The following is an 868,270-nucleotide window of genomic DNA, read 5'->3' on the forward strand; positions in this document are numbered from 1 at the left end:
ACATCGAAAACCCGTATCTTTACTCACCTCTCGAAAATAAGTCGATATTACATGAAATCAGGGAGATTTTGGCCCTACTTTAGGGGCTGTTTTTTTATTTACTGCATTTCCGACATCAAATTCGGATTCAGCATTGAAAAATACACAACTCGAAAATAATTCGATATTACATGAAATCAGGGCGATTTTGCCGCATTTTAGGGGCTGTTTTTTTATTTACTGCATTTCCGACATCAAATTCGGATTCCGCATCGAAAAATACATCGAAAACCCGTAACTTTACTCACCTCTCGAAAATAAGCCGATATTACATGAAATCAGGGCGGTTTTTGCCGTATTTTAGGGGCTGCTTTTATATTTACTGCATTTCCGACATCAAATTCGGATTCAGCATCGAAAAATACATCGAAAACCCGTATCTTTACTCACCTCTCGAAAATAAATCAATATGGCATGAAATCAGGGCGATTTTGGTCCTACTTTAGGGGCTGCTTTTTTATTTACTGCATTTCCGACATCAAATTCGGATTCAGCATCGAAAAATACATCGAAAACCCGTATCTTTGCTCACCTCTCGAAAATAAGTCGATATTACATGAAATCAGGACGATTTTGGCCCTACTTTATGGTCTGTTTTTTTATTTACTGCATTTCCAACATCGGATTCCGATTCATCGTCAAAAAATACACCGAAAACCCGTATCTTTACTCACCTCTCGAAAATAAGTCGATATTACATAAAATCAGGGCGATTTTGCCGCATTTTAGGGGCTGTTTTTTTATTTACTGCATTTCCGACATCAAATTCGGATTCAGCATTGAAAAATACACAACTCGAAAATAATTCGATATTACATGAAATCAGGGCGATTTTGCCGCATTTTAGGGGCTGTTTTTTTATTTACTCCATTTCCGACATCGGATTCGGGTTCAGCGTCAAAAAATACACCGAAAACCCGTATCTTTACTCACCTCTCGAAAATAAGTCGATATTACATGAAATCAGGGAGATTTTGGCCCTACTTTAGGGGCTGTTTTTTTATTTACTGCATTTCCAACATCGGATTCCGATTCAGCGTCAAATAATACACCGAAAATCCGTATCTTTACTCACCTCTCGAAAATAAGTCGATATTACATGAAATCAGGGCGATTTTGGCCCTACTTTAGGGGCTGTTTTTTTATTTACTGCATTTCCAACATCGGATTCCGATTCATCGTCAAAAAATACACCGAAAACCCGTATCTTTACTCACCTCTCGAAAATAAGTCGATATTACATGAAATCAGGGCGATTTTGCCGCATTTTAGGGGCTGTTTTTTTATTTACTGCATTTTCGACATCAAATTCGGATTCCGCATCGAAAAATACATCGAAAACCCGTAACTTTACTCACCTCTCGAAAATAAGCCGATATTACATGAAATCAGGGCGGTTTTTGCCGTATTTTAGGGGCTGCTTTTATATTTACTGCATTTCCGACATCAAATTCGGATTCAGCATCGAAAAATACATCGAAAATCCGTATCTTTACTCACCTCTCGAAAATAAGTCAATATGGCATGAAATCAGGGCGATTTTGGTCCTACTTTAGGGGCTGTTTTTTTATTTACTGCATTTCCGACATCAAATTCGGATTCCGCATCGAAAAATACACCTCTCGAAAATAATTCGTTATTACATGAAATCAGGCCGATTTTGACCCTACTTTAGGGGCTGCGTTTTTTTTACTGCATTTCCGATATCGGATTCGGGATCAGCGTCAAAAAATACATCGAAAACCCGTATCTTTACTCACCTCTCGAAAATAAGTCGACATTGCATGAAATCAGGACGATTTTGGCCCTACTTTAGGGGCTGCTTTTTTATTTACTGCATTTCCGACATCAAATTCGGATTCAGCATCGAATAATACATCGAAAACCCGTATCTTTACTCACCTCTCGAAAATAAGTCGATATTGCATGAAATCAGAGCGATTTTCGTCCTACTTTAGTGTCTGCTTTTTTATTTACTGCATTTCCGACATCGGATTCGGGTTCAGCGTCAAAATATACACCGAAAACCCGTATCTTTACTTACCTCTCGAAAATAAGCCGATATTACATGAAATCAGGGCGGTTTTTGTAGTATTTGAGGGGCTGATTTTTTATTTACTGCATTACCGAAATCAAATTCGGATTCAGCATCGAAAAATACATCGAAAACCCGTATCTTTACTCACCTCTCGAAAATAAGTCAATATGGCATGAAATCAGGGCGATTTTGGTCCTACTTTAGTGGCTGCTTTTTTATTTACTGCATTTCCGACATCGGATTCGGGTTCAGCGTCAAAATATACACCGAAAACCCGTATCTTTACTCACCACTCGAAAATAAGCCGATATTACATGAAATCAGGGCGGTTTTTGTAGTATTTGAGGGGCTGATTTTTTATTTACTGCATTTCCGACATCAAATTCGGATTCAGCATCGTAAAATACATCGAAAACCCGTATCTTTACTCACCTCTCGAAAATAAGTCCATATTGCATGAAATCAGAGCGATTTTGGTCCTACTTTAGGGGCTGCTTTTATATTTACTGCATTTCCGACATCAAATTCGGATTCAGCATCGAAAAATACATCGAAAACCCGTACCTTTACTCACCTCTCGAAAATAAGTCAATATGGCATGAAATCAGGGCGATTTTGGTCCTACTTTAGTGGCCGCTTTTTTATTTACTGCATTTCCGCATCGGATTCGGGTTCAGCGTCAAAATATACACCGAAAACCCGTATCTTTACTCACCTCTCGAAAATAAGCCGATATTACATGAAATCAGGGCGGTTTTTGTAGTATTTGAGGGGCTGCTTTTATATTTACTGCATTTCCGACATCAAATTCGGATTCAGCATCGAAAAATACATCGAAAATCCGTATCTTTACTCACCTCTCGAAAATAAGTCAATATGGCATGAAATCAGGGCGATTTTGGTCCTACTTTAGGGGCTGTTTTTTTATTTACTGCATTTCCGACATCAAATTCGGATTCCGCATCGAAAAATACACCTCTCGAAAATAATTCGTTATTACATGAAATCAGGCCGATTTTGACCCTACTTTAGGGGCTGCGTTTTTTTTACTGCATTTCCGATATCGGATTCGGGATCAGCGTCAAAAAATACATCGAAAACCCGTATCTTTACTCACCTCTCGAAAATAAGTCGACATTGCATGAAATCAGGACGATTTTGGCCCTACTTTAGGGGCTGCTTTTTTATTTACTGCATTTCCGACATCAAATTCGGATTCAGCATCGAATAATACATCGAAAACCCGTATCTTTACTCACCTCTCGAAAATAAGTCGATATTGCATGAAATCAGAGCGATTTTCGTCCTACTTTAGTGGCTGCTTTTTTATTTACTGCATTTCCGACATCGGATTCGGGTTCAGCGTCAAAATATACACCGAAAACCCGTATCTTTACTTACCTCTCGAAAATAAGCCGATATTACATGAAATCAGGGCGGTTTTTGTAGTATTTGAGGGGCTGATTTTTTATTTACTGCATTACCGAAATCAAATTCGGATTCAGCATCGAAAAATACATCGAAAACCCGTATCTTTACTCACCTCTCGAAAATAAGTCAATATGGCATGAAATCAGGGCGATTTTGGTCCTACTTTAGTGGCTGCTTTTTTATTTACTGCATTTCCGACATCGGATTCGGGTTCAGCGTCAAAATATACACCGAAAACCCGTATCTTTACTCACCACTCGAAAATAAGCCGATATTACATGAAATCAGGGCGGTTTTTGTAGTATTTGAGGGGCTGATTTTTTATTTACTGCATTTCCGACATCAAATTCGGATTCAGCATCGTAAAATACATCGAAAACCCGTATCTTTACTCACCTCTCGAAAATAAGTCCATATTGCATGAAATCAGAGCGATTTTGGTCCTACTTTAGGGGCTGCTTTTATATTTACTGCATTTCCGACATCAAATTCGGATTCAGCATCGAAAAATACATCGAAAACCCGTACCTTTACTCACCTCTCGAAAATAAGTCAATATGGCATGAAATCAGGGCGATTTTGGTCCTACTTTAGTGGCCGCTTTTTTATTTACTGCATTTCCGCATCGGATTCGGGTTCAGCGTCAAAATATACACCGAAAACCCGTATCTTTACTCACCTCTCGAAAATAAGCCGATATTACATGAAATCAGGGCGGTTTTTGTAGTATTTGAGGGGCTGATTTTTTATTTACTGCATTTCCAACATCAAATTCGGATTCAGAATCGAAAAATACATCGAAAACCCGTATCTTTAGTCACATCTCGAAAATAAGTCGATATTGCATGAAATCATGGCGATTTTGGTCCTACTTTAGTGGCTGCTTTTTTATTTACTGCATTTCCGACATCAAATTCGGATTCAGCATCGAAAAATACATCGAAAACCCGTATCTTTACTCACCTCTCGAAAATAGGTCAATATGGCATGAAATCAGGGCGGTTTTTGCCGTATTTTAGGGGCTGTTTTAATATTTACTGCATTTCCGACATCAAATTCGGATTCAGAATCGAAAAATACATCGAAAACCCGTATGTTTACTCACCTCTTGAAAATAAGTCGATATTGCATTAAATCAGGACGATTTTGGCCGTATTTTAGGGGCTGATTTTATATTTACTGCATTTCCGACATCGAATTCGGTTTCAGTGTCAAAAAATACATCGAAAACATATATCTGCCCTTATTTGGAGAGTTAGTTTTTGTTTTCAATCATTTTATAAATTGCGGAAATAATAATTAAATTTTTGATTAACTTTATCGATTTTTTAACCTTATACGCGGGTTTATAATAAAAAAAAGCGGTATCCTATTTCATTCCTAGGTACATCAAGATATGTTTTCAATTTTTTAAAATGAATTTTACTGAATACTCGATCTAAGACTGAATTTGTCCCATTTTTTTGATTTTGAGACCACTGTGCGCCGCTTCACCTTAGAATCAGTTGTAGCCGCCAGTGAGTAAGTCAATACGCAAAAAGGCACAGCGTGGATCGGCTCCTGGGTTTTTAAAGTGTCGGTACCGATTCACGCAGTTATGAAGTTTAGATGACAAAGATCGTGGTAGTCCAATCAGCATTCGCCATAAAGGATCGACGCGTTCGCCTTGTAGTCTTTCACGCGCACGAGGAGTGCTGACACAGACGTCAGAGCACTCGCTCCGATTTTCGGCACTCACTTGTGTAATGTCGCAGTCGGATGCACCTGCGATCCGTATGCACTCTCTACGTGCTCACACAGTTGCCGGTTTGCAGGATATACAAATATATAATTTAAGAGTATAAACGTGGGACATTACATTTGCAAATCTGGGTTTAAAAGACTGTCGTCTAAATCAAATGTTCGATTTCCACGAGTTTTCGTTATATTCTCTTCCCGATTTATTGTAGTTTTTTCGCTTTCGTCACCACTCGACATAATTAATTTTTAGTACAACTTTCATTTTTAAATTTTTGTGCTTTTAACTTGTTTAATTTAACTTCTCTTTCAGCGAATGCAAATAGCGCGTCGAATTTTTTTCCTATCTCAATTTGAAATTCTGGCAACTCGACGTTATTTTTTTGTTTTGCTAACTTTTGCAGAAATCTCAACTTTCAACCTCTTCTATTTTTACGCGGCATCATTTACAGCATTACATATATCTGGACCAATCTTACTGTGTTTTTAATATACATATACTTTATTTCTGATCAACTACCAACAAAAAAAAATCACATAAATATAAATATTCATCATTATTTTATACCTATATGTAATTTATGTGAAATGTTTCATGACCTTGTTGCTTTTTGTGAACCATTCTTTATCGAAAAAGTTTACTTAATTCTGATTTTTTAAATTTTGTTTCAGTAGGATTATGTATTCGTGTTTGTACCACATATGTATCATAATATAATTAACATACCAGAATGATTCACCAGTGCCGGTGAATTTTTACATAATTGCTTATTTTGGTGTTTTAATATAATGTAGGCTTGCCATGCCCGTTTTATTTTGTTTATTGGTGAACAGCTAAATTTTTTTTTTATGTATTAGAACGTCATACAAACACCATAAGTACAATGAAACGGGCATGACAAGTTACGTAGTAATTATCTTGACAGTTGTTCCTCGCTTCATTACGATTGAATATAATAAACTTGACTTTGTTTGATTGATCTCAGTTCTTGTCTATCAGTAATTTCGTTGCAGAATATATCAAATTCGCCTAGCCTTTTACTTTTTTAAAAGTTAATTTTTTTTAGTTTCTTCTACTTCTAGTTTCTTGTATATAAATATGTACAACATAATGTACAAAAATAAAACACACATTTCTCTCTCTCTCTCTCTCTCTCTCTCTCTCTCTCTCTCTCTCTCTCTCTCTCTCTCTCTACATTCATGTGCTGCGCTGATACTAGCTGTAACAATAATGTGTTAATTACAGTCTATATACCGGAGAGGAGTTATGACGGAAGATGCTTGCATAGATAATTATTTATGCACTAATGCATCAGGAACCGTCATAAAACGTAATTATATGTATAATATATCTACGTAAGGTAGATTAACAGGCCTAAATAAGCGGTGTTTTAGATTTAGTTTAATTCGGGTGTTCGCCTTTGTACGCAAACGTACTCGCGTAGACTTATTATGCAAACTCCTTATTTAGTTTATAATAACCTTTTTTACGCACTTGTCATACAATATACCGTTATGTTTTTTCACTTAAAATGCTTTGATTTTGAATCTTGATTTATCATACAACCATAACATAAAACCTGGGGTGCCTAAAGTTCTGAAAAAATGTTTCTTTTATTCTTATGATATACTGAACTAAAAAAAAGTTTGGCCGAGGTTTTAAAAAATTGTATACTTAAGTAATTATTATAAGTCTTATGATGCATACTATTTTTAGGAACCAGAGTTAATCGATGTGGATCATAGTCGCAGCAATAGCAATACAAGTTTTGATAATGATGAAACAAATGGTGAAAATAATTTTTTTGACATTAGCTATCAATGTATTCGTTTTCATCCTTTTCAACAGATGTCATGGCATGTACTGTGTGACCACAATCTCAAGGAACTCTCAGTTCCACATTTTAGAGTTGATGCAGATAAAGGATTTAATTTTAGCAATTCAGACGATGCCTTTGTTTGTCAGAAGAAAAATCATTTTCAGGTTGTATATTCATACTGAGGTCCAAAGTCTAGCTCTTATTAATCTTTTTTATTTGTCATAAATAAAGCTACTCGATTCTTTTACAGATTACTTGTCATTCCAAACTGCAAGGAGATGCAGTATTTGTCAAAACTGGTGAAGGCCTAAAAAAGATCTGTAGCTTTCAGCTTCATTTTTACGGTGTCAAAGTAGAATCTCCAACGCAAACTATCAGAGTTGAACAAAGTCAAAGTGATAGAAGCAAAAAACCATTCCATTCAGTTGTGTAAGTATTAGAATATGTATGCCTTTTCTTTCATAAAAAGCAACTCCTAGCGCGAAAAATTATGGAATCAATCAATTGGTTATTCAAGTGATTGAACTAATGTGTCAAGTAATTTGTCACATGATTTATCAAGTAATAATTTGTCGTGATTGATATAGTATATTGTGTACCAAGGGCGTAAAGTAGGCTTTTTTAGGCCGAGTGTGGAGTTTGCAGTAAGAGTCAAGGCGAGTTAACTCGAGCTGAAGGCGAGGGCGTTTACAAGCCGCAGACGAGTACTGCAACCACACGAGGCCAAAAAGCCTACCTAGTCCTTGGTGCACACCATATCTTTTGTAACGCAAGTATGGATTTTTGCGTTTTATTTGGCATATTGAGTGGGACTCATGCAACACGCACACACACACACACATATATATATATATATATATATATATATATATATATATATATACACACACACGATGGATTAAGTGGATAAATATATATAGAAAAGAGGCTTTTTTGTCCGCATTAGTCCCTTTTTGCTAAAGCAATCATCACAAAATTATGCTGACATCTGCATAATTTCGCAAAAGTCAGCATAATTCCTCTTTCGTTTCCAATTTTGTTTACATAAGACCTGATCTTCATGTTTACACACGCGCGCACACACACATACATATGTTAAGACCATACTTGGTATAAGGACGGGCTACGCGAGTATACAAATAATTATTAAAATAAAGAGAAATTAGCCTTCGGCTCGAAAGCCTTATGTTACTAGAGTTACGCGCGGACTGTAAGATCTAAGTGTGTCCCACGCTACTTGTCTGCTCGGAAGCAAATTTGTGCGTGGACGGTATTTTGTCTGCGACTACGTTTGCAGACGTAGGAATATCCGCTATTACTTGCGGTCGTTGCAGGTAAGTTGATTGTGATACTTCTGTGTTTGGCGGACTCAGCGTTATGTCCACTTAACTCACCTCGTGTGTGGATGCTGATGGTTCGTCCACAAGTATCATATTTTAACCGGCACGTCGTGACTGCGTAGCTGCCCGAATGGAAATTAAAACCGTACATTTGCAATACATTTTAGTACGTAACTGTTACAATGCTGTACATACGCATACGTTCGCGTTCGTTTTAAATGGAATTCGGACATTTTTTACACAATTGTACAGAAAGGTACGCGAATGTACGCAAACGTACGCGAATAAACGTGGATATATGTCGTTTTACATTATCGTGCCGAATTCTACATTTAGAGTACATTTGCAAAAAAATATTTAGATCAGCATGTACGGCAACATATGCATAAGCATACGCGAACGTATGCAATTGTACGTGAACGTACGCGACCTACCGTAGAAGTAGGTAAATGTATATTATTGAAAAATTATACGGTAAACAGTACATGTATTACAATATTCACTTATTATTACATTTAAAAGATACAGTTGAAAACTGGGGAATAGAAGATACAGATAAAACTGGCTAATAGTACATTTGATTTTGAAAATGAAAACAGATTGTTACTAAAAAAAATGCAATAATTGTATTGCGCAGCAAATTGTTTACAGACTAATGGTATAACAGCAATTACCTTTACTTTAACAAAAACATTTTATTTCAGACGATACAAGAAATATAAGTAACAATATATATATTAATAACCGACTGAATAAGTATGGAAAAATTGGAAATTATCATTTATTAGGACGTGGCCCTACTGAAAAAAGCAGATGACAATCAGCTGATTATTAGCTGATAATCAGTTGAAAATCTGCTGATAATCATGCCAAAACGTCAGCTGATTATCAGATGATATCAGCTGAATATTTTATTAAAGCTGATAGTTACAAAAATGCGTTTGTATGAAATAAAATGATACTGATTATTATTAACATTTTATTTCATACAAACGCATTTTTGTAACTATCAGCTTTGATAAAAATATTTATCTGATCTCACCTGATAATAAGCTGACGGAAGGAGGAAAAAATCATGAACTTTCAGATTAAGAATTGTTGTATTTAAGCCCCGTCGAAATGATCAATGTCAAAATCTACGTTGATTCAACGTGGATTCAGTATTGAATCAACGCTGATTTCAGACTGAAATCAGCACTGAATTCAGCATTGTTTCAACATTCATCGTTTCAACGGGGTATAATAAATAAAGACAAATATTTTTTAATGAAAATTTCTTTTGAACTTGGTATTAAAGTTACATTGTTACTTATCAATGTCATAGTTTAAAACTACATTTTTTTAAACCAAAAACAAAGAAAAACAAATTGTTTGTTTGATAGGAATTAACATTGTTTATAACGTTTTACAACATTGTTCATAACGTTTTACACGCGTAAGATCAAAGAATGAGATAAAGAATAAAAGGTTTCGTAACTTTTTGCGTAATTATCAACGTCATTAACCTACTAGAATAACATATATCTTTAAAACTACTATCTACTACGTTGTTGTGAAAGTCACTGGTATTAAATCTGTGATATCTTAATCGCCTTATTTGTGCTTTATCCTGTACTTCCATCTTTTCCAAATCAGCTGGAGCTGTAAAATAATTTTATAAAGATACAACTAATTTTTCCCCAAAGCCTATATACTGTAGTATGCACGTGTATATATATATATATATATATATATATATATATATATATATATATATATATATATATGGGAGGACTAAATATTATACATAAAACTCTAAACAAACGCAATAAATTATAATTAAGAATCTGTGGCTTTATTCAAAGTTGAATACATATGTGTATGTGTGTGCGCAACTGCGTCTCTATGTACAATATTCCCTACATATACACATACGTATATGCACATAAACATACACACACATGGCACGTATATTACATTTGAGGTTAGTTGTATTTTGAAATATTAAAAAAACAGTTCAATATTTTAATAATATACAAAAGATAATACTTACATCCTAGAGCAAAAATTGATAGTGGTTCATACGGAGATGTAACATTGGCTTTTCCATAGTATATATGGTTGGTTATAAAATCAAAGCAACTAGTGGGAAGATTGTGCTTGAACTCCTTGATATTCTTAACATCTATTATTAAAACATCATGCGTTATATCTTTCAAAAAGCGCACTAATGCGCACTAAGCGCATGACGCAATATCTGCCATATTTGTCTAGACAAATTCAACGTAATAATTCGAAAATACTTAGAATTACATTTCTTCCTCTACGTGGAAAACTATGGCGTTGATAAACCAGCCGAGCTGATATTCTAGGCCTTTCTACATGCTACATAATTCGTCATGTGCACGTTTACACAGCGTATTCCGAATCTCGGGCTCCCAGTGCAAAGTCGTTTTGAAATACATAGAGTTGCGTGTGAGAGAGAGAGAGAGAGAGAGAGAGAGAGAGAGAGAGAGAGAGAGAGACAAAACAAACGGGTCCTCGAGTTTCGAAACACACTTATTTACATTAGCGCCCCCAATGGGATTAAGGAGGTTCTAACCTTACGGTGCAAGTCAGTAGAGAGTTGCAGTTGTCGCTTGAGTCGCGTAGTAGTGGATCTGGCAACGCCGCGTTTTATGTAGATATATAGGTATACTTTCGTGCAATAAAGAACGGTCTGCTATATATGGACGCATAACGTGAAACATGTCTGAGGAGTGTAGTGAGAAGGTGAAAGAAAATGAAGAAAAACAAACAAAATTCTTTTGGAAAGATAAAAGAGTAACAGAAAAAGTGTATAAAAGAAGGTGTTCAGATCAAAAGTTAGGCAAAAATTTGAGAAATATTTACGGTACGAAGAGAGGTACATACAGCATGAAGGATAACCTCTAAAACGATGGAAATTGTCAAGTAGTTGATGGAATCGAAGGACGTCGAATCATACATATGAAGACTCTTGGAGATAAAATCTTTTGCACGAAGTGCAAATCTGTGCTCTCGATACAGGATATTGTAAGTGAGAAGCGATGCGGTTTAGCCTCTGTATTCCAAGTCAGATGTCGAAAGTGCAAACTAATAAATAAAGTTGAAACGGACAAGAAGCATACAGTTTGTACTGATACAAAAAATTCTTCGAAACAAAACCGTGACAAATCCAGTCAATGTCAACATTTTGATACGAATACAAAGGGTGTTATGGGTTTGTATATATTATAACTTGTATAGTTATGTGTGAAAGAGAAATATCATTGATACTAATTATTTCACTTATATAGGTATACTTAATGGGGGCATTGGAAATACGCAATTCAACAAATTATTGTCTGACCTCAATATTCCAGAGCTGAATTGGAAGACGTACAAAGGTCATGAAAACGAAGTCGGCAGTGCCATTGAGAGTATGGCCTACGAGAGTTGTGTTCGTGCAGCTAATGAAGAAAGAATGAAGACAATAGAAAGTCAAGAAGATATTGCCAAGTTATTGTAAGCCTTCGATTGTAAATTATGATTATTTTTTTTACTACTGATTCTTTTTCTACTTTTTTAATTTTACATTTGATCAATTTCTATCAATATTAACTTTTGATTTTTTCGATTACTGTTAAGTTTTATTTACTTTTTTAAATCATGCTGAATATTTTACACTTATTAGTATTAATGATTTATTGAACGTCAATTTATTGATTTTTATAATATACAAGTGAGACGCTATATATGCAATAATAAAAAGAATATTTTTATTCTGAATTTAAAAAATTATTTATAATCATAAATAAAACAATCCTAAATGAATTTCAGCCGTTATTTTCTCCCCTTTTGGTTATTTTTCAGGCCTAGTCATTTAGATCACAATTTCATTCTTCCTGATAAGTTTGAAAATGGTCAGTATCCAAAAGAAAATATAGTACGCATTTGCTGGGCGAAGGCGTTCGCGCCAGCTTATTCGAATGATACTAGGAACGGGAATATCGAGGATGTGCTCAATAAAGACACTGGTTGTAATGTGAAAGTAAAACTATATTTTCCCGAACTTAGACTACGAACGACTTCCAAGTTAGGCGGACAGGCCGTGACTCACTGCAACTTGCGATCAAGCTCCTCTCGCGCCTACCACGCCGTGGTGGTTCGCCAGGGGGCGCGATAACCCGGAGCTGACTAGAGGGGAGCCCCCGCTCTAGGAGAAGTCCTGCCTGGGGACTAACGTCTGCTTACGACGGCTGCGGTGGTGGTGCGATGTTGGAACCCCCACAGCCACTCCCCCACCAGTGACGAAGGCTGGTTGCGTTCGGAACGAGACTGCTTTGCCCCGCTGGCGCCTGTTGAGGGAAGAATCCTGGGGCGGACGAGCTGGCGAGGGCGCGGCCGGGTCCTCCGCGGACGTCGCTGTTGAATGCGGCGCAGGTGACGCCGTGGGCACAGGTGGCGCAAGAGCAGATGGCCCAGGAGCGGGTGGCGTTAGCGTTGCCGGCATTGGAGGCGAGGGCGCAGGAGAGGGTGGCGTAGTCGGTGGCGGCGCACGGTGCTGGCTGCGTCAGCGAGCGCCTGCTTCGATGCTGCAAAAGATTCTTCGGCGGCGGCTGTCCAAGAGAGGGGCACCGGCTTCTTCTGCTGCGGAAGGTCTTTGAGCAGGTCGTTGAGTGGCGCCATGAGCCGTGCGGCGCCTGGAATGCAGCGGCGATAATAGTTAACAAGTCCGATGAAGCGCCGAAATTGTTTGGGGTCTAACGGCTGCGGAAAGGCCCGAACGACCTCAACCCGGTCTGCTGGTGGTCTGGAGCCGCTGGCAGAGACGACGTAGCCGAGATACGTCACTTCCCTCTTACCAAGGACACACTTGTCCGGGTTCACTTTGATCCTCGCCTCTCGAAGCGTGGTGAAGAGAGCTCGCAGATGTTGTAGGTGTTCCTCGGGACCGTTGGACGCAACGATGATGTCGTCGAGGTACGCGCGTGCGAACGGCAGGTTGCGCAGTAAGTGGTCCATGGCACGCTGGAGGGATTGCGCGGCGTTGCGGAGCCCGAGCGATGATCGCGTGAACTCGAAGAGCCCGAAAGGCGTCGTTATGGCGGTCTTGTGGATGTCCTCAGGCGCGATGGGCAGCTGGTAGAACGCCTTCTTCAGGTCGATGACCGAAAAGATGTCGTCTCGTAGCTCCAGCAGAAGGTCCTCTATGATGGAAAGCGGGTACCTGTCGGGTATTGTGCGGCTGTTTAGCTGTCGGTAGTCGCCTGTAATGCGAAAGCTGCCGTCTGGCTTTGGCACAAGACGTAGCGGACTGGCCCATGAGCTGTCGGATGCGCGGACAATTCCCATCTCCATGAGCGCTAGGAATTCGGCGCGGGCAGCTGAAAGACGGACGCCTAGAAGCCGTCGAGAGCGCGCTGCTGCTGGAGGACCGGTCGTGAGGATGTGGTGGACGGCGGCGAGGTCGGGCAGTACGATGGAGGTGCTGCCGGGCGTGGCGAGGTCTTGAAACCCGCGCAGCAGGTCGCCAAAGAGACCCTCAGCAACCTCGGCCGAGATGTTGATGGCGACGGAGTGGACTTGGGCTGGACGAATGGACCCGGCGGTATGATGGACCTTGTCCGTGTCGCAGAGAGCCTTTTTCTTGAGATCCACCGCTAGGCCGAAGTGCGCGAGGAAGTCAGCGCCTAGGATCGGGTTGCTGACGTCGGCGATGACGAATTTCCACGCAAATGGTCTGCTGAGCCCTAGGTCCAGGACCAGGGCGTGTGAGCCGTATGTGCTGATGGAGGATGCATTCGCTGCACTTAGAGTGAGTGGGGCGTGCCGGAGTCCGCGTTTGAAGTACGCTCGCGGCAGCAGAGAGATGGCCGAGCCTGTGTCGACCAGGAATCTGAGCTTGGATGTGCGGTCGGAGACGTGCAAGCGCTGCTCGACGGGTGCGCCGACCGCCTCGGCTTGCTGGGGCGGTGGCGCTGTCAGTTTCCCTGCGCCGGGTATATGCACGGTGGTTTGCATTGCGCCGCGTCACTGCCAAAGGTCCGGTGAAACCTGCACCATATGGAGTTGGAGGATTTAGCGGCTGGGGTCTGCGAGCGATTGCAACATGGTGGCCTGCTGCTGAAATAAAGTGACCAGCTGCGTGACACTTGCGCGTAGTGCGGCGAACTCCAGTGCGGCCGTCGGTGGGAGCTCGGCAAACGGGGCGCCGCTGGGAGGAGGGTGCACAGGTGATGGTTGCCGATTGACCGCGTTGACCTCTGGCACCGGTGTGACTAGCTGATCGGCCAGTGTGGACAGCTCGTCGAGGGATGTAGCTTTGAGGATGCGGCACATCCGTGCGGCGTAAGGTGGAAGCCGGTCCAGCCATATGACCTTGAGGGCGTCCTCCGAGATGGTGACGCCTGCGAGGGACTTCATATACCGGAGAAGTTGGGATGGTGTGCGACCTTCGAGACGGACCTCGTTCAGGAGCTGGTGTAGCTTAGGATCCGGGGAGACAGCGAGGCGTTGCAGGATGGCATTCTTCACAGTTAGATACTTGTTGGCGGCTGGTGGCGAGAGGATTACGTCCGAGATCTCCTGTGCGACTTCGGGGGGAAGGCTGGCCATGAGCTGGATGTAGCGGTTGCGGTCGAAGAACACTCCATACGCCTCGAAAATGGTCTCGACGTGGGCGAACCAGAGCACCGGGTTTGTGAGCCAGAAGGAAGGTAGGTTGCAGCGGGCGTCGTTATCGGCATTTGACAAAGGCGGCGGTGCTAGAAAACCTGAGCCCGCTGGTGGTCGCCCGAACGCTGCTCCATTTGCAGAGAAGCCTTGACCCGTTGGCGGGGTGCTCCAGTTGAATTGCTCGGTTCCCCGAGGTGTTGGCGGAGCCGCACGGTTGGACTGGTTGCGATTGGTAGCTGCAGAATCGCGCTCGGAGCCTGACAGCTGAAGATCGGCTGCTGAATCGCCGAGTTGACGATGATTCGCCTGGCGGAACTGCTCGCCCGAGGCAGCCTGCTGCTGGAACGCCGCTAGTGAATTTTGCTGCGCAGCCTCGTCGGAGTGCTGCGTATCTTCGATGTTAGGCGAAGTCTCCATGTTGTTCTGGGAGTGCTGTTGTTGTTGTTGGATCATTCTGGGCGGGCTCCTCTGAATCATCTCGACTGTTGCGTTGGAGAGATTCCTCGCGCGACGCTCCGCTAGGCGCTGGGAGAACCAAGCGGACGGGCGCAGGACGAGAAGCGCGGTTCGTGAGGTTAGCGCGCGGCTGCCGGCGCTCACGTTTTGCAGAAGCCGCACGGGTAGCGGCGCCAGTTGGTCGCTTTTGGAGGTCCGCGCGCTGGAATGACGCGACGCGGAGAGAGGTTACTCCGAAGGATGGCTGACTTGGCCAGCGACGCCGATGACGTGGCGTGGGGACCAAAATGGCCGTAGCGCGACGCGGATTACGGTAGTCCTGGATCCGAAATGGCCGCTACGTGGCGCGCGGTGTTGATGACGTGGCGTCGGAGCTGCGTAGGCTGGCTCGTCTCCTCTCCGACCGTTACACTGGGGCAGCGCGTTGGTGATGGTACTGCCGGGAAGGAGATTTCGCAAGGAAGCGAAATAAAGAGCAACTCGCTCATCGCGGACGAATCTCCCCCCCTTTTTTTTTACGCTCATGGCTTGGCGCGCGGTTGTTGATCGCGATGTGGCACTGCTCCGCAGGATGCCTCGGGTTCTGCGCTTGCTCCGTCGATCGGCGGGTGAGGAATGCCGCCTGATATGGGAGCTATGAGGGATTAGGAGTCAGAGAGTAAAAGCGCCGTCACGGGTTGTAAAGTGACCGCGTGAGGCGTGAGGAAGCCGGATTAGAAACCGGTATGAGAAAAGAGGTGAAAACACCGTCACGGGCTGTGCGGAAGCCGCCGTGAGGCGTAGAAAACCGGGCTGAAGGAAAACCGGTAGAGAGGAATAAAAGGCGCCGTCAGGAAAAGTCGTGCTGAGCTGCGAAATACAAGCAAAGCTCGGTTGTAGAAGAGATGGCGCGGCGTCGAAAATGGCACCGCGCGATGACTCGCAAAATTGCGAATTTTCGAAGTCGGGGTCACCACTTTGCTGGGCGAAGGCGTTCGCGCCAGCTTATTCGAACGATACTAGGAACGGGAATATCGAGGATGTGCTCAATAAAGACACTGGTTGTAATGTGAAAGTAAAACTATATTTTCCCGAACTTAGACTACGAGCGACTTCCAAGTTAGGCGGACAGGCCGTGACTCACTGCAACTTGCGATCAAGCTCCTCTCGCGCCTACCACGCCGTGGTGGTTCGCCAGGGGGCGCGATAACCCGGAGCTGACTAGAGGGGAGCCCCCGTTCTAGGAGAAGTCCTGCCTGGGGACCAACGTCTGCTTACGACGGCTGCGGTGGTGGTGCGATGTTGGAACCCCCACACGCATAGCTTCGTCATTCGATATGGGCTGGACAACGAGAGGTACCGGTCGAAGTTATGACAACCTCTCAGGCACTGCTGCTTTAATCGGTCACTTTTCCAAGAAAGTTATTTCTTATGTCACACTAAATAGAAAGTATAAAAAGTGCGACCTTGGCAGATCACCTAGTGATCATGACTGTCGGTTGAATTTTCAAGGGTCGGCTAAAGCTATGGAGCCTCATGCCGCGGTTAAACTAGTCAATGAGAACTCAATTTTAAAAGAATGTAATATTCAAGTTGCGCAATGCTTGTTCCTATGACGTAGTCAAGCAAGCTGATAAAAACCACACAAGCAAAGGAGTTGTAAACGCGTTATACAAAATTCAAAAAACTTTCAAAGAACTTACTGGGCCAGCGATAAAGTACCTGCAAAGGTGTTTTAATTTTTGTATTTCGCAGAACATTGGCAATAATACCAACATGGCTGCTGCTATTAGAAATATTCCAGACCATTGTTTTAATAGTCATGAAAATTGTGGTACATGGTGCGATTATAAAAATAATCCGGAGACATATACCCATTCGGTCATTAAAGAGGGTTTTAGAAATCCTCAATTGTTGCAAAGTTTAAAAGATATTTTTGAAACTCTAGCTAATAAAACAAGCTCATTTTCAGCAGGTGCTTCAAGCAATGCTAATGAAAGCTTGAATTCTGTGATTGCGAGTAAAGCGCCAAAAAGTAAAATGTACGGCATGTCTCCGTCTGGTGATGTTAGAGTAGCATGTGCTGTAAACATAAAGAATGATGGCGAGCAGTACTCAGTACGCTTAGCTGAAAAGTTGTCGTTATCACCAGGAAAATATACCAAAAAGTATACTGCTCAAAAAGACTTATATTCTAAGAAAAAATATCTGAATTCGTTGACACGTACTTTCAAAAAGCGACGTTTATTTTTAAGAGAACGTAAGACTGAGTTGAGACAGAAAAAAGAGCTTTCAGAAGGACCAACCTATGAATCCGATATAGGTCTCCTTGATTTAGATGTAATTATTTCCGTTGCAGAAATAAATGATGAAGAGCCTATTGTTCTACTGTTCGATTTGGAAACTGGCGGCTTTAGCAAGACTGCAGATATTTTGCAAATTGCAGCGAAATATCAAGTCAAAAGATTAACGAAGAAGCCAGTTCAGTTACCGGTTTGTGGTATGATGATGGAAATCTAACGTTACACGGAAATGTACTTGAAACCGTTCCATTATCGGAAGCGATGATTGCGTTTTATGAGTTTCTATACTTGTTTCAAAAGAAATGTGAGCTAACGGCTCACAATTGTAATTTTGATTATCCACGGCTATTAAAACCGATCAAAACTACACTTATGGATAAATATGACCAATCAGTTATTTTAGGATTTGCGGATATATTACCTTTGATAAAAAAATGTAATAAAAAGAAAGGTAGGGGCGAAAACAAATTAGAAACTGTTGCACAAAATATGGATATAGATACAAGTCAAGCGCATAATGCTCTTGATGACGTTGTGATATTAGACAAAGTGTTAGAAAACTTTAACATAACCCATGATAGTATCATTCAAAATGTTGTAACTTTAGAGGAGATTGAGAGGAAAGAATTGTGTGCCAAAGAATTACCTAGTGCATTACAAGAATTAAGAGCGTTAAACGATTGTACATCCCTATCAATGAGAAAAAAGAATTGTTGCCGCTGGGATAAGTTATGCAACGATTGTAGAAACTTATGAAAAAAACAAACTATTCGGATTAAAACAATTATTTGGTAAGGATGAATCGGGCAAAGCCAAAGTTACAGTTAATAAAAAAGTCATAGACAAAATTTACGACTTTTTAGAAAAAAAATTATCCTCCACTTCGGAAGGAAACTAATGCGAAGTATACATATTTATTTTAGACATGCATGTTTGTATTCAGCGTAAGTTTGTAAAGCGAAAGATATTTTATTAGTTTGCTAAGAATTGAAAATTTATCCAAACATATATTTTGAAGACGGCATAGGATTTGCTATTATTTGTTAATGAATCATTAAATAAAAAATAATAAACATCCGTTATTATTTATTACACCTCTCATATTTATATTATAATTCGTACAAATCAATCACTATTAGGAAGATCACAGCACTACAAGTATTCAAAACGCGCGCGTATTCTAACCTCTCGTACAGCGTTGCCAGATCTCGTACGTCGTGTCAATAGCAGCCGAAAAAACGCATTTTCTGAACATTTCTTAATTTATTGATAATGTTGTAAGTACCCCCAGATTATTTTATGAATCAATATATGTTGCTCAGATATTTTTCAATCATATATAAAATTCACGATCGAATCTTGGCGTCAATAGCTTTGTAATACGTATTTGAGTGCGTTGAAAATGCATTTTCCCATAAGAGCCCACGTTAAAAAGTAAACAATTAAAACATTCATTTCTCAGCTTCTAGATACCCTAGCTTTCCAAAATTTCGCATGGGTGTTTTGGGGATAAAAACGAACCTGTATGTGTTAGATTAATCCTAGTTGGATGGTTGGTGAGGAGAACTCGTAATTAAACTAGGCTCTAATATTCTCTTTATTTTCTTCTTATATATAACTCGGGCGACGGAGCTGTTGCTTCGAGAGCGGTCGGCAGGAGAGTGAGTACTTTGCAGAGCACGCGTGAATACCTAGCGCTGCCCGCATGGTGGCGCTAGATTAGCCCTGTAGTCTACTATAGACGGCAAGCGGCGCGAAGACTCGCCAACACTCCCTCCCTTCGGGGCGCTTGTCCTCCTGTACGTCTGCGTTTTTTTTTTTATTCTCTGAACTTTACTCTGAATTAGTTTCTCCTTGGTTTCCTGTATCTGAAATATGTACAAAAATTCTTATTCGTCTGATATATATATATATATATATATATATATATATATATATATATATAAATAAAACTCTGAAAATTATAATTAAGTGTGAATTTCTATGTTCAATATTTTATCTCTGAGGTATTTATGAGTATCATTAGGCAGAGGTTTAGTCATAATGTCTGCCACATTGTCGGTAGTAGATATCCATTTAACTCTGATTTGTCCCTTTAGGACACACTGTTTTATGTAGTCTCCGTGTGTTTCTGCCATGTGACTTTTACTACCTGTCTTTTCTCAGATTTGTAGTTTTCTCTGAATTGTTTCCAGATCATCATCAAAGTTTTTCAACTTGTGATTTCCTTCCATCTGAGTGCAGTCCCCTGCAGATTTGTTATCGCACCACAGGGTAACAGGATACATAGTTTTCCCTGTTATATCTCTGATAGCTTTATCCAACGATACAATTTCTTGGCAAGCATTGCTCATTGCCAAGTACTCAGCTTGGCAGGTAGAGAGTGATACGTAAACTTGTTTATAGCTTCTCCACATAATTGAGTCGCCATACAATTTTATTACATATCCTCCAGTTGAAGATGAATCTTCACAATCTCTAAAGCTAGCGTCTGTCATTGCTTCCATATACTCATTTTCTGCTCTGAAAATCAAACCTATTTCTGAAGTTCCTCTGAGGTATCTGAAAATCCTTTTTACTTCCTTCCAGTTACTTTCAGTGGGTGACAGCTGTTTTCTTGATAGAAAGTTTACTGCAAATGCAATATCAGGTCTGGTGGCACCTGCCAGATATAGTAAGCTTCCTATAGCTTCCCTATACGGTGCATGAGTTGCTATCTGAGCTTCTTCTGAATTTATGAGTTCTCTTTTTCGAACCTATCTTGTAACCATAGGTGTTTTCTGTGGCTTACTATCTTTCATATTGAAACGTTCAAGACATTTCTCTATGTACTCTGATTGTGACAGTTTTAATATTTTCTGATCTCTGTCTCTGGTTATTTTCATGCCTAAAAATAATTTAGGTTCTCCTAAGTCTTTCATCTGAAAGGTAGAACATAATTTTTCTTTTATCTGTTTTAGTTTCGTCTGATTGTTGCCTGCTAGAATGATGTCGTCTACATATAGCAGTAATACTACCATCTGATTTTGTAATCTCCACGTGAACAGACATGGTTCATTTATGTCCTTTTCTAGTCCAAGTTCCAAAGCAACTTCTGAGAAGCGTTTGTTCCATCGCTTGGGACTTATTCTGAGGCCATACAAGGATTTTTGGAGTTTACATACTTTATTTTTCTTAATGGATGGGTCTATTTTTATACCATCTGGTATTTCCATGAATATGTCGTCTTCAAGCTTTCCATTCAGAAATGCTGTCTTGACGTCCATCTGATAAGCAGTTAAATTTAACTTATTAATGATTGCAAAAGTCGCTCTAACGATTGGCAATCTTGAGACTGGTGCGTAAGTTTCTTTGAGTTCATATTCTTTTCTATCCTTGAATCCTCTGATAACTAATCTTCCTTTGTAAGTCGTCTGACCGTCTTCTGAGATTTTCCTTTTGAATACCCATTTGGAATCAATGATGTGTGCCTTTTTGCCATCTTTGTCTAGAGAGGGTCTGTCTACTATTGTCCACACATTGTTGTCTTCCATAGACTTTAACTCTTGTTTTATTGCTTCTGACCATTTATGTTTGTCGTCTGATTCAATAGCTTCTTTATAACTGACAGGATCTCTGTTCGTTCGTGCTATAAAAATATGTCCAAGTTCATCTTCTTCTGAGTGTGTATCTCTGGTTTCTCCAGTTGGAGTAGATACTTGTGGCAGATCGTGATTGGTATTTTCTACTTCGACTACTGCTTCTCTGAGATGTGTCCAAGTTCGTCTGTTTGTCTTGGCTTTTCTTTCTAGACAAGGTCGCTTTTCTGGTTCAGGTTTCTTAGCCTTTGAATCTTCTGAATTTTTGTCATCTGCTTTTCTCTTCTGATTTTTCTCTTTCTCTGATTTTGAATCTTTTGGTATATCTGGTTGTGTTTTGACAACATCTGTTGATATTTCTAGTGTCTCTGATTTTTCTCTTAGGTCAGTTTTATACACATCCCTATACACCAGTTTTTCATTAAATCTCACGTGTCTGGATGTAATGAATCTCTGAGATACAGAGTGCCACAAAACATAACCAGTTTGAGAATATCCAACCATGATTGTACGGATTGCTCTGTCTGAAAACTTGTTCGTCGCATTCGGTATTTTGGCATAGGCCAAACATCCGAAACGTCTGATTTTGTCTAGATGCATGTTTTCATTTGGAACCATTTTCTTGATTGGTATCTCTGAATCGATTCCTTTGTGTGGAGTTCTATTATAGATATGGACCGCCACTTCCAAAGCTAGTATCCACATGCTCTTGGATAGACCAGAGTCTATCATGAGCGCTCTGATTTTCCACTGTATGGTTTTGTTAAACCTTTCAGCGGTTCCATTATGTTGTGGAGTGTAAGGAGGTGCGAACTCTCCTTCAATTTTCTCCTTTTCCATAACTTCTGAAAATTTACCTCCAGTAAATTCAGTGCCATTGTCCGATCGGATGAAACACACTTTTTCTTCTTTGCCCAGTAAATTTCTTGTAGTTACCAAGAATTTTTCTAAGCAATCTCCAGCTTCACTTTTGTGTTTAGTAGAGTATGCTTTGGCAAATCTGGTGTAATCATCTATAAATCCTATTATGAATTTATTTTCCCCAGGATACGAGACTGGTTTAATTGGTCCCATTGTGTCTGTGTGTATCCTTTCTAATGGCCTTGTTGCTCTGACTCTGACTTCTGAGAACGACAGGTTTTCCATTTTTGCTAGGACGCAAACTTCGCAGTCTGTAATGGACTTGTCGAATTTTACCTTTCTGAGTTTATCTTCTGACTTTTGTAGCAATAGTAAATATTGCAGAGAAGCGTGACCTAATTTGATATGCCAGAGCATTCCTTCGTTCAACTTCTTTTCTTGTCTATCTGATTTGTTGTTCACATTGTTTTGTAGATATTTCAGCATTTCGTCTGACGAGTCGTCTATGTTTAGGATTTTCCTGTTCAGAATTTGTTCATCTAAGTTTGTATCACAAACTTCTCTCTGACTAGATGAATTTGATTCTTGTACAGTTCGTTCTTGCTGCTTCTCCCTCCCAATCTCAGTCGGATTCATCTGAGTTCCCTCTGATGCGTTAGTTTCATCTGATTCGTTTTGATCCTCAAGATCCTTGATATCTGACTGAGATTGCTGCAAGAACTCGTCTACCGAGACTATGTTAGCCGTGCATGAATACTTATCGTAGACTTCTTGTTGCTCATCTGATTGTTCATGTTTTGCTACGTTTAAAGAAATTATCCAGTTTGGCTTTTCATACGTCCCAGCTAAATACTCTTCGTCTGAATTTTTATCGTAGATTTTAAGTATTTTATTATCCAAATAAATACTCAAACCTACGTCTGCAAAACGTCTGAGAGAGATCAGATTGTCTGAAATATTTTTGGCAGAAATTACATTTGTCAAAATTATTTTGTTATTCTCATTTGATTCTGATTTTAAAATTAAATCTCCTTTGCCGTCTATAGAGATGTTTGCAGATTTATTTTTATTTGCACTTCTGATATATTCGCCTGAACTTTTTCTGAAGTTACTTAAAATTATGCTCTTATTTACTATATGCTCTGTTGCGCCAGAGTCCGCAATAAGTACTAGTTTTGTAGGTGTTTTATTAATTATATGTGTGTTGTTACCTGTTAGCATCGCTTTGACCTTGTATCCCTTCTTCTGATTTCGGCCTGGTGTTTGTATATCGACCTTGCGTTTGAAAGATCCCCTTCTTACATTATTTCCTCTACCTCTGACATTATTATAACCACCCCTTCCTCTGTTACCTCTACCTCTGAAGTTATTACTGTTGTGTTTGTGTTGTGTGTTTGTGTTGTTATATGTATAAGATTTTACATACCCATCTTTGGGATTGTCCTTATTTGGACAATTATCCCCTTTGTGTGGAGCTACAGCCTGGCAATAAAAGCAGTACCATAGATTGTACTCTTTAAGAGGACAAAAGGCTGCTCTGTGTCCCACCTTATTGCAGCAATAACACTTGTCTGTGATTATCGCCTGTTTAGCTGCAATTTTTTGCCTGTCGTCTGAAGGCTGACCGTCTGATTTGCGTCTGTCTGATTCCAGCTGTAGTATCAAAGTTTTTATGTCATCAAGGCTCATCTCTGATTTGGTTGCTTGAAGTCTGATAATATTGGCCGATCTGATTTCTTTAAATTTTATACTAACAGCTTGAAAGAAGGCCGATCTTATCTCTTCCTCCGTCAGAGGTGTTTTGGTAATACAATTTTCAAAATCTCTGATAATAGAGTCAAAACGATCGCAAAATTCGTTTACTGATTCTCTATTGTTCATTTTGAGACTATATAATTTTTCTCTGACTGAAGAATCGGTAACATTGGCCTCTGCTCGTCTGAACTCTTTGATTTTAATCACTATTTCTAATGGGTCTTTTATTTGTAAAATCTTATTATGGTAATAATCATCTACGCGACTTATTAGAATGTCTCTGACTTGGTCTTTTCTGTTTTGTCTTTTTATTACTGTCTCTGAAACGTCTGATTGTTGAGAATCGTCAAGTATGTCTGCAAGATTATTAGCTTTTAATTCAGCATTTATATTGTCTAACCAAATGTTAAGTGGTACTTTTTTTGTTAATTTATAATTTCTCTTTATGTTTATTTTTGAATTAGTTGCGTTTAGGGCAATAGATCGTCTGAGTTCATTACAAGCTCTGCTGAGGTCGCCTAATGCGCTTGTTCCGTCTGATAAGTTTGTTGAATTGATATTGTTACTAAACTCTGTCTCACTTATGTCTCTGAGTGTGGAACTGGCAGGATGGATAATTACCTCTGAAGTTAATTTTCCTATTTGTTCTGTGAGTTTCTGTATGACGGTGTTTAGGTTGTCAATATTTTCCTTCATATCGAGTATGGCTACTGTTTGATCTCTGATTATTTCAGCATGATTGTCGAGTATATCGGAGTGTCTCTCGAGAGCATTCTCCAGATTATCCATTCTCCACTCCATTTGTGAGTCAGTAGGTTGAGACTTTCCCTCCATATCTCTTTTTGGGGGTGTACCCGGGGGTGTATACCCTTCTATATCTGAATCTGTATTATAAACAATTTCTCTGATTAGCATTCAATTTTTATTTATTATTTGAACTCTGAATTTTAGGCCTAACTTCTGATTCTGAATTAATTGTTTATATTCTGATTTAAAAACACTTTTTACCTTGGTGGATATTCAAATGATCGTCCACTTGATTTTCGTTGCCTTCGTTGGCCACCTCTTTCTCATTTGATGGTAATGGGTCTGAAAGACTCCAATCAGACATAACGCTTCTGATGTTCTTTTCCTCTGAAATAAAGTTAGAATGCTCACTCTGACAGTTTTCTTTGATTTCTGCCAAGTTAGACCGCACTGCAAGTCAAACCAAGCTTGAAAATCAAGCACTAGCACCGTGCCTCCCGGACGCCACACACGTGCTCCCTCCCAGTCTAAGTAAACGAACGCAATTCACTTAATAATTTGCGAGGGGGCGATCGCACACGCGTATGTCGTCCAAGAAATCACGAAAGAAAGTGTAATTATCTTTTGATAATTTTAAATTTTATAGAAATTCAAATTCACTGCACCGCCGTTTCATTGAAATTTCTATCAAGGCGTGTTTTTAAAATTTATTCGAGTGCATCTGAACACTAATAAGCCAACAAAAAATTGAAGCTTTTTGATTTACTCGAATAACTCTGACATTCTGAATAGGAGTGAGAACGATATAACTGGAATTATTTTTCTCTGATTTTATTTATTACATATATACACCGATAGCCAATCTAATCCGTTACGTCTGATTCTGATTAGACCATATATTTTGAAACTCAAAAAGGAGAAAAAAAATTTACGAGAAAAATCCGTGCGTGTAAAATTTGTTTTGATTCCGAAAGAGAGAGAGAGATTAGATTAGATTAGATTAGATTAATTGCTCTTTATTTTTGTACATTTTGTTGTACATATAACAAATATAGTGTATTATGATAAAGGAATAAATAAAATTTGTGTAAGTGTATATAGTATAAGGTGTGTGTGATGTTGAGAGATGACATTAGATGAAAGAGAATGTATGTATGTTTGTGCGATGTTTATGTGTTTTCCAAATTAAAGAAATAATTTTTAGCTGCTTGTTTGAAGTGTGATATGGATAGTGTGTCGCGAAGTTGAGATGGAAGGCTGTTCCAGAGGTAGGAGGCGCTGATGAAAAATTAATTCCTCAGCGTCTCCGTCTTGAAGGACGGGATGTCCAGTGGAGTCACCTCGCCCCTGACAGGCCTGAGTGCGACGTGGAAGTCAAAATAGGCTAGTAGATAAGCTGGTATTGAGGTGTTGAAAATTTTTCTAAGAAAACAGGCCATGAAGTACTTCCTACGTCCGGCGGTGGTGAGCCATTGCAGCTCACGCCTGTAAGGGGAGATGTGCTCGTCCCTCTTTACACCATAGATGTATCGGATTCCCGTATTGACAAGCCTCTGCAGTTTTAAGTCAAGCTCTTGAGTCAGGTCGCAGTAAACAAGTGAGCAGTAGTCGATGAGGGGAAATAGGAGTGCTTGCACCAAATGTTGGCGCAACCTGAGGCTAGTGCTCTTCCGAAAGAAATATAGCCGATACATTAAAGAGTGAGCACGTTTACAAGTTTGTGTAACGTGCTCTTTCCACGTAAGTTTTGAGTCAAGCACCAGCCCCAGGTTGCGCACAGATGATTCAAAGTTGACCTGGGCCCCCCCTATATTTATATAGGTGTTAGCAGTAGAAGGTAGAGCATTGATATAGTAGGGTAAGCCCAGGACGATCGCCTTAGTCTTACTAACATTCAGCTTAAGTCTGTTTAGTGCTGCCCAGCCCATTATTCTCTCGGCGTTAGCACTCATCTTGTCAGAACAGGAATCGAGCTCCTCAAGGGGGCATTGACAGTAGATTTGCAGATCATCCGCGTAGACTAGATGGGATACATCTGAGTCAAGGCAGAGGCCAATGTCATTGATGTATAACGCGAACAATAAGGGGCCCAAGACTGACCCCTGTGGGACACCGGTGTTTAGTGGTAGGAATGTAGAGAGTTCGTTGTTGTCACCAATGACGGCCTGTTCTCTACCAGAAAGGTAAGATGCAAGCCAGCGGATAACCTGCTTGGAGAAGCCGAAGGAGGGTAGCTTTCTGAGTAGCCTGACGTGACACACTGTATCAAACGCCTTGCTAAAATCAAAAAGAAGCAGAAGGGTGACCTTCTTCCTGTCCATTCCAAGCCTGACATCATCAGTCAGCTTAATCAAGCCGGACTGCGTGCTGTGGCCAGTGCGAAAACCAGTTTGGAAACTATCAAGATAGAGTCTAGTTTCAAGGTATTTAGAGATTTGATTGTGCACCAGCCACTCCAGCGCCTTGGATAGAAAGCAAAGTAGGGAAATCGGTCGGTAGTCAGTTACAGCTGTAGGAGAGTTGATCTTGTTTAATGCTCTTACGAGCGATGATTTCCAGGCAGAGGGAAAGCATGCCTCACTCAAAGACAGGTTGAAAATTTGACAGATTAAAGGAGTGAGTATTGGTAGTGCTTTAGAGATTACAACCTGTGGGATGCCATCGCTTCCCCTGGCCTGGGTATTGAAATGTGAAACTGCAGCTAACACGTCCGATTCTGTGATGGCCCTGAAGATAAAGTGTTCAGGGAGGTCTAGACTCTCGAGGGTCCACAGATACTCCTCGACAGATGGAGCTTGAGGGTCATTTGAGATGGAACTGAAGTGTTCGTTGAGAGCATCCGGAGAGAACCGAGCAGGTGGAGAAGATTTAGAGGTGGTAATGCCAAGATTTTCAAGTTCTCTCCATATCTCTGCAACGTCGGTTAGAGTAGACAAGCGTGAATAATAGTAATTCAGCCTGGCTTCCTCGACCCGTTGATGAGCGTCATCCAGAGAGAGAGAGAGAGAGAGAGAGAGAGAGAGAGAGAGAGAGAGAGAGAGAGAGAGAGAGAGAGAGAGAAAGAGAGCACAACAAACCGCGCGCTCGACTCTGACAGCGTCGCTAGTCGCGGCTCACCTCCCCCCGATTCCCGGAATCGGCTCGTGCAGGCTTTTGCCGGCGAGCTTTCGTGCGTTTCGTTGTCGCGCGCTTTTGTCTCGTGTTAAGACTTTTGATTTTCTATAACCTTCTGATCTATTCTGTAATTATTAAGACACCGCACTGTCTTTTCCTACTATTCTTTACGCAACTCTCATTTTTCTTGTCGATGCGGTAACACAACACACTCCCGAAACCGATCAAAAATTAAACTTTCTTTTGCTATATCTGATTACTACTCTGACTACACCTTACAAAAGCTTGTACTTACGTTTTCTTCTGAAATTTGTCCTCTAGACCTCTGATACATCTGATTTATTTTCCTCTGAACAAAGATAAAAATAAAAACTTCTGAGTCGTCTTCTTCTCGGTTCTTCCTCTATTCCAGCGAGCTGGCCCACAACCTGTTAGATTAATCCTAGTTGGATGGTTGGTGAGGAGAACTCGTAATTAAACTAGGCTCTAATATTCTGTTATAAATCTCTTTATTTTCTTCTTATATATAACTCGGGCGACGGAGCTGTTGCTTCGAGAGCGGTCGGCAGGAGAGTGAGTACTTTGCAGAGCACGCGTGAATACCTAGCGCTGCCCGCATGGTGGCGCTAGATTAGCCCTGTAGTCTACTATAGACGGCAAGCGGCGCGAAGACTCGCCAACAGTATGCAAATTTTCATAATTTTTTGGCGTTATTTATGTTTAGTATAGAACCTCCTTAATTTGACCCCATGTCTGGCTCCAAGCTAATACACGGCGCGTTTCCTTTCTCTCTCTCTCTCCCCTGTACTCTGACCTCTGTACATATGCTTCAGTAGTAACGGCTGGAGACTACAAGAATTTTATTTTACTAAATTCTGTTATTTTTTTTTTTTTTTGTTTTAAACTATGAAGAAAACTTGAGGTGAATATAAAAGTTATTATGAAGGAAAGTTTGTGTTACCAAAGTCCACCAAATATGATAAAAAAGAGGAAGGAGTAGCAGTGATAGTAGTTCTAGTTGTGATGACATGCAGGTAAGAAATTATACGATGACTATATGAATAAATTTTTTGCCTTTTCGCCTAAATTTTAATGAAACTATAATACGACTATATGAATCAAGTTTTTGTTCGTATAAGACGACTATATGAATTAATCGTTATAATACAATTATATGAATCAAGTTTTTTTTGGTACTCGAATTTTGCGATATTGAGTGCGAATTTATATTCTTGGTAAAAATTCGTATATTGATATATATACACAAAACAATATTATTTAAATATGAATCATATCTTTTTTGCATAATTTTCAATGAATTTATATAAGACGACCATACGAATCAATCTCTATATGACGACTATATGAATAAATTTTTTATATATATTCAAAGTTTACAATATTAATTGCCAATTAATAGTCTTGGTGAAAATCAGCATATTGATATATACACATAAAAATATAATTATTTCAATCTAAATTATAACTTTTTTGCATCATTTTTTTGTATCAATCTAAGCAAAGACGACTATACGAATCAATCTTCATACAAAGACTATATGAATCAACTTTTGTATAGACTTAAAAATCAATCAATCAATTTTTTTAGATAAAGCGCGCCGCGACCTATTATACTTTGAATTTGCTAAATAATCTATTTTAATATATATACATACAAAAAACAATATTATTTAAAAAAATATTTATTTGTCTTTTAATGTACATTGCTTGAATTAGACATGTATTTTTGTGTGTCGATTATAATTACTCTTATCTGTAAACCCTTTCAGACAAACTGAACATTTATACCTTTTATCATTATTATGCACTGGCATATGCGTAGTCAAATATTGCTTATATTTATATTCTTTTGAGCAAATTTTGCATTTATATAATTCGCCATTCATATGCACATTTATATGATCAACTAAAACACATTTTCGACTGAATTTTTTTTTACAAAAATCACACACAAATTTCTTGTAACCTGTATGAGTGTCGACATGATTTCGTAATTGTGATTTTGCGACAAATTTAGATGTGCAAAGTTCACATTCATACTTTTTTTGCTGTAAGTGAGATTTTTTATGAACATTTAAGTTCCCTACTTTAGTGAACTGTTTGTCGCAAATATCACAAACAAAAGTTTTTTTTTCGTGTGAATTTGCGAATGTGTCAACAACGAACTTCTGTTCCTAAATGTCCTTTCGCACGACACACATTCATACTTCATTTTCTGTAAAAAAATAACTATATAAATATATGAATACATACATAAAATAATGTTATAATAAGTAAAACTTACTCAATTTTACAAAGTAAACACAACGTTGAGGTTAGCAGTAAATTTATCACAAAAATATATAATTATATTTATATTTCTTGTAGTCCTGCATGAATAATTAAATATATTATTTGAAATACGAAAAATGGAAAACTGTAAAAGACAGTTTACTAAACTTACAGTAGCTGTGGTTTTATCACTCAAAACAGAAATATACGATTTCTGAGTTTGTTTATCTTAAAAAAATAGATTTATATACATGGCCTTTAAATAAAATTAAGATGAAATTTGACTTTATCTTTCCCGGTTTTACTTTTTTTCGCTGATAGTGAATGCGATGGGGTTAGCAGTAAATATTATCACAAGATCAAACGTATATAACAGAAGTGTCACCGAGTAGCAGGAGTAGACAAATGATGGTAAAGTAGATTAACTGCTGTAGCCACTGGCGTATAATACACATCATTGGACCGGTCACGTGACAAAATATCGGGAGAAAAAACTCTGACGAAAAGAAATATACCAAGCAAATTTTCAACTTGCAATATGCGATGCAATCGCAATATCTCAATTCAATAGAGATTTTCTTTTAGACAATAAAAAACCAAATTATAAAGTACACCCAACTACATTTAATTATGTTCTGACAGCTTTTTGACGGTCTTGTGCGGCAAGCCAAAACTTACCGCGCAAATTTAAATAGTGTAATTTTCGTTAAAAAAAATTATAAATACATTTTTTTATTATCAAATAATACATTTTTTACCATCAAATAATTATTTATAAATTAAAAAAATTAATTTTACAATAACTAAATAATTTTTTCATATCATCCGAATGGCTCGCGTTAACTCGCTCAGCAGTAACAGTTTATAAATAAATATTCGATGGTAAAGAATGCATTTAAAAATTTTTTTTTTAACGAAAATTACACTAACTCAAATTTGCTCGGCTAATTTTGGCTTCACTCAGGGGCAGGCGAAAGCGCAGTCCACTAATTCTCCTGAGACGTCAAGACCGTCTCTATATATATATATATATATATATATATATATATATATATATATATATATATATATATATATATATATATATATATATATATATATATATATATATATATATATATATATATATATATATATATATATATATATATGGATGCAAGAACGGATCATGAAGGAGGCGGACTCGACGAAGAAGTTAACGAAGAGAACAGGAAATCGAAAGATGAAAAGAAAAACAGAGAAGGGGAAGAACTTCTAGAAAAAACAAGAGAGATGGGACTCAGTTTATTAAATGGTAATACCGAAGGAGACGAAACGGAGAATACACATACATAGGAGGAGCAGGATGCTCAGTGATAGATTGTGTGATCACAAATTAGGAAGGAAAAAGAGGGGTAGGTAAAATTAACATCGTTTATAGGCTAGAATCGGATCACAACGCAATAGAGATATAGTTGGGAAAATTACCCGGGAAAACAGAAGAAGAGAAAGATAGAATCGTAGAAAGAGCAATATAGAATGAAAAAGCCATAGGTCAATTCAGAGAAGAATTAGGCAAAGGCAAGAAGGAAACAGAATGGTTGGAATTGAAAAGAAAACTGGAAAAAACAGTCTTGCGAGGAGAGTAGGTAACACAGGGAAAAAGGGGCTAGCGATAACGGAAAGATTTAGAATGGGAAATGAAGCAAGAGGATACAAATACTGGCTGAAAGAGGAGGAAAGAATATGCAGGTTATGTAAAGAAGAGGAAGAAACTTACGAGCACGTATTCTCGAGATGTAAAAATCAGGTAACAGGCAGGACAACTGGAAAAATATTCTAAATGGGGAAAGAAAAAATCTGGCGAAGCTATATAGAATAATATGGCTAAGAAAAGAAAAGAAGAAGACTGAAGAAATATAAAAGAAAATCTGATGCAAAGAGAGAAAAAAGCAAACAAAAGAACACAAAGCGCAATCGAAAAGTAATGGTAGCAATAGAGAAGAGGATAATAAAAAACAAATAGGGAAAAACTGAAAGAACCAGACGTAATAACCAAATAGAACGTAGGGACATTTAGTGAGCAGGGGGATACGAGCGGAACGGGAGGAACAGTGGAAAATTCAAAAGGCACCAGACTCGGACTAGAATACTGCACAGCCGGATATAGGAACGTGGACGAGGAATGAGAAACGGAGCAACACAGAAAAGAAAACACGTGGTGAGCCACAGATAGAAAAGAGGTTAACAAAGATAAGACAAGCAGAAAAAGGAAAAGATAAAAAAGTGAAAAGGAGAAGATGTATGGAGACAAGAAGAAAGATAAAGAGATGAAGGAATTGAGAGAGAAGATGGAAGGTTGGAAAATTAAGGCGAGGTTCGAGAGAGAGAAAAGAGAAGCCCTGTAGAAGAAAATGCAGGATGTGAGAGAGGATGTAGAGGTTTTAAAGGAGAAGATGAGAAACATGCAGAAGGAGATAGATGAGATGAGGGACGGCCGTGATGAAGCTAAGAAAAGTAGAGTGGAGGCGATAAAGCAAAGGCAGGAGGTGAGAAGAGTGAGAAGAGGGTATGAGAAAGAAGAAGTGATAATTCTGAGAGAGAGAGAGAGAGAGAGAGAGAGAGAGAGAGAGAGAGAGAGAGAGAGAGAGAAGGGCTGACGCGGCCAGCTACAGTCATAGGAGAGGCGACAATAAGTGTAAGGTATGGGAAAGAGGCATAATAATTCACCTAAATAATTGGACGGAAGAAGATTCTATAAAAGACTGGTTAGATGATATTATGGAAGGAGTAGAGTGGAAAATGGAAGATACGAGAAAGGAAGACACAAAGAAAATCATTTTTATGAGGAAAGAAGACATGGAAGCTAACTCAAAGAAGGAGGCAAAATACGGCTGGAACAGTGGCTATCAGTTGATGATAGAAGGGCCAGCATTAATCATGAGAGAGAAACAGAGAAGAGAAGAGGATGAAGATGAGGAGGGCGAGGTAACGCATAAAAAAGAGTGGGTAGCCGAAATTGAAGGAGAAATGTACAAGTGGGACGATAAGAAGGATAGAATAGTTAAAAAAGGAAAAGCGATAGAAAGAAGAGATGAGGGACGATACAAGATCTGGAGGTCAGGAGAATCAGAGGAGGAGGACGAAGAGTAGCAGACGAGGGTGAATAGAAAAAAGAAGAGAGAAGAAAGATTGATTAATGTAATCAATACACACACATAGGTAGAATAGAGGAAAAGCACTCACAAACACTCACACACACACACATACTCTGACAGACTTGCACACAGGCATACACACTTACACACACATGCAGACACGAAAGCAGAAGCAGCAGGAGAGATCACACACACTCACACACATTCAAACAGGAACATAACCTACAGAGACACAGATGACACATTAGGATAGGATAGATTAGGAGTATAGTAAAATGTAAATAAAGAAAATGAAAGCACTAAGATTGTAAACACGACAAGTGAAACAATAAAGATTATTATATATATTGTGACGGCCGAGTGCACGTCAAATGTCTAACGGCTAATCATGTACTAATTGTAATAAGATTATTGTTTCAGCAAGCTGCCAACGAGCGCCGAAACGAGCAAGAACGAGAGACGAGGCAAGATAAAGACAGAGAGAGAGAGTGAGAGCATATATATATATATATATATATATATATATATATAATATGCAATTTACAGAAATCAAGGGAGTATGTAGTTGGTTTTACAAATCAAAAGAAAATAACACTACGTGCAGCAGAAAATGAACGATTTGGTCAACAAAGTATTGCAGTGTGTTACTTTTTATGCTATTATTTTATATCAATATCTTAAGGTTATTTATAACCTGATATTAATGTGTTTTTAAGAATTCTCATTCAGTTAGCTGGTTAAATGGTATTAGCTATGCTTAAGAAGTCATGGAAATTTCAAATAATGATCCAGATAATATACCAGTACGTAATTAACACTATATTTTTGTTTAACTTATTGTAAATTTGTAGTGCACGTAGCTAGATAATATCAAAGTGAATAATGATTAAATATGTTATATTGTAATAATATGAAACTTTACATTTGTACGTTATTTCTTGATTTGAAAATCACTTTTTTTTATTTAATAATGTAATTGAATTGGTCTCACATGATATGTTTATTATAAAATGAATTCATGCGTTGTCTCACAATATAATTTCTCATTACAGGATATGCAATTATCACGTCAAGGCAGAATAATATTTAACGATGATCGTCCAGCAAATCACGTTGATCCTGAAGAATACCAAATTGAACATCGAATCAATAATGAACAGGTAATGACTAAGTGAGGAACAAAGTAGACATACATATAATATGCATTAAGTAAAGAGAAACAAAGAGAGTCTAATGATTTTAGATAGAATAATGTAACATACCAAATAGGACGCCACTATTAAAACCGCGGATAACTCGTAACTCACACACTAGGCGCGACGCGCGAATTTCAAACGCACATTACAAAAACGTCAAAACTCGAAAACTCATAAATCAGAGACCCAAGCCGAGGACTAATGATGGTCTGGGAAAATCTCAACGCCGTCCAAAGGCGCGGAGAAGGCAGCAGCACAGCAGAGCCAGGTCAACACCTTTCCACCACTCCAGTCACCCACGCGCACCCTTCCCCAGTGCCTCAAAATACTATCGAGGAGAGAGAAACCGAGGGGAGATGCTCCAGAACGAGAGAACATCAAGCAGACAACTCCGAGACGCGTTCCGATCCACATCATATTTCTGTAACCTGCAGTCAAATAAACGCAAGACCTAGTACATCATTCTAAGTCCTGCTTATTGCAAATTTAGTTTGTTTCCATTACCGAATAGAATCCTGCTAAGATTAATTCCTTTCTTTCACACAACCACAGCTCGGTCGACGAAATATAATCAATTTGAATTGCGCGCAAATCACGCTGCCATATTGGCCAAACGAACGCACTGGGTTATTACAATAATACATGTATTTGAAGTAGATATAACCTTAAAAACAGTTTTATATTTGAAGCTCTCAAAATTGATTTTTTTTAAAACTTGGTTTTGCGCTGAAATCAAATGTTGCATTTTGAGCTATATCTATTAGTATTCAATATATAGAGCTTTCAAATTTTGTATCAGATGCGACGTTGCAAACGTCGCAGCCGCGTCGATACGAGGAATCTCGTTCGATGCGGCCAAGCTCTGAGTGCGCGGAAGAAACAAGCGAGTTGGATTGTTGTTGTCAGTGCCAGCCTGACCTCGAGTTCGAGGAACGGGCCGGCTAACCGTCCACGTTAGCGCGAGAGTGAGCATCGTTGGCGCGAGAGTGAGCCTCGACGGCGCGCGCGCTGATTGGTCCTCCGCATGTCGCGAGCCAATCAGTGGGCGCCGATGTGCGACTCGCTATCCGCGCGGACTGCCAGCCAATCAGGCGCGAGGAAGATGCGCGGGCCCGACGAGCGCGAGTGGAGAGTGAGCGCGAGAACGAGCGGGAAATCGGGGAGTTCTCTCACGACTGTCGACGGAGTACGTCGACGTGCGAGAGAGATACGTGGCCTCCTCTGTTGCGAGGAGAATCGGGAGAGTCTCCCGAGGTTGTGCGAGTGTGCGAGAGTGTGAGAGAGTCATAGGTGCAGCGCGTTGGCACGAGCAAGTGCCGACACCCGGACGAGCCAGCAACCATCCGCACGAGAGGAAGGAAGCTAGCCAGTCCGCCATCATTGTCCGGAGGACCAGAGCAACCAGCAGCCTTGGCGTGGGAGAGCCGAGGAAGCTAGCCGTCACCAGGTCCACGAGAGTCATGGAGGCGCCGGCGGGAGCACCGACGGACGTCCACCAGGGAGAGAGCGAGTAAGAAAGTATTAGAGAGAGAGAGAGAGAAAGAGATAGAGAGAGAGAGAGAGAGAGAGATCCGAGAGTGAGACGAGTGTGGTGCGGGCACACTAGAGAGAGAGAGAGAGAACTCGAGAGACCAGGGTGTTGGTGTACAGTGCGGGCGCACACCAAGACGTCTTCTGCGCGAGGCGTCTGGCCAGCGCACGCGAGAGAGAGAGAGAGAGAGAGAGAGAGAGAGAGAGAGAGAGAGAGAGAGAACAGTGCGAGGAAACGCGTGTGCGTGAGATAGAGACAGCGCAAGAGAAAACCCTATAGCTGCGCGGCTGCAGCAGGTCGGGCTTGCCACAAGCGGGAGGCATAGCCCGCGCGCGAGAGAGAGAGAGAGAGAGAGAGAGAGAGAGAGAGAGAGAGTCAGCCGTCAGCGGACTGGACCTGGGCCTGTGGCCAGCCGTCTGCTGCACGAGCGTGGCTCGTGTTTAAGCGTCCCAGTGTAAGCCCTGCATGGCTAAACTGTGCGCGGGAGGCACTACAGCCACCGTATTGTAGGGAAGGGCTGGGCGAAATACATGTGCAATAAAACTTAACCATTGTGTGTGATCATTTTCCCCTCTCCCTAGCGTTCTCCCAAACGTGATGATCGCGGTCAAATCCTACGTTTAGAAAAATCCTAGTGCATGCGAGGCTCTAGGTGTTGCGCACCTGTGTTGGGAGGCACAGCGTCGCAATTGGCATCCCTGGTGGGGATTCGCGATCATCGAAAGGGAGAGGTAAAGTGTTTTCGCGAGTGTTAGTGTAAAGTGCGCGGAGTGTGAGCGACGGAAAGATGCGCAGCGGGCCACGAGGCAAGCTGCTGACGTATTTTCGTATGGAGAAAGACGGCGAAGAGAGCTCAGCGATCAGTCGTCAGCTGTTGAAGTCGCACCATATTGTGCGATGAATCAGCTGACGAAACGGCCGTTCGTAGTGGGACTCGGAGTAGAGCCCAACGCTAAACGTGATAGCGTGGGAGGCTCTACCGTGTCCCCACGAGATGTGCTGCGACGCGTGCGCTCTAGCGACAGCGAGTCAGCCAACGGCGACGACTGGCACACAGTACGTCATAAGCGTCGTCGGCGGGTCTCGCGAGTAAAGCTTTTCGACGAAAGTCGGAAGCAAGGAGACTCCTCGGTCTCGTTGTCGAGTGACAATGAGAGCCAAGAGAGATCTTCAAGTTTGTGCTCGAGTGAGAGAGACAGTGTGTGTACTGTGATCGCGAGGTGCGAACGGACAGGTTACTTGCGGTTGTCCGAAAGGACGATAGCAAGAACCGCGGCCTGCGCAACCTCCAGCACAGTCAGTGACGTGGCCGAGGGAGATGTGTTGCGAGGAGGCTCGGGCTCAAGCATAGACGTCAGCGTAGACAGCGGCTATGCGAGCCGAGTGAGTGTCGATCGCAGCGAGAGAGACGCTCGTGTGAGAGAGTTGGAAGAATGCGGACTCACTCTTGAGGATGCGAGAGCTCGAGTCTTTGAGGAGGAGCTTTCTGTAGCTTGGCAAGAAGCTTACGAGGAAGCCCTCCTGGAAGCTCGAGCGAAGCTGCGGGACGAGTTAGCCACGCTAGAGCATGAGCGGCGGCTGCAACGGGTCCGTGAGGAGGCGAGGGAGGCGGCGCGAGAGCAGGTACGGGTCGAGGCGATAGAACAGACGCGTAAAATGGAGGAAGAGCGAATAGGGCGAAAGCCATGTTTGCGAGCCCCAGTCAAAATGACTGATTCAGTTCGCCCAGATACTCTAGACCAGCTGAGAGGCAGACCGTCTGTGTTCACGAGTGATATTGGTGACGCGGACAAAGAGTTGCTAGAGCCAGAGCGCGAAACGGTGCGACGCCGCGTCTCTTGGGGCAACTCTGGAGGTCGGCCGAGTATGCAATGGAGCTGTGTGAGCTCGGGTGAGGAGTCGGAGGAGGAGAGTGGACAAAGAGAGAAGAGTGCGGAAGAGGAGTCGGAGGAGGAGAGTGGACAAGGAGAGAAGAGTGCGGAAGAGGAGTCGGAGGAGGAGAGTGAGAGGAGAGAGAAAAGTGCGTCGAGAAAGAGACGGAGACAGAGAGGTTTGCTGAGCAGTGACAGCGAGCTCGAAGTTAACTCGAGCTGCGAGTTTAACTCAGCGAACCTGACGTCATCCGAACGCCGGAAAAGATCAGCCGACTCGCTCAGGGCTTTGGAGTTCCTGAAGCATTGGGAGCTCCAGTTCTCGGGCGAGAGTGATCACGAGGAGGCGGAGGAGTTCTTTGATCGACTGTGTGAGTGCAGAGTAGCGTTAGCGGTGCCAGACCGCGAGCTGCTAGCGGTGTTGCCGTGCATTTTCAAGTTGCAGGCAAGCCGCTGGTATCGGGCGAAGAGAAAGAGCCTGCGAACATGGGAGATGTTCTGCCGGGCCTTTCGTCGCCGATACATGGTTCCGTATTGTCGGGAGGATTTGGAGGAAGATCTGCGCAAGCGAACGCAGCACAGAGAAGAGAAGATCGCGGCGTATATCGCGAGTCTTCAGTATCTGGCTTCGCGCTTTCGCCGACCTCCATCCGAATGTGATTTGCTTCGTATCGCATATCAGAACCTCCTTCCGGAATACCGGAGAGCTATTGGCGAAAAGTGCGTCAACAGCTGGGAGGAGTTGGAGAGGTACGGCCGACGCTGGGAGCGGCTAAAAGAGTTAGATAGCCGTTACGCACCTCCGCTGCCAGCGGAGAAGATACGCGTTCCCGGTGCGGCGTACAAGGAGGAAGAAGAGACCCAGAGAGCCGCTGCAGTCGAGAGGACAGAGCATGCAGGCCCTGGTGACGAGTTGCCTTCTATCGAGGTTGAGGAGAGGACGAGTGAGAGAAAGAGAGCTTCAACCAGGAGAAAGAGAGCTACCGTATGGCGCGGCCTGGTGCGTCCGACCGCTAATGCCGTGGCTCGAGGGGAGAGGCGAGGAGATGGTACGTGCTTCACCTGCTGTAAAGTGGGGCACCGGGCATTGAATTGCCCGGAGATGATCTGCTGGGCATGCCAACAAAAAGGACATTCACGAAGGGAATGTCCTGCGCGTAGGCAATTGCCACAGACATCATGACAACTTTGCAGACGAGTGAGCCACTCAGGTCTGTGTCTAGATTGCCGGAGAAAAATGGCAATGCTAGAAAGACGGAGAGCTGAGGAAGGAAATGAGAAGAGAGAGAAGTCAGCGGAGGTGGAGAGAAAAGGATGTGAGAGAGTAGTGCTAGAGAGATGTGCAGGGGAGAGAAGAGTGTTGGCCTGGGACCTAGTGAAAGGGTTAAGGCCAACTTCTTCGAGAGAGGAGTCAGCGAGAATAGAGAAGAGAGGAAGTGAGAGAGTGGAGCTGGAGAGATGCTGCGAAAAGAGGAAAGTTTGGACCCAGGACCCAGTAAAAGGTTTAAGGCCAACTTCTCCGAGAGAGGAAGCATTGTTAAGGGGAGGGGATTGCGACGTTGCAAACGTCGCAGCCGCGTCGATACGAGGAATCTCGTTCGATGCGGCCAAGCTCTGAGTGCGCGGAAGAAACAAGCGAGTTGGATTGTTGTTGTCAGTGCCAGCCTGACCTCGAGTTCGAGGAACGGGCCGGCTAACCGTCCACGTTAGCGCGAGAGTGAGCATCGTTGGCGCGAGAGTGAGCATCGTTGGCGCAAGAGTGAGCCTCGACGGCGCGCGCGCTGATTGGTCCTCCGCATGTCGCGAGCCAATCAGTGGGCGCCGATGTGCGACTCGCTATCCGCGCGGACTGCCAGCCAATCAGGCGCGAGGAAGATGCGCGGGCCCGACGAGCGCGAGTGGAGAGTGAGCGCGAGAACGAGCGGGAAATCGGGGAGTTCTCTCACGACTGTCGACGGAGTACGTCGACGTGCGAGAGAGATACGTGGCCTCCTCTGTTGCGAGGAGAATCGGGAGAGTCTCCCGAGGTTGTGCGAGTGTGCGAGAGTGTGAGAGAGTCATAGGTGCAGCGCGTTGGCACGAGCAAGTGCCGACACCCGGATGAGCCAGCAACCATCCGCACGAGAGGAAGGAAGCTAGCCAGTCCGCCATCATTGTCCGGAGGACCAGAGCAACCAGCAGCCTTGGCGTGGGAGAGCCGAGGAAGCTAGCCGTCACCAGGTCCACGAGAGTCAGGGAGGCGCCGGCGGGAGCACCGACGGACGTCCACCAGGGAGAGAGCGAGTAAGAAAGTATTAGAGAGAGAGAGAGAGAAAGAGATAGAGAGAGAGAGAGAGAGAGATCCGAGAGTGAGACGAGTGTGGTGCGGGCACACTAGAGAGAGAGAGAGAGAACTCGAGAGACCAGGGTGTTGGTGTACAGTGCGGGCGCACACCAAGACGTCTTCTGCGCGAGGCGTCTGGCCAGCGCACGCGAGAGAGAGAGAGAGAGAGAGAGAGAGAGAGAGAGAGAGAGAGAGAGAGAGAGAGAGAACAGTGCGAGGAAACGCGTGTGCGTGAGATAGAGACAGCGCAAGAGAAAACCCTATAGCTGCGCGGCTGCAGCAGGTCGGGCTTGCCACAAGCGGGAGGCATAGCCCGCGCGCGAGAGAGAGAGAGAGAGAGAGAGAGAGAGAGAGTCAGCCGTCAGCGGACTGGACCTGGGCCTGTGGCCAGCCGTCTGCTGCACGAGCGTGGCTCGTGTTTAAGCGTCCCAGTGTAAGCCCTGCATGGCTAAACTGTGCGCGGGAGGCACTACAGCCACCGTATTGTAGGGAAGGGCTGGGCGAAATACATGTGCAATAAAACTTAACCATTGTGTGTGGTCATTTTCCCCTCTCCCTAGCGTTCTCCCAAACGTGATGATCGCGGTCAAATCCTACGTTTAGAAAAATCCTAGTGCATGCGAGGCTCTAGGTGTTGCGCACCTGTGTTGGGAGGCACAGCGTCGCACAGAGTATGTTGTAAGTCCCTTCTCTGAGTCGCTTTTTACTCTAACAAGTCAGAAAAATATGAATTTTGCTTAAAAATGGTGCGGTGATATGTAAATTTTATTTTCCTTCCAATCTCTGGATCTATAAAAGATAGAGAGGTAAAACTTCGTGTATAACTTGATTATATTAATATAGAAGAAAAATATTATTTGTTGTGATTTTGATAAATTTCATGGTTTATTAACCGAATTAGTTGTCATTCTCAGAAGGTCTGGAATGACCGCTAAGGTATGTATGCCTTTTTTGTATTTGTTGTAACATAATGTTTTGAATGAAGAATAGCTGAAGATTAAAAAAGTAAAATTTATTTACATTTTTTCTTGATATTACACGTAGCATTGATTCAAATAAATATTTCTTCAATGGGGCTTTAAATAAGGCTTGAAAAAACCATTACGTTTACAAAGAAAATCATAGAAATCTCTTTCAATGTAAAATCATTTATTAATGCGATAAATAATTCTTGTATTATATAATAAATTTATTTTCTAGGATGATTTTATTCCGTATGATTCGGATTCGTACTACTCTGATGAATATAACATGGATTCTTTTGACGATGACTGCGGAATGAAAACCTTTTCTAATTTAGATGAATTTTTAAACAACGAAAATAGTAACAAAATCAGTGATGCAATCGTTAATGTGTCTCAATGTGAAATTTTGTTAGGGATTTTAAAATTTGCAATACATTATTTCCTGACACAAGACGGAACAGAAAGTTTATGTAAATTAGTTAATAGTTTTTTGTGATAAAAATGTCGTGTGCCTGATACAAAATATCGTATCATTAAATTGTTTTCTGCCACTAATGACCTAATATATCATGCTTATTGAAAAGAATGTAACATTTATATTAAAGTGTTCGATCGTTGTACTACTGCTTATGTACATTGTGAAGTATGTAATAAGATCCTTGCAGTAAAAGGTAGTAATGACAACTTTTTCGTTACATTTAATATAGGAAACGACATTCGAAATCTGTTGGAATACAATGGAGAATATTACAATTTCATAATTAACAAAAGGGAAAGTGTATCTGGTGTACAACAAGACATTGTCAATGGACAATCACTTTCTGCAGAGAATACAAATTCCTACGTTACATGTATATTTAATAGTGATGGTTCACCTGTTTTTAAGAGCACTACATTTGCAATTTATCCGATTTAAATTATACTTAATGAAATTCCTGTAAATATACGAAATAATAATCCGATTACCTGCGCATTATGATATGGAAAAAACAAGCCAAAAATGAAAATATTTCTCAAAGCATTTGTTGGTGACATTATTGAACTGTCAGGTAAAGGAATTCCTCGTGTCATTAACGGGGAAACTAAAAATATAAAATTATATCCAATATTTTGTTGCGTTGATTCAGTTGCAAGAGCACCTAAGTATGCAGTTTAATGCATATTATGGTTGCAATTGGTGTTTGCATCCAGGAATACTTGTTGAGCAAAAAAAAAAAAAAACGAAAGGTTATTAAATATCCACTGTTAGACTACATACCAAAAAATAGAGTAATTCCTACAACATTAACTCATTTGCAAGAAGCATGTGATTCTGGAAAAAGTGTCTTTAGTATGAGAAATATAGCACCATTATTAAAATTTGAAAAATTACATATAATAATTGCATTTGTTGTTGATCCTATGCATTGTATTTTGTTAGGTGTTTGTAAACAATTTGGCAATTATTGGTTAACAAAATCTAAAAACCTTCCTCGATACATGCAAAAAATATTTAAAAAATGAACAAAATCTTACTTTCACTTAAAATACCAACTCAAATTACTCGTTACACTCGTTCAATAGAAGATCGAAAACATTGGAAAGCTAAGGAATGGGAAAATTGGCTATTATATTATAGCATACCTTTGCGAAGTTCAATTCCTAATTTTGAGATTTATGTCAAACATTGGGCTTTATTAGTTCAGGCGGTCCACATTTTAATAAGTTCATCTGTAAGCACATTAGAATTACTTCATGCTGAGCAGATGCTGAAATAATGTGTTGCCAAAACTGAGCGTATTTATTCACAAAAGCCAATGACATTTAATATACGTCAATTGCTTCATTAAATTCAAAGCGTTATATATTGGGATCATTTATGGGCTCACCTAGACTTTGGATTTGAAATCGGTAAAGGTAAAATTCTTTGAAATGTCAAAGCTGCTAGGGGTGTCCTTCATCAAATTTGTAGACAAATTAATTTCAAGCAAAGTGCTGAAATAATGCAGGAACATGTCAAAGGAAACGAAAAAAAAATACTAAAATGTTAAATTGTAGATATTTTGGGAGATCGGCCGTTACTAAGAAGTCATACATTGAAGCGCTTGGACTGCATGAAGATTTTACCTACTCATATTTAAGAATGGTCAAAGACAATTGTGTATTTATATCGTCAAAACAAAAAATCTTTGCGAACTTGTAACTGTTATGCACAAACATCAGAAGGTCAATTTGTAAAGATTATAGAATTTATAGTACATTCAGAAAATATGAAAGAATTTACAATTTGTAAAAATGTAATTACAGAAAATTGAACGTATGGCGATGCCCTTAAAAATTGCAACAATAAGTAAAGAATCAATAGCTATCGCAACTGATAAAATCTCAAAAATTATAATACTTACGAAAATTAAAAAAATATCTTATATTATTGCAGCACCAAATATGTATTATTTTTGATAAAATGTTAATTAAAATTTATTATATTTTTTTGTACATATAATATATTAATAAGTAAATACATGACAATATAAAAAGTAATAACTCTTTGTGATAAATAAACAATTTCAACTATAAAGGATTTTATCCTCAAATCGAAATAAGTCGATACTAATATCACTCTGAAATCAATACGGCATCGATACTGACTTGATATTTAAATCAATGCGAATTTCGATATCCGTCGAAACTATCAATGCTAATTTCAATTTCGATTTCAGTCTGAAATTAGCGTTGATTTAATACTGAATCCGCGTTGAATCAACGTAGATTTCGACAACGTTAGCTTTATCCCCGTCAAAATGATCAACATTAGAATAATGCTGATTTCAATATTTATTTCAGTCTGAAATCAGTCTTGATTCAATACTGAATCCACGTTGAATCAACGTAGATTTTGACAACGTTAACTTTATCCCCGTCAAAACGATCAACGTTGAAATAATGCTGATTTGATATTGATTTCAGTCTGAAATCAACGCTGAATCCACGTTGCGTTTTCGGACAAATTCAATGTTGATTAAACGTGGATTCAGCATTGAATCCTGATTGAATCAACGCTGATTTCTGACTGAAATTAATATTAAAATCAGCATTGATTCAACGTTGATCGTTTCGACGGAAAGGAGTTTCTTTAATGTCTTAAAAAATAAGTATATGTACAATGTATTGCAAAATTATTCCCAATGGATGTCGATACACTTTTTGCACATACAATCAATCAAAAAAAATTAATGATCTAGTCTTTCGAACAAAAGATGGTTATTTTGGTATAGTTAAAAAGATTTGTAAAATAAAATATAGTGATACAATTAATATGTTTATATTTCTTTTTTTTTTAATAGAAATTCAAGACACTTATCTAGTTGAAAATGCTGAGGTATGCGTTAAACATTTAAAACATTGGATAATACCACAAAGAAATGATTCAAATGTTATAACTTGTAATGATATACATCAACCAGGTATTTTAATTAAAATAAAAAACGATCTATTTATAAGTTCCCTTAACAAAGCAATGCTTACTAAATATGTGAAGTAACTAAAGATTTAATTATTAAATAAATGAATATTTCATATAAAACATTTAATATGATGAAATATCTCGCGCAAGTCATTAAATAGTACATTACGATACGTGTGACTTAAATGGTTCTTTTTCACACGGCACAGTTAGTACCCGAGCGTAGCGAGGGCGCTAAGCGCCGTGTAACACTGAACCATTTAAGTCAAGAGTATCGTATACAATTTTATAGCACAGACTGCTAAAGTCCGCAAGTCTCGCCTATTCGTGACTCGCTACGCTCGTGCGCTAACCTCACGGTGCAAACAAGGACTACTGTAGTCACAGATAAGCGTGACTTAACAGCGGATTTGAGCCACACTGTGCTATAAAATTCCCTCGTGTACTTCTATATAAAAAAAAATCAGAAAATTAAGAAATTAAGTGGCGCGGCAGCGCCACGAAGGCGAGTTTGAGAAACATACGAAGCTGCGGCGCCGCGACACTATTTACTTCTATATTGGTGTTTGGATTTTATAGTATCCAGAAAAAATGGATATTATTACTGTTTTTAATTAACTTTTGACTCATTAGCACTTTTTTGTGCTAAACTATGATTCTACCAAAAATATTCGCAAAAAATGTTTTATTTTCAAAATAAATGGATGTGTAATTCCCGAATACTCAAATCATCTCTTTATTCTCCAGACAAATGTTAGAACCGTATAGTTAGCTGCGCATGCAGTGTAGTTGGATTTATTATTCATTATTGCTTTTCCGCCATTTGACCTGCTGCAAAAATTATAGCTTATATCAAGTGGCTTATGTTTTATCAAGATTTCATACAAATGTGGAAAGAGAAAACAAAATTTTGCTTCAATGCGTAGTATAATGAAAAAGGAAATAAAATCGATCGGTTTTTTTTTGTTAACCGCGTGCAGTATTTTGCACTTAATATTTGTGTGTCGCATTTAACAATATTTTCCCACTCATTCGTCCATATTCATACTGCGCGCGTTTTGGCACGTTTCCTCGTATCGGGAGGTCTGAACATTTAACTGACACTACACTATTCTTGTCTTTTTTCTTCTTTTACTGGTCATCTTCTTCTTCGGATTTCTGTGGATGTTTCTCCTTAAAGACGACCTAGGCTTTCAGCTTTTCTTCTTCTGACATTTTTGACATGTCGTGGCCTCTTAACTTGTTGCGGCGGAAGAACTGCGCGTATGATCGCGGTAGCCAATCGCCGTTCTAAAGCATTTTATCGGCGTTCGTTCTTGTTGCTGAAGTAATGCGCCATCGGGTCGGGGGAATGATTCGACCAACGGGCTGTTGTTTTTGGATGCGCTCCTGTAGGCTTTATGCCGCTGCTGCTGGTCACGCTGTCCGTCCCAGCTGATTCGATGTTCTGGGTAGTTGGAGGATTCGGGTCGGCGAGTTGATCGGTGCGTTCCCACTTGAAATCCTCGTCTTGGATTGGCGTGGCCTGACTGGCTTGTGTGCCTTTTCGGTGTAGATGGTTTCTTGGCTTTCGGAGTGGTTTGATCTCCTTACGCCCCATTTTCTCGTCGAACTCGCGTTTAGCTTGCAATTCTTTTTCGATCAGCTGTCTTTGCTTCGCTTCTGCGTATGCACGCCTGTACCGCTTTCTCCTTTGTTCTAGTTGGATTTCGGCTTCTGCTCGGCTTTTTCGCCTTTCGGCTTCGCTTAGCCGGTTTTTATTTTCACGGCTCCGTTTACGCTCTTGCTCTGCGAGAAACTGTTGTTGGTTGGCGCATAGTTCGCTGTACACTCTGCCGCGGTAAGATTTTTCGTCGCACTCGATGAGGGCTTTGTCGGCACTTTGTCACTCGCGTTTACGCTACTTGCACTGCTGTCCTTGCAGCTTTTTCTGTCGGACTTTTTCTTGCTGGACTTGTCGATCAGCTTGTGCAACAGCTTCTTCAGAACTTTAGGGTCGATTTCGCCGTCGCTTGATGATTCGCTCGAGCTAAAGTTGCTCATTTTTCTTGCATGTACACTCTCTTGTTTCGGCTGTTGAACTGTGCGGGCGCTTGACTAGTGTTGACGCGTGCGGCTGTTATGAGCCGGCTAAATGGAGGGAGAAGGGAAAATTTATCTGCCCTCTCGCTTTCTTCTTTTGTGCGCTGCGGGACTGTCGCCTAGTGTGACTGGCGTTCGCACGTGTTGCCGGGTGATGGGGGCAGGCGGTGAGTTGCGTGGCTCTCATCACTTGGCGTGTTGTTAAAGTAGACTGCCGGGTCTGCGCTTGGGTTTTTCGGCGGACGCGGCGTTGCCGGTTTTCTTGGCGTTTTCTTCGGGCTTTTTCGAATTTTTTTCGGGCTTTTCTTTCAGTTTTTCTTCGGGCTTTTTCGAATTGTTTTCGGGATTTTCTTTCGGTTTTTCTTCGGGCTTTTCTTCGGGCTGTTCTTTGCTCGCGTACTCTTTGAGCTCCTTTGCGTGGCATGCGCTACTTAGTGTTTTTCCGTCGGTGTCTTGAAGTACGTAAACGTTTTCGCCTATTCTTTTATTAATTACATATGGGCCGACGTACGGCTTTGCTAATTTCGCGATGATATTTTTTTGTGCGGACGACAAGATTCTATTCTTTTTCCAGACTAGCTGACCGATTTTGAAAATATGTTCGCGCTTATTTTTGTTGTAGTGGCTTTCTTGCCTGCTTTTCTCTGTTTCGATTTGGACTTGCGCGTTATCGTGTACGTGTTTTAAATTTTACATTCTCCCAGACCATTCGCTTAATTTTTCTTTCATATTTTCAAATCTTATAGTGGTTTTTTCGGGTTCGCTGCTGGGTGACTTACTGGTTTTATGTGCCGTAGCCCAGCATTAATGCTGGGCTGCCTGGTATCGCCGTTTTTAAATTTTCCCTTTCTTATTTTTGAGACCTTAGAATTTTTGGCTAGCATAGTGGTCTCACTTACGTTGCCCACTCCTCGTTTCCCATCTCTTCGGTTTCTATCGTGTTCGTAGTGGACCGCTGTTCTGATTCGGATTGGGGTTCGCGTTATTTCCGCTGTAGCCGCCCTTTTCTGTGTTATTATTAAAACCGCCTCTGTTGCCGACGTTTTAATATCTACCACGATTGTTGGGGCCCCCTTTATTATTTTGCGAGTTATTATCAATCTGGTGATCTCACCAGTTACTGTCGTTTTCGGGGTTATTTCTATTTTCATTGTTATTGTTGTTGTTATAGTATCCACGGTTGTTATTATTTGGTCCTCTATACCGGTTATTGTACCGTATATTGCCACGCGAATAATTACTACCGGTGTTCTGGGAATTGTTTGGATTATTATCTTGGCTATCGCTTTGTTGGTTCGGATTGTTGTAGTGTCCGTTCGAATTTTGAGACGATTTCGGATTTATGTGATTCGTAACTGTCGCCTCGATTGATTCTCGAAATTTCGTTAATTATCTGCTTAAAAATGTCGTTACTTCGTCCATCGTCGGTACCTCTACTGTGTTTATATTAGTTTCGGTCTTTTTCTGTGTATTGGCCGTGATGCCATTGTGAAACGTTTTATCTACATTTGATTTTGGCGATGTGGCGTTAGCTGATTTTTCATTTACGCGTTTTCCGATTTCGTAGACTTCACCTATTGTTCGCGCTTTACTCAAAAAAATGTCGAGGGTTTCGTTTTTGAAAAGACGTAACAACGTGAAAAATTCTCCGCGCATATTGCTGTAAATACAATTTATTTTCTTTTGATCGGTCCACTGTTCTGGTAATTTTTTAAGCATCGCTAGCATTGCGTTTAAATAATTATTCATCGTTTCGTTCGGTTTTTGTTTTCTCTCGCGGATTTCGTCTTCGAATTCCTCGGGATAACCTTCCGATCTAAACTGGATGCGCATTTCTACTTCGAAATCTGTCCACGTTAACCATTTTTCTTGATTTACGCGAAGTGCGTCAAGCGCTGGTTCTTTTAATAATAACGGTAAACGTCTCAGCAATTCTTCCTCGGTAAGAGCTGCTGTTATTCGGCATTGTTGCACTCGGCGTAGAAATTGATCGATCGATAATCCTTCACCGTCTCCGCTAAATCTTAAATCCCAGGACGCGACCGATTTGGCTACGTCTCTCGGCTTGTTTTCGCCTCTAATATTGAATAGTGTTCAACGTGGTTGTGAACTGTTGGTTCCGTGGATCGATGGTTCTAACTGTACATTACGTGCGCTTAGTTGGTTATTTAAAGTTCGCAATTCTTCGTATTTTCGGATTAGATCCTGTTGTTGCGCTGCTAACTCGTGTATTCGATTCATTGATTCGTCTAGATTGCCCAGTTCTACTAGGCGCTGTTTATGCGGCGTGCTGTTATCTATCGGTATGCGCGTCATTTGATTTTGGGTTAATTCTTATATTAGCGCGTTTTCTTGTTCTTTCGGGTTCGAGGCTTTCCAGAATTTCACGACTTCATTGATTTTGAATTCTAAAGTTACTCGGGTGAATTTACTCATACCTCTTTTGGGTATAGTACCCGTTTTTGTGTTCACGATTAATAACGAGTCGTCTTGATTTAATAAATTTTTGGTCGCTTGCTTTGTGACGTTTTGGTCGTCGAAATTCCACGCTGCTTCTGCGTCGTTCGGATTTTGATCCCTAATTTTGTCTATAAATTTTTTTTAACGCTTTGTCGCGTATCGCTTTAGCTTCTTACTCTTTTCCGAGTAATACCTAGAAATATTTGAGGTGGTATTCGCCCTGTAATCGCCTACGGAGTCTCGCGAGTCTGTCTGATGTCGGTCCGTATCGATCGAGTTTTAATTCTTTCAGTGCGCGTTCTAATTTTTGCTCGCGTGTTTACGTTCGGAGGTCGGCTTAAGCCTCACCGCGACGCTACGCAGTGTGTTTATGTTTCTTGGAATTCACGAGTTCGACTCGGCTTATGCCTTTTGGCGGGTATTCTAGCCTCGTGTATTCCAAGGGGGAATATTTTTCCTGTCTATTTCCTACACTATCGATTTTTCATATGCGCGATAAATTATCGATTTTTGCAATCGGATTTTTTTGATCCCTGCTTCCAATTCTTTTAGGATTATTTTACTAGGGTTATCGGAATGGTGTGAATTTCTAGACTTAGAGAAAAAAAATGTATCAAACGTCTTTTCGATGGATTAGTTATTTCAATAGTTTAACCACTAACTTCTTCTATCATATCAAGTGGCGCGGATTATTAGTGCTATATATTCTAGATATCAATATATCTATACGATATTCAGAATTAAGAGATTGTTGGTGTGTGACATGTCTGCCTTCTGCTCGCGCGCAAATTACACGAATGAGCCCTGCCAAGCTTCAAGCTGGCGCGCAGGAAGCTAACGTGTCGCAAAAGTCGTCGATTTGACGACAATGATCGGCCTCGGTTAGCTCAGTGTCTCCGCTTTAGCGAACCGCGGAGAGTGGCGGGATCCTTTCTGCTTGGCCAGCTGAAATGTAAATTGGAAGCGGGGTTTGCATGCAGAATAAAGATTTTCACTCAGTATGTTCGTGCTAGATCTCTCGGGCTAGTCACGCCCAGTATAACCTTTATTTTCCTAAATTAACAAGTAGAATTTCTTCCGGCCGTCGTCCGGTCCAGGTATTACATGCTCGCGTGTATCTTGCGTACTCGAGGCGCTTACCGAGGTTATGTGCTTTTAGCTGCACTGGCTTGATGGATGTTGCTATCTAACCTAGCTACAGCGTCTATCGCGCTGTTTGCGCCACGCACCTTTTGAGACAGAGAGAGAGAGAGAGAGAGAGAGAGAGAGAGAGAGAGAGAGAGAGAGAGAGAGAAGAACAGGTGCGCTGCGCGCAGACACTTACAGGATATTCGGTGCGCCGTCGGTTTCTGCTGCGTCGCTCGAAGTCGGACGCGCGCTGCTCCGGGAATCCGTCAAGCTGGTCGTGCCCTGTTTCTTCTCGCCCTCACGCGCCCAGGAGATCCTGCCTGCGGCTGCGCTCCTCTCTCCGATCGGGCTGATGCTCGCCCTCTGATCGGGATCGCTGTGCCGGAGCCCCGCTCCGTCCGCTGCTCGCCTCTACGAGAGCGCTGGGTACCTTTTGCTGTTGTCGCAGCTATCGGAAGAGTGACCAGGCTCGGTTTCGTTACCGGGTATGTCGGCTCCCCTCTCTTGGCCCTTCGGGATGAGCTGATCTTTGTTTCTCGGCGACTAGGCGCCGTTTCGGGTATAGCACTGGCTCTCGTGTCGCGCTATACTTTATCTTTCTATCTCTCTTTCGCACCTACCTTGCTTGTCCTATGCTTATGTTTCGCGGGCGACTCCTGTCGCCTGGGCATGCGTCTCGTAGGCGCGTGTCGTGTAGTGTCTGTGTATGCGTAAGCGCTGTTTACGCGCTTGTATGTGCTGTGTGCACGCTGCTTTAGTTGTGTGCGTGTGCACTGTCACAGGTGCATACTCTGCGTTCCGGAGCAGTAACAGTAACTAGGTAGGCAAGGTAGCCGATGATAAGGTTCAGGTAGTTTTCGGTGTCTTGGTAAAAAAATCATTCGAGGAATGTGTCTAGGGGTATAAGGTGGCCGATGACAACGTCCAGGTAGATCGCACCGTGGTTTTTGGTATCTAGCTGTAAAAATCATTTGAACGCGGTGTCTAGGTGTATAGAGTAGCCTATGACGAAGTCTGGGCAGTAAATACTCAAAAAAATTTACTAAAAAGAACTGAAATCTCTAAAAAAAAGTAACTTTTAATAAAGTAAAAGGTTAGGCGAGTTTGATGTATTCCGCAAAATTATTATGGATGACAATCACGTAGCATTTCATACATATTTATTACAACAATTCTTATATTTGTCAAAGTTTATTGTGACTTAATAAATACTGTATAGCAAATGTAATAATTGTATTGTAATAATTGTAATTGTGCAAGTTTTAAATTTATAAATAATATAAATAATTTAACAATGGAAACTGTAACTTGCCATGCCCGATTGATTTTTTTGATTGGTGAACAACTTAAATTTCCTTTTATATTTTATAATGTTATATCTAATTTATCAATAGTTAAACTTTGTACTTACATTATATTGGTACTTATAAAGGGTTTTTGAGTATGCAAAAGTTGATATAAATTTTTTAAAATATAATTGTTGTGTCGTGTTATCTACATTGATGATATATTATTGTATCGAAATAACTATTTTATAAGTTTATGTACTTAAATAGGTATGTACAAATAAGTTACTAATAGACAACACTATAAATAAAGTGAATCGGGCATGGCAAGTTACAGTTTGCATTGTTAAATTATTTATATTATTTATAAATTTAAAACTTGACTATTTTTCATTGATCTCATTACCTTTTTAATCCAGGGTTACAATTATTACATTTGCTATACAGCATTTATTAAGTCATAATTAACTTTGACAAATATAAGAAGTGTTATAATAAATATGTTTGAAATGCTACGTGATTGTCATCCATAATACTTTTGCGGAATACATCAAACTCGCCTAACCTTTTACTTTTTATTAAAAGTTAATTTTTTTAGATATTACTTCTCTATACAATTGTGTACAAACATGCATAATTTTGTACGTTCGCGGAAATTCGCGTTCATTCGCGTACGTTTACGTATGTTCGCGTACGTTCGCGTACGCTGGCGTACGTTTGCGTACGTTTGCGTACGTTCGCGTACGATTACGTATAATGCTGTATTAAATGTCCGAATTTCACCTAAAACGTAAGCGAACGTACGCGAATGTACGTCAACGTACACAATTCTACAGTAATGTATTGAAACGTATCATAATCGTACGGTGATTTGCATTATAATACTGTTGAAAATTTCCATACAGGTGATTTGAATTTATTTATGCCAATTAATATGTAATTATTATTAATAATTTAATACATAAGGTTTCAATTATATTGATTGTTTTGTTTTTATCGGCCCAGAGCACTTCACAGACGTTCGGAATACAGAGTTGACTGAGTTTTGATGTTGTATTACTATATTCGCAAGTTGTAGTTTTACGGTACTTTATTAACAAGTTTAGTTTATTTTCTTATCTGTATCTATAATTTATCTTAAGAACCTACAATTATTATGGAGCTGCGCGATTCAGTTCTAAACACCCTTTGTGGCAGATGCTGACTGTTACGATCTACAAGCGTTTACGTGGTAATTTATAGTAAAGATAATCAACTGCTTTTGCTAATGCCGGACATTTTACCCGACGGTCCTTAGCTTGTACTTATCTCTGTAGCATGAATCTGAGTTCAAAGGGCTCTTCGGTGTATGCTATGCTAAGGGACGAATTTAGCACGCTCCCAAGGTGTTGGACGGATTTAGCACTACGCAAAAAGGCATTGCGTGGATCGGCTCCTGGGTTTTTGAAGCCTCAGTACCGATTCACGCGGTTATGAAATTAAGATGAAAAATATCGCAGTAGTCCAATCAGCATTAGCCACACTAAGGATTAACGCGTACTCTTTGCAGTCCTGGTTCGCGCGCGAGGAGTGCTGACGCAGAGGTCAGTAATTAAAGCTTTTTTACTCCCGTAATCGTACCACATAGAAAACCCATTTTTTTTAGTTTTCGATTTCTAGCTTGAAAACTAGTCATCAAGTATCAATCATCGATATCTTAAGAACCATGGGGTTTTAAAAGCTGCGCAAAGAACTTAGCCGAGACGCATAAAAAATCTACCTTTTTCCGAAATTGTCGATGAATAGGGAACAAACATGATTTTTTAAACCTTTTTTAAAATAAAGTTAAGAATAAATCTTACACAAAAGTACAAAAGTTACGATTTTTACTGCAATATTTGTTAAGTAATATGGATTTGAAAATTTGGTTTGCTAATGATACGTTTAATTGATTGAGAGATCACGTGATCAATATGGCGGCGCGAAGGATGAAAATATATATAGATGTATAAACGTATGTAAATGTTAATACATAAAATAACCTTATTGTTTTCTCAAAAATCATAATAGAGTTGAGAGATAATGCTTCAAAATCAAAATAGATTCATGATGATTGTAATTCATATACTTCAATGCCAGTACGGTAGGTTATGTCTTTATCCTTTAAGCCGCCATATTGGAGAGCTGCCGTTTTAAAAACTACTCAAACATATAAGTTTTTAATTAATAATATTAGGGCCTGGAGGTACTAAATCAGCAAAAAATTGATACATAACGTATTCTTATGCTATTTCCTACTATATATAAGTATTTATATGTATATAGCAAAACCATGTCTGTTCCCTATTCAAGCCTTTTTACTCTCGTAAACGTTGGACATGGAATACTCATTTTTATCAGTTTTCGATTCCTAACTCAAAAACTACGTAGTCAAATACATTGAAATTTCTGTGGTATATAGTTTGACTCATAACCCATCGTCGTATTTTTTTGCGAGGTTCTGATATTTCGTTTCAAAGATATGCCTTATTTTGAAAAAATCACCTTTTTTGCATTTGCTGCCGAACAGTGCGATCGATCTGGAGGGCCAAACGAGAAAATAAATGTAATTAAATTATCCTTCAAATGCGTTATGGCTAAATCGTTTGTAACAATAAAATGATACAAAAAACGCCAAAAATAATTTTGCAAAATTCAATAAACGCCAACAAAAACTAGCTGGCAAAATTAAAATAACTTCTTTTGCCCAATTCAGAATTTGAAAACGGATAAACATGCCAAATTTTGTAGACATTTATAGCCTCGATTCGAAAATATTGCGGTATACATATACTCACACGCACACATCCATACGGACATTTCGTAAAAACATGTGATATAACCTATTATCAATATTTGATAATAGGTCATATTAAAGAAAGTATTTTTCCATCTTATCTTATCACATCACATACTATATTAATATGATAAAATATTATATTAACATATTTTTATCCTCATAGACCTGCTCCACAATGAACAATAATAGACAAAATATATGATCTGCTAGTGAAGCGAGCGTTATTTGCTAGTACTGAAATTCTTTTACGATTTTAACCATTTACCTGTATACATACACATAGAGCGTATCGAATTTTTTGTACACAATTTGGCGACTTGTCATAGTGCGGAAATCTTAGTACTTATATCAAATAGAACGTTCCTAGAATTTGGGTCCATAAGGTAAATTGCTTTCGCTCTGTCTAAGGTCGCCAAAAATGATAAATTTTTCAAAATTACCAATTTTTTTTTTCGATTCTTCATATAAATTTGAGAGAAAATTGTTCTTATACATTTTCTTGTAAAATGCATTCCTTCTTGTTGAAAAATCATTGAAGTGTTGAATTCAATATTTTCAACCTTAATTTCCAAAACTTCAATAATTTATCAACAAAAAGGAATGTTTTTTACAAAAAAATGTATTAGAACATTTTTTTTCTTAAATTTGTTTGAAGAATTAAAACAAAATTTTAATCGAAAATGTGGTAATTTTGGACTTTTTGTCTTTGGACAGAGTGGAAGCAATTGACTTTATGCGCCTAAATTTTACAGACGTTCTATTTGATATAACTACTAAAATTTCCGCACTATTACAAGTCACTAAAGTGCGTACAAAAATTCGATACACCCTAAACACAAGTTTAAATTATTGCATTCCTGCAATAGATATCATTGGCCACATAACCTAAATCGATTGAACGGCAGTGAGGGTAAAGCCGAGGAGCCCGATAGAAGCCACAAGTTTACTTGTGGGCGCCCAAAGATCGTTTCTACTCGGGCAGTAGATTACCATGCTGAAGACTTGCAGGACGAATTTTATTTTAATGTTTCTAGTGTTTAGTTTTTTCTAGATATTTTTAAATGAACTCTTCTATAATTATTTGTGTAGTAAAATACTTATTTCTGGCAATTTAATTATATGTTACGTCGTACGACGTATTATTATTACATACGATTTATGGTTGGTCTATACCTATTTGGAGCAATTTTCAGTTCAATAACACACTTGCTGACTACACTCGGAAATACGAGCAACATCCAAGAACAGAGTCCTACAAGAAAAAACGAGAATAGATTTTATGAAGAAACAGAACTTATGAAATCAAAATTATCCCTCCTATATCTTCCCCAAAAATATTACCCCCACCTATTCCAGATCGACCACCAACTATTATAAAAAGCAAACCTAACCCTTCAATTTCAAAGTCACCAAGAATTTTTTCTCTAAGTTGTGAATAGATTTTTTTTATACAATGATAGAAAACAATAAGAACAAATGCTTAAATGTTAAAAAAAAAATAGGATATATTTAGGAGGGGTGGGAAGCGAAATAATTACTACATTGTCAATTTTTTTTATCTGTAACCTACATACTAGATTTCAAAGTGATAAGTAATTTAAAGTATAAAAAAGGTTAAAGCGGCTAATTCGTAAAATTCTGCATGTAAAACTCACTCGTTATCGACCGACTTTATAATTTTTTTTTTATTGCAATTATCCTATTGCAATAACTTGGCCCCCCAGGTGTTACGTCGTACGATGTATGCTTACTAATAGTAATATTTCTTTATGATTTGAACAATTCGATATGGACTAAATTAAATAAAAACTGCTGAATCTCAATTTTCCAATGCGTCAGTGTCGCTTATGAGTTGAGTTCGCAAAATGCAAAATACCTTGCGAAACAAATGACCAAATTTTAGAAAGATGCGAAGTTTTAAATAAGCCTTGTACGATTTTCATCGACAGTTTTTCGTCGTCAGTCACGAGCTCCGTATCGCGCCGGTCCGACTTTCTTTCTGCCCTTGTTTCTTTATGCCTTGCCAGGGTAAAATGCAAAATAACATTTACTTATTTCTCTTGCTTGTTGCGTGTTGTTCACGACTCGTACTTCGCGTTGGACCGAAAGATTTCTTTTTGCTGGAGTAGGAATGTTCTCATTGGGTAGCGACCTTCTTATCGGTATTGGTACTGTGCTAGCCAGTCTTCTGAACTTGTTTACTCTTATGAGTATGGCTTTTAAATCATTTGCTCGTATAGCCTCCATTACTGTATCGTAAGTTATAATAATTTTTTTGCTTCCGGGGTCTGTTCTGTGTTTTTCGGTAAAAATACACCGTGGTTTCCCAACTTGTTCAAATTCTCGCACAACGGTCCAGACTGGCACCTGCATGTCGCAGAATATTGATACGCTTGTACCTGCCGTGGTCATCTTGCTACTTTCTGTAAATATAGATTTTTTTTTGTATTAGGGGATGTACTGTTAAAGCTTGGTTCATATACAGGGGTGTGTTAATAATAATCGCATTCCGTTTCATTTTTAAATTGGGTTTCTATTATGAATGATTTGGATTTACTTAATTTATTGCATTTCGTTTTAGAAGTACTAGGGGTCTCTGTTGAGTTTGTTTCGATTATGGGGTTATCGCGATTGGGTTCGTTAGTTTGAGGCATTTTATATGTTTGCTTATTTAATTTGTGTTAGGGTATCATCATTCCGTATTTCATTCCCATTATTAATGCTATGATGCCTGCTATCATAATCAGTTGGAAGGTTAGACCGCTATACAGGAGGGTGTTTGTTTTATATTCGCGTCTTTTCTGTTCTTTTAATTCACTTAATTTTTCTATCATTTGTTTTAAAGGTTTGGCTTGGTTAAAGTCAGATTTAGGTCCAATTATCTCAATGCTTTGGGGTGCATCGTGACCAGGATTCTGGTCTTTTTCGTTGAGAATGGGATACATGTCATGTATCTTTAGATCAATTTCGGGTTTATACAAATATGTAGTTCGACTGGATTTGGTTTCCTGTCCATATATCATGCTGTCGGTGGTTCTCCCGACGCATTCCATATCTTATGTCACAGGTTTTTAGTATTTCTGTGTTGGGGTTTAATAGCATTGCTACTTCGCAGTCCTTTGTTGTAGGTGTGCTCTCAAATGGACCAAGTATTGGACTAATGAGGGCATAGTGTGTCTTTGTGCATTTAATTGTGGGTTCCACATCAAACTTAACGTATCTTTCTTGATTGGAATTTATTGCTATATATTTATGCGATGTTTTCACGAAGACTATTTCTGTTGTTTGGTTTTGATCATTTTGTGGCACTGCCACCGGATGTAGTCTGTAAATTTGATATGGTTCTCTGTCCGCAAGTGATACATGTATTACGGCAATGGTCCTTCCGTCTTGGTGAATCGCGTCAATTTCTGATATTTTGATTATTTCTTCTATTCTTAAATGCTCTGCGGGTATAGCAAAGTCCAGGTTTTCGCTGGTTCTCTTTACGTCCGTAATAATTTGATGTAGCATGCTTGTTGTTATAAGTTCCGGGTGGATCTTTCGTTCCTTCAGATATCTGAGTACTTTCAAAACCTTTTCGTTGCTTTTTATTAAGTGGTTCAGTGTTGATTCTAGGCGTCTCACGTATACTGTTATTTGTACTAGATGTTTTAGTTCATCGTCTTCTTTGAACATTTTGTTTATTGTTTTGGTCATGCTTGCTTCGAATTCTTGGAGCACTTTCTGGTGATTTTGGTTATGTTATATAGTTCTTCAAATTGCGCTGAGACTGTATGTGCATTTTGGTCCATTATCTGCACGATTTTCGTCTGGTCCTGAAATAACGTGTCTATGTTCTTGTTGATATTGTCTACGTCGTCAGTGGTGACTAGACCGAATAAGCTTTTGCTTACTGAGCCTATTATTCCTAGGGGTGCTATTCTTTTCACTCGAATGCTTCTGGGATTTCTCACTGCTGGATACGATTGGTGTGTCATTGTTTTGATGGTTTCATTTATTTGCTTTTGTACCTCTTTCAAAGTTTGGTCTTTTAAGTTTATAAGATCTAGTCCTAATGCATGTTTGCATTTTGTCTCTTCGATTCGCGTCAAACAACTGTTGCAGGCGGCCTTGTATGACTCCAATGGTGCATGTATCTGCATGAATTCATCCACCTCGAAGTAGATTTGAATTTTCCAGTCAGCTCTCCTTGTTCTCATGACGTCCACTCTCTCAAAGTAGATGCCAGGATTCGGGTCTAATGGGTCTATTTGATATTGGGATTGACTTTGGGTCGTTATCATTATATTTCAAATTATAAGCAAAAGTTTGTTGAATTTATTCATCCTGCAAATTTTGATATTAGTTAATGGGAGTTTATAAGAATTTTATGAATGTTTTATTTGAAAATTTATTTATGTTAATATGTTATTAATTAATCAGAATTGGTATCAGAGTTGTCCTCTACATGTTTTAATGTATCTATATGCTTTCGAATTCTTTTACCATTAGGATATTCTAAAATTACATTTTTCCTACCAATAAATTCAATAATCTTCAAGGGCTTATTTCTATAACCATCAAACTTTCCTGTTCGAGGTTCAGTAATAAGTCTGGCATAGCCTCCCACTTTCCCCTTAAATTTCCTAACCTTTTTGTCATAAACTTGTTTCGATTTATGTTTGTTTTTCCCCCGCTAAGAGTTTCATTTCATGGAGTAGCAATATGAGATCTCTAATGTACGCGTTATAGGTTCTTAACTTTTCATCAGAGGGTATTTTTAAGGGGAAACGGGCTATTCTACCATAGACTAATTCGAAAGGGGTGAAGTTAGTTGCTGAATGTACGCTAGTATTGTACGTAAATGTCGCGAAGGGTGCTAATTTATCCCAATCATCGTATTTTTCAGAATAAATTCTGATAAACTCGACGAGGGCGCATGGCTTCTTTCGAGAGAGCCATTGGTTTGGGGTCTATAACCAGAAGTGGTCAAGCGATTTATTTTAAATAAGTTTAGCATGCATTGAACTATGTTAGTGCATTCTAAAACGCATTTGTTCAGTGATTTCTTCTCCTTCTTAGAGACACAATGATAAATCGGTAACCGACTCGTACTCTCTGGCATTATGCTCTTTTCTTGATATCTCTTGAGACTTTCTTCAAACTTCTTGCTTAATTCTTCCACTTCTTCCTTGCTTAAAGTGGTCCTTATGGAACTTTCTCTTACGGAGTCATTATCGGTGTTTGCTTCTGTATTTGAAGGTTCTTCTGCACTTACTAGCACTTCGATATTACTGATTGTCCTATTTTGACTGTCGGTCGATGACGTGTCTCCATCGGAGTCAGAGTCTTCTGATTGGTAATCATCAATTCTTAATCCACTGTACCTTGGGTCGGGCAGTGGTGGTCTTTCGGTTTCACTCCCTGCTAATGCTGTGGATGATAGCCATGACCTGCGTGATGGAGAGAGTTTTCTATTGGTGGATGCCTCAGAATCGGTATCACTTTGGGTATCCTTACTGCTTTCTTCTTCGCTAGTTGCAATGGTCTCTGATGTAGGTTTGGTCACTTTCAACAAAGGTTTGTCCATGGGTTTATTTGTTTTGGCAGACTTCAATGTCTTAGTTACTTTTGGTATTGCTCCTTGTTTGATGTAGGTGGCTATTGGACTTTCTACCTTTGCTGTTCTCCCTCGCGTCCTTTGCGCAATCACGCTGTGGTCCAATTTTGGTGCATAGTTGTTTGTTTTCGCTCCTACTGGTCTCCCTCTTCCTCTTGGTGCCGTAGTTCTTTCAGATGCTGAGTGAGCTCTGTTTCGAAAGGTTGTTCCATCTGTTGAAGCATGACTTTTGGTTTTGTTCCCGTTCTGCTTTGTCTTTTCATCTATAATCATGACCTTTATTTTTGGCAGATTTTCATTTATTTCCTTTTCGGTCATTTCTGGAGGATTTCTTGATAAGGCATCAGCATTCTTGTTCAGTTTGCCTGGCTTATATTTAAAAGTGCACTCGTACCCGGTGAATCTAAACATCCACCTCATCAATCTTTGTCCAGAGTCCTTTCTAGTATGCATCCAATTTAATGGTTCGTGATCACTGACCAAGGTAAATTTGCGACATAATAAATATGGTCTGAATTGATGTAGCGCATATAATACAGCTAAACACTCATTTTCTGTATTGGAGTAGTTTCTTTCCGCTTTGTTTAATGCTCTCGATAAATATTATACGGGGTGGTTGAATCCATCTTTCTCTTGGCTTAGAACGGCTCCAATTGCGTAATCCGATGCATAAGTCGTCAGAGTGAATTCTTTGTTGAAGTCTGGAAATTGTAGTATGGGTTCCTCCATGAGGCACTGTTTTAATTTTTCAAAGCTCTCTTCGCATTTTTCGGTCAACTCAAACTTAACGTTCTTTTTCAATAAATCATTCTTTAATGTACTTTCGATAATAGCCAAACATTCCAAGAACTTCCCTTATATTTTTTGCGCTTTTGGGTGTGGCTAATTTAGCGATGGCTGCAACTTTCTCTGGATTTGGTCCCACGCCTCTTGCACTGATTATGTGTCCTAAGAAGCCCACTTATGTTCTGAAGAATTCAATTTCATCTGGTTGCAGAACCAATTTCGCTTCACTCAGTCTTTGCATTAAATTTCTGATTCTACTTTCGTGCTCTTGTAGATCTTTGCTATAAACAACGATGTCATCTACATACACAGGCATCTCAATGTTCTGAAGTCCTCTAAGTGCTTTTTCCATTAGTCTTTGGAAAATCGCTGTGGCATTTTTCAAACCTTCTGGCATTCTGGTATACTCGTAATGTCCATTGATTGTCGTAAAAGCTGTTTTATAGCAGTCCTCGGGTGCCATTAGTATTTGTTGAAAGCCGCTTACTAAGTCGAAGATGGAAAAGTACGTTGCACCTCCCAATTGGTCCATGATATCTGCGTCTCTGATTGTTTTCTTGTTCAATTCTCTAAAATCAATCACCATCCACCATCTTGGATTTCCATGGCTGTCGGGTTTATTTGGCACAATCCATATCGGTGAATTGGATTCTCTTATGATTTTGTCTCTTATTTTCTTGGCTACACTGTCTCTCACAACTTGCTTATGCTGTGGCGGGTGTCTATATTGCTTTGTGTTTATAGGTACATTGTTCTCTAAATGAATGCAGTGCTGAATCATATCAGTACATGGTAGTCTGTCACCTGGTAGTAAGAATCTATCTAAATAGTCTTCGATTATTCGGTCCACTATATCTAGTTCTTCTCGATTGAGATTACTTCTTCTTATGGCTTCTTTCACCTTTTCCAATCGTTTGATTCTATCTATTATTGCATCTTCATCAAACTCACTGTCTGTTTCTTGCAGGATATCGGGTCCTGTGTCGAAAGGTATTAGTTCTTTTGGATCCACTTCTATCGTCACGTCTTGTTCACTGGTGTTGATAGCCATTATCTTGCAAGTGTTGTTCACGTTTGTCACTACTCCTTCGCCCACGAAGAGATTTTCGTTCCCCACGTCAATTCTTGGTATATTTCTCTCTTCCAGGTTGCTTTTGATTAAGTTGATTTGTATTACTTGTCTGCTCCTCGCTTTTAATGTATGTGTCACCTTCCCTGGGGCTTGTTCTGTCTCTCCGATGATTGTTGATTCTGTTAACTCATTTCTCTTTTCAATTGCAGGTTCTACCTTTAGTATTTCGTTGGCTTGTTTGCATTTATATCCTTTTCTTTAATTCTTTGGATTATGTGCTTCTTCGTGTACTATGAACGGTATTGGGTGCATCACATCTCCGCTTATCATTAGCGCATTTTTGTAATAAGATATCACAGCCTCTTCTTTCTTTAGCTAATTGCGTCCTAACATCCCATCAAATGGAATTGGAAAGTCATCCGACACTATTTGGAATTTTACTGGGGTACCTTTTATATCTAAATATATTGATGCGTACGTCTTCACAGTCTGGTTCGTGATTCCGCTTAGTTCTCTAGCGTCAGCAGTGCAGATAGGCATGTCATCGTCCAGTACACTTGCTTTAATTAAATTCACTGTGGCTCCGTTGTCAATCATGAATTCCACCCATGGTTTAGTGGTTCCAACTGGTATTCATATTCTTACTGCTGTGGCTTTGTCCCTCCCAATCAACATTTTGAGGTCCTTTACAATTTGTGGGCCACATTCTTGATACCTCTCTGGCCTCGACAAAATTGCCATTACTGGTGCTTTCGGCTGATTGTTGCTTGGATTCGTTGGGTTCGCATTTTTGTTCTCGTTGTATGCCTGTAGCTGTTGTTGATAATGCTGTTGATCCGTGTTTCCGGGCATCTGTTGGTTTTGGACTTGATTTGTACCCTGCATTGGATGCATTTGGTTATTTCTCGGATAACCTTGGTTTTGGCTCGCCATCCTGGGGTTGTGGCGAGCCTCTTGGTAGTTTAAATTACCTCTTTGGGCCTGATCATTATGTTGCTGGTGATTATTGCGCCAGTTAGTGTCATTTCTCCTGTCAGGATACGGTGGTGCGTCATAGTATCTTCCAGTCTCGTGATCGAATATTTGCTGATTTCCCCAGTTTCCATTGCTATTTCAAGCCTGCCATTTGTTACATTGTTGCTGCCCATTATTGTAATTGCGATGGTAACCTTCTCGTCCACCTTGGTTGCCATAATTATTTTGGTAGAGATTCTCATGCCGGTATCCTCCCTAATTACGATAATTGTCACCATTTTGCGGCCCATTATAATTGTCTTGATTGTTGTAATATCGGCCTCTACCTCTGTATGGCCTTGAATCTGGAATTATTTTAGCTTCCATCCTGGTTTCTAGTCGTACTGTTTCTTCATAAGCTTCTCGCAAATCATTGGGTTTACTATAATCTACTCGCTCAGCCAAATTTACAGGTAAACCTTTGATAAATATGTCCACTGCTAAAGTTTCCAATGGTGCCATCATCTCATTTTTGAATTCTTCTCCTTTTTCTTCCTTCAAAGCATTCTTATCACTGCTCAGGAGCACGTTTATTTCATCATAAAAATTGCCTACTGTGTCTTGTTCAATCATTCTCACGTTCTGTATCTTGTTATTATAGTAACTGAAATTTCTTCCGGGTCCAAATCTTTGCTTTAAATGTTGTATCAAATCTTCTACACTTTTTATCGTTTTATGTTTAAACTTTTTTTTGCTTATCCCGTTATTTTATGTAGAGCATGTTGTAAAAATTGCGGCTTGATCGGGTCACTGACTAACTCGCTGGCGTTCCTCAAATCTTGTACGTAGTCTCGAAGATTCTTTTTCCCATCAAAACTTGGAATGCCGCTTATGCAATTTATGAGTGCAAATCTGTTTGCCATGGTGCTCATTAATAGCATGCTCGCATCTGGTGCTCCTCCATTGGCTGAATCATCATTGTTTGAGGCGTTCCCCGTCATCTCGAATAAGTACGGTGTGCCTTCTAGATAATCTAGATAATCACTCGTATCGTCGATTGACTCTCTTGCACTCTTATGATACTTTGAGTTATTTAATATGCTTTCAGTTACTTTGATTTTCTTCTTCTTACCCAATTTATTTTTAATTAATTGTAGAATTTTGCCTAACTTATGTCACCACTCTTACTCGTCGCCGATATCACTTAATTTCAAAAAGTTTTACTTTTAAATTCGAAGAGAAAAATTAAAAAGATATGTGCCTTGGAAGCATACAAAATGTATGAACCAAAACAAACAAAAAAAATATTACTAAGGTTTCGTATGTCGCAAAAGGGGTTTTTAGGGTGATATATATAATGCTCGTAGAGGATTAAAAAAAAATTAAAATCCACGCAAGTTGAGAGGAAAAAAAATGAAATTCCAAAAGATAAACTTAAGCTAAAACCTTTCAAATTATCATAACCTTTATCCTAAAACAATATCGCTCGATTCTTATATACTAAAAGGAAAATTGAATAGTTGTATCTTAATAATTAAATTCAAAAACCCAAAAAAAATAGTACCCAGAACTTAAACGTTACTAATTAGCCTAGTCAAAATTAAAATTCCTAAGATTCTGAAAATTATCGATGAGATTTGATTGTTTATTTGAAAATTATTGTAAAATCTAATTGGGCAGATTGAGTTAAATGTGTGCTGAAATAGTTTAACAAAAGTTTAAAAGTTTTTACGTAAATTGCATATAAAGCGTCACTCAATTTTATTTAATTTAATTAAACATAAAAAGAATTAGATGAACATGATGAAAAAGAATAAAATTGAAATTCTAAGCAATTATTAGTAGACTATGCTTAAAAGTAATTAAACACCTTATGATCAACCAATTAAAGAAAAACCGAATTAATAGTAAAGTATTATCCTTAAAAGAAAAACAAATTTTAATATTGTTTTTAAATCTACGAAGATAAAGAATTTATTATTCACTTAATATTTAGTTAATAGAACCCTAAACCAACAATTATTACTTCCTACGGTGTAAAGTTCTCTCGGTAAAATAATCAAACCAAAAAAAAATTATTTATTTATTTACGAAAAGGTTAAACAAGCGTGATTTTAAATCTATATTAATTAATAATGATTATTATTGTTGTAAAACTCTTAAAATGTTGATCTTTCGTTTTCACTATTTGAATCCCGCGCCCGCTCAAAATGGCTGTCGCGCGCTCTCTCTGCTTCTTGACTCTATCTCGACTCGGCCGCGTCAGTTGCGCGCGCCTAGTCTCGCACCGCTGTAAAGTCCCTAGCCGCGCCTAGTAACCACGCTCGAACGCATGCGTCTGCGCCCGCGTTCGCTTTGAACAAACACGTGCCGTCGGCTGCTATGCTGCAATAGCTAACCTCACCCGCGTCGCGTCGTGTACATTCTCCTTCAATTATCGTTATTAAATCGCGTTGAAAATAGTGCGCACGTGTAATTAGCTTCGACGCGTTCCAACATTCGACTTTCTCAAAATAATGGCGAGAATAAAAGTGTGTGTTTGTGATAAAATAATGAATATTTTGAAACTAGGTGTCTAATTGCATTTGTCGCACAACTAAAGTTAGATATTCTTGTTTAGACGCGTTTTCTCAATTTTTTTCCTCTCATAAAGATTAGAGGGGCCAATTTGTTCATATTTTAAAACTTATATCTTCACAACATCAAACAATGAGTGTGACTTTACCAATTTGTTGTCAGTCGCACTCTTTCATTTCTAATAACCTCTGATACCAATTTTGATTTTCTTTTATAAAATGGAGCGAATACTTCTGGTCCTGAACAGTCAACCCTCACTCTTGCTGTGAAAATCGAATTTCAGCACCAGAGTGTCTGCGTAATAAGGACGCTGGTAAATGCCAATGATTTTTAATCTTCGTCGACCAGATTGAGGTATGTATATAATACTTATATTGGATTCGCTTGTGTTTTCTTTCCCTTTACATAAAAACTAACGGACTCTTCCCTCTAAAGTAACACAGCTTTACCAACTTGTTGTCAGCTGTATTATATAAATTTTTATATGTTCATGAGATATTTTTTTATATTAAAATCATAAATATTTTAGTCATTATCATTTGGGGTCCATTTACAAGCAATGATTTCGTTCCTTTTTTTGAAAATTGCAAAGTTGCTTTTGTCGAAATTTTTGAGAATTAAGATGCTTTGACTAAAATGATTTTATTTTCGGCAAATTTTTGAAGATTTGAAAATTTCTCTTTTTGAAATTTGGATACTCGATAATTTTTCTTTTCGATTCGAATATTTTCCTAACATATTTTTCTTCTCAATAGGCTGAAAGAACATGAACAAAGCAACGATTGATTTCAAGTTTGGGAAAACCGAAGTTCGCAAGATGGCCGCCCTCTTAACTACCCACGCGCACTCAACCACTACAAAAGCTCTGACGTCACGGCACGACGCCAAGCTCCCAAGCGACGTTTTCGACTCTGCTGCGCGCAGTTTGAAATTCGACACCTGCCTTTGTTACGAGTATCTCGCGTGATTTTACTCTTAAAGAAATTTTTTTTTAATCACTTCGCGTTCACTTATTTTATTTCACCATTTAATTTTCACGATTTTTCTAATTTTAAATTTTTTTGTTTTAGCGTCGCGGACACTGCATTCACGTTAATATTAGTATATTGTGGTCCAAAAGAAAAGAGAATCAAATTTGCTTTGAGATAGGCAATATCTCGGTGGGACCTCCAATTTTTGTTAGGTGGAAACTTGAAGAGTATCCCCTTTTTATGCGAGTTTGCCTATCTGACACGCTCTACAGGTGTCCAGGGAGGAATCTGGTCTGGATCCGTATCCCTGCCTGCAAATGTCCTTTCTTTGCTTTTGGTAGTGGTCCAAATTAATATTTATGATTCTTACCTTACGATGTTTACTTGAACAAACTCTTTACAATTCTACAGAAAATTCTCACTTGAAATCTAAATAATGAAAACTATTGTCTCTGACTAATTGATTTGGATCTGTGAATTAGAATCTGAATAAAACTCTATTGGTCCGCCGGCTTCTGCGCCCGATCACGGAATGGGAGAGCAGCGTGATTCGAGAGCGCTCGGAAGAGGTTCCGGACCTCCCACGCCGTCGCCAGCTTACTTCCCCTTAGCCGCGTTACAGTGTCGACACTTGTTGCACTCATTAGGCCTTACAGGGCCTGGCAGCTAGTTGCGCGTCGAAACTGCAACGTAGCTCCGCACATGCACCTCTAGCCGTTGACGGGGAAGTTGTTTGTGGCCTTGAGTCTCGCTGTTCCTTTATACGTGTAGAACTTTTTCGATCCCACATTTGAAATTATTATTTCAAATGTGAATCCAGAAAGTTGCCACGTAACATAAATATTACTATCGCATAAATTTTATAATATAAAAAAAGCTTTAACATTAAGAATTGTAAAAATTTAGGACTAAAATTTGCATATTAGGCATTCTACGGGAAGTCGGACACTTCGCGGTCGAAAAATCGAGCTCTTGCAATTTTCAGGGCACACTAATCAGACCAAGTATTTACATGCGCTTGGAAATACAATATATAAAAAACATGGGTGCCACCTCCGAAAATCGCTCGCCACATTCGATAAGGACATTCGTTTTCAACGATTTTTTTTTTTAAATTCAAGATCTTGGACCCAGCTGTCTATTAATGTCGAAAAAAATGACGATTATTTGGCCAGGTAATTAATTACCCGAGGCACAATAAAGGCTATTTTTTGGTAATTAGTAATTGGCTCGTAACTTTCTGTTGGCATAGGGTTCGGAGGTGGCACCCATGTTTTTTACATATTGTATGCCCAAGCGCATGTAAAAAACTTGGTCTGGTTAGTGTGCCCTCAAAATTGCAAGAGCTTGATTTTTCGACCGCGAAGTGTCCGACTCCTCGTAGAATGCCTTATATGCATTGATAGATCCTTTAATATAAATTAGCAAGTATTTTATAAACTAAGTCTGTTTAGAGTTGACGCTGGTGCTGAGCGTGTGACAGTTGGACGTTTACACTTTAGTGAAACCACGAGTAATAATATGAGGAAAAAGGGTAAACCTAATCCAGATCAAAGGTATTTTTATTTGATTGTTGGGCTTCATGCTCATACATCTGATCAAGTCAACTATCAAGTCGTCGCATATGCTTCTGAAAGGATAATCGTTAGGGTAAGCCAAGCCTTTATTTATCTTTATACTGCGTAACTAAAATTTACTTTTATGAAGCTTCCTCTAGGCAAATGTATTGTTTAAATATTTATTTAATAATGTATTTAATAATGTATCGCTAAAAATTGTCTTTTAAAAAAGTAAAGATCATGCAAGTTTAATGTATTCCAAAAAATGATCATGGTTGTCAATCGCATAGCATTTCATACATATTTGTTACAAAAATTCTTCTATTGGTCAAAATTAGTTGTCAACAAATGCTGTAGCAAATATCATAAATGTAACCATATATTAAAAAAGTAATGAGATCAATGGAAATAAAGCAAGTTTTAAATGTATAAATAATGTAAATAATTCTATAACAGAAACTACAATTTATATACTAAATTTGTTAGCAAACAATTTATCTAGCAACGAAATTACAAATAAAAAAGAACTAAGATTAATCAAACAAAGTCAAGTTTGTTATGTTTAATCATAATAAAGCAAAGAAATTGTTCCGTTTAATCATGGTTTTCCTTAACTTAAAGTTAAGTTATATAATGATCAATTAGGAATAACTCCCAAGGCACTTATACGTAACTTGCCATGCCCGTTTTATTTTACTTATGATATTGTCTGTTAGCAAGTTATTTGTGCATACTTATTAGTGTACATAAACTTATAAAATAATTATTTGGATACAATGCCCTATTAAAAAATCTCACGTGAGATTTCAGGTGAGATTTTTCAATAGGGTGATATATTATCAATGCAGAAAACATGACATATATTTGTAAATATAGTTAACAAAAAGTATCTAATATGATGTAACATTTTGTTCCTTATGTCTAAACAAATTATAGAAATTACGCATAAGTTATGAAAAATTTATTTATTTAGATAAAAAAACCACTGTCAATTCTTTGGCACGCAGCTTCCTCCAACTGAATTATAGTTCCAATAGATAAAATATTGTTTAAATATATAGTATATTAATGGTTCTTTGTAACGGGATGAGACTTGACGATGAAGAATCGATCTGGCGCTCCCGAGATCTCTGCGCGCGTGCTACCACTGAGCCATCGCTGCCCTATTTCGTCACTTTCTATCCTCCCTCGATTACCGGCGTGGCGAGGGACGTTGTTCTTCGTTACTTCTTATATAACTTCATAAAACCACTTATTCTTTTAAAATATTCTCAACTTTAGTAAGCGAGTTATACGGTTTAACAAAAATAGTAATTTTCAGTTATACAAAGTATACAGTGAAAGACAAAGAATTTGAGTCTTAATATATTTTGAACTAATCAATTAGGCATAGGCAGCAAGAAGAAATTAGCCGAGATAAGATTTATCTTTTTCCAAAATCTTACATTATATTCGAGTGAAACAAATTTTCTCCGGTTCTCTGGGCCACCAGCCCTATGTCACACTTTTTTAGATTTTACGTTATGGTTTTATATAAAATCCCCCTATTATATTAAAGAGAAATCCATTTTGGCGTTCTTCGTTTCTCCGGTTCTCTGGTCCTCCGGTTCTTCGGTCCTCTGGTTCTCCGAGTTCATAATTTTTTTTATGAATTAGAGAGACGTCTCTATTATATTAAATCTCATTTTAATCATGAATTAATTAACAATCTTGTGCAATAGCATCGACTTAAAGGTAACGATTTCAGACCCGTCTCACCGATCGCCAAAGCGAACAGCGTCTCTCCATTGAAACCCATAAAGTCAATATATGCACAAGGTTGTAGTTATTAAAATTATTAAACACACTTCAAATGAGAAATAATATAAATGATAACCTGTGAAGACTTCAAAACGTTTCTGTTTCTGATATACTAAATTATATATGACTATGATTTACCGATCTTAACGCATACATATTACGCATACATACTGCTTCTACAGGTCAGAGCAGAATAATTAGAGGAAATTATAATAAAAGTTCATTGATAAATAACAGGAAAGTATTTATATAAAATCAACCAATCAATCAAACCAACAAAATCAATTTATATAAAACATTATCTATAGATAATTTTAATAATCAAAATAATAGAATTCACCGATGTTACAGCTTCTAGAGGTCAGAGCAGAATGAGCAGTGTAAACAATTTTTCACGCTATTTATACATATTTTCGCGCTTGCGCAGAGGATTAAATATATATTAGTTCCCTCAATAAGTTTCAAAATATAATTTTACAATATTTTAACAGTGTCAGATTATCTGTGATTATAAATTCCAATACTACCAAATGTATTTATGAAATATACATATTTAAAATGTATATATATATATAGTAACGAGTTGAGCACCGCGGCTAACTCGTAGCGGTATTAGTACCGCTGTGCCGCGACGAAACAGGGTAGACTCGCGCGAAAAACACGTGCGAATTCGGGAATAAGAGTGAGTGCGCGGGCAATCCTTCAGGTGCGCGCTCACATAGCTCTCGGTCTTCAAAAGATCAACACGCAACTTCGCTCGTACAGTTCGGAAACTTTGGCGATTCGAAGTGCTGTGCTGTGTCCAGCAATTTGAAGTGTGTGAGTGAGACGCGGAATTCGGAGATCCTGATCCCCCTGTCTAGCGGTCCAGCGCAGTGGTCAAGTCTCGCAGCCTGTCGCGGATCAGAAGCGTCATCGACGAGAGAGAGAAGGTTTGTGTGACGCGCAGTGCATGGGAGAGAATGTATGTGCAAGTGTGTATCACCCATGCGAGGGTGATCGTGCGCGCGCGACCTTCACGACGATATACGCGTACGAGTGCGATTATTCCAGCGTCGCGACGAGTCGCAAAGTTGTTGGCGACTCGCATATTATTATTTTATAATTGTAAATTCACGTTTATTTCGCGACTAGCAAATATAACCCTAGTCTTATTATTTTACGTGATTTTTCGTCATTTCTAAACCTCGCTCGTTTACTTCCGATTCCTGTTCCTTCCTGCGAATACCGCCGCCTCCGCGGGCGTTATTTATTAGTACTTATCTAACTCAGTTGAGCAGCCACAATTTTTTTTCAGACATTTTCAAGCTTTAAATATTTAGGCCTTTAAACATTTAGGCCTTATAATTTGTTTATGCAAAGCACTTTTATCGCAAACATAATTTTGGGCCTTAAAAATGTTAAACCTTAAGAAAATACATGGATAAGGACGTGCTGGTAAATTAAGATTGATCTTAAAGAACTAATTTTAGGCATTACATAATATGATGCTGGTAAGCTAAATTTTATAAAAGTCATTCTGGTGCTGCATTAGTTAAATGCTTATATTTCCAGCGCTGTATTTAATAAATGCTGCAGCCTATTCTAATATTTTCAGCGCTGAATTTAAAAAATGCTGCAGCCGATTCTCATATTTCCAGCGTTGCATTAAAAAAATGCTGTAGCCGATTCTCATATTTCCAGCGCCGCATTTAATAAATGCCGCAGCTAATTCTTATGTTTCCAGCTGAATTAAAAAAATGCTGCAGCTGATTTCCATAATTCCAGCGTTGCATTAAAAAAATGCTGCAGCCGATTTTCATACTTCCAGTGCTGCATTAGAAAAACCGCTGCCAATTCATTGGCACGTAGCTTCCACCAACTAAATTTATAGGTCTAATAAATGAAATATTGTTACAATATACAGTATATCTGCCTGCTAATGTATGAGGCGGTTTTTGATACATACAATTAATATATACGTTTTGGATGGTTCATTGTCTAAAAGTTTGCAGACCCCTCTGTTTTTTTTTATTATAGAATACGAATACTGCCGTCAATTTTTTTCACAGAAATTTACGCATGTTTACATGTGTTCGCCTTATCAGCCTAACCATCAAAACAAAAGGCTATTCATTAGATAGGTCGCTCGCGCAATTTTCGAGAAATCGATTTATACATTTTAGCTTTCGCGACGGTACATTGTCCGTCTTTTCCAAACAAAGTCGACTAGCATCCCGACAGTGAGCCTCGGGCCGACTGCAAGGAAGGACGTGCGCGAGGTGTGCGATTTTGTGGGGAATTTGAGAGTGTCGTGTGTGTGGAGAGAGAGAGAGAGAGAGAGAGAGAGAGAGAGAGAGAGAGAGAGAGAGAGAGAGATAGAGAGAGAGAGAGATTAGATTTAGATTTATATGTTTTTATTGTTGTACATTATGTTGTACATATTTAAATATAGTAAAAATACAGATAAGATCAACAATTGTTGTGTAAGAAGTGATAGTGTGAAGAGTAAATGGAATGAGGTGAAATGAGATGGATGGGCGTGTATGTTTGTGTCATGTTTGCATGTTTTCCAATTTAAATAAATATGATTTAGCTATTTGTTTAAAGTGTGATATGGATAGTGTGTTGCGAAGGTGAGATGGTAGGCTATTCCAGAGGCAGGAACACTGATGAAAAATGAGTTCCTCAGCGTCTCCGTTCTGAAGGACAGGATGTCCAGGGAGGTCACCTCACCCCTTACAGGCCTGAGCGCGACGTGGAAATCAAAACAGGCTATTAAGTAGATAGGTACGGAGATGTTGAATATTTTCCATAGAAAACAGGCCATGAAGTATTTCCTACGTCCGGCGCACAGTGGGAGAAAATGGACAAAATTCGAGCCACGCGTCATTTTTAATCGTAGAGCCATGATTTTTTTTAAACTCTTTAAAAAAGCATCAAGTTTAAGCTACAGTTGCGGAAATTATTATATCACCTTCCCCTAAACCCATGCGACCCCTAGAAGCCACCCCTACCAAACCACAAGCAGTCTAACTCATCTATCCCAGGGAACAGCGAGTTAAATCGCTTTATTTTTTCTTAAAATAATTAAACCATACACCATGAGCCAGCTAATAACCTAAATATCTCCCCCTAACCCGCTTAACCCCTAGTGCAGCTGTTATAATATTGTAATATTTATATTTTCTTGAATACAATATTCTTAGTGTACATTTTTCACCTTTACTATTCGATTGTTCCATTTTGGCATTATTCATTAATAGCAACTTTAAATGTTGTCTATCTCTTACTCTAGATAGAGTCATATATAACTGACCGTAACTAAAAACTGGTGATGGCAGATAGATGCCAACTTTATTAGGGTGGGGATAATTACAACGAAAGATAATTTTGCAGATAAATATATATGCTGAATATATATTTACCGAGGGGTAAATTTACCGAAAGATGGAAGTGTCAACGGTCAGAATATTCGATTTTCAAAAGTGCCGAAAAATTATTTACGATGGGTAAAAATGCCGAAAGTTAAAAATGCCGAAAAATCAAATGCCGAAACATATACGTTGATCGGTAAATGAACAAAATTTTCATCATTTTCAGCAATTTTAACTTTCCGCAACTTTACTTGATGGGATTTGTTTCTTTAGTATTTTTAACTTTTGGTATTTTTATTTATCTGCAATATAAGCTTTCGGTGCATTTCTCCCCACCCCTTTATTATATGACTTACCTTGTGATTTATTTATTGTCAATGCGAAACATTATATCTAATAGGAAATTGTTTTCTACGCATATTAAATGGTAGTTCTTCTTTAAATGGTGATAAAGTTATTCGTAATATCAAAACTAATTTTCCAATATTCTTGTCATTTAAAATTTCTGCTTGGATCAAATACTTTAAAAATTATTTAATTATTAATCGTGTTTCATTACAAAGACCTTCCTTAATTTTTAAATTTTTTATTCAAATTGCAATGGCTTTAATTTTTAATTTTAATTTATGTGAAGGGTCCATTAAGTTAAAGAATTTAGAAATCATTGTTTTTAGGAACAAGAATTACTTTACTTTATTCTTTAATGTTTCGTCATTTATTTTTATGTTATATCCAAATATTTCTGTAATCAAGTGGCGCGGGAGCGCCACGAAGGCGAGTTTGAGAAGCAGACGACGCCGCGGCGCCCGTGACACTATTTACTTCTATATTGGTCTCTCGAATTTTCAATTAAGGAAATAAATTATTTATCATTCATGTAACCAGCTAATTTTGATAAATGTTTATACTGGTATGCCAAACTATGAATTTAAACCAAAATATCAGCAATAAACCAGCTTTAACATAATAAACAAGTATGCAGGTGAACAAAAATGCTGAAATCACTTGCTTAATTTTTCTTCAGCCCAAAAAGTGGTAAGACCGTTAAGTTAGCTGCGTGCAGTTTGACCGAGTGGTTAGACTGTGAAGTTGGCCGCACAAGCTATTGAGCCTACATTGTCTGCTCCTCTGCTTGAATTATAAATGTGTGCTCCGTAGTATTCGGTGTTTTGGTGTAAAAATCTTTCAAGGAAGGTGTCTAGATAAATAGGGTAGCTGATGACGACGTCTAGGTGGTGCGCTCCGTGATTTTTGGTGTTTAGATAAATAAATCATACGAGGACGGCATCTAGGTGTACAGGGCGGTCGATGGCGAGGTCTAGGTAGTTCGCACCGTGGTTTTTGGTGTCTAGGTGTTGAAATAATTCGAGGGCGGTACCTAGGTGTACAGGGTGGCCGATGACGAGGTCTAGGTAGTTCGCTCCGTGGCTTTTGGTGTTGAAATAATTCGAGGGCGGTGTCTAGGTGTACAGGGTGGCCGATGACGAGTTCTAGGTAGTTCGCTCCGTGGTTTTTGGTGTCTAGGTGTAAAAATCATTTGAACGCGGTGTCCAGGTGTACAGGGTGGCCGATGACGAGGTCTAGGTCGTGCGCTCCGTGGCTTTTGGTGTTGAAATAATTCGAGGGCGGTGTCTAGGTGTACAGGGTGGCCGATGACGAGGTCTAGGTAGTTTGCTCCGTGGTTTTTGGTGTCTAGGTGTAAAAATCACTTGAACGCGGTGTCCAGGTGTACAGGGTGGCCGATGACGAGGTCTAGGTCGTGCGCTTCGTGGTTTTTGGTGTCTAGGTAAATAAATCATACGATGACGGCGTCTAGGTGTACAGGGTGTCCGATAACGAGGTCTGGATAGTTCGCGCCGTGGGTTTTGGTGTCTTGGCGTAGAAATAATTCAAGGGTGGTGTATATCAACAATCAGTGATCTCATGTTAGTGATAAAAATGTTACAAAAAAGCTTTGATCTAAAGGTGCTAAATATGCTTATATTTTATTTCTACGACGTCGAATATGAAATACTCAAAAAATTTTACTAAAAAGGATTGAAATCTCTAAAAAAAATAACTTTTAAAAAAGTAAAAAGTTAGGCAAGTTTAATATATTTCGCAACAAAATTACAGATTGAAAAGTACTAAGATCAATCAAACAAAGTCAAGTTTATTATATTTAATCGTGATGAAGCAAGGAACAACTCTCAAGATAATTACTACGTAACTTGCCATGCCCGTTTCATTGTACTTATGGTGTTTGTATGACGTTCTAATACATAAAAGGAAATTTTAGTTGTTCACCAATAAACAAAATTAAACGGGCATGGCAAATTACGTAATACTTATCTTGAGAGTTGTTCCTTGCTTCATCACGATTAAATATAATAAACTTGACTTTGTTTGATTGATCTTAGTACTTTTCAATCTGTAATTTTGTTGCGAAATATATTAAACTTGCCTAACTTTTTACTTTTTTAAAAGTTATTTTTTTTAGAGATTTCAATCCTTTTTAGTATAATATCTACTTTTGATATTATGTTAACAGGTAATTCAAATAATTCATTTCCTTCTTCATAAAAATTTTAATGTTTTCCATCACAAACATTTAATAGTTATTGTTTAAAATTGTCATCATTGTTGGATACGCAAAAGTTTAGATTTAATATCATGCGTCTAAAATTCATCCATAAATAGCCATACTTCACTGAATTTTCGATTATTTCAATATGATTACCATGTCGAACTACTAGTCATTTTTGTCTAAAATTTTCTAAAACGAGCATAGATTTACCACCAAATATGACTATTACGTCACATAAATCTTGAAGAAGACGAGCAACTGCTTCAAAAGCGATGTCATGGATTTCGATGTCATTGATATTTCATCCCATATTACATTTTGTACATCCCCTGGTAAAAATAACTTATTAAATCCGATTCGAAAGATAATAGGGTTTAATTGGATTTCTTAATCGGAAATTATCGAATTAAAACTTATTTAATCGATTAAAATCTATTTAATCTGATTATAAGTTTTAGTCGGTCTTAATCGGATTTAAACAGTTGTGTTTTTAAATAAAATGTTATATTTCTTGAAAAATACAACTGATTGAATCTGATTAAAACTGACTAAAAGTTATAATCAGATTAAATAGATTTTAATCGATTAAATTGGTTTTAATTGAATAATTTCCGATTAAGAAATCCAATTACAACCTATTACCTTTTGAATCGCATTTAAAAAGTTATTTTTACCAGGGTCTTTAAGTTTTCTCCCATTTACAGAATTAGGTTTCACATTTCATGTTGTATAGTCATTAATATTCAGTGGTAATTTAAATGTTGTATGTACTATTCATCAATTGCTAAGTAAGTTCGCTGCAATACCGGTTCAAGCAACACATAAAAATGGTATATTATGTAATTTTAAGTAATCTATTAAAACATTAAGTAAATAAATTTCTCTATTTCCTTCTGGCTCCTGGTCCGTCAATAAAAATACACATATCCTGTTTATAATTTAAACTTTCTAAAACTGCATCATATATATTTTTTTTATTTATGTTAAGGAATGCAATTTTTTTGCGTAATTCATTTAGCATACTAGTTTCTTTATACAAAAATGTTGCATCAAGAGGCGCGATAGCGCAACGATGACAAGTATGAAGTACGAAATATACACGAAGCTTTCGGGAAGCACCGCGCCGTACATTCATTGAAATCGTGGTTTCTAACCTTACTTTATTTGTTTAACACTATTTAATAAATGCTAGAGTAGTATTTCATGTGATTATTATTAGTATTAATTTAAAAGGTATGAACTTATTTTTCACGTCAAAAAAGAATTTTCTTAAATCATCATTTATTTAATGAAATAAACCCTGTTGAAAATATATACCTGGATATCCAGGTATATATTTTCAACAGGGAATAAGATTGTCTTTTGGCCATTCATTTTTCATTATCGCACTTTTCATTTCCATAACACGACTTCCGGTTGACACTGTATAATAGGTGTAATAAGTGTATAAGAGGCGTAATAACGTATACATTATATTCAATTTAAAGTACTAAGATTAAATAAGTATTTATGTTATTATGTTGTATATTGTTTATTTCTCTTAAGATTTATATATTTAGAAAGTATTGTGCTCAAACGTGACACCTAGGTCACTTAAAACTGAATTTAGATGACATTTCTTATTTTTATCCAACTCTTTAAGAATTTTTCTTCTTTTAATCCAAAATTTACTTTGGACTAAGCGATCTGACTGTTAATTTTAGGTGATTCAACAACTTCATTATTAAACAAAATGTTCAATAGTGGCCTTAACAGAAAAGATTTTTTGGATGTTGACTTATTGTTATTGTATGGCGGTGAAAGTAATTTTTTGTTACTTGCAGTCACAAAACTATTATTTGCTGTCCCATCTGAAAAAATATTCTGTTATAAATGGAAAGTATCTTAAGTATCATTGACTCTGATATAAGTGTTGTTACGCTAAAAAGTGAAAAAACTAATATTTTAGTTGCTTACCTGTGTTCGCTTGGAAATTTTCAGAAGGAAATTCGTCTGCAAAATTAGACCAATTCATATCTAATGCAGCTTTATTTTCAGCAATTGTCAACTGTGACTCAGCTTTATGAGTATTTGGAGTAGTTTTCACCTGTGCACCAGTTGAGGGTTCTTGCTGCTTAGCAGCTTTATGAGTCGTTGGTTTAGTTTTCACCTGTGCACTTGAGAATGACTTTTATTGCGTAGCTCCTTGAGTGATATGATTAAAAATCATTTGTCGATTGTTCATAGAATTTTCAATATATCCCTGAGCGATTGCATTTGATCTCCATCTACCCATTTTCTTTATCATTTGCATTGATGCGCCTGACTCAGAAGTAAGAGTTGCTGCTGTACGTCTCAAGCAGTGACCAGTATATCTATGTGTATTTTGAAGATTTATAAAGCTGGCAATCCGTTCTAGTGTTTTACCTACTATATGTCTTCCAATCTCTTGACGTATGCACTTGCCATTTTCATATCTAACAAAAAATCTTTCACTTCTATAATCACTTGGACTTAATGCAATATACTGCTTAACCTTATTGTAAAAAAGTTTACCAACAATAAATTGTCCAGTGTAATCATTTTTGGTACCATTAATTAAAAAAAATAAATCTGTTATTCAAGTCTTCGACATCTGTAACCTTTAAATTACTAATTTCACAGCAATGCATTACACCGCAGATGCTAACTATAAGCATAACCTATAAACACAACAAAAATTATGCAATTAAATAAAGCATAATACGAAGAAAATTAATTTGAATGTAAATATGTAAATATTATATTACCTTTGCAGCTAGATATACATGATCTAATGCTTTTTTCATAAATGTCACTATCTCAGTCCATTTTAGCGTATACGCTTTTATGAGCTTATAACCCTTCGCATTATTTTTAATTAAAGCTTTCAAATTTATAAAATTACTGATGTTAATATCTTCGTTTTACGAAGCATAATCCATATGCTCCACAGACTAGGTGGTGATAACTTTTGTTTTAACTCTGTAAAATAAATAATTAAATTGTTCTCGTGAGAGTCTGACAGACAGTTTTTATTCATTGTCTACCACGTTTTGTAATTGTTATAATTTAGCTGGTATCGGTCGCTTGACTTTTTTGGCAACGTTTCACTTTGAATAAGTAGCTTAGCTTCTAAATCAAAGTTTCTAAAAAATTCTCCCTCGTCTGTAGATCCTTCGGATAAAGAGTCAGTCATTTTCGTTTCTTTCGATATACAACTACAACTGACGCGCATATATTACCTTGTTTTATTGTTTAATTTTCGTCTTAATTTTTAATGACCTCAACATAAGCTTTATGTATGGCGCTCTGCAATGGTTAGAATATTACGCATATGAAAAAAAAATCGTCTGCAACTTCAGAATAACTTTATCATCATCAGGAAATGTAAACTATCCAGCATCACGGAAAAAGATATATTTATTTTTCTTAATTATGTATTGATGGTTAGCTATACATATAGGCTCACTACAATGTAGGTTAGAAAATAACACCGTGTAATACACCACTCGCAATTTACAACGAAAGCCGCTTACATCTTTGAAATAACATGTCATTATCAGGGCATATAAGTAACTTAGAATTTCAAAAAAAAGATTATAATAATTATTAAAGTCAAAGAGCACTATAGTCCCGTGGGAAGCATAAAAAAGACTGAAGGCACAACCACGCCTTATATTCTTTAAAATATCAGTATATCTAACCTCTTTAAAAAGTTCTGACATGTATCTGAATTATTGTTTTTCGTACTTAATCAGTACGGATTTAATGGATATTTAAAAAATCTATCTATAAATAATATTCAAGGATACCGTCTAGAATGTACGTATAGCGTGGCCGATGACCAGGTCTAGGTTGTGTGTTCCAGGGTTTATGCGGTTTAAATAATATTCAAGGTTGGTAAATACAAGTTGGTGGTGCAATATATATATATATATATATATATATATATATATATATATATATATATATATATATATATATATATATATATATATATATATATATATATATATATATATATATATATATATACATATATATAGTATTAATTTTTTAGTACTTTTAAAAAGTTGGAAATCTCTTGGAAGAATTAAACCTTTCTTGAAAGGTAAAGGTTTGGCAAGTATAAATTGGTTTTGATTCATTTGTATATTTCCAATGATATATTTTGGTAACCAAAATAATTCTCTAAAGTGTGCAACAGCGTTCGATTTCGGGGGAAACTCTGCAATATCCGACCGGATCAGAATCCCTCGGTCAGGCGAAGAACTCTCTTTCTCGAAATTTACTCGAAATTTACGCACGCGAACGAGAAGGCCGTTACTTGGTGCCGCTGCACCAAGTCGCAAAGCTGTAGCCACTGTTACTGCTGACACGTTACAGAAAAAGGGCTCAGCCCTACTTACTCGCAGTCGCTGATCTCAACGCAACGTCGCGTTTTAACGATGCGCAAATCTACCCGTTTTTGTACCTCGTTACAACCCCCTTCTATAATCGAACAATCGTCCCTAGTTCGATTCTACACTTTAAGAAAAACGCGACGTGTAACGTTTAAACGGTTGAACCTTTTCTACGACGCACCTTTTTGTTCTCTAGTTCACTCAGATGCTTGAAGGTCGCGTCGCTACCTCCAGGTCCGTATCTTAGATCGATCTTCATCTTGACCGCAAGGTTTCATTCGGCACGTTTACGAACCGTACGTAAAGTGGCTTCGTTTAGCCCGGACACCGCATCTCTCTGTTTGTCTACGGAGGTTCGCTCGTTAATAAGCGGTGCGCCGGTCGCATCTGCTTGTCCGCTCGCTTCCCTCAGCGGTCAAGCGATGTCGTTCTCTTCACTCTTTAGCGACCTTTGCTTGACCGTAAGCTCGTGCTACTCTTTAAGCCACATGACGGTGTCGGATCGACAAACTTCCTCTTCAACGATCCTCCGACAAATTCTTGTCTTCAAGGCGGCGTCTGCTTGGTGATGCTTTGCTTTGCATCCGCCGTTTGTGACTTCCCTTTGTCACAAAATCGCCAGCCTTGCTCGCTACTGGTCCATGTCGTAGATTTTAGTAACGCACTTGGCATGCTGACGCATTACTCGCACGCCGCGATACTATCTCGCCGCTCTATCTCGAGATCTTCACGCGATCGTGTCAGGCATCGATCGCTCACCCTCTTCATCGAGTTTTCTAAGGGTGATAGGGTGGCGCTACCCTGTATCTCTGCCGCTGACTAGACTTCTCTTCGTCGTAGTCATCTCCATGCAGCTTTTCGCAGACCCATGCCTGAACTCCAACCGAACCTTGAATCCGTTTCGTTCTTAGTCCTTCGTGACACGAGCTTTACTTACTTTCCCCTGGTCGTAAGAAGTCCAAACGTCTTGCTGAGGTCTAACGTTGGTACGTCTCTTGTTATCTGCAATTCGTGGAGACAACCGTTCATGTTGGGTAATGGAGAGGCGTAATAGCCCCAAAAGCACGTTGAATTTCGTACGCTAACGCAGACATTAAAACTTTTCTCTTCGCGCATTCTTGCGTCCTCATTGTGCTCAGGCGTCATAGTACCACCTTTCTCAGCGCTGGACGCTCGCCCTACGGACGAAGCTAGCAGATTCAAACTCTTGCACCTCTGACCTTTCCACGGTCTCAATCCGCCTTGCGTCTAAATTGCTCGCGCTGTTCATTAGTAGGTGTAAGTTCTCGTAGGACAATCAGACTGCGGTGCGTCGTCTTTCCTGGACTTGCTTCGCTCGGAGCGCGAACGCGCCCTCACGTCTGATCTCCCTTGGGGTAAGGATGTTTAATCCCGCGGTAAACCTCCTGGTTACGAACTGGGACAGTCGTGCCACCAATGAGTTAATCGTCTATATGTCCAGCACTCGAGCCTTTTACGCGCTCTTCTGAACATGTGCTTGACTGCATTATCCGGCTCAGAGCAACTTTCCCTTTCATGCGTCCCTGAGTTGCCCTTTTTGCTTTTCCTCACTTCCTCTTTGGCCTGGCCTTTGGGGCGCTTGCGCGGGCTATTGCTTCGTACTTCGTTTATTTGCTTGGTTTTGACTTTCTGCGAAGTACTGGACGCTGACGTCTGCTTTGGCTTCGCCCTTGGCGTGCGCCTTTGCTCCGCGCCGGCGAGTGGACTTCTCGTCTGACTCGCCTCTAGCATCTCGAGACTTTTCACCTTCTCTTCTAACTCTTGCAACTGCTGACTCATTCTCCTCATTTTCTTTAGAAGTCACGTGTACGTGAGGGTCTTAGAATCTCCCTCACGCAACTCGTTGCATGAGGAACAAAGCTCCGAAGTCCTTTGTGACTCTGTATCCGAACTAAGGTCTTCGTTGAGAGATATTTCGCTGGCTAGTGTAGGTGACGTCTCGTTCGTCGTTGAGATTATGACAGCGTTTCTACTTAGTCTTTTCTTCTTATCGACCATCGGATAATATGAGTCCTCTTTCTATGGTCGTCTGAAATCTTCAATATCAGCATTTGCAGGACGCGATTTATTTCCTTTTTTGAAAGCTTCAGCACCCATTTGTCGACTTCAGTCTCTACCATAGACTGCGGTGTGCTGAAATCAATCTGCGTTTCCACTGAGCAGTTTGCCTGCATCGCACGGCGCAACTGTACTATTGGATGTGCCTCGCCGGCGTCATAATTGGCTCCTAACACTAAGCACTTTAAGCGTCCTGAGGCCTCTTTGGACGTATGCTCGATGAACGCCACGCGCAACCCTTCACGCTTGGTGTGCGCTTCCTCTGCTGACATACTAGGGGATGGCACAAAATCTGCTGGCACGTACTCGCCTAATAAACATCTTTGTAGTCGTCCAGCTTGATCGAAACGTCTGCCGTCCAGACGCAACTCTAATGACCGGAGATATGCACTGCTGGCTTTTCACAAAAATTCCTATATACCTGCGTGTATTTAAACTCTCGGTTCGAGTATACACGCGCGTATATAATATACTTTTGGTTTGAGAATAGAATACGCCGTCGAGCTGGCACAGCTCGACTGCGACGTAAACACAGAGTCGAGCTTGTTTACGTTGTTCGCCGCGGCCTTCTCGTATCTATGCGATCTACCGCGGCTGTGTACTGTGTACACGCTATAGCGACGCTACCGAAATCTAACTGTTCTCTCTCGCGAATATTATATGGCGTTTCCGCGCGCGTTTTCTTCTTCAATTTTCCGCACGTTCCTTACCGAATTCACACGTTGATGGGCGCCATTGTAACGTGGCGAGACTTGACGATGAGAGGAGAAAATTACAAAAGGAGACGCCGGGACCGAGAATCGATCCGGCGCTCCCGAGATCTCTAGGCGCGCGTGCTACTACTTGAGCCAACGCCGCCCTATTTTGTCACCCTCTATCCTGCCTCCATTACCGGCGTGGCGAGGGACGTTGTTCCTCGTTACATAACCAAAAAAAGTAGTGAAATCAAAAAGTAAAATGTTAATTATTTATTTTGAATTTAATATTCAATTTTTGGTTTAGTAAAATTAGTAATTTTTCAATCTTTTCTTAACGTCATTGCTAATTTACTGGTAGTATTTCAAACTATAATTCTCAAAATTGTTGACATAACATTTCTTTTAGATTATTTCTAGTTGTGAATTTTATAATTTTTATAATATAATTTGTTTTTATCTAACCATAAAACTATTAAGCTGTAATGCCTTTCACAGGATCTATCGTGTAATTAAAATAAAAATAAAAACAAATAAAAAAACATTCGACTCCCTTTTCTTGCCTATCGCTACGAAGCCAGCAACGGACTCGAAGATTATGTAACAGCCCAACAACCAGAAGCAGGCACAGCGACACACATGTTTGCGTGTGCTCCCCCTCTCATTACCTAAAAGCAGCAGCGGCAGTAAGCGAGCGATGACGTGGCGACGGCGAGTCCCACGCACTTCAGTATATGATGCGTGAATACATAGATCTTTTCGGCGGCTCAATACGCGCTCGTTTAGCTCTCTATAAAAAGCCATGCGTGGCCTAGGGCTAGCAACTAGTTGTCGCATCTTCAGCGCTCTAGTCACTACACACTCTACAGCAACTTAAGCGTAGAATCATGAAAATACATACACAAACCAGTAGTAGCAATTTATGCTCACTAGGAAACAATCTATTGCAATTAAGGCATATAATACACACTTGCGATATTTATAAAATTTAATATACTTATAAAATATATTTGTAGCATTATCAGCGCTTTATTAAACTAATTAATTTTCAGTGTAGAGTATAAATTTGATAAGATATAACAATCTATTTATCTGTTTAAAAACTTATAAAATTTACAATAATTATTATATTTTCAAAACACAGCGTAAACTTGACAATAATGCAAATAATGTATATCAATAAGAATAATTGCAGATTTAAGCATTATTCTTTTGTTAATTAATTTTCATAATAGACATATTATGAAATTTAACCTGGAAACTCCTGACTCCTTGCGAACCAATCCACCCTCGCATTTACTCCGCTTCAAAAGCTAAACCAAAGCTGCTGAGAGGACGTGCTGGTAGCCGAGCAGTCCAATAAGTCTACGTGACTTTGATTAAATAAGCATGCTCAAATCGTGCACTTCCCTCTTTCTCTCTCATGATTAGAAATCCAAGTAGCCCCTCGAATATCACGAATTCGCGATAACGATATCACGATTAGAGTCATGTCCATTCGACGAATTACCCGAAAAGCAGCGGAATCAAATTTTAGGAGTTTAAATTAAATTTGTGCGTGTAACGGGAACTAGTGCAATTTCAAAAGACTTTCCAGCGGCTACTGGAGGCCGTTCTATTAAATAGATCACGAAGGTAGTCGAGCACTGACGGCGCTCAGCTTCGCGCTCTGAAGCTTTGTCCTCGTCCGTGCTTATGAATGTGAAATAACCTGTAGAGTTACTGTCCGGTGACAGCTTTCAATAGCTCAGGACATAACAGGTTGTTTACTTCTAATTTTTTGGTGCATCGCAGCCGGGAAATATTTTGAAATTCCAAAAATTCAGACATTTTTAAGTGATTATTAGACAAAACTTGTTAAATCAAAACTTAAAATCACGTCGAAACAGGGATACTTACAAGAAACCTCTTTAAAAACTAAGAAAGTGATCGTTTGACATAATTTTTAAGAAAGTGATTGTTGAACATAATATTTTATTTTGCGTAATCCTTCTTCCTTTCCTTCCAAAAACAGAGAATCGCCTCGTTGTGCGACCTATTTTTTGATAAATAATCCCCATCTCGACTCCTTGTGCAATCCATACTAATTAAGAAACACTTTTTCTAACTATACCCAAAATAGAATTAAATGAATCCTGAAAATAAATCAGTCGAGATCCCACGGAAAAACAGAAGAGGTGGAAAGTTAAGATTTCTGCAAAAATTAGCAATTGAGAGGGAAAACTTAGGAAAGTGGCTGAGTGAGGCGAATTCATCGACAGAAAAATCCCCAGCCATTGCGACGACAAGTGAAGTAAAACAAAATAATAACGTCGAGTTGTCAGAATTTCAAATCAAGATAGGGAAAAAGTTCAACGCGTTATTCGCATTCGCTAAAAGAGAAATTAAATTAAACAAGTTAAAAGCACGAAATAAAAAATGAAAGTTTTACTAAAAATTAATTAAGTGGAGTAGTGACGAGAGCGAAAAAACCACAATAAATCGGGAAGCGAATATAACAAAAACTCGTGGAAATCGAACACTTGATTTAGACGACAGTCTTTTAAGCCAAGATTTGCAAATAATAAATCAATATTCCGATTCACAAAAGAAAAATGATCCCATAGATTCAGCGTTAGAAAGAAAAGCACGCCAAAGTTATAAAAGATTAGAAAAGAGTTTATCGAAGTATCCCTGAATCCCTTAAGTTAGAAAATATACAGAATTTATCCAGTTCCTCGATAAAATGTCAAAATTTTAGATAAAGAACCAAATAATTTTAAAAGACTGATTTCAGAAAGTATTTTTATTAATATTAATAACAATAATATCAATAAACAAGAAGATTTTAACATGATTAGTAAACAATATAACAAATTGAGTAAATATTTAAAAAATTAAATCTCTCTTTTTGAAATTTCTATGTATTGCGTATGGCCGTCTAGGTGTGCGTGAATAAGTGATCTCGGGTATCCTCGGGTATCTCCGTACTGCGTGGTCTCTTATACATACTTGTTCTATATTTGACTTCTACTGACTGAGAAAAAGTATACGACTATCGAGACGTTTTCGTCTTGGTTTGTGATATTATATAGTTTATTATTATGGTATGATCATGAATTATTTAATTATTGTATAACAACAAAGTTTATGATGTCTCTATACTTATTGTAAAAAATATTTGTTATGCATTTATATCTTAAATTTTTCTGTTTTTCTCAAATAAAGGCTTGAAGAGGTCCTCACCCTGGACGAAACGTTGCCAATGTTTATACATTAATAGTTTGTTTGTTTATTTTCTGAAAAACCAAGGGTTATCCTCCCACGTTTGTTCCTATTCAAACTAATCGTATAAAATTTTATAGCATAGACTGCTAAAGTCCGCAAGTCTCGCCTATTCATGACTAAAGTAGTCCTTATTTGCACCGTGAGGTTAGCGCACGAGCGTAGCGAGTTGACTTAACAGCGGATTTTAGCCACACTGTGCTATAAAGGAAGTTTTAGACGACTATTTTCAGAGTCCCGAGAACGTCGACGAATTAGGTGAGAAACTTAAAAAGGGAGAAAAATTTTCTAACGTATACGACTACGTCTGCCGATGGATCTCAATATTTTGGGTAATCACTGCATTTGAAGATAGTCCTAACAACACTCGCGACTGCATGGAGAATAACGAACAGTTCTCTACGCCAACCGGAAATATAATAAACCCTTTACAAATAATTGCCTCGAAGACACATCTAAAATTTGACGAAACTATGAACGAAGAAAATAGTGAAAGTGAAATTGCACAGAAGCGCGAGATATTCTCCCCGAAGGAAACAAAAAGACTGTGCGCGTCTTATTCGAATGCGTCTTTTTGACGATGCGTTAGCGTGCGCAAGGGGACAAAAATTCAAAACTATTGATGAAATCATTCAATTCTTTGAGAGTAATTTCGGATCATCAAAGAGGTACCACAAAGTTTCGGGAGAACTAGCTAAAATCAAACAGCGTCCGACGGAAAGTGTAGTCGTTCACTCGAATCGCCTTCGAGAAATCGAAAAAGAAATCAAGAAAGCCGCGATGCGCGAAGGGAGAGCAACGAATAAAAATAATTTCAACGAGGAATTAGAAAAAGATTGTATTAAATTTTTTATTCTGGGACTTAGATGGGAGATAAAAACTAGAATGGGTGATATGAAAACAATAGAGAAAGCTCATAAGAAGGCGATAGAAATCGAGAGGGACTTTGCGTATACGGGAAAGAGTAACGAAAACTCGAGAAGGGAAGAAGTGCGACTAAAACCAAAGGAAACTCGGAGAGTAAACGTTATAGAAGCTACCTCAGAGGTAACGTGCAATTTTTGCAATGAAGCTGGACATGTCGCAATGAACTGTTTAAAATTTTGTCTACAACTAAATAATAATCGTTCTCCGCAATCAAACTGGTATACAAACAATGCTTGTCCCCCGTCTTTTAACAGAAATAATAACAAAAATCGAGATAATAATCAATCATCTTATAATCGTAATAATAATCCGAATGGATTCAAGAGGACCTTTCGTTATGATAACTTTTCTCGAAACTCAGGACCCGTCACTAATAATAACTCTTGCTTTGATAGATCACGCGAAGAAAATAATTACTTTTAAAATCGCGAGAACGGAAATAACAATCATCCTAATAATTTCACTAATGGAAACAGTAAATGTTCTGACGGTCGTCAGAATACTTACAACAATAATAATAGTGGCAACAATCGTTATAATCTGAATAACGGGACAAGCCCGAATAACAATATGAGATACAACCATAATAATCAAATATCAAATAATCCGAATTCCAATTTACCAGCGAATTTCGTTTGCTATTATTGCCAAAAACCAGGGCACTCTGAACGAAGTTGTTACAAATTAATGAGAGAGAGAGAGGGAAACTTGCCGACGGGAAACTGTTGTGGCAATGCTCGCGCGGGCGGAGAGGCTGCCGCTTCGAGTGCTCGCCCGACTCAGGAGACTCAAGGAGCGAGTGCATCCTCTACGAGGCCACTATCAACTTAAATCAGAAAAATTGCGCACCCAATATCGAAATCGATATCAAAGAGTTAACCCGACCTGCTACTTTCATACTTAATACTGGTTCCTCACCATATTTATTAAAAATTTCGCACGTCATTATTTATCTACAAATCAATTTACAAGAAATAATTTTATTGAGAGGAATAACCTCCGCATAGATAAAAACATTATGAACCATAACGGTCAATTAAGACGGTTTGAACATTTATTTTCATCTAGTATTTGATGAATTTCCCATCAAAGAAGCGAAAATATTGGGGAGCGATTTTTTCCAACAAACGAGCGCAAATATCTGCTATGAAAAAAAAACTGCCTTGAATTAGCGAGTGTAAAGTATCCTTTTATAAATGATATGCCATTCCTTCAAAACGACGAAGGTGGTGACGAACAATAGAATTTAGAAAATCCTGCGTTAGGAGTGATTTTATAACCATTCCTAGACTGCCACGACTCCCTCTAGGAGTTTTACTCCGCGGATTTTCAGGGTCACTTTCAGTGTGGAGAGGCTAAAGGGTCGATCTGTGACAGCCAGGCCAGAGAGTCGAGTGGCGGGAGGCGTTCACGTGGGCACATGCCTGCGTGTGTATAGATATAGAGGAGCGCGTGCACTGCTTCGAGTCTCTTCGGCAGTCCTCGGGAAAGCTCTTTTGTTTTAGCGGGCCCGAGTTTTCGGCGGCGTTTAATGAGTAGAGCGTCAGTTCTCGGCGACAACTTGTGAGAGAAGGTCACACCAGGACCTGATTCGTTAGGAGATTTCAATAAAGTCATAATATCTGATCAACAATGATTTCATAGTTTATTTTTGAACCTTAATGTAGTCTTGTCCCATACAATCGAGCTCTTGCATATTTTAGTTACAAAAATGTTTAGGCTACACACGCGTCAGTAAACCTCGCTAATATTCTTTCTCGTCTATATAGGGTCATGTTTCACGTTGGCAGCCAAGAGGCGTGCGGAGAGTGTCAATTCTCGTCGACGAAAACAACAGCGATTATACGCATTCAATTTTACCGAACTCGTGCAGACACGTCTTTGGCCGCGTCGTCAGAGTGCTGCAGTCGTTAACGATATAGCGAAAATTCGAGGAAGTAAGACAGCATTTTTGTTACTTCTTTGGTCACTTGCCAAACGTGAATTTCTGTTTAAGTAATAAGTTTAATAGACCACCAAGAGACACTTCGAAAGCTAGCATACCTCCGAGAGTGTTTGTCGACGATCGAAGATCGCACCGAGAGTATTTGTCGTCGATCGCAGATCCCTCCGAGAGTATTTGACGACGATCGAAAATCCCTCCAAGAGTGTTTGTCGACAATTGAAGATCCCTCCGAGAGTATTTCTCGACGATCGAAAATCCCTCCGAGAGTGTTTGTCAACGATCGATAATCCTTCCGATAGTATTGCTCGACCACGGAGAGTTTGACCTGTAGATCGAGCTCTTGCATATTTTAGTTACAAAAATGTTTAGGCCACACACGCGTCAGTAAGCCTCGCTAATATTTCTTTCTCGTCTATATAGGGTCATTTTTCACGTTGGCAGCCAAGAGGCGTGCGGAAAGTGGCAATTCTTGTCGACGACAACAACAGCGGTTATACGCATTCTATTTTCCCGAACTCGTGCAGCCGCGTTTTTGGCCGCGTCGTTGGAGTGCTGCAGTCGTTAACGATAGACCGAGAATACAAGGAATGTATCAGGTAGTATCTATAAAGCTCTAGCTTGTTTTTCATTATTTCAGTCAATCGTAACTCAAGACTTGTTTCATTACGCTAAAATATATTTTAATTTGATTTATAACAAACTGCTATCCTGTTGCACATTTTATAAGTGTATTTATTCAATAAAATTGAAGACCACTGTATCGTATCGTTTCTCAAAGTTATTATTAGTTTACGAAGACTAATACAGTTCAAATATCGCGCGCTTTTCATGCGAAGGGTATCACCTCTTAAAAGCTCACGCAAAGAGTAGCGCAACTTAAAAGTTTCTGCGAAGAGTAGTACAATTTTGCAACTTGAAAGCTCCTGCGAAGAGTAGCACAATTTTAAAGTTCCCGCGTACACTAGCAAAACTTGATTACTCCGCTAGGTGAGCTACCTCAACGAGCAGGCAGATCGCCTTCATCAAACCGTGGCAAAGCCGTGCAAAAAGAAGAAAGCCTTGCAATTGACGCTCAATCCCGCGGATGAATGGATAGTCTAGAAGATGCCTCATGCACAGTGAAGATTCTTCGTCGTTCAACAAGAAAAATTAGAGCACCTAAGAAATTAAACTTATAATGACTAACATAGCTCTACTTTGTATTTTTGTCTGTCAAACATTTCTTGAAAAAATAACAATAATAATAATAATATGTACCAATAACAATAATATGTACCAATTTAATTCATAATAGTATATTACGATATATATATATATATATATATATATATATATATATATATATATATCATTATGACTTGAATTGATGACATAGCTTTTATGTTGCACACCGTGTTTTTTCAACAAGGGCATGAAAGGAACTTTTTTTATGCGTGAAAGTTGGCTAGGAGATCGTGCATTTCAAGTCGTGTACAAAAAATTTGAAAAAATTAAAAAATTTGAGAAAATTTGAGAGATTTGAAAAACAAGTAAAAACAGAGTGGAGAAAAAAAATGTTCTTTCCGCTACTCAGAAAGCTCTATCAGAAGATTTCCTGCAACTGTTCTGTGTATTTTATTTACGCTATTCCCCAGCGTGTTAGGTGACGGAGCCGCTTTTATTTTTGACAAAATGTCTGCATAGCTCTTTTCTTCTACAGCCTCGATGATTAAAGCATTCAGTCTGGAAGGTCTTATCCGCTTTGGTCCATCCTGGCTGATCCTTTTCTGGTTGGTAAAGCCAGTAACACTTTTATCCTCCTTGCTTGCCTTTTTCGCCTTTTTCTTCGACTTTCTTGTGACAACTTCCTGCTATGCTGCCTTTTTAGGTTGATTATCCTCTTCTTCATTTCCTCCATTTCTATCCTGCTGTGTAGCTGGGGCTTTCTTTGTTGTACCCGCCTTTCGAGATCTAAGACTTGAGGTTGTCTGGGTTTCCCTCCCCTGAGTTCCCGGGCGTTGGCATTGCTGTAAGTTATCATCTGCCATGCAGAGATTCTTATAGCTTGCTCTTATGATTTAGGCAAGATCTTTGATTTGTTTGTGCACATTGTGCCTGTCCCTTACATAGTCGATCAATTCATCGATTCTGCTGTCAAGACGATCCAAGTGCGCATTTCTTTGCGTTATGCTTACAGCTCTCTTATCCCTGTCTGCATCAACCTCCATTTCCATATCACCTGCGTCTTTACATGCAGCAGGGGTCAGGTTACAAACCTCTGCGGCTCCTAAGTGAGTTTGCCCCCCGCCAAACTCCATGAGGCCAGCGCCGATCACCGAGGCTTTCACCCGATGTGAATTGACGGCGAGACTGGGCTCTGTGGCTTGACCCGCTTGGGGTAGTAATGTTATTAACTCAGTATACCAGAGACACGCCACATACGGGGTATCGGCATCCCCGCACGGGTATGTGTATGTGTGTGTGTATGTTTTTTTGTTTCTCTCTTAGAGAAAGAGGTATTAGGGAAAATCTTAGAAAGACCATAGCATGACCTTGTTTATGGGGTCGTTGAAACAGCCCTATCGCTAATGTCTGCCTTATGTCAGGTTCACACCGACTAAGCCCATCCCTCTCATGCCCAGGTGAAAAAACACTGAGCCGTAGAAAGGAATGCCGTCTTTGTCATTATCGACCTTTGCTAAAGGGGCCTAGCTCCATCTTCTATGCCCCTGAACCCCGCGGTACTACCGTCAAGCAATGCTTCGCGGGGGGCAAAAGGCTTTTGCCTGCTTCTGGTTGATGTGGTTGTCATCACTATAGTCATCCTTCATTTTATGCTTCACACATACACACATACGTACTCAGCCTCTTCGTCTTTTTCTATCTTTTTCGTCTTTTATGACTTTCTTGAGAATGTCTGCTGCATAGTTGCTGACTGCGCACCATCCATCCTCTGAGGTCAGCATGGCCGTCATAATCGACTCAGGAGTTACTGTGATCTAAAGATAACTCTTAAGTATTTCTTGTGCCTGATGATATTGTGAGCACTTGTAAAAGACGTGCTGAACATCCTCTGTTGCATCCGAACATATTGGGCAGTTCGGATGATCGTCCAGTTTGAACCTATGCAGGTAAGCCCGAAAACATCCGTGCCCGGTCAAAAACTGCGTGAAGTAGTAGTTAACTTCCCCATGTCTTTTTTCAATCCAGTCTTCTATCCTTGGTATAAGGCAATGAGCCCATCGCCCCTTGCCACTAGCGTCCCATCTTGTTTGCCATTCAGCCATCGTCTTCTTTCTTGCGGCATCCCAGATCTCCTTCTGGCTTTTGTCATTCGATCGCCTCCTTGCTTCGAATACGTCCTTTCATTCTAACGCTAAAAGGTCAATGGGTGGCATGCCTGCTATAATGCAAGCAGCATCGTCCGATACCGTACCGTAAGCGGACGCCACTCTTGATACACTTCGCCTATACACGATAGTTAACTTTCGTGCGTACACTGAAAGAAAAATCATGGATTTGTCGCTGGTAAGTCCCCCATGGAGTATATCCTACGCGAGCGGTCTGGAGTAGTTCCAGGTGCTGCCGCCTGGACTGCGACTAGAGCTACAGAAAAATTGCAGGCGCTCTTTCCCGCAAATAGTTCCATGGCGTAACCCCAATTATCGCGGCAGGCCCCTTGAAATTTACGGACCACGTGCATGCACGCGCGACAGCACTATGACTTTAGATTGTTTGCAGGTTTTTCGCAAAATTACGATTATACAATAATCGTGAGTGTTTCGTGCATGAGATAAGACGGAGGAAAAAGCAGATTTTCATTCAATTAATGCCATCAACTGCTGCTACAATTATTAAATTAGCTCAAACTAAGAAAAGAGATAATCTCATTAAAGAAATTTTCAAAGTTAATTCAAATTGTACACAAAAAGGTAATTCTAATATTTTTATTATAGCATGTCAGTCAAAAATTGTCCCTCCGCAGAAGTAAAATGTGAGATTTTCTATTAACTTTCTAAGGTCATCGTTCTTGAGAAAGTTGATAAATTCTTCAATATCAATTTATATGTATAATAAAAGCTCAAAAAAGTTGAAATTGTATCAAATATATTTGAACTATAACTTTTTAATGCATTTGCAAGTATATAGATTAAATAAACTTACGTTTAGAGGAGTTCCTAAAAATTTTGCTTTTGTCGGTGATTTGGTCCAACTTTCAACTTTTTTATTAACAGACCTACGAAAATAAAAAAAATACTGGCTTATTCTTCTTCAAGGCAAGATAAGAAAAGGTATTCATAATATTTTCTGTCAGCCTAATAGTTTTTCAATTAAAAATCTGACAAATTTTGATTTTTCCAAGTTTGCATATACACTTTCAAATGCATTAAAAAGTTATATTTCAAATATATTGGATACAATCTCAACTTTGTGGAGCTAATACTACGCATATAAATTAATACTTAAGAATTTATGAACTTACATAACAAGGAAGACTCAATATTTCAACTAAACCATATATTCCAATTTCCTTCGAGTAAAAACATATATCTATAACTGACATGAATAAGATATTTGTTATTAAAGTTCATTCAATTAACTTAAAGTTTTTGATCAGGTCACAAACTCACTGATGAGATTTGTATCCTAGTACAAGCGCCCGCAACTATTCCATGAGCCTGCCCAGATAATTGCAGATGGCTCTATGGAAATATTGCTTGGACTTGTCACATGAAATTTTCCGTGGCGCTACTGCATTATATGCGGCAGCACATGGAACTACTCCAGACCGCTCGCGCAGAATATACTTTATGGGGGACTCACCAGCAACGAGTCCATGATTTTTCTCTCAGTGTACGATTTCACCCGCATCACATCTGCCCATATTAGGGCTCCGTATAGCATAATCGATGTGGTTACACTGGCTAAGAGTAATCATCGCTTCTGAGTTAGCCTTCCTACATTTGATATCAATCGTGATAGAGCAGCACCAACTTTTGCTGCTTTAACACTGACTATTTTCAGATACTGTTTAAAACTTAGTCTTGCATCGATGGTGATGCCCGAGTATTTGATGGTTGGTTGAGAAACGATCTCATTTCGATCCACCGTCATTAGGATTTCCTCCATCTTTTTCCTACTGGAAATGAGAATAACTTCCGTTTTGTGACTGGCTAGTTCCAGTCTCGTCTCTGCTAGCCATTTGTGTATTATACGGGTTGACTCTTCAGTTATGTCTGTCAACTCCCTTGAGTAGCTGATTGAGAGCCTTCTTATATATATGAGCACATCCTGCTTCCAGAGTGCCTCGTGTATTTCACTCCATCTGTCCGAATTTAATCAAAAGAACATTAAATTAAATTTAATGTTCTTCTTTTTTCCTCCCTTCTATCTTTTCCCCTATACATCTTTTTGTGCAGTGCCAATCACTAGACTAACTGCGTCCAGGATTCTTTCTGAAGCCATATTGATGTTTCGCTAATCTAAATTTTCCTACTATAAAATGACCCATTCTGACGCAGATAATGCGTTCCAGGATCTTGCCTGTAATATCCAGCATGCAGAGCGGTCTGTATGATGAGGACTCCTGGGGTGGTTTCTTTCTTTTTTGCAGAAGCACTAGTCACTGTTTCTTCCAGTTTGTAGGTAATGTTCCCTCTTCTAGACATGTATTGTACAAGTCTACGAAGACCTCTGGATGAGCATGAATGGCATGCTTCAATGCAATATTTGGAATGTTATTCGGCCCTGGGGCTTTATTGTTTCCTACCGTTCTGCAGGGGGCTACCAATTTCTCAATTGTGATCGGTGGAATAGCCTCTGCATTCACACATCTTTCGATGACACTTTGTTCCTCCAGTTGCTTGGGAAACAGTGTGGTGACTACCCGGTAAAATAGTTCCGGGCATTTTGGTAGAGGCACGTAGTTTCCTTTAATCTTCTTCATTACTATTTTGTACAGTCAAACTCAAGGGTCTTGTTTGACCTCATCCTGTAATTCCTAAGGCATCGTCGTTTGTTTTCGCGGATTTTCTTTTTAAGACTCCTTTTAGCGTCCTTCATTTCTTGTTCGCGGGCATCTACTATTTCCTGGCCTCTACCAGTTTTATAGTATTTCTTCCTCGCCCGTTGTTCTCGTCTTTTGGTCCAGTTGCACTCGCTACGTGCATTAACAATCTTCTTGTTTCACCAGTGTACTGGTAGTCATCTACTGTATGCGACTCTTCGAGGCATAGCAGCGTCACATGCTCGGGTGATTTTTACTGTCACTTGCTCCGCCTTGCTGTTCGCCGTTCCAGACAGTTGCATTTCTTCTAGTGCTAACAGGAACATCTCCTCAACATAATCTTTCGTTATCCAACTAACTCTATTGGTCGTTGTACTCGCTTGGTCCCTGTTTCAATATTCCCACCTCTATTATTATGGCCTGATAATCACTATGTGTGTAGTGCTCACTTAATGTCCATAAATAAACTAAGCCAATAAGGCTGCTACTAACAAACGTCAGGTCGACAATAGACCCTGCGTCTCCTTTTCTAAATGTGTGGGTGCATCCTTGGTTAACTAGGATCAAATCCAAAAGAGTCGCCTGAAATTAGTATCAGTTTCCTCTCTACTGCATCTTGTATAAGTCGAACTGCACGACTGGAGCGCTAGGTGAAGCGTAGAAGCTGTAAACAGTGACACCTGCTATCTTAGCCCGTATAAATCCGTCTTCACGGATCTTCATTTTTTTACAGAATGCAACATTTCCACATGCCCAGATTTCTGCTTTACCCTTAGAGTCTATTTCCCACGATAGTTCGTCTAGATCCTTGTATTGTTCGCATACAATAGCTACGTCTACCTCTTTCTCGCGGACATAGTGATTGACTAGGTTCTGTGCCGTTTCTTAGTGTTTTAGATTTGACTGCACTTCAGAATAAGATCTCCTGCCACCGTTTTGCGTATCTTATTTACTCTGTTACCAAGCACCGTCAGACTGGGGTCCACTTTTATTTTCCTCAAAATATCATCGTACGAAGTTCCTTCAGCAGCTTTTGTAACAAGTGCATCAGGCCTGCTGGGTCTCTCTCGCGGTTTTCTAGTGCCATTTTTGTTCTTGGCACCAGTGCTTTCGCGTATCTCCTTTATCCTCTTATTTTCTTTCTTTTTCTACTTTCTGGTAATAACCTCCTGCCAGGGTGGGTCTGCCTTTTCTTCCGAAGACACCTGTGATTGGAGTTTTGATGCGATTCCACAGAGGCTCCTTCCTTATCTTTCCTCGTTCTTTTAACGTAGTTTTCTTCTTGCTCTTCTACTTTGCTTAGTGACATTGCCTTGCGCTTATTTAACGTTCCTGTCGTCACCGCGTTTGATGCTTCTATCGTCTGTGATTCCTCGCCCTCCTTCTGAATATGCTGTTGGTTCGGTAACATTTCCGCTTTTCTTAGCATCAATCCAAGGCTCTTCTTGCTCTTTCCTAGCGCCACTTGCCCTCTTTCAAGCCGCTTCACCTGGATCATAATCGCCGATAGATCGCTTTTAATAGACTTATGGATGTTGGATGCGTTTGACACAACATTATCTATAAAATCCAGCCTGTCTCGGATCTTCTTTCATATGCTTTCTCGTTCTCACTCAGCATCCCGAATTGTGTTCCAGATCTCAAAAGTGCTTGGCTCTCTGGAGAGTTTCTGGCAGACATCAAGCAATATCACGCACTCTCCTTAGCCGATCGACCGTTACTGGCTGTGTGACGGCCTCCCGTCTTGCCGTCAGCAAGAGCCAAAGGTGGTTGGCTCGCAACCTCAGATTGACTCCCAACCTAGGATCTTTTTTTAGCAGCTTACGGGTCGCACCGCACGGCAAACGTGATGGTCTGATTTGGTCCACGGAACATATTTTATTTCTGCTCTACCCTCTGAGGTATATACCCCAGCGAGCTCTCCCTTATCCGCCACCCGGGGGACGCGCCACATACGGATGTTAGGCTTACCCGCGCGCGCGCACGCGCGTTTGTGTATGCATGTGTATAAGGCCGTGACAGCTAAAAAAGCATAGAACACAACCACAAGGCACAATGGACTTGTGTGGCGCTGTGCATCGTAGTGTGTTACATGCCTCTCGTAGTCGACCTAACCTATTGTAATCCAAGATCAAAATTAGAAGAAAAATAATTACATTTTAACACAACCTCGATAACATCGCGTGCCGGGCATTTTGGGGTCACGCATGCTGGCCGCTCGTGCCGTCATTGTGACGTCCCTAAGACATCTTTCGTTAGAATTTTCAACAATTTTTTTTTGCTGCCATTCGGGAAGTCATAATGTTGACATTTTGGCGGCACAGCGTGCCAGCACGCGTTCTCACATTGCGACGGCACGAAACTTTGTTAGAATGACGGCCATGAGTGCCGGCTGTATGACACCGGCACGAACGAAGGCAAAATGTCGGCATTTTGCGGTCACGCCGTGTTGGCACTCATGACAGCATTATGACGACATTTTGAGGGGCTACATGACGGCATTGTGCCTTCGACCCGTGTTCAAAATTTATTAACATTTGGCGCTGTCAGAGTGCTAGCAGAATGCCTGCTGGGAGTGCTGCTCGCCATGACAGCATTCTGTCGGAACGAAATTCCCGCAGAATGCTGGCTTTGTTGGCTGCGAAACTTTTCAGCCGCACAATTCATGAAATAAGGCTTTCCAATGTATTATATTTTAAGGCTGTTGATTTTGTTAATTTGGGCTATTATTTATCCACCGGACTTTGTTCCTTGCCAATTTTTATTAATTATATTATTATGACTACTCTTTCATGACTACCGAATTTATAGCAGCCTGCCAGTTTCGCGCCTTACATGAAATAAGCGGCGAATATCAATGTTGTTAAACGCGTTAATAATAATTTTGGTGATTGTTTATTACAATAACTTGTAATTTTATTAACATCAACAGCTGATCGCAGTACATAAGGACGCAATTAGCTATGACTTGTAACAAGTGTTTGTGGTCGAGTGGTAAAGTGCCAGCCTGCTAACTGAAAGGTTCAAGGTTCGATCCCCGTTAGGGTTTTAATTTTTTTGTTTTTTCGTTATGTTTTGTCGATGTTTGCACCGCGTGCCAGCATTGTGCTGAGCACAATGCCGTCATTTCCGGGTCATGGAGCAGGGGTACCTGGACGTCACGCGTGGCCCATTCCGAGCAGTCTCGGTGCCGTCATTCGGCCGACATCATGTTATCGGGGAAATAATTGAAATAAAAAAAAAACATGAAAACAAATCAATATGTTTATTCTAAGATTGTAAATAGTTAAATAAATTAATTAGTTCGAGAGCCATAGAACACACATCGATGCACAGCGCCACGCAAGTCCGTTGTGCCTTGTGGTTGTGCTCTACGCTTTTTTAGCTGTCACGGCCTATACCGGTATGATTCTAGAACCACGCGACCGATCGTAATAAAATTTTACATGTATATGTTTTTTGATTCTGAATTTATGAAAATTTTGTATTATGATTTTGAACATTATATTGCCGTATTATAGCCATTTTCCGATTTTGGAAAAAATATTTTTCCTTTTTTTTTATGATATGGTGTATAGAATATATTCAACAATAGTGTATCTAAAAATGCATAAAATTGCCTACTTTTTCCCGCAATATTTTTTAGATTGACGGTTCCGTTCACTTGTTATGATGAAAAAGATGAAATTATGACCATAAAAAACGACAATATCTAGTTGCTGTACAAATTTTAAACTATTTCAATGACTAGTTTTTGAGCGAAAAATCAAAAACTAAAAAATATGAGTTTTTTATGTTGTACGATTACAAGAGTAAAAAGGCTTTATTTAAGTTAAAATTTTAGAAAAATATCATCTAGCTAGGTTCTTTTTGAAGCTTATGAAACCACTTAGTTTAAAAGATATTAGGATTCAATTTCTTTGTCTCTCACTCCGTATACCTTGTGTAACTGAAAATTGCTATTTTTGTTGAATCTTCTAACCCGCTAACTAAAGTTCAAAATGTTTTGGAAAAATTTATGATTTTTTAAGATTATGAGGACTCTATGGTATTTAAAATATTGAGGTTTACATTCTTTTATGAAAATTATATGATTTGATATTGTGACGGGTGCTTCTTCAGTAAAGTATTTTAAAAATCATTAATATACCATATATTTGAACAATATTGTATTTTTTGGAATTATACATTTTTATGTAGCATAGGCAGAGAAAGCTCTGCGCAAGTAATCCTCTGACACTAGATCCCAACAGGCACAATCGTTTGTGACGGACCGCTACCTCTCGATTTAAATCATATGAAAAGTGTGTGCCGATAGTGAGAGACGCAAGAGAGACAATAAGTGTGACATACATGAGTGCGTGAGATGGAATGAATGAGGGTAAGAAAAGAGGAATGCGTGTGCAGATAATGAGAAAGAGAAGGAGTATGAAGTAAGGAGAGTGAAGACGCCTGCGAACGTCTAGTAAGTGTGGGAAGAGAGAGAGAGAGAGAGAGAGAGAGAGAGAGAGAGAGAGAGAGAGAGAGAGAGAGAGAGAGAGAGACATTTGCATATAATCGACAGTCAGGGCTGAAGCGTCTGGAAAGCCTCACCTCAGCTGTCTACATGTGCTATCTAAATTACTACCTACTTGCGACTCATAATTGTAGTCGGTAGTGATTCTGGTAGATAAATGGAATATAATAATAGTATATTGTGTACCAAGGGCGTAAAGTGGGCTTTTTTAGGCCAAGTATGGAGTTTGCAGTACGAGCCGCAGTCGAGTACTGAACCACATGAGGCCAAAAAGCCCACTTAGCCCTTGGTGCACACCATATTTTTTGCAACGCATGTACTGATTTCCGCGTTTACGCATACACACACTCACATATGTATATAATCATATAATTTCGTATAACGGGTCTTGTGCAGACACAGTTATATATGAAACGGTACTTATGCAAACTTTTGCGGACTTATGCGGACTGGCGCATAATTTATCGGGAATGTCCGAACTTAAAACGTGACTTGTGTGGACAAAGAGAGATATTTGCTTTTGTACAATAAGCGTTGTGCAGACACTCTTATACATACGCTTCGCGCGAGGCGAGGGCGTTTACAAGCCGCAGACGAGTTCTGCAACCACACGAGGCTAAAAAGCCCGCTTAGCTCTTAGTGTACATCATATTATTTGTAACGCATGTACTGATTTTCACGTTTCAAACTGCACTTGTTGAATTTCAAGCGAGTTTAGAAGATTTGAGCATTTTCAATAAAGCAATTTTCAATTTAAATTTTTTTCGCCCGCTTTTCTCCAGCCGGTCAAAAAAAGTTCACTTTAATCCCCCTATTTATGTCAAAAAACAAAGAAATCGTGCATGTGTTACAAAAAGATACTTATTCTGTTACCTAAACTCCCATGTATCATTCCTCTCTTGGATATCCTGTAGTCCTTATATAATTAAAAAAAAACCTTTACATTGGCAATCCTGCCAGGATCCAAGGTTTTCGAAAGGAAAGAAAGTAAAAAAATTACACGATCTTGGTATTTATACTAGTAACCTTCTCCCAGCCTAAGGATGAGTTAAGAAACAACCCAGAAAGTAAGGAAAACGAATTAAACGATCAGGTAGCTGACATCGCCGAGAATCAAGAAGACCTGCAGCGTATGATTAAAGCTGTGGCCGGAAAACTGTATGAAGAGAAAGGAAAGATTGAAGCACTTGAGACAACCAACGGGAAAATCCGTAAAAAGCTCGGAGAAGCCCTGAAAAAGGTTGAAAAAAGTTGGAAAGACAGTTAGCCGCTGAACGCGCTAAAGTCGATCAGCGTCTATCCAAATTGGAGGAAAATGTGATTGAAATAATTTTTAGGGTGGCAAATCTGCGTCTTGAATTAAGTCAGAAACCATCAAAGTTGAAATTAGTGATTATGGTGAGGAGTCGGTGGTAAAAACCATTGTGAAAAAAATCTAGCAAAATTTAATGAGTCGAAAGTGAGAAAGACAGTGAGAGAATAGTCAACTCTTAATAGGCACGAAACTATTTACATAAAGACGCGGTTTGCGCTCTATGACGAATGGTGGCCAGTGACTTAAAATGTTGCATGGTATTTTGTAGAGTGTAAAGCGTTTTAGTGAAAATAGTGGCGTTAAAAAAAATTAGTTAATTTACTAAGCCATCATAATTAATAATTTGATTAGAAAGTCTAAGTGAAAAATCCCAAAAAGAGGGCATTCGTGGCAAAAGTAAGAACAAAGTTTATCCGTAGTTATAAGGTTGAGGCGCGTAAAGAAAGAGGCGCGATTTCCGCGCAAATCTCGGGTGTTGTGGCGTCAAAAAACGACGCAAGACACCGTCATATTGTAATTGGAAATTACCGTTGCTTTGCTGTGTGACTGAGAAGGCGGGAAAAGAATTCGACTGAATTATTCCTTGTCATTTGTTCAAAAGAGACCTTAGTACCATTGGTTTTATTGTGACTTATGAAATAGGAATTTAATGGCTGAGTATCTCTGTAAAAGAATAAATTGCAGGGAGTAAATCCAGAAAAAAATTCGATTAGCGTAGTAAAACGGGATGTCGGAAACGTACAGACAACAGTGAAAAAAAAAAGAATAACAAATAGAAACAAGACTCCGAAAAAAAAAACATGGCTAAAAGCGAAACGCTTTGCTTTTCACATAAGGCACTCGCCGATATATAAAGGTTCGCTGATGAACACACATACATGCACACACATAGACACACATACACACACAAAGTATGCAGATATTCAAATATTGTTGATAAATTCATTAAACTGTAATGGGGTAAGACTTGACGATGAGGGAAAACATCGTCTTTTTTTCCTGTTCTAATTACCGGTTGTGTTATCGGATGGTATTTTCAATGTACCGACCATGATTTATAGAATAAATCCGTATTCTCATGAAACAGATGAATTTTTCAGTCGTCAATGGCATAATCTAAATTAAACTACTCAGTTTCATTCGAATACTTTTATTGATCTGCTGCAGCAAAAAATAATGTTGAATTTTATCGATCATCGATTTGTGTATAAAAGATTTTAGGGATTGTAATGATAATAACATATAAAATTTATAAGTTAATAATACGATTAGAAAATAATACCTTTTTTGCAATAGCATTATTCCAGCTAAGAAATCAGACTAAAATATTCCTAATAAATGCTGCACTACGGAATAATACTTATTTAACATGGTAGGTCAGTATTTATCTGTTTCTGTTCCATTTTGCGTGTAACGGGCCTAATCTTCAGTCACGACAGTAGCAGCACTTCTATCTGTCTAGCAGCTACGGCTTAGCCGGATCCGGAATTGCAGTACGACACTGCAACGTACGACAGTCCCGCCATCTACGACATGTTGTATGACACTTATGACGGTTTATGTCGCGTTGTTGCGGCCTATTTTAGACTTGTTGAGTTGTTGAACGACGACAGCGTCACTGTGTGCTCTCTCTAAATAGATGTGTTCTTACCTAAATAGTTCTGTTACTATAAGGTTAAATGAGATTTATATTTATGGAGCAAATTATATCATTCTGTGCGTTAAAAGTATAAGCTAATGTATTTTAGCAAATTAATAATTTTCAGATTTTCCGTACAAGCTATGGAGACAAGCTAGCAAATTGTGTAAGAAGTGAAGTTGCCTTTGATTACTAATTGTGTTATTCCATAGTTATATTTACGTAGTTTATGATTCGAATCGTTTGTCCAAATTTAATATTGAAGTTTACACTCCATATTTTGTTAGTATTTTAGATTTTAGTTTGTTTTGACTTTTTAATTTTAAATTATAAATTATATTGGATATATTGTTGGTGCATAATAATATTGTTTGATAGTTATTATTTTTCTCTAATTATTAGTGATATATGTGCGTGTATGTAAATAATTTGTTGAATTGCACAAGTGCTCTATGTATGCATATCCTGCCTTTAATAAAGTACTTCCATGGAATTATTAGATAAGTGATTTATTATAAATCAAAAACAAAAATTATTGTTTAGAACTTTTTCTATTAAGCATTTACTTTGTGAAATTTATTTTATTGTTACAGGTTCTTCAATGTTTATGATGTTTGTAGCAGATGAATTTTTCTATCAGCCTTTTGACTAGTAAAGTATATTATTTTTAATTTATTATTATTTATTTTAATAATAATATTATTATTATTATTATTATTATTATTATTATTAATTTTTCAATGCAATAATGATTATTATTTATGATTGCTATAATTTGCTATGCATAATCTAGTTACAATTTAATTAATGTATACAATGAATAAATTACAATTTAGTAAAAGTATGTTGTTCAATATTTGTTTAAGAAGTTGATTCTGTGATGCAGTAACCATATATCATTGAGTTAATGATTTACATTTTCATAATTTATATGTATTTTTATAATTATGAGGCAAAGTGTTACGTTCAGAGCAAGCAAGATTAAAGATTTATCGTTTTAGACTTTGTGTTTATATGCGGTAGTTGTATATGTATGTTATACACATCTACACATATGTAAGTGTTTAGTGGACGCAAGAGTATAATAAAAAATTCACTAATTCAAGATTTTAAGTAACGTGCAAATATTATATATATATATATATATATATATATATATATATATATATACATAGTAATAAAAGTAATATAAGTGACTTGCTGCTGTCAGCCATAGCATTGCAGCACAAATTTTGTGTACAACATGACAAAGTAGTGGTTGACAAAGACAAGCCTCTACCGTTCACAGGCTTACAGGAAACGGGCTATACAATAATATATTGTAATGATGCGTGTGCTTTAAAAAAAAAAGGAGTAATAAGAAAGTAACAGGATTACAAGATTTACGAAGACAGAAGAAAGAGAAGGTTTAGTCAGAACAAAAGTTAAAGGATGAAGGTAAAAACATTCTAAAAATTTAGTCTAGGCATGGTGTAGAGTTTAAGTGAAAAAAGTCGATTCAAGCAAGTATGACATGTAATATAAATTTTTAAAAAAATTTAGGCTAGGCGTATTGTAGAATCTAGTATAATATATATATATATATATATATATATAGTGAGTATATATATAGTGAGTTTGAGTGCAAAAAGTTCGTTCAAAAAAGTATGAAGTGTAATATAAGGTTATTTTGAAAAATTAGTCTAGGTGTTGTGCAGAATATCGTATATTCAGTATATTTGAGTGAAAAAAGTTGATCCAAGTACGTATGACATGTAGTATAAGGTTATTTTGAAAATTTAGTCTAGGCGTTGTGTAGAATATTGTATATTCAGGATATATAGCGAGTGTAAGTGCAAAAGTATTTGTATATATACATGGTGATAAGTATGATAATATACAGTTACAGTGCAAGTGTTTAATATAGTTAGAGTAAAAACAATTCATATTTTCTTAAGATTTAAGGTGATGCACAGGGATAAAATATCAAATATACGTATATATAGATATACATATGCTTAGTGATAGCTTAGAATATAGTATATTGAACATATATAGTCATTGTACAAGTAATTTATAGAAGCAAGTGTGAAAAGTTTAGTTTTTTGAGAATTTAGTATGGGTATAGTGAAGAAATGTGAGTTTCTACCTTTATTGGTCTATAAAAGTATGTCTAAAAAGATGCATATATATGGTGATCATGTAGAATATAGTATATTTAATATACATAGCGAATTTGACTGAAAAAAGTTGTTTCGGGCAAGTATGTTGTGTAATATAAGGTCACTCCTTATGAACATCAGGTCCTGCGCACGGAAGGAAAGTCAGTTTTTGGAGAATGAGGCTTCGCTACTAGAAAGACTTTTTTCAATTGGGTATTTAGATTTTTTAAATACTGTGAATTTGTTCAGAATTTAATTTTCTACAAAATAGCCAGAATACTTTTATAAAAAAACCTTTTTGTAAAAAATAGCTCAGAAAGAATTGATAAAGACACATTTTTGGTCAAATCCAACAGGCGTCCGCCCTGGGTATAAGACGTTTCTTCGAAACTCTTTATACCGGGCGAGTGCCTAAAAATTACTTAGGGTGGGCTTGAACCATCGTTTGCGGGTAGAAGACGCAAACTCTGCCACTAAGCTACATGGTGAACAGAAAACACGGCAATAAAGGCTAGCTAGAGTGAGCGGAAGAAAAATATAGATCAGAAATTCTCAAAATAATTGATTTGACGAGTTAAGGTGGAATCTTCACGAAGTCGTAATATCTAGCATCCCATCTGCAGTAGTGATACTCTGGCTTAAGATCAAATTTATGGTTAATAACTTATAATGTTACATGGATTAATTTAAGAATTAGAGAATTGCTGTCACAGGGGTAACCTAATCTTGTAGTGCATACTAGATAGATAAATATAAAAGCAAAACCAAAATGGTAAAAACGCGTAAGAATAAACAATTAGAACTAGCACTTGACAAAATGACAGTACGACACAACGAACTCGCACAGTCCTTTGTCAAACTAAAAGGAGATGCCAAAAATGAGTCATCACTGGAGCCTGAAGCGTTGGGCTTCAGTGATGACTCATTTTTGGCAATTGCATAAAAGCATGCAATGTGTGTTATCATACATTGAGAAGAACGAGAAAGTGATGACAGAAGTGCACAAAAGTATTAAAGAAGCTGAAATTAACTATTAATCAGCAGTAAATCAGATAGAGGAGCTTAAGGGCAAAGTGAACGTGAATGGAAAAGAAGTCAACAGAAGGTGCGAGGAAAGAGATAAAGAAACTCGAGACTTGTGTATAAAGAATCACAATGAAGCCTCCGTGTTAATTAATGATTCGTAGCCCAAGATTTAACAGCAGAAGTACAAACTATCAAAAAACATACAGAGGATTTAGCAACGGACATTGATGCTGGCTGCAAATTGATGGTTAGAGCCAAAAGTAATTAGGAGGAGCTAATGGATTCAAGAATTGAGAGAATACTCCTAGACCAAGCGCTCGTGACAAAAAAAGAGAACAATTTTTACAGGCTCATATTTATAGCTACAAGCTTTAGGTTGGTGCATCTAAAAAGCTTCGCAACGTGTTAATGCATATTAGAACATTAACTTAGTTAGAAAAACAAGCTTCTTTAAACAACTTTTACAGTCTGCCATTTATTAAGGCATTCAGCCTAATTCCAAAATCCATAAAAAACGTGAAGGCAGACGGTTTTCTCGATTACGAGGGTAAAGCATGTTCACAATTAAATCATGCGTTTCAAAGCAACTTTTTACAGTCTGCCAAGCATAATTTAGACTAATGTTTGCAAGAGATTTACGAATTACTACAAGGCAGACTGTTTCCCGATACATAAGTATGGAGGTAAATAAATTAATTAACAAATTTTCGACAGTATCTTGGAACAATATTTTACAACGTGAAATTTATTTCAATATAAATTTAACAGCTTACAAAATTGAATGAAACAAATGGCAGCCTAATATGATGTATACATAAGATATTATTTGCAGTCTGTCATTGTATTTCAACAATATTTAGTTACTAAATAAATAAACTATTTAATGACAGTCTAATATGATGTATAAATAAAACTGCAAAATTATTTTTAATTCGCAAAAAAATAATAAATTTTAACAATTTTTTACAGTCTGTCATTGTATCCTGACAATCTAATATTTAGTATGTAAATAAACAAACTGTTGAAAGTAGACGATTTATGATGGTACACTCACCATTAATTGAAACATCTATATCTCGTGATATGACTTTCAACGCAGTTAACCCTGTCTATACTAACTGTGGTTACTAGGTACATCTAGACAGTTGAAGATAACCCTGACTTGTTCGGTGTGATTCCAATGACGCATAACAGTTTTCAATAAAAATACAGAGTTTTCTGAGTAACTAGGATACATATATACAGAGTAATTAGTGAAAGCTTACTTCGACAGTGTATTTTATGTAAAAAGCGGATAATAATATTAAAATCTAATTCTTTAAGAAAAAATAGTATGTTGTGTACCAAGGGTGTAAAATGGGCTTTTTTAGTGTGGAATTTGCATAATTTAGACTAATGTTTGCAAGAGATTTACGAATCTCCACAAGGCAGACTGTTTCCTGATACATCATTATTGAGGTAAATAAATTAATTAAGAAATTTTTGACAATATCTCGTAACAGTTTTTCACAGGCTGCCTATTGAATAAATAACAATTTTTACAACAAATATTTCATATTAAATTATAGGCATACTAATTTACTAAGTTTCAAATGATAAGCAGTTGAACTTGTATACAAAAAATAATAATTTTGAATAATTTTTTACAGTCTGCCATTGTTTTACAACAATATTTAGTTAATTAATAAACAAACTATTAAATGGCAGACGATTTGCAAAGGTACAAATGTGTCAGTATTATAATAAATTATTTTCAAATACCCTAAAACGGTTGTCTGCATGTTTAGTGAGAGCCCACGTTTCGCATCCGTAGAGGCAGTATTATAGTCATATATATTCTTATTTTAACGTTTTTAGACAACAGCCTTGACTTAAGTAAATTACTCACAGCATAGAAGCAAGCATTACCCGAATGGAGTCTCTTATTTATTTCGACAATCTCGTTTCTACAATTTATGGTCGTACCCAGATACCTGAATTCGCTAACCTTTTCAAAAGTACAATTCCCAACTCTGAGATCTCCCTCCCCTCTGCAGATGCCTAGTTTATCCACAATCATGTACTTTGTTTTTGATTCACTCACTTCTAACCCTGTATATTCCGCCGCTTTTATGAGAATTTCCGCGTTTCTTGCTACCGTTTCCCTACAATCCCCCAGTATATCTAAATCATCTGCGTAGCCTAGTATCTGCGTTGTTTCATTAAGCGTTGCGCCCAACTGGCTAACCCGCATTTTTCTAACGACATAGTCCAACGTTAAGTTGAACAGCACCGTAGAGAGCCCATCCCCTTGTTTTGAACCATCGCGTATGGTGAAGGGTTCTGATACATTACCGCCTACTTGGACCTTTCCCGTGCTTCCGTTCAGACATATTTGAATTAATCTCACGAGTTTTTTTGGTACACCGAGAAGTACTATAATTTGATACATTTTGCTTCGCTTAATAGAGTCGTACGCTTTTTTAAAATCTATGAATAGTTGGTGTATGGTTTCGCAAAATTCCCACCTTTTCTCTAACAACTGTCGTATCGTAAACATTTGATCGCTTGTCGATCTGTTGCACCGAAATCCGCACTGATAATCTCCTACTATATCTTCCGCGAATGGAGTGAGTCTAGCTTGTATTACGTTTGACAGAACTTTGTAGCACGTTGCTAAAAGTGAGATACCCCTATATTTATTGCAGTCTGTCTTATCCCCTTTTCAAAGATCGGTATAATGATAGCTCGGTATAATAGATTCCTTCCAATTTTCGGGTATTGTTTTATTCTTCTAGATAGCACATACTAGTTTATAGATTTTAATAGTGAGCTCGACGCCCCCATATTTGAAGCTGGTATAGAATCATTTCCCGCGGCTTTGTTGTTTTTTAGTTTTTTAATCGCGGCCACTTCTTGGTAGCTCGGTTCCCCCACGTGGAGTTCAGCAGTTTGAATTTCGTCCCCCAATTCTTCGCTATTTTCGTGCACGTTTAATAATTTATCGAAACAATTTTTACGCAGCGACAGTAATTCGTTGTCATTTGTTAGGAGGTCCCCGTTTTTGTCCTTCATCAATTGCGCTCTACTCTTAAAACCCTTTCTGATGCGTTAATCCCTCTGTACATTTTGCGGGGGTTATTTCCCTTACTGTTAGTTCCTATTCTCCTAATAAGATTGTTTTGATACTCCTGCTTCTTATTTCTGTAGATCGCGCTCGCCTGTTTCCTTACGTTAGAATACTTTTCTACAGTCCTATTGCTTCTACTGTATAAGCTATCTAATTTAGCCTTTTTGCGCCTCTCAAACCAGAGTTCGCACTCGTCATCAAACCATGGTTTGCTCTTTGGCTTTTTCTTTTTACCTAGTACTTTGTTTGTGGCCTCTTTTACCGTTTTTTCGATGTCCCCCCATAAGCTATTTGGTTCGTCATTCCCCTTCGGTAATGTGTTTGCTTCTTCAAGTGCCTGAAACCTGTTATCAATTTCTATCTGGTACCTAACCCGCTCTGTTCTATCTCGTAGCTTTTCAATATAGAAGCTTTCTACCTTGCTTGTTCGCTTACTATTTTCATTCGTTCCTAATCTAGCTCTTAATTTGGCTACTACTAGGAAGTGGTCCGAGTCGCTATCTGTCCCTCTATGAGCCCTTCGTCGAGAACGTAGTATGGCGTCTTTTTTCAATGAGAAAATTATCAATTTGGTTCTGTGTGGCCCCGTCCGGCGATGTCCACGTTGCTTTGTGTATGTCCTTGTGCTTAAAACACGTAGTTTCGATTATGAGATCTTTTGCCGCTGCGAAATTTCTGACCCTAATACCGTTATTATCGCTGGCTTCGTGCAAGCTTTCCTTCTCTATAGTAGGCCTAAACATTTTCTCCCTACCTATTTTAGCATTAAAATCACCTAATACTATTCTTGTGTCGTTAGACGCGAACTGGTCGATTACCTACTCTAAAGTTTCGTAATAAAGATCCTTAGCTTCTTCTTCTTTGTCCTCTGTAGGACAGTGTACATGAATAAATACATATCTATACCATTCACCTTTGATGATGATGTACGAAAGCCTATCATTGACAGATTGGAAACTTTTAACCGAATGTATGATGCTTTTGCTCACGAGAAATCCGGTGCCTAGGAATCCCCCGCTCCCGGCCCCATACAGGTACGTTAAGTTACTTGATGCTAGTATTCCGCCACCTGGCCTTCGCGATTCCTGTATTGCTACCAAATCTAAATTGTACCTATCAGCTTCCTTTATGAGTTCTTTAAACGCGCCTGCTCTGCATAGACTGCTAACATTCCAAGTTCCGACCCTCAAGTCCCTTTTGGTTTGGTTTTGATTTTTTTGAGCCATGATAGTATGTTAAACCCGCGCGCTTTGGATCCTGTTCTTATCGCAGGTGAGTCCACCGTTCTAGAGGTGATAACCCCCATACCTCTCTAGAACTAAGTATGAGGCTTTCCGACTTCGACAAGGACAGTGTCAACTCGTCATCAGACACACTACGGTTTTATTCTCGCATCCTAACGCCCCCCTGCAAGGCAGCGCGCCTTCGCTGGCATCGTTACCGCGTAAGACCAGGTGACGAATCATTCTACACATCCCCTTCCGGGGCAGTTGTCATCGCTTCCGCATCCTCCCCGGCAACAGGATTTTTGCTCATTTTTGTAATGTGTGGTGAAAGAGATAGATTAAGAGATAAGAGATAATGTGAAGTGCTTTTTGTTGTGGTGCTTGCGTAGTGTTTCTAGATGAATGCGTTTCACAGTGTGAGCTCATCACACCCACGCCTGTTCCTATCGGCTGTCCGCGGCTGCTTATTAAATTTATTCGCAGCAAACCTCTTTCTCAGGGGCTGTTCCTCTATCCGCAACCTGAGGACGCACTGTATACTGGTGATAGGCACCTACCCGTCCGATCTGGACAACAACGCCCAAGACCCGCTTAGAGTGGCAGGATTGTAACAGGCACACAAGTTAATACTTTATTAAAATAAAAATATATACCAATGATAACATTCATTTTTAACCTATTGAAAATATAGAAATTAATCAATAACGATATAACAGATGTGCTCTCGAGCATTTGAGCAGAGATGGCTCATTTCTGATTTAAAGCGTCTATAGCAAGGTTTTTAAAAGAGGCAGATAAAATCAAAAATTTAAACTATCGTGTTCCGAAACATGCTTGAATATATATTGAGATATGATTCCATATAATAAATAAATTAATTTTTGTAACGCAAACACGACTTTCGCAATTTTTGTACCTATTAGGCGGGCGTAAAGAAACTTTTTTTAGACCATCGGGCAAACTAAAAATTTAGCGGGCGTTTTTATTTTGTTTTGCCTGGCGAGCGTTTTTTATTTTTTTTTTGCCCGCATTAGCAGGCAAACAAAAATTAAAAACGCTCGCAAAAATTTTTAAAAGAAAATGGTCAGTAGTTCACATCAAATATACGTATATGTGTGTGTATATAATCATATACACCGGGACTTACGCGGACGCGCGAAGAGTATGTATACACAAGTCACGTTTTATGTTCGAACATTCCCGAAAAGTTATGCGCCAGTCCGCATAAGTCCGGAAAAGTTTGCATAAGTACCGTTTCATATATAACTGTGTCTGCACAAGACCTGTTGTATGAAATTATATGATTATATACATATGTGGGTGTGCGTGTGCGTAAAAGCAGAAATCAGTACATGCGTTACAAAAAATATGGTGTGCACAAAGGGCTAAGTGGGATTTTTGGTCTCCTGTGGTTGCAGTGCTCATCTGTGGCTCGCCTTTACTCGTACTGTGAACTCCACACTAGGCCTAAAAAAGCCCAGTTTACGCCCTTGGTACACAATATACTATTTTGTAACACATGCACGATTTTTGCGTTTTTCGTACCTATTGAGCGGGTGAAAAATACCAGTTTTTTCACCAGCGGGCAAAAAAAGTCGTCAGCGGAAAAAAAGCGAGCAGCAGGCAAAATAGTAAACAGAATTTTTTTGTCCGCTGCCGACTTTTTCTGCCCGCAGATAGAATTTTAAAAATTTTGAAAATAGTTAAAAATTTTTTAACATTTTTAAAATTTTAAGGATTCTAATAAATATTAATACTTGTGTTAATTAATGAAAATGTTAATAATCAATATTACTACTATTTCTAAATACTCATGACTGTGTAGTGGCCGTGTAAAAAACAGCCAATTTACTCCTGCTTATAGCCATGAAAAACGCGAAAATCCGTTTACATACGTCACAAAAACTACGGTGTGCACCAAGGGCTGAGTGGGCTCGTGTGGTTTACAGTAGTTGTCTTCAGCTCGGTGATGCACTCGCCTACGGCTCGTGATACCTCCCCTTCGACTCGTACTGCAGATTACACACTCGGTCTAACAATAAGTAAGAAAGCCCACTTTACGCCCTTGGTACACAATATACTATTTTTTCTTAAAGAATTAGATTCTAATATTATTATCCGCTTTTTCCATAAAATACACTGTCGAAATAAGCTTTCACTAATTACTCTGTGTATATGTATCCTAGTTACTCAGAAAACTCTGTATTTTTATTGAAAACTGTTATGCGTCATTGGAGTCACACAGAACAAGTCAGGGTTATCTTCAACTGTCTAGATGTACCTAGTAACCATAGTTAGTATAGACAGAGTTAACTGCGTTGAAAGTCATATCACGCGATATAGATGTTTCAATTAATGGTGAGTGTACCATCATAAATCGTCTACTTTCAACAGTTTGTTTATTTACATACTAAATATTAGATTGTCAGGATACAATGGCTGACTGTAAAAAATTGTTAAAAATTATTATTTTTTTTGCGAATTAAAAATAATTTTGCAGTTTTATTTATACATCATATTAGACTGTCATTAAATAGTTTATTTATTTAGTAACTAAATATTGTTGAAATACAATGACAGACTGCAAATAATATCTTATGTATACATCATATTAGGCTGCAATTTGTTTCATTCAATTTTGTAAGCTGTTAAATTTATATTGAAATAAATTTCACGTTGTAAAATATTGTTCCAAGATACTGTCGAAAATTTGTTAATTAATTTATTTACCTCCATAATTATGTATCGGGAAACAGTCTGCCTTGTGGAAATTCATAAATCTCTTGCAAACATTAGTCTAAATTGCGCTTGGCAGACTGTAAAAAGTTGTTTTGAAACACATGAGTTGATAGGCTATAGGCATACCAGAACATAGACATACTAAAACACCCCCTCTCCTCTCAGAGTGTTTCAGTACCCGATGAGAGAGTGGGGATAATTTTTCCTCTCTCTCTATTATGTTTTGGAATGCCTATAACGTTCTCTACTTTTTTTTTTTTATTTTACTTTACAGTTTATGCTGATAGAACAATTTCATGGGTTTGACGTTGTGCAATGCACAGGTCGTCTTATAGCTTGGATTATGATTTGTGCATACTGTGACGCACTTAAAAGATGGTTTTGACGGATAGCCATACTGTTCAATATTGTGAACAGGAAATTTGAATCGTTGAAGCCATTTCTGTTTTAATGCACCCATGACAACAATTTTTGATGCATCATGTAAAGCGTCACGAAGCAAGTTTCCAATTTGAGAGTAGTCATGTCCATCCGTTTTCCACCTGATGCCATGATAATTATGTTTGAGCCATTTGTTTTCCCTTTGCATTTTGTCTGAGAGTTTTTTCCATGAGAAGGGATTTTTGAATGTTAGAACAATAGGATCTGCACTATTTTCCTTGAGAGATATGATTGCTAATTCCTTTAGAATATAATCTTCTTCGGTTTGCTTGAAACCAGTCATGTCTACTGCATACTCCATTTTCCGATGCAGCTTAGACGAGCTTCTTGACATCTCCACTAATAGGATTGTACTGAACGATGCGATCGTGTAAGATTAGACAGTAGGCTGAAGTGTTAGCAGGAAAATCTTTTATAGCCTCAAACTCCTGACGTACATCGACAGGAGCGCTCTTGAGAGATTCGTTTTGTCGTGAACAGTCAATAACTACGAGTGGTGCAAAGTTGAGAAACGAAGACTTTGTCAGCAGCGGTTGCGGATCTCTTCCATAATAGGAAATTTGAAAATTAGCGTACATATCATAGAGAATGGCAAACTGATTTTTAGCTATGTCGAGATTCATATTGTTGTATGGATAATATTGTGAATTCAAGAAAAGTTTCACATTACTCAACTCACAATGGTCAAATCGACTGGCGTTTGCAGTTCTCATCGATTTTCTCTTTGTTTGCAGTCCAAGAATCACAAAACGAGGTTTTTCCAATTGATTTGATGTTTTCACTGTCCAGACGTGTTTAGTAGTGCTTGGGAGAAGAGGATATTCAAATAACTCCCAAGAACGGAAACACATGGAGATAGGATTATCTTTACCAATGAAATTCAATAGCTGGATTTTTTGTTTATCAGATGCAACAACATATGGCATCAACCACTCCATCTTTGATACTTTTACTTCGTAATCTTCATAAGTAGTTACACCAAATGCTACAGCGCCTTCCTGGATTATTACATTCAAGTCGCTTCTCGATCTTGTGAGAATGAGCTCATGCTTCATATTAACTATTATCTTTTTATAGTCTTCTGCAAAACCCAAGATCATACTCAGTGGAATCGCAACGTCAAAATTTCCTTTGTCATCTACGACCGATTTAATGCTGCATTCTCCAGCATATCATTCTGATTTATGTTAAATGACATCAATCCTTTCATAACACTGCTCAGACCAACATTTTTACTTTTATCTATCTCCACAGCATTAATCTCATAACGAATTTCATCAAACAGATGACAAATGCCATTGTTGACAAATTTAGTTTTAGCAAGTGCTGCTGATCTACCTTTTACTTGCAATTTTCCATATATATGGATAGAGCTGCGAGATGGTAAGAGACATAGATCTTGATGTTGGATAGAAATACGAATTTCATCGCTGTTGTCAAAGCTTAATGATGAGTATGGTTGATGTGCGTGTACTTCGTAATGAGCAATAGACTCATCGAATACGACACCTGATCAAATGCTTAGAATTTCGTCCATTTTTCTGGAAGCAGCAAGAATCAAGAACACGTGAATTTTTTCCACGAACTTTTAGTCCTAGACTTTTCAGAAACTGAATGCTCTTGCGTGTTAACGGTTTGAGTTTTTTCGGTCGACTGATGACTGGTTGCCATGATGACTGATTTATATATGATCCAGAATTGTAAACGAACCCATTATACAGATTTGATGTGAAGTCTAATAGTGATTTCCTCTCCTCGAAAATTTAACAAATTTCCATCCTGATCGACAATTTGAATTTGTAGATGATCTATGCACTTGACACTGACCGGTAGATATATGACGTGTGACGGAACTTCTATGATTTTATATCCCGGAGGCACTCTGGGAAAGAACTCATGGATTGTATGAACTTTCTTATTATTGATATAAGCACCTTCAGTAATATTGCACTCAACTCTGAGTGCATTGATTCTCAATATTTTCACTGGTAAATCAGAGCTGTGTTGAATGTTCTCTTCGAGAGTGCGAGGAGCAAAGCCAAGGAGACTGCCTATGGAATCGTGAGGTGTGAGATTTATCGGATGACTGCAGAGAATTTCACTTCTAAGAGTATTGTTGTTAGATTTCAAAGAGAATTCGATTCCTTTGGATTTCAAAGTTGTTTGTAAAAATTGATTAATAGCATCAATCTCATAACTGCCAGTAGGGATATTAATAATAATATCTCCGTTTAAATGCCGTTTATTATTTGAATAGTCAACATTGGGAATAGAGTTAAATGATAAAAGTTCAACTAAACCCAAGACAAAATTTTTATGCTTCGGTAGTTCAATCGAAGGAAAATATTGCGCTTCTAAGACAGATGAATTTCCTGAGAGACTTACAAGGAAAGGTTCATTGAAAAATATTAATTTTAAGCCGAGATATTTAAAAAAAACGCTTTTTGGGGGTTATCTTTAGGGGAGGTTTTTACCCCTTAAAAGTGAAAATTAGCCGATAAAAAAAAATACGTGTCTTATTTTTTTATGTTCTACAACATATATGAAAATCATCAAAATCGGTGAGTTCGGGTTGGGTACCTTTCCTTGTTAGAGTGAAGCTATCTTCCATGACTGATCGGAAGATAATGATTCCATTCGTCAGTGAGCACCTCTTTTATAGTCTCCCAGCTAAGAAAAAAAGACAAAGATGGCCACATATAAAAGAGTCAAAATTTTGATATCTTTTATAGTTGTATTTCACTTCTTTCACGTTAAAATACAACATGAGATCTTTAGGAGGTTTAAGATCGCTACTGACTTGATGACCACTGCCGATATGAGGTTTCATAAATAATCCCATTCCAGTTTTATAGGGCTTAAGATGAAGACCTTTGCCTAAAGCAATAGCTTCCATGGTCTTATTATGCCTCTTACTTTCTTCATGATTTTTCTGCGCAGCTTTAGCATCATTAACTGCTTTAGCTATTCCAGCAGCACCTTCTGCTAGAGCATCGGTGGCACTTAGTCCTGCGAACAATGGAATGAGAAAAGGAAGAACTACACCAATTTTTGATGGAAGCGGCAGAACACGTGGAATGATAACTTTTTTCTTTCCACCTACACTTTTAACAGCTTGACGTGCACCCTTCAAGGCTGATTGAATAACCTTGCGAGAATGTTTACTTGCTGTCATTTTTTTTAGCTACAGTCACTAACTTATTAAATTTCAATCCCATTCCGGTTTTTCCTTTTAATTTCATAGCATCGCTAACAGCAAAAGCAAAAGCTTTTTCACCAAGACTAGCATCCTTGGCTCTGACACGTTGCATAGCTTCCTCAGCAAGCTTCTTGTCTGCAGCTTTACGATCTCCGTTTTTATCGGAGTAAACAATGTCATGTTTTTTACACGCCTGATCAAGCGGATTAATGCCAGGATCTCCTCTTTTCATTCGCTTTTTCAATTTGGTTCCGGGACCGCAGTATTGATATCCAGGAAGATGCATTTCAACAGGTAAGTTATTGATAACTTTATCAAGCAATCCATAGCCTTTCGGCTATTTCTGAGATTTATGTATGATCATCTCTCTTCGAGCGTTGATTCACAACTGACGTTCATGGTATAAAAAGGGCGTTTATATTTCAAGAGCTCAATGTTATATCTGACTCTGTTGAGTTAACATGGATTTTACCGAGCAGAACGTCAAACTCCCCGAGACAAATTTCGATTTTGGAAAAGAGAAAAGAAAAAAGCGTCATGGGGAATTACTACCAGACAGTATACGAGCAGTATTCTGTGGGCCATCGAACTGTGGAAAAACAAATAGTTTATTGGCTTTAATAACACATCCCAATGGTCTTAGGTTTGAAAATTTCTATGTATACTCTAAATCCTTGAATCAGCCAAAGTATCAATTTCTCAAAAATGTCCTGGATCCGATTGAAGGAGTATCATATCTTCCGTTCAGTGAACATGATTCTGTAGTATCTCCGGATGAAGCCCTTCCAAATTCAATTATGATTTTTGATGATGTGGCATGTGAGAAGCAGGATAACGTCAGAGCATTCTTCTGTATGGGGAGACATAAAAGTGTAGATAGTTTCTATCTATGTCAATCTTATGCTCATATAGGAAAACATTTGATTAGGGATAATGTCAATTTGTTAGTAATGTATCGACAAGATGATGTAAATCTTAAACATATCTATGAAGATCATGTGAACACCGATTTAACTTTTAATGAATTTTGAAATCTTTGTTCTGAATGTTGGAAGAATGATAGATATGGATTCATTGTTATTGACAAAGATAGATCGATGAATGAGGGTAGATACAGAAAAGGATTTGACTGTTTTGCAATAAAAAAGGAATTATGAGTCTCAAACTTGCAGTTCAGTTGTAGACATCACCACGTCAGCATGTCAGACTTCAAGAAAGAGAAGAATGTTCTTAGTGAGCTCTTGCGAGCTCGTGACGCTATTAAAAAAAATACACTTTATTAAAACAGGAGAAAGATGATTTTGAAAAAGTCATCGGTGATACTCTAAAACCAGTCATCTCACCACTTGATAAACTTGTTGAGATGAAAAGTGAAAGCACACTGCAGCAACCATTTAATCATATTTTGGATAAAAACAGCGGCAGTAAGAAAATGAAAAAACGAATGAAAATCGATCGATCAAGTTTTCTCAACGATCAAAATAAGAAAAATAAATCAAGTTTATTGGATTATACTTTTTATGATTATGATGATGATGATGATGATGATGATGTTTATGACACAATAACCAATTCTACATTTAGATCCGCGAGTGGAAAAAATGAATCAGCTGAAGACTTTTTATCATTGCTAGATAAAAGCCGTAGAACGATTGATAATATATACGGAGTGCGAAAGGTTGATGAAGTGTATATGAATGGTGATTCAGAAATTGAATTTGATGATAAATATGTCAAAGTCAGAAATGAAAGTTATCCTAAAACGAGTGGACTGATGGAATTGCTATTTAAAAAATATCCGGATGATCTTCTTCTGAGCTCATCAGATCGTGCAAATTATCGCAAGATTCTGGAAGCAACAAATGCTCATCAGAAAAAATTCAGCAAAGATGAATCTATACGAATGTCGAGTAGTAATAAATATAAGAATATTTTAGCACCAATGTTCCGCAGCACTCCACGTAAAAAGAACAGTAGCAGCAGAGGAGGTCTCATACCTAAATATAAAATAGCTAAGAAAAATTCTTCCATTGATCTCGTCTACTAGGATGATCCAAACGAGCTTACTGAGAGACTTCGATTATTGATTGCCGAACGATCAGCTGGAAATAATAATCACGTCAATGAAATCCAGTCGATTATTGAGGAATTACGTGAAGCTGGGCATATATATTGATACGCAACTTTCTTTTTTGCATCAGTACTACCATGAGTCTTGATGTGTTTGGAAGAAAACTTGAGGGCTCGCAAGTGAGTCGTGGTCCTCCAGGCATTGGTTTCAATTTTACACCGGACGGTGATTTTGATTTAGAAAACAAGCGACTTTGCAACCTAGGACCGCCTAATCATCCAAACGATGCAATCACACTGCATTCGCTGAAAGTTATTCTACAAACTGAAATAAATTATATAGCTACTAAAATTGCTGGAATTGGTGAAGTTATAGAAGAATATAAGCAGCAAGTTGAAAAACATCAATTGGAAGTGAATGCAAAATTGCGTTATTTTTATAGTACAACTCTTCGCAATTACTCTGGTGTTGATTATATCATTGAAGAAGTGAATAAACAATTAAAAGTTCGTATAGACGAATTTCCAGATGGATTTTCATCTACTGTAAACGAAGATGGAACGTCATAGAGTAGCTGAAGAGCTGCACAAGCCAGCACGTCGGCGATATAAGAGAAGAAAACATGACATGGAATAGACGAGACTTGGCAAGCTGATCTTGTAGAAATGATACCATATTCTAAAGAAAACAAAAGTTTTCATTACTTACTCACTGTCATAGATATATTTTCAAAGTATGCATGGGCCATGCCAGTCAAGTCAAAGAGTGGTAATGATGTTACTGCAGCTATGAAGTTAATACTAAAAGAAGGACGAGTACCGAAGAATCTACAAACTGACCAAGGAAAAGAATTTTACAATTTAATTTTTCAAAAACTTATGAAGAAGCACAATATACACTTATACTCTTCGCATAGTAATCTTCATGCAAGTATATGCGAACGATTCAATAGAACATTAAAAAATGCAATGTGGACAGAATTCAGCAAACAGGGAAGCTATAAATGTTTGGATATTCTACCTAACTTACTCAAAGCATACAATTTGAGAAAACATCGGACAACAGGAATCGAGCCTGAAAATGTTGCACTGGCAAATGAGCGAGAAGTCAAGAGACGTTTTCCAAATGAAAAGTCGCCAGTGAAAAAACCGAAATTTAAAGTAGTAGATAAAGTACGAATAAGTAGGATAAAAAATGTTTTTGAAAAAGGTTACACACCAAACTGGTCTACTGAAATTTTTACAATAACGCGAGTTGTCAAAACTAATCCGACAACATACCACCTCAAAGATTATAACAATAAAACCGTCTCAGGTGGCTTTTATGAAACAGAAATTCATAAAACTATGTATCCTGAAATTTATCTAGTAGAAAAAGTATTAAGAAAAAGTGGTAAACGTGTATATGTTAAATGGCTAGGATTTAGTGACGAGCATAATAGTTGGATAAAAAAAGCAGATGTATTATGTTTATCATATTAAATTTATTCATGTATTATTATTATGTGCAAGTTAATAAAAAATATATCTTTGTAAAATCAATTTGTGATTTATTCATTCTTATTGAGTACTAGAATCGAACTTAAAAGAAGATCAACCCAGATATTTTAAAAATAAACAAAGTTTATTTGCACTATTGCAGAGTGAATTGAAAAACGCTTCATCTTTCAGAATAGCCGATGAAATCTTCTCTGGCAGGAAAACTTGAAAGCTGTCATCAAGTTCAGCAACAATCTTCGTACCGAACCTTGTCTTGACCTCTTTCAGTGCTGTCACCATATACTGATGATCTTTTTTCATGTCTGTTGCTCTTTTCTTTGGCAAGAACTCTCGCTCAGCAATCTTGTTGAGTGCAGATAGATCCATTCTGAAAAAAGCATAAATAAAAATTTATGTTAGAGAAAATTGTATTAAAGACAAGTAATGAGGGAGAACTATGAAATATAACTTACTTATTATGAAGTTAGGTGAGCCTTGGTCTCTTTGTAGAAGGTTCGTTGTTCGCTTCGATTTCTCGAATGTGCTCCTCATTGTTGTCCGTGCGTTCATATAGCCCATTTCCCACCAGAATTCCTGCCCTTTCCATTGCCTCTAGTAAGATATCCCTTCTCTCTTCTGATTCTAATCTTATCTTATCTAATGATGGATCCCATTCGTGCATGAACTCCTCAGGCACATCGTATTCAATCCTGATTTGTTCACCTTCATCCCCCCTCCCACTTTCTCCCTCTCTTTTTTCTTCTGCTTCATTGCCATTAGCTGCATTGTATCCCCTCTCCTCCGCTTCCCCCTCTACATGCATTGCAGCTTGCGCCATCTGTTCTTCCATAATTCTGTAATGACCCCAGGGCAAAGTATCTGTACTATGAGGTAATAAGTATCTTTTATCATAGTGAGGACTTAGAGCAATTTTTTCTTGTTTTTCAGTATGGACTATGTATAATTTTGAACGAATATTGCACTGCTCACGTTTTATAATAACAAGATCTTGAAGACATTTTCGATAATCTTCGAATGTGATTGATTTCTTTACTACATTGGATTTTATCCCTTTGGCTTTTTTCACTGTCTCAGCTCCATCAATCAAAATACTATACATTTTGCTTCTTAAACCTACGAACTCTGTCATAATCTTGCCACAGCATTCGTCTTTCATCAATCCAGGAACTTTTTTATTAACACGCGGAATTTCAAACTGATTATTCTCATCATAATCAGAAGTATCAAACTTGTGTATATCTTCTTTCATTATTTGATACATATCAATGTCCGCAACTTCGTATATTAAACTATCTGTATCTGTATAAAGAAGTTTACATTTTTTCCTACTCGTTGTTTCATATATGAATAATGAAAATCATATACTAATGTTTTTGACAAATCGAGAATACAGAGACCAACATAAATTGGTTTCTTGATTGTTATACTTGTCTTCTTTAGCTGAATAGCAACTAAATTTTCATCAAAGATTGCACAACTATGAAAATTTTGTTGAGCTATACGTGCTTCTGCTCCATATCGACCTGTAAATTTATTCACTAAACGCACATCAACGCGAGATCGCTCTCTCTCTCTCTCTCTCTCTCTCTCTCTCTCTCTCTCTCTCTCTCTCTCGATACACTTTCCATAGACAGCATTAATTAATAATTTATAAAACAGTTTTTCAACTCTGTATTTAGTTCGACATATGGTTTGAGCCAGGCCTTCTGCTCAAAACTCAAAATTCTATGCACCTTTTTCAGCCGAAGTCCATTATCTAACGTCTGTTTCAGTGCTCGATAATGAATTACATACCTTGTCTTATCATTCAAAGTAGTTAAAAGTTTCTTCTGTTTAGAGCCAGGTGGTGTACGATGCTCTGCGCAAAAAGGGAGATCTCAATGATCATCGTGTACTTCTTCAGGATACTCTAAGTCAACTTCAGCAAAATAGCCTATGTCAGAAGCTGGTGGTGTATTGAAAAAACATGTATTTGTCTCATATTCTATCCATTTAAATTTTCCAACTGGCAAAGATTGTACCATTGCCCATCCATAAAGATTATTTATATCAAAATATAAGAGAGTCTTTGTTTTCTGCTCCTTATCATATGAAGGTCCCATATATGGATTGTTTGTCTTGGCATACCGATTACAACATTGACTTATTCTACCTCGAATCCCTGCTTCAATAAACATCAGCATGTCAATATCTGTAAGAAGCTCCAATTCCACCTTTGTCATTTTAAGAGCTGCTGAAAATGTTAGTCCAGGAGTCGTGTAAAAATGTGCAGGGCATAAATCATATACTCTAAGAGATGTCTCCCGAAAACTTTCAAAAACATCAGCCAATAATAAAACATCTGTTTTCAAGTATAGATCAGAATATTCGCCTAAAGTTTTTATATTAAACATATTCCAGACTTGAACAGCATGATTGTAATCTTTCTCAGTAATATGTGAATCTGTTAATTTGTTGTAAAATTCATTTTTTTCTGGCAGTTTTGATGTCATTAGTTTATCTAATTCATTAACAAAATCATATGGAAATTCGTTGACAAATATATCGTCGCACTTTCACTAGTAAAATATTTAATGTCCGTTGTTTCCTCTCCACTTTTCTGCATAGAAAATTCGGCGATGAAGTCAGAATTAACTTTCACTGCATTATACTCATCTAAGCAGCTCTTTACCTTATCATTAAAGAGCTTTTGTGCATCGTTTAAAAAACTTAGAATATCAACATGTTTTATATTCACTACCATACCACTTCTAATTCTATTCTGAAAAGCTGACTGCACATCTCGCCACTCTACTCTAGCTTCAGTTTCTTCATCCGCTTGTAAACTACCTCCACACCGAAGGTGTTGTTTGAATTCAACGTGTATGCACGACAAATGTGTTAAACAAGTTTGACACTTTTGTTTTTCTCCTCGCGTTAAATTCGCTTTATCAGTTTTATCGTTCAATTCCTTTATCGTAGAATTACACACGTCCAGCCAATGATAAATATCTTCATCGCTCATATCATTTTTACTTTGTATGGTGTCACGAAGTAAGCCAACAAGACGTTCAAAAAAATCCATCGAATTCATCTTTACTTTTTACTGAAATATGACTAGAATATTATTCGTGAGCTTGCACAAAACTATCACTCTACATCAAGGAAACGCAACTGACGAACTGTGATCGTTCAAGGAAGATGCTCCCGCTCTTAAATAGGGAGAGAAGGTATTCTCGCAAAGGATAAATGGTAGAGTCGAAGAGCTAGTAGATAAGATTAAGAGAAAGATTTTCTCGGGAAAGACCAATGGTGTGGACGAAGAGCTCATAGATAAGATAAGAACGAAGATTTTCTTGAGAGGGAATGCATTTTCTTTCTTTTCATCCAATCCAAAATCGACTTTTAAAATCCTAGATAAGCCAGAGGCGGAGTTATGTATTATAAAAACAGAGAGTAAAAGTCTAGCTCAGATCATTTCTTACTGAATAGCAAGATGACTAGCGTGATTGATAGAAGTTCAAGTGAATATAATGTATTGTTTAGAAATACAATATTGCAATGTCAAGAAGAAGAAAAAGTTTATCTCTGTGACATTCAAGGTTTTCAAAGAATTGCCGTCGATACTTTTATTTTCAAGGAAATCAGTTTTCTCAATTTGAGTAAAACTGCTTTACCGACTGCGTATCTCTTTAAACCTCCATTACCATGGGATGAACTAACAGAGGAAGAAAAATGTATGACTCACTGTATTGAAAAGAGCCATCACGGCATAGAATGGGATTCTGGAGATATTCCATATCACCGTCTTCATACAATTTTAGAAATATGTACGCAAGGAGTCACAAAATTATTCGTCAAAGGAAAGCAGAAAGCAGAATGGATAAAAAATTTATTGCCCGATTTGTAAGTTGCAAATATAATAAATTTATTTAAACTTTCACATTAAAAAAAAATCCCTCACACATTCTTCTATTTATTTTTTCAGATCAATCACAAACGTCGAAAATTTTGGCTGTCCATCGTTTGAAAAAATAATATATGATAAGCAGTTCGTCTGCTTTAATCACGATCTCTGCATTAGAAGAGTGCCTATGTGTGCTGTTCGAAACGTTATTGCAATACGAACCTGGCTACTCGATTATTTAAATGATCGATTTAGTTTAGATACGGTGGATAATCAAAATTCAAAATGTATTTGCTTATACTGGAAATCAGCTTAACTAAATAAAAAATGATTTTAATAAATGAATATTTTATGTTTTATTCCCTTATCAACCTTATATATATATTCGGCAACGTACGTTGTTGCCACCTACTCGCACGCCGCTGTCAAGACGTGACAATGTGACAGATGGCATAGGTAAATCCGTGCCCGCGTGAGTCGGCTGAGCCATGCCTTCTGCATGTCCGACGTTTCTAATTATAATAAACAGGACCCTTCTGGCCATGGTTGTAACGCGCGATCAACGACAGTAAACATGCGTTATAATATACATTTCTGAAAGGAATAATTTAATCAAGCAGGAAACACAAAATATTAGTGGAAAATTATGTTTATTTATTTTTATTTTTTTACATTTATCATATCAAAAATTTATTACAAAAAATTTATTGAAAAATATCATTCAGATTTTTCACATATTTGCTTTCTTATCGAACACGATAAGCGGATCGTTGAGCATTTCGTCTTGCAATATACGCGGTCGTGCTCGTTGCTGTAGTGCCATTTGCTGTTCTTGTTGATGCTCAAGTGGCATCGGCTGATCTGCATGATAGAGAGGCTGTGGTGATGGCTGCTGTCGCGGAGATGGTGGTGGTAAATCAGTCTTTTTTAAAGACAACGACAGTTTTCTCCGTTCCTTCTTTTATGCTGCAATAACAAACCAAAAAAAACAAAAATTAATGTATATATTATCATAAAAAATGAAATGAAATGAATGAAAAAAAAAAAAAATTATCTTACCTGATTTTTCGCTCTCTTGAGATGATGTGAATGTCATCCTTTTACCACCTATACCATTGATTGCTTCATCTGCAATTAAAGAAAAAATATGTATTATTATTTTTTGAAAAAATTAAAATTTTTTTTTTTATAACTAACCATCAGATTTCCTCTTTCTTGAACTTTTGTCAGAGCCACATCCCGACCTGGATCCCGAGCTGGTGCTCGAGCCAGAACTCGAGCTTGAGCCTGAACTCGAGCTTGAGCCTGAACTCTAGCTTGAGCCTGAACTCGAGCTTGAGCCTGTACTCGAGCTTGAGCCTGAACGCGAGCTTGATCTCGCCCTTGAAGATTGTGATAGCCTAATCCCCTTGGATGCTATTACGGATCGTAGAGGAGGCTGTAAATGCTCAACAGCGCAAACAGATGTATTCAACGCTTGGCAATCAGCCCTCGTGTTTGCCGTACTTGTGTGGTGATCGCTCGGTACAGAAGTGCGGTCGTTTCTCGAAGATGAGCGATGGCGCTCGTTTCTCGAAGATGACCGATGGCGATCCCTTTTTTTTGATGACGAGTGATGGTGATTGCTTTTTGATGACGAGTGATTGCGATCGCTTTTCGAAGACGAGCGATTGCGATCGCTTCATGAGGACGAACGTTCGGTTTTCGCAGACGTAGAAGGGCGATCACTTTTGGCTGCCGGCGGAGAGCGAGGGTCCCTGAGTGGCTTCCTAGCTGGTACTGCGGCTGCGACTTTGGCTGCGGATGCGGCTTCTGCTGCTTTGGCTTCTGCTGCGGCTTTGGCTGTGGTTGCGACTTCTGCTGCGACTGCTGCTTGTTGCTGCGAGCTTTGCTCTTGTGGAAGCTGCTGCTGATGGTGCATCTCTGATAAGGATGATATACTTTTAAACATCTGCTGCATCACACCAATCTACGGAAGTTGCTGCTGTTGTTGCGACTCTGGTGAGGTGAGCGCACCCTCATTCAGCTGCTTCATCGCAGCAGTTAACTTGGCTGGTAGAGCTGAAGAATATAACAAAAATAATTAAATTTAAAAAAATGTTACAAATAAAATCTAAACTAATGTAAAAAAAATAACACTTACACTTTCTCAAAATGGAATCATCATTAATTCCATTCGATGTCCAGGACATCAACTGCCACGCCACATTAAAGAGATGGACAATTGTTCTATAGCCGTTGACCTTCTCAAAAGCTGCCTTCATGCTGTCGTTGATTCCTTTCATCTTCTCACACTTTGAATTGAAGAATGAACTTGAAAACGAAGAGTGAACTGACAGACGCAGCATGCACCAGGTCCTTAAATAGGGTGGATAGCGAAGCTTCCCTTTCCACTTCAATTACCAAAAGTCCTTCGATTTGCGAAAAATTTCCACTTTCTTCTCATAGAACCTCCCTTAGACACTTCCCACCGGAATTTTCAAAATCTCCTCCCTCTCAGCAAAATTTGACCATCCCTCAATCACTCGAGTACACACCTACGCTTTCTTGGAGAGAGAGAGAGAGAGAGAGAGAGAGAGAGAGAGAGAGAGAGAGAGAGAGAGAGAGAGAGAGAGAGAGAGCGATCATTGTTGACTGTCCATATCATAAATTTTCATGCGAGAGTCTTCAGCACGTATCCGACTTATCTATGTGAAAATTCAAAATCCTAGTTCTTGAAACGCACACATGCACATATTAACTTGGCGGATAATCTATCTGCTAATCTGCAAGCAATCAGCCAGATGTGTATACTTGCTCATAGGCTAGCAAGCGGTCGGGAAAATATGTATGCCTGAGCGAGAAGAGGACGGGTCAGATGTGTATACGCACGTGCAGGTAAGCATGCAGAAATATGTATACCTGCGCGCGTGTCGGGCAAGAAGTCCGACAGATACCCGCATGAGATCTATTGTGCTATGAAAAAGATTATCTCCGTATGTAAGCACGCGGTCGAGGAAATGTGTATACCTGCGCGTTTGCCGCACAGATACCCCTGTGAGATCTATTGAGCGTAAGATTATCTCTTTAAGAATCGACAGTAATTTCAAGTGTGTGTGAAAATTATCTCTGCTCGTGACAATCTAACGTGGAAACAGCTTTGAGGGTTCATCGCTTCACGAGAGCGAGCAGATGTGCTTATTATTCTTGTTATTATCTTTCAGTTTAAACTGTGAGAAAGCGGGATTTATTTTTCTCCGATAAATTTATTAGCTTTGACTGCTATCTTATAAGGATGCATTTACACACTTTCCACCACCTTCGCTTTTCACACGTTTCTCGAAAATCAGAGAAGGAGGAGCTTTTCCAAGCAAATGTAGGCGCTTCCCTCTCTTTTGGGAGGGCTGCAATCTTTCCCTGAGAGGGTGTTCTAGTATCTTGGAGAGAGAGAGGGGATCCCTCCTCTTTCATCGGGTACCAAAACACTCTGAGAGGAGAGGGGGTGTTTTAGTATGCCTATGTTCTGGCATGCCTATAGCCTATCTACTCACATGATTTAATTGTGAACCTGCTTTACCCTCGTACTCGAGAAAACCGTCTGCCTTCACGTTTTTTATGGATTTTGGAATCAGGATGTATGCTTCAATAAATGGCAGACTGTAAAAGTTGTTTAAAGAAGCTTTTTTTTCTAACTAAGTTAATGTTCTAATATGCATTAACACGTTGCGAAGCTTTTTGGATGCACCAACCTAAAGCTTGTAGCTATAAATATGACCTGTATAGATAGCAGCCTGTAAAAATTGTTCTTTTTTTTGTCACGAGCGCTTGGTCTATCCAATGATACATGCAAAATAATTTATAAAAAATGTTTGAAAATAGGATAAATCAGAAAGTAAGAGCATTAGAGGAAAAGGTGGCCTTTCTTAAAAACGCAAATAAAAATCTGATGGATAGAATTAAACAATGTGAAGAGGCTTGAAAAGAGCATTGCAATTTCTCAAATGATATACATTTAGCACTTGCGGATCGAGGCCAACAACTAAGAGATTTGAGGATTTCCAAACTCGATCTCACTCAAGGCATTAAGGGGACATAACACCGTTAAACGTCGAAAAAATCGTTTTTTTTTTATTGCTTATTCTGATAGGAAATTATCCGTAGAAGATGATCCTAAAACCCGCTTATCAGAAAAAAATTTTTCCCGCAAAGTTATAAGCAAAATACTAAAACAAAATTTTTTCGTAAAATTGCTTATTTTTCATTTTATGTCTAATACGGGTTATAATTTTAATTTTAAGTTTTATAAATTTAATCTAAAAGAAATTCACATAGTGAATGTAAAAAACACTAATTTTGCATCTAATTCAAATATTGCGTCCCGCGCTACCTGTAGAAAGGTAAGAATCAATGTGTCAGAGAAGGACAGAGCGACCGTTCTGCTCTTCCGCTAGCAGACAGCAAATGTTCTAAAACACAGCTCGTATAATCCTGGTATGTATTTTACACTGGGTAAACGTAGCTGATGTCTATAGCATAAATACAGCTGATATTTTTTAAATTTTGTTAGAATTAATTCAAGTAGTGTTGTGATAAGTGTAGTGTCTTTGGGGTATATAGCTTATAGCTTATAACCCTAAAAAAACAAGTGAAATTTTTTGAAAGCAGAGCATTATAGTGAAGTTTTTCTGATAAAGTGTAAATTAAGTGTTGTGTAAGAGTGTGGTCAGTTAGATGCTTAGAGCAGGTTTCGAGTACCCATCCAGATAAGAAGGACTCTCGAGCAAACGGCAAGAAGAAGCCAAGAAGATTTCTAGGAATAACAAGCGAGGATGAACCTGCCAAAAAGTCAAGACCTTCAAGTTCAGCGAGAGAAATACAAACTCCAGCAGCGGGAGAAATCTTTGAGGTCAGGAATAGATTAATTGATATCAACATTCTATTTCCTGCGCTCGAGGAACTTTTATTTTGCAACCAATACCATGGCAAAGTTCTACTTGGCAAGTTTAAAGCTTAAGGATTAGGATTTAACATTCTAATAGTGTGTATTGAGTGTAGTTATCTAGCAGCTATTAACGCATGCAGAAAAGTTGGCGTCAAGAACCATGCTTAGGAGATCAACAGAAGAGCAGTGGTTACATTTCATGTTCTTGGACTTGGAGGCGCTGGCCTATCAACATTTTGTGGGTTGATGGACTGCTTAAAACCCATGGCTCAGTCTGCATATGATTCAATCAACGAACAATTTAATGAAGTGTGTGAAAAAGTAGCCAAGGACTCCATGAAGCCTGCAATGATAGAAGAAAAAGCCGCTACAGAGACTGAAGCACCCGGATTAAAAATTTCTGAAGATGGTTTGACTGAAGGATTTTTCTCTGTAACATTTGGAGGTTAGACTGGTAATTTTCTACAGTTTTAAACTGAAGATTTTAAAAAGTGGCCAAAAAAAAGATAAGTATAAAGTGTTATCATTAGCAAGAATAAAATAACCTTTTTTTACATTTCTATAAAAATTCATGAGATGCCTTTTTTTGTTTGCAGGTAAGAAAAGCCGTACAGAGCCCAAAGATATGCCACTTAACTGCTGAGAGTTGAGGTCTATGCGTGTGGAACATAGAAAACTTGGTCCCAAAGGATTTGGTAAGCACTAATTGAAGTTATACTCTCACCAATAATCATAAACTTTAATGTTGATTTTCTCTAAATATGGTTTTTACTGATTTCAGCTCACTGTCCGTAGCATTTTAAGTGAACGAATAGTTCTTTTGAGCTTAAATTCAAGGAGGATACTTTGTACACATTTAAGGATTTTAATTTGAATGTTTGGAAAATGATTTATACAAAAAAAGGTTGGCATAATAAGCGAAAAAAAATTAAAAAATTCAGTTTTTCATTACCAAATCATTTCTAAACATTCAAATCAACATCCCTGCATTCATAATAAAAATACAGGTGCATAAAATATTCTGCTTGAATTTGAGCCCAAAAGAACCATTCGTTCACTTGGAATCTTACGGACAGAGAAAAAATGCACAAATCCTTGCACCAAGTGCCACAACGGATTAGCAGGAATAAAAAAGGTTTTAGCACGATAAAGTTTAAGGTATTTATACTAAATATTAATATAAAAAATTTAAAATGATTTTCTTTAATTTTGTGATTTTTACTTATAATTCTTTTGTTTAGAGTTTAAAGGTGTTGTGTCCCTTTAACACTTTGGACAGCAGGATGGGAACAGTTGAGAATAAATTAGATAAGCATCAGAATAATTTGGTTGATCTAGCAAGAATGGCCAAGAATCTCAAAAAAGTTGGAAATGCTCATAAAGTTGACGCCTTTGTGTTGAAAAAAAAAAACCCGAGAGTATTAAACGCTTGCCCAGATCCAGCAAAAAAGACAGAGCTGGCTCGGTTTATTTTAATGAATCCGTGGATATGAGGTAGATAAGAACATCTACTCGAAATAAATTATCGAGCAGCTCATCACTATCTCCAATTAGGCAAACATCAACACATAAAAGGTTACGACGCTAATTAGAACAAAATTGGAGGAGTCATTCTCCTAGTGTGACATCGGCTCACAGCAAATTTTCAGCAGAGAGCAGAGAGTTCGATAACCTCGTATGAGAAATTCAAGAAAGAATTTCAGAAAAGATTTTGGAATTTCGAGATTACACATCAAATAATAAAAAAGATCGAATTTGGAAAATATGATCCAATTATGAAAAAAAGCCGAGTAGACTACACGAATGAACTGATAAGCCAAGCAACAGACGTTGAGGGCTTAACCGAAAAAGAACTGGTCAGAAAATTGGCGGCACATCATGACTTTGACGTCAAATTCGCAGTTTCCACTCGAAAGATTGAAAAGGAATCCAATTATTGAGTTGTAAAGACGGGGATACGTCCCAAGAAGCCGAAAGTACAGGGTAGCCAAAATTTACACAAAATCCACAAAAAGCTTTTAGACCTTGGTCAAATAATAAAGTTAACAGTTATTTGCAACAACAAGAACAAAAAATCCAAGGAAATTGGACAGCAGCTCCGCATCAGATAATTAATCCCGCAGGAACTTCGCACGGACCAAAGAATAACGTAACTAATTTTGTCATAAGGGTACAGGAACCAAACCAAAGGACAAAAACAACATTCACGCCTTTAGATCAAGAAATTCTGGAAAATCCTGAAAAAGCATGTGGATTAACGTTGGGGAACTAACCTCAGTCGCAGCATGTGCCACGGATAAAATTTCGAAAAAAGAAAGTGTTCCATCGAGACCCGAGGAGAAGAGTTCCGCTGTGAAAACGGCGTCGAGCGAACTCCGCGAGGTCGACGTAGAGCCCGTGGCGCCATCTCCCGTGCTCGAGTTGAGTAAGCGACTTCGCGACTTGCTGCGCTCGCCGACAGCGCCGCCGGCCTCGGGTCGCGCGCGGTCGGACGAGCGCCAGTTCAGTTCTCGATAAGACGCCAAGCCGTTGACAGCTCACGCTGTCTAGCTAAGCGACGAATCGATTTCGACCTTGCGAATTTGCTCGTACGAAAACGTCCGCCGAAGTGTTGTGGTGCTGGTGCTTCCGCTGATCTCTCTCTCTCTCTCTCTCTCTCTCTCTCTCTCTCTCTCTCTCTCTCTCTCTCTCTCTCTCTCTCTGGATATCTCGGTGTTTGGTGTCTCTCATTCTCTCTCTCTCTTTCGCTCTATCTCAGCTTGCATGCCGTGCTTGACTCGCGACCGGTTCCGCGAACGTGGTTACGCGCGCGTCGAATCGTGCAAATCGGTAGAACTGCGCTACCGACTTGAGTCAGCGGAACCTACAGCTGCAACCTCCTGCTGGCGCACACTGGTCCACACACACACACACACACACACACACTCTTTTAGTTCGAGTGAAAAAAACGTAGTAGTCATTACAAATTCTAACACCGTGTAAAAGTGATTTCGTTATGCGGCTCCCTTTTCCGGAAGGCAGTGACCACGTCTGCGGTAGCCAAAAGGGATTTCCTTTGTAAATTAAAAACAGTAATAATTGCCGAAGATAGTAACTTTGCACATCGTAAGTATATTGGTGGGTTGCGCTTATTCGGACGTAACAGTATGATATTGGAGATGAAGTTCTAGTAAAAGCTAACAATGTATCGGACATGGAGCAAAGAGAAGTGGCAAAGTTTTTTTTCGGTCTATGAGAGTCCTTATGAGGTGCAGCAAAAAGTAGGAGAGGCTACTTATCTGTTGATAGATAAACAATCGGGAAAGGAAAGAGGGAGATTTCATGCGGTTAACTTGAAAAAATAGAAGCGCTGTATGGAGATGCCATTAAAATTTAATTAGTCAGGCTAGCAACGAAGAAAAACAACAACAACAAAAGAGAAAGAGGATAATAAGGGTTGGGGTATGAGCTGCAATGAATGTGCACTCGAAACACTGTACGCGGCTTCTATATAGCTAGACGCTATATAGAAGCCACGATGACACCGGGATAAGAGCACATTACGACAGCGATTTCGACTTTTTTCCCCGTAGGTCTGTGTACGCAGTATAACTCGCTGTTTGCTCGGAGCCATATGATACTATGCTGGCCTGGTATAGATAGATCAATTAAGGGAGAACAAAGAAAGCGGGTATAATAAACCATCCCAGTTCTTAAATTCCTTCCTTGCAAATCCTTTCCATGGAAAAAAACCGCTGCCAATTCTTTGGCATGTAGCTTCCTTCAACATTATGTATCGCTTTAATATCTAAATTGTTTTTACTTCATATATAATTCTATGAAGTTTTTGTACTTTTTCGTTTGATAGATAAAATTATTTCGAATCAATTATATCTACATAATTAATTATAGTTCTCTCTCTCACTCTCTCTCTATCTCTCTTTGTCTCTCTCTCTCTCTCTCTCTCTCTCTCTCTCTCTCTCTCTCTCTCTCTCTCTCTCTCTCTAGATACCTCGGTGTTTGGTGTCTCTCATTCTGTCTCTCTCTCTCTTTCGCTCTATCTCAGCTTGCATGCCGTGCTTGACTCGCGACCGGTTCCGCGAACGTGGTTACGCGCGCGTCGAATCGTGCAAATCGGTAGAACTGCGCTACCGACTTGAGTCAGCGGAACCTACAGCTGCAACCTCCTGCTGGCGCACACTGGTCCACACACACACACACACACACACACACACACACACACACACACACTCTTTTAGTTCAAGTGAAAAAAACGTAGTAGTCATTACAAATTCTAACACCGTGTAAAAGTGATTTCGTTATGCGGCTCCCTTTTCCTGACATCTTATTTACCAACCTATATATATGTAACAGAGTTAACTTGTAATTAAAATACAATGAAGAAGCTAACAAAATAATAATAATGATTGAATGCGAGATAAGATTGTAAATAATATGATGTGAGAGAGTCAATTAAGACCTATGCATGGATATTCGTTTATTAAATTGAATGCGATGAAATTTATTATTAAGACAAAACGTTGTGAAAAAAAAAAGAATGATAATAACAATCGATTCAAATCAGTGGTCCAGTGGGAGCATCTTTGGATTTTTTTTTTTTTGCTTTTTAATAACAAATTTAAAAAGGGGACTATGTAACGGACCGCTGCTACTCGATTTGAGAAGAAGAGTGAAGACATCTGCGAACGTCTAGAGAGTGTGGGGAGAGAGAGAGAGAGAGAGAGCGGGAGACATTCGCACGACGGTTTGAGAATCAGCGGCGAACCGAATTAACGACTGACTGGCTTGTATGATTTGTAATCGGCAGTCAGCGCTGAAGCGTCTAGAGAACCACACCTCAGCTCTCTGCATATGCTATCTAAATGGCTACCTACTTGCGACTCGTAATTGCAGCGGGACTGATTCTGATAGATAAATTAAATATAGTAAAGATACATATTCTGTTACCTAAACTCCCATGTATGATTTCTTCCTTGGATATCCTGTAGTCCTTATATTTAATTAAAAAGAACCTTAACACGTTAAACGATACCTCTTTGGGACATGTTAATTAGCCTAGTTAGCTTCTCCTTTAAAGTTTAACATTTCCATACATCTTCCATCCACCAAAGTGATTTGGGGTTATATTTAAGAGTGTCTTCTTTCTTCTGCAAAGTCCGATCGTCTGCCTCCATTTGCATTATCCACTTGTCGTCGCATGGGCCTCTACCCGCTTGTGCAGACGTGGCTGGCTTTTCTCGCGGGCACGTAGCTTCACGATTTGGGTCGAAATTGTGAGTATCTTTGTTCGACTTGGGCTATATTGTACGCGGCTATTTATCTGTGGCTATCTGCTTTTTGTGAACTAGGGCACTGAATATCTTGGGATAAAAGGTTAACTTTAAGAGGATTGTGCTGTTTGATTGAGTTGCCACACGAGAGAGTACGAAAAATACGTAGAAGGAATGAGTGTGCAGGTTACGACTGGACTTTGGAACGCGCGAGAGTCGCGTTTGGCGTTTTCTTCGGAAATTCGCTTGTTGTTTCGTGGTTGTCTTTATCTAGGTGATCTTGCGCATTTTGGCTACCTGGATATCTTCCAGCTACCTATGTGGTTGTCTTTTGCGGTGCAATAACGTAAAAATCGGTGTAATGTAAAGCATGGAAATTGTGATAGAAAATAGAAATGAGTTTAGTTTTTGAAGAAGACCGTTCTGTTGCCAACGTGAGGCATACTATCTATCCCCGAACCACTCTCTCTCTCCTATACCGTTCGCATAACTGAGTTAGCCAAGCAAACCCTTGTTCCTCTGAATCTCGAAACAAAGAGTCGCAAGACTCTGGCTCACGTCAACGAAAGTCTGGTGCCTCAGGTTTTCTAACGGCAAATTTGGTGTAGCAAGGCTTCATAACGTTCTCTCTGGTCGTTGTCTCTGGTCAGTTTTACGCATACGAAAAACCAACGTTATAAATTATTACCTATTATGATGGATCATTTACGTTTTCACTTATTTTGGCCCAACATATTTTTACGTAATGAATTTTTTATTGTGATTCGGTGTTTTTTCAGTAGGGCATAGCGTAACTGTTATCAGCAAGGATACGTACACAAACTGCAAGTTAACACTTTAATTTTCGGAAATGCCCGCCACAACTAGGTTGATACAAAGCCATCGCGCATACGCTGGTATTCCCTTTTTCAACAACTGCCGCGCGTAGTTGCTTTCCAGCTCAAAACATCTCTCTCGCAGCCCTTTGCATGCGGGTACCTACACTCCTACTAACACATCGGCACTGCGTGCCCAACGCCTATAATTAGCGGACACGCTCGGGCGCGAGCATCAGTTATCTCCTAGCCTCGGTCTTGCGCAGACCTCCCTATGTCTGATTTCTCTTCTGCACTCACCAGTTATTCTCCTTAACGCTCTGACATTACTTGCACTGCGTTTAAACATTTAACCTTTGTTCGTCGACCTCGTCCTAAGTAGTCATACTAAGGGGCCTCGAGCTCTCTCAGTCGTTCTTGAACGCGAGCACTGGAAAGTTTTGGCTAAGCAATGTGCATAACTGTACTTCCCATTTCCCCCTCTCTTAGCGTAAGCTTCTTACAGCTACGTTCTGACAAGCAGCGCGTAAGCTTCCTACAGCTACGACCTGACAAGCAGCGCGTAGGCTTTCTACAGCTACGTCTTGACAAGCAGCGCGTAGGCTTCCTACAGCTATGTCCTGACAAGCAGCCAGTAGGCTTCCTACAGCTACGCCCTGACAAGCAGTGCACATTGCTTGTCCTTTTCGCTCTCCAACTACCGCGATTCTAATCTGCCTTTTTCAAGGCAACTAAATATTTAATGTAGAACTGATTTCCTTTGGTCCGCCTAATTGTTAAAAGTCGGCTGACAAAGAGAGTATCGTTTGATCGCTCGGCGTATCCACCTTATAATAATGCCAGGCGTTATCTTCTAAAGCGTGCGTATGTCGGCCCCAGTTAACCAGCGGCAAACCCTGACAAACGCTTCTGCTACCCAAGCTATTCAGTAAACACAGATTTAATTATCGGTGTGTGTAAACGTTGACGGAATTATAAAGGTTTAACTTTTGATAAGAATTTAAGCGGTTTGACAAGTAAACAATGTTTTCAAAGGTTATTTCTAATTTATCATATAGAAGTATTTATTAGCAATATGCCTTTTTATACCAATAAAATGTTTTTCAGGCCAGTAATCCGGGGCAGTTCGAATCAGAAGGTAGTTCAGGTGGCTTTGAACATACTTGGCAAAGAGGAGCAACACCAGATAGCGTCTGTCATGTAGGTCGTGTTGGTATAAATAATGATCGGCCTGATGAAGCTCTTGTTGTACAAGGCAATGTAAAGGTAATTATTGTTTAAAAAACTTGTACGGAATGAAACTTGGTTCAGAGAAATAAAGAGTTTGATTATATTAATCAAGTCTTTTAGAAAATATAAGCACCAATGCTAAAATTTGTTACAATTGTCAGTTGTGAATTCTAACAAACACAAGTATTAACACATCGTAACAAGGTGTTGGTAAATCCACAACACGTATTTGATATCTTCTGACACAGATGTTAATTTATACGTATTACGAACTTGCCTTTTTCGGTCAGAGTACGTAATCCACTATTTTTGCCCAGCGAGGCCGAAATTAAGATAGAATTGTAAAATCTTACTTTTAGCCTACTAGTTAAAATAATTACTTTTAAAACTTTTGAAATCAACTAATAGCGGTTCTAACGTATGTTAAATAGACTACAAGTATACTCTTACAAAAATAATGTGCAGAGATCTGTGCATAGATCTCTGCACATTATTTTCGTAAGAGTACACGAAATAACCGACCTAAACTGGGTTAATCTGTTATTAAAAAAGCGAAAATTAAAATTATACATACTGGGTGCATTCACCCTATTAATATAAAAATCGTATAGTTAAGATTTAAAATGTATTTTTTGTTTATTAAAAGGTGACCGGCCATATAGTCCAGCCAAGCGATGCAAGAGCCAAGCAAAACGTACACGAGCTTGATACACGAGAACAGTTAAAAAATGTGCAGCAGTTGCGTGTAGTACGTTATCGATACGCTCCCGAATTCTCTCAGCACTTAGGACTCGGTATCGGAACACACGAAGATACAGGTGTGATTGCGCAGGAAGTCAAGCAGATTTTGCCTGAGGCTGTGCTTCCAGCTGGTGACATTGTCCTGCCTAACGGACAGAGAATAGACAATTTTTTAGTCGTTAACAAGGAAAGAATTTTTATGGAAAATATCGGCGCTGTGAAAGAACTATGCAAAGTAAGTTTTATCAAAATTAGAACACTTGGTAATCATAATCTGTACACCTATTAAGTATTTTAGTATAACCTTCTGAAATTTCAGGTGACTGACAGTCTAGAGACCAGAATAGATCAATTAGAAAAAATTAATGAACGTTTAGTTAAGTTGAAGAGGGGCGACAGTCTTAAAAGCTCCGTTAGTTCAGTATCTAATTTATCAAGCAGTAAATACTCATCTATTAATGCAAAAACTTACATGAAAAGTAGATCAAAGACATTTGAGAAAAATGAGGAGCTTCTAAGCAGTAATAAATTAATACAAATCATCATTGTGATATTGATTCTCATCATGGCATTCTGGTAATCATATATTTTAGATATTGTAACACATCCAGATTAATTTTATTAATAGTACATTATGCAACAAGGACCGAAAGTAGAAAGTTTTCTTGCGGGTGATTTTACTGCCTGAACAAGAATATTTTTCCAGAGGGTGCTTTTACTGCCTAAGCGAAGCAAGACATTTACTTTCGCCCCGCTAATTTTCGTTCGCCCTGCTAATTTGCTTTTGCCCTGCTGATTTTACTTTCGCCCCGCTAATTTTACTTTTACCATACTGATTATACTTTTGCCCTGCAAAACTAATTTTCACGAAATATATACCACATTCGCCTATACGGGGTCTAAAGGAGTGTTTTTCGGTCGAGTATCGAATAAATACTTCCAAACGTCTGTGACATCTACATCTATCTTCTACATAATATTAATTTTACTTAAATTTCTGTCCAAAACGTCATTTTCAGTTCAATTTATTCGAATTCCTACAATTCTAATTGAAATTTTTTCAACTGTCACATGAGTCCTAACATCTAAGAATATTCCTACCGTTTTATTTATTTTTTTTTTATTTAGTGCACCAATATTACAATATTTTAATGTAAAGATGAAATATCGCACTTTCCGGATTTTTCAAGGAATTTTTCTAGACTTCTTGCAATTTTGGTCTACCTGGAATTTTAAAGCTGATCATATATACTTATGATTATAAACGAGGTTCCTTGGTGGTTAAACATGGTGTCATTTTAAAAGTAGCACCATATATCATTTACCATAACTATAATGGGTTAACCTCAGGATCATCCTGACACCTGGACATCATCTACAGGAAGTGATAATTTTTTTTCGGTACATTTGTTGTGTACTTAGTGCGATGTATCATAGACCATATCTCGCCATACGGGAGGTGATTCTGATACCTGGACATCATCTACTGGAAGTGAAAAATTTTGGTATATTTGTTGTATACTTATAGTGCATTGTATCATAGGGCATATATCTGTTGTATGACTCTCACAACCTATCAAAACAGTTCAATTAACATGATATCAACATCTATCTTATATCGCGCCTTTTTTGGTTGATTTGTCTCATCGTCAGATCTCGATATCAAGAACATCTAAAAAACTATGACTGTCACCAGGACGAACGTCATTTAAGGAAGTGAGTGAGTAGCGTGGCTTGGGGACACTAGAAAGTGGTTCCGGACCTCCCACGCCACCGCCAGATTTCTTCCCCTTAGCCGCGTTACAATTTCGGCGTTTGTTGCACTCATTAAGCCTTACGGGGCGTGGCAACTAGTTTCGCGTCGAAACTGCAACGCAGCTCCGCACGTGCGCCTCTAGCCGTAGGCGGGAAAGTTGTTTAGGTCAGCGAGATTCTTAGCCACTTGATACTTTTGTGGCCTTGAGTCTCGCTGTACCTTTATACGTGTAGAACTTTCTCGAAGCCACACTTGAAATTATTATTTCAAATGTGGATTGAGAAAGTTGTCACGTGATAAATAACCACATAATATTGCTCAATAACAATACATTCTTCGAATCCAATTTAAATTTAAATAATAAGTATTATGCTTTGATGTTATGATGTAATTATTTCTGATTTTATAATAAAATTATATTTCAATAATGGTATATTATTTTATTATTATTTTTGTTTCATATTTCTATTATTATAAATTTGTGGATTATATATATTTAAAAGTTGAATCAATGTTTAAATATAACGAGCGAGCGTTAGCAAGTGAGTTTTCAGCTAGTACATATAAATAAGATAATACATATGAATAAAATAACAGTTCATAGTTGTCAATATTAAATAGATTAATTTATAATTACCCTTGATGAATGGAGAATGTCCAGATGTGAATGAACGTCAGAGATCGTTACATGTTAACATTGTTACGTTCATATTTGCGTAATTCACAAATATACTTACGATGTGTAATTACTTTGAGTTAGTTTTAAATTTTAATTTAAATCTTAGTTTTAAATCTAAGAAAATATGTTTTGGCGATCGCAGACATGGTCACTACTTCCCGGGAAAGGAAGCCGGAGAACGGAATCACTTTAATCAACAGTGTTCATTTCCACAATAAAAAGTACGTATATTTAGGTAAATAAGAGAAAAGTACCTTCAAGAGTTTTAGATGGATGAGAGTAAGTGTGTGCATGTTTGTCGATGCATGTGCGTCCCCCGGAGATAGCAGCTATCGATCCTTAGTGCCTGGCAGCCTTGCGTCAGTGGTTCAGTCGGGTTGGCTGCCGCTGGCTTTTCAACTCATGGCTCTTCTTTTCAGTGCGGTACAGGTGCAGGCATATCAACGCCTCGGTGTGTCTGGTTTTTCTCACGAAACAGCTTTATTGACTATAAGTCCTTTTTACTTGATTAGATATTTTACTTGGTTTAAGCAGTGCATTTGATCCACTATTGTAACACTATAATAACGCACAATTCGGTTACTTATAAAAAAAGTGGCAACAATCACCCTTTGCACACGGGCTTTATATACTGGAGTGCATATTCTTCGTTTTCATATTAATAGTGTCTAATATGAAATATTCGTTTTGACTCTTATTTTAATGAAGATAGATATAGATAGAAAGAAATAAGTTTATTTGGAATTACAAAAAAAAAACAAAACGCATACAAGCGTTTTAAGTGCTTTTAGACACAGTCATCATAAATAAAAACAGAGAATACGCACGTCAATAAATATACAAGTTGACGTTACAAAAGTAAATATATACAATATTGTTATGATCGGATATGAGTAACGTAAATAAGAACACGTATTTACGAAAAAGGAACACAGACTCTTTATTCTAATTGTACGCGTCTTAGCTCATCAGCTGTCACAATCAGTCTGAACATAATCAACAACATTCGCGACGTCATTGATCTCGTTGCTAAAGGTCGCTATGCGCGATTCTTACCGTTTGAATCGTACAACGTTCAGGCTTGGTCAAAAAATTGCCCCCTTCTTTACAGATTGTTGTCCCGATAATCCATAACCTTCCACCCTATAAGCGGGTTGATCCTCTTCCTATCTCAATCATGACTTACAGGATATCATCAACGTTCTCATCCCTTGACCCACACCAGGCGTCAAGTTTCGGAGCAGCACTTGCAGATGCAGACTTCAATCATCACTTACAGGAATAAAGATTTATCTCTGTCCTAAATTCAAGCTTCAAGCAGTTAAATTCTCTTGCATTTCTTATCTTTGAAGTTGGTCAAAATCAGTCTTCAGATAGAAGAGAGAATGGACATTCATAAGACGTGCGATCGAGCGTACTACAGGCCTCTGATCTGTGTAGTCAAATGCAGCTGCAGCCCAGTGTTTAAAGATACACGTGAACGGCATCGAAGCAGGCCAGCCGATCAGTAAGAAAGTTCACGAGCCTAGGGTGACTTATACTAAAAGAGGGTGGTGTGACAGACCCACACGTCCGAAACGCAAGCTGCAAAGGCGAGTCAGCGATAAAGTTTGACGAGTTGTACTACGGTGCATAGTGTGCGCTTGCATCGTAGACGCTAGCTCCGCGGTTTGAGCACTGGCTCTTGGGGCTGTTGGTTTAAATCTTATCTGCGTCTACTCATTTTGGCCTTTCGACTAGTATTCTTTCTCTTCGTAACATTTTATAATGTATATTAACTTTAAATTATTCCTTTTTTATTTTTTGATATTCATTTTGTTTGAAAACTATTTTTTTTATATTCTAATGTGTTTAATAAGTATATATTACGATACATGTTACTTAAGTGGCCTGTTATTTCACAGCGTAAGATAAGCGTTATTCACGCTGTATAACTAACCACTAAAGTCACGAGTATCGTATATAATTTAATAGTACTACTAGCCTAAATCCGCTGAAACATCTTATACCCTGCGTCAAAAAAATAGACTCCTTCATGCTACAAATAAGCATGATCTTAGTGCAAGTTTCGGCCGCCAAGTGCTAAAAAACTGTTTATAAATAAAAATACATTACGTATAACTTAAATGGTTCTTTCTTACACGGCGTATAGTTAGCATCCGAGCGTAGCGAGCTTTTTGCACTTCATTAAACCAATATACGCCAAATGTTGAAAACTAGATATACTATAATTTTGCACCAAACAAAGGAGATAAGCCGGATTAGACATGTACTAAGACACCGGAACACAACAAACTCAACCAGGAGTTTCGGTGACACGCCTGACTGCGAAAAAGCTGTTACGAAGAGAAAAACCAACTAACCTTTATTTTGAGAGCGTTAATAAATACGTCCGTTCCGGACCAGAGCTGCCAAGCAAAAGAGCGAGTACTGATCCTTGTACGAGTTCGTGCCGACGCAAGGAGTTCGCTATCGCGAATTTCCTTGCCTTATATCAGATTCCATCCGCGAGCAAAAAAAATAGTTATAAACTGAAACAATGCAAAAGGTAATGTAAACCATAAAGCAAAGAACAATATACATATATGCAAGTACAATCGTATCCTTTAAAACTATATCATAGTTTGCTGCTCCATCATTTACTTTAAATTTGTTAGAAGTATAAGCAATTCAATAAAATACCCGTAAAAATATTAAGCCCATTACTCTTTTTTATGGTAACGAACTATTTTATTGGCAAATGATCTACGAAGTGGATTACGCTTCCGCTTCTCCGATGTTGATGGTAGATCTCTTTTTAACGACCAACAGTAATCCGCTAACATATTTACGTCCCATCTTCCTTGGTACCTGCGCTCCATTTCCTTGATATCTTGGTGAAATCTCTCTCCCTGCTCTTCGCTGTAATCACCTAGGTTTTCTGGAAACTCATCAACATGCGAATATAAAAAGTGTAATTTTAGTTTCATTAGGCAGTCTTGATTTTTGTAACTATTTACTAAATTTAAAACTATTTGTTCGTAATTTGGGCTCTTATGATTTCCAAGAAAATTTTTAATTACGTCCTCTAAACATAACCATGCTTCTCTCTCTGTATGATTCATTTTTGTAACAAAAATTTCATCATTTATCATCTTACGAATCAGAGGGCCATCGAAAATTCCTTCATTTACTTTAGCATCACTTAATTTGGGAAACTGATTTCGCAGATACTTAAAGCAGCTACCATCTTTGTCTAAAGATTTTACCCATTATTTCATAAGTCCCAATTTAATGTGCAGAGGTGGTATAAGAATTTTTGATGAATCAAAAAGTGGCTTTTCTTTTATATTCTTAGAACCCGGTTCGAACTTTTTTCTAAGGGGCTAGACACTCTTTATGTAATGATTCTTTCTATCCCTACTATCCCATTCACATAAATAGCAAGGATATTTTGTGAATCCCGATTGTTGCCCCAGAAGTATTGTTATGATTTTAAGATCCCCACATATTTGCCATTTATGATCATTGTATTTTATTCGGTCTAATATTACTTTCATGTTACAGTACTCTTCATTCAGTATTACCGAATATCCTATGGGAATGGCTGCATAAACATTTGTATTGTGTAACAGAACGGCTTATAAACTTCTCGTCGACGAATCGATGAACAATCTCCACTCGTTGGGGTTGTAACATCCATGTTTAAAGCAATTCATCAACCCAACTATATCTTTGCAGTAAACTAAGGAAAATTCTTCATCTTTAGCGAAATAATCACGATATTTCTTATCTCTGTCTCGGTAGTAAGAAACTTGAATTTTTCCAGTTTCATTAGTATTTTCTTTTAGCCATGAAGCCAAGTACTCCGCCCCATCCTTTGGTAGGCCCAAATCGCATATGAGATCATTCAATTTTTTTTGTGTAAGTGGACCTTTCTCCTTCTTAGCATTATAGGGGATGTATTCCTCGTCACTTGTATCACTTGTACTAGCAACCTTATTGTCTTCATCAGGCGATTTTTCTTCTTCCGCAATAACATCTCCTTCCTCCATTTCTTCTTCTATCATTTCATCTTTATCATGTTTTTCTAAATTTTTCTCAAGATCCATACTTCCACTTACATACGTACCCAGTGGATCTTCTCTTTTATCAATTGACGATTCATATATAGGTTTCGTGACACTTTCAACGTTAGCGTAATTAATGTGCGATTTGATTTTACTATTAACTCCATGCAAATTCGTATTACAAAAATAACAGTCTTCTTTCCTTAAAGGTTCCTTCCATATCGTAGGCACTTTCATTTTTACTTCAGTTTTACCATTTTTGCCTTTCTGTAGCATTTTCTTACATATTCCGCATATGATTTTAGGAACCCAATCAAATTCGTCAATTTTCATGTCAAAGTCAAACATGTTCTTGTACTGCTCTTTAATATTTTGATTGATTTTTCTTCTATTTTTTGGGGTATCATACTTGCCACAAATGTAACAAAAACTATCCCGTTTTGCTATAAGGCATTCTTGGTCACCAGACCTCAAGTGATAAATTCTTGTATTATTATACTCTTCGAAAGCCAAGTTTCCCACTAACAAAGAGCTGCGGTCGCTCGATGACGACGCCTGCAGGCCCGCTTGCTCACCCTGACCAGCCGCCGATACTGGGGTTCCGAATCCCTGCATCGTAATTTTTTGCTGTTTGGCTGCCATGACGGCTCTAAAGCCTTCACCCAGGGGTTTAGCCGACCGAAAAAAAGAATCTGTCGTTTCCCACCGTCACCACGTGGAGGTACCCTGGGGGCAAACAAACAGCATATTCATATCCGTTCGTATCAAGTAGGAAATACAAGTGATACAAGTGAGATGAAGATTACTGTAACATGACTTTGGAAACCTTTTGGGAAAGAAGACGTTAACACAAACCCAAGATAGTCAACATCAATCGTCTTGGGACTTACACTGAAAGAGACACCCGATAATAAAGACTGCCTAATGAAACTAAAATTACACTTTTTATATTCGCATGTTGATGAGTTTCCAGAAAACCTAGGTGATTACAGCGAAGAGCAGGGAGAGAGATTTCACCAAGATATCAAGGAAATGGAGCGCAGGTACCAAGGAAGATGGGACATAAATATGTTAGCAGATTACTGTTGGTCGTTAAAAAGAGATCTACCATCAACATTGGAGAAGCGGAAGCGTAATCCACTTCGTAGATCATTTGCCAATAAAATAGTTCGTTACCATAAAAAAAAGTAATGGGCTTAATATTTTTACGGGTATTTTATTGAATTGCATATACTTCTAACAAATTTAAAGTAAATGAAGGAGCAGCAAACTATGATATAGTTTTAAAGGATACGATTGTGCTTGCATATATATTGTTCTTTGCTTTATGGTTTACATTACCTTTTGCATTGTTTCAGTTTATAACTATTTTTTTCACTCTCTTTACGTCCATGACCTTGAACTAACCTTGAACTGACCATAAATATAACCTTATGGGACTATACTGACCCTGGATTCGGATTCAGCGACCCCAAAAACCCCTAAATGTCATGGTTTGATTTTACTTTTTATGAATCTTTATGATTTAACCTTCAACTGACCTTGACCATGACCTGATAGGGTTGTAATAAGCCCGGATTCGGATTCAGCGCCCGAAAAAATCCCAAGATACCAACCATGGTTTTAGTGTATTTTTCATGTATTTCGATAATTTGACCTCTATTTGACCTTGACTTAAGATCTGATGGGGTTAAACTGACCCCGGATTCGCATTCAGCGACCCCAAAAACATATAAGTACCGTGGTCAAGTTTTTGGGACTTATAATTTTTTTTATTGTGGGGCTGTGTAATTATTCTTCAGCACTCCCCTGGCCTCGCAACTTTTTTCCATGACAGTAGTTCTCTGGGTTTCTGCTCTGCCATCGTCTCGTTTTCTCTTAGCGCATGTGACCGGTTATCTCTAGCCACGTCATCACTTAACGAATGCATCACCATTCTTAATGCTAACTTAACAAACGCTTTAAATCATCTCGCCTTATTAAGGACAGCGACACCAGAACGCAAACGTCACCCGGGATTTACCACGGCTCTTCGTGACCTTTTGATCGAACGGAACAGACTTTACAGAAAATTTCGCAGGAGTCAACTACTTTAAGATTTATACTTCTATAGAATTGCAAGGGAGGACGCTTACAGGCAGGTTGAGAATACTAGGCTGAATTACTACTATTCACGTCTGTCTACCTTCACTTACTCGCTTCTCTTCAAAAGATCTTAGCAAACATTTTAGTTCTATCTCTAATGATCGTCACGCCCCTTCAGTTAAGAAGCATCTGCGAAACTTGAAGAGTCTGCACCTCCCTGAAAATTTCAGCTTTAGGGCTATTACAGAGTTTGATGTGTCGGCCCCTGTACCACACTTTGACACTCAGGTCAGGAGAAGTGATGGCATCCCACAGGTCGTAGTTTCTAAGGCACTGCCAGTAGTTGCTCTATTACTATGTCGAAATTTCAACCTATCTCTGAGCAAGTCACACTTTTCCTCTGCCTGGAAGACGTCGCTGGTACGAGCACTGAATAAGCACAGCTCCCCAACAGCTTTGATTGACTACCTTCCGATCTCTCTAGTCTGTTTTGCTTCCTCCGAGAGGAAGCTTTGTAATATTAAAATTTTGAGTTTTGTCAAAACTTCTAGAAAATACTTTTTGGAGTGTTAGAAGTTTAAATCAAGTGTTTTTAGAAAATATCCGTATGGATGTGTATGTGCATGTATACCGTAATATTTCTGGAACTACTCCGTCAATATCAATCAAATTTGACATATTTTTAGATTCTGAATTTGGACAAAACAGTTATTTTTTATTCTCTCAACTATTTTTCTTATGGCCATTTTTTGATTTTTGAAAAACACTATTTTGCGTTTTTTTTTTCAATCAACATATTGTTACAAACAATTCAGCTAAAATGCATTTGAAAGAGAATAAAATTATCTACTTTTTGTCGTTTGGTCCTCGGGATCGACCGCTTTGTTCGGCAGATAAAATGAAAAAGGTGATTTTTTTCTAAAATTCATATCTCTGAAACTAAATATCATTACCTCGCGAAAAAATCATGTCAGTGGGTCATGTGCCAAACTATATCCCATTAAAATTTCAAGTAATTCAACTACTCATTTTTTCAGTAATAAATCGAAAACTAAAAAAAATGAGTTTTCTTTGTGCCTCGATTACGGACGTAAAAAGGCTTTATTGCACTTGAGATTTTGGGAATAAGTAGGTATTTTATGTGTTTTGGCTAAGTTCATTGCGCAGCTTTCAAACCCCGATGGTTCTTAAGATATCAAGGTTGCAATTTTTTTTGAAAATTTTTTGATTTCTTTTATCTTTAAAACAATGAAGTCAAACGCTTGAAAATTGTATTTGGTGATTCACAATTCAAACGATTTTGTCAATTGGTTCTCAAGTAAAGAGCTAAAATGTAAAAACCGACTTTTCTCAAAACTTTTGCTTTCTCCTATAGGGGTATCGTTGCACGTCCTTAAAGTCCCTCCCTATGAATTCATGTCATACTGATATATACTGTGAAAAAAATTTACGGCAGCGTTCGTATTCTATAATAAAAAAACAGAGGGGTCTGCAAACTTTTAGACAATGAACCATCTAAAACTTATTAAATTATGTATCAAAAACCGCCTCATATATTAGCAGGCAGATTATACTGTATATTAAAACATTATTTTATTTATTCGACCTATAAATTTAGTTGGAGGAAGCTACATGTTTTATCCAAGGCGCTGGAGTGGCTGGTGCGCAGGCAAGTCTCTGAGTATCTCAAAACAATACTTTTCCTCGACAACTTTCAAACATGCTTTCGCACCGGTCACAGCACACAGTCTGGCTCAATAAAGTTAACTGATGATGTCAAGCTTGAAATGGATGAAAAGAATTTATTAATTTACATTCTTCTACTTCTTTTTGTCTTTAGCAAGGCATTTGATACTGTGTTACGTCAGGCTACTCAAAAAGCTATCCTCTTTCAGCTTCTCTATGCAGGTTATCTGCTGGCTCCCATCTTACTTCACGGTAGGAGAACAGGTCGTCAATGGTGACAACAACGAACTCTCAACATTTCAGCCTTAAACACCGGTGTCCCACAATCAGTTTTAGAATCTCTGTTGTTGACGTTGTACACCAATAATATTGGTTTTTGACTAGATTCAGATGTGTCCCATTTAATCTACGCAGATGACCTGCAAATATACAGCCAATGCCACCTTGAGGAACTCGATTCTTGTTCTGTCAGGACGAGTGCTAACGCAAAAGGATTATGGGCTGCACAAAATCACCTTAACTTAAATGTCCTTAAAACTAGGGTAAGCGCCCTGGGCTCTTCCTACTACATCAATACTTTACCTACCATTGCTAACACCTACATCAAAATAGATAGAATGCGGGTCGACTATGAATCCTCAGTGCACAATCTGAAGTTGGTGCTTTACTTCAAACTAACGTGGAAAAAGCACATAACACAAATACCAACTACAGGCTGCGCCAACACCTTGTGTAAGCGCTCCTTTTTCTTATCATAGACTATTGCTCAGTCGGATACTGTGACCTGACCCAAGAACTAGACACTAATCTCCAGAGACTCGTTAACACGGAAATTCGTTACATCTGTGGTGTGAGGAGGGACAAGCACATTTCCCATTACAGGCGTGAATCGCAATGGTTTACCACTGTCGGACGTAGGAAGTACTTTATGGCCTGCTCTTTGCGAAAAATCTTTAACCCATCACTGCTTATTGCCATTCTAACCTTCTTTGACTTTTACGTCACACTTAGGCCTGTGAGGGGTAATATGATCCCCCTAGATATTCCGGCTTTCACGACAAAGACGCTGAAGAACTCATTTTTCATTTGCACCTTCTACCTCTACCATTCGCTACGATCACGCTTTCGCAACACAATATCCATCTTGCACGTCAGACAATCAGCAAAACAATACTTTTTTGAATTGGAAAATATATATTCTTAACACAAACACCTACACATTTTCATTTCATTCCACTCCATACGCTTCATTTTTCACTCATCAACACATATTAATTTTATACTATTTCTATATATTCTATTTTATGAATTGTATAACATATATACAGAAATAAAACAAATCTTTCTCTCTCTCTTGTACGTACGGTAGTCCTCGGCACGGCTCTCGCTCGGGAATCATGAAAAGCAGAAAAAATACACACACACGCATAGGTTCTTGCATAAAACATTCACGATTTTTTGACCTCGGAACGCCTCGCTGCCACCCCGACCCAGGTTTCGTTTTTTTCCAGAAAATTTTTCATTTTTCCCCGCGAATTTCTTATTTTTTTCGTAAATTTTCTATTACTTTCGCTCTGCATCGCAGGCACAAAAAGTAACTACTTTGGTAAAGTATGGAATAAAAATGGAATAAAAATCACGTAAAGTTAGTTGAAATTTTCCAAAAAAATATATATGATGAAACTCCCCAGAAGGAGGTAGGTTTTTATTATTGACTTCAGTGAATATTTAAATAAATATTTATGTAGGAACCATAGATTAGTGAGTCAGGGAAAGAACAACACTAGATGTAATCGCTTTGATTTTTATATCCTTGCTTCTAATACCAATGAGTAAAGATTCTCTTCTTAATTTATCCTGATCGTAAGATTGTATTAGCTTGTAATTAAACCGACAACGCACCATTCAATATTTCTCTATCAATTACTAACGATTTTTTACGAATTATCCACGCGCTCTATTACCTCTCTTCACAACACTGATAATCTCGCACCTCTATGTGCAAAACCCCGAACAGTTACTTAATTAAATTATCTCCTTCAATACTGCACCTAGAGTTTACTGATGTCTGCGATCAGTACTCTAGGAATTGTGTGAACGCAGGACGGGCGAATATTGAGTATCCGCGACGCACCAATTTGATCCGGAAAACAAAATAACCCTAGAAAAGTACCGTCGTTGCAATCAATTTCTGTTCTACGAGTTATGTTCCGCGACACGCGCAAATTTTCTGATTTTAACCTTAGATGACGCTTTGATGACCTCTGGCTTCCTCTAGCACACCTTGATCCTTGGCTGGACATAGGCTTGGAAGCTGTACTTGGGGTCCACAAAAATCGCGTGTCTTGTCCGATGATGCTTGTTACCTTTTTTTGTAACACATGGACGATTTTCGCGTTTTTTTGACCTAAAATTAGGGACAAAAGTAGTTGTTTTCCGACCGGCGGGCGAAAAAATGCAGCAGCAGGCGCAAAAGTACTTGTGCACCAAGGGCTAAGCGGGCTTTTTGGCCTCGTGTGGTTGCAGTACTCGTCTGCGGCTCGTAATCGCCCTCGCCTTCGGCTTGGGCTAACTCGCCTTGACTCGTACTGCAAACTCCACACTCGGCCTAAAGCAGTCTACTTTACGCCCTAGGTACACAATATAATATTAACTGCGGTAGGAACCGTTAAACTATTAATTCGGCTGCGAGGTTTCGATCGACGTGTAATACGCGTGAATCCTCTTAAGCGTGTTGCTAGGCAACCAGGGGACACTTCTGCGTGCCAACGCCTGTGCTAATTGATGAACATGTTAACGACGCACTGAGCTCCTTGGCTTCTGTTGCAGATTATCTCGTCGCTATCTGCTGTGGCGGCGATGCACGGAAACTCCAAACCCCTACATTTGCGTAGTGAAAATCTGCGCGACTTCTATGCATGTGTAAGACACATAGATACACCGAGAGCTCCCCTACTCTCACTTAAGGATAATTATCTTACTAGCAGAGTACCTCGCTCGCTAGCACTCGCTCGGTAGAAGCGTGCCTGTACGTTGTCAATTTGAATATTTACATAAAAATTATCCATAAATGTTATACATACACCAAAGTTCATTTAATTACTACTGACTATCGAGGCACTGCGCATGCGTCAACTGCTCAGTGAAACTAAAACTTGGCGTGCATAATTAAAATTGTGTAAAATCGTTGTAAAAAAAGTTATAAATAATTTTGTTTTAATATAAGATCATTATTGATAAATTAAAAGAAGAAGATTTACTATAACAAAATAATTTAACTAAAATTAACATTGTAAAACATCACTGAATTTTATCACGTATAAAATTTTTGGAATAATAATAAAACGTAGTTTAACTGCAATAAATAAGTGCAAAAACCGACTACTACCCTTTTACACTGAGAGCAAGAAATATACATTACGTAAAAGGGCCTAAGTCGGTTTTTGCACTTATTTATTGCAGTTGAACTACTTTTCGTACTTAAATAATACTTATCCACTAATACTTATGTTACTACTTATTATCTATCAGTTTTCAACTATCTGCACTACAGAATTCGTGTTTTATTATTATTCTAAGAATTTTATACGTGTTAAAATTCAATGATGTTTTACAATGTTAATTTTAGTTAAAAAATTATTTTGTTATATAGTAAATCTTCTTCTTTTAATTTATTAATAATCACGTGGGCTCACGAGACGATTTCGTCGGCGTTGGTCTATCTCTCGCTTTCCCTTGTAGTAAAGTGTGCGCACAATACTACCCGGAGTGGAGCTTGAGTAGAACTGCCCGTTGCGCGGCGCGATCCGCCTTATAAAGATGCGCGGCGCGGATGTGTATAAGTGCGTTCACGGCGCGCCGCGTGCACCGCTCGCGTTGCTGCTGAGTCGCTCGCGGGCTGCCGCGCTCGTTCGGATTCGCCTTGCGGATGTTGCGCGCGCGCGCTTAATCCGCGTCGTGCGGATTCGCCTTTTGTTCGTTGCGCGCGCGCGCTCGCTGCGCATGCCGCGTCTATTGCGGCCGCCTTCACACGTATTTACATGTGCGAGACTCGTGTCTCGTTACAAATGTTACAAATTATTTAAAACAGAACAAGGTATGTCACAACACATAAAACAATGTAAATTATTATTTAAACGTAATATATATTATCTATATGTTTACAAAAATATATTTAGAAATTTTTAAACATTAAAAATTTTGGCGTAACAATTAAGTTATTATAATCTAATTTTTATAATTATTGAGATACAAAATTTGTAATACATTTGTAAGTAGAAATAAAAAATATTAATTGATTAAATAAATTGAACAAAATGTTTTTTGCCATTCTCCTGCCGAGCAATATGACTAACAAATTGCCACAATCCCCACCACAGCTAATGTTATGACCGACAACATCAGCTTTACATTATAATTGTCTTAGAATTTACATATAATAAATTTAATATTCTTTCTATAATACAATTATGTATTTAGAATACATACACACACACACACATATATATATATATATACAGGGTGACCCAATTTAAACGGGCACCGCTCATAACTCGTCAGGGACAGCCACAATAGAAAAAATGGTAGAGACCAAAGTTGTAGGATATCGAAGGGGCAACCCGATGGTGAACATGGATTTGACCTTGAACGCGTTTTTCAAGGTCATTTGAAGGTCAACTTTGGATTTTTAAATAGGAACCCCATTCTTTTATTACGGGAATGGAAAGAGCGGTAAATTTTACGTTCAGAATGGTATGTTCGGTTGCGGCACTGTAGGTCATCGCAAGGTCATGCAGCCAGATTGAAACCCCGCCTACGTAATTCCTCTAGCAACGCCAAATTAAAAAAATTGGTAGAGATTAAAGTTGTAGGATATCGAGGGGACAACCCGATGGTGACCTTGGATTTGACCTTGAACGCGTTTTTCAAGGTCATTTGAAGGTCAACTTTGGATTTTTAAATAGGAACCCCATTCTTTTATTGCGGGAATGGAAAGAGCGGTAAATTTTACGTTCAGAATGGTATGTTCGGTTGCGGCACTGAAGGTCATCTCAATGTCCTGCAGCCAGAATGAAACCCCGCCTACGTAATTCCTCTAGCAACGCCAAATTAAAAAAAAGTGGTAGAGACCAAAGTTGTTGTATAGGGGGGGGGGGGGGGGGAGAATTGTGACCTCGAATTTGAGCTAGTCCTACAAGGTCATTTCAAGGTCAAATTATTTTTTTTCAAACTTTACTTTTACTTTGTATCCGAGATGAAATCCCTTCTTAGATGGTCTCTGTCTAGCGGCCAAGACGCAAATGAGCCCTCGCTAGCGTCCAAACATAAGTCTCGCTATTCCCCGAATGATCCCTTCCGACGGTTAACTTGCGAATGACTCCTCTAGGTGGTCGCCACCTACCTACCCGAACTCCTGATGTGCGAAAAATAAAAATGGCTCCCGAAATAAGCCTTTTAAAATAAGTCCCGCGCTCAGTCTTGCCACCGCGACTCCCGTCGAACCTTCCCCTACGACGCTTAACTCACGAATGATTTTCAAGCAGGCGCCCCGGCCCCGCGCCGTACCTGCCGCCCGAACTTTCGATTTGCAAAAATAAAAATAGCCTCCGAAAATTGTCGAAAGAGTCTCACACTCGGCCTTCCGCCAAAAATATTATTTTTTTAATTTGGCGTTGCTAGAGGAATTACGTAGGCGGGGTTTCATTCTGGCTGCATGACCTTGCGATGACCTTCAGTGCCGCAACCGAACATACCATTCTGAACGTAAAATTTACCGCTCTTTCCATTCCCGCAATAAAAGAATGGGGTTCCTATTTAAAAATCCAAAGTTGACCTTCAAATGACCTTGAAAAACGCGTTCAAGGTCAAATCCAAGGTCACCATCGGGTTGTCCCCTCGATATCCTACAATTTTAATCTCTACCAATTTTTTTAATTTGGCGTTGCTAGAGGAATTACGTAGGCGGGGTTTCATTCTGGCTGCATGACCTTGCGATGACCTTCAGTGCCGCAACCGAACATACCATTCTGAACGTAAAATTTACCGCTCTTTCCATTCCCGCAATAAAAGAATGGGGTTCCTATTTAAAAATCCAAAGTTGACCTTCAAATGACCTTGAAAAACGCGTTCAAGGTCAAATCCAAGGTCACCATCGGGTTGCCCCTTCGATATCCTACAACTTTGGTCTCTACCATTTTTTCGATTGTGGCTGTCCCTGACGAGTTATGAGCGGTGCCCGTTTAAATTGGGTCACCCTGTATATATGAGCGCACACCATTAAACTGAAAAATAATTCAAAGCAAAAAAAGTAAATATGTAAAATTTTTGTTTTACATATATAAATACACATTTATATTAATCTTTTCAATCGCAAAACAAGTCATGAATAGAATGGATAATGTTATTCATTTACATTTTTGGACGATTCGTGTTTATTCTTCAATTTTTTCTGTAATCTGTAATAAAACATACTATCGTGAGAGTAATGAAATCGCATGTTGTATTGTTAAATCGGTAAGTTAATTTACCTTATATCCTCTGAAATTGATTTGTCCTCACAGCTTGGCATTTTTTATTGTAATAATCATATTAACATCTGCTTCGAAATTCTCTGTTCTACTACTCCACAGAATTATGGTAATCTAGAAATTAACACAGTGATTAATAAGTATAAACATTTTTGAAATTATAAAGTTATTGAAAAAAATACCTCATTATTATACTCGTCACATAGAATGACTTCCCTCTTGTGAAGATTAGACATTATCTTTTCGAGATCTCCTATAATTTGAATGCGTCCAATTACATCTGTAAAATATCAATAATTTACACTACATTCTATAACACACACACACACACACACACACACACACACACACACACACACACACACACACACACACACACACACACATACATATATATATATATATATATATATATATATATATTAAACATTATATGAATTCAAAATAATATAACTGTACCAACAAAATCATCTTTATTATAATCTGATAACATTGTCAAAATCGATGAATTTGTATAAGTCAATTGGTAATGTGTATCATCTTTTACTTCTATAACCTGAGTTTTTATATTGAAACACATTTCGTATTTATTTTTATATGTATTCAATTTTGGATGCGGTACACTTATATAAAAGTTTGAAATATCGTACACTTTTCTAGACTAAAAAAAAATATAAACAAATGAACTATAATTATAATCAATAAATTTGTTTTTTGAAATTAGTCATTTGCACCTCATGTAGATATTTCGGATTTACTATTAACTTTAGCAAATAACAATTTAGACTTAATAATTAACTGTTAATAATTTAGAGTTAATTATTAATTGTCAATAATTTATTTAAATAAGTACAAAACTTACTATAATTTTATCGTAAAAATTAGATGCAATTTCATTGTATGCAGTCGCACGGAATTATCCACCTTTATCCAAAATATCCGTCGTAAATAACATACCGTTGTTATAAATCTTTTTCATAACAGCATGCGCGGAGCTCGACTTTAGAGTCATTTGTTTTGGCGCTAAAGTCATCGAGTTAGGCACGCTCTCTCACAGCGGGAACATTTGAAGCGTGCGTGGGGAAACCTATCCTGTCGCTGTCATTTGTTTTACATATGTATGATTGCGAAATTGTGTATCATTAGTGCAAGACGTCTTGTTTACAGTTGATCAACCCAAAAAATCTGTAACAGTTTCGTTAAAAAGAACCAGATTTGATTCAGAAGGTCGAGATGATGATAATGAACCACACGCTGAGGATGAATTTTATCGATTAACCGAAACACAGCAAGCTACATGTGGTTCACCGATGAAAAAACGTTGACAAAACAGTGATCAATCATTTACTATTGAAAGTATCGACAAAAATATTTATTTTCATTTTAATAATTCTAATGTTACAATTAATGTACATAATCATCATAATTAACTACAATGTACGATACACTATATTTGTGTTTTAGTTTAATATTTTTTGATAAAAGATGTAATAATTTTCTATTAAAAATAATTCATTTTTAAATTTGCAAAAATATTTTAGTTTAGTATAATTACAATCGTATATAGCGACAATGTGTGATTTAACGAACTTTTTGTATGAATAAGCTTTCACAGGAGCGTGGCCTATTTCGCATTATGAAATAAATTTAATTTGTATAATATACTAATTTAGTATAATGTCGAGCTCCGCGACACTTGTTATGAAAAATAGTATACGCAACTCGTGCGAGGGAAACACGACTTACGCACTCGTGGTAGTTCAGCGAAATGAACAAATATTACAATCATTTTGTAGTAAAAAAAAGAATGCAATGATAAATAAATAATTGGCCAAATACATGATGTCAGTAAATTTAGTTATGATGTAGAGATGAAAGTAATTTTTCCAATCAACCTAATGATAAAGTTTTAATGACAGATACTTGTGAAATAGAAAAAACAAATAACAAAATTTTGCAGTCTCTAAAACCAACCCGGAAACGAACTAATAATGAAAAATATGATGAATTAATGCAATCAAAGAAACGTATAAGCAAAGAATATTATGATCTTAATAAAGACAATATTTTGAAGAAAAAAAAAGAATCTTATAAACATCATTTTATAAAAAAAGATGAGAAACTAATTATATCAGATAAAAATAGAAAATATTATGAGAAGCAAAAATTAGTTTTTAAAGACAAAAAACAAAACTACTAACAAAGCAGGTAGTAGTTATAAATGCTCTTTTATAGCTAAAACAAATTTTGATGAAAGATTTATTGAAGAAAATAATCTAGGTAATTTAAATATGATATGTGAATTTTGTCAAGCAAAACATTTCAGTTTTGAAATGCCCAAAGATAAAAAATATTCAACTTGTTGCCATAAAGGTGTGGTGTCTTTACCTGACGATAAAGATCATCCAGATATGATTAAACAATTAGCAATCACAAATCCACAATTCAGAAAATGCATTAGATCATATAATAATTAGGTTGCATTTGCAAGTTTTGGTGCTACTTTCGATAAAATTTTTGGACGAAGACCTCCCGTTATTCGAATATGTGGCCAAGTTTATCATAATGCTTGTGCATTATATCCACAAGAAAGTATGGTCAATTGTACATCATTGACAATTAAGAAGCAAACAAATGCAGATTGGTGAATGATTTCAAATGCTGCCCAAGAATTCTGAACAACTTAGATAACTTTATACGAAAAAATAACCCATATGAAGAAGCCTACAGAATAATGCATGAAGTTGAAATAAAAGCTAGTAAAGTTGCAGAAAATAATTCAGAAATTAGCAAAGTAAAGATGATTATAAAAAGAAATACGAATTTTGATAAAAATCGTTATAACAATGCTACATGTAACGAAGTTGCTGTTATAATTGTAGCGAATGATGGCGAACCCCCAGTAGAAAGAGATTTTTGTATATATTCAAAATTAGATGGCCCAATAAAAATTCCCTCTATCAGTAAACATGTTGATCCGATGACTTATCCATTCATATATCCTCAAGACGGTTATGGATGGATGCCTAATATAAAATCGAAATATAAAAAGAATAATGTTTCTGCACTACAATTTTACAGTTACGAATTAAGTATGAAGCATGAATTTTGTCCTTATATAAATTTAGGCAAATTATCTCAAAAATACATTGTTGATGCTTGGGTTAAAGTTGAAAGTTCAAGATTATACTATATACGGCAAAATCAAAATGTTTTAAGAAGATTTATATAAAGGTCTAATGGATTATTTAAGTAAGAAAATATTCGATGAAGACAAAAATATCAATATCGGTAAAATGTTTATTTTACCATCAAGTTTTATAGGAAGTCCTCGCGCATTACGCCAAAATTTTATTGACGCAATGGTACTGGTGCAACCGTATGGTAAACCAGATTTATTTCTTACCATGACTTGTAATCCAAATTGGAAAGAAATTGTAAGCAATGTTAAAAATTATGAGCAACCTATTGATAGGCCATATATAGTTGTAAAAGTTTTTAACAAAAAAATAGCAGACCTTAAGGAAGACATAGTTAAGAAGCAAATTTTTGGAAAATGCATTGTATATACGTATGTTATTGAATTTCAAAAAAGAGGTTTACCACATATTCATATGTTGATTTTTCTAGATAAAGAAGATAAATTATATAAAATAGATTAAGTAGACGATCTAATCTCAGCGGAAATACCTGATCAATCAAAAAATCCCAGATTGTATGAAATTGTTAAACAATTTATGATTCGCGGTCCTTGTGGTGAACAAAACATTAATTTCCCTTGTAGGATTTAAAGAAAAATAAATGTATTAAGAATTTTCCAAAAAGTTTTAATAATAATACTGTCATATCAACGGGATATCCTTTATATAGAAGAAGAAATGATAAAAAAAGAATATATTTTTCATCAAAAAAATGGACAGACAATAGATTTGTGGTTCCTCATAATCCATATTATTATTATTAAAATATAATAGTCATATAAATGTTGAAGTATGCTCATGAGTATTGAGCGTAAAGTATTTGTTTAAATACTGCTATAAGGGATATGATTGTGCATTTATTGAAATGAAGTTAGATAAAGAAAAAATAAATGATGATGAGAATAAAAGTATATCAAATGATGTTTGTTGAAATACAATATGACGAAATCAAACAATATATCAATACAAGATATATTTGTCTTCCTGAAGCGATGCATCGATTACCAGAGTACAAAATGAGCGAATTATCACATGTAATTTTGAGATGCCAGTAGATGATAAAGATGAACAAAGAATTTTTTTCAAAAAAGGATGTGAAAATAGTGTTTTAAGTAAAAATGTAGGCACACCATTAACTGCATGGTTCGAACTTAATAAAATTGATACAGAAGCGCATCAGTATTTATATTCAGAAATACCTAAGCATTATACATTCGACAAAAAAAAAACAAAAAAGTGGAATAAACGAAAGAAATTGAGTATAAATGTTTTGAGCAGAATGTACCTAGTAAGTTCTATACAGAAAGAACGTTTCTTTCTTAGATTATTATTGCTATATGCTAAAGGAGCCACTTCATTTGTATCTTTAAAAGCTTACAATAATATCACATATGCAAGTTATTACGAAGTCGCTAAAGCAAAAAATTCAATAGCAACAGACGATGAATGGGATAAATATTTAAAAGAGTCATCAAAGTATAAATTTCCACGAATATGTGCAAATTATTTAGTTATATATGTGTTTTTCACAATCCAATAAATGCAAGAGAGTTGTTTGAGAAATACAAATCTCATTTTTATTTACCAACAATGGATGAAGAAAATTGCGTACAATATGCATTAAAAATTATAAATAAAATTGTAGTTTCGTATGGTTATTTGATAAGTGATTTCAACTTACCAGAATTAGGTCCGACTTATTCGATTTTGATGATAATAATAATAATAAATTTTATTTTAAAGGACTTGCTTTATTAGAAAAAAAAGATTTTAACTCTCACGAATGCACAAAGAATCATTTTTAACGCAGTAATAAAGTCATTGAATAATAAATTAAATGATAAATGTATATTTATTGATGGTCTAGGAGGTACTGGAAAAAGCTATTTACTTAATACTCTGATTTATTATTTTAAGCAAAATAAAATCCGATTTTTAACAGTGGCTTGGATAGGAATAGCAGCTAATTTATTAGAAGATGGAAAAACTGTACATACAACCTTTAAATTTCCATTAAATATAAATGAAGAAAGTACATGAATATAACTCCGAATAGCGAACCTGGTGAAATGATGAAGCTTGTCCAAGTTATAATTTGGGACGAAATAACAATGACTTCAAAATATGCTTTTGAAGCAGTAAATCGAATGTTTCAAGATTTATCTCAAAATAACCTTGTTTTTGGAAACAAAATTGTTATTGCATCTGGCGATTTTCGTCAGACTTTACCAATCGTTAGAGGTGGTAATCGAACACAAATAATTAAAAATTGTATCAAAAGCTGTCACATATGGAGCAAATTTAAAACTATGTCATTGAAAGAGAATAAACGTGTGGCGGAGATAGATCCAGAATTTAAAAATTGGCTTTTGAAAATAGGTAATGGAAAATTTACAAACAAATATGAACGCGAAAACGAATTAACGAAAATACCAAAAGAAATTTTATCGAAAGGAAATTTAATTGACGAAATTTATGGAGTCCAAATAAATCAAAATAATCATGATTATTATGAAAACGTTATATTAGCGCCAAAAAACTGTGAAGTATCGGAAATGAATAGTAATATATTATCACGAATAAATCAACCTGAACGCATATATTATAGTATCGATTCAGCTGAAAATTTTAATAATGAAAATTTGGATACAATTTTACCGACAGAATTTTTAAACTCATTAACGCCTGATGGATTACCTCAGCATAAACTTCAATTGAAAAAAGGAGCTATTGTAATGTTATTAAGAAATATAAATTTAAACGAAGGTCTTTGCAATAGTACGAAATTAATTAAAAAAGAAATGAAAGATTATACACATTTATCTGAAGTTATAACAGGTTGAAAAGCAGGTTCGAAAGTAATATTACCAAGGATCAATTTGTCCCCATCAGAAGAAGAAATACCATTCCACATGACAAGAAGACAGTTTCCAATTAGACTGGCTCACGCGATGACAATTAACAAAGCTCAAGGACAATCATTTACAAAAGTTGGAATTTTTCTTCCATCACTAGTATTTAGCCATGGCCAATTGTATGTGGCTTTATCTCGAGCAATACATACAAAGTTCTTCAGAGTTTATCTAAGGATACTGCATCAACACTTAACACCATGAAGATAACTAAAAGAAGTAACGTTGATACAGATACATACAAGAAAAACGTTGTATATCATGAAATACTTTAACTGTAACTATTATAGTTTCGTCAAAACTCAAAATTAATGATATCTAGTTTCCAAAGGTTGTAAGGTAAATTAAAACGTGAAAAAAAATAAACCGCAACTTTATTATACTTATAATATAAGATTTTGTTAAAGATTGCAAAATAAATTAAAAGAGAAACCCGAAGTATCAAGATACACAGATGACTCATTCGCATAGATTGTAAGATGATTAAACTTAAGAAAAGATTACAAGAAGAATCATGTACTTTTAATACTATGTTTTATTACAGATTGCAGAACAAATCAAAATTAAACGTGAAGGATTAAACTGCGAGAACGAATCAATTTCAGAGGATGTGAGGAAAATTAACTTACCGATGTAACAATACATCATGCAATTTCATTACTCTTACGATAGTATGTTTTATTACAGATTACAGAAAATATTGAAGAGTAAACACAAATCGTCAAAAAATGAAAATGAATAACGACATCCATTCAATTTATATATATATATATATATATATATATATATATATATATATATATATATATTCATATATGTAAAATAAACATTACATATTTACTTATTTTATTATACAATTAATTTGAAAAATATAATACTTTTTCATAAATCAGCCTAAAATTCTGAAATGCAATGCTCGTCAAGAAGTTCCAAATAAAGTGTTTCTTTGATGTCATCTTTCCTCCAGAGCATTATCTTCAAAAACAGTACTGGCTTATAATGGAAAATTTATTATTTTTTCATCTATCTGTCAAGTTATTAATATTTGAAAAAAAAAACATTTTTTTACTTCAAACACATGTATAATGTTGAATTCGTCGTAGAACGGGGTTAAAGTAGAGAATTTTTTATTTTCAACTTGCTGAAGAGCTTTTCATATTCGAAAAGTAGCATTTTCTTATTTAAAAGTTACGCGGAGATCCGTATAAATTGTACCGCACGTCGTAGACGATGCCCAGACAACTTAGAAGTCATTCTGTCACCTGATCATACTCTTCAAGGATGAACCACGCTTATTGTAAAGAATTTTTTATTTTTTCAACTTCCTGACATGCTTTTAATAGTTTTACCTCTTTTTACATAGAGACTACTCAACAGGAAGATAAAAAGAATTTTTTTTTGAAATTTATATAAGATTTTCTTATATCAGTTAAATTTCGAAAAAAAGTGAAATAAATATGCATGCGCGACAATTGGTATAAAAAGTCAGCGCAGAGAGTTCCTATATCAGTCGACTCTGGTACTCCGTAGTGATAGTTAGTAGTCAAAATGCTCAACAGGAAGATGACCGAAATTATTTTTGAGATTTATCTAAGAATTTTCCGATATCAGTGGCGTCCGGAAAGAAGGTGTGAATAAAATTTCTCACAGAGTGCGCATGCGAGTCCATTGGTATAAAAAGCTTGCACGGAGAGTTCCTATATCAGTTGACTCTGGTACTCCGTAGTGGTAGTTAGTAGTCAGAATGCTCAACAGGAAGATGACGGAAGTTATTTTTGAGATTTATCTAAGAAAGTTTTTATATCAGTGGAGTCCGGAAAGAAAGTTTGAATAAAATATCACACAGAGTGCGCATGCGCAACCATTGGTATAAAAAGCCTTCGCAGAGAGTTCATATACCAGTCGATTCTGGTACTCCGTAGTGGTAGTTAGTAGTCACGATGCTCAACACGAAGATGACCGAAATTATTTTTGAGGTTTATCTAAGAAAGTTTTTATATCAGTGGCGTCCGGAAAGAAGGTGTGAATAAAATTTCTCACAGAGTGCACATGCGTATCAATTGGTATAAAAAGCCTGCGCGGAGAGTTCCTACATCAGTCGACTCTGGTACTCCGTAGTGGTAGTTAGTAGTCAAAATGTTTAACAGGAATATGACGGAAATTATATATGAGATTTATCTGAGAATGGTTTTATATCAGTGGCGTCCGGAAAGAACGTGTGAATTATAATTTATACAGAGTACGCATGCGCCTCCATTGGTATAAAAAGACTGCGCGGAGAGTTCCTACATCAGTCGACACTGGTACTCCGTAGTTGAAGTTAGAGGTCTCGATGCTCAACAGGTAGATGACCGAAATTATTTTTGAGATTTATCTGAGAATAGTTTTATATCAGTGGTGTCCGGAAAGAAAGTGTGAATAATATTTTACACAGAGTGCGCACGCGCCTCCATTGGTATAAAAAGCCTTTACAGAGAGTTCCAATACCAGTCGACTCTGGTACTCCGTAGTGGTAGTTAGTCGTCGCTATACTCAACAGGAAGATGACGGAAATTATTTTTGAGATTTATCTGAGAATGGTTTTATATCAGTGGTTTCCGGAAAGAAAGTGTGAATAATATTTTACACAGAGTACGCATACGCGTCAATTGGTATAAAAAGATTGCGCGGTGAGTTCCTACGTCAGTCGACACTGGTACTCCGTAGTGGTAGTTAGTAGTCACGATGCTCAACAGGAAGATGACGGAAATTATTTTTGAGATTTATCTAAGAATGTTTTTATATCAGTGGCTTCCGAAAAGAAAGTGTGAATAAAATATCACACAGAGTGCGCATGCGCCTCCATTGGTATAAAAAGCTTGCACGGAGAGTTCCTATATCAGTTGACTCTGGTACTCCGTAGTGGTAGTTAGTAGTCAGAATGCTCAACAGGAAGATGACGGAAATTATTTTTGAGATTTATCTAAGAAAGTTTTTATATCAGTGGAGTCCGGAAAGAAAGTTTGAATAAAATATCACACAGAGTGCGCATGCGCAACCATTGGTATAAAAAGCCTTCGCAGAGAGTTCATATACCAGTCGATTCTGGTACTCCGTAGTGGTAGTTAGTAGTCACGATGCTCAACACGAAGATGACCGAAATTATTTTTGAGGTTTATCTAAGAAAGTTTTTATATCAGTGGCGTCCGGAAAGAAGGTGTGAATAAAATTTCTCACAGAGTGCACATGCGTATCAATTGGTATAAAAAGCCTGCGCGGAGAGTTCCTACATCAGTCGACTCTGGTACTCCGTAGTGGTAGTTAGTAGTCAAAATGTTTAACAGGAATATGACGGAAATTATATATGAGATTTATCTGAGAATGGTTTTATATCAGTGGCGTCCGGAAAGAACGTGTGAATTATAATTTATACAGAGTACGCATGCGCCTCCATTGGTATAAAAAGCCTTTACAGAGAGTTCCAATACCAGTCGACTCTGGTACTCCGTAGTGGTAGTTAGTCGTCGCTATACTCAACAGGAAGATGACGGAAATTATTTTTGAGATTTATCTGAGAATGGTTTTATATCAGTGGTTTCCGGAAAGAAAGTGTGAATAATATTTTACACAGAGTACGCATACGCGTCAATTGGTATAAAAAGATTGCGCGGTGAGTTCCTACGTCAGTCGACACTGGTACTCCGTAGTGGTAGTTAGTAGTCACGATGCTCAACAGGAAGATGACGGAAATTATTTTTGAGATTTATCTAAGAATGTTTTTATATCAGTGGCTTCCGAAAAGAAAGTGTGAATAAAATATCACACAGAGTGCGCATGCGCCTCCATTGGTATAAAAAGCTTGCACGGAGAGTTCCTATATCAGTTGACTCTGGTACTCCGTAGTGGTAGTTAGTAGTCAGAATGCTCAACAGGAAGATGACGGAAATTATTTTTGAGATTTATCTAAGAAAGTTTTTATATCAGTGGAGTCCGGAAAGAAAGTTTGAATAAAATTTCTCACAGAGTGCGCATGCGAGTCCATTGGTATAAAAAGCTTGCACGGAGAGTTCCTATATCAGTTGACTCTGGTACTCCGTAGTGGTAGTTAGTAGTCAGAATGCTCAACAGGAAGATGACGGAAATTATTTTTGAGATTTATCTAAGAAAGTTTTTATATCAGTGGCGTCCGGAAAGAAGGTGTGAATAAAATTTCTCACAGAGTGCACATGCGTATCAATTGGTATAAAAAGCCTGCGCGGAGAGTTCCTACATCAGTCGACTCTGGTACTCCGTAGTGGTAGTTAGTAGTCAAAATGTTTAACAGGAATATGACGGAAATTATATATGAGATTTATCTGAGAATGGTTTTATATCAGTGGCGTCCGGAAAGAACGTGTGAATTATAATTTATACAGAGTACGCATGCGCCTCCATTGGTATAAAAAGACTGCGCGGAGAGTTCCTACATCAGTCGACACTGGTACTCCGTAGTTGAAGTTAGAAGTCTCGATGCTCAACAGGTAGATGACCGAAATTATTTTTGAGATTTATCTGAGAATAGTTTTATATCAGTGGTGTCCGGAAAGAAAGTGTGAATAATATTTTACACAGAGTGCGCACGCGCCTCCATTGGTATAAAAAGCCTTTACAGAGAGTTCCAATACCAGTCGACTCTGGTACTCCGTAGTGGTAGTTAGTCGTCGCTATACTCAACAGGAAGATGACGGAAATTATTTTTGAGATTTATCTGAGAATGGTTTTATATCAGTGGTTTCCGGAAAGAAAGTGTGAATAATATTTTACACAGAGTACGCATACGCGTCAATTGGTATAAAAAGATTGCGCGGTGAGTTCCTACGTCAGTCGACACTGGTACTCCGTAGTGGTAGTTAGTAGTCACGATGCTCAACAGGAAGATGACGGAAATTATTTTTGAGATTTATCTGAGAATGGTTTTATATCAGTGGTTTCCGGAAAGAAAGTGTGAATAATATTTTACACAGAGTACGCATACGCGTCAATTGGTATAAAAAGATTGCGCGGTGAGTTCCTACGTCAGTCGACACTGGTACTCCGTAGTGGTAGTTAGTAGTCACGATGCTCAACAGGAAGATGACGGAAATTATTTTTGAGATTTATCTAAGAATGTTTTTATATCAGTGGCTTCCGAAAAGAAAGTGTGAATAAAATATCACACAGAGTGCGCATGCGCCTCCATTGGTATAAAAAGCTTGCACGGAGAGTTCCTATATCAGTTGACTCTGGTACTCCGTAGTGGTAGTTAGTAGTCAGAATGCTCAACAGGAAGATGACGGAAATTATTTTTGAGATTTATCTAAGAAAGTTTTTATATCAGTGGAGTCCGGAAAGAAAGTTTGAATAAAATTTCTCACAGAGTGCGCATGCGAGTCCATTGGTATAAAAAGCTTGCACGGAGAGTTCCTATATCAGTTGACTCTGGTACTCCGTAGTGGTAGTTAGTAGTCAGAATGCTCAACAGGAAGATGACGGAAATTATTTTTGAGATTTATCTAAGAAAGTTTTTATATCAGTGGCGTCCGGAAAGAAGGTGTGAATAAAATTTCTCACAGAGTGCACATGCGTATCAATTGGTATAAAAAGCCTGCGCGGAGAGTTCCTACATCAGTCGACTCTGGTACTCCGTAGTGGTAGTTAGTAGTCAAAATGTTTAACAGGAATATGACGGAAATTATATATGAGATTTATCTGAGAATGGTTTTATATCAGTGGCGTCCGGAAAGAACGTGTGAATTATAATTTATACAGAGTACGCATGCGCCTCCATTGGTATAAAAAGACTGCGCGGAGAGTTCCTACATCAGTCGACACTGGTACTCCGTAGTTGAAGTTAGAAGTCTCGATGCTCAACAGGTAGATGACCGAAATTATTTTTGAGATTTATCTGAGAATAGTTTTATATCAGTGGTGTCCGGAAAGAAAGTGTGAATAATATTTTACACAGAGTGCGCACGCGCCTCCATTGGTATAAAAAGCCTTTACAGAGAGTTCCAATACCAGTCGACTCTGGTACTCCGTAGTGGTAGTTAGTCGTCGCTATACTCAACAGGAAGATGACGGAAATTATTTTTGAGATTTATCTGAGAATGGTTTTATATCAGTGGTTTCCGGAAAGAAAGTGTGAATAATATTTTACACAGAGTACGCATACGCGTCAATTGGTATAAAAAGATTGCGCGGTGAGTTCCTACGTCAGTCGACACTGGTACTCCGTAGTGGTAGTTAGTAGTCACGATGCTCAACAGGAAGATGACGGAAATTATTTTTGAGATTTATCTAAGAATGTTTTTATATCAGTGGCTTCCGAAAAGAAAGTGTGAATAAAATATCACACAGAGTGCGCATGCGCCTCCATTGGTATAAAAAGCTTGCACGGAGAGTTCCTATATCAGTTGACTCTGGTACTCCGTAGTGGTAGTTAGTAGTCAGAATGCTCAACAGGAAGATGACGGAAATTATTTTTGAGATTTATCTAAGAAAGTTTTTATATCAGTGGAGTCCGGAAAGAAAGTTTGAATAAAATATCACACAGAGTGCGCATGCGCAACCATTGGTATAAAAAGCCTTCGCAGAGAGTTCATATACCAGTCGATTCTGGTACTCCGTAGTGGTAGTTAGTAGTCACGATGCTCAACACGAAGATGACCGAAATTATTTTTGAGGTTTATCTAAGAAAGTTTTTATATCAGTGGCGTCCGGAAAGAAGGTGTGAATAAAATTTCTCACAGAGTGCACATGCGTATCAATTGGTATAAAAAGCCTGCGCGGAGAGTTCCTACATCAGTCGACTCTGGTACTCCGTAGTGGTAGTTAGTAGTCAAAATGTTTAACAGGAATATGACGGAAATTATATTTGAGATTTATCTGAGAATGGTTTTATATCAGTGGCGTCCGGAAAGAACGTGTGAATTATAATTTATACAGAGTACGCATGCGCCTCCATTGGTATAAAAAGACTGCGCGGAGAGTTCCTACATCAGTCGACACTGGTACGCCGTAGTTGAAGTTAGAAGTCTCGATGCTCAACAGGTAGATGACCGAAATTATTTTTGAGATTTATCTGAGAATAGTTTTATATCAGTGGTGTCCGGAAAGAAAGTGTGAATAATATTTTACACAGAGTGCGCACGCGCCTCCATTGGTATAAAAAGCCTTTACAGAGAGTTCCAATACCAGTCGACTCTGGTACTCCGTAGTGGTAGTTAGTCGTCGCTATACTCAACAGGAAGATGACGGAAATTATTTTTGAGATTTATCTGAGAATGGTTTTATATCAGTGGTTTCCGGAAAGAAAGTGTGAATAATATTTTACACAGAGTACGCATACGCGTCAATTGGTATAAAAAGATTGCGCGGTGAGTTCCTACGTCAGTCGACACTGGTACTCCGTAGTGGTAGTTAGTAGTCACGATGCTCAACAGGAAGATGACGGAAATTATTTTTGAGATTTATCTAAGAATGTTTTTATATCAGTGGCTTCCGAAAAGAAAGTGTGAATAAAATATCACACAGAGTGCGCATGCGCCTCCATTGGTATAAAAAGACTGCGCGGAGAGTTCCTACGTCAGTCGACACTGGTACTCCGTAGTGGTAGTTAGTAGTCACGATGCTCAACAGGAAGATGACGGAAATTATTTTTGAGATTTATCTAAGAATGTTTTTATATCAGTGGCGTCCGAAAAGAAAGTGTGAATAATATTTCACACAGAGTGCGCTCGTTACGCTCGGGTGCTAATTGGGCCGTGTAAAAAAGAACCATTTAAGTCACACGTATCGTAATGTATTTTTTTTTTAAATTATTATATTGAGCTTTGAGATGTTTTCTTTGCAACAAACATAGTATATTTTAAGATTTTTGCGACAACATATTGTAATTTGAATTAATATTATCTAACAGATTCACACCTTAAAAGTAATAATTCCAGTGTTTCATCGACAGATTATAAGACAACGGAACGGCAAGTAAGCATTTAAAAAATAGTTTTGAAAAGTATAACCATCTTATCAAGGGGCACGGTATCGCCCCCGATGGCAAGTATAAGTACTAGAGCATTATACGCGCTGTCGGGCGCACCGCAACCTTCTATTCTTTGAAATGGAGTTTTCTAACCTCTACAAAATATTCAAACATTTATATCTCATTAAAATACGTTGTTTTATTAGGTGAACAATGTTACTTTCAAAGATATTAAAAGAATTTTAATTTAATAAAAGTTTCGTAAAAAATGAACGATCCGTTATCATTCTATAGCTGACCAAAATTTTGTGTTGTGTTTTTCTTTTCAATTGTTTTTTCTTCTCCCAACTTCCGTTCTTATCCCCGAAACTTTCGTGGCGCGAAAAATCAATTCGAATTAAAAATAAAATGTATATATAATAAAAAGACGCATTCGGTGCATAGTATTTATTAAAATGAGTCCAGATTTGCTACTCGGGGGTTTTGGGGGTCGCAGAACACAAATATCGGACGGCAACAGCCTCCGAGGTACCTGGTGCCCAGGGTGGACAGTATAAACGTCGTCTCTAAGAGTTTAATGGGAATTTTTAGCATAATTAGTCAAAACTCGTTACTCAAGGGTTTCAGGGGTCACTTATCACTCCGTAGTTTATAAGGTATGTGTGGATACTGGTTGTAGGTATTGCTGTGGAGATAGATTCTAGCGTGTACATTTATTTTACAAATCTTATTTGATAGTTGCTTTCGAACTAAAACTAATACTCACTATTTTAAGAACAGTTTAATGATTCTCTTTTGAGTAAGTGAGGTATAATGTAATATATCTATCGAGAGGATAGTTTTTATTATAATTATTACCCTTGAAAATTCACGAAATCTTTAAAATAAAACCTTTCGCAAAAGGTAAAAGGTAGGCAAGTATAAACTGGTTTTTATTTACTATTAATTTTTTATTTGATGATGATATAATTCATTCAAATTGTTGTAATATGTAAATATATATGATCGGGATACTACTCAGAAATGGTATACGTCGCGCCATCTGTTGGTGGACGACGATTTTGTGCAGTCAGACAAGCTCACGCGAGAGCAAGCGTATCACGCATGCCTCGCGACTATACTCTAAGCGCCTATACTACACTGTACACTCTCGTTCGTAGAGTCAGACTATACCGCGCTGTACTACACATTCTCTCTCTCTTGACTATAAGACTCAGATGTGAGCGGACGTGTTTCTCGTCAGACTATTGCCGACTACAATATATAATTATTAATTATTAACCCAAGTGTCCACTTATTGATACAAACCTTCCAACATGGTAGCAGAGCGTTGGAAACTTTTATTTTCATTTTTTACATTAACCTTCGGGGAGATGTAAAAATGAAGGGGAGTTATAAAGTGAAGTTAGAAGAAAAGCCACGTGGAAAAGAAGTTAACGGTTATTGTTAACAAAGTGAATCTCACAGTGAAATATTGAACAGTGAAATAAAAGGAAAAAATTTCTCGATAAAAATTATATGCTTGTGAAGCATTAGAATTCGAATTTTTGTGTCGAAACGTCTGTCGATAAAAGAAAAATTTAAAGTAAAGATTAACCAGTTCAGAAAGGGTGAAAGTCAAAAAATATATGCTCAGTGACAAATATAAAGTCGTCAGGTGCTGAACAATAAGAAGATTTTTGAAAATTAATAAAGATTAAAGTGCGATGTCAATGGATTAAAGTCGGCAAGTGAAAAACGTGGTGACGTGCAAGTATAGAGCACGTGTCAAATTTAGAGGTTAAGCACATGTTTTCGTGGCTTAAACATATAGTAAAACAAGAGAATGAATTAGATGCTACAGATATTGAATTAACAAAGAAAATAAGAAATAAGATTAGAAAAATATTTTTGAAAGAAATCAAGAAAATTGTACTGAAAAATTGAGTATACAAGGATATAAGTGCAAGAGAAATAAATATGGCTAAGCAAGCCAAAGTAGAAGATATTCTTATACCCGTATTTGACGGGGCAAATTATTCTACCTGGAAAATCAGATTAATGATTTTACTAAAATACAAAAAAAGCAAAGATCCAGCAGACAGGTTAATGACCGACGAAGATGAAGCAAAAGAAGATGAGTGGAAGGAAAAGAATTAAAGGCAAGACCGATTATAATAAGCACTATATCTAATAAACAGTTAGAATACATCAGTGGATGTACAACAGCTTTTGAGATGATTAAAAAATTTGATAAGATGTATACGACTCAATCTACAGCCCTACAAATTATATGTAGAGGTAAAATAGATGAAATCAAATTAAACAATTACAAAACAGTAGAAGAATATTTTGTAGAATTTGAAAAAGTAACAAACGAGTTCAAATCAGCCGATGGAGAATTAAAAGAAACTGAAAACTTAGATATTTGATCAGAACTTTGCCACCAAGCTACAGTTATATTGGGGATTTTATAGACGTTATCCCAGAAGATCAAAGAACAGTTGATTATGTAAAATCCAAGATTAAGGAGAAGAATATGACTCAACCCGAGTCAGATAACAAATGTAACGACAGTGCCTTTGCGGCACAAATTAAAGGCAAATGTTACAACTGTGAAAGAACAGGCCACTATAAAAGCGAATGCACGAGGCCACAGCAGCAGAGCAACCGGGGTCGTGGTGCTCATTACAACCAATGTCAACGAGACCAATCCAATCAAGGTCAACGAGGTCAACACAGAGGCTTCAATAGAGGTAGATTCAGCAGAGGTCGTGGCCGAGGCAGAGGACAAGCTCAACCCAGAGGTGACTCTTCAGGCGATCAACAGGGCAACTAAACACCAGAGTTGTGGGCAACGCAAGTATGTCATCATGAAATAAATCAGGTAACAGGCTATAATGAAAATAGCGAAAAATTAAACGATTCCTATACCAACCCTCGGGAAACGTATAGTAATGATAGAACAAGTGAAGTCAATCATGTAACAGGTTTTAGTGAAAATTGTAGCGAAATAGATTGGTTGTTTGACAGTCGTTGTACAGACCATATTATGAATACTGATAAATTCTTTTATAATTATGTAAATTTAGAAAATCCCGTAAATTTAAAATTACCAGATGGTAAAATGTTAAAAGCAACTAAACTTGGCAATATAAAAATCAAATTCAAAAATTATTTCAATCAAAAGAAGTCGATTTAAAAAATGTTTATTATGTTGAGCGCATTAGACAAAATATTACAAGTGCTTCTAAAATCACAAAAAAATTATACAGTCATATCAAGATATGATAATGCCAAAATCTACAACCAATCTGAAGAATTAATAGCTGTAGCAAATAAAGTTAATGATTTATATTATTTGAAAGGTTTTGTATCAAAAAGAGCAAGTAATGAAATGTACGTAAATTCAGCAAAACTAACTGACAAAGAAAAATGGCATAGGGCACTTGGCCATGTAAATTTTCAATATTTAAATAAATTAGTAACTAATAGATTAGTTGAAGGACTGCCAAAAAAAATCGAAAATGTCGAAATGAAATGCGCAAATTGTATAGAAAGCAAAATGGCAAATGTACCGTTTGAAAATAACAGAAAAAAATACTAAAATTCTAGAATTGATTCATACTGATTTGCATGGTCCACATAACACAACTGGTTATGGTGGCAAAAAATATTTTTTAACGTTTGTTGATGATTACAGTAAATGCACTGGAATCTTTTGTATCAAAAATAAGTGTTGGGATCAGGTAGGGTGAGTCTCGTAAATAACCAAAATGCAAAAGGTCTCGTGGAAAAAGTAATTTATTAAAACTCCTATGCAAAAGTACGAGCGCTCTCTCGGAGGGCTAGCGGCGAACTCGCGCGCCGAGTCGAGCGGCGCAGCTCGGCGAGCTTGCGCATGCGTAGAACGTGGGAGAGTTCCAAGTGGTTATCTCTAGAGTTAGAGACTGCTAGTTGTTTAAAAGAATTTGTAAATTTAGTAGAAAATAAATTCAATAACAAAGTAAAGAAAATACGATGTGATAATGGTAAAGAATATTTGAATCGCGAAATCTATGATTTTATAAAATCTAAAGGAATTTAATTACTGCCATGGCCACCATACGTCCACGAATTAAATGGAGTAGCGGAAAGATACAACAGATCTGCAATGGATATGGGTAGATGCTTAATGCGAGAAGCTAAAATTCATAGGCGTTACTGGCCCGAAATCATGAAAACGGTCGCGTATTTAAAAAACCGTACAATTGCAAATACAGCGGAAAATAAAACACCGTACGAAATATTTTTAGGAAAAAAAAACAAATGTCGAACACTTAAAAATTTATGGAAGTCGAGTTTTTGTAAGAGTACCAGAAGCATTGAGAAAAAGTAAATAGGACGATAAAGCCCAATTAGGCATACTTGTAGGCTACATTGAAAACGGTTATAGAGTTTTAGTTAACGGTAAAATAATTAATGCTAGACATGTTCAAATAGTTGAAGAAAACACTCACATTATTTGTTTAGAAAAACATGTTATGTCCTAAGCTATTGAAAGCTGTCACCGGACAGTAACTCTACGGGTTATTTTGCTTTCATAAGCACGTACGAGGACAAAGCTTCAGAGCGCGAAGCTGAGCGCCGTCGGTGCTTGACTACCTTCGCGATCTGTTTAATAAAACGGCCTCCAGTAGCCGCCGGAAAATCTTTCGGAATTGCACTGTTTTCGTTGCACGCACTGATTTTAGTTAAACTCTTTAACGTTGATTCCGTAAACTTCCGAGAAATTTGTGGTAAGGATGTTACTCTAATTGTAATATCGTTATCTCGAATATGGTGGCTAATTGATTCTCTAATTATGAGAGAGAAAGAGAGAAGTGCGCGATAGAGGTATGCAGCCTATTTAATTAAAATCACTTACCTTTTCCTTTATCTCTGCGACGGGGCTGCTCTGCTTCCAACACTTCCTCTCAGTGGCTTTGGCTCAGCTTCCGAAGCGGATGGTTTCGATTGGAACGGGACGTCGGAGGCAGGAGCTTTCGAATTAAATGTCCACTCGCGATGTAAATTTTAATACAGTTTAATCAATTCGCCACAAAATTTAAATAACGCTCGCTCGTAACTATCTAAAACTTTCGAATTATTTTAAATTATCGAAAATAAAGAACCACAACGTAAATGTTCTAGTTGTATGATTGCAAGTAAAGTAAGTTTAAATGATAGGAATATTAAAGTTATTTTACTAGCCGAAATATTTTAAGTCCTTGCACTGATCTGAATTTTTCTAAGTCATCGAAAGACCTTCTAAGTATCGATACACCGGACCGAACTCGGCAGAGCTTGCGCGTGGCGATGATTTTTCGAGCGGACTGAGAACGTGAGGACCTGTTTCTGGGCTCTTCTATGCCCTCGTAGTAGAGGCGATCTCCAATTTTTCGTCTCCTCGGCGGGGTGGGTGTTTGGCCAATTAGGAGGCCTAGATGCAGCTTCTTGCCTTATTTGGAGCTTTTTATGCATGTGACGTTGCAGAGAGGGCCAATCAGAAAACCAGAGTAAAAATCCTCTCCTCTAGTACATCGAGTCCCCTCGAGCCGTTCTCCTGTCAAACTTGCCTCTGATTTACCTTCCTTATTTGCAGGCTCATAGAAGCTTCCTCTGTGCAGTTTGAGCCGACTTGCGCGGTGTCCTCTTTGGCGGCTCCTCGAGCTTCCAGCGCGCGTGACTTATGTGTCACTCGCCGTTAACGTTGCGCATTCCGCGGCCTCTCTTCATTGCACGTGCATCGCTTTTAGGTATGCGCGGTCCAAGATGTACAATAGGTCTCTTGTTTTTTCTCTCTACTTGCGTCTGCTGTGTTCCTGCCGTGGAGCCGAGATATGTGCGTGCATATCGGTGTGCTTCGCTTAGCTTTGTGCCTCCGCTGTAGGACTGCAATGTGTGCATGCATATCGGTGTGCTTCGCTTGATCTCTCGCCGTGGAGTCGTAAGGTGTGCGTGCATATTGGTGTGCCTCGCTTGATCTCTCGCCGTGGAGTCGTAAGGTGTGCGTGCATATTGGTGTGCCTCGCTTGATCTCTCGCCGTGGAGTCGTAAGGTATGCGTGCATATTGGTGTGCCTCGCTTAGCTTTGAGCCTCCGCTGTAGAACTGCAATGTATATGTGCGTATCGGTGTGTCTCGCTTGGCTTCTTGCCGTAGTGTCGTACTGTGTGTGTACATATCGGTGTTCTAATTTATCTTTATTGTTTTACGCGTATCTACTATTATTGATTTTCTTAATTGATTTTACTATTTCATTAAAGAATGAAATATTATCATTGAAAAATTATTCTTTTTATCTCACCGTAAAATTATTAAGCGGCGGGTTTATCAAGTATGTTCCTAGTAGTGTAGAATTCCGCCAGTAAATTAACAATGACGTTAAGAAAACAATTAAATTATAAATCGTATTAAAAAATAATTTGATAAATTTATTCCAAATACGTAATTGCCATTTAACTATTTGATATCATATATTTTTTACCATAGTTTGTCACTTATATTAATAATTATTTTAATGAATTATATCATCATCAAATAAAGAATTAATAGTAAATAAACCCCAGTTTATACTTGCCTACCTTTTACCTTTTGAGAAAGGTTTTATTTTAAAGATTTTTTATATAAGATGAAAATCCGCTTTTTGTTTCAATGATTCTTCTATATACTTAGGAAGAATTGACTTGATTTTTTTATATTTATGATTCTGCTCATTTTTTGCACAAGATGATTTGGATTAGTTTTAGCACATTCAGATTATATGTAAGAGAATCATAAAACACAAAGCAGATTTTCTTCTTAAAGTTATATTTCACTACATTCATTAGCGTATAATGATAAAAATACAGAGAAACTTTTGTAAGCTATAAACATTAGACAATTTCTTTAAGGATTGCATAACTTTTCAAAGGAGAAATCATAATTATAAAACTAAGATACAGAATGGTGAGGATAGGTACAAAACTTATAGTTGCCAACATTTTACTTTGTAACAGGTGTTTTTCTTATCTGATTTCATAATCTTTTAATGAGTTTTAAATAAACTTATAAAGAAATGTTTAAAGAAAAATTCAATTTGAATTACAGCATAGCATAGTTAAAAGTTTAGGTTTGATTTTTGTAAAATCTACTGTACCTGCACTAAAATCCTTTAAATAATACTTTATGCACTTTGTCTTCAACAAGTTTTAATAACTTTATTCGTAATAAGAGCAGTCATTTTTGAGTTGTTGTTGAAAAACCACATTTTGACCATTATTATTGTTAATAATAAACAAAAAAAGTATTTGATAGCTGGAAAACTAAATTATTTGTAATAAGCTGCTTAATTACAACAACATCCAGTGAAATATTTCAGAGACATGATGCTAGGAATTACATTTTTGCAAAAACTGCTTCTATTTTCCGTTTTAAATTTTACGTTATTATTGTTAATAACAAACAGAGAAAGTACTTGCAAGGAGGAAAACCAAGTTATTTTCAATAAGCGCTATAAATAGAACCAAATCAAGTTGAAAAATCCAGGGGACAATTAAAAAAACACAGAAAGGTAGCTGGTGTCTGAATTAATTTATAAGTAAGACTTCTGTATCTGTATCCGCTGAATTCTGACTGGAATATTGACTGTTCTGCTGCTCGATCAGCTCAGCTGGGCTTGCACTTAATGATTATCTTCCTGGAATAAGTATAATTTGGAACTACAGACAGTGTTCTGCCAGTATCGGCTACTAAGCATGGGCTCAAAAAATTGTATGTAACTGCATAGCATATGCATATTCAACCCTTAAAGTGATAAAGAAACGACTACAAGCCGTGAAATAAGAAAAAAACTCCAGCACTCGCGCTCCGCGCAGAGCGTTTACTCGCATTAGCTAATTAATTAAGGGGACATAACACCTTTAAACCCTGAAAAAAAGAACTGAGAAAAATTTATAAATTTTAGGTTAATCATTTGAAATTTTTTATAGATATATTTAGCATAAATACCTTTAATTTTATCATGCTCAAACCTTCATTATTTCTGCTGGCCCATTGTGGCACTCGGTGCAAGAATTTGTGAACTTTTTTACTGTCCGTAGGATTCCAAGTGAACAAATGGTTCTTTTGGGCTCAAACTCAAGGAGGATACTTTGTACACTTGTAGTTTTAGTATGAATGCAGGGATTTTAATTTAAATGTTTAGAAATGATTTGGCGATGAAAAAACTGTATTTTTTTCTTCTTTTAGCTTATTTTGTCACCTTTTTATGTATAAAACATTTTCTAAACATTTGAACATTTTCTTAACAAAAGAACCATGCATTCACTTAGAATCCTACGGACAGTGAGCTGAAATCAGTAAAATAGTACATTACGATACGTGTGACTTAAATGGTTCTTTTTTACACGACGCAGTTAGCACTCGTGCGTAGCGAGGGCGCTAAGCGCCGTCTAAAACTGAACCATTTAAGTCAAGAGTATCGTATAAAATTTTATAGCACAGACTGCTAAAATCCGCAAGTCTCGTCTATTCGTGACTTAACAGCGGATTTTAGCCACACTGTTATATAAAGGTCAATCAATCTATTTCTGACCACAGAGGTTCCTTCCACTGCTGGAGTTTGTATCTTTCTTGCTGAACTTGAAGGTCGTGTCCTGTTGGCAGGTTTATCCTCGCATGTTGCTCCTAGAAATCTTCTTGGCCTCTTCTTGTCTCTTTCTCGAGAATACTTCTTGTCAGGATGGGTACTTGCAAACCTTCCCTTGGCATCTCGATGATCACACGTATTTTTAAAATCACTACATTTCACACTTTTTAAAATAACTTCACTGTTCTGCTTTTACGCTAACACTTCACTTTTTTTTCTATTTAGGATTATAAGCTATAAGCTATAACCCCAAAAACACTACAAACACTACGTAGATTAATTTAAAAACACTTTTAAGAAATATCAGCTTTTTTAATATATTAAGACATCAGCTGTGTTTACTCAGTGTAAAACATATCCCAAGACTATATCAGCTGTGTTTTGAAATATTTGCTGTCTGCTAGCAGAACAGCAGAACGGTCGCTCTGTCCTTCTTAAACACATTGATTCTAACCTGCCACAGGTGACGCGCGGGCGCGCGATATTTAAATTCAAATAAATGTCCCTACGTATCCATCGGAGCCTTATATAAGAAGCGAAACTAGAAATTTATCTCGAAAATAACGCAAAAAAATCTTATCAATACGCACTAATTTATTTACTAAAATATGTATGCGGAGCATTATATACGTATATACTACGGTGAAAAAATAGTATTTTTAACATTTACAATAAAAATTTTATTCAGATTGAATTTATAAAACTCAAAATTAAAATTATTAGTCGTATGAGACAAAAAATGATAAAATATGCAATTTTACGAAAAAACGATAAAAATTTGGTTTAGTATTTTGCTGGTAACTTTGCGGGAAATTTTTTTTTAGATAAACAGGCGGTGTCTAGGTGTACGGGGTGGCCGATGACGAGGTCTAGGTGGCGCGCTCCGTGGTTTTTTGTGTCTTGGTGTAAAAATCATTCGAGGAAGGTGTCTAGAGATACAGGGTGGCCGATAACGACGTCTAGGTAGTTAGCCCTGTGGTTTTTGGTGTCTAGGTGTAAAAATTATTCAAGGGCGGTGTCTAGATGTACAAGGTGGCTGATGACGAGGTAGAGGTGGTGCGCTCCGTGGTTTTTGGTGTCTAGGTGTAGAAATAATTCGAGGGTGATGTATATTAGAACAATCAGTGATTTCATCTTAGTAATAAAAATGTTACAAAAAAGCTGTGGTCAAATGGTGTTAAAGATGCTTATATTTTATTTTTACGACTATGAATATGAAATACTCTAAACAATTTTAAAAAAAGGATTGAAATCTCTAAAACTCTTTGTTAGGATAGGACCGATTCCATCAGCTAACAATGAAATATTATTTAAACGTGGGCGCTTAGCTACTCTCCCATACGGGGGAGATCAGTGAGAACACTAATTTGTCGAGGCAGAACTGTTTGATTTAACCGAAATGTCAAAGTTCAGAAATATTGAATTAAATGCTACTTACTTTGTTCTGTGGACTTCTAGAATTTGAGAAATAATTTAACCCGAAAGGATGCTCAAAAAAACTTGGATGACTGCTCGGAAAAGATTGCGGGGTTTAGATCTCCTTTTTGGCAAGATGTTTAGCAAAACGGAGGATGGCTCAAAATTGGTTATATTCTGAGTGACTTATTTTCCAAAACTCAACACATGGATTGCAGTGATGTTTATTATCAACTTATCAAAACACAAATTAAATCAGACACTCAAATGAAACAAAACTTATTGAATTTTTCAAAGGCAAATTACTCAAAATCTATACTCTTAAAATTAGCGTCCTTTCTCTAGGAGCGCACACCCTGGAGTGGCGTTTCGGGGGAGGTGATGCTTGAGAGAAAGTCGAAGCTTTCTCCCACGCGGGGTACTTACTTCTCCTCTCTTCTTACTTTCGCCTAGCCGCGCTCTTTGTCTTACTCATTAGGCCTTATGGGCCTAATACTATGGTCAACGGCTAAACTGCAGCGTCGGCTGTGCACGCGCGCTTCAGCCGAGAGAGGAGAAGTTCGTTTTGGTTTCGGGTACATTCCTTCGAGGCTTAGTTAAGCGTCGAAGTTTCTGGATCTTCTTTTTACTGGCTTTGTGTAATTTTTATATAATGTTTCTAAATAATTTATCCAGGAACTTCGTTACTTAACATCCTCCCCCCCTTGCAGACGTTTGTCATCCTCGACAAACACACACATATAAGGGTAAATAGCCAGACACCGGTGACACAATGAGAAACCAAAACTGAGTAACGAACTGTCCTATGAGTTTAATGTTCTAACCTGCTATTTACTGATTTAATATCGGTATTGTGAGTTGCATTTTGGGCAATGAGTTGTATGAGGTATCTTGGAAGGTTTTTTTTTTTTTTTTTTTGGAATTTGGGCAGGATCAAGCTTTTTCAGGTATCTATCAGCTGTTCTAAGTTGTAGCTGTTGATGTGTGTCTATGCTTTTAAATAATTGGTGCGGTCCTTGGTCCCTTGCCTCTATGATCACATGATCATATTAATCAGCCCTTGCAGCGCTTGATTAAGAAGAGAAAACATATCCTTTCTCTTTGAATGTCGAGAGCATTTATATAGAGGTCTCACGGTCAGGTCTGCTTTTATTGAGAAAATAATTCTGGAAGCTACTGGTACGCAACCGGCAATTGTGCTTTCTTTGTATCTCATTGATACATGGAATTTCTTCAAATGCATCACCTTTTGCTTGCGTGGGATGATTGGTTTGGATGGATCGTTCTATCTTGGGTAATCTATTCGCTTTAGTTTTGTCCTACCTTGTAATTTGTTTTGGTTTCACCTCGCTGTCACACATGTCGTTGATGATGTTCTGGTACACTTTAACCTTACTGTATAAATTTAACTATTACTATTAATGTTGCCTAATATTAATCTAAATATATGTCCTAACCTGCTACTGTATATTTCGCGTATATTTATTGTCATTTTTTTTTTTTTAGTAACTTATATGCTAATACTATATTTCATTTGTGTTAGTAAGTAGATTCGCTTTCGTTTATATTATATATGATATTAATTCCTATAGTTTAATATTTATATTATATTAAGGTGTATTGTTTGGATGTAGGTCAATTGGTCAGTGAAAGAAAATGTTCTCTCTTTTTTTTTATGAAAGGTAGTACAAAACAATATTTTAGATGACAATAGTGGTAACTTGGTTCAATAATACTTATGTTCTGCATCTTTTATTGACTACAAAATTTTTATGGCACTCTTGGTTTCTTAAATCTAACTTAAACTAGCGTCACGGTGTCGTCACTTAAAAACTAACGTCTAATATCTTCTTGAAGTCAATTTTGTCCAGTTCTTGTCGTAGCTCATTAGCTGCTTCGTCCTCGTGCCTCGCTGCTGCTTCGTCCTCATGCCTCGCTGCTGCTTCTACCTCATCTGCTTTCTCATTTTGATGTTGTCTATTGTCTATGGTCAGTTGTCGCTGTCGTATTGATCTGGCTATTTCTACTTCATTTAACTCTTTATCACTTGATGAGCTGTAGTCGATATATAAGGCTCTGTGTACTAAGACTGGTGCTCTTGTTGACTGCGTTGCTGTCCCTGTTGTGTCAGCATTCTGTCTCTCGTCGGCTTGTCTGCTGGTACTCGGTTGTGGCGTTTGTGATGTCGGTCTCATCTGTTGCTGTGCTGGTGCTGCGGTTGTTCTTTTTTTTGTCTTGTAGCCGTCGTCGTAGTGTAGTTGTGGTGCAGTCGCGTGTGTGGTCTGTAAAACTCTGTATCGGTATTTGGTCTCCGCATGTAAAATGTAATAGTGTCTCAGTAGTCTGTGGCGTTAACTACCAGTCAATTTTGTATTTTCGTGGTCCGTTTAGTTTGGCGTCGATGGCGTCTATTTTGTCCTTATAAATAATAAGTATTTTATGAAGTCCGCTCTGAATTCCTGTTGTGTCGTATCAGGTGGTGCGAGAACATACAGTTTTGTGTTGTTGGCGGGGTCCAACGTCCATCGTCTTTGTCTCTGTGCGGGTTCCTGATGTTTAGTATTTCTGGTCGAATTGTTGAATAGAGCCATGATTTGTCATAATTTAGGTACGTCCACTAAGTTTGTTCGCTCAGTCTGTATCGTATATCACATTGTGTAATGGCCTTTTGACTGGGGTTCAAGAGCAATGGTATTTCACAGTCTCTTGATTCTGGGACATTCCTGAGTTCTCCTAGTATTGGGCATATGTCTGCATAGTGCGTTTTAATGCACATTTGTCTTTGGTCCTCATTGAATTTTATGTATCTGGTATGATCGTAGCTAATGGCGATGTATTCATGTGATGGTCTTATGAAGGCTTGTCCCATCGTTTCATTTTTCATGTTTTGTGGTATGTTAATAGGATGCATCTTGTACAATTGATAAGGCATGCGATCTACTAGAGGTAGATGTAGCACTGCTAATGTTCGCCCATTCTGTTGAATGGCGTCAATTTCCGATATTCTGGCTAATTCTTCGGCTCTCATGTGCTCTGGTGGTGGTGGAAATTCTAAATCTTGACTCACTCATTTTACATCCATGTTCATTTGTTGAACCATGTCCTGTTTCATAAGGTCTTGGTGTACTTTTCCTTCTTTTAATTTTCGTAGGATTTCTAGTAATTTCTCATTACTTTTAATCATATGGTCCAATGTCGATTCTAGTCGTTTAATGTATATTACTACTTCAACTTGGTAATTCATTTGATCTTTTTCTCGTAGGATTGTTTTGATCGTTTTTGTTAATTCTTTTTCGAATCCTTGCAACACTTTCTGGTGGTTGCTGGTTATGTTGTATAATTCCTCAAATTTTGCTGAGATTATGTGGGAATTCTCGTCTAGTAAATGAACCATTTTGCTTTGGTCCTGGAAGAGCTGGTCTATATTTTTATTTATGTTGTCCACTTCGTCGTTAGTCACGAGTCCAAACAAACTGCTACTTATATTTCCAATTATGCCTAGTGGTACTAGTCTCTTTGTCCTGATGCTTCTTGGAATTCGTGCTGTGGGGTACTGTGTGTGTCCTAGACTTGCTATTGTCTCTTTTATCTTTTCTTGGGTCTTTGCTAATTCTTGCTCTTTTATTTGCAGTAGGTCAATGGCTAGGGAATGTCTGCATTTTCTTTCTTCCATTACTTTCTTGCAGATCTCGAATATTTCTCTGTACGAGTCCGTTGCGTTGTGCGTCTGCATGAAGTCCTCGACATCAATGTAGATGTTGAGCTTCCACGTCGCCTTTTTGATCCTGATCACGTCCAGCTTCTCGAAGTATATTCCGGGATTCGGGTTTAGGGGTTCTATCTGGTACATGGGTTCGCATCTCCTCACGTTGAGTAGATTAAATATTATTATTATTATTATTTCTAAAATTTTCATCCTGTAACATGGTTATCGATTAGTTGAAAGAGTCTGAATCCTCGTTATCGGACTTATCCTCTACGGCTTTCAATTTATCTATATGTTTTCGTATGCGCTTTCCATTCGGGTACTCTAGAAGACATTTTTCCTACCTAAGAATTCGATTATTCTCAATGGTTTATTCCTATACGCATCAAATTTGCTTACACGGGGTTCATTTATTAGTCTCGCGTATCCGCCTACTCTACCCTTAAAGGCTCTGACTTTCTCGTCATACCTGTCCTTTGTTTGAATTTTATTCGCTATTTGGGTTTCGCTTGCTAAAATTTTCATTTCTTCTAACCTTAATACTAGGTCGCGCATGTAAACATTGTAGGTTTTTAGTTTTTCGTCGGATGGTATTCTCAAAGGGAAACACGCTATTCGCCCGTAAACGAGTTCAAAAGGGGTGAAATTAGTTGCTGCGTGTACACTAGTGTTGTAAGTGAATGTTGGAAATGGTGTTAAATGGTCCCAATCGTCATACCTTTCGGAGTATATTCTAATGAACTCTATAAGTGGAGCGTGGCTTCTTTCCAATGATCCATTCGTCTGAGGTCTATATCCAGACGTCGTTAGATGGTTTATTTTGAACAATTTCAATAATGATTCCACTATTTTTGACAGAAAACTGGTTCCTCCGTCGGAGAGTATGGCTCTCGGAGCCCCAAATTGAAAAATGAGATACTTTGCCAATGCATCTGCTATTGTTGTGGCGTTGAGATTTTTGATGAGTATGGCTATTAAATATTTGGTTAGGTTGCATTGCATTGTCAATAGATGGCAATTTCCTCTCGGGGTCATCTTAAGTTTTCCTACTGTGTCGATCAATACTTTGTCAAAAGCCTCTATCGGTGTATCGGTTATTATCATCGGCTCTCTAGTTTTGAATCTCTCTATTTTCTGCTCTTGACATTCTGCACATCTTCGAATGTAGTCTTGAACGTCGTTCCTCATTCCTGGCCAATAATATCGTTCTCTTATTTTCTGGTAAGTTTGATTGATTCCCTTGTGTCCTCCTGTTAGACTGTCGTGAAGATGGCTAATTATTTCCTTTCTGTGTTTTTCAGCTGGTACTTGTGCTTTTCCATAACACATTGTCACTCTTATTCTGCTTCCGTGAAAATGATTGTAGAGTACGTCTAAAATTATTGGTGATTCTAATTGGTCTAATATGTCTCCTTTTCTCGCTATTCGGAAACTTGTAATTTTTTTATTGATGAGTGTTTCTTTTAGATTCCGAAGTCCCTTGTTTAAATTTTCTATTTTTATTACGTTGAAGCATTTGTCTTTTATTATTACTGTGAATATGTGATGTTTTTTGAATGGCGTGACTAGGATTTGGCCTATCTTTGGCGTTTTACTCTTGATTTTCGTTAAGTCTATGGCTCCGATTTCTACTAATAATCTGGTTACTGGCCAAGTGTTGTCGCAGTCTGCCGATAGAAAGTGAACAATGTTATCTCTTTTGTGCGTGATGCATTCTCTTACGGTGATTATGTTCTGGGGAATCTTCTTGAATGTTATGTGTGTTGGGGCATTGTCCGATTCATGATCATTTTCTGTTGGAGTGTAGTCTTTGTTTAGTGGCTCTAGGTCTGGTGATGTAGGCAGGAGAAAAGGCATTGTTATTTCAGGCGGTTTTGAAAATCTTATGTCTATTATTGATCCATCTTCTGCTTCTATTTCACTTAATACTCCTAATTTCCTGCGTGTTTTCGTCTTATTTTGTGGTGTGCTCTTGGCTGTAGGGCTACCACTTGTTATCGTCGGGGTCACAGATAATGTTTTCCTTGGCGGCGGCATAATTATGTCAGCCAGGCTTTCGACGTCGGAGTCGCTTCCTGAGTTTTCTTCTCTTGTGGTCTCCTGTAGCTTTTGTCGTGCTCTTTTTATTAATTTCTGCACGCTTTTTCTCCATACATTATCTATATCTATTTCTTATTCTGTTTGAAACCGTGGGTCGGATATGTAGATTGCTTCACGTATTTCATCTGCTACTTCATCATCATCTGAAAAGTGTGAGGGTATCTGTAGCTATATCGCAATTTCTGTCCCTGATTCTGTGGTATTGGTGTCTTTATCCATTTCATATCTTTTCATACTCTCTTCAAATTTTCTGCTTGCTTCTTCTACCTCTTCCCTAGTTAGAATCGTCTTTACTGATAGGTTCTTAATTGATTCGTCTTCGGAACTTTCTTCTGTGTTGGATTCTTCTATTGCGCTGACCTCTATTGCAATGTTGCTTATAGTTTTATCTTGGTTTCCTTCTAATGAAAATACTTCGTCATCTTCTGTTTCTTCTTCCGTCGTCCCTGTGTCTTCTTGTCGTAGTCCACTATACCTTGGGTCTGGTATCGGTGGCTTCTCTGAGTCGGTGTCTTCGTTGGTTGTCGAAGATAACCACGATCGTCTAGATGGGTTGACTGTCATCGATGTATCGTAGTCTGCATCGGTTGAACTTTCTGGGATTTCCTTCAGCTGAATGGAGCTAGTTTCTGCTGTTGACGCTTCAGTCGATGTTTCAGCTGTGGGTTTAGCTGTCACTGGTTTTCCTGGTTTTGTGGCTTTTCTTGATGCAGCGGGTTTGGGTACTTTGGGTATTGCTCCTTGTTTGATGTACTGTCCCACTAGACTCTGTACTTGTGCGCGTCTTGCTCTAGTTCTTTAAGCTATCACGCTATGCTCTAACTTTGGTGCCTCTTTATTGGTTTTGGCTTCTATGGGTCTTCCTCTTCCTCTAGGTTTATTTGCTATGTCGCCTGTTGATTGTATCCTGGTGCGTGGTTGCACAATTCCCTTGGCTGATTTTGCTACACTTGCTGCCGCCTTTTCTTGTTTACTTTGTTTTTCTTCTATTACCATTATTTTGATACTAGGTAGATTTTTGTTGATCTCTTCTTCAGTCATTTCTGGTGGATTCTGTGATAGTGCATCTGCGTTTTTATTCAGCTTTCCTGGTTTATACTTAAAAGTGTACTCGTACCCGGTGAATCTAAACATCCACCTCATGAGTCTTTGGCCTGGGTCTTTTCTGCTGTGCATCCAGTTTAGTGGTTCGTGGTTACTAACTAGTGTAAATTATCTGCACAATAAATATGGTCTAAACTGGTGCAAGGCGTAAAGTACTGCGAGGCATTCTTTCTCCGTGGTTGAATAATTTCTCTCGGCTTTGTTGCGAGCTCTAGACAAATATTGTACTGGGTGATCGAAGCCGTCCTTTTCTTGGCTTAATACTGCTCCTATTGCGTAATCTGACGCATCAGTGGTCAGTGTGAACTCCTTGTTGAAGTCTGGGAATTCTAATATGGGTTCTCTTACAAGGCAATCTTTCAATATCTGGTAGTTTTTCTCGCAATCTTCTGTCCATTCAAATTTTACGTTTTTCTTGAGCAGGTCATTTAGTGGCTTAGCTATCTTCGCAAAGTCCTTAATGTACTTCCTGTAGTATCCAAACATTCCTAGTAGTGTTCTTACATTCTTTGCTGTCTTTGGTGTGGGTAACTTTGTTATTGCTTCCACCTTTTCCGGATTTGGTTCAATTCCTCTGGAACTTAATATGTGTCCTAGGAATCCTACTTCTCGTCTAAAAAATTCAATTTTATCTGGCTGCAGTACCAGTTTGGCGAGCCTTAGTCTATCCATCATATGCCTAATTCGCTGTTCGTGTTCTTGCAAGTCCTTGCTGTAGACTATAATATCATCTAAATACACTAACATCTCTATGTTTTGCAAACCTCTAAGTGCCTTTTCCATTAAGCGTTGAAATGTCGCTGTTGCGTTCTTCAGACCTTCTGGTAAACGTGTATACTCATAATGTCCGTTGAGGGTTGTGAATGCTGTCTTGTAACAGTCTTCTGGTGCCATTGGTATCTGCTGGAATCCACTTGCAAGGTCGAAAATCGAAAAGTATGTTGCTCCGCCTAATTGGTCCATGATGTCGGCAATGTTAGGCAGAGGGTAGGCGTCTCTGATTGTCTTTTTATTGATTTCGCAAAAGTCGATTACCATCCTCCATCTTGGGTTTCCATGGCTGTCAGGCTTCTTCGGTACTATCCATATTGGCGAGTTGCATGGTGAATTCGATTCTCTAATAATTTTATCTCGCAATTTCTTCTCCACACTTTCTCTGACGACTCGTTATGTTTCGGAGGATGCCTATATTGTTTCGTGTTTATAGGTATGTCGTCCTCTAAATGTATGTGGTGCTGGATCATATCTGTACACGGTAACTTGTCTCCTGGTAATAAAAATCTATCTAAATAATCTTTTATTATACGGTCCACTATTTTTAGTTCTTCTTGGTTCAAGTGACTTCTTCTAATTGATTCTTTCACCTTCTCTAGCCTCTTAATTCTGTCGACTATAACTTCAACATTAAATTTGCTGTCTGTTTCTTCTAGAAAATTTGGCTCCGTGTCAAATGGTATTAATTCTTTGGCATCGACCTCTATCATGACGTCTTCTTCACTCGTATTAATCGCCATCATTTTGCAGGTGTTGTTGTCGTTAATTACTACTCCTTCTCCCAAAAATACATTTTCATTCCCTACATCGATTCTGGGTATGTATCCTTCTTTTAATTCACTTCTGATTAGATTGATTCTTACAACTTGCCGAGTTCTGGCCTTTAAAACATGTTTCGTTTTTGCTGGTGCCTTCTCATTTTTGGATACATCTGTTACAGGTGCTTCTTTATCGTCTTTCTTGTCTTCGACTTGTAGCACGTTGCTGGTTTTGAATTATGTGCCCTTTTTCTCTTCTATCTGTATTATTTTTCTTGTCCCAGAAATGGCATTGGGTGCATCACGTCTCCGCCTACCATTAGAGCATTGTTAAAATAAGAAATGACAGCCTCTTCCTTCTTTAAATAATTTCTTCCTAATAGTTCATCGTGTGGTGTCGGAAAATCGCCTGTCACTATGTGGAATTTCACTGGTGTATTTCTGATAAGCAAATAAACTACTCCTAGAGTCGGTACTGTTCCTGTGGTTATTCCTTCAAGATTCCTCACATCTTTCATATTTATTGGCATGTCATCGTGTATAAAACTTAATTTGATTAGATTTACACTTGCTCCATTGTCTATCATGAATGTTAACCAAGGTTTCGTGGTTCCTTGTGGTATGTGTACTTTTATTGCTGTTGGTTCATCATTTTCCCAATTAAACTCTTCAGGTCCCTTGCAGTCGGCTGTCCATATATTGGAAGTTCCTGTTCCCTTGTCATTATCGCCATCACTGGTGCCTTTTGCTGCACCTGGTTGTTCTGGCTGCTCTGATTTGGGTTCTGCCTGCCTTGATTGTAACCCTGTGTTTGTTGTTGATATTTCTGGTAGTCCACATTCTGCTGTAGTTTCTGCATAGGTTGTTGGTTCTGTTCCTGGCTCGTCATTCTTTCTCCATGACGAGCCCTTTGAGAGTTTAAATTCTCTCGTTCGTTTTCGTTTTGTTGATAGTTTCTTGCATTGCCGTTTCTCCAGTTATTGGGATAATTATTGTAATTCTCTCGTCTATCCGGACCACTAGGTTGATAATTTTCACGACGTCCATTTTCGTGATTAAAAATTTGCCTTTGGCTTCTTTGACCATAGTTTCTATTCCACGACGGCCAATTGCTCCCTCCTGGTCTGTTGCTGTTGTTATACACCCGCTGGTATCCTCGTCTATTGTAATTGTTGCCACTACCATTTCCTCTCTGATAACCTTGATAACCATTTTGGTTGTAGTTATTCCGGTTATAATTGTTCCTCCTATGGTTATCTTGGAATTCTCGTTGGCGTTGTTCAGGCTGATTGGCGTAGCCTACGTAGTCTTCATCTTCGTTGTCGTATCTTACATAATCTTCTTCCTCCTCGACATATCCTGCACATTCTTCTTCTTCAGGCATATATCCTATAAAATCATCTTGTCTGCGGTTTCTGTTGTCATATCTATCTTGATTTCTGTATTCTTCATTGTTATATCCGCCTCTATTATTATATCCGCCACCTTCATTGCGGTATCCATTATTATAACTATCCCTTCTTTCTGTATTATAATAACTTCGATTCACTCGTGGCCTGGAGTCCGGTATGATTCTGGCTTCCATGCGTGTTTCTAGTCGCACAGCCTCTTCGTATGCTTCTCGTAGATTATTTGGTTTGAATAAGTCCACTTTTTCCGATAAATTAGCTGGTAATCTCCTTATGTATATATCGACTGCCAGCATCTCCAATGGTTCCATCATCGCGTCAAGGTTGTCACTTCCCTTTTCTTCTTTCAATGCATTCCTGGTACTGCTCAGTAAAACGTTCAATTCGTCATAAAAATCTCCTACAGTGTCTCCTTGCCTCATCTTGACCGTCTGGATACGTGTGTTATAATAACTAAAGTCCCTGCCTGGACCAAATCACTGCTTTAAATGTTTAATTAAGTCTTCTACTGTTGTTATGGTTTTGTTGTTGAGACTCTTCTTCGCTGCTCCGGTTATTCTCTGCAGCACATTTCGCATAAATTGTGGTCGTATTGCCTCAGTTACAAGTTCATTTGCATTCTTCAAATCTTGTATGTAGTCTCTTAACTTGGTATGTTTCCCGTCAAAGCTTGGTATGCCGCTTACGCAACTCATAAGCATGAAGCTATTGGCCATAGTGGTAGCCAAGTCTGCTCCTGTGTTTTCACCCGTCCTATTGCCGGTCTCGTCTGTCATTTTGAATAGATTTACTGCCTCAATTGTCTTAGAAAATTCTAAATAATCCTCTAGATAGTTCTCTAAATGCTTCTAAAACGTTCTTGCTTTATAGAGAGTCCGTAATTACGTGCCACTATATTATTAAAGCCTTATTTCCTCTCCTCACAATCCCAATATTATATTTATCATATGTTATTATTATTATTGTAATTAAAATTTTATGATGTGGGTATGGATAATATATTGAAGTATATTAAGGGGTAACGTAAACGAAATGGTGGGATTTTTGATAGTTAATTTTCGTTTAATTATTGTGGGGTTCGATAAATAATAATAAATGGTGATAATGATTAATAATAAAACCAGTAGTCAATAAAATATTGTAATAAAATATTAATACTAAATTAATATTAAGTGTTCACGGGTATATGTCTAAACTAAAGGCTTATCCAACGAGAGTCGTCAAATCGTGCATTTTTTTAATGGGAAAAAGAAAATTCGTGTCGTGTCCTCTGTCAAAATTTAAGTCAAATTTAAATTAAGAGTGATGGTCCGGTTTTGTAAATTCAATTAAAATATTTACGTGATTTATTTTCTTCGCAAAATTCCCGAAAAGAAAATTTAATTATGCTAATTATTTTGTATAATTCAAATTAATTTATTTATTTAAAAATAATAGATGACTATTTGTTGTTATCGATTATGTAAATGAATTTCCTCTAAATAGTGTTTTCGAAATTAATTCGCCTATAATTATTAACATATAATGTTTGAATAATAGTCTTAACCGTAAAGATTATTTATATTTATGTAAAAGCCCTATTATGCAAAAAAAACTATTGTTTCTGAATGGTCTCAAACTGTCACGTAATATTTCAAAGTCGTAAGGAAATAATTTAATTCCAATGGACACGCCCTTGTTTTCGTTAATCCGGTCTAAATACAGTAGCAATAGTTTAATTGTTTAATTACTGAATTTACTTTACAATAATTCTCTTGAAAAGTCTCAAAGTCCAATATTCGAATTCAAATATTCGCGCGCGCTCCGCCGTTCTCAAAATGGCGTCCGCCCGCTCTCGAGTCTATAGTCACTAGCTTGGGTGTGGCACCGCTCCGCGCCTAACTTCTCGCTACAGTCAAACTCCCTAGTCGAGTACGTTTGTGTCAGCTGTTGCCTCGTGTTGCGTCGCGTGTACTTTTCGCCTTCAAATTATTGCTAATTGTTTTGCAAAAGTTGAACCGTGCGTGTCGTCTCGTATCGTTCAATCAAAAGTGCGTGTGCGTGCTATCACGATGTTCCTGCAAAGGTCAAAGTTCGGGCCCAGGATTGTTCCCAATGTCGCAGCTGCAACTCTATCAGCTGACTCAGATAAGTTTATTAAATAAATATTAAATTTCTTGCAAACAACCCGAGAACTGTTGCTTTGTGTAAACTTGTTTTGTCTTTCTTTTCAGCTTTCGTGGCAGTCAGCAGCAGCTTGAATTTTTTTACAAACATCCTCAAGATCAAGGAGGACAGTGCTGAGCCTGCATGACGTCATGGGTGTGTTTTGTGTAAGCAGATATTTTTACCACTTACTCCCTCTCTATTTTTTTTTTTTTTTTTTTTTTTTTAATTAACAATAATTGTGGCGTGTGTGATTAATAACTCAGTCGTGTACTTGGGGTTTTTATTCAATAAACTTAGAGAATTTAAAAGTAGAAATTTGTGCGACAAGCGTCTTTCATGTATTCTGAACCGTGCTTCTATCACTTAGCTATTAATAAATTATTGTTCGTGTTTCTAATGTTGCTTGTGTTGAATAATCGAATGTTAAATTTATTTTTAATAGTCCAAACCTTGTTCTAAAACCGTATTTTATTTAGAGCCGTGCTTCTATACTTAAAGTTTGTGGTACTTATTATTAACAATAATTATGTAATTTTTGCAAATATTATTAATCACATACTCCCTCTGTTGCTTGTTAATACTTTTCCTGTAAATTATAATTATACACTACGGTTTCGCTTTCACCGTCATTTTTTTTTCTACCTGTGCTAAAAATGTTCCTGTTTTGTCTTCTTGATGACCTTCGTTATACGTGTACCTTGCGTCGTGTTAACTCGTTCCGTCTGCATGTGGTTGCTAGCCTCTGCCTCGTCCGCGTTGACCATAACCTTGTCCGTGTTGGCCATAACCTCTGCCTTGCTGTTGCTGTGCACGTCCTTTCCACTGCATTCCTCCATTGGCTTCTTCTTTCCACGGATTTGTACACGCTCTCATTAGATGACCTTTCTTTCCGCAGCCAAAACACTTAAAGTCTTTTCTTACAGCTTTAAATACGTTCGGTTTTTTGTTGCCGCAATCGTTCGGGCTTCGTGTTACCCACATTTTAATTAACACGTGCGATCACTTTCTTGCATTAAATCTATTAAGTCAGCGGCATAGCTTAATGATTCCGGTAGAGTTTTTAACATGTAATCTAATTTTCCTTGTTTGGTTAGTTTTGCCCCGGCATTTTTCAACTCATTTATTACTTTTTCGAACTCTGTGAAGAATGTATACGAATCTTCATAATCTTTTACTTTATTCGGTCTATCTTGTTTCGTATGCATATTTGCAATGCTGTCGACTCTTTCAAATACATTTTGTCGAATTGATTCATAATTTTTAATGCCGTATCCTCTTCTCTAACAAATTCCAACTGTTCATTTGTTATACTACAATATATGTAATTAATTGCCTTGAGATTCTTCTCATTCCACTCAGTCTGGTCTTCAGATTGTAACATTTCTCTTGTTGCTGGTTGATCGCACTTTTTCCACTTTTAATATAGTAGCATTCTCTTTTTCTAAATATTATAATCTTTACCGTCAAATATATGACATCTTAAATCATCAGTTCTCGACATTTTTCTGTCTCTCGTAGTTTCACTTTTATTTTAAAAAATGTATTTTTTTCAATATCCAGATTTTTTTATCTGTAATTTTATTTGCTGCTCTAACTTCACTGTATTTATTTCAAGCTTCTCACAATTTTCTTCTTTCTTTTTTACTTTACTACCAGCAACACGTAGGTACATAACATTACTAACATTTCAACCAAGTTCTGCTACCATGTTAATAAACGAGGGATTTTCTGGAATGAATAATATCACCCATTGTTTCAGTAGACCCTTCAGGTTAGTGTTGTACCTTTATTTAATACCCATTGTTGGAGATTACACTTTTATCGTCGGATACGCACAATATGTGCTCAGGCTCTCTATATAGCCATCTTACGCTCTCGGCGGTCAAGCTGCTTTTTTTACTCTATACTCACGCTTTTACACTATACCTATTGTGACCGCCATCGCGCGCTAGTCTATCTTGCTTGCTATAATTGCGCACGCATGCCTGTTCGTATACTCTCTATAGTGTGTACGGATAGTAGCGTATAAATTACTCATATCTTAATACACAATAGTCAATGATGGGAAATAGGAGTGCTTGCACTAGGTGTTAGCGCAGTCTGAGGTTAGGGCTTTTCCGAAAGAAATAGAGCCGATATATCAGAGAGTGAGCACGCTTACATATTTGTGTAACGTGCTCTTTCCACGTAAGTTTGGAGTCTAGCACCAACCCCAGATTGCGCACAGATGATTCATAGTCGACCCGGACTCCCCCTTTATTTATAAAGGTGTAAGCAGTAAAACGTAGTGCATTTATATAGTAGGGGGAACCCAGGACGATCGTCTTAGTCTTGAGGACATTCAGTTTAAGTCTATTTATTGCAGCCCAGCCCATTATTCTCTCGACGTTAGCACTTATCCTGACAGAACAGGAATTGGGCTCCTCAAGGTGACATTAGCTGTAAATCTGCAGGTCATCCGCGTAGATTAGATAGGACACATCTGAATCTAGACAGAAACCAATATGATTGATGTACAAGGCGAACAACAGGGGGCCTAAAACTGACCCCTGTGGAACACCGGTGTTTAATGGTCGAAAGGTAGAGAGTTCGTTGTTGTCACTAATGACAGCCTGTTCTCTTCCTGAGAGGTAATATGCAAGCTAGCGGATAACGTACTTAGAAAAGCCGAAAGAGGATAGCTTTCCGAGTAGCCTGACGTGACACACAGTATCAAACGCCTTGCTAAAATCAAAAAGAAGTAGCAGAGTGACTTTCTTCCTGTCTATTCCAAGCCTGACATCATCAGTTAGCTTAATTAAGCCAGACTACGTGCTGTAGCCAGTGAAAAAGCCTGTTAGAAATTGTCAAGGTAAAGTCTTGTTTCAAGATACTCAGAGAATTACTTGTGCACCAGCTACTCCAGCGCCTTGGACAGGAAATAGAGTAGAGAGATCAGACGGTAGTCAGTCAAAGCTGTTGGAGAGTTGACTTTGTTTAGTGCTCTTACGAGCAACAACTTCTAGGCAGAGGGAAAGCGTGCCTCGCTCAAAGACAGGTTAAATATTTGACATAGAAGAGGTGCGAGTATTGGCAGTGCTTTGTAGATTACAACATGTGGGATGCCATCGCTTCTCCTGGCCTGGGTGTTAAAGTGTGATAAAGCAACCGACACATTTGACTCTGTGATAGCCCTAAAGATGAAATGTTCAGGAAGGTCCAGACTCTCCAGTGTTCAGATACTTCTTAACAGATGTAGATTAAAGGTGATTAGAGATGGAACTGAAGTGTTTGTTGAGAGCATCTGAAGAGAACCGAGCAAGTGAAGGAGATTTAGAGGTAGTAATGCTAAGATTTTCAATCTCTTTCCAGATCTCTGCAACGTCGTTCAAGGTGGACAAGCGTAAATAATAGTAATTCAGCCTAGCCTCCTCAACCTGTTTATAAGCGTCGTCCCTTGCGATTCTATAGAAGTATAGATCCCAAGGTAATCGACTTCTACGAAAGCACCTGTAGAGTCTGTTCCTTTCAGTCGAAAGGTCACAAAGAGCCGCAGTGAACCACGGGTAAAGTTTACGTTATGTCGTCACAGTCTTTAATGGGGCGAGATAATTTATGGCGTTCGTTAGGTTAGCGTTAAGAATGGTAATGCATACGTCAAGTGATGACGTGGTGAGGGATGTTCAGTCACATGCACTAAGGAAGTCCCTTAACTTCTCAGCACAGATTCCTTTGTAATTTTTGTAAGAGTATTTAGCAGGTACGTAACGTGGAATCTGTACGTCGAGTGTGGCCGTGATAAGGTCATGTCCGTCGATAAAAGAAGTGTCCGTGTTCCAGTGTGAGATCAGGCGCCTTAGGCACATCTCGCCTTAGGACCGTGGAATCCAGTGCAGCCAGGAAGATGAAAGTTAGGAGTTGCAGTGATGTTTCCTGTGTACAGGCCAGGCCAGAGATCACCACCACATTATTCGCTTAAAGCTTCTGCCTCCTCTTAACCTCAGCCAACTCGCTGCGGAGGTTGTTGATTTCCTCAGAAGCAGAAGCAATGCTGATGTTCTGCTGCTCTGCAGGGCTCCTTGACGACAGCTCACGATATTGTGCCTGCAGCTCAGAGATGGAGGACTCGATATTGTTTAGTCGAGTTTTGAGCGCAGGCAAGTCCTCAAGGGCTTTGAGGCGGTTTTCGAGAGGGCCAAGCCTTTTATCAATTCGTAAGACCCTTTCAGACACGATGTTTTGTGCCTGGTTCTGGATTTTACGGATGTCATTCAGCCCCGCGAAGATATCCTTCAGGGACGTCTCGATAGACGTCGCCTGTGTCCTCGCAGGCGATTGATTCCTGGAGCCTGCAAGCGATGTGGGTGCCGATTTGTTTTTTTTTTGGTACACCCGTTGTAGGCGTGCCCTTGGCAAATGTATTTACCGCTGCTGTTGCCGCTGCCACCAATTTTGCCCTCGTCTGCGTGGTCTTAAGCGTGAAGGTGACGTGCTCATCCGCACATCCCTTACCATTATAGACCAAGAGGCGACACACATGATGTGGAAATGCCGGTCACAAAACTCGCAAGCCTTCATTTTTCCTCTAGTTGTTTTTCTGCAGTGAGTACCATGTCTACTAGCGATTCGGCGTTCTTCCTACGAATTCCGCTTATTTTCGATGATGTTACGTCTCCGTCGACAACTTACTAGCAGTTGATAACGTAGAGAATGTTGTAGGATAGTAGTGGGTGGTGAGTTATCGATAGAGCTAGAGACTTGGTACTCTCGAAGCCAGATGGAGTGCTAATCGAGAGAGGTGAGATTTGACCGACCTGCAATTGATGATGGAGACGTTGCTGGTGGTGTTCCGTCGATCTAACAGGTGGCTCCACGTGAATTACGTTGAGAAAAAAGAGACGCTGTGCAGCGAGGAGAAAAGCCATGCGATTTTGTAGATTAGGTTACAGCGAAAAATGTTGAAACAGAAAAATAGTGTTTAAAAAAGTTGCAGCCTCCATTGATTATTATATCTCGCTAAAGATTGCAAAAAGGCGTATGCAGCGATCTACAAAACAATAGGCCTGAAGGCAGCGTGCGGCAGTAAGCGTGCTATTAGATACCAGCAAAGCAGAAAGGAACAGTTGTACTCACGTGAGAGAGAGATTAGATTAGATTAATTGGTTTTATTTTACGTACAATGTGTTGTACGATCAATTATTTACAGCAGGAGTAGTAAGAGTACAGGCATAATAATAGTATAAGATGTCTGTTGTGGTAGATGTGTAGTGTGATAATAAGGTCAGAATGAGTTAAGCGAGAGTGTGTGAGTGTGTGCGTGTGCGTGAGTGTGAACATGATGTTCGTGTGTTTTCGAGTTTGAAGAAGTGCTCTTTAGCTAGTTTCTTGAAACCTGAGATAGAAGCAGTATTACGAATGTGTGATGGTAGGTTGTTCCATAGGTATGAGGCGCTGATATGAAACGAGTTCCTCAGCGTCTCCGTCGCGAATGTCGGAATATCCAGAGGTATCACCTCCCCCCTAACAGGCCGAAGTGTCACGCGGAAGTCAAAGTATGCCAGTACGTATGATGGTACGGCTGTGTTAAACATTTTTCTTAGGAAACAAACAGTGAAATACTTCCTGCGTCCGGCAGTGGTTAGCCACTGCAACTCGCGCCTGTATGGAGAGATGTGCTCATCTCTTCTTACACCATAGATGTACCGAATTCCTGTATTCACGAGCCTCTGAAGTTTTAGGTCGAGTTCCTGCGTCAGGTCACAGTATACGAGGGAACAGTAGTCTATAAGAGGAAACAGGAGGGCCTGCACTAAGTGCTTGCGCAACCTGAGATTGGTGCTTTTCCTGAAAAAGTAAAGCCTGTACATTAGTGTGTGAGCACGCTTACACACTTGTGTAATATGCTCCCTCCACGTAAGCTTAGAGTTGAGCACCAATTCCAGATTACGCATGGAAGATTCAAAGCTGACCTGGGCACCCCCTATGTTAATGAAAGTGTTAGCTGTTGAGGGTAATGCGTTTATGTAGTAGGGAGAGCCCAGGACAATTGCTTTAGTTTTAGCAACATTAAGTTTTAGCTTATTCTGTGCAGCCCAACCAGTAATCCTCTCAGCATTGGCACTCATCTTGTTTGATAAAGAATCGAGCTCTTCGAGGTGGCATTGACTGTAAATTTGCAGGTCATCCGCGTAGATGAGATGGAAAACATCGGTATCAAGGCAGAAACCGATGTCATTGATGTACAATGCAAACAACAGTGGACCCAGAACGGAGAGAGAGAGAGAGAGAGAGAGAGAGAGAGAGAGAGAGAGAGAGAGAGAGAGAGAGAGAGAGAGAGCGGGCTAATCCTTCAGGTTCGCGCTCAGATAGCTTTCGACTTTTGATACGTAAACACGCGACTTTGCTCGAGTGATACGACTACCGTGTGCTGTGCTGTGTCTAGCAAATTGTGTGAGTGCGTGTGTTCCAGCGCGAAATCCTGTCCACCCTGTCGAGGAGTGCAACTGCAGCGAGCGAGCCCAGGGTCAACCGTGCTAAGGAATGAAAGAGATAAGGTTTGTGTGACGCGCAGTGAATGTGATCGCATGAGTGTGAGTAAGTATTATCCACGCGAGGGTGATTCGGCGCGCGCGACCTTCTCGCGATAGACGCGTATACAGATATGGATATTCCGGCGTTGTGGCGAGTGGCAAAGTTGTCGGCGACTCGCATCCTATTTTTTAGTTTTGTAACATTACGTTCATTTCGCGCTAGTACAATATAAACTAATCTTATGATTTTACGTGCTTTTTACGTTATTCCTTGACCTTGCCCGTTCGTTTCCGATCCTAGTTCCACCCTGCGAATACCACCGCCTCCGCATGCGTTATCTTGATGTATTTAACGCAGTTGAGTAGCCGTGCATGCACGAGACGGTGCGTGAACCCGGTGTTTGAACAAAAAAATCCGTACTACGGAAATCAGGAGATAAATAGTTAAGTTTTAATATTTAAATATGTCTTATGAAAATCAATATTTTGACACTAAACGCGAGGCTGGCTACACAGCTGCACGTAACTTCATTCTTGTTAATAAGCAAAAAAATGAGATTAAGGTTAATATTTGGCTAAGCAACCAGGATGCGTACACGCTTTATCGTCCTATCAGGAGAAAATTTCTTAGACTCATTTACAATGTCAATAATGTGGATGATTCTTAGAAGATGAATTTGTTTGACATGCAGGCTCTCAAAACTTACAACGATAACTACGCATATTTTTTGTTGTAATAGATATTCTTATGCATCGTTACGAGTGGCAAAGTTGTTGGCGACTTGTATCTTATTTTTCAGTATTGTAAATTCACGTTTATTTCGCCCTAGTACAATATAACCTAGTCTTATGATTTTAAGTGCTTTTTACGTTTTTTCTTGACGCTCGTTTGTTCCCGATCCTATTTATTTCCTGCGATTGCAGCCGCCTCCACGGGCGTTATCTCGATTTATTTAACGCAGTAACGAAGTACTCAAGCTAGTGAACGCGGCTCGATTGACGATTATCCGGGACAAAAGTGTCTTCTGCCGAGAAGAAGTGAGGTATAGATGAGATGGGAAACATCGGAATCAAGACAGAAACCGATGTCGTTGATGTACAATGCGAATAGCAAGGGACCCAGAACGGACCCCTGCGAGACGCCGATGTTAAGACGCCGAGGGGAGGAACGTTCGCTATTGTCACGAACGACGGCCTGCTCTCTCCCAGAGAGGTAGGAGTCAAACCAGCCGATGACCTGCTTTGAGAAGCCGAAGGTGGATAGCTTTCTCAGGAGCCTGACGTGACACACAGTGTCAAACGAACAAAAGATATTCAGGCTTGCCTGATTTGCCAGACCATTCACCGTTAGATGATGAAATAACACTAACCGTCAAAGATTTATGTATATAGAGGGCCACACCTCCTCCGTTTCTGTTTCTGTCACGTCTGTACAGCAGGTAGTCATCCAGTGAAGGGATAGATGACACCTTGTCGCTCAGCCAGGTCTCAGTGACAGCTATTACGTGGAATAGAGAGCGAGTGGATAAGAAAAGCCTGATCATCTCAATGTGACCCGTGAGTGAGTTCGCATTGAAATGACAGACTCTTAGACCTTCGGACAGAGATACCTTTGAACCTGATGAAGACATGGCAGATGAGCTTGATGGTGGATGTGGTGGAATGAAGTGTATGTGTAGTAGCTTCATTGTTGAACGATATTGACGGCAGGCGGAATCCGAGCTAAAAAATGGTTCAGCTCGGCGTCGGTTGTGATGACGGTGGCGCGCTCGTTATCATCGTTGCAGTGCATAGTCTCCCTTTTCTGACGAAAGTACGGCAACTCTGCCTCTTCTTGGCCCCCAGCCTAGCCCTGGAGCGTAGCTTATGAGCGCCTGAAGGGAGCAGCTCATTGATGGTTATGAGCCCTTGATGTTCAGGGCTCAGGGCTTTTGCTTCCTCCAGTAAGGTTGCGTCCAACTCGCTGGTGTGTAGCTTGCGCTTACGGGCTTTAGCGACGACAATTGAGCGTGCGAGCGCGCTTGAAGAGAGGGTGACAGCTAATGGTGGTAGTCTGCCATCACCCCTGGCGGAGTTGTTTGTTGCATCTAGCCTCCCCATGGTCCTGACGGATGCTACGTCTCTTCTTAGGACCGTGGGGTCAGGCGCGTTCATAACTGAAAAAGCGAGGAGGTACAGCGAGGTTTCACGGGTATAATGTAAGCCCGTGACAACGACAACACTGTTCGAGGTTTGCTCATGGCGCCTTTTGACCTCAGCCAGTCCACTGCGTACGCTACAAATCTCTGCAGTGTTGGGCACAGTGCTGCCGTTATTCTGCTGCATTGCCGGGTTCCTCGATGACAGGTCTTGGATTTGTGCCTGCAGCTCGGTGATGGTGGACTCAGCATTGTGTATGCGAGTCTTGAGTGCAGGCAGCTTATCGAGGGCCTTAAGTCGCTTCTCCAGCGGGCCCAGACGCTGCTCAATTTTAGAAATCCTCTCCGACACGATGTTCTGGGTCTTGAGGTATTCCGTTTGAGCGTTGCAGATGTCGTCGAGAGCTCCGCGAATGTCCCTCAAAGCGGCTTCAACGGACGGTGTCGATGTTCTAACGCCGGCCGAGTGGATTGGTGAGGGGTTCCGCGAAGTGTTGGCTGATGGTGGTGCTGACCTCGTCTTTTTATTCGCCGGCTGCTGCTGCTTGGGAGTATTCTTACCTGCTGTTGTTGTTGCAGTTACTGCCATTGCTGATGTTGTGGCAGAGGTGGATTTAGTCCTCAGTTTGGCACCCTTGGCGTTGCTGTTGTCTGCACATGAGGGACAGGCTATAAACTGCCTATCGTTCACCATGATAGTTTTGATGTTAACGGTGTTTTAGCACCTGACGTGGTAGAGACCACAAAATTCACACTTCTTGGGGTCTTTGTGCTGTATAGGTTGTTTACAACTGCTGCATGACTGAAAAGGCACTTCCACACTCTTTTCCCCGTTTGCACTCATTTTTCGTCGATAACTTAGGCTAGATGGAGCGTTAGAGGAAAGAGCGCGAAAGTACCGACCTCGATCAGTGTTAAGTCGCTTTGAAAGTTCTCCCAAGATGCAGCAGATGTCGCCACGATGTTGATTGCGGAGAGAAAGAGACGCCGTGCAAGTGAGGAAACAAGCCAAGCCAAGCGAAGCAGATTTGTAAGTTAGGAGTCGTGTAGAATGTTTGCAGTAGAAAAGATGACAGAGAAAAATTGCAGCCTTCGGCGATTTATGTATCGACGTGAAGGTTGCAAAAAGGAGCGTGAAACTATCTACAACAGAAGAGGGCCCAAAGGCAAGAAACAGCAGAAAAACAGTACAGAAAAATGATGGATAAGCAGAACTGTCAACTGTACTTACCAGGAAGATAGAGAGAGAGAGAATTCTATTTTAATTATTTAAATGTATATACATAGTATGTATATATATATATATATATATATATATATATATATATATATATGCATTTAAATAATTAAAATAGAATACTTTTGGCGAATACTGGTTAAGTAAATTTAAAAACCATATCACAGAATAATAAATACTAAATACTAAAGTACTAAAATATCACAGGTTGCGGTGAGATCACAAACAGCCGAGAAATGTTGCAGTTTATCTTTGGTGGTATTAAGATAAATTTGGAGATCATCTGCATAAAAAATGCGTTTGATGTCACGTCCGTTGAGGGTCTCGCGCAAGTCATTTACATATAAGCAAAAGAGAAGGGGACCCAGAACAGAACCCTGTGGAACTCCCAGATTAGTTTCCAGATAATCAGAGCTTTCGCTATTTCGTGTAACCACCATCTGGGAGCGACCTTGTGAATACGATTTAATCCACAGGAGAGCTGCCCTGAAGAAACCCAGTCTTTGAAGTTTTCCGATAAGTTTTGTCGGTGAGATGGTTTCGAAGGCCTTGCTGAAATCAAACAGCAGTAAAAAAGTAATTTTTCGCTTGTAAATGTCCATGCGTATGTCATCTGTAAGTTTAGAGAATCAAAGAGTTTATTTTAATTGAGATACTCCGTGATCTGGTTATAGGCAATCCACTTGAGAACCTTGGAGAGAGAGCACAGCAGAGCTATGGGACCAAAGTCCGAGACTACCATGTGCTGTGCTGTGTCGAGCCAATTGAAGTGTGCGAGTGCGTGTGTTCCAGCGCGAAATCCTGTCCATCCTGTCGAGGAGTGCAACTGCAGCGAGCGAGCCCAGGGTCAACCGTGCTAAGGAATGAAAGAGATAAGGTTTGTGTGACGCGCAGTGAATGTGATTGCGTGAGTGGGAGGGAGAATCATCTACGCGAGGGTGATTTAGCGCGCACGACCTTCTCGCGATAGACGCGCATATGGATACGGATATTTCGGCATCGTTACGAGTGGCAAAGTTGTTGGCGACTTGCATCTTATTTTTCAGTATTGTAAATTCACGTTTATTTCGCCCTAGTACAATATAACCTAGTCTTATGATTTTACGTGCTTTTTACGTTATTCCTTGACCTTGCCCCTTCGTTTCCGATCCTAGTTCCATCCTCCGAATACCACCGCCTCCGCATGCGTTATCTTGATTTATTTAACGCAGTTGAGTAGCCGTGCATGCACGAGACGGTGCGTGAACCCGGTGTTTGAACAAAAAAATCCGTACTACGGAAATCAGGAGATAAATAGTTAAGTTTTAATATTTAAATATGTCTTATGAAAATCAATATTTTGACACTAAACGCGAGGCTGGCTACACAGCTGCACGTAACTTCATTCGTGTTAATAAGCAAAAAAATGAGAATAAGGTTAATATTTGGCTAAGCAACCAGGATGCGTACACGCTTTATCGTCCTATCAGGAGAAAATTTCTTAGACTCATTTACAATGTCAATAATGTGGATGATTCTTAGAAGATGAATTTGTTTGACATGCAGGCTCTCAAAACTTACAACGATAACTACGCATATTTTTTGTTGTAATAGATATTCTTAGTAAATACGCTTGGGTTGAGCCGCTTTATGACAAAAGTGTCAAGAGCGTCGTAAGTGCTTTTAATAAAATCCTAAAAAGAGCTGATGGTTGTTGCCCTGTTCTTGTACAAACAGATAAAGGTAAAGAGTTCGTTTGCTCAGAATTTCAAAAATATTTAAAACAGCATGATATCAATTTTCGAGTTGCAAATAATCCTGACGTTAAAACAGCAGTTGTAGAAGGTCTTAATTGCATCCTCAAAGAAAAAATGTTGAGATATTTTACACATAAAAATACACACAGATATATTGACGTTATTCAAAATATTATTTATGGCTACAATCACACACTGCACAGTAGTATAAAAATGATTCCTGTCAAAGTGAATATATGGAATGCCGATGTAGCTATAAAAAATTTACAGCAAAGAGCACTAAGTCAGCGTAAACAGTCTAGAGCAGGTATATATAGAGTAGGTGAGCATGTTCACATCAGTCGAGCAAAAGGCACCTTTGACAAAGGATACGAGAAGAACTACAGCGAAGAGATCTTTAAAGTACATAGAGTTTTACGTCGACAGAAGCTATATACCTACGAACTCGATGACCTGAATGGAGAAATAATTGATGGATTTTTTTATCCAGAAGAACTCGTACGTGTCGGCGATGATCGTGTAGCAAACAATAAGGAATTTAAAATTAAACGAGCAATTAAGACTACAGAACGAGGAGTAAATAAACAATTATTTGTGAAGTGGGTTGGATCTCCAGATAAATTAAACTCGTGGATTAAAGCAAACAATATCGTAGACATTTAAAACATGGCTAGTAAAGAATTTTATCTGGTGCTGCTAAGCAACAGTAGTATAAAATATTTTCCAGATAACACTACATCATGCTTCAACACTCAAATATCTCATGAAGTTCGGTTATCTAGGAACTGGAGTGTTGCACTGACGGAAATACATATACCATGCACTATGGTGCATATTTAAAAAGATGAATGTGAAATAATATTCACCAAAGCTAGTAGTAGTAGTAGTACATCAGCAGCAGCAGCAGCAGATAATGATGGCGATAAGAAGCTGAAAGAGAAGAAGAAGCAAAAGAAAAGAAGTGCGACAGAACACACGCATGAATTTGTAAATTTGGAGTATAGCGATGCTTCTTTTCCACCTGGTGTCTACGACAGCATAATAGATCTAGCGGAGGCTATACATAATATAGCCGAACTTCATGGACATCTACTTATAGCGCCAGCAAAAAGGGAAAGCTACTACGACTTACGAAAAATCTGTGAATGTAAGGAAGATCATTACTATAGTTTTAGTAAAAAAAATTCAACGCATATTTGGGTTTGATAATGAAAAGTATAGACTAGAAGAATTTATAACTTTGAACCCACAGTCACCAGAGTAATGATATACAACAATCACAGGAAACAGACCTGCTTGTTTAGTACACTACTCAACATTCCAGTCACTGATGCAACAGTAAATAAGAAAAATGTTTATCTTTAGTATTTTATAGCACTGCGTGACCTAAACCCACACTTAAACCACGCTTATCCGTGACTTAAATAGCTCATTATTTCACCGTAAAATAATGGATTTCCTTAAGTTACAGACCCGTAGTAAGCTATAATAAAGACTAAAAATACTCGTAATAAATGTTTTTAATCATGAGAATAATATAAAGAAGTGGAAAATTTCTATTAATATTCTCAAAAAGCACACAAAATTAAGAAAATCGGTTGTAATCGTTTTGACATTTCGAGGTTAGTTTTAACGTTTTTAAGTTGTCATCCCTACATGCCAAGATGCATTGAGACAATTTTTGGGCGGCGAATTCAAATGTTATAATTTACAATAATAGTACATTTTGATGCAGGTGTGGAAGGTGATTATGCACCTTATGTGACTCGCTTTTATCGTGCAAAAAGTCACATGAAGTAAAAATCATCTTGCACACCAGTATCAAACCGTATTTCGTATTACGAGCGCCGAATAATCAACAATCAAGTTTTGATTTTAAGATAAGAGTGGTGTAAAATTTAATTTTCATAGTTTTTTTTAACTTTTTTCCTTTTTTTTTGGCAGAGGGGCTCCGCCCATGCCCTCCCCCCCCCCCCCCCCCCCCAACGCCTTCCCCTGTGGGTGGCGGGTTTATGTCACACGTGCTATAATAGTATATTTTGTTACAAGTACAGAAAGACTGCATTCTCAAAACGAGAGTTTACAGCACTCGCCTTCGGCTCGTAACAAGTTTTGAAAATACAGTCCTTATGTGCAAGTTACATACAATATTTTATACCACGAGAGCCAAAAATTCATATTAAAGTTGTGATTTTGAGGTTACCCAGTTGGAAAAGGTCGATAGAAGTCGATTAGATCACTTATCGACTTGAATAGTGAATCTTAATTTCATTTTTTGCATTAGAACTTCATAAAAAGTGATAAAATACGATAAAAATCAATATAAATCGATAAAACTTAATATGAAAAATTACAATTGAATTGATAGAATTTCAAGAAGATCGTGGTCTATCGATTCAATTGCAATTTTTCATATTGAGTATTATCGACTTAAATATTTTTATCGTATTTTATCGCGTTTTATCAAGTTCTAATTCAAAAAATGTAATTAAGATTCACTCTTCAAGTCAATTGAAATCTTATCGACTTTAACGGTGAATTCTAATCGATTTCAATCGATTTCTATTCACTTTTTCCAGCAGGGTAGAGTAGTATCAAATAGTATACGATACTCGTGATTTAAATGGCCCATTGCACGCCGTGAAGTAATGGGCCATTTAAGTCACTTAAATCGTAATATACTATTTCAAATAACATTTAAACTATTGATCTAATAGGGCACTTACACTGCGATGTTTTTGATCAAAATAAGTTTTTGCTAAATGGTGTTGAACTACGATTACGATTAGTGCGAAGTAAGGATGCTTTTTGCTTGATGAATGCGTCTGATAACGACAAATTTAACGTAAATATGAAAAAAGCATCGCTGATTTACGTCGTCTTAAAGTGAGTCTAGGAAATAAATAATAAATTATATTAGCTCATGCAAACACTCTTGCAAAAGCCATGGCAAAATATCCAATAAATCATGTAGAAGTAAAGGCATTTACTTTGCACAGTGATGTTCATCATGGTGAATCATCATCGGTTTCGTAGATAATAGAGCATTTAATGGAAATAGAAAGTTCAATCCTTTTAATTTTTAACTAGCATAAAACGCTCGCTTCGCTCGTGATTTACAAATTAATTGTGATAATATGTAAATATTTGACGTGTCATTATTAAATATACTGTTAAATATTAGATGTACATTCGATGGTAGTTAATTCTTGTAAAACATTTTTAAAATTCTCCAATCGATTTGCTAGATTGATCAATTCTAACCAATCAAAAGCACGACTTCATAGACGTTTCATAAGAACTAATTACCGTTGAGTATAAATTAATATATTCAATACAGCCAACATTCTATAAAAGTAGTTATAGTTACTAGTACACAGGACCGGCATTAAAATTATAGAATAAAAAAGAAATAAATTTTGAATATTAAAAAATGTTTTTAAACTCTTTGTAATTATTTGATGACAGTATTAATTATATTAACAAAATTTAACAATAAAATAAAATTAATTGAACATTTTCTTTATTTACACTTATAACATAATGTCAATTGTGAGATTATAACAATCATAACATTGATATTCTGTACTAAAATGTATTTTAAATGATAACGATATCTTAAATCCCTAACAAAAGAGAAAAATGAAAACAACTAAAAAAAAGACATTATGAACTGCAGATCATAGCAGAAAAATGTCGGAATTAAGACACAGATAACAGTAATCTTTTGTTGCCTTCGGTTTTATTTAGTTTGCTACATTCTTCAGTAGGATTTATTGGTTTTTTTTCAGGTGTAAAATTTTACTATTTAGGAAATAAATAAAAAAATTAATACAACAGGCAATAACTATAAATAAGTGAAGATAATAGTTTTTTCATGGTTCAAAACAGTTTTCATCATTTTATAATTGCTGTCTTCTACGTTCACTAGTTTGTTCCCAACCAAAACAACTATCTTCGGATTTCTACACATTTTCTTAACTTTTTTGAAAATACGCCTTTAATAAAAACAAAAAAATTAACTTTAAAAATGTAAAAGGTTAGACGAGTTTGATATGTGCCGCAACGAAATAACAGATAAAAAGATCTGGAATGAATTAACCAAAGACAAGTTTATTATATTTAATCATAATAAAGAAACAAAATTTTTGTTGGTCAATAAAGGGCTTACTTAACTTAAAGTTAAATTATATAATGATCAATTAGGTACACCTATTAAGATACTTACTACGTAACTTGCCGTGACTGTTTCATTGTACTTATGGTGTTTTTATGACGTTCTAATACATAAAAAGAAAATTTTAGGTGTACACCAACAAACGAAATGAAAGGTCATGGCAAGTTACGTAGTAAGTATCTTAAAAGTTTTTCTGATTGATAAGTATATAACTTAACTTCAAGTTAAGTAAGCCCTTTATTTACCAAAAAAAAATTTGTTTCTACATTATGATTAAATATAATAAACTGGACTTTGGTTAATTGATCTCAGTTTTTTTTATCTATTATTTCGTTGCGGAATCTATGAAACTCGCCTAGTCCTTTTTAGTAATCTTTTTTTAAGTATTTCATATTTCTCCTAAAAATAAAATGTAAGCATCTTTTGCACCTTTTGACTATAGTTTTTCTGTAACATTTTCATCACTAACATAAAATCACTGATTGTTCTGATACACTACCCTCGAATGATTTCTACACCTAGACACCAAAACAAAGTGCGAACTACCTAGACCTCGTTATCGGTCACCCTGTACACCTAGACGCCGTCATCGTATGATGTATGTACATAGTGTTACGTCCGGGTGGCCGCACAGAGCGAATACTCGCACGATAGAAATAATTACAAATTCCGAGTCGATGAGACCTTTTATTTAGCCCAGTCCGCTCACGCGACACTGCCTAGGGAAAAGGTAAACAAGCGCGCGACTTGACCTGTAGCTCGGCTGACTTTGCGATAGTGATAGCTCACGGAGTAACGAAACTCAGAGTGACTTCTAAATGTATTGGACTAGCTAGGTTTAAACACTATGTACTGACACAATAACGTTGCATGCGACACTGACGTGAATTTGAGAAGATTGATAGGAGAAACGACTTACCTTGACGAAGCTGACTTGTAGTTACCGATAGGGTGGCTTGCTCTCGGTCTGGTACTGTAGCTCGTCTCAAAGAGCGCGGAGTTTGAAATGTAATAATTCGCACGCAAGGATTAAGTAATTGAGAGAAATGGTTTATTCAACTCGTCAGATATAAATGGTACAAGATACAAGTCCTCGACTGAGTACAACTCGTGTCTGAGGTAGAAATATGACTATGTCTAAAAACTTGGCGAATGCTCTGACTCTAAGTCCGATTACAGAAAAATAGTTTAAGTCGCGAGTCGGGCAGAACTTTGCCCTACCAGTAAGAACTCCGGGTTACGAAAGAATACTCCTCCTTGCTCTCCATTGGTATTTATAGGGATGCGGGTAAGGCATAAGCATAGGGAACGTTTTGGCCAATCAGGATTTAGGGAGGGTGTATGTCTAAGTAGGGGTGGGCGCCCCTTTTATTAATCAGTGTCCCTCAGTGCGCAGCCCCTAGTCTAGCCAGCTGTAATGGTTTTCTTTATTGTAATTTCCCTCATTGTCGTATCGATTTCCACTTATTTGGGTCGTTTGTTTGAGATTTATGGCCTCCTTATTGTCCGGTAGCTCTGGGATGTCTCCCCTTGTTTGACCTAGTTTATTCAGGATCGCGCGTGTCAGTTTCTCGCCTTCTGCTCCTCCGTGATCTTCCTACCTGTTCGAGATGTTCGCCTCAGTAGTGTTTTGTGCTGGTGTCCTGGTTCAGTTTGCGCGGGCCGTGATCTCTACTCTGGCTCCGATCTTCGATCCAGTGGTTCGTGTCCTTAGTTGGCATCGTCCTGCCTGGGTCCCATCGAAGCCTGTAGGTTGGGTAAGTTTTGTTTTGTTGTTTAAATTACCCAATGTGTAATGTTCCCTTTTTGGGTCTTAATTTCTCCTCTTTGTTTTTTTTTTTTTTTTTTTGTAGGCCGACCGTCAGGTCCCTGTTACGCCACCGCTCTCTCCGGCTTCTGATTTTGAGGACTTCCTGGAGGAAGAGTCCCCTTTGTTCACTCTACCTTGCCATACCCAGACTCCCTGGTGGAGTGACATTGGGTCTTTTTGCCCCTTATGCCGTCAGCCGCGCCACACTCCTCCGACCATCGAGCGGGAGTACTACCGTGATTATGCCAGGGTAAGATGTAGTGTATTTTACATATATATATAAAGCCCTCTCATTGTCGTTCGGTATGTTTATTCTTATTTTTCTTTTGCAGTTCGTCTTCGATTCCCGGTCCCCTGTTGTTCGGGACTCCTTCCCCGATTCCTGGATTGAATGTCACCATGAGTCCTGGGAGGATCACGCGGCCTGGAGGATCTGCTCGATCTGCCGTTGCCGCCTTGATCATCCACCCCACATTATGCGTCTCCGGGGCAAGGGCGTAAGTATTTCTCTATTTTGTGTCAGCTGTTTCGATGATTGTGTTTAATAAAAAAATTTCTTGGTTTGTTTACAGAATTGGATCCGCATTCCCGGTCACAAGTGCTGTCCAGCGACGAGCGACGCCGACTTGTTTTGAGATTTTTGTAATTGCGTTCTGCGTGTGATCATAATGTATTTTATACTGCGTGCTTTTTTATATTTTCGTAAGGGTACTCCTGCCCGTTGATGTATAAATAAACAAATAAATAAATAAATATATACGTATAGAAAAGGAATTTTCTCGTCTGTTGGTTTTGTCGTCCGTATCCCCTCCTCCCCAAACTCGACTGTCCTTTAGGGATACACCCGGTCCGATAAATGATGTTCCGGTTATTATTCGTTTTTTTTTTGGCGGGCAAGTGCCCTTTTCTTTATTTATTTTTTTGTTACATACGTCGATTTTACGTCTCCCTGGGGCAAGCGAAACAGTACGAGCCTTCTGGAGTCGAGGAGTCTCGTCTCCTATTTTCTTGCTGCCGGTTTACATATTTTTACTAACTATATTCTTATACGAGTATTAATAGTTCTAGAGTTATAATCTTTGTTTGGCTTATTTTATATCTCAAGCGAGTAAGCGGCGCGCGAAGTGGATGAGTGCGGATGTTATTTTGTTTATCTTTGCCCGTCTCCTAGTCGCTTGATTTAGACAAATTCTTAAGTATAGTTTTAGCCTAATATGTCTTAAAACGTACATTCCTCTTGATTTATCCTAAAGCTTTCCTTGCACATATAATCGAATAGTTCGTACTTCTACATAGTTTTAGTCTTAATTCCTAGCAAGTTAGAAGAATCTTTGTCATGTAAATTTTACAACCTATGTTATTTGTAGATGAATTAATTTACGTCAGCTAGTTTTATCCTATGTGTACCTAAGATCTCTATAACTAGTTTTTTTGTCAGCATTAATAAAAAAATTAACTTTGAAATCAAAATCTTTTTGCTTCTTTTCATTTATTTTCACACTCATTGACTATATGGTCACACACGTGATTAAATATGTTTTGTTTTGGTTAAATATATATATATATATATATGCATAGTTAGAGAGAGTGGCTCCCTGTCTATGCTGAGATTAGTTATAAGTTTGTTCAGACAAGGATTATATAATTTCACACATGAATATAATGTCTACACCTGATTATAGGTTTTATTTATTTGATATGATATGCATTTTCAAATGCTTACTTTCTTTGCGGGTAGTCGCGTATTGGTGTTTAGACTCTAGTTGGTTGCATTCTCTCTACCTGCCGACTCGTGGTTGTTTGTTGACAGTGCGTTTTCTCGCACCTGCATTGCTGGCACTCTCGGTACATCATAAACTTTTTCAGCCGTCTGGGGGGGGGGGGGGGCTGTGGAACTCGCACCTGATTGTTGGGTCTAATCCTCTCATAGGCACATAAATTGCCTCCGGCTCTTCTTGTCTATTCCGCCCTTTTAGGTTTCGGATCCCTACGACAATTAAGAGACTCACCATAGTTCCGAATATACCGATTATTACCGTCATAATAGTAATGGTCGTGTTTCCTTCGACCCCCGTCGTGCCGGTGCGTACTACCTGCGGAATTGCCTCCGGGCGTTTGTATGCCCACAGGGTGCTTGCCGCGGTGAGGTGTACGTGCGGTATGAAGATTTCGCGTTCGTCTTGGTCCGCTCCCCCATAAAAAATGCTGTCCGCTATTCTTAGATGACATCCTTCGGGTATATTTACCTCGCCGCTTCCTTCTAAGGTAACGCTCTGTTTTTCTTCCTGGTACATCCCAGTCCCGTTCACTCTTTCGGCTGTTGAGAATATCCATCGCGCAGGGTTTTGTGTCCTGACTAAGTAATACTCGGGCCCGTGTATTAATGTTCGTTTGCACAAGTTGTGGGCCCTGTATGATTCCGGATCCGCTTTCAGAGTGCTCTCGCAATCCATCCCCCTTTTTAGTTCTCGGTTGGCCTTACATATTCGAACGCGGTGTACTTTCAAACACTCTCCTCTTTCTCCTTGCTCATGAAGAAGTGTTCGTTGTTATCCGGGTTTATTACTAGATAATCGCCCCTTGGGACGATTTTTATTGCGGTGTGTCGAGGTAGTTCGAGTGGGTCGAAGATAGGAATTGTCACAATTTCGTAGGTCCTGTATATCTGTTTGGTTACTAGCGGAATGTTCACCTGGATTATTAGCTGCCTCTGTAGCAGGTACATCTCCACAGTGCCGTACTCGCGTATCGTCCCTTGGTTTATTGATTCAAACGGTGTCGCCAGTGCCTGTCCCTCCGTTCGTTGAATCCGAGCCAGCGCGTTACTCATTGTTCTTGTCGACAGCCTATACTCCTTAATCTGCATGATGGTGATTAAATTGCTCGCCAATTCTCCTTCCACTGTGTTAGTTTCATCCTCTTCGTTCAATCCAAGCCTAGTCATCAGTGTGTGTTTTTTGCGTTCTAGAGTATTTATTTCCTCATTCAGTTCATTTTCTATGACTGTCTTGCGGTCGGCCGGTTGAGAAAGTTCCTCTTTCCTGTTTCGCCGCATATCCTCGAGTAGTATTAGATTATTGATTCCTTCGCCTTCCATCAGTTCGAAGTCGTTGCAGCCGTGTTTGTGCGTCCGAATATCGTACGGTCCTTTTATTGATTCAATGTCCTTCTCTCAAATATGTGCTCCACTTCATCTGTAATGCGAGGTTCTTATTTTAATTCCGCTGGTCATCATAAGGTCTTTGATTATGTCAGATTATAATGGTTTTGATTGAATACATATAGTCTAATTATTCTCATCGTTACGCGTCGCGTTTTCAGAGTTCTTGTCTACAACAGATTCCTATAGCGCCGTCACGGCGCGTTATCATGTAGTGGTCTATATTTTCTTCGACTTCCTCCTTGATCTCGATTACTCCGTCCGATTCATTCCCCCTTGCGTGTGCTGTTCCCGAGAGTGGGTCGTTCGTGAGCCCTTCGGTAGTGATCGTATAATTTTTACAGTCTCGGTAGTTTTGAGGGTCGAGGGTCAGTGACCGTACTACCTGCGCCTCGGTCGGGATTATTGTTCCGGCGCGTAACTGGTCGGCTGCCAGCGCCCGCTGTTCCGCTATTAGCTTTCCGTACTCGTTTACTCGTTTTTCCCTTAATCCTTTAGCTTCTCGAACTGCAGTGCTGTTTATCTTATCTATTGTTCTTTCTGAGATTGACTCCCACCTGACTCCGATATACGTGGCTAACACCTTTTCGATCGCCTGATGTAAATGGCATCTATCGAATCCGATGATTTTCTTGCAGTATCCACACCAGATGGGCGGGATTTCGTTCCGGAATTCGTCCACCGTCCGAGTGACATTCAGTGATGCTAAATTTTGCAACTCGAACGCCGTTTCCGAATAGCACCGTTCGCAGAGGAAATTTATTCCGTATTGGTAGCTAACACGTTCGTAATTGCTAATTAGTTCGGATTCAGTTTTACGAAACCGATCACGAAATATGAGGCGGTCGGCCTCCTGATTGCTGCCTGCCCTGTTTAAATTTTGTGACATTTTTCGCACTCGCTAGCTGGTGCTACCTCAAGCAGTGTCGCCCCGCAGATGTTGCACGAAATCGGTAACGTGATCTTCGAGAGTATATGCGTGTCTAGAAATCTGACGTAATCGCCCCGAGTGTCTTGTACAAGTTGATGATAGCAGAGTTGACAAAATAACCTTTTGTGATCGTTAGCGTAGTATCCGTGTACTCCTGCTTTTGGTTTGAAATGAGTACAAGCCTTCTAACTCGTTACAGACTGAGTAGTAATCCATTGGCTTTTTATTGTTCTCGAAGGTTCAATCCTTGCTTAGTTTGCTATTTCTAGACAAAGGTCATCATAGTTTTTTTGATTTGTTTAATATCTTCTAGGCGACGCGAGATCTGTTGTGCGTGTCTTCTTGCGTGTTTTAAGTCTTTATAAACCGCGAGTTCGCACATATATTTTTTAACTTCCCCACGAATTCCCTTCAAGAACGAATAAATAGTCAATCTTTCCCTATCTTCGAGTGAATCAGTGATTTCGAATACTTCTGCTTTTGCTAAATTGCCCTTACTATTGTAGGCGAGGAGGAGTTCCGCTACTCGCGCGCCGTATTCGTTCGCCGACTCACCGCGTCTTTGTGCTGGCCACGTAATTTCTTTTCTGACTTCGATTAATTGATGTACTAATATTTTCTTTGCTTTGTCGTCAAGTGCATACATACTACAATACGCGTACCGGTACAATTATAACAGCGTTGTTGAGAACAGGAATTTTTTGTTTAATTAGACTTCTGTCTCGAATGAGCGTTTAAAACTCTTTCTCGGCGGAAATACACCGTTGGAGTTTGGTAGCACCGGGTATAATTGGTTAGCTACCGCTTGACACCGTAATGGTTGCTCTCCCCCCTCGGTTAAAATCGCTGTGGAAGCGATGCCGTCGTCCTTCGGAGGGGGCGTGGCCTGTGTTTAGTATTCGTTTGGCTGCGGCTGAGGTTCCGGGTCCTTTTTCCCCTCTTCGACTTGTTTTTCTGATTTCTCCTTTCGCGATCCTAAATGCATCAGTAGTTGTGTTACCGAATTCCAGAAACTTCCTAAAATGTAAATTGAGAATCCGTATATAGAATATAGAGCATAACCGCGAATTATTGTGTCAGCCACGAATTTAATGAGTCTCGCTATCATAAACAAGCCAATTATCCCAGCCGAAGCCGTACCGAACTTTCCCCATATTCTACCCCATGTTGATTCCGCGAGTCTCGCCATAGCGTTCTCATCGAACAGTCTCGTGACTGATAGTCCGTCCATTCTAGAGCTTCTGCCCGACATGCTCATCGCGATTGAATTAAGCACTGCTGGCTTTTCGACCGGGAACATTAAGTGATGTCGCAGTGCTTGTATTTGTGCTGGCGTGTATATTCCGCTTTTCGCGAGGTTCGCGGGGTCCATGTAATTCCATGTCGGTTTTGTTTTTGGTTTTAGCGTGTTTGGTGTTATTCCCTTTGTTACCGATCCTGGTAGTACCGTGTACCATTCATTCTATAATTGAAACATAGGCGGAATTAATGGATTACATGTAGTTTCTGTCCCGAAAGTTTTAAGAATGTGCGTTCGCGGATTTAAAAAGTATTTTTTGTCGTCTTTCATTACAAATAGTTCCTGATAACAAGTGCTTTCTTCCCTCCGGTGTACTTCCACTTGCACGCATTTCATTAAGTGTACCACTTCTCCCGCTACTAACCCTATGTAGCCGCTCTTTTTTGTGATTTGATACGCGAATAAATCCGGTGCCGCTGCTGCGATGCTGAGCGCGTTTGCTATTACTCTCTTCGCGAGTTCGCATTTTTGTAAAATTAAGTCGTGATACAGCTGTTTAATTTGCCCCTTTATGTGTTCTTCTACATAAACGAATTTCGAATTTACATACGCGAATATGTCTAAATTATTTACTGACAGAGCTTTTGCAGTTCGAAAGTATTCTGTTTGCAGACCTTCTAAAAATAATAATTTTGGGTGCTCTGTACGTACAAGGTCATATCCGCATACGTTTACTGTGCCGACCGCTGTGAACGCGAACGTGACTTGCGATGATTCCATAATATACACTGGTCTTTGCGCATTTCCTTCCTCCGTAACTTTATTTACTTCGCCTGCGTATAACTCCGCATATTTATTGAACTCGCATGTCGTTGGGGGTACTGCGTCCCAAAACGCGTATCCGTCCTCTGAGTCTATACATTGGTCTTGTGTGAGTGTGCACCTCGTTCCTCAAGACTATCTCATTCGTATTTAAATTAACTGATGCTTCGTATTCTTTTAACGTTATTTTAAGGTATCCTGAAACCACTACTTTGTTGTATATCCCGTATGGGTCCATGTACGTGCCTGCTTGTTCGCAATTCCCTGCGTGATCTATTTTTCCCGCGAAGGTCATCGGGCGCACCGTAGTCGCATTTATTTTTAAGTTAGTAATCATCTCATCGCGAAATCTGTGCGTTCGATGCCTATGCATTGTTTTGCACTCTTCTCCCGTTATCTCGTCGAGGAACTTGACCTCGCCTCTAAACACCGTTCTGCCGTTCTCTTTATTTCTACTTTACAGAATCTTACGTGCGTGTTCGTAAACTCATTTAGTTGCAATAGTTTTACGAATACTCGCGTTGTTTTTATTACCGGCATTTCTATGTCGCATTCTCCGACGTTAATTAGCGAGAAGGTTGTTAAATTAGAGACTTGCTACGAACAGTCGTATGCTATTATCGCGGCACCCCTGATGAAAAGTTGAGAAATTGCTGTTAGCCACAAAATCCAAATGTTTATCATCTGTAATCATTGTAATTGGTTCATTAAATGACATGTTTTTTTTTTATTATATTTACGTAAAACGAATTGCATGCATGCTTGTTGTTTGCAGGAACGGCTTGCTGGGTTCTGTGTCCATTTTGTTTGTTTGTCTGTCTGTGTGTAAGTTGGTAGCAAAGAAAAATTTTGATGTTTGTGTTCTTCCGTAGCCGAATATTTTCTTAATTAAGCGTATGCGCGTCCGCCATTATGGCGCGTGTATAGCGTGTTTGGTTTTGTTATGGTTTGCGTTAAATGTGGATGAATTTTACTTTTGCTTTTTCATGCATTACTTGCGAGGTGCATACGACTATGTCGTGGTTCTAACTCTAATTAGCCTTATTATTTTTATTTTCTACATGCGACATGCGTAGCCTGTTTGCGTGTACCATTTTTTCTTTAGTCGCGATTATTTGTATTTTTACATTCCCGTTGGAGCTCACGTCGAGCACTGTATACGGTCCTTTATATTGATCTTCGAATTTATGCGGCTTCGGCCCGTTTAATAGCCACACGTGATTTCCGATTTGCAACGTTTTAATGTTTACTCGTCTGTCATAATATTGTTTAGCCCTTTCCTTCGATTTAATCGAGATTTCTCTCGCCGTTGCTTGGAGACTATTAAGCCGAGTCACCAGCTCCCTCATATAACCATTAAAGGTCGGTAATAAATCTTCTTCTTCGAGTTCGCGTTCTTCCGGCGTGCGCGCTAATCTTCCGAATACGAGCTCGAACGGCGTGTGCCAAGTGGCCTCACTAACACTGGTGTTAAAATTAAATGTCGCTAAGTCTATATACTCGTCCCAGTCTCTTTTGTTCTTTTGTACGAAAAATTTCACGTATTCCATCAAGCTGGAATACGAACGTTCGAGTGACCCGTTCGACTGCGGGTGAAATGCTGTCGGTTTTACTTGTTTAATTCTAAATCCTTTTGCTACTCTTTTCATTAGTTTGCTAAGAAAATTTGTTCCTTGGTCCGTTAATATTACTTTCGGTGCTTCAAAAACGCAAATGACCTTCCGTATTAGTACGCTCGCGACTGTTGTTGCCGTAATGTCTCCCAGTGGTTCTGCTATCGCGAATTTTGTCAGATTATACTGAAACGTTAGTACGTACTCGTTGCCACTATCCGTAGGAGGTAGAGGGCCTACAACGTCCATGGCTAATTTGTCCATGCTTACTGTTGGTGTGTCCGTGATAACCATAGGAAGTTTTGTTTTTATTCTAACTATTTTTTTTTATTGACAGTCTAAACATTTTCGCACGAAAGTTTGTATTTCTTCCTTTAAATTTTCCCAATAATAGTTTTGTTTAATTCTTTTATAAGTTTTTGTCACGCCGCGGTGTCCCCCGACTATTGACGCGTGTGCCGCTTTTATTATCTTTTCGCGATCCTCCGCCAATGGATATTTTATAAGTCCCAAACAAATTATCAGTTTAGTGTGCGAGCGAGCTAATGAGTCTTTTAACGGTTTTATCGCGTCGCGCCATTCCAATCCTTCGATTCTTTCGGTTTTTGCTATACCTATTGATTTTAAATCTGCCTGTTTTAGAAATGGTGTCAGATTGGTGCACAAGATCTCGATGTTGTGTCGTGTCAGGGTTGGTCCGATTCGCGTCTCATCTCGTAGTGGAACGCTATATGCGTTTTATTATTTACGCGTATCGCCGTTGGAATCCCGACCTGTAATCGTGCGAACATCGGTAATTTTCCCATAATTTTCAATTGTCTTGCCCCTTCATCGCAAAGCTCTCCCTTTGTTGAGATAAAGTACATGAAGTTGTCTTTCCGCATAAACATTTGTTCTCGGCACGTAATGGCTTCCTCCGAGTTTTGAGTATCCCGTTGGCTTCCATTTTTAGTCTTGTTCAGGGGTTCCGCTCCTTCTCCGGGGTCGCCACTTTCATTCTCATCGGTCCCCTGTTGCGTTTTTCTAATGTTGCTTTCCGATTGTACCTCCCCCTCGTTTGAGTCCTGTCGCTTCTCCATTGTCTCGATTCCGAGTTCCTCCTATCCCAGCTGCTCGTCGCCGTTCTGACCCGTCGCGGTGGTTTGCTTTATCTCCGGGCTTTCTTCCTGACTTTCTACTGAAATATCTTTTTCTACCCGTTCTTTTGAGCAGTTTTCTTTTGACCTGCGTTTTCTTGGTGCTAGGGCTGCTATGGCTTCTTTATATTTTGTCCCCTGTAGTCTTCCGCCTCGACCGCGCGTATGCATTGTGTGCGTTGGCGCTGTGTCTTTACCGCGGGCTGGTTTGCCTCCTGCCGCATCATCCGCCGAGTTGTCACTCTGTGACATGTTTATATCTTCCGCCGCTACTATATTTATAGCCTTTTCTACCGGGTTTCTTGAAAGCGCGTCAGCCATGTTCGTTTTTCCTGGTTTATAGATTATGTTAAATTCGAATTCCGCGAATAGTAATCTCCATCTGTTAACTCGCGAATTCGGGTCCCTATGAGTGCGCAGCCATTGTAGCGCTATATTATCCGTTATCAAGTCGAAACGTCTCCCGAATAGGTACGGCCGGAAATGTTTGATTGCCGATACTAGCGCGTTCGCTTCTTTATTATATGTGTCCCATTTCCTTTCCGCCTCTGTCAATGTGCGTGACATATATGTGTTCTTTTCCCGGTTCTCCGTTTAGTAACACTGCTCCTAGTGCATGCTCCGATGAGTCAGTTACTAGAGTGAAGAATTTCGAACGCCTTCTGTGCTTTTGGTCCATACAAATTCTGCGTCGTTTTTAGTATTTCTGTTAACGGTACTGCTATATTTGCGAATTTGTCAATGAACCTCCTGAAGTAGCCCACAAAGCCCAAGAACTGTTTTATATTCTTTTTATTGCGAGGAGCCGGGTATTCTTTTACAGCTTCTATTTCTTCCGAGATTATGTGTCCGAGATACGCTACCTCTTTCTTTCAAAATTGGCATTTATCTGCCTGTAATTTTAATACGTGTTCTCTTAATCTTTCGTTAACAAGTACCTGATTCGTTCTAAATGTTGCTCAAATGAATCCGAATGTACTATTATGTCGTCCATGTAAATGAAGAGTTAGCTACCTGTAAGGCCTGCCAGTGCTATTGCGAGCGCGCGCGAAAATGTCGCTGGCATTATGCGTAGACCGAAACTGCCGCGCGTAAAATAGTATAGTCCGCTCTGCGTAGCAAATGCCGTTTTGTGCCTGTACTCTTCTGCTATTTCTATTTGAAGATAACCCGACTTTAAATCGAAAAATATTTGGCTCCCCCAAGTTGATCGAGGATGTCAAGTATATTTTGCATCGGGTATTGATCATTCAGTGTCTTAACATTGACTTTACTGAATCGATAACTAGTCTGAATTTAACAACGCCTTTAGAGTCAGGCTTTTTTGGAACTAGAAAGCATGGGCTGCAAAAAGATGACGTGGATTTTTCAATAATGCCGTCGTTGAGTAGTTCGGCTATTTGTCTTTCCAGTTCTTCTCTCTCCTCGGGTGAGCGTCGATAAGGCTTAGTCGATACCGGTACCTCGTCGACTGTAGGTATTGTTAATTTAAGTAGCGGTATTTCTGACAGTTTTTCTCCTTCTATATGCACTTCTTTTTTATGACCCGTCCCGCGTCTCTCAGGATTGTTTCCAGTTTTTTAAGCGCACTTTCTTTTTCTGTTGAATTTTCTCTCCCCGTCTTCTCGAGTTCGTTTAATTTTTTACTTCGATTTTGTTCTAGAATTGTTTTTATATATCCGATTTCGTCCTCACTTCGATTTAGATTTTTGGCTGTGCCATGATTTCGTTCCTGATTTAGTTTTTATTCCGGATTTAGTCCTTCGATTCTCGCCTGAATTTTTTTCGGATTAGCTCCTGATTTTGTTCTCGATTTTGATTTTCGTTTTTGCTGATTTTGTCCCGAATTCGTTCTAGATTTAGATTTTTATCGTCTCCAATTTCGACTTGCTTTTGTTCTTGATTTTGATTGTTATCTTTTCCGATTTCGACTTGCCTTTGTTCTCGATTTCGATTTTTATTTTCTCCGATTTTGACTTGAATTTACCCTTGGCTGCGATTATTGGTTTCGCTGATCTCATGTCCGTTTTCTCCTTGATTTAGATTTTTTATTTCGCCGATTTTATCTCGTTTTTGTTCTTGATTTACTTCCTTGTTTTCCTTGATTCTCTCCATTTTCTCTTTGATTTAGATCTTTTATCCCCCCTAGTGTAATTTGATTTGAATTTTTTGTTATTAGCGCGCTCCGTACCGTTTCTTTGTGTACGGTCTCCGTTTTTTCGCTCAACTCGATTTCCGTGATTTCTTCCCTTACCTCATTAGTGAACGCGATCATTTGTTCTCCGATTTTTAAGCAATTATTTTTGTAATCGATACTTGCTCCTGATTGTGCGAAAAAGTCGCAACCCAACAGTCCCTTTTCTTTTATTGGAAAATCGTTGTTCACCAAATGAAATTCTATTTTAAAATGCGCGAAGTATAATGTGATTGTGCCGAGCGTCTGCGTTACTCCTGCTGTGATGCCTCTTAATTTAATTATAGCGTTTTCATTAATTTTGACGCCTTCTATGTATTCGCTTTCTTTTAATAAGTTCGGTCCTGCTCCTGAGTCTAATATTAACACGATCTCTCTGTCGTTTAGTGGATTTATTAATTTTATTGAAGGTGATTTCGCGCACAAGCTGAGTTTTACTTGGCTGATACTTATTGTTGATCGCGGCGGTTGAATCCCTGCGTCGGGAGCGGCCTGCTATCGGTCGTTCGTCCCGCACCCTGATACGATTGACCCGCTTCGTTTCCCTGTGTTTCGCGCATTTTGTTGTTATATTCTCTTTTTCTACATTCTGCTATGAAGTGGCCCTCTTTCTTGCAGTAATTGCATGGGGGTTTGTTCTCGGCACGCGCATTTTCGTTCGGGAAAGTTACTCTTTGTCTGTGAACGTATTGATCCCCTTGGTTTTGGGGTGTAGTCCGCGGCGAAGGCTGGCTTCGCCATGGCGTCTGTCTCGCATCCTGCATCGCGCTATTTTAGGCCCCTCCCTCGGGTTCGTTTGCGGTCTGACTGGTGATCTTACGGTTTCGTTATTCGGAATCTGATTTCTGTACCAACATTTGTGTACTGAATGGCCTTTATTACTACAGATTTGGCATTTTTCTATAGCTTGAGGTATATTGATAAATCATGTGAGATTTTCAACATTTTTCTCACATGATATTCATGTGATTATTTTGTGATAATCATGTGATAATCGCATGATAAATACGTGATAATCATGCGATAATCATGCGATAATCATGCAATAAACCTTGTGATATCTACGTTTTTTTGTAATTATTCAGTAATAAAATGCTTCATAAATAATGATTATTATTTATTACAAAAAATATAATTATTTTTGACATACAATTTTATATACAAAATATATACATTTATAATAATTTATGAATAAGAAATGAGCGCTGCTATGAACATTCTACGTGCCAGTGCAAACTAATAATGAATTTTATTTGGCACGGGAATAATAAACTGTATCTTATCATTATTGATATAAACTGAAGGTTTTAATATTTGCGATAATTCAATGATTTCTTCTTTTTTTGATATTGGTACAATTTCTTTTAAATTATAACAATACTTATTACTTCGAGTAGCAATAAAATAACACTTTACTAATTCTATACTATTTTCCACATCTAATAAAAATCCTACAATTTCTATGAATCTATTATTTGTAACTTCTGCATAATGATTACAAGATCGTCTCCTAATTTTTTCAGAAGATGTGTACAAACAGCTATCCTTAACTATTTTATGATAAATAACTGTTTTATCCAAAAGATGAAAATTTTCTAAAGTATTTGAATCTAGAGTATCTGGATTTCCAAAATAAATTGTTGAATTAAAATTAAAAGCTTTCTTTACAGCTGGAGAAACTAAGTTTTCGCAAAAGTGTTTGATCATAAAATTACAAGGGTACACTTCTGTTTCTAAAAGTTGAATAGTCCTTATAATATTTATGTAACGAAGAATTTGTAAAATTACTCATTTTGAAGAGTGCACAACCTTGAGCAATTTACCATTAGCTGACTCAAAAGCAAATGTGGAATGAGCCCATAATGCTCCCCAATTCTCGATACTTTTGGCTAAATGTGGAAGCTGGTGAGTATTGTAAGTCATTGCTTTCACATTATACAAATTTTCAGCTTCTGATACAAACTTATTCAACAAATGATTCATTTTATTTAACTGCTCGTACGTGATATTATCTTGTAAACCAATATACAAAGCTTCAACTATACATGACCAATACGATAAATATTGCTTATTTTTTAGAAAAATACTCAAGACGGGGATACTATAATATAAAATCCAGTTTTCCCATTCACGATTATTCCAATACTTGCCCTCTATTAAAGGTCTTGCTAATAGTGTTATTTGTCGAGAAACTTTAAATTCTAGCATTAAATCATCAATTGATTTTATTTCAATATCCGATAAAGGTAGATATCAAATATTCTGTATACTGTGAACCTACTCCAGCCAAGTAGCAGTGTATATAATCAGAACAGAAGCCGTGAATAATATTAAAATTATTAAGTGTTAGCAATGGAGAAGCAAATTTTATTCCTTTAATTACTCTTGATGTTTCTAATGCCTCTTGAGCATATGCAATAGTGTCTTCTGCTGTTCGTTCTTTTGCTGGTATATCTAAATAACGGTATCTCATGCTACCTTCTTCATGACAACCTTATTGTTCACACCAATCACAACCAAAAAATCCATTAAAATATGTCGTACCATTCATACTTGGTCGAGCCATTGTATCAACACACGCTAATAAAGGAAATAGTTTAATACAATATTCCTTTCCTTTTATTGTGCATGGGAAACCGTTGATTGAAAGTTTATTAAACATATTTACAAATTGCTCTAAAAGAACACTCATTTCCGGCTTACTTTTGCCAACCCATAGGCCTACGACGATCAGTGAATTTAATCTACTTTGGACAGGTATTTCATTTGGCATAAAATAAACTGGCCAAATAGAATAATTTGAACTTTCAAAAACTGGAGCTCCATCCGTATTAAATACCCCAGTCACAAACAAATCATTATCTTTTAGTTTCAAATTATTTCTAAATTTTCTATAACATTTGCCGTCGTAAATATCACTAATTTTATTTAGTTCATGCACTTTATTTTTAATAATATTATAATATTTCCAATATGTTGATAAATAATCAGATACTGCATTAGATGGATCTATTGTTATAAAAAAACAACTATTTGAAAAATTTGCAACGTCAATTATTTTTTTGCAATTGGAACAATTTGCAGACGACTTTAATTCTGTGAATGTACCTAAATATTCTGTACATTCTGTACACATGCAGTGAAATGTAGTATCACTCTTAATGTTAAATGTTGGCGGGGCAGGTTAAAAAAAGGATCAAGCACAGTTGAAAGTCAATAGATTTATTCGTGTCGTGAAAGGAGATGCTCACTGCGAGATGGTACAAAAATGTCTGAGGCCCCAAAGCGAGCGGCGGCAACGCAGTCGCTGCGAGGTGGCGCTCCAGATCGCTTCGTCGCTACCTGCCCCCACTCTATGGTTTTATACATAGGTAGTATACGCGAGTAATATGCGACGCATCAAGAATCTTTATTTTAACACCCCCACTACTTGAGCGTCGTTTAAATGCGGTTCGTTACATTTATTTTGTTAAGTAACTTATTCAGTTTTTCGCAACATAATGGTTTCGTGAACATATCGGCACATTGATCGTGCGTGTTTACATATTTTGTGTTCACTTCGTTGTTTTTTACTTTCTCACATATAAAATGATACCGTACATCGATGTGCTTTGATCTGCGGTGGAATTCTGGATTTCGAGATAGCTTTATCGCGCTTTGATTATCAATGTATAAAATCCTCGGTTGCGCACATCCATGTTCGATATTTGACAATAGTTTTCTTAACCATATGATTTCCTTGGTCGCCTCGCTGGCCGCTATGAATTTGGCTTCCGTTGGGCTTAGACTGACGGTAGCTTGACGCTTCGAAGACCATGATACGCATGCATCGTACAATTTAAATACGTAGCCGGTGGTAGATCGCCTCGTATCCAAATCCGCTGCGTAATCGGCGTCGAAGTATCCGACTAGTGTATCGGATTCGCTGTTGGAAGGGTAGAAAAGTCCGATGTTTTCGCTTCCCTTTAGGTAGCGCAAAATACGTTTGACAGCGCGCCAGTGGGTTTGGTCGTGGTTATCTAAGAAGCGGCTAGCCACGCTTACGGCGTACGCGATGTCTGGTCGGAAAACCATGGCCAAGAATAATAGCGATCCTACGACTTCACGATACGGAAAATTCGTCTGAGGTTCTAACGGGCTAACAAGTTTCGAATGCTGATCAGCTGGCGTTCTGATAGGATTCGCACCTTCCATATGGAATTTTTCTAAGATTCGTTTTATATAGTTCGTCTGCTTTATAAAGATACCGTCCTCAGTACGCGAAATTTCCATACCGACGAAGAATTTTAAAGCGCCAGAAGTTATTTTAAATTCCTCTTGAAGAATCGCGATTAGCCTGTCCAATGTTTTTTGCTTTCTTGCTAATAATAGACCGTCATCCACGTATAGAGCGATGAATACAGTATCATTTTCGTGTAAGCCTATGTATACGCAGTTGTCTGAGTCGGCTTGTTTAAAACCTATACGTTTCATAAATCGGTCGAATTTTTCGTTCCAACAACGGCCTGACTGCTTCAGTCCGTAAATGGCCTTGTTCAGTTTTAGAACGAGATTTTTGTCGCTGATGTTCAATCCGTCGGAAACACGCATGTAGATAAGCTCGTTAAGTTCGCTGTTGAGGTAAGCCGTGCTTACGTCAAATTGCATAGAGCATAAGTTTTCTCGAGCGGCTATTGCTAAAAGTGCCCGGATTGATTCGGAACGTGCGACGGGAGAAAAGAATTCATCGTAGTCCGTTCCAGCTTCTTGGGAACATCCTTGCGCACATAATCGCGCTTTGCATTGCTGTTCACTTTCATCGATCGCGTGTTTTATTTTAAACGTCCATTTATAACCTATCGCCTTGCGTCCCTTTGGTAATTCGACAATATCCCAAGTGCAATTTCTGGCGTGTGTTTCTAGCTCGTTTTGGATGGCAAATTCCAAAGGTCGGAGTCGGCGCGGTTCAACGCGTCTTTATATGCAGTCGGAGGCTCGCAGACGATGTCGGCGCGATAGCGCTGTGGTCGGAGCAATTTATATAGCCTCTGGGCTTCTCTGTGAACCCGCCAATCGACACTATTCTGAGCCCCCCCGGTAAGATCCGTGTCGGAAACACCAGTAGTGCGCGTATTTGCCCCTACCGGCGGTTGTTGCAGGCACACCCCCATGCTAACCTGCCCACCCTGAGACGGCTCCGGGTTCCCCAGAGCTTCCATCCGCTACGACCTCTGTTGAGTTCTGGGAAGAGTCCCCAGCAGTTGAGGCCCCAGCGGGGTCACTATTCAGGTTTTTACTGGTGCTAGCTGCCCCAGTAATCCATCGGGTCAGAGTATTATAGGCAGCGTTGCCCTTGACACTCTTCCCCTCCGGTTTTGCGGTGGGGTGCTCTACCTCCAGCTGACTAGGCGGTGCCACCCTGTAGACTTCAGCTTTACTCCCCCTTCCTCCCTCATCTAAATTTTTTGTGTATGATTCCATAAAAAGTCCCACGAGTAGCTAGGAAAGTAAAGGTCCACCACCACAGAGCCCCGCATGTGGCAGTAAGGCTAGATACTCGGAGATTTCGCCAGGTTTCCCCGAGGCATCAATTGCGACCGACTAGTACCCCAGCGGCCAACTAGTCCCCTCAGCACGATGGCTCACACCTTGGGATTAGGGGTTGGATGAAATACCCATTGCGCCTCCTCCCGAACGCAATGGGGGGCTGCCCTTAGCCTCGGTCAGGGGAGTGGCCTGACAGCAGTGCCCGTTTTACGGGGATCCTGCCAGGGAGGCTACTCTTGAGCCCGAGAGGCGGTATCTCGCATCAGACCAATTTCGCCGCCACGCCAGGACGACCCGAGTTCAGGACGTCACGCTCCCGTCACAGGAGACGAAGCGACCACGAAGACTCGCAGGACGAGCCCCCACACCAGGCCCTAAAAAGCAGGCACTCGACAAGGTGGCAACCCCCGGTGGAGGATGAGTGATAATAAGAAAGAAGTAAATAAAAGCAACACACAGAGGCCAAGATTAACTAAAAACGCTGTTTGTGTAAATCCAGCATTGATAAAGGACATAGTAATCCCTAATAACCAAAACCCATTCACAAAAAGTAAGAAAGTAATTCGATCGCCACCGACAAACAGCGGATGGATAAAAGATAGTCAGCAAGTACTATTATTTGATATAAATAATAAAAAGCTAGAAGATAGCCAACAAATAGTAACACTCGATACAGATCACCAAAGTAAACCGAATCTAGAAATTTAAGAAATTTTGAAACAAAATAAGGACTTATGGCAGGAAGATACAACACAAGAAGAATTCAAGACACTAGAAAAGCCAGATCATAAGGACAGCAAAGAAGTACAAGGTCTCTCAGCAACAGGAAAGGCCGCGTTTGAAACTAAAATAAGTACTGATGCTTTTCAAGGTTTTAAGGAAGAATTTAAGCAAGAAATCAGAATAGAATTGGGACCAGTAACCGATTCAACAGAAGCCATTACAAAAGCGATAGAAACAGAATCGAAATTCAACAAAAGAGGAATTTTATGTAATTATATGGGACAAGACTACATTAAGGTTCAAAAATAAACTGTGCAATCATTATTGATCAGATATTATGACTTTATTGAAATCTCCTAACGATCAGGTCCTGGTGTGACCTTCTCTCACAAGTTGTCGCCGAGAACTGACGCTCTACTCATTAAACGCCGCCGAAAACTCGGCCCGCTAAAACAAAGACGCTTTCCCGAGGACTACCAAAGGGACTCGAAGCAGTGCGCGTCCTCCTCTATACCTATAGCTATACACACGCAGTCATGTGTTCACGCGAACGCCTCCCGCCACTCGACTCTCTGGCCTGGCAGTCACAGATCGGCCCTTTTTGCCTCTCCGCACTGAAAGTGACCCTCAAAATCCGCGGAATAAAACTCCTAGAGGGGGTCGTGGCAGTCTAGGAATGATTATAAAATCTCTCCTAACCGTATTGGCCTGAAGCCACAAATCGCCTTGTCGATTCGCGCATATGAGAGCCAAATGACGGAAAAACGTTCGCTAAAACTACTTATAGGTAGAATATATTATCAATAAAGAATAAATACGCCGCACTTTACTCTTATCGCTAGTAGTCCTCGGTTACGTCCGGAACAGTAATAAAATAAATAATACATATAGCAATTCGAATAATCACAATACAAGTAATGCTACTACATACGCGTGTTAAACCTGTGATAGTTATCGGCATGAAGCATTATTCTGCCATGATTCTGGATGTATACATTGTAAAAACAAGGTTGATAAAATTGAATTGATTTGTAAATTTTGCAATAACCAAGGACATTCTATAGACGCGTATAAACTGAATAAAATTAAAGGGAATCATTGCCAATATTGCCAGGTTATGGGCCATACAGTGACTCAATGCAAATTTATAAAAGAATATGAATTGTGTTGGAAGTGTAAGGAAAGTGGTCATGATCCAACTGCCTGTACAAAAAAGGCAGATGTTTGCAATTCACGTGAATTATGCAATAGCGCGTGCCATACGATAAAAGCATGCCCAGAGGTTATATGCAAAAGATGTAATCAATTTGAACATCCAGTAAAGTACTGCCCGTTAGTAAGAAGTCTGATTGCAAATAACAGATTTATAATGTGTTGTCAATTTGTAATGCAGAAGAACATGAAGCCATAGAATGTGAAGAAGTTAAAATATTAGTAGCGCAACACAAGGCAAAATCTTTTCAATTGAATATTCAATGTCAAGTCTGTAATGAAAAAGGCCACTCAGTTAATAACTGTCCTCAAATAGGTAATAAACAGCAAATTTTTAATAATTTAAATAGTAAATATCAAGATTTTAATAACTCCAACAACTTTAGAAAATATAGCAACTATAACAATCAAAATACTAATTTTCAAAATACAAGTAATAGCCAAATAAAGTGTGATTATTGCGAAATGTGTGGTCACCCTGTATACAAGTATGAAAAATTGAAGAATTCAGAAAATATTGCTAGAAGAGAAGAAAACTGCACATATTGTAACAAAAGCGGTAATAACATAAATAATTGTACCGAAGTAAAATCGTTGGGAATGCGCGCGAGTAAATATTACAGTCTCTGCCAAAATACAAACCATATGACAGAAGAGTGTTCCTGATTACACAAACAGCAGACCGTAGAGTCAGGAAACGAGTAACGCCTTCTCGGACTAAGTGGCTGAGAAGTTACAACACAAATCCAGTCAGCAATACAGAAAACACGGTCAAAACAAATGTCGTAATAGCGTCTCAGAATCAGAACAGGGTAAATTATGAAGATCACAATCAGCAGGAGGTTCAATCGCTTGAGGGAAAAGAAATCAAACTAGAAATCTATCATTTAAAATTGAATGATTTATTAGAATATATTGAGATAATAAATCCCTTTTCCAAAAATTTATGTAATTTACTTCTCGATAATGGAGCACAAATAAATATAACAAAACAAATATTATTATCCGGCATCACAAATATTTCTATGAAAATACTAGGTATAGTAGAACTACCGATAAATAGCAAATATTTTGATTTTCGCGTAGCACCTAATGATTTTGTGATTCCATATGATGGAATATTGAGAATTAAACTGTTAAAAGTAAGTAAACTATGTTTAGATGAAGGCTACTTACAAGGAAAGGTACCCAACCCGAACTCACCGATTTTGATGATTTTCATATATGTTGTAGAACATAAAAAAATAAGAGACACGTATTTTTTTTTATCGGCTAATTTTCACTTTTAAGGGGTAAAAACCTCCCCTAAAGTTAACCCCCAAAAAGCGTTTTTTTTAAATATCTCGGCTTAAAATTAATATTTTTCAATGAAACAAATTGGAGGTTATTTCTTACAAAAAGAGCAAGTATTTCATGGTGATTTGAAGAGTAAGAGTAGCATCCCCTATTTTTTAGGGGTTGAAAACATATATTTTTTGGCATAATTTTATAATAAAAATGTTTAAACATCCTTAATAACAAAATTTAGTTGACGTCTTTCGGTGTTTTCATAAATATTACCCCTAAGGGGGTAAACCACCCCTAACACAAAATAACTGTAAATATGTAATTCAATACATAATATTTCGTAGAAAGTTTGTATATAGAGGTTTTCGAGGTCGCTGATTACAAATCTGTTATCAGATTTTGAAAATTCAAAATGGCGGATCCAATATGGCGGACGGAAATATCGAAAAAAAATTTTATATAATAAAAAAGTTTTAAACGACTAAAAAATTTGGAAAAAATTTGTAAACATCTATATTAAGTTTTTCGGTTTTTTCATAGATACTTCCCCTTAGGCGGGTAAACCACCCCTAACACAAAATAACTATAAGTATACTTCAATCCATAATATTTTGTAGAAGGTTTGTATATAGAGGTTTTCGAGGTCGCTGATTACAAATCTGTTATCAGATTTTGAAAATTCAAAATGGCGGATCCAATATGGTGGACGGAAATATCGAAAAAAAATTTTAACTTTCAAAAAAACTTGTTTACAAATGTGTGATCTTTGTAGCCTGTACATGTGAACTAAAGAGCCTTAAACCCTAAACCCCTAAAGAACATATAGGCTAAATGGTTGTGCATTTTAACCAAACGACTCCAAACCCCTAACCTCCAGACAAGCCGAAGGCCTATGCTTTACCGTAGACACGAGTATAGACATATTACCGATATTTTATTCTATCATTTTGTATGTAACAAATAACGTCTCGTTTTATGTTTCAATCAAAGATTATTTATTTTTCTGCTTTTATAAATTAGCATAATTTCAAAAGTAATTTCATAAATTATAAAGTATTTCATAAATTGCATAATTATATAATTTTATAAATTCAAAAAGTCCACACTTTTTTGCAAATGAAAAAACATAGGTTAATAAAATTAGTTTATCAAACTCTTTTGCGTTTTGTAATAAAATTTAATGTTGTCAAACTTGGGAGTTTTTCATTGTTACAATTATTTCGTAAGCCAAACGTTTTTTAGATGAATTCTCGAAGTAATGATTATTGTATCTATAGTAAAATATTTACAGTCTGGAATTCCATAATAATACTATTTGATACGATTTAATGAATTTATCAAAAAATCTAAATTTAATAATAGATATTATTCTAATTATTATTATTATTTTTCATTATCATTGCTATTATCAGTATTACTGTTATTATTGCTATTGCAATTATGCTTATTCTTCTTCTTATTATTATTATTATTATATTACTATGATAATTTTTGTTATTGGTAAAAATACATAAAAGAATATTAATACTCGAACTTCATTTGCAATTAAAGAACACGTTGTTATTGAAAGGGAATTTTATATGCATTCATTAGTTTAATGAATGTTATCGTACATTCAATGATAATTCCACAGATAAATGTCTTTCACTCATAAAAGTTGTTGACAATATGTGCGAATCAGTATGTTCTTTTTTTAGATTGTTTTCATCGAGTTTACCTCAGCTGCCTGTGTTATTTTTTAGGCAGTGAGTGAGTTTTGTGGGTATTCTAGTTCGATGCCGGAAAGTACGAATAGTACGTCTTTTTGTTTGTCAGTGGTATCATACAGTTGTAGAAAATTTTCTTTAGTGATTTTATATAGATTTACATTATTCAATTTCAAAGTGAATAAAAGTTGAATAAAACCAAAAATAGACTTTTCCGAACATCACAAAGTGGAACGAGAATTCTTCTCCAATGCATAAATTAATGATTTGATTCAATTTACATTCACTCGTTTTATTCTGGTAGAAATGTAGCAGTCGTGCCTTACATGCAAAAACACACAGCTTGTATAAATTTTACCGCTTGTTTTCATTTTAGATTGAAAAATGAAAATTAATCCGTTAAATGTTCTAAACTTATTATTAGCATACTTTCAAGCGTTAAACATACCAGATAGTGTCACGAATTATCACGAAACAGAGTTGGCCGAAAAAATAAAAGAAATTTTAATAGATGTAACACATGATTTCAACGATGTAGAAATGATTACTGATGACTCTTTGGATTTTCAAGAAGAGTATAAAGACCATAATGTGGAAATAATTGAAGATGAAGTGCAACATCATTTTCCTGATCCGGATATAGCACCAACAAATCAATGTACAGCAGATAATGAAGAACTAGATTTTGAATACAAAAAAAGAGCTGTAGAATTTTGGAGAAGTAGCAAAACGAAGCAAAATTTAAGTCTTAAAACAGTGCAAAACAGATTCAAAAAAGTATCATCTATTAGTCAGCTACGTCGTTGGGCTCATTCAATTAATAAAGGTGGCACGTATAGAGAAAAAGTAGCACAAATTTGTCAGTATACCCTGGATAATTTTCAAGCAGCTCTCGACAGTGGTTCAATTATCCATGATGAAGATATAATTCGATGGGCCTTACAAGCTAAAAAAGAAATTGGTTTTGATGATATTAGATTCAAAGCTTCTAAACATTGGTTACTCAAATTTAAGCAAGCACACCGAATAGTTTCTAGGAAAATAAATAAGTTCATAACAAGAAAAACACTAGAAAGTAGTGCAGAACTTACGGCTAAAGCTGAAGCATTTATCGATGACGTTAAATCGTGTATACCAAGGATTGGACTCGAAAATTTGTATAATACAGATCAGAGCGGATTTCAGCTAGAAATGCATTCTGGAAGAACATTAGCAGTAGAAGGAGAAAAGCAAGTGCAATGTCTGGTACAGTCAATTTCAGCAACAACGCATAGTTAGTTTTGTCTTGTGCAACACATTGTGAAATAGAAGGGTGCACAAACATTGCAATTGTACGATGTGGTTGGTGCAAAAAAGCATTGTGCTTTAAACACTTCTATGAGGACTACCATTATTGTAAAAACATCGTAAAATAATATATTTTATGCTCAATACAAAAAATGCACTATGGCAAAAGATAAAAGATTGTAGATTATTATTATACTCTAATATTATAAACAAAAATACATTATAAGTTGAATTTACAATAAAGGAATTTCAATAACATTCTGATAACAATTTCTACGGAAATTATAAAACTGCTTCACACACAGAATTTTCTTGTTTACAAATTTAGGAATTTGAGGTGGTTTGGTTAAAAAGCACAACCATTTAGCCTATTTGTTCTTTAGGGGTTTAGGGTTTAAGGCTCTTTAGTTCACATGTACAGGCTACAAAGATAACACATTTATAACAAGTTTTTATGAAAGTTAAAATTTTTTTTCGACATTTTCGTCCACCACATTGGTTCCGCCATTTTGAATTTTCAAAATCTGATATCAGATTTGCAAAGAGCGATCTCGAAAACCCTTATATACAAACCTTCTACAAAATATTATGGATTGAAGTATACTTATAGTTATTTTGTGTTAGGGGTGGTTTACCCCCTAAAGGGTAGTATCTATGAAAAAATCGAAAAACTTAATTTGTTTATTATAGATGTTTACAAATTTTTTCCAATTTTTTTAGTCGTTTAAAACTTTTTTATTATATAAAATTTTTTTTCGATATTTCCGTCCTATTGGTTCCGCCATTTTGAATTTTCAAAATCTGATAACAGATTTGTAATCAGCGACTTCGAAAACCTCTATATACAAACTTTCTACGAAATATTATGTATTGAATTACATATTTACAGTTATTTTGTGTTAGGGGTGGTTTACCCCCTTAGGGGTAATATTTATGAAAACACCGAAAGACGTCAACTAAATTTTGTTATTAAGGATGTTTAAACATTTTTTCCAATTTTTTTTAGTCGGTTTAAACATTTTTATTATAAAATTATGCCAAAAAATATATGTTTTCAACCCCTAAAAAATAGGGGATGCTACTCTTACTCTTCAAATCACCATGAAATACTTGCTCTTTTTGTAAGAAATAACCTCCAATTTGTTTCATTGAAAAATATTAATTTTAAGCCGAGATATTTAAAAAAAAACGCTTTTTGGGGGTTAACTTTAGGGGAGGTTTTTACCCCTTAAAAGTGAAAATTAGCCGATAAAAAAAAATACGTGTCTCTTATTTTTTTATGTTCTACAACATATATGAAAATCATCAAAATCGGTGAGTTCGGGTTGGGTACCTTTCCTTGTTAGAGGTCAATAATGTAAAATTAAAATTACAGAGAGGTCCGATTACAAAAACCGGAATAAAGTTAGCCAAACAGAAACTCTGACTATAATTAAAAAAAAAAAATTATTTGCGACAATAGTACATATAATATCGAACAACAAAATATTTTAAAAGAAATGGATCATAAGAATAATATAGATAAAATCAGAATGCAAGATGAAACAAATCGAAAGATTTTTGAAGAGAGTAGGACTAGCAAAATCAATAACATAGAGGATCAGTTAAAGCAAACTGAACAATCACATGAAAAACAGAATACTTTGCCATTTTAAACGCAATATTGTAAATCCACGGAATAAATGATAAATCATAATTACAAAGTTAACAACAAAAAAAGATAAATGAAAACAAGCCTAAGAACTTTTTTGAAAAATGATGATATAAATATAGAAAATTTTATACTCAACGTAAATATTTTATACTTAACGCTCTCTCTCTCTCTCTATCTTTCTCTCTCTCTCTCTCTCTATCTCTCTCTCTCTCTCTCTCTCTCTCTCTCTCTCTCTCTCTCTCTCTCTCTCTCTCTCTCTCTCTCTCTCCATTCTCTTACGTGAGTACAAAAGTTCCTTTCTGCTTCGCTTGTATTTCATAGCATTCTTACTGCCGCACGCTGTCTTCGGGCCTGTTGTTTTGTAGATCGTTGCATGCGCCTGTTTGCAATCTTCAGCGTGATATAATTTTTAAAAATTTTAATAACACTATTTTTCAGCTTTGACATCTTTCGCTGAAACCTAACCTGCAAACTCGCACAGCTTTTCTCCTCGCTGGACGTCGTCTCTTTTTTCTTATAGTGATCCACATGGCACCACCTGTTGGATCGACGGTACACCACTAGCAACGTCTCCATCATCAATCTTAGGACGGTCAAATCTTACCTTCTCCATTAGCACTCCATTTGGCTTCAAGAGTCTCTGGCTCTGTCGATAACTTATCACCCACTACTATCCTACAACATTCTCTACATTATTGACTGCCAGTAAGTTGTCGACAAAAACAGAAACAGTAGAGGTGTGGCCCTCTACATTCATCATTTATTGACAGCCAGCGTTATCTCGTCATCTGAAGGCAAATGGTCGGGCAAGCCGGGTAAGCCGGAGTATCTTTTCTGTGATATCTTGCTAAGGAAGTATCGCCAATCTTCGTGGGGGTTGTGTATCGCCCTCCGCACTCACCATTTATCCAGGGATCTAATTTCATAGAGCAACTAACGACGCATATGTGCAATTACTCCACGGAGGTCATCATGGGTGACTTAAATTCCGATCATTTTTCCTTATCTGAAGTCGCCAACTTCATTAGGGCCTTCATTATTGAGAAACTCTCTTACCTCCAGGCCATATGGTGCGACCCATCACAGACAGGACTCTGACACCTGGCTTGACCTATGCTTGATTGATGAGCAGGATCGCCTGCTCTCACACTGAAAGACACACTCCTTTCATCAACGGACATGACCTTATCACAGCCACACTCGACGTACAGATTCCACGCCACGTACCTGCTACATATTCTTACAAAAACTACAAAGAAATCTGTGCTGAGAACTTAAGGGACTTCCTTAACCCATATGACTGGTCATCCCTCACCACGTCATCACTTGACGAATGCATTATTACTCTTAATGCTAACTTAACGAACGCCATAAATCATCTCGCCTCATTAAAGACTGTGACACTAGGACGTAAACGTCACCCGTGGTTCACTGTGGCTCTTCGTGACCTTTTGACTAAAAGGAACAGACCCCACAGGCGCTTTCGCAGAAGTCGATTACCTTGGGATCTATACTTCTATAGAATCTAGACTGAATTACTATTATTCAAGCTTGTCTACCTTGACCGACGTTGCAGAGATCTGGAGAGAGCTTGAAAATCTTGACATTACCACCTCTAAATCACCTGCACCTGCTCGGTTCTCTGTAGATGCTCTCAAGAAACACTTCAGTTCCATCTCTAATGACCCTCAAGCTCCATCTGTTGAGGAATATCTGCGAACCTCGGAGAGGATCTCCCTGAACACTTCATCTTTAAGGCTATCACAGCGTCGGATTTGTCGACTGCTGTATCATAGTTTAACACCCAGGCCAGGATAGGCAATCTCCAAAGCACTGCCAATAATTGCTCCTCTTCTATGTCAAATATTTAACCTGTCTTTGGGCGAAGCACGCTTTCTCTCGAAATTGGCGCTTGTACGAGCACTAAACAAAGTTAACTCTCCAACAGCTTTGACTGACTACAGTCCAATCTCTCAACTCTGTTTCCTGTTCAAGACGCTGGAGTAACTGGTACACAAGCAAATCTCTGAGTATCTTGAAACAAGACTTTATTTTGACAATTTCTAAACAGGCTTCCACACTGGCCACAGCACGCAGTCTGGCTTAATTAAGCTAACTGATGATGTCAGGCTTGGGATAGACAGGAAGAAAGTCACTCTGCTACTTCTATTTGATTTTAGTAAGACGTTTAATACTGTGTGTCACGTCAGGCCATTTGAAAAGCTATCCTCTTTCGGCTTTTTAAAGAATGTTATCCACTGGCTTGCATCTTACCTTTTGGAAAAAGAACAGGCCGTCATTGGTGATAACAATGAACTCTCCACCTCTCTACTATTAAACACCGGTGTCCCACAGAAGTCAGTTTTAGGCACTCTGTTGTTCGCGTTCTACATCAATGATATTGGCTTCTGTCTAGATTCAGATGTCTCCTATCTAATCTACGCGGATGACCTGCAGATTTACAGCCAATGCCACCTTGAGGAGCTTGATTTCTGTTCTGTCAGGATAAGGGCTAACGCCGAAAGGATAATGGGCTGGGCTGCTCTAAATAAACTTAAGCTGAATGTCCTTAAGACTAAGGCAACCGTTCTGGATTCTCCTTACTATATAAATGCACTACCTTCTATTGCTAACACCTTTATAAATATAGGGGAAGCCCAGCTCTACTATGAATCATCTATGCGCAATCTGGGGTCGGTGCTAGACTTCAAACTTACGTGGAAAGAGCACGTTACACAAATACGCAAACGTGCTTACTCTCTGCTGTACAGGCATTATTTCTTTTGGAAGAGCACTAACCTCAGGCTGCGCCAACACCTATTTTCCATCATCACAAGAACTCCTATTTCCTATCATCGCAAGCACTCCTATTTCCTATTATCGACTATTGCATATTGGCTTACTGCGACCTGACACAAGAACTGGACACGAAACTGCAGAGACTTGTCAACGGGGATCCGTTATATCCACGGTGTAAGGAGGGACGAACACATCTCTCCTTACAGGCGTGAGTTGCAATGGCTTACCACTGCCAGGCGTAGGAAATACTTAAATTTTTAACACTCAAGTACCTACCTACATATTAGCCTTTTATGATTTTCAAATCGCGCTCAGGGCTGTAAAGGGTGAGGTGACCCCCCTGGATATTCCGTCCTTTAAGACGGAGACGCTGAATAATTCACTTTTTATCAGTGCTTTCTACCTCTGGAACAGTCTTCCATCTCACCTTCGCAACACACTATCTATATCACACTGTAAACACGCAGCTAAAACATACTTCTTTGAATTGGAAAACACGTAATCATGACGAAAACATACACACTCATCCATTTCATTTCACTTCATTCCATTACACACTTTTCACATCTAGCACACTTACACAACAATTTATTCTACTTCGTTGTCTCTTTAAATCAATATGTACAACATAATCTACAACAATAAAGCATATACAAATCTATAAATCTAAATTTTAATACAGTATTACAAGAGCAAGTAACGCCCGAAGAAGCGCCAGCCTAAACGAAAAAGCTAAATTATAAGGAGATATCAACTATTATGAAGGAAATAGTATAAACCTATCTAAAGTAAATAAAAAAATAATTTTTAATTTAATAGACATCGATTATATACCAGAAGGTGCTCAAGTAGTAGAAGGACTTAATATTGATGAGAAATTAATTCTAAATATAGAAACTGAATTTTTTAATAAAAACCAAGAAAAGAAAACTAGAAAACCGGTGTGGAAGGGAATATTGCGAAAGAAATGGCAATAAAAAACGGAGGTAAAAAAACGACGAAAGAATCGAGTGCATGATAAATCAATATTCAGATGTTTTTTGGATAGAGAGCGATAAATTAGGTACATGTAACGTAGAACAATATAAAGTCAACTTAACTTCTGACAAGCCAATATACGTAAAGCAGCATCCATTAGCACACAAATCTAAGGGAATGGCTATAAAAGAAATAGGCAAATTACAAGAAACGAAAGCAATCAGAGAAACAAAAAGTGCGTTCAATGCGCCAGCGTTAGTAGTTCTGAAGAAGGAACTAATTCCAGTAGAGAATAGATATAGATTAGTGATAGTCTATAGAGCCTTAAATGTGGTCACTATAGCCGATCCATGTTTACTTTCCAATATTAATGAAATTTTAGACTTAATTGGAAAAAGGAAATATTTTGATGTATTAGATTCAAAATCTGGCTTCCATCAAGTAAAGATGAGACCTTCGGATATTCACAAAACTACATTTAGCCTACATCCATTAAAAAAATTTGAATTTTTCAGCGGGTTATAAATAAAGTTTTGGCCAAAAATATTAATAAAATATGTTTTAATTATATTAATGACATCATTATTTTTGGTAACACGATTAAAAAAATAGAGAAAAGATTCGGTCTAATAGCTCAAGCATTAATAGAAGCAGGGCTCAAATTTGAGCCAGAAAAATGTGAATTCAGCAAGACAGAAGTGTGTTTTTTAGGGCATGTTATTAGTGAAGCAGGTAAAAAACCAGATGAAACAAAATACAAGCAGTAAATAAATTCCCAATTCCCAATAACGTTAAAAAGGTTAGACAGTTTTTAGGTTTTGTAAATTATTAAAGAAGGTTTATTATAAATTTAGCAGGAATCACCAAGCCACTAACCATATAACTACAAAAAGATAGGCCATTTATGTAGAGATTGGAGCAACAAACTGCATTTGACAAACTCATAGAATCATTATGTTCAACACCGGTCCTACAATAACCGCAATTCGATAAACCGTTTATAATAACGACGGACGTAAGTCAATATGCGTTAGGTTGTGTAATTTCTCATGGTAAGATAGGCAAAGACAGACCATTAGCTTATAGCATCAAGAGTACTGCAGCCTGCGGAACTTAAATATGCAACCTATGAAAAAGAAACTCTGGGTATTATGTAAGCTAAAAAAACATTTAAAAATTATATTTATGGAAATAAGTTTGTAATTGTAACTTGCCATAGACCACTATTATGGTTGAAATCTGCGGATAATAACAAAAGAGTTCAGAGATGGAGATTAAAACTAGCAGATTATGATTATGAAATTGTGTATAAGGCTAGAAAACAAAATACAAATGCAGACGCATTATCGAAGAATCCTGTAGCAAAACTAGATATATGCGTAGTAACAAGTGCCCAGAAAAGGCGAGAAAAATATCAGATGTCGCAAGATTTGACGAATTATGAAAAGATAAAAATTATAAATGAACAAAGATCGAAACTTCATAATAAGAAGTTAAAGATAAAAAAACGCAAAAGGTCCAAGGTACAAAAGTCTAGAAAGAAAAATGTGCCAGAGGAGGAAAAAGCACACGATAAGCAGAAAAATATAGTATATTCCAAGAATACGATACAATTTCGCAGTGATAATATTATTCATATAGTTAATAATAAAGGAGAGTCATTAAAAGATAATATAGGGGAATTATTAAAAAAGGCAATATTTATTGGAATAAAAACTTAGGTAATAATGAAATTGAAATAATAAATAAGGGTAAAAATAAAATTTTTGTTTCATGTTTAAATACAGCCGAATCAGTAGTTATTGTTAAAGCTAATATAAGAATAAAAATTAAACAACCTATGGTAATTACAGATATACCTTTAAAAACTTTTGACAAAATCTGTATGGATGTAGTAAGTCCGTTTAATGCTACTAAAAATAATAATAAATACATACTTTCAATACAGGATCAACTAACTAAATTTATAATTATAGCATCTGTAACGAGGATTAACGTCCCTCGCTACGCCGGTAATCGAGGCAGGATAGAAAGTGACGAAATAAGGCGGCGTTGGCTCAAGTGATAGCACGCGCGCCTAGAGATCTCGGGAGCGCTGGATCGATTCTCGGTCCCGGTGTCTCCGTTTGTAATTTGTTGACGCGTTAGTTAAAAAATTTATATGTATTTTTGGGTCACCAAAGCTCGTACTAACAGATAGAGGGGCAAATTTTACAAGTAAACTATTAAAACAAGAGTAGATTTAAATTTACAAAGATTGAAACTACGGCATTTTCACCCCAATCGAATGGTTCTTTAGAGAGAGCTTATCACCCTCTGTGCGAATATATAAAAAATTTTACATAAAAAAAATCGAATAAGATGAATTTTTAGAGTTCGCACAGTTTCATTATAACACGGGCGTTCATACGAGCGATAAGTTCACATCACACACACACACACTAGTTTTTGGTTATTCAGCTAGACTTCCATCTAGCGAAACATTAAAAAAGTCAGAGCAATTGCCAACGTTTAATGGATATTTAGAAAATATTGTATCAAAAATGCAAGAAATGGCAAAATTAGCTCAAGAAAATTTGATAGATTCAAAATTAAAATCAAAAGCATATTATGATCGATTTAAATCCAATCGACTTAAAAATTAGTCAAAAGGTCTGATTAATAAAAGAACCAAAACCAGGAAAATTAGAGAAAAACAGTAATCAAAATAGTAATGTAACTATCAATTACAATGGAAAACCAAAAACAGTTCATAAAAATAAACTAAATTGTTGCCATACTTGATACTAACATATGTCTCTTTCTAGGAATATGGACAACATGATTATTCAAATGAAATAATTTGTACGCTTTTTTAAAACAATTACGCTATAATAGGATACAACTGCAGCACAACAACACCAAACGTAAGAACATTCTCTCTACTGGACTCAAGAGAATGCGACTTCCACAATACACAAGTAAATTCAACAAGCGTCAAAATCGAGCTGATACAAGTCGCTGAATTTTGAGAAGTCACGGTAATACAATCTAAAATAGAAATCCACCGAACAGTATCAAGCTGTGTAATCTTCGGACATCTTATTCCTACAGAAAGTGGAGAGCAGGAATATATTTATGAAATAAGTCATGAACAATGTAAACTTATTCATCATACGGGAATTTTTAAGTATGATAATATTCACGCAATAGCAAAATTGAAGGTATATTCAACAATTACAAAAGGAATAGATTTTGCCGGAAGTGCAGAGGGCAATTCTTGCTCAGATGCATCTTACGCTGATAGTTTCGGATCCTGGAATAAGGTATTTGTTCATGGCTTAATTAACAATAACGTTAATTCAAAATAGTGCTAAGGTTAATTACAAAAATGATAAATTAAGATTAAGCTCAGGAACGGTGTATACATTTTTGAAAAACATTGTATAGATATGGAAGGAGGACACACGTTTGGGAAGTTTTACCGCAAGGGGAATGTTTTAGAAACCCTTTTGATATTCTTTTCAAAAGAATAGCCACAAAATATTTTAGCGATACTAATCATGAGATTGTTTACGCAATAAATTCAAATGAAGTAACGTTCGCTTTAGCTATTAAGGATAAAATTATGCGTTGTAATAGAGAATTTATACGTACAGAACATCCAAAATTACTAATCATAGAAAAGAGTAGTTATTTAAATGCGTATCATTTTCAAAACCATAAAATTAGTAATATAAATAGCGTAAACTTAGATTTATTTACATATGTTAATTCGAAATTTGTATATGTAGAAAAGCATTTAGGGAAGCAGCTAAATAATTTATATTTTAATTTAATAACGGAAAAATGTGAAATTGAAAGAAAGGTAATCCAAAATTCCTTAGCCATAGCCTCTCTTTCCCCGGATGAATTTGCCTATAGTATTATGAAAAAACCTGGATACATAGCAAGAATTGCAGGAGAAGTGGTACATTTAATAAAATGTGTACCAAAAACAGTAAAAATTTTGCATCTAAAGTAATGCTACAATCAATTGCCAGTTTTATCAGGAAATGAAACTGGTTCTTAACGCCAAAAACGCATATTCTAGTGAAGAAGGGAGTTCAAGTAAATTGTAACTCAATAGTACCTACATAATACAGAATTTCTGAGGAATGGATAAAATTCACACCAACACCAAATAAAACAGTATCACCTCATATTTTGAAACCAAACACAAAGATTGGATGGACATTTGAGTCTGTCGAAACACTAGCAACGAGTGGAGTATATTCTCAAGAAGAGTTGGACCAATTACAACAAGCAACAGCAATTAATATTTCCAATAGAGAAGGCATCACTTTTAAATGTGATTGCCAGAGAAATGGCAGGAGAGAAAACATCTGAAAACATATTTTCGGAAAATACAATAAGAAATTTAGCCGAAAGTACATGGCACATGCTTATTGAAAAACTGATCACATGTGGGTCATTTTCATCTGTGTTTATCATGATACTTATAATCCTGCATATTGGAAAACTCATCATCGATACCATTATTAGAGGCTACACCTTACACACATCTATGTGGAGCCATTTTCAGCTCAGTAACGCATTTATTGACAACACTGGAAAATACAAGCAGCATAAAAGAGCAGATTTATACGAAAAAAAAAGAAGAACAGAGTTTATGAAGAGACAGAATTACAAGAAATAAAGATTACCGCTCCAATATCCGCCCCAATGCCACCACCTATTCCTTCACGCCCACCAAATGCAAATACCTATACAAGTAAAATCACAATACCGAAAATTCAGACACAATCTAAGGCTAGTATATCTTTATTTTCATTAACACCGCTATAAAAGAAATCTATTACATAAAATCCCTATAATGTTATTCTACGTATACAACAACATAGGTATACAAAATTTATATTTTTTATGAAAATTGTTAGTTTATAGATATTTGAGACTAATGTTAAAACTTCGATTATATTATTCTGCATATACGATGTATTGATAGAGTAAATTTGTATTAAAATCAACTGATGTTTTTAATGAATGTTATGTAAAATGATATCTATAAGATTTTTAAATATGTAAATAAAATTTCAGCATATTTAGTAATTTAAATATAAAACAGTAAAAATGAAAACATTTAATGATTTTAAACAATAATAATTAATAAAAGAAAACTATTCTTGAAATTTTAAAGTAAATAAGTTGGAATTTTTAAGTGAAAAAAAATTATTGTTAAAATATGTTAGAATTTTAAGGATCAAAATTATTTGTAAACCGCTAGTTAATTTTAGTTTTATGTAATATTACAATAAAGTTGCCATTGTACCAATGGGAAATCGGCTAGTTGTGGGGGTGTGACGTCCTGCGACATATTGCATTTAAACAATATCAGCGGAATCGTTACGAAGCCGAAAACTGACGACTAAGATTAATAAGTAGATCAGCGAGGTTAATGAGTATCCCCTGTATACGCCGAGCGACCAGTTGTAATTATACACTCGATCTGGACTCTTGTACGACGCTCCTATCCGTCGACAAAAGTTATCCAGGCTTAAGTCGCGATCCCGAAAACTATAGAACTTTATCTTGAATAAATCGTGAAAGTCAATCAACTGCAAGTGTTTTTCTATTGAATATATCCATCCTGTATAAGCCTGAGCTACAGCACAGTAGCAGAGTTTCCAGCCCAAGCAGTTAAACCCAAGTAAGTAAAAATTCAATAATTAATTATAGGTCGGAATTGTGACTTAACAACATAATAATTGGCATTTTTTGAATTTTTAAACACTTTTTTTTTATTTAACTGACAATTTTTTTAAATTAAATTTTAATACAGATATTTACAGTCGCTGCGTTTCGCGCCTTAATCTTTCGTAATAGAATCTTGGAGAAGGTTGAAATAACGAGCAGGCGTCGGTTTATTGATAGGAACTATATTTTCACGATGCTAAGTCTCTCTCTCTCCAACTCTGAAAGCGTGTAGCTTGAGCGAGTGCCGGTTCTTGGTTCTGGAATAGCGTCAGCGCTTGAGCGTCCCTCACGCTTCACCACGCATCGTGGCGGATCGCCGATGGCGCCTCGGTAAGTCGGCGGTTAGGTGGAGAGACCGCTCTAGACGAATTCGGCCCTCGGCACCAGGAGCTGCTTTCTGCGTTGACCTCAGTGGTGGGTGGCTTAAGCCCCCACAGTTACTTCCCCACCAGTGGCGAGTGCGGGCTGTAGGAGAAACGATACGGAGCGTTGCCTGTTGAGGGGATGGTCCTGGCTCGACTGGTCTGGCTGGTGTGGCGAGGCAGGTGCTGTGGTGTAGATGCGGCCTACGCCGGAAGCGGCTGCGAAGCGGACAGCGTGGACTACCGAGGAGCTGTTGACGGCCCAGACGGGCCTGCTGATGATGTTGCGGCCTACGCCTGGAGCGGCTGCAAGGCGGGCGGCGGTTGCGGCTAGATGACTCGCGTCGGCGCCATCTAAACAGCTGTCTCGAGGAAGGCCGGCTTGAGTGATACTGTGGAGATAGCCTTTGATGCGTCGTTTATTTCGATCCTGTAGACTTGGTCGTTAAGGCGCTCTAGCACCCTATATGGCCCTGTTTACGGTGGCTACAGCGTTGTCCTCGAACTGAGCACCCTGGTCTGTGGTTATGGTGAGAGGTGTGCCGTATACGCAGATCCATCTGTCGAAAAGTACACTGGCGGTGGTGACTGCTTGTTAATACGGGATGGGGATGGCTTCAGGCCATCTAGAGAAGCGATCTACAATATTAAGGTAGTATTGTTATCCAGCGTTAAGTGGCAATTTGATGAGATCTAAGTGGATGTGGTTGAAGCGTGCGTCTCGTGCTGCGAAGTCTTCCAGGGCTAAGCGATTGTGCCGATGAACTTTCGACTACTGGCATGGCACACAGCTGCGCGCCCAGCGCGCGACGTCTTTACGCATGCGGTCTGGCGAATAGTTGCGCGTACACTTGGGTGCGAAAGATTGTTTGTGACGTCGAACACGGTCTTCCTGAGCTGCCGAGGCACGTATGGCCGGACCTGGTTGCCATCTATTGCGCAGTAGAGTGTCGTATCGCCAATATTGAGTGTGCGCAGGGCGAGCGCTGGTAAAGGAGAGGTCAGGATGTGTGTCAAATCTTGATTATCCTTCTACTGCTGAGCCAGGGTGGCGAGGTCGGGATTAGCTGGCATTTCGATGGCTTTAATCCTGGAGAGAGCGTCTGCTGCCGTGTTATCTGGGCTTTTTGTATAAGCTAATTTTACCTGAAATTGCAGGATGTTATCCATCTGCCGAGACTGACGTGGTGAGGCCTTCTCCGGGGCCTGGTTCGCCACGTAGGTAAGCGGCTTATGGTCCGTCAGCAGCGTGAATGGTCCACCTTCTAAAATGCCTCTTAAATTCTTTACTGCGGCGAAAGCGGCGAGGAGCTCTTGGTCGTACGTACTGTACTTCTGTTCTGCAGGTGACAGCTTCCTCGAGAAGAAGCCGAGTGGCTTTCATGTGCCGTCTACTTCTTGCTGCTCCAGTGCAGCGCCTATAGCGTGATCTGATGCGTTGGTGAGCAGCCGTCTGGGTGCATCGTCTCGTAGAAAAATGGTGCTGGCGGCCTCTGCTAGCGCGTGCTCGCATGCAGTGAACGCCTCCTCCGTGGCGGGCGTCCAGCTTAATGTTAGGGCCTTCTGTTTGGTGGTAGGTGCCGGAGGAGGTCGTTGAGAAGCGCCAAGAGGCGCGCTTCGCCTGCGATGCATCTGCGATAATAATTGATGAGCCCCAGGAAACGACGGAAATAAGCTGAATCATTTGGCTTCAAGAAGGCTTGGATGGCCTTGATGCGATCCTGCGGTGGCCTGGAGCCCTCAGCGGAGACCACGTAGCCAAAGTATGTCACTTGTCTCTTGCCCAAAACGCACTTGTCGGGGTTTACTCTAATGTTGGCGACGTGTAAAACCTCGAAGAGTATTTTGAGATGAGAGAGGTGCTTCTCAGCGTGGTTGGAAGCCACAATGATGTTGTCTAGATAGGCTCGGGCGAAGGGCAGGTCTCGCAGGAGCTGATCCATCGTTCTCTGGAGTGACTGGGCGGCGTTGCGCAGGCCCATTGACGACCTGGTGAATTCGAAGAGCCCAAACAGCGTGATGATAGCTGTCTTGTGCGCATCTCCTGGAGCTATGGGTACTTGATAAAATGCTTTTTTGAGGTCAATGACCAAGAATATATTTCCTTGGATGCTGAGCAGCAAGTCCTCGATGATAGGCAGCGGATAGCGATCTGGAATCGTACGACTGTTGAGCTGCCTATAGTCTCCTGTAATCTTGTATGTGCTGTCTGGTTTGAGAACTTGAAACGGTCCGCGAAGGGTTAGAGCGCGAACGCGAGGAATTCGTGACCCGATGTTAATAAATCAGGAGACAAGCAAATACGAGGAACGATAACGAACTCTGATCCACCTGGTAATATCTGTTGAGTGGACAAAAGCTTTCTCTATGCTCTGAAGTGGGAGACCCACCAGAGGAGAGCTGCTCGCGTGTTGAAGGAGGTGAGTAGGGTTTATCCACTACGCATGCCCCGCACGCTTAGGTAAACCACGCAGCTATTAGACTGATGTGTGAGGTACTACCATCTCACCATGAATCTACGACCAGATGAGCCACCTAAGAACAGGGTACTACCATCCTGCACCGATGACACAACTGATGGGGAGATGGGAGAGGACGTTCTAATAAAAGGTCAAAATTATTTATATTTAGCAAAGAGTTGTTCATTTATTCTTTTAATAAACATTTGTGAGCGATGTTGGATCTCAGCCTACAGGAGATGGAGTGGACTGCACACATACTCTTCGATAACCTGGGGCTCATGGACTACTAAGTATGGAGGAAACCGGAGCAAGCAGCGAGTACTACCATTCGCACGTTACTCAGTTGACAGCCAGATCATTAATGCTCGCTGCTGGCTCCGGGGCTCCTTATATACCCGAGTTGCTCCCTCTCTCCTGTGTTACATGCGCGTACGCGCATAGGTAGACTATTTACATTTGGCTACTAGCGCCACTCGGTTGGTAACTTGCCTACGCCAGGCAAGTTATCTGTTGCTGTCCTCTTATCCCCGGGCTGGGCCTACCGTCACAAACTAGGCGGAGCGGGCTAGCCCAATTGCTGTTGGAAAGTCGCGCGATACCCAGCTCCAAGAACCTTGAATTCTGCTTTGGCTGCTTCCAATTAAGGGCCCAGGAAACGACGAGCTTTGGCTGCTGCAGGTGGTCCGGTTGTTTGAATATGATGATGTGTGTCGAGGCCTGGCAGAGCGATTACTGAGCTTCCTGGCGTTGCGAGATCACTGTACTGCCGTAGCAGGTCTGCAAAAATGCCTTCTGCGACGTCTGCGGAGATTATTACCTCAATTAAGTGCACATCGGCTGGTCGCATGGGATCGTCTGTGTAGAGCGAATTGTCTGCATCCATGATGCAGCGTTGTTGCATGTCTACGAGCAAGCCGAAATGAGCGAAAAAATCTGCGTCTGAAATCGGGTAGCTGACGTCTGCTACAATAAATTTCCAAAAGAACGAGCATCGAAGTCCAGATCCATGCGATGTGATCCGAAGGTATCGATGGATGTGGCGTTAGCTGCGCTGAGTTTGAGTGGAGCGCGCTGGGGAGGTTTCTTAATTATTGAGCGAGACGAGTTCGTCTGTTAAGGTTGCGAGCTCGACGAGGGATGTTGCTCTCAGCACTCTGCACATACGGCTGGCTGGCGCCGGCAGCAGGTTGAGCCACTTGACTCGCAATGACTCGTCTGTGATGGCATTTCCAGCGAGGCGCCGCATGTATCGAAGTAGCTGCGAGGGTTTTCGGTCGCCTAGCTGGACTTCGTTCAGTAGCTGGTGCGGCTGATGGTCGGCTGAGACGGCAAGGCGCTGCAGGACGGCTGCTTTCAGCGTTTCGTAGCGACGCTCTGTAGGAGGGGCAAGGTTCACATCCGATACCTCCTGGGCCACTTCTGGTGGTAGATGAGCGACCAGCAGGTTATATCTCTGCATGTCGCTGCGGATCCGCTGGGAGTCGAATGCTGACTCGGCCTGCGCAAACCAGAGACATGGATTAAAATTCCAATAATTGGGATGCAGCTAGCTGTAAATGGGCTGTGGCACAGGACGTTCGGCTAATGCGGGAGAGAGAGCGAGATGCGAAACCTCATTGCTCCGATGGGCTGCGAGAAGCTTCGAAAGAGAATTTTCTCATTTGCTAGGTGAGGTGTTTCTCAAGGCCGGGCTGTATAGGGGCACCGACGTGGGAGAGTGTTCCGTAGAGGCGTTCCTGGTTGTCTTATTTCTTCAAAATAAAACTCGAGGTTAGGCTGTAGAAGGGCTTCCTATGCTTGAGGTTGTTGCTGCTCGTTGCTGGACGAGAGGCGCCGTTGATGGCAAGATGGCGGAGTCCGGCGATCTGATGTCCCTGAAAAATTCGGGGTCACTACTGTTTAGTTGCTGCGTTTCGCGCCTTGATCCTTTGTAATAGGATCTTGAAGAAGGTTGAAATAACGAGCAGACGTCGGTTTAATAAAATAGAATACTCTTGACGATTTATTGATAGGAGCTATATTATCACGATGGTAAGTCTCTCTCTCTCTCTCTCTCTCCAACTCTGTAAGCGTGTAGCTTAAGCGAGTGCTAAGTTTGTTCTGAAATGGCGTCGGCGCTCGAGCGTCCCTCATGCCTTGCATTGTGGCGGATCGCCGGTGGCGCATCAGGTAGCCGGCGGTCAGTTGAAGAGACCGCTCTAGACAAATTTGGTCCTAGGCACCAGGAGCTGCTTTCTGCGTTAACCTTGGCGATGGGTGGTTTGAGCCCCCACACAGATTTCTAAACTTGTGTCGGTATTTAATGTATTTCAAGTATTTCTACCAAAGAAAAAGTGCTCTGAGATGCTCATATCTTAAATAAGTCTGCGGTGAGTGAAATAATGAAAATTGGGAATTTTGGCCTTCGAAGACATGTTGCCACTGACATATGGTGAATATAAAAAATGTTCGATGCTTTCTACGGTACTACTTAACTTTCATTATTGTTTAATCAATTATTCGAACAATTAAAGTTTCATATAAAAATCTAATTCAATCTCTCATTTTTTATAATTTTAAGGTGGTTAGGTCCCCTTAATATGTTTACTAGCAGGGTCACCTCACTCCTTACGTCGCTCAATTGATGTTAGGTAAAAATGTTTAAGCTCTAAGGAAAATTTTGAGAAAATGATATTGTAATGATATACGTGTGATATGTGACTCGTATCTCGTCACATGTGTATATCATTACAATATCATCATGTAAATACGTGTGAAGGCGGCCGCAATAAACGCGGCATGCGCAGCGAGCGCGCGCGCACACCGAACAAAAGGCGAATCCGCTCGATGCGGATTAAGCGCGCGCGCAACATCCGCAGGGCGAGTCCGCACGAGCGCTGAGCGCGGCAGCCGACGAGCGACTCAGCGGCGACGTGCCAGGCGACGCACGCGGTGCGCCGTGAACGCACCTATACATATCCGCGCCGCGCGCCTTTATAAGACGGATCGCGCAGCGCAACGGGCAGTTCTACTCGAGCTCCACTCCGGGTAGTATCGTACGCACACGTTACTACAAGGAAAAGTGAGAGATAGACCTACGCCATCGAAATCGTCTCGTGAGCCCACGTGACGATTTGGTAGATGAACCGAAATCCGAAACTCTGAATTGCCATCGTGAGCACACGAGGCAACCCGGAACATCCGAACGACACCGAGCCTCGTCTACGTGAGCACACGTGGGCAACACCTGGTGCCACCGTAAAATCCTAACTTATATTCCGATATATTGCTGCCTCCTTCTGCCACTGTGAGCCCACATGGTTAAGGGAGTAACAACAGTCCCGCCGGCAATTCGCCCGGTCGTGCGCTCACGTCCTGGTGAAACAAAGGTAAATACCTAACCTCCAAAGCCAGCCTTACACCGACATCTCATGACTCGCTTTATCTCTGTGTGCACACAAGATAAAGAGAAGAACGAGACGAGCGACGAAGATTTGTGAAGCCGTGCGCTCACAACTCCACAAATCCGAGGGATAACCTTAAAATTCCGTGACACTATCCCGGCCATTACTCTGCGCACACAGAGCGGTCGGAATCGTTGTTACACGACACATTCGGATCGACGTAGCCGTGCGCACACGACTCCACCGTATCGAATGAATTCTTAACCTCAAAATCCGCCACCGACCCGTCATACCGCCACCGAACCGATCCACCGCATCCGCGTACACCGAATCATTATTGTAACGAAATCGCGTATATATTCTTGTAAATTGTTAACCGCGTTAGTTTAAACAATTCCATTTGTAAAGGCGAAGTATTTTTAATGAGACGCATAATTGATTTCTGTTTTAGCCGGGATTTAACAACTGATTCAAATGCTATTGTTTAACTAAGAAATATATTTTGTTATTGTAAAGAATATAAAAACAGACTCTTTTTTGTTCCTTTCCCCTATCCAGATCCTGGAACCGACTGACTATCCAGTCTCTTGGGGAAAGTTAAACTGTTACACATAAAAAATTAAAAGGTTGCGCGAGTTTGATTATTTTTCTGTGCATGTTAATAACATAATGTGTAATAAGTTGCAAATGTAATATAATAGTATCTATGTATGTCAATTAAAACGAAGTTACATATTAAAAATAAAGTGAGATTATAATCAAAGTAAGTCGAGTTTATAACAATATCTTTGCAAACATAATATAACTCAAACTCAAAATTGTTATGTTCAATGATAAGCTTAGTTTAATATTTATGAAACAGGCATGTTAAGATACGTAGTAAGTACACAAGAATGGTTTGTATCTGATCAATATATTATTTAAGTTTTTAGTTAGCAATCATTTGATTCAGAACCTAATTGATCCCAACAATTCTGTGTTTGTTATATTATGAATAAAATAATGTAATTTTACTATAATATTATATGAATTATATTATTTAATATACTATAATTTACTTTATTCGATCGATCATATTTCTTTTTAGATCTGTAATTTTGTTTCAATCGAAATTATTATGTTGCATACTATTATTGAAATGCACTGTAATATAGAATAAATCAAACTCGGCTAAGCGTTTACTTTTGTTACTAAGTTAATATTTTTGAGACATTACATTTTTTTTTTAATCAAACTTATTAGAAGTATCTAAAATATGGTCTAGAAATAAAATGTATGTTTTATAAACAGTTTTAATTACAAAAAAAACACAGTTAATGGACTCGACATTGACAATTTTTGAATCATAATTGATTTCATGTAATCGGACTATGTAACAAATGTAGTTCGATTATTAAGAAAAAAATTACATTAATTAAAGTTTCTCATTAAGTTATTTTTTATCTATTGCAACTGCAGAAAATTCGCAAATATTTAGTTTGTGGGCTCCGCCTCAATCAGTTACGTCAGTGACGTAAGCTCGCCGCGCGTGATTAGATTAATACGCACTATTATATTATTTGCACGGAAAAGATATGAGAGGCTTCACGGCACACGGGTACATACATATCTGATATTTATCAATGCAGTCCGCGCATGCGTACCAATATGTATAAATAGCTGGGGAAATTGTTTTTATTGCTCAGTCTGCTCTGGCCTTTGAAATTTGAAGATCTTTAATTTTTATTTTGCTTTGTATTGTCATATTAGCTTTGGTCTCGTATATAATTTTTCATTTAAACTTTTTGTGCTACAAACTTGTTGTGTCTGTCGACTTGATGGGTTTCAGTGGAGGGGCGCTGTTCAAATGAGATAAGGATTATACTAATAGATATAAATATGTCAGTTATTGAGAAAAGATATGAATGGCTTAACGGCACACAGGAATATTTAAATAACCCGAAATTATTAAGGATTAAAAATTTTAAGGTTATACATTTTAAGATCCGAAACTGTTAAGGCCCAAAAATATTTGAGGCCCAAAAATGTTAAAGCCCAAAAATTTTAAGGCCTAAAAATTTTAAAGCACAAAAATTTTAAGGCTTAAAAATTGTAAGGTCCAAAATTATATCCTAGATGTTAAGTTATTGGGAAAAGATGTGCAAGGCTTCACGGCACACGGGGACATTAAGCACTTTAATACAATAGTAGAAGTAGATTTGTGAAATTGCTGCATTTATATTGTTCGATATCTATAGCGATATATACAAGACGATTATCAAATTATAATAATTTATCATGTTATTCTTCGTTATTACGCTTTGTACATATGCACTTTTTTCTTCAAATAAAACTGAAAAATAGACATATTTTTTCTTGTGACGTTATTCAAACCTTATTTTTCCCCCTTCATTCTCCTTACGTAGGAGTATAAATATCATCGCAATACGGGAACCTAGTCATTCTTACGATTGTACCCTGTTAGAAAAGGTCGATAGAAGTCGATTAGATCACTTATCGACTTGAATAGTGAATCTTAATTTCACTTTTTGCATTAGAACTTGATAAAAAGTGATAAAATAGGATAAAAATCAATATAAATCGATAAAACTTAATATGAAAATTTACAATTGAAATTGATAGAATTTTAAGAAGATCATGGTCTATCGATTTCAATTGCAATTTTTCATATTGAGTATTATCGACTTATATCGATTTTTATCGTATTTTATCACGTTTTATCGTATTTTATCACGTTTTATCGTATTGTATCACGTTTTATCAAGTTCTAATGCAAAAAATGGAATTAAGATTCACTATTCAAGTCAATTGAAATCTTATCGACTTTAATGGTGAATTCTAATCGATTTCAATCGATTTCTATTCACTTTTTCCAGCAGGGTACTTCACTGAAGCATCATCATCATCATTGAAAGATGGATAAAATAAAAAACGCACTCTCTTCGAGCAGTAAGAAAGAGGATAAGAAGGCGCTTATCGAAAAAGATAAAATATCAGCATTCCAATTTAAGAAGTTTTGTCCTGAATACTCTACAAACACCTTCTTGTTTCCGAAACAACAAGGCTATAAGAGTTTTAAAGAATAATTTTTGAATTTATACATTTTATTATTAGAAACGGTTTTAAGGACCACAATATTTTTATAAACGTAGCGCAAAGTAATAATAATAATAATATGCACATTCCTCATCATCATTCTATACTATTCTTACCATGTAAAATTGACGTTTATATTAGAGATTGGTGTCATCATTCAAATTTCATATTTATCTTATGTAGTTATGTAGTAGTGTAAGTATCGTTTTTTTTATACAAAAGAAGTAATAAACATACTGTTTAATATTGTGGTAAAGATACCGAGTAACAAGTTAAGAATGAACGATTCCTTTAATTGTTATTAAAAAAATCGTTCATTCCTAAATTGTCACTCGACATCGTTGTGATATGTTTGTTTATGTAAACATGATATCTGAATTACACGTGTATAAACATGATACCCTTATCTTATTTACCTGTTTATAAACATGATACCTTATCTTATATTTATTACTTGTTTGCATGATAAGATAAGGATGCAACAGTAATGACGTCATTTGTTGTGTCTCCCTATACCGGCTTATTTACTAGTAATATATTTATTAAAATGTATATAATTTCACCAATTTGTTAGCACACATACAGATGTTAGAGTACACGTTTTAATTATCAAATAATTGATGATATCTATAAAAGAAATGTTATTTATCTATAGATAATAAGTATTTATTGTATATGTTAACATAAATAGATGTAATTTCGGCGTGAATATTAAGTTAACACTTTTGCTGCCTCCTATAGGGAACTAGATCATAGTAGAATTTTCAGTTTTGCTACAACCTCGTAAAAACGAATTTGGAGGTGTTTAGAGTTCGAATCATGCGTTTATAGAGAATGTTCGTGCGGATGAGTGTGTATGTGTGTACGGGTGTGTCTGTGTGTGTTTCTTCTTCTCTCTCAGAGAAAGAGGTATTAGAGAAAATCTTGGAAAGATCATAGCATCCCCAATGTCAGCCGTGTGTCGGGTTCATACCGACTAAACCCATTCCCCTTACGGCCAGGTAAAAAAACACCCAGACGTAAAAAGGAAGGCCCTCCCCGCCTTCATCGACCCTTGGTAAAAGTGCGTAGCTTCATCTTTTATGCCCCTAAACCCCGCGGTACTATCGTCAAGCAATGCTTCGCGAGGGGGCGAAAGGCTTTTGCCCGCTTCTGGTTGATGTGGTCGTCATCACTATAGTCGTCTTTTATTCTCTGCGTCACACACACATACGTACATACTCAGCTTCTTCGTCTTCTTCGTCTTTTTTGACTTTTTTGAGATTGTCTGCTGCATAGTTGCTGAATGCGCACCATCCATCCTCTAAAGTCAGCATAGCCGTCATAATCGACTCAGGAGTTCAAGATAACTCTCAAGTTCTTCTCGCTCCTGATGATATCGTGAGAACTTGCAAAAGACGTGCTTAACATCCTCTGTTGCATCCGAACACATTGGGCAGTTTGGACAGCCGTCTAGTTTGGACCGATGCAGGTACGCCCGGAAACATCCGTCCTCGGTCAAAAGCTGCGTTAGTTAGTAATTAACTTCCCTATGTCTTCATTTAATCCAGTCTTCTATTCTTGGTATAAGGCGATGAGTTCATCGCCCCTTGCTACTACCCTGGTAGAAATCTTGAGAAGTTGTTGCCGATTAATACCCGAATTTATTTGAACCGTTTTCGCTAGTTACCTTGTGAACTGGTGACGCTAACCCGTGGAAAACTCGGTAACAACCGGCCAAGAAATATGAATTTAAAATTTTAGGTTATGATTTAGTGCAGGAAAATATATCATTTAATATAAAATAGAAATTATTTATTAATAAAGGCATTAAACATTTAACTAAACATTAATTTGAAAATATTTATTAATGGAGGCTTACATTTTTATTTAGTCATTTTTAATTAAGTAACATCAAACTTTTATACCTTACCTCAGGTAGCTGATGTCCAAGTCCAGTATTACTATTCCATTTATGTTGTATTAAAGCTAGATATCTGAATTTTCGTACAGATATTTGTTAAACTATTTAGAAATTAGTCACCGTATCAGTTTTTACTTAAATGTCCTGGTTGGAATTGTCAGCTCGAGGGCTATGAGAAATTTTGGATTTGGCAGGTGACATTTCTTGTTAGGCTTGTACTAGAGGATCTAATAACTCTAGCCACTTGTATTTCTGGTTTCTAGTGTATTTTTATATGCAGAAATTTACAATAACTTGGTCTTTTTTCCCAATGTATTAATAAGAATTTTGACTTTTAATAGTTTCAAGTAGTTTTGATTACGATGCCTATTCTTCAAATTTAGTTGTTGCTTTCCTCCGAAAACTAATATACGTAAAAAGCTGATCTTCTGCATGCACATTTCTTTTACAATAATGAAACAATATTTAAAGTTAAATTTTTCTTAAGTGATATACTTTTCCATCCGGACACCCATGTGAACATCTCAGCGATGAACCCTAATATTTACATGGGTGTCCGGATGGAAATTAAAAGTATATCACTTAAGAAAAATTTAACTTTAAATATTGTTGTATTATTGTAGAAAAAATGTGCATGCGAAAGATCAGCTCTTTAAGTATATTAGTTTCTGAATGAGAGCAACAATGATCATAATCGCCGCTTAACTAATAACAGACTCATGTTGGATGCGTTTGACACAACATTACCCATAGAGTCCAGCTTGTCTCGGATCTTCTCCCATATGTTTTCTTGATCTCGCTCAGCATCCCGGTTTGTATTTCAGATCTCAAAAGCTCGTTTTCCTGCTTTCTCTCCTTGCTTGATTAAATTATCCATGCTCGATAATAGTCTTCATCCAGCCATGTGTCCGACTACCCGCGATCCCCTCGTCTATGGAGGCGTGTGAGGTTAAAATTTTTGAAAAATAAAAATTAGAAAGGGTAAAAATTAGTAATTCAAAATTTATAAAACAAAAATTTTGAATCGAAATATTGCGAAAGGTGATATTTATAGTTAAATTATTGCAAAAGCGATATTTTTAGAAATTTACAAATTTAGGTTTTCAAAATTATACCTTTCCAATATTCTGGGACTTAAAATTTTATCTTTCGATATAATTCAATTCGTAATTTTTGCCTTTCAAATATTCATCTTTCAAAATTTTTACCCTCACCCTATGGAGGCAACTGGCATGGCCCCAACAAATGACTGTAAGCGGTGCCAGACTGGGAACATCATACCAGGATATAGCAGAGAGTTTCTGGCAGACATCAAGCAATATCACGCACTCGCCTTAGCCAATTGACCAGTACTAGCTATGTGACTGACCCCCCGTCTTTCCATCGGCGTGAGCAAAAGGTGGTTCAGGTCACTTTGGCTTGCTACCTCAGGTTCTCCACCCAGGATCTCCTTTTAGCAGCTTGCGGGTCGCACCGCACGGCAAACGTAGCAGCCTGATTTGGTCCACGGAGCATATTTTATTTCTGTTCTATTCTCCGAGGTATATACCTCAGCGAGCTCTCCCCCATCCGCCACCCAGGAGACGCGCCACATACGGGTGTCAGGTTTGCCCCCGCGCGCGCGCGTGTGTGTGTGTGTGCGTGGTATTTTCTTGTGTTTTTTTTTATTTCCAGCTTTTGTATAGTACGTCTTCAGAGGCATTAAGTCCTCTAAAAGTCACTAGACACATATTTTATTTTTTTCAAAACCAGGTATTTTTAAGGCAATACGTCCTTATTATCTTTATTTCACCAAACTACTATAATGTATATGTACAACATAATGTACAAAAATAAAACCAATCTAAATCTAAAATCTAAAAATCCTTGGAAGAGGCCTTGGCTAATATGAGGATCTCAAACAGCATTACGTCTGTTGGGAAGAAAATCTTCTAAATTTTTAAAATGGCAACATAATTTCTTTTCGAGGTATATTAGCCTTGGCTACAATACGTTAGTAAAGGTCGAAATACTTTGAATATTTCTCAAGAATATCCCGTATTAAAAAGAAATTTCATAAATAGATAAGATTAAAATACGACGACATCCCAGACCACGAAAAGTATTTTTTCATTTAACTGCAAAAATATTTGATTGCATTTTTTTCAAAATGTTTTTTAAATAATACATGTTTAAAAACTCTGACTGTGATTTTACATATATAATAATTTTTGTTGAATTGTAGGTTCAAATTTTTCATAGGGTTAGCTTATTCTAATAATGACGTCATTATTTAAAACAGGGTATTATAAAAACATAATTATTTATTTATGTATTAAATTATTTTGAAATCATTACCAGCGTCTATTGTTCTAATAAATATGGCATAAAACCATCCATAAGGCATATAAGATATATAACTATCTTAAGTTTGTTTCTTTTTTTAATAATGCAGCCTGGTAGCAATGGCGACCCTCCACTTTCTCGAATATCAAAAACGAAACAGTATGGAATGGACTTATATGGCCGACAGCAGCAGCATTTTTGAAGTCGGCTCATTGCATCTTAATAATTTACAATCTTCTTTAAGACTCAAGGCAGAGTCGCATTCCATGACACGAAGTACATCTGTACCCTACTTAAGATACTGTACGCACCTCAGCACGTTGTTTGAACATAAATCCGTTAAGAACTATTCACCATATACGCAACCATCCACAATCAAGCAACATCTCCACTTGCAGAAGATCGCATGGTATCCTATTAATCATCCTGGTTCACCACCTAAAATTGATAAAAAGTGAGATTTTACTTATAACCATGTATATCCAATTTAATATTTTTTAATTATTTTATATACTATTCATAGTTTATCGAATGCAAAGAAAATCAGAATTTTGGTTGTTAAATCGATACAAATTTTCGCGCATACACACACACGCACGTGCAATTCGTATGAAAATTATCAACAGCTCGAAAAAAATATACGACGTCAAAACTGCATATACTGCGCAAAGTTTTTCAGTTTATACCATCTTATACCTTTGTATTCGTTGTACAAAAACTTTATTCGAAAATCTTGAATCTTGATCGCAATTCTGAAATGGATCTCAATAATCTTGTATTTATTAACCTAAAAACAACCACGTATAACATAACCATAACTCTTATTCAATCAATATTAGAGCCTTTGAATGAAAATTAATTAATATTTTAATTTGAATAATTAAACTACATTTTAAATACAAAAAAGGGAAATAATAAACAATAACCTCAAAGTGCATGGGCGCCATATTTATCCAAGTACTTGATATAGATTAAAAAGACGATCAATTGTAATCGCGAAATAAAACTATATCAGAAATTGAAAATTGCGAAGTTGAGTCTAAATAAGCACTGAGAGCCTCCGCAAGCTGAAAACTAAACTTTAGGAGAATAGGAAAGAAGAAGGAATAAGGGAAAATAAGGCAGATCAAGTTACTTATTTCCCTTGTTCCCACTTATTTCCAAGCTCGCCATAACCTAACCTGCAGGAGATCGTTTATCAAAAAATAAATTAAAATTGAATTAAGTAAATTAAACTATTTTTATTAAATTAAACAAAATAAATATGATGAGTAATTTTATAATTAATTTAATTGATTTCATGAAGAAGAGAATAAATACAACTGCCTTTAATATTTTTATTTTTTTTTTAATTAAAAAATATAAACCAATTTAGTTCACACTTGGTTTACAATGTTTAAAGAAACTGTCTATGCATGAAAATATAAATAAAATAAATTGTAAATGTGTATACAGCTCAGGGATGTACAGCTATATAGATTTATCCTCTCGCTTGATGAAATCTAATAAATAATTATAAGACTTCAAGAAACGCTCGCTTCGCTTGTGATTTACAAATTAATTGTAACGATCCGTGGAAAGTACCACAAAAAGCGCCGCAGAAAGCTCTACATGAAATTCCGCCAATAGATCCGCGGAAATTGTTCCTTGTGCAATTCGCCAGTGTGGTAAGGCCGGAAAAGAGCAAGAAGACAGCTGCAACGTCTCCCAAAAGGCAGCTCTCGCCGTTTTTTGAATTTTCGCTGCGAATAAGCGAAACAAGGCGCAGCAGCTGTTCCGAAATCGAGGCTTTCACTGTTTTCTCATTGACTTAACAACTCGTTGACTTAAACTGGAAATTAAGTGTCTGGAAAATCATTTAAAATGAGTTCTGTAAGTTGAACGAAAATCTTTCGCACATGCAGATCGTTGGACTTGGCGAAATAATTGCGCTTTCCGATCTCTTCGGCTCCCTCTGTCCCTTCGATCGCCGTCGCCAACCTTCTTAGCAACGGCGCCGCGGCCGCCGTGCTCACTTCCCCTTACGCGCTTTTCCGCCGGGCGCTGTGGTGGGGGGATCTTTCTTTCCTAACTGAAAAAGTGAAAAGTGGAGAAAAATTTTTTGGACTAATTCCCCTAGACTTAGTCTTTTACTCTGATAACGATAGTATATAAATGTTGTATTGTTTGAGAATCACCTTGTATTAAAGAGAAACCCATTTTGGCGTTTTCCGATCTTCCAGTTTTCCGGTTTTCTGAGTTCATAATTTTTTATGAATTAGAGCGACCGATTTTGTAATTCGTTTCTCACATACGCGCGCGAGCGTCAGGTAATTAATTAAAGCTTTTGGGCCAGATAGCGCGTGTCACAACGAAATTGTTATTTAATTATATGTACCAAAAATCGTTTCTAGGGTTGTTGTTTATGTATAAGCTTTTTTTAAAAATGTTTGTTACAGTACAAAGTTGTGTTTTAAAAATGCCTACAACTTTTACTTTTAAGGTTTTTATGTAAGATGTATAGCCTCAAAGTTTTATGATAAGTACTGGTTTATTGCAATCGTCACGTGTATACACACGTCACGGGTTTCTAATTACTATAAAAAGACGAGTAGAAAAGGCAATGCGGTAGTGGCAGTAGCGCGACGACAGAACGTCTGCCTTGCAAGCCAGAGGATCTTGGTTCATGCCCGGGGTCCGTCACTTTTCGTCGCACTCTTCACTCGTAACATTTTCTGTTGAACAGCGGTGGAATGAACTACGAAAAACCAGTTGCCTGCTTATTCATATGCCGGTGTAAATAATTAATGAATAACCCACAGATCATGCCCCAAAGTCTCTGAGTCCACACATTGGAACACGCATAACATGGCATGGCAAGTTACGTAGTAAGTATCTTGAGAGTTGTTTGTAATTGATCAATATATTACTTAAGTTTAAATTACCAATCATTTGACTGAGCCCTTAATTAAACATAATGATTTTTTGTTTGTCTTATTATAAATAAAATAATATGATTGTAAACTTGACTTTTTAAAATTGATCTCAGTTGTTTTTTAATCTGCAATTTCATTGCAATAGTATATTGTGCAACTAGGGGGGAAAATTGGCTTTTTCTAGCGAGGTTGATTTTTTGAGCACAAGTGGGAGTTGAGGGCGCCGTAGGCACCCGAGACGGACACGAATGCTTAAAACATCACCCGAGTCTGAAAAAGCCGCTTCCCCCTTGTTGCACACCGCACTTTTTATGATAAGTGCACAAATAGGCCACTTATCATGCATATGAAAGGGATGGGAAATTCGAGGACCTTTCAAAGTAAAACAATAGTATATTAAAAATTTCTAAAATTTTGAATATTTTGAAAATTTTGAAAATAGTTATATAGACACACATATCCATCGGATAGGCTGCAGAGTAAGAAAAACTCGATTTTCCATTTATTTTACATGCATGGAAAGTGGCCTTTTTCGTGCACGTATCATGAAAAAAAAATTATTGACATCCATGATGATACGCAAAACATTAAACGAACCTAACCTTTTTACTTTGGTTAAGTTTTTTTTTAGAGATATCATGTCTTTTTAATCGAACTTATTAAAGTTCCTTAAATTTGTTTTAAAAATAAAATACATGATGATTGGGTTCAGGTAGTGCACACTGGGATTTTTATTACGGGAATATCGATATCTCTCGTGTATGATATCCAGGTGCATGAGGTCGCCGATGACAGGGTCTGATTGATACGCTCCATAGCTTTTGGTGTCTAAAATCAGTTTTTACTATATATATATATATATATATATATATATATATATATATATATATATATATATATATATATATATATATACATACACACACACATAAGTATACATATATATACATACATACATATATAATCATCCACTCCTCCCCTTTCCCTTCAGGTGTTCCACTGGATCAGGATGGTAGTATCCTGTTCTTAAAGGGAGCTATCTGGTCACAGGTTCATGGTGAGATGGTAGTACCTCACACATCAGTCTGAAGCTGCGTGGTTTACCTAAGTATGCAGGGCATGGGTAGTAGATACCCCCTACTCATTTCCTTCAACACACGAGCAGCTCTCCTCTAGTGGGCTTTCCACTTTAGAGGATAGAAAAGTCTTTTGTCCACTTGACTGATAGATGCAGGGTGGATCAAAGCCGATTATCATTTCTTAAGTGTGTTTATCTCATTATTACTGCCCTCGGGTCACGAATTGCTTGCAGTCGTGCACCTTCCCTTCACGGGCCGTTTCATTGGCGCCCGAACAGGAACCCGGATTTTATATAATACGGGAGATTATTCAAGGGAGATCATTAAGACATTTTAAAACACTTAGTCACACATTGGAGGTTAAAGAACTCGCTCCACAACGCTCAATGATTCCCGCTCTTCAAATATCGCTCGCAGAGCAACAAATACATAAACAAATCATTCTTTGTGAGGCAATCTGGCTAACTAATCGCAGCACACACGATCTCGAATACCTTGAAAACCTTGATCGGAATGTCTAGACCTGACACAAAAACATAATAAATCTCGACCAGGATCTGCGCGTCTTAGAGAAGGGATTCGATGAATTCATCGAAAGAGAAGCCGAAACTATTGAACTAGTCGAGAAAATATCGGCGCAAACAGACGAAAGATTCCGAATTGTGAACGAACGACTTGATTTATTCGAACGTGAGATGTCAAAAATAACAGACTGAATGAGCAAATTAATGCTCTACGAGCCTACGTGCAATTTAATGTAAGACGTGGATACGTACCCCTCATCAATGTGGCAATCTCAATCAGAATTTGACCAAATATATAGAGTCGTTCAAAAAAATGTTGTTCTTTTTCTTTCCAATACAGCCTATCGGCCTTTCTTTAGCTTTGTCGGCGGCATAATACATAAAATTTCAATATGGCAGTAGCCACAGGGAGAATCCTCAACAGACGCTCTATACCTATACCGGAAGAAATCCAGAAATTACAAGATGAACACAACCCAGAAGATGCGTGGAAAGAGCTAGAATGGCAAAATACTGTAGTGTATGAGCTTGCCACACTAGATGAAAGACAAAGCACACTCGAAGAACGAGTAGAAAAATTAGCAACAAACGATGAATTAGATTCACTCGGAGAGTCATAAGTACGGACGAATTTTTCAAACACAAGTAAAGAACACGAATAGTTTGACGCCATCAAGCGCATAGACGCTCTTGCCTTAACGTTAGAAAAAAATCAAAAGAGAGAGCGACAATAATAAGATCGATACAGACAATCTACAGCAGATTTATGATAAAATGAAAAAAAGACTAGAAACCGTCAAATTGGATTACGACGCCCTCTCTGACCAACACAGAAAACTACAATCAGATTTTAATGATATACGCAAACTGATTGAAACTAAAGCTTCTCAGACGGAACTATGTGCGCAGATGCAGAAAATTATCGAGGCACGTGCAAGAGAGTCTACACAACTTGGAAAATTGATAAAAAATAACAGTGGCTATTTGGAATCTACGACGGATATTGCTACACGCATGAAGATAGCTACGCCGAAATTCAAAGGTCTGGCAGGCGAAAGACCTATGAAATTCCTGTCAGAACTAGACAATTATATAACGTTCGTTAAGCCGGAAGACCAAGAATTAAAATACGTAATTTTTCAAGCCCTGGAAGGCAAATCGCAAAACTGGTGGTATCTTCTTCAAGTAGAGGTGGATAGTTTCGAGACGTTCCCGACACGCTTCAGGAAACGCTACTGGAACAATCTAATTCAGAGAACGAATGGTCGTAAAGTACAATTTGGACAATACAGCCCTGAGCCTCAAAACCGTGTCAGCTATGCCACTTATATGTTCGGTCTAGCCCGCGAGCTAGAGCTAAATTTAGAAGAACACGAGCTCCTGAAAAAGATCGCGGAGGACTTCGACTGAGATATATGGCGGACGGTTTAATAAATTTCTCGAAATACTTGCCGATTATGATAACGATGGGAAAATAAATTCTTGTGAAAACCTTAATGAGGCACAGCGAAAAATATTAAAAATTCTAATTATTAAAAAAAAAAGAAGTATTTGAAAAGAAGTCTGGTCTTTTAACGACATACGACCATGAATTGATAATCACAGACAATACACTGTGGTTTGCCGATCACACCCAATACCCATCGCTGACAGACAAGACGCATTAAATGAGTTTGACGGGATGTTAAAATTAAATATAATATGACGCTGGAACAGCTTATACATAAAACCGATACAGATCGTAAGAAAACGCGATGGATCGGTAAGGCCGTGCCTAAAAGTAAAAACATTAAACATGGTTCTCTAAAATAATTATGAGGGATCTCCCGGTATCGACGAGGTACTACAACAATGCGCTGATAGGCCAATAACAAGTGTAACAGATTTCACAGCTAGCTATTGGCAGATCAGGCTAGCGGAAAATTCTCGGAAATACACCGCGTTTAAAGTCTATAGTCATGTCTATCAATTTAACGTTGTACTGTTTGGTATTAAAACAAGCGGATCCGCGTTAATTCGAGGGCTCGCAGAAGCCACGTAGGATTTCAACAAACTTCTGGTATTATTTATAGACGTTCTAATGATTAAATCGCGTACGTTTGAAGAACACATCAAACATCTCGATAAATTATATGAAAGGTTAATCAAACACAATTTAGGGTTAAATTTCAAACAATCTAAATTTTTCTGTGAAGAGATAGAATTTTTCGGGCATTATATTTTCGCCAAAGGAATACGACCGGATCTGGAGAAAATACGTACAATTCGTAATTCCAAAAGACTGAAAAATTTAAAACAGCTACAAAGCTTTATTGGATTCATACATTTTTATTCAAAATTCACAAAACACTTTGCTGAATGTCAAATACCATTATTAAATCTAATGAGAAAAAATATATTATTCCATTGGACAACTGAACATCAAGAAGCGTTCGAAAAAGTAAAAACGCTTTTTGATGATAACATAATATTAAAATATGCAGATCCAAAAAAGTCGTATATACCGACGACAGATGCATGAGACTACGCGCTCGCTGCGGTCCTCTCTCAATTAAACAATGCGGGAGAGGAAGAAGTAGTATGTTTTGTGAGCAGAACACTCAAGGGTAGCGAATGTTCATATTTTACTACAGAAAAAAAAATGCTCGCCCTTGTGTGGTCGCTTAACAAGCTCGATATATACTTGAGGGGGGCAATCAACAACCAGCGATTGAAGAGATGGAACCTCGCGATCCAGGACTTTAATTTAAATCCAACACATATTTCTGGGAAACAAAACGCAGTAGCGGACTATCTTAGCCGCACAGACGAGAGTGAAAAGAGAAAGGCAGACTATTTTTTTTAAGTGGCATTTGGAACTCGAAAGTTCATCGCCTCATCTACGCAAGCCTTCCACGCTGCCCTGTCTTGTGTCAACCCCACCCAAGATGCACCCCTCCGATCGACACCCACCCGTCCTATTTGTACTAGATCCGCTTTTACGTTGTCCTCCCATATGCGTCTAGGTCTACCTAGAGGTCGCGTTACCATCGGCCTGCCCTTCATGACACGCGCTGCCGTACGGTCGTCGCCCATTCTCGCTACATGCCCTGCCCATCCCAATCTGCGTGATTTTATTATTCTGCTAATATTTGGTTAAGAGTACAGATTGTGTAACTCATCATTGCGTAGTCTCCTCCATTCCCCGGTTTCCTCATCTTTCTTCGGCCCGTATATTTTTCGCAAGACTTTATTTTTAAATACCCTAAAACGGTTGCCCGCCTGCTTAGTGAAAGCCCACGTTTCGCACCCGTACAGAACCACCGGCAGTATTATTGTCCTGTATATTCTTATTTTAACGTTTTTAGACAACAGCTTCGATTTAAGTAAATTACTCACGGCGTAGAAGCAAGTATTGCCCGTCTCTTGTTTATTTCGATATTAATCTCGTTTCTATCATTTATGAACGTACCCAGATACCTGAATTCGCTAACCTTTTCAAAAGTAAAATTCCCAACTCTGAGATCTCCCTCCCCTCTGCAGATGCCTAGTTTATTCACAATCATGTACTTTGTTTTTGATTCACTCACTTCTAACCCTGTATACTCTGTCGCTTTTATGAGGATTTCCGCGTTTCTTGCTACCGTTTCTCTACAATCCTCCAGTATATCTAAATCATCTGCGTAGCCTAGTATCTGCGTTGTTCCATTAAGCGTTGCGCCCAGCTGGCTAACCTGCATTTTTCTAACGACATAGTCTAACGTTAAGTTGAACAGCACCGTAGAGAGCCCATCCCCTTGTTTTAAACCATCGCGTATCATGAAGAGTTCTGATACATTACCGCCTACTCGGACCATACCAGTGCTTCCGTTCAGACATATCTAAATCAATCTCACGAGTTTTTTGGTACTCCGAGAAGTACTAGAATTTGAAACATTTTGCTTCGCTTAATAGAATCGTACGCTTTTTTAAAATCTATAAATAGTTGGTGTATGGTTTCGCAAAATTCCCACTTTTTCTCTAACAACTGTCTTATGGTAAACATTTAATCGCTCGTCGATCTGTTGCGCAGAAATCCGCACTGATAATCTCCTACTATATCTTCCGCGAATAGAGTGGGTCTAGCTTGTATTACGTTTGACAGAACTTTGTAGCACGATGCTAAAAGTGAGATACCCCTATAGTTATTGCAGTCTGTCTTATCCCCCTTTTTAAAAATCGGTATAATGATAGATTCCTTCCAATTTTCGGGTATTGTTTCATTTTTCCAGATGGCACATACTAGTTATAGATTTTAAAAGTAAGCTCGACGCCCCCATATTTTAGTAACTCAGCTGGTATAGAGTCATTTCCCGCTGCTTTGTTGGTTTTTACTTTTTTCATTGCGGCCTCTACTTCTTGGTAGCTCGGTTCCTCCACGCGGAGTTCAGCAGTGTGAATTTCGTCTCCTAATTCTTCGCTATTTTCGTGCACGTTTAATAATTTATCGAAATAGTTTTTCCACAGCGACAGTAATTTGATGTCATTTGTTACGAGGTCCCCGTTTTCGTCCTTCATCAATTGCGCTCTACTCCTAAAACCCTTTCTGATGGCGTTAATCCCTCTGTACATTTAGCGGGGGTTATTTTCCTTACTGTTAGTTTCTATTCTCCTAATGAGATTCTTTTGATACTCCCGCTTCTTATTTCTGTAGATCGCGCCCGCCTGTTTCCTTACGTTAGAATACTCTTCTACGGTCCTATCGCTTCTATTGTGTAAGATATCTAATTTAGCCTTTTTGCGCCTTTCAAACCAGAGTTCGCACTCTTCGTCAAACCATGGTTTGCTCTTTGGCTTTTTCTTTTTACCCAGTACTTTTATTACAGTTTCAAACTTTTATTACTTTTTTTCCAAAGCTCCTTTTTCTTAAGGACATTTGTTTTTCCCTACTTTCTTTCCTAGTTTAAGGTGCTCGATTTCTCTGATTTTCCTAGCTTGTCCGTCTTATGTCCTAGACTCGGCGATCTTTATCGCACAGTAACGTTTACTGGAACGCACTGCACAGTAGGTTCAGGAAATCGCAGAAATAAGATACACACCCTTATTGATTGATAGTCTTTTCTTTCATGCACTCAACGGTTTTGTTCGACACAATCGAATTACACAGTGGCACACACGAGTGTTGGTATCTTTGATTGCTATTGCACTCGAATATTATAATTCACGACGGCGATACAAGTTTACACCATTGATATAATTCGATCCGAAGTCGCAACACTATTCGAATAGAACCTTATTCGCGAAGCAAAGTTTTTACAGAGATTTTATGATGAGCACTGATCAGAAAACGGGCAGAGCTTCTGCATGGTCCGAGAAATTTATCGAAATTGAAAGTATTTTCAGCTTGCGTTCCGTAGTTTATATATCTTCCGCTTCTTGTAACGGTCTTCTTCCAATTTCCCGGAAGGGTGAGTACATAGCTAATTTGAGGCTTAGACGTCGATTTTCTCCTCTCGGCGTTTGAATTTTGGAGTAGTGTGGACCAATCAGAATTGTATAATTGGCCGATAATAATTTTTCCTCTTCTAGCAATGTGGCTGGTCCTCTTTTCGCCTTCCGACGTGTCCCAACGTTCTATTATCTGATTTATCGCAACTTTTACGACCTGCTCTGCGCTTGGTCCATGCGTGTATTGACGATTTCTTAGCTTTGAGACACATACTCTTCATGTGTATTAATATTATATTTTTTTATAATATTATGTGTAAGGCGTGCAGATGTAGTGTGAACGTTGTGCTTCTTGCGAATGTTTGAGCAATTCCTTATCTTATCTTCTCAATTTCTCCTCCTTGCTGTTTTCTTGTATTCTCCGTGTGCTTGTCGAGTATTGTGTGCAAGCATCGTGTTTATCAATTTATAATAAAGATGTTCCTGGAGCATGTACTTCGTGTTGTTGGCGAATTATAATTCGAGTTTGAATTCAGATTTGAACTTAGACTCTGACTGTGACGAATGCCCTGCGCGCTTTGAATTTTTACATCAAGATTTTTTATGTTCGCAAATTTGGTTCTATTCGCGATTGTTTTAATTTTTTATTTAATTTAATAAAATCCTATTGTGATTTAATTATTTTTCTTGTATTGCCGTTTTAAATTTAGATATCTTTTCCCGATTTTCGATGCTGAGTTCCTTATCGTTTCTCGGAATAGAGGCGCCTAATCTCTCTTGGTTCCTATGGGGAAGGGCATTTATCTTAATTTTTAATTTACTTTTTCATTTACATGCTTATTTATTTTTAATCGTTTATGTTTTTTTTTATTATAAACGATTTAAAAATATAAAAAGTGAGCATTTCACACCTTCTCCCTAGGATGAGCGTACTGAGGTGAGCCCATCACGCTCACAAGGTAAGCTTCCTGATTTTGTTTTATAGTGTGTGATGTTGCGTTTTCATAACTGACGTATGGGTGACGCAAACAATCAGATTACACTATTTTCTACTTTGATGTTCTTACCACGGATTCTCTCACATCTACAGAGGGAGACAACGTGTAGGTATTTAGACGGGAGAGACTGGCGTAACAGAGGTTTAAAAATGAAGCTCAATACACAACGGTTTATGCTGAACAATAACAATACAATATATTCTTCAACCCCTGTATAGATCAGACTTGGTCTGATTAAAAAATTTTCCCGTAATGAATCAACGCCAACTCAAAGCGCGATGTTACGCAATAATAAACGAATTTACAATAAACAATTTGAACTTGGATGCTTGGTCTACTGACAATAAATTTGGAAACACGGTAATAACCGATTATGGAGTCCAATACACGATAACGAAATACTCTCTGAAATCAACGGGCGCGAATCAATAAACCGCGCTTTTGTGACTCTAAGACTTGTTACCCGATGCGCGCAAAATGGCGTCAGCGTCGCGATCAAAGGACGCCGCGTCCTCCAAGCTGGCGTTCTGTGCTCAGATTTTCTTCTGGATTAGAGGTGGTTATCGGACGCTTGGGGCCACTTCGTATCTGTATGGATCCTTGCCGAAATGCGCGAAAAAGCCGAAAACGTCGCGACAAACCACCGCAATAACGGAGCGGTTTCTATGGCGTAACGTAAATCGCTATATATAAGGTGCGATGACGCGAGTACAAATCACGGAAATACTCCCAAAACAGCTCCGATCTCAGTTTGATCAGCGACGACGCAACGCAGATAATAATCAGAAAAATCGTATTTTTTGGATCTTAAAGATCGACGGCGGCTCGACCTAAGGATACGCTCAAATGCTGGATCTTTTGATCAATAGCTGCTCAACAATATTTTTCTTCGAAAGCTAGATCGCTTGGCGATCAACAACGGCGCAACGTAATACACTCAATAATTCCTGGATCTCTCAGCGATCTACAGCGACTCAACTGCTTTTCTGTATAACTGTGCTAGATTGCTCCGCAATCTACAGCGGCTCAACTTTTTCCCAATATAAACAGGCTGGATTGATTTACAATCGACAGCAGCACAAACGCTTCTCATGAAAAATGGCGGGATCTCTGAGACTCAGAAAACTCAGTGGTTGCTCTGTGGCTGGTAAATGCGTCTGCTCTCTGCAAAGGTTGAGACTATTCTTAAAAACGAGGAAGTCTCTCTTGTCCTCGAGATCCTCCGCGTACTTGGAATCCTGAATCCGCGCTCTCTACATCGGTTGCCGGAGGTGCGGCACCACCAGCGTCAACCGCACGACCGTGCTCTTCAATCAACGTCTAGTAGAGAGAGAGAGATAGAGATATAGCACAAACAAGTCAGACCACCCTGAAGCGTCATCTGGCGCGAATGTCAAACTTAAGTCACCGTGCAGTCTGCACTGGACTCTCAGTCCGCGCTAGTGGTGCAGTCGCGCTCCCCCCATTAGCCGTGCAGACTTCGCGACTCTCTCTCTCTCTCTCTCTCTCTCTCTCTCTCTCTCTCTCTCTCTCTCTCTCTCTCTCTGGTGAGTACAGTTGACAGCTCTGCAGATTCTCTCCTTTTTGCAACCTTCACGTCGATACATAAATCGCCGAAGGCTGCAATTTTTCTCTGTTATCTTTTCTACTGCAAACTTTCTACACGGCTCCTAACCTACAAATCTGCTTGGCTTTGCTTGGCTTGTTTCCTCACTTGCACGGCGTCTCTTTCACTCCGCAATCAACATCGTGGCGACATCTGCTGCATCGTGGGAGAACTTTCAAGGCGACTTCACACTGATCGGGGTCGGTACTTTCACGCTCTTTCAACTAACGCTCCATCTAGCCGTAAGAGTTACAACACCTACTCTTTCACTATGTCGATAACTTATCACCCTCCTACAAATATCTGCTTTACCGACTGCTAGTAAGTTATCGACGAAAAATGAGTGCAAACGGCGAGAAGAGTGTGGAAGTGCCTTTTCAGCCATACAGCAGCTGTAAACAACCTATACAGCACAAAGACCCCAAAAAGTGTGAATTTTCTGGTCTGCACTACCACGTCAAGTGCCAAAACACCATTAACATCAAAACTATCGTGGTGAACGACAGGCAGATTATAGTCTGTTCCTCATGTGCAGACAACAGCAACTCCAAGGGTCCCAAACTGAGAACTAAATCCACCTCTGCCACAACATCAGCAACGGGAGTAACTGCAACAACAGCAGCAGGCAAGAATACTCCCAAACAACAGCAGCCGGTGAACAAGAAGACGAGGTCAGCACCACCATCAGCCAACTCGTCGAGATATCCCTCACCAACCCGCTTGGCCGGAGTAACAACAACACCTACGCCGTCCGTTGAGGCCGCTTTGAGGGATATTCGCGGACCACTGGACGACATACGTAATGCTCAAATGGAGCCCCTCAAGACCCAGAACATCGTCTCAGAGAGGATTTCTAAAATTAAGCAGCGTCTGGGCCCGCTGGAGAAGCTACTCAAGGCCCTCGATGAGCTGCCTGCACTCAAAACTCGCATACACAATGCTGAGTCCACCATCACCGAGCTGCAGGCACAAATCCAAGATCTGTCATCGTGGAGCCCGACGATGCGGCAGGACAACGGCAGCACTGTGCCCAACACTGCGGAGATTTGTAGCCTACGCAGTGAACTAGCTGAGGTCAATAGGCGCCAGGAGCAAACCTCGAACAGTGTTGTCGTTGTCACGGGCTTACATTATACCCGTGAAACCTCGCTGCACCTCCTCGCTTTTTCAGTTATGAACGCGCTTGACTCCACGGTCCTTAGAAGAGACGTAGCATCCGTTAGGACCATGGGGGGGGGGGGCTTGATGCTACAAACAGCTCCGCCAGGGGTGACGGCAGACTGCCACCACTAGCCGTTACCCTATCTTCAAGTGCGCTTGCACGCTCGATCGTCATCGCCAAAGCCTGGAAACGCAAGCTACACACCAGCGAATTGGACGCTACCTTGCTGGAGGAGGCTAAAGCTCTGAGTCCTGACCATCAAAGGCTCATAAACATCAACGAGATGCTCCCCTTAGACGTCCATAAGCTGCGTACAAGGGCTACGCTGGAGGCCAAGAAGAGGCAGGGCTGCCGAACGTTCGTCAGAGAGGGGAGACTTTACATGCGCTGTAACGATAACAGCGAGCGTGCTACAATCATCAACACCGACGCCGAGCTGGAGACTTTTTTAGCCCGGTTTCCGCCCGCTACCAACATCGTCCAACACTGAAGCTATAACACACACACACATCATTCCACCATACCCACCATCAAGCTCATCTGTCATGTCTTCATCTGGTTCTAAGGTATCTCTGTCCAAAGGTCTACGAGTCTGCCATTTTAACGCGAACTCGCTTACGGGTCACATTGAGATGATCAGGCTTTTCTTATCCACTCGCGTTCCTCTCCGCGGCGTCTTAACATCGGCGTCCCGCAGGGCTCCGTCTTAGGTCCCTTGCTGTTCGCATTGTACATCAACGACTTCGGTTTCTGCCTTGATTCCGATGTTTCCCATCTTATCTATGCAGATGACTTGCAAATTTACAGTCAATGCCACCTCGAGGAACTCGATTCTTTATCAAACAAGATGAGTGCTAATGCTGAGAGGATAATGGGCTGGGCTTCGCAAAACAGGCTTAAACTCAATGTTAATAAAACCAAAGCAATTGTCCTGGGCTCCCCTTACTACATAAATTTACTTCCCTTAACAGCTAACACTTTCATTAATATCGGGGGTGTCCAGGTCAGCTTTGAATCCTCTGTGCGTAATCTGGGATTGGTGCTTGACTCTAAACTCACGTGGAAAGAGCACGTTACACAAGTGTGTAAGCGTGCTCACTCGCTAATCTACAGGCTCTACTTTTTCAGAAAGAGTACCAATCTTAGGTTGCGCAAGAATCTTGTGCAAGCACTCCTATTTCCGATCATCGACTACTGTTCTCTTGTATACTGTGACCTGACGCAAGAACTCGACTTAAAACTACAGAGGCTCGTGAACACAGGAATTCGGTACATCTATGGTGTAAGGCGCGATGAGCGCATCTCCCCGTACAGGCGGGAGCTGCAGTGGCTAACCACTGCCGGACGCAGGAAGTACTTCACAGCTTGTTTCTTACGTAAAATGTTTAACTCGGTCGTACCATCATACGCCTTTTTTGACTTCCGCGTCACACTCCGGCCTATGAGGGGCGAGGTGACACCTCTGGAAATTCCTGCTTTCGCGACGGAGACGCTGAGGAACTCGTTCCATATCAGCGCTTCATACTTATGGAATAACCTGCCATCACACATCAGAAACACCTCATCCACAGTCACTTTAAAAAAACTTGCTAAGGATCACTTTGTTCAACTCGAAAACGCATAACTCGTACATAGTCCACGCACTCACACACACCTACTTTCTCGCTCATTCCACTTTCACTATCGCCTCACTCTCTCACTATACATACTTTCAACATGCCTCAATCTATTATCTATTATTTTTTTCTTTTCTCAATTGTAACACTGTAAACTTATAATCGTACAATATAATGTACGCAAAATAAAACTAATCTAATCTCTCTCTCTCTCTCTCTCTCTCTCTCTCTCTCTCTCTCTCTCTCTCTCTCTCTCTCTCTCTCTCTCTCTCTCTCTCTCTCTCTCTCTCTCTCTCTCTCTCTCTCTCTCTCTCTCTCTCTCTCTCTCTCTCTCCCTCTCGCACTCGTCAGTATGCATCGTATTGCTCTCCGCGCTCGCCTCGAGCTCGCTTTTTATTTCGCGACGCGTCTTCTGGTGCGAACAGGAGCAGGTGCATATCGGCTGTGTCGGCATAGCGGTGCCCGACAACACTCGGTGACCTGCAGCGGCGCTAACGTGAGGGCTTAGTCACCTGCCGAGCCTGCAGGGGAGCCATCGTTGCTCCATGCGGCTGGCAGGTGAGGTTAGTCTTCTCGGTGCAACAAAACATTGTTGTTGTTCCGCTGCTGCATGCATCAATGTAGCAGGGAACAACATTGTGCGGCGCAAATTAAGTATCGCAAACGTGTACGCGTGTAGCCGAACAGGTAGTGATATAGTTTTATAATTAATTTATAGACGTACATATACAATATAGTTTAAGTTTTTCCCCCTTTTTCCTATTTCTTTTAATTATCATTAGATAAATATATTTCATTATTAGAAAAGGTAGAGTAGATGAAGAAAAGAACAAACGAATTTTTAGGGGGACGAATTTGTAGGGGAAAGAGGGCCAGGAACAAAGCTGAAGAGAAAAAGTACAAAAGGTGGAGATATGAAGACTTAGTGGAAGAAGAGGAAGAGTAAAAGAGAGGAAGAGACGGAAGAGGAAAGGAGAAAGACACGCAAACTCCCATAGCTCGCCTACAGTCACAGGGGGATAGGCACACACACACACGCATTCATACACATACTCCCACACGCCCCCACATATTCACACACATGTACTCACGAAAACAGACGACCACACGCAGACACATCTAAATACAAAACAGCAGAACATGCAAACACATATAGAAAAGATAACCTCAACCAGACATTCATTCTAGACGGATACACAGAAACAGGAAACACGAAGTGAAATTAAGTGAATGCAAATAAATGTAAATGTGTAAAATAACGTACAAAGACAGAAGATTGTATACGCCAGAAAGGCGATACAATAAAGTTTAATACCCTAATTTATTAATAAATCTTTATAATTAATTCTAATATAATATTATTTTGAGGTAGTTCATTATTTTTGTTATGTACTTTCCTGCTGCTCATACTTTATTTTGTTTTATAATTTGCTATTTTTAAATTTTCTCTTTCATTTTAATACAATAATATCTTATAGTTAGTTATAACTTTGACATACTTTTATTTTCTCTTTTCTGTTAGATATAACGAGCTCTTAAACTAGTTTTGAAATACTTAATCCGATTAATAGTTAGTATTTGTTCATTCGTCAATAGAATAGACGTTTACATAGTGATAATATAATAATTATAATCATAGTTCAGAATCAATAATAATTTCCCTACAGTAATTCTTATGAAAGCACTTTTTTTTTATTTTCTTGATTTCTTTTCAATACATATATTTTGACTTCTATAATCTAACATGCAATAACATATAATTGTTGGCTTAAGTGTTAGTAACAAGCTTTTTGACATAATAATATTATAAAGTAATTAATTATATATAGAATTATATATAGGTTTGATTTTTGTTGTTGTTGTTTATCTTACGTTTCTCTTTAATTAACTATCGTATACTATAATTCTACTAATCGTTGTATATGTCAAAAAATACTTAAATGGTGGCGATGTGAGATTCTAATAATTATTGCATTATAATTCCTTAACCTAATTATGCCATTAGTGCTTACATTCTTTTTTGTTTGCTTATTCCAAGGAAGTATATTACGTAATTTAGAAATTCGCGTCTGTCAATTATTAATTTTGCTTATTCAGATTCCTTTCTCTACTCCTCGTCTGTATTTTTAGGGAGGCTAACGGGAGCCATTAATTCTATTGTTTCCTTGAAAATGAAACATTTACTTAATAGGAAGAAGCATTGAGCACAAGTTGCTTAATTTAAACATGGTAGAAAAAGGATTCTGATTTGCCTTTAAAAACATAACTTACAATCCGTAAAGGATGAAAGTGTAATTTTGACTTCTGATTGTTACATTTTATAATTATTGTTGGGAGAAATTTGTTTTTTACTTAAAGATACCTTAATTCTTGCTTCATTTAAAAATTTGTCTCCTTTTTGGTTTCTGAGATAAGTGCAGTCAGGTGCGAGGATCGCGTGCCGGCCCCACAAATCTTCCCCTAGTTGAAGTTGAGATAGTTCGCAGTTACAACAGAAACGGTATACTTTGTCTTCCTTGCAGTTGTAACAGAAACACATTTCTGCTAAAGTTTCGGGACTGGGACTTGATTCTTTTAGCCATATCTTGTAGGTGTGAAGCCTGTCTTCATAGGTCATGTAGTCTGGATGTTTGGGTCTGAATGGTTGTTCAACATTCCCATGAACTTTCATCAAAGCCTTTCGTGCTTTTTCTGAAGATGCCATTGTTACGTCAGAATGTGCGTAACCCACCAATATACTTACGGTGTCGAGTCCCTATCTTCGGCTATTATTTATTATTTTTATTTATTCAAAAGAAATCCCTTTTGGCTACCGCAGACGCGGTCACTGCCTTCCGGGAAAGGGAGCCAGATAACGAAATCACTTTAAAGCCGTTAGAATTTTAAGAGCAACTACGCTTTTATTCACTCGATTAGAAAAGAAAGAGAAAAGTACCTTTACAATATGTGTGGGTGTGGGTGTGTGTGTGTGGGTGTATCGATGTCTCAGCAGGAAGCTGCAGCTGTGGGTCCTTGGCGCTCTGGAGCCTGGCGTCGGTGGTTCAGTGCGGTCAGGCTGGTGTGCGTCTCGGTCCTCCTAGCTTGTCCCTCTTTGAAGCAGGTGTTGACAGATGGGCGCTCCGATGTGTCGGCTCTCTTTCCGTGATGAGAGAGGACGGTGAAAGTGGCGCTTGTCTTATTCTTGACACGATCTAGTTTTATTGTGGCGACAAAGTTCGTCCGCGCTGTTCTGGCTCGCGACTAACTGATTCGATACTGATTTGAATAGTATAACTGATATCGACTGGATCTGGCGACTTGCAGCGATTCGTTTAGTATGACGAGTTCAAGGAAACTGACAATGTGCACCCTTTTGCTCCCGGTCTTTATATACTGGAAATTCTGTAGCCTCGATTTTCCATATTAGGAGTGCCTAATATTCTCACGACTTTTCTCTTGACTTTGCGTGACCTCGTAAAATTTTTATTACCTTGAGTTTTTAGGAAAAGTGTCTTGTGACAGCTCTCCTGCTGCTTTTCGTCGCCTGCGTACTGTCATATGTAGCTTTTCCCGATTCGTTTTCGGGAGAGCGTGCTCGACCGATGCTTGCTCGTCGCATAGCTATTTTGATTTTCGTCGCTTTTCGTGAGGAATATTGCGACTCGTTCAGTGACATCTTTTTATTTCGTCGTTAGCCATTCTTCCGGATGATCTTGGCCTAGAGCTCGGTTTGTCGCTACGCCTCTAATCCTATTTTTGTAGGAATACTTTGTGGTGGGAAATACTGTTTCTTGCGGATGCTGCGATGACGATGCTCGCGAGTGTCTCACGTATGTGTGTTTCTTGTTTCGTGCGTAGAAAAATTGTGTGACCTACTTAAATTGGTGTCGTAGGCGCGTAATGGAATCGGGGATTCCATTACACCATTTTCTGTAACTAAAAATAAATTTACATTTGCTCAAATTTAATTTCATTCATATTTTTTTTGTCTTCCTCAAATAATTTCTTTAAGCCATAAGGATCCTTTTCAGTGGTCCTCTCCATGCAATTATGGAAGGCTCTGGTTTATTCTCTTTGTATTTGTCGGATGGGAATTTCAATTGACTCATGATGATGTTGTTGGATCAGTAGTGTTCTCTCTCTCTCTCTCTCTCTCTCTCTCTCTCTCTCTCTCTCTCTCTCTCTCTCTCTCTCTCTCTCTCTCTCTCTCTCTCTCTCTCTCTCTCTCTCTCTCTCTCTCTCTCTCTCTCTCTCTCTCTCTCTCTCTCTCTCTCTCTCTCTCTCTCTCTCTCTCTCTCTCTCTCTCTCTCTCTCTCTCTCTCTCCTCTCTCTCTCTCTCTCTCTCTCTCTCTCTCTCTCTCTCTCTCTCTCTCTCTCTCTCTCTCTCTCTCTCTCTCTCTCTCCTCTCTCTCTCTCTCTCTCTCTCTCTCTCTCTCTCTCTCTCTCTCTCTCTCTCTCTCTCTCTCTCTCTCTCTCTCTCTCTCTCTCTCTCTCTCTCTCCTCTCTCTCTTCTCTCTCTCTCTCTTAGTAATGCAATCTCACAACATATATATTCTTTTCTTTCCAAAGTATAATTTGTTTACATTTTCATTTGCTTCCATGATAGCTGGAAGTTTAAGTTTCTTCACTCGATATTATATTCTCACCGCTGCTTCGGTAAAATTTTTATAATTGCACGAGGGTTGCAAATATTGTTGAACATCCCCTTTAACGCCCAGTATATACCTAATAATGGCAAATTCTTTGGTGCTTGTTTTTGTTTCAAATAATTCTTTATATTTTTCACGCGCTTGAATTAGCATTGTTCTGTGCTCATCACGAAGGTTTCTGACTCTATAATAAAAGGCTTTAACGCTTTCTTCTTCGCATTGTTTACTACATATTATGTCGATTCTTTTCTTCAGGACTTCTTTGTAGTACATCTTGGTTATGCTGATTTTTAAAGCGTTCTACGTGCTGTTGCCCCCGACTCTAGATTAATGGATCTTCCTTTAACGCCATCGTAAATCGGTGCGTCGAGATTATTGGGAGGGTTTTCTTCGTTCGATTGGCGTTTAGAAGGTTTTGGCTTTTCCGGTTTTTTGTTACCTAAGTGTAGTAATAGTTGTGTCACCAAGTTCCATAATGATCCTATAAGATGGATAGACCAACCGTATATACTATAAAGTGCATAACCGTGCAAGATTGTATCGATTAGTAATTTGATTAGTCTGATTATCAAGATAATTCCCAATAAGAACTTATCGGTTTAATCCCTGCATGGATAAGGTGTATTATTATGTCTTCTCTATTTTTTACTATGGCTTTGCCAAAGATATCCAACTTTCTTTTTGTGATGGTTGATGTGTCGACACCTTTCTCTAATAAAAACTTTACACCTCTTGCGTTTCCTGCTTTTATTACTTGGATCACTAGGGTTTCGCCTTCTGAATTTGTTTCATTCCAACAGTTCTTGTATAAAATTGTTAGGAGTAAAAATACAGTTAATAACTTTCCTGACAATTCCTTGAAAAAGTCGAACATTCTTTCCCATATTAGTTCGATGTTGGACTGCCATAATAAAAGGTTTAGTTTTAAAAGTTGAGTCGATGCTTCTTCTTTCATTAAAAAGATCCCTCTCTCGACGAGTTCGTATGTATTTATCATAGATCCATGGATAATATTCTTCTAATATTTGTATGTATTTATTATCGTTTTTTATTGTTGTTCCTCGAACCAGGTGCCAAAGAAATAATGGCATGACCACCCAAGGTAATCGTTCATCAGAGAAGTACTGTATATCGTCACCTGGGGGATATATCAGTGCTCCTTTCTCGAACAATAATTCCAGTCGAATGATGCTGTCATTAATGAACGCTAACCTTAAAGCGGTATCTCCGTTACTATCCCTCTTGTTAACATCTGAAGTTTTCTCTAAAAATCGCCCGCACTGCTAATACACTGCTGAATTCTATTGCAGAATGCAGAATTCCTTTGCCATCTACCGTGATTAATTCCATGTCAGCTCCTTGTTGCAATAAAAGGTTAAGAGCATCATCATTATGTTCTCTTATGGCTGCTTCTATCGGATATCTCCCATTAGTGGTCGGCGAGTTGATTGACATTTCCTTTCTCAATAATAACTCTACATTTTGTCGAGAGTTTAGATAAGATGCTCCAGCAGCTATTTCCAATAATACTGGTCTAGATGTTAATGGATATTCTATACGTTCTATTATCATTCGTTAAATCTCGGAGTTAGAGGCACAAGCTAGTTTCAAAGGATTATTGTTATAATAATCTCTGGAATCTGCATTAACTGCTATATCGAGTAGCATTTGAACTACTGATAAATTATTTCTTTCTATAACGAATTTCATGGCTGTGACTCCGACTCGGTCTGAACATCTGGCTTACATTCCGGCCTTGACGAGTAGTTGCACGTATTGCACATCATTATATCCGGTGTTTTGACATAGTATAGAACATAACCAGATAGGGCTCACTTTAGGATTTACTCCGAGCTCTACTAATCTTTCTAATATATCCAGTTGTTTATAATATAAAGCGGTGAATATTGTTGGAATTCGCCAGAAATCAGACGGTTGAGACCAAGCAACTTTATACTTCAATAGTAGTGATAGTATTTTCTCGTCGTTTTTTATTACAGCTCAGGACATAGCTTCAGCTAGCCGTAATGTTGATTTTCGTGGATATACTTCGATGCTATATCTCACTATCTCTTCATCGTGAACAATAACGGCATCTTCGTTAATCGTACACATTTCTTCCATTGTCAAGAATCTTGCTAATATCCGTAGAAATTTCTTCACATCCTTTCTCTCCTTGCGCCAGATCTTTTGTCGTATGATGTGAATCCTTTCTTGTTGACACGAAAATGTAAACTCGAACCAGGTACGCATTTTTCCGATGAAGTTGGCTATCTGTAGGATAAGGAGAGACGAACTAATCAGACTATATCAGTGTAAGAATAGGTGTGCAAGGCTTGAAAATTAACTTGATACACTTATATACTTATAATCAATTATTACGGTTGACTGGTGCGCTTCGATGAGCGTAACGTTGCCTTGATCATTGAGCACAGTAAGGCTCTGATGACAAGTATATATTGACGCAATAGTGCCTTGATGGCAAGCATATGTCACAAGTGTGATAACGTTTCGATGACAAGGATATGTCCGCGAATGCGGTAGCGTTTCGATAGCAAGGATAGATCATCAAATGCAGTAGCGCCTTGATGACAAGAATACGTCAACAAGTGCGGTAGTGCTTCGATAACAAGTATATTTGGGAAATGCGGTAGTGCCTCGATGAAAAGAATAGGTCAACGAGTGCGGTAGCGTTTCAAAATAAATAGAAATGTAAGTACCTTTGGCCTAGTACTTGTAATACAACACTTTATTCTTAAATTTTATTAATCTATCACTATTCTTCCCCCTTTTTCCCCTTTTTATTTCTTATATATTTATTTAACTTCATCATTATTCATCATTATTCTTAATAAATGTATACGTACCCTGGTAAAAATAACTTATTAAATCCGATTCGAAAGATAATAGGGTTTAATTGGATTTCTTCATCGGAAATTATCGAATTAAAACCTATTTAATCGATTAAAATCTATTTAATCTGATTATAAGTTTTAGTCGGTCTTAATCGGATTTAAACAGTTGTGTTTTTAAATAAAATGTTATATTTGTTGAAAAATACAACTGATTGAATCCGATTAAAACCGACTAAAAGTTATAATCAGATTAAACAGATTTTAATCGATTAAATTGGTTTTAATTTAATAATTTCCGATTAAGAAATCCAATTACAACCTATTACCTTTTGAATCGGATTTAATAAGTTATTTTTACCAGGGTACATATTGAAATATAGGATTTCTTAATTATTCTTAAGACTAAATGATACGTAATTTGTTAAAACTAATTTTTTCTAGTTTCATTAATATATTTTTTTATAATTGTATGAACGCACATATCAGAGTATAATGGAGTATATGGAGTAATATGTTTTGTATTCATTTTACGGGTAAATGATAAGCAATTAATTCTATAACAAGGTCAGAAAGTTTATTGGAATTAACATTTTGAAGCCTTTTCTCATGGCCTATCCAATTTTCAATTTTCTTTAATAATTTTCTCATCGCTTGTAGAATGTCCAAATGGAAAATAGGGAAGCGCTTTTGAATTCGATAAGCGCTGATATGTCGAAACGGTATTTTTGGTTTAGTCAATTTAAGTAGTGTTTCTGTTGTCGTTTCTACTTAGTCTGTACACGAAATTTCTCAAAGGTTGCGCGTCTCTTGCATTCGAACCCACTCTTGACAGGATATCGTATAAGCCTCATAGTAATTGGGGTAATGCTCCTCGATAGTGTGAAACGGTCACGACTTATCTCGGTCCTGTAGTAATTAAATTTATGTAAGAATACGATATCTATTGATTTTATTATCTGAAAAGTCGCGAACATTTACTAATCTGATCGTCGTGATTCTGACAACAGATTAAATAGAAAATTTTAAAATTTTTATAATAATTCTCAATTATGATAGTTCAGGTCCGGGATACCAGGTAGTGGAGGTTTATCGCAATAAAGAGATTTTTGTTCTTTATAACGAAAATAAATATATTCAAATAAATAAATAATAGAATATTGCATATATCTTGCATATATTCTAAGTATCACAAAAATTAAATGGGTAAATCCGCTTTGATTTTTACAAACAAAAATAAACAGATACGCGTTTAAGTTGCGTAATCTGATTTGAATCGTATTGTTAGAAGAAGAGATTTTATGCAGATACGCTTAAATTTGCGTTATCTGATCTTATTCGAAATTTTACAAGTTTAAATTATGTAATGAAATTTTTCTAAGTTATTTTGACAAGAATTAGAATTGTTCTAAGTCTAGGACTGATACGCTTTATGATGCGATATCGTGCCTGAATCGAAATTATTATAAGTGTAGAAATATTTGAAAATATTCTAAGTCTTTTACCTGCTCAAGGCATAAATTGCTCAGAAGCAGGGACTTGGCGCTTTAGTTGCACTGGCGCTTAAGTTGCGCTTCTGCTAGTGAGCTCATACTGGCCGTGCGGGTCCTTTTATAGGCCTCGAAGCGAGCGGGAATCGTGTCGCCGAAAGTACTTTCACATTCACACTTTCACACAGACATTCACACCTATGTACAAAACCCATTCATACAAATAATTTATAATATGCGCGCGCTACGCCGCCGCTGCCGCTTCTCCTTCTCTTGCGCCGCTGCGCTCGCCGCTTCTATATACATATATACATGGTGTGTTGGGCGCTCTCCCTCTTCTTTCGGTGTTGCTGCTACCGCCGCTCGCTGGCTCGTGGCGCTGCTGAAGTTGCGCTGTCAGCTGTAGCGCGGGCTTATCCTAGTTGAAAATGGGGGAGCGCGATACTCGCGTAAAATCTAAAAATGTATTCAATAAATTTTAGTTTTTATTCTGTATAGTTTTTTGCGGAGCTTGTACGGGGCGTTACAAGTGCGGATATCCTTTGCATTTATGATCCGTCCCGCCAATAAGTCTTGTATTAGTTGAGGTAGAACGCATTTCGCAGCTGCTTCAGATATCTTATCTGGATAAAAATAACGAACCTGGAGGATATAGTAATGCTCCATATTCGATTAATTGCTCCATCTGCATATAGTTGTTATTTAAATATGCAAGATAAATCATGGTATTGTCCTCTTGATTCCAACTATTAAGATCTATCTTTCTTTCTCTTTGTTGATAAAGGTTGGATCAATAAACAACAACTTGAGGTTTATTTATTATGAAGTATATTGTAAAAGGCTTGAGAGCCTAGTCGGCGGCACGTCTGCTCACATCGGAGTCTTACAGGCAAGAGAGGGAGTGTATAGTACAGTACAGCATAGTCTGGCTCTACACATGGAATATGATATAGTACGTAATAGGCGATTAGAGTATAGCGCGAGACATGCGCAGTTCGTCAGCTCTCGCGTGAGCTCGTCTCAATGCACAAAATCGCAGTTGACCAATAGATGGCGCGACGTGTACCATTTTGGTACTAATAATTAAGATTATAATACTTACTATATTACAACACGCCTCCTTAAGTTTATAATCTTGATCTTTAGCATTAACTTTTCATTTTCGATACATTTTTCTATTACATTTCAAATTAATCTTAGCGCTTTTCTATTTTCTATAAACTTTGTTTTATCTAGACTTTTCGTTAACATATCTGCTAAATTGAATTGAGAGTCTATTTTTATAATATCAATTATGCCATTTTCATAATTCTCATTAATATAATGATATTGCACTTCAATGTGCTTCGAGTTTTTAGTGAAGTTACCATATTTTGCAATCGCAATTGCACCTGAGTTATCCTCATACATATTAATTGGTTTATCGAATTCTACATTGAACATTTCGCTTAATAAATTTTTTACAAACAATATTTCTGTTACTGCTTCTGACATAGCAGTATATTCTGCGAAAGTTGAACATTTGGTTACAGTGCTTTGTTTATGAGTTTTCCAGAAAATTACATTACCATAAAGTCTTATTACAAAGCCTGTTGTAGATTTTCTATCTACATTATCACCTGCATAATCAGAATCTACCATACAATCTAATATTTCGTTTTTCAAGTTTTCACAATATGTCAATTTTAGATCTTTAGTTTTATACAGATATTTTAGGATTCTCAATGCATATTTATAATGTGTTTGGTCGTAGCAACTTTGGTATCGACTTAAATAATTTACGCTATACGCAATATCTGGCCTTGTGCCTGTACTAATGTATAATAATTCTCCTATCAAGTTTCTATATTTTATATTTTCATCAATTTCACTAGCTTGATCTAGTTTTAAATTTGACTCCATTGGAGTATCATATAATTTGGCTTTTTCTAAATTATATTTAGTGGCTAAAGATTCAATGTATTTTGTTTGACTTAAAGTCATTTTGTGTCTATCATCGCTATAATTTATATCAATACCTATATATTGGCTTATTTTGCCTAAATCTTTCATCACAAATCTTTGCATTAGACTAGCTTTAACTTTATCTATTTTATTTTTATCTTTGCAACAAATTAGGAGATCATCAACAAAAACTAAAATATATATTGAATCTTTGTTCGTATTATTTACGTATAGACAGTAATCGTAGTTACTTCTCACAAAATTTAAGCTTTCGATAAATTTATTAAAACAATCGTACCAAGCTCTAGGACTTTCTCGCAGTCCGTATAATGCCTTTTGCAGTTTGCAAACTTTATTGTCACCTGTTTCGTAACCTTTTGGTTCATTTATATACACCTCGGTTTTTACATCACCGTTTAAGAAAGCTGTCTCTACATCCATTTGTTCTATAAATAAATTGTTTTTACAACTGTACGACAATAAAATTTTCAAAGTTTGCATTTTTCCTACGGGCGAATAAACATTATCTAAATATTCCTTTTGTTGAAATCCTCTTACAACTAATCTCGCTTTATACACATTATTGTTTTTCTTTTTGTAGACCCATTTCACATCAATGACTTTTTTGTCTTTTGGCCTTTCAACAATTTGCCAAGTTTTATTTTTCATAAGACTATTGATTTCGGAATCCATCGCAATTTTCCATTGTTTATATTCATTTGAGTTTAACGCCTCCTCGAATGTATTTGGTACATTTGCATCAATATGATTTACATATATAAAATGAGTTACAGGATTTCCGTATCTATTTACAGGACTTTTCTTTCTATTAGATTTTCTTTGTACTTTTAAACTTGAATTATCATTTTCAGCAATATCAAAATTTAATTCATTTTCTCTACTTTCATAATTATCTATACGATTTTCGAAATTTATTTCATTACCCCTACTTGACTCGAGAGTCGAAGTATGGGTAAAAGAGTTTAGTTTGTTTTCTACATTTTCAGATTCGCTATTTTCCAAATCTCTATCTTTTTCATCATCAAGTTTTTCTAAGCAAATAATTTCTGTATTTTCTTCGACTACTTGTACATGTCTAGCATGAATAACTCTACCATTGACGAGAACTTTATAGCCATTTTCTACATAACCTACTAGTACACCTAATTGGGCTTTATCGTCCCATTTGCTTTTTCGCAACGCTTCTGGTACTCGTACAAAGACTCGACTGCCATAAATTTTTAAATGATCAACATTTGGTTTTTTACCAAAGAATATTTCGTATGGCGTTTTATTTTCAGCTGTATTTGCAATTGTGCGATTTTTTAGATAAGCTACTGTTTTCATAATTTCAGGCCAATATCGCCTATGAATTTTTGCTTCACGCATTAAACATCTGCCCATATCCATTGCGGATCTATTATATCTTTCCGCTACTCCATTTAATTCATGGACGTACGGTGGGCATGGCAATAGTTCAATTCCTTTTGATTTTATATAATCATGAATTTCCTTATTTAAATATTCTTTGCCATTATCACAACGTAATTTCTTAACTCGCTTACTAAATTTATTTTCTACTAAACTAACAAATTCTTTTAAACAACTGGCAGTCTCTGATTTATTTTTAATGCAGAAAATTCTAGTACACTTACTATAATCATCAATGAAAGTTACAAAATATTTTTCTCCCCCATAACCGATTGTGTTATGTGGACCATTTAAATCTGTGTGAATTAATTCTAAAATTTCCGTAGTTTTTGATCTATTATTTTCGAACGGTACATTTGCCATTTTACTCTCTATACAATTTGCACATTTCATTTCGACATTTTCTATTTTTTCTGGCAATCCTTTTACTAATTTATTTTTCACTAATTTGTTCAAATATTGAAAGTTAACATGACCTAGTGCTCTATGCCATTTCTCTTTATCAGTTAATTTTAATGAATTTACAAACATTTGCTTATTTTCCTTTTCAATTACATAGCTTTTCATAAAATATAGATTATCCTTTTTGTTTGCGACTGCTATTAATTCTCTATTTTTATTGTAAATTTTGGCATCATCATTTTTTGCTACTACTGTATAATTTTCTGTGACTTTAGAGAAACTCAGTATGTTTTGTCTAATGCCTTGAACATAATAAACATTTTTTTACGTCTACTTGTTTTTGATTGTAATAGTTTTTAAAAAGTAATTTTACAGTTCCAATTTTAGTAGCTTTCAAACTTTTACCATCAGGTAATTTTACTTCAATAGGATTTTTTAAATATACGAATTTATCAAAATATTTATCATTATTTACAATGTGGTCTGTGCAGCCACTATCTAGTAACCAATTAATTTGACCTAAACTTTCGCTACTATTTTCTAACGCAGTTACCTGGTTTACCTCTGGGTTGCAGACCTGGGTCAGCCATGCTTCGGATGAGTAGTCGCCCTGTTGTTCGCCTGAAGATTTAGCTTTGGGTTGACCTTGACCTCTGCCTCGCTGATTGCCTCGGTAGTTGCCTCGGTTGAAGCCTCTGTTGAACCCTCTGTTGTAGCCTCGTTGATTTCCTCGTTGGTGACCTCGTTGACCTTGACTGGATTGAGCACCTCGTCCTCGGTTGCTCTGCTGCTGTGGTCTCGTACACTCGTTTATGACGTGGCCAAATTTTCCACAGTTAAAACATTTGCCTTTGGTTTGTACCGCAAAGGTACTGGCATTACTTTTATTATCTGACTCAGCATTAGTCATATTTTTCTCTTTTATTTTCGACTTTACATAGTCTACTGTTCTTTGGTCTTCTGGGATAACATATATAAAATCCCCAATGTAACTATAGCTTGGTGGTAAAGCTCTAAGTAGATATCTCAATTTTTCGACTTCTTCTAATTTCCCACCAGCTGATTTGAATTCATTAGTTACTTTTTCGAATTCTACAAAAAATTCTTCCACTGAATTATAATTATTTAATTTGATTTCTTCGATTTTTCCTCTGCATATAATTTGCAAGGCTGTTGATTGTGTTAAATACATTTTATCGAATTTTGTTATCATCTCGAGAGCTGTTTTACATTCACCGATGTATTCTAATTGTTTGTCTGAGATAGCACTAATTATCATAGTGCGAGCTTTTAAATCAATCTTTTTCCAATCATCTTCTTTGCCTTTATATTTATCAGGCATTTCATTTATTGCTGGTTCGTTGCACTCTTTATACTCTAACAGGATCATTAATCTAATTTTCCAACTGGAATAATTTGTACCATCAAACACTGGTATCATAATGTCTTCGATTTTCGCTTGCTTAGCCATTTCTTTTTCTTTTGCACTAATGCTCTCGTATACTTGATTTTTCAATTTAATAATCTTCTTGAGTGCTTTTAAAAATATTTTTCTAATTGGATTTCTTGATTTACTTTAGGCTTAAGCCACAAGAACATGTGCTTAACCTCTAATTTGCACGTGCTCTGAAATAGCACTTCACCACGTGTTTCACTCGCCGACTTTAATCTTCTTGCATCGCACTTAAATCTTGATTAGTTTTTAAAAATCTTTTTATTGTTGAGTAGCTGACGACTTTATCTACGTCACTGAGCTTATATTTTTCTTCTTTAACCCTTTTTGACCGGTTAATTTTCACTTGAAAATCTTCTTCTATCGACAGACGTTTCTATACGAAAATTCGAATATCAATGCTTCACATGCATATAATTTCTCCAGATATTTTCTTCTTTAATTTCACTGCTCATATTCATATTCGGCGCAAGCAGCCATTGTTACAAAATCGATTCAGGACGTTATTGACTGATTCATTTCTTTGGATTGATCAATCATCATCCTCAGAATTTTCGGTTTGCAATAACAAGCTAATCTCAAATACACATGATCATGTACACTTGCACCCGCGTCCAATAACAGCTTTAGGGCTTTATAATCATTTCTCAGTAGGGTATCGTATAGTACGGTCTTCCCTTCGCGATCAGCGCTATTCACGGGAATTCCGATTGTAATCAACGTTTTTAACCAGCATTTATCTTTTAGACGCGCGACTTCGACCAATGATCTATAACTCCAATTTTTGCCCATCTCGATACTAATTCCTGATTTAATTAGTTTTCTTAAAATGTCGTATCGTCCCTCTTGAATTGTCATGTAAATTATTGGCGAATGAAATTGATGTAAGCGGGCTTTTTGGGGTGGCCTGAAAAGGCCGAGCGGAGGGAGGCGCGTGCGCTGGTCGCGCAGCCTGCTTAGCCGCTATCCTCTGACTGATGAATTGCAGCCTTGTCGGCGGGGCTACAGCTGCTGAAGCTTCGGCTGCCCGGATGTTCAGGAGGATGTCCCAGAGGTCTGGATCGGTTGAGGACCGCACTGGTATGTCTACCAGTAGCAACTGTTCGGGCCACTCGGCGTTCAGCACGTCGGATAACGATTCCAGGGAATTCGACCTCGGCTAAGGCGCTGGAGCGGCGAGCAGCGGCAGATCCGTCTGAGCGCTGCTGTGTTGGCGCTCTATTGCTGGCACGGTCCGGGTGGCAGCGTCGGCGGTTGGAGGTTCCCGATGCTGGCGGCGCTCTCGTGCGAGCGCTCGGTTGGCCCTGGCGAGCAGTAAGTGCACCAAGTCGCACTCAGCCCGCAGCTCCTCCTTTGCAGGATCCTCTGGTACACACAATGTATGTGTATGTACGATACACCAAAATTTCAAGGCGATGATTGACGCAGTAAATATAGAAAAAATCTCAAACAATATTCTGAAGAATTATAAAGATTGTTTGAATTTCGTTCTATGTGAGGATCCCAAACCAAGTTGTTATTTGCATGAATGCAAATTTTGTCTGGACATTCAAAAGTTTTCTAATTACGTTGAGAACATTATGGATGAGCACAATATTGATCAAGTCATCTTCAGCGCGTGACAATCAACCGATAGATACACTTTGATAAAACAATGCCTAACATCGCAAGAATTTATTGAAACTTTATGTTCTAGCCTAGAAAAGTTGATACCTCATCACTTCATCGCTAAGGATGAATCATTCAATATAAAATTTTTTTTATACACCAAAAAAGATCACGAACAAATTCATCAATTCCTAACAAAGAGATTTAAAAACTGTCCACCTGTCACAAACATACAAATGGGGCATGGATTTATCCCAGAAAATAATGAAACGTTGAAAGTCATGCATTACTCAAATGCCAATGAACCTAGGAACAGAGTAATTTATGATATCGGCGAAAGTCATTTATCACCAGTAAAAACTCCACGAACGAGGAGCCAGAATTGATAAGAGTGCACAAAATGTCATTAAAGATTGATTCATTTGGCTAAATTATATATTTTTTTCATCCACGCAGGCATATACAATATAAACAGAACAATAGAAAAATGTAAGTGCAAAAACCGCAGACAGATAATTCTAAATCTAATAGACCGGAAAATATAAGATTCATGTGCACAAATACTGATTCCGATAATACATTTATAACCAATTACCTCACAAACCCCCATATCGATACTTTAAACTGATCAAAAATCATTTGTTGCGGTAAAATGGGTTTGGTGGAGGTATAATGTCCACCATTTTGATTCCGCCATTTTTGATTTTGGAATTCCGTCAGCATTGTCAATAATATGTCCTATCATGAGTTGTACATGCTTTTTGGTGGGATATTTCACAAATTAGAACATTTTTACTATTGTTTTTGTTGAATGTGCTATGAAAACGTGGGTTTCAGGCTCCATATTTTATGCGCCACATTGGATTTTTGAAAAGTCCAGAACTTTTTCAAAAGCCCTTGACCAGACGATCATTTTGAGACCTCAAACGTCTTGTTAGGTTAACCCAAATTTTGGGCGCACTGATGGTCCGGTTGACGTGAAACGTCCCATATATATATATATATATATATATATATATATATATATATATATATATATATATATATATATATATATATATATATATATATACACACACATATATATATATATATATATATATATATATATATATATATATATATATAATATATATATATATATATATATATATATATATATATATATATATATATATATATATATATATCAGTTTTATTGTAGACCTTCATCGACCTATAATATGGGGTATGGGAATTTGTCTATAAATGTTTATTTTGCATTTTGTTAGTATATAGATGTATTCACGGACAGTATAAAATATGTAGTCTGCAGGGACCGGGCAACAGTTCGGAAGGACTGTCGATTTTGAGATTGTTGTGCTATAAAATATCACTGTTGTGTCATAATATACTATTTTATAGATAATATACATGAATAAATTTGAGGGTATGACTTTAATATTATATTTATGAATAAATATTTTATTTATGTGTAGAGATAATAACTATATATTTTGGCACGGAAAACATTGCAAGCGCCATCTACAGCCACGTACTGCTACCAGTTACTTTCATGGCGGACATGGCGTCGTTCTTGTCGTTCCACCTCCTGCCGTAGTTATCATTGTTTGCCGTGATTGTTTATTTATCAGTATTAATTTAGGCCTACACATGTTTCTAAAAGTGATAGGCACCGCGGAACACAAAAGTTTGTGACGTGCAGTGCTTTATTCTTCCGTATTGAGCGATTCTGATATCCGTATGCCATCCCACGGCATCGCACCACCTCCCGTCGTAGTTTTCATTGTTTGTAAAAATTACACTAGTAAATGTGAGTTTGATGGCTTCATATTGTTGATAATCATGATAGGTACCGCGGAACACACCGTTTTTGGGCCATACGTGCTTTATTATTTATTTATTGCAATAAATATGTTTTTCGGTAGGTTAGGTACCTACATTGCCGACATTCTGGCTCCGACATCCCCTTAAGATAAATTAATTAAAGCTTAATTTTTTTTCGATTTTTGATATACAGTCATAGTTAAAATTGTTATTTTTCGAGATTGTCTAATATTTATCCTATTGATAACCTTAAAGAGTATATCGAATTTCTTTTTCTGGCTCAAGTACGACCAGATATTGAATTTGTTCGTGGTATTAAGACAGATAACGCGAATTTCTGATAGTATTAATAATAATTCACGAATATATTTTTGCAAGAGTACGCGATGAATTGAGGTTACGCTACGGCGTGTCAGGGAGTTGCACTCATAAAAAAGGAAAATTTCCGTCGTCTAATTATGCAAAATTTTTTAGAAAACCCGGCAGTTGCTTGTAGCGCGTGTGGATAAGTACGGCTGATGTGTAAGAGGAGAGCTGAGCTGTGCGAGCACGATAGCATGTGCGGAAAAGAGCGTGTGGTGGAGGAAAGAGACCCGCCGCTGTTTTCATGTCCATCGGTCTGTCGCGCTACCGTGGTGGTCGCTACTTACTGATTCACTCTTCAGTAATGTGCGTACCTAGCGGACTTGCAGAAATATGCACAAAAAAGGAATGTCTAGATGATGATTTTTCTTTTATTGATAGTCTATTCCCACTAATATAAACAGTATCAGGATAACTATTATGACTGAAAATGCTAAAATATTTGATAAAATATGTACAACACGTTGGCTTTACCATTTTTTTTCAATTTTAAAATTTTATAATTTTTGAAACAATAGTTGAGATTTTAATTTTAAAACGTTGCTCGCTCAATGAATTTCGTTGAATTTAAATTATTCGTTGATTTAATTACATTGAATGATTCTATACGATAATCATTAATTAATTCGTTTAAAAGCCAACACATTAAAATTACTCACTAAGATTAAGTGAAATTTATATAACTAATCGAATAATAAGTAAAACAAAATATACTAATTATTGTATTTACTTTTGAAGAAGTTCTACTATACTAGTAGATAACAACATTAATCAAAATTTTATGAAAACAGTATAATATTCTTCCTTATACTTATTTTTGATTTGGCTCAATATAAGATATTTGTACGCGATTAACATGTACTACTTTAAATTTATTTGGTTTTAATTGTATTATAATAGTACCATTCCGTAAAATATCTAATACTAAATAAGGATCTTCATATTGGTCTTTTAACTTGTGAATTGTCCCTCCTTTTAATAGCCAAATTTTTTAATTTTGCGGATTTACGTTCCGATCATAGTAATATTTAGCTCTCCATTTCGCTGCAATCAGTTTTTCGCGTGCAATATCTTGAATGTTATTTGACCGGGTTGTGAATTCAATAATATAATCCGAATACGTAGGGAGTCTGTCTTCTGCTTCTAACGGGTTGCTCAACAGGGCGCGTGCTAGTCTACCGAAAACTAACTCATAAGGTGTATGTTGCGTAGCTTCATGCACAGATGTATTATATAAAAAAGCGGCCATCTCTAACCATTGATCCCACTGCGCGTCGTGTGAAATAAATTGTTTGAGATATTCGCTAAGTACATGATGACTTCTTTCGAGAAAACCGTTTGATTGAGGATTAATAGCCGTAGTTTTGAACTGAGTCATCCAAAATCTTTTCGCGACTCGTTTCATTAAACTATTTAGGAAAATTCGTCTCTTGATCGGTTAAGATCGCGAGAGGAGCGCCAAAAGTTCAAATGAAATGCTTAATCAAAGCGTCCGCTACTGATCCCGCGGTGGCCTCTTTAAGTGCTATTGGAAGGGAGTATTTAGTTAGACAGCATTGTATGGTTGATATATTGTCATGCCTGTCCTCGGTCCTAGGGAATGGTCCGACTAAATCCATGGCAATCTTTTCAAAGGGTTGGACAGGTGTATCGGTTATAACCATGTGATGTTCAGTTTCGACCCGAACTAATTTTTTTAATTGGCAAGGTAAGCTTTTACGGATATACATTTGTATTTCGATTTTCATATTTTCCCAATAACAATTCTGCTTTATGCGTTTATAAGTTTTATTTACACCTTTATGTCCGCCTATAGTAGAGAAATGAGCTTTCTCGATAATTTTTACACAGTCGCTTAATAGTGGATAAGTAATTGTGCCCTTGCAAATTATCATCTTAACTTGCAATCGTTTCAATACGGTCCTGATTTTATCAATTACATCGTTCCAATGTACATTCTCAATCAAAACACTTTTTGCGAAACTAATTGATTTTATTTTTTTCTTAATAATAAATGATTTTAATTGTTTTAAGCCGGCAGTCAAATTTTCAGTAATTATAGAGATGCTTTCGCGTTCGACTCCCCGTAATATTATAATAAAGTGATGTCGATTGCTTTTTGGCATGACTCTTAATTCTCCTGGGGACTGCCAGGAGCTACGCTCTCTGATCAATAGGCTTGTTCGTAGAAGATAAAAAATATAGATAGATATCTTCCCGCATAGACAATTGTTCACGACTCTCTGCAAAAATTTTACCGTAACCCTTGTGACGTTTCTGAAGATTAATATCTAAACCCATTTCTTCGCGTGCGGAGTCATCGAGAATGTTAGTTTCTTTACTTATTGATAATTCATTGGCGTTAATATTTTTGGTTTCGATATTTTTGGAATCGCCAGGCTCTTTCGTGACTTCTTCCGCGTTTGGAAAATCATTAACTATCTCGCTTAACTTAAAGTTCGCTCTCGTTTTTCCTACTTTGCTTATCCCTTTATTACTTTTTTCTGCCCTGACCACCCCTCTTAGTTCCTTCGTCTCTCCGGTTTTATTGGTAATTTTTCTCCAAATGTTTCGAGTCTGGCTTACTCAATTTTCCTGCACGTGTTCGCGTCATTTGACCCGTCGTCATTCCATCCGTCTCGGGTGCGCTGGTCTGTGGAGTCTCTCCCGTAACTGTCTCTACGTTAATGTCCGTGTTTTCAATAATATGCATTGCCGATTCTGTAGTTTCATCTATCGGATTCCAAGAAAGTGCGTCAGCATTAAGATTGATTCGACCTGGTTTATATATTATGTCAAAATTATAATCAGATAACTTAAATCTTCATCGTGTTGCACGTGAGTCTGGATCGCAAAAATCCTTCCATCAGCATAACGGCTGATGATCCGTACAAATTGTAAATCAAGTGCCCAACAAATAATGTCTAAAATGGCGAATACCAAAAACCATTGCTAATGCTTCTCTGGAATGCCTGTCGTAACGAGTTTCCGCGTCATTTAATATTCGAGAAGTAGATAGGCTATAGGCATACCAAAACATAGGCATACTAAAACACCCCCTCTCCTCTCAGAGTGTTTTGGTACCCGATGGAAGAGGAGGGATCCCCCCCCTCTCTCTCTCTCCAAGATACTAAAACACCCTCTCTCCTCTCAGAGTGTTTTAGTATCCGATGAGAGAGTGGGAGAGTATCCCCAGTCTACCCCCGTATGTATGTTTTGTAAGCCTATAGCGTTCTTTCAATCCCTTCCCTTGCATGAGCGATTCAAAGATTTCTCACCGCCTACAAATGCTATTGGCTGCTTGTGGGACCACCCCTAATTTTAAGTCCCAATTAGCTTTCCCAGAAAAGCTAGGCAGTTTTCCTTCCAGAGATCCGCTTTTAGCGATTGACAAGTGGCGTGGAGACAATGGTCACAAAAATGGACTCAGACCGATAGGCATGCAGAGAGCCCGAAGATGAACATGAGCTGATAGGACTAGAGAACGACAAACAATACGTATAGTGATTGACGAGTAACCTAGAGGCTGCACCAAGACCGATGGGTCTCGTGATAGTCATTTTTGGTAGGAGATCCCTTATTTTGTTGCGCTACCTGCAGAGAGCGCGGAGATTAACACGTCGTACTGACTTTGACGAGTTTCCTAGAGGCCTGCAGGAAATCCCCAAAAAGATGCAGAGGCACCGATAAGTTTTATGAAGATACCCCTCCCTTTTTTTTCGTTTCGCTAGCAGTGGACGAAAATGCGTGATTGTCGCAGATACCTGCAGAGATGAACGTTGTAAAGACTTTTAGCGTTTGACGAATGACCGAAGAGGGCCGCAGGAATCTAGAAACTATACCCGCTGGCAAGACCTTTCTTTTTGTTTCGCTACCCACGGTGAAAATCAATTATTTTTTGAGAAAGGTCTGCAAAAGTGACCATACATTATCTCACGAAGGCAAGTGAAATTTTTATTTGACGGGGAGGAGCTTGGTCAAGGTGGGAAAAGAAGCTCAGCAAATCAGAGGATTTTCGGCAAAATAATGAAAAGTGTGCTCCTGTTTTCGAGTATAAATAACCCCTCAAGATACACTGGAGTCAGTCACAGATTTTCTTGCAAGCTGTCAAGAAAATGTCTTCGAAGAAAAGTTCATCAATGCAGCCTTCTCGGAGCCGACGAAGTCTACAGGATGCTCAGGAGCGTATACGTTGGCTGATCGCCAACGCACCGACTCTCCTGACGATGCTAGACTACGTGTCCTGGGCCATGGACATAGTAGAAACATGTAAGTTAATTTTCTTATTACTCCACTTTAAAGTCACGAATTTTTTAAGTTTTTAATTAATTTATTTGAATTTTTTTAATGTTGCAGTGCCGCAACCACCGAATGCTGCTTTGCAACAATTGGCGCCGCGACGATCGCCGGCAGCTGACCCGCCTCGACGATCCCCGGTGGCTGACCCGCCGCGTCGATCGCCGGCGGCTGACCTGCCTCATCGATCTCCGGCGGCTGACCCACCGCGGCGATCCCCGGCTGCTAACTCGTCTGGACGATCCCCAATGGCTGAGCAGCCTCGGCGATCACCGACCGCTGAGCAGCCTCGGCAATCCTCGGCGACCCGAAGAAGACGGTCTCGCTCGAGCTCGAGCCCCATCTCGAGTTCGAGTTCAAGCTCGAGCTCTAGTTCGAGCTCCAGTTCAAGCGGAACATCATCTAGTTGCGCATCGTGAAATCCGTTAAAAGTATACGCGATCTCAAGCGGATTCCTAAAATTACATCCTCGAATATGAAGAGTAAAGCAAATGGTAAAAATATTAAATTTATTCTAAAAATGATATAACTTTATTTAAAAAAAAATAATAATGCCAATTTGATTTCTTATTTTTACAGAACAAGAAGGCAACGAGCAGAAGAAGAAGAAGGCAGGAGAGAGAGAGAGACGTCACCAAAACCAGGAACATCTACAATGACTTCAGGTAAAAATGCTTTAACAGTAAATTAGTTTTATTTTGTATTATTTTTTATACAATAAATTTATTTTTTTGTTCGTTTAATTTTTTCAGAGGTTACGAGACCATTACCGAGACGTGGTATTTTACAATTGAAAAGGACAGACTGTCAACAGCAGCAGCAACAGCAGCAGCAACGGCAGCAACAACAGCAGCAGCAGTAACAGCAGCAGCAGCAACAACAGCAGCAGCAACAACAGCAACCACAGCAACAACAACGCAATTTACCGAGGATTATAGATGATGAGATAATGTATAATTTTTCAACCTCAGTGCTTTCTGTTCTCCCTTAACGAATATCTTTTTAACATCTCGTGTAAAGATTTGTAAGACATGTTGAAGTCGATGGTATGGAATGTTACCAGAATTCTATTCAATTCCATGGTGATTTTTTTCTAGCTAATGTATCATACATTTTTCTTCCTCGGTAAGTTCTTCCCACGGCATTGGAGACTTGAAGAGGTAAGCAGTTGGTAAAGCTGTTTTTCTTATGTTGAGAAAACTAATTTCCTTGAAAATGAAAGTATCCGCAGCAATTCTTTGAAATCCTTGTATGTCAACAATATAAACATTTTCTTCCGGATATTTCAGTATGGTATTTTGAAACATCTTTTTGTATTCACACATTGCAGTCATCTTGCAGCTTCGTAGAGTTAGTTCTATAAGACTAATCTATTGTAAATGAACAGATGAATTTTGTCATCCTGCTTATATAAGAAGAAACTCCACCTTGGTTGTCACACAATTGGTTGTCAAAAAGAAGCATAGACCTCATTGGTCTAAAAATAGAAAATTCATCCCCTCCCAAGAAAATATCACTTCTCCTTGTCAAACTTCCTATTCATTGGTAGTTTCTAAAATTTTCCTCCTTTTCTTTCGTGGTCTCGTCTATATATAGCAAGAAATTTTACTGTGAGGAGCAGACTTCGTCTAAAACAGTACACGAAACTAGTTCTTTATACAATTCTGTTTTGTGAGTGTTAAGTCAAAAAGTAAATATGGCTTCATTTCAACTTTTTGAACGCCTTGTTGAAGTAGTGCGTGAGACTTTGCGAAATATACATGAAATGAGCAATAATTATATTCATTATTGGCTGGACATGTGCAATTCCACAATAAAGGAATTGAACGAAAAAAATCGACAAAGCTAATCTTGCAAGAGGAGAAAAGCAGAAATATCAAACTTGTATGACACATCTTTCATGTGTGCAAGTTCAACTCCAACAACATCTTCAGCAAGGAGGTGGTCTACAATCGGAAGAAACTGAAGCTAGAGTTGAGTGGCGAGATGTAGAATCAGCGTTTCAAAATCGAATTAGAACAGGTGTAGTTGTAAACATAAAGCATGTGGACATTCTAAGTTTTTTTAACGATGCGCAAAAGCTCTTCAAGGTTAAAGTTGAAGATTGCTTGAAGGAATATAACGCTGTAAAAATAAATTCTGACTTTATCGCAGAATTTTCTATACAAAAAAATGGCGAGGAAACGACAGACATTAAATATTTTACAAGTGAAAGTGTTACAGCATTCATGTCAACGAATTTGGAAGAATGGTTCAAGGATCATATCAAAGAACCTATTCTCACCCAGCTTGAAGAATTCCAGGAGAAAGATTCTGGCTGGACCCTGATGAATATTATCAGTTTGTGTATCAATATGAAAAAATATTCTCCAATCAAGGGGAGTTCCTTCATTCCACTTCCTCCAAAGTTTATAGAAAAGAAAAAGGCATGTGTTAATGTTCGTAATAATGATAATCATTGTTTCAAGTTTGCTATACTTTCAGCATTGCATCCTAGTGAAACTAATCTCAATAGAGTTAATCAATATCGATTGTATGAGAACGAGCTGAACTTTCGTGATATAGAATTTCCAGTGAAACTCAAAGATGTTCCGAAATTCGAAAAATTAAATGATATTTCAATAAATGTATACATATTAAAAAAGTACAATGCAAATTTCGAAGTATCGCCATGCCATATTACAAAAGAAAAGAAAGAAAAACATGTTAATCTACTCCTCATTCAAGATTTTTACATAGATGAAAATGAAGAAAATAATCATGATGATGGCGGAAGCTTGCCTAAATACCACTACGTTTGGATTAAATATTTGTCTCAACTTTTAAGCACTCAATTAAGTAAATCTCATGTAAAATCATACCACTGCGAAAGGTGTTTACAAATATTTTACTCTGAAGAAAGGTTGGAAATGCACGAAAATGATTGCAAAAATTTAAATAAATGTCGAATTAATTTGCCCGACTTTAAGAATAACATTCTTAAATTTGAAGATTACAATAAAAGTGAAAAAGTTCCTTTTGTTATTTATGCAGATTTTGAATGTTTGTTAAAGCCTACTGAAAATGAAAATGCTTTTCAGCTTCATGAAGCATATAGCATAGGCTATTATATAAAGTGCAGTTTCGATGACAGTTTATCTGTTTATAAATCATACAGACAAGAAAATGAAGATGAAGAGACATCGGCAAAATGGATGGTTCGAGAACTGAAAGGAATTAGTGAAAATATTGATCTACGCTACAAATATCCAAAACCAATGAGACTTACAGATCTAGAAGAATTATCTTTTCGGACGCCAACTGTTTGCCATATATGCCGAAAGCCTATCAAAAGTGAAGAACTCGCAGTACGAGACCATTGTCATCTAACAGGACGGTACGTTAGTTTTTAATGTATACAAATATTTAACTTAAATGCTATACAACATGTAAGACGTTTTTTCTATTTAGTTTCAGAGGTGCAGCTCACAATTCATGCAATTTAAATTACAAGGATTCGAGGTTTGTGTCGGTTATCTTTCTTAACCTCAATTATGACACACACTTCATTTTGAAAGAGATTGCTACTTCTACAATAATGAATGGACGAGTATCTCTGATACCTCACAACAAAGAAAACTATATTTCATTTACGATGTATATAGATGACTGTGACATTAGTTTTAGATTTATAGATTCATGGCGTTTTTTACCATCATCGTTGGAAAAGCTTGCATCATATTTGGAAACCGTGCCGATAGCAGTAAATGAGTTTAAAAATGATGGATTTACAGATGAACAAATCAATCTTCTTAGACGAAAAGGTATATTTCCATATGATTTCGTAGATGGATTAGACAAGTTGATGACTACAAAACTGCCAGAGAAGAATGAGTTTTACAATAAACTTACAGATTCTCATATTATTGACGAAGACTATCACCATGCTGTTACAGTATGGAATATGTTTACTATAAAAACTTTGGGTGAATATTCAGATTTGTACTTGAAAACAGATGTTTTATTATTAGCTGACGTCTTCGAAAGTTTTCGAGAGACATCTCTGAAAGCGTATAGTTTATGTCCTGCACACTTTTACACGACTCCAGGTCTCACATTTTCAGCAGCTCTAAAAATGACAAAAGTGGAATTGGAGCTTCTTACAGATATAGATATGCTGATGTTTATTGAAGCAGGCATTCGAGGAGGAATAAGTCAATGTTGCAATCGGTATGCTAAGGCGAACAATCAGTACATGTGACCATCATACGATAAGAATCAAAAAACGAAGACACTCTTATATTTTGATATTAATAATCTTTATGGATGGGCTATGGTGCAGTATTTACCAGTGGGAAAATTCAAATGGATCGAATAAGAAACGAATTCAAATTTTTTCAATGCACCACCAGACTCTGATACAGGCTACTTTGCTGAAGTAGATTTAGAGTATCCTGAAGAAATACATGATGATCATCAAGATTTGCCTTTTTGTGCAGAGCATCGTACACCCCTTGGCTCAAAGCAAAAGAAACTGTTGACTACTTTGAACGATAAGAAAAGGTATGTCATTCATTATCTTACGTTAAAACAGGTATTAGGTGGACTTCGACTAAAAAAAGTGCATAGGATTCTGAGTTTTGAGCAGAAGCCTTGGCTCAAACCATATGTTGAATTTAATACAGAGAAGAGAAAGCAGGCCAAGAATGAGTTTGTAAAGCTTTTCTACAAGTTATTAATTAATGCAGTATATGGTAAGAATAAATTTACAGGTCGATATGGAGCAGAAACGCGTATAGCTCAACCAAATTTTCATAGTTATGCTATCTTTGATGAAAATTTGGTTGCTATACAGCTAAAGAGAACAAGTATTACAATTAAAAAACCAATATACGTTGGTCTCAGCATTCTCGATTTGTCTAAAACATTGTTATACGATTTTCATTATTCATATATGAAGCGTCGACTTGGGGACAAATGTAAACTCCTTTACACCGACACAGATAGTATAATATATGAAGTCGTTGACGTGGATATGTATAAAATAATGAAAGAAGACTTGCACAAATTTGATACTTCTGATTACAAAGAGAACAATCAATTTGGAATCCCGCGTGTCAATAAAAAAGTGCCTGAATTAATGAAAGTTGAATGCTGTGGCAAGATTATGACGGAATTTATTGGTTTACGTAGCAAAATGTATAGTATTTTGATAGATGGATCTGAGACTGTGAAAAAAGGCAAAGGCATAAAATCGAGTGTTGTGAAGAAAACAATCCCGTTCGAAGATTATCGAAAATGTCTTGAAGAACAAATTATTGTTAAACGTGAGCAGTGCGACATTCGCTCTAAATTGCATGTAGTGCATACTGAAAAACAGAATAAAATAGCACTAAGTCCGCATGATGATAAAAGATACTTATTACCTCATAGCACAGACACTTTGCCTTGTGGTCATTACCGAATTATTGAGGAACAGATGGTGCTGGCTGTAATTCAAATGGATGGGGATGAAGAAATGGCTGATACAAGAGAAGAAAGAGTGGGGGAGATGGAAGTGGAGAAGGGGTATGAAGCGACCAATACTGAAGAAGAAAGCGAGAGAGCAATGGAGAGGGGGAACGAAGTGACCAATGAAAACAGTGCAGCACGAGTGGGGGTGACACTTTATGGCGATACAGGTGAACAAATCATTATCGAATACGATGTTTATGAGGAGCTAATGCACGAATGGAATCCATCGATAGAGGGGGCATCTTTCGATAGATGGATATTCTACAAGAGGCGATGGAAGGGGCCGACATCATGGTGGGGAATGGGCTATATCAACCGACGCAGCACGGTGAAGAGCACATTCGAAAAGTCGAGCTTGAAAATTACCTGCCTTTGGAGAAGAAACCAAGACTCACTTAACATTTCTTCATCCAAGTAAGTTCATAGCTGATTCTCACTATTTTTCTTCTCAAAGAAAGTATTTTCTCTAACACAAATTCTTATATTTTTACTTTTCAGAATGGATCTATCTGCACTTAACAAAATTGCTGAGCGCGAGTTCTTGCCCAAGAAGAAAGCCACGGACTTAGAAAATGATCATGCATACATGGTGACTGCGCTCAAGGAAGTAAAGACGAGATTCGGCACGAAGATCATGGCCGAGATCGATGACAGCTTTCAAATATTTCTTCCAGAAAAGATCTCATCAGCAATCTTGAAACATCAAGAACTTTTCAATAATCTCTCTAACACAGCAAATAAACTTAGTTTATTTATAACATATCAGGGTGGAACTTCTTTTAAGTTCACCACATGCTAAAATAACACCGGCACACAAAATAAAAAAAGTTGTCTGCGCGAGAAATCAGACCTATCTATCTTTATGTTTTTCGGGTCGCTGAATTCGAATATAAGGTCAGTTAGGCCCCATCACGTCAGGGTCAAGGTCAGTTGGAGGTCAAATTAATACGAAAAGGTTTAAAAAAATTAAAATGCCACATATTTATGTTTTTTTGGTCGCTGAATCCAAATCCGGAATCAGTTTGGCCCCATATCGTCAGGTTCAAGGTCAGTTCAAGGTCAAACTGAGAAGAAATGGTTAAAAGCAATAAAAATGCCATACATTTATATTTTTTTGGTCGCTGAATCTGAATCTGGGGTCAGTTTTACCCGATCACGTCAGGTTTAAGGTCAGTTCGAGGCCAAATTGGGAAGTAACGGTTAAAAAAATTAAAATGCTATATATTCATGTTTTTTTGGGCGCTGAATCCAAATCCGGAATCAGTTTGGCCCCATCACGTCAGGGTCATGGTCAGTTCAAGGTCAAACGGAGAAGAAACAGTTTAAACCGATTAAAATGTCATATCAAAACTTTTACACCGGACGGTGATTTTGATTTAGAAAACAAACGACTTTGCAACCTAGGACCGCTCAATGATCCAAACGATACAATCACCTTGCATTCACTGAAAGTTATTCTACAAACTGAAATAAATTATATAGCTGCTAAAATTGCTGGAATTGGTGAAGTTATAGAATAATATAAGCAGCAAGTTGAAAAACATCAATTGGAAGTGGATGCAAATTTGCGTTATCTTTATAGTACAACTCTTCGCAATTACTCTGGTGTTGATGATATCATTGAAGAAGTGAATAAACAATTACAAGTTAGTATAGACGAATTTCCAGATGGATTTTCATCTACTGTAAACGAAGATGGAACGTCATAGAGTAGCTGAAGAGCTGCACAAGCCAGCACGTCGGCGATATAAGAGAAGAAAACATGACATGGAATAGACGAGACTTGGCAAGCTGATCTTGTAGAAATGATACCATATTCTAAAGAACACAAAGGTTTTCATTACTTACTCACTGTCATAGATATATTTTCAAAGTATGCATTGGCGGTGCCAGTCAAGTCAAAGAGTGGTAATGATGTTACTACAGCTATGAAGTCAATACTGAAAGAAGGACGAGTACCGAAGAATCTACAAACTGACCAAGGAAAAGAATTTTACAATTCAATTTTTCAAAAACTTATGAAGAAGTACAAAATACACTTATACTCTTCACATAGTAATCTTCATGCAAGTATATGCGAACGATTCAATGGAACGTTAAAAAATGCAATGTGGACAGAATTCAGCAAACAAGGAAGCTATAATTGGTTGGATATTCTACCTAACTTGCTCAAAGCATATAATTCGAGAAAACATCGGACAACAGGAATCGAGCCTGGAAATGTTACACTGGCAAATGAGAGAGAAGTCAAGAGACGTTTTCCAAATGAAAAGTCGCCAGTGAAAAAGCGGAAATTTAAAGTAGGAGATAAAGTACGAATAAGTAGGATAAAAAATGTTTTTAAAAAAGGTTACACACCAAACTGGTCAACGGAAATTTTCACAATAACGCGAGTTGTAAAGACAGATCCAGTAACTTACCATCTCAAAGATTATTATGATAAACCCGTCTCTGGCGGCTTTTATGAAACGGAAATTCATAAAACTATGTATCCGGAAATTTATTTAGTAGAAAAAGTTTTAAAGAAAAGTGGTAAACGCGTATATGTTAAATGGTTAGGATTTAGTGACAAGCATAAAGATAGCTAGGTCTGATTTCTCGCGCAGACAACTTTTTTTATTTTGTGTGCCGGTGTAACGAAATACAAAGTCTGATAATTGTTAAATACTATTTATTTATTTGTTCAAACTTGTGTGCAATTTACATGAATAAATACATTATTAAATATAATAACAATTACTTTCTTATTTATTTGAACCTTGAATAATTCATACAATCTCATTTTTATCTATCCAACTATTATGCTTGTCACTAAATCCTAACCATTTAACATATACGCGTTTACCACTTTTCTTTAAAACTTTTTCTACTAAATAAATTTCCGGATACATAGTTTTATGAATTTCCGTTTCATAAAAGCCGCCAGAGACGGGTTTATCATAATAATCTTTGAGATGGTAAGTTACTGGATCTGTCTTTACAACTCGCGTTATTGTGAAAATTTCCGTTGACCAGTTTGGTGTGTAACCTTTTTTAAAAACATTTTTTATCCTACTTATTCGTACTTTATCTCCTACTTTAAATTTCCGCTTTTTCACTGGCGACTTTTCATTTGGAAAACGTCTCTTGACTTCTCTCTCATTTGCCAGTGTAACATTTCCAGGCTCGATTCCTGTTGTCCGATGTTTTCTCGAATTATATGCTTTGAGCAAGTTAGGTAGAATATCCAACCAATTATAGCTTCCTTGTTTGCTGAATTCTGTCCACATTGCATTTTTTAACGTTCCATTGAATCGTTCGCATATACTTGCATGAAGATTACTATGTGAAGAGTATAAGTGTATTTTGTACTTCTTCATAAGTTTTTGAAAAATTGAATTGTAAAATTCTTTTCCTTGGTCAGTTTGTAGATTCTTCGGTACTCGTCCTTCTTTCAGTATTGACTTCATAGCTGTAGTAACATCATTACCACTCTTTGACTTGACTGGCACCGCCAATGCATACTTTGAAAATATATCTATGACAGTGAGTAAGTAATGAAAACCTTTGTGTTCTTTAGAATATGGTATCATTTCTACAAGATCAGCTTGCCAAGTCTCGTCTATTCCATGTCATGTTTTCTTCTCTTATATCGCCGACGTGCTGGCTTGTGCAGCTCTTCAGCTACTCTATGACGTTCCATCTTCGTTTACAGTAGATGAAAATCCATCTGGAAATTCGTCTATACTAACTTGTAATTGTTTATTCACTTCTTCAATGATATCATCAACACCAGAGTAATTGCGAAGAGTTGTACTATAAAGATAACGCAAATTTGCATCCACTTCCAATTGATGTTTTTCAACTTGCTGCTTATATTATTCTATAACTTCACCAATTCCAGCAATTTTAGCAGCTATATAATTTATTTCAGTTTGTAGAATAACTTTCAGTGAATGCAAGGTGATTGTATCGTTTGGATCATTGAGCGGTCCTAGGTTGCAAAGTCGTTTGTTTTCTAAATCAAAATCACCGTCCGGTGTAAAATTGAAACCAATGCCTGGAGGACCACGACTAACTTACGAGCCCTCAAGTTTTCTTCTAAACAAATCGAGATTCATGGTAGTACTGATCCAAAGAAGAAAGTTGCGTTTCAATATATATGCCCAGCTTCACGTAATTCCTAAATAATCGACTGGATTTCATTGTCGTGATTATTATTTCCAGCTGTAAAATCCATGTTCACACAACAGAGTCAAATATTACACTGAGCTCTCGAAATATAAACGCTCGTTTTATACCATGAACGTCAGTTGTGAACCAACACTCGAAGAGAGATGATCAGACACAAATCTCAGAAACAGCCGAAAGGCTAAGGATTGCTTGATAAAGTTATCAATAACTGTTTAAATGCATCTTCCTGGATATCAATACTGCGGTCCCGGAATCAAATTGAAAAAGCGAATGAAAAGAGGAGATCTTGGCATTAATCCGCTTGATCAGGCATGTAAAAAAAATAATATAGCTTACTCAGATAAAAACGGAGATCGTAAAGCTGCTGACAAGATGCTTGCTGAGGAAGCTATGCAACGTATCAGAGCTAAGGATGCTAGTCTTGGCGAAAAAGCTTTTGCTTTTGCTGTTAGCAATGCTATGAAATTAAAAGGAAAAACTGGAATGGGACTGAAATTTAATAAGTTAGTGACTGCGGCTAAAAAATCAATGTCAACAAGTAATAGTTCTCGCAAGGTTATTCAATCAGCCTTGAAGGGTGCACGTCAAGCTGTTAAAAGTGTAGGTGGAATGAAAAAAGTTATCATTCCACGTGTTCTGCCGCTTCCATCAAAAATTGGTGGAGTTCTTCCTTTTCTCATTCCATTGTTCGCAGGACTAAGTGCAACCGGTGCTCTAGCAGGAGGCGCTGCTAGAATAGCTAAAGCAGTTAATGATGCTAAAGCTGCGCAGAAAAATCATGAAGAAAGTAAGAGGCATAATAAGACCATGGAAGCTATTGCTTTAGGCAAAGGTCTTCATCTTAAGCCCTATAAAACTGGAATGGGATTATTTATGAAACCTCATATCGGTTGTGGTTATCAAGTCAGTAGAAAAAAAAACTTCGATTTAACTTTGCCAAATCGTGCACTGACTGACTACGATCTAAAAAAATATGCTCATATGATGAAAATCTCAGATTTCAGAGGTGTTTTCATGAGAAATAATCTACCGCCCGATGGTCCATGGCATAATGAAACAGCAGTGGTAAACTTGGACGACTTCAAAATAGAGGCACTCACTGGGTTTGCTATCGCAAACGTGGTCCTAAAGTGATTTATTTTGATAGTTTTGGTGATCTGAAACCTCTTAAAGATCTCATGTTGTATTTTAACGTGAAAGAAGTGAAATACAACTATAAAAGATATCAAAATTTTGACTCATTTATATGTGGCCATCTTTGTCTCTTTTTCTTAGCTGGGAGACTATAAAAGAGGTGCTCACTGACGAATAGAATCATTATCTTCCGATCAGTCATGGAAGATAGCTTCACTCTGAGTCTCTCAGGGAACTCATCTGTCTTAGAAGCGCAATATTTTCCTTCGATTGAACTACCGAAGCATAAAAATTTTGTCTTGGGTTTAGTTGAACTTTTATCATTTAACTCTATTCCCAATGTTGACTATTCAAATAATAAACTGCATTTAAACGGAGATATTATTATTAATATTCCTACTGGCAGTTATGAGATTGATGCTATTAATCAATTTTTACAAGCAAATTTGAAATCCAAAGGAATCGAATTCTCGTTGAAAGCTAACAACAATACTCTTAGAAGTGAAATTCTCTGCAGTCATCCGATAGATCTCACACCTCACGATTCCATAGGCCGTCTCCTTGGCTTTGCTCCTCGCACTCTCGAAGAAAACATTCAACACAGCTCTGATTTACCAGTGAAAATATTGAGAATCAATGCACTCAGAGTTGAGTGCAATATTACTGGAGGTGCTTATATCAATAATAAGAAAGTTCATACAATCCATGAGTTCTTTCTCAGAGTGCCTCCGGGATATAAAATCATAGAAGTTCCGTCACACGTCATATATCTACCGGTCAGTGTCAAGTGCATAGATCATCTACAAATTCAAATTGTTGATCAGGATGGAAATTTAATGAATTTTCGAGGAGAGGAAACAACTATTAGACTTCACATCAAATCTGTATAATGGGCATCGTTTACAATTCTGGATCATATATAAATCAGTCATCATGGCAACCAGTCATCAGTCGACCGAAGAAACTCAAACCGTTAACACGCAAGAGCATTCAGTTTCTGAAAAATCTAGGACTAAAAGTTCGTGGAAAAAATTCACGTGTATAATTCTTTACTGTTTCCAGAAAAATGGACGAAATTCTAAGCATTTGATCAGGTGTCGTATTCGATGAGTCTATTGCTCATTACGAAGTACACGCACATCAACCATACTCATCATTAAGCTTTGACAACAGTGATGAAATTCGTATTTCTATCCAACATCAAGATTTATGTCTCTTACCATCGCGTAGCTCTATCCATATATGTGGAAAGTTGCAAGTAAAAGGTGGATCAGCAGCACTTGCTGAAACTAAATTTGTCGACAATGGCATTTGTCATCTGTTTGGTGAAATTCGTTATGAGATTAATGCTGTGGAGATAGATATAAGTAAAAATGTTGGTCTGAGCAGTGTTATGAAAGGATTGATTTCATTTAATTTGGCTTGGTATTCAAGACAATATCAAATCGGTCGTAGATGACAAGGGAAATTTTGACGTTGCGATTCCACTGAGTATGATCTTGGGTTTTGCAGAAGACTATAAAAAGATTATAGTTAATATGAAGCATGAGCTCATTCTCACAAGATCGAGAAGCGACTTGAACGTAATAATCCAGGAAGGTACTGTAGCATCTGGTGTAACTACTTATGAAGATTACGAAGTAAAAGTATCAAAGATAGAGTGGTTGATGCCATATATCGTTGCATCTGATAAACAAAAAATCCAGCTATTGAATTTCATTGGTAAAGATAATCCTATCTCCATGTGTTTCCGTTCTTGGGAATTATTTGAATATCCTCTTCTCCCAAGCACTACTAAACACGTCTGGACGGTGAAAACATCAAATCAATTCGAAAAACCTCGTTTTGTGATTCTTGGACTGCAAACAAAGAGAAAATCATTGAGAACTGCAAACGCCAGTCGATTTGACCATTGTGAGTTGAGTAATGTGAAACTTTTCTTGAATTCGCAATATTATCCATACACCAATATGAATCTCGACATAGCTAAAAATCAGTTTGTCATTCTCTATGATGTGTACGCTAATTTTCAAAAATCCTACTATGGAAGAGATCCGCAACCGCTGCTGACAAAGTCTTCGTTTCTCAACTTTGCACCACCCGTAGTTATTGACTGTTCACGACAAAACGAATCTCTCAAGAGCGCTCCTGTCGATGTATGCCTGGAGTTTGAGGCTAAAAAAGATTTTCCTGCTAATACTTCAGCCTACTGTTTGATCTTACACGATCCCATCGTTCAGTACAATCATATTAGTGGAGATGTCAAGAAGCTCGTCTAAGCTGCACCGGAAAATGGAGTATGCAGTAGACATGACTGGTTTCAAGCAAAGCGAAGAAGATTATATTCTAAAGGAATTAGCAATCATACCTCTCAAGGAAAATAGTGCAGATCCTATTGTTCTAACATTCAAAAATCCCTTCTCATGGAAAAAACTCTCAGACAAAATGCAAAGGGAAAACAAATGGCTCAAACATAAGTATCATGGCATCAGGTGGAAAACGGATGGACATGACTACTCTCAAGTCGGAAACTTGCTTCGTGACGCTTTACATGATGCATCAAAAATTGTTGTCATGGGTGCATTAAAACAGAAATGGCTTCAACGATTCAGATTTCCTGTTCACAATATTGAACAGTATGGCTATCCGTCAAAACCATCTTTTAAGTGCGTCACAGTATGCAGAAATCATAATCCAAGCTATAAGACGACCTGTGCATTGCACAACGTCAAACTCATGAAATTGTTTTATCAGCATAAACTGTAAAGTAAAATAAAAAAATTTAAAAAAAAGTAGAGAACGTTATAGGCATTCCAAAACATAATAGAGAGAGAGGAAAATTATTCCCACTTTCTCATCGGGTACTAAAACACTCTGAGAGGAGAGAGGGTGTTTTAGTATCTTGGAGAGAGAGAGAGAGAGGGGATCCTTCCATCGGGTACGAAAACACTCTAAGAGGAGAGGAGGTGTATGCCTATGTTTTGGTATGCCTATAGCCTATCTACTTCGAGAAGCATACGCGATCGGGCGGTCTTGGCCTATAGTGCCTTGAGAGAGCACTGCCCCGACGCAAGTCAAACTAGCGTCGGTAGTAAGTATAATTGGTTTTGAAAAATCGGGAAAAATTAGTACCGGTTTTTTGTACAACTTTTCTCGTAATACATCGAAATTATCATACCATTCAGAAGGCACATTTTGTTTGAGTAAATTACTTAAAGGTTTAGCTATTTTTGAAAAACCGTCAATAAACATTCTATAACAACTGGTATCCTAAAAATTGTCGTATATTTTTAACAGTTTTTGGTCGTGAAAATTTTCTTACGACTTCTACCTTTTCAGGATCGGAACAGATTCCCCGATTGCTTATTAAATGCCCAAGGAAACTTACTTCTGTACGAAGAAAGTCGCATTTATCAGGCGATAATTTAAAATTGGCGACTTTAATCTCCGTAATAATTTCGCAAATTTGTCATTTTGTTCTTCTACCGTTTTCACGTATATAATGATATTGTTAAGGTACACGCATGCGTCTAAAGGGCCAGAATTTAATTCTTCCGCATCTTCAGGTGAGATTAGGTGTAGCTTCTCATCCTCTTTCATGGATGTGTTATAAATGATTCCGTTTGTGCACCGCATAAACGTAGCAGGCATACAAGTTAGGCCTTGAAGTCGAACGTTCCATTCATAAAACCGTGTGTTCATTACGGTGAATGCGGTTTTATAGCGATCATCGGGGTGTAAAGGTATTTAATAATGACCCGAAGCGAGGTCAAAAACAGTCAAATATTCCGAACCGCCCAGTTGATTAAAAATATTTTGTATATTTGGCAGTGAGTAATCGTCTGCTAGTGTAACTTCATTTAATTTAGGATAATCCAATACAATTCAATATCTTAGATTACCGTGGCTGTCATCCTTTTTGCGTTAACACCAAAGGGGACTATCCTAATTGGAATTAAAAGGTGAGATAAGTCCACCACCAAGAAGCTCTTTTATTTTCTCCATGATAGTCCCTCTGTGTGCCCTTGAAGGAAGGTAAGTTTTAACATTTACAGGGCGATTGTCTATAGTGTTGGATTATATGAGTGAATTTTTCTCCCCGTAAATGAAATTGTTCATGATAGGTGTCAACGAGCTTCTCCATAGCTCTTCTCTCGTCAGGCCAAGATGGCTGAGTCGTAAAAGTGATTTGACTGCTTCGGGTCGGGGGACTTCGGCTTCTATACGGTCCGCTAGCATGACGCTGTGACTTGCCTCGCCTACATTTTCACACGCGGGCCAGTAAGATATAACACAGAGCCTCTGTATCTCGCCATCTCGCTTTCCGTACGGATTTTGAGGATCATTTAATAAATTCTCGATTTTTTCACATTCATATAAATATTGTTCTTCGTCCGATAAATTGTCATTTTTAAATGACGTTAAGGACTGTGGATTCGCGATTTCTCTACTTTCAATCGTAAATATATTCTTTAGGGCTTCATTTATCGCATGAAATTTATACATTGTTGAATTTTTTTCATTCTTTATGGAATCAGTGAATTTGTTTAGAGGAACTTTTGCGAAAATGTCCGTGAAATCTTCATAATTGTTTTGCAAGGGTGACATTCTTTCAACTTTTTCTCTCACTTTCATGACTTTTGGAATTGCGCCTTTGCTAATTGCATTATTTGCGCGAATATAATTTCTTGAAACATTATTACAATTTGTTGATTTAATTACCTGTTTGTTGTTCTTCTTGAAATTCACCACGTTCAATTTGTAGTCATAAAATTGTTCTAAATTTTCATTTCGAAAACGCACCTTTTTCTTGTGCATAGGTTTGTCGAAGGCGCTTGCAGCGGTCGTTGCACTCTCTCTGTCCGGTGGGCATTCCGTCAGACTCTCTTCGGCTGTTCGTGTCATTACTCCGGGTTTGAATTACCCTTGCGCACATTCTCGAATATCACTCTCTAACTTTTCTTTCTCACTCTTGTTATCTTTCGAACTCGTTAAATACTCAATAATCTCCCGTTTCTTTAATCTTGTCGACAGACATTTCGTGATTTAATTGTTGAGAACATACATATACAGATTTAACAATTTCATTAAAATAATTACTTTCTTCTTTTGGATTTTTCTTCGGGTGCTCATGGTTTTTCATTATTTTATTTTCACAATTATTTCTTATTAACTGTGCTTGACCTCCGTGGCATAAAGGTCCTGCAGCACAATGTTCTGAATTTCCATTTTCTTCATCCGCGCTCAAATTTAGCACAGTGCTCTCTTGGCAACTCCGTATATGATATTTATTATCACCTTTTCGCATATTTCATCGTACTTATGGTGTTTTTATGACGTTCTAATACATAAAAAGAAAATTTTAGTTGTTCACCAATAAACAAAATAAAACGGTCATGATAAGTTACGTAGTAAGTATCTTGAGAGTTGTTCCTAATTCATAATTATATAACTTAACTTTCCTCTGATTGTAGACTGCCTCCTTGCTGAAGATGTTGTTCGAATTGAACTTGTATGCATGAAAGATGTGTCATACAAGTTTGATATTTCTGCTTTTCTCCTCTTGCAAGATTCGATTTATCGATTTTTACGTTTAATTCCTTTATTGTTGAATTGCACATGTCTAGCCAATAATGAATATCATTATTGCTCATTTCGTGTATATTCCGTAAAGTATCACGCACTAAATTGATAAGACGTTCGAAAAATTGAATTGAAGCCATATTTACTTTTTCTCACTTAAAGTAACACTCACAAAATAGGATTGTACAGACTTTGCGACGAGGCGACTCGTCGTGAGCCGTGTCCTTCGGCGGGCTCTGTGTCGTGTGCGCGATTTGAGCTAACGTGTGTGTTTTCTTGTTTTTCTCGTGCGAGTATGGTGCGAGGAATCTAGGAAGCCGGTGGACAAGGAGCGACGACAAGGCTTCAGGGAAGCAGCGGATTTTGAGGAGAAGAAGAGTGTGAGAGAGTTCGCGGAACCCTTGTAACTCCGGCTGCGTCCGGAGAATTCGCGGAAATCTGTAGCGAGAGTGTGCGGGTACGTGTGCCGAGCAACGTAGGGGAGAGCGTAAGCGGGGAATCGAGCCGTTTGAGGAAGGGGCCGTATCGACGGCCACTAGCCCGATTCCAGGCTAGTCGGGGCGCGAGTTCAGCGCAGTCGTGGGGACTGGCCGAGTCGCGCGCGCTGATTGGCCGGGCCGGAGTGGAGAGAGCGCGCATCGCCGAAGCGGTCGGCGCGGCGCGGCACTTCTTGTTTGACTGTTACCCAAGACGCACGTATTGAGCGACAGTCGCACGAGCTTTCCGTTGGTATTGCGAATTCGAGGGTGTCGAGATCGTGAGTGTCGGGATCGCGCGTCGTGTGTGCAAGGAGTCAAAAGAGAGCCACTGTGAGAGAGTTGGGGGAGAGTCAAGCGAGGCGAGGCGAGAAGAAGACGTTGCTTCCAATCCAGACCAGCCAAGGTGACGAGGATCGTGAGGAGACGACCAGCGACGCAGGGCCAGTCTAGGACAGGGAGGTGCGGAGGAAGAAGACGAGGCGAGGAAGAAGACGGGGGCGAGGAAGAAGACGGGAGATCAGCAAGCCGGAGGCAGCCGGAGAATAGCGTCTAGTGCCTGAATTGTAAGTTGAAACTTACTCAGGTTGAGCCCTGACCTTTGTCCAGCGTGCCGCGGCGGTGATTCAAGTGTGAATGAGAGAGAGAGAGAGAGAGAGAGAGAGAGAGAGAGAGAGAGAGAGAGTGTGTGAACAGCATTGTCGAGAAGGCGTAGTTCGCGAGAGATCGGGAAACGCGGCTGGATTGCCGAACGACAAAGAACCTCGTTTGCTCGATTCGAGGAATCGCGCGCGAGCGTTGAGCCGAGGGAAGGGAAAGTCGCCGTGCGGTCGGAGTGGCTCCGCGGACACAGCGGAGGTCTGCCTTATCGGCGTACCGACAAGCAGGCCGCGAGAACAAACCGTGTGAGGGAGAGAAAGAGAGAGAGAGAGAGAGAGAGTGTGAGTGAGCGCGGGAGCGTGCGCGACACGAGCGCGATCGAGCCGCGACGCCGTAGAGGTGTGCGGAGGCAGCGAGCCTCGAGAGAGTGTGAGAATGCGCGTGAGTGTGTGTGTGCGAGCGGCAAGTCGAGTCGGCCGCTAAGCCGACGGCCGTAGTGTATTAGCCGAGTTAAATAATAAAAGAGTCGTAACTAGAAATCAAAGTGTTCTGATTTTCCGACCCTTACAAACCGCTGTAACCCGAACAGCGGAATTCTCGCGGAACTTCCTCCGAGATCTACTCAAGAAATAATAGTATCGAGGCTTCGGGACAGGGTTGAGACGCGAATTCTCACCCCAGATTGGCTACGTCACAACTTTCAAAAAACTAGTTTCGTGTACTGTAGTAGACGAAGTTTGCTCCTCAAAGTAAAATGTTTTCCCTTATATAGGCATGACCGCGAAAGAAGTGGTGGAAAATTTTAGTGACTACCAATGAATTGCTAGTTTTAACAAAGAGAAGGGATGGATTTTTTATCTTTTGTCCAATGAGAAGCGTCATCTTCCAAGTAGAGAAACTGAGAAGCGAGTTATGTCGAGGAGAAAGGATATTTTCTTGGGAAGGGATGAATTTTCTATCTTTTGTCCAATGAGAAGCGTCATCTTCCAAGTAGAGAAACTGAGAAGCGAGTTATGTCCAGGAGAAGGGATATTTTCTTGGGAAGGGATGAATTTTCTATTTTTAGACCAATCAGGCCTGTACTTTTTTTGAGCGACCAATTGTAAAAAACATAAGGCGGAGTTTCTCCTTATATATTGAGCGTGTGAGAATCAATCTGTTCATTTTAAATACTTACTTCTTACTGAACTAACTCTACAAGATAACTACAACGTGTGAATAAGAAACAATGTTCAAAAATAACATGCTGCAATGTCCAGAAGAAAACGTTTATATTGTGGACATTCAAGGGTTTCAAAGAATTGCCGTGGATACTTTTATTTTAAAGAAATCAGTTTTCTTAACTTGAAAAAAACTGCTTTCCAACTGTATATCTCTTTAAGTCACCAATGCCTTGGGAAGATCTAACAGAGGAAGAAAAATGCATGATACACTGGCTAGAAAAAAGTTACCATGGGATCGAATGGAATTCTGGTGATATTCCTTACCATCGACTTAAGCATGTTTTAGAAATCTGTACGCAAGGTGTTCAAAAGCTATTTATCAAGAGGGAGCAGAAAGCACAGTGGTTAAACAATTATTTACCAAATGCGTAAGTATTTATAATATATCTTAATGTTTTATTAATTTATACTTTAAAAGTATAAATACTTACGTATTTACTAAATAATTTTCCCCTATTTTCAGTTTAATCTCAAATGTTGAAGATCTCGGATGTCCATCACTTGAGAATATAAAAAGTAATGAACATTACTTTTGCTACAACCACGATCTTTACATACGACGATCACCTGCGTGTGCTGTCCACAACGTCCTTTCGATACGAGCTTGGCTATTGAATTATATTGCCGGAAACTTTAGTCATGACGAGATAGATTATAATTATTTAAAATGTACTTGCTTGCACTAAATAAAATAATCTTTAAAAAAATGAAAAAATTCTTATGTTATGATTATTTAAAAATGTACTTGCTTGTATAGTGTCGGAAATAAATAGTCTTAAATATCGCGCGGAAAAAATGACGTCAGATAACGGTCATCTAGGCTGACGCTGAAAGGTTATGATGTGATCGCATGTACATTGTTCGCCGCCATATTTCTGAGCGATATTCAAACCTATTTGTTCTGGTCAGTGTACTAAAAAACAAATCTATTGAATAAAATAATCTTAAAAATTCTTAATTATTTAAAATGAACTAAAAAAACATTTGCATTGATAATTTGCATATTCTTAAAAAATTCCTTGGGATGAGCAAAGGCATTGAAATAAGTCAACAATTTTATTTATTTATTAATTAATAAATTTATTTATACACATTAACAATTAAAAAACATGATGACTACATTTTAAAAAGATTATTTTTCACGTTTTTTTAATTTATTTTCTTTTTTTACAATCGTTAAAAATTTTTGATACATCAATTGGATCTTTTCGTCATCTACAATTCTTGGTAGATTGCATTGATGTTGTTGTCAATGTTGCTGTTGTTGTTGCTGCCGCTGTTATTACTGCTTCTGTTGTTGCTACTGCTGCTGTTGTTGCTGCTGCTGTTTTTGGTGTTGCTGTTGTTGCTGCTGCTGCTGTTTTTGTTGTTGCTGCTGCTGTTTTTGTTGTTGCTGCTGATGTTGTTGGTGTTGCTGATGTTCTTAATGTTGCTGTTGTTGCTGCTGCTGTTTTTGTTGTTGCTGCTGCTGTTTTTGGTGTTGCTGTTGTTGTTGCTGCTGCTCATGTTGAGTGCTGCTATTTTTTACGTTTTTATCAGCAGTGCTGTCTGTCCGCTTCAGTTGTAAACGGCCCCGTCTTTCGCAAACTGGTCTCGTAGCTTTTGAAACAAATAAATAAATTTTTATTTTTTAACGTGAATTTTTTAAAGATAAACTTAATTTAATATTTAAATAATTTTTTCTTACCCAGGTCCATCCTCGATGTTCCTGCTTTTGGAGACATCTCACCAGATGCCTTTTTCTTCTGCTCATTCCCGCCCTTGTCTTCTGTAAAAAAGAATTAATATTGTTTTTTTTTTTAATAGATAAATTAATATTTTAAGAAAAAATTAATATTATTTACCATTTAATTTCCGCTTGGGAATCGGCCTAAGATCATGTATGCTTATAACCGATGACGTTCCGCTAGAACCGCTAGAACCGCTAGAACCGCTAGAACTGCTCGAACTGCTCGAACTGCTCGAACTGCTCGAACTGCTCGAACTGCTCGAACTGCTCGAACTGCTCGAACTGCTCGAACTGCTCGAACTGCTCGAACTGCTCGATCGAGACCGGTTTCCTCGGGGCTGAGATCCCAGTACTGACTGCGACGGTTCTGCTGCAGTCGGGGTTCGTCGGAACTGTGACGGTTCAGCCACCGGGGATCGTCGGGACTGTGACGGTTCAGCCACCGGGGATCGTCGGGACTGTGACGGTTCAGCCACCGGGGATCGTCGGCGCTGCGAAGGTTCTGCTGCAGCTGAGGATCGTCGAAGCTGCGAAGGTTCAGCCACAGGGGATCGTCGAGACTGCGACGGTTCTGCCGCCTCCGGGTATCGTCGGCGCTGCGAAGGTTCTGCCGCAGCCGAGGATCGTCGAGGATTGACATCGTCAACTGTCGACGAACGGCCAGGATGCCGTGAGCTCGCCTTAGCGTTCTCCGCTGAAGAGCTTTGCGATTTGCTGTATAACTTCTGCAAATCAGCATTGGACGGCAGTAGCGGCACTGTAACGCAGAGAAAAAATCAAATTAAAAACAGAAATGAACAGTTTTTTGCGCATTAATATACAAAAAAAAATTATACTAACTCTCCTGGAAAAGTTCTCCGATTGGTTGAGTTCCTCTTTCCATCACCTTCTTGAAAAATCCTCTGATTTGTGAAAATTTTTCCTCCTTCTAAGACCCTTCCTATAGGCTTGTGATTGAATCTCTGCGCGCAGACTCCGTAATGGCTTGTGTACACATTTTTAGACTCAAGCGCGCAGGTGTACAATTTTTTTCGCTCCATCTACTTATCAGTTCGGCCAAACGCATTTTCTTTATCATCCCGTATACCTTTGAGAAAATTTCTAGACGCCGGACTTCGTAATGCCTTGTGTACATAAAAAACAAGGTCCAAGCCATTAAGGTGTTCATAAGGCCCATTAGATCGTGTACATCTCCTCGCTGTAGGCCATTTTCGATTTTACATCCATCCGAGCGAGAAAAAAGGCCCTATCAGATCGTGTGTATCTCTGAAAAAAAGGCTGCCCCTTCCACTAAAGAAAAAGTAGCCAATAGCTTTTCTTTGTAGGCGGTGAAAAATCTACAAATTCAGACTTGTATAGGGAAGGGAATTGCGAGTGGTGGGAAACCATCCCACCTTTTCATCTCGGGTACTAGAACACGTAAGAGAACGCTATAGGCATTCCAAAACATAAGGGAGAGTGGGGAGAACTATTCTCTCTCTTTCATCGGGTACTAAAACACTCTGAGAGGAGAGGGAATGTTTTAGTATGCGTGAGAGAGGGAAACTATCCCACTCCTTCATCGGGTACCAAAACAGTTTGAGAGGAGAGGGGGTGTTTTGGTATGCCTATGTTTTGGTATGCCTATAGCCTACCTACTTGTATATAAATGATTTGGTTGCATATTATTGCAAAGTATAATGTCATTAATATTTCATTATAGTAAAAAATTACGTAAAAATTTGTTTACAGTTAGAATTATGAAAACATTGTTCTTATTTTAATTTTTATTATTATTATTAATCATTTTTCAATGCAATAATGATTGTTATTTATGATTGTTATAATCTGCTATATATCATCTATTTACAATTAAATCAATGTATATAATGCATAAATTATAATTTAATAAAAGTACCTTGTTCGATATTTGTTTGAGAAGTCGATTCTGTGATGCAGTAATCATATATCATTTAGTTAAAGATTTACATTTGTATTTTTTATAATTATGAGGCATGGTGTTACGTTTAATGCAAGCAAGATTAAAGTTTTATCAAGGGGCGCGGTAGCACTTCGATGGCAAGTATACGTTTTATACACTGTACCGTCGGGAGCGCGCCGCGACCTATTATACTTTAAATTTGCTAAATAATCTATTTACGTTTTACGAATTCTGTATATATTTTATTCGAGCTCCTATTGAAGTTTATGAGTATACAATTTCAAACATTTTCATAAGATCTTTCTAATTACCATATTATTTTGTTAAGAAAATTGCTCGTTTGAAAAATAATTAAGTTTGAAAATTAATTTTGCGAAAAAAATTAATTTTTCGCCACTCTGATTCTTTTTGTTTCTTTCAGTCAGTCATAGCTATAGATATACATACGATTCTTTGATGATTACAGAGGCTACTTAATAGATATTACAAATATGATAGAATTTGAATCATGTGTCCTGTTGACTCATCTGTTGTATTATAGACGTAAAGAAGGTTGATTGCTGTACACCCAACGGTCATAATTTTGAATGTAAAAACGGCCGCGCCATGTCTTATCAGGTTAGGTTAATTAATCAGCTAATGTAAGTTTTTTTCTCATTTCACGGCTTGCAGCCGTTTCTTAATCGCTGCAGGGGCGAATAAGCATATGTTATGCAGTTACATGAAATTTTCGGAGCCGATGCTTAGTAGTCGACACTGGCAGGAAACCGTCTGTAGTTCCAAATTATACATGTTCCAGGAAGATAATTATTTAGTGCAAGCCCAGCTGAACAGTAATATTCCAGTCAGAATTCAGCAGATATAGATAAAAAAAGTCTTACTTATATACTAATTCAGACGCCAGCTACCTTTCTGTGTTTTTTAATTGTCTTCTGGATTTTTCAACTCGATTTGGTTCTATTTATAGCGCTTATTGAAAATAACGGCGAATTCATGGTTTTTTAAAAATATCTCAAAAACTACTGCACCTACAAAAAAAATCATCATGAAGTTGCTTGAAATAATAAAATGCATAAATTATCATTTGACGTATTTTCGCGTAGAAGCAATTTTTGGAAATATGTAACTCCTAGCATCATGCTCCTAAAATTTTTAAACTGGATATTGTTGTAATCGAGCAGCATATTTCAAATAATTTGGTTTTCCAGCTGTCAAATACTTTTTTGTTTATTATTAACAATAATAATGGTCAAAATGTGTTTTTTCAACATTAACTCAAAAACTACTGCTCTTATTACGAAAAAAGTTGTTAAAACTTGTTGAAGACAAAGTGCATAAAGTATTATCTAAACCATTTTAGTGCTGGTGTAGTAGATTTTGCAAAAATCATACCTAAACTTTTAACTATGCTATGCTGTAATTCAAATTGAATGTTTTTTTAAACATTTCTTTATAAGTTTATTTAAAACTCATTAAAAGCTTATAAAATCAGTATAAAATAATACCTTTTATAAGGTAAAATCTTGGCAAATATAAGTTTTGTACCTATCCTCACCATTCTGTATCTTAGTATTCTGATTATGATTTCTCCTCTAAAAAGTTATGCAATCCCCAAAGAAATTGTCTAATGTTTATAGCTTACAAAAGTGTTTCTGTATTTTTATCAATATACGCTAATGAATGTAGTGAAATCAGTTTTAAAAATGTCAAGTGTTAAAAATCAGCACACTGACAAAAATTATTACTTACTACAAGAAGAATCAATCTCACTATAACTTCAAGGTGAAAATCTGCTTTGTGTTTCATGATCCTCTCACATCTAATCTGAACGTGCTAAAACTAATCCATAACATCTTGTGCAAAAAAATGACCAAAATCATAAATATAAAAAATCAAGTAAATTACTCCTAAGTATCGATAAGAATTATTTTAACTCAAAGCGGATTTTCATCTTATATAAAAAATAAGATAGTTGTACTTTTTAAAATTATTCTTCTAATGCTCACTTGCCACTGGCATTATTACTTTTAAAGTGTGAATCTGTTAGATAATATTAATTAAAATTACAATATTTTTTATTATAATCTAAGGAGATTTACTATCAGGATGTTGTCGCAAAAATCTTTAAATATACCGTCGCTCTGTACGAAGACTAGCACAGTTCAAATTTTCAAACGAAAACTAGCACATCTCACGATTTGCCGCAAAGACTAGCACAACTCGCGACTTATATTACTTAAAATGTGAGTATTTTACGTTTTTATTGGATTATTGGGTTAGTTACACTCTAAACCTAAAGTTAAAAATCTGGAAATGAAAAGATTAAAGTCTACATTTTAAACTTTATGAATAAAAAAGTGATTGATATCCTCAAAATGATAGCATTACAATCAAGTGTAAATCTGTAGACTTGATTTGGATGAAGATTAAAATCAATCAATAGTTCTAATATTTATTAAAATCAATCAATTAATTCTCTGTGAGGATACCATTTACTTTTAAATACTTATAAAGTTTAAAATGTAGGTTTTAATCTTTTCACTTACTGATATTCAAGTTTAGGTTTAGAGTATAAGTTCATGAAAACCTTGGACAAAGACAGACAAACCTCAAAGTTTTAAAAAGTTTCGAAAATTTCTAAAAATGTGAACAATTTAAAAAAATGCTTGTAAAAAATTATTGTATTTATGAAAACAATTTTAAATTCGGTAAAAAGTTGTGAATTGTGAATGTTTAAAAATGTTTATTTGGGACATTTACGCAAAAATCGGGAAATTTGTATAGAAATTCGTTGTTTAAAGTTGGAGTTGTGATAGTTTTCGCGGCAAATGCGCGAGTTGTGCTAGTCTTCGCGGGAAATTTTGAGTTGTGCTAGTCTATTGTGCGTCAAAAGCGTTGTGCTACTTATGACGGGAAATTTGAACAGTGCTACTCTTCGTAGGGAGCGACGATACCATGTTTGTTACAAAGAAAAAATCTCAAAGCTAAATTTAATAATTTGAAAAAATTGTAAGCAGTTTTAGAATCTTGATATTATTTTATTTTCTTGATACACCGTGTAAAAAAGAACCATTTAAGTTACACGTATAGGAATGTACTATTTTACATTGATAATTTTGCTTTAAAATCTGTTTCGATTGAAAAGGCGATAAATTTCCATATCTATGTGGGTATTGATCGTTAAGTAATCAATAAGTTGTTTTTAGAAAGTCTGCTTGACTTACTCTATACACATCATAGACGATAAGACAATGAGCCGGCAAGTGAGCATTAAAAGAATAATTTTAAAAAGTACAACTATCTTATTTTTTATATAAGATGAAAATCCGCTTTGAGTTAAAATAATTCTTATCGATACTTAGGAGTAATTTACTTGATTTTTTATATTTATGATTTTGGTCATTTTTTTGCACAAGATGATTTGGATTTTTTTTAGCACGTTCAGATTAAATGTGAGAGAATCATGAAACACAAAGCAGATTTTCACCTTGAAGTTATAGTGAGATTGATTCTTCTTGTAGTAAGTAATGATTTTTGTCAGTGTGCTGATTTTTAACACTTGACATTTTTAAAACTGATTTCACTACATTCATTAGCGTATATTAATAAAAATACAGAAAAACTTTTGTAAGCTATAAACATTAGACAATTTCTTTATGGATTGCATAACTTTTTAGAGGAGAAATCATAATCATAATACTGAAATACAGAATGGTGAGAATAGGTACAAAACTTATAGTTGCCAACATTTTACCTTGTAAAAGGTATTTTCATTTTAGACTTTGTGTTTCTATGCGGTAGTTGTATATGTCTGTTATACATATCTATACATATTGAACAAAAGCTAATGAGTTCAAATTATATATATATATATATATATATATATATATATATATATATATATATATATATATATATATATATATATATATATATATATCTTCCTATATTATATAGTCATTTTGGCAAGACTCCCTCCCACCACCCCCCCACCACCACCCCACCAACCCCCCCCCCCCCCCCACACCGCCCCCACCCCCCACCAAATAACATGACTGCTCTCTGCGTTATCGGGCTTGAGACCGTCATACTTTCACAACGCTATTGCGTAGTAAAATAAGGCCGCATTAACAGTCCAATTAAATACAAATTTATAACATATTATGATTAAATAGATTTAAATTGGATAATATTAAATAGAATTAAGGTTTAGGTTAAGGTAAGAAGTATCAGTTCCAAGAGAACCAGATATTGAAGATCTACCTCTAATTTTATTTAAGTTATAAGATTAAAGTTAATTATTAATAACGTGTAAATAAGTTAGGGAATAATTGAGTTCAAAGAACTCAAAGAACCATCAGAAAGTATAATCATTATAGATGATTCACTGATTGAATAAACAACAAAATGGACAAGATAAGCGAGATCAAAGACCTCGATGAATTTTCAGGTAATATGAGTAGTCAGACAGAACTAGAGAGACAGAATAAAGAGACAGTTTTCCACGTACCCGCAAATAATTTAATTTTCAGGATCACCTCACGTCTCCCAATGGCGCGCAACTCGAATTTTATAAAGTCAATCATTTTATAGATGCCTTTTGCGGCACAAAGATTTAAACATTAAGAACATTAAAAAAAATTAAAATTAATTTAAAAAAAAAATATATATAAATTCAAATGATGAATTTCAAGCGTCAGAAAACTTCAAAAACTAGCTAAAACTATTTTAAATGCCATTAATAGTAGAAGTTCAATGTTAAACAATACTTTTACTTCCAGTAACAGGTTTTCTTATACAATAAGATCGATCATTTTCAACCATCCAGAACATAATTATCAGTTCATGAAAATAAAATTTTGAAGATAAAATCACACAGAAACTACAATAGGGGGTTGGCGAGCGAAGCGAGCAGGGGGGCGGAGCCCCACTAGTATATATATATATATATATATATATATATATATATATATATATATATATATATATATATATATATATATAATTAAAATGGTGGAATGAGTGAGGGAAGTTTAGGTTAATAAATCAACTCAAAACACAATGAATTTCGCGGGAGAAAAAAGACGACTTGCTGCGGCGTAAAAACTCTCACAGAGTAGAGAGAAAAGCCGAGACAAGCCTATAGCTTTATTTTAGAAATAAGGAAATTATACAAAGAAAAGTGACTCTAGGATAGACTAAACAAATAGAGAGAAACGTAATTACAATGTACGCTTATACAAAAAAAGAGAGACTCTACTATAGACAACAACCGAGAAAGAAACGCAAGTAGCTTAATTCTATCGCCGCGAGGCACCTTTCGCACGCTGGAGAGCTCTCGGCTACGGCGCGAAATTCAAAATTCACCCTCCCGCTCTTACATAACCCGAACACATATATAAGTATTTAGTGGACACAAGAGTATAATAAACAGTTCACCAATTTAAGATTTTAACTAGTATGTAAATATTAAATATATATACGCATATATACATGGTGATGAAAGCAATATGAGTGACTTGCTGCTGTCAACCACAGCAGCGTAGCACACATTTTGTTAGAAAGTAGTGGTTGACAAAGGCAAGCCTCAATCGTACACAGGCTTATAAGATACGGGTTCTGCAATGATTTATTGTGATAATGCAAGTGCTTTTAATAAAAACGAGTGATAAGAAAGTAAAAGGATTACAAGATTTAGGAAGAGAAGATTTAGTCAGAAAAGATATAAAAGGAAGTAAGAGAAAAAATATTGAAGAGTGAGCCTTCAAAAAAATAAATATATAAACTATGATATACTTTGACTTCACGTGTTTGGTTCACGTGAGAGTAAATGTTTACTAAGTTCAGATTTAAAGTTAATGCAAAAAGTGTGGAAAAGTTTATTATTTCGAAAATTCAGTTTAGGCGTATTACATTTAATATATATAGTGAGTTTGAGTGAAAAAAGTTGGTTCGAGCAAGTATGAGAAAGCATGATGTGTACTATAAGGTTATTTCAAAAATTTAGTCTAGGCGTTGTGTAGAATATTGTATATTCAGTATATATAGTGAGTTTGAATTAAAAAAGGTGGTTTCAGCAAGTATGATGTGTAATATAAGGTTATTTCAATAATTTAGTCCAGTCATAGTGTAGAATATAGTATATTCAATATATACAGTGAGTTTGAGTGAAAAAGGTTGATTCGAGCGAATATAATGTGTAATATTTGGTGAATGAGGCTTCGCTACTAGAAAGACTTTTTTCAATTGGGTATTTAAAATTTTTAAATACTGTAAATTTATTCAAAAATTAATTTTCTACAAAATAGCCAAAGTACTTTTATGGAAAAACCTTTTTGTAAAAAATAGCTCAGAAAAAATTGAAAAAAAACACATTTTTACTCAAATCCATTAGGCGTTCACCCTGGGTATAAGACGTTTCTTCAAAACTTTGTATACAGGGCGAGTGCCTAATAATACCAATTGGCCATGTATGGTACAAGACTACATCAAGGTTCAAAACTAAACTGTGAAATCATTGTTGATCAGATATTATCACTTTATTGAAATCTCCTAACGATCAGGTCCTTGTGTGACCTTCTCTCACAAGTTGTCGCCGAGAACTGACGCTCTACTCATTAAACGATGCCGAAAACTCGGGCCCGTTAAAACAAAGACGCTTTCCCGAGGACTACCGAAGGGAATCGAAGCAGTGCGCGCGCTCCTCTATATCTATAGCTATACACACCCAGTCATGTGCCCGCGCGAACGCCTCTCGCCACTCGACTCTCTGACTCTCGACTACTAATAGGTAGAATATATTATTAATAAAGAATAAATACGCCGCACTTGCTATTATCCTTAGTAGCCCTCGGTTACGTCCGGAACAGGCCAGAAGTAGAGGAAATCTTAATCAAAGTTTTCAAAATTCCGATATAAAAGTAGTCATTTGTTCAAATTATACATAATATGGAGAATTACGGGACAGAGATAGAATATTTGATCTAAATCATTCAAGTGCTATAGGAGGACATTTAGGAGTGAATCGAACATTTAATCGTATCAGGAGTAAATATTTATGGCAAAATTTAAAAGCAGATATTAAAAGTAGAATTAAAAATTGTGAAAATTGTCAAAGAAATAAACTAAAACGGTTTAAAACAAGACAACTAAAGATCATAACAGATACCCCTTTCAAAACATTCGCTAAGGTAGCCATAGATGTAGTAGGCTCATTAAACTTAACAAAAAATCAAAATAAATACATTTTAACGATATACGATTAACTATCTAAATTTTTAATAGCCGTACCGTTATCAGACCAAACAGCGGAGTCAATTGCCGACGCAATTATTAAAATATTTTTATGTTTTTTAGCTCCCCAAAAGTAGTCTTAATAGACAGAGAAGCAAATTTTACTAGTAAACTATTAAAAGCTATTAAAAAAATATTTAAATTTTTAAAAGTCGAAACGACAGCCTTTTTGCCACAGTCTAACGGATCATTAGAAAGGGCGCATCGCCTGTTATGTGAATATTTGAAAAAGCACAAAAAAGATGAAATGCGATAAATCATAGGAATTAACACAATTTCATTACAATACAAGCGTACATAGCGCTCATAAATTCACACTACATGAACTTGTTTTCGCTTACCCTCTTAGATTGCCTTAAAGTAAACCTTTGAAAGCATCTAAACAATTGCCAACGTTTAACAATTATATAAAAAATTTAGCAAAAAATATGCAAGATATTGTTAATCTAGCACGAAAAAATCTGATACTCGCAAAAAAATAAAAAAAAATATTACGATAAATTTTGAAAAAGCGGACCAAGTTCGGCTCATTAAAGAACTGAAACCTGAAAAATTAGGAAAAAAATCAGAATCTAGGACCCTTTAAAATACTAGAGGTTGGCGAGAATAGCAATATCGTAATAAACAAAAACGGGAAGCGAATCACAGTGCATGCTAATAAATTGATTATTTATAAAAAAAAACTAATTTAATTTTCTGTTTAAGGGAAAAACAATCATGATTATCCACGGGTGAGGGTAAAAATTTTAAAAAATAAAAATTAGTAAGGGTAAAGATTAGAAATTCAAAATTTATAAACTAAGATTTTGAAATGAAAAAATTTATATAACAAAAATGTTGAATTGAAATATTGCGAAAGGTGATATTTGTAGTTAAAATATTGCAAAAGCGATATTTTTAAAAATTTTCAAATTTAGGTTATCAAAATTATACCTTTCCAATATTCTGGGAATTAAAATTTTACCTTTCGTTATAATTCAATTCTTAATTTTTGCCTTTCAAATATTTATTTTTAAAATTTTTAACCTCACCCATCATCCACATAATAATGTTTTCTGTACACCTGCACCGAAAGTAACACATTCCCTCCCGGGCGCCTAGATAGGAATGTGCATTTTCGGCGCTGGTGTGAAGAAAAATAGTATACGCACCACGGGAGAAAAATTGAACAGCCCATACCTCGTGTGAATTGTCACTCAAGCCGGAGGCAAGTTCAAGTCCAAGTTTTTTTTCTCCCCAGGCAGGTAATATACTATTAATGCAATTCTTAAAGTAAATGAAGCAGTCATTGAATATTACTGAGGATCTGCAACACCAAAGATTACGACATTTTCACTACTCGACTCTGGAGAATGCGATTTTCACACCACGCAAGTAAACTCGTCAAGTGTCGCCATAGAGCTTGTTCAAATAGCAGAATTCAGGATAGTACCGATCAATGTAAAATCAAGATTCATCGAATAATTTTTGATTGTGGAATATTTGTACACCTTATACCAATGGAAGAACAACAATATATCGAAGAAATAAGCCACGAACAATCTAAAACTATTAATAGGACAGGTAGTTTTAAGTACGACAATATTCATACTATATCAAATTTAAAAATAAAAAGAACAACGACTTAAGGCGTAAATTTCGCGGGAAGTGCAGAGGGCAAATCTTGTTCGGGCGCTTTCTACGCGGAGTTTTGGTTCTTGGAATAAAGTGTTTGTTTATGACTCAATCAAAATCACATTAATAGAAAATACAGCTGGAGTAAATTTAAATAATGACAAGTTAGTGCTAAGCTCAGGAGTAGTATGTAAATTTTCGGATGAAAAATGTATGGATATTGAAGGTGGTCATACTTTTTGTGACGATTTGCCCACGGGTAAATGTTTTAAAAATGCATATGACATTTTATTTAAGGGTATTGCTACAAAATATACTAGTAAGGAAAATAAAGAAATTGTATATGCAATTTCATCTAATGATATCACATTTCCGTTATCTATTAAGAATAAAATAATGCATTGTAATCGAGAGTTCATAAGAAATATCCAAAAGTCATTTAAAATGCCGCCAACAAAGGTCTATATCTTATATAGAATAGTAGTTATGATTAATTGTGCAAAATCTCATTTCGACGAAAGCCAAATTTTTGAATTTCGTGTTTTTAAGGTTGATTCGAATAATGCAGTGATTAGAGCAACTAGTAGGGTTTTATTATTCTAGTATAATAAAGTTCATATCATGGTACATAAAAAACCTAACCTACAATTCAGATGTATCCTTATTACCACTATCCTACTCATTCTTGGAACCTTAACTTTAATTTAATCACATTTTCCTGATATAACTGCTTGTTTCATTGATTTTGATATTTAATAAGTTATTATAGTACACACCAGTGTGAAATACGCGTGCGTGGTTCACTAGAATTGTCGTCTGCAATGTGCTATAAAACGCTACATACGCCACGGAAAAGCGTGTGATATAAGCGATTTAAGTCACGCAGTGCTATAAAATAATTTTTAAACCTAGACACAAAAAACCACGGTGCGAACTACCTAGACCCCGTCATCAGTTACTTCATACACTTCATACTGCTCTAAAATGATTTTTACTCCTAATCAAAAAACCCGGTGTAAACTACTTAGACCTTGTCAAGGGCTACCCTGTACACCTAGACACCACCCTCGAATTAATTTTACACCTGCCAAGTCACTGTATGAAATATGTAGGTGAGCATGCAGAAAACCGATGAGAAAGCAATATCCATCTGTATATAGCTGTGCGACCAATTTCACAGCCCTAACACTTATTGCGGCTAAGTTAACGGTCATTGATGAGACGGTCGCAACACCTTTAAAAGCGAGAGAGTTGTTAATTCTGAAACTACGATTTCCGGTAACGACAGTACCCAGCTCTAGTGGGAATCGGAGCAGGTAACGATTCTCATTTTGCTTGCTTGACAGCCCGAGTATATTGCCAGTCCTCAAACTGAAACAAAAAAGAAGTAATATAAGTCTAATAGACATATATTTGAAACTAAACAATTTGTAAAATGACTAGAAAAAAAAATATATATATATATATATATATACTTAGATACTTACACAGGTCATACTATATTGTTCGCGCAAAAATCCATAGATGTTTATGAAATGTACGTAAACACAAATTGTGAGAACGAAAATATACTTACCTGGTAGCATATTAAGTCTTTTATAAGTGAAATCTGTCTAATAGCATTTTTAATATAGAGAGTTTGAATTTGATATACAAAGTTTAATATCTCATTGATATTAATTTTCATTAATTGTAATGTTTTGGGCTCCGAGGAATTACGTCGTATGTCTCACTGCATGAATGTATTTAAAACTTAAAAAATGGCAGTAGTTAAAATACAAACGTTGAAATTCAAGCTCTCTAAGGAAAAAATGCATTGCGTGCGCTGTACGGTTTCGACACGCGACTGAATGCATGTCAGTGTTGATTCAGCGAAATGCTCAATAAGCAATTTGTGACGTCGAAAGCAAGCGCTACTTTTGAAGTATACATTGTTAGTAACTTTAAGTTTGTACATTTTTTAAATAATTACGTTATGAACAAAGTCTTTAAAAAGCCTTACACGTAATGACTGACCTTGTATTTTCATGCGCTCCAAACATGAGTATTTTATCTGTACAATTCCGGAAGGTGTTATGGGTAGAGATATAAATTAAGATAATGTTTATAAATAAATTTTTGTACAGCGTATCGTCAAATCGTGTGATTGTATACTAGTATGTAAATATCTATGTTATCAAGTATGTATGGGATATTGTAATAAAATAATAATACTCATTGGAAATTTTATATCTTCATTTCACATTAATACAGATTATATGAATAATAAAAATACGACAAACTACTTTCAAATATGCTGATTTGCAATATTCTGTGCCATAGTCTGCCATACTGTGCCACTCTGTGCCACACTGTGCCAAAATAGAAATACATATTATTTACTTTTGTAAAGCACGTGTATTACACTGTGCCAAAGTGTTCCATAATGTGCTATACTGTTTCACTAATCCGAATTTGAATACTTTGGCACACATTGGCGCATTTTGGCACACTTTGACACACTTTGCCACATTTTTGCACACTTTGGCACATTATGGCACACTCAATTATTTCCACTAGGGCAGTTGGGTATCAATTTCCCACAGTTTTCTATGCATGCTGCGCATCAGTGCATACAGGCCGTGTCGTGTAAGATCAGAAATCTTTGCTTCACATACAACATCAAGAGGCACGGTAGAACCATGAAGGCGAGTTTAAGAAGCAGACAAAGCCGTGGCGCCCGTGACACTATTTACTTCTATATTGGTGTTCGGATCTTTTACGATACAGAAAAATATGCTTTTCCAACGAAAGTATTTGTAAGTAAGCCGTTTTTTGTCATAATAAATGAGTGTATATATCGCACATGCTTAAAACCGTATCTTGATAATTTTTCTTCTTCAGTGTGAAAGGACCGTGAAGTTGTCTCTCCAGCTCTCAAAAGCACTTTCCCACAATTTTCTACGTGCTGCGCAGAGTAAATGTGTTTGCATTGTCTGCTTGAATTTAAGGTTATGTTTTTGAACAGCTGCTGCACTGTGAATGCATAAACTTTTTAAGTATTGGGGATCATGGGAACCATGCCCAGGGTCTTCGATGACAAGATCTAAATATAGTGCACACAGTAGATTTTTGTGTGGTATCCAAGTGCATGCGGTCGTCAATGACGCGGTAGAGATAGTGCGCCCCATAAGTTTCATTGTCTAAGTATAATAACTGATTCTAGACACCAGAAGCTATAGAGCGTATTACCTAGACCCCATTATCGGCGACCCCTTGCACCTGGATATCATACACGAGAGATATTGATATTTCCGTTAAAAAAGTTTGCTTACAGAAACATGAAATGCGGGAATAAAATTAATTCGCGAGGATAAAATGGTACTTTTTTCCGTTTGTCAGGGAATAAAGTCGCTATTATAGTTCAGTAGTAAATAAGGAATTGTAATATTATGTAGAAGATTATTTATATTTAAATGAATGTTAATTCAGAAAATAATAATTTCTACATATCTGGGTTGCTTTTATACTTTGTCGACCAAAGAAAGCAAATAGCTCAGATGGTAACGCCATGGATTATCACGCCGAAGTTCTGAGTTCAAATTACGGACACACATTTTTTTTTTCGGTTTGTTTGAGATATTATGTTTACTATTTTTTATAATATTACTTTGCGTATTCATCACGTGATTATTTTGCAAAATTCGCGCAAGAAGTCAATCGAAAAGCTCATACGATTGCTACACGATCTTTGCGCATTATTACGATGCACGATCGTTACCCGATTATTTTCAGTGGGAGGTGACTGTGGAAGTTTCAAAATTTTTAATAATAGCACAAAACTGAACGAGTTTTACGTTATTTTGTGGGGGGCTATAAATAGGAGTATCGCCAAGATAACTATATAACATCTGAAGATTATTTATTTGAAGAACTACTTTAAACTGAAAATAATAACGTTGCAAAGTTATAATAGCTTTCTGATGTATTAAATTTAGAAAAAAAAGTTTAACTGTTGAATGATTTTATGTACAAACCATATATAGACTTGTAATAAGTAAAAATTTTGATTTTGTTTCAGAATATTTGTAATGACAAGAGAGCTGGCGAATATACTGAATTTTTGCTACATTTCTACCGTGAATGTAAAGAATAAACAGATTGGTAGAGTAACCAGCTGTACGTGAAGATCCATTTAATTCAAACCTTGGAAACCTCGCTTAATGCACAATTTTTAATAATCTCTGTATAGTAACGAATTTCTATATTGAATATTATTGAGTGTGAAGAAGGGCCATCCATAGCCGTGCTTATGAAAAAAAAAACGAAGTTAGGATGTAAGATTTACCTCAAGTTAAGAAATTTTTATTCGGTTGTATTTGTTAATAAATGTGTATAGATACGCATAACATTTAAATCTACAGTCTTTTATGCGCCATATTTTTTCAAGATCGTTTTTCCTCGACTTTATACTCATGAAGTTGAACAATTGCTTTTGCAACTTGGGCCATGTATATAGTTGTTTTGAGGCAAGGTGAGATTCAGTCCCCCTCGCCCCCCCCCCCTCGACCCCTCAGCCCCACCTCAGACCCCCTCAAAATAACGTTAAATCGTTTTAAAAAATGTGTTATTTTTAACTTTTGAAGCCCCCCCTCAGTCGTACTTCATTCAACATTCTTAGTAATAATTTACACTATATTAAAATTTGATACTTGGTCAATTTTGTAAAAACCCTTGAAAACTCGTGAAAAGAAAAAAATAAAATCTATTTTACGGAAGAAATGTTCTTTAAACTTAAATCATTCAAGTTACCAAAAAACAAATCAAATTTCAAATAGTTTTAAGCGGTGAAAGAACTAAAAAGATGTCCGTCCGTCCGTCCGTCCAGGTTTTTTTGCAGTTATTTCACAAAACTTTATGTATATTATAAACAAAAAACTTTTGATTGGTAGACAAGAACATATGATAAAAATATACATTCATACCATACCAAAAAACATTTTCAAGATTTGGTCCAGGTAGATTGGAAGCTGTCAAAAAAAAAAAAAAATAGTCGTAATTAACCCATTAAAACTAGGCAAAACCTGGCAGAGATATCAAGAAACGAACTGTGCTATCCTTTGCATAACCAAAAATAAAAGTACCCGTGTTTTTTCTTTTGTCGATTACAATTGTTTGTAACAAATTATTTATATAAATAACCCAAAATATCGTAATCTTGCAAAACTGAATGCGGATATCGATTATACGGGCAAAAACATGACAAAAACCTATGTAACGTTTATTAGTCAGAGTTCAATTTATTAGTCTAAAACAGGAACAAACTTTTCACATGTAAATCATCCTTCTCATCCGTCTTAGATGTAGACCTGCGGAATACCGTAGTGTTGCATGCTACAATTGGATGAGCTTATTTTTTTTTCAAAACCTTCCGTGTCGGAAAAAATTAAAGATCACGTTTGAGTGGCAGGCTAACGATGGTACATCAATTGAAAAAAAAATTATCTTTCGAAACGAGACTTTAGGAATAGAACTTTTCATAAAAATAGATCACATTATTCTGTGTCGATAAGGCAATTGATAATGCCGAGACGGAGAGTTAGGGATCTACCTGATTTAGTTGAGGATTCTGACATTGACGAAGATCAATATGTCGATATAGCATTTGTTCCTGCTGTTCATGAAAGTTCAGATGGAGATTCGGATGTTGATCTAGAAGAAGATATAACATCTCATGATCTTCCTATAGGTTCTTACGAATTCCCAGGGAAAAGAGGAAGCCTGAAAATTCTTCAGAACACATCATGAAACAAGGAAGTATGAAAAAATGCGGGATAGGTACGTGTTCGACGAGAACTGAATGGTTCTGTACGAAATGTTGCAAACCTACTTTTAGAAAACACAAAGAAGATCACGGCAATGAGCCATAATTGGGTTCATAACTCGGAAACTTATTGAAACTTTTACTACATTGCACACGATTGTTTATCCTTATTTTACACTAACAAATTGAACTCTGACAAAAAAACGTTACATAGGTTTTTGTCGTGTTTTTGCCCGTAGAATCGATATACGCATTCAGTTTTGCAAAATTACAACATTTTGGGTTATTTGTTTAAATAATTTGTTATAAACAATTGTGATCGACAAAAGAAAAAACACGTTTTTTTTGGTTATGCAAAGGATGGCACAGTTCGTTTCTCGATATCTCTGCCAGGTTTTGCCTGGTTTTTAATGGGTTAATTAATTTTTTACTTATATTTTTGACATATCTTATGACACACACACAAATATATATATGGGACGTTTCACGTCAACCGGACCATCAGTGCACCCAAAATTTGGGTTAACCTAACAAGACGTATGAGGTCTCAAAATGATCGTCTGGTCAAGGGCTTTTGAAAAAGTTCTGGCCTTTTCAAAAATCCAATGTGGCGCATAAAATATGGAGCCTGAAACCCACGTTTTCGTAGCACATTAAACAAAAACAATAGTAAAAATGTTCTAATTTGTGAAATATCCCACCAAAAAGCATGTACAACTCATGATAGGACATATTATTGATAATGCTGACGGAATTCCAAAATCAAAAATGGCGGAATCAAAATGGTGGACATTATACCTCCACCAAACTCATTTTACCGCAACAAATGATTTTTGATCAGTTTAAAGTATCGATATGGGGGTTTTCAGGGTCACTGAATATTATTTTAACCTCGACATTTCAAAATTCGAAATGGTGTATCCAAAATGGCGGACATTATACCACCACCAAACCAATTTTACCGCAACAAATGATTTTAGATCACTTTAAAGTATCGATATGAGGGTTTTTGGGGCCACTGCACCTTATTTTAACCTCGAAATTTTAAAATCCAAAATGGCCGATCCAAAATGGCGGACATTATACAACCACCAAAACTATTTTACCGCAATGAACGATTTTAAATCAGTTTAAAGTATCGATATGGGGGTTTGTGAGGTAAATGCTTATAAATGTATTATCGGAATCAGTATTTGTGCACATGAATCTTATATTTTTCCGGTCTATTAGATTTAGAATTATCTGTCTGCGGTTTTTGCACTTACATTTTTCTATTGTTCTGTGTATATGTATATGCCTGCGTGGATGAAAAAATTTATAATTTAGCCAAATGAATCAATCTTTAATGACATTTTGTGCACTCTTATCAATTCTGGCTCCTCGTTCGTGGAGTTTTTACTGGTGATAAATGGCTTTCGCCGATATCATAAATTACTCTGTTCCTAGGTTCATTGGCATTTGAGTAATGCATGACTTTCAACGTATCATTATTTTCTGGGATAAATCCATGCCTCATTTGTATGTTTGTGACAGGTGGACAGTTTTTAAATCTCTTTGTTAGGAATTGATGAGTTTGTTCGTGGTCTTTTTTGGTTTATAAGAAAAATTTTATATTGAATGATCGCCCATTAGCCCATGAATAAAGAGCTTTAACATCTAGAATTGCTTTATTTTTTGCGGCTTGTAAGCTCGATCTTGTAGCTTCTCTCTTTACTATCGCTCCAACTCCATCGCAACTACCTTTTCCGTGTGCTGTTGCAAAACAGTGCCATTCAGCATCAACGCCAAAATCTCTCTTATGACTCATTAAACTACTCATTTGATAACGATTTTTAAAATGCTGTTTAGCACCATCAGTAGCATAAATTACCTTTTTTACTGTGGGACAAACCTTGCGAATTTCAGGTATAAGCTTTTGCTGCATTATGTATACTGCAGTGGCATCATGAGTAGTACAGTCGGACATAGATACTGTACTGAAATGCTTTAGCTTGCCTTCAGATTTATAATAAACAACAGCAGGAAAAATCGTACTTTGATCATTATTAAAATGAAATGCCTGTGCAGCATCTTGGGCTGTAAAAGCATAGTTCTCAGCAAAATCCAATTGAGCAAGAACCTCTTCATCTGAAAGATTATTTTTCTTCCCAGAAATAAACTTTGATTGTTCCTTAGCGATGAAGTGATGAGTTATCAACTTTTCTAGGCTAGAACATAAAGTTTCAATAAATTCTTGCGATGTTAGGCATTGTTTTATCAAAGTGTATCTATCGGTTGATTGTCACGTGCTGAAGATGACTTGATCAATATTGTGCTCATCCATAATGTTCTCAACGTAATTAGAAAACTTTTGAATGTCTGGACAAAATTTGCATTCATTCAAATAACAACTTGGTTTGGGATCCTCACATAGAACGAAATTCAAACAATCTTTATAATTCTTCAGAATATTGTTTGAGATTTTTTCTATATGTACTGCGTCAATCATCGCCTTGAAATTTTGGTGTATCGTACATACACATACATTGTGTGTACCAGAGGATCTTGAAAAGACACAACATTTTGGTCTCAGTTCCGCAAACTTGGTAAGCCCAATCGGATGTTCAGGAAACTGTTATTTAAATTGATTATGAAGGTTCTTAATATCAGTAAGTAATAATCTTTTCTGCACTTTTATTTTTTCACCATATAAATAAATACTGACGGTATCTTTTTTATTTGGCATAATTCTGCTGTTAAGATCAATTTCGTAAAAATCTTCAACTTTCTGAGTAGTTTCTGCAGGTAATGTTTTTCCACGTTTTGCAACAGGAGAAGCCAAAACTCCATCTGATTCTCTTAACTGTTTTGCTTTACGAGCCATTCTGTGAGACACACCAAATTGGTTCATAATTTTACATATTGCCCAGTGTTCGGGCAAAATAGTAAGAATACTGACACGTAATGGATCGTTCTCCGTCAGGGATTGGAATTTGTTTTTAAATCCAGTTAAAATATCTATAAGATCATCTTGCATAGGTGGATCCGTGTTTGAAACCGAAGGTGAGTCAGTCTCTGATTCAAAATCAACACTCATACTGACGTTTGGAGATGACAAATCATGTAGTTTGTAAAAGGATTTTCTACATGTATCAAAAATCAGTGAAGATGTTGGATAATCAGGATAGACATCTTGAAATTCTTTGGAGATCTTCCTAACAGATTTGCTGTGTCCTGTATTAATATCAAATGGATTAACGCATCTATCGATACGATATTTTTTCGCAGGAGAAGACATTGTTGTAGGATATGAGAAAGCACAACCAAAATAAAAAAAATGTTAGGAATAACAACATTACGGCTAGTACAGTTGAACAAGGAGTTGCCAATAAAGTAAGACTTACTCAACAACTGCCTTAAAAAGGATGTTGAAGAAAAAGTCGCCAATGTATCTATTAATGTACCTATTAACTATCCTAAAAAGGACTGTTGGAGAAAAAGTCGCCTATGAATAAAGCCGCTGATGGACTTGCTCACCAACTATCCTGAAAAAGACTGTTGGAGAAAAAGTCGCCGATGAAGAAAGCATTCCTTGAAGAAAATATTCCTTTCTATGGGTTGCTCAACGTGGGAAGGGGTTGGGGGTGTAGGTAAAAAAGAGTGATGAAATAATTCACTTGAAAGCAATAAATTCCTTTGCCACAAAACAGTTTTATTTGCTGAAGTCTTTGCACAAGTTGTCATTGGACACGAGCCGTGTACTTGCAGCATTAGGCTGCTGGGAGAGGGGCGAGGTACAGCGCTGGACCCGGCCTCCTTATGTGCCCTCCGCGACGCTACTTCACTTGTGGGTAATGCGCAGCCGCCTAGCGGCGCGCCGCGGTACTAGCGCCGCGGTGATAAGCGCTGCAGCGTGCGTGGCGTGTTCGGCGGGTTGCGCGTTAGCAGGGGCTTTTCGCGAGAGAGCCTGCGAGTGGGTTATGACAAATATCCGCCAGTTTATATTGGCCATATTGAATTTTGAAATTTCGAGGTTAAAATAAGATTCAGCGGCCCCAAAAACCCTCATATTGATACTTTAAAGTGATCTAAAATCGTTCATTGCGGTAAAATAGTTTTGGTGGTGGTATAATGTCCGCCATTTTGGATACACCATTGCGAATTTTGAAATGTCGAGGTTAAAATAATATTCAGTGACCCTGAAAACCCCCATACCGATACTTTAAACTGATCAAAAATCATTTGTTGCGGTAAAATGGGTTTGGTGGAGGTATAATGTCCACCATTTTGATTCCGCCATTTTTGATTTTGGAATTCCGTCAGCATTGTCAATAATATGTCCTATCATGAGTTGTACATGCTTTTTGGTGGGATATTTCACAAATTAGAACCTTTTTACTATTGTTTTTGTTGAATGTGCTATGAAAACGTGGGTTTCAGGCTCCATATTTTATGCGCCACATTGGATTTTTGAAAAGGCCAGAACTTTTTCAAAAGCCCTTGACCAGACGATCATTTTGAGACCTCAAACGTCTGGTTAGGTTAACCCAAATTTTGGGTGCACTGACGGTCCGGTTGACGTGAAACGTCCCATATATATATATATATATATGTGGGTGGTCTGTTACAATGCCGCTACCCTAAGCGGGTCTTGGGCGTTGTCGTCCAGATCGGACGGGTGGGTGCCTATCACCACTACACAGCGCGTCCTTAGGTTGCGGATAGAGGAACAGCCCCTGAGAAAGAGGTTAGCTGCGAATAAATTGAATAAGCAGCCGCAGACAGCCGATAGGAACAGGCGTGGGTGTGATGAGCCCACACTGTCGAACGCATTCATCTAGAAACACTACGCAAGCACCACAACAACAAAAACACTTCACATTATCTCTTATCTCTCAATCTATCTCTTTCATCACACATTACAAAAATGGGCAAAAATCCTGCTGCCGAGGAGGATGCGGGAGCGACGACAACTGCCCCGAAAGGGGATGTGTAGAATGATTCGTCACCTGGTCTTACGCGGTAACGATGCCAGCGAAGGCGCGCTGCCTTGCAGGGGGGCGTTAGGATGCGAGAATGAAACCGTAGTGTGTCTGACGACGAATTGACACTGTCCTCGTCAAAGTCGGAAAGCTCTCATACTTAGTTCTAGAGAGGTATGGGGGTTATCACCTCTAGAACGGTGGACTCACCTGCGATCGGAACAGGATCCGAAGCGCGCGGGTTTAACATAACATCATGGCTCAAAAAAATCAAATCCGAACCAAAAGGGACTTAAGGGTCGGAACTTGGAATGTTCGCAGTCTATACAGAGCAGGTGCGTTTAAAGAACTCGTAAAGGAAGCTGATAGGTACAATCTAGATTTGGTAGCAATACAGGAATCGCGGTGGCCAGATGGCGGAGTACTAGCATCGGGTAACTTCACGTACCTGTATGGGGCTGGGAGTGGGAGATCTCTAGGCACCGGATTTCTCGTAAGCAAAAGCATCATACATTCGGTTAAAAGTTTCAAATCCGTCAATGATAGGCTCTCGTACATCATTATCGAAGGTGAATGGTATAGATATGTATTTATTAATGTACACTGTCCTACGGAGGACAAAGAAGAAGAAGCTAAGGATCTCTATTACGAAACTTTAGAGCAGGTAATCGACCAGTTCGCGTCTTACGACACAAGAATAGTATTAGGCGATTTCAATGCTAAAATAGGTAGGGAGGAAATGTTTAGGCCTACTATAGGTAAGGAAAGCCTGCACGAAGCCAGCAATGATAACGGTATTAGGGTCATAAATTTCGCGGCGGCAAAAGATCTTATAATCAAAACTTCGTGTTTTAAACACAAGAACATACACAAGGCAACGTGGACATCGCCGGATGGGGCCACACAGAACCAAATTGATCATTTCCTCATTGAAAAAAGACGTCATACTAATGTTCTTGACGTAAGAGCTTACAGAGTGGCAGATAGCAACTCGGACCACTTCCTAGTAGTAGCCAAATTAAGAGCTAGACTAGTAGCGAATCAAAATAGTAAGCGAGCAAACAAGGTAGAAAGCTTCGATATTGAGAAACTACGAGATAGAACAGAGCGAATTAGGTACCAGATAGAAATTAATAACAGGTTTCAGGCACTTGAAGAAGCAAACACATCGCCGGAGGGGAATGACGAACCGAATAGCTTATGGGGGGACATCGAAAAAACGGTAAAAGAGGCCGCGAACAAAGTACTGGGTAAAAAGAAAAAGCCAAAGAGCAAACCATGGTTTGACGAAGAGTGCGAACTCTGGTTTGAAAGCGCAAAAAGGCTAAATTAGATAGCTTATAAAATAGAAGCGATAGGACCGTAGAAGAGTATTCTAACGTAAGGAAACAGACGAGCGCGATCTACAGAAATAAGAAGCGGGAGTATCAAAAGAATCTTATTAGGAGAATAGAAACTAACAGTAAGGAAAATAACCCCCGCGAAATGTACAGAGGGATTAACGCCATCAGAAAGGGTTTTAGGAGTAGAGCGCAATTGATGAAGGACAAAAACGGGGACCTCGTAACAAATGACAACGAATTACTGTCGCTGTGGAAAAATTATTTCGATAAATTATTAAACGTGCACGAAAATAGCGAAGAATTAGGGGACGAAATTCACACTGCTGAACCCCACGTGGAGGAACCGAGCTACCAAGAAGTAGAGGCCGCGATTAAAAAACTAAAAAACAACAATGCCGCGGGAAATGACTCTATACCAGCTGAGTTACTCAAATATGGGGGCGTCGAGCTCACTTTCAAAATCTATAAACTAGTATGTGCCATCTGGAAAAATGAAACAATACCCTAAAATTGGTAGGAATCTATCATTATACCGATTTTTAAAAAGGGGGATAAGACAGACTGCAATAACTATAGGGGTATTTCACTTTTAGCAACGTGCTACAAAGTTCTGTCAAACGTAGTACAAGCTAGACTCACTCCATTCGCGGAAGATATAGTAGGAGATTATCAGTGCAGATTTCGGCGCAACAGATCGACGAGCGATCAAATGTTTACCATAAGACAGTTGTTAGAGAAAAAGTGGGAATTTTGCGAAACCATACACCAACTATTTATAGATTTTAAAAAAGCGTACGACTCTATTAAGCGAAGCAAAATGTATCAAATTCTAGTACTTCTCGGTGTACCGAAAAAACTCGTGAGATTAATTCAAATATGTCTGAACGAAAGCACGGGAAAGGTCCGAGTAGGCGGTAATGTATCAGAACCCTTCATGATACGCGATGGTTTAAAACAAGGGGATGGGCTCTCTACGGTGCTGTTCAACTTAACGTTAGAGTATGCCGTTAGAAAAATGCAGGTTAGCCAGATGGGCGCAACGCTTAATGGAACAACGCAGATACTAGGATACGCAGATGATTTGGACATACTGGGGGATTGTAGGGAAACGGTAGCAAGAAACGCGGAAATCCTCATAAAAGCGGTGGAGTATACAGGGTTAGAAGTGACTGAATCAAAAACAAAGTATATGATTGTGGATAAGCTAGGCATCTGCAGAGGGGAGGAAGATCTCAGAGTTGGGAATTTTACTTTTGAAAACGTTAGCGAATTCAGGTATCTGGGTACGACCATAAATGATAGAAACGAGATTAATGTCGAAATAAATAAGAGACTCCATTCGGGTAATGCTTGCTTCTGCGCCGTGAGTAATTTACTTAAGTCGAGGCTGTTGTCTAAAAACGTTAAAATAAGAATATACAGGACAATAATACTGCCGGTGGTTCTGTACGGGTGCGAAACGTGGGCTCTCACTAAGCAGGCGGACAACCATTTTAGGGTATATGAAAATAAAGTCTTGCGAAAAATATACGGGCCGAAGAAAGATGAGGAAACCGGGGAATGGAGGAGACTACACAATGATGAGTTACACAATCTGTACGCGTCACCAAATATTAACAGAATAATAAAATCGCGCAGATGGGGATGGGCAGGGCACGTAGCGAGAATGGGAGACGACCGTACGGCAGCGCATGTCATGAAGGGCAGGCCGATGGTAACGCGACCTCTAGGTAGACCTAGACGTAGATGGGAGGACAACGTAAAAGCGGATCTAGTAGAAATAGGACGGGTGGGTGTCGATCGGAGAGGTACATCTTGGGTGGGGTTGACACAAGATAGGGCAGCGTGGAAGGCTTGCGTAGATGAGGCGATGAACTTTCGAGTCCCAAATGCCATGTAAAAAAAAAACATATATATGGGTGGTTCTCTGTGAAATCGAAAACATGAAAACTAAAACAGAAGATAACTAAACATAACAGAAATTTGCAGCAGAAGAATGTCGGAATTGAGACAAAGTCAACAGTTATTTACAGATATTATTAATTTTCGTTTTGTTTTTTTTTCAGTTTACTGCGGATGGTACTAGATTTCAACAGTTTTTAACAGTTTCGTTAATTAGATTCTATTTTCAAGTAGTGGGGCAACACCACGAAGGCGAGTTTGAAAAGCAGACAAAGCCGCGGTGCCCGCGCTACTATTTACTTCTATGTTGAGGTTCGCATTTTTCATTACAAAGAAATAAATGCATTTCTTTCTTGTCTTTTATATATAATGTCTTATATTATGTTTTATTATGGCTCACTATGATTTTCAACAAAAAGATTGATAAAAACTACCTTTGATATAATACAAGAGTGTGTCATTCACAAAATGATCAAAACAAATCAAATAATGTTAGTACCATGAAGTTGGCCGCACAGCTATACACAGATGGATATTACTTTCTTACTGGTTTTCTGCATGCTCTACTTTCGGGGTGGCCGATGCCGAGGTCTAGGTGGTGCGCTTTGTGGTATTTTACGTCTAGATAAATAAATCATACAGAGACGGCATCTAAGTGTGCAGGGTGGCCGATGATAAAGTCTAGGTGGTGCGTTCGTGATTTTTTATGTCTAGATAAATGAATCATACGGAGACGGTGTCTAAGTGTGCAGAGTGGTTGATGATCCAGTCTAGGTGGTGCGTTCGTGATTTTTCATGTCTAGATAAATACATCATACAAAAACGGCGTCTAGGTATACAGGGCGGCTGATGACGAGGTCTAGGTGGTGCGCTCCGTAATATTTGGTGTCCAGGTAAATGAATCATACGGGGACGACGTCTAGGTATACAGGGTAGCCAATGATAAAATCTAGGTGGTGCGCTCTGTGGTTTTTTATTTTTAGATGCAAACATCATGCAATGACGGCGTCTGAGTGAACAGGGTGGCCGATGACAAGGTCTAGGTAGTTCGCACTTGGTTTTGGTGACTAGGTGTAGGAATCATTCGAGGGAAGTGTATCAGAACAATAGTGATTTCATGTTAGTGATAAAAATGTCACAAAAAACCATGGTCAAAAGGTGCTAAAGATGCTTATATTTTATTTTTAGGAGAAATATGAAATACTTAAAAAAATTACTGAAAAGGACTAAAATCTCATAAAATTAACTTTTAAAAAAGAAAAAGGTTAGGCGAGTTTGATATGTTCCGCAACGAAATAACAGATAAAAAAGAACTGACATCAATCAACCAAAGTCCAGTTTATTATATTTAATCATAATTACTTACTTAACTTAAAGTTAATTTGTATACTGATCAATCAGAAAAACTCTCAAGGTACTTACTACGTAACTTGCCATGACCGTTTTATTTCGTTTACTAGCGAACAAAATTTTCTTTTTATGTATTAGAACGTCATATAAACACCATAAGTACAATGAAACGGTTATGACAAGTTACGTAGTATCTTGAGAGTTGTTCCTAATTGATTAGTATTTCTTGATGTCATTAAAGGCGTGTTTTTAAAAAAGTTAAGAAAAATATGTAGAAATCCGAAGATAGCTGTTTTGATTGGGGAACAAACTAGTGAACGTAGAAGACAGCAATTATGAAATAAAGAAAACTGTTTTAAACTATGAAAAAACTATTGTCTTTACTGATTAATGGTTATTATCTGTTGTATTCATTCTTGTATTTATTTTCTGAATTGTAAAATTTTACACCTGAAGAAAAAATAAATCCACTTAAAGTATCTAGCATACTAAATAAAACTGACGACAATAAAAGATTACTGTTATCTGTGTCTCAAATCCAACATTTTTCTGCTATCATCTGCAGTTCATATCGTTTTTTTTTAGTTGTTTTTAGTTTTCATTTTTGTTAGGGATTTAAGATATCGTTGTCATTTAATATAAAAGTAAATATCGTATTATGTATTACATTTTAGTACAGAATATACATGTCATGATTGTTATAATCTCACAATTTACATTATATTATAAATGTAAATAATAAAAATGTTTAATTAATTTTATTTTATTGTTAGATTTTGTTGTACATTTAATATTTAACAGTATATTTAATAATGACACGTCAAATAATTCAATAATTAAATTTTTTGCTAGTATTAATTATTATATTAAAAGTTCTATTTTTGTCACGCTACCCATTAGGTAAATAGAAAAGCGCGTTTTTTTCTCAGATGTCAAAAATTTTAATTTTTTAGAATTACAAATTAATATAGAATCTCATGGTAATTTGAATAAGCAATGATATACTTTATTCTGTAACGAGCGGTCGCGAATTTATATTGCGTGCGCTCGTTTAGTCGCGCATTGTTAGCTCGGCATGCAAGCGCGGTGTTGCCAAGTCGTGCGCGGAGGCACTGCGCGTGAAGGTAGACTAATTCGGGCTTGCGACCAGTAAACACACGTGCGCGGAGATCGAACTGAAGTATTCCGGTAAACGTATCGTGCCGACGAGCATCATCCGAGCACTTAACTCCCATGGTTGGCACCTTTGATCTCAGCTTGACATCTAGAAGCAGCTACCTAGGAGCCTTCCCAGGAGTGGAGCAGCTTGGCTACGAGAAACGCCTCCTCGCCACGAACAACCGGATTTCGTCGTTTGACCTTGGTCACCAGAGGTCGTGCTTGACGCGTGCTTCGCATCTCCGTATAACTCACGACTCTCTTTACGCGACGATAAGGACGCCAAAGCCGAGATTCGTGCCACCGAATCCTCAGATCATCTACCGAACACCGTCCTCTTGCGCGACGTGCGCGACTATGGTAACTAATTCAAGTAATTAATATATGCAACTATTCTATTCAAAAGTTTGCGCGTTATGCGTTACGAACTACGTCCTTTCTATCTCCTGTTCGCGAACTTGACAGGGTTAGACTGGGATATAGCCACGGCTTCATCGTCACCGTTGGCAGTGAAGCAACCTTGTGCGCGGAGAAAGCGCGGCGAGCTTCACTCGCCGTGCATTTTGTATACCCGAGTGACTTGGCTGCATTGCACGGAGTCATCATTGCACTGACGGCTAACATCCGCGGGCGACTCTAGCGTTATCGAGAGATAGCCGTGGCGTAGTATTTTAACATCTTCGTCGCCACCATGCATATGGATAGTTGCTCCGTTATAAACTGGCGCATCAACGTTGCAGGTAACGATCAAGAGCGTCAAAGTAGGTGGGCATTAAAATAAATTCGTGTTGTGAAGAAAAATTTCGTCGGAGAAAATTGAATCGAATGCGAGCGTAGCAACAGCACGCATAGCGAACAGCAGCGAGAGGATAGCAGCGAGCGAGCGGCGCGGACGTAAACAACGGTTGTTTACATCGCGCGCAGCCGGAGCGGGCGTCAGTCTGGCGAGAGTGTACAGAGAGTGCAAGTGTATTAGACTCGTGAGTTAGATTCTCTCAGCAGATCAAACAGAGAAAACTAGCGAATTTCGTTTTCGTTGTGTGACGGAAAAATGACGGACCGAATTGATAGATTTTTGAACAGACTCAAATCTAACATAACCCTAGCGCAAATGACCGAAGCAGAGAGGATAGCGGTTCTGCCATTCGTGTTTATAGGCGTAGCCGCAGAATGGTATGAGAACAACAAAGATGAGTGGCAAAGCTGGGAAGAGGCTTCTATACGGCGGCGACAAGACGGTACGGCACGAACAGGCGATTCCAACAACAGACGCAGAGAGAAGATACCAAGGCTGCTGCTTGACTGCACTGACCCACCAATTTTAGTACTGTCTTTGCGAATAAAATATTGTTGCTGACTATATGCGTGGCGCGCACCAGTGCGATTTTCAAAGGCTACGGCCTCCGTGATAGCTTCTCTGAGGCATAATGGGTTTTTAGAACAAACTTGGTGTTGTAATTTTCCATTGTAAGACCCAATAAGAATTGTCGAGGGCTTCTTCATCAGCGTTAATTTTAGAGGTATCTCTCTCCCAGTCGCGCATGTCGTGGCTCGCGTCATAGATGTTTAACAATCGGTTGTGCAATGTTTGAATGCGAAGTCTGTAGTCTCCGGCACTTTCTCCTGCATATTAGCGAATTACTTTAAGATCAGCTGAAACTCCCCTCCACCAATGCCGCTGTACTGTGTAGTTAAATCGGCTATCAATCGCTCTACGGTGTCGTAGTGTGTCAGGCGCGAATTGTAGCCGTCAGCAGTACGTCCCCGAAACTTCGATGCCAACGAGTTGAGCACCCAACGTTCGGATTTAGGGCCGAATTCGCAAATTACGTCGTGAACTGCGCGACAAAATAGTGTAAGAATGTCTTAGTTTCCGTCGTAATGAGGGATGGTGGTTTTGTATGCGTCGAATTATCGGATCAGGATACGGTTTTGAATTAAATCCTCGTGTTTTTTTATCCTGAATGCGTTTTTTGAATTGTTCGTATTGCTCTATAAAATCGGAGTCTCCTGTTTGCGGTCCCGATTGTTGCTCTGCGTCAAGCTTATCTAAATAATTCCCTATAGAGGACAGCCCATGATTTTAAGGATCATGTTACTCATCCAACATCGAGGCGTCTATTGGCGGGTAGCTGTTCGGTAAAGATTAATTCCTGGTATTCTGCATAAGGTGCGTCGCTACAGTCGTGTCTCGTATCGATCAAGCTAACTCTGTCGTTTTGAACTGAGGCGAAGTTTGGTTTTAGGTCATAGATATCATTTACTTTTTTCTAGGGCACCCGAGTTTAGCCCGATATACATGTTATCACTAATAGTTGGCTTCCGATCTGTAACGTAGTCGTCGAATTTTTCTTCATTGGTATAATCAAGAATGGGTTATTCTCGTTAAATATCTTCAAACACTTGGGGATGGTTTCGTTATTATGTGTAACATGGAGGTTAGATTGTTGCACCATTTTGTTATTTGTTTCCGAAAGTTCCATTTTATCTCGTACTTGCAGTAGGTGTTTTTTTGCAACCTTTAACGATTGTATCTTATCTATTGGGATTAACCTTTATTGCTGTACTATTCCCTTTATGTCACTTATCACGATGTAAATCATTCCCTTTGACGAATATGCCATGGCTACGTACGCGATTGTGATCGTTAATTGAGTGTGCAGAAGTAGCGCCGGTTCCGTCGACGTCTCAATTCTTGCAACCAATTTGAAAAGTATCGGGATGGTTAACCTTGTGTGTGAATATTTTCTGTGTTTCAAGACCGAGACGTTCATTAAAGTTTGAAATTTTATAATCAGATGGATTTAATTCTGACATTTTTCGTATTTTATTACGGTACCTAAGACCACGGAATTTGATATTTCGGGAAGTTTTGAGTTAGTTGTTAGTTGTCTAAACCGAAAGGTTCTTACTGATGTTAATCCCAGGGTGTAATTGTTCGTTTTTATTAAAATTTACTTAACTTACCTTAAGGTAGTTCACTCGGTCAAAAGAGTTGTTTTAGAATTTGGAATTTTCAAATACTATTTTATTAGAATAATAATGAAAGAACAAGAATATTTGAAAGTTGTATAGAATATAACAAAAGCCATGTTTATGTACCGCTTTTATGTACAATACCGCGTTTATGTACAATTAATAAGTGTATGCATTTATTATTTATGATTCAAAATATTTTTAAGGTTTTGAAAACTAGAACATTTTGACCAATCAGACTGGCTCCGACATCCCCTTGAGTTGCAGCCTTTGTAAAATTGGCGACTGGAACTTAGGCTTGGCAGATGAGTCGAAGTGAAGCCCTTTACGTAGTCAATCATGCTGCACCTCCGCTAGATAAACTCCGTAAACTTGGAGAAAGAGACCATGCATAACTCCGCTAACTTAAAGCCAACGAGTCCATAGATGACGTGACAATAGAGCGAAACCATTTGTCCCAGCACTATCTCAAGCGAATTGCGGAATCTAGCCGACCACTTCTTGCGTAGTGAGTAAAAGGCTTGCAAGGCTTTTAGTTGATCTTGCACAAGTAGCCTCTGATATTCATTTCGTGATTAAAGCGCACTCTAAACGCCAAACTTGAAAATCTGGAAGTAGAAAGTTTGAAACCTACATTTTAAACCTTACAAAAGGTTAAAAGCTAAACTTTAAACTCTTAAGAGATGTCTTATTACGATCAAAAGGATTAATACCAAGTCAAGAAAAGAAAGAGCAGTTAGGGCACCAGATAAAGCAGATGCTAAAGAATGAAATTATCAGACCAACAGATTCACCCTACAGCTCTCCTACATACATAATACCCAAGAAGTCCGCAGCGGACGGTACAAAAAGATACAATTAGTGAGAGACTTTTGTAAACTGGACGAAGTAACAGTGGGAAACAGCTACCCGATACCCAATACAGGGGACATTATCGACATCGCTGCCTCAGTTAGGTACATATCCGCCATAGACTTGAGGGCCGAGTTCTACCAGATACCAACGGACCCCGCAGATTCCCACAAAACGCCTTCACTGTACCGCTCGGCTATTACTGCTATCAACGTTTAGGAATGGGGCTCAAAGGCGCTGCTTCAAAATTTCAGTTCCTGAAATAATCGTTTTCGCTAAGGATCTCAAAGAGCATGGTGAGAGCTGCTTCAAAATTTCAGTTCCTGAAATAATCGTTTTCGCTAAGGATCTCAAAGAGCATGGTGAGAAGTTCCGACGCTTGATGGAGAAACTAGACAACGCCAACTTGACAATAGTACCTATGAAGTGCCCATTCCTGCAGCAAGAGACACACTTTCTAGGACATATCGCTGGAGGAGGAAAAATTCAAGCAGACCCTAAGAAAATAAAAGCTGTGAATAAATTTCCAGTACCAACAAACGCCAAACATTTTATAGGGCTCGCATGATACTACAGGCGCTTTATCAAAGACTTCGCAAAATTTGCGGCAATTCTTTCTAGACTACTGAGAAAAAACGAGCCCTTTTTGTAAAAAAGAAGAGCATTCACAAGCCTTTGACAAGTTACAAACAGCATTGTGCGAGGAACCAGTAATGAAGGCACCGGATCTAACTATGCCCTTTTTTAGTAATAACTAATGCATCTGATTACGCCATAGGAGCTATCTTAAGCCAAGGACAGTTAGGCAGTGATCAACCCTGCACTTATGCATCGCGAGTCCTTAAAAGACCAGAGCTAAGATATTCCACCTATGGGGATGGTTTCGTTATTATGTGTAACATGGAGGTTAGATTGTTGCACCATTTTGTTATTTGTTTCCGAAAGTTCCATTTTATCTCGTACGAATGACAGAGAACTAGCTGTAGTGTTTTCAAAAGACTAATTTAGGTACATTAACGCCGATGAGTTTCTAGAAATTCAATGTTTTATAGATAAAATAATCATAACAAAATACAGAAAGGCGTACATGTTCAGTATAATTTTGAAAAAAACTCCTAAGACCGGATATTGCTAGGTGTATAAAAACACTACAGTTACTCACTGAGAAGTACGGAATAACGACGTTCGGCTTTATCAGAGATTTGGAAATAATTACGCTCCCAGACTGAGAACACGTAATTGAGCAGTGCAACAAGACATTCAAAGAAAAAGCAATATCGATCGTTTTATTTAAAAATAACTTACCAGTCTACTAATCAGTAACCGCAGCGTGCATATGCAAAATTCTCAGCATATGCACGCTGCAGCTACTGATTTTCGTTCAAATGCCATTTATTAATGCATTAATATTTTTATTTGAAACGCAGCACAATTATAGATGTTTATAAAAAGAAGGGCAACATACTCTTGGTTTTTCATAATTCATTGTATTTGTTAAGTTCTAAGTAATTTTGTACTGAGTTGTCGGACTGTAAAAGTTGGGGTTCGGACCCCCATATTCGATACAAAAAAAGAGAAAGATTTGTAAATTTTGAGCCATATATATAGTATATTACTCAAATTATTGCAAAAAATAGTTCAAAATTGGGCTTACTTGCAAATGTCTCTTGCGCACTCCTTTTCAACTAAAACCAAAATTCTTACGACCAATATTTGCATTTATTCCGGAATAAAATTTCATAGTGACCCCATTTTTAAAAAAGCAAATTAATAAAAACGTCAAAAAATAGTTTTTAGATTAAAAATTAGTAGAACTTCTTGTCCAATAACCAATTTTTCACGAACTAAATTTTATTAATTGTCTTTTTTTTTAAATCGGGTCACTGAAATTTTAATTTTGAATAAATGCAAACATTGGCCTTCAGAATTTAAGTGTTAGTTAAAAATGAGTGCGCAAGAGACCTTTGCAAGTAAGCCTAATTTAAAACTATTTATTTGCAATAACTTGAAAAATATACTATATATATGGCTCAAAATTTACAAATCTTCCTCCATTTTTATACCGAATATAAGTACAAAGTTTTAGAAAATGAGACTATAATATAAAAAAGTTAGAAAATTCACCAGAAGCCCACCATAAAAGCATTTTTCACGTTTAAGTGTCGAAAGGAAAAAGTTTTATTTTTTAAAAATCTTCAACTTTTATATTTAACTTTTATTGTAGAATACTCGGATTTCAAGTTACAGTCTCAAGAGCGTTTTTATTGCTGTTTATATCCGATTTTGGGCTGGTAACTCGAGTTGAAAGCATTTTCATAATTTGATGTCGCCAAGAAAAATATTAATTTTTTAAATATCTATAACTTTTCTATTTAACATTTCTATGTAGAATACTTAGAATATATAGGCAACATGGAAATAGTGCGCTCTGAATTATAAATAATAGTAAACAAATAAAATATCTCTCATTTTAGATATATTGTAACGGGGTGAGACTTGACGTAAGAGGAGAAAATCACAAAAGGAGACGCCGGGACCGAGAATCGATCCGGCGCTCCCGAGATCTCTAGGTACGCGTGCTACCGCTTGAGCCAACGCCGCCCTATTTCGTCACTCTCTATCCTGCCTCGATTACCGGCGTGGCGAGGGACGTTGTTCCTCGTTACATGGACAACGTTTTAAAAATTCTCTGTAAATTATGAATAATAATAAAATAATAAAATATTTTAGTTATTGAGAAAAGATGTGAATGGTTTCACGGCACACAGATACTTCAATATGAATACATACATCATTAGTCATTTTATATTCACAAACACATATACGCTAATGAATGTAGTGAAATAAATTTTATATATGTCAAGCATCAAGCATTAAAGTTCAGAAGGTGAGATAAGATCAGCTGACTAGTGGTTATTAAAAAAAAAGGTTACAATTTTCAAAAATATTATTTTAATGCACACTTGCCGACCCGTCGTCTTACAGTCTACGATGTGTACTGACTTCAAACAACTTATTGATTACATAACGATCATTCCCCACACAAATATGCACATTTATCGACTTTTTAATGAAAACAGAGAAATTCAATAGAACACTTCATCCATACGCAAAAGTTTATAGTAAAAAAAGAATCGTCATGCCAATATGATTCCAAAAATACTATAATTTTTGCAATTGATTAAATTTAAATTAAGGGAGCACACCACCTTTGAAATAAAATCAAAATTATTCATTAAAAATTTATAAATACTTATATAAATGAACCAAATTTTTATTACTATTCTTAGACATAATTACCTTTATTTTGATGGTTTTAGACCTCTATAATACCTACGTATAGTAGGGAGTCCATATATGTATAATTCACCTACCGTAAGATTCCAGAGGAACGAATGACCCAAATGAACTCAAACTATAGGGTATTGTTTAAAAGTACATTAGTTATGGTATGAATGAGGGGATTTGGTTTAAATTTCATAGAAAATAAGCTACATGATAGTTATGTTAAAATTAATCAAAAATTGATAAAAAAATCAGTAATATGCTTATAAAACTTTTTCCATGAAATTTACATAAGTATTTATAAATTTCACCGGCACACAAAATAAAAAAATATGTCTGTACAAAAAATCAGACCCATGTATCCTTATGTTTTTCGAGTCGCTGAATCCGAATCCGGTGTCAGTTTGGCCCCATCACGTCAGGGTCAAGGTCAGTTCAAGGTCAAACTGAGAAGAAACGTTTCAAAAAATTTGAAATGCCATATATTTATGTTTTTTGGTCGCTAAATCCGAATCTGGGGTCAGTTTGACCCGATCACGTCAGGGTCAAGGTCAGTTCGAAGTCAAATTGAGAATAAACGGTTAAAAAATGAAAATACCATATATTTATGTTTTTTTGGTCGCTGAATCCGAATCCGGGGTCATTCTGGCCCCATCACGTTAGAGTCAAGGCCAGTTCAATGTCAAACTGAGAAGAAACAGTTTAAACCGATAAAAATGTTATATAAAACTTTCCAAAAATGGAAAAAGATACCAAAAATTGTAAAAAGCATTATTCAAGAGATATGATCACTTAATATCTTCCTTGTGTACAGGGCAAAGTTGCTTTCGTTTATATTTTTTTCTTATTTTTTTTTTCCACTAGTTTAGTAACTGTCGATCTCTTTCTTTACTCCTTTTTTCTCTTGTAACGAACTCTTTTTTCTTCAAATGACCTATGCAATGGGTTTCTTTTTCTCTTTTTGTTATTTGTTTTCATGTCTCTCTTTAGCGTCCAGCAAAAATCTGCCATCATGTTGACATTCCATCTTCCTTGGTACGGATTCTCCATTACACTTATATCTTGATGAAATCGTTCTCCCTGTTCTTAACTGACGTCTTCTAGATTAAGAGGAAAGTACTCAAGATGGGAATGTAAGAAATGCATTTTATAATTCATCAAGCAACCCAAATTTTTGAAATTCTCCAACATTTGTTCAACTAGTTCCTGATAGTTCTCACTCTTTTTATTTCCTAAAAAGTTCTCACGAACAGTTTTAAAACTTTGCCATGCAGCTTTTTCTGTGTCGTTTATTTTTGTGATAAATGTTTCGTCTTCTAATAGAGTACGAATTTGAGGACCATCAAAAATACCTTCTTTTAATTTAGCTTCACTTATTGCGGGAAACTTTTCTCCCAAATACTGGAAACAATCGCCATCTTTATCCAGAGCTTTGACGAACTGCTTCATGAGGCCAAGTTTGATATGAAGAGGTGGTAGCAGATAGTTTGATGGGTCAATCAATGGCGTACGTATAATGTTCCTCGATCCTGGTTCAAAATGTGTTCTAGTTGGCCATACTTTCTTAACGTAGTGATTTACCCTGTTTCTACTATCCCATAAACACAATAAGCAGGGATTTTTAGTAAAACCTGATTGTTGCCCTAATATCATGGTTGCAATTTAAAGATCACCACAAATTTTCCATTGTTGTTCCAAGTTCTTTATTTTTTTAATACAATTTCTAAATTTTCATAAGTTTCTTTCAGCTTAGTCGAGTGAGCTATGGGAATAGATGCAAAACCTGTTTCCGTTATGAAGCAGAACAGCTTTCAGACTTCGTTTTGACGAATCAATAAAAAGTCTCCATTCCTCGTCTTTATACGTATTCGGTTTTAATGCATCGACTAAACCTCTAACATCTGTACAATATACCAACGAATTCTCTTTATCGTATGTGAAAAATTTCCTAAATTCTTTTTCTCTATCTCGATCTCGAAGAGAACTATCAGGAACTAGTTGCACAAAGATGTTAAAGGTTTAGTCGATGCAATAAAACCGAATACGTATAAAGACGAGGAATGGAGACTTTTTATTGATTCGTCAAAACGAAGTCTGAAAGCTGTTCTGCTTCATAACGGAAACAGGTTTTGCATCTATTCCCATAGCTCACTCGACTAAGCTGAAAGAAACTTATGAAAATTTAGAAATTGTATTAAAAAAATAAAGTACTTGGAACAACAATGGAAAATTTGTGGTGATCTTTAAATTGCAACCATGATATTAGGGCAACAATCAGGTTTTACTAAAAATCCCTGCTTCTTGTGTTTATGGGATAGTAGAGACAGGGTAAATCACTACGTTAAGAAAGTATGGCCAACTAGAACACATTTTGAACCAGGATCGAGGAACATTATACGTACGCCATTGATTGACCCATCAAACTATCTGCTATCACCACTTCATATCAAACTTGGCCTCATGAAGCAGTTCGTCAAAGCTCTGGATAAAGATGGCGATTGTTTCCAGTATTTAAAAGTTTCCCGCAATAAGTGAAGCTAAATTAAAAGAAGGTATTTTTGATGGTCCTCAAATTCGTACTCTATTAGAAGACGAAACATTTATCACAAAAATAAACGACACAGAAAAAGCTGCATGGCAAAGTTTTAAAACTGTTCGTGAGAACTTTTTAGGAAATAAAAAGAGTGAGAACTATCAGGAACTAGTTGAACAAATGTTGGAGAATTTCAAAAATTTGGGTTGCTTGATGAATTATAAAATGCATTTCTTACATTCCCATCTTGAGTACTTTCCTCTTAATCTAGAAGACGTCAGTTAAGAACAGGGAGAACGATTTCATCAAGATATAAGTGTAATGGAGAATCCGTACCAAGGAAGATGGAATGTCAACATGATGGCAGATTTTTGCTGGACGCTAAAGAGAGACATGAAAACAAATAACAAAAAGAGAAAAAGAAACCCATTGCATAGGTCATTTGAAGAAAAAAGAGTTCGTTACAAGAGAAAAAAGGAGTAAAGAAAGAGATCGACAGTTACTAAACTAGTGGAAAAAAAAAATAAGAAAAAAATATAAACGAAAGCAACTTTGCCCTGTACACAAGGAAGATATTAAGTGATCATATCTCTTGAATAATGCTTTTTACAATTTTTGGTATCTTTTTCCATTTTTGGAAAGTTTTATATAACATTTTTATCGGTTTAAACTGTTTCTTCTCAGTTTGACATTGAACTGGCCTTGACTCTAACGTGATGGGGCCAGAATGACCCCGGATTCGGATTCAGCGACCAAAAAAACATAAATATATGGTATTTTCATTTTTTAACCGTTTATTCTCAATTTGACTTCGAACTGACCTTGACCCTGACGTGATCGGGTCAAACTGACCCCAGATTCGGATTTAGCGACCAAAAAACATAAATATATGGCATTTCAAATTTTTTGAAACGTTTCTTCTCAGTTTGACCTTGAACTGACCTTGACCCTGACGTGATGGGGCCAAACTGACACCGGATTCGGATTCAGCGACTCGAAAAACATAAGGATACATGGGTCTGATTTTTTGTACAGACATATTTTTTTATTTTGTGTGCCGGTGAAATTTATAAATACTTATGTAAATTTCATGGAAAAAGTTTTATAAGCATATTACTGATTTTTTTATCAATTTTTGATTAATTTTAATATAACTATCATGTAGCTTATTTTCTATGAAATTTAAACCAAATCCCCTCATTCATACCATAACTAATGTACTTTTAAACAATACCCTATAGTTTGAGTTCATTTGGGTCATTCGTTCCTCTGGAATCTTACGGTAGGTGAATTATACATATATGGACTCCCTACTATACGTAGGTATTATAGAGGTCTAAAACCATCAAAATAAAGGTAATTATGTCTAAGAATAGTAATAAAAATTTGGTTCATTTATATAAGTATTTATAAATTTTTAATGAATAATTTTGATTTTATTTCAAAGGTGGTGTGCTCCCTTAATTTAAATTTAATCAATTGCAAAAATTATAGTATTTTTGGAATCATATTGGCATGACGATTCTTTTTTTACTATAAACTTTTGCGTATGGATGAAGTGTTCTATTGAATTTCTCTGTTTTCATTAAAAAGTCGATAAATGTGCATATTTGTGTGGGGAATGATCGTTATGTAATCAATAAGTTGTTTGAAGTCAGTACACATCGTAGACTGTAAGACGACGGGTCGGCAAGTGTGCATTAAAATAATATTTTTGAAAATTGTAACCTTTTTTTTAATAACCACTAGTCAGCTGATCTTATCTCACCTTCTGAACTTTAATGCTTGATGCTTGACATATATAAAATTTATTTCACTACATTCATTAGCGTATATGTGTTTGTGAATATAAAATGACTAATGATGTATGTATTCATATTGAAGTATCTGTGTGCCGTGAAACCATTCACATCTTTTCTCAATAACTAAAATATTTTATTATTTTATTATTATTCATAATTTACAGAGAATTTTTAAAACGTTGTCCATGTAACGAGGAACAACGTCCCTCGCCACGCCGGTAATCGAGGCAGGATAGAGAGTGACGAAATAGGGCGGCGTTGGCTCAAGCGGTAGCACGCGTACCTAGAGATCTCGGGAGCGCCGGATCGATTCTCGGTCCCGGCGTCTCCTTTTGTGATTTTCTCCTCTTACGTCAAGTCTCACCCCGTTACAATATATCTAAAATGAGAGATATTTTATTTGTTTACTATTATTTATAATTCAGAGCGCACTATTTCCATGTTGCCTATATATTCTAAGTATTCTACATAGAAATGTTAAATAGAAAAGTTATAGATATTTAAAAAATTAATATTTTTCTTGGCGACATCAAATTATGAAAATGCTTTCAACTCGAGTTACCAGCCCAAAATCGGATATAAACAGCAATAAAAACGCTCTTGAGACTGTAACTTGAAATCCGAGTATTCTACAATAAAAGTTAAATATAAAAGTTGAAGATTTTTAAAAAATAAAACTTTTTCCTTTCGACACTTAAACGTGAAAAATGCTTTTATGGTGGGCTTCTGGTGAATTTTCTAACTTTTTTATATTATAGTCTCATTTTCTAAAACTTTGTACTTATATTCGGTATAAAAATGGAGGAAGATTTGTAAATTTTGAGCCATATATATAGTATATTTTTCAAGTTATTGCAAATAAATAGTTTTAAATTAGGCTTACTTGCAAAGGTCTCTTGCGCACTCATTTTTAACTAACACTTAAATTCTGAAGGCCAATGTTTGCATTTATTCAAAATTAAAATTTCAGTGACCCGATTTAAAAAAAAAGACAATTAATAAAATTTAGTTCGTGAAAAATTGGTTATTGGACAAGAAGTTCTACTAATTTTTAATCTAAAAACTATTTTTTGACGTTTTTATTAATTTGCTTTTTTAAAAATGGGGTCACTATGAAATTTTATTCCGGAATAAATGCAAATATTGGTCGTAAGAATTTTGGTTTTAGTTGAAAAGGAGTGCGCAAGAGACATTTGCAAGTAAGCCCAATTTTGAACTATTTTTTGCAATAATTTGAGTAATATACTATATATATGGCTCAAAATTTACAAATCTTTCTCTTTTTTTGTATCGAATATGGGGGTCCGAACCCCAACTTTTACAGTCCGACAACTCAGTACAAAATTACTTAGAACTTAACAAATACAATGAATTATGAAAAACCAAGAGTATGTTGCCCTTCTTTTTATAAACATCTATAATTGTGCTGCGTTTCAAATAAAAATATTAATGCATTAATAAATGGCATTTGAACGAAAATCAGTAGCTGCAGCGTGCATATGCTGAGAATTTTGCATATGCACGCTGCGGTTACTGATTAGTAGACTGGTAAGTTATTTTTAAATAAAACGATCGATATTGCTTTTTCTTTGAATGTCTTGTTGCACTGCTCAATTACGTGTTCTCAGTCTGGGAGCGTAATTATTTCCAAATCTCTGATAAAGCCGAACGTCGTTATTCCGTACTTCTCAGTGAGTAACTGTAGTGTTTTTATACACCTAGCAATATCCGGTCTTAGGAGTTTTTTTCAAAATTATACTGAACATGTACGCCTTTCTGTATTTTGTTATGATTATTTTATCTATAAAACATTGAATTTCTAGAAACTCATCGGCGTTAATGTACCTAAATTAGTCTTTTGAAAACACTACAGCTAGTTCTCTGTCATTCGTACGAGATAAAATGGAACTTTCGGAAACAAATAACAAAATGGTGCAACAATCTAACCTCCATGTTACACATAATAACGAAACCATCCCCATAGGTGGAATATCTTAGCTCTGGTCTTTTAAGGACTCGCGATGCATAAGTGCAGGGTTGATCACTGCCTAACTGTCCTTGGCTTAAGATAGCTCCTATGGCGTAATCAGATGCATTAGTTATTACTAAAAAAGGGCATAGTTAGATCCGGTGCCTTCATTACTGGTTCCTCGCACAATGCTGTTTGTAACTTGTCAAAGGCTTGTGAATGCTCTTCTTTTTTACAAAAAGGGCTCGTTTTTTCTCAGTAGTCTAGAAAGAATTGCCGCAAATTTTGCGAAGTCTTTGATAAAGCGCCTGTAGTATCATGCGAGCCCTATAAAATGTTTGGCGTTTGTTGGTACTGGAAATTTATTCACAGCTTTTATTTTCTTAGGGTCTGCTTGAATTTTTCCTCCTCCAGCGATATGTCCTAGAAAGTGTGTCTCTTGCTGCAGGAATGGGCACTTCATAGGTACTATTGTCAAGTTGGCGTTGTCTAGTTTCTCCATCAAGCGTCGGAACTTCTCACCATGCTCTTTGAGATCCTTAGCGAAAACGATTATTTCAGGAACTGAAATTTTGAAGCAGCTCTCACCATGCTCTTTGAGATCCTTAGCGAAAACGATTATTTCAGGAACTGAAATTTTGAAGCAGCGCCTTTGAGCCCCATTCCTAAACGTTGATAGCAGTAATAGCCGAGCGGTACAGTGAAGGCGTTTTGTGGGAATCTGCGGGGTCCGTTGGTATCTGGTAGAACTCGGCCCTCAAGTCTATGGCGGATATGTACCTAACTGAGGCAGCGATGTCGATAATGTCCCCTGTATTGGGTATCGGGTAGCTGTTTCCCACTGTTACTTCGTCCAATTTACAAAAGTCTCTCACTAATTGTATCTTTTTGTACCGTCCGCTGCGGACTTCTTGGGTATTATGTATGTAGGAGAGCTGTAGGGTGAATCTGTTGGTCTGATAATTTCATTCTTTAGCATCTGCTTTATCTGGTGCCCTAACTGCTCTTTCTTTTCTTGACTTGGTATTAATCCTTTTGATCGTAATAAGACATCTCTTAAGAGTTTAAAGTTTAGCTTTTAACCTTTTGTAAGGTTTAAAATGTAGGTTTCAAACTTTCTACTTCCAGATTTTCAAGTTTGGCGTTTAGAGTGCGCTTTAATCACGAAATGAATATCAGAGGCTACTTGTGCAAGATCAACTAAAAGCCTTGCAAGCCTTTTACTCACTACGCAAGAAGTGGTCGGCTAGATTCCGCAATTCGCTTGAGATAGTGCTGGGACAAATGGTTTCGCTCTATTGTCACGTCATCTATGGACTCGTTGGCTTTAAGTTAGCGGAGTTATGCATGGTCTCTTTCTCCAAGTTTACGGAGTTTATCTAGCGGAGGTGCAGCATGATTGACTACGTAAAGGGCTTCACTTCGACTCATCTGCCAAGCCTAAGTTCCAGTCGCCAATTTTACAAAGGCTGCAACTCAAGGGGATGTCGGAGCCAGTCTGATTGGTCAAAATGTTCTAGTTTTCAAAACCTTAAAAATATTTTGAATCATAAATAATAAATGCATACACTTATTAATTGTACATAAACGCGGTATTGTACATAAAAGCGGTACATAAACATGGCTTTTGTTATATTCTATACAACTTTCAAATATTCTTGTTCTTTCATTATTATATGAAAGGAATGGGAAATTCGAGGACTTTTCGAAGTAAAACAATATAGTGTATTGAAAATTTTTGAAATTTTGAAAATTTTGAAAATTTTTGAAATTTTGAAAATTTTTGAAATTTTGAAAATTTTTGAAATTTTGAAAATTGTTGAAATTTTGAAAATTTTTAGATACACACATCCATCGGATAGACTGCAGAGTGAGGAAAAAACTACTCCTTTGGGAGGAAAAGACTTTTTGATAATAACCCGAAACTTTGGACAATAATGGATAATTATATTGCAGAAGGCAAGTAACTCTTGGTTTTTTGTAATTTTGCTTTGTTTAATTGTTATAAGAAAGTTAACTATTTTTTGGTCTGCTATTTTGTAGAGCGAAATTTGATTTTTTGATTGACTTTGGGACCCCCTTTAAGTAGCACTATCGGTAGAAGATTGACAGTTCAAAAACTGATGAAATTTTGCAGGGCATTAATTTAAGAAATAACGATTAGTTAGTCCTTGTAGGCAAAGATTTGGAGCCTGTGAAAGAAGCAATAAAGAAATGAAAATAAATTTTTCCGGGTAAACAACTGTTTGTTTACAAATAATTAGCGATATCGATGTGGCAACGCGCATGCGCGCGCTTTTCAAAACGCCATATACTTGCTCAAGTAACTACACCTCTTATTCGAGTACCTATAGCAGCATCATTCTTACATATAGCAGCAGAATCATCCTCAGAAGTAGCAGCGTTAGTAGTTTAGTTGGCGCTTTCAAAAAGTCCATCAACATGTTTTAGTAAAGTCCATAAACATGTTTTAGTTTTCTGAATAACTCTATTTGTTGTCTCCTGTTCTTAAAAACTTTTTTACTCACTCTCCTATTTTTCCAAAAAAACACTGGTTTTGTCATTTTCACCTGGATCAAGCATTTTAACATGTAGGTTATACTTGAACGTATACACGAACAGCAGAGGAGCAAAATCGATATTACTAAATATATATATATATATATATATATATATATATATATATATATATATATATATATATATACATAAGTGTGTGTGTATGTGTGTGTGTATACCCCTCCTAACCAACTATGCGTCGTTGCTAGATGTACGGACTGCCGTACGTACTTATGGTGTTTGTATGACGTTCTAATACATAAAAAGAAAATGTTAGTTGTTCATCAATAAACAAAATGAAACAGGCATGGCAATTAAGAGTTGTTTCTAAGTGATCATTATATAACTTAACTTCAAGTTAAGTAAACCCTTCAATGAACAAAAAAAAAATGGTTTGCTTCATTATGAATAAATTTGATAAACTTGAATTTGTTTAATTAATCTCAGGTGTTTTTCAGCTGTAATTTCGTTGCGGAATATAACAAACTCGCCTAACCTTTTACATTTTTTAAAGTACATTTTTTTAGAGCTTTCAGTCCTTTTTAGTAAATTTTGTGAGTTCATTCTAAAAATTATTTAAATACATGTTTGCTTATAGAAATAAATTGCGTCACTTGGATCATCGCCAAAAAAATCATAAAACTTAATTTTATTGCTACAAATATTCGTACCGAAGTAAAGGAATCGTAATAAATATATTATGTTTCTTGCAAAAAATTATAACGTAAAACATACACTTGATCACAATTTTTCGGAAAATCGTAAATATATTATATCTCTTACAAAAATTAACCTAATTATCCACTGACTTTGAAAAATTGTGATCAAGTGTATGTTTTACGTTATAATTTTTTGCAAGAAACATAATACATTTATTACGATTCCTTTACTTCGGTACGAATATTTGTAGCAATAAAATTAAGTTTTATGATTTTTTTGGGGATGATCCAAGTGACGCAATTTATTTCTATAAGCAAACATGTATTTAAATGATTTATAACTAAGCTTTGAATTTTTAGTCAATGATGGACATTAAGGAACAATTTTCTCGTACGGTGACTTTCTTTATTTTGATATTTACTACCTCTGTGATTTTTTAGGAATGCTCCAAGCAATTCATAAGCTTTGCCACAGGCTTAAACTATGAATTTTAATCATTTTAGCACAAATTTATGGATATCTTCATTTTTAGCCAAAGATACAGGGCCTCTGCCATTCTGTGACCCATACAGGAACTTTAGCACTATAAAAAGGTATCTCCATGGATTTTTAAGTGGTCGTAGTCCGGATCGAACTCTTACTTTCAAGAATATTAAGGTTTAAATAGCTTATAAGATAGGTATAACATATATGTAAGTAGATAGGCTATAGGCATACTGGAACACACGAGTTCTAGAACACCCCCTTCCCTCTCAAAGTGTTCCAGAATCCGAAGTAGAAAGGAGGGGGAGAGCTCCCCCCTCCCTCTTTCACATGTTCCAGTATGCCTATAGTGCTCTCTACTATTTAAAAAAAAAAAAATTTTCTCACAAATGTTTGCATGACTGGTAGAATGAAGTGCGCAGGCAGTCTTATAGATTGGATTATGATTTGTGCATACTGTGACGCTCTTGAATGGTGGTTTTGGTGGATAGCCATATTGTTGAATCTTGTAGACGGAAAATTTGAATCGTTGAAGCCATTTCTGTTTTAATGAACCGATGACAAAAATTTTGTATGCGTCATGTAAAGCGTCACGAAGCAAGTTTCCAATTTGAGAGTAGTCATGTCCATCTGTTTTCCACCTTATGCCATGATAATTATGTTTAAGCCAATTGTTTTCCCTTTGCATTTTGTCTGAGAGTTTTTTCCATGACAAGGGATTTTTGAATGTTAGAACCGAGGGCTACTAGGGATAAGAACAAGTGCGGCGTATTTATTCTTTATTAATAATATATTCTACCTATTAGTAGTTTTAGCGAACGTTTCTTCGTCATTTTGCTCTCATATGCGCGAATCGACAAGGCGATTCGTGGCTTCAGGCCAATACGGTTAGAAGTGGTTTTATAATCATTCCTAAACTGCCACGACCTCAGTAGGGAGTTTACTCCACGGATTTTGAAGGTCACTTTCAGTGCAGAGAGGCTAAAGGGCCGATCTGTGACTGCCAGGCCAGAGAGTCGAGTAGCGGGAGGCGTTCGCGCGGGTACATGACTGCGTGTGTATAGATATAGATATAGAGGAGCGCGCACACTGCTTCGAGTCCCTTCGGTAGTCCTCGGGAAAGCATCTTTGTTTTAGCGGGCCCGAGTTTTCGGCAGCGTTTAATGAGTAGAGCGTCAGTTCTCGGCGACAACTTGTGAGAGAAGGTCACACAAGGACCTGATCGCTAGGAAATTTCAAAAAGTCATAATATCTGATCAACAATGATTTCACAGTTTATTTTTGAACCTTAATATGTCGAGATTCATATTGTTGTATGGATAATATTGTGATTTCAAGAAATGTTTCATATTACTCAACTCACAATGATCAAATCGGCTGGCATTTTCAGTTCTCGATGATTTTCTTTTTGTTTGTAGTCCAAGAATCACAAAACGAGATTTTTCCAATTGATTTGATGTTTTCACCGTCCAGACGTGTTTATTAGTGCTCGGGAGAAGAGGATATTCAAATAACTCCCAAGAACGGAAACACATGGAGATAGGATTATCTCTACCAATGTATCTCAATAGCTGAATTTTTTGTTTATCAGATGCAACAACATATGGCATCAATCACTCTATCTTTGTTACTTTTACTTCGTAATCTTCATAAGTAGTTACACCAGCTGCTACAGTACCTTCCTGGATTATTACGTTCAAGTCGCTTCTCGATCTTGTGAGAATGAGCTCATTTTTCATATTAACTACAATCTTTTTATAGTCTTCTGATACCGTCTTGATATCGTCTTGAATACCAAGCCAGCCTGCATTCTCCAGAATATCATTCTGACTTTACCTATCTCCACAGCATTAATCTCATAACGAATTTCATCAAAAAGACGACAAATGGCATTGTTGACAAATTTAGTTTTAGCAAGTGCTGCTGATCCACCTTTTACTTGCAATTTTCCACATATGTGGACAGAGCTGCGCGATGGTAAGAGACATAGATCTTGATGTTGGATAGAAATACGAATTTCATCCCTGTTGTCAAAGCTTAATGATGAGTATGGTTGATGTGAGTGTACTTCGTAATGAGCAATAGACTCATCGAATACGACACCTGATTGAATGCTTAGAATTTCGTCCATTTTTCTAGAAGCAGCAAAGAATTACACAGGTGAATTTTTTCCACGAACTTTTAGTCCTAGACTTTTCAGAAACTGAATGCTCTTGTGTGTTAACGGTTTGAGTTTCTTCGGTCGACTGACAACTGCATGACTGACTTATATATGATCCAGAATTGTAAACGATACCCATTATACAGATTTGATGTGGAGTCAAATAGTGATTTCCTCTCCTCGAAAATTCACCAAATTTCCATCCTGATCGACGATTCGAATTTGTAGATGATCTATGCCCTTGACACTGAGCGATAGATATATGACGTGTGACGGAACTTCTATGATTTTATATCCCGGAGGTACTCTGAGAAAGAACTTATGGATTGTATGAACTTTTTTATTATTGATATAAGCACCTCCAGTAATATTGCACTCAACTCTGAGTGCATTGATTCTCAATATTTTTACTGGTAGATCAGAGCTGTGTTGAATGTTCTTTTTGAGAATGCGAGGAGCAAGGCCAAGAAGACGGCCTATGGAATCGTTAGGTGTGAGATCTATCGGATGACTGCGGAGAATTTCACTTCTAAGAGTATTGTTATTAGCTTTCAAAGAGAATTCAATTCCTTTGGATTTCAATGTTACTTGTAAAAATTGATTAATGGCATCAATCTCATAACTGCCAGTAGCAATACTAATAGCAGTATCTCCGTTTAAATGCAGTTTATTATTTGAATAGTCAACGTTGGGAATAGAGTTAAATGATAAAAGTTCAACTGAACCCAATACAAAATGGTTATCCTGTGGTAGTTCAATCGAAGGAAAATATTGCGCTTCTAGGACAGATGAATTTCCTGAGAGACTCAGAGTGAAGCTATCTTCCATGATTGATCGGAAGATAATGATTCCATTTGTCTGTGAGCACATCTTTTATAGTCTCCCAGCTAACAAATAAAGACAAAGAAGACCACATATAAATGAGTCAAAATTTTGATATCTTTTATAGTTGTATTTCACTTCCTTCACATTAAAATACATCATAAGATCTTTAGGAGGTTTGAGATCGCCAAAACTATCAAAATAAATCACTTCAGGACCACGTTTGCGATAGCAAACCCAGTGAATGCCTCTATTTTGAAAGTCATCCAAGTTTACCACTGCTGATTCATTATGCAATGGGCCATCGGGAGGTAGATTATTTCTCATGAAAACACCACGGAAATCTGAAATTTTCATCATATTAGCATATTCTTTTAGATCGTAGTCAGTCAGTGCACGATTTGGCAAAGTTAAATAGAAGTTTTTTTTTCTACTGACTTGATGACCACGACCTATATGAGGTTTCGTAAATAATCCCATTCCACTTTTATAGGGCTTGAGGTAGAGACCTTTGCCTAAAGTAATAGCTTCCATTGCCTTGTTATGCCTCTTACTTTCTTCATGATTTTTCTGCACAGCTTTAGCATCATTAACTGCTTTAGCTATTCCAGCAGCACCTCCTGCTAGAGCACCGGTGGCACTTAGTTCTGCGAACAATGGAATGAGAAAAGGAAGAACTCCACCAATTTTTGATGGAAGCGGCAGAACACGGGGAATGATAACTTTTTTCTTTCCACCTATACTTTTAACAGCTTGACGTGCATCCTTCAAGGCTTATTGAATAAGTTTGCGAGAATGTTTACTTGCTGTCATTGATTTTTTAGCTACAGTCACTAACTTATTAAATTTCAGTCTCATTCCAGTTTTTCCTTCTAATTTCATAACATCGCTAACAGCAAAAGCAAAAGCTTTTTCACCAAGACTAGCATCCTTGGCTCTGACACGTTGCATAGCTTCCTCAGCAAGCTTCTTCTCAGCATCTTTACGATCTCGAAAGTATCAATTTCTCAAAAATGTCCTGGATCCGATTGAAGGTATATCATATCTTCCATTCGGTGAGTATGAATCTGTAATATATCCAGATGAAGCCCTTCCAAATTCAATTATGATTTTTGATGATGTGGCATGTGAGAAGCAGGATAACGCCAGAGCATTCTTCAGTATGGGGAGACATAAAAGTGTAGATAGTTTCTATCTATGTCAATCTTATGCTCATATAGGAAAACATCTGATTAGGGATAATGTCAATTTGATAGTAATTTATCGACAAGATGATGTAAATCTTAAACATATCAATGAATATCATGTGAACACCGATTTAACTTTCAACGAATTTCGGAATCTTTGTTCAGAATGTTGGAAGAATGATAGATATGGATTTATTGTTATTGACAAAGATAGACCGATGAATGAGGGTAGATACAGAAAAGGATTTGACTGTTTTGCAATAAAAAAGGAATTATGAGCCCCAAACTTGCAGTTCAGTTGAAGACATCACCACGTCAGCATGTCAGACTTCAAGAAAGAGAAGAATGTTCTTAGTGAGCTCTTGCGAGCTCGTGAGGCTATTAAAAAAAATACACTTTATTAAAACAGGAGAAAGATGATTTTGAAAAAGTCATCGGTGATACTCTAAAACCAGTCATCACACCACTTGAGAAACTTGTTGAGATGAAAAGTGAAAGCCCATTGCATCAACCATTTAATCACATTTTGGATAAAAACAGCAGCAGTAAGAAAATGAAAAAATGAATGAAAATCGATCGATCAAGTTTTCTCAACGATCAAAATAATAATAATAATAAATCAAGTTTATTGGATTATACTGTTTATGATTATGATGATGATGATGATGATGATGATGATGATGATGATGCTTTTGACTCAATAACCAATTCTACATTTAGATCTGCGAGTGGAAAAAATGAATCAGCTGAAGACTTTTTATCATTGCTAGATAAGAGCCGTAGAACAATTGATAATATATACGGAGTGCGAAAGGTTGATGAAATGTATATGATTGGTGATTCAGAAATTGAATTTGATGATAAATATGTCAAAGTCAGAAATGAAAGTTATCCTAAAATGAGTGGACTGATGGAATTGCTATTTAAAAAATATCTGGATGATCTTCTTCTGAACTCATCAGATCGTGAAAATTATCGCAAGATTCTGGAAGCAACAAATGCTCATCGGAAAAAATTCAGCAAAGATGAATCTGTAAGAATGTAGAGAAGTAATAAATATAAGAATATTTTAGCACCAATGTTCCGCAGCAGAAAGCACGTAAAAAGAACAACTGCAGCGGAGGAGGACTCATACCTAAATATAAAATAGCTAAGAAAAATTCTTCCATTGATCTCGTCTACTGGGATGATCCAAACGAGCTTACTGAGAGACTTCGATTATTGATGCCGAACGATCAGCTGGAAATAATAATCACGTCAATGAAATCCAGTCGATTATTGAGGAATTACGTGAAGCTGGGCATATATATATTGACACGCAACTTTCTTCTTTGCATCAGTACCATGAGTCTCGATGTGTTTGGAAGAAAACTTGAGGGCTCACAAGTGAGTCGCGGTCCTCCAGGCATTGGTTTCAATTTTACACCAGATGGTGATTTTGGTTTAGAAAATAAGCGACTTTGCAACCTAGGACAGCCCAATCATCCAAACGATGCAATCACCTTGCATTCACTAAAAGTTATTCTACAAACTGAAATAAATTATATGGCTGCTAAACTTGCTGGAATTGGTGAAGTTATAGAAGAATATAAGCAGCAATTTAAATAACATCAATTGGAAGTGAATGCAAAATTGCGTTATCTTTATAATACATCTCTTCGCAATTACTCTGGTATTGATTATATCATTGAAGAAGTGAATAAACAATTAAAAGTTCGTATAGACGAATTTCCAGATGAATTTTCATCTACTGTAAACGATGATGGAACGTCAAAGAGTAGCTGAAGAGCTGCACAAGCCAGTACATCGGCGATATAAGAGAAGAAAATATGACATACGAGGAATAGATGAGACTTGGCAAGCTGATCTTGTAGAAATGATACCATATTCTAAAGAGAACAAAGGTTTTCATTACTTACTCACTGTCATAGATATATTTTCAAAGTATGCATGGGCCATCCCAGCCAAGTCAAAGAGTGGTAATGATATTACTGCAGCTATGAAGTCAATACTGAAAGAAGGTCGAGTACCGAAGAATCTACAAACTTACCAAGGAAAAGAATTTTACAATTTAATTTTTCAAAAACTTATGAAGAAGCACAATATACACTTATACTCTTCACATAGTAATCTTCATGCAAGCATATGCGAACGATTTAATAGAACGTTGAAAAATGCAATGTGGTTAGAATTTAGTAAACAAGGAAGCTATAAATGGTTGGGTATTTTATCCAACTTGCTCAAAGCATACAATTCGAGAAAACATCGGACAACGGGAATCGAGCCTGAAAATGTTACACAGGCAAATGAGCGAGAAGTCAAGAGACGTTTTCCAAATGAAAAGTCGCCAGTGGAAAAGCCGAAATTCAAAGTAGGAGATAAAGTACGAATAAGTAGGATAAAAAATGTTTTTGAAAAAGGTTACACACCAAATTGGTCTACGGAAATTTTCACAATAACGCGAGTTGTAAAAACAGATCCAGTAACTTACCACCTCAAAGATTATTATGATAACCCCGTCTCTGGCGGCTTTTATGAAACGGAAATTCACAAAACTATGTATCCGGAAATTTATTTAGTAGAAAAAGTTTTAAAGAAAAGTGATAAACTTGTATATGTTAAATGGTTAGGATTCAGTAGCGATCACAATAGTTGGATAAATAAAAATGAGATTGTATGAATTACTTAAGGTTCAAATAAATAAGAAAGCAAATGTTTTTATTTAATAATGTATTTATTCATGTAGATTACATACAAGTTTAAACAAATAAATAGTATTTAACAATAATCAGTCTTTATATTTCATTATTTTAGCATGTACTGAACTTAAAAGAAGTTCCACCCTGATATGATATGAATAAACTAAGTTTATTTGCTGTGTTAGAGAGATTATTGAAAAGTTCTTGATCTTTCATGCTTGCTGATGAGATCTTTCCGGGCAGAAATATTTGAAAGCTGTCATCGATCTCAGCCACGATCTTTATGCCGAATTTCGTCTTTACTTCCTTGAGTGCAGTCACCATGTACTCGTGATCTTTTTCCAAGTCCGTGATTTTCTTCTTAGGCAAGAACTCACGCTCAGCAATGTTAGTGAAAAATGTCTTATAGGTGAGAATTGAGAGAGAACTAAGAAATAGAACTTACTTATTTTAGAGTTAGGTGAGTTTCGGTCTCTTTGCACAAGGTTGTTTGGTCGCTTCGATTTCTCGAATGTGCTCTTCATCGTGCTTCGTCCGTTCATATAGCCCGTTTCCCTCCACAATTTCTGCCCCTTCCATAGCCTCTAGTAATATATCACTTCTCTCTTCTTGTTCAGTTCCTAACCTGTCCAATGATGGATCCTACTCGTGCATAAACTCCTCTAAAACATCATATTCAATCCTGATTGGTTCGCCTCCATCACCATAAAGTGTCATCCTCACTCGTGAAGCATTCTCATTGGTTGCTTCATGCCCTCACTCACTTTCTCTCTCTCTTTTTCGTCCTTCAGCTTCGCCATTAGCTGCATTGCATCCCCTCTCCTCCACCACAATCCCCTCCTCCGCATCCCCTTCTACTTGCATTGCAGCTTGCGCCATCTGTTGTTCCGTAGAAGAGTGTTTCACACTCATTCTTTGCCTGCTTTCTTTTTTCTGTGTTAAATTCAACATATGGTTTGAGTCACTCCCTCTGCTCAAAACTCAAAATCCTATGCACCTTTTTTAATCGAAGTCCATTATCTAAGACCTGCTTAAGTGCTCGATAATGAATGATATACCTTTTCTTGTCATTCAAAGCCGTGAGAAGTTTATACTGCTTTGAACCAGGTGGTGTGAGATGTTCTGCGCAAAAAGGTAAATCCCTATGATCATCATGTATTTCTTCAGGATACTCCAAGTCAACTTCAGCAAAATAGCCTATATCAGAATCTGGCGGTGTATTGAAAAAACTTGGATTTGTCTCATAATCAATCCATTCAAATTTTCCAACTGGTAGAGGCTGTACCATTGCCCATCCATAAAGATTGTTGATATCAAAATATAAGAGAGTCTTTGTTTTCTGATCCTTATCGTATGAAGAACCCATATATGGATTGACTTATTCCACCTCGAATGCCCGATTCGATAAACATTAGCATGTCAATATCTGTAAGAAGCTCCAATTCTACCTTTGTCATTTTTAAAGCTGCTGGAACAGTTAGTCCAGGAGTCGTATAAAAGTGAGCAGGACATAAATCATAGGCTTTAAGAGATGTTTTTCGAAAACTCTCAAAAACGTCGGTCAATAGTAAAACATCGGTTTTCAGATAAAGATCTGAATATTCTCTCAACGTACTAATATTGAACTTATCCCAAACTTGGACAGCGTGCTTATAATCTTCTTCAGCAATATAAGAATCTGTTAGCGTATTATAAAAATCATTCTTTTCTGGCAATTTTGTAGACGTCAACTTATCTAATCCATTTACAAAATCATATGGAAATACACCTTTTCGTCGAAGGAGATCTATCTTTTCAGCTGTAAGTCCATCTGATCGAAATTCCTTTACTGCTATCGGCACATTTTTCACATATGATGCGATATGATGCAAGCTTTTCCAATAATGACGGTAAAAATCGCCAAGAATCTATGAATCTAAAACTGATGTCACAGTCATCTATATACTTCGTGAATGAAATATATTTTTCCTTATTATGTGGTATTAGAGTGACTCTGCCACTTCAACGTTGATGAAAAGATCTCTTTTAAAATAAAGTAAGTATCGTAATTGAGGTTATGAAAAACCACAGGAATAAATCTTGAATCCTTATAATTCATGTTACATGAGTAGTGAGCTGCACCTCTGAAACTGAAGAAGAAAATCTATCTTAGAATTACAAAATTCGTTTACTTTATTTCATATATAATTGCGAAGACAACTTACCGCCCTGTGAGATGACAATGGTCTCGTACAGCAAGTTCTTCGCCATGGATTGGTTTTCGGCATATATGACAAGTTGTTGATCTCCGAAAAGATATTTCCTCCAAATCGGTGAGTCTCATTGGTTTTGAATTCTTGTAGAGTACATCAATTTTCTCACCAATTGATTTCAATTCTTGAACAAACCATGCTGCAGCTGTCTCTTCTTCTTCATTTTTTCTTCTGTATGATCCATAGCCAGATAAGCTGTCGTCAAAGCTGCATTTTATGTAGTATCCTATGCTGTATGCTTCATGTAGTTGGTAAGCATTCTCATTCTCAGTAAGCTTCAATAAACATTCAAAATCTGCATAAATAACAAAAGGTACTTTTTCACTCTTACTATAATCATCAAATTTTAGAATATTATTCTTAGAGTCAGGTAAATTAATTCGACAGTTATTTTCATGAATTTCTAATCTTTCTTCTCTATAGAATATTTGTAAACACCTTTTACAATGGTAAGATTTTATGTTGGCTTTAGACAGCTGAGAACTCAGAAGACGAGACATGCTTTTGATCCAGACGTAATGATATTTAGGCAAGATTCCATCATCAGCACGATTATTTTCATCATGTTCATCTATGTAAAAATCTTGAATAATGAGTAGATTTACGTGTTTTTCCTTTTTTTTCTGAGGAAATATGACAAGGAGATACTTCATACTTTGGTCCATATTTTCTAAGCATGTATACATTTACTGAAATATTATTTAGTTTTTCAAATTTCTGTATATCTTTAAGTTTTACTGGAAATTCAATATCTCCAAAGTTTATTTCGTTCTCATGCAATCGATATTGATTAGCTCTATGGGGACGATTTTGGAACGCAGACTGCACATCTCGCCACTCAACTCTAGTTTCTTCGGATTGTAAACTACCACCTTGATGGAGATGTTGCTCAAATTCAACTTGCATACATGAAAGATGATGAGATTTTACTATTTTCTCATTTAACTCCTTTATAGTAGAATTACACATGTCTAGCCAATAATTAATATCGTTAATGCTCATTTGGCTAGCATTTTGTAAAGTGTCACGAAGTAATTGAACAAGGCGTTCAAAAAAATCGATTAAAGCCATCTTTGCTTATTGGAATATCACTTTAAAAAAAAATTCTACTAAAGCCAACTCACGTTAACTGCAACAGACTAACTGTACTCATCCATGGAACGGCTTTCCTTTTTAAAGCCAGCAAATGTGAAGAGAAGGGATAAATTTTCCCGGGAAGGGATGAATGTTCTTTCGATGAACCATCCGAAAATCATCTTTCCGCAACATCTAATGAGGATTGAGGTTTTCTTTTTTGGAAAAGATAGTTTCGACCAATGCTAAAGACGAAGGCTAGTCATTGACTCGGGAAGGGATAAATTTTCTTTCTCTGGACCATCTAAAAAGCATCTTTAGTTAAAACCAATCAGGATTGAGCTCTTTTCGATCGTACAATCCTGAGAGAGAATAAGGCGGAGTTTCTAGATATAAATTTAGGATGTGAGAATCTTTCTCACCAGTCTCTGAGCTTTCTTCTTGTAGCGAAGTAAGCACAGATCTGCAACATGGATAGATCGCTCACTTACCATACAATGTTCAGAAACACCATATTGCAGTATCCAGAAGAAAATGTTTATATTTTCGATGTACAAGGATTCCAAAGAATCGCAGAAGATTCTTTCATTTTTAAAGAAATCAGTTTCCTCAATATGAAGAAAACTGCTTTACCAACCTCTTATCTCTTCAAATCTCCATTTGCATGGGAAGCGTTGACTGCAGAAGAAAAATGTATGACTCAATGGATTGAAAAGAGTCACCATGGAATAGCATGGGACGCTGGAGATATTTCATATGATCATCTTAAAAAAATTTTACAAGTCTGCTCGCAAGGCGTCAAAAAATTGTATGTTAAGGGTCAGCAGAAAGTAGAATGGTTGTCAAGTTTTTTACCAAATATGTAAGTAATGAATTAATATTATGTATTTACGTTTGAACTTGATGCTGTTTTGCAAATTTCTTACATTATTTTTTTACCCTCTTTTCAGATTAATTTTAAACATTGAAGACATAGGATGTCCACCCCTTGAAGAAATGGCGCGTGACAGTCGTTACTTCTGCTTCAATCACGACCTCTGCATAAGAAGAAGACCCACGTGTGCCGTCTACAACGTTATTTCAATTCGGACTTGGTTGCTTCATTACTTAAACGATACAATGAGCCAAGATGAAGTTGATGCTTCTATTTATAAGGACACATGTACATGCTTATACTGAAAATAAATTTAATTTTTAATTACATCATATTGTGACGAGACACGAGTCTCGCACATGTAAGGCGACCGCAATAAACACGGCATGCGCAGCGAGCGCACGCGCGCAACGAAAGGTGAGGCCGCACGAGCGCGGAGCGCGGTAGCCGGCGAGCGACTCAGTGATGACGCGCCAGGTGGCGCGAGCGGCATACGCGGTACGCCGTGAACGCACCCATACATATCCGCGCCGCGCGCCTTTATAAGGCGGATCGCGCGGCACGATAAGCAGTTCTACTCGAGCTCCACTTCAGGTAGCATCGTGCGCACACGTTACTACAGGGAACAACGAGAGATAGATCTGCGCCGACGAAGTCATCTCGTGAGCACACGTGACGATTTGGTAGACGAACCGAAACCCGAAACTCCGAATTGCCGTCGTGAGCACACAAGGCAACCCGGAACACACGAGCGACATCGAGCCTCGTCTACGTGAGTACACGTAACGATACCCGGTGTCACCGTAAAAATCCTAAGCAACAAAGCCAGCCTTACGCCGACATCTCACGACTCGCTTTATCTCGGTGCGCACACCGGATAAAGGGAGGAACGAGACGAGCGACTAAGATTTGTGAAACCGTGCGCACACGACTCCACAAATCCGAGGGATAACCTCAAAACCCCGTTGCACTATCCCGGCCGTTACTGTGCGCACGCCGGGCGGTCGAGATCGTTGTTGCGCGATACATTCGGATCGGTGTAGCCGTGCGCACACGACTCCACCGTACTGAATGAATTCCTAACCTCAAAACCCGCCACCGATCCGTCATACCGCCACCGTACCGAAACACCGTAGCCGCAACCACCGAATCATTCTTGTAACGAAATCGCGTAGATATTCTTATAAATTGTCAACTGCGTTAGTTTAAACAATTCTATTTGTAAAGACGAAATATTCTTAACAAGACGCATAATTGATTTCTGTTTCAGCCGGGATTTAACAACTGATTCCAAATTGCTATTCTTTACTTAAGAAATATATTTGTTATTGTTGAAAATATAAAAACAAACTCTTTTATTGCCCCTTTCCCCTTTCTAGATCCTGGAACCGACTGACTATCCAGTCTCCTGGGGAAAGTTGAACCGTTACAATATTAACCCATTAAAAACCAGGCAGAACCTGGCAGAGATATCGAGAAACGAACTGTGCCATCCTTTGCATAACCAAAAAAAAATACCCGTGTTTTTTCTTTTGTCGATCACAATTGTTTATAACAAATTATTTAATTATTAATTAATTATTAAAACAAATAACCCAAAATGTTGTAATTTAGAAAAACTGAATGCGGATATCGATTTTACGGGCAAAAACACGACAAAAACCTATGTAACGTTTTTTTGTCAGAGTTCAATTTGTTAGTGTAAAATACCTATAAACAATCGTACTATGGGAAGGGGGCATTGACCATGCCAAATACCATGTAAAATATGGCAGAGATATCAAGAAACGAACTGTGCCATCCTTTGCATAACCAAAAATAAAAGTACCCGTGTTTTTTCTTTTGTCGATTACAATTGTTTGTAACAAATTATTTAAACAAAACTGAATGCGGATATCGATTCTACGGGCAAAAACACGACAAAAACCTATGTAACGTTTTTTTGTCAGAGTTCAATTTACTAGTCTAAAACAGGAACAAACTTTTCACATGTAAATCATCCTTCTTAGATGTAGACCTGCGGAATACCGTAGTGTTGCATGCTACAATTGGATGGGCTTATTTTTTTTCAAAACCTTCCGTGTTAGAGATCACGTTTGAGTGGCAGGCTAACGGTGGTACATCAATTGAAAAAACAATTATCTTTCGAAACGAGACTTTAGGAATAGAACTTTTCATAAAAATAGATCACATTATTCTGTGTCGATAACACAATTCATAATGTCGAGACGGGGAGTTAGGGATCTACCTGATTTAGTTGAGGATTCTGACATTGACGAAGATCAATAGGTCGATATAGCATTTGTTCCTGCTGATCATGAAAGTTCAGATGGAGATTCGGATGTTGATAGAAGAAGATATAACATCTCATGATCTTCCTATAGGTTCTTACGAATTCCCAGGGAAAAGAGGAAGCCTGAAAATTCTTCAGAACACATCATGAAACAAGGAAGTATGAAAAAATGCGGGATAGGTACGTGTTCGACGAGAACTGAATGGTTCTGTACGAAATGTTGCAAACCTACTTTTAGAAAACACAAAGAAGATCACGGCAATGAGCCATAATTGGGTTCATAACTCGGAAACTTATTGAAACTTTTACTACTTTGCGCACGATTGTTTATCCTTATTTTACACAAACAAAAAATCGTTACATAGGTTTTTGTCGTGTTTTTTCCCGTAGAATCGCTATCCGCATTCACTTTTGCAAAATTACGACATTTTGGATTATTTGTTTAAATAATTTATTACAAACAATTGTAATCGACAAAAGTAAAAACACGGGTATTTTTTTTTTGGTTATGCAAAGGATTGCACAGTTCGTTTCTCGATATCTCTGCCAGGCTTTGACTGGTTTTTAATGGGTTAAAATTATTATTTTAATGCAATAAAATAAAAATAGAAAAATGAAATATGATTTACCTTGGGATTTTCTTTTCCCTAGTTTACTGCTTGGTTGTGCTTTGCTGCTGTTGTTGCTACTGCTTGCTTGTGCGTTGCTGCTACTGCTTGCTTGCGCGTTGCTGCTACTGCTTGTTTGTGCGTTGCGGCTACTGTTTGCTTGCGCGTTACTGCTACTGCTTGTTTATGCGTTGCTGGAACTGTTTGTTTGTCCGTTGCTACTGCTCGGTTTATCCTTATTGCTGATCACTTGTATCTTGCAAGACGAGCAGCTTGCAGATGTGCAGCTCGACGATGATGAGCTACTACTCGAGCTCGAGCTAGAACTCGAAGTCGAACTTGAACGGCGTTTAGAAGTCGAATTTGAACGGCGCCTCGAAGATGATCTTGGTTGAGCTTTTTCTTGACCTTGCATCGCTCTTGGTTGAGCGTTTCCTTCTGCTCTCTCTTGAGCGCTCTCGGCTGGGTGGGAAGAGCTGTGATCTTCATCTTCATCTTCTCGACTGCTTCTTGGAGATGCGTAATTATTATATAACTGCTGCATAGCAGCAAATGGCTGTAACGGTGGCACTGTAACAAATAAAATATGATTATAAATAACAAATCATAATGAGAAAAGAAGAATGAATGAACAAATAATTACGGGATTCAATAGCCTCCATGGCCCAAGAAACGTGCTCCAACATCATGAGGAGCGTCGGAGCCTTACCAATCAGCCAGCAAACTCTCTCCTGGACTGTTTGCAGACTTCTTCTTCTTCTGCTGCTGCTGTTGCTTATGCTGCTCCTGTTGCTCCTTCTAAAAGCCATTTACTTCCTTGCGTCACTTTCCCTCTCTCCTCAGAAAACAGCCAATAGATTTTCTTCTGATCTAGAGCGAGGACCGTGTCAGAGAAGGGACAAAAGAAAAACCTACTACACTTTTTTTTAGGTAAGGGGAGATGGAGATGGGCTTATACACGCGACGGATTCTGGAACACTCGGAGAGGGGAGATGTGGGCGGGGGGATCTACACATTTTTTGAAGGGAAGGGGAGATGAAGATTGGTTTATACACGCGACGGATTCTGGAACACTATGAGAGAGGAGGAGGTGTTCTAGAACCCGTGTGTTCCAGTATGCCTATAGCCTATCTACTTATTTATTATATATGATTTTATTATGTATGACTTTGAGGATATTTTTATTGAAAAGGTGAAAAAATTTTACAAAAAAAAGTATATTTATGTCTATAGTGAAAAATGCCCTAAAAAGCTATAAATAAATTAATTTGTGCTGAAAACCAAAAAAGTGCTAAAAATTAACATTTTTGTCTCCCTACCATTTCAGTACAAAGTAATTTTAAAATCTGGAAAAATTCAGGTGCATTGGAAACTGTTTCTGGAACATATTTACCGTGGGTTGAAGAAGAAAAAAAATTTTGATCTTCGATTTGACAGAGAACCATCCATATATATATATATATATATGGCTCCCAATTCCCAGATCTATTGGTTATCACTCAAAAGTACGAAATTAACTGAGAAATCCCCCCAAATAAAAGTCTATACCTTGCCCATCTTTAAAAAAAAACTATTTTTCCGCATTTATACGTGTTTTTTCATTGGAAACATTTTTTCTATCCCTCTAAAAGTATTATATATGTACAATAATCATTTCATATGTCTTCATAATGTATAAATAAAGTAGGATCAGTAATTTTTTAGAGCCTGAAAAATAAAATTTGAGCCAAATATAGCTTCCAAAACCTGCAAAAATACCAATAAAAGCACGGTTTTTCCACGTTTTTGCATTTCTAACCATACTTGAATCATACTGTTTGAAATTGGCTAAAAAATCGAAGTATCAAATCTGTGAATGGGTGCACGAAGATGATATACAACTTTGTTTAGCTCTTATATTGGTTTCTGGGGTCCTGTCGACTTTTCCAAAAAACTAGAAAGGTTTTGATGTCAGCTATCTTTATTGATATCGTTATTACTCAAGTACTTATTGTTAAAATTAATTTCATAATTTTTTTGAATATACAACCAATGTCAAAAAATTATTAGTACAAATATTCTTAAAATTTACTTTGATCTCTCAAAAAATTAATTATACAAAATAATTAATATTATTCTATTCTACACGAATACGAAAGCCGTTATTGACAAGAATCATTTGCACGGCCCTGATTCACTTAATATGCTGTATTTACTATTATTAAACTTTGATCATTTTAATAAATATTTTATCTATACATAATTTTGTAAATAGTAGACATCTAAAATAAGAATTAAATAAGTATACATAGAAGTGCTTAGATATAAAGATTAAAGAAAATTTTGTAATTGTAAAAATATGCTATAAAGAAATCAAATAGTAAATATACGTAAAACTGCGCTACTGTATGCATTGGCTTTTGACATATATGACATATATGTACTATATGATTTCTTTATCGCATATTTTATTCCGTGTATAATGTATATATTATCGCAAATATTGGAATCACATAAATATATTTAAAACATTGATAAGGTACTAAATTAAATTGTAATTCATATCTTAAAAAATATTTTTATAGAAAGAAAATAATAATTAGATTGTTTCTTTTAATGTATAATTCAAGTACATTTTTTCTTTGAAAGCTTTTTAAAATTTGGTGATGCTGAAATATATAGTTACTATCTAGGTAAGTAATTCATAGACATTATTTGTATTTTCACTGATTATGTTACACTCATTTGAAGAAAAATATTCATTTATATTAATAATGTAGAAAATAACCTATGTTGTGTTGTGATATATTGTCAGAGTTTGGACATGTTTTTCACGTTTTTTCTCAAAAAAATTAAAAATATTTACAAAAACTTCCAAAAGGTCATAAATGATCACAACACAAGATCATGAAAGTCCTCACATGGATTCTATACAGATACATTAATAATTATTAGCCGTGCTTTTTTGTGATTTTTTATCACTATTTTTCATTTAATGTTAAAAATTCGTGAAAAAATATCCAAATTATGATAATAATTCATGCATGCATACAAACATGATTACACTCAACATTCACACTGAAATGTACACTTTTTATGTGGGTTTGAATATTAGAAACATTAAGTCAAATTGTGTATTCAACGTTATCAATGATGAAGTGTAAAAGTTATGATCTTGACAGATATTCCTAACTCAGTGTTCGAGTCAGTCGCAGGCAGTATTAATCGTTATAGTGCCTTATATGCAGTGTTGTAACACCCCTTACCAGCTCCGCAAAAAATTTATAAATATTAAATACTAAATTATATAAAACAACATTTTAGATTATACAAGAGCATCGTATGTTCCCCCACTCTAAATACGAAGCTACACGCCACAGGTGATAGCTGAGCTCAAAGCAGCAGTACAACAGCAGCGCCACGAGCCAGCCAGCGGCAACAGCAGCAAGCAGCAAGAAAGCGGGGAGAGCGCGCAACACGCGCATATAGACCGAGTGGTGAGCGCAGCGGCGCAATTATAATGAGAGTAGGAGTAGAGAGCGAGCGGCGGCGCGGCACGCGCATTATATTATAAATGTGTAAATGATTTTTGTATATAGCTGTGAATGAGTGTGTGCAAGTATGAATGTGAGAGTTTTTCCGGCGGCTCGATCCCCACTCTCTCCGTGGCCTATAAAAGGACCTGCACAACCCACACTAGCTCACTAGCCGAAGCGCAACTTAAGCGCCAGCGCAACTAAAGCGCCTAGTCCCTGCTCTTGAGCAAATTACGCCTTGAGCAGATAAAAGACTTAGAATATTTTCGAATATTTCTCGAACTTATAAAATTTCTGTATCCCAAATACCTATAAATTTGTCGAGTCAAAACTGATAAAGCAACTAACACGTATCAGTCGAGAACTTAGAATTATTTCGAATCGTTTATATACTTAGAAAAATTGTGATCCAAAGCCAATAACGCAAAAGTTAAGCGTATTGTCTTACAAATATATTGTATAATCAAAGCAAACATACAAAAATTTCTGTTATAAAGAATATTAGCAATTTATGCAATATTCTATCTAAAAAGAATATTGATTGAATATATTTTGTTATTGAAAAGAAATAACATACTATTATTATTGAAATGACTTTCCACTACCTGGTATCCCGGACCTTTCTTATATTATAAAAATACATCAATATAAAATCAAATCTTTATTTGTGATCTGCTGTCGAAATTCAGACGCAAATCAGTAAAAGATCATTGCTCTTCTCAAAAATTAAAATCTTCTACGCGCACAAGACCAAGAAGAGTCGTGACCGTTTCAGTGTATTCATGCAAGATATTTAATTTATGATGTAGATGCTTTTTTTATTATGTAGAAACGGGCTAGCGTAACAAGTTTTGCTTGTCTGTCTTTGCTAGCTGATCCACACCGAACCCCATGGCTCTAGAGGCAAAATTTACACATGGGTGTTTATATGAAAATTTAAACTAGAGCACTCGAGATCAAGACAAGTAAGACAAGTAAATATATTGTTTTAACAGCTTGAAACAAATCACCATGCAAAATTTCAGCCCTTTTTCAATTTTGAACTGATTTGAACATGTTTGCACTAGAAGTACGGTGCGCACTGCATGACTTTGCTCACCCTAGACCGCATTCATGGAAGATATTGATACGTGGATACAAAAATCTACAGCGCGCAATATATTTCGACAGCCTTGTCATCGAAGACCCTTGGCACCTTAACACCGAGCGCGATCAGCTACCGCGAAACGATATTTGCATGTATGCACAGAAAGTCACGAAATCCACTTCCTGGGCCCCGTAATCAGTGACCCCAAACACTCAGAAAGTTTGTGCAGCGACAGTGCAGCAGCTGTTCAAAAACGTAACCTTAAATTCAAGCAGACAATGTAAACATATTTACTCTGCGCAGCTTATAGAAATCTGTGGGAAAGCAATACCCAACTGTATTATACATAAAAGCTTGTGCTGCCAACTTCACGGTCCTACCACACGGAGAAAAAAGTAGAGAAGTTTTGAGCATTCGTGATATATAAACTCGCTTATTATGAAATGAAACGGCTTTTCTACAAATATTTTTGTTGGAAATCATAGTTTAGCTCAGAAAACATACCGATAAGCCAAAAAAACTCACAAACAGTAACGATAAGTATTTTTTTCTGTATCATGAAAAATCCGAACACCAATATAGAAGTGAATAGTGTCACGGGCGCCGCGGCTTCGTCTGCTTCTCAAAATCGCCTTCGTGGCGCTACCGCGCCACTTGATATAGTAAAAAATAATATGATACACGGTCCCTGTGGATCATAAAATAAAAATTGTGTTTGTATGAATGAAGATAAAACACGTTGTAATAAAAATCTTCCTAAACCCACTATAATCCTGATGATTACCCTTATTACCGACAAAGAAAAAATAATAGTAAAATTACGTTTTCAAAACATAGGATTGCAGATAATAGTTTTGTCGTACCGTATAATCCATATTTATTATTACTTTTAGAATGTCATATTAATGTAGAAATATGTAGTACGATTAAAGCTATAAAATATTTGTTCAAATATTTTTATAAAGGTCCTGATACAGCTCTTGTGAAATTCGCAAATGAACATAATCCTGGTAATGAAGACAATGTAAACGAAGATAGCGATACATATAAATATGATGAAATATCATAACATCTCTCCACCAGATATGTATGTGCACCTGAAGCTATATATCGCATATGGGAATTTTTACTATATGAGCAATCTTATGTAATTAAAAGATTAGCTGTTCACGAAGAAGATGAACAATGTCTATTATCAAAAAGGATGTGAACGCAAAATGATTGATAAAAATGTCTATACTACATTGACATCTTGGTTTAAATTAAATAAAGAAGATAAAAATGCAACGCAATATTTACATCACGAAATTCCGTACCATTATGTTTTTGATAATAAAAAATAACAAAATGGAATAAAAGAAAAAAATGTATAAAACCTCTCATTAGTAGAATGTATTTTCTAAATCCAAATAAGCGTGAAGCATTTATCCTACGACTTTTATTACATGTACGTGGTGCAAAATCATTTGCGGATATACGTACTGTAGATAAAATTATTTATGATAAATATGGAAATGCTTGTATATCAAGAGGTGTTATTAGTACTGATTAAGAATGGAATAAATATTTGGCAGAAGCTGCAGTATTCAAGTTTCCAAAATCCATGTGTGAATTATTTGCATACATTCTTGTATTTCAAAGACCCATTAATTCGTTAGAATTATACGATAAATGTCACTTTATGGACCTGAAATTACCAAAAATTCAAGCAGAACAAAGAGCTTTAAAAAATATAGAAAGTATTTTATTATTACATGGGTTCGGATTAAATGATTTCCATATATCTAGTATTGAAAATAATTACGATGATGAAGAATATAATAACGAATTACAAGTATGTAAAGGTGGTAAACATTTAGAAACATTAATTAATTCTTTGTCTACTGATCAAAAAAAATGTATGATCTAATCATTAATGCTACAATTAACAGTATAGGAAATAAATATTATTTCTTAGACGGTCTCGGTGGAAGTGCTAAAAGTTATTTACATAATGTGATGATTAAATATTTAATTTCAATGAATGTTCCGTTCATTACAATGGACTGGACTAATATTGCTGCTAATTTACTAATTAATGGAAAAACTGTCCATAGTATTTTCAAATTACCATACAATATTAATGAACAAACAACGTGTAATAGTTGTTCTAATTTAAAATATGGTGAACATATTAAAAATGTAAAAATTATAATTTGGGATGAAATATCAATGGTTTCAAAACATGCTTTTGAAGCAATTAATAAATGTTTTCGTGATATATGTCAAAATGACCTTCTTTCTGCAGGGTAAGTTATTGTAACATCTGGTAACATTAAACAAGCCCTGCCAGTACGGCATAGAAACAGAACAAAAATCCTTGAAATATGTGTCAAAAGGAGTTTTTTATAGTAAAAATTGTCAAGACTATCATTAAGTGAGAATCTACGATTACAAAATCAAGATAATAAATTTAAAAATTGGTAACTTACCATAGGTGAAAACAAAAATATGACTAAATATAAATTACAAAATAATATAAGAAAAATACCAAAACAATTTATTTGTGAAAATGATTTAATAACAGAAATTTTTGGACATAAAATTGATCTTAATGATTCGACATTAAAAAATAAAGTAATATTGGCACCGTTAGATTCTAATGTACTAAAATTAAATGAAAGTATAGTTAAAAGAATAGATGGAGACCACTATATATACTATATTGATGATCGAATCCAAATTGACGCAGATAAAAAATTGACAACCACGATATTTACAGAATTTTTGAATACATAAACACCTAATTGCCACCACATAAATTAATATCAATAAAAAGTGCAATAATTAGTTGTTTAAGAAATTTAGACATCACTGAAATCTAACTTATGTATTAGTTAATTATTATCTTCATTAATAGTACATTAACAAAATATAAATTATATATTTCTTGGCTGAGTAATCGCTACTAATAATACATTATTAAAACATTAATTTATATTAATTGACTGAGTAATCGCCATTAATTATACATAACTAAAATATAAATTCTCTATTGATTGGCTGAGTAATTCCCATTAATAATACAGTATCAAAATATTAATTTTATATTGATTGGCTGAGTAGTTGCCACTAATAATACATTATCAAAACATTAATTTTATATTGATTGGCTGAGTAATCGCCATTAATTGTAAATTGTTAAAATATTACTTTTCTATTGATCGGCTAAATTATTTCGACTAATAGTGCACTACTAAAATTTAAATTACACGTTGAATAACTAAGTTATCACTTGAAACTAAATATCATATGTCATATTGATGATTGTAAATAAAATATGAATTCAACATAATTATATTGAGATTAGAAATGTAAAGTATTGGCCAAATAATCGCCACAGAAACTATATTCAAAATCCAAATATTAGATATACTTAATAATAAATTGTATAAATATTAGATAAGTAATCGTTAAGTTTCCGATCGAAATGTTCGTTCCTTGTCGAATGCAGCTGCCTTAACACCTTAGCAGCTGACCGGGTGATGGGCTTATAAGAGCAGCACTCCCCATAAACGAGCGGAACGCTGCACTCTAACTAATCAGGCGAACCGTCGTGTTGGCCGTGCAGTGCGACCCTTGAGCCGTCAAAAGGAGAACCTGGGTGGCGAGGCGATCTGAAGTTGCATGCGGAAGTGACCTGACCCATCTTTGGCTTCCGCTGACGTGCGAGACGGGAGGCCGGAATCTAGCCAATTCTGGTCAATCGGCTTAGGCGAATGCGTGATATCGAATGACGTCTGCCGGAAACTCTCCAGAGAGCCGAGCACCTTCGTTCGTGGTGGGAGGCTCGAGAGAGAGCCGAGGTGGACTAGTTTGATAGCGCGTGCAATACCCCGGTATGATGTGCCCAGTCTGGTACCGCCTTCAGTCATGTGTTGGGGCCATGCCAGCTGCCCCTATAGACAGGGGGATCCGGGTGGTCGGACACATGCCGGGATGAAGAAAACTACTAAACATGGAGACCAATAACGAACATCAAGAAAATACACAGGAAATTCTGGAATTGAAAACCCTAAGGGTGCCAACAGCACAAGACGGTGGATATCCAATCCACAAAGTAAGCAGCAGTACCAGCATAGCCAGCGCCATGAGCGCAGCAGAGCACCGGTTCGAGAAGAAGGCACCGATAGATGAAGAGAGCCAGACCATAAAGGAATGGCTAAAAGATCATGCCAGCCTGCGAGGCAAGCTACTGGAAATAAGGCGCACGACCAGAGAAATGATGAAAACTCTGGAGAAGCAGAAGAACGTGAATATTACGATTAAAGATGGATTACCTATTATAGGATCCACCATAATCGAAGCTCTCACGACCCTTGACAAGATGGAAGATGCTGCAAAGAGGCAGTCCCCCCAACAACCTAGAGTGGACAATCAAAAGCCTCAGAGGACGACAAAGTCGAAGAAGAGGGAACGGGCATCATCCGACGGAGGAGATGGTACCCCCGCCAAAAAAGACAAGAAAGAGAACAGAAGGGCAACAAAACTGCAGAGGCACAAGAGCCTTGGCAACTAGCGGCAGGGAGAAAGGCAAAGAAGAAGGAGAAGAAAAATCAGGAGCAAGACCAGCCTCAACACCTGAGGAAAAAGCCAGAGAGGACCCCGCGGCGGAGAGGAGATGCAATCGTCGTAAGACCGGAACCGGGAAAAACCTACGCCGAGATCTTGGGACAGATCAAGGCAAGAGTAAAGCCGGAGGAGCTGAATACAGAGGTTAAGTATCTCAGCAAGACAAAAGAGGGTGGCGTTCTGATTGGCGTAGATAAGAGTGATAATAAAATGGAATTACTTAAGGGGTCAAGCCTGGGTTAAATCCTGCAAAAAAATAAAAAGATATTCTTCTTACCAAAAAATGTTTGATTTGATGTAATTTGAAAAAAAAATTCTATTGAAAATATATAAAATATACACCATTTTTATCGAAAAAAAAACATGTATATACCTTGTGAAATCATTGACCAAAATTCATGACATTTCACTATATAAATAAGTGTTTTTAGTCCCTTGTCACGGCTTTTTGAAAGAGCTGGACCGTCTTCTTTACTCTATCCGGGCTTAAAATATACCTTAAACATGCCCCCTCGGACCGATCGAGAGACATTGCTAAAAAATATAAATCAAATACTGCTAGCAATGTTTAATTGATATTTTTATAATTGGAAATATAATTTTGGTCAATGATTTTACAAGGTATATACATGTTTTTTTCGATAAAAATGGTGTATATTTTATATATTTTCAATAGAATTTTTTTTTTCAAATTACATCAAATCAAACATTTTTTGGTAAGAAGAATATCTTTTTATTTTTTTGCAGGATTTAACCCAGGCTTGACCCCTTAAAACGGCCATCCAAACCGCCATTGGAAAGGCAGGCACAGTCAGGGGAAAGATCTCCAGAATCACACTGGAAATTAGGGACATCGACAGTCTTACGACGCAGGACGATGTCCGCAGTGCTATCACAGCTGAGACGGGCGAAGAAGATGCCAAAGTCCATCTGCTCGAGCTGAACACGAGGGAGCAGAGGGTGGCAGTGGTCGAAATAGATCAGATTAAGACCACCGCTCTGCTCAAAAAAGGGAAGATCCGTATCGGCTGGATAAACTGCCGAGTGAGGGTTCGCCCGAGCCGCACGCGATGTTATCGCTGCCTCGGTTACGGACACGTAAAGGCGAGATGTAAAGGACCCGACAGGAGCGCCAACTGCTGGAAGTGTAGCGCGAGTGGGCAGAAGGCAGCACTGTGCACTGTGCCCGCCCAACAAAGGAGGTGTTTCTTATGCAAAGACGCTAAGATGGCCGAGGACAAGACGGTGTATGCACCAGGCACCGGTACGTGCTTGGTCTTCCGGACGGCCTTAAAAGCGGGAAAAACGCAAGGATAATGGCGTAGATACTTCAAGGCAACCTGCACAGAAGTAGGCTCGCCCACGATCTCCTACCGCAATTTGTCGCAGAGGAGAAAGCGGACATCCTCCTGATAAGCGAACAGTACACGGATCGAGACACACCCGGCTGGGTGTTCAATGATGTAAGGACCGCCGCAGTCTGGGTGCCCAGGCGCGGAATAGCAGAATCAGGGACGGGGGATGACTACGTACGGGTAAGGGTGGGTCACATCCCTTACTTCAGCGTATATCTCACCGAACCTTACTGCGGCGGAATTCGCGATACGACTAGGGGTGCTAGAGGACGCAATAAGAGACGTATCCGGGGAACTCATCATTGGGGGTGACTTCAATGCGAGGGCCACGGAATGGGGTATGATGACAACGAATTACAGAGGCAGGGCCATCCTCAAGATGGGAGCTCGACTAAGCTTAGTGGTAGCAAACGAGGGAAACACCACTACCTATCGCAGACCATGATGCCTTAGAGTCTTTCGGTGTGCCGCAATACATTATGCGTCTTACGGAAGATTATCTGAGGGATCGGGTTATAGAATATGGCACGAAGCAGGGACGTAGAAGAAGACCTATAACTGCAGGAGTAGCACAGGGTTGGATCTTAGGGCCGGACTTCTGGGGCATCTTGTACGACGGGCTTCTAAAACTCGAAATGCCGGGAGGCGTGATGCTTGTGGAATACGCAGACGACGTAGCCGCGGTTATAACAGTACGTAACGTGGACATCGCGCAAGCGAAACTAAACGCGATTATGAGTAGAGTGCTATGGTGGATGTCGAAGCACGGCTTGACTTTAGCGCTTAATAAGACCGAAATAGTCCTCCTGACAGGAACGCGGATACCTACCATCATACCGATGAAGGTAGGCGGCGAGACTATAACGAAGAAACCATCAGCAAAGTATCTAGGGGTAACTCTGGACACGAAGCTGAACTACGGAGAACATCTAAATCGCGTCTGTAAAAAAACCATGACTAGGATAGGTCAGCTTAGCCGACTCATGGCCAACGTGCGCGGGCCTAGGCCAACAGTCAGGCGGCTACTCATGGCGACCACCAACTCTATTCTATTATACGGAGCAGAGGTGTGGGCCGACGCGATGAGTATGAATAAGTATCGGAACAAGATAACGGCTGTACAGTGAAGGGGGACCCTTATAATAGCATGCTCCTACCGGACGGTCGTGGCCGAGGCATCGATGGTAATCGCGGAGGTAATCCCCGTGGATCTTCTTGCGACTGAACGCAAGTGGATCTACGAGGCTCGCTTAGCGTCGAATAGCATCTCGATCGCCGCGGAAGAAAGAGAAAAAACAATGCGCAATTGGCAGACTAAGTGGACCGAATATCCAAAGGCTAGGTGGACTAGGATCCTTATTAAAGATATAGGCCCGTGGGTGGACAGGAAGTGAGGGGAGGTTAACTTTTACCTTACCCAGTTTCTCTCCGGTCACGGATACTTTAGGAGCTACCTGTTCGCGATGAACAGGGTGGCATCACCGGGGTGTAAGTACTGCGGTGACGAACGGGACGACGTGAGACACACGTTTTTTGACTGCCCCCGCTGGGCCGAGAAACGTAGAGTACTAGAGCTGACGATAGGGGCGTTCACGCCCGAGACTGTAGTTGAAACGATGCTTGATAGTAAGCAGAACTGGGATGAGATAACGGCGTATGTGGAGACGTTTCTCCGCGCGAAGAACAATGACGGTTGCTTGCACGACTAGTTGACGGCTAGAATAGCTTAAGACAGGCGACCCCCCGAAGGAATGCGAAAGCGGCTACTGGGGGGGTTTTCGCGGCCTTCTGAGAACGGGAGTTTTAGTGAGTATGCCTGGTGTTGTCCCACACCAGGAGAGCCTCACACGCGGGGAGTCTCGCACGGCTCCTGTCATGGTGCATTATGCTATATTCTCCAACTCTCCGGATAAACAAAAAATATTTATTATTATTTTAAACCTACATGTAATTTATGTAAAATGTTTCATGACCCGGTCACTTTTTGTTAACCATTCTTTATCGAAAGAGTGTACTTGATTCTAATTTTTTTTTCAATTTTTTTTTTTAGTATGTTATGTATTTATGTTTGTACTACATATCTATTATAAAATAATTATCATCCCAGAAAGATTCACTAGTTTCGGTGAATTTTTACATAATTGCTTATTTTAGTGTTTTAACCCTACTGAAAAAAATTAGATGACAATCAACTGATAATCAGCTGATAATCAGTTGATTGTCATCTGATTTTTTTCAGTAGTGTAGATGTAGAAGATAACTGGCTGAAAATTTCTACAGACATTCCGAAATTTGTTACAAATAAAATAGGTAATAATCAATTTATTTAAATAAAAATTGTAAAAAAGTTGAATTTTACTAGAGAGCCACCTGATATCATATCTGTTTGAAATAATTCCAATTTTATATAAAAATTAAAATAACAACTTCTACTTCAATTAATTTCAATTTGCGTGGTGATTGACCAAAATAAATGTTTCATTAAAATTTTTGTTCAGATCATTATTTGTTATTAATAGTATTTACTTATTTGGGCTTTGAATCCTAGCGTTTTATTTAGTTTTATATTTAAAAAAAATAGTTTATATTACAAAGTATTATTGAAAAAAATTTTTATAATAAAAACACTACATTGGTTTTGAACAACGTATATTGGATATTAATAAAACAAAATATTAATAAGTTAGAAAACTCGAGAATAATAATTATTGTAAAAATATCAAAACATTTTTTGTACAAACGATATTTAGAAATTTTGTATTTTGTATATTTTTTTATTTACTTAACATACGCAAAATTTTTACTGTTTTTTTAATTATGTTTGGCCGCATTAAACTATACCAAAAAAATAAAAATTTTAATTGTTCTTCATATTATACATATTGATTTTTGAAACAATAGATACAAACCGAGCGAGCGGTAGTAAGCGAGGTATGGCGTGCTAGTTTAAATATTCATTAAGGTCTTTGTAATGGAACACGATTAATAGCGAAACAATTTTCAAAATATTTGATCCAAGCAGGAATTTTAAATGAAAACAATATCGGAAAATTAGTTTTGAAACCAAGATTATCTTTATCACCATCTAAGAAGAACTATCATTTACGTCGAAAGCAATTTCCTATTAGATTAGGTTTTGCATTAACAATAAATAATTAACAAGGTCACTCATATAATAAACTTGGCGTCTATCTGCCATCACCAGTTTTTATTCATAATCAGTTTCTGTCGCTCTATCTAGAGTAAAAGATAGACAACTGTTGTCAAGTATTCGCGTCACCTTATTAAGCCAAGTTCACTAAATGCGACTCGAGCGCCATCTGACAGTACTCGGCGCTACTTGTGCTCGCTCTCCCCGGCGGAGCTTGCGCGTTGCCTCTTCACTTGCGTGCCTACTAGATCTACAGTAACAGCTCCTTATCTCACTTGAGTTAGAATGATGTTGGCTCTATCGGTCTTCCCAAAGCAATTTGTGCGTAAGGAAGGAGAAAAAATCCAAAGTTTTCCTTTTTTCTTCCTCCAAAGAGAAAGAAAAAAGAATAACCTAACATTTGTTTTGTTTACGCTTCAATCGGTGTATTAGGTGTGTGTATACATTGCTGAGTTGCTGTGTCACTTCCTTCTTATTAATGCTATTAGTATGCAGGTGTATATGTATCATTTCGAAAAACAATCTTTTATTTAGATTAGGCTATTTATCTTTTATATCAAAATTAAATGTGTAAAAGCAGTGTGTTTGGTTTAAAAAGATTACATTATTTTTTGATTTTCTGTGTTCCTCAGCGCGTATACAAACATTTTTTTCATTTGGCTCACGTATGCAGCAGAGCAGTCATTGCATTTTAATTTGTAAACAACATTGTTCTCGAGATTTTCATATTTTTTATTTTTGCTCTTTATAATGATGTTGCACATTTCACTGATGATTCTTGAAACAGTATCAATGTTGTTTCTTTCAAAACTATGACTGATCAGCTCGTAGAAGCATGTTGGAATGCATCAATACTTGCATAAATGCAAGCATAAATGAGCAAAGATCGAGAAGTCGCTGAGAGATTAGAAAGTAAGGGAAAGGACAAGTACGCAGGTACGAGAGAGAGAGAGAGAGAGAGAGAGAGAGAGAGAGAGAGAGAGAGAAAAGTGGAAGAAATTTTCCGCTGTCCCCGGAACGGCCCGGCGTGGCGTCGGAAAGGCTCAAGCGTGAGTCATTCTGAAAGTGACAGGCAAGCGGTGCGCACGTTAGACCTAAAGTGTATTCATTTATGTACTTATTCTAGTTATATACAATATATTATTAATACAGTGTTAAATAAATTCCTTATTCAATCACACATAAAAATCCTTCAATTAAGAAAATCTAACAAAAAAGATAAAAATCTTGAGAACAATGTTGTTTACAAATTAAAATGCAATGACTGTTCTGCTACATACGTGGGCCAAATGAAACGAAATGTTTGTATACGCGCTGAGGAACACAGATAATCAAAAATTAATGTAATCTTTATACACCAAATACACTGTATTTACACATTCACTTTTAACAATTTTGATATAAAAGGTAAAGAGCCCAATCTAAAATAACGATTGATTTTCAAAATGATACATATACGCCTGCAAACTAATAGTATTAATAAGGAGCAAGACACACAGCAACTCAGCGATGTATACACACACCTAATACACCGATTGAAACGTAAACAAAACAAAAGCGATTGACGTCAGAATTGTGACGTCGGTATAGAAATGTCAACAAACCGCTCGATTTCTCTGCACATTATATAAGCCGCGTGAAATCGACAAGTAAACGAATTCGGAACCAAACAGCTGAGAGAGCAACACCTCTATCCACTCTCCCCCCGCTGTCCGGTGGGGACGAGACATATCCTGCATTATCCGCAAGTATATGTGTAAATCCAGAAAAAACTGGACACTTCAGGGGGTCTAAGTGAACAAATTTGAAATTTAAGAGCACACCTACCCGACCACTTTTTTTCGTTCTTTAGGTCATATAACACCCAAAAACCTTGGGTTCCCAAGATTAAAAAGTACCTATTTTTTTGCCAGGCACTTTAAATTCTCTTATTGGAATTTGACTCGGGAAAAATTATCGAAAACAAGCCACGATTCAACTTCACCCACTCAGTGTACGGAGGTGCAATCCAAATATGTGTATTGCTAGGATCGAAGTATCAGAAAAGAGCTTCGATTTAAGGGCTAGTGAATTAAAAATGGTTGCCTGGGTAAAAAGTTGTCTAGGCTTGGAAATAGTAAATAGTCACAAAGAGTGAGATGTTTTACAAAAATCAGCGATCTTTTACTTATACTTAAAATTCTTATAACTTTTGATCTGAGCAGCCAATTTTAATCATCCAGAGCTCAAATTAAAGGTCTTTTCTTCTATTTCCGTTTGAAAAAATTGAATTAACATTTTAATTTTACGATCAGCTATGTATATGCCTATTAATTATGGCTTTTTGGTCGTTGTCATCGTCATATATAGCTGATCGTAAAATAAAAATGTTAATCTAAATTTTCAAACCGAAAAAGGAAAACAAGAGCTACAATTTGAGCCCCTGATGGTCGAAATTGACTGCTGGGATCAAAAGTCATACGGAATATAAAAATGAGAAAAATCGCTGACTTTCGTAAAAAATCGAAAAATTGAGTGATTTTTTGACATCTTTAAGCCTAGACAACTTTTGACCTAGGCAGCCATTTTTAACCCACCAGCCCTCAAATTAATTCTTTTTTTTAATACTTTGATTCTATTGAAACACATTTTTGGATTGCACCTCCAGACAAAAAGTCGCAATTTTCTGATTTTCGGTTATTTTCCCCGTGTTAAATTCCCATAAGAGAATTTAAACTGCCTGGCAAAAAAATAGGTAATTTTTAATCTTGAAAATCCAAGATTTTTCGGGTTCTATATGACCTAAAGAACGAGAAAAAAGTGGTCGGGTAGGTGTGCTCCCAAATTTAAAATTTGTTCACTCAGACCCCCTGAAGTGTCCGATTTTTTCTGGATTTGCACATATGTGCAAATCCACAGAAAACCGGACACTTTAGAGGGTCTGAGTGAACAAAATTGGAATATGAAGGCGCACTTACCAGACCAACTTTTTTGGGTTTCTTAGGCGACCCAGAACTCGAAAAATTTTGGTTTTCCGCGATTTCGAAATACCTATTTTAAGCCAGGCAGTTTAAATTCTCTCATGGGAATTTAACATGGGGAAAATAAACGAAAATCAGCCACGGTTCAACTTTACCCCCTCAGTATATGAAGGCGCAACGAAAAATGTGTATCACTACGGTCGAAGTATTAGAAGAGAGCTTCAATTTGAGGGCTAGTGATTTTAAAATAGTTGCCTAGGAAAAAAGTTATCTAGTCTTAAAAATAGCGAAAAAACGTGAAAACTTGGATTTTTTACGAAAATCGGCGATTTTTCTTATTTTTAAAATCCTTATAACTTTTGATCCCAGCAGTCAATATCAACCATATGGGGCTCAAATTAAAGCTATTTTCTTCCGCTTTCGTTTTGAAAATTTTGATTAACATTTTTATTTTACTATCTGCTATATATATGCCCATCATTTATGGCTATTTTTTATCTTTTTCGTTGTCATATATATAGCTGATAAAGCCAGTAAAATTTTTAATCTGATCTTTGAGAACGAAATAGGAAGAAAAGAGCTACAATTTGAGCCCCGGGTGGTCAAAATTGTCTGCGGGGACCAAAAGAGACCATAAGTATTTTAAAAATGGAAAAAATTGCTGATTATTGTAAAAAATTAAAATATTTATAATTTTCCGTTATTTTCAAGCGTAGACAACTATTTTCCTAGGCAACCATTTTTAACTTACCAGCCCTCAAATTGAAGGTCTCTTCTGATATTTCGACCTTAGGAATACACATTTTTCGATTGCGCCTTCATATATATCGAGTGGGTATAGTTAAACCGTGGCTAATTTTCGTTTATTTTCCCCATGTTCAATTCCCATAATAGAATTTCAACTGCCCAGAAAAAAAAATAGGTATTTCGAAATCGCGGGAACCCAAGTTTTTTCGAGTTCTGGGTGGTCTAAGGAACCTAAAAATGTTGGTCTGGTAGGTGTGCCCTCAAATTTCAATTTTGTTAACTCAGACCCCTGAAGTGTCCGGTTTTCTGTAGATTTGCACATATACCGACTATCGACTACGATTTCTGTAAGTGTATTCTTAACTACTCGCTATTGTTTTAAATTTTAACCGAAATATTACGTACATATTAATATAAATAAACAGTTTTCTGTAGAAGGTGGCATTGTCTACCGAAACGTCGGAGGAAGAAAAAAGAAAAACCTTGGGTTTTTTCTCCTTCCTCACGCACAAATTGCCTCGGGAAGACCGATAAAGCCAATATAATTCTATTTTTAAATATCCACTGAGGGATCGAATAAACGTAGGAGAATTACTACTCTCTCTACAAATAACTGTCGCTGGAGTTATCTTTTCAAATAAAAGCTAGTGTGTCTTTATTTGTGTCATCCCCTTTTCACCATCCATAAGGAGCATTACTCCAACAGTTTGTGGGCCAGCTCGCTAGAGAAAAAGGGAAAACCAACTTCCGGAAGCATCAGAGACTTACAAAAAGCAATTCAGAAGAATATGTAAGTACAGATTTTGTATGGTGTTAATCAGAAGTAGAAAATCATTTTTTTTTTCTTTTATCCGGTTTCGGGAGTGTGTTGTGTTATTGCATCGACATTAAATTTAGAGTTGCGTAAATGAAAGTGGGAAAATACATTGCGGTGTCTGAGTCAGAGTATCAATAGTCAGAGTAGAGAAAAAAAAGTTTGAAAATCACAGTGCGAGACATAAGCGCGCGACAAGAAAACGCGCGAGCGCTCGCCGGCATAAGCCTGCACGAGCCGATTCTGGGAAAATATATAACGGTGACCACTCTTCTTTAATATAGAATATCAGAAAATTTTTGTGCTCAAATATACGTTATAGAGTTTTATGTAGAAAACACGCCTTGACAGAAATTCAATGATATGACAATGCTGTGAATTTGAATTTCTATAAAATCAATACAAAATTATCAGAAGATAATCCCACTTCTCTTCGCGTTTTTTCTTGGACGCGTAAATTGTGTTCGTTTACTTAGACTGGGTGGGAGCACGTGTAAGGCACCTGGAAGACGCGTGACTAGTGATTGATTTCCAAGCTTTTTTTCGACTTGCAGTGCGGTCCGGCATTTCTGGAATCGAATAAAATCATGATAGTAAGCATTTATCATCCATTTTCAGGGAAAAAATTTAATCAGAAGTAGTATGTCTGACTGGAGCCTTTCAGACCAATTACCGCCCCCACAGGAAGAACAACCAAATAACCAACAAGAAAATAACCAAGGTATAAAATAGTTTTCTAAAATCAGAATATAAACAATTATCTTAGAGTCAAGGTATAGGCCTATACATTTTTTAGTGAAAATAAAGATAAAGAATAAAATCAGAGTGAATGCAAATCACGAAAAATTGTTTATACTACAGAATCAGACTCAGATGGCTATACCCCTCCGGGTATACCCCCCAACATAAAGAAAAAAAAATGAGCCAGACGAGATGTTTAATATGCAAAAGCAAATTGAACTTCTGGAGGAAGGACTTGAAAACCTGCATAAGCGGGTATTCAAACAAACGGAGTGCATGAACGCTCAGACGGCAGCCATCCTGGACCTACACAAGTTTACCGAAAATCTAAACAAGAATATAGAGAAAATCACAACGCAACTAGGAAAATTTACTTCAGAGGTAAATAACCACCCTGCTAACTCTACACTAAAAGACATGAATGACACTAACACTCACAACATAAACAGACTATTAAATCTGACAAAGCAAGTATCTGTAATAGGAGAACTCAGTAAGACGTGTAAAGGAATCAGACGCTCTTTAAATATATCTAGGAATAGTTTAAAAACAAAAATTAGGAGAGATTACAAATTAACAAAACAAATACCACTAAACATTTGGTTAGACAACTTACACACTGAATTAAAAGCAAACAATCTTTTAGACGTACTTGACGAATCTCTACGTCCAGATATTATTGAGATAAAACAAGAATTAAAAGACAAAAAAGAACAGGTTAGAGACATCATGATAAGCAGAGTAGACGTTTACTACTATTATAAGATTTTACAGTTGAAAAACCCGAAGAGATAATTGATAAAGTCAAAGAATTCAGACGAGCTGAATCGAATATTACTGATTCTTCTGTCAGAGAGAAGTTGTATCGCTTAAAAATGTCCAATAAGGAATCAGTAAATGCATTTTGCGATCGATTTGACTCGATCATCAGAGAAATTGAAACTTGCGAAACAAACGCACCTCTGACAGAAGAAAAGAAATGATCGGCATTTTTACAAGCCGTCGTTAACAGTTATAAAGTAATCAGATCAGCTTACATGATTAAACTTCAAACTACCAAATCAGAAATGAGCATTAATGACTTAAAAACCTTTATGCTACAGCTCAAATCAGATAGAAGAAATTCAGAAGTTTGCCTATCAGATGCCAGGCCAAAAATTGTGGCAAATCAGACAGCCACCTCAAAAAAATACTACAGGTGTAACAAGATTGGACTCTAAGCTGTCACGTGTCCTCTCAAAGAGTACGATGCTTGGTACTGCTTCTACTGTCAAGCAGTAGCCCCCCAAAATGGAGACGGTTGAGCAAACAAAGACGATCCTGAAGACGGGTATGTAAAATCTTATATGTATAACAACACAAACACACAACACAAACATAAAGACAACAACTTCAGAGGTAGAGGTAGAGGTAATAGAGGCAGGGGTGGTTATAATAATAATGTCAGAGGCAGTGGAAACCACAAGTGAGGTGTTGCTAAAAGAAATGTAAATATACCAACACCAGACAGAAATCAGAAGCAAGGAGAAAAATTCAAGGCGATGCTAACAGGTAACGACACACATACGTATAAAACATCTACAAAGCTTGTATTTATAGCAGACTCTGGCGCAACAGAGCACATAGTCAATACGACTATAATTTTAAGTAACCTCAGAAAAGGCACCGGCAAATATATCAGAAGCGCGAATAAAAATAAATTCGCGAACATAGTAGTAGACGGTAAAGGAGATTTAATTCTAAAATCAACCTCAGATGGAAATAATAAAATAATTTAAACAAATACAATAGCAGCAAAAAATATCTCAGACAACCTTATTTCCCTTAGACGTTTTGCAGACGTGGGTTTAAGTATTTCCTTGGACAATAAAATACTTTACGATTTACGATAAAATTACTGGCAATGAATATCTGATAGGGGTTTATGAAAAGTCAAATTGAATAATTTCATTAAATATTTCAAAACACGATGAATTAGCCGTAAAAGAAGAAATCTATGATAAATATTCATGCACAGCTAACATAGTGTTAGTGGACGAGTTCTTGCAACAATCTCAGGCAGACATTATAGAACTAGAAGATCAAATTAAAACAGAAAAAAACTCAGACGAGTCATGCTGAGATTATGAGGAAGAAAAAGCAAGAACAAGCCAGAGAAGAAACAAGTCCATGTGATCAAAAAGAAGTTTGTGATACAAACTTATATGAAAAAATCCTGAATAGGAAAATGCTTAACTTAGACAATTATACAGATGCAAAAATACCTACAGAAAAATACAGATAATAGTTTAAACAAGCAAGACAAGAAGCTGAGTGAAGGTATGCTCTGGCATATCAAACTAGGACATGCTTCTCTACAATATTTAATATTGTTACAAAGATCAGAAGAAAAACTCAAAACAATAATTTTCGACAAGTCCATTTCAGAATGTGATATATGTATGCTAGGAAAAATGGAGAAATCACCTTTATCAGAAGTCAGAGTCAGAGCCACAAGACCATGAGACAGAATACATACGGACACAATGGGACCAATAAGGCCAGTATTGTATCCAGGAGAAAATGAATTCATCATAGTATTTATAGACGATCACACAAGATTTTCCAAAGCATACATAGTAATACATCTGTTTGAGTGAGAATCTACCTTAAATGAATGCAAACATATATTCTTTTCAGGTATAATAGCCTTGGCTACAATACTTTAGTCGATGACGAAATACTTCGACATAGCTTCGCATCTTTATTGTCTTATAGTACATTATAATTTTGAAGGCAAATAAGTCCTTTGAAATCAGTTGTACTATACAATTTTTGTCATACTAGAATATTTCAAGGACACTATGTCTTTGAGAAACTTCTAGAAAAAGAGAGTATCTTAAACAGTAATACATCTGTTTAAGGGGACCTGACCACCTTAAAATAATGTTTGTTATGCTGTCATATTTAAAAAAAAGTAAATAAATAAACTGATAGAAGTTTAAAATACATTATAATATATGTTAAGTTAAAAAAACAGTTTTAAATATTTTTTTTATGACCTTGTATGCTTAAAAATAGCTATGCTAATAAGCATGCTGTTTTTTTACTGACCGCAAGATTCAAAAGCACTGGAGCATCATATTAAATCAAATCAATAGTTATTTTGTTTGTTGTGAGTGTTTTCATGGTCCGAGTGTGGGATTTTAAAAAAACAGCTAGCCGTAAAAAGTTTAATGGAATGAAAGTCAAAATTTTTGTATTTTTCTTGATTTTATTGATAATTTTGACTATCGTTCCATACAATTTTTTAAGGTTAGCTTCTTTTTCAAAATCCCACACTCGGACCATGACAACACCCACAACGAACAAAATAACCATTGATTTGTTGTAATACGATGCTTCAGTCGCTTGAATTTTGCGGTCAGTGAACAATACTTAATCATCTCAATATTAACTTTTGTCAAATAACATTAAATATCACAGTTATAAGTATTTTCACTATTTTTTTTTATTAATATTACATTTTTGTTCAATATATATCACATTATTCACGTTTTTACACTTTTGCAAACTTTTGTGTTCATCACTGACTGAGACTACTAATAGCGACTGGTATAGTTCAATACTTTTTTGATAACTTCTCATAATACTTTTAATTATCTGACTTCGTCTCAATACTTATTAGACCTCTGAATACGCCAAGCCAAATCTGTAAACACAACATATAATCTTAGAATGAAAAATTACAATTAAAAAATTTTAAATGTTGTATTTGTGCTTTTTATACGCGCCACTTACAATTAAAATAAAATGTCAGTATCCGCCACTGACATATTCATTATCATCAGTGGGAATATTCAATTGCCTTCTCAATCTTCGTGCTTCTTTTGAATTCATTTCTGTTTGTTTTTCAGCTTCCTTAATACGTAATTGGTCCTTTATCACTGCAGCAGATAATGCATTTTTGCCAGGTTCAATATCAAGGTTAGACATGAGAAATAATAATCCTTTCCAGCCAGTCGAAAACATAATGCACGCTATATATGCTGATATTTCTAATGTTTCAAGTCCAACAAAATCAGTCTTTGGTGCGATGTTCCATAAAACATTATTGAAGGACTCATTAGCATTTTGCGTCTGTCCACCTAAACATTTTCTAAGAAGCTCCGGCTCAGACAGGTTTTTAAACACATCTTCAATTTCATCTAAAATTGCTTAACAGCTAGCCGTAAAAAGTTTAATGGAATGAAAGTCAAAATTTTTGTATTTTTCTTGATTTTATTGATAATTTTGACTATCGTTCCATACAATTTTTTAAGGTTAGCTTCTTTTTCAAAATCCCACACTCGGACCATGACAACACCCACAACGAACAAAATAACCATTGATTTGTTGTAATACGATGCTTCAGTACGCTTGAATTTTGCGGTCAGTGAACAATACTTAATCATCTCAATATTAACTTTTGTCAAATAACATTAAATATCACAGTTATAAGTATTTTCACTATTTTTTTTTATTAATATTACATTTTTGTTCAATATATATCACATTATTCACGTTTTTACACTTTTGCAAACTTTTGTGTTCATCACTGACTGAGACTACTAATAGCGACTGGTATAGTTCAATACTTTTTTGATAACTTCTCATAATACTTTTAATTATCTGACTTCGTCTCAATACTTATTAGACCTCTGAATACGCCAAGCCAAATCTGTAAACACAACATATAATCTTAGAATGAAAAATTACAATTAAAAAATTTTAAATGTTGTATTTGTGCTTTTTATACGCGCCACTTACAATTAAAATAAAATGTCAGTATCCGCCACTGACATATTCATTATCATCAGTGGGAATATTCAATTGCCTTCTCAATCTTCGTGCTTCTTTTGAATTCATTTCTGTTTGTTTTTCAGCTTCCTTAATACGTAATTGGTCCTTTATCACTGCAGCAGATAATGCATTTTTGCCAGGTTCAATATCAAGGTTAGACATGAGAAATAATAATCCTTTCCAGCCAGTCGAAAACATAATGCACGCTATATATGCTGATATTTCTAATGTTTCAAGTCCAACAAAATCAGTCTTTGGTGCGATGTTCCATAAAACATTATTGAAGGACTCATTAGCATTTTGCGTCTGTCCACCTAAACATTTTCTAAGAAGCTCCGGCTCAGACAGGTTTTTAAACACATCTTCAATTTCATCTAAAATTGCTTTTGGTATTGCTGGAGGATGGACATAATCTTGTTCTTTACCTTCTGCTAATGCCTTATGATATTTACACCAAGATCCGGATCCAGTAGGACAGTAAATATGTTGGGGATTTTCATCAGTCGAACCTTAATGAAAAAAATGGCCCAGATTGCTCTGGTCATGTCTTCTAAAGAATCAGAATTTCCTCTGATAGCATTTCCATAATATGTTTGTAGTTCGTATATTAGTTTATCTGTCAAGCGCCCTTTTCCACCAATTTTCTTTTTATCGGAAAGAATCTTTGATTTAATTTTTTCTTTTAATGTTCTGAGTTGCTTGCCAAAACGTTTCTGCATGTGGCCACAACACTCTTTCTTCGTAACTACTACATGATTACCATACGGCTTTGCTTCCAAAATTTATGAGAATGTTGAAGAATCTCCATCGTCCAAGTAAGATACGTATTTTACATCATACTTTTCTACTGAACGACAGAAAATAACCACAATGGCTGAAGATTCCATTGATTCGGATGAGCCAATATGATTTTTAGTGCACGATGGTAAGTGCGCACTAAACCATTCTTGCCATTCTGGAGTCCCTTCAGATCCATGAATTTTTTCATATAAATTGCACTGTAAGCAGTATGAGGAAAGCACTTCAATATCAATGATTTTTCCACTTTCTTGTCCAATAATTGTAAAAACACCATTGTAAGATCTATGACCTCAACGCTGCCATGTACCATCACCTTGAACACCTATGTTTCGCGTACAAGCTACAACTTCGTCTGGAGTATTTGTCAACTCCGATTCATTCTCTGACATATCTTCCTGTTCTAAATTTTCGATATTCAATCGACGAATAGCTTCTTGATTGGAATCATCAACTTCAACAGTTTCTTTGCTTGAATTCTGAGTAAGTTTGATTTCCTCTTCAACGGCATCAGTCATGAATTTATGAGCAACATCACAGGTAACGTTTAATAGCTGTTTTCTGATTTTAGTAAAACTTGAGTTTTGCACGGGAGCAGGAAAATCTATCACTCCACAAAAACTTCTAAGGCTTTCAAGGCCACCCCCAACTAATCTCATGGCAAGAACACTACCTCTGTTTAGTTCATAAATATTTGATTTTTTACCAATTTTCTTGCAATTAAAAAAAAGTATCATATTTACACTAATCACAAGAAATACTATACTTTCCACCTAATCCACTACAACTTTCTTCATACATTTTGATATTTCCACCACATTTACACACTAAATTATTTTCAAGAATTGTAAAAAGAAGTCTCATATCAAAAATCCTATAACCTTCAAAACTGACTTCTGGATAGTAAACAGAAGATAATTTATAAGCGGAAGAACTTTTTTTTTTATAATTCGCATTACAGACTTTGGACGTTTTTTTCTCTGCCAAGAGATCTTTTTTCAGCAATTTTTGTATGACGGTTTCTTGAATACATTTTATATTTTTTATTAAAAGCAGAAGAAACCTGTAGCATAACATAAGTATGTCAACATTAGGCTACGTATGCATGAAAAAAAATTCCGTAGCTACTAAGCTGATTCTACAATAACGCGCTATCTATGTATGTATGTATACACACTGGCACATACACCCATACACATACACACACATATATATATATATATATATATATACACACGCGTGAAATGAAAAAGAATTTGTACATGCAGTACTAAGGCAGAGTTTACAATAACGCGCTATGTATGACATGCTAATTATGTGTGTATGTATGTGTATATATATATTATATATTTAAGTTTGTATGCACGCGTATGTGTATAATTGTGTATGAATTATTCTTTTACTAACTTTGATCGTAAATTTCATATTTACCGGAAAAACATTAATTTTGCAATAAATAATTTCCCTAATTTTTCTGAACAAAATAATTTTATGCAAATCTGATAGTGAAAACGTGATCAGCGACCCCAAAAACAGTAGACAACCGATCTGTTATCAATTTTTTATTTGATTTTCAAAAGTCGGTTTAAGGTGGTTAGGTCCCCTTAAGTGAAAAAATTAAATTAAAATTCAAACACAAAATTTACTTTCAACTATATTAGTCTTGACTACAATACATTAGCCAAGTACGAAATACTAACATATAAATTAGAATTCAAAATAAGAAGAAATTCAAATACCACGACATCCTGGACCACTAAATAATAATATTCAAATAGATCTCAGTCGGAGCGTTTCAGTGTGGGGGCTCGTCCAGCGAGTCAACGCGGTCTTCTCGACTCCGGTGTCGGGAGCGGCACGTTATTAAGGTGCGTCCTGCGAAATTGGACTGGTGCGGAATGCCGCCTCTCGTGCTCAAGAGTAGCCTCTCCGACAGGATCCTCGTAAAAAGGGCACTGCTGTCGGCCCTCTCCCTTAACCGAAGTCGGGTCTCGGGGTTCCTCAATGGCGACCTGTAAACTGGCCGGAGGCTAAGGGCAGCCCCCATTGCATTTGGAAGAAGGGGCAATGAGTATCTCATCTAATCCCTATTCCCAAGGTGTGAGCCATCGTACTGAGGGGACTAGTTGACCTCTAGGGTACTATCAGTCACAAACAATACCTCAGAGAAACTGGGCAAAATCTCCAAGTACTAAGCCTTATACCGTAGCATGCGGTGCTCTGCGACGGCGGACCGTTTATTTCCATAGCTACTCGTGGGACCAAAAATAGATTCTAATTCATAGTAAGACGGAAGTAAGGAGAAGAAGAGACTAACAGGTCCTCAGGCGGTCGGCGACCATGCAAAGGGAACGCTGCCCTCAAAGCCATTGGAACCATCTACAGCCAGGAAAGGGTGATGGACGCACCTCCGGGCATAACCGCCGAGAATATTGTGACCCCACCTACCCCGGAACCTGTTAAAAATCAGAGAAAGAAGGACTGCAGCGCTTTAAGGAAGAGGAAGACCCGCGAGCATGCTTGCGCCTCATCCACTAAGCCTACGATCTCTGATGCATTAGTTACGGGCCAAAAGAGGCAATAAGAGCCGCACATGGGGTGGCAGGGACCCGAGTTAGTATTCATAACAAAACCAGGAAAAAATGGATACACATCCCTGAAAGACTTTCGACCGATCAGCCTGGACCTTCTTCGCATTTATGACCGTTAAAGGAATAGTCAACAGATATATTCGAGACATGAAAAAAAAAATTATTAATTACGAACAAACGTGAGTTGACCCTTGCAATAAATAATTTCACACAAATTCTATTTTATGATGACATTTCGTTGGTGTGATATCCAACCTACTAAGATCAAAATATAAATTCTAGTTGCTGTTGTTGTAATTAGTTGCTGATTGATGTAGAACTACTCAAAGGGACACTGGCAGGATCACCAACTTGCTTGGGAAAGGCAATATGCAGGACCTACCGAAGCTCCCCGAAGAATTGGATGAGAAGGGGACTCTGCCGATGAACCCGGACGCCATGAACAAAACTTTTCCGTTTGACAAAAAATATAAAGTGAGCATCCCATCCCTAAGGAAATGAGACGATGGAAGAATAAACATCCCCTAACGATGGAGACCTGTGGTACGAAGATGGATCCAGAAGAAAGCATGCCGCAGGAGCGAGGGTGTACCACCGTTATAACGGCACAGGAACAATCCTGCCGCTAGATCAGCACGCCACCGTACTACAAGCGGAGCTGACAGTGATCATGGGGACGGCGCAAGTGGCATTAGCTGAGAGCTTGCGCCCCCGGAATTATATCTGCTCCGACAGCAAGAGTGCTCTCCAAGCACTTAACAACTTCACTACTAAATGTAGGCTGGTATAGGACTGTTTTCAGACCCTAAACAAACTTCAATCAAGGCCAGGGGCACCAAGGGATCACCTATGCGTTTTTTATTTGATAGAAATACAATGTCATTGTTATCTACATCCATCGGTATGATTCTTTTAAAATGATGGATACAATTATTAGTTGAGTGCCACTTAAGTCACGTATCGTAATGTACTATTCACATACAAATTTTCGCATAACTAGAAAAACTATTTTTCTATTTTAATTGAATACTCTTTTTAACTCCGTTAAGGTGGTTTATCAAAGCGTCTACAACTCACTTTAGCATATATCATACATTATTTTGCTTCCTCCTAAGAGGAAGCTTTGTAATAGTAAAATTTTCAGTTTTGCTGAAATTTCGTAGAAACGCATTTGGAGGTGTTTGGAGTACGAATCATGCGTTTTTAGAAAATGTCCGTGCGGATGGCTGTGTGTGTGTATGTACGTATACCGTTATGATTCTGGAATCACGCGATCGATCGTAATAAAATTTGGCATGCATATATATCATTTTTTGATTTTCGGAAAAATATTTTTTCTTTTTTTTTGATAATATAATCTATACAATATATTCAACAATAGTGTATCTAAAAGAGCATTAAATTGACTACTTTTGACCGTAAGATTTCCCAGATTGACTGCTACGTTCAATTTTTATGATAAAAAAGTTGATTTAAAAAAAAATTAATATCTCCAAAACGAAATCATTAAACGTTTTGAAAAAATGTATGGCAATATAAAACAATAATATATATTTGCTATAAAAAATTTGATCCATTTTGATGACTGGTTTTCAAGCTAAAAATCGAAAACTAAAAAAAATGGGTTTTTTATGTTGTACAATTACGGGAGTAAAAAGGCTTTAATTGAGTTAAAATTTTGGGAAAATATCAATCTTTTGATCACCTCGGCTAGGTTCTTTTTGTAGTTTATAAAACCGTTTAGTTTAAAAGATATCAGGATTCAAATTCTTTGTCTCTTACCCTGTATACCCTATATAACTGAAAATTACTATTTCTGTTAAACCTTATAACTCGCTAACTAAAGTTCAGAATGTTTTAAGACAATTCATGATTTTATGAGGTTATGAGGACTCTATGTAAAATACTGTGCTCCTTATGTGAAATAATTAAGATTGTTTTGTCACTTGTCCTCTTTCAAGCCGCTTAACCTGGATCATAATCGCCGATAGATCGCTTTTAACAGACTTATGAATGTTGGATGCGTTTGACACAACATTATCCATAGAGTCTAGCCTGTCTTAGATCTTCTTTCATATGCTTTCTCGTTCTCGCTCAGCATCCCGGATTGTATTCCAGATCTGGAGAGCTCCTTTTTCTGCTTTCTCTCCTTGCTCGGTTAAATTTTCCATGCTCGATAAAAGTGGTCATTCCGGTATGTGTCCGACCACCGTCGATCCCCCCATCTATGGAGGCAGCTGACATGGCCCCAACACACGACTGTAAGCGGTGCCAGACTGGGAACATCATACTAGAGTATAGCACGCGATACTGCCCTAGCCCACCTCCACTCTTTCGATCCTCGCACCACGAACAAAGTGCTTGGCTCTCTGGAGAGTTTTTGGCAGACATCAAGCAATATCACGCACTCGCCTTAGCCGATTGACCGATACTGGCTGTGTGACCGACCTCCCGTCTTGCCGTCAGCGTGAGCCAAAGGTGTTTCAGTTCACTTTGGCTCGCAACCTCAGATTGCCTCCCCACTCAGGATCTCCTTTTGGCAGCTTACGGGTCGCACCGCACGGCAAACGCGGCGGCCTGATTTGGTCCACGGAGTATATTTTATTTCGGCTCTACCCTCCGAGGTATATATCCCAGGGGACGCGCCACTTACGGGTGTCAGGCTTATCCGCGCGTGATCATGTGTAATATCAATGTTTGTATCTTTAGTCGGGCTGGTCCACTCTATTTGATTGGTGAGCACCTTCCTGATAAACCAATTAGGGGCGCAGCCTTGGTTGAGGTTGTAAACTTGCTCTAAACATAAGAAAACGTATTAGAAATTGAATAAATACTTACATAGCTTAAAATGAGTTTCATGGGGAAGGGGTTTCGCGAACACGTCTGCTCTCTGTTCTTTAGAGCATATTCACTTAATTTCTACGAGCTTATGTTCTGCACACTGTCTGACGTAATCTTTGTGAACCTCTGTCATGTGCCTGCGTTTGTTGCTTCCATCCATTTGAGCGCAGGCCACTGCTGCCTTGTTGTCACACCATAGAGTGATTGGATATGAAACTGCGTTTGGTATATCTCTGAGCGATATACTAAGAGCTATCGACTCCCTACATGCTTTATCCATCAGAGCTACATACTCAGCCTAACAGGTTGACAAGGCCACGTATGACTGTTTATGTGTCTTCCATGACACCAGGTCTCCATACAGCAGAATTGCATGTCCACTTGTTGTAAAAGAGTTCTCACAATCAGCAAAGCTTGCGTCTGATTGTGAGTAAGCTTCTATGCTGTCCAGTTTACCTTTGTATGTCAGATTCCAGTCCTTTGAATACTCCAAGTACCTGAACAGGCGTGTGACCATTTTCCATTCATGTTCTGTCGGACTTAGCTAGTGCCGACTGAGTACATTCACAGCTAGACGTGTTCCATTCACCAAGTACATTGAAAAACCCACAATTCCGCGGTATTTTCTCTGATCGATTACCTTGTCAATCGTAACATTTTCCTCGCGGTTTTTACGTTCTTTGTTCAGTACCTGATTGGTTACCATAGGCGTGTTCTGAGGCTTGGCTTGAGAGTAACCAAATTTAATCTGCATCTTCTCGATAAATTTCTTTTGGTCTAGCTTGATCTCTCCTTTAGACTGATTTCCTGTGATTGACAATCCTAGAAACCCTTTCGATTCTCCTAGGAGTTCCATGTCAAATAGCTTAGCCAAGTCAAGTTGAATTTGATCCAACCTTGCTGTCTTGTTTCCTGCTAGGAGTATGTCATCGACATAGAGCAAGAGTATGACAACTGTGTCTTTTTCGTTAAGAAGAAACAAGCATGGATCTTTTCTGCTTGCTCTGAAACCCATCTTTTCTGCATGCTCTGTGAAATGCAAGTTCCAGTTCTTTGAACTGGTTTTTAGCCCATATAGAGATTTCTTTAATCTCCACACCATGTCCTTATCTTGTTTCTTCTGCTCTGCATATCCGTCTGGAATTTGTATCAGAACTTCCTGTTTGATTGGGCTGTGAAGAAAGGCTGCTTTAACATCTAACTGCCAAAGAATCAGGTCGAACCTGTTAGCAATTGCTATAACTGCTCGTACCAGGGGCAGTTTAGAAACTGGTGCATAAGTTTCGCATAAATTATAAAAATTCATGTACTTGAAACCTCTGATTACTATCCTAGCTTTGTAATCAGCGTTACCTGTACTTGTAATTTTCTTTCTAAAGGCCCACCTGGAATCCAGCACGTTTAATATTTTCCCCTCTTTGTTTGGTCTTTCGATGACCTCGAAGACTTGATTTTTGTTGAGAGCTTCTACCTCCTTCTGTAAAGCTTCTTTCCATTTGACTGCGTCAGAGCTTGCCATAGCCTCTCTATAAGACTTTGAGTCACCGTTTATTTCAGTAACGTGTGTTCGTATTTGGGAGCGTTGGAATAGAGGAAAATGTCATGTGGCTTACCTTTTCCCCTTCGTAGTGTAGGCGACATGTGCCGTCGATTTTTAGTAACCAGGCTCCTGGATGCAGATCACTGACGGTCACGTTGAGGTAACTTGCTGTCCGACCGGCGGCTTGGCCGTTTCATCGCTTGACTTGCCTCACCTCGTCGTTTCCTGGGTTCCGGACATCCAGAAGCGATATGCCTAAACTAGTTGCAGTTAAAACACTTGGGATCCTTGTGTTTACAGTCTACTCGGATGTGGTCCAGAGAACAACATCGCTCACACCGCTTCCGTATTGGGCTGTTGGAGCGTTCCCTCCGTAGCGTGGTTTTGTGTGTGTCTTTCTTCCTCGAGTTCTCTCGTGTCCAAGACGGCGTCCTTGACCAGCTTGTCATCATAGCCTGACTCGATGACTCCTTGCTTTAAGATGCTTCGATCTGAAAGATAAGATCTTTTAGTTGATTGTAGGTGTATCTTTTGCCGGAACTGTGCTTTGCTATGTTCTCGGCCGTAGCAATTTCCGGAAAAACCTGAAGTACAGCGTTGTAGAGAAGGCTTTTCTTTTCTACATTGGGCAGTTTTTTAACTCCCTCTACACTTTCGTACTCTCGCATAAGCAATTCGAACTTTAAACAAAATTCGAAAGCCGTTTCTTTGTCTTTAATCATTTTCCGATTACAAAGCCTTTTCTGAGCTGTATGAGGATTTATTCGGTGCTCGCCGTGTTTTATTTTTTCAGTTTAACCAGTCATTCTATTTGATCTTTAATAGATATTGTATAGAGATGATACTTTTCGCCTATACGATTAAGTATTATCTCTCTTACCACATTCCTGGCGTGCATTAGTTCGTCCTCTGGGACTAGATTGCTTTCATCGCTAAAAATATAAAACAGCTTTAGCGACTTTAGCTCTTAGAAGAGGAAGTTCTCGAACTTGCTTAAGTTTAAACTTAGCCATGCTAGATCTATTTGCCGTACTCCCACCGTGTTTACAGCATATCTGCTGACTGGCTTTTTCCTGGTTTATAGATATATAATCAAGTGAATCCAAAGGATCGTTACTTACATCACGTCTTGGGCACAATCTTAAGCTATCTTTACGCCAATCCTTGTGTGTATTCTTGTTCAGCATGGATTGAGCCGTGGGATTTTTATTATCGTCCCATGATTCTTCCTGCGCCTGCCCCAGGGCCCAACGCCCCAGAGGTGCCGTGTCGTTTAGTCGTTTTCTCGACATATCTTCCTCATCGATAGTTATCGACTCGATTGCTGACATGTCCGGAATATTAGGCTTTTTAGCGACTTGATTCTTTCTTAAGAGCGGAGAGCAGATCTTGGTTGAGCATAAAAGTCTTTTTACGCTCCTTCCCTCAGAGGCCCTTAAGACAGGGTTTGGCTGTGTTCCAACAATTTGGCAAACATTCCTATCTTGAGGCTTGCCTGTTCCTTTAGCTGGGTGTCCCTTTTGGCTTTGAATAGCAGGCGCTGCGTTACGTTGGGCGGCGTGATGAAGGTTACTTAGCTGAACGATCGCATCGGTACTCTTGAGCGAGCATTTCACATGAGTCTCCATTCTTTCTGTTAAGCCCTTCATCATCGTTTCCTGCTTACTCGTGAAGGCCGTCATCTTGTTGGCAATCTTCCATGTTATCGCCTGCTTGTCCTGGCCTAGGTTGATCGGACCCATCTCATTTAGATCGACAGCGCAGCTTGATGGTTCCCTTAACAAAATTTTCCAATATCTCGTGCTCTTTACCGCCGTAGCCAGGGTTGTTAGTTCTTCCACGGTAAAGAGATTTACAACTGAAATATTTGAAGATAAACGTTAGCGTGAAGTCTGCTCTTGAGGGATGATCGTGCTGCCAGATACAAGGACATTGTACACATGTCCCGCACTGACAACTGAGCCGCCGGCGAGCTTAAGAAAAGCGTCAGCCGATAGCCCTAATTCTATCCAGTCGTGTATGTACCGCCTTCCGAAACCTGCACGTCTTGAAAATGGTGTTTTGCAAGCTCGTGGTGGCTCGATTTTAATCTTTAATAGTTACCCGGACTAAGGAGCTGACGTGTGGCTACACATCTCTAGTCGAACGTTACACGTGGTTGGCTTTACCCCCACGAGCTCGCGCAGACTCAGATCCATGACTGATCATAACATGTGGGTCTAAAAAAAACCCTTGACATAGACATAAACACTGACGTGGATAAACATGATTTAAACATAACTGTGCTTGACATACCTATGCGTAAATCATCAAGTTTTTCGGAGATCAAGAATAGATGACCTTTCTTTTGCCCGAGGTACAAGGCGTGTTCAAATTCGTATGTATCTATACTGTACGCATCCTTAAGCTTCTTGACTGCTTCCTCGTAATCCTTCCTTGACGCTGAAACAAGTATAATCTCATATACAGTATATCCTGCATATACCAGATCGTCTATGCGTGTGAATATGTATGCATAATCATAAATATGAACACGTGAGCTTTATTCATTATTCTTATGACAACGTGGATTTTGACGCATGTGTCAAACCAACATGCGCATCAGTTTCCGAAAGGCTTCTACTAGTCGTGAACTGTCAGTACTAGCTTGTGTGTGTGTGCGTATGCGTACGTGTACATGCTCGGCACACGTGCTGCTGTCGTATCTGGTATATTCAGCTTGTCTGTGCGCTTGCCGCTTTTTAGCTAAGCCAAACACCTTTCTTTTCCTAGCACAGGCACGTTCTCCCTCCGTTCCTTAGCATCGTCATATAATCACACACACACATACACACACTCAACATTAGCCTAATAGACGTCCCAAAAAACATAGCAGAACTCGTTAAACATAGCGTCTGTCATGCCGACAGAGAGAGAGGCAGCACGCTCAAGCATTTTCCCCCCGTTTCACAAGTTTTGCGTGCATATATGTCCCCGTTCAGGTTCCAGGTAGAGAGAGAAGTATCATCTACAATAGCTGCTTCTTGGGCCAGTTGGCCTTATAGTGCGTTCGTAATGGCTTCGTCGTTATGCGCCAAAGATGGCTACGCCATCTCGCGCTAACCGTATAAATCATAGGCTAAAGTGAGAAAGAAACTGCCCTTTGTTCTCTCTCCCTCTCTCCTGTTGCATCTTTACGTGGGGCGTCATGTGTCGTGTTTTTGAAACTGAGCGCGTTCTCGGAATCGTTGTTTTGACTTCCCGAAATATTTCTTTATCTCGGCTTCATAGAAGAGCTTCGTTTTTGTTCGATCGCGTCTTTCATTAATATAAAAGTATGTATCGTGCTTCTACGCATCACACTTCAAACAAGCAGCTAAATCATATTTTTTTAAATTGGAAAACACATCATGACGCAAACATACACACTCATTCATCTCATTTCACTTCATTCCATTTCACGCTTTCATATCTTGCACACTTACACAAAAATGTAAGCTACTTCTTTTATTCTATTTGTAAATATGTACAACATAATGTACAAAAATAAAACATATCTAAATCTAAATCTAAATCTAAATCTCTCTATATGTTAACAACTTGGCTAATACGGAGATACTTACTACAAGAAGACTCTTGAAAGTTATGGCAGGTACACCAAAAAAAGATTTATTTACAGAAAAAAAATGGCGAATTATATCATATGATGAGGTTAGAGGTAAAATCGTTAGGTTATAAGCAAAAGCGTTGCGCAATGAAAAATAACGCAAGGCAAAAGTGTTGTTATGAAAAAAACGCAACGCTTCTTGCAGCGCCCTCACAATCTACATAACCTCTCTCATTTTAGCCTCGGCAAAACCGTGCGTTATGCGACACTTTATCCTCGCACTCGTAAAAAAATAGTGTCAGCAACTAGTGCGATAAGTTGCACAATATACTATTTATTCTATAACAAGTAACGGTGTTAACTCGTCATAACCTCCCCAGTATACAACAATTATGTTATACTTATGTACTACACCTATTACAGGTGTGCAGCCCCAGAGCAGCGAGAAAGAGCACACTTTGACAGTGAGTGTTGGCTTGGTTTCCCGCTCGCACGGCGTCTCTCTCCGCTCCTAATCAACATCGAGGAGACATCTACCGCATCGAGGGAGAACTTTTAAGGCGTCTGCATATTGTTTGAGGTCGGTGCTTTCTCGCTCTTTACACTAACGCTCCATCTAGCCGTAAGAGTTATAACACCGACTCTACCACTCCGTCGATAACTTAACATCACACCACGAATTTCTGCTCTACCGACTGCCAGTAAGTTATCGACGAAAATGAGTGAGAACGGCGAAAAGAGCGGGGAAGTGCCTTTTCGGCAATGCGGCAGCTATAAACAGCCTATTCAGCACAAGGAGCCGAAAAGGTGTGCTTTTTGCAAGCTCCATTACCACGTCAAATGTCTGAACACCATCAACATCAAGACAGTCGTGGTAAACGATAGGCAGTTTATAGCCTGTCCTCCCTGTGCGGACGCCAAGGGTGCCAAAGCGGAACTCAGGTCAACATCGGCGGCGGGGGTGACTGCGACAACAGCGGCTAAGACCACCCCAAAACAACCGGGGACGAAGAAGACGAGATCGGCACCACCATCAGCCAACACTTCACTAAGTACATCACCACAGCTCGCTCATCACCAACCATCGAAGCTGCATTGAAGGACATTCGTGAAGCTCTCGATGACATCCGCAATGCTCATGCGGAAGCCATCCAGACACAAAACATCGTGTCGGAGAGGATCTCGAGAATTGAGCAACGTCTCAGCCCGCTGGAGAAGCGCCTAAAGGCCCTCGATGAGCTGCCTGCACTCAAGACTCGCATACTTAATGCTGAGTCCACCATCACCGAGTTGCAGGCACAAGTCCAAGATCTCTCATCGAGGAGCCCAGCATTGCAGCAAGACAACAACAACAGCAACAACAGCAGGAGCGCTGCGGAAATTAGCAGCCTCCGCAGTGAGCTGGCTGAGGTCAAACGACGGCAGGAGCAGACCTCAAATAGTGTTGTTGTCATCACGGGCTTGCACTACACCCGTGAGACCTCGCTGCATCTTCTCGCGTTTGCAGTCATAAACGCACTTGACCCAACGGTCCTGCGGAGAGATGTTGCATACGTCAGGGTCATGGGTAGGCTCGATGCACCCCGGAACACCGCCCGGAGTGACGGCAGATTGCCACCACTGGCCGTCACCCTCTCGTCGAGTGCACTAGCACGAGCAATCGTCGTTGCCAAAGCTCGTAAACGCAAGCTCCACACCAACGAGCTGGACGCAGCCGTGATGGAGGAGGCCAAAGCTCTGAGCCCTGACCACCAAGGGCTCATAAACATCAATGAGCTACTCCCCACCGACGTCCACAAGCTGCGTTCACGGGCTAGGCTGGAAGCCAAGAGGAGGCAGGGCTGCCGAACGTTCGTCAGGGACGGGAGATTGTTCGTACGCTGCAACGATGACAACGAGCGTGCCACCGTCATCACCACCGACGCCGAGCTGGATAATTTTTTAGCTCGGATCCCGCTCGCCGTAAACATCACTCCACAATGAAGCTGCCACACATACATTTCATCCCATTACGTCCGCCATCAAGCTCATCCGCCGTGTCTTCATCGGGTTCTAAGGTATCTCTGTCTGAAGGTCTAAGGGTCTGTCATTTTAATGCGAACTCTCTCACGGGTCACATTGAGATGATCAGGCTCTTTTTATCCACTCGCTCTTTATTCCACGTAATAGCTGTTACTGAGACCTGGCTAAGCGAGAAGGTGACATCCAGCCCTTCGCTGGATGATTACCTGCTCTACAGACGAGACAGAAAAAGAAACGGTGGAGGTGTGGCCCTCTATATACACAAATCTCTGACGGTTAGTGTTATTTCATCATCCGACGGTGAATGTTCCGGCAAGCCAGGCAAGCCTAAATACCTCTTTTGTGAGATATCGGCCAAGGGAGTTTCTCCCATCTTCGTGGGGGTTGTGTATCGTCCACCTCATGCTCCTTTTTTCCAAGGCTCTAACTTTATTAACGAACTAACAACTCACATGCACAACTACTCCACGAAGGTTATAATGGGGGACTTTAACTCTGACCAACTATCCTCATCTGAAGATGCCAATTTCATCAGGGCCTTCATTGATGAGAACTCTCTTTCGTCCGTTCCCTATGGTGCCACGCACCATAAACAGGGTTCTGACACCTGGCTTGATCTGTGCCTAATCGACGAGCAGAATCGCCTGCAGTCATACTGGAAGACAGACGCACCTTTCATCAACGGACACGACCTTATCACGGCCACTCTCGACGTACAGATTCCACGCTACGTACCAAATACATACTCATACAGAAACTTTAAAGGAATCAGCGCTGAGAAGCTGAGAGACTTTCTTAGCGAATGTGACTGGTCATCTCTCACCACTTCATCACTTGACGACTGCATATCTTTACTTAACGCTAACCTCACTAACGTCATCAACCACCTCGCTCCATTGCGGACTGTGACACCAGGACGACAACGTCACCCGTGGTACACTGCGGCTCTCCGTGGCCTTGTATCCGAGAGCAATAGACTTTACAGGCGTTTCAGGGACTCCAGGCTCGAATCAGATCGACGCGTTTACAGATTAGCTAGAGACTATGCTCACAAACAAGTCGAGGAGGCCAGGCTGAATTATTACTATTCACGCCTGTCCACCTTGACCGATATTGCTGAGATCTGGAAAGAGCTGGAGAAACTTGGAATTTCTGCCACCAAGGCCCCCTTACCATCTAGATTCACCACAGATAAACTCAATACGCATTTCAGCGCGATCTCAAATGATCCGCTGGCTCCTGCTGTTGAGGATTATCTTGTTACCCTGGAAAGTCTTGACCTCCCGGAACATTTCGAATTCAAACCTATAACGGAATCAGACGTATTGGATGCGGTTTCGCACTTTGACACCCAGGCCAGGGGAAGTGACGGCATCCCACAGGTTGTTATTTCAAAAGCATTGCCGGTTCTCACTCCCTTTCTAAGTCATATTTTCAACCTGTCCCTGAGCGAACCCTGCTTCCCATCTGCCTAGAAATTGTGACTTGTGCGCGCACTTAACAAAGTCAGTTCACCAACAGCCGTGACTGACTACCGTCCGATTTCACTTCTCTGCTTTTTATCCAAGGCCCTGGAGTGGCTGGTGCACAGGCAAGTCTCAGAATACCTTGAATCAAGGCTCCTACTAGATAATCTTCAAACAAGCTTCCGCACTGGTCACAGCACTCAGTTTGGCCTAATTAAGCTAACTGATGATGCCAGGGCCGGGATAAACAAAAATAATGTAACATTTCTCCTTCTCTTTGACTTTAGCAAGGCGTTTGACACTGTGTGTCACGTCAGGCTCCTGAGAAAGCTATCCACCTTCGGCTTCTCAAAGCAGGTCATCCGCTGGTTTGCCTCCTACCTCTCTGGGAGAGAGCAGGCCGTCGTTGGCGACAATAGCGAACGTTCCTCCCCTCGGCATCTTAACATCGACGTCCCGCAGGGGTCCGTTCTGGGTCCCTTGCTGTTCGCATTGTACATCAACGACGTCGGTTTCTGCCTTGATACCGATGTTCCCACCTCATCTATGCGGATGAATTGAACATTTACAGTCAATGCCACCTTGAGGAGCTCGATTCTTTATCAAACAGGATGAGTGCTAATGCCGAGAGGATAATGGGCTGGGCTGCACAAAACGGGCTAAAACTCAATGTTAACAAAACCAAAGCAATTGTCCTGGGCTCCCCCTACTACATAAATGCACTACCTTCAATAGCTAACACCTATATAAACATTGGGGGTGCCCAGGTTGGCTTACAACTGCCGGACGCTGGAAGTATTTCACTGCTTGTTTCTTACGAAAAATGTTTAACACTGCCGTACCATCATACGTACTTGCCTACTTCGACTTTCGCGTAGCACTCCTTCCTGTTAGGGGGGAGGTGACACCTCTGGATATCCCTACTTTCGCGACGGAGATGCTGAGGAACTCGTTTCATATCAGCACCTCATACCTATGGAACAACCTACCATCACACCTCCGTAACACTACATCCATCGCATTATTCAAAAAACTAGCTAAAGATTACTTTTTCGAGAACTCGAAAACGCATAAACACATAAACATCGTGTACACAGTCACGCACACGCACACACTTGCTCACTCTCGCTTAACCCACCTTCACCTCAGCATACTTTCACACTACACACCTACTAAAATAGATATCTCAAACTTAATATTTTTGTACTTTTACTACTTTTCTGTACATATTGAATCGTACAACATAATGTACGGAAATAAAAATTAATTAATCTAATCTAATCTCTCTCTCTCCTCTCTCTCTCTCTCTCTCTCTCTCTCTCTCTCTCTCTCTCTCTCTCTCTCTCTCTCTCTCTTTTGAAAAGCTCATTCCAGGTATCCTCGAAATGTTAACACCTTGCCGAGTATATTATAATTCGCGCGATCGAGAGAGTTTCACTTTTACATGCACATCGTCGTAAGCAACTCGGCATTCGCCCTCACTCCTCGTAAATCATCTCAGTATCTATATAGTAGTCCATTCGAAAGTGGCACTTAGCCAATTTTTCCGTGATAAAGAAGTAAAATTCAAGTCAGCTGCGCGATTTCGAATAGCGTCCTAAGCGCTTGCGTCATAAGCACTGTTTCCCATAGCCGCAGCGTCTCGTGAAAGAGAAACCGGCGCTCTCCGGTCAGTTTTTTCTTACGTGGGAGTTCCTTCGCGAAGAAGACAAATTAGTGGCGCCAATCTATATTATTCCTACAATTTGGCAATGCACGTTTTCTTAATTAAATCTAATAAATCGTACATACGCAAAATGATTTAAGCAGATCTGAGTTTACAGACTGATTACAGGAGCAGATGCGAAGCTGATGGCACGAGCTTAGTAGTAGCGACAAAAACAGCATGCTCGTGTTTACTCTCTTTCTCTCTCTGTCTCTTCCGAGTGAATGCAATACATACGTTGCGAAAAAAGTTGCTTACGTTCCTTACTTTCTTCCCGTCAACAAAAGACGGTTATTATGATTTTTCTAACCAACAACGAACATCTTGTTATCAACAACAAACATCCGTTAACCTGTATCGATCCTAAGATGACTGTTGAATTTTGGAGACTTGTGGTGCGTCTAGAGATAGAGGTGTTTCTATTTTTTTATTTCTTTTTGATCGTTTTAATTTTTGTTATATAGCTGTCGTATAGCTTCGCTATCAGACAAGAGCTGCAGATAGGGAGCTGGGAGACGTATTATGATGAGATATGGGTGTTGTCGAGGGCTGCAAAAATATGTCCGGAATGACACAATACCATGGATTCTGCTGCTCTGATTTGTATAGTAGGACAGGACGTATGTGGTTTTTTCTTTCGGTGAAGTGTAAAATTAAGTTTGAAGATTTACCTTTTTTCTTTCTAGGAGTGGATTGAAGCCTTCAACTGTCGACTCTTATTTAATTAACGATAGCAGAAATTTTCTTTTTTAATTTTTAATCGTTTTTTTTTTTGCTTGGGTTTGTTCCTGAATCACTGCTGACGCCTATTAAGGAATTTCCTGGTAAATACTTCATGAAAATTGATTCGTTTTTCGAATGACTGCTCAGGCCTGTCATGTGGAAGTGGAGCCTTCGGTTTCGTCATTGTTAGAGAGGTTTTGGGAGATGGAGGAAATTTCCACTTCAAAAGTTTTGTCCAAGGCGGATCAGTATTGCGAGGATTATTTCGCGGATACTGTCTACCGTGATTCCAAGGGCAGATTTGTCGTTCGCTTGCCATTCTCTGAGAAGTTGTCAGAGGTTTCATTTGCACACACGAGGCAAATTGCTGTGGCATGCTCAGAGAAGCGTCGAGCGCAGGATTCGAGAGTAGATAGAGCCTATAGAAAGTTTATGGAGGAGTATCTGACTTTAGGTCATATGGAGCCTGTAAATAGTTCGTATCGAAAGGACAATACGTTCTATTTTACTCATCACCCAGTTTACTCGGCTGAGGTGGGGCTGGAAGGCAAATTTCGTGTGGTTTTTAATGGTTCCTTTGGAAAAATATCGCTGAACGACGTTCTTTTAACGGGTCGCAAATTGCAGTCGGATGTCACGATTATTATTTCGATGTGGAGATTTTCAAAGATTGTATTTACGGCTGATATCGTCAAGGAGTTTAGGCAGATCCTCATTCACCCAGATGACGTTGATTGGTAAAGAATAGTCTGGCGTTCTGACGTTTCGAAGCCTATCGAAGATTATAGGTTGTTGACGGTTACGTATGGTACGCTCCGCTCCTTACCTCTCAATTCGAACTCTTCTTCAGCTAGCGAGTGAGGGAAGTGTAGAGTTTCCCTTAGCTGCGCAGGTGCTCAGACACAATATGTATGTAGATGATGCGTTTGTAGGCGCTGACAATGAGTCTGAGGCCATTGAGATTCGGAATTAGCTGATCAAGCTTCTGTCATCAGCAGGTATGGAGTTGGGTAAATGGGCGTCAAACAGTTCGGCTATCGTGGAGGATATCCAGGCGGAAAAGCAGAAAGAGTTCGCTGTCGAATGGGATGAGGCAGTTTCTGCTTTGGGCCTAAAATGAACACCATCGAGCGATTCGTTTCGTTTCGAGGTTAAGGTTCCAGTTGCTCCGAAAATTGTGTCAAAAAGATCGATTCTATTGGAGATTTCGAAGTTGTTTGATCCACTTGGTTGGCTATCACCTGTATTAGTCAGGGCCAAACTCATGCTCCAGGATTTGTGGATTAATGGTATCGACCGGGACTCACCTCTCACAGGAGAACTTCTAGATCAGTGACAAACGTTGAGGTCTGATCTTTCTGAATTGGCTCAGTTGCGCATTCCTCGTTGGTTTGGCTCTTCATCGCAAAAATCGTGGGAGTTGCATGGGTTTTCTGACGCATCTCAGAGAGCTTTCGTCGCGGCAGCGTATATGGTAATACCAGGGCAGAAATCGGCGTTGATTATGTCCAAGAGGAAAGTAGCTCCTATTAAGACGGAGAGTTTGCCTGGATTGGAGTTGTGTGGCTCGGTGTTGTTGGTTAGATTGTTGAAGAACCTATTAGATGGAATTTTATTAAAGCCTGTTTCAGTGCATTGCTGGACAGATTTCAAGGTAGCGTTAGATTGGTTGAAGGGCCACCCATCGAGATGGCAGACTTTCGTGGCAAACAGAGTGAGTGAGGTGATCACTACTCTGCCTGGGGTGCAGTGGCGTCATGTTAAGTCGGAAGACAATCCAGCCGATTGCGCAACTCGAGGTTTTTCGTCGGAGCAGCTTCAGCAGTCTTCCTTGTGGTGGGAAGGACCTGAGTGGATCAGGAATGATTAGAGGAAGGTAATTGATAGATTGCCCGTGGATGTTTCGCTAGATGTAGTAAATGCACAGGTTGCTGTTGAGAAGAAAGTTGACGAGAATCAGGAATCACAATCGCTGTCTTATTTGGAGAAGTTTTCGAGTTATCCGAAGATGTTGCGAATTTTGGCTTGTGTTTACAGATGGCGTTCGAATGCAGGCAAACCCAGAGGAAATCGCTGCACTGGACATTTTACTGCCGAGGAGTTGGAGGCTTAGGGATAGATGTATTCGCTACGCTGCTCAGAATGTACAGCACCAAATGGCACCGCTTCCATCATATCGAGTTACTCCCCAGCGATTTTTCACATACACCGGTCTGGACTATGCGGAACCGTTTCCAATATTGTTCTCCAAGGGCAGAAGTGCCAAGTCTACAAAGGGATATATAGCAATCTTTGTGTATATGGTTGTTCGAGCCGTAAATATTGAAGTTGTGTCAGATTTGTCCACTGCTGCGTTCCTAGCAGCGTTTCGCAGATTCACCGCTCGGCGTGGACTTTGTAAGATGGTATTCAGTGATAACGGCACCAACTTCAAGGGCGCTGCCATAGACATTGACAAGTTATTCCAACGGGCTTCATCAGTCTCACAAGAAGTGGCAGCTGCATTGGCGAAGGACGGTATAGTATGGTCTTTTATACGGTTTGAATGGTTTATATGGTTTCAAATTAGAGACTGATTTAATTTTCTTTAATAAAGTCGCTCGCGTAATCCTGTATACGTAACCGATTCAACCGCATATTACAATTCTAGAGAACGTATTATCATTAAATTAATTGCATTGATACATCCGGTTTCTATTTAACGTCAAAAATCATAACTCTCTGAGCTCTTAAAAAAAATTATTCGCCGACGAAATAATACCGAGTGCAGTCGCAACCTTAGCCTACAGCCTTGCATCGCACGTAGGAAGCCTGTATTTACAAAGACGCGTCTCTCTCATTCTTTCTCTGTGTTATTCTGTTGTCGTCGTTCTAGTTTTTAGATCTTAAAGTTATGTATTTTAATATGAGAAGTAAGAATGCTGTATATTTAGGAGAGATGCACCCAGTATGGAATGACTTAGCTAATTTCGCTATAGATTTCGATTAGGGCAGTGAAAGTTGTTCAAACTGGAGGATTTGCTTGCTGTTATAGGGGCCTCTGATGTTTTGAACGGGGATGCTATTTATTTTACGAAATAACCGAATTGGAAGCCAAACCGTAGAATAGTAATTTTTTGGGGATATCTAAAAAGTGTTGCCCAGTATGGAACGTCATTGATATTAACAATAAATGCGATACATTGTAAACGTCGGAAAACCATTAAAATTGTTTGCTTTAAGTGAAGAATTCTTATTTGAGCCGGTTTATCCTAGTTTGCCGCCGATTTTATCAATATTTCTAAAATGCACCAAAATCGATAGCAGTTTCTCTTCTAGCTTTCCTTAAAGCATTTCAAGGCTAAACAATGCTTTTTTTATTATTCTAAGTGTTTGATTCGCCTCACATTCAAAAGTCAAACAATCGGTATGGCAATGCTATGCTAAAACACATTCCATACTGGAAAAACATGCCTTGTTCCATACTGGGAAAAAGTTCGTTTAAATCTTGGTGGAACAAAGCAAGATATAGTGCTAACTCTTGAATTTTTCGGAAGTTTAAACTTAAAACTAAACCTCTATGGAGGTAAAAGTCATTGAACTTGCCTAATATTGATCTGCCAAGAAGCGGAAATAATCTTTTGACAGCTCCAAAAATGCGGGAGATAAACTTTCGGATAAACTTTTTTTCCTCTTGCTCGAGCAAAATAGCCTTGAAGTATGACTTTCAAAACGCTAAAACCTAATAACCTACCAGACACAAGTGCCGTAATCTCGCCCCAGAAGGTGGAAAATGATGACATCCCATATAAGACAATATCCCAGTTTGGGCGCATCTTTCTCGCGTGTGCCTTGGCTTTCCACAGCGGAGTTTGTATCAGTCGGATTGTTACAGCGCATTTTGTACGCTTGAGAGTTTATTAAGGCATCTGTTTACAATCAGAGCGCAAAAGAATGTTTTTTTTTTTTTTTTTTTTTTGTAAAAGTTGTATCGTTTCGAGCTTGACAAGAAACACTGGAATGAATTAGTCGGGGGAGGCAAGCTTATAGAAAGGAAATTTTTTAAGATATAATCAGAAAAAATTACGTGTAGAATGTTATCAAGGCCTTGTTGTATTCGTTTTGCCATCAACGTATATAGGAAGTCCTAGATACATGCACCAAAGTTTTCTCGATTCTATGGCTATAATGCGAAAAATAGGCAGCCCACCGGATATATTTGTGACAATAACAACTAATCCAAAATGGCCTGAGTTGAAAAGAGTACTAAAAAATTATTTTATTGTAAATTTCGAGCGATTCTAGCTAATATTCTTAGTGCTAACATTTTTGGAAAAATTATTGCTTATGTGTATGTGATTGAATTTCAAAAAAGAGGTCTTCCTCATGCACATTTGTTATAAGTATTGGAGCATAAGTCAAAATTGACAAATCCAGAAAAAATTGATAAATATATTTTAGCTGAAATTTCTGATGATAGTGATGTAGTACTACAAGAATTAGTGTTTAAGCATATGTTACATGGTCCTCATTCAAAAAACACTTTGTGTTATAATGAAACCACAAAAACTTGTTCAAAAAATTTTCCAAAATCTTTTTGTGATGCAACACAATTCGAAAAGAATAGTTTCTCTAGATATCAGCGTCGAAATAATAAAATAAAAAACGACGTATATAACAAGAGACTTTACGGAAAAACTGTAAAAGTTGATAATTCTATGGTTCTTCCATATAATCTAATTCTGCTTAGAAAATACAATTGCCATATTAATGTTGAATATTGTACATCCATTATGAGTATCAAATATTTATATAAATATTTACACAAAGGACACGATCGAGCTTATATTAAAATAAATAAAAATAATGAAAACATAATAATATATGATGAAATTACAGAATACATGGACTGTAGATACGTAGGTCCAATGGGAGCTGCTTAGCGTATCGTAGAATTACCTATTTGCACTCGTTCTCATAGTGTAATTAAATTGGCTGTTCATTTAGAGAATCAACAAAAAGTAATTTTTGATGAAAATCATATCGATATTGATTCTCTCAATCATGAGAAAACTTTAAATTCATGGTTTAAACTAAATAGAACAGATGATTATACAAAAAAGTTATTATATAGTGAGATACCAGAGCATTACAGTTTCACGAAAAAAAGTGGATTAAACGTAAAAATTATTCGAATACCTTAGGAAGTTTGGTTTGTGTGATTCCAAACGAACGTGAGTTGTTTTATTTGAAATTAATATTACACAGAGTTAGAGAAGCGACATCATTCGATGGTTTGAACAAATTTTAAAATAAAACATATTTAACCTTTACTGAAACAGTGATAGCTATGAGATTAATAGAAAACGATAAAGAAATTTTTCACATATTTGATGAAGCATGTACAATTGTGTTACTAAAGCAATTGCGTTTATTTTTTGCTTCGTTTTTAATTGTTTACAAATTACCATTGGCAAAAACTGTTTGGGAATAATACAAAAATTTTTTTGTGAAGGCTTTGTCGACAACGTAGAAAAACAAGCTTTACAACATATTCAAGAAATTTTAGATGACGAAAACTATAAATATTCAGATTTTGGACTACCAGAACCTCTATTGAAACGAACAAACCATTGGAATCTACTATAGATGATTACAAAAAAACATTCACTGAATTATATACAAAACTCAATAATGATCAAAAATATATTTTTGATTATGTAACTAAATCTCCAGAAAATGAAAAAATAATATTCATTGATGGACCTGATGGTACAGGAAAAACATTTTCATACAATACTTTGATTTATTATTATTTCAGTCAACGAAAACGAATTTTGTCAATAAAACATCCATCCGATAAAAAAAAATTAGAGAATGCGAAATTATAATTTGGGACGAAGCTTCTATGATTCCTAAAACAGCTTTGGAAATTGTTGATAATACCATACGTGATTGTTGTAAATTAGAAAACATTTCTTTTGCGGGTAAATTGGTAATTCTAGGCAGAGATTTTGGACAAACTCTTCCTGTTATAAAATGTGGCACGAAATTTAATGTTATACAAGAATATATTAAAAATTCAAATTTATGGATAAATTAAAGTATTAAGATTGAAAACAAATATGAGATCTGAAAATGATGATTTTTCATCATTTTTATTGAAAATTGGTGATGGAGAAATTGATGATTTCAAAATCTCCGATACATGGAAAAGTTATGACATTTGTAAAAAAATGTATGGTTCTAATATATCAGTGATGACTTGTTAAATAAAATCATTTTATCACCACATAATGAAGATATTTATAAAATCAACGAGAAGATTTAAAAAAAAATTGATAGTGAAAGTATTATATACTATAGTATTGATTCTGCTAGACATAAAGGCGTAGATCAAACTGATGTAAATGCAGAGTACAAGTATCCCATAGAATATTTAAATTCTTTAAGATTTCCTGGCTTTCTAGTGCATAAGTTATCTTTAAAAATAGGAACGATAGTAATGCTGATTCGAAATTCAAGTATGAATGATGGTCTTTGTAATGGAACAAGATTAAAAGTTTTTGAACTATACAAATATAATATTAAAGCAGAAATTATAACAGGCGACAAAAAAGGAAATATAGCTTTTATTCCTCGAATAATTTTAGACACTGGAGAATATACTTCCTTGCCATTTATTTTATTTCGTCGACAATTTTCTATAATTTTGGCATTTGCAATGACTATAAATAAATCTCAAGGACAGAGTTTTGTAATGGTCGGAATTTACTTACATAGAACTTTGTTTTCTCATGGTCAGTTATATGTAGCTTTATCTCGATGCAAAAATCCTAAAAAAAATATTCATTCAAAACAAAACAGATGATTGTAATGTAATTAAAAATATTGTCTGGAAAGAAATATTCAAATTGTAAAATAATCTTCTTATAATATAATAATTTTGTCCATGTCCTGCTATATTTATTTTTATAATAATTTACAGTAATTCGTAACATTATGGAACAAAAAAATCGGATTACGTGGCTTCTGTTAAAATGAATAAGATGATGAAGAATATTTTGAATACCACAGAAAAAGATAAAAACAAATGTCCTAATTATAGATACACAAAACCTATTGAATCATCTATTATTAGACTAAATGTTTATATAGAGAATCCAACAAAATTAATTTTTCAAGAAGAAAAATAAAAATATTGAACAATATGTCTGAAACAGAATATAATAATTATTGACTGAAAAGAATGATCTATCTGCTATTTTTGCAACTGTTTATATTAATATTTTATATTAATAGTAGCAGCATCCAGTCGTATTGGAAGATTATCTGGTTAGATTGAACAAGTAAAATTTTCTTTTATTATGTGTATTTCTATTATGTATACATAAATATAATAATTTGACCATGTATACAGAATCCATGAAAAACATATTTGTTCGCATTGTGGAAAAGTATTCTTAAATGACGATTTCTTAAGAAAACATTTGAGTGAAATGCATATAAAATCAAATCAAAAATGTACACTTTGTGATTCAAATATTAAAAATAAGTACAATTTGGCAAGACATTTGAATGAGCACACACGTATAAGAAATTTTTTGTGTGTAAAATGTGTAAAATATTATTTTTATTATTAAAATATAAGATATTATCATTTGAAACGTCATTTATTGTTGCATCAAAATAAAAATAAAATATGTATACATTGTGGAAAAAGTTTTATAGAACAGATAACTATAATAGACATCTTAGATAACATATTAAAGTAAAAATCCTTGTGAATTAATACTTATGTATTCTACATGAATACGTTTTATATACGTTAAATATTTTCTATTTAGGAATAGTATTGATATGGCAAACAAAAGGAAAGCTTCAGAAAATATTGATAGGAGAAAAAAAAGAAAAACGATCGCATTATCATCTTCAGAATTTTTAAAGTTCAAATAGGAGATAAATCAGCGTAATTATATAATTACATTTTATTATAAAATATAATTATTTGAGATTCAAATAAATCTGTTTATTCTAGTTCTGTTTTTGGCTACATAGACGAAATCATTGGAGAAGAAACTTTTATCAATCGCCAAAAAATGAAGAATTTAAAATTTTCAAGTTTATTTTAAACAACAATGATGGTGTGAGAATTCAATGTAATATGTATGATGATATAATTTCAAAGTTTGCTCCCAAGTTAAAAAATAATGAGGTAAACTAAATTCTATGTATCTCGATTTTTTTTCATTTAGTTTTTATTTTAATCAATAATAATATTATTCTGTAGAAAATTTTATTAGAAAGTGTAACTGTCACAAAGGCCAAAAAAATATTCAAATGGAAATATATTTTATGATCGTAATTTACAACATTAATCATCTATATTGTAACGAGCGAACGCGAATTCGTATTTCGCGCGACCATTTTATGCGTGAGGGCAACGTTGCCAGTTCGGCGGTACTCGGGAAGCGCGCGCGAAATCAGCGCGCTAGACATATAGGCAAAAGCTCGACTACAGTAAGGACGTGTGGGAGACTTTTACTGGTACGTCACCCGCGTTTACCCGTGCGACTGAGACGAGAGAGAACAGCGACGGCTCGAGACCACCTGCTGGAAGGACACACCCGAGCCACCTTCACCTGGAGCTTCCGGGGTACCACAGCACGTCGCTGCTTCAGCCTAGAGGGACGCCTCCCGGCCATCAAAGTACTTTTCCCCGTCGGCGGCCGACGGACACGCGGCGAACGAGAACCACACGCGCGCGTCCAAACTGTAAGTTCGTCACGTTAGCTATTGCGCGATTTATAAACAACCGAATCGACTGCAGGAGCCGAGGCCGAGGCTCGCTGCCACCGAGTCGTCGGTCTCCAGTCCGAGCCGCGAGTGCGAACTCGTCCTCTCGCGACGCGCGATATATTGTACCAACATCTTCAAGAATATAGCCATCTTTCAATTGTACACGAACGCATGAGTATTTATTCCGTATTCCCGTTATGTCCTTTCGACGAACCCGGTAGAGTAAAGCCGGTTACATCGCGGCGCGGCTACAGAGCGCGCGCCTGGTCGGAGACCGGAGACATAGTACGGAGTCGGCATTGCACCGACGGCTAACGTCCGTCGCCGACTTCAGCATCATCGAGGGATAGCCGTGCGGAGATAAAAAGAAGTGAATAATCCCCCTCGTTGACGCGACAGCATCTTCGCGGCTGTCGCGCTAAAGCCCAGTTGCTCCGTGACAATATATAAATTAGGAGAGTTTAATGTATTAAAAAATAAACCTTTGAAAATCAAATTTTCATAAATACCAACAAAAAAAGGATTTGTGAGTAAGTAAATAAAAAAAATCTTATTTTAAAGTTATATTATAATTCATTTTTGTACTGATACTGGGATACTTTTGTAATTATTCTAGAAATTCAGGGATATATGCGTAACAATTTTATTCAAAAAAATAAAAACAATGAATTTAAATACTTTGAAGCCATTACTGATGGACGATACAAATTAAATGTATCGATAAATATAGGCGATAGTTTAGATGTGAATATGGAAAAAGGAACCAAACTAAAAATTATAGGTGATCTTCAAGAAAATGGTAAATATGACTTCTATATATTTTCAATATGAATTGCTTTAAAAAATAATTTTACACTTGTATATATTTATATTTACAAGGTAACACATATATTTTAAAAGTAAAAAATGAATATCATTACAAAATTCCTAATGATGACACAATGGAATTAGAAGATCTTATTTCGGGCACAGAAATATTTCTTATTGAGTACGAATGTCATCATTTTTAAATTATATTAATTTCTATTTATTTTATTTAAACTAACTTTAAATTAGCATTTTTACAGACTGAAAAAAAGAAACAGATGAAATTCAAGATTGAAATCAAGAGAGAGTATTATTTTTCTCACATTACTTTCTCTTACATTTCGGATGAAAGAAAACTCTTTAAAACTATATTTTCATCATTATCATAGTGCAAATCTTTCTCTTTTTCGTGGTCCCACTATTCGTCAGAGCCAGAGCTTATAAGAAAGCTTTTGAGCTTTACAAGAGCAAAAATCTTTTACTCACTGTGTTTCTAAACATATTATTTTTATGATTATCATCGAATGTACATTATTACAACTTAATAAATTTTTTTATTTGATTACTCAAGATAGTAGATTTTAGTTTTTATTACAAATATTTTTTTACTCTTCATATAAAATTCAAAAGTTTGAGCCAGAATGAGGGAATGCTTTACAGCTTATAATCGGCAATAATCGGAAGATGCCCAGGTCATTGAGGAATTCTGGAAATTAAGGAAAAGCAATTAGGTCATGGAATATTTTGAGATATAGAAAATTTTGTGCAAATGCTTCTTTTGAGTCTACCCCGTAAAAACGATCATCGTTGATTCAATGCTGATTTCAATATTGATTTCAGTCTGAAATCAGCGTTGATTCAATATTGAATCCACGTTGAATCAACGTTGAATCAACATTGAATTTGTCCGAAAACGCAACGTGGATTCAGCGTTGATTTCAGACTGAATTCAGTGCTGGATTTCAGGGTTCAATCAGAGTTGAAATAAATAATTGTAAAAAAAAATATCGCTAAAACCTGGGCTCGAACCCGAGACCTTTTGAATAGTAGACGAATGACTTGACCACTTAGCCATTTCGACACTTACATTTATATCTCATAATTTAACATAAACGGAATCCTATAGAGAATAACCAAAAATTAACCTACTCTATCATGATTTTTATAATAATACTGGACTGGACCCTCAACTGTACCTCTCTGTGCTCTCGGAAAGGTACTCAGCTTCGAGACTATTTGTCACCTATAGGTTTCCGTGTATGTTATATTATGAGATATAGATTGCAAGTGTCGAAATGGCATAGTGGTCAAGTCGTTCGTCTACTAATCAAAAAGTCTTGGGTTCAAGCCCACGTCTTGGCGGTTTTTTTTTACAATTTTATTTCAACCCTGATGGAACTTATATCAGTATTGCGTATATATCAGCATTGAATCAACGTTGATCGTTTTGACGGGGTATTACTATTGAGTCTATACGAATATATTATAACTCATTCATATAAATCTTTTCATGAGTTATAGTGGAAATAACTCTTGAAAAAGGAAATATTTTTAAAAAGTAAGATATACAAATAAAAGCGGGTGCGCACGAGTTGTTACTTCGTTACCTATCAGTAGACTCACAAACAATTTTTTATAAGTGTATACAAAAGTGTATCATAAATAATTTTTTTAATGCTTATTATTACTATTGTTTCATAGTTAAATTATTATTTTCGTTGCAGAATTTTATAAAGATGGAACCTCATTTTTAAATATAATAATAGAAGCGAATAAAGATGATGAACAATCAAATTTCGATCAAAAAATTTCAGATGAATTCATAAAATTTGAGCAAGAATATGATGAATATTTACTAAATTTACATAAATCAATGTTACAAGAGTTACAAGAACAAAAAATTAAACAGTTATATGACAAGAGAAAATTAAATAGGAAAAATAATAATAAATCTGAAATGTTTCATTTACTGATTTTAATCAGATTCCAAATGATATAATTCAAGACATTTTGAATATTTTAAAATTTCAAGTAAAAATTAATAAACGATTACCAAATGTTATTATAAATAACCATCGAAATTTCATGAAATATTTTGTTTCTATAGCTAATATAATACATTATATATTGATATTTAATCAATAAAATCTTTAAAAAAATGAAACTAAAGTTTATTATTTGAACGCGTATACAGCCCATCTATACGCTTTTATGCTTTACTTATATTAAAATCAAAATTTTCACTACGACGTACGTGGGGGTTGGCGGGCGAAGCGAGCAGGGGGTACCCCACTAGTATATTATAAAAAAAATTTCGCCGCCGCCGCCGCCGGTTCAAGAATTCTTTCCCTCAATTTCCAATAGGCTTGTGCAACGCTAAAAGTAGACAATCGTTCGTTGTTTTTCGATATATTTGCGATACATTGTTTACTTCAATCGAACCCCTGATGCCCCTTCTCGGTAAAGCACATGCTCGCTTGTGAACCGCGGTACTCTCATAAACGACTTGTGTTGAAATTTGAGGTTCTATTTCCCGACTGGAAATAGGAGGTGGCACTGCCGTGGGCCAGCAGTGGTTGCCCTACTGCCACCTAGGGGCTGAGCATGGCTGCCATAGTGGCACCAAGTTGGATGCGTTTCGTTCTGCTTCGCTTCTTTGGACTTTGGAGATAAAAAGATGTGTCCCTCAATTCCATTCCTGCGAACTTCCAGATTCCTATTTTCTCGCCAGAACGTGAACAGCTGATAATGTTTATAAATGTGCAATTGTGCAAGTGCAGGATTTATTTGCGTATATACACGACAACGTTTATTAAATAATAAGTATCTAGCATTATATTGCCACACAAATGTATTCGATTTTTTTTTCAAATATGTGAACAATTTTCGCATTTATTGTTATATATAGTACTGATATATTTAATGTAATCAATATTTAAGTAACTAAAGTTAATATTTGACTCAAGATTGTTATTGATCTAACGTATTATTGAAAATATAAATCTCCATGATTCTACAGCCTTTAAATGATTAATATTTACCGTATTACATTATTTTGTTTAAATAATACTGACATTGACTCAGAAGCATTTAGTATTATGAAGATATGATCGTACTGAACTGTGAAAATAAAAATTCTCCAAGAATAACAATATTTTGAAGCAAAGTTATACGTTATTGCAGTACGCAGTAAATTTAGTTAGAAAAAAATTCAGTCATTCAATACTTTATTGTCAATAATTTGGCAGCATTTCATTTGACTGCAACTGCAATATAGTTCATATCGCTAATTGATTGTATAATAATAAAATAGGTATGTATTTACAAAGTTTTATCACATAATATTGTAAAAAGAAAAGTGCACGTATTGATTTATGACTAATATTAGTTCTTTGTTTACAGTGTGATACATTATGAATAAAGATTCATATACAACTTATTTTGCATCAGTTATGTCAAATTAACACAAGTATATTTATTATTTACATCAATGATTATCCGATTTGATACATGAAATTAAGTAATTAATGCAATAATATGAAGTATAATAGCTAAAAGTAAGTCGAATTACTTACATGTAATATTCATTTTTATATGAATAATTAGAAAATTTATACAAGCATTTTATCATAAATACGCTATTCTAAGCTTACAACTTCAAGGGTGAATATGTTGGTAACGTATTATACGTGAACAGCTGTAGCAACATACTAGAATAACAATCTCTTGGTCTTTTGAAGATAAAATTTTTATAAATACAAATAAAGTACAAGGAATGCTATTACATAAAGTGTTATTAAAGATATGGAACAATTATGGTTATGTATAATCTTACTTATTTACACATAATAAATAACATTTTTTTTTTCGATATCTAACGCGTTATAAACAATTATTTGTCAGAAGTTAACTCTTCATTATTTCTATTCAAATTTTAGTAGCTATTTATTATTTGATAATATATTAAGGATATTAATAAATATTCTATTGCAACAAATAATGTACAACACCTACGTGATCTACATCTGGCTCATTTTCATCATCGTCATCTTCATCATCATTGGCATTATTTCCACTGTACACTTTATTAATAACTATTTGAAGCATATTTTCAGTAGGCTCAAAAAGTAATATATTATCTGCCCAACCATTAAATCGTAAAAAATCATTGGCCATCATTAGAGCACAGAGATTAGGCAAGGTTAAACGATTGCGTAATCGTGTTTTAATAAGTCTCTCCTCACTCCATGCTCTTTCAGGCTCAGCATTGCAATGAGGGACAGTGAGAATATTTAAAGCAAATTTCGAGAGATTCCTAAAACGTTTTTCTCCATTTATATCTTCCAACTGTGATACTGAGTGCCAAAATGCATTTGGTTCTGTATTCTCCTTTAATAGCGGCATTTCATTTAAAAGTTCATGCCATTCATTTCTAATATTTTCGATTGTAAGTGCAAAATCTACATTGTGTACAGTACGCGGTATTTGATCAATAATCAAAGGATTTTCCTGATGAAATTGCTGTGATATGGCATTAGCAGGAAGTTTTCTCAATCTCGTAAGAGAGGGCGCTCCTCCTTTGACGCGAATCGTAGACTTTTGTTCGCAGAGCAAACGGGCTCCCTCTCAGTCCTTCAGGACAGCTCACCAAGACCACATCGCCACTTTTGTTCAAGAGCTATTTCCTTCATGAAAATAAACGCCTTTTTTCAATCTATACACCTGTTTTCTATTAGCATTCCATCAAAACATCAAGACTGATAATTTAAAAAATGGGGTGCATGAGAAAACGTCTTGACAGCCCAGTCTGATAGCCATATTTATCAGAATTATCTATGCACAACAACTTATTATGTGTTTCAGCTTAATATAAACACTACTTACAATTTATTTTTTAATGCTCATATACGTATATAAATAAGCATTAAAAAATGATTTGTAAGTAGTGTTTATATTAAGCTAAAATAAATAATTTCTACAGATTCTAGTTTTTGTTTAAATAGATAAAAACTCACCTTATAGAAGGTTAGATCCTGTTGTAAATAAATGCACAAATACCTAAATCCACAAGTACTACTTTTTGGCTACAAAAACTTTAAAATCCATATCCAACGCGGTTTTATAATAATTAATAGATTTACTATTACAAAGCTTCCTTATAAAATGGAAGCAATAGAATTATTTAATATGAATCATATGCTAATCGTGTACATTCTCGAGACAGACAACTTAGATGCATGTTTTTTACAAATCTTTGATACAAATTGTCAAACGAATTAAGCCAGTTTCCAAAGTTATACTAACAGGTCTATACTAAAAAATAAAAGCAACAAAATATTTACAGATTTAGTTGAAATAGGGATAATAATTTTATTGTATGATTGAGCATATAAACTGACACATTATTTATGTATTAATAGTTTTATTAATTTATATCAAAAAGTCATCAATCTTACAGCTGAAACTTTATAATGAAAAATTTGGGATAATTGATGTAAAGCTAAGAATTTATAAGCTTATGTTTTGATAGCGTATATCACTTTCATATAAATAAGTATTTAAAAGTTAGTGGAAGCTATGTAACTTCATTTAATTGGAAACAGTTTATTTGAAAATCAAAAGAAGACTCTACGAGATATATGCTTTTTTTATTGAAAATCATTCAATAAAGGATGTAGAGAAATCTATAAACCTAAGAAAAATAACCAAAATTGATCATTAAACAAAATTATTAGTTACACAAGTTTCTCTTCGAGAAAAATAAACATTTTCCTAAAATAAATGGTAACTAAAATATAAGAATTGCAAAATGTTGATTTACCTATCAAAATAAGCGTAGGATCTGCATGGTATGAGGTGATAAGGAAAATCCTTTTATAGTATCTGAAAAGACAAATACAATATTCACATAAAAAGTACAATTTCAAACAAACCTGTGGTAATATACAAAATACTTCTAGACAAACTGCATAAATCTTTAACGAATCTTCTGCTATATTATAAGATTCTCTGTCGTTAAACGGTGAAATGGATCATTGACTAAAATTAGTATTTATTCGACTATTATGAGTAACAATACATACAAAGGTGCAAGAGTATTCATTAATATTAAAGCATGTAGAAAACAATAAATTAAGTATAAATAAAATACAAATCAACAGTTAATAACATCAAATGTATAAATTAACTCTCTAATATAAAAAAGTGCTTATTATATTGTATTTATTATTTATTGATATCCAGGTATTTACAAATGGTTAACTAAATTAAGATAAATACTTGCCTACAATCAATACAATCTTTTTTCCAATTAATCTTTTATCGATCAATCTGTTAAAAGTATTGCATGTAGGTTAATTTGTTGTCTCCTGCTCTCCGGAAAGACGCAATCAGCGTAATCTGAAACAAGCTCTAAAAAACGGGTCTGTTCATCTCCAAACTCAAAGTCCAAAGAATCAAAGCGGAACGGAACGCAACCAACTTCGTACGCTCCACCACGCATAAACTACGGATCGGAGTTTTGACATCACTGACGCTGACACGGTAGCCGAAAATTAACTTGGCTAACTGGTAGTTATTGATATTTTGAAATTGCAAATAACCAGTTGAATTTTATTTACGCAACAAATAACGCATTTACCACGTTATATTATCCATAAATAAACGGTACATCGATAAATCATACACTTTACACAGCAAAATTAGTTAATTGAACATGCGTATGTTAGATTAGATTTCGGAGTTATGGGAGCATATAACAGTCATAGCTCGAGCGCGCAGTACGCATGTGCCACGTCAGCGAACAGACCGAACAGACGCACACTTACACAAGGCGACTGACAGATTGCATTTGCGTTTAATATTGTACGCACATGTGCAAACGGCAGCATCATTACCCGAGTGAGGTAAATCGTGCGCGCCCGCGGCGGCCTAGAGCCAGGCCATATGGGGGCACTATTACATTTTCGATGTGGGCCAACCGTGGCAACCACAAAGGAGCCATCTCTTATAACGTGGCAGCCCCGCTAACATTTCCAGGTGGGTTGCGAGCTGCGGCATAGCGACGGGAGCGCTATCATGCACAAGGGGGCACTATACGTCCCAACACGAAAGGACATCAGTCCCCCTGCAAAGAAAGCCTACGGTGACCAGCAGAGGGCAGCATACGCGCCTATATTTTTCAGTGTAGCTCGAATCGACATCTTGTAACGTATATATAAGAAATACAAAAGGCGTCCTTATAAAGTAAGAAATACAAAAGGCGTCCATAATTCCGAAGGTGCGCGTAAAAGTTTCGGTTACAGATAGAGATAAATTAGACCAATCAAAGGTTTGGGTAGCAATAGAGATAGAGCTACATATGTAGTGCTATCTTTATCGCTGGGTTTCTAAAAGGGTAGAAATATACACGAAAAAATGTCTGACATCAGCCGTCTTTGAGCAAGGACAAAGTACCTCTTACGTTCAAGATACGGCTGCAGTTCCTGTTTCACAGGGTACGCAGCGCAATCTCAGGCTTTTATTAAATCGCAGCGTTTCTTTTCGGGGCGCAGCATTCCCTACCATCAATGTCCGTAGCTGCCATATACAGGGGTAACTGTTGTACCTGGCACTGAGCGCTACGGTCCCTCTCTACAAAGAGCATTGCGCTTTCGTACTTATTACGTTGTGATTAGAACAGCTGCGATTAGAAATGGACCGGGTGTCAAAAAGAAATAGAAAATAAAGAAATAACGATGAAAATTGGAATTTACATAGAGATAGTAATAGAGAAGAAGTCTCAAAAGATAACAAAATAATAAAAATATAGATTTTAATATAGATGAAGTTCAAGCTAGAAATTTAAGAATTATATTAAAGATATGAGTAGAATTCACCATAAAGAAAAAGGAAGGACTGGAATATGGGTAAAGACGTGAATATGAGTAGAGATGTCAATTCCGACAAAAACTTAAAAAAAAAACTTAATGACGAAGATCGGAGATAGATGAGAAATCTGAGAATAAGGAGATAAAGACAGAAATCAGGATAACGATGAAATTCGTGATAGATCCAGAGTCGTAGATAAATGTATAGGGATATCGATGTAGTCAGAAATAACGATAACATTAGAAATACGTGTGAAAAAGAGGACTGATACAGAAGTAGATAGACAAAGTTCAAGATGGAGTATGGTAAGTCGCTAAAAGTTATAAAAATATTGATCTACATAATAAGTTAAAGAAAGACAGAAAGACAATTGGAAACGCAATAGATTCGGCATTAGAAATTAAACTAGAGATAAAGGTAACGATAGATTATCCTTCAGCGACAAATTAGTTTGAAAATATTGTAACGGGATTTCCGGGCACTAATTCGCACAAAAGTAAAGCGACGAGGAGCATTCGACCCCACATCCCCGAGATCTCAAGGCGCGTGCTCTAACCACTGAGCCAACGACGCACTACCCTGCACTCGCGCCGACTAGCTCTTACGGGCGCTACCCGTATCTTTATCAGCTTCACAATTTTTGAAAACAAAAATAAAAGTAGGAGACAAATCAGCGTAATTATCTAACAAAATATTTTTTCTATATTATTTCTACATCACTACTTATTAAATAATTTGAATTATTTTTATTAATTCGATAGTTGGATATATAAATGAAATTATTGGTGAAAAAACGTATAACAATAGTATAAAAAATGAAGAATTAAAAATGTTTAAATTTATCTTAAATAATAACGATGGCGTACGTATTCAATGTAATATGTATGATGACATGATTCCAAGATTTGTTTCTGAATTGAAAAATAATGAGGAAAACAAAATTTTATAAATCTTAATTTTTATTTTTTATTTTCGTTTGATTTATTTTTCCAATTGAAATTATTTTGTAGAAAAAAAAATATTTTTAGAGAAAAATGGTTTTTCTCTATCTGATGCTGTCCCTCGGTGGTGATTAAGAATATTGGTTCGTCTCTATCGGTCTTCCCGAGACAGGTTGTGTGGAGAGATAGGAGAGAAAGAACTTTAAAACATTTTCTCTTTTCTTCTCAACGTTTCGACAGACAATGCCGCCCTCATCAGGAGACTGATGTGAAAAAATTTTATTAAAAACTTGTTGTATAACAATATATGTACAGTGTGAAGAATAGAACTTACAATTATGGAGAAGATCAATACAAAGTTCTGTCGAGAAGGCGCTTCCCCGCCGCGCGGGGAGAACGTAGGTGAACAGTGTTTCTGTCTCAGCTCTTTGATTATAGTTTGCGCAAGTTAAGATTTTCGTCGTGTTTATATAGCGCGGAGCAGTAAGAAGAGAGTCGAGCGGCCTTGTTGACAATTTCTTCCGCTATTGACGTCAGAGCCTGGCTTATGTTTGTTTTGTTTTCAGCTGGTGTATAAGGTGCGTGTATACTGTATTTGAATTTTAAGTGTCTTCCTTCTTATTAATAACGTTTTCTTGTAGGTGTATGTGTAGCATTTCGGAAACTAGTCTTTTATTTAAATTGATCTCTCTGTCTTTAATGTGGTAGTTTTCAATATTGAAAGTGTGATTCAGATTGTTCACGTGATCGAAGATTACAGTATTTTTCGATTTTTTGTGTTCATTTATACGTATACATACATTCCTTTTTGTTTGGCCTACATACGTGTCAGAGCAATCATTACATTCAAGTTTATAGACAACGTTATTTGCCTTTTATAATGATGTTTTTTATTTGGCTATTTATTTTCGGTATAGTTTCGATGTTGAGAGTCTTGAATGTATGACTGGTCTGCTCGTAAAAACCTTGAATATAGGGTAGGCTTACAATATTGCGTTTTTCATTACTGCTAATCTGTTGCCTTGACAATGTTTTCGATGTTAACGTTGACATTCTTTTTCGTATATATTTGTTAACGAAGGCGGGTGGATAATGATTTTCATGCAGTAATTTTTTGATGTTTTGAATGTTCTTATTGTGAAATTTCTTGTTGGATAATTTTATCGCTCTATCGACAAGATTGTACACCATGGCGATTTTTTGAGACATTTGAGGATGTTGTGATGTGTAATTTAAAAATCGCGCGTTCTATTCTTCTACAGGTTCTATTCTTCTGCAAGTTCTATTCTTCACACTGTAGATATATTGTTATACAACAAGTTTTTAATAAAAAATTTTCTCATCAGTCTTCTGATGAGGGCGGCATTGTCCGTCGAAGTGTTGAGAAGAAAAGACAAAATGTCTTAAAGTTCTTTCTCTCCTTTCTCACCACACAACCTACCTCGAGAAGACCGACAGAGACGAAACAATATTATTATGTAGAAAATTTTATTAGAAAGTGTAACGGTAACAAAAGCGAAAAGATATACAAAAGGAAATATATTTTATGATCTTACTTTACAACATTATTCATCTGTATGTAAATTAGGACAATTTAATTTATTAAAAAATGAACCTACGAAAATCAAATTCTCTGAAGTACCAATGAAAAAAAAAAAAATTATAAGTACAAAAAAATTAATCTTGCTATTTATTATACTTATTTATATTCATTATGAATATTCTAGAAATCAAAGGTTTTTTGCGAAATAATTTTATCCAAAAAAATAAAAACAATGAATTTGAGTGTTTTGGAGCCATAACAGATGGAACATACAAATTAGATGTATCGATAAATATAGGAAATAATGTTAATTTAAAATCGAAAAAGGAACAAAATTAGAAATCATAGGTGATCTTCAAGAGAACGGTATATATATATATATATATATATATATATATATATATATATATTGTTGTTTTAATTATTTTGAATTTTTATAACTTTTAATTTAATTTATTAGGCAATACTTATATTTTAAAAGTAAGAGATGAAGATCATTACAAAATTCTTAATGATGATCCAATGGAATTAGAAGATCTTATCTCAGGCACAAAAATATTTATTATTGAGGTATTAATATTTAATATAAAAACACAAACTATTTATTATTCATATATTCAAATCAAAATATTTTATTTTGTAGAATGAAGAAAAAAAATAGATAAAATTTAAGAAAATGTATAAATACTATAAATATTGTATCGTTTACGGAAAATAAAATCTCGACCCATTCTTATGCAAACATCTTGAGAATGTAACTTAGTGTATTATAACAATTTATATATGTAATAATATAATTTTTATTTTTTTACAGAGAGAACAATGGAACCTCAGAATATATCAGTTGATACTTTAATTGAAGAATATGAAAATGAACAGTCAAATTTGGAGATTCTATATCAAAGATATATCATTGATGAACATATTAAATTTGAGCAAGAATATGATACTTATTTACATGAATCAATGTTAAAATCGCAAGAACAGAAAATCAAACTATAACATGATAAGAGTTAAACAAGTTAAACTATAGTTAAACAAGAGTTAAACAAGAAAATTAATGATAAGTCTAAATATTTTACAGAATTTGAACAAATTTCTAATAACATTATTAAAAGCAAATTTTAAAATATAGAGTAAAAATTAATAAACGATTATCAAATGTAATTATTAATAACAATCAAAATTTTATAAAGTATATTGTTTCTATAGCCAATATAATAACATTATATATTGTTGTCTACACAATAATATTGAATACAAATTTTTAGTAACACTTTTGCTGCACTTGGTATCACAATTCTATAATATACATATGTGTATATATATATATATATATATATATTGAGGCATTCTTTCCCAACGTTACACCCCTGCTGCCCACTTTTTATTTCATCTAAAAATTTTCAAAAAAATGTTAAATTTTGTAGAAAATTCTCAGCTTTTGAATGGCGAGTGGCAAAATCACCAGTGTTAATCGGATTATCCTGAAAATTCAAAAAAACCGTAAATTAAGGATGGAAAATTTATGGTAATGGCATCCTACTAATTCTGAAGTTGCTATACGAGTATTATCCAAAGGGTAACAGCCTCTTTTCACTATAAAATACCTCGACGAACCGTTCAAATGGTCTCAAATTGGTTCTGGAAAAATTTGGATCCTGAAAATAGAAAAAGATGACAAAAAGTTGTTCTTTCTGTGTAGTTATGACAATCTTGGTGTCAGAAAGAGGTATTAGACAACCTTTAGTTAACTTACAAATTTGAGAACACGTTGGAAGGTTCTCAACATCACTCCTGGTTTTGCCAAAAAGCCAAAATCAGTCAGTTCAGTAAGACGATAGATTGTGGGAGGTGTTTTTCTACCTTGCTCGATTTTCCCACTCGCTTTGCTCGTGCGAAAAATGTCGAGCAATATAAGGTAGAAAACCATCTCCCATAACAGTGTCATAATATACTACTAGCAAGGAACGCTCGCTTCGCTCGCGACTTACAAATTCATTGTAATGATATTTAATTATTTGATGTGTCATTGTTAAATATACTATTAAATATTAGATGTACACTCTATGGTAGTGTAATGGCCCGGTGCGTTCGCTTGGTGAAAAGTGGTAGCATGGAGCGCGCGCCTTTTGAATCGGCGTTGCTCCCGTTGCGGCTCGAACTAATCTGTCTCTGAGATGCTCTTCTCTGTTGCACGTAGCCTCCAGGGAACGGGTATACGTAGCCTCCTCCCGGAAGATCCGGGTGCTGGAGAGGGATGCTGACGGCCGTGGTGATGTGAAGGTCTCCGCCTCGCTGGATTCTGTCCCCTCCTCCCCGCGTCCCTGGGTCCGGGAGAGGGATATCGGTGGTTAGAACGGCGGCAAGGTCGGGTAAAACCCCGGGGAAAAAGGCCTCGTCCTAATCCTGCCAGATGGCGTCTGGGCATTCTCAGGCCCTCCTTGGCCATCGTCTCGGGTCTTGGTTTTTGTGGCGTTTTATGGCCCTCTTTATGGCTCGTCCGGTTTATGTTCTATAGCCCTTCGAGCGATCAGTGATAATCCCGCATTTTACTGTCTTGTTTGCCGCGTTTCTATGTACCTTGAATCTCGTGTGTTTTTCAGTTTTGAGATTCGCGCCCGCGCGTCTCGCGAGTTAGCCGTGGTTTTAATGGTGGCGCCCTATTTGTTATGTTACACCTTCTTTAATGGAGGCCTATTCGGTATGTTACAGTAGTTAATTCATGTGGAAAGTTTTTGAAATGCTCTAATCAGATTGCCGGATCTATAAATTCGAACCAATCAAAAGCACGATTTCATAAACGTCCTACGAGAATTAACTACCGTCAAATGAATATATTCGATATATCCAACATTCTATAAAAGTAGTTATAGCTACTAGTACACAGGAATATTAAAAAATTTTTTAAACTCTTTGAAATTATTTGATGACAGTATTAATTATATTAACAAAATATAACTATAGAATAATATTAATTAAAAATTTTTTTATTTACATTTATAATATAATGAAGATTGTAGGATTGTAACAATTATAACATTTATATTCTCTACTAAAATGTAATGCATAATACAATATTTACTTTTATATTAAATGATAACGATATCTTAAATCCCCAGCGAAAAAGAATAATGAAAACAACTAAGGAAAACAGTTATGAACTGTAGATGACAGCAGAAACAGTCGAAATTAAGACATAGACAACAATAAACTTCTGTTGTCTTCAGTTTTATTTAATTTGCTAGAGTTTTTATCAGTTGGCTTCAGTTTTTTTCAGGTAGAAAATTTTACGATTTTGTAAATGAATCAAACAAATGAATACAACAGACAATAACTATTAATAAGTGAAGACAACAGTTTTTTCATAGTTTAAAACAGTTTTTTTCTTCATTTTATAATTGTTGTCTTCTACATTCACTAGTTTTTCCCCAATCAAAACAGTTATCTTCGGATTTTTACTGATTTTTATTTTAAAAACACGCCTTTAATAACATAATAGAATCAAATTTACGTAACTGCTGAAAACTGTTCAAATCTGGTACCACCCGCAGTAAACTGAAGAAAACTAATGATACCTGTAAATAACCTTCCTGTTGTCTTTGTCTCAATTCCAACATTCTTCTGCTGAAAATTTCTAAAAACTATTCAGATAAAAACTGTTGTGTGCAGAATTTTTTTCACTGCGGATCAATATAAGTATGAAAAATTATGTCATTTTACATAAAATCATATTTCATATCTTTACATAAAGATCAATTTATTCATTCAATTAATTTAATCATCATTTTATTTAAAATATTTTCCGATTCAGTGTGTGTAAAATTCACTTTTACACACGCACTGCGTGAGTTTAAGCACATTTTACGCCCCCTGTCGAAAAATAACTTTCGATACACATGCGAAAAGTACGAACTTGTATCGAAATATTGTAACGAGGTGCGAAATCGAGCAAATCGCGCATCGTTGAAACGCGACGTTGCGCAAGCGCGAGGCGAGATTCAGGGCCTCGCGTATAAGTCGTGGTCCGTCGGAGAGACACATAGCTTTCGGCCATAGATACAATTGGAAAACATGGCGGAAGGGAAAGGACCTCCCGACAAAGGCACGAAAAGTTTTTTGAAGTGCCACAGTAATTGTGAGGCTACCACGGTAATCTGTATAGTTTGTGACGGTGCTTTCCACCAGAGTTGTGCTCGACAAAAAAACCTGGTATTTATAAGTGATAGATTGGTGATTTGCCAAGATCATCCCAAGTTAACCTCAAAAATTGATGAAAGTCTACTAAGCGATTCGGCCAGATTTTTTATTGCTACCATTAAACTGAAACAATCTGAAGAAATAAAGAGGGATATACTAGCTGAACTATCAAATAAGTCTCATGAACTAAATGCTTCAATTAGAGATTTTGAAGGCGAATGTGAACATCTTAATAAAGAAAATGAGCTTTTAAGGAAACTGAACAGCGAATTGGAAGAAAAGAACGCTATGTTGCGAGATTCTCTAAACCAGGATATTTTTAAACAGTCAAATCGACAAACTAACTCTAAAACCTATGCTGAGATTGCAAGTAGCACCAAGCCGCAACCTAAGCGCATCCTTAAAATTATCATTAAACCTAACAGTGATTGTACAAAAATGGAAATCAACGAGTGCATTACCAAGTGTTTAATCAAAGAAAAAAGCATTCAAACGAATGATGTCTACTGCCTAAAAAAACGTAACGAGATAATGGTGCAGTGTATTAATGTTGAAAGTGTAAACAAGACTGAAAAACTACTGAAAACCAAGTTAAGTGACTTATGTGAAACAAAACTTGAACAATTAAACAACCCAAAAATCAAAATTGTTGGAATCGAAAACTGTTCAAATCTGGACATCAAAAGCATTGAAGAAGACATCAATATCAGAAACTTTCCTGATTTTGACTCTAAAGTAAATGTTTTACACATGTATACGAATAGCAAAACTAACCTCACTAGTGTACTAGCTGAAGTTACCTCTGAAGTATACAAATATATCAGAGAAAGTAAAAACAAAATCTTTGTCGGATGGCAATCTTGCAGAGTATTCGACCTAATAAACATCAAACCATGTCTGAAATGTGGGAGATTTGAACATAGTACTGATAAATGTACTAATCAATCTACTTGTCTCAGATGTTCACTGAAGCATAAAACAATTAGTTGCACCAGTACCACGCTAGCCTGTCCTAATTGTAGTTTCAGCAACTCCAAGTTTGAAACCAATTACAATACCAATCATGATGCTACGGATTATAATATGTGTATTATATTAAAAAACAAAATTAAGAAATACATCGAGACAACTGATTATCCGGTGCAACCTAAGTTACCGACGGTTAAACCAATACCGATAAATTACCCTATGGAGATAATAATAAACTTGATAATATCTCGAACGCAAGTGATCTACACAGTAACCATGATCAATCCAGTGAAGCAAACCTAAGCATTCAAAAAGTTACTGACAAACAGCCTATATGGAATCAACATCAACATGCTGAACAAAATCTACAAAAACCTAGGAATCAACTACCGACTCGTAACCAACAAAATTCATCCAAGACTAAAACGACTGCAAAATCTGCTAGGTAAAGTTTTATCTCTTCACAGTAACTGGTCTCAAATTTAAATTAATTGAATTATGGATTTTGAAATTTTGGATAAAATAAACAACGATTCTATTATCATGGAAAGAGTTTTCGAAACGACATCTAGTCTTAACAAAGCGCTGAACAACAAATCAGATTTCATAATGCATGTAAATATTCGTAGTATGTCAGCTAACTTTGATAAACTGAAAATTTTATTTAATAGCTTAACTATTAAACCATCGATTTTAATATGTACCGAAACTTTTGTTCAAATTAATTACAAAATGTTTGAGTTAAATGGATACAAAAGTTACTACAATGATAGCCATCTTAATCAAAATGATGGAGTTATAGTCTTTGTTGATAGCAATATTGTCCATGAGACCAAAATTATTGAGTGTGGTAGGGCAAAGTTGATCAACGTTCATATTAGGTTAAGTAATAATAAAGGAATTGATATATCCTCTGTTTATAGATCTCATGGAATTCCTAAGAGTGAATTTATCTTAGCTCTTAATAATTTCTTAAACAAAAAAAGAAATGTTAAAAATCATCTACTAGTGGGGGATTTTAATATCAATTTACTTGATACAGAAAAGGATAGCCAGGAGTTTCTCTGTAACTTCCTGGACAAAGGATACATACCAGGCTTTTTAGGTATTACCAGGCCATCGATTGGAAGTAGCAAAGGATCATGCATTGACAACATTTTCATAAAAACAGATAATCTAAAAACTGCTACGTTCAAACTTAAACACTCTCTAACTGATCACTATCCAATATTTATTACTCTCGAAAAAATGAGAACTAAAAATTTTGAGTCCATCAAATTTATTGATTATAAGAAATTAACTAATGTTGCTAAGACTATAAATTGGAATATAATTATGTCAATCCATGATCCTAATAAAGCATCCGATTAACTGATAAATGATATCAAATTCTGCATTGAACATGCTACAATTATAAAAAGAAATGTGAATCATAAGCCCAGAAAGACCTGGATAACTAATGCTATTATGCAATCATGTGCCACTAAAGAATTACTGTATAACATATGGCGTAAAGACATTAATAACAAACAGCTCAAGCTTGAGTATCTCACTTATACCAAAGTTCTGAATAGGGTAATAAAAGATGCTAAAATAAAGCATAAAAAGAACCTAATCGAAAGTAATGTAAACAACTCAAAAAAATTATGGAGTATTATTAACAACAAAATAGGGAAAAATAGTAAAGTTAATGATAGTATAAGTTATATTAAAATAGATGATAGTAAGATTTTTAATAAGGCTGAAATAGCTGATTGTATGAATAATTTTTTCTGTGTAATTGGTCATAGGTTGAGTGCCAAGTTTGACAAATCTACTAATAATGCGAGAAAAATGCCCGACATGAACATTAATTCCTTTTTCTTAATTCCAACGAATTCTGTTGAAGTTTTGAATATCATAAATAATATGAAATTTAAAAATGGTGGAGTCGATAAGATTAACACCAAAACTCTGAAGGTTTTGAGTAATTTTATTGTTAAACCGTTAGTTTTTATTTTTAATTTATGTATTGAAAAAGCCATCTGGCCAAACGCATTGAAAAACGCGGAGATAATTCCTGTACATAAATCAGGAGAAAGGCATAATATATCTAACTACAGGCCTATATCTTTAATCTCCAACTTGGCAAAGATCCTGGAAAAAATTGTATATATTAGAATTATAGATTTTGTTGAAAAACACAATTTGATATCTGATCAGCAGTTTGGCTTTAGGAAGAATACTGGTACTAAAAATGCCCTAAATTATTTGGTGAATATTCTCTATAATAATCTCGATGCTCCTACCATTGTTACCTTCTTGGATCTTGCTAAAGCTTTTGATACTGTTGATCATGATCTTTTAATTGAGAAACTTTACCACGTTGGAGTTAGAGGTCAGGTACTTGATTTGCTGAGAAGTTACCTCAATGATAGACTGCAAAAAATTAGAGTAGGTAAAGACGAGAGTGCTAGCAAGCAAATAACAATTGAGGTTCCCCAAGGTACTATCCTTGGTCCTCTCCTATTCCTGATATACATAAATGACCTTTTAAAAGTAATCCCTTCCAAAGCCATTTCATCGTATGCTGATGATACTGTCATAATATCCTCTGGGTCTTCATGGAAAGATGCCCAGGATAATATGAACAGTTATATACTAAAAGTAGATGCTTGGTTAGCGAGTAATAGATTATCCCTGAATGTTGATAAGACTGTCTATATGACTTTTGGAAATTACTGTGATAGCGTGCCTATACAGTCTTGTGTCAAAATAAGAGATAAACTAAGTAGAGTCGAGAGCTGCAAATACCTAGGGATTATTTTCGATTATAACCTAAGATGGGATAAACACATACATAATATCATCAATAAAACCAAGTACCTAATTTACATCTTCTACAAGATCTCCCAGTACATGTCAACAGAAACATTGATGTTGATATATTATGCCTTTTTTCATAGCATATTCTCTTACGGAATTATTGCTTGGGGATAATTATTAATAGGATATTAAAGATTGTAAATAAAAATAAGTTTGTACAAAAAAATCCTATGAATATAGCTAAATTATTCGCATATGAATCGCTACTACTACACTACTGTGATCTTAGAACTAAATATATTAACTCTAATAGCATTACTAGAAATAAGAACTTAACTATACCCAAATTTAATAAAAGGGTTAGCAACAAAATGAGCTATCTTAAGGCTATATCTGTATTCAATGATCTCCCGAATGAACTAAAAACTGTTAATATTGTAAATAATTGGCAAAAGAAAAAACTAAAAAATTGAATACTCTTAAACTACACGTAATTTAGTAATTTTTTGTCAGTTATCTTTTGAATTTATCTCAAATACTTTATATATTTTCACCGTGATACAGCTTTATTTACTGGAGGCCTCACTAGGCAACGTGGTCTTTAGACCATGTTGCTAAGTTTATATTTTTTGTTATAATACTTATGTAAGATTTTAGTTTTAAGGTTATTAAGTTTCTAAATTTTGTAAAATGCCAGTCCTGCCCACAGGTACCTACGTGTACCTCTGCAGGTTTTTGCAGATGTTATTTAGATGTAAATACTTTTCTGGTCAATAAAATAAAAAATAAAATAAAAAAAAATAGTTGCGAACGCGTCAGCACTCATGTGTGAGACTGACTAGATCGAGCGACGACCGATAGCGTGCGAGAGAAAGAGAGTATGTGTGAACGCGAGAAGAATACGTCCATACCAACTCCTGCTACCATAAGTAAGGACGACCTGACATGTCGATCAGCGACCGAACGAGACGTCGTCGGCTCCTGCGAGTGAGCCAGCAACACCACCAGAGCAGAGTGTGTGGTATGCGCCTACCGAGAACGGTGACTGCAAGTAAGTAGGGCTGAACCCTTTTATCTGTATCGCGCCAGCAGTAGCTGCGGCTACAGCTTTGCGACTTGGTGCAGGGGCATCGATTAGCGGCTTTCTCGTTCGCACGCGTACGCTTCGCGAGATACTCTCCACGCCGAGTCGACATTGAGGTAACTGGGCGCATATTTGAAGAAAAATGCAGGTTAGCCAGCTGGGCGCAACGCTTAATGGAACAACGCAGATGATTTGGATATACTGGGGGATTATAGGGAAACGGTAGCAAGAAACACGGAAATTCTCATAAAAGCGGCAGAGTATACAGGGTTAGAAGTGAGTGAATCAAAAACAAAGTACATGATTGTGGATAAACTAGGCATCTGCAGAGGGTAGGGAGATCACAAAGTTGGTAATTTTACTTTTGAAAAGGTTAGCGAATTCAGGTATCTGGGTACGACCATAAATGATAGAAACGAGATTAATGTCGAAATAAACAAGATACTCCATTCGGGTAATACTTGCTTCTACGCCGTGAGTAATTTACTTAAGTCGAGGCTGTTGTATAAAAACGTTAAAATAAGAATATACAGGACAATAATACTGCCGGTGGTTCTGTACGGGTGCGAAACATGGGCTCTCACTAAGCAGGCGGACAACCGTTTTAGGGTATTTGAAAATAAAGTTTTGCGAAAAATATACGGGCCGAAGAAAGATGAGGAAACCGGGGAATGGAGGAGACTACACAATGATGAGTTACACAATCAGTACGCGTCACCATATATTAACAGAATAATAAAATCACGCAGATTGGGATGAATAGGGCACGTAGCGAGAATGGGAGACGACCGTACGGCAGCGCGTGTCATGAACGGCAGGCCGATGGTAACGCGACCTCTAGGTAGATCTAGACGTAGATGGGAGGACAACGTAAAATCGGATCTAGTAGAAATAGGGCGGGTGGGTGTCGATTGGAGGGGTGCATCTTGGGTAGGGTTGACACAAGACAGGGCAGCGTGGAAGGCTTGCGTAGATGAGGCGATGAACTTTCGAGTTCCAAATGCCACTTAAAAAAAAATAGTGTTATAATAAATAAAACAAATAAATGAAAAATATAATAAATGAAACAAATTAAAATAAAACAATTCTTGTATTTAAAAAAAGATATGGACATATCTAACGTCAGCATTTTTTATAGAAGAGACTCTCCGCGTAAATGTAACTTATTCAGACTTACCACGCGGTGGTAATGGTCTGCAGGAGTCAAAGTTGGTTGACGCGTTAAATCGTCAATCAATTTTGACTATTAAAAATAACAATAATTTATGCCTACCGCGGGCTATCGCATGCAGGTTAGTTTTTCTTGAGAAAGCGGAGTCCGCACGCACGATCTGGGCCAAAAAATTGGCGAAAAATCGCCTTTAATTCAATGACGCACCAAAGAACATGTGCAATTGAAATTTCTGAAATAGCAGGAGTAGTTGTGCCTGAAGGCTGTGGCTATACCGATTTCAGAAATTACAATTATATTTGTTGGATTACGGAGTTGCGCTAATGATATATTATATAGAGAGTTTAGGCCGTGGAGAGAGGGCGTTATTTAACGGGAAAACATTTTATGACGGAGTAAATATAAAATATACTTGAAAAATTAATATCGCGTTCCATAGGGATATTAATCATTTTAATTTAATTTTAAACTTGACTGCGTTATGTGTTAAAAAGCATCAGCGATATTACTGTGAAGATTGTAACACAGTATATGTATACGCGGCTTTTTCATCATAAATTCGAAAATCTTTGCATATCGTGCAATACTTCACCAGCGTGTCAGGCTCTCGGTGCGGCCATAACTTGTGAGATTGCCACCGTGAGTTTAAAAACCTACAGTGCGTTGCAAATCACAAGGCTCCTAGTTCGTACACGATAAGTAAATCGAAAACTGCGCGACGCTGAATTTGCCAATTCGTAAAGTATTGTACTTTTTGTCATTATGTTTATGATATTGACTCTAATAAACATAATTGCAAAAATATGTACTGTACGAATTGTAAAGCAGTGCATGAGAAAAATGCCAACTGCTACATGCAAATTAGACCTCTAAAAGAAAATTCACGTGTAGTTACGACAACAACAAATTTTCATCCGGAAACTCTTTTCGTCTTCTACGATTTCGAGACGACGCAAAACACTGTTCTAAGAGAAGAGGGTGAAAATAGCGTTTACCTACAGGTTGTAAATTTACGCGTGGCGCAGTGTGCATGCTTGTCGTGTTTAAATGAAAACGATGTATCGCAATTTTGCGATTATTGTGGCCTTGGCCAACACGTTTTTACAAAAGAGCTGATTTCTAGCTTTTTAAATTTAGTTTTGCGAAAAAAAACTAATTTTAAAAAAATCATCTGCATTGCGCATTACGCAAAAACATTTGTTTAACAATCCGTTCTACGTAGCATTGTAGAGAATCGAATTGTGAAAGAATCCGACAGTGTTCCGAACTTAATTATAAACGGACGAAAAATAATTTTAATAAGTTTCGGTAAAACGAAATTCATAGATAGCATAAATTTTATGCCTATGAAACTTGCCGCATTGACAGCCTCGTTCGGTCTACCGGAAAAAGAAAAAAAAGGATATTTCCCGCATCTGTTTAACACAGATGATAACGCGGATTATGAAGGTCCTTATCCGGCAGCCGAATATTATACACGGATGCGATGAGCTATAAGGAGCGCAAACCCTTTTTTATTGGTACAATGAAGTATCAATTCGAAAAGAGTTCAATATGCGAAGAGAAATAGTCTCTTATTGCGTGCAAGATGTAACTGTCTTGCGATTATCTTGTCTAAAATTTAGACAGATATTCTTAGATTGCGCTAATCTGTATCCATTCACGGAAAGCATGACTTTGGCTGGCTCGTGCTCTCTTGCTTATACCCGTAATTTCCTAAAATATGATTTGATAGGTCATATAAGCAACGAAGGTTATGTGCGCGTCGATAGACATAGCCAAAAGGCCGTAGAGTGGTTGTTATGGGTTGAGCAGCAGGTAGGCAGGGAAATCATTCATGCCGGGCGTGGACGGGAGTACACCCTTTTCGGTCGTATAAAAGTTGACGGGTTTTTAGCGGATCTTCAAAATCCAGAAACCGGTACAGTGTACCAGTTTCATGGATGTTGTTTTCATGGCTGCCCGATATGTTATCCAACGAGGCGCGATGCGCCTCTTTTAGATCGAACAACTCTCAATAAAAGTATGAGAGTACCCTAGCAATTTTAGCTAAAATAAGATCTAATGGTTTCATTTTAGTTGAAATGTGGGAGAATGACTTCAATTCGAATATAGCTACTTTAAACGCTTAATCGAAAATCACCTGATCGCGTAGAATGAAATTCTCAATCCGCGAGATGCTTTTTACGGTGGTCGCACGGGTAACATTGCGACCTTATATAAAGTCAAACCGGGTGAAAAAATAAAATATGTCGATGTTTACTTGTTATACACCTTTGTTTGTAAAACGGGCAAGTTTCCGATAAAACACCCGCGCGTATATAACAGCACCGACTGTCTCGAACTAACTGGGCCTAATTTTGAATATTTCGCGTAAACTCTTTCATCCTGTGCTACCGTATCGTCTGCATAATCGGTTACTTTTTCCCTTATGCAGAACTTGTGAAATTTTGAGCAAAGTCCCATGTACACACGTAACACCGGAAGCTCGCGCCTTAAGCGGTACATTATCCAATTGTTTAACGTGTGGGCTATGCCTTGAGCTTCTCCACACGGCCCCCCCATTGGATGCGGGGCCGAGATACGCTCTGCCAATGCGACCAATGAATGCGCGTTAACATTCGATGACCTACCGATGCCTGATGACTTTAGTGAGAAGTCAGCCGGCCGCTTGGATGGGCGGCGGGATCCCATCCAATCCCTCATGACTCTGCAGGTCAATACCCGAGTTGTACACTGCAACTCACACATCGAAAAATAAACTTTCTGCCCAGCATGCGGGCTAACCACCGCCACCACGAGTCCTTTACCCTGTCGGGAGAGGATTAGCTATCCTGCGGCTCCCCGACCCCGTGGTACTGATTTTATCCTCCCCAGTAGAGAGTTCACAAACGTTTCCACCGAAGTGTACTAAGCAAGCTACCACGTTTTAAACGTCCCACTCGTTTTTGGCATTGGCCAACCATACATTACGCCGGAGCGTTCCCAAGGCTAGAGTCCCAAGCAGCTAGTTAGAGCCCGACTAGCTTACAAGGGCCTGGGTATACTAGTTTTGATCTTCACCACCCTCAAGATGGTCCGTCGATCACTTGACTAGTTCCAGCTCGGAACATTACTGATCCTTCCCCCTTCCTTTCGTGGGGGGTATACCGAGGTTACCTAAATCTCAGGGTTCACCCACCTGCCCTGGCAGAAATGCCACCCGCCCGGGGCTCTTCCGTTCGGAAGATGCCTTAAGCGGTATATAGGTATCCGACGAGATTAAAAAAAGTTTACAACTAGGTTATCAAAATTTGATTATCAGCGTTATCTGGCAATACGAATAGTACGACCCTAAAGCCGGTAATCAAGACGACACGACATGCGGATTGTTTACCGATTACATTAACTTATTTTTAAAGTTGAAACAGGAGAGCCCGGGCTGGCCACGTAATTGCACGGATGAGGCGAGTAAAGCGGCTTACATCGCCTATCATAAAGAAAAGGAGGGTATAAATCTAGATCTTAAAAAAATAGAGAAAAATCCGGGCATGCGAACGGTTGCAAAACTTTATTTAAATAGTTTATGGGGGAAATTTGGGCTACGAGCTAATTTGCCAAACACCGAAATAATTAATTCGAGTAAGCAGTTTTTACAATTATTAACTAGCCCGGAAAAGGAAGTAGGTAGAATAGTTTTAGTTAACGAGAATGTAATATATGCAGCCAGTAAGTTAAAAACAGAAGTAGCTACTTCGGCGTGAAATACGAATGTAGTGATAGCCGCTTACACGTCTGCGCAAGGACGTTTAAAATTGTATGAATATCTCGACAATCTAGGCGAGCGGGTACTGTATTATGATACCGATTCCGTCATATACGTATCAAACGGTGAGCGTGATGAGTACGAACCAGAAACCGGGTCTCTGCTAGGCCAATTAACAGATGAACTGCAAGAGTACGGGGAAGGCTCTTACATCGAGACCTTTGTTTCGGGCGGTCCGAAATTATAGGCCTATAAAGTGCGTGCACCCAACGGCGAAACCTTGGATACGTGTAAAGTAAAGGGCATCCGACTCAACTATGAGAATAGTCAAAAAAAAAATTTTGACTCTGTTTTAGAGATGATGGAAAATTACGAATTCGATATTATAGACGCAGAGGAGAAGGTAAATAAGAATCGGGGCGCGAATAATTGTATATATGTTAGGAATTTCCATATAGGTCGAACGTCAGTCAATGACATTATTAGTTTTAAGCAAACGAAAAAATGTCGCGCTGTTTTGAAAAAAAGACAATTTGTTAATCATCGATATTCTGTACCATATGGTTATATACATGAATAAAAAATAAAAATAAAAATTATATCTAATTTTATTTTCTCAATCCCTTAAATCCTATAAAATAATAGCATCCCTCAGGCGACGGCGGCGGTGGCGGGCGGCGGCGCTGCGCGGTGGCTTGCTGATCAGTTGGACCAGACCCCCCAGCACGCACTCTAGTAGGCTAGTAGCGAGGGCGCGTGCACGCGCGCGCGCGGGTAAAAAAAAGACCTAGCAGGGCCGCTGCGTAGGACTTTTACTCGACGCGCAGGTAAACGGTTTAACCCCGGCGAAGGTGAATGACCAGCGGTATCACTTTTCGCACTGCAGTTGACCTATATTTTACATAGAGATATGCGCCACTATAGAAGCAACACCTGTAGTGGCGCTCTGAACCGAAAATTCGTATACAGCATGGATGATTTTCTTCACTATTTCCTCCTCTTCCTCCTCCTTCTTTCCTCTCTCACCCCACTTATTTTTTTCGCTATAGCAACACTAGATGTAGAGAGAGAGAGAGAGAGAGAGAGAGAGAGAGAGAGAGAGAGAGAGAGAGAGAGAGAGAAGAGAAACCAAATTCTTTTGCTCTTGTAAAATATGTCACACGTAGACAGTTTGTAGAGGTCCCAACTCCTGCATCATGAATCCTCGTGGAATTCTTGCACGGGACATAGATCCTTTGATTCATACGGTTCATGAAGTGAGTGTCTGCGTTTCAAACACCATCTTGTTTCCATCTACAATTAATAAAAGATGATACCGCGTACGTGAAATTGGAGGCAGGAATGTTAAATTATTATAGTACACAGTCGTTATATTTTTGTGAAGAAAGTTTTAAAATTTCAATGAAAAAATCTGATTAACCAGTGTTACACAAGGAAAAACTCTACGAGTTAACGGTAAGAAAAAGAAGAAGAAGAATGAGGAATCCAAATTTATTTTTTACGATAATATAGTGAAAGAATTTTTTTTTCACATTAGGGAAACACGATAATTGCAGTGAAAATAATGGGAAGATGGTTACGAGGAGTAACAGAAGAAGGATGCCCGCAATGATGCTGACTAATAGATAATGGTACATGTGTGACTCTGATTGAGTCAAACGAGGAAAGTGGCATTTATCTGTTAGAAGCCCGATTTCTTGCCTTACCTCCACATGAAATTTTAGCTGGACTTGGTTTCGTCATGCCCATATCGACAAATGGTCTCCACTGGTCACCTCGTTCTGCTGAAATATTTCTTTTGGTTACCGTAAACCGTATTCTAAGATGCGTTTTTGCACAAAAAGAATTATTCGACAATTCAGCTTACGTATTTCTAAGCAGTGTGGGCAAAGAAGGTGCTTGTCGCATTTGACACAGCCATGAATGATCTCACTGGAATGCATCATCCCATCTGGCCATCAGATACTTTGCGTTACTAATATATAAATTTCATATGAAAATAATAATAATAAAAGTAGCGAGAAATCTATCAATGTTGTTTTTCTCTTTCTGTCTTTTAACCTTTTTCTTGACAAGAATATTAATAAAATCTAAGACGGAGGAGGAAGAGGAAATAAATAAACATACCTATTTCACGTAAAAATAATTTGAAACGCAACTACAATTTTTTTTTAAATTTATTAAATAGGTTGATTGTTAAAAAAATATACGTAATACATGAGAAATTCTTAAATCTAGAATAAATGCGGTTATATAATTCACTCATACATTTTGAATACGTAGTAATGTAAATTATCAAAAGTCAGCTTCTTTTCTTTTTCTTACAAGATTCGGATTTAAAAGATTGAATGCAATAAGAACATGAGTTTGATACACTTTTAAATTTTTTCTTTTTTATACTTTTCATCATTTTTTGGAAAATTATTATGCATAATTTGTTGTTACTCCTTGTGTCGCCACAAAAGAGTTTAGAAAAATCCATAGCACAATTATAGCGACACATAAAGTACAAAAAATCCACACAATAGTTGTCGCACACATCGGAATCGAAACTCTGCAATTGACTTCTAGACCACGTGAATAGTGTACAAGTTCGTCGCAATCCGTCAAGGTGATACGACACGGTTGGTTGTATACAGTAGGAGTCGAAATAAATGCCATGACCGTTTTTGTCGACAAAAATTGCTATCCAGTGAGCACCAGGTAGATGATGTTCTTGAGTATTAGCAATAATAGCAATTGGTCTCGTCCACACCCTGGGTAACCGGTCTGCTGAGAAGACTCCGACGGTCTGTGCTGATATGCCTCTGAGTGCCTGCTGAATCTGTAGTGAATTCATCGTAAGGTTTGGAGTAGTAGGGCTCTTCTTCTACTTCTCCCTCTCTTTTTTTTTATTTGCCCCACTACCACCGTCACCGGTACCACGAGCACGACTAGCAGCAGCAGCTTCTTCTTCTTCAACAATGACAGCAAATCAAGATTCGATAACCTCGGCAGGTGTGGCAGTGACTGAAGTAGTAATTTTGCTGATGTTGTTGTTGACACTCATTTTACGAGGTGCTACAGACGACCCTGATGACGACGACGACGACAACGATGTAGCACCACCTACGAGTGCTCTTCGAGGAGGTTTTTCAATTGGGCTCTTCTTCTCCTTTCTCTGCTCGTTCATGTCGATTTCGGTGTGACCGTATAAAGCCTTTCTCAAATATGAGCGCACTTTGAATGTGAAAGCCAATGCACATGTAAGGTGTTCAGATTTTCCTCTGTGATACACGCAAATACGATCGTCCACGCTGGATAAGTTTCTCGAGGATGGACAGCTGTATTCTTCAAGGTTTGTAATCTGTCTTCCCAAAATACGCTCTAGTAGATTAGCTTTCTGGTAGCCACGTGTATAAATGGTGTGTGCATCTCTGGCAATATAGCGTAACGACGGGTAAATGTCCTCCAACGCGGCCTCACCATCGTACCATTCTATACCGTGATGATAACACGAAAGATAAGAAGAGCGATAAAATTACGGTCAACTGCAATTACAGCAATCTCCTTGGGTAAAAATAACCCTTCTTTATCGTGAAAAGCTTGGATATCAATGATAAAATCTATCGTAGCTATCGACTGTTTCTTGCTCAAATCTTTACGGGTTTTCCCTCTCTCCCTCCTGCATACAATGCAGAACTTTAACGAAAAAGAGGGAGGAGGCAGAGTTCTGTGATTCGTTCGTTCGTTCTTACTGTTACGCACATCTTATGAATTGTAATCTAAAATAACTTGACGCATAGAATCGATCTCTAAAATATTGTCATATCCAGCATACACGATACAATTTACGGTGTGTGTTAATGGTTTATCGAAACGCACTTCGATACGCACATTTCTATTGCGGACTAAGGACCAATGCGTGCCGCAATGAGCAGACATGTCGGGGGTAAGATCAACGACTTTTCCATAGCTCGTAAATTTTTGACGACTTAAAAGACCTTTATTCGCACAATCAGTGGCAGGCTTCTCATCCACTTTTCCTGCTGCATCCGCTCCCCATAACGACGTCGAGAGATGCGAAGTTTTTGCTTCAGGTCCGTAATTCAATAAAGTTTCAATGTACGCTCTATAAGAATACAGTGTATTAGACGGCGTCACAAGTTTTTGATTGAAAAAAACGTCCACTTGACTAAACATTGAGTGCAAGAAATTGTTCACAGGTGCCACACTCGCATCCGTTTCCTTGTTGTGGGGTATTATTTGAACATTTAGTTCGATCATAGTATGAGCTAAATCTATATACTCTTCGCCTGCTGCGGCGACTAAAAATTCTAAAGGTGCTTGATCGGAGAGTGATGAAACAGGCTTGTATTCCACACATGATGATAATTCGATAGTGGTCTGCGTCATTGGTATTGAAAACAAATCAAGCTCCGATTTTAAGCACTCTCAGCTTGAATGATGTAAGAAAGACATTTTAAATTTTGTATTTAATCGAAATAATCTAAATCTTTATTTTTTTAGTAGATTTCCTACGCTTTTTGTTCGCTGCACTTTTTACTTTTTTTCCTTTTGTATTTCCTTTTTCCTTCTTCTTTTTACCACTTTTTAGTCTTTTTACAGCTTTTGTTTTTTTCTTGATAGTTTGCCTCTTCTTCTTATTAGCGGTCTTACGTGTACGACTGACGTACTGCAACTGTGACGCTCGTTTAAGCACCATCCCTTTATAGCCGGAGCCTTCCATAAGCTCGCTTATTTTCTCATTAGCCTTACGTTTTCGTTTCAGTCCAGACTCGGCTAGGCGATTGTTGAGGGAATCCTTAAATGACATATTATTTTCTTATAGATATATATATATATATATATATATATATATATATATATATATATATATATATATATATATATATATATATATATATATATATATATATATATATATATATTATATATATATATATATATATATATATATATATATATATATATATATATATATATATATATATATTATATATATATATATATATATATATATATATATATATATATATATATATATATATATATATATATATATATATATATATATATATATATATATATATATATATATATATAGATTTCTTTTGTGATCGTGGAAAGATATTTAAAATTGAATCAACGTTAACTGAAATACTTGTGTTCGACTACACCCATGATAATTATTTAGTTGTATAGCATGAGTTTGCATTCACATCAGTGTCGGAGTCGAAATCAGAAGTTTTTCAGTTAACGTTGATTCAACTTTCAATATCTTTTCACAATCACAAAAGAAATCTATATGCAAAATATGAGCTCTCTTGACCTGTTAGTTTTTGAATGAGAATAAATGCAAAAATGGAAAAACAGGTATCGGTCTCAAAATCTCTCACAACTATTAAAAGTCAAAATTCTAATTACCTAATACCTCGATAAAAAAGTCAAAACATTTATCACTTTCTCCATGTAAAAATATGCTAGAAACCAGAAATACAATGTGCTAGAGATAGTAGTTTCTGCGTAACTGGCTATAAGTAAAATTTGACCTGCTCAATTAAAAAATTCGCATGAGCCTGGATGTGAAAATCTGAACGAAAACAGTTAAATCAGAATCATCTAGGTTACATATTTCTAGGTAACATAGGAAGTGGCAGTGTCATATTTTAGTTGTCTAGTAGCCTTTTTACAAATCAAAGAGCATTGTATAATGATGACTTAAACTTACTGACTCGGATACTGAACTTTTCTTTAAATTCACCTCTCAAACCTCACCGAGGGCGACTGTTACGTCGGAATGTGCGTAACCCACCAATATACTTACGGTGTCGAGTCCCTATCTTCGGCTATTATTTATTATTTTTATTTATTCAAAAGAAATCCCCTTTGGCTACCGCAGACGCGGTCTCTGCCTTCCGGGAAAGGGAGCCGGATAACGAAATCACTTTAAAGCCGTTAGAATTTTAAGAGCAACTACGATTTTATTCACTCGATGAGAAAAGAAAGAGAAAAGTACCTTTTACAATATGTGTGGGTGTGTGTGTGTGTGGATGTATCGATGTCTCAGCAGGAAGCTGCAGCTGTGGGTCCTTGGCGCTCTGGAGCCTGGCGTCGGTGGTTCAGTGCGGTCAGGCTGGTGTGCGTCTCGGTCCTCCTAGCTTGTCCCTCTTTGAAGCAGGTGTTGACAGATGGGCGCTCCGATGTGTCGGCTCTCTTTCCGTGATGAGAGAGGTCGGTTAAAGTGGCGCTTGTCTTATTCTTGACACGATCTAGTTTTATTGTGGCGACAAAGTTCGTCCGCGCTGTTCTGGCTCGCGACTAACTGATTCGATACTGATTTGAATAGTATAACTGATATCGACTGGATCTGGCGACTAGCAGCGATTCGTTTAGTATGACGAGTTGTGCATCCTTTTGCTCCCGGCCTTTATATACTGGAAATTCTTTAGCCTCGATTTTCCATATTAGGAGTGCCTAATATTCTCACGACTTTTCTCTTGACTTTGCGTGACTTCGTAAAATTTTTATTACCTTGAGTTTTTAGGAAAAGCGTCTTGTGACAGCTCTCCTGCTGCTTTTCGTCGCCTGTGTACTGTCATGTGTAGCTTTTCCCGATTCGTTTTCGGGAGAGCGTGCTCGACCGATGCTTGCTCGTCACATAGCTATTTTGATTTTCGTCGCTTTTCGTGAGGAACATCGCGACTCGTTCAGTGACATCTTTTTATATTCGTCGTTAGCCATTCTTTCGGATGATCTTCGCCTAGAGCGCGGTTTGTCGCTACGCCTCAAATCCTATTTTTGTAGGAATACGTTGTGGTGGGAAATACTGCTTCTTGCGGCTGCTGCGATGACGATGCTCGCGAGTGTCTCACGTATGTGTGTTTCTTGTTTCGTGCGTAGAAAAATTGTGTGACCTACTTAAATTGTTGTCGTAGGCTCTTTATTCTTTTATTGAACTTCTCATTGACATTAAAAAAAAACTAAATAATATTCACCAACTTTATTACTACTTCAAATAGGGTTAGGGTGCCACTTTTCAATACACATGTTGTAATACTACACACTCTTGATAATGATTACTTTTTACTAAAATTTCTTGCTAGTTATATTACATATATTTTATCTGTTATCAAGGTTTCCACATTTAATTTTAAACATCTCAAACATTTCTACCAGGGTTATGAGTTATGACTATTTTGAGGGTTATGAATTTAAAGCGCGGTTCTGATCTTGTTGCCTAGGCAACCAACCAGCAACCAATCAGAATCACGTATTAAATGCTTCACAACAAAGGCCAACATTTTTTTAAGAGAGGATAAACTAGTATGTGCCATCTGGAAAAATGGAACAATACCCGAAAATTGGAAGGAATCTATCATTATACCGATCTTTAAAAAGGGGGATAAGACACACTGCAATAACTATAGGGGTATCTCACTTTAAGCAACGTGCTACAAAGTTCTGTCAAACGTAATACAAGCTAAACTCACTCCATTCGCGGAAGATATAGTAGGAGATTATCAGTGCGGATTTTGGCGCAACAGATTGACGAGCGATCAAATGTTTACCATAAGACAGTTGTTATAGAAAAAGTGGGAATTTCGCGAAACTATACACCAATTATTTATAGATTTTAAAAAAGCTTACGACTCTATTAAGCGAATCAAAATGTATCAAATTCTAGTACTTCTCGGTGTACCAAAAAAACTCGTGAGATTGATTCAAATATGTCTGAACGGAAGCACGGGAAAGGTCCGAGTAGGCGGTAATGTATCAGAACCCTTCACGATACGCGATGGTTTAAAACAAGGGGATGGGCTCTCTACGGTGCTGTTCAACTAAACGTTAGAGTATGTCGTTAGAAAAATGCAGGTTAGCCAGCTGGGCGCAACGCTTAATGGAACAACGCAGATGATTTGGATATACAGGGGGATTGTAGGGAAACGGTAGCAAGAAACACGGAAATTCTCATAAAAGCGGCTGAGTATACAGGGTTAGAAGTGAGTGAATCAAAAACAAAGTACATGATTGTGGATAAACTAGGCATCTGCAGAGGGTAGGGAGATCACAGAGTTGGGAATTTTACTTTTGAAAAGGTTAGCGAATTCAGGTATCTGGGTACGACCATAAATGATAGAAACGAGATTAATGTCGAAATAAACAAGAGACTCCATTCGGGTAATGCTTGCTTCTACGCCGTGAGTAATTTACTTAAGTCGAGGCTGTTGTCTAAAAACGTTAATATAAGAATATACAGGACAATAATACTGCCGGTGGTTTTCTACGGGTGCGAAACGTGGGCTCTTACTAAACATACGGAAAACCGTTTTAGGATATTTGAAAATAAAGTCTTGCGAAAAATATACGGGTGGAAGAAAGATGAGGAAACCGGGGAATGGAGGAGACTACATAATGATGAGTTACACAATCAGTACGCGTCACCAAATATTAACAGAATAATAAAATCACGCAGATTGGGATGGGCAGGGCACGTAGCGAGAATGGGAGCCGACCGTACGACAGCGCGTGTCATGAACGGCAGGCCGATGGTAACGCGACCTCTAGGAAGACCTAGACGTAGATGGGAGGACAACGTAAAATCGGATCTAGTAGAAATAGGGCGGGTGGGTGTCGATCGGAGGGGTGCGTATTGGGTGGGGTTAACACAAGATAGGGCAGCGTGGAAGGCTTGCGTAGATGAGGTGATGAACTATCGAGTTCCAAATGCCACTTAAAAAAAAAAAAATAATAATTGGAAAATTGTGGCTAGTAGGCTAGGATTCGAGTCTTTAGTTTAAAGGAAAGTATAGAATAATTTTTTGCATCAGAGAAAATTCTGTCTGACCGGAGACTTGAACCCACACTCTGCACGAGGCCAAATAAGTACGTCCGTGAGCCTTAGCCGACTGAGCCACGCAGACGTTGTTCCACACAAACACTACAAGCTTCGCCATATGTTTGAACTATTCAAAATATTCATTTTTGCCTAAATATTAATAATTTTGTATCTTGCATGCGAAAAATCAATTCAAGTTTTTTTACATATTACTTAGCCAGTTTTTGCCTTTACGGCCATTTTAAATGGGTGCTTTTCTACCTGGGTTATTATTTATTTATTGCGATAAATATGTTTTTGGTACCTACATTACCGACATTCTGGCTCCGACATCCCCTTAAAAGCAAAAAAGTTAAATAATGTGTGCCTTTACAGGTGCGATCATACGGATGATAACACTAAGACTCTGGTTGTCAACTCTAAAATTTTTATTAAGATTACAATTTTTTTGTTTTAATCAAACTATTGAAAAAATACAAATTTTGGAGTTCACAACTAAAGTTTTGGTGTTTTCACCCGGATAATAATACCTAGAAAAGACACTTATTATCTTTGTCCCATGCTATTAGTTTTCTGCACATTATTTTTTTAAGGAAAGGTAAAATATAAGTGTAAAACATAGTGGAAACTTTTATCTTTCACCAAAAGTTTTGCAGTACCTCAAATAGATAAAATGCGAAAATTGTTAAAATTATCTTTGACACTTCATGACTCGTTCACGAAATAATTTAAGGAGGTTCTCTACTAGAATAATTTTTTGAGGAAATGACCTAAATTTTGCATACTGGTTTATAATGGTTCCATACACACCTAAAATGTCATATCGATCTGACATCCATGCTGAGCCCAAGCGAAACAAACATTTTTCTTTGATTGTAGCCGAACGCTTTTTACGGTCTTATGAAAAAACCAAAGTACTGTTAAAAACAATATTACGAATTTCTTGAGCCCCCATAAATAATCATTTCATGTTTAGTTCACGAGTTATTGGAATACAAATTAGGCTGTCGTCAGCCATGCGCATACGTACACTAGTACCACTGGCGAATACGTGGGAGTCTTTGTGTTACTATAACGAGATGCGTCTAACGATGTGTGCGTACGGCAGGTAGAGAAAAGGGGGGAAGCCATGCTTAGAGATCGCTGCATCGAGCTGAACTTTCGGCTGGGACTATCGGTGGTGAACCGTCTCAAAACTATGGAGATTAACAAGTTGTTTTATGTAACTAACTTACCTGTGCAGGTTTAAGCATAATTCTCCTGGCCTGTAAGTGATTTTACTTTAAATAAATAAGCATAAACTTTTTAACGTTTTTCTTTACTTTATTAAAAGCGATTATAAATGAATAACATGTGAGTCAAATTTTACGACACCACACAATCAACTTTGTTTGATTTTAAAGTTATACTGAATACACAAATCAATAGATTTTTAAATATCAACTATAAGTTTACAGTAGAATTACAATTGCATAAAGTGTCGACATTTTAAGAAACCTAACTAATTTTATATGAAATATATTATAAAATGTACTCTGAAATGATGTAATTGAAAAATTGAGGAATCACTTATTTTACACATTTTTTAATTTAAATTTATAACTTTGGACTTTATGCATTTATTTACAATAATAAATTAATCGTAATTCTGTAGCCTTGCATTTAAAGATTATAAGTAAAAAGTTTCTTAGATTTACAGTAGAATAAAAATGTACAATGATCCTCTAATACAATTATTTGCTATTCAAAAAATGTTAGATTGAATCACAAATGAAGAAAGTTGCGTGCAGAAATGCACACTCGTCGTTATTTAAAAAAACGAATAGCAATATACATTCTATACACATAAAAATGATAGTTTAATTATAAGAAATTAGTTGACTAAGTATATCTTCTTTTTTGCATTTTATATAAAATAAGAATTAAATTATATTTGAAAGATTTTCATACGATAACATTATTTATCCTTTTTTATACGCTTTTTCGTTGACAACTTCTTCCCGAACAGCCAATATCATTCTCAACATAATAACGGCAAGTACTTTGTCTAAGGGATCCATGAAACCTCGCTGAATCCATTTTGGTATTGTAGTACGGGCATGAGAAAATCCTAGCTTTTGTAAAATATAGTCTATGCCATAAGGTTCGATACTCTTGCCAGCCCATGAAAGAAGTCTGAAATTCAAAATATTTATACATTTTTTATTGTAGTTAAAAAAAAACTGCTGCCAATTCTTTGGCACGTAGCTTCCTCCGACAAAATTTATAGTTCCAATAGATACAACATTGTTCAAATATATAGTATAATAATGATTCTGAAAATACTTTCAATCCGCATTATTTTACTGAAGGAGCAGCTGTCACGATTTCAAATTATATAATTTTCATGAAAAAAATTGAAACCTCATTATTTTTAATACTCTAGGGACATCATAACCTTATGAAATCATGAATTTTCTTAAAACATTCTGAAATTTAGTTAACGAGTTAGAAGGTTTAACACAAATAGTAACTTTCAGTTATACATAGTATACAGGGTGAGAGACAAAGAATTTAAATCCTAATACTGTTTGAACTAATCGGTTTCATAAGCTGCAAAAAGAACCTAGCCAAGTTGATCAAAAGATCGATATTTTCCTAAAATTTTAACTTAAATAGAGCCTTTTTACTCTCGTTATCGTACGACATAGAAAATCCATATTTTTTAGTTTTCGATTTTTAGCTCGAAAACTAGTCATGGAAATGGTTTGAGATTTTTACAGCGAATAGATATTATCGTTTTTTATTGTTATAAATTTTTTCAATAAGTTTGACAATTTAGTTTTGGAGATATTAAGTTTTCTTTTAAATGACCCTTTTTTCATAAAAATTGAACGGAACAGTCAATCTGGAAAATCTTGCGGTAAAAAGTAGGCAATTTTATGCTCTTTTAGATACACTATTAATAAACTAGAAACTGAAAATTCACTATTACAAAGCTTCCTCTAGGAAAAAGCAAGATTAAAAAATTCGCAAGAATATTTATGCGTACACTGATAAAATATTTCAGCGAAACATACAAGAATACGAAATACTATTATTCTGAGTAGACCTTGTTTACTACTATAATATACTGTTTTAAGAGTCTCTTACTAAAAAAATGTGCAGAGATGTCTGCAGGAGATTTGTATTATCTACATACATGCACTGGTAGCAACAGCGATCTCTACAGTGCCATCTGCAGAAATCTCTACAGGGACATCTGCCGAGTTCACTGCAGAGATTTTTGCGAATGCTATAACATCTCTGCTAACTTTTCTCATAAAAGGAATATTACTATTGTATGAAGCGGGATGACAGACGACAAGGTCGCGGTCAAGGTTGGCGGGAGTAAGAACTTGGGTAAACAGTAGCAAGTACTTAAGTAAACATTTAATTTATGTAAACAGTTGTAACGTGATATGCCCAACGCACTAGAAAATTCAGTTAGGTTATCCTGAGGACGCAGGTGAACGTTACCTCATCTAGTTGCGTAGAGCAGATATCCCAGAGGGGGATTAACTAAACTCAGTCGTTCGAAAAAATAACGACTAGCCATATCGATTGCTATGATATAGTCAATGGTATTCTGGAAGGATATAGTCACATGCAAAAGAAAACTCTTTATAGAAACATTAGAAAGTGGTAGGTTTATTAAAAAAAACTTAACTAATCTAAACTCTAATGCAAACGAAGAAAAATAATGGTAAATCGAACAATCTTCTGCGCAGTCGCGATAACCATCAACATTGTCTGATAATTATTGTATTGCTTCCCTATGATATCCTAAATTAATCTCAAATTCACGGTATTTCTCGTCGTTACAATTTACGCATCGAAACGCGACTAGACAATGTGTGTTCACTTGTATACGTCTTAATACTGTTGTAATATAGAGATAAATATAATAATCTTTATTGTATACCAAAATGGTACACGTCACGCACTCTATACCCCCAGTTTTACTTTATAACACCATTTCTCCATCAGGTTCAGTGCGAATTGCATTAGACCTGCTAGCACGTCCTCGTCATCCACTCTAATCAGGATGACGAAGTCGTCCGCATATGCCTGTGCGTTTATACCGGCCTTGTTAAGGATACGGAGCTGGCACTATAGTGTCGAAGACAGCACCCTTCCTGTAGACATTCCTTTCTCACCACTTCTCTGCTAGAGTACGATCCCCAGGTTGCAACTATCGTCCTGGTTCTCAGCATAAAGCTTATCCACCTAGCGGTAGTTGCCGGGACTGCGTGCTTCTCCATGCTTGCCAAAATCGCCTCGCCCGTCATGTAATTGAAGGCTTATCGATATCCAGAAAAGCAAACAATACAAAATCCCTGTTATTCATGCTCTTTTGAATGATGCTAACCGCGTCCACAAGCACCGTGTCCACCGACTTCCCTGTCTGGTAGGTATGCTGCTTGTTGTACAGTAGCGCCTCTACCATTGATAACTCTTTAATGTATCTGTCGACCAGCCTTTCCAGAGTTTTGAGAAAAAACAAGGTCATGTTGATAGGCCTGAAGTCCCTTGCGACCGTGTATTCTTTCCTGATTTGGGCAGGAATGTCACCCTCGCCTGTCCTTATTCTTCCGGAATATATCCAAGTGCCAGACAAGTTCGATACAGTCTCTTCAAGGCTGGAACTAATATGTCCATGCCCTGTTGCAGCAGAGCCGGGAAAATCCCGTTCAGTCCTGCCGCTTGTAAGACTGAAACGTCCCTATAGCCCACCCGATCCTTGCCTTCTCTGTCGTCCGACACTCTCCAGTCCGTAACCTCAGACCATACATTCCTGGAAGCCAGGGTGATGTCTATGATCACCTCTCTTAAAGCGTTTCGGAACGCGGGTCTGTTATCCGTATTGAGAAAATCCGTGTTCGTTGCTGTTAAAAACTCTAATAGACTTTATCCTCTGGGATTGCATTTTGAGCTGCCCCAACATGTGTGATGCGCGTTTGCGTCGCACCCCATTATAAGCTTGGTACCTTCGACTTCGCATTTTCTAATTAATGCGACCATTCCCTCCAGGGGGCACGCTACCTCATAGGGAAAATATGCGGCAATCATAATCACTTTCCGTTCGCCTCCGATACCCTTGTAGCCTAACTAGCTGTTGAAAGATCTTTTGAGCAGTGCTTTGGCACCGCCTCTACCTGAAGTCCCTTGTCAATGAGGCACGTTCTAGTCGAGACGGGGCTGCCACTGATCAGTGTACCTATTCCGTTTGATCCTGCGATTTTGCCATTGTGAATCCAAGGTTCTTGGATTAAGCATATGCCTGTACGCACCCCTACCATACGTCTAGCCAGAGTACCGATACCCGCATCTTACCTCTAAATTTACCGTGGTAAGGCCGGGATCGACTTCCATAATCTCTTGTCACTCCCGTCTGTCCCGACTCTTTCTCCATCTTTTCCTTCAGTGTCTCGATCTCAGTCCTTTCGAGTAGTACCCAAATAGCCGTCTCCTCCTTCTTCTTCCCCTCGGTGCCCACCGTCGCCGTTTTAGTTCCGGTGACCACCCAGCAATCTGGTTCAAGTGTGGTTTTTTGCCCTTTTAAGCGTTTCACCACTACATCTAGAGAATGCACTCCGGGGGCGTAGATCATCGCTCTGACCAACTTCTGTAGGTTGCCCATCCCACTAGCCTTGAATTGGGTGCCCTCTTCACACGACCATTTGATAGCATTGCTAAGCAACCACTCCTTGTCATTTTGGTCCTTGCAGTGAAAGATCCGTGCACCCCTCTGGAATCAATTGTCCAACACTGGGAGAAAAGTGAGAGCGCTCTTATCCCAAAACGTGTAGCGTAGCGCACCGCGACTGTGGAAAGACTGCGCCGCCATTTTTGGGCGCGCAGTATACCCGTGCGGGCGAGCTACGCGCCCACAGCTAAAAGCCCGATGCGCACCCGAGATTGAACATTTCAACGGCATGAGTATTCCACACGCCTTAACGAAAAGTATAAATAAATGGAATATTTGAAGAAATCGTGAATATTTTATAAATAAATTAAATTCTTTTCACACTAACCTCAAAATCTCAACTACGTGGCAATTTATTGATTTTCATATAGATAGATCTAATTATAATGCTTGAAAATTTTCAGATGAACGTCTCGTAATTTGATATAATAATTCTCATTATTGAAAGAATAAAATTTTATTTTACGCGTGTACAGTAGATAAAATAAATGTTCAGGAGAAGGTTTATAATTCACAATTTTTTATTTATTTAAGATGATAATTCAAAAAATACATATTTTTAATGATTACATTTCAACAGTTACATTTTACAATCTATATTTTGTAATAATGAAATGATTGTTACTTTCTACAGAAAAACAAGGCGGAATTTTCGGTACATCGGTATACTTAACTATATTACTTCTTAATTCACACATACTATCAATAATGTAAGCGTGGTGATGTTCGCTGAATGTGATTTCTTTGAAAACTGTTACATGAAAGAAAATGTCATTATTTAATTTAATAATTTTTATAATTTTCTTAAAATATAATTTTTTTTGAAAGCTCCACGAATGTCTACTTTATTATAAAATTCTAAATTTTGATTTGTATCAAAATTCTGTACAGCAAAAGGTATTGTATAATTAATATCACGAGAGCCTAAATGCATTGTCTCCCCACATTCTAAGGTTTGAAATAACTGACACATTTGAAGCGTTTGCTTTTTAGCGATAGTTTTTTTTTAAATTTTTACTTCCACTTGGTGCCATTGTATTATATTTGATATTTCTATGATTAGCTTCGAATCGCATAGCCCAAAAATTAACGCACGGACCATTTTCTAATAAAATTCTCCAGTAATGAATTAAATTATGAAATTTTGGAGTTAAGAAACCATATAATTCAAGGTACAGATTATGATGCTTTTTTACTAGATCTCTTAACGTCAATGCATCCGATTTTATAATACGCGGAGATAGCAAAATATCTAAAATTCTATGTAGATATTGAAAAAGCTTCCAGTGTTGGTCATTCTCGGGAACCTGATCTCCGACCATAATTCCGAAAAAATACATAAAATGAAGCATCTCTAATGCTGACATTTTTAATGTACTATACTCTTTTAATCTGCTTACCGTAATAGCTGCAGGTTTATTATAACATTCGTTACTACCAAAATTTAAAGTGTCAATTTTTCGATTCAAATATTCTATTGTGAAGTAATTTTTCTCAAAAACAAATCTATTGATAATAGCATGCATGACGTATGTAGAAACTCCTTCTAGAACATCAAGCATCATGTCAGCACTGACGTTGTCGAGTATATGAAAATTATCAATTCGATTAAATGTACATTCTTCTTTTATTCCGGATTCGGTATATTTTGAATATTTATGTGGTAAGCATAACCTTCTTTGGTTCTAAGTATGGATGCATCTTCATCAGCCATTGTTTGCAATTGTTCTAATGTAGCTTTGCAGATTCTACAGCAATAAGACACATTAAACGATTCAACAAATCCACATATACCATTAATACCCAAATTATCTCCTGTAATTAGAACTAGTTGAAACATTACTTTGATTGTTCTCCCATTCACAGTAATATTTAATCCTTCGCATTGTAAATAATTTATTTCTTATTTTAAAAATCTGCTGATTAGTACTCTTTTTTTTATCTTCACTTTCTATTAACGTAGAAAAAAGGATGCATTTAAGTTTTGAAACGAGATGCTCTGGCAAACAGGCAAGACTTTCATACACAGCACCAAATTTGTTTGTACCAGCATGTGAGCCAAAAGCATTTCCAACTTCTAATTCATCGTAGAATAAATATAATGGGAGGACAATCGAATTAACACATTTTTTAGCATATTTTTTTATCCATAACGTACCTTGCATTATATTTGTAATCAAGTACTTCTCTTTCTTCAAATTTTCAATATAACTTATTATTTGGTCAAAAAGCCCAGGAATTTCTAAAAATAATTTTAATGACTTTTTCAGTGGAACTCGAATTCCATAAATCGTCTGTGGAACCAATTTAGATTCGTTTCCAACCATGGTTTCCACAAAAGAATGCCCAATTATATACTCTTCTGGATCAAACAAACCTTTGGTTTTCAATAATGTGAATCTTTTTGAATCAGTCATAACGTCATCAAGAATTGACATATACTTATTGAGGCATAATTCAATTTCTGCCACACTTTTATTTTCGTTATTTTTTCTTAATATTAATAAAATATCATTTCTAAGAGATTTCAAATAAATGTTTCTAATGAAATTATAAAGAAAGTCGACAACTTCTTGCACGATTTTTCGAGGATATAAAGGTTCTGCATATAATGCTAGCATAAATGATAAAAGGAAATCTAAAATCGTTTTCTTCTCCATATTTATGTATTCTAATCACGTTGGCTACTTTATTTACAAGATAATGGTATACTAAAGTATGCACTTATACTTAATATCACCTTTCTTTCAATAAATTATTATTACTACTTAACGTGTTAACCACAAAACATTAATTTTTTACCATGGTACTATTAACAATAATTAATTTGCATGCTCTAAATCGACTACTAGTTTGTCAATCGCGCTGTAACTTTTGGTCGAATTTAGTTGAAAAATTGCTTTATCAAGGAAACTATAAACATAATCAGAGAGTGGTGGCCACACATGCAAAGCATACAAACATTTAAAAATGGTTTCCACTGCTTCTGGTAAGGATGGATATGAGTACTTTGCTTTGTTAAGTACAATCGCAATATTTGTGAAATTGTTTACGTTTCCACTCGCTATAATGTACGGCAAATTACAGAAATTATTTTCTTCAAGCCATTGTTCATAATTATTTCTTAAAATAATTTGGGTGTCGGGATTCTAAAAGGTAATAATTTTATATTAAAAGGTGTATACAATAATTATAAGTAAAATATATTCAATTATGCATTACTTCTACGTGCAGAATAAAAATCCTAGCGATTTCCGTTTTGTTTAAAACAATTGACTTTGATCATTTGGTTCCACGACCTGTTTCGGCGCTGGGCTGATTTTCTTTTGCTTTTACCGATTTTGGGATCGTTACACACAAAGGTGAAAGTAACAGCGCAAGCGATTCGTTATGAATACCTAACACGTTAAAGTTGGAATGCTTTAAAATAGTAGCAAATAAAAATGATTGTATTTATCTAGCAAATTTACCTTCATCAATAAACTGCAGATTTTTCTCAAAAAACTCCTTTACTTCCTTTATCCTAGAGTTACTAAAGTATTTTATTAACTTGTTCACAAGCGTAGGCCATTTCTCCGTAAAAGCTGTATTTAAAGATAAACCATGAAGTTCTCGAATAGTATTAGATTCTATTAATTTTTGAATGAGTTGCGTGAAATCAGATTCAAGCTAAATATGTAAACAGAGTTAAAAAATGAAAACAAATACAAGTAAATAAAGGAAAATTTTTATTTTTGATACAGTAAACGTAAAATGCGATTTTAAGAGTTACAACAATTTTAAAAAGCGCTTTAACGTCCTCTGTATCAAAAATATTCAAAACACGTTTTGCTCAGCTAATTAACTTACTAATATGATTCCAAGAGGCGGCTGCAAACAAGGAAAACTTCTGAAATACACTTCAATTTTATCAACGTTTTTCTGTTTTTTATAAAGTGCTGTCAGTCTCTCATTAAAGGTGCGAGCCCATTCATTAATAACATCGGTTGCTTGATATTTTGATCCATCGGTATCAGTCAGCGGATTAAAATCCAATGGCTCTTCTTCTATAAAAAAAATAATAAAATTTTATAAAACATTGTACTTTAATTTGTAAGCTGTAATATTATTAAAACTACAATTGATAGTTACGATCATCAATGGGATTCGGCCTGTCTGAAATCCTTAATAATTTTGCTTTTCGTAATAAGTCTCGATATAATTTATACGTATTATATAAACATCCACGAGTTATTGCTTATTGAGTTAAGCTGAGCACTTATTGCTTCGTTAGCCTTATTTCGATAGTAGGGAATATAGTATATTTCCGGATCGTCTGTAGGAAATAATTCGATGATTTCATCCCTTAACTTCAGAAATTCTCTTTTACTTATACTGAAAATAAATTTTATTTACTAGATTAAAATTAACATATTGCGAATAAATGTCCCTAATATCCTGGCAGAAAAGTAACGATATATTGGATCATTCTCATTTAAATTTGCATTGAAAACATTAGAGTGACATTATTACGCTGTTAAGATTAAAATCAAAATTGTTTTTTACATCTTGTATTATCAATAGTTCAATATATAGTTATAATTATATATTTTTTAAATAAGGCTTTATATTGATTTTTACATGATATGCTTCCATTTGACTAACATGTTAATCAACGAAAATCGTTTATTTTCTACAAGGTTAAAGTAGTTAAAAGTCATCAAAATTTCACAATACAGTAAACATTTCATAGCAACATACATGCTCGACAACACTTACACGTAGTTAATTGAATTTTGAGTCAATAAATCTAAAACACATAACTCTTTCAATCTCAGTCTGTCGACGATTTTATTTGCGGAGTACAAGCCCAATATTATTTGCCTTCTAATTTTGATGATATTAAACGATATAAGTAATTGTTTTTATATTGTGTAGCTACAAATGCATAGATTAAAATTCGCAAATTAGTTTATATTATGAGAAAATTAATTTTTTTGATACAGTGTGCACAAAATATGATTTTACGCATAATAATAATAATCCTAAAAATCGCTTTCACGCATTCTGTATCAAAAAAATATTGTTCAAAACATTTGCGAAAATTATTACTTGATGAATCATCAACAGTCTGAGTGGTCTTAGTCGTGTCAGTATTAGTAGCATTCTCAACATTTTCAGCATTATCAACTTCAATATTTACAGCATCTACGACTATTTGCTGTTCAGTTTCGTCTGTAGGTCCATCAGTGGATACGTAGCAGTGGTCTACCTCCATTACTTCAATTAGTTGCATGGTTGTGCCATCCAAAACTAGAACCTCATTCGTCGACTCGGCTAAATAAAAAATGCCCACACATAATTCCTAAACAATTTTTTTTAAATATTCAATCCTTGATGAAATATATATATATACACACACACATATATATATATATACACACACACACACACACACATATATATATATATATATATATATATATATATATATATATTTATATACATGTGTGTGTGTGTACCTTAATCTGTTGTACTCTTAGTAATTTTTTATTGTAAATAATTCTAATTCATCAACTTCACAAGACTTATATAATACACTTACAAGGTACTTCATTTTTCTAAACTACGAGTTGTCAGTCTACGCTGACATTATATAGTGAAACAAATTAGTAGGAATTGTTAATAATTAATCATTACAATAGTCCAAAACTTTCAATTAACATATATAAACATACTCAGCACCCACTGGAACATTTCCTGTAGCCATTTCAAATGTTTCTTGGTATCGGTGATTATCATGAAAATATGAAACCAGCCAATTTCAATAATAGGATAATAAATTTCATTTTAACATATTCATTAACTTCTGGCACTTCCAAAATCAATATTAATCAATAACTACTGATTTGCAGTTCAAAAGTTATCAAAAAAATTCGAAATAACTTTAAGCACTTTAACGTATAATCCACTTGTAGAGAATTTTAATTTTTTAATATTTTCTGAACTACAAATCAAAAGTTATTGTTTATGACTACTTTTGGAAATGCCACAAGTTGGTCAACATGTTAAAATAAAATGTATTATTGTCTCATTAAAAATAGCTGATTTCATATTTTCATCATAATCACCGATACCAAGGAAAATTGGAATTTCAAAACTAAAGTCCTCGACAAGCCAAAGAGTGTGTTTATTTTTAGTATTATAACTAATCAAGTTATTTACACTGCTAGAATAGTAAATTATTAACAATATCTTTTCATTTGTTCACCTAGATACTATTAAGTACTGTAATAGATGATACCAATGACTCGCACTTCAGAAGATTAAGTGCACTGCATGCGTATCACAAATTGTAGATTACAGTTGCTTTCGAATAAAGCAAATCAGTATTACTATTTTGAAACTGACTTATTCGCTGGGATTATTGTTAAAAGTTGTAATCTTGCTGTAAGCAAATCTAACCAGCTAACGTCAAATCATTGTTGATTTTTTTCAAACATATATGTAGTAATCCTGTCATCTTATTTTAATGATCATCAATACAATGTACACATGCATCATTTCGACCAGGATATATTTCAAATAACTTTTTTACATATAGACTTAATTTTATATTATGCATGTATCAGATCACATAACCTATAAATGCGATGGTAAATAAAACATACCTTTTGAAGATAAGTCCAAGACCTCTTCCATGACATCCATTGTTGATGATCAAGCCGATATACGATGCACTAATTTTCCATAAATCTTCACTGTTAATTTAATAGCACATAGAAATTGTGCAACACGTGGGCACTCTCTTTCCCCGTTGGCATGGGCTTACAGCTTTCTCATTTTGGGTGTGTGACTCGCCCAAAGTCGGCGCGCAGTTCGCTCAAGGACCGAGTGTATTACTCTCCGCGAGGTTGGTGGCGCTGTAACCTCACTTTTCTCCCAGTGAAGAAACTTGGAAAATAGCCTCCATCCGGGGCATCATCAATCTTCCCCTTCAAGGCCTCCAGGATCTCCTTTCCCTGGTCCTCGTCAAGACGCTCCTTGGTACTTGACCGGAATAATGGCTACCTTTAAGGCAGTGGCCACCGCTTGGCTGTAGCTCTTTGGAGCGTCCCTAACCAACTTCTTCTTACGCTCCCTCGGGATGAAGCTGCCAGAATGCTGTCTTTTGGGTGTGCCCGTAAAGGTCCCAACTTGAGACTCCCCAGGAGTGCCCTCTAGACACTTCTCGCTCAGCTTCCCCCCCCCCCCCCCCCAGAGCTAGTTTTCTATTTGCTAGCCTGTTTCTCTTTTTTTGTTTACCATTTTCTGTTCCCGAGGAGGCACCGATATTTGCCGCTGGGGCGGATTCAGCAGCCACCTGGTGACTCTTCTGAGAACTCTTACCGGTATTTACCGTCCCAACGACAGCCGTCCAGTCTTCCAAAATCAAATTTGTGAGGACTTAATTTGAGCTGAGGAGCTCCTTTGTTGCTGGCACTTTTGCAACCGATTCGTGTGACTTGTTAATTTTCATATGTGAGTAAACAGATGTGTTAGTGTGAGTAGACCGAGCCCCGCCCCCACTTTCCGTCACATTTTTTTAGGTCGCCAACCGGCACTACTAGGTCAAGCGGGATTTTTTTTTTTCGTCGGCTGATAGGGCAGCCAGGTTATGCTGGTTAGAATATAAGAAGTAAATAACAACTTTTGCAATAACCTCTTTATACGCACAACCATAAACCCAAAAGCAGGTATGCAATAATTATTTGTAGTTTGCATTTATCTAGTTTTGTATGAAAAATCTCAAACCAATTTTTTTTAATTATGATGAAAATTGAAGAAACGAAGCAAGAGGCACACTCGACACGCAAAATATTTGATTCGAACTATTTAAATTTTGCATCGTGTAATAGGGACTTTGGCAAAATCGAAGTCGAGATTCAGTGTTCAGAGGTTAAATTGAGTTCATTTTTTAATAAGTCCATATTACACGATGCAAAATTCAAATATTCTAAATCAGATATTTTACATGTTGAGTGTACAGTATGTACAAAATGCACGAGGAAGGTACGTCTTTATAGTACGACTGCCTGGCAGAGACTAGCTATCGACCAAAGGTTATTGGGCTTACGCATACAGCTTCCCACTCCTTCTATATGCTTCATTACAGTTTTGTTTATAAAACATACTCCAAAGGTAGAATCATTTTTGCTATAGGCATGCCACAAGTATTCAGTCACTATGGCATATTCCAACACGCCCCCACAAAATAGTATATTGTGTACCAAGAGCGTAAAGTAGGCTTTTTTAGGCCGAGTGTAGAGTTTGCAGTACAAGTCAAAGCGAGTTAGCCTGAGTCAAAGGCGAGGGCGTTTACGAGCCGCAGACGAGTACTGCAACCATACGAGGCCAAAAAGCCTATCTAGCCCTTGGTGCACACCATATTTTTTGTAACACAAGTATGGATTTTTGCTGATTTCGGATAATTAAGAATACAATAATTGTCATTCATACATCCATCTGTTTACATGTTTATAAAAACATTACTTTGTAACGTTTATACTTCTCCCCGGTGTTGGGCAACTAGTCGGATCCAGGATTTGGTTAGGGGATAAGGTTTATTGAGGACTCTGTTTGTATGGTTTAACAAAAATAAATATGTATTTGGCGTATAAATTAACAATGTGGGTGAGCGATGTTAAGGCCTAAACAGGAATAGAATATCGCGGTCATTAGTAAAATTTCGCCTATACAACTTAAGAATTTTCAATCGGCGCGGTCACAATATTCCGGTGTGACTATAGAGCTACGGTGCGATTACAATCATACGGGTGCGGCATCGGTGATACGGTACGATGTCGGGTTTACGGAGCGATGACAGGGATTTGAGGTAAGGTTTGCATTCAGTTGCAATGGAGTCGTGTGCGCACGGATATGTCGATCCGAATGCGTCGTGTGATAACGATTTCGGTTGCCTTGTGTGCGCACGGTGGCAGTCGGACCGATATCACGATGTTTTGAGGTTAGCCTCGAACTCGCAGAGACGTGTCCCTGTTGAAAAAAATGACGTCATTTTATGACGTTCCGACGCTGGGCCTCCCAACACAGGTGCGCAACACCTAGAGCCTCGCATGCACTAGGATTTTTCTTACACGTAGGATTTGGCGCGATCGTCACGTTTGGGAGAACGGTAGGGAGAGAGGAAAATAATCAGCCAATTCAGGCCTCAGGCTCAGGCCCAGGTCCATTCCGCTGACGTCTCTCTCTCTCTCTCTCTCTCTCTCTCTCTCTCTCTCTCTCTCTCTCTCTCTCTCTCTCTCTCTCTCTCTCTCTCTCTCTCCACCTCATGCTCCTTTTTTCCAAGGCTCTAACTTTATTAACGAAATAACAACTAACATGCACAACTACTCCACGAAGGTTATAATGGGGGACTTTAACTCTGACCAACTATCCTCATCTGAAGATGCCAATTTCATCAGGTCCTTCATTGATGAGAACTCTCTTTCGTCCGTTCCCTATGGTGCCACGCACCATAAACAGGGTTCTGACACCTGGCTTGATCTGTGCCTAATCGACGAGCAGGATTGCCTGCAGTCATACTGGAAGACAGATGCACCTTTCATCAACGGACACGACCTTATCACGGCCACTCTCGACGTACAGATTCCACGCTACGTACCAAATACATACTCATACAGAAACTTTAAAGGAATCAGCGCTGAGAAGCTGAGAGACTTTCTTAGCGAATGTGACTGGTCATCTCTCACCACTTCATCACTTGACGACTGCATATCTTTACTTAACGCTAACCTCACTAACGCCATCAACCACTTCGCTCCATTGCGGACTGTGACACCAGGACGACAACGTCACCCGTGGTACACTGCGGCTCTTCGTGGCCTTGTATCCGAGAGCAATAGACTTTACAGGCGTTTCAGGGACGCGTTTACAGATTAGCTAGAGACTATGCTCACAAACAAGTCGAGGAGGCCAGGCTGAATTATTACTATTCACGCCTGTCCACCTTGACCGATATTGCTGAGTTCTGGAAAGAGCTGGAGAAACTTGGAATTTCTGCCACCAAGGCCCCCTTACCATCTAGATTTACCACAGATGAACTCAACACGCATTTCAGCGCGATCTCAAATGATCCGCTGGCTCCTGCTGTTGAGGATTATCTTGTAACCCTGGAAAGTCTTGACCTCCCGGAACATTTCGAATTCAAACCTATAACGGAATCGGACGTGTTGGCTGCGGTGTCGCACTTTGACACTCAGGCCAGGGGGAGCGACGGCATCCCACAGGTTGTCATCTCAAAAGCTTTGCCGGTTCTTGCTCCCTTACTAAGCCATATTTTCAACCTGTCCCTGAGCGAACCCTGCTTCCCATCTGCCTGGAAATTGTCACTTGTGCGCGCACTCAACAAAGTCAGTTCACCAACAGCCCTGACTGACTACCGTCCCATTTCACTTCTCTGCTTTCTCTCCAAGGCCCTGGAGTGGCTGGTGCACAGGCAAGTCTCAGAATACCTTGAATCAAGGCTATTACTAGATAACCTTCAAACAGGCTTCCGCACTGGTCACAGCACTCAGTCTGGCCTAATTAAGCTAACTGATGATGCCAAAGCTGGGATAAACAAAAAGAAAGTAACACTACTCCTTCTTTTTGACTTTAGCAAGGCGTTTGACACTGTGTGTCACGTCAGGCTCCTGAGAAAGCTATCCACTTTTGGCTTCTCAAAGCAAGTCATCCGCTGGTTTGCCTCCTACCTCTCTGGTAGAGAGCAGGCCGTCGTTGGTGACAATAACGAACGTTCTTCTCCTCGGCGTCTCAACATCGGCGTCCCGCAGGGGTCCGTTCTGGGTCCCCTGCTGTTTGCATTGTACATCAATGACATCGGTTTCTGCCTTGATACCGATGTTTTCCATCTCATCTACGCGGATGACTTGCAAATTTACAGTCAATGCCACCTCGAAGAGGTCGATTCTTTATCAAACAAGATGAGTGCCAATGCTGAGAGGATTACTGGTTGGGCTGCACAGAATAAGCTAAAACTTAATGTTGCTAAAACTAAAGCAATTGTCCTGGGCTCTCCCTACTACATAAACGCATTACCCTCAACAGCTAACACTTTCATTAACATAGGGGGTGCCCAGGTCAGCTTTGAATCTTCCGTGCGTAATCTGGGATTGGTGCTCGACTCTAAGCTTACGTGGAGGGAGCATATTACACAAGTGTGTAAGCGTGCTCACACACTAATGTACAGGCTTTACTTTTTCAGGAAAATCACCAATCTCAGGTTGCGCAAGCACTTAGTGCAGGCCCTCCTGTTTCCTCTTATAGACTATTGTTCTTACGTATACTGTGACCTGACGCAGGAACTCGACCTAAAACTTCAGAGACTCGTGAATACAGGAATTCGGTACATCTATGGTGTAAGAAGAGATGAGCACATCTCCCCATACAGGCGGGAGTTGCAGTGGCTAACCACTGCCGGACGCAGGAAGTATTTCACTGCTTGTTTCTTAAGAAAAATGTTTAACACAGCCGTACCATCATACGTACTGGCATACTTCGACTTCCGCGTGACACTCCGGCCTGTTAGGGGGGAGGTGATACCTCTGGATATTCCGACATTCGCGACGGAGACGCTGAGGAACTCGTTTCATATCAGCGCCTCATACCTATGGAACAACCTACCATCTCACATTCGTAACACTACATCTGTCTCAGGTTTCAAGAGACTAGCTAAAGAGCACTTTCTTGAGCTTGAAAATACAAACACTTGAATCGCTTGTACACATTCACGCAAACGCACACACACACGCTTGTACACATTCACGCAAACGCACACACTCACACACTCTCGCTTAACCCATCTTCACATTATCATACTATCACAATACACATTTTTGCTGTACTACTATTCCTGCCGTATACAATTTATCGTACAACATATTGTACGCCAAATAAATCTAATAAATCTAATAAATCTAAAAATCTAAATCTCCCTCTCGCTCCCTCTCGCTCTCTCTCTCTCTCCCTCTCAGAGCCGTCAGCGGACTGGACCCGGGCCTGAGGCTGAGGCCTGCCGTCTGTTGCGCGACTCGTGTGTGAGAGTGCCAGCATAAGCCCTGCGTGGCTAAATTGTGCGCGGGAGGCACTACAGCCACCACGACGTGACGATCGCGCCAAATCCTACGTGTAAGAAAAATCCTAGTGTCCATATATATATATATATATATATATATATATATATATGTGTGTGTGTGTGTATATATATATATACAGGGTGGGCCATTTTAATCAAACCAGTCTAATAACTCCTAAGTTAAGCCATGAACAGAAAAATTGTTCAGATAAAAGTTGTCCAGGATCAAGGGGGGCATCTTTTTGTGCAATTAGTTTTGACCTTGAACTCAAATTTCAAGATCATTTGAAGGTCAAATTTTTTTTTTAAATGGGAACCCCTATTTTTGATAACAGATTTGGAAAGAACAGAAGAAATTTTACGTCCGAAACGGTATTTCAAAATTTTTTTCATGACCTTCACAAGGTCATTTCAAGGTCAAATATTAAGAAATACTGTAATTGCTATTTAATCGTATTTTCTGATAGAATAATCGTAGTTAATGTACTTTTATGATGAATATTCAAACCCAATGTGACAATGACCATGAAAATATTTACCTTGAAAACAAAATAATTCCCTAATTTCAGCGCTACCTAGGAACAACGACGTGGACGTATTAGGATTATGTTCCCTTTGGGATGCTTTTTTAACGTGAGTCCCCTTGCCTCTCACTGGGGTGCTTGTTTATTGTGAGTCCCCTTGCCTCTCACTAGGATGCTTGTTTAACATTCGTTAACAAATGTATATTGCAACTGGAAAGGGAAGGAGGGAATCGGCACTTTATAGTGACGTGACTGAAACTAAAATTGCACAAAACATTATCAGAGTCAAAAATTTTTAAAATCTTAAAAAGTTTTTAAAAACTGTTGGTGTGGTGGATAAATAAAGACACTGTGAAGTTAATAATATTTGTAAATATATTGTTGAGAGTAAGTAGCTTAAGCCACGAGTCGGCAGTACATCTGTTCAGCTCGGAGTCTAACAGGCAAGAGAGAGAGAGAGAGAGAGTATAGTACAGTATCGCATAGTCTGATTCCACGGAGCCGAGTATACAATATAGTATGCGCTTAGAGTATATAGGCGAGGCATGCGCACTATGCTCGCGTTCGCTCGAGCTTGTCTCGTTGCACAAAATCGTCGTCAACCAGTAGATGGCGTGACGAGTACCTATATGTATTACGACTGTATAAATTTACATATTACAACACGCCTCCTGAATTTTACAGTCATGATATTTTTACATTATAATTCGATATATTTGTGTTATATCAGTTTTCAATTTCTCATACAATTTGTCATCGCATTTCAGATTAATTGAATTAAGAGCATTTCAAGTGAACTTGAGTTTTACAACTAAACTTGGCGATTATTACTTTGAACTTGGATTTTACAGTTGAACTTGGGATTTTGTATAAACGCTTTAGATTAGTCTCGAACCTTTTCTATTGTTTAGGAACTTTGTTTTATCCAGACTCTTTGTGAAGATGTCTGCTAGATTACATTTTGAGTCAACTTTTACAATGTCGATTTCGCCCATTTCGTAACTTTCGTTTATATAATGATATTGCACTTTGATGTGCTTTGAGTTTGGAGTGAAATTTCCGAATTTAGCGATCGCGATTGCTCCAGAATTATCTTCGTATATAGTTGTAGGATCCAAAAGATTACATTTCCAAATAATCTAATTACGTATCCAGTTGTGGATTTTCTATCTATATTATCAGCTGCGAAATCGGAATCTACCATACAATCTAGTATTTCGCTATTTACATTATCACAATATGTTAGTTTTAAGTCTTTAGTCTTGTACAAATATTTTAATTTTAAGTTCGTCTCCATTGAAGTATCATATAGTTTGGCATTTTCTAGATTATATTTAGCAGTTAAGATTCAATATACTTAGTCTAACTCAAAGTCAATTTAGCTCTATTATCACTGTAATCAATATCAATACCAATGTATTGACTAACTTTTCCCATATCTTTCATTGTAAATCTTTTTATAAGACTAGATTTCACTTGTTTTATTTTGTTTTTACCTTTGCAGCAAATTAAAAGAACATCTACAAAGACTAGTATGTATATTGTATCTTTGGTTGTATTATTTATATATAAACAGTAATCATAATTACTTCTAACAAAGTTTAAACTTTTCATGAATTTATTAAAGCAATTATACCAAGCTCTTGGGCTTACTCAGAGTCCATAGAGTGCCTTGTGCAATTTGCAAACTTTATTGTCTTCTGTTTCATAACCTTTAGGTTCATTGATATATACTTCTGTTTTAACATAGCCATTCAGTAAGGCTGTTTCTACATCTATTTGTTCTATGTACACATTATTTTTGCAGCTGTATGACAGTAAAATTTTCAAAGTTTGCATTGTACCTGCAGGTGAATAGACATTATCAATGTATTCTTTTTGTTGGAAACCTCTAGCAACTAGTCTTGCTTTATATATATATATATATTATTGTTTTTTCTATTAAAAACCCATTTAACATCAATGACCTTTTTATCTTTTGGTCTTTCAACAATTTGCCAAGTATTATTTTTCTTTAGACTATTAATTTCGGAGTCCGTCGCAATTTTCCATTGTTTATACTCATTTGAGTTTAACGCCTCCTCGAATGTATTCGGTAGATTTGCATCAATGTGATTTACATAAATAAAATGAGTTACTGGATTTCCATATCTGTTTACAGGAGTTTTCTTTCTATTGGATTTTCTTTGCACTTTTAAGCTTAAATTATCATTTTCAGCAATATCAGAATTTAATTCGTTATCTCTACTTTCCCCGAAGGTCTGAGTAGAGATGAGAGATTTAGTTCGATTTAAATTTAATCATATTCATATTTTTCGGATTCATTTCCAATATCTCATTTTCTACATTTATAGATTTGCAATCTTCCAAATCTCTGTCTTTTTCATTATCAAGTTTTTCTAAGCAAATAATTTTAGTATTTTCTTCAACTACTTGTACATGTCTAGCATGAATGACTATGCCGTTGATTATAACTTTATAGCCATTTTCTACATAACCTACTAGTACTCCTAATTAGGCTTTATCATCCCATTTGCTTTTTCGCAATGCTTCTGTAACTCTTACAAAGACTTGATTTCCATAAATTTTCAAATTTTCTACGTTAGGTTTGTTACCAAAAAATATTTTATAAGGAGTTTTGTTCTCCGCTGTATTGGCAATTGTACGATTTTTTAGATAAGCAACAGTTTTTATAATCTCTGACCAATATCGCCTGTGTATTTTTGCTTCTCGCATCAAGCATCTACCTATATCCATAGCTAACCTATTGTATCTTTCCGCTACTCCATTCAATTCATAGACGTACGGTGGACATGTTACTAGTTCTATTCCCTTAGACTTTACAAAATCCTAAATCTCACGGTTTAAATATTCTTTACCGTTACCACATTGCAACCTTTTTACCGTTTTATTAAATTTATTTTCTACTAAATTCACGAATTTTTTCAAACAACTGGCAGTTTCTGGTTTATTTTTAATGCAAAAGATTCTAGTACATTTACTGTAATCATCAACAAATGTTACAAAATATTTTTCTCCACCATAACCAGTTGTGTTATGTGGGTCGTTCAAATCAGTATAAATGAGTTCTAAGATTTCGGTAGTTTTTATTCTATTATTTTCAAACGGCACATTGGCCATTTTGCTTTCAATGCAATTTGCACATTTCATTTCAGTACTTTCAATCTTTTCCGACAGGCCTTTGACTAATTTGTTATTCACTAATTTTGATAAATATTAAAAATTTACATGGCCAAGTGCCCTATGCCATTTCTCTTTATCAGTCAGTTTGACCGAATTAACATACATTGATGTAGTACTTTTTTTAACTACAAAGCTTTTCATGAAATATAGATTGTCTTTTTATTAGCAACTGCTATTAATTCTCTACGATTATTGTAAATTTAGGCATCATCATTTTTGGCTACTACTGTATAATTTTCAGTTACTTTTGATAAACTCAATATATTGCGTCTGATACCTTGAACATAATAAACATTTTTGACTTTTACTTGTTTTTCATTATAATAATTTTTGGTCTGGTAATTTTACTTCAATAAGCTCTTTTAAACATGTGAATTTATTAAAGAATTCATCGTTATTGACAATGTGGCCTGTACAGCCACTATCAAGAATCCAATTTATTTGTCCTAAATTTTTGCTACTATTATTTAACGCAGTTACCTGATTTACCTCTGAATTGCAGACCTGTGTCAGCCATGCTTCGGATGTGTAGTCGCCATGTTGTTGGTCTGAAGATTCGCCTTTGGGTTGACCTTGTCCTCTACCTCGTTGACGACCTTGGTAGTTTCCCCTGTTGAAGCCTCTGTTGTAGCCTTTGTTGTAGCCTCGTTGATTACCTCGTTGATTTTGGCTGGAGTATCGCTGGAGATCTCGTGCATTGTCTACTGTGGTGACCGGTTTCGCCACATGTATAGCATTTTCCTTTGGTTTGTACCGCAAAGGTACTGACGTTGGTTTTATTATCAGACTCTGGTTGAGTCATATTTTTCTCCGTGATCTTTGACTTGACGTAGTCTACTATTCTTTGATCCTCTGGGATAACATCTATAAAATCTCCGATGTAGCTGTAGCTTGGTGGCAAGGCTCTGATTAAATATCTCAACTTTTCAGTTCCTTCTAGTTTATCACCAGCCGTTTTGAACTCGTTTGTAACTTTTTCGAATTCTACAAAAAAATTTTTAACTGATTTATAGTCATTTAGTTTAATTTCCTCAATTTTACTTCTGCATATTATTTGCAGGGCTGTAGACTGTGACGGATACATCTTATCTAATTTTGGTATCATTTCAAGAGCCGTTGTGCATTCACCAACATACTCTAATTGTTTATCCGAAATTGAACTTATTATTATTGTTCTTGCTTTGAGGTCAATCTTTTTCCATTTGGCCTTGTCCTTTTTTTCATCTTCTGTCATTTCTCTGATTGCTGGATCTTTACACTCTTTGTATTCTAATAATATCATAAGTTTTATTTTCCAGCTTGTATAATTTACATCATCAAACACTGGTATCATAATATCTTCAATTTTTGTTTGTTTAGCCATTTCTTTTTCTTTTACTCTTATATTTTCGTATATTTGATTTTTTAACACAATTATTTTCTTAAGTCTTCTCAAAAATATTCTTCTAAATAGATTTATTATATTTTCTTCCAAACAGCTTCTTTATCTTCTAAATCTTGTTCTGGATCCACTTTTTCCTTAGACCACGAGAACATGTGCTTAACCTCTACATTTGACACGTGCTCTGTAATAGCACTTCACCATGTGTTTTACTTGCCGACTTCAATCTGCTTGCATCGCACTTAAATTTTAATTATTTTTCAAAAATCTCCTTATTTTCCAGTAGCTAAGGACTTTATCTTCGTCACTGGGCGTATATTTTTTTTTACTTTGGCCCTTTCTGACCGGTTAATCTTCACTTGAAAATGTTCTTCTGTCGACAGACGTTTTGACATGACAATTCGAATTTCAATACTTCACAAGTATATAAATTTTTACCATCCGTATGATATCACCAAAAGTCTGGCTGTGATGTAACGTCGCCACTATTTTCGCGACTTTAAGAAAAAAACTTTAATTATTATTAATAAAATCATGACCCATGGACAACATTTTTTTTCAAATTTTAACTACATAAGTATCATATTTTCAAACACAAAATAATCTTTCCCACGATGCACTGGAAACTTTTCTTAAACGTTCTCACGCAGCTTATCAATAGTCAAACAGCCGAAAATCATAAAAGATACCACTCGACGAAATTTCTAAACACGCTACAGTCTAAAAATATCAAACCAAGGCTCTAGTATACATTTTCCAAAAGTTAAAGATGCCAAGGGCCAGCTGCAGTTCTTAAAAATGCTCCGTCGCCTAGAATTCCAAGATCTGTCGCGTTGAAGGTTCAAGACAAGCATACAATCAGAGCCCTAATCTAAATTGCTGGATACACGTGCAGTCCACTCCGCGGTAAACAGATTCCTATGTTTCTGTGAAAACTATTCGTTCACAATTCGTTACATGCTTGAAGTATTCTTTATTTGAATTTTCATTTTAATCCGTGTTCTAATAGTTTGAATAATGCATTGCTGCAAATTTACATAAGTTAATATTAATAATGTTCCGCTATGAATTAAATTGTAGGTATTTAGTTTATTATTATTTATAATTTTGATAGTAGGTCATTTGCGCAAATACTTTTTATTGTATATTATTATTAATTGATATTAACAATATACTTTTCACTAACTGTTTCCAATAATAAAATCAATAAGTCTATAAATTTCGATTTTATTTAAATTATAATCATAATGAAATGCAATCAATTATATTTTATTTATATTATATTATTATTGTAATTTTTTAATTGTTTATTAATATGCAAGATACGGACTAGTGAAGTAATTATTAGAATTTAAGAACTTAATTAAAATGCGACAAAAACTAACATCGTGTTATTTACAATAATTTTTATATACTTCTTAATCAGACTGAGATACTCAACAATTTATTATTATTACTTATAAGCAGTTGCGAATGGGCAAGTGTTGTATTTTATTAACAATTCTCTATAAATATAAAAATCTTCAAATAATAGTATAAGCGTCGCCATCTGCGTTAAGGGATCGGGAGTTATCTCACCCTCTCTCCCTGATATTTAGATAGAGTAGGAGGTCTTCGGGCCCATGCGTAGGAGTCCCGGAAAATCTCTCTCTCCTATTGGGAAATCGCTTGGAAACCTCTCTTGGAGGGAATTAGAGGGATGGGCCTAGGGTGACAAGTTTCCCGAGGACGAACTCCGAACTCACTGCGGTCCTGGCTCCCGGCCGGTTAACATACTTATACGCGCTTAGTCCGCAACTTGCGAATTTTCAAATACTTTACACGCTCAGTCCGCATTGTTCAGAATACTTATAAATTCTTTTTACGTCTTTAAATTTCGAACTTACAATTTTTCACGTGCTTGCCCACGTTTATACGCGCCACGATTACAATTTCACGCGTTTAGTTCGCTTATACTAAATCTCGGTACTCAGTCTACCATATATACATACATACATCCGTGTATTAGACGATTCAACTCTGTGTGAGTTCCATTCACGCATCACTCAAGGAAGCCGAGCAACCGCTCCCCCAAAAGTAAGTTTGTATCAATTATATATTGTTTCTCTCTCTCACTATTTTTCCTTGTGTCCACCACTGTGCGAACTAGAATCATTTTCCAATCGCTACGAGTAGAGTCAAGTACCGGTTGACTGAAAATTGCATTATCTAGTGTCGCTAAAATAAAAGACAAATTCTAAAAGCATTTATACTTCACACTGCCGATCAGGATACTTATCCTGTTAATCACAGTGCTGAATATAAATACTAAAACCGCGAGAACATTTGCCTTGTGTATAAAAAATATACTTGCTTTGCAAGTGACTGCTCAGGATTTGCGCCTGTTCAGTAATTGCTCCAAAGTCAAGTCAAAAGTTAAAATAAACTTAACTCAAGCCCCATATTCATTACAACTTAACATTTATATTTGACTAATTGCAAATAAAAATATTCTCTCTTCTCATTCCTAAACATTTTCCTGGTGTACATCTTTCTTTACGCGCGACAAGCTCATCCTTACCTATTTGCGGCAACGCAAGGGTAGAAAGGAGCGACACCTTCTAAGAATTCTTTACCGAGGGAGTTTTTAGATTAAATCGAAGGGATTAGTCCAAAAAGACTAAATTCCAACGTAACAGTCAGCTCCAATATTTGTTTTTCAATAATTTTATTTAAACAAAAAAATTTTTGATCTTGTAAAATAAAAATGTTTGAGCTCATAACCAGAGTATTAATATTATCATACAGATAGTAACACCTAATTAGGCCCTCATTATGTGAGTTTTATGATTTATAATAATTCTAAACAACTTGAAATACAAATATTTAATGTTAAAATTTTTTGATGATTGTCACCTGATAATCAGCTGATTATCATTAACATTTTATTTCATATAAACTTATATTCATAACTCTCAGATTTAATAAAAATATTAAGCTAATATAACCTGATAAGCAGCTGACGTTTTTGCATGATTATCAGCGGATTATCGGCTGATTGTCATCTGCCTTTTTTCAGTAGGGATATTTCGCATTATAAGAAAAATAGTCGATTCTAGTATATCCTCGCCTTTTCTACGTTAATTTATACATACTTGATATCTTCTATCATGCACACAATTATGAAACAAGAACTTTTATTGTACGTGTGTGTATGATACACAATCTTAAGTATGTATAATCGAAAAATCTACATATTTGATATACAAAATTGATCAAACTTTGACTAATAAATAAACAAACTTTAAACCCTTTGTAACTCGAAGAGAATTGATCGAATCGGTCCAAAAACTTACAGGTGACATCGTGGCGACCTCTAGAATACATCCCCCAAGTTTGGGCAAGAATTTCTTTTTTTTAACGCACGATTTGTCAGAGAATTGCCCATACATAATTATAAAAAATGTTATAATACATACGCGCGCGCACACACACAAAATCGATTACTAACCTTACAGTCGGTTCTAGGTGCCAAGTTTTGCACCTATAGGATCTCCAATCTTTTATAAACATCTCTGCGGGATCATACTGTTTACGTTTCTTATCATCTTCTATAATTACAGAGGATGTAGTTAAACTAGTTGAACAACCTGCACTTTTTCTATCATTAGAATCTGGACTGTGCGCTCTAGTGCTGTAATGTTGCATTGCATGCTAAAAACATTCATTTATATAATTCAAGCATTAATTAATAATAGTATAGGAAAAGTTTAATAAATATTTTAAATCTTATCAGATTTACGAAAATCATATACATGGTTCAGGTGACGCTTAACTACTTATAGCCCAGTCGAGTTAGATAGAAAAGTTGTAAAAACTTCATAGCAATAATACTAGCTCTATAAACAACTTCGGAATACAACTAGGATGGCATATTGGCTTTTTCTAGCGACGGTGATCTGACCACAAGTGTTCAAACAAATGATAAAATTACAGATTTCGTGTACTGCTAATAAAAATCTAGACAAATTTAAAGTTATGCGAAATCAGGGGTAGGCGAAAGCGACAACAAGTTCGTGTTGCCTACCGCGTAAACATTCCTAGTGGCCCTGCAAAAAGCCATTGGTTATGAGTAGGTTTACTTAGGAGTGGAAAGAGCAAGTTGGCGAGCAGAATGACGGTAGTAATACAATCTATGCAGAGATCAGGTGCATCCCTTGCAGTGCAACTTAGGCCTCTTACAGGCTGATCTGTAAGAACTTCTTTTATAATGCTGCGAGCCATCGGGGTTCACAGAGACCAGTAATGGCTAGCTGTCACAATCGCTTGATCGAGGTGGTTGCACAGGTGGCTCAAGCTCATTCGGTATCCTGATTAGCATTATAAGCACAGGTTGGACAGATTTGGGCACAAGGTTTCTGGGCTCTCAGTCAGAACTTCCTCGATCGCCTTGCTCGAAGACACCGGAGGTGGTAAAAAAGCTGTAAGCCTTGAAACAATTACCTTGCTGCTACGCGCTTGAGGTGTCGGGAAGTAGTCACTGAAAGATGCTTTGCCGTAGAGCGGAACGATTATCTTCTCGGGAGTCGCTGGTTTCAGGGAAACGCTCTTTGGGTGGCTGCGTGGCTGCCGCATGTTTCTCTTACTCCGCTGAATATCGATTGCTCTCACCATTATGCGTTGAATCAGAATGCGCCCTTCCCGAAATAGGAGCCAACTTTAAAGCCTTATACCTCGAGAATGAGGGAAACGCGAATGAGAAAAGAGTGCAGGCCTGCCGTAAACTTTTATTGGTATCTCGGAAAAACCCGGAGAGCTTCAGAAGAGGGCATCAGGATTTGAAATTTAAGGAAGTACTTGCGGCTCCCTCAACATAGAAACAACGCCCAGAAGAACTCCCTCTTCACTTCTCCAAGACCACAGGCGACCGTTTCGCATCCGTGAGAGTGCGCGAATGTATTTTTCAAGATAACCCTCTCTCTTACACGTGTGGTTGCTATGGACTACCAGAGGCTTCGTACTAAAACCGGAGATGTTACGTAGACATAAGAAAGCGATCTCAGCCTAACGAAAAAACTTGCGGTCCTCAACACGCAGCAATAACGTTCCAAGAGGATCCTCCTCTCACATGTATAGAATGTTGGTACCTAGTCGAGGCTGGTATCATGGATGTGAGTTTTTTCGGAAGACTTCCACGACTAGGATAAGCTGTTTCGCCCAGTGTTCGAATCAAATGATCGCGAGAATGAAACACGTGGGAGCGTCGAGGAGAGCCCTCTCGTTTTTTAAAGATATCCAGAGAGGTCCGGAGGTAGACACTAGGGTTAGTCGCCTGACGAGGAATGTTTGGAGTCTTTGAGTTAAGAAAGTGTACTGTATTTTGCACTCACGTACGCATTCACTCAGGCACGCGCAAGTGTAGAAAGCATTATGAAATTCCTGCGTGCTAGCCATCGCCATGTGAATGCCAGTTTAAATAAAGACGTTGTCTAGTAAACACGTATGCTTCTTCTTTCTTGGTTTTTAATACATTAAAGACAAAGAGTGTAGAGTACAGTCCAGCATAGTTCTACTCTACAAAGATGCATAAAGATGATATAGACATACGCGTTACGTTCACTCTAGCCTGGGCTTGTCTCGCTGCACAATATCATCGAGTACCAGGAGATGGTGCAACATATACCATTTCAGAGTCTTATCACAATTGTACAATTTACATATTAGAACAAGAACGATTGCAGTTTCTACGAGTGTAGGAAGAACATTTCGAAGAACATTTTCGGTATCGACCGTAAAAGTTTCCCAGGATTATGCTCCCGGGAGAGGTCCTGTCAAACATTTTTCCGCTTGTATGTTTAACGATTGGCGCCAGCTATGAGTTTGGTAATTGACGGCCAGAGTTTCCAGCATGGGGGAGAAAAAAAGACGAGAAACGAGTCATCCCGCTGTGCTCGGTATCAGGAGAGCAGAACAACACACAGTGTAACAGTTTGCAATTTTCGATAAATTTTTTTTAATTGTAGCTTATACTGTACACTCAGAAAATATTATACGATTTTTATTAGCAAACGTTGCATCGCAGAAACAAACGACGGTGACTCAAAGAGTTACAGGGTGACGTCGAACTGAACCCCTGAGGCCATCATTATACAGTAGTAATAAAGAAGATAAAGGGAAGTTACGTACCACCTCTCAAATGCCTGGAACTGATGCACCGTATCGTGACTACGCTGTTTCCTCCCCAGCTGGACAAAGCATACAAAAGCGAGGCAAGGAGAGACGATAAAACTATTCCTCAAATATCCACGGGGAGCTGCTGACTGCATGTCATGAGGTAGGGAACAACAAGGCTCCGGAACCGGATAGCCTACCCAATATTGCATCAAAACATGCTATCTACGCTTGCCCTAAAGTCTTTATAGACTTGTATAATGCATGCCTTAAGGAAGGGATGTTCCTTGGAGACTGGAGAAAACAACGCCTTGTACTGCTACCGAAAGGGGATAAGCCACCTGAAGAAGTCACCATGATACAGACTACTATGCATGTTTGATATCCCGGGCAATATTCTTGAATGTATATTCTGCGCAAGAATCGACCACGCCCTATAGAGATCAAGTGGAATTGCAGAAAATCAATACGTCTTCAGGAAGAAGCGCTTTACCCTAGACGCCATCAGCTTAGTGATCGACACTGACCGATCAGTGATACAAGGGAAAAGATGGAAAGAAGGATGCAAGAAGTACTGTGCTGTCATGATGTCAGATTGGACATGAAAAACGCGTTTAACTCGGCTAACTGGAGTAAGATACATGTGGTACTACGAAAGCAGTGATACAGAGAACGGGACAGAAACCTATAGAGTCATAGGCTGGAACTACCCAAAGGGGCAATGGTTTAGGATTTGCGAACGACATCGCAGTGGTAGTAGTAGCGCAGGATATAGACGAATTGGCTAAAATTGCTAACGAGACAATTTTTATAATTCACCAATGGCTAACAAAGATGGATCTAAATCTTGCCAGGCATAAAACGGAGGCTATCCTTATATCTAGCAGGAAGAAAATGGAGACGATAATGTTAAATGTAGACGGGCATGAAACTATTTCTCGACTGACTATAAAGTACCTGGGCATCACTATAGATGCAAAACTGACGTTCAAACAGCATCTTGCTATAGTAGAAAATAAATCAGCAAGAGTTGCTGCTGCTTTAGCATGATTTATGCCAAATGCCGGTGGGCTCCTAAAAAGGCCCCAGGTTACTCTTTGACAACGTAACTACATCATTTATGTTATGCGGTGCCCCTATATGGGCAGATGCCATGTCGATCAAATCGTATATTGTTGACGGTTTACAGGAGAAATGCATTAAAGGTCGCTTCTGCTTCTCGCACGGTATCAGATAAGATAGTAGGAGATGTAGTAGAAATGCCGCCCATAGACTTCCTAGCAATGGAAAAAAAGGAGATACACGAAGAAAACCAGCAGAGTAGTAACAACACTTTTTTTAGTAACACCACTCACGCAGTTTTTGAACGGACATAGCTGCTTCCGGTACTGTTTTGCTTGCCTGTACCGTTTTATGATAGAAGACGATAGAAGTGATCATTGCACAAATAAAATACAACAAAAAGAAGACGTAAAAAAATAAATAATCCAAGAATCAGCTGATACTGAACCTCAATCTTTTGAGGAAACTATCTACGAAGATCATATTGATTTAAAAAGAGATTGATAAAAAACACATTGCTAAGAGATCTAAACATCGCCTTACAAATATAAAAACCGCTGTCAATTCATTAGCACGTAGCTGCCTCCAACAAAATTTATAGGTTCAATAAATAAAATATTGTTTAGAGAAAGCAAAAGTTTTGAGAAAAATCGGTTTTTACATTTTAGCTCTTTACTTAAGAACCGCTTGACGAAATCGTTTAAAATTTTAGCAGCAAATAGCTTTTCTTATGGCAAATCACCTCATGAAATTTTGAAGCATTTGACTACATTGTTTTAGAGATATAAGGAATCAAAAAATTTCCAAAAAAAAAAAAAAATACAAACCTTGATGAACAATGAACTTAGCCAAAACACATAAAATATCTACTTTTTCCCTAAATCTCAAGTGCAATAAGACCTTTTCCGATAAAGTGTCCGTAAAATGCACTTTTACGTACGTCCCTCGAGCATTCAAGCGCATTTTCCACCCCCTGTATCAAAAAATAATGTTCAACATGCGTGCGGAGATTGATTCTACACTCGTATGATTGTCACTCTCGCTTCGCTTGGGCGATAAACCTCACACTCGCGTAGAATCAACTTTTGCGCACTTGTATCGAAATATTCTATTTAAAGTCTACTTGTATCAAACCAACTGATAGCTCAGAAAAATAAAAAATCATAAATGACTTAATAGATAAATTAGAGGGTGTCGATGGGACTTATACAAGAACATTAAAAATAACTACTCCTTATATTGCTAACTCGTGGGAACATATTTATAACTTATGTTTTATTAGATCGACCTGGGCTTTGGCATTAAAAACTGCTGAAATTATCTCAATTTACAAAGCCAGAGATAGGTCATGTATCGAATCATAGACCTAACTCTCTAATATCAAACATAGTCAAAATTTTTGAAAAACTTACCTACAATAGATTGTATGATTTCTCATACAAACGCAACATAATATCAGATCAACAATACGATTTTGAAAAAAACAAAGGGACAAATGATGCACTAAACATCTTATCTCTCAATATAATATATAAAAACTTAGATAAAAGTAAACCTGTTATAGCAGCTTTTCTAGATCTTGCTAAGGTTTTTGATACGGTCAATCACAGTATTTTGATGAAAAAATTGAAAAGATTTGAGATACGGGGTAACGCAAATAATCCACTAAAAAGCTATCTCTCTGATAAAAGATAAAAAGTTAAAATTCAGAATAATATGAGTGACTATAAAAGAATTACAATGGGAGTTCCACAAGGAACCATTTTAGGTCCTTTGTTGCTTATATTGTATGTCAATGATCTATTGTGAGATATGCCAAAAGAATCTATAATGTCTTATGCCAATGACACTGTCATCATCTCAGACGATGTCAGCTGGTCTTCTGCACAGGACAAAATAAAGAATCACTTAAATAGAGTTGCCAATTAGTTAGCTCTCAAAAAGTTATCTTTGAATATAAGTAAAACAGTATACATTATCTTTGGCAATTATCGTAGTAGCATGCCAAATACACTAGACATACATATACAAGCTCAACAAATAAAAACAATAGAAAACTATAAATACTTAGAAACATACTTTGACTTCGACATGAAATGGGATGACCATATCGAAAGCATCGTTAAAATAACTGCATATTTAATATTTATGTTCACAAAAATCAATTATGGAGTTAGTGTTAGAAAAAGTTAGCTTAAGATAAGGATATCCAATTGAATATAACTCAATTATTCGAATTAAAATTAACAATCTATCACTTCAAAAATCTAAAAGACATATTTCTATAAAATAAACAGCACACCAGGTCTAAAAGTATACAACTTTTTGAAATGACCAATGCCATTCATACAAAAAATAATTATTTTATATTAGTCAAATTATTTAATAAAATATTTCATGAAAAAAAAATGGCGGTCGACGCTCAAAGTGAGAACACGTGTGTTTGACAGCTCCATGTAAAAGTAGTTGGAAATAAGGAAAAGTAAGAGATAATAATTACAAGGAAGTTAAGGAAGTTGAGAAGAAGGGTTCAGGAAGAAGTTCTGGTAAAAAAGCAGCAGGAAAGCAAGTTTTGGAGGATGAGAGATTCAAAAGAAGGACGGAAGCAAAAAAGGGGGTTAGGAAGAAGGAAAAATAGAATAAGGAGAGATGGGTGACGATAAGGAAGTCAAGGATGAAGTCATGAAAAAGGGCGAGAGAAAGGCCAAGAAAAGAAGAAAAAAGTAAGGAAGCGGTAAGCAAACAAATGCAGAATTAGTGAATGCGGAAGGAAGAAAATTACTGAATATATGTGAAGAGTTGCTTGATCTGTTGCTAGAGAGGGATAACGAGATGGAAAGCGTAGTAAACAAAATGACAGTCAGGGAAAGGATAGAGTCAGATCACCTGCCGTTAGAAGAAGAAATTCAAAGAGGGACGGACAAGGAAGTAGAAAGTATCAACGAGGAAGAGGAACTGAGCATAGTATCCAAAGAGCTAAAATAGATTACAGAAAGGGAGAAGAGTTACAGGGAAAAATTAAAAGAAATATTAAGGGAGTTAGGAGAAGGTGAAGGAGGGGAGCAGGATAGATGGGATAAACTCTACAAGGCGATCTGGGAAAGCAGCAGGGAAATAGGTATGCCAAGAAAGAGAAAGAGTATGGGGGAGAAAGTAAACGACTTCATGATTTTGAAACAAAAGTAAATGGTTTGGAAGGTAATAAAGAAATGTGTAAAATCGAATGATAAAGAGGATAAAAGGAAGTTAAAAGAAAAGAAAAAAATCTCCAGGGAAGTAATTAAAAAGAAAAAAGAGGAGAAAAGATATGAGGGATAAAGCGGAGAGAGTGTCGAGGAGGAAGGGTTAGTGGGGCTCAATAATGATATAAGTAGATAGTATCTATTAGATACGACGTAGAAAAGGCTTTAGGGAAAATGGAAAACAACAAAGCAGCAGGGGAAGACGGAATGTATACAGAATTTCTAAAAAACCTTACAAATACTTGGATAGGAGAATTAACGGAGATCGTAAACGGGATATTCGAGAAGGGGAAGATATTAAAAGGGTGTGTAATAGCGAGAATAGTATCGATTTTTAAAAGTGGGAAAGAGAAAGAAGTGAACAACTACAAAGAAGTATCGCTTTTAGATGTAGGTTACAAAATTTTGACTAACATACTGGCAGGAAGGTTAAGGAAATGGCTAGAAGACAATATTATTGGACGATTAAAGAAATTTACAGAAAGACAGAAAATTAAATAATAACGGGAGAAGGGATTTCGGAGAGATTTAAAACGGCTAAGAGGGTAAGACAGGGATGCGCATTGAGTCCGGCGTTATTTAACGTCTATATTGAGGACCTAGAAGAGTAGTGGAAAAAAGGAGGAAGTCTCGGTAATGGGAGAGATTAAAATATACTGCTTAAAGTTCGCTGACGATGTAGTTATGGTAGCAGATAACACACAAAAAATGAAAGTAATGGTTTGTAAAAAAGGAGGGAGAAGGAAAGGCTTGGAAAAATAGAATTACAAAGGAGAATAATTAGAAATAGTGAACAAGTATAAGTATCTAGGGTTCTGGTTTAACTGGAAAAATACTTATGGGACTCACATTAAGAGGATGGCGGAAAAAGTCAGGAAAGCGATAAATACAGTTTGGAGAATATGGAAAACGGCAAATATGAATAACATGAAGGGGAGATTATATCTTATGGACGCAATCGCAAAAGCGGGTTGTATTTACGGAACGGAAATTTGGGGATGGAAAAGATGGGAGGATATTGTAAGGGCACAAGGAAGATACGTTAAAATGAGATTAGGGGTAAATGGGAATACGCCAGACTAAATTTGGAAAATGGAAGCAGGAAGAGGAAGATTAGAACTAGAATCAAAAAGAAGAGTGGGGGACTACTTGGTAGAAATTTTAAAAATAGATGATGATAGATGGCCGAAAATATGTATGAGGGAAGAGATTAGAAATATAGATAACGGATATCCGACGGTATGGGGAATAAGTTAAGTAAAGCATTCAAACAAGTAGGGGACTGGGAAGGAATAAAAAAGATTCAAGAAGGAAGAGACATGGAGGGAATTAGAAGAAGAAAGGAAAATAGAAGCGGAAGAAGCAATCCAAGGATTATGGAGTAAGATAGATAAGTCGGAATACTGTAAGGAATACAAGGATTGGAAAAAAACTTTAAGGTGCGAGGGATATTGGAATGATAAAAGGTGGGAGGGAAAGACGAAAGAACAATGGGCGAGACTAAGATGCGGAAGTGTAGGCAGATCAGAGGAAAAAGGGTTTAGAAATGTACCTTGCAGGGTCTTCGGGAAGGAGAGGGAGGTACTGGAGCACATATAGAGCTGCGAGAAAGCTAGGGAAAGTATTAAGAAAGAGCTGATATAGCGAATCAAAGAATTAGGTCTAGTAGGGGAGAAGGGGGAAATAAGAGCAACAACAAGAGAACTTCTAGGTGGAAATCAAAGAAGGAAATGAGTAAATACAGTAAAGAGTTCGAGGATCTGGCAAGAGCAAGCACTGAAGGGTTTCTAGAGGAACCGGATAATGGAGGAAGGGTAAGGAAAGGGAAAGGGGAGAAAGAGGGTGCGTAGTGGAAATTGGTAGATATAACAAAACAGCGAAAATGTATAAATATAAAAAGTCAAATAGTAATTAAATGTAGAATATAATGTAAGATCAGGAAGCAACGTGTTAAATGTAAATAGTTAAAAGATAAGAACATGAAATGTATTATAATAAATGAAGCATGTATGCAATAAACGGATAGTTTATAAGCAACATTTATTATAAAGACCAAACAGTTATAGGGGTTTTCAGCGAAAGGTCTAAAGGAAAAAATCGTAAAAATATCAATACATGGAATAAAACTTATTAAATAAAACAAAAACCATCTTGAGCTTTTGACCTTCAATAGAAAAACTATTAAAGGAAAACTAAAAGTGTTCATATAAGCTCAAACAATTTTTGGATTACAATTTTTTATCACTAAACTCTAAATCGACTGGACTGTATAAGTACAAAGCTTTTTACCTTTGTTATCAAAAGTGCGATACTTATATATATATATATATATATATATATATATATATATATATATATATATATATAAAATGTTTGCATGTGTGTGTATATATATATATATAATTACTATTACCACTCGTTCTTTTTCCTTAACATAAGATGTTATGAGATCGTGCAAAAAGAAGAAAGCCTCCGCATCGACAGTAACAAATATATGGTCCTCAAATTCAGTAATAAAACTGCATTCTACGAGCGGTTTGTCACCTTGAAAAAGAAATTTATTTATATACATATGCATATCGTAGAAAACGTCAAGAATGATTTTATCAATTTCGAATAAGAAACCGATCATGCTTACAACATTAAAATCAATAAAAACAAATTTTCATCATCGTAAAATAGGTGTAGAAAATATTCTATTTGTTTCTCTTGAAGAAAGTGATGACCGAATGTTTAGAATCCGTTAATAAAGCGATTTAATTGGTTAAGAAACAATTAACCAGTTTAATAGTACATTACACAACTAGGGGCGATAGTTGGCTTTTTCAAAAAGCCAATTCGCCCCTTGCTGGGTGCTGTGTTTTTTATAGTCAGTGCATCCATAACGCTCTTTTTTGCCTGCCTGAAAAAGCAGAGTCGTCCAGTTCTCATAGTAGAATTTGGTTCTAAATCTGAATTATGTTCGATGCCGCACGGACCGACGAGTACACATACACGTATGCGTATGTGTCACGTGCACACACACACGCATGAAAATACAAATATCTGAGGCAAAAATGTTTTTCCCTAGGGGCGAAAGTACTTACTTTCACTCCTAAGGAAAAACACTTTCGCCTCAGATATATGTATATATGTATATATACACACAAAAACTGACTTGAAAAACTCTACTTTCAACTCCACTTTTTCGTAGGCGAAAAGCGCGTTTTCGATGCACGTGTTATAAAAATATTTTTACGGTTTACTTCTAACCTCAAGAAAACTAAACGCGAGAAGAATGCGTTGGATTTATCTAGTAAAAAAATGAAATGACGCAAAGATAAAGCTACTAAAATTTTACTTGAGGCACTCAATAAATACAAATACGTAAAAAAATATATGATTTAAACTTTAACTTTAATTTATAAATAGTATGAATTCTATCATTAGTGTTATATCCTGGTAGAAAATTGACCATATTGCTGGGCTGAATTTCTGGTCAAAATTTTTTAAAGTCCTATCAAAAATTCGCTTTGTAATATTTCCCGTAAGTTCGAATAAACTTCATTCACACGCGCGTCTTCAACACGCCACGCTGAAAAAGGCTACTTATGCCACTTACGTCGTAATGTACTATTATAAAATAATATCAAGGGGATAAACAAACCTATCACATCAGGTGTTTTGGCAGTTTGTAGATGCTCCGTTTTTAAATGCAATTGTAATGACGGCAACGCAAATATGACTTCTCTTGTATGAGAATGCTCTTGTAGCTTTCCGGAAGTGGTCGATGAATTCCTTCCTCGAATTGAGCTACTGCTTTCAGACGTACTTTCAGAACGTTCTCTTTCGACACATGGAAATCGATCTATGGCTGTAAAAAATGATTTTTTAAATTAAGAGAAGTTTATAAAAAGTGTCAGATTACTATAGTAATAAATTATAATTTATGACCATCTATACATGACTCACCATCGATTTCACTATTAGCAAACGCATAATGAAACCATTCTTGTAAAGATTTAAATTGCGGTGGAAAAAGAACGCTTCGACTTAATCTACAAACAGTGGCCATAGAATGATGCCTAGCATGTTGTTCTTGTTGTTGTCCAAGGCTAATCGTTAATGTTTGTACTACATGAACATCGTACGAATTCGGTGCTAAAAATAGAAATATATAAATATTAACGCGACCACACAAATGTATATGTATCTGTGTGTGTTGGAGGAAGGGGGGGGGGAGGCATTCCGTTCCAACTGAGACAGGGCTATACCTAAAAATCTTTTTAACCTAATTATTGGAAAACATAATTTAGCATTTTTGTCTACTTCTAATTGAAGAATAGAACGTTTTTAAATTTTGACCCTTGGCGGAACTGCACGTGTCCAAACCGTTGAAAAATACTGCATAACGTCATATTAAAAAGTTATTAAAAGTCACAGGGACCCCGGAAAAAATACTCTTTTAATGTACTTTAAGCTGCTAAACTCAAATACAAAGTGTTTTTAACCAACTATTCGAGCGTTTGTCTCTTACCTCAAAAAAATCCTTAACGGCGCATTAACAGGTTTGACAATCACGAATTTAGAGGAAAATTAGTGACAAAGCCTATTTCAATGTAGTTAATTTTTTACATCCAGATATTCCAGCAGGATTGATAGTCCATAGTTTTCTATACGAACAAGTGTAAGTTCTGCTCAAAGATAATGAGCGCGTCACCCAGAACTCTCGTAGACGATGTCCAGATGTTCGGCAAAAGAAAAAACGAAGTCTAGGTAGTGCGCTCTGTGTGTCTTTCGATGGAGGTTGTAAGTACTACTCGAGGATGCAAAAATACCGTGCATTAATAAATGGGGTAGACTATCGACAATGCGGCGTTTATTAATCGTAAATTTACGATTAATGAATAGAAGTAAATGACGAAAAAGTGAAATTTTTACGTCGAAAGGATTTTTGAGTACAGCCCTGATTAATTGACGGGAAATTATATACATATAATTGTGCCAGTATCTCAAACATAAATGCATGTAAAATATTTTCTTACATTCAACACTTGGAATTTCTTGTGCCTCTGTAGCAAAGCTAATACATGGTTCTTTTAATGAAAATAGTGCCCAACTCTTACTCTTAAAATTAATACCATGGAAGCAAGCTAAGCTAATATTGGATCCATGAAGCTCCATAGTACCACCAAGAACGGTACCATTTGTTGGTAAAGAAAATCTCAAACTTCCCAATTGTAAACCTGAAACTTGACTTAAGACTCGCTGCCAGTGTCGATGGTGTCGAGCATCTGTCAAAGCAGCTTGATTGGTCAACCATGTCCCTATAAATATATAATAATTGCAAAGATTGATTATAAAATAAAGAATTAAAAAGGTACATAAACGGAGAGAATCATTACTTGCATAATATTCCTTACAAAAAAAGTCTGCAGCTTAATCTAATTTTTAATTCTAATGTATTTTAGACTATTAATATAGGAAACCTGAGTCTGCGTTAGTAGAGGTAAATTATCTACGCCAGCTCTGCACAATAAATTGCAGAAGTTCTTGAAAAAATTTTGCAGAAAATATGTATGCCAGGCTGCAGATTTAGCTAGACACTTTTTTCGTAAGAGGTAAGAAAAATAATATAGAAACAATTATTACAACATTTAATAAAAATTGCTGACAAGATATACTTGCATTATAAAAATGTTTTCTAAATTTTTTATAAATATTATTTTACATATCCCTATATAAAAAAGTCATGACCGGATGTTGTGAAGCCAAGATAGACGTTTTGTGATTAGCTTATGGAGTGAGCATGCGCCTAAGTCAGGAAGACTAAACGTCTTTTAGGTTAGGGCTTGCGAAGCGCGCTGTTCAAGTTCTAGTATTATTAAATTTATTATGTATATTTTTTATTTATATGCCTTGATGCGCGAACCATAAATTTCTGATGTGCAATTCTATTTTGTGCCATCACTGCGAAGTTTATGTGCATTATGTCATAGAATTATTTATAAGTTTATGTGCATTTAAGTCATAGAATATGCCCGCAGGTGGGTTTACTGATCAAGCGAAGCGAGGGAAGTAATCACCCGAGGAAATGATCGACTTTAGTCCCGTGTGGCATATAGAGCTTTATTAACGACTTGACTGTGTAGCAACTTTGTTGTCTTAAAAAGTGGGACCTACACATCCATTGTTAATACAAACTAAATATAAAAAATGTATACATTTAAATGATTTTTAGTTTTTAAAATTATTTTTTTTTTATTTTTCCAAAAATTAAAAAATGTTATTTTTACATTAAGAAGCAAAGTGTATATTGTGTACCAAGGGCGGTGTGTGTGTGTGTGTGTGTGTGTAAACACGGAAATCAGTACATGTACGTTTTTGCCCGCCGGTCTAATAAAAGTTACTTTAGTTCCGCTAATTAGGTTAGAAAAACGCGAAAATCGTGCTTGTCTTACAAACATTACTTTATTCACGACTTAACTATAATAACCACTTTATTCCCTGAAAAGCGGGACAAAATAGTATTTTATTCCCTCAAATTAACTTTATTCCTGCAACATCCGAAAAATTTTCTTAAACTTTTTTATAATTTTGAAAATTTTAAATTTTAGAAAATAATAAAAAAACGCATATTTCCTTTATAATGCTAGTGGCTGAGTATGGGTCCCACTTTTCAGGAAATAAAGTGGCTACACAGTTCAGTCGTAAATAAAACACTATATGCAACATGAGAGTAAAGTCGATAAAACCTTCGCTTCGCTCGGACAGAAAACTTTCACCCGCGGGAATAATCATCGACTTTACTCCCTTGTTAAATAATGTACTATTATTTCTGCCAACTAATTTTTTTACATTATTTATCATCATAAAAAAATATAATATAATTAATAAGGGTAGGCATGAAATGAATCAAAAGAAATAAGATTAGATTTGATAAGTTTTTGTAAAGAATGAACGTTTTACACGTTGTGTAAAAATCACTTAATTCAATTAATTGAATTAAGTGATTTGCAGCATACATTTTTTTACCTCTTTTTTAAACAAATGTTACATTAACCGTGAGGAATTGACGTAGAAAACTATAAAATTGCAATACATAACAAAATCACGTTAATGTTCTCGCCAGTGATAAATAACTATATGCATAGATAACTTTTTTGATGATATAACTTCACGTTGCTTACTAGATAATAAGACATCATATTTTTCTATTTGTTTACTAAAATTTAAGCGTATTTATTTTCATGATAATCAGTGATTGAATAATCAATTGAACTTGGCGGTAAAAATTTAGAAAAATTAAAATTAGAAAGAATAAAAGCATGAAAGGCAAAAATTTTAAAACTGAAATTTTGAAATTAAACAATTTCTAAAACGAAAATCTTGAATTGAAATACTGGAAAATAGAAGATAAGTTAAGTAACGAGAGTTAAGAGTATTTTTGTTTTAAATTTAGAATCAAAAATTAATTTTTTTCACTGTCGTAGTTTTTTAATATTTTCAGTTTTAAATTTTACCTTCCATTATAAATCAATGCATCATTTTCGTGTTTCAAATCTTTATTTTTTAAAATTTTTACTTCCACCCCTATTAGGAATTGACATTAGGAAAAAATATTTTTAGGAAACCTTGAACTTGATCACGTTTGCAATATATATTTTAACCGAGCGACGTAAGGAGCGAAGTAAATTGCGCTAGTTTTGATATTAAAGCAATTTATAATGTTGCGTGCCAAAGGATATGCAGCGGGTTTTGGAATACCTGGTTTCCGGAGACTTAACTGAACTAACTGGTTCCTCCCAACCATCGATTTCATGTCTATTGATACCAACAAAGTTACGCAGCTAGCTTTAAGTAATAGAAGAGCAGTACAGAGGTTAGTAGTTTATACCTACCGAAGCTGGATTTAGCTCGTAGTTCATATTATCATATAATTTGAATCAAACAGCGATGAAAATAAATATTTAACTTTTAAGCCTATGTCTAAAACAGTGGATTTTTGTGTCCAATCATTACCAAAATAGTTATGAAGATAGCTGCTGAAACTAGAAAAGTATCTACAAAATTCTTAAAAATTGCAGAAGACACTCGTTCGTTGCAATAAATAAGAATATCAATTGATAAATTATAGTTGTACGCAATAATCTAGCATTAATATTCAAACTTTCGGGTTATCTATGTTTGTAAAATTTAATTACTGTTCTGCAGCACAAAAAATATTATTCGACATTAAAAAAAAAAAAAAAAACAACAACAACAACAATAGAAAAAATCCAATATAATAGACGTATTTATAAAAGTTGAATATTTATTTTCATAACTTTTTAATTCAAGTTATATCATATTATGTTGCTACTAGCAAAGCTCAGTTCCTGTAGCTGTGAACTTCTGTTCTACTACTTAAAGCAAACTGCGTAACTTTGTTGGTTTCGATAAACATGAAAAGTACTAAGTTATGTGTCAAATTTGCATATAAAAACACTTATATATATATATATATATATATATATATATATATATATATATATATATATATGGGTGGTTCTCTGTGAAATCAAAGATGAAAATTTTAAATTTTGCCCAAACTGTACATATATATTCTATATGTTATACCTGACTCCCTAAAAAAATTTCAGCGCGATTCCTTCATTTCGGGTTCGGGTTCTAGCTGGTCAAAGTTGAGGTTTTAAGCAATTTTTGCCTCTTTTCAATGATTTGTAGCTCATAAGGTATGCATTTTTAATTAAAACTATCCAGATACTTTTTTTGTGAAATTTTCTGAATTTAAAAAAAAATACTTTTAAAGCCCTATATATATGTTAAGGCTACCTTATTTGCATTTTAAACCTTAAAATATCAAAATCTAAATATTTGATCCGGACTTCGAAAACCTCAATATAGTAAAAAGATACCTTTTTATAGTAAAAAAAGTAGCTGTGAAGTTTTAGAATGGGCCTGACCTTCTACTAGAAGTTATGTAGAAAATAAACATGATATAATGGCTAATAAGTGGTTTAACATTCAAATTTGACACTTCTAACCTAGTGCATTTCATGACTACTGATACGAACAAGTGTTTGTATCGGTAGACATGAAATTTTTAAACATTCAGATTTTTATATTTTAAGGTTTAAAATGCATATATATATATATATATATATATATATATATATATATATATATATCGTGTGAGTAGTCTCGGTGTCGCCTTGTCGCCATGATGATCACCTACGAGCACGAGTATCGTATACTATTTTTTGATACGAGTGTGCGAATCTACGTTCTTAGCAGATGAGCGTGCGCGAAATTCAGTGTTTCGCACACGCTGTGCGTGAAATTCAAAATTTTGCGCACATATGTGAAAACCAGGCCTTTCGCGCATGCTACGCAGCTAGGAGAAATCGAATTTCGCACACAGAGTGTCAAAAATTCTATTCTGCCTTGTAAATATTATTTGAAATTCAGTCTGTAATTTGTTTAAAACTCTATTTCGTAAATATTCATGAAAAGCATAATTTAATGCAATTAAAGATTTCTCTCCATATTTCTGAATTCATGATCAAACCTTCAAAGTTCGCACGTTTCTTCATATGTTTTTTCTTTATGCTACTATTATTTATCTTCTGCTGCCTTGTTTGAAGAGAACTAAAAACGCGTTTACTACTTTTAAATTGCTGACTGAAGAATTCATCTAGTTTATAAAACATCTTAAGCAAATCTGCAGTTGTTGATTTACTTATCATAATTTGCAATTGATCCCAGCCAAGGTCGCCATGCATAAATATTATTGCTGGTCTATAAAATTGAAAATTGTATTAAAGATTATAATTAAAGATTGTAATAGTATATCGACGCCTGATGGAATAAGGGCGTATCTTGGAACCAGCTCCGAAAAAGGCGCATCTTGAAACCTGCTCCGAGAAGAGCACATCTCGGAACCCGCTTTGAGAAGGGTGTATCTCGGGAGCGTTTTTTCAAATTTTGTAGTGGCAGCTCTGAAAATATTTATAATGCATTTTCTGCCAAATAAACGCGGTTGGAAATTCTGAAAAAATTTGTAGTCGACTCCAAGCTGTCACTCATCTTATATATTGAGTAATTAATACGACGGTCCCTGCGAAGAGTAGCAAGCATTTCGCCTCTTTCGAGAAGAAAAACGTTTTTCAGAATCACCCACGAAGCCCAACACGATTCGGCATTTCTTTACGAAAACTATCACGATTGAAGAATTCTCCACGAAAACTATCACGCAAACACATATGATATATTACTCGCCGCTGGGCACGGCAGAAGGCGACATAACCCCTCCCAAAGAAAAGGTTAGTTTGGGGATGGTGACTATGAGACTGACTATGACTGACCTATGAGTGGCAAACAATAATTTATACTGCTGCTAAAAATTTGGCGTAGTTCAACAATGATCAGGTGATAAATAATACCAAATTTGCAATCAAGAAAACAATTGTAATTTTACAGAATTTGAACGCTAAAAATCGGCCAATATCCAGCTTACCACTTTATGCAGGTAAAAGCTTTATACTCTGTGGTACCGAAAAAAAATCCGCGTTCAAGTGTTCAATATTGACCGATTTTCAAGATTGAAATTCGGTTTAAATAATCTTGTTTTCTTAATTAAAAATGTTATGTTAACTATTGCTCAATCATTGCTGTTTTCAAATTTTAAAAAGCAATATTATTTATTATTTACGCCTTCGGCCGAATCATCGGCTTCGCGCGGCTGTAAAAGACCCTTTTTTGTCGTGGGTCGACGAGTCGTGCTATTTTTCGTGGATGGTTGCTGAATCGTGCTTATTTTCGGGGATGGTTCTACTCAATGATTTCCTTCGTGGTAAGCGTCGAAACGAGATAGTTTTCGTAGAGTTTTGAACAGTGCTACTCTTCGCAGGGGCAGTCGAATAAATGTCTACCAATACTCAATAGACCAACAGTAATTTTATATATTATTTAAAACTGATATAGTTTTTTTTTAAGCTGACACTGCTATGCGGTTAATAGGAGTATACTGGTTATTCTTTACATACTTAATACTTAATAATAATAAATTTCCTACAATTACTTTTTTTATACGACTTGCTAGAGGTAACTTCTACAAGAATCACAAAAAATATTGCAATTGTGTCAAGTTTTTTAATTTTTCTTAATATAATCGTTTAACACTAGTGAGATGCTTCGTATTTGTAGAGTACGAAAATCGTTCTGAATAAAAATGCATATGGTACTAAAGCAAATAATCAGTAAACTACATACAGTCATTATTAAACTATTTTCATTTTCTAAATTTTTCAACTCCAAATTTTGTCAGAATTTTTATCTGCGTTTATTTGAGATGCGCTCTTCTCGGAACGAGTTTTATTCCACTCAGGCGTCGATATTATGTACCGAGAGCGTAAAGTAGGCTTTTTTAGACCGAGTGTGAGGTCAAAAAGCATGCTTAACACTTAGTGCCCACCATAGTTTTTGTAACGCATGTATTGTTTTCCGCGTTTTTTGTGCCTATAAGCGAAACTAAGGTGACACTTTTTGACAAGGTACCTAAATATATATATATATATATATATACAAAAAAAACACAAAAAAAATTTCAGACCTCTAACTGCTTCCGAAGCAAAGATTTAGCCGTATTAAAAATTGAAATTTTTCAATTTTTGCTTTTCCTGATAACTAACATGGCTTATAACTCAAAATAGAAACATTTTAGATAAAATCTGATAAATTTTTGTCTCGTTTTAGAATAGATTCCATGTGATTTAATACTAAAATTTAAATTCTGGCTATGCGCCACCAGTTAAAAATTAAAAAAAAAACTTGATTGCATTTCTTATCATAAAATCTTTAAATTTAGGCGTGGTGGGAGGTTGGTCCCGCTTTCTACAATAATACACATTTCAGTACTTAAAACCCATTATTCATGATTACTGCTATGTAGTAGTTTGCAACGCTGGGTGATTTTATATAATATTTTATGTATAATTGTTTTTTCACATCAGAACAGGATAGTACGTTATAATTTTCAGCATTTGCAGTTGCTGATCAATTGATCGTGTGTTGCGGCTCTCAATAGTTCGTAATTCGCGGATCACACGTACTTCAAGTGTCATTGCACAACTTGCCCGACGCAGATCACACATCTCGAATCGGTACTCATGTGGCTACACGCACTGGGCAGCAGCGCTGCCAGCGCAAGCAGGCGCTGCGGCCAAGACCCGACTTCGACTAGCGAGGTTACTGCCGAAGTCGACGCCATAACGCCATCCGGCCGACGCCACGCTGTGGCGAGCGGGGAGCGCGCCTCCGGTCGCCATTCTGGGTTCGGCCGCCGAGTAGAGCACACGCTCCATTATTCTGTGATAATAGTATTAAGGAATAAAGTCTTCAGAGTATTAGTCGTATTAAACAGAGTGACTCTTTCACGTCGCCTTTCCTGTGTCCCGTCCATCAGCGATAGCGCGTAATTTCAAGGAGAAATAATTGTAACTTCCAAAATGGTGACCCCGAACAGAAAACGCCTCGGAATCGGGCACAGCGCCATCAACCTACGCTACTCTCGCAACGCTCTATCTCTCTCACTCTCGGTGGCCAGCCCTCCTTTCTCTTTCGGCATACCGCGCGGAGCCGAAAAGGAAAGTTTTTACCGCTATCGACTCACGGCCCGTCACAGCCCATCTACAGCTCGTGGCGATGGCCATATTTATTTCTCTTTCGACGCTCTCGGGAGCAGGAGTGTTGTAGTGCGCGGAGGCTCGCGATAAGCCCGATGCGCCTTGCCGCCGGTGTAGAGTCTCTCATCTCGAGCACGCGGTGCGGCCCGTCGTCCGCCTCTTCACCGTAGCACCATCAGGCGAGCATCAGCTGCATCTCGTCGCACGGCACCATCAGCAGCAGGGAGTCTACCTCCAGCCCCTTTACAGCTGGAGTGCGCGCGGAGCGACCCCGTCGGTCGTCTCCCTGCCAGCGAGGTCAGCACGGCGAGAGCAGCCCGCACCACCGAGAGACACGCGGCGCGGAGTGGCAAGCTAGCGCAGCCGAACTCTGCAACGGAGCAGAGCAACAGACCATCGCAGCGGAGCAACGCAGGCCACCATCAGCGCGGCGTCCAGCAAATCTCGCCTCGATATCAGCAGCGCTCGGCGGCCAGCGTCACCCTCACCACCAGGTTTTACACGCTTCGCAACAGGTATAGTTCTTTCGCGGCCCTGAGTCGCTCTTTTTCTATCAAGTGCCGCGCCATACCTGTTGCGTGCCGCCGGCGCCGACGCAGCGCTCTACGCAGTCGGCCATCTTGCCGACGCGCGTTGTCTCCCGCGCTTTCTCGCATTTCCACCCCCTTTGCCCTCCCGCGCGAGCGGCCTTTTTGAAGGTAGTGTTACGCGCCGCGTAGAGCCAGTGCGCCGATCATCGCGCGCATTCCGCTGGCTCCGCTACCGCCACGCGTGCCGCGCCAGGGCGCCACCCGTCATCCTTCGGCGGTACGCTGCGCACACGGCGTGTCGCGACCGGGTTCCCGTATTTCTCAGCGCCTCGCCGTGCGCTCCGCTCTTAATTTTTCTCACGCTGAAAACAGCGAGATGATGCTGCGCACACCTACACAGCCGAACATCGTCACAGAAAATCGGAGCACGCCGGCTGCCGCGAATGACTCTGGCGGTGTACCACCTCCTCCGCCCTTGCCCGCCGGCGGGCTGTTGTCGTTCCCTCGACCGTCAACCGAGGTCACGCGTTGCGAATTACCAATATACTGGAATGCTAATCCAGCTTTGTGGCTCGCACAGGTCGATGCAGCGCTCGAGGCCAGCGGAGTACGCAGCGATCGCCACAAATTCAACTTGGTGGTGGCTCGCCTCCCTCAGGAGGTCGCCCAGGAGCTGTCAGATATTATCTTGCATCCGCCAGCCGCCAACCGCTACTGGGCCCTCCGAGTCGCACTGCTGCAGCGCCTGGCCATCTCCGCTGACACGCAGCTTCACCAGGTGCTGAACGAGGTGTGCCTTGATGACCGCACACCATCGCAGCTGCTCCGCCACATGAGGCGCCTCGACAACAACTCCATCTCCGATGAGGCCATGAGGGTCAAATGGCTGGACATCCTGCCATCGAACACCAGCCGTTTGTGCCGAGTGCTGCCAGCCACCTCACTCGACGAGCTAGCCCACCAGGCCGACAGTCCACGCTGTCGCAGCTCGCCAATCAACACCGCCTTCGAGTAGCACTTCTTCAGGCACGGCATCACCTCAGCCAGAATGCGGTTCTAAGAACAACAACAGCAGAGGTCGCGCCCGCTTGCGCTCAGGCCCTCGTCCAGCCCGTCCAGCTGCCTCAGCCGCACCAGCATCGTCCAACAGCGGGTGGGGCTGGTATCACCGCAAATTCGGCCAGGAGCCCACACAATGTAAGCAGCCCTGCTCCTTTGCACCAGGCCAGGGAAACTAAACGCGCCCCCGCCCCTGCAAACCGAGGAGGTTGGCGCACCTACAGAGCGCCGCTTGCACATCGACGATAGAACATCAAAGCTCCGATTCCTGGTGGACACGGGCTCGGCGGTTTCCCTGTTGCCACGCACGTTCTTCAAGGAGGTGAGAACTCGTGGCCCGCTTACTCTCAGCGTAGCCAACGCTTCAGCGATTAGCACATACGGCACACAGACAATGGCTCTGAACCTCGCTCTGGCTAGACCTCTTGAGTGGAAATTGATAGTTGCAGACGTCAGCAATCCCATCATCGGTGTAGATTTTCTGGCTCATTTCGGCCTCGCTGTCGACCTCCAGCGCAGACGGCTCCTCGACACTTACCATTCGCACCACTCAACTGGCACGCTGCTACCATCGCAGGTATTCTCCGTCGCAGTCAACATCTCTGCTGACGTCGCAGAAGGAGTATTCGCTGACCTGTTGAGAGACTTTCAAGACCTAACTTCTCCAGGCAGCACCACTATCTCATTGCCAGACCTCTCCGCTTTCCATCACATAGTGACGAACGGACCTCCAGCTGCAGCACGGCCACGCCAGCTCCACGATGAACGTCCCGAAGCGGCGCGCGCCGAATTCCGTACACTTTTGGAGATGGGCATCGTCCGACTTTCGGATAGTTCCTGGGCGAGCCCGCTCCAGCTAGTCAAGAAGGCCGACGGATCGTACCGCATCACGTGCGACTACCATCAGCTCAACAGTCGTACCGTTCCAGACAGATACCCGCTTCTGATTATAGAGGATCTTCTGCTGGAGCTCCAAGGCGACACCTTTTCGGTTATAGATTTAAAGAAAGCATTTTATCAAGTTCCTATCGCACCTGAAGACGCTCATAAGACTGTAATCATTAATCTATTTGGCCTTTTCGAATTCACCAGATCTTCGATGGGACTTCGCAACGCTGCTCAATCTTTACAACGTGCAATGGATCACCTCCTGCGCGACCTGCCTTTCGCACGGGCGTACCTGAACGACATAGTCGTGGTTTCCTGGGGCAGAGAACAACACCTCGAGCACCTCAAGTCTCTCTTTGCCACGCTACGCAAGGCGCACATCAAGATCAACCAAGATAAGTGCACGCTGGCCAAGAAAGAGGTAATTTATCTCGGGTATCACATTTCGAAAGATGGCTGTAGTCCACCACCAGGCAATGTTGAGGCAATTCAGGCTTTCCGGCAGCCGGCTGATACATCGCAACTTCGCCGTTTTCTGGGGCTGGTAAACTATTACAGACGATGCATCCTTGGAGCTGCACGCCTCCTTGCACCCCTCAACGATCTGCTCAAGCTTCTGCTGCAGCGCAAGAAACCATCGCCTCTCATCTGGACAAACGAAGATCAAGACGCATTCAAGAAGACTAAACAGGCGCTCGCTGATCCCGTCACTACCACGTTTCTGCGCCACGACGCTCGTTTACGGCTCTACACCGACGCCTCCGACGTCGCCATCGGTGCAGCCCTGAAGCAGCACGACCATGACGACATCTGGAGACCGCTGGGCTTCTTTTCCAGAAAGCTCTCGGACACCGAGAGGCGTTACAGCACCTACGATAGGGAGCTTCTCGCCGCATTCGCCTCGGTAAAGCATTTCCGCAGCATCCTCGAGGGGCGCCCTTTCACGCTATTGACGGATCACAAGCCGCTATCTCTCGCAGCACAGTAGCCTCCGAAGAAAGCATCGCCCCGCCAATCAAGACAACTGGATTTCCTGTATCAGTTCCAGATGACCTTGGCGTACGTCAAAGGCCTCAACAACACCGCTGCAGATGCTTTTTCTGTCCTGTGGAAGCCATTAAGATGCCATCATGCCTGGACATCACCATCCTCGCCCAGCCGCAAGCAAGCGACGCAGATCTGCCACACTTGCTCAGCGCAGGAGACGGGAAACTTCGGCCTCTCAACATCGAGGGCTCCTCCCTGTACTGCGCAGTGGACGGAAACGTCATTCGGCCGTACATCCCCAAGGAGCTGAGGAAAACTGTTTTCAAGCCACTCCACGGCCTCTCGCATCCAGGCGTCCGTTCGACCACCCGAACAATCACCCAGAAATACTTCTGACCACGCATGCGGAAGCAGATCGCGCGCTGGGCGCGCGCTTGCGAGCCATGCCAACACGCCAAGGTCCACCGGCACAACCGAGTAGCTCTCGGAGACTTCTCGGCCCCGGATGCGCATTTCGACCACCTGCACCGACCTTATCAAGCTACCGTCGTGCTCGGGTCTACAGTACTACCTCACCATTGTTGACAGGTTCTCCAGGTGGCCGCACGCCATCCCTCTTCCAGATCAGCAGGCAGACACGGTTGCGCGAGCCTTTTTCGAGTACTGGATAAGCTCGTTCGGGACGCGGCTCACCATCACAACGGACCAGGGCCCGCAGTTTGAGGCGCGCCTTTTCGCCGCCCTCGCCAAGATCATCGGTGCCGACCGAGTGCACTCAACACCCTACCACTCGCAGGCCAATGGGCTGGTGGAAAGGATGCATCGCACTCTCAAGGCCGCCCTCGTGTGCTGCGCACCAACACCTTGGCCGCAGGCCCTCCCAGCCGTCCTGCTGGGCCTCAGAACAACGTACAAGGAAGACCTGCAGGCATCTTCGGCACCACGCTTCGAGTTCCAGGAGACTTCTTTGTTTCAGCTGGCCACCCAGACGTCAACGCACCGGCCTTCGCCGCCGAGCTGCGTACCTTGTTCGGCAGGCTGCGGGCAGGCCCAGACACCTGCCGCCTCGCACGCCCTTCTTCCACGGCGACTTGCACGCACGTTTTCAGGAGGGTCGACACAGTCCACTCAACGCTGCAGCCACCCTATACGGGGCCGCACAGAGTGCACCGTCGCATTGATGAGCAGCGGTACGTGGCCGTAGTCAACGGCGAGGCCAAAAGGCGTAATTCGCGGATCACACGTACTTCAAGTGTCATTGCACAACTTGCCCGACGCAGATCACACATCTCGAATCGGTACTCATGTGGCTACACGCACTGGGCAGCAGCGCTGCCAGCGCAAGCAGGCGCTGCGGCCAAGATCCGACTTCGACTAGGGAGAACTATTCCCGAAGTCGACGCCATAACGCCATCCGGCCGACGCCACGCTGTGGCGTGCGGGGAGCGCGCCCCCGGTCGCCATTCTGGGTTCGACCGCCGAGTAGAGGACACGCTCCATTATTCTGTGATAATAGTATTAAGGAATACAGTCTTTAGAGTATTAGCCATATTAAACAGAGTGACTCTTTCACGTTGCCTTTCCTGTGTCACGTCCATCAGCGATAGCGCGTAATTTCAAGGAGGAATAATTGTAACTTCCAAACTCACACACGCGCGCGCAGAATCCCCTCCGCACTTATCTGCACCGCTTTCATCAGCCCTTGGCCAGCTGATTGACTGCCTCATGTAGCCAGGTATCTTCGCCGCGTCGGGTCCCGGGCTTCGACGCTCTAGCCTAACCAAAACGGATTAGGTTTATGGCGCCAATCGACCCCTCTGCTGCAGCGCACCGTGCCTAGGGAATCCCCGAGACCCGCACGTGGCTGCTGTCCGGTCCCCCCACATGCCTGCCTTTTCGTTTTCCCCGAGCCGTTGATCGAAACGACAAAACAGATATCGTAAAACGGCAAAAGAATATTTGCACATTCGGACCATGTGGCAGTAATCCTTTTGGGAATCTTCACAACACGCTTCGAAAAAAGGTAGCGTCTTTTTCGAAGCGTCATGCCGCGATTTCTCACGCGTCCTATCGATGGAAGAATACCTACACGCGCACTTTCTATCCGCAACTCACGAACTTTACGCAGCCGTCAAAACTAATTATTCGTCTGCGTTACGACTTTCGAAAGTTCGTCCTTCGTGGATCCCACGCATTCAAGTGTTCTTGCACAGACCTCCGCGATTGCCCGATGCAGAGCACACATCTCACATCAGTACTCACACACGCGCGCGTGAAGAATCCACTCCGCGTGTATCTCGATGCTGTTGCTCTGGACCGTTTACAACTTGCTCCTCGGCTCTCCACTCGACGACGCCTGCTCCACGATCCTTGATGCTGCTCCCAGTCATCCTCACCTTGCACCTCGCCTATCCGCTCAGCGACACGTAACTTCCGTCACCTTGCCAAACCGTCATACTAACTTAGCATCTAATGTACAATTACACAGGTTGTATTAGTGGGTTGGAACAATTTCTAGGCTCGTTATGTTCAAAAAACATGTAGGTACGCAGTCAATTATGGGATTAAAGAAAGAGAAATAAAAAATTCCTCATTAACATAATAGGTCCCTCAGTCGTAAATCTATAACTAATTAGCTATTTTATATAAGTGTAAGTGTTTTTACGCCTAAATACTCGTGTAATAACATAACTTCATCATATTAATTAATTTCAATAAAAATAATATGCAATAAATAGATTAAGTATAACCTAAAATGAATATTTTCCTCAGGTGGCAATTAAATCCAAGTTGGATAATTAATATGAAAATTATTCAACTTCAGGTCAAAACCAATCCAAAGAATAAGAAATGCTTAAAATTATAGCGTACTATCCTATTCTGATATAAAAAAAACAGTTATACATTAAATATCATATAAAATCACTCAGCGTTGCAAACTGGTACACAGCTGTAATCATGAATAATGGGTTTTAAGTATTAAAAGTGTATTATTTATTGCAGAAAGCTTAACCCACCTCCTACCACGTCTAAATTTGAAGATTTTATGATAAGGAATGCAAAAAAAAATTTTTTAATTTTTAGCTGGTGGCACATAGCTAGAATTCGAATTTTAATGTTAAATCACATGAAACCTAATCTAAAACATGCTATATAGGTCATACACATAATTCTTTCAAATTCTAAAGGGAATTTCCAAAAAAAAATATTCATTAGTTCTTATCTAAAATGTTTCTATTTGAGTTATAAGCCATTTTAGTTGTCAGAAAAAAATGAAAAAATTATGATTTTTAATATGGCTATATCGTTGCTTAGGGGGCATTTAGAGATCTGACATTTGTTTTGTGTTCTTTTGGGGGTATACTGAACGAGTATACTAATTTTGGCCGAGATTTGAAAATTTATTCCACGGGTTGACGTGAAATAGCCCACACACACACACATATATATATATATATATATATATATATATATATATATCCCAAATTAATGGAATCGCTCGTGTCGCCCCCTAGATTACTTCATATACACTTAAAAATGAGGTATTAATTGGTCCGGAGTCACAAAAATGAGTTTTAATAGTGCCTGTAGCAGCAAGCTCTCACTTTTTTTCGATTATTATGAAAACCTATCGATATAAATAATACATACGTTTCTCCGCTCTGAAAGCATTTTAAAATCATGTGCGATACATCATTTCTTATGTAATTTTTTACGCAGAATCCGAATCTGCAACTTATTTTAAATATTATGCAGTGTTTGAGGTCGAAAACCAGTTATTATCCAGTTCTTAAAATCGAAAACAATTACAAAAAACTCGTCTTTTTGGACTAATTTTTGTCAATTATTTATTTGTTATGCCTTAAAACACGATCAAATCACATGCAATACATGATTTCTTACTCTTACGTATTTTTTCGTGGATGATTCGATTTCTTTGAGTATAAAAATGCATTAGATTATTACAATAAGAAAAACAAATGTGTGAACAATAACATGAAATAATAATATTTATTTTTTTCAATGTTTTTAACGCAGTTTTTGTATTAGCGTCTGGATATTCCTTTTAGATTTCACTTATAACTGGCACTAAGCATTGTTTCTGGTCATCATCTTCAGTTAGTACATCAATGTACTCTTCTGTCAAATTGCTCTTTTAGCGCAGTCATTTACGACTATAAAAGTTTTGAATATTTGTGAAGATTTTAAATAGTCCTTGTTTTTCTACCATGTTTCACAAGCACTCATCAAAAACTCTTTATTTATGTTAAATTTTTCAGAAAAGCGTATTGAGTTGGTGTTCATAAAATAATCGAGATCTTTGTCCTGCAAAAATTCAATGTCATTTTGATAGTTGGTGTATTAACATTAATGTTTGAATCTATAATGCGTTGATTATAAAGCGTTTTTATAAAGTTCAAATCGCTAGCCGGCGCTTGAATGGCTAGTGGAGATTTAAACCATGTTTTAATGTACACGAAAATAACAAAAAAACATATCGTAAACAAACTTTTTCTTTAAAATTTCGTTAAAGTAAAAGAATCGCGAAACAAATATATTTTTATACTATATTTTGCTTTGGCTATCTAGTATCACCATAGAAGTTTATATCGTCTACTGGTATGACTCTTAGAAATATTAGGCACATTCAGAGTAATTCTTTATAATCATCACGTGGATGATTCACTTTCAAAAATTTTCGCACGATATCAGTTATATCTTTGACTTTATGAAGTAATTATGGAGGAATGTTTTCATCTGTTGATCCAATCTTGAATTTCTTCTTATCTATGTCATTCCACTTGTTTCTAAATCTCGTGAATAGTTAAACATCTGGACCACTTGTACCTGGCAATAGTAATTTAAAAATAAAAGCTAAAACTATTTTAAATATGTGATGTTGACAAGGTAGATATAATAAGTTTGTATCCAAAAGTTGCTCTAAAATGACTGCTGCGACATTGTTCTGGCCCAAATTTGAATTGGTCGTATCACAACATATCGCTTTAATTAAATCACGTAGGCCCGAATCGTCCCAAGCAGTATAAATAGCGTTTGCTTGCGTAATGCCTTTGCCATCGTCTAATGCAGGAATGTCAATTATTTTTTGTAATATATGCACGATTTTGAGTTTTTTGACCTAAATTTAGGGACAAAAGTAGTCGTTTTCCGACCGGCGGTCGAAAAAATGTAGCAGCGGGCGCAAAACTAGTTTTGCGCCCACTACTCAATTCATTGGCAAATCTAAACTCGCGTGAAATTCAACAAGTGCAGTTTGAAACGCGAAAATCAGTACATGCGTTACAAAAAATATGGTGTGCACCAAGGGCTAAGCGGGCTTTTTGGTCTGGTGTGGTTGCAGTACTCGTCTACGGCTCGTAAACGCCCTCGCCTTGACTCGTACTGCAAACTCCACACTCGGCCTAAAAAAGCCCACTTTACGCCGTTGGTACACAATATACTATTTTTGATATTGCCGTTGCTATAGTAAATAGCTGCTTTATCACATTTGACCTTTAATGTAGTATTTGATATTTGCATTTCAATGTCTATTTAACGATGTCTTTTACAACCCACTTTAAACTATCTTTTAAAGTTCTATGTGAGAATCTAGTATTGTAAAACAGAACTTGCAAGGCTACTTTATTTGTTGGCAATTGTTTAGTAATGATTTGTGGACTGCAATAACCAATGAAATAAATTTCATTTTTTAATAGATGAGGTGAATTCATTTTACACTCGGTTAAAATTTTATCAAACGTAAATATTGCTCTGCATAGTAAACAAAACAAAAACAAAATAATTTAATACTTCATGTTTCTGCATTAAAACATCAAATTATAAAATATTTACATGCTTTGTGCATTTGATTTGAATGTACAAATGATTTATAATTTCTATTTTAATACGTATTAATATGCAATATACATGTTTTATCGAAATCATTCATTTTTTGCATGTTGCATTTTCCGTGTATTAATATTAATTTTTAGGTTTTACATGTTTTATTGCAAAACAATATTTATATTTATATTTTAATGGCAAAGTATGTATAAATACACGAATTACGTATAAATAAGCGTATTCGGACACTTTGTTCAAAGACAATTTTTCCACAACTTTTCGTCCAATGTCCAATAATCCAAACCTATACATTCAAATAATAAGATTTTTCTGTAAAATTTTCAAAAAAACGTACTTTTAAAAAAGATATCTTCGAAAAAAAGTCTACAAACCTTAAATACAAGTACAAGTATACTATAAAAACAATGTTTGCAAGGTACATGTGTTCAGAAATTATGCCATATTATATTTTTTTTTTCCTTAGAGTTATTAATATTAGACTATGTACTCCATATTATAGTATATTTTATTATTACTTGAATCTCATATATGTATATTTAGCAATATTACATTTGAATCTTTTCGAAAAGAAAGAAGTATTTACACATAGCCAGTAAACCTTGTGCCAGAAATAATAACTTTTATTGATTCACTTTTATAGTATTTACAATATTTACTTCCTTTAAACAACTTTTCTTAAATTATATTATTCTAGTCATGGTGTGTGCTTGTGTATTAGTGTTTGTAAGTGCTGAGAATGACGAACCGAATAGCTTATGGGGGGGACATCGAAAAAACGGTAAAAGAGGCCGCGAACAAAGTACTGGGTAAAAAGAAAAAGCCAAAGAGCAAACCACGGTTTGACGAAGAGTGCGAACTCTGGTTTGAAAGGCGCAAAAAGGCTAAATTAGATAGCTTACAAAATAGAAGCGATAGGACCGTAGAAGAGTATTCTAACGTAAGGAAACAGACGAGCGCGATCTACAGAAATAAGAAGCGGGAGTATCAAAAGAATCTTATTAGGAGAATAGAAACTAACAGTAAGGAAAATAACCCCCGCGAAATGTACAGAGGGATTAACGCCATCAGAAAGGGTTTTAGGAGTAGAGCGCAATTCATGAAGGACGAAAACGGGGACCTCGTAACAAATTACAACGAATTACTGTCACTGTGGAAAAATTATTTCGATAAATTATTAAACGTGCACGAAAATAGCGAAGAATTAGGGGACGAAATTCACACTGCTGAACCCCACGTGGAGGAACCGAGCTACCAAGAAGTAGAGGCCACGATTAAAAAACTAAAAAACAACAAAGCCGCGGGAAATGACTCTATACCAGCTGAGTTACTCAAATATGGAGGCGTCGAGCTCACTTTCAAAATCTATAAACTAGTATGTGCCATCTGGAAAAATGAAACAATACCCGAAAATTGGAAGGAATCTATCATTATACCGATTTTTAAAAAGGGGATAAGACAGACTGCAATAACTATAGGGGTATTTCACTTTTAGCAACGTGCTACAAAGTTCTGTCAAACGTAATACAAGCTAGACTCACTCCATTCGCGGAAGATATAGTAGGAGATTATCAGTGCGGATTTCAGCGCAACAGATCGACGAGCGATTAAATGTTTACCATAAGACAGTTGTTAGAGAAAAAGTAGGAATTTTGCGAAACCATACACCAACTATTTATAGATTTTAAAAAAGCGTACGACTCTATTAAGCGAAGCAAAATGTATCAAATTCTAGTACTTCTCGGTGTACCGAAAAAACTCGTGAGATTAATTCAAATATGTCTGAACGGAAGCACGGGAAAGGTCCGAGTAGGCGGTAATGTATCAAACCCTTCATGATACGCGATGGTTTAAAACAAGGGGATGGGTTCTCTACGGTGCTGTTCAACTTAACGTTAGAGTATGCCGTTAGAAAAATGCAGGTTAGCCAGATGGGCGCAACGCTTAATGGAACAACGCAGATACTAGACTACGCAGATGATTTGGATATACTGGGGGATTGTAGGGAAACGGTAGCAAGAAACGCGGAAATCCTCATAAAAGCGGTGGAGTATACAGGGTTAGAAGTGAGTGAATCAAAAACAAAGTACATGATTGTGGATAAGCTAGGCATCTGCAGAGGGGAGGAAGATCTCAGAGTTGGTAATTTTACTTTTGAAAAGGTTAGCGAATTCAGGTATCTGGGTACGACCATAAATGATAGAAACGAGATTAATGTCGAAATAAATAAGAGACTCCATTCGGGTAATGCTTGCTTCTACGCCGTGAGTAATTTACTTAAGTCGAGGCTGTTGTCTAAAAACGTTAAAATAAGAATATACAGGACAATAATACTGCCGGTGGTTCTGTACGGGTGCGAAACGTGGGCTCTCACTAAGCAGGCGGACAACCGTTTTAGGGTATTTGAAAATAAAGTCTTGCGAAAAATATACGGACCGAAGAAAGATGAGGAAACTGGGGAATGGAGGAGACTACACAATGATGAGTTACACAATCTGTACGCGTCACCAAATATTAACAGAATAATAAAATCGCGCAGATTGGGATGGGCAGGGCATGTAGCGAGAATGGGAGACGACCGTACGGCAGCGCGTGTCATGAAGGGCAGGCCGATGGTAACGCGACCTCTAGGTAGACCTAGACGTTGATGGGAGGACAACGTAAAAGCCGATCTAGTAGAAATAGGACGGGTGGGTGTCGATCGGAGAGGTGCATCTTGGGTGGGGTTGACACAAGATAGGGCAGCGTGGAAGGCTTGCGTAGATGAGGCGATGAACTTTCGAGTTCCAAATGCCATGTAAAAAAAAAAAAAAGTGCTGAGAGTATCATATAGGACCACTTGGGTCTCTTCCTAGTCACGGCTCTACGCATGCGCGGGCCCTTGGCGCGTCGGTGCTCGCTCTCACTCGCTAGTTTGTCCCCGACTCTCCGAGAGAGAACACATATTATACGCTAGACCGTTTAACGCTATTTATTCAATAAACGACTTTCCACGAGACCCTCCGTGTTCATTATTTACTCAGTCTCACCACCTAACTTCCATCAGGTTATGGGCCGGTGAGCCACGCTTCCATCTACGCACAGTGAGTGTTAGTGAATTCTCCCGCGCCTAGAGTCGCGTTCGCGTTTTGAGAAGCACACGTGAGTGAGTGTGCCTTTGTATGGTGACGCGAGGTCTAAGGACAAAAGGGTGGTGTTTATCACATCATCCGCACTTCTGCGTTGCCAGGGCTTCTCCCAGGAAGAAGGCTGGACTAAGAGGATCAGCAAAATGCAGCAAGTCTCCAGAGCAGGTCCATCAGCCAGTAAGTAAAATAAGACATTTTTATACTAAGCAAGATAAAGAAAACTAGATGAGAAAATCCGCGGTAGAACGCTTGTTTGTTTAATGAAAAGATTACAGATGCAATGTAACGAAAATTAGTTAAAAATTATGTAAATGTTTATAAGTGCTTTGTGGTCAGAAGAGCAAAATCGCGAAAAGTGAATTCGATTAGTGAAATCGTGTAAAAACCCGTTCAAACCGGATAAATCGACAAAGAAACGCGCGAGAATTTCAGTAATTCTCAGAATCTCGAACAAGGGACCGCGAAGGAAAAGGGGAGGTGGTAACACAAAATCAAGATGGCCGCTACCACGGCATTTCGGTATATGGCGATCTCTCTCTATCCGGCCACCAGTTGCTGACCCCGTGGAGTTATAGAGGGCTCCCGCAGCGTTCGCGTACGTAAGGTGGGAGACAGCGAGTCGTAGTGTCTTCTATCATTACGAGCGCGACAGCGCTCTCGAGTGCGCGTGCAGGGGAAAGTGTCGACAACACTAGAGAGTTGCGGATCGAGTGTTGAAAGCTTGATCCGGCGCGCTCTATACCTTTTTCTCCGCCCTTCGCTACGGGCATGCCATAGCTGTGCGCTCGTGCGTGTTCATGCTCTTTCTTAGCGGCGCTTCCTCTTTCGCACTTGCTGCATAAGATGCAGCGAGCATATGTATGTGAAAATGATTGAGTATATGTGAAGTTGTGTTACGCCCGATCGGCAATACACACACTATACACATAGGTGATTAGTGAATAGCGAAAGTTCAAACAAATTGAATTTACCGATAAATTAATAGATAAAGTCAGATTAATTTAAATCAGTCACCGTTGTATTAGCAAAATTATAAATTAAACCTTGTTTTAAAAAAAATAAAAACCTGTGTTGCAAATAAAATCAAACTGCAGTTTCTTTAAATAGCATTAGTGAGGGCCCCACTCAATGCGTATCCAGCTTTCGTTTCAATTGCCAAACAAGCTGTAATTATTCAATTCCTTAAGTCATCACAGTATATACGAGATTAACACGATAAGAGTGGATTTAGAGTAAGATTCAGAATAGACCTTTTACCATAGACTGGAATAATCTTACAAACTAGACTAGACCAAACGATTAGAATCGTACCCGTTTGATGGGGCCGGCTAGAGCCTGCGAATAGAATCGCCCCTATAGATAGGGATTTTGAAAATTAAAAGAGACACGAAGTCAGTAATAAAGAATTACATGAAAGATCACTAGATAAATTAATCATATATAATCAATATTTTCATTACACTCCTTACTAATACGCTGAATACAACTCAACAGGTGCTGATTGTGATGATTTTCGGAGAATAATTCTCAGAGAATGGAGTCGGTCTGAAGCCAACGAAGTACCAAACGACACCTATTATAGAGAGTACGTGAATCTGATGAGGAAGCCCGACGGCAGCTTGTACTTCCAGCGCAGCGAGTTTCAACTCAGGAAGTTTGACGACTTCCTTTCCCCAGAGGAAAGAGTCGTAGTCGACCGGATTTGGGCTGTTAAAGAGAGAATATTTAGATTCTCTCTGGTGTATTCTTCAGAGAATACTACCAGACGAGAAGTTCAAGCGCTCATGGAAGAACAAAACAAGATGTTTCTGGCAGGGATTGAGCTCCTGGTCAAGGAGCTGACTCTTCCTACCTCGGCCACCATTGCTATGCTCACACAGCAACAGCAACAGAGCATTTTAGCGCCCAATGAAGAGCTGAATCGAGCAACAATATCTGAACCTGTCATCGAGACAGCAGCCTTAGCGAAACAACAGCAGCCCAAGGAAACTCTGTTGAGACCGGCGAAACCAAAAGACACCAAGGCAACGGAATCGATGAGACCATCTCCATGTTTTCCACAAAACCTCATACATGAAAACCTACGATAAAGAAAGTAGAGGTATTTCCGAGGGCGGAATCTACACCTTTCCCAAGTACCCCCCAGAGGGATTTTGATGACTTGATGCACATGAACATCAACATGAGCGGAGTGAGAGGAGGTCCTCTATTCCGTAAACAACCGTCAGAGGAAGGAGAACTGACCGATGGCTCTGACGAGAACACCAATTGGGCAAATGCAGAGAAGCCATCAGCGACCCGAGAGGAGTCAGATGAGCATGGGCCTCGAGACATCCCCACGTACAACCCTGGAAGATTTAATAATTCAGAGGAAGACATCATCAGGTCTGACTTTGTCAGCAGAGAGGTAAGAAAGAAAAGTAAAATTCCTACAGATCAGTCTAGGATCTCTTTAGACTTGTTGAACGATTTAGTAGAAAATAAAGTAAAAGTATTAATGTTAGAAAAAGAGAAAGAAAGGGATAAAACAACCCGAGACACTAGTTTGCTTAATTTGTCCGAACAGCTAAAAATATAAACTCTCTATTCGATAAATCAAAAAGAACTGAAGATAAATTCAAAGTCAGGGACATCATAATTAACAGGATAGACACTGTCTATTACAATAAGATAATTAATTTATCAGAACCCATAGAGATCTTAAATAAATTAAAAGAAGTAAAGAGATACGAGTCTAGAACGACAACAATAACTGCGAGAAAAGAACTTTTAAATTTAAAATATGTTCCTAGCAAAGAGACTGCTTCCGATTTCTACGACAAATTTCAGGAAAAAGTAAGAGTGTTTGAGGGCATTCCAGATGCTGGAAAGCTGACTGAAAAAGAAAAAAGAGACTACTTCCTACAGGCAGTTGCTGATGCAGTACCCGAGATTATTACTGCCGACTGCCTGTATAAAGAAACTACCACGAAAGAAATGACTTGTGAAAAACTAAAAAACTATCTCTTGCAGGTTGAGACGACCAAAACGAGGAGAGATACTGCCCCGAGACAGGCTCAGGTATTTCTAAATCAGGGATCAGGCGTAGGACGTCAAATCTGTCGAAGTTGCGGCATGGAGGGACACACTGCCAATCGCTGCCCGCACCCCGGCAAAAAGCAATGCTATTATTGCCACAAACTAGGAACTCACATTGCTCAAGAATGCAGAAAGCGCAAGGCTGACGAGGGTCAGGATTTAGCATATTCTGGGCCTGCCAACAACGCCAAAAGAGGACGATGGGCTGGCAGAGGAGGTAGAGGCAGCCAACGAGGCGGTCACTCGAACAGGGTTGCTCCTACATCAACTGCACCGAACAGCGGCGCCGGATCTTCACGTGGAGTCAGCGTTTCATCTAGAGGACGAGGACAAGGAAGAGCTCGTAGTAGCCAACCTAGAGGTGGCAAACCGACGTACAGTGGAGGCCCTTCAACTCTTCATACCATCGCTGAGAATTATGGAGGTAAAAGAGTTACAGACAACAACAGCGTTCTATTAGAATTTATAGCAGACTCAGGTGCGACCGAACACATGAGTAAATCGAGAGTTTATTTTGATGTATACGATGATCAGGCGAAAATCAAAATTCATTGCGCAAACAGAGATAGCTCGTTTAGAAGCTGAAGGTACCGGATCTACCAAAATAGTCACGAAAAATAATGACACCTTTGTATTGAACAATATTCTGTATTCGAAAGATTTAACTTATAATTTACTATCCCTTAGAAGATTTGTAGACATGGGTCTAGAAGTATACTTAAATAACAAAGTAATAGACATCTATGACCCGGAATTAGAGAAAACTATTTTAACGGGAGTTTACAATAAACCATTTTGGAAAATTAGCTTAGTACTTGACAAAAATAAAGAAAATGAAGTAAGAGCCAAAAGTCTATACAACACAAGAAGTAAGAAAGTTCATAATCAATTAGAACAATCGAATTCTCTAGAGTCTAGCAAAATAAATTCTGAAGTTAAGAAAACAAAAGAGGTTAAAGAAACAGAAAATGAATTTTCGATCACTTCTGCGAATAGAAAAACTCATAAAACAATGACAGATGAAGCCGATATAGAAAATTCTATCCAAATTGATAAAATTTCCGAAGCCATGTTATGGCACCTCAGACTAGGGCACGTGTCAAAAAAATATTTGCTTGAGTTAGCTAAAGATAATGCCAAATTAATGAGTTATGATAATATTTACAAAGACAACTCAATACAAGATTGTGAGATTTGTCATCAAGCTAATAGTGTAAAGCTACCCTTTAATCAAATCAGGAATAGATCGATTAAACCCTTGCAAATAATTCATGGAAACACGATGGGACCTATTATTCCAGTATCTTATCCGGGTAAATACAAACATGTACTTGTTTTAATAGACGATGCAACTAGAGCAGCATTGGCCTTCCCGATGCAGAGCAAAACTGAAGTGCCAGAGCACATAGAATCATTTGTAAAAAGTATGCGAACTTTGATAGGAACCGAAGAAAAATATTGTTTTCTTCGCTGCGATAGAGGCACTGAGTTTGTTAGTCAAGCCACAGTAGAGGTCTTAAATAAATATGGCGCTGAGTTACAGTTAGCTTGTCCAGACACACCCCAACACAACGGTGTTGCTGGAAGATTCAACAGGACATTAGAGAATAAAGTACGAGCCATGATGCTAGATTCAGGTTTACCACATGCACACTGGGATCTTGCTGTAAAAACAGCAGTGTATATTTATAACAGAACTCCACATAAATCGATAGACATGAAAGCGGCATTAAATCGTATACTCCCGAATAGATCTGACTGTCTAGGGCAAGTTAAGAGATTCGGTTGCGCAGCATACATGAAAATTGCTAGAAATACAGAAACAAAATTTTCACCTCAAGCTAAGTTAGGATTTCTCGTAGGATATTTGAGCACAGGATACACTATTCTGGTACCAGGGGAAAATAAATTATACGATTGCAAACATGTTAGATTTGTAGAGATCAAAACTTATAAAGATTTTTAACAACAAAGTATCAAGAGCGATCAATTTAAAGTAGACTCAGATAAAGAGACTGAGACAGAGGTTCAAGATAGCTTTGTCATTGATCAAGTAGAATCATCCGGTGAGAGTAAAGAAGTTGTAGTTGAAACCAAATTGACTAAGTCAGGAAAGACAAGAGGTAGACCTAGGAAAAATCCTAAAGCTATGTTCTTCATATGCGAAAATGAAGAAACCAAAAATCTAAATTTTGATCGTGATTACAGTGACTTGAAATATCATGCTCTTCTAGCCAAAATACAAGGTGACCCACAGAACTATAGAGAGGCTATTAATTCTCCAGAAAAAGAACTCTGGTTAAATGCAATCAAATCTGAATTAAACTCGCTTAAAGACAAACAGGTGTACACAGTAATAGAACGTTCAAAGATTTCGATGATTGACAATAAACCCAACATAATAGATTCGAGATGGGTCTTCAAGAGAAAAATAGATGAACAAGGTAGTGCTAGATACAAAGGTAGATTAGTCATTCGTGGTTTCAAAGATAAAAACACATATGATTTACGAGAAACTTATGCACCAGTATCAAGGTTGTCACTAATTAGGGCCTTTTTCTCAATAGCTAATAAGCTGAAATATAATATCAGACAACTCGATGTAGAAACAGCGTTTTTATATGGCGACTTAACTGAGGATATTTATATGGAAATTCCCGAGGGAGTGTTGGTAGATGATAACACTAGAAAACGCTTCATATGGAAACTAAATAAATCACTGTATGGCTTAAAAATCAGTCCTAAAAAATGGAATGATAAATTCACTAACGTGATGATTAAACTGGGCTTTAAAGTAAACGATATAGATCCTTGCTTATTTATAAAGCACTCTGGTGTAAATTTTACAATAGTAATATTATATGTAGACGATATTTTAATTGCCAGTTCAAATAACAAATTACTAGATCAATTAAGCGTTAACTTGAGCAATGAGTTTAAAATCAAAAATTTAGGTAGCCCAAAAGAGTTCTTAGTTATTAAAATTCAAATAGATTTGCAAAATCAAACTATTAAGTTAAGTCAAACAAAATTTATAGAAAAAATGTTGAACAGATTTGGATTTGAAAGCTGTCGACCTGCAAAAACGCCTATGAGGCAATGTGAGGTAAATAACCGAGATAGAAAAGAGAGGGAGGAAACGGAGGCTGCAAAAGAGCAATTCCCAAACAGACTGTATAGAGAAGCTATAGGTTCACTTTTGTACCTAGCGAATTCCACCAGACCGGACATATCTTATGCTGTTAATGTCCTGAGCAGGCATCAAGTAAATCCCACCAATCTAGAGTGGAACATGGTAACAAGAGTGTTTCAGTACTTATCTGGAACTCGAGACTATGAATTAGTTTTTAATCAGACAGATGACAACTTGATTGTATACTCTGACGCTAGTCTGGCAGACTGTTTAGGTTCTTTGACCACTTGCGGTTACGTCATACGTTTGTTCGGTAATACGGTTGCCTGGAGAACCCATAAGCAGCAAAGCGTTGCTCTGTCAACTTGCCAAGCGGAATATGTAGCCATGAGCGAATCCTGTCAAGAGGCTATGTCATTACATAATTCTGTAGCGATTATGTTAGAAAAGGAATTGTATCCGATGATCCTATATTGCGATAACATTTCAGCCATATCATGTGCTAAAGTAAACGGAGGGAATAGACTAAGACACATGGTTGAACGAAGGGAGCATTATGTTAAGGAATGCGTAAATAAAAACTATGTTAAAATCGAATGAGTTAAATCTCAGTGTCAACTCGCGGACATATTTACTAAAGCATTACCTGTTCAACTGCATGTAAATTTATTAAAACGCATAATGAATTTATAACTGATATTTTTCTCGTGTCTGTCTAGATTCTCCTGAAGAAGAGCCAAATGATTCTATTCAAGAAGACGAGGAATCCTGGGATTAGGCAGAGATCCTCAAGTGAGAGGGAGTGCTGAGAGTATCGTATAGGACCACTTGGGTCTCTTCCTAGTCACGGCGCTGCGCATGCGCGGGCCTTTGGCGCGTCGGTGCTCGCTCTCACTCGCCAGTTCGTCCCCGACTCTCCGAGAGAGAACACATATTATACGCTAGACCGTTTAACGCTATTTATTCAATAAACGACTTTCCACGAGACTCTCCGTGTTCATTATTTACTCAGTCTCACCACCTAACTTCCATCAGTAAGTTATGTGGGTATGTTTTTGTAGGTAAGTGTGTGTGTGCGCTCTCCTTTGTTTCTTGTTTTCGCGTGGGCGCGCGTGTGTGCGTTTGTGCCTGTGGTGTACACTCAACACGAAAAATATCTGGTTTGAACGATTTGAAAATATCGTAGTGTAATGCGGCCTTTGTCGAGGTTAGGTTAGGCTCCCAGAAGTCGTCCTATAACGACGATCGTGGAGCTTCGCATCTTACCGAACGCGCAAACTCCATGGTCGAGCGCGAGTGCAGATGATGTGAACAAACTTAATTTTAATCAAAAGTGGTGAGGTTATGGTCTGGCAAGCTGGTGATCGTCTCCAACTCAGTCTTCCACAAGTCAATTCGGCACCTTCTGGATAAGAGGCGTGGAGCCGGTGTAGCGGATCCCGGGGGGGGGGGGGAGGACGCCGAAAACATCGAGTGCTAGGAGTGCTTCTGGCATCCTCGACACGGACAAGGGCGCCCTGATCATGGAGCAGTGTTTCAAGCGTATAAATAGCCAGTTGGCCAAGAGTTCGAAGCTGCCGCCACGCATACATTCACATTAAAATAATATAATAAAAACATCTCATACTCATCTCGTTTTTTATTTTCGCAATGTGTCATTACTTCGATACTTATTTCTATAAATGTATAATAAAAATTAATATATCTTGTGAAAATTCAATAATCTGATTGATTATGTGCAATATGAAAAGTTGCCTTTTTATCCGAACATTAAATTCATTTATAACAAAGACATATTTTACGAATATGACACTTCGAACTTTAAGTATGTAAAATTTGAATGCATCTTATTTCTTTTATATTTTATTTAAGACGTTTTTTCTATCACCTCTGATAGAATTAATTTAAAAACATTTATTTACAGTAATTGCAATTACAATGTGGTTTTTCGAATTATACAAATTTGTTCGCAGACTCGCATTCTACTATGGAGTTTGCGCGTTCGGCGAGATGCGAAACTCGTCGCTAAAGACTTCTGAGAGCCTAACCTAACTTCGGCAAAGGCCGCATTACACTACGATATTTTCAAATCGTTCGAATCAGATATTTTTCGTGTCGAGTGTACGTGCGTGTGTGTGAGTGCTCAGATGCTATGTCTGTGTGTGTACATTTTTTCTGTTTTCTCTTTCTTTTTCTTCTATTTGTGCTTCCTCTTTCCCCTCTGACTCTCCCGACCTCCACTTCCTATACCTATCCTCTTCCTTTTTTGCCAATTCTCTCCTTTTTCTCGTCCCACGAATATAGTTCTCCATCAATCTCTGCAACCCATTTTTTCTTGTAGGAGTCTTCTTCCCCCTACAATCTTCTTCCCTCCTTCTCTTCTCTCTCATTATGAGAGCTTTGACCCTTCTCTCTTCGAAGGATAGCCATTGTTCTAACCGAAACCTCCTTCTCTGATCTCAGCCCTCCTCTCCCAAATCATTTCCATTTCTTCCTTTCTTTGAAAATTACCTTCTTTGTATCATCAGTCCTGGTGTCCTATAACTCCTATTCCACTCCCTCCATAATATCCTCCAATCAGTCCTTTACTGAATCCTCTTTGGTCTAGTTATTAATATTTTCTTCACTCTCTCGAGTAACCTTTTACAGCGGAAGAGTCTTCCCAACGGCTCCTAAGCGTCAGACAAAAAAACTGCAATGTTTTTGCACTTTTTAAGAGCCGGGAAGGATTTCCGCAAAAAGTTGTGCTACATAACCTCAATCATCCAGAGACGTGCTCTACTATCGTTGTGCTCCGCCAATCTCCGACTCAGTCATCCGCATCGTACCTGCAAGGCACAAGCTCAGTATTTTTAATCAGTACAGTGTTGTGAGTGGAGTGAAATCGTGCAGTGCGGTGTTTATAGACTACGAGAGTAGCTATAGCTATAGCTATATCTCTATCTCTCTCTATTCGTCACAACGTTGCTAGTCGTTGTCGTTGCTAAGCCGGAACTTTATTTTTCTGACACCAGAGGGCAGCACTCTCCGAGCCAGCAAACTGCAGTATAGTACAGCAGCTCCGCCGCCAGGTGGCCCCGACACGGCGTACACAAACACGCACCCAAAAGAGCGTCCTGAAGGCTCTTATACTGAGACTACTCTGGCCACTGCACACCACGGCGCTCTTCACCTTATTCCCTGCACCACTTGTCGATTGAGCCGAATTACCTCCCGTGGATAACGTCGATTGCGTCATTTGTTTTAAACACTATGTTGAAGCCTGAGGGAGATGACGAACAACTGTTGGTGCATATATCGTGCAAGACTTGCACTGATGTCATTGCTATGCGTAATCCGCGCAAATGCGACAAATGTGGCTGGTACTACCATCCTAAGTGTACGCCTATTCAGGCAATTAAGGAAGGTGGCAAGACTATACAAGTCTGCAAGAAATTCTTGGTAGCTGCTAATAAAACTCCACACAGCACCTCTACCTCTTCTCCATCTTCACAAAGCAGCAGCCCTCTGCCACAACAACAAACACGCTACAGGAAACCGGTTTCTGCAGCACCATCCGCACCACCATCGTGCTCTTCTAGTCCATCACGTAAAGAAGATCCCGTGCTCAACAAAATACTGGACAAGCTAAATAAACTTTACAACATAGAGAAGCAGCAGAACGCAATGAATAACCAGCTTTCTGAGAGCAAGAGTTTTCTGGAGAAGAGAATGACAGCCATTGAGAAGTCCCTGGAGCCGCTGAAGGAGATACCGGCGCTGATTAACCGTGTAACGGTGGTGGAAGGGAATGCGGCTGCTTTGAGGGCTGAGCAGGAGGAGATTAAAGCTAAGCTTGAACAACTGCTGGCGAGTGGTGCTGGCTCTTCTTCTTCGTCTCCATCGAATGCTCCGGCGCTGTATACTGAGACCATCCAGCAGCTCCGTGAAGCCAACACGAGAATCCAGGCGCAATTGGATGGCGTTGTGTCGTCCCAGGCAAACCTCTCTGCAGAATTAGTCATAACCGACCTGACCTTTTCGGAGAGGACATCCTTAAGGCACCTTGCCTATGCAGCTCTTCGGCCCTTGGACGCTGAGCTAACGGAGAGATACATTATCTCTGTGCGACCCCTGGGAAGGGTGAGAGTAGCCCGCAATGACACTGCGGACGTTTCTGATGCAGGCCCTGGAGCAGTCAGGTTGCCGCTCTCAGTCTCGCTATCCAGGACGCTCATGCACTCGCTCATCTCTGCTAAAATCAAGATTAGGAAGCTACATACTACGCAGCTGTCTAGCGAATTGCTGCATAAGGCCCGCGTTGCACTACGTCCGCCGTGCTTCTCCCTTTTCTGAAACCTATTGGGAGATCGTCTAGCATCTTTTTTCCCTCTAGCTCCATTTCCATATTTTCCCTTATTATTTCTGCGTGTAATTTGTACCCTGAGTCCATGAGAGTTATCCCTCTCCCATTCCTCTGGTACATTTCCCCCTTTCCGTATGTTATTCAGTATCTTAGTTATTTCTCCTATTACTTGTTCTTCCCCGTGTATCCATACCTCATTTGGTAGCCCGTTTGCACCTACGCTTTTTCCTTCTTCATTTTTCTAATTTCTTTTCTCATCTCGTTTTCGTTAATGCGTTCTTCTTCTCCCGTATTATCTCCTTCCTCCTCTGCCCCTTGTACGATTGTTCCCACCTTACTCTGTTCCTCTTTCCCCAGTTGTTCTTTAAAATGTTTTAACCATTCATCATTTTTAATCGCGCTGCTACATCTTGTTCTCCTTTTTCTTCTTTTACATTTGACCACTTCCTAGAATTTTCTCCCTGTTTTGTCTTCTCCCGCTTTTCTTATCCTTTTTTCCATTTCCGACTCGTTTTTATTTTCCACTAATACTCCCTATTCTCTTTTCGTTTTGACATATTCTTTCCTTCCTGCTCCTTTCATTATAGCCTTACCTAGCTTCCTTACCTCTGCTTTCTTGATTCTGCATTCCTCGTCCTACCACATGTTTTTCTATATTTTCCTGCCATTTCCCTTTTTCTTTCTAATTGCTTTTTCTTTCTTTTCTTTTTCAGTTCTGACCATTCTGTTGTTTCTTCTCCCCTTTTCAGTTCTTCTCGGAATTGTTCTATTGTCTTTTCTGTTCATATTTCCCTTTCTGTAATTTTTTCTTCCTCTTTGTCGTTTCCCCAGTACGTTTTGCCCGTCTCTATCTCCACTGCAGTGCGATCCGATTCTGACCTGTAAATAATATTCATTTTTCTCATCCACCCCTCTTTTTCCTTCCTCATTGGCTATTGCGTAATCTATTACTAAGCAGCCTGCCCCTCCTATGTACGTGTATTCTCCTACTTCGTCACCTTCTGTATTTCAGTTTATTATATTTAGTTCTCACTTCTGGCGTTCTCCACCATCTCTTCTATTTCCTTAAAGTTTTCTTGTTTTTCCTCTCTCATGTATACCGTTCCTATCCACCATATATCCCTTTCTTATCATCTTGGCTCGTATGAATTTATTTGTCTTTTCTTCTATCTACTCTATTCTCTCTGTTTTTTCCCCTAATTTCATAGCCATCACCATTCCATCTTTCACTCTTACTCTTTCTCCCCCTTTTTCGCGTGTTATGTTCTGACTATAAAACCTCCTAATTTCTTTTCCCAGAATTTTCCCTCTTTATCATCTAGCAACGTTTCCTGTAAACAAATTACATCATTCCCTCTTAAGTAACTCCATGTCCTCTCATCTGCTCCCTTTATTCCTGCAACATTCCAACTAATTATCCTTAAACCCTTCTGGTCTCCTTGTATCTCCCTCTCTCGTCCTTTTTTTCTCTGAAAACGCTCCTATTCTCTTTCTTTCCGTATGTATTCTACCCCTTTAATCCATAATTTGTTGTAACCTATGTTAACTTCTTTTCCCTCTTTCCTTTCCCTTGCCGCGTATTCTCTTAGTTTCTCCTTGTTTCGTCTCTCCTTCCATGTTAGGTGATGGTCTATGAATATGTATGATCCTTGAAGCCTTGCTTTTTCTCTTATAATTGACCCTTTCTCTTCCCAGTTTTCGCATTCTTCTCCTATTCTGCGAATTCTCCCATTCTGTATTCACTTCAAGTTATCTCTATCTCTAATTTTCTTTTTATCCCACTGCTCTTTCTTCCAACCCGATATCATTATGTTATTCTTTCGACTATCTCTTTCTCTTTCCTCAATCCATCCCAATCTCTCTTATCCGCTTGCCTGTTTTCTTCTTCCCTCTTCCACGTCTCCATCCATTCTTTTCTATTTCTTTTTCCTTCTTCTGCTTCTTTTTTTACTTTACTCTCCATCATTTTCAGCCCTTCCTTTATTTTCCTGTTCATTTATTCCTCCAGGCCAATGCACCTTTGTTCCCAGTTCTCTATTATTTTCTCTCTTTCTTCCTTTTCCTTATCCATTTTTGTATTCATCTCCTCTACCTTCTGCAGGATCATGTCCATCGTTCTTTCTTTCTTATTTTTTTCGATAAAGTCCTCTGGGCTCTTATCGTTCCTTTTGAACACTGTTTCTTCTTTCGACTATAAACTGTCCTCTAGTTTCCTTTGTTTCAGTGTATTCCCTATTCTACCTCCTCCTCTACCTCCTCCGCCATTACCGCCTCTCGGTGTTCCCGCACTTTTTGAAGTTCCCGCCTCTTCTAGTGATTTCACTATACTCGGTTGCGGCGTTCTAAACCCCTGTTCCTCTATTCTGCCCCCGTATCCCATTTCGTGTATTATCTCTTGCACCTTCGTGTTTGTAAAGTTCATCGTTTTTTCCCACTATCTTTATCCTTCTCTGTCTATTTTCTAACCTCTACTCCCTGTCTCTCACTTCTACAGCTCTTTATATCGTTACTCTGTCTTTTTCTTTCCCGTATTTTTTGTCTCTTGCCCTTTTAGCTCCTTTTTTTAACTATTCCCGCCTTCTCCCTCTTTTCTTACCCTCTATTCTGCTCCCTACACTCCCTTAATTCAATATGGCACTCTCTTGTGCCAGAAATATCAAATACGATTTACTACAGATCACGTAATTAAACATTAACGTAATAGTTTCTTCGATATTGAATAAAGAAAACTAATGTTTAGATTATAAATTTTATAAACCCAATGAATATAGACTAACATAACGCAGTAATGGGATTCAAGTATTTCACAGTAGTGCCCCTTGACTACGTTCAAAGCACTCAATGGTTTAGGTAATTAAACGACAACTTCATAGCATTTAATCAAGCACGTGGAATCAAGCGCAAAGAATCTAAAGTCTGATTTGTAGAATAATTTGTAACAACAACTTTGTGTATTCAAATAACTGCAAATATTAGTCCAAAAAGCGGCATTTTTCGTAATAATGATTGATTTTCGACCTTAAAAACTGGATAATATTCAAAATAAGTTGCAGATTTGGATTCTGCGTGAAAAATTACACAACAAATGATGTATCGCACATGATTTTGAAACGCTTTCAGAACGGATAAATGTATGGATTATTTACATCGATAGGTTTCATAATAATCAATAAAGGTGAGAGCTTGCTGCTACATTCACTATCAAAAACTCATTTTTTTTACTCTAGACCAATTGATACTTCATTTTTAATTGGGAATGAAGTTATCTGGGGGGCGGCACGAGTGATTTTATCAATTTGGGAAATAAGGGATAACTATATATATATATATATATATATATATATATATATATATATATATATATATATATATATATATATTATATATATATATATATATATATATATATATATAATATATATATATATATATATATATATATATATATATATATATATATATATATATATATATATATATATATATAATATATATATATATATATATATATATATATATATATATATATACATACACATATATATATATATATATATATATACACACACACATATACATATATATATACACACACATATATATATCAACAAGAGCATGGTTGCCACGTCAACAAATAATCACGTCAGACTTGCTTAATGAATACATAAAGTATGGTGTGCACCAAGGGCGTAAAGTAATCCTTTAAAGATGAAGTGTGGAGTTTACAGTACGAGGCTTGACGAGTTAACCCGAGCCGGCGGTGAGAGCATTTACGACTCGCAGACGAGTACTGCAACCACACGGGGTCTAACACTACACAACATACTATTTCCTAACTAGAAACCTAATAAAATATTTTTGTAACCCAAGCACGATTTTCGCGTTTTATTGGCATATTAAGTGGGACTAAAGTACCTTTTTTTAGACCGATAAGCAAAAAAAATTGAAAAACGCCCGCTACTCGAAACAGCGGGCGCTGTTACTTTTTTTAGCCCATCGGGCGTTTTTCATTTTTTTGTTGCTCTCATATGCGGGCAAAAAAGTAAAAAACGCCAACAGAGAAATAAATGCTAAACACTCACTGCTCATCAGAAATTTTTTTCTTCTTCAATCCACGGTAAATATGTTTCAGAAATAGCCAGGCTGTAGAGATTTAAAACTGTCTTATTGTGACATAATTTGTTGCAACAAACCGATTGTGCGATCATGTAAAGGATGATAAGCAGATGAAAAGGTATATGTTTTTCACTCGCATTTACGATCCTTATTGTTAGTTATTAACAATTTATTGCAAAATAACGCGATTTTGGTCTTTTTTTGCTTATAACTTTAAAACTGAAGGCGCTATTAAAATTCCTTAACAAGATAATTTGTAGAGAATAGAAATATCTACAAAATGAAAGGTCGAACACCTCAATCAGATAACTAGGTCCTGAGATAATTATGAAAAACCGGAAAATTAGGCGTTTTTTCGAAAATTCATAGCTCCGTCATTTTTTGTGCCGGAGTGCTAGAATTTTGGGAAAAAGTAGGGTTTATAATGTTATTTATATGTGCAATAGTTGGGTGCTGTACCGTAAGTCCGATTGAAATTTCAAAAAAGGGTCAAAAAGTTTACATCGTGCACTACAACGTAGATTTCAGTTTTTCGATCAAGTGCCCAGTAGCATGCGAAAAACCGTCGTAAAGTTCGCGAAAATTGGCCGAGCGCGCACTCGCAGTCGAGTGGTGGGGGACGGAGCAGCGCCGGCGGAGAGGCGTATATATAGTAATAGGGGCGCGGCGGCGCGCACGTTACCTATCTTTACATTAACATTTCTCAGCATCTACTGTAGCTATTTGAATGATTTTTATTTTGGGGTAGTCGAACCAGAGTAATCCGATTCTTTGGCCTGTTTTCAGAAAAAATCATTACGAAAGGTACAGTGGGATGTTTTTGGTGAACTCTCTGTTCCTATTTAAAACTGACGCTCTGCTCATCGGTATGTGATTTCTCTGGGCCCATTCCCAAAATAAAAAAAAATCATTCAAATATCTGTAGTAGATGCTAAGAAATGTTAATATAAAGATAAATAACGTGCGCGCCGGGCGTCCGTATTACTATATATACGCCTCTTCTTCGGCGCTGCTCCGTCCCCCATCACTCGACTGCGAGCGCGAGGTCGGCCCATTTTCGCGAACTTTACGACAATTTTTCGCATGCTACCAGGCACTTGATCAAAAAACTGAAATCTACATCTTGTAGTGCACGATGTCAACTTTTTCACCCCTTTTTTGAAATTTCAATCAGACTTACGGTACAACATACAGACCTGCCGGATAAAAACGTACCGCAACTTTGAATCGCGATTTTGAGCAAACTAATTATTCTACAGCACCCAACTTTTGTTCAAATGAAGAAGATTATAATACCTACTTTTTCCCAAAATTTTAGCGCTCCAGCTTAAAAAATGACGGAGCTATGAATTTTCGAAAAAATGCCTAATTTTCCGGTTTTTCCTAATTATCTAAGGAACTAATTATCCGATTGAGGCGTTCGACCTCTTATTTTGTAGATGTTTCTATTCTCTACAAATCATCTCCTTGATTCATTCTAATAGCGCCTTTAGTTTTAAAGTTATAAGCAAAAAAAGACCAAAATCGCGTTATTTTGCAATAAATTGTTAATAACTAACAATAAGGATCGTAAATGCGAGTGAAAAACATATACCTTTTCATCTGCTTATCATCCTTTACATGATCGCACAATCGGTTTGCTGCAACAAATTATGTCATGTAAAAATGCTCTACAGCTTGGCCTAAAACATTTTCCGATGCATCTGAATTTATTCAGATTTTTAAATTACTTTTTACTTAAATGGTAGGGTACCAAAGATGTCAATTTTAGCAATTCTTCGGTTTTTAATACAAATTAATTAACTCATAGCTCCTCAGGGATGCATTTTTCACTATAGACATAGATATATTTTTTGTAAAATTTTCTTACAAAAATTAACTTAATTATTCACTGACATTGAAAAATTATGATCGAGTGTATGATTTATGTAATAATTTTTTGAAAGAGACATAATATATTTACGATTCCTCGACTTCGGTAGGAATATTTGTAACAATAAAATCAAGTTCTATAATTTTTTTGGCGATGATCCAAGTGACGCAATTTATTTCTATAAGCAAACATGTATTTAAATAATTTATTACTAAGCTCCGAATTTTTAGTCAATGATGGACATTAAGGAACAATTTTCTTCTACGGTAACTTTCTTTATTTTGATGTGTGGTACCTTTGTGATTTTTTTAGGAATGCTCCAAGCAATTCATAAGCTTTGCCACAGGCTTTAAATATGAATTTTAATCATTTTACCACAAATTTATGGATATCTTTATTTTTAGCTACAGATAAAGGGTCTCTGCCATTCTAGGACTCATACAGGAACTTTTGCACTATAAAAAGGTATTTTTATGAATTTTTTGGTGGTCGTAGTCCGGATCGAACTCTTACTTTCACCGATATTGAGGTTTAAATGACTTATAATATATATATATATATATATATATATATATATATATATATATATATATATATATATATATATATATATATATATATATATATATATATATATATATATATAACAGTAAGGAAAATAACCCCCGCGAAATGTACAGAGGGATTAACGCCATAAGAAAGGGTTTTAGGAGTAGAGCGCAATTCATGAAGGACGAAAACGGGGACCTCGTAACAAATGACAACGAATTACTGTCGCTGTGGAAAAATTATTTCGATAAATTATTAAACGTGCACGAACATAGCGAAGAATTAGGGGACGAAATTCACACTGCTGAACTCCACGTGGAGGAACCGAGTTACCAAGAAGTAGAGGCCGCGATTAAAAAACTAAAAAATAACAAAGCCGCGGGAAATGGCTCTATACCAGCTGAGTTACTCAAATATGGGGGCGTCGAGCCCACTTTCAAAATCTATAATCTAGTATGTGCCATCTGGAAAAATGAAACAATACCCGAAAATTGGAAGGAATCTATCATTATACCGATTTTTAAAAAGGGGGATAAGACAGACTGCAATAACTATAGGGGTATCTCACTTTTAGCAACGTGCTACAAAGTTCTGTCAAACGTAATACAAGCTAGACTCACTCCATTCGCCGAAGATATAGTAGGACATTATCAGTGCGGATTTCGGCGCAACAGATCGACGAGCGATCAAATGTTTACCATAAGACAGTTTTTAGAGAAAAAGTGGGAATTTTGCGAAACCATACACCAACTATTTATAGATTTTAAAAAAGCGTACGACTCTATTAAGCGAAGCAAAATTTATCAAATTCTAGTACTTCTCGGTGTACCGAAAAAACTCGTGAGATTAATTCAAATATGTCTGAACGGAAGCACGGGAAAGGTCCGAGTAAGCGGTAATGTATCAGAATCCTTCATGATACGCGATGGTTTAAAACAAGGGGATGGGCTCTCTACGGTGCTGTTCAACTTAACGTTAGAGTATGCGGTTAGAAAAATGCAGGTTAGACAGCTGGGCGCAACGCTTAATGGAACAACGCAGATGATTTGGATATACAGGGGGATTGTAGGGAAACGGTAGCAAGAAACACGGAAATTCTCATAAAAGCGGCTGAGTATACAGGGTTAGAAGTGAGTGAATCAAAAACAAAGTACATGATTGTGGATAAGGTAGGCATCTGCAGAGGGGAGGAAGATCTAAGAGTTGGTAATTTTACTTTTGAAAAGGTTAGCGAATTCAGGTATCTGGGTACGACCATAAATGATAGAAACGAGATTAATGTCGAAATAAATAAGAGACTCCATTTGGGTAATGCTTGCTTCTACGCCGTGAGTAATTTACTTAAGTCGAGGCTGTTGTCTAAAAACGTTAAAATAAGAATATACAGGACAATAATACTGCCGGTGGTTCTGTACGGGTGGGAAACGTGGGCTCTCACTAAGCAGGTGGACAACCGTTTTAGGGTATTTGAAAATAAATTCTTGCGAAAAATGTACGGGCCGAAGAAAGATGAGGAAACCGGGGAATGGAGGAGACTACACAATGATGAGTTACACAATCTGTACGCGTCACCAAATATTAACAGAATAATAAAATCGCGCAGATTGGGATGGGCAGGGCACGTAGCGAGAATGGGAGACGACCGTACGGCAGCGCGTGTCATGAAGGGCAGGCCGATGGTAACGCGACCTCTAGGTAGATCTAGACGCAGATGGGAGGACAACGTAAAAGCGGATCTAGTAGAAATAGGACGGGTGGGTGTCGATCGGAGAGGTGCATCTTGGGTGGAGTTGACACAAGATAGGGCAGCGTGGATGAGGCGATGAACGTTGGAGTTCCAAATGCCACGTAAAAAAAAAAATAGTGAAAAATGCTTCCCTGAGGAGCTATGAATTAATTAATTTGTGCTAAAAACCCAAAAATTGCCAAATTTAACATCTTTGGCTCCCTACGATTTTGGTAAAAAGTAATTTAAAAATGTGAAAAAATGTAGGTGCGTTGGAAACGGTTTCTGGAACATATTTACCGTGGGTTAAAAAAGAAAAAATGTTTGATCTTCGATTTGACAGACAACCACCTATATATATATATATATATATATATAGACACACACACACACACACACACACACGCGAAGACTGTTTTTGCCGCATCTGAAAGAAGTTGCATCAGTCCTACTCAATGTGTTAAAAAAAAGCATGGAAATCCATACTTGTGTTACGAAAAAAATATGGTGTGCGCCAAGGGCTAAGTGAGTTTTTTACCTTGTGTGGTTGCAGTACTTGTCTGCGGCTCGTAACGCCCTCGCCTCCGACTTGGGCTAACTCGCATTGACTCGTAATTCAAACATCACACTCGGTCTAATAAAGCCTACTTCACGCCCTTGGTACATAATCTACTATTTCTGCCCGCTTCTCTAACATTGCATGAATCGAAAAAATCAATAAATTATTTTACAAAAAATACGGTATGGACTAATAGTTAATAGGCTTTTTGACAAAACTCTGTCTTGAAAAGCTAATTTTATACTCTTGGTACATAATATAAAACATACTTTATTATTAAAAATAGTACGAATTTAATATACCTTCTAGTAGGCATAAATGCATCCCCATTGCTATTTCTATTGATTTTCCATTCATCTCTCAAAGTGACATCTAATGATGAAACTCTAGACATTAAAACACTTGTTCCCATGTAATCTAAACGTAATTCTAAAGCAAATAACTTCAATCCAACGGTATGATCCGGCTCTGTATCAGGCTCTTCACAAATATGAACTAGAAAAATAACATTGCTTTTGAAAGTGGTGAACATATTCTAAAACTATTAATGTTGACTTGACTTACTGTAGGTGTCGATTTTGCTGAGTTCTATGATACCACCAACAATGCCACCTTTGGCATCTAAACTGGAACCTCCCAAACCAATGCCTATGTATAAATTTTTATGCCCGGTACTGCCAATTGATAATCTTCCATCAGATCGAAAATCTTTTGTCATCCACGAGACATTTCCCATTACGTTTCCCATATTCATGTGAACATTTAAACGAGTAAAATTTATGGCAAAAAGTACTAAAGTTTCCCAAGCCGGCTCTCGTAACTTAATTTCGGATGCTGTTTGCTTCTCGCTCGTAAAACTCCATCCCCTTCCAATATCTAAAACAATATATACACACATATTTTGTTATGCATATGAAAGTATTGATTGCATTATATTATATATTCATGCATTCAAGGTAGTTCGCCAAATTAGTGATATTGATTAAAAAATGCATTGCGTTATGTTATAACACTTGTAGGTTCTTTGATTGGCTATTAATTTTTGCGTGCAATTTTTACAAATGTTTGAATTTTTAACCTAAAAAAATCACAATAGTCTAATGTAATAGGGTTTTGCCCAGGATATGAGAGACTCTTTAAAATTCAAAACGATGATTGAAACGCACAAAACGTATTTGAAGATAACAAATTCTTTTTAGTAAGAGAGATGTGCCCATTGTGGATATTCTTAGCTATTTTGGGCCTAACTTTTAATTAACGCAATGGAAATTCCAATCCAAAAATTTGTGTTTTTGAGTCCTTTTTTACAAGCAATTTGCAAATTACAGTTTACCACTACTGCAATCAATTAACTACTTTATATTTTCAATTTATAACAATTTTGCCAAAAATTGAACTAAATACAAGTGATGAAAATTAAAAAAAAATTACAATATTTAAAAATAATAAAAGTTGATCAATAGGGAACTAGCGCGCCACGCGCGGCATTACGGCCGCGATGGCTTTCAGCCTTGCATCGCTACACAATGCAAGGCACGCAAAACGCTTTCAAAATTTTAAAAACACTTTTACATTCAACATTTTTATGTTAATCGTAAGTCCTCAAAGTTTTATGGCAAATAATTGGTTTTCAAGCTGTAAACAATTGATTTTTGGCTGTAGACTCAAGTTATAAGCATTTTCATGATTAGTAGGAAAAAGTTGTATTTTTGAAAGATCTACAACTTTTCCTTTCAACTTCTTTTTTGTAGAATCCTTAGAATTCGTGTTATAGCCAAGAAACCACTTTTAGCGATTTTTGGAGGTAACCGCATTCTGCGTATACATGCAGATCAAGTCCAAAAAGAATCTGTCAGTTTACTATTATGAGGGGAGTTTGCACACAAATTTCTAGCCCGATTGATTGAAGCTCTCAGAGATAATCGTATAACACCAAAATTTTTATCCAAAATTGCACGCAAAACTCAAACAAATCGTGCCCGTATTTCAAAAAAACGTAGAGGAAGAAAGAAAAATTAGATTTTTAGTTTGTGCAAAAAGAGACTTCTCCCGAAATTTCAGCCCGATCGTTCGAAGATTGCGCGAGACATCGCGCATCTTATACATTTTTGGCTGACAAAACCATAAGGTACTTCCGTGTCGCGGTCGTGCCTAACAAAACTATAAGGCACCTCCGTGTCGCAGTCGTGCCTAAAAACCTTGCGGAAATAGCAGTTGAAACATCCCATATTAGACATTTATAGATGGGTGGTTCTCTGACAAATCGTGCGCGAAAAAAAAATTCTTGCCCAAACTTGGGGGATATGTTCCAGAGGTCGCCACGATGTCACCTGTAAATTTTCAGATTGATTCGATTTCTCTTCCCGTTATAAGGGTTCAAAGCTAGTTATTTTTGGCTATTTTTAATGATTTGTAGCTCTTAAACAATGAATTTTTCGTTAAAATCACACTAAATGTTTACTTTTTTTTTGTAAATTTGTTCCTATATATGTGTGTGTGTGTGTGTATATATATATATACAGGGTGTTTCATTTTAATCCGAGCACGACAAAAAACCATGGAAAAACTAATTTTAACGAAAAATGACCTTAACAAAAGTTGAAGGGGGTAAAGGGGGCCATCGAATCACACCAACACCTTTGACCTTGAACTCGATTTTCAAGGTCATTTGAAGATCATTGTATTTTTTTAACGGGAACCCCTATTTTTGACCTCGGAATACGGAGCAGCGGAAAAAATTACGTCGGAAATGACATTTCAAGTTTGCCTTAGTGACCTTGAGAAGGTTAATTGAAGGTCAAATAAGAAGTATCAGCCTAAGATTTTCCTTTCAATTTTTTCGTAGAATTATCATTTTGTTATTGTAATAAACATTAAGAGAATAATTGACTTAAAATGTGATTATGCTTTGCTGACTTTAAAGCCATTTTGTAAGGTCAAAAGTGCAAAAATGCAACATCAAATGTTATGTGTAGTCCATATTTATATCCTAACTTTAGTGTTGCCCAGGAACAACGACGTGGACGTAATAGGATCGTGTTCCCTTTGGGGTGCTTGATTAGAGTGAGTCCCCTTGCCTCTCACTTTTCGGGGTGCTTGATTAGAGTGAGTCCTCTTGCCTCTCACTTTTCGGGGTGCTTAATTAGAATGAGTCCCCTTGCCTCTCACTTTTGCTCAATATTCAACGCAGGTGCTCAAAGACACTACCATTTTGTTGGATACACAATTCAATTCGCTGCTGAAAATGTTCTACTGTTCTGAGTAATACAGCTCTTGGAATGTTTTCACAAGCGGTTTGAATTCTGTGGATCATATCTTCCCTTGTTGTAGTTTCATGTTCATAAACAACATCTTTCAAATACCCCCACAAATAGAAATCGGGTGATGTCATATCTGGAGATCTCGGTGGCCATCGAACACCTAAATCTCCACGTCCAGTGCGTCCAATCCACCTGTCACGGTAATTTTGATTAAGATATTGTCTAACTATTCGAGCATAGTGCGCAGGAGCTCCATCTAATTAAATCCACATTCTTGCTCTTGTGTATAAATCTACTTCTTCAAGAAGTACTGGAAGACGTTCTCTCAGGAACTGTAAAAAATGATGGCCATTTACATTTTCATCGATAAAGTATGGGCCTACAAGGTATCCGTTAACAATTCCACACCAAACATCAAGACTCCAACGATTTTGGTTATCTATCTGCCCGTACCAATGCGGATTAACATTCGACCAATAATGACAGTTGTGTCGGTTAAGCTCTCCATTGCTTTTGAATTTTGCTTCATCAGAAAACATTACGTATTGAAAAAAGTGACGATCATTAGCAATCATTTGTCGTGCCCATTGGCCAAAACTGTAGCCTTAACCTCATATCAGCAGGTGTGAGATCCTGAGTCAAAGTAATATGATATGGATGATAACGTTGACTTCTCAGTATTCTCCAAGCAGTAGCCATGGGTATACCACTTTGCCTTTGAATTTCACGGGTACTAACGTGGGGATTCAAATGAACCATTGCTAAAACGACCATTACACGAAGATCATCTTCGTTGTAATTACGACGTTCTCTAACCCGTGCTAGTTGCCCTTGTTGAGCTCTATGTTAAATCTCACGAATGGTTGTATGACTTGGATGTCTTCTATCGGGATATCGAATTCGATACAAGGCTGCAGCTTGTCGATAATTACGTCTAGATTCACCAAGAATCAATAAAATATCAACCCTTTCAGCGGCTGGATAATCAGCCATTGTTAAAAATTTATAACAAGTTCAATAAAAAATTTTGTTTTTACCAAACTGAACAAATTAGATAGCTTTCGATGAGTAATAAATTTTAATAGAAAAAATAAAGGTCAATGAATGAAAAAGAGAAAATGTTAAACAAATGATATTTGATTAGTTTGGCTAATCAATAACTATTCAATAACTAGTAAACTATTGAATACTAAGTGTAAGTAACAATGAGTAGAGGATAAATTCATATGAAAAGAGATCTCTTATTAGAAAAATTGTCTATTTCAACAATGAGTCGCGGGAAAATTCAACATGAAAAATCATATTTACAAAATAAATTATTTATTTCCACAATAAATTCAGGCAAAATTCGATGAGGAAAATTAGTAGCCAATTGTGTCCACGTCGTTCCTGAGTAACGCTAAAGATAGGATAAAAATTCGCTTACGAAAACGTCCCAAGAACTGAATAGAATCCAAAAAAATGGTGGTGTCTTTGGGCACCTACATTCAAATCTGTACATAATAAAAGTGAGAGGCAAGGAGACTCACTCTAATCAAGCACCCCAAAGGGAACACGATCCTATTACGTCCACGTCGTTGTTCCTGGGCAACACTAAAGTTAGGATATAAATATGGACTACACATAACATTTGATATTGCATTTTTGCACTTTTGACCTTACAAAATGGCTTTAAAGTTAGCAAAGCATAATCACATTTTAAGTCAATTATTCTCTTAATGTTTATTACAATAACAAAATGATAAGTCTACGAAAAAATTGAAAGGAAAATCTTAGGCTGATACTTCTTATTTGACCTTCAATTGACCTTCTCAAGGTCACTAAGGCAAACTTGAAATGTCATTTCCGACGTAATTTTTTCCGCTGCTCCGTATTCCGAGGTCAAAAATAGGGGTTCCCGTTAAAAAAATACAATGATCTTCAAATGACCTTGAAAATCGAGTTCAAGGTCAAAGGTGTTGGTGTCATTAGATGGCCCCTTTTGCTCCCTTCAACTTTTGTCAAGGTCATCTTTCGACATCAGTAAAATAAAACCAGACAAACAGCTGTTTAGCAGATTTTTTGTTATTTGACCTTGAATTGACCTTTTCAAGGTCACCAAAGCAAACTTAAAATATCCTTTGCGACGTAATTTTTTCCGCTCTATCCGATTCCAAGGTCTAAAATAGAGGTTCCTATTTAAAAAAATCACAATTACCCTCAAATGACCTTGAAAATCGAGTTCAAGGTCATAGGTGTTTGTGTCATTCGATGGCCCCCTTTACCCCCTTCAACTTTTGTTAAGGTCATTTTTCGTTAAAATTAGTTTTTCCATGGTTTTTTGTCGTGGTCGGATTAAAATGAAACACCCTGTATATATATTAGGGTGGGCCGATTTTTTTGTAGTAACTTTCGTGACTTGTAATAGTGCGGGAAATTCAGTAAAAATATGCAATAATACATACGTGAAACCTGGATGCTCAGGCTTGAGTTCTTCCGCTTTGGAAATTACCAAGAAGTTGATTTTTTTCCTCGTCAAATTGTAAAAATCGAATTAGGTACCACACATCATGGAAAAACGTACCAAGCTCATTTTAAGCGAATATTTTTCTAAATATCATCCTGAACTGTTCTAACCTTAACCTACTGTACAGGGTGTCCTATTTCAATTTTGGGTTTGTAATAACCCCTATATCTGGACCGAAAATCGATAATAGTTTAAAATAAAAGTTGAATGGTTTTACAGTAACCGTCAGATATAACGAACGCATAACGAAAAAATATATTCAATAAAAACAGTTTCCGACCATTTTAAGGATTCATAAAAATAATGCATCATTTTGAGGATTGTATGTTGTATGCAAATTTTTTACTGCTCCAAACACCCACGTTAATTTTCCATGTGCAGAATATGCAGAATTTGCCTAACATCGCCACCGCCCCTCTTTTTATAGCTGTATATCTATAGCTAGCTTTTTAAGTATCTATACAGATACAAGGAACAACTTGCTGTTCCTCATATCTATAGGTATACTAACTATTCCCCTACCTGTACTCGTGTCAGTGCCTGTATGGGTAACATAATGAAATCATTGCAATCCCGCTAAAATTTATCACTCCCGCTAAAATATCATCGTATCGTATGGTATGTACATATAAAAGCTTATAAGTATCAAATAAAGTTTAATCCCACACATCTCGGCGTGTTGAAGTAAGTATTATTAAAATATTTTATTATCTTAATAAACAAAGTTTTTAACTATGCATTATGTTATATTACAATGTTATATTACAGGTAAAGCAATCAGATGGTTCCGAGGAAAAAGATGAGAAAGGCTTTGCCTCTTGATCAGATGGCTTCTGCCAAGAAAAATAGAAAGATTTTGTCTATAGTTCAATGCTTGAAGTACAAAGCATTAACTACTAAAGTTTCGGTGGTTTTGCATCGGATGGAAGGTGAGAGAATAATTTCCCTGTATTTTTTGATAATTTTTAGTAAAAAATATTTTGAATTTATCACATACCTATGTACATACCCTTACGAAAAAAGTCTGCATCTAAATCTGCAGCCAAAGCTGCAGTCTGGGATGCAGTTTCGGCTGCAGATTTTTTTTTGTAAGAAAAACGATATTTGGTTCTCGTAATAGTAAAAAACAAGATTGAATTCTTAAAAAAAAACTCACATATTCATAGGGATTCAACGAAACTTTTGTATTTTCTATCGTGACGACTCTGTTAACATTTTGAGATCATTTATTAGCATATTGATGATTGAATATATTTAAAGCCACATTTTTTTACAACATAATCAGTGTCTATCCCATCTCATAATATAATCAAAAATTAAGTATGTATGACTTTCTATTCTTTGCACACCGAAAAAAGTGTGCACGATGAGGGACGATGCAACTGAGCACATGGATTTCAATGATCTTTTGCACAATGTATTGCACAGAAATAGGCAATGCACACACACCGTTAACATACAGAATTTTTTCTATGTAATATATAATTCCCTATTTTAATATGTAATGTATCAGGTACACTATCACAGAAATTCCGATGTATATGAAAACAACAAATTTTCATTATTTCCTAAAATTTAGTTGTATGCTGTAACAGATAAATTAAAAATTGTTAGCTTTTTTCGATATCAACAGAAATTAAACCTGAACCTCTGGAAGACTGTCAAGTGCGCTATTCCTAGGGATTCAAGATGAAAGTGGATTCAACTTTTTATTTCACCTTTCGTCCCAAATTATGACTATGAGCTAATATTTTATTTATTTAGCACCAGAAAGAAAATTACATATTTACATTCAGGAAAGCAATTATGTAGAGGTAAAACAACGTTACCTGTTCGTTATAATTTAAAAAATTTTATTTTGACGCTTTTGTAGCAGAACAAGATTGTTATATGCACCTCCCCATGCAATATTACCATAGCTGATAATGCTATGGAATAGCGCATAATATAACAGTCTCAGCGTATCTGTTTGCATAAATTTAGACATTTTCTATATTATATATATATATATATATATATATATATATATATATATATATATAAATCAGATATTTGGTCTTTTTTAAAATATACTCTATATACTTATTCCATCTTAAATTAATATCAAAAATTATTCCTAAATATTTACAAGATTATACTCTGTTTAAGCTTTTATTATTTATTCTAATATTCATATCACATGAAACACTATCACAGTAGTTACCAAAAGTTATATAAACCGTTTTATCTACATTCAACAAAAGTTTATTTAGAGCTAACCAAATTGCTACCTCGTTCAGGTACTTATTCATGCTACATTCAACTTTACCCCAGGTTTCAGCGCTTGATATAATAGCAGTATCATCTGCATATGATATAGCGTTTTCAGACATATCAGTCAGTAGATCATTAACATAGATTATGAAAAGTAGTGGGCCTAGTATCGTCTTTTGGGGAACTCCTACATTGAATGTTTCGAAATCGCTTACAATTGTCATCAATTCTAACTTGCTGTTTTCTATCACTCAGATAGCATGCTATTAATTTATGTGCATTGCCTCTAATGCCATAATTATACAATGTATTAAGTAAAATGTTATGATTCACTGTGTTGTAGGCTTTTGCTAAATCTAAAAAGGTTATTGCAATTGGTTTACTCTTATCAAGGTTTTCATATAATTTTTTACTTATACAACTCAATGTATCCTTAGTACCCTTCCTGTCAAACAATTTCCTGTCGAATTTGCTTTTGCAGTAACTATCAATAAATCACAAGGCCAAAAATTTAATAATATCATATATCTGCATGTGCATGTTTTAAATCATGGATTATATGTTTTTGTAACCATGTCTACAGTTAAATCTTAGGATTTTCTTAGAATATATCTTGAAAATCATAGACGAGGTATACAAGAAATTATCTTTATAAAAAATTATATTTATAATTTATTTTACTGTGAAATAAATTGTGCATAAATAGTCGTTTAGAAAATTTGAATTAATGTTATTTGAAATTTTGTAATAATAAGATGTATTATCTTTAGTATATCATAAATTATCCAAGCATTAACAAATTTTAAATGTCGCCATTTCAAAATAGGATAATGCTTCTTTGTATGATTTATACTTTTAATTAGATCAAAATATAAACTTAATCGTGTGGTTAACTTCCGTATATAATAAATGATTATATATCTATATACTTAAATATTTTAAAAGATAATAATAATGCTTTTTTTGTTCAATTCAAAAAATAAAACCAAATCGTGCGCGAAAGAAATAATTTGCTGTACCAAACTATGTCACACTGTGTTACATCCATACCATTTCAAACATTTGGCGACAGCTTGACACGGTTTGGCATAGTTACAGAACAGTCTACTCCAGCGTAAGTGAAAATAATACAAATCTTAATAAATGCTGACAAATAGTGTCAAATAATGACAAATAATAACTGATACTAGCTGTTGGAATTCGGATATTTTTATTAGTCATTATTCGTTATTATTCGTCATTATACTTTATTATCAACTATAACATATCTGGTACAGAATGTTTATGCGCGCTTAATAATCTTTTTATCTAAAAAAATGTATGGCGCCATTGTGTAACATTTCTATTTAATCTCTGATTGGTTATTTGTTTTTCTCTACATATGTTTAAATTTCTAACCTCAAAAAGAAATCTTTCTCGAATATTTTATTCTGACATGAATGTCTATGAACTTATATTAATGTCAAGAAGTAAAATAATTTAAGAAGATAAATAAATAAATAGGCACGAAACGTGTCTAAAGTTTCTAGTATTGATCAAATAACAATTAAATAATATTACAAGAACAGTATTTGTTTTTGATTCAAGTATATTCAAAGCTATTAGTAAAATAAGTATTGAGATCAATTGACTTTTTTGTAATAATTAATGCCTTTGGAATCGATTAAAATTTATTGACAATGTTATAATTGAACTCCTTTACAATAATTACTGCATACAATTCGTTGAAAATATATTGAATTTAATACTGATTTTACGTATTAAAACTAATTGTGATTGACAACGAATCAAGTATAATTAGGATTTTACTTGACTTATTTATAGAACAAAACTAACTTTATTCTTATAATTTTTTAAACCAACCTTATAAACTTTTCATATAATCCAATGCAACAAAGAGGTTGACGTGATTCAAACGACACTATTATTAACGGTGATATAAATCTCAATGATAATGCTGAAAAATCTCATTTCCACGACCTCAATCGTTATTGGTAAAATATCGTAGCGTGTACACGATCCTGGTATACGAAAATAACAAATTCAAATTCTTTTAAAAATTATATATAATTTGGCAATAATATTCGATAAGAGTGCGGTCAGACCTTATTTCCACGATCTTAATCATTATTCGAGGTGTTACGCGGTGTAATAAATTAATTGTTTTTTTATTTGTTTAATTTTCTAAACTTTTTAGCAGTGTAAACAAATAACGTCTTTGATCAAATACAATCATGAGTCAACTAAAAACAAAAAAACTTAGATTTATCAATTATAATAATATAAGGAGTTGAAATCATTCAAATTTCAATGAAAATAATGCAGATTTTGAATGTTCTTATTTAATAATCATACTTGCCACCACATGTCACATAAGTAAGGTGTAACTTGAAAAGCTCGCTACAGCGCTCTCTGCAGGGGATTAAAATTGCGAATAACTATGTGCAAAATTAAATTCGCCAGTTTTTAAGATACCCACTCTGCGCAGTTTAAAATTTCTAACAAAAGGTTATAAAACTAAAACAAAGAATTCAAATAATTCTTTTTTTTTAATTAATTAGGATACAAAAACTAAAGAATACCTTGTGGGCAAAAAGACTTGAACAAAAGGAATAAAACGTCAAACACGGGATTACAACGACATGGTATATTTTTGATATTAGCATCAAAGGGTTAAATCATTAAAGTCACCAATTTTATTAGGGTCGTACCTCATATAATACGCTTGTTAACACGAAGGAGTAAAGACTTTTAGCTTCATGTGAAAGCATAAATCTTAGTTATCATTATCTTAAGATAATTATTAAAAATCAGGCCGCTTATCATAAATAAATTATAGCCTGTTTTATCTTAATGTCTAACACGGGATTACAACGACATCTTCGTACAAGCATTATTCAAAATTCTAGGACTAGTTATAAATAAATATTGTCAATATGCGTGGATCATCAGAATATTAAAAAAAAATTAATTTTCAATTTAATCGACGAATCCCATGACTTTGTTTTTAAATTATTATACGTATCACACGGGATTACAACGACATGGTGTTCTATTGATCTTTTTATAAAAGAGTTTAAGTAGTGGAGTCTGCGATTTCTCTTTAGGTGTGGAAACGTAAACTACAGTTTGCACAAATCGTTCATACTATCGTAATGTTCAACAAAGAATTACAACGACATTGTTTAATAAATCAAAATTGTTGAAAAAATGTATCCTTGAACAAAGAAGATTCCTGCTACCTCTATTCTTTTATACTATTGCAGTTTCACACGGGATTACAACGACATAGCGTTCTATTAAACTTTGTAGATAGGAGTTCGAGTAGTAGCGATTCATGACGCATAATTTAATATTTGTATGCCTATTTTAGACGCTACATCTATGTGAATTGTACACATTTTGCTTCTACTCTTTGTACATCCACGTTGCATGTATTCACCATGTCGTTGTAATCCCGCCTTAGTCGTCTAGTTCTAATGCTTGCGCAGACGGGTCCGCTGGAATATCTTATTCATGACGCATAATTTAATATTCTTATGCCTATTTTAGACCCTACATCTTTGTGAATTGTACACATTTTGCTTCTACTCTTTGTACATCCACGTTTCATTTATTTACCATGTCGTGTAATCTTGCCTTATTCCTCTAAATATAATGCTTGCGCAGACAGCTCTGCTAGAATATATTATTCATGTCGCATAATTTAATATTCTTATCCCTATTTTAGACCCTACATCTTTGTGAATTGAACCCTTTCGCTTCTACTCTTTGTACATCCACGTTGCATTTATTCACCATGTCGTTGTAATCCCGCCTTAGTCGTCAAGTTCTAATCCTTGAGCAGACAGGTCTGCTAGAATATATTATTCATGACGCATAATTTAATATTCTTATCCCTATTTTAGACCCTACATCTTTGTGAATTGAACCCTTTCGCTCCTACTCTTTGTACATCCACGTTGCATGTATTCACCATGTCGTTGTAATCCCGCCTTAGTCGTCTAGTTCTAATGCTTGCGCAGACGGGTCCGCTGGAATATCTTATTCATGACGCATAATTTAATATTCTTATGCCTATTTTAGACCCTACATCTTTGTGAATTGTACACATTTTGCTTCTACTCTTTGTACATCCACGTATCATTTATTTACCATGTCGTGTAATCTTGCCTTATTCCTCTAAATATAATGCTTGCGCAGACAGCTCCGCTATAATATATTATTCATGTCGCATAATTTAATATTCTTATCCCTATTTTAGACCCTACATCTTTGTGAATTGAACCCTTTCGCTTCTACTCTTTGTACATCCACGTTGCATTTATTCACCATGTGGTTGTAATCCCGCCTTAGTCGTCTAGTTCTAATGCTTGCGCAGACAGCTCTGCTAGAATATATTATTCATGTCGCATAATTTAATATTCTTATGCCTATTCTAGACGCTACAGCTTTGTGAATTGAACCCTTTCGCTTCTACTCTTTGTACATCCACGTTGCATGTATTCACCATGTCGTTGTAATCCCGCCTTAGTCGTCTAGTTCTAATGCTTGCGCAGACAGGTCTGCTAGAATATATTATTCATGACGCATAATTTAATATTCTTATCCCTATTTTAGACCCTACATCTTTGTGAATGGAACCTATATCGCTTCTACTCTTTGTACATCCACGTTGAATTTATTCACCATGTCGTTGTAATCCCGCCTTAGTCGTCAAGTTCTAATCCTTGAGCAGACAGGTCTGCTAGAATATATTATTCATGACGCATAATTTAATATTCTTATCCCTATTTTAGACCCTACATCTTTGTGAATTGAACCCTTTCGCTTCTACTCTTTGTACATCCACGTTGCATTTATTCACCATGTCGTTGTAATCTCGCCTTAGTCGTCTAGTTCTAATGCTTGAGCAGACAGGTCTGCTAGAATATATTATTCATGACGCCTAATTGAATATTCTTATCCCTATATTAGACGCAAAATCTTTGTGAATTGAACCCATTTAGCTTCTACTCTTTGTACATCCACGTTGCATTTATTCACTATGTCGTTGTAATCCTGCCTTAGTCGTCTAGTTCTAATGCCTGCGCAGACAGCTCTGCTAGAATATATTATTCATGTCGCATAATTTAATATTCTTATCCCTATTTTAGACCCTACATCTTTGTGAATGGGACATATATCGCTTCTACTCTTTGTACATCCACGTTGCATTAATTCACCATGTCGTTGTAATCCCGCCTTAGTCGTCTAGTTCTAATGCTTGCGCAGCCAGCTCTGCTAGAACATATTATTCATGTCGCATAATTTAATATCCTTATGCCTATTTTAGACGCAGCATCTTTGTGAATTGAACCCTTTCGCTTCTACTCTTTGTACATCCACGTATCATTTATTTACCATGTCGTGTAATCTTGCCTTATTCCTCTAAATAAAATGCTTGCGCAGACAGCTCTGCTAGAATATATTATTCATGTCGCATAATTTAATATTCTTATCCCTATTTTAGACCCTACATCTTTGTGAATTGAACCCTTTCGCTTCTACTCTTTGTACATCCACGTTGCATTTATTCACCATGTGGTTGTAATCCCGCCTTAGTCGTCTAGTTCTAATGCTTGCGCAGACAGCTCTGCTAGAATATATTATTCATGTCGCATAATTTAATATTCTTATGCCTATTCTAGACGCTACAGCTTTGTGAATTGAACCCTTTCGCTTCTACTCTTTGTACATCCACGTTGCATGTATTCACCATGTCGTTGTAATCCCGCCTTAGTCGTCTAGTTCTAATGCTTGCGCAGACGGGTCCGCTGGAATATCTTATTCATGACGCATAATTTAATATTCTTATGCCTATTTTAGACCCTACATCTTTGTGAATTGTACACATTTTGCTTCTACTCTTTGTACATCCACGTTTCATTTATTTACCATGTCGTGTAATCTTGCCTTATTCCTCTAAATATAATGCTTGCGCAGACAGCTCTGCTAGAATATATTATTCATGTCGCATAATTTAATATTCTTATCCCTATTTTAGACCCTACATCTTTGTGAATTGAACCCTTTCGCTTCTACTCTTTGTACATCCACGTTGCATTTATTCACCATGTCGTTGTAATCTCGCCTTAGTACATTAATACGAATGCTTAAGCAGACAGGTCTGCTAGAATATATTATTCATGACGCATAATTTAATATTCTTATCCCTATTTTAGACCCTACATCTTTGTGAATGGGACATATATCGCTTCTACTCTTTGTACATCCACGTTGCATTTATTCACCATGTCGTTATAATCCCGCCATAGCCGTCTAGTTCTAATGCTTAAGCAGACAGGTCTGCTGGAATATCTTATTCATGACGCATAATTTAATATTCTTATGCCTATTCTAGACGCTACAGCTTCGTGAATTGAACCCTTTCGCTTCTACTCTTTGTACATCCACGTTGCATTTATTCACCATGTCGTTGTAATCCCGCCTTAGTCGTCTAGTTCTAATGCTTGCGCAGACAGGTCCGCTGGAATATCTTATTCATGACGCATAATTTAATATTCTTATCCCTATTTTAGACGCAGCATCTTTGTGAATTGAACCCTTTCGCTTCTACTCTTTGTACATCCACGTTGCATTTATTCACCATGTCGTTGTAATCCCGCCTTAGTCGTCTAGTTCTAATGCTTGCGCAGCCAGCTCTGCTAGAACATATTATTCATGTCGCATAATTTAATATCCTTATGCCTATTTTAGACGCAGCATCTTTGTGAATTGAACCCTTTCGCTTCTACTCTTTGTACATCCACGTTGCATTTATTCACCATGTGGTTGTAATCCCGCCTTAGTACATTAATACGAATGCTTAAGCAGACAGGTCTGCTAGAATATATTATTCATGACGCATAATTTAATATTCTTATCCCTATTCTAGACGCTACAGCTTTGTGAATTGAACCCTTTCGCTTCTACTCTTTGTACATCCACGTTGCATTTATTTACCATGTCGTGTAATCTTGCCTTATTCCTCTAAATATAATGCTTGCGCAGACAGCTCTGCTAGAATATATTATTCATGTCGCATAATTTAATATTCTTATCCCTATTTTAGACCCTACATCTTTGTGAATTGAACCCTTTCGCTTCTACTCTTTGTACATCCACGTTGCATTTATTCACCATGTCGTTGTAATCTCGCCTTAGTACATTAATACGAATGCTTAAGCAGACAGGTCTGCTAGAATATATTATTCATGACGCATAATTTAATATTCTTATCCCTATTTTAGACCCTACATCTTTGTGAATGGAACCTATATCGCTTCTACTCTTTGTACATCCACGTTGAATTTATTCACCATGTCGTTGTAATCCCGCCTTAGTCGTCAAGTTCTAATCCTTGAGCAGACAGGTCTGCTAGAATATATTATTCATGACGCATAATTTAATATTCTTATGCCTATTTTAGACGCAGCATCTTTGTGAATTGAACCCATTTAGCTTTTACTCTTTGTACAACCACGTTGCATTTATTCACCATGTCGTTGTAATCTCGCCTTAGTACATTAATACGAATGCTTAAGCAGACAGGTCTGCTAGATTATATTATTCATGACGCATAATTTAATATTCTTATCCCTATTTTAGACCCTACATCTTTGTGAATGGGACATATATCGCTTCTACTCTTTGTACATCCACGTTGCATTTATTCACCATGTCGTTATAATCCCGCCATAGCCGTCTAGTTCTAATGCTTAAGCAGACAGGTCTGCTGGAATATCTTATTCATGACGCATAATTTAATATTCTTATGCCTATTCTAGACGCTACAGCTTTGTGAATTGAACTCTTTCGCTTCTACTCTTTGTACATCCACGTTGCATGTATTCACCATGTCGTTGTAATCCCGCCTTAGTCGTCTAGTTCTAATGCTTGCGCAGACGGGTCCGCTGGAATATCTTATTCATGACGCATAATTTAATATTCTTATGCCTATTTTAGACCCTACATCTTTGTGAATTGTACACATTTTGCTTCTACTCTTTGTACATCCACGTTTCATTTATTTACCATGTCGTGTAATCTTGCCTTATTCCTCTAAATATAATGCTTGCGCAGACAGCTCTGCTAGAATATATTATTCGTGTCGCATAATTTAATATTCTTATCCCTATTTTAGACCCTACATCTTTGTGAATGGGACATATATCGCTTCTACTCTTTGTACATCCACGTTGCATTTATTCACCATGTCGTTATAATCCCGCCATAGCCGTCTAGTTCTAATGCTTAAGCAGACAGGTCTGCTGGAATATCTTATTCACGACGCATAATTTAATATTCTTATGCCTATTCTAGACGCTACAGCTTTGTGAATTGAACCCTTTCGCTTCTACTCTTTGTACATCCACGTTGCATGTATTCACCATGTCGTTGTAATCCCGCCTTAGTCGTCTAGTTCTAATGCTTGCGCAGACGGGTCCGCTGGAATATCTTATTCATGACGCATAATTTAATATTCTTATGCCTATTTTAGACCCTACATCTTTGTGAATTGTACACATTTTGCTTCTACTCTTTGTACATCCACGTTTCATTTATTTACCATGTCGTGTAATCTTGCCTTATTCCTCTAAATATAATGCTTGCGCAGACAGCTCTGCTAGAATATATTATTCATGTCGCATAATTTAATATTCTTATCCCTATTTTAGACCCTACATCTTTGTGAATTGAACCCTTTCGCTTCTACTCTTTGTACATCCACGTTGCATTTATTCACCATGTCGTTGTAATCTCGCCTTAGTCGTCTAGTTCTAATGCTTGAGCAGACAGGTCTGCTAGAATATATTATTCATGACGCCTAATTGAATATTCTTATCCCTATATTAGACGCAAAATCTTTGTGAATTGAACCCATTTAGCTTCTACTCTTTGTACATCCACGTTGCATTTATTCACTATGTCGTTGTAATCCTGCCTTAGTCGTCTAGTTCTAATGCTTGCGCAGACAGCTCTGCTAGAATATATTATTCATGTCGCATAATTTAATATTCTTATCCCTATTTTAGACCCTACATCTTTATGAATGGGACATATATCGCTTCTACTCTTTGTACATCCACGTTGCATTTATTCACCATGTCGTTGTAATCCCGCCTTAGTCGTCTAGTTCTAATGCTTGCGCAGACAGGTCCGCTGGAATATCTTATTCATCACGCATAATTTAATATTCTTGTCCCTATTTTAGACCCTACATCTTTGTGAATTGAACCCTTTCGCTTCTATTCATTGTACATCCACGTTGCATTTATTCACCATGTCGTTGTAATCCTGCCTTAGTCGTCTAGTTCTAATGCTTGCGCAGACAGCTCTGCTAGAATATATTATTCATGTCGCATAATTTAATATTCTTATCCCTATTTTAGACCCTACATCTTTGTGAATGGGACATATATCGCTTCTACTCTTTGTACATCCACGTTGCATTTATTCACCATGTCGTTGTAATCCCGCCTTAGTCGTCTAGTTCTAATGCTTGCGCTGCCAGCTCTGCTAGAACATATTATTCATGACGCATAATTTAATATTCTTATGCCTATTTTAGACGCAGGATCTTTGTGAATTGAACCCTTTCGCTTCTACTCTTTGTACATCCACGTTGCATTTATTCACCATGTGGTTGTAATCCCGCCTTAGTCGTCTAGTTCTAATGCTTGCGCAGACAGCTCTGCTAGAATATATTATTCATGTCGCATAATTTAATATTCTTATGCCTATTTTAGACGCAGCATCTTTGTGAATTGAACCCTTTCGCTTCTACTCTTTGTACATCCACGTTGCATTTATTCACCATGTGGTTGTAATCCCGCCTTAGTCGTCTAGTTCTAATGCTTGCGCAGACAGCTCTGCTAGAATATATTATTCATGACGCATAATTTAATATTCTTATGCCTATTTTAGACCCTACATCTTTGTGAATTGAACCCATTTAGCTTTTACTCTTTGTACAACCACGTTGCATTTATTCACCATGTCGTTGTAATCCCGCCTTGGTCCTTTAATACGAATGCTTAAGCAGACAGCTCTGCTAGAATATATTATTCATGTCGCATAATTTAATATACTTATCCCTATTTTAGACCCTACATCTTTGTGAATTGAACCCTTTCGCTTCTACTCTTTGTACATCCACGTTGCATTTATTCACCATGTCGTTGTAATCTCGCCTTAGTACATTAATACGAATGCTTAAGCAGACAGGTCTGCTAGAATATATTATTCATGACGCATAATTTAATATTGTTATCCCTATTTTAGACCCTACATCTTTGTGAATGGAACCTATATCGCTTCTACTCTTTGTACATCCACGTTGAATTTATTCACCATGTCGTTGTAATCCCGCCTTAGTCGTCTAGTTCTAATGCTTGCGCAGACAGCTCTGCTAGAATATATTATTCATGTCGCATAAGTTAATATTCTTATGCCTATTTTAGACGCAGCATCTTTGTGAATTGAACCCTTTCGCTTCTACTCTTTGTACATCCACGTTGGATTTATTCACCATGTGGTTGTAATCCCGCCTTAGTCGTCTAGTTCTAATGCTTGCGCAGACAGCTCTGCTAGAATATATTATTCATGTCGCATAATTTAATATTCTTATGCCTATTCTAGACGCTACAGCTTTGTGAATTGTACACATTTTGCTTCTACTCTTTGTACATCCACGTTTCATTTATTTACCATGTCGTGTAATCTTGCCTTATTCCTCTAAATCTAATGCTTGCGCAGACAGCTCTGCAAGAATATATTATTCATGTCGCATAATTTAATTTAGACCCTACATCTTTGTGAATTGAACCCTTTCGCTTCTACTCTTTGTACATCCACGTTGCATTTATTCACTATGTCGTTGTAATCCTGCCTTAGTCGTCTAGTTCTAATGCTTGCGCAGACAGCTCTGCTAGAATATACTATTCATGTCGTATAATTTAATATTCTTATCCCTATTTTAGACCCTACATCTTTGTGAATTGAACCCATTTAGCTTTTACTCTTTGTACAACCACGTTGCATTTATTCACCATGTCGTTGTAATCCCGCCTTGGTCCTTTAATACGAATGCTTAAGCAGACAGGTCTGCTAGAATATATTATTCATGACGCATAATTTAATATTCTTATCACTATTTTAGACACTACATCTTTGTGAATGGAACACATTTAGATTCTACTCTTTGTACATCCACGTTGCATTTATTCACCATGTCGTTGTAATCCCGCTTTAGTCGTCTAGTTCTAATGCTTGCGCATACAGGTCCGCTGGAATATCTTATTCATGACGCATAATTTAATATTCTTATCCCTATTTTAGACCCTACATCTTTGTGAGTTGAACCCTTTCGCTTCTAATCTTTGTACATCCACGTTGCATTTATTCACCATGTCGTTGTAATCTCGCCTTAGTACATTAATACGAATGCTTAAGCAGACAGGTCTGGTAGAATATATTATTCATGACGCATAATTTAATATTCTTATCCCTAATTTAGACCCTACATCTTTGTGAATGGAACCTATATCGCTTCTACTCTTTGTACATCCACGTTGCATTTATTCACCATGTCGTTATAATCCCGCCATAGCCGTCTAGTTCTAATGCTTAAGCAGACAGGTCTGCTGGAATATCTTATTCATGACGCATAATTTAATATTCTTATGCCTATTCTAGACGCTACAGCTTTGTGAATTGAACCCTTTCGCTTCTACTCTTTGTACATCCACGTTGCATGTATTCACCATGTCGTTGTAATCCCGCCTTAGTCGTCTAGTTCTAATGCTTGCGCAGACGGGTCCGCTGGAATATCTTATTCATGACGCATAATTTAATATTCTTATGCCTATTTTAGACCCTACATCTTTGTGAATTGTACACATTTTGCTTCTACTCTTTGTACATCCACGTTTCATTTATTTACCATGTCGTGTAATCTTGCCTTATTCCTCTAAATATAATGCTTGCGCAGACAGCTCTGCTAGAATATATTATTCATGTCGCATAATTTAATATTCTTATCCCTATTTTAGACCCTACATCTTTGTGAATGGGACATATATCGCTTCTACTCTTTGTACATCCACGTTGCATTTATTCACCATGTCGTTATAATCCCGCCATAGCCGTCTAGTTCTAATGCTTAAGCAGACAGGTCTGCTGGAATATCTTATTCATGACGCATAATTTAATATTCTTATGCCTATTCTAGACGCTACAGCTTTGTGAATTGAACCCTTTCGCTTCTACTCTTTGTACATCCACGTTGCATGTATTCACCATGTCGTTGTAATCCCGCCTTAGTCGTCTAGTTCTAATGCTTGCGCAGACGGGTCCGCTGGAATATCTTATTCATGACGCATAATTTAATATTCTTATGCCTATTTTAGACCCTACATCTTTGTGAATTGTACACATTTTGCTTCTACTCTTTGTACATCCACGTTTCATTTATTTACCATGTCGTGTAATCTTGCCTTATTCCTCTAAATATAATGCTTGCGCAGACAGCTCTGCTAGAATATATTATTCATGTCGCATAATTTAATATTCTTATCCCTATTTTAGACCCTACATCTTTGTGAATTGAACCCTTTCGCTTCTACTCTTTGTACATCCACGTTGCATTTATTCACCATGTCGTTGTAATCTCGCCTTAGTCGTCTAGTTCTAATGCTTGAGCAGACAGGTCTGCTAGAATATATTATTCATGACGCCTAATTGAATATTCTTATCCCTATATTAGACGCAAAATCTTTGTGAATTGAACCCATTTAGCTTCTACTCTTTGTACATCCACGTTGCATTTATTCACTATGTCGTTGTAATCCTGCCTTAGTCGTCTAGTTCTAATGCTTGCGCAGACAGCTCTGCTAGAATATATTATTCATGTCGCATAATTTAATATTCTTATCCCTATTTTAGACCCTACATCTTTGTGAATGGGACATATATCGCTTCTACTCTTTGTACATCCACGTTGCATTTATTCACCATGTCGTTGTAATCCCGCCTTAGTCGTCTAGTTCTAATGCTTGCGCAGACAGGTCCGCTGGAATATCTTATTCATCACGCATAATTTAATATTCTTGTCCCTATTTTAGACCCTACATCTTTGTGAATTGAACCCTTTCGCTTCTATTCATTGTACATCCACGTTGCATTTATTCACCATGTCGTTGTAATCCTGCCTTAGTCGTCTAGTTCTAATGCTTGCGCAGACAGCTCTGCTAGAATATATTATTCATGTCGCATAATTTAATATTCTTATCCCTATTTTAGACCCTACATCTTTGTGAATGGGACATATATCGCTTCTACTCTTTGTACATCCACGTTGCATTTATTCACCATGTCGTTGTAATCCCGCCTTAGTCGTCTAGTTCTAATGCTTGCGCTGCCAGCTCTGCTAGAACATATTATTCATGACGCATAATTTAATATTCTTATGCCTATTTTAGACGCAGCATCTTTGTGAATTGAACCCTTTCGCTTCTACTCTTTGTACATCCACGTTGCATTTATTCACCATGTGGTTGTAATCCCGCCTTAGTCGTCTAGTTCTAATGCTTGCGCAGACAGCTCTGCTAGAATATATTATTCATGTCGCATAATTTAATATTCTTATGCCTATTTTAGACGCAGCATCTTTGTGAATTGAACCCTTTCGCTTCTACTCTTTGTACATCCACGTTGCATTTATTCACCATGTGGTTGTAATCCCGCCTTAGTCGTCTAGTTCTAATGCTTGCGCCGACAGCTCTGCTAGAATATATTATTCATGACGCATAATTTAATATTCTTATGCCTATTTTAGACCCTACATCTTTGTGAATTGAACCCATTTAGCTTTTACTCTTTGTACAACCACGTTGCATTTATTCACCATGTCGTTGTAATCCCGCCTTGGTCCTTTAATACGAATGCTTAAGCAGACAGCTCTGCTAGAATATATTATTCATGTCGCATAATTTAATATACTTATCCCTATTTTAGACCCTACATCTTTGTGAATTGAACCCTTTCGCTTCTACTCTTTGTACATCCACGTTGCATTTATTCACCATGTCGTTGTAATCTCGCCTTAGTACATTAATACGAATGCTTAAGCAGACAGGTCTGCTAGAATATATTATTCATGACGCATAATTTAATATTCTTATCCCTATTTTAGACCCTACATCTTTGTGAATGGAACCTATATCGCTTCTACTCTTTGTACATCCACGTTGAATTTATTCACCATGTCGTTGTAATCCCGCCTTAGTCGTCTAGTTCTAATGCTTGCGCAGACAGCTCTGCTAGAATATATTATTCATGTCGCATAAGTTAATATTCTTATGCCTATTTTAGACGCAGCATCTTTGTGAATTGAACCCTTTCGCTTCTACTCTTTGTACATCCACGTTGGATTTATTCACCATGTGGTTGTAATCCCGCCTTAGTCGTCTAGTTCTAATGCTTGCGCAGACAGCTCTGCTAGAATATATTATTCATGTCGCATAATTTAATATTCTTATGCCTATTCTAGACGCTACAGCTTTGTGAATTGTACACATTTTGCTTCTACTCTTTGTACATCCACGTTTCATTTATTTACCATGTCGTGTAATCTTGCCTTATTCCTCTAAATCTAATGCTTGCGCAGACAGCTCTGCAAGAATATATTATTCATGTCGCATAATTTAATTTAGACCCTACATCTTTGTGAATTGAACCCTTTCGCTTCTACTCTTTGTACATCCACGTTGCATTTATTCACTATGTCGTTGTAATCCTGCCTTAGTCGTCTAGTTCTAATGCTTGCGCAGACAGCTCTGCTAGAATATACTATTCATGTCGTATAATTTAATATTCTTATCCCTATTTTAGACCCTACATCTTTGTGAATTGAACCCATTTAGCTTTTACTCTTTGTACAACCACGTTGCATTTATTCACCATGTCGTTGTAATCCCGCCTTGGTCCTTTAATACGAATGCTTAAGCAGACAGGTCTGCTAGAATATATTATTCATGACGCATAATTTAATATTCTTATCACTATTTTAGACACTACATCTTTGTGAATGGAACACATTTAGCTTCTACTCTTTGTACATCCACGTTGCATTTATTCACCATGTCGTTGTAATCCCGCTTTAGTCGTCTAGTTCTAATGCTTGCGCATACAGGTCCGCTGGAATATCTTATTCATGACGCATAATTTAATATTCTTATCCCTATTTTAGACCCTACATCTTTGTGAGTTGAACCCTTTCGCTTCTACTCTTTGTACATCCACGTTGCATTTATTCACCATGTCGTTGTAATCTCGCCTTAGTACATTAATACGAATGCTTAAGCAGACAGGTCTGGTAGAATATATTATTCATGACGCATAATTTAATATTCTTATCCCTAATTTAGACCCTACATCTTTGTGAATGGAACCTATATCGCTTCTACTCTTTGTACATCCACGTTGCATTTATTCACCATGTCGTTATAATCCCGCCATAGCCGTCTAGTTCTAATGCTTAAGCAGACAGGTCTGCTGGAATATCTTATTCATGACGCATAATTTAATATTCTTATGCCTATTCTAGACGCTACAGCTTTGTGAATTGAACCCTTTCGCTTCTACTCTTTGTACATCCACGTTGCATGTATTCACCATGTCGTTGTAATCCCGCCTTAGTCGTCTAGTTCTAATGCTTGCGCAGACGGGTCCGCTGGAATATCTTATTCATGACGCATAATTTAATATTCTTATGCCTATTTTAGACCCTACATCTTTGTGAATTGTACACATTTTGCTTCTACTCTTTGTACATCCACGTTTCATTTATTTACCATGTCGTGTAATCTTGCCTTATTCCTCTAAATATAATGCTTGCGCAGACAGCTCTGCTAGAATATATTATTCATGTCGCATAATTTAATATTCTTATCCCTATTTTAGACCCTACATCTTTGTGAATTGAACCCTTTCGCTTCTACTCTTTGTACATCCACGTTGCATTTATTCACCATGTCGTTGTAATCTCGCCTTAGTCGTCTAGTTCTAATGCTTGAGCAGACAGGTCTGCTAGAATATATTATTCATGACGCCTAATTGAATATTCTTATCCCTATATTAGACGCAAAATCTTTGTGAATTGAACCCATTTAGCTTCTACTCTTTGTACATCCACGTTGCATTTATTCACTATGTCGTTGTAATCCTGCCTTAGTCGTCTAGTTCTAATGCTTGCGCAGACAGCTCTGCTAGAATATATTATTCATGTCGCATAATTTAATATTCTTATCCCTATTTTAGACCCTACATCTTTGTGAATGGGACATATATCGCTTCTACTCTGTGTACATCCACGTTGCATTTATTCACCATGTCGTTGTAATCCCGCCTTAGTCGTCTAGTTCTAATGCTTGCGCAGACAGGTCCGCTGGAATATCTTATTCATCACGCATAATTTAATATTCTTGTCCCTATTTTAGACCCTACATCTTTGTGAATTGAACCCTTTCGCTTCTATTCATTGTACATCCACGTTGCATTTATTCACCATGTCGTTGTAATCCCGCCTTAGTCGTCTAGTTCTAATGCTTGCGCTGCCAGCTCTGCTAGAACATATTATTCATGACGCATAATTTAATATTCTTATGCCTATTTTAGACGCAGCATCTTTGTGAATTGAACCCTTTCGCTTCTACTCTTTGTACATCCACGTTGCATTTATTCACCATGTCGTTGTAATCCCGCCTTAGTCGTCTAGTTCTAATGCTTGCGCAGACAGCTCTGCTAGAATATATTATTCATGTCGCATAATTTAATATTCTTATGCCTATTTTAGACGCAGCATCTTTGTGAATTGAACCCTTTCGCTTCTACTCTTTGTACATCCACGTTGCATTTATTCACCATGTGGTTGTAATCCCGCCTTAGTCGTCTAGTTCTAATGCTTGCGCAGACAGCTCTGCTAGAATATATTATTCATGACGCATAATTTAATATTCTTATGCCTATTTTAGACCCTACATCTTTGTGAATTGAACCCATTTAGCTTTTACTCTTTGTACAACCACGTTGCATTTATTCACCATGTCGTTGTAATCCCGCCTTGGTCCTTTAATACGAATGCTTAAGCAGACAGCTCTGCTAGAATATATTATTCATGTCGCATAATTTAATATACTTATCCCTATTTTAGACCCTACATCTTTGTGAATTGAACCCTTTCGCTTCTACTCTTTGTACATCCACGTTGCATTTATTCACCATGTCGTTGTAATCTCGCCTTAGTACATTAATACGAATGCTTAAGCAGACAGGTCTGCTAGAATATATTATTCATGACGCATAATTTAATATTCTTATCCCTATTTTAGACCCTACATCTTTGTGAGTTGAACCCTTTCGCTTCTACTCTTTGTACATCCACGTTGCATTTATTCACTATGTCGTTGTAATCCTGCCTTAGTCGTCTAGTTCTAATGCTTGCGCAGACAGCTCTGCCAGAATATATTATTCATGTCGCATAATTTAATATTCTTATCCCTATTTTAGACCCTACATCTTTGTGAATTGAACCCATTTTGCTTCTACTCTTTGTACATCCACGTTTCATTTATTTACCATGTCGTGTAATCTTGCCTTATTCCTCTAAATCTAATGCTTGCGCAGACAGCTCTGCTAGAATATATTATTCATGTCGCATAATTTAATTTAGACCCTACATCTTTGTGAATTGAAACCTTTCGCTTCTACTCTTTGTACATCCACGTTGCATTTATTCACTATGTCGTTGTAATCCTGCCTTAGTCGTCTAGTTCTAATGCTTGCGCAGACAGCTCTGCTAGAATATACTATTCATGTCGTATAATTTAATATTCTTATCCCTATTTTAGACCCTACATCTTTGTGAATTGAACCCATTTAGCTTTTACTCTTTGTACAACCACGTTGCATTTATTCACCATGTCGTTGTAATCCCGCCTTAGTCGTCTAGTTCTAATGCTTGCGCATACAGGTCCGCTGGAATATCTTATTCATGACGCATAATTTAATATTCTTATCCCTATTTTAGACCCTACATCTTTGTGAGTTGAACCCTTTCGCTTCTACTCTTTGTACATCCACGTTGCATTTATTCACTATGTCGTTGTAATCCTGCCTTAGTCGTCTAGTTCTAATGCTTGCGCAGACAGGTCTGCTAGAATATATTATTCATGACGCATAATTCAATATTCTTATCACTATTTTAGACACTACATCTTTGTGAATGGAACACATTTAGCTTCTACTCTTTGTACATCCACGTTGCATTTATTCACCATGTCGTTGTAATCCCGCCTTAGTCGTCTAGTTCTAATGCTTGCGCATACAGGTCCGCTGGAATATCTTATTCATGACGCATAATTTAATATTCTTATCCCTATTTTAGACCCTACATCTTTGTGAGTTGAACCCTTTCGCTTCTACTCTTTGTACATCCACGTTGCATTTATTCACTATGTCGTTGTAATCCCGCCTTAGTCGTCTAGTTCTCATGCTTGCGCAGACGGGTCCGCTGGAATATCTTATTCATGACGCATAATTTAATATTCTTATCACTATTTTAGACACTACATCTTTGTGAATGGAACACATTTAGCTTCTACTCTTTGTACATCCACGTTGCATTTATTCACCATGTCGTTGTAATCCCGCCTTAGTCGTCTAGTTCTAATGCTTGCGCAGACAGCTCTGCCAGAATATATTATTCATGTCGCATAATTTAATATTCTTATCCCTATTTTAGACCCTACATCTTTGTGAATTGAACCCATTTAGCTTTTACTCTTTGTACAACCACGTTGCATTTATTCACCATGTCGTTGTAATCCCGCCTTAGTCGTCTAGTTCTAATGCTTGCGCAGACAGGTCTGCTAGAATATATTATTCATGACGCATAATTCAATATTCTTATCCCTATTCTAGACGCAGCATCTTTGTGAATTGAACCCTTTCGCTTCTACTCTTTGTACATCCACGTTGCATTTATTCACCATGTCGTTGTAATCCCGCCTTAGTCGGCTAGTTCTAATGCTTGCGCAGACGGGTCCGCTGGAATATCTTATTCATGTCGCATAATTTAATATTCTTATCCCTATTTTAGACCCTACATCTTTGTGAATAGTACACATTTTGCTTCTACTCTTTGTACATCCACGTTTCATTTATTTACCATGTCGTGTAATCTTGCCTTATTCCTCTAAATATAATGCTTGCGCAGACAGCTCTGCTAGAATATATTATTCATGTCGCATAATTTAATATTCTTATCCCTATTTTAGACCCTACATCTTTGTGAATTGAACCCTTTCGCTTCTACTCTTTGTACATCCACGTTGCATTTATTCACCATGTCGTTGTAATCTCGCCTTAGTCGTCTAGTTCTAATGCTTGAGCAGACAGGTCTGCTAGAATATATTATTCATGACGCCTAATTGAATATTCTTATCCCTATATTAGACGCAAAATCTTTGTGAATTGAACCCATTTAGCTTCTACTCTTTGTACATCCACGTTGCATTTATTCACTATGTCGTTGTAATCCTGCCTTAGTCGTCTAGTTCTAATGCTTGCGCAGACAGCTCTGCTAGAATATATTATTCATGTCGCATAATTTAATATTCTTATCCCTATTTTAGACCCTACATCTTTATGAATGGGACATATATCGCTTCTACTCTTTGTACATCCACGTTGCATTTATTCACCATGTCGTTGTAATCCCGCCTTAGTCGTCTAGTTCTAATGCTTGCGCAGACAGGTCCGCTGGAATATCTTATTCATCACGCATAATTTAATATTCTTGTCCCTATTTTAGACCCTACATCTTTGCGAATTGAACCCTTTCGCTTCTATTCATTGTACATCCACGTTGCATTTATTCACCATGTCGTTGTAATCTCGCCTTAGTCGTCTAGTTCTAATGCTTGAGCAGACGGGTCTGCTAGAATATATTATTCATAACGCATAATTCAATATCCTTATCCCTATTTTAGACGCAGCATCTTTGTGAATTGAACCTTTTCGCTTCTACTCTTTGTACATCCACGTTGCATTTATTCACCATGTCGTTGTAATCCCGCCTTAGTCGTCTAGTTCTAATGCTTGCGCTGCCAGCTCTGCTAGAACATATTATTCATGACGCATAATTTAATATTCTTATGCCTATTTTAGACGCTGCATCTTTGTGAATTGAACCCTTTCGCTTCTACTCTTTGTACATCCACGTTGCATTTATTCACCATGTGGTTGTAATCCCGCCTTAGTCGTCTAGTTCTAATGCTTGCGCAGACAGCTCTGCTAGAATATATTATTCATGTCGCATAATTTAATATTCTTATGCCTATTTTAGACGCAGCATCTTTGTGAATTGAACCCTTTCGCTTCTACTCTTTGTACATCCACGTTGCATTTATTCACCATGTCGTTGTAATCCCGCCTTAGTCGGCTAGTTCTAATGCTTGCGCAGACGGGTCCGCTGGAATATCTTATTCATGTCGCATAATTTAATATTCTTATCCCTATTTTAGACCCTACATCTTTGTGAATTGTACACATTTTGCTTCTACTCTTTGTACATCCACGTTTCATTTATTCACCATGTCGTTGTAATCCCGCCTTATTCCTCTAATTATAATGCTTGCGCAGACAGCTCTGCTAGAATATATTATTCATGTCGCATAATTTAATATTCTTATCCCTATTAGACGCCTACATCTTTGTGAATTGAACCCTTTCGCTTCTACTCTTTGTACATCCACGTTGCATTTATTCACCATGTGTCGTTGTAATCTCCGCCTTAGTCGTCTAGTTCTAATGCTTGCGCAGACAGGTCTGCTAGAATATATTATTCATGACGCCTAATTTAAATATTCTTATCCCTATATTAGACGCAAAATCTTTGTGAATTGAACCCATTTCGCTTCTACTCTTTGTACATCCACGTTGCATTTATTCACCATGTCGTTGTAATCTCGCCTTAGTCGTCTAGTTCTAATGCTTGCGCAGACAGCTCTGCTAGAATATATTATTCATGACGCATAATTTAATATTCTTATCCTATTTTAGACGCACATCTTTGTGAATTGAACCCTTTCGCTTCTACTCTTTGTACATCACGTTGCATTTATTCACCATGTCGTTTGTAATCCCGCCTTAGTCGTCTAGTTCTAATGCTTGCGCAGACAGCTCTGCTAGAAATTATTATTCATGACGCATAATTTAATATTCTTATGCCTATTTTAGACGCAGCACTTTGTGAATTGAACCCTTTCGCTTCTACTCTTTGTACATCCACGTTGCATTTATTCACCATGTGGTTGTAATCCCGCCTTAGTCGTCTAGTTCTAATGCTTGCGCAGACAGCTCTGCTAGAATATATTATTCATGACGCATAATTTAATATTCTTATGCCTATTTTAGACCCTACATCTTTGTGAATTGAACCCATTCGCTTCTACTCTTTGTACATCCACGTTGCATTTATTCACCATGTCGTTGTAATCCCGCCTTAGTCCTCTAGTTCTAATGCTTGCGCAGACAGCTCTGCTAGAATATATTATTCATGTCGCATAATTTAATATTCTTATCCTATTTTAGACGCCTACATCTTTGTGAATTGAACCCTTTCGCTTCTACTCTTTGTACATCCACGTTGCATTTATTCACCATGTCGTTGTAATCTCGCCTTAGTCGTCTAGTTCTAATGCTTGAGCAGACAGGTCTGCTAGAATATATTATTCATGACGCCTAATTCATATTCTTATCCCTATATTAGACGCAAAATCTTTGTGAATTGAACCCATTTAGCTTCTACTCTTTGTACATCCACGTTGCATTTATTCACTATGTCGTTGTAATCCCGCTTAGTCGTCTAGTTCTAATGCTTGCGCAGACAGCTCTGCTAGAATATACTATTCATGTCGCATAATTTAATATACTTATCCTATTTTAGACCTACATCTTTGTAGAATTGAACCGCTTTCGCTTCTACTCTTTTGTACATCCCACGTTGCATTTATTCACCATGTCATTGTAATCTCGCCTTAGTACATTAATACAGATGTAAGCAGACAGGTCTGCTAGAATATAATATTCATGACATAATTTAATATTCTTATCCTATTTTAGACCCCACCACATCTTTGTAGGTTGAACCTCCTTCACTCTTTGTTATCCACGTTGCATTTATTCACTATGTCATTAGTAATCCTGCTATAGTCGTCTAAGTTTACAATGCTTGCGCAGACAGCTCTGCCAGAATATATTATTCATGTCGCATAGTTAATATTTACTTATCCCTATTTTGAATGACCCTACATCTTTGTAGATTGAACCCATTTTGCTTCACTCTTTGTGCATCCACGTTTCATTTTATTTACCATGTCATTGTAATCTTGCCTTATTCCTCTAAATCCTAATGCTTGCGCAGACTCTGCTAGAATATATTATTCATGTCCTTGCTAATTTAATTTAAGACCTACATCTTTGAATTGAACCCTTTCCTTCTACTCTTTGTACATCCACGTTGCATTTATTCGCATATGTCGTTCAATCTGCCTTAGTCGTCCTAGTTCTGATAGCGCGCAGATGGCTCTGCTAGAATGTACTATTCATGTCGTATGAATTTTAATATTCTTATCCTATTTTAGACCCTGCATCTTTGTAGATTGAACCCATTTGGCTTTTACTCTGGCCGCAACCACGTTTGCGTTATTTATTCACCATATGCGTTTATGAAATCCGCGCGGTCGCTAATACAGATGCTTAAGCAGACAGGTCTGCTAGAATATATATTATTCATGACGCATAATTTAATATTTGTATGCCTATTTTAGACGCTACATCTATGTGAATTGTACACATTTTGCTTCTACTCTTTGTACATCCACGTTGCATGTATTCACCATGTCGTTGTAATCCCGCCTTAGTCGTCTAGTTCTAATGCTTGCGCAGACGGGTCCGCTGGAATATCTTATTCATGACGCATAATTTAATATTCTTATGCCTATTTTAGACCCTACATCTTTGTGAATTGTACACATTTTGCTTCTACTCTTTGTACATCCACGTTTCATTTATTTACCATGTCGTGTAATCTTGCCTTATTCCTCTAAATATAATGCTTGCGCAGACAGCTCTGCTAGAATATATTATTCATGTCGCATAATTTAATATTCTTATCCCTATTTTAGACCCTACATCTTTGTGAATTGAACCCTTTCGCTTCTACTCTTTGTACATCCACGTTGCATTTATTCACCATGTCGTTGTAATCCCGCCTTAGTCGTCAAGTTCTAATCCTTGAGCAGACAGGTCTGCTAGAATATATTATTCATGACGCATAATTTAATATTCTTATCCCTATTTTAGACCCTACATCTTTGTGAATTGAACCCTTTCGCTCCTACTCTTTGTACATCCACGTTGCATGTATTCACCATGTCGTTGTAATCCCGCCTTAGTCGTCTAGTTCTAATGCTTGCGCAGACGGGTCCGCTGGAATATCTTATTCATGACGCATAATTTAATATTCTTATGCCTATTTTAGACCCTACATCTTTGTGAATTGTACACATTTTGCTTCTACTCTTTGTACATCCACGTATCATTTATTTACCATGTCGTGTAATCTTGCCTTATTCCTCTAAATATAATGCTTGCGCAGACAGCTCCGCTATAATATATTATTCATGTCGCATAATTTAATATTCTTATCCCTATTTTAGACCCTACATCTTTGTGAATTGAACCCTTTCGCTTCTACTCTTTGTACATCCACGTTGCATTTATTCACCATGTGGTTGTAATCCCGCCTTAGTCGTCTAGTTCTAATGCTTGCGCAGACAGCTCTGCTAGAATATATTATTCATGTCGCATAATTTAATATTCTTATGCCTATTCTAGACGCTACAGCTTTGTGAATTGAACCCTTTCGCTTCTACTCTTTGTACATCCACGTTGCATGTATTCACCATGTCGTTGTAATCCCGCCTTAGTCGTCTAGTTCTAATGCTTGCGCAGACAGGTCTGCTAGAATATATTATTCATGACGCATAATTTAATATTCTTATCCCTATTTTAGACCCTACATCTTTGTGAATGGAACCTATATCGCTTCTACTCTTTGTACATCCACGTTGAATTTATTCACCATGTCGTTGTAATCCCGCCTTAGTCGTCAAGTTCTAATCCTTGAGCAGACAGGTCTGCTAGAATATATTATTCATGACGCATAATTTAATATTCTTATCCCTATTTTAGACCCTACATCTTTGTGAATTGAACCCTTTCGCTTCTACTCTTTGTACATCCACGTTGCATTTATTCACCATGTCGTTGTAATCTCGCCTTAGTCGTCTAGTTCTAATGCTTGAGCAGACAGGTCTGCTAGAATATATTATTCATGACGCCTAATTGAATATTCTTATCCCTATATTAGACGCAAAATCTTTGTGAATTGAACCCATTTAGCTTCTACTCTTTGTACATCCACGTTGCATTTATTCACTATGTCGTTGTAATCCTGCCTTAGTCGTCTAGTTCTAATGCCTGCGCAGACAGCTCTGCTAGAATATATTATTCATGTCGCATAATTTAATATTCTTATCCCTATTTTAGACCCTACATCTTTGTGAATGGGACATATATCGCTTCTACTCTTTGTACATCCACGTTGCATTAATTCACCATGTCGTTGTAATCCCGCCTTAGTCGTCTAGTTCTAATGCTTGCGCAGCCAGCTCTGCTAGAACATATTATTCATGTCGCATAATTTAATATCCTTATGCCTATTTTAGACGCAGCATCTTTGTGAATTGAACCCTTTCGCTTCTACTCTTTGTACATCCACGTATCATTTATTTACCATGTCGTGTAATCTTGCCTTATTCCTCTAAATAAAATGCTTGCGCAGACAGCTCTGCTAGAATATATTATTCATGTCGCATAATTTAATATTCTTATCCCTATTTTAGACCCTACATCTTTGTGAATTGAACCCTTTCGCTTCTACTCTTTGTACATCCACGTTGCATTTATTCACCATGTGGTTGTAATCCCGCCTTAGTCGTCTAGTTCTAATGCTTGCGCAGACAGCTCTGCTAGAATATATTATTCATGTCGCATAATTTAATATTCTTATGCCTATTCTAGACGCTACAGCTTTGTGAATTGAACCCTTTCGCTTCTACTCTTTGTACATCCACGTTGCATGTATTCACCATGTCGTTGTAATCCCGCCTTAGTCGTCTAGTTCTAATGCTTGCGCAGACGGGTCCGCTGGAATATCTTATTCATGACGCATAATTTAATATTCTTATGCCTATTTTAGACCCTACATCTTTGTGAATTGTACACATTTTGCTTCTACTCTTTGTACATCCACGTTTCATTTATTTACCATGTCGTGTAATCTTGCCTTATTCCTCTAAATATAATGCTTGCGCAGACAGCTCTGCTAGAATATATTATTCATGTCGCATAATTTAATATTCTTATCCCTATTTTAGACCCTACATCTTTGTGAATTGAACCCTTTCGCTTCTACTCTTTGTACATCCACGTTGCATTTATTCACCATGTCGTTGTAATCTCGCCTTAGTACATTAATACGAATGCTTAAGCAGACAGGTCTGCTAGAATATATTATTCATGACGCATAATTTAATATTCTTATCCCTATTTTAGACCCTACATCTTTGTGAATGGGACATATATCGCTTCTACTCTTTGTACATCCACGTTGCATTTATTCACCATGTCGTTATAATCCCGCCATAGCCGTCTAGTTCTAATGCTTAAGCAGACAGGTCTGCTGGAATATCTTATTCATGACGCATAATTTAATATTCTTATGCCTATTCTAGACGCTACAGCTTCGTGAATTGAACCCTTTCGCTTCTACTCTTTGTACATCCACGTTGCATTTATTCACCATGTCGTTGTAATCCCGCCTTAGTCGTCTAGTTCTAATGCTTGCGCAGACAGGTCCGCTGGAATATCTTATTCATGACGCATAATTTAATATTCTTATCCCTATTTTAGACGCAGCATCTTTGTGAATTGAACCCTTTCGCTTCTACTCTTTGTACATCCACGTTGCATTTATTCACCATGTCGTTGTAATCCCGCCTTAGTCGTCTAGTTCTAATGCTTGCGCAGCCAGCTCTGCTAGAACATATTATTCATGTCGCATAATTTAATATCCTTATGCCTATTTTAGACGCAGCATCTTTGTGAATTGAACCCTTTCGCTTCTACTCTTTGTACATCCACGTTGCATTTATTCACCATGTGGTTGTAATCCCGCCTTAGTACATTAATACGAATGCTTAAGCAGACAGGTCTGCTAGAATATATTATTCATGACGCATAATTTAATATTCTTATCCCTATTCTAGACGCTACAGCTTTGTGAATTGAACCCTTTCGCTTCTACTCTTTGTACATCCACGTTGCATTTATTTACCATGTCGTGTAATCTTGCCTTATTCCTCTAAATATAATGCTTGCGCAGACAGCTCTGCTAGAATATATTATTCATGTCGCATAATTTAATATTCTTATCCCTATTTTAGACCCTACATCTTTGTGAATTGAACCCTTTCGCTTCTACTCTTTGTACATCCACGTTGCATTTATTCACCATGTCGTTGTAATCTCGCCTTAGTACATTAATACGAATGCTTAAGCAGACAGGTCTGCTAGAATATATTATTCATGACGCATAATTTAATATTCTTATCCCTATTTTAGACCCTACATCTTTGTGAATGGAACCTATATCGCTTCTACTCTTTGTACATCCACGTTGAATTTATTCACCATGTCGTTGTAATCCCGCCTTAGTCGTCAAGTTCTAATCCTTGAGCAGACAGGTCTGCTAGAATATATTATTCATGACGCATAATTTAATATTCTTATGCCTATTTTAGACGCAGCATCTTTGTGAATTGAACCCATTTAGCTTTTACTCTTTGTACAACCACGTTGCATTTATTCACCATGTCGTTGTAATCTCGCCTTAGTACATTAATACGAATGCTTAAGCAGACAGGTCTGCTAGATTATATTATTCATGACGCATAATTTAATATTCTTATCCCTATTTTAGACCCTACATCTTTGTGAATGGGACATATATCGCTTCTACTCTTTGTACATCCACGTTGCATTTATTCACCATGTCGTTATAATCCCGCCATAGCCGTCTAGTTCTAATGCTTAAGCAGACAGGTCTGCTGGAATATCTTATTCATGACGCATAATTTAATATTCTTATGCCTATTCTAGACGCTACAGCTTTGTGAATTGAACTCTTTCGCTTCTACTCTTTGTACATCCACGTTGCATGTATTCACCATGTCGTTGTAATCCCGCCTTAGTCGTCTAGTTCTAATGCTTGCGCAGACGGGTCCGCTGGAATATCTTATTCATGACGCATAATTTAATATTCTTATGCCTATTTTAGACCCTACATCTTTGTGAATTGTACACATTTTGCTTCTACTCTTTGTACATCCACGTTTCATTTATTTACCATGTCGTGTAATCTTGCCTTATTCCTCTAAATATAATGCTTGCGCAGACAGCTCTGCTAGAATATATTATTCGTGTCGCATAATTTAATATTCTTATCCCTATTTTAGACCCTACATCTTTGTGAATGGGACATATATCGCTTCTACTCTTTGTACATCCACGTTGCATTTATTCACCATGTCGTTATAATCCCGCCATAGCCGTCTAGTTCTAATGCTTAAGCAGACAGGTCTGCTGGAATATCTTATTCACGACGCATAATTTAATATTCTTATGCCTATTCTAGACGCTACAGCTTTGTGAATTGAACCCTTTCGCTTCTACTCTTTGTACATCCACGTTGCATGTATTCACCATGTCGTTGTAATCCCGCCTTAGTCGTCTAGTTCTAATGCTTGCGCAGACGGGTCCGCTGGAATATCTTATTCATGACGCATAATTTAATATTCTTATGCCTATTTTAGACCCTACATCTTTGTGAATTGTACACATTTTGCTTCTACTCTTTGTACATCCACGTTTCATTTATTTACCATGTCGTGTAATCTTGCCTTATTCCTCTAAATATAATGCTTGCGCAGACAGCTCTGCTAGAATATATTATTCATGTCGCATAATTTAATATTCTTATCCCTATTTTAGACCCTACATCTTTGTGAATTGAACCCTTTCGCTTCTACTCTTTGTACATCCACGTTGCATTTATTCACCATGTCGTTGTAATCTCGCCTTAGTCGTCTAGTTCTAATGCTTGAGCAGACAGGTCTGCTAGAATATATTATTCATGACGCCTAATTGAATATTCTTATCCCTATATTAGACGCAAAATCTTTGTGAATTGAACCCATTTAGCTTCTACTCTTTGTACATCCACGTTGCATTTATTCACTATGTCGTTGTAATCCTGCCTTAGTCGTCTAGTTCTAATGCTTGCGCAGACAGCTCTGCTAGAATATATTATTCATGTCGCATAATTTAATATTCTTATCCCTATTTTAGACCCTACATCTTTATGAATGGGACATATATCGCTTCTACTCTTTGTACATCCACGTTGCATTTATTCACCATGTCGTTGTAATCCCGCCTTAGTCGTCTAGTTCTAATGCTTGCGCAGACAGGTCCGCTGGAATATCTTATTCATCACGCATAATTTAATATTCTTGTCCCTATTTTAGACCCTACATCTTTGTGAATTGAACCCTTTCGCTTCTATTCATTGTACATCCACGTTGCATTTATTCACCATGTCGTTGTAATCCTGCCTTAGTCGTCTAGTTCTAATGCTTGCGCAGACAGCTCTGCTAGAATATATTATTCATGTCGCATAATTTAATATTCTTATCCCTATTTTAGACCCTACATCTTTGTGAATGGGACATATATCGCTTCTACTCTTTGTACATCCACGTTGCATTTATTCACCATGTCGTTGTAATCCCGCCTTAGTCGTCTAGTTCTAATGCTTGCGCTGCCAGCTCTGCTAGAACATATTATTCATGACGCATAATTTAATATTCTTATGCCTATTTTAGACGCAGGATCTTTGTGAATTGAACCCTTTCGCTTCTACTCTTTGTACATCCACGTTGCATTTATTCACCATGTGGTTGTAATCCCGCCTTAGTCGTCTAGTTCTAATGCTTGCGCAGACAGCTCTGCTAGAATATATTATTCATGTCGCATAATTTAATATTCTTATGCCTATTTTAGACGCAGCATCTTTGTGAATTGAACCCTTTCGCTTCTACTCTTTGTACATCCACGTTGCATTTATTCACCATGTGGTTGTAATCCCGCCTTAGTCGTCTAGTTCTAATGCTTGCGCAGACAGCTCTGCTAGAATATATTATTCATGACGCATAATTTAATATTCTTATGCCTATTTTAGACCCTACATCTTTGTGAATTGAACCCATTTAGCTTTTACTCTTTGTACAACCACGTTGCATTTATTCACCATGTCGTTGTAATCCCGCCTTGGTCCTTTAATACGAATGCTTAAGCAGACAGCTCTGCTAGAATATATTATTCATGTCGCATAATTTAATATACTTATCCCTATTTTAGACCCTACATCTTTGTGAATTGAACCCTTTCGCTTCTACTCTTTGTACATCCACGTTGCATTTATTCACCATGTCGTTGTAATCTCGCCTTAGTACATTAATACGAATGCTTAAGCAGACAGGTCTGCTAGAATATATTATTCATGACGCATAATTTAATATTGTTATCCCTATTTTAGACCCTACATCTTTGTGAATGGAACCTATATCGCTTCTACTCTTTGTACATCCACGTTGAATTTATTCACCATGTCGTTGTAATCCCGCCTTAGTCGTCTAGTTCTAATGCTTGCGCAGACAGCTCTGCTAGAATATATTATTCATGTCGCATAAGTTAATATTCTTATGCCTATTTTAGACGCAGCATCTTTGTGAATTGAACCCTTTCGCTTCTACTCTTTGTACATCCACGTTGGATTTATTCACCATGTGGTTGTAATCCCGCCTTAGTCGTCTAGTTCTAATGCTTGCGCAGACAGCTCTGCTAGAATATATTATTCATGTCGCATAATTTAATATTCTTATGCCTATTCTAGACGCTACAGCTTTGTGAATTGTACACATTTTGCTTCTACTCTTTGTACATCCACGTTTCATTTATTTACCATGTCGTGTAATCTTGCCTTATTCCTCTAAATCTAATGCTTGCGCAGACAGCTCTGCAAGAATATATTATTCATGTCGCATAATTTAATTTAGACCCTACATCTTTGTGAATTGAACCCTTTCGCTTCTACTCTTTGTACATCCACGTTGCATTTATTCACTATGTCGTTGTAATCCTGCCTTAGTCGTCTAGTTCTAATGCTTGCGCAGACAGCTCTGCTAGAATATACTATTCATGTCGTATAATTTAATATTCTTATCCCTATTTTAGACCCTACATCTTTGTGAATTGAACCCATTTAGCTTTTACTCTTTGTACAACCACGTTGCATTTATTCACCATGTCGTTGTAATCCCGCCTTGGTCCTTTAATACGAATGCTTAAGCAGACAGGTCTGCTAGAATATATTATTCATGACGCATAATTTAATATTCTTATCACTATTTTAGACACTACATCTTTGTGAATGGAACACATTTAGATTCTACTCTTTGTACATCCACGTTGCATTTATTCACCATGTCGTTGTAATCCCGCTTTAGTCGTCTAGTTCTAATGCTTGCGCATACAGGTCCGCTGGAATATCTTATTCATGACGCATAATTTAATATTCTTATCCCTATTTTAGACCCTACATCTTTGTGAGTTGAACCCTTTCGCTTCTAATCTTTGTACATCCACGTTGCATTTATTCACCATGTCGTTGTAATCTCGCCTTAGTACATTAATACGAATGCTTAAGCAGACAGGTCTGGTAGAATATATTATTCATGACGCATAATTTAATATTCTTATCCCTAATTTAGACCCTACATCTTTGTGAATGGAACCTATATCGCTTCTACTCTTTGTACATCCACGTTGCATTTATTCACCATGTCGTTATAATCCCGCCATAGCCGTCTAGTTCTAATGCTTAAGCAGACAGGTCTGCTGGAATATCTTATTCATGACGCATAATTTAATATTCTTATGCCTATTCTAGACGCTACAGCTTTGTGAATTGAACCCTTTCGCTTCTACTCTTTGTACATCCACGTTGCATGTATTCACCATGTCGTTGTAATCCCGCCTTAGTCGTCTAGTTCTAATGCTTGCGCAGACGGGTCCGCTGGAATATCTTATTCATGACGCATAATTTAATATTCTTATGCCTATTTTAGACCCTACATCTTTGTGAATTGTACACATTTTGCTTCTACTCTTTGTACATCCACGTTTCATTTATTTACCATGTCGTGTAATCTTGCCTTATTCCTCTAAATATAATGCTTGCGCAGACAGCTCTGCTAGAATATATTATTCATGTCGCATAATTTAATATTCTTATCCCTATTTTAGACCCTACATCTTTGTGAATGGGACATATATCGCTTCTACTCTTTGTACATCCACGTTGCATTTATTCACCATGTCGTTATAATCCCGCCATAGCCGTCTAGTTCTAATGCTTAAGCAGACAGGTCTGCTGGAATATCTTATTCATGACGCATAATTTAATATTCTTATGCCTATTCTAGACGCTACAGCTTTGTGAATTGAACCCTTTCGCTTCTACTCTTTGTACATCCACGTTGCATGTATTCACCATGTCGTTGTAATCCCGCCTTAGTCGTCTAGTTCTAATGCTTGCGCAGACGGGTCCGCTGGAATATCTTATTCATGACGCATAATTTAATATTCTTATGCCTATTTTAGACCCTACATCTTTGTGAATTGTACACATTTTGCTTCTACTCTTTGTACATCCACGTTTCATTTATTTACCATGTCGTGTAATCTTGCCTTATTCCTCTAAATATAATGCTTGCGCAGACAGCTCTGCTAGAATATATTATTCATGTCGCATAATTTAATATTCTTATCCCTATTTTAGACCCTACATCTTTGTGAATTGAACCCTTTCGCTTCTACTCTTTGTACATCCACGTTGCATTTATTCACCATGTCGTTGTAATCTCGCCTTAGTCGTCTAGTTCTAATGCTTGAGCAGACAGGTCTGCTAGAATATATTATTCATGACGCCTAATTGAATATTCTTATCCCTATATTAGACGCAAAATCTTTGTGAATTGAACCCATTTAGCTTCTACTCTTTGTACATCCACGTTGCATTTATTCACTATGTCGTTGTAATCCTGCCTTAGTCGTCTAGTTCTAATGCTTGCGCAGACAGCTCTGCTAGAATATATTATTCATGTCGCATAATTTAATATTCTTATCCCTATTTTAGACCCTACATCTTTGTGAATGGGACATATATCGCTTCTACTCTTTGTACATCCACGTTGCATTTATTCACCATGTCGTTGTAATCCCGCCTTAGTCGTCTAGTTCTAATGCTTGCGCAGACAGGTCCGCTGGAATATCTTATTCATCACGCATAATTTAATATTCTTGTCCCTATTTTAGACCCTACATCTTTGTGAATTGAACCCTTTCGCTTCTATTCATTGTACATCCACGTTGCATTTATTCACCATGTCGTTGTAATCCTGCCTTAGTCGTCTAGTTCTAATGCTTGCGCAGACAGCTCTGCTAGAATATATTATTCATGTCGCATAATTTAATATTCTTATCCCTATTTTAGACCCTACATCTTTGTGAATGGGACATATATCGCTTCTACTCTTTGTACATCCACGTTGCATTTATTCACCATGTCGTTGTAATCCCGCCTTAGTCGTCTAGTTCTAATGCTTGCGCTGCCAGCTCTGCTAGAACATATTATTCATGACGCATAATTTAATATTCTTATGCCTATTTTAGACGCAGCATCTTTGTGAATTGAACCCTTTCGCTTCTACTCTTTGTACATCCACGTTGCATTTATTCACCATGTGGTTGTAATCCCGCCTTAGTCGTCTAGTTCTAATGCTTGCGCAGACAGCTCTGCTAGAATATATTATTCATGTCGCATAATTTAATATTCTTATGCCTATTTTAGACGCAGCATCTTTGTGAATTGAACCCTTTCGCTTCTACTCTTTGTACATCCACGTTGCATTTATTCACCATGTGGTTGTAATCCCGCCTTAGTCGTCTAGTTCTAATGCTTGCGCCGACAGCTCTGCTAGAATATATTATTCATGACGCATAATTTAATATTCTTATGCCTATTTTAGACCCTACATCTTTGTGAATTGAACCCATTTAGCTTTTACTCTTTGTACAACCACGTTGCATTTATTCACCATGTCGTTGTAATCCCGCCTTGGTCCTTTAATACGAATGCTTAAGCAGACAGCTCTGCTAGAATATATTATTCATGTCGCATAATTTAATATACTTATCCCTATTTTAGACCCTACATCTTTGTGAATTGAACCCTTTCGCTTCTACTCTTTGTACATCCACGTTGCATTTATTCACCATGTCGTTGTAATCTCGCCTTAGTACATTAATACGAATGCTTAAGCAGACAGGTCTGCTAGAATATATTATTCATGACGCATAATTTAATATTCTTATCCCTATTTTAGACCCTACATCTTTGTGAATGGAACCTATATCGCTTCTACTCTTTGTACATCCACGTTGAATTTATTCACCATGTCGTTGTAATCCCGCCTTAGTCGTCTAGTTCTAATGCTTGCGCAGACAGCTCTGCTAGAATATATTATTCATGTCGCATAAGTTAATATTCTTATGCCTATTTTAGACGCAGCATCTTTGTGAATTGAACCCTTTCGCTTCTACTCTTTGTACATCCACGTTGGATTTATTCACCATGTGGTTGTAATCCCGCCTTAGTCGTCTAGTTCTAATGCTTGCGCAGACAGCTCTGCTAGAATATATTATTCATGTCGCATAATTTAATATTCTTATGCCTATTCTAGACGCTACAGCTTTGTGAATTGTACACATTTTGCTTCTACTCTTTGTACATCCACGTTTCATTTATTTACCATGTCGTGTAATCTTGCCTTATTCCTCTAAATCTAATGCTTGCGCAGACAGCTCTGCAAGAATATATTATTCATGTCGCATAATTTAATTTAGACCCTACATCTTTGTGAATTGAACCCTTTCGCTTCTACTCTTTGTACATCCACGTTGCATTTATTCACTATGTCGTTGTAATCCTGCCTTAGTCGTCTAGTTCTAATGCTTGCGCAGACAGCTCTGCTAGAATATACTATTCATGTCGTATAATTTAATATTCTTATCCCTATTTTAGACCCTACATCTTTGTGAATTGAACCCATTTAGCTTTTACTCTTTGTACAACCACGTTGCATTTATTCACCATGTCGTTGTAATCCCGCCTTGGTCCTTTAATACGAATGCTTAAGCAGACAGGTCTGCTAGAATATATTATTCATGACGCATAATTTAATATTCTTATCACTATTTTAGACACTACATCTTTGTGAATGGAACACATTTAGCTTCTACTCTTTGTACATCCACGTTGCATTTATTCACCATGTCGTTGTAATCCCGCTTTAGTCGTCTAGTTCTAATGCTTGCGCATACAGGTCCGCTGGAATATCTTATTCATGACGCATAATTTAATATTCTTATCCCTATTTTAGACCCTACATCTTTGTGAGTTGAACCCTTTCGCTTCTACTCTTTGTACATCCACGTTGCATTTATTCACCATGTCGTTGTAATCTCGCCTTAGTACATTAATACGAATGCTTAAGCAGACAGGTCTGGTAGAATATATTATTCATGACGCATAATTTAATATTCTTATCCCTAATTTAGACCCTACATCTTTGTGAATGGAACCTATATCGCTTCTACTCTTTGTACATCCACGTTGCATTTATTCACCATGTCGTTATAATCCCGCCATAGCCGTCTAGTTCTAATGCTTAAGCAGACAGGTCTGCTGGAATATCTTATTCATGACGCATAATTTAATATTCTTATGCCTATTCTAGACGCTACAGCTTTGTGAATTGAACCCTTTCGCTTCTACTCTTTGTACATCCACGTTGCATGTATTCACCATGTCGTTGTAATCCCGCCTTAGTCGTCTAGTTCTAATGCTTGCGCAGACGGGTCCGCTGGAATATCTTATTCATGACGCATAATTTAATATTCTTATGCCTATTTTAGACCCTACATCTTTGTGAATTGTACACATTTTGCTTCTACTCTTTGTACATCCACGTTTCATTTATTTACCATGTCGTGTAATCTTGCCTTATTCCTCTAAATATAATGCTTGCGCAGACAGCTCTGCTAGAATATATTATTCATGTCGCATAATTTAATATTCTTATCCCTATTTTAGACCCTACATCTTTGTGAATTGAACCCTTTCGCTTCTACTCTTTGTACATCCACGTTGCATTTATTCACCATGTCGTTGTAATCTCGCCTTAGTCGTCTAGTTCTAATGCTTGAGCAGACAGGTCTGCTAGAATATATTATTCATGACGCCTAATTGAATATTCTTATCCCTATATTAGACGCAAAATCTTTGTGAATTGAACCCATTTAGCTTCTACTCTTTGTACATCCACGTTGCATTTATTCACTATGTCGTTGTAATCCTGCCTTAGTCGTCTAGTTCTAATGCTTGCGCAGACAGCTCTGCTAGAATATATTATTCATGTCGCATAATTTAATATTCTTATCCCTATTTTAGACCCTACATCTTTGTGAATGGGACATATATCGCTTCTACTCTGTGTACATCCACGTTGCATTTATTCACCATGTCGTTGTAATCCCGCCTTAGTCGTCTAGTTCTAATGCTTGCGCAGACAGGTCCGCTGGAATATCTTATTCATCACGCATAATTTAATATTCTTGTCCCTATTTTAGACCCTACATCTTTGTGAATTGAACCCTTTCGCTTCTATTCATTGTACATCCACGTTGCATTTATTCACCATGTCGTTGTAATCCCGCCTTAGTCGTCTAGTTCTAATGCTTGCGCTGCCAGCTCTGCTAGAACATATTATTCATGACGCATAATTTAATATTCTTATGCCTATTTTAGACGCAGCATCTTTGTGAATTGAACCCTTTCGCTTCTACTCTTTGTACATCCACGTTGCATTTATTCACCATGTCGTTGTAATCCCGCCTTAGTCGTCTAGTTCTAATGCTTGCGCAGACAGCTCTGCTAGAATATATTATTCATGTCGCATAATTTAATATTCTTATGCCTATTTTAGACGCAGCATCTTTGTGAATTGAACCCTTTCGCTTCTACTCTTTGTACATCCACGTTGCATTTATTCACCATGTGGTTGTAATCCCGCCTTAGTCGTCTAGTTCTAATGCTTGCGCAGACAGCTCTGCTAGAATATATTATTCATGACGCATAATTTAATATTCTTATGCCTATTTTAGACCCTACATCTTTGTGAATTGAACCCATTTAGCTTTTACTCTTTGTACAACCACGTTGCATTTATTCACCATGTCGTTGTAATCCCGCCTTGGTCCTTTAATACGAATGCTTAAGCAGACAGCTCTGCTAGAATATATTATTCATGTCGCATAATTTAATATACTTATCCCTATTTTAGACCCTACATCTTTGTGAATTGAACCCTTTCGCTTCTACTCTTTGTACATCCACGTTGCATTTATTCACCATGTCGTTGTAATCTCGCCTTAGTACATTAATACGAATGCTTAAGCAGACAGGTCTGCTAGAATATATTATTCATGACGCATAATTTAATATTCTTATCCCTATTTTAGACCCTACATCTTTGTGAGTTGAACCCTTTCGCTTCTACTCTTTGTACATCCACGTTGCATTTATTCACTATGTCGTTGTAATCCTGCCTTAGTCGTCTAGTTCTAATGCTTGCGCAGACAGCTCTGCCAGAATATATTATTCATGTCGCATAATTTAATATTCTTATCCCTATTTTAGACCCTACATCTTTGTGAATTGAACCCATTTTGCTTCTACTCTTTGTACATCCACGTTTCATTTATTTACCATGTCGTGTAATCTTGCCTTATTCCTCTAAATCTAATGCTTGCGCAGACAGCTCTGCTAGAATATATTATTCATGTCGCATAATTTAATTTAGACCCTACATCTTTGTGAATTGAAACCTTTCGCTTCTACTCTTTGTACATCCACGTTGCATTTATTCACTATGTCGTTGTAATCCTGCCTTAGTCGTCTAGTTCTAATGCTTGCGCAGACAGCTCTGCTAGAATATACTATTCATGTCGTATAATTTAATATTCTTATCCCTATTTTAGACCCTACATCTTTGTGAATTGAACCCATTTAGCTTTTACTCTTTGTACAACCACGTTGCATTTATTCACCATGTCGTTGTAATCCCGCCTTAGTCGTCTAGTTCTAATGCTTGCGCATACAGGTCCGCTGGAATATCTTATTCATGACGCATAATTTAATATTCTTATCCCTATTTTAGACCCTACATCTTTGTGAGTTGAACCCTTTCGCTTCTACTCTTTGTACATCCACGTTGCATTTATTCACTATGTCGTTGTAATCCTGCCTTAGTCGTCTAGTTCTAATGCTTGCGCAGACAGGTCTGCTAGAATATATTATTCATGACGCATAATTCAATATTCTTATCACTATTTTAGACACTACATCTTTGTGAATGGAACACATTTAGCTTCTACTCTTTGTACATCCACGTTGCATTTATTCACCATGTCGTTGTAATCCCGCCTTAGTCGTCTAGTTCTAATGCTTGCGCATACAGGTCCGCTGGAATATCTTATTCATGACGCATAATTTAATATTCTTATCCCTATTTTAGACCCTACATCTTTGTGAGTTGAACCCTTTCGCTTCTACTCTTTGTACATCCACGTTGCATTTATTCACTATGTCGTTGTAATCCCGCCTTAGTCGGCTAGTTCTAATGCTTGCGCAGACGGGTCCGCTGGAATATCTTATTCATGACGCATAATTTAATATTCTTATCACTATTTTAGACACTACATCTTTGTGAATGGAACACATTTAGCTTCTACTCTTTGTACATCCACGTTGCATTTATTCACCATGTCGTTGTAATCCCGCCTTAGTCGTCTAGTTCTAATGCTTGCGCAGACAGCTCTGCCAGAATATATTATTCATGTCGCTAATTTAATATTCTTATGCCTATTCTAGACGCAGCATCTTTGTGAATTGAACCCTTTCGCTTCTACTCTTTGTACATCCACGTTGCATTTATTCACCATGTGGTTGTAATCCCGCCTTAGTCGTCTAGTTAATGCTTGCGCAGACAGCGCTAGAATATATTATTCATGTCGCATAATTTAATATTCTTTGCCTATTTAGACGCTACATCTTTGTGAATTGAACCCTTTCGCTTCTACTCTTTGTACATCCACGTTGCATTTATTCACCATATCATTGTAATCCCGCCTTAGTCGGCTAGTTCTAATGCTTGCGCAGACGGGTCTGCTGAATATCTTATTCATGACGCATAATTTAATATTCTTATGCCTATTTTAGACCCTACATCTTTGTGAATTGACCATTTTGCTTCTACTCTTTGTACATCCACGTTTCATTTATTTACCATGTCGTGTAATCTTGCCTTATTCCTCTAAATCTAATGCTTGCGCAGACAGCTCTGCTAGAATATATTATTCATGTCGCAATATTTAATTTTAGACCCTACATCTTTGTGAATTGAACCTTTCGCTTCTACTCTTTGTACATCCACGTTGCATTTTATTCACCATGTCGTTGTAATCTCGCCTTAGTCGTCTAGTTCTAATGCTTGAGCAGACAGGTCTGCTAGAATATATTATTCATGACGCATAATTCAATATTCTTATCCTATATTAGACGCAAATCTTTCTGAATTGAACCCATTTAGCTTCTACTCTTTGTACATCCACGTTGCATTTATTCACTATGTCGTTTGTAATCGCCTTAGTCGTCTAGTTCTAATGCTTGCGCAGACAGCTCTGCTAGATATATACTATTCATGTCGCATAATTTAATATTCTTATCCCTATTTTAGACCCTACATCTTTGTGAATTGAACCCATTTCGCTTTTACTCTTTGTACACCACGTTGCATTTATTCACCATGTCGTTGTAATCGCCGCCTTGGTCCTTTTAATAAATGCTTGCGCAGACAGGTCCGCTGGAATATATTATTCATGACGCATAATTTAATATTCTTATCCTATTTTAGACCCTACATCTTTGTGAATGAACCTTTCGCTTCTACTCTTTGTACATCCACGTTGCATTTATTCACTATGTCGTTGTAATCCTGCCTTAGTCGTCTAGTTCTAATGCTTGCGCAGACAGTCTCTGAAAATATATATTCATGTCGCATAATTTAATATTCTTATCCCTATTTTAGACCCTACATCTTTGTGAATTGAACCATTTAGCTTTACTCTTTGTACATCCACGTTGCATTTATTCACCATGTCGTTGTAATCCCGCCTTAGTCGTCTAGTTCTAATGCTTGCGCAGACAGCTCTGCTAGAATATATTATTCATGACGCATAATTTAATATTTCTTATCCCTATTTTAGACCCAACATCTTTGTGAATTGAACCCTTTCGCTTCTACTCTTTGTACATCCACGTTGCATTTATTCACCATGTCGTTGTAATCCGCCTTAGTCGTCTAGTTCTAATGCTTGCGCAGACAGCTCTGCTAGAATATATTATTCATCGTCGCATAATTTAATATTCTTATGCTATTTAGACGCAGCATCTTTGTGAATTGAACCCTTTCGCTTCTACTCTTTGTAATCCACGTTGCATTTATTCACCATGTGGTTGTAATCCCGCTTTAGTCGTCTAGTTCTAATGCTTGCGCAGACAGCTCTGCTAGAAAATATTATTCATGACGCATAATTTAATATTCTTATGCCTATTTAGACGCAGCATCTTGTGAATTGAACCCTTTCGTTTCTACTCTTTGTACATCCACGTTGCATTTATTCACCATGTGGTTGTAATCCCGCCTTAGTCGTCTAGTTCTAATGCTTGTGCAGACAGCTCTGCTAGAATATATTATTCAATGTCGCATAATTTAATATTCTTATGCCTATTCTAGACGCCAGCATCTTTGTGAATTGAACCCTTTCGCTTCTACTCTTTGTACATCCACGTTGCATTTATTCACCATGTGGTTGTAATCCGCCTTAGTCGTCTAGTTCTAATGCTTGCGCAGACAGCTCTGCTAGAATATATTATTCATGTCGCATAATTTAATATTCTTATGCCTATTCTAGACGCTACAGCTTTGTGAATTGAACCCTTTCGCTTCTACTCTTTGTACATCACGTTGCATTTATTCACCATATCATTGTAATCCGCCTTAGTCGGCTAGTTCTAATGCTTGCGCAGACGGGTCTGCTGAATATCTTATTCATGACGCATAATTTAATATTCTTATGCCTATTTTAGACCCTACATCTTTGTGAATTGTACACATTTTGCTTCTACTCTTTGTACATCCACGTTTCATTTATTTACCATGTCGTGTAATCTGCCTTATTCCTCTAATCTAATGCTTGCGCAGACAGCTCTGCTAGAATATATTATTCATGTCGCATAATTTAATTTAGACCCTCCATCTTTGTGAATTGAACCCTTTCGCTTCTACTCTTTGTACATCCACGTTGCATTTATTCACCATGTCGTTGTAATCTCGCCTTAGTCGTCTAGTTCTAATGCCTGAGCAGACAGGTCTGCTAGAATATATTATTCATGACGCCTAATTCAATATTCTTATCCCTATATTAGACGCAAAATCTTTCTGAATTGAACCCATTTAGCTTCTACTCTTTGTACATCCACGTTGCATTTATTCACTATGTCGTTGTAATCCTGCCTTAGTCGTCTAGTTCTAATGCTTGCGCAGACAGCTCTGCTAGAATATACTATTCATGTCGCATAATTTAATATTCTTATCCCTATTTTAGACCCTACATCTTTGTGAATTGAACCCATTTAGCTTTTACTCTTTGTACAACCACGTTGCATTTATTCACCATGTCGTTGTAATCCCGCCTTGGTCCTTTAATACGAATGCTTGCGCATACAGGTCCGCTGGAATATCTTATTCATGACGCATAATTTAATATTCTTATCCCTATTTTAGACCCTACATCTTTGTGAATTGAACCCTTTGCTTCTACTCTTTGTACATCCACGTTGCATTTATTCACTATGTCGTTGTAATCCTGCCTTAGTCGTCTAGTTCTAATGCTTGCGCAGACAGCTCTGCCAGAATATATTATTCATGTCGCATAATTTAATATTCTTATCCCTATTTTAGACCCTACATCTTTGTGAATTGAACCCATTTAGCTTTTACTCTTTGTACATCCACGTTGCATTTATTCACCATGTCGTTGTAATCCCGCCTTAGTCGTCTAGTTCTAATGCTTGCGCAGCCAGCTCTGCTAGAACATATTATTCATAACGCATAATTTAATATTCTTATGCCTATTTTAGACGCAGCATCTTTGTGAATTGAACCCTTTCGCTTCTACTCTTTGTACATCCACGTTGCATTTATTCACCATGTGGTTGTAATCCCGCCTTAGTCGTCTAGTTCTAATGCTTGCGCAGACAGCTCTGCTAGAATATATTATTCATGTCGCATAATTTAATATTCTTATGCCTATTCTAGACGCCAGCATCTTTGTGAATTGAACCCTTTCGCTTCTACTCTTTGTACATCCACGTTGCATTTATTCACCATGTCGTTGTAATCCCGCCTTAGTCGGCTAGTTCTAATGCTTGCGCAGACGGGTCCGCTGGAATATCTTATTCATGACGCATAATTTAATATTCTTATGCCTATTTTAGACCCTACATCTTTGTGAATTGTACACATTTTGCTTCTACCCTTTGTACATCCACGTTTCATTTATTTACCATGTCGTGTAATCTTGCCTTATTCCTCTAAATCTAATGCTTGCGCAGACAGCTCTGCTAGAATATATTATTCATGTCGCATAATTTAATTTAGACCCTACATCTTTGTGAATTGAACCCTTTCTCTTCTACTCTTTGTACATCCACGTTGCAATTATTCACCATGTCGTTGTAATCTCGCCTTAGTCGTCTAGTTCTAATGCTTGAGCAGACAGGTCTGCTAGAATATATTATTCATGACGCCTAATTCAATATTCTTATCCCTATATTAGACGCAAAATCTTTCTGAATTGAACCCATTTAGCTTCTACTCTTTGTACATCCACGTTGCATTTCTTCACTAGGTCGTTGTAATCCTGCCTTAGTCGTCTAGTTCTAATGCTTGCGCAGACAGCTCTGCTAGAATATACTATTCATGTCGCATAATTTAATATTCTTATCCCTATTTTAGACCCTACATCTTTGTGAATTGAACCCATTTAGCTTTTACTCTTTGTACAACCACGTTGCATTTATTCACCATGTCGTTGTAATCCCGCCTTGGTCCTTTAATACGAATGCTTAAGCAGACAGGTCTGCTAGAATATATTATTCATGACGCATAATTTAATATTCTTATGCCTATTTTAGACGCAGCATCTTTGTGAATTGAACCCTTTCGCTTCTACTCTTTGTACATCCACGTTGCATTTATTCACCATGTGGTTGTAATCCCGCCTTAGTCGTCTAGTTCTAATGCTTGCGCAGACAGCTCTGCTAGAATATATTATTCATGTCGCATAATTTAATATTCTTATGCCTATTCTAGACGCAGCATCTTTGTGAATTGAACCCTTTCGCTTCTACTCTTTGTACATCCACGTTGCATTTATTCACCATGTGGTTGTAATCCCGCTTTAGTCGTCTAGTTCTAATGCTTGCGCAGACAGCTCTGCTAGAACATATTATTCATGACGCATAATTTAATATTCTTATGCCTATTTTAGACGCAGCATCTTTGTGAATTGAACCCTTTCGTTTCTACTCTTTGTACATCCACGTTGCATTTATTCACCATGTGGTTGTAATCCCGCCTTAGTCGTCTAGTTCTAATGCTTGTGCAGACAGCTCTGCTAGAATATATTATTCATGTCGCATAATTTAATATTCTTATGCCTATTCTAGACGCAGCATCTTTGTGAATTGAACCCTTTCGCTTCTACTCTTTGTACATCCACGTTGCATTTATTCACCATGTGGTTGTAATCCCGCCTTAGTCGTCTAGTTCTAATGCTTGCGCAGACAGCTCTGCTAGAATATATTATTCATGTCGCATAATTTAATATTCTTATGCCTATTCTAGACGCTACAGCTTTGTGAATTGAACCCTTTCGCTTCTACTCTTTGTACATCCACGTTGCATTTATTCACCATATCATTGTAATCCCGCCTTAGTCGGCTAGTTCTAATGCTTGCGCAGACGGGTCCGCTGGAATATCTTATTCATGACGCATAATTTAATATTCTTATGCCTATTTTAGACCCTACATCTTTGTGAATTGTACACATTTTGCTTCTACTCTTTGTACATCCACGTTTCATTTATTTACCATGTCGTGTAATCTTGCCTTATTCCTCTAAATCTAATGCTTGCGCAGACAGCTCTGCTAGAATATATTATTCATGTCGCATAATTTAATTTAGACCCTACATCTTTGTGAATTGAACCCTTTCGCTTCTACTCTTTGTACATCCACGTTGCATTTATTCACCATGTCGTTGTAATCTCGCCTTAGTCGTCTAGTTCTAATGCTTGAGCAGACAGGTCTGCTAGAATATATTATTCATGACGCCTAATTCAATATTCTTATCCCTATATTAGACGCAAAATCTTTCTGAATTGAACCCATTTAGCTTCTACTCTTTGTACATCCACGTTGCATTTATTCACTATGTCGTTGTAATCCTGCCTTAGTCGTCTAGTTCTAATGCTTGCGCAGACAGCTCTGCTAGAATATACTATTCATGTCGCATAATTTAATATTCTTATCCCTATTTTAGACCCTACATCTTTGTGAATTGAACCCATTTAGCTTTTACTCTTTGTACAACCACGTTGCATTTATTCACCATGTCGTTGTAATCCCGCCTTGGTCCTTTAATACGAATGCTTGCGCATACAGGTCCGCTGGAATATCTTATTCATGACGCATAATTTAATATTCTTATCCCTATTTTAGACCCTACATCTTTGTGAATTGAACCCTTTCGCTTCTACTCTTTGTACATCCACGTTGCATTTATTCACTATGTCGTTGTAATCCTGCCTTAGTCGTCTAGTTCTAATGCTTGCGCAGACAGCTCTGCCAGAATATATTATTCATGTCGCATAATTTAATATTCTTATCCCTATTTTAGACCCTACATCTTTGTGAATTGAACCCATTTAGCTTTTACTCTTTGTACATCCACGTTGCATTTATTCACCATGTCGTTGTAATCCCGCCTTAGTCGTCTAGTTCTAATGCTTGCGCAGCCAGCTCTGCTAGAACATATTATTCATAACGCATAATTTAATATTCTTATGCCTATTTTAGACGCAGCATCTTTGTGAATTGAACCCTTTCGCTTCTACTCTTTGTACATCCACGTTGCATTTATTCACCATGTGGTTGTAATCCCGCCTTAGTCGTCTAGTTCTAATGCTTGCGCAGACAGCTCTGCTAGAATATATTATTCATGTCGCATAATTTAATATTCTTATGCCTATTCTAGACGCAGCATCTTTGTGAATTGAACCCTTTCGCTTCTACTCTTTGTACATCCACGTTGCATTTATTCACCATGTCGTTGTAATCCCGCCTTAGTCGGCTAGTTCTAATGCTTGCGCAGACGGGTCCGCTGGAATATCTTATTCATGACGCATAATTTAATATTCTTATGCCTATTTTAGACCCTACATCTTTGTGAATTGTACACATTTTGCTTCTACCCTTTGTACATCCACGTTTCATTTATTTACCATGTCGTGTAATCTTGCCTTATTCCTCTAAATCTAATGCTTGCGCAGACAGCTCTGCTAGAATATATTATTCATGTCGCATAATTTAATTTAGACCCTACATCTTTGTGAATTGAACCCTTTCTCTTCTACTCTTTGTACATCCACGTTGCAATTATTCACCATGTCGTTGTAATCTCGCCTTAGTCGTCTAGTTCTAATGCTTGAGCAGACAGGTCTGCTAGAATATATTATTCATGACGCCTAATTCAATATTCTTATCCCTATATTAGACGCAAAATCTTTCTGAATTGAACCCATTTAGCTTCTACTCTTTGTACATCCACGTTGCATTTCTTCACTAGGTCGTTGTAATCCTGCCTTAGTCGTCTAGTTCTAATGCTTGCGCAGACAGCTCTGCTAGAATATACTATTCATGTCGCATAATTTAATATTCTTATCCCTATTTTAGACCCTACATCTTTGTGAATTGAACCCATTTAGCTTTTACTCTTTGTACAACCACGTTGCATTTATTCACCATGTCGTTGTAATCCCGCCTTGGTCCTTTAATACGAATGCTTAAGCAGACAGGTCTGCTAGAATATATTATTCATGACGCATAATTTAATATTCTTATCACTATTTTAGACACTACATCTTTGTGAATGGAACACATTTAGCTTCTACTCTTTGTACATCCACGTTGCATTTATTCACCATGTCGTTGTAATCCCGCCTTAGTCGTCTAGTTCTAATGCTTGCGCATACAGGTCCGCTGGAATATCTTATTCATGACGCATAATTTAATATTCTTATCCCTATTTTAGACCCTACATCTTTGTGAATTGAACCCTTTCGCTTCTACTCTTTGTACAACCACGTTGCATTTATTCACCATGTCGTTGTAATCCCGCCTTGGTCCTTTAATACGAATGCTTAAGCAGACAGGTCTGCTAGAATATATTATTCATGACGCATAATTTAATATTCTTATCACTATTTTAGACACTACATCTTTGTGAATGGAACACATTTAGCTTCTACTCTTTGTACATCCACGTTGCATTTATTCACCATGTCGTTGTAATCCCGCCTTAGTCGTCTAGTTCTAATGCTTGCGCATACAGGTCCGCTGGAATATCTTATTCATGACGCATAATTTAATATTCTTATCCCTATTTTAAACCCTACATCTTTGTGAATTGAACCCTTTCGCTTCTACTCTTTGTACATCCACGTTGCATTTATTAACCATGTCGTTGTAATCCCGCCTTAGTCGTCTAGTTCTAATGCTTGCGCAGACAGGTCTGCTAGAATATATTATTCATGACGCATAATTTAATATTCTTATGCCTATTTTAGACGCAGCATCTTTGTGAATTGAACCCTTTCGCTTCTACTCTTTGTACATCCACGTTGCATTTATTCACCATGTCGTTGTAATCCCGCCTTAGTCGTCTAGTTCTAATGCTTGCGCAGCCAGCTCTGCTAGAACATATTATTCATGACGCATAATTTAATATTCTTATGCCTATTTTAGACGCAGCATCTTTGTGAATTGAACCCTTTCGCTTCTACTCTTTGTACATCCACGTTGCATTTATTCACCATGTGGTTGTAATCCCGCCTTAGTCGTCTAGTTCTAATGCTTGCGCAGACAGCTCTGCTAGAATATATTATTCATGTCGCATAATTTAATATTCTTATGCCTATTCTAGACGCTACAGCTTTGTGAATTGAACCCTTTCGCTTCTACTCTTTGTACATCCACGTTGCATTTATTCACCATGTCGTTGTAATCCCGCCTTAGTCGTCTAGTTCTAATGCTTGCGCATACAGGTCCGCTGGAATATCTTATTCATGACGCATAATTTAATATTCTTATCCCTATTTTAGACCCTACATCTTTGTGAATTGTACACATTTTGCTTCTACTCTTTGTACATCCACGTTTCATTTATTCACCATGTCGTTGTAATCCCGCCTTGGTCCTTTAATACGAATGCTTAAGCAGACAGCTCTGCTAGAATATATTATTCATGTCGCATAATTTAATATTCTTATCCCTATTTTAGACCCTACATCTTTGTGAATTGAACCCTTTCGCTTCTACTCTATGTACATCCACGTTGCATTTATTCACCATGTCGTTGTAATCTCGCCTTAGTCGTCTAGTTCTAATGCTTGAGCAGACAGGTCTGCTAGAATATATTATTCATGACGCCTAATTCAATATTCTTATCCCTATATTAGACGCAAAATCTTTCTGAATTGAACCCATTTAGCTTCTACTCTTTGTACATCCACGTTGCATTTATTCACTATGTCGTTGTAATCCTGCCTTAGTCGTCTAGTTCTAATGCTTGCGCAGACAGCTCTGCTAGAATATACTATTCATGTCGCATAATTTAATATTCTTATCCCTATTTTAGACCCTACATCTTTGTGAATTGAACCCATTTAGCTTTTACTCTTTGTACAACCACGTTGCATTTATTCACCATGTCGTTGTAATCCCGCCTTGGTCCTTTAATACGAATGCTTGCGCATGCAGGTCCGCTGGAATATCTTATTCATGACGCATAATTTAATATTCTTATCCCTATTTTAGACCCTACATCTTTGTGAATTGAACCCTTTCGCTTCTACTCTTTGTACATCCACGTTGCATTTATTCACTATGTCGTTGTAATCCTGCCTTAGTCGTCTAGTTCTAATGCTTGCGCAGCCAGCTCTGCTAGAACATATTATTCATGACGCATAATTTAATATTCTTATGCCTATTTTAGACGCAGCATCTTTGTGAATTGAACCCTTTCGCTTCTACTCTTTGTACATCCACGTTGCATTTATTCACCATGTGGTTGTAATCCCGCCTTAGTCGTCTAGTTCTAATGCTTGCGCAGACAGCTCTGCTAGAATATATTATTCATGTCGCATAATTTAATATTCTTATGCCTATTCTAGACGCAGCATCTTTGTGAATTGAACCCTTTCGCTTCTACTCTTTGTACATCCACGTTGCATTTATTCACCATGTGGTTGTAATCCCGCTTTAGTCGTCTAGTTCTAATGCTTGCGCAGACAGCTCTGCTAGAATATATTATTCATGTCGCATAATTTAATATTCTTATGCCTATTCTAGATGCTACAGCTTTGTGAATTGAACCCTTTCGCTTCTACTCTTTGTACATCCACGTTGCATTTATTCACCATGTGGTTGTAATCCCGCCTTAGTCGTCTAGTTCTAATGCTTGCGCAGACAGCTCTGCTAGAATATATTATTCATGTCGCATAATTTAATATTCTTATGCCTATTCTAGACGCTACAGCTTTGTGAATTGAACCCTTTCGCTTCTACTCTTTGTACATCCACGTTGCATTTATTCACCATGTCGTTGTAATCCCGCCTTAGTCGTCTAGTTCTAATGCTTGCGCATACAGGTCCGCTGGAATATCTTATTCATGACGCATAATTTAATATTCTTATCCCTATTTTAGACCCTACATCTTTGTGAATTGTACACATTTTGCTTCTACTCTTTGTACATCCACGTTTCATTTATTCACCATGTCGTTGTAATCCCGCCTTGGTCCTTTAATACGAATGCTTAAGCAGACAGCTCTGCTAGAATATATTATTCATGTCGCATAATTTAATATTCTTATCCCTATTTTAGACCCTACATCTTTGTGAATTGAACCCTTTCGCTTCTACTCTTTGTACATCCACGTTGCATTTATTCACCATGTCGTTGTAATCTCGCCTTAGTCGTCTAGTTCTAATGCTTGAGCAGACAGGTCTGCTAGAATATATTATTCATGACGCCTAATTCAATATTCTTATCCCTATATTAGACGCAAAATCTTTCTGAATTGAACCCATTTAGCTTCTACTCTTTGTACATCCACGTTGCATTTATTCACTATGTCGTTGTAATCCTGCCTTAGTCGTCTAGTTCTAATGCTTGCGCAGACAGCTCTGCTAGAATATACTATTCATGTCGCATAATTTAATATTCTTATCCCTATTTTAGACCCTACATCTTTGTGAATTGAACCCATTTAGCTTTTACTCTTTGTACAACCACGTTGCATTTATTCACCATGTCGTTGTAATCCCGCCTTGGTCCTTTAATACGAATGCTTGCGCATACAGGTCCGCTGGAATATCTTATTCATGACGCATAATTTAATATTCTTATCCCTATTTTAGACCCTACATCTTTGTGAATTGAACCCTTTCGCTTCTACTCTTTGTACATCCACGTTGCATTTATTCACTATGTCGTTGTAATCCTGCCTTAGTCGTCTAGTTCTAATGCTTGCGCAGCCAGCTCTGCTAGAACATATTATTCATGACGCATAATTTAATATTCTTATGCCTATTTTAGACGCAGCATCTTTGTGAATTGAACCCTTTCGCTTCTACTCTTTGTACATCCACGTTGCATTTATTCACCATGTGGTTGTAATCCCGCCTTAGTCGTCTAGTTCTAATGCTTGCGCAGACAGCTCTGCTAGAATATATTATTCATGTCGCATAATTTAATATTCTTATGCCTATTCTAGACGCAGCATCTTTGTGAATTGAACCCTTTCGCTTCTACTCTTTGTACATCCACGTTGCATTTATTCACCATGTGGTTGTAATCCCGCTTTAGTCGTCTAGTTCTAATGCTTGCGCAGACAGCTCTGCTAGAATATATTATTCATGTCGCATAATTTAATATTCTTATGCCTATTCTAGATGCTACAGCTTTGTGAATTGAACCCTTTCGCTTCTACTCTTTGTACATCCACGTTGCATTTATTCACCATGTCGTTGTAATCCCGCCTTAGTCGGCTAGTTCTAATGCTTGCGGAGACAGGTCTGCAGGAATATCTTATTCATGACGCATAATTTAATATTCTTATGCCTATTTTAGACGCTACAGCTTTGTGAATTGAACCCATTTAGCTTTTACTCTTTGTACAACCACGTTGCATTTATTCACCATGTCGTTGTAATCCCGCCTTGGTCCTTTAATACGAATGCTTAAGCAGACAGGTCTGCTAGAATATATTATTCATGACGCATAATTTAATATTCTTATCACTATTTTAGACACTACATCTTTGTGAATGGAACACATTTAGCTTCTACTCTTTGTACATCCACGTTGCATTTATTCACCATGTCGTTGTAATCCCGCCTTAGTCGTCTAGTTCTAATGCTTGCGCATACAGGTCCGCTGGAATATCTTATTCATGACGCATAATTTAATATTCTTATCCCTATTTTAGACCCTACATCTTTGTGAATTGAACCCTTTCGCTTCTACTCTTTGTACAACCACGTTGCATTTATTCACCATGTCGTTGTAATCCCGCCTTGGTCCTTTAATACGAATGCTTAAGCAGACAGGTCTGCTAGAATATATTATTCATGACGCATAATTTAATATTCTTATCACTATTTTAGACACTACATCTTTGTGAATGGAACACATTTAGCTTCTACTCTTTGTACATCCACGTTGCATTTATTCACCATGTCGTTGTAATCCCGCCTTAGTCGTCTAGTTCTAATGCTTGCGCATACAGGTCCGCTGGAATATCTTATTAATGACGCATAATTTAATATTCTTATCCCTATTTTAAACCCTACATCTTTGTGAATTGAACCCTTTCGCTTCTACTCTTTGTACATCCACGTTGCATTTATTCACCATGTCGTTGTAATCCCGCCTTAGTCGTCTAGTTCTAATGCTTGCGCAGACAGGTCTGCTAGAATATATTATTCATGACGCATAATTCAATATTCTTATCCCTATTTTAGACGCAGCATCTTTGTGAATTGAACCTTTTCGCTTCTACTCTTTGTACATCCACGTTGCATTTATTCACCATGTCGTTGTAATCCCGCCTTAGTCGTCTAGTTCTAATGCTTGCGCAGCCAGCTCTGCTAGAACATATTATTCATGACGCATAATTTAATATTCTTATGCCTATTTTAGACGCAGCATCTTTGTGAATTGAACCCTTTCGCTTCTACTCTTTGTACATCCACGTTGCATTTATTCACCATGTGGTTGTAATCCCGCCTTAGTCGTCTAGTTCTAATGCTTGCGCAGACAGCTCTGCTAGAATATATTATTCATGTCGCATAATTTAATATTCTTATGCCTATTCTAGACGCTACAGCTTTGTGAATTGAACCCTTTCGCTTCTACTCTTTGTACATCCACGTTGCATTTATTCACCATGTCGTTGTAATCCCGCCTTAGTCGTCTAGTTCTAATGCTTGCGCATACAGGTCCGCTGGAATATCTTATTCATGACGCATAATTTAATATTCTTATCCCTATTTTAGACCCTACATCTTTGTGAATTGAACCCTTTCGCTTCTACTCTTTGTACATCCACGTTGCATTTATTCACTATGTCGTTGTAATCCTGCCTTAGTCGTCTAGTTCTAATGCTTGCGCAGACAGCTCTGCCAGAATATATTATTCATGTCGCATAATTTAATATTCTTATCCCTATTTTAGACCCTACATCATTGTGAATTGAACCCATTTAGCTTTTACTCTTTGTACAACCACGTTGCATTTATTCACCATGTCGTTGTAATCCCGCCTTAGTCATCTAGTTCTAATGCTTGCGCAGACAGGTCTGCTAGAATATATTATTCATGACGCATAATTCAATATTCTTATCCCTATTTTAGACGCAGCATCTTTGTGAATTGAACCTTTTCGCTTCTACTCTTTGTACATCCACGTTGCATTTATTCACCATGTCGTTGTAATCCCGCCTTAGTCGTCTAGTTCTAATGTTTGCGCAGCCAGCTCTGCTAGAACATATTATTCATGACGCATAATTTAATATTCTTATGCCTATTCTAGACGCTACAGCTTTGTGAATTGAACCCTTTCGCTTCTACTCTTTGTACATCCACGTTGCATTTATTCACCATGTCGTTGTAATCCCGCCTTAGTCGTCTAGTTCTAATGCTTGCGCAGACAGCTCTGCTAGAATATATTATTCATGTCGCATAATTTAATATTCTTATCCCTATTTTAGACCCTACATCTTTGTGAATTGAACCCATTTAGCTTTTACTCTTTGTACATCCACGTTGCATTTATTCACCATGTCGTTGTAATCCCGCCTTAGTCGTCTAGTTCTAATGCTTGCGCAGACAGGTCTGCTAGAATATATTATTCATGACGCATAATTCAATATTCTTATCCCTATTTTAGACGCAGCATCTTTGTGAATTGAACCTTTTCGCTTCTACTCTTTGTACATCCACGTTGCATTTATTCACCATGTCGTTGTAATCCCGCCTTAGTCGTCTAGTTCTAATGCTTGCGCAGCCAGCTCTGCTAGAACATATTATTCATGACGCATAATTTAATATTCTTATCCCTATTTTAGACCCTACCTGTTTGTGAATGGAACCTATATCGCTTCTACTCTTTGTACATCCACTTTGCATTTATTCACCATGTCGTTGTAATCCCGCCTTGGTCCTTTAATACGAATGCTTAAGCAGACAGGTCTGCTAGAATATATTATTCATGACGCATAATTTAATATTCTTATCACTATTTTAGACACTACATCTTTGTGAATGGAACACATTTAGCTTCTACTCTTTGTACATCCACGTTGCATTTATTCACCATGTCGTTGTAATCCCGCCGTAGTCGTCTAGTTCTAATGCTTGCGCATACAGGTCCGCTGGAATATCTTATTCATGACGCATAATTTAATATTCTTATGCCTATTCTAGACGCTACAGCTTCGTGAATTGAACCCTTTCGCTTCTACTCTTTGTACATCCACGTTGCATTTATTCACCATGTCGTTGTAATCATGCCTTATTCGTCTAGTTCTAATGCTTGCGCAGACAGGTCCGCTGGAATATCTTATTCATGACGCATAATTTAATATTCTTATCCCTATTTTAGACCCTACATCTTTGTGAATTGAACCATTTCGCTTCTATTCTTTGTACATCCACGTTGCATTTATTCACCATGTCGTTGTAATCTCGCCTTAGTCGTCTAGTTCTAATGCTTGAGCAGACAGGTCTGCTAGAATATATTATTCATAACGCATAATTCAATATCCTTATCCCTATTTTAGACGCAGCATCTTTGTGAATTGAACCCTTTCGCTTCTACTCTTTGTACATCCACGTTGCATTTATTCACCATGTCGTTGTAATCCCGCCTTAGTCGACTAGTTCTAATGCTTAAGCAGACAGGTCTGCTAGAATATATTATTCATGACGCATAATTTAATATTCTTATCCCTATTTTAGACCCTACATCATTGTGAATTGAACCCATTTAGCTTTTACTCTTTGTACAACCACGTTGCATTTATTCACCATGTCGTTGTAATCCCGCCTTAGTCGTCTAGTTCTAATGCTTGCGCAGACAGGTCTGCTAGAATATATTATTCATGACGCATAATTCAATATTCTTATCCCTATTTTAGACGCAGCATCTTTGTGAATTGAACCTTTTCGCTTCTACTCTTTGTACATCCACGTTGCATTTATTCACCATGTCGTTGTAATCCCGCCTTAGTCGTCTAGTTCTAATGTTTGCGCAGCCAGCTCTGCTAGAACATATTATTCATAACGCATAATTTAATATTCTTATGCCTATTCTAGACGCTACAGCTTTGTGAATTGAACCCTTTCGCTTCTACTCTTTGTACATCCACGTTGCATTTATTCACTATGTCGTTGTAATCCTGCCTTAGTCGTCTAGTTCTAATGCTTGCGCAGACAGCTCTGCTAGAATATATTATTCATGTCGCATAATTTAATATTCTTATCACTATTTTCGACCCTACATCTTTGTGAATTGAACCCATTTAGCTTTTACTCTTTGTACAACCACGTTGCATTTATTCACCATGTCGTTGTAATCTCGACTTAGTCGACTAGTTCTAATGCTTAAGCAGACAGGTCTGCTAGAATATATTATTCATGACGCATAATTTAATATTCTTATCCCTATTTTAGACCCTACATCTTTGTGAATTGAACCCTTTCGCTTCTACTTTTTGTACATCCACGTTGTATTTATTCACCATGTCGTTCTAATCCCGCCTTAGTCGTCTAGTTCTAATGCTTGCGCAGACAGGTCTGCTAGAACATATTATTCATGACGCATAATTTAATATTCTTATCCCTATTTTAGACCCTACCTGTTTGTGAATGGAACCTATATCGCTTCTACTCTTTGTACATCCACGTTGCATTTATTCACCATGTCGTTGTAATCCCGCCTTGGTCCTTTAATACGAATGCGTAAGCAGACAGGTCTGCTAGAATATATTATTCATCACGCATAATTTAATATTCTTATCCCTATTTTAGACCCTACATCTTTGTGAATGGAACATATATCGCTTCTACTCTTTGTACATCCACGTTGCATTTATTCACCATGTGGTTGTAATCTCGCCTTAGTCGTCTAGTTCTAATGCTTGCGCATACAGGTCCGCTGGAATATCTTATTCATGACGCATAATTTAATATTCTTATGCCTATTCTAGACGCTAAAGCTTTGTGAATTCAACCTTTTCGCTTCTACTCTTTGTACATCCACGTAGCATTTATTCACCATGTCGTTGTAATCTCGCCTTAGTCCTTTAATACGAATACTTAGGCAGACAGGTCTGGTAGAATATATTATTCATGACGCATATTTCAATATCCCTATTTTAGACGCAGCATCTTTGTGAATTGAACCTATATCGCTTCTACTCATTGTACATACACGTTTCATTTATTTACCATGTCGTGTAATCCCGCCTTAGTCGTCTAGTTCTAATGCTTGCGCAGACAGCTCTGCTAGAATATATTATTCATGTCGCATAATTTAATATTCTTATCCCTATTTAGACCCTACATCTTTGTGAATTGAACCCTTTTGCTTCTACTCTTTGGTCATCCACGTTTCATTTATGTACCATGTCGTGTAATCTTGCCTTATTCCTCTAAATCTAATGCTTGCGCAGCCAGCTCTGCTAGAACATATTATTCATGACGCATAATTTAATATTCTTATGCCTATTCTAGACGCTACAGCTTTGTGAATTGAACCCTTTCGCTTCTACTCTTTGTACATCCACGTTGCATTTATTCACCAGTATTCTCGCCTTAGTCGTCTAGTTCTAATGCTTGAGCAGACAGGTCTGCTAGAATATATTATTCATGTCGCATAATTTAATATTCAAATTTTTTTTCATGACCTTCTCAAGGTCATTTCAAGGCCAAATGTTAAGAAATACTGTAATTGCTATTTAATTGCATTTTCTGATAGAATAATCGTAGTTAATGTACTTTTATGATGAATATTCAAACCCAATGTGACAATGACCATGAAAATATTTACCTTGAAAACAAAATAATTCTCTAATTTCAGCGCTACCCAGGAACAACGACGTGGACGTATTAGGATTATGTTCCCTTTGGGGTGCTTTTTTAACGTGAGTCCCATTGCCTCTCACTGCGGTGCTTGTTTACTTAGTCCCCTTGCCTCTCACTAGGATGCTTATTTAACATTTGCTAACAAATTTTTAGTGGTCAAAAGTAAATTTTGAAGTAAACATGATAATTTTAAATATCTGAGTTCTTAATGGGAGTGGGAAATGGAACGTTCAAAATCAATGTTGTAAATTCATTCACGATCGAAGCAGAGTCAAGTAAAAGTTTAACGTTTCAAAAGCGTAAAAAATGGTTAAACAATAAAGGTAGGATGTTAAAAAATACATTATTTAAGATAAAATATTAAACAACATTTTGCTTTTGTAATATTAAAAAAAATTTTAATAATTGTATTTGCCACAGTGCTTCACTTCCAGTTTAGATGCTTTTTTTTAAGTTGAATTTCTTTAATCTAATATGAATTAGATTAGTAATATTTAATCTAATATGAATATATTAGTAACGATTGTTCTCAAGCTGTCTTCAATTTAAATCACAATGTCTTAACGTAAGAAAATAAGAAGTTACAAATTTGATTTAAAAATTATACAGTTTGAAAATTCCTCCATTTTTTGTTGTCACTTTCTTATTTTGGTTTCAATTTCAATAAAGAGTGAATGTAAATAAAATAGTTTTTCTTATTATAAACAAAATTTTCAACATGGGCGATTATCAATCCAATGAAATTGTTGATATGATAATGATCTTAGGCGAAACCCAAAACAATGCCAGAGCCGCGGTGCGACTCTACGCTGAACGCTTTCCTCTAAGAAGGCGTCCTACTCACGACACATTACTCAGATTACTTCGAAGAGCTCGTGATGGACATCTTCGTCGTCAACGCAGACACCACGAATACAACGAAAATGATCCTAATGTTATAGCCGCCTTAGCAGCTGTTCATCTCAATCCACAAATTAGTAGTCGACAAATTGAAAGAGAAATCGGTATACCACGAAGAACAGCATTGAGAATTCTCAATAATCTCCACTATCACGATTACCACATAAGATTAGTTCATGAGCTGAGGCCACGCCATTTTCTAATGCGTATTAACTTTAGCCAGTGGGCTTTAGGAGTTTTATAAAATGATCCAGATTTTTTCAGATTTGTTATGTTTTTTGACGAGGCTATATTTCGCAGTGATGGTCAATTAAATAGGCACAGTAGTCACTACTGGTCACCTGTAAATCCCCACTGGTACAGGGCTTTTGACTGGAAAACTTTGACACACTTCTCACGTGTTTTTACACAAACTCCAAAAATCACTATTACAAAGCTTCCTTAGGAAAGAAGTAAAAAAACGCAAAAACTTAGCTTGATTTCTTAGAATTCAGGGGAATGTAAAAACAAAAATCTCACTTATAAAAAAGAGAATACAGTAAAAACAACACGAAACAACAAAAAACAGTTATAAATCATTAAAAAATGTAATAAATTTAGTATATTAAAAAATGGAATAAAATTATATTTTCTTAACTTATTTATATTATATTGTATTTAACGAATATTCAAGCCATTGGCTCCTAGTTTTCTTGCATCCAGTTTTCTTTTTTTCTACCATGTTGTTGTAATCATCTATAAAATGTATAATTTTTAATGCACGTACAAACAGTTCTCCTAGCATTTTACTTTTTACGTAAAACTTTAATTAATTCCAATTAAAATTTAATCGACTAAAAAAGGGCAATTTATATACTGTTATCCTTTTTTGTAAACGTGAAAAATTTGTTTGAGTTACGATGTCGCCGTAATCCCGTCTTTTAGAAGTAATATTTGCAACTTTGTACTGTTTGGAATACAATGCCTAATAACTAGGAAGAAGGCATGAATACACTAATTTATGTGTAGTTTAAGGGTACTCGAATTACATTGACATTATGCATGTATTTACAATGTTGCTAATGATCTTTAAAACTTCAACTTTGTGATTGCCAGAATCCCGTTATAAAATAAAATCATGAATCGTGGCTAATGATCTTTAAAAGACGATCACTTATTTTGTAAAATATCATTGTTTAAAGAATAACCTTAAAATTAACAGCATTCCTTATAATCATCAAAAATTATTCCTGGCACACTTAAGCTAAAGAATCCGAATTCACAGGGTTATCCTAGTCCTGTATTGTATTAACTTCTTCCAGTAATTCTTCGTGTAAATTTGAAAAATAAATGTTATAGTTCTTTCGGATACTTAATAATAATACTATTTTTGCATGACTTTCTGAAATTTGAATTATTATTAGTAAGGGTTTGTGACGGGCGGGTATGACGGGAAAAGCGCCCATCTAAGAGCTAGTCGGCGGTAGTGCGTCGCTGGGTCAGTGGTTAGAGCACGTGCCTTTAGATCACGGGGACGCGGGATCAAATCCTCCTCGTCGCTTTACTTTTGTGCGATTTAGTTCCCGAAATCTTGTTACAGGTTATACTTACTGTTACATTATATTCATCTAATGGAAATATGTATCTGCAAACGACAATTTAAATGAATGTTTTTAGAAATTGCTTCTTAGATGTGCATATAACGATGACTTAACCGTTAAATTACATATTTAGAAATATTTAATAATTATTTACAATAATAAATATAATCATCGTAAATGAGTTTTTTTCTGTAATGTCGTCATAATCTCGTCTTGAACTGACGATTGACGAATACGTATCTGTCTGCAGGAAAAGCAAAATGCCTGAATAGGTAAATACTAACATTTCATCTATGAGTAATTTTTAGAAAAATGAAAAAAATATTCGTAAAATGTCAAATTTTGTAAATTGAACTATAACACCGGCACACAAAATAAAAAAAGTTGTCTGCGCGAGAAATCAGACCTATCTATCTGTATGTTTTTCGGGTCGCTGAATTCGAATATAAGGTCAATTAGGCTCCATCACGTCAGGGTCAAGGTCAGTTGGAGGTCGAATTAAGAAGAAAAGGTTTAAAAAAATTAAAATGCCATATATTTATGTTTTCTGGTCGCTGAATCCAAATCCGGAATCAGTTTGGCCCCATCTCGTCAGGTTCAAGGTCAGTTCAAGGTCAAACTGAGAAGAAACAGTTTAAACCGATTAAAATGTCATATCAAAACTTTCCAAAAATGGAAAAAGATACCGAAAAATTATAAAAAATCTTATTTAATCACATAATATCTTCCTTGTGTACAGAGAAAAGTTGCTTTCGTTTATATTTTTTTCTTATTTTGCTTTTTTTCCACTAGCTTAGTAACTCTCGATGTCTTTCTTTACTCCTTTTTTCTCTTGTAACGAACTCTTTTTACTTCAAAAGACCTATGCAATGGGTTTCTTTTTCTCTTTTTGTTATTTGTTTTAATGTCTCTCTCCAGCAAAAATCTGCCATCATGTTGACATTCCATCTTCCTTGGTATCGATTCTCCATTACACTTATATCTTGATGAAATCGTTCTCCCTGTTCTTCACTGACATCTCCTAGATTAAGAGGGAAGTAATCAAGATGGGAATGTAAGAAATGCATTTTATAACTCATCAAGCAACCCAAATTTTTTAAATTCTCCAACATTTGTTCAACTAGTTCCTGATAGTTCTCACTCTTTTTATTTCCTAAAAAGTTCTCACGAACAGTTTTAAAACTTTGCCATGCAGCTTTTTCTGTGTCGTTTATTTTTGTGATAAATTTTTCGTCTTCAAATAGAGTACGAATTTGAGGACCATCAAAAATACCTTCTTTTAATTTAGCATCACTTATTGCGGGAAACTTTTCTCCCAAATACTGGAAACAATCGCCATCTTTATCCAGAGCTTTGACGAATTGCTTCATGAGGCCAAGTTTGATATGAAGTGGTGGTAGCAGATAGTTTGATGGGTCAATCAATGGCGTACGTATAATGTTCCTCGATCCTGGTTCAAAATGTGTTCTAGTTGGCCATACTTTCTTAACGTAGTGATTTACCCTGTCTCTACTATCCCATAAACACAAGAAGCAGGGATTTTTAGTAAAACCTGATTGTTGTCCTAAGATCATGGTTGCAATTTTAAGATCACCACAAATTTTCCATTGATGTTTCAAGAACTTTATTTTTTCCAATACAATTTCTAAATTTTCATAAGTCTCTTTCAGCTTAGTCGAGTGAGCTATGGGAATGGATGCAAACCTGTTTCCGTTATGAAGCAGAACAGCTTTCAGACTTCGTTTTGACGAATCAATAAAAAGTCTCCATTCCTCGTCTTTATACGTATTCGGTTTTATTGCATCGACTAAACCTTTAACATCTGTACAATATACCAACGAATTCTCTTTATCGTTCGTAAAAAAATTCCTAAATTCTTTTTCTCTATCTCGATAAAAAGAGGCCGTTGTTCCTTTTGCTAACAGATTTTTCGTTTTAAGAACTGACGCTAGATATTCTCCTCCATCTTTAGGTAATCCTAAATTTCGAATAAGATCACTTAACTCTTCTTGGTTAAAGGTTTCTGGAGCTTTTCTTGTACTAGCTGGCAGGTATTCTTCGTTTGAGGATTCTTCGTCAGATTCTTCTTCAGCCTCAGAACCTGCTTCGTCACAGGACTCATCAACTTGCATTTCTTCTACTTCGCCTGAGCGGTCCACATCCATGGGTTCGATACTAACAGTTTTATCCCTGACTTCTATTCTCACAGGTTTCACTACTGAAGAAACGTCTGCGTATACAATTTTAGATTTAGTAGCCGTGTTAAAACCTTTGGTATTAGTCATACAAAAATAGCAGCCATTTTGACACGTTGGAGAAGACCATATCATTGGTTTTGTAAATTTCAAGTTTCTTTCTGTTTTATCTCTTTCCCAGCGTGTTACCATCGTATAACATCAATGGAAAATTTGTGGTGATCTTAAAATTGCAACCATGATCTTAGGACAACAATCAGGTTTTACTAAAAATCCCTGCTTCTTGTGTTTATGGGATAGTAGAGACAGGGTAAATCACTACGTTAAGAAAGTATGGCCAACTAGAACACATTTTGAACCAGGATCGAGGAACATTATACGTACGCCATTGATTGACCCATCAAACTATCTGCTACCACCACTTCATATCAAACTTGGCCTCATGAAGCAATTCGTCAAAGCTCTGGATAAAGATGGCGATTGTTTCCAGTATTTGGGAGAAAAGTTTCCCGCAATAAGTGATGCTAAATTAAAAGAAGGTATTTTTGATGGTCCTCAAATTCGTACTCTATTTGAAGACGAAAAATTTATCACAAAAATAAACGACACAGAAAAAGCTGCATGGCAAAGTTTTAAAACTGTTCGTGAGAACTTTTTAGGAAATAAAAAGAGTGAGAACTATCAGGAACTAGTTGAACAAATGTTGGAGAATTTAAAAAATTTGGGTTGCTTGATGAGTTATAAAATGCATTTCTTACATTCCCATCTTGATTACTTCCCTCTTAATCTAGGAGATGTCAGTGAAGAACAGGGAGAACGATTTCATCAAGATATAAGTGTAATGGAGAATCGATACCAAGGAAGATGGAATGTCAACATGATGGCAGATTTTTGCTGGACACTGAAGAGAGACATTAAAACAAATAACAAAAAGAGAAAAAGAAACCCATTGCATAGATCTTTTGAAGTAAAAAGAGTTCGTTACAAGAGAAAAAAGGAGTAAAGAAAGACATCGAGAGTTACTAAGCTAGTGGAAAAAAAGCAAAATAAGAAAAAAATATAAACGAAAGCAACTTTTCTCTGTACACAAGGAAGATATTATGTGATTAAATAAGATTTTTTATAATTTTTCGGTATCTTTTTCCATTTTTGGAAAGTTTTGATATGACATTTTAATCGGTTTAAACTGTTTCTTCTCAGTTTGACCTTGAACTGACCTTGAACCTGACGAGATGGGGCCAAACTGATTCCGGATTTGGATTCAGCGACCAGAAAACATAAATATATGGCATTTTAATTTTTTTAAACCTTTTCTTCTTAATTCGACCTCCAACTGACCTTGACCCTGACGTGATGGAGCCTAACTGACCTTATATTCGAATTCAGCGACCCGAAAAACGTACAGATAGATAGGTCTGATTTCTCGCGCAGACAACTTTTTTTATTTTGTGTGCCGGTGTAATCTGTAGACTTAAAGTTTTTTCTTATCCAACTTCTTTTCTTATCTTATCTTATTTCTTTTCTTATCCAACTTATCCGCATAAAAAATCGATCGTAATAATGAATTACAGCCTGTAGAATTCAAAATTAAGACAATACACAGCGTCGTCGAAACTGTGTGTTATTATAATAATTTTTTGCATGAGTCTATAGAATTTAAATAAAATAACACGTCTTTGATTTTTTCATAATAATAAAATTACAGTTATAGGGTAATGACAGTCTCTTGATATTTCAAAATTTATTCATAGGTATTGCCTTTTTAAATTATCTTGTTATAATTGAAATCAGAAAATGGCAAATTTTCAAGAAGGGATCACAACCTTTCAGCCCGATTATTATATCAATTGGCATCCCTAGAAGGTACGTAGAATTTTTTGATATGCTGTCTTAGGAATGTTTTTATGGAGAAAACGTTATTTTCATTTTAACGACGCTTAACTTTTTTCTATCTCATCCTACTGTGCGGGGAGATAACTACATCACTTCCGCATCTGCTAAACTACTAAACTTCATTAACCCAGCAACATAACATAATCTAGTTTATATCCAGAAAAAAATCTCTCAGCTTAATCATAAGGAGAATAGTAAACCGTTACATAATAATTATTGCATCAAAGTGAGCATCGGCCTGCTGTATCAGTTTGTAATAAAAATACTGTTTAAAAAAAATAGAAAGATCTACAATTACGATCACGCCTATAGCTAACCTGTCTACTATTTAATAAGCTGTTTGTTGAGCTCGAGCAGAAATGCTGGTGCGTTTGAAAAGCTACAGCTAATCGGGTACTAGTCACTCCGAATTTTTTCCTGCTAAAAGCACCATTGATCTCCGAAACGTCAGAAAAAAAAGAAATAATTTCCTAGTTTATTCTTATCCTTTATATACAACCTGCCTCGGGAGGATCGATAGACGCCTAGAAACATTTTTAAAAATCGATAAAATTATAACTATAAAGAAATGAAATCTACCGCATTCCATCTTGTATGTCGTAGTATACGTAGAAGCCTTAAGCTTATATCAGTATATTAATGACATCTTTGATACCATTATATTAATAGCATGTTTTTTATGTGCTATTAGCTTGTGTACCATACATTAATGACAATTTTGTTGGGTGCCATTAGCCTGTGTATCCTACAATAGGTGGTTACCATAAGCAGCTATATTATATTCATGACATTTTTTGTGTTTATCATGAGTTCTATAAATTTTCAGTGTAAAAGGATTGTATATATGTATTTAGAAGCACATTTTACATAGATATATACCCTTAATTTTGGATATATACGCGGTAGCCATAAGCCCGTAAAAGCGTATATATATATATATATATATATATATATATATATATATATATATAACATTAAGAAATCTAATTGGAAATAACTTGCTGTACTTTTAATTAAGCCAGATTACGTTTAACTATACTAAACGTTGCCAAATTATGCCACGTTCTGCTCAAATTTTTTATTCATACAAGGTTATGCCAATTGAGTAAAGAAATAAAAACATAAAGTTATTTAAAAAAAGAGAGATCGTATCTAATTAGCAACACTGTAACAAACTATAATATAGTAAAATATACTATATTTACAAGCTCCGAAATAGCCTATAAGTGGTAGAGACTGTCACAATTTGAAGCAATTTAGTATAAGATGACATAATATGGCACAATTTTTATTTCCAATAAAGAATATATAATATTTTTAACGAGATATTTGCGTTAGTTTAAAATCTATATATCTGTGGTTCCAGGCAAACACGCCAAAGTCACACTTTGTCAAAATTTGGTTTTGGACGTATTTCCTATATTTGAACCTTCCTCTTTCACGTAAAGATATTGAAAATGACCTAAAATTAGTCGGTATTCCTAGAACAACGCAGTGCATAATTGATGTTTTTAATTTCCCAAAAACGACATCTGCGCGGTAGAACGTTCGTGTCCCTCAGCGTCGGAAACAGTGACTGCTCAAAACCACGGGCCGCTGGCGCTGGCACATCAAAATCGCGTGCCACCACGCGCGTAAGGCCCTTTTTCAAGTAAAACTTTTTTGCGTATACTACCTAGTACTGATATTCATTTTCCATTTAACCTTCGAGACATTGAGTACATGCGGTTGAACAATGGTTTTTTCTTAACACTTGCATGAAAAAGACCTGTTTCCATGCATCTAAAGTGAATGGCAAGCTCCTCATTTTGAGCGTGCGGGAGGAAATAGTCATTCCCTCCCGCTACTCAAAGTTAGTCAAATTTTGAAAAATATTAAAAAATTTTGAAAAATATTGGAAAATTTTGAAAAATATTGAAAATTTTGAAAAATATTGAAAATTTTGAAAAATATTGAAAATTTTGAAAAATATTGAAAATTTTGAAAAATATTGAAAATTTTGAAAAATATTGAAAATTTTGAAAAATATTGAAAATTTTGAAAAATATTGAAAATTTTGAAAAATATTAAAAAATTTTCAAAATTGAAAATTTTGAAAGAGAGTGGTTGCGCGACTCAAAATGCGCAACTTACCATTTACTGCATATGAATAAGAACATGCGTCAAAAAAGCACAGTGTGTAACAAGGAGGGAATGGCGATTTCTAGCTCGGGTGAGATTTGAGCACTCTTTAGGAATAGCCCCCCCCCCCCCCCTAGTTGCACAATATGCTTCTGTTAGTATTTATGCAGGACAGGTAGTGGCGTCAGGTGAAAGAAAATAATACAACACAGGATACAATTAGCTGTATATATTGAAATAAAAACAGTTATAGTAGTAGTACAATATGAGTGCCGATGCGTGTTGCGCGCCATGCGGTCGACGATCAAGTGAAGTGCGAAAATGCTGTAGGTAGTCGTCGCTCTCGTCGGTAGCGGTGGCGATGGTAGAGTGGAGGGAAATTGACTTAGTAGTTCTGATACTCCAATACTTCCCCTCAATATTTCTTCTCCAAGACAATCCCTCAATTCTTCTGTAGGTTCTTGAACAAAACCTAGCCCATTGAAGCAGCGATCATGGTTGACCTTGGTAAATATATCGGCTACCATATTTTGCGATGCTACGTGCTCTAATACTAGGACGCCGGATTGCACGATTTCTCTGACGAAGTCGTAACGAACGTCAATATGTTTTGTTCGAGCGTGGAATATCGGATTCGATGATTCGATGCAAGTCGTTGAGCTCCGAAATTATCGTTGTAGAGTGGTCTCTTACCGTCAGTATCGGCCCAGATGTCGTTCTTAGTTAGATTTGTGCATGCATCCATTGGGGTTGATATAGGGTTACAATCAGCCATATTGAAGCGGTGGAGAATATCGTTGATGTAGGTTTCTTGACTAATGGTAATTTTGGCGTGGTCTCTTCTATAATCCATGCCCAAAAAGCGCTTCGGGTCCCATATATCCTTTAACTCGAAGACTTTCTTTAAGTTGTCTGCGAACGTGTCTATCTTGTCGTGACTGGGATACATGATTAGAATGTCGTCCACATATACAACGGCGATCATCTGGTGCCCCCCCCCCCCCCCGATTGCTCATATAGATTCACGAATCCGCAGAATGTGGCTTCAAGCCCAGGGCTCGCATTTCTCCATCTAGGCGCTCGTGCCATGCCCGACTAGCCTGTTTCAGTCCATAGAGCGCTTTCTTCATACGGCATACTTTCTCTCCACTTCTTAGAGTAGCTAGTGTCCGCTTCGCTTCTCAGACAACTTTAGAATTATGGGTCTTGTGTTCTAGAATATGCTGAAGAGAAGCTTCGAATCCCTTTGGTAGCCACATGAAGACTTCCTCCTCCAAGATTCCATTCAGGTATGCAGTGGTTACATCGTACTGTCGTATGTGCATACACTTGGATGCGGCGAACGCTATTGCCGTTCTGACAGAATCCAGACGTGCAACAGGGGCGCAAGTCTCATGGAAATCTTTCCCATGCTGCTGAGCGTACCCTTGGGCGACGATTCTGCCTTTTCGTTTCTCCGACGCGCCGTTCGTTCCATATTTGTTTCTTAACACAAAACGACTCCCGAACACATCGGGTGCTGCCGATCTCGGAACAAGTTCCCATGTATCATTTCATTATTCAGTATTGATGCGACCTCGTTTGCCATAGCTTCCGCCCATTCTTCTGACTCTGGGCTGGATAGCGTTTGGGAAAACGGGATTTCGTCCAGGGAAGCGCATTCGTCAGATTCGTCACGCGAGTTTGCTGCTGTCCTGCTTCGTGTCATGATGGTCCTCGCAGGTGGTAGGGAACGAGCTGTGCTCTTCTTGCGTTTCTCAGGTTGCGGCTGTGGTGGCGACGTCTCGGCTCGTTGGCCTTCGGGATCGAAGCCATGAAAATCATTGTCCTTCGACCAATTTTCTGCGTCCGCCCACTCTTCCATGTCCATGATAAGAGTGCTGTGTCCCGTTGACATCCTTCTTCGAACTTTTCTGGTTCGGCGTTGCTTTATTGGACTAGTAAATTTCGATCTTGACGTGGGGTCCTTTCTCGGAATCTACCTCACTTAGAAACCAACTTTTGTAGTCATTGCTCAACAGAATTAGTAGTTCTCGAACGAAGACCACATCTCTGGATATTTCCATTTTTCTTTTATTTGGAATTCATATCTTATAGCCCTTGGTTTCAGGGACGTAGCTAACAAAGATACCGGAATAAGACCGTGGTTCCATCTTGCTTAACTTAGGAGATCTGTCTTTTACGTAGACCTTGCATCCGAAAGGTTCAAAATCCGAGACATCAGGTGGTTCTCCATAAGACATCTCATATGGAGTCTTTCCTACCAGCTTTCTGGAGGGGCATCTGTTATGCTTGAAGTTGGCTGTACTGATTGCCTCTGCCCAAAACGTAGGAGGCATCTTGCTATATCTTCTAGGGTCCTTTTGCGTCTCTCTGCAACTCCGTTTTGTTGCGGGTTGTATGGGGCCGTTAGATGTCGCAAGATCTTGTGTTTATGGAGTAATTTGTCGAAACTGCGGTTGACATATTCCAACCCATTGTCGGTCTGCAGATACTTAATTTTCTTTCTATGTTGAGTCGCGAACATGGCGCTAAAATTTTCAAAATGTTCTTAAACTTCTTTTTTGTGCTTTAGAAGGCTTACCTCACACCAGCCGGTATGATCATCTATAAAAGTACAAAAGAACCACGACGGGTCGAGAGATGGTTCGCGTATCGGGCCGCATACGTCAGAGTGTATTAGGTCTCCCCTCTCGATTTCTCTCTCTCGTTGAAACCTTGGGAAATGGTCGCCGGCACATCTTTCCCTGCAGGCAGACCGTGCATTCGAAATTTTCTTGACTATCCTTGACGAAAATTTCCCGCATGTATCAGCTTTTTGCAGCACTTCGTAGATATAGGACGTTGAAATGACCTAAACATGTATGCCAGTCCTGGAGCGAGCGTTCATATGCCATGTTGCTCTTAGAGTCCGACTCGGTGTCCTTGTTACACTGCGCTCCGTAGTGGCTCTCGATCCGATATAGTCCACCTGATTCTTTTGCGGAGAGGAGTACTTTTCCTTCTTTTTTCACGATTTCTGCGTGTCGTAATTGAAAATCACTCAGTAGACGTTTTTCGTGATTTTGCTCACAGAGATGAGGTTGGTACGTAGAGAAGGCACATACAGCGCGCTTTTTAGCTTGACAGTTTTGGATTTGTCTCCCGCGCTTACAATGGAGGTAACGCTTCCCGTTCCTCTTATATCCGTGCTGGCATGGTTCGCGAGGTTCACGTTACCGCAGTAGGTCGTATCAATTTTAGCGAAGGCATCCCTTTCATTGCACATGTGCGACGTACAGACGCTATCTAGACACCATCTCACGTGATGCGTTGTGTCGTCAGCCTAGTATGCATCGACTGCTCGCTGAGGTTGCCGAGCGGCGCGCCATCTATTTGCCGTCGTTCGATCTCGACTTACCGACAGGGCTCCCGCCGCATAGAGACACACGTCATCATGTTTGTCTTCGGGCTTTCCGGATGACTTTCTTGGCTTCGAACAATTCTTGGAACGATGGCTAATGATGCCACAGTTAAAGCATTTCATCCTAGCGTCCTTTTTCTCGGTATCCTTCTTCTGGCCTTTCTCGTTTGGGTTTTGTTTCTTGGAACGATATATGTTTTCGGCTTTTCCGGCATTCATCGTGTTTTCGACGACGCTCTTATCGTTCATCTTGCGGGCGTCGAATTCTTCCGCGATATTTATGTACAGCGTTTCGGGACTAGGAAGCTCATCGTGTGAGGAAATATCGAAAATTTTCGAAGGCTTTTGGCAAGGTACGGAACATGATGACACTTAGCAGATCTTGATTTATATCGATTTCCATCTCTGATAGTTTGTCCACGGTGTCGAAAAATTCACGTCAAAACTCGCGAGCGTCGTCTCCATCTTGCATTTTCAAAGAAATTAACTTGCTCACTTGTTGCGCGGCTTTTCGCATCGGTCCTTTCGACTGGTATATTTTCCCGAGTTTTTCCCAGATTTCTTTCGAGGTTTTACACGCTTTAATCTGTTTAATTTCTGATCGGTTGATGGCGAGTATTATGTCAGATTGAGCTTTTAGATCCGCTTCTGTCCATGCCTGTATCTTTTCTGAGATGCGTCTACCTTAGATGCCTCCGTTGCAAGCGTCGGTTTAGCCTATGTCCCGCTGACGTAATACCATGCATGGTTTTTCAGCAAAAAGTAGTATTTGAGGTGAATAATAAAGTAATTTATATTAAACTCATTGAAGGTACAATTATTGCTTTATTAGTATTTAATCAAAAACGACCTGGGGAACTATCTCGATTAAAAAAAAAATTCCTTTGAAACGAGAGAAAATGTTGCTTCTGATATGGACTCTTATAAAAACACGTCAGAGATAGCCAAAGATATGTCTCGTAAATATGAACGACTTATGATTAGAGGAAAGAAAAACAAGAAGCTTACGCCAGTTCTTCTAGATAAAATGATGATTGATTCTATCTCGCTAATTATAAAGCTTCGTGCAAATTTTGGTGTTCCTGAAAATAATCCTTACTTTTTTTCTAAACCACTTGACCCACAACAGGCAATCCAGGAGATACCATATTTCGAAGCTAGTACGATTATAATTAAGTTTACGGGGGAATGTGGAGCTAAGTTTCCTAACTTACTGACGTGCACAAAACTGAGAAAGCAAATCGCTACTTGTGGTATTTCATTAAATCTTTCAGAAGGTCAAATCGATAACTTATCATCGTTTATGGGACATGACAAAAATATTCACCTTACAGTATATAGACAACTTATAGCTGTAAAACACATTGTTGAAGTTTCGCAGTGGCTAGAAAAACCATAAGTAGATAATCCCATCTAATACGAACAATTGTGACGAACCAGAAGCCGTTCATTTTTCTTGTAAATATACAAAAATTTTAACGTATCTATTCTGGCTTTCTGATTAGCTATTCGTTAATGCACCCAATTTTGTAGCACGGATACACAACGATACTATCATATGTTGGTATCTCGCGGTAGATAAAATATTGCAAATACGCAAACATAATCTAAAAACTTCTCAATTTGCAAATGTTTTGAATTAAAAATTCGGTTTTCGATTAATCAATATCGTCATTAATACGGCAGTGTGTACGGATGGAAATAGACACCGGGACTTTAACTGCTGCGCGCGTCAGTTCACGCTAGTTTTACGGCTCTGCACTTATATGCGTTAACTTGATTTCTCTCCTAAAAGACAGACGCTATCAAGCGCCACTTACTCAAAGCCGCTCCCGATTCCCATACCCAAGGGCGAATTTGTGTGAGACATCATCCGCTACGGTATCCTTGTGTTAGTGAATGCGTATTTTTTCCTTTTTAAGTAGACGTATTCAAATAAAGTTCTACATAAGTGACCTCACGAAACCAGCATCCCACCAGTACCTTCGCTAGATAATACTTAAAGAGAGACAGCAACCAGCCTGTGTTACTTTTACTTCGACATTTGACTTTTTCATACCTCACCCGTCTACTAAGGTAATTAGGGAATACGGATTAAATTCGTTCTCTTCTTACCGCATCATTGCATCGTTGTCTTCTAGGCATTCACTGGACTCGCCCGATCACCTACGTTCCTCGGCTGGGGAAGTCTGCTTTCGTGCTACTGAAGCTCAATTCGTTAACTACGTTCCTCAGCTTCGGTCTTAGGAACACTTAGTTTGTCATGGCCCTTTCTACTTTATTGATTTTTCTCAATATCAACACCCATGATTCTTCGCTTCAGTCGAGGCTGTTGCGCTCATTCTTATGTGTCCTGTGTTTTTCTGCATCAGCTTATAATGTTACTAAATTAATTACTAGCGCTAGAAGTATTTTCTGTGGTTAGCGCGGATTCCCTAGGCCGCACAGTGTCGGGAAATGAACAAAATTCAAAGTGAGGGCCGTATCGTAAGGAATCGCGCTCGGACAAATTGGAAAGGGTTTTGGGCATTCCTAAAAACAGGTAGCACTGATACATTTTGGCGGCTTATACCTATAAAACGGTTGGCCATTTATACCTTTTTGCACCAGTTTCTAAAATCCTAAGTTTGAAATAAAATAAAATAAAAATATCTTTCTTCATACGATATAGTTATTTATTTTATGTATATTTCAGTTTGGTTTGTAACAATGTAAACTACCTCTATGATTTTTTAAAAAACAATTCGAGTAGTTGTACTCGTTATTCTAACCGTTATGTATGAATTTTAATCATTTTTAGCATGATTCTACAGATATTTATATGTTTCGTTAGAGAACTAAGATTTTTGTAATTCTGGGACAGATGCAGCTACTTTCGCACTATAAAAAGATATCTCAATGAATATTTTGGTATTGATTCTTATGATTAAACCTAATGAGTTTCTGATTTGTTTTTACTGCATATTTTATTGCAAATATAAAATTTGAAAAAACAGGGTAAAAAGGTCTAGCCGTTTTATTTTTGTGCATAAATATGGACATACAAATTTCGAAAATGTAGCAGTGCAACCTGGTTTTAAGGATGCCAAGGAATACTTTTCCATTTGTCCGAGCATGATTCCTTGCGATATGGCCCACGCTTTTAATTTTGTCCATTTGCCAACACTGTGGGCCGGGTGTAGCTTGTCACTTCGAGGGCATCCAGAGAATTCATAATGTTGGACCAAAGCGCCGAGTAGGAGTTAGGCTGATCGCTTTGCGTGCCGTATATACCAACACCTTGATAACTTTAATAGTAAGCTTTGCTTTGCGAAAGTCTGAAATGCGGTGCCTCCCCGCACCAAGCACGCAAATCCTTGCTCCTCCATTGCGCCCGAATTTATTTATTGGTATGCGAATTCTCTACAGTCTCGACAGTCTCTTTATTTACACGATGAACAATTCTATATTTCACCTATACACGCGCACAAGTTCGTCTACCGAACTTATTGTTATAATGAGCGCCAGGTAGACTGTCCAACTACTCAGAGCGAGCACCAATATCCCAAAGGGGGAACCGTTAAATACAATCGTGCAAAGTCACGACTGGGTCTCAATTAATTTACTTCCTCGATTGTTGTTAAAATGATTTAATTTACATGCAAATAATAATGACGAGAGGATGTTGATTTAGAAGTAACATGAAAATAATTCACACTCATTATTTATATTTTTAAAGATACGGAAAAGTGTTTATTCATGATAACCTAATTTTGAATTTCATTTTCCTATTGCAAATAGAAATGTCGATAACACGGATAATCTTCTGCGAAGTCGCAAGAATCATCAGCGTTGCCTCGAATTGAGCGTAATCTGTCTAAGCTATTTGGTCAAAATGACGTAATAACGGACTAATTACGTACAACTATACGCAACTATCTCTGTTTCTCACTTACACGAACACGTCAGTAAACGATTTCTATTACAAAAGTACTTAACTCTACCCACATAATCACAAGGCTTGAAACGCGATGCGCAAACGACAACTGATACCACGTGGCGGCGACGAACAATATTGAGGTCGTGTCGACGAGCCGATCTCTCGCACTAATTCATACCTAAAGGTTTATTCGCCGTAATTCTAGATTTTTCTCTAGATTGCAGTAGCACTCTAATTATGTGTCATTCGAGTCGCGTTGCAATACCTGAAATACGAAGTAGAAAATGGCTTCCGCCTCCCGTTGCCAAGTAGCGGAATTCTCAAGACGAACCCGTATCACTGCGCTTTTCTCACACAATTTATATTATGAACTGCTTGATTCGCGTCTACCCCGGATTATTATTACGCACCAAATCGCGAACACAGTCACTAATGCATCCACGAAGTACACTGTTTCACTCATCGAATACGTCACTGTAACAGCCTTGATGCGGAAAGAATAGTAGTGCAAAGCTGGGCTACTCACCGTGCTCGCTGTTCTCTGCTGCTCAACGGTCGAATTGCGTACAAACGCCGATGCCCCAATGGAACTCGTCTCGAAGCCTTCATATACTCATACAGGTTTTCAAAACCATCCACTAATCTCACTCTCTCTCTCTCTCTCTCTCTCTCTCTCTCTCTCTCTCTCTTTTTCTCTCTCTCTCTCTCTCTCTCTCTCTCTCTCTCTCTCTCTCTCTCTCTCTCTCTCTCTCTCTCTCTCTCTCTCTCTCTCTCTCTCTCCTCTCTCTCTCTCTCTCTCTCTCTCTCTCCTCTCTCTCTCTCTCTCTCTCTCTCTCTCTCTCTCTCTCTCTCTCTCTCTCTCTCTCTCTCTCTCTCTCTCTCTCTCTCTCTCTCTCTCTCTCTCTCTCTCTCTCTCTCTCTCTCTCTCTCTCTCTCTCTCTCTCTTCTCTCTCTCTCTCTCTCTCTCTCTCTCTCTCTCTCTCTCTCTCTCTCTCTCTCTCTCTCTCTCTCTCTCTCTCTCTCTCTCTCTCTCTCTCTCTCTCTCTCTCTCTCTCTCTCTCTCTCTCTCTCTCTCTCTCTCTCTCTCTCTCTCTCTCTACTCTACAACTAATACTAACTACCATCTCGGTGCGGGGCTAGACAATGAATGGCTTTGTAAAGACCGTACTAGATAGTAGGACGGGCTGCGCGAGTTTTACAAATAATTATTTATTCGCGAGAACTAGCCTTCGGCTCGAGAGCCTGTTCTGTTACTAAAGTTACACGCGGACTGTGGAATTGAGGATGTCCCACGCTGCTAGTCTGCGCGGATGCTTATTTTGCGTGCGGACGGTATTGTGTCCTCGACTGCGTTTGGCGGACGTGTGAGTGTCCGCTGTACTTACGATCGTTGCAGACAAGTCGCTTCTGACACTTCATTGTCCTGCGGACTCCGCGTTATGTCCGTTTAACTCGTCCTGTGTGTGGATGCTGATGGTTAGTCCACAAGTAAAGTACTCTTACCTGCACGTCGTGGCTGCGAAGCTGAATCGAATTTATTTGTTTAGATTGGGGTTTAGTTATTATTATCAATTTAGTACAGAAGGGTTTTATTTATATCGATTGATATATTTGTATTGGCTTAGAGCACTTCACAGACGTTCAGAGTTGACGGAGTTTAGCTTTATTAAGCTTAAGATGTTGTCGTTTTACAGTAGTATTTAGTAAGTTTAGTCTTATTTATTTGTAAAGTACCTATGATTTATCTTAACAACTTACTATTATTATAATCCTGCGCACTCTAGATGGTTCTAATCACCCTTCGTGGCAGATGCTGACTGTATTATCTACACGCGTTCACGTGGCAATTTAAAATAGGGATGGTCAACTGCTCTTGCTAACGCCGGAGATTCCACTCGACGGACCTTAGCTTGTACTTCTCTTTGTGGCACAGATCTGTATTCAAAGGGCTCTCCGGTGTATGCTATGCCAAGGGACGGATTTAGCACGCTCCCAAGGTGTTAGACGGATTTAGCACGCTCCAAACAATAACACTAGCAAACACCGCCGCTTCACCTTAGAATCAGTTGTAGCCGCCAGTGAGTAAGTCACTACGCAAAAAGGCACTGCGTGGATCGGCCCCGGGGTTTTTAAAGTCTCAGTATCGATTCACGCAGTTATGAAATTTAGATGAAAAAGATCGTGGTAGTCCAATCAGCATTCGCCACAAAGGATCGACGCGTACACCTTGTAGTCGTCTTTCACGCGCACGAGGAGTGCTAACACAGAGGTCAAAGCACTCGCTCCGATTTTCGGCGCTCAGTTGTGTGATGTCGCAGTCGGATACACCTGCGATCCGTATGCACTCTCAACATACTCACACGGTTGCCGGTTCGCAGGATGTACCAATATATAATTTAAGATTATAAACGTGGGACATTACACCTCCCCCCCTCCTAGAATATTGATGTCTCCGGCAATAGAGCCGGCGCAAAAATAAAAAAAGTCCCATCTTTATTAACATGAAATAGTTCGCTTTTCATGTCTTTTAGGTTCTGCGTTTCAACTTGCATATTCTGTACTCGTACGGAATTCTTTGCACACACTCTCCGTTTGCCCAGTTAGTATGACAAACTGCGCAAAGTAGCCAATTTGTCTTTTGATGTTCGCTTCCTTTGTACCAGCAGTCTTCATTATAACCCGTGTAACTCCTGAACAACGGAGGCTGCGGGATTGATGAGTGTTGGGTGATTTTAAGTCTACTTAAAGGAACCCTTACTTTCGATTTTAATGCTTCTTCCTTCAGTTTTATGCTTTTCTCTCGTTTTCTTATTCTATCTTTCTCTCTTCTTTTTGCTTTTTCTTCCTCTGATTCTAGATGTTTGCTTGATTTTTTTGGTGGACCGTTTTTAAGGACTTTTTCAACTTTTTCTTTTAATGTTTTGTTTTCAACCGGTGTACTTTGTATCTCTTTATATTCGATTCCCCTAGCGGCTGGTCTTTTCCAAAGCCAGTTCATTCAATAAATAAAATATTTCCGCTGTTACGAACAGATTTTGTTGGTTATTTCTTAGGACGAACCGGTTCTCTATTTTTAGTTTCTTCTTTTTGTGTTCTTCTTCACAACGCGTGTGCTGGACTCTACCATGTTGTGTCCTTTTTTTATTGACTATATTACTTGTAATTTCTTTGCGCTGACTAGGCAGACTCGGCTGCACTAGCAGGTTCAATGGACTCGGCGGACACAGCGGGCTTGGCGGACTCGGCGGACTCGGCGGACTCAGATGACACTCTAGTGTGTGCACGCGGATTCTGCAGACTTGACGGACTCGATTGATGTCCGCTCTCTTTTTCCTGCGTATGCATCGTGACGTCAGAACAGGCTGCTACTTCGGCGGATTTGTTGTTTACCGTGGACGCACATTTTTTCGGTGGAGTTGCTTCTATGTTCGTTTGCACTTTCTCTTGTTGTAATGCAGGTGCATGTTCGTTCGCATCCCACTCTGCGGTCACTGCACTAATGGTCGATAGCACTGCGTTATTTTCGGATTCACTTTTTCTGTTACTTAAGCGGTAATGCTCTACTGCATTCCAGTAGTTTTTTTGTGCAGTTGTAACTGCACGTTGTGCTTTTACGAGATGTTCGATAGCTTTATCAAGTATCCTCTTGGCCGTTTCTACCACTTCAATATCAAAAGTTTTATTTGTCATGGTGATACGATGTATACGCAATGTAAACGTAGATGAGTAGGTGCGACTTGGCTAAATCATGTAGCGGCGAATAACTGAGGTCAGCGTTTCGCCAGGCAATGCACTTTCCACCTCACTTCATTTTGGTATGCGTTGCGACTTCGAATTTAAAAGTTGTGCTTCTTCTATATGTCGTTTTTAAATCGAGCGATGGGAGCACTTGCTGGATTATCGAATTCAGTTTTTTTTATTATTATTATTATTTTTTTATTTATTTATGCTACCTGTATTTTCAACATTTTATATAAAAGTTGGCGACTTTAATTGTCGCTTTGCAATTTGATTGATTTCACATTGAACATTTGGTTTTTCGACATATACTAGTATTATTAATGCTAAACGATATAAGTTATTAATAATTATTATGCTCAACTAACAATTTAGCAACAATTCACTAAAACTCATGAATTATTAAAATTTTTCGAATTCTGATACTTTACTGCTCTTTAGGGTATTGATTTATACTTAAAAACAAAAGTTGCAAACCGTTGTTTATAAGCTTATTATAAATAAACTTGCAGTGTGAAAATTATTATCTTAGTCTCTAATTTGTTAATTCAGCATCCTCTATTTATATATAATTTAAAAACTTCCAATTTATTTGTTTTATAGTATTTTAATACATAATGGTTTAATACATCCTCGATAATAATTTCTCTAATTCCAATAAAAAAAACTAATTTTTATTATGCCCCGCATTAATCAATTTAATGCATACGGTCCTGGAAGATTGCAATTTCAAAGCTGAGTTTCGCGATGTTTGTCAACTGAGGTCTGTGTATTTCTTTTCCAATTTCTGAATGTCACTCCTCGCAACAGTCGTAGTTAGTTCATCATTCTGATCAAACGTTCATTTATTTAACGTTTTATTGTGAGGATGGTTCGTCGTTATAAGAGTTTCTGTTCCGGTGGAAGGTGAGAGCGTGTAAACGTAAGTATTAATTAATATTGCTTATAGTAATTACATTGCTTCTGTTCGGTCGTAAATTTATTTACAATTTTCTTTATTATTTTGTTCGTAGTTCGCTCATTGGAATACGTTGCGCGCTTTCCGGGCAGACGATCGCCATATGAATGAGCGACTTCAAGGTTTTTTCGACCTCCCTTTTTACGACTGGCATTTGGATCGTTTATTTTTATCAGAGGAGTTCCGGTTCATGTCGACGGAAGGGTTTTCTGTGGAGGTCGAAGTTTTCCAGGACCTCCTTGTCCTATATGTCAGTCGCTTCCCAATACATCGTCAACCGCTGGATCGAGAATTATTGAGGACATCACGAAGTCTTTTGTGTCTGAGTTCGTCCGTCTCGTCATCTAGTTTATTACTATGTGCTCTCCATACTATTACTAAATTTATTTCTTTGCATATTTTAGATTTATTATATGAATAAAAATTTAATTATCGTATTATTTATTTGTGCAAATATTTTTTTTTATGACCTATCCCAATAAATTGCATCAATTTTAAAAATGTTTGTCTCTCTACGTAATGATTAGTAGTCCGCTCGGACAATTTGTATGCTCGAGATGTCGCATTTGTCCGCGCTGTATCGTATGTCCGTCCTAACTGTATCGTAAGATCGTGCTGCTATCGTCTCCACGTCTCGGTATGTCTCTCCTGCAGACACATTCGTTTGTCCGTCTCTCGTACTAGATGGATGTTCCTTGGATTGGCAATGGTCTTATACTATTTATTGACTCGACGCTGGAAATCCTGCCTCTGTCTGCTAGAAGGTAGGTCGTAGTTGCTGGATCCGGGTTCTGATAGACTGCTATCTCCTTGCAATCTTGGATGACTGGTGGTGGCATTTGTATAGCCATCTCTGCTGTTGATCTGTGACAATGTACTTGTGGTGTTAAATTCTCCATGCTGTACGCTGTATATCTTGTGTTAGGTATTAATAGCGGCTGTATCGTCGGTATTTCCAGGCGTTCGGCTTTATTTACTGGCACTTTGCTTTTTGTTTTATTAAGATTTTTCCGCCTGTAGCATGCTCTGCTTGAAGGTATTGAACAGCAATATTTATAGGCTAATATTACTATGGCAATCACAATTAGTGGACTGATTGCTGCGAACGAGATGTATGTTGTACTTAAATACTTTTCTCTCTTTTGTTGAGCAATTTCTGCGAACTTGTCAACAATTTGCTGGAATGTGATGGCGTCCTCGCTTTCCGCCCATCGTTGTACTTGCTGTTTTTCTGAGTCCGAGAATTCCTGGATTTCTTTGACAGACTCGTAGTCCTTGATCATGTTGAATGTTGTGAATGATAGGTTGAATGTCAAAGCTGAGTTATACAAGTAGGTTTGATTTGTTTGTAAAATATTCACTCCGGACAGTATATTCTGGTTAGTGTGAGCATTGTCCGCGTAGCGTGAATATACCCGTTCCCGTTATTGTCAGTTCTGCCTTTCTTTCCTCTTTGCACATAATTCTCATCTGTACTGGAAACATGGTTGAATAGAGCCATTTGTCCGTACTTTCTAGCTTACTCTAATAGGGTGTGGACTGTGATGATATAGCTAATTTGCATATCCGTAAGGTAGCTGCAGTTGGCCTAGCTAACAATGCGAACTCGCACGGGCTATTTTAGTTGTCCAAGTTGAATGTTAAAGTCGGTGCACACATTAGGACCTTTTGGTAGTCGCTACAAGTATTCATGTAGTCCTTTGTAGCCAATAAGTATTGCTGCATATCGTGGGACACTACTATGTGAGAATATTGCGGTATTAAAGTTACGTATGATGTCGAGTTTGTAACCACTTCTTTTGGTATTGGCAATGGGTGAATTTTGTACTGTGAGTACCTAATTTTGTCTGATAACGGAAATTCTAGCAGTACTACCAAATTCCCCTGTGATGTGCTTCCGCTTGTTGTAGACAGTGCATGTAGCAAGCCCACAGTAACTGTATTATGGTCCCACGGTAGCATATGTCCGTTTATTGTCTTCAAAATGTCTTGTAATTGATCATGAGTGAATAATAATGGGTGCAGTTGTCCTTGGGTAGCCGTTTCAATAATATTCACTAAGGTTTTATAGGAATTTATACCATTATTCAATGATTGTTCGAACTGGTATACCCATTTATTCAAAGTCTCGGTGACTAAGGTATGTTCCGCCAATACTTGTAACTGTGATGTTTTATTTATTATGTTTGACAATTGTTGGTGTTGCTGATGCAGTATCATTTTGTCTTTCGCAAGTTCTTCATGCGTTGATTCGAGATTGGACTTTACTATATGTGTTTGTTTGGCGGCAAGAGCTGATATGTTAGCCGTCCTCTGGTACAGAGCATCGATGTCCTGATTGAGTTGGTCTCTGTCTCTTGCGTCCATAGTCCCGAAAAGTTGTCGATTGACCCAACCAACCAACTCTAGTGGGGCTCCTCGCTTTGCTAGGGCGCGAGTATATGGTGAAAATCGAGAGAGGATGTCGGCTGCTGGTTTGGGAAAAATCAATGTCTAAATTTAAAGACTTTAGTAATTTTAAATCCTGTATGAACTTGTGCGTTGGAATCAGTTCCCGGCATTCCTGAATACCCAGCTTCTCTTTACACGTGTCGGACATCTTGACCATCTGCTTCTCTCTCTAAATAACGGGATTTTCCCATTTAATGAGTTTCCAAAGTTACTGCGATTCTCCATTTAGTTCTTTTAATCTTCACCTCTCGCATATACTCGTAGTATATACCTGGGTTTTGCTTAAGCTCTGTAAGCTTGCAGAAAGGTGGACTCTCCACGTCTAATCTTTGGTAGCTCGGCAGCCAGATTAGCGTCAGAAGCAGTGTTCTCCACATCTTTTAGGCGTACGGAAAAGATAAATATTTATTTTTACTAACTGATCTATCTATACAATTTTTCTAATTTATCTTTATGTTTAACAATTAGTTTTCCGTTCGATGAAGAAAAAGTTTTATAAGCATATTACTGATTTTTTTATCAATTTTTGATTAATTTTAACATAACTATGATGTAACTTTTTTTCTATGAAATTTAAACCAAATCCCCTCATGCATGCCATAACTAATGTACTTTTAAACAATATCCTGGAGTTAGAGCTCATTTGGGCCATTTGTTCCTTTGGAATCTTACGGTAAGTGAATTATGGACTCCCTACTATACGTAGGTATTATAGAGATATATAGAAGGTCTAAAACCATCAAAATAAAGGTAATTATGTCTAAGAATAGTAATAAAAATTTGGTTCATTTATATAAGTATTTATAAATTTTTAATGAAAAATTTTGATTTTAATTTTAAAGGTGGTGTGCCCCCTTAACGTGTTTAGGCTCTTGAATAAGTTGCTGGGTTAAACTTCATCACCAACCTTTTCGGTTACTACCAGGCTGAAAACGTATCTCTTGCGGTTGATGGTTATTATTACATCTCCCACGTCAGCTTTAGCTTTCGTTAGATCGTCTGGATATATGGCTTCAATGTCTGTAAGCAGTTTATTAGTGCTTATAGACAGATTTAGATCTTTGGGTACGAAGTGAACTATGTTGTCCTTTAAATAAGTCACACACTCTCTCGTACTTAATAATTTCAAGCTGGTCATAGCGACGATCGGCTCTGCTATACCAAGCAACGGTGCTGTGGCTGGACATGGCTTATTGATGTCGGTCGTAGCTGACCCATTATCCGGCATACTTACGGGACGTGCACCGTCGTCTCCTGGATTTTGGCTGTCCTTATTACCGGCTTGTTCAAGTCTCTGGTTCTCTTCCATTAATTTGTCTGGAAGGTTCTGATGAACGAACGTTTCATCCTCAGATTCTTCTTCGCTGTCCTCCTGCTCTATTGTTGATAGATTTTTCCATGAAGGTGATTCCGTCAGTTCGCCATGCCAAGGAGTAAAGCAGGCGTTAGTGTTTTTCAGAGCGGATTTAGCACGGACTGGGCTAGCATACTTCTGTGCATGCTCCAGCATCCATTCCCTCACTGTACTGGCAATCCGTCCGCTGGTTTGGACGGTGACGGTGATAGAGACGTGAAATCCTCGCCCGCTGCAGTATCTTCCACGGGAGATACTGCAGCGGAGCTGTTCGGGAGCTGTTCCATATAGTTGTCCCAGCATAGCGAGGACTTTCGATTAAAAGTTGTCTCCTGGGCCCTCTCGTTCACCGAACCCAACTCCTCTGCGCTCACTTCTCGGGCCCCTTTTGTACTATTTTTCTCAATACGTGACAACTTATCTAACTCTTCTTCGTTATATACTTGTCCTGGTACGGACCTTCTCATAGTAGAGTGCAACTGAGGGTTCAATAATTCGCCTTCACTACTGGAAGATGATGAGTCTTTCATAGGTGTTTTCAGTATACTTTTTGTTAATTTTGTTTGTGCTGGTAAAACGGACTTCACTTTTCTTATGGGCTTATCTTGCAAAACTTCCTCAACTTCGCTTTCCCCCAAGCTTTTGCCTGAAGTTAAAGCTTCTTCTAAATCGATGTCACTCTCTGATTTTAAATCATTTCCTATTAGGCTTGGAAGAATCGACCTTTTCCTTAACGGTATAGGCGGTGCGTCTGATGTATCGTTGTTGTTCTCTTCCGTTAGCGTGACATCCGTGGTTTGCTCTTCACTTGCGGACGAAAATTCTGTCACCTCTGGCTCTGAAAAGGCCATAGTCATCACCGTGTCCTTTCTCCTTTGTCTCAATCTTTTTGCAATCGTACTTCCATCTAAATTGGCCTGTCCACCCTCCATACCAGCAGGAATCGGTGGTGCATCTTTCCTTGAACTTTGTTTCGGTTCGGTTTTCTTTTTGTCCGTTTCTTTCCTATCGTCCGACTTCTTTTTGCTTCTATTTTGCCTAACCAACGATGTTTTTGTCGGTTTTGGCCTAATCGGCATCACTCACACCTCTTCACCCTGGTTTTTCCTTGCTTCGCTTTTACTCTCATCGTCTAAATTCTCTTGGTCGTGCTTATTGATTGGATTTCTAGACAATGCGTCCGCATTGACATTCAGTCGTCCGGGTTTATACTTAAAAGTGTAGTGATAATTTCGCAAGCGCATTCTCCATCTGTTAAGCCGACTAACGGGGTCTTTCAAAGAGTCCATCCAGGTTAGAGGTCCATGGTCTCCGAACACGTAGTGCCTTCCGTACAGGTAGTGTCTAAAATAATCTACGGCTTCTACCATTGCTAGACATTCTTTTTCGGTTGTTGAATAATTTTTCTCAGTTTCGTTGAGAGAGCGGGACATGTAAGCTATTGGGTGGTCTTCGCCTGGCTCACCTTGACTGAGGACTGCTCCTAATGCTCCGTCACTGGCATCCGTAGTTAATATGAACGGCTTTTCCATGTCCACTGATACTAAAACTGGCGCCTCACACAGGGCTTGTTTTAATACTTCAAAACTCTGGTCCTGTTTGGATGTCCACTCCCACTTCTTGTTCTTCTGCAAAAGGGAGTTGAGGGGTCGGGCTTTGTCCGCGAAATCTTTAATGAAGCGTCTATAGTATCCCGCTAATCCAAGAAATTGTCGGATTTCTGTTTGATTTGTTGGTTTCGGAAAGTTCTTAACTGCCGAAATTTTACTCGGATCTGGTCTTACTCCATAGCATTCAATTATATGTTCCAAATATATAATTTCTGGAGTTAATAACTGACATTTATCTATCTGCAAGCGTAACCCTGCATCGGATAGTCGGTCAAATACTTTATACATTTTTTCCTCGTGCTCTTCTAGGGTATTTGCATAAATCACGATATCATCTAGAAAAACGTACATTTCTACACCCTGTAAACCTGATAAAACGCAGTCCATTAAACGTTGGAATGTTAGGGGTGCGTTAGCCAAACCAAATGGCATACACACGTACTCAAAATGGCCATACTTGGCGTTGACAGCAGTCTTCTGAATATCCTCCGGTTCTAACTCTATCTGGTGAAAACCCATAGCTAGGTCAAAAACCGAGAAGTACTTTGTACTGCCAATTTGTTCCAAAATTTCTACGATGTTAGGTGATGGATAAGCGTCCTTTATCGTTTTTGCATTCAATTTACGATAATCAATCACCAATTTATATTTCCTTTTACCGTCCGGTCACGGTTTCTTGGGAACAATTCTACAAGGGCTGCAAAATGGACTGTTTGAACGTCTGATGACACATGCATCCAGGAGTTTTTGTAGTTGATTAAATAACTCCTCTTCTTGTCCGGTCGGCCCTCTTTTATATTTAACGCGGACTGGTTCGCCGTCCGTTGTCCTAATCTTATGTTTCACACAGGACGTTCTTGGTGCTTTATCGCCGGGCAAATAAAACAAATGTGAGTATTTCTTCACTATTCGTTGTATTTGTCGCAATTCATGTCTCTTGTGGTACGTTTTTCTCACCTTGTCCATGATAAACTTTACTCTGTCTTCTGCATTTTTCGGAGCCTCTCCTTCCAGTTGAAAGTCCAGAAAATCATCATCTTCGCTTAGATCAAAATCTTCGAGATGTTGCTGCGAAATTTCAATTTCTACTGGGTCTTCTCTGGTGTTAATTGCCATAGCGTAACAATAACCCTTTTCATTAGTTACTGCAGCTTCCCCTATATATACTCCCGGGACAGTCTTGATTAGCCTTAAATAGGCCTGTCCTTTTACTGAATCTTCCGTAGCTGGGATTCTCACAGGGAACTTTGGCTCTAGCTGGTAGCTTGAAGATCGTGTTCCCCTTTGATTTATATCCATTCGGATTGAACGGTCTGGTTGGCAAGTCCTGAACTTTAGGATTGATGGCTTCTGATTCATAAGGGAACTTAAAATTTTCTGCGGCTATCTGGGTGTTCTCAGCAGGTAGTATTTTAGGACTTATCGGACCGCATTTTATGTATGCGTCTACTTGATTTTCAGGAAAGTTCCTATGTACAAAGGGCACTAGAGTTATAGGGTGACTTGCGGTGATTAGTACTTCATCACCGAACATGATATTCACTTTCTCTCCGTAAAGAAACGGATTTCCCAATATGATGTCTTCATGGAATGGTGTACTCGAGGGTAACACATGAAAAATGTGTTTCTTACCCATAAATGTTAGTTTTACTGTTCCTAAAGTGTCAAATCCTTGGGGTGCTATCACCATTATGTTTATAAATTCATCGTGTTATATTACTACTTCTGGTCGTAGTGAATCATGTTTAACAGCATTTGTCTCAGCTCCAGTATCAATGATGCACAGAGCTTCTGGTACCGCTAGTTGTTCTATTGTTAATTTCACTATTGGGGTTCTCTTGACTATCGCCGTGAGTCGTATAATCTGTGTTGGCATTCTGATGTCTGGTTTGGCCTTGGGCTGACTGGACGCCGCTGCAGTGCCGATGAGCCCGTCGCCGCATCCTTCCGACGAACTTCCTCCCAGTAAATGGTATTTGTCTCCTCGGTACGGTGACACTGATCTGTTCATATCGCCCTTGGGCTCCATCACCTTGCCTTCCATTGGTGGCCACGGCCGTTGATATCCAAAACCCTGCATTTGTCCTTGCATTGGATACTGCAAATATGGATTATTGTATGGAAAAGCAAACGGAGGATTACTAGGAGGGTAATAGTAAAATGGCGGTGGTGGCACATACCGCACATATGGGTATGAACCCATTGTCGGTGGATAAGGATGTCCATACTGTCCGTGGTCCGCTGGCATTTGAGGAAATCCTCGTGCTGGTGATACTGACCTGCTTCAGGACTGATTTTGTGGCCGCTTCAATATACTTATTGGAGCCGTGGGTTCGGGTGCCCTCGCGTAACTCAATTGACGTGGAGCATTTATTCTCCCGTTCTCAATCACAGTTTTTGGAAAATAGGTATCGTTCGGATTATATGAGTATGTCAGTTCATCTCTTCTGTCAGTATCATCGTGAAAATTTACTCTTTTTGCTCCAGTGTCTGCTTCGTCCTCAAAATTGTTGTTGACGGTGTTCATAGGTTGGACGAAGTCTGGAATATTTTCCCTTTCTCTCGGTTTCTGATCGGGGTTGTAATAAACATAATGTACTCTAGGATACACGTAGCTGTCTCCGGTCATCTTTATTCTGGCTTTCTCTATTCTTGCTCCCCTCAGACGTCCATAAGCTGCGTACAAGGGCTAGGCTAGAGGCCAAGAAGAGGCAGGGCTGCCGAACGTTAGTCAGGGAGGGGAGACTTTACATGCGCTGTAACGATGACAACGAGCGTGCTACGATCATCAACACCGACGCCGAGCTGGAGACTTTTTTAGCCCGGTTTCTGCCCGCTGCCAACATCGTCCAACACTGAAGCTACAACACACACACACATCATTCCACCACACCCACCATCAAGCTCATCTGCCACGTCTTCATCTGGTTCTAAGGTATCTCTGTCCGAAGGTCTACGAGTCTGTCATTTTAACACTCACTTACGGGTCACATTGAGATGATCAGGCTTTTCTTATCTACCCGCTCTCCATTTCACGTAATAGCTGTTACTGAGACCTGGTTGAGCGACAAGGTAACGTCCATCCCTTCACTGGACCTACTGTACAGACGAGACAGAAACAGAAACGGAGGAGGTGTGGCCCTCTACATACACAAATCTCTGACAGTTAGCGTTATTTCATCATCTGACGGTGAATGGTCTGGTAAGCCAGGCAAGCCTGAATATCTCCCACATGCACAACTATTCCACGAAGGTCATAATGGGAGACTTCAATTCTGACCAACTTTCTTCATCTGAAGATGCCAAGCTCATCAAGGCATTCATTGATGAAAACTCCCTTTTATCTGTTCCCTATGGTGCCACGCACCACAAACAGGGTTCTGATACCTGGCTTGACCTGTGTCTAATCGACGAACAAGATCGCCTGCTGTCATACTGGAAGATAAACTCACCTTTCATCAACGGACATGACCTTATCACGGCCACTCTCGACGTACAGATTCCATGATACGTACCTAACACATACTCTTACAGAAACTTTAAAGGAATCAGCGCCGAGAAGCTAAGGGACTTTCTTAGCGCATGTGACTGGTCATCCCTGACCTCTTCATCACTCGACGAATGCATATCCACACTTAACGCTAACCTCACTAACGCCATCAATCATCTCGCCCCATTACGGACTGTGACACCAAGAAGACAGCGTCACCCGTGGTTCACCACGGCTCTTCGTGACCTTGTATCTGAGAGAGATAGACTTTACAGGCGTTTCAGGAACTCCAGGCTCGATTCGGATCTCCGCATATATAGGCTAGCTAGAGACAATGCTCACAAACAAGTCGAGGAAGCCAGGCTGAATTATTACTATTCACGCCTGTCAACCTTGACTGATCTTGCCGAGATCTGGTGAGCTGGAGAAACTTTGAGAATTTCTGCCACCAAGGCCTTCACCATCTCGTTTTAGCACAGATGAACTCAACAAACATTTCAGCTCGATCTCCAATGATCCGCTAGCTCCTGCTGTTGAGAATTATCTCCTCACCCTGGAAAGTCTTGACCTCCCGGAGCATTTCGAGTTCAGCACCATAACGGAATCGGATGTGTTGGCTGAAGTATCGCACTTCGACACTCAGGCCAGGGGAAGCGACGGAATCCCTCAGGTTGTCATCTCAAAAGCATTGCCAGATCTCGCTCCCCTACTAAGTCATATTTTCAACCTGTCTCTGAGCGAACCCGGTTTCCCATCTGCCTGGAAATTGTCGCTTGTGCGTGCACTCAACAAAGTCAGTTCACCAACAGCCCTGACTGACTACCGTCCGATTTCACTTCTCTGCTTTCTCTCCAAGGCCCTGGAGTGGCTGGTGCATAGGCAAGTCTCACAATACCTTGAATCAAGACTATTACTAGACAACTTTCAAACAGGCTTCCGCACTGGCCACAGAACTCATTCTGGCCTAATTAAGCTAACTGATGATGTCAGGGTCAGGATAAACAAAAAGAAAGTGACACTTCTCCTCCTCTTTGATTTTAGCAAGGCGTTTGACACTGTATGTCACGTCCGGCTCCTGAGAAAGCTATCCACCTTCGGCTTCTCTAAGCAGGTCATCCGCTGGTTTGCCTCCTATCTCACTAGGAGAGAGCAGGCCGTCGTTGGTAACAATAGCGAGCGTTCCTCTCCGCGGCGTCTTAACATCGGCGTCCCGCAGAGCTCCGTCTTAGAGGTCCCTTGCTGTTCGCATTGTACATCAACGACATCGGTTTCTGCCTTGATTCCGATGTTTCCCATCAAGTCTAGAATCCGCACTAACAGCATCAAGTGATATAAAATATAGAAATCTCATAAGAGCATTATTATATGTAAGCTCTGGAACAAGATTAGATGTTAGTTATAGTGTAAATTATTTAAGTCGATTTCAAAATAGCTACAATGAAACTCTTTATAAATATGCGTTGAGAGTTCTAAAATATTTGTATTTGACTAAAGACTTAAAGTTAACTTATAAAAAGAATGAAAATGCTGAAGTCATGGACAGTTTTGTTGATGCTGATTGGGCAGGAGAAAAATCCGATAGGAAATCCACTACAGGATTTATTATAAGATTATATGAAAATGTTATATATTAGAAAGTCCGAAAACAGGGCAGTGTGACAAAGTTGTCATAAGCCGCTGAGTACGTAGCTTTATCAGAAGCTGTAAGTGAAATCAAAGTTGTTAAAAATTTGCTAAAAGAATTTAGTATTAATCTAGAAAAACCAATAAAAATACACGAGGATAACTCAGGAGCCATAGCAATTACAAAGTTTGATAACATAACGAAAAACTCGAAGTACATTGAAATACATTATCATTTTCTAAATAAGTGCTACAAATATATATATATATATATATATATATATATATATATATATATATATATATATATATGTGTGTGTGTGTGTGTGTATGTGTGTGTGTGTTAATAAATGAGGGGTTTGGTGCAATAAATAATATCACCCATTGTTCCAGTGGACCCTTCGGATTAGTGTTGTATCTTTATTTAACACTCATCGTTAGAGATTACACTTATATCGTCGGATACGCACAACATGTGCTCGGGCTCGCTATATAGCCAGTTTACGCTCTCGGCGGTCGAGCTGTTACTCTTACTCTATACTCACGCTCTCACACTATACCTATAGTTACTGCTACTGAGCGCTAGTCCATCCTCCTGGCTATAGTCGCGCACGCATGCCTGTTCGTATACTCTCTGTAGTGTGTACGGATAGTAGCATATTAATTACTCATATCTCAAAAATTTTTTTTTTAATTTTCCGGATTTTGCGGGATTAATGAGAATTTTATTTCCGCAATTTACTTTATTCCCACGAAGCATGCGAAAAACCGTAATGTTCGCGAAAATCGGCCGAGCGCGCGCTCGCAGTCGATTGGTGGGGTACGGAGCAGCGGCGGAGGAGACGCGTATATGTATATAGTAATAGGAGCGCGCGGCAAGCACGTTACCTATCCTTGCATTAACATTTCTCAACATCTACTGTAGCTATTTAAATGATTTTTTATAAATTTTGGGGTAAAGAAACCAGAGGAATCACATACCGATGAGCAGAGCGTCGGTTTTAAATAGGAGCAGAAAGTTCACTAAAAATATCCCACTGTACCTTTCGTAATGAATTTTTCTGATAACAGACCAAAGCATCGGATTCTTTTAGTTCCTTTTCCCCAAAATAAAAAGAAAATCATTCCAATAGCTACAGTAGATGCTGAGAAATGTTAATGCAAAGATAGGTAACGAGCGCGCAGGGCGCTCCTATATATATATACACACACACACGCGCGCGTCTCCTCCGCCTCGGCTCGTTCCTCCAGTGCTGGGGTCACGATTATTCGAAGGGTCGCTCAAATGCCAACTATAGGGGGCATCGCGGTAAAAGCGATTTGCTTTGTCTCCTGAAGTCAGCCATCGGACGACCCTGCATCAATTCGAAAATGTTCGAATTACCGGTGACTGCACCGATGAATAAGAAAATGTCAAACTAAAACTAAAAAACAAGAACCCTAAGCACAAAATCGAGTTACCAAAGATTTGAATATCATACGTGAATATTAATATATCCCATAAACTTAAATCTACCTACCTCATGCACAGCGAGATGTAAATTAAAAAAAAAATACTAAACTAAAATGTCCTAAAACCATCTACACCAGGCACAGCAAGTTGCTAACATAAAACGAAAATATAAAATCCTAAGTATATAAGCCCACGCAAAAATCAAGATCAAAATACAAAATTCTAAGCCTGATCTAAATCAATTTACCTAATACGTAGAGAGATAGAAATATTAAATTATTAAGTATGTTGGCACGTTCTAGGAAGGCGAGCGAGCGCAAGAGTAAGATTAAAAACTAAAACGCTTAAACCCACCTACTCTATGCAGCCCTGTTAAAACTATTGACATTAAATTTTTCATTTAATATTATGTAAAGATTTTAAACTATTACATTTAGAATTTTACGTAAAGTTTTACAATTTTATTGATTCATGTAAGATTTTACATGTAAAAGTTCAAAATTATAACATAAAATTTGATATAAAATTTAATGCAATTATTTTTAACGGGGAAAAAGAGATTAACTAAGAAAAAATATTTTTAAATACGTCAGCATATCAGAGGGCGACTAGCCAGAGAGGGAGGATAATATTAACTAAGATGATAATATCACCTATAGAGAATAATTTAGCAAGAGTCCTGATTAAACTCTTGCCTTTGGGTAAAACTAAAACTCTAGCTGTGTGAGGTTAGTAGGTTTAGGAATTTTGGTTTTTGATGCTACTTTCACGCTCGCTCGCCTCTTTTTAATCTGCCGACGTATTTAAAATAATATTTTACGACTCAAACTCTTACTGAATCGGGTAGGTGGGTTTAAGGATTTTAGTTTTTAATCTCACTCTTGTGCTCGCTTGCCTTCTTTCAACGTGCAGACATATTTAAAAATTTAATATTTCTATCTCTCTACGTATTAGGTAAATTGATTTAGATCAGGCTTAGGATTTTGTATTTTGATTTTGATTTTTGCGTGGGCTTATGTACTTAGAATTTAATGTTTTCGTTTTATGTTAGCAACTTGCTGTGCCTGGTGCTGATGGTTTTAGGAGATTTTAGTTTAGTACTTTTATTTTTGCTTTCTCCTAGAGGAAGCTTTGTAATAGTAAAATCTTGAGTTTCGTCAAAACTTCTAGAAAATACTTTTTGGTATGTTAGAAGTTCAAATCAAGTGTTTTTAGAAAATGTCCGTATGGCTGTGTATGTGTGTGTGTGTGTGCAGGGCTGTGCCTAGAACCATTTCAACATGGCGTCGATGGGCAAAACCGACGTAATAACCTCCAAAAAATTCACTAGCAGCATGGCTCACTACTCACACTCAGCGCGGCCGTGTCGGTGTGAGCGCTCGGCCGAATGATGGCCAAGCATGCGCAGTGAGTTCAGCCGAGCAAGGGGCGAATGAAAATTTTTGAATTTTGCGGGTTATGTGTATGGGTTGCAAAACTTGCAGAAAGAATGAATTTCTGTTCAAGAATGAAGCTGAATCTTGTTTTCTTTATAACACACAGCTGCTATAAGACTTTGATTTAATATCGAGTCTAGATGATGCACAAGATTTAACTCATGCAATTTTTAGTCGGAGAAATTTTTAAAAACTAAATTTATGTGAAAGTGATGTATCATATAAACTTGAAACTTGATATTCAAGCCATTTGGATGTAATTAAGCACATTGATAAACTTTGAACACTTAAGTTGAACCAGAAAATCCAGTTCGTACCAAGAAGACGAATTTGGCGCAAGTTTTTTCAAACCAACTGGATCTTCCAGTCATCGATAATTCATCAAACTTTGGAAATATGTTAATTAATTTCACAACCCCTTGAATCGTCACCGAGGCTTTAAAAGGCCAGGAAACGATCCACGGAGCGCCTTTTGTACAAGTAACCTGTTGTCGTGTGGCTGTACCCGGTCAGCGAGTACGAGTGCTATTTCTCAGTACGCATCACTTATTGAGTGTGTGCAAACCACTCAAACTTTGTGTGCGAGATATAGTAGACTCCTCGTTTTCTGGTAGAGAGTCTGCATCGTGCAATAGGCAAAGGGCCCGTTAATAAATCTAGCGTTAGTGATAACACAGCTTAGATAAGATCATAAAACTTGCCAATTGTAATCATGTGGAGTTAAGGCCAATCAGTATCTGACGTACCACGAAGGACTATCCAGTTTCCAGGTCACGAAAGAGAACGAATATATAAATGTATCGTAAGTCAAGTTTAATTGTGCAAGCGTCTAAAGTAATTATAAATAAACGACCGAACAACGTAATAACAACGATACCATAATAACTGAACCATACAAAAACTGTAACATCTGCTGAGTTCCGGGTTGTCTCCAATAAAACAAAAACCATAACAATTAATCAGTGTATAATTATTATTAATAATCAATAATATCCATAAAACAAACTAAAACCATCAAGACGAGAACAGAAGAAATAAGCACGCTTGCTGACAACACCATAAGCCACACAAGGTAAGGGCAAGCAATATAGTCGTGGACATTTCCTAGTCCGCGATACTACAGCGTGACTATACTGATGGGACACCAACAACGTTCGCGCAAAACGAACCTATTCGCTTTAGCAGGCAGCGAGGACAGCATACCGTCCGCACATAAACACGCGTCCGAGCAGACGGGAAGCGCGGGACATACTCAGATCTTTCAGTCCGCGTGTAACTCTAATGACATAAGGCTCTCGAGCTAAAGGCTAGTTCCTTTTGATTTAAATAATTATCTGTAGACTCGCGCAGTCCGTCCTTATATCAAGTACGGTCTTTACACCCAAAACGAATATCTGAATTTCTTATAAATGGTCTAACTCTATGGCAATTAGTTGAAGCATCTACATTATAACATGTTTACGGGGAAAATTTTTTAAGTATACCCGATAGTAAAAAAATAACCATGGCGTGTCGTTTCTAATCACGAAATTGACCAACGGTTAGCCAACTGATGCTGAGTGTTTCTACCAGGGAATTTATATTTTAATCCTAAATTTTTTTATATAAAGTGAAGACAAAGAAAATGTATTACAATTTTTAACTATTTGTATAATTAATTCGATGAATTTTATTTTATTACCAATTTTATAAAAGTATTATATTCAAAATTAGTTTTATAGCACAGTGTGGCTAAATCCGCTGTTAATTCACGCCTATCCGTGGCCTAAACAGTACTTTATTGCACCGTGCCTTCCCGTCCGAGCGTAGCGAGGACGCTAGCCGCACGGTGCAGTACAGAACTGTTTATGTCACGGATAGTTGTGATATAGCGGACTTAGGGCAGACAAATGCTATAAAATAGTATACAATACTTGTGAGTGAAATCGACCCATTATTACACGCTGCCTAATAATGGGCCGTTTAAGTTACATGTATCGTAATATACTATTATTCAGTATTAAAGTATTATAATAATGTAAATCAATTGAATGTGTAATACCTTTTAGACGAATTTGCTTAGGAGCATCATTATCAAAACTCAATCTAAGTTTTTCTCTATTTGACGTCGGACTTCGTTCAGTGACGCTTTTTGACAACAATTCGCCAATATATTTATCATGATGTTTTAACAAAGAACTTCCTATCACTGCTTCTTCTTTATTATTAGGGCTTGCGTCTTCTTCCGAGTATGCCAATCCTGAACTTAAATCCCCCAAAAACAAACGTCGAACTATGCTGCGTCGATACCAAGCTTTTGGAAAAGCAAGGATTTCAGTTAATCGACGCATATCATATTTGAAAGACGCTGAACCAATATCAACAATGGCTGCAAATAATTTATTATATTTCTATAACAGATGCAAAAATGAAAATAAATAGATCCTATGATTATAGATTTCTATATTATGAAAATAATTGAGTAAGGCGTTTAATTAAGCATCTATATCATGAGATGTCTGCTATTTAGACGACATTATTTCATTGTAAAAAACTTTTGTATTTTTTGGGTTCGAATCATATTTTTTTGACTTACATAGATTTGATTTTATAAAAACATACAAATCATTATTTAGGTATTATGAAATGATTTATATAAAAACATAAATTTTAATTATTAGAAATTAAGATAATTCACATTCATGTATTTTAAAGAATTATCATAACCGTAAATTTGTTAGAAAGCTCACAAATTTTTAATTTTACAAAAAGATGGATGAGTTATGTCAATAATTCTTAATAAACAGAATAAAATTTTTCGAAGTAATCGAAATTTATAGTTATGTTCAAAGAAATAATGAATTGTCTCAATATCAGACCGCCTCTCCCCTCATCATGTACCTCATATTCAAGTTAATTCAGCAATTCTCAACAAGAAAAGGTTTATGCGCCGTTTCAAAGGGCGGCCAGGCCTATTATTGGTACGCAAGTTCGCAATGGCGCTGTGGTCATGAGACGAAATCCCAATCCCCACTACTTTCAATAATAAATACAAAAATCTGCGTACTCAGGGAAAAGATCACCCTTGACAGGCCTTCTTTTTATCCTAAAATAAAAGAAACTTGCGTTATTGAAAGTGGAGTTACTTTACAATAACAAAACAAGCAGCCGTCTTAAATTTATTTGCTGCAACGTTTAAACGATCTTAAAAATTTCATATGACTATACGCTGTACGCCTTATGATATTCATGCTAAGCTAATTTGAATAGGGGTACAAGATAAGCCTTCTATAAAAAAAGAAGATAAAAAATAGTATCCCTGGTGGAAACATTAACGAGTGCTTAACCAGCTTTTAAGTAATTTTATATGAATTAACCGAAATATCCATGTGAAATTGAAGAATTACCAGGGAACCCTGGCACCGAGTAACGTTTGCTACATAAGAATCTGTTAAAACCTGTTAAACTTGATCATGTTGCGTAAATGTTGCTGTTATACTTGTGCCGGTAGCGAGTTAATATGTTCTACCAGTGACGGCGACAGTGACCTAAATTTCATATTTGAACTGCCTTGCCTTATGGTAGCTTTCTTGGGTCTGTTAGTTAACCTATTTTTAGACACAAGAATGACTTTCGTTCGGATTAGTAAGTATACAAGCAATATAATAACGAGCACGATCGTCCCAGTTTATTAATATTTTGCAAGAATTTTTTATTATTGGTAACATTACTGTTTACAATCTTGATCGATTACGTTTTGAATATGTAGCGACAAAAATAGGTGAAAAGCTCCAAGTCTGTTTTTAGCTTAAAATTAAGCATATTCAAGTTAAAATTGATTCAATTGAAATAAGTGATAGATAATACAAGATATTCATCGATTTAATGTCTTAGCTAGCATGACTCGTTAATTTTTTATCAGGTATATAACAATGAAAAATAACGAAAGAATCAAAAAAATCACAAATTAATAGTATATTGTGCAACTAGGGGAGGGAGGGCTATTTGAAAAAACCCTCCCCTTCTTGTTACACACTATACTTTTTTTAACAAGTGCCTGTAAAGACCCGTTTTCATGCATATAAAATGAATAGTAAGGTGCGCATTTTAAGTTGTAAGCCACTCTCTTTCAAAAATTTTCAAAAACTTTAAACATTTGATTAATTTTGAGTGTTTTTGAGTAGGGAGAAAATAAATTTATTGACTTACTAGAAAATCTTATAACAGCTCTACTGGTATCGGATCCTATCATTAATTGCTCATTAGTGAAATTCTGTTTTCTACTCCTTGATAAATGGAACTTGACAAACTCGACATTGATACTGAGTGAATCCTTTCTTTCACTGTCGGAAAGTGGTGACCATTGGGCTTCCTTAAGACCTGATTTTTTACCACCCCCATATGGATGGAAAATATATACTGAGAAGTCAGCAAGGCAGCCGGTGACTGATAGCCCACCTGTCGCCGAGCCGCTTTCTTTGCTAAGACCAGTGAAGTGCTGTCCAACAGTCGGCTTGCATTCACCAAACTCCATAAGCTCCTCTTCTGCACGCTTTGATGAAAAAATGATGTCAAGAGATGGTAGCTGCAACATGCACTCGACTCGCGATACTGGTAGACAGGAAAACCTGAATGGGGAAATTTTATAAAAGTTTTAAAATGAACAGGCAGATAAGGATGTATATCTGTGTGTGTGTGTGTGTGTGCGCACGCGCGCGTAGGTGTGCGTGGCAAACTGGAAAACAAATCCTTCCCGCAAAGTTTGAATTAAGGCGAAAAAAATTCCTGAGGCACGCGGCCGTAACAAATATTTTATAACTATAAATGTTGAAAACAATCAACGCAAACTAACAATTATCCAACAGCACGTATTTGATCACTGAAAGCGCAAACTATATTGTTATAATATAGTAAGTATCATAATCTTGATTATTATAAAGATAAGAAGGTGTGTTGAAAGGCTAGTACTTTCATATGGTAAAAGTGTTTAATCAGAGTTGTATGAAATCATGAAGATTTGTATATGCACTGTTGGAATCGGAAGAGAGAATTGCATTTTCTTATTTATTGTAAAAGTACAAGCCTAGCAACTGTGACGAGACACGAGTCTCGCACATATAAATAGACATGAAGACGGCCGTAATAAACGTAACATGCGCAGCGAGCGAATACACACGACGTGAAATGGGCGCGCGCGCGCAACAACTGCAAGGCGAGTCCGCACGAGCGCGGAGCGCGACAGCCGACGAACAGCTTAGCAACGACGCGCCAGGTGGCGCGAGCGGCGTACGCGCTCATACGTATCCGCACCGCGCGCCTTTATAAGGCGGACAGGGCAACACGGTAAGAGAGTTCTACTCGACCTCCACTCCAAGTCGTCTCGTGAGCACGCGTGACGATTTGGTAGACGAACCGAAACCCGTATCTCCGAACCCCGAAACTCCGAATTGCCGTCGTGAGCACACGAGGCAACCCGGAACACCCGAGCGACATCGAGCCTCGTCTACGTGAGCACACGTGACGATACCCGGGGCCACCGTAAAAATCCTAACCAACAAAGCCAGCCTTACGCCGACATCTCACGACTCGCTTTATCTCTGTGCGCACACCGGATAAAGAGAGGAACGAGACGAGCGACGAAGATTTGTGAAGCCGTGCGCACACGACTTCATAAATCCGAGGGATAACCTCAAAATCCCGTTATCCTATCCTGGCCGCTACTGTGCGCACACAGGGCGGTCGAGATTGTTGTTACGCAAGTCACCCGGATCGGTGTAGCCGTGCGCACACGACTCCACCGTACCGAATGAAATCCTAACCTTCAAACCCATCACCGATCCGCCATACCGTCACCGTACCGAAACACCGTAGCCGTAACCACCGACTCATTGTTATAGCGAAGTCGCGTAGATATTTTCGTAAATTGTTAACAGCGCTAGTTTAAACAATTCCATTTGTAAAGGCGAAATATTCTTAACCAAGCGCATAATTGATTTCTGTTTCAGACGGAATTTAACAACTGATTCCCAATTACTATTATCTACTTAAGGAAATATGTTTTGTTAACATTAAAAACATAAGAGCAGACTCTTTTATTGCCCCTTTCCCCAATCCAGATCCTGGAACCGACTGACTGTCCAACATCCTGGGGAAATTTGAACCGATACACAACTAATATAACGTATTCTAATACGACGCGCAACGACTGGTAAGCGCGCGCCACAAACACACACTTGTACGTCTTCCCACTTATGATATGTATGTGACCATAACGTGACTGCGAGAGCTGTTGAAGCTATGCGATGCTCTCGCGTCTCTATCTACTGTAAGACTATAAGCTGATCGGACGCAACGCCGACTTGTGGCTACTGCCACTTTAAAATATACTATAGTCGCAAAGGATATTTTAAGTTTGCTTTGGTGACCTTGAGAAGGTCAATTCAAGGTCAAATAACAAAAATTTGCTAAACAGCTGTTTGTTTGGTTTTATTTTACTGATGTCGAAAGATGACCTTGACAAAAGTTGAAGGGAGCAAAAGGGGCCATCTAAGACTCCAACACCTTTGACCTTGAACTCGATTTTCAAGGTCATTTGAAGGTCATTGTATTTTTTTAACGGGAACCCCTATTTTTGACCTCGGAATACGGAGCAGCGGAAAAAATTACTTCGGAAATGACATTTCAAGTTTGCCTTAGTGACCTTGAGAAGGTCAATTCAAGGTCAAATAAGAAGTATCAGCCTAAGATTGTTTTCCTTTCAATTTTTTCGTAGAATTATCATTTTGTTATTGTAATAAACATTAAGAGAATCATTGACTTAAAATGTGATTATGCTTTGCTGACTTCAAAGCCATTTTGTAAGGTCAAAAGTGCAAAAATGCAATATCAAATGTTATGTGGAGTCCATATTTATATCCTAACTTTAGTGTTGCCCAGGAACAACGACGTGGACGTAATAGGATTGTGTTCCCTTTGGGGTGCTTGATTAGAGTGAGTCTCCTTGCCTCTCACTTTTCGGGGTGCTTGATTAGAGTGAGTCCCCTTGCCTCTCACTGTTCGGGGTGCTTGATTAGAGTGAGTCCCCTTGCCTCTCACTTTTGCTCAAAATTCAACGCAGGTGCTCAAAGACACCACCATTTTGTTGGATACACAATTCAATTCGCTGCTGAAAATGTTCTACTGTTCTGAGTAATACAGCTTTTGGAATGTTTTCACAAGCGGTTTGAATTCTGTGGATCATATCTTCCCTTGTTGTAGTTTCATGTTCATAAACAACATCTTTCAAATACCCCCACAAATAGAAATCGGGTGATGTCATATCTGGAGATCTCGGTGGCCATCGAACACCCAAATCTCCACGTCCAGTGCGTCCAATCCACCTGTCACGGTAATTTTGATTAAGATATTGTCTAACTATTCGAGCATAGTGCGCAGGAGCTCCATCTAATTGAATCCACATTCTTGCTCTTGTGTATAAATCTACTTCTTCAAGAAGTACTGGAAGACGTTCTCTCAGGAACTGTAAAAAATTATGGCCATTTACATTTTCATCGAAAAAGTATGGGCCTACAAGGTATCCGTTAACAATTCCACACCAAACATCAAGACTCCAACGATTTTGGTTATCTATCTGCCTGTACCAATGCGGATTAACATTCGACCAATAATGACAGTTATGTCGGTTAAGCTCTCCATTGCTTTTGAATTTTGCTTCATCAGAAAACATTACGTATTGAAAAAAGTGACGATCATTAGCAATCATTTGTCGTGCCCATTGGCAAAACTGTAGCCTTAACCTCATATCAGCAGGTGTGAGATCCTGAGTCATAGTAATATGGTATGGATGATAACGTTGACTTCTCAGTATTCTCCAAGCAGTAGTCATAGGTATACCACTTTGCCTTTGAATTTCACGGGTACTAACGTGGGGATTCAAATGAACCATTGCTAAAACGACCATTACACGAAGATCATCTTCGTTGTAATTACGACGTTCTCTAACCCGTGCTAGTTGCCCTTGTTGAGCTCTACGGTAAATCTCACGAATGGTTGTATGACTTGGATGTCTTCTATCGGGATATCGAATTCGATACAAGGCTGCAGCTTGTCGATAATTACGTCTAGATTCACCAAGAATCAATAAAATATCAACCCTTTCAGCGGCTGGATAATCAGCCATTGTTAAAAATTTATAACAAGTTCAATAAAAAATTTTGTTTTTACCAAACTGAACAAATTAGATAGCTTTAGATGAGTAATAAATTTTAATAGAAAAAATAAAGGTCAATGAATGAAAAAGAGAAAATGTTAAACAAATGATATTTGATTAGTTCGGCTAATAACTAGTAAACTATTGAATACTAAGTGTAAGTAACAATGAGTAGAGGATAAATTCATATGAAAAGAGATCTCTTATTAAAAAATTGTCTATTTCAACAACGAGTCGCGGGAAAATCCAACATGAAAAATCATCTTTACAAAATAAATTATTTATTTCAACAATAAATTCAGGCAAAATTCGATGAGGAAAATTAGTATCCAATTGTGTCCACGTCGTTCCTGAGTGACGCTAAAGATAGGATAAAAATTCGCTTACGAAAACATCCCAAGAACTGAATAGAATCCAAAAAAATGGTGGTGTCTTTGGGCACCTAAATCTCTACATAATAAAAGTGAGAGGCAAGGAGACTCACTCTAATCAAGCACCCCAAAGGGAACACAATCCTATTACGTCCACGTCGTTGTTCCTGGGCAACACTAAAGTTAGGATATAAATATGGACTCCACATAACATTTGATATTGCATTTTTGCACTTTTGACCTTACAAAATGGCTTTGAAGTCAGCAAAGCATAATCACATTTTAAGTCAATGATTCTCTTAATGTTTATTACAATAACAAAATGATAATTCTACGAAAAAATTGAAAGGAAAACAATCTTAGGCTGATACTTCTTATTTGACCTTGAATTGACCTTCTCAAGGTCACTAAGGCAAACTTGAAATGTCATTTCCGAAGTAATTTTTTCCGCTGCTCCGTATTCCGAGGTCAAAAATAGGGGTACCCGTTAAAAAAATACAATGACCTTCAAATGACCTTGAAAATCGAGTTCAAGGTCAAAGGTGTTGGAGTCTTAGATGGCCCCTTTTGCTCCCTTCAACTTTTGTCAAGGTCATCTTTCGACATCAGTAAAATAAAACCAAACAAACAGCTGTTTAGCAAATTTTTGTTATTTGACCTTGAATTGACCTTCTCAAGGTCACTAAAGCAAACTTAAAATATCCTTTGCGACGTAATTTTTTCCGCTCTATCCGATTCCAAGGTCTAAAATAGGTTCCTATTTAAAAAAATAACAATTACCCTCAAATGACCTTGAAAATCGAGTTCAAGGTCATAGGTGTTTGTGTCATTCGATGGCCCCCTTTACCCCCTTCAACTTTTGTTAAGGTCATTTTTCGTTAAAATTAGTTTTTCCATGGTTTTTTGTCGTGGTCGGATTAAAATGAAACACCCTGTATATATGTATGTGCGAAATCGGGTATCGTTGAAAACGCGACGTTGCGCAAGCGCGAGGCAAGATTCGGGGCGTATAAGTCGGGGTCCGTCGGACAAGGAGATAGCTTCCGGCCATAGGTGCGAAGGTGTCAGCTCTCGAGTGTGAGACTGACGGCATCGAGCGACGACCGATAGCGTGCGAGAGAGTGAGAGTGTGTGTGAGATCGAGAGAAGAAGACGTGCAAGTCAACTCCAGCTACGAGAAGCAAGGACGACCCGGCCTGTCGATCAGCGGCCAAACATGAGGATGTCGGCTTCAGCGAGTGAGCCAACACCACCGGCGTAGAGGGTGTGTGAGTGTGTGGTGCGCGCCTACCTAGAACGGCGACTGCGAGTAAGTAGGACGGAGCCTATTTTTCTGTATCGCGTCAGCGGTAGCAGCGGCTAAAGGTTTGCTACTTGGTGCAGCGGTACCGAGTAACGGCCTTATCGTTCGCGCGCGTAAGCTTCGCGAGATACTCTCCACGCCAAGTGGACATTGAGGTGACTCGGCGCACGTTTGTATAGAGAAAACAATGGCCGCACAATATATCATTATTTTATTAGATTTTAATCGGAATTAGATTTATTTTCCCGGCTTGTTCTCTCCCGTTCCCTACGTCCTATCGCGAATACCGCCGCCTCCGCGGGCGTTGCAACAAGCGGTTGTAACGCAAAACTGAGAAGCCGGCTCCGCACAGGAGAGTGCGGAGAGGTAGCACACGTGCGAACACGACGTTCGCGAAGCAGCTCTAGCGACGAGCTGCATTGCAACGCGGGTAAATCACGGACGATGAGAGAGTTCTCCGTCGCACCGAGAGATTGTGATCCAGTTGAATATCACCGAGTTTTCCCCCGAAAGTGAACCCCGTTACAGACGTAATAGGGGTTTACGGCGCTATATTCTATATATACAAGGGTTTATAAGGCCGAGGCACCATAAACCTCATGTACATAGGGGTTTATGGCAATCAAAATAGAGTCGATTTGATCAGAGTTAGAATCATGGAGTAAGGTTGCTTTAGCACAACTAAAGGGACTCTGGGAGTTTCTTGTCACTATGTTACAATTTTCCGTAAAACTCTCGGAGATGACGTTCATGCGGTCTACCCTGGGCACCAGGTACCTCGGAGGTCATTGCCGTTGCCATGTTCGTATTCAGCAACCCCAAAAACCTCCGAGTAGCAAAACTGGACTCATTTCCATCAATATTTACCGAATTATAAATTTTTTTAGTGTTTCCTCAAAATATTATTTATGCAATAATGCGATTTCTAAAAAGTAATTAATCACACTAGGTCACAAAATTTTCTGATGCTCTGACGAATCAAATGCAAAAAACCGCATTACAATCCGTCTTACTGCTCAAAAAATCGACAGTCCATTGCTTCATTTCCTCGACTATACACGCCTACCTCCGAAATATTTAAACATCAACAACTTCGGTTTTGGAGCTCAGGGGTTTCCAACGCCGAGTTCATTGAATACCAACATACTCGGACGTTTTACACGTCACATTGGAATTGAAAGAAGTGAAATTTTTGGTTTCTATAAATACCGAGATTTCTTTGAATCAAGAATTTGCAACCGTAGAGGTGTGGCAGTTCAAAATTTCTTTCCGTGTAGTGGCTGCACTTCATGATTTTTAAATACCACTTTACAAGGCATAAAATGCGCGTTTTTACAATATGTAAAAAACATGGTCCAAACTCAGGTAAAAAACTTGGTTAGCTAAAGTCGGGGATTTTAATTAAGGACGAAGACTGATGTTTATGTGCTTGGGGTTCATGTACAAACATCAAAATAATATGATTTAATTCGTCCATTAAGTTGAATTCGATTCGCTTAATATTGTAAGTTTTTATAATACATGCAAAGGCAACAGAAAATAAGTCTTTCTGATTTTTGAAGTGAATACTTCTATAGGCTCGCCGGGTACACATTTTACTGGGGAGTGAATCGGCAAACGGCGACCGTCACGGCGCGGCGGCGCGACAGACCGATCGACACGAAAGCAGTGGCAGCTCTCTCTTCCCACCACGCCTCTTCGCCGCGCATATTAGCATGCTCGCACAGCTCAGCTCTCCTCTTACATATCAGCCGCACCTATTTACATACGCTGCAAGCAACTATCGGGTTTTCTCGGTTCTACCCGCTGGATTTCGGGCTTCTTGACGCGCTAATATAGCGGTGCCTTTCATGGCACTTCAATTTTTTGCGTTAACTAGACTGTTCAGTATCAAAGTTCTATTATTGTTGAAATAGTTTAAATACAAATATAATAACCATCATCTTTATATAACTAGGTATATGAACTCATTATAAGAAATAGTCGATACATATATATACATATATATATATATATATATATATATATATATATATATATATATATATATATATATATATATATATATGTGTGTGTGTGTGTATGTATATATGTTTTAAGTATAGTATATGTGTGACGTCAAACTCTTGAGTATGTCATAGTATCCATTTATGTTTATAGTATCCCTTCCCTAGTTTCTAAGACTCGATGTAACGCACGAAGAAAGAAAGTGTGTGATGAAAACTTAGTGTGAAACGAGGGCTTGACTAGCCAACATCTATTTTGTGTGTGCTCTAATATAATAAAACTTATTCTTTTCACTTTTAATCATCATGGTGTTTTCATTTAATAAATATCTTTACTTAGATTAATTTTTAAGTAAATGCATTAATAATGGAATTGTAAACATAGACGACGTGACTTTTAATATGCGCGAAACGTTTGCAGGTAAACATTATTGACTTGCGGTAAACATTATTACTTTATGACATGCCGTGGCGTAAACCTTGATTTACCGCAAGCTCGTTCAAAATTGCTCTCGCTAAATCTCAGTTTACGCATGTTGTGTCATAAAATATCGTACGATACTATTATTCTTATTATATTTCCTTTATTCGTATTATATTTTGCCTATCCAATATTTACTAGTTGATCAATGATTACTTCACCTAAGATTTTTTACATCTGTATCAAATTTGCGATTAAGTTGGAAAAATAAGAAAATAGCGGCGATTTACGTATCAAAATCACTAAATCAAAATATTATAAAAATTTATCAAAAAAGTCACAATTGAATTTATCCTTGTAGATTAATACTTTGCACTCAACGAAGAGGCATTTGGATTTGCGTCGAAGACTAATTCATTTCAGTTTTGCCGTGAAGACTATATTATATGTTTTAAACTCTTGCGTCAAAGACTATAAAGTACATTTGCAGTCCCGCTGCGAAGACTAGTACATTTCTCACTTCGTATACGTTTGATTCTCTGGCAACAAAACTATTCAAAATTTTTCAAAATACCACACGCAAACCCGTAAATAATTGCCACCGCAGTTTGGGTATGAGCTAGAGATCTCGCCACTGTGAACGTACACAATGCGACCGATTCACGCCCGGGTGGCCGCAGATGTAGCATCTCGGCTCTTCCTCCCTCTTCTTCCGGAGATACTCAGCGCGCTACTGCTCCTTTATCCGCGCGCATTCTTCCTCGTGGTAAGTCCGTGTTAATGTGATATATTATGATGATGTCGATCGGCTGGTGCGGCACATTGCTCACATCTTTGAAGATGATAACGCCGTCGGCTATTTATAGTTTCTCGACTTTGATAGAGACTTTTGGATGAAAACAATTAATGTGAAAATAATAACACGCTCTTTAAACTTGAGATGAAAAGGTATACTATGTATACCGTCAAACTATTGATGTTTATTGAAAAGAAAAGAGTGTGATTACAAATGTATTGACTATGGAAAATTGAAGAGTATTAGAAGAGTGTTAGAGCACCGACGCGTTAACAAACGATATTGTTTAACGGTCGACACTGTGAGGCGAGTCCTCACAGCACTTCGGCAATACGACAACTGAATAACACAAATCAGCGAAAGCGGCAGAAGACCGCTCGCGAAACAGGCGGAGAGAGACAGAGTAGGAGCGAGCGAGCGCGCGTTGTCATGGCAACCTCATTTGTGCCGTGCGGGCTAGCGAAAACCGTCGAATTTGAACTTAAGGTGACAAGCTTCTCGAACCTTCTCGCTCTCTCTTCGCATATTAAACTAATATTCGAACATCGGCTTTAGCTGCTTCGGCCGATTTGCTTTAGTCGAGCCCTTAGATGGGCCGGGCTTAGGCTTTCCATCCCGCTAATTCGCCGTCGGCGCGCTTGCCGTTATAATTTTATGAGGTCGCCCGCGCGGGCGGCAAGAGAATTTTGTGGTAGCTCCGTTTACAGGTCCCGCGCTTCCCTCCCGCCACTACGTCTGTCATCATTCCACCACATCCACCATCAAGCTCATCTGCCATGTCTTCATCCGGTTCTAAGGTATCTCTGCCCGAAGGTCTATGAGTCCGTCATTTCAATGCGAACTCGCTTACGGGTCACATTGAGATGATCAGGCTTTTCTTATCCACTCGCTCTCCATTCCATGTAATAGCTGTTACCGAGACCTGGTTGAGCGACAAGGTTACGTCCATCCCTTCACTGGATGACTACCTACTGTACAGACGGGACAGAAACAGAAACGGAGGAGGTGTGGCCCTCTACATACATAAATCACTGACAGCTAGCGTTATTTCATCATCTGATGGTGAATGGTCTGGCAAGCCAGGTAAGCCTGAATATCTCTTCTGCGAGGTATCGGCAAAGGAAATCTCTCCGATCTTCGTGGGGGTTGTCTATCGTCCTCCTCACGTTCCATTCTTCCAAGGCTCTAACTTTATTGACCAGCTAACAACCCACATGCACAGCTACTCCACCAAGATCATAATGGGAGACTTCAACTCTGACCAGCTTTTTTCATCTGAAGATGTCAAGTTTATCAAGGCCTTCATTGATGAAAATTTCCTTTCTTCTGTCCCCTATGGTGCCACGCATCATAAACAGGGTTCGGATACCTGGCTTGACTTGTGTCTAATCGACGAGCAGGATCGCCTGCTGTCACACTGGAAGACAGACTCACCTTTCATCAATGGACACGACCTTATCACGGCCACTCTCGACGTACAGATTCCACGATACGTACCTAACACATACTCCTACAGAAACATTAAGGGAATCAATGCCGAGAAGCTAAGGGACTTTCTTAGCGCATGTGACTGGTCATCCCTCACCGCTTCATCACTTGATGAATGCATCTCTACACTTAACGCTAACCTCACTAACGCCATTAATCATCTCGCCCCAGTACGGACTGTAACACCGAGAAAACAACGTCACCCGTGGTTCACCACGGCTCTTCGTGACCTTGTATCTGAGAGGGAGAGACTTTACAGGCGTTTCAGGGACTCCAGGCTTGATTCAGATCTCCGCTTATACAGACTAGCTAGAGACAATGCTCACAAACAGATCGAGGAAGCCAGGCTGAATTATTACTATTCACGCCTGTCAACCTTGACTGATGTTGCCGAGATCTGGAGAGAGCTGGAGAAACTTGGAATTTCTGCAACTAAGGCCCCTTTGCCACCTCGCTTTAGCACAGATGAACTCAACAAGCATTTCAGCTGGATCTCCAATGATCCGCTAGCTCCTGCTGTTGAGAATTATCTCCTCACCCTGGAAAGTCTTGACCTCCCGGAGCATTTCGAGTTCAGCACCATAACGGAATCGGATGTGTTGGCTGCAGTATCGCACTTCGACAACCAGGCCAGGGGAAGCGACGGCATCCCTCAGGTTGTTATCTCAAAAGCACTGCCAGTTCTCGCTCCTCTACTATGTCACATTTTCAACCTGTCTCTGAGCGAAACCCGTTTCCCATCTGCCTGGAAATTGTCACTTGTGCGTGCACTCAACAAAGTCAGTTCACCAACAGCCCTGACTGACTACCGTCCCATTTCACTTCTCTGCTTTCTCTCCAAGGCCCTGGAGTGGCTGGTGCACAGGCAAGTCTCACAATACCTTGAATCAAGGCTCTTACTAGACAACTATCAAACAGGCTTCCGCACTGGCCACAGCACTCAGTCTGGCCTAATTAAGCTAACTGATGACGTCAGCGCCTCATACTTATGGAATAGCCTGCCATCTCACATTAGAAACACCTCATCTACTGTCATCTTCCGAAAACTTGCTAAAGATTACTACTTTCAACTCGAAAACACATAACTCATACACACTCACGCACACGCACACACCTACTCATTCTCGCGCTATTCATTTCCACCATCGGTACACTTTTACACTATACATAATCTAAACACGCCTCAACTTACTGTATTCTACTTTCACCTCATAATGCCGAATCTTATTTTGTACAACATAATGTACGCAAATAAAAACTATCTAATCTAATCTAATCTAATCTGTCGGCTTGAGCTCAGACTCGAGTTCGCACTCTTCTGACCGGTCGCTCATCGCCTTCACTTCTCAAGCATCCCCCGGTGATCGAGACTCATCATCGTTCCCCTCTTCGTCGTCTTTGTCATAAAAGATCTTCATTTCTTTGGCCGACACTAACTTTTTCACTCTTACTTTTTTATAAGTCAGCGAATGTATTCGAGTCGACTTGGGCCGTAATCGTATATGGGTCTATGTACGAAAAAGCCAATTTTGCCGTGATGCCTTCCGCCGCAGACAACAATACGTGTCTCCTATTAGTGACGTCGCTAACCTTGAAAGTTCGTACTAGTCGGCGGGCATCGAAAAATTCTTCTTGACAGTGCGGTTTATTCGCTCCACTGGATTCACCTGGGGGTGATATGGCGGTGAGTACAAGTAGTGGATTCCTTGCTATGCCAAGTACTCTTTTATTGTCTTGTTTTTTAATTTGGTACCATAATCCGAGTGAAACACCTCGGGTGCACCGAATCTCAAAATCACTCTCTCCTTGAGTGCGGCAAGTATTGCTTTGCCGTTGGCTTTGCAAAGTGGCACACACTCTATTCATCAAGTAAACAAACTCTGAAAAATAAGTGCTCGTGGCCTTTAGCAGACTTCGGCAAGGGGCCCATAATATCTCCGGCTACCCATTGCCAAGGCCTTTACACTACACGTTTACCTATGAAACCTGGTGGTGCGCGCTGTTCAACTCTGCTCAGCTGACAGAGATTGCATAGCCATCTTAGGCTGCTGTGTTCTGTTACGACTTTGAATTTATAATCTTCGATGTACTGGTGAACCTTGCGTATGGCGAAAAGCATGGCCAATCATTCTCGTTCGCTGACTGTGTAATTCCTCTCTGTGGGGGTGAGTACTCTGCTGGCGAATTCGAGTACTCGATCAGTACTAGAGCCAAGGCGATAAGAGCTTTTATCGTCTCGAATGCTGATTGCTGTTCATCACCCCAAAAGAACGGCTGATTTTCCTTTGTCAGCCGAGTCAAAGGCTCGGTCAACGTTGCGTAATTTTCCGGTAATTGTCTATACCACTTTGTAGCTCCAGTGCCAGGCTGTTTGCGTTTCGTCGATGAGACGTATGCAAGCGATGCTAGTAGATGCTTGCTCTAGTTTGCTCCAGTGGTGGTGGCGGTGGTACTCTTGCCCGCTCACCAGTACGGTTTCGGCTTTTTTGGAAACTGTCCCAGGCAGCTCATACGAGGGGTCAACCTTTGCAGTTCTGGCATCAAATATTTATGTAAGAGATCTAGTTGTTTTTTCAGGCTTGGTTGTGGCTTTATTTTCTTTACCATGCCATCCAGGCATGTGACAAAATCGCGCACGGGTTCGTGCGCGCCTTAGTATCTTCGCTCTGTGTCCGTTGTTAGAATTGCCTGCTCGTGCCGTACCATCTTCTCGACGCCGTATAGAACTCTTCCCAGCTTTGACACTTATCTTTGTTGTTCTTGCATTATTCTGCGGCTACGCCTGTAAATACGAATAGCAGAGCCGCCACCCTCTCTGCTTCGGTCATTTGCGCTAGGAATAAATTTCGTTCTTCCGCGAGACGAGCTAATTCTCCCTTCTCGCTACACGAATTTATTTTAATGCTCACCTACTCCCCCACGTTCTTGCTCGTTACCTGCAACGTTAAAACGCCAGTTTGTAACGGGGCAACTGGCCTTGTGCACGGCCTTGGCAACATCGCGCTCGCATGCCGAGCTAACATCGTGCGACTAAACGAGCGCGCGCATATTGAATTCGCGACCGTTTGTTACAGAATAAAGTATTGGAAATAGACGAATAAAATATATCATTGCTTATTGAAATTGCTATGTGATTCTATATTAATTTCTAATTATAAAACATCAAAAATGTCTTATATTTACTTCATAAGTGGCGTGGAAAAAATAGAACTTTTAACGTAATGAATAATATTTTTTACTATAAATGTTAAATAAAGTAACTGAGGAAGGGCTTCACGAGTAAAAAATAACACGTATATATAGCTTGTTTCATATTACTATATTAGAATATAAGCTATACGGGACCAGTGCTCAGTTTCGGCAAAGGCGATTTCGGGTTTCCAATGGTGAAAGTGTTTCTTAGGACAAGAGCTCCGAGCATGCCAAATTTGGTGATGGGATGGACTTTACAGTAGAAGATACATGATTTAAAACAAAATAACTTTTATTGCAGTATGTTATTCATGTGCTATAGGGTTCTGTGCACAAATTTTTTTCAGTACCCTCATACATGCTTTGCATTCCGACTAAAAAAAAATTCGTTGTATACCGTATTGGCCAAGATTTAAAATCTTCACACATACTTACACACACACTTACATACACACTCACGCGCGCAAGCACGCGCGGGGATGCCGATACCCCGTATGTAGCGCGTTCCCTGGGTAGCGGATAGGGGAATGCTTATCGGCGCGTCAAGATCTCTTTAACCGGCCGAAGGGTAGAGCGGAAATAAAATATGCTCAGCGGACCAAACAGGCTAGGAGAAGAAACCCCGAAGATAAATCAAACATGGATAGTAAGTTAATAACATTACTACCCCAACCGGGTCAAGCCACAGTGCCCAGTCCCGCCGTCGATTCCGATGGGGTGAAAGCCCCAGTGGTCGACGCTGGTCCCATGAAGTTTGGAGGCAGGGAGGGCCAAACTCACTTAGAAGCCGTAGAGGTTAGTCACCTGACCCCTGCTGCGTGTAAAGGCGCAAAATATGAAAATAGAGGTTGATGCAGACAAGGATAAGAGAGCTGTTTGCATAACGCAAAGTAATGTGCACTTTGATCACCTTGGCAGCAGAATCGATGAATTTATGGACTATGTCAGGGACAGGCACGATGTGCACACAAAAATGAAAGATCTTGCCCAAATTATAAGAGTGAGCTATAAGAATCTCTGCATTGCAGACGATAACTTACAACAATGCCAACGCCCGGGAACTCAAGGGAGGAAACCTCAGACAACCCCAAGTCTTAGATATCGGTAGGCGGGTACAAAAAAAGAAGCCCTAATTACTCCGCAGGATAAAAATGAAGGAAATAAAAAAAAGACAATCAGCCTTGAAACGCAGCGTGGCAAGAAGTCGTCACAAGAAAGTTAAAGAAAAAGTAGAAAAGGCAAGCATGGATGATAAAAATGTCCCTGGCGTTACAAACCAGAATAGGCCCAGCAAGGATGGACCGAAGCGGGCAAGACCTTCCAGAGCGGATGCTTTAATCATCAAGGCTGCAGAAGGTAAAAGCTATGCAAACATCTTGTTAAAAATAAAAGCGGCTCCGTAACTTAACACACTAGGAAAAAGCGTAAATAAAATATGCAGAACAGTGACATGAAATCTTCTTATAGGGCTTAAACGCACAAGAGAAGGCAAAACCTCCGACTTTCAAGAAGCGATTAAAGCAGTACTTGTATAAGGCGCCACAATAAAAACAATACAGCAAGAAGAGTCTATCGAATTAAGGGAATGTCGTCCCAAAAGCTTCGCAAATCCGCCACGGGGTATTTTGTATTTCCAAACTTCTAGAAAAGCAGAAAGTCCGATCGAATTTTCCTTTCGGTAGAACGATTCATTAAACTTAGCACTACGGCGCTACAGACTCGGTTTTTCATTTGCAAACTTTATTCAAAGAGTTTTATGTAATAAAAAAACAGTGTTTTTTGGGACGACATCCCCTTAATAGATCTGGGTAAGCTTGACTCAAGAGAGGAGGTCCTTGAAGCACTCTAGAAGAAAATTGGCAAAGAGAACATCATGGAAGACTCTACGATAAAATCTCTGCGAAAGACGTACGGTGACACGCTGATTGCAATGATACGGATACTAGCTCAGATAGCGCATAAGATCACTAAGCTACAGATCAGAATAGGATGGGTCAACTGTAGGATCCGGGTGGCTAACCACAAAAACGAGCCGCTTAGGTGTTATAAATGTCTAGGTTTTGGCCATATCAGTAGAAAGTGCACAGAAACACAAGTCTGTAGCAACTGCTAGGGGAAAGGCGACAGTCCTCAGACAAACCAGTAGTTATCTGTGTCCAATATATCAAACAGCGGTTAAATCAGGCAAATAGCCAACATAACAATATTCCAGCTAAATTTCAACCATTGTGAAATCGCGCAAGATCTTCTTCGTCAATTTGTACGAGAACACGAGGTCGATGCCGTTCTTGTTAGCGAGCAGTACAAGAATTTGAATGAGCCATCCTGAGAATCCGACGCCACAGGTAAAACAGCGATCTCGGCATGTAAAGATTTTGCCTTTCAAGACAGGATGATGGCCAAAGAAAATGGCTTTGTGAGAGCATTGATGACATACATGTATATAGTAGCTACATCCCGCCTATCGCATCAATAAAGCAGTTTCAGCAGTTATTAGATCGGCTGGTACAAGACGCTAGGAATGAAAAATCAGCTATAATAGCCGGAAATTTTAACGCATGGGTGATTAAGTGGGGTAGTCACAAAACCAACACACGGGGACGGGCGTTACATGAGGCATTTGCGCTACTAGACTTGGTGTTCCTAAACCAAGGTGACACCACCACGTTTAGAGGAGGAGGAGATGCAGAGTCCTTCATAGACTTAAAATTTGCTCCGTAAGGCAAGTAGAGAAGTGGATCGTGAGCGATCACTACACGAATAGTGATCACTATGCTATAATAATGGAGCTAGGAATTTCAAAGAAGATATCTTGTGTAAAAGCCAGTAGTACAAGAATCGAATGAAAAGTGAAAGACTATAACAAGGAGTTATTTTTGATGGTGTTTGAAAATATTTAATTGACGGGATCAGCAGACGACAAAGGTACACAAATGACGGTCAAGCTTACCAAAGCCTTGCGATGCGATAATTCCAAAGAAAATGTCCAGCCAAAAATGGCTAGCATATAGACAGAATGATAAAATCAAACAAGTGAATAGCTCTTGCCATCGAGCAAGAAGGTTGGATCAACGGGCAAGGAAGAAATTCTACAGAACTGGTAGAGGTTACGATGTGGTCGAGAGCTATGAAGAAAAAAGGAAGGAAGCTAAACGCAACCTAAAGAGGTGTATTAAAAGATAGTAAACAAGATGCCTAAGGAAGATGCAAGATGAGGTCGATTAAGAGCCTTGCAGCCGACCTTATAAAATCGTCATGAAGAAGATCAAAGGAAGGTAGATGACCCAACCATTACAGATTGGCAAAAACGATGGGATTTTAGCAGTAAAGGGCGGTGGACACATGCGGTATGAACGAAGTATAGAAGACTGGAGTAAAAGAATATATAGTGAAGTGAATTTCTACCTAACGCAGTTCTTGAGTGGACATGTATACTATCGGGCGTATCTGCACCGATTTAATTTGGAAGATTACCCGGATTGCCTGATGTGTTCAGTAAATGCCCACACTACCAACAGGAACGAGAGAAACTTGAGTGCTATCTGCAGACCAGACTAACTCCTGAGTCTATCATGGTAGCTATGATGACTTTATCCGACGGGTGGAGCGCAATAAACAATTTTGCTGCGGACATCCTTCAGAATGTCCGAAAAGATGAAGAAGGAAGAAGAATAAGACGTGAAATGCTGCAAGATGACCGGACGATGCGGTAAAATGTAGACGGAAGACGACAAGGAGATAAATGACGGTAGACTGACCAAGTGACGCAAATAAAAGAATCAAGAGATGATGACCACATCAAGAGACAAGGGCAGTAGCCTAAAAGCGTCTCCGCAAAGCAATACTTAACGGTGTTACCGCGAGGAGGATATACCGGAGAAAGAGCTAGGTTCTACTTACTTAGGGTCGGTAAGGAGGACAGAGAGGATTCTGTTGCTGTTAAAAGTTAAAAGCTAACGGTAGCGAAGGGTTTATTGGGTGTGAGTCCCAAACAAGCGGTACCAGTCAGTGCCATATCGTCCATAATAAATTTATGTTTAACCTCTCTTTCTACGAAGGAAAAAAAACCAACACATTTTTGCGTATGCGCAGACTCCATGTATGCATATTGGTAACATATTAAACAAATATAAGGATGATATAGTAATACTCTGCGTGTACTGTATGTCTAATAGTTTGTAGCCACTGTGGTTTTTGAGCTATAAAGTACGGTGATGACGTTGTCGAAACATGATCTCTTCCAAATGCATCGATTAATGGATTGCTGTGTAAAAATACAAATATGAATTTTGAAATCAATTCAAGACATTTATTATACGACATTGATAATCTAATAATATGAAAAAAGATGTTTACTTCTACAACATTTATTTAATTCCAGAAAAATGCTTTGACAGTTAAAAACAAACTTGATTTCATGATTCTAATGGAACGAGAATTAAGTTTCAATTAGCATATAGGAGTGCATGAGCTATGAACAAAAACTTCATATCGGCATAGCAAGACGTGAATACCTGCAGGTATTAACTCTATAATTTACCAAGCAGTCCACCGAATGAAAATTATTTTTATGTATGCTTATATAGAATCATACATGTTCAATATATAAACATACATAATCATATATCTCCCTATATTATATATTTATTTTGCCGACCCCCACATAAAATAACTAAAAAAACGTCCATTTTCGTTATTTTTGAAAATCTGAATGCTCCCTCTTTCATCCCACACACACACTTACTGCTTATGTATCCGAAAGAGAATAAAATTACCTATCTTTGTACTGAATAGAATATAGATAATCGTTCATCGTTTCTTTGTTATACGCCAAAAAGTGCAATTTTTTAAACCATTACCGATAACTTAACTGTGGAACTTCTCGAAAAAAATCATCTTTTTGCGTAACACATTTTTGCGTATACGCAGACTGCATGTATGCATATTGGTAACATATTAAACAAATATAAGGATGATATAGTAATACTCTGCGTGTACTGTATGTCTAATAGTTTGTAGCCACTGGCACTACGATACAAAAAGAGTATTCTTTATATAAACTATTTACGATAAATCTTGAAAACTGTAGATTAAAATTTCTTAGATTTACTGACCTAACCGCTTCAGAGGGTGGAAGCTGACTAAACAATTAAGCAGCAGTGCTCTCTATTTATACACATTTTCGCGCATGCGCAGATTGCGTGTTTACATAATAATAACATATTGAAAAAAATATGAGGATAATATAGCTGTATTTTGCATGTCCTGCATATTAAACAGTTAATAGCCACTGACACTACTAGTCCTAATACTACCTTTATTTAGCAATAACTAAGCAAGATTACTTAAGAAGGACTGAAGAGATTAAAAGCAATATCAAATTTTATTATGTCGCATAAAACTTGAAAAGCCTTTTTAAGCTAGTTAGTTAAAGTTTTTAGTCGCTGTTTAAATGGAAGGTAAATGCCAGTGACTGTGACATAGTTATTTTCCCTGCTTATTCAACTAGACAAGCCTCAATGTTAGGGGCCAAAAGAAGTGCCGGAGATATAGACACGTTGCGTAGAATAGCAAGCTGGACGAAGACCTTAAACACCTTTGCAAAATTGTATAATCTACATTTGAGTAATCGTCGGGATATGCGATTGAAGTAAAGTACGAGATGTAAAGCGTTTTTTTATTTTCTAATTTATATGTGCATATTTTTATTTTTGCAGAAAAAAGTTATAGAACATTACGATACATGTGACCTAAGTGGCACATTATTACGCACGTAACACGGCGCGTAGTTAGCATCCAAGCAAGGTGAATACTGCATCGCCCTTTAATAAAATGCTAACTTAGCTTACAAGTATTGTACATTATTTTGTAGCATCTGCTTGTATTGAGTCTGCTATGTACCACTTTTTCGCGTGGACTTAGATTATGCGGAGTTATAAAATAGTTTTCTGAATAAAACATACAAGAATAATGTTTATTTTTATATCAGCTGCATTGAATCATAATTGTTGTAACATGGCTTGAAAGCCAACGAATAATCATAAGGAAGAGGCGCGTAATACAACTGTATGATTAAACGAACTCACTTGCGTAAGTAAACGTCTATCATAATTATAATTATAAGAAGCTTGTCTTTCAAAATGATTAGTTTCCACCGTATATATTACCAATTTTTAAGAAATAAATCTTGAGACCCGAATTTATTAATGTTTGGCATAACTTTGAAGCAATGAGAAAGCACAGGAGAGATTTGTAGCGCAAGCTGATAAAGAGCGCCAGTCTGCAGGATGCGACTTTTTTACTTTAGTATGCGTTGAATTTTTTGCGACATTGAAAGAAAGTTCATACAATTTTGGAGGGTTGATACATCATACGCTTCATACAATTATGATAGAGCTTCATTTGGAGGTAAGTTTGTTTAAGCTTACGATTCGGCTGAGGCATTTCCAGCTCTCGTTTCCGTCTTATATCGAGCACATTACCTTTCCTAAAAATAGCCAACTTTTCCCTTTATGCATTATATACACTCGACGGACAGACAATTTCAAATTTGCTGGATTTGCTTGTGATTTGATTTTACTCTTTTTTCCCTAGTCTTGTGCATCTTACCGGGTATATAGTTCACACGATCAACAAGCCGAGTTATTTAAGATTTCGAGTTAATTTACAATCAATGTGTCCGTAAAGTTTACTATTAAAAGAAACTCATAAATGTGGCTTGATTATATTCTTTTTTTAAGGTATATGATTAAAATTAAGATAAGTTATAAAAATATGAAAGTAGATACTAGGATATTTCATTTTATTCAAATTACCTAAATGTTGATGGTTGCATATGGAAGTAGACAATAACATCCACTGGAAAGCTGGCATACACGTAATTAGTACTTGCAGCTGTAGCAGCCCAAGAACTTTCCATAGTTTCCAAAGGAAACATAGCGGATTGGCCACCACTTTGAAAGTTTGTTTTGCTGGGAATAGGTTCTAGTGTTTGTTCTAAAAACTCGAGAATATGCGGACTAATAATAGTCTCTTCTGGTATGCTCTGTAGTGTCATCCATGCAAAAAGACTAGCTTTTTTAGTACTAGATTTTTTAATGACGGACATCAATGATGGATTTAAGATAGGATTATCAATTGATATACGAGGAGAAAAAGCTTCTTCAGAAATAGTTTTGGACTCATAATGAACCTAGGATGAAATCATTCATGTTAGATTTTTTTACTTGTGTTTAATTTACATTGATTTGTTAAGGCAAATATTTACTTTAACATCCAAACCGGGGATATGAAATATTGTCAAATCCACTAAAGGCACGTTTGCATGATGAATGTACCGAAGTCTAGATGAACTGATTGTAGATTTTTCTTTACTACTTATGTTTTTCTTACCACTACTTGGACTACTAGGCTGAAATTCAAAGGTTCCTCCAGAACAAGATCGTTCTTTCTTCATTCGACTCATTCTAAAATAAATATATACTTATATAAATATAGAAGAACAAAGAATGAAATTAGAGTAATGTAACTTACATTTTTAATTCATCTTCTTTGGCAGAGTCTTTAGTATGCAAAACGCACTTTCCGCTATTAATTAAAACTTTAACATCCAACTCAAAATCGATATTTGGTTCCTGTGGTTTTTGAGCTATAATGTACGGTGATGACGTTGTCGAAACATGATCTCTTCCAAATGCATCGATTAATGGATTGCTGTGTAAAAATACAAATATGAATTTTGAAATCAATTCAAGACATTTATTATACGACATTGATAATCTAATAATATGAAAAAAGATGTTTACTTCTACAACATTTATTTAATTCCAGAAAAATGCTTTGACAGTTAAAAACAAACTTGATTTCATGATTCTAATGGAACGAGAATTAAGTTTCAATTAGCATATAGGAGTGCATGAGCTATGAACAAAAACTTCATATCGGCATAGCAAGACGTGAATACCTGCAGGTATTAACTCTATAATTTACCAAGCAGTCCACCGAATGAAAATTATTTTTATGTATGATTATATAGAATCATACATGTTCAATATATAAACATACATAATCATATATCTCCCTATATTATATATTTATTTTGCCGACCCCCACATAAAATAACTAAAAAAACGTCCATTTTCGTTATTTTTAAAAATCTGAATGCTCTCTCTTTCATCCCACACACACACTTACTGATTATGTATCCGAAAGAGAATAAAATGACCTATCTTTGTACTGAATAGAATTTAGATAATCGTTCATCGTTTCTTTGTTATACGCCAAAAAGTGCAATTTTTTAAACCATTACCGATAACTGAACTGTGGAACTTCTCGAAAAAAATCATCTTGATTAAGTATGATAAGAACTACTAGCGACTGGTGCGGGTAAAAAGGTGTGGTAAAAGAATTATTGGGCAACCGAGATTTTTGTCATCGGTTAAGCATTACTAAGCTGGAGACTAGCTTAGTAATGCTTAACTTATTAGAACAAATCCATGGAGACAACCTTGGAAGTCCTATTAAGGTTGATATGATAGCTAGTCTTTTTAAGACGTTCGATGTCTCGGTTCGGGCCTGTGCATCGTTGTTAGGCTAAATCAGCTTCCTGAAGCTGAAAATATTAAGGCAGGAGCTGACGCTGCAATGGATGGCTTAAAGTTGTACATTAATTGGCTCAGCTCTGAGACAAAGGTTGGCGCATGGGTCATTGGGTTAGGCTCTTGTGGCTCGACTGCTGCGTCGGTCAAGTAGCTATTTCTATAAAAGAGCAACAAAATTTTGCATATAATCACTAATTATATCCACAAAAAATCCTTGCAATGTGCAGGAGCATAAATTAGTTTCCAAGCGCAAAGTTTTAATATAAAACAGACATGGTTTTGCTATATACTTGATTCTCGTGGAACGTTTTTGAAATGCAGCCTGATTGGTTAGCTTCTGCTAATCGAAAGCTCTGATTGGCGCATTTCAACATAGGTTCAATGAGAATCAACTACTACCGAGTAATTACATGTTTTTTGTCAATTTATGTTTCGAAGAGAACCGTATCCCGGCGCCGAAAAAGCAGGGGATTAGGAGAGGGTGTTGGACTCTCAGCTGCTCTGATTCATATCTGCGTGAGCCCGAAATTCGCAGAGTTTATACAAAAATCTACTTATTGAAATAAATTGATACGACAGTTTATTGATGAGGGCGATATTGTCTCGCAAAAACGTCGAAGAGTAAAGAGAAAATAATATAATTTTTTCTACACTTTCTTTCTACATCCTGCCTCGGGAAGACCAACAGACGCGTCCCAACATTTTTATGAATATATTTTGATTTTGAAGCATTGCCTCTCTGTTTAAATGCGTTTATGTATCTATATATATTTTCACCCTTCGCACCGCCATATTGGTCACATGAGCTCTCAAACGTTTATATTACCATTAGCAAACAAAATATTCAAAACAATATCACTTAACACATATTGCGGTAAAAATTGTAACTCTTATACCTTTGTACGAGCTTCAATATCAGCTTTGTTTTAAAAAGGTTTTAGAAATCGTGTCGGTTTTCTATTATCATTATTCTATAATGATTTAGCTTCAATTAAATAATGCACTCAACTTGCAGTGATCGATGGAGTCATATAAAAATAAGAATTAAGATAACAAGAAAATCTGTACGAATCTAAATTTTCAATATAATTTATGCCTCTTTTTTGAATTGACTCAGTCTGTAAATTGCAAAACCTCTCTAGGAAAGAAACAAAAACTTTTTTTCCAATAATTGAGTTTTGTCGGGAAATAATAAATGAAATAATTTGAAATTTACGCAGTAAGTAGTTCTTATCATTTATAACTATCATGTTTTTTTTAAACTTCCATAGTGTGGTTATCGAGTTATAATAATTTAAAAAATATTTTATTTAATTTATGATGTAGAGCAACAAAAAACTATGAACGATAATCTAAATTATCCGCAGTGAAAAGATAGGAAATGATATTCACTTTAAGCTACATATTTACTGCTTTAATTTCATTAACTCTTTTAATAAAATTATCACAGAAAAACTGAATTGAAAAATTGCTATAAAACAAAATCGCATTAATAAAATGAAATAGTACATTACTCAACTAGGGGCGAAAGTTGGCTCTTTCAAGCTAAGATGATGATGAGCACTCGTGCCTGAGACGGACACTAATGCTCAACCATCATCCGAGTCTGAAAAACCCAATTCGCTCCTTGTTGCGTACCGTGCTTTTCATAATCAGTGCATCGATAACGCTCCTTTAAGCCTGCCTGAAAAGGGGGAGTCGTCTAGTATCTGATAGTGAGATGTGTTCGATGTCACATGGACCGATGGTATTTACATATATATATGAGATGTATTACACATATACACACACGAAAATGCAAATATCTGAGGCGAAAGTGTTTTTTACCTAAGGACGAAAGTAAGCACTTTCGCCCCTAAGGAAAAACAATTTTATATCAGATATATGTATGTGTGGGTGTGTTTATACGCATATATACACGCAAAAACACTAAAAAGGCCTTTCGCCTCAGGCTTGAAAAAGTCTACTTTCGCTCCACATTTTTGTGGGTGAAAAGCACGTTTTCGATGCACGTGTTATGAAAAATAGATTTTTTTCCCATTATACTACGTAAACTAGCGGACCAGATTTATTCATAACAATATTATGTAATCCGAAATAGGAAGGATTAAAATTAATTTTGAAAACATTTCCATAATATGTAAATCTTAATAATGTACGTAAGACTTCAGATAAAAAAAGGAAAAAATATAAAACTATTTTGTAAATGCCATTAGCAGTAGAAGTTCGACGTTAATTCAGTACTTTTATTTTTAATAGCGCATTTTCTTTTTTATTTTCTCGACTTAGACAGCATTTAATCTTTGACTTTTTTATAATCTATGAATTTTATGTTATACAATAAGATCGTTTATTCTTAAGAGGATACAACACCTTTAAACTTCGAAAAAATCGATTTTTTTTATTGCTTATTTTGACAGGAAATTTTCCGTAAAACACGCTCCTGAAACCCGTTTATCAAAAAAAAAAAAAAAAAAATCCGCAAAATTATAAGCAAAATACTAAAACAAAATTTTTATCGTTTTTTTGTAAAATTGCGTATTTTTGTCTAATACGACTAATCATTTTAATTTTAAGTTTTATAAATTTGTTTTTGTAAATGTTGAAAATACTATTTTTTTACCGTAGTATATACGTATATTATGCTCTGCATACATATTTTAGTAAATAAATTAGAGCGTATTGATATGATTTTTTTGCGTTGTTTTCGAGATAAATTTCTAGTTTCGCTTCTTATAGAAGGCTCCGATGGATACGTAGGGAAATTTATTTGAATTCAAATATCGCGCGCCCGCGCACCACCTATGGACAGGTTAGAATTAATGTGTCGGAGAAGGACAGAGCGACCGGGGATGTGTTTTACACTGAGTAAACACAGCTGATGTATTAATACATAAAAAGCTGATATCTTTTAAAAGTGTTTTTGAATTAATCTAAGTAGTGTTTGTAGTGTTTGTTTAAAAGCAGAACAGTGAAGCTTTTTAAAAAAGTGTAAAGTTATTTTGAAAATATGTGTGATCATCGAGATACCAAGGGCAGGTTTGCGCGTACCCATCCAGACAAGAAGTACTCTCGAAGAAGAGGTAAGAAGAGGCAAAGAAGATTTATAGGAGTAACAAGTGAGGATGAACCTGCCAACAAGTCAAGACTTCAAGTTCATCAAAGAAGATACAAACTCCATCAGCGGAAGATACCTCTAAGATCAGGAATAGATTGATTTATATCAACATTCTATTTCCTACGCTTGAGACAATTTTGATTCGCAACCAATGTCATGGCAAATTTCAACTTCGCGAATCCGAAGCTTAGGGATTACGATACAAGATTGAAGTAATGTGCAGTCAGCTGACAGCTTTCAACTCATGCAGAAAAGTTGGCGTTAAGAACCATGCTTGGGTGAACAACAGAAGAGAAGTATTTACATTTCGTGCTCTTGAACTTGGACACGATGATCATCATCTATTTTGTGGGTTAATGGACTGCTTAATACCCATGGCTCAGTGTGCATGTGATGTAATTAGCGAACAATACAGTGAAGTGTGTAAAAAAGTGGCTAAGGACTCTGTGAAAACTGCAGTGATGGAAAAAAAGTCGCTACAGAGAATGGAGCTCCCGGACTAAACATTTTAACATTTGGAGGTTAGACTTGTAATTTTCTGCAGTTTTAACTTGAAGGTTCAACCCAGTAACCAAAAGAAAAGATAAGTATAAAGTGTTATCATTATCAAGGATAAAATATCCTTTTTATCAAATTTTTATAAAAATTCATGAAATACCTTTTTTGTTTGCAGATAAGAAAAACCGTACAGAACCCAGAGGTATAAGTGAATATACCTCATAATTGCTGAGAGTCAAGGTCTATGTGTGTGGAACATAGAAAATTTGACCCCAAAGGATTTGGTAAGCACTAATTTGAGTTACACTTTCAACAATTTTCATAAACTTTAAAGTTGATTTTCTCTAAATGTTGTTTTTACTGATTTCAGCTTACTGTCCGTAGGATTCTAAGTGAACGCATGGTTCTTTTGGGCTCAAACTCAAGAAGGATACTTTGTACACCTGCAGTTCTGATATGAATGCAGGGATTTTGATTTGAATTTTTAGAAAATGTTTTATACACAAAAAGGTGCCAGAATAAGCCAAAAACAACTCAGTTTTTTTATCGCTAAATCATTTCTAAACATTCAAATGTTTTATACATAAAACGATGCCAGAATAAGCGAAAAAATTCAGTTTTTTCATCGCCAAAACATTTCTAAACATTCAAATTAAAATCCCTGCATTCATTCCAAAACTACAAGTCTACAAAGTATCCTCCTTGAGTTTGAGCCCAAAAGAACCATTCGTTCACTTGGAATCCTACGGACAGTGAAAAAGTTCACAAATTCTTGCACCGAGTGCCACAATTGGCCAGCAGGAATAATGAAGGTTTTAGACTGATAAAATTAAAGGTATTTATGCTAAATATATCTATAAAAAATTTCAAATGATTTACTTAAAATTTATGAATTTTTCTCTGAGTTATTTTTTTCAGGGTTTAAAGGTGTTGTGTCTCCTTAACCCAGCAGAAAGTAATTATCAGATCAATTTTAAAATAAAATGTTTAAATAAAAATCACACAGAAACTAAAATGTGGAGTTGGCAAACGAAGGGAGCAGGGGGGCGAAGCCATACTAGTAGTGATACATAAAACTAGTCTTTATATAGTTTTTAATATTTATACATGGTTATGTATATGATCATATATGTTTCAAAACACGAATTTATAGTCATATATAATTGTAAATAAGTTTATTGGAGGCAAGTTCCTTGATAGAAATGTTCCCCATTTGTTTACCATCACTTGGCAAAATTTGGAAAGCTTTCCCATATCTTTGAGTATTGGTTTGCCAATAAGACCCCGTATTTCGTCACGGATTTCAGCATTTATTGTCCTGCGAATAAGCGGGATTTCAAAGAATATTTTTGAGGTTACGTTCTCTCAATAGTTTTGATTGAAGTTCGTTTATTATACTTTTACGATGCATGGCTGTGATCTAATGAGTACGTAAGAATCAAAATTAGATAGCCTTCAGGTGTCGAAGATCGGCGATGACGGGGTCTAGGTAGTAGCATATGTAATTTTTGGAACAGCGGTAATCAGGTCTAGGTAGTTTGCTACGTAATTTTTCGTAAGTAGATGTGAATATCGAGCATAGATAGTGCCTAGGTATGTACGGTCGCCGATGACGAGGTCCAGGTAGTGCGCTCCGTGGCTTTTGACGTCTAAGTGTGAAAAAACACCTAGCGCACGACCTGGATCCCACCATCAGCGCTTTGTACATCTAGACACTATCCACAATCGATGTACACATCTATGCACAAAAAGCTACGAAGTGGACTACCTGAACTTCGTCATCAGCGAATATATACATCTATAGAAATTATTCCGAACCAATATTTACATTTACGCACAAAAAACTGCAGAGTAAACTTCCCAGACATTTTGATCGGCGACCCTGCAACCCAGACACCTTCCGTAGTCGATATTCGTATCTAAACATAGAAAACTATATTGCTGACATAACCTACAATGAAGACACAAATATAACATTACTATCGAATTCGCCTACCGTTTCTCTTTTGTTAGCTAAACTTTCGCCTAGCGTATTGGTAAAAAAATTGGCGAATAATTGGTGTATTATCCATTTTGGTTGGGGAAATCCCTACCAGGGTACTTATATTTTGTGAATAAGAATATATGTTTAGATTTGAGCCCTAGTAGAAATTCGACTACGTAAAATGGTCTGGAAACTAGAAAATGGCTATGAGATATAGCTTATAAATAGCTCGTGAAAAAACGCTTCGTCTTACATTTCTTTATCATTTTCTAGAATAAACCTACTCTCCAAACCATAATATTGACATTACCTTTTGTAACTTATTGTATTGTACAGTAAATGCAAAGAAGTTTACAAATTTCGATTGGTTTTTAAGTTATTTGTAACCTACAGTAGACAAAAGTCATACATAGACCACGCATTATGAAGATATTAATGATTTGCTCATTTTTTTGACCAACTGCATTTTACATAGCTTTTTCCCAGCCATTAACTAGATATTTTTTTCTAGTTTGCCTTAATCAATGAAATCTACGTTTACAAGCTTAAAATGCCTTGAAAAATGGCATAATTAATATCTTACGCCATGTTTATACTAAAAATGCTTAAAAAATGTTTGAAAAATGCATTTTATCGATAAGCGAAAAATGGCCCAGTTTTCACCCATTTCTAGAGAAACGAGGTATTTACTAGCTTTTAAATGGAATCGATTTCCACCAGAGATTTAATAAAATAATATGTACCTATTTACAATAATGTAAAATAAAGGAGGGCGGGAGTCCGCTATTTAGACGATTCATTATTTGATGAAACTTTTTTCGATACAAGTCAAGTTTTTTAAAATTATATAGATTCAATTTTCCAAAAACAGACAAATCATTATTTAAAAATGATATAATCAATACTATAAAAATATTAAAATTCTAATTATTAGAAATCCAGATAATTAACACTCATTGTTTTTGAAGAAATATCTTAACCATGCAATTATTCGAAAATCCACGAATTTTAGTGCAGCGTTTAATCCATTTTCAAATATACAAGTGTTCTACTTCATGATGTATCTATTATAACCCGTTCATAGTGTTATTTTTTCATAACTATTTTCTTCTTTTAATGTGATGTCCGTGTTTAAAATTATCTACAAAAAGAGTTTTTAATTATGTGACTAATTCTTAGTAAAACCGTTGGAATAATTTTTTGCTAAATAATGGAAATTGATAGCCTTTTTCGAGGAAATACTAAAATTTAAATTTTAAGCGTATTTGAATCGTAAATAAAAGCGAGTTGATAAAAATAGCCCAAACATTGGAACGAATCTTGCCCCCGTATTGCTTGCCTTGTTACATAATTTTAACAAGTTTTATAATGCTGGTCGAGTATTGTTTACCATTTCGGACTTAAATCAAAATCATCGTAGCGTAAAAGTTAGATTCATAACCACTTAGGTTATTAGATACGGAGTTTGTGCGCGTGTGGATATCATTTTTTAGAATGCCAAAGAAAAGTTACGAGTGCGTAAAAAATTGCCCTCCTCTATTCAATCGAAAAAAGGGACAACCAAAATGTAGCTGTTCAAAATGAAAATTTTTTAATACATACAAAGAAGAGAAAAGCATAAATGTTGTAGATGCAGATAACCTAAGAGATGACAAACAAAATAACAAGTAAACTTATCAATATTCCTTAAAATTTTGTGTAATTTTCAGAAAAATTGATGGTTATTGAATTTTTTCACATAAACATGATTAATTTTAACCTCGATTTTGAAGCTTGCATTACGAGCAGCATAGATAATGTTTCATCTAAAAATATAAACAGTAGTTGTATTTTTGAAGCAGTGATCATGTTTCAACTTATGATAAAGTCAAATCTCCACAGATACGTGAAACAAATTGTTACACATCATACTATTTTAGTGATTTGGGTACATTATAAATAAATACTTGGTATGTATGTATACTACGATTGCAGATCGAAAATAGTACATATGATTCTTTAAGTCCCAAAGAGAAATTACGTAACTGGAACATAAACAATACATTCACTTTGAGAAATTCTACAATTAAAGAATCGTTCAAAATATTACATAACAAGGGACACACAGAGTTGCCACGCACATCTAAAATGATACGATGACACAATTCTCAAATGAGACCAAAAACATTGAAACTGCTAAATCAAAAAATGGAATTGACATATATTTCGGAATTACTCATGTTTTAATTTTGATGGTTAAACCGGAAATTTACGAAGAAAATCAAATTGAAATACTAGTAAATATTAACGGGATGCCTATTTACAAGAGTTCTAACAATCAGTTTTGGCCTGTATTAATCAAAATTTAACACGACAACGACACTTGAAAACCTGAAATTGTTGGTATTTCTTGCGACCATTCAAAGCTTAAAAGTATAAACGAATTTATGAACGACTTTATCGAAGAGACGAATTGCTTAATGAAAAACCAATAATAACTCAAAATAAAAAGTATTTTTTTTCTGCATTAAAGAGTTTATTTGCGACACTCCTGCTAGGGCAGGATGTAAGTGTTGCAAAGCACACAGTGACTTTTTTTCGTGTAAAAGATGCGAAATAAAAGGTGTAACAGTATTAAGCACCTGTTTAATCTTGGAATTATGAAAACATCTACACCATTTTTTTTGTATCAAGTTGCATACTTTTGTGTCAATATTTAGCAGTACATTATAGTCATTATGCAAGATCACTACTTAAAACATTTTTCAACTTAATGCCAACTATGCATGGAAAGGATACGCAAGTAATGAATTTTCATAATCTCATCCATTTAGCAGACGATGGAGATTACATGAAAGCGTCTTTGTCAGCCTATTCCACATTTCTATTCAAAAGTTGCTGGGATCAGATTAAGAAATTGATTAATGCCCGAATAATCCGTTAGTTCAAGTTGCCAGACGTTTACATGAAATTTAAAACGGAACGCCAGAGTTTACAAGTAAAAATTACTTATTCAGTAAGTTTTGGGAAAAAATTTATCTTTTTCGCATTCACTTTCATTTAATGGCGCATGCACAAATTAATTTTATGTAATTATTTTTACACTCAATTTAGTAGCACAAGAAGATTTGCAAAATATGTACAAAAAAATAAAATCAGATATGAAATCACTGAAAGACAGCATTCAATATGATCTACGCCATTTCAAGGAAAATATTTGCACTCATTTTATTGCTGTGGGAGGCAGTCCAATAACGATTGAAAACCTTTACTCAAACTATACCTAAAACGACTCCTTAAAGGAATGTCGTTACAGCTTCGCAAATCCACCACGGGGTATTTTGTATTTCCAAACTTTTAGAAATACAAAAAGTCCGATCGAAATTTCCTTTAGTACAATGAGATGATTGAAAAAAAACGCAAAATAGTGCTTTTCAAAAATTAAAAAATGTTCATAAAAAAATAGTTGAGAAAATAAAAAAAAACTGTTTTTCCCGAATTCAGAATCCAAAAATAGATATGCATGTCAAATTTTCTTGATATTGACGAAGTAGTTCCGGAAAGTTTACAGTATACATACACACACCCACATACGCACACATTTTATCAAATATATACGCATATAGTGCGGAATGGAAGGACATGGGGTGAAAAATTGCACAAACGAGCTGAGTTGCATTCTCCGCCGGGAAAAGGATGGAGAATTAAAGAGTGACCATGCAGCTGATAGCTATACATGCCCAGCGTACCAAGCCATTAAAAGTACTAAAGAACCAACAAAAATGAGAACAGTGCAGTTAAATCTAAACCACTATGAAACAGCACAGGACCTACTCAACCAGTATGTCCGCGAGAAAGAGGTAGACGTAGCTATTGTGTGCGAACAATACAAGTATCTAGACGAACCATCGTGGGAAATGGACACTACGGGTAAAGCAGCGATCTGGGCATGTGGAAACGTTGCTTTCTGTGAAAAAATGATGATCCGTGAAGAAGGATTTATACGGGCTAAGGTAGCAGGTGTCACTGTTTACAGCTGCTACGCTTCACCTAACGCTCCAATCGAGCAGTTCCAACAACTGCTAGATCGGCTCATACACTGAGAGAAATGTAGAGTTAGTATAGCCGTACATTTTTTGTGGTATTAGCCTTGGACAACCACAGCTGTTTTAGCGGTGGACTCAGGCAGATTCTACCGGAGTTTGCAGTACTCCAAGCTTGGCTCCTCCCCGGGCTATATCAGCCGCGTCGAACACGTGAGGTTTTACTTATATGTTTATGTTTTTTAGCATATCATATCACAATGAGTGACAAATTCATATGGGAACTATTGGTTTCGTGGAATTTGTAAAAGTTTTGCGAAAGGTTTGAGAATAAGTATTGCAATATGCACAACCGAACCTCTTAACCTCAAAATACCTCAGCATACCATTCACGCTCATCCAGAGAACTTCGTAGACTTGTACAATACATGTATAGAAGAGGGAACATTTCCCACAAACTGGAAGAAACAGCGACTAGTGCTTCTGCCAAAAGGAAAGAAACCACCCCAGGAGTCCTCATCATACAGACCGTTCTGCATGCTGGATACCCCAGGCAAGATCCTGGAATGCATTATCTGCGTCTGAATGGATCATTATATAGAAGAAAAAGGTGGATTAGCGGAACACCAATATGGCTTCATAAAGAAGCGTTCAATCCTGGACGCAGTTAGTCTAGTGATTGACACTGCACAAACAGCGATAGAAGAAAAAAGATGGAAGGAAGGAAAAAAAGAAGTATTGCGCCATAGTTACATTAGATGTTAAAAATGCATTTAATTTGGCCAGATAAAGTAAAATACACGAGGCACTCCAGAAGCAGGATGTGCCCTTATATATAAGAAGGATGATGTCCGACTACTTGAAGGACAGAATCTTATTGTATGACACTGAGGACGATACTAAGGCCTATAAAGTTACAGGAGGCGTCCCCCAAGGGTCAGTGCTTGGCCCACCGACTTGGAACATCATGTACGACGGGGTACTAAATCTACAATTATCTGAAGGAGCAACAGTCGTGGGATTCGCTGAAGACATAGCACTAGTGGTAGTAGCGAAACATAAAGAAGAGTTGACAGACATAGCTGAAGAGTCAATCCGTATAATACACAAATGGCTAACAGAGACGGGACTGGAACTAGCCAGTTACAAAACGGAAGTTATTCTCATTTCCAGTAGGAAGAAGATGGAAGAAATCACACTGACGATTGATGGACTTGAGATCGTTTCTTAACCAACCATCAAATACTTGGGCATCACCATCGATGCAAGAGTAAGGTTTAAACGGCATCTGGAAATCGTCAGTGATAAAGCAGCAAAAGTTGGGGCTGCTCCATCACGATTGATGCTATATGTAGGAGGGCCATCTCAGAAGCGAAGGTTACTCTTTGTAAGTGTAACCACATCGATTATGCTATACGGAGCCTTAATATGGGCTAATGCGATACAAGTGAAATCGTATGCACGAAAGTTGACTACCGTGGATAGGCGAAGTGCACTAAGTGTGGTGTCCGCTTACCGTATGGTATCTGACGATGCTGCCTGCATTATAGCAGGTATGCCACCCATTGATCTCTTAGCATTGGACAGAAAGGACGTATTCAAAGCTAGGAGACGATCGATTGACAAAAGCCAGAAGGAGATCTGGGATACCGCAAGAAACAAGACGATGGCTTAATGGCAAACAAGATGGGACGCTAGTGGCAAAGGGCGACGGAATCATGACTTATACCAAGGATAGAATACTGGATTGGAAGAAGACATGGGGAAGTTAACTACTACCTCACGCAGTTTTTGACCGGTCACGGATGTTTCCGGGCGTACCTGCATCGGTTCAAACTAGACGACCATCCGAACTGCACAATATGTTTGGATGCAACAGAGGATGTTGAGTACGACTTTTGCGAATGCTCACGATATTATCTGGAGCGAGAAGAACTTGAGAGTTATCTTCAGATCAGAATAACTCCTGAGTCGATTATGACGGCCATGCTGACCTCAGAGGATGGACAGTGCGCAGTCAGCAACTATGCTGCAGACATTCTCAAGAAAGTCAGAAAAGACGAAGAAGACAGAAGACGAAGAGGCTGAGTACGTATGTGTGTATGTGCAAAGCAGAAAATAAAGGATAACTATAGTGACGATGACCACATCAACCAGAAGCGGGCAAAAGCCTTTTGCCCCCCCCCCCCCCCCGCGAAGCATTGCTTGACGGTAGTACCGCGGGGTTCAGGGGCTTAGAAGATGGAGTTAGGCACCTTTACCAATGGTCAATAAAGGCAAAGAGGGCGTTCCTTTTTACGGTCGTGCTATTGTCTTTTTAAGATTTTCACTAATACCTCTTTCTCCGAGAAAGAAACAAAAAAAAACACACACATCCATACGGACATTTTCTAAAAACACTTGATTTGAACTTCTAACACACCAAAAAGTATTTTCTAGAAGTTTTGACGAAACTCAAAATTTTACTATTACAAAGCTTCCTCCAGAAGGAAGCAAAATTTTGAAAGTTTTGAATTACACAACTCAAAATGAAAAACTTCCCATTCACTCAAAATGCATAAAACGGGACTTTACATACACTCGTCAAAAAAGTACTGTGTGTAACAGGGGGGGGGGGGATTTTTACCTATAACTTAAACATTATATTTGGCATTTTTTCAATTTTTAAACAATTTTTTTTTTATTTAACTGTAGACCACTTTTTAAAATTAAATTTTAATACAAAATCCTACACTTATGTCAAAATTATATGTATTTCAAGTATTTCTACTAAAGAAAAAGTGCTCTGAGATGCCCATATCTTAAGTCAGTCTGGGGTGAGTGAAATAATGAGAATTGGGAATTTTGGCCTTTGAAGACATATTGCACCTGACATATAGTAAATATAAAAAATGTTTGATGATTTCTACAGTACTACTCAACTTTCATCATTGTTAAACCAATTATTTAAACAATTTAAGTTTTATATAAAAATATAATTCAATTTCTCATTTTTTTTTAATTTTAAGGTGGTTAGGTCCCCTTAAACGGAGCACATTTAAATGTTAAACATAAAATTTAAAAAGTGACATTCATCACTTCAACGCGCGCCGATAGCCTAAGAGGGAGAATCAAGTTAAGGAACTCTGCACGTTGGAGTTAACTTCCCGTTTTTCATCAGATCTGTTCCGTAAGCTTAGATAGATTAAAATCTATTAAAGAGGTCCAATCTGGGGTAAATCGTGCAAAAAAACAAAACAAAAAAAATATTTGTCTGCTGAACATTTTTTCTATTTACGTAAATTAAAAAAAAAAATATATTTACTGAAAATATTCACAATATACACTATTTCTACCAAAAAATGTCATGTATATATAATACAAAATCACCAATCAAAATTCATGACATTTTACTATATGAATAAGTGTTTTTAGTCACTTGCCACGGCTTTGTAGAAGAATCAAACCGCCTTCTTTACTATATCCGAGCTTAAACTGTACCTTAAACACGTCTCCTTAGACCTAATGTAAGACTTTTAAAAAAAATATAAATTTATTATTCTATCCATACGTACTATACGTAGCTAATAATTCTCTATCATGTTAAAATGTGTCTAGTAGCCTCCAGCTATAAGTTCACATCACCCCAAAACTACCCTTCCTTAGGGGTTGGGGTGAACCGGAAATTGACCGAAAGTCGACCGGAAGTAGACCGAAAGTGATCCGGAAGTCATCGGAAAAAATACGAAATGACCCGGAAGTGACCAGAATGATGTATATTCGCTTAAGTACTCCTAAGGGATGAATCGAAAATTAAACAATGAATAATTAATAAAAATTTTGAAAAGTATTATTCATTATATATATACACACACACACACACACACACACACACACACACACACAGGTGGTACTCTGTTTAATCAGAGATCAAAAATTTTTTTCATCTTTAACCCACGGTAAAAATGTTCCAGATACAGTTTCCAATGAACCGAATTTTTTTTAGATTTATAAATTACTTTTTACCAAAATAGTAGGGAGCCAAAGATGTCAATTTTGGCAATTTTTGGGTTTTTAGCAAAAATTAATCAATTCATAGCTCTTCAGGGAAGCATTTTTCACTATATACATAAATATACTTTTTTTTTGTAAAATTTTCTCACCTTTTCAATTACAATGCCCTTAAAGTCATATATATATATATATATATATATATATATATATATATATATATATATATATGTGCGTGTGTGTGTGTGTGTGTGTGTGTGTGTGTGTTTGAAGACACCCGTGACACTATTTACTTCTATATTGATGTTCGGATTTTTCATGATACAAAAAAAATGCTTATCGTTACTGTTCGTGAGTTTTTTTGGCTTATTAGAATCTTTTTTAAACTATGATTTCCAATGAAAATTTTTGTAAATAAGCCGTTTTTTTAATAATAAACGAGTGTATATATCGCGAATGCTCGGAACAGTTTCTCTACATTTTTCTCCAGTGTGGTAGGACCGTGAAGTTGGCTTTCTAGCTGAAAAGTGGTAGGAGCGTTAAGTTGACCGCACAAACTATTATGTGTAATACAGTTGGGTATCGCTTTCCCGCAGAGTAGAAGTGTTTACATTATCTGCTTAAATTTAAGGTTATGTTTTATTTTGTTTATTGGAGAACAACTAAAATTTTCTTTTTATGTATCAGATCGTCATACAAACACCATAAGTACAATAAAACGGGCATGGCAAGTTACGTAGTAATTATCTTGAGAGTTGTTCCTCGCTTTATTACGATTAAATATAATAAACTTGACTTTGCTTGATTGATCTCAGTTCTTTTATATCTGTGATTTCGTTGCGGAATATATCACACTTGCCTTACCTTTTACTTTTTCAAAAGTTAATTTTTTTGTAGAGATAATATAATACCTATTTAATTTGATTTTAGCAAATTTTATTGCGTGAGTAACATTTCTTATAATTAAAATTTTAGCAATAGTTTCAAAATAAATTTTATTTTTATAATCTTTTGATATTTGATAAATTCTAATCAAATGTTCTTGCATTTTACTAATATTAAATTGAACATTGTATGGGCAAATAGTAAATACAATAGCGACTGTAAATATAGAAAAAACACCGCAATCATAATTAGTCTGATAGTGTACTTGTTCAAAAGATATGTGTAAATTATCTTTATTTGGAAACAGCCTATCAATAAAAATCATCATCAAGGCATTCTTTCATTAATACTATCGAAATTACATTGCCTTTGTACCACAAACAAATCCCGTGTCTGTTTGTACTTAAACCAGAAAAAAGTATTTAAATATATGCTTTATGTCTATCAATAGATCAGATAAATCAGAAATCGAGTAAAATTTTGACATACTGTTGAATTCAAGTATATAGTTATCATTTAATTGACTTTAAGAATTAGAATAATTTCCAATTTATTTTAAAATAAGTACATATATAGTATCATAAATGTATCATCAATTGTCGTAAAACAGCAAATAATCTATTTTTCATTTTCGTTTTTATCAGGTATTTCTGCACTAATTAATTGGTTTAAGTAATTTGCAGCAAACATTTTTTACTTCTTTTTTAAATAAATGTCACATCGAATGTGACAAATTAACGTAGAAAACTATAAAATTTTAATACATAGCTAACTCACGTGAATGTACTCGCCAGTGATAAATAACTTTATGCATGGATGACTTTTTGCATAATATAAAAATTTCACGTTGCTTATTAGATAATAATAAGATATCATATTTTTCTATTTGTTTACTATAATTTTAGCGTCTTCATTTTCGTGATAATCAGTCAAAATTTGAAAAAATGAAAGCATAGAAGGCAAAAATTAAAGACCGAAATTGTGAAATTAAACAATTTCTAAAACGAAAATGTTTAATTGATATATTAGGAAATATAAAATAACAAGAGTATTTTTGTTTTAAATTTAAAATTTAAAATTTATTCTTTTGACTGTCATAGTTTTTTTAATATTCTTAATTTCAAAATTTTACCTTCTATTAAAAATCAATGCATAATCTCCTGTTTCATCTTTATTATTTAATTTTTTTTTTCCACTCCTATTAATAATTGACAGTAGAAATAAAGATCTTAACAAAACTTAAATTTTATTACTATTGCAATATATATATATTTTAACCGAGCGACGTTAGGAGTGAGTTGAATCGCGCTAGTTTTAATTAATATTTTTTACACCGTACAACATGTTAACAACATTTAATTAATATTATTTAGAAATGTCTTTTATTAGGTTTGAGGGGGCATGTTTAAGGTACATTTTAAGCCTGGGTAGAGTAAAGAAGACGGTCTGCATCTTTCACTAAGCCGTGGCAAATGACTAAAAACACTTATTTGTATAGTGAAATGTCATGAATTTTGGTCAGTGATTTTTTATGGTATATACAGGGTGGACCATTTTAATCTATTATGGGAAATATCTCAGATTTATGATTGGATACAGAAAAATGTTTTAGACAAAAGTTGTAGAGGTCAAAGGGAGTCAACTTTTGGTACCAACAACTTTGACCTTGAACTTGTTATTGAAGGTCATTTCAAGGTCAAGATCATTTTTTTCAATAGGAAGAACTACTTTTGACTCCGGATTTGAAAAGTGCAGAAAATTTTACGTTCAAAATGATATTTTGAACAAGGTCACGGAAGGTCATATGAAGGTCAAATTTACGAAAATTGTTAAATAATGTGTGTTAGCTCGGAATAACGGTTGGAAACATCAAAATGTTTTTAAAAAACGTTGTCCAGGGTGGACAGTTTCACTTTCTGGTTGCAATAACCTTGACCTTGAATTTGGTTCTCAAGGTTATGTCAAGGACAAATTGATTTTTCGAGCGAGAACCCCTACTTTTGATCTCCGATTTTCTAAAAATAAGAGAATGCCCGTTGGAAATGCTAATCAAGGTCATGGTAAGGTCGTGTTAAGGCCAATTTACTTTGCACTTCAAAAGTTAAAAATAAATATTTGAAGGTCAAAAGACATCAAAGATCTTGAACATCTGTCTAATTTTGAGGTAAAATTAGCCTAAAATATCAAAACATTACATGAAATCCATTAATTTTTTTAAAGACAAATCTTTCTCACTTGGTATTTTACATTTTTTAAAAGATAGAAAATCAGCCAAGTACCTATGACTTTCTCAAAGCTTTTTACTTCCTATTTTTAGCGTTACCCAGAAACATCGACGTGGACGTAATAGGATTATGTTTCCGTTGGGGTGCTTTATTACAGCTTCCACATCCCCTTAATAGGTGTTGCGATATAAGTGATGCAGTTTTCAGTTAAACGAAGTATACAGGGTGAGACAACTGATTTTTGAACCTTAATATCTGCGAAACTAACTCGTTACGTAAACAGCCCAAAGAATGGGATCAAAGTGATCTATAATGCTAACTGAATGCAAAATTTGAACTTGATTATTGTCTTTTTGCTTCATTTATCGCGTTTCATGTGAAAACGACTTTTTTAGTTTTATTTTCCATAAGAATCTGCCTCATGAAAAGACTTAAAATTAAAGTAGTGTATAGTTCTAAAAATCTTCAATAATCATGACATTTTTTAGAAAAGTTCAAGATTTAGTTTCGAAATTGCAATATTTATAAAATTGCACTTTAAGATGTATAATAAAAGAACGACGAACGATAATATAAATTCACTGCGTCGAAAAGACCAGTAATTTAATTTTCTTACAAATACATATCAAGCAATTTACTTTCATCAACTTTTTTAATAATTTATCAGAAAAAACTGAATTCTCAAAACTAAAAAATCGCTATAAAAAAATGCGTTAACAAAATGTAAAAACGGGCTTTTTTTGCCACCATGTTACAGTAAAAACAAAAAAAAATAAGACTTGGTGGCTTAAAATTCACTTAGTAGAAGCTAAGATACAGGCGTATACATACGCACACACACATACATCCATACGGACATTTTCCAAAAATACTATTTTTCGACTTAAAATGCATCAAAACACACTTGCAACATATTTTTACGCAAACTCCAAAAATCACTATTACAAAGCTTCCTTAGGAAGGAAGCAATAAGGTAACGAGTATGTTAGCTTTATACTTATAAACTAATTTCATCAGCTAAGAACTACCCTGGTAAAAATTTAACGAGTCGGACTGTTCAGGATATTATCTGTTCGCCAGTTTCATTCTCTAATTTTTAAATATAAAACTTGCGAAAAACTACTATCGAACTCGCCAAGGCGGCAGACAAGTTTTGTTATGAGCAGACGATTGATATATATATATATATATATATATATATATATATATATATATATATATATATATATATATATATATATATATAGGTATATATTATACACACTTTGTAAGTTAACAAAGACACATTTTTTGCATACATTCAATTAAAACGTTAATGGGTATAATACAAAAAATTGAACAGCATTTACGACGAACTATGTAAAAGAGACCATATGACAATTATTCACCGTGTATTAATCAGTCAACGCAATTTCCAAGTTAAGATCCTTGTTTATCATTGTGCTGTACACTATATACACATATTAATACTGCTCGGTTGTAGCGGTGCCTGTTGACGAAATCGACTTTTATATACTAATGTTGTATGCAGTGAATGTAAAAAGAACAATTTATCCGGATATCTTGATGCCTAAGAATACTTGACCGTCGCGGGCCGAGAGGTTAGACTCGAGGTTAGGTGCTGGCGGCCATGTTTACTCGCAACGCGGCGCAGCTGATAGCAGTTTCAGTGCATTCACGCTTTTTTGGAATTGAAAATTAATAGTATTCTTTGAAATTAAGACCAATTTTATTCTACTAATATATAGAACTTATCAAAGTGTAGCATACTGATTCAATATTAACAAAAAAATATCAATAAACAGCCCTTATTCGTGAACTAAAAAGCTGAAGTTTTGCGAGTTTTTCTGTAGTTTCCAAGCAGTAAGCGTCTCGAATTTGACAGGGTTTTTCGCGAGTTCGATAAGCAGTTTGTCACGATTTCGTGCATCCATCGTTAATTTTTCGGTAGAAACTCGTGAAGCTTTTTACCAGCGTAGCAATCGCTGTACACTCTTATAAACTAATGTTAGCTAATAAAAAATGGAGCAACATCAACAAAATACGCAATTGATTAACGCTTTACATCAGAGATCAGCCTGGTAGAAAATACACCATATTTTTGATTGCGCAACTAATTTTCACAAAATCTGCTGAAAATTCTTTCTAAAATAGAAGGAGACTAATTTGAGGTTAGGATGTTAGGATTATCTTTGACTAAAAAATTAATTCGATTATATTAATACGTAATTTCTTATATTCAATGTAGCCCTACTCTACATTCCGCACAAAGTTTATGTAATATACATAACTCTTTACTTTATTTTACTTGACCAAACCAAGTCATCAACTTTTATTTCATTTAAATGCTATCGGATTGAAAAAATTGGATATTATTTATATTGGCATAATAATAGTGTAAAGTGTCTTATTTAACAAAAATTAACTTTAAATGAACCCATTAGAACATTTACTAAGACTTGTTTAATACATCAGATAGAAATTTTACATTCTGCTTAGCTAAAATATGAAATCAGCTAATAAGAATTATTGTACAATGCATGTTATTTTAACTTATTGTTATTTTATTAGCTTTTGGCATTTCCATAAAGAGTACATATCGATAAGTGTTAATTAATAGTTCAGATCAGAAGTTATTTAAAAAATTTAATAGAAACTTAAGCACTGGATCGTAGTTTTAAATTCCAGAATATGATAGTTATATGATAGTTGCATTAAATATAGCAAATTTAAGTATCAATGAAATTGAACTAATTTATTAGCCGACGAAAAGTCGTGCTATATACGTAGTGGAATGGCAAAGGTTATGTTGCTTGGAGTTGGTGATAGTTTAGTCATCCACGAATCAGTATAGAATTGATCTTTAAGCATTTTCTATCTTTGATTCGTAAATAAATTAATATGAAAAACATATTGTATTATTATAATGGCGCCAAAATCATGTATGTAATGTAATTAACTTATATGAACTAAACTTTTAATTTAATATAGGTTTATTTTGCAGAATTAGCTAGTTTTTAGCTAACGATAAGGTCAGTTTTCTACCAGGGCGATGATTAAATCATTTTGCGAAATCCGATATTTTCTGCTTATCTCTATTTTTAACAATAATAAAAATTAATAGATCAATTATATTATCAATATTATACCAAATAGCTATAAACAAATCTGCAATTTTTCCATGCTTTTAAAAATAATTTTTGCATTTTGTAGATTATGGATTTCACGATGAAAAAATATGGAAATATTGCATGTCTAAGATATATCGAATTATGAATTTTTTTGCAAAAACTAGTACCCGAACAACGGTTACAATATTCACTGCTTTAAAGCTTCTATTTAATATATGGCAGCAACACTACCAAGCCAGCGCAATATTGTTTGCAAAATATGGTATTATCAACAGTGCCCACACCCTAAGTATTAATTAATTGAACGTACTTTCCTTCCGTACTGTCATAACTGGATGTCGAACTAATATCTTTATTTTTCTTCCGCAATTGTACTTGTTCGCCTTCTATTTCGATTGTGTCAGGCCAATCCAAGCTTCCTTCAGGTAAACTTAAGTCAGATCCAGCACTTGGTAGAGATGATTGTCTATTTATATAAATATTATATATTAATTTGCTCAGTATTTGTAGAATACAAAATAATAATCCATACCTGCACATCGTATGCGTATCACTAAAAGTAACTCTAGGCCCACTTAATCCTTTTACTTTGAGTGATGCAGATCTGAATAGTGTAGATTAAAGATATAGATATGCTACTAATGAAAAAAGTATTTTAAAATACTTACCTACTAGGGCCACTTTTGGGACTACTTTCATAACTTCCAGAGTTAGCCGAATTTATTTCTAAATTTAAATCTTCAGGACTTTCTATATGATGTTCTGGCGTAGGTGATGGCACAATAAATGATCTCGATCTATATGAATTAGATTTGCCTCCAAGCCCCAATTTTCCCCGTATTCCCGAAGCTTTTACTGATTGCCGTCTTAATTTTTGTATCATATCACTATAAATAATACAAAACATTAACACTGTTACATTAAACAAAAGTTTACATTCAATAACCTACCGTCTGAAATCTTTGAATACTACAGCTTCTAATTCATGTAACCGTTTCATTTCTTGCTCAATTGTACCATGTGATGCACCTAGAGACCTCAAGTCGTTAATAATTTTAGCTTGTTCGTTCATTTCTTTTTCAATTAGCTTGGAACGCTTTTTGGCATCGATAGAAGGATCAAAAACAAAAGCTGGCAAACGATCTGTCCAGTTCTTTGATTTCTTTATTAAAATACTTTCTTGACTGGTCCTGTTATCTGGCTGATCAATATCGTCACTGTCATAATCAAGAGAAGCATAAGCGTCGTCTTCTTCTGATCCGGTCAACATTGTCAGAGTATGCCCAAGCGCAGAAAGTTGTTGACCTACGCTTACGTCTAAATGAATATCGACTCCTTCCATCTGCCATTGAACGTTTAGTATCCACTTTGCGTTTTCTGTTACTTTAGCTACAAAAAAAGTATGTTTTGAAAATAAACTGTAAACTATACGGTACACTTGCTCGCGATGGTACAATTGTATACTTATATTCATAATTTACTCTTTTTGACTATTATTATTTTGTAAGAAATTAGCACCTAAGCATTTCTATGAAAAAGTTTCACGTATCATTTCTTCTGAATTTTAAAAAGTCGAGTTTCTCCTCATTGCATTTTAATCGCGGGTAAGGGTACAAATTTTGAAAATTAAAAATTAGAAACGGTAAAGACTAGAAATTCAAAATTTATAAACAGAGATTTTGAAATGAATAAATTTATAAAACAAAAATCTTGAATTTAAATATTGCGAAAGGGGATATTTGTGTTTGAAATATCGTGGAAGGGATATTTTTAGGAATTTCCAAATTTAGGTTTTTAAAGTTATACCTTTCATTATAATTTAATTCAACGACGATTCACGACAACCATTCAAATTACAATCAAAAGACAATTTTTACGTACAGAAGCTAAAGTTCTAAAAGTTGTTTACCCGATCGAAACTTATTACCCTCAAGTCAGACAATGTTACAAATGCTTTAGATTTGGACATATTAAAACAAATTGTAAAGCTCCCAATGAAAGATGTATAAAACGCGGAAATAACAGACATGAAAACAAATATGAATGCCCATATGATCAAACCCAGCCAAATCTCTCATTGCATTCAAAATCATTGATCGATTGATAAAAGTTGTTCAAAAAGAATTGAGAAACAGGAAATCAAAATTAAAGATATGGCAACGGATAACAATGCATTAATAGCAGAATCGAAAAATCAACTGAAAAGCAAAAGTCTTTTAATAATTCTCAATTTCCACCAATAAAAAAATTACGCAAACTGACATATTGCTAGATTCACAAAACAGTGCTCTGTTCACTGATAAGGTGAAATCCTATATTACCCAAAACAAATCACCTACACCAATCCGACAAACTCAACTCAATGATGAATGCATGGATCAAGTAAATAATCCCCTTTTCACCCTTGCAATAAAAATCAAACGTAAAAAAAATCAAACCCAAAAAGAGAACTCAATAAGTTACATGCAGAATGTCTATCTTACCAGAATAGTAACTCTAAACAACAAAATATTTTGTACACAACTACTCAATATTAAAATCAACAAAACTATGAAAATCTAGATCTCAAATTGATACAAAAATAAGCCTCATAGAGTAAGCCCCTAATAAATTCTGCACAAAGACATCAAAATTGATTATCTAGTTAAAAAAAATACATTTACATAAAATAGAATTGATTTAGAAAAAGATCAAAGAATATTATAATAATATAAGAATTCTAAAGATAAATAGAACCCAAACAAAACCATGGATGATTGTAATACAAATATCTCAAAACGTTAAAAAATTATAACGTTAAAAACAACTTCAAAATATTAAAATGGAACTGCCGTTCAATTTTAAATAAAATAAATGGTTTAAAATCAATAACAGATAACTATGGCATTATCATGCTATAAGAGACATGGCTTAACAAGCAAAATAATATTCAAATAAAAAATTTTAATTTTATTGGCAAAGATAAATCTTTAAAAAATAATAATAAAAAAGATCGTGGAGGAGAAGTATATATACTAATTAGATCAAATCTGAAATTCGATACAAGTCTTTAAGGGGTCCAGCCTGGGTTATATCCTACAAAAAACAACAAAATATTCGCCTAAAAAATTTTTTTCTTTTCACGTATATTAAAAAACAAAAAATATTTACACTATACACTATTTCTATCGAGAAATATCATATATACTATACAAAATCACTGACCAAAATTCATGACATTTTACTATATAAATAAGTGTTTTTAGTCACTTGCCACGGCTTTGTGAAAGAACTGGACCGTCTTACTCTACCCGGGCTTAAAATGTTAAAAGATTAACGACCAGCTACTTAAACAATTCTTGCACCTACGTGTTGACCAATCTTCAAATTATATGCTCAATTTTTTGCAATCATTTATCAACATTTTTAACAAAGTGGTTAGTCTCCAAAGTTGGGCTTCAAAAAAGTCGGTCAAAAAATTCCATTTTTTTTCCTTCTGGCTGCCACTACAATTGCAATTTGGATTTGTATCAAACCCAACCTATATCATTTCAATACTGAATAGTTAAGCTTTAATGAACAGCTAATCCCAATAGTAAGCGATTTTTTTCTTCAAGATATTCAACAAAGAAGCCAGAAGACTATCATTTTTTAACCGATAGTAGGGGCGGAGACAGTTTTCGTCGGATTTATATGGCCAAGGCATCGCCAAGGTTATCAATGTATTTTCGCGTCCTAAACACGAATTTTAAAGGCTGAAAAACGTACGTCAGCACAAGACAACCTAACTGAATTTTTCTTCGCGTTAGATCTGCTACTTTACAAACTCTCAAACATAATGATTTCATAATGCTTTTTTTATACAATATCGACTTTGGACTTTTTTAAAAGTGAAATCAGTAATCGACTTCCAAAGCTCGCAGGTGGCCAATCTTATTAAAAAAATTTGTTGAAAGTTCCTTGTGACAAAAAACTTAAGATACTTGTGTATTCCGTCCCATGTACTTTGATAACCGAGTTGTGTACATAGCTTTATATATTTATGCATATACTTACAAAACGGGTTACTTCCCACAAGCATATTCCGTTTACTCTTAAGAGAAAATAAATTTGAAATAGGCTACAGCGAATTTTTACTATACGCAAAAGGATACGATTTGCTTCCTTCATATATACTTGATTGAAAGGAATAATGAAGTGCTTTGAGTAGTAATTTTTTTTATATCATTGTAAGAGTGCATTTTATACGTTTTTGGATACAAAAAATCTTATTTTTAAACATTTTTAATAGGAAAACTTGGTAACTTAAAAATAAAAACCTGAATGTTATTGTAAACATATTTAATTTTGAAAATATATTTAGAGAAAAGGTTTTTCTCTATCTGATGCTGTCCCTCGGTGGTTTTTAAGAAAAAAAAAACAATTTTTAAAAAAAAATTACAAGACGCTAAAGATTTTATTAAAAATAACAAAAACATCATGTTCACTTTAGCCGACAAAGGAAATCTGACCGTTGCGATGCTGAGATCCGATTACATCGAAAAAATTGAACTACAATTGTCAGATAGAAATACATACACCAAAATAACGAAAAATCCAGTTTCAAACATTTTCGGGAAAAAATACAGTAAATTCAAATTCACACAAACAGACACCACCTTGCCAAAATGTTATGGACTACCTAAAATTCACAAAAAAGATATTGCTTTACGACCTATTATCTCTGCTATCGGCTCACCTACGTATTTTTTATCGAAAAGCCTTCTTAAAATATTACAAAATAGCATAAAAAAACCTGACTCATACGTAGAAAACAGTTATGATTTCATAGAAAAAATTAAAAATGTCTTAGTCCCATCGAACCATCGCTTAATCAGCCTCGATGTAAAATCACTCTATACCAACATTGACAAATCATTAGTCAAGAAGAGCATCGAAAAAAGATATATACAAATTGTACAAAAATCTGAAATACCTCTCAATGAAATCTTGTTGGCTTGTGAATTACTTATGGAGAATACAAATTTTATAAACAGCTATTTGGCACACCAATGGGCTCTCCGATCTCGGGTTTCTTTGCTGACATTGTCATGGATGATCTCGAAAGGGATCGCCTATCTAAACTATCGTTCAAACCAACATTCTTTTATCAATATGTCGACGACATTATTACATGTGTGCCGAATGACAAACTCGACGAAATTTTTAAAATATTCAATTCTTACAACAATAGATTACAATTTACTCACGAGACTGAGATCGATAACTCCATAAGTTTTCTAGATGTTGTATTGATTAAAGACAATGATAAAATAGTAACTGATTGGTACACCAAACCGACCTTCTCTGGCAGATTTTTAAATTACACATCACAACATCCTATGTCTCAAAACATCACTATGGTGTACAATCTTGTCGATAGAGCGATAAAATTATCCAACAAGAAATTTCACAATAACAACATTCAAAACATCAAAAAATTACTGCATGAAAATCATTATCCACCAGCCTTCGTTAACACATATATACGAAAAAGAATGTCAACGTTAACATCGAAAACATTATCAAGGCAACAGATTAGCAGTAATAAAAAACGCAATATTGTAAGCCTACCCTATGTTCAAAGTTTTTACGAGCAGACCAGTCATACATTCAAGACTCTCAACATCGAAACTGTACCAAAAATAAATAGCCAAATGAAAAACATCATCATAAAAGGCAAAGATCTAGAAAACAACGTTGTCTATAAACTTGAATGTAATGACTGCTCTGCCACGTATGTAGGCCAAACTAAAAGGAATGTGTGTATACGTATAAATGAACACAAAAAATCGAAAAATACTGTAATCTCCGATCACGTCAACAATCTGAATCACACTTTCAATTTTGAAAACTACTACATTAAAGACAGAGAGATCAATTTAAATAAAAGACTAGTTTCCGAAATGCTACACATACGCCTACAAAAAAACGGTATTAATAAGAAGGAAGACACTCAAAATTTAAATACAGTATACACACACCTTATACATCAGCTGAAAACAAAACAAACAGAAGCCAGGCTCTGACGTCGATAGCGGAAGAAATTATCAACATGGCCGCTCAACTCTCTTCTCACTGCTCCTGCTAACACGACGAAAATCTCGACTCGCGCGAATTAGAATCGAACAGCTGAGAGAGAAACACTGTTCACCTACGTTCCCCCCGCCGCGCGGTGGGGAAGCGCCTTCTCGACAAAACTTTGTACCGATCTTCTCCATAATTGTAAGTTCTTCACACTGTACATATATTATTATACAACAAGTTTTTAATAAATTTTTTCACATCAGTCTCCTGATGAGGGCGACATTGTCCGTCGAAACGTCGAGAAGAAAAGAGAAAATGTCTTAAAGTTTTTCTCTCCTTTCTCACCACACGACCTGCCTCGGGAAGACAGATAGAGACGAACCAATATATTTAATTTTTATTGAAATAAACACTTGACAAACAAATAATTATGCTCTCGCGGTGAATAACTCGTATGTGTGTGTATCCGGGTGACTAATCTTACTTAAAAATTTTTAGGGACCTTTGGCACAAAACTAAGATGTTTTATGTTTATATCAAAAAATACCCCATAAAATTACCTGAAGGCCTTGGTGGCCCCTTCCTAGTATGTATCTTTACAAAGTTCATTATGTTTCATTATGTTTCAGTTCATTGCTAATCGGTTATGTTCAGTTCATTATAGCTGCAGCGGCCTTAAGCATTGATAACATTACGGTCAAGTGTCATGGCATGGAATTACAGGGAATTAGGAATACTTCAAGCTATTTGTTCCGGTAAGTGTACTAGGAACGTCTATAGGTCATGACTCTTATTGAGTTGAGCCTAAACATTTATAAATTTTCAAACTTATCTTAAAATTAGTACTAAATCTTTTGACAAGTTTATACATTAGTAAATGAGTATTTCGATTGTTTATTATGTCGATATTCAACGTCAAATTTATCGTCTAATAATATTATGTGCATGCCTCGGTTCAAACTCGTAGTCCCTAACTCATTAACCTATACATCCGACACCTATACCAGTCAAGAAAAAAAGCTACCTATTTAAACTTGAGAAACTTAGCAAAAGCACCTTAAACAATATTTCTTAAAATCATTGAAAGAAATTTGTTTAATATGTGTCGTAATATATAAATATAGATTTAAAAAATATGATCACATTCGAGTGTTAATAATTTAAGATTTTTTACCAGATTTATCTTGTTTTTGTGCTATTGTTCGACTGCATACTTCATACGTTCCTTCAGAAACAACGCACAAATTCATGATGTTATTATCACTCATGTCTGGTTTCCAGTCATCTAGTGATGTTTCAAAGTCTTCTGCGAAACGTAAGCATAATCCTATAAATCTAAAAAAAGCGTTGTCACAAATAAATATTAAATAGTATTCATCCTCTCGTAACAGTACATTATGCAACAAGGGGCGACGGTAGCAGATTTTTCCCGCGGGTGGGTTTACTGCCCAAGCGAGCAGGTTTTACGTGAGGGTGCGTTCAATCACCCGAAGGAAAATCTACTTTCTTCCTGTGTTGCATATAGTATTTCATCCCACTTTCGGCCGAAACGCCTATTTGAATCTAAAAAGCGGGGTCAAAAAATTCGAATTTTTAGTAATACTTTTTCTCAGCAAATTTTCTCATTTTTCCTGAAAATTTCTTATTTTCTCTAAAATATGCTACTTTTGCCTCGCATTTCAGGGACAGAAAGTGGTCATTTCGTTCGAGTGTGGAATGAAACCTATTCTTTCCTACCTAGCTTTGCTCACTAAACTGCCACTGCTGCATGCAGAAATACTTGTATTTTCTAAAGTTATAACAACAGCGCCTCGCGAATCTCCGTCGTAAAGTCCTCTACTAAGCCCCCAATTTTTAGGAGGGAGTGGATTTAATGGTATACAAATACCCATATCATCTATTGTTAATTGAAGGAACAACGTCCCTAAATGAGGAGCACTTAATTGGCTAGTTAATTGACCAAATGGAACCTTTTCAAATACTTGCTGAGTAGCTGTCAACACTTCTTTATTCAGATTTGACCGTTTTTCATTCCAGTATTCATAAGCATTCTTATAATTTAGCCACACAAGTATGGCTTTATCAACAGCCATTGGTTGGATGTAAATAAGAGGTCGCTTTAAAGTTATCAACACCACTTCCTTGTCTTCCCCTTGGGCCATTTCTTCTTGAAAAGCGTTTCTCAATCCAACACGGGTGTTGAAAAACGCAAATTGTTGAAATTCAGGTTCGGCCTCTTCGAACATAACGTTCTTCAGCAGTTGTCCAAGACTTAAATTTATATCAACCTGTGCTTTTCCAAAAAGTTTCATGTATGGATTTGGTTGAGTAGAACCTGAAACGTTCTGTACTCGATTTGAAAGTTGAAATTCGAAGGCACCGGTTTCTAGACGTACTGCAGAATTAGTAGGTGTCGTTGCCGTCAGCTGGATTCTCTGATAGTTTTGATACTCAAATTAGAAAATGTTATAATCATTTCTAAATCTACAGCCTTATTTCTAGTGGATACTTACTTTTATACGAATAATAAGAGAAAATAGAATCCTCTTAAGACTGGACGTACCAGCAGGCTCCTCGTCTTCAAGCCATAAAGGGACTGGCTTTTCCCCTCCATATACTTTTTGTACAACTTCATTTACTTCCTTCATAAAAACTTTCTGAACAAAAACTAAATGATTTAAAAGATCAGTGGTCAAAGAATGTTCGAAAATTCCGATATCTGCTGTAGCACTTAAATAGTTGCCTTGTCTCAGGACGACACCATCTAAAGGATTAAGAAAACAGAATAAATTTTGTATTGTTATATAGGTAACATTTTTCTTTACATAACACGACTAAGAGTAAAACAGCATATTATTTCACACAAATATGTTTAAAGTCCACATATTTTTGCATAAAATCTTCATACTTTCTGTAAATTTTTTTTACAGAGTTTTTGCAGTTTCTGTGTGAACTCTTCATGACAGCAGAAGCGGACTTAAGTTTTAAATACTAATAATGTAATAGTATATTATGCAAGTAGGGGGAACAAAAATTGGATTTTACTTGCAAGGATAATGTTTGAGCACGAGCAGAAGTCGCAGGCGTCGGAGACGGGCAAGTCCAAAAAAGCCTCCTCGTTACACATCCTGCTACTTGCAACAAGGACATGAATAGGCCCTTTTTTACGCTCGAAAAACGAATGAGAAATCGAGGACTTAGCAACGTATTTTGTTTCGATAAATTACAATAAAACATTTTTTCTAACTCAGACATGAAATGGATCCTTTTTCATGCCAGAAAGTAGCGCCAGAAAATCTTAAAATCGTGTATTTCGAGCGTAGTTGGAGCAGGGGAAAAAAACTGTTACTTCCCAGTCACCGGGGTACGTAAAAAAAATTGTCAAGCGAAGAGAACATTTTTTTCTCCCCACTGTTTATTTTCAGTTGTGTACACCTGGGACCGAAACGTCAAATCGTGGCCTAGCGTCGTTGTAATTAGCATTGTTTGTCCAGAAATATATATATATATATGTTGTTGTTATAACGAGTACGTCTGATTTACACCTAATCTCTTAGAACTCCAACACGTAAGCCCCTCTTGGACATTCCGACATCCTCAAAGTCTCGTATTTAACATCAGAAGTGGGATATAGCAAAATCACAGGCGAAATATAGGACACCACGAAGTGCAAAATAATTATAACAGAGGCAGTGACCTTACGAAGATCGAACTTCAAGCAAGAAGCACAGTATAGAAGTACGAAGCGATGGATCAAGCTGGAGCGACCGGTAAGCAAGGCACCACTGACAGATTCAGCGAAACCACGTTCGACCGATTTCAGCAAGCAGTTCTCAACAGCGAAAGACTTGAGCGCGACAGATCAACGGAGAAGTTTGAATTTCCGCCTGCATCTCAACCCACTTTTTAAAATGCCCCGTCGAGTAACGAGAGTTTATCAAGAGCGTCTTTTGGTGGATGTTCGAGAGTAAACGGGATAAAAACCGACCAAAATCGGCAAGTTGGACTACAAAATAATAGTAGTGACATGAGTCTCGATGAAACCGGTCCTACTCGAATCAATGTTCGCACGAACAATCTATTAGCTTACTCGGAAAATCGTCAAAATCAGGTAAATAATTACAACGCCAGCGAAAATCTAGAAACATTGATGATTAGAATGATGGAAGATAGTCGGCGACGCGACGAACGTCGAGACAAACAAAAAAAGTTACAGATACCTTTAACGCTTCAAAACTACCATGTCATGCCAGATCTAAGCAGAAACATTCAAATTTTCACGGACAACGAGTCTTCAGCCGCTGCTAGAGAATGGCTCGGTAATATTGAAAGTATGTGTTTGCTGCATAATTGGGCGGATGGTTTTTCACTGGAAACGGCACGCATGCGTCAAACAAATTTTCTCTCAACTTGGCAAGGCTTTAAACAAACATTTCGAAAAACCTATGTTCGTAGCGACAGTACAACAGCCCGATGGAAGAGGATGACCGAGCGTACACAACAAAGAGGTGAAAGTTTTCAACAGTATTTCCACAGCAAGACCAAATTGTGCTTCGAATGAGGTCGAGGAATGTCTGAGGGAACAGATTTTAATCGGATTATGGTCGAGAGATTTATATAACGCAATGTCGTCGCGCGTCTGATTCCGTTGATACTTTACTACACGATATGCTAGACTACGAGTGCGCATCCGGGTTACGAGCTGAACGAATGAAATCGTATCATAATTTGAATACTGGTAGACTTCGTAACTTCAATACGGTCAACAATCAACCGTCAATATCAAGTATAACTTGGGGGAACAAATGAATACGACCGAACGCCTGATTCAACTCAGAATGGCGATGAAATGTTTCAATTGTAACACGCTCGGGCATGTTTCGAAAAACTGAGACCAACCCAGGAAGGAACCGTACTGTACACGGTACAAGCAGTTGGGACATTTTCAACGCGCCTTTCCAACTACAAGTAACGAAGTCAAGACCATTGAAGATCAACATCCCACATCGGTAAAGAAATACCTCAAACCGGTTTGTATAAATCAGACAAAGTTACGATCGTTTGTTGATATGGGCAGCGCTGCGCGTCTTATGAAAGCTAGTGTGGTTTTATTGAACCAGTATCCAATTAAGTACGAACAAATAGAGTTGAAAAGTTTCGAACTGGAATCGTACCGCGTGAAATCACCCGGCAACGTAGAAGTATCTATTTAAGTAGACGAGGCGAAGTCCATGAAGGCAAATGTCGCATAGTACCAGACGATGTCCTGACCACGGACATCCTCATCAGACGACCGTTCACAGATAATCTTAAGGTCATCTACTGCATGAAAAATGAAAATCTGATTTTCAAAAATAAGCAGGATAACTTTAACGGAAATTTTTCAAGGCGACAACTCGAATTAAAAGCATTTTCACGCTTAAGTGTAGATAGGAAAACGTTGTATTTCTTTGAGATCTACAACTTTTCTATATAACTTTTTGTTTGTAGAATGCATAGAATTCGAATTAGAGCCAAAAAACCGTTTTTAGCGATTTTTGGATGTGACCGCATTCTGCGTATACAAGCAGGATCGAGCCCAAAATAAATTTGGCACCTTACTATTACGAGGGGAGTTCGCACACAAATTTTTAGCCCGATTGATAAAAGTCTTTTAGAGATAATCGTGTAACACCAAAATTTTTATTCAAAAAACACGCAAAAATTTAACAAATTGTACCCGCATTTTAAAAAAACGTAGACGATCGGAATAAAAAAATTAGTTTTTAGATTTGTGCAAGAGGAGACTCCTCCCAAAATTTTATCCCGATCAGTCGAAAATTGCGTGAGATATCGCATCTCGCACATTTTTCGATGATAAAACTATAAGGCACTTCCGTGTCGCGGTCGTGCCTAATTAAAAAAGAAAGTCGTAATTAGGGGGTTGGCGAGCGAAGCATGCAGGGGGATACCCCCCCTCCTAGTTTTATTTATATAATATAATGCTGTCGTATTATCTATTCGTAACAAGAATTCACAATTTGTTTTTTAGGTAGCAAAGTGGAACAACGCCAAATATGCAGTTTTTAATTTTAAATAATTAATATGATACGTAAGCTTCATCTCGTTCCAATATCCATTAGCTATTTCTTTATTACAAGCGGTACTTCATCCAGTTTTTGATGTAGCCGAAAAAATCTTTAAAATAAATTCGCCACTGCGAACCGGATTGCTAGAACTAAAGATCTTTGTTTATCACCCGTCTAAGTTGAACGATATTAAATTTGATATTGGCATCATAGCGTCGGCGTTTCCATTATTTTTGAATATAACCAACCATATTGAATAGCTCTACACGCTGCTGTAATGTAGCCTACTAAACTAGCAAATTATCGTATAGAGCAATTTTCCTTTCCTTTTTTTTTATAGTCCTAAAATAGTCGGCTATTTGATATCTTTTTGATTCTGACGGTTTTAAAAACCAAGCGTAGTGATGCGGTCGCGTCCCTTAACATCTTAATATCATCGACTCATGCAAACTAAATCTCAGGAAAAACGATCGTATTTCCAGCCGTTTGTTTAAAATTGAATTGTTCTGAAAAAAAGGCGAATCAACGTGATTTCGGCTGCGTCGGGGTCTCGTATGACTTCAGACCAGTCAAGTCAATCGCAATTTCGAATCATATTATGATCATTCATTTGACATGATCAAACGGCAAGACGGCGCGTCTACTACAAGTCTAAGACAAAAATGTCTTCCGACACGTACCTGTACTTGCTATTTTTTTATTATCTCCGAAATGGCAAATTTTCGGATCAGTAATGTAATCGAGAGCATTTACAGTATTTGATTTTTCATGCATTCAATGCTACTTCATGTCAATAAATTCAATTCCGATCTGTTATTGTAATGTTTTATACCCTTTGAGTAGTAATTTTGAATCATTAAAAATAAAGGTGTAAAAAAATCCATTCACTTATTAGTTTTTAAATCTTTGAAATGTAATCGTCCATTCTAACAATCTTTATGTTTAGTTTGAATTTTTCGCGATTAGAAACAGGTAGGAAATTTATAAATTCATAACCTCTAATTACATTCTGTGTAGGCTTCACTGGAAGCTAGTGAACAAACAGCTAGGAATTTGTGCATCAGCAAGCCTGCGGGTAGGTTACAATAAATTTGAAAAATTACTTAAAATTTATAAAAAATGTTAGTTAAAACATGCATGATTTTCGCGCTTTTAAGACCTTAAAGGCGGCCCTAAAATGACTTTTTTTTGACTGGCCAGAAAAAAGGATTTTTTTGCCCGATTTTTGAAAAATTTGTAAAAATTATTAAAACATTGAAACAATGAATTTATCGGTCTCCACAAACTAAAAGTGAAAAAAAAAGAAAGAAAAGGTTACAATTTAAACGTTAGAAAAAGCAATCAAATTGAAAAAAAAGTGCGTTTCGCCCCTAATATTTACTTTAATTTCGAGTAGACCGATAAATTTCCTTATATTAATATAAAAATACGTACGAACATTAGCTTCCTTACTATATATATACATATATATATATATATATATATATATATATATATATATATATATATATATAATTGGACTTTAATCACGAATAGTTCCTTCTTATCCACAAAAAAAAAGATTCCATGAAATAAGTAAAGCGCTGTTATAGTCAGCATTTTATTTCAACTGAGAATGGAACAGTGGATATAATCACTAGTGGTCCACGAGAAATATTCAGTGGGATGAGTTAATAGCTGCACAACCAGCATCTTATTCCAATCGAGAATCTACTGTCTTCTACTGTCTTCTAGTAATTATTCTCAGTGAAATCCGTAAATATATCCTCTTTTCAGTTTACCATGTTGCGTTTAAGATAGAATCAGTCCTCATCTTACTGATGAGCTTAGCGAGAGATTCGGGGCGACACGCACTTTTATTTCAATTCGATTGCTTTTTCCACCAACACTTAAATTGTAACTTTTTCTTGCATTTTTTTACTTTTAGTTCGTGGAGACCAATAAATTCATTATTTTAACGTAAAAATACGTACGAACATTAGCTTCCTGAATCCTTAATACATATTTATTATTCAAACATGTACTGATACACACACACTCACGATCTCTGCGAAAGACGTATAGTGACATGCACATTGCAGTGATACGGGTACCAGCTCAGATAGCGGCTAAGATCACTAAGCTACAGAAGATCAGAATAGGATGGGTCAACTGTAGGATCCGGGTGGCTAACCACAAAAACGATCCGCTTAGGTGTTATAAATGTCTAGGTTTTGGCCATATCAGTAGAAAGTGCACAGTAACTCAGAAGTAAGACAGAAGTAAGCTTTGCTTTAAATGTGAAAAATATGGGCACAAAGCAAAGGAGTGTAAGAACCAACCCAACTGTGTACTCTGCAAAGGAGGCACATGGGGGAAGAGTGACCACGCAGCTGGTAGCTATGCATGCCCAGTTTGGCGAGCTGCAGTAGAAGCCACTGACAGACAAAGGAAATAAAAATAGTGCAGTTGAATATGAATCATTGCGCGACTGCACAGGACCTACTGAGCCAGTATGTCCGCATGACAGGAATCGACATAGCCATCGTCTGTGAAGAATACAGAAACCTGGACAAACCATCGTGGGATATGGACAGTACTGGTAAAGCGGCGATATGGGCATGCGGAGACGCCACTTTCCAGGAAAAAATGACAAGACGTAATGAAGGATTCGTACGCGCTAAGGTCGCAGGCGTACACATTTGCAGCTGCTATGCTTCACCCAACACGTCAATAGAACAATTCAGACAACTGTTGGATCGAATAGTACAGGATGCTGTTGGAAGAAAACCGGTACTGATAGCAGGCGATTTCAACGCCTGGGCAGTAGAGTGGGGCAGCCAAAGGATGAACGCATGAGGACAAGCGCTATTGGAAGCATTCGCTCTCCTTGACTTGGTCTTATTTAACCAGGGATGATCTTACACATTTCAAAGAGTAGACGCAGGGTCCATCATAGATCTCACGTTTGTCAGCAGCTGCCGGATTGGTTCAGTTAGATCATGGATGGTGAGCGATCATTACACAAACAATGACCACCAAGCGATAATAATGGAGATAAGAATATCAAAACAGAGATCCAACGGGAGGGCAATGACAAAAAAGTCGGCTGAAAAATGAAGGATTATGATAAGAAGACATTCCTGCTGGCTCTAGAAGAAATACAGCTGTCTGGATCTGCGAATGATAAGGTCGAGCAGGTAATGGGAAATATTACCCGAGCCTGCGACGCAACAATGCCAAGGAGAACTCCCAACAATAGACGACCACAGCGGGAAACGGGAACAGCAGGCTAGGAAGAAATACTACAAGACTGGTCGTGGTAAAGAAATAGTAGACGCCCTAAATAAGGAAATGAAGAATGCTAAACGGATACTCAAGAGGAAAATCCAAAAGAATAAACGACAGTGCCTGAAAGAGTTACAGGACGAGGTTGAGCTGGACCCCTGAGGGCGACCGTACCAAGTGGTAATGAAGAAGATAAAAGGAGGTTATATCCCCCCTCCTAAAAGCCCGGAATTGCTGAACCGTATTGTGACCACACTGTTTTCCCTTCAACTGGAAGTAACAGCTATTCCTGAAGCGGAGGTGAATGACGAAACCATTCCAGCAATCACCACAGAGGAATTACTGCCTGCATGTAAAAGAATTGGGAACAACAAGGCTCCTGGTCTGGACGGCATACCCAATATTGCATTGAAACAAGCTATACAGGCACGCCCCGATGTGTTAGTGGACTTGCACAACTCATGTCTTGAAGAAGAGACATTTCCTAAGAACTGGGAAAAGCAACGCCTGGTTCTACTACCAAAAGGATATAAGCCACCTAGAGAAGCTTCCTCATACAGGCCACTCTGCATGCTGGACACCCCGGGCAAGATCTTAGAGCGCATAATCGGCGTTAGAATGGACCAAGTCATTGAAAAAGCAGGCGGACTTGCGGAATATCAATACGGCTTCAAGAAAAAACGCTCCACTCTTGATGCCATAAGCTTAGTAGTTGACACAGCTAGAACTGCAACAGAAGGAAAAAGATGGAAAGTAGAATCCAAGAAATACTATGCTATTATTACAGTGGATGTTAAAAATGCGTTTAACTCAGCCAGCTGGGGCAAGGTACAGGAGGCACTACGGAAAAAAGAAGTACCCGCATATATAAGAAGGATTATGTCTGACTACCTGAAAAACAGAACCCTTTCGTATGACACAGAGAGCGTCACGAAAACCTATCAAGTAACCGGAGGGGTCTTACGAGGGTCAGTGCTCGGCCAACTATTGTGGAACATCATGTACGATGGCGTACTTAGGCTAGAGCTACCCGAAGGTGCAACAGTTGTAGGGTTCGCAGATGACATTGCAGTAGTGGTAGTACCAAAGCAAAAGGAAGAGGTGACGGAAATCGCTAACGAGGCAGTAAGTATAATCCACGATTAGCTAAAGCAGACTGGACTTGAGCTTGCTAGCTATAAAACGGAGGCTATTCTTATATCCAGTAGAAAGAAAATAGAGACAATAACGCCGTCAGTGGACGGACACTAAATAAACTCTTAGCCGACTATTAAGTACCTGGGAATCACCATAGACGCCAGACTAACGTTTAAGAAGCATCATGAGAGGGCGAGCAATAAGGCAGCAATAGTCGGTGCTGCACTAGGTGGGCCAACGCAGGGCCGAAGGTTACTCCTAGCCAGTGTAACTACATCAATTATGTTATACGTTGCCCTAATATGGGAGGACGCTATGTTGGTGAAGTTCTATGCACGAAAGCTGTCAACAGTTTATAGGAGAAATGCATTGCGGGTCGCTTCTGCTTACCGAACAGTAGCAGAAGATCCGTAAGTGTGTTAAAGCTTTGGATAAAGAGAAAGACTGTTTTTGGTACTTGCAAGAAAAGTTTCTCGTAATAAGTGATGCTAAGTTGAAAGAGGGTATTTTTGATGGTCCACAAATTCGCCAACTTTTTGAAGATGCCAATTTTATTACAAGCATGGACAACACTGAAGAAGCAGCTTGGCGGTTATAGGCTCGTATTAGGCACATTAAAATGAACTAAAATCATGTATAATACACTCACAAGAAAACTTTTTAACATTTACCAACGTCTATAAATGCGATTTTCAGTGATCTTTTACGGGTTTTCACGGGTTTTCAGTGATTTTTCACGGTTTTTCGCTATTTACTCAAAATTTTAGGGGTGTACGGGCAAAACGGACACCGAATTCGGATTCAGCGCGTCAAAATACATAGGGATATATGGGTCTAGTCAAAAGTACTCCTCACTTTTTTTCTTTGTGTGCCGGTGTAATTAGAGGAGATTGGAAGAGTCTCCCGAATGTGCGAGAGTGCTCGTGTGTTCGTGTAAGTTATAGGTGCAGCACGTTGGCACTAGGAGGTGCTAACGCCCGGACGAGCCAGCAACCATTCCGATCAGCACTAGAGGAAGGAGGCCAGCTAGTCCGCCACCACCATCGAGAGGACAAGAGCAGCCAGCAACATCGGTGTGGGAGAGCCAATGAAGCCAGCGACGATGGGAGCACCGACAGACGTCCACCAGGAGCCTCGAGTGGAGAGAGAGAGAGAGAGAGAGAGAGAGAGAGAGAGAGAGAGAGAGACGCAACTCGGTGAAATGTATGCACAGTTCGCTCGCTGCATCTTCTCGCCCTATCCCTTTGATCCGGGCAAAACAATATGCGTGCGCACAATAAGGTGAGGATGCAACGCTTCGGTATACTCTTGATGCAGCGGAATGTATGTGCAGTTCGCTCGCTGCATCTTCTCGCTCGATATTGATGGCAGTTAGGCTTATATTTAGCCTTTGGCGAGTTAAGTTTTTAATTTTGCTAAAAAGCTTGTACATATTTTTTGAAAGCTACTCAAATTTGTATGAATATCACAATATAAACTCGATTTTACTTTGATGTATATCGTTCATTAGGAAAGCTAAAGGAATAAGGGTAAATAAATACAAATTTTTTTCTATCAATTTATATTATTTACTACCATGCTTTACATCTTTGCATCTTCCAAGAATAGTTAATATAATAAGATCTTGATTTTTATATAAATTTATAACTTCATATTGATGGCTTCGCCTGTTCCGGCAGGTTCTTAACTTTTTCAAATAAAAATACGTTGTGTACTTTCATTATTTGAGTTGTGATCCCCCTTATGACGGCGAAGATTTCAAAATATTCGGTGTACTGCTCGATGGCCAGTACGATGGTCCTAATTTCTGCAGGACATGGATCATTCCATTCCGAGGAAACGCGTACCCTCGAAAAAATATAGAAAGCGCCGTTCATGATATTCGCTTTCTGAAAAATAAAAGTAATTTTTTTTATTATTAAGTGTTTAAAAGTAGCTACGCGTCAATAAGATTTTAATCAAAAACATTTGCAGAAGAGCAATTTAAGAATCGAAAACGTATTTTTTTCAGTAACGGAAACTTAGTTATCCTCGTTTACACTATATATAAAATACTATATCAAATATAGACCTTATTAAAGACCCACAGGAGTATAGATATAGTTATACAATAAGTGAGAAAAAAAGTAGTACCTTACATCCCAACTTTTGAATAAGGCAGTGCTCTGATTACTACAAATTTTGCATGTAATTGTTCAAAATACCCTTTCTGCAGGAAGCTAGCTTATAAGCTTCCGTCGGCTCTATCCATAACATATACATATATATAATTTTTAAGCTTCATCGGTGCATCGCTTAATTCAAAAGTTAGAATGCAACGTAAAACTACTTTTCTCGCTTACTACATAGCTGTATCTGTACTGCCGAGTTGTTAAGTTTGAATAAAAAAGTATAACTCACTCTATTGGTGCAAAACTGATGCGGTGCAAACGTAAATAGATGTACCCTTACTATATTGGCGCAAAACTGATGCGGTGCAAACTTCAATAGATCTACCCTTACTTAGGACTGATCGGTGATTATATGATCACACCAAGGATCCTCGAGGCTTTATAGTCGAGCATTTATCGCAGAATTCTAGGATGCCATAACAATAATATTGCATCGATTCTCACTTCTTTGTTTAAATCTATTTCTAAAGTTTAATATTTTCGATTTCGTAATCTATTTCTTAAGTTGCATTTACTTTTTTTAATTTGAAGCCTTTAATTACTCTCTTCAAATTATTTAACTGATCTTCATTTTCCATCGGAAACTTTGATATTCTGACTGAAAGGAAGACACCAAAACAACCTTCTAGCTCCACGTAAATTTTTTCACCGAATTTAGTTTTTACTTGTTTTACCTTAGATATTTTAAATTTTTTATCTATTTTCAACACAGATTTTTTTTTAGTTGGTAGAAATGATAGATCTTCAACTCGATTTATTTTGTCAAAATTTATGGTTTAAATAGCTTTGAGACTTTTATCTATAGAGCGAATAAATAATGCTCTCGCTGCTTAGAGTTATACTGTACTGTTATTCATCCGTCAAATCCACTTCCTTTTATACTAGTTTTTAATATTGGGTTGGAGAAAAAGTTATTTTGATTTTTTTCATATTTTTTAAGGTAAATTTTTTAATATAAATTTTGAACACTAATTAATGATATATGTGCCGTTCTGATCGATGACCTTTTGCCACTTTTTGGGCTAAACCATAATTTCGTCACTGTAAAACTTCTGAGGTTTTTGGGCGAGAAACTTAACCAAGTAATTTTCACAAACTTCTTTAGAATCCAGCTTTGCACCATTAAGAGAGTGTTGCAACGAACGGAACAAATGATAGACCGACATGGCAAGGTCTGGGCTATACGGTGGATGCATCAACACTTCCCAGCCAAACTCTCTCAATTTTTGACGAGTCATTAAGGATATGTGCGGTCTAGCGTTGTCGTGATGGAAGGCAACGCCTTTTTTATTGATCAATTCTGACCTTTTTTTCAATCATCGGCTGCAATTGCATTAGTTGTTGACAGTAGACAGTCGAATTAATGCTTTGTCCAGGTTCGAGCAGCTCATGATGAACAGTACCCTTCCAATCCCACCAAACACTCAGCAACATCTTCCTTCGCGTCAACACGGGCTACGCAACTATTTATGAAGCTTCTCCATGCATCAACCACGATCTCTTTCGCACATTATTGTCGTACGTGATCCATTTTTTGACGCCCGTAATTATTTGTTCTAAAAAAGGCTCGATTTCGTTTCGTTTCAGCATGGAATCACCAATGGAAACTCGGTCCATTAAATTTTTTGACGTTAATTCGTGTGGAACCCAAATATCGAGCCTCTTTTTGTATCCAGTCTTATGTAAATGGTTCAAAGCTGTTTTATGGTCGACGTTTAGTGATGTCGCGAGATAAAACACGTCGGTCTATCTCAATCATTTCAAGAATTTCATTGACTTTTTCAACGGTTGGCCGACCAGGGCAAAGTTCATCTTTAATATCGAAGTTTCCGGAACGAAATCAAGCAAACCAATTCTGACACTGCCGTTCACTTAAGCACTCATTACCATAAACACTGCAAAATTTTCGATGAGCCTGCGCTGCAATTTTCCCTTTTCGGAAGTAGAAAAGCAAAATGCGACGAAAAAGGCCTTCTGGAATCTCCATTGTCAAAGCGCAATAATTTTTGAATCAGTAAACGAATGACGCTACTTAGTACTCAAGAATATTCTATAGACTTCAAACGTCTATACATGCTATAGTGTGGCTTCATTGAATAAGCATGACTATAGATATACAACTTTAACGTCATCTATTAGGAAGAACCGAAATTATTTTTTCCCTAACCCAATATATCCCCTACTTTTTGAATTCTTCTGAAACAAAATAAGAGCTGATTAATAAACTATGTAATTGAATATATTCCCATTGATATGTATATACTATTTCTCGAACGTTGTATAAATTCCTAGAAATGTTGTTCTTAGAACGGAGTCAATGCGAAGATCATTTTATTCTAAGAAAATCATTTCTATGAATTTATGGAACGTTCGAGAAAAACACAGCTATGATCTACAAGTCTTATTCACTTGTAGCATTCTTAATCTTTCCTGCTCTCTATCCCCCCCCCCCTCTCTCTCTTTTCGCATATTTATTCGTCTTATATGCATAGCACTTGTTTATCCAATTATTATGAGCTGTGTCAAATCCTAACCATTTGACAAACATTCGATTGCCACGTTTACTTAGAACTTTTTCTGTCAGATACATATCAGGATATTTTGCTCTTAACAATTCTTCTTCGTAAAATCCATTATCAATAGATTTGTCTGTATAGTTAGTTAATTTATCGGTTATCGGACATATTTTTGAAATTTTAATTATAGTGAAAATGTTAGGATCTGGTAAGTGAGGCGTAAATAAAGAAGGCAGAGGATCTCTATGAAAAACGGTTTGTTTTATTGAAAACAAAGAACTTGTGTAATGTTAAGAACGTGTGCTCTCTATGAGACTCCGTGACGGACTGACAGTGCGGGCGAGAGCGCTCCGGCGCAGCGAGCCCGCGCATGCGCAGAGCTGGGATGGCCGGAGAGTCCCAAGTGCTCGCGTTATTTCAAACCCTCCCTCTCACTGGTTGACCTCCGGGGCATCCCAGGACTTCTCTGTAATAGTACCAAAGGGTTCAGGTACCTCCTCGTCGAAATAATCTAAACAGACATAAAATAAAACTGATTACGCATTCATTATAAGTTTTAATAAATAAACATGCAGGTGTACTGGTAACGCTTTCGTAAAAATGTCACCTAGTTGATTCTGAGATTTAACCCACTCTATTCTAATATAGTTCTTATTTGCGAACTCTTTTACGTAATGCTCTCTTCTGTAAACCATATGTCTTAAGCGATTGCCACCATTGACCTTAGCACAAGATATGGCAGACATATTGTCACAATAGAGCGTCATAGGATACAATTTTTGTTCTACCATTGTATTTTATCTGACACAGAATTGTGCAGTGACATTGCTTCCTGACAGGCCTCGCTCATGGATACATATTCTGCTTGGCATGTAGAGAGTGCAACACTTTGTTGTTTGTGTGTTCTCCAAGCTACAGTGTTGCCATACAATTTAATCACATATCCACACGTGGTTAGTGAATTCTTGCAGTCGGCTAGACTAGCGTCAGAAAATATAGTTAAACCATCGTCAGTTCGATTGAATATTAGTTCATAGTTTCGAGTCCCAGCTAAGTATTGGAAGACTCTTAGCCATGTTCCATTCATTAACGGTTGGGTTAACCTGGTGTCTACTGAGCACATTCACAGCATAAGAGATATCTGGTCTCGTCGCGTTAGCCAGATACAACAGTGAACCTACAGCTTCTCTATACAATCTATTTGGGATTGTCTCTCGAGAACCTTCATCTTCCTCCCTCTCTTTTCTATCACGGCTTAAAACATCTCTTGCTTTCATGGGTGTGTTTATTGATTTACAGTTCTCAAAACCAAATCTGACCAACATTTTATCCACAAATTTAGCTTGGGTTAACTTGATTACATGCTTTTGCGTGTCTCTTTCAAATTTAATGCCTACGAATTCCTTTGGATTACCTAAGTCCTTGATTTTAAACTCCAGACTCAATTCTTTACTCAATTTGTTCAATAAGTCGCCGTTTGAACTAGCTAGTAGTATATCGTCTACGTATAACACTACAATAATCATTTCTGCACCTGTGTGTTTGATAAACAGGCAGGGATCGATATCATTCAATTGGAATCCTAATCTTCTCATGACGCTAGAGAATTTATAATTCCATTTCTTTGGGCTGATTTTCAAACTATAGAGAGATTTATTCAATTTCCATAAGTATTTTTTCCTACTATCACTATTTATGTATCCATAATACTCCCTCTGGAATTTCCATGTAAATATCCTCAGATAATTCTCCATACAAGAAAGCTGTCTCTATATCCAGCTGTTTGATTTTATAATTGAATTTGTTAGCAATCGAGAAAAAGGCTCTTATCAGCGACATACGTGATACTGGAGCATATGTCTCACGTAAGTCGTAGACGTTTTTATCTTTAAACCCTCGAATAACTAGTCTACCTTTGAACTTTGTTTGACCCTGTTCATCCACCTTCCTTTTGAAAACCCATCTAGAATCTATAATATTCGGTTTGTGATCTTTCATTGATACATTGGAGCGTTCTACTACAGTATATACTTGTTTGTCTCTAATAGCATTTAATTCGTTATTAATTGCTTCTATCCAGGATTCTTTATCTGGTGAATTTATCGCTTCTCGATACGTTTGAGGGTCTCCTTGAATTTTAGCTAAGAGTGCATGGTACCTCAGATCACTATACTCTCGATCAAAGTCTAATTTTTTCGTATCAGGATTTTCGCTCAAGAAGAATAGCGCTTCGGGATTCTTCTTGGGTCTCCCACTTTTCCTTTTAACATTCGGTACCACTGCTTCTTTTTCAACTACTGTTTTTATTGGTTCTGACACCAAACTATCGGATTCTCCTATCTTCATTTCAGATTCAAAAGTTAAGTCAGACTCATTTATATCTATCTTTTCATTAGAGAAATCTTTATACGTTAGATTTTCTACAAATATTACATGTTTACAGTCATATAATTTGCCCTCTTTCGACACTAAAATCCTACACCCTGTTCTCAAGTAACCTACTAAAAATCCTAGTTTCGCTTGGGGCGAGAACTTAGTATCAGTATTACGAGCGATTTTCATATAGACAGCACAGCCAAAACGTTTGACTTGGCTCACATATTCAGACTGATTCGGAAGAATTTTACCAAGTGGTGATTTCATATCTGTAGATTTGTGAGGTGTACGGTTGCATATATACACAGCTGTCTTAACAGCAAGATCCCAATATGAATGTGGTAAGCCAGAATCCAACATCATTACTCTTACTTTATTCTCTAATATCCGCTTAAACCTCTCGGCAACACCGTTGTGTTGGGGTGTATCGGGACAGGCTAATTGCCAATTAGCTCCGTATTTATCTAATACATCTTTGGTAGCTTCGCAAACAAACTCGGTTCCCCTATTGCATCTCAGATAGCAAAATTTTTCGTCTGAACCAATCAGATTTCTCATGCTTCGTATAAAAGACTCTAAGTGCTCTGGCACTTCAGTTTTACTCTGCATTGGAAATGCCAGCGCTGCTCTGGTAGCATCATCAATTAGTACTAACACAAATTTGAATTTATTTGGATGTGACATTGGGCTAATGGGCCCCATAGTGTTAGCATGAATAATCTGTAACGGTTTAGACGCCCTATCTCTGATTTTGTTGAAAGAGAATTTGACACTATTAGCTTCTAGGCACGCTTTACAATTTTGGATATTAGTGTCTTTATTAATTTCATTAGTGTTCATTACTTTTTCATTATCCTTTGACAGAGCTAACAGATACTGCTTGGATGCATGACCTAGCCTAATGTGCCATAGCATGGCTTCAGAAATATCTTTATCAGCTGTTTGAGCAGCATCAATGGTTTCGGTGCTATCCTTTTGATTACTTTCTATTGAGTGAGTCTTTCTATTCTTGGTTGTATTCAGAAATTCGGTATCAGATTCTATAATTTTGCTTGTTTCTTTTGAACTTAAATTAACTTTCTCTACCTTATTTTCCGGCTTATCTAAGACCTTTTTACTCCGAGTATTATACAAGCTTTTCGCATTTCTAGCTTGGTCGCAATTTTTGTCTACAATCAACTTAATCGTCCAGAAAGGTTTGTCATAACTACCTGTCAATAAGATTTTATCCAGTTCAGGATCATAAATGTTAATTATTTTATTATTTAAATAGACTTCAAGTCCTTGATCTACAAACCTTCTAAGAGACAGCAGATTGTAAGACAAGTCCTTTGAATACAGTATATTATTTAATTCGAAAATGCCATCATTTTCAGTTATGATTCTAGTGGTCCCAGTACCATCTGTTCTGAATATCCTATCTTTGTTCGCACAATCTATCTTTGTAACTGTCTGATCATTATAATTTTCGAAATACATTTTGGTTTTGCTCATGTGCTCTGTAGCACCTGAATCCACAATAAAGTCTAATATCATCCTTTTACCTTCGTAATTATCGGCGATAGCCTGGAGAAAAGTTCCTTGACCTGCCTGATCCTGCTGCTGAGAGTAGGTGCCTCGTCTAGAAGGACATCCTCGGCCGCGACCGCGTCCTCTAGGGAATCCTCTAGCACCTCTTGTAGACGCTGTGACCACAGGTCCTGCCTGAGTCGTCGTGGGCCTGCTATTCTGGCTGCCTCGATGGCCAGCCCTGGCACCACGGCCTGACCACTTTCCTCTCTTTGCAGGAGGCTCAAAGCCAGAGCCACCAGCTGTCGACCGCTACAAATCGGCCTTCCTCTTGTTGCAATCGTTTGCCAGGTGACTGCCTAACTTATGGCAATAGTAGCATTGACGCAAGCCCGGATGGGGACATTGAGGCTGAATGTGACCCTCCATACCGCACCCACGGCAGATTTGACGACTTGTCCCTGGTCTGGCCTTGACAAAGGCCTTGGCTGCCGGTGGTGCGAACTCTCGTTGAGGTTTCGTTGATTCTACCTGCAGAAGATAATTCTTTAGTTTTTCATATGACATTTCCATGGATGTGGTTTCTTTAAACAAGCAAACAGCGTTTGTCTGCTCAATAATTTGCCGATAATTGTCAATGTCGTTACAAGTTATATGCACTGCGTTAGGTTGCTTTCTGAAAAAAAGTTCAATTAAACCTCTAGTTGCAGGATATTTTCTATTTTTCTTTCTGTTCGAAAAATTATTACGTTTTTTGTTGTTGCTATAACTAAATTATTTTACTTATTTGATGTTTGAGTAACATCAATAAGTTTTTCAAGAGGTACAGTAATAGGCTTGAAAGTTTCATCCAAATTTTTTTCAAAACTATTTTCACTTTGTTGTAATAGTTTATCTTTTCGCTTGACTGCTGCTCTTGATTTTTCACGTTCACTAAGAATACGTTTTTGATTGTGCTTGTATTTCGACATGTTGATACTTCGATATCATGATTCCTAACATACTAATCTTTCTTCACTTTAACAAGGCTGTACTTATTAAAAATGTATCGAAACCTTTACGGTATCTACCATTTTAAATAGTTCTTTCTTTGTCAATAACAACAAATCCATACTTATTCTTCCAACATATTGAATATAAATATTTAAATGTATTGTAAGACATATATGAATTAACATGATCGTTATAAATATATCTTAAAGGCTATAGCCGGGTTACTATGGTGAAATGGCCCCCTTGGAAAATGTATATATGTTATATACCATTCGATGGGGGATAAAAAAAAACTCCCATAGCCAAATTTTTAGCTCTCTGCCTAGTGCGCATGCGCAGTAACGTCGATAAACGTGTTTTTTTGATTTTATTTTTTTCTGAAGTCCCTATAGGATAAAATTTTTTTTAAAAATTCACATTGGTGTATTTTTATGTCATGAATAACTGCAATTTTTTTGGGATTACATAACCTCAAATATCGGATCTAAAAAAATTATTAAAGTTTTCAATCGATATTTTGACCCCCTTGTTTTTGAGGTGCAACTTTTTAAGTAGACTTTTTTTGTGTACTTTTTCCCGTTCTTTACGATGGCACTAACGTTTTTTCCTTAAAAATGGTGGCACAACTCGATTTGAGCCAAAAACTGATTTTTTTGCCATTTTTTCACGTTTTTAGCTGGTTATGTTACAATTTAGCTACTAAAGTGACTCCTTTTGAGTAGTTTTGCATATCTTCCCATGAAAACATAATCAAATGAAATATTTTGTTCGCTCCAAGCCGTATTTTTTATATTATCTTACGTTTTCAATGATGGTCTTATCAGAATTGTGATATCACCTTATTATAAAACTGATGGCTAATGTTATGTTCTTTTTAAACGTTCTGTGATTGGTCGAAAGTATTGTCTCTGTCGCACTTTTTTGTTTATTGTTTATTTTTATTTATAATAAAAGGTTATGCTTGGCCGCGCGGTTGACGCGGCGGCTGCAATGCAGACGATCTGCGTAGTGAATGGTCAATCATAAAATTAAGAATTATCAGGAGCATAAACAAATAAAGTATTTTGATTTCTTAATTAATTAAACGATGCGCGAACCAATGGCCAACATTGTTTTTTTCAAAACTAATTTTTTTTTTTCTTACAATTGTCTATATAAGGGAGAAAGTACAATACGTCCCGTCCCGTCCCGTACCGACCCCGGGACATACCGTCTGAAATAAGTCACTTTTATATTATTGGCTAATTCTGTTCGATAACCCAATCGACGGTACAGAATTAGCCAATCCCGTAAAAACAGCTTATTTCAGACGGTATGTCCCGAGGTCGGTACGGGACGACGGACTCAATTGTACTTTCTCCATAATATACTAATACAAGTGAATGGTGAAAACGCTGTTAGTATAAGTTTATAACTTTTAAAGTAAATTAAAATCTAGCAAATAAAAATTGTTTCGATTTTTCTTTTTACTATTTCGGCTTTTGACTGATAATTGATAGCAATACTAGAAAAAATAATAAAGTAGTTAAGTATTTATTTTCAAATACATTGGAGTTAGTTGGAACCGAAGGCTGACGCGGCTACTTTAAATCTTTCTGCTGTTTACTTCAAAACTAACAATCTTGTATATTTAAAGTGAGTACTATATATTTTACATATCTTTTAAAAAAATGAAGATTTAACAAAGTTTTTCAAAAGTTTTGACATCACAGATTATATGCTTTGATATTAGGGTTATATGTATTTCTAATACATATTACACAATAAATTAATATTTTGTTAAATAACTTCTTTAAAATCAAAACCTATTATTAATATCTAAAATGTTATTTTTATGCCGACACTTTGAGTTTTGAAAAAAATACTGTAACCAACCTACTGATAAATAAAAAATCTCCCATGTATTTATAATAAATACACTTGTATTTTACCGGTATATGCAGAGTAAGACTTATTAATGGGTAGAAAAATAAAATTTTTATTATAAATTCTGTAGTATTAAGAGTAATTGTATCAAAAATAATGACAGATAATATAGTAATATAATAATATGATATAATAATATAATAATATGATATAATAATATAATAATATAATATAATAATATAATAATGTAATAATAATAACAGATAATTATTAGACCTTTTTATACGCTAAATAAGAAAAACATGTTGTGTACGTTATTAAATTCTTGCATAAAATCAAAAGTTTAAACCAACATTAAATTATAAACTGTTTTAGTACTCGCATAAAGATCCGATCTTATCCTAAAACAAAAATAGCAATCAGATTTTAAATCAATAAGCTAACAAAAAAGTAATTAATAAAAATGAATTTTCAATCCTATAGATATAGATATACGTACAATGCATGTAAGGGGAACGAGTCTTTATCTATTTAACTTAACCAATTTAGGCTAATCACATAAAGTAAAATGAGAAATTAGTTAAACATAAAGTTGTTGAAACTATTAACTAAATAAAATTAAGAAGGAAAAACATTTGAATAAAATATGACAATAAACTTTTGCTAGAAACGGATTTGACGATTGATGAGTTGCATGTTTTGATGTAATGCGGTATATTAATTATACAAGTATGATTAAATTGATAAAATATAGAAAGTCTTGAACAATAATTAATTTGTTTATGTATAAAATACTGTCAAATTAATAAAAAATGCACATAAATATCTGCATATGACTATATATGATGTGATTTTTACTATAGTTAATTATTATGAGAAAAAATATTTGGTTTTACATAAAAACAATACATGAGAAATAATAAAAATGAAAAATAGAACTAATAGGATGCGAACTTATTAATTGTCAATTAACTTTTAAGTTAAAAAAATGTACAATGAATAAAGTAAACACAAGCTAACCTATGCTTTAAACACATACGTATATGAAACATCATTAAAAACAACATTATTTATTTATTTTAAAATACACTATTATTCATGTCTAGATACAAGAACATATTTTTACAAAAAAACAAATTGAATATAATAATTTCATAGGTTTGTTGATTTTATAAAATCACTAGGTGCAAGCACTTCAATACAGTTTTTATGACAAAAAAAAATTATTTGCTTAAAAAACTTATAAATGAAATACAACTTATTTCACTTTTACTAGGCAATATTATTTTTTTACTTTTCATGTAAAGCTACTGAGAAAACTGGATTATACAAGAACTTAGATTATAATATTTTTGTAATATTTATTATTCATTCTAGTTTTTAATTTAAAAAAAGGCAAACAATTTTTTTAGATTTTTAAAAACTAACTAACAGCATTTTTAAATGTATTGTAAAATATTTATATTTTATTATTTCAGAAGTGATCTTCTTGTCTAATGGTTAAATAAATATGGCATCTAATAGTAATGAAGAGTCAGATAACATCAGGAAACGCGATGATCGAAGATGTGCCATGTGTAATATTTATATTAGAAAATCAATTGGTCGAGAAAAGGAAATCGAATCTGAAGTTGAAATCGAATATGCTAAACAATTATCAAATAAAGATATTTACATCCATGATGTAATTTGTGATTCATGTAGAAAGCGATTAGCCAAATACATATCAAGCTCTAAACCTAAAAAGGTTAATGTTCCAGCAACTGCTTCGTCTCAAGATTCAAATGTTTCTGAATCATTTTCTCAGCTAACTGTCACTTCATCATCTCAGGAAAGTACACAATCATCTGTATACACAATAAAGGAACAAAAAGTACGAGCAACCACGGAATTACTTATTCAAAGGACGATTGCGGCACATAAATATTGCTTTGTTTGTGGGTACCAAAAACAGACTAATAATATATTAGTTCCTTTAGAGGCCCGAATTCAAGTTTATAGTAAAATGAATGTTTTTATTCCACATGGCAATAGATGCTGTTGCACACATTTAATTAAAAAAAGATTTTATGAAGATGAACTAAATAAAATTAATATTTTTTCCACTACAAGTACGGTATATATTGATGAATTACTACAATTTTTGAGTCAATTATCAATGAAAGCAGACGAAACTTTATTATATACAGTAGCTGAATTTTCCATGCCTGAAAAAAAATTGAAAGTTTTTACGGGATTAACGTGGGAAAATATTAATTATCTTAAAGATCAACTCACTTCTCTGAAGAATTCCTGTGTAAGGACAGCGACACAAGCCATTGTCGTATTTTTATTCAAAATGCGCTCTGGGAATTCTAACTCGCTCATCTCTACAATATTTGACATTGAAAGCGAACAACAAGTATCTCGTTTTTGTCAATCAGTATTATTATCTTTCGAAAAAGATTTACTACCAAAACACTTTGGATTAGAAAATGTAGACAGAAATGAATTGATTGAAAATCAAACTTCTAATATGGCAAAGAAATTACATCCTGGTAAACAACTTATTTTGATTGCTGATGGTACTTATATAAGGCATGAAAAAAGCTCTAATAACGAGTACCAAAGAAAATCTTATTCAGGCCAAAAAAAAGTTCCTCTGACTAAACCATTTACTATATGTACTACTAATGGTTATGTTGTTGACCAGTTAGGTCCATATCTTGCAAATAAAAATGATGCTACAATACTGATTGAAATATTGGAAGAGAAGCAGAATATTTTACAGAAACTTCTTCGCCAAGGGGACATTTTTATACTGGATAGAGGTTTCAGGGACATTAAACAAAAATTAGAAAATATGGGTTATATTGTTTTGATGCCTGCACTCAAAGGTTCAAAATCTCAACTTTCTACGCAAGAATCAAATGAAACAAGATTCACGACAAAACTGCGATGGGTTGTTGAAGCAGTGCACGGAGTTCAAAAGAAAAAATATAGGTTATTAGATCACAAACTTGATAATACAATGGTGAAAAATACTGGATCTTATTGTAAAATTTCTTGCTACTTAAATAACTTGTTTGGCAAACGCCTAGATTCTGATGAAGACATGCAAGATGAAATATTTAGTGCTATGCAATCTAGAAAAAATGTTGAAAATACATTAGCAGTTTTAGTAGCAGACAAAAGATGGAGTCGTCGGAAACTACCATTTAAAATAATAACTTCGGATGATTTACCAGACTTTCCTGAATTAACAATAAAAGATTTGAAAATTCTGTTTACAGGAACATATCAGCTTAAACAGACAATATCTTACTTAGCGGAAATGCTTGACGCAGATAATAATTTGAAGATTGGATATTCAAAAGAGACTAACAATATTCTCAAACTTGAAGTTCAATCCAGGCATATTAACAGAAAACAATACAAATGTTTCGTTGAGTATAAACCAAATGGTATTGGTTATTCTAGCATCTTAAGACACTGTTGTGATTGTGCTAACGGTAACCGTACTATAGGATGTTGTGCGCATATTGCTGCCATAATCTATTATCTTTCACATGGAAGATATTTATCAAAAATCATACGACCAGCTGAAATTCTGTCTAAAATGTTTCTTAATGATCAAATTGAAGTGTGTATTGATGAAGATAGTGACAATGATGAGTGAATCATTTTTTCTATTGTGAACATTCGTTATTTTTAAAAAGCTACTTGTATACGTTCCATAATTTATTTTAAATAGCCTATGAAGATAATAAATTATACTTTGTACGAATTGAACATACTTAACTTCAATTCCTTTTTACCTGATAATTATTACTGTCAATAGATTTTGAATAATCAATTAAGTAGAGGCAGATAAGCCAAATATGGCCTTTTTAAGACCACAAGACGCCAAAAGTACCCTCAAACGATCGATTTCAAGGCTATGTTTAGCTAAAAACAGGCTTTTTTTTCTACCCATTAATAAGTCTTACTCTGCATATACCGGTAAAATACAAGTGTATTTATTATAAATACATGGGAGATTTTTTATTTATCAGTAGGTTGGTTACAGTATTTTTTTCAAAACTCAAAGTGTCGGCATAAAAATAACATTTTAGATATTAATAATAGGTTTTGATTTTAAAGAAGTTATTTAACAAAATATTAATTTATTGTGTAATATGTATTAGAAATACATATAACCCTAATATCAAAGCATATAATCTGTGATGTCAAAACTTTTGAAAAACTTTGTTAAATCTTCATTTTTTTAAAAGATATGTAAAATATATAGTACTCACTTTAAATATACAAGATTGTTAGTTTTGAAGTAAACAGCAGAAAGATTTAAAGTAGCCGCGTCAGCCTTCGGTTCCAACTAACTCCAATGTATTTGAAAATAAATACTTAACTACTTTATTATTTTTTCTAGTATTGCTATCAATTATCAGTCAAAAGCCGAAATAGTAAAAAGAAAAATCGAAACAATTTTTATTTGCTAGATTTTAATTTACTTTAAAAGTTATAAACTTATACTAACAGCGTTTTCACCATTCACTTGTATTAGTATATTATGGAGAAAGTACAATTGAGTCCGTCGTCCCGTACCGACCTCGGGACATACCGTCTGAAATAAGCTGTTTTTACGGGATTGGCTAATTCTGTACCGTCGATTGGGTTATCGAACAGAATTAGCCAATAATATAAAAGTGACTTATTTCAGACGGTATGTCCCGGGGTCGGTACGGGACGGGACGGGACGTATTGTACTTTCTCCCTTATATAGACAATTGTAAGAAAAAAAAAAAAATTAGTTTTGAAAAAAACAATGTTGGCCATTGGTTCGCGCATCGTTTAATTAATTAAGAAATCAAAATACTTTATTTGTTTATGCTCCTGATAATTCTTAATTTTATGATTGACCATTCACTACGCAGATCGTCTGCATTGCAGCCGCCGCGTCAACCGCGCGGCCAAGCATAACCTTTTATTATAAATAAAAATAAACAATAAACAAAAAAGTGCGACAGAGACAATACTTTCGACCAATCACAGAACGTTTAAAAAGAACATAACATTAGCCATCAGTTTTATAATAAGGTGATATCACAATTCTGATAAGACCATCATTGAAAACGTAAGATAATATAAAAAATACGGCTTGGAGCGAACAAAATATTTCATTTGATTATGTTTTCATGGGAAGATATGCAAAACTACTCAAAAGGAGTCACTTTAGTAGCTAAATTGTAACATAACCAGCTAAAAACGTGAAAAAATGGCAAAAAAATCAGTTTTTGGCTCAAATCGAGTTGTGCCACCATTTTTAAGGAAAAAACGTTAGTGCCATCGTAAAGAACGGGAAAAAGTACACAAAAAAAGTCTACTTAAAAAGTTGCACCTCAAAAACAAGGGGGTCAAAATATCGATTGAAAACTTTAATAATTTTTTTAGATCCGATATTTGAGGTTATGTAATCCCAAAAAAATTGCAGTTATTCATGACATAAAAATACACCAATGTGAATTTTTAAAAAAATTTTTATCCTATAGGGACTTCAGAAAAAAATAAAATCAAAAAAACACGTTTATCGACGTTACTGCGCATGCGCACTAGGCAGAGAGCTAAAAATTTGGCTATGGGAGTTTTTTTTTATCCCCCATCGAATGGTATATAACATATATACATTTTCCAAGGGGGCCATTTCACCATAGTAACCCGGCTATAGCCTTTATATAATCTTGTTTGAATAAAACAAACATATTGGCATTATATCGTATTATATGTTTTGGAATACGAGCATACGATTGACAAAGGTAGAAACAATCTAAATTTTTGTGTTTTCCTATACAAAAGGTTTTAATATTATTTTGTTTCTCGCACGCTATATCGTCGAATTCTACAATAGAATAAGGAAGAACGTCATCGATTGCCACCACTTCATCATTATCTTTAAGGGGATACAACACCTTTAAACTTCGAAAAATCGATTTTTTTTATTGCTTATTTTGACAGAAAATTTTTGGTAAAAAACGCTCTTGAAACCCGTTTATCAAAAAAAAAATTTTCCGCAAAGTTATAAGCAGAATACTAAAACAAAATTTTTACCATTTTTTCGTAAAATTGGTTATTTTTCATTTTATGTCTAATACGACTTATAATTTTAATTTTAAGTTTTATAAATTCAATATAAAATAAATTTTCATAGTTAAAGTGAAAAATACTAGTCTTTTATCTTAGAATATACGTATATAATAATCGACGTATGTATTTTAGTACATAAATTTGAGCGCATTGATTATATTATTTTTCGTTTTTTCGAGATAAATTTTAATTTAGCATCTTATATAAGGCTCCAATCGAAACGTAGGGACATTTATTTGAATTTAAATATTGCGCGCCTGTACGCCACCTGTAGAAAGGTTAGAATCAATGTGTCGGAGAAGGACAGAACGACCGTTCTGCTGTTTCGCTAGCAGACAGCAAATATTTCAAAAAAATAGCTGTTGTGTTGTGTAAGAGTGTGTGGTCCGCGAGATGCTAAGGGCAGGTTTCGAGTACCTATCCAGATAAGAAGGATCTCGAGCAAAAGGCAAGAAGAGGCCAAGAAGATTTCTAGAAGTTCAGCAAGAATGATACAAACTCCAGCAGCGGCAGGAACCTCTGAGGTCAGAAATAGATGGATTGATATCAATATTCTATTTCCTGGCTGGAGGAACTTTTGATTTGCAACCAATACCATGGCAAAGTTCTACTTGGCAAGTCCGAAGCTCAAGGATTAGGATTCAAGATTGAAATAGTGTGCATTGAGTGTGGTCAGCTAGCACTGGCACAGACCTGGCTGGCAGCTATCAACTCATGCAGAAAAGTTGGCGTCAAGAACCATGCTTGGGAGAACAACAAAAGAGCAGTTGTTACATTTCGTACTCTTGGACTTGGACACGCTGGTCTATCGCAGCATTTTGTGGGTTGATGAACTGCTTAAAACCCATGGCTCAGTATGCATATGATTCAATCAACGAATAATTCAGTGAAGTGTGTAAAAAAGTGGCCAAGGACTCCATAAAGACTGCAGTGATAGAAGAAAAAGCCGCTACATTTCTGGAGATGGTTTAGCTGAAGTATTCTTCTCTGTAACATTTAGAGGTTAGACTGGTAATTTTCTACAGTTTCAACTTCAAGATTTAACACAGTGACCAAAAAAGAAGATACTTATAAAGTGTTATCATTAGCAAGAATAAAATAACCTCTTTGCTTTCTCCTAGAGGAAACTTTGTAATAGTAAAATTTTGAGTTTCGTCAAAACTTCTAGAAAATACTTTTTGATGTGTTAGAAGTTCAAATCAAGTGTTTTTAGAAAATGTCTGTATGGATGTGTGTGTGTGTGTGTATGTATACCGTAATATTTCTGTAATTACTCCGTCAATATCAATAAAATTTGACATGATATCTATTTTTGTATTCTGAATTTGGGAAAAACATTTATTTTTTATTTTCTCAATTTTTTATGGCCATTTTTTTGTTTTTGAAAAACACTATTTTGCGTTTTTTCAATCATCCCATTATTACAAACAGTTGAGCTAAAATTCATTTTAAAGATAATAAAATTACCTACTTTTCCTCGTTTGGCCCTCGGGATCAACCGCTTTGTTCGGCAGATAAAATGAAAAAGGTGATTTTTTTAAAATTTATATCTCTGAAACTAAACATCATAACCTCACGAACAAAATTATGTCGATGGGTCATGTATCAAACTGTATCTCATTAAAATTTCAAGTGATTTGACTACTTATTTTTTCAATAATAAATCGAAAACTGAAAATAACTGTTTTTTTCTATGCCTCGATTACGGACGTAAAAAGGCCTTATTACACTTGAGATTTTTGAAAAAGTAGATATTTTATGTGTTTTGGTTAAGTTCATTGAGCAGCTTTCAAATCCCTATGGTTCTTGAGATATCAGGGTATCAATTTTTTTTGTTGAAAATTTTTTGATTTCTAAAACAATGTAGTCAAATGCTTCAAAATATTTTTTTATGCAGAGTGCGTAAAATGCACTTTTACGCACGATCCGCGTGCGTTCAAGCACATTTTCCGCCCCTGTATCGAAAATTAACGTTCGATACACGTGCGAAAAGTTGATTCTACACTCGTGAGATTGTCACCCTCGCTTAGCTCGGGCGACAAACTTCCCACTCGTGTAGAATCAACTTTTGCGCACTTGTATCAAAATATACCAATTTGGTGATTTACCATAAAAAAAGCTATCTGCTGCTAAAATTTTAAACGATTTCGTCAAGCGATTCTCAAGTAAGGAGCTAAAATGTAAAAACCGATTTTTTTGCTTTCTCTCATAGGGGTGTCGTTCAGGTCGTTAAAGTCCCTCCCTATAAATTCATGTCATACTGATATATATATATATATATATATATATATATATATATATATATATATGAAAAAATGTATGTGAAAAAAAATTGATGGCAGCGTTCGTATTCTATAGAAATAAAAACAGAGGGATCTGCAAACTTTTGGACATTGAACCATCCAAAACTTATATATTAAATTATGTATCAAAAACCGCCTCGTGCATTAGCAGGCAGATTATACTGTATATGAAAACAATATTTTATTCATTAGACCTATAAATTTAGTTGGAGGCAGCTACGTGCCAATGAATTGGCAGCGGTTTTTTACATTTCTTTGAAAATTTATGAAATGCCTTTTTTTGTTTGGAGGTAAGCAAATCCGTACAGAGCGCAAAGGTATAAGTGAATATACCACATAATTGCTAGAAGTCAAGGTCCATCTGTGTGGAACATAAAAAACTTGGTCCCAAAGGATTTGGTAAGCACTAATTAACGTTATACTTTCAGCAATAATCATAAACTTTAATGTTGATTTTCTCTAAATGTGGTTTTAACTGATTTCATCTCACTGTCCGTAGGATTCCAAGTGAACGAATGGTTCTTTTGAGCTCAAATTCAAGGAGGATACTTTGTACACCTGTAGTTTTGGTATAAATGCAAGGATTTTAATTTCAACGTTTAGAAAATGTTTTATACACAAAAAGGTAGAATAATAGGCGAAAAAAAATATTCGTTAAAAAGCCGTTTCGTTTCATAATAAATAAGTTTATATATCGCCAATGCTCAAAACAATATCTCTACTTTTTTCTCCAGTGTAGTAGAACCGTGAAGTTGGCTTTCTGGCCCAAAAGTGGTAGGACCGTAAAGTTCGCCGCACAAGCTAATATGTGTAATACAGTGGGGTATCGCTTTCCCACAAATTTCTATAAGTTGCGCGGAGTAAATGTAAACATTGTCTGCTTGAATTTAAGGTTATATTTTTTAACAGCTGCTGCATTGTCGCTGCACAAACTTTCTGAGTGTTCGGGGTCACTGATGACGGGGCTCAGGAAGTAGATTTCGTGACTTTTCGTCCATACATGCAAATATCGTTTCGCGATAGCCCGTCACGCTCGGTGTCTAGGTGTCCAGGGTCTTCGATAACGAAGCCGTCGAAATATATTGCTTGCTGTAGATTTTCGTATCCACGTGTCAATATCGGCTATGAATCCGATCTAGGGTGACCGATAACGGAATCAGGCAGTGCGCACCGTACTTCTTGGTGCAAAAATGTTCAAATCAGTTATGTTTACTGTCCAGTTACATGCGGCCGACAATGACGCGATCGAGGTAGTGCGTTCCATAGCTTTCATTGTCTGAGTGTAAAAACTAATTTCTAGATGAGACTCTAGGTGAGTGTAAAAACTGATTCTAGACACCAAAAGCTATGGAGCGTATCAACAAGACCCTGTCATCGGCGACCTCATGCACCTGGATACCATACATAAGAGGTATCGATATTCTCGTAATAAACATCCCAGTGTGCACTACTACCTGAATCCCATCATCATGTATTTTATTTTTAGAACAAAATTTAAGATACTTCAATAAGTTCGTTCAAAAAGACAACAACTCTAAAAAAAACTTAGCTAAAGTAAAAAGATTAGGCGCGTTTAATGTTTTCAAGATTTACAGATTAAAAAACAACTGAGATCAATTTAAAAAAGTCAAGTTTACAATCATATTATTTTATTTATAATAAGACAAACTAAAAATCATTATGTTTAATTAAAGACTGAGTCAAATGATTGGTAATTTGAACTTAAGTAATATATTGATCAATTATAAACCACTCTCGAGATACTTACTACTTAACTCGCCAAGCCCCTGACATTATGTTCATAGTGTTGTCTAATTGTAAGTTTAACTTTCTGCATATTTTATTTGTGTACATAAACTTATAAAATTGTTATTTCAATAAATTGAAATATTTTAAATGTAAAAGTATGTATTATGAACAAAATATCAGGGGCGTGACGAGTTACGTAGTAAGTATCTTTAGAGTTGTTTGTAATTCAAATTAGCTGCTGAGTTTGTGATTACTAAGGCAGATAAGGAAGAATCAGATGTAAAATATTTTAATACAAAAGCTGAAATTATTTTACAAACATCAAATTTAAAATCATGGTAAAAAAACAATGTTCAAGAGCCAATTCAACGAGACATAAAAGAGTTTCAAGAGAGAGAATCGGGATGGACACTTTGTTCAATTTTATATTTGATCGTACATATAAATAAGTATAATCCAATATTAGGAAGCTCTTACATAAAATTACCAGCTTTTATTGAAAATAAAAAAGCTTGTGTTAAGGAAAAAATGTCGATGATGCTTGTTTCAAGTGGGCCGTATTATCAGCGTTATTTTCCTTACATAATTCTGATCGCGTATTTGAGTACATAAAATAAAATATGAAAAACAATCAAATTTTACTGGGTTAAAATTTGAAGTAGCACCAAATCAAGTGCCTTTATTTGAAAAATAGAATGATTTCACTAATATTTTTGTTGAAAATCATAGTTTAGCTCAGAAATCATTTTAATAAGCCAACAAAACTCATCAACAGTACTGATAAGCATTTCTTTTTTGTATAACAAAAAATCCGAACACCAACCCTGGTAGAATGTTCACCCGTCCGGCTGGCCTGGTCGCTATGCTATGGCCAGTTCCCTTTGCGTATATTTTGCGGTGGAAACTGGGCAAAACTGGTCAGTTTTGCTCATATACATTCAGAGCGTTTTGCATGTACATAACCTTTTAAGGTTATCATACAGGATAATAACACCTATTCAATATAAGATGGAAATGATTCATGAATAAAACTCTTATTTTTATTGATTATTTTTTAATTTAATTAACATTATTTTACATCCTTCAAGGTTATGATGGTAACTTAAGTTGGTGAGTAAATAAATGGGAGCCATATAGTCTTATTAGCCAATAATCAAATCCATTATTCTTATGCCATCTGCATTGTGTTAAAGCTAAATATCAGATTTTTTGTCTAGATATATTTTCTAAAATTATTTAGAAATAAATTACCGTAACAGTTTTTACTTAACTGTCTCTGTTGAAATTTTCAGTTCGAGGCCTATGATCAATTTTGGATTTGCCGTGTCAAATTTCATGTTAGAGTTGTTTTAGAGGATCTACTAACTCTAGCCAGTTGTATTTCTGGTTTCTAATGTATTTTTACAGGTAGAAAGTTATAATAACTTTGCCTCTTTTCCCAATGCAATAATAAAAATTTTCACTTTCAAAAGTCAGTTTCAAGTAATATACTTTTAATTTTCATTCGAACACCCATCTGAAAGTTTGGGTTCATCGCTGACATGTTCAGATAAGTGTTCGAATGGAAATTAAAAGTATATCACTTGAAATGAAATTAATATAAATATTGTTTCATTATTGTAAAAGAAATGTGCATCCAAGAGATCAGATCTTTACGTACATTAGTTTCTGAATAATAGCAGCCAGAAAATTTAAAAACCAGACATCGAAATGAGAATTTCTTCTGACTTTTGAAAGTGAAAATTCTTATTATTGCATTGGGAAAAGAGGCAGTTATTATAACTTTCTACCTGTAAAAATACAAAAGGCACCTGAAGTACAACTTTCTTCACCTGAAAGTGAAAATTCTTATTATTGCATTGGGAAAAGAGGCAGTTATTATAACTTTCTAGCTGTAAAAATACATTAGAAACCAGAAATACAACTGGCTAGAGTTAGTAGATCCTGTAAAACGACTCTAACATGAAATTCGACACGGCAAATCCAAAATTAATCATAGGCCTCGAACTGAAAATTTCAACACAGACAGTTAAGTAAAAACTGTTACGGTAATTTATTTCTAAATAATTTTAGAAAATATATCTAGACAAAAAATCTGATATTTAGCTTTAACACAATGCAGATGGCATAAGAATAATGGATTTGATTATTGGCTAATAAGACTATATGGCTCCCATTTATTTACTCACCAACTTAAGTTACCATCATAACCTTGAAGGATGTAAAATAATGTTAATTAAATTAAAAAATAATCAATAAAAATAAGAGTTTTATTCATGAATCATTTCCATCTTATATTGAATAGGTGTTATTATCCTGTATGATAACCTTAAAAGGTTATGTACATGCAAAACGCTCTGAATGTATATGAGCAAAACTGACCAGTTTTGCCCAGTTTCCACCGCAAAATATACGCAAAGGGAACTGGCCATAGCATAGCGACCAGGCCAGCCGGACGGGTGAACATTCTACCAGGGTTGGTGTTCGGATTTTTTGTTATACAAAAAAGAAATGCTTATCAGTACTGTTGATGAGTTTTGTTGGCTTATTAAAATGATTTCTGAGCTAAACTATGATTTTCAACAAAAATATTAGTGAAATCATTCTATTTTTCAAATAAAGGCACTTGATTTGGTGCTACTTCAAATTTTAACCCAGTAAAATTTGATTGTTTTTCATATTTTATTTTATGTACTCAAATACGCGATCAGAATTATGTAAGGAAAATAACGCTGATAATACGGCCCACTTGAAACAAGCATCATCGACATTTTTTCCTTAACACAAGCTTTTTTATTTTCAATAAAAGCTGGTAATTTTATGTAAGAGCTTCCTAATATTGGATTATACTTATTTATATGTACGATCAAATATAAAATTGAACAAAGTGTCCATCCCGATTCTCTCTCTTGAAACTCTTTTATGTCTCGTTGAATTGGCTCTTGAACATTGTTTTTTTACCATGATTTTAAATTTGATGTTTGTAAAATAATTTCAGCTTTTGTATTAAAATATTTTACATCTGATTCTTCCTTATCTGCCTTAGTAATCACAAACTCAGCAGCTAATTTGAATCACAAACAACTCTCAAGATACTTACTACGTAACTCGCCACGCCCCTTATATTTTGTTCATAATACATACTTTTACATTTAAAATATTTCATTTAATTAAAATAACAATTTTATAAGTTTATGTACACAAATAAAATATGCAGAAAGTTAAACTTACAATTAGACAACACTATGAACAAAATGTCAAGGGCTTGGCGGGTTACGTAGTAAACGTAAATCTTTTGACTCAGTCCTTAATTAACCATAATGATTTTTTGTTTGTCTTATTATAAATAAAATAATATGATTGTAAACTTGACTTTTTTAAATTGATCTCAGTAGTTTTTTAATCTGTAATTTCACTGTAAAAAAATTGACATGCATGATGATACGCAAAACATTAAACGCGCCTAATCTTTTTACTTTACCTAAGTTTTTTTTAGAGTTGTTGCCTTTTTGAACGAACTTATTGAAGTATCTTAAATTTTGTTCTAAAATAAAATACATGATGATCGGGTTCAGGTAGTAGTGTACACTGGGATGTTTATTACGAGAATATCGATACCTCATATATATGGTATCCAGGTGCATGAGGTCGCCGATGACAGGGTCTTGTTGATACGCTCCATAGCTTATGGTGTCTAGAATTAGTTTTTACACTCACCTAGAGTCTCATCTAGAAATTAGTTTTTACACTCAGACAATGAAAGCTATGGAACGCACTACCTCGATCGCGTCATTGTCGGCCGCATGTACCTGGACAGTAAACATAACTGATTTGAACATTTTTGCACCAAGAAGTACGGTGCGCACTGCCTGATTCCGTTATCGGTCACCCTAGATCGGATTCATAGCCGATATTGACACGTGGATACGAAAATCTACAGCAAGCAATATATTTCGACGGCTTCGTCATCGAAGACCCTGGACACCTAGACACCGAGCGTGACGGGCTATTGCGAAACGATATTTGCATGTATGGACGAAAAGTCACGAAATCTACTTCTTGGGCCCCGTCATCAGTGACCCCGAACACTCAGAAAGTTTGTGCAGCGACAATGCAGCAGCTGTTAAAAAATATAACCTTAAATTCAAGCAGACAATGTATAAATTTACTCCGCGCAACTTATAGAAATCTGTGGGAAAGCGATACCCTACTGTATTACACATATTAGCTTGGCCGACTTCACGGTCCTATACCACCACCATCCTATCCTCACCTTCCTGTTTTGAGCATTCGCGATATATAACTCATTTATTATCAAACGAATAGGCTTTTTAACAAATATTTTTGTTGGAAACCATAGTTTAGCTCAGAAAACATCCTGATAAGCCAAAAAAATTCACGAACACTAACGATAAGCATTTTTTTCTGTATCATGAAAAATCCGAACTCCAATATAGAAGTAAATAGTGTCACGAGAGCCGCGGCTTCGTCTGCTACTCAAACTCGCCTTCGTGACGCTACCGCGCCACTTGGTGTCTTATTAACTCGAATAAAAAATCTGATAGATTTTAATCGTTTTTTTAGCAGAGCTAGAAGAAAATTAACTATAAGCTTATAATATGTTACTATATACTATAATACTTTATAATAAAATCTGAAATATATTAATAATGATAAACAATGTAAACTTTTAGTATAGAAGGTATAAGTTAAGAGTGCATCCTAACCTTGTACATTTATGCATATAATAACATAGGCATGACACACTCAACACTCGCACTGGCATACTATTCTGGCATGTTTATTTTTATGCAGGTGTGGATTTTAGAAACATCAGTTAAACTTGTGTGTTTAAGATTACCAACGATAAAATCTGGATTTGATTATACTTTAACAGATATTCTCAACCCAGTGCTCGAGTCAGTCACAGGTAGTATCTATCATTAGTAGCATGTATGCAGTGAACTAATGCAAGATGTAAAATTTTTGACGTAGTTACTTGTTTAATTATGTAAAAATAGAATAGTGTAACAGTTTTTACTTATGTCTTTGATATGGTTGTTGGACGATAAACTCTACAGCTTTGTCGGCTTAATTTGCAGGTAGGTGTTACTACGAGAATGTGAACTACAATACTCAAGATATAGATAACTTAGTATATTGTTTCAACATGTAAGAAATTACCATGCAAAATTTTATGTTTCTAGAAATGATAGTTCATAATTAAGAGCAAAATCAAATTCTCAATGATTATACAATTACCTGTTTTACAATTTTCTATTTGCTCTCATTTAAAAACTATCATACCTACGACTGAAATTTTGCATTTTAATTTGTATTTGTATGTTGAAACAATATATTGAGTTTAATTCATTCTAGCTGATATAAATTTAATTTTCATGTATAGATCCATCTGTATATTTTGACGCCATAGCTCTCTATGGCTTTTCAAGATCAAATGTCGAACCAAGATGGTTAAATAATAATTGACATGGCAGTCTGTTATTAAATAATTTAACAAGTCTCTGATAATGACAGTAACTAGCTCGCATTCTGATGAGATGAAAGTATCTGTGCAATTCATTTTTCAGACCTCATCAGTGGTAACATTTGGGCACATAGATAATACTTTTTTATAATTTACACTTAATCAACAATAATATAGTCAGTGTATATTATATCATTTTTAACATTGACTGAGAACGTGAGAACTATGTGTGCTGTATCTGCTATTCTACTGTATAGCATAGCAGACAACATATACAATCTGTATACTATACGTGGTTCATATTTTTGTATTCAAGGTAAGGTACTGCTTGCGCTGCTATATGAATATAATTAAAATATCAGCAGACAGCTTGTCCCACCTATACTATACACACGGAGCATACTAGGTTAGGTTGTTACTTTTTGCCTTTTTAACACGTATACATTTATTTAAAAAATTATAGTAATCGTAAGACCTTCAAATTTAGACATTAAAATTTAGAATGAGTGAAATGAATACATGATGAATAATAGTAGTTTTACTGCCTTTAACAGATTATTTATGATTACAGCCATTTCTCAATTTAATAATATAAGTACAAAAATTATTAAGCTCAACCTTTATTCTACCAGGTCTAAATTCAAAGGTTTTACAATAACGAAGCAAATAAGTTTTTTTAAATTTCAAAAGATGTATATGATATAATAACTATGCTATACATGTCATAAAAACTATTGTTTTAAAATTCTGTAGAAAATTTGCAAAGAGAAATGTCAGATTTCTCATACTAATCAACAAAAAGAATTTATGTGCATTTTATATCTTTTTAATGAAATACCAAGTATAAATTAATGACTTTTATTGTTGCATGAAAAAGTTTTGAAGTAAACTCGACGGTAACACATTCGCGTGGAACGTTTCAAACCGAATGGCAACGTCGCATGGTTTTTTGACCTACGAGTTCGCATCTTTGAAAAGCAGGTTGGTTGGTAGCACTGGTAGGTGAATTTGAAAAGGCGCATCTGAAAATTTTCAAAAAATGTTGAGGAAATGAAATAAAATAAAAATACTAAATCAGGCAGCCACCAATCGGTAGCTTCTTGCAGGTTTTTATGTGCATCACCGCCCTCTTCATCCTCTGGCAACTGGCTAACCGACAGCTCGCTTCCATGCATTGGCATACTAGCAGCAGCACCGGAATCTTTCTGTATAAACTCTGTAAATAATAACTGTTATCAGATTTGTGTATGAACATTATTTTAGATATATGAAACCAATCTTTACCTTAAGATTTTCAACGCAAGGGTTGCAGTAGTGAAGGTCATGTTTTCTTCTCATGTGCTCCTTGAGGCTGTTAAATGAGTTAAAGAATTGATTGTCCTCACAGACTGAACACTTATGAGCCAGTAATTTTAGAAACTGTTCTCGTACTTTATGATGTCAAAGTAGATGTTATACTTTGAATCAACCAAATTTCCCTTTTTCAAAAAGCAAAAAGGCTTGATTTCCTTAGTAAAAACTACCTTGGGTGGGTCTTGACGACAGATTGGGCACTCGTTTTGCTGGCAAAGTACTCTCATTCGAGTACTGCACTCGTAATATACAGGATGCTCGCACATACCAATGTTGTAGAATTCCACATTCTTGTAGTAGACGATACAGGTATTTGACGCATTGTTGCTGCTGTCACTTGATAATTTTTTACTGCTATCGTTGGTTAATGACATCTTTGGATGTTATACCTGTTGCTATCAGGTAAAAACAAAATAATGCTTATTACTTTCTCTGAATAGAAATATAACACAAGCTAAACTTATTTGACAATCTGAGACTATTTTTGTCAAATGCTTTATAAAGTAACGCAAACAAAGAGAGGTCGTTGACAACAGCCAATGCAACATTGGAGACTTCCACAAGTCTTTGACTTCAACAGCAGTTCACTTACCAGATGTTGCAGACTGTCACAGAGGCCTGTCGAAACCCATAACAGGACCCTCAGATTGAAGATGGTTGATCTCCATCAAGTTGATGTCTCCTAAAGCTGTTGTGAGTGCAGCTATTATCTGCGAAATGTCAAAGTCGTAGCCGTCTTGATTTGTCCACTGATGTCGTTCATAATACTAGACTCTCTCCTCCACCATTGGCTCCTGTTTGATCTGTGCGTCGTTGTTTACAACATTCCAGCAGCCGACATCGATTTCTGCGTCAGGTCGAAAGGCATCATTGTCTTCTTCTTGGCCCATCTTGAGTTCTGATGTGTCGGTCGTCCTCAGCATAACGGGGTGTTGCTTCGACTGGAGCCCTTGATGCGCGATACCTAACCTGCAATTCGCGACACTCGTCAGCTGCTGTGTTCTGCTCCGCTTCGCCCGCGCATGCACCAAGATCCACAGCTCTCTCTCTCTCTCTCTCTCTCTCTCTCTCTCTCTCTCTCTCTCTCTCTCTCCCTCCCTCTCTCTCTCTCTCTCTCTCTCTCTCTCTCTCCCTCCCCCTCTCTCTCTCTCTCTCTCTCTCTCTCTCTCTCTCTCTCTCTCTCTCTCTCTCTCTCTCTCTCTCTCTCTCTCTCTCTCTCTCTCTCTCTCTCTCTCTCTCTCTCTCTCTCTCTCTCTCTCTCTCTGATCGACAGTTTAAACGAAACAGAATATCTGCTTCTGAGTATCGAAGGAAAAATCTATAGCCCCTTTCATAAACGGGCATGACTATATTATAATTGATTACGTTTTTGATACGCCAGCAAAGAAAGAATTAGCAGTAATTTCACGTGATTTCAGAAAATTTTCACCGGAGGCTTTTTCGGCAGCTCTTTCTACTGAATTACAGCCCCAAATAGTTCAGATGTCGGATGTAAATAATACTGTGGGCATTTTTCAAGAAGTAGCTCTTCGTCTTCTTGATCTTCATGCGCCATTTAACTCACGTAAATTGCGCCACCAACCTGCTCCTTGGTTTTCAAAGGATCTCAAAAACCTCTGTAAACAACGTGACAAACTATACGTTTATTCTAAATTTACTGGTAATGATCATGACTTTCAGAGCTATAGGTCGTTCGATAATCACGTTAAACGTGCAATTAAACATGCTCGTGATACATATCTTGTTACAAATAGCCAGGATCGTTCAAGAACTTGGAGCATTATGCGTAAGTTTGGGCTATTGCCTAGTGATTTTAAATCCCCATTACATTACTTTGATAAAGAGGATCTGATCGAGTTTTACTCGTCTGTCACGTGTCACCCCCCCCCCCCTGCTCTATTGCTACTTTAAAAGGAAAGTGTTTGACTCGCTGGTTGTAAAGCAGATTACTCAATTTTTAGAGGATAATTCGCTCATTAGCAGGTACTAGTCAGGCTTTAGAAGTGACCATAGTACCGAAACTGCATTGTTAAAGGTAACTGAGGATATTCGTCATGGTGCAGAGAACGGCCTAGTTACTTTCTTATTATTATTTGATTTTAAACGTGCCTTCGATTCCATAAATCATGAGATATTGTATTGCAAATTCCACGATTTAAATTTCTCGAACAATGTGATTTATTGGTTCTATTCTTACTTAAATGGACGTTCACAAGCAGTAATTGACCTTGATGGAACTACATCAAGTTTTCTACCGAGTACGTCAGGTGTGCCTCAGGGATCTTCTCCTGGGCCAATAATATTTCTAATTTTTATTAATTTAATTGTTGACGTCTTAAAGTATTGCAAATCATCATGCATGCTTTTTGCTGATGACCAGATATACATTCAGTGCCACCCATCACAATTTGATAGTACGGTTGCTAAGCTGAATGAAGATGCCAATGCAATTGTAAGCTGGGCAGAAGTAAATGGTTTGCTGCTAAATGTTGCTAAAACTCAAGTCATCCTTGTTGGAACAACACAGCATCATATGCGGATAAATAAAGACTTGATCCCTCCGATAGTTGTAAATAATACTATTATTCTATTGGCTGGTAATGTTAAGAATCTAGGTATGATATTTTCTATGTCGCTTACCTGGAACGATCACATTTCTCGAGTTTGTACTCAAGCTCATTTTGTTCTGTACAGATTAAGGTTTAAAGGTCATTGCTTATCTAGTGCATTGAAAACCCAGCTAGTAAATACGCTTCTGATGCCTTATTTTGATTATGCCTGCCTAGTCTACCAGGATTTGACTGATTATCTTGCTATTAAATTGCAGCGTCTGTGTAATATGGCTGTGCGGTTTATCTTTAGATTGAAAAAAGACGCAACATTGTTACCATATTACAAGAAGTTGAATTGGTTATCTCTGCATCAGAGGCGAAATTATCTATTAGGGATTAAGATGTATAAGTTATTTACTCGTAACCGGCCGATCTATCTTGTAGAGCTTTTTCCTAAGCCTACCGAGGAAATCCGCCGTTCGGCGAGAACTCAGACTTCGGTCTTTATGATCCCTACAGCTACTACCGAAATTTATAAACGCTCGTTTGCAATTCGTGGTATGCAATTATGGGACTCCCTACCACATAAGATTAAGATTAGTAAAACACTTGATTCGTTTAAGTCTAGCTTATTAAGCTACTTACATACACTTGAGCAGAACTATGTAGTCTGAGTAGGTAAATGGCGATTTTATTATTAGTAATTATAGTTAGCTGTAAGTTTAGACAGAATTATCGTCTTATGTCGACTTTGAGAGGAGAGCGTAATCTCCGCTGTAAATTTGTTAAGCTGCGATGAAAATATTTTGTTTTACTTGTAATTATTAGATACATTGCGAAATTTTTTGGAAACTATTTGAAATGTTTATATGATTATCGTATTCTGCTTGGTATACGCTATACGGTCATGTGACCATTGGCGTTAATAAAGTTCTCTCTCTCTCTCTCTCTCTCTCTCTCTCTCTCTTTCTTCGAGAATAACGACAAAAATATGCTCTATTTAACGCAAAAAGAGCGAATTCCAGGGCTACTTTTTTCTCTGACTATGGGAAAATTATAACGCTTTTTCAGATGTCCTACTTTGTTGGTTGCAAAGAGCAACTTAATTTCGACTTTCTGAAATTTTTCTTTTTTCACACGATTCTTTGATCCAATTAGAATCTGTAACTACGATATTAACTTATGAAACCAACAGCTAGTAATTAAACAATTAGCTGCAAAAAAAAACATCGAAATAAATTAACAAATATCTCTAGCAACAATTTGTCGGTCAATCAAATCAGCTTTTGTCACGCACATTGACAATTGGATTGGCCATTTTTTCCATAAGTTTCATCAACATTCATGGATTTTTGCAATAATAGTGCCTCATTTTTGAAAACGCATTTTCTCGCGTTCAGCATTGATTTTACACTTAACTAATTCATGAAAAAATAATTCAGGTGAATTTATGTGTAGGTAATTTAAGTACCTTCAACGTGGAATGAGTTATTTTTCGATCAATTGTATAGATTTTTATAGGCACTGCAAAAACTAAAAAAATGCATAATTTTGCCACTTATATGAAAATTCGACAACTTTCGGACACTCCGTTTTAGTTAATTTTTGGAAATTATCATTCTACATACTCTTTCCCGTCATAAAGTAAAAAACATTGCTATATTTAATTTTTGAAAATATATGACGAGTTTTCACCTAATTCGACTGGACTATATAGGCATCACAGGACCAAAGTTGATCATTCGCTTGGGCAGTACACTCACCCGCGGGAATAATCTACGACTTTAGTCACTTGTTGCATAATGCACTATTTTCCCTCTCCAGTTACAGAATGTAATTATTTTATCTTTTATTCTTCAAGGAGGTTTAACAGTGAATATGAACAAAGCCAAAATAATTCTGTAATTTTGTGCAAACTTTAGTATATGCCTAAAAACCTATATAAATTGTCAGAAAAACATGGTAACTGTCAGTCAAATCAATGTTTTAATTTTTTGCGATTTATACAGGCATTACGTGAAATGGCAATTTCGTCGGACTCATTTATGAATTCCTATACATTTAACGCCAAGTATTTGCTGAAAAATGTGCAATACAAAACAAATGTCTAATAGTGAATTAGAGTAGAAAAAATATCATTTGTTATTGAAAAATTGTTTGCTTTTTGAGAGTTTTCCTATACAGATTATTTAACATTGCCGATTTTGAACAAACCGATTTTGACTAGCGTCGTAACTGTAGAACCTCTTTAAAAAGTTGAAATTATTTGAAATGATGAGTCAAACTATTTACCTGCAATTTTACTGTCATTTAAATTGCTTCCTCCATCTTGAATGTACTCAGCAGAAACATGAACTTTTGGTAATTCTATACTAGCCTCCGATGGTAAATTTGCTTCTGCTACTTGAAGCTTTGTTGTAAAACTGAGGCTATGATGCGGTAAATCTATTGTAAATTTAGCTTTGCTGCCAGTCATTCCAGAGCTATTTACTTGATCCATTTTATATTGAGCTTGCAAAGATGGTAGCAGAGCTGCTGTGATACTTAGACTTTGAAGAATTATGTTGAATTGCATTACAATAGGATCTAATAGACTTGAAACAGTTTGAGATTTCTCGTGATCATATATTTGAGCTTGAGGATATTGACGAGGACTACACCCTGGCGCTCCTTCTAAATCCTCTTGTTGCTGTCCTCGGGCCATTCGCGACGAAGTTCTCGTTACTCGAAGTTCCTAAATATTAATGATTTAACATCACAAGTTAAAAATATTAAAAAAAGGATTTTATATTTTTTATTATAGTAATTTACCTGCAGCGTAGAGGATAATTGTTTACTACCTCTAGTCATCATACCATGTAAAGCAACAGGGTGTTGAGGAATATCAATATTCACAGCCCCAACAGTTAATAAGCCGCTGTTTTTATCTTTTTGTTTTTTAGTGATACTTGAATATAAAGCTTGTGATTTGCCCACAGTTACTTTTACAATAGTTTGTTGACTAGGTGCTACGCCTTCTAGAAGAACTATCATTGTTCTTCCGATTTGACCAGTTAGACTACATTCTAAGCTGGCAGGTTTTGTCTTCTTTCGACATGTTAGACTGGAATGTAAACTAGTAATTTCTGCTTCAAGTTTGAGACCACTGAGAGTAGCTAATAGTCTTGTTCGATGTATTTTAGCAACACCAAAAATAATCAGTCTTGTTCTTTCACCGGTGACAACGCCTAGAAATAATTAATTAAATCATTTATACTTTTCATATAATTACACAATAAATAATTTCCTAATAAACATTGCTTACTCAATTCTCGAGGAGGAATAGGCGTAGAACTAGATTCAGCATTACCACCCTTTTCTATGTCAATGTCTTTTATGTCACCTAAATTTTCGTATTTTCTACCTCCTTTAAAATGATCGGATGTATCCGCAGGAAAGGAAAGTCTGTGAGTGATCATTTTTGTTTCAGGCCTAATTGCATACAAATCTAATAGGTAATAAATAGTTTTCCAACATCTAGGAGCTATATTAGAAATGTTTTTACATTTTTCAGATAGTATGCTAAATTTTTCTAAACCAGAACTACTGGGACTTGCACCAAAATTTGGCGTAATTATACCTTCACTTAAATTTATGTATCCCTTGACACTTTTACCTGTACTTCTTAACTTTTGAGCAAAACTTTGAGGTCGTGAACGAATACTTGCCGAAGGGGATATTACTTTTGTTAGATTAATATTGGGTTTCACGCCAATTACAATTTTTTCGGCTTTTTTAATGTTAGCTGCAAGCTGTTCTTGAAGATCAGATGCTGGAATAGCATAATTTTTTCGTAAAATATACTTCTTTTAACAATTTATTTATCGATAAAAATGTGAAATAGATATAATTACTTGATAAAGAATCATTTTTTGGTCTGTTTGTATTTAAATTGTTTGCATTCATTTTAGTTTCAGGCTGTTGATCTTTTAACTCCATTTGAGTTTCTTTGACGTTTTGGTACATGTTGCTGATTTGATGCAATAGTCGAAGAAGTGGCATGTTGACCTGTTGACTAATGTAACGAATATTTAAACTAAAGTTAACAACAGTACTAGTATGTTTCTTTAACTGGCCTCGAGAAATATAAAGAACATTCTGTTTCTGAATCATATCATCAACGGTCATATCTGCCATTTTTTTAATGTCTATATCAATACTAATTTTTTCGCAAAGAAACGCAGGAGTCTCAGGTGGAATATCTAAATGAAATTTAGATCCTGATACTTTTTTCGATGTACACTTATTGCCTTTAATGAAAAAAGAACATGAGTCACTCATTTTAATTTTTTTTTTTTCATTTGATATATTTTTAACTGAACTAACTTTTTTTTTTGCTTGAAACTTTACCATATTCACTAACAACAATGTCAATCCTCATGGTTTCTATACTGCTGACAAGAGATAAATTAGAACCTAACGAATCCAAGGAAGATACATTGTTCATATTTCCGGAACTAATAGCGGATAGCATTTGCTGTGGCATTACTGATAAAGACGATAAAAGTGGTTCAAAAATCAAGTGAGCATCTAATAAGCGCAATGAATCTTTCATTGTATAAAGAAGAGCTGCACTTTGCACATCGGAGTCTTCAGTATCTTCTGTAGTCATAGTATTAATTTTGGAATCCTAAATAATGTAAAAGTATTATGCTGGATAAAATCAGTTTTGACAATCTTATTTATCAGCTAGAAATGCATAATGGGATGAAAAATAATAAAATATACGTAATAGCAAATATTCTACCAGATTACAGATTATTTTGAAAGTATAATGAAATCATCTACAAAATAACAGATTTTTATTTAAAAAATGATATAGAGTACACTTGAAGGATAAAATAACTTTAAACGTTCTTGATTCGTCGCCAAGCGTGCAAAATTCTAGTTTTCTCTATATTATAACATACAGCAGTCCTACGGTCTCCAGCCCAGATGAAATTATTGTTAAATCTCATGGGGGAGGGGGGATCAGAGGAATTAGAAATATTTGAAGTTATTTTATCCCTCAAGTGTACATTAGTAGACAAAAATATCAGTTTATACCTTAATAATTTTTTGTTCTGTGTGAAAGACCTGGATAAAAAAGTGCAACACGATTTGTAATATGTAGTGCAGAATCTTTTTGCGCATAAAAAAAAAAGAAAAGCAAAGTTTACCCAATTTCCTTTAAGTTGTCCTTTATCGTTATCTTTAACGAATTCCTGCTGTTTGGCCATCCAGCTATACAAATCCTCACCGAGATTGACCGGTTTACTGGCTTGATAATTAGGCGGCGAGGCAACTTGATCGATGCTGCTGGTACTGTGCTGACTTCCGTGATTTATAATACCGGAATAAATGCTAGGGTTCGAACCCAACTGGTGATGAGAAACGTAGATCTGAGGCGTCTTCTCCTCTCGCAGTGTGCCGTAACCTACTATTTATTCAAAAAGATTAGCATTGTAAATGTATATTTGTATACTTGCTCGGCTAAGAACTCTTAGGGAAAAAGTCTGCAGCTATAGCTTGGCATGTACGTTTTTGTATACTTCTACACAATTTTCTACAGACTTCTTTACAATTTCTGCAGCTTTTCTTGCAGCGTCCCTTGTAGACTTTTTGCGCTTACTATAGTGGACTTTATACTACATATTTCAGATATATATATATTACAACAAGTGGAAATTCTAATATGAGAATAGTGTGGGATACAAGTAAAACCCATGTTAACTCATGTAGAAACTATGTAGAATCTATTGGATATCAAATCGTTTTTTTTTAAATTTTGCTGTCAAATCCACCTTTGACCATATATGCGTTCTACACTGTTTCGACGTGATGACCACATAAGTAGCACGTACTTCCTATATGAAGCCCATATGGGGTCGACATGGTATTCATAAGAAAACAACACGAATTTTACATAGCTTCCATATGAATAATTCAAACTATACATTTTTAATGAATAATGCTAGATGAAAAGTAAGTCAAAGCCATGTGGTAACCATATAGCTGCCAAAGTTTTCTATGAGGCTCTCATATACATTTTAGGGGAGATGTGTCTAGCGCGGGGCAGTGTCCAGCATGGGATGCTATCAGTTCCTAGCTTCTAACGCGAGATTATGGCTCTTGCGCCCAGTAGGTTAACAGTTTTTGAGATTTTAAAAGTCATACTCCGAGGTTGTGTTGCTCGAGCGCGAGAAAAATAGTTGATTAAAAAGTAATGTTTTTTAAATTTTTGAAGCTGTTAAAAGATAATTTCCGCTTCTAAGCAGATCAATATTATGCAAGTTCAATGACTTTTACTTCCATAGAGGTTTAGTTTGAAGCTTGAACTTTCGAAAAATTCCGGAATTAGCCATTTAGCATATGATTGACACGGTAATTTTTTGATTTTTGAATGTAAGACTTTTAAAAACTTACAAAAGCTAAAAATGGCATTGCATAGCCTGGAAATGCGATTGATTCCGATGAATTTTGGAATTGTTGATAAAATCGACGACAAACAAGGGTAAACCGGCTTAAACGAAATTTCATCACGTAGTAGTAAACAAGGGTAAACCAGCTTAAACAAAATTTTTTCTAAGCAGTTCCATACAGGGCGCATCTCCCCTACATGATTCTCACATTATTATAATCTTATGGTCTACCCAAACAAATATTTTTCACTTTTCGTTGTTAAATAAAGCTATCGTTTTCTTGGCAACATCAGAACTGGTGAGTAGGCTTGAAAATTTTGTAAAATGCTTACGGTGTGGGAGATCTGGACCCACTAAAAACTCACAGAGCTGTCCAGCAAAGTACTATTCTTGAGGGGGCATGTGTAAGGTACATTTTAAGCCCGGATAGAGTAAAGAAGACGGTCCGGATCTTTCAAAAGATGCCGTGGCAAGTGACTAAAAACACTTATTTATATAGTGAAATGTCATGAATTTTGGTCAATGATTTTACAAGGTATATACATGTTTTTTTTCGATAAAAATGATGTATATTTTATATATTTTCAATAGAATTTTTTTTTCAAATTACATCAAATCAAAAATTTTTTGGTAAGAAGAATATCTTTTTGTTTTTTTGCAGGATTTAACCCAAGCTTGACCCCTTAAAAGACGCACTAAGTTTGTTGCAGATGCCAGCCTTGTTGCGTTAGGAGCAGTTCTATTACAGTTTGATTCGGAGTCTAATCCAAAAGTAATCTCCTTCGCAAGAAAAAGTTTATCGGACGTAGAAAGACGTCATTCTTAAACGGAAAAAGAAAGTTTGGCTTTAGTTTGGGCAGTCAAACGATTTTATTATTATTTAGCTGGATTGGAATTCGAATTAGAAACCGATCACAAACCATTAGAGGCAATTTTCAAACCATCTTCTAAGCCACCAGCCCGCATAGAAAGAGGTTAATTCGATTTCAGGCATTCAAATTTAAGGTAATATACAAACCAGGCAAGCTTAATATCGCTGATCCAGTATCGAGACTGTGCAGCATTCAGATGAGCGTTCGTTCGATGTAGATGAATCTCATATCTTCCAATCATTGAACAGAGTATTCCAATAGCACTACAAATTTTGCGAATTGTTGTGGAAAGCCAACAGACCAAGAAATATTAGATGCAATTCAGAAATTTAACAATTCCTGGACTACTCAAGAAAATAGTATGTATTTTCCTTTTAGGATGAAATTATCGATAATCGGTTCAATTTTGTTGAGAGGTAACAGAATTGTAATACCACACACATTAACTAAAAAAGTCTTAGACTTGGCTCACGAAGGTCATCCAGGGGAAACAGTTATAAAAAGATGCTTACGTGCTAAATTTTGGTGGCCATTGATCGACAAACAAACAGAGAAATTTGTTAAAAAATATATAGACTGTTTGCTGGTTTTACAACCTAATAAACCTCCACCGATGACGAGACATAGATTTCCTGAAGGACCATTGCCTTGCTATACATCTCATGGGACCACTACCGAAATACCATATTAGTAATCATAGACTATTATTCAAGGTACCAAGAAATAGAAAACTTCTTAAAAGCACGGTATCATCTATTATAATAGATCATCTAACAGAATTATTTGCACGATTTGGAATTCCAAGAAAGATAAGGGCTGATAACGATAGACTGTATGTAAGTACTGATTGAAAAACAGTTCTGCGAAAATAACAATATTGGACATTTAAAAAAACCACTATATTGACCTCAAGCAAACGAAGAAGTGGAAAACATGAACAGACTTGAAAACGTTTGCAAATAGCTTATGCTAACAGAAATAATATCGCGTCAAACTACAAAAATTTATTCTAATATAATGTTACACCACATGGAACAACTGAAAAATCTCCGTCAGAGCTTTTATTTGGAAGAAGTATCCAAGACAAGATACCATCGATCAATGATCTAGTGATAACGAGGAAACTAAAGACAACGACATCATAAATAAGCAGAAGGGTAAAGAAAGCGATGACAAAGCAACAGGAGCAAAAATTACTGAAATACTTCCTGAGAATAAGGTTGTAGCTCAGAGTATGGTTTCACATTCGGAAAAGAAAAATTTGAGGTACTTGAAAGGAAAGGAAATGAAGTAACTTTACTGATCGAAGATACAATACCAAAGTTACGACAGGCTGTTAAGGAGAAACGTGACGCATTTAAAGGAAATATCCAATAGTTCAATTGCAAGTTCAGAAGAATTAACGTCTAAACCTTCCACAAACTTTCGCAGATCACCTAATGTTTTTACAAGCCAGCTATCACAATCATCACAAGCAAAAGAGACCCTAGTAGGTGAACCGAACGATCGTCCTCCGACAGTATAGGTGACTCCTGATAAATTGAAGAAAAAGAAGAGATTGTGGAGACTGATCGAACGCGATTCAAAGGAACATCGAGCAAATATATATCTACCTATTATATAGTTGTTTTGAGCCAAGGTGAGATTCAGCCCCCCCCCCCTCGCCCCCTCCACAGTTACTTTATTCAACATTTATAGTAAAATATATTAATCATTATGTTAAAAGTTTTATTTTTTCCACGCCACCCATGAGGTAAATAGAAGAGCGCGTGTTTTTTGTGACTGATGACAAAAATTTTAATATTTTAGAATTAGAGATTAATATAGAATCTCATAGTAATTTCAATGAGCAATGATGTATTTTATTCGTGTATTTTCAATACTTTGTTCTGTAACAAGTGGTCGCGAATTTATATTGCGCGCGCTTGTTTAGTCGCGCGATGTTAGCTCGGCATGCAAGCGCGGTGTTGCCAAGTCGTGCGCAGAGGCGCGCGTGAGACACTGCGCGTAAAGGTTGACTATTTCGGGCTTGCGACCAGTAAACACACGTGCACGGAGACCAAACTAAAGTATCCCGGTAAACGTATCGTGTCGACGAGCATCATCCGAGCAATCAACTCCCATGGCTGGCACCTGCGATCTCAGCTTGACGTCCGGAAGCAGTTACCCAGGAGCCTTTCGAGGAGTGGAGCAGCAGGAGTGGCTAGAAGAGACGCCTCCTCGACCAGATTCTGTAGTTTGACCTTGGTCACCGGAGACCGTGCTCGACGCGTGCTTCGCATCTCCGTATATATCACGAATTTCTTCACGCGACTATAAAGACGCCGAAGCCGAGATTCGTGCCACCGAATCCTCGGCTTGTCTACCGAACACCGTCCTCTCGCACGATGTGCGCGACTATTGTAACCAATGGAAGTAAAAATCAATATATGCAACTATTCTATAAACAAGTTGCGCTTTTTGCTGTTACGAACCCCGTCCTTCCTATCTTCTATTCGCGGAGTTGACAGAGTTGGACTGGGATATAGCGCATTTTGTATACGCGACTGTCTTAGCTGCATTGCATGGAGTCGTCATTGGACCGACGGCTAACGTCAGTGGGCGACTCCAGCGTCATCGAGGGATAGCTGTGGCGTAGTATTTTAACATATAGAGAAACTGCTTGGTGACTCTGCGGCATCTTCGTGGCCGCCGTGCACAAGGCCAGTTGCCTTGTTACAAACTGGTGCCTCCACGTTGCAGGTAACGAGCAAAAGCGTCGGAATAGGTGGGCATCAAAATAAATTCGTGTAGCGAGAAGGAAAAATTAGCTCGTCTCGCGGAAGAACGAAATTTGACCCTAGAGCAAATGACCGAAGCAGAGAGGATGGCGGCTCTGCCATTCGTATTTACAGGCATAGCCGCAGAATAATGCGAGAACAACAAAGATAAGTGGCAAAGCTGGGAAGAGTTCTATACTACGACGACAAAATGGTACGGCACAAACAGGCGATTCCAACAATGAACGCAGAAAGAAGATACGAAGGCGCGCAAGAGTCCGTGCGCGATTTTGTGACATGCTTGGAAAGCATGATGAAGGAAATAAAGCCACAACCAAGCCTGAAAAAACAACTAAACCTCTTACATAAAAATCTGATGCCAGAACTGCAAAGGTTGACCCCTTGTATGAACTGCCACGACTGGGACAGTTTCCAAAGAAGCCGAAACCGTACTGACGGGCAGACAAGAGTACCGCGCGCAACCACCACTGGAGCAAATTCTAGTAGCATCGCTTGCGTACGTCTTGACGACGAAACGCAAACAGCCTGGCGCCCAGCTGCAAAGTGGTATAGACAATTACCGGAAAATTACGCGACGTTGGCCGAGCCTTTGACTCGGCTGACAAAAAAGATCAGCCGTTCGTTTGGGGCGATGAACAGCAATCAACATTTGAGGCGATAAAAGCTCTTGGCAGAGCAAGGAATCCACCACGTGTACTCACCGCTATATCACCCGCAGGTGAATCCAGTGGAGCAAATAAACTGCACTGTCAAGAAAGCAATTTCCACGTTTACTCAAGATAATCATCGAGCATGGGACGAATACCTCAACGAAATAGCGTTTTTCCTTAACCCATTAAATACCATGCAAAATATGGCAGAGATATCAAGAAACGAACTGTGCTATCCTTTGCATAACCAAAAATAAAATTCCCGTGTTTTTTCTTTTGTCGATTACAATTGTTTGTAACAAATTATTTAAACAAATAACCCAAAATGTCGTAATTTTGCAAAACTGAATGCGGATATCGATTCTACGGGCAAAAATACGACAAAAACCTATGTAACGTTTTTTTGTCAGAGTTCAATTTATTAGTGTAAAATAAGGATAAACAATCGTGCGCAAAGTAGTAAAAATTTCAATAAGTTTCCGAGTTATGAACCCAATTATGGCTCATTGCCTGGATCTTCTTTGTGTTTTCTGCAAATAGGTTTGCAACATTTCGTACAGAACCATTCAGTTCTCGTCGAACACGTACCTATCCCGCATTTTTTCATACTTCCTTGTTTCATGATGTGTTATGAAGAATTTTCAGGCTTCCTCTTTTCCCTGGGAATTCGTAAGAACCCGTAGGAAGATCATGAGATGTTATATCTTCTTCTAGATCAACATCCGAATCTCCATCTGAACTTTCATGATCAGCAGGAACAAATGCTATATCGACATATTGATCTTCGTCAATGTCAGAATCCTCAACTAAATCAGGTAGATCCCTAACTCTCTGTCTCGACATTATCAATTGCTTTATCGACATAGAATAATGTGATCTATTTTTATGAAAAGTTCTATTCCTAAAGTCGCGTTTCGAAAGATAATTTTTTTTTCAATTGATGTACCACCGTTAACCTGCCACTCAAACGTGATCTCTAACACGGAAGGTTTTGAAAAAAAATAAGCTCATCCAATTGTAGCATGCAACACTACGGTATTCCGCAGGTCTACATCTAAGACGGATGAGAAGGATGATTTACATGTGAAAAGTTTGTTCCTGTTTTAGACTAATAAATTGAACTCTGACAAAAAAACGTTACATAGGCTTTGGTCGTGTTTTTGCCCGTAGAATAGATATCCGCATTCAGTTTTGCAAAATTACAACATTTTGGGTTATTTGTTTAAATAATTTGTTATAAACAATTGTGATCGACAAAAGAAAAAACACTGGTATTTTTTTTGGTTATGCAAAGGATGGCACAGTTCGTTTCTCGATATCTCTGCCAGGTTTTGCCTGGTTTTTAATGGGTTAACATCGCAGTGCATGAATTTACGGAGGCTTTGCTCGCGATGATGAATTTCGGCAAGCAGCCGAAAATGCCAGCATCTTTTAGAGGGAAAGAAGATCAAGAGTCTGCACAGTAGGAGGCTGTAAGAGCGTGGCGAAACTGCCTCGCCAAGCTGCCAGCTCTCCACGAGCGTGCAAAGGCCCTGTCCAGCGAGTCGCAAGATCGCCAGGCGGCATTTTTCGATGCCCGCCGACTAGTGCCAACTTTCAAGGTTGGAAACGTCGCCAATAGGAGACACGTATTGTTGTCTGCGGCGGAAGGTATCACGGCAAAATTGGCTTTTCCGTACATAGACCCATATACGATTACGGCCCAAGTCGATTCAAATACATTCGAGCTGACCGATAAAAAAGGAAGAATGGAAAAGCTAGTGTCGGCCAAAGAAATGAAGATTTTTTATAACAAAGACGACGAGGGGGACGACGATGTGTCTCGATCACCGGGGGATGCTTGAGAGGTGAAGGCGATGAGCGACCCACCAGAAGCGTGCGTACTCGAGTCTGAGCTCAAGCCGACGGACGTAGTGGCGGGAGGGAAGCGCGAGCGCGAGCAACGGCCCAGTGAATATGGGTCAGCATCCTCGGTGGCGGAGAAGTGGGGGACCCGTAAGCGGAGTTACCCCAAAACCCTCTCGATGCCCGCGCGGGTGACCTCGGAAAATTGTAACGGCAAGAGCGTCGACGGCGAATTAGCAGGATGAAAAAAATTCGCATGTATTTTTTCCCGCTGAACACGAATCCATCCTTAGTTTTGACCTATGGGGACACCTTTCGTCCATAACCTCAAAAAACAGTCTAATTGCAGTATTACGTGTCTGAGACTCGCAAAAGTTGTTAAAAAATTATGGAAGAAGCTTAGTCGCGTGTATTGCTTTCTCCTAGAGAAAGCTTTGTGATGGTGAAAATTTCTACATCAAAGGTTTTTATAGATTTCAATGTTTTCGAGATTCCTGAGTCAGGAAAAGTGGTTTTTGAAAAATGCATGTCTGTATGTATGTATGAATGTATGCATGTATATGCGTGTGCGCGCGAAAATAGTTACCGCGATAACTCCCTAACGCATTTATATTTTTCGCTAAAACTTTACATGCTTATCAAGTATGATCTAATAAAGAACTGCTGAAATTTCAGAGCTGATTCACAAAAATCAGGCGTATTTTTAAAAATATTTTTTTTCTTTTTTCATGAAAACACACACACATATATATATATATATATATATATATATATATATATATATATATAGACATATACAGTTTAGGCAAAAATTAAAATTTTCATATCTTTGATTTCACAGAGAACAACCCATCTATATATATATATATATATATATATATATATATATATATATATATATATAATTTCCAAAATTTAATATAATTTTTTAAATGTTCAAAGTTTTAGTGAGGAAATGAAGCAAATTTTTTATTTTTTTATTTTCTAAAGTGGAGAAAAAATGACTTTTCTCAAAGTTTTAAAAATGATCAAAAGAGACATAAAATGTTCGCTCCACTTTATAGGCGCCCAAAATGGTCTGTTTTATGCACATGTTATAAAAACTAACATACACACAAAGTCGCAAGCATGCACATACGAGCGCACAAGCCAAACTGTTGCAGAGTGAAATAAATACGTCCACTTACTCATGTTGATTGCCTCTCTAGAATGATTAAATAGTCCGGTTGTAGTAAGTAATGGAAAGGCAATACTTGTTCTAGCACTGGCTGGTGTGTGTGTAGCTTGCAAAGACTTTGTGGATTGGGCTAGTGCTAGGGGTAAAGATGGGTTTAACGAGTCCGTCTCTGGAATTGGAGTAATCGCAGCAGTAGTATCTTTTTCACGAGGAGGGCTCACTGAAACTGTTAACAAAAATACATTTGTTACCAAAATATAGTGAGTTGATGTATTCATATATTATATACAAATTATTTTATGTAACACGCGAACGATTTTCGCGTTTTTCGTACCTATTAATAGGGACTAAAGTGACTCTTTTTTGACCGGCGGGCAAAAAAGTTATTTTAGCGGGCAATAAAAACCTTTATTGCCCGCATATTCAAACAGCGGGCAATAATGGTCTTTATTGCCCCCAAATTTTTTTTTTTGTAATTTAAAAAAAAAGTTGATTTTGATAAATTTGCATTATTTATTTATTTTATATAATGTTTGAACAAGACAAGAGCACGGTTGCCGTGTCAAAACATAGTCACATCAGTCCCTCTTAACACTTACGAAAAAACGCGAAAATACGTCCGCGCGTTACATAAAATATGGTGTGCACCAAGGGCTAAGTGGGCTTTTTGGCCTCGTGGATTTTGCAGTACTCGTCTGCGGCTCGTAAACGCCCTCGCCTTCGGCTCGGGCTAACTCGCCTTGACTCGTACTGCAAAATCCACACTCGGCCTAAAAAAACCCACTTTACGCCCTTGGTACACAATATACTATTATAGTACAGCTGCTTAAATCCGCGTTTAAGTCACGCCTATTCGTGACCTAAGTAGTCCATTATTGCACCGTGTATATCGCACTCGCTACGCTCGTGCGCTAACCTCACGGTACAATAATGGACTGCTTAGATTACGGATAGACGTGACTTGGCGGATTCAAGCAGCTGTGCTATAAAATTGTATACGATAATGCAACGATGCTTTAAAAAAGTTAGGTAAGGTGCTCTAAGCCCTTCCATTCGATAGGTCGTGGCAAATAATGCTTAAAATCGCGATTATACGATTACCCTTGTTTATTCAATTTTAAATCAATTTTGAAAATTGATTTCTGAAGAGGAAATATTTCGTCGGGCAAACGAAGATGGCGGTGTGCGACGCACTTCCGTACTGCTGTCACTCGAGGTTAATGCGTCGTCTGCTACGTGCAAGTTATGCAATCTCCTTCGGGAAATCGTGCCTGTGCGGGCCCCAACAAACACATACGCTCAGTCGCAAATTGTCAACCCAAAAACTCGTTGTGCCCCTCGAGACCCTCGGAGAATCTTTCAAATGTAGAAAAACCCTCGGAGCATCTTACGGTTATCGAAAAGCACTCGGAGCATCTTTCGATCGTCGAGAAATACTCTCGAGTACTTTCGATTGTCGAAACACACTCGGAGCATCTTTCGATGGTCGAGAAATACTCGCGAGTATCTTTTGATCGTCGAAAAACTCTCCGAGAATCTTTCGATGGTCGAAAAACCCTCGGAGCGAAGCAGCTTTCGATCGTTGAAAAGCACTCGGAGCATATTTCGATCATCGAAAAACCCTCCGAGTATCTTTCGATGGTCGAAAAACCTTACGAGCATCTTTCGATGGTCGTAAAACCCTCGAAGCATCTTTCGATCGTCAAAAAGCACTCGGAGCATATTTGAATCGTCGAGAAATAATCGCTATATATATATATATATATATATATTTATTGTTGTGACCGAGCCAGAACGTTGCGCGATTCGAATGCCAAGAATCGCGCATAGCGACCCTTTGCAACGAGATCAACGACGTCGCGGATGTTATTGTTTATATTCAGTCTGATCGTGACAGCTGATAAGCTGAGTCGGGCACAATTAGAATAAAGAGTCTATGTTTCTTTTTCGTAAATACGTGTTCTTATTTATGTTGACCTGTACCCGGCCATACCAATATATATATACACACACACACACACACATACATATATATATATATATATATATATATATATATATATATATATATATATATATATATCGTCTTTTAGATAATCGTACAATTGTCTTGCTGCTAGTCGTTTTGTCGCAATAACGCAATTTTAAATCCCTATAGCATGGTCTAAACTTCTATTCAGTGTAGATTTGTTTCTCTAAAACGTGTCAAATACATTTACACTTTTATCGCTAGTTTCTGTTTAACCATGTATGAATTCGCCTGTATTGTTAAAATAAAGTGCCCTAAATAAATACTACGATTTTAACCTAATCCCAACAAGTATATTACTTCAAAACCATAAGTGCGCAGATTACAGTGTCACCCAAACTATACAGTTGACAAAATATATTAACGTATTTTCTTCTCACGAATAAAAGGATTCGCCTGACATACATATTTTCTGCATACTTTCTGCAGGTTCTTTTGCATTATCTGTGTAGATTTTTCGCGCTGCTGAAGCAGATTTAAGTTTTTGATACTAATAGTCTAAAATACTAGATACTAACTTTGATAAAAGATGCACTTTATAGGTTCTACCATCCGGATGATATTCTATAGAAAAGTCTGTAGAAAAATATGCCGAAAATATACATGTCAGACTATAGCTTGGTGTGTAGATTCAGCTGCAGTGTTTTTATAAGGGATACAAGTGGATGGGCTGATGAAATGATTTACAATACCTGACATTCTATCTTGGACATTTTTCAAATGAAGATGCTTGTGCATATGATCGGCGTGAATCAACATTGCGCATTCATCAGTTACTTCTTGATCATCTGCGTCAGCACCGCTACCTTCGCCGTCAGTTACTGCATTCTCCTAAGCAAAAATAAAAAAATGTCATTTTCTGAAAACACGTAAATGCATTGCATGCATTAAATTTAAGCACACTTCTTCTGGATCAGAAACTGCATATGCAACGTTTACTGGCTTGATGTGTTTGGTCTTGTAATTATGTTCCAACAATAGCGGAGTATACAGAACATTTTTCCATTGTCTACTCAAAACTATGACGCCCTATGTATGAATAATTGATACATAAATATTAAATGCATACTAAATTAAACTTTAAAATAGAATAAACTTTAGTCTGCATCACCTGCCGTAAAGTGGATAAAGATGGTAAATCGGTTTCGCATAAATTAGCTTCAATAGTTTCTAAATTGGATAAAAGAGTATAATTTTGAAGAATGCTGCATAGCTGACAAGATGGATCTTCTTGCAGGGTCTTTGCAAGAGGAGTTAATCTACCGTAGCGACTCTAAAAGTAATTGTATAGATAGTTACTGAGAATCAAATATCTTTGATGCAATATCTAATTATTTTGATTTAAACTTTTCAAAAATATCGTGTCTTACTTTGATTGGCATATGAATGGCCTGTACATCGAGAGCCTCAGCCATAAGGCAAGCCACAACAGCTGTTGATCTGCGATACATACATCGGAACATGTGAACAATCTGTATTGCGAATCTATTACTTGGGTTCATCCAAGCATTGATAGCTGGACTGGCAGTGCTCAGCAAGTTCCAATCAAGTCTTGTATAATCAATTTTTCGTGTAATTGGAGTGCGTGGAGGCGCAGCAAAATTAAACCAGACAGTTCTAAGTTCTATTACACAAGAAACGGTATTTCCACTAAGTTGTTTTGCTATCACAGTTGTTGTATTTACAGCATTGATACTACTATTGACATGTGGTTGATTTTGCAAACCAGTTGCATTCAACGAAGATGCTGTAGTCAAATCTTGCTCAAGGGTATCCATCGTTGATGCTGTTAAATGCAAACAGGTTATGTTTATTTTTGTGTTCAAATTATTATAAGACAAAGGATTTTTTATTTCATTAAAAACAAACTTTCTTATACCAGCTATATTATTGAGTTCATCTTGACTTTTATTGATATTGCCTTTCTGTAAAATTTCTACTTTAGATTTTTTCTCTCCATATCCATTATCACCTTTTTCAAATTGAGATCTTTTAACGATTTTAAGTTTTATTCCTTCTAAACCACATTCAAACATTATGAACCCTAATCTATCCACTCCACATCCTACAGTAAATTCTTCAGTTGCCTGTGGCGGATTGTTTTGTTTCTGTAAAATATATTGAATTATCATTATATAAGTTTGTACTAAAGCAATAAAATAAACAAATATTTAACGAACACATTGCTTTTCTTTCTCATCTGATGGTTGAATGAGATAGTAATCAACACATTTTAAAGGTGATGTAATTCTTGTACAAGTAAACAATACTCTTGAATAATAAGACGGTATTGCTGTTATTACAGCATCCTTCAGTATTGACGATTCATTTCTTAGTCTTCTTAATTGTGTATGAGCTTTTCCTATTAAAAACAATTTGCAAGTATTATATTTTTTCTTTAAAGTCTTTAAAATTTTATTAGAAAATCATTTACCTATATTAAGTGTAACAATTATTTCTTCTTGCTGTTTTTCTGATGTTTCTATATATACAGTTTCACCTCCACCAATATCAGCTACTACAGCTGCAGTCTGATGTCCTGATAAAAATGCCTTAGTGATTTTATTGACTTTCTTTTGATTGGGCAGAACCGCTGGTTTATGAAACGTCTGAACAATTTCGCGGGCTTGTTTTCCTAAATAAAATCTCGCAGTCACATCGTCCAAACAAATAGCGAACAGGGAAACACATGTTAGATCACGGATGTTGTCCAAAGCAGAGAAAGATATTATTTCTTCTACAACTGAAGCTTGCAATAAAGTGACGTTTATCTGCGAATCAAATCTTTTATTATTGACTCAATTCATAAGCATCCGCATATACTACGGAAACGCCTATACGCCACCTACACGAAATAGGCTAAAACGTGTTTGAGACTAGGAAAGAGCATCCACATATACTACGGAAACGCCTATACGCTACCTATACGAAATAGGCTAAAACGCGTTTGAGACTAGGAAAGAGAAGGCCTTGCCCTTTCCACATGAAATTTCGCCAGTTTTCTTTTTAAATTATGTGCTTCAGTAAATGTTGGGGGTCACTTAGGGGTCGCGTTTTGCGCTTTTCGCAAGAAATTTTGCCAGTTTTTTCTTAAATTATGTGCTTTAGTAAATGATAGGGGTCGCGTTCTAGACTAGGAAAGAAAAAGGCCTTGCCCTTTCCGCATGAAAATTGCCAAATTATGTGCTTCAGTAAAGGTTTAAGGGTCGCCAATAACCGAGTCCACGTAGTGCGCTCTATAGTTTTTAATGTCTAGGTGTTAATAACTGTTTGAAGACGGAGCCTAGGTATCTGGGGTCGCCGATGACGAGGTCCAGGTAGTGCGCTCCATAGTTTTTCGTGTTTAAGTGCTAATAAGTGTTTGAAAACGGTGTATAGGTATCTGATGGGGTCGCCGATTACGGGGTCCAGGTATTGCGCTTCGTGATTTCTGGTGTCGCAGTGTAAAATATTATAGAAGACGCAAAAAACTTCGAAGCGTACTTCGTACTTTCGTACTTCCAGATACCTAGGCGCCGTCTTCAAACAGTTATTAACACCTAGACACTAAAAACTATAGAGCGCAATACCTGGACTCGGTTATCGGCGACCCCTAAACATTTACTAAAGCACATTATTAAAAAAAAAAAAAAAAAAAAAAAACTGGCATTTCTTATGCTGAAAGAGCAAGGTCTTTTCCTTTCCTAGTCTGAAACGCGTTTTAGCCTATTTCGTATGGGTGGCGTATAGACGCTTCCGTACATATACACTAGTAGAAATTAAAAATATGACAATCTGTGACAAACTGTATGAAAACTGTGCAAAACAATTAAAATTTTGGATATTTAGTCAGTTTTGGCACAACTGTGGCAAAGATTAGCACGAGTTAGAAGTATACAGTTGTATTTTAAAATACTTTTTTGTTTGGTACAGTTTGGCACAAATTATGCCATTCATCCGAAACTGCACCAAATTGTGCCATAAGAGGGCAAAATTTCCAAAATGACGATTCGGCACAGTTTGACACAGCTTTGACTGAATTTTGATAAAGCTTTCATAATTTGGCACAGATTGGCCTAGCATTTTTTTTCAGTAGGGCCTTTTTATGTTGTCATAAATTTACCTTAGGTAAGATAATATTTCCTTGAATTTGCGTAGCAATACTTTCTTCATAAACACTAGTTTGCAAAGCCACTTTACCTTGTGAAAAAATAATTAAATTTTTATTACAAAATTGGTCAAATTCATGTATGAATTAGACATTTGCTTTTGTAAAGTTATAGACGTACCTTCATCGTGCTTTATATTTCTTTCTGCAGTCGAACGTTTTGAACTAGCTTGCACTTGACTCCAGTACGATAGGCTTTGATCTTGTTTTAAAATGTTTGCATCTTCAACCCTTCTAATACACTCATTATGCAGATGATTTAAAATTGTTAGAGGGTGCAGATTAATTAAAGTTGGAGTTATAGCATCAATAAATCGTTGCAGACATTCCAAAACTAAAGGAGTTAACATGACATCAATGTCTCCTTTTAGCTTTACAATGACTGTGGTTCGAGATCCATTTTCATGTTGAGCAGTTAACAGTTCCTCTTCATCACTTGGTAAATTATCTTCTCCTTCTAGAGATTAAAAAAAAAAATTATTTCGAATATTATTAATAAATTTGGGCATATATTTTCTATACCTTCAGATGCAATCAATGTAGAGTTATCCCACAAATATGGATGGGTTGGTGTTCTATTAGAAGAAGAAGCTTTTGGTGAAACATCATTACGATTTATCATTTTTAAAGAAGTAAAACCTTCAGTTATAACATCATATTTTGGTATGTAGCACCCTCCTATATAAACGAGTCTACCATCTTCAGTACGTTTAAAAAGTGGAGTTGTAAATGCATCACCAGTGCTAGGTAAAGATGATGTAAACCAATTATTACAGCGCAACTATTATTTAAAAGGAATATTCAAATTATTATTTATAAAACATTTAGTACCAATAAGAAATTAAATCATACACAAAAAAAAATACCTGCGTTAAATGACTGACATAACTAGACATTAGCAGTGGCGAATCAACTATAGGTTTATTAACTTGCATATGCAAATTCACTAAAGTCATGTCTTCTTGAGAAGAGACAGCAGATATAAAACTGGTTGATGAAACAGAATGACTATCCGATGAATCTTGCAAAAGTTCGTTTTCACCAACATTGGATCCTGTTTGACAATTAGACCTCATATGAAATCGAGGACTCTTACAAACGTTTGCTGACTGAGGTTTTGTTCTCTCTAGAGTATGTGCTTTTTCTGGAATAACTTCAGCTGTATAATTTACATTACCAGAACTTTCCACAATTGACAAGTCCGATAAAAATTTTTTCTTTATACATTCGGATTGATTGAAAACATAGCCAGTACTAACAAGTGAATGCCGCACACTGGAATTTTGACTGCCACCCATGCCATGACTAGTATCTTCATCTGCAGAATAGAATGCTTCAGAATGGTTTTCCGAAGACATAGATACTGTCCTTTGCACCTGAAATATTAATATAATTAACTACAAATCAACTCTTTAATATGTGAATATTGTAAAATCAATTTAATTCACCTCCTGAATCAATTTATCTTCTGAATCAGATTGCACATATAAAGAATGCTGAGAATCAGAAACATTCACTATTTCATTATTCTTGAGCATAACTTGTGTCATTCCATTGGATTTTAATCGGTTTGCACACATAATTTGTGGGTTAGCACATTGTTGAAGTGATTCAGTTTCTTGAATGTAGAAATAATCAACAGCCAATTTTGAATCTGATGCACTACTTTTAGGCGTATTTTCAATTTCTGGAACGCTCAAAATAGATTTGCTGCGTTGAGAATCTAATTTTGAATCTGAGTCTAATTTAGGAGGTAATTGTGTGATGGGACTAGCATCAACTAGGCGAGAATATGGGACATCCTTCACGTTATTCCTACAAATTCAAATACCCATGTTTATCATAGTATTATTTAAAATTAAGAACATTCTTGCAGGTGAAATCGAAACTAACTATATCATCCTTTTAAAATAATTATTTAGCACCCTAATGGAAATAAAAAGCGTACGGTTTAGTTCAATTTCTGTACGCTGCTGTATGTTTGCGTACGTTTTTGTACGATCACATAGATTAGTGTTAAAATTTAGACACATCGTACTTTATCGTACGTCATTCTATGGTATCGTACTGAATCATACAAATATATATAAAAATGTACTTGAAAAGTTTCCATATGGAAGCCTGTTTTCACTCAAAGCTTTCAAGTCCTTTTTTTCATATGGAAATGAACTTTAATATTTTACATACACCTAAACTTTCAGAAAATGTTTGTGTAAGTTATTGTACATTTTAGTAAGGTTTCGTATGTTCAGGTATGTTTGCATTTATTTATTAATACCTTTGCGTAATATTTGGTACATTTACATACGTTTTAGTACGTTTCAGTACGTTCCAGTACGTCTTCGTAGTTGTTTATAAAAAAGTATGTCGTTACATCATTAATGAAGTCGTATGTTTTTGTATATTTAAGTACGTTCTTATATGATGGCGTATGATTTGATGTCATTGTACGTTTCCGTATTTGTCTGTACAATTCCGTTCGTTTCCGTATGCATTTGTATGGTTGCGGATACTTAAAGCCGCTTAAAATGTCAAAATTTTAAGAGAAACGTACATAAACGTACAACTACGTACCTCCTAGTCGTGGATAAACTTGCTTCACTGTGCATTGTTCTACAGTCATCTACTTTGAAGTACTTAAGATTTTTTCTGTTTTGTCGTGTAACGACGGGAGTTCGAGGAATAGGAAATGAGTAATTGGTTATTAAAATGAAAATCAATAGTTCGCGGTACAGACCAATAAGCAACTTGACCCTGCGTAAAAATCCCTTCAAATTAAGAGGAAAAGCCAAATGAAGCTGTTCATGAAATTTATTGTATTATAAATCGAATTGAAGTACAAACTTACGAGATTACTCGTAGAAACCTTGCAATTGCGCCGTTATATAATATTGCTAGGATTTGCGTGCACAATGTTAAACTCACTCACGCTGGCGTGACGTCCGTCGTAGAAGCAGCTGCGTTCGTAGAGCCTCCGATTGGAGGCTCTACGAACGCAGGCTGGACCATAAAACAACGTCCCTCCAAAGACGGATCCACACAGGGATGCTGAACGACGATGATAGTCGCACTGTCGTGTTGTACAAAGATCGCGGTGCACACTGATCACTCAAATATAACTAAGGTTGCGCTCCTGGTAGAGGTCAGAAGGGTGTACGTTACTCTACCGTTGCTCGATGCAGACTAACTTAGACGACGAGTTGCTCGTGACGACCGAAATCAGTTCTGCTCTGTCAGGGCGGGGCCTTATGGAGCAGCAGTCTCTTCTAGCGGCAGGTAGCGGTTATCCCAACACGCCACGCATACGTCCGCTGCAGCAGAATGAAGCGGCGCGGCTGCATAGTCGAGCGTTGCCACCCCCGAGCTCTACTGACTGGGAATCGCGTCCGAGACGGTAGTAGGAACTGGCTACACGGAGAGAAATTTTCACGTAAATATTGAAATATATTTTACGCAAATTACTATACCGTATAGTAACGGGGGGACAAACATAGATTTTATTAAATTTTGCTATACCAGTATAGTAAATTTTGAACATACTAAATTTTACTATACTACATAGTATATTTTATAAAAAGAAGATCGTGAAAAAATTTTGTGTTCTCCAACCACCTTTGCTTTCTTCCTTAGGAAGTAGCTCTTGATGGTCAGAGAACAATTATTATATTCTAATTATACATTATTATTTATAATATTTTACAAGTTTTATGTGATTATTAATTGAGAAGAGAAAGTTGAAACAAATAAAGAAATTAAAATTTTTAATGCGGTGGCGGACGGGATCGAACCTGGGACCTTCGGCGTGTGAGTCGAGTACATGGACCATTCACCTAAGAGAACATTTACTTCCAAAATCTAAGATCTTATATATCTCTAAAAAAAAATTAATTTTAAAAAAGTAAAAGGTTAAGCGAGTTTGATATATTCCGCAACGAAATAACAGATAAAAAAGAACTGAGATCAATCAACCCAAGTCAAGTTTATTATATTTAATCATAATGAAGCAACAACATTTTTTTGAATCAATAAAGGGCTTACTTAACTTAAAGTTAATTTATATAATGATCCATTAGAAACAACTCTCAAGATACTTACTACGTAACTTTACATGACTGTTTCATTGTACTTATGGTGTTTTTATGACGTACTAATACATGAAACGAAAATTTTAGTTGTTCACCAATAAACAAAATGAAACGGTCAGGTTACGGCAGGTTACGTAGTAAGTATCTTGAGAGTTGTTTCTAATGGATCATTATATAAATTAACTTTAAGTTAAGTAAGTCCTTTATTCATTCAAAAAAAATGTGTTGCTTCATTATGATTAAATATAATAAACTTGACTTTGGTTGATTGATCTCAGTTCTTTTTTATCTGTTATTTCGTTGCGGAAATTTTTATATTTTTATATTTATATCAAACGCGCCTAAAATTTTACTTTTTTAAAAGATAATTTTATTTTTAGATTTTAGTAATTTTTTTGTAATATTTCATGTTTCTCCTAAAAATAAAATATAAGCATCTTCAGCACCTTTCGACCATGGGTTAATGGTAATATTTTTATCAGTATGACATGAAATCACAGATCGTTCTGATACACTACCCTCGAATGATTTCTTCACCTAGACACCAAAAACCACGGAGCGCACCACCTAGCCCTCGTCATCGGCCACCCTGTACACCTAGACACCGCCCTCGAATTATTTCTACACCTAGATACAAAAAACCACGAAAAGCACTACCTAGACCTCGTCATCGGCCACCCCGTACACCTAGACACCACCCTCGAGTGATGTATTTACCTAGACAAAAAAATTACGGAGAGTACCACCTACACCTCGTCATCGGCCACCCCATACACTTAGACACCGCCCTCGAATAATGTATTTACCTAGACATAAAAAATGAGGAAGCGCACCACCTAGACCTCGTTATCGGCCACCCCGTACACCTAGACACCGCCCTCGAGTAATGTATTTACCTAGACATAAAAAATTACGGAGAGCACCACCTAGACCTCGTCATCGGCTACACCGCACTCCTAGACACCGTCCTCGAATTATTTCTACACCTAGACACAAAAAATCACGAAGCGTACCACCTAGACCTCGTCATCTGCCACCCTGTACACCTAGACACCGCCCTCGAATTATTTCTACACCTAGACACAAAAAAAAACACGAAGCGCGACACCTAGACCTCGTCATCGGCCACCCCGTACACCTAGACACCACCCTCAAGTGATGTATTTACCTAGACAAAAAAATTACGGAGAGTACCACCTACACCTCGTCATCGGCCACACCGCACACCTAGACGCCGTCTGTGTATAATTTATTTACCTAGACACAAAAAACCACGAAGCGTACCACCTAGACCTCGTCATAGGCCACCCCGTACACCTAGACATCGCCCTTGATTTATTTCTACACCTAGATACTAAAAACTACATGTGAGCGAGCATACAGAAAACCGATGAGAAAGCAATATCCATCTGTATATAGCTGTGCGTCCAACTTCACGGTCCTAACACTTGTTGTGTCTACTTAACGGTCCTAACATTTTTTTATTTGATTTGAGCATTTTGTGAATGACACACTCGTGTATTATATCAAAGATAACTGTTTTTATCAATATTTTTGTTGAAAATCATAATTTGGTATAATAAAACATGATATAAGTCAAAATATATTAGATACAACAAAGAAACGTATTTCTTCTTTGTAATGAAAAATGCGAACCCCAACATAGAAGTAAATAGTAGCGCGGGCGCCGCGGCTTCGTCTGCTTCTCAAACTCGCCTTCGTAGCGCTGCCGCGCCACTTGATTATTAACTACCTAAACATATAAACTAAACTAATTATTAATTATGAATATGAATATTAGCTTTATAAAAAAATTATGCAATAAATTTAAACTGAAGATATTTGGATATTTGCTGTACGTATACGCGCATATACGCGTATATACACACTGGCGAGCGAGCACGTTTTTATACGACCAACAATTTTGTTATACCGCCCTAATCTCAAAATCTATTACGTCAAAAATCAACAGGGACGGTCATTTCTTGCATTCACGAAGGTTTTTTTCTCATTTCTAATAATATTTGCTAACTTACCTACAGAATACTGGAACAAACGTAATCAAATTTTATTATACTAGATAGCAAAAAGTATATTCCCAATTTTTACTATACTGCATAGCAATTTTTGATACAGTGAGTACCATAAAATGGCAAACATATAGTAATTTTTTAAAATAAGTATAGTAAATAAGTTTAGAAGTCGAGTTTGTTTCCTCATTCGTGAGAAGTATAGTAACGTTTACGTGAATATTTCTCTCCGTGCGCGCCCAAACCCTCATTAGGCTAGCTTTCCCCAAGCCGGGTCTTTTATGGGCCTATTCGCCCTCGATAGCAATAAATCTATACCTTTCTGCCTGTCATTTGGAAATTCCCCGATAATAGCGCACAATCACCGGCGCGTCAACGAAGGGTTTTCCTCGGGAAAGTACCGAAAGCCCTATCGAAAATAATGAAGTTATTTTCTGTAAGGAATTGAAACGAAAAATGACGTTATTCTTTTCAACAGGGCTACTAAAAATTTAAAAAATGACGTCAATTTGATAGCTATAAAATACATAAAATAAAAAAATAACGTCATTTTTCGTTCCAATTTCTGACAGAAAATACCGTCATTATTTTCGATAGGGTGCAATCCTAATAACTGATACCGATATATCGAGCGCAATACGATATTAATATAAGTATATTATAAAATAAGTAGCACAATTTAAAAGGAGGATATGTAGTTCCCTACTTATATCGCCACTTAAAAAAAAAATTTGTTGAAACTTTTTACTTTGATAAATAATGTATCATTCCAGGTTATGATGATATTCCACTTATTAAATTGCAAAAAAAATGTTTTTTGAAACTTAAAATACCATTCTATTAAGTTGTGCTTATATTATAATATGCTAAATAATAACGGTAAAAAACTTTACAGTTAATTTTGATTTTACCCGCAGAACGTTCTTAAAACAAATTATTTATACATGCATACATGTATATATTGATAATTAAAGAAATATTATAAGTAATTTGTATTTATAAGCGATCTTAGAAAAAAATCCTTACCGATTAGAGGTGTACGAAAATCGTCTACCAAGAGATTTTTTGTTGTTACCAGAAAATGGGCTTATAGAAGAAACATTTAATTTTGCACTATCACTTTCATCAGCAGCTGATCCTCTGTTTTGACTTAAAACTGACTTTGAACTTTCTATAATTACTTTTGAACCTTGCATTCTATGCATAACACCTTGAGCTATTGATGAATTAATATCTTGTAGCGTTACATCTTGTAAACTATAAGGAGGTGTGTGAAAAACCAGCTGACCATCATGTAATATAGATTGCCCAAATCCTTTATCTTTTCCAATTTCATATATTCTTTAAAGAACATAAATAAAATGTAAATTTGGTTAAAAGCAGTTTTTAATAATTGAACACTGTTTACTCTTAAAACTACCTGTAAGCAGCTATGTTTATTCCATCCTGCAAATCATGATGATTAGGTTTGAAAAATCGAGGACCATTTCTATTGTTTCCAAAAAATGCACATCCTCCTATACAGCCACATCGTGACATTTTCGCACTACTATCTTGTGTCCACAAGAACCACAATCTTTTTGTTTTTTCATCATGAGTCTTTAAATACTTATTTTGTACTAAATGTAGATTATGTTCAGGAGTAGGAAGTGAAATAGCAGCTTCAATTACAATAGGCCCCATTGAAACTGATCCAACTTCTAGCCATACATCTGAACCATCACCTGCAAATTATTTATCAATAAAAATATTATTATTTTTAATATTATTTTTGCAAGTACTGACTCAATATACCTGACAATCGACTATTAGCATTATTATAAGATCTACCACTGGCAGTTGTATTTGTGTTACTTGTGTTTGCGAAATGACCAACAGCTGACACAAACTGACGAATCAGTATTGTTGGAAGTATCCCTGTCATTCCTGCTTTTACTTGTTGTCCATGCAGATTGCAAGTAGATACACGAACTGGGGAAATCCATACTTGTGATGCAGTTCCACTTTCCTGAATATATAAATCAACTGAATCAATCGCCACTCTTGTCATTCTATATTTAATATCCTCTGAACTGGGACACCTGGAATTAAGTAATCAATTATAATTGATTAATTTATTACAATCAATCCATTAGGATACAACTAATACGAAAAAATGCTGACCTGTAATGCTTATCAATATCACTGTCTGCACATTGCAAGGGTGGAAGACCATGGTGACAGAGATTTGGTAGTCCTGGTGAACGAAGACAATTTTCTGAATTTTTGGCCATTAATAAAAACGTTTCCAAAGATGTTATTAAATGATGCAGTTGAGGTGATGTCATTTTTCCACTCAATTTTCCAAGTTGAACTTCAATTAACCAGGAATATTCTAAAGTTTCTTCATCCAAATTTCTACCCTCATTACTAAACATTGCATGACCTCTAACTTGTAAAGCACTTAACATTAAATGTCCTTGATTCAAATGTTTCTCTTTATTAGATCTTGGAACTTCATCTGATAATAGTAAAATTGCAGGAGAAAGCAGAAGTTGCAATTCTGTTTCTTTAAAACCTTTTTTCATTTCAAATCCGAAACGCTCAAGAAGTATAACAGGACATGGAGGATCATTATCATTGCAATTTTTTAGTAAATGAGCTTGAACATCATGTATTGTGATTCCAACAGTAACTTCCATAGGTCTATATTCTCTAGGATCAAATGGCTTGGTCTTTGTATCTTCATCCTCAACTGATGTTTCAAGGCTATTATTTTGTATATCTCGATCTTTATTTTTGTCTACCTTAACATTTGCAGAACTAACACGAGTTTGCTGCATATCTGTGAATGCTTGATAGTCTCCAAAAATATTTTCTTTAAGATGTATAAAATTTTTAATAAGAGATCCATTTAGAAACAAAATTGAGGGGCCTATTTCTAACTCAAGGCTTAATTTATCTGGTTCTAATGTTAAAGGATCAAATTTGTTAGCACCTTCTTTAGCCCATTGAAGTCCTGGCGATTTTCTGCATCTTGGTATTCTCATAGGTGATAATAAAATTTCTTCTTTTTCTGGAGTTGTAATGTTTGCTTGTGGTGTAGGGCCTGACGGGGAACAAGGATGATATGTATAATTAATACTCAATGCAACAATTGGAACAGACCAACAATCAATCCAACCTAAACCATTCTGACAAATATTACGCCACTTTTTATTCTTATTGAGATCAGAAAGTGGTTTTGAAGTTCCATCTCGACACTGAATAAGTGCATTTTTATCCAAAGCTACAAGTATATTACGATTTGTATTGACTTCTGGCAGATAAAATGTCAAATCTACACTTTCAGCTTGAATCCAGAAACGTAGAGGAATTGTAGGTGATAGAAATTCAATGAATGGTAGATCAAACGACAAATCGAAAATTTCTCCACAAAAGGCTATATGAGCATTTTCTTGATTTTGAGATGAACAATCAATCCAATTAAATTCATTGCATATTGTTATGATTTCAAATTCTTTTAAAAGTAAACTAAATTTCCATGTGTATGGTACGAAATAGAGAATGTCAGGTCTTGATTTATTTGACCAATCACTGATCATATCTTGAAAAAATTCTTTGTGTGAATAAACTAAATTAGCTGTAGCTTTACAACCTGTCAAATTCAAAGTCCATTCTTGTTCATCATTCCATATTATGGGATAATGGCATTTTACAACAAATTCTAATGTTTCGCTTTCCACTAAACTTCGGTATTGCAGGCTCGTAGTTGCCTCAAGATGCAGTAACTGTCCAGTAATTTTAGTTGTATATCCATTCTGTAAAACTATCCAAGGCATTGTGATTTCTAAATATGAACCAGGCCCAATATTAACATGAACAGCATTAGTTTCTTTATTTTTACTAAACAAAATGTCAATGGTTGCCTCATTCAGTGTGGATAAGCGCACATCAAATGATTGAACCTGTCTTTTGTCACCTGGAACTGGAGCTTTTGTAACTTTTAATGGCTGATAATCATTAGGAAAGAAGAATTTGAATAAATGTTCCCTCTGTCGATCAGCCCATGGTCCATAACTAAAATCTGTCCCTTTTCCACACTTTATATCAATACCCCAAATAGGTGGCATTGCTTCAACCATATCCCCGTTCACTAATCTTATCATTTCTGGATGTTCGGGTACAACCCCTGGTTCATCCATGTAATAATAAAGTTCCATATTATTTGAATTCAAAACAACAAAACCTTCTCCCATGTATCGAGGTGGCTCATCTACCATTCCAGTATATTTAGGACTTGGAGCCAGGATAACTTTGAAATTTTCTGCTTTGCACTTTGTAAAATGCATAAAATGATCATGTCGCGAAGCTGCAGGTTTGGTAGAATACACAAAATGAGCTTCCTCAACAGTTATTGATAAAGTAGTAGGTACTAAACAATTACCAAACACTAATCTACCCTGAAAATATTAATTTTTTAATAAACTTATTGTTGAAAATAAATTCTTATGATTTACTTACAGTACAGATATCCAATTTAATAACTGGTATTAAATCTCTCCATGTTCTTGCTATCACGTAAGCTTCTTTCTTTCTAATATTATCTACATGTCTGGATACATCTATGGTGGTTGATTGTTGTCTTTTTGCTTTAGTATTTTTTCTTTTTGCCGCAGTATCCTGGTCATCCATAGTGTGAATCACTTCTTCTGAGAACATTTGTGGTGTAAGGCCAAAAGTTTTTTCCAATTGTGCATACATTTGACAACGATTATAACAATGTAGTTCAAATCCATTTAACATAACAGAGAGACGAGTATCAGAATGTGACAAATCTGAAAAATGAATAATTTTTTAGTTATTATTAAGATCATTTAAAACCAGCTTAAGGAATCCTAGCAAATTAAATTACTAAAAAATTAAAAATAAAATTTTTTACACACACACATCAGCATGTTCACATAAGTCACAATACGTGTTACATACATTATCACTATTATATTCTGTTTTAAAACAATTATATTCAATTGGATAAGAAAAACTGTTTTAACATATTATGACTCGTAGCAGATAAATTAAACATAATGTAAAAATATAAAAATTGTTTTATAATTTTTACAGTGACTTGAGTATTTTTAATAGTTTAATTTGTTAAAATCAACTTGCCCTCAGAAACATCCTTTGGAACATAACTTCTCCACCACCTAAATATAAGATACCCATCTTGCACTCTGACACTATAATCTGTTGTAATATATGCTACATCCCGGAACATTATTTTGCCACTAAGTGCACATAACGTAAAAGATCCTTCAATGAAGAATAACAAAATGTTTACAGTTATATTAGTAATATCAAATCTTTAGATGACTACTATACCTACCAATTTTAAAATATGAATCTTTCCCAATAAAACGATTCAATAATTTTGTTAAAATATATCCAATAACACGGCTGTTATAATAAGCTATATAAATAACCCAAGAAATTGTTGATACAAGAGAACAGAGTAGCCAAATAAAATTACTATCCATTTTAAGATTATCAAGATTAACATGATCGGAATAATTCCAGTATGCAGGAGATACCTCCATTAAAGATGGAGGAAAGGTAGTAAATACTAAGTCTCCCATTGTTTTTATTACAATATACTTTTAATGAAAATAAAGCTGATGTCTAGTTTTATCATCACACTCTGAAAACATAGAAAAATATACCATAATTAGGTCAATGGTTTAATCTGAAACATTATCAGAAAAGCTAGTAATGAACATATAACAAATAATAAAATTATTAAAGTAATTTATCATCATAATATGAATACCTATCAGTTCAAAAAGTAATCTTGTCATTTTCATTTTCTAATAAACTCCTTCACATGTTGTATATTTGTATATCTTGATAGTCATGGTACTTTATATGTAACAATATTGATATAATTTTAACGTAATAAAGCTGACAAAATAAAAAAAGTGCATCATAATCCTGAGTTTTATCATAAAATTTCCAAATCGGCATCATTAGTCAAAAGATAACATAACTAAACTGGGAATACAGGAGTTATCATGAGTCAAATATGATTATGAATCTATTACTGCTATGTATAGGAGGATGGAATGCATTGGAACAAGCAAGTTGTAATCTGTGTGGACTTGTGTAGTAGTTTCTCGTTATTGACGACAGACTTGTATGTGGTCTAGGAAGTTTTTGGGTGCTTTCAATTTGCATGCTGGTCCAAATTTTATAGATGGCATACAAGTCTATAGCCTATTACAACAAAGTACAAGAAATATATAACTTGAAGAATATGGTCCCAGTGGTGAAAATTTTGTGAACAGCATACAAGTTTGTTGTTGATAACAATAGTCCATGAACCATATTACCAGCTTACAGAATTCTGTCCCAATATACACTAGTTATGCAATGCTCTATGCTTACATTTAATTCATTTGTATACAGATCAACAATACAATATCGAAGTAATAATTATATAGTACAAATTATGCGTGTCTTATGTATCTTGAAGATTCATCTTACGGACTTTACATTTTTTAGGTTAAATCTTTTAGGTTTATATAATTTACACTAAAAATAAAAGTAAGTTGTTTTTGCATGAGTTCCAAGCAAGGAATACTAAAACATACGGATATGTAAATTTATATAGATGATGCTGCCAAGCAAAAACTGTTTTAATGCTCAGACATACTGATATAACCTATGCCTGTTGAAAATAAATATATGTATTTTTAATATGAACTAAAAACTTGTATTCTACTTGGTAATACTTATTTAAATTATATGATTATCTGAGATTGGCTATTTTAAATATATTAAACATAACTTAAAGTATTTGTTATGGCCATAAATCGAAATACTGTAAGGATAATAACAACATTTATGACGAAATCAATAACTTATATTTATATTTAATATATTCAAAATGATCAATCCCATATTTTTAAAGAAGCCACCAGGTAAATTACATATTTATAGTACGTACTAAAGAATATTTTATTGTACAAATATTATGTATTTATTTTCAACAACAAACAGTGAATCTACAGAAATAAACTTTTTATGCGTTTATCGCACTATAAATCTCACTTATTTTATGTAATTATAATCATCAAGCAATTATAACAAAGAAGTTTGCAAACCGACGGTATTGCATTTGAATAAATGTTATGATTGATACATGCAATAACATATCTGTTATAGTCCGCGAGTCAGATATATTTACCAACGAATATAGACTTCCTATAGAAGAACGGTTCTGGGTTAAAATGGGGGGACGAAAGCTTGGGTAACAGGCCGTTAGTTCTGTTACCCAACCGCTCGGCGGCGCCACCTATGAGTTTCCTACAGCTTGGCGCGCATATGAGCACGCACAAGCAGACGATTCATCATTCATGCAGTATATTATGTAAAATATACTTTTTAACAATAATGAAAGTAAATAAATGACAAGAAAATGAATAATGAGTGTGTAAGGAGGTTTTACAAAAGTATTGGTTGCGACAACCATATTTTTCTGACTAGGAAAAAACCGCGAAAACGCAGCTCCTGTCAGTTTCCCGCTCGATCCTGCTGTGTAAACAGCGCGAAGAGAGCTTTACCGCAGTCTCTGTGTTTGTTGGTCATTGTAGTCGACAGTTTACAGATTTTTTTTGCAACAAATAGCGATAAATAATAGTAGTGAATAGGGAAGTACATCGTTCTAGTTTCGTGAGATTTTTTTGGATAGGTTTATCGTGTTTAGCGAAGAAGATTTCGTGGTCAGCATGTCGCCTCCACGTGCACTTTGTGTCTACACCGATTGTGGAACATCGAAGGCAAAAAATCCTGATTTGACCTTTCACAGATTTCCCAGTGATGAGATACGGTAAATCTGTTTATCACGAGTGTTATTAGAGTAAATAAATGTGAAAATTCAGTAATCAGAGGTTATAATAACGTCCGAAATTCATGAAAATCTTTATACATTAGTAAAAGTTTCAGATGTAGATAAATTAAAGGAAAATTGCAGAAATAAACAAATAATTTGATGATTATCAAGGTAAAAAGTCTATACAAAACATTTTTAACGAGAAATTTGGTTTTTTTGTACCAAAAATAGTGATGGTTTTGGATTTCAATTTTGCATTTATTGGTTTTTGGTTTTGATGAGCAAGTGATATTTTATTTAGATATAATTTATTCCTTCCTAGGAAGCCTTGTAATAGTGATTTTTTGAGTTTGTCTAAAAACGTGTGGGAAGTGTGTTTTGATGCATTCTGAGTCGAGAAATGGTCTTTTTGGAAAATGTCCGTACGGATGCGTGTGTGTGTCCGTTTTTACCTTTTGTCTACTCGTTTTTTTTTATAGTGATTTTTCAGTTTTGTGATTTGAGTTTTTTACGATAAAGTCATTGAAAAAGTTAAGAAAAGTAAATTGCTTAATATGTACCTGAAAGAAAATAAAATTACCTATCTTTTTACCGCGGAAAATTTTTATTATCATTCGTCGTTTTTTTATTATACACCATTTAGTTTTACGTTAAGTATGATGCATGTGACGATGACTTGTAACAATATTTTGTTTTTTTATCAGTAGTTAATACTCGTTTGTCTTTTCACGTTTTACTGAATTATTTATTGTATTTTTATCATAATAATCATTTATAATTTCTAATCATTAAACAATTGCACAGTCGGCTCGTTTTAATTAATCTTGATCTTTGCAAATATTGAGCAACATTGTATATTTATAATCTTATTCTACAACTGGGCATACACAAAGTTGTACGTGCAATTGTTTATTGATACAAATATCTATATGTTCATGTATTCTCTTATTATATTAATACTTTTTGAAAAATATTCAAGTACAAACAAAAATTATTGTATGCCCCATACAACCCTTTTGTATATTTAAACTAAATAAATTTCACTACTATTTTTCAACTTTAGTAGTAATTTTACAATTTTTGTTGGCGAATGTTTTAATAAAATGGGGTTATTTTTACTGAATACGAATAATCTAATTTAATTTAAGATAATAATATTAACTTGTGCAAAGTATAGATGCTTACATATTTAGTAAATTTAATGTGGTCAATAATAATTAAATAAGCAGTCCAACGTTTCAATTTTGAAAATTCCCCATTTATTGCCCAACTGATGAGGAGCATTCTACCAAGGAATTGATTTGATCCAATATATATGGTTTAACTTTAGGGTAATTTGAATATTAACTTAAAATAAAATCTGGGAAGCAAACGGTGCATGTTTTTATCGTACACGTTTTTTTTTCATTTTTAAAATATATCATATTTTAATTTTTGTATGTAAAAGTATTTAAATAAATGGTCAATGAAACGACTTCTATTATATTTTTCTACAATCGCGATTGTTTTATAATCGAACGTAAAATAACGTAAAGATTATGTACCCAACGTGAATTGCCGTACAGCATGGATTGCCACGTATTTTTAGCTTGTAGCTCTGTATATCTTGTTTTTAATCAGCTCATTTTATAAAATATGATATTTTAAACGCCGAAATCGTCATTTTATCGCAATCTTTTTAATCTGCCCTATTTCAATTACTAAATAAATAATTTTTCCGTCAATAAGAAGCTATTTCAATAAAATCCGAATTTTATAGACGTTCCGAATGGGTTCTACGAATAGGCAACTCAACTTTGGTAGATATGACTAAGCAGCAGTTAGACAACAAGCGTATCTGTTCATTGCATTTCACAGATGATGATGTGATGAATATTGATAAAGCAGGTACGAGAAAACTTAAGAGTTCCGCAATCCCAAAAGCATTTGTGTTATGTACAGTTCCAGAAGGCTCTCAAGACGTAAATGAACATGTTACTCATGAAATCGATGAACCAATTGATGATAGTTTACTTGATGATACTTTATTAAATTCAGATTTGCCACAATTAGTTAATGTAGAGCCAAGATTGATCGATTTAAACGAGCCAACATGTTCAACTGTACGCGCTTCTTCTTCGACAAATGCACGCGAAGTAAATTCAAGTATACTTAACACCAGTCAACTTTTCCAAAATCAAACTTCAACTGATGCGTATATGAATTCAAAACAAAAATTAGAAGAAGAAGTCGCTAAATTAAAAAAACAATTACTTCAAAAAGATGAAAACTGCAAGAAATCTATAAAATTAGTACAAATAGCCGCTAAAGCTCAACTAAAAAAACAGAAATGTAAAATCATAAATTACCAAAAAGTTTTGAAGAGTAAAAACAAAAAAATCGTTAATTTGAGTAAAAAGATCGAAAAAAATGATGAAGTTTTAGATTTTATTAAACAATTTGAAAAATTAAATGAAAAACAATTAAACTTCTTCAAAATGCAGACTAATCATATTAAAAAACGTAAATGGACAGATGAGGAAAAACAATTTGCTTTACAGTTATTTTATACATCTCCTAAAGCTTATTGTTTTTTACGTAATAAACAGAATTTTGCTCTCCCTTGCGTAACAAATATTAGGAAGTGGGTTAATGAAATAGATTTAGCTCCGGGAAAATCTGAAAATTTGTCTAAATTGTTAAAAGCTAAAGCTGACGCGATGTCTTCAAAAGAACGGGAATGTGTACTAATGTGGGATGAGATGAGCATAAAAAAATGGTTAGATTACAATTCTAAAAAAGATTATGTTGAGGGATTTACAGATTTAGCTGAACACGGTCGAAGCGCGCAGGCGGGTAATCATGTTTTAGTTTTCATGTTAAGGGGTAGACAGTATAATTGGAGACAACCTGTCGCTTACTATGTTTCACATAACGCTGTTTGTGGTACTCAACTCAGTAAAATTATTTTGGATATTTTAGATTATGTAGAAGAAACCGGTTTTAAAGTAAAATCCATGGTTTGCGATGGGGGTTCTCCAAATCGAACTGCAGTTAATACTTTAAAAATTAAGAAAGATAAACCTTACATTGAGCGATATGAACGTAAAATTTTCTTTAACTACGATGCTCCTCACCTACTTAAATGCCTCCGTAATAATTTTAGGCTTCATCAAATGATCGTTGAGGGTAACAAAGTATCTTGGGACGTTTTAAAAGAATTGTACGCTAAAGAAGAAAACTGCATTTCTAAATCGGCACCTAAATTAACTTTGAAACATCTCGAACCTAATCCTTTTGAAGTAATGGATGTAAGCTTAGCGGCTCAAATTTTCAGTAACGCAGTTTCATCTGCTATATTAACTGCTTCTTTTGTAACTACGGACAAATTAAATAATCCACACAGTATAGCCACGGGTGATTTTATTAAAAAAGTTAACGATCTTTTCGATTGCTTAAATAGTAGAAGCCCTAAAGACAAAAATCCTTTGCGTCGACCTTTATCCGATCACAATCCACAGGTTGTAGATTATTTAAAAAATAGTTTAGAGTGGATCAAAACATGGAACTGCGAAGATCTAAAAACAAACCCAGCTTGCTTTGATGGTTTTTATTTAACAGTAAACAGCATACTTTTGCAATGGGAGGACATGAAAGCAAGCGGTGGTTGTTATCTCTTAACATCGCGATTAAATCAAGATCCACTCGAAAACTTGTTCGCGGTTTTAAGAGCTCGGGCCGGTCATAATCAAAATCCGACAGCGATGCAATTAAGACATAACTTACAGTATACTATAGCCGCGAACATAAGATCAGCCTCGAAGTCAACGAATTGTGAGCCAGATGGAACAGTACCATTACTAGCAACAGACAATATCGAAAATAAAGATCGATTTACAGAGTCCACAGAGTCCGTAGATAACATTGTTAATAGCATTGAAAATAATAACCCTGCAACAATTAGTGATGTCGACAATAACCTTTCTACTAGTAATGATATTTCATATGAACAGACGATCAATTCATCTGAAATTATTGAACATGATGAATTTATCAGTAAAGGTGATGAATCTGAGGCTGATTATGAATCATGTACAGTAATTGAGGATCGTATTGACTTGCCTGCCGATGAAATAGTGTCTGCAGATATGCATAACTTAGTAGAAAGTGTCAGTAATCTTAGTAATCTTAGTACTACATCCAGTTTAGAGAATCATTCAGATAAAGCCAATAGTATTTTAAATAATGACAATGAATCAGCATCTTTATATAATTGCTCAGTAAAATATGTTGCAGGTTATATAGCTACAAAATGTTTTGCAAAATTCAAATGCTCAGATTGTGTAACTGCCTTTACAAGAGAAAATAGAAATTTTGAAAAAAATAATGATCTTTTGATATTTTTTAAAGCATATAAAGTTTTTAATAGTTCGAATCAATTAGGTAATCTTTGTATTCCTTCCGATTTTTTTAATAATGTTATTGACACAGCTTATACTTCTTTTCAATGTCATTTTGAACATATTTGCCATGAAAAAAATGTTGCTAAGAGATTAATATACGAAATTACACTAAAAATTAATGAACTTTATCCAGAGTACTTTAATATTGATGGGCCATGTAAATCGCATCGACAACGTATAGTAGCTTTTTTTGTGAGAGTGCACATTTTTTATAAATTAAAATGGATTAATCATCGCGCACGTGATGCAAATAAATGTCAAAAACGTGCTGTTGCTGGTGAGAAACCGAATGCCAAATTACAGAAATTAAGTCATCGATAGGCACAGTTCGAGTATATAAAAATAATTTTTTCAAACAAATTCTAAAGTCATTTTTAGCAACAAATTTTATGTCTCGAAGATAATCAAAGTGCTTATTTGCTTATTGTGTCGTCTCAGCCAATTATTACTTCATACTTTATATTTTATTTTGTTCACAGAGGAATTCTTATAAATTGTCGATAAACGGTATTAATTTTTTTAAATAGAATAAGCACTGCTTTTTATTTAAAATTATTTTTGTTTACAACTTTTAATCACTCATCAATATAAAATCATTTGTATTTAATTGCATGCGCATAATAAATATTTTAACTCATTAATTAAATCATAGTTTGTTTTGATTTTTCATATTCTTTTCTTTTCTTTAATTAATTAAATATTTGTAAATACCTTCATTAACAGCAGTTGCATGAGTGTTGATCGATAGTTGCATGAAATGTAAATAATTTATGTGTATCATCATCGCCATTCCTACACCTATGCTTTCCTTTTATCCTATCCTTTTCCTGATGGAAGAAAACTTAGCCACCTTCCCGATTGGTTTCCATCGAATAATATTAGTTTGATTGTTTTTATTTTGATGGCTGTTTTTAATTATAAACAAACTAATATTAACTAAGAGCAAGTATCCCGATTTATTGTTTTTACGCACACTGTAGCGAAAATTAAATTTTAAGTATCACGTAATAATTAAACTATTATACACTATTACAATTTTCATAGTGCGTCACATATAATATTTATTTATTATTTACATCTACGCTGCTATTATTTAATTTTATAACATTCATGTAGCAAGGAGATTGACATTCGGCTGACTTGACGACTGCAAGCTTAAAATTTGAATGGCGCCGTGAGAGTGAGAGAGACAGCACGATAGAAATTGATGGCTGCCGCCATCTCGCGGAGCGTACCGAACTATCGCTTTCCGTCCCCTCGCCGCTATACGAACCGTTCTTCTATATGAAGTCTATATTCGTTGTATTTACTTTTAGATAACCCAAGTAGAATGATAATTGACTCTCGAGCTCAAGTAGAAACAATTTACAATCGATAAACCAATTGGGAACTGCTTTATTTTTAAGCTATTTTTCACACTGGTGAATTTGTCTCATAATTTAATTTCATAGTGTGTCATAGAGTGAAGGTCTGGACACTTAAAAAAGGAATACGAAAAAATATAGAAACAGCAAGGAACAGCGAGGAACAACGAGGAATAGCTCGCGCTGCGTATCAAGATATGCCTCGATCAGGGGCTCCATTGAAGCTCCGCGAACTCCGCGATTGATTTGCATATATTGCATAAAAAAAATTCTATTAATTGCGGAATCGTTAACAATGTTAACAATCTTACTCCAAAAAATTGTGGGTGTTTTTGTTTATTAGCGAAAAATCAAAAACTTTTTACACCGTGGGAGACGCATATATATACAGTTTTCTCAGCAGATAATTACATTTGAGGAATGAAATTGACGCGAATCGTTTTCAATTTAATTGCGGATTATAAATATCAAGGTCTAAGTTCATGATTCGCGATAATTATTTAATAATAAATTTATTTAATATTCTCGGTAATCGACAAGCCAGTTCGCAGATCTGCGTCCCATTTTAGAGCATCTGCGCACGTCCAGTGCGCGTGCTAACGCGCGAATTTCAAATTTTGCGTTCTGCTGCAGCGGTGCGTGAATATTTATGCATAACAAACATAACCTGAAAAGCTGCAGAGCAGACAAGAAGGAAAATAAGAAGAACGAGTGCTGCCCGAGAGAGAATCCGTCGGCGCGAGCACCGAAGAGACAAATAAAGTAGAATAGAAGCCACATAGAAGACTGTTCAAGAATTTCACATCATTGCTGAATAGAGTATTAGAGCCATGTACTCTTCTGGTGACTCAATTTCTTCAATTGTTCTTCCTAAACTATCATATAGTTTCCACTTTGTTTCAGTCTGGCCTTTGCGTTCTTCAGTCATACAAGTTTGTAAGATGAATGACTTGTAATGCACAATGCTTTTGTTCTTAACGTAATCGCCTTCAAAACACACTACACCTTTTAATTCAAATGCTTTCTTTTCAAAGGTCATTTTTGTTGGCAACTCATTCAAATTTGTTTTTTTAATAATCGCATTAGTTACAGTGCGTTGTACTAAAGTGATATTTTTTCTTTCTCATAAAAATTCGACATCAATTGCCAGGTAATTTTGTAATTTACTGGTTAATACAGTAGTTTTATTTCTACACGAACTACAGTAAACTAATTTGTTAATTAATCGTTACTTAATGATCGATTCTAAGTTGTTTAGGCCAGTTACATAAAAATCTGTAGCAGTTATGTTAGATGTGATAACAGAGCGCTGTTCTTGAACTCCGCATGAACATTGTGAAATTTGAACGATGCTTGGTATTAGCTTCATCAAATCCAAAAACAGACTTGTAACGTTGTCCTGGCAATCGATAGTACAATTATGCTGTGGATTTCTATATCTTCTGTATAAAATACTTGCCCTAGAACTATAATGAAGATCCAAATCAAAGGATTCTACACAATATTCGATTATTGCATGGAATAATCCAGTTACTGGTTCATTTCTAAGCTGATTATTCACATCTTGACGAAAACATTTATTTTCTATGTACATACTGGTGATGATTTCAAAAATGCTGTCAAATGGACATGTATTGCGAAAACTTAATGATCTAGTAGAGCAGTCTATAAAATATTGCCTCTGTGATAAACAACCGCCATTCTTTATTAAACTACGACATTCAATGTCATACGACGATTTCTTTAAAACTTATTGATGAAGATTCAAGACTTGATGCACTGGTATCTATACAGATTTGCAGCACTTTCATTTGCTCTATATCTTTTTTTACTGCGACTTCAGTTGGAACTGTTAATTTCTTCAAATTTGGTGTTATATTGCAATTAATGTAAGCTAAATCCAGACCGCTGATGTTCATGCAGCCTTGTGGTACTTCCAAATACTCTACATCATTTTTCTCTGGTGATACGTTATAAGTGCAGTCTTGAGGTACTTCTGAATACTCTGTATTATTTTTATCTTGTGACACATAAGAAATAATGTTGCAAGGATCAAGTTTACTGATATTCATAGAGTCTTCTAAAATATCCAAAGGCTCCACATGTTTCTGTATGCTACATTCAGTGGAAATTGTTAATTTCTCCAAGTCTAAATTCAAAACATTCAGCTGCATGGCGCTTTTTTCATTAATTTCATCATTTGAAATCTTGGTAAATGCCAAATTTGTTGCTCCATCCACTTTAGTTTTCTCTTGTAGCAAAAATTTTGGAACGATTATTGGATTAGGAACTTCAATTTTTCTGTGCATAAAAAATGTTTCAGACCTTGCTGAATTTCCTACATCGTTAGGAGATGCAAAAATATTTTTCATTATATTAGTCCACGATGGAAATGTATGGCACAAGTCTTTAAAAGGCTTTACAAAGTCTGGACAATAATAAAAGTTGGGATAAGCGACTAGTTCTTCATCTTGTCGGCATGCATTTGCAGATTTTTCAAATAGCCTATCAATAAATACAATTAATTTATTTTCTTTGGAAATAGTTGCTACTAGTTCTGTTTCATTTTCTATTTCGTTGTTATTCATAGAAAAATCATTTAGATTTTGTTTAAAAGTTTTAAATATTTCCAGTAAAGATACGTATTTTTGGCAACAAATAGAATTTTTCTGCATAGATGTGCTACTTGATACTACTACACTGACATAACAAAATCTTTAAACTGCTTTAATGGTTCAATTTGAGTCAAGTATCCAATACTGCGTGTATAGAAGTCTAGGAGTTTTGGGTCAACTTTTACAAAGCAAGTCCATTTTTTCATGATACGTATCAAATGTGCTACATCTGATCGGTAAAAACATTTTGGTACCTCACTTACTTCATTTATTAATAATTTGTAACAATATAAATTATAATCTTTATATGTCATATTGTTGAAAGCTATAGAAATTATATTTTGAAGTGTTAAGGAACCATCTGTGCTAATTTCTTTTGGAATTTTGGCACAGCTCTCAGTCCATTTTTGAAAAATTTCAAGAATAATTGGCACATGATGGTTTGATAATAGTGCTTGAAGTAATGGAACAACTTTTCCTTCGAAGCCAATTACTAGAACATAGTAAAATATTGGCCTGCTTTTGTCAACATCCTTATAAAACGAATATCTTTTGACCAAACTTCCTGTTGAGTCGAATGACAAAGGCAATCTTTTCTTTTGCAATAAATTCCATAGTTTTATTTGCTTTTCGCTCCAATAATATATGTTTAAAGGATCTAATGACAACTTTTTTACATAACACAAATTAAGAAGTCGCTGATTTGTAATAGAATGCTTTTTGAATTCAGTATAGCCTATTTTTTCATCTACTGCTTCTTCGCGCATTTTGCGACAGCTGCCAGAAGTATTTAAATGGGGTGGGTGGCTAATAATCTGTGGTCAAGGTAGCAAGTTGCTTTTCTCTGTACTGAGAAGCTGTCATTGTTGATAAAGCTGTTTTTACTTCTATTCTTCTAGCCCCTGTACACTTGTATTTCTTTCTATGTTGTATATTATGCGTAGCAAAACAATTAATTTTAAAAGTTATTTTGTCCTCATCGACTGGAACTCCTTCTCCAGATATTTGAGACCTGCTTTCATTACACCATCCACTAATCTTAAAATGCTCTTTTGTAATATAATTATTTTTAAAAGTATACAAGGTAATTGTTGACTGTTCCATATAGCTTGTCGTACAAAGGATATCCAGTTTTTGCTTTTTTGTTTTCCATCCCAACTATCAACAACTTGATTAATAGGAATTGTGATATCAAATGATAGTTCTGTACAATCAGTGGTTGTGTAATTTTGTGGATTTGGTAGATAATCCTGATCATCATCTTGTTTTTTTAATTTAATCATTTCTTTTGTTTTGATTTTTAAGAGCTTTTGCAATTTTTCTCGTGATCCATGTTCATTTTTATATACATATAAATATAGTGAAGCTGAAGACATTTTTAGTTTTAATTCTTTTCGAATTTCTTCCCAAATAGGATCACTCTTTTTTTTTAATTTTCCCTTTTTGTCAAATATTTGCCATTCTTTTAATCGATTTATCAGATATTCAGGAGGCACTTCAGAATCACGCGGCATTTTACTAGGCAAAGATTGATATAATTGTATTGTTTGAAATCTTTTCAAAATATTGTCTGTTTCTTTATGATTTCGAATAATATATAAAATATATGAGTATGTAATAAAGTCGAGATCGTGGGCAATGCAGCTTTGTAATCAGGTTCGAACAGTTTTCATAATTGCCAACTGGCTTCACTTCACATTCGCGGAATACGCTTCGAGAAAGAACAATCGAGAAACGACAGTATCTTGTGACAGATGGCTATAGGTGGCCAACAGACTTAATTCTGGGAAAGTGCGTTATCGGTTTTGTTTGGTTTTATTTTGTCCACAAATATGTTAAGTAATATTACTTGTTGTAGAAAATAATTGTAATTTTTGTAAAATTCTGTCATTTATACAGTAACTTCTTTCATAACCTTAAAAGTAAAATAATTTTGTTTCAAAATTTCTTGAGATAATAATTTTTTATTTTTATTTTCAGATTGTTTAGTTATCTATTTTGACAACTTTGGAGATATGGATGGATTTTTATGGATTTAGTAAATACGTGCAGGTGCTAATTGTGCTAATTGGTTTAATATATGGTGTTATAATGCAATTCGGCTACTGAAACCTTGGTCTACGATAATATTAAATGAAAGTATGTATATTTAGAAATGATATGATACTTCTGTTTTTTACTTATGATTACTTAATACTTTATTTCTATACACTTACTATTATTATATTTCAGTGTAATGCAGATCAAACAGAATGTATACGCGAAGAATACGTCATGCCACCAACTTTAAAGAACAATATGTGAATGACGTATATTCATTTCATTTAATTAGAAAATAAATATTTGTAAGACAATGAGCAAGCGTGGTCCAAAAACAAAGATTACTCATGAAATGAGAGTAGCAGAACTAAAGAACCATAATATTTTTGATGACAATGGGAAAGTGAAAAAAGAAAGCGATCCAGTATGGATCATTATATGCAATAATTTAAACCAAAATGATCCGCTAAGATCACTAACTGTGCGCAATATACAAACATATGTAGCTCAGAATCGTAACAATGTGATACTCGACATAAAAGCTACTTTAACAGATAGTTCATCAAATGTAAAACCTCAAGACCAAGAAGATAATTTAAAGTTTGATGTGGAGGAACAATTATTAAGAATCAAGAATGATGCATTGTACAAATCTACTGTTAGAGAATTTTGTACTTATCCATTTGTTCTTTTTTACTGGAGCTTCGAAGCACTTAATTTGGTATCACTTTTCAATGATAAAATGTTTGTTTTTGGAGTTATTGGATCATTATCTCAATCCTTTACTGCGCCTTATAAATCATGCAGTAAGGTGATATTTCAATTCACTCTTTGTTCGGGTTATGTATGGCCGTTTAGCGAGATTTGAATTTTGCGCCGTAGAGCGTCGATCGCTGCGGCGAGAGCGGGCGAGCGCATGCGCGCGCCGCCAGGGACATATCTTTTTCGCGCGGGATTGGGGCTCGCGAGCACGTGCCAGTCAGTTCTGACAGCTTCTCCCGAGGAACCGGTCGACTTTTGCATCTTGCGTCTACACCTCTTGTATTTGCGTGCGATTAAAGTCGTTACTCACGTCCTTTTCAGGACGGTCGACTCTACTTTTAATTCCGTGCGTCGCGTATTGTGTGCGAATTACGAGAGGTGTGCTGTGTATGTGTGTTTTCTTCGTGTGTTGGGACGCCGGCCACGTTCGAGTTTCCTCGGCGTGCCGATTTCCACCCGGCGATCGCTACCTACGCGGCAGGGCTGAAAAGGGATAGGTTCCCTCGAGACGTCGAGGCGTCCTGCGACCGAGGAAGGTGCATCCCACCCACGTGCGGCCAGGTCTTTACGTCGCGCCGTCCACGTTTCGTTCTGCGAACAAGGTAGGAGAGCTCTCTAGCGTGCGAAAGGTACCTCGCGGCGAATTTAGCGTTTCTCTCTCTCTCTCTCTCTCTCTCTCTCTCTCTCTCTCTATCTCTCTCTCTCTCTCTCTCTCTCTCTCTCTCTCTCTCTCTCTCTCTTTATTTGGTCTATCCTAGAGTCACTTTGCATTATATAATTTCATTATTTCTTCAATAAAGCTATTCGCTTGTCCCGGCCTTTCTCTCTTCTCCGTGAGAGTTTTTACGCCGAGGCAAGTCGTCTTTTTCCCGCGCAATTCATTGTGGTTGTTTTTTGCATTTGATTTATTCACCTAACCTTCCCTCACTCATTCCACCATTTTTAGTTTAAACATATATATAGAACTCAGTAGCTTTTCTTCGGTATAGATGTATTAAATGAGTATATTCCAATATGTGAATTTTTATCTGAAGAAAACTCTATTTCTCTGTTTACAAGATTTTTACATGAATGCGTACGAAGCAATTTAAAAATACCAAGGAATATCAATATCAGCTATTATTGGAATCACATTATTAGTATCAATTTCGTTTTTAACATGAACATGACCTTAGAACATTATTTACTAAAATGTTATAATTATTTAATTCACGAAAATCAAGAACTTCCGAGATGTATTATTACAACAGACGTTAGACTGCTCATATTAAAGGTAAAAAATTAGGATTGTGTATGCAGAATTCGCTTACATTTAGTCAAACAATTTTATCTCTGTTGCATAGTATTATTAAGCGTTCAACAAACCTTAGCTGATTTTCGAGATATTCTAAAGAAGATTTTTATAATTGTGTACAGTACATATCAAAATGAAAATACAGATGATGCTATTAATTATATTCTAAGTGAAATGAAATATAACGAAATATTCTTAAATTACAACATTGAATATATTGAAGAACTTGGAAGTGAAAATGATTGTAAAGAATTTGTAAATCTTGAACAAATATTTTTGTGGAAGCGAAAAGTTACGTAACTCGAGATATGGGACACGAACTAAATGCGTATTATAATAACGAATTCTGCAAACATCTGATAGAATTATGTATTCAGTTTCCATTGTGGACAAAAGTCATGATCGAAGGGCAAAAAACAGTCTATTAATATTTTAAAAAGTCATAGACAGACGTTTGAGCAGCATCTTTCAAATTCATGTAATGACTCTCGGCCTACATTAGACATTTTCTTATTAAGGAGCATTGAATATGATAATGAAAAAGTACAATTTGCCAGAAATTCTGTAAAAGAAAATGCTATAAAAGATACAAAGAATAATCTTGAAAATACCTACCTGTACCATGAGGAAAATTGGATGGGCCTAAATCCAGATGAATCGTCTTTCGAAGAGTAGTGATTCGGATGTTTCAGATAACTTTGAAAAAGATACGTTTAGTGACAATATTGATTTATTTGTGGAAATTCCACATAATGATTCAACAATCAGTGAAATCGTTGAGTCTTTTTGCGAAAAAGTTAAGGGCGAAACATTTTATGAAACTGCTGATAAAAGTATGGAAATTGAAGATACATTTTCTATGAAAAATGAGAATGAAGATTTTCGATCTAATGCTGAAACTGTTTTAAAAACAACTACTTCAACACCAAAACAAAGGGGAAAATTTCTTCGGCCATGTCCAGAAATAGATTTGATTCATCAAAAACCCGTGAAAGATACAAAAAAACAAAAGAGCCAATCAAAAAGACAAATAAAGGATCGAAAAATCATACAGAATGCAAATATGTATCCTCCAAGAAAAGTTAACAATAAACCAGTAATCTTTATAACCTCAAGCTATTTTGATAGTATTATGGAAGTACTTACTACAGCATACTCTTTAATCAAAAAATTTCAAGATTTCGTTAATGACCCCGAGGTTTCAAGAAAAGAACCAAAAACAGAATTCTTGTCTTTACTGCAAAATTATGCAATGAACTTTAACGTGACTCCCCTATATAACGGCAGAGTGAATCTAATTTCAAAAGTATGCAATTCAGATGATGTCAAATTCACTTGGACAAAATCTGTTGGTGAATTTTATGAGAAAATCATGTTTCCTAACGTTTTAACAAAATTCTTTTGTACCATGTGTAATGAGGATGTTTATACGCATGGCAATATCGTTAAGATCTCTTATGAAAATTTATTGTCACCTGATTTATCTAGCATAATATCCGAATCCAGCATTATATGTGGAAACTGTAGAAAAAATGCAAATTCAATAAATATACAGATTAATTATCTGCTTTGTCTGGATGTAGAGGATAGCGTACACAATCCATTTAACTTGGGCGATATCAACACAAGTCTATCATTTGGAGAACAAACGTTAATACTTATTGGTGTAATTGGTTTCAAAGAAACACTGAGTACAGAGAATTTACTACACTACATTGCTTATACAAGAAATTTCAATGGGTCATGGCTAAAGTATGATAGTATTCAAATTTCAAAAAGAATATCCCGATTACAGAAAAATGAATTTAATACTAAAGTAGCCCTGGTAATATATGCTGAGTACGAAATTTAAAAAATAGTAATTAATAAATATCTACTGACTTTCAAAGCATTTAATATAGTTATAAGTAAATCAATAAAATGTAATGATAAACAATTCGATAAAATGCACATTGATGAATCACAAGTTGTATGAAAATGATAAAAAGTAATTTATTAAAGATATTTTTCGTATATTACAATTTTATAAAATGTCAATTATTTATCCAAACTGATAATTTTTGTAAACTTCATGGAACACACAGCGACAATTGATTTTGACATTTAGCATTGCATGCAGTAAAAATACACCTGAATTTTCTGTGTAAACTGTAAATCTCTTCTGGCGGAGGGCAGAGACGATGATGAATAATAGTTGAAACTAATGCCTGTGTCCTAAATCAATAATATGGAAATTCAATACTGAAAGTTAATAAGCTATCATGATTCTTAAAATCTATTCCAAACCAGTATATTACCACTTTGTAACATCTTGACCTCCAAAATTGAAATATTCATGATCTTTTTGAAATACTTGGCAAAACCATCTACGTGTGCTTCTTCCATGATCTGTTTATAAATATAAATTTAATAATTTTTGTATGTATAAAAATAGTAAAAAGATAAAAAATATTTACCTTTGATTCATATCTAGTTAGAAATCCCATTTCTTTTGATATAGTTAATACTTTACGTCTATCTTCTAGCTCCATTGATTATTTCAATATATTTATCCATAAAATCTTTAGTGTAACTTTGACTTGCTCCAAAATCTAACATCCAAAATCTAACAGTGTTATCTAAAACTACAAATATTTTTGTTAAAAACATAAGAACAATAGCTTCGTAAAACGTAATGTTTATACTATATTACATATCTGCTTTGCTCTGGAATTATACAAAAAGTTACCAATTAGGATCAGTTTGCATATCGATGGTTGAGAAGCAGAACCAACCAGTCCAGCGTGGGCTCTGAAAAGCAAATATTTAAAAAAATTAGTTCGAAAACTAGTTATTTTAAAATCTTGATTCGAAAACAAGCCACTTTGGAGATTTGATTGAAAAACCAACTATCTCAGGATAGTTATAACCCAGAGAGTTGGTGTTTCAATCCATTAATCGAATTAGCTTGTTTTCGAATCAAGATTTTGTAATAGCTGGATCGTGGAGAAAACTTTTCATATAGCTGCTTTCCAGAGCCTCCGCTGAACTGGATGGCTCTGCCACTCACCCATGGATATTTCAATATACAAATAATTCTTTCAAACACAATTGCATTCAAAGTCTGCAAATATGTTACTTAGTTTCTTGTTTAGTTAATGGTTAAGATTTTGCTTAGTATTCTTACCAATGATTTCTTGTACATAATACTCTGAATAGGGTTATGCATATTTTCTATATAACCTAGTGCACTCAGCTTCCTTGTCATGATCAGCTTCCCAAGACAATTCTCGTTAAGCAACTTCAACAACATTGTCAATCAACATTCCTGCATTAGAGATCAATTAAATTATTAATTGAATTCTAAGCTATATCTGAATCCCATTTATTGCATAAGAAATCGATTAAAATAGATAGAATCAATAGGAATTAATAGGAATCGATAAAATTCTATACAAAAAAGGGCAAGTAAAGTTAATAGAAACCAACGTTTGGTATTAACTATCTACTTCAATTGTTGTTTTCCGTATTAAAATCTATTGACTCCAGTTGATTCTAATCGATTTTAATCGAGTCCTTGTACAAAAAAATGGTATTCAGAATTAGCATAGAATCTGTTGATAATTTAATCGATCCCGATCGATCACTATTGACTATTTTTAGCAGGGCGAAACCCAGGTGTACATACATAACCTGAGAGCTACGGTAAGTTAAAAAAAAATAAGCAATAGCATAAGCAAGCAAGGCCACACTTTTCATGCATCTGAAAGAAATAGAAAATTCTAGAAAAATTTACTCCCTTGTGGGAGGAAAAATTTTTTTCCTCTCGCTGCTAAGAAAAACTCGATTTTCCATTCATTTTACATGCATGGAAAATGGCCTTTGCCATGCACGTATCATAAATATAAATATGATCCCTATCAGCACACAATACGGTTGAATAACGTTTAAAAAACGTTTCAAAAAACACGAATAAACGTGTATTTTAATAAGTTCAAAACACATTTAAAAATTGTTTAAAAAACGTTCTAAATGTCCGCCAATTTTTGTGCGAAATTTTTTAGTTGGGTTTCAAAAAACGTAATTTTTACGTGAAATACACGTTTTATTAACGTATAATAAAAACGTTTATTCGACGTTTGTCTACTGTAATCATTGCTACGAATAGGTTTAATTAATACGTACAGAAAGCGTTAATTAACCGTTTACAAACCGTTTATTTTTTAACGTTTATAACACGTTTTTATGACGTTTTAATAAATTAGATAACCTGAAATGTTTTATTCTTGGCATTTATTTCAACATTCAGCATTTTAATAAATATTACAGAAGTACAGATGTACGTTAGTACAGTAATTCATGTATACATATTATTGTTATATTATTGCATATGCACAAAACTTTATTATTACTAATTACGCATTACTATTACATTGATGGTTTTATATATATATATATATATATATATATATATATATATATATATATATATATGTATGAATTAGCGGAAACACAACATAATTTCCATTGTAAGGTAATTTACATAGTTTCGATAAAATTTATTCACATGGGTACGCTTGTAAATAATCGTTACCGTGTTTTACTACCGTGATATTTAAAATACTAGAATCTAGCGGTTCTAAATAAACGCTGCTGATTTTGCTTAATGGTTATAACCTACAATATATTGAGTTTGGTCCTTAGTTTCAACGAAATTTAAACATTCTACAACAGTACCATCTTTTAACAATACACAATTACTTTTGTTATCATTAACATTTAAATTTAGTGATTTATGCCGAAAAATTTGAAATTGTGTATCGCACTAGCATAACGTGGCAGTATAGATCCGTTATAATAACTTTTCTGCAACACAAAACTTTTGTCATTTTTTTCAACTAAATAATCTTTGCATGTAACAATTTCGCCTAATCTGCGATGTATTTGTTACAATGGCTTATCTCCTTTTCTGACCAGTTGCTTAATTTTACGGATGTGGTTTTCAAATCGGAATGTGCTGAAATTGTCCAAACATCCGAATACTCTTGCATCTCCAACAATATGTAACAAGTTGTGAACGTTGTAGGTTACGTAATTAGCACCATACAATGTTTCATATGTTTTAACAAAATGTGTTAACAAAGCTTCAGAATAATCCAAATAAGAGTTATTCATACACAATATTGGATTAACAAGTATAGAAATTGCTACGTGTAATTGTAAAATTTAGAATAACTATCTTCGTTTAAAATACCATGTAACACTACGGGGACTCTATCCAGATGTATAACCATCTAGTTTTTTGAAAAGTCAAGACAGTTAAAAATTTTGTATGCGCCTGTTATGTATAGTTCATCTAACCATTAATCTCTATGGGGCCAAGAAGTCCCATCCTTATGATAAAACCAAAACTGGGGTTGTGGGCTCCAAAATTTCTACTTTTTAATTATTATATAGAGATTAAAATTTTTTGTAATGCTAAGAAAATAAAGATTTTGAAGCTCACAACCCCAGTTTTGGTGTTATCATAAGGATGGTACTTCCATTAATGGTTAGATGAACTATACATAACAGGCGCATACAAAATTTTTAACTGTCTTGACTTTTCAAAAAACTAGATGGTTATACATCTGGATATCCATATGGAATATCCACATGGAATCCACATAAATCCATATGGAATCAACATGAATCCATATAGATTATCCACATGGATAATCCACCTGGATATCCAGGTATATATTTTCAACAGGGAGAAGAATCAATTTTAATACACTTTAATCGTATAGTAATGAAAGCTTATTTTTAGCATTAATTTTAATCGTTTTCGTTCCGCATTATCATTAACAATTTCATTTAATCTATTTTAATCTATTTTAATGTGCTTAAAATCACTGAAAATAATGCGGCAATGTCAAGTTTAATCCAAAGTAATCGTATCGTTTTTAAAAGACTATATTATAACTAAAATTAATAAATTTTAATTATTTTTGATTGTTTATTAGTTAATCGTAATTAATGTTGAGCCAAATGAAATTGTTTCTAATAGCATAATTAAAATCATTTTAATCGTTTTCAATATACAGTATTAAAATCGCAAATAATACATAATTCTATCGTTTTGATCGTATTTAATGCAAATCATTGAAATCATTTTTAAATACTTATAACGCAATTAAAAGTGATAAACTTCAATTCTTTGTGATTGTTAGTTGATAAATCCAAATTACACCAATAAAAAATTGCAGCAAGCATTCTTATACTTAAATGCCAAAAACTATGGAGTGTTCTTACTAGACTCAGTGATTGGCGATCTGTTGACGAGACATTCTATTCTCGAGACATAACCTTAAAATTTTAAAAGGAAGTTGGCGATGAAACCGCGGCAATTTTGAAATTTATATGAGCGCGAAATGAATCATATATTGTAAAGTTTGATATATTTCCGTGATAGAAAACAAATATTAAAAATATCAATCAAGTATTTATATTCCATTTAATAAGTTAATGGAATTATAGTCTACTACAGTGCGCGCAGCGCACTGCACCAAGTCTAGTAATTTTAAAAGGACTTAATTATGCAAAAGAGCAAGGTGCAAATGTTAAGCTCGTCGCGTGTAATCAAGGTGCAGCAAATCGAAATCTATATACTTTATTAAATGCATCGGTAAATGAACCATACTTTATGTCAGATAATAGTAAATACTATGCTTCGTTTGACTGGCCTCATTTAATCAAGCGATTAATATACCAATTAAGAAAATATAAAAAAATCTATTGTAATGGCAAAATAATTGTCGATTTTGATGATTTACATAAAACGTGGTTAATTGATAGCTTGAATAGTACATCTAATTTGTTGAGTCATTTATCTGCAACACATTTTGATTCAAATTCTTTTGAAGCAATGAATGTGAAAAGAGAATTTCAGCTTCTTAGCTTGAAGATGTCTTCAGCTATCAAACTGGCTGGGCCTAATGGACTTCAATCTAAAACCTGGGAAAAATCCGCTAAATTTTCCGAGTACATGAACGCTGTAATCGATGCATGTAATTCTAGAAATGAGAAATGTGGAAATCCGTTGAAACGAGTTATTTTAGACAGGAATCCAGAAATACTTAAGCGCTTGATTGATTTTATGACGTATGTAAAAAATTGTCCAATCGAGAAGAAACCTAGAAAATTTGTACAACCGCCTTGTTTTGTAGGAATGGGTATGACTGTTGGTGTGCTTATTGATATGTATTATGGTATAAAATCAGAGCAAAAAGATTTTGAATTGGCAACTGCTCTTTGTAACACTGACTCAGTTGAGCATCTTAACTGTAAAATTCGAACTCGAGGTGGATTTAACCGCAACCCTACTGGGCGACAGTGTAGACTAGCTCTACGCCATATTATTTCTACCAATTATTTGTTTAGTTCTGACAAAGGAAATGTCAATTGCACTGAAGCGCCATCATTAGTTCAGATGCAGAATATCATAAAATCAAACGACCTTGAAAATAACACGGAAGGAAAAGTTGAGTCGAATGCAGACGACTATTTAGAGCTTGTTAAATTTCCTAACGAGCCATTATTAAAAGAATTCTTTAATTCCGATTGTTTTATAGCGTTTGACATGCAGATGTGAATGAGCCGTATTCTACTTTAATTGACGACAAATGATATATCATACTTTGCAGGACATGTAGCGAGACGATGTCTTATGAATTCACAATGTGACAACTGTCGTGAGATTTTTACAAAAAGTGCTACAGATGACAGTTACCCCACTGATGAAAAATATATTACACACAGAGAATATAAACATCAAGACAAAGATGCACCTTCAGTTTCATTTTTGACTAGACCAACAGACGAATGTAAAAGAATCGTTAGTATACAACTTGATGCTTTTTCTGCAGGCTATGAACGGTGGTGGCACGAAGCTCTCCCGGCTGAAAATAATCATTTGATAATCATATAAGTGCTCATATGATTATCATATAAGCAATCATATGAGTGCTCATATGATAATCATATGATACTTCCGACCGAATCCTTATATGAGAATTATATGAGTGTCGTATGATATATCGTAAATTCTCATAAAAATAAATAATTATTTTACCCCTATTCGATACCTATTAATTATATCTTTCTTTGTACTGTTGATTGGTAAGTTGCATCGAGAATTTATTTTTTCATAGATATTACATTGAAAAAAATCCGGATTTGTGGAGATTTGAACCCTGAACCTCAAGATTATGAAGCAAGCGTTTTGCCACCGAGCCATCGTGATCTTTGATATTGTCGATTACTTTAGTAGAATGAAATAGTCATTATAACTTACGCGCCCTTGAATATTTTATTTATTATTACTTAATTACTATTAGTGTGTTTTAATAAAATAAACTCATTATAATTAATTAATAATAAATCAAGCATACAAGGACGTGTTAGATAATATAATGACTATTTGATTCTACTAAAGTGATCGACATCAAAGATCGAGATGGCTCGGTGGTAAAACGATTGCTTCATAATCTTGAGGTTCTGGGTTCAAATCTCGACAAATCCGGATTTTTTTCAATGTAATATTTATGTAAAAATAAATTCTCGATGCAACTTACAAATCAGTAGTACAAAGAAAGATAATTAATAAGTATTAAGTAGGGGTAAAATAATTATTTATTTGTATGAGAATTTACGATATATCATACGACACTCATATGATTCTCATATGAGGATTCGGTCGAAAGTATCATATGATTATTATATGATTATCATATGATTATCATATGATTATTTTCAGCCGCGCTGATTCGCCATAGACTAGTTGAATTTGCAGATACATGTACAAATGAACATTATAAAGGTTGGTTTGATGAAGTCTATGATAATTGCTATGAACATAAAATAGAAGCTCTAAGGTATTTATATCTAGTCAAAATGTATGCAAAAACAAGAGAACATAAGAACGATTTCAAATATAAAGCTACGAGGACATTATCTTCTAACAATATAAAACTAAAAAATATTATTAATGTGTAATTTTTACGAAATATGTTTGAACCACCGAAATATTGTATGTATATATTGAATATGTATAATATACTTATTTGCATAACAAATAATATTTGAATAGGAAGCACACATTTTATTAAATTTTGTAACTATATATCCTATTTATAAATATTTTAAAAACTTGAAATCTCGTTTTAGATTAAATATTTATGAAAAGAATTGTAATATTACTTGCATAATCACTAAAAATAATAATATGCATATTATATTAATAGATAAGTACATTACACGTTAAGACTGCATCATGTTTTGTAATATTTGAAACTGTAAAAATCATCGAATTTTTTTCATTCAAATTTTGAAATATCTATTATTAAAAGCTCAGTTGATTCAACAAACGAATTTTTTTATTAATTTAAATTCGATATTTTTAGTTCTTAAATACTGACTGTTATAAAACCGTAATAACACGGATTAGCGCGTGGTCAGAAAGAGCGCTGCTGATAGGTATATACATATCTATATCTATATATATATACCTATAGCTTGGGTTGCGTGCGTGCGCTCGTCCGACAACCTCTGAATCCCTCAGCTTTTCCGACGGCTTTTCTCGGCAAAGGCTACCTTCGTCCCTTTACCTGCAGTCAGCAGTATCCCGGCAACAAAGGTTCTCAACCATTTCTTGTTTGTCTCTTGACAACATCTGGACTTGGGAGTTTAGCTCGAAGACGACAATTTTTCGAAGCCGAAGCCCGACTCCCGCCGTTGGCAATCTCTCAACTCATCTCTGGTAGAAGATTTTAATTTGTTCAATACAATAAAAATGTTGTGGAAATGATAAATGTGAAAGACTTTTAATAATTGTGTTGGAATGTAAAATAATGTGGAAATTAAAAATTTTACATTTAAATTTGGAGCATTACTAACATGAAACCTGTCACAATATTTCAAATTTTCATGATTTTTCAAAATGCTTCACATTTTTACAAATTTATATTGGCAACTCAGAAAAGCGTTCTTTTTATAGTAATATTTGTCCACAGTATTTCATGTTTTCTCACAATCGGGCATATAATATCTTCGCTCCCTACGAAGACTAGTACGTTTCGCATCTTTGCCGCAAAGACTAGCACGTTTCGCGTCTTTGCCGCAAAGACTAGCACGTTTCGCGTCTTTGCCACAAAGGCTAGCACGTTTCACGAAAACACTAGTGGTTCCGGGGCTTTATGCTTAAACAATAGATGATATTTACGAACGCCAAAGTAGTACATAGTAATATTCACATGCAAAGAGTCAGCTATAGTAGAAAAATTACTAAATTATCGTAATTATTTATCATACTACAAAGAGCATTAATTTGAGCCGTAAAACGTGCTATTTCGCGGTGAAAAGTGAAAAGTGCTAGTCTTTGCGGCGAGTAACCAAATGTACTAGTCTTCGTTGCGAGATCTGAAATGAACTACTCTTCGTAGGGAGCGATGATGTATTATCTCACATTTACAAAATATTATTAAATTTAAAGACTAAGATGTACAGTTTTAATGCACCCAAATTTTTGAGAGTGGAGTAATGCAACTTCTATCTAGGAGCTCCAGATCGCCAATCACTGAGTCTAGTAAGAACACTCCATAGTTTTTGGCATTTAAGTATAAGAATGCTTGCTGCAATTTTTTATTGGTGTAATTTGGATTTATCAACTAACAATCACAAAGAATTGAAGTTTATCACTTTTAATTGCGTTATAAGTATTTAAAAATGATTTCAATGATTTGCATTAAATACGATCAAAACGATAGAATTATGTATTATTTGCGATTTTAATACTGTATATTGAAAACGATTAAAATGATTTTAATTATGCTATTAGAAACAATTTCATTTGGCTCAACATTAATTACAATTAACTAACAAACAATCAAAAATAATTAAAATTTATTAATTTTAGTTATAATATAGTCTTTTAAAAACGATACGATTACTTTGGATTAAACTTGACATTGCTGCATTATTTTCAGTGATTTTAAGCACATTAAAATAGATTAAAATAGATTAAATGAAATTGTTAATGATAATGCGGAACGAAAACGATTAAAATTAATGCTAAAAATAAGCTTTCATTACTATACGTTTAAAGTGTATTAAAATTGATTCTTCTCCCTGTTGAAAATATATACCTGGATATCCAGGTGGATTATCCATGTGGATAATCTATATGGATTCATGTTGATTCCATATGGATTTATGTGGATTCCATGTGGATATTCCATATGGATATCCAGATGTATAACCATCTAGTTTTTTGAAAAGTCAAGACAGTTAAAAATTTTGTATGCGCCTGTTATGTATAGTTCATCTAAGCATTAATGGAAGTACCATCCTTATGATAACACCAAAACTGGGGTTGTGAGCTTCAAAATCTTTATTTTCTTAGCATTACAAAAAATTTTAATCTCTATATAATAATTAAAAAGTAGAAATTTTGATTTTGATCATAGCTGATTATGGTCCCAACGAAATCGTTGATATGATTATGATTTTGGGAGAAAGTCGAAATAATTATGCAGCAGCTGCCAGACTTTATGCTGAACGCTATCCCAATAGGAGACACCCAAGTAATGTTACTATTCAAACCTTAACTCAGAGAGCTCGAAATGGAGCTTTTGTTCGTCAACGCCGTCATAATGAATACGACGAAAACGATCCTCGTGTTATTACCATTCTAGCGATTATTCATCTTGATCCTCACATTAGTACTCGACAAATAGAAAGAGAAATAGGTATACCTCAATCAACAGCATCCCGAATATTGAGAGCGAGAAGATATCATCCTTATCACATAACATTAACACAACAGTTAACTCCAAATGATATGATTTTGCGAGTACGTTTTTGTCGATGGGCAATACGAATGATTCAACAAGATCAAGACTTTTTCAGGCACGTTCTTTTTTCAGATGAATCAACATTCAGAAACACTGGAGAATTGAATAGACATAATTGCCATTATTGGTCAGATGAAAATCCTCATTGGTTCAGGCCCATAGACAATCAACACCGCTGGAGTGTTATGGTCTGGTGTGGAATCATCAATGGCTATTTGATTGGTCCTTATTTCTTTGAAGAGAACGTGAATGGGGTAAACTTTTTGAGATTACTTAGAGACATTTTACCTGAATTACTAGAAAATGTAGACCTAGCCACAAGGCTAAGAATGTGGATCCAATTAGATGGAGCACCACCACATTATGCACGCATTGTTCGTGATTATTTAAACACCCGCTACAATGGCAGGTGGATTGGGCGAGGTGGCCCAGTTGCCTGGCCCCCTCGTTCACCTGATTTAACCCCTCCCGATTTTTACTTTAACGGCCAACAACGCGAGATAATATGATCAAACGAATTCGTACAGCTTGTGCAGCAATCCCTCGAGATGTTCTACTTAGAACCATAAGACAATTCAGAGCTCGACTTGATCTTTGCATCCGACAAAACGGCGGTAATTTCGAACAATTAATCAATGGTTAACTCCATTTAACATTCCATAAAAATACCAAAAAAATAACAAAAAGGGAAAAAACAAAAAAAACAACAAATAAGAAAATACAAAAAAAAAAAAAAATAAAACAAAAAATGGGATGCTAAATCCTTTTGACAACCTCCTCGATGGTGCATCCTGGGTTCGACTGATGTCAAAGGTAATTTCCGCACAAAAGATGATTTGTTTCCAAAATCACATGTTCGAACGTAAAATTTCCCGCTCTTTCCATTTCTGGTGCCAAAAGTAGGGGTTTCTATTTGAAAAAATCGACTTGACCTTCAAATGACCTTGAAGGTCATGCTCATTGACATTGTCAAGGTCATCATCAGATAGCCAGGGAAAAATCCTAAAACTTTTACCCGAAACTTTTTTCGCTGGCATGCTTTGCCAACGAGATAATTGAGATTAAAGATTAAAATGACTCACCCTGTATTTTTGTAAATTATCTTTTAATTTTTTTATCGTACTCTCGAAGATTTTAATTTTTTTACGTAATTGTAAGTTTTCATTCTGTGTACGAATGCTATTTTTTAAGCCATAATTTAATTGATAAACATGTTTCTGAAGTTTTGAATTACGCTTGCTTACTTGCTTGATATTAATTAACCTTGATTTTGAAATTCTATTAAGTTTTGAGTCTGTTACAATGTCGCTACCCTAAGTGGGTCTTGGGCGTTGTCGTCCAGATCGGACGGGTGGGTGCCTATCACCACTACACAACGCGTCCTCAGGTTGAGGAACAACCCCTGAGAAGAAGGTTAGCTGCGAATAAATTGAATAAGCAGCCACGGACAGCCGATAGAAACAGGCGTGGGTGTAATGAGCACACACTGTCGAACGCATTCATCTAGAAACAGTATGGAAGCACCACATCAAAAAACACTTCACATTATCTCTTATCTCTTAACCTATCTCTTTCATCACACATTACAAAAATGGGCAAAAATACTGCTGCCGAGGAGGATGCGGGAGCGATGACAACTGCCCCGAAAGGGAATGTGTAGAATGATTCGTCACCTGGTCTTACGTGGTAACGATGCCAGCGAAGGCGCGCTGCCTTGCAGGGGGGCGTTAGGATGCGAGAATGAAACCGTAGTGTGTCTGACGACGAATTGACACTGTCCTCGTCAAAGTCGGAAAGCTCTCATACTTAGTTCTAGAGAGGTATGGGGGTTATCACCTCTAGAACGGTGGACTCACCTGCGATCGGAACAGGATCCGAAGCGCGCGGGTTTAACATAACATCATGGCTCAAAAAAATCAAATCCGAACCAAAAGGGACTTAAGGGTCGGAACTTGGAATGTTCGCAGTCTATACAGAGCAGGTGTGTTTAAAGAACTCGTAAAGGAAGCTGATAGGTACAATCTAGATTTGGTAGCAATACAGGAATCGCGGTGGCCAGATGGCGGAGTACTAGCATCGGGTAACTTCACGTACCTGTATGGGGCCGGGAGCGGGAGATCCCTAGGCACCGGATTTCTCGTAAACAAAAGCATCATACATTCGGTTAAAAGTTTCAAATCCGTCAATGATAGGCTCTCGTACATCATCATTGAAGGTGAATGGTATAGATATGTATTTATTAATGTACACTGTCCTATGGAGGACAAAGAAGAAGAAGCTAAAAATCTCTATTACGAAACTTTAGAGCAGGTAATCGATCAGTTCGCGTCTTACGACACAAGAATAGTATTAGGCGATTTCAATGCTAAAATAGATAGGGAGGAAATGTTTAGGCCTACTATAGGGAAGGAAAGCCTGCACGAAGCCAGCAACGATAACGGTATTAGGGTTATAAATTTCGTGGCAGCAAAAGATCTTATAATCAAAACTATGTGTTATAAGCACAAGGACATACACAAAGCAACGTGGACATCGCCGGAAGGGGCCACACAGAACCAAATTAATCATTTTCTCATTGAAAAAAGACGTCATATTAACGTTTTCGACGTAAGGGCTCATAGAGGGTCAGATGACTCGGACCACTTCCTAGTAGTAGCCAAATTAAGAGCTAGATTAGTAGCAAATCAAAATAGTAAGCGAACAAACAAGGTAGAAAGCTTCGATATTGAAAAGCTACGAGATAGAATAGAGCGAATTAGGTACCAGATAGAAATTAATAACAGGTTTCAGGCACTTGAAGAAGCAAACACATCACCAGAGGGGAATGACGAACCAAATAGCTTATGGGGGGACATCGAAAAAACGGTAAAAGCGGCCGCGAACAAAGTACTGGCTAAAAAGAAAAGGCCAAAGAGCAAACCGTGGTTTGACGAAGAGTGCGAACTCTGGTTTGAAAGGCGCAAAAAGGCTAAATTAGATAGCTTACACAATAGAAGCGATAGGACCGTAGACGAGTATTCTAACGTAATGAAACAGGTGGGTGCGATCTACAGAAATAAGAAGCGGGAGTATCAAAAGAATCTTATTAGGAGAATAGAAACAAATAGTAAGGAAAATAACCCCCGCGAAATGTACAGAGGGATTAACGCCATCAGAAAGGGTTTTAGAAGTAGAGCGCAATTGATGAAGGACGAAAACGGAGACCTCGTAACAAATGATACCGAGTTACTGTCGCTGTGGAAAAACTATTTCCATAAATTATTAAACGTGCACGAAAATAGCGAAGAATTAGGGCACGAAATTCACACTGCTGAACTTCACGTGGAGGAACCGAGCTACCAAGAAGTAGAGGCTGCGATTAAAAAACTAAAAAACAACAAAGCAGCGGGAAATGACTCTATACCAGCGGAGTTACTCAAATATGGGGGTGTCGAGCTTACTTTTAAAATCTATAAACTAGTATGTGCCATCTGGAAAAATGAAACAATACCCAAAAATTAAAAGGAGTCTATTATTATAGCAATTTTTAAAAAGGGGGATAAGACAGACTATTTATAGATTTTAAAAAAGCGTACGATTCTATTAAGCGAAGCAAAATGTATCAAATTCTAGTACTTCTCGTTGTACTAAAAAAACTCGTGAGATTGATTCAAATATGTCTGAACGGAAGCACGGGAAAGGTCCGAGTAGGCGGTAATGTATCGGAACCCTTCATGATACGCGATGGTTTAAAACAAGGGGATGGGCTCTCTACGGTGCAACTTAACGTTAGAGTATGTCGTTAGAAAAATGCAGGTTAGCCAGCTGGGCGCAACGCTTAATGGAACAACGCAGATACGAGGCTACGCAGATGATTTGGATATACTGGGGGATTGTAGGAAAACGGTAGCAAGAAACGCGGAAATCCTTATAAAAGCGGCAGAGTATACAGGGTTAGAAGTGAGTGAATCCAAAATAAAATACATGATTGTGCATAAATTAGGCATCTGCAGAGGGGAGGGAGATCTCAGAGTTGAGAATTTTACTTTTGAAAAGGTTAGCGAATTCAGGTATCTGGGTACGACCATAAATGATAGAAACGAGATTAATGTCGAAATAAACAAGAGACTCCATTCGGGTAATGCTTGTTTCTACGCCGTGAGTAATTTAATTAAGTCGAGGCTGTTGTCTAAAAACGTTACAATAAGAATATACAGGACAATAATACTGCCGGTGGTTCTGTACGGGTGCGAAACGTGGGCTCTCACTAAGCAGGCGGACAACCGTTTTAGGGTATTTGAAAATAAAGTCTTGGGAAAAATATACGGGCCAAAGAAAGATGAGGAAACCAAGGAATGAAGGAGATACATAATGATGAGTTACACAATCTGTACTCGTCACCAAATATTAACAGAATAATAAAGTCACGCAGATTGGGATAGGCAGGGCACGTAGCGAGAATGGGAGACGACCGTACGGCATGCGCGACCTAGACGCAGATGGGAGGACAACGTAAAAGCGGATCTAGTAAAAATAGGAGGGGTGGGTGTCGATCGGAGGGGTGCATCTTGGGTGGGGTTGACACAAGACAGGGCAGCGTGGACGGCTTGCGTAGATGAGGCGATGAACTGTGTGGGACTCGGCGGCGGCGGTCACCCCTACACACTAAACACATATCTCCCTGTACGCCCGACACCAGCCCGGTACGGTTTATCACATTACTTCGAACTAGGACCATGTCCTTTGCGCTTCCTCTGCACATTCATTCCTTACTTCCAGTCATTCATAGCTACGCTTATATTTATATTCTCTCACTCTCGCTCTTGCTCAATTATCCAAACATCCATCCTCTTTCTTACCTCGCAAGATGCTACTAACGTATGTCGCAATGTCGCTGCTTGGTCCATCGGTTGCACCTGAAAAATGTGTGCTCCGCGTCATCCCAATAACCCTGTCCGCAGTACGTACATTCCGGTGTGATCACTCTGTTCATTCGGTATAGATACCTTCGGAAGTTCCCATGTCCCGACAGAAATTGGGTGGGGTAGAAGTCCACCTCACTGTGTTTCCTGTCTTCCCAGGGTCCGACCTCCGGTATCAGTGTGTGCGTCTAACGACTTTGACCGTTTGTCGTCCATCTCGTCTGCCATTCTTCCATCGCTCTAGTCCGTTCTTTTGTCGTAGCGTCTGCCCTCCCAACGTTCGAACTCCGTACGTATAAGCGTTTCCGCTCACGCGCGAGGTCTATCGGGATTACGCCCGCTATTACGAAAATCGCGTTTTCGGATACGGTACGGTACGCGCACGCAATTCTTAGTGCCCCGGTTCGTTGAACGCTCGTCATAGCTTGTGCCCGTTTCTTTACCTGTAACGCATCCGCCATACCTCCGCTCCGTAGAGCATGATCGAATGTGTGACGCTCATAAGAAGTCGCCGTATACTCGGTCTTGGTCCTCTCGTGTTGGCCATGAGCCTACTCAAGGCTTTCGTCGTCTCTGCTGCTTTAGCCGTAGCGTTGCATATGTGTGCCCAGAAAGTCAGTTTCGTATCTAGAGTCACCCCCGGATACTTTACTTCGTTTCTGGTAATCGTATTTTCCATCCCCACATTCATATGTATAATTATGTCTATAATTTTCCTTGTTAGTAGCAGTAGCTCAGTCTTTTGTAGCGCCAGTTGGAGTCCGTGATCCGTCATCCATGTGCTTACGCGTCTCATCACCTGATTCAGTTTTAGCTGCGCCCGGTGAGTGTTCTGTGCAGTAATTACAGCCGCAACGTCGTTCGCGTACGCGAAGAGGCACGTGTCGTCCTGCATATCTAGTCTTAACACTCCGTCGTACAGTATATTCCAGAAGTCAGGACCCAGAATTGAGCCCTGTGCTACTCCTGCTGTCAACTTTCTCCGTCGGGTACCGTCCGATGTCTCATACATCAGGTATCGGTCCTGTAGATAGTCTTTTACAACTCGCATGAGGTAGGCAGGCACCCGGAAGGTTGTCTCCAGTGCCTCCAAGATGTCCGCCCACCGCGCGGAATTGAAAGCGTTCCGTACGTCCAGCGTTGCCAAGAGTACCAGTGGTCTGGCTCCATGACATATGTCGTTTGTCTTGTCCACAATCTGTATTACGTGTGTTATAGCTCCTATTGTTGACTGTCCTCGTCTAAATCGGTGCTGTCGGTCCGAGAGGTCTCCGGAGGCTTCCACCGCTTGCAACAGTCTCGGTCGTAGCAGTAATTCGTGCAATTTACCCGGCGTGTTCAGGAGACTTAGAGGCCTATAGGAGGACGACGAAGCAGGGTCCCCCTTACCTTTGGCAATGAGGACCAGCCGCGCGCACTTGCAAGGCCCACCAAACACTCCCGCCGTCAGACAGCCGTTGTAGAGCCTCAACAGCGCATCGGGCTGTTCAGCTACGATGATCTGTAGCAGCTCCCCAGGTACGCCGTCAGGTCCCGGGGCTTTTCGAGGCTTCAGTTTGGCTGCAGCACTCTCAAGCTCCGCCACCGTGAAAAGTGGACATTCCACTGCGGTATCCATGTCCGTAACGTCCGTTCTGTCCTGATGAGTAGGAAAGAGATCGTGGACAATCCTCTCCATTGTTGCAAGTTTGCGAGTCATAATCTTGTAGCCTTCCCCCCAGGGGTCTACTTTGTCTTCCAGTCGTCTCCAACACCGTTGTTTCGTGCTGTTGATCGTCTGTCTAAGTAGCCGTCTCGCGAGCTTGTATTCCCGCGAGATAGCCTCTCTTTTGTCCGAGTCCCGTTCCCTTCCCGCTAATCTGCGGAGTCGGAGGCATTCTTTTCTGATTTCGGCAATTTCCTGCGTCCACTAGTAGGTCTGCCTTCTGTCCTGTCTGTATCGTTTCCGTGGCATCGCGGCCTCGCAAATGCGCTGCAGATAGTTTTCTAGATCATTAGCACTCCGTTCAGCCAATTATTATTATTATTATCATTATTATTATTATAACTATTGTAATCTTTATTTAAAAGATTGCTTTCACGCTAGGAGGGAGGCTCAAAAAGCTCTGAAAAGACAAAGGCCTGAAGCCCAGGACTTGTACGAGAGACACGGCCGGGCGCGAAAAAGGCTGAGGGACGCGATAAAGGAAAGTAAGCGACGCTATTGGGCAAAGATTGTCGACGAAGTCGAGAAAGATCCGTTTGGCGACGGATATGCGATCGTTACCCGAAAGATAGGCGAAGTCGTCGCAATCCAACGGCCGGAGCTGCTACTGGAAATATACAATCTGTGCCTGGTACAGGGTGTATTCAGCTCGAAATGGAAAAGGGCAAGATGTCCTTATCGAAAAACCGAAAAAAGAAGCGGATGTGGACACTTCTTATAGAACATTGAGTCAATTGGATACGATGGGAAAGACGGAGGAAGCGGGAAAGCTCTCTGATAAGCAATATGGCTTTAGAAAAGGACGATCGACCATAGTGGGCCATCAGGGAGGTAACAGACGCGGTAAAGAGGGTAGAAGAGGTTAGACACGCGACTAGAGACATCGTAGTTTTGGTAACGTTAGATGTAAAAAACGCGTTCCACTCAGCAAGATGGACCGACATACATGATGCCTTAGAGTCTTTCGGTGTGCCGCAATACATTATGCGTCTTACGGAAGATTATCTGAGGGATCGGGTTATAGAGTATGGCACGAAGCAGAGACGTAGAAGAAGACCTATAACTGCAGGAGTAGCACAGGGTTCGATCTTAGGGCCGGACTTCTGGGGCATCTTGTACGACGGGCTTCTAAAACTCGAAATGCCGGGAGGCGTGATGCTTGTGGGATACGCAGACGACGTAGCCGCGGTTACAACGGCACGTAACGTGGACATCGCGCAAGCGAAACTAAACGCGATTATGAGTAGAGTGCTATGGTGGATGTCGAAGCACGGCTTGACTTTAGCGCTTAATAAGACCGAAATAGTCCTCCTGACAGGAAAGCGCATACCTACCATCATACCGATGAAGGTAGACGGCGAGACTATAACGACGAAACCATCAGCAAAGTATCTAGGGGTAACTCTGGACACGAAGCTGAACTACGGAGAACATCTAAATCGCATCTGTAAACAAGCCATGACTAGGATAGGTCAGCTTAGCCGACTCATGGCCAACGTGCGCGAACCTAGGCCAACAGTCAGGCGGCTACTCATGACATCCACCAACTCTATCCTATTATACGGAGCAGAGGTGTGGGCGGACGTGATGAGTATGAATAAGTATCGGAACAAGATAACGGCTGTACAGCGAAGGGGGGCCCTTAGAATAGCATGCTTCTACCGGACGGTCGCGGCCGAGGCATCGATGGTAATCGCGGAGGTATTCCCCGTAGATCTTCTTGCGACTGAACGCAAGCGGATCTACGAGACTCGCTTAGCGTCGAATTGCAACTCAATCGCCGCGGAAGAAAGAGAAAAAACAATGCGCAATTGGCAGACTAGGTGGACCGAATGTCCAAAGGCTAGATGGACTAGGATCCTTATTAAAGATGTATGCCCGTGGGTGGACAGGAAGTGGGGAGAGGTTAACTTTTACCTTACCCAGTTTCTCTCCGGTCACGGATACTTTAGAAGCTACCTGTTCGCGATGAACAGGGTGGCATCACCGGGGTGTAAGTACTGCGGTGACGAACGGGACGACGTGAGACACGTTTTTTACTGTTGCTTGCAAGACTAGTTGTCGGCTAGAATAGCTTAAGACAGGCGACCCCCCGAAGGAATGCGAAAGCGGCTACCGGGGGGGTTTTCGCGGCCTTCTGAGAGCGGGAGTTTTAGTGAGTATGCCTGGTGTTGTCCCACACCAGGAGAGCCTCACACACGGGGAGTCTCGCACGGCTCCTGTCATGGTGCATTATGCATTGCTCCAACTCTCCGGATAAACAAAAAAAAAAAAAATCTTTATTCTACTTTTTTTATCAATAACAAACATATAATAATTATCCGTAGGTGAAGCACGACTGAATAAATACTGCGCAGTCATTTGGATTGTTTAATGACATAAAATTATTCGATTTTTTTCATTCATATTTGCTTATCATTGTTTTAGAAAAATTTATCAATTTATTATCAAAAAAGTTTACATTTACCGTTTTTATTTTATTTCGACATTTTTAGCGCAAACATTGACCGTAATAAAACCCGTAATAAGACAGATTAGCGCGCCGGCGTGCCGCCCAACAGTAGACGCCAGGTCATCACTGTGTGACAGTCTCTTGCCTGTGGGTCTCTTTTAGTCTTTTTCTTGGCAAGGACTACGTCCATCTCTACTGTCTTTACCTGCAGTCAGTAGTAGCCCGGCAACAAAGGTTCTCAACCAATTCCTATTTGTCCCTTGAAAACATCTGGAATTAGGAGCTTAGCTCAAAGACAAATTTTTTTTTAAACCGAGAGGCCGAACCCCGCCATTGGCAATCTCTCAACTTATCTCTGCTTCTACTAAATTTATATATTAAGAACCACTAAATTAATCTAGATTAAAAACGATAACACTACATTATGATCCAGCGAATTTCAGACAATATAAAAAGCATTGCAACAGATTGAAAACGTTAAGATACGATCAAATTTTATACCAAAAATAAAGATCCATTGCGATTATGCAAAACGATTGAATTATACTAAGAAACGATTAAGAATGACTCGTCGCCAGGTGGCGTCCGGATTTTATTACTCGCAATTGGTAAGAATCTGGGAAGGTTAGTATATAAGACCATTCAAGTTATTACATAAATAATTCATTATAAAATGCGTGTAATACATGGATTAATGTAACAGTGCGTGTAAGATTAGGCAGTACGAGTGTGTATTTATAAAGTGTTCCGTAAAATATAATGAAAAAGTCCTCAATATAAAAAAAAGAAAAATGATACATTAATATTAAATATGATTATAAGAGATTAAAAGCGATTAGATTTATGAATGCAGTAATTAGCATCAAAAACAATAAAAAACGACTAATATATACAACGGATTTTTAAAACATTTTATGATGATAAATTAATCGTTTTCTATAACATTTTAATTGTTATTGCAATGCAAAATAATAGTTTATAATATATTTGTATACTGAACTTATACAATACATTCTAATACCTAATAAAGCCAAAATTACACAAACGACTATCAAAAACGATTACGGTTTTTGAAATCGTTTTAGATCTTCGGATATTAGCAGGGCTAAACAAACTAGATGCATATAATCTAAAGGAACATTTGTTATTGCTCCGAAATTAGGAACATCATTTAGAATGGTTGGTCGACGTTGATATTCTTCGTCCATGTACTTGTTATTTATAAAATCTTCATCTGTTCTCAAATTTGCAATATTACCAGGAAAGCAAACTTTATTTAACCATTCACCTTCTTTTTTGCACTTTGTACAGCTGCAATATCCTCAGTGATATTTAATGTTTATAATGTAAGCCTTTGCTGGGGCGTCACATATTAGAGCATGCAATTTTATTCCATACGTTTTTCCATTGCACGTAAATCCATTATTGATTAGAAGTTTTAATTTTTTTCACAAATATTTCTAATAACTTGTTACTATTGGTAGGTTTGTCTTTACCATGATGGATACCAATTAGTTCTACGTCATTTAATTTAGTTTCTGAGCATGCGATAATCCATAATCCTTTTTCCGAGGAAGTGGCTAAAGGAACACCATCAATATTTACTATCAACTCTATATAATCCACATTTATATGCCTTGCAATGAAGTTTAGTACCAATGTTGAAATATCACGTTGTAATCCATAATGACAATATTTGCCTCTGTTTATTTCATGCAACTTTGTGACTCGAGGTGTTTTTAATAATGTTCGCGCATCATTTGGAAAATGCGTGTCTGTGAATTCTCCCAATCTGCGTAATAAATCATTAATAGCCATGTGAAGAATGGTATGAACGTACTTAATACACCAACTTCTAATAGAATTATGAAATCGTGTATGTTTTTCATTTTCACTTTCATTCTCGACTAAATTCGTATCACTTTCGTCGTCACTACTTTCTTCACTATCATTTACGTTTTGTAGCAAGAGCGATAACTGATCAATACTAGCTGGTGTTACAGGATTAGATTGATCTTTTTCTTCTTTAGCAGGTTCTATGATACAAACTTGTTCCATTTTATTTAATACATAAAGTATCATTGTGTGTGTGCAAAGATCTTTTTGAACACAAATCAAGTTTATGTGATTGGTATATGCTACATTGCTCAACATTCGAGCTTGTAGCTTTATCACTATTGGCAAAAATATTTAGGTAAACTTTAAGGGGATGTCGTAGCCAAAAAACGCGAATTATGGGTTCCGCCGCTCGTCACGTGATAGCTACGTCTGTTTATTGGCGCCATCTGTCTTAAGAAGGATAAGCCGACAGATGGCACCTCAATGAAATTTTGGTATAATGCGTCGTCAAAAATTTGTGATAAATTAAAAAATAAATTTTCTGTTATATGTATATATTATGCATGCATTTTTCTTTTTTTTATTATTGGGCTTTTCATTTTTATTATTGGGTTTTTCTTTTTCTTTGTGAATTTTTTTTGCGTTCCTTTTCAACCTATTTAATTTTTTTAATTTCAACGCAATAATAAACATGCACTAAAAATACATAAAATGTTATTAATTAATTGTACTACAGTATGCTATTAAAATATTCAGACTGTTACCCTTTTTTATGTTTTTCATTTTGCTTCTACTTTTTTCGTATCTTTTTTATAATTACTTTCCTACAATAAGTTATAATTCTAGAATAAGCATGCAGACAACAAAAAAGCTTGCATAACAAGAAATACACAATGTAACTAAGTGCAATACATTATGCAATTAATATTTACGGTATGTTATAATTTATTCCTTTTTTTCAGTGTTGAATATTATTCTACATAACTTCTATTTTTTTCTTCTGCATTTTTTTCTTTTCCTTTGCATAATTTCTTTGTATAATAACTTATAATTCTAGAATAAGCATGAGGACAACAGAAATGCATGCATGACAAGAAATATAAAATGTAAGCAAGTGCAATACATCATGCAATATGATATTATGATATTATGAAATAGTATATTATAATACATTTGACCTAAGTAGAACTCTTTTGCACGCCGAGCAGAAGTGTTACTTAGGTTATGAGTATCGTTTAGAATTTTATACTATGTTATAATTTATTATTACTTTATTTTAGTTTTGAATATTATTTTATATAAATTTTATTTTTTTCATATAAATTTGAGTTATTTATATTCTCATTTTTTTTTGTATATTCAAAAACAAATGATGTTAAACATGCACTACTATAAACCAATATCAACAGGTTCAACGGTGACAATGTATATATCCATTTTTATTAGCTTTGTGAATAGCAAGAAAGTTCGGTACATTTAAATTTACCAAACTAGAAACATTTCCCTGGTAAAAACGTTCGCGAACCATTCACCAACGGTTGACCAATTTTATGAAGTTTGGCCAACAGTTCCGCCAACCGTTGATCAAATGACAAGCTTATCTCGTCACGCTTTTACACTATCCATTGGTCAACGGTTATCCAATTTTAAAACTCGTACAAAAAGATATAAATTATCAATGCCTGCTCAAATAATTTATTAATATGACTCCATTATTAATTAATAAGCATTAGATCGAACAACTATTTTCTACCAGGGTTACGAATGTTTAATTAAATATTTGTCCTTCTATCTTTTTTCAAGATTATAAAAAGTACAAAGTAAAAATTGTACAAATGATTTAAAAAAAAACAGTTTCTATGCTCTGAATGCCTGATTACATATCCCTATAACCTGCATGTTATAACCAATGTACCTGTAAAAACATTAATTATATTAATCACATGAAATTATATTAATTATATAGAGCATATAGCTCCTGAAATTTATACACTTATTAAGATCCAGTGTGATCGATTATTAGACATATGGCCTTTTTTCTCAAACTTACTCCTCTCCATCTACTAGACCACGATGCCAACAAATGCAAAATTGATTGTACACCTAGACAAACAGAAAATTACATTAAAAAATGGTTGTACTCACAAACAATATTAATTATCAAAGTGTCTAATAAAAACATTGATGCACTTGTAAAGCAGTACTGACAAAGTCTTGAGTGATTCTTCCTTACGACTGCAAGATTTTGATAGCTTGATCATCGACACCTCCATTATCCGTAGTTGTACCTCAGTCCATGCCGCAGACAATTATACCATCAAATGCAGCATTGCTTGTTCACCTAGACGCACAGAAAAATATATTAAAAATGTCAGACTTACAAATTAGTATTAAAACCACTTATCTCACTGGACTCATATTACTGTTTTATATTATATTCATAAGTATAGAAAGTTATAATTAGTTTGCCCATTACCTCAGTATATAATAAATGTGCTAATAAGTATCTCTTATGATACTTCAAATTGACAGTTTCTTTTATATACTTGAGTAACAAGCAAAGTTATGATAATTTTGAATACTTAAAAGTACAATAGCAGATAGAAAAATAATTCACTGCGTCTAAGAGATCCTCTGTGGAAATTGATCTGAGAAATCACAGTCGCAATCTGAAAAACCGTGTGAAGGGTTACATGTGAACATGGTAACAAAATAAAGTCAAATAAAATCTGCAATGGCAGTTGCTTTTCTAATGACTTACAAAACATCTATACAAAATTTCAGATTTCTAGTTAAAAAATTATTGATGAGTTATTGTCAAAAACCTTCTCACGAGGAACATATTGGCAATACCATTGAGATTGGTTTTTATCTGTAGGTCAGACATTTTTTACAGATATTCTGTACATCATTACAAAACTAACTGCCTTGGCAGTTTTACTAATAACTAGATCCGGTTCCATGTTCACCTGTATACCTACTTGCGGTTTTCCAGTTATAAATTTTATTTCTGCTCTCTGTTGAATTTCTAGGTCCAGAAGGTGAAAATTACTTTGCCTGTATATTATTTAAAATTGGTAGTTGTGAGTGTCATAACTCATAAAAGGTGAAATTCCTATTCATATACTGAGGTAAACGACAAAGTAATTATCCCTTTCTGAACCTGAAAATACCGCAGATTTATGCCACGCTAGGACTAACACAGTCTGATGTTACGCTTACTAAATTGTTGATAATGTATAGCTGGCCTTGCAAGTGCAGCAGTTGTTGATGATGTATTACACTATGTCCTTGATACTGGTGCGATGTTGACTCAATTTCTAAAAATGTATCTGCAACTGATAAGAAATTCTGATTAGATATTATTTTTACTTATAAAATCAGTATTATCAAATACAAAACAGAATGTTGCACTAAGAATATGTAATTAGTACTTGACTGCTAACCTTATCAAATAACACAATATTAACTTTATACAGTACTAACCTCAAATCACAACTTTTATGTGAATTTTCGGCTCTCATGGTATAAAATATCGTGTGTAACTTGTACATAAAGACTGTATTTTCAAAACTTGTTATAGCACTCTCGTTTTGAAATTACAGTCTTTCTGTACCTGTTGCTTAGTATACTATAATGTATGTACAACAAGTCATTATAATATTTTGAATGTACTTACAACATTAAACACTATTACAGTTGTAGTTGAAGATCTGTTTGCTGTCAATTTATACTGCAGACTCAATTTTATATAGTTTAATAAGATAGTAAAACCAATCAGTGATCCCAAGCAATGATGCATTCAGCTCCAAAATCGTATTTAAGCGATTGCAGTAGTCAGCAACATCAACTAGCACCAACAGACAACATAAATTTAGCTTCAGGATCGTAGTGCAATGGTTTAACTACCCGAAAACACTAAACAGCACCACCAGATAGCGAGAATCCAGTTTCAAGTGAAGTGTTCAACTCTACAAACATATCACTCAATTACATACTTATTGATTTCAATGCTTAAAGAATAGCTATGGTACAAATAATAAATGCAAGAATAAATATATATACCTGTCGTGGATCTTGAGCGATGATGTATCTTCACGCTGACAGAGTGTAACAAGTAGGTATCGCAGTACAGCAGTAGAAGCAGTACAAGCAATGATGGTCCATCCTTATCCAGACTATGCATCCAGGAAGAAGGTATCGACGCAGTATAGAAGCAGTAGCAGCATGAGCAACAGTAAGAGTAGTCAAACAAGACATAACCTCCAAGCGATAACTAAAGCTTCTTATTGCTTTTGTTAAATATTTTTCCCTTTTGTAGCGCTCCTTGACAAACTCACACTAACACATCGTATCGTCACTATCATTCGCGTGCACCACTATTTTGATACTTTTTGTACTGCACTAAAATAAATAAAACCCGCGTGCAATCGATCCGCGAACGAGATCACGGTGAGCGAAGACTGCTTGCACATACAGGCCCTATAGCGGCACTTTTGATGGAGCCAACAGTTTTTTGCATCGCGTCGTCGCTGCCATTCCACATTACGTGATTATAATAGTTATACCTCAAAAGCCGATCCGAATAATTTATCGTGGTGAGCGGATATATATATATATATAATCAAATTGCTAATTTTTAAACATTCGTGTATTTATATATATATATATATATATATATATATATATACAAATGTTTAAAAATTAGCAATTTGATTAAATTATTTTACATTAGTAAAAGTAGTTTTAATTAGTAAATGTATTTTGAAAATTCTAATGAAATCTTTCTAATTCATATATTTTTATGTAATTTCTAAATATTATATAATATAATACGTATACCACTAAAAAACAACCAAATACAAAACTTGTTCCAGTTAAACACATTTAAACAATGTTGACATTTATGTTTTATGGTGCTTAGATTTCGAATTTGATTTTTGATCAGTAATCGAGTCTAGACATTTATAATAGGTTCTCATAACATTCATAACTTGCTACTATTTTTTTTTTTTTTTTTTTTTTTTACATGGCATTTGGAACTCGAAAGTTCATCGCCTCATCTACGCAAGCCTTCCACGCTGCCCTATCTTGTGTCAACCCCACCCAAGATGCACCTCTCCGATCGACACCCACCCGTCCTATTTCTACTAGATCCGCTTTTACGTTGTCCTCCCATCTACGTCTAGGTCTACCTAGAGGTCGCGTTACCATCGGCCTGCCCTTCATGACACGCGCTGCCGTACGGTCGTCTTCCATTCTCGCTACGTGCCCTGCCCATCCCAATCTGCGCGATTTTATTATTCTGTTAATATTTGGTGACGCGTACAGATTGTGTAACTCATCATTGTGTAGTCTCCTCCATTCCCCGGTTTCCTCATCTTTCTGCGGCCCGTATATTTTTCGCAAGACTTTATTTTCAAATACCCTAAAACGGTTGTCCGCCTGCTTAGTGAGGGCCCACGTTTCGCACCCGTACAGAACCACCGGCAGTATTATTGTCCTGTATATTCTTATTTTAACGTTTTTAGACAACAGCCTCGACTTAAGTAAATCACTCACAGCGTAGAAGCAAGCATTACCCGAATGGAGTCTCTTATTTATTTCGACATTAATCTCGTTTCTATCATTTATGGTCGTACCCAGATACCTGAATTCGCTAACCTTTTCAAAAGTAAAATTCCCAACTCTGAGATCTTCCTCCCCTCTGCAGATCCCTAGCTTATCCACAATCATGTACTTTGTTTTTGATTCACTCACTTCTAACCCTGTATACTCCACCGCTTTTATGAGGATTTCCGCGTTTCTTGCTACCGTTTCCCTACAATCCCCCAGTATATCCAAATCATCTGCGTAGCCTAGTATCTGCGTTGTTCCATTAAGCGTTGCGCCCATCTGGCTAACCTGCATTTTTCTAACGGCATATTCTAACGTTAAGTTGAACAGCACCGTAGAGAGTCCATCCCCTTGTTTTAAACCATCGCGTATCATGAAGGGTTCTGATACATTACCGCCTACTCGGACCTTTCCCGTGCTTCCGTTCAGACATATTTGGATTAATCTCACGAGTTTTTTCGGTACACCGAGAAGTACTATAATTTGATACATGTTGCTTCGCTTAATAGAGTCGTACGCTTTTTTAAAATCTATAAATAGTTGGTGTATGGTTTCGCAAAATTCCCACTTTTTCTCTAACAACTGTCTTATGGTAAACATTTGATCGCTCGCCGATCTGTTGCGTCGAAATCCGCACTGATAATCTCCTACTATATCTTCCGCGAATGGAGTGAGTCTAGCTTGTATTACGTTTGACAGAACTTTGTAGCACGTTGCTAAAAGTGAAATACCCCTATAGTTATTGCAGTCTGTCTTATCCCCCTTTTTAAAAATCGGTATAATGATAGATTCCTTCCAATTTTCGGGTATTGTTTCATTTTTCCAGATGGCACATACTAGTTTATAGATTTTGAAAGTGAGCTCGACGCCCCCATATTTGAGTAACTCAGCTGGTATAGAGTCATTTCCCGCGGCTTTGTTGTTTTTTAGTTTTTTAATCGCGGCCTCTACTTCTTGGTAGCTCGGTTCCTCCACGTGGGGTTCAGCAGTGTGAATTTCGTCCCCTAATTCTTCGCTATTTTCGTGCACGTTTAATAATTTATCGAAATAATTTTTCCACAGCGACAGTAATTCGTTGTCATTTGTTACGAGGGCCCCGTTTTCGTCCTTCATCAATTGCGCTCTACTCCTAAAACCCTTTCTGATGGCGTTAATCCCTCTGTACATTTCGCGGGGGTTATTTTCCTTACTGTTAGTTTCTATTCTCCTAATAAGATTCTTTTGATACTCCCGCTTCTTATTTCTGTAGATCGCGCTCGTCCGTTTCCTTACGTTAGAATACTCTTCTACGGTCCTATCGCTTCTATTTTGTAAGCTATCTAATTTAGCCTTTTTGCGCCTTTCAAACCAGAGTTCGCACTCTTCGTCAAACCATGGTTTGCTCTTTGGCTTTTTCTTTTTACCCAGTACTTTGTTCGCGGCCTCTTTTACCGTTTTTTCGATGTCCCCCCATAAGCTATTCGGTTCGTCATTCCCCTCCGGCGATGTGTTTGCTTCAAGTGCCTGAAACCTGTTATTAATTTCTATCTGGTACCTAATTCGCTCTGTTCTATCTCGTAGTTTCTCAATATCGAAGCTTTCTACCTTGTTTGCTCGCTTACTATTTTGATTCGCTACTAGTCTAGCTCTTAATTTGGCTACTACTAGGAAGTGGTCCGAGTCGCTATCTGCCCCTCTGTAAGCCCTTACGTCAAGAACATTAGTATGACGTCTTTTTTCAATGAGGAAATGATCAATTTGGTTCTGTGTGGCCCCGTCCGGCGATGTCCACGTTGCCTTGTGTATGTTCTTGTGCTTAAAACACGTAGTTTTGATTATAAGATCTTTTGCCGCCGCGAAATTTATGACCCTAATACCGTTATCATTGCTGGCTTCGTGCAGGCTTTCCTTACCTATAGTAGGCCTAAACATTTCCTCCCTACCTATTTTAGCATTGAAATCGCCTAATACTATTCTTGTGTCGTAAGACGCGAACTGGTCGATTACCTGCTCTAAAGTTTCGTAATAGAGATCCTTAGCTTCTTCTTCTTTGTCCTCCGTAGGACAGTGTACATTAATAAATACATATCTATACCATTCACCTTCGATAATGATGTACGAGAGCCTATCATTGACGGATTTGAAACTTTTAACCGAATATATGATGCTTTTGCTTACGAGAAATCCGGTGCCTAGAGATCCCCCACTCCCGGCCCCATACAGGTACGTGAAGTTACCCGATGCTAGTACTCCGCCATCTGGCCACCGCGATTCCTGTATTGCTACCAAATCTAGATTGTACCTATCAGCTTCCTTTACGAGTTCTTTAAACACACCTGCTCTGTATAGACTGCGAACATTCCAAGTTCCGACCCTTAAGTCCCTTTTGGTTCGGATTTGATTTTTTTGAGCCATGATGTTATGTTAAACCCGCGCGCTTCGGATCCTGTTCCGATCGCAGGTGAGTCCACCGTTCTAGAGGTGATAACCCCCATACCTCTCTAGAACTAAGTATGAGAGCTTTCCGACTTTGACGAGGACAGTGTCAATTCGTCGTCAGACACACTACGGTTTCATTCTCGCATCCTAACGCCCCCCTGCAAGGCAGCGCGCCTTCGCTGGCATCGTTACCGCGTAAGACCAGGTGACGAATCATTCTACACATCCCCTTTCGGGGCAGTTGTCATCGCTCCCGCATCCTCCTCGGCAGCAGGATTTTGGCCCATTTTTGTAATGTGTGATGAAAGAGATAGATTGAGAGATAAGAGATAATGTGAAGTGTTTTTGTTGTTGTGGTGCTTCCGTACTGTTTCTAGATGAATGCGTTCGACAGTGTGGGTTCATCACACCCACGCCTGTTCCTATCGGCTGTCCGCGGCTGCTTATTCAATTTATTCGCAGCTAACCTCTTTCTCAGGGGCTGTTCCTCTATCCGCAACCTAAGGACGCGCTGTGTAGTGGTGATAGGCACCCACCCGTCCGATCTGGACGACAACGCCCAAGACCCGCTTAGGTTAGCGGCATTGTAACAGAACTTGCTACTATTAGGGATTAAAAATGCCCATCTATCAGTGTCTGTGAGCTATGGAGGTCGAAGGGTCTACCAAGGTTTTTCTTTACCAATTTTCACCCCTTGAATCAGAATCCACAGTTTTATAAAATTACCGCTAAAGTGGTGCAATAAATAGTTATAAAAAATTTCCTGTAAAATGTTTACATAATTCTCACCTTTCGGCTCAAAAAATTTTAATTTCCATTTGTCATGCAAATTTAATAGGAAACTGTTGTAATACATTTTGAATAACAATTTGAAGGATGTTTATTCACGCAAAATTACATTTTCGGGTCAAAAGTGCGAAAAAATAGTCTACCGGGATAAGAGCAATGAATGCGCTTGGAGCGTGCTCTTATCCCGGTAGTGTCTCTGCTGCTACGTAAAGTCATACTTGCACATTTGTCGTGCAAATTTAAGAGGAAACTGTTGTAATACATTTTTGTTACAAAATGCATTGCTTCTCTTTGAAAAATTATTAACTTTCGGAAAGTAAACCTCAAATCATAAATTTAAAATAAGGTTACAAGATACTAAATATTATTTTATTTTTGGCTTGATTAGTCGCAATGTGCAAAATAATCAATAAAGAAAGGCTATAGCCGTGTTACTATGGTGAAATGGCCCCCTTGGAAAATGTATATATGTTATATACCATTCGATGGGGGATAAAAAAAAACTCCCATAGCCAAATTTTTAGCTCTCTGCCTAGTGCGCATGCGCAGTAACGTCGATAAACGTGTTTTTTTGATTTTATTTTTTTCTGAAGTCCCTATAGGATAAAATTTTTTTTAAAAATTCACATTGGTGTATTTTTATGTCATGAATAACTGCAATTTTTTTGGGATTACATAACCTCAAATATCGGATCTAAAAAAATTATTAAAGTTTTCAATCGATATTTTGACCCCCTTGTTTTTGAGGTGCAACTTTTTAAGTAGACTTTTTTTGTGTACTTTTTCCCGTTCTTTACGATGGCACTAACGTTTTTTCCTTAAAAATGGTGGCACAACTCGATTTGAGCCAAAAACTGATTTTTTTGCCATTTTTTCACGTTTTTAGCTGGTTATGTTACAATTTAGCTACTAAAGTGACTCCTTTTGAGTAGTTTTGCATATCTTCCCATGAAAACATAATCAAATGAAATATTTTGTTCGCTCCAAGCCGTATTTTTTATATTATCTTACGTTTTCAATGATGGTCTTATCAGAATTGTGATATCACCTTATTATAAAACTGATGGCTAATGTTATGTTCTTTTTAAACGTTCTGTGATTGGTCGAAAGTATTGTCTCTGTCGCACTTTTTTGTTTATTGTTTATTTTTATTTATAATAAAAGGTTATGCTTGGCCGCGCGGTTGACGCGGCGGCTGCAATGCAGACGATCTGCGTAGTGAATGGTCAATCATAAAATTAAGAATTATCAGGAGCATAAACAAATAAAGTATTTTGATTTCTTAATTAATTAAACGATGCGCAAACCAATGGCCAACATTGTTTTTTTCAAAACTAATTTTTTTTTTTCTTACAATTGTCTATATAAGGGAGAAAGTACAATACGTCCCGTCCCGTCCCGTACCGACCCCGGGACATACCGTCTGAAATAAGTCACTTTTATATTATTGGCTAATTCTGTTCGATAACCCAATCGACGGTACAGAATTAGCCAATCCCGTAAAAACAGCTTATTTCAGACGGTATGTCCCGAGGTCGGTACGGGACGACGGACTCAATTGTACTTTCTCCATAATATACTAATACAAGTGAATGGTGAAAACGCTGTTAGTATAAGTTTATAACTTTTAAAGTAAATTAAAATCTAGCAAATAAAAATTGTTTCGATTTTTCTTTTTACTATTTCGGCTTTTGACTGATAATTGATAGCAATACTAGAAAAAATAATAAAGTAGTTAAGTATTTATTTTCAAATACATTGGAGTTAGTTGGAACCGAAGGCTGACGCGGCTACTTTAAATCTTTCTGCTGTTTACTTCAAAACTAACAATCTTGTATATTTAAAGTGAGTACTATATATTTTACATATCTCTTAAAAAAATGAAGATTTAACAAAGTTTTTCAAAAGTTTTGACATCACAGATTATATGCTTTGATATTAGGGTTATATGTATTTCTAATACATATTACACAATAAATTAATATTTTGTTAAATAACTTCTTTAAAATCAAAACCTATTATTAATATCTAAAATGTTATTTTTATGCCGACACTTTGAGTTTTGAAAAAAATACTGTAACCAACCTACTGATAAATAAAAAATCTCCCATGTATTTATAATAAATACACTTGTATTTTACCGGTATATGCAGAGTAAGACTTATTAATGGGTAGAAAAATAAAATTTTTATTATAAATTCTGTAGTATTAAGAGTAATTGTATCAAAAATAATGACAGATAATATAGTAATATAATAATATGATATAATAATATAATAATATGATATAATAATATAATAATGTAATAATAATAACAGATAATTATTAGACCTTTTTATACGCTAAATAAGAAAAACATGTTGTGTACGTTATTAAATTCTTGCATAAAATCAAAAGTTTAAACCAACATTAAATTATAAACTGTTTTAGTACTCGCATAAAGATCCGATCTTATCCTAAAACAAAAATAGCAATCAGATTTTAAATCAATAAGCTAACAAAAAAGTAATTAATAAAAATGAATTTTCAATCCTATAGATATAGATATACGTACAATGCATGTAAGGGGAACGAGTCTTTATCTATTTAACTTAACCAATTTAGGCTAATCACATAAAGTAAAATGAGAAATTAGTTAAACATAAAGTTGTTGAAACTATTAACTAAATAAAATTAAGAAGGAAAAACATTTGAATAAAATATGACAATAAACTTTTGCTAGAAACGGATTTGACGATTGATGAGTTGCATGTTTTGATGTAATGCGGTATATTAATTATACAAGTATGATTAAATTGATAAAATATAGAAAGTCTTGAACAATAATTAATTTGTTTATGTATAAAATACTGTCAAATTAATAAAAAATGCACATAAATATCTGCATATGACTATATATGATGTGATTTTTACTATAGTTAATTATTATGAGATGAGAAAAAATATTTGGTTTTACATAAAAACAATACATGAGAAATAATAAAAATGAAAAATAGAACTAATAGGATGCGAACTTATTAATTGTCAATTAACTTTTAAGTTAAAAAAATGTAAAATGAATAAAGTAAACACAAGCTAACCTATGCTTTAAACACATACGTATATGAAACATCATTAAAAACAACATTATTTATTTATTTTAAAATACACTATTATTCATGTCTAGATACAAGAACATATTTTTACAAAAAAACAAATTGAATATAATAATTTCATAGGTTTGTTGATTTTATAAAATCACTAGGTGCAAGCACTTCAATACAGTTTTTATGACAAAAAAAAATTATTTGCTTAAAAAACTTATAAATGAAATACAACTTATTTCACTTTTACTAGGCAATATTATTTTTTTACTTTTCATGTAAAGCTACTGAGAAAACTGGATTATACAAGAACTTAGATTATAATATTTTTGTAATATTTATTATTCATTCTAGTTTTTAATTTAAAAAAGGCAAACAATTTTTTTAGATTTTTAAAAACTAACTAACAGCATTATTAAATGTATTGTAAAATATTTATATTTTATTATTTCAGAAGTGATCTTCTTGTCTAATGGTTAAATAAATATGGCATCTAATAGTAATGAAGAGTCAGATAACATCAGGAAACGCGATGATCGAAGATGTGCCATGTGTAATATTTATATTAGAAAATCAATTGGTCGAGAAAAGGAAATCGAATCTGAAGTTGAAATCGAATATGCTAAACAATTATCAAATAAAGATATTTACATCCATGATGTAATTTGTGATTCATGTAGAAAGCGATTAGCCAAATACATATCAAGCTCTAAACCTAAAAAGGTTAATGTTCCAGCAACTGCTTCGTCTCAAGATTCAAATGTTTCTGAATCATTTTCTCAGCTAACTGTCACTTCATCATCTCAGGAAAGTACACAATCATCTGTATACACAATAAAGGAACAAAAAGTACGAGCAACCACGGAATTACTTATTCAAAGGACGATTGCGGCACATAAATATTGCTTTGTTTGTGGGTACCAAAAACAGACTAATAATATATTAGTTCCTTTAGAGGTCCGAATTCAAGTTTATAGTAAAATGAATGTTTTTATTCCACATGGCAATAGATGCTGTTGCACACATTTAATCAAAAAAAAGATTTTATGAAGATGAACTAAATAAAATTAATATTTTTTCCACTACAAGTACGGTATATATTGATGAATTACTACAATTTTTGAGTCAATTATCAATGAAAGCAGACGAAACTTTATTAGATACAGTAGCTGAATTTTCCATGCCTGAAAAAAAATTGAAAGTTTTTACGGGATTAACGTGGGAAAATATTAATTATCTTAAAGATCAACTCACTTCTCTGAAGAATTCCTGTGTAAGGACAGCGACACAAGCCATTGTCGTATTTTTATTCAAAATGCGCTCTGGGAATTCTAACTCGCTCATCTCTACAATATTTGACATTGAAAGCGAACAACAAGTATCTCGTTTTTGTCAATCAGTATTATTATCTTTCGAAAAAGATTTACTACCAAAACACTTTGGATTAGAAAATGTAGACAGAAATGAATTGATTGAAAATCAAACTTCTAATATGGCAAAGAAATTACATCCTGGTAAACAACTTATTTTGATTGCTGATGGTACTTATATAAGGCATGAAAAAAGCTCTAATAACGAGTACCAAAGAAAATCTTATTCAGGCCAAAAAAAAGTTCCTCTGACTAAACCATTTACTATATGTACTACTAATGGTTATGTTGTTGACCAGTTAGGTCCATATCTTGCAAATAAAAATGATGCTACAATACTGATTGAAATATTGGAAGAGAAGCAGAATATTTTACAGAAACTTCTTCGCCAAGGGGACATTTTTATACTGGATAGAGGTTTCAGGGACATTAAACAAAAATTAGAAAATATGGGTTATATTGTTTTGATGCCTGCACTCAAAGGTTCAAAATCTCAACTTTCTACGCAAGAATCAAATGAAACAAGATTCACGACAAAACTGCGATGGGTTGTTGAAGCAGTGCACGGAGTTCAAAAGAAAAAATATAGGTTATTAGATCACAAACTTGATAATAAAATGGTGAAAAATACTGGATCTTATTGTAAAATTTCTTGCTACTTAAATAACTTGTTTGGCAAACGCCTAGATTCTGATGAAGACATGCAAGATGAAATATTTAGTGCTATGCAATCTAGAAAAAATGTTGAAAATACATTAGCAGTTTTAGTAGCAGACAAAAGATGGAGTCGTCGGAAACTACCATTTAAAATAATAACTTCGGATGATTTACCAGACTTTCCTGAATTAACAATAAAAGATTTGAAAATTCTGTTTACAGGAACATATCAGCTTAAACAGACAATATCTTACTTAGCGGAAATGCTTGACGCAGATAATAATTTGAAGATTGGATATTCAAAAGAGACTAACAATATTCTCAAACTTGAAGTTCAATCCAGGCATATTAACAGAAAACAATACAAATGTTTCGTTGAGTATAAACCAAATGGTATTGGTTATTCTAGCATCTTAAGACACTGTTGTGATTGTGCTAACGGTAACCGTACTATAGGATGTTGTGCGCATATTGCTGCCATAATCTATTATCTTTCACATGGAAGATATTTATAAAAAATCATACGACCAGCTGAAATTCTGTCTAAAATGTTTCTTAATGATCAAATTGAAGTGTGTATTGATGAAGATAGTGACAATGATGAGTGAATCATTTTTTCTATTGTGAACATTCGTTATTTTTAAAAAGCTACTTGTATACGTTCCATAATTTATTTTAAATAGCCTATGAAGATAATAAATTATACTTTGTACGAATTGAACATACTTAACTTCAATTCCTTTTTACCTGATAATTATTACTGTCAATAGATTTTGAATAATCAATTAAGTAGAGGCAGATAAGCCAAATATGGCCTTTTTAAGACCACAAGACGCCAAAAGTACCCTCAAACGATCGATTTCAAGGCTATGTTTAGCTAAAAACAGGCTTTTTTGCGTGAAAACTCTTGCATTATGACATTTTTAGGTTAGTTTTGGGTTACATGGTACCAAAAATGGCCTTTTTCGGCGTTAAATCACTCAAATGAGGGCATTTTAAGGTTAAAGAGAAAAGCAGACACTGACAGAGGCGATATTCTTTTTATATATAGAGAGAAAGCCTTTATTACCTCAAATTCTGATAAGACCATCATTGAAAACGTAAGATAATATAAAAAATACGGCTTGGAGCGAACAAAATATTTCATTTGATTATGTTTTCATGGGAAGATATGCAAAACTACTCAAAAGGAGTCACTTTAGTAACTAAATTGTAACATAACCAGCTAAAAACGTGAAAAAATGGCAAAAAAATCAGTTTTTGGCTCAAATCGAGTTGTGCCACCATTTTTAAGGAAAAAACGTTAGTGCCATCGTAAAGAACGGGAAAAAGTACACAAAAAAAGTCTACTTAAAAAGTTGCACCTCAAAAACAAGGGGGTCAAAATATCGATTGAAAACTTTAATAATTTTTTTAGATCCAATATTTAAGGTTATGTAATCCCAAAAAAATTGCAGTTATTCATGACATAAAAATACACCAATGTGAATTTTTAAAAAAATTTTTATCCTATAGGGACTTCAGAAAAAAATAAAATCAAAAAAACACGTTTATCGACGTTACTGCGCATGCGCACTAGGCAGAGAGCTAAAAATTTGGCTATGGGAGTTTTTTTTTATCCCCCATCGAATGGTATATAACATATATACATTTTCCAAGGGGGCCATTTCACCATAGTAACCCGGCTATAGCCTTTTCGATTTAAAATCATCTACCACAGTATTAATTTAAAGCGATACGTATAGACGATGGAAGTTGATTCTAAAAGGTACTAGTATGATGGGTAGATGATCCAAATAACTTTGGGATCCAATTTTAATTGATTATACGTTCGCTACCTTCTCGTACTGCATATTCATAGCCGCATAATTATAAAGAAACCCGACATCTTTGGCACCACTGCAATTTTATTTAATTATTCTATGAAAATAATTCCTTTAATGCGATAATCGTTTTTGGTTGAATACAGTATACATTGTTTACATTTAAAAATCTTAATTTCTAATAGTATTTACACGAATAATAAATAGTTTAATAATCGCAAACTTTGTTGAAATTAAAGTATACGATCTTAAACCACAGAAACTGAAAACACAGTATCCACACACGAAAATAAAATAATAATCGAACAAGTAGGTATGCTAGGGTGGCTCTGGACCACTTACCTGCCGTCGGTAAGGTAGATCTCTAACCCAAGCTACCGACCTAGCAGCTAACCCAAGTTACCGATCGAGTAACCCAAGTTATCGACCGGGCTGATGACCCAAGCCCGGGGAATCCCCGAGGGGGTGTAAGTTTTAGATAGGACCCAAGACTGGGAATCCTAAAGGTGAAAATTAATTCAATACAAAGAAAATTGAAAAAAAATTTTTTTTATTTAATTTTTTGTTATAAATTTTTTTTAGACATATTCTCAAAATCTCTTGTATCCTTCTCGTTCAGGTAGAGAGCGTTTATTGCTGGAGTACTTCTCGGTCAGCTTACTTTTCTTCTCATCTGCTTCTTGTCGGTTCTGAGAAGTATCCTTATTTTCACAATCAGGAAGTGAAATATACCTCACGTTGCTCTTCTTTTCTCGATCCATGTCTCTCTCTCTCTCTCTCTCTCTCTCTCTGTCTCTCTCTCTCTCTCTCTCTCTCTCTCTCTCTCTCTCTCTCTCTCTCTCTCTCTCTCTATGGATGCTGGGAGAATCACAGAGTATTTATAGGTGTCCAATCCATGTAAACGTTGTCCAGGTAGAATTTTTTCATCATCATAACATTGTGGAGTGCGCATGTGGCTTTGTACGCCCCGTTGTGATTGGTACAGATCGTCACCAACTTTGGCTGGTCCACACGGGAAAGCCTAATTTTTCGATGTCTTGAACTCGGAATTTAAAGCGCTCCAACCACTCACTTTTCACTGAACCAATCACAAGTATTTTCGTGGCGTCCCGTAAAGTTGATCGAAGAATATCTCCGATTTGAGTGTAGAGTAGATTACCCGAACTTCAAGGTATGCCATGATAGCTGCGCTCGAGCCATGAATTTTCCTTTCTGTATTTGTCCGAGCGGCTGTGCCAGGGAAAGGGTTCCTTGAATAGCCAGACTAGAGGTTCGCCGTGTAGAGGCGCTATCGCCAACTCTTTGAGGATGAAGTCGTCCACAGGTTGCTTGAAGCCCTGCATGTCCACCATGAACTCCATCTCTCTCGAAGTGACTCAGACAAGTTTCTTCACGTCTCCACTCACAGGATTGTACTGCACAATGCGATCGTGAAGTATCAAACAGTAAGCTGACGTTCCAGCTGGGAAATTGTTTCTCGCTTCGAATTCTAGACGAACGTCCACTGGAGCGCTCTTCAATGACTCGTTCTGCTTGGAGCAGTCTATCACAATGAGAGGCAAGTGCATGATGTAGTCAGTTTTATTCAGTACAGGCTCGGCCTGTTTCTCGTAGTACGCACTCTGGAAGTTGGTGTACATTTCGTAGAGTACAGCATACTGGTTGCATATATCTAGATTGAGATTTCCATAGGGATAGCACTGAGAAGTCAGGAAATGTTTCATGTTGCAGTGATCAAAGCGACTGACATTAGCAGCTTTCTGTCCATTTCGATTCGTTTGGAAACCCACCACAACGAAGCGGGGCTTCACCATCTGATTGGAAGTTTTCACCGTCCAGACGTGTTTCGGTGTAGCTGGAAGAAGCGGATACTCGAACAACTCCCAACTGGGAAAGCTCATGGCAATGGGTCTATCCTTCTCGAAGTAATTCAGAAGACGTATCTTGTGAGCATTGGATGCCAACACATACGGCATGAGCCATTCGATTCTCGTTAAATTAATCTTGAAATCTTCAAAAGTAGCTGGATTACCGGCTGCCGTTTGAACAACAGCATTTAAATCGTTTCTCGATCTCGTGATTATGAGCTCGTGCTTGACGTTGACCACGATCTTGCGATAATCTTCAGCGAAGCCGAGGATCATGCTCAGAGGAATGCATACGTCAAAGTAGCCCTCGTTGTTGCTCAAACTCAACGCTGTCTCCTCGGCGCCGAGCCATCCCGCGTTCTCCAAACTCTGATTGGGATTGATGGATATCCAACCCTTCATTAGGGTAGTCAAGCCAACATTCTTGCACCTGTCTATCTCGATAGCGTTTATCTCATATCGAACTTCCTCGAATAGATGACAGATGGCGTTATTGACTAAGCTGGTATTCTCTACCACACTATTATCAGCTTTGACGATTCGACCGCACACGTACAATGAACTGCGTGCTGGCAGAAGACAGAGATCTTGATGTTGAATGGAGATGCGGATCTCGTCGCTGTTGTTGTAAGTGCTGGCTGTGTACGGCTGGTGCGCGTGAATCTCGTAGTGCGCGACTGACTAGTCAAACGCGACGGGTGTCTGAATGTTTAGAATCTCTTCCATGCCAGTGACAGATGAATACACACTTCAATCTTTTCCACCAACGACTCGCAAGCCTAGACTTTTCAGAAATTGAATGTTTTGCCGTGTTAGCGTTTTGACTGCTCGTCGACGACTGATATTTGGTCGAGGTTTCGAGCTCCTTATATAGCTGCTACTGTGATTGTACACGATACCCATCCTCAGACTTGCTTCACATGCAATCTGATAGTTATGACTTCTTCTTGAAAATTCACCAAATTACGGTCCTGGTCGACTATGCGCACTTGCAAGTGATCTATGCTCTTGACAGCGATTGGAAGGTAGATTACCTGCGATGGAACTTCGATGATCTTGTATCCTGGTGGTACTGCTGGGAAGAACTCGTGTATCGTGTGGACTCTTTGACTGTTTATATAGGCACCCAATGTGATGTTGCACTCGACGCGTATGCCGTTGACCTTGAGGATACGCACAGCTAGATCAGAGCTGTGAGTGACGTTTGCCTCGAGGATGCGCCTTTTGAAGCCCAGTAGCGAAGCTATGGAGTCAGCTGGACGGAAATCAATGGCGTGACTGCACTTCACGACACTGCGTAACGTATTGTTATTTGGTTTGAGACTGATCGATATACCTTTTGGAGCTAGTAACTCGTGAAGAGCTTTCTCTATGTCTTCGATCTCGTGCTACCCGTCGCTACAGTAACTTCCTCTTCGCCCACGTAGAACTTGTTCTCACCTTTATCGATGTTCGGTATGGTATTGAAGGTGAGAAGTTCAACTAAACCGAGAACGTACGTCTCGTTCGGTGAGAGCTCGATAGGCGGAAAATACTCAGCTTCCAGTACGGAGGAGTAGCCTGACAGAGTCAGAGTCAGTGATGACTGCTCCATGGATGAACTCATAATGAGGTGAATCCACTCTCGCTGGTCTTTATATAAGCTTACCCCTCTCTAGCTCGTTGCACAAAAACTTCAGACAGAGGTGACCGCAGTCAAAGGTGTCAAAGTTCTGATACCTCTCGTGATTGTAATGGATCTCATCGACGCCGAGATACAGCATTAAGTCCCGAGGTGGTTGTAGATCACCGAAACTGTCGAAGTAGACGACATGGTTGCCACGTTTGCGATAGGCCACCCAGTGCGTTCCAGGTCCACTCGCGTTGTCCAGGTTAACGATCGCTGACTCACGATACTCCGGACCATCAGGCAACGAGTCACGCATGTACACTCCGCGGAAGTGAGGAATCTTCAGTAGTTTGGCGAATTTCATCAAGTCGATGTTGGAGAGTGCTCTTTGCGGCAATCTCACTTCAAGGATCTTTTTTTTTCGTTTTTGTCACCATGTGAAGGCCAAGTCCGGTTTTTTATGGTTTCAAGTAGAGACCTTTACCAAGAGGGATGTCCTCCATCGTCTGGTTGTGGCGTTGACTCTCGGTCAAGTGTTTCTGAGCTGCCTTGAAATCGTTGACAGCTTTTGCTATTCCAGCAGCACCACCTGCCAAAGCACCCGTTCCACTCAAGCCGGCAAACAGAGGTATGAGAAAAGGTAAGAATCCACCTAGCTTCTTTGGGATTGGTAGAATACGCGGCACCTTGATCTTACTCTTACCCCCAGCCTGTTTGACGACATCGCGAGCATTTTCCAGAGCAGCATGAATGGCTTTGCGTGTACTACTAGTTGGTACGGTTGACACAGATTTGATCACCTTGTTCAACGAGACAGGTGGGTTCTTCTTTTTTCGCTTGAACCCCATACCGAGTTTGGACTTCAGCTTCATAGCGTTGGTTATAGTGTAGGCACCTGCCTTCTCAGCAAGACCCGAGTCTTTGGTTAGAACTCTTCGCCAGACTTTGTCAGCTAGAACTCTGTCTGCTACGTTCTTAGCCTCAACGTTCTTACGATTCTGCTAATAGGCAATATCGTGCTCCTTGCACGCTGCGTCCAGAGGATTGATACTCGGATGACCTCGAACAAGGCGTTTTTTCAATTTGGTGCCGGGTCCACAGTACTGGTATCCAGGCATATGAAGCTCCACTGGTAAATTGTTGATGAGATTGTTCAGTAAGCCACGTCCTCGTTGTCGTCGTCGCTTCTTTACGATCATTACGCTTCAGAGGTTGACTCACGACTGAGAACGCGACTATAAAAGCGGTCTATTTATAGGCTGAGGCTCAGTCGTGATCGAGACAGTGCGCTGCAAACATGGATTTCAAGGAACCAACTGTCAAGCTACCGGTATTGAATTTTGACGATATAGCGCAGCAGGATGTTGGACCTAAGAAGCGACATGGTGAATTACTTCCGAGTAAAGTACGAGCTGTATTCTGTGGACCATCCAACTGCGGCAAAACTAACAGTCTACTGTCACTCATCACACATCCCAACGGACTGAGATTCGAAAACATCTACATCTATTCCAAATCACCCGATCAGCCGAAATATCGTCTGCACAGAGAACTTTTGCAATCCATAGATGAAGTGCAGTATTTTGCTTTCAAAGAGCATGATGAAGTGATCTCTCCCGACAACGCATTACCCAACTCCATCATCGTATTCGATGACATAGCATGCGAGAAGCAGGACAACGTGAGAGCGTTCTTCTTCATGGGTAGACACAAGCAAGTCGATTGTTTCTATCTCTGTCAGTCTTACGCGCATATTCCCAAATATCTCGCGAGAGACAACATCAATTTGTTGGCAGCATTCAAACAAGACGATGTGAATTTGAGACACATCTACAACGATCATGTGAATACCGATATGACGTATGCGCAATTCAAAGAACTGTGCTCCAAGTGTTGGACAGATGACAAGTATGGATTTCTCGTGATAGATAAAGACAGACCACTCAATGCCGGACGGTACAGAAAGGGCTTCGACTGCTTTGCTATAAATACAAGACCTCTCAATCGAGTAGACAGCAGTTGAGTGTGAACTGTTGAACCATCAACATGTCAGTAGAGTTTCGACGAGAAAAAAATGCTCTTCGTCAAATTGCGAGAGCGAGAGAGGCGATCAGACGAAAACATAGACTACTGAAGTATGGTAAAGAGAATACCGCGAGAACTTTGGATGAAACCTTCAAGCCCATCGTCAATCCACTAGAGAAACTCATCAACGTTACGGAGAGCAGCAGCAACGATATCAAGCATGAAATCAAGCGTATGAAGCCTGAACTCGATCGTGATGAACCAATCGAGGATGACGATAAGAGCGTTTTATCGACTGGCAGCCTCGACGATACCTATAAAGTTGACAATGATGCGACACAGATTTATAAGGAAGCCGACACATCTTTTGAAACAGCTGAAGAAGAAGATGAAGAAGTTGATCATTCAAAAAATAAAGACGATCGTCAAAATACATTCATGCTTGATTCAAGATATAGCAAGCATTTGGATAAAATTTATGGAGTGCGCAAGGAGAAAGGGGCATACACGATTGGGAATTCTCCGATACTATTCGATGATATGCATGTCAAAGTGAATAATAAAAATTATACAAAAACTCAAGGATTATTGGACTTACTTATATCAAAGCATCCCAATAGACAGTTGATTACTGACGATGACTTAAAGAATTATCGAGAGATTCTTGAAACGTCTAGCGTACACAAAAAGAAATTCAACCCCAATAAATCTATTCGCGTGCACAATAGTAAGAAATACAGTGAATTCATTACCCCTCTTTTCACTGTTGTGGATAATTCGAGAAAACGAAAATCTACTTCGAAAACAGGTGGACTATTACAACGGCTACCCCCGTACAAAATCGCAAGAAGAGATACGAGAATGGATTACGTCTACTGGGATGATCCGAACGAACTCGTGGATAGACTTCGCCTATTGATGGCTGAGACAACAGCTGGCAATCACAGTCACACCAATGAGATTCGTTCTATTATAGAAGAGTTGCACGAGGGAGGCTATATAAACTGAGCACGTACAAAAATTTTAATCATTTCCAATATGAGCGTCGACGTGTTTGGTCACACTCTGGAACAAGTCAATAGCAGACCAGGTCCTCCCGGTATCGGCTTCCAATTGACAGCAGACGGTCAGTACGATCTGCAAAATAAGAGATTGTGCAACCTTTCGGAGCCTCAGGAGTCGAGCGATGCAGTCAACCTCGACATCTTGCAACGCTCGCTTCATTCTGAAGTACGCAGTGTGTACGAGGTTACAGCTCTCTTGAGAAAGGACCTCGACGATGCAAAATTAGAGCTACAAATTTTCAAAGACCAGAGTGCAGAGAAAGTGAAGAAAATTGACGTGGCTATCGAGGAATTGTACAACTTACTGTTCACTGGCTCACAATCGAATATCGAGGCAAACGCTGACACATCGGGGAATAGTAGAGGAAATTCATAAGCCAGCACGACGCAACTATCCCAGACGAAAGTTTAACGTACGAGGATTGGATGAGACTTGGCAAGCTGATCTCGTGGAGATGCAACCCTACGCTCGAGTGAACAAAGGCTTCAGATACTTGCTGACCATCGTGGATGTATTTTCCAAGTCTGCGTGGGCTGTTCCAGTCAAGCGAAAATTCAGAGAAGAAGTCACTGCAGCGATGAAGTCTGTACTGCATCAAGGACGAGTACCTACAAATTTGCAGACAGATCGAGACAAGGAGTTCTACAACAAGAGTTTCCAGAATCTCATGAAGTTCTACAACATCAATCTCTACTCCACATACAGCAATCTCAAAGCTTCGATTTGTGAACGCTTCAATCGGACTCTCAAGAACAAGATGTGGATACAGTTCAGCTTACGAGGAAACTACAAGTGGCTCGACATCTTGCCCGATCTCATAGCAAAGTACAACGATACCAAGCATCGAACTATCGGTATAAAACCCAACGAAGTCTCCAACCATCGAGCCCAAGTTTTGAAACGATTTCGTAAAAAGTCCGGAGTAACGAAGAAAAAGCAGAAGTTCAAGGTTGGCGACAAAGTACGAGTGAGCAACGCCAAGCAAGTGTTCGATAAAGGATACACACCCAACTGGTCCACGGAGATATTCACAGTCAGCCACGTGATTCCTAACAATCCAGTGACTTACAAGTTGAAGGACTATCGAGACGAGCCCATAGCTGGTGGATTCTACGAACAAGAACTCTCGAAGACCAAGTATCCCGACGTATACCTCGTGGAGAAAGTCTTGAAGAGACGAGGAAATCAAGTCTATGTCAAGTGGCTGGGGTTCGATAGCACTCACAACAGCTGGACTGACAAATCATCGGTGTAAAAAATAGGACTGAAATAAAGAATTTTTTTTTAAAACTTATATGATAGTGTTATTTCTAATCCTAAATTTGTTTAGAGATGGTGAGAGCCCCCACCTTCGCTCTGACCTGTGAGGTACTTCCAGTTCAACGTCACTAATGAGTCTCTTACCATGAGTGGTGAGAGGCGCACGCGCGACTCGTATACCTCTCCGTTTATCTCTTTTTTTATTACATTTAATACATAAAACAGTTTATTTTTTTTTATTGAACATCACTAAATAATACAGTTTATTGAATATTAATCACTAAATTCAGTGTTATTGTGATCGGTGTATTTAACAAATAACTTGTAGTGTTGGATAGACTCCTGCAGGCTCTCGTAGAAGTCTTCATTCCTATTGAGTGCATCCGACACTCGGCTGGGTAGGAACATCTGGAACTCATTGTTGAGCTCCGCGACGACTCTCTTGCCGTACTTGGTGCTGACCTTCCTCAGCGCCGTCACCAGGAATTGCTGATTCTTCGCACACTCGGAGAACTTCTTCGTGGGCAAAAAGCCTCCATGTGCGATCTGGTTCAGCTTGGTGATGTCCATTTTTCTGAAACAAATGACTCGTCATTATCGAGATAAACACCTATCACACACACACACACACACACACACACACACACACACACACACACACACACACACACACACTTACCTCTGATCAAACTCGTAGATGATATTCAATGTTCCTTTCGAGACCTCTTGCTCTCCTTCTCGCTGCGTACAACGTGAAGTCGAGAGCGGATGTTGCACTGCTGTCGTGTCTGCCTGGTGTTCTGGCATAGGCACTCCACGTAGTCGTCGAATGTGATGGTCATTCGGACGACGGCAGCCTTCACACCCTTGGCCTTCTTGATGACATCTTGGCCCTCGATCTTCACGCTGTACATTTTGCTGCGCAAGCCCACAAACTCCGTCATGACACGGCCGCAACACTCGTCCTTCATGAGGCCGACCACTTTCTTATTGGCACGAGGTATGCCGAACTGATTCGTCTCGGGATAGTCCGATGTATCGAAGTGGTCGATATGTTGCCTCATGACCTCGTACATGTTTATATCCGTTACCTCGTACACGAGGCTGTCCGTGTCAGTGTACAGGAGCTTACAACGATCACCCACTCGGTCTCGCATGTACTCGTAGTGGAAGTCATAGACGAGCGACTTCGATAAGTCGAGCACACAGAGACCGATGTAAATGCGTTTCCTCACGGTGATCTCTGTGCGTGCAAGTTCCACGGCAACAAGATTCTCCTCGAAAATGGAGCAGCTGTGAAAGTTGGGCTTGGCTACGAGTGCTTCTGCACCGTATCGCCCACGCCACTTTGTGACGAGCTTCACGTCTATTCGCTTGCGCTCGTTCTCCATCGTTTTTCCATATATGGCGTTGTTGAAGAGCTTGTAGAGGAGCTTCTCGAATTCGTTCTTAGCTCGGCGTCGATGAGATCCATTACAATCACGAGAGGTATCAGAACTTTGACACCTTTGACTGCGGTCACCTCTGTCTGAAGTTTTTGTGCAACGAGCTAGAGAGGGGTAAGCTTATATAAAGACCAGCGAGAGTGGATTCACCTCATTATGAGTTCATCCATGGAGCAGTCATCACTGACTCTGACTCTGTCAGGCTACTCCTCCGTACTGGAAGCTGAGTATTTTCCGCCTATCGAGCTCTCACCGAACGAGACGTACGTTCTCGGTTTAGTTGAACTTCTCACCTTCAATACCATACCGAACATCGATAAAGGTGAGAACAAGTTCTACGTGGGCGAAGAGGAAGTTACTGTAGCGACGGGTAGCACGAGATCGAAGACATAGAGAAAGCTCTTCACGAGTTACTAGCTCCAAAAGGTATATCGATCAGTCTCAAACCAAATAACAATACGTTACGCAGTGTCGTGAAGTGCAGTCACGCCATTGATTTCCGTCCAGCTGACTCCATAGCTTCGCTACTGGGCTTCAAAAGGCGCATCCTCGAGGCAAACGTCACTCACAGCTCTGATCTAGCTGTGCGTATCCTCAAGGTCAACGGCATACGCGTCGAGTGCAACATCACATTGGGTGCCTATATAAACAGTCAAAGAGTCCACACGATACACGAGTTCTTCCCAGCAGTACCACCAGGATACAAGATCATCGAAGTTCCATCGCAGGTAATCTACCTTCCAATCGCTGTCAAGAGCATAGATCACTTGCAAGTGCGCATAGTCGACCAGGACGGTAATTTGGTGAATTTTCAAGAAGAAGTCATAACTATCAGATTGCATGTGAAGCAAGTCTGAGGATGGGTATCGTGTACAATCACAGTAGCAGCTATATAAGGAGCTCGAAACCTCGACCAACTATCAGTCGTCGACGAGCAGTCAAAACGCTAACACGGCAAAACATTCAATTTCTGAAAAGTCTAGGCTTGCGAGTCGTTGGTGGAAAAGATTGAAGTGTGTATTCATCTGTCACTGGCATGGAAGAAATTCTAAACATTCAGACACCCGTCGCGTTTGACGAGTCAGTCGCGCACTACGAGATTCACGCGCACCAGCCGTAAACAGCCAGCACTTACAACAACAGCGACGAGATCCGCATCTCCATTCAACATCAAGATCTCTGTCTTCTGCCAGCACGCAGTTCATTGTACGTGTGCGGTCGAATCGTCAAAGCTGATAATAGTGTGGTAGAGAATACCAGCTTAGTCAATAACGCCATCTGTCATCTATTCGAGGAAGTTCGATATGAGATAAACGCTATCGAGATAGACAGGTGCAAGAATGTTGGCTTGACTACCCTAATGAAGGGTTGGATATCCATCAATCCCAATCAGAGTTTGGAGAACGCGGGATGGCTCGGCGCCGAGGAGACAGCGTTGAGTTTGAGCAACAGCGAGGGCTACTTTGACGTATGCATTCCTCTGAGCATGATCCTCGGCTTCGCCGAAGATTATCGCAAGATCGTGGTCAACGTCAAGCACGAGCTCATAATCACGAGATCGAGAAACGATTTAAATGCTGTTGTTCAAACGGCAGCCGGTAATCCAGCTACTTTTGAAGATTTCAAGATTAATTTAACGAGAATCGAATGGCTCATGCCGTATGTGTTGGCATCCAATGCTCACAAGATACGTCTTCTGAATTACATCGAGAAGGATAGACCCATTGCCATGAGCTTTCCCAGTTGGGAGTTGTTCGAGTATCTGCTGCTTTCAGCTACACCGAAACACGTCTGGACGGTGAAAACTTCCAATCAGATGGAGAAGCCCCGCTTCGTTGTGGTGGGTTTCCAAACGAATCGAAAAGGACAGAAAGCTGCTAATGTCAGTCGGTTTTATCACAGCAACATCAGCAATGTGAAACTCTTCCTGAATTCGCAGTGCTATCCCTATGGAAATCTCAATCTAGATATATCTCGCAACCAGTATGCTGTACTCTACGAAATGTACACCAACTTCCAGAGTGCGTACTACGAGAAACAGGCCAAGCCTGTACTGAAAAAAACTGACTACATCATGCACTTGCCTCTCATTGTGATAGACTGCTCCAAGCAGAACGAGTCATTGAAGAGCGCTCCAGTGGACGTTCGTCTAGAATTCGAAGCGAGAAACAATTTCCCAGCTGGAACGTCAGCTTACTGTTTGATACTTCACGATCGCATTGTGCAGTACAATCCTGTGAGTGGAGACGTGAAGAAACTTGTCTGAGTCACTTCGAGAGAGATGGAGTTCATGGTGGACATGCAGGGCTTCAAGCAACCTGTGGACGACTTCATCCTCAAAGAGTTGGCGATAGCGCCTCTACACGGCGAACCTCTAGTCTGGCTATTCAAGGAACCCTTTCCCTGGCGCAGACTCTCGGACAAATACAGAAAGGAAAATTCATGGCTCGAGCGCAGCTATCATGGCATACCTTGAACTTCGGGTAATCTACTCTACACTCAAATCGGAGATATTCTTCGATCAACTTTACGAGATGCCACGAAAATACTTGTGATTGGTCCAGTGAAAAGTGAGTGGTTGGAGCGCTTTAAATTCCGAGTTCAAGACATCGAAAAATTAGGCTTTCCCGTGTGGACCAGCCAAAGTTGGTGACGATCTGCACCAATCACAACGGGGCGTACAAAGCCACATGCGCACTCCACAACGTTATGATGATGAAAAAATTCTACCTGGACAGCGTTTACATGGATTGGACACCTATAAATACTCTGTGATTCTCCCAGCATCCATAGAGAGAGAGAGAGAGAGAGAGAGAGAGAGAGAGAGAGAGAGAGAGAGAGAGAGAGAGAGAGAGAGAGAGAGAGATTTATTAGATTTATTTGACGTACAATATGTTGTACGATAAATTGTATACAGCAGCAATAGTAGTACAGCAAAAATGTGTATTGTGAAAGTATGATAATGTGAAGATGGGTCAAGCGAGAGTGTGTGAGTGTGTGCGTTTGCGTGAGTGTGTACAGGCGTGTGTGTGTGCGTTTGAGTGAATGTGTACAAGCGATTCAAGTGTTTGTGTTTTCAAGCTCAAGATAGTGCTCTTTAGCTAGTCTCTTGAAACCTGAGACAGATGTAGTGTTACGAATGTGAGATGGTAGGTTGTTCCATAGGTATGAGGCGCTGATATGAAACGAGTTCCTCGGCGTCTCCGTCGCGAATGTCGGAATATCCAGAGGTATCACCCCCCCCCCCTAACAGGCCGAAGTGTCACGCGGAAGTCAAAGTATGCCAGTACGTATGATGGTACGGCTGTGTTAAACATTTTTCTTAGGAAACAAACAGTGAAATACTTCCTGCGTCCGGCAGTGGTTAGCCACTGCAACTCCCGCCTGTATGGGGAAATGTGCTCATCTCTTCTTACACCATAGATGTACCGAATTCCTGTATTCACGAGCCTCTGAAGTTTTAGGTCGAGTTCCTGCGTCAGGTCACAGTATACGAGGGAACAGTAGTCTATAAGAGGAAACAGGAGGGCCTGCACTAAGTGCTTGCGCAACCTGAGATTGGTGCTTTTCCTGAAAAAGTAAAGCCTGTACATTAGTGTGTGAGCACGCTTACACACTTGTGTAATATGCTCCCTCCACGTAAGCTTAGAGTCGAGCACCAATCCCAGATTACGCACGGAAGATTCAAAGCTGACCTGGGCACCCCCTATGTTAATGAAAGTGTTAGCTGTTGAGGGTAATGCGTTTATGTAGTAGGGAGAGCCCAGGACAATTGCTTTAGTTTTAGCAACATTAAGTTTTAGCTTATTCTGTGCAGCCCAACCAGTAATCCTCTCAGCATTGGCACTCATCTTGTTTGATAAAGAATCGAGCTCTTCGAGGTGGCATTGACTGTAAATTTGCAAGTCATCCGCGTAGATGAGATGGAAAACATCGGTATCAAGGCAGAAACCGATGTCATTGATGTACAATGCAAACAGCAGTGGACCCAGAACGGACCCCTGCGGGACGCCGATGTTGAGACGCCGAGGAGAAGAACGTTCGTTATTGTCACCAACGACGGCCTGCTCTCTACCAGAGAGGTAGGAGGCAAACCAGCGGATGACTTGCTTTGAGAAGCCGAAGGTGGATAGCTTTCTCAGGAGCCTGACGTGACACACAGTGTCAAACGCCTTGCTAAAGTCAAAGAGAAGGAGTAGTGTTACTTTCTTTTTGTTTATCCCAGCTCTGGCATCATCAGTTAGCTTAATTAGGCCAGACTGAGTGCTGTGACCAGTGCGGAAGCCTGTTTGAAGGTTATCTAGTAATAGACTTGATTCAAGGTATTCTGAGACTTGCCTGTGCACTAGCCACTCCAGAGCCTTGGAAAGAAAGCAGAGAAGTGAAATCGGACGGTAATCAGTCAGGGCTGTTGGTGAGCTGACTTTGTTGAGTGCGCGCACAAGTGACATTTTCCAGGCAGATGGGAAGCAGGGTTCGCTAAGGGACAGGTTGAAAATATGACTTAGTAAGGGAGCAAGAACCGGCAAAGCTTTTGAGATGACAACCTATGGGATGCCGTCGCTCCCCCTGGCCTGAGTGTCAAAGTGCGACACCGCAGCCAACACGTCCGATTCCGTTATAGGTTTGAATTCGAAATGTTCCGGGAGGTCAAGACTTTCCAGGGTAACAAGATAATCCTCAACAGCAGGAGCCAGCGGATCATTTGAGATCGCGCTGAAATGCGTGTTGAGTTCATCTGTGGTAAATCTAGATGGTAAAAATTGATAGCCCTTGAACGTCACAGCAGTTCTCTCTTTTGCAAATTCCTTTTTTCCTCGAGCAGCTATCCCAATAAGTGAACTATTCGGGGTTTTCTTTGAATCGTTACCCTGTCGTGTTGATATTATTGACTCATCACTATTGTCTGCGGATGATCTGTTTGAAGCTCGTGAATGATTATGGGAGGCATGTGAGTTACAAGCAGACTGACGCCCCTGATAGCGGGTTGGAGATCTTTCTCTTAATAAAGTATCCGATGTAGGATCTCCTATTATGCGCAGCACTCTGAGATAATTAGGTGTTAATCGTACAGTTTCTTTGTTATCCTGACTTCTTTGAAGTTCTGATTGTCTCTCTAGTGTTCTAGCCTTCACGTTATTCCACCACTAAAACATATTACAAAGACATTGCGCACTGCTAATATTTTATAATTATTTATTTCAATTTATACTGTTAGCCCGTCATCACAATTCGTCTTTTTCAGTTTAGTCTTGTATCATGCACCATAGTACTGCATGGAGTTAATTTATTTTGAGTAAAACTAAATTCTACCTAAGGTCAAATTATAAATACCATAGGCCTACATAAGACTCAATGTTATTTCCCGATATCGTTCCGCCATTTTGTCGTATTTTTCAACAAAGTTTCTAGGGTTAGGTTAATCATAAAACAAATATTTCTGAGTGTATGGCTGAAAGACGGCTGCGATGTTCGTAAAGAGAACTGCATTATTGATAGTTTCTATGAAATAACGGATATTATGCCAACATTTTTAGAAAATGTTACATCTATATTTATATTTACAATTAAGTCTTAAAAAATCAGTTGATGAAATATGCAAAATCTTACTTTTACCCATGTTTCCATATCTCCAAACCAACCTCCAACGACAGAGTTTAGTTCAAGTGCTAAGGTGTTCCAAAGATGCACATTTGCAGTAGTCACGATGCCTTGAGCTAACGTAGGATTGGCTTCTATGTAGTCCAAAAGGATGAGCAATTGCTCTTTTTGTTGTCTTTTCTTGTTCTCACTAATAAAGGTTTTTATATGAAATTCTTTAAAGAAACTAATGTACAGTAAGCACGCGAGGAAATTGAACATAGGCACTTTTTTCGTGTAGTACTCATGCAGTCAGGCATCTCTCTTGATTTACAACGTAAATAACTTTACTTGAAAATAGTATATTATGACACTGTTGTGGGAGATGGTTTTCTACCTTGCTCAAGGTTTTTCGCACGAGCGAAACGAGTGCGAAAATCGAACAACCTAGAAAAACACCTCCCACAACAACTCATACGATATGTTATAGCACGACATCCTCAAAATCGACAATAAAGTTGGCATTTTGAGGTTAGCTTGCTATAAAAGTACCTATGTTCGGTTTCCTCGCAACATTACGGTATATACAAGCTAGGAAACAGATTCTTAATTTAATTAATAATAATCTTACGTAAGTTCAGCCATTTTTTTGATAATATGTTGAGAAAAGACGGTCAGCACCTCAAGATGTTATCCGCTTGATTGCAAGGAAAGTTGTTAACAGACAAAGCGCACTCCAATTGACAGGCTACAACCGGCATCAACAAAAAATCATTCTAAGAAATAAAAGCGTGTGCGCCAGGGCCTAAGAGAGAAGGGAGAGCGCTGAGTGGGGATAAAGTTATTTAGTCTGTTAGCGCTTGTAGAGGTGAGGTAGGGAGAAATTGGACACGTGTGTTCGATTGAACTTTGTATTTATTTAGAGAGCTTGGAAATACTGATGTCAAACTTCGCTTGACTCGGCAGAACGCAGACCGCAGGACAGGCAGGAGGGCCTAGGTCTGTGCAAGTCTCTGGTTCGAGCAAGAGTGCTGAGTGCCCCCAGCGAAGCCACCCTTCAGGCCTCGGAGGGAAGACGTTGGTCTCGCTCATGAGGCCCGAAGGGAAGGGATAGCTTGGGCACTTTAGCGGATGAGTGGCGCGCGTGCTTTTTTTGAGAATTCCGAAGATTATCGAGCGCGCGCGGCCGATCGTTTTATTGCTAAGTGCAATACGCGACAGACCGCTCGGCTGCCGAAAATCCGGGGACTGACTCGTCTGGGGGATTAGCGAACGCGCGCGCGGCGGATCGCTTTATTGCGGTGAGGCAATAAAGCGAGGGACCGCTTGGCGAAAACTCGAGAACGTTGTGAACGCTCTCTGCCAGGCCCCGCAGATGCGGGAAACATGCACGCCACAGTTATTTTTCTGCCTTCTGCTCATCTAATGCTCGCCTTTCGCGCATGTGGGTTGGGCTTACATCTTTAACTAGAAATGTTTACTTACAAGTTCGGCCAAAGAGGTGGTCGGGGCGTTCAACACGAAGCGCGACTTCAATGTGTCATGACATATCCTAATCGTACTGGAAACCGTCGTCTTGTCATGTCAAAAGGAATTTTATCTTTTGAAGAAGTCAAATCAATCTATGGTATTAAAATAACTTTACCAAATTGTTTACCGCTAATTATTTCTGCCTGTATACAGAATTGCATCATTTTCCTTACTATTAATCGAGTACTATTACAAAGCCCATCATTTAAATTGAAATTTCTCAGCAAAATAATTACTGCACCTACTTTTAAGCGTAACTTATGAGGCGGTAGGCCATTTGGCGTAAGTGAATTTAAAAATTCTATTGGTAACATCTGTTTAATATCATCTTGGCATGAATCTACACTTAGATACTCTCTTACATCACCTTGCATCCTATTTAAAATGTCATTATTAATGTTCAGTACATCATTCTTTTTTCGCGCTGGAATAAATCTTTCGCAAAGTTTATTAACATTATTATTATCAAAGCAATCTCCATAAATTTCCATAATTCTATCAACGGTTGATAAAAATTCAGTTGGAAGTAAAGCTATATCATTGTCCATTTTAAATTTGATGGAATATTTTCCATCTCCAATTTTTAATAGCCATTGTTTAAACTCTTTGTCACAATTTATAACCCTCATTTTGACTTTTAAAGTCATTATTTGCAATTTACTCCATAAATGACTATTTTTCACACAATTTTCAATAATTTTTGTTTGATTCCCATGTTTGACAAACGGTAGTGTTTGTCAGAAGTCACCTGATATAATCATTACTTTGTCACCAAATCCAATGTCATTATTACATAAGTCTTTAAATAATTTATCTACTGCCTGAAAAGCATGTTTTGATGTCATTGTTATTTCATCCCAAATCGTAACTTCTACATTTCCCAGATTTTTTCTGTATATTGAATTGGGAGTAATGTTTCACGTTGAATCTTCATTTATATTTAACGGTAATTTAAAAATTACATGTGAAGTTCTTTCATTTATTAATCAATTTGCTGCTATACAGTCCATGCTACAGGTAAAACACTATTTTTTCTTTTTTATTGAAATGAGTGATAATTGTATTTAGTAAGTAGCTTTTTCCACTACCTCCAGGTCCATCAATAAAGAAACACTTAACTTTATTAGCTTTGTGTTAATTTTTATTAAAAAAAAATAATAATCGTGTACCTTTAACTTTTATAAGCAACAACAATGTATTGTTGAGTTAATTTTCCTAAATTTAAGTAAGGATTAAAATTGTTTCAAATGCTGAATTTATGATGTTAAAATTTTAGCATTGAAATATTGTTTTTGTTATTTTTATTTTTCATATCGGGTATCTATCCAAAACCTCCATTGGGATACATAAGTGAATATGACATAGGATTTTCATGTTTACTAATGTACGGTATATTATTAGGTTCTCTATGTGTTGAATATATACATATATACATACATCTTGATCTTCTGGTAGTTAACCATTTTCACCTACAAATACCACAGCTACTGCATCACATTTAGCTGCGTTATGTCTACGTTTATCATGATTAGAATTGCGTGTTAAATGCATTATAATTTCTTTACTATTAAACTGAACGCTGTTGTTTTCCAAACGATTTTATTCTTCCAATTCGACTTCGTGCATCATTTTGTACGATTTAGCGTACATGTTTACTTGTCGAAAAAAATTATCTAATCCTTTTAATAGCATTAAAGAACATGATACATTAGTTTATAACCGTGACTTCGAGGCGATTTCATTATCTATGTCGTATAGTTGCCAATATCTTCAGGCATCGTTTTCGTCTGGATGTACACAGAGAGAAATGTAACACTAAATATTCCTACAATTTTCATCAAAAATTACTACACTGTATAGTAACGAGGAGACAAACTCGACTTATATTAAATGTTAGTATACGGTATAGTAAAATTTCAGATCACCAGATTTTACTATGCTACATAGCAATTTTTACTATACCGCATATCAAATTTTTATGCATCATGAATCTTTTTGACAATGTATTTTTGTCCCTTTCATTTTGTCGTCTGTTAATGTTTCTTCTCTTATTTATGTTTGTAGCGTGTTGGAGGGGAGAACTTTCATTATTTATTTGGTACATTCAATCTCGCAGTTTAAGAACGAAAGTCGCATCGCATAGAATTTCTTATATGATAACCTAATTTACATATATCGCAAGCTAATTATTACACTTTTCACATGTCGCAACCTAACAACGCATCGCGAAACTATTCGCATTTATATTTATATATAATGTTCCGATCTGGAAGTTCCTTATATACTAACCGAACAGTTTTTCGTCACTTGCGAGTGGAGTTTCCGAGACACCCCCTAGCAGCAGTAAGTGAATAGGCCAATTTCTGTCGTCGGGTTAAATTACGACGAAGTTTTGAGCTCTGTCGATAACTTTTTACCGACGGAACATAGCGAGTCAGAGCAGAGTGCAATTTTTACTATACTGGTATAGCAATTTTTGATGAATGTATAGTAAATATTCACACAAACATACTATATTTTCGGCATAGGTTGAGTTTGTCTCCCGATTAGGAGACCATAGAGTAATTTTTAGTGATACATTTCTCTCCGTGTAAGGTATAAATATTTATTGTGGAAAATTTTACCACTTATTCGAATAACTTGAGGGCCTTTTCCAGAAAGAGCGTCAAATCTAGCTCCAAAACTTGCGAAGGCAAGCGTATTATTATATTGTCTAATATTGTTTAAAAAGTGTTTACTTTCGTCAGTATTTCCAGAAACTAATTCTTTTAAACGTTAAGGATAAGTGATATTGTCAGATAATACAACGTTTCCTCTATTGCAACAATTAGAAAACTTCTTCACACATAATATTCCAAATTTGAAATGTTTAGCATTACAGAATTCACATATTTCACTTATGCTACCTAAATCATTTTCCATAATTGCTGATTAATCGAAATCGAAATCGAACATGGCATCCAATTTTATTATTGAAAATTTTATGAAATTTTTAATAGCGTAACCTTTAAATTTTTTATAGTTATTATTATAATCTTATTACTTTTTAATGCCAGGTTGAAAATATTTAAATGATTTCAACACATGTTTTTATCATGTGTTAAAAACATATGATTTTATTATATGTTTTTCGTGTTTCAATTCATCACATAATAAAATCATGTGCCAAAATTATATGATGAGTCCAATAATCAGTGTTGGTTTTGGTTATAAGATATAATAAAATAAAAACAAAATGATGCTCTAGTAATAAAACTTTATTTTTAACTATTAATTATTTTTATCAAATTTCATAAAAATTTTTTCAGGCGTAGCTACATAAAACAAGTATTAAGTACGCGTAATCGATAACAATTTGTAATTCCTTTGTACGTTTTGTCAAGAGGGATTTTATGCCGCGAGGCTTTCCCCTCTCAAATTGAGCGAGTAAAAATTCTCATTTCCGCTCAACCGAGTCTTATTTTTTTCTACCTTCCTGTCCTATTTTCTCTCCTCATATATAAAATCAACTAGCGAGAATCCGCGCCTAAATGGCTTTTCGCGCGTCTTTTCATGTCCGTCTCCGTGCAGCTTAGCAAGCTTGACATGTGCGAGCTACGCCAGCTCATCACACTCCTGAAGGCCGAGATCGAGAAGCTGCAGGCGGAGGATATCTGCAGCCGTTATGGGATCAGAGAAGAGAAGGAACAGATCGTGTTAGCCTCGTCGATGAAGGCGATTCTAGGTCGCTGTGGCGGACGTGGTACTGGTGTTGGAGCCACTGGTGTGATGCAGCTTCTCATAACTTGTGCCAGGGTGCACGCCCAAGCTGGCATGTTCTCGATGCCTGCGTCGCTCTGCGTATCTTCCGACTGCAGCGTTGCTGCTGTTCGTCCTGGAAGGATGTCAATGATCCTAGAAATGTACAGCCTACGCTCTCGTCTGCGCGCTGGGCCTTTTTGAGGATTAGCCTCGGCGGTTTTGCCGCGCTGTCCCTCCGATTTGTCCCACGCGCTTCGGGGTTTTCCCCGTATCCCTTTTTTTATGGCCCTGCGTCGGATCAGTCCGACGCAACTTTCCGGACACTGATGGCTGTCAGATGGCGATTTTATTGCGCTACTTACAGATTTTTTGCCTCGTGGTGCTCGCGTCCTTCTTTTTTGTGGCGTCGTCTTGCTTGGCGTCTTTTTGTGAGTCCCCGCTGTTCTCTGCGTCTTCTCTGCCGTTGTTCACTTGTCTTGAGTACTAAGCACTGCTACTAAATTTCACTTTTGTTGTCGAAATCTTTATTCAAACAAAGAACCTGTATCCCGGCTGAGTCCCCAAATTATGGGATTCGTGGTGTACAGGGTGTATTGAATAAAGAGAAGTAGAATAAACTGAATGTAGATTGTAGAATAGTCGATAATAGTTACAGTTAGAAATAATATGGTTAGGTATAGTAGATATTCATTCGCTCGTTGTCTAGGGCTCTTCTCTCGTTCGAGGTCACGTTGGGACTGATGCCCTTCGTCTCTCTCCCTCTCTCACTCTCTCTCTGGTGAGTACAGTTGACAGCTCTGCTGATACATCATTTTTTCTGTACTGTTTTTCTGCTGCTCCTTGCCTTCGGGCCCTCTTCTGTTGTAGATAGTTGCACGCTTCACTTTGCAACCTTCACGTCGATATATAAATCGCCGAAGGCTGCAATTTTTCTCTTTTATCATTTCCACTGCAAACTTTCTACAAGGCCCCTAACCTCCAAAACTGCTTGGCTTGGCTTGGCTTGATTTCTCACTTGCACGGCGTCTCTTTCTCAATGCAATCAACATCGTGGCGACTTCTACTGCCTCGCGGGAGAATCTTCACGGCGTCTTCACACTTTTCGAGGTCGGTACTTTCACAGTCTCACTAACGCTCCATCTAGCCGTAAGAGTTACAATATCTACTCTCTTATTCCGTCGATAACTTATCATCCTCTTACGAATATCTACTTTACCGACTGCTAGTAAGTTATCGACGAAAAATGAGTTCAAACGGCGAGAAGAGTGTGGAAGTGCCTTTTCAGTCATGCAGCAGCTATACACAACCTATACAGCACAAAGACCCCAAAAGGTGTGAGTTTTGTGGTCTGTACTACCACGCCAGGTGCCAGAACATAACCAACGTGAAGGCCATCGTGGTGAATGACAGGCAGACCATCGCCTGTCTCCCATGTGCAGACAAAAACAACGCCACGGGTGCCAAAGTGAGGACTAAGTCCACCTCTGCTACAACATTAGCAACGGGAGTAACTGCAACAACATCAAGCAAGCAAGAGCACTCCCAAACAGCAGCAGCCGGGGACCAAGAAGATAAGGTCAGCACCACCATCAACGAACACGTCGAGAAATCCCTCACTAGCCCGCTCGGCCGGTGTGACAACATCAACGCCGTCCGTTGAGGCTGCCTTGAGGGATATTCGCAGTGCCCTTGACGACATTCGCAATGCTCAAACGGAGGCCCTCAAGATGCAGAACATCGTGTCGGAGAGGATCTCCAAAATTGAGCAGCGTCTGGGCCCAACTGAGAGGCGACTCAAGGCCCTCGATGAGCTGCCTGCACTCAAGACCCGCATACAAAATACTGAGTCTACCATCACCGAGCTGCAGGCACAAATTCAAGATCTCTCATCGAGGAGCCCGACAATGCAGCAGGACAGCAGCAGCACTGTGCCCAGCGCTGCGGAGATTTGCAGCCTGCGCAGTGAATTGGCAGAGGTCAGGAGCAGACCTCTAACAGTGTGGTTGTTGTCACGGGCCTGCACTACACCCGTGAAACCTCGCTGCATCTCCTCGCTTTCTCAGTCGTGAGCGCGCTTGACCCCACGGTCCTCAGAAGGGACATAGCATCAGTCAGGACCATGGGGAGGCTTGATGCAACCAACAGCTCTGCCAGGGGTGACGGCAGACTGCCACCATTAGCCGTCACCTTATCTTCAAGTGCGCTTGCACGCTCGATCGTCATCGTCAAAGCCCGGAAACGCAAGCTGCACACCAGCGAATTGGCGCCACCTTGCTGGAGGAAGCTAAAGCTCTGAACCCTGACCATCAAGAGCTCGTAAACATCAACGAGCTGATCCCCTCTGACGTCCACAAGCTGCGTTCGAGGGCCAGGCTGGAGGCCAAGAAGAGGCAGGGTTGCCGAACATTCATCAGAGATGGGAGACACTACATGCGCTGTAACGACGACAGCGAGCGTGCTACCGTCATCAACACTGACGCTGAGCTGGAGACTTTTTTAGCCCGGTTTCCCCTTGCTGCCGACATCGTTCAACACTGAGGCTACAACACAAACACATCATTCCACCACATCCACCATCAAGCTCATCTGCCATGTCTGCATCCGGTTCTAAGGTATCTCTGTCCGAAGGTCTACGAGTCTGTCATTTTAATGTGAACTGACTTATAGGTCATATTGAGATGATCAGGCTTTTCTTATCCACTCGCTCTCCATTCCACGTAATAGCTGCTACCGAGACCTGGTTGAGCAACAAGGTTACGTCCATCCCTTCACTGGATGACTACCTACTGTACAGACAGGACAGAAACAGAAACGGAGGAGGTGTGGCCCTCTACATACATAAATTACTGACAGCTAGCGTTATTTCATCATCTGATGGTGAATGGTCTGGCAAGCCAGGTAAGCCTGAATATCTTTTCTGCAAGGTATCGGCAAAGGGAATCTCTCCGATCTTCGTGGGGGTTGTGTATCGTCCTCCTCACGCTCCACTCTTCCAAGGCTCTAACTTTATAGACCAGCTAACAACCCACATGCACAGCTACTCCACGAAGGTCATAATGGGAGACTTCAACTCTGACCAGCTTTCTTCATCTGAAGATGCCAATTTCATCAAGGCCTTCATTGATGAAAATTCCCTTTCTTTGTCCCCTATGGTGCCACGCATCATAAACAGGGTTCGGATACCTGGCTTGACTTGTGTCTAATCGACGAGCAGGATCGACTGCTGTCACACTGGAAGACAGACTCACCTTTCATCAATGGACATGAACTTATCACGGCCACTCTCGACATACAGATTCCACGATACGTACCTAACACATACTCCTACAGAAACTTTAAGGGAATCAACGCCGAGAAGCTAAGGGACTTTCTTAGCGCATGTGACTGGTCATCCCTCACCGCTTCATCACTTGACGAATGCATCTCTACACTTAACGCTAACCTCACTAACGCCATTAATCATCTCGCCCCATTACGGACTGTAACACCTAGAAAATAACATCACCCGTGGTTCACTACGGCTCTTCGTGACCTTGTATCTGAGAGGGAGAGACTTTACAGGCGTTTCAGGGACTCCAGGCTTGATTCAGATCTCCGCTTATACAGACTAGCTAGAGACAATGCTCACAAACAGGTCGAGGAAGCCAGGCTGAATTATTACTATTCACGCCTGTCAACCTTGACTGATGTTGCCGAGATCTGGAGAGAGCTGGAGAAACTTGGAATTTCTGCCACTAAGGCCCCTTTGCCACCTCGCTTTAGCACAGATGAACTCAATAAGCATTTCAGCTCGATCTCCAATGATCCATTAGCTCCTGCTGTTGAGGAGTATCTTCTAACCCTGGAAAGTCTTGACCTCCCGGAACATTTCGAGTTTGGCACCATAACGGAATCGGACGTGTTGGCTGCAGTATCGCACTTCGACACCCAGGCCAGGGGAAGCGACGGCATCCCTCAGGTTGTTATCTCAAAAGCACTGCCAGTTCTCGCTCCTCTACTATGTCACATTTTCAACCTGTCCGCTGGTTTGCCTCCTATCTCACTAGGAGAGAGCAGGCCGTCGTTAGTGACAATAGTGAGCGTTCCTCTCCGCGGCGTCTTAACATCGGCGTCCCGCAGGGCTCCGTGTTAGGTCTGTGAAATGCTCACTTTCTTTCGCATTCATAAAATATTAAAAACTAATAAGATTAGTTATTATTAAGTAAATCCATCGATACCTTTCCTACTAGAATGTACTATATAATAAGTTATAGCAAATTCAACAAATTCAATAATTAATTGAATTAATAAGAATAAGGAATGACAACGTAAGGCGAAGTAAACACGAAAAAATAGTTAAACTCAAAGTAAAATCAATTATGAAAATCAATAATAGTAGATTCGCGTAAAACAATAAGGATAAAATAGAACACCGATATGTACACACAAAGTGCGACACTACGGCAAGAAGCCAAGCGACACACACCGATATACACACATACATTGCAGTTCTACAGCGGAGGCTCAAAGCTAAGCGAAGCACACCGATATGCACGCACACATCTGGGCTCCACGGCGGGAACACAGTCATGCGCACTGGAAGCTCGAGGAGCCGCCAAAGAGGACACCGCGCAAGTCGGCTCAAAATGTACAGAGGAAGCATTTATGAGCCTGCAGATAAGGAAGGTAAATCAGAGGTGAGTTTGACAGGAGAAGAGCACGAGGGGACTCGATGTACTAGAGGAGAGGATTTTTACTCTGGTTTTCTGATTGGCCCTCTCTGCAACGTCACATGCATAAAAAGCTCCAAATAAGGCAAGAAGCTGCATCTAGGCCTCCTAATTGGCCAAACACCCACCCCGCCGAGGAGACGAAAATCGGAGATCGCCTCTCCTACGAGAGCATAAAAGAGCCTAGCAACAGGTCCTCACATCGTCAGTCTGCTTCAAAAATCGTTGCCACGCGGAAGCTCTGCCCGAGCCCGGTCCGGTATAACATCTTGGAACTTAGAATATTTCGACAGTATGGGACTTAGAATATTTTTGATCGCGCCAGGACTTATAATATTTCAACTAGCAAAAAGACTTCGAAAACTTCTATCATTTAAATTTGAATAATTTGCAGTCGTAGAACGTTTACATTGTGGTTCCTTGTTTTCGATAAATAGTTCAAAAGTTTTTGATAGTTGCGAGCGGGCGTTATCTAAATTCTGTGGCAAATTGAATAAACTGCATTAAAATTTAAATCGCGAGTGAATAATTAACCCGAAAGCTCCTGATCCCTGTCGCCCCGTTCAAATCGAAACCATCCGCTTCGGAAGCTGAGCCAAAGCCGCTGAGAGGACGTGCTGGAAGCAGAGCAGGCCCATCGCAGAGATAAAGGAAAAGATAAGTGATTTTAATTAAATAGGCTGCATGCCTCTATCGCGCACTTCTCTCTTTCTCTCTCATAATTAGAGACTCAATTAGCCCACCATATTCGCGATAATGACATTACAATTAGAGTAACGTCCTTACCACAAATTTCTCGGAAGTTTACGGAATCAATGTTAAAGAGTTTAAGTAAAATCAGTGCGTGTAACGAAAACAGTGCAATTTCGAAAGATTTTCCGGCAGCTACTGGAGGCCGTTCTATTAAACAGATCGCGAAGGTAGTCAAGCACCGACGGCGCTCAGCTTTGCGCTCTGAAGCTTTGTCCTCGTCCGTGCTTATGAAAGTAAAATAACCCGTAGAGTTACTGTCCGGTGACAGCTTTCAATAGCTTAGGACATAACAGGTCCCTTGCTGTCCGCATTTTACTTCAACGACATCGGTTTCTGCTTTGATTCCGATGTTTCCCATCTTATCTATGCGGATGACTTGCAAATTTACAGTCAATGCCACCTCGAGGAGCTCGATTCTTTATCAAACAAGATGAGTGCCAATGCTGAGAGGATAATGGGCTGGGCTGCGCAAAACAGGCTTAAACTCAATGTCACGAGCAAAACCAAAGCAATTGTCCTGGGCTCCCCTTACTACATAAATTTACTTCCCTTAACAGCTAATACTTTCATTAATATCGGGGGTGTCCAGGTCAGCTTGGAATCCTCTGTGCGTAATCTGGGATTGGTGCTTGACTCTAAACTCACGTGGAAGGAGCACGTTACACAAGTGTGTAAGCGTGCTCACTCGCTAATGTACAGGCTCTACTTTTTCAGAAAGAGTACCAATCTCAGGTTGCGCAAGCATCTTGTGCAAGCGCTCCTATTTCCGATCATCGACTACTGTTCTCTTGTACACTGTGACCTGACGCAGGAACTCGACTTAAAACTACAGAGGCTCGTGAATACAGGAATTCGGTACATCTATGGTTTAAGGAGAGATGAGCGCATCTCCCCGTACAGGCGGGAGCTGCAGTGGCTAACGACTTCCGGACGCAGGAAGTACTTCACAGCTTGTTTCCTACGTTAAATGTTTAACTCGGTCGTACAATCATCATACGTACTGGCCTTATTTGACTTCCGCGCCACACTCCGGCCTGTGAGGGGCGAGGTAACACCTCTGGATATTCCTGCTTTCGCGACAGAGACGCTCAGGAACTCGTTCCATATCAGCGCTTCATACTTATGGAATAACCTGCCATCACACATCAGAAACACTTCATCCACCGTCACTTTCAGAAAACTTGCTAAGGATAACTTTTTTCAACTCGAAAACACATAACTCGTACACAGCCCACGCACACACACACCTACTTTCTCGCTCATTCCACCTTCACTATCATCACACTCTCACACTATACATACTCTAAACATGCCTCAATCTATTATCTATTGTTTTTTTTCTTTTCTCACTTGTAATGCTGTAAACTTACAATCGTACAAAATAATGTATGCAGAATAAAACTAATCTCTCCTCAAACTGCCCAATAGGTAAAAAATTTCTCCTCAAACTGCCTGGTATATATATATATATATATATATATATATATATATATATATATGTATACTCAAAGTAAAAAATTGTTTTGTAAATTAACTTTTATTTTAACAATTACTAATATGAATGCAACAAAAATAAATGTTTAATAGAATGTAGAAATTTTCTTTGGCAACGCATCAGTACTCATATATATTAGTATATGAACAAAAGCTAATGAGTTCAAATTATATATATATTAAATTTAAATGATGGAATGAGTGAGGGAAGTTTGGGTGAATAAATCAACGCAAAACACAATGAATTTCGCGGGAGAAAAAAGGCGACTTACCTCGGCGTAAAAACTCTCAGGGAGTAGAGAGAAAAACCGGGACAAGCCTATAACTTTATTTTAGAAATAAGGAAATTATACAGAGAAAAGTGACTCTAGGATAGACTAAACAAAAAGACAGAAACGCAATTACAATGTACGCTTATACAAAAAAAAGAGAGACTTTACTATAGACAACAACAGAGAAAGAAACGCAAGTACTTAATCCTATCGCCGCGAGGTACCTTTCGCACGCTGGAGAGATCTCCTACCTTATTCGCAGAACGAGACGTGGACGGTGCGACGTAAAGCCCTGGCTGCACGTTGGTGGGATGCACCTTCATCGGTCGCAGGACGCCTCGACGTCTCGAGGGAACCAATCCTGGACCACGGGCAGGACTTTTCAGCCCTGCCGCTTAGGTAGCAATCGCCGCGTGGATATCGACACGGCGAGGAAGCTCGCACGTGGCCGAAATTCCAACACTCGAAGAACTCACACAATCCGCACATCGCACGCAAAATGCACACATACTACGCAACGCACGGTGATACAATAAAGAATGTCGATCGTACTGAAAAGGACGATGATGACGACTCTATTCGCACGCAATTTATTGCTTTCGCAATCGCACGTTTTAAATTATCGATGTGAATCGGTGTCAATCGCAATCTAAATATCAAAATAAAGATATTTTTATCGATTTTTATGTGATGATTATTTTAATGCAGTTCAATTGGGATTCTTTCAATAAATATGAATCAACTTTTTAGTCGATATTAAATTAGTTTAATTTTACAAATAATTTTGATAACATTTTAAGTGACCTTAATGATCAAAGTTTTGTAAAATCTGTAACGAGTTCAGTACCACAACCAACTCGTAGCGGTATGAGTACCGCTGCGCCGCGACGAAATCGCGTAGAGTCGCGTGCGCGATAATAAACACGTGCGAATTCGGCAATAGGCGCGAAAGAGATAGAGAGGGCGAGCGCGCGGGCTAATCCTTCAGGAGCGCGCTCAGATAGCTCTCGGCCTTCGCTAAACATACACGCGACTTCGCTAAGTTTTTCAAGGTCTCGCGGTATTGTTGGTGCTGTGCTGTGTCCAGCGACTTCGAGACGCATTTTGTGTGTGTGAGTGTGACGCGGAACCAGGTGACCCCAGCCTTAGCATAGCGATCCAGGGCTGGTTACGGAGTCTTGCGGCCTGCCCAGGACTACGAGCGTCTTCGACGAAAGAGAGAAGGTTTGTGTGGTGCGCAGTGCATGAGAGAGAGAGTGCCTGGTGAGTGGATATCACCCATGCGAGGGTGATCCGGCGCACGCGACCTTCACGTCGATACACGCGTGCGAGCGCGAATATTCTAGCGAATATTATCTTTAATATGATATAGTGATTTGTGACAACGCAGTATCATTCACTAAATATTCGAAAGACGTTAAATTTTATAGTTTCGATGTATTAGTTATGCGTGTTTAATTATACGTTGTTGCGTAGAAAAGAAACACTCGCGGCCACCTAACGATGGTTTCGATATGAGATCCACGTGTTTGTTAGTTACGCGTAACTCTATTGAATTATCGCGTGAACGATCTACGTCGTAGATCGCGATGCGCCCTAGCCGGGAAGTACAATGCGGACGTAGCCTGATATTGCAAAAGGCACTTAGCAGTACTTAGACTGCAACTCAACCTCTCCGGCTTACAAGGGCAATTGTTAGTTAAGTTAGTCTGGTAAGTCTCATTCATTATGCCAGAACTTCGCCGTAGCTATACCTCTGTGAGCACAAGCAAAATAGACGCATGGAGCTTAGCATGAGTGCCTATTCCTCCGGCCAGTGTTAGTAAACTTACACATTAGCACTGCGCATAAAAACACTGAGAACATGAACAGTAATTGTTCAATCACGTCACTACACTTACATAAAAACTTAAGAGGAGACAACACACTTCTCGACGCAGCCTTCTCTTGTAATAGAGCACTTGATCACTCCTGGGAATCTTATGAGTGAGATGCGTAGTAACAAAAAAGAATGACCATGTGTCGTATTGAAGAGTCTATTAGTATCTGGCCGCGGGTGAGGGTAACAATTTTGAAAAATAAATGTTTGAAAGGCAAAAATTACGAATCGAATTATAAAGAAAGATAAAATTTCAAGTCCCAGAATATTGGAAAGGTATAATTTTGAAAACCACAATTTGAAAATTCCTAAAAATATCGCTTTTGCAATATTTTAACTACAAATATTACCTTTCACAATATTTCAATTCAACATTTTGGTTTTATAAATTTTTTCATTTCAAAATCTCAGTTTATAAATTTTAAATTTCTAATCTTTACTCTGTCAAATTTTTATTTTTCAAAATTTTTACCCTTACCCATTCCGGCAAACGGAGCTCGCAAGAAACCCGGTACTGACGACATAAATTTCGTATGCCGTTCTAGGCGAAAACCCGACAAGGAGTAATAAATGTTTTCTTAACATACGTGCATGAAATAGACCCGTTTCCATGCATCTAAAGAGAATGACAAGCTTCTTATTTCGAGCGTGCGGGAGGGAATAGCCATTAAAACAAAATTAAATTAAAATTTTCAAAAACTTTCAAACAAAATTTTCAAAATTTTTTTATATTTTTTTATATTTTGTAAAATGTTTAAATGAATTTTGTAAGTTTCGCACGACTTAAAATAAAAAAAACTTCCCATTCACCCCATACGCATTAAAATGGGTCTTTACATGCACTTGTCAAAAAAAGTACAGTGTGCACGAGACGGAGACAAGTGCTCAAATCTCACCCTAGTTAGAAATAGCCCACCCCTGTTGCACAGTTTACTATTATTGACGTTATTTATAACGTCTTATGTGAGGAAATATATATTATGATAATATCCTGATAATATCTGAAAGATATTTCGCCAGGAGAAAGTAAAGTTACGAAATGCAAATAGATAATGTCTAGGTGTTCAGGATCGTCGATGACGGGATACAAAATAAAAATTTCTAGCGTCAGAGAATTTCGTGCGGAGTGCAATAAAGGCCAAGTAGAATTCGGCATTAAGTACGAGTTTCAAGAGAGTTTACAAAAACAAAATATCAAACAATAGAAATTCACATGGAAGTTGATGAAAGATTACAGATTGCCTAAGGTTTAAGAATTCCTTTAAGAAAAAAAAAACTGACCTACGGGCCATGATCGATAGACGGCGCACTATGGGCGATTTCAGGAAAAGTATTGTCAAAATTAAATTGTTTTAAAATAAAGGTTGTACTTCTCAGATATCGGGAAAAATATCAGAATATTGTTTTCTGATGATGTCGAGCCGGGGCACCTATGAAAAGTACAAAATTTTAAGAAAACGATATTTTAGCTACTTATTAATGCATTAATATGCCATAAAAATGCATTTTAAAATAATTGGGAATTTTTGAGACAATCATATACTATTTTTTTAATGAATGAATGATATTTTTTACCTACATAACCTAAAAATTCATCTATTTCGACCTATTGTACTAAGAAACGTGAATCTGAGACTTTCTGTAGCACGAAAGATTTCAAAGTTAACACACATAAAATTGATGATAAAAGAAAATATTATTATTCTCACCACATATAACGTACATAAATTGTTATATATATATATATATATATATATATACAATTATGTAACCTAGACATTACATGTTAACGCTATAGTATTTACACGTTACATAGTAACAATTAGCTACGAAATAATAACTATGTGATATAAGTACCACTTACCATTACTTTATATAGATAATATCAGATAATAGGAAATATTAGGATATAACAAAAAATACTAATAGTCAAAATTATATAAATTTTTCTGTCATTATTTGCAATTAATTGTTTTTTTTTATATTTTCTAAAAGAATTTTGTTTTTGTTTAATTTTTTAATTATTATTGATTATTATTAATTTATATTTAATTTTTATTTGGAAATGGATATAGTGATAAGTGATCTTATTTGTTATTATTTTTAATTATTTGTCATTATTTTTTCAAATGTTATCGTAGTGTACAGAGTATATGGAGTTCATGCTCAATTTTCTAAAATGATTTTTCTCTTTGTAATATTTAATATTGTCATGTTTTGATCATTTAAATATTATGAATGTACATAAAAATATATTATATAATATTTATATTATTTTTATATGCATTAAAAATTTCATATTTATCGAAAATTGACATTATTTAAATATTACAAAAAAAAAATCATTTTATAAAATTGCGCATAAAATCCATACACTCTATGCACTACTTTAACAGAAGACGTTGTTTCCCATAACTAATTAAAGAATATATATTTATGTAAATCCTAGTTTTGAAAAGCAAGCAAATGTTATTTTTCACAAGGTGTTGTTTTTACAGAGTATTCCCTGTTGAAAATAATAACGTCATTTAATGACGTCAGTCAATGACGTCATAAAATGACGTTATTATTTTCAACAGGGTTATTATTTACAAAGTGTTATTTTTAAAAGCAAGTGTCATTTCAGTTACGAAATTGTTCAAACGGTAAGTTTTAAAATATTGAAAAATTAGAATCTGTCGCCAAAGATAATAAAAGAAAATGATTCTGTGGCTCAAAAGCAAAATAACTTGAGTACATATTACAAAAAAAAATTAAATTTCCTAATATCTAAAAACTAAAAAAAATTGATTAAAGTCGTTTTGCCGTAAATCCACAGAATTAGGCTAAGTTTTTGATAAAACTCATTATTGTGGCATTTTTTCGATAAATTTCTGTGGCATACGATAAATACTTACTTAAAATAATTAAATAAAATAAGATCACAGTTTCATCACAGCATAAATTCCGATAAATTAATGCACATCTTTCCAAAAATATATTATGTTGTTTTTATTTTTTTATTAAAATTAGGTGCAAAAATTATGAGAATAAATCGTACAGTGATATCATATAATTATTTTTACACAAAAAAAGACAAAAACGAAGAAATGCGAAAATTTCTATTTTAAAAAAGATACGCAAATTTAAAAATTTATCTTAAAAATTGTTCCTTGCAGAAGGCTAGAACCAATTTTTTTCGACATACACCCTGTATATGTTAAATTTATTGAAGATCATACACGCTATTCACAAAATCATATATCGTTATAATTCATAAGATGGGCGGACGAAAAAGAAAAAAATAAGCATAATAGAGGACGACCAAGAAAAGTCAGAAGAGGTTCCAATGGTGGAAGATATACCATAATATCAGATTACTCTATATCTACTAAATATAGACGAGCAAGAGAGGTATGTGGCTTCACCCAAAATGATGTTGAAATTTTAGAAATAGCGTTGTCTTGCAAAGAAATTCACTGTAGATGATACTGATTTATCCAATGGAATGCAAAATGAGAATAATCAACAGTGTGAGTCAAGTATATTGAAACATACAGCAGATGCAGATCAGCTGCAGCATTTTATTTAGAGCAAAATTTGAATAAAAATTCTTACATAAGTTTATCTAAAGATTGTAAAATGAGAAATGCTCCCATTTATCTCTGCTATTCAGGAATTTCCAAAGCTTTGTCCGAATATCTACCAAATGGTTACGATATTTCCGAGGTACAGATTGTGGTATCCATGCAGGAGATATTAAATAAAACTAGTGAGCGACTTTGCAATGCAGTTGCTTTCGATTGGAGTGTCAACGACTTGATTGATTTAACGCTTTCTGTAACTGTAGGGTTCGATAGTTCTTCAGGCCATAAAAATGTACATCAAAAATGTAAGGATGCTGTAAATGAAAGCGAAGCTTCCGAGCACTCCCTCTTCGTTACAAGCTTCATTATCATTAAAATAAGCTCTAATAAGTCTGATGGAAAATCATGGATCAATCCAACTCCTCAAAGTGTAAGGCTTTGTCGACCATTAAGGATTGCATTCGAAAAAGAAACAGATGATTCGACCATACGTGAATACAATCGATTAGAAAATGAAATAAAGAATCTCAGTTCTTATAAATTTAGTCTGTCCAATGGAAAAAAAACATTTGCGTTTCTTATGAAGTTACACAAACTCTTTTTGATGGCAAATGTTTAAATGTAATAGTGGGAAATAGAGCAACCAGTAGATGTCCAATTTGTAAGATAACGTCTCAGTTTGGAGAATTTGTCAATAATTTCACTCCTGTTGCTGAATCACTGAAGTATGGTTTGAGATTATTGCACGCGGAAATGAATACATTTGATCATCTCCTAAACATTTCTTATAGAATGCCATTCAAAACGTGGGATATTCGAGAACCGCTAAAAGATTCGTCTATAATAATTATGTGCATGATGTTTTCCCCGTCAAAACGATCAACGTTGATTCAATGCTGATTGCAATATTGATTTCAGTCTGAAATCAGCGTTGATTCAGTATTGAATCCACGTTGAATCAACGTTGAATCAACATTGAATTTGTCCGAAAACGCAACGTGGATTCAGCGTTGATTTCAGGCTGAATTCAGTGCTGGATTTCAGGGTTCAATCAGAGTTGAAATAAATAATTGTAAAAAAAATATCGCTAAAACCTGGGCTCGAACCCGAGACCTTTTGAATAGTAGACGAATTACTTGACCACTTAGCCATTTCGACACTTACATTTATATCTCATAATGTAACATAAACGGAATCCTATAGAGAATAACCGAAAATTAACCTACTCTATCATGATTTTAATAATAATACTGGACTGGACCCTCAACTGGACCTCTCTGTGCTCTCGGGAAGGTACCCAGCTTCGAGACTATTTGCCACCTATAGGTTTCCGTGTATTTTATATTATGAGATATACATTGAAAGTGTCGAAATGGCTTAGTGGTCAAGTCGTTCGTCTACTAATCAAAAAGTCTTGGGTTCGAGCCCACGCCTTGGCGGTTGTTTTAACAATTTTATTTCAACCCTGATTGAACTTTGAAATCTAGCACTGAATTCAGTCTGAAATCACCGCTGAATCCACGTTGCGTTTTCGAACAAATTCAATGTTTATTCAACGTTGATTTAACGTGGATTCAATATTGAATCAACGCTGATTTCAGACTGAAATCAATATTGAAATCAGCATTGAATCAACGTTGATCGATTTGACGGGGTTATTTAGAGCCTTAAACAACTACCTCATTAATCAATAAATGCTATTAATGTTTTTTAGTAATTTATACATTCTACGATTTTCAGAGCGACGTCAAATTCGAAAAAGAGATGTGCAGAAAAAAGTTTTCATTGATTACGGAGTTAGAGTGGACCAAGTATTACAAGGCCATGGAATAACAAATACTGGAAATATAGCTCGTAGATGTTTTGAAGATCCGAAAAAATTTGCAAGGTCATTGGAAATTAATGAAGATTTGGTTCAAAATATTGTAACTATATTAACTTTATTTAAATGCAACAAGGAGCTTAAATTAGACCAGTTAGAAAGGTTCTGTATAAATACATATCAACTGTACTACAATACGTATTCATGGTGTCGAATGAATCCAACGCTTCATAAAATTTTAATGCATGGATGTAAAATTGCCAGGCAATTTCCTATACCTTTAGCATACTATGCCGAAGATGCTAATGCGTCTTGGCATAAGTTTTATCGCAAAAATATGACAGAACACTCCAGACAGACAAGTAGATTAGCACGAATTCCGGATGTATTTATAGAGCAGTGCATATGAGTGATCCAAAACTATCTTTGATGTTCATAGGCAATCGAATAAAATTAGCTAAGAAGCACAATTCCTTCAAAATGCACAGGCATTGAACTATATAAAAGAAACGTAAGTTTATTTACGAATTTAATTTTGTCGTGAGCTCAGAATTATGATTTCATCCTCAATCTATTTTATAGGCATATTATGAACGAAGAAGAGTGGGAAGAAGAAAATCAAAACACAAGTGATGATGAAAGTAATATGACTTATAATAATTCTGATGAAGAATCTATAATGTAATTATTATGAAATAATAGAAGGTTATCATATTAATTGGAAATGGAATACTTATATCACAGAGTTATTATTTCGTAGCTAATTGTTACTATATAACGTGTAAATACTATAGCGTTAACATGTAATGTAATAGCCTAGGTTACATAATTATATATATATATTTATGTACGTTATATGTTGTGAGAATAACAATATTTTATTTTATCAACAATTTAATGTGTGTTAACTTTGAAATCTTTCATGCTACAGAAAGTCCCGGATTCACGTTTCTTAGTACAATAGGTCGAAATAGATGAATTTTTAGGTTATGTCTACAGGAGGCATTCTTTCCCAACGTTACACCCCTGCTGCCCACTTTTTATTTCATCTAAAAATTTTCAAAAAAATGTTAAATTTTGTAGAAAATTCTCAGCTTTCGAATGGCGAGTGGCAAAATCACTAGTGTTAATCGGATTATCCTGAAAATTCAAAAAAACCGTAAATTAAGGATGAAAAATTTATTGTAATGGCATCCTACTAATTCTGAAGTTGCTATACGAGTATTATCCAATAGGTAACAGCCTCTTTTCACTATAAAATACCTCGACGAACCGTTCAAATGGTCTCAAATTGGTTCTGGATAAATTTGGATCCTGAAAATAGAAAAAAAATGACAAAAAGTTGTTCTTTCTGTGAAGTTATGACAATCTTGGTGTCAGAAAGAGGTATTAGACAACCTTTAGTTAACTTACAAATTTGAGAACACGTTGGAAGGTTCTCAACATCACTCCTGGTTTTGCCAAAAAGCCAAAATAATAATGCGAAGATTCATTTGAAAAATAGAAAAGATAATGACTATTTTTGTGATGATAATTCATCAATCGGATAAATTTTTCAGAAATGTCTCCACTATGAAATATGAATGAATTGATGTGACTCATAGTCAAATTCATAAATTTGTTGCATTGTAGTTCATCAGAAACAGGCCTGAGAGTTGAAATAGATCAATGAAACTGAGTGTTATTAGTAGTCATTTTTTAAAACTGTTGGTTACAATATATCTTTTCTATGTTATGCTTCTAATATCTCCTGAGCTATTATACTCTATTTTTTGAAAACTTGATATGAAAATGTCGTTGTAGCGCCATCTTCAGAGTATCTTTTGATCATCATTTCTGTGTTATTAATGGGTATGAAACAGTGTTTCTTTAGAATTTCTGGAACTGGTGGAGCAGCATCAAATCTTTTGTTCAAAAATCTTTTCATTTTGTTGTGATCTTTGTCATTGTAAGATAGTACATGAATATTTTTGGAATTTTTCTGAGCCCAGTCGATAAGTTTCTCGAATGTAATAATGGCGTCATTTGGTTTACAAAGAAGACTAGCTCGTACAGCTTCTCTTTTGAATACAGCACCTACACCATCAGAAGCCCCTTTACCGTGTGCAGTAGCATGAAAGTGCCATTCTGCTCGGACACCAAAATCCTGTTCATGATACATAAGATTCATCATCTGGTATTTATTTTTAAAATGCTGTTTAGCTCCATCGCTAAAGTAGATAACTTTACTCAGCTCAGAATTGATTTTTTTCAATTCAGGGACCAGCAACTTCTGTACAGTATATACTGCAGCTGTGTCATGGAGTGTACTATTTGACAAGAAAATGAAACTTTTGTGCTCAATTTTCAACCCATTTTTGTAGTAACACACGATAGGAAAGACTGTGCATTGGGAATTATTGAAGTGGAATCCTTGCGATGCCTCTTGTGCAACATATTTGTAATTTTCAGAAAAGTCTAACACTACGAGAAATTCTCTTTCTTCTAAATTCTCTTTCTTCTCCTGATAGTATCGAGACTGTTGTTTTGCTATGAAAGAATGAGGTTTTAGTTTGATTAATTTTTCACATAATTCATCAACGAATTCAGATGACGAACGGATTTGTGTTTCTAAAGTTGCTCTGTCAGTAGTTGGCAACGGCCTGCCATTCTTAGCAGTTATATCTGCCAAAACGCCTTTTGAAGCTTTTAAATCTCTAGCTTTCTTCGCTAACTGTCTTGAACAGTTAAATTCTCGACTAGTTTTATTAAGACTCCATGCATCTGGAACTACTGTCAAAATCGTTAATCTCAAAGGATCATTGATATCAAGAGTAGAAAACTTTGCTTTCAATCCATTAAACAGATCTTCCAACTCGATTTCTCTTTGTGACTTGACGTTAGCTTCCATTCGACTAGAAGATGATGAGGATACCCCTGGAGATTCAGGAATATTTTGTTCAGATTTATGAGGGTTCAGCGTCAGATTCATAAAACTTGATGAGTCAAACAAACCTTCATCCATTCGGGGATGTTTAATTTTCCTACACGAAGCACATATTTTAGCATTATCTGGAAAGCTTGGAAAACTTCGTTTAACCCCAATCGAAATACGCCGAAGATCTTTTCCTTTATGTCCTTCCAAATCGTAGGGATTACAACACCTATCACTGCGAATATTTGACATGTTCAAAACTATTGAGATTGTGAGATTCAGAAAGCTAATGAGATTAGTCCTGAGAAGGACCGTTGAGAGTAGTCGTGAGAAGGACTGTCGAGACTAGTCCTGAGAAGGACTGTTGAGAGTAGTCGTGAGGAGGACTGATGAGAGTAGTCCTGAGAAGGACTGTTGAGACTAGTCCTGAAAAGGACTGTTGAGACTAGTCCTAAAAAGGACTGTTGAGACTAGTCCTGAGAAGGACTGTTGATACTAGTCCTGAGAAGGACTGTTGAGAGTAGTCGTGAGGAGGACTGATGAGACTAGTCCTGAGAAGGACTGTTGAGACTAGTCCTGAAAAGGACTGTTTAGACTAGTCCTGAAAAGGACTGTTGAGACTAGTCCTGAGAAGGACTGTTGAGAGTAGACGTGAGACGGACTCGTGAGAAAAGTCCTGAAAAGGAGTCTTGGGCGTAGTCCTGAGAAGGACTGTTGAGAGTAGTCGTGAGAAGGACTGTTGAGACTAGTCCTGAAAAGGACTGTTGACAGAATTTCTATAGAGATCTGATAAGTGTAGTCCTTGAAACGACAGATTATATATTTCTGGAAAGTACTGACGAGATGGTCCTGCAAAGAACTCAACGAATGAACTTAAAAAATGAAGTATGATTTCACATTGGCCAAATCTCTCAACAATCAATTTCAAATAAAATTATTCAGAATGATGTTTTGCAGTATACACCTATGTTTTCAGAGCAGAACCAGTTAAGTCAACCAGACTTGTGTAATCAGGAAATTCAAATCATACCCGGATATTCTATTGAACATTTCATCTTGAAGATTTAGCATTCATGTACTCACGATTTTTTATTCGTGTCCATGTAATCCGATAAAATATTAGACTTATCTTTTTACGTTGGGGATTAAGATATGTGTGAGATTTAAGTGTAATAATATTTCGTTAGTTATATCATACTTTTTGGTAACAAAGTTTCATTCTTGTATCAAAATTATCCGACTGATGAATTATCATCACAAAAATAGTCATTATCTTTTCTATTTTTCAAATGAATCTTTGCATTATTATTTTGGCTTTTTGGCAAAACCAGGAGTGATGTTGAGAACCTTCCAACGTGTTCTCAAATTTGTAAGTTAACTAAAGGTTGTCTAATACCTCTTTCTGACACCAAGATTGTCATAACTACACAGAAAGAACAACTTTTTGTCATTTTTTTTCTATTTTCAGGATCCAAATTTTTCCAGAACCAATTTGAGACCATTTGAACGGTTCGTCGAGGTATTTTATAGTGAAAAGAGGCTGTTACCTATTGGATAATACTCGTATAGCAACTCCAGAATTAGTAGGATGCCATTACAATAAATTTTCCATCCTTAATTTACGTTTTTTTTTGAATTTTCAGGATAATCCGATTAACACTGGTGATTTTGCCACTCGCCATTCGAAAGCTGAGAATTTTCTACAAAATTTAACATTTTTTTGAAAATTTTTAGATGAAATAAAAAGTGGGCAGCAGGGGTGTAACGTTGGGAAAGAATGCCTCGTAGGTAAAAAAAATCATTCATTAATTAAAAAAATAGTATATGATTGTCTCAAAAATTCCCAATTATTTTAAAATGCATTTTTATGGCATATTAATGCATTAATAAGTAGCTAAAATATCGTTTTCTTAAAATTTTGTACTTTTCATAGGTGCCCCGGCTCGACATCATCAGAAAACAATATTCTGATATTTTTCCCTATATCTGAGAAGTACAACCTTTATTTGAAAACAATTTAATTTTGACAATACTTTTCCTGAAATCGCCCATAGTGCGCCGTCTATCGATCATGGCCCGTAGGTCAGTTTTTTTTTTTCTTAAAGGAATTCTTAAACCTTAGGCAATCTGTAATCTTTTATCAACTTCCATGTGAATTTCTATTGTTTGATATTTTGTTTTTGTAAACTCTCTTGAAAATTGTACTTAATGCTGAATTCTACTTGGCCTTTATTGCACTCCGCACGAAATTCTCTGACGCTAGAAATTTTTATTTTGTATCCCGTCATCGACGATCCTGAACACCTAGACATTATCTATTTGCATTTCGTAACTTTACTTTCTCCTGGCGAAATATCTTTCAGATATTATCAGGATATTTTCATAATATATATTTCTTCACATAAGACGTTATGAATAACGTCAATAATAGTAAACTGTGCAAGAGGGGGGTCGGGGGCGTGGAGGGGGGGGGGGGCTATTTCTAACTAGGGTGAGATTTGAGCACTTGTCTCCGTCTCGTGCACACCACGGAGGAAGAGAGAAGGAGAAGCAACTCCCTAGGCCGCGGCAAGCAAAAGCGGGTCGCAGTTTTCGCCAGAGATCGAGCCGTAACCTCACTGGTTATAGCGCCATCCGACGGGCGGAAGACAGAAGCTTCCCTATTTTTCTGTTACCGACTGCCGCAATTCGCTGGCATGTGCGGCTATTGCTAGGGATGTTAGAAACAATTAATATTGATAAATAATTGAATGTAAATTATAAATAAACAAATTATAAAGATTGTGTATGATGGCTATTTTATAAAGTGCATGGCTGTTGAAAAAACGACAAGGGGTTGTAGGTTTCATCAGTAAGAACTATATATTTTGTTTTGTAATTTCTATTCCGGGCTTAAATATAAATTATAATATTATTTAACAATTAAAAAAAAAGCTACTCAGTTGACAAGTCACTTTTTTGACGGTAATTTTTTTGTTCCTGATTTTCTTGTATTGGAATGAGTAATTTTATTAACATTATTTCGTTTTCTTGGCTTTTTTGCTTGAATTCGCTCATCGTGATTTTCAAGCACAATTTCGTCTCCCTTCCGTTTATTTGATACGTTGACTAGCTTGGATAATTTACGATTCTCTTTTGATTTTTCTTTTTCAATATTGTCATTTTTGTTTGCTTGTTTCGTTATAAAAAACATGCGCGTGGTTAAAAAGAAAGAAACTATTTTATGAGTGATACTCATTTGATGTTCTTCGCATCCAAGCAAGGGAAGAGGAATTTCCAAGTTCTCGAGAGCATCAGTAATTTTAAAAATAGTATCCGCGCTAACTTCTCCCGTATTCATCACTTGCAACGTCGCTCGTTCCAAAATTGATATTAATTTAAACAATTTTTCGGATGGTTTAATTAAGTAACCACGACTTCGCATTTCGATGAGTTTATAATATTCTGGAGAAGTGTCATTTGCACCCAAACGTAATGATGACAAACATTCTTCGCAGCTGACAGATTCATTTTTTTTAGTTTTCATTGCAGCAAATCGACTTGCTCTTCGAGCGACAAATCCAGCGATATATGCCAATACATGGTTGTACAATGAAAATAATCGTGATCATCTAAGTGAAGAGATGCATCGCAAATTTTGTCAACGTTTAATCCCTTATCCAAAATTGTATCAAGCTGATCGTTCCACTGCTGTTTTCGTTCATCAATCTTCGGAATGTCTTTAATACCAACAATTACGTCAATGAGATCACTGTCGGTAACGTTTGATCCTTTTGGAGGTTTAATTAAAGAATATGTCGATACGAGCTTGTACATTTGAAGAAAGATTGCTGAATCGGGATGATCATTGCATCCACAGCAATGCCGCATCATTCCGAAAAATCTCTGGAAATATAAATATTTCTTAGAAATAAAATTGAATTGCATTACAAAAATAAAGGTGTACAATATCCGTACTTCTAAGTTGTCCTGGTTAAGTCTCACTGTCATCAAATATCTAAATTACATTCGCTAACGAGATAGTTGAAAATTTCGAGAGCACCTTTTAACGAAACTTTTAAGCCGTAGCACGTTTGTTCAGTGATGAATTCAAAATTATTTTTTTTATCTTTGGCTTCTGCTTCCCATTCTTCTAAAAATTGCAGGAAACTTTCTATGCTCTGTAAAATTAAAATGATGATATCAATGTCTATATGTCCGTATACGTTCGTGTCTATGTATGTATGCACAAAGCGTGTGTGACGATTACGGAAGCCCTACATAAAACTTGTAAGCTAGCGAACTTATGAGCCGATACTGCCAAAACTAGCGCAGGCGTGCGTATATACATACATAAAACACAAATTGTAAAGCTCTCTATAGTCGTCGGCAGCATCGGTTCGTAAGCTCGCAAGCTTTTTACGAATTGGAGCTGGTTCTCATACTCAGAGATTACGATAAAAAAATCGCACTTTTTAAGCTTGCGCGCGTTCACGTCTTACGAGCGTATGATGCAAAGATAATTACATATGAGCGATATAAAAAGCACATACCTTCCACATGGCGTTTCCGGGCTTTAATTCATTTGCTGGTGTTCTACAATTCAACGCTGTAATCAAAGATTTTACTCTACTGCAGAACTTTATAGTTCCGTCGCAATCACGTAAATTCGGATGTTCATCTCTCAAGATAGTCATTGCCTCAGCAACACCAAAAAACTAAAAAAAGAATAAGATAGTTAAGAACTGCGAGTGGTTACAAACAATGAAAATTTTGTTTTATCACCTGAAAAGCTAAAGCAACGTTTAATTTTTTATAAAACTGTGGTTTGATGTGTTGTTCGGTTAACTTATAATTAATTGACATGCTATATGCTGATGGATCTTGAATATCGAGTAGAGCATACCAATGATTCAGTGACACGAATCCATCTGGTGTCTACGAAACATACACGATAGAAGTCATAAATATACGTAGTCAGATATTAATATTATTGCATTTACACATTCATTTTTTATTTTTATTTATACTATACCCAAATGCGATCATATCTTTCATGTTTCGAAAAAGCGTTTCGTAAACATTTAATTAAATGCGGGAAATCCGAAAAAACCACAATCGTCAATTTGGATCTACAATGTGCTCGACATTAACGTTTTTTTCGTTTACTCCAAACTTCTCCCACATATTCCTGTTCCACGATGCGCCGTCGTTTGCGATGCCGTCTACTCTCAATCCAGCCCTTTCAGCAAGAATGATTGCCTCCGTCATTATTTGATGTAGCACTGTGCCATTTGCGCTCCCTTTACTCAGGAAACATCCTAAGGTTTGCACCCATTTACCCTTGAAAGGTTGAAACATCACAACCAGAGCATGATCCCCTTTAACAGATTTTTGATGCTCCGGTGTATATTTCCCAAGATCCGTAAAACCTTCAACTTTCAGGTTTTGACGATTAAATGCAACTGTTTTTGACAGCTTCATTTCATCGACAAGAAGTAAACCTATACAAAAATTAATTGTGGATTATGTAAATAAGTCAATCGACATATAATTCGGAAAAACTTCGATCATAGCTTACCGTGAACATCACTATCTTTCATACTGGATGTTTTGGCTTTTAGTAACTTAAATGTGCTTTCATTAAATCCATAAGCTCCTTTAATATATACGCTCTTCAAACGTTCCACCTGCAATATACGTACGTAAATTTATATATTTATACCGTGCAATGTTGCTTTATTATTTTCTGACGTACGGGCCGGAGAGAATTTAATCACGAGAGACGAGGTTGCCGCGAAACTTAAAGCGCGAATCGCGCGGGAAAAAAAAGATCCTCTGAAAAAGAGCGAGTGAGCAAGTAATCGAACGGAATGCTTATACGTGTGTATAATATTTTGGAATGTCTTTCTCTCGTCGAGGCGAGGATCGTGAGGTGCTCGAGAAATTTTTTGAAAAAGAGACGCGTGCACGCGTACATGGACTGTTGTAGCCAGCATTTTTTTTTATTGAAAATTTACTTGATAGTTTGATTAGCGATGTATATATCTTTTATTAATACGCGTGTAATACACGCCGTGACCTAAACCTCGATTTACTGCTCGCTCTCGTGCAAAAGTGCACTCGCAAAATCACGGTTTACGCACGTTGTTTCATAAAATATAGTAATATATTGTTTAAAAGGCACAAATTACCTTTTGTTTCAATCTAGCTGCTTTCGCTCTATATTTTTCACTTGAACTACAAATATTTTTCTCTTTTCTCGAGCTTCTCGTAACCTCTGAATGTCGCCTCTTCTTTTTTTCAATCGTAATCGCATTGCTCTGCATTCAGGACATCTCGCTGCTTTGGGACCTGGGGAACATTTGGAGTCGGTTGTAAAGCAAGTTTTAGTCAATACGAATCCACGACAATTAGGTGACCTGTAAAAAACAAAATAAATAATTCCGATTATCACAATTTTAATTGAATAGATCGAATATATATATGTATCATTTATATTTGTTGGTTTCATCAATTTTCTGGCAAGGAAGCACACAGTTCGCTACGTATGAAACAATTCTAGAAATATCGTCAACCGACGCAATGTTTTTTATGCCGACTACATCTACCAAGATTTCCTCGACGTAAATCTGAAAAACATTTATCGTGAATTCAAATTATTATTATATTAACATGGGTTCTTTTTCATACAGTGACTTCGAATATTCTTACATCCACACTCATGTTTGAGAAAATCACAATACGTTTAGCGATGCTTGAGTAATTTTCTTTCCATTCGGCAAACATAATGCATTTTACTCCAGTGCAAATAACTTGTGGAATCCAATTACCAGGTAATGTGACTGACTGAGCGTTGTGCATTAACGAATTACAGATTTCTACAAAATGAGTTTCTCGCAAAGAAACTGTTGTTGATTCTGTCTCTTCGTTTTCAGCATTCGCCAATGATTGGCTTTCTCGTGAAGAAACTGTTGCACATTGGATCTCGTCAATCTCACGACCATTCCGCGATGTACCTTCATCAGTTTCAAGTTGGTGTGCTTACCTCTTACAGCTTACGAGCGAATTGATATCAGAGATACTTCGCCTTGCTTTTAACATCTTTTTATTCGCCTCATCGATACTCCGTGCATTTTCCGACGAATACTCGCAAGGTGCTTTAAAATACATTTAATAATAGTAATATACTCATATCGTACTGGATTTAAATGTTATAACAGTGATAAAAATTATTTCGAAAAATCCAAGATTAAAGAAACGCGATTGTCAAGACGAAGCAGTCTGCGAAGCGATAATCGAAATAGGATTTTCATGTCGTTCAATAAGTTGATTGGCGTATGCTCGATTTTTTTTATAAATGTTGTATGTATCTGACTATAAATACCGATTTGTTGTTGTGAATTACGCTGTACGTGATCTGCAATTGTGTCTGCAACCTCCGCAAGGTGTAGCCTGTCAGGAAAAATGCAAGGCACAGCTCCTTTCTCAGTGCCGCTTTTTCTCTCTGGAGAGTTTGTTTTGTACCATCCGGAAAGATTTGCACGAATTCCTTAACGACATCTTCATTATTAAAGTGCTTTTCGCAAATGAGATTATTCTCTTTCAGTTTCTAGCCTCCAGGAATCGCACTTTTCCATGAATCCAATACGCTCTGTTAAAAAATTCAATTACTATGAACAAGAATCGCAATTACACTGGTATATTTATATATATTACTCCTAGTAACCCTGGTAAAAATAACTTATTAAATCCGATTCGAAAGATAATAGGGTTTAATTGGATTTCTTAATCCGAAATTATCGAATTAAAACCTATGTAATCGATTAAAATCTATTTAATCTGATTAGAAGTTTTAGTCGGTCTTAATCGGATTTAAACAGTTGTGTTTTTAAATAAAATGTTATATTTGTTGAAAAATACAACTGATTGAATCCGATTAAAACCGACTAAAAGTTATAATCAGATTAAATAGATTTTAATCGATTAAATTGGTTTTAATTGAATAATTTCCGATTAAAAAATCCAATTACAACCTATTACCTTTTGAATCGGATTTAATAAGTTATTTTTACCAGGGAACGTTCATGGTTCCTCTATTACAAAATAAAAGCAATTACTTTAGTTGCTTTGTAAAAGCTCAGTTTTGATTCATTCTCGCCTTCATTCGATACACAACGATTTTTTTTCGCCTTACATCCTTCAATAAAACACGACATCTTCACGACATTAATTGCACATAAGAACAACACGAAATTGGAGGTACTGAGGTTTTCGGACAAATAAAAACTTTGAATTTTGACGGAGATGCGTTCTCTAGAGGGACTGCTAAACAACTGAAGACACGATGTTCTGATTTTTAAGCCCTAATGTGTACTTCGCGGAAGTCAGTGCACCGCCGCAAGTTTCGCGAACGCCAATTTCCCGGAAAATGTGGGGAGAAAAAAAAGATTTTCGTAACGAATTAAAGCGATTTCCTATTTTACTTATTTGTCATCACAACTTACCTTTGTGCACAAAAATTATCAAAGCTCATACTTTAATTAAATAGTACGGGCTGAAAACTCAACAATAAGGACGACGTGTGAAATATATTTGCATCGTACAACTGTGAATGATTAAATATAAAATAAAATAACAGCCACGAAATGATTAATTTTCTATTCAAAAGTAATCTATATAAAAAAAAATTAAGAGTACTGGAATTGAACCTCGGCCAAAAAATCACCAGGCCGGCATCTTATCACCACAGCCACCAGCTCCAATGTCCTAAAGTAATTTTATGTCGCATATGATCATCGCCCCCTGTGGGGGCTTAAGTTTTGATTTAGTTTGAGTTTAAGCTTAAGTTTAAGCTTAAATTGAAGCTTTGTAGTTTATAAGCTGTACAAACATCTTGTTGTGCGTTTAATCGCACAACCTGTTGTATATTGCGTAGCTCATTTATTTGGATTTTAAACAAGAAGAAAGGTAGCGGAATTAAACAAACTTCATTGTGTTTCCCATGTTAAAATTTATTTATTATTAATTAATGATTATTTGTTAATCTATTCTTCAGTCATAATAGTGAGATAATAGCTGCATATAAGCATAACGGCATAACTAGCGAGCAGTCGATAACGTGATTTTCAAATCGTTAGGCTCTCGATAGATGGCGCTGAAGCCAGCGAGGGTTCGGTGGTCTCGCTATCTCTGGAGGAAAAGTCGTCCCAGTTTCTGGGTACTAAGTTGCTTCTCCTTCTCTCTTCCTCCATGGTGCACACTGTACTTTTTTTGACAAGTGCATGTAAAACCCATTTTTATGCGTATGGGAAGTTTTTTTATTTTGAGTCGTGCAAAACTTACAAAATTCATTTAAACATTTTACAAAATATAAAAAAATTTTGAAAATTTTTGAAAATTTTAATTTAATTTTGTTTTTATGGCTATTCTCTCCCGCACGCTCGAAATAAGAAGCTTGTCATTCTCTTTAGATGCATGGAAACGGGTCTATTTCATGCACGTATGTTAAGAAAACATTTATTACTCCTTGTCGGGTTTTCGCCTAGAACGGCATACGAAATTTATGTCGTCTGTACCGGGTTTCTTGCGAGCTCCGTTTGCCGGAATGGGTAAGGGTAAAAATTTTGAAAAATAAAAATTTGAAAGAGTAAAGATTAGAAATTTAAAATTTATAAACTGAGATTTTGAAATGAAAAAATTTATAAAACCAAAATGTTGAATTGAAATATTGTGAAAGATAATATTTGTAGTTAAAATATTGCAAAAGCGATATTTTTAGCAATTTTCAAATTGTGGTTTTCAAAATTATACCTTTCCAATATTCTGGGACTTGAAATTTTATCTTTCTTTATAATTCGATTCGTAATTTTTGCCTTTCAAATATTTATTTTTCAAAATTGTTACCCTCACCCGCAGCCAGATACTAATAGACTCTTCGATACGACACATGGTCATTCTTTTTTGTTACTACGCATCTCACTCATAAGATTCCCAGGAGTGATCAAGTGCTCTATTACAAGAGAAGGCTACGTCGAGAAGTGTGTTGTCTCCTCTTAAGTTTTTATGTAAGTGTAGTGACGTGATTGAACAATTACTGTTCATGTTCTCAGTGTTTTTATGTGCAGTACTAATGTGTAAGTTTACTAACACTGGCCGGAGGAATAGGCACTCATGCTAAGCTCCATGCGTCTATTTTACTTGTGCTCACAGAGGTATAGCTACGGCGAAGTTCTGGCAAAGTGAATGAGACTTACCAGTCTAACTTAACTAACAACTGCCCTCGTAAGCCGGAGAGGTTGAGTTGCAGTCTAAGTACTGCTAAGTGCCTTTTGCAATATCAAGCTACGTCCGTATTGTACTTGCCGGCTAGGGCGCATCGCGATCTACGACGTCAAAAAAAAAAAACAATTAATAGCAAATAATGACAGAAAAATTTATATAATTTTGACTATTACTATTTTTTGTTATATCCTAATATTTCCTATTATCCGATATTATCTATATAAAGTAATGGTAAGTGGTACTTATATCATATAGTTATTATTTCGTAGCTAATTGTTACTATATAACGTGTAAATACTATAGCGTTAACATGTAATGTAATAGTCTAGGTTACATAATTATATATATATATATATATATATATATATATATATATATATATATATACACATATATATATATGTATATATATATATAACAATTTATGTACGTTATATGTGGTGAGAATAATAATATTTTATTTTATCAACAATTTTATGTGTGTTAACTTTGAAATCTTTCATGCTACAGAAAGTCCCGGATTCACGTTTCTTAGTACAATAGGTCGAAATAGATGAATTTTTAGGTTATGTAGGTAAAAAAAATCATTCATTAATTAAAAAAATAGTATATGATTGTCTCAAAAATTCCCAATTATTTTAAAATGCATTTTTATGGCATATTAATGCATTAACAAGTAGCTAAAATATCGTTTTCTTCAAATTTCGTACTTTTCATAGGTGTCCCGGCTCCACATCATCAGAAAACAATATTCTGATATTTTTCCCTATATCTGAGAAGTACAACCTTCATTAAAAAAAAAAAAAAAAAAATTAGGTGCCTAGCACTTTCCTGAGAGGCGCAATTTGATTTTGACAATACTTTTCCTGAAATCGCCCATAGTGCGGCGCATACCAAATGAGTTTCATGATTTTTTCAGAGAGCTTATAGAAGCATAAGAATTAAAACTTTATTATTTAATATAAATTGTTGTTCAATTCATTATTCACGCTCGGGCGAGTCCGCGACAAACCTCACTCTATCGTCCTAGACCCAACACCTTCGCCTTTGTATCGAAATATGCTATTGTTTAGGATGTAGTATTATTTTTCTGTAGGATTTGTACGGTGTCTTCGTCGGGAGAATCTGAACTGTATTATTCTTCGCCGCCAGAATCTGAACTGTACTAATCTTCGCCGCAAAAATATGAACTGTACTACTCTTCGCCGCAAAAATCTGAACTGTACTACTCTTCGCCGCAAAAATCTGAACTGTACTACTCTTCCCCGTTAAATCTGAACTGTACTACTCTTCGCCGCAAAATCTGAACTGTACTACTCTTCCCCGTAAAATCTGAACTGTACTACTCTTCGCCGCAAAATCTGAACTGTACTACTCTTCGCCGCAAAAACATAAACTGTACTACTCTTCGCCGCAAAAACGTAAACTGTACTACTCTTCGCCGCAAAAACGTAAACTGTACTACTCTTCGCCGCAAAACCTGAACCGTACTCTTCGTAGGGACCGACGATATATACTTTGACGTTATTTGTTAACATAATAAAACTTTTCATTAGCTGTTTAAAGCTGGTCAAAATTGTAAAAATATAAGGTTTATAAAAAGGTTTTAACAAAGATTTATAAAATGTTTCGACTCAGATAATGTTTTGTGCATTCTAAGTTTCGGTTACTTCACTATAAAGTGCCAATTCCCTTCTCGACCCTCCAGTTGGACATTGTATTATTTTTGGATATAGTGTGCGTAAAAGTCGATTTTGCGCACGCGCTATATATATATATATATATATATATATATATATATATATATATGTATATATACCCATAGCTTATCTACTCATGGCAGACATGGCGTCGTTCTTGTCGTCCCACCTTTTAATAAAATGATTTAAAACTCTTTAATGAAAATATTAAAAACTTAACACGTACTTATAATAGCATTGTTCATGACCGCCATGCTCTTAAATTTTAGAATGCGTAAATCGACACACGATGTATAGATAACTACTAAACACTTTTAGTAGTTATCTATACATCGTGTGTCGATTTAAACACTTTTAGTCGTTAGAACGACGCCATGTCCGCCATGAGTAGATAAGCTATGGTGATACCACTTTATGGTGATATTACTTCATGGTGATACCACTTCATGGTGATATCACTTCATGGTTATACTACTTTACTTCACAAAATTATTTTCTAATTCACCGCGAAGTGAGAAAAAATTTGTTTTATATAGCGGGGAGTTGAACAGGAGATCGTTGCGAGTTGAGCGTTTACCAACTCACCCATCAAATACTGTAATAAATTCAAAATGGTTATTTATTTTTTAAAACGAAATGATAAAAAAAAATTTTGGCTAAGATTTGAACCTTACAACTTAGCCCTCAGAGTCAGACGTCTTACCGACTGCGCCATAGCGACTCTTAAAATATTTAAAAAGAAAATAAATAGCTCTGAAAAGGGCTGATTAAAATAAACAATTGTTTATACGTTAAAAAATATTAGATAGCCCTAAAAAGGGCTGATTGTTAAAATTCTCTACTGGCGAATGTAGAGAAACTCGTCGTCATCATCGCTGCTGTAAATTAAGCATCTTCTGATAGGCAGACGGCCTGGCAAAATTCTTCTTCTTTTCGGCACTCTTGTCTGCATACAGATTCTGAAGCGAAGTGTCAGGTGATAAAGCGAGATTAACCATCTCTGGAGTTTTTTGCTTTGGAGTCGGCAAGATTTTAACTTCCGGAGAAGACGCGAGGTCGATCACCTCTGACTAGTCTGAAGAAGGCAAGCCTTCGGGAGAAATCCCAATCTTGATCACGTCCACTGGTTGTCTCTTTTTATCGCTTCCTGGATTAAAGTACGAGTTGAAAACCAGATCCAAGTCGTCGATGGCAGCCCGTTATGGTGGTGTCAGGGACCGGCGGTATACCAAGTCCCACGATTCCTCTTTCGGAGAGTTCAAGAATTCTCTTGAGATATCCATGTTTTTCCTAGAGATATTCAGAAAAGACTGACTTCTAAAGCCGAGAATCCTCGCTTTTATCCGTGCTTTGCCTTACTTGATGGGCTGACGAAGTCATAGAAGGGGTACAATTTCCCCCTCCACAGTCATTGGCATACGTGGTAGCAGTCTTGAGATTGCACAAATTTTTTTTTACCATTCCATATACAATATTAAATTCTCTGAGTTTTTAAGAAATATCTTTTCTTTAAGAAAATAATAAGTTTTTTTTTAAATTAAAACAATAGTTTAGACTACGTTATTATAATGTGGTGGCCCTGAAAAGGGCCGATTGTTTATGGTGGCCTTGAAAAAAGCATGAGATTTATTTTATTTTAATTTAAATAGAGCCGTCTTCAAGCAGCGGGGCTTTGTTGACTTTCGCCATCTTCCTCTCTAGGTCTCCTTATCTCAGACAGAATTTTCACCTCCGAAGGGGAATCTGGTGAGGAAGAGAGCTCGATGATTTCCGGTTCTGATGACAAAACGAGATCTATAACCTCGGGCTGCTGCTGCGGTGATTGCTCCGGTGACAAAGTTAGATCGAATACCTCGGGCTGCGTTGGTGACTGCTTTGGCGAAGATGGTTTGTGCTGGGGTGATCCGCCAGAGACATCGCTCGACTCGTCTTCACTGAGGTCGATCGCTGGAGGCGTTAACGGTGGAGTAGATGTTTCTGCCATCTACCATGGCAGACCTTCGTCTTCAAGCGGAAATGCCTGCATTTCTCTGTACAGCTCTTCCAACTCTGCCCAGTCCATCAACTGGAAGTCGTTTTCAAATGATGAATACATTGTTGAAGTTCAAAATTGAATGTGAGAAGAGCCTCAGAGCGCCTTGCTTATATACTCGCGAGGTAGCACGTGATTGGTCGTTGAACTCGACGAAGGGGAAAATATAATGCGAGTCATTTGATTTGTCTTTATATCGCGGTAGGGGTAATTTTTATGCATACTGAAACGATCTTTATTATTTTTTAATCTTTCATTCTGTTTTAAATGATAGATTTTTCTATCAGCTTCGAAAGAAAAGCTGATTTGGCTTATAAACTTGAACGTTTTCATAATTTAAAATTCAAGGTCATTTTTTGAATTTTGTAATAGCTATGAAAAAAGACCGATTGATTTAAAATAGAAACGATTTTTTTCGTTTCACATAAAAGAAACTTAGAATAATTTTCTTTTTACGCTTCTTAACCTTGAAAAAAGGATAATTAGTTGTAAGTAAGAAAAAAAATATAAAGAACTTTGAAACAATAATTTGTTTTTTACGTTATGAATATATGGTAACCCTGAAAAGGGCTGATTGTTTTTCAAAATGAAGGGCATTCAAAATGTGTATAATCGCCTCCGGGCAGCAGTATGGCAATTTTAGTAGTCTTCGTCGTCGTCATCGTCTTCTTCTCTTGGCCTCTTAATTTCACAGAGGACTTTAACCTCTGGAGAAGACTGTGGCGAAGGCGAGAGCTCGATAAGCTGTATTGGCGATGGCGATAGCGACCTTGTGAGGTCAACCACTTCTGGCTGCTGCTGTTGCGGTACAGCTGTTGGCGGGATCGACAACTCCTCTGGACATTGGCGCACGTCCGACTTCTCGACGATTTCGTATTACCGTGATACGAGGCTGTAGAGGAGAAACGGCTCGTCCTCGGCTGTATTCGTGCCGACTTCCATCGGAATTGGTGATGTAGAAGCAGCGGTCTCAATGTCGCATATGAAAGTTGTAGACGATTGTCCAATGCCGTGAAGTCCATCTCGTCGACTGAAGGCGGTGGTGGAAAGAATTGCCCAATGCCGCTAACCTCCATCTCATAGATTGAAGGCAGTGGTGGAGACGATGGCCAAAAGCTGCTGACATCCATTTCGTCGATTGATGGCGATGTGACCTCCAGGTCCAAATCTTCGATAAAAGGGAACGCTTCCCAAAAAGCGTCGTCCAGCATCGGATAGTCATTTGGAAGGTCTTTTTTCCTGATGATTCTCATCGTGAGAGAGATTCGGAAAAACTGTGCTTAACGCGCCGATTGCCTCGCTTATATCTCCCCGCGAGGTAACACGAGCTGGCGCGCTATCGGTCGTGAAAGTTGTAGAAGGGGAAAACAGCGCTAAAATTTTCCCCGCGTGACGGCCTCTGCAGACCGAGTCAACAAAGATACCCGCTCTCGCATATCCGCTATTAGTTTTTTAACTCTCGCGCACGTGTGCAAGCGTTGCCGAACAAGAAGTTATCAGCGGCCAAGGAGATGTATTGGCTATTCACGGACGCCACGACAATGAAGCCGGCAAGCGAGAAGAACGTGCACACCACGACAAAGAAGCTGGTCGGCGACGAGTGTGCCGACCAACGAAGCCGGTTCGCAGCCTTCAACATCGGGACGAGGAAGCCAGCCAGCGAGGATGAGTTCTGACGCGACTACGAGGAAGCTTTTATTAAGAATCATAAAACGTAACGAGCACCAGTCCTTTTTGAATTTTATATATTCATTCCAAATGGAAGAACAAGCGATGGAAATAATGTTTTTTTTTGTCAGGTTATGAATCCTTTTCCCTATTCCTCTGCCTGGTTGAAAATAATTAGGTATTAATTTAGTATATGATATTGTTATATAATTTTATTATATGATTTTCCCCAAGTCCCAAATATTCATTTAATAAAATCATGTACAAAAATTATATAATTTGTAACACAACGAAATTTTGCCGTGCAACAACGGCGTTCGGCGCAGTCGGGGTAGACCGTCTCAAGGCTGTATGAATGAGAGAGAGAGAGAATGCATATGATTAATTGCGCTGTTTATTTTTTCGAGTAAACGGCAAGAGAGGAGCAGTGGCTGCGACGGACAAATAGGACAACGCACTTCACCGACTTGCGAGTAAGAATCGCGGGGAGACGACGAGCAACGTTGACGCAGCAGCAGCAACCATTTACCTCGACAGGGCGTTCAAGTCGGCCCCATGCACCGTAAGACAGCCAATGCAGGTGGCAGAACCCTTCGTGGGATCTGCTTACGTGAGAGTCTGATGCAGCTGGACCAGCGTAAAAGCAGCTCGCCCGCACGAATGTCAGGAGCAAAAACTACAGCGTCTCGCGTTCGTAGTGACAGATGCCACCCGAGTCAAGGGCCAAGAGCAATCTTGGTTGTCAGTGAGTAAAAGGCTGCCTGTATGTTGCGAGAATTTAAATTTTGCAGCTATTTTTTCCGACAGTGTGTCCACGGAGATATCAGTGCGCATACGCAACCGCGCGACGCGGCAACGGTGCGCGAACCGATAGTGTTGCGAGCGAGCTGAACGTCGGGCCGCGACGCGCTGACCAATCAGCGCTCCCGTGACACGGCGGCTAGGGAGAGCAGAGTGGTGGCCGCGAGCCGGCACGCGCCTGCCCTGACTGCTTCTTAACGGACGTGCTCCCGGTATTCCAGCTTCGCCTCAGTAACAATCTTCGGCTCAACCTCGCTCTGGAGGATTTCTTTGTAAGGTCAGTGAGTCGTTTCCTTTTCTCTAGTCGAATCCGTCGCGCGGGTGAACAGCAGTTCCACGTTTTGGTCTCGCGAACGGTTCGGGCTATCTCGCGTGTATACTGGTTACCTTCGGATCACTGTCTTTCTCTTTATCTTGTGTTCCCGTCTCAAAGAAAGAGCTATCTCGTTTGTAGTGCGAAACACGGGTTATCTTATCGTGTGACAATAAATCGTAGAAATAACAATTTAGTGCAAAACGTAGAAATAAGGATTTAGTGTACCGTCAAATAATATTTGGCGCCGGTACCTGGATGCACGAGGCGTAAGGTGGTCGGGCAATCTGGTGGTCGTTCTGGCGTTTGCGGAATTCGCGTTCGACGAAAATGTGAGAGTGAGTGTGTAACGAAGCGTTTTATCGAGTGTGTTAACTTGTTGTTCCTCGAGCCTTGAGACGCGTGCAAGTCCCGCGGGGTATCTTTCATGTACGGTTCATATCTGTTTGTTATGGTTGTCTATGTTTACGGGCTATCTTAATAATTTGTGCGGATCTCGGTTCAGAATTGTAAAAGTTTTACTCGAATATAATGTTCTGCCTGATTATCCACGTGTTATGATTCTCCCAAACCACCCTCTCTCTTTACCGATCTCGGGGCTGCAGCTAGCCGAGCAAAATAATCTGCAAAACCTCGCACCAGGAAACAAAGAGTCGTTGCACGAAAAACCCAAGTTACAAATTATATCAAAAATAAATTTCATATTTATGTATCTTGCAACATAACTTGAAGAAATATATTTAAAAATCATAAGATACAAAAGGATGATGAAAGGTAAAATAAAGAAGTGATATATGCATTTATCTAGTTATTATTTATAGCTAGAAAGTATTGTATATCACAATAAATTGTATCTTGTGACTAGAAAGAGTTGGTGCACGCTTCCACATTTTGTCAATCATCGAAAGGTATTTCAAATCTGGCCCACATTACATCAATATTTTATAAAAATATAGCAGTCAGAGGTCTGGAAATTTGCATACCAAATTGATGACGATAGGGTTAGTTTGTGTTTTCACTAGAAAAAGTTAATGCGCGCATCAACTTTCTGTTAATTGACAAAACAAATGTTCAGCTTTACACACGTTAGATCAATTTTCTCTTGAATCATAGCATTCAAAGGTCTAAAAACTTGCATGGTGCTTTAAAATGTCCTTTTGTAACATACAATACATAAAAAATTGTGCAATTCAAATTGTGTTGTGTTTTGACCAGAAAAAGTTAATACGCGTTTCAATTTTCTATTCATCGATAAAAGAAATTTTCAGCTTTTCACACTTTGGATCAATTTTCTCTTGAATTTTATTATTTAGAAACCATGTTTAAAATTAGTAAATGAAAATCTTTTGTATATCAATACTTCATGTATTTTATAATATAAATATTGAACTATTTGATACTATTTTCCAAAATGATACTTCATTAACTTTATTATCAAATAATTTGATTTTTAACAATTAATATCATCAACTTAAATAATAAAAACAATTTATATATACCATAAGATCTTGATTTTAAAATTTCTCTGAAGCACACTATAAGAAAAGTAAGGTTGCAGCACAGATGTATGTTAACTGTTAACATAGGCATGTTTGGATGTGCCAATGATGTTAATAGTTAACGTAGCTATATTATGCCAAATAGATGTATATTAATAGTTAACATATGACTCCTGTACGCGTTTTAATAGACCTTGTAAAGTAATTAGCAAATACAAATTATTAGAAAACGCTCTTGTATAAATTTTATTAATGCTGAGTGACTTTGGAATGATATAATATCAAAATTCAAAATTTTGTCTTTCATTGGCGTTTTGGGTCTGAATACCAGATCTGGTAGTTTTAGAAATACAATAATGTGTGTGATTCCAACTGATTTAGCCGCCTCTGGCATTTCCAAAAAAGTATTTATAATCACTAGTTTATAAATTCTTGTTATTAAATTATTTTATAACAGTAACATATCTGTGTATTATGTTGTGTTGAGTCTTAAGGATCGTTAAAATTGTCAAACACGAGATATTTAGGATGGCATAACAAAAAGCACGTGGATCCGACAACTACAGTTATTTGTTGATAGTTTATCATTTTTTAAAATGATTATAGAAGGATGCCTCTACACGTCTAGCAGGAGACCAAGGCTTAGGTCAAATAATTCAATTGCAACAGCTGATGACGATCGCTTCATTCGGATACAGCAATTTATTGTTGTCGAAATCACTACGAAAGAATATGTAATATTGTAAATGCTGAGAATTTCTTAATAGATTGTTTATCTGTAAAAAGAGTTGTAAATATTTCTGAAGATGATATAGCTATTAAAACTGATAGAATTAAAAAAATATGTATTTCGGTGAATGCCAATAATCGTACATATTTATCTGTTGGGCCTAATTTATATTATTATTAAAATATGGTAAATATATAAAAAACATGTGTACAATATTCATTATAAAATATTCTATCATTTTGTCTACTTATTATCTTGTAATGCTATATGTATATGTGTCATTTCCCTCATAAATCATATATACAGGGTGGGCCATTTTAATCAAACCAGTCTAATAACTCCTAAATTAAGCCATGAACAGAAAAATTGTTCAGATGAAAGTTGTCCAGGATCAAGGGGCACATCTTTTTGTGCAATTAGTTTTGACCTTGAACTCAAATTTCAAGGTCATTTGAAGGTCAAATTTTTTTTTAAAATAGGAACTCCTATTTTTGATAGCAGATTCGGAAAGAACAGGAAATTTTACGTCCGAAACGTCCAAAAGTCAACATCCTCTAAAAACTCTGGCAGTCGATCTCTGAGCAATGCCAAATAGCTATTCTGGTTAACATTTTGACCAAAAAAATATGGCCCAATCAGGTAACCATTAATGATCCCACACCACACCATTAAAATACATCGGTTTTGATGGTCAATAGCCCTGTACCAGTGGGGATTTACAGGTGACCAGTAGTGACTATTGTGCCTATTTAATTGACCATCACTGCGAAATATAGCCTCGTCAGAAAACATAACAAATCTGAAAAAATCTGGATCATTTTGTAAAACTCCTAAAGCCCACTGGCAAAAGTTAATACGCATTAGAAAATGGCGTGGCCTCAGCTCATGAACTAATCTTATGTGGTAATCGTGATAGTGGAGATTATTCACTCAGATATTTAAAATTATCATGTTTACTTCAAAATTTACTTTTGACCACTAAAAATTTGTTAACGAATGTTAAACAAGCATCCTAGTGAGAGGCAAGGGTACTCACAGTAAACAAGCACCCCAGTGAGAGGCAAGGGGACTCACGTTAAAAAAGCACCCCAAAGGGAACATAATCCTAATACGTCCACGTCGTTGTTTCTGGGTAGCGCTGAAATTAGGGAATTATTTTGTTTTCAAGGTAAATATTTTCATGGTCATTGTCACATTGGGTTTGAATATTCATCATAAAAGTACATTAACTACGATTATTCTATCAAAAAATGCGATTAAATAGCAATTACAGTATTTCTTAACATTTGACCTTGAAATGACCTTGTGAAGGTCATGAAAAAAATTTTGAAATACCGTTTTGGACGTAAAATTTCCTGTTCTTTCCGAATCTCCTATCAAAAAAAGGGGTTCCTATTAAAAAAAAATTTTTGACCTTCAAATGATCTTGAAATTTGATTTCTAGGTCAAAACTAATTGCACAAAAAGATGTCCCCCTTGATCCTGGACAATTTTCATCACAATTTTTCTGTTCATGGCTTAATTTAGGAGTTATTAGACTGGTTTGATTAAAATGGCCCACCCTGTGTGTATATATATATATATATATATATATATATACTATACATGATTTTAGTATATGATTTTATTACATGTAATAAAATCATGTAACAATATCATATACTAAATTCACCTAATGATTTTCAACCGCGTGTGTGTGTGTGTGTTATTAGCTTTCAATTGTTAGGAGTAGCTTTGTAACATGCATAAAGCAGGATACATAACTCATGTAGGAATATGAAAAATTTTTTTTATTTAAAGTTGGCTCTGCAGTAAGAGAGAGAGAGAGAGAGAGAGAGAGAGAGAGAGAGAGAGAGAGAGAGAGAGAGAGAGAGAGAGAGAGAGAGAGAGAGAGGAGAGAGAGAGAGAGAGAGAGGAGAGAGAGAGAGAGAGAGAGAGAGAGAGAGAGAGAGAGAGAGAGAGAGAGAGAGAGAGAGAGAGAGAGAGAGAGAGAGAGAGAGAGAGTTTAGTTATACATTCTTATAAATATCTATACATCAATGTAAGATAGAGTCATAACAATGTACTTCATAGCATATTTTAATGTCAGAAACATCAAAAAGATGCCCTGAATCTTTTAGGACACTTTTTGGGTCAAGACAAATAATGTGAATTCTGATTCAAAAACTGCTTCAGCGCTGAGATCAGTTTTTACATTTTTATGCTTATCTCTGAATCTATATAAGATAGAGACACAAGAATGTACTTCATAGTATATTTTAATGTCAGGAACATTAAAAAGTTATCCTAAATTATCCAGGACACTTTTTGTGTCATGGAAGTCAAAAAATGTGAATTCTGATTCAAGAGTTGGCTTTGCGGTGAGATCA

General features: G+C 37.3%; 9 protein-coding genes and 3 long non-coding RNA genes across 33 annotated transcripts; 5 read left to right on the forward strand and 7 right to left on the reverse strand.

The window, feature by feature from the left end:
- Positions 1–9,775: 9,775 nt before the first annotated feature.
- On the reverse strand, positions 9,776–11,479 carry LOC116416072. Its single transcript, XR_004226573.1, has 2 exons — positions 10,438–11,479; positions 9,776–10,046 (listed from the first exon to the last, which is right to left on the reverse strand). It is a non-coding gene; the product is annotated as an uncharacterized LOC116416072 (long non-coding RNA).
- Positions 11,480–28,564: 17,085 nt separating this feature from the next.
- Positions 28,565–328,001, forward strand: LOC103316355 (myelin regulatory factor). 5 transcript variants are annotated; one of them, XM_031922451.2, is made up of 9 exons: positions 65,162–65,731; positions 66,133–66,331; positions 66,448–66,685; positions 67,803–67,998; positions 135,849–136,007; positions 136,618–136,947; positions 137,032–137,288; positions 254,876–255,220; positions 327,666–328,001. In XM_031922451.2, the coding sequence occupies exons 4-9, from the start codon at positions 67,870–67,872 to the stop codon at positions 327,769–327,771; spliced, it is 1,326 nt and encodes a 441-aa protein (XP_031778311.1). In that variant the 5' UTR covers positions 65,162–65,731; positions 66,133–66,331; positions 66,448–66,685; positions 67,803–67,869; the 3' UTR covers positions 327,772–328,001. The 5 variants fall into 5 exon arrangements, 4 of the variants coding, with proteins under 4 accessions (XP_032457362.1, XP_031778310.1, XP_031778309.1 ...); XR_004345181.1 differs by lacking the exons at positions 65,162–65,731; positions 66,133–66,331; positions 66,448–66,685 and adding exons at positions 28,565–28,889; positions 315,120–315,316; XM_032601471.1 differs by lacking the exons at positions 65,162–65,731; positions 66,133–66,331; positions 66,448–66,685; positions 327,666–328,001 and adding exons at positions 28,565–28,889; positions 315,120–315,720.
- On the reverse strand, positions 120,147–121,414 carry LOC116416070. The gene is made up of 2 exons (XM_031922452.1): positions 120,302–121,414; positions 120,147–120,216 (listed from the first exon to the last, which is right to left on the reverse strand). Exon 1 carries the CDS (start codon positions 121,108–121,110, stop codon positions 120,313–120,315), a length of 798 nt encoding a protein of 265 aa, XP_031778312.1. The 5' UTR covers positions 121,111–121,414; the 3' UTR covers positions 120,147–120,216; positions 120,302–120,312.
- Positions 122,979–124,076, forward strand: LOC103316582. The gene is made up of 2 exons (XM_008210806.3): positions 122,979–123,734; positions 123,817–124,076. The coding sequence occupies exons 1-2, from the start codon at positions 123,325–123,327 to the stop codon at positions 124,049–124,051; spliced, it is 645 nt and encodes a 214-aa protein (XP_008209028.2). The 5' UTR covers positions 122,979–123,324; the 3' UTR covers positions 124,052–124,076.
- Positions 255,108–759,250, reverse strand: LOC100114775 (transmembrane protein KIAA1109). 17 transcript variants are annotated; one of them, XM_031922437.2, is made up of 51 exons: positions 757,439–759,250; positions 756,877–757,159; positions 756,263–756,483; positions 755,822–756,133; positions 755,605–755,748; positions 754,960–755,273; positions 752,620–754,898; positions 752,251–752,537; positions 751,877–752,180; positions 751,483–751,797; positions 745,790–746,156; positions 745,208–745,717; positions 744,864–745,122; positions 744,463–744,798; positions 744,297–744,373; positions 742,629–742,965; positions 742,375–742,556; positions 742,074–742,302; positions 741,565–741,980; positions 741,306–741,467; positions 741,098–741,223; positions 740,887–741,025; positions 738,176–738,391; positions 729,600–729,859; positions 729,487–729,516; positions 728,767–729,070; positions 728,295–728,690; positions 727,706–728,212; positions 727,213–727,628; positions 726,694–727,135; positions 685,447–685,697; positions 684,671–685,368; positions 684,108–684,268; positions 677,839–678,277; positions 677,557–677,775; positions 677,421–677,492; positions 677,199–677,354; positions 655,969–656,148; positions 655,703–655,901; positions 655,251–655,627; positions 634,859–635,277; positions 632,712–633,038; positions 533,505–533,816; positions 533,243–533,435; positions 497,993–498,222; positions 493,467–493,748; positions 492,394–492,582; positions 492,089–492,295; positions 490,850–490,986; positions 481,479–481,681; positions 456,346–457,211 (listed from the first exon to the last, which is right to left on the reverse strand). In XM_031922437.2, exons 4-51 carry the CDS (start codon positions 756,069–756,071, stop codon positions 456,998–457,000), a joined length of 15,069 nt encoding a protein of 5,022 aa, XP_031778297.1. In that variant the 5' UTR covers positions 756,072–756,133; positions 756,263–756,483; positions 756,877–757,159; positions 757,439–759,250; the 3' UTR covers positions 456,346–456,997. The 17 variants fall into 17 exon arrangements, 14 of the variants coding, with proteins under 14 accessions (XP_031778301.1, XP_031778297.1, XP_032457360.1 ...); XM_031922441.2 differs by lacking the exon at positions 456,346–457,211 and adding an exon at positions 255,108–255,204 and having other exon boundaries at positions 756,263–757,159; XM_032601469.1 differs by lacking the exon at positions 756,877–757,159 and having other exon boundaries at positions 757,543–759,250.
- On the forward strand, positions 424,137–433,563 carry LOC116416071. Its single transcript, XR_004226572.2, has 3 exons — positions 424,137–425,183; positions 425,273–425,688; positions 433,038–433,563. It is a non-coding gene; the product is annotated as an uncharacterized LOC116416071 (long non-coding RNA).
- Positions 702,423–722,818, reverse strand: LOC103315989 (E3 ubiquitin-protein ligase ZNF598-like). 2 transcript variants are annotated; one of them, XM_031922453.1, is made up of 5 exons: positions 722,442–722,818; positions 721,928–722,244; positions 721,781–721,847; positions 721,567–721,712; positions 702,423–702,508 (listed from the first exon to the last, which is right to left on the reverse strand). In XM_031922453.1, coding segments are annotated over exons 2-5 (510 nt in total). In that variant the 5' UTR covers positions 722,224–722,244; positions 722,442–722,818; the 3' UTR covers positions 702,423–702,507. The 2 variants fall into 2 exon arrangements, with proteins under 2 accessions (XP_031778313.1, XP_016843116.1); XM_016987627.2 differs by lacking the exon at positions 702,423–702,508 and having other exon boundaries at positions 721,339–721,712.
- A 9,481-nt stretch (positions 759,251–768,731) lies between the features above and the next one.
- On the forward strand, positions 768,732–770,235 carry LOC107982157. Its single transcript, XM_031922433.2, has 2 exons — positions 768,732–768,883; positions 768,977–770,235. Exon 2 carries the CDS (start codon positions 769,098–769,100, stop codon positions 769,650–769,652), a length of 555 nt encoding a protein of 184 aa, XP_031778293.1. The 5' UTR covers positions 768,732–768,883; positions 768,977–769,097; the 3' UTR covers positions 769,653–770,235.
- Positions 770,236–815,903: 45,668 nt separating this feature from the next.
- Positions 815,904–817,312, forward strand: LOC116416073. The gene is made up of 2 exons (XM_031922455.1): positions 815,904–816,223; positions 816,264–817,312. Exons 1-2 carry the CDS (start codon positions 815,904–815,906, stop codon positions 817,183–817,185), a joined length of 1,242 nt encoding a protein of 413 aa, XP_031778315.1. The 3' UTR covers positions 817,186–817,312.
- An 8,525-nt stretch (positions 817,313–825,837) lies between these two features.
- On the reverse strand, positions 825,838–826,374 carry LOC116416074. The gene is made up of 2 exons (XM_031922456.1): positions 825,982–826,374; positions 825,838–825,888 (listed from the first exon to the last, which is right to left on the reverse strand). The coding sequence occupies exons 1-2, from the start codon at positions 826,372–826,374 to the stop codon at positions 825,838–825,840; spliced, it is 444 nt and encodes a 147-aa protein (XP_031778316.1).
- Positions 826,375–849,766: 23,392 nt separating this feature from the next.
- On the reverse strand, positions 849,767–852,477 carry LOC116416069. The gene is made up of 7 exons (XM_031922435.2): positions 852,456–852,477; positions 852,060–852,378; positions 851,910–852,006; positions 851,660–851,812; positions 851,428–851,592; positions 850,853–851,055; positions 849,767–850,780 (listed from the first exon to the last, which is right to left on the reverse strand). Exons 1-6 carry the CDS (start codon positions 852,475–852,477, stop codon positions 850,885–850,887), a joined length of 927 nt encoding a protein of 308 aa, XP_031778295.2. The 3' UTR covers positions 849,767–850,780; positions 850,853–850,884.
- Positions 852,478–853,201: 724 nt separating this feature from the next.
- LOC107981251 lies at positions 853,202–854,531 on the reverse strand. Its single transcript, XR_004226569.1, has 3 exons — positions 854,262–854,531; positions 853,589–854,034; positions 853,202–853,506 (listed from the first exon to the last, which is right to left on the reverse strand). It is a non-coding gene; the product is annotated as an uncharacterized LOC107981251 (long non-coding RNA).
- Positions 854,532–868,270: the final 13,739 nt, after the last annotated feature.

Source organism: Nasonia vitripennis (assembly GCF_009193385.2).
Source record: "Nasonia vitripennis strain AsymCx chromosome 1 unlocalized genomic scaffold, Nvit_psr_1.1 chr1_random0016, whole genome shotgun sequence".
Classification (NCBI taxonomy): Eukaryota; Metazoa; Arthropoda; class Insecta; order Hymenoptera; family Pteromalidae; genus Nasonia; species Nasonia vitripennis.

Coding starts and splice junctions, on each gene's coding strand:
- LOC103316355 (XM_031922449.1), top strand. CDS start 34,377: ATGATCGTCCAGCAAATCACGTTGATCCTGAAGAATACCAAATTGAAC. Junction 34,445..67,802: donor ATCGAATCAATAATGAACAG/GTAATGACTAAG, acceptor AAGTCTGTTTAG/AGTTGACGCTGGTGCTGAGC. Junction 136,008..136,617: donor TTGTACAAGGCAATGTAAAG/GTAATTATTGTT, acceptor GTTTATTAAAAG/GTGACCGGCCATATAGTCCA.
- LOC116416070 (XM_031922452.1), bottom strand. CDS start 121,110: ATGTATCAAATAATGAAAGAAGATATACACAAGTTTGATACTTCTGAT.
- LOC103316582 (XM_008210806.3), top strand. CDS start 123,325: ATGACTAGCGTGATTGATAGAAGTTCAAGTGAATATAATGTATTGTTT. Junction 123,735..123,816: donor AAAAATTTATTGCCCGATTT/GTAAGTTGCAAA, acceptor TTATTTTTTCAG/ATCAATCACAAACGTCGAAA.
- LOC103315989 (XM_031922453.1), bottom strand. CDS start 722,223: ATGTCATTAACCAACGATAGCAGTAAAAAATTATCAAGTGACAGCAGC. Junction 721,848..721,927: donor ATCTACTTTGACATCATAAA/GTACGAGAACAG, acceptor CTCATTTAACAG/CCTCAAGGAGCACATGAGAA. Junction 721,713..721,780: donor CTTGCGTTGAAAATCTTAAG/GTAAAGATTGGT, acceptor TATTATTTACAG/AGTTTATACAGAAAGATTCC.
- LOC100114775 (XM_032601469.1), bottom strand. CDS start 756,071: ATGGGAGACTTAGTATTTACTACCTTTCCTCCATCTTTAATGGAGGTA. Junction 635,278..655,250: donor ATGCAACCATCAACATTTAG/GTAATTTGAATA, acceptor TTCCCCATTCAG/GTTTTCCTGTCTACCAGTAT. Junction 493,749..497,992: donor GAAACGTGCGAACTTTGAAG/GTTTGATCATGA, acceptor ATATATTTATAG/GGACATGGTTGACCAATCAA.
- LOC107982157 (XM_031922433.2), top strand. CDS start 769,098: ATGAGCAAGCGTGGTCCAAAAACAAAGATTACTCATGAAATGAGAGTA.
- LOC116416073 (XM_031922455.1), top strand. CDS start 815,904: ATGAGCGTCGACGTGTTTGGTCACACTCTGGAACAAGTCAATAGCAGA. Junction 816,224..816,263: donor GACGTGGCTATCGAGGAATT/GTACAACTTACT, acceptor TCGAATATCGAG/GCAAACGCTGACACATCGGG.
- LOC116416074 (XM_031922456.1), bottom strand. CDS start 826,374: ATGAGGGTTATAAATTGTGACAAAGAGTTTAAACAATGGCTATTAAAA. Junction 825,889..825,981: donor TACGCTTAAAAGTAGGTGCA/GTAATTATTTTG, acceptor TTCTGTATACAG/GCAGAAATAATTAGCGGTAA.
- LOC116416069 (XM_031922435.2), bottom strand. CDS start 852,477: ATGAAAGATAGTGATGTTCACG. Junction 852,379..852,455: donor GAAAGATAGTGATGTTCACG/GTAAGCTATGAT, acceptor ATTTTTGTATAG/GTTTACTTCTTGTCGATGAA. Junction 851,593..851,659: donor ACGTTGCTTTAGCTTTTCAG/GTGATAAAACAA, acceptor TTCTTTTTTTAG/TTTTTTGGTGTTGCTGAGGC.